We start from the raw sequence: 1,143,151 nt of genomic DNA, 5'->3' as shown, positions 1-1,143,151 counted from the left end.
AGTCTTTGTTGCTTATCAAAGGATAATTTTTTTGCCCTTATGCCCACATGTTTTTAACAATAGCAACGCCTGTAGAAAGTGTCAACACCAATCTATCCATAAATCTCCACCCCACCTCTATTCTGCTCACCACATGAAACAGATACTTTGCATGACCAACCTTCCTCTTTTGCCATTCAACACATTGCAATCCAGTTTTTCTGGCTAAGCTGAGTGCATCCACATGTGCCAGTGAGCACAAAGGGAATGGTGGAAAGGATTTGCTGCCTACAGCATCTCATGAAAATAGGAAGAGGATTTGGAGATGGTAACTTCTGCTTTTCTCTGCTTCCTCCAGCAATGACTTTGAGACTGGGACATCTGAACAGGGATCACTTCTAATTTACTGCCTTTTTAACCTTGCAACGTGGGTGCTTACAATACCTAAGTCCTTACAGGAGCAAACAAAAAAACCCAAAACAGACAAACAAAAACCCAAACAAAACCAAAAACAAACTAAAAAAAAAAAAAAAACCAAAAAAGAAATAAACCAGACCAAACCCAACAGCCACATGAAGGCTTACAAGAGTTACAGGAGCAGTTATTTCCTGAGGGACAGGACTCTCTCCAAGAAAGTGATGGTACCCACAAAGCAGCCAGCACACAAAGATTTCAGTGCTACCTAGACTCTGCTGCTAAGTTTAATATTAGAACATGGCTCTGGTTTGGGTAAAGTGCCTACTAATAATATAAAATATCAGCCCTGGACATGTTTAAAGATAGTTTAATGGAGAAGAAATTTGGGCAATTGCAACTTTTACCATAAATCCAGCTAAAAGCCAAATGATTCTTTTTTGACAGATACACAAGTTTAGCTTGATGGAGTTGATCCCATGCATGGCTATGAAAAAAGTCACTAAAAAAGCAACTGATTTGGATAAAGAGAGGCTGTAACCAGAGAGGTCTTTAAGCAGTAACTTAAGCTTTGCATTAAATCCATCTGGATGGTCTTTTCTTCATGGACACTTACTTTGTTTGCTGCCTTGTTTTTTTAGATGGATATTGAGGATTTAATTATTTTTGAACATCAAAGAATGTTTTGCTTTCAGCAAAAAGGGAACACAAAGGAAGATGGCTTTTCTCCCTTGTTGCTCTAAATTTCCTGTTTCCAGTTGCAGTGGCCCAACCTTTCAGCACATTATGAAACTGTCATATTGCACAGTAAACTTAAGATGAATCAAATGCTCTCTCAGCTGAGTTTTTGTGTATTTCTTAAATCTCTTCCACAATCTCTGTATGCATCTTTGGCATGAGTTCCAAAGTTTTGAGGCTTTTGTTGTGCTTGAAGGGTTTATTATTGCTAGGGACCCCTAGATTTGATTCTCTTTAAGTGTCACCATTCATAATAAATACCTAGATGTTATTATAGCATTTTAGAGACTGTTCTGTTTCTTCTACTGCATGTGGTAGATAACTTTCAGAAATAACAAAGCAATTACAGAGCTTTTTTGTAATATCAACCTCCTTTTTTACTCTAATGTGGCAGTGCTAACTTCTGTAGTGCTGCCTTCAGCTCTGCCCCGATGCATATTTAAATGTTCATATTCAGGCCCATTGAAATACTAGAAATAGGTTTGGGAAGTAAGACAAAGAAAAGAGTGTGGACACATCCACATTGCATGTTTGTTGAGAGCCAGGAATGTCTTTCTCTTGGTATTGGTTTGGCTTTGACTCCTGCTAGGATCTCTGTGTGCTTCTGGAACAATGACAAAATAATAAAAGCAGTACTCTAACATTGAGACAACTGCTTGAAATTGTAAAGTGGTAAATGATACTCTTCTGTTGCAGTTTAAAAAAGGGTCTCTGACATCTCTACTGTGCATTTTCAACGGAAAGTGTGCCTTGGTTTAGCAGATCTACTAGCAGAGTTTATGTGCTCAATCTCCTCAAAAGTGGTTCTCTCATGTCACTGTGTCAGTATGGGTTATTACTTAAATTAGGATTGTGGGAACTGGCAAATAAGATGATATTTTGTACCGCATTATAATTGTTGCATCATTTGAAGGAAGGATTTAAAAGAAAATCAGTTATCATTTGGAAAATGTTTTTTGAAGCAAAGAAAAATTAATTCAGGTAGAAGACCTTTTAATTTTAAATTTGAAAGGTGTTGGTGGGGTTTTTGTTTGGTTTTATGGTTGTTGTTTTGTTTATTTGTTTTTGTTTTGTTTTTGTTCTTTAAACATGCAAAGCAGAATAATTTCGTAAGAGTGCTGGGGAAGAGCCTGTAGTTTTGAGTCTAACATATTTTGGAGGCAAAATTCGTCCCTGACTAATAGCAGTCTCTAAAATGCCTTTTGTTTGACCAGGAAGGAGCAAACTTTCAACAAGTAGATGAGAATGGTTTAAAAGGCAAAATTCCAGATTGATCTGAGCTTGGGAGTACTTCTGAGATAAAAAGGGTCTGTACAGAAACATTAAACTCACTGAGGGCTAAGTTGCTGGTGTTTAAAGGTTTTGACTGATTAAGATATAAACTGAGTAGCAGCAGGAGTGGAGAACATACAGTTCAATATGCCATAAGCAAATGTTTGGAAATTATGCCTTTCTGAGTGCAGAAGAGGCCAGAGAGCAAAAAAAAGAACACAAATAAATAATAAAAAAAAATAATAAAACAAATAAATAATGAAAAAAATAAAACAAATAAAATACCTTTCAAATGGGAGATGAGGAGGAAACAAACACCAGAACAACACATACCTCTATAACAATGTAAAACAGCTAATGAATAACTGGAGGAAAATCAAATGTCTGGTCTTAGACAAAGGCAATGACATGTTATACACATACAGGACATTTTAGTACCAGAATATAAAATATATTATATAATAGGAGAAATAATAGGAGTCACCTCTGCTGGTAATGGGATATTGAAATTTATTAATGAGATCTTGTAAGCAGATCAAGTAAACAAAACAGGAACCTGGCAGGTGGCACAGAATGCCAAAGTGCCAAAATGTCACCTTTCAGCATATGTAGCCCTGAGTCTGCCACTGGCCTGCCTGACCTGAAGGACAGAGAGAGCATGCTGAGAATGATCAGATGGGCAAAGAGGGTGGGAAATGCAACCAGCACTGTACTTCATGTAATAACCTCTGTGCTGTCTGGACACTGCAGCCTTGTTATGTAACACAGACTACATCAGACTCCACCAATTTTGCTTCACAGAGCAGTGGGACAGGGAAGCCACAGAATAGATGCAGCCCCTAATTTGGTCCTCATTTATGTGCAAGATCTTGACCTACATCTTCAGCTCATGGTTTCTACTGCTATGTTTACATTCAGAATTCCCAGAGGCTTGACAAAGGCCAAGCATTCACAGCAGTGGCACCCAGTTTCAAAAGGGAAGGAGACATAGCAGTGAGAAAGCTTGTGAAGAAGAAACAAAAGGCAGCTGCAGGAACAACAAATTCTCACCAGTGGAGCTGAACTCCCTGAAGGATGCACAGCACAGCATCAGTGTGTGCCATCTACTAAAGTCTTGAGAACTGGCAAAAGGAAGTAGGCACAATAACTTCGCCACCGAGTAGATTATTATTAGAAATCAGAAGTTTAAATCTTCTCCAAATGCTAAACCACAGAAAGGATCACAAACCAACATGTTAATGAAAAGCACAGTGAAGGAACAATAAAAAACTGTGAGCAGACACTCACAAAACAAATCCAGACTAACATTAAATCTTGCCTTAGGTACATCAGGACCAAGAAATCCACTGGATTCTGACAAATCAAAGGACAATTGCAGGGTGAAAAAAGAGGAGAAGCTAAATTATCCAGAGAAGCTAAATTATCTATTTGCATATGTTCACTGGAATAAGCTGATGGTCCCCATACCTGAACTCTTCTTTTTGAGAGTCAGCACAGACTTGTCCTGAAAGCGTGCTAACTGGGAAAAGCTACAAACCAAACTAGGCTAAGTAACAAATCTGCAGACATCTGAGTTTTTTAGGGCAGTGTTGAGCACTGAGTGAGAGCCTACAAATGGACCTACTTTTCCCTTCACACTTGCCATGTGCCTGTGGTCTGGAGAGTGGCAGTGTGACACCAATCTCTATAAAGAAGATTCCAGAGGGTAAATGAGGTGACATGATGGAAAACACTAAAGGCTGGCAAGCATCACATCAGTAGCAGGCAAAGCAGTAGAAACTGCAATACAGGATAAAACTCATGTGTACCTGGATAAATATGATCTATTTGAGCAGTGCCAATGCATCTTCTCTAAATGTAGTATTTACCATCTAGGCCTCTAGACAGCTTTTTGATGAGGTCTGCAAGCATGCAGACAAGAGTGACCTAGTTGATATAGTCCACCAGTTATTTCTTTATCTGGATGAAATCTCCTGCTGGGTGAACAAATCAGCAAGTCCTCCTCACAAGAACTTGCTTTTTGCAATTTTCTGTTGATTCAAGGGGCCCTTGTTGTAGGGAAATTAGTTGTGCCTTAGTCATTATTTCTGTGAGACTGAAATAGCTTTTGTTATTACCCACAGCTGGGACTTGAACAAGAACTACCTGTCTGTGACTCAACACTCACACAACCTGAGATAAAGTCAGTGGGTGGACAGTGCATATAAATGAGTTTATAAGACTTCTGTCTGTGCTTGACACCTTGGGTGAATCAGGGAGAGGCTATGAGGGTACTCTATCAGCTGTCATCACTGCACAAGTATTGATGCTGAGCTGGTTTCGTGTGCTTGACACAGAACGCGCGAGGGAGAGTGAGAGAGATGAAGATAGCACAGAGCAACACAGATCCCTCATGACTCACATCTGCAGTGCTCTGCCAGACTAACCAGTAATGAGCCTCTAGGCAAAACCCCAGAGAAGATTTTAAGCTATAAAGGCTTCAGGATTTGGTCACTTCAGAGATGACCTCTGTGTGTGACATATTTCTATTGCAGAGATCATTAGTTTGTCCAAGCTGAATCTGCTCCTGGCTTTGAAAAAGCAAAGCCCACTCTCTTTCCTTCCTGAGGTTGTCAAGGAGTAATGCTGCTCTTTATGGCAGCTTCTGGGAGACATACTTTACAAAGCTGCATGAGTAACTCTAATTATCTTTTTAAATGTCAAAAAGAGAAAAATGAAAAATATTGTAACACTGTATATTCAGCAAAATACCTAAACAGTACTATTATCACTCTTTGATTTGTATATGTCTTAATTCTCAATATAACCAAATAAATCACAAAATTACAAAAAACCAACAACCAAAACAACCAAACACCAAACAAGCATTCATAGTAATGAAGTGTGTGTAGATTTCTAATTAGTGATCTATTTAATTGATGCTTACCTAAATAGTCCTGTTAGTTTAACAAGTGCATCTACATTTCTTGTTCTTTTTTGGAAGCAATAATATGCCCATAGTACTGAACCATCTATTTTTATATATATTCTATTAAGCAGTGGTGCTTCATTCTATGAAGCCCATAAGTTCCTTAAGATTTGTTTTTATTTCAAACTGAAACAGTTTGGCCATGCAGAATGGCCATGTAAAGTGGGCTGGATCTACCATAGGCAGTATTTAAATGACCCAGCAGGAACCTGTGGCCCACAATTTAAGTCCCATCAGAATGCAAAACTTTGGAAGCATCAGAAATCTCTTTATAAACAGTGAACCTGATAGAAATACTCAGATGCTGTGGAAATAAATTAAAGTACCTAAGCCAAAGAATCACAGGATCTGAAGAGACCATTTAGTGAACCCTCTTGCTTAGAGCAGAGTCAACTAGAGCAGAGTGCCCTGGGTTGGTTCCACTTGCATTTTGAATATCTCTATGGATGAAGACTCCACAATGTCTCTGGACATCTCTCTGATGGCCACAATAGTAAAAAAAAAAACCCACCTTTTGTCTTTTATTAAAAAAATATCCTATGAATCACTTTATGCCTAGTGCCTCTTGTTCCTTCACTGATTTTAATTGAGAAGAGTCTCGCTTCATCTTCTTTACTCTCCCTAACTTTAGATCTTTAGATACACTGATAATATCTCCCTGAGGCTTCTCTCCTCCAGCTCTCAGCCACTCCTCATATGACAAACACTCCAGTCCCATAATCATCTTTGCGGCTCTTTGCTAGATTCAGTCCAGTGAAACCATATTTTTCCTACATTGGGAAATCCAGATATGGACATCTAGCCCTCCAGATCTGTCTTAATGCCAAGTAGGGGGAAATTATCACCCGCCTCAACCTACTGGCAATACTCGGGATGCAGCCCAGGATACTGCTGGCCAGCTGTGCCAGGAGGACACAGCACACTGCTGGCACATGTTCAAGCTGGTGGTCACCAGGGCTCCCAGATACTTTCCTGTAAAGCTACTTCCCAGCCAGCTGGCCTTCAGCCCCTTGTTATGTGTGTGGGGACACTACTCAACAGGTGTAGGATTTGGCATTTTCCTTTGTTAAATTCCATGAGATTCCTCTCAACTGATCCATCCAGCTTGCCAAGATCCCTCTGAATGGCAGCATAACCATCTGGTGTACCAGCCACTCCTCCCAGTCTTCAAGTCAAAGTTGCTGAGGGTGCACTTGTTCTATCACCCAGGATCATTAATGAGGGTGTTCAACAGTATTGGCCCCCGTATTGACCTCAAGAGCACATCATCAGTGACTGGCCTCCAGCTGGATTTTGCACCACTGATTATAATCTCTTGATCCTGGCATTGGAGCCTGTTTTCAATCTATCTACTTCACTATCTACTTATCTAGTCAGCAGTTGGTTAATGAGGGTACAGGCAGTGATGAAAGTCTTTCTGGAGTTAAGACAATTAATGTCCTCTGCTCTCTCCTTGTCCACCAAGCTAGTCATTTAATCACAGAAGGCTCTCAGGCTTATCAGGCAAAATTTCCCCCTTCATATATCCATACTGATGATTCCCAACCATCTCCATGTCCTTAATATATTATGAAATAGTTTCCAGAATTATTTGCTCCCACACCTCTCTGGGTATTGAGACCAGGCTGACTGGCCTGTAGTTCTCCACATCCTCCCTCTTCTCCTTGAAGCAAGATATGGCATCTGCATTGAATTTCTAGTCCTCCTCTGATCACTGTGACCTTTCAAAGATATGTGACACTGGCCTTGCAATGACATCTGTCAGCTCCCTCAGTGCTTGTGGATGCAGCCCACTGCGTCCCACAGACTTGTTTGTGTCCAGTTTGTTTAAATGTTTTGGTGTACTCTACTGAGGGTAAGCCTGCATTGCTCCAGATGGCCCACTGGTCTCAGGGCCTGGGGTTTTTGGAAACAAATCCTACAGACCAGTGAAGCAGGCATTGAATATCTCTGACTTGTCTGAATCCTGTATTACCACAGCCCCTCTCACTCAGCAGCGGGCTCACATTTTCCCTAGTCTCCCTTTTTCTGCCAATACACTTGCAGAAATCTGGACAATGCAGAGCTATTCAGCTCCTCACTGTTCTTTAAACTTTCAATGAACTGGTGCCCTTGGAAAGTTCCCAGACAGTGAAAGAGGAAATGCTGTTGTCCCCTTTTTAATCATACACAACAGTTTGAGCATATTTGCTATTAAAAACTCAAATGCAATCCCTTTTTTAGAATATGAATCCACATTGATGCAGATTAATTCAATAACAACTAAGCTAAAGTAAGGATTCAATGTTTCCTTTTGGAGGTGATGCACTTCTAGAGTATTTACTAGAGTACAAACTGAAATTTATGTATCCCTATTCTGTTTCCCCGTGAAAAGTACTGCTACTAGTGGAGCACAGTCTCACTCATGTTCTTAAAGTGAGCTGTTGAATATTTACTTGTTGGTGTAAAGTCCAGCATCTGGACTATGCTCCCTTCATACACCCAGCCCTTGAGTTGACAAGCTGAAGTCTTCAGAGAGATAGAGTGCTAAAAGTATATTGATTTTAACTCAAGCACAAATATGGAATACAATTGAGATCCTACCCTAAAAATAGGATGAACCAAACACTAACTGCAGAAGTCAATCCTTAAGGCAAGAATAACCATATTTGTTAAAGCAAGTATATATCTTTAACCTTTACTCCCTCACACTTTTATAGCCACGAGCCCTGCCAGAGAGCATGTGACAGAGATGGCAAATAAGAAACGAGCAAAAGGGAAGCCAAGAGTCTTGACTTTCAAAGCAAAGGTTAGTGGAGATTCCAAGTCCAAGTATATTTTATTATTCTAAAAAAACAAGTTCCAACACAAGTGTTGGACATGAAAACAAAGCCGGAGCAAACACAAATAGTGCTAGAGATCACTTTGCCTTCAATTAGTTTATTTTTATAAACAGTACCATGGATTTTGACAGATTGCTAATGCTGTAACATAACACCATAGGAATACTAATAAAAAAGTACAAGATGATAGTCTCAAATTTTTAACCCAACACATAACTGAAAATAGACTTAATTTTTCCATTTCTTTACACCGCCATTTTAGCCCCTACCTGTTACTGCTATTAGACTAAATTTAGAACTAAAGTTACTTCAAGTTTAGTTTGAAAAAAACCCTCTGAAAATTAAATTCCACCAAAAATTTTCTGGCAAAATATGTATCTGTCTGGCCTTGGAAGCAGCCTGCAAACAGTGATGGAATGAGGCACTTCACACTGTTGCTGCAAGGGGGTTTCCCTTTAGTAACAGGGTGTTGGTTTTGCAGCTTGCATGCAATTGCGTATTTAGCAACCTTTCTCAAAAGAGCATTGCCAAAGAATAAGTTTTTTTTTCTCTATTTTATATGTGGAGAACTCAAAGCAAAAACCAGGTGAGCTGGCCAAAATGACACAGTGATAGTGAAGCCAGGAAACAAAGCCTGGACCTGCTCCCCAGCTCCCTGTGTTGGGCAAATTCTTTTGTCTGTACCTGGCAACAAACAACACAAGAGTAAAAGGCACAGTTTTCCTTTCACTTAGCCCAGTTTTTCTATGAAACAGAGAAATAAAATCTGGTTTATTCATGGACTCAATCACTAACCTCTCATGTCATTTGGCTACTTACTAGTATTGTACCTATCCAAGCAAAGAAACAGCAGAGAATGCCCAAACACCCTGAATATTCCACCTGTTGGGTTTGTTTGCTTAGCTGGAGGCCTGCTCTTACTCTCCCACAGGCAGGATGAAAGCAGCAGGACCCACAACTGAAGGCATCTCATACAGCTGACACTCAGTCAGGGCTGGATCCCTTTTGCATTAATTCTTGTGCAAATGTGTGAATTTTCCCTCTAATCTTGAAGTGCGTGGTAACAAACTAGGACTCTCATTCGTGGTCACTCTGTGATACATGAATTTAATTAGTTTTCTGCCAAAAATACTCTAAGTGTTCACTTTACATAACCATTTGCAATTTTAAATCAGTCCTTGGAGGGACAGTGGGCTGTTGCAGCACTCTGGAAATGGCATTCTCCATAATTACTCCAGTTCATAATTTGCTACAGCTGTCAGTACACACATACACGTACCAAATACCAAAGCAACTAAAGAATTCCAAATAGTCAGAGAATGAATAAGTTTAGAAGGTACTTTGCTACCCACCACTTTCTCTACTGGAGAGAGTACAACATTAGAAAGGCAAAAATAAGCATGGTTCTGATATTAAACTAATTTTCAGGGAGCTTAACTTTAAAAAGTTTCTCTACACTAAGGTATTTCTTTAACTGACAACTAATGGCATCACACTGAACCATGGGGAAGAAAACAAAAATCAGTTCAGCATCCTATATGACCTATTTGTTTTAAACAATAATGCATTCTACTACATCTATTTTGACACTTACATGTAACAGCCAATGTCTCTGTGCTGCAACCAATTTGTCAAGCAGGAAAATAGCTCCAATGTTAAACAAATAGTGAAAATTATTCCTAAATTTCTTTTCATCTTCGATCTTTGGTTGCTTTATGTTTCTACCAGGATTCCACTCCCTGCCCCCCTGTTATTTTCTTTTTTCTGTTTCCATTTCATGCTATAATTTTAGCTAAAACGGGCACTAGTTAAACACTGAACTGCACTGAATTTTGGGGTGCTCATATCTAACTCTTCCTTTGCTCCTAAAACTCCTGAAATGGAGGAAGAAATCCCCTGTGCTTTCTATACAGCCACCTCTGGCCAGGTTACACAGGAAAGATTAGAGCAACCAGGTAGAATGAGATGTAAATATGTCACAGCAAAGCCTACAGTTTAAGACTATAATACTTTTTTTCTTACTTTTCAGGACTGATATTTTTACATTTGGGTATCTGAATATTTATCACAGTAGCTTCTGAATAATATTTTGTAAGTCACAGTATGAAATTATTACTCATCTTGAGAAATTCAGTCATGTATCACAAGCTGTCTCCTCCCTTCCTCCTAAAAATACAAACCAGAGTGTAAAGTATTTCTTTCCCAAAGAGATCTACATTGGATTTTATATTTTCCCAGAATGTTTGGAATGCACATTTCCAACCCAGTCTCTTCCCTAGAGGGTTAATAATTAGCAAACTGACTTACCCAGCTGGTTTTGTTCAAAGTGCCATCATCCTCCTGAATTCAGTCAACATCTATCAGAAACAAAGACGTCAAACAAAACATATTAGGCTTCAGTACTCTCTTGTGAAGTTTTGGCCTCCAGCCAGAATATTTTGTTATTTTCTGTATAAGCTTTATTTTTCTTTCCCTGACCAGCAGTTAGGATGGATCAAAAGAATGACTGCTTAAAAATACAATCATAAAAACAATAAACACTGGCCCTGACATAGCACTGTGCACCTTTGGTTAAGCTCTGCATCTGTACTGGATGTCCTTATATTTGGGAATGTGCTCCAGTGTGAGGTTTTTAGCTTTTTTCAGCATCCCATGAATGTTCCTCTGTCCCCAGAGGGAGACAGAAAACCTCCAGGCTGTGTTAGGGCGCTGTTAAAATATCTCTTCCAGAAAGACTGAAGAATGTGCACATAGGAAATAATTTTCTTCATTTTGCTGTTGTTGTCTAAATGGATTAAATGTATCAAATTTCATAAAGGAAATTTTTAAATGATTTTATGATTCTGGTTGAACTGGGGTCAACCATTCCTGCCCTTTCTCATAGCTTATGGCTTTGCTTTAAGCATCGTGGGCTTTGCAGTGTATCCCACAGCTCTTGAACCAGATTTGGACACAGATCTACTTCAGCAGTTCCACATGGAGCTAGGAGCAGATATTTGTAAGCCTGCCAAAAGCTGTCCTGTCAGTCAGTCAGATCTCAGTGCTTTGAACCAGGCAGTGGCTGTGCAGGAAGTTGATGTTTCCACTACCATGTTACACAAGAGGAAGAAAGGGGAGTTTGTGACATTGCTCCCTCCTGCATAGCAGGGGGGGCTGCTGCTTGTCCCCACAGGCTGTCCCCACCCGGGATCCAGCTCCAGACCCACTGAGGCAACGAGACCACTCAAAGGTGCATCACAGAAACGTCCTCAAAGTGCAGCCCAAGTAAAGAGATCATCAGGCATCCCATTGTCAGGGCCTGTGACTTCAAGGGCTAAAAACAAACAAACAAACAAACAAACAAACAAACACCCAAAATTAATGTCAAAGAACCAAAAGGAAAAAAAGTTTTCAATTTTTACATATATCCTTCTATTTTTGTGCTCTTTATGTAACGATTCTGGACCTTCACATCCTTTACCCTAGATCTGGATTTTGGGTACCCAGGACAAGTTGGGTGCCTGTGCCCCACTGGCTGATGTAGTAGATGAATTGGATGATCCAGCTTCACTAATTTTGAAACAACTTCTTCTGTCTGGAAGGAAAACACAAATTTAAGTGGAGCTGTTTCTTATGTCCCAGTTGCAAAGAATTTGTGCCCAGAGATCCTGAATTCTGGCTGTTGAATACTTGTGTGGGTCAGAAAGCTGGAAGATAGGTTTGGGCTAGAAGGCAGTGGGATGATGCATCAGCTGTCCCACAAACATATACAAACCAACATTTTCAGGTCAGGCTTACTCATCTTTACCCAGGGTGACCTGAAAGAGCCATCCAGCAGTGCTGTGAACCAAATACCGAGCAGCTGTGGTGGATTGATTTGTTTATTTCCAAATCACAGTTATTGAATGTAACAGTGCACACTGACCCTACCACTTGTACTGGCTGCTTATTCTCAGCCCAGCTATCCCCACAGTTACCTACCAAGTATTTCCTGCTGCTGTTCAGTCACTTAATTCTCTTTCTAGTCTCACCAAATAGCAGAAATAACTGTTCCCTTGTTCTCTTTATACTTTTGCTTTCACCAGTGAACAGCTCCTCCTTTCATCTTTCCTTCCATGAGGGTTTGCTTTGTGCTACATCAGAGCGAGTGGTTGAACAACCTGTAAGAGCAGCTGAGACTCATCCAACTTCCCCTTTACATTCTTTCAATCAGACAAGAATTAAGCAAATTTACATATACATAGCAATGAAAGACCATATCCTCAACCCAGACATGATTCTGGAGGGTTAGGGGTGGGTGGATGGTCAAGGACAAGATGAAGAAAAGAGCCCACATTGGTTTTCTTCCTTCTTCCATAACTCAGCTACACCCAGATGCCCTGACATGTGGTGCGTCTGTTCCAGAGGTGCCATGTCAGTGGGACAGGCACTGCAGGAGCCTGCAGGGATAAAGGCTCCATCAGCTGTGTTCCTGGATATGGTGAGAGGGGAACAGCCACTCTGATATTTATAATACAAGTATTTTAAAGGGTAAAGTAGCCATTGTTTCTGTAGGTATTCTAAATATCTGTTCTTTCCAGATAGAAGGCCTCACAGAGTTGTTCTGATGCATTTCCACATTTAACTGAATGGTAGCTCATGTCTCTTATAGCCATGATGTATCCCATATGTATAATTCCATCTTTAGCATGTGCTTTTGAAACAATAATTAAAGTAATTCAATTTGCCCCTCAACATAATTTTCATCCCACAAGACTAACAGGGCATGATATACAGCAGCAGAAATTTTACCTTCTTACCTTTTCAGAAAGAATCCTTCTGATGTTCTTGAATATTAAACACCAGAAATATCATGCCTAGGTCGTGTGATCCTTTAGATAGTTGTCACATTTCAGGTGTGTAACAGGTAAGCCTGCTAGCATGAAGAGTAACTTACCAAAAGAAACTAATTCAGATGAAGCAGATTTGGATTGGGACCACAACAAATGAAGCCTTACATGACTTAGAATATTGTTTTACTTTGTTTTAAAAGTCTGTGTACTCCAGCTCATTGGCAATGTCCAATGTTAGGGATTCTGCTTGCATACCTCAATGAACCTGGAAGCATCAAGCTCTGAGATGATATCCCAAATCCAGCGTCAGTGAAGCAACACAGCCCAAAGTTGCTGATGAGGTGGAGTCTGTCTGTCCTCAGCTTTGTGGGGACTTTCCAGGGCCCTCTCATCTACAATGCACACAAGGTTTATGGCAGAAATAAGTGGCAAAGCAGATTTAATCAGGTTATGGCTGGGATCAAAGGCCTGAGATCACACTTTAGAACAAATGACCTGAATAAATAGCTGCAGAAGAGGATTTGATGGGATAATTTTCAGCGTTCACTTAAAAAAAAAAAGGATTTTTTGGTACAAAATAAATGGAAAATTTTACTTTCTAAAGATGAGCATCCATCTAGAAAAATCTGAAAAGATACAGGGATGCTACTGTTCTTCTGTGTTTTCTGAGACACTGACCCAGCTATTGCATTCTCCTGGTGCACACGGTGGTGTTGGACACCCTTCATGCACCCAGTGACAATCACCACTGCTGCTGGCCATCCACCTCTGTAGGCAGCAGGTTGTTAGTTTTGTGCCTTTCTGTGCATGGTTCAGAAATACAGGCTTCCCTATTTTCCTTTGCTAGCATGCAGAGGAGAGAAACTTTTGGCCCATTCTGTATTTCAAAATTTATTTTGTATCTAAAAGTTTAGCTGTTGTGCTCACTAAAAGAAAATGTTTTCAAGCATTTTTTTTCTGAGAATCACAGCAGAAATTTTGTCTCTAGGCTAAGGTTAAGAAAAAGGTAGGATAAGGTAGTAGAAGTACTTTTTCTGTTTCCTAGCTGTGCACTTTTGGGAACAATTGAAGTTGAGAATCACTTCCATGAATAAAGAAAATGGATATAGAAAGGAATCAGGAACTCTCATGCTTTGGGCAACTTAGAGAATAAATTGGGAGAAGAAGAAAATACTACTTTCAACAGTGCTGTGGAATGATTACTTATGCAGTCATTGCTATGTCTTAATTTTTCATATCCCCTGAAAAGTAGTTAGCAAATGCCGGTACTGATAAAATACTAAAATAAATCCAGAGAGATGCATGGCTGAAGCATTTTCAGTAAGTGGCCTTTCCATGAAAGGCATGAGAATCAAAACATAATACAAAGATGTCCCTATTTATTAAGGAACCCGACTGGATTTTCACTTTACTCACCATGGAAATAAAAAGCCCCACACCAATGTAAGGACTTGCATCTTCCCTTTCCGAGCACTTCGATGCATCCCATTAAAGTGGCTGAGAAGGAACACTGAGACTCGGAAAGCTGTCTAAACACAGCTCTGTAACATTGTGGCCGGGGTTCAGAACTCACACCGTTGTTTGCTGTCCTGTGACTGGGGAGCTTTGCTGCTTGTTTAACTAAACTTGTAAAGGATCCAGAGCAGATCCCTGCGCTATTTTCACTTGCGCAGCTCGTTTTGTCAGCTCTGTGTGTACCACTACCATCTACTGGCCAAACCGAGACTGACTGTGTTTCCAAGCACCACGATCCATCTTAAATCATTCCATCTCAGAGCAGCAAGGACCTTCAGCCTGTGGGTTTGGTCCTGATGGTTACTCACACATCTGCAGCAGGGCTGCACCAGACTGTAAGATATCACTGCTGGCCTGCAGAGGTTTAAAATCAACATTCCACCCGTTGCCAAAGGAAATATTATAGCCCAAGTAGAGGCCTCTATTTTTTGTGGATTTGTTTTTTGGTGGGTTTTTTGTTGGTTTTTTTTTGAGCTGAGGATTTAGAGCCCAGTTGCTGACTGTGTGCAATTTAGCTTTTAACCAAGCAAATGCCCTGGAGGAAGAGTAGGCCATGGTTTTCATTACAGTGGGTTTATTATTACAAGAGACGGAGAATGCGTGTTACTACACTGAGGGAGGTAACATGAAGAAAAAAAAACCGCAGGGGGTTAAATTAAATGGGAATTTGTGCAATGGGAACCAGAGCTTTTCAACTGTCAACAGAGCATGCAAACCCACTATTTTTTCCCTATGGTCCCTCTGGACTGTACAGCACAAATTTCAAACAGTCCGTGGCTCCTTGGTCATGCCCCAGCTACAAAAGTGTGTGTGTGCAAAGGTAGCAGAGGCAGGAGAGTGGGAGGGAGGGGGATCCCTGCACAAGGAAGGGCAGTGCCCAGGACAGGCACAGCCAGAAAGGACTTTGCTGAGAAGTCATGCTGCCCACTTAAAACCTTGTGCCACAACCACCCTTTGCTGTGTCCTGCCATGCTGGGCATCACCAGCATACAAATGTTCCCATCACAGACTTATGTCTACCTGGGATATGGCAGCTGCACTGAACATCTCTTTTCCTCAGAGACATGCTGCAATGATTGCTTAAGGGACCAGGAGGTAAATTTTCTCCTGGAATGGCATCTGCAAAGAAAAGCAGATGGAGATTTGACAAACTCCAATATCTGGCAGAGAAGTTTGACCTGAACGTACCTCTCTCTGGTGGGGGTACTCTTCGATCACCCAAAAAAGATGTGGTATGAAAAGATGCAACATTTCTCTTTGGGTAAGAACACTGAAAGAAGCTAACATGGCAAAAAACCTGCAACATTCACTGGCCTGTTGAGGCCCTGTTGAACCCAGTCCTTGGACACAAAAAGCATGTTGGTGCAATCCATGCAAACTGCTGTGCTTCAATCCATATATCCCTACCTAATCTGTGGAGGATACAAATAGGCTCCCACACAACACACCCTCCACAATTCAGCAGGAAAATTCCTGCAGCTCACCAATGGTGGCCTCAGCTCACTACTGCAGGGAACAGGCAGTAGGCTGGGAAAATATCTATAAATTAATGCCATGATTCCATCCACCATCCTTACTGTTGGTGCTCTGGCTCCCACCTCCTTCCAGCACCTCTTACACACACGTTCTGGGGCATCCTCATCCATGCCCTGGGAAATGCTCAGACCACCCTGAGTGTGGAGATGGTGGGCAGTGCCCAGGTCTAGTCTGAAAGGAGGCTGGAGCCAGCTGTCCTCACACAGGATGAGCCAGGGCAAAGCCTGGGCACTGCTCTCATGAGACACTAGAGCCTCTCTTCTTAGTCAAGCTGGGGAGAGATTCAAGACAAATTACAGCACGGACAACTGTCAGTCACGCTTTAATTTTCCAGTTGAAATAATACAGTGAATCTCATAGCCAATGTCATTAAGGACACCAACAAAACCTCAGTCACCACACACTCTGATCAGGGACAGTATAAGAGACCTCTGATTAAGGGAAAACAATTGAAAGCCATTGATAACAAAATCCAGTAGGAAGACTAGAAAGCAATCACTGATTACATTTTTGAGTGAATAATATCTGCAGTTATAAAAAAGTTAAATGATGAAAGATTTAAAAATAAATATCCAAGGATCTGTTCCTTCCAAAGTAGGAAGAAAACACTGTTTCAACTTTTTTCTTTAATACAAGTTCATCTACATCCATGTTAATCAACAATCACTATTTTGAGTTTAGGTTTATTGATTATGCCATTACCCTTCAGGTATATTTTAAGGAATAAAACATACCTCAAGGAAAATTGATAAAACATCTATGTCAAGTTTTGTGAAAAAATACAATTTAATTAACCACATCAAAATCTGACCAGAGTCTGTATAACTATCAACAGCATTGCAGCCCAATAAACACATGTCCCCAGAGATAGCACAGCTTAGTCCTGCAAGCAAAAACCACCCTGCAAGCCACTCTGCTTGCTGCACTGTAAGAAGGCAGATTTACACACTTCTCAGTGAATGTGATGGAGGGGGTTTACTGGTTTAAGTTCCTCCAGCTGTAGTTTGAATAGGTGAAATAGTTATGGGGAAAGAAGAGTTCATAAGCTTTTTTCTTTTTCTTTTGGTGGTAAAAAGCTATCACAGGTAATACATATAAACAACAGATTAGCTGGCAATTTTACTTAAAAGTTGCAGTCCATAAACTCTAATAATGGACTGCAAATAAAAACAATAGATAAATCTAGAGGACGAAACCAAAACTTAAAAATATTACTCAAGACTAATGTATGGGGTCAAACTGCTAGATAGAATGTACACAGAAAAGCTATTTATATTTTATATGATAGAAAAATTTGAGATTAAGAACTTGTGATAGCTACAACCTTAGAAGTCACCAAAAAGAGCAAACCAATTCTGCAAACCAGCACAGAAATATTTTATGTATGAAATAATTTTTAAAAATAGCCCTACATATAATTATGGCATGAACAGGCAATTTTTGGCCATGCAAAATCTAGGTTAAAGGCATTCATACATTCCTGTGCATGTGCACAAATATTGTGTAAAAATATTTCATTTGGTCTTAGCTGCTTGTTTTAGTCTGAGGAACATACCTCCATCTCAGGGCTCTTGCAAAACTTTTAGAATGAATCACCTTAAAACAAGGAAATTGAGAAATAGAACAACAAATGCAGCCCTTTGCAGCAGTTTTTAGAGATGGAGGAAATGACACTAAATCCATTGTGAAGTAACCATCGCTATGCATTTGTTTTTCCACCCTGCAATAAAAATAAAAAATAAAAAAGCTCCCAGGTGTTTTCAGAGAGTGTATGGAGGACTGGTTGGATTGGTGGAAATCCCAAGGAGAGTAAACATTTCTGTCCTGGGCTGCTGGAACTGAGATAGAAAAGAGACCTGAGCTGGCTCCTTCACAATCATCAACAGAGCAAGGGGTCAGCAAAATTCATCTTCTTCCTTAGCACCTTGGTATGAACAGTGAAAGGGAAAGTGTCTGCTACACAGGCACAGAGGACTAGCACCCTTGGGGAGCAGCAGTGTGGCTCCCCCACATGTCACCCCTAGCTTTGGAGAGCAGGGTCTCAGCAGTGTGTCCATGAATAGTGCTCACAGGAACACTGCAGGTGAACAGTAAGGTCATTTGCTCCATACCTTCAGAAAGATTTATAACAGGGGTTTTTCTTCAAACAGATATTGCCCAAAAATATTTTTAATGAAGGCTGATGGGATTCCATGTCTGAAATAATCTAGGTGAGAGATGAAATAGCTAAATCTGGAATAGGATGCTGGATGCATCTCTAATTAATATAATAAGTTCAGAATGATGATTATATCTTAGACTAATTTATTTTATAACATGGACTAGGCATCACAAGACAAACTACCAAAACTCTGGCAGTCCGTCCCAAGTCAAGAGTGACTTAATCTCCCTGCAAGCTTGGAAATCATTGTGGCAAGAATCTATTGTCTGAAAAATAACTGTTCATTTTGCAGAAAAAAAGTCTTCCCCATAATCCTTGGAATATATTTCAGAGTTCCTAAATTCAAGGCCAAACTTTAACGCTAGCTCATAAGCAGGTTCTGCAAAATATAAAAACAAAACACAAAGGCCCAAACATTCCCAAAGGAAAAAGTTGCATGAAAATGTTCACTGCTCTGGGACCTTAAGCATTTATGCTCCAAGTGAGTGGTTGGAACTTTATGGTCTGTGAGTATTTTCAATTCCTGTCTTGTCTCAGAGAAGAACATTTCTCCATGGCTCTGCCTTGCATCCTCACCTCATCCTGCCACAGAGCAAAAGCTCTCCAGGGTAGGGAGCTCCTCCAGCATTGATACTGATGGCCAGGAGGGTTCCTCAGGATATGGGCTCTCTAAGAATGAGAAAACCACTGTAGGTTGTGAAGTTTCACATGGAAGACAAGACCACTTGCTACTTCTGACCAATCAATTGTTTTCACTTCTCTCAAAGTCAGAAATGAGGATGCTTTCTTCCAGACCAGGACTATCAGCATTAATCTGTGGCAAATAGGCGTTTCTGACCCACAGTATCCTGCGGAAGAGTTGGTTGTTCTCTTTGTGCAGGCACCACAGGAAAATGGAAATGGCAGCCAACATCACCAATGTCACAAGAACAGCCAGAGCTACAAGCCCACTGTATGATGCTGAAAGGGAAGAACAGAAACTGCTATTAAGTAAATATATTTAGAATAATAAGGAATTTGAAATATAAACATATAGCTCTTTTAAGGAAAACATTACTACTCCTTATGTCACATATTTCAAATTACAAGTTTAACAGTGAAAAAATATTGTCTCACAAAATATCAGCTCAAAATGTGTATTATTCCTTATTTTAAAAAGTACAGAATTTACCTTTTTCAGAGGATTCTGTTGCATCAATATCTGAAATAAAAATCAGAACAGTCACAAAATGACCCACCAATGTTATTATGCATATTCACTTTAAATAACATACTAGATTATGTTTAACTTGGCCAATTGGAATAACATTGACATGAACCAAATTAAACAAAGAACAGACTATTTTTGTTGGTTTTAGGTAGATTGTCTTCTCAGTATCCATTTTAAAATCCCTTTAATATGGTGGAATATATTAATTGGCATTAGTGCAAGGATGAGCAGCAGTATTTACCCACTTTTTAAAGCACAAATTCATGGACAGAGCCACGCAGAGGCAGATCAGCCTGGTTAGAGGGTCCTGCAGTGACTGAGGGATTTGGTGTGGGCTCTGGAATCTCCTGAGCTCTCTCACAGACCCACACTCCTGCTGCTGTGGGGCCTGCACAGCTCTCCCAGGCTGGAGCTGCCCTCCCCACGGGGCTGTGGAGGTCACCCCGATGTCACAGGAAGGCTCCTGCAGCTGGCAGGGGCTGCCTGTGCTCCCCAAACAGAGGTCACCCCAGCTGCCTGGGGCTTTTAGAGGTATTTTTCTCCCCAGTGCCAAGGGACAGGATTAATGAGATGAAAATTGACACCAAGTAAGCAAGCAACAAGTAAAACAATGGTTATAAGGACAGAATTGCCTTCTCTTATGGAAGCACATACCTGCATCCATTTTACATACAAAACCCTTTTTTTCTCTGCATGGAGATAATTGCCAGACTCCATCTGTGGTCCTCAAGCTGATGCAGAAATTTCCTTTGAGATTATCAAATTCAGGTTCTCTGATGCCCCAGTTGGAATAATTTAAAGGAGAACCATCAAACCAGGAGATTGTCTCATCTATGGGTAGAAGTCAAAAATTATTACAAAATAGAATAGTATTTTGATAAATATTTCTTTTTCAGTCAGATTTACACTCACAACATGAAAAATACAGTATTACAGAATACCAGGATTTTTTCTGTTTGGCCACTGTGTTACTTTCTTCTCTTGAAGGATTTAAAAATCATTCTATGTAGCTAACACAGAAGACAGTCTGCAGTGTATCTTTAAGAAGGAAAAGAAGGCATTTACATGCATGTATGCATATCAGAATACTGGTAACTATTGTAGAAAGCCTCACTGTTTTTACTACATTATTAACAGGCACAAATCAACGAAAAAAATCTCAAAAGACTAAAGTGTTTTGAAAAATGGTTATTGAAAATGGTTTTTGGAAAATAACCAAAACCCAAACCAGGTTCTTACATGCAATTCTATTCTTCCCCAAACTTACTGTCTGTAACAAGCAGAATGTTCAACCAAACCATTTGTACAGAATAGCCAAAGCTGTGTAATTCTTCCAAAATGAAGGCATTTTCATCTTCATCTTGAATAGTCAGAAGATCTGATCCTTCACATTAAACATAGAACAAATTTTCAAGCAATCTATGCCATTAAAACATTGCACTTCAAAAAGTTAACATTATGAGTCTTAATTAAAGAGCTTGAAAAGTCTGGTTATACATTACAAGTTCTTAAATTTGTAATAATTGTGAAAATGCTCAAGCAGATACAAAACTGTTCTCACATAACTTTAAAACAAATTTGAAAAGAAAAATGTTCATATTATGTTTTATTGTAGAAACCAGTATTTTCACACAGAAAGGAACATTTTCTTGATGCATGCTGCCTCCAATTTCATAGTTGGCTTATGAGCTCCACTAACATTATCTTGAATCAGAGAAAACATATGCCATGATTTCAGTCATTTCAGAAAATAAATATTGATTTAAGATATCACAATGACATTTGGTAGTTACAAAACAATCACTTACCTTGATTTTTGCAGACCTCATATGCTGTATCAAAACTCATGCCCTGAAGAACTGTGGAAAAGCTGTAGCAACTGTTTTTGAATTTGATCCAGGGTACAGTTTTTTCTGAACATAAGCCTTTATAGGCATTGAGTTTCTTTTCTGTGATAGAAGTAACAGCACAGCTTTATTGGCACAACAAAATACACATTAATATAACATTCCACACACTGTTTTGGAGTAATGCTAATAGCATGTTATTGTGTTATGCCTCTATTTTTTCAAAGTGAAAATCTAGCAGTTGCATACATTTGTATTAAATGAGTACAGCTGGTTTTACTTCTAATCAAAAAACCTTGCTGGATCACAACAGCAGGATCAGGACAATCTGATAGTGATGTGCATGAGCTAACCAGGGGCCCACATGACAAACACCACTGAATGGGAACTACTTGAAGAATTGGATGCTGCCACAAGACCCTGGAGTCTGGCACTGAATGGAGTTCCATACCTGAATTCTGGATTTTACTGAACACCAGATGTCTGACAGAGCATTACAGGAAATACAACTTATTTTAGGATACAGAAAAATATTCTCACCTTTACTAAAAAAAAATTGCACAGTCTTTGATGTGTTGATCAGCGAAGATATGATAAATTTTTCACTTTGCTCTAAATACTTCCCTTCTCCCATCCCACAGTTAATTTCAGCAAAGTGGATTTATTGCCATTCAAGCTAGGTCATTAGCAATCCTATTTTTTCATAGATAATATAGTGTTCACTGAAGAGACAGAGTAGGTAATTTTCCTGTTTCTTTTCTATTATGAAAGTTCTCTTCCCATTCTCCTACAGATCAGACCTGATGGCCAATATTTTATTGGAAAAAAATGGTTTCACAAATAGGAAATACAGAGAAATACACTTCAGTTTTAAGTAATAGTCAGCCTTGCTTTACATTGCTTAACCTCTAACCAATGAACTTCCTTTCACATATTTCCACTGTCAGTACACACACTTGCAGATGCAAAGACTCAATATAAACCTTGAAAGACTTACTGGATGGCACATGGCAAACTGCTCCTTGCAGAAGTTGTTCACAATTTGCACTTTTCCAGTGCCCTGAAGTATCAATGTAAACACAGCTGCCCAAGGCCTGGGACTCGTCGTCCTCCCAGGAGGTAAACAAAGACCTGGTCCCATCTGACCATTCAAAATTAAGCCCATTCTGCCAAAAAAAAAAGTCAGGTTATTTTTCTGATATAATTCAGCACAACACAAATTAATCTTCTTTTGGTAGCATCCTCACCAGAATTACAGAATGTCTTAATTTCCTAAAGGCCCAGCAAGGATGAAGAAAAGGCAGAGCCAAGGATCCTCCCAACTCACTTTTGGGAGACTACAAACTACATCTAATTTTCTGTTTGCAGCAAGCAGTTATTTGGGCCACTGGGCTACTGTGAATGAAATAATGAAATTTCAATGTCAACATTACAAGATATGTTTTCCCTCCATGTTTTTAAAAGTTATCTGTGGCTTTTAGTTTTCAGTAGTTGTTGTACCAAACTGGCTGTCACTGGGACTTACACGTTATGTTAAAAGAAAAAAAAAATACAAAGTTTAAGGCTCAAATTTTCCAGAGTTTCATCTCTAGATGCAAACTTTCTGTGACTTCAAATCAATGCCACAGCTCACTAGTTTGTTACTGGAAAATCTCCTTTGCAGCATCCCACTGACTGCTGGGAGCCTCCTACGTACGTCGGAAGTGAAGAGCCCGATCCAGTGGCTGTATCCCAGGCGGTTGATGATGATGGTGAGGAAGGCCTGGTGGTACTGGTCTGTAATGCTCACCAGCTCTGCACTGTTTGCCATGCAGGCTTGCAATGCTGAAGACCATGTAAAATTCCCACTTATTATTTTATACATTCTGTTTCCATATTCTAAAGTATCTGGCACAGGATACATATCGGATGCATTGATGAGATGTCTGGATGTGTCTGTTACAAACAGGAAAGAAAAAGAACTTATTTTTAAAACAGACAACTTGATCATAGCTGAGTAGCTTCTAAAATAAACAGGACTATTGTTACAAACAAATAAAAAAATTGAAAACTCCTTGGTTTTAGGAAGGCACTGTGAAATTTAAAAAGAGAGCTCAGTTCAAATCCACTGCTGCTTTCTTTTGTTTTAGCCTCCTTCAGAAAATAATTCAAAAAAGGGGAAATGGAATGCAGGCAGGATGGCAGAAGCAAAGCACCAGCTCATCTTTCCAGGAACTGACACATCTGTTTGGACACTTGAGCAAATTTAGCAGTTCACTACTGCCAGCAAGAGGCTGTCTCACTACTCCCTTCCCTGTTTCTCGGCTCTTCCTGCTGCAAATTCCTTGGTCTGGTGTTTGCCTGACCCCGCACAAACCTGACACAGCCTGTAAAAAACTGCAGAAAATGACAGTAATTAGAGGAAAATAAATTAAAAAAGTAGGAAGCAAAAATATATGGAAATTTTCTGCTGAATTAGCAAACTGAACTGTCTGATGGTTTGGGAAAGTGCCACGGGTGTCCCACTGGGGAGGGAGGATGGTCCACTTAACCCAGGAGCACTCTGCTGTGCATGGGGCAGTGCTGAGCTGCATTACAGCCAGGCCCATGGGCCACTCTCAGATCCACTGCCCTGCTGGGAAAATCTTCAATTATAACAAAAAGTGTCTGAACCTTGTGAATTCCTTTACCTTTAACCAACAGTGCTTAATGGGCAAGTGGTCATCTGACATATGAAGGTGTATCTTGACCAGCCCACATCCCTGGGATTCATTCCAAGAAAATAAACTTTTTTGGAGGGCTATGACCAAAAAAAGATAGTTAGAGGAATGGGATGTTCCCCAAATGGCCACCAGAGACCCTCAAAAGACCCCCACTCTAATGTAACATAATATAAGCTCCAAGAAGTGATTTAAATATGCAAAAGAATTCACAGAACATTTAGCATATATGTATGAGTTTGGGGAAATGTAATGAATATGTATAAGTTTCACAGATTTCAACTAGTCTGTTGGCTGGCTGCAGGGCATGGAATAGAGCAGATCTTCCCTGCACGCCTGGCACCGAAATAAAATAATCCAGCTTTCTAACACTGAAATAACAGTGTTGGAGAGTTTTATTCCTGACTTTCAGTGACACAGCTGAGAAAGGTGGGTAGGACCCTGAGCACCCACTGCAGCCCAAACCTTTGCCAGAATCCTGGCCACCATAAGACAACTGTTTTCTTTCCTGCCTTTCCACCCCTCCTCCATCTGTCTCAGGCAGCAGCAAGGGGTTAAAATACAAAAGCTTGGGATGTAACTGAAACAAGCCAGCAGGAAAGCACATTTATTTATTTTTTCTGCACCAGGTACAGGATCACTCCAGCCCTTCCCACAACTGTAGATCCCAATCAATGATGTAAAATCCAGCTATGAGTGACACGTAAGCCTGCCCAAAGCTGGTACTTGTTCTGCTTCCCAGCTGGCTGTGCCTCCCCTCCCAGGCAGCAGCAGCAGCAGAGTGTTGTCTCTGCATTTTAGGGTTAAATGTAGAGGTGATAATACAATACAGAGCTGAGCCATAGAAAACCTCCCTGCAGTAGAGGCAGCTGCCAAGGAGACTCCGCGCAGGCTCAGACGCCAGCCCTCCCTTCGCCCCAGGGTCACCAGAGTGCTGCTGCCCAGTTTGGGTGCTGTGTCCTGGCAGTGTCCTGCTGGCAGAGGGGCTGCCCTGGCACCTGGGATGGGGCCCCAGAGCTGCCCATGGCCCCCAGCCCAGAGGCAGCACCAGAATGTGGCTTGGGGAAACACAACAAACCCTGTTCCTCCCCAACACTAACCCTGTTCCTCCCAAACACTTCATGCTTCCTGCAAGGGAACTTTATGGTACCAGAATTAGAGAAGTGTGGTACTAGAAAACAGAAGCCAAGCTCTATTCAATAAGCTTGATCCACCAGTCAGATCCACAATGTTCAGAAAAATGTATTTGCTACAGTCTCTTCTGATCTAACATTGCAAGTTACAACCCCCTACCCTAAATCATATTTTCATCAAATTCATCCTCCGTTTAGCCTTTTGGTTACTCTGCAGCCATGAGAGAAAATATGAAGTTTCATCTCTATTTTCGATTCAAAGATACACTACAGAATGCTCAAAGGTAGGAGAAGTTAATAACAGAATGTTTTTTAGCAATTACTTCTACATCCCAGCTACTGATTTATTAAATAGTGTAGAGCTAATCTGTCTAAATATCAAACTGTCTTAGAAATCTTTTATGTTCCTTGTTTTAGAGACACTTACAAAAAGCTGCTTCTAGATAAAAACACAGTAAGACAAATTCCATATAGTAAGAAAAAAGAACAGAAGCAAAGCAAGACAAAATCTTACCCTGAGTCTTTTGGCAGACAAAACCATAATTTTTCTGGCAGTTTTCTAAGTACCATTTTCCCGTAAAATAAAAATTAGGGCTATTTGATACCAATGTACACAGGGGAAGTTGATCTTGAATGTTAAAATGCTGTCTCTGCAATCAACACAGAACCTTATATTAATTTAAATATACACCATGCAAAACAATACAGCATTACTAAATTAAATTTAAGAGAATAACTATCTCAAAGTCTCTGTAACAAACATTGAGGTAGAACAATGAACAGTCCCATAAATACAATTTGAAACAATAAACTCATAATTAAAAAGCCACAAGCTTTCAGTGAACAATCCAAAATGCTAACCCCAATTGGGACCAACATGTTGTAAAACAATGTATTAAAATAGGAAATTAATAATCTTGTTCCTCAACTTTGCTCAGACCAAGCATGTAATACTAACCACATGATTCCAAGTTTGCTGCTTAAAACCAGCTGCAAGAGAATGTGAGTAGAGCCACAAATTAAGTGAATGTCTGTCTCAACAGGGCCTTGTTTGCTACTTCTAGTTGTGCCTGTAAATCTGTACCCACAGTTCTTCGAAGCTGCAAAAATTAAGAGCAGCCTAAACTGCTGTAACAACTTTGGCCCTGTCTTATGGAATTCATGACCTTTATGGATAAAACCAACTTCTCACTATCACAACCCCCTGAAAATACTCACATCCACTAGTTCAACTGGTGACCAGTTAGAATACATCTGAGGATTTTGATTCAACCATTTTTCATAATCGTCACTCTGGAAACCAATCCAAACACTCGTTTTCCACCCATATAGATTCATTGTTATGAAAGCTTCAAAATGAAAGAGAAATGAAATAAAATAGACCAGTAAGAATTTAGGGATAGATGAATTCTCTTACAACACACACTAAAGCATTGAAAAAATAATTTCCAATCAATGATGTTACACAGTTACCAGAAAATAAGACTAGAGTGGCATTTCAGTATCATCTTACCATAAATTTAAATTGCTTAATTTAAATTGGGTTAGGATCTACTCCATTAGCTAATAATACCAGTCCAACCACTATACAGTCCAGCTGAAGAAGCTTTTCCCAGTTTTAGCTGAAGATTTCTTAACTAGAGATAGCCAGTGAGATTCCTCCCACATCCAAATAAGTGGTTTTACAAGTGTGTGTGAAATTCAACCACAGGTTTTTGTTCATAAATATTTTCAAATTTGCTGGCATTTATTTCTCTGATAGTTCCAGCCTGGTGCTATACTACAGATAAGATTTTAAGTACTACTGAAAGACAAAAATGAGACAATAAGGTAGAAATTTTAACCTGCAAATTTTCAAATGGGTATTCCATTTTGGGGAGTATTTTTAAAACAAGGTAAGCACAAAAGAATTTGCAATTATTCCTTAAAATGTACCTGTCATATATCTCAGTGAACCTTTAAATTTTGGCAAACTGAGAAACATTAATGTGTTTAAAGCAGTGGAACCATGGGTAAGAGCTGAACAATCTTCTTTCCTAAATCTGTATCCAAGATTAAACTTTACTACAACATCCTAATTAAGATGATGTGTTATTTATTTAACAATATTTCCAGCACTCTACCTTGCTCCAGTTCATCTTCCAGAATAGCAAGTGACCCATCATAGTTACTGCAGAATGCCTGTGCAGAGTACCAGTTTCTCAGATGTTCTGGATCCTTTGGAATTTGTATTAAAAAGCACTGTTTGAAAAAACAAAACCAACCAAACAAACAAACTTGCTTTGTTTGCTCTCTTCCAGCCATTTATCAATCACTAAGAGTGTCACTAAAACATTTCACATGCTGTTACTGAATGTTAAATATTTCACTGCTTTCTGTCCTGCCATGGACATCTCCAGCACACTCAGTGTTAGTTTCCAGCTGTGATCTGGACTGCATTCAAATCAGTTGTTTCAAGGCAAACAACTGAGGTTAAATTTACCCTTGCAGTCACTGCAGTGAGCACTGGGATAAATTCAGGCACCCCGATGCATGTTGCTAATAAGGAACTTAGGCATTTAAGAGAAGCCAGATGAAATAGTTACCTTTTGACCCTCAATTGCAAATTCACTTTGGCTTATAATTACCTTTAATGAAGGCCATTTGAAACATCATGTTTCAGAGGACAGCAGCAATTAGGGATTCATTTAGCACATCAAGGGGTTAGAGACCTCTTTTGAGATCATAAAAGACACTTGAAATTGTCATACGTGGAAAAGAGAGGATGGAGCAGGCTTTTTATGGTAAAGGCACAAATACAATTGCATAGCTTTTGCATACATGAGTATTTACTCCCTGAAACTAAAGTAAAATTTTTAACACCTTGTTAAGACAACTTCTTAAAGTTGCGTGCAGCTATTTAACAACAATAAATCTTAGTGTCACTCTGTCAGTTCCTATCAACCTAAAAGCTCTGCTTTCAAAAAGCAAGAAAATCTTCAAATATTAAGTAATCCTCAAGTATGATTTCTGTCCTCCATATGGAATGCATTTTGAACAACAAAACAGCATAAAAAAAGGTTTTACTTTGAATCCGAAGTGCAACCAGCCTTTGGGACATGCTCCTTGTTGGTTCGGGTCTTTTGGAATCTCCTTCTCTATCTTCTTTGGGATGTTACGTTTACAAATGCAGGGAAGAGAAACAGTACAGTTTTCATCACCCCAGAGTCCTGAGCAAAAAGAAAAATCACAGTTCAATGTTGGTTTGAGAATTGGAAAGGGGTTTTTTTAGATACCTTGGATATTGTTTATTATCTGAGTAAAAAGACATTCTACATCAAATACATTTGGACATACTGCATTACAATGGATTGATGGTTCATGGGCACATCCTTTTATTTCCAGTTTAATTTTGTCAAGTAAAACCAATTCGTCTACACTGAGTCATATAACATGTGACTATAAAACTATTTATTAAAAAAAAAAAAAGAGATGCCTTCCAGATAAAATAGTTTGACTTCCTTACATTGAAAGTTTTTGGCAAGATCCAAGTGATGATATGAAATGCTGGCCTGCTTAGGAGGAAAACATACTTTTCAGAAACTCAACAAATTTATGGCCAGCCCCTTTGGCCAGCTGAGGGGGGAGGGTGGGCGTCTCTTCCTTTTATCTGATGCTAATATGGCAATGGCAAACTCAAACATTCATAAGTCATGAATCAAAACCCCAATATCTGTGGAAAAAAAGAAGGTTTTATGTTTTTTCAGTTTTGACTTTCGAGCCTGGGATTACAACACTGCAGCTGCATTAATCTTTTTCAGCTCTTCTCACAAATACAAAGCTGGCTATTTTTATTTTCCTTGGAACCTGACCTGTTTACTTTATCATATGACTTGCAGATCATCAGAAAACAGACACTGGAAAATGACAGAAGTCACTAAACCAGCAGTACTGTGACTTTTTTTAAATACCCTAGTAAAATACAGAACTTTGCCATGATTGAAAGGCTAGCACCAAAATTATGGCACCCAAAATCCCTCAGCAGATTGGCTATAGGATCAAAAATAACATAGAAACCTGAGTACTGAAAGTCATGTGCTGATAGAAAAACAGTTGATAGATGTAGGAAAAATTGTCGCTAAGTCCATGTGGGTCTTTTGGTTCTGAGAAAACTGTGAACACCAGCAATGCATTAACATTATTGCTGTTCCACATAAACGCCCAATTAAAACTGAAGTATCAATATCACTGGAATCTTTGTATTTTGACATTAGAGAGCTGTAAATATTAATATACTTTTAAAACCTAAAACCTAGGCTCTGAGCATGTTAATGATATTTCATTATTCTTTTCTTAATCACAGAAGCAGTCACGCAAATTGTAACTACGGAGCAGGACTTTAATATGGATTGCATTTCTCAAAAGCAATGAAAAAAACAGAAACCCTTTGGCCAACAATAGAATAAAGTTACAATTACTGCAGCAAAAGGAAATAGAAAAGAAACCTGTTTGTGATGAAATGAAGCCACATCTTTTCCCTGGTCTCTGCAGATCTCTTTCCCTCCCTTCATCCCAGTTCTGGTATGTTACTGGTGATTCATCTCTCCAGCTGCACAGAAATGTTAAGAATAAAAGTTTCACTTTTTCCTTTGTCCTATCCTTACCTAAATTCACACCCTCCATCAAAGGGTTCAAAAGGAGATGCAAGGGAGAAGAAAATAAACAAACAACCACCGTGACCAAGGTCAACATAAATGTCTTTTACAACCTTGCCAGAAGGAATTCTGCAATGTGGAGATAAATTAAGAGCAATATTATCCTGAATGATATTTACATGAGAATTGAAATTGTCTCTTGAATATCCCTCAGTCACCAAACTGGTTTGGCCCATCACAGTGGGAGAGGGCATGCCAAGCACAGCTCACAGCACTGTGGCACACACGAGTCCTTACCGAAACTCCTCACTGAGGTTTTCTGCGTGCAACCCAATCCACCAGTGAACATCAGTAGTAGAGAGCTATAAAAGAAATGGTTTGCAATGTGTTTAGATGTTGTTGATGTTGTTGCCCTTCTACCAATGCATTAACAAACTCCTGAAGTCAGACTGTGTATTCAAGTAGCATCTCCATTGGGTTCCAATGGGAAGAACAGGTGCTAAATCCTATCCATGTTAATTCATGTAACTTCAGTGGGATTATTCACTTGAGTAGAGAATGATTTAGCTCCCGAATTTCCACAGGATTGCTGATCTGTCTTCTATAACCCAAGAATTTACAGCCTATGTGGTTTGAAAAGACTGTCATGCTATGTTAGACCATAATTTGTTTTCCCCCAATTCCTAAAACTAAACAATAGCAAATATTTCCTTTAAGCAGTAACATAGTGCTGATCCTTGATGTTTCCAAAATGCTTTCTGAACATTTATTAACTATGTATGGCTCATACCAGAGTATTCTAGTTACATCAGAAAGGTTCAAGAGAATTTCTGGTGTAAACCTGAGGAGGAAATTTAGAGGAAAATGTCTTTTTTCCCCCATATAAAAATCCATAGTCACAAGGGGGGTAAATTCAGTAGACATAATACAAGTCGGTGGACAGAAACACTGTTTGAATGTGAGAAACCATGATGGCTCCCCATGGGCAGAGAGGGGTGGGCAGAGAGGAAGAAGCAGAGAGGGATGTACACCACACATGAAACACACTTTTCTCTTTGTCCCCAATTACCTTCCCAACTTTGGGATAGGAATCTGGCTTTAGCTCCTCCTGGGTCTTGTGAGGCAGATTGATCAGATGCTCAGTAGTAGAGCTGATTCTGCAGATTTGAAATGTAATTGAACTTCTTACGCTAAATTGGGCTTCAGGGAGAGATATGAGAAATGAAGGCAGAAAGAACATTGTAAAGTAAAATGTCTTTTAGATTCTGCCTGGAATAACAGGAGACAGATTCTCTGAAAGATAAGACAGAAAATAGCCTGAGGATTTATTTTTTAAAAGGGGTGCTTTTTCTTACCTTCCTTATTTTATTTTGAATAAAGGTTTGTTCACCAGAAGAATTTATTATTGCCAATCCACCACGAAGCCAGCCACAGACAAATTTACATGTTTCCCATTCTGCAGGGCTGACATGGAAAAGATATTCTGCTCCTTGATAATATGACCAGGGCAGTTCTAGAAAATAAGCAAAAGAGTCAGTGGCGTGCAGAGGTAAAAAACTCATTTCAAGTCTCACATTTTTTTACCCCCATGGTCTGCCTACAGCCACATTTCAGAGGACAAATATACCACTAGGAACAGCAGAACCATATTTAACACATCAATTTGTGTGACAAAAAATAAACTATGAGTTTGGTTTATTTTCTAATACTCTACCCCTTGAGACTGCAGCAATATCAAGAGCAGTATCTGATGCTGTGGTATTCCTAAATAACAGTGGCAGATTTGAGCTCTAACAAATAGTTCCTACAGAGTAAATTTTCAACATAGAATATTTTAGTTATTTTATTTTTAACGAAGGCTTAAATTGTATGTCCATGTGATACTGTTTCAAGATGAAAAAAAGAAAATATTTTCATACCAGCTGTGTACCAATTTGGACTGGTTGGTTTGACACCTGCAAAAAAACCCCAAAAACAAACAAAGAATCATTAAGAATATTGCTATTGTTGTTCAGGGAGAAAATGGGAGTTAAATGTGGAATAAAATAAAATAATTGCCACACTCACTAAAAAGCTTTTACAGTAGTTTTTATGAATAACAACTTTGAATGAGTATTTCCAACTAACTGGTAATCTTGCTATATGTTTTTAAATTGACTGTTCACATTAGATCTGTTAACTGAACAACAAACCTAAGTGGAATAACCCATTTGGCTTTGCCATGATTTCATGCAGAAGACCAGTGACAACTCCAGAGGTGGCTAAAAAGGAGATTTTTAGGTATTTTTTTTCTTTGTCTCTTCTGAATTGCAAGTAATGTGTATAACAGACAGTGCATGATAATTAACATTCTACCTTTTGGTATTTTGCATATCCATTCACGCTTTTCTTTGCAGTGTGCTGGAAAGACTGTTCTGTTTACTTTGAACACACCACAGCTTCTTGGGTCATCTTCAACATACTTGTCCTCCAAAAATGAAGATACAACCTGAAAACAGCACATTCATTCACTTTCACTGACAGCCCAAGATAAAGCATTTAAAAACCTCACCATGGAGAAAAAGGAAGGATTTAGACATATGTGTAAAATAGGAACAGCTAAGCAACAACTAGAGGACTGAGGTCTGCCTAAATTATGATGGTAAAATACAAATAATAGGGTCCATAGCCATATTCTCTCAATGCCCTGTCCAACTCATTTGTAACAGGCTTCTTCATAAAAATGAGTGAATAAGTTAGGTTTCACAGTTGTTAGCTGTGAAACCTAACAACTTTTTGACATGATTAACAGCAGCTGCCCACATCTAAAAACCTTTGCCTCCATTCAATGTATGCTCAGATGTGACTTGTAAGGTTACTGAAATACAGAGTAAACAGATAGTTACAGGTGTTCTGTCAGACCACTGCCACGTCCCTCCAGAAAGTGCATTTCTTTTATTAAATCCAATCCAGAACTGTCTCTCTTCTGTTCTACAACAGAAACAAAGAAAATAACATTTCTCATGCACTTTTTCCTCAGCCATTTCAGAAACAATTTTTCAATAGTACAAATACACATATTAATTTCTTCTCCAATTCAATATATTATTCCATAATACATTTCTTAACTTTTTAGAATTCTTGAAGTAAACTCTTGCTTTCCCACTAAAATGTTAGATTATGTTTTACAAGACGAAAACATTTAAAATAGGATTAAAATAGTAGAATCTCCATTTCAACAAGGAATGTTAATTCACAAAAACACCACCTTGACAACAACAGCTCCTCAACATTTACCACAAAGATCACCTTCAAAAAGAATCACATTGAAATTATGCTGAAACATTTCACCCAATTTTAGCTCACGTTAGAGTAGGGACTTCTTTGGACACTAGCAAAGAGGATGGAATAATGTCAATTGTAGATTAGTACAATTATGATAAATCTTGTTGGTGTTAAAAATATATTTACCTATCAAAAATTGTATATAACAGATTGTTTAAAAATGTTTCTTCATAGATGTGGCTAAAACTAGCAAGATGGGCTCCAAAATCTTGACATAACGCTTCTGCTTCATCCCATGTTCTTCTCATCAGAACTTTTTCATTGTGAAATATCTGCAATAAAATAACCATTGTCATAAATTTAGCTTGTTTTAGAGAGCAGTTTTTTCAGAAACCCATAAAAATCAAATATTAGTCACAGGTTTTCCTAACCAAACCAGGTAAATTTCAAGCAAAGCTCTGATTCTTGTTACTGTCTCTCACTTTCCACTGCAGTGCAGGACGGTAACAGGAAATTTTTGTTTGCTGAGTCAAAGAAATAATGCTTCATCAAAAATGTTTTAGGAACAGCATATCCTTAAGCGGATGTAGAATCAGAAAAACTCAAAGCAAGTATGACATGTACCTTGTAGCAGTTGAGCAGATTAGGTTCTGACTCCCATCCAAAATAGCAAGAACTTGAATACTTTTGAAAAGTAAGATCAGGTTCTTCATAAGAACTGACTTTTTGCTTGCACAATGACATGGCTTTGAAGTTCTTACAGCTTTTCACCTCCCAGTAACCAACAGGGTGCTTCCCTCGCATAGCCACACATCCTCCAGAATGACCTAGACATGGGGATAAGTGCTGAATATCAGAATAGAACATCTGAACTTTGCCATTTCTTTGGTCAAGTTGCTGTTTTATTGACATGGCTTTCTGGATAAAAGCTTAATGAACTTACAAAACTAGCAAATTCTTTGGTCAGCAGCCAACTTATAAGCCTCTCTTGGCTGGCTTGAGCTTGTAAAATGAACCAGGACAAACAGTTCCTCTCACAAAATGCACAAGAAGAATTGCAATTAAAAACATTACTTTTGCAAAATGCAGTAGTAAGCAATAAGTGTAAAGAGTCCAAATCAGAGAGCCATTATTGAAATGGAGTATCTTTATAAATATGTCTCTATTTTCAGATATTGCTTAGTGGTTTGTGTTTCAAAGGTTGAACAACTGTTTAATGTTTTTACTTTCTGTTTCCTTGGAACATTTTCCTAAGAATTACTATGAAACAAACAAGATAAAACTAAAGGGGAAGAAGAAGAAACCTCCACACTGTTATTCACAGAAATGTTTTTTGCAACCTCTGGCCTATTTTTCATATAGAATGCAAATTTCAAACTATTACTGAATAAAATTCATTACTTTTCAGAATCTTTTGCTGGGAGTCTCAGGAAGCCCTTGAAAAGCTCATGAAGAAGTGTGCTCATGGAAAGCATCAGGTTTGGGTTTTGACATTCTTTAAAGAATGTGATGTATGCAACAAATGTATTACAGTTCATAAAGGAATGTATGCAAAATACCTCATGGAAAAAGAAGAATTTCAGAGATCAGCTGTGTCTGTAAGGAGGGCAACTTCTTGTGGAGCCAACAGCAGATGCAAATTTATCTCTGCTCTCTTGGCCAGGCAGGGAGGAAAGGACTGGGACTCTTCAGTCCCTGCTAAGCACTGGTGCTGTGGAGAAGAGAGCACCCTTCCCAGTTTCCATTTCCAGCCTTTCCATATTTTTACCAGCATGCTACTCACGTGGCTGGTGCTTGTTCCAGTTTGTGTAGCTCACTGAGTGATTCTTGCCTGCTGTACTGAGCCAAAAGTATTCTCCCGTGTTGTTAAGGTCTTGCAATCCTATCCAAAAATAAGTTCTCTCAGATTCTGCCATGCTGCGGATCATGCTGTTGATAAAAGCTTGTTCAAACCTTAATAAAATAATCAAAATAAAGGTTTTTAGAATAAAATAGGTAAATTGATATTTCAGTGAATATTTCTCATGACATTATTTAAATTACCTCAGATGAGAAAGACAAAATGGAGGTACTTAATTTTCTTTACAGAATGCTGTGGGGAACTTGAGGTATAAGTCTGTATCCCTATTTTTTCAGCACTTGAGCACATAAAAGAAACACTAGAATCAGTTTTTAAATAAAACCTCAGTGCTTGAATTGCAAGATGTAAAGACAGAATGTATTAATGATGCACAAATTAAAACAAGAAACTCCAGGTATGAAGGAAAAATGTTAGTGGGGTCTGAAAAGGCTCCAGAAGAAAGAAAAGAAAAATCTCTGCACAGAAGTGTCCTACTGAAACCAGCAGATACACAAACCAGCACTAAGATAACATCTGAAGGACCCAAAGCACCAGCTGAACTGAGTACAAAGAATCTTGATTTCTTCACTAAAGTTATGTGAGAGATGTACACCTTTTTGCAAGTTATAACTGCTGTGCATAGTAAGCCAATTTTCACTTAAATGTAATTAGTTCTGATATAACTGTTATACAAACTCAGAAAATAATGGCTAAATATAAGGATGACAGTAATGCAAGAGACAGAATGCAACACTGTGATCAATGTTACAGTATCTGTAACACTGTGAGGGACTCGGAATTTGCATTTAATTTTCATTTCCTCTGCACGTCCTCTTTTTATGTCTACTCTCCTTCCTCTACAACTTACTATCTAATGAACACTTTAGGATCAGTTACTGAAAAGGTTTTGCAGTTTTCACTCCAGAACAACTAACGTCAGCAGTAATTTAACAAAACCACAAAACTAACATGCTTTTGCTACTCCTTGCTACTGCTGCTAACTGGAACTGGGAAATAACATCATAATTAGTGATGGGTCTTCCAAGAAGTGAAAAAACAAAAATAAAAAAAAGCAGAAAAAGACAGAAGACATTATTCTAGTGATGTGCAGTATGCCTACAGCTCCCTGCCACATTTGAGCTGCCAATGCTCAGCTGCAAGGATTTGTCCCTTATTCCCCCTGAAAGGACCTTTGTCACACTGCAGCTCAGTGCTGCACGCCCTGTGCACAATCCTGGAACCACTGGGCAGAGCAAATTCCCACTGATGTCAATCTTTAGGTAGGGTAGCCAGTGGTTTCCTAAAATACCTACCTACTCTTTATCGGATTGCTGAGGGTTACTTTCCCTGGTCTAAAGGGAGCAGATATTTCCTCCTTGTATTTTTGGGCTTTGGGTTTTTTTGTTTTTTTTTTTTTTTTATTTAGGCTTTTTTAAAAATAATAAATAGGCAGCAGTTACAGTATCGATGTAATTTATCTATTAGTAGGTCAAACTTCAATGGAAAGCCATCATGAAGGGTAAATAACAAAGGGAGCAGAGAAAACCCAAGCATCTGGACATCTACAGAGGAGAAAGTTCTTGCTAAAGCTGGAATAGAGGCAAATAAGAACAAGGCATGGGAAAACAGCAACAAATGCTTTCAAACATTTACTCTCACTCTATTTGCTGAGAAATCACATAAAATGAATACATAAACAGAAGCATTTATAAAACATTAATTGATTTGGATTAAAATTTTATATTTATTTCACTATAAAAATAAGTATATTTTCATCTTTCAGTACACCTTTCAAGTACACTAATAAAGTTTCTCAAAGATGTTACATACCCCTGCAGCAAGCATTTTCTTTAGATTTCTGCATGCCCAAGTGTGCACATTGCTAAAAGTGTTTATTAGCCTAACAATTTCTCATTAATAAATTTATTTTCAATTAAAAATTAAGGCAAAGCACACCTTTGATTTCAGCTGATGTTAGTAATTATGCTCACCTCTCAAGCAAATATTACTTCACCATGGTGATATGTTTTGCCATGCAACGCTTAATAAAGTTAGAATAGCTCTTGTTAGAGGTATCTTCACGCTATCTAATAGGATTAACTACCTGTTGGTTACTGATACAAGTGCAGATGGGCAGAAATAACCACTGGAAGCAAGTTCAAAACTTCGAGGGGTACTGTCGATTTTGTAACAATATCCACCATGTCTTTCCCATCCCTTAAAAGAAATGAACATCATTTTATAGATTATTAATTATTGTATAGTTGTTAACAACTTGGCCCCCTTTTGTTTGATGATGCCTGGCATCCCTGCAGATCTTTTCTTTGCTACCATGGTTGAAGAGCAGTTACCCTCAAGATCACTGAAAATGTGTATATCAGATGAGCCAGAACACTGTGCCTGTGGTCAGCCTGCCTCATTTCATCTCATTATTATCTTTTACTTCATTCACCCTGGGTGTCCAAAAGACACCACCAGGACTGGTGTAAGTTCTGCTGGTGTGAGCTCATGCAGCATACCTGCTTGGATTTATGATTAACTGTTTTAAATAAACAAGAGGACAAAGAGATAATACACTCTCTCAGTCTTTTGATTAACTGAATGTAACTTTTTTCACATTAGAAAGAAAAGGATCAAAGCCAAGGGACTGTAAGAGAGTTTAGCAAATGTTTTTACAGGGTGTGAAACACCAAGCAGCAGAAATTTATCCTGAGTAGAAGTTGCCAGAGTGGGCCAAAATACTTATGACCAGTGGCTCAATACCTTGAGACTCAGTCCTGAGGATCACAGGATTGAGAAGAAGTTGAAGTGCTATCAAACTGCTGACTACAGCTTGTCAAGAAAACCTTGATGCTCTGCACATTTTTCACCCAGTCAGGACTGGGACAAACCTTTCTTACACTAACAACACACAAAATTCTTGAGTGACAAAATACATTGGTCCAAATTAAATAAATGCAGTCACCCTAAACTTCTGGAAATTTTAAGCTGGAATCAAGTAGTAATGTCCACAATGGTATGGCAAGAACTCTGGATCTGGACACTACATCTGGCAAAAGACTGCATCCGACTCCAAATGGTTCAATTGCAACCTTCTTAAAATTCAACTGAACTGGCTGCGTTTCTTCATTTCCCAAGAAACAAGACAGGAAATCTAAAAAAGGAAGACAATTAGCTAAATAATAAAGCAGCTTAGAGAGATTTTTTTGCCTCCACAGTTTTGAACATAACAGAAATTTAACAAGCTTCTTCTTTCCACACTGTGAAAAGGAACTGATGGCAAACTAAGTCATATTTTAACATGCTTCCTTTTACTACTAGAACACAGAGCCTAAATGCCTGAAAATATGATACCATCTCCTAGTTGGATAGCTGTGCTCTTTCCCATTTGTGTTTGAAAGCAAATGTACAAGTGGAAGAGTTCACCCTCTGTGTCAATGAAACGGGTAGGTTTTCACCCTGACATTCCATTTCAGTGTATGAAAACCATGTGTGGGAGGAGGCATCATATAACAGCCCTTATTTGCACAGATGTTGGACAAAAGGGTTTCACTTTTGATCTAGAAAGAAATAGGAACTTGGGTAACAATCACTGATGAAACAACAAGCCATGAAAGGCATCTTGTGAAGCCTTTTAATCTTACATTTAAATTTTGTTTACATACTTTTAAAGCAAACAATGTGATTTTTCCAAGCAAAACATGCATGTTTTTAAGATGAAAAACTGAAATTATCTATTTGCATCCACATGTTCTGTACCTGTATTTAGAGGTTACCTATATAGTTCTATGTCATTAATATAGTTCTAAAACAACCATAAAACCACTTACCTCTGGACAATTTGATTCCAGTTCAGGAGAGACACTATTAAATTCCCCTGCTTTTTTGCAGATATAGAAAGATTTGTCTTCACATTTTTTAATCTTCCAATGTCCCTCCTAAAGAATAAATAGAGTATATTCCATATATATCCATAGTCATGCATATCTATACAAATATTAGATCGCACTCTCTCTTCCTCTTTTAACTCTTCACTAAAAAAAAACTAATTTTTCTCACTCCATTTACCCAGCCATAGATGGTCCATTTACTTCTACCAACACTGTCAGCAGGACATCCCAAATCAATCATACAAATGGGTTTGTCTCTTTCACTCAGCATTCAAGATGTAAAGCATCTTGATTAACTAACACCATGGCCATGCCAGACCACCTTTCTTTCTGGCTATCACAGTTCTTTGTAAGATTAATCTCTTTATTTGAACAGTCCTTACTCAAGATATTACAAACTTTATATCATATAATTTTCACACATCTGTACATATAATTTTCATACATCAAAAACAATGCTTGAAAAATTTTATCCCAAACCTACTTTTCCTTCGTATTTTACATTTTCATTTGTTTGTTTACAATTGCAAACTAAGTAAAATATGACTTTGGAATCTAAACCCTCCCCCCCTCCCCACCTCGCCTTGTTCCAAAGTCCTATTTTCTAATTCCAGTAGGAACAGACTTTTCCCAGTCACTGTAATTGTCTTGGTTTTCTCCTGAGTTAAAGATTGTAACTTGGACCCACTACTGTAGAGACAGCAGAACCCTTGATACAGTTTTCACACTCAGACAAAACATATTTTACAAAAAAGTTTTTAAAATTATAGTGCTACTTAAGCAATTCATGTATTAGTGAGTTTAAGAACTGGTAATTGCAAAAGTAAAGTAAATGCATGACCACATTGCAAAAGAATTGACAGTGCCATGAATACCAACAAGATAGGATAGTGTCGTTTTAATATTACTCTCTGTTTTACAAATCTTGACTGATCTGGTATCGATCTCTCTATCAATCAATCTGCTATCAACTTCTATACTTTCATGTAGACCTAGACTATTGTTTTGAAAGATACTCCATAAAATTTATAGATATTTACACAAACATAATACAGGCACAGCTGACAGTTTTTCAAAACATAAATTTGAAACTTTCAAGACCAGAACTTATGCATCATAAATTATGATACACATTACTTGGATTTTAAATTACTTTATCAAAATACAAACTCATATTTGTTCTCTTCCATTTGCCAGGCTTTACATATGTTGTATTTTTATTGAACATAAGCTCAAAATCTGTGATTTATTTTCTGTGCATCAATACTGCAAAATGCATTGGTTTCTAAAGGCCGTGCTGCATTTGTCATAACATGAATGCATTAAGAATCAAAAACAACGTCATACTCTAGGTCATGGCTTAAAAAAGTATGCACAGCAAGAAATAAAATTATTATGAGCTAAAATAAAAGTGTCTAATTCTTTTAAAAGAAAACTTACAGGTCCTTGTGCCAAAACACAGAGTTGTCCTGTTCTTTGAAAGGTGTTAGGCTCTTGTCTGTGCCAGTTAGAGAATTTTACTGGGGTTCTATCTGACCACTCAAAAACAACAGGGGTGTTATTACTGTATAATCCAATCCATGTCTCTGTTACATTTTCTGTAAAAGAATAAGTGAGTTCAGATTTTAACGTGAAGTGATAAAGCCTGTTTTTCCTCTAACACGATACCACCATTAAAAGTTATTCATGGGATTTTATCGGAATGTCCTTCTTTCAGGAAAAAATAAAAGCTGTATAAACTTCAGGAAACCTTACTGATGAGACTAGGTTCTACTGCTCTTGAAAGCTAAATAATTTCAAAAACAGAATCAACATACATGATAATATGCTTTAAAATCCTAAAACATACAAATTAAGAGCATATGCACTTTCTTGAAGTGTATGGGCAAGCAAAACTGATGTGGGAGTGAAATATTTCTTCATATAATTTTCCATGCCACACTCAGCTTTAGGATTCTCTGAGAGTTATAGGGTCCAGTGACAGCACAGTTGTAGCCAGTGTCTAACCAAAAAAGGAGAGATAAAGCTTGCATTTTGATGTCAAGTTTTATTTTACCAGCCTCTACAGGAGAAAAAGCACTCAGGCTTTCAGGCATGTAAGCCCTTCTCCTGAAGAGAAGCTTGAACAAGCTGGAATGAAGCAGCAGACTGAAGCTGAACTCAAACAGAGAACAATTACATCTATCCATTACAGCATCCCTGCCAACAATGGTATTTGTTATCTATGGAGGGTCTTCATGGAGGTGAGGAAGATGATGGAGGTTAACATCCAATCTCCACATGACACTTTGCCCCAGCTCTGCGAGAAAAACTCAAAACCAAACTGTGCAGCTCTGCCAGCACACTGGTGTCTGTGGCAGGCAGAAAATACTCACTTTCCTTTGCTGCTGTTATGACAACAAAAGTATTGGCATTGCTGCATCAAAGAGCTTTTGTTCATTAAGTTCCTTGTGCAATTGTGCTGCCTCTCAGGACAATGTGAACCAGCAGAAGTGCTTTGATACGCCCTGCTGACATCAAAGGGGACTCTGCCCTCACAGTAACAGCAGCAATTTTGCAGTGTGGATCAGGCCAGCTTGCAAGCCAAAGACATACTGAATTGGTTTTGCTTCTAAGCACAGCTCTAGTATAAGGTTGATGACTGAATGTTTTGCAATAGTTTGCAAGGAACCAGGCAAGAGTAGGAAAGGACAAAAGCTAGCATTTTTACTATGGCCTCACTGTGTCTGCTTCATGGAGTCATCTCTTTATTTTAAGAATAGTTATTGGAAAAGGTGACTATGCATTTTTAAGACTCCTAGAATGGGCATGCAACATGGTTTCTTTTTTTGCAAACATCATTTGGGTGTGACACATAATATAGCGCTTAGATGGTTACAAGTTAAAGAGCTGCACAAAACAGCACCACAAAATACTTCAAGAAACACCTGCACACTTAAACTCCCCAAACTCACCACTTTCAAGCAATTTAAGGAGCAGCTCTTCATCTGCCATGGAGGATACACTAATGAGCCTGCTATTTTCACTCTGGCATGAGAGAGAAGCATCGTTCCAGCTCTTGTGCTCTTTATGAAGTCTGTAGCAGTTGCGATTGTGCGGGTACCAGCCAGCGTCACAACGAGTGGCACGGTACTGCCAGGTATCTTGAAATGAGCACACCAAGTTCATGTACATTAGACAGAATTGCCAAGCTTATGCTATGTTCATAACACGTTCAGAGTTGTTTTTTTTTAACCTTAAAATGCTGAAAACAGAGTTTTCCAAGATGACTTAAGGAGGCCTAAACACCTGCTCTATGGATCATCACCTACCAAGCAAACTGAAACTCCTTCCATTTTATTTGATGATTGAACTGTTTGGGCTGCTGGACTAGTGGCAAAACCTAATTCAGTTTAAAACACAGTTTATCTCCCTTATTACTTCTGAACCTGGTTCAAGGACAGATAAAGCTTTTTCAGACACATTACCTACAGAATGTTTGGATAGCCTTCCTTTACTACCTGAAACATGCTGCTAAACTTTCTTTAAGTTACTAGGAAGGAGCTGAACCCGTGTAAGTAGCTCATATAAAACCAAAAATTTATGCAAGTAGCTCTTATAAAACAAAAAAATTATGTTAGAATAAACTAAATTCTGTTTTTGACTTTCTCAGAGAACAGAGTCATTCTGAGTCATTCCATGCACCACACATCTTATACGCATTGTATAAACACTTGAAGTATATGTACAACACTTTTTTGGCATATCAAAAATACAGCACATCATAAAAAACCTTGCAAATTTTGTGCTTCATCTATACATCTTTCTTCCATGTGTGCCACTGGTTAATTCCATTCACGCTCAAAACCTATTTTGCAACTTCTAAGTGTGGCTTATATTGTAATATAAAAGGGAATGAGCATACTGATGGTGTAAGGAATCAAGTAAATGTTATTTGTATTAAAACTGTTTGTTCCAAGACTCTCAACAAAGAGTGCTTTGTTTTCAAAGACTGAATTTAAACAGAAAAAAAGTGTTATTACATCAGTTAAAGTAAATTGTATTCAACTTAAACAAGCAAACCCACACATTTACTGCAGGTGCAACTCTGTTCTGCTGACTTTATAGTCAGGTGGCTTCTTTTGCTCTCCTTGCACCCCCACAAACAAGATACAGTAACACTGACACACTTACCCAGTGTTTCATGCTCTGTCTTATTTAAATATTTTTTGCATATAAAAGGCAATCCAGATTCACAAAAATAACTGTTCCAGCCATACTTTAGTCTTGGATTAATCACTGCACAATGATTTTCTTTATAACGGTTATCAGAGACATCTGCAAACACATTTTTGAGGAGCACAAAATTACAAAAAATCAGTTCTTAGTTGTAAAATGGTGTTGTAAGGTTCCCTGCAACTTCTTGAATTAATGTATAAACAAGCCTGCATACCCAAACTTCTAATAATATTTTACCAGTACTATGGACAGTTGAACATTTACCATTAATTACATGTGTGGCAATGCCTCCTTGGCTGCTGCTCTCAGATGAGAGACTGAAACAAGCTTGAGTGTCTATAATTAATTGTTGGTGGACAGGCTTCAAAATTAAGCAAACCAAGGCACAAAATTCATTTTAGTGTACTAATTGTAATTACACCTTGTTAACATAAAAAAATTGAAACTCCTTTCCTCCATGTAAGTAGCTACGGTTTTTAAATATGCAGCAAAGGAACATCTTTGAAAGTACAAAAGGATTGGACCATTAATGCTTTGAAGAGATAGATCTCACTTGATGTTATATCCTTAGAAAGGCTTTCAGTTTGTGAACATGAATAAATAGATCTAACAAAAATAACCTGCACTCATTCACTTAATTCAACTTTCAAACATAGCTGTGGGAACAGCAGTGCTGCATCAAGCTGCAGTTATAGAGAGCATATAATTATGCTGCTATAACACATTCAAGAGGAACATCAAGTACTTGCTCTCCAGTTGACAAACATTAGTGGTGCTCCATCTGACCACTGCCAGCCAGCGTCTTCAGCCAGGTGGTTCAGGCCCATCCACAGCATCATGTCTGTGGAATTTAACTGCCCTGAAACAGAAAAAATAAACAAAGTAATACTGCATGCTTTCCCCAAGATTTAAAATATCTACAGGCATAGACCTGCTGTCCTGACTTGTTACAATTGGAATAAAACAAAACTTCAAAGCATTCTCCACAAAGTTCAGGCTGGTTGGCTTTTTTTCCTGTCCTTAGAAATAGTAAGTTGCTCTGTTAATCAACACAGAGATGAAAAGGAATAAAATTGAAACCTGAAATACTTCACAAGCCACTCATTCTGCAAACCCTTCCTACATGAGGTGCTGCTGGCCTTAGAAGTTAAATCTAGAACAAGCAGCTACATAAACACTAGCCTGTTTACATAAACACTAGCCTGTTTCAGCTTTTCATAAATCAAACAACTTTCAGAAACCTTTACAGCCTTGCAGGCATATCAAAAAGCCAATGAAATATTTTTGAAACTTCCTGTTAGCTTATATCCTTCAATTGAAAACCAGCAATAGTGGGAAGCAATGAAAATCGGAGGCAACCTTTGCATCAGAACTCCACCACCCATTCCTCCACTTGCTTTTCTCCACTCACACTAAAACACTCATGAAATCCTTCCTTTCAGAAGGCTCTGCACAATTTGTTTGAGACATTTGCTCCAAGGGGAAAAGCAAATTGCTTATCAGAGAAGGAGTAACATGTATTTATACAGCTGGCATTCTTTCCATCCAGGACATTTATTTTAGGCCTGTAGAAATGCTCCTATCATTCCCATTTACTGAAGTCCAGCTTACAGGGACAATTTAGCAGGAGAAAGGGACACCAAGGTAGACTGCAGAGAAGGTAACCATGTATTATTCTCCAAAGTAAACAAACAAACTCCCTAACCACAGCTGCAGGATGAATGGGAATCTCTGTGGGAGGGAGAATTGAGAAAATGACACCCTCAAGTAACATCACCACTTCTGCATCTCAGTTTATTAAGGTGGGGATTTACCTTCATCCTTGCTCTTTCAAACAGCTCTACTGAGGTGTGTTGAGGTGTGTTACATGACACAGCCCCACAAGCAGCAATGGGAGAGACATCACTCAGGGTATTAGGCTCCAAAGCTATCCCTTTGCACAGGTAAGGAGGAAATCTAACTACAGGTTTCCTACAAGGTCCCCAGAGCAATGTCTACTCACTGCTTAAGTTAGTTATGTAGTCCTGCTCCTCGGGGTTGGTGACACTGAGCAGGTCCCCTCCTTGCAGCTGACAGGCAGCCCGAGCCTCAGGCCAGCTCAGCACGGATGCCAGGTTGAACTGGTAGCAGGTGTGTGTCTTGGGATTCTTCTTCCAAAAGATGTCACAGCCCCTCTCTATTCAGAAACAGATTTATCACCAGCTGCCCATCATGCCAAACCAATCAGAAACACAACACCTTGAACAATTTAATTAATTAATGACAGCAGAATCCCAAAGGAAGCACAATTGTGATCACCTTTTCTGTCACTTAGTTAACACAAATAGGGAAATAGGGCACTAATGAAATAAAATGTTGCTCCAAATTTCAAATGGTTGATAAAACACTCAGGAGCTGATCTGCAGCTGGTGGTGATTTCCACAACTCTCTTGAAGCCAACACAGCTACATTTTAATTTATTCTGGCTAATCATTTGTTTCTAAAGCTGAACATTGAAATATTCAAATGGTGAACACCTCACCCAACTTGTGGCAACACTCACCTTGTACTGGTGGTCCTTGTACTCAAGAGAATGACCTTTAATTAAAAAGGATAAGCAAGGACACAAATGCTATCTATTTTAACGGCTTCCCAGAAGTACTCACTGCAAAGACACATATACAGCTGTTTTTAAGATGCTTTGGAACAGAGATCTGAAATGTAGCTTGAGTAGGAAAGGCTTTTCCAAACCACTTCTACTGAAAGAAGACACTATTTTGCTTACTTATGCAATAAGCTCAAATGTTCACAAAGATTATACATCCAAAATCCTTTTAACAGCAAGCAGTTTTAAAGCTATTGCTTTCTAGTATTTTAGCCCAAGACAAATCCAAGCAGTGCACAGAAGAAAAGGAATGTGCCAGATGCAGGGCAGTCCAAGCAGCAGGTGACTTTGCAGGAGCAGCCCTTAGGTAAAGTGTCCCACATAAGCTGCCTGTGTATGACTAGGACAGAGGGCTTTGGCTGCAGGGTAAGGTCAGTGGGCTGCACAGAATGAGGTCCTTCTCCTGATCCCTCTGCTGGTCCTTCGGCTTGTTTTGTTGTTGTGATGAGGACTTTGAGTCTCAAAGGTCAAACAATAAACTATAACAGATTTTCTAAAGATATTCCTTTGTGCTTTTTAAAAAGACATTCCCTTCTAACAGAAGGGAAGTAATCCAAATCCAGACTGTGTCCTAGTATTACTAATAAAGAACAAACTCATGGAGGGGGGAGAGAGAAGACAAGCAACATCTTACCAGCATTTGGGCAAAACCCCCATTTTTCATCTTGTTCATAGTGAGTTGTTGTGGCACACCACTCAGATTCCTTTCCATCTCTGGTACACTCATAATACCACTTATTGTTATATTTAAATGGAAAAACGCATGGGAGACCAAAAGAATTTCCAAGCAAGGTGTATGTTTCTGGAAAAGAAAGTAGAGATTCAAAGAATGCAGACCACAACAATTCTTTTTGCCCCCTTATGTCATTATTCCTGTATTTAGCAGCAGTGATAAAAATAAAATGTCTAAAATGACTTTTAAATTTTAATTTATAATTGGTAACAGCATTACAAGTGTGAGCATTATAATTTCAGAAAATAAAATGTAGAAATAATAATTTATGAAATTTGTCACCATGAGACGCATTCCTGTAACTTACTCCATTAACAAAAAAAATCCCAAACAAAACCACAAGCCCCAAAATCTGATCAATTAACACAAAGCCTGTATCTATATTTCAGAACAACCATATAAAACAGCAATTAGTTAAATCAGTACACACTCAGAGACAAATTCTACTTATTTATTAGTCTATGACATACAAGTAATTTAACATTATTCCCCTGCTTCTCCTACTCTTTATAAAGTGGATTTCTAATGTGTGTTCCACTCTCTTTGTCATTCTTTGGGCAAGGAAACATACAAGACAAAGGAATATTAAATAGAATTTTTAAAATAAGTTTTTATCCTGTGGAGAATAATAACACAGCTAAAGAACTGATGCTCCACACATTAGTTTCCACAATCAATGCCTTACAAAATATTTAAATATTTTCCTATTGTTTGTTCCTACTTTGAGGACCAAAATATTGAGAGAATCCAGTGCAACTGAAAGCTGTAAAAGCTTTACCTCAGTGAGTGTCTCCTAAATCTCAGAGCTTCTAAAAAAGGTCAAAGAACCACAACCACACTTTGAATGAAATTGTTTATCAAATATTCCACACTGATAGCTTTAAGACCAAAGTCCTTCAACTACAGAACCAATACATACTGCCAAGTTCCTAGAGGTTTCTAGAGTTAATGGCTGGCTGTGCACATACAAAAGAGCAGTTTACACATTGTAAATCTCCTTCTGATGTGAATGAACAGAAAATACTAGGAACAGGTCAAAAAATAAATCAGGATTGCTTTTCTGTCTGCCTGCTACCATGCTGCCAGCTACAGAGGGATTATCTCAGTCCTGGCAAGAAACCAAATTCAATTGCTACAGACCTCTTACTACAGTTACAAATATTTTAATTTTTTTTTATTTTGAAGGTAGCTATCCCTGACACCCCTTACTTGGTGGACTAACAGGCTGGCTTGCCTTTGCATGTGCATGAGTTGTGGTAGAAGGTGGAAAACAGAACCTGAAAGAGATTTTACCAACACAATTCAATACTTTGATTGTAAATCTAGGCTAGAAGTACCTGCCTAATGCTGCTCGTCTCCTCACCTATCTGAGATGTTGCAGTATTAGGGCTAAACCAGGTCTACTTTCATGTTACTGTGTGTACATGGCAAATGTGTATGACTTTTCATGGATTTTTATATTTTTCTGTCTGGTCTTAAGTATGAATTCCATTAGGCTTTAAAAAAGAAGTTGGGCACCTTCCCAGTTATCACAGGTCTCAAAGAAGAAGTTTGGTGAGAGCAGAGGCTGAGGTACATCTACAGGGGAAACCACTAAGACCAGATCTGGAACCCAAACACCCAGTTCAAGTGGGGAAAATCAACAACTTCAGTCTGAGACAGTGTGCAAACATCAGGCCTCTCCCTCTTACAGAAATGCTGAGGAAGGGGTGAAGGTTCAGGCTGCCTGTTCCTGTTTGAAGTCAGTGGGTTTATCTTAGTCCTTAAACCTAGAAAACTGTTCAGGTCTGCAGACCTGGATCTTGATGTACATTCTTACACCTCAGCTGAACAGCTACACACTAGCTGAACAGCAGGATTTATCAAACTTCTGTTCTCTGTTTCAAAGTTTGACACGTTCAGAGTCCAGGTGCAGAACATGGCAGACACTGGTCCATGCACACTGCAAAGACAGACGGATTTTCAGTGACAGAAACTCCAAATCCTTTCTTCTCTCTTTGGGTTAATCTGATAAGGGAAGCTGCAGCACAGCCAACAGCAGATCCTTAGTAACCCTTCTAATTTTACAGGTGGTTTGAAATGAGCATTTCCTGATTTGGAAGGATACTGGTTGGTGTGGGGGTCAATTTAACAAAAGAACATCAATTGTGTGGTATGCTCACCTCAACCACTGCACATAAAAAAACCCACAAACTTTGAGGCCCAAACCGCAACCCAGAACTTCTAAAACTTTTCCCATCTAACATTTCTATAACAAAGTTTTATTCTTACCTTGGAATGGATGTTCACAAAGATCTTCATCATAGGACATATACTGTTTCCATTGACAAGTAGATTTTTTTTTGGCCACAATATATTTACTGTTTTCAACTGCTAATTTAAACTCTGATACACCAACTAACTCTTTTCCATCACAGTTCCACCACAATGAGTATTGAGTTGAATCACATTCAAGCATAGCTAGTGGCTGCTCTGGTTTGCTGATGTTCAGCCCCAGACAGGTGCTGCTGCCTATGTTGAAAAGACGACGGTTGGACACCCATTTCCATAACATCTTTTCTGAGAGCTGACTGCAGTCCTCCAGAACAAGGCCAGCTCTGTCCACTTTAATGCACAAGCTGGAATTTTCACTCTGGATCATAAATATTCCTTTATCTGCAAGGGGAAGAAAACACAACAAACTTTCAGTCTGTAGAATTCTGCAATTGATTAAATATTATTAAAAGACAAATGTTTTAATTGCAGCTACTTAGGAAGAAAACTGAAAATATCCATCAGAATAACTGACGCTCCAAAAAACTAATGAGTACTGATCTAATTTTACTGCCAGCTGATTTTTCAAAACATGTGGGCTACTTGCAAGCTCACAAAAATAAAACCATATAATACTTCTCAGGCTGGATAGCCAAAAATGACCTCAAACAAAAACAAGAGGTGCCCAAAAACATCAGTCATGTTTAAAGAAAAAGCCACTGCTCACCAAGACAGAGTAAAGGACACAGCAATGGAGAAAAAGTTTAAGTAATACAAGTCATGCTGTACACTGCAAAATAATTCCCAATGTAGATGGGAGAATGCAATTAAAGTAAAAGCTAAATATTTTAAGACTGACATTGCCATATTCATTCTTTACTCTGCAACTACAGAGAAAGAAAGAAAATGAGTTGCATTGTCAACAGGACACAGGAATAGCAGGATTTCTCTATGCCATTAGAACTGGTGGCCAAGGGTTAAAGTATGCCTTTGCCATTTGATACATATTGTTCAACCATCTGTGACTACCTTCCACAAGAGCAGATGTTGTGGGGCTAGCCTGACATCCCAGATTTTTTGGAATCACATAGAAATTCACTGAAATATGTGACATCATGTTGTAAGTATGTGAAAAAGTCAGCTGTTTAATGTCTTGGGAGCAAAAGTTGAACTGATCATATAGACTGAAAAGAAGAGGGCAGCTGAGGAACTGGAAATCAGCAAAATGTAAGCCTGTAACAGCTCAGCAACTTGATTCACTCAGAAATCCAGTGGTAAATAACCCAAGAAGTTCTGTTCACATTATATGTGAGATATTTTATGCCTCAGGAGATTATGTGTTGAGAACCTGAGCAGCACCTCCATTTTGCCTTCAAATTTTACAGTAATAATTTCTGCCATGCATACTTGCATCTTTCTGTATTTCACTACACCTAGCATACTGAAGCACTAAATATGACAATAAAAAATCCCTTCAAACTGACAGAGCCCACAAATGAAATATGAGATGCAGAGGACCACTCAGATGCTATGTCTGAGTTTAGAGCATAGAGCTTAGGTGTGGCCCTAAAAAAGGAAGAAGTTTCAAGCAGCACAGTGACAGTGCTGTCTAACAAGCACACAGGAGATCAGCTCAACAATATAATGTGCATACAACAAGCAGAACAGAGAGGATATGGATTATGGAGAGGTTTTTGGTTACAGATTCTGCGTAGAACACATTATGACTTACAAAGAGGTGGCACTGCAGATTGTGGCACTGCTAACAGTGGCTGTTTCCCCCATGGCTATAGAAACTGGCAGTCTGATGGAGCTGGAGCAAGCTGTTCTGACTGGCAGCAGGTGAAAACCAGTGAAGTTTTGCAGTTTGTACTGGTTTCACCCTTCTTACCCAACCCAATCCTCCATGGGCAACACAGGTGTCTCTATTTACGTGGCCAGAAAGAGTTTCTGCCTCTCATACTATGAGTATGTCTTTTCCACAGCAGTCTTATCTTTGCTGACCAAAAAATACACTGTCAATTTGCTAGGTAACTAAAAACTGGGATGTTAGCACTAGTAAACTCTGATTAATGAGATTAATTCACCAGGATACTGGGATCCACATGTATATTGTGAGTTTGAGGAAGTTTATCTATTTCCACAGCATGCAGCATCTCCCAAACAGCACCTTCCTGGGGTGAGGGGAGCAAGACCACAACCCAGAGGTGAAGGATTCTCAACCTTTGAAAGCCTTTATCTGTAAGGCCCTTAAGAGTGGCAGTAACTGCTGAGAAAAGATAAAGTTCTTTCCCAGTGTACACAAATAACCCATCTGGATGATTTCTGTGAATAACGTCCCTTTTTCATTCTGGGGCAACTTGCGCCAAGAACAGCCAGACCATAATTCTTGAGCCCCCTTCCAAATGTGGTTTCCATTCCCCACATACAAAATGCAATTGGCAAGAGAGCTGAGCTTGCTCGCCTGAAGACTGCCAGGAAACAGCCAGCTCACGGCAGAAGTAAGACATGAGAGATGGCAGGCTCAGTGACAGCTCCACGAGCTCCAGCTCAGCTCTACGAGGGGCAATGAGACAACTGGAGCGACATCAAGCCTGGGAATGCCTCCAGGCTCACCTCTCCTGAGCTTGCAAGGCTACACCATTCATTTCACAGCTGCTCACACAGATGGGTTCTGTTACAAAGCTCCTGGTGTCAGGGAGAGGTCTGTGCCCAAAGTCCTGCAGCTGAAGAGCTGCAACGGAGCGCTGCGGCCCCAGGACTCCAAGAGGAAAGGAGATAATCTATGCTTTAGAAACTGAATGGGTGAAGAGAAGTCTTTAGAACAGATCCACTTCTCTACATCCACGCCCCTCCACACAAGGACAAGGGGACAACAAACGTATTCCCAGAGAGAAGCCTGGAGCTGATGTTTAGCCCCAGATGAAGAGCTAATTGCTGACCAGCACCTCTAAGTTCCTGTTTACTCGGGCTCAACACAGCTAATCGGGAATAAACGGCTGTAACAAAACTAGGCGAACAAGATAGCTTAATTTCCTTCCTCCTTACCTCCCATTTCCTTCCCTCCAAAAAAAGCAGAGAGAATTGCTTATGTGATAATAAAGGAAGTGACAGGGATTTATTGGAAATGAGGATAAAACTATCGCTATTCTCTCCGGGCGCATGGAGGACCGCAATGGGCAGCGGAATAAGGAGCAGTGAGGGCGCGAAGCAGAGCCAGCAGGGCAGCCCTCGGCCCTTCGTCCCGGAGCGCTCGGAGCCGCCGGGGCTCGGCGGAGCCCGGCGGACCCGCACGGCAGCAGGCTCGGAACGCTCGGGACTCGGGGCTGTGCCCGGGGCCCCCGCCCGCCGCTCCGCTCCGCTCCCCACCCCCGGGCCACCCGAGGCGTCACTCACTCCGCAGGGAAGGCACCGCGTCCCGGCCGAGGGCGGCGGCGCCGCGGCCGCCCAGCAGCAGCAGCAGCAGCAGGAGGAGGAGGCACCCGGCCAGGAGCCGCAGCCGCGCCGCCGGCATCGCCCCGGCGCTGCGCCCGCCCGCGGCTGCCCCGCTCCGCGCCGCTCGGCCCCGGGAGCGGAGCGGGCGGCCCGGCCCCGGGGAGGGCAGAGCGGCGATCCCACCCCGGCGGAGAAGGAGGGGCTGCCCCGGGGGCGGCCCGCGGGCTCCCCCCGAGAGGCTCCGGGAGGGCTGCGGGGAAGGTCATTACGGGAAGTGCAGCTCGGGCCGGCTGCCTACTGCCATGTGAATCCAAAACTGTGGATTCACATGGGCAAAATACTCCGTAATGACATTATTTTCCATCTGAAAACACCTACTTTCTTTTGCCTGTACCCCAAGTACTTTTATCTTAAAAAGAACTGGAAAACACATAGAGACATTGGCGGTGGGAGGCCACCGTCAGCACACTCTGTGCTCCCAGGTTCGCTGTTCTGTACCTGAGCTGTCCCAGACCCCACTTGGAGACTTGTGTTTTTTGCTAGGTCAGCTTTGACCTCGAAGTCATTTTATGTTTGGGCTTGGGGAAAAAGAATTGCCATCTTCCATTTTGTTCATCTCTGTGTTCAGAATATTTGCAAGAGTTGCCCCCCTTGGGCTGAGTTTCAGTCTTGCAGAGTCAAAAGCAGAATCTCTTGGATAAAAATAGAGTAACTTTAGGGGAATCCACGGGACTGTTTGTTTTTAATCTGCGAAAAGCATGATTCTGGTGTCTTCTTTATGCATAGCAGACAAGTAAGTATATAAACATGTACATAAGTGTAAAAAAATAAATGCAGTGCTGGAATTGAGAGTGCTCCCCCATGTCTAATTCAATCATAATAGAAGGATGGAAAAGAGAAGCCTCTGGGCTTGGGGAACCTTCTTTCTGTTGGTTGGTAGAAGAAGCACTTGAGAAGCAAGAGAAAATAAACACAGAAATAAGTAGATAAGTGGAGGAGTTTCTCCCCATTTAACAAATGATAAAAGTGTCTGACAGAGCAAACAGCAGGAAATACTGCTGCAGAAGCTGGTTTCGAGTGATCTGACTTTGCAGGGCAGAAGGGCTGTAACTCTCAGGGGCCTGTGGTGTCCCTCTTCTCAGGAAAGCTGTAGCCTTCTGAAATTTTCAGATTCTGGGAGAGAAGCTTAGTAATGAGCCCTTTATGAAAATCTGGCCAGTCAGACCTGTCTAGATCTCTTCAGAACTGTTAGGCCGCTGCTTTGAGTACTGAGCTCCAGAAAAGGGCTCTCTTGCTGGGTCACACTGAGAAATTCAGCTCTTTTCATGATAGAGCAGTTAAAAATAATAGTGCCACAGAGCAAAAATGAGGCTGCTGCAAGAAGGAGCACAACTGGATTTTTCTGCTGATTTCAGCAAGATCAAAGTAATCACATTCTCATTATGTATTCCTAATAATTATCTTATCAAAGTATTTTCGTAAATATTTTGCTAAATGCAAATTAGCAACTTAATTAATTCTGACTGGTTTTCCTTGCTATTTTTACTTGCTATTGACTTCTTTCTCTTTGACTAAACAGTTTTTTACTGCCCTCAATCTATTTTGTTCTCACCAAACTGGTAAATCCTTTCTAGTGCATACTGACCTGGCTATTTATAGCTAAGATATACTTATTAATTTAAAATAATAAGAATTCTTGGCTGGAATAATGGCTTGTAGAACCAACATGACTGGCAACATTTTCTGAAGTAAACTCCATGGCAGTCAATAATACCTTGCTCATTAAATGATATAATTTTCCAGTTTTTGGGGATGGGGGTGTTCAGGTTTGAAGCTTTGTCTGTCTTCTTTAAGGCATTTGCTGTATTGATTTGGCTTCTTTATTTTATTTTCTGTCTGGAACCCACTTTCTGTAAATATTTTTTCTTCATTTCTTTGTTAACGGCCTGTTCTCTTCCTTATGGTGCATACATATATATATATATATATATATATATATATATATATATATATATATACACATATACACTTGTTTGAGCTGATCTGCCTTTGCTATTTATGTACTCTCCACAAATGTTAATTCCTTCCCCTATCTTTTCTTAGACCTCACCTTCTGTGTGAAACCTGTACAAAGATATTAATCCAGTGCATGTTCATGACCTGCATCCACAAACAAAGGGCATCATTAAATTCACACTAATTCAACTTCCTTACAAACCCATTGCTTTTGCACGGCACACACACAGATCCAGTGTGTCATGGGTTCAGCACCTCCTTACAGGGTAATTTCTGCTCATAATCTGGAGTCTGAAGACAGGTCTCATTTTTTCCCCAATCAGCCAGAGTGGGAATACCAAACCAGAGAACACATAGGAAGAAAAAGAAGGCCCAAAATTCCTTGCATTAGGAGTGCCCAGTGAGCCGTAATTCCGTCTTTTTTGGAGGCACTGTCCAACATCCTGTTTGGATCTGAAAAATTACAGTTCCTAGGCATCCTGAATCCACTCCCCAGCAGCCTTGGGCTGAGGCTGGTGCTAGGCAGAGAGCTGTGGAATGACCCATGTTCTGGCAGTTCTGTGTTCCCCTTGGCATGCCTTTTGTAGCTGCAGTGTGCTTGGAGCTCTGGGCTTTGTGGCTTTCTGAACCCTAACCCTAGGTATAACTCTAACCCTAGGTGAAGCAGCACATTCACCTTCCCTTTCCCTTCTAAGTTTTATTTTTTACCCCAGAGACAAAACTACTCTCCTTTATCAGCTCTTCCAGTCATGTTTCATCTGGATATAGTCACTACAGGCACTGCTCCCACCTTCCCTACCTCCTCTGACACATCCCAACCATGAGCAGTGACACCCTTTTTCCTTTCTGCAGCCTCACCTGTGTGTTTCTGTCACACCACTCCAGTCTCTCATGCTCCCAGGTAATTGCTGCGGACACCAGGCTCTGCAGTTTCTGTCCCTGTCAGCTCACCTTGGTTAACACAACCTTACAGAACAGCCTGTACTGGCCAGTTTCAGGTCAAGTCAAATCCCCAGCTGTAAATTGCCAGTTTTATGTTCATTAGTCAGAATGTGGGTTTTTTTCCCCTAAATGTGACTTTTTAGTTTTATTTGTTAGCCAGTTAGCTTTAGGCTAGAAACTTATTTTTTTAAAGTGAAAAACTCCTTTAAAGGGTGACAAGAGCATTACTATGAGTTTTTGCTTCTAAATTCTGCTAAATAGCAGCAGCTCTTTCACAGGCATGAAATGGAAAGAGTTACTGCCTATGTGACTCTTACTGTGCCACAAGAGCCATCCCTAGGTGAACTCTTACCTCTCCAAGCCCTCCATCCCTCTTTCCCCAGTAAATGCTCACTTGGCACAGGTCTGCAATAGATTGTTATAGTATATGATTTAGTAATAGATAGAAATTTTACTTTTACTATAAATCTAGCATGTCAGACTGGCTGTTGACTGGCAGTTATATCAAATTCAATAGCAGGCAGATATTCATGTAGTTCGTTTGATATGTCATGAAGGGAAAAAATCCATTATTTAAATACTTGCAATAAAACATAAATGGTTAATGGGGCCAGAGCTGCCTCTGTCCTATCCCTCTTTGTTTCTCAAAGCCTTTCTTCACCTTATCCTTTCCATTTGAGATCCTTGGCAAAACTATACCTGCTGTGCCATTCATCCTTCAATGTAACACAGTCATTTTTTGACATTGTTTTTAGTACTGTTGCTGTGAAATCAACAGAATAATTAAGCAGTTTTTGCAAAGATTTGCCAACAAAAGAATGCCTAATGTGTTCCCAAAATAAAGCTATTAATATTACACTCTAGATTTACTAGAAGACTCTGAACAACTCAGGAAGAACAGACAACCACTAACGAAGTACTATCAGTCTAGTTGGAAAAATCTTGACTGGGTGTAACACTTGGAACAAATATATATGCTTTCAGAAATTCTAGGACATAATGTTTGCTCAGTGCTGACATGATTTCACAGGTTGGGAGAGGGTGTGCCTTTGCACCTTGTACACTCCTTCCCACAAGAGCTGATCATGTTTTCTCAGCCATGCTTACATGCTCCAAAATTAGACTCCAAAATCCCACAGATAATATAAAATACTTACTGTGTTCATTAGAGAGTATATGCATGGGGAAATCCAAGGAAATTTACTTTGCCTCTTTCATTAACCAATTTCTTCTCAGGTGAAATAATCCTTGTGTTAATACCTTACTTTGTATTCAATACAAATTAGTAGACAGATTTTTTTGTTATCTTCATTATTTTGCTTTCTGGTAAATCAGACATAGAGTCAGTCTCATACCAGAGGATTTATCAACCAGCGTTCAGGAAAGGGCTAAAAAGAAAATATGCACTTTGCTGTGTATTTCCAAAAAGATATTGCTGCTGTTACCCTGACATAATGGGTAGATCTTTATATTTAAGTAACTTGTGCTATTTAGAAATCTGTACAAAAGAATCATAGAATGGTTTGAGCTGGAAGAGAACTTAAAGATCATCTAGTTCTAAAGAAAGAAAAAATGACATATGTCATCAATCAGTGTTCCAGAAATAGGCTGCTTGCAACATTCATCCATTAAGTAATTTCCTTGAAAAGTAAAAGGATCCCAAATGAAAAAAATCTAGACATTAAATTTCATATCCTGTCTTTTGAAGTGGGGAGGAAAAGAATTCCTAAGGTATACCAAAGCATGAAAAATTTGCTAAGATTTGTGAAAACATGTGAAAACAGTGATAACAACATGGGCTAAAATGGAAAATGAAGAATGAACAAAAAACCCCCCACCTTATTATAAAACGATTCAATTTTACAGTCTTTATTCAAGGTCAAATAACTCCTTTTTACACAAACAAATTGAATAATTTACTGGTTTCTTTCAAATAGATGAAGCTAAAATTTGTCTCTTTTTATTTTTAGATTGTATGTAGTGTGATAAGTTTTGGAGGCAAATAACTTATACACACTCCATAACAAACTTGAACTTTTAGATAAAGGCAGATGAAGCATGAAGAATATTGCACTTGACACCCAAGTCTTGTATCCCAGGCTCATTACCCACATTACAAAACAAACTTGAATGCAATCTCGATATTTATAATACAAATTATCATGCACCTTTTATTAATCAAATGAAAAATTATCCATTTAACATACATTACTGAAATTACTATTCTATATGGTGTATGAGATACACAAACATCATAAAATTGCTGATTATTATTCTTTTATTCAATTAAATTCATTAGTGAATAGAAGTATTACTATTAAAAAATGTTTTGGCCAATCTCAAGGTCCAGCCTCAGGTCAAAACAGTGTTTGTGAAAACAGCAGAAAGACTTTTTCATCCCACTTACCACACACAAACTCACTTATAGCTTGATACAGGAAAATAAATTAAAAAGAGAAAAATATGAACTTTGATAAAAATTCTACAAGATGAAAATTATATAGTTCAAAATAAGGGATGAATACCATGCTTGTTTCTAGGGTGAATGCCAAGTGAGATCTTCAAAGTTCTTGAAATCTGGGAGTTTAGTCAAAATTTATGATCTAGATTAATGCTGTTAAAGGATGGCTCATAGGTATGAGTTGAGTTGATGTCTCTCAATAATAGAAACCTTCCTCACCAAGTCCTTCTATTTTCTCTCTTCTGATGAATTCTTAATTGTTTGAGTGATTTCCATCCTGACAATTTGGAAGGTGCACAGAAAATTTATAGTACTGTCAGTCACAGCAGGGAAACTGCAAATCATCCTGCCTGGCTCCTGCACATCTTTGATAGTTTGGAGAGAGATTGTTAGGAGGAGCAATTGGACTGTAAACATAACAAATTAGATCTCTGATGATGATCAGACGACACAAGTGATGGGAAGAGGGTGAGAAGGTTTGTGAAATTAGATCTTCTGTAGGAACAGCGAATGTAGAGCACCAAGTGTTTGATATGAAATGCAAAGACCACTTTGTTATTAATTTTTGAAGGCTGAGATGTGTTGGAATATTGAAATGGGCAGCCTACAGGAGAAAGGCTTTCAGCCCTAAAAGCGAGCAGCAAAATCAGATCTCAGAAACAGAATTTAAAAGGCATTTAATAAACAGTATAGATTTTTATTACTTGAAAAGTAATAAAAAATTTTAATTTCTTTCAGAGAAAGTTTATGATTTGATATTTCTACATGAGAAATAAAAGAGTAACAGATAACCTACATGGGTAAAATCCAGATTTCCCTAGTCCCTTAGGCAACCCTCACCCAAGTGGAATCTGAGCAGATTCAGGGGCCAGCTTTGCATGCCATGAGTTTACCCATGTGCCAGGAAAACAGGATTTGGTCCCACATGTAACTTGAACTGACATCTGTGGGAGTCCAGTGGTTGGAAGGGCCACAGATGTGAGCCTTTATCTGTGCAGTTTCCACTGTGAGATATGCAGGAATACCAGAACACAGAGGTGAATCTGTTCCAGTTTAATCACAGCCATCATTTCCATCACAATGCTGTAATTTTGGTGGTTCTAGCATCACCTTCTTTCCAAAGGCATCTGATACTATTTCTTTTTGTGCAGATATATGCATATAGGTTCTAATTCACTATTAGACAGTATTAACCAGTTTGTTTAAACAAAACAATCTTTGTAAACCAAAACTAATAGTTTCACTGAAACTAGATCCACATCTGTAGCCATTGACTCCAGTAGGCTTTGGATCAGGCCCTAAAACAGGCATGGGTCAGAGCTAGCTAATATACCAGTCTCAATTCCAGAAATTGTGAAGGATATGGAGACTGAAGTTGCACAGATTTGGTCAATATTTATAACAAAATGGACATCAACTTTTTCAGATCAATACTTTTTCAGATCAAACTCCCTATTTACCTTAGGGAATGTACGTGACCATTTATAACAGTGCCAAAGTACCTTTGATTTCTAAGTCTTAATTTCTAAGTACCTTCATATGCACATTTTGACCATCTGTTTCAGAGCAAAAAAAAAAATGCAGCTGAAATGTGATATTAAAAAATAAAGTTCATTATTGTTACCTTAAAGTACTCCAATGTTGTAATTTTTCTTAGCCAGCATGTTAGTTGCTTTTATACTTTCTTTATCCAGTGCTATGCATGCTAACAGATAACAATTAAAAATTGCAATTCATTTGTTATTAGCTAAAATGGAGATTTAAAATTCCTCATTAACATAATGGAAATGAATATTAAGAGAAATCCATAGATCTTTTTGTTGTTTAGTTTGAGGGGAAAAAAACCAAGCCAAATCTAAAACCAAACAACTCAGCCCAAAAGTACTGAATATGTTATTATGCACAAGAATAAGCAGTTTGGCTGTTGGGCATTGAAAGAACCTCACAACTATAGACATATCAACAAAAAAGTAGTGTCTTTGTGTGTGGTAATAAATCTTTTGTGTGAACATTTCTGCATGAAAAGGGCTCCTAAGCCACTTTGTGTGAGGGCCCAGCATGTGAGGTGTATTGTGAGCACCCAAATCATTTACAGGATGTAAATGGTGAAATGGAGTTCTGCTAATCCTCTGGTTTAAAAGTGTGTCTACTGGGGTCTCTAATTTACAAATATTTACCTTTTTCTCTGTATTCTTTTTACTAGATTTAAATAAATAGGAAAAAATCAGTCTGTGTCTGGAGCAGAAAACAACTGCAGGTGAATAAGGCTTGATTGGCTTGATTTAACTTTCTCTGAGATAATCCCAGGGCCTAGGTCCTTAAAGAACATCAAAGAGCAACAAGGAAGAGAAAGAGAGAAACAGGACAAGAAAGAAGAATTAGAGAAGAAATGTTTCTGTGTAACTTACATTTACAGAAGACAGGCAATATCACTACTTTTTTTTCCAGCGAGAAACTATTCAGTCACACAGGTGAAATGAGAAAGCTCAATCCTCAGTAGTTTAAACTGCATTCATGAAAAAAACCAATTTTTTTTCTAAATTTAAATCAGCCCACAAAATTTTTGCACCCACAAAGACAGGTGCAAATACATTCCTAAACACTAATTTATGAGATCGTGTGTATGAACAAAGAATTATGAAGTTCACTGTATATATCTAATTTAACAAAAAATAAGCTTAGATGATAATTTAGAATCCTCAATATTAAAGACAAAATTAAAACTATTTTTAGGCCATTTTTTAAAGATGTGGCTGTAACAATAAAGGGTCATTTAAAAAAATACTTCTACTAACCCTTACTACTAATATGTTATCTTTATTTGTCCCAACACAAGATATATATTCTCTAACAGAATGGTTATACCACTGCAACTTGTAAACAAATATCACATAATCAGCTGAGAAGAAACAAGTTTAGATTTAGATTTCCTGCCAGTAAAACTTAAGTTTGTAGTGTTGGAGGTGCTAATAGAAGCCTGCAGCCATGGGTCTTTTATGCATATCTTGGTTCTTGTAAGTCACATTTTTAAAAGTGGTTGTTGAGCCTCTGTACAGTGGATTTGTTTCCTAAAAAACACAAAACAAAAACAAACAAACAGCCCAAACAAAAACAGTTTAAATGGGAGTCACACAATGTTTGTATAGAAGTAATGGATCTTTGAGAACTTTGGTGGCTCACTTGTGTTCCAAGCCACTGAAATCCAGACTGATCTGAATTCAGGCAGCACAAACCAGCCTGGGCTCAGGAACATGCTTCCCTTCACATCAGCCTCCCAGATTAAAGTAATGCACATCATCAAACAATACCTCATCAATTGTGTCTGATAAAATTTGTGTATGAAATCTGTCAATTAGACATTTAAAAAACCACAGAGTTTCTCAGCAGTTAGGTGTGACTTGTCATGGTGCTCTTGTCACATACAGTACCTACTATATGCTGGGAGAAGGGAAAGTCTCACCTGAGCTTTCCGTCCTGGCCTCTCATCAATCACTTCCTATCCCTTACTCTTGTGATAGAAAAGAAAATTAAATGCTTCTATCAACTGTATCCTTCCCTTCCATCTTACCATACCTAGCTTTCCTGAAGGATAAAGAAAACATTCTCAGGTGGCCTTGCCTGTAAGTTAGTGATTTTTCCCAGGTCAAAACTGAAGGGCTGACAGTGCCCATTCTTGGAAAAAGTTGCAATCGCAGGACTTTGTAGGAGAGTGGAGCTGTGTGAGCACATTTTCTGCTTACTCAGCATGCTTTTTTTGAAAAGATCCTCAGAAGCCTTAAAGCTTTTGCAAAAGAGCAAGAAAGTCAAGGGCAGAAAAGAAAGAAGAAAAGGGAACATGTGGTGCAAGCTTATATTAGGTGCCCAGAGCTATAGATAGGAAAAAAGGCCTGGATTTCTCTGTCCTTTCCCCTGCATTTGGGACAGTTCCATTCACTTCTGCTTGGTGGGAGTGAGCTTGGATCATGACAGAGGCCAAGAACAACCTCCCTTTCCTAAATAGCTCTAAACAGGCAGAGGGCTACACCTTGGATAATCATACAGGCAGACAATAGCATTGTTAGGATTAATGGAAGACTGGCTACTAATTAAAAACTATTCATAAAAAACCAGTTGTCTACACATTCTTACATGTGGAAGAAATTAAACTAGGAGATGAAACACTAGATTATTTTCATCTATTAAAGAATTGTAATTTTACTTTATAGAGTAGTAAATGTGTCAAAAACCTACCAGCAAAACCTATCCATTTAAAAGAACAAATCAAGATCCAGAATTTTAAAGGCAGCTGTGCATCATGTAACCCAAACTAAAGAACCTTGTATAAAGTCAATGTATTTCACATACCGTTTGCCATTTAACTTTTGATTTTTCTGCTTCAAACTTGGCCACCTCTTTTCGGTCTTGAAGTGACACCAGTAATTTCCATATGCAAAGTAAAACAATGCCAATGAGAAGGACAGCAAGGGTGACACCCACCACTATCATTGGGATATTTGGATGCTGTGCACAATCTGTGGAAACAAAACCAGTTATGACTGTGGATAACCAATCAATAAATTTTAGGCAATTAAAAACAGTCAAGAGATGTGCTGAGATTCTCATCTGCCATAAGCTGGGCACACTTTTTTCTTCAAGTTCATGCTATTTTTCTTCTGCTAGATTCCTAAAGGGTTTGTGAAACCAGCTGAAAAATATTGCATTAAAATGTTTTAAAATTATTTGTTAGCTTATTCCACTGCTCTTTTACCATGACAATTAGCAACTGCTGGATACAGACACAGATTCTGAAAAGTCAGAAAATTGATTTCAGATCTGTTTCAATATAATTATAAAAAAACAGGGCTGAGTTTACAAAATTATGAATTTTACAATGTTATGGATGGAGATCTATTTCAATTAACTGATATTCAGTGGGTTGCAGAAGAAAAGATTCTAGCGAGATCTATGTCAGGGTAAAGTGACCAAAGATATTGATAAAATAGAGGAAACTGCATTTCTCTCATGAAAACAATGAGGAAAAAAATTCCTTCACTTTTGTTGAAAATGTTGGACTGTGCACTTGGAAGGAATTTTGCATTTCAAGTTCTGCAATAAATTTTACAATATTTCAGAGATCAGACTTAAAACTGAAATTTTTGCTTCACCAAAACCCAAAGAAGTTTGATTATTTTAATATTAAAAAGTACTGTCTATGAAAGTTACTGAACACTACCATTTTACAAAATTTTCTTCTGAACCATGGTTTCAGAACATTAAAAAATTCATTTCAGTCTGGCGTGTCTTACATGATTGCATTTCCCATTCTGGTTTTGCTTGATGGCCTCAGTTAACTAATTCTGAGAGGCTCTGTTTTGAGCCCTGGGCTGGTGTTCTGGCTACTGGTGCCATATTGACTTCAGTTCCATGAATGAAATTGCATTTCTAGAGAATTTCTTGAGGTCTCATCCCAGTTCACATTTTATGGTCCAGGAGCAGAACAGCAGATGACAGTGAAACTGGTTATTGTAGTGCTGTGGGTGGGCCATTACACAGAGGTCAATGAACTCACTGAGGTCAGTGAAAAAGTGAAAAGAAGATATTTCATATTTCTTCTTATCTTCTTTTTTTTTTTGCAAATCTACTTAAAATACATAATAAATTATTTAGTAAAGATAAAATCTTACATTAAATACTTGAATCTTAGGGATTTAGGGATGTAGTTTAAGAGGTGTGCTACTTCAGTACTACCTTTGTCACAAGCACCGTTGTGTATCTAATTTCAAAGTCATTTATAGTTTTATCACATAATGCAAATGATGTTTGGTATCATCCTCTTGGAACTGCACAAGTTGCTGAAAAATTAACTTATTCTTACAGCCCAAGGATCATTCTGGCCATTTTTCATGAAAGGCCAATTATTTATGTCACTATTGCATTAAATAAGTACTTGAGGAGATCTTTGGCTGGGCAGAGAAGAGCTACAAACACAAGGAGGAGATGTGCTGCTTTAAAGAGCTCTGCTTCTAGATTGCTAACTTTGTCTGTGGTTTTAAATCAGATTTCACCTACAAAAAACTAATATTCACTGCTTACCTTTCTGTTCTATGTTGTGAATGACTGTCCTTCCCTGTTCATCCACAGCCAGTAGAAATGTGGTTATACACTCATTTTCCCCCTGCAAAGAGCAGGAAATGGATTTATCCTCTGAATAATCTGCAGAGGGAAGGAAAAAAGTAATTCATCAGATCAAATGAAATTTAACCTTTAATAACCAGAGAGACTGCTGGCATTGTGTTTGTCACAGTCTTATCTGCAGATGGTAAAGAGTGAAAGACAAAAGCAAAAATACTGTCAGAATTTCTACTAAATTTAATGTCTTTTCTTCCAACCTCAATTTTGTTTAGTTTCTGATTTTTTCACTTATATTTCCAAAGAACTGATCCAGATGTTGTCAATCTACACTGACCATCTAGTGCACCTTGTTACTTTAGTGTACTGTGAATTTCAATGAATTGGAAGTGCTCCCAAAACTCTTAACTGGCAGATGTCTAGGAAATGTAATAGCCTCAAATTATGGAACAAAGTAACCAGTGGAACAAAGTATGTTCCTTTCCTTTCCAGCTACTCCTGCCACCTGTAGATCATGTTTCAGCAGTAGATATACATACATCAAGCAGCTGTGGGTGCTGTTAAAAGGGCTGCCATTCATTTCCTACACAATAGGCCCCTCAAAGGTCACTGTGTGTCCAGTACTGCTACAAGAGTAACAGTAAATAAAGATTAATAACAGGATAATAAAGATTAATAACAGAACACTGCCAATCTGAGATTTTGTAACGGGATTCTGGATGAAGCAGATAAAGTGACCTGAGATGACAGTCTGACCCCATTTATTCATCCCTCCACTTACTGTTGATTGCAGAAAAATTTAACCCATTTTTTCCTTCCAGATTATTCCTAACTGAGGAGCTGAGAAAAATTCATTCAAAGGGAAGAGAGACAGAAGGAAGCTGACTTTGAGGGACAATATAAAGCAAATAAGCAATCAGAAAGTGAGAGTACAAGTGCAGAGCTGGAAATGTCATCATTTGGAGTGAAACTATAATATTTTACAGAGGAAAAAATACTTTGTACCTGTGTACAATAATACCTCTGGGGCTGAATGTTTATGTTTTCATATAGTCCATGATTTGAGATGTCACTGGAAATCTAGGTATGCTTTTCAAATCATTTTAGTCAAACTTCATAGGATTTATTTTTAGAAGAAAGAAAAAGAGTAGGCTTCTCAAATATTTCTTTAAAATGATTGTCATGACCATTATTTTCTACCCATTCAAAACTCTTAATGAAATTTCATAAGCAATTGTGCTAAAAATCTTAAAGTCCTCAAACTTTAATATGAAGAGTAATTGAATAGAAACCAGACAAGAATAGAGCCTTTTAAAGAAACCTACGCTACATTAAAAAAAAATGCTTGCTCTATTATTTTCTTCCCCATAGTGCTTAATAAGATTTGGTTTTATAGAAAATACCATTAAACACCATAGAAAAGATGGAACTATTGACTACCCTCCAAGCCTTTTCTCTGCTTATTATAAAAAGAGAACCCTAGCTGGTTGGATTTTAATGGAAACTTGCTCTTGATTTGAGCCTTGTGTTTAACCTCTTGCTGGCCCTTGGTGGCAGCACCTTGTGTTATCTACCAACGAGACAGGCAGCCTAGACCTGCTGATTTAACAAGATCTGATTCTGTTAGAAAGGCCATGAACTGCAAACTTATGGCTCTTGTTGGCATGTCACAGTTCCAGTAACACTGACAAAAGTTTTGCAATATTTGTACTTTCCCAACTCTTTTAAGCAAGCAGACTCAAAATACTAACTTGCTTACCAAGAGGAAAAAAAAGGATAAGGATGGATAGTTGTTAGCTATCCTGAAAATGGAGAAAAACTTGCAAGCATATACCAAATATCATCTAGAAGGCAGTAACTGCACATAGATTAGTTATTTTTACATGGTAATTTTTTGTTTAACGTCATAATTTGAAAGCAAGGGGAGCAGAATACTGATTATGTGCAATAATGTAGAAATGAAAGTGAAAATGCCAGTTCAAGCTATTCAGAATCCAGCTTATGGTTAGCATTTTTATTTCTCTGATATTATTTTTAGAATGAGGGATCACTAAAGAGAGACCATTGCATATGTTCTTTGCAGTTCATCAGCATAAAAATTTGCCTACGTAGGTAAATTCCTGTAATTTACATCCGTGTAATCTTCTGCATTCTGCAGTGAATTTTCACACTCTTCTGCAGCCTAATTCTGGTAATCTAAATTGTATTTGAAATAACTGGAGTAACACTGGAGGAGAAATCAGGTAACAGTGGCAAGCAGGAGACTCAAAGCATGAAAGACTGTTTCATAGCAGATACATTTATAAAAGATTTAACAACAAAAATGTTGACTGTAAATGTAAATGTCATTATGCCCTTTCGTGTTTGCCTTTTGCTCAACAAATGCTTTTTTTGAGCAGAGTTCACCTCACTCTGACTCATAACAGAGTTGTGCTGACAGAGAGGTTTATTCACCCTCCAGTACCCACTTTGCTGCTGCACTGGGAATTTGTGAGGTGTCAGCACTGTGGGGTAGGAAAAAGAAAGGCTCTCCAAGGAAAGTATAACTGTCCCTGCTGGGCTTGTGGCAGGAGCAGCCTGGTGCCCTGTGGCTGAGGTGCTGGCAGGAGATGCCTTTTAGGAGTTTTGGTTCCTCTTGCCCAGTGAGTAGAGCAACAAGAGCTCCTCCTACACCTATGTGGCAAATGGGTGATTAGCCTAATTTAAGTGTTCAAGTATTAAAAGTGAATGAAAAGAGAAGTTTGAAAGTGGTGCCTGCTGTGGAGATAAGCCCAGCAGATGTGGAGCCATCAGCACCTACAGAGCTGCTGGACACCCCAAGTCCTGGCAGATCCCTGGGCTGACCTCACCTGCTGGTGGGGAGCAGGAGAAGAAACCCCTGGCAAACCCAGAACCAAAGCAGGGAGGGGAAAGGCACGACTCAGAGCCTAAAATGGGCACTCCCAGGAAACAGGAAAATGTAAAGCCCACGCTTTTTTGTTGCTTCACACTTCCAGTCATTATATTGCAACATCCATGTACAAATAGAAACAAAATTTTTGAAGCACTAACATTTTATTTAACCTAGAGCTTTTACTTTTTTCTTTCCCCAAAAGCCTTGAAGCATTAAAGAAACTAAAACATAAGCCAGAAAGAGGTATACTACCCCATGAAGTTGCTCAATAACATGTCTTAAATATTATGTGGTGTGCTACTTATACCACTTTCAGATTGGTGGGTTTTGTTCAGATAATAGTTATTATTCTATTATTATATTTTAGCTATTATTTTAAAGGTTATTTCTTTTTTTCTTTCAGGACTTCTTGGTGAGGCTACCCAAGCATTTCAGATGAAACAGTTTGCAACAGCTGTTTCTTTTTTTTTTTTTTTTTTTGAGGCATCTGGATTGGAACATGAAGGTTGGAGTTACTGCTGTAAATAAATTTTACATCTAAAGAAGTAGCTGACAGTCCCAATCAGGGAAGCACAGGACATGAAAAAAAGAAAATATGCAGGAATAAGAGATGATATTGCCATGTTCATATTCCTGTGACCTCTGTATGTGAACAGAACCATATAAAAGGCTGTTTTTGCTCTTGATTAGCATTCATTATATTTAAAAGTATAGTATTTCATATTCCTAGCTACAAATATTTTCCATCTTACAAAAGCAACTTGAAAACTTTACTAACTGAAGACTTACAATACAAGTGCTTATATGACTTTTAAGCCTGTAAAGATAGTTTTATATTTATAAATATATACTGAAGTATTGCCATCAAAACCAAAAGGTGTACCTTTGCTGGAAGGATGTACACCAGTGACATTTCTGCATGCACACAGCTCTGGATGGGCTTCCAGGAGCTTGCAGATACAAACCTTAGACATGCACACATGAATGAATGAGGATTCATTTTCATTCTTACATTTGTCTTGTTTAATGCTTATGGTACATCTGTGATGTGGATAAAACTAGCCTATGTCCTGCCTTACTTAACAATTGCTTGTGCCATAGGGTTGGGACTAGAATTGCCACTAGAATAAACACAGGCTGCCTGCTGAGCAGGCACCTTCCTTTACAGAAAAAAAAAAAAAATGCACTTTTTGATTTAAAGGTTTGTTTTGGTTCTTTTTGATTGGGGTGGGGTTTGTTGGTTTTTTTCCTGATAGTACTATTTTACTCAAGATTAATTCCTATTGCAGAAATTTCCCTTGATGAAAGGCACTTTTGAATTAAAGCAAACAGCTGAAAGATGTTCTTAGCCTTTCAGAATACAAGAAATGTCTTTGCCACTGGTTAAAGGGCTGTGTTTAGTCATCAGCTGTAACCAAGAATCTGCCTAAGGACAGGGGTCAGGTTTTGTATTTGTAAGGCTGAAGAAGCCCTGCTGGAACTCATGGTACAGGCATAACAAACTCAGGAACTTTAATATATCACTCACTTGCAGGGATTGGTATCTATTAAATTCTATACTTTCCTGCATAAACTACTTAGAAAATAGGCATGATCTGACAAATGAATTACCTGGAAGCCTTATACCAGCCCAGTTCTGCATTTCCTTCTTGCCTCAGAAGAGCCACAGACAGACAGTAATTCCCTTATGACCCATAATAAAATTCCACAGCAGAAAAACAAGGCTACTTTCAAATATAAAATTACTGAAAGTGGAACCTCCTGCTAATCACACACACACACATAAGAGAGGAAGATTGAGTATACCAACCCTTTTGCATGCTGACAGTTGCATCAACCAATTTGCATTTTTCACTGCAATCTCTCAGTGACTTGTCATCAGCAGCCAAGTGACATTCCACACAGCTCCTGTGGAAAATAATTCAGCAGCTCATCAATCTCTGCCTGCCACAAAGCAACAATACAAAAGCCAGCATGTGTGCATCTGCATTTTAAAAAGCAGATAAATAAAAGGTCTTCTGCTATGGATACAGTTCTCAGGAATATGATAGGTACTGCCACAAAAAAAAAAAAAAAAAAAAAAAAAAAAAAAAATCCTAACAAAACCAAAGGAAAAAAAAAAAAACACCTGAATAAAGGTACTGTGGATAAGCTCTGTCTTGTCCTCTATTCTCTCCCAGATTGTTAGCTACCAGACAGAACCCCAGGCAACATTATTCATGTAGGTCTATCAGACATGTGATTACTCCCATGTAAAGTTCCACTTTGAAAATTAAAAAAAAAAAATATTCTGAACAGCAAATATTCTCACACTAAATACCAGCTGAAGAAATTCCTATCAGATGAACAATATCTGAAATTGACTTCAAAGAGGTCAAGCTGAGGCACCTACTATGAGTTTGCCTTTGTTGCAAGAGTATTGAATAATGCATTAAAACACTTTCCAGGTGTCTCAACAATTGTCTCTTGAATATGGTTGCTTGTCTCAGGAATTACTTAGATCCTATTTATACTAATGAAACTTACAGGAAAATTATTTTTTATTCAGTGGTGGAATGATTGAAATACTATTTAAAAACAGAATCTATACCAATTCCTTTAGAAATCTCCCTGTAAATTCAATGAGGATTTTAATAAATCCAGAGGAAAATAAAACAACAAACAGAATTCATATATGAACATTTCTGATGGAAAACGTGTTTGCTAATTTTTCACAAATAGCTTCAGCCAAATTGAGTGGCTGAGACTCTGAGAAGCAGCCTGAAGGACTGACTTCACTTTAAAAAAAGAGAAAAAAAGGAGAGAAGAGGGGAGAGAAGAGGAGACGGAAAAGGAAAGGAAAAAGGAAAAAGGAGAACTGCAACAAAACATAAAAAAACTCTGGCTATCTCCTGTTGTATTGAGTTACATACATCCATGGAAATAAGCTGAGGCTGCTGAGTTTATCTTTGGGGATGGAGGTGACCTTATCCCTTGCTCTGGAAATGGTCAATAGTAAAAGTGAGTGGGTAATGGGATAGCCTCTATCTCATGGAGATAAATTCAGTATTGGTGGTGGTTTTGTCATATTCACCATGTTTCTCATGCTACACTCTCTTTCTCAGCTGCCTTGCTATTGATCTCCACCCTCTCTGACCTGGTCTTTCAGCTCTCTCAGTTACCCTCCCAGGTATTCCCAGTGCTCTCTCTCTTGGCTTTTTGTGCCCTGCATTTCAGCATGGAAAGACACTGAAACAGAAAGAAAAGATCCAACACTGCATACAATATACATGTTTAAATGGGTTAATGTAATGCCTATCATGTAACTTTATATTTTTTATTCTTTCCCAAATTGGGCAGAGCAAAGCAGCAGCATTGTCCTTTTTGTTTAGAGCAGTTGCATGCAGAAACTCTCTTTGAACATGCTGAGAGGCTCAGTTTTCTTAGGGCAAATTTAGCACTAACAGAAAGAGATCAATGAATTAATCAGATCATAGAATAGCTTTCCACTCAGATACACTGTAGACTGCAGTGACAGGTACGAAAATACAGGTGTTGGAAAGAAATGGGTCTCAACTCTGAATAAGGAGACAGGACATCATCATGAACCATGCAACCTAAACTGCTCAGCACTCAAAAAGCAAAGCCAGGGTCATTAAAAACATGTGTTCTGTGAAGTCTAATCCACCTTCTAGCTTAAATTTCTGCTGAAGACTGCTCCATTTGGACTGCAGCCCTACAAGAGCTCATGTAATACAAGCATGAGCAATGGTGTACTTAGAGTGGTCATCTTCACAACCTGAGTATTTTTGGTTGCTTTTCCTGTCATGCACCATAACAGGCACCTTGCATCACAGCAGGAAAGCTACATAAATTGAGTATGCTCAGTGGATAGAAGATATTTCACCATTGACAATCAATTTCTCACCAACTTATACAAGACATACAGCTACCCATTTATTCATTCCCAAACTATTATCCAGTTTATTATACTTAGACCTTTTAAATTTAGCCAAGCTTAGCTGAATTTGGACTATGAATTTGGGAAGGTGTGAAGCTTGAGGGGACAACATGACCTTATTCATATTTATGAGAATGGTAATACAAATGCCAGATTTTTCTGTGAGGCCATATAAGTGTCAGATAAGGCCACCATTCTGATTAGTTGTACAGCCAGGGACAGCAGTGGAGGTTTAAATTTTTACCTGTGCTGACTTAATTGTTTCACATAAAGTCCTTTTGTCCAAGAGTAATGCTCATGAATGGTTGATGTATGAGTTGTGACTACCCACCTTAAAGGACAAAGAAGCTCTTGGGTTCTGGACTCTAAATCCAGTCTACAGACATGGCAATAAACACACTGCTGAGGCTGTGTAGGAAACAGATACCTGGATGATATAAACATCAGAGGTTTAAAGCCACCACATTACCATCTGGAACTGCAGGGGTCACCGCAGAGGGGGCATTTTTCACACGTTTGGCCTGAAGCCGCTGGATGGGTGCAAGCACACGTCCCACAGATGCATTCACCTCTCCCACTGCACAGTGTCCCATCCTCGGCAATGCAGGTGCTGGTATCAGTTGTGCAATTACAGTATTCACCAGTCCATCCACTGTGGCACCTGCATTCCCCACAGTCACAGTCACCATTGCCTGCAAAAACATTTATTATACTTCAAATCAGTCATTGATAATTCAAAAAGAATCTGAAGGATGATCTTTAAAATTATTCTCTTTAACAGAAAATATTTTGCTCTCTCCAACTCTTCTTCCTAACATCTTTCTTTCTCTCCCAAAATCTTCAGTTTTAAGCCAGAGGATCAGATCTTTGCTTATCCTGGCTGTAAGCCACTGCAGCTCCATTCTCTTTATTGGAGCCCTCCGTGCAGATCTTGTATCCTGACAGTGCACGACCTAATTTGTAAATACTTCCGATTTATAATGGCATAGCTGACACTATTTTAAGTCTAAAGACCATTCATAACTAGTAACTCTTTAAACTGAATTGACTGCGACTGAGTATATGATGAAAATACAAATTCCCAAGCTCCCAGCCAAGGATGAGCCATAGAGGCCTAAGCGGGGACGCTCCCAGCAGCCGTGAGGGGCCGTACCTGCGCACTGCAGGCCGCGGTGCCGGACGCACGAGAAGTCATTGCACTCGCAGCGTGGCCCGTAGACCTTTCCATACGGGGACGGGTGGCACAGGCACTGCCCGCAGTAGCAGTCGCCTCTGCCGCTGCAGGAGCTCTGCTCGGCTGGGCCCCGGCAGGAGCTGGCACCGAGTGAGCTCTCGTGGCACTCGCAGCGCAGCCCCACGTAGCCGGGGCTGCACACGCACACCCCGCACTCCAGGGAGCCTTTCCCTTGGCTGCACTTCGGGCTCTGCTTCTCGGCCTTGGCCTGGCACTCGCAGCTGCAGAGGGGATGAATTTCCATCTCCAGCACGTCGCTGAGGCCCACAGGTTTTATCTTGATAAGCCTTCTGGTTTTTTCACACGAAGAGAGACTAACAGTCACATTGAAAGAGACCTGGAAGAGAGAACGGGGCTGCTGGGAGCACAGGGAACTCTGCAGGGTGCTTGGGAGGTGCATGCACAGGACAGAGTAAGAGAGCCATAGATTCTGCCTGCTTTTTGGTGACTTGTCTGGAGGAAGATCTTTTAATAAAGAGCAAACTCTCCTTTGGTGTCCTAAATTATATGAAGTTCATGTCTTTGGAGAATAAGTTCTTCACTTACTGTATTTCCCACTTTCACATGAGAGCATTTCCTCTGATGTGGAAAAAAGGTGCCATTGTTACAGATGGCCGTGAAGGAGAGATTGAGCCCTTCTGTCTCTCCCAGGATCTCCAATTCAACCTCAGACCTCAGCTCCTTCAAGGAAAAAAATGTCAGATGAATGGAGTGATAACATTGCCATGCGCTGCCACTGCTCCATGTCTGAGGAACGTGGTCTGTAATTTATCCTGACTTACACGGGAGCACACTCGTGCTTTGGCACTTAGTTTACAGAACCCTCTATTTGCAAGAGAAATGGGGAACGAGCAAAATAAAGCAAATGCTGACAGACCCAGTGGAAAGCAGTGGTGGTATCACTTTAATATCTGCTATCACAGGGCTTATTTCCTGCCCTTCCAGCAGAACAAATTCAATGTTTTATTAAATCACCTTTCATAACTCTGCTGACTGATGCAGGTTTTAGGTCTGGACTTTCTGAGGAGTAGATTTGCATCCCTGATTGCATTGCTAGGTCTGGGCTTTTCCTGATTAGCCAAACTGTGTCAATATTGCTCCCTCCCTTCCTTTCTTCTCACAATGGAAATTCCTGCTTCATGAGCTGTTTATGTTATTTTAACCTGTATTCAACAACATCCCCATTATTTAAATCAATTTGTTCATCAAACTTCCATTTAGTGAGTCACATGCTGTCTTATACTAGATGTCTACGTTTTAAGTCTTTAAAATACTTTATAGCAACTTTGCTTACACAGCCTTAATCCAAAGCCTATCACAGGCCACGGGGAAATTCCCTATGACTTCATTATTCTGTGGATCCAGGAAATGGAAATTTTTCAAAAGTACCTCAGCAACTGCAGAGAAAACATCTCACTGACTTCACTTTGTGCTCATAGAAATTTAATTGCTTTCAAAATACCCCCTGCCCTTCAAACAGAGCACAGAAAACTTGCTGACCTTACTTCAGTGAGTCATTCTACTCAAGGTAGCAGGATGACTCAATGGAGTAAAGGTCTGGTGGGGTAAATCAAAGTGAAAATAGAATAGGTATAAACCTGCATAGACAACTCCCTGTCCTGTGTACATGTTCTGGATTCTTAGGAAATTTATCTTAGGGTTGTAAAATTGTGCCCTGAGCAACAGGTTTGTAATGCTGGTAAGTTTGAATATGCCCAAATTTCCATTTCCCTTTGATTTGGAGGTAGATGTTTGCGTCACTATTGAAATGATGCAGAGTTGTCAATAATAATTTGTTTGTCATAACTGGACTCTCCCAAAAGGACCCAAACCAGCAAATCTCTAGCTAAAGCTATGACTGAGGACACTTGCTTAGGTTGCAGGATGTATCACCAGTAATCCCTCTCCACTAGCTGCAAAATTACACGGTGCAGAGTGCAACATAGAGGAAATGAAATGCTGCTGAACACCAAATTGTAATACTTTGAATTCTGGAGTCTGTATTGGGTCGTTTGAATGTGCCTTGCTGTTGTAAGAGATCAAATTATTCATCTTACAGCCTTGAAAGTGAACGCAAACTGTGATAAATTCAAGGTTTTTAGATCCTAATATATGTCAGTACTTCTAATGATGCTTTAAAACTACTCAACTGTCTGGCCATAGTTTGAGGACAAATAGCAGACAGTTAATAGCAAATAGCAGCTTTAAGCCATTCACAGAGAAACATTTGTGGTTCAAAAAATTTTCTGAATGGAACAGGCAAAAAAGTACTAAATACTCATGCCTTTGTGTTACCTGTCCTTTCTAATACATTATTTCTTTGTTCTCATTTTTGTGTAAGTGCAGGGATTACAAACTGGAGAAAAAAGGGTAATTTTTCTGAAATTTTAAATTCTTTGAGTGGCTTTAATTAAATGGCCTGCTATCTGTCACAAAGCATTTTAGCCTACAGCTCTACAACATGAAGTTGTGCAGAATTCAATGCTAAACAAAGCAGGCAGAAATATGCTTACAGAAGAAAATAAACTATACTTGGAAAGAACATGAGAACTCCTTGCAACAAATATTTTGACAGCTCAGACTTTCTTAACTTACTTCCTCTCTGAAGCTCTTATATGACAACACATGGTGAATGGCGTTAGCAAACCTTGTGTTTGCACAGCAAGTAAACACTCAAGAAGACTTTAAAAGTGTTAAAAGATTTAGCCTAACTCTACTCCCAGGGAGTAAAAAGTTATTTATTCCTTTTCTTGTGAGTGAACAAGCAGAGACACAGGACATTGAATTACACTTCTGAGAGTATAATGAAAAGTCTCTAACAAAAGTCGTATTTGTTCTGTTTTGCATGTGATTTTCAACTGTAGGTCTCCTGTAATTTCCTTCTTCACAGCTGAAAAAAATTCAGATACCTTTACTCCTCTCAAATAAAGAGGTATTTAGTGCTTCCTGCTTGGAAGATTTTTCAATCACAAAACAATAAGATTGTTAACCTTTAAGGTTAAGTGTAATAAAATGGACTTTAGGGAATTTTGAGTGTGACAGGTTGCTGCTTGCACACTTCTTACATCTTGAAAGAAATGTGGGATTTTAAGAACGTACGTGCAGCTCTGCACCATGTCTGGTGCGTGGTTCAGACATGCTGTGCCTGGATGAGGCTGTGACAAGTTATGGCCCAAAGGCAGGAGCACCCTTCCTGCAGTCACCTCCCTGCCACTGCTGCAGGGCAGCAAGCACAGAGCTCAGAGCTCCTCCAAACCTACCCTGGAACAGACGGGAACAGGATCAGCCCAAACAGCTCGGGAGCTGCATCATGGTCACCACTGCCAGCTCTGGGGCCTGCTCTGCTCAAAGCATGCAGCAGCTAAAAAGCCAACAGAGCCAGGAGGCTGGGGACAAGGCAGAGGACATAACTGTGCCTTTGTATAAACCTTAATGTGTCCTCACTGTGTACTGCAAGCTCTTGTGGGCTCCACAGCTCAGGAGGTACTCCTGAGAGTCAGGGAGGGTAAACAGATGGTCAGATAAAGTTACCAAGGGGATGGAGCCACCAAGGAGAGACTTAAAGGACTGGGACTCTAATTAGGAGAGAAGATTGGTGTGTAGAAGGTGTCTCAGTCACACAATATAATGAAATTATGAAGACACAAAGATAAGGTGAATGCAGAGCTGTTATTCACTGAACCCTACAACTCAGGAACTAAGATGCACTCAGTGAATATTTAAAGCATTAGAAGTAAGTTAAAATAGGCATAAGAAAATTGTGCCTTGAGACAGTGAAACTGAACCCCTTCTTGTCATAGAAGACAACAGAAGCCAAAAATATCAACAGGCTCAAAAAGGAGAGTAGGGAAAAAATCATAGGCCATAGGAACATAAGCAGATGCTAAGAAGAAGAGGCAAGGATTCACTCCTCGCATTTTCAGTATTCCAGTGAGGCAATTTATGTTACAGCAAAAGCACCAGGACACAGCACTGAGACAACTTTTGTGTGTTTTTTCCATTACTTACTGACAACAAAATGATATTTCAGCAATTAAATGTAGGAACCTGCGTCTATACATTAGACTGCCAGCTTGAAGAAATGCTGATAGGAACCAGATGTGACTAGGAGCAGGTTGGAATCCAGAAGTGAAATTCTATTGCCACTCAAAGTTTAGCAACAATTTTTTTCATAAGAAAATTTCCTCACCTTTATTTATTAACATTTGTACACTCCCAAGATTAACCCTGAAGTTCTCCCCTTATAATTTTTCATAAAATGGAGAAACTCCTGGTATTTTGCACTTCATTTTAAAAACTTTTAATTCAGAAATTGTATTGCCTTCATTGCTTTTATAAGATTTAGAAGAATTTGGTTTCCTTCCTATCAGTAAGACCAAAGTAATTTTGGCACAGTGATGACTATCTTATTCAGGTGATAGAAAGAAGAGCAGGAAAAAAAAGTAAGGAAAGGAACAGAAGCTATTTGCAAAGGGTTATTTGTCATTCTAGACAACTGGTAGAGCAGGTTTTTAATAAAAATGGGCTGAGACAGAACAGAGCAATCTATGGATATCAGCCTGTTTGTAAATTGATGTATCTGTGCAAAGATCTGTACAACTGCCTAAAAACATTCCTCTGACAGAAGAGAGCTAGGCACTCAGGATGCATTTTACAAACAAAGCTCTGAAGAGCAGTGCTGTGTTTATGTTCCTGACATAATTAAAGTGTTTCTTTGTATTACTTAAACAGACCCGTTCAAATCCTGGCATTACCTAAACAAACCCATGTTGGCTCCTGTATTGTTCTTTTTGAAAACCCCAGAACAGCCTCACAGAGGCAGCATCAAATTGCTAAAGCAGAGAAGAGCACTGAGCATAGAAGAGTGGTTTTTTCCCCAGATATTCCTGCAAAGCAATTGTTTGTCTGCTCTGGTGGCAGCTACCGACAGGAAGAGGCTTGGGTCCCTGTTGAGATGTGGAACTGAGAGACCTGAATATTAAAGAAGCATTAAGAGTAGGTGTAAAGTACAGGAATATGAAGAAGGCAATGCAGATGACACAATGATATAAATTCAGCATTCCAGCAGAACTAAGGATTGACAGAAGGTTATAGGAATTTTGTTTCTGTGCTTACTTAATCCTCAGAGTGAACACTTTTCCTGTTAAGGTCAGCACCTAACATAAAAAATTATGTAATCATTCAATTTCATAAAAGGAATCAAAGACATATCTCTTTACCAAACTGCAAACTAAAGTTTGATATGTAAACATGAAGGAAGAAGCTGCATTGCACCCATCTTACCTGATATGCAGAAATGATCAGCTGGAGAATATTTCCAGAATCCTTCTGTAGTCGTCCAACAGTAGCTCCAGGAATAAGCTTTGCATAATTCTGGAAATATAAAAAATTAATTTAAAGCACAACAGAAGTCTAGGTGAGAAGGAGCTACCATCTTAAAAAACCTCCAAACCTGAAGAAAGAAAAAACAACCCCCCCCCCCAACCCTAAAAAACACAAAACAAAACAAAAAAAAAACAGAAAATGAACAAAAATGAAGGAGCTGACAACAAAACCAAGTAGATTGAAGCCAAGTGAAATAAATAACAGCAACATTTTCAAGAATTCTTTCACTCCTTTCACTCTCCATTGCATGTGTCTTAATGAAAAAGTCAGATGGAGAAGAGCCGGTTTCATTTAAAATTCATTGAACATATATTGTTAAATCACCTCTCTGTGATTGGAAGTTTGATACTATAGTATGCTTCAAGCTCTAATTTTTCAAATTTAGAGGGAAGATATGTTTTATCAACAGTTGTATTTCTCTTTAATAAAAATATCCAGAAACAGATTCAGCTGCTCTAGTGTTGTTGCAGAGCTCAAGAGTCTTGGACCCTACATTCAGCAGCTGCAGTCACTTTTTGTCTTTGCACACGTATCTCAGTGATCTCTGGCTCTGATGGATTTTATGTTGAACTTCTGTGAATAATGCAGTGCCAATTTAGCAATTTATTTCAGTGAAAAGTTCTCTTCTCTTTTTGCATTAAATTGCACTGTGACACTGGCGTGATATCTGACATCTAGATTTTAAATACCATGAATTAAAATTTGCCTTGCCTGATTGTTAACTATGTGAACTTCCCTTGCTTTAAACCATGCCTTTGGAAAACAATGTGTTCATCTTTTTAAAAAAGCATTGTAGGAACAGTTTTCCTTTACACATTATCATATCAATGCTGTTATTTTAAATAAAAGGAAAATATCCAGAAAACTATTAATAAACATGAGTAATGTGATACTCCTATATCTTTCTTAACCTCCATATCTCCAAAAGCTCTGTGATTATTTTATGCATTATGTATGGAATAGTTATCATTCATTACATTTCTAGTGCTATTGTGAATCAGTGGGATTAACTGCATTTTATGTTACAGCTGGCAACTTTGCATTCCTGACACCTCCTGCGATTAGTGCCCTCTCAAGTATTCTTGGAATATTGAAACTCTGTGTTTGGTACATGTGGACCTTCGGAGAGAAAAGATTACAAACCTGGAATTTAAAATACAGTCCCCTTTAATCTGTGGTATGCAAAACAAACAGCAGGGATGTGCTGCTCTGAACACTTTGGTTGATCTCTCCTCTAGGAACAAAAATTTTCTGCATGATGATACAAAGATGGTATTTCAAGCCCAGGCCAAGTGTGAGTCTCCAGTCCATTGGTTAAACCTCACTTCTTAGCAAATATTTCTGTTCAACCATTGCCAAGGTGATGCAGACAGATGCTGCTTTTGGGGTGCTGCTATTGCTAAATATCTAAAGCATATGATGGAATTTAGTCCTTTGGCAAATATTCATTAAAAGGTGAACTGCCATTTTATAGGGATACTCTGATTCATGTAAAATAAATTTGACAGTTATATATTTGAGCTCAGTGGGGTTATGTCTATATTTTAGAAGTGTAAATGATAGAAGAATTTTGATCATAGTGTGCCACACCAAATATATAAAAATAATTTCAAATTCTGTATGAGTGCGGAGAGTATTTTTAGTTCAATTTTCAGCAGTGCAATACAGTCTGAAACCCTAATTTTCAACCTATTTATTCTGTGATATAAAATGAAATAATTAATCAAAAAAAAAGAGTAATTTTTGTTTCAAAAGAAATGCTGCTTAGTCGGGACTAAAGATGGAGTCTTTTCCTTATCTAAGTTTGAATACATTTTAAAAGAATTTTTCTTGAAAAGAAATAACAACAGCAATAGTGGCAACTACTTCATGAAAGCTTAGACTGGTGTTTTCTTTTGTACCAAAGTAGGTTTTGTTAAAATATAATTATTATTGCCATATTCACAGATGCTTTTTGAGTGAATAGTTTTTATTGAATGAAAACATCCCCTGATGCTTGGACAAGACTCAGCTGAGACTAATGATGCTAGAAGTTAGACATAGATGAATGTATTATAAAATACTTTTTTTAAAAAAATCCTTTAAAAAATAATCTCCAATTATCAGGGTTCAGTGTCAAGAAATTTCTTTCTTCTCTTGCATCAGATCTAAATCATCTCTTGAGGTTACTCTGCTGTAGCTTTTTAGGTGCATGAAAGGTTCAGAAGCAACACCAGCTCTGTTACAAGCTTAGGTGTTCTGTGCTTGTGCCACCCCTAAGATTTGTGTTAGATAATAATATACATGTAAGTGGATAAATTGAAAATTCAGTTGGAGAGGATCAAGAACATTACATGACTGAATTATTTTTGGCTAAATTGCTGGGGATTATGCAGGGCTAGAAATACAAAATATATATTTGACAGTCTGAACACCGCACTTAAGACAAATGGAATCTATCAAGTCTATTTAAAGAGGTGCTTTTTAAGTCCTCACAGTAATTTTAATGTAAGCTTGTCCCTGAGAACTCTATTATAAATAGTCACAGTCAGTATTGGTATCTGATGTAATTAGAAGCTGAGTTCAAGTAGATTTGAGATAAGATATTTGGGGAGAATCTTTACACCTCAAAGGATAAATGGAAGGGGGTTTTGAGGGAGACTACAGAATCTCCAGCACTGAAGCTTTCCAAGAGAAGTGAAACACCAAAACTTTTAGAGTCCTCTGCCACCACTCCAGGCTACCTGAGCAGAGACCTTACCACAAGAATAATTCTCATTGTCATGCTTTGTTCTTTTTACATTGTTAAGTATAGATACTGGTTATTTACCTTTATATTACAAATTTGCATCGCAGAGGTGAACACTTGGCAGTGTGTTCATGTATTTCCCTGTGTTCACACCCTACATAGAACCTTTAAAGGTAGTTGCTGTTTGGAAAAACTGCACTGCGACACTTGTGTATGATTTTTGTACTTGCTTTGACTGATTTTCCACGTCACCAACAGGACAAAAAGCAGACCATAACAAATATAGCTTCCCATTAGTGGAATTAGTGTAGATATAATAATATATAATATATAATAAATATTCCATTAGTGGAAGAAAGTTGTATTAAAAGACAAAATCAGCAGATAGATTATATTCAGTGGGATTATTATACACCCTGTAAAAGAGAAAGCAGTTGTACCTCCTTTTTCCTAACAAAGAAAGCAACAAGAGCAAACCATTCCCTAGCTGGGCTAACCATGATTTGTATTTTGTGTTAGCTATAAGCCGTTGTTTAGTGTTCCCTGTTACCAAAGGGTTCCTCTTGGTAACTTTGATACTGACACAGGGATACTGAAATGGAAACACCTTGGTAAGAATGCTGGTGGTTAGCTTCAAGGGTGACCACAAGCAATTTCCAAGGTAAACCACACTGCCATCAGCAAGAGAAATATTTCTTTGGACAAAAAAAGGCTCTGTAAATCAAACAGGTATTTCTCAACTACCTTCCTAACAGCCCCTATTCATGAACCACCTATTAAAAAAATCTATAAGGAAAAATGGTTTAGTTGTCATTAATTGGATCTCTATTAAGAAATAGCTGAAGCCACTGCATTTTTAAGTGGTTGACTTCTACTGTTATCAATCTAAATGTTTATGATCCAGCTCAGTACTCAATACAGTCTTCAAAAATGCAAGGCAGTCAGTGCTTCAAGACAGAGAGTGTTCCTTCCCTTGTCAAGGCTGTAATCTGAGAATCAGTTTATGCAGTTTGTGACTCTTGTTACTTTTGTTAAACAGCTGGAGCATCAGTCTTACTCAAAACAACTCCGCCCCCAGAATCAGTTGCAGAAGTACTTGGGGGGTCTTCCCTGGGTTACACAGAAGGTAGAAATAGAAAACCTACTGGTGACTACCTCAAGGACTCAGCTGCTCTCTCTTTCCCTCCCCTCTTTCTTTCCTATCTTTGACGTGGCAATCACAGCAGAGAAGCACCTCTCCTCATTACTGTACTTCTGGCAATAATACAGAATGTTTTGCGAAGGCTTCTCCTTCAGAAAGCTGGTCTTATTCTATCAGCAGGATCATCCTTACTGGCTTCCTCTCAACCAACCTGAATAAATTTGGGCAAGCAATTTCTCTCTGCTTGTTCCCTTTCACACAGCAGGGTGTGGCCAGGCAAGCAAGCTTAGGCTGCAAACCCCCTTATTACCCACTATGAACTCATCTAGAATCTCTTTTAGTGTGTGAAGATAACTGCATGTTTCAGGTATATTCTTTACAAAAGTGAGAAAAGGTTCAGCTCTCCTCTAGCCTTATAAAATACAAAAGGCTAATCATAATGATGATACTGAATAGTTTAGCAATGCAGTTTGTCAATCCTTGACTTAAAGAATTAGTGTGATTCAGCTTGAAATATGATTTAAAAGTTACCTTAGAATACCAAAATCAATACATGAAGAAGCACTTAAGCAGAAGAGCTTTCCTCTGATATACAATTTCCTAGTTATTTTATCACATAAATATCTTTTTTAGAATTCAGTCCTTAGTACTAGAATTACTGTGTCAGCTGTGAAAAAAGGTGGACTTTAAAACAAACATTGCAAAACTGATCATTTTAGATTGCTCACCTCATATATGTGAACTTGCTCATTTGTTACAGCAAAAATTAATAGAACATTGTTTTGCACAAGTTTGTCAATTAATTGTCCAATTGTTGGATACTCCTGCAAACAAACAAAGGAGAGGCACATAAATCTGTTTCTCATGTGCTTTCAGTTCCTGTCTCCCATGAAAGACACATTCAAGTGATCATAATGAACACTTTGTTCTCTGTGTAGTATAAACTTTAATTAGGAATACACACATACAAAATAAAAGATAGTGCATATAATTTCCTGATGTTGTTTTTAAGGAAACCCCTCTGTGAAAAGTACAGAGCCAGATTCCTTAGTGGGGGCTTTGGCTCAGTAGCATCTGTGTTATATATACATATTTAATCCAAAGAACTGCACTGCACCAATGGTATTTGTCCTACAATGAATACTATGGAGTATATATTCAGTATTTTTGAACACTGAATCTTAAACTTGCAAGTTCTCATACAGGAACAGTGTCCTGCAAATTCCTGAACTGGTCCTGAATTCAAACCCTTTCAGGGAACATAATTAATGCAAATCTTGCTTTCCCTGCAGAAGGAAATACTATTTAGTCTAATTCCATGGGCTTTCCTGTTGTAGAAATTGTATTTTTTCTTTCCTTTTTCTTAGTTATAATCTATCCTGATTCCATACAAACAAACTGTTCTCTCTTTACTCAAACATGCAGTTACAAATAAAATAGATTACATGAAATATCTGGATTCCCTAGCTTTTACACATTTCAGTGCTAAAAGTGTAATTCACTGTTGCTTGTCTTAGTCTTTAAATTTCCAGAATGTGAGAGTGTACAAAATTTGTCAGTAATTACCTGAACAGTTGACATGGAATATTCATTATTGTGGTCCAAATGACAGTTCCCATCATTAGGAATAACAATCCCTGCCAGTTTACTGTCCATCCCAAAATGGGAATCAGCATCACTCACAAACACCAGCAAATGTAGAGAATCATTCCTCCAGCCAATTTTTTCCTGTCATTTTAAACACATCAGTTTAGCAAGATATATTGCATCACAACATAGGAAACCAGCAAAATATTTGGAGAACGGCATCTCAAAATGAATGAATAGCATCGTTCTCAAGGAAGCATCAAAGACAACACATCTCCTAAGGGATGATTTTCATTCCATTGTCTTTGGCTAACATTTTGTTTCCCCATCCCTGTGTTTAATAACATGGGTTGGCCATGTTCATGTCAATCTGCTTACTACTCTAAACATAGTTAATAAAAAATATTTAAACAGAAAAACAGACACAGTAATTATACTGATATTTGGGCTTATTTGTCCCTGGCAATTAAAAGGAAACTTAGACTAAAATATTGCAATATGCATGTTTTACTTGTACAGCCAAAAGTATTTTCACACAAATTTAATGAGGCTCTTGGTTTGTGTTAAAAATTTTTGAAAAATAATCTGTCACTTTGAAATACCAGCATATAATACTAGAAGAGATTATATATGGAATAATAGTATACCTAGAAGTTTCAAGTACCTTGCAAACAGCTGCCTGCATAATTGCATCAAATCCTCCCTCTGGAGTGTCTATATTAGCAGAAATTCGCTGTCCTTTCACAATTTTGTTGAATTTTTCAGCATCATTTGTTAGTGGCAAAACATTTTTATATCCAAAGGTGGGTAAGCACTCATAGGGTACAGTTCTGTAAGAAAAGTGAGAGAGCTTATGGGTAATAGAGAGTAAAAAATCACTGGAATGGCTGCTCCAGAGGGCTGCCTGGATTTGTTTTGGTCTTCTGTCTCTTCTCTCTGCCTGAGAAGAATTAATGACAAACCTAAGATAATTAAAGAGCATTCAGTGTCTTGGGCAATGGAAAAAATCTGCACAAAGGCTGGGAAATGCCTCCTGGAGCAGAGTAATTCAGCCAGTTACCAACGTGCAGCCCTTGCCATGCCTCCTGTTGTGCCTTGATCTCATATTTGAAAGAATATGAGAATCTGTGACTCCTTAATGCACTCAGAGATGACCGCCAAGATGCTGCAGTCCTGCTCCAGGTTGTAGAGCCCAGCTTCTCCCATACATAGGTTAGCTAAGGGCTAGGCCAGCCAGGGGCTGGGGAAATTGCTAGACCTTAAGGAGGGGGGGGAAATCAGGAGAACAGCATTGATGGACTGGTATTCCATGTTGGGCTTGAGCTTGCAACTCCTTAGTGTAAATCATACAGTTCTTTTATATGTATTCTAGAAAAGGAAAAAAATTAAAGAAAAATACAAAACTACATGCCACATACCTTTTTGTTAACATATTAAACACATTTGTAACTAGCAGCAAAAGCTAAAAAGCAGACTCACTACCAGATTCCTCAATCCTAATAACTTACAACTCAACAGAAGGATGATCAGAAGGTGAAACTAAAAGAACCAAATCTTGTTCCACAAACTGATCCATTTACAGCTGGAGGAGGGGAGAGTTTCCAGTGAAGATGCTGAAATTAATTGTAGCCTAAAGATTATGACAGTGTTGGCATGCAGACAGATGTTGGGATTTTCCCTGCCTACCTGCAAGGGTTGCTTATTTCTGCAGCTGTAGTTTTGATAAACGGTGAAACTGGTTTTTCAACAAAAGATCCAAACCCGAGTCTAAAGTTGCTTGTCAGTTTTGACATCTCTTTGGAAAGAGTTGAACCCAGTTCTTTGATTGTGTTCAGATCATCATCCATGGAGGCTGAAAGATCCATGAGGTAGTAGAGATCAATTGGATAATCTTCAGTCTGGCGAACCTTGATCTGTATTGTTTCCTCATGTCCTGTTAAGGTCAGGGGAAAGTGAGAAACATATCAGCACTTTTGTGCAGAAAACATGACCAATGCCAATTTCTTCATAAACTTCACTATGGTGACAATTATCTGGTATTTTAAAGCACCAGTAGCATTAACAAAAATATTTCAAAGATTGCCTGTCAACAAAAAAATCTCACATAAGGTTCTGAAAAATTAAAAGTAGTTCTAATGTTTGGGGTTTTTTTAAACAGTTATTCAGTAATGCCAAAACCACAGAATTAGAACTGATTGCTATAATTTGAAAAGTATGAAAACATCTCTTCAGCAGTATGCAGCTTTAGAAAATTTAGCTATGAAGCTAATTAAAACTAGAGGTAGCATTTTGGGGTCCTATCATATCCTTTAAAAATTTGAACAATGTCAAAGTGTATACAGAGATTTTATTCTCAGTTCCAACACTATGACGTGACCTAACTGAATGTCTCTTCCTTTTTTTTGTTCCAAATTTTCTTCAAGAAAAATTCAAATCAGAGGGACCCCAAGATGGTTCTGGAATGCTACCTTAAGTGCCACTGGTATCTTGTAAATCCTCAAGGCAAGATTTTATGTTGCCTCGGAGGTACTCTGCCAGACCAGCAGGGGAGAGGCACAGGAGCTCAGCTGGGGAGGAGCCAGGGGCTCTCATTCTCTCCCTGCCACCTCATTGGCAAGAGAAGAGAGGAACTAAAAATATATATCCTTTTTTTTATGATGTACCCAGCACTTCTGAAAATGTTCTGAATGCATCTGAACCTAGTTTTCATGTGATGAGTCAACAGATAATTTTGGACTCAACACAGGTTTTTATCTTTATTCTGTCAAGATATTTTTGAGCTTGTTCAACCCAAGAAGCTTCAGTTTATCACACTGTCTGAAATTAACTTATGATCTATGACTTACCTGGTCGCAGCCTCAGAGTTAATTTCTGGGGAGAAATCTGTGTGACATCAGAACTGTTCTTCTGGGATGATGCAGTTAGGGGATCATTCCTGTGAATTTCTACTTCTGAAATGGGAAACTCAATCAAATTCAGCTGGCATCCTTTGGACAAAAGATTTTCCAGGGTATCACACCTCCCGTGAATTCCAAATGAGTCTGTGTAATTCTAATGCAAACAGGAGAAGGAATGGATGAGTTAAATGTTTTTACTGACTAGCCACCAGCACCCGCCCCACAAAAGGTCAGTCCAACTCAGGGAATGGAAACAAAGTGCAAGTTTGTGCAAACTAGTGCAGAACTAGATATAGGTGGCACAGAACCCCAAATTTCCCCTTCATGGGTCATGTCACACAGGTGTATAATTAATGTAACTTACACCAGCTTGTTATCCTGGGAGAAACTGCTCTATTGTTGGGGAATGGGAATTGTGCCACTCGCTGCATTTGGTTTCTCACAGTACTGGGAATGATAACACAAAGCCTTTCTGAGCCACTGCCTTTTCTATCACAGGATTATGCCACAAATTCATTAGTCTTTCCTATAAAGTTTAGAACTGCAGATTGAAGAACATCATTCAATAAAAGTGTTGCTGATAATAAACTCCTGGGCAACTTGTGACAAACAGATTGTGGGTACCCAGTGTTTACTAGTTCTTTTTTTCTGACCTACACTTTCTCCTCAGCTCTCATTTAACCTGTTCACTAAAGCAGGCATCAAGTCTTTGTTCCTCTGCCTGGTGCCCAGCACTGTTCCTCAGCACCAGTGGTGCTCTCAGCATCCCCACACCTGTATTTGGCCCAGCAATCCTCCTTGACCTTCTACCAGCCAGAGGAAATCAAAAGCCTACAGATATCAATTGGATATCTCACAGTTTATTGTCATTACCCAATTCAGAGCATTGATATGCATTCCTTTCCACAGCACTGCTACAGGGTGGGTACTAACCTCACGTGGTGGTGAAGTTAATGGTTACTTTTACAAAAAGGCTTCTGTGCTTTATTACCATTTCCCAGAGCTATGTCTATAGTTAAGATTCTCAAAATCAGTCAGGTGTGTCCTGGATACTGCTCTGGCCTGCCAGCCCTCTTGACCAAAGCCTGGGCAATGCCTGGCAGAACCAGCTCTGAAACATTCAGTTCCTGGCAGGGATTCATGGGCCCATACCATGCATCTGCTCTTTTCTCCTAGGTCTGGGAAAGCAACCCATGGATCAGCCATTAAGCCACAAATATTCTCATTCAGTCACTTTAAAACTTTCCATGCAAAACAAAACAAATTTACTTTAAACCTATTAAAAACAGAACTATGACCATTTTTTCACCAAAATATCACCCTTCATGCCTGAAAATTGTCAGGGATCTTATATATTTTGGTGGAAGTGTTGAGACACCTGCTGGGAACAGTGGTTCATTATTCTCCAGACTGAACCTGATGCCTTTGCTCAGGCAAAACTCTCACCCACTGCTTCTTGAATAGAGCACACATAAATTACATGTACCATTATAAACCTTTCACAGGGAGATCCATGTCATCTCCTTAATTTACACAGTTTGTAACTTTTCAAAATGTGTGAAGAGACAACCTCATATTTCAAATAATACAGTTACAAAGTGTATTCCTATCCTACAGAAAACAGTTTCCTTGGAGGTGCTTTTGTTTGCTCTGACACTAAAGCTCATATGCCTTTTGCATGCTTGATCGGCTGTTTTCTAACAAAGAAATGAACGAGCTTACGAACAAAGAAGAAAATTCGTGTTTACTACAGTGAAGTTTTCAATAGTTCCACAGTTTTATTTGGTTTGGCTTTGGGGTTTTTTAAATCAATAAATTATACTGGGCTCTTTTTTCCTTGAAAATACATGGCAGTAGTCAAAATTATGTGATCCAATTTCAACAAAATTCTATTTTGTAGTACAGATATAAAAACTACTGCAAACATACTAATGTGGGGTCTTTTTTACCTCCATGGCAATATATTTTGCAAATGGCTAAAGACGCCTTTTTAGATTTTTTTAAAAACATGTAGATTTTTTCTTGCCGAGCTATTTCGTAAAGAGTATTTTAGTCCCATGCTGTGTCATATCGCTGTACCCAAAGCCATCAAAAACTGGTAGTAGCAAAGGTGCAATCCAGAAACTAAAATGAAAAAGACTATTTCTCTAATATTTCTGTCAAGTTTTTGTTGCAATAGCTGACTATCTTGTTAATGCTAATGCACTAAGAGCTAGAATATTTACTGTGAGCTGGGGAGATATTATTTAGCACCATTTATAGGAGAAAGTTTTAAAAGCAGAAATGTGAAGTCACTTCCTTAAGGTTGCACTGAAAATCTTAAATAAAGGTATAGGAAACAAATCCAGATATATTTTTTAAGTCTAATGTTTTACCAAAAACACGTCTATATCATAGGAATCATAAAGCCAACATTATTGTAACACTTAAAATCAACCACAGAATAGTAATTACTAGATGGAAGTTTTACATCTGCAAACTTCTACACTGTTGATACCTGCAAACCTTCTGTTTGCACTGTCTGGCTTGGCATATAATCTGTAACACACAGTCTGGCTTCTGACTTTGTGTCTGGTGCTTCTCCATCAGTGCTGGGGGTGAGCCAGCCCTTGGGCTGATGACCTGAGACCCCCCTATTTCTGCCTTAGGTTTGGAAGATTGATGTTTTTGTGGTTTTTTCAGACAAGAAAACAAACAAACAAACAAACAAACAAACATCCTAACAACCATACTATGAATAACAGATCATGTAGAGTAGATTAAATTCCACTTCTGCTCCCCAGGAAGGCTTCACTAAGTGCTGCATGCATTACAAAACCCTGAGCTGACCCAATTAAGTCAATACTTCATCATCACTCAGAGTGACTACAAAGACTTCAAGTCTTACTTTGAAATTTTTTTTTTATCACTCTACCTCTTGCAAACACCAAGCGCAGTGTGGTCCGGAAAGCAAACAATCTTCACAAGTCACTGTGCTTTCCTGAGAACAGGCCCCTGAATTTAAATCCAAGAAGATAAAAGCCTGTTAATATTATGCTGAATCATTCAATTTATGAAGAAACTTGTCATTTAGAGAATATGGGTGGTGAAAAATGCACATATTTAGCCATATTTAGGATTACTGATAAAATTTCTTCTTAACAGTAGTTCTATTGGTAAAAGATTAACTCTCCAATAAAGATTAAAACCTCAGAATTGCTGGCAATTAACATACCTCCTTTTGCGTGCTTTATGGGTGGCATTCACTTAGAACATGTTAACTTGTTCCCTCCAGTGCACCTGATAGAATGTTACATGTGTTTCTGGTATGGTGTAGGTAAGTCATTCCCCACATAGTCAGGGATATTAAAAGAACAGATTTATGCTCACTCTGTATGCTTAATATTGCTTCACTCAGCTCTGTAGATACTTGATATGATTTTTGTCCATTGTGTAACTACCAGAGAAACACTCAGCCACATGTATAATAGGAAAGATTCTTAGCAGATCAAACTGTGATTAATGAAAACAAAGTTGCTCAAATGTCTGTCTCTTTCAAACCTGTTGTGCTACATAATGACCACCAAATTGTAGATGAAATGGCAATGCAGCCCTACAGCAGCCTGTCAAAGAAGCGTCATTAAATAGAAAGGAAAGATTAAATACAGAAGGCAGAAAGCTATTTTGTGTCAACTTCAAGCAAGAAACAACACAAAATGGTTTGAAATGGATCTCCCTGCCCCTGAGCCTTACCTTGCACATAGTTATTTCTTTGCAGAAATAGGAAACAGAGGCAAAGCAATTCAATCCCCATCCGTTTTCAGTGCTGGCTGCAGGACAAAAAAAAAATAATAGCTTGTTAATTATGGTCTGCATAAAGGTAGACTGTCGTAAAACCCATGCATTCCTGGAGGGTATGTTTTCAGGTGTCACGTACACCGGATCGCGAGGAAACTTCAACCCCAGCGGGACGGACCATGAACAAAAGTGAAAACAAGGGCTACCTGGGCAGGTAGGGAGGACAAGCTGTGCACACAGTAACGTGAACATGGTTATCACTTCCTTGTTTTCCTGGACTCCTTATAAGGCATACGGAGAAAATTCATTCAGGTGCAGATTTCTGTCTGTCCCAGTCACTCTGGGTCCTAGAGCAACCCAGCCCAGAGACCGTGTTTGCGCTGTACAACAGCCCTTCTAAAGCTCCTTCAAAAAACACCTTTAACTGTGCCCCGAGGGGAGATGGATCATTAAGATTGCCAAGTGAGTATACCTGGAGAAAAGAAAAAAATCCCAGTTTTTCAGATTTCCTGATATGGAGGGAAACTCATAAAGGGAATTGTGAAGGAAAAAACCCCAAACTAATCACAGATTAAAACTGAGGACTTTGCTTCACTACTTCAAGACACCAAGTACATTGATTTTATTAACATTCCAAACTGAAAGGGAAATGCTGCAGTTGTAGATTTTTTTAAATATATAGAAGGAGGAATAATTTAATTCCCAGTACAGCAACTGATTTGAAAAAAGAATCATGTCAGCCTTAACTCTGCCCAATAAGTGGCCGAATATTCTGCAGCACAGAAATAACTGCATAGCAAGTTATTGCTATCTCTCCTCCGTCTTCCCAGCCTGAAATGAACACAAAATACGTATTTCTTACCACCTTATTAAAAGGAAATAAAATTCCTTATTTCCGGATTTCATGTCTTCCCATCTTTTATGCTCTGCTATTGTCTGTTTTAAAAATAAATTTTCAAGATAAGTCCTGTCTTTTCATAAGGATTTGCAATAGTCATAGTAGGGATGGGTCTGTATAAGTTAAATTCAACATGCCTGAAACATTCCTGGATATTGAGGCCAACTGGCACAGAAAGACTTGAGTTTATGATTGCAAACTGCCTATTGGGAGCATTCTAGCAACCAAATTGTGCCCAGAAATTGTTTGCAGAGAGTGTTGACTGGAAGAGGTCAAATTCATGCCAGGGAGCATTTTAACAGTCTAATAGCATAGACAATCTCCTTCTAGTGCCTGGAAATATTCCCAGGCACATCCAATTTTACTAGTATTTACACAGACTGTGGGTAGTTTCAATAGTAACTCACTCTGGATTACATCAGAGCCACCTTTGCTCTGCCCTTGTGTTCCCACCCCTTTGCTCTCACTAGTCATCGCTCATGTCCAAACACGCCGCGTCTCAAACTGATCCAACCAAAACCCAATCACCTTTTCTGGAGAAAGTGGAGGGCTGGCTTTCATCTGGCTTTGTCCCTTAAAACCTGTGGCTGCCCAGTCCAGAGTTTGAGGCAGAACTGGCAGGAAAGGTGAGAATATCTTGGGCCAAATTTAGCCCAGTTTAGGCTGTTGTGGAATGGTATCTTAACATTTCTATTTACAACAACATTGCTAAATCTCCTTCAACTGCTCTCTATGCCTATGAGTGCCCTTTGTAAAGCACTTGCTCAGCTACAGCAATTTTATGTGGCATGAAAAAAGCATTGATTAGATTATATTCCCTCAGTTTGTGAAGACACAGCTCTGTGAGAACACTCTATGTAATCACAAAAGGTCAAAAAGAAGTGGAATCAACAAAAAGTGATTGCTCTTGCTAAGAAAAACATCCTCCTGTAACATGCCACTCAAATATCCTACTTCCCTGGGTCTGACTGACATTTGTGTATGTGTCCTTTAAGATTGCTACTATATCTACAGCCTTGCAGCTGCCCAAAACCCAGTGCTTTCTCTTTCAGTGTAGAAGGTCACCTTATAGCTCTCAGGACAGGACTCAGTGGCAGTGCTTCAGCCACCAGCAGTGTCTCAAACTAAGGACCAGCCAGATGAACAGTTGGCAATTAGCAACACTCATTCTTGGATTCAAGATATCAAACTTTGAAGTGTAGAGAGAATTAGTAATACAGCCTACATAAAACTTACAAATTCTGTGTGACATTATCAGTTCCCCACTTGCTTGTGAGGTAATATTTTATATAGGACTTGGCAAGAATAGCGTGGCTGGAGGCTAAGTGCCGGCCTCTGAGTGAGGTGGCTGCCAAACACTATCTGAACTAAGCCTTTCCTGAATAAAATAGCTAAATTTCTGCAGATTATTAGGAATATATTAGATTATTAAGAGATCTATTAGATCTCCCTGGATTGTCTGGAGAGAGCAGAGAAGGAAAAGAATGCAGTAGAATAAACAACAACAAAAAAAACAGACAAGGAAAAAAAATCAAGAGCAGGACCCTAAGAGAGGTCCTGAAAGAGAGACAGTGTGCACCAAGAGTAAACTTTGGGCAAGGTAAGAACGCCTAGACAGGCAGCAGACAGATGATTCTTGCTTTGAAACATCACCTGCGAAAATGAAAGGTAAGTTGACCAGGAAGTTCCTCTACTAGATCAATGCTTTGTTTGCTTTAATTATCACTAGAAGAGTAAAATCTCAATCTGGAGTAGCCATGCTGATGTGGGAATGATGTGTAAAATGCTTTGGGGTCATGGCATTACTTGATTTGACAGAAGGGTTCCTTCCCATTCTTCATATGGTTTGTAATACAATCTCACAGTCAGTTAGCTAAACAATGAAGGCTGAAAAAAGTTTCTAAGCTTGAAACTTTGATTCATCTTTAAGGAGCTAGAGATGATGTGAATATCCACACAGTGGTGTGAGAACTCTGCACAGAGGCCAGTCCAGCACAGACAGAAACCACACACAAGTACTGCACAGACACTGCAAGGACTGTCCTGTCTCTGTCTCTGCTGCAGTACAGATCTGACAATGCTTTAGGGAGAACTGGCAAAAGCATTTCAAGAGGAAGCAACAATCCCTAACAAACAGTTGTATTTAATGGGGAAATTCACAGTGAAGGTGAAAGTGACAAATCAGCAAAATCAGAAACTTTAGCTTCTTTAATTATTTTGCTGCTTTTGTTTTTGTTTTTTTTTTTTTAGTTGATACATCTGCTCAGTCTTTCTTTATTAATCATCATGGTGGGACATGGGTATTGCTCCAACAGAAAATGACATCCATTCAAAGAAACTGCTGTAAGCATTTGAGTCCTGTGTCAGTGACCTGGATCTTGCTGAAAGCAAAGGTCTGAACATACAGTGATGGAGCTGCTTTATTCCAGCTCCTGTGTTTTGGGGTGTACTAATATCATATCCCAGTAGGGTACAATATCAGTATATGCTAATATACTAATGAAACACTGCCACAGAGCCCAGACAGATGTGGTCTCTCCTACCCTCCAGGTGCTGTTTGCAAGAGGTTACACATGATGGAGTGCAGTTTTGGAAGAAGAGGGAGGGTGTCTGTAGCCTCTTCTTGGAGGGTCACAGGAGAAGGAGAATCACACAGCGGAGAGGAATTTTCCCCTCCAGCTCTGAGCAAAACAAGGTGTTGGGAATTGGTGACTCAGGTTGTGATTCATGCTCTGGTCTCCTCTTGTTTCCGGAGCTGTGTGTTGCTGTTAGAGGAGGGCAGGGAATGAAGTCAACAACCTGAATCTGACCAAGCAGAGGGGCAGAGGAGGGAGGAGGGACTGCTCTCCAACTGTACAGTGAGCAGCAGGCAGGAAACTCCGGGTGTTTTCAACCTGTATTCACCTTGCCCACAGCTCTGACCTGGCTGGTTCCAGCCAAGGGCGTGAGGAAACCTTTGTTCTCAAGTTTTTGGCATGGGTGAGCAACGTGAAAATTTGTTTGCTTTTCAGATTTGAAAACACTCTCACACTCAAAGAGAAATAATCAGACCTCTGAACTGCAGAAGGGCTCAGGCAGAACTCATAGGAAAATGGCATGGGACTGCCAACCAGCCCTCGACACTCAAATTATGCCAGGGACTTCCACACATCCCATCAAATCTCACCTCGTTTTTTGTTTGCTTTTTCTTGGTTACATGGCACCCCTTGCTTTCCCTGCATTATAAGAATGTGGGGCAGACACAGCGGAGCAAGATCAGTGCAGGTGGGTCATCAAGCTGGGGATGGGAACTACACTGACCTCCACAGCTCCTCAGACCTCTGCACTTCAGCTGAAGAGCTTTCCATAACTTACTTTGTTCAGATTAATGCTAAATTCAAACCAGACCTGCAGCCCCATCACAGAAGGGACAAGGTGACGGCCTTGCTGTTGCAGCAGCACCAAGGGAAAGGCAACCCTGTGTCCCAGCCCTGCAGCAGGCCAAGCTTGCTTTTGGAAAAGAATGTAAGGTTGGGTAAACACAATGTCTTCAGGCCTGACCACTCATATGTAAATTCTAAACTATGGAGCTGGGATTAAATCACTTGAAAAAAGGAATTCTGCTCTGGTTTTTTAACAGAAAATAATTTTATAGCTGACCTTCCTATGCTTAGACAGAGGTAGAGTGCTTTGTTAAAACACAGGGCTTGAATAAGGTTATTTTAGAATAGCCAAAACAGAAGGCTTAGCCTAGCACCCAAGCAGCTGGTAAATAGTGAGGAGAGTGGGCTCAGGTACTGCATGAAAGCAGCTCCATTTCTGGAGGCTCCTGGAGCTGTTCTGGGCTGGGCCAGTTTGGTTCCATGTACAGACACCCAGAGCTCAGGCCACGCGTCCTCGCCAGCAGCTGCTGTCTCTTTTTGGAAAAAGAGCAGAATTTATGGTTTCAGAAGCCTTTTGTGCAGAGTGCTGCCATCTTATGGCTACTGTGCTCCTCTGGAGGAGGAAAATGAGCACTCTCAAACTCAGGTGTGAAAAAGGTGATACTGAGAGTCCTATTACCTTTTAACAATATTGTGACTTAGATAAAAACCTTTGGAGATATTAACATCTTTGTAAAACTATGTATTCACTTATATGAGAATTTTAAATTTTTTGCATCCTTTTTTCAAATTCCATCTCTCACATTAAACAGAACATTACTTCCATTGTCTTTGTTATAAGCTTGGTTACAAGCTTCTGAAGTGTCAGGAATTATTTGCAATATCTTTATCAGAGGTAATTATTACTGTACTTTATAAATCTTGCCTTATTCTTATGTGTTTCTTCTGAAAGCAGGAAGGAAATTTAAACTGAGAGTGTCTGCTCACATGCAAACAGGAGCATTGGAAAAACAATATTACACAGAATGATTACCGCTTCTACAATTCTTAAAATACTCATCAGAATTGCCAATATTAAATATCTAATAAACCCATGCAAAACTAGAAATATATAAATAGAGCCACCTCTAAATAAAAATAAAATCAAACTAAATAAATTCCAAGTATTTTGCTGAGTAATACCAAAAGAATAAGGCAGAGCAGATTTTCTCTAACAATGTTTTTCAAGAGTTTAAAATTATTAATCATATAAAAGTTGTCAATAATATTAGATCCACTGATACCTCATCCTTCTTATCTCATGTTTGTTGTGCTCTAGTTTGACACTTAGCAAACAGATTTATGAAAATTTTAAACCAATCTTTAAAAATAGTTAATTCTTAACATTTTATAGCATGTCAGTATGACACAGGCCACAGAGTCATGCTTTCAGAACCAATAAATCAACAGAAATTTCAAAAAATGTTATTGCCACAGTAATAAAAAGGAAAGGGCACAAGATTGCAAAGGCTTTTATAGATACAGAAAATGTTTCCTTTCACCTTACACAGCTGTCCTAATAAACTTACGGAAATCTATCATAAATCTTGTCAGACTGCTTGACTCTCTGGCAGAGAGGCAAAGACAAAGTGGCTCTACTCACCTCTATGCAAGAGCTACGTGAATTGTATCATCCAATTTGCAAGCAAATAACTTCCATTTTACTGAGATACCCACACCTACAGTGCTTTGTCCCTGTCACTCTTACTAGAAGACTGTTTCAGGGACTTTGCTCTTCTCATGCCTGGAAACTGCCTCAGCTCCAGCCTGGATTGACTAACTTTCAATATATATCCATTTATTTTAATGACAACATTGTCTGGCAACTTAAATAGCTTCTTTCCTCCCTAGTATTTGCCCTGCCCTTCTTTCCCCTCCCATTGATGTATTTATAGAGAGCAATTGTGTATCCCTCATTCTTTGTTTTGTGCCATACTGCTTTTCTGCGTTTCCTTCAATGTACTTTCCTAATTATGGCTGACAGACTGTTCTCAGCACCCAGAGGAGCCTCCTACAATGGTGTTTGCACCCAGGTATCCCTTCTTTAAGTCTCCTACGTGATATCTAAGGAGAACCATTTTGGCTTTTCCCATGGCTCCACCTCAGTTCTCTCAGGATCCTTCCACGACTTACCAGGACAATCTGGTCTTCCTCTTACCCAACCAACTCACCACAATTTACAACAGAAATCATTTCTACCTCAGTCTGGTGTGATCCAGCATTTGCACTATTAAATTCTACTTGACACTTCCAGGTTCCTGTTCTTTCATAGTTTTCTGTATTTTATCTTCACGCAATTGTTTATAATTTCTTGCAAAATGCATACGAAATTTCCAGATTACTAATGTTAGTTAATCAAGCTGTAGGTTACTTTTTTCTCTGCCTTTTCTCTCTCCTTTGTTTTGGGAGATCTTTAAAGCAAAACTTCCTGATCCTTCACCTGAAAATTTATTTTTTCTTCTTTGAGCAATTTAGGATGGAAAACAAACACCACTTCACTATAAGCCTACTGCACCTTGTTAATAAATTTTTCAAGTTGGTAAATGTTAGCTTTTATTTTTACAGATGCTTCCATTTTTCTCCAAGATCTGGACCATCACCTTTAAAGAAAAAAAAAAGAGCATTTTTTTGGTTTGGGCAGTATATACACAGTCTTTAATCTCTACTAGAGAGAGAGTACTTGCCACCTACCAGACTCCCTTTTACTTGTGTGATAGGAAAAACTTTCACTTTTTCAAATATTGTTACAGATGGTATGTCTGCAAACTTGACAGATCTGACTGCACCCTCTGCTTCCAGGTTCCCAAAATACCATTTTCACTGATGATCTGGTATGGTGGGGGCTTTCACTCTCTTTGCTAACTCCTAATATTTTAATTTCTTTTTAAGGATTTGTAAGGTGCTAGCACTCTTCATTTTCTCCTTACAAATTACAGATTTTTAAATTCTTATTTAAATTAAATTTTAATAGGTTTGGAACCTTCATCCAATTAATATCACTAACTAATTTCTTTAGGTACAATACTTCACAAGGACAAATTTTGAGAAACCAACAGCCCTGTTCTCGTTCATTCTTTAATTTATTTTCAATTTAACCAAGCTGGGATAACTTTAGCTAGGTTATTTTCTACCATCAGCTGCTCTATGTCATCACTACCTAACAACGATCACCTAGAATAGCATCATGGCAGCCCAGTGACTGCTTGCTGATGAAATCTGCCAGCTATTACACCCTGGAATAACTGGCTCTACTGTTATCACAAACATTTGCTTTATACTCTATTTCTGACCAGTTAAAATCTCCCGCAGTGAGGCAATGCTTGGGAGCTTCTCTTTCATGCTTGCAGTCATCTGAGTTAGACCTCTCTGGAAAATGTTGCTCCTTGGTGGCCCTTCAGAAGACCTTTACCTTGACAGATTCCATTCTGCCCAGGCCACCCATCTCTGGTTTTATTTCTAGTTTTTTTAAAAGACTACACATTATTTTAAGTGTGTTTCAGTCATAGGTCACCCATCCACCATCCTTCACTAATTGTGGAAGTTTTGGGGTCACCTTGGATCCTGCAGCTCTAGTCTGCATTTGCAGTTTTTGTACACAAACTTCTCAGCTCGTCTTCTATGACAATATGCAAATTATTTTTAAAGTCTCACATCCCTTTTATTCCTAACACCCAGGCCACACACACCACATTCCTATAAATGGACATGTCAATGTCCTTTTTTCTCCCATCTGATATTTCTTTCCCTAACTTATTCACCCTGCTTTACTTTTCAGAACCAGGCATCAAAATTACTTACAAGTGTCCCCCAACATCCTCTCCTATTTCTCAGAATTATTTTACTGATTACACTGGTGTGTGTGTGTATACATATATATGTGTGTATGTTATTATCATCTATTATTTTGTAACATTCTACATGATCTGTTAAACTATAATGATGCCAGTTGTAGCAATCTTGGTTCCAGAAAATCAATGCCGTGTTTGCTCCAACAGAGTTCATCCAGTTTGTGTGAAAAATCCTCCTTCTTCTCAAAAGCTAAATTCCTTACAACACTCCTCATAACACCAATTCTTAAGACATCTGCTGTTCTTTATTATCTTGCATGCTTTAACACACCCTCTTCAGGAATGAAACCCTGCAGTGGGAGCTGTTCCTTCAGGACAAACCTACTCACACAGATGTCCTCTGTTTTTGCTCTTTCCACCACTCATTCCTTTCGTTTTTTATCCTACAATGTGATCTGGTACAGCTATATTTCATCCCATAAATGATTGCACTGCCAGTGGCACTAAAACAGCTTCTGTTTTATAAATGGAATAAATAATAAACAGCATGCACTTACTATGTGTACATTTTCCTTGAATACAATAATTTTAGCTTAAAACTATGCTCCGTACTGCTGAACTTATATTTATGAGGCAGTTTTAAAATAGCTTCTGTTAACATAAGTATTTTTGCATGAAAGAGCTAAAGTGAAATCTTGAATATACTTTTGAACTTGAGTAGCTTTGTGAAATGTCTCATCAGTTCTCCTGGAGATATTTTAGTCATTAGGAGTTAATCATTACCTGAAATTATGGGACAAACCTATTCAAAGTCAGTCTACCATGTAGTGTTGTGTTAGGGAAGAAATGCAGACACTGACTCATAGGTGTCAGCTATTTATTCAGTCAGTTATGATGTGATTCTTTCCAACATTATTTTTCTTTTGATCTATAGTAAGATACTGATCTGGTGGATGAGATTTTCTCAGAGCAAGACCCTGTCTACCCTAATCAATAGAGACATTTTTGTGTTAAAATACCAGAGGGACACCACAAAATTTTAAAACAGTACAAGAAGAAGGTAAAGAGATCAGTGAGTTAACATTAATCTGGAAGAGGCACCTGAGTGCCCTCTAAAATCAGAGAAATTGTGTTCAGCAATGTCTGAGAGCAACAGAAAAAAACAAGAAAAAATTCAAACAGGTCAAACACTGGTTTGCTCCCAGGACCATGCCAAGTCATGGGTAGGGCAACAATCAAACCTCCAGGGAAGAGCAGGCACAGGGCTTGGGCTGACACACAGGAGGTGCCTCCCTCTGCAATTTCCATAGACACAGTCAAGAGCAAACTGGTTCCTAACTTGGGCCTATCAGATGCTCCAGAGCACATTTTCTTTCTATACTACAAAGCCAGGCAAGTTCCTCTCTAGCTGTGTAGTGTGTCAATTTTCTTGCATCCAGGGAAAACAGAAACACCTTCTTCTGCCTGTGTCATATTAATATGAAGATTAGACAAGATGGATACATGAAATAACAGTCTAAAATCATGGTAAAAATCTGAATTTAGGTTATCTGATGGTGTCAGCACTTGTGGAAAGTGCTATTTGTCACATTCTCATGATGTCATAGTTTTCTGTCTAATTTTGTGAAATTTGATCAATATTCACAGTTTTAAGCAAACAGAGAAGTAAACAAAACCATTGCAGTTATTTATTGACTGTGCTGACACAGAGCTATTCATGATGCTTGTGCATCACATTACTGATAAAAACACTCATTTTTACTAGGTCTCCTACATCATCAGCTTGCTCAAGGGGAGCAATAAAACCTATTTTTCCTTTATCCTGAACTGATGGTTATGTTCTCGTATGTTACCATCTGATCTCTCCTGACCACTTTAAAAGGAGTGTTTTTCTCTTCTTTCTCTGCTGCTTAAAAATCCCCTCTTAAGCTTATTTGCTGTGCTTGTGGGTTGAGCGATGACAGTTGGATTTAGCTCATGCTTCTGAACTTGCATATTAACTAATCTTTCAAGACTTGGCCTTTTGCTGACCTTCTTCTAAGTTCATGGTTTTTAGGGTGCATAATTTCCTTCATGAACCTGGTACTGTGCTGCTTCTGTTGTTACAGTGAAGCTTGAGGAAGGTCGTGCCTCAGAAGTTTCTCTCCTCTTACAACTAGAACAAATCCAGGCTCAGAATCAGACAAAGCATCACAAGCTCCAACCTGGGCAGCCTTCCTGGCTGAGGAAATTCCTCAGTGCAGTTCTTGTGGCAGAAATCTGACAATCTCTATCTGTTTACAATGTCTATTAGCACTCTGAATAACAGCACAGGCACCACAGAGGCCTTGACTCTATTCCACAAGGATGGCAGGTAAATATTGCCAAAAAACCAGTCCACTGTCAGGAGCAGGGGATTTCCAAATCTGAGCCTGAAAGCCTGGGTGGAGGACAGCCAAGCGCAAGAGATGTGGAAGCCAGGAAAAGGTCAGAAAAGGAGCAAATCTTGCTGAAGCTGATTTTAAACAATCATTTGAGATATTGGCTGTGGCTGTAATATCCACCACTGTTGGATGAGATTAATTGCTGCTAGCATGGTTCTCAAGGAGGGAAGAAGCACCTTCTAAAGATGCCAAGGTTCATCATTCCAAGAAGGTTTTCTGCCCCGGGGAGAAGCGGCAGGATTTGTATTCTCTACCCCCAGACAGTTCCACTGAGGGAAGAAAAACCAATTTCTCTATGATCCTCATAAGACACTTCTGCAGACACAGCCAGGAGGCTTTATCATACAAGTGCCATCCCTAAGCAGTCTGGCAGAGCCTCATTGCAGGGGCAGCTAGTGCTGAATGAAACCTCATTTGGACCAGGCTCTACCTCCCACACAAGTGGCTGCAGAAGGCTGAGGATTGCCCCACCAGCCTTCAGGGTCCCAGCAATGGGAAACAAACCCTAAGGAGATGCCTGTCCTCGGGTTCACAACTCTGTACCCCAGGAAAAGGATGAGATCCACTGCCAGAGCACCACTACTCCAGTTCTGCTCTGCTAAACACTGTCTGCTTTGGGTGCTACTGGAAGAAAGTGCTGAATACAGACAATCAGATGGATTTGTGTTTTCTTATGTATAAGATACCAGAGAGCAAGGCAGATGAGAGTTTTGAAAACCATTGAGATGCTAACCAGGTCACAGATGTCAAATTTAAGAAGTATATTCCTATCTTCTTAAGCTTTAAAAAAGAAATATTGTTAATGACAGGACTGGCATTTCATGCACTTCCCCAAGCTCCTTCACTCTTAACTGATAGCATGAATGTTTAATTAAAGCTTTGGCAGAGAAGTAGATCGGGACTACTGTATCATTTTCCCCTCAAGGCGTGCTTCAGCAGGCTGATGCAGATTGCTTGTTCTCTGAGATATATCAATATTGTAAGGCACCATGTGTCAGGCTGAACACATTAAAGGCTGTGTTAAATTTTAACATAGGTCATGAATCACTTAAACTAATTCAGCCAAGCAGAATTAGTATGAAAATATGAGTAACAAGGGGCTGGTTTTTGTTCTGGTTTTATATAAGCAGGAGGATGAGGCACCTGAGGTTCATATGCAACAACAACTGTAACTCTGTTTATGTAGGAATGATTCAAACATTTGGATCACAATGCAGAAAGACCTTAATTTTCATTTAGTTGAAAACCTCATTATAGCCTTCTGAGAATTAAAATTTGGACAGCTTGGTTTGGGGGAGCCTTCTAAGACCATTAACTCTCATATAAAATAATAAACAGTGTATATGAAACAAAGCATTTTTAAAATAAGTTTTCCCTGACATCTCCTGAAGACAGAACAAGGAATGTTCAAAGTGAACACTGCCTTAATTAGTTTTTCTCTTTTTCGCCATTTATTGGCATTGTTAGCTAAATTTTCTTACAAAGGTGTTCAACTGCAAATTTATTGTGGGTTAAATTGCAAACATAGTCATTAAAGTGCACTAAATAGTCCTTTGGCTTTACTTGCACAAATAATGACTGTATGCTCTACACAGCATGATAAGTATTTACAGGATCTTACATACTTTGAGCAATATATCATCATGATTCACCATTCTTTATCTCTATTTATTTTTGCTGATTTTGCTTCTTTTATAGCTCACCTCTGTCTAGACCAGCACACAACTCTTCTAAACACAAGCTTAACCACACCTAGACATGCAAGCTCAGCTGGGCTAAGAGGTGATGTTTTCATCATATTAACAGTTTGCCTTTCTATTTCAGTAGCACAGAAATAAGCTTGTTCTCTGAAAAAAAAACCCTTTATTTTTTCCTTCTTGTTGTAGGATGTGCATTGAAGAAGCATCTGACAACGACATTCACTGAGGACTATTATTGAAAGCACTTGCTGCAATGATTTACTCATTCACTTTCTGCACATTCTTGGTAAGCCTGTGGTATCTCAGAACCTGTTCCTGTCACTGGGGACAGCACAGAAGCACTCTCTGAGCCTGAAGGAAAGGCACGGCTCGTGGCATTGGGAATAGCAGTAGCTCCAGAGTGAAGGAGCATTGTTCAGAAGTGGCACAATCATCAGAGCTGGTGCACAGCACAAGCAGGGCTGGGAGCACTGCAGCCAGAGCTGCAAGCACCAGGTCTATTCAGAGCCCTGCCTTTCCCCAGGGATGGCATCTTGCGAGCGCCTTCATTAACCGCTGACAGCAGACAGACTGGGAGCGACAGGGAAACACTCGTCAGATGGCCCCAGCCACAACTGAGGAAAAGCACAGAAGAGATAACTGGCAAGTGTGGAGCTTTCCTCGCTGTTCAGAAGTTAGGCACATCCCTGAATGCAGTGCTCTGTTTCTTTCCTTTCAGCAGGGCGTACAGAGTTGCCCAGCACAAAGGGTGCTGCTGTCAATTCAGTGCACCCTTGAAATCTACCCAGGCTGTAGAACATGGCATCTAAATTCCAGACCAGTTGCTAGTTGTAAGGAAACCCCCCAAATATCTTAGCATTTGTTTCTTTCAATAGTCAGGAGAAGAGAGCCACCCAGCCTCATTACCTGTCATTGAAATCCTTGCTGTGTGTGACCTCTTGCACTGTCAATGGAACTTCCCTCACTGCATGGCCAGCAGGATGAGTGTTCTCCTTGGTGTCCCCAAGGATTTACTCACAGAACAGGGTCACACAGCCCAAACTGCCCATATCCTTAAAACCAGGGGTCCTCACTCCATCCACAAGTTTAAAAACCTCCATCCTTATTGAACCAGCTCTGAGGTTGTTTGCCTGCCCATGCCCTCCACCCTTCAAAAGGTCTTACTAACAGCTAAAGACCCAAAAGACAAGGCTTTCTACACACAGGTACTTCCTCATTTGCTCCAAAAATTTACAGAAAAATGTGTTGCCTTACCTGTTGCTCCCCAGGGCACTCGAACATTTCTCGTGTGCAGAGCAGATTCCCTGGCACTGCAGACATCCTTGCGCTGCAGCCCAGTTTTCTGCAGGATCACAGAGAGCTTCTCTTTTTCCACATGGCAGCTGCCTTGCTTCTCACCAGCTCTGAAGTCAAGCCTCTGTTTTAAAAGCACTCCACCATCCTGCTCCTTCAAACTTCACTTTTCTCTGTGGGTTCTCCAGGCTCACCAAGTGTCTGTGTTTCAAATATTAATACTTTGATTACTGTCTTTCTTCAGCAGACATTCTACTCTCCAAACCCTATCTCCTATAGAAAGCCTGACAAAAACTGGCCTAAAATGCCATTAGTCAAAATCCTGTTCTTCCCAGAGGAAACACTACTGGTCCTTCATAACCATGCAGCTATTTATAGGAATGGTGACAGTGTGTCTAACCCCACAGTACAATGAGAATGAGGCAGTCCAGACAAGACAGGATGATAGAGGCTGTTCATAAAATCAAAACTGGAATTCATGTGCTGTACGTCAATAGGGATGTAAGCAACCACTTTCTTTTCCCATTTCAGAGGGAAGAAATAGAGGTCCTCTTAGCACAGGGATACACAACACAGTCACTGGAATAATTAATCCATTATTTTAAAGAATGATGTTGAAGTTTTGTATAATAGGATTTGTTATAATCCTAATCTCCCCTCTTTCTGCAGGGCAGTGCTTCCACCTCACAGGCACCTGCTTTCACACTTCCCAAAGGAGTTTCTTCCTCATAAACTGCATTGTATGTTCATCTTAATAGACATAAAACCAGGTTCTTTGTTCTGAGCAGCAAAACACAATTAGTTTGGGATAGAGAACAGAGGAAACCCAGACAAGCCCCAGACAAAAGCAGAAATGGCAGGGAGGCAGAATTACCTTAGGGAATGCACAAGCAAGCATCGGTGCCAGCTGGATTACAAATCAGAGCAGCAAGCAGCTGTAACACTCTTCTAAGGAGCTGGGTGGGAAGCCAGACATAAAGAGCAGAGGCAGCCCAGTGCTCACATAATTTCCCTGGGCAGTAGTTAAGGAGCTGGGGGAGCACTGTAAAAGAAGAGAACAGACATAAAAAATAGCCAGAGATGAAGAAAGGATCTAAAATTGTCCTTGGAATGCACCTAGTTGAGAATTAGAAAAACCTGTGAAGAGGCAGGGAAATGGCATTTCTTGGGGTGGGGCTGGAAGCTGCAGTGCCTGGGAAACCCCACAGTGGCACAGTGGGCTCAGCAGGGCCCTTCCCATGGCCAGGCTGCTCTGACATGGGGGCAGACCCCACAGGTCCCAGCTGAGGACCCCTCACCACCAGTACTGACACTTTCCCTCTACCTACAGCAGTGAATAAAGCCACCAGCCCATCTCTTCAGGACACAAAGAGGAAGAAAACCAGCTCCTGTTCCGCCCTGTCTCAGCATGCCTGGCTGGGGCACAGCCCTTTGGAGGCAAGAGCCCCCCGTGCTGACTCTGGCCATGCTGAAGCCCTGTGGGATGTGCTGCCATGGAACTGACACCTTGTACTGCCCTCTTCCCCTCTCCTGCCTGCCAAGCAATGAAGCTCCTGAGCAAACTTCACCCCCTTTGAGCGGCGCTGTGCCCAAGCCCAGGCAGCGCACGGCAGCTGGGGAGCACAGAGGGAGGGAAGGGGAGGCTGGAGAGGGGCTGGGCTGCCCTGACAGCCACAGGTGAGAGCAGCAGCTCAGCAGCACCAGAGACCTGCCCTGCCTCTCCCAGGGCCAGCAGCCCATCTGCCAGGGGCTGATAGGCGTTTGGAGATACGTACATTGCACAACCAGAAAGAACTTCTTGAGCCACCAACATTAATGGGGCACTAGGTCTGTGACAGACTAGGGAATTCAATTACATACCTTTAAAAATTGAATATAAATAGCTACAGAATGGCTTGCTAAGAGTAAATAGCAATAAAACTTCTCAACCAAATGTGAAAAAATCGCATAAAAAGAGAATGACAAAACTCTTCCCCATTGTGCTTGTCTACTACACACCTTCCAAAAGACATGGCTGGATTTTGGCCTTGATACCTGGAGGAATATATTGCCAATAACTAGAACAGATTTTGTACTTAGATGTGTACTTCAGGAAAAAAATATTACCCAGGTTGTCTGCAGCTGTAGCAACTCATTACCATAATTTTAATTATTTTTTTTCTTCATACAGGCACAGAATTAAAAATCAATTTCATTCTTAAATAAAAATCTGAGGCTGGATATATCCCATGCATAATTCTGTAATTTCAGGCCCCCTTGATTGATTATTTCTTCAGTAATCCCTAAGGATCTAGAGTGGAAAACTTGAAGGGAAAGAGGATGTTTGTCAAACACAACTATGTGGTGCCTTAATGCACAAATAATAACTAAGACCAGAAAATATTTTGCCTGCAATAAAATGCAGACTCTCTTAATCCCCAGAAATTCACTGCTTTTCTTCAGAGCAAACATTTATTGGTAATATACACTTCCCTGAACTAGGTAAAACTCACAGCTGCAAGAACAGTGGTGGTAAACCCGAGGACAAGACATGAAATGAACAAAAGCATATGTAAAATTATTTTTGAGAGGCTCAATGAAATTAAATGCTGTCATTGCTTAAGACAATCTACCTCACAGACTGTATTACGTTTGCCTAGATGCATCCCTGAGAGAAAAATATGTAGCTGCCTGGCATAAAACACAGAGATACAGAAACCAAACAAACTCCCATGTGAGAAATTTATCAAAGCAGGGAGAATAAAATCCTTCATACCCTTGTTATGCAAAATTAAGTAATAGAAATACCTGAATATTTTATGGGGCATATTAATCTGAGATATATTTTTTCGAGGCCAAAAACCTCAGGCCTACATCCTTGAAGATATTTACTTAATTTTGGTCAAGGTTTACTTAAACCTTTTGGTCAAACAAGTGCTAAATTAAGTTACATCACTTTACATCCTGAAGGACAAATACAGCCTTTACATGATTTGTCATTATAAAAGATGCTGTGGGTAGTGATGGAAGCACTTCATATGTTTTTACTGCTATTACAGTGTGGCTTCAATCAGAAATAGAACTTTGTAGTAGAAATTGAACAAATATCCTATGTATATATAAAACTCATATCCAGAAATTCAGCCCAGGCAAATTAATTCTATAGCAGGAGAGGTAAATTTTACACAGAAGTTGCTGGAGAGGAGGCATGGCAGCAGGGAGGGACTCAGAGCATGGTGCAATCTGTAAGTAAAGAGCGCCTGAAGGATGAGTGGAGTGAGGAGGGACTTTGTGAGGCTTCAGGAGGGGATGAGCTTCGCCTCTCTGGTGAGGGGACTGCTGAGCACTGTGCTGGGGACAAATGCAGGCACCACCCAGGGTCTGCCCCAGACCAAACACAGAGCCAGAAATCACTGCTCAAACAGAACTGAGCAGTAAATACACAAGTTTTATTATATCAGTCATAAGCCTGGGTAAAGTGAAATGTAATGTAGTGCTAATAGACTCAAAGTATCTGTAAGAAAAATTTAAATCAGAATATGATATTTATAATTAATAAAACAGGTAACTATTGTACCATGCAATAAATGGTTACATGTCTCATGCAGGACTGAATTATTAAAAACACCACAGATAATTTCATTGCAATGCTATAATTTTTTTTAACATTCTTAATGCAGAAAAATGTCTGAATAAACTTCTTCTTCTTCTTCTTCTTCTTATTATTATTATTATTATTATTATTATTATTATTATTATTAAAGCTGCATAAATGAGCACTAGTGTTTAAAAAAAATCAAAGATATTAAATTCATTAATAGTGGAGCAAAACTGACAAAACAGCTAAACTTCAAACATACTATTTTCCTAGCCAAATCAATTTCTGAAAAATCTTACAAGGTAAAGGATATACCACTAAACCTTTCATGGTTTTTATGCAAATTATGAAAATAAATGATTGTTAACTAATTTATATGTATTTCATGATGAATTATATTCTCTTTTGCAGCCAGCATCATATTTTATTAAGAAAATTGTTGGAATCACAGGGAAATTGTTTAAAAAATATTTTTTTAATTCATCAGTTGAACATACTTTTTAATACTAACTACTGCAAATTAGAGTGATAACAGGAACAGACCTAGAATATGTGCTCTGAAGCCTATAATGATGCATTGCACTACTTACCATTCAGGACAGACCTTTCAATTCAGAAAGTGCTGAATGCATTACCAGGCCCATTGTCCAGAACCTCTGCCAGACATATCATTTGTCTCTATTGTGGTAATAAAGAGATTCCTGGCATTCTGCTATTAAGAAACCAGAAGTAATATATTAGTTTTACTTTACCTCTGCTACTTAATAAGGAACACATACAATAGAGCACACACTTCAGAAGACTATGAAGATAGTATCCTATTGAATGACAGACTGTCTGCTTGATTTACATGAAATACCAAGTGCTCGTATGAGAAAAGGTTAAAATTAGATTGACGAGCAAATGTGCTACCAGACTGCTGGCTGACAAATGGCAAAGTTATGCCAACGTATTACTTATTCTGGAGGCGCCCAAGAAGCAAGCAGGAGGATAGTAATTCATGTGCTAAAATATATTCACATTTAGCATAAACAAAGAGTCCTCAGGGTCTGCAACAGGAACATATTAGCTACATGTAATTTATGCAAACCAGTAAGTCAGTGGAACAATTTCCTTATTAGATATGGAATTTGAATGACTTGTATTTTTTTGAGTCAAGAGTGGGCTGCTCTACTGTCATTTAAATTATTTCAGAATAATGCCCTGATGAATGACTACATTGTTCTTCCAATAAATTGACTGTTGTGCTGCATCCTCCTTCCTGCTACCAACCACACAATGAAAATAGAGATTAGTCATGTAGCTTTTCACAGTGGCTCTTGGATTATAGTCTGGCTGCTTCTTGGTCACCATAAAGAGCAGGCTAGCTCAGTAGTGGTGACTCCTTTCCCTTTCTCTTTTCCTTTCAGGAAGTCCTGTTGAGATCCTTGCTAAAACTTGTTCCCTAAAAGGTGTGAACTAAGGAAAAATTTTGACTTGCCCAATTTCTGAAATTCAGCAGCAAAGATGCATCACAAACTGACCTTTGTGCTCTGGGCATGTCTGCAAGTCTGGAAGTTACATTTGATGATTCTATGGGTACAAATATCAATGCACCAGAGATACAGGGAGTCTCTGCAAGCACCAGCTTTAATGATTAGAAGCTGGATTTTGGTGATAATGAGTAACAACCAGTCAGTTGTGCCTCAATTTTGGTTTATGAACTAAAAACAACATTCTGAAGGATATAGAAACAAATTACTAATGCCTGCCACTTTTAAACTCATTTTACACAAATCAAATAATTACACAGTGAAAAGCTGCTACTCTGTGAAGTGGACAATGCAAAACTGTATCTTTCTCCCTTAGCGGCTGATGGCAATTCTGCAGTTTACTCCTGTGGAATTAGAGGTTGGCTATAAAGTGAATTTTTCTACATGTGATCATGAATTAAAAAGGAATTTAAAAGCAGACAATATGGGCTTGAACCTGCTCTTCATTGGAACAACTTTTTGATATTTTGTTAATATGAAATTTCATTAACACTAAAGCTTTAACAGACCCAAACCCATTTGCCAACCTGTTTCCTTAGGGAAAAGTGCTCTTATTTCCTTTCCAATTGCCATGACAGACAGCAAGTTAGGGGAGGGAGTTAATTGCCCCATTAGTCATCACCTTGTCAGGATGACTGGCAGCCAGTAGCCTTCAGGCTTGCATGAAAAGCTAAAGCCAGTTGAGATCCTCTCAAGTCTGGACGGGAGAGACACCTCTGCCCTGCTGCCCCTCAGTGACACCTGGAAAGCTGGTCCAATATTTTATGCCAGGTCTTTCGTATGTCTGTTAGTTCTTCTTCTTCCAAAACTCCTGTCAAGTAACAGGGGAGGGGAACAAAATGGAATTCAAGGTTTGAACCCCATCAGGTTCTCTTTCCGGCCTCCTCCTCCTCCTGCAATACTCGTCTTGCAAGTCATTGATGACCAAAGATACACAGGAACAATTTGTTACTATCTAAAATAATCCACTAGAGTGCAAAATAACCTCTACAAAAAGAGCAGCCATTTCTGGAAAAATCTCTGCTTTAAAGTTATGCTATATTAAATGGAGTTTACCAGCAAAGCCTTCACAAGTAGCTGCTGGAAGCAGTTATTAAAGTAGGAATTAGGCTAGGCTCAGACCTTGTGCAAACAGTTGTAGCTCCCCGAGGACGATTGCACTGACAGGCTGGTTTCAGTCCTCTAGGCAAGAGAGAGGCAGAAAAGTGAGAGACGCTAGCAGAGCATCTGCTAGCTAGATCAAAAAAAGTCTGTCTTGTTGGCAGAGCTATTGTCCTTTGGTCACACCAATCCTAATTTGAGTCCTGCTTGCAGCAGCATAGAAAACCTGTGACAAACATAGTCATGCTGACATTGAGCTGGATGCCAAAAGTAGATAATCACAAGTACTTGAGACTGCAAAGAAAAAAAAAATTTAAAACCACCAAAAAACAAAACAAAACAAAACAAAAAATTCCAAAGCCACACACAGGAAAGGAAAGCTTTCAGGTCTGAAACTGATTGAGAGGGGGAATTTTGTCTTTTCCTCCCCTACTCTCATTCAACACTAAAAAAAAATCCTCAAAAATTGCAAACACATGCCTGGATCAGATCTTTTTCCAGAAATTCAAGTCTGTGTCTGTGCACTGTTTAGCCTAAAGCTAGGGTGTATGCAAAACAGAGAAATACTTTATATTTCCAGACTTACAGTATTTTTATTCATGACTGTCTGTGAACTCTCCTATTTGTTCTGATTGCTCTTTGGGTCTTTTATTGTGCCTGATAGAGCAATCTGGCCTGGTCCAGAAGTGAATCATCTAATTACTTTGAAGACTGACAAAATCCCTGGCAGAGATTAACAAATGCTTCTTGTAGTCCACATCTAAGAGCAAGTCTGTGCAGGTCAGAGCCACTGGCCAGCCCTCAGGCCCTGGTGATGAATCGCAAGGCTGTGTCCAGCAGAACCAGAGGGGAACAAATAATCTGAAATGCATTGGCAACATGATTCTCCCTGACCAAAAGGGATCCTGCAAACAGCTTCTGAGATCTGAAGCAGTAACTGAAGCACTAACTATCCCCTGTGGGTTATGGTTAATTATTCATTAGATTCAAGCTGTACAGATAGAGACAAGCAGCAAAAATATTTCTATTTCTGTGGGCCCCTTCGCCCACTTGCCACATCTGTATTAGTCATCTGGATTAATATGTAAGAAGCCCTCTTCAGTGATCACTGACAGGTTTTCTTGAATGAACTCTGCAAAAATGAGCTGCCTTTTCTATATCACTTTAAATACTTAGAATAATTTTGGTTTGTAGTACGGATTTTTCATTTTGCCCCCAAGACACCAATTTACCTTGACAGCTTTATCTATTTCCTGAGAAGGTATTTGTTTGTTTTACACTGTGTTTGGAATGAATATGCTTTCAATTGTCATGGCTCTTATAAAAATATAGCAATCATAAAACAGATTTTCCCAAGAGTATGTGAAAATAGACAGGCTTTGGGTTAATGGGAAAAAGATTTCTGACTCTGGTCTGGGTTGAACCTTTGCAGTCTACTTAACTTCTCCAGAATTATCTCCTTTTGTGTTTGTCTGTCACTTACAAGCTACTTACCAATTCTCCCTGATCTTGTATGGAGCACTTGTGTGGTGACGTTGTGGTTTCTATTAGATTCCTTTATTTTTTCCTCCCCTTTGGCTGCTGTAGGTATCCTTACCCGTTTCATTATCCTTGCACTGAAGGTATCCTTACCTGTTTCATTCACCCAAAAAACCCTAGTTTTTATTTTCCTCTAATAAAGACAACCCTATTGTTATCTTAATGAGGACTAAAAACACTTCTTAGAAATGTGAGCACTTGCATTGTATGGCACGAAGGCAGGATGAGGTTTTGCTTTTAATAGCAGGTAAATAAACGCTGCGCAATGACGCGCTGCGAATGGGTGTTTACCTTGTGTGATCATTTCGGTTTATCCCGATGCCCTCTGGCGGCTGCACAGGAGCTGTTCGAGCTCTGGGTGGGATCAGCGGCTTTGGGAGGCTCTGCCCTCGCTGCTCCTCGCCCGGCACCGAGAGCCAAGGGCGGCAGCAGCGCAGAGCCCGAGCCCGGCCGCACGGAGCATCCATCCCTGGGGCCCGGGGCTCTGCAGCCTCGCTCACCTTGGGAATCCAATTAAACAGGGCAGCCCCAACACAGCTGGCCTTGCTGATGTAGCACAACACTGCTTAGGAAATTAATTGCAGGCTTGAAGCAGGGCAGCAGCACACACTGCAGGGCTGATCAGGCGATCCCCACTTGGAAGAGATGGGCTGTGCATATGTGGACTGTAATACACGGAATGGTATGGCTTGTCCTGAACTGTTTTTCCAGAGACAGCTGGCTAGTTTCATCTGCAAAATACTTTTGAGGAGAGGAATTTCTATAACTGCCTAATTATTTTTAATAACTGAAATCTGGATTTTCAATGCTGTTGTACAAAATTCACCCTAAAATAGAGGGTAAGGCTTGCTGTTTCTACAGACACCACAGCAAAGACAGAGCTAGACCACTCTTAAATATGAACAGTTTACCTAGAAACAACTTAAACCCCAAATGTTCCCACTCTTATGCACAAGCTTTCTTCCCTACTGCTGGCTCTGTTCCATAACTTCTGCAGCTCAGGGCACAGTGACTCGCTTGAATGCACAAGTGGCAAAAGGCCTTTGCTGTGTGAACCTGTGAGCTGCTGATGAGCTGCCTCCTTCCCACTCACGTCAGAAGCTGCTGGCTGCTGGAACTTGCTGAAGTTTGGCAAGTGAGCAGAGCAGGGCTGAAGGAGGTCAGGAACTGACGGTCCATGCAGCTGCTAACTTCTGGAGCATTTCATTCTACTGAGCTGCACTGGCCTCTCAGAGCTGTTTGAAATCTAGTTTTCATTCTGTTCTGGCAAAGACAGCAACACTTGGAGCTCTTTGAATACCCTTTCTTCCAACTGCATTTGAATGTTTTCCTGACTCAAGAAAGACCTGGAGTATGTCAGTCCTTACTGCAGCCCCTGTCCTGCGCCTCTCTTCCCTCTCTACAGCTCCCTGCACATGAGGGCCCAACTCTGATCCAGCCCAGCTGTGTAACCTTGCTCAGAGTGCTGGAAAAAAAGCTGTGAGAAAGTCTGGAGAGATAACAAAGGTAAATTTACAGACAGAGGTAGAGCTAGTGGGGCAGGACTGCCAGGAGCTCAAGGGCTTAGGAGGGAAAGCAGCAATGTAGAAAGGATATAAAATCTAAAGGAAGAAAAGATCAAGGCAAGTCAGGAACCATCAGGTCAGTCAGTTTCTTGGGGCAAGGCACCCATGCCAGGGGCCCTGATGGAGCTTGGCAGAGAATAGAAATGTGGCAATGTTGAGGGTCTGCTCCTGGGAGCTGCAGGGACTTACCCTTCCCCTCCTGCCCAATGTCTGCATGGCCAGCAAAGCCACTGCTGGCACCTTGCTGGGTGAGCAGAGTCATGCTCAGCCCAATGGATGGTGAAATTCTTTCTTTTCTGTGGGCTGGTCAATAAATAACTGTTTCATGCACCTAGTTATGTATATTCTGCTTACAGATTATCCTTGAGACTGGCTAAAGATACCAGAACAAATTGATACAAAAACAAGGTGGTAACAAATGCCTGTAAATACATTTTTGGTGTTTTAACATAAAAAAACAAACAAACAAACAAACAAAAAATTTTGCTGTGTTTTCCCATTGGTATGAAAGTATCTCCCATTGGGAAAAGGCACATCAAGGAAAGGTAATTTTTTATTTGCACTTAGGAAAAGCTAAAACTATTTACCAAAACATAACATTTACTAGTGAACTTTCTCTTGGGCTTGTTTAATCATTGCTTTATTCCATTACCCTTAAGTGCCTCACAGACATTGCTTAAAACCATCATCCCTGTGTGTGAGTTTCAGGTGGTTAAAATACTTGGGAAAAATTCTACTGCAGATGACTTCTTTAAAATCAGCAGAGTGCATGTGCAGAAACCATTTTAAAATATTATTCCCCTTGCTAACACTTTCATGTGGGGCTCTGAAACAATGACCCTTCTCAGAAAGCTGCCTGAGCAGGTCGACCTGAACACCTGCAGGGTACATGTGGGAAGTCTTTAGGGTGCCACATACCTTCACTCCTTCAGTGCTCCAAAAATCCCTTTGTATTGCAGTGAAGCTGTCAAAAGAGGTCAGTTTATTCAGCTGAAGGGAGACCAACATAACACAGCAGAATTCAGAACACCACTGATGTAGATACAGCATGAGGGGATAGTGTTGAAAAAGGCAAGACATCTTAAACAGTTAAGGCTTGCCTGTGGAGAAGCTGGCCTTTCTTCTTGGACATGGAAAAACACCCCAGTAGTATTTTCCTGTGATATGATTTCTTCTTTACTACAGAAGTGGGCTGCACAGATTTGTCAGATGGTAGATGTGGTTAGAGCTGTCCTGAAAAGGAAAGACTGACTCATTCCACATGCAGGCTTTTACACCCTCCCTCTGATCACTGCACGGTAAATCTTTGCTGTTCTGACATCAGCTTGGCTTCTCTTAGTCACTGAAAGAGAAGTTGCCAAACAGAATAGGGTTTGTATATCCTAACCCCAATTCTGGAGAGAATTAATGGACTGAGTCTGAAAGCCAAAAGCCTCAGATTTGTTTGGGTTAATCAAAGCCAGAATTTGTTGGCGGGGGAAAGATACAGATGATCTTTCCCAGCTGAAAGAGTACGTCAGTGTGGCAAGTGTTGGGAAGGTAACACGTCTTAAATGCCACCAAACAACACACTGGCTTTCACAAGAAGGCACTGCTGGACAGGACAGATTATCTTATTCCAACACATGTGGAAGTTCACAAAAAATTTTGGAGTGGTTGACTACAGCAAAAGGAACAAGTGCAGTGAAGTGTGCACAGGAGGAGTAGGATACAAACCCATACAAATATTCTGGCACATAAAATGCATTTCTGATATAATGCTTCTGTGGAAGATTAGGTCAATCATGACTTTGTCTGGTATGGTGGAGGTACCACGGCATAAATTAAAGCTAGAAGGGGAGAGCAAAACAGCACTTACTTTTTTCCCCTGAAAAGCTAACACCCAGTACCAGCAAAGTGCTTTAGATTGCTTTGACTTACTCTGTTCTAGCACAATATATGCAGTCATTAGCAAGGCTCAGTTGCTCAACAGTACTTGATTATACTCCTTGTTAATGCATTGCTTACACTTGTCTGGCACCTGCTCAGAGCAGCTAATTTAGAAAACCAAGAAAGATAAAAAATTATGTTCAGTACCTAAAGAAAGGCTACTATGTAATCACTAACAACTAAAAAACAACAGGGTTGGTGCATGATCTTGCACAAAACATTTACATTGGTACACAATCATCCTACATTAATCTGATGCTTACCCATATTTGTTAACGGGTAAAAAACATTATTAACAGCAAGTTTGCAAGTAGGGTTCAAAACAGGTTGCGTACAAGAGGATGGAGTCAATGTTGAACAAACTAGTTGGTAATGAATTTTATTATATACAATAAAAGTATATTACATAAAGACATGGTATTACTGCATATTGCCTGATAGGAATGATAAACACAACCTTATTAGATCAGGCAAAAGATACTAACCTGAAAAAAGCATTCATTCTTATCAAATATACTAAGAGAGCTACATTTATCGTAGGAATAATTAGAAAAGCAAATAGAGAGCTAGAGAGCAAAAAACATTTCCAGCCTGTATTATTCTATTTACATGCAGCTTTTGTGAGGAGCATTCATACCTAATTTTAAAATAATGCTTATTAATCTGAGATTAATTCAGTAGGGTGATGAACATGAATAATATAACAAAACCCTTTTAAACTTTTCAGTATTCATCTTCTCATGCATTTCATCAGGGACAGGCAACATACTGAGCCAATATTTAAATGACCCCCCCAAACGGCTAAATGGTATTTTTTTTCAGTCACAGGAATTGAGTGTGTAGTAGCACAGTGTGATTTTTTTTCTCTCCAATTATCACAGATTATGCTGATTTGCAAGGGACCCACATTGAGTTCAACTCCCTGCCCTGCTCAGCACCATTCCCAAGAGTCACACCCTGTGCCCAAGAGCATTGTCCAAACACTTCCTGAACTCTGTCAGGCTTGGTGCTGTGGCTTCTTCCTAGGGAGCCTGTTCCAGTGCCCAGCCACACTCTGGGTGAAGAACCTTTTCCTAACATCCAAGCTAAACCTCCCCTGACACAACTTCAGGCCATTCCCTGGGGTCAATTAATGCTATAATTGTTGAGGATGTCTTCATTGCATAAGCAACTGTAAATCAAGTTTCCCATTGCCCAGGTGAGTTGCTTTACCAGCTCCACTGGAAGCACATTTATTCTCAATATCTTGCACGAGTACTGCATGAGTGAAAGCTCAGGCTGAGCACTGCCAGCTGCATGCCCCCACCTGCCATCCCCAGCAGGCTGCCTGTCCTGCCACGGTGCTGGCAGGGCCCTTGGGATACCCAAAGCCAGGAGAGCAATGGAAAGAACTGTCTCCCAGGCTGGAGAGGGCTCTCCAGAGCAGCACAGCCTGGGGTTAGCGAGCCTCCCCTTTGCCTGTCCAGCTCCCAGAGCAAGGAGCAGGAGCCCTCTGGATCACACAGCCTTGCTCTGAGGTGTCCAAGGCTATGGCAGACTCCCCTCCTGCCACACACACCAATCCAAAGCCACGTCAGACCATGCAGCTGGTAAAGCATTTGGTTGAGCAGATACAAGAGTTTGACTTTTCCCCTCTTGCTTTCCCTAGCCTTACTTTGGTCAGAGCAGTCCTCTACCTGATACACACCACCAGCAGTGCTGATCCTGCCAAAAGGATAATAAAATCAGAGATTACCTTTAAAGAAATGTAGGGCTTAAAGATGGCAGCTGGAAGGCCAGCACTGGAGATCTCTTTGAATCCCAGTGAAGTGTCACCGCTGCTCTCCAGAACTGGGCATTCCAGCCAGGGCCAGCACACGTGGGAAGACAAAAGCATTTGAAGGCAGTGATCCTGTGCCATGAGCTACCAGAGTGACCCTCCACCTCCAACCTTACCTCAGGAAAATGGCATTTACAGCCACAGCACGCAAACCTGGTTACACACAACTCCCTGTGTGGGCTGGCACACAGCAGAATGAAGTTTTTGCATCCAAATCCAACATCTCATCATTTATTTTTCATATATCTTTTCCTGTTGTATTTGAAAGAATTAGTGGCTTTGTAGTGTGGTGTGAAAGAGTTAAAATTTGGTTTTGATGAAAGATAGAGGAGAAAAAAACCCCAGGCTGTCAAGCAGAAAGCAATTCCAAACATTTCAAAATAAACGCAGATGTTTTACCATAACCTATTTGGGTTTTGCCACAATAAAGGAAGGTCTGAAGGAAAAACACAATGCATTTTCGTTTTTTTGGATCTTTTTTATTCAAAAGTTTTCAAAGAAATAAAACAGAAAAAGCTAACAATCTAATCAAATTTACAGTTCAAAAATGTCTTTTGGCGTTTAACAACAAGTCCTAGGAAACAAAACTACAGAGTTATCTTGAACCGGACAAATAAGTTACCACTGGCAAGTTTGTGGCACTAGTAAAACAAAAATAAAAAATTAACTCTCTTGATCATATAGATATCTCTATGAAAATCTTTTTTTTTTTTCAATCTGTACAAAAGGTCTTTCTTCATAAATTAATTTTTTATAATTTAATGGCTGTCTACTATGTGATGTTTAAGTAACTGATTATTTCTTTATGTACAGAGGTTAAATTTCCCAAATCTTACCCAGACAATGAGTATGGCACTTAGTTCAGACATTTCTGGCAGCAACTCTTCCCTCCCTCTAACACAGCTATCATACTGCAGTTTTTAATTAATGCAAAAATAGCAAGAGAGATCCAGGTTTGGAAAGTTACCAAATACAGGCAAGGTGCTGCAGGAAGTCTGGACTTTTACAAAGCAGTAATATTCCAGGGAGCATAGAACCAATAATACCACAACTTTTTAAAAAAAGAAAAAACAAAAACACATCTCTTATGACTATGCATTTCACTAGAATCTACACTTCTCAGAGCAGCAATTTACTTTTGAAACTATGAAATGTCACCGACATCTATACTCCAATACTCACACAAAATTTAAAAACTAAAAAATACTTGAAAGAAACAACTGCTTAGCCCTAGCTCCTGAGCTAGGATGATTTGGTCTGTGGAAACAGGGAGGGCCAGCAACCTGTCCCAATACAAAAGGAAATAAACTTTGAGGTAGATAACTGATCATATACAGCTGACCAGAGAAGTACACAGTTTTGGAAGACAACTTAATTTATCATTCAATTTAAAACATATGCAATTGTAATAAAAAGCTTTAGTAGCAGTGAATTATCTAATATGTGAAGTACAAATAACTGTGTATTTATGAATCAGGAATTTCATAGTTTCAAAATTGGTTTTCTTTACACTTAACACTTGTAGTGATGATGTAAAGTGTGGCACTGCTTGGATCCAAGTCTTCCTTCATGCTTTTGTGTCCATACATCAATTAAAATTATAAAACCTAAATGCAAATGTACAAAAAAGGCACATTCTCTTAACCGCAAACTGGTCCGGCAAAAATAAAGAGTACAGAAGACGCAATGCTGAGACAAATCAGAATTATTGGTTACTGGCTCTTTGTTCTTTGGTAAAGTTACCTTTTAAAAGTGCCAAGTCTTTTTATTTTTATTTACCTACTATAGAGAGCTAGTACCCAATCAATTATGTTTCTACTTAAATCTCAGCATATGTTTGAAAACGAGTCCTTTAGCTTTTGCCATTTTGCTGTAATAGCAACTTTTCTGTTTGCTACCTCTCAGCACAATCCTCATCCTAAAGCACTATCATTAGTAAAAAGGAAGGACAAAAACATTCGGTGATATCTCCACCCCAAACTCCCTACTCTACCTATGCTAAAACTAGAACATCAAGTTAGTTTCTGAAAAAAGGCAAAAAAAGATTTTACATTGCATCATACAGCAGAGTTCCTAAATCATTCAAACTACCAGAGGGAACTATTGGCATATGGCCTTACAAACAATTTATACTATTAAAATTTCCCCAGTCAGAAAATGTGTTTCACACAAAACATTTTTTCCCCTCTTGCATTTCACTACCTTACATATTATGTGAAAAAATCATTAAAAACACTTACTACACATTAAAAAAGCCAAATTTTCAGCAATTTTTATTGACTACCTTTAAAAGCCCTATGCTGCTGTTTTACAAGGCATAATAGACCAGCTCATTTGGTCAAAGCATTCTACACCATTAGTTTGGACTACTTACTGAAACAGCTACAGCATTGAAAGATTTAAGGCAAATTGGAATTTATAGAAAAGGATAAGACACTTCACACTACATTAAAAGAAAAACAGAAAGCTAAGAGACCAGACACTATAACTGCAACACTGCACTAAAGCAACACTCACACACTGCAAGCACAGAACATCATCTTAGATGTTTTACTATTTTAAACTTCAGAAAATCCATTTCATACAAAAAAAAAAGATAAAAAGAAACAAACAAAATAAAAATAAACCAAAACACAAATTCTGTCATGCACGTGAATAAGTCTTCGTGGTCATCTGTGCATACCCAGAAATTTGAAGGTTTTTTTTTTTGCGTCATAACACTTGATAAAAACTTTTTTCTTTTACTAAAATAAACCTGTTCATGGGAACAGCTACTAGATGAATTTAAGGTTTTTCTTATGCACCTTATAGAACTTATAGCAAAAATAGTTTTAGTTGATTTCATTATAAATAACATTTTCAAGAACCTGTGCAAAACTGTCAATAATTCCTAAAGCACAATTGATCAGTAAAATCCATGATTGTTTCAGCCTTTGCACCCTTCTCCAGGCCAGGTCAACACTGGACATCTGTAACACAGAAAGGTCAGAGCTAGAGCAGAGTTACAATCACACACCTTTTTTCTAACGTAGCTGTCCACAAAATGAACTGATTTCCTATTTCAGACAGCTGTGAGAAGACTCAATGAATCTGAGTATAAACCTGGGCAGTACCACAGGCAGCACTGCAGGTGCTTGGCCCTTCCCAGGACAAGGCTCTGCACCAGGACAGAGCCTGGGCTGCATTTCCCCCTCTCTCCCTAAAAACTGCTCAGCACACAGAGCTCCCACGGGGGAACTGTGAGGCTGCACTCAAAGCTCTTCCCTTTGTTGTTTTGTTGTTGTTCCTTTTAATCCACCAAAAGTGGTTGTGTGTGCTACTCCTGTGCCATCTCCAAGGCTCTGGAAAAGGAACAATAACTTTCTTTTGGTGCAGCTTCAATGAGGCTATGTATGACAGCTAAGAAAGACACAGCCACTGTGCCTCCCTGATGGTAATACTGAACAGCAAGTCAGGGCTCATCAAATTTGAAGGCAGACTTCTTAATGTACTGGTTTATGTTGCCACATGGGTTTAAAAAAATACCCAGCTAATGACAAAAAAATTTAGACAATTTTTTAATTTTTTAAAGCAAGGCAAAGATTGGTATTTTAAGGCTTGTACATTTGTAGGTGCATATAAAACAGGTTTGGGGTTTTTTTCCAAGTCCCTTTGACTATTTTTCGCATAGGAACAACTTTCTGAGAAGAAGCTATAAAGTTATTAAATGTAGCTGCCATAGGAAAAACACTGTGTATTTCTGAATGACTGCATTCCCTCATGCAAATATGCTAGTTGTAATTTACCCCTCGAATTATGGGAGTATGGGTACTGACTTTCAACAGGACATTCCCAAAAGTGCTGCATGTGCATTTAGAAAGAAGTTTCAGCTTGACAACAGTGACAAAGCCACAACAATCAAGAGACTGCAGTGTTCCCTGTATTTAGGGCACAAAATAACTATTGATTCCCTCCCCGTCACCTGTCTGAAACAAGACAAGTGCCAGCATGTTCCAGGGACAGAAATACCCGATGCCATGCTCTGAGGCTGAAATCAGCTGGGTAATATTAACCTTCCCCACGTGCCCACTGCTAGAGCCTCTGCTGACACACTGCACATAAATACAGGTAACAGTGCCTCTCTGAAGAATAAAATAAGTGGAGAACTGACTTACAGCAAACACACAGAATTGCTCACAGAGCTTGGATATCTACACAGAGTCATCAATACAAAACGTGTCTCAGATGGCAACAACAACTCATCCTTTCAGGAGACTTAAGGCTGTCCCTCCTGCCTGGCCTCAGTCTATGGGGAAAGACACTGACAGGCTGGGAGAGAGAGGCAGCAGGGGGATGTGACATGCAGGATTCCGCTTCGCTGGCTCCCACAGATCTCTGCTGGTAAGGAGGTTTTACATGCCCACGGGGAAGACTTAAGGCAAAACAAATAATTCCTTGAAAAGCGGTTAACGCCAGGCACCAGCCTTGGCATGGGAAACGTGCAGGAGTCATGATTTTAACACCAGGAGATGGATAACGAGAAGAGCCTGTGGCTTTGCTTTCTGCCTGCCCTGGAAGCAAATCAAGGATGTGGGCTTCCTCTAGATGCCAGCATTTGGCCCGACTACAGGAATAACACAGGTCACACGCTGTGCTACGCAGGCTCTGCCGTCTGCTGAGTGTGCCAAGTTTCCCCATTGGTTTGTTTCTATCTTTCCATACAAGAAGCTGTTATGCCAATAATGGGGATGAGAGCACTGCTGTCAAACAGCTCAGCTGACCTGCAGGATCAAAGCTAATGCCAAAATGTGTGTTTTGTTGGATCAATACATTTTAGAGAGATATCACACAATGGTAGCACATAACTGATTTTGATTTTTCAGTATCAAATAAATGCCACAAGGGCTGTAGAAAAACCATTCTAACATGGCCTCCAGCACATTATTGCAGATGAATGGAATTTTTCAGTGTGAGGTCTTAGAAAATGTGATGTAAAAAATTATGTAGCCAAGTTGCCTGGCTTACAAAGCACTCAAAAAAAAAAAAAAAGATGAGTTAATGAAGAACTAAATTCCAGAACTTTAAAACATGGATCATGGAAAAGGGAACAGTTAGTGCAAGTAATGTTTTTAGGACGGAAATGTACAGAAAGCAAAACAATTTTGTATGAAGTAAGTTCAGGTAAAGCTAATGATTTGCTAATAAAAAAGGCCATGCAAGCAGAACCAGAGGAAACCTGGAGTACGAAAGTAAAACCCTGGAATTAAAGCCAAATGAGGACATGGATTAAAAACAAATTGACAAAAATCTGGGCCAAACTGTTTTTTTTTCTAGAAAAAATGATGAGCAGGGAAATCTTTGGGAGAAAAGGTCAGCAAGGATTTCTAGCAGACTGCCTCCCTGCCTGTGGTCTGTAAGTCAGCCACCAAGCAGCTTCTAATCTTACATGTACCACAAAACTAGGCATGATATGTCTATCAGTACAATTCCCTTTAGCATTTTGATTCTTGTATTTTTGCATTAATTCACTGTTGTTCTGTATACAGCACGCTGCTAAAATGAATAAATTAAATCCAACATAATCCAGTTATGGTATAGAGAAACTATTAAAACAATATTATTCAGAATTCATGAATTCATTTCTGGATCCCAGGTTTCCTTCCCTGGCTTTTGACTCTGGCCAAGTTCAAATCTGCTTCACTGTCCCCAGATAGCATCATCAGTATTATTTATATGACATTAAAAAAGTTCAATACAGAGTACTGTAAGTTATGAAATAAAGCATCTTTGAATTCACATCTTTCATGAGACAGGATGAGCCCCTACCTCACAGTTACTTATTTTGCTGATACGTGTATGGAGAATGGTCACTGGATGTCTCTACTGTAACCTGCTGCTGGCCACTGGCTTCCTGCAAATGAAAAGGAAGGCAAGCCATGAGACACAAAATCAAGCAGCATTACTTGCAATCTGTATTTCCACTTCACTCATGCAATTAACAGTGTTCAAATCTACAATCTTCATCACATTTCTCAAATGAGGTATTCCAAATCTGAGCTGTTAACTTTACCTCAATGAATATTTCAGCAAACAGAGGAATTAAATGATCATGCAAACTTTGTACTTCCTCAGATGCTTTGATGAAAATGAAAAAAAAAAACCCTCAAACTTTTGACAATATAGAAACAGAGAGAGCAAATAACTGCTAGAATATTTTCTATCTGTAGATGTAAAAGAGCATTCTGTGCCTCTCCTTTTGAAGGGGAGGGAGAAGAATGAGATCTACTTACCACACAAACACTATGAGTACTGTGATGGGGTTGGCACTAGGCAACACAAAGAACTGTAGATGGGACTTTGCACCAGGCTCCCCAGAAACCAGGCAATTAATTCAGCTGAGAGTGCTCTGGCAGACAGAGCAATCAGGTAATTACCAAAAGAATTTCTCTGATTCATATGGGCAGATGCACCAAAATTAATCAAACAAATTCTGGAGTTTCTGGATAAACAGACCTTGAAATGAAATGGTTTTTTTACAGGCTCTGGAAGAGACTGTCTGGCACTCATTCTGAACACATGAGCTGCAGCATGCCCTGTCTAGCTCCTCTCTTAAAGCAGTACTGACCTATGAAAGGCTATAAGGTAAGCCAAAGTAGGAGATGAATTATTTAGCTTACTTATGTTATGCTCTCCAACAAAAGTAATAAATTCCTGTTCGATAAAGAGATTTATTAGGCAAACATGCACAATCTCCTGAGATGCCAGGGTCAAATCAGGATTCTTTGCAAAAATCTACAATCAAGGTCTGCTGGCAGATAATTTTGTACACAGGTAAACTAAGTGAAAGATCAGAACTACAATACATTCCCTGGCTTGTTACTATTGGAGTTATGTTTGGCAAAACACAGGGTTTGCCTGAGCTATGCTCATGGAGCAGATTGCTCTGAGTATGTACTGCCATAAGTACAGGTAACTCTTTGTTGTAATATATTAGTTGAGAATAATGACATTTTATAGTTTTAATACATGTGGCATTCACAGTACATTCACTATTACAATACTTGCCTTTGAGCACTAATTTTCCTAGGAAAAAAATGTATTAATATTTCTTGTCTCTGGTCTTTTCTAAAATATACTGACCTCAACAGGAACTGCTGCTGTCTGGACATGTGTGTACTGGGGGATGTAGGCTCCTTGCATAGCTGTTGTGGCTGGCATGTACTAGAAAGACAGAGACCATTACATTGAGTGAAAGCCCAATATAAAAGTATTCAAAATACCTGTCATGGTATTGCTTAACAGATATTGACTGTTTCCCTAAAGCAATATACAGGAGAGAAAGACTTTTGTGTCTGAAATCAATAGACTTTCCAGAAAAGTCATTTATCTATCTTGAGAAAATACAAACTTGGACTTCAAAGACTCTGTAAAGGACTTTTCCTTCTCTGTTAACCCCAGGCATAATATTTTCTTTTTTTAACTCCATCTGGTCTGAAAAGAAGGGTCTTGCAGTTTAGAGGCAAGTCTGAACCTCTTCTTAATTAACTTCTGTTCCACACTTCAAGAGATTAGAGTTGCAGAAAGGAATATAAAGAGTAAAACTATTTTATCTTTTGGATGCAACTCTGAAGTTACCTCCAGGATGCCTTTCATTTGTTTGGTCTATTTTTATTTACTTGTTTCCAATTTCTGATCAGTTAATAGACTGAATAAAAGCTGATGAATATAATTTTAAAATGGAGACAGCTCCTAATAATTTATTGGACATAAAATGACTTACAGGATTACTTTTTCCCACATGCAAGCTGCACAGGGATACTGTGATCTACATGCAGTATTTTCTACTTGGGTAAGTTCTATTTTGTATGAAATTGCTACATACTGTTCCAGTACTGCCTAATGAAAGATGACTCATCTGCTGTGTCAGAGGGCTTATCATTGATGCAGGCTGTAGTGACATGGTGTGGTCCATGGAGGGAGTCAGAACAGCACCCTGTTAAAACACAGAAACAAAGAAATGGTTGCAGCACTCAGATTTGATTTTTGATTTGAGAGTCTAAGTATGGAGTCGCCTTCTGAGGGGATGCACCACAAGAACTCTCCTTAATCCCAGGCACTGACTCGAAAAGCAAGTCTGGGGCATTCTGAATATTTCACTTGAGCATCTGCAGATCCTCAAGGTGGAAGACCTGCTTTGACTTCCTGCTGGACATTCAACTGACATGCAATACACTTGAGAGACCTGCTGAAAATGCTTTCTGAGTTTAACCAGATGCTGACTTGAAAGCGAAAATTTGCACATGTTACCTGGTACAGATTCACTCAGCTTAAGCTTCGGAATTTCATGTTTCAGGAAGAAACTTTTATCTCATCTTTAGGAATGGTGGCTTTGGAGGAGGAACATTTGTGTTCCTACCCATCACACACAATGTTCACACACGAGGCAGCTGCCCTACTTAGTGGCTGCTTTCATTAGCACACACATTTCACAAGAGTGATTTAGCAGGGCTGTTTCTTTGTCTAAATACCAGCTGCTATTGATGACATTTCTATTGCTTCTGTACCATTTTGTTAGGTTCATAAAAATTATACTCTAAACTTCTAAACACTTTAGATTGTTAAATATGGACAGCACACAGGTTTTCAGAAGTAGCTGAAATGGAAAATTATCAAGAAATTTCATTTTACCAATCATGTTCCACAAAAAGACATTTCCAAATATTTTGTATGACTTATGCTTGCAGAAGGTGTTGAATAAAATTAATGGAGGCTCAAAATGAACAGAAATAATTGCAGCGTACTGAAAGCAAGTATTTTGAATCAATAACTAATCCTGAAAATGAAAAAAAAAAAAGAAGAAAAAAAAAAGAAGTATAGAATATACTTGGAAAAACAACCATGTGATCAGTGTAGATGAAATGAGTCACAGGCACATCAAACACTGAAAGAATTTCCTGTCTGTAGACTGCAGGCTTCTCTGAAAAGTAAATGAGCAAGACAGCACCTGTCTTTGCACAGGCCAAAACTGAACTTCAGTCTAGAATCTAGGTCTTTATTTGCAACTGTGAAATCTCATCTTGTTTACCTGTGAAACTAATACACTAAACTAATACCCCATTAAATCAACTCTTGTCTTTTACAGCATTATCTGCAGGATGTTGTTTTATGAAAATCTGTGTTGCTAGAGAAGGAAGTTAAAACCTACTCTGTGTATATGTATTTAACATCAAAAACCACAAATACAACAACAATTAAGTGTGTGAGAAGGTGTTCTGGTTCAACATCACCTTCTCTGCATGCCCAAGAAGAAAATGTTCTGCCAAGAAGATTTACATTCTATAATCTGCCTGGAGAGGTTAATTAAAGTCAAGACCATATCCCTTCTGCATCTGGAAACAGACCTGTTTGTAAACTGTGGGAGTGCATGTACTCAAGTGCCTGTTATTATTAGTAATGCTCATCTCAAGAAAGCCAGTAGGTCTCAGATGTAATGGTACTTAATTGGCAAATGACACAGACAAGCAGCGAAATGTCACGGGAGAGCAGAGCTCAGCATGCCTGACAGTCTGGTACAGATGCCACAGCCACAAGTGTAGGGAGACCAGCATTACTCAGGAGTGCTGAAGCCAGAACAAGCTATGCAGGTTTGCTCAAGTGAGTGCCCACAATGTAATTCATATCACCACATCCATCTGTCTTTCACAAATTATCCAGTCTGAACTATTGTAGAGCTATTCTAAAACACTGGGTCTCCAATTTCAGCTCCTGAAAGGTAGACAGCATGTAAAGCATTTGGCATTTGCAAAGTGTTTTCCATTTCAAGTAAAGTAAAATAAAACAAAAACAAAAAAACCCCAACACCACTAAGTTTCCTCTTGAAAGTTTTCTCTAATGGTCCTCATCACATTGATACTCTGAAGGTAGCTTACTTTCTTCCTAATAAAATGAGGCCCCAGTTCAGGTTACTGTCTTTGTTTCGTTTTTCATTTTGATCCATGGAAATAATTGGGCAGGAACTGACATACTTCCTGTGGTTTAAAGTATGTAAAGTGTTTATATAACAGATAAACACAACAATGGAGAAGGATAAAAACTTACTGGGTGCTGCATTATATATGGTTGAGGCTGCATCCAAGAAGGACTCTGAACCTAGAACAAAATTGGCATTTTATTTTTCATTTTACACATTACTCCAGCTTAGATATAGTAATAACCTAAATCATGTTAACATGCCTCCTCCCTTATTTGTTGACTTTTTAACCCAATTAGTCCCTCTGTGGAACAACATTGATTTCTATGAAAAACGTATTCATTGTAATCTGTAAATCAGAGACAAGATTTGGAGACCATACACCACATACACCTTTCAGAACAGAAGACAACGTTTTTAGTGCAGGTTTCAGAAACAGTGAAAGGGGTCAAATAGATGAATGGCAGATTTCTGCTACATTGAAAAAGAAAACTCCTTCTGTCTCAGAAATTCCTTTGTGCAAAAGTAATTGGGATCTCCAAAAGTATAGTACCCTTTTCCTTCTAGTGTGATCTGATTAAAATAAATCATTGTATTTTCACAATTGAAAAAAAACCCCAGGAATTCTGCGGTAAAAAAATCAGGAATTCTTGTTCTAGAAAAAAGAAGATTTAGGAGTACTGTTCTCTGAGACATTTTGGTGTGTTATTCAGAAAGCACAGGAAGAGGAGGAGGTTCTGATGAGAGTCCCTGCTCTTGCAACAAGCACACTTTTTCTCCAAAATCAGTGACCACCCAAATACTTCAATTGCAGGAGAATGCCTAACTTTGCATCACAAAGTGAAATATAAAAAGGGAGTGTAAAGGTTATATTCTTATCTTGGTTAAAAGGAGCTGGTTGCAACAGCTCTCTGAAAAAGTGTGCAAGAAAAACTAAAGGTAAGGACAAAAATGTTTCCTCCCCACCTTCTGTAGGTGTGTTGGGTAAGGCAGGAATCTGACCTGCACCACACACAGGGCAGGCTCACCACTGCTACTGGACATTTAAAGCCTTTTAAATGCCTCTACCATCACTCCCAGAGTCCTGTGAACAGGACAGGTAAACACACACAGCCTTGAAAAAATCCAGGTGAGACATTTTCTGGAAGATGGAAATATTTCTTGCCTCCTTTTGGTAGTTAGTTTCAAACCAGAGCTGGGTTTTGTTGTTTTTTTTTTTTTCTTTTGCAGTCAGGAAAAGAGCAAAAGGACTTCAAAAATGGAATGGAAAAGACTGGAGCACTCCCTTTCCTCAGGCAAAATCTTAACAGCAAAAATACCGGTACAGCCTGACTAAAGCTTTGGCTAATCTCACACTATGATAGTAACTGGCTCAGTGCAGTCATTTGGATACACAGGGGTTGCAGAAACAAACACTAGCCAAAACCTTATTACATTTGTTTACCTGAATAAGAAAAATCTAGCAGCAGGTTATACCATGCCTCAAAGAAAAAATAAAATAAAAACCCAAAAACCCCTTTGCTTGTGTGATACATGCTGCTGTGTAGAAGACAAAGCTGCAGGTTTCTGTGAGAAGGGATCAGTAATGAAGATGTGACTAATACTCAAATTGTGAAACTCTTCTGGCCACGAACCTCCTTCCTCCCCAATACAGAATACTTCAATTTAATTTTCAATTCCAATTACTGTGTCACTTCAAGCATAATGATATTAATAACTTCATTCACAATAATTTAAGCTTCATGCCATGTATATTGAAATACTGGTAACTACATTTCTGGAAACATAATGGATTGTGGTCTGTCTATCTCAATAAGCCCAAAAATAATACTGTATTGCTAAGTAGTATGTTTCCATGCCAACTTCCAATTTTTACTTGGATTCTGAATATCAGAGAGTCATATATTGATAAATAATTTATATTTTAATAAAGAATAGCAGTTAATTTTACTGAAATATTTTCCTGGGTAAGAACTTACTGTAATTTCTGAGATAATGCAGTACCAAGCAGAGTGATTCAGTATACTGACAAATACAGTCTAGCACTGTCTGCCCAGAGCAAACATTGTGTTGCATAAGTTACCTCAGAAATTAATATAAAAATAATGCAGCTGCCCTTCACACCAGAGAATGCTGTTTTAACTCCTACGCAATACTTTGCTCATGCAAGACGGCATTAAATGTCCAGACTAATATGAGACAATTCTTCCTCATCCTCCTCACTTGGAATTGAAGGCTACATGGGAATTTCTGCAGGATGCAGCTGATGAGATGGCTCACAGTGCCTCTGCCAGCTCCTGCCCCCCTTTACACACCCTTCCACACTCATTCACACACAGAGCACATCTGAAAGCTCTGCATGTCTCTCTCACTAGAAAGCAAACTGCCTCTTCTTCCCCTGTTCTTACACATAGAGGTAAGAATCTTCTAAATTTAATTAGTTTGGGTTATTTATGACCTGAATCTCTGCTGTTTACTCCATCTATGTGTTAAACAGTAAAATGCCAGAAAAGCTCATAATTTAGCATACACTGCCATAATTGGCATGTCTCAAGCAGTAATTACAGAGCACACATCTGAGACTGCCATACTAGTTGTATTTAAAGCAAGTTGTTTGTAAACTGAAATGTACAATGCCCTAAAATTGAGGATTGCTAAGAGATCTATATCAAAGTATTAAAACTGTTTCATGTAATTTCCCAATGTGTTGAATTGTATATCAATATCCCTTGTGAGGACTCAAGATGGCACCTATCAAAATCCCTCTTCAGAAAGCTTTGGACCAAAAATGTCCAAAATTTATATTTTAATTTATTATCCAAAATAAAGTAGTTTTTGGTTTAGAAATACTGTCCTAGGCTATTAAATGCTTTACTCCTAATACAAAAACACTGAATTTGAATCCTAAAATAATTTGACCATGGAGCTCTTTTTTTAAAATTTCCAACTCCAAAGTGAAGAATGTTTCAGTATCCTTCTTAGTGCAACTACATAAGATATTATTGTTGGGCTTTCTGAGAAAAGTACAGAGAAAAGCTCAAAATGTATGGAAAACATCTTTAAAAATAAATTAAATTAAACCAATGAGGCTTTAAATAAAGAACAATTACTTCATGCATACTGGTGACATTAAAATAATTTGCCTGAGAGAAAATGAAAAATCTCCCATGAAAGGCAGAAATGGCTACAAATCCCTCAGCCACCAGCACAAGTTGGAGACTTGGTTTTGCAAGACACATTAAAGCACTGTGCTTCCTGAAACACACACTCAGGTTTTCAGGCTGTCACTTTCATGCTGTACAGCACAAGGAGGCCACTTCATTAAAATGTAACATTATTGGAAACCTCGAAAAACCAGATGCAACAATTGATAAATAAACATAAGCTCCAATGAACCATTTCAGCTACCAAGCTCTAAATACAAACCTGGTATGTAGAAACTGGAGAAGCAATATATGGCGTAATAGATGTCTGAGTGATCATTCTGTTTGCTGTAATACTGTAGGGTGATGGATAAAATCTAGAAAATGCAGAAATATTTATTAAATACTAGTTCTGTGCATCTTTCATAATGCAAACATATTTTTTTCTTAGTGTGACATTACTCAACATACCCATTTTGTAAAGCAGCTGTGGTTGGATCATATGTGAGTGTCATTCCAGCCTTAAAAAAAAAAAAAAAGTGGAAAAGAAAGAGTGGACAAAATTAATTTTAATTGTAAATTATTTCTCTTTTCCTTTAGTTGTCTCATTTTTAACTGAAAATTTGTATTGAAATAATTTATTAAAACTTAGGAAAAGGTTAATTGACAGAAGTAATTATACAGCAAAGAGAATTAGCAATATTGTTTGTGAATACAAGTTTCCATGTTCCCATTATGAGGAATAAAATGCAATCTATTAAACACCTGGCTAAAAGTACATGTGCGTTTGAGATTCAGGGCATGCAGATGATTATGTTAGGGTGTTTCCTACAATATATGACCTATAAGATTGAATGGGGAGTGCAGTTTTTCAGAAGGCACATTTGAATTTTCCTGTGTAATATAAACGAGGTGTTTAGGCTTGCTAGCCACAGTGAGTCTATGAAACTATTATCTTGAACATTAAAGTTTAAAACAACTGTTGACTAAAAACAATAATGCTGCATGGCACTGGTATACTATTTTAATCTTGTGAAAGTGATGTGCATTTTAGTGTTGCATAGATCAAAGGATTATTTCTGCATGTAAGCACGGTTATGTTTCTGGTAGTTTAATAATATGAGAAAGCTGAAGTTTATATAATGACCCAGTTGAAGGAGATTTTATTGTTCACTTCAATGAGACAGGACTCAGCATTTCACATTTTGCCTTTTCTCCTCAGAAGAAAGACACAGTTAAACATCTTTTTACAGAGACACAAACTGTCAGGTAAGAGTTGCTTGAACATTTTTAATATGCCAAAGACCCAAGCCAAGAAGTCTCAATGCCTATCATTTTCCTAAGTATTCATTATTGCACACCCACACTAAAGCTTGAAGGGAGGACTTACAAGTCTCACCTCGCCTTCTCTGTGCCATGCTCTTCCATTCTGTATGTATTTATTCTGATTCTGCCTCTTCTTCTGTCCTCCATCAGCAAACTTGCACAATAAAGGTTCTGCAGGAACTGGAAGAAAGAAGAAAAATTAGTTGAAGTAGCATTGATACACAGATGCTCAACTCTCCATATGAGGTATGGTTTTAAGTTATATTCCAAATATGACACTTAAATAACACAGAGCTGTATTACAGCATCAACAGCTGTTCAGCATAGCACAAAGACAGCTGCCACACACAAACAGAGCATCTGGAATGCCTTATCTATTTTGATTTTGAACTACTGCTGTAAAACCTGTTGGAAGGAAACATGGTCTGTATATCCTGAGTATATGTCCCTTGGTCTGGGTTCAACAAGAACTGTGATCTAAATTCTCAGCTTTGTCTCTTTGGACGTATATCTAAGGAGGATGGAGAAAAAAATGGCCAAAGGTGTGTAATACATTCTCCCCACCCTTTGGAGGTTTCAGTAATGTCCCAAAACTTACAAGTGTTTTACTCATGCAGAAGAGGCACCTTTATGTCGTGCACCCTTGCACCGAGCAAATGCCACAGTTGTCCATTCCCATTTTATCCCTGCTCTATAAAGAACACCCAATGCAACCAGAAATTGTTCAAGATTGTCCTTTTGGGTTTTTTTGCATACTGCCATGAAACAGCATCCCCATAATTTATTATTTTTTCTTGTTGTTGTTATTATTTTTCCTAATACAATCCTGACCATGACCATAATTTTTAATGTCAGAATTGAAGCAGTGAAAAGGTTTGCATAGCATTCTTTCTTTCCCTGTCCTTAGCTCCCACATTTCCAAGTACCTATGGCTGAGGCACAGCTCTGCTGCATCACACCACACCCTCCCTAATCACAGGGTGGAAGCACTGTTATGACTTGGATGTAAACTCTTCTCTGCCAATAATTCCTGATGCATGAGCTGTCTAAGCTTTACCATGACACTCCTCCAGTCACTCTCTGTTTGGAAACATCTTCATGAGACATGGCTGGACCTGAAAACATACAAGTTTCCAAATGCAGAGTAAACACATGGGGTGGGAAGGCCACCTGCAAAAAAACAACCCCAAGAAAAATTTTCAACAAAATCTATTAATATAACCATGGTGAGTGCTGATGTCTCTTCACCCTGTCTGCATTTGCCAAAGACGATTGGTACTGAAAACCTCAGGGATGTGTAACCTCACAAAGAGCTTGACTTTTAAAACTTTGGCACAAAACAGGCATTAATGGCCCAGTCATCCCTGGCTTTGGATGTCACACCTAAAACACTAGCACTGTTTCTACTGGAAAAATGTCCACTTCCTGCATGACACATCTTTTGACAGCCTTCTCTGTAAAAAAGGAGACAGAACTGGTGTGTGGTTCCCTGTCTCACCTCCAGCAGTGACCACACAGCTCAGAGACCTGGACCTCTCCTACCTGGGTGCTGTTATACAGAGGGTCAGACTGTAACATTAAACATGACAACTGAATAAATTTAAAATGTATTATCCTTCAGAGAATGGTAATTAAAACCCTATAATCATAAAATAAACCAGGAAAAAGCTAGGTTAATGCCACTAGAAAAATATAGGAGACCTATGGATGATGGAGTAAATGAACAAGGAAATAATGGAAACCTTAAAGTAGGAGTAAAAATGGAAAATCTTGTCTTCAAAACCTTGTATTTCTGAGGGGATTTCTGGCATTACCAAAACTGAGTTTTGCTTTGAGGTCTTCTATTATGTGAAGCAACTTCTGTTTCAACATATTTGGAGCAAAAAGGTACTATATCAATATAGTGATGGATGATTTTATGCTGCTTTGTAAAAGCTATATCCAATAACCTTAGTCATAGCACACAGCATTTCAGTCCATACAGTTTGGCTGTAATAAGAGGAGGTAATCTCAGAATATGTTGGCCAATGTGGATAAATTTCTCCGGTTCTGGTCTGAAATAATTTTGGTTGGTTTGACACAGAGTGGAAAACAAAAATCCATTGGACACTGAGAGAGGATGTCCAAATACTGAAGTTAACTGCCTTAAATTAAAAAAAAGCTCTTCCCCAAGTTGAATATCTTCGTCTATTTTTACATTATTTCAAAAAAACTAGTTTTGTGAGGAGCATATGGGACTTCCAAAATATGCATATAAAATTTTGGATGAAAAATCAAAATTTCATTTCAAAATTCAATTTCTCTGGCATGAAAACAGTACAGAAAGACATCAGAAAAAGATTTCTGGCCCTGACATTCTGTATTATAGCACTCACAGGTAGCAAATGCTTTATTTAAACCTGGATTATGCTTTCATTAAAAATCCCTACAATTAATTATAAAAAACTTGTTAGGAAGCATCATTTGTGCTTGCATTTCCCATCATTGTCTCAACATAAATATATTTTCTTAAAAAAAAAACAAACCAGAGTAAACCCGTCCAACTGTCTGAATAAAATGTTCATAAAAACCTATTTTAAGAATCAATCTGAATATTTTTGTCAGTAGATAACTCAAAACAGCTACATTTTCTATGATTAAACATCTTCTGTATTGTGTTGTAAAAATTCTCCAACAAATTTAAAGAGGAAGAAAAAATGGAGTCAGAATTATACACATGTACTGGATTTTGCATACATAATATCCAAAACCGGCATCAGTGAAGAAACCCAAGCATTTAAAGAGCTATCAATTTGTGATCTACTAGAAGTTAGTGCTCCATCTTACTGAACACAGATCCAGCCATGGGGACCTTTGTTCCTCTGACTTTCCGCCTTCCCTTGCTCCTCCCTGCGCCCATCCAAGATGCCAAATGCTGGGAATGCTCCAGCTCACACTAAAAAACCCTTGCAGACCATCTATTTAATACAGCACTTCTGTGAGCAGGCTGTACAGCATTTGCCTTCCCTGACTCTGCTTCAAGACCTGACTGCTGACAGTGGGACAGCTCCAGTGGAAAGCCCAACTGCAACTTTTGGCTGTTCTTCCACACACGTGACCTGAATGACACCGTGTTCATTCCTGCAACAACACAATGACTGATGGTCACCACAGGGAGGCTCATGAGAAACAAGATAAACCTCCTTGGGTTTATCGTGACCTATCCCTCCCACCAAAGAACGAACATAGACCTTACTCTTTTCAAAATTAAATCTGAACCTTACTTGTTCAGCTTACTTTTTCTCATTGTTTTCAAGAATTTGCAACACATTCTCTCTCTTGCATATACGTGCAAGCATGTGACAGAAAAATATTTGAACACAAAGCTCTCACAATTCCTACAAACCAGTTAAGCAATCTTTTGTAGTACAGGAAGGAAGGGAGAGTCATTTTTATTGTTTAATTGCTGGGAACTATGCAGGCCCAGTGATGAAGCAGATCATTAATCATTCAGTGACTTGTCTGTGTGTGTGCAAGACAAAGGCAGAGTACAAATCTTCAGAGTTGCATTCACAGCTGAGAGGTACCTGATGTAAAAGACTACAACTTACAGTGGAGTTAAGCTTTTGCAGCTAGGACATGCCCACTCTTCTGACACCCAGTGCAAACCAGCACTGCCAATGGTGTGCAGGTGCCTGCTGGGCTGCAGCTACTGAGGGGATCTGTAACCATGAGCTTTCCTAGCCTTCAACATCAGGGCTTTAAAACTTGGCTGTGGAAAGTGCTGACCATCTCCTCCCACCCTGAATCACTCTCTCTAGGGTTAATGTTTTTACAGAAGAGAGATGTGAATGCGATATTAGCCTAAAGATTAAATTCTTCCTTGTTGTAGACACTTTGTACACATATGTACATTAGAATTCAGTTTGTCTTTGTTCAGTGTCTACCCAAATTTGTACCAGGGGATACCATAAATGCAAAACCAAAACTGATGTTCTTTGTTGGACCTTGAGTTTGCACCCTTGCCTTACGTGGCTAATTTTATCAACTTTTCAATAAACTCCACTTTCAGCTACTTAAAAATACAACAAAATAGTTAAAAAATACTATTCCTTTAGTCAGTTTTCAATTAAACTGCATCTTTTAGAGACTTTCATTGCTTATATGCTAGTGCAAAGCATATGGGACTTAATGAATTCTGACATTAAAACATCACTTTAATGATAGAGCAAGCCTGTACAGCTAAAAACTTTTGCCAAAGGCTGTGGGAACTAAAAAAGAAATTGTGCAACCCATGATCAGGGTAGCTTTATGTGTTTAAAGAGAAATTCAATATTATACTCTTCACCATTCTAGTCTTCACTTAAACATAATGCTCAGGATTACATTGCTTTAATAATTTATACAAGGTTTAATAATTTGTGACAGAAGGATATTTTGAGCGGTTTTAAGAAGTATTTTTCTCTTCTAATCCTATGTTGGTTCTTAAAACTAAGCAGCAAATTGCAAATTATGGGAGTTAAAACCTCTAATTCACAGATTTCAAAAAATATTCAGAGTTGATAGTCCTTGTGGGTCTCATCCAGATCCAAATCTTACGTGAATGGTCCATACAGGGATCAAACCTCCAACACTGGTACCTCAGCACCACACTCTGACCAGCTAAACTAATCTCAGGGTCTTGATCAAAAGAGTGAAAGTTTTGTTCCTCTGCCTTTAGTGTGGCAACCACTGTCAGCCTTTGATATCCTTAGCAGTGGTTTTTAGGCTATGGTTCATGTGTTTTTTCTAAAGGATCTGTGACAGATAATTGAAAGAAAAATTGAATTTATGGTCAAGTAGCTTAAATTCACGAGAGATCTTTGGTGCTGGATACTTCGTAAAGGTAAGAAACTAGGAAACACTAGAACATGACCGACAGGAGACAGCTGCTTCAGGGCTCCATTTCTCCACTCCTCCCCACACTAGAATGATGTCCAAGGCCAGATCATTTCAAGCTATGGTCTGTATCATCCCTTGTGGACCTCATCCCAGTCTAGTCAAGAGCACAGGCAGGAGCAGGGCTTTTACACACTCATTTTTCTCCCCTAAAAGAGAACCTGAGCAACCAATCTCTTTATCCTAAGTGGGAAGAGAGGGCTGGGTCATGGATAATTTTTGATTTTTGCATCATCACCATTACCAGCCATTACTGAAGTAAAAATGGCATGGACTGCTCAGCAAAGATGCTCTTACACCCATTAAACAAAAATCACCTAAGTTCTTTTCCAGTAAAAGAAATATTAAAGCTACATGCTACTGTGACAGGGAAGAGATGCCTTTCAAGATTTTGCCCAGAAGATAATTTCTACAATCACTGTGGATGTAACACAAGACTAAAGGCCAGTGAACACTGAGTATCATCTTTAGAGGAGGAAGGCTAAGTATGCTGCTGCTCTGCTCTCACTGCTCATCTGCTGGCTCCTGGCTCTCCATACCAGTCTAGTCTGTTTCCTCCAATTCACGTCACACGTTGCACAAGAGAATAGAAAAGTTTAAAATATTACATTCTTCACTGAAAACAATAGTTCTTTAAGGAGGAGAGTGAAACTAAACACAAAAGTTACTTTAAAATTATAACAATCATATAATAGTTACATATCATAGCTGAGAAGATAATTAAGTAGAAAATTAAAGTTCTGAGTTGGGTTTTCGGTGACAAAATGGAGAGGAAGTCATAGTCCATAAAACACAACCAGCTAATACAATAACTTCCATAAAAATGGACAAAGCACAACAACAAAAGGTGAAACTAACACATCACTTCCAGGAGTTTCAGGGTTATAACAACTTGCAGTGCATTTCAAATTGCTCTCTGAGCTAACCCTTCTTCTTCTTTACTGAAGATAAACAAGGACACACTAAATACTGAATATATTTCATTAAGTTAAATAAAGCCTGAATAGCCAGTTATATCTGGGTTTAGCTTGCTTAGCATCATCAATGCCCAGTCACTCACCTAACTCTGGAGCTGACAATTTTGACACCACCCTGTGTTAATCCCTGGCCTTCCCAGATTCTTAGAGGTTTTATTCATTGTGTCTTCTCATGCTCCAGAGGAGGTTTCACTTATGCTTTCTATAACTGTTTAACCCATTCTTCCATTTAAGCCCAATCTTAGTTAAAATAACAAAGCTGCATTATGAAAGCATGTTTGTGTTGAAGAAATGTTCTTCCTCCCACACCTATTTCATTACAGGCCCATCTCTCCTACCCTCTTCATCCTGATAACATTGATGTTTTTTTTAGAGCCAGCTCCCTATGCTGATTTTAGCCAAGTTTCTAGGACACAATGTTTTAATTTAAACACAGATCTGGTTTTATGATTTTGTTTTGCATGTGTTTGAAGTTGATCCTTTATAATCCCAATGGTCACTAATCTATTTCAAAACAGTTTCCTAATCTTTGCTTGTTCAAGAGCTTTCCTACTGTCATCCAGTTTTCTCTCTGCAGGCAGTCCAAAATCACAGTTGCCTCATGACCCCACCCCATGTTTTGGCAGACTGCAGTATACTATGATGCATAAATTGAATTCTCTAATAAGGCTGCATTACTGGACAGGTGCTTGCTGTGTGGGATGGAACTCTGGGAAGAATTTGATCTCCATAAAAACCTTTGCAAGGAGAAATGAAACTTAACCAGCACAGAAACATAGAGCTGAGGCTGTGCCCTATACAACAAAATTGAGGGTCTTTAAAAACCAAGGTTCTCACAACACCGTCATGCATCTGATCATTTGTCTCATTTTCAGCATCATGGAAGGTGGGACCCATCTGAATTTCAAACATTTGGAGTTATGTGCCTCTGAGTGACTAAGCTAGACACCCTTTGTAACTGCAAGGACAGTCTCTGGAGGTGTGTTTTTCTTTACCTGTTCTAGACAGAGAGCCTGGACAACTGCTTTGCAAAGTTTGCAAAATTAGAAGTTCAAGCCTGTGAGGTGGATTATATCTTGACACCCCTGTTTAGTTTCCACTTTCAGAAAATTAACAGTTCTCTGCAAATTTCTTGTCCCTAATTCATCACATTTTTATGTTAAATATTTCCTTCAGACTGCAAAAATCATTCCTACAATTCCATGCAGGACGCTTTTATTCCAACCTAGTTGAACCTCATCATGTAAGGGTGCAACTCCAGCTTCAGCAAAGACCCACTGGAGACTCATCATGATTAGCAATGACATGCTTGACGGCTCATTCATTGAGAACAGGAGAATGCAAGTGAAAAAAAACCTAACAAACTAAAAAGCACTGATAGGAGCTTCTGTGGCAGATGTTTAGTGTCCTTATTATCTGTTTAAACATAGGCTGTAACATTTTTACTAAATGTAGCAAAGAAAAAAATATAATATAACCAAAGAAACAAATGCAACAATGTGCTTAAATTTACCAAATCTTTGTAACAAAGTTTTAACTAAATAATAATATCAGGAATTAATCCTTGTGCAAAGGGTCTGCAAGAGCAAGGCTAGGGAAGTCAAAATACTGCATTAGATTAGTTGTGCCGAAGGGAGTGGTTTCCTGTGCTCTGAAGCATTTTCCATCCTTACAGCAGCACAGACTGCCTCAAACTGGAGCAATCTTCCAGGGATGAGGCATGTTTGGAGTTTTACTAAACAAGCCACATTCTTGTCTGCCTGCCGAGGGTGGCTTTCCTCCTCCTCCTCAGTGACAGGGTCTGGCTGCACAGAACATTTCACCAGTGGGACAAAGGCAGCTTCCCCAACCACATCAACACTCTAATTTGCAAAATTGCCACTTGGGATTCTCAATAAAATGCCCACTGAAAGCTGCCTGGAATGCCAGGCATGTATTCTTTCCTTCTTTATTGTCCTCTTTACTTTCTATTTTACTCAGCAGCACTGAATTTCCTCTCCTCATTTTTCAGAATTCATGGAATATACATTTTGTCTCTTAGAAACAGTGCTGACAAAGCAGACAAAAATGATGAGGAACTTGGTGTGACAACAAAATTGTACTAAGCCTTCTCTGAATTCTGCCTTGCACAATATTTCTAGAAGTAGCATTCTATACTGACCTCCTTTCATTTTCCTGAAGGACTTTAAAACCTACACTGACTTGAGAGTTGCAGCTCCCCAGTGAATGATCATGCCAGGCACTGCTGCAGATTCCATTTTTTTCCTAAGCAAATATTTTTTTCAAAAATGCTTAGAAAAAAATCATCAACAGATGACAAAACCAGCCCATTTTTGCCTCTGAAAAAAGCCCTGTCCATGGAAAAGCAGCCAAATTCTGTTCAGATAGATATTTGTTTCCTCACTTCAACTGGGATTACATTGGATGTAAATTTGTACATAGCTGGCATCTTAGCTGCTTGTTTCTCTGCTAGGAGAGAACACTACTAGATTCCTAGAAAAGGTTTACAACAGAAAAGCAATATACTGTGTTCCAAGCAAGCATTACAGCCATCCAAAAAGACATAGTTTAATTTTAATAAGCTTGCCTCTAAATGAGAAGCCAGATACAACAATCAGTGTAACAGGCTTCCACCATGTAAGCACTAACCCATTCATACATCTTGTAAGAAATATATGCAACATACCAGAAACTCCTGCTGGTGTCTTTATGAATTTTCCATTAAAATGAGCAATCACTGCTTCACATTTTTCTGTTGACTCCATCCTTTGAAAATAAAGAATAATTTACATAAATTAAACACTCAAACAGATTCCCATGTTTGTGAAATTTTTTTTTAAAGCACATTTCTCGCTTTTTCTCAAATCATATTTCTTGTTTTTCCCCTCTTCACTGCTCTGGCTTGCTTTCCCATGTGTGAACAATGGAGATGATGTTTTCTAAGAACATATAACTTCAGAAAGGTAAAGCCAAACTCAATTAACATTTTATGCACTCAGAGACCAAAGTCAGTGCCAAACTGAAAATAATGCTCTTATTTACTCAGAAATTATACTGTAGCTGTCCAAGCTACCTCAAGTACCTCTCTTGTCTTGAAAGAAGCAGAAGGACTGACTCACTATCATTCATAACTGAATCCTTACTGTCCATGCTGCATGCAGCAAAGGTTAATACCACTCTTAAGAGAGGATTCAGAGCTCTCTGTACAATTTAAGGGTAATAAACTCAAACAGAAACCTGCCTGACTGCATGACCCAAACTGACTTGGCAGCTTTTAGCTTACACACATCATCTCCACTAAATGATGCACCTGGCTCTTACTTAATTGTCTCCAAGTTCCAAACAGGAGCCAATACCAGCAGAGCTGTGATGGCTACTGAGAATGTGTCCAAAATCTGGAGCAGGTTTGTGCACTCGTCTGTCAGATCCAGGCTGAACAGACTGGGCAGGGGGCAGGAGAGCCCCTGTGGCCTGACCTGCAGAGAGGATGTGCCAGCCCCGAGTGCCACCTGGGACTCCGTCACACTGAACAACTCAGATGTGCAATTACAACAAAATATATTTTAAAAGAACTTATTTTGCAGCTGCCAGCAAGATGATGTTTGGTTAATGTTGAACAGATAATTTCTTTTCAGTTGTTCATTAAGTTCTGTAATTCATATCCACAAATTAGGCCAATGGCCTCAGTAGCAAACAAGTAGGACTAAAAATTACTGAGTCTTGGCATCTCTTTAATTCTGATATCCTTTCTGCACAGGCTGACAAAATACAAGTATAGATAACAACTAGTACCACCAAAAAGCCAGACTGAACAAGAGGTTTTCCTAATGATTCCAAAAATATTTCTTTGAGAATTTTCAGAAGTTCTGGATTATTGGATCTGCATCAAAGAAATCTAATTTTTTTTTTTGTCTCAGATGAAGCAAACAATATAATTTAGTTTCAGACTCAAGTCTGGACTTGATAAAATACATTACTCCCTTTTAACCTAATAAAAGTTTCCCAAAGGCAAGAAATTAAAATATTAATTTAATGTCTACAGGTTTTTTGGAAAATTTTAACTTTAATTAATTATCCAAGAATTTTCCAATACAAGAAAAATGTTCACCTTGTGGAAGGAAAGAAGTTCTAATTAGATATAGAAGCAATACTTATCCTATAACCTAGGTATACTTTATGTATATAAATAAACACATATAAAAATAACTTCACTGATGTATATATAAAACACAAAATGCATAATAGAGAAACTATTGAGAAAGTACTTTAAAACTACTATATTTTAATGTCTTCAATACAACTGAGGTCTTGAATACACACAAGTCTTTTTGACTTTTGCATATGATTCCAGAACACTTCCAGCTACATTAGGAAAAATATATCCTACCATATTTCCTACCTTACCACTGATTCAAGGTAGGGGTGGTAAACAAGTTTAGGGAGAGGAGACTGAATGAGAGCAAAATGCCAACTGAATTTTATAGAGGGTGTAAGTGGGTTCTACTCTTCACAGTACCAAAAAATGAAAGCTACACATAAAACACACATATACTAATGAAATTAAAATGCTCAGTTAATTTTACCCCACTTACTGATTTTTTTAAAGGGGACAGGAAGAAATTTTAGCAAAGCCCAAACTTGCTGGTTTTCCCCTCTTAAATAATGAATATTTTTCTATTATTTCCAATTTTGTTCCTTTGTTATACCTTCTTGAAACTTGATAGTTTGACAAGCATATGAAGTTTGGGTTCAAGAGGCTGGTGAGGGAAGACATATAGGAAAAAAAAAAAAAATCACAGTGCCATGAAATATTCCACAGCCACCTCACAGGAAAACCAATTCCTAAAAATTTTGGCCACATCAGGAGATAAATTTGTTCAGTTCTTTTCTGTGCACTACTTTTAGATTCTGGTATTTGTTCAAATACAAAGCTATTGTAATATTGGCTGAACATCTGAATTACTGAAATTGGATTTTAGTATTTTGAGAATGCCAATTCTTTGCTTGAAGCATGCTTTTATTTTTGATAATAGAAACCTTCAATTTAAAGCCTCCAAATTTTGATTGTTATACTAGGTTTAAAGCAGGACTCATATAAATAAAAACAGCACAGAAAAGACTTTGATGAAGAGATCCCAGAAAAAATAACTACATTAACTAGAGAAAAAGTAGATTCATATGGACGGAATATTTAGGAGGTATTTACTAATTTATGGAAAATATTTTTTCTTGTTGATTTGAGTGAGATATTTCACTTAGCACACAAATATTTTAAGATGAGATTTACTGTAAGTGAATAAAAAATATTTTCTTTCCCAGCTGACATCATGTTAATGAGCCTGAAAATTCAAAGGGCTGATGTTCAAAGGGCAATGATGAGTTCATTTTCTCCAAGGAACTAATGAAGAAAAACAAAACAAAAAAAAGGCATGGGGGTGGGGAAGAAGGATCTTCCTTCTGGTCTGCTGCCTGGGATTCAAACTTCACAATCCAGCAGTCACACAGGTCTCTGTGAAGCATCACGTAACCCTTGCTTACTGACTCAGGGATAGAGGAGAAAGGAGAAGTACAGAAAAGGGAAGGAAGTGGTTTAGAGTGAATTCTTACTCTAGATAATTGTCCAGTAAGAGCAATAAATTTAGATTTAGCCATCTAAGCAAGATGAGACACAGCTCTGCCAAAAGAAGAATTAACAAAACCCTGCTGGATAACTCCATTTCAATCTTCCTTCTCTTTACAAGCTTTGTAATTTTCAGTAATTTCTGCCTTTCCCACCTATTCTTGCATTTTTAATGCAAACAGAGGAAGAAGGCTGCCAGCGTGGCTCACAGCCCGAGTACCTCGCAAAGCCAACGCCGCGGCTCGTCCCACTCGAGTCCCGCAGTATCCTGGTGGAGATCACCTGCCCAAAGGGCTTCAGCATGTTCTCAAGCTCCTGCTCGTCCATTGACAGAGGCAGGTTGGAAATGTACAGGTTAGTCGGGTCTTGCTCTTGTTGCTGAAAGAGAATTAAAACCAATTGTTATTGCTGTTGCCAATGACATTTTGATTTTAAAACAAACAAGTACATTTGAATTCTGGCACAGATTTTTACTTCTCAGGCCCGTTGTTAAGTCTACTCTTTCCTCCATCTTCTGCCACTGCCGCAGCATTCCTGAGAAAGTTTCCTTTCTCCTATTACTGCTGACACTGACATTTTTAAGTAGAGATAAAGGTGAATAATTGACCAGCTTATAGTATGTTTCAAATTTTTCTCAAAGGAAAAAAAAAGTAAATATGAGATAAAGGAAAGAAATTAGCAGACAAGAAATGCAAGAATGGTGGAAAGCACTGAGAAAGCCAGATGTAAATTAAGAAAAGATTTGGATGACAATCAGAAAATAATATAAGGAAAAAAAATGAGAAAATGGATTTAAGAGTATGTACATTGCCATAATAATAGCAAAAGAACAGAGTGATACAGAAGCAAGTGGGACACTGTCGTCGCCTTCCATACGTGAGCACTTATGACTTTTCACCAAACTTTTATGTTATACATTCAGACAATAAAAAAGTCTTCCAAAACTTTGTCTAGAAACAGACAAAATGAGAGAGGATGGCATCCAGGAGATGAGTAATTAGGGAGGTGACAAATATAGCCACATCTTTGCCATTCCCCTGATCTTAGGCTACTCACTACTTAGTGTTATCTATGTATGTGCCATAAAATGACACCTCTAAGAAACCTTTTTGGTGAAATTGATGATTTCCAGTGTTTGTCTACAGATTTCCCAGCTGTGGCAAGGGAGCATCTCTTCCATGCTGGCGATCACTGCCCATGCTCTGTACTGAAGCACATTCTTGATCTACACAGATTGATGTGACATAGCCCTTAAAGTTGTGCAGAACTTCAATGTCATCACTGTCACTCTGGTATAATTGTAAGTCTCTGCAGGATGCCCACATTCAGCAGCACTTTTCTGGCATGAGCAGTGATATGATCTGAAATCAATTTTATTGATATACATATACAATTTTCATAGAATCACAGAATGGGTAAGGTTGGAGAGGACCGTGTCTGGTCATCCTGGATCACAGTGCACAAGCACTGCACAGTAAAGAAGCTCATCCCCATTTGCAGGTGAACTCTCTGTGCATCAGTTTCTGCACATTGTCCCAAGATATTTATTGGTCCCAACATATTTGATGGCACAGTCCACAATGTATTTTCCTTCTGTACAAGAGGGCTGACTGGCTTGCAGGGAAGTTTGAATCAAACCAGACAACAAAAACAAAACCATACAAAACCACAACACTTGCCTCCTGCCATTAAAGCATTTCTTAAAGTAATTATACTGCATGGATGGTGATATCCTCTCATGCAGAACAGGATCAATTTGTCATTAAGACCCCCTTATATAAATAGTATCTCAGTACTTTTAGTAGGATATTGCATAATTTTATAACTCGCCATCTTAGATATCACCTCTCAGTTTGAGTTAGTTTTTCCCAGGAGGGAAAAAAAAAAGAGAAAAAAAGAAAAAAAGAAAAAAAAAAAAAAAAAGAAAAAGAAGTGTTTGGGCTTGCAGGGAGGTCACACCTTTTAGGCACAGAAAGGAATTATCCTGTTCCAAAACCAGTGAAAATTAAAAATGGGAAAGCAAATTCTAGGCTGAAAAACCTTTACTTATTTGCATTTTTACCTCAAGTCTCACATTCAGTTCAAAAGAGTTAATGTTTTGAAGTTTTCCAAAAACATTTTTAAAGAAATTGGAATAGAAGACCTATAGGAGGGAAATGTTCTTCCATTTTAGTGCATGCCTCTGCCACTGGTACAACTGTAATTCCTAGCCACACCAAAATCCCACATACCTTACAAAACAACCTTTTCCTGCTCCCAAGTGTTGCCCTCATTGGCCCCTTTGTAGTCCATTACAAATGGCATTTGATTACCCTGTATGATTTTTCTTTTGTTACCTACTAGAGACATCCCCCTTCCAAAATAATACTGAATCTATACAGTACACAGACAAGTTTAGGGTTCAAATTATCTTATCATGGGGTATCTGAATTCTTTTTCATATTAGAAAAATTAACAGAAGGAGAAGACAAGAAAATGGATTCACTGTGAGGCCACAGCTGACATTAATATTAATTGCTGGGCATAATTACAGTAGTTACATTTTGACATTCAGCTTAAATTTCCTCAGGCAGGAGTGTGAGATGAAGAACAGCTTTCACAGTGTTAGAACTGGTTTGTTACTTAGATAGTATTAGGCAATTTTGTTTTGCACCTTGAGATGTGTAGGCTTAACTTCCTTCTTTAATGAGTTATATCAGTAAAAGCTTTAAAGGAGGTTTCAAGCATTGGCATTACAAAATTGCACTTGTAGCCATAGCAAGATTTTATGAAATTCCAAATAGTATTTGAAAGGAAAAGTTTTGAATGTTTTACTTTTTATTACAGACTGCAAAATATATTGCAGACAAATATCCTAAAACTTCCCTAAATAATCTATAACAGTATATCAGCAGGAAAGTCAGACTCTTTGCATATTTTTATTTAATTTCCTAATGTTTTTATTCTAGAATAACAGAAAGTATACAAGTATGCTCATAAAAAATTCTAACATTTGAAAAGATAAAAAAAGGCCTCATTTTGTTCACAGTAGTAACAGTGTAATTTACATGCAAAAAACAAAAGAACAAAAATCAGCCAACCAAACAAAAGATTATCTTCAGAATCACCCAGCAGAGTAATAAATTCAGTCAAGGCAGAAACTCAGAGAACCTGTTCAGGTAAGTGGGTAGAGCACACTCCCCTTCTCTCAGGCTCCTGTGGCAGCCCAGGGCTTACCAGACTCCCTCATTATCCTGGCACTATATCCTGGCATGGGACCATGAACTTTTCCTGCCAAAAGGGGCACAAGGACCTGCTGCCATTCACTGCACACGCTGGGCATTGGATGCTTGTACTTACCCACCTACCAGAGAAAACCTCCTGCCACAAAACCATGTGACATACCGCTAGGGAAGGCAATGCTGCACTTTGGAAGAATATTAGCAACTTCACCACTAACCCACATTACAAAGCTCTTGGGGAAAAAAGAGAAAAAAGAAGTGCATCTGAGGAAATTGTCCTAAGGAAATTGTTTTCTCTGAACAGAAAGCATTTTGTGATGGAAAAATTTTACTTGTGGCCCATGAAACAATCTGTATTTTGCATTATTAATTGTTGGGGTTTGGTCAGGGACATGCTGAATGGCTGACTGGAAATGACTTCTGTTTTCCTGACCCTATCTCCACATCAGTCTAGTTCAGCCTGAATACTCCCAGGGATTCAGTTACTTGTGGTTTGATTCTTTGATGGAACACCCAGACCACAGCAGACAAAGGGGAGTTTGAAGACACTTCTACACATGTCCATAGCTAGAACTGATAAAAATGGAAGGCAAAGGAGGGAAACAAAAAGCAAAGAAGCTGCCAACAGATGAGGATGTCTCACTGAAATCCTGGAATACAACTTGAAATTTCTTCCATCTGTAATTCTTTCAGCAAAATAGTTGAAATGCCAACAAACACATTCCACAGTGCATTGAGGAGGTATCTGCACTGCAGGTGCAAACCCATTACCACCCTGCAGTTCCGCCATAAGAATAAATCACAGAGTCACAGAATAGCTCAAGTTGGAAGGGACCCATGAAGATCACCAAGTCCAACTTCATCAGGACAGATTAATTTAATCCACTTCTTCACTTTCAAGAAAAGAAAGAAACAGCCACTGATTCACAAAAGGGCTCATTTACAACACTTATTTGCAACCCCTACTACTGTTGGCATAGATGCAAAGCAAGACTGAACTTTTTCTAGAGTGTATTTGGAATTTTATACCATTTGATACTGGAAGATTTATACCAATTATTGTGCAAAACAATTCTCTTCCTTTCAATAACTTATTTCACCATGCAGCTCCTGTCACGTCCAGAAGGCTATTAAACCTTGAAACAGATATCTGGGTACATTTTGGGAGACTGTAAGCAGCAAGTTATCTTCTTCCCCTTGGGTTTCCTAGCTGATTTCCAAATAGCAGCCACAACTAGGATTCTCCTTCCATCTCTGTGCTATCTTACACAGAAGGCACTGCACAAACACATGTTTGCCTTTATACATTATTTTGTCATGGAAAATGGTTACAGGTTAACAGTTAAAACTCAGGAAGTTAGGAGAAAGACAAATTATTTAAGTCACTGCCTTTTCTCTCTCTCTGGCAAGCAGAAGTTTAATACCAGAAGTTCTGTGCATTTTACCAAAACCTGTCTCACCATTGCTTAATTCACAGTGCTATTACAATTCAGTCTCAGAAGAGAAAAATAATTCCTTTGACACATGAGTTTTTAATTCCTCTTCTGGAATTAAGAAAAAAAAAAAGTGAAACCAGCAAAAATACCTTCCAACATAACTCAGCTCAGACCTTGCCTATACATTGTAATAATTCTTAGGATTTAAAGGTAGGTGTTCCTCTGCTTAAAATCCATGAAATCGTATAAGCCACTTTCCCCTTATATATCTTAAATCTCTTGAAATTATTTGCATTATTTTATGGAAATGATCAAAAAGATTTACTAAAATCAGTGAGAAGTTCCCTAATTTTGGGCAGCAAACCTCCATTAACATATAATCTATTGAATATAATATTTTTTAAAATTCTATACAATTTAGGAAAACTGCTTAATTTGAGTGAATTCATATTTCATGCAGGGTTTTCCTTGGTTAACAGAACCTTCAGCAGATCCTGAAAGATGCTGAAATTGCTCAGCATTTTCAGATTATGGGCAACATCAGGGAATTTGTGGGCCACAATAAGTATCCATATTACTGAGAAAACTAGCAAGTCTTGCTTTTAGCAATGCAAGTTATCAAGTTTCTATCAATCTTTTCTCTCCAAACACCTTCATCTGTGTCTCCTGAACTTCTCTACCAGAATGTAACAATATAAAGATGGAGAGCAGAGCTCTTGCAGACTAACATGCTGCTTTTTCCCAAAGAGGTCCCAAACATCATAAGATAGAGCATTTCTTACAAAAATGACAGGAATGATCAACTGTTAATATTTATTTCTGCAGAAAGAGGTGTTCAGGATTCCTACATAATGTGAAGTGCTCTACATCATCTGAAAGAAATTAACAAAAACCTCCCTGTGCGTGTGGAATTGTTCCTAAACTGCAAGCAAGAAACTTGGCAAAAGGCAAGGACATCTGTTTTCTGTTGCTGTGTGTAAGGTCAGAGGGAACAGATAGCCATTCAGAAACATGTGACTAGGCACTGCTCACAGCAAGGACAATCCTCTGCCTGACAGGGAAGGGATTAAATGCTTGCCTGCCTTCATATAGATACTACTTCAAAATTTACAATTGGCCAGTGTCTCACTGAAATATGTCTGTTTTAGCCACAGTTTTAATGCTGTCTGACCACAGACTGCTAACAACACAATTCAGGGAAAAATCACTACCATAATCTTCACTTGTTCTCCAGAATTGCATAGGATTAATACACTAAACATTCAAATTTATTTTTACAGGCACATCTGTATTAAGAAGAATTTAACTGCAATAAGCTTTGTGATCAATCTATCACTTCATGAATACATTCCTTTTTTATTTCTCAGTGATTTTGCTTTCCCTTTGCTACAAGGGCACAAAGGTGCCCCTTGGGAGCCCTGAATGAGCCCACCATAGCTCAAAAAAAGGCACCAGACCCTTGTCAGAACAAGCACAACTTAGCAACTGAGATAAGACTTTCGTGGGCTGAAGCTCTTTACTCAAGGCAAGGGTTTGTTAACTGTCTATTTAGAGCACTTGCAATTCCTGAAGTGGAAGTCATGTGGCTCCCAGGTAAGCAAAATTTGGCTTACCTTTAATTTATTTTATAATGACTTTTAGGAACTTTTATAATTATAAGGAGAAAATTTTATTATATTTATTTAAAATCTGTTACAGTACGATTTAATACTATTACCTACAAAAAGTAGTACAAACTAGATAAAAAGAAAACTTTTCAAGACAGTTGCTGAAAACTGCTGTAGAAATCTGCTTGAGTTAGCTCCAGTTTGCCTGTCATCTGTTCTTTGGCATTCAGAAGCCCAGATGCAGAATAAAAAAATTGTAACGTACCTACCTTCTCCAGTTAGATTAAGTGCTCTAGCTACCATGGTAACCTAAACTATTTTTCTTACTTTGCTCTGTAGGAATGAAAACTGATTTAATTCTCCAGAAGGTTGTCACAGTAAAGACAAGTACTATAAGCAATACATTACTGAACCTCAAAAAAGCTGTTCCTCATTTTTGCTCATTTAAAACCATGTTATTCATCAGCAACATAAAGGAAGAGCTGTCTTTAATACATTTTGCTTATTAGCTGTGGAAAAGTCTTGATTTCTGCTACAGAGATGAGGACATACAGCTAAGCAGCTTTTCCCTCCCAAAGATCACACTTTATATGATGTGACAATTCATCTTTTCCAAATACACTTGGGAAAAAAGCCATCTAGAGTAAGTTTAAGGTATGAGAGCTTAAGAAAGAAAGATAAAGCTACCTGCACATGGAGTGTACATCACAATTCTGCCTTAGTAACCTTTGAGTGAAAAATATTAAGATTGCAAATTCAGGTCATCTCTGTACTATACAGGATCAATATGAACTCAGACAATGGGCTCATATTCATCATAAGCTAAAACCCACCCACACATAACAAGTTTCAGAATTTGATCTGATGCTTTGAGGGCCTGTAGACCACTCCAGAAAACACAAAATGTGTCTCAAGAACGGTGGAAGTCAGTACATGATGGGAGAACATCCTTTACATTGTCAGCACGCTGTTATTCTGACACAATTCAAATAAGAAACAATTGTTAAAATGGTCCAAATTTTTTGCACAAGCTTAAAATATTTGAAAGTATTTAATGATAAATTAATGTGAGAGCTAATACAAATAATCAGGACCACACTTCATTGTGTCAGCAGAAGCGAAGACTTTAAGGAGGAGGAAATTGTAACATTATGAATCTGAAGTCCTAAGTCCTAAAAATGTGCAACTCTGGGGAAATCTTGGAATGGATAAACAGTGAGTCTTCCCACAAAAATGCACATTAGTACATAGAACAGCATTCCTTGGCTCAAATTAACAAGGCTTACTGACCACAGAAATCTTCCATGTCCGTGGACTACTTTCATGGCTTCTATTGCAAGTGTTATATATGTTTTCTAAAGGTAACTTTATCCTTCCATAGGGAAAAAAAACCCAGGAAAACACAAACTGGAAAATAATGAATATCAACCATTTAAGTCATAAATTATCTTGACTATCTTATAGTGAAGGTGTACATATAAAATTACAAATCTCACGAGGAGAGAGAGAATTGAAGAGACAGGAGAAGACAAGGTTTTCAACAACAAAATGCAGGGAATTGGGGTCATTGAGTCCATCACAGCTGTGTTGGACTTGGATGGCCTAAACAACTTTAAAGACTACACTGATTTTAAACACATGGTTGAAGTTCTATTGTGAGAATGTCCATTAATACTTCTTGTGATGCCTAAAGTACATTGTAAGCTCTTTGCAAAAAGTGGTCATTCCTCATGTAGATATAAGCCTTTCACTATTATCTCAGAAATCTGTCAACCTACCAGGAGATGGACAATCTGGTTGTACAAATGCCTCTGCCAGGCCAGGAAGGAGTTAACACTCAGAGAAGTCTGAGCTGGCAGAGCCACACTGCTGTTCTAGCTGGCTTGTGCAGCTCTACATTGCTGTCAGTATAATTTAGATACTCTCTTGCTGACTTTATCTGGGCTGCAAACACAATGATTCTCTTCCTGTCTTAAGTTTTCTAGACAGAAAGATGAGAAGAGCTGTGAGTTTTATTAACCATTAACCATTCTTATTTAGTAGCTCTTTTTTTACCTTTTATCTTTATACATTAGTTTACATTTGGAAAGTAAGAACTGGTCAACTTTCCATTTGAAACAGTTGCTTCAGTAGCTACAGCTGAATTCAGTTAACACCATTTATTGAGAAAGAACTTTGTCTGAACAGTGACTTGGATACTTTATGTTAACCTCAAAATCAAAAGCCTATGAGAATTTAGGTGTCTGATATCTCCATAGCATTTATAGCTCATTTCTAAAACATCCTTACACAGTCTCAGTATGTTAAATCTCCATTCAAAATACAAATATATAGTTGATTTTCTGTGTGCATCTATCTTCCTATACACAAAGTCTCTTTCTGCCCACTCTGAATAATTAGAAACCTAGAGTTATCTCACTTTTACTTGTGGGGTGCTGGGAAGAAAAGAGAGTTCTCAGAAGAATCAGTGACAGAAACCACAACTTTTCTAACAAACAAAATTGTCAGAGCTTTTCAACACTACTAATAATCTTACCTAAGACTGCTCAGCTCTACAAAAATCACAGCTTTTGAGCTTATAATTCTTGGTTTATAATCACTTCTCTAGGAGCAAGAACATAAACTAAGAAAAGAAATTTTGATAAATTAAAAGGAATCAGAATAAAAATTGGACATGCAGAAGTTACTAACTAGTTTAGAAATAACACTACTTTTGCAAGACATGTATTTGATCTGTTGAGTAAGATAATCTACTGGTTTGTACTGGTGGATCCTGAAACAAACTGGCTACAGAAGAGCTCACATCATCTGATCCCCTTCCACAGCCACTTACATACCCTGAAAAAGATGGACTTACCACTGGCAATACTCAGTGGAAGAGAGGAGAGGGACAAGACCTTGTTAAACCCATTTTAAATTTCCATCCAAAAACTACTCCCATCCCCTGGCTATGCAATTATCATCTTACATGAGGTCTTAGCCACATTTTCTGGCCAAAAGGAAACATTGGAAACATTTGTTTAAGCAGTGACCAGAAGACACTGGTCACCAGCAGAAAGCAAAACTCTTCCCATGCTGCTTTGTCTTAGCCCAGGGTTCCCAATTCAGATCTCAGAAAAAGCAGAATAGCTGAAGACATGGTATTTCATGAGCAATGGACTGACAGAGGGTTCCATTACTGTGGCATCTCCTGAGTGGTGGCCACTTCTCCACCAACAGTGAGAACAGATTGGGCAGGATTTGGCCTGAAGCTGTATCTCAGGCCCTGGGCCTTCCCACTCTGCTCAGCAGTAGCAAAACATGGCAAGTGGGATTTTTTTCAACTCGGATTAACTGGGAAGCAGACTGCCAAATACAGCATCATTTTACCCCATGGATAGGAAAATACTACTACTACTACTATTACTACTACTACTACTACTAATAATGTAATTTGCTACTTGATATTTTTTAAAATAATAAAACTGTAATTTGAAGTTACCTCTACAAAACAAAGAATTTTAATATATAAAAATCAGAACCACTTCCACTAAAGCAGGGTTTGCAGATGAACTTGCTGACGTGAGTAGTTTTTATCTCACTGACCTAGAGCTACAGCAGGACACTGCAAAAAGGACTTTATGGCAGCCAGAGTCAGAACATGGCTCCAGCAAGAACAGTTTCCTCCCTGTTCAGCTGCTGTGGGTCAGGAACCATGTCTGGGGGGAGGGTGAGAGCACTGAGGAGATGTGCTGCTCCCCACACCCTGGGCACAGAGTAATTACAACACCTTTCCATGGATAAATCACCCCAACAGGCATGGATTTCCTCTCTGAAACTGCAGCAGCTGTGGTGGTCAGTAAGGAAATCGATTGCCCAGACAGGCAGGAAACTCCTCAAATCCTTCTCTGTGACACTGAGGCTTAGGCCTGAAGCAGTGTCACTGCAGAACCACCACCCATGGCACAGGTGGTCACACACAAAAGGATAAAATACTAAACACACAAACACAAACTTTTATAGTGTCATGCCTGTGAAGGGTGTGATTTGCTAATCTTGCCAAAGCAACTGTGACTGGCCATTCCCAGTCTGGAGCATCTAAGTAGAGATAGGATTTTTCAGACAAAAAGAGAGCAGCATTGCTCAGGGGAAAAAAAAATCCAATGGCTCAAAACAGACAAAAATCAAAGCACTCAAACTCATAGTCACTAGTGGCTGTTTGTTGTGGTACTGTTCACTGGGCTGGTTTTGGGGTTGGTCTTTTTAATAATTCAAAGACTCTCTCTGTGTTAAGAAGCAGAACAAGTTTCACTGGAATGCAAACCTCATAGTTACAGGTTTCCCACAGGTCATCAAGTTTGACACAGGGTCAGAAAAATAGCCAAACCTTTGGGATATTTTGATGCACATTATTTCATTAATGCTAACAAAAAGAAATATTACCAATCTTGCAACTGTCAGAGGAAATAAGTCAGAAATATATACTATAAAAGAGATTAAGAAACTATTCATTTTGTTACTAGTTAATTATTAGAGCTTCTCCATCTACTCAAGAAAACAATTAAATCAGACATCAAAGTTCATTAAGAAAATGAATTTACATTACTTCAAAATCTCTTTTTCCCCCTCCTACCCAGAGATCATATTCATAAGATGGCAGACAGAACTTTCAAAAATCTGGTGTATATGTTAAAGTGATCACCTAAAACTTAAAGATTTAATAAATGGCCTTTATTAAGCATACATAAAACCTTGCAAAAGGGAAAAAAACCAAGTGTTTTCCAGTAAGCATGTATGTTTGTGTCATGGCTGTAATGAAACACGCATTAAGTATGAAACATATGGTTTCCATTTTGTTGCCCTGGAATCCATCCAAAGACATTTATGTTGTTAGCTTAACTGTTCTCTTTAGCTGAGAAGCTGTGGAAAATATCTCATCTGAAAAAAATCTGTACCTAGTGGATAACTATAAAAGATTTGCTAGATATTTAGCAGACTATTTTAATAAAAAACCTCTGAGATTGCTAGATTTGAAGTTTTTTTAATTAGTATATAATTTTCTAACTGGAAACAAATTTGCTTTAAGAGGTACCAGTATTCTATCAACAGATTATAGTGGTAATATTTTTTTTAGTTAACAAATTTGTGGAGGTGTTTATGGCTCTCTTTTGGAACCAGGCCATCTGACCCAATAAGAATGCCTGACAGCATCATTACTAAAGTATCATCTCCCTAACTTCATAAAAGAGCACTGAAGATACTCTGAAGATCACATCTGGCTAATAAGCTGGTTCAGAGGCAAGGTTCACTAAAAATTAGAGAAAAATAAGATAGCTTTCATTTTGCATTTTTTTAATAATTCCTGAGTTTGCCTTGATGCAAAAGTAGGTCAGCCAAGAGCTGGCTAAGAATTTCAAAGTATCTATCATGAATGCTCAGATTCAAATTTTATTTATATTAGCAGATAATATACCAGAAGGGCTGAAAAATAAAGTTCAAAGGTTAAATTTTGCCATGATATACTTAAAAATTAATTCCTAAATCTTAAGACTTCTAACCTCAGTAACAGAGAATCTATTAAACCTTTCCTACCTTTGTGCTGTCAACCAATTCATTAAGCCTGCTGTAGTTTTTACAAACCCTCGCTAAACTTTTGTTTGATGAAGCCAATGGAAAAAACTATTATGAATAAATTGATAAATGCAATGAGATCTGTTTGGAGACTTTACAATTTCATGCTTCTTTATTTATTTATCTGAGCTTATTTGGGATGTGGCAGACAAAAATCTCCATTTTGTTACCTTAATAATTGCATGGCTTGAGGATTGTGCTCTCTGTAAAGGGCCCTGCAGCTGGAAACTCCACACTGCCCTTGTTGTGCCACTGTACAAGCTTGCTCATCTTCACAACCCATTGCAAGAATTAGCTGGTTATTCTAACTCACCTTTGCCATCTGTGCTTGGACTCCACTGGCCTTTAAAGCAGAAACTGCCTTCTGAGCAGCTGCTGGGCTGTCAAAGTCAACAAAACCATAACCTGAAAGAGAAAACATCATTTTGTTAGCAAGGCAGCAACCAGCTTACAAACAAACACTTCACAGCCAACAGTCGTGCTACTGGCATGGTTATTTAATACAATTTTCTTGTTGTTCAACAGGGACAATTTGAACTCCAGGTCTTCATGCAGTGTCCCCCTCCCCACCAAAAAAAGAAAAACCTAGCAAAGTTCTTGAATCTTGAACTAGTGGAACAAATCCATTTCCATGCCCACTCATTATGAGAATTTTGGCCAAATTGCTAACAAGCAGTGCAGTGCTTTGCTTTCTGTTATCTGGTATGTAACTTCTAACACCAGATTATCTCGGAGATCACCAAATAAAGTATCACCTATTAATTTTTCTGAAGTAAATTCTTATTGCAGTTTGAATGAGTGACAAGTAAGTCTGTAAGTTACTTTTTGTTTATTCAAATTTTTTTAGAAGAGGAATTTAGTTTAAAAGCCACCCATCTGCCCAATTTTTGGTAAATTACTTATCTCACTGTGTATACATAAAAGACAGTTAAATTTAAAAGTGAGTGAATGCCCATCTTCAGTGAAACCAAATGGTTATTGAAAGAATGTGAAAAACTGGCCAGAAAGCATTTTCTATGCCATATAATGCAATCTTGAAATATTAAAATATGCTCAACGTCAATTGAAACAAATTCCATATATTTGCAATAAGCTCTTTTCTTATTCTGAACAAGAACACATAACTAAGGGATTCCAGGATGCCCAAATTGCAATATACCTTGGCCTTAACAGACACTGGTCTTACAGGCTGGGATTTTTAATCCAGCCTGGGAATTGGAGGCCCAAGGCTCACCAAGAGGCAGTCAGAGTTTGGAAGCTTCTTCCACTAGATGTTATTGCAAACCTCATTATGCATTTTTCAATCCCCCTCTTTTCCACCAGTGAGCTGCCCAAGTATCAATAAAATCCCTTTCCAGAGTTAAAGTTGGGGTAAAAGAAAGGAAACAAAAAAACCAACAATGAAATAATCTCTGGAGGAGTAAAAAATGGAAACATTTCTTCAAAATATATTACAATCCTCTTACAATATATCTATACTGAGAAAAGGTTGTCTAATTTTAGAGCAGGACAAGCTTTAAAGCTCTTAACTTGGGAAAAACAACTCAAGCATCCTTGTACATCACTGCAAGCTTATTTATGCTGCCAAGAAGCTGAAGAAAGCAGCATACTGTTTTGTGTAACACGTGGTGGTGTGGATTGTTAAATCCTGACATGAAACAAAGTGAATTAGTTCATATCAAGTTTTGTGCTGCCAATGCAAGACTAACTTCCCATACCCTGGCTCTCCACACCCCTGGCAGCCTGGGTTATCACCAACACACTGCAGGGTGTAATACAGATAAAGTTACATATTGACACCAAGCACGCCATCAAAGCTGGCTTTGCCACCTTCCAGATGATAGAGAAACTCAATTGCTCACTCTTCCAGTCAGTTTAAACCCCATAGTGTATTTTTTGGCAAAAGCCAAAGATGCTGTCAATCTTTTGGTTAAATTCCAGTTAGATATTTACATTCTGCCTACTTGTGTTCCCATTGCAATTTCAGTAACACACAGTGAGCCTTCCTGGAGCCTTACCTTGCAGTGTACTGTCACAACAGGCTGTTAGCTACCACATATCATCAGTGAGATTGAAATTCTCTATTGAAAAATTCATCTTAAATCTCTTAAAGAATTAATGTGAGAATTTCTGTATCTCTGAAAGGCCTACTGAACACTTCAGGAACTGACAAAATGGACAGACTAAATCCGTTAACTGCAATCATATGCATTAACTAATTAAAATAATTGCAAAGGGCACCTCCTCTTTCCTAGTCACAATGACATCTGCATACAAGCTAGGAAAAAATTTTCAAGAAATTTCAGTGCTCAATCAGCTGACTTAATATTTCACTTTGCTCAAAAATTATCCTCCTAATTGTAAAAAATTGAAGTCTGAATCCTGGTATTTCAGTGTCTGCTACCACACCTTCTCCCACCACAAACATGCTGGGATCTGAATCACTGCAATTGCAGTGAGCAATGAAAACCCATGAACTGATACATTCAGCTTATCTAGAGGAGTTCTAATTTTTTTTTCCAGCTGCAATTACTTCATTGAAAATGAACCCTCTCTTTGCTCCCAATACATTCAATAGAACATAACAAAACACAATTAGAGTACTGGAACATGTAATTAAGTGCTGCTTCAAGCTACACTAATCAATGGAGCTTATTTCCACAATGTATAATTTTTTAAGATGCTTAGTATAGTTGAATGGTCATCTGCAAGCTTCCCTAGTTTCTCCAGGCAAAAGGGGAAAAGCTGCTTTTAACTCCATTTTTGTTTTTAAAATAGAGGCGAGCTGCCAGCCAGCAGCGTGCATGTCAGCTTCACTCCGCCTTGGCTGCGCCGCCGACACCGGCTGTCTGCCAGCTCCACTGGAGGCAAATGCATGGAATACACCCACCACCAGCAAGCACAAAACCCATTTAGGAGCAAGAATGGGGAAAAAACCCCAAACCAACAAAGGTAAAATGAACTTAAAATACAACATTAATGCACTCTATAGAATCAGTTACGACGTTCAGGGGAACACAGTATAAAGGAAAATATACATACCTTTGCATTTGTTTGTAGTCTTGTCCAAAATAGCCTTCGTGGATACAATTTTCCCATACCTAAAATGTATTATACATGTGTAAGGATAATGAGAAAAGAACATCCTATTATAACAAACACACAAATCACTTTATTTTATCACCTAGTACCCTTTACTCTGTGCAAAATGAAACAATTTATATAGACTATAGTTATGGAAGGCAAACTCATACATAGATGGAACTGACAAAAAACATCAACAATTTCAAGCACGATCTTGTTCTATATTCTCAGTGGCACCACAGAATAAGCCAGAAAAGACTGCTTTATAGAAAAGAATTCCAGGCATTTAAAATCCTGGTATTTATAAGACACCATGTTATAGATATAAACTGGGACTCTCTCAGTACATAGACCTGTTAGAGCAGACCAGTTGCCTTGGTTTGCTGGCTAGCACAGTATAGAAAGAGAAAAAAAAATAGAGAAAAACTCAGCAAACCCCCAAATGACAAACACAAAAATATTACACCTGGTTTAATATTATTCTGTTCTGGAATATGACAAGAAGAAGACTAAAGAAAGCTGTTCAGCAAAGTTGGCAAAAAAATTTGTACATTTCTGTAAATATAAGCAATTTCAACTAAAATAAAAACATCCCTCAGGAAAGTTTCAATTTTCTTTTTCTTATTGCCAGTTTCTCAGCACCTGGCAAGCCCAGTCTGCCATGTAGCCCAAAGGTGAGCACACAGAGATCTCAGCAACTGAGCTTAGAAAACAAATTGACAGCAATCCCAGCTATAAGAACAATGACTGTTTTGCAAGCACTCTGACAAGTTTATCAGAATTAGGTATTTTGATAATTTCTAGAGTAGAATTATTCCTGTTTGCAATTTCCCTCCAAATAAAAATCCCAGTTTCAATTTAGAAACAGCAGTTCTTTTGGCCTGCATACAGAGCACAGGTTTCCCAAGCTCCTTCCCACATCCTCCTGTTTGCTTGTCACTGACACTTGTTAGGGTGCCCTGAGCGTGGAAGAGAAAAATGATGCAAAAGGAGTTTGCTTTGACTTGAGAATGTAATGTAACTTATTACACTAACAGGTATATCTATGCACTGTGTGCTAAGAGGCTCTCTGTCATTGTACAAGAACCCAGAATTATGAGAAGTGTTATCGGTATATGAAAGGGGAATTTGGGGAAAAATGAATTTTTGTCATCTTACCTGCTAAACAGAACTTCAACAGTGTGAGTGTAATTTCAAAACATACTATGTCAAAAGACAACTAACTCCATTTCTGCAGTAGCTGTATTAGTATTAAAATTTTTTCAGAGTATATTAGAAGCCTAATAAATTGAGCTTTTTTTGTTAAGAGTATTCAATTCACTGTTCACTTGCAAAGACATAGTTATTCAAAGGCAAAGCCTATTTATAAAGTACTTTCCCCACAAAGAGCATTGAAATACACCTTTCAGTATAGCTAGCAGTCTTTGTGACCAGTTTCAAGACCCTGCTGTTTATGCAATAGTTATTGGATGGCTTCAAATAATTGCAAGGGAGTAAACCTGGGACACAAGCCATGAGGTGGGTGATTCCTTCTTTTATCTGAGATTGTGAGCATCTACACTGATATAAAACAGAACTATCCCTCTATAGCCTAAAAACATACAAGCATCAATGAAAATCAGTGCATACCTGAATTTACCATTTTAGAAGCTGTAATAAAGCAATAGAAATTGTGCATAATAGTTGGAGCAGGTACTTCATTATTTGTACTACTTATTTTCCAAATATGTCATTCCATTCAGAAAGTTTTATACTCCCTAAATCAAAACTACGCATGTTTTCTCCAGAATTTTTCTGAGTGCAGAGTAAAAGCACATGCTATAAATGAGAGAGGTAAACTGCTCAGGGCGCTTGGTAACCAGTATGACATTCAACATTCAGCATTCTCCATATCCAACAGGCTCCCTAAAGCTTCCTAAAGTGAACAGCTACATAGCCTTTTGTGGGGAAAAAATCCCTGGAGGGTGATCTTGTCTCTGCTACTGTGTCAGTTCTTGGAAGTGCAGAAAGTGGTGGCGGTGAAGAGCCTCAGCCCTGGGTATTTCGGTGAGCACAATGACCTGGCCAGCGGGCTGGGGGCTGCCTTGGACTGCTGCAGCCCACACTGCTGATGCTCAGCAGCCCATGAACAGGTCTCTGCACAGCTGTTCTTCACAGAAACTTTGTGGACTACCTTCCACTATGCAAAGATGTCTTAGTGATTTATTGCACTGTCCTAGATAGCACAGCTCCTGCAAAGAACCAGCCACCATGGAAGGCTGCCAAGAAATTTCAGCAGTGTGAGTCTAGGAACAAACTGGGAACCTGTATAACAATAGCAGCTATTGCCAGGATTTCTCCTAGGTTTCCCCTCCCATGTGTGAGTTGTTCTCCACTCATGCCATGAGGCACAGAAAAGCAGTTTACCCACCCTGAGCCTGGCCAGCAGGATGCACCCCCTCCTTGTTCCCAGCATGTGATCTGATACCAGGGGAATTACTCCTTGCAGTTTCTCCCAAGTGCTTCCTTCAAATGATGACCATTGTGAAAACTTTTCTTCCCCTTGAATTCTGCAGTCATTATACTCTGCTTTGAACACAAGCTCCTGTCTTCAAATGGTCCTTTATTGGGTGCAACTGCAGTCAAGACCCTGCAGAAATCAATGAGCTATAAAACACACCAGTCATAACACAAACTGGTATGTATTGCAGAAAGGATTACAGAAAGGATTATAGCAAGCAAGAGAAAATTTGTATTTCAAAGATGTCTATGATGTTAGGTTTTGCTGAAGATCCTAACTCCTCTCAAAGCCTATATACATCTAGTTGCCTAAGGCACTTGCTGAGGGTTCTCTCCTGCTCCACAGCACGCTTGGTGAGATTTTGTACCTACAGCACAGCACTGTTCCATGGCTGGCAGAATCACTGCAGAATCTACAGCAGTTGGTGTTTGCTCATTCCCTTTCAGCTGAAACAGTTTTTTAAAACATGCTTTCCTTTAAATTAAGTACTAGTCTTTAGAAATAACTGCTAATCTGGCTGGTGACAAGCAACTAGGTATTCCTTATTAAGCAAGTTATTTTTCTCCCCAAAATAACATCAAACTCATGTTCAACAACAACAGAGAGTTCATTTCTTTTCTTTTGAGTGCTTTTAACACATTCTTCAGTCTGAATTATGTTTGGAGATGGAAAGATGTTTTCAGCTTTGTGTCTCTTTTCTATACAGCACTTGTAACAGTATCAACTCACACATTGAGAAAGAGAGAACTTGGGTAAGAGGCAGGTAAATAATTGCCAGGGTGCACTGGGTATGGGATTAACAGGGGTGTGCTCAGCAACTGCCTGTGACCCAGGGTACAAGAGGTACAGAACACCAATACAAATGTGTGGCTGGACAGAAGATAAAGAAACATGTTCAATGCCAAGCTAGGAAGAAATGCAGCACAGCTGCTTAACAGGATAATGTTTACTACTGCTCATTACATCCTCACAGCACAGAAATGAAAAAATAACCCTCACCTGGTTCATGCTGCCCCAAAATCTACTGCCAGGTGATAAGAATGTCAAACACTGCACTATACATGTTTTTGAAGTGGAAGACTTGAAGTGAAGCAATACCACATAATTTTTTTTAAATCATATTGTTCAGCAACATGGTCAAAAACAGTGCAAACAATCATCCTGACAGATTCACTGCAAATAGCTAGGGATACATTTGGCATTTAAAGCATCTCTGAAGCCTAATTTTGGCAACCTCCACAATCCTGAAAGAAAAGGGTCTTTAGAAAACCAAGTACATGAATCAACCTGAACCACTATTTATTTTTCTCCCTTTGTACATCTGGCAGTATGATAAACATATGTGGAAATGTGAGCATGAAAAGACGCCATCATGAGCATGACAAAGAATGGGGAATGAAGTAGTTTGAAGTCTCTGCCCCAAGCGCTGTTTTGAGTGTTGAAAGAACTTATCTGTGTGTGCATTAGGGGAGGTACAGTAAGAACAGGCAGTGAGAGGCTTGATAAGGTTTGTCTGGAATGAATTGTTCAAATCTGTGTCCACAACATAATGTAATATACCTCATACCACCATGCTTACAGTGCTCCTGTTCCAGTACTCTCAACCTGTCTTCCAGCTTTTGCTGTGAAGGATTTCTCTACCACAAGATGTTGACTTGGACAAAAATATGCCAGAAGGATCTCTGCTACCATGGAAAGCCCTTGCTTTTAAATGCTGCTTAGGTCCTCCATTCTGAACTGTCCAGAACTTTCTGTTGAATATGAACAGTGATCTCCCTTTGCCTAAGTCCAGTCCAGCTCTAAAAGAACATTCCTAGAGATCCTGCAGTTACAGTTTGTGTTACTGTAGTGTCGTCAAAACTCCTCTGATGTACAGAAATGCTGCATGTTTTCTGTGTTTGTTATGGATTACTTTTTACATCTTAGAATCTTATCACTGCCCTTCATGGAATGCTCTTAGTTTTACGATCCAGAATTGTGTGGTAAAACCAGACACAGATTTCATAATTTGTAAGTGGCTCCAAGTACATGAATTAACTTTAAGGTAGAATTGTGAAAGGAAAGAGAACCTGGCTGAAGACAAAATATTCCGACAGAGGGCCAATATTCTCACCAGGTGACTCAAAGACTGGAGAGAACACAACAAACAGGCAGATCTGGCAAGAAGTGTCACATAGGAGAGCAGATCAATTAATCCTAAAATAAAATGCAGCTGCTGAATACACCCACATCAAAATTAATTGTAATTTTAACTAGGGTAAATAACTAGATGAAAATGAACAAAGCAAATACTTCATAGGTAATTCCTATACATTAATTGTAACACTAAAAAGAAAAAGCAGGTGGGCCTGCTTAGTCTGTAAATCAGCTTTAAAAATATAAAAGACAACAGCAAAAACCAAAAAAATACTTCTTATTCAAGATGGCCTTAGTCACCACACAGCATGGTCAGTGGGTACCTTGCATGTACTCTAAATGCAGCAAATTCTTGTTTGAAATGAAATCATGTTGTCTTTCAGTACAACCTCAAATCAATGCACACAACAAACATGGACTTCGGCAAATCAGTCACGTGCAAATTTTAAGATCCTCACCTCCCCAAACACAGAGTATTCTGTTTTGAACACTGTGACTCAAAACATTTATATGCAACTGATGGTCTTACTAGCCAGACCCACACCACCATGTATCCTGCTTGTAGAGTGGGTGGAAGCCATTGCATTCATCTCAGTTGAGACATGACAAGGAAAAACCCTAACAGCCCATGGGAAGGCCTAATCTCTGCTGGAGTTCCCAGTTCCTCTGTAACACCTGGTGCAGGAGGAGCAAAGAAAATTCCCTGGGTCTGAGAAAAAGAGCCAAGGGAGTTGTCAGCAAGAGCTGACTTGGTACAGCTCGCCCCTGTTCCTCACTGGTCTTGCCATGTTCAGGGAATTTCTAAGCCAACAGCACAGCCAAGGGAACACGATCAGCCCCATCAATCTTTTCTCCTGGATCCAAAACCCAAGCATAAAAAGTTTTATCTGGCTCCCATACCTCTGCCTCTCTGCAGCCTTTTGGGAAAGTGGTGTACTGAATCTTAAGCTCTTGGTCCCTTTTAAGCTTAGACAAACAAAGGGAGTTTTTGTTTCTCTATGTATCAAATTTTCAATTTTTCAGTATGGGGAATTTTGGAAAATAGTTGTCAACACAACACTGCTAGTCTTTGTGATAGACAACTCTGATCCCACTCTTTAGTTATGGGTAAATGTTTCTAACAAAAACTTGATAAAGAAATTTATTCAATCCAGCAGAAGACTGAGTTTTAAGAAAAGAATCAAACCATATGGTTTCCATTTTTAAATTCTTCTTCACCACATCTAGAAGGAAACATTGCTGAGAACATTTTGTCCGTGTTTTGTTTTCTGTTGTTGGAAGACACACTGTTCTTTGAGAAACTCTTTGGAATACTTAGTTGCTTCAAGGCCGTCATGCACCTAAAGGTTTTCTACCAGAACATAACAAGCATCTACCACCAAAAGATGGACCAATCATTTTAAATACGTAATAAAGCATTACATTAAAAAATGCAGTTATACTTTCATATTTTCACTTTCCAAGTTAATGTGTATGGATATTCTAGTTTTATTCTAGTATGAGTTCTGTCTCAAATTGTTAGATTTGGCTAATTTATTTGGTTTAGTAAAGTCTCCTTTCCTAGTTCCAGATATTCAACCACTGGGTTAACCAATGCCACCAGATGTGCCCTGTTTCCCACATTAGACCATATTTTTCACTATATGGAAAACAGAACATACTTGAGTGCCTAAATTAAAGTGTTCTTTTGAGGACGTGTTTAATGCTCATGTGGTTTTGACATGAAGCTAGTTCCTTCCTTTCTTAATTATTGTCCCTTTGACTCTCTGTACTTCAGAAGAAAGATAGTATTTTCAAAACACCCAAATATCCAAATAGTTCTCATTCCCATTTATTATTATTTTATTTGAGAGATAAAGAATACCTCAAAATAAATTAGAATTTATTATTATAAAAGCCAACTACAGTTTTGTCTTTACAAAATTACAAAAATTACATTTTGTCTATTAATGTAAAGACTACTTTTGAGATCTGGGTACTAAAAAAACACCAGGATAAAGATCACCCAAATAAAAAAGCCAAAACACCCTAGGCTCCTAGGAACTTTGCCTTTACTGACAAATCAATATTCTTATATACTGCTCTAAACTCTTCCTTAAGATCAGCAAAGCTTTCTTCACAAGATGTCTGCGTTTAACTCTTCTTTTTAATTTAATTTCTGTTTTTAATAAGAATCAGTGTATGTCATCATCATTAACAATGCAACTACCAACACCTCCAGAGTGCAAACTACTTTTATTTTGGTACAAATAATCTGTTCTTCAGTCTCACTAGGTTACAATTCCAGATTTCCCTGAGAAGTAATCAAAAGCAGCAAAACCAGATACAAGCCCAGATATTTTCCCATCTCCTACCATTGTCTGTCCTCACAGGACCAGATGCTTTGCACAATGGACATACACAATTTAGTAAAGTGTGAACAAATGCCTTGTGAGTTTCTTGGACAATGTTAATTTCAACAGAAAAAAGCAGTACTTTATGAATAGGTATTTGGCTTGTAGTGTACAGGCTCTACACAAATGTAAATGCTTCTTAGAACTAAAAATAATCAGGAATTCAAAATCTTAATGGACAGTGACACACAAAAATATTTTGGAAATTATTATTTTTCAGCTACCCAATTTGTTTTTCCCAAGAGTAGTTATTTCCTGATTCAGACAAAGATAAGTTGTGGGGACAGGGAAGATATGTTTTTAGAATCAGGAAATGTTTGCTTCCTTCTGCTCTTGCTTTGTAGAGATGTGAATAACCTCTATCCATTCCTTAGAAGCTGACTGGAATTCAACAGGAAAGAGTCCTGTTAGCATCCTACAACTATTTTTATCACATCTTCCAAAGTTTTTTCAATTAATATGATCCTTGTTGCACAACAAATTGATTATTTTAAAAGCAAGAACCACTGCACAACATCTTTAAGCAAGACCCACTGCACATTGCCCTGCACAGTTGACTTTGCATTTTAATATCTCTGGGCATTTTAAACATTTCAGAAATATTACAGCTGACACTAAAGCAGCTTTCCCAATGTGGCTTTTTAGTGTCTTAATGAACAGACTTTCAACAGCTGCTTGAAGGTGTGTTCTCTGTCAATTTTAAATCAACAAATATGTAAGGGCACGTTAATTTACTTTTACTTTATAAGGTTAAGAATATTGCAATATGTGAAAAAGGGGTACTTTAAAAAGTTATACTTCAGTACTATGATGACACAGTCATGGGGGGAAAAAAACTAAAAATAATCCGTTAAGTATGCACACACACATATGCACACCCACTCCCAGCAAAAAGCTTTTGGAGTTGGAGGGGAAGGCTCTCATATTATGCCCTGTCAGGCATCAAAAAGAATTCTGCTGATGCTACTCTGAGAAAAACACAGTCAATTTAAAAAGAGATTTAAAAATATAAGTATAGAAATCTTTAAGGTTTTGGGGGCTCTTTTTTTTGTTTTTACTTTAAAAGAAAGAAAAAGGCAAATTCTGAATGATGAACCTGCAACTTCTGTTCTAGGCTCTGACAAGTTTATCAGTATCTGAGGCCTCAGCTGCTCCACTGAGGATGTGAATTCAGATACTTGGCAGAGCTATGATTAATAATCACCCTCTCTTCAGGGAGAGATTTTTGTCAAAGCCCTCAGTTTTGGCCTATCCTTGCTCAGCTGCAACATGATTTTTACTACTAAACATATGGCACCTAATTTCCATTTAATCTTCCATAGGCTAATAAGAGAATGCTGCTCAGAGTTATGGTAGGGAGAGACAACAGCTCCAGACGCTGAAAAAGGAGAGGGCAATAGCAGCTAAAGTGGCAGAGCTGACCTCTTGCTCTGCACTGGAGATCAGCTTTCATATTTCACAGACTCCTAAAGATTCTCATCAACTTAATGACTCTTATAAAAGCCAGAATACAAACATGCTGGTCCTAAATTTATTGATTGCATAGCTATTTTAACTGTAGACACAGGATGTCACATGCTGCAAAGAAAAATGGAATTTCAAGCAACAAATTGTGAAAAATGATCCTGTTCTGTCCTTCTTGCTGCCTCTGCCCCTGCAGTAACCCAACCTGACTTCTGACAAGCTGAGGTGATTTTGCATAATCTCTGAACCATCTGTTAGGCTATCTGTCAGTTCAGTAGCCTTGTTACTTTACAGTTTATAGGTTAAGCAGGATAAATAACTTATCAGAAATACAAACAGATTTGCCTCTTTGACACACTTTGAAGTGCAAGTATTGTCTAAGTAATCACAGCTTGCTTACTCCTAAATGGAAGAAAAAGAAAATAAAAATCAAAGTAAAGCATTAAAACAAATGTCTATTCTTTCAGAAAAGGAAATTGTTTATCATAATCTTCACAGTTTATGAAATCAATAGCACAGCAAAACTAAAGTGATTTTTCCTAACTAATTTTTGCCTAAACTTTTCGAAGATTTTTCTCTTTACCCATTTAAAAACACACATATGAAGTGTTTTTAAATGTGTAAACTATGCAGAGTTACGGTTTTCAAACATCTGTTTGCAGGGACACAATTGCTGGTTGACATTAAAAGTGCTGTTTCCTGCCAAAGATCTATTGAGCTTGTTAACCAATGAGAGTGAAAGACCACTCTGGTTTTCCTTATAAATTATGTGGCATTGTTCCTTAGAGAAAAATTTTTAAATACGCAGTGATGTGTGCAAATCAGATAGAACGGTTTAGAAACTAATTTGCCACTATTCTGCTTCTAATATAGAATATTGTAATTTGTGTGAAGTGTTCTTCCACTGAAAGCATTACAGAAAACTTCACCATAAGACACAGAACTGAGGATCCTTTGCATGAAAATAGTTTGCAGTTATTCAGATAGTCAAACAATAAATCTCAGAATTATCATAAATTATCATAAATCAACTAACATGCATTAAGATGATTCAAACAAGAAGCTGCCAGTAAATGCTACAACATCACAAAAATCAAGGAGTGTGCTTCTCAGTGTCTGCCTCACAAAGCAGGCTGCACTTCCTAATCTCTACTGTCCAGCATCCAGTCCAGCAGTTCTGGAGAACCCTGACTTTACAAAAAGAAAAAAAAATATTCAATTAAAAGATACTTGGAATTTTTGGCTAATTCACTTTTTAGTACTGCCGTCACTCTTACTTAAAACACAGGATCAACTACATTTTCTGCAGCCATTTGATGTGCAACTACTGACAAGGCTATTCCAGAATATGGGAAGAGGTTACAGTTTCCTACTGTTACAAGATGGAAGAACAAAACCATGTTATTTTAAGAGAGCAAATGGTCTGTGTTTGTTTTCTTACCCTAGTGCTACAGAATGGACACAAATTATGTACTGAAAAAAAAAAAATCTGCATTTTTCACCCAACTGAAAGCTTGAAACAATATTATTTGCAAATAAATTATCATAGTTTCTGTGGCTCCCAGAAAGAATATAAAAGACATGAAAGCATGTCTATTTTACATGGGCACAAAAGATACAAGTTGGTTTTTTTAATAATAATTCATTTGCAAGCATAGCAAGAAAGTAACAAAAAGGTTTAAATTACAAAGTTGAAATTTTGTTTCTACAGTCTAGTGATTTTTTTATCCTTTTCTTTATGCTGAGAAATGATCACTACTCAGGACAATGATTTGGAAGGATGAGAAATTAAGCCAGATGAATGTTAATATGTATTTATAAGCCAAGCTCATGGCAGGTCTGCAGATGTGCGTGTATTGATTTACCACTGCTCGCTGTTTTAATCTGAAAGTACAGCACTACTTCCATGCTCAACCATAAATCTTGGCAAATTTCAGCCTCACTGATTTTGCAGAGCCTACAGTAACAGCTTGAAAGAATAAAAGTATGAAGACATAACAGAGCAGTTCCTGTTATTCATAACTCTTTCCTCTTCCCTCTGTTAAACAGTAGAGATCAGCTTGGGAGCATAAATGAGCCTCTCTACCTGAAGACATTTTATTTTTCAATTCCTCCTCCTCCATCCAAGGAAGCCAAATTCAGTCATTGTCAGCACATGATGCATTGTCCATTATTTTGGCTATTCCTAAGCATATTTCTTTTTCTTGTGGGAGGGAATTAAGGAAAAGGCAAAGGGAAAATAAAATCATTTATCTACACCTCCCATTACTTTTTTTCTCTTGTTTAGTCAGAACAGTGTAAATCAAAATGATTTTATCATTTGGCTACAGGCTTAGCTAGTGTGAGATTACCTCCTCTCTGGATAGATAGGCAGGCACCTATTAATACCACAAACCTACATACTTGCAGAGGATTACTCTTTAATTTATTCTTGCATATCAATTTCATTTCTGGTGAAGGTTGCTAACCAAGTCGTATACATCCAGTTTAAACAGATGATGCCTCAAGGAAGCCATCACTCTAGAAAACCATGAGATTGAGGACTGCCATAAAAGGGCACTTTCAACCACACCCCATTTGCCAAGCCCTGATCCATCTGCCAACTCCTAACTACAAAAATCTATTTCACATTTTGTGAAAATTACATATATAAAAAGTACATACATCTATTTGTACATGCATACATAATGTTTTGTTGCTAGTATAATGCCTAGCATTGATAACTTTTTTAACTACATCAACATATTTTGTATGTTTTGCCCTCTGGCTTTGTAACATTAAGACAACTGAAAAGACAAGAGGATTTCCAACACTTGGTCTGCTGGGTTAAAGCACACTACACATAAAGATAACTGTCCTTACCTCTAGCTTGCACTAATTTAACACCCCATCTCAGAAAGTGTTGGCTGCCTCTCTTCTGTCTGGAAGGCTGGAGGGGGAAAGTCTCTATGTGTTCAAATAACTTCCACTTTCTCTGAACTGCATTTTAAAGTGGTTCTTCTATGAAATACTCATAGTAACATCCTGCCTTCAATAGCTATTCTATACTGGGATTAACACCTTGTAATGAAGACACTACAATAAATAAAGTACACACTCCTTTAATTTCTGGTAACTTAATGTCAATCTTATTAGAACAGAGCTAAACAGACAAATTACTCAAAATCACTGCTAAGCCTTCTGGATGCCTTGTCCCCCTAATAGCATGGCATGTAGACTTTATCTCTATTTGAATCTGGTTCTGCAGCCTCAAGTCCCAGCAGTGCTGAATAGCAAATAACTCCATTTCAATAGGGAAGATGGTTGTACTAAAGTAGTTCTCTCCAGGGGTCAATATACTTCAGAAGGGCATTTAAGTGGCTGTATGTTATTGAGCAGAAACATCAGCTCACATATTATTGATTGTAACTGCACAGCTCTGTTGAAAAGATGCCTGCAGTAGTATTAAGTGCTGAGACAGGGATAGAGGAGTGTTATGCATTAAAAAAACTACTATCCATCTGTTGCCAAATTTTAGATAGATGAGCAATCACAAACTGTAACACAAAATCTAAAGTGCAACCTCTGTAGCTGATGCGTCAGGGTCATATTCAGTGACACTTCCTCAGTTTCACACTGCTTAGATGATCTTTTGAATATTGACTGAGGAAAGCAGGAGGCAGAGTTTGATTTCTGCAGTTTTGCAAAGAGTATGTAATAGATACTTACATAGAAATCTGCTTTTGGTAGCTTAAATGTACCCTTTTCTTTAAAACATCATTAATCTGTTCAGATCCCATCACTGCAGCAGCCCAGGACAATGGCAGCCCTCTGGAAGCACTGCACCATCAGCCCACTGAGCCCTGAGCAGCAGCCAGGGCTGCAGGCCCACACTCTGGGCACCCCCAGACTGCCCTGCAGAACACACAGAGCCCTGAGCCACAGGTGATCCCCAGCCCCTCATCTCCAGTGACTTCTGCAAAGTGACCACGTAAATACCATCATGGAATGGTAAGCCCAGTGTCCCAGACCGCACTTTTGGCGGTGTGCCCAAGGAAGCAGTTGGATCACTAGGCTTCACAGAGAACACAGATGATAGAGGTTAATCCTGGTCTAGCAGGGAAAACCCAACCCAAAAGTATTTGTGCAAAGGGGGGAGTCAGCTGGGCTCAGAGAAAATTAAGATCCTCCAGTTGCTGTGTCAACTGCAAACCTGGATGGAAACTACATTAAGCAGAATAAGATATACAGTCAAAAGTTTCTTAAAAGGAGCATCTGTGGGAGTTTCACAAACCCAGAACATCAGCAGCCACAGAAGGAATTAGTCAAAAAACCACATTCTTACACAGAATCAAGAAAAATCAAACACTGCATGACTGCAAAGTTGATAGGCAAGCTTAAAGTCAGTAAAGCCAATCCATTATCACCACCTTTCTTGAACATACTCAGCATTACATGCCAGCAAGGAAGCTTGTATGACATGATCACAGTGTTTCTGGGCTTTACAGACCTTTTTGTTTCAGAGAGCCTGAGATGACTATTTCTTTGCCTGCAAGAGGGCAGCAGAACAAGCTTTTCTCTTAGGAGTGATAAAGTACTACAGGAAAGAAGCTGTAACTTCTGAGGATGAATCTCCACGCCTACACTTCAGGTTTTAAAATAGTGAGCTTTCTAATTTTTCCAATCAATTTAATTAAACAAGATGCCTAAAGTAATTCAAGTAGAAACTTTAAAATGCTTTATATAAAAACCACTCGGAGGCAGGGAAATAGAATGGATACAATTATCACATAGGTAAGGACTGAGACTGGAAAGAGGCAAAGGCTATACCCAGTGTCAGAGAGTCACCCCCTAGTAAAGAGTTAAATAGTATCTAGGTCACTCTAAAGTCTTTCCTGCACACCCTCAGCTCACTGCATATCGGAAACGCTGTGTGGGAAGGCCAGGGAAATAAACTCACAGACCAAGTATGACTCAGACTGCAGTAATTTAATGATACTTTTATTCCCTTAAATTATCTTTGGGATTAAAAGAATCCACACCCTGAACATGGAACCAAATCACAATGAAAGGAAGAAACCACAAATTAACAGATCTTAGTGTTAACAAAAGGTATCTAGAAACAATTAATTATAAATGGCAAGGAGTGAAACCTCTCCTAGAACATACTATATGGTCAGAACAGCAGAAGGTGAAGAATTTGAACCCCAGTCAGATGTTCTTCTGAAAGCCTAGTGAGGATGATCTCAGTAACAGGAATGTCAGAGAACTGCCCGCCAAAAAATAAAGGAGAACTGTCATAGCCAAATGCTGACCTCTACTACTAGGGGAAAGCAACTTGAGAGAAACAGCCTCACATTTCCTCCATCACTGAAGAAGTTGAACTCAAGAGCTGTCAAATCTCTTTGGCACAAGCACGAACAGAAGTATTGAGTCCTAAAGAAGGCAGAACACCAGTGACCCAGATCCAAATATAAATCTAGCAAAATTCTTGAAGGGAAATTAAATTTCTTGTAAATTCTCTCCCCCTGAAAAAAGCAAAAGTTTGGAAAAAACACTAGTGAGCAGAAGAAAGCATTGCCCTCAGAACTACCTCCTGACTACAACACACAATTCTGAAAATTTAGTCTTTCCTCTGCACTTTAAGCTGCCTCCCCATCTCTCACTTATGGAAAAGACAAAACAAGGCACAGTAACTACCAGAAAATGAAGAGCAAATCTAAGATGCCCTAAAGGCACTCAGATATTTTCTATCACAAGGACTTGAAAAATCTTCATAGAGAGAAACAAATTAATTTCCCCTTTTTCATGGCAAAAATTTAACTGATTTTGTTGTAGTTATATAAATAGCAGTGGATGCCCTTTTCAGTAGAGTTTCTATTAGTATATCATTATAACATTCTAAAGAATTGAGCATCTGGCTTCACAGCTATATATTTAGATGTACTCTGCTCTGTTTCTAATTAAACTGCATTTTTTTTTTAAATCCCATGAGATAAAGAAATGAACAATGTTCCCAAAACCTATATTCACTACTAGGATACCGTTCAGTAACCAGTTACCTTTAAAAGTCAAGTTTTGCTTCTGCTCATCTTTCAGCTAAATCCAGATCAGTGAGCCTCTGCTCCTCAGATTATCACCTTGATCTCAGTTCAAGTGTTAGATGGGAAATACTTACCAGTGGCAGTCAGAGCTGTCCCCTCTTCCTGGAAGGGCCACTCTTTTAAAAAATATTTAATGACATTTGTAAAACTGCATAATTCAGAGTGAGTGTCCTAGACTTCAAAGAGAATTAACAAATATATAATTAATTAAGAAATAAATAAAATGTGAGGAAAAAACCTTCAGAATTTCCCATGGAACAAAGTAATATGCAATTCACTTGGGAAGAACAGAGGACTGGGACATGTTCTTGTGTATTTTTAAAATGTCATAACTCTGAATATTTGGAAGATGTTCAAAAAGAATTGATCCTAATTTACATTTAAAGTGTACATTCATGCTGAGGCCTTTGTGTGATGATGGACTTTTCAGCAGCAGTCCTGGCACAACAGTCTTTCACTGCTAGTATTGTACCTCTGTTCTGAAATGTGGAAGCCCTGTAAACTGTCACAGAGAAAAAGGAACAGAGAGCAAGACTTTCCCTCTCATTATTTGAGATCTTCAAAATGTAGCACACAGACTTTTGGCAACAAATAAACCTTAGCAATAAAACTTGAGACAAAGCCTTCCATACAATAAAAAACATGTAGCTTCAAGTATGGGAAATGTAAGAGTTTAAATACAGGATCTCTGGGGAGGAGGGGAGGAAAGGCAAATGATTTACAAGGAGACCTTTCCAGATCAACAGTACGACAAGCAGTGATGAGGAAAGGAAATGCACACTGCTACATCACCTCGGCTGGATACCCCACCATGCTGGTACCCTCAGGCCTTGAAGGGAAAGAGTCTCTCTTCTCTCTGCCAAATGTCTTCTCCAGAACTCAGCCAAGGCACTCAGGCTTAACACAGAGGAGATTTCTGCCTGGGGTACTGCACAGCACAGGTTGAAAAGAAAAAGAAACCACAGTGCAGTGCCAAAAGAACCAGACATCGTGGAGTTCATCTGGCACTCAGCACCACAGAGCTCAGCCCTCACCACCAGATGAATCCTCCCTGTGCACTCTGGAGCAGGGAGTGACTCCCAACCCTGGCTGGCAGCCGGAGCAGCGGGTCCTGGGTGCTCTGGGCTTCCCAGGATCGGGGCTCTGGGAGCACATGGCACACAGACAGCTCCAGTCAAGCTTGCCATCATCTCTGGGGCATGGGGAAACATTTCTGCTTGTGAGCACAGCAGTCTCTTTGGGCTTTGATATATACACTAAATGAAATTATATAGTGAACTATAAAACTGTGCTTGTCTCCGCACTCCAAAAACTCTTCAGTTACCCTTTCAGCAAAGTCCTTGAAACCAGAAGTAAGTAATTTGGATCTTTTTTAAGTCTTTAGATTTATTTCTGACATGAAGAGTTTGAAAATAAAAGATTTGAGGTTTCTCATGTATCTGTACTACCCTGTATGAAGCTCTTTTCTTACCATTTTAGATCTTTTATTAACATAACACTTATTTCAGTATTGCATTCACTCAGATGTTAAAGTCCTTATTAATGCAACAGAATAATTGTTGATACTTTGAGAAGACTTGTGAAAGCTTATTAGTGACTGCATGTAAGCCAAAAAGCAGCACTAGGATTAGAAATATTAATAATGTGTAAAACCTAAGCCCACAATGTTTTCCTAGGAAAAATACTGACTCAGACTCTGTCTTCTAAAGATAACATATAAAATTACACAACTGCACAGAATATGGAAAACAAGCATTTAAGAAGAGCACACATTTTAGGCTAACATATTTCAGTTAAGATGTCCAAAATGATCAGTTAATTAAATCTAATTATTTATATCCAAAAGTGAAGTTGCGCACATTTGGGTGGGTAATTTTTATCTTCTGGTAAAATAAGTAAGAGAAGAAATGGAAATGTAAGGTGCAGGACACGAGTATATATTAGAACATATTTCTTCCACTGTAATTGATTCTGTAAATTATTAACTCAACTCACACAGGTTGTTTCAAGTAGAATATTTGTACTAGTAACTGTGTCAAAACAGACCCCAGATTGAAGTATTTTCTTTTTGAGTTTTCATTTGTGTTTTTTTTCTCTGTGTCTACGTATCATAACAATGTCAACATTCAAATTAAAACTTGACTTTTTTTCCAAGGTACAGCACATCTATCTACAAAGATCAGACACTTAAATGATGAAATGCTAATTCTTCTCTCAGTAACCCTTTAATGATTTAATTTTCTACAGAGTTTGTCTGAGCCTTGAGTAAGGCAACTGCTCAAATTGAACTGAGGCAGCTAATATTTTCTGAATGCCAAAACAGGGTAAAATTTTAGGAGTTGGGGGGAAAAAATTGAGGATCAAGTCTTAATATTCAGTGGAGGTTTTTTTAAAGATAAACATTGTTTTCTCTATTTCCTCAGTTACACATTTCATTGGAGGTAGCAAGATCTGAATTAAATTAATTAATGATATTCAACTCGTTTACCAATATTTGCTACTGCTTTCATTCTGCAGGTAAATATGAGTATTTATTATGTGGGTTGCAAATTGTTAAAGCTGTTGTTTGTCAACCCAAAATGTAGCTCAGCAATAATGCGGGTAAAAAAAGGTTAAAAGGTTTAAAAAAAAAAAAAAAGAGTGGCCTTATAACATGTCAACATCAGGAGTTAGCATTAGAGAAATCAGAGCTAAGCAGAATGAACCTTTAGCAAACAAAGTCAAGACTTCACAAGATTTCTACAAGTTTTGTGATAACGGGGTATTGGTCATTGGATATAAGAACATGCTTGCAAATACTGATCCTGATTTCTACTCTGAATGGTTTCCTGAAGAAAAGGACAAGCTTGATGTAAGCACACTGAGGCAAAACCAACTTGGGCTCTAAGTTGAGTCAGTTCTGGACTGGTTTCTGACCGAGACGCCTGCCTAAGAGGTCTCTGACAGAAGGGGCAGTTTTTGGCATCATGGAACCCACCAAAAAGCCTGATTAGTACTTGTTAACATTTTTATTAGTTCACTGGAATTAAACTGTCCCCTTCAAAATGTTCTTGAATTACTGGTTATGCCAGTGAGTAACTGCTGCTATCACTTCCATCTGCATCAGGTCCCAGCCATTGTGGAGCTGGGGACTGGGAGCCTGATCAAAGACATTCCAACAGCTGCCACTGGACATTTCTTTCCTGCAGCTCTGCGGTTGCATCTCTGCGCAGCAAATACCCAGCCCTGCACTACCAAATCACCTTTTTGTTTTCCAAGAAGAGATCTTAAATGGTGGTAACTTTTACCAAATCTGTTTTCCCAGTGCTCCTTTCACAAGCAGCTGTGGCTGAAACATTCCTTCCACTCTCTTCTCCTCCCTCGCCCCCACTTCCTCAAGGAAATTCCATGGGATCACCATTCCTCTGGCCCCACACTGCAACAAAACTCTCATCTCCCAGGGGACAGGGAGTTTTGCAATCACTGGATCTCCACATCTGCGAGCATAGGCAAACACAGAGTTCCTTTGCAGTTCTCTATTTGGATTACTTGTTTTTTAAACAATGTGCTCAGGGGAACTGCTTTTAAGTTAGGCTAAGTGAAATACTGACTTAGAAAAACCACAATCTTTGCTTAATAAAAAAATGGAAAGAGAAAATTAAAAGTATATTTGTTTTAAATTTGAGGCATGTTAAGAGACTATCTGCATCTGGAGGATAGGACAACTTTTCTACTTTTCTCTCAACTGCAATTTCCCTGAAAATATCTATGAGTCCCTAATAACATTCAACATGAAAGCATTACTGTAAAAAATACACCCTGGAACTTCTCAGAGAGAATTACAGTGTAGATTTCATTTGATCATGAATGTAAAGCTGTCTGAATTTTATTTCTAGCTAAATAAAGTCCAAATATTGAAGGGAAGATAGAGAGTCTTCCTTCAGATCATGCCAGGCTAGACACTTCATGACATGACTGCTGACATGTGTTGCTAAACAATAAAAAGGAAACATTTAAACCAAACATCACATCTCCAGGCCAATCACAGTTCCCATGGCATACCAAGCAAATGCCTTGCTACATGTGGCAGTCAAGCCCTGGCAAAAAGGAGCATTTCAGCCTCCACATCAGGCCTACATCTCTCTGTGCATCTGGCAAAAGGAACATACAATAACGAATTCTATTTCTTTTCAGCTGTAGAAATGAGATACATATTTTTGACAGGAACCTCCCAGGAACCTCACCAGCTCAGACAGAAGCCAGCAGAGCCGGTTTATACACCACAGTGGCAGGCCACTCCTCCTCTGACAGTCTGTCTGGTTGAGAAACTGGGTGCATCAGCTGGGCAGAACACAGCGGAGATTAGCTAAATCTGGTCACAGGGTTCCTGTGGGTGTTTCTCTACTGTGTTCCACACCCTGCACAGGCAACAGCACTGGCACAACCAATGAATGCATCCAGGGAGCACACCTTCACCACCCTTGGGGGTATGTTTGCTCTGAAGAGCAAAACTGAGTGAAAAGTGCAGTAAAGGAAAACCTACTGCAGCTAACACAAAGCCCAAACCATGCCACATTCCTTGAACAGGGAATAAAGGTAAAACGTGATGCTGGTATTATACAAACAAGCTGAACAGTACAAATCACATACTGCTCAATCACTAAGGAATCTCTCTCCTCCTAGAACCAAATATTATTTTGTAAACCTGGTGTTATTTATTCAGATGAGTATGCAATCATACTGTTTTTAAAAATGTACACATAACTCTGAAAAAAAGAAATTTGCAGAGGGCTTCTTTCTACCCTAAAAGCTAGAACAATAGATAGGCTCCTACTACAAAACAATCAGGATTAATACTGTTCTCAAAGGGAACAGTTTCAGAGACACTGATGTATCACATTTAATTATATGACATGAAATCCTATTCCACATAATTATGAATGCAATACTTCACTGCAGCCAGCAAACCATGAAAGAAAAATGCAAGAAAAATGGAGAAAAGGGGAAAAAGGAATAAAGAAAAAATACTTTAAAGAGAATTGGAGAAGTTGGCTTTGAAAACTTCCATTCCACTTCCACTTAGCCACTTAGGCGTTGTGTTCATGTGCTATAACTATTTCTAAGCAGCAATGACCTGCCCAGATCACTCTCCCAAGGAGTGAAATGCAAGAGATGTTCAGACCATTTTCTAAAGTCCAGCCTTTTTTTTTTCTAATGAGATATGCTGAGTGAAATTAACAAATTTCTTGATCTTAAGTAACCACAGTGGTGCCAGCTTCCTGCTACAGTAAATGTCTGAGCTCCAATTCACCTCTTTTAAGTCCTAAGTATGTTTGAAGGAGATGAGAAATGGCAACATGGGAGAGGTCACAATTACACAGCAAAGAACATGGAAGCATTAATATATTAATGAATGTCACATGACAATGAAAACACGTCCTGTGTTAAGAACAGGGAATTGAAACAACTTCCAAGTTATCTTGCCTCAAAACAGGGAAGCATCGGAGTATATAACTAAGTATGTTTTGGAAACAAAGCTGTATATCACATCTGGGTCATATGTTTCAACAAAACCATTAGCCTGCCAGTTGTTTTAGCTGTGCCTGTGTTCATGATGCTGAGTATTTGGCAAGGAACCCTAAATTACTCTCTCAACAAGACAGGTGATTTCAGAATGCACATATGCAAAGGCAGCCACTGCAAAGTTCTGCTTCTGTGTGCAGACCATCCTGGCACAGAACAATGGCCTGCTGTGGTAATTCTATATTTTGTTATCTTAAAGCAGCTGCTTTGCTGAATGTAATCCCATTAAAAACCCACAATATGACCCTACAGTGATAAATTAAGGAGGAAGGCCAACTAAGTGAAACTGTCCAAAGGAAAAAGCAATTTCAAAAATATCATATAGACTACGAACAGCTTGATACAAGCAGCAGAGTGTGAGAAAACAGCCTGGAAGGGAAAATACCAAAAGGTGGGCTGACCAAATGATTTATGCTGAACTGAACAGAGGAGACTTGGGTTAAGCCTCAAAGCTTGAAATCTCACCCAGGGACTGGGGATTGTCAGGAGGATGAAGGGTCTGCTGCATCATCCTCATTTAATGATATACACTTCACAAAAGGAGGTTTTTGAAGAAACAGCATTACACAGACACAAAGCTGCTGCAGGCCAGCAAGTAAATCATAAGCTAGACAGTGGAAAGTACAGGGCTTTGGAACCATGTGGCTTCAGCATAAAGGTCATCCTCAGCAAAGCACAGTGCTTAGTGAGAGTCTGGAAAGCACCTAGAAAACATGTCAAAGCAAGTTACAAACTCCTGGCTGAATCTGCTAAGACCCAATCACTTAAGTCCCTAATCAGATAAGCAGGCTCAACAATTTCAGTGAATAACTGGAATGGACTTAATCTTGCATCTTCAGATGCAGATATTCAATAAGTTAAAAGAAATTATTAAGAGTCACGAATAAGAAAATACAGTTAAAGCTTAAATAATATATTCAAAATCCATCTGTAGAGCTGAAGAAAGCATATCAAGTACTGACATCCACACCAGCAGAAGGGAGTGCAATTAGTCATGGCTGAAGTAAACACTGCTTCAGCAACCCTGTCAAACCAGCTCTTCATGGCAGAGGCTTGCTCAGTGCAGAAGATCCCATGCAATGGCACTCCATGGTTGTGAAAAGAAACCACACAGCAGAGTCAGGCAGCTTCCTGCAGACTTTCCCAAACCTCACTGGCTCCTGTCCTCTGCTCCTGTCCTATTTAGCTGATTGCTCCTGTCCAGCCTCCCACAGAAAAGACAGGACCTGTGGGCCACTGCATGGATTGCTTTGCCTACTGCCACATCCCTGATGGGAAGCTCTTATGGCCAGGGCTGACTCACACCATGTCCCCTTGGCACTCCTCTGGCTCTGGGCTGACTGTTATGACATCCTTGTGACAAACAATACCTACTTCAGTCCTCCCCACACTTCTGCCTCTGGCACAAGTGATATGAAGAAATTTGGTTTCTCAATGCAGAACTGGAGTAGCAGGCTCAAGTTTGAATGAACTATTCAGAAATATGGCAGCTTCAGTTCCCAAACAAAAGCCAGAAATATGCTCTGAAAAACAGCCGTGCTCCCAAGCCCTCACAACAAAAACATAATGTGTTCTTTTCAACCAGGAAAAGAGCTTCTCCTGATAGAAAAACAGAAATGACCAATCAGTTGAAGGTGGAGACAGATTTGTTGACATGTATACTGGCAAATTGTGCTCTTGCCAGGAAAATACTTTTCCACAAAGCTGGTGAACGTTTGTTCACTGTGTTCATAAATACTGCACAGCTGTGCTACAACAGGAGAGCAAGCCTAACACTTCCATAATTGATAAGGGGTTTTTCTAGTGATTCACCAAAAGGAATTAAACTAAGTAAAAACATGGCCAAAATTAGCACTGTTGTCATGAGAAGAACAATGCAAATCCTGACTAAATCAAATAAAACTCACAGTATAACAATCTCCCCCACAAGAAATCTGTAGATTATTTGAGCTTGTATTCTGAGGGATTCTGTCAAAAGCTATCTTTCTCTACCATAACCATCACTGAAAATAACTTCTCAGTAGAGCATATATGATACAAGTCCATGACGATCAGAAGGAAAAATCTCTGCAGATGGGATGTTTCTGGTACTTGCAGTGACATTGATGCTTTTCAACCATTATTTCCTCAACCCACAGGTGTTTCTCTGTCTTGTCTGACATCAGCCAAAAGACACAAAACAAGCCAGTGACCTTTTTATGTACATCCACCAAAATCTGCTTATTGCCAACTAGCAAGATCATTTCTACAAAATGCAGAGCAGACTTTCTATCTATTCTTAGCACCAAGCACTGCAGTGGACACCCTCTTAGGATAGCAAGACCCACTTTATATGGAGAAAAGGAGCTAAAACTACTCTAAAAGCCTCTCAGTAAAATCTTAGGAATTTGGAAAGAGACAAAACAATATTTCAGAGACCTGGAGTAAACAAAAGTCTCTTCATTGACTTCTGTGTGTCCAAGATTCTATTTTCCATTTATTTTGTATTATCTCAGCTTAAACAATGAACACGGCAGGTTCACTTGGAAGAATATCTTGCCCTCTACAGCCTAGAAGCTTAGGCAGATTTACAAGAAAGAAAAGGTTTGCATCTGAAACTTCCCATGGTCTACAAAAGTGGATTACTGAGCTTCAGTGAACAGGGAGAGAGCTGCCATTTCTATCTTACTGCCAAATCCAGTTAGTTGCTCAGGGATTATGTTGTCCCCTACCTAAAGTTTCTGGACATCTCACTCGCTTCCTGAGCAGAAATGGAGAATGGAGACAATCTCCTTTCCTCTTAGGTAAAATTCTTAGAAGGAAATATCTCACAGGAATAAATGTCATAACCTTCCACACCTGTAAGTTCACATCAGAATTGATTTTACAAGTTCATGGCTGAAGTTTTTGCCTGTTCTTTATTTATACAATTCATATTATTCCAACTACAATTATATATTGAACAGCAACAACAAAATCAGAATATTTGGTTATTTAAGAGGAAGAGGACCAGTTACAGCAAATTATGAAAAATTTTTTCTAGGCTGTTCATGCATCAATGACATCTGAGACTGTGCAAACCGAAATGTCTTCAGAAAGAGATTAAGGAGCTATAGTAACCACTGCACAAATAGTAGCTACTGGGGTGGTTCCAGTGCAAAATAACCTCACAGCTCTGTCCTAACATAACATGAGTGCACAGGCCAAGGTTTCCTCATCAGTTCAAAAGACAAAAACGGGAAGGAAAAATCCACTTCTGTAAAACATGCATTTGCAACTAAAATTCAAGTTACAGGAGGTCATTGTCACATAGGGAGCCGTAAAAATGTTTAATTTATCAACAAGCCTTTTCAAAGATTGATTATGTATTCTCTTCTCTGCAAAACACAAGGATTTAATTTGCTATTGAAGAAATAAGCAAAGAGATTTTTTTTCTTTAAAGATCTGAGAGCAAGCTGTTTTTATTCTAATGCTAAGATGACTTCTATGTGACTACTACCCTGAATGTCCATTTTTTAAATTAAAAAAGAAAATATCCTCCATAAATAAGGTATCAGATTTTTTTGCAATATATAAACCAAAGGCACTTCACATAAGCTCAGATCCAAATCTTACAGGTTTTGCTACCAATTTTTATTATTTGTGTTATGCTCTATTTTTGAATACTCCTATTTACTTATCTGCTAAATGGAACATAAAATTATTTTTTAAATTGCAGCAGTAGCATTAAATTCAAATCTTAATAATTCTTCATCCAAAATAGACAGATTTGGATGTTTTCCTACATGTAGTATTGAAAATTTATCTGAGTACTTTTGATTTCAAAATAATCCAGACAGTGCACTATGAATTTCAGAAGTACTAAGACATTTTAAAAATCCAGTAAAACAGTTAAGGCTGGTGATTTTAAACATTGTATAAACAACCCAACTGCACAGTCTTTTGACACATAACCCATACTTGAAAGTAAGAGGCATGTGCTGCTGTAAAAATTCAAAAATAGCACAAATAACTCTCTTAAGCAAAAAAATCTTAGGTTAACAACATTGCCTAAAAGCCCTCTGCTAAACCAAGTCTACCCAGAACTTCAGCCATTAGACATGGACCAGCTATTTCTAATCTTAAAAACAACTGTGCAGCAAAGTACAGCCATAAATTAGTCTGAAACTAGGATAAGCCTTCAAATGCACATTGTAGTTCACAGTGATTCAGAACAATTACTCAAGTTTGTATCAACAGATTATCTTAGCAGTGTACAGAGGAGACCCTCTATGCAGGTTCTCAATAGCAAGTTTCACATTTAGGTATTAATTTTATCTGTGATTTCAACAGCACAATGGGTAATCACAGCTTTTACAAAAGCAGTGGGTTGCTTCAGTTCACCACTGTATTCTCACTTTCTGTGCTTCGCCAAAGCATCAAACAATCTTTTCCTTCTGATTGTCAGCAAAGTTAAAACCGGCCACCATATCACAGCACGAAGCAGTTTGTTTATGTATTTGGTTTTCTTCTCTCATAATCCAAACACTCATCTTGGGTACCTACTACAAGCTTGTAAGGTACGACATTATAATTTACATTTAAACATTGTACTTACGGTTGGCATAGTTTTACCAGGTCCTGATCAGTGGTGTTTGGAGGCAGTGCTCTGATGTAAAGGTTAGTTTTACTTAATTGATCCCATCCTGAGTTGCTGCTGCTACTGCTGTTGTTATTACTGCTGGTGGTGCTGGGACTAGGAGGAGCCATTGGATGGGCTGGTACAATGGACTGCTGCAAAGGAAAAAGCAGGTTAGAGTAGAGTACAGGCAGCAATCACAGCATGCACATCAGCTCATCTACAGCAGCCTGCTTACCATGGGGAGTACCTGTTCCTAATTACCCACGGATTTTAAATACAACTGCTTTCACACCACACTTGGGACAGGATTCACAGGCACATACTAATATCTCCAACCACCACTTGATGCATGACACGGGGTCAAATTATATATAACCTCCACTGAATATTACTCAAAGGATTTTATCACTCTTCATTGTGTCATCTCATGTGAAAATGAAATAGCAACTATTGTTCCTCTAGGTTCCAGCACATACAAACAGTCATCACTATGACTGTTTCACATGTCAAATTGTGGCAGGCACAAAGACTATGTTCCTTCCTTAATCTATCAAAAAATACAAAAATAATTAGGAGCCTCTGTTCTATCTCTTCTGGCTTTTAGTACATCATATAATACTGCTATTATTTTTTTACAAATAGAGAAGGAGCACAGATAGCTTAAGGAAAATACTTTAAATGAATGGTGTGCCTTGGGGGAATTTTCATACTGCTGTCTGTCTCCATATTTGTGGATTACTTCACAATTATCAAGAAAAAGGCTCTATATAACGGCAAAAAAAATCAAGTTTCAAAAGGAGAAAAGCACAGAAGCACTTCTACCTACTCCTCAAGGTATCAAACCCTATTGCTCTTGCAATCAGACCCCAATGGAACATAAAAACATCCTAGAGGAAATCTACAGTAGAGAAATCATTTGCATTAAGAGAAGTACAGCAGGGCACTGTACAAAAAGTACTATGAACCTGTGTTGTAAGAGAGGAATACTTTAAAAAAAATATACTAGAGAACTGAAGTTGCCTGTAAACATCTTGTGACTCCATGGTTTTCACTGACAAAGTGGCTGCATGTGGCTCCTTTCCTGCAAAAGCCTGAGATTCCACCACACTCATAGCAAAGAACTGCCCCTGAATACAGAGGAAAGGCACAGGAGGGGGAAAAAATAAATTGGAATATAAAGTGAGATGCCAATGTAGACTCACTTGTTCCCACCCTAGTGCCACCCTCTTCCTTGGATTAGTACAAACAGTTGTATGGCCACAAACTGAACCCAAAAATTATCTTCCCTGATCTGGTACACCACATGTGGGCTTTGCACTGCGCAAAAGCTTTGGCTGTCACAAGGCAGGGAGCAGGAATGTGAAGGCAGAGAGGAAAGGATTAGAGTTTACCTCTGTTTAGAGCATTCATGAAACTACACGCAAGAAAAGTGAAACTACTTTGGAGATAACCTCAAGAAATTGGAATGGAAGTGTGAGTGGGAGAAAAGTACAAAGGCATGTTTTATATCAGATACTTTATGGTAATTATGTGTTTCTTTTTTGTGCTTTCCTAGGAAGGTTTTGAAATCTTCCAATTTGGCATGTTGCAAAGTTTATTATGCAGCTATAATGGCCTGGAACAGCCAACTGCAAAACTTGCTATAAAATCAACATTGATAAGCAGTAACATTGTTGCTGCCCAAATTAATTGAACTGAAAATTACAAAAAAGAACAAAATACATTCCTGATCATTTAGCATTTCATAACTAAGTATCAATATTTCATTGCCATAGGGTTAGAAATTTTTGTTGTTGTTTTTAATAAAGATTTTTAGAAACATCAAATCTCTTCCAAAATATTTATATTTGGAATTGAAGAACTGATCTAGAATTTCTTCCAGGGAAAAAGATTAAATGCTCCCTTCCAAGTTTGCAATGGAAACACTGACGGATTTTAACAATAGTAGCACAAGTCAGTCTGTCAGACCACTCTTCTTCCAGTAACGCCAGGCAATTATTTTTAGGGTTACAAGCAATGCAGAATGACAGAGCAACTAGTTTCAAAACATTTTCACAACAGAACAAACTTAGTCTGGCACAGTGAAATTCTCTTCAAAAAGCCTTCAGTGAAGTTCTCAAAATGCAAACAGTGATCAAATGTAAAACTGCTCTGTTTACGGTTTCAAAATGTGCATGTACAGCTGCCAGAAATCTCAATATACACATACCTGTCTTCATCTAAACTGGTTTATTTCTAAATTACAATGAAAGGCTAAGAGCCTCTATTAAGTTTTTCAGTATCTTTGGTTTGGTTTTGCTTTTATTTCTTACAGTGTTTTTCCCTTAAAATCTTTATTTTTCTATGTTATGAAGAACTGGAGTTTTGTAAAATCTTGTCACCAGCTGGCCAAAGGCAAGAGAGGAAAATGTGTGTCTGTGTGTAGAGAGAGCAGGAATCCTAATTCTGTCTGTCTGTAAAACATAAACACTCCATTCTGAGAAATTTAAACTTCTATTTAAACATGAAGAAGTTCTAGTGCCAGTGGTCACATTCAAACACGATGGGAATGTAAATGGGACTATAGTTGTCTTCCTAAGTTTACAGACAGAAGGTTTTCCAGTGCTTCCAGAGAGACTCATACCTTCACAAGCCTTAAAGGCTTTACAAAACCCATGTGCTCAGTGTCCTGCAGCTCTCAAAGCCTGCAACCCAAAGACAGCCAGCCATTAAAGGGACAGTGACATCTTAAGCCATACAACTAAAACACATTTTTTACATTAAAACTTTAATTTTAAAATCCGAATCACTTTTTCCGCTCTGTTCTTCATCGACGACTACTTATAAAAACTAAATTATAGAGGTCCCTCTGTTGTTCAAAGGGGCCTTTTTTTCCAGTTCTCTTGCTGCAAAGTGTTGGTTGGCAGCGTGGCCGCGGTGCCGTGACCGCGCTGGCGGAGCCTCCTACGCTGCCAGCGCGGGCCAGAGCAGAGTTTGTCTGCTGGCCGAGTTGCATCACCTCCCCAAAAACATCAGCCAAGCCGATAAAAGCTCTCTTCTGCCTGCACAGCTGCATCCACACCTGGGCTTTCGCCAACATATTGATGTCAGCGGGGATGTATGACTTTTTTCCACACCCCTGGCTGATACACAGTGCTTTGCTGGCAAGACATTCTGCAGTGGAGACCTGGCCAAAGTTGGGGTTGTTTGTTTAGAAACAGCTTTCACAAACCTTAACTGAGTGCTCAGTCTAAAACCTGAAATAAAACTTGAGAAGTTTTGGGTTACAAACTGTAGTTTCTGCTAAAAATTCATATCAAAAGCTGTTAAGTTTTTACTATATGGACCTCACAATAATCTGCAATATTGCAACATCTACAAAAATACATTTATCAATTTTTCTTCATAATCATTGCATCTTAAATTAAAATATAGAAGTCAAGGATAGGAGGAATAAATGTAGGCAACAGAATGTTATTTCTTGCGGCAATATTCCTGTTCACAAGAAATACCACTGTCACACTGGTTTGCCATTTCCTCCTCAGTTTTCACTCCAAGAGGTAATTAGTGATCGTTCTTTTTACACAGCGGTTTCCTTCCTGTCATCTTCAACAAACATCTAAGCAAAAAAGGCCAGTGACAGAATAATCAGCCCATCTGCTACATGATCTCCCCAGCCCATTCTGGAGTCAGCTGTGAGGAGCCTGCTCTCTGAGAGACCTTCCCTCCACAGCCCCTCCACAGCAATGGGAAAACCACAGGTACTTATTAGGAAAACTAAAAGCTCAGTGGCTGAACAGTCCCCATGAAGTGCCTTAAAACAAGGAGAATTGTTTGCCTGTGTTTCATTCTCAATATAAACCCCAAATGGGAATATCTGCAAGTACTGAAAACCAGCTGGAGAATATACTCATCTTACATGAGCCATTCCTGTCTTTCTTATAAACCATTCTATGCTTAAGGACTGCAAATAAGTCAGAGCAGGATTTTGTCTCCCTAAGAACAGAAGAATCTCTTTGCTGTCAACAGATAACGATAACAAAAAAAAAAAAAAAAAAAAAAAATTAAAGACAACAAACCAAAATGGAGTAACCCCAAGAAACTCCTTTGGCCTGGGGGTTGGGAGATACTGATCCCTGCTGCCTTCAGACTACAGAATTACAACAGAACTTCAATGAGCAGAAGATAACTTGGACAATGACTGCAAGCCATTGTCCCAAAACAGAGTATGATCACTACAGCAGCATTCTATTTAAGTCTTTTTGTGCAATAAAATATGCATATAAAGTTATATAACATGCTAGTATTTAATTATGAGTTTAATCACTCAGCCAAAGTTCCTAATGGGAAAAGTACCATGACTTTTAACAACAATGTTCTCACACATCTACTCTAAATTCAAACCATAAATTGCAGACTACATTAACTATCAGATTTAGCCAGAATTGCTACTTGGGTCATCTCATAGCATCAAAATCTCATCAGCAGTGTTTCCCTAGCCTTGCTCAGTGATTAAGCTACAAGCACCTTCTTACCCAGCCTGACTTTGCCTAACCTCCCTAATTTTGAAAGCAGCACCTTCAGTAACCGGCACTGATATAAAAATTATCATGCATTCTCTGTGGATGTGTGCAACAGTGAGGAAAAGTATTAAATCTGGATTTAATTTTTGTTAAATTGGGCCTTGGTTGTTTATTTATTAATCTACCTAACACTTTAGGTTAGAGAGAGCTTTACATGCACAGTGAAAGCACGGGCTCAGTAGAATAGAAGATGCCATACCTAGTGAAGCAAGACACTGCAACACTTTGTGTACAGCTTAGGAAATAGGAACTCATTTGGAATTAAATCATGTCCCTAGAAGAAAGAACTCCTCAAAGTGTTTAACAGAAATGAGTGTTCATGGATGAAGACAGTTGCTTTATTATCTTTCTTTAAATAAGGTAACATTAAACCTTGATCACTTATTCTAAGCTGGCAAAGCGACAGCTGCAGCGGAGATGCCATTTTGAGTGTCCTGCACTATTCTGCCTCATGTTTTTCCTCATCATGTCTGAAACATTACAGCAAGCAAAACTGAATTTCTGGAGACCTCTCCAAGTTCAATTCTCAGTGGACATGAGTCAACCAGCAGAAACTGAAAGCTTTGCTGCTGCTTTACTCATATCTCCTGCCTTAGGGTAGCTTCTCCAATTGCTCTTCTTTAGTCTGTAAGCACTTGTCACAGAAAGGTTCAACAACCAAATCGAAGCATTTTCAGCATGACACCAGTATAAAGAGTATCTCAGAAGCTCCAGACTTCTGCTAAAAATCTCCTCAGGCAGGAAAACCCTGATAGCTGCTCCCTTTTTCTCCTTTAAACCACTGACCATAACTTCTCCTTGCATGGGTGAAATACATGATCTCATATTGACACTGTAAGAGTCAACAGGACTATTCCAGAAAGGGCTGGTGAACTGCACAAGGCAGAAACTATGGATATTGTGTTTTGCGGCCAGAGTTATTTGCATACTGAGGATGCAAGGCTATTCCATCTTTCTTAAGGTGTTAGTGGTTCAGCCACACGGAGCAGAAACAACTACAGAGAAGATGTGGGACCCTGAGGGTGGATGCTGGCATTGGGCACAGGCCCTGCCTGTTACAAATCACAGGCAAGCCAGGAGCACATGGAGATCCAGCCCTGTGTTTCTACCAAAAACCCTGCTCTAAATGTTCCATATCTTGATATGAAACTACTATGCCCAGAATACTACAGCTGGGATTACAGCAATGATGTACTGCAATAAAGAGAAGGAAAATTAAGTAATCAATGAAAAAACATATCATACTGAACAGGGAAGCCCCCTTGCCTTAATAGATAAGTTTTAACAGGAGCTTTACAAGATAAAAAAATACAGGGTTATACCTTTTTTCTTGCCTGTATTTTACAGCCAAGTCCTATGAAAACCATTTTTCTAAATACAGATAAGTCTTTTTCATACTAAAAGGAAACAAAACCGTAGGTGGATATCATCATGCATCTATGAAAATAATACAGAAAAAGTTATTTTCACTCTGATATGTTTTTAGTTAATATTCTCTTTCCTCTTTGTTGTACTTTAACTAATTTGAACCAATTTGCCAGTAAGAAAAATGTTCCTGGCAAAAATCCAGAGAAGCAATTAATACATTTTTTTGAGCCATCTGAAGAAGCCCTTCCTCGAATTACAGAAAAGCCTGAATGAGTAGGTACTTCTCACAGCTTCCTTTTTAAAATGCCTTCATGAAGAGTGGCTCTACCAGCAATGAAACAAGACAAAGTCTAGCACAAACCCCCAGTCATGACTCAGATCCTCCTAACAATTTCACTTCCAGACTCACCTGATTACAACCCAAGCTCATTCCCCACTGAGCTGTTTTGCTTCCTTTCCTCAGATTTTATGGCAACATAGCAGGACTGAACCTGTTCTCACCAGAAAGCAACAATTACTGAAACCAGAAAGTATTGAAGTAAATCATTCCAGCTTCTTATAAAATGTCACATTTTCATATTTTGACAGGAAATGGAACCAGTACTATTTAAATTACACATTTAAAGCTTAATGCAACAGCAATCTTCTGCTAGCAATGAAAGCAAGCTCAAAAATCTATCTATATCTTTTCTAGGGAGACACTTGAGGAAGTATGAGCATAATCCTGGCCACACTGAAGTTTATGACAAAACTCACACTGATGCTTTGAACAGATTTTTTTTTTCTCCAAGAAAAGGGTGTTGAGAATTTTTTATTGTTATTACTCAAGAAAAAAGCTTTTTTACTTGGAGTTGGCAGGCAAGATGGTAACAATAAAGCAAGCAATGAGCACAAGAAACTCCTTCTGGTTCAGGGAGCTCTTTTAGAGTCTCAGAGATAAATGAAAAAACTTCAAAGTTCCCAGGAACTCACTTACTCCATTGACTCTATCCCTTGACAGGGATTTTTTTGGTGCTCCACAAACTGATTCCCCTAGTTCAGAGACAAATAAAAAGTGCAGAATACACAAACCTAGCCACACTGCAGCTATCCCAAAGGAGACCAAGGGGAGTGCTCAACTGGGCCAAATCCTGTTCCTTTCCAGATGTCATGAACCCTCCCTTTCCCCTTCCACCTGCTCATCCTGAATCACAGCATCTGTCTTCCCTCTCAGTTTTATACCTGGATTTCCTGGACAATCCCCTGAAACAATACCTTGGTACTGTGCCCTAATTCATGACAGAATTATAGACACATATAAAGCAAAAGACTTCAGTTTCTGAAATATGAACAAGCTGCAATCCAACAGCTAGGCTGCATTTAAAGAATCTGAAAAGAAAGTCAAGATGCTGAAGTACCCAAAGAAAGAGAGCATGGTACTATGATCTACCAGACAGACAAAAAAGCATGTCTATGTTTTTGTGGCTAGCCCTTCACTGAGCAGTAGACACAAAAGAATTCACTGCCAACCTCCTTCTTGATTCTAGTACATACACAGGCCTATTTTCTTCAGTGAAACCAGCTAAGGCTTTTGCTCAGGATCCAGAAAGCACCGAGTATTGAATATCTAGACTATGCTGAAGTTTTTGTTCCAGCCTGGGGATTCAAATGACAATTAAAAGAAAACACATCCATTTTCAGAGAGGTGTAACTTGCATACTGATGCACCTGAAGCACCTGAAAGGTAGCAATACAAATACATGACACTCAATCCAAATAATACAATATTCCTCCCTTGCATTACACATCTCTTGGTACATGTTAATAGCAGGGTATAAAATCTTACAACATTCTCCACAACAGGAAACATTCAAGATACCCTTCATTGGAGAAATGCTTCACCTGAAACAGCAATTAACTTAGAAATAGTTTAGCCTAGATCACAGATGGTCACATCATAGCCTGCAAATCACAAGCACTTCAATGGCAGCTCAGAGGACAGTACTCATGGAATTAAAGTAAAAAATTATTCAATAAGCTCTTCATAAGCATTAAGAGGTTCATAGTGGTCCCTTTGCATTGTAAATAGGACTCTGCTTTAGCATTTATTAAACAGGAAACTCCTACTCATTACCTCCATTTAAAATCTCTTCAGATGTCAGCGCACTAAGATCTGAAATTAAATAATATTATTCTCTGACTGTACTTACAGTGTAATGGAAGAAGTGGGACTTAAATGTATGGAAAATGAGAGACATGGCTTTATCCTGGACATTTTTGGCTCCCTTGTAGGAAAATACAAGAGAGCAGGTAACCATTTCTCTAAGTAAATCCCACAAAACTAAGCTCTGGCAGTGAGACTTCTGCACCACATAAGGCAGCTACTTGTGTTCAGAGGACAAACTCTCATTAGAAGAATGCTAATCTCCAGTTCTACTGCTGTTCAATTTCTCTGTCATTATCCATTGTGAACTTTTACTTCCAGTGTCAACAAACAGGGCCATGGACAATTTTCAATGTGATCAAAAATGTGCTGCTTTCAAGAGCTTCTGTTTGTGATGTTTAAAATGGATCCTTTTTATGGTTGTAGGTAGCTACATTTTTTAATTTCATTAGGCAGTAAATATCCCATCTCTTAACTATTAGGGATGCTATCTATCGCTGTATTTTGGAGGTTAATCCTGCTAAATCTGTAAAGTAGCAGAGTATATATACAGATATTTTGGCTTATTCAAGAATTGCCTGAATATCTGTACTACAAAAGCTGACAGTACAGCAATAAAACAAACAAAAAAGTATGTTAAGAATGTTTGGCCATTCTTTAGTTCTTTAAAACAATAGAGGAAGAAAAGCTTTTTTTAAAAAAAAAGTTTAAAACTCTGCACAGAAGTTTCTGAAGTATTATTTATTCTTCTTTCATATTGTATTAGCCTTTAGATTTCTGATAAATCCATGCAAGTATTGTCTCTTACTTAAAAAGTGTCACAGATTTCATGATGCACAGAGGAGACTTTTGCAGCTTCTTTAAAATGATTTTTATACTTCTTTGTCCTTTTTTATTATTTTCCAAACTGTTGGCTTTTCCCCCAAAAACGACAATGTCACCATTCTGCTCATCTGGCTATCCTATCCACCCTCCCTCCATAGACAGCAATTATAGGATAGGAATGGCACCATATTGAAGATGCATGTCAAAAGAAGCATCTGCTTTTCTGGCAAACTCCACATTGTTGGTGGCATTGGAATTATTGCTATACTGTTTGTCACAGGGTTAGACCACAGATGGCTCTTTTGGCTCACATGGGATCCACTATGTCATTTTCTGTTTATTCAAGTTAAATAAATTAAAGAACTTGTGCCCGACCGTGCATGAGGGAGTCAATTCCTATCAAAATCCCTTTGTCTATGATTGCTGATTCCTTATGGGCAACATACTGCACCCAGCCTAGCAGCAGCACTGTTACTGTGAATCCCTCTGTTCTTGTCCAAAGAAGAGAATGTATGTGCCTCCTGTTAAGGCCATTACACAAGTATTTAATAGGTAGCCCAGTCTATTCCTGCTGCTTCCTTTGACAACATCGATGGAACAGATGAGGCAGCTGGCTCTGGTCCTTTCTCCTGCATTCCCAAACCCTCATCTCCCTGAGAGACCACACCCTCTTCACCACAGCCAGCATCTCTAGCTGTTGGAAAGGTGGCACATCAGACAAAAAAAGGGTAGAAAAAGCCACTTTTATATGACTTCATCATCAAGACTGAATCTTGATGCCCCCATGAAAAGGCTCTTTGGGCTGCACAATTCATACTTCCAAGTACAGATCACTTTAGATATTTTATCCTTCCTACTCACTTTGCAAATGCTTTTTCCTTTCCTGTGTCCAGGCCTAACTAACGTAGTCAGGAAAGAACAAGCTGGTATAGAACACTGCCTGAGTGCAACACAAAGGTTACTGTAACTTTGATACCAAGAAGGCCCAAGTCTGCTGCTCAGCAGCTTGTTATGGGCCTGTGTCAAGTAACATTTGAACCAACATCAGTGAGAATAGCATCTTGCACCACTTTCCACGGGAATAAATGATTCCTCCATGAGCTGAAGAAAAGGAAAGCAGACTCAGAGCACCACTGTCCTTCCTAGTTACTCCACTGCAATTATTTCCATAGTCTTTCAGAGTATTTGCCATAGAATTGAGGTCAGCATGACCTGTGCTGGATTGAAAGTTCCATTCATCTGTTTGCTTCTCAATTCTGAAATTTCAAGATGTGTCCTTATGGTTTTTATATTCTGCAATATGATAAAATGCAGCAGATACAAGTCATTATAATCAACACACTGAAACAGGACATGTACAACATTGCTGGTAAAGGATTAAAGCAAGCCTCAGGTATAACTAGGAAAGTACATACCAAATTCAAGACATACTAACAGTGTTAAATTCATCAGGCTTCATACCCTACTGCCTTTTACAATCAAGAAAAAAGGGAAGCATAAGACACTTTTACAATTATTTCAGCAAAGGATGAACTGTCAACTGAACTTCAGCTAGGAGTTTGTGCAAATTTGTCATGGCATTTTGACAGTCATGGAGTCCATGAATGAGACTGTGTTGCTGCAAGTGGTGTATGCATACACACATTATATATATATATATATATATATATATATATATATATATATATAATATTTGTTATTTATATATTTATTATTATTTTTATAAATATAGTCTAGCACTGAACTTGTAATTTGCTATGGGAGAGTGACCACACCCCCATAAATGTGATTCTCCTCCATGAGCAAAGCCACCAAACTGAATAGAAGCAGGCAAAACTACCAAACTGTACAGAAGCATCCAGGTGTTATTAAAATTGCAATACAGTTTTAAAGCATGAGCAAGATCAGTAGAAACTTTTTAAACCATCAGACTCATTGACTCATTATGTAAGGAGATGTCACTTTTCAGCACTTGCACATATCGGCCTGGTTTCGCTCTCATCTGGTGGTTCTGCATTCATCTGCACAAGCTGAAAATCTGTCCACAAGTTTTATATATTTCAACATTGCACAGAACTGACAGACCAGAAGACAGCAGTGTATAATGTTGGCAAAACTTCTCTACCTAGGGCTTTTCCACAGAGCACCAGGGAACAAACTCTGCTTGGTCTGCATGCTACAACACGCAAACCAATTTTCTTTGGATTGTAATGAGACAGCATGTAGCATGTATGAGACTACAAATGACATTCCCAAAGTCTTCTAAATGACTCCCACCACTCTACAGGGTTCCCTAGAATGAAACACAGAAGCTCAAATCTCGTTAGAAAAGAACTGGAGTTTAACTTCATTGCCTCTAAAACGTCTGCCTCCTGCCTCATTTCTCACTGGGAGGGGAGCGTGGCCTGGCTGCAGCGCCTGCAGCCAGGGTGTGACAGCAGCAGATTTACCAAAGACTTTCATTAGTTCAACTGTTTCAGTGCAGTAACACACACAATGACACCTCCAGGACAGAAGCTCTCATGGAAGGCTATGAACACTGCAGTGCTGTAAGTTTGCCTTATACCCAGCAAAAGTGATTTAAAGTAAGAGCTCCGAGATAAAGGTGTGTGCAGGCAGCACCGAGGACAACATGCTACTTTTGACATTTCTCAGAGATGATCCTGCACCATTAGAGAGCCATACTAAAGCCCACCACATCCAGTATTTTTGGCCAAATGTTCACTACAACATATCCTGCATAGCTGACATTAAAAGTCCATTTTCTCCAGGTTTATGATGTAATACAGTCACACACAGGATAGCCTTGCTCTTCAGGAAAAAAGGAGTGGTCTGTCATGCTTAGAACAATTTGTACAACTTTATTCTATGTAGCACATAGAGATTTACACCCATGAACAGGACAAATTACAATCAGTTTAGTATGACAAAAGCAGCTATGTTTAACTCTTGGGAAAGATGGAAACAAGAACAGCTCACCGGGCCAGTGAATGGTTCAGACAGATACCTAACACCACCTTTCCTGCCGCTGCTTTACTACAGAAAATGCTGCTAAGATGGTACAGACAAATCAAGACATTCCCAGTTGATAAGGAAACACTAGCAGCAGAAAACACAGCTTGACAAACAGCAAGAAAAACACACAGTTTCTCTCATTTGTTACCCTTTTGCCCCTGGAATTGTGTGTGTTCAAGTATATACACATAAAGGAGTTCTACATACATTATTTTATATCTGTGTATCTCATATATTCAAATCCTGAATTAAATTACAGGCTGTTTGAACACTATGGGTTAAGACATTACCACCTATTTTTTTTTTCCTCCACAAGCCTTTATGAGCTTCTATTTTGAAAATATCTGCTACAAAGAATACTAGGAAAATGTTGACATTTGGACAATTTTATCCTGGAAAAGGTAAGAAAGTAATAATTTTTGTCTTTAGATAACTCCAAAATCCTAACCTATTTGGTTAGGATTGGTTTAGCTTGGTTTAGCTTCCTAGAAGTTAGAGGGAAGCATTTTCTGCTCACATTTCCCTTCAGTACATCCTTTATGTTTCCCAGTACTCAGTGGCTGTGCCCCCTTGACACATTTTTCTCTCTCTCAATAGACAATTTTTATGCACAAGAGTGAAAAAGGAGCATTGCTTCATTTCTTAAGGAGAATTTTAGATTTTACAGTAAGACAAAAATCACTTACTTCATTACCAGAATGCTTAATGAAGCGATCCCTTTTCCAGCATCATTTCAGGGAACTGGGACTAGGATACTCCAGAGCACAATGCTTAGTATAGTACAAATACTATTTAATCCCATTCACCTCGGATCAAGCAGGGTTTGTTAGCATTTGCTCACCACCAGTCTCAACAGATCCAGGCTATTTCTAGCAAAACCATTCTGGTGTTTAATGAAAGCCAGTTTGGGCATCCATGGCCTAGAGAAGCTGATTTTAGCCCTGTTTAAAGCACAAAGTTGCTGAACATTCAAGACAATCTATGGGTGAATTTTGAATTTTGAATTTTAAGCCCTAGAAAACAGGAGTATGACACATTTAAATTAGAAGTAGCAGCAGTAGTAAGAAAATCTAACCAATTAGTAAATGTAATGCTCTTTATGCAAGGTTATGAAAAATGTAAATATTTTCCTAAATGCAAGTGATCAAGGGCGCACAGATGAGAAGGAGCTCTTTCATACATTAAGGCAATTCACTACAATACTGTGAACACAGCAAATCTGGGGACTTGATAAAACAGCAAGAGTTTGCTAAAATCTGCATAGGAAAATCCAGCACATGAGCCTACTTTTATAGATTGTAGTTTGCTTCTCCTTACGAATAAGGAAAATGGTATTCCTTCAGTAGGATGAAATTCTCAAATTTGTAAAGGTAGGCCTTTAATTAAAACTGAAGATTCATCCACAAAAATAAGAGCAAGACTTCCAAGGGCAGGTAATTTCTGGTGGAGCTTCCCAATAGATGTCTAGCTGCACGTTAGGAATTATTTGCCTGCACTGACCTTTGATGGCCTGAATGTAGCACCAGGTCAACTAAGAACAGCATGGAAAGCTGAAAGCTTTCAAACATTACTGATTGGGTGTGTTAACATGGAAATTCAACTCCTGATAAAATTGTCAAGTAGAAACAGCGCTTTCTAAGATATCTAAGATGTGCAGAGGGTGAAAAGAGTGGTACAGGGATGCCAAAAAGGGTGGTTAGAGCTACTGGTCTGATAAAATGGCTTTGGTGCAGTACCAAATAAAGAACAAAGATGGCTTTGCTGGTCTTGCTAGAAGCTCAGCTTTCAAGTCAACCTTTCCCTCAGTTTGGCTGAAAAGATCCAAGTGCAACAGAGGCAATTGTGGAGCCACAGACCAAGATAGCATTTCAAGGAATAGCTTAGGCTGGCATTACCCCAAAAAGCAGCATCCTTGCCCCTATGGCTGCTTACTCTTCCTCCTGGTGTCTCCCCCTTGCTCATCAAAAGAACAAGGAGAATTTAAAAAAAAAATTAAAAAAAAGAAAAAGGAAGTTCAGACTGCTTCATTTACCAATGGTGCTGACTCATGAAAGTAGTAACAAAACAGCACTAGACTGTCAAACTATTCAGAACTGCAAAAACAACCAATGTTGTTTTTTCATACACAAAGTAAGAGAACTGCAGCAAACACACATGGTACCTCTGTTCTTACAAGAAAGGCAACAAGCAGCCTGCAAAAACTGCTCTGCTAAAAATAAGTTAAATCCTCTGTACCTACCACAGGCAGCAGAGTTGCTCTGGCCTTAGGGTCAAATTTTCATTACAGCCTTATCTGAAACAAACCCAAGTCAGTCTTTTCTCATTCTTTAAAGGATGATGCTTTGGTAGATGCTTATCACTTATTAGATCCAATACTTTCTGACTGTTGACTTTTTACAAATGACAATCTTGTCCAGAATCCTTGTGCATGCAATTCAAAAAAATCCCATGCTATATTACTTTATTATTTCCTGTTCTTCTTGATAGCTGTAATTTATATTGAATCATACAAACAAAAGTTGTTGTAAGTCACTTCTACAGCCCGCATCAATTTTTCTCACATATTGTCTTCTAATTAAAAATTTCACTCTTGATTTGAACCAAGACAAAACTTTTTTTCTTTTGCAAACTACTGTTCTAACTCATGCAGCTTTTTAACTCAGATTTTGAATTCTAAGAGAAAAGTGATTTTAAATGGTTAAGAATATCATTCAGATGGCAGAAAGTCAAGCCATACGATAGGATGTATTCTAAAATTAAATTGTTTGTGACTTCACAGTGAATGATAATGAACAATCCCTTTTACACCCAGAAACTTAGTTCTGAAGATCAGTTACAAAGATTTAGCAGCTGTATGCTAAGCAAATGTGGGATGCCATTCCTTGGTGCATCCAAATAGCTGCTGGGGAAATGTCTGACTGCACAATGAATCATTGTCAATTCTGAAATGAAAAACACAGGAATTAGATAACACCTAGGAAAGCTTCCAGACGTACTAATACAACATTAATAATATATGAGAAATTCAACTGCCAGGCAGAACTGGTCGTGGCAGTGCAGGAGCAGTCTGACTCAGGCATGTGAGTGGCTACAGCTACAGCAGAGACCATCCAAGGAGTGCTCCAGCAGCCACCAAAGGGCTCAGAAGCCCCTGCAGCCAGCAGGCCACGATCAGCACGGCTGGCGCAACAGCTGCAGCACCTGTGGGAGACAGCCTCCACCTCTGGGTGGTGAAGGGACACGTGGCTTGAACCACGTTTGGTGCTATGTGTGGATGGATGACAAACACTAGTCAGGAATAAACCTGTTCTTTCGGGCACAGAGCCCAACTCATGCACAGTTTTAATAGTCATGCTCTTATCCTTGGTACAAGAATTCAGCAGAGGAATCATACCTCTGAACACACCAGAAAGTTACAGATGAAGGAAAATACTTGTAATAAGCACATCTGGAATTGATAACTAACTTTAAAATGCTGCAGTGAATGGGAATCTGTCCAGCCATTGGCTAACTTTTGAAGACAAATTAATCACTTGCCTCTGCTAACTGCACAACCCCAGTGCATAGAAACTGCTTTCAGGTTCATCTTACACTGTGGACAATTTCAAGGAATCACATTTTCAATAAGTACCTTCAACTGCACTTTTCTTAGCAGTAATTCTACCTTTGCAGCTTATTCATCATCACAACAGTTGGATATTTAACACTAATACTCTTGTACACCAGCACTGGTTCACTACAGAAGTCACCATAAACTGAATGATGGTGTATTGCATTTCCTTTAAAAAAACAACAAAAACCTAAAAACAAACAAACAAAAAATCCCAAATATTTGAATTTTGAATTTATGCAATTTAATTTGATTTCAAAATTTAAATGGGACAACAGAATAATGGAGTACAGACTTCCCAGAAAAAAAAGAAAAAAAAAAAGAAAAAAAAAAAGGGGAAACCCCTAAACCCTAAGGAAGTTCATTCATAGGAAAGATAAGGACATAAAACCACTAAAGATAAGCCGATTAAATTTCTGTAAAATCTTAGCCACTGAACTTCAGGGAGTTATTCCTGTTCTCAGTAATATTTCATAGTTGACTGCCTTTCTGCCCAACAAACATCTGCTCAAATAAATTTAACGTACCTATTGCTAACAGTAAATCAACCTTTGAAAACTAGAGTTCTTTGAAAACTATTGCTTCAACAATCCAGTTTCTTGCCAAAATGAACTTTGCCACTGCTAATTATCTGGAAATAGCAATAATAGCGTTCAGGTGAATGTTCTCACAGACCATAAAGAAACTACTTACACAGTATGTGACAGGCAGAACTTGAACACAGTTCTAGCATTCCAAATAATCTGCTCTATCCTGAGCTTCAGGGGACAGACAAACATAGACTTCTATGTAGGTATGTGTGCATGTGTATATAATTTTTTTTTCAAGATATTTAGTCCTAATTGCTGTAGTATTGGAACCACTTGTAGGTGTTAGTATATTTCTGTGCAAAATGAGATGTAGGAAACTAATATTAACAAGTACCTTTTGAAGAGTCAAACCTTAACAATTTAGTTAAGATTATCCAATATATCAGTGACCAGGACCATTTTGAACTTCAGGTCACCATCTTAATCCTTATGAATAACCTTTATAGGTGCGGCTGACCTTGGACTTCTACTGCTATCCAGGACAATGACACAACACAGCACTTATTTCAGGGAATGAAGAAGGTGGAGATGGATTCAGTCATTTTGAAAGAGAGTCAACAGAGAAGTGTCACACCAAAATAATGGTTTTTGTCAGAAAGATAAGACACACAGATAGGCTAAATGTTTCTTTACATCATCTAATATACTGAAATCCAACCCCTACATTAATAATACTAAAACAACAAAGTGGCAACAGAAACTGTAAACCAGAAAGCACCAAATCGTCAAGAGCCTCAGAGCAGGGAATTCCCAACAATTTACCAGAATACACAAAGAACAGTTACATGAAAATCCAGAGTGCCTTTTACAATGACTATACCAGTCTGCAGCCCTTAGTGACTGAGACCATGACACTGCACACCTGAGAGATCTAAGAACATTATGTTTGCTGGCAGTCTGACAAAGTCTGCTTCCAAAGTTAACATGATTTGGTTACTACAGCAATTAAAATATTGACCTAATGCTGAAACAATGACTTCCTTAACCATTTCCAACTTGCATTAGCTTCCACAGCATTGTAGAATATTGTATCTGGGAATGGGAGCAGCTCTTAGAGCACATTAAAAAAAAAACAACTAAAAAGCCCCTGCATTCTTCTACTGGTGCACATTGTGCACCTTTAACCAGCTGAAATTCTATATACTGAATTACATCTTAGTATTATTCACCATTAAAATTACTGAAGATTTCAAATGTATTCTATAGCTCCTCAGTACTGCAGGATATAACTTGTTCTCTCATCTCAAAAAATGTCCCTACTTCTGGAATATTTACATGTATCTGTATGCATTGGAGGCATTGATACCCTAAGACGATAAAGAAATCTTATAATTTATATTTTTGTAAAGTGAAACATTTTTCTGAAACCCCAGTTTTGCTAAGTGTTTCTCACAAGTAGCATTCAGAGATATATCTCCTGGAATGCTAAACAAAAACAAAAAAAATGCCCCTATTTCAAAGGTTAGTAGACAATTCTATTTAATACCTGTCTCAATTTTTTTTTTTCCAAATTACACAGAAGTATTTTTCAATAAGCACAAGTACTATCATAATAAGGAACATGCAAACCAAACAGACTGGGTGGAATAATATTAAAGCAATTTAAATGCCATTTGATTCTGAACTAGAGTTTAACACTAACCCCATGATATATCAACTATTCAACTCAGGTTTCTCCTAGGGGAAATTCAGAAGTATTCTGGTTCTCTGTCTCAAAAAGCACTTTTTGATGTCAGCAGTCTCACCCCATGCAGTGGCACCACCGGCTATGTAAATATGCGCTGGCACAACCAAGAGTCTTAAAATTCAGACCCACAATTTTAAACTCTTCTTGAACTTATCTGGAAGACAGACCACTAAACACTTCAAAGGATCTTGTCTGCTGGTGGTTGCTTTCACACAGATAGAAATCCATGGAATTGTGTGCTGGCTCTGCCAAAGCCCAGGTTTATCCAGCGTGGCTGCTGCTTTCCCGGGCTCGCAGGAGGAAAGCCCCTGGCCAGGGCATGGCACAGCCACCATGTCCCTCCTCTCCCACAGCACAGCCACAGGTGTTAACACAGACTTGTACTGTATGTTACTTCTACACTACGTACTTCAAAGAGTTTCATGTTGTAATAGGTTATTTAAAACCTTGGCTGAGCAATTAGCTAAGCTAAGCCAGAACAGCACACATGCATGTGGCAATGCAAACAGTTCCAAATGGGTCACCGTGGCCGTGCTCAAAGGTGGGCACACAGGTGACACACACCTACCAGTCTCCTGCAGCAGCTGGAGTGGCAGGGTCTCCCCCACACCCATAGAAGACCACCAAAATATCTGCTGCACTACTGTTTAAAGCATTATTAGCAAATTGTACACATAGGCAGAACAGAAAGACTTGAAATTCCTTCATAATTTCATACATGAGATCTCCTCTGCAACACACCAACCATCTTTTTGGTGCTCAGCTAAAGAGCACTCCACAGCCTGGGCAGCATTGCACCTGGGGATGCCCAAGAGACAGCACTGTTTCCAAAGCAGGAAAAAACAACCTATGGTCTTGAAAGAGGCATCACCAACTTAAAAAATAAATAGCAATATCTACCCCTTACTCTTAAAGTGGGTTAAGTACAAATAAAATACAGAGAAATACAGAGCCTCAGATCAGAGTCTCTTCTCCAAACACAACTTGAGGTGCCACGGTTGGACAGTAACCAGTCCCCCTGAGAAGACTGGGGGTTATGTGTCACATGCCTGCATATTAGGTAAAGGAAACTTCCCACTCCTGTACTACTATATTGTTCGGGGTTTCTTTCATCCCTCCCTTTTAAGAATTCTGTATTTTTATTTGTGGACCTGTTAACAAGGACCTGCATTTGATTTTACCCTTGCCTGCCTGGTGTTTGGAGTGATTTTGGATTGTTGCAGTGGCACAAGCACAACCTGATAAAGTTTCTGCAGGTCAAGTAAAACTTAAAGCAGGATTGTGAATCACCTCAAAGTAGCCAAGAATCTATGAACACTGCTTCAGATTTTCAAAGATAACTGGATAATCCTTTACCAAGTTTCAGCACCCTTCCTGGAAGCTGTGGTAAGACCACAGGCATGAGAAGTGCCCTGTGGTGACAAACAATCCTGAGAAAAGCTCTCTTGTAACACTCATCCAACTCCCACCTGAATCCTTAGATTTCACTTCTCAAGCACAGTAAAAATGGAAGTGCCATATACATACCTTGAATATCCTAAAGGGCTGAATTCTAACATTGTTATGCTGTAATACCCAAATGACAGAATATATGAGCTGTAGTTAACCAAAGGACTCATGTTTCCACTTTATTGAACAAAGCACCATATGGCAGAGGAGATTCTGATCTGAGAAAACAATAGAAGTAAGGAAAGAAATAAATCCCCTTCTCATCTGAGCAGAAAAAACCCCACACAATAAGGTGTGAAAGTGCCATTGCCAATAAGAGACACTGTAAAGAAACAGAATCAATGGTGAAATAAAGTTACACATATTTAGCTGCAGTAAAGAAGCATTTCATTGCACAAGCAGGTAAGCCTAGACTAAGTTCAGGCTAGACTAAGTTTGATGTTCATCCTGTCCTGGTGCTTCTGCTGTTCTTCCACAAAGGAACATGAAGCCCAAAGGAGGCTCCCCAGAACAATGTGTTGCTTGTTTCCACTGCAACCTCACAAAGTTCTACAATTCTATCAAACAAGTAAACTCTAAATATCCACTCTATTTGACACATCATTTTGCTAGAGCAGAATACTTTAAACAAATAAGACACACATGAGTGATTTCCTAAACAATTATAGTTAAGCGTACAGCATGGCTTTTATGAGGACATATGAACAAAAAGGTATTATTATAAATCATATTATGTATTTATACATTTCTGTAATTATCAGCTATTATTTTGCAACAGACCCTAGAGCTGATACATCCCTACACTCCACCATAAATTCGAAAAAAAGACATTGTTGAAATGTTGTAACTATATTTTTGTTTTAAAGAGCTTCTAAGACTTCAAAATACTTGCCAGATATTTTTAAGCCAAGACATCTTAGTGCACAGGTTAAGTTCTTAAAATTGGTACAGAGTTTCACTATTAAAAATCAATTTGCATAAAGAGTAATAAAAGTTACTAAACTTAAATTCCTAGAAATAAACGAACTCAAAATGCCACAAACCCAGGTATTCTTGAATTTGTTTAAAGCAGTCTCTCACCAGCATTCAATTACTTCAGCTGCAGTTTAAAACTACTTTGTGAGTCAATACACAGCTGCAGCTACACTGCCTTAACTGAGTCTCTTGAGGGATACAGCTAAAGCTGTGCTAATCACAGTAACCAGCCCTTACAGCACATGATTTTTTTGTTGTGTGTATGTTTCCTAAGTTGCTGGGTTAGGAGGCTTGTGCTTATCTAATCCATGGTTCCCCTCCTCGTTTCTCCTCTATTTCTAACTCATCCCTTCCCTTTCCTGTTGCATCAGCAAGCTGCAAATACAGTGGCTTCTGCAGGGCTGTTATAATTACTACAGTACACTGCAATTCTGAAACATATGCAAAATAACTCACAATTACTTCAACAAGGCTCAAGAACTTTCAAATGTGCTTCTGCTGGTTTTTTGAAATACTTCTGACCAACACCTCTTCCAAGATCAAAACATCTCCATGCACCTCCTCATTAGGATTACAGATTTATAAGCCTGCACACTGCCCCCCAAGTAAGATGTTTTAAAACAACTGGCTGTAGGAAAGGAGAAAAACATTCATAAGAAGTTGGAAACAGATCCGTGAGGGAAATCCACTAGAGGTTCCTACTCTCCACTGACTTCTTTTGACCGCCTCGTGCAACAAACAAAGGTCAGTTTCAACCACACATTTAAAACAGGGAAAAGCTTACCGAAATGGTTATAATGTCAAATGATCATTATTTTTATTTACTTGGTTGCAGCACTGTGCGGATGTTTTAGGAGCCATCTCAAGCTTGCAGGAAAGGATTTTCCACTCCCTTCCTTCCTTCCCCTCTCCTCCCCGCCAGCAGTTACAGTTTAAAGGATCTAACTATTCTGAAATGTGTTAACTCAAGCAATTTTTTTAACAGTTGGAAGTTTCAGGGGAAAAAAAATGAACCCAAAACAAAACAGCAGATGTTCAAGACACAGACTTCTATCTTCCCTTCCATGTGAAACTAAATGGCAAAGACACATACTTTAAACAATAACACTTCCAAAGAGACAAAAATATATTATTCACCCTGTAAGAAATACTAAACAAAAACTTCAAATTGCCAAATACAGATAAGACAATTATATCACTTTTTATAATCTAGAACATCATACCTGAACAAGATAAGATGTTTCCTTTTATTTCTTTCATTCACATTTTGCTACAAGTATAGAAACCCACTGACTGAGTAGTTTTGCTCCCTTGAGAATAAAGCAGAACTTCACAAACAATCTTATAAATGCACTGAAAAAATTAAAGTAGCTCGTACTTAATGTAGGAGTTCAGTTCTGTGAAACCTAGGTAGATCCTTTAACATTGTATACAACGTAATGGGAAACAGCCCGTCACGTCAAGTCGGTGATACAAAATTACAATTCTTATAGTTCTCAGAAAAAGAAACAAAAAGAAACTAATCCCGTTTGTTTCTGTAACCACAGATATCTGCTCAACCCGCGGCACCTCAGCCTCCCCCCGCCGCAGCACCATCCGCACACACAGGAGGGGTTGTGTCAAACCCCTCTGGGCACAGACTGCTCCGAGGAGCTGCATGTTCTGAGTTAGGACCATGCCCAGGGCTTGCAAGTTTAATGAGGTTCCTTCTCACACACGCAGACACCACACACAGCGCCAACTGGGAAATCATAAAGTAGGATTGCAGGTGTAACTTCTCGATAGGTTAAACTTATAGACAGAGTGAAAGGCTAATCTACACTTTTAGCCTCAGACTGGCAAAAGCTTTCATTAGAAACCAATCCTAAACTTCAACTTTTAGAAAACCTAACCTGCCACACAGCACTTGGTATTACCAGAGCTACACGAAAAGATTGATCAAAAGCTTTGTCTGTCCCTCCATACACAGGCCAAACCTCAAATCAGTGTTAAATTCCTCACGTGCAGCTACACCCAGTTAATCTTCTCGAAAGCAGCAAACTATGTAAATCTCCTCATGCTGGCAAGACAAACATTACACTCATCTAAATGCAACAAGAATCACCCTTACAGGGCAAAGCTGTTAAAAGGCACAGAGACACCGGGCTGAGCACCCAGGCCGTGCTGGTAGGACCCTGCACTCGTGTCCTTCCCAGGCCTCCAGAGCTGCTTCTCGCTTCCTCCTGGAGAAACCTGAGAGCAGAGGAACCTCCCTGCACAAAGCAATTTAAAATCCCTAATCAAATAGCTGGAGTAGCTCTGTAGATTCAAGGAGCAGATGGCAGGAGAAAGCCTAATTTTCCATTTACGATAATTTTACAGAGTGTAGAAATATTTACTTCAGAGGAGCGCCTCCCGATTTACATGAGAATGACAAAAGTGGGAGGAGGGACAGAGAATCATCTTGTTCTCAACAAACCAAGAGCTAAAAAAGCCCGTATTAAGCAGAGTATTGTATGTCATTTTGTTTCCTTTTCATTACAGATGCACACACGTGCATTCTTTACAATAGCTCAAATAACCTTGATAGCAAAAGTCTTAGCTTATACCTTTTACAGACAGGATATACGGCTATGAGTGTTGTGATAGGTTATTACTGCAGATATTGTGTGGCTTTCATTCTTTAACAAGACCTACATCAGCATTTCAAATTAGTTCTCAGATGAGCTGTCACTCATTTAAGCAATGCCTCAATTTTAAGCCTGGTAAGAGTATTTTTAATATGCCTGTCTGTCCATAATGTAGGGAATCCTTTTGAGCAGAGACCACATTTTAGTATTCTTACAAGTACTCTAGAAGAGAGAAGATGATCAGACCAGTCAAATCTGACCTGAAATTGAGAATGTTAACTCACTCCTACATGTCAGAGATGCACAGTGTAGATACAACAGGTAAAAAACATAATATTATAGGTACAGATTTGTTTATAAAACAGAACAGAGTTATTTGGGAAAACAAAAAGAGAATATGGGTAAAGATCTGAACCTACTCTACCTACATGGCATTTGTCAGTGTTTTAAATTAAGGTAGAAATCCACATTATATTACAATGTCTTAAAAATAAATCAAGTCAGTGTCACCTTGCCTTTTATCAGTTAATCACTCATTTTTTCAATCTGCTATAGACTCTTAAAAATTAAACAGGATAATACTAAACTGGAAGTGTTCTTTTATTATTCTGATATGCATTAAAATACCAACAGAGACATACAAGCTGATCAAAACATTTTAATTTCTCTTATAAGTTATTTAAAATTGTTTCAGCTTCATATATGACACACTGTTAGCGTAGGAAATCCAGTTATTCCTTTTACAGTCATTGGTTGAGAACTTTTCCTACAATAACAGTACCTAGTGTCTCAGGCTAAAGCTGAACTACAACGCAATTGTCTGAATATGGGTTACACAGAGCATACAGGGACTTAATCTCAACTTTTTTTAATTATCATGGGTTGAAAAACTAGGCTTGCAGTGCTGTTCAGCACTATTTGACATCAGCACACCCCTGCAGGTGAAGTCTGAGTGAAAGGGAGATGAGAAAGCCAATGGCTAATCGACGTGAGTCTATATGAATGAAGCTAATAGGCATTTTCCATGGACTTATGGAGAAAAGCACAGACCCTGGCTCCTTATGTAGGAAGTGTTTGAGCAGAGAATAGCTACACACTAACAAAAGAAACCTTTGGTACCCAGGGTCTTAAGCCCACATAATACCCCTGCATTCATTTCTTTCTCTGCCTGTTGGGGAAAAAGGGTCTGTTTGTTTTTCTGATTCACTTGGCCCTTTTAGCTCTTTGAATCTAAGGAGTGCACTGTGAAAAGAAGAGCATCTTATCAGCCTGCTCCAGACCAGCAGGCAAACTCACATCCGCACATAAAACACAGCCCTGCCAGCACGAGGCCTGGCCCCGCTGCCCTCGGCTCCTGCCAACACCCTGCCCCGCACCCGACACGCTGCACAGCCACACAAGGGGCCTTCCCTGATTAATGGTCCTCTCAGGGACAGCACGGAATTCTATCTGATGCACTGGCTTCATTTATAAATATGCAGGAGCACCAGACAAGATGATCAGCATGGGCGTATCCAGGACATCTATTAACAACAAACCAAAACCAGTGCACACAATAAGCATGTTTTGTTATGTATGGACTTGAACACTTTGACTACAAGATGCAAAGATAACTCCATGCACTGCTGGGCAGCATCTGCAGAGCGCTGCTGAGATAACACACCAGTGATTCTTATCAAAAAGATATTTCTATAAAATAACAAGGAGAAAAAATGAAATAGCAATTTTTACTTAACCTTCAAGAAAATATCAGTCCAACTTTCACTGTTAAGCAGGTTAGCTACACAGACCATATGTCATCCCAACAATACACCAAGAGATCAAAATTTCCAAGCCTATGTCCTCATGATTTATATGAAGCCCTCCGCTGTGTGCAGCAGTGATATCTGATTTCCTATTTCTACCCTTAATGTATTCTGACCTCAAGCAAAATAGGACGAACTTCCCCAGTATTGCTGACTGAACCTGTCAAATTACTCCTTTCAGCTACTAAGTGCAGCAGACGCAGAAGGATTTTTTCTCACCTGGAAAGAAGCCTGCCATAGTATTTTTGGCATGCTTTGTCAAGCCGGTAGCTTGTCAGTGACATCTACTCCATTTACCCTCTGGCACACACACAGAGTACACTTTCCCATTAATTTGAAATGTAAGGGGTTTTTGTTTCTTTTTTAAATTTAATAGAAGAGTCAATGAAAAATAACACACTAAGCAGTAAATAATGTAAGATTAATACCAACATTGCATCTTGTGTGCGTAAAAGTGCAGCCAAAGACAAACGGTCCAGCAAGGTTGTAACAACTATTTCAAATATTTTATTTCCAGCGACTAAACAAACAAACAAAGAAATACCTCTTTCAGTACAGCTCCATAGATGCGAGTGCTCCGAGCTTATCAGAGAGATCACTCTGCCCGTAAAATGTCACAGGCTCCCCCCCGTGCCCCCCTCGGGGGGAGCTGGGGCGCACCCGAAGGGCGGCGGAGGTTTTCTGGAGCGCTGTTTGAAAGAAAAAATGTGCCCGGATCCCCTCTCTCATTTCACGCCGAGTGAAAAACATCCAGCCCCAAGTTTCGCTGTTGCGACACCGGCTCCTTTCTAACCTGTTGCCGAGCCCGGCGGGGCCGCCCCGCACCGCCCCGCACGCCCCGCGAAGGTGACCCGGCTGCGGCCGCCCCAGCACCCGCCAAGGTCACGGCGCGGCTCTTCAGAGAGGTTAAAAGCATTAAAAAGGAGAAGAGAGTTTCTTTTTTCAAATACCAGCTCTCGCGAAGTGAGCAGGCTGCAAGCCGCAACTCACGCCAGTCGCCACTCCTCTCCCCACTCCTCCCCCAGCACCTCGGGGCCGCGGGGGGGGACGCGGGGGTGCCACAAACCCGCACACCCCCTCCCTTACCTGCTTCCGATAGGGGGTCCGACCGCCGCCCGCCGCGCTGCTGTTGCTGCTGGGGAAGATCATCGCCCCGCCTGATCCCCCGCTCCCCCTCGGGATGGGGAGCAACTTTGGCGGCCGCCGGGCTGCGGCGCGGCGGGGCTGCAGGGCGCTCTCCGCCTCCGTGCCTTCTCCTCCGGCTGCGGCTCCTCGAACCCTTCGCTCGGCCCCCGCCCTGCCCGACCCCGCTCCGCGTCGACCCTATCCCGCGGCGGCCGCCCAGGCTGCCATGCACGGGCCCCCGCTGACCGCCGCCGGCTGCCCCAGCCCAGCCCAGCCCGGCCCGGCCCGGCCCAGCCCGGCCCCACCTCCCGCCGGCCTCAACCACCGCCCAGCAGGGGGAGGGAGCGGGCGGGGGAGCGCCGAGCGCGGCGGGGAAGCGCGGAGCGGGCGCGGTGCTCGCGCCCCGCCCCGTCCTGCGCGGGGAGGGGGGGCGCGGAGCGGGGCGCGGCGCCAGGGGAGGCGCGGAGCGGGGCGGCGGGCGCGGACCCCCCCGCGCAGAGCAATGGTTGCGCCTGAGAGGGGCGCGGGGGGGCGGCGGGCCGCGTGCCGCGCATTCCGCCGCGGGGCGCGCCCGGCGGGGTCCCGAGCCCCGAGCGGCCGGAGCGGGACATCCCGCGGAGCCCCGGCTGAGCGCGGACAGACAGCCGCGCCCCGTGCACCCCCACACCGCGCGGCTGGCCGCGCCGAGGCGACAAACACCGCGCCCTTCAACTCTCCTAAGTTTTTCTTGACTAGGGATGGGGAGGGGGGAGGAACATCCGGTCACAGCCCTCTCCGGTGCCTCAAGGCTGCATTTGGGAAGTGAAGGGAAATTCTTCAGTTTCTTCACGAAATTTAGGCCTAGGAAACGCTACAGTTCTTAGGCTCCAAGACAGGGACGTATGGAGACAAGGAGTTTCCAACTTCACTCCTGGTACTCTGCACTGTTTACATTACTATATTTACATTACCCACTGATGTTGACAATCTAGTTTCTAAGAAAGTCCAGAGCTGTAGCTCTGCCAGGCCACCGACTGATCAGTGACAACTGTAGAAGAACTTTGCCACGGACATGCATCATCAGGCACCTTTTGGTTTCTCTTCCTCTTTCTGACAATACGGTGGCCCCGATCCCATACACCCCAACACGGCCATAGGAAACAGCTGGGAAGAAACAGAAAATTGCCAGATAGTTCATTACTGAAAAGCCAACTAACATCTGAAAATGCTAGTACTTACAAAAACATATAATCTTCAATTACTGACTTCCCTAGAAATAATCTCTAAGTATTTTGGTATCCTAATATATTTTTACAACAGATCAGAGCCCATCTGAATACAGAAAACAACAAGAAAGCACCAACACTTGGCAGAACTACATTCTGCATAACTTTCCTTTTTTCTGTCTTTCAAGTCCTAAAATGGATCTCATTCCATTAGGTCTCAATTTGATAACACAAGTTTAAGGCGTACTCGTACTGGATGAAAAGCACTGCAGCCACATGGTGATCACTGGCACTGGAGATTATTTGATGGAATAAGTTTGTACCAGCTGACTTTATGTCAAGTCAGGCACTGTCTGTCTGTACTACCCTAACTTCATGTTGGATCACGAACAGTCGTATTCCCACTGCTGGCATAAAGCTAATGCCAGAGGCTTAATGCTAGGGTAAATTCAGACTCCCTGGCCTGGTTAAGGCCTCATGCCTGCTTCACAGCAACATCAGTTGGCATCAGTGCTGCAAAAGCAACAGTTTTGCAACTGATTCTGGATTAAACCTTTTTTTTTTTTCTCTCTGATCAGGTTAATTTTTTTCCAGATTATTTCCTTTGTTGGGTTCAGCATGTGGCTTTGTGCTGCTGCTTGCGCCAGTGTAATGGAGGAGGTAGCAGAGAGCAAAAATAGGCAGGGGCGAGAGGGTGGATAGGAGGGCTTGCTTTGGCAGCAGTACTGGATTATATTGGCTTAAATGTTCGTGTACCTGTGGCTTAATTTGACAGAAGTGTAGCTGTGTACTCATGCCTTCCTGAGATGTGGCACACACAGCAGTCGATCTGTGCTCCAATCTGACTCATTTCAGAACCCTTGGTCACAGATGTCACAATCAGACTCAGTGCTGGAGAACTGTCTTAAAGCAGTACAAACTGGAAGAGTGACAGGCCACTTCTCCTGCTCAGATTTCTATTCCCAACTGAAAAACAAGAAAAATATTTTCTGGACAGTGTTGCAGTCACCCCAAAGGGGTGACAAAGTCTGCTCGACCTACGGGAGGGCTTTGTTAGCTGGAGATGTGTATAGTGACCACACCTTCCCCTCGCAGGGAAAAGCTTTTCAAAAGCCATCAATCATCCCTTGCTTCCTTCCCTCTCCTCTTCCTGCCCCACCCCCAGGGAAGAGGCTGCAGGGATGTAAACACTATATGCTCGATTGGGTCTCAGTCACTGTCACACCGGGGAAGGCTCTCAAGAATATTCCAAAGCAGTATCTGAAACGCTGCCGTCTTGCTCGCTCTGCTGTCACATGTCCCAAGGCTTCCTGTGATTTGGACATGATTTCCCTCTCTTAGATTCAGTATGTGACCCATTTCTCTCAGTTACTAGTACTCTCTTTCCTTACATATTAGGAAAACACATAACAACAAATATGATCATGTAAACATCTACTAGATCACAATCTAACAGTATCTGATTATTTATTTTTGTTAAGGAAAAACTCATTACAGAATTTTCTGGGAAGAAAACTTGATATAATTTCCTAAGTGATAATGTGCCTATCAGCATTATCTGCTGTTTTTAAAAGGCTTAATTAATCTGTCTCCATTTTGGTCTCAAACAGGGAAATAGCTGCCTTCCAATAGATTTGACAATGTTATCAAGAACACAGAGCCAGACTCCTTACAGCAGTGTGTCTGGAGAGAAAGGGACAGCAAAGCTAAATTGAAACAAGCAAGTTTCTGACTGGACATCAGGACAGACAGACATTGCTCCAAGAGGCTGTGCACTTCCCTTCTTGAGCATTTCCAAGACCAGAATACACACAGCCCAAAGCAACCTGACCTGATCATTTTGCTGATGCTGAGGTTGTACTAGAGAACCTCTGAGGTCCCTTCCAATTTGAAGCTATGCTCATATGGAAAAGCTGCTTTGCTCTTATTCCTGAACATGGGCAAAATTATTTCTCTGTAAAACCCTGTACTTGAGATTATGTTTAAAAAGCTCGAGAGAAGTGCCTGGACTTTTCAGTCCTTGTGCAGTGATATATCAGTTCAAGTACTGACAAAAGTTTTCCTACATATTTTCTGAGATGCAAGAAGCATGCCTTGTTTGCAAACAACAGTCTCAGTCTTACTGACTTAGCAATGCCAAAACTGAGATGCCTAATCTGTAAAACGTATGCAAATATAATCATAAAAATCATATTTTCAAGGACTTCGTTATTAACTGCATACAACAGGTGTGAGCAGACTTGCAGGTAGCCAGGTGTATTGCTGCTTGCAGTTATAAATGAGCAATTCCTTTTGATCCTGAGGGAAAAAGGTGACCACAGGGTCTAATAGTGCCTCCTCTACAAATCATTCAGAGCTTCTTTAAGTTACCCAGAGTTGCTTATTCAGGAAAAAAGGGTAAACTTACAAGCAGCTTTGATGCATTTCAGAAATACAATGTAACAATTTACATGTTGTGTTTTGTTAGTTTGCTTGTAGGTTTGCAGAGAGATGGTTATAAATACAGAAAGAAAGACTTGTCTAAAAACCTTGAGACAGAATCTTTCCAGTAATGCTTATCAATCTTAACAAACAGTAGACTGGCAAAACTAAGCCATAATTTTAAAAACAGTTCTACGCATTTAAGCTGCTCCTTTACCATTTCTGTTCTAAATCAAATTCATGGCTCCCCTTACTTATCTCAAAATTCAACCAAAGTAGCTATTTCCCCTGAGGGCATTCAGTGCCTCTGCAGGGCAGATGGTCTCTCAGCCCTGGATCTGCTTTAAATGGGAAACTTACAGTCTATTGCAAACCCTGTGAGTCCAGACTGGATCTCCTGAATTTCCTTACAACTCTGCTCTCCTGACCACTTCAGGGCCTTCTGAAGAACCACTGTGGAAAGGTGACTGTGGGCACCTCATTTCCCCATCCTGAGGGTACTGAGGAGACTGTTGCCACACTGTTCAGTTCCCTGAGCATCCATCCTCTCCTCGCACATGGTCATATGGAGAAAGATAAAAACCAGAGTAGGCAGGAAGCTGAGCCTCAACAATGCAAAAATACTTTTAAATACCCTATGCAAGCTAAGGAAGCAGAATGTAGGGCTGAACTTTGAGAGATATTAAGCATTTCCTGTAAAGTGTTAATAAAGGGATACATGAAGCTGAGTATCAAACAGAAGCAGATTTTTAAATTTTGGCTTTAATTCATCTATTAGAACTTAAAGCATGAAAAGAATTTTTAACAACCAAAGGAACACAGTAAAGTTCATTACACGGGAAGCTCCTTCAGAGATAAGTTATCTCATAATTAATTGTTTTTATTTAAGCATTCCCAGTATGCAGGTAATAAAAGAAATCTGTATCTAGCTAAGGGAGGAAGAGGAGAAGTCAGTAGAAATGGGACATAGTAATGTTGTGAACATGCCAAATACTTAATATATAAAATCTTCTGTAAATTTTCCTTTGTATTAGAAAACAAACATTATTATGAAACAATGACTTCTGCAGAAGTATATGATCTACTAAGAGTGAGGCATTGCATACACAATGAGAAGCTGTTGTTTAAGAATGCAGTCTTCAAAATACTCACATGAATATATTCAACAATAAGAAAAAAATCCCCATGATGATCTCAAAAGGGAAAACAAATAATCTTTTCCAGCTGTACCATTTCAAATACTGGTACCAAAATACCAAATTACTTATACTCTACACTAGAATACAAAAAAAAAATAGTCACTCATTATAAAATATGTGTGCACAATCACTGTAACATTTTCTTTTTAATCTGAACGCATCAGCTCATTCTCTCTGGGAGTCCTCCAACCTGTCTTTGATTTTCCCATCACCTATACTGCAGAGGTTTTTCCCTTAAATCCAACAGCTCACTGTGAAAAAAGAGCAGTCCTGTGCTCCCTGCAGTGCTCACAGAATGCATCCGCTGTAGCCACTGGGGTTGTACCTCCAGTGATATGCTTTGACTCCTGTTCATTTTGGCTTGCTGTTCATTCCTTCCATGCTTCCTTAAATGTTCTTGGAAAGACACTAAATATAAATTGCACAATTATACATAATTGTTGCCATTCCTTCACTGATGACTGGTATTAAGAATATGAACATAGTGAGCAACACAATCTCCTGCTAATGCCATGCCAGCATTTTATATTATGGAAAGCACTATTTATTATTTGAAAGACACAACAAGATACTTTATGGAAGCATTTCCACTGTCAAACAAATGCCTTTCCTAAATATACCCTGTATATTCTGGGAAGCACAAGTATGAAACATAATTACTGTAAAGGATTACTATGTAAGAGAAATTTAAGGAGGCTGCTCATAATCAGTAATTAAAACACAAGACAAAATCCAATCCTCATTTGTGGAATGAACTGAAATGACTCTTAAAGATGTAATTTCTGCCATTGACCTGATAATGTTGCCAGACACTTGTTTGAAACTATAAAGTAGTCAAAGTGTGTAAACAGCTGCCGAATATATTATAGAATAAAATAATAAAGTCTGTCCAAAATGACAAAGCATATTGCTTTTCCTGCTTTATTATTAACTATGCAGAAATTTCACCAACATTATATTGGATAATATTTATTTTTTAAAAGAGACTACTAAGAATAGCTTACTGTTTTGACATGCTTTTTTGACAGTGCATTTTTATAATTTGTGCAGAATAAATTTATGGAACAATAGAAGAAGAAAGCAAAAATATTTGCTAAGTATTTTCTAGGAAACAATGACTTCATGCAGCTATTTGATTTTTATATATTTACTTATTTACATTTTAATACATGTATTAATAAAGAAGCAAAATCTGGAAATACACAATTTTTTTCTTAAACTTCACATTGTGAGGTTCTAAAGCAGGTCATATATTCTGGTTTTTAACCAGAAAAAATGCTTTTTCTAGCCACAGTACATTCAATTTTGCTGTGCTGGGTTTTCTTGGATGACATGATTCACCATATTGACCAGGCTTAAATGGTTACTATTTCATGAGAATTTTAGAAATAAGAAAGAAATTAAAAGACTTCTACAATTAAAATTTGTTTTAAGATTGAGAACAGTTAATGCCAATGAAAAGATAAATCACTGCACAATGGTTAGAGTGGAAGGTGTGACCACAAATCAGCCAGACATAATTTTTTTCCTTTGTGTGTTGTTTTTTGGTATGTAAGGCCAAGAAAAAGCTTCAGATTTATCAGTGCACTACAGCTATAGAAAAAAAAAATTCAGCCTCTTGCCTGGTCTTTGCACATCTATAAATAGGGACATACATTCTGAATCCATGAATGAAACAGGCACTATTTGCATTGTAAGCAAATTTGTAGTAATGCAATGAGGAGCAGGCAGGAATCCTAACACACATGGAAAAAAAGGAAGAGGACAGAGAAAGTCATGTATGATATGATACATAAAGAAGATGGAGTTGTCATCACTAGTGCAAAGTCAGGCCTGTACACTCAAGCATGGTCTTGAAGAATACCCGAGGAAAAGCCAGAGCAGGTCCTGTTCTGCAAAGCCCTGCTGCAGGCAGCAGCCTCACCAGCAGCAGCGACAAGCCAGACTGGGGACTGTGTACAGTGGCTGCATGCATATGGGTACCTTGGAACAAAACCACAAAACACCACTCTTTCCAAAGTTGTTGTCCTAAAATGACTCTTCTTGGCTTTTTTTCCTTTTCCTGAAATGAAGTCCTGTCATGTTTGTTCAACAAATACTAGTAGCCAAGTGAAGAACTGACAGCTCTGCCCACTGACAAGCACTGTGCAAATTTTTCCTGTCCTCACACACTTCCCTGTCAATTAACCTCATTTCTGACCTGCAAATGTCTTTACTCTCCTGAGTACACCATCAGCACTGTACCAGCTCTCTGGGGTCCATTTACATGATCTCGGCTGGAGTGTGAGAAACTAATTTACATACAGATTCCAAAAGGGCATATACATTTTATCTGTTTCAAAATTACAGCCTTTACCCTCTGTGTTTGGTTTATAATTACATATAAATGCAAAGATGTTTGTTTATAATGCACAATCTGATTGTAATGACCTAATTTAGAGTATAAAGTGAAGAAACAAAGTCATGTGTCAGAAGTTAAGCAAATGTTCAATAATGACCCTTAATCTTATCTCATTTTCGATATCTTTAAAATAAAAATATCCACATAAAACTTGATAGAATAGTTCCTGAAGTACCTGGAATAGCTTACATTTCTGAAAGGCATTATGTATTTTGGTCTGCCAAAGAAGCTGCAAATTGTATTTTTCCTGTAGAAGTACATGCTCTACCCCTCTGAATTTTGAAATTGTGTACTTGCTACATCTGCAGCACCTCCACAACATCAATATAGCACAGAACAAAATGATCAACAGATACATCTTAAAACAAGAAAATTCTTCCTCCCATGTAAATTCAGTGCTCATAAAGGTCATCTGGCTCATGGTTATGGCAATGAAAGACCTCCACCGTGGAGGCACTCAGCATTGGCATTGGAAGGTTCCCCACAGCCCAGTAACCTGCAGAGTTCACCCTCAGAGGTGAAACAAGGGTGCAGCTCCTGCTGATGCAGCCCTTCCCCTAAGGGCTATAGGATCCTGAAGGTGTAGGGTGTTGCTGATGTGCCACAGACAGGTGAAAAGCAGGAGCTGAACACCAAAGTCATCTTCTGACACACTATCCATCAGCAGCAAACGGGGCTTCTGCCACTTCTGCTCCCAGCTAAACTAGCAACCAACTGCATTGCTACCCCAAGTCTGTGTCTTCACCGTCAGCATTTGAGTTTCTGTAATTTAAATTCAGATATGATCTGAATATTTATGTTCAGTAATCAGTAAATTAATCAAGATGGCTAGGACAATTTATTTCAGGGAGTAACTCATAGACTTATTTACTTATGTTCCATACTAAGTGTCATGGGCTGGCAGCAGCACAAATCATGGTGGGAAAATATTTTATTGCATCATAATTAAGTTTTACATTTATTTAGGTAAATAGATTCTTAGAGTTGTTTTCAACACATTCTCTTGAGTTGGATTCAAAGTATTTATCAGATACTGCACAACCATATTTCAAAGGTCTGCTCACAAATATCAATGCACATAAATCAAAGATAAAACCTGAAATGAAATCCTGGTCTAATCAATAGATTTACCAGCAAGTCCCAGATTTCACCCAGAATGAAAGCACTTACATTGCACTTCTATGATTTACTGAGTTATTCCTCAATATAATTAATGCTTACAGATGCTGAAAAGGAAGACAGCTTCTATTCCTTTCCTCCCTCCTGCTGTAGCTTCGTGGTTATGAGTCCTTTGCTTAATCCACTCTTCCTTTTGCTTACTGGTTCAAGTCACTAGCCCAGCAGCTTTTCTTTCTGCCATGGCAGGGAGTTGAGTTGGGTCACTGAGGTGTCTAACAAAACCCTCACAAGTGAAGTGGCAGGAGCACACAGCTGGGGGAAGGGAAGGTGTGTGTCCCTCCTGGGAGCAGGCTGGGTGGCTTCGCTCAGTCTAGGCCTCCCTCATGGAATTTTACTTGAAACATTTTCAACCAAATTACAATAATTTTTTCAACAATACACTTTCAGTCATATTCCAGAAAAGTGAAGTTATTGCAACAACCAGACCCAGATGTGTTATGCAGATGCACTGCAAGTGAGGTGGGTGAGCGAGTTCAGATAACACAAGAATTAGGCTGAACTTTCGCCCCTAGTTCCAGTGTTCTTTGAAGTTCTTCACTGCCTTGGCAACTCCTCCCCCTATCTTCCACTATTGCAGCTTCTGTCAGAGGCTCTGCATAGTCAGGATTTTCTCCATTCTGGGATGTTCAAAAAGAATTTTGCACTAAGCTCCCCAGGGGCCAGATCTTCACAATGTTTCCCTGCTTGCAAGTACAGCTTGCTACACTCATTTCTCAGAAGAACAAAACTGCCAGCTGTGTTTGTTGAATGGGGCTCTAAGACAAAAATTATTTCAGCAAATGGCTATGGGAACTTTCTATGAGTTCTTACAAGGAGGAAATAAGATGATCTTCCTCTAGCAGGACTTAAATTTGGATAACTTTCTCAACAGGGTTTTAACATGAATCTGTGAATATATGTTTATGCATACACACCAGGCTTTTGCTATTTATCCATCAAAACCACAAGTAAACAACTGCCCACTTCAGGACCTGACCCACTTGTCCCCCAATATAATCCATAAGTACACCATAAAGACAACTGGGCACTATCATAATATTGCTTTTGACCCTAAGACACAATTTACCATTCACTATTCTAAAGATCATGGAGAAGTTTTCAGTAAATTTTTGTTTATATAATCTGTTTACAGACAGAGCTTTTTTGTGTTTTTCAAATTTATCTGTTAGATATAGTATTCAACCCAATTAGCTGAACTCCAGTCCAAAATACCATCTGACTACATTTGGTGAAGTACACAAAAATGTGTTTGGACAAACAGAATGCTTTTGGAGACCCAGAGATACCACTGCTCCAGAACACGGGCTTAGGTACTCGAGAAGCAAGGAAAGGGTAATGAGTTGGAAAGGCAAACATGCCTGCTTCTTATACCTTCATTGTAATCAGTTACTCTACAGCAGACAGTCTCATTACTATAAATTGCAACTAGAGGCACTTTTGCCTTGCAAAGGAATTCATAAAAACATGTCAGATCATGTCAGCTGAGATGTTATATAAATCACATTCTGCACTAAGTGAAAAAATACATTTTGCATCCAAGGAATTTTAGATTGTTTTCTGAGTAGAGCCCACTGTTTCACAACTCAAGAAGAATTTTCATCAGAATTACAGACATCACTTAAAAGACATGAAAGTTGAAATCTAAATATGCCTAAATGCTTCCATTTTAATCCCCTTGTTCATTATATTTCCACTAAAGTTGCTACTTCATTCCACAGAAGGGTTGTTCCCACCAGTGCCTCAGACTGTGTAAGCACACCATTAACTTCTGTGTGTGCACGTATGGAAATGACATTACTCAGAGAAATAGGAGTGCTCTGAAATCAACTACAAATGGAATGACAGGAGGTATGAGTAAAGAAAAATCCTTATATTTTAATACCAACTTCAACTGCTCCTGCCACCAGTAACCAACTCCTAACTTTTTCTGACACTATGAGGTCTTTGACTTTTTAAAATCTGATTCAGTATTTAGTAACTTGAGACAGAATAAACCTTTTTTTCCTAGCGATGACATACAGTATGACAGTTCATGGGTGTAAATCATGTAGGCACATGATTTTGCAGGATCTAAGCCAGAGTGAAAAAAGGACAAGAGAGCTGCATTAATCCCTTGGTGACTATATTCAGTGGGCTAAGCCTTAGTTTCACCAGCAGATTTGACCAGATTTTTCTTTCTTCATTCTCACAGAATAAAAAAGAAAAATAGGAGAAACTGAGTCTTTGAGATAAAAATGACTTAAACTGCAAAATAAAGCCCAGTTTGCATCTTAGTTTAAAAAACCCCAATAATATGATATATTTTGTACAAAATATGTAATTATATATTTTGTATCAAAATATGTAATACCTGGCCACAAATCAGCCTAAGCAGCATCACAAATAACAACTCACGTTGGGCTTCCTTGCTGCAGTTTTTACTAATGTCTTCGTAGGATACAGAAACAATCTGTTTATTTCCACTAAAAAAAATCAGGTTAGGTCTTTAAAATGTCACCACTGTAGACGACCTTTAATTTTTTAACAAAACAAAAGGCAGTCTTAAATTAACTAAAAGGTTAATTCTAGAATGTATTACCATAACATTGCCATTTAAAATAGTACATCCTCTTATAATCTATACTTCAGATTCCTCAACTACAGTTGGTTTAAATGCTTAAAATTGTCTAAATACTAATTTCCTATTATGTTTGGCTGATAAAATTCAAGTTGAATCAAAACTTTGCTAGAACTCATTTGTTGAAATGCTAAACCAGCCAGGCAACGTGCCTCTCATTAACCACAGCTACTTCTTGACTGGCACTGTCGATTGCCTACTAGGCAGTTCACCCTACAATGGAAATTATTTTATGGTATCTACCTACAGATCTCAGTTTGGGCTGGACTACTCCTTCTTCTTGCTTCTTTCATGAACTGTAAACTATAAAGTAAACATGGGGGGGGAGGGCAGTGGGGGAGAGGAAACCCTGCCTCTGAGAAACTCCAGGCTTCCTAAGACAGATAGTGCTTACTATTTACTGTACCACTGCAATTATCTGGTAGCTGATCAAACCAATAAACACCGTTTGGCAGAATGGGGACTTGGGACTACTTGTACAGATGTGAGCTCCTTTTCTTCACTGAGATTTCATTTATAGCAGACCTGATTTAAGAGATGTCTCTCCCTGCCATAGCATTCCCTCTCCACATCCATGCCAGCCACTTGTTCCACCCTTCAAAGCAGACATTGCCACACTCCTTAGTGGGACTGAATCAACTGCTTTATGTGGGTGTGCTATGCAGTGGAAAAGAAAACTGATACAGTTTAAATCTGCAGATATTCATATATATGTTTTCCTAATGTTCTGATGCAGACAGCTGCTTAACACAACAGGATTGGCTAGACCTGGGAAAAGAGGCAGAACTTCTAAATCCCACCCAACTGCCAAGGGAACAGCAGCATCAAGATGCAGTCTGACTGCAGAGTCCTGACCAGCCTCAAAACTGAAAGCAAGCAGTTACTCGGGGGTTTACGTAGCTGCACGTAAAATGTTCTCATTTTGAGAGACATTTGCAAACACAGAATGTCCTTAGTTTTGTCTTCAATTCTCAAAGAAACTTGCAAACGAAATACTCTCTTGTTTAAAACCATGCTTCAGTGAAAGATGCTGTGGTACACTACATGCTTTGAAACAAACTAATCAGCCTCCACAAAGAGAAGGAAAATGGTGTGATTAATTAATATGAATATCAGTGGTTTAAAAAACAATGTGGAGATGTTGCACATTTAACAAAAAGCTTAGGTTCACAAATTTCCTCACGTGCAGGGCAAATCTTTCTTCAACAGCTGAAATCATGGTAACAGTAACTTCCTATTCAGTCATTTCCTTAATTAAACCATTGAACTTTAATGTGAAATGCAGCCATTACAAAACCAGAAAGGAATCTGAACAATAACAATCCAGTCAAATGGGCAGTGCAATAAGCAACAGCAATGTCAAGAACACTGGCTGGCACATTTTGGTTGGAATCAATGATGCTGTAATTCTCTGAGATGTTAAATGAAGTTCAAGTAAACTCTGTGCTGGATCAAAGCTGCACAAGCTTCATGATACAATGCAGTGAAAACTTGGCACAAATGGGCTCTCCTTGGTAAAGGTTACTTAAAAACCAAACTGTACGTCATCTTTTCCCCAAGTTTTTGAAAGGTGACAACTTTAGTCCAGCAATAGCTGTGCCTTATAGTTGTCTCAAACGTCTCCTGCTCTGAAACAGAAGATTACCCAAATGGACACACTTTTGAGCCCCTTTTTGCCTTCCTTCTACTCCAACCTTGCAGTCCCCAGTGGTACCCAAAAGGCCAACGTTCTCATTTTAAGCAGGCTCTTTCCTGCGGGCAGTCACTACATTCATGCCTGTCTTTGCCTCCCACAAATGCCCAGACAGCCAAAAGCCAACACCTGGCAGGATGCTGGTCACCCCTGCTCTACCCAGGGCAGTGCCTGCTGCATCAGCGACACCGAGTGTGCTCCGTGAGCAGTGCCAGGAACCCTGCCCAGCTCAGGGCTGTGACACTGCCGGCATTCAGCAAACGGGGCACCAGCGCAGGAAGCTGCGAGGAGCTCCAGGCGGGCTCCAGGTACCACTCTGTCCCCACAGTGTGAGCCCTGCACTGTGCACCCTGCCTCAGCAGCAGCAAAGCAGCTGCTGTGTGCTCCTACCCGACCTGGGCCACATCTGCACAGCCACACAGTCCTGCCAGGCACCCATCTGGTCACAGAGTTAGGTTTTGATAGAATTGGATACTCTTAGCTCTTCCTGCTGCCCAGACACAATAATAACTTTGTGGGTCTCTAGTTGCACAGCCAGCTCACACCCCGGGTAGGTGCGAGGGGTCACGGAGTCACTGCAGGGAGAGACATAATCTGTTTTCCAGGATGGTTTAGGTCTTGGGGCACAGTGCCTTCCTGAAGATGCAAGGCCATGAGCCAATCTAAACAGGCAGTACTTCAGCTTTTGAGGCATCAATAGGTCATTAAAAAGTAAGAAGGAAAAAAGAGTTTACAGAACAAATGCTATCAAAATTGTAGTGCCTACTATCTAGAATATAGATATTCTTAGAGAAAACCTTTTATTTGATCAGGATGGTTTTGACTGGTACAATCAAAGATATTGCAAAATAATTGTAATTACATATATACTGCCTTTTTCTCTTTTTTTTTCCTTACAGTTTTTACACCGCTTAACTCAAAAGTGAAAGGCATGTTAGGCATGTGGAACTGACAGCCCCAATGGATCCATGTCTACCATACTTGGATTACCTTAAAACTTTAAATTGGGCTAAAGAAACGGTATTTAATGGATAAGTGTTATTGCAGAGGTTGATGCTCAGTGAAATGGGCACATTAAAATCTTGTAATTATTCCAGGTATCACCATACCTCCAAGAATACTTAGTTAAAAAATCAAACAGACAAAACCTCAGTTAAAAGACTATTTTTAAGACACTGATTTGTGCAGGCTGTGGAATAGGACACAATGGTGCTCTCTTCTCTGCCTCACACAGGACTCTTCTAAATGTTTCTCCTAGATAATTTTGTTCCTAATTGGGAAAACAAAACTCCATAAGGATAAAAATCAAAAAATCCCTTAATTATGCATTTTAAAGAGCATGTTGTCTGCAGTCTGATCCAGCCCGCAGACAGTGGGATTTTTTTTCCCCTGTAATGGAATGATGGGTATCATGTTGCTAACTTCAATGCTGCAATCTGATTTGTGCAGGCCAGCCCAAGTGGAGAGCTACTGAAATCAGCTGGATTCTTTTACGGTACAAGATAAGAGAGTACAGATAACGCTGACGACTGAGGGCTAGGCCTAGAGCCTGCTGATTTCTCTGACTGGCTGCACTAACATTCCTGCCAGCAGAGCTCTGCAGGGCCCAGCCTTCACCTTACGCTGCAAATGCCCTGCGGCTGAGTGCTCTGGGGAAACAGAAATCTTGTTTTCACAGGTGTCAATCCAAAGTGACTTTTTGCTCCAGTTTACAAAACCCAGCGGGGAATGAATCCTGGATTTCTCTGGTGCTCGTAAAACACCGCAAGTCTCGATGAGCTAGTAATTAAGTAATAATAGCCATCATAAAATTGCAAAATTCCTATATACTAGATAAGACCATAATCCTGCTGGGTGATATAAAGATAACCAACTGCTTTTTCCTTCAAATTAAACATAAATGTGATGGTGCATTCTAACATGCTATTCTTAATACTGCTTTTACTTTACAAGCTGTTAAGAGAAATATTTTTCAGTAATTGTTTAAGAAAACAAGTACTTGTATAATAACTCAGTTAACAGACTGACACACAGAGATACGGAGGCTTTGTTTGTAATGAAGATACTTTATTAAAGGGAAAATAAATCTGTTTCTGGGATGGATCTCCAAATTGAAGGGGTTTTTACAGGTGATGGAAGTGAGTATTGTCCCGGGTCTCCAGCCTGATTACTTCCTGCAGGGATGGTTTTGTCATTGTGCCACCACCACTCCCCTGTGACTTCTAAACAACCCAGGGTCACTGTGTCCTCTCTTTAATTAGTATCTCACTGCTGGAAGGAGGGGAGAATGTCAAGGAAAAAAAAAGAATGAGAAGACACTGTAAACAAAGGTCCTCAGGGGCATCTTAACAATTTGGACCAGGAATGAAAAAAATGCTCTTTTGTTGGCGGCAAAACGAAAAGAAATGGTTGGGGTGGTCCAAATTTTAATTTTAGTTACATGAATTTGGATAAAATAAAGAGCAACCATGCTAAGAAAAAAATTAATTCTGTTCCCAAGAGGGCTTTATCACCCAGCAGATGAGGATGCATTCTACATTTTACAAGAAATCCAACTCAAATATGGTGTTCCAACCATAAGGCAACCAAAGCCCTAAGGAACAGCCTCTGGTTCCTTAAGCACTATGACTGAACTCAGTTGGGGTGATAGCAATTATTTTTATTTGCATTAAAATAAAACTTCCAATGAGTATTTTTTGTACAAATATTTGGACTGCAATTTATACCTATATTTTTCACAGAAGAATTCAGATAATCCAACAATAAGATGAAATAGCATATAAAACAGTAACAGAACCCCACCACATTCACACTAGATAAGATTTTACAATATTTTGTAAACTACTCTTTTTCCTGCTGTATCCTGGTAAATCAGGAAGTGAAAACTGATTTTAAAGCAAAACTCTGCTGACAGGAGGGTTTCTCTTTAAAGCTGACAGCATGAAAAATTAAATGGCACTTTGTCAGTCACTTGGCTATCACACATAGGAGGTGGTGTTCCTCCTCCTGGAATTTCCTGCTCCAAGGCAGGCCCTCAGGTTACTCAAGCCATGAGTAAAGGGAAAGGGGAAGAGAAGCCACACATGCTTCTGAAGAAAACCATACATGCAAGGAGCTGCGGAAGAAACAAACATTTGGAATATCCCATGGAAACAGGAGCCCCAAATTCAACCTGGAGCCAGCACTCAGACCCCATTCTAGTGCCTGCTGCCTTGAGCACTCAGGAATGTACCTCTCTCAATTTCTGCTATCAATATGGCCACAGATTTATATAAAATAATGCAATAATGCTAGTAAGGAAGCAGAGGAATAGACTCTGTAGCCTGTGGCTATGGCATTCATCCCAATATAAGAAAAACACATTTGAATCTTTTCCCTTATATTCCGTTTCCAAACTACTGAATGAAGAAACACACACAGAGTATGTTTTGGTCCTTAGGTACCCACAGAATTAGGCACCATTAGGGCAGGGTTTTACTGGAGTGCCCCAATGACAGACTCAGCTGCTCAGCCCCTATAAGGATTCAAACATTCCATTCCTCTAATTAAAAACATTTGAGCAATTTGGGTTTGGTGACTTGTCTTTTTGGTCTTGTTTTAAGGCCCTGGATCATGAAGTCTCATGAACAATACACTTGTGTCAACAACTCTAACACACTGCTTCAGTTCATGGATACTTTTGGTTCTGTTTTGCCTCTTTAGGTTCCTGTGCCTTGAACAGCGCAGTCTCCAAAAGGCTGGGTTCAGTCTCAAGGGCCTAAGTCTGGCTGTGAGCTGAGCATTATTCCATGGTTTCAGTCTATATCACAGGAGTGATGCTCACCAATACGCAGGTGAGCTCAGATTCCACCTTTGAATCACAGCATAAATATATAAAGAATCTCATATTTCATCTTAAATGCATTAAAAAATACAAAACATCTCCCATCTCTTCTGTGTAACACTGCAGTATTAAACTGAAGAACAGACTGATTTTGTAATATTTTTTTTTTTTTATAGAATGAGATGTAGCTTTCTCTTTTTTGATCAGTCTTATGATTTTCATGACCTGACTTATAGTGCCAAACACTTAGGGCAGGTAACAATGCCATTTTATGTGCCCTAACTCTTCTCCTACCTCACACAACCACAGCAGAAAATTCTTTTTAAAACATAAAACAAGCAAACCCACCAAACCCTCTATGTGAGGAGAAATAAAAAGCACATTTGAATCATATGAATTTTAGCTTTAAAAACATTGACATTGATTAAAGATTTCCATAGTGTACAATTTACAAGAAATTACCTCAGCAGGGTGAAAGGATTCAGTTTCATAATCACAAAGTTCCCTAACTCCATGGTATTATATTCCAAGCAAACTTGTATATTAAGTTTAATTTCACTTTTTTCAGGAAGTGATTTTACTCAAGATTGAATACAGCTGTTAGCAGAGCTCACTGATCCAAAAATGCTTCAATGCAAACTGAAAAGAGATGTTTCTGTAGGTGAGGACTTGCGGCCAAGCTCCATTTTCAAAAAACACTACTGAAAAAATACAGTCTTCAAATATTTAAATACTAAAGAATGGGGGAGGTCTGTGGAACACATTTGATGACTTAAACTAATTGCTCCATCTTCTTTGACAACACAAAGCTAGAAGACTCCCTGCTTTTACAAAAAGAAACATGACGGTAGATATACCTCTTTTTATTTTGTGCCAAGCATTAGTATCAAACCCTCACTTTTTGGGGGGTGGGGAGATTTAGTGTCATTTACTATTTCATCTTGATTCTGTTCTTTTAATATACACAGAAATGTATGCTGGCATACAGAACAGGGCCTCTGCAGAGGAAACGCTGCCAGCTAAAAACACAGGATGTAATCGAGACCACAAGAGACACATACTCAGTTATAAATGTAACTGTGCTGGAGGTATGGGAAGGAAAAAAAAAATCTCTTATTTTTTGCTGCCAGTTTTAATTGTTTCAGTGATATTTTCCAACTCTCATTTTGTGCCAGTATAATAATAAGAAAAATAATCAAATTTAATTACTTTTGCAGCTAAGATAACTGCTGGATTCAGTATTCAGCAGCCCAGCCGACCACTTCTCCTTGCAGGAACTCCGCGGGTGTTTTACACACATCTCGGATGACAAGCACACACTCTCCGTGCAATGCGAGCTTTAGCAGGGCACTATCTGGTCAAATAAGCACCAAACGCATAATTAAAAACAATATTAACATAGTCTCAAAAAAAAAAAAAAAAGTACAAAGGAAACTAAAATTTAAGACTTGTATAAATGCTCAGTAGTAATCAATTTTCATCTCTGACTAGCCTGCTTTGAGTCAAGAGAACCGGGAAGTAAAACAGACTAAAAAAACGGGGGGGGGGAAAGTGAAAAAAAAAAATTCTTGTCTTTTCTACAACAAAATATTTCCTCTGAAGCAATCGAGAGTAAACGAGGTCTCTAAAACGCTTCCCATTTTAATAATAAACGGATTTCACTATCATAGGACTCAAGACTTCTAAAACCCGTAGTTAAGAGGCGGCCTCAGCCTCCCGCCGCGGGCCGGCGAGCGCGGGGCGCGGCCCACAGGCCCCGGGGCGGGCTCGGGCCGCGCCTCCCCTCAGCGGCCGCGCCGGCGCTGCCGAAACACCCCCGGCTGCCGGGGCTCGGCGCGGCCGGCAAACAGCGCTGGCTAAAGCAAAGGCAGCGGTCGCTTCCAAGGAGCGAGCCCTGCCAGAGCCGTGGCGTTTGGGCATAGCGGATGTTAACTTTTCTCTTAACTTCACGGCAACAGCCCGGCCCGCAGCGCGGGAGGAGCTCCAGCTGCGGAGGCGCTCGCAGCCATCTTGTCTTTCAGCTCTGGAAGTTGCCGAGCAGAACCAGCCCCTAAGAAAAGCTCCTAACGCTAAAATTCCCCGCTAGAGGGAGCCCCAAAACCCCGCGGCAGGAGGAATAAAACTGTATTTAATTAGGGAATCGCGTTTTTGACTTTTTCGGAAAGTTTGTGTGTGATGCATTTAGAAGACTCCACCGCCCGCCCACAGCCCCAGTGCTGCAGAACTGCCGCTCCGTTGCCAACAGCCTCCCTGAGTCACCACAATATATAAAGCAACCTTGAAGTTCGGAGGCTATCACTGTTACGCAGTATTTATATAAACTCACCGGTTCATAACGCACTTCAGAAATAGCATAGAAGTCAAAACTGCCTCTAAAATATTTTCTATATATATGCTCAGTCTGAAAGGCAGATACACGTCCACATGCACAAGTAGAATGTGTATCACAAAAACACTTTTTCCAACCCTAATGAGGCTTCCCTGCTGATGTGCAGTAATAAGGAATAGATTCTGGTTTTGCTTAAACCATCAGACGTTTTACCTCTGAATCCAGCAGGGGCAGAGTGAGCTCTACATGAACCTAACTGGAGGGGCCTCTATGCTTCTCCCTACTATGGCTCTGGGGTTCCACATAGTTTGCAGGAATGAAGCAGCTCTTGGGCATCAGCTCAAAGAGCTGTGGGTACAAAGAGATGGGTACAGTCCTGGGATGCATTTGTCAGTTAATTTTCATCCATTCAAAACACCCTACAGCCCCTTGCCAAATTGTGGTTTGTGCAGAAGAGATGTGTTTTGCCTTGAACTAAGAACACCACTTGAGATGTACATTTGAGCAGTAAAAAGCCCCTATTTGTGATAATAGACAGGAGTCTATTCATATGAAGTTTGACGACACATGCTTTTATTTCTGCATCCACTGAAATCCATATTGTTACTTGTTTGCTTAAAACTTCAGTAACACATTGCTAATATGTTTGGAATATCTTTTATAGTTTTAATTGTGTATCAGTTACCCAACTATTACAGTTCACTACTGCTTAGATTCCAAACTGTGCACTAATTTTGAACTTATGTTCTTTCAACAAAAGAGCTACAGTACAAATATCCATGTTTCCAAAGCCAATGTAAAGCTTAATAGTTTTGAGTTTGTCCCCTTGAACGCCTTATCAAAAAGGGGCACTCCTGGTAAAGGGGTCTAGTGGTTAACACACCACAACAGGATGCAAGTTCTATTCTGCTTCTGCCACTTTATAATTCCTCCACTGTGAATTCATTCCTCTCTCAGTGGAATACACACTGATAATCCTGGGATCATACTTTAAAGCTATTTTGAACCTACCAATGAAAAAGGAGGCATTAATACAATGATATTAGAGCTTTGGTTGTTCCTTATCTACTGTTAGTTCTCCATTCCTATTTGAGCATTTATGAAAAACCTGTTAGTGCATATATTCTATCAACTTTTTTTTACCCTTGGAATTTAAATAAGATTTTATGTACTTTGAGTTTTATTTGATCCAATATTAGTTATTACTATTAATTTCAAAGCATTCTGCTTGTACACTTGGAACACGATCCAAACAGTTGGATAGTTTTGCCCCTGTTTCATGTTAACTGTTTGGAATATTGATCTTTATGCAAATTCTTTTTTAAATAGTTGACTCATACAACATTTGGGAGATTCAGTTAGGTCTTCTCAATACTGCTTTGATCGTAACAGAGGGAGTAGAATACTTGCAGTACTTCAGAAACAAGACCTACTATGAAGAAATAACAACTAAACAAAATTTTACTGAAACATGCAATCAATAGTTGTTGGACAAGCACTGATTTAGGCAGGGTCAAGAGAGCCACTAAGTGGAATGATGTTTCAATGCTTTTTCTGACCTTAGGTCTCGATATCTATATAATTTTGCACATAAAATTTTGGACATAAATATGCATTTAAAAACAGCACATAAAACAGGCATTAACCACATAAAGTATGTGAATACTACTCTTCTGGTGATTATGGCAGAATGCACAGCACCCTGATTGCTGTCACCTAATCCTCACTGTAGTGTCTTAATGACTCAGTAATCAACGTGGCAGACATGACACATCTTCAATGGGACAGGGAAAAGTTCCTTGCACTGCTGAGCTGAGTAAATAGAAGAATCTAAAATATTAAAATATAAAATATTATATTATAGAGCTAATACACAAGGAAATAAAAATATTATAGAGCTAATATACAAGGAAATAAATATAGTAGTGATTTGTTATCTTATTAATGTTTACTTACTGCTGGTTTTAACTGGGATAAGTAAGGGGAGACAACAGAATATGTGACAGGCACATAGGGAAAAGTGACATTTTTCTGTCTACCTTCCTGAAATTATCTGTCAGGCTACTTCAAATATTATGAAATACATAATGGCTAAATATTATTAAATAGATAATGGCTGTATGAAATATGGAAAACAGAAACGTGGAGGCAGTCACCAGACAGAAAAGTCTGCATCTGAAGCCTGCAAACATTCATAATGGGGACTAGATCTGATCTAAGCATCTGACCGACAAAAAATTTCATATATATATGTATGTATCTGGACTAAGTCAGATTTTTAGTTTAGCCAAGAGAACCAGACATTGTGTTGACAGGCCAGCCTTGCAACAAGAAAGCAAATCAGAACTCTCTTTACCTGTAATAGGGAATTACACAGTTGCAGTACCATCCTTCCAAACACAGAGTCGAGATTTATTTATTTATTTGGAAGTACAGAAGTGTTTTAACTAAAAGGACAGTTTAGGGACTGTAATGTTCTAGGAGATGGCCCTGCTGCTAGACTTTCTACTGTCTTGAATATTATTGGAACAACCTCTTGTCTTGATTATTTGCATTCTACCCAAGCTATCCATTACTGGAAAGTGGATGATAAGCAGGTACTCTGGGATGGGGAAGATGTGGGACCAGACTCATGAATTCCCCATGCTCTGGGTAATTACTTATTCCAGTATTAGAAGACTACTGAAGATTTGATTTAGATTTATTTGAAGGCTCTGGGTAACAGACACCTTATGTCCACTTGTTTTGCTATAAATACTTCCACGAGGGGCAAGGCAATGAAGAGTAACAGCCCCTGTCTGTCCTGGTTAGGAACACACAGAAAACTCATGATGATCAGCAAGCAGCAACAAGGACATTCCTTGTTCTCTTCTGTACTTGGTTCCACCCTCGCAGGGAGGTGGAAGGGGAGTCCACCAACACAAATCATTGGGGTTTTTTAAACACATGTTTATTTATTCTTTTCTACTTTCAGAGGTATATCAATAGATAAAACGAATCTTAGAGATAAAACATCTCCACAGTATCCCATTCTTCCAAATTCCTAGAAATAACACTGACTCTCTAGATCTATGGACAGATTCCCTGCTCAGTTGGCCATAAAGCATAGGAGTCAGGTCAGAGGGGAGGAGAATTATAGAAATAATTAAAAACTGATTTGAAAATGGTGGCTGAATAGCAGAGACAGATTTGATTTAAAAATATTATCCTGCTGTGGCTGCTATCCTAGGCAGCTTTAGGATGCATTTGCCTTTTCTTTGAGAATAAAATGGTGCCTTCAGTTGCAGAATGCAGAGCTTTCCTGACAGAAGAAAAGAACGCTGCCCCATGTAAGCAAAAATGGCGACATGGATCTATACAAAAAGGAGACAATTGCATTAGCTACAAATTCTTCCTCCATGCCCCCCTCCCTCCAGCCTGTGTGTTTGCCATTTCTGTGTGTTTGCCATTTCTGTGGAGCACAGAGCACACAGATCACTCTTAGGGAGGAAGAGATTGTTGCTGGGGTCAGGCACAAGGTATTTCCTGAATTCATTATTTTCAAGTGCAGTTTTGCAAGCCTGTTGTCTGCTCTGTCAGACAGCACTTTGTTTTCTGAGTATTTGAAATGCCAGATTGTAACATGCAACTAGAAGTTGTGCTTTAGAGAAGTTGTATGGAGCATTCAAATGTATAAGCACATGAATGTTTTAAAAAATAAAAATACATACAGTATATACAGTATATTATTTATATATACATTACATTATCAGTATACATAATCAGTATATATTTGATACAAGGTTTTTTTAATATTTATACATTACACATATACAGGGGAATATCATAATTCCATAAATGCATGCTAATGAATGTGGTGTGTTGTCAATGAATTATAAAACACCCATTAATTCTTACTCAGTTTTCACAGTGTACAAAATAACAATCCTGGGTTTCATCTTTCCACAAAGAACAGACTAAAGAGGCTAAATTTTGACTAACTGCTTTCTAATCTAAGTCACTTGGCATATTTTTCTATTACATGCACAAACTTTAATTACTAATTGGATTAATTTAACATTTTTCATTCTTGAAGCACTGCACAAATAATGAAGCTCTTCAACACTATTATTACTATTCATATTTATTATTTAGTCATATTATTATTATTATTAAACTTTTCATTTACAGATGGTGGAACATCTGTAACCATTTTAGGGAGCTATTCTCAAGTGTAAACAGAAGACAGCAAAGTTTAAAGGTTTTTCCCCATTTCTGCATTGGTTTTTAAAAGCCTGTTCACTAACACAGCATCCAGTTAAGAACTCAGTATCTTAACACCTTCACAATAAAATCTTTTGCTCATCCATTGCCATACTCAACCTCACTGACAAGGGCCACAACCTACAAGTCCTCTAGCCTTAAACTTGCTTGACTAAATAGGAAATAACTACGAGCTATTACCAAGAGCTCCCAAGTTAGCTGCAGTGGATCATTCCTGGGCACCAGGAGTACTGAAGCAGTCTGTTACTATTATTCACAGCCTCTTTATGTCCTTAAAACCTACCTGATGGCACAATTCTGTAATTTTTTTCACTGAATGTGATCCTACTTATTGCCTTTGAAATCTTAAAGTTTGGTGGTAAGGCAGTTATGGAAAAAGTGATCTGCATCTGGCCTGGATCCTCGGTTATTGCACCACAGACAGCATGGCATGATTTTCACATTAAATCTCAAAAGGTGTGGTTTTTAGCAGTTAAGGACTTGCTTAAATTTGGATTAAGACATTAATACCAAAGTTAAAACTTAAATTCTTCTTGAAGTTAACATCAAATCCTTCCTTTTCTACCTTAAAAGTTTAGTAGCTCTGGAAATGCCTAGATCACATTTTCAATATGGGCAGTGAGAGAGGAAGCTTCCCCATCTGCCCTGTGAATTTACTTCAAACCTGCTTTTGGAGGTTTGCCTTCAAAAAGAACGAGTGTGCAGTTCCCTTTTCTGACTCTGCTGAGCATTTGAGGAAGGGTGACAACTGAGACGGTGGTGTCTGCAACTACAACAAACAGAGGCCGGGACCAGCATCTCATCTCACATCACCAACAAACAGCCATGGAACACTGACAACTTTGTCCCATTCCTACTGGCTACTATGCCTTTAGACAGTAACATCAGATTGGAAATTAGGCATGTTTGGGAGAAAGAAAGATTTTTCTAAATAAAGGCATATGAAAATAATACATGTCTTTATAAATTAACTACACTCTCATTCTAAAATCTTGAGCATTATAAATTATGAGACAATTTGCCAGATGTAAAATAAGTGAACTCTCAGAAACCATATAATTTTTTGCTGAAGTTACTTGCACAATCTGTGAAAAGCAAAAGTATAGAGAGCAGGTCACAGAGGCAGCACTTGATCAAAAATTATTTATCTTACAGCAATAAGGGTTCAATCAACCCTTTTATTAGTCAGGAAGAAGATAGAGGATTTACCCCTATCTTCCATAAATCAGGGCATGGAAGTAAGGGCAGAGTTTTAAATATACAAGGAGGCGTTTGATCTGGAAAATGGATTCACAAAGAGGGTGCAGAGACAAAACACAACAATCTGAGCTAATCTCTCCATCAGTATGAGGGATAAGCACCATGCAGCAAAACCAAAAAACCTCACAACAGTTAATGACAATAAAACCTTTTACTTCATTCTGAACTTTTTCTTATTAAATAGTTAAATATATAATTTCAAAATTATCTTCACTTCCTTTAAAAACCTTGAAAATTAATTGGGGCAAAGAAACAATTAACTCAGCCTGAAGCAGAATGCTCTCAACTTAGTGTTGCATTGAAATCTCTAAAAATTATACATTTCAGGTGAACTAAAATATTCCATTGCAGCTGGACTCCAAATGCATTGCCTTTCACTCCCAGTTTCCAAATTCCAGCAACTCAAAAAATTCTTCAGATAGTTCTTGCCTTATCAGATAAATGACAGTCCTTCCAGTCTTTTGATCCACTTTATAAAGCCCAGACAGATAAGATATGATTATGTTTGAAACTAATGAACAGACCCATGCTTTAAGGCATGGGTTTCTTCGAGGTGTTGGGAGGTTAGAAGAGGTGTGGAAAGACCTGTGCCTGTCCCCCCTGCTCCACCACACACCCTCAACATCTGTGCACAGGTTGTTCGCTGCTCTGCTCTCCTTTGTTTGTTTTTAACTGCAAATATGAAGTACAGTGTGCTATTTAGAAGAATGAAAAGACCTATTTACAAATACATCTTAGCCTTTGCAAGTCTGATTTCTCCCTAAATTTTGTATGCCTTCCTCATTCCATTTTCACTTTATGAACTTTTTCATGTCCTGTGATATGAAGATGGCTTCACCAGTAAGAACAGACTGACTCATTGGATTATTTCCTTATTCTGTACAACAGCAGTCATTGTTTACTCAGAAAACATAGCTCATTTCCCCCCTACTTCCACACTTTGACATTAAATTAATTTCCTCATTTCATTTGTAATTATGAAAATAAATATCTGGTTTTATATATTCAACTTTTATCACGACTGTTAGTTTATTTTATACCAAAGACTACAAAATCTAGGATTTAAATACTCTAATACTATGGCACAGGATTTTCTCTAGAAACCTCCTAATTCTAGTTTGAGTTTCACAATTACTTTTTCCTCTACTGTACCATAAAAGTAATATTTACCTTCTGAAACTCAATTTTTACTTACAGATTACAGAAGTTCCTGACTCTAGGCAGTGTTCTATATGGCAATAACATTTATGTAATAAATCAGTAGTATCTCACTTTAATAGAATCCCTTTTATGAGAGATAAAGGTAAATAATAATAGTGATTGCTTTTCTCAGACTGCCAGGACATCGATCTCACATTTTACTTTGCCCATCATCAGTTGTTTTCTCCAATAGTAAATGAGAATTCACCAGTGCAAAGTTTCTTAAATTTCTTTCAGCAACAATGCTAGCATAAACATTTCCCCCCTTATCCTGCTTGTTCCTAGTATTCATTTTTGCTGTTTATTTTTAAACTGGACTGGTTCCCAGATCTATTTCATTGTATGGCCCCACTAACAGCTCTGCTGGCATTGTTGATGGGGTAATGTGGGGAGAAAGAATGTCTGGAGACAAAGAGAGATGCTCAAAGTTAGTACTGCTACAAAAGAACACATCTGCAAACACAGCTTTAGCTTTACAATGTATCTTCTGTGTTACAGGACACTGATCTGAACTGAGCTGCAGACCCTGGAGCACAAATTACGAGCACTTAACGTTCGTCTGCTGTTCATCTCCTTTAGAGCCTCTACTTGCACCAGCTGCTTCTATTGATACCATACAGCAACGACTCTGTTGACTGCTGGAGAGCAGTGAATGTTCTTACTACAAGTTGGGCTTTGGCAGATGAGCAAGCCTGCCTCTAGTAATTTGAGGTACTGCTGCCTCCAGGTGTCTTTTTTGCTCTTCTGCCAAAAATGCTTGTCTGGCAGAGTGAGCAGAAGGGAATGCTTGAGCCTCAGCTGCTCCAAATACAGCACGTGGTATCTCAGCTCAGCAAAACTTTCCCCCAACACTTCCTCAGCCTCCTGCACCACTAGAATTACTTTTCAGGCACTCCAACTCCTGACTGTGAGAAGAATTTTATTCCCATAGCACAGACTAAGAAGGAAGGTGAGCTTCCATGTGCTTGCAAGCTATTCTTTCTGTTGCTGCTCTCCTGTGCTCCCTTGGCTGCTGTATCCTTACCCCCTGTCCCAAGCAGATTCTCTTCAGTGAGGCTCTGTGTCTGTCCCAGATGCACTGCTCTCTCTCACCCACTGCCCACAGCACACTTTCCTCTCTGGTCCTAGACAGTTACCAAGGTGGGGACACCTTCCTCCAAGAGCCAGTGCTGATGATGATATATGATCAAGCAAGGCAAATCTAGTGGCAGAGCCAAACTCTTCCAGGGAACAGAAGAGACATGGGCAAGTGTCCCCTTGGTGCCCCCACTTAGGTGTGTGAGCAGGGAGAGGCAGGGCAAGGAGGGTATGTTTAGATGGGGAAAGTAGTATTTGACATCTGTGCCAGATTCACTACAGTTAATCCCTAAACCCCCTTAAATTATTGCTTGCATAGGAATAGTTTAAAAGTGCATTTTTCTCATGTTTCTCCATTCTGTTACTGATCCAGAGTCAAGAGGCTTGTGGTCAGGATTAAAAATAAGGAGGCTCAGCCTGTGTCTTTTTCAACATTAATGGCATTTGTGACACATCCTGAGTTATGACTGTAACAGAAGAAAATGTCTTATGACCAGAGTCACTTGGGTGGAGCTTTTAGCTAAGCAAAAGCTGAAAAAGAACCCATCAGTGCTTTCTCTTGATGATTTGAAATTGTAATCTTGTTAGGAAAATTAACCTTAGGAAGGCAACAAGGAATTTCCAGAGGAGGACTGTTGCTAGGCACTTGCATGGTTGGGCAGTAAAATACTGCAGTTTGTAACAAGCAATTTTCTACTGTTGATTCAATAATATTTAATAGATGGTACTCTGAATTTCTATGTTATTTGTAACACAGTTGCTGCCTCTGAGCTTTCCTGTCATTCTCTCTGTATACCTTTGGAGAACACAGGGTATATCTACACAGACTTCTCCCTACAGACCTGGAATTACACAGCCTGTGCACCTGGACCAGCAGCCACCTCACTGGCACCTTGGCAGGATTTGTGCCAGCATATTTTCCCATTGGCTCTGGGCTGATGCAAAGTGATATCAGCATGATAAAGAAATCATGTGAAAATACTTGCAGATATCCCTCACGGGTATTCCCAGCAGCTGCTCTGCTGATTGAGGAATACTGGGGGACATGAGGAAATTCTAACTGCCCACCTGGACGAGCTGCATCACATCTCCCCACAGACTCCTGCTGTGCCCTTTGCCATGCCAGGTAGGTGGCGGTCCCTGCCTCTGGTGCTTTTACTGTGAAGCTGGAATGTGTTGGCTAAGCTGCAGGAGAACACACACACACACCCCTGCCACTCCCCACCCCCGAATTTAGTTAAAGGAGGGTGAATTGCATTTTCTCTACGAGAACCATACCCAAAGGATTAAAAGAAAAATATGAGAGCTCTTTTTATTTGCAGCATTAACTTTTCTGGAGCACATTTCTCACTGGTTGTGCTACCATAACACTTAGTTCATAATAAGAAACTTTCAGCCTTCACTGCCTCACTCCACTTGCCATTAAAACTCCCCTAAAAGGCGACAAGCATCTAATTTTCTTCTCAATCCATCTGCGACTTGTATTGGCGCCATGCTGAGGGCAGCAGGAGCCGAGGGTGCCGGGAACACTCAGCAATACCCAGAACCTGGAGCTTGTGTTTAAGCCACAGCTCCCTGCCAGCTGGAGACACATTTAACATTCCCTGCATGACTTCAGCAGTTCAGCCACTTTCCCACATTCCACAGCTGGCCTCCCACCACCACTCAGCCTGCAAGCACACACCACACCGGGGTCATATTCTTGCCATCAATTCTCAAGTACAACTTGCTAGTGAAAGCACTGGAGAGTTCTGTTTAAAATGTGATGGCACCATAAGATCTGCATGTCCTGGCTACATATAAAGGAGTACTTTCTCTATGCTCTTCAGCTCTTCTGTGTTTTATAAAAGCTCTGCATATCTTGGGAGCCACAAAATGGTTGGGTGGCAACCCTGTAAAGTCCCAGAACAAATCCCTACTACTATGAGTAATCCCAGTGCTGTATAATAGGACACATAAAGTCCTTCAGGACTGCATCCACAGAGGTTTATTAACTCCATTGTTAATAGTTAATAGTTAATTAACTAGTAGTTCTCTTTTCTGACTGTAAATTCATGTTGCTTCACATGTACACCACATCCATTTTTGTCATTGTGCAGAAGTTAAAAAAGGAAGCATGAAGTCTGGAGACGTCAATTTTTAATACCATAATTAGCTTGATGGATTACAGTGATTTGTAATTTTTTAATGTCTACAAATTGAACTGGCTTGTGCCTTTTTTGTCATGTTTCTTGTGTAATGAAAAAATCAACAATAATTTTCAGAAAGAATTGAAGAAAGCTAACTTCAGTAAATTTCAGTAACAATTCACAACAGCAACATTCCAGCAATTTGTACTTAGAATTTATCTTAAAAGAAAACCCCAAACTATTCAAACAATTTAAAGGTTAAGCATCATGATTTTATGGGGATTACTAGAAGGGAAGCCTATTGTATGATTTGTATCTGGATTCCTCATTTATCTATTACCAATCACATCAGTGGTTAGGGACTGAGCAAATAAAGAATACTTGCACAAAATTAAACCTGCACGTCTAGGTGTGCTGGGCAGAAAGGTCTACAAGTTCATGTTAGTTTTCCCTGGAAACAGCGAATAAGTGAACATATATCACTGAATTTCTGGGTGCAACACAGGACTATTAATTCCACTGAAATAATGATTTGTGTAGCTGACATGATCTTTGCATGAACGTACAGCAACTGAATGTATCGGATCTAATGAGATAATCACAACAGTTATGAAACTGGACAGGGAACAGTGCAATGCTTGGGCACTTCTCATGTGTCATTTTAGGCCTGTTTTGGTACATAAATGGGACCTCATCATTCTGTAGCACCTTAAAGCAACATGAGTAAGATCCCAAAAATTACCAGAAGTTGTATTTTATTTCTATTTTAATTTTTAATATTTATTTTAATACTTATTTTACTAATATTTGAGTGAATGCCTTAAAAAATTAATTCAGTCATATTATCATTGAAGTATAAAGATTTTTGGCCCATGTTTTGAAACATCACGTAACATCCTCTCACTTATTTTAAAAAGCTAAGTTAAGTCACTGTTAAAAGACGAGTAACATTCAAATAAGATGGTAGCTTCCTCTTAAAATAATAAAAAATCAGAGAAGCATATTTTATATAAATTATTTTCTATAAACTAGTATTGAGCAAAGTCCCAGTTTATGAGTGAACATGACAAATGAAATACACTCTGGCTGTAGTTAATACAAATTTATCATGGAAGCAGTGACAACCCTTGATCTGCACCAGGACTATTGACACCAGTACACAGAAGGAGTAGCTACAAATGCATGCCATTATTAGAAGAAAATAATGTCGTGCCAGCAACAAGAAGGTAGACTTATATTGGCAAACATTAAAGTTTTATTAAGGCAGAATTCTTTACAGCCACAAGACATGCTGTGTAGCATTATATTCTTACAGTCTTAAAGGAAATGTGATAGTTGCAATTGAAAGTGAACTCTAACAGCTTTTGGAGTTTTTCCCCTCTCCATTAGCTGGGCATAAGCTCATTCAAGTTAATATGGGTGATGTTACCAATAGCAACAAAAATTTCACCAAAGCCCACAAGGAAACCTCGCCATAGCACAGTGGACACAGCTTTGACTTTACTGATGTGCAGCAGCCATGTGCCTTTATGTCTGGCATTTCCTTTTGCTATGATTCTTGCACACCTAAGTACCAGCCACTGTCTAAACCAAGGGTGTCCCCACAGGGAGTGTGTCCCACACCTGCAGGCACAAAGCTGTGTACCAGCAAATGGTGAATTCCTCTCCTGGTCTACCCAGGGGCTGTCCATCAATTTTTGCATGTAGGCCACCAAGATTGCAAAGTCATTTGACTTTGCAAGCCAGGACCTGTCTTTGGCTTCACAGAATAAAAAAAAAAAAAAGCCATCTAATTTAAAAAGAAAGAACTCATTAGATACTGAAGGAACTTTTTTGTATTAAAAATATGAGGGAAAGGTACTGGCAACAGCTGGCAATTTAACATTATTACATCTGACAGAAAAGCCTAATTCAAAGGACAGTAATTTAAGAAAATATACTTCAAAGGTAATAAAGTCCCCATACATTCACTTCTTGATTGGGCTTGATTGGAGGAGCACTTTCCAATGCTGTTAGCAAACATGCCACAGGATTGCTAATGAAATTTTTTATCTACTTCTCCCACAAGAGTCCATGCACTACTCCTAAATTCTGATTTTTAAAGCAATAATTTCTCCAGCTGAGTATTTGTCCAGATAAATGAGAAGCCTTTTTTGAAAACTGAAAGTTATTCACCACTGACGGATTGAGGGTCTTGACAACATAAAATTATTATTTTCCCTCTTATTATCAGCTCTAGTATAGAGTAGAATATAATTATTCTATCACAACTGTAATAAACTGCAATTTCAGACAGGAGTGTGAGTAATTTTTGGTCAATGAGCAGTAAAAACAGCTCAGTGAAAGTGAAAAGGATGGATAGGTTAAACACCTTAATTTCAAGTCTGCAAATAACACAAAAACCTGTTTTCATCTCTGATGAGTGAGTGTTGTGATTATCTGAAATTGCACAGGATTAGTACTATTCCAACAGAATGCAAAGGTCAAGAGGTGTTGATTAAGAAAAGGGATTTTTGAAAGAAAACATTATCTGTTTGAAACAAATGCAGGCTCCTGCACCTGGAGAGAAATAACCCCAGCACAGGCTGGGAGCCAACCTGCTGGGAAGCTGCTCTGTGGAGAAGGACCTGGGGATCCTGATGGACAAGAAGCTGTCCCTGAGGCAGCAGTGCCCTTGTGGCCAAGAAGGCCAATGGGATCCTGGGCTGCTTTGGGAAGAGCACTGGCAGCAGGTCAGAGGAGCTGATCCTGATCCTGCCCCTCTGCTCAGCCCTGGTGAGGCACATCTGGAGTGCTGTGTCCACTTCTGGGCTTACCAGGAAAAGAGACATGGAGCTCCTGGAGCAGGTCCAGCAGAGGACTATGAAGATAATTAAAGGACTGGAGCATCTCTCTTAGGAGGAACAGCTGGGGGAGCTGGGCCTGTTCAGCTTCCAAAAGAGACAGCTGAGAGGGGACCTCATCAATGTCTGTCAGTGTCTGAAGAGAGGGTGACAAGAGGTTGGCGCAGGCCCTGCTCAGGGGCACCAACCAACAGGACAAAAGGCAAAGGGCAGACAGAAACTGATGCACAGGAGGTTCCACCTGAACATGAGGAAGAACTTTACTGTGCAGTGACTGAGCACTGGAACAAGTTGCCCAGAGAGACTGTGGAGTGTCCCTCCCTGGAGATATTGCAGAACTGTCTGGATACGATCCTGTGCCATGTGCTCTGGGATGATCCCACTTAAATTGGGAGGTTGGACCAAATGACCTACTCTGGTCCCTTCCAAACTGACCCATTCTGTGATTTATGTTTAAAATTTCTTTGTAAGCTTTGAACTGTTCTCTTCTGCATGTGGATAAATATTTTTCATATACCATTCAATTAGTGTCCATTTTTCTGTAGTGTCATTAACTGCATACAATCTCATTAATTGTTGTACAATTGAGTCAACAACTTACATTACTTACTGTACATTTAAATTCATATCCTACTTTACCTTCCATTTTTACACACATCCATTAATATGAAGTTTTTCATTAAAAATGTTCATTTGTGTATAGTCTCTACACAAAAATAAACAGCTTAATAGGAACTGAGGGTGGCCAGTTAATGAAAAACTGAAAAAATAACATTAGTTGCAAGCAATACAAGAACTATTATGATGTATATGTATGCAAAAGTATCCAAAATAATTTATTTTGAAATAAAAAAATAAAGATAACTAGAATAAATATAAAATAATACTGGTGATTCTGGAAACTCCTAGTGTTATAATGTGAAAAACAAGTATTTCTGGGACTAATGATATGCTGAACTGCAGTTACAATTCAGATTATTCACTTTCAAAGTCTACCAACTGGCTTGTTGCTGTGGCTCTCCTTTATTCCTTCAGTAATTTATGTTTGCCTTTCACAGGTTACTACACCAAACCAAGGATGAGTACATGGATGCTTATTACACACAAAAATAAGGGTGCCCAAACCAATCAGAATTAATTTTGCAATATGTTAAATAACTATTAGTCCATACTTACAACTCCCAAATTCAGGTACACATTCACGTGTCCAAAATGAGTTCAGGTTTTGCTATACCCTCCCCATTATTTTGTATATATAATTTACTCCTTAAGCTGTACAGGTGAAAATGCAGTCATGCCCCTTGATGCACTCAGCCACCATGGGATTGAATTACTTGTCAGCGTTCTCTCCTCTTGTTTATGTTGTGAGTTCCAAGAATGACTATCATATGAGTACAATGGAGGTCTTTTTAGCAGTATGCTGACATGAAAGAAAAGTTCAGCTATGTTGTTTAATTGTGTATACGCTAGTGCTAGGCAACTCTCCAAACCTTACTGTAAACATTGTTTAAGGTTCATCCAGATCAGCACGATAATGAGGCTTGTGCTTTTTAGGCTTAGCTTTTAGTGACAGTTGCTTTTCTTTATAGTTTTATATTTACCTCTTCTGAAACACAGTTAGAGGCATCATACCAGGCTGACCTTCTTCCTTTACGGATTGATAGGTTGTCCTCTAAAGCCCTTGTCTAATATTCTGTTTACATCATGTTGTTTCCCTGTGTGGAGAACTGATCTATTGTCTTTTGTCAGTTTGTCTGGAGAACATATTCATCGCTGCCTAACAAATGGAAATACTAGATTAGTCAGCAAAAAAGTGCATATTCAACAAATGTGGTGTTAAAGACTTTAAGGGAGCCAAAAATACTTAAAAGTTCCATGAAATGTATGGTTACTCTGAAAATATCATTCATGTTCTAACAAGTATGCATGCACATAATAATGTAAAACTGGCACCATTAGCTCTAATGTATAATCATTATGAAGTTATTTTTGTTAATCTAAAGACATCTTCAACTACAAGAATACACATCTGAGACCTAAAATACAGGACATGTGCTTCTTCAGTGGTGAGTTGTTCGAGGTGCAGACTGAGCGTGTGTAGGCAGACAATTATGAGACAAAGAACACTGCATTCCTAAACTTCAGTTTAATTTAAGAAGAAAGTTCATTTATTACTGAAAGAAAACAATTTACAGTGTTCCAAGTTTCTATTATATAAGTGCTGCTGCATTTTAGTTTTTGTAAATGGCTTTTATTTTGCAACACAACAGAAAAATCAGTATAGTATTTATCCAACCCCAATTATATCTTTCTAAAAATTTACACAAAGTACAGCACATCAACATTTTAATCTATGTGCTTGTCAGAATCTAAGCAATTTAGAGCTCTGGTAAAGACAGGCAAAATACTTCAGATTTGATCTGCAAAGATAGAACTTCAGATTTTTAATCATATGAATATTCTTAACTACATTAATAATTTCCAAATGCTGTTTTCATGATTAAGCATTTTACGAATTGTGATGCAGAGCTGAAGGTTGTTAAAACTGACAGAAACAAAGTATTAGCAAAAAATACCATCTCTGTTGCAGCTGAGATGTATATATAGGTCTTCTGACAATGAGATTAATGTGTTGCATTGCTCTTTATCAGGTCTGCGATGAGCCTGACATTATCTCTGAACATTGCAGATCTCCCTAATAGTACCCATTAGTCACAGGATATTGAACTCACTGAATGCAACAAAGTTTAAAAAAAGTAATAATCTACCTTAAACCCAAGGATTATCACACAAATCACTTTGACTTATCCCTAAGGGCACTTTGTGCCCTGGGTTTCCCTGGGGCGCGAAAGTCTCCTGAGCCCTCGCACTGTGCATGGATGCCCAGCCTGTGTGCGGGGCTGCCAGCCTGCTCCAAGGGGACAACGAGGAAGGAACAATGAACTGCATCAATTGGCAAGTACCTTCCAGTGTGCCACACCCAGCTTCCTTCCAGAGACAACCCTGGGCTCACCGGAACACAACATCAAACAAAAGAACAAATATAAATAAATCTGCTTCTCCTTTACTATGCTTTTCATTTCAAACAAACATTCTGCTTTCTGAAGGTTTGGCTGGATCCTCAGCAATTTCTTACATCGCTCAAAGGCAACAGAGAAAGGTCTCCCCAACTACGAGAGCTGTTTAGCAAAAATCACAACCAACACCTTCCCTGGCACAACAACACTCTGGGAAAGCAGGAGTATCATGGGAAGAAAACAAAGTAGAAGGGGTCCAACACCCCTCATTAAATCTGTCCAGTGTGGGGCTCCAGCTTGTACTGGGAATGGATTCAGAAGAGTGAGCGAAGTTGACAGTACAGAAAGAGCATCCACTTGAGGATGAAACAGCTCCCTTGTACCTGCAAGGGTCTGGGTCACTGTGAGAATGAAAAGTCAGCAAATTATTGTACATCTTAGATGCAACAAAGTTGTCCAATATATTTTTTGTTCTCAGTAACTTTTTTTTTTAAAAAGACCACTGACAGTGCCTTAGTGAATGCTTCTGTGCAGATGCTAATAAGATTTTAGGGATATTTGCTCCCTTCTCACTGGAACAAGTTGGTATGTTTGGAAATTAATTGCCTAAAATCAGAAATTCCAAACTTAATTGGAATGAAAAAAGAAAAGAAGAATGTAAAAAGAAATTAAAAGTAGATAGTTCAAGAGTCAAACATAAAACTCTAATAAATTAACTCAAGGAAAAACTATTTTTTTCTTAAAGAATTATTAATAAAATCCAATAAGGACCAGGAACTACAAACATATTTAAATGCTCTGTATATTTATGCTCTGATGCATCTCTGGAAAAAGAAAACATAGAATGTTTACCCAGCATAATGCTCTCTTTAACTAGAAAAATATTTAATTTCAAGTATTCCTAATGTGTAACTTGATTCCCAGTTCTTAGCTACATATCAGTCATGGGATGCATTCCATAGTTATGAAGTACTACCTTGAGAGATTTCATGCTTCCAAGCACACGGCCAATTTCTGCCCTGGGATGCAAATGTACAATTCTCTTTGAAGTCTCTAAGAGTCACAAAAGTAGAACATGCTGCACACTGCAACTGAGTTTTTTCTGTATTTAGTGTCAAATTATACTCAGCATTACTTATTTAACTCCACTCCCCTCTAATTTTAATTGGAGGGCTACAACTGAGCAGAGCTGGTCTCCCATGCCAACACTTACTGTAATTAAATTAAATATACGTCTATATATGCATCATAGTAAATGTGGCTTTTATAAAACTAAGCAACTTCATATTCATTCCTCTGCATAATATAACTTTTTACTTCTAAAACTCTTGGTATTTAATTAAATGTGTTAATATAATTATGATATACTCATGTAATTACTTGTGTTTTGCACTACTGCACAACCTAGAAACCTTTTAATTTAAATTTAAATCCAAGATACCTGTGAAATGTCGGTACTTATAATTCTCAAGAAAAGAGACATCAAAAAGAATGCAGAGAAATCTCATCTGTGTTCTGCCAAGTGCTCTGCAGCCCAGTTCCAAATACTGCAGGCAGGCAAAATGCTCACTTAGTGAAGTGAATAAATATTCATTGTGCATTTATTTACTTCTGCTATTGCTGGATTTAGTAATATAATTAAAACTATTAAAATCATTAATTAGAAGACAATATAGTTAATAGAGTTTTAGGTGACACAAGTTTAGCACACTGAGTCAAGTTAATTAAGTCTTGTCTACATTTGGAAAATTACCAGAACTACTCTGAAATAACCCTGGATAGGGATGTGTAGATACATGAACATCTATATGGGAATTTAATATGCTCAATAATTTCAGAAAACATTTCCTTATAAATTCCATTATCTTTTTAAGTGCAGACAAGCTCTAAATCTTGTTAGCATCAATATTCTGCACTGTTGACAGCTTTTACTCTCTAACACTCCAGCATGTTTACTTCAGTATCATCAAACCTTTAAGGCTTCGTCCTGGAAAGAAGCAGGCACAGAAACCTCGTGCATCCATTAACAGATTTAAATTTAACAACATCTACAAGTAACACAGTGACAAGGCAATCACCTTGCAGAAGAAGAATTCCTTTTCTTGTTTAGCTGGCTTTGAAACTGGATTAAGTTGTTTTGGACAATTGGCACTATTTTTTTCAGGAAGAAAGCTCTGTCCCCTTGACATTATTTGGGGACAGGTTTTCCAGAATACCTGACAAATCCTCATATGTGGCCTTCCACCAGTGCTAATGCTGTGCCCAGGGCTCCGTTCAAGGATCCCTGCTGTCAGAATCAAGGAACTAGATGCCAAATGTCATTCTCAGGGGATGATGTCACACAAGACAGATGCAGGATGAAACTATATGCTGCAAAACTCTGAGATTTTATCATTTTTGAGTGTTAACATGGCCAATATAACCTGTGATTAAAAACCAAAAAAAACCCAAAAAACCCTAAAAAAACAAACAGCGTCCAAAAGAAAGAAAATCAAAAGCTACAGAACAGAGTTATTAAACCTGAACAAAATAAAAAGGATCTTCTCTTGTTTGGATGTAGTTATAGTTTCAGGACAAAGTGCAAAATCACCCTAAATTACTTGCAACTCCCCATAAAACCGAAGCCTTTTTGTGGGCTGTGTTACTCAATGAGGATAGACTGTGACACAAAATAAAAACTCTGTGTGCCACTCCTTTGGAGTATCATGATCTCCACCACCACCAAAGGCCATAACACATATTAATTCTGGTCACTTCACATAAAATGAATTAAAATATACAGATCATTCCATTTCAGTTATAAAAAAAGTACAAATGCTGTTCTGCAGTGATGACTTGAGCACTTCTAACCTGCTCTTGGACACGCTTTTTCCCCCAAGTGATCTTAATTTAAACACAAACCCACCTCTCTGCTCACTAAAGCAGCCTAGAGTCTTATTTCTAGTCCAATCAGGGATTTCCTCAGCTGCAGTGTGGACCTTAGCCTTGAGCTGACTGACACATGACCAGAGCAGGGTGTTTGGATACATAAGGGTTCTGGCATAGTACAAACAGCACAAATGAGCAGTAAAAACTTAAATGCCAGAAAGTATGTCTCTCTATTCATGAAGTCTAAAGACAAAATAATATGTTACTGTAAATTGTAAGTTTCACTCTGACTGATAAATTGCATAATTTCAACTGAGCTCTATTCCCCATGCATACTCTTCTGATCTCTCATATTGAGATGCGAGCCTTTTGGGTTTCTTTTTTGTTTAGCCACTTCTGCTAGGAGCAGTGATATCCTATCTGCTTAGTGGTTACTAACTCCATTTAGTCTTTGCTATACTGTATATTTTCTTGGATTCAGATTCATTCCATGCCTATCAGGGTAAGAGAATTTATGAACATATAAAATATCAAAAAGAATTGCAACACCACCACATCACTTGAGAGAGTGTTCAGGAAGTTCTTGCATTCACTCTAAATTCAGTGTAATAAGAAAACAAATAAGAAGTAAAAAGAAACACCAAACTGTTCAGTTCTCAGAAGTTTACCTCTGTAACTTTATATCCACTATCACATCAGGACTGCAGCAGATAAGGGGCAAAGGTAACTGACACATTTGCCCCAGGAGCACCTTTTGTCCTCTCACAATCTGTATAAAACAAGGCCTTACCCAAAGGTCTTGTCTGTCTGTTCCCTCCAAAATCATCCTTTGTTTTTGTAAAAGCAACCTTTTATTTTTGCTGAACTTTAGCAGTCCCTAAACTGAGTTCTTGCAGAATACTGCCTTCAATCTCCTTTTGTTGGAGATGGAACTCCCTATGGATGGCCTGGCAGCTGGAGGTGCCTTCTTGGGCCATGCTCTGGTAAACGTGCCACAGCCTCTCCACTGAATTTGGCTTCTGCCCTTCTCTGCTCTTTTCATTTATTCTTTTCCCTTATCTGTTCCCTGCAGCAATTTTCCTCTTTCAAAATTAATTTTCCTTACATTTTCCCTCCATTTGGCTTTGTACTTTCCAGCTACCTTTTTCCTCTTTTCCCATCTCAAATGACAACACAAGGCTCAAGAGACAGGTCTACAGCCAGCTTTTCAGTGCCTATGTAAGCACTTCCAGAGACAAGCTCAGTGCTGGGGGCAGAGAAACCAAACTGGAACAGTCCCATGGAACCACCTCTCTCCAGACCAGGTTCTGGGCCTCAATGTGGCAGCAAGGACTGACAGTGAGTAGTTCTAAAGGTCACTTCCATGAGGCCAACACTAAATAAAACTACAGAACCCAGACTACTTCTCTGCTGTTATCTCTCTCAGTGGCATTCTGAGACATGATTTCCTTTCCTCTTTTCCAGATGTTATTCCTACAAGTATAAATTATCGAAAGATTCTCACTAAAACTGTGAAACATTTGTCACTTCCAGACATAGCTCTCAGCTTTCTACTCCCAGAAATCCCAGCTCAGTCTCCCAACATCCTCCAATAATTAGGCAAGCCAGAGTTGCTCAAATTTGTACACAACCTTTAATACTGGTGAGCCTTCTTTCCTCTGTCTCCAAGGCATCCAGAGGCTCCTGAGCTCTGCTTTAAAGCTACAGGCTGTCTGGTATGGTCTGGAGATTTTCCAGATCATTTAAACTGAAAAATGGGGGGCTGCAATACAATAAATATTCAACTTAAGATTATGTTTATTATTTCTTGACATAAAAGGAATATTCTGGTTCGTGATTTTCCTAATTTATGGAAAAAATCACAAACTAGTGCCCATTTTACACATGAATGCCTTCATTACACAGACAAAAATCCAGAGTATTTTATAAATAATACAGGCACATCCATACTTCACTATCTGCCCAATATCTAAATTACTTGAAGCACAGGCTGTCCTGCAGAGGAGGCACCACATTTTCAAAGCTCAAAGAATAACAGTAACTAGTCAATCAAGGAAACTGAATCAACAATGAATATTTTTTAACAACTGGTAGGTAAATCTAAGCTAGTCTATATATCCAACATATTTTAAAAATGCTGTATACAATCACCACCAGAGCACTGGGATGTGCAGCATCCTCTCTGGATGACAAAAGCAGCACAGTTTCCATCAGTGAGAAGACAGAATACATTTTGGAAGACAGCACTCAGATAAGCTCCTATTTTAAAAGGTGTGCCACAGAAATGCCAGGAGTTCTGCTGTTTGGCATATACACATTTCTAAACTTTATGTAAATATCAGTAAAAGAGCAGCCATTTAAACCAACCTTGACAGAGCTGACTAGAGTGTCAGCATGGAAAATGACCCATTATACTTCATATGAATAAAAACGGTATCTATTATTCATTTAATCATTATTCAATTATTCATCTGACATAGAATTCCACTTTCAATTTTAAAAGAAGGAAAGGGGCAACAAATATAAAATATGGGTAATTGCTTTTCTGCCTCTTCTGGGGGCAACATGGCAAAGTAAACTTTTGTCATTCTCTTTCATTTTTACTGTGGTATTTTGCTATTTCTCACAGAAAGTAGCACAGCTACTCAGCATGAAAGTATTACGTGCTTGGTAACACTTCTCCCTGATCCCAGGCCTCAACTAAATAAAATTCCAAGAATAGCATCTAAAATTCCTGAAACCAAAGACAACTCCAATACACAAATATATCTTCATTTTTTTCCTAATTCTATATTTTTGGAAAAATCTGCACTTTTTTTTTTAATATTTGGATAGCCCAGTCACCTTCAAGGCAAATACTCCAGGATGAAGAAAAAAAATAAAGAAGTATTCAACTGGTAACTTCTTTGGTAACAAGTTATAATGACTTGCAGTGATAATGCTGCTATCGTTGACTTTCTGGCAATGAAAGTCATCTTAGGGCCAACTTAGTCCAGTGTTGGGACCCTAAATTTAAATTCTGGCACCTAACAAGAAACCTTATTTTCAGAATTAATGGACAACTATGATCAGTTCAGTTAGCAGAGTAAAAATGAACTGACATTTGGTGGGTTTTACATGTTTTTCTCATCACCAATCTGGTTGACAACCATAGCTGTGATTTTATTTTTTTTAAGATCTAGTAAAAGCAGCATATTTAAGATTAACTCCAGGATCTGGGAACATGTGAGTTCCTATTATTATACCTGCCATTGAAAATCCCTAGAAAATCTGGGGGAGAGTATATAAAAGACACTGGAAAGAAGTGCTAATAAAAGCAGAGCGAGCTAAAGAAGTTGGGTGGGTGGTTTTGGAAGCCTTTCACGTATCCATAGCTCCTGCAGCTGATGAACTTACTGTAATTTGGAAGAAAAGTCATGTGAAATATAGCAGAACTGTTAGTGAAAAGCAAAAGGAACATGTCAATTCTTGCAATTTTTTCTACTAGAAAGAATACTGCCTTCCTCAGTATTCTGCTGTACCTCTGTAAAATGTCTGCTTGGAAAGAGACAAGATTTGGGGCTTAATTATTGTTTTATTTAATTTTTAATCCATGCTCCAGACAAAAACTTATCAACACATTCAGATTTGATGCAGGAACAAGAAATGTCAGCCTAAAAAAGTGGTTTGGTATGAGAATGTATACAAGTCTGTCACAATTTACAGCATAATTTGGTAGCACTATAATCTTCTGCCAGGAGAAAAATAAATAGACAAACCTAAAGCCTCAAATTTTAAGCAGCTTAAACAAGATATTTGCTAAAATGGGATAAGGGAATTTGCATGATTTATGATTATTGAAATGACATTTGCATATTTGTATAATGCATGTTCCGTTAAAGAGAAAAAAGGATTTCCTTCTATACCTTTCCTTTCCAAATTCCACAGCACAGCTTACAAGGATGGAGCGTGGAAGGAACAGTAACAGTTTCTGTAGAGCCTCTTATGCTGATGGATGGCTACCAGGGCCAGCCTTACAGAATCACACACTAGTTTGGGAAGGACACCTGGAGGTCATACAGTCCAACTTCCCTCCAAGAGCAGATTGCTCAGGACCTTGTCCAGTTGAGTTTTCTACCATCTCCGAGAGATTCCAGAACCTCTCTCAGTACCTTCAGGTCACGCTTATGGTGAAAAAACTATTTCTTCATATCTAATTACAATTTTCTAATGTCCTAACTTGTGTCCCTGTGTTGCATCCTATTGCCTATTCCCCTCTAGGATAAAACTACCAGCTCTGTAGACACGGGGAGGGCAGTGAATGTCATACCTAGACCAAATGGAACACTACTGGTGTGTTCAACATTTTTACCTCAGAGAAGTGCAAAGTTCTGCACCTGTAAAGGAGGAGTCCCTTGAAATGATGTCAGCTGAGAAGCGACTGGCTGGGGAGCAGCTCTGCTGGAACAGACCTGGGGGCTGTGGCACACAGCCAGCCAAGCACAAGCCAGCAGCTTGCTCTGCCGCTCCTGCTGGCCTGCATTCAGAAAGGGAGTGACTAACCCCCATTGGAAAGGCTCCATTCAGGATCCCGCGTGCAGTTCTGAGCCCGCAGTAAATGGCACTGATAAGCCAGAGCAAGCTCAGTGCAGGACTGTCAAGACAGCTGGGGGCTGGATCACATATTCTGTGAAAAGCTGAACTGGATTTGTTCAGGCTGGAGAAATGGAGGCTTTGGTGGGAGTTAATAGCAGCTTTCCTTTTATAGAATGGAAATTTATGAGAAGGTTATTAAGGAGAAGGGCCCAGGTTCTTACAAGTCAATGAGCCTAAGTTAAAAAAAGAGAGGTTCAGACTGGAAATAAGGGGGGAAAAATCACTACAAGAATAGCTAGCATTGAAACAGCTGCACCTCCATCCTTGGAGACTTTCTAGAACAGACCAAATAATGCTCTAAGCAACCTGGTCTGATCTTCTAGACAAACCTGATTTGAGCAGAAGGCTGATTTAGAGAGCTCCTGGTATCCTGTGATCCTATCCCCATGCATCTCCAAGAAGTGTCTGTCCCCACTTTTTCGGTGCATTCTTATTTGATACATTTAGACAGCAATTAGATCTCCCCTTAGCCTTCTCTCCTTAAAATAGCCTGCTCTTCTAAATAAAGCCATTTGTAGGAGCTGGGCATAAAACAGGGAAATACCCATATTCATCAAAGAAAGGAAAAAAAAAACCTCACCCAAATACAGATGTGGAAAGAGTAGAGAACGGCCTAAATATAAACACTGTGAATACAGTCCAGTAAAAGGCCTGAGCAGTGAGAATAGTAAACTGGGGAAAGAAATTTGGGACTGCGAACAAAGAAACTGCTCCTATGATCCAAGTTTCCTGTGTTCAGGGAAATTGGAGTTTGACTACTCTGTCATTTATTCAAATGCATCACAGAAACTACTACATATAGCCCTTTTTCCAGCGACCTGGGACAATAATAATCTGAGCTTTTGGACAACTGACTGGGTCAAAAGAAGTAAGAGGCACTCTGGAATCTTTGACCCTGATAGGAGCCATGTTTCCCCCTCCAATGTGTCCCCACGTATTCTCCTCTGAGCTTTCATGAGCTCCTCACTTTCAATAGTAAAAGCAAATGGTCACTAACCAGGAAAGCTATCCACAGGAAACCAGAGGGTCGCTGACACTACTAACAAAATTCCAAGTTTGTATCATAAACCCTTCTTTAATGTTTTTTCTAGGAGACAGAATGTTTTAGCTAGTACTTTTCCAAATGAGTCACTAACACCCTTGTCTTAATTCTGCAGCTGCTGCTAATTTGAAGTGCCAGCCTTCTCCCCTCTTTCCCCAGAATGAAATAAAATATCAATGTTGCACTGTGCTGAAAATGGAAAGTTAGATGTAACACTATGCTACAAGGCCTCTGGAAGTTTCATTTACATTTGATTCTTTCTTTCCCCCCAGGCCTATACCTAACTTAAGCCCTCCCAGCGAATTATTTCACACTTACCTCCACAATCATTGGTCCTAAGAATGAAAGATTGACTCAAAAGGTTTTTTAACACTTAGTGCACCAACATCTAACACAATTTAAAACAACAAAAAAGAAGATAAGTCATAGCAAAAAAGTGTTAACAGTTATCTGCATTTATGTGTAATCAGCAAATTTATGTGTAATCAGCAGCTCTGCTGGCCAAGGCCCCAGAAAACTTTTTATCCAGAAAAGCTCCACAGCCCCACTGCGTGAGACAAAAGCAAGACCCAAGGGGGTGGACTTCTTTTGGAGACAACTTCACCCACAGCCATGCAAATCTCAAACTTCTTAAGTATCTCATTAGTTGCTCCACTGTAAAAAGGTACTGCAGCTGGGGGGTTTGGGCTTAGCTTTCAGCCAGACTGGTTTCTTGATTCAGCTCACTGACCAATCATACAAATGCTAGGGCCAGCACAGGGGGAAGAATGAGTGGCTGGAAGCAATGGGGGAAGACAAGATTACCCTTTTTGGCTGCTGTGCATAGTTATGTAAAATTAAAGTGATTATGTAGCTATGGCCTGAGGGATAGAAGAGGTCACAGATACTACCACAGCCTATAAACTGCTGTGGAAATTGTGTCAGTGTGTGTTGCCAAGAGACAAGCACAGGAATTCACTTCTTAACCTGTTGTAAAACCCACAAAGTGAAGCCTGTTCAGTCTACCTCTCCAGAAAACCTCAATACTTCCCTCTCAATGCACAAGACATTTTGTTCCATTTTGTATCAGTAAGCTCTGTTTGTCTACCTGGAATGATTCTGAAGCGTTTCTCCCAGGCCTTACATGAGATTTCAAAACCTTAGCTTTAATATATTTTGAAATGTTTTCATCAAGTTGGAGCAACTGAGACTAAGTGTGCTCTTACAATCTCAGACTGTGAACAAGAACATGGTGCTCCAAAAGCTACCATGGAACAAGTGAGCCCTGTATCTGGTTATACCTACCCACGTCCAAGCTCTGACTTCCTCAATACTGAGATAACATAATTCAGCTCAGAACTTACTGAAATAACATTTCAATGCAGATCTTGACATTTTCAGCTGAGGAAGACTTGGTAGATGCATGAAGTCAGAAAATTATTATCATCTATTTAACCACAGTAGATATGACCTGAATCTGTTTTGTGTCTGTTTTGAATGAAATTAATTAAACTCAAATAGAACAGATTTTTATCAACACGCTTTTCCACCATTTTTCACTTTTTAGCAAAGTAGAAGTTTTTCCAGCAGAAATAGTTGTGAACACTACTTTACACAGGCCACAAAGTCTATACGATTGAAGAAAACACAAGTATGTAATTTTAGCTAAATCTGAGCATACATCTTCAATGGACTATTTCTCAAACCAAAAGCATAATTTAATGAAAAACAACTTGTTTTTTAAAATCATTGTTAATCGCTCTTGATTATGGAAGACTGAAACTGAAATATGTAACTGTACCAAGATATACTTTCCAATTTATTATTACAACTTTGTTCAAACTTCTTTACTACTATCACAATCACATTTCTTTCATTAGGAGTACTGCATTAGTAGCATCAATTACCTTTCCAAGTGATGCATCTACTACCAACATTGATAGCTCAAACTTTGCTACTCGGATTTCAAAGTGGATGAAAAATTGTGTCCAAGGAGTTTTTTTGATGTATGTACTAAAAAGATATATTTCTTAAAGGCATTGTTTTATAGAAAACAATGCTTAACTACTTTGTATTATTCTTCATTGGAAAACATGAATAATTTTGCCTACCTTTTCTTTGTTCTTTCAACATTGAGTGGAAGCTCAGAAGTTTACTAAGGAAATTTCATCCTTGAGACTGAGACCTAGAGACTTATGCTCTAACAAGAAGCAAAGTACTTAGAAGAATATAGCATGCTCAATTCTGGTCTAAAAGTAATGAGAAAAAAAAACCTACTATCATTATGAAGAGAACCAGCTGAGTTTTGAAACAAACATACTTTAAAGAACTGTTTTATACAGAGAAAATTAGCTTCTCCCCACACAAACTTATTGCATACCTTTCATGACTGCCTTGGGATCCTGTGCTGAGAGTAAAGCTAGAAAGTACACCAGCACAAATCAGACATTGTGTAATTCTGGCTTCTTACAGCTGTTGCCTACCTACTGGTTATAAACTTCACATTTGCAAACCCGGTGCCTGGAGGGGGTTAACAATCAAAACACAAAAGGAAAACAGCCCTGAATAAATGTCTCAAGACTATTTCAAGTCATATGTAGGTTTATCACTTTTCTGTTAATGTCAATCCCATAAGACCATCAGACTCAGGATCTGCTCATATGTCTGCAGTAAAGTTACTACAGAATCACAAGGAGGGACCAAGATTTTGTTGACGTTTGTTAAATGACGCAAATCACACAGTATCAAATTAAGCCCCAAGTATGGGGTACTCTAGGGATGAGTTTAGTCTCAAACTTCTGGAAACTACAAAGCTAATAAGGACCTGTAATTTCCACCATTGATTGAGTGGAGAAAATATTTTTAACTTTGTCATCTGCAAATTCAGTCATATATATGTATATATATACCATCCCTCTCTATAAGGAGGTTGGATTTAGGGAGGAAAGTTGTGGCTATTTAAAAACTCTTTAACAGAGTCCCTAGGAAAAAAAAATACAAAATTAACACACCTTATGGATGCCATTGGTGCTTTTTCTTGATTCCAGCCCAAATCACACACTGTTTAAGTTGCCCTCCCTAACTTTTGCTCCTCTGAAGTGAAGATTATGACCACCAGGGCATTGCAAATCACCTCCAAATTAAGCATGATCAGCATAACCCAACAATAAATCAAGATTCTAGTAAATTTTTCTTATTTGAAATGAAAGGCAAGACTCATGTTGACTTCAATGAAGCCAGTCTTCGAGATGATGGTGGTGTGAAGTGTTTCTACAGTTCATGTTCCTTTAGCAGAATTCTTTAGAGAGTTACAATGATGTACACAAAAATACGTGATATGAACTCTTGCAGAACATTGTATGAACTTTGCTCAACCCATTTCTAGAGAGGCTTTTGAATATACAAGCATTATTCCAGCAAGAGTTTCTAGAAATACCTCACAAAGGGCATATTTCATCAAAGGCTACCTGAACCAAACTTTCGAAGTTCAAAGGAGCTATAACTGAGACAAGGATAGAGGTGCCCTTCACAAAACAAGATGGCTGGCAGAATTACATAGAACAATCACTGTGATCAGTGACAAAAAAGTTACTGGTCTGATGTATGGATGTAAACAGATGTTCTCAGTTTTGGACTGGGATGTTTGGAAGAACAGAAAATGCTCTTTCTAGGTAATACTCTTAATTTCTCTCTATTTTCCATCCTCTGAAATAATTCTATAGAGTCAGAGGGATTACCTTACCACCAAAATGCTCAAGTTTTTCTTAAAATTGGTAGATTTTTAAAATTCTTTCCCTTCCACAGTATAGTTCATTTTTGGAAGAAATTCTCTACATAGTTGCACAATAAACCTCCAGCCTGTCTGGAATGAGAGAGAACACATTCAAGAAGCCGAGGAGGACAATGGGATCAGGTAACTGCGTGGAGACAAAAAGCTTGCCTGCAACTAACCTGTGCTTTTCTTTTATTTCAATGAATTTCCAAGCTCAGCCAAGAGCTCACAACTAGGGACAATGAACACAACTTCCCAGAATATAAAATGTGCAAATTGCTTCTGTCCAACCTTACAAACATGCATACTGTCCTTTACTGCAAATTTGTCTTTTACTATGTACAGATTTCGCAGTCTTAGTGCATATGGAATAAACCTAGCTAAAGTGATCAGAATTTGTAATCATTGATACTGATGAAAATCAGCTCAAAAGCTCCTGAAACTTTTTAAAGGATGACAGATCTGTGCTTGGTGAGGAATGCAGTGCTGAGGTACACATAAGCAGCAAACGATTAGCAGGTTCTACTTCTTCTGCTTTAGAAGCTGAAGGTTCTACATCGGTCTATTAATTTCATATACTGACACTAAACTGCAGCTTATGCAGTGTCTGCTGATAAGACAATTTCAAGTCTACTTAGTTTAATACTGTTAACTGATTTCCTTCTTACTCTGCTATCAACAGGCTTGGATAAAAATTAAGTGTTCCCATTTTAAAGTTTGCTCTCATCAACCTGAGAACAAGGTTTTGTCATGGCAGAATCTGCCTGCTCACTACAGTTAACATCAATCTACAGTCCTGCCTACAAACCCACACAACTTCTAGAAATACTGGTTCTTCTCAGAGCTGCCAAAGCAGCAGTTTTGCAGCTATCAAATGATAAAGTTCAAAGCCCACTCGAAGTCAATTTAGCAAGATTCACAAGACTTCATTAGTTCTAGGTTTTGTTACCTAATACCATACAAAATAACTAGAATTCAAGCATCACACAGGTATTATCTATGACTACTAAATGCTTACATTTTAGGTAAGCCATGCTATCTATAGGAAATGTTGCCATCTTCTGTGAACCGTCTTACACAAAGAGCTTTCCTTTATGATACAGAAGCCTACTAGTGGAATTACTCATATTGCCACATTACTCTCCAAGGGAATACCAGTAATACAGGTAGTTGTCACAATTTAGTTGTAAACTGTTGTGTGCATTGAGACCCTGAATTCCATTTGATATGGGAAAACAAAACATAGACTCACTTTTATTTCTTTCTTGACCAAAGCAAACAGACTGTGGCCTAAACATGCCTCTACACATTTGTATTTGTTTATGTGTACTCTGTCTTGTTAAATATTAAAATACTTTTCCTGGCACAGCCAGGTTTTACTCCTGGGCAGACAGGCCTTTAAGCACTAGTAGAACACATGAAATATTAATGAAATAATTTTCCAAAATGTTGAAATACAAAATCTCTCAATTATAAGTAAAGCTTCAAGTATGGAAATTAGATACAACTGAGTTGAAAGTTGAAAAGCAATGTTACAGAAATATGGTTAAAGAAAGCACCTAAACCATTAGAAACATCCATTGAACTTGGAAAATATTTTTGATGCTTTCTGACAAGCCATACAATGCTGCAATACAGGAACTGTCCTAAAACATACACTCATTAGAAGACATAAAATTTACCAAATACATCAAGCATATAATTCCAGAGTAAAGGCTGTCCTAAAAATGAAGGTTTTACAAGCTTCAACTTAAAGCCATTTCAAACTGTTTTCATTGCCATAATGATATTTCATTTTAAGTCTTCTTCCAATGGTAATTTTGTTCTTTTCATGTAAGTCCATGGTTTCACTAATATCTTTTGATGCTGATTTCCCTAAGACTAGAGGAAGGGAGGTGCTGAATCACAGCAAATGTTTATATTTCCTCACAGAATATATCACTGAACCAGCTTGAATACTTCATGAATAAGACTGTGAAGATCATAACACTCAAATACAAAATCTGTTTTTTAAAATCTGTAACATATTAATATCAATTTAAATAGCTGACCACATCAACATTTTAACCCAAAGAGCCATTAGGAATTTATGCAATTTATCTAATGAGTATTTTTGAGTGCTCCGCAGAAAAATCCATCTTCAAGAAATTCCTGTCACCTCCTAGTTATTGATTTGCAGATTATTAGTCAGCAGATTTTCCATCTTTATTTAAATAAGGATAAGATGAGAAGCAGAACTTCTGGTTTAGGAGATTTTCCTACCTCCCCCAGTATAATCATGTACTGTTACCCATTGCTCATTCAGCAAAGGCGATTCACCTCTGTTATCATTTGTGTTTAACAAAACCCAAAGATATCTCCAGAATTACTGAAAGAGTGGACATAGAGTGGACAGTGAGCTGTTTTAGGGCCCAAAGAACAGAACAGCTAAAAACTATGAATTAAATTAATATTTCTATGTGTCCAGAGGGGATCCATAGTGGGAAGATTGCTTATGTTACTGGATTCTGCATACTTGAGTACCAAAACCTACAGTCACTGGTCCCTGTATCTATACCAAGAAGACACCTATTTTTCTTTTATTTCTTTAATAAAATCAAGATCTCTGAAAACAGGAAACTTTCACTGGATCTCAGATATTTCATTTCATGTGTGTAGGTCAAATGGCTCTGTGTTCTCTCTGCTGAAACAGAGCAATGTAATTTCAGGCTGTATAATTTTATAGCAAAGACTGCAAGGCAGTTTGAAGATGTCATTGACTGTAAAACAAATCAATATTAAATTATCTGTACAGGAAACATTTTCAAAAGACAGTCCATCATGTTTTCTCATAGGATCATGGATTTCTAGGATCATTCTTTACTAACTACTATAAGCTATCACAGTTTATCTCCCTCTTCAATTATTTACAGGTCAAATCAGCCAAGTGATACTGCTTCATATATATTCCACGTTATGTACTTGATTTGTATCATACAATTGCCACACAAAACCATGAGGGCAAAAGTTTCTGCATAAAGACGTGTTTCATTTGAGAATGTACATACAGTCTTACAGCTATGTGATGCAAAAGTCTGTCCTTTAGACATTCCACCTTTCTTTAAAATAATGCATTAAATATATGCATACACATATATATATTAAATATATATGTAAACAGTTACTGCAGTGATTACTCTGCAGCTAAATCTTTAAATGGCTATAGTCTGTCCATCTTTAGCCTGATGTCGATTACACATTTAACAGATTAGTCATTTCAAATCACCCAAAGACCTTCGTCACATTTCTATCAATTTCTGTACATGTGAAAGCACATTTCAAAGCCTCCTCATTGCTGCCTTGTAAAATGTCTCATGACTGTCAAATGGAATTTATTTTTCAGCCAAGCAGTCTAAAATACATTTCACAATACAGTAATACAAACACAATAAAAAGAAGAGCCTATCAAGTGTGCAGATAAAGGGAATTCTTTCCTGTGATTGCCAAAGAGGCAAGACAGTTCAATAGCAAAAAAAATAGAAAAATCACAACCAAACCCACACCACGGTAATAACCTCTAAAAAAAGTTCACACATAGAAGCGTCATATGGGTCTGTTTTGATTTGTGAGGAGTGTCACTGGTGGTTGGAAAGGCTTATGCTAAATGTTCCAGACAGCTGATGCAACCACCTCTGCATCTGCCAGTTTGCAGCATGATGCTTCTAGAGCAGTGGGGCTGGCTGCCCTTAAAGACTTGAAGGAGAAAGGGAAAAAGGTGGAGATACTCCACCGCAGGAACCACTAACATCAGCATCCCCACAAACAGCAGCTACCCGTGTACATTAATCATCACGACCTGGACCCTCAATGCGTTTTTTAATCCAGTTTGAAAACTGTGAGGTGGCAGCTCACAAAGGTCCAACTCCGCAGACAATGAGTATCCACCCGAATCCGACAGCTTCCCCAGTGCCCGTATTTAATTGGAATTACGGCCATCTCCATCGCAGCAGTAAGCACGCCCTGCCACCCCCGGGGATGTCACAGCAGCCCCGCCGCGGCTGAGGCACGGCCATGGCAGCCCCCGCCGGCCCAACTTGGCTGCTCTGCCCGCGTTCCGGGGGCTGCGCCGGGCGAAGGCAGCGGGAGCGCGGCCCGCAGCGCTCCGCTCTGCGGCGGGGTGGCCGAGGACGCGGTTGGGAAGGAGGAGACACGCCGAGAGCCCCGGGGAAGAGGAGGGACCGACAGCGGGAGGGGAAAGGCGAGAGGGGAGTCAGGTCGGAGGCTGCACGGTCGGGAGCGAGGAGAAGCGGTGGAAGCCCGGCGGGGGCTCCCGGGGCGGCGGCGGGCGGCAGGAAGGGGCTGCCGGCTCTTTCCTGTCTCCGTCCCCCGGCGCAAGCTGCCCGCCTCCCCCGGGCCGTGCCCCAGCCGCGGAGCTCCCGCCCGGCCCGGCCCTGTCCGGCCGCCCGGAGCGGGGCCAGCGCCAGACCCGCCGCGCCGCCTGGCGTGCCGGACCCTACCTTCGCCTGCAGATACTGGGGGTAGTAGTAGGTGGTGTACTGGGGGTACATCTGCTGTTTCCACACTTTGCCCATGAAGCTGGAAATGTAGCCTGCAGTGCAGGGATGGGGGGGTACTTTGGGGGGCTCCAGCCGCCTCTCCGTCTCTCTCTCTCCCCTTCTGCCTCTTCCTCTCCGGCGGCGGCGGCGGCTGCTGCTGCTCCTCGGCCGAGCTCAGACCTTCCTCCACCCAAAAGCCACAGCGGAGCGGAGCGGGGGCAGGCACTCTCGCTCTCTGCCCGGGAGTTCCTGCCAAGTCCCCGCCCGGCCGGGCCGAGCAGCAGCGGCAGCGGAGCGGCGGCGCGGGGAGCGCTCGGGGCCGGCGCGGCGGTGCCAGGCGGCGGGGCAGGGCTGGCGGAGGGGCGGGGGACGGGGGCGAGGGGAGGCGCTTAGCCCCGCTCGGCCCCGGGGCGAGCCCCAGCCCTGGCCCCGCGGCGGGGCAGCCCCGGGGCGGGGGGCGCCGCTCGGGCCGAGGGCCGCTCCAGCGCCGGGGAAAGCTGCGGTGCCCGGCGGGAGCGGAGCGGAGCTTTCACGTTCTGGAGGAGAGGAGGAGGAGGAAGGCTGCAGTGGCCGCATCGCGCCCGGCTCGGCTCTGACCTAATTAGCCTGGTTATGCTTTGTTATCGCCTTCCCTCTTTTGTGCATCCCGCTGCTGAACAGTGGTGCGGGGCACAAGCTGGAGAGGAAAACTGGGTACAATTTTGGAAAACCAAATTTGGCTTCAATTCCGCCTGACGGTACAGGGTGCGTTTATCTGCCGGAGCAGAAGAGACTGCAGTGCTAAAATCATTTATAGAGCAGCAGCCACAAAGCCAGACCAAATTCTCCGTCTGCCCCATTGCACGTTCTTAAATTTGCACTTCAGCCAGTGGTGCTGAGTTCTCCAACAGGAAACATTCCTGTTCTAGACAGTAATAACTATATTTTTTTCACTTGAATATTTTCTCTGAGAGAGCTGATTTCCTGAACATTAGAACTTAGGACTGGCAGCATAATATGCTCTACTGTTGAGTGTAAAAAACTCAGTCCAGTGGTTTATTTCTGACAAATCCATCTCTTTTCAACCAAAGATAAGCTGATCCTCAGAGCATTAAGCAGATGCCATTTCTTTGTCACACTAATCACAATCGTTTTTGTATTGCAGCACTGTTTGATTACTAAAATGTGTATAAGGCCCACCAAAACTCCTGGTTTTATTAACATCAGCCAAACTAAATGTGATAATAGCAGAAAGAAATATTAAAAACCTGAAGGATGTACAGGCATCCCAGGGTGATAGCAAAGGCAGCCTTTGTGCAGCCATGAATCCCTGGTGCAGGCTGAGCAATGAGAGGTAACTGCAGACAGTCTTCCAAATTCCTGCTGAGCAGAGGACAATTACGCAAATGACATTGCAGCTCTCCTTGCCAGCTATTAAGATCACTTAAAAAGTTTGGGGTTTTTTCTTTCCAGGGAAGAGAATTGTACACACTTTGCAGTCTACACAGATTAAAGTACTAGTGGCATCTTTGGGAAAAGGCGTTTTCTCCAGAAAAGGCATGGGAGCTTTTGAGTTTTGGTTAGGTTTGGGGGTTTGTTTGTATGGTTTTGGGGTGGTTTTTGGTTTTTCAGCACACGGCTAGAATTACTATGAAAACAAGGAGAAACAAAAAACATGGGAGTTGGTAATGTCTTCTGTGAGAGGGACAAAAATTAAAGCCAGAGGAAAGCTGAACAGAACAGAAATATCAGGTATTTGAGAGAGTTAAGAATGTGCATCTGGAGAAGCTGAAATGGCCATGGCTAAAATCAGCTGTCTTCTGTTTACTGGCGTTTATGCAGTGGAAAAAGCACACAGGCAGCAATTATCTCCAAAGAATGCCAGGTAATGTGGCTCCAGGGTAGAGCGTTGTCAGAGGACAGCAGAAATTAAGTTTCAGAACTTCATGGGGAAATGTGTTACTACAGCCCAGATACGTGAGGATACTGTTGTAGACTGCTTTGAGAACTGCCAAATTGTGGTCTGAAGTTCTTGGTTGAACTACAAAGAATGTGGTGCTGGCCTCTCATAAGCTGACAGGTTACGGGTGCTAGTACACTTAGTTTCCTTTTAAAAGAAACAAAACAAGGAAAAAGAAGAAATAAAGACTGATTGATGCATTTTGTGGGGATTTTCCTGAGGAGAAGGAAAGAATGAGATCTGAAAGAAAACATTATACTGAAGACATCTGGAAATTAAAAGTGTTTTCCTAGAATCCATTTTCTTGTAAACAGCAACTGTGGTTGTCACAAGTATATTGTGTAATCCTGAATGAGGAGAGAAGCATCCAGAAGGAAAAGAAAAAAAAAAAAAAAACCAAAACTTCAGGAAATAGGAGAGGGGAAATGCAGCCTATATAATTCCAGCATTTACAACTGCAACAGTCTCCAGCTTGACTGTGTCAAGTTATAGGTAATGGCTGACGGCTGCCAGCAAGAGGAGCAGTAATGCACTCTGGCTCCTGGAAGTGATGAAAGAGCAAATCTGGCTAAGAGAGTATTTGATTTCAAGCATAACAGCTAAAGCTGATCTCCAAGTTCCTTCCCAGTCTCTCCTAGAACTTTCTCAAACAAAGTATTTTGCTATAAAGATTGATCTCATCCCCAAACATGTATCACTGTTAATGTAATGATGAAACCAATTTGGTTCCATTTGCAACCAGAATATTTTCTAATTAAAGATGTTCTTCCATTGGAATATCTGTGAAACTGACATTAAAGAAGTTCAAAATTCATAGTTTAATATTTACCATTGAATTAAAAAAATAAGCCTGCAACTTAATACTGCAAATTTTTACAGTGCAGTGATCCCAGTGATGATCATTAAGAATTTGAAAATATTACTCAGTTTTTATTTTAAAAAAGCTTAGAAGATAGAATTATTTTATTGGAATAATTTACATGAGCTTCAGTTAGAGTATTTTTTTTTTTAATTATCATCAAAGTGTTTACTGAATTAATCTATGAAGAAATCTGGGGTCAAAAAAAAAATCAAATCTAACATCACACAAGGCAATCTTTGCTTCTGTCTTTTTAATATGTTCATTATTTAGCCAACTTAGTAATATGAATGCAAGTTGTGCAATACAGACAGGATGTCATTGCATGTGAAATTTTAAATCAAATTACTAATTTCTTAACTTTTCATACTAATGGAAATGTTTGGATTTAATTACTTATTTTATGTTAATTGCAAGGGCACATAAAAACTTTTAAATTGAAATAATTTATGCCGTCTGGTGGTACCAACTCCTGTCATCATGACTAAATACTCACAAGATTTAAAATGCTTCCCCCATTTATGCACCACCAAGGTATAGGATTAAGAAGGAAGATAAACACTGAGATGTGTTCTGGAAGCAAGTAGATACACAAAAGAGTAAAAAGCTGACTTCCTACAAAATGTTAAGGAACACAGTACTCCATAATTTTGTCTATGACCAGAGTACACTGAGTATTAATGAAACAATATTAAATTTTATTGAATTCTAGGGGTTTTTCCTTTACATTACTTCTTTATCATGGATATTTTCTAACACGATGAAAATACAGTTGAGTTCTTGTTGCAAATTCCTGACAAGTGCTGTATGTGCTGCCATTGAGAGGAGTTTTAGGGCAACTCAGCTGTACCCAATCATTGGTTATGCACTGACTCTAACGGTGTTGTGAGAGAAATCCCATTCGTGCTGTACAGATTAACTTAAATATCAGGAGTTCTACTCGAAGGCAGAAAAAGTCAAATGCAATGCAGAATAGGAGGGAAATGTCTTTAAATCAACTCACTTCAGGAACCAAGGGAACTGCTGTACTGTGCACCATTTGTGGTCTTTGCATTGGTTGAGTGAAAGAGACAGACATGTTTATGCTGAAATCGTTATTACTCTGACACAGTCAGGGATATTTGAACAAGATTTCTTTTCCCAGTTAAGATACTAGCTTGAGTTTTGGGAGATTTTTTCGAGTTTCTTCGAAACCACATGTACCACCGCATGTGGGTGAGAGGGTGTGCAAGTCGCTAAATTACCCTGTGCCTTACTTCTGTTTGCAAACTGTGTCAAACATTTACCCCATTCTTTGCCTGCACAGGGCACCACAATCACTCCCTAAGAATCTGCCGGGTTTGATTCACATAAAAGGAATAAAGCAAATGGAAGCAGCAGCAGTGCATCAGCTGTGAATGCAGAGAGGCCAGGTACTGCATCCTAATTCACAGACAACTGTTAACAAAACAAGAGTCTATTTTACATCCTCAGACAGCACGTTAGGGCTACAGAAATGCAGTGAGGTTTAAGCTGTCCACCAAAACTTCTTGCCTTCAACACACACTGTTCCAATTACTTGCAAAACCTCCTTGTTGTAATGCCACCCTTAGCCCCATCAGAGGGCCTTGACTGCTTTGCAACACAAATGAAAGACTCTTCAATTTGGGTCGCACTAGGCCACACTCAAGCACAAAGGCTAAATAAACGGCCATTGTTCATGGGCCACCAAGATGAAAAGCACTTGATTGTTGTCATCAATTAAATCAGCTCTCTAGCTTTAGTGGCTATTAACCCTTTCAGCAAATTCTTAAATATTTATTTCAACAGAGTGACTACAACTCTGTAGTTTTACAGTAGCTGTGCTGGTGTAAGAGCATTTCCCTGGAACACTGCTGAATGCAGCGTGCCCTTGTTTATCCTTACAGCTGAGCCATGCACTGCACTGGCTCAGCTGCTCCTGACAGCTGCAGGCAGCGTAATTGACTTCTGAAAACCTACAGGGCTATACAGTATTCTAAGATTGTGCAAGTGAAGTATTTAACTGGCACTAACATGCAAGCATTTAACATACTCTGCATTTGAGCTGCCTCTTTCATGGTTTCATGCCCACCCAGCAATGCTTGCACTTTTGGCAATGCACGCCCACAAAAGATGCCTCCAGACTGCCCAGGTTGTGTTTGCAACTAAACATATCACCATGAATTTGGGTGATAACCTTTTCCTCATGTTTAGATAGGTCTGAGAGTATATTTTCCCACATAAGTGCCCCATTTTCTATATTTTCTATATTCTGGTTTATCCCAAGATGCCCACCTAACAGAGATTATTGCATGCTAAGAGCAATTTGGTTTTTTCCAGCATTCTCCATAAAACGTTGAGAGGCACCTCTTGTTGGTCCAGCCCTATAGATCTTTTTAATACATATTTTATGCAAATAGTCTTCTCACTGATGGCAAAAGTGAGTTGTATTACATGACTATGCTCACTCTAGGGTGGAAGTAGTTAAGAATCCCACTACTATTCATAAATTATTTACCAGAAACTTCCATCCCACACAGCTCCTAACTATCCTGGAGTCTCTCTGGCAATAGTCTCTCTTCACTGTGCAAGCAGATGAACAAGGAACAAAATAATTGTACCTCTATAAAATATTGACCAGCTACAATTCTTTCATTAAGACATTCCCTTTCAGTTTTCTCATGTCAGTTTCAGAGCAGTATTTGCCATTCCTCCCCTTTCTCCTTAAACACCAAGGCCAGCCTGCTTTGGCTGCAGTATAATAAGAATAATGGTGGGTGTCTTTTTACCAGCTTGACCAACCAACCATGGTTGGTCCTGATGGAATTCAAACCATTGATTTTAAATATTTATAGATAATTGGAAACACACGTGGGGTTTTCGTGCCATGCAAACAAAAATTGAAAGTTTAATTAACACAGACAACAGCCATCTTGTTTCTGCAAACTTTAGGGACATATTGTACTGTCTTTAGCCACATCTTAAGCAAGTGAAGGATACAACATCCAGGCTTCATTCCAATATGACCCTAAATGCCTCTAAATTTTCCTTTTTTTTTTGAATAAAACTATTCCACAGCATGAAATGTCCACCTTCCATTTTATACACACTTGTATTATATACAAGTTCTACAGCTTATAAACCACCTAGCAAATCTTTCCAGTGTCTCAAACTCCTCCTGCTGCTTCCATCACACACAGCAACACCCTGAGCTGCCCCACATAAGGGTGAGCTGGTTTAATTCACGGGCTGGCTGAACGGCCACATGGCCCAGGCTGAACCCCACCTGGGGGCTCTCAAGCAGCACACCAGTTTCCTTGCCCTTCCCCACCTACTGACTTTCAAGCAGCCTTCAGGGTCATTCCTAGCTGTGACCTCTGCTCTGCCATCATCTTTCACTGAAATGTCCTGAAGGCTTCAAAAATTATGATTGCATAAGGGATGACGAAGGTGAATAGGGAAAACAATTGCATGAGCTTTCTTCCCTTAAGAAAACACATGAATAATTCAAAAAGCATAGGCTATTTACCCATAATCATTAGTTCTACATTTTTGATGTCTTAAATTTGTAATTTAATGAAACCAGAGAATAAGTCATTTTATTGAACATTTGAACCCCCTTTTTCACATGAGCCAAACACAGTATTTATCTCAACAGATACCTATCAGTGCTATTTTTATTTGATTTTCTTTACACAGAAAATGACCAGACCACATTGCCATTTTGAATTAGTCCATGTATTTGAGCTTCACTCATAATATGTCATGTTTATTACAGACTATTTGTAAATGCTGGACACTCTGCCTGTGTACATGCAGATTAACACAGTGCAATATATTGTCAGAACTAATAGGTGATGTGTCCCTACTGCATAATTCAGAAAAACATTAAAGTGTCAGCACCCTTGATCTCCTGTAAAAACGGAAGATTTCTCCTTGGCTTTGGATCCATCTCTGTGGTCTAGATGAAATGCCAGCTCTTCAGTCAAGTTGGGGTGGCTCATTCTAACTGATGACCCTGCTGTGGAAGCCCCAGCACTCCCTGCTGAAATAGTCCTCAAGTCATGCAATATTGACAAAGCAAAGTTGAGCAACTCCATTTATTCTCCCCTGTCTGGCAGACAGCAATGCCAGTGCTGATGGGAATCTCTGGAACTAAGAACCAGGTAGATGTCCCACTTTTGGTGTACTTTTCAGGTGATTAAAAAGTTTTTTTATTTCTGAAAACTGATAGAGGAAGAGTGTCAATCTGATAAATTGAGATTCTTCTGGGTCCATTTTGTGATGTTTCAGGACATGCCAAATTCCTGACTGAGAAGATAAAAAACTTTTGCATTTAATAATAAACATTTATTATATTTATAAGCCATCCTTTTACTGTGATAATGTTACAGTATTTTTTTGATTCATTTTCACAATAGTATTCTGAAACTATTTTTTAGGGCATTCACAGACATGAAACTGGGATAAGAAAGATCTGTGTGACTGTTACAAGATTATAAAGGACATAATTTTTGTTGCAAACAATAGAAATAAAATAACAACATATATTAGGGGAAAAACAAAACAAACAAAAAAAAACCAACAAAAAAACCCCCTATAATTTTGGATTTTCTGATTCCAAGACTAGTTCTCCTAATGAAGCCTAATGAATTTGTTGCTTCTAACATAAATAAATGAATGCACTAAAAAAACCTTTGAATTCTCATCTGTAGGTTTAACTGTTTCATATCTGTCTTGTTTCCTAAATTATGAGTCTTATCTTAATATAGTTCTTCCCTTCCCTAGGATTTCACGTCTGTCAGAAACACTGTTATACCAAAAAAGTGTTTCAGATAGACAGCAAAATGTTCATAGCATTTAAAAACCTTTCCAGGTCTTGTGTTTCACAATAACTCTCTATAAACCAATGTCTATTTATTTTGGTGGAAAGCTACCCAAACAAAAATATTACATTTGCAGTTCTGGTCTCTGGGGCTTTAATCCACTGAGAAACTTATGAAAGTACTCACTGATTGTGGGATAATATTTCTATCAGATGCCAGCAGTATTTATTGCATCATTTTATGAATTTTGACTCTCTTCAAAAATAATTTGATGTATATAAAATACTTTTGCTTCCATTTTCACTAGTGGAGACATAAAGACATTAAATCTCCAAACATACATTCCAAGGGGACCTAAAAACTGTAAATAAACAGGGCAAAGTCTGAGCTGTGATCAACACATCTCTAGCAATGAAGAACATTAATAACTTTTTCCCAGAGGACTTAGAGACTAGCAAGTATTTGATAAACCTTGCGATCATCTTTAAAATTTATAGTTTCAGATTTTCATACTTTAATAGCGGCTTACCAAATATATTAGGAATTCACAAAGATTTTATCGTTTTAGTTTATTATAATTTGTAGTTCATTTACAACCTCAGACTCCCTACAAAACCTAAGGAATGTCATCATCTGTGACAACAGCTGTAGGGCAGAATTTTCAGAGTGTCACACAGTTCTGTGCGTGGGACAGCCCTGGCAGGCAGGAGCAGCAGTGACTTGGACAGATGGCGTGGGCATTGGTACTCGGACCTCATCACAGCCTGCAGCTTCTTCACAAGGGAGAGAGAAGGGGCAGCGCTGAGCCTTCCCCGTGGTGACAGTGACGGAAAAAGCTGCATAAGGGCAGGTTTGGGTTGGATATTAGGAAAGCGCTGGGACAGGCTCCCCAGGGAGCGCCCACAAGCGCAGCCCGCAGAGTCCAGGGAGCGTTCGGACAAAGCGCTCGGGCACACGGGGCGGCTCCTGGCGAGGCTGCTGTGCAGGGCAGGGAGCTGATGACCCTTGGGTCCCTCCCAGCTCGGCACATTCTGTGGGGCAGCAGCTCCGGCCATGCCGGGCCGGGCCCCGGCGGGGGAGCCGCGGCTGCGGGCGGGCCGGGCGGAGCGGGCACAGCGCCCCCTGGCGCGCCGGCAGCCCGGGAGGGAGGCGCGGGGGGCTCGGTATCGGCAGAGGCCGAGGGGCTCCGCTCGGCACCGGGCAACACCGGCCCGGCCTTGGTACTCCTGTCCCCTCTGCTGAAACGCTCCATGCCGCGAGGGGCCAGGCGGGAGATGGGCTCCCGGGGGGACAGGGAGCAGCCCGCAGCTCCCACGGCACCGCTCCCTGCCTGGCTCCTTCTCGGCTCCAAGAGCCGATGTTTCCATCCCTATAAACCTGCCGGATTTTGGCCTGCCTGCACGCCCCGTTGGTGACAGAATCACAGAATGGTTTGGGTGGAAATGACCATAAGGTCCGTTTGGATGGAAGGGACCTTAAATATCTATTCCCAACCCTCCTGTCATAGGCAAGGACACAACGACATCATTCTGAATGCTAAATAAAATAAAATAGGCTTTGTTCTTTATTTTTCATTTGTATTTAAAAAGAAAGAGACATCAGACCATGCTGAAAGCCCTTCTACCTTTTCATATTTTTTTCATACTATTTGTTTTAATCATGGTCACCACATATAATACACTTAATACTGGTTTCTTTAGCTACCAATTGTGTGTTTTCTTACCAGCCCTGGACATTTTCCCCATCTCAGAATCCAATTAAGCATTCAAAATACCCACAAAGGAAGTAAAATTAATCTGAGAGAACTGAAAATTTGAATAATTAAAATAACTGAAATGAATGCTTGTTGATGATATGTTTACATGAGTATTTAACAGAACTAAGGAAATTTGCCATATATTTTTAACATATTTATACAAGATTTTAACCACTTTAAGATTTTAAAGCTTTTAGCACAGTGCTTGGATTCTTGTAACCAGCAAAAGGAAAAAACCCATATCTTTTAAAAGTATAGATTGTTAAAAAGTATAGATTGTCCTTTAAATTTCAATTTTTTTCTTTCTTTCCATTTCAAGTATGTTCTTAGCAGGATATAGTAAAACAACTTGTTTCTTAGCAGGATAAAGAGGTGAAGATTTTGCTAGAAAACATATGCCAAATATAAAATTCTTTTGCAAAATGTAGATATGAACCAACTAACTCAGCTGGGAGCAGTTAAGCACATTTGTGTGTGTGATGTGTATTCTTGTAGGCATAAATAAATGGCGTCCAAACAGGGAGGACCTTTTTTTTCAAAACAGCATAGTTAAAATGGAAAGAAATTACATGTCTGCATGAAGAACACTGATATTTGACTTCACATTTCAGCTCAGCCTCTTCAGTTTGTCAAAGGAAAAGGTAAGACATGGCTTTAGTCACAGTTGCCCACACAGCTGCTCACAGACAAGACCTTCATAATGACCTCTCTTCAGTCTGCCATTCAATCATGCATGATTCAAATCCAAGAGTCAATTTTTATGTCTCAATTTTTCCATCCTTGTGTACACTCAGGAAGCTGAGAAAATTGCTTAGGAAGGATCATATCTTGTCATGAGCAACATTTATTTTATTGCTCAAAGGTAAGCATTACACATCTTTTAACATGGGTCATTTGGCCTTGCCTTGTGTCTGATGATCCAATTCTTATGAATAGTCCTTTTCATAGGTGTGACAGTCATCCAGTTACTTTTACTTGCACAACTCTTTCCATGCTGCTGTCCCTGTTTATCTCCCCATCTCTGATCCTTTCCCATTAGATTAGTTTAAATGGTTGAAGGATCAGAGATAAGGGGTCATGTATATTATGGTTCTTTGGATCTTAAAAATATAGATGCTTACAATTTATGAAAAAATGAATGAATAAGGTGTCACTTTTATCTATAAAACTGGCTTAAGGAGACAACTTGTAAAGAGCTTATTCATAAAGAGGAAGCAGATGTGGTAGACTTTGGACTCCATCCCTCTGGGAATAGACTGACAACAAAGAAGATGGAGCACAGGATTCCAGCAAGCTGTAGGTTTTTTTTAAATGCACCTAAGCTCACACAGGATGGGAAAAAAAGGCTTTATTTCCTCTGTGTCACTTTGTTTTTATAGTCTGCTGTCTTGCTGTTTTGACTCCCTTCTCCAGGAAGAATACGAGCAGGCTCTTTTCTCTCTGGAGTTCTGCAGATCTGGAGTTTGGTTTCTGAAAGTTATAGATGAAAAAGGTGGGGATAGGGGCAGACCTTATGGAGAAAGAACTGTTTTCCCTTTAAAGCTTCATACCTATGGATCTTTTCTTTCCCTTTTCCCTTAAACCAGCTTACAAACAAAAAACCAGACCTGTCTCTCCTTAAGGTGGAGACATGAAACACTATTTTGTTGGGTTAGAAAAAGAAGTTGCAAGATGTGCTCTCAGATAAATTATATAATGATCTCACTATCAAGTCTTGTCTTACACATAAAGGTAAAAAAACTACTACTCTAAACCACTGGATTGTTCTGCATTTAGCATAGCATAGAACTCCATCAGGCCTCTGTCACAAAAGATTCTTGTAGGTCTTATGGACAAACATTTTTACTCAGCACTGGTATTCACAGTAATAATTTGCCATGGACTTCCAAATTCTTACAACCTGTTTCTTCCTTAAAAAAGGTTCCTTGAGATGTCTGTCCTTTTCTCAGTAGCTGTGTACTCACAGCAAGGGGAAATATTTTTTGTACAAGAAACAAAAAAAGAAAAAAGAGAGAGAAAAGAGAGCTGCACAGAGGTAATTATCTTTCCAAACCATCATGTTTGACAGTTCTGTTTTACACTTGTGGAAGATTCTGAACAGTGCCTCACCCTAACTTGCTTGCAAGTGACCTACCTCTGTCACACCATAAAGAGTTAGCCAGCTCAGCCTAAACTGTGACTTCCCAAGATGCTTATTTCATGGTTATTCCAGGAAATTAATTGGGATGCATTGGACAAAAACTGCAAAGAAGCTGGAGAACTGTGGTTGTCCCACTGAAAGACTAAGTAAGCACAGGAGTTTAGTCTTCAAGGACAGCCAACAATTCAAATGGACAAACTGGCACCATTTTAGGCACAGTGCTAATGGCAGGCAAACATAAAAAAAGCCTAGCTCAGTTAGCATTTAGCATCAGGAAAGCTCAGTGGCTTTGTTGAACAGCTTTGGGCCATGAAACTTGAGAAATTTCTGCAGGGGTGTTAGCACTTCCTGGCTTTGGCAAGGCAGGAAGTATTGCACAAAATAGCCCTAATCAGGGTACCTTGGTGCTGCCAGTCCCAGTGCCAACAAAGCCCAAGAAGTCTCAGGCAATTATAAATGCTAACACACAAAAGAAAAAAAAAAGGTGAAAGTCTCTGAATATAAAGAAAGCATAAACTTAGAATGCTTTTAAAAAAATTTTAACCAACACAAGCCTACCCTGAATTAATGTTTCCCCTTAATTTCAATAGTGTCATGCATTAAACTGTGAAACAGCAGAGAAATATTTGTCCTGTAAATATTTTAGCAGAAAACATGCTTTAAATAATTTGCCTTAGTGAAAAAAATTCAGAAATATGCAGATTACAAGGCAAACATTAATAAAAACATCTAGGGTATGATAATAGTAAGGAACTAACTGATCTCCCAGTTACATTGTCATTATTACTTGCTACATATTAATGATGCTTTGTATAAGATGCTTTATTTCTTCCTTCAAAAGGATTACAATCTAAACTAACACAGACCCAGAACAGATGGTATAAACAGAGAAGGTAAAAGTAGAGAACAATAGGCAAGCCCAATTTACATATATTCCATCTGTTTAAAATTAATGCTTTCATCACATTTTGTTGGAGATGAAAATTAATATCTCCACCTGGTCATGAGAGAAGTACAGGGATGGAGGGCAAAAATGCTGACTCTGTGGTCTGCTTTTTTTCAACAAAAAAATATTCCCAGGCATCCTCACAGGAGTAGGAGCAGGTGAAGAGATGACAGGATGAAATGCCAGTCATTCTCCATAGCATTATCTCAATCAGCCCACTAGAAATTTTAAGCACAGTTCATTGATAATATATAAGAATTAATTATAGTGATTCATTCACCACACCTTAACCTTTCTGAACACGGACAGTGCATCTACACTCTCAAGAAGGGAAATAAATTTCTGCTAAAACCTTACTTTTCTTTCTTTCTTACTTTTTAACTTCACCACAGCTCTTCAGTGGTGAAGAGCCTTATAGGTATGAGGTGTGGATCTCTCTTTGGAGCTGTGGAGGGCCCTTTCAACAGCATGTGAGCATTCCATGCTGGCAAGTACTTCACCTTGGCCTTGTTTGAAGGCACAATCCAGAATAACTCAAAGTTGGTGTGTCCACATCTGAACACGTAAGATAAATAAGAATGAGTGACATAGAGGGCATAAACCTTTAAAGCTCCTCTGCCTCTTCATTCAAGCTGCAAAATCCATGTTCTCCTGTTGTAGCTGTCCTTGGTTCACTGCTTCCTTACTAACAGTTTACAGCACTCAGAGACTGTGCAGTGACGGCTTCCTTTGTAAAGCACTTCCCAAAAGCCCTGGAGCAGAGTAGGATTTGCAGCACACTGGGAAAGCAGGCACAAATGCTTTCATACATGGGACAGATCCAAATATAAATTCATTAATGTAGGAAAAATTGAAGCCATGAAGTCCACATCAACTTCTACTCAGAGATCTCTACACAGACAGAATGGAAAACAAAGAAAATCTATATATTTCTGCAAAGTGGAAGAATTTGAAAGTGATAAGATAAAAAGAAAGTGGGCAAAACAGGGAAGTTTTTCAAAGCAATTTCATTATTGCATCTATTTGAACTAAACTGAAATAAAATTCAAAGTATTCCATGAACAGCACATTCACCAAAATTTGATTACCAGTGTGTTTGTGCATTGGAAACCTCTCACCACCAGCTACCCAACTTCATGTCGCTTATGACTGCACAAGTCCTGTGACAAATCCAGTTCCCACTGTGTTCCCAGCCACCCTCATTCCCTGACACCCTCATTCCACCTCCACAGAACTCCTCTGCCTCCATCTACTGCTTCAGCCAGGGCCAGCAGATCCAGCCACTGGTTCCTAGAGCAGAGCTCATTGCAGGCCGGGCAACTTTAGCTGATAGACTGGTGACAGTGTGACAGCACTGATCACTGCTGAGCTCTTCGTGTAGCCTCTCCCTTCCTGGGGGCACTGCTTGGTGTCTCTTTCCTTCTTCTTTTCTATTCATCTGATTTTCACTAAACTGGCTGAAATTTAATGGGTGAGATTTCTGCCTTTCTGCTTATTTTCAAGTAATCTTCCACAATTTCAGCACCAGGGTCAAGAATTACTAAAGGATGCACACAAAGTGCAACTTCAGAACATTGTTTCTGGATGACACCCAAGCTCTTAGAAAGGCATGGAAAGGCTCTTCAGAGAAAATGTTGCTCTCCAGCATTGGCACCAAACACCAAGAATGATGGGATCAGTGCTGATCCTCCCAGTTGGCCTTGGAGTTTGTGATGGGTCCATGACAACTCAAGTATGTTATAAAACAATAATAGCTCTACTGAACATAGCTATTCTATAGACCATGGTAAACACCCATAGGTGAATAGTGATGCTATGAATTATTTTCTGTAAATACAAAGACAGCTCTTACACAGAGCAGTCTCCCAACAATGAACCTCTGTTGCTAGTTTCCACATTTATTTTAATTCAGTGCAATAGCTCAGCTTCAGCATAACCCAGCAACAAGCTCAATTGATGAAGTCAAACTGAAAAAAAAGGTACTCTAAGCGAGTTAGTTCTAGCATCTCTCTGAATAGGATTTAGATCAGTGAATCTTTGTAATTCTGCCATTTAGTCTTGTGCTTGCTGTGGGTTCTACAAGCATATGTGCCTCCAGAAGAGAATTTTTCCATATCTCCATTGGTTGCTCTACAGGAACTATTTGATTAAGCAAATTGATGGACCTCAATTAGAAAAAGATATATTTTTAAAAAGAAGATCTATCTTTCTTCTCATTCAGTCCTCAACTCTTTGCAAATAGTCTTAGCTACAGTATCTTAGTTATGGTGTTTATAAAGGATGAGTGATCTCTTAGAATCTTAATGAGATCTGCAGAAACCAGAGAAAACAAAATGATAATCAAAGGCAGGGTGGAGTTCTGATTACATTCTAACACTAACATTCTAACACATTCTTTCACAAGAGAAAGGCCATTCTAACTTATACATAGGATGGATTTTTTGGTTTTGAGGCACTTAAAAAGCTGAAAAAATAGATAAGAAGATGGGAATGATTATGCAGTTCCTAAGAAATCTTTTGAGATAATGAGTAGGATACCAGTCTATGAATTCTGCAATCTTGGTAAAAGTAGAATAGCAAGTATTGCTGCTTTTCAAAGGATATACAAGAAGAGTGTGGGATGTCAATTTGCAAGGAAAAATGATAGTAACAACTTTTTATAGCAAGAACAGAGATATTGCTGGACAAGAATATTCCCACAAATCTTCATTTGCAATAAGCTTTTGAATGTTGAAGAATAATGGGTAGGATTTTATTCTATAGAAAATTTTAAAGGGTTTTTTTTCCCCTTTTCCTTCAGGGAATCAGGTTGAAGAAGACAACCTAGCAAAAAAAAAAAAAAATTACATTGATTTGCCAGCAAAAATTGAGATTTGTTTTGGATTCTTTTTGTACCATTTATGATACATATAGGGAAATCATTAAAAATATTTTTGGCTTTAAGTAACAACTCACAAAAATAGGAGTTTTCTTCTAAAACACTTTAATTATATCAAAAGTGTCTGTGTAAGCAGAGCACTGAATCCGTGTCCTATTGACTTGTGGGAAATTGTGCATAAGCTACTAAAGATGTAGACAATGTGTTCTGAGCAGATATTTGGTGGATAATACCAAAATAGAAGAAGCTGAAGCTTGTGCTGGTATACCAAACCTATCTCCAAGTAGAATAAACAAGATAATTTTAAGAAAATAAATCTAGCCATCAAGTTCATTAGAAAAGGTATAGAAAGCAAGGCTGAAGGTATTAGCTGAACATTATAGAAGACAAAGAGAGAAATCTGAGAACTCCTGTAAAGTTTGAGTCACAGAAATGGACAAGACAGAGCACAGCAATCATAAAAATTCCAAAAGTTGCACTCTAGGAATCTATTCAGGAATCAATCTTTAGACACTGACATAAATTGGAGTTTTGTTACAAATTCCAGGTGGCAACATATGATCTCTAAATATTTATGAGAATGCATTAGTATTCAAAAGGGATTAATGGATTTCCTGCTGGGGGCATTGGAAGCCTTTAGTGGTCAGATTTTTAAAATCAAGGTGTTTATTTTGATTTTAAGGACTGAACTCAACAGCTTGTTTAAATAGGTAAATTGATTATGTAATTATAGTGACATTTCAGGGTATATCCTTTTCACCTGATTATGCCATAGGAAATAAATCACTAAATGGAATCTACTGGTTTTCTTTTTTTTTGAGACAATGTTAGGTAGGAATTCGAAAATCCACATAGAAATGAAAAATCCCATTGTCAGTGCCTGGTCTTACTGACTTCTTAGAAAAAACATTATTAAATTTAATATTAATTAATATTCAGACAATGTTGATACTAAAATTTTGAAACAACAAAAAAATATTTACTACATAATCTATTTTTTCTTTGTGGCAACAGCTGCTTTGTGCTATCAGTGATGAAATCACATACTATAGAAAAGGAGAGGCCTATTAGATCTTCTGCATCTGCCTCCCTCCTCCACAACCAAATTGCTCCTCCCTGCTTGGAATTTTCAGAATGGCCCCTATGTTTGTTTATCAACCTGAATTCCCTGTTTTTCAAGTCTGTGGTTAAAATTTCTGTACGTTTTGATAACAAAAGCTTCCATAAGAAAAGCAACAGAACTTCTACCTTGCAAAGCTATCAAAAATATCATTAAAACTTTTTACACCCATTTTCGGTTTTCACAATGGTTACAATCAGCAACAACATAAAGAGATAATTGCTGAGTGACAATAGAATAAATTCAACCAAACTGCAGTATGCTAATGTTATGCAATGTTATTTGGTATATATATTTATTAATATGAGAGACCTTTCCTTTTTTACCTCAGACCACTTTCATCAGATTCTTGGTGGAAATGCTGTCATTTCTGGGAGGAATTTTCTACATGGTATTGCATGATGCTGTGTGTCTCTAAATGCTGATTTTTTCCCCCCCTCTTAACCTATTATGCTTGTCACAGGAGTCTCTAGCCTGAAATCAGCATAAATGAGTGTGGCTGGCACTGTGTGCATGCACAGTCACACGGCCTCATCTGTGAATCTGCAGCAATTAATTATATTTATAGTGAAATATCTGCAGAACATTTGCATGTATGAATTATGTATTGAGGAAAAAGCAGTACACTATGGTTTATGCATTTTTTGTTCTCATGAGAATCCCTTTGTATCTGTAATATATCTATGAAGCAAACCAGATTTTTATTAATTTGTCTATCATCTTAATGATGAAATATAATTTTAAATAAAGACATTGTTTTTAGAAGTGTTTTTCAAGTCACGATTTATCATTATTTTACCCTTACATTATCAAATAAATTGTCCATTACTCTTTAATGTATTTTTTCTTTAAGATTAAGTTCTTCTAGCAAACACCAAGGAAAAACCTGTGAATCATCAATGAGCACAGGCCAGAGTTTAAGGCAATGAAGTATGCATGAAATATAAGCGTGATGTGATTATCCCTCTTATTATGGTTATTACAATACATAATGAGCAGTGTCAGTCTGTTATCTTATCATTTTATTATTTTGTGGATTCACCCAAGAGTAAAATGTAAATGTAGTAACAGAAGTAATGAGTCAATGGGCTGGGAAGCATGATAAAGAAATAATAAGAAGGTAGTATGCTGCAAAGACTGTTCTGAGCTAGACTAATTGTATGCTCTGAAATTAATTATCTGCTACAAATATGACAGGTGGTTAAGTTAGCTGTGAAAGAAAACAGGTCAGAATATTCAGAAAGCCTTTTTTCTTTGCTGAAGAACTTTTGGAGACAATATTGAATTAAAGATTCATACATTAAAATTAATCTGCTTGAAGGTCCTGTTAAGAACTTATTTTTCACATACTGTCCTAAATAGAGGTGTACCAAATACAGCTTTACATTTTTCATGATTTAGTGCCTGCATATGAAAAACTAACTTTGATTTTCAGTGTACATTAGTATTTTTCCAAAAAGCAAGAAAAAATATCTAAGAAATAACAAGAAATCAGATAACTTCTTTTTTTAAATGGTATAACATACAGTAGCTTAAAATATATAAAAATAAATTTTATTAAAACCCCAATTTCTTTAATGATAGGGCCAGAATCTAGTGCAGCTCTCTCATGGTGTGTCTATTGCATACACTCCACGCACTTGTTTGCTTGGGTATAGGTTTACAGCCTGGAGAAAGGTTCCAAATATTAAAACTGAAATGATTTAAATTAAATCTTCTTTGAATATTGCTCCCTAATTATCCTAGTTGTTTACAGTTACCACAGAATTTTCACAGATTATAGAAACCATTAAAGACTAATAATTATTATAACGCTTGAGGAGAATTTTAAGATGAGATAATTTTTCTTACAAAATCACCATCAGCATAGCCACACACTCCAGTATTACTTAATTTATTTTGCTGTAGAACAGTACTCAGCCTGGAATTATCTTAGTTAGAGAGGAGGAGGGGATTATATTATTCTTCAAGGTTCTGTTGCAGGAAACATATTAACATTCATTGACCTTGCAGTGGTAATTTGTACTGATGAGCATCATTATATGACTGGTATATTAAAGCAGCCTATTAGAGATAGGAAGCATCCTATGCTATTCAGAGACACTATTACCATTTGAGATGTGGCTGTCATGGAGTCTTTACATACAGGAGATATTTGGAACAGTGGAAAACTACTAGAATAGCCTGGCTAAGCCATCAAGTTATTGTAGCTCACAGCTCAACCTTTAAAAATTAGATCATATGAAAAAATCACACTGATACCTTTCTGGTAAATAAATATCACATCTTTCCAGTTTTAACCACAGAATTACCTTCTATTAGTGGATGAGTAAAAATTAAATCCTAGAGTGAATGAGAAATCCATGTTTGGGAGTACAGAGTCACTCTCCGTTCTGACCATGGAGACGCTGGCCGAAAATAGAACTGTGATTGCAGTATTCTAAATAGAGAGTCACCCTGCAAGCTCTTCTTAGGAGGTGCAACACATCTCATTACCACATTTTGGAAGAAATATGTTCTTAACAGTGGATTTTCTTCTTGTATTGAGGCCATGAATATAATTACCACTTGATAATTTACAGTGTGCCAACTGTTTTATTGCATCCAGTAAGCAATAAAGCACTAAAGGGAACATGAAGTTTGTGGCACCTGCAACTCATTAAAAGGGCACTATCAGAAACAAAGTGTTTAGTTGTCATGTAGTGCTTGGCTATACACAAGCAGCATTTAAGATTGCTGTAGGAATCCTTGCATAAAGGACCATTGGCAACATAAGATGTTCAGGGAGTGTATGTTCAGAGCACAGAACACAGGAAGCCATACCAATTTATGAAGGGAAATTGATTTTCTTCAAAAGTAGAGCAAAACATCTCTGGCCATAGGAAGTTATGTTTCCTAATAGGCTTTTCTGTGTTCTCTCTTGCCTTTCATGTTCGGAACACACTTCTACTAATAAAAGTGTTTGCTATGCAACCACAAATGAGAACATATCAAATGAACAATTTCACTAATTAAACAAACAGGTACATAAAAAGAAACCTCAACTTTTATTACTTAACATAATTAAAGTTTCCCTAGAATGAAGTACTTAGCTTTATTTAGCTAAAACCATACAAAGTATTTGAGAAGTGCTGCTGTCATCTGTGTGTCCCCAGCTCCTGTGGGTATGGGTCCTCCTGCACGAGCAGTGGAGTGTTCCTGACACCCTCCCTGTGTGCTCTGAGCTGAGCATTGTATGAATTGAGCTGGGTATAGAGCAGGAGAGAGATCCTTGAGCAATTATCTTTGTAAGGTGCCTTACTTTCTCCAAGACTGTCCTGTTGGCACTCAGAACATGCACAAGGAGCTGCAAGATACAAATGCAGGCAGAATACCAGAGAGCATATGGAGGTAAAGAGGAAAGAAAATCCAGAGGAAGGAATCTGGTGATACTAAGACTGGGTGGTTAAATGGAAATAAATAGAAAGACTGGTTGTGTTAGGGTCAAAAAGTTTTTAAGATGAATAGAGAGGGCCTGGTTGACTGGGAGAGAATGATCTCAAGGTAGAACTGACCAAAAAAGACTGCTTCAGTAAGTAAACTGAAAACAGGAAAGCAATAGAACAGCTCAGACATGTACGGTGACAGCCTGGATTATAGGCCACTCAGCCTATACATCCAGTCAGAATATTGAGATATTATGACTGGACAAGTAGACTGAGACCTCTAGTGAGCTAGGCTCAATGTCAGGTGAAGGCTGAAAATGAGACCTGAAGGAGAGATGGTGAGGCAGAGTAAATAAAGATATGAAGGAAGATGCAGAAGAAACCAGGCCAAAAATAAGAATGAAGAAACTGAAAAGGGAGGAGAGAGGTGAGGCAAAAGAACCTGGAATGATACAGGTAGTACCAGACAGGCTAGGAAACTGTGGGACTAGTGCCAGGAAGCAGCCCTAGGAAAAACAGGTCTCTCTCAAGAAGAAGATGAAGGCTAGGATGAGAAAATAGGCAGATTTCTTGGATGCCATAGTACATCATGATGGAACAAAGAGATTGTCACCCGTTACTGGATGCTGCATGCTGGAGCCAAATGTTTTACAATCTTGCCATTTCTCTCTTAGCAATATCTGTAAATCCTACTGAGATACTCTCCCACCCTCAGCTGTCCCTTCACCATCCAGTGGAGCATCCTACTACCAGTTATGGCAGATGAAGCAGCTGAGCAGTGCATCAGAAACTTCAATCTTGTAATGACCCAGGTACACAGTAAAACCAGCATGTGGCCATGGACAAACCTTCACACTTTTTGCTTTTAATTTTAAAGATGTTTCAAGTTACATTCACAAGAATCTGAAAAGATTGGCTAAAACCCATGCAATGGTAACTGGTTATAAATATTTCAGTGCAACTTTTAAACCAGTAATTCTTCAATACAATATTGTGAGCCTTCAAGCTTTTAAGAAGAAAGCAACACTAATGTGAAACATTAGAAGCATCCAGTAACATGGAAGATATTAAGTCTTATGGGAACTGCCTGTAGATAGTTTGTTCATGATTCACAGTTGCTTATACTGAATGAGTCATCCTAAAGTGGATAATCAGCAATCTTTCAGCCATTTTCCTTTTCCACCAGCAAGGACTTTGTAGGCTTAAATTAATGAGAGGCTTTAAAAAGTAGCTGAGAGAAGAGAATTCTGTTTTTATAGAGATCAATGTAAGTAGAAATTAATCTTTTTAAGAACTAAGTAACTCACTGTTGAATGCTCTTCTATGTTTTCTACTGAGAAACCAGTTAGGGCTCCCTTTTCAGAACGAGGTGCTCAGTTTACAGCAACAGCTTTGTACCTCCGCGTTCGATGCAGGCATGTAGTCATGGAAAGCAGCAATTAGAGTTAAGTGAAAAAAGAAGAGACCCATATTTGTTACTCATGGTTGAAAACTGATCCAATTAAAGTCTGTTAAATTGACCCATTTTACACTAGGCTAACCCTGAATAGGGCTCTGGATAGAGGTTTTGGGTGTGTGCCAGAGGAGGGACCATTGAATACACACTTTCACATAGCAAGTGGCAAATATCCTGTAATGGGATGGAATGATATCAGGATCAGCTTTCCAAGAAAGAGTTTGAAGCCTAGCCCCCTAACCTTACCGTAGTCAGAGCACACTGTTTTTTTCCTCCTTGCACATTCACTGCACAGTGCAAAATATTTTTGCATTTGTGAAAATGTATGCAAATCCTTACCTGACACTATTTCCTACCAAGAAATTATTCTGGTCTTGCTTCTTTGCACACTTTTGTTCCTTTGTCCTTCTTATCATGAGGCAATTGTAAGAGAACAGCAAAGAAGAATAGATTGTTAATTGTAACAGACTGATTACTATGGAGATGTGTTAGCATCAAGACAGAGCTGATCACGATCAGAAAGTCCTTTCTGTGGATGTTTTGTGAGTTTTGTAAAAATAACGACAAAATAAAAATGAAAAGAAAACAATTTATTTTTTAAATTATCCTCAATATACTGGATAAAGAATGAACGTACTGGACCAATAATCTGTAAAACTTGCTTTAAAAGAAAACAGCCATTTCACAGATTTTTTTTCCCCTACTGCAATGGAAAAACAAGATAACCCTATAAAAATAAGCCCTTCCCCCTCACTCTTGCATACAGTACTATCTCAATCCTTTTAAGTGCTGAAAGAAAAGTCATTATTACAGAACAACAAGGCATCTTCTGAGTTTTTTAATTGCACCTGGTGAAACAGGGAAAGATCTGTCTCCCAAAGTAGTGATTCAGCATTTAACTCAGTGAGCCAAATGTAGTCTTGGTGACTCATAGATCTTCAGCAGGGCTGTAGTGGGAATTATTCTGTTCCAATAGATTTCACTGTTTCTTCAGAATGCCACCTACTTTTATCATTTTAATTAATATTCCAAGGCTAACCTCCAACTCTCAACCCTCAAGCACTTGTTGTTTAATTCATCATTTATTGCTCTTGTGATATCTCTTTTGACATAGTCCATTGTTCAGATTACTGTTCTCAACAATGTTTTATAAATTGCCCAATTTCCTAAATAACAGTGATCATGTTTCTTAGTTACATCTTAAAGGAGAAGCCATCATACAGAATTTCCCCCCTTTTTGTTGGCACAGAGGAAGGAGAATTCCTCTCCTTTATGGACAAAAAGCAGCTTTGAGATTTCTCCCAAACATTGCACCAAGAAGTTGCACTGCAGCAGCTTAAATAGGAATAGGATTTTCTGTTATCATAGCAGTGAACCAATTGTTTGTAATATTTGCTTCATGGCAGCAGAGAACTCAGGCTGGATTATATTAAACTCATCACTGAGGAAAGCAAAGTAACAACAAAACTCAGAGATGGAGATTGCTATTTCATTGGCACAGTCTGGAACAATTATTTTCTAATTCCTCTGTTAATTTCCTTAACTTTATCAGCTTGAAGCAAAAGAACCAATTTTCACTTTTGGGGGCTGAATGTCCTGTGCAAAGCACTCAGCTTTACCATGCTTTATAGAGGAGAGGCCTGAACTCCTTTGAGATCCAAAAAATCCCAATCACTGGACAGGTACATGAATATATGATTTGTGTCAGAGCTTGGCTTTACCAACTTCCAGGTACAGGGAGTCACAGGAAATAGTGCTATAAAAGCCCATAAATCTTTGCTGATATTTAGAAACAAGAGCAAAGCAGAAAACCAGTATCTGCAAGATTCAATCTCTTCATGTTCTTGTCTTTCTCTATATGAATTAGAGATGCCCAAACACAAAACCTCAGACCATTCCATCCAAGAGAAGAAAAAGCCTCAGCTAAGCTGATGCTCTGCAGCACAATCTTGTGTTGGTTGCCTACACAGCATCCCCCCACTGCAGTCTGGGTGGGCTTGTGCTCAGAGGAGCACAGATTGCAGAGCACTGCAAAGGCTTTTTTTATCTTCTTACTCTCATTGTACTTATCCACTAATGTAAATATTTCCAAAACAATATCTGACTTGTACAGTCATAAATGCATAGGCTGGCAAATCTTCTCAGCTGCATTAGTCACTTCAACTCTAGGTCTGAAAATTTGGTTTGGATGAAAACATTTACAAGTGTAAATCCTAAACTCTGTGCCTCACCATGCAGCCATTGAAAATTCCAGCCCCAAATATTCTTATCAGATACACCCTAATGCAGCATGCTTTATTCCAACTGCATACCAATAAGATCCTTGGAAGAAAAACTGCAAGAATGAGTTTTTGAAAACAGGAGATTCAGAGAGAATCATTACTTCTTCAGTCTCAGGTTGTAAATGTACATCCCATTACTGACTCTGCTAATAGCTGCTAGGATGGATTATTGTTAGAGCTGCTAATTGAGAGCTGGATTTGAACACCTAAACAGCTTTGTCATTGGTTGCCATCGAGCTATTAGACAAATTGATAAAATGCACCCATGTGGTATAGCTGCAGTAACATAAAGCTCATTTTTAGCAATATAGCAGATTTCCTCCAGCATTTATCTTGCTGCTTAGCAGTTCAGAAGGAGCAAAATGAGACAGAGAACAGGAGGGAAATGCCCAGAGTGTCTGGAAAGCCTCTCATTTCAATCTTTGCATGTACCCAAGAGGTGAACACAACACGAGTTGGAGACCCTGTTCTCCTTGGAGTGAATGCTAATTTAAACTTCCACTGTGATCTGATATGCTTTAAAATGCAGCAAATCCCTTATTTATGAATATATAAATGCCATGAAAGGGCTTTAGAATCTAACCCGAGGGGGCTCTTCAAGTGCATGAACCTAGCAATGTTTAACACTTATACGTATCTTGAACAGTTTCTTGAAAAGAATAGAGAAAAATACCTGGTAGAAGCCCTCTTTTCTGAACAGTTGAGAAGGTTTCTTGCATTAAATGAGAAAAACCCATTTTCTTAAGGAAATGCTTTCTGGTAGCTATTGCACATTGCTATTTAGAATTCACATCCCTAGAACAGAGCTGTTGCATACATTTTTTATGACATAATCTTTCACATAAATGCAGTTCTTGGAATGCTGACAGGCCAATAAAGAAGCCTTGCTGTATTGGGGGAACAAAAAACATTTCAGGTCTAATATCAAAAGAGTTATTAAATGTCTCCTTTGATTTTTGTGATGTGAGCTTTCCCAAGTAAGTCCATAGCACTAGCAATGAGACATTGTATAAATATAAAAAGATGTATTCTAAAAGATACAAGCAATTAAAAGGCAGTGTATTCTTCAATAAGATTTGAAATATGTTCCATGAAAAACAAGCATAATAAATTCATTCTGTTCAGCTCATGCAGAGTCAGATTAGGTACCCTGAGATCAATAGTTGCACTTCTGTAAATCCTGGTTCCAAATTGCCTCACTGGCTTACATTTTGCTTCTGAAAGTGTTTGTGTTGCTCCTAAAAGGACTACAAAAGAGTCCTTTCATAAAACTCTGGTGATCCTCTGGGATGGTATTAGACACCAGTATGGGGAGTTCCCAGCAGTTTGCCTTCCTTCCGCCCCTCCTCCACTGCCCAGGGATAACATCCAGACCAGCCCCAGTAAAAATTACATTAGAACCTTCATCCCCAAGGTTCACAGCCTCATTAGCATCTGCTGCCATTGGTCCGGGGTTAAAAATACATGCCAAATAGTGAACGTGGAGAACCCTTGGAGGCTGACATGCAACGAGTATTTGCTTTTGCCTTCCTTGTTCCAAAGGAAGCATTCTCTCCAGCATAGGGACAAACTGTTGCTGGGACTGGGAAATGCTCAAAATATCCTTCTCTGCAGGAAACCCTTGCAGGTTGATCTGCAGGCATCCCAAGAATTGTGGTTCTTGACAGACTTCAGTATTAATTATTGCAGCATTGCTCTGACTCTTCCTGAAACCATGAAGCACACAAGGAGTACCATAGCTGCTCATTTTCATTAGTGCTTCCTTCTTGAAAAATAAAAGAAAGCATTATAATAGCACATGACTATGCAGCACATTCAGACACATTTAATTAGTAGCTGCCTCACACTTATTTCTTAAAAAAACAATTAACAAAATAAAATAATCTCTGGTTTAAACTCAGGCTACATAATACAGGCTGTTTGAAAGGGGAATAGTTTCCCTCTTTAAGAAAACTATCTAACTGCTATTCCACCTGAAAGCCATGGCAAGGATAGGAGCTATCAGTACCTATTCTTTAGCTTTTTCAACACAAAAGTAAATATTCAGTCCCATTGAAGCCCAGCCTTCTTGTGGAACCAGTCCCTCCTGAGCAAATTTACCAAACCAGTAAGCAATATCTTTCTCAAACAGAGTGCTCTCACCTGCAGTTCTTGCTCTGTTTTCCCCCTGACAGCCTACAAGTGAGGTCACTGATAAGTCACTGAGCACAGCAGGCAGCTCCAAGTCTGTTTGGGAGCTTTATAATGCTGTCCTGTTCTAGAAAACTAGAAACATATAATGCAGTCCCATCCAAGAACAGGAGCATTATCCAATATGTGATATGCCAAATTAATTAGCAGAATTAATTAGCAAAGCCATTTTCTGTATCAGTCAGTGGAAATCAGCATCTTACCCAACCAATATACGCATAATGTCACAGAAGGAACATTGTATCAAACAATTCATTTCCACACTGAAAAATGTACAAATGTGGAACATAGGGTTTGCCACACCATATAGGATTGATAGTCCAGTACTTCAGCTGTCCCATTTTAGACTGTGGTTAGTACTTCATATCTGATGAAAAACCACTGAAATGAACAAATGTGGATTTCACCATGAGAAAGAGATCCTAATAACTCATCCTTAGTCAGCAGAGCCTGTCTAAGGGATCCAGAGAAACTTTAAAAGTTCAGGGTATGAAACATTTCATAAATTTGTACAGAGATTAAACATGAACAGGATAAGGAGATTTTTAAGAGAGTCTAACATTTTTACTGCATGGAGAGACAAAAAATATTCATCCTCATCATGCAATCAAGTCGCAAGCAAAAAGAACTAACATTCATTCTGAATATAAACTGATTTATTTACATGGGACAGCAAAATTACTCTGAAGTGATTTTAGCTGCAACCCCATAAGTGCTACAATTAGAAGGCAGGAGGGCTCAGCAGAAGGGGCACAGCACCACCTGTCATCTTGCTTCCGGGACTGAGTTGGCTCAATTATATTGAGTTTGGCAAAGAAGAAATACATAGCAAGGGAGGTGAAAAACATCCAATTCGTCTCAAGTCACATAATTTACAAATTAATATTAAAATTCAAGGCCTGGATGCATCAGAAATCCTTAAGGGATTTGAAACTGTTGTGTAAGAGAATGTCAGTAACAAATACAGGTATGTAAGACTACTTGATATCTACATATAAATATATTCTAATTTAATTTGCAAAGTCAGAAACTAAACTAAATTGAGTGGTTCCAAGTACTGACATACCAGCATTTATATCTCTGTGCCAGATTTATATATTACTTTTGAATTGTATGTTTTTCCTTACTCTCAAAGAATAATGATTACTTAATTGATATTTGTATAATCTCAGAGAAGTAAAATGTACTACATATAAATGAAGAATTACACTCTGATAAAATCTTAATTTTTAAAAAAAATTCAACCTCTTGTTACTGAGTGCAACATGAACCTCATTCACAGCACCCTTTTGGCTTAGACATGTTCTGAAAGACTAACCTCTAGTTACACAGAGGGCCTCATCACGTATGACAGAGACAACAAACTGCTGCCCAGTTCTGTAAGTGCAGACCAGGCTTTGCACAGCACTGTCCATGTGTACTCCATGCCTACTCTCACGGGCTGAACAGGAAACACTTCATTCCCCTATAAGTTTGTTTTACTGAAGAATTTCCCAACAATATCTTTTCTTCCCTCCTTTTCAAAACTACCAGATTAAAACATGACCCTAAAATGATAAATGAATAATGAAAATGATAAATGATTAATGTCCTAATTTTCACAAGAACCCTTTACTTAATACTGCAGATCTAAGTTTGTAGACAACAGGCTAAATCCAGCCTGGGTATGAAAGCTGATGTAATTTATCCAGTAGCTTACCCTGAGTGGAAATTAAAACCATGTACTTTATACTGACTTGCTATTCAAATGCTACTTGATAACTACTCTTACATTGCATTCCATACTACAAAGACAGAAATCTAAATCTCATGGAAAGAAAAAAAGATATCCACATTGCTCATTGCCATTTGACCATCAAACTGCAGATTTCCTCAGAAAACAGAATATTGTATGTGCCAACTACACAGTTGTAGACTTATGACAGCATAGAAAGAAGACCCTTATTAATTTAACACTTCCTTGATTTTCAAGTCATCATTCAATCCCCTAAAAGACTAATCATCATAGGAACATATTCTACAAACACATACCAGCCTTTAAGATGATTGAGAGTAATTGCTTAGGTCTATGCAAAACTGATGTGTAGATATACAGGAAGAATTACTTTTTATTCACAGAAGGTTGATTAAATGGAACATACTGTGGTTCTTCATATAATTTTTTGACAAATTTAGTCCAGGCTCCATCTGGAAGCTGCATTTACCTATTTTTTGTATCTGTCCTTGAAAAATATGATTTAGAAACAAGAAGAGAGCTTCATGCTGTGAAAAAGTGAAACTCTCTACAGGGGCTTTTTGATTTTTCTAAAGACTACTTTGCTTGAAGTTGTGGATTTTCCTCCTATTTGCCAGCTGGATAATTTTATCAATGAAAACTCTTAGTTTAGGTGGTTCAAACAATAATTCATACTTGGAAAGCTTACTCAGGTTTTTGGAAAGGGTAAGCTGTAGAGAGTGAGGCACGATGCTGCGGGACAGCATTGTCTGAGGTAGTTGTACTACTCACCAGAACAAAAGCTAATTCTCAGTATAGACCATGCAGAACTTATTGCACAGTGTGAGCTTAAGTTTCCAGTTAGGATGGAAGAAACTGTCAATAAATCTGAAATTTGGCAAGGTTTTATCAGTTCCTTTTGCAGGGCTACTTAGAATTTCGCTCTGTGGAGTATTTCAAGCCTGGCAATATTTTGAAGGAAGCAGCTTGCAAAAAATAAAGTTTTAACTTGGAGTTTAATCAGCTGATAGTAGGGAAACTGTAGCAACACACTTCTGAGAACATGGTATCTCATGAAGCACATGACTGAGAACAGTATGGGAAAGAACCTGACAGTGCCTAAATTTTATGTCCCAAACTGAAGTTGATGAACCATAATATTCCAAAGTCACACAGTTGGCATGCTCTGGGTCTGCTTGCTCTTAGCCCAGTCCTGCACCATCAGAAACATCTAAAAGAGAGTGCTGGAGCCTCTGTCATTTCTATTACAGGAAGATGGAGCAGGAAAGAACTGTATCTGTTTGTGATTCCACCTTTTGCTTGCATGTTGGGCTTCCAGAACATTGTTGTATTGAGAATAGACAGTGGCACTGTAACAAAACACAAACTACAAAGGAGAGACCTAGTCTGTGGTTAAATAGCCAAGGCATTATGATATTATTAAAAAATAACTGGATAAATAGATGTGGGAATGCAGGTAAATGCTTGTAACATCTTCCGTATTGTTTTAGTGTAATATGTTATACTAAAGTGCCTTCAGATTAAATGGTGCTTTGTGCAGGCACCAGCACTGGGCTGAAGTTTTGCTAAATTTTTAATTTATTTTTCTAATGACTAGAAAACAAATAGATAGATACTATTCAGAATGACCCTTCTATTTTAGGACTGCAGTTACAATATTAAAAGGAAATAGGCCACACACCCCCCAAAAAAAGAAATATTGAAAGAAATCTCTTATATCTTCATCACCCTCAAAATGAGCAAATATTGAAAGATAAAACCAGTAAAGAGATAATCCAAGATATCTTACAGATTTCTCTTCTCAGTATTCATCAGTCACTCATGTAAGCACATAAGGAACACTGAACAGATGTAGGTAGGACAGCTGTGACCCAAGGCCAAAAATCTTTTCTGGACATTTTAAAGAAGACCTGTAAGGTCTCTTTTTAGGGTTTTCACTTCATAAAACAAGGCTTCCAAACAGTATTTGATTATAAACATAATTACAAATAATGGTACTTAATTATAATTATTTTTGTTCAATGTTTCCAGCATCTGAACACCCATCTGGCAAAATGCCCCTGCACTGAATCCCTGCTGAATTCAAGATTCTGATCTTGATGTCTGAAGAACTTTGGACAGCTTATTTTGAAATGGTCAAAGGAACTATTCGACCATGTTACAAGAATGGATTCCTACAGAAGTGTCCCTTGGAAACAAGAAAAGATTCATTACAAATGTGAAAATGTGTGACTAGAAGACAATAAAAAATGTTGGGCATATATCAAAAGCAGCATAACAAAACTCATGAAGATTAGAGGCACTTTCCACATTCTTCTGTCTGAACAGAAGAGAATGGGAGAACAAATAGTAAAACCCTGGTTTTATAGCACAGCTATCTTCTTTTTAAGGTACTCACACACTCTATAACACCTGCAGCTGTCAAAATGCTTAGGTAAATTGACTGATCAGGTAGGCCAGAGCCATGGAGTGCAAGACACATTGAAATTAGTAGTTACACGTTTCACAAAGACTGCAAGCTAATGCTGCTCTTCAATAGCCCCATCCATCAGTGGCCACCCTTTGTTAGAGAAGGCCACTCTCCAGCTTTTGTACCTAAGGGGTTTATTTCCTTTTTTTGTTTCCCTACCAATTCTCATAAGCTAAACCACTTTTTGGCAAGGAAAGAAGCTTTATGTATTGTAAATATTTTGTTTTCTGTGCACTTTTTTATAATCCACTCCTAATTACCCTGCATAATATATTTCAAAACAAACAGGAGTTTTAACTGATGTAATTTGATGACTGCACAATTATGTTTACATATACATATCTGAATATAATTTTCAGTGCTTTTGGGGATTTAGAGCATTTTAAAAATGCCCAGAAAGTCTTAACTAGCTACCCTTGTCTAAACTGTTAATGCAAGGTGCTAGTTTGGGCCAGGCCCTTTTTTTTCTCCTGAGTCAAACATAGTACATGACCTTTAAATTTCAGTTATGCTCTCAATTTCTCCTTTGCTCCTTACTGAAACTACTTAAAAATATTTGGCTTTGTTTTCATTAGGTTGTCAAAAATATGCTTCAATATTTAATTAATAAATATTTTAGAGATTCTCAGGTGAGTTGGAACATGCATGTATACATTGGTTTTGACAAAGGACAAATTAAGCATCTCTTCAGCATTTCCATCTAAGCATAAAACATTGCATTTTCAGTAATTTTTACCATAGGGAACAGGAATTTGCTCTGTTGGAATTTATGATGCAATAAATCCATTATTATCTGTGACACCTATACACATGTGCAATGTGGAATTAAAATTGCTCCTGGGTCTCAACCATCACATATACATGCACAGGTGTGCAGTATTTATGTATATAAATCTATGCCACCAAAAAAAACATAATATACACTTTAATTCTTCATTGAATATATTTGGCCCTCATTCTCAGCTACTTCCATTTAAGGCTGTAGTAGTGAAGAGAGCTATATGGAGTTTCTGCCCAAATTACATCCAGGATGAAGTAGTCTATGTTGGAGCAGCCAGCTATGTTCCTTCAGACACTCTACTCTAGCTGAGAATTGCTCAAACAGTCTGTATTACTTATTTTGCTTGGCACAATCTCCACAGCTTGGAGATGTAAGAAGAAAAAATAGAAAGTGTTTTAGGAATGAGCTGTGCTGATCCCAAGTCTCGTGAGGACGCCTCAGCACGAAAGGGTGACACTCTGCAAGAATTCTCTGTGAGAATGCTCAGTGCCGCCTTAACACCAGGAAAATAGAGAAGAATCCTAATAGTTATGAGTTGTTGGTCCAAGGAAAGGAAATATTGCCTCACTGTTCATATGGATCTGACCCAACAGCTTTAACATTAATGCAGTCTCTTAATTTAGGGCAACTAAGGCTCGTGTCCTTAAGTTAACTGTGGGACTCAGGGCTGCAAGGAGGGACCTGCAAATCAGCTGCATAGAGAGCACAAGCCACAGATGGAAGTACACAGCTGAACACATAACACATGTGAAAATGAGTCCTCTTTTCACAACCATGCAAATAGTTCACAGAACTATCCTTGAAAAGGATAAGGGCTTCCTTCACACATGTGAGAATATCTTATTTACTATCAATTTATCTTGATTCTGTGCAATTAGCATACTATCCTTCTACTCTGCTTTACTTAACAAGGTATCTTAGTCCAAAGACTGCAATCCTAGGGTTCTTTCAAACTATATTAGGCAGCTAAAATATGAAATTAAAAGAAAACAGAGTTCCAGCCAACAGAAACAAGTGACTCATTTCCTTGTGAAAACACACAAGGTTTATGTTACTCTGGCAACGACGTTCACCATTCCAGAATAAAGTCTCTTTGCTCCCTTCAGAGCTTTTATATATTCCTGTTACAATCTATGTTCCACAGTGACCTGACATTGAACCAAGTTATTCAGTTATTCACAAGAGACTGTAAGTTATACTTTAATTTAGACAGATTCTAGGTTTACTCCTTTGACAACAAATTAATAAATACATATATTCTTCTTCACAGTGAGGATTTCAAAGGAGAAAAGTTATTTCTGGGGCATATTGGTGATATATGCCTTTTCAGAATTGTGTGTTGCCATGATGGACTGGAATGGCTGTGGCTGCACTCCCACAACCCTGCAAGCAACAAACACAGCAGCATTCCAGCTGCTGGTTTTCACCAGGAAGGTGATTCAATTGTATCACATAGGTCAAAATGCAAGTTAGGGAAAAAGCCACATAATCTCATTGTGAAATTAACCACAAGTGTCAGGAGAACAGCAGCATAATAGGGATACAGAAATTCTGCCCTTTTGAATCCATGCCAAAAAAGTTTCTTAATTACAGAAGGTTCCTTACATATAAAGCTGTCACAGCATAGGCCACAGCACATGCTGCAGTTGAGATGGCCACAATACAGAGAGTGCCACCAATATCAGAATACAATATCAGAAGGCTTCAGCCCATGGAGTACCACCCTACCTCATCAGAAGGCTTCAGGCATCAGCCCATAGAGAATAACATCACTCCACTTTAGAAGGCTGCAAGATCTGTCCTTCTCGTTCTTTAGCCCAGCCTTTTATCCCCTCCTGTTGATGCACTGCCCCTGTGTGCCCTCTGTTCCCTTTGGTGGTTGCTCAGTGCCCCTGGGCACTCGCTGGCTCATTGCTGTCAGTGCTGCTCTCCTGCTGCTCACAGCTGTGCCCATTGAGGATGAGGCTGAGCTGCAGCCCCATCCCAATGACCACGAACTGTGTGCCTACAGAAAGTCCTAATCCTCGTGCAGTGGGAAAGATGTACAAAGTTCCAAAGCTATAGTTTGGTATTTGCTACTGATTTATTTCAAGATATGTCCTCAAAAGTTAGATGAGAGATTGCAACTCAACTGACAAGGCAAATTTTCTGCTTAAATTTTGCCCATCTATTTGGAGATTTCTCTGGAGTTAAAAAGGAATTCAGGAGATTTTGTCTGCTAGAGTTCTTGCTTTCCTTGATAGCGTAGTAAATTTCAGTCTTAAAAGAAGTATTTTCATGGGAGACTGTGAACATTTTAAAGTTCTAAAATACTGTGTAGGAAAACTCCCACAGAACACATGATGAGCAGAAATATATTGCCATAAACTTCTGTGGAGTAACTGAATTTGAAAACCAAATGCCAAAAAAAGAAGCTTTTTGACATTTATATGAACACATAAGTGTTTGGCTGAATGGCTTTCTTTACCCATCTCTTAGATTTTTGTCACTCATGTACAGCTCTGTCATGTAAATTAAGTTTTGGGAAACTTCCCTCTAAGTCCCTGAAAACTTTGCTGTTACTCTTTGAGGGATCAGGGTTTGGTCCCTGCCCCCCTGAAAGTACCAGGAAAGAACACACAAAACACACTGTGCCCAAGTAATAAAACATTTTCATTTGTACTCAGATTTTCCACATTTACCTATATTAATATTAAGCTGAGAATTCATAAGAAGAAAGTGGAACATTAAACATAATTTGGATAAAGATAATTGAAAGTTCTGAAAAGGTTTCCTTGAAAAACTATTGCTTCTTAAATAAAATCTTCCCAAAAATCTCTGACACTTTCTGTTTCCTGGGCTTGGTTAGAATCTCATTAAGGTACTGATCTTCTTGATGGCTGACAATGAATTCTATGATTAAGCTGTGGAACCCTCAGCCATGAGTTACTATTAAAGCCAAACTCATAGCAGAATTCAAAGCTCAATTACACATCTTGATCCAAGTTCTTGGCTCCAGTTCTTTCTGTTGAACCTTGCTGAGACAGCACAAAAAAGACCGAAAGAAGATTTAAAGGGGCAGATTCCCTGATACTGAAAAATCTTTGACTGAGGCAATTGGAGATTGGTATAATGCCACACAACCCTAATTTTTGTTTCTAAGAGGTGGCTCAGGATTGAAAGATGGCAGGGAAGTGGGTGATCCTCAGCCACCTCAGATGCTGAGTCTCACATGGCACACCTTGTAGACATACTTCTATTCTCACAGTTTGTGGAACATATTCTGAGCATGTTCTGAGCACTGAAAAAACCCAAGGATTTATATAAATACAAAAAATGAGGATTAGATGGGATAAGTTCAAAGGAGCCATGCTGTTCTAAGATGCACGAATACATTACAAAACAAAAGTTGTCTGCTAGTTATCTGTTGAAAATAAAGATGAAGACTCTTTTCCTATGACTTCCTCCTTCCACCAAAATATCTGGAACGGATCATTAACAGAGGCAGGCTACATATTTGGAATACTAGAGGGATTTCAGGTATCTTTCCACATGACTTTCCTCTGCAGCAGTACTGTTATCCCATAGTAATGCAATGCCTTCATGGAGATAGGAAATGTAAGAAAGAATATTTTGCCTCTTTTTTCATGTTTAATAATTCAGACAAACAAGATATGGCAGAGTCAGGCAAAAAATGCTGGTTTATGAAAGTCACTAAAGGGAAAAGGGCTCTTTCATACTGTAAGATCCCACAATACTGAATACTGCCATAAGCATTCTTAGATATTACAAGGCATTCAGAAAATAATACATAATCAGCATGTGCTCCAAATACTTGTTATAAAATATGCATAAGCTGTAATTGCCTGTGAAAGCTGAATGTTGATAAGAAGAAGTAATAATTGTGGTTTTGGCCTTGATCCTTAAAAAGACGTCTCACAATAATAAAATTGAGTAGCTAATACAGAAATCATTATTATCTTATGAGAAATGTAATAATTCTGCCTAGACTAAATTGACAGACTATATCTGCAGTATATAAATGTATTAAAACAGATAAAATAGCACCAGTTTACATGAGGTTGATGCATGATGTTCATTGCTATAAACTCACAAAACTGTAGAAAAAGAATTCACCTTAAACTGTCACATGCTGAATGCCAATTCTGTTATTCAGTTACTGTTACTGCAATGTGCTTCTCATAGGACCCAAGTACACAGAAACAAAACACGGTTTGAGTGCAGTCACTGGAAAATGACAGCAGCAAAGACTTACATTGACATCTCTGATTACAGCATGAGATTCAGTATGATTAGCAATAGCTTCCTCATTACTGTCATTTCTACGTTTCTTTATATCTTTACAGGGTGTATGTTGTCAGGGTAGTAAATATGCTAATATGCTAAAAGATAGGAGACCATGTTGTACAGCAGCTGTCCTTCACAAACCTCCCTGCAGCATTTTCCACAAAGTACCTGTTCCAGAAACAGAATAGCTGTGAGAGTCACAGTTATGGCTGGAGAAGAGATTTCTTACAGGTATCTTCCAATATGAGGGCAGAGACACGAGACAAGTGCCTACCCCAGGAGACCTGCACAGGCAGAGCAGCACTGAGGTGACTGGTTCCTTTAGACCTGTTTTGCTGAGGAAACAAGCTGTTATTTTTCTACTAGCTGGGTTGTTTGGGTTCTGTGGGCTTGTTTGTTGATTGTCTTTTTTTTTTTTTTGTGTCCCCAAGCACCAGGTAGCATTGTTAGGTACAATAAATTACAACAAATGCACAGATCAGAAACGTATTACATGTGGGTCCTCCCAGGTCTTCACCATTTTCTTTTTTTTTTCAATTGAAACACTTCAAAGGACTGTTCTTACCTGCAAAAAGCAGTTCTTTTAACAGTGGTTTTTGTTGCCTCTACAAAAAACAAGAATAGAGGGAAATACTTTCTTTTTTCCCTGATTTAAATAACATGCAAAGTTCAGTTGTCAAAAGAAAGTAAAACAAACATTACTTGTGCCCTACAGTAAACAGTGCCTTGAGTGAAAGCTTGTGTTGGAAAGAAATGCACACACAGCTTGGTTTAGGAGTGCCATTGGAGTCACTGTCATGAGGTCTTTATGAGGTTTGCATCTTTGCATGCGTTTGTGGTTAAAAGAAACTTTCTGTCACAGCAAGTAGTAACTAAAAATACCCAAAGTTAGTTATTTAAGTAGGTCAAAAATCTTGACAATGCTTATTTAAAATACTTGATGGCTCTTCATACCTTTAAAGGCAGGAATAGTATCCTTTGGAGATCAGTGTCTGAACACCAGGAGGAGGCTGCTCACTCTGAGCAGCCCTGGCAGAACTGTGAGTGCTGAAGAGGCTGCAGCCCTCCCTCGGTGCCCAGAGCCCCTGGGTGTGCAGCTGGGACTGTGCCCTGGCTGCCTTCTGGCTAAAGCACCTGCACATCCATCCCATGGAATCCAGGGAAGGAGAAGGTGTCAGTGGAGAAAGTTGAAATGTACCTTCCCTGGTTTATGCAGAGCTCTGGGCTGCCAAGCAGAAGAACCAAAGCTCTTTCTTAACTGGCTAGCTGGGAACTAGGTAGTTCTGCTACCTGGAAGCAGAAAACCACAGAGCTCTGTGCAGGTGTATTGCCCTTCTGAGAAGCATTTTCTTCTGGCTGGACCTCCTGCACAGTCAGAACCCACCTGTGGAGCAGCTGCTGAGGGTTGGGAAGGGAGCTGTGCTCACCATGGTCTGCATGCGGGAAAGGAGCAGTTGGCAAAATCTCAGCAGAACAAACCTCAGTAGAACAAAGCTCAGGCTGAAGCTGGTGTTAACTTGGGATTCATTACTGAAAGTGTAGTTTTTGTAGTTAAAAATAGGACTGGAACCCAAGAACACTTTTACTTACCTTTGGGATTTTGGGGTGGTTTTTTTTTTTATATGTGCCTTTGTATTGGTTACTGTTGTCTGCATATATATTCAGCACACTGCCAAGAACTGACAACAGTTTCTGTGTGCACCCTGACAGCCATTCTGCAGATTCTCTCCTATGATTTATTGAGTAAGTGCCACCTGCTCACACTAAATAAAGGGTAAGCTGGGCATAGATGGGAAGAAAAGGCAGCTCAACAGTTGAAATAATCTCATTATCCCTTCTGAATTGCAGAAAGGGTTCATAGCAGAGATATGGAGAAGGTGGACAAAGGCTTTAAAAAAGTCTATTAAAATACTTTAAATAATAAGCAAAAGAAGACAAAACTTTGAAATCTAAGAACAAGGAAAATAGGAAATGCAGAATGGGTAAGAAGAAAAGATATTTGCATTAATAGATGATAAGAGAAAATACAGGAAATTTATTTTTAATGGTGCAGATAACACAGAGGAAGAAGAACTGAAGGAAAAATATAAGAAAACAAACAAACAAATAAGCAAACAAACAAACAAACAAACAGGAAGAATCCAAGGACACATTTAGTAATACATTAGTAAATAATATGAGGAAAACCTCTATAACTCAATAGATGCCTAGCCTGACCCAGCCTGTCTCAAGCCTAAAAAAATACAGATCATTTACACACTATCTTTTCAGCTAGTAACTTCTCACTCAGGCCAAAGCAGCTGATGTTCTCCTACGGTGCAAACATCTGAGCAGAGTTTTGACTCACTAATATCCCAGCTTACATTCAGACCACCATGAAGCCATGTTTTTAAAAACACTAAATACAGATAAGTGCTTGTGAGATGGGAGTGGGCTAGAAGAGGCAGGCTGGATACCTGGCTTTGCCTACAGGTAAAAACATATCTGTAATCAGTTTTCTTTACCTTGAACTGCAGTTCTTCAGTACTGTGCGATTATTTCTAAAACACTTGGTATGTTTTTAAGAAGGGGACCTCTGTGAGGTCCCCTTCTTAAATGATGACATTCAGGCTCTACCCAGCAAGGCATGCAAGGAATATTGTGATTTTGAGTTTATCAGTGATTCCTGCACAGCTTACACAGACAGCTGACTATGGCAAGTCCACATCAGTGTGAGGATCCACCCACATAACTAAACATGTCTAAAGCTCCTGCTCTATGACTCACAAGATTCACTTACCATAATACTGAGCTGAGCAAAACAGGCAACAGGACTTGATGAATGCTTGCCTTTGTATTCCACAGAAATTCGCCTGCATAAATATTTTATTTTGTTTAAATAAAAATATCTTAAAATGTTTTTTCTACTGTTCTGTTCAAATGGTATTTGGTCCATAAAATGCTAACTGTAAATTCACATCTGGCTAAGCTCAACATTTGTCTTCGTGTTCTTCATTTTATTTTTTCTTTAAGGGATTTTGAGTGCTAAGGATGATAAAGTGCTGACATTTATGGGAACATTCCATTATTATAATTTGTATTTGATAAAAGTATTTGATTGAACTTTACAAATAAAATCCCTTCATGCTTCAGCAACTCTAGTTTATAATGGGAAGCATAACATACTATTTTTAATATTTTTTTATTATTTTGAGTAAAAAAAATTAGATAAAATCCCACCTCAAGATATTCATATCTGGGTAGCAAGCAGATCAACTACAAATAAGACAGGATCCTGGTATAAGAATCCAGAAGTGAATGTTTTTAAAACACAAGTTGATGTCATATTAACTACTGCTCATCAACTGGCAATGATTGCTGCATGTCAGTTTTGCATAAATAAAGGGCAATTATTTCTCATGCTTTATGATAACTGTCATGAGAACAGTAAGAGTACAGAATATATATTTTTGAATTTGGAAATGTAACTTTCAGAGAAAATGCAATAAAAATCATTACAAATGTGCAAGTGTAGAGGCATCACTATGCTGTTTTCTCCTGCTGCTTGGGGGAAATCCCAAGAATTAATCCAACAAGATGATAGGATGGGGTTGATGTGATTGTTGTTGATATGTGTAATGGTTCTTGAAGAAGATGCTCCTAGTATCTCCTAAAGAATAAGTTAGTGGTATAAGAAAGTAAGACAGCACTTGTCATTCCTTGTGTTCTAGATTGTAATTTTCACTATTTGTTGCACTTCAAGTAAGTGATTTTCTGCACTTGTTAGTCTCTCCAGTTCAGCGGAAGAAGTTTTGAGTGGGGAAAGCAGCTTTTAAACAAATACTTTCTTCAGTCTATCTTCAGTCTAGAGAGAGAATAGGGACTTCTGAGACAGCAGCTTGCAGTAGGTAATCGCCATTATATGTTGTAATAGGGAGAAAATGGCCCTGAGGTGGTTATGTTTGAATACTCACAGTCTGGGAACATTATCTCACTGCAAGGTGAGAATTGCAAGTGCAGGAATCAGATCTTGCAAAACGTTTGCTTGTGACTTCCACAGAGATGAGCTACACAGTGAGTCGAGGTAGCAACATGACAAGTGCTTTACTCCAGTTTCGCCTTACCACAGTAAATTGAAGTAGGATATGAAAAATACAAAGATTTCACTAATGTAAATGTCAGTAATAGGATGATTTCGTTCCAAATATGTCTACAGAGACAGAGATATACAGGTACTCCTGTATGCAGATGATTCACCGTGGAGTAACTGCCCAGATAAATACAGACAACCTGTTGACACAATCTTTTTAGAGTGCTGCCATTGCAAGACTCATCTTCTTCTTTCAGATTGAAAAGGCTCCATTACACATCTTGATTTGTGATGAAGAATGAGCCCCTTAGGCTGGTGTCAGAGAGCCGGGCCTCTTTGGATTGCCAGAGAGATAAAGAGACGTTAAAGACCTACAGGATGTTTCTGGGGGAGAGCAGAAGGCAGGGATTGTTCTAGCTGAGCTGCAAAGTTTTGTTCTAGGCCCAGCAGAGAGAGCACAGCCTGAAGACCTTGTGCCTCAACTTACAGCAGTATAACTACAATGACACAAATAGAATTGCAGATCAGAATTTTGCGTAAAAACCATTAAAAAATATGAACCTTGGGAGCCATATCAATGTACCTCTTTGTGAGATAAAATATTTTATATTTTAGACTTATATTGAAAGTCTTCTACTATTTGAATTTTGCACAGCTTGAGAAATGAACAAAAAAACCCAATCCTAGGCTGCATCTCTGCTCATTTATATTAAAAAAATATATAAAAGGCACAATAATTATACAACGTGTAATAGCAAGAAACTAGTGTGTTACCAGCTTTCTGAAAAAAGTGTACTCTCCTGAAACAGAACCTGTTAGAGAACTCTTGTATATTCTATAAATATATTTCCACTGCTTAATCACTAATTTCCAAGCCTGATTTTGTACTGGTTTGGAATTCAGTATTTTCCCTCAGTTATGATCAATGTGGAACACAGAATCCCAATGGAATAATATTATTATTCCAAAAAACTCAAAAAGCAGGGGAAGCCCTTTGCCATTTACATCAAATGATAGCAATTGAACCATTAGATAAAAACAAGAAGATGAAAATATAAAGTGATTGATTCAGTGCATCTTTCAAGCTATGAGATGATGAGTTTGTCACTGAGAGTAGTGAGAGAAAGAATTTTCATACTTACCATTTTAGAGTTTTTAATTTTTAGAAAGTTTTCTCACATAACAATTTTGTAACAGTCAGATTTAATTTAATGATGGCTGTGGCAAAAAGTCTTCTTGAACATTTACTTCTTATCATCATAAAGTTTCAACTTATTTGCCAATATGTAACTGAAGGATAAAACAAGAGATGGGCTTAGATGGCAGGGAGAATAAATGTGAATGCTTTGGTTTCAAGGTATTCAAATCAAAATACCTCAGAAGAAAACTTCAGTCCCTGAGTGAGTATTTTGCACTCTTGTTCCCTTTAGATCATGCAAGAATTTATATTTCTTCATTTTATCAACTTTAGAAAAAAATGTGATTCATACTTTCTCAATTCAGTATTTAAATAGACAGATAGAGAAGTAGATAGATAGATAAGTAGATACACATAGATTATGTTTATGGGTCTTGTACATCCAAACACGGTTAAAATTTTATTTATCAAATCGAAGAAGAAGTAATTCCTCTTTTGGTGGCTACAGTATGCAATTTATTTAAGAAATTCTGTTCATCTTTGAAATTACTCTTTTTGCTCATATGTCATATAGTCAAGAAATATTTAACATCTTTACTATAAATAGTTCTATGGGGATGAGGATGTATCATCTAAATTAGTAGAATTTCAAGCACTCATGAAGTTACAAAAATGCATCCCCAGTTTATTTTTTCAATCTGTTTTATGAATCACAGTTGTTTTTTTCTGTACCATAGTGGAAAAAAATAGCACAGAAAAAAGAATAAAAGTTATAATCAGATTAATAAAGTGAGACTATGTAACTTTTTGCCTATGACTAAAGGTAGGTCACAATTTACTTGTGGTTTATTTAGCCAGTTTCATTTCTCAGGTCACAGTAAAATGATACCAGAATCTTTACAACTGCTGTCCAAAGCATTTCCTGCTATCCAGCAAAAGGAGAGTTATTTGACTGCTCTTTCATCAAAACAGACCTACAGCACTTTGTTTACATTACCAACCACAGGGACTCGAACAGCAGCCTTTGACAAAGACATGTTGCTATGTAGGCTCAATGCATTTGGTTTCCTTATCAAAATTAACTCTTTTTATAGATGCAAGAACTGTATGTGCAGATTAAACAGATTTTGTGATGTGGAATAATTTGAGCCAGGTTTTAACTTTTCTTAAAACAGTTCTAATCTGGTGGGAACTTCCTCTAACTTGTAATAGCCTTTGAAAATAGTTAGCATTCTTTGGCAAAGAGACAAAAATAAAATAACTTGGGCCAGGTTTTCAAAGCACGTGTGCATTTTTGTATGCCCTCTCTGTTTAAGAACTTCAAATAAATTATTTTGATGACTCATCAAAAAACCAAGGAGAGGAATGGATGCTTGCTTCATATTTTTAGAATTAGCACCTCAGAAAGTTACATATCCTATTACCTTTGTCAAGGATAAAATCATTGAGAAGCATGACACTTGACATCTGAGGTTTTTACTTGCTCTTTGTGGGAACACAACAGTATAGCACAGTCCTACCACTGATAATTGTCTCAGATGTATTATTTAAACCCATCCAAATCAGAAAATTTGCTGCTTTCTACTAAAATTTAAACTACTTTGATCCCATCAACTCAATACTTTCCTCACATGATTTTCGAACTGCAGTGGTGGTGACTTTTATATTTAACACATAAGAGGCCTGGATTGTTTATTTGATTGCACTTAATTCAGCAAACAAAATAGTCATTACTTCATCCAAGCCAATGAACATCTAATTTTACTAACTGGAAACATAAGTCAGATTTAAGGAAGTCTTTAATATTATAAAAAAAAAAAGAAACTGAATGGAGTGAAACATTTGTGTTTATGCTCAAAATATTGAATAATAGTAGAAACCACCACCAAGCTGAATTATGAACTGGAGTTTGTATGAGATACTTCATATGAGATCCATTTCTAAGTGGTTACAGAACTCTTGGAAAAATACATATTCATAGACCTACTTTGATCCTAAACTCTCTTTTCTAATCTGACTGAAATGATGAGAAAATTTCTACAACTGATGAATTAATTTCTGTTAATGAGTCTCCAAGGTCTGCATTAAAACTGCAAGTCATAAAACAAATGCAACACCTTTCCTTTCTCAGTGAAGGATTTTCATGATCTTTCATGATCTAGGAAGCAAAGTACCTAGATTAAGGCAGGAATACTGCAGGCTATGCATCATGCACCTCTGTAAAACCCAGTTAGGGATGTGGCTGGAACATTTTATCCAACTATGCTGTTAGTTTTCAAATTTTATCAATAAGCAAAATCTGAAGCAGGAATGAAAGATGTCCACCAGTTTACAACAAAGCTCTTGGAAATCCTAAGTGATGTATATTAGTTAATTACCTAAACTTCCTCAGATGTGAGGTTCAATGGCAATAAGCCAATGTAACTCTGAAGAAACCAGCAGAGCAATGCTGATTTTTGCTGGTAGAACTCAAACTCCACTGGGGGGTTTAAATGTGGAGAGCATGAATTTATATAACATATAGTCAAATCAGACTTGCAAAGCCCACTGCTTTTGTAGTGCTGTTTCCATAAATCCCAATTTCTTTTGGGACCCATGCTTCTACTATGAAAATTAATTTTGGAGTCAATGTTGGCATAAACAGCTGACAAGTCTATTTTAAAAGTTTCATTTGATAAATTTACTTTAGTAAACTCAATATTAAAAAAGCACATAAAATTGTGGTTTGAGAGGACTTTCCCTGATAAAATAAACTTTGTTTTAATGAGCGAGAGTCGAGAGAGCGTTAATGGGACCTAAGCATGTTTTGGAAATAACAGTAAGCAGTAATTCACAGTGTCATTTCCCTGTGTGGCATTTGAGGGTGGATCAGCTCACACTGCCAGCTGTGAAGTGACAGCCACTGCAGGCACTCAGCTCCCTCTATCCACACAGCTCTGCTGCTCTGGGCAGGGGCCCAAAGCCTGCAGCTCCCTCTCTAAGATCCTGTGTTCCTACTACCACGATGGAAAAAGAGGCATGCAGATGCTGAACATGTTGCAGATCGTAGTTGAGTTGGAATAAACTGAGATCACTGTACAGGAGAACATGAGCTGAAACACATCACTACCAAAGAGGGGAAAAAAGGCATAATTCAGAATAACTACTAAATAACTAATAAATAACTACTCTACAACAGAAATAAGTAAAAAAACTCCATATGCATTTTGATTTGTGGGAAAGCTTGAGCAGGGGCTGTTTCAGTTTTGGTAGAATGGATCCTACTTGATGAAATCACCAGAGAGCAAAGAAGAATTTTCATGACCTCCCCCTCAACACGAGGCCCCACAGCCACAGAAATCTGTAGTTTGCATTGCAACGTAACATTGCACAATGCACTACATGGTGCAAAAAAATCATCCATCTGGAGAGAGAAAAACATTTCATAATGATCTGGCTGCAATATTTGGTTAACCCTTCTGTTCTGAAGAATGAAATGTAGGAACCTGATATTCTAAATTTAGAAAAAAATATTTTAAATGTGTTTTAAAGAAAAGTTGTATTCTATTTCTAGGTTTATGTGCCCATAACCCCATTTTGAAAGTCTCTCAGTCATTGCTGTTGAAAATCCAGCTAATAAATTGGAAGCATATCAAAAATAGGGAGGAATTTAACTTACAAATCATAGTGCTTTGGGCTTTAACCTTCAAGAAAAATTATATCCACCACAAGAAGACATTTACTTAGTTATTGACTCTTCTGTGTTTTCAAATCATGGTTCAAACCTTTTAAAACCCCTTGAAAAGATAAACCTAAGAATAGATCAAATTTAAAGGAAAAAAAATGTGAGAGCAAATATCGATCTGACTGAAGCTGCTTTGCTTGATTCAAGATTGTTTTTCTGTGTCTATATTCTGCCTGTGAAGGACAGAGGAATAATTGTGTCTCTGACAAGCTCATTCATTTTTTTTTAAATCTAACATTACTACTTAGCTAACTTTTTTTTTCTTTTTACTTCTATGGAGTAAAATATTGAGAAACTTCTGTATCAATGCATATACTGATTTCCACTGAAAAGCATGTACATCTTTGTTTCAGTCTCTATAAATCAGTGAGTGGTTTATTAGGCTGTGTCATTCCTTTTTCTCTCCTGACAGAAGGGTTCTAGGATTCATTATAAGATTCTACACCTAAATTTGGACAATGAACAGTGCACTTATATGTTGGCTACAGTTGGTACACAGTAGACCACAGAATTTTTGTCAGGATTTTTTTTAGTAGACATCACTACTTGTGGTAGTAGTCACTTAGAATATATTTTTAGTTCTCTTTTGCACTTATCTGAAGGATCTTCAAATACAACTGTAAGTTTATATAACCTGTATGGAAGTATATAGCTATCTAAAATATTTACTTTATAAACAGAGATACTGAGGCAGGTAGAGTGAGATTTTTCAATGTGATGACACTTCATTTCAAACTTTAGACCCTGGGGGCCTTGCTGTTCATAGGTTCTCACAAGGAAGCTTTCATTAACTTACAGAGCCTTTGTGTTCAACACATTTAAGCAACTGTCCTCCTAGCTGCTCCTAGAAACCAAGGCATTCAAAATCAAATACATAATCCAGCATTTCTTTGTCAAACATGAGCTGTAGGTCTCTGCACATTAAGTTATAAAGCAACAAATATTACTGTCAGCTACACTAACATCAGTTCTAATCAATGTCCATCATCCTCAGACCTGATCTCTTCCTTTCCAAATCCTCCAGCTGATCTTCTGCCCCTTCAAATTTCTTCATAAACCTGATGCAAAATTGTGTTCAGTTTACAGCAAGATCTTTTTCCTAATGGTACTATTAATCTACTCCAAATACAAAAATATTCTTAACGGTTTTTCCTTTCTAGAAGATAACTTTTAGGCAGAAGGCCAGGTTCCTAGCTCAGGTCTCCCTCTCCTGCCCCTTTCTCAGATGGAAAAGTAAGTAGCTCTTGCCTTTTTGCTTGCATCCATTGCTGACTGCCAGAAGAATTCCTGGAGGCCAGGGGCATCTGAGCACACTGACTTGGACCTGGATTGACTTCAGCCAGCTTGGAGAGCAGGGAGCCACAAAAGCTTTAAAAGCTCTCACTTCCTTTTCCATTTTCAAGTCCTTTGCCAAGGGCAGTGCATTTAGTCTGGGGAAATCTAGCCACAGGAATCTGAAATCTATTTAAAGATGTACATTCCTGAAAGAATAGTGATCCAAATCTGATTTTAACTCAGGCACAATTTGAAGTTTGACTTAAGCAGGGTCCAGAACCATGGAGTTTCAGATTCCATAAACAAACTGAGCATTACTACCTACTATGATGGGGTGAACAAAGTTCTTTCTTTGCGAGTGTAAATGTATTAATTCTACTGCTTTTTATTCAGAAAGAGTTTGCAGGTATTTTCTGTTCCTGGAATTAATTTTCTTTGGGTTTGTTTAGAGGCCAGACTGGGAACTTGAGGAAGAAATCCTCACATCTACAGCCTTCCTTTCTAGTCTCTGGCATATTTCCTTTACCCCTCTTTTCAAGAGGGAAAAGATCAAGAAAGTTTGTTCTACTACAGAGAAGCCATTTCCACTCATAAGCTTGGGCTGATAACCCTAAAACACCAAACTTTTACTCAAAGTGCTCAAGTGCCCTCAGTTTTAATTCTAGCCAAGCAGTTGTAAAGTTTTCTGAGATACTTTGATAACTGATTTTTATCATAGGATTATATAAGTAAAATTTTAAACCCCACAAAGTTTACTACTTTCCTGCAGTTACATTGTTTGAAGAAGATGATAGGACAAACTCTTAGACACTAGAATTATGTATAATGAGTCTCAGTGGAATTAATCCTGACAAATATAAGATTATGTTTATTAGCCCTGTTAATATTGCTCAACAATTTGAAAACACAGATTGTTCTTCATATATGTATTTCCAGATTTAAGGAAGATAATTCTATTGTTAAATTAACTTATCTTTTTGGTTTTAATAATTCCTAAAATCTTATTTTTCCCTTCAAATAATTTTCATTTCAATGAAAACAAATATTAAATCATAAAATTCCCACTAGTTTATAAATAAATGTAATGTCACTTCTCTGTCAGAACCAATACCAAAATAACTGTGTGTGGATTGCTTAATTTCAGGGCTTCACTTGGAAAAAAATAGTAAATCTGCAATAAATCTGTTCTCAAAAATTATATAACATGGTCTTTCCCAACTGTATGCCAGCAGTTCTCAGAGCACTACAGAGATACAGGCTTTTTGATTAAATGCTGAGACTGGCGGAGTTCAAACACACTGGGCAATGTAACAAAACAGAGCAGTGAAACACTGATGACTGGCACTGGCATTAGCAGAGATTTTTACATACAAAGGGGACATAAAGCTGATAAGCTGCAACTGACAAACTAAGACCAATTGTTTGTGGGATTTTAGGTAATTATAGAGATTTTTACTAGTCCAGATATATTTCCAGTGCAAGATGTCTGGGGAAAGCTTCTTGAAATTTACATCATCAAGGTTTTTTGATGAGCCAGCTGGCTACCGATTTCTCTCTCTTATGTGGGTAATCCCATAAAGTAACCATACTTAGATGAAAAGCTTCCTGTAAGGTTATTTAAGGGAAAAGGTTACAAAATTGAAAATGGCTATGGCTTGCTTGTCTTTAATTTCCATCTCCTTAGTTTCTCCAATCAGTCTTCCTCTTCATATTAAAATGACCTCACTAGGTCACTGCATAAATTTGGCTGTACTGGGTTAGAAAAGTCTTTCAGAGTGACTGAATTCAGTGGTCTTTACCTTCCAAGTCTGGACTCCTCTCTCTCAGCCCCACCTACTTAACATGAACATGAACAAGGATAACAGAAGAGTGCCGCAGAAACTGGACCTACTTCATTGTTGTCCTGCATCCTTTTTTTCCTCTGTCTAGAAAGCACATGATTCTTTCTCCTCAGTTTCACAGACTAAAAGAAATACTGGGCTGTAATGGCCTGAACAACTGAATACACAAAGTGATTTCTTCAATGGCTACAGTGGATCAAGCAGAAGAGAGATGTGGCTTTGGTATACAACAATTTTATGGAAAAAATCAAAATGCGCAGGCTAAGATAAAAAAAAATATCCAAGATCTAAAGGTAGTTTGAAATCAATACACATAATGAAAAGCCATTATATAGCCCATTCCTGAATGCAGTAAGGATTCCTACAGTGTCCTTCCCACTCCAAATTTCTCGAGCTGTTTTACACTAATTCAGGACATTTGTCTGAATCCCAGCATGTGTAGTGCCCTTGCTGTAAATAGCAAAATGGAATAAGCCATTTCTGGATTGTTCACCAACACAGAAACACCAGCTGAAAAACAGTGGTAATGGAAAGTGTAGAGTCTCTCTTACATTCTTCCCAAAGCAAAAGGAAGAATGCAAAGGCAAACAGGATTACCATCAGTCCTCTCCACTGCAATCCATCAAGCACTCAAAAGCAAGTACCATTTCCAATGGATATTTCATAGAAGAATATTAGTTTTAAAGAGAAACATGACTTGCAACATTGCCAAGTAATGCACTGTTCCAGGACACAGCCATGTGCTGCAGGGTCTCACGTAAAACAGGAAATATTTGGCTCCAGTTTCAGCCTTAGGCCGTGATCCAGAAATCTGATCCATGTGTGTACACTACTCAGGCTGGAACTTCTGCACCAGTTGGATTCAATTGCATCAGACTTCTGCACTCTTTAAGAGAAGACATGGAAGCAGGTGGTGGAATGTGGGTGGGGGAATGAGGGAGGCAAGGTACTTTTGAAGAGTGATGAACATTGAGGAGATTTCACAGCAGAGGGGTTGAAATGCTTCAATAGAGGTTAAGGGCTCTGTAAAGGGGTTCTTTCACTTTCTCACCATACCCTGGACTGGTATTACCTCAGATTTCTCAAGTTACGAGATATGAGATCCCACTCAGACTTCTTATGCAATGTATTCCCCACTCTCCATCCCTGAAGTGAGCTCTGCTTCCCTTACTTTTCCATTTTAATTTTATGCAGGATTGGGCTGTACTAGACCTTGTCAGATTGCTATCCCCACTGAAAATTTCTTACCCTCACACCAGCAGCAATGAAAGGAGAGCTATGCAAACAGGAAATGAAGACCATTTCTCCAGGTACAAGTAAAGGCAGGAGTCTCAGGTTCCAAAGCCTCCTACTGGTTACTGAAATAGAAATATCAGCTACTTTCTAGCCCTATTAGCAATACATTTTGTCACTACAGTTAAAAAAAACCAGTCCTCACAGGTATGCTCACTTATAATGTTACCATTGTAAAGATTCAGTTCTAAACACCAGCAAGAGGAGAAAACCAAAACTTATACATTTCCCCTTCATGTTTGAGTGATTCTGCACCTGGTCTAGAGAACAGTAACTTGTAGTGCATGTTGTTTACAGGTTTCAGCCTCTCTCCAATGTTCACAGAAGACAATTATATGAACTTGTATAAGACAACTGATACACAAGCATAAAGGTTCTTTACGCCCACCTTATCATTACCTTTGATACAACAGCAATACTGCAGCAGAAATTAATTAATTAATCCAAAAAAGGTCAAATGGTACCCCAAATGCTTTTTCTCTTCAATAAATTAAAACCATGAAAATACAGATAAAAGCTAACACCAAGTGAGCAATTCATAAAACCCCGGAATAACTATTAGAATACAGGATAAAAACTCACAGTGTTTTCTGTCAATATTTTAAAAATTCTGCTAATACATGTTGCAACACTTGCCCATAATTTGGCTAAAGGGGATGGGTTTTGGTATTCATCTCTGCTCTATTTGGGACTCATAAAGCATTCCTGTGCCAAGTTTTAGATCCAAATTCCTTAATGACCCAACCTGACAGTACTTCAGATTCATAATACACAAGATGTATTTCATTTTGCACAAAAGCCCCTACCCACTTATTCAAAAAGGAGAAGCAGAAAGGAGATATTTTTTACAATGTAGTGTAGCAAACAGCTAGAGAATTTGACCAGACAATAAAAATCTCAGTGCTTCTTTAGCCTGAGGAGACTCAAATTATAGTTTTGATCTTCTGGAAGTGCCTAAACTCTTAGGCTATATATGTTTAACAGATACAGAGTATTCTACAGCCCTTCTCTTGAAGCTGAGTTGACACATAGAAGAGAACACTGAATTTTGGGGCCAAAAGCAGAAAAAGAAAGGTAGACAAACTAGCCATGTGGGTTGATTGCTCACACCTGTTTATGATACAGGTATTAAAAAAGCCAAGTCAGCTAAGCCAAGTTAGACTAGAAAGTACATAAAAGTAAAAACAAGGAAAAGGAGTTGTGTTTGAGGAGGATGTCTGTAGAGTACCCTTTTTTTCAGTGCCCAGGGAGTGTAACTGACCTGTGGCAGTTCTGTCTCTTCTGATACTGGCAAAGATGAATGTAGGCACGTGAAGTTAACCCTGCTTTCACTAAACGGATGCTCTTGTCCCTGAATTCTGTCCCAAAATAACTTTCTGGAAGTGTATCTATGTTTGTGATTTGTTTTGTTAATGTACTTTCAGTGCTCTGGATTTTCACTTTCTCATGATGCCATACAAGTGCCATTGTGAGGGATTGCCAAGAAAACAGTAATAAGATAATCTGTCCAACAAAGCCAGGCATTTCTTAGCTCAGCTTCAGTGAAGAAACAACTTGCCACACCAGCAGCTGAACCATGCTGTGTCAACAAGATGGAATGTAACTTATTTCATGCTGCAATGTGCATTAGAACAGAAATCAAGGCATGATTGCTGCTTGGTGTGTGGGTTTGTTCAGGCATAAGAACAGCAGTTTGAGAGTGTGCCATGATGGAAAACATCTGGCCCATCTGGGCCTTCACTTGCACAGCCAACCTGGATATGTCCACTTACATATCACTCCTTTCATAATCACCAGCTTTATATCTCTGATATTTATTTAGTAAACCTGTTAAATCTGAGAGACATAGGTTCTGTGTAAAGAGAAGCTATCCTCAAGAAATTTTACTGTCTTTTTCTGAATCTAACAGATCTAACAAATCACAAAACTAACACTTTTTGCTGTCAGACATGAGACATGCCATGGTGATGCCTTGGGCATAAGGTTTTGTAAGCCAGAAGGAAGAGGGTATTCTGCAAGAAAAGAAAGAGTTTGTACCAGTCTTGATTCATTTTCCCTCCAAAATTGCCACATAATTTATAAGATTACCACAAGCAAGAAATTCAGATAGGTTTTTTTGACTGAAAGAGACAGCTCCATGCAGGAATAAAAACAGAAGAACAAAATCTGTAGCAAAGAACAAAACTAATTGTGAAGCAAAATCTCCCAGCCCTAGACTCAGAGAAGAACTTAATAGCTGGGTACTTGGCTCTTTTTCCTTTATTTTTTTTAACTGTAGTTTAGCATTCTCCCAAAATATTCCCTTTCTCTTCTTGAGTGACAAATCAAACTTTTAAACAAAAAATGTAGATAAGAACAAATCTACATTCTTCTGCAACATTTAGCAACTTTATGAGAGTCCAATCAGACTTCTGACTCTCTGAAGCTGTGTTTCTCATCACAATGCAGATTTCTACTGCATTTCCTACTTATTACTTCAAATTATTTCTTGAAAAAGAGATCTAATAAAATTTTGATCATTTGCCCATGCTGTTATTTACAGTCACAAGGTCTCCTGATTAGTAAAACTTAGTGCACATATTTTACACACATTTTGAATACTATTTTTGTCTGACATGACTTTTAGAAACACAAAGCAGAGATAAAAATAACTAGTGATACTGTCACATCTGAGATCCACGAACTGAAGTACCCCCCTCAGAGGCAGCTGAGGAGACAGAATCATTTATCCCACTGCACTGAAATAAAGCAGATGTGTTTTCAGTCAGTAATGCTGTGACTTAATGTAACTTTTGGCATGACATCTGAAGTGCCAGTGTGCTGTGTTCTGCTTCACAGCCACCCTCACACCACTAGATACCAAAGTGGGTTCTGAGAGAATTTTCATCCTTTATTTTGCTGTCTGCTTTCCTTCCCTCATCATCATACCTTCTCTCTCTCTTCTCCAAAAGGAAGTCTTGCAACAGAATCAAAAGTTAAACAAAACTCTTCCTTACACTAATCACTACATAATAAAAATAAAGAAGCACTAAAGAGGGGTTTTGTAGCAAAACATTGTAATGATATGAAGAGAAGGCAAGGTCATTCTGCTTCACTTTCTTCATGGGAAAAGTGGAAATTAGTAACAACAATAATGAATAACCATTACATTTGTAACAACATATGATGACTTCAAAAGAAGGGTCATAAAACAGGTATATCTGTTAAATAAGCTCAGGTGTTCTGAAATAGCTCTCAGAATCCTCTGGTACAGCTGCAGTCCTGCTTAAAAAAACCCCAACCAACTAAGGAAAAACTTGCAAACACACTTTCAGTGGTTGTAAGATTGAAATTTTACTTCTAGGGATCTGAGCCCTTAGGAAACACGGGAGTGTTTTTAACCAAACTTGATCCACACAATTTCTTTAGAGTGACGAGAAAGAAGTTCTTCCACTGGGCAATTCAAGCACTCAAATGAATATTTGCCATGGATCTGCACTGAAAGAAAGCTACTTCTCAATTAATTATATAGGAAGCATGAGGACATTAGCCAGCTAATCAAGCCAGGTGAAATTAGGACCTTTAAATCAGCTGAATATTCTGTCAGGTTTTCTACCAGCTGCTGGTGCTCATGCTTTCAATGTGTCTCAACCACTTTCTTGAAATGTATTTAAACTTTTATGTACTTCAATGTTACTGAAACCTTATCACTAACATTTTCTATACATGAAACATCTTCATATGAGAAAGGTTTCGCTGGAAATATTTTAAAATAATTAACTCATGAATTTTGCAAGACAGCTCTCCTTTATAGCACAGATAGTTATATGTAATTTGTACATTAGTAGTTTGATCACTAAGATATTGGAATGGATTAGTATTCCTGCAAAGCAGAACATTTTCTGCCTTCCTGTCTTCAGAGTCTGCTGCATAATTTAGCATTTTGCTACTATTTCTTAGAAATGGTATTGTAAAGAGGTGCAGTAGATTATTTGGATGAAAATAAGTTATTATGTTCCTTTTCTTTACTTCCAAGGTGTGCCAACAGCAACAAGAAAAGGAGGAATATATTGCTTTACTGGAAAGAACAAAAATACATGCAAAATTCAAGAAATCACAAATTCAAGCCCTTATGCCACATAAATCCTGATCATTATCTCACTAAAAGCAGTGGAATTTCTACCACTGATTTAATTGAAACCAGATTTCAGACCTAAATCATAAATTGTCTTGAATGCAATTATTTTCTACTTCATGATAATATGAATAGCTATAAACAACCTAGAAATCTGAAAGAAAGTAGCCAAACTCTAATATTATGTCCTTTCTATTATATCTATTGACTACAGAGGCACAACCAGTGGAAGTGAGAATTGTGAAATCCAGCAATGTATGGGGAAAAGGAAAAGAAGATGCAGGTACAGTTTTTAATTCATTATAATCAATGCTCTGCTGCACAGTGCTTCTGCCAGTTATTGGGAGTATGCCTTTATAATTTGAAAATAGAGAACTAACCCTATAGAAATACCTAGGATCCATGGGAGCTTGGCACCAAACCAAAAAGTGAATGATTATACTAAACAAGCAACTACACATGACCTCATTATCACCAAGAGAACTCTCTGGGACACAAACACTTCATATATAAACTTTGGCAGTGCCCTCATTTTTCTAAAGCTCCTGGCCAAAGCTTACAATGACAATATTTAAGGCATAGTTAAAGGTTAATTAATGTAATAATGCTTACAGGAGTCTACAAAAAGCTTGAAATTGTAGAACTGGCAAGGAGGTATTGCTGACTTATTGTAATTGATTGAGAAACCTACTGCTCTGGAGAGACTTCACCAACGCTCTGCCACGAGGAGACTTCAGGGCTCAGCAGTAGATGAAAGCAACATCAAATCCTGTAGGTTCCAGCTGTTGGAAATGCCACCTCAGAGGCTGGAACTCTGGAGCAGAGAGAAAAAGCACTCAAGAAATGGCTCCAAAATGATGGAATTTTCATTCTGTTCTTGAGCTGGGACTGGGAGAGCAGGCAGGGGAGTAAGCAAAAGCCAAGATAAATCCCTGCAGCCAGCAGGGCCCTCTGTGAGAGTGATCATGAAGAGCTGTTTAAAGGGATGCTCTTTAGTTAAGGACAAAGATGAAGATATACAACAAGAGGAAAATAAGGGAGCTTAAAAGGTGGGGGAAAAAAATGAAGAGGATTCATTTGGCTCAAGGTTTCCTGTTTCTGAAGACAGAAGAGAGTTTCTGTTGAGACTTTTTGAGAGCAGACAACAGGATGAATTCTTCAGTTATGTCTGCAGTTCACTCGCTTTCTTAATTCAGGAAAACTGGAATTTCGTTGTTTGCTTAAAAACCCAAGTAGACAAAGATGTAGGCCTCCTCAGCAATGAGAATGTGAAGTCAGGGATTGGGCTAATTGTCTGGATTAATCTGGTAAGTCTGGAAAGTCCTGCTGTGCCTAAATAAGATGAAAAAAGGCACATGGCTATAGGTAGGGTTTTTTACTCATTGTCTTCATCACCTTCCCAGAAACTTATCTAAATGATGGCAACAAAGACTTACTAGGGAATATGCTGTGAAGACACTTTAATATCAAATATCCAATTTATTTTCAAATACACTATTAACAACTGAACATTCTAACTCTGTCAAAGTTTGAGATACACAGATATGTACACTCAAATTTTAAAATATTTCTTATGTGGAAGTGATGTAGAAGCGACTGAAAAACAAAGATAGTTTATTCAAAATGTCTTACCTTTCACAAAGAATATTCACATTTTTATTTGTTTTTGGTTTTTTATGAACTCTTATTGTAGGATGCTGATAAATTGTGAGAAAAAAATAATCTTAATAAGTAAATATGAATCTTAATAAGTAAATGTTTTGTATAGCAGATATACTTATTCCAAAATAGTTGGTTTTATCTTAGAAGTAATATTTAAGTCAAAATCAGTCATGTCTAATGGGTCTTCTGGGAATTCTTGATAACTACTTCACTTTTTCAGATGTTTTCAAGCTATATGTTCCCCTGCATGAGGGAATATATATTAATCTTCACTCATATCCTGTTAAATAAAACAATGTGTGAGTAAGAGTTATGACCACATTCTCTGCTCACATCACTGATTCTTACAGAGAAGTTGCTCTACTGGGTTCTTTCTGTTTTTCCAAAATTATTGAATGCTATCAGCAGGCAGCAAGACCTGGAGCTTCTAGATCTAGTGCAAACTCCATAAAATTGATTTAATCATCCAGCAGCTTTAATGAGATTTGGGTCAATCCTTTAAAACTCTATTTGCCTTCAACAGTAATTTCCTTATACTGGCTGCAGTTTTAAATCATACCTCAAACCTCCAAACCTCAGCTCAGGGACCACCGTTTACTTAGGCAGTAGATTTGCTCTGACTACATTTAGAACAGCAAATACTGTGGTCAAACAGAGAAGAGTCAAATAGTTGGGACTGAGGAGATCTGAAAGTTCCATAATGTATTTTCCTTATTATGCTTTTTTTTTTTCCTTTGGACTCTCTGTAGTGCAGACCCCTTAACTGGATGTCCTTTTGCAGCTGGAGTGTATTGGATATGTTCCTATTGTGCACCTTGCAGTTCAGTTTCAATCCAGAGGAATTAATTTGCATTCCTTGCATTAACTAAAATGTTACACAGAGAAAAATCAACTTCCTCTTGCCACGCACACTCTACATATCAAAGCAGGAGGAATATTCCCTTTTCCTCCAGTAAATATCCTGAAAAGTAACATGTTGTGATGATACAAATTTCCCACTATTATACTTCGGGAACATCACATTTAGCCAAATTCAGAGCTCTGAAAGATAGGAGGTATGGAGTTAAGGTAAAAAAACACAACCTAGCTATTAACTACTGCTCTGTTTATATATTAGAAAAACTAATATGTACTAAAGTCAGAAATATGGTATCCTCTTTGTAAAGGCAAAGGGACTGTAAAATTTCAAACATAAAAAGCACACTGCACACGTGCCATCCATGTGGTGCTATAGTTCTGTGTAGTGAGACCAGTTCTGTTTGGATGGGGTGAATCACCTAAAAACAAATATGATGATAGCTTGTCCTAGATTGATTTAAGTATCTTAATGTAAGTAAGACCCAAGACTGAAATATTCAAAACACATTGTTAAAAAATGTGAGTTTTGCTGAACTCTGTAGTTTTGAGAGAGGCAGGAATCTTCCCAGCAACTTCAATCTTATTAAGCTGTTATTGAATTTCCAGTGTCAAAACCAGAAATGTTCTCGGTGGCATCAGCATCCAGTTCCCCATGTTTGTTGACATACAAATATATAGCTGAAGAGCCAGCAAGTGGTACAGCATGCTTTACACTCCCTGTGTGCTTCTCATCCAAACTCTACACCTGAGTACTGGAAAGCAGAATTGCAATGGGTTTTGAAATGTTTTGAGGACAGTCACTGAAGAGGAGGTGAAACTAGAGAAAGGCTCATGAACTGAAATTTTTATTCCATGGTATTTACCATAACTGAAATATATGAGTACTTTAGATTTTGTCTTTTTTTCTCACCTTTGTCATACTCTCTGCATCCCTCTGTCTCTGCAAGGGGACCCTCTTTACCCTCCAGTCTGAAACTGCTGCTGCACTTTCTGAGCACACATGATCAGGGTTAGGTTGCTCATGCACTCAGTCTAACCTGCATCTTTAAAAGCAGATTTGTAGGTGGCCACTGAATGTAAAATTCTGTTGTCCTTTAACTTCCTGGGGAAAATATATGTCATCAGGTACATTTTACAATAAGGTAGAAAAATGCTAGCTGCCAGAAAGCGCCCCTCCCGACTCCTTCTGTTCTCCCCCCTGCATCCCCCCTTCCGATCTCACGTCTGAGTCGGACCCTGACTCCCCTGTACTCTCCGGGGTTTCAGGACGTTTCCTGCGGTTTCTGGGTCTTGGAATCGGAGGCTTTAATATTATTTCCCGCTCCCTTTCCTCGAGAGCTTTTTCCCCCTGGCTACCTAAGGCTAGAGCTAATTTTTGCCGAGAGCTTTGCTCTCCCCCTCCTTCTTCTGAGGGTCCCGCAACTTCTCGTTGCTTTTCCAGTCTTTTCGACTGCACCGAAATGCCTTCTAGCATTATTCTTGCTGGCGAGAGCAGCTTTAATGCTGTCTCATCTTTTTTTTGTTGCTAAGAGATATAAATGTCTGCTAATTTCCTGCCAAAACCCTATTTCAAATAGCAGACGTGTCTCTGAGAATGGATAATTGAGCCTCACCCACAATAATAACAGATTTTTTAAGGTATGTGAAAAGTATGTATTCAAAGCTAATTGCACATTTGATTTATGTGCTTCTTGAACTCACATTCTATTTGTTTCCAGTTTATATTGTATCCTTAGAAATTGTAAGATGAGAGATAATTTTTAGAAGAAGTTGTTAAATTTAATCATTTACTATAGGATTTATTTTTAATATAATTAAAGAAAAATACTCTAAAATGCTTATCTTGGACTTGACTTTCTTTAGGGCAAATATCATAGGCTCTAAACACTTACAACTGTTGAAAGAAACAAATATTGTAATGCAAATACATACAAAAAATACAAACATCATAAATGCCCCATCACAAGAAAGTGCAGAAAAATACTTTGGATGAAACTAAATACTCCATTTTGATGTGACTGTCTTAATATTGTGTCTAGTAGGCAAATCAATGTAAGATAGTTTCAAAATGTTCTGTTTCGAAAGAGCTGGAATGAAATGAATTTAAATTCTTTAAGAAGTATTTTCTCTCTAAAGAAGCTAAAAGTACTTGAAAGTTTTCCCAAAGCATACTACTTCTGATAAATCAGAATTTTCCATTTAAATATTTCCAAAATATTACACCTAACTTCTAACATTAATTTAACAATAATGAGTTTATATTATACAACCTTCCACCCCAAAGTATTTTATATTTTTCACTTACTGAAAAATAAGTATATTGTTTATATTTCCATAATTTTATTGTATCTTTGAGCCTGCACTGAAGTGTTGTTTGTACTTAATATCCTTAATATCCATTCTGATTTCAGTTTCTACTAATATTGCCTTTGAAGATTGGGGTTCCAGGCAGTAAAATTCCCATAATATTATCTGTTTCCAATATCTCTGAGAGAAGACATGTTTACTGAAATCTTATACAATTTGTCAAACCTGAGCATTTCTGTGTTGATTATACTTTCAAATACCAATGCTAGCAAAATCAAAGATGCAATCTTTGTGTTTGAGAATTGCAAACACAGATCAGAAGGCTTTTTTCTAAGTATGCAAAGCACATCAGGGCCATTTGATGAAGGATATCAACTTTTGTATACAGCAAAACTGCTGAATTTCATAATAGATTATGTATTGACTGTGGTTTTTTCTGAATAGCTATGTATAGAAATTAATAAAAGTGCAAGGTAATATCATTATGACATTTGTCCTTCAAGTAATTCTATTGCAGAACTAATTCTAAAAGATGGTTTTCTCAAGAAAAAAATACAAAAAACCTATCATTCATACAGTTGAAAAGGTTTTGTAGACAAAAGCATTTTGTATTTGCAACTCAGAAGTCTGCAGCCCCAATACATTTAAGGCATGCTATTAAAATCCATTCAAGGTATCAGATTATTTTCAATTGTGTATGATGATTAATGCTAGAATTTTTGTTCTGGTGAAAAATTTGAGTGCAGTAAGAGACATTAGATAAGCTCTGTGTGATTTGAGTGCTACACATGGAAATTCATTCCTCCCATCATCACTTCCATGCCTTCATACCAAAGCCAGAAGAGGAGACAAATCACATACTACCCTCATGGAATCTTTTTTCTTGCCTGACAGTTTACATCAGCTACACTTCAATGCTTGTTAATATTCACCAAACCCTTATCAGATAGTCAGAACCTGAGAACCTCAAAGAATTCAAGGGCTGAGTAAGATGTTGAGACCATCAAAGCTACTGCACTGCCCAGAGACAGAACAAACTATCCTTCTATCATTTCTGATAGATCCTTCTCTAACTATTAAAGGGGATTTCACTGTATTGCCAAGCTTTCTATTCCTGACCTTACTTATCTTTATTATTAAAATAAATGATTGAATGCTGACATATAATCTGCAGATCATTACATCTTGTACTGCCCTTCACGAATGTGGGAATAGATTCTAATTGTCCTTCAGAGCAACTTTGTATTGGTTACAATTGCTGAATTCTGGTGAAATGTGCCTTTTTCCTCTTGAAGGCAAATATTACTACAAGATACTGTCCAATGAGCTGCAGTTACCTGCATTGTTAGGCATTTGGCAGGTTTGTCTCTAACCAGTTGTTTCCTACTGACACCTCAAGAATGCCCAAGTAAAAATCGCCTGTATGCAAGAAACAAACAGGATAATAGTAAGGTTTTACAAAACAGTTGAAAAGGGGAAGTTCTCTCTTCGAAATTCCACAGTATCTAAATTCATTGCTCTCTGTATTTATGAAGTTACACTCAAGATTTATGTTAATTTTCCAGCATCCTATTTAAAATATAAGATATTTGTAACATTTTCAGTTCAACTCAAATTTTGCTGAGCAGATAGCAAGCAATATTTTATAAATCTACCACAACTGGACAAGCTGTCAATAAGTCATCACATGAGGTAGAAAACAGCTCACAGTTCCATTCATAAGATGGTGAAAACAAAAGGTATGTTATAATGAGCTTGTCTACAAAACAAAAAAAATTTCCCCGAAGGCCAGAGACTCCCCACTTTTTCCTCAGTTTCTCTGGGAACCAATTACATCCCTTGAGTGTGCAAGCAACCTGTTCTCATCCTGTTTTTGGTTCTGACCAGCTTGATTTTTCAGCAATGTGACCAGGTGTGAACACATATCATCATCTAGGTGTAAATGGCAAAAGTAAGTGTGTACCAAATTTACAGTGCCTGCTCTGGCACACGGGGGTCTGCTGCTTTCTTGGGAGCAGACTAAACATGGACTCTATATGGAGCCAGGGATCATTTCTATCTGCTCCAAGTAATTCCTGATCAGCACTGTCTGCAAACACCAGCCATGGGAACAGCTTCTGTGACTCCACCATTATTACTCATTCAGATCTTCTAGAAACACTAAACTTGCCTACATCATTAGAACTGGAGGATCCTACCACTGTTAACTGCTCCTCCTTTCTATGTGTTTCACTGGCAAAATGTGTTTTCCTAGCTCCCTGACAGGCAGCTTCTATTCCTGATTGGAGAAGGGAAATCCCAGACAGTCCTTGCTGGAAACAGGAGCTTCCCTTTCCTTTCACCCTCCTATTAGCTGAATAGAAACAGGAGGCCAAGCCTATAAGGCACAGCTTATAGAATCAAAATTTAAAATCTAAATAGTTTATACTCTGAAGACAAACTGAAAGGCATCCACAGAATGATTTGACTCATGTCCTCATACATGTGCCAAACCACTAATCTGCCTGTAGATTGTATTTGTAGTTACACACGGAAAATATACTTATCTCCTGCAGTGTTTCAGTACAGATACTTTTTTCCCTACCCTGGGTCACCGAAATAAGGGGTGTAAAGCCACAAACAGAAGTTAATGGCAAAAATTCAGTCTTGTGTGTATTTAATATTTAAACTCTCAAAACAACCTTGTTGCAGACATCTAAATGCATGTGGTATCAAATCCCTCTCTTACAACTGTCATTTGTAGTGTTCCATGCCTGAAATTTATGAAAGACTTAAAGCAGTTATGTGAGTGAGAATACTGTGATCATAAAATACTGCTGTTTCCAATTCTTACCCTATGGGTTAACAATAAAGGGGATTTTCTCTCTAATTAAGAAGCAGTTAAACACCACCCCCCAAACAAATAAAGGTTACTCAGTTGTAATCTTATATTTTGATTTGTTATTTTGTGACATAACCAGATGTGAACAGCCACACAGCAGCAAAGAGCCCAGACCAGGCAGGAAGAAAACCAAAAGTCTCAATTCTCCAAAAGCAAGTGAGTCTCCAGACTCAGTTACTATGTAAACTCTATGCTTCTTAAGTCTTTAAAAGACTTAGTACAAGTGGCTTGTGGTTTAATCTTTTAATTCCATTGCTCCACAAGTTTCCTTGTAGGTTCATTGAGCAAGGAATTCAGCCTAGCTAATTGGGGCCCTTTATTGTAAAAGGGACTGGGTATGAAAAAATCTGCAGTACTGAGGCTTCTAGAAGAGTTTGGAAATTAACCTCCAAATTTATGTGACCTAAAAGCCATTATCTTTCAGGGATTCCTGTGTTTCAGACTGTTCACATTTACAATCAGATGCTTGCCATAGGAGACACTTCCTATCAGCAAACATCTGTGGAATGTACTCAAGCAGTTACAGCTAAACATACAAATTTGTGCCACCAGGTCAAAAAAAAAAAAAAAAAAAAAAGGCAAGGAGAAAATAAGCTTCACATTTTGAAGATGTTTTATAGATACTCTGCGTGGTTGTAAAAATTGCAGATTTGTTTGCCGAAAATCATCAAAATATGAATACATGCATTCCTGGTTGTTCTAATAATAATTCCGATTTAGATTATAAATTACTTCCGAAATTAAGTAAATATGTTTTAACACAGGTAGCCAGGCTTGGTTAGTACCCTGAAGTTAATGGTTCTATGTTGAATAACATAATTGAGGTGGATAAGGTACATGAAGAAGAGAAGCTTCTACCTTGTGATTTCTTGGAGAAGGAATACGCAGGATAGCCAGAGGCAGACTAGAGGCTGGCAAGAAGGAACCAATAATTTCTGCTTTTGATGTGATGTTTGAAATATACACAGGGAAGTTTCTATGTTATTTGTATGAATCTAGAATATTTTACTGATTTACATACATTTTATTTCCAAAAAATTTAAGTTTGTAAATTTGAGCAAAATGAATAACAGTATGAAAAAACGTGACAGCTATCCCAATTGTTTAAAAGTCTTTAATAATGAAAACATAAGTGTTGAAGTATTTTATATTAAAAGGTACCTTAGCTTTATCCTAAAGCTGTTTCAGAGACAAAACATAAGTTGAAAGTCAATATATGACATGATTCTTCTAAGATATTTATTAAAATTTTATATTACTATTAAATATTTTATTATTACATTAAAATATGTATTAATGCAAAATTTAAAATATTTTAAATTTTGAAACTTTTTAATCAGTGAAGAAACAAAAAGCCTTACAGACTACAAGGAAAAATGGGACATTTTTGTCACCTTTGAGTTTTGGATTTTTTAAATAACATACCATAAATGTAAGTGAAGTGATTTTGCAAACCTAACTTTATCCTAAAAATTGTGTTTGTTCATTGCCAGTATCCCCAATGCTGTAGTGAACATGAACACACAATTTCATGTCACAGACACAGTGTACACCACTGAATCATTTGGAGTCAGCATGGTTAATTTTTCTCAAGAGAAAATCCCATTCATGCAAGAATTTAGAATATGTTTTCATTTCAAAGTAAATCCATCTCCTTATTTTGGTGTGGCTCTGCCTAGCCACAATCTATGATTTGCACTGCAGTCCCTTCAGCTCAAGTTAGCCAGTTCCAAGGAGGTTTCATTTGATGTGATCTGGTGCAGTCAGAAGATGGGCTGCTCTGTCTGAACAGCAGGGCAGCTCCTTCCCTCAGCTAAACCCTGCGTGCCCAGAGCAACACAGAATCTACTCAAGAATTTTACTGGCAAAAGAAATGAAGAAAACTTTTTTTAAATGTGGGTCACTATACTTCTCAGAGTACATGGCATATGTTTGCAGAAATCCCAGTGAAATGCACAGGTGAACACAGCACATTCAAAGTAACATTGATTTAAATTTAGGGCTCACACCTTAGGATGTGCTCATATGTGTCAGCAGTGACCTGAGGTAACCCTGCAGTGCTGATACTCATTATTATGAAGCACATTTCCATTCTGTCATCGAAGCTTTCAGAAGATAATCTCACCCACCTTCTCCTTTAATGTCATGTTCAATCACCTAAGATAATTATGCAACCTTCTACTCAAGTGTAGGAAAGTATTCTTCCAGAAAAGTGGAACTCTTACCTGGCATGTTAGCTTGTAAGATACTTTTAGCTATTAAGTTTTTTCTTAGCCACAGTGCCAGCATTAAGCGCATCCTGGAATCAGCAGAGATTGCTGTTTTTGGAAAATCTGATTATGAAACTTCTGTTAAATGATGGTGAAACACTTTAAAAGTCTATGCTCTAGTTGCACAGTACAGTTGAACACAAAGGAACAATCCACCACAGTGCTCAGGGATTGCTGCAACTGAACCACAAAATGCATGACAAAGGCTATAAACTCTTATTTATCTATCTCAATAAGAGGCCTTATTTTGGCTCCTTTCTATCTGTTTGAAATGGGGACTTTTCCCCTTTAAAATGACATCTTGGAAGGCATAAGGCTGTATTATTTCATACACGAAAATAAAAACCAAGGAAATGGAAAATAGAAAATAAAAACCAAGGTTATGGAAATGTTTTTCATTAGATCTTCTCAATGAGTATTGTCAAATTAATGGCTGTGCAATTCTAAGAGAGCTACACAACTTACTTAATTTAGCAAATACCTATGATGTTTTTCAAATCACATTTATCAAATATGTTATTTATATGTGAACTTAAGGAAGGAGATCAACTTTTTTATATTACTATATTGTTCTTCAACTCAGGATTGCAAAGCACTAAGCAATGTTATCCCCAGCTGATGAGAGTTAGAGTTTGTGCATTCTGAAGGGGAAATGGCTTGAATAGTCACAAGGCAACCCCCAAACCTTCTAAACCTCAGTTTTTGGGACCAGAATTGGTCCCTTGGTTCCTGTGTTTAAATTAAGGCTATATGTATCAAGTGTGTGGCTATATCATGCCCCATAGGGCTCAGAAATGCATGCAAAGTTCTGAACGTATGAAAGTTCGTGGGTGCATTGGTGTTAACCTCAATTTATCATTTAGCTAGAATCTTTTTCACTAAATCATGTGAGCCTCTCATTAGAAACTTGTGTTCTAGTCATGAATTGTTTTCTAAACATGAAGTGAACAATTGTTTGCTAATGCATTTCAAGTGTCTTTTTCTAAACACTGACTAAAGTCCTCCAGTATCTTTCCTAAAGATGGGTTTCAGCAACCAGCTATGACTCTGTCTTTCCTCATCTGTTTTGGTTTGTACACGTGAAACTCAAGCTCTCCTCAACTGGAAGAAAATGTTAGATACCTCTCATAGACCAAGCACTCTTTTTGTAAGTGTAGTTCAATGAAAAACCAGAAACATTTAATGGTGATGCTTCTTAAGGGGTTTTTGATATACCCTGTGGAGAGGCACAGAGCATCCTTAGTGCCAAATGGCAAGAGCCATAAGTTCTGCAGCCCCATGCTGTATCACATTAACATTTGTCACTTACACGTCCCCTTGACTTCTTTTACAGATATTTTGAAAATGTTCCAATACATGCATAGGTTTCTAGTAAAAATGGGCTTATGGATGGATGGTAAATTAAGTATTTTTTACTTTAAATAATTCATATAATTTGGGAGAATATTCTTGTACATTCTCAGTCAAAATTCCTATCCACCAAGTTAGTCAGATAATAAGCCAAGATAATAAGACTTATTTTGAAATGAAAGCTGAACACATTTGTTTCTGGCATGGTCACACATTTGTTTTCATGCTGTCAGTTTGGGTTTGACATTAAAATCTCACAGAAATACAGACTTAGACTTCAAATTTATTTTGTATTTTTCTTGGGTAGCTTTTTTTAAAAGAAGATATTCATGTGAAACAGTTTGATTTCAACAGAACTGTATTTTTCCAACAATTAAAATATTGCCAGAACATTCTCAGCACTGCAGAGAAGGAAGGTGAGATGGATAACACTTCTATGTGAAGCTTCTGGTTCTCAAGAACTGCATATCAAAATACTTTTTTCCTGTTCTACTTGCTTCTCCAATTGCACTACCACATAAAAAACTAAATTCTACTGCCTTTTCCCTCAGAACTTGGTTCTGTGAGCTAGGAAGACTGGCTGCAGGACTGCAAGACATGAAAACCAAAGTGGTATCTCTCTCTATAGTGAGGGTGTTATGGGACATGAGGATATTGCTACACTGCACCCACAAGACAAGCGGTGCTCAAGGAAGTTGGAATAACAGAGCTTCCCCTTGTGGGAGCAAATGCATGGAGGCTGCCGTCAGGGAGAGGATTTTAACTCCTTAACCCTTGGGAGTACAGTGAATGACCCAAGTGTGATCACAGTTCAGGTGCTCAGAGCTGCACATTCACCTGGGACACCGATGCTGTGCAACAGGGAAGATGCAGCAGGACATGAGAGAAGCCCAGCAATGAGAAGCATCCTCCACTGAACTCTCCCCTTTCTATCCACATTTCTAATTAGACTAAATTTTTTCACATACAGCTTTGCACCCCAGACCCACAGATGATTCACATAACATAGGTAATCTCTAGATGGACAGAAAACTTAAAGTAGCACAGAAGGAAAGTGTAAAACACCTGGAAAGTAAGTTAACAGAAGTAATTCAAATGGAAAAAGAAAATTACTGCAAAAATAAAGAGCTAATATGAATAAGTAGCTAATCTTGGACTGCAACCCCCATACTGAAGTTTAGGCTACATTAATATTTTTAGAACAAATCCTAATTCTTCAAAGTCAAGGAGGGAGAGCTTAATTCTAACTGCGATATCTGTGCAAAAAATTCAACCACACAAAGAGACCACACAACAAGAACCCCATTCTCTACTTTCAGAGTTCAATGTAAAATATTTAAAGAAGAATTACAGGGATTTCTCTGAGCTCTATCTAATACAATTGCCAGTTGGGATATTTTTGCCCTAACAAATCCCTTAAGAAATACCATGAAGGAGTTCAAAATGCACATACATGTCACAGTAGACACTGCAGTTGAGACAGCCACAATACACAGAGCATCATCATATAATAGCAGAAAGCACCAACCCATACAGTACAAGACCACTCCAGAAGGCTTTAAGCACCTGCATCTGCCCTCCTTGTTCTCTTGCCCAGCCCTTTATACCCCCCAGTTCATGCACTGCACCTGTGTGTCCTCTCTGCTTTGTGTGATTGGGCAGCACACCCTGGCACTCCCTGGCTCATCACCTTCAATGCTGGTCACCTGTCCTGCACAGCTGTAGCCCGTTGGGGATGAGCCCCACTCCCAGCCACCACAAACTGTGCCTAACACACACATTCTTTTGCATTTTTCATACTCACACTTTCCCCATTCATATCAGTAAGAATTTATTCACCAAAAAAAATGAAATCTGATGTAATTTACCTACCATTTGAGTACAGAAATGTTGTTCTGCCTACTAAAGTAAAATTTCATTCTAATACAAACTATGTTTTGGGAGCCCAAGTTTTGAAAATATTTTTTTTTCTTTGTGAACACAGGGAGTACAGAGAGTCTACTGTTCATTCAAGTATTTTCTATCCTAGGACAGTGTACTCACATTTCTTGCAGATTTTATCTTTACCATTCATGTTTTGAGGTGTTTATGAGCCCACGACTTTCTCAAGAGCAGGAAAGCTACATTTCAGGATGCAGAAAAGAACTGTGGTACTGGTAGTAGTGTAGAAAGTCACCAAATCTAATCAGCTCTCAGTTACCAGTAGGGGATTATCTGGGTTACGGATTAACTGTGCAACCCTGAAAGGGAACCTGCTGCATGATGCATTCTTGAGTCCAGCAGAGAGATGAACCTTCTTCCTTGTCACGCTTCTCACCCAGCAATAAAGTCAGCACAGACTACTTTCCCCCAGATTAATTTTCATATTTTCTTGTGTTGCATTACTGAGTTATCCCACCATCCACTGCCCTGGGGAGTCAAAAACAGTGTGGCCATAGCACATATTTCAGAGAAATGTGGATAACATTCTGACACGAAAATGTGCCTAGGCAGAATCACAAGTGACCATTAGACTTCTGCACAATATTAGGAGGATTTTGCAAGCTTTTAGAAAGAGAGGTGATTATAATCCTCTCCTAGGACATGATTATCTATGTCAAATTAATTCTATATTCAAAAGTACAGAAGTGCTGTTAGGATCACAGAGAGCGTTAATATGGTTGTAACCGTCTGTATGCCCCAAAGGTAAATAACATTTGCATGTGGTGCTCTGACACTTTCTTGAGGCATGTTCTTCCTTCTCTGTGCATAATTCTCACCACTTCAATTTTCCTTTGAAGCTTGCATCTCATTAAAGCATTTCATTTTGCCTAACAATGTGTGAGCAGAACCATAGGTATCACAAATCAGCATATTGACAGCAAAGAAACTATTGCATTGTACATACAAAAACTGAGCTCTGTGTGTTTGGGGTTTTTTTCACAAAGAGAGGAGAAGACTAAACTATGTTACCATGAAAGTGGTATTTTTCTTAATATTTATTATTTTTTTGCCTTAAGCATACTATTACAAAATATATCTTCTGAATTTCAGATGTCTGTTAGTATTAATTTCAGTCAGATTTTTCCTTAATGTATCAGAATATTTAGGAAGTGGAAATAGTGAAGTCAAAATAGTGTCTCATAGGTTGAACAAGAAACAAAAATGGAAGTAGTGTTTATCAGAAATATATACCACCAGTAATGCATATAACTTTCTTTTCTAAACCCTAGGGTTCACCCATTAAACTAATATTTGCCTATAAAGTTAAAAGGCAGATTAAAAAAATCATGTGAGTTATAGTTCTTAGTTTGACACTAAGAGCATTGATGGTAAAAGCAAAGTAGAATCCCTAAAACTGGGAATACTGCTACATAGAGTTCACTTCTGCTATAGCAGGTTGATTTTTATGTTGCAAAGATTATATCAGAAACATACTGATCTAATACCTGATTTCAAGAGTCAAAGAATGTTCTTGCAAGTGTGGACAAAGAAAAGATTATTCTGTGAGCAATACTGAAAGTTCCTGAATAATCTATGGTTTAGATATGAGTGCTTTAGATGGCTAAAAAAGCAAATAAATCAATAAAAGCTATGTTCTCTGGCTCACAGTGATAAGATTTATTTACAGCCAAATGAAGGATGATTTTTTAAGAGAGAAGAGGGAACTCTTGGTTTTCCTCTGCAGATCAGTCTAAGCAACTGAACACCATATAGTTATAAATAAATAAAAAACTTTAAAGTGCATATCATTAACTTTTTCAGTTTAATGAGAAGTTTTAAAAACTGCAATGACTGACAGGTCTGTAGGAGTTTTTTGGTTTTGTCTTACCAAAAGCAGGTTGCTTTAACTTTAGCTATAACTCCCATGCAGAGCTGTTCTCAAGTATCATTAAGAAGAGAGATTTTAAAAAGGCCATCACTATTTCTGGACAGAAATATTATTGCACATATATAAAGATGTATGATATATATTTATAAATATATACAGAATGTAACACATAAAATAGACTCCTAAAAATATGAGAGAGTTCACATGTACATGTGCTTCGTGTCCAGTCTTGCAAATCTGAAGGGAAAATTTTGATGGGTAGCTCAAAAGACCTGTGGCTACATAAAGAAAAACAAAATTGCAGGTATTTTGTCTACAATATTTTGCCTAACAGCCAGACTGTCACTAAATGTAATTCAGAAAGTTACCTAAATAAATGCCTGCATATCTTCTGTTTTGGAAGAGCTTTGTCAGGAGCTGAGTAGTGGTTTCCATCCAAGCAACAATGTTCTGAACCTTGCCATGTTCGTGCTCAGCAAGTGCCTCACTGAATGAGGGTATGTCAGTAAGATTCATTGGGCAAAATCCTACTGATAGCCACACTGAAACAGCAGATTTGTAGCAGTATAACTGCAAAATATGTCTGATCTTTAAATAATAGCTTGAAATACAAGTGGGATTGTGTGTTTGCATTTTGGATGTTTTTATTTAATAATATCCTTTTAAATTACAAGAGAGACTATACTTTCTCACAACAGATGAAAGAATGTTGTTCTTGTTTCAACACCTCAATAATTAAAAGCAAAACAAGTAAATTTAACTATACAAAATTTTTATATAAAAATATTTTAAAAGTTTTATTCTGAGTTTTTGTTTAGTTGAGATTTATTTTTATGAAGTGCCATAAACCTCTGTCATACTATAGCTACAAAAAGAGAAAGCAGCTTTTTTTACAAAAAAATGGTAAAAGTTAATCAGATTTTTCTCTGTGTCTAGTGATCGATTTTTGTGGATATTGACTAGCAGGAGGAAAACATCAGACAAAAAGACTTTAATTTCATACCAGCAGTGTTTATTTTGCAATGGGGCTATGAGTTTTGTGAAGACTGGAAGTATAAAAGCAGAGTGGACTCAATGAACTGAAGAATGCAGTAGGAGGGGAGGTAAGACGAGCTGTAAAACTAATTGGTGTCCAACGTGTTTTGGACTGCATTTAATTTTCTTGAGGGGAAGAGAGGTCAAGAATGGAATGAAGTCAATGGGAATAGGAATAAGAAAGTGGAAAGCAAAATGGCCAGTATTAAAAGGTCAGCGAATATCCCAGGGACAGGAAATGAACTTTAAACAAAAGTATAAGGTAGTATTTCTATCCACGTTTGGGAGTTGTTAAAATTAGTATTAAAAGAAGGAAACTTAAATAACCAGATGTTTCTCGTATGAAAGCTTGTTTCAGTCTGCTTTCAATTTATTGGAGGCCTTAGTAAGACCAAGATTTTGTGTGCAATGCAATTAGGAAATGAGTATTTCAGCAGAGTGCTAATGTTTTTTAAATATTTTAAAAGACTTCGATATTTCACAGTGACTTGCTTCCTGTTACAATTTTGTACTCTTTCTCTTGAAAGAAATCTCCATCCTGAATTGGGAAAGTAAATGTCTCACAAGCTTTAATACAGAATTTAGCCACAACAGCCATCCTGCCTGCATCAAGTTAATACATGGACACTTTGCAGTCTACCTTAAGATATTTAGGCTATATTAATAAATTCATACATGACCTGTAAAGTCACGTAATATTTTAAATTATGTTACTTAGAGCATCAGATTTGCCCCATAAAGGCATAATTTTTCATTTGAAATAGTTTCTCTCACTAAAGCTTTGGCTAAAATTGAGTCAAGAGAGGGTTTATTCTTGCTCCTGGTTCATTTGTGTGAACATCAGAATGAAAGAATTTCTTCCCACCATATTTAGGTTTTCATCCAAAGCCTGCTAGTTTTAGCAAGAATCTTTCATTTTTCTTAAACTGGCTCTGAATCAGCATCTTTGTGTTCTGACCTGGCTGGACAGCACAAATTTTTCTGCTCCAGAATATATTTAATTCAAAACATCCACTGTTTTTATCAGTTGCACAGCTCCACTCTTCTCTTTCCTTCTCAGTGCAGCAGGTAATTTATAGATGCTGAAATCATATGGAGTAGCTCTGTTGAAGGCACTGACCTGGAAGCAGCAAGAAGGGCAGTGCATGGGCCACCAAGAAGCCCAGAAGAGGAAGGAGAGGTCCTAGAGCATGAGGGATGCACTATAACTGGCATCACCAGAAGTTGCACACCCAGGGGAGAATATTTGTTTTATGAACAAATCTCCCTTTGCCATGGTTGCCAAAAAGCAGCCTCAGCTGTTGGAATTACAAGTTTACTAAGAATACTTTGTAGTAAAACCACCCAAAGTAGAGGAAGCTAGTTTTTTAAAAATCACTGCTTGACCATGTCAACTTTTACTCAGGCCAAATGTGAGAACATGATGTCAGTTATAAACACATCCCATTTTCAAGAGAAATTTTTATTTCTTTTCCTTTCAGTGACTATAAATCTCAAACCAATGGACCTGAAATCATACAACAGCTTTGTAAATACAGTGCCATGCTTCCTTTAAAGATTTAAATTACATTGGTGCTAAAAACTGGGTGTTAGGCTTCCAAATTCTATTTCTTATGCAGTATGAACTCATGGAGTGACCTCATAGGGTGAGCAGGGTAATTTATTATCATTTCTTTTTGAGACATTTCTGATAATACTTCAAAAGAATGAAGATAACAAGTACCATACCCAAGGACTGTGTGGATTTATGTTTACATTCATGTGGCATCTTCTCTTAGAGATTTTCCAGGAATTTTATGAAGGTGGAATGAATTTTTTGTGGAAATTCGAAGAAGTTTACCATGTAAGGATCAGTACCTTCAATGTACCAGTAATGCCTTGGTAATTTTTTTTGTTGTTGTTAAGGAAGTATGAAGCATTTGAATGTGAATGGGCCTGCACCAGATTATCTCATGTTCAGCAAGATAACATTAAGGGAGACTTACCCATTAGCCAGATATGAAGTAAATACTTTTTAAAAGGGCAGAAGAATAACATATCCAGCAAGAAACTGCCAGGGGATTTTGCTAAAAAGCACAGAAGGGTCATTGCAAAAGAAAAAAAACCCCAAACTTCAGAAAAATATTTCCTGTGTAGGCCTGAAGAATAAAATGGAATAGTTTTGAGTTAGTGGAAAGTAATTTAATTCCCTTCTTTTTCCCCATTTCCCTCTTTCCTCTTCCTTCCTTTTCACCCCCCATTTTTTCTCTTTTCTTGACCAAGTTAAAGGCTTGCAAGTCTTCACACAAGTTTCCAAAATGCAAGTTGTCTTCCCCTGGGACTGCTATGGCTCATATCTTCCCACAAATGTCCCTGAAGTCTCTCCTTTAACATAACTCCTATGTAAGTGACCGGACCTTTCCTACTGGTATCAAAGACCCATATGGCACTGAAAATGAAAGCTGGGCAGATCATTCTTCCTAGAGCCACAGTGCAAGGATAAACATCTAGACTTTATTTGTGCTGTGCTTAAGAACATCACCAATTCATTCTTACTCTACTTTATATTCATAATTAAGCAAGAAGAAAAGCTAAGAGCAATTATTTTGAGAAGCTAAATAGATCCCTCATTACCTAGCATATGCATTTCACTCAGTGAAGACCAAGAAACCTCAAAGACTAATCTCTCATTAATACACGACATGTTCACAGAATGCCTGCCAGAACTGGGAAGTCAAGTTTAGATGGAAACTTGGCATGGAGTTACTGGCTTGTCCCTTTGAGGTTTGGGAAGGAAAGGAAAAGAAAAAGCAGTGAATAAAACCCTGTTTGCATGCTTGCATGCTGTACATATGAGAAGACTTTTTAACTTCATTTTCTCCTTAAAGAACAGTGAAACTGTAAAGATTCCATGTGTGTTCTTATAAACTGTGCTTTTCACACATCTTTTGTTAGACACATGGAATGTTAACTGAAAGGGCTTATCTTAAAAATCAGCAGGGTAGTTGGAATGCAATTTTACAAAACCTGGCCATCTTTCAACAAGAGTGGGTGGATTTTCAATGCAGCAAATGTTTGTGTATTAAAAAGTATTTGCCATGGTGACAAAGCTTGGAGAAACATCCCATTAGCCACAGACGGGAAGCCTTTGCAGATTGTTCTGATTATCCATGCCCAAAACTTAGTCTGGCTCTGTTTATACGGCATTTCCGATAAAAAAAAAATAATTCAACATACCCCTAAAACCTGAGCAAACTGTTTGCACTTACTTACACATGCCTTGTGCTGTATTTTCTGGCTCAGATTCAACACATGATTAGATTCTTACTTTCCTGGAACTTAAAACATGTGCTTACAGCTAAGCATATGCTTAAATATTCTGCTGCTCTGGGACCCAAGACGATGTTCCTATATTCGTGGTACAGCCAGGACATCTTGTGAGACAAATAGGAATTTTAGACTAAGACCTCTAATCTACAGTTCAGTAAAGAGATGAATAGAACAAGTCAATAAGGGTTTGTGGTGAGGTGAGGGACTGCATGAGGGAACCTGGGAGAGCATCTGGGCATACTTTGCACGTGTCTGTCCAAAAATCTTGCCTGCATGGATCTGGGGCAATTGCATTAATCATGGTCCCAAGATGGTGTCATTAAGAGTTGGCGTATTCTACCATTGTGATTTTGGTTAAGAAACCTGTAACAAAAAAGACATTAAGTTGCTAGGGCACTGCCATTTTCTCATTATTCATGCAACATAGCTCTTCTCTCCATGCAATATAACAATTTTGAGACCAACAATTTGGGATGTTAGAATATTACATCTCACTGGAAATTTAGGAGTCTCCCTCACTAGAAATATGAAGTTCTAATTTCTGCTCCTCTTGAATAGTAAGCATGTGCTTCTTTTGAATAGCAAGCAAGCAATGTGGAACCTGCAGAAGTTAGACTGTCACCTGCTGTGGTGAAAGGAAAGAAAAATCACTGTGTCAATTGGTATCCCCTGGAAAATACTCAATTCTAACTGTAATTAATAGGTGCAAGCAGAGTGGTCAGAATAGCCCTGTAAACTGCATGTGGGATCATTAGAGATGGGAGAGGAAAAAATTACAGGTCAAACCCAATCTGAAACACATGTAAGTGCCTGATCAAGATATGAACTCATTGGTTTGATACCTCTGGCTCATATGTAATAATCAGAGATGGATTAAAACATTCCAAAGTGTGAAAACCCTGAAAAAGTAAAATGTCTTTAAAAACAGTAAGAACTGTATTAAGCCCTGTTGAATACAACACAATGTTTCTTGAAATACAACACAATGGATATTCTTTATGTCATATATACTTGGGTTCTTTTGCAAATATTCTACAGGAATTAAACGAAATAATAGACTTAAACAGTTAAAAGTGTGTGTGCCTCCTATTTTTTTCATTTTGTAACATTCTTCCGAGACATAACCTGGGAAGCTTGAAAAAAGACTCATTTTACTCCTATTTTCATCAACAATGTTTATAGGCAAATGATCTTTTATGTGCTGGAATGAATGACTATGCAATAAAACTAAGTATCCTACAGAACACTGCTTTGAAGTTATACTTGTCTGCCCAAGGTAGATGACAGACAGTGTCAGGAAAAGGGATAAAAAATCTTAAAGGTCATAGCCAGGTCAAAACAAATAGGTCACAGCAAATTAATCCTGATCATCTGACCACTGTGGAGCAAGAAAAGGGCAGTGTTCAAGCTCCAATCTGCTAAAATTTAGTGGGAAGATATAAAACAATTAGCTGTGACACTGACTTCTTTCTTCTCTTCTGTTGCTGGACATATAAGTTCCTCAAGGAGGATAAAAATAAATATAATTTTAAAATATTCTACTTAATGATTTATGTAACCAAAAGAAGTTTTTTCATCACAGTTAAGCTGAGCTGGTCATTTTTTACTCCAGTGCTAGTTTTGTCCGGGTAAAATCCACAGAACAATCAAAAATATTTTATATTTTCTGTGAAAATTTCATAGAAATTATTACTTCTCTTCCAAATTTGGTTCAAAACTGTGTTGTGATAAGAACGAAATCAATATTACCACAATTATCATTGGCTTTTATTGAGAAAAAAATTAAGACAGTATTATCTTTTTTAGAACACTTTTTCCTCATAACTGATAAAATGTTACTATTGCTCAGAGTAAGGCTGTCATTTATGATCAAAATGGCCAGCAAATCCTTCATGGAGTTTTGAATAAATCTATTAGACTTTTTGTCAGAATATAAGAATATCTAGACACTATGTAACATTTGCATGTCCAACCATACTTGCTGTTTTCAATGTGCTTAGATGTACAAAGCTTTAGTACATGCATTTCCTAGATTGTATAAGTGATGCTCTTTAGAAGCAGCAGAAAGGAAATATTGCTCCTAAAAATACTTGTACTTAAGCTAAAACTACTTAAATTGAAACTGCAAGTTGATAGGACTGTAAACCTCTCTGGAAATGGATGGAATTTTCATCAGAATCCCCTTTTCTGACTATTAGTCTTTAGGTGCTCTCTCTGATTTTCTTTTCTGATCATGCCTACTAGCTGTGCTAGAAAGAAAAATTATTTTTTCCATCACTTCCATCTCTCCTTGGTCCGTGGGAGGCAGGCAGGACTGAGTCTAAGTAAGCTGTATTGGAAAACCAGCTCTGGGTAAAGCTGCTCAGAGCTGAGAGCCCTTCTGTGTCAGAGCTCACCCTGCTCCTGGGGCACTGGGCCCCTCCCCTGCCCTCAGCCTCAGATGCTGCGTGTGCACAACCTCCTCCAAGCTGTCCATGCCTCTCCTCTCATTTTTCCTTAGCTTCCTTTAAAGCAGCCCACTCAGTTTGTGAACAACTGTTCTCAATCATTTTCTTATCTGAGGTATATCTGTCTCAGGAATGTTTCAATAGCAGGGCTACAACTCTTTCTGCAACTTACAACATTCATGTAACAGAGTGTAATACACAAAATCTCTTCTGTGCTGAACAGGTACAAAATGAACCTCTCAAATTATTCATCACTAAAGCCCTCATTAAGATTAACCTGAAGTGATTGCCTGGTGATCTCAGACATGCCAAAGTCTGTCAGAATCAGCCTGTGGGCCCTGACATCTGGAAGATTTTGCATGCTTTCAAACTGGTTTCTACCACGCCTGCTACTACCAGCTGCAAAGTGCTGAGCGAGACAGAAATCCATTTGAGACCAGTGGAAAGGAAGTAGAAGATTGCAGGTTATTTAGCTGAAATGGGCCAGCTAGAAGGAAAAGCAGATACATGTAGTCCATATTCTGAAGAAGACTACAAATATGATAGGGGTAAGGATGCACAACTAAGAGGCATTTTTAAAAAGGCATTAATGTAATAAATATATCAATTAACAGTGTGATCACTTTACTTATGTGCTATAACTCTTCCTGCCCAGCACTGAATTCCAGGATAATGTAACTACATTTTCTGCTTAATCTATCTCCTAAAGCTTGTAGATATCCTAGGAATGAAGAGAATTTCCACTATTTTATTATATACTCCTGTAATAGATATTGTCAGCTGAAATCTACAGCAAACATCCCTCTGTCAGAAGAGGGAGCAGACTAGGTCAAACTTTTAAGTGAATGTGAAGGAGGATTACCTTTGGAAAAATACAAACACCCCCAAAACATCCTGATTCCATAAAATCAGAAATACTGCATTAAAATTACAGCATTCCGAAGTTATTTTAGAACTTATTTTGTTTTCTGAGAAGAACTTTACATTCATCATGTCTCTGTGATATTTTATATCTGCCAAAGTAAACCGGAGCAAAAGAGGTTGCATACCGGGAAGTGATAATTTGTGGTGTCACATTTCAGTATATGGAGTTTAAATATTTATGTGCAAAAGTAATTTAGCTATAAGCCTGTTTCCTGTTTTAAACCAGATGCTGTTGCATAAGCTAAAAATATTTAAGAAAAAGTCTAGAATGATAAGAGATTTAATTTGTAAATGTCCCCTGTACCTAGTGTCAAAGGACAATCCTGTGGGTTTGAAAAAGCAATTGTCTAGTCTTGTGTGTGTTTCAGTCTTGATGCTGAGATGTAGAACTCATTTCTGTGCATTTGCACAGTGGTACTTTTAATACAAAGAAGAATTTGCATTTACAATAGTTACATTTCCCTGAAAATCATTATATTTATACTTTCCCCTTGGAAAGCTTGGGGTGATTTTTGTTTTGTTGTTGTTGGTTGGTTGGGTTTTTTGTTTATGCATGTGGGAGTTTAAAGTATAAACAAGGAAGAAAGAATGGGAAGCAGCAAGATATTTAATCAATGATTAGAACATTCCTTCCAGATCTCAGCTCCTGCAGGTACTGTGGTAAAGAACACAAAAAGAGTTAACCATGACCATAAATTAGGTATGTCTTTAGAAGGCTGGAGTTTGCTATATGATATTAAATTGGAAGAGGTTAAAGCTCCTCATAGAAAATATAGGCCTTATTTCAAATGCACAGAATTTAGCCTTAACAATCAATTAAAACAATGTAAAACCTGTCACTAAACAAAATTAAAACCAGCTTTTCCATCTGTATTTCAGTATTTCTCTTGAATTGGGACAAAACTATCTTAAAATCAAAACAATGAGGTAGGGCACAACTCAAACCTGCAAACTATCTACAATAAATAAAAGCCACTCCATTTCTCATAGCTGTTTGCAGACTCTGATGATATTTTCTTCCAACTACAGTTAACTGCAATGGGTGTTAAGAATGACAACAAGCTCCAACAAAGGAATATGTACCATGTGGTAATATGACACTATGATATCAAGGCACTGACTTATCAGCTTCTTTTCCTTTTTTTCTCCACAATACAAGTGTTTGATCCTTACAGTTTCCTATTCTCCACGTTCTGTAGCCAGTTCAGGAAGTATCCATTTTTAACAGGAGGGTCCAGATACACTCCTCACTTGCCATCCCTACAACCACAGGCAATAAGGAGCTCTGCATAGGCACTACTGGGAGAAAATAAAGCACTGGCTTGCCCTGGTTTCTACCATGAGATTTTCTCATACCTTACCACATATTCATATACTTGTGATCTTGGATGACCTACAAATATTCCAGAAATCCTAGAGCCAAATACACCTTGGTTCAGTACCTGTGGAGCTGGGGAGATGGTTGTAATTTTTTGCCTTTGTTTTTTCCATTGTATTTGGGACATGCAATATGTGATGTTCAGCAACATGAAATCTTGGAAGCAAATTGAATAACATGTGCCTGCCAAGATACAGCACAGCACAGTGTTTACAAATGTCATAGAAATGTGATTTATATAATTAAACCAATAGAAGCTTCTGTACACAGACAAGCCTTAATAAGTTTTCCCTCCAGACATGGCTTTCCAAATGAACATGACAGCAAGGAGAGCTCCTTGGCAGAGCAGGAAAGCTTTACTACTTTTTATTCAACTACTTTTCTATTTCACTCTCCAAAAACACTGAAACAGCAGAAAGTACAACACACTCAAACCCCAAAGATAGCAGTTAATGTATGATTTAATTTTAAAGCATTTTGAGACAGAATTCTTACTTTATAAAATATTTCCATTATTTGCAGTGTGTGGAAGTTTCATGAGATAATATTATTTCCTAGTATTACACAAGGGAAAAAATCTTTCCATCAAAATAAGCAACAAAACTTTTCTCTTAAAGTTAAATGTTATAATTATTCACTTTTACAAGTAGGAGACCAAAGCTTGGAGGAATTCATTCAGCTGCCCAAAATCACTGAGGAAATCTAAAGATTCCTTAACCCTGATTTTGATGCTGAGTAAAATGTTTTAATAACAATGACATCTTCTATTCTTAAATACATTGTGTCTTTTCAAACTAAGCACTCACATCAGAGTGAAGAAAAGGCCTGGTCAATAGCAGATGTGGGAGAAAGGAAAAGGGGATTATGCTGAGCAGCAGCACAAACATTTGCTTTACTACAAAAAGCCAGAGCATATGGGTAGGAGTTTAGAAAGATTTTTTTCAAATCTAAGGCTGTAATAAAGGTCATAAACCAGTAAAACAGTACAGTTTTTCTTGACATTTCTATGTTAAAATATATTTTCCTTTCTTGGTCTGTATCAAGGACTGTGGGCTGTGATCTGGCCAGCAATAAGTCATGGCTTTGGAGCATAGTGCCCACTGCAAAAACAGACTGCACAGGGCTTCTCTTAGCAAATAAATATATCCAGAGAGAGGAAAATAATGTGAAAAGCTCACACACCAGATTTGGTTTTGTTCATAGACTATCTCCAAATTAAGACATTCTTAGTGAAAATAAATCTTATCTTTCTCTAAAAAATGGGGCTTCAGTACATACAGGTCCAGGCCTTCTCACACATAAGCAGAATTTAACAATACTTCACCATGATAAGACTCTGTCTTGCATTCAGTGAGTTTTCCAGCATTGAGCCTGCTTCTACAGAACTGCTATTGAACAGCACAAATATTTGATCAACCACTAAACCTTGTTAGAAAGAAATATTAAGAGCCAATGTTTCAATTTTTGTTCTGTGGCACTAAAGAAACATGGAGGAACTAATTTCTGCAGCATCCTTTGATGTAATTTAAATTCTCAGAACTCACTCTTGCAAGTGAGGGAAGATTTAAGGACTAGACTCCAAGATTTTACAAGTTGCAATCTAAAGGATTTTTTTTTCTGTCTTTTATTCAGACAAATGTCTATTAAGTGCAGTGGTGAGTACACTTTTTTCTGAATAACAATAGCAGTAGACATTTCAACTGACTGAATAGTTTGCTTTTATGCATGTATTAATTTACAATATCAAAAAGAACTAATTTGAAATTTAAAAGTATACAATGAAGTGATTAAATGCTTTGAAAAAGGACTATGCATTTTAGTCATTATGTCAATAAGTCTTATGCATTTGAAAACCAACGATCCTCATGACAGAACAGCAGTTTGATTTTAATTAAAATGATGCTCCTCTTCATATATCTGAGATTTAAATCTGGACCTCTGTCAACTCTGTAGGCCTTGTTGCAGTTTGTGAAGATCTAGGGGAGAAGAAAAATTATATGTACTAGCTACACTCACATGAAGCTATTTTTAAGTATATTGTAAATAACTGAAGGGAACATAGCTGTTTATACTTGAATCAAGAACAAAAGAAATTTAGGAAGACTGTGGTAGAAAGAGATTTGAGTGCATGTCAGAACATTGCTTGAAAACCTTGAAAGATCAAAAAGATTTGATCTGTGAAGAGAAAAAAAAAGAGGAAAAATCAAAGTTGTTATTGACAGTTCAGGTTCAAAAAATTAAAATAGAAGAAAAGCACTAAGATAAAGAAGTATGATTGATTAAAATAGATGGTGAGTTTATATTAGCTTTTAAATGTTTCCAGACAAATGTCCTACAGTATATCCTTTAAAGTAATTGCAACTGTTGAAAAACATCTTTATACCAATTGATCTTTATATCACGTAGTGACAATTGCAACAACAAATGTAAGAGTTGCTACAGAATGAGGAAAGTATCATTAAATTGTAATAGGTACAGTTAACCCTCAAGAAAGCAAAAACTATTTTTCCAAAGATAGGTTATGAATACAGAGTCCAACAAGACTCTTGTCAACATAAAGCTTAAGCTACAATAGTCCCCCAAATTTGGTCTGGCTTGCAGCACTCAGAACACTCAGCAGTATGAGAGCTGTGTTTACACCCGTGCCTCTCCTTTAGAGGTGGATAACCAGGAACACTCAGTGTCCAACAGTGCTGAATAGATTTGCAAGCAGAAATAAGTGTATGTTGTGCAACAGGAGAATCCTAGAATGTTTTAAAGAAGTAATCCTAAGGAACAGTAGCTTTTTCTTGTAATTATATGCTGACATTCCAGGACATGCTGCAAAGGACTTGGGGCAAATTTTTCATGTGAAGAGTTTCTGTTTGTGCTTAGCAAACGTGGTTGCAAGTTTGGTACTAAATGCCAATGTGTACATCCTTAATTTGTTGTAAGAATGACTTATATAGATGAGGTCCACCCAAGAATGCATAGCACATTTAAAGATCTAATATCTAGGATTGGTGTGTCCTTTTAGGTATGCTATTGACTACAGTATGCTTCAAAGAAGATAAGAAAAGTAGCTGTTTCAAGACCTGCTTTTAGATACAGTTTGTTCCAGGGGCAGAAATACTTGCTTGATTTCAAAAAACACACAAAGCAAACATCTGTGTTGAACGAGGATGTCATGCTCCCTTTTCACTTCTGCAACCATTTGCTCTAGAAAGTTTCTCCGGGATGTAAATAAAGATGATGGGATTTGGTTTCCTTATGCACATGAATTAAAATTCTAGGGATGCTACAGATGTTGACATGGACCTGTTTAAGAACACTGTCTTTATAAAATTCTTTTTGGCTGTTTTTTGTCTTTTTTTTTTCTGAAATATCTTCACCCTCCATTGCCTCACTCATGCTTTAAAAAAGTAATTATTACAATTATTTGCACATTCAACAAGTGAGACTCTTAAGTACCACAGACAAAGGACTTAGAATCTTTTTGGTCACTATCATTATGAATTGGAGATGAAATTCGTAAGGTAAGACAATCATTAGAAACATTGGAACTGGAAGAGGTCAAATCTGACTATTACATTCTGAAAAGTCAAAGGCTTAAAGCTCTCCAGGCATTTGCAGAGAATAATATTGCTTTGATGAAAGCTGTCTCTTCATGCTAAGTTCAACTGCAGTACCACATTTGTCAGTGCTGTGGGCCATGAACACATGGTCTCACATCAAGGCAGAGAATGCTACAAGGAACTCACTCAGAAGCTTCAGCTTTCTCAAACCATCTCAAAATGCAGGTTTCTGTGCCGTCTCATTTCCATATAATGTGCCCGCTGCTCAGATATAGAAGGCGATTGATCAGCTTCACTCAATCAGAACTTGTTAGCAGAGATAATACTCCTGTAGTTATTCCTGTGTTAGTTCAGCAGGGCTAAGTTACTTTAGCTCTCCAAGTTCACCAGTTGAGCTTGAAACATTTTTTGGGCTCACGGTCTAAATGTGTGAGACAGAACAGTCCAACATTAACTAATCAGAGTGAGTGGTTTGAAATACTCTTTAAGTGATACATTTTAGAAATGCCAGGATAGCAAAGGTCAAGTAGATACGAAAGTCTGGTCAGAAGATGCAGCAGCCCTTTGCTTCCCACTTAAATATTTCTCAAAATCAGACAGTGTTTGGGCACTTCTAAAAACAAAATATAGCCAATTTTGTCTATTTGGTGAACATTGAGTTCAGTAGAAAGATTACTACTATCTTCAGCAGAATGTTTTTCTGGCTTTTGATAACCTTTACTCAGAGATTTTAAGAGAAAACTTATGAAATGTTTTTAAATTTGCAGGACAAATGATGTGTATATCTTAATTGAAGAACAACCTAGAACTGGATTATAAAAGACTGAAATAGCTGATCTGCGGACCCAGCTCAGTGAGGAGCTGTGTATTTCCTTTAGCTACTTTAGTGTAAAGCTAAGTTTTCATCCATTTAAGCTTACATGGTCTGTCCTTCAGAAAGTTATTCTCTTTGGCTTTTCTTAGATGTAATCAGAACTGTTCTGTGTTTCCCTAATTACAAACACATTTCTTTCTCCATGCAATATCCCTAAGTATGCAGCAAACATCATCTTTCCAAAGCTTTCTGGCATTTTTATTCCAGTTAGATTCCAAATCTACATTTTTCTGTGAGAAAAGCTGTAGGGAAGACTGTAAACAGGATAATTATGTAGCAATATAATTTTAAACACAACTTTTACTTGCGTATTATTTTGAATGTATGGGTTTTAATTTCCTAGTGAGTTGTGGAGACACAATGCTATTGTTCCTGAAGCTGATGTGTTTTCATTAATGTAAATCTCAAGAATTCTGTGAGATAGAAACAGCAAGTATGAGGAAGATAAAGAGATATTACAAAATGTTACAAAATTGCTTACAATCATTGTAATGGTCTATCACTTTAATCTCTAATCTGTGTCAATTTTGTGTGGCCTCCTTTATCTCAATCTGTGGAATAGTTCTGTAAAGCAGCCAACCAATAAAAAAACCCAGAAGGAATGTAGCCTAGTTTTCTTTGTCCTTTGCACATGCCAGAAGCACCTCATATTAGACTTTTTTTTTTTCATAGTTTTAGAAAATATTAATAAAATATTTTTGAGAGGTAAGTTGAATATGAACTCAATAACTGTCAACAATATTTGACATTTGGAATCAAAATCTCCAGTAACATGTTAGAACAGAGGAATTTTTTTTGCCACAAATTTCCTGGGAGAGGTTTGTACTCATAGTATCATAGAATATTTTGGGTTGGAAGGGACATTAACAGGTCATCTATTTCAACCTCCTGTAATGAGCAGGGTCATCTTCAATTAGATCAGGTTGCTCAGAGCCTCAGCTTTTTACTATGAGCGTGAGAAAACCCTGACACAGGTTGTCCAGAGAGATGGTACAGGGCCCATCCCTGGAAACATCCAAAGTGAAAAACTGTGAACAAAGTAGTCCTTCCTTACAGGCCATGGAATGAAAACACAAGTGGTTTAGAGTAAATTTTGTCATGTTTTCAGTTATTCTATTGCCTGACCAAGTCTCCTTGGATTGTGCTGCCACTCACTAATATACAACCTCCTTTTGTTCAAGCAGCCAAATGGCATTTGCTTTCAAAGCATCATTATCTGTACTACATTCCAGCCTCAGGCATTAAATGTCTGGGTGCTGTGGTGTATAACCTCATGATTAATACTACATCACTGGATGGCCCCTGTGCTAACTAAAAACTGAATGACTCTTGGAGGATCAAATTAATAGTCTCTTGTTTCCATTAAAGCATTCTTCAAGAACAGTGATTAGGTAGTTTACTTTCCCCTAAACAAACTGTGATTATAGCCAAGGTTACCTATTTCTTCTTCTGGGAAATTCAGGTTTGCATATAGATTAACTACTACTTGCACCTTGTCAGAGAAACGCTCACAGATGTATCATGTTGCCCAAACAAACTGATCATGCACATATTTACAGCTTTAAAATTAATTCAGGTATTTATATATTCCTATTAAATTAAGCAGTCATTGCCCATCAGTAAATGAGTTGTTCATATCAGCATTATAAGAAAGTCATAATAAATTAAAAAGTAGCAGAAAACTTACTAATAATTAACCATATTCACATACAATTTTAAACAGTATTCATTCACCTTTCTATAAATTATGTATGGTGACTAAGTAAACACATGCTCCTTTTTGTCTTCAACTTAAAGGAAGATAAATAGAATATCTAACCTCCCAGAGGGGGGAAAAATTATTTTGTTTTATCCAAGACATTAAATGTTGAAATACTGCAGGGAGAAATGTAGCTTTATGTACAAAATAATGTAGGAACCGGTCTGGAACCACAAGCACCTCTTCAACAATACATGTATAAATGTTGCAAGGACATTTTTCTAATGTTATTCAAATATATTCTGTTTATATGTGTTTGTCAATATTCTCCAGAGAGGCAGACACAGGAATGAGGACTTGGCTCAATAGGCAGAGCTGCTGGGCACAGATGATCATGAGAGCAGAATTATAAAGTTGAACCTAGAACAAAACCAAATACTAATTCTGTCACACTAGATGAACTTTTCCTCACCGCTTATCTATAAACATGAATTCTTGTGTCACAGTTAATTGGGAAAGAATCAAGTGGAAACACAATGTGAATACAAAAGAAACCATCAAAAAAACTGCCTACACAGGCATAGGTGAAATACAGAAGTATCACCCATATGCAATGCAGTGTATTCTACATGGTGTTTCCGTAAGAGAAATAGAAGCAGCTCTTTAAATGCCACAATATATATAAAATACAATACAATGTTTCCAACACTTAATATAAGTACTTTGTATTCAAAATGCTGCAGCTAACATACCAGCCTTGCAAAGGAGTTTACAGACCCTTTCCAAAACTTGTCATCACTTACATATCTGCTAAACTGTTCTCCTAAGTTGCAGCTTTTAAAATAATACTTTTTAATGTTCTGAGAAGCTGCTTTATTAAGAGAATGGAAAATTCAAGAGGTCCTGATTTCCAGTTCTTTCATCTGTCACCAAGATCATAGTCAGAAATATTAAGGGCAATCAAAAAAATAAAACATTCTAAATGTTGCAAGAACATACATCTTAAACACAATGGTTAAAATAGGGTACAACAAATTTCTGTTGCCAAGCAGAATGTACGGAATGGTCTACCAAAACCGACTAAATTTTATAGATATAGTTACTTTTCAAATGACAGAGAAGCCATTTAAGTGTCTTTTTTTACAATCAGCATTTCCATTACAAATCAATTTTTAATCTGTCTTTTAGACTTCAATATGTAACTTCGGAACATTGACATATAGATTATTTTCCCCAATTTGTATAATCTGTATTGCAAATTCCTGGCCAAAGAAGTAACATTTTCTAACAATATCCAAACTCTCTTAACACAAACACTGAGAGGATTCATGTATTGAATGAACAACAGAGGTTATTCTCAACTGGGGTTTGATTACACTGTGTATGAAGCCTAAGGAACCTGAAGTATGAAAAGATAACATCTTTAGAATTACTACAGACCCATTGAATGTACAGCTACACATTTTCAGTGAACATAGCAAGTTTCAGAACTTATCAAGTTTTCAGTTTTCCCAGTGATACTGAGAGACCTTTGTGTATTCAATTTTAATGCAATCAGATGAATTCGAAGTACATAGAACAATTGCTTAATATTTGCAAATATTTGAACTTCACTCACTCGAACATATTTAAACTGCTTTCAGTTTAGTCTGCTTTACAGGTGTGGACTGATTTTTTGGGGTGTGGATGCTTCAGGGAATGTCAAGAGTCTTCATAAGAATGATGCTTTTCTTGTTGTGCTTGAATCTTTTGTTTGCTAAGTTGTCTTTAAGGCAGTACTGGTAAGTGAATACATTCTTCGCCCTGACCCAGAAAAGACTTATGAACACAGTTAGGTTTATGTACTGTGAGTGGCCTCATTGACTGGTGATTTAGTGCAATGCTTCACAGACTTTTTTTACTTAAGTCCCTTGAGAGGATGTAATAATATGAAACTGCCTAGCCATAACTTTTTGCTTTGAAAAGAACAGAAGCAAAAATATAAGCACTTTAAACTAATACAGAGTGTATATTCTGTGTTTTAAAGTTAGAATCACTAAAACAACTGAAGTAAGCACAAAATAAAAAATAAATAATACATGCATCTTGTACTCTATAAAATATAGTGCTTTGGCATCTGTAATTTATATTCATATACCCTGAATGTAGGTACACCCCCATTTCTAGGTTATCCTTTGAAGAAGGAATTATTAAAATGACTGGCTAAAACAAGACCTAGAGGATATTGCTCTTACAAGGCAGGATGATAACTAAGTGGAATTTCATGTTCATTTTCTACAGACCATATAAACCCCACAGGAGAAGCTTTCAGTAAGTAGGTGGGAAACTGTTAGTCCCTCTCCATTCAATTCTGTACATAAGAGCAGATTAGTCAGTTTTATAGGAAAAGAGAGAATGCTGAAGCATTGCCTGAAATGTCATGAGACATTATATTTCACAATAACAGTTTGATAACAGAGAAGCCAACAGCCATGGGTGATCTCGTAGAGCTGGGTTTGCCTCCATCCTGGTAGAAAGGATGATTCCATGGTCATACCACTCACCTTCCTAGCCAAAGTCTTTGTTAGGAGAACCAGACAATGACAACTATTTACTGCAAGACCTGCTTCCAAACATCCTTGTTTGTCATGCTTCTGAAGCACTATTTTTTCTTCACTCTTGTCTAGAGTGGAAGAGTCTAGAAGCATCAAAGGCCTTCCTGCGCAGCCTAACCCGGATGAGTCTCACTGCTGCATTTCCTGTACTGGATTCACTTAAATGCTTAGAGGCTGTTGGCAAATTGCTCTGAAAATGGGCAGGGGGTGTTATGCTGAGTCCACAAGAGATTTCATTTCTATGTAAATGAATAAAGAAAGCTATTAGGGACACCAAAGCAAGGGAAACAAAAAGAGATGAAATGCTACTACAGCTGCATCACTGTTACTGCAGTAGTATGACAGTATCCAGGAACTTATCAGGTCCTTGCACTGCATAAAGGAAATGTTTGTCCTTGAATAATGCATCACCACATTTGCAGTGTTTTTGTAAACAGGTCTTCCTACCATCATTATTTCCTTTCAGTTTCTGCTTTGAGAGGTAATAAATTTAAATTACAAATGAAATATTTTTACAGTATTTCAATAAAATGTACAAAAGATTTGAATCTTAGAGGTCCTGTAGAAGGATAAAGAAAACATTTACCTGCAAACTAATTCAGGAAAAAGCAACTGACTGAAAAAAAACTCTGCATAGCCCTTTTGTTATGAAAATAAGTCTGTGGAATTAACAATATCTGTAGGAAATATATCAAGCAGTTAATACTTGTTTTTTATTGAATCTTCTCTCTTCCAGAATACATCAAGAATTTCCACCAAAATAGGAGAAAACTGGAAGTTAGAGACTGTGAAGCTGCTAGAAAGTTTTTGCCACCACAGACAAAGGTAATTGTGGGAACAAAAGCACAGAGAATGGTATAAAATGAACGAATATGTGATTCAGTAAAGAGCAGAGTATGTATGGCCTGAAGATGGAGGAGAATCAGAAATTACATGGATCAAACTGACAAAGCATTTTCATCAGTGTTGGCCCATCTCATTCATCTTCTCCTTTCTTACTTCTTCTCATATTATTCCCCTCTAATCTGCCATAAACATAATTTAAACACCTTTAGTTTATAATCTAAGCACCAGTAGAGATAGAGGGGAAGACATGTAAGTAATTAGCAGCATGATGGTGGAAATAGCATAAGCACACTAATTTAGAGATCATTGCACCTGTGAGTTATTTTCTGAGTGTGATGTCTGGTAGAGAGGACCTGATATAAAATTATTCTTTGTGGTAATTATATTAAAACTCATAAAAATCTCTTTCTACCATTAGTGGATAGCAAGGGTACAATTTTTTTTGCCAAAACAGTTTCAGGATGGCTTCTAAAAAATTACTGCTTTATTTTGGGATTCAAATTTTCCTATTTACCAAAAAATATTGCATCCTTCACAAGGGATGAACAGCCAGAGCAAGACACAACAACAACAACAAAAAAAACCATCAACAATAATAATAATAATAACAATAAATCCTCATATTTTTTGATGTTCCAGAGCCTAAAATATCAAAATATCATTGAGAAATTTATAAATTTTAATTTGACTCAATTATCTTCCTGCCACCAGGCTCTCCATCACTCCCATGGCATCCTTCAGTGCAAACACCTTTCTTTACCTTTCCTTGCTATTGCACCAATATGGAAGTAAATTACACAGACCTCCAAACTCTTTAATTGGAGGAGGAGTAATAAAATAGACTTTGACAATCTAGCTTTCAGTGCAGACACAGCCTCAAAAATGTAAGGATTCTTTTGCTGTTTGGCTGTCTTTCATTAGGATGAGTTAGATGTACTTTCGCTTTTGTCTCCTTTTTCCAGTCAGCAACAGTAAAAAATTCCAAAGAAACATATTGAAAAATAGTTATTATCTATATGACAAGAGTTAGCACCAATGAGTTATTTCCTCAGTACAAATGAAATATTATTGACATACATCATCAGACATATTTTAGTCTCTAACTTGACAGTAATAGGCAGCCATATCAAGTAATCTTGTAAAAATATTAAATAATTCAAAGTCCTCCAAATTTTCAAGATCTCATTTTGGCCCTTGTTTCTTTTTTAAGTTACTCACGAATTTTTCCCTTTATTTGAAAAAAGCAGAATAATTAAAATTATCATTTAGTACAATCCAGTCTTCAGTAAAATCATGTCATCATATAATTAAAATTCTTTAAAAGCTTTTAAAATCATTAAATGGACTCAAAATTTCTTTCTCAATAAAATAAACATTTTAGAGAGAAAATAACACATTATTGCAAAATCTTTAGAAAAGATCTGTAAGAAACCTAAAGGAGACCTTCTGCACTAAAAGAGAAGCAACACACATTTTTTTTTTGTCTTTTTTTTTTTACATACAACACATGATATATTATCTACTTTCTATTTACATGCATTTACAAAAATGATTCCATAGAGATTTCTGGGATTTATTTATGAGTTAACAATCACCCATATGAATAAGAACTGCACAAAGTCAGCTCATAGAATATAAAGGAATAAGGAGATTAGGTTACATTATGAAAGATTTTATGCTTGCAAGATTTGATAATTTTAAATGCTACACAGTCAAAAAGATCAAGAACATTTAGAAGTCTTAAGGAACAACTCCATCCAGTGAAGAAGAAAATTTCAAAAGAGATACAAATGGTAAGGAAGTCAAATTTGTCAGATTATTAATGTAAAGAAGGTAAATTTAATTGTCTCGGAAGAATTGCCTCTGTTTTGAAGAAAACCATATATCTTTCCCTTTCAAAATGGCAGACCTAATCTACCTCCTGAATAAAATCTCCAATCTCAACATGGCAATGCTATTTACTAGATTTTTCAAGGAGGATTCTAATATGTACAGAAAGGCAGCATCATTATTCAAGTTGACATGAACTCCCTAGATAGCCTTTTTAATTAACCAGATAAAGCAATGTAGGAGCAGTTTCATCCTGATGCTGTAGCTCAGGATGAGCTTCTCAGTGATCTGATGTGACAAATGACTTACTAATTTTACCTGACACCCACATTTAAAAGTACATTGTAAAAAGCCATAACCCCTTAAATGGAGAGGACACACAATTTTGAAAAATATCTTGAAAAATCAAAAGTCAAGGCTTTTATAATCAGATAAGTAAAATATAACACAGACAATTAAAACACTTGTATGTAGCTTACATATATCTCTGAAGGAGAAGGATTGGGATTCAAGAGAGATATTCCCAGTAAGATATTCCCAATAAGACTTCTCTAAGGCTTTAAAACTGGAACCTGAACTTCAGTCTCTGTATTAGCCTCTGTACTAACTTTCATAATCTTGATAAGCTATTGGTGACTTCCAGAGCACAAGTGAACCACAGAAACTCCTTTATCCCCCAGACACCTACAAAGTGTATGGCCATCCTTCCTCTCCCCTCCCTCCCTCCTTCCTATCTATACTTCTATAGGTGAACCATTAGGAATGGGGAAGACATGAAATACCTTCATCACCATAACATGAGAGTAACATGTCTCCAGCAGATTAAATCACTGACATGAAATAAATGCCATTTTACATTAACACTCCCAAGACTGGAATGAACAGTGGCTGGTTTGAACTGAAACTTTACCAAGACCTAAAGGAAGCTGTGGGGCCTCTCACTGAAAGGATGGGCCCATCCATTGTCAAATAAGCTTTGGCATTCAAAGCAACACAGTGGATCATATTTGCTAAATGCTAAATATTTAGATTTGAGAAAGGGTTTGAAGGATGAAAGCATGTCTTCTTATGAAATAATCCATTTTCTCAGAGGAGTCACCTCACAATGACTCATGCAATACATTCAGAGCAGACTAATGCTAGCTAGTAGTTAAAATTAAATGCAAAATCTCCACCTTGTGTAAAATAATTCAGCAGTTTATCACATTATCAGGACACCTGAGAAAACAATACATGTATTATTGCATACCTTTCACAGGCTTGTAGTTCACACCCAGTGCAGTTCAAGGCCATGAACCTACTCCTCAGTATATGCACCTGTTTGATGCCTGCATTACTGACAGACTTCTGCTCTATTTATGATCCAGAGAGACAACAGTGTTCCATTGGCACAACACAATACTGATTATAATTTTTAATTACTGATTACTGATTATAATTTATAATTACTGATTATAACATAAATTTTGATACATGATTCACAGACACATTCACCATTTTACTTTCTTTTTCTGTTATTGACAAAAAACCCCCCAAATGCTCCATAAAGAAAACCAGACAAACCAAGGGAGGATGAAGCCTCTATTAAGACCATCTTGGCATCATTCTTCATTACTTAATAAATGATTTTCTATTCTAGCATGCAATCCTTCAGAAACTAGTCTGGGCTGGCAACCTAACTAAACATGAATTTACGCAAATAAGGCTTGGCTTGGAAAACAGAATATGAATGACAAACACATTTTGCACAATTTTTATCTTTAATATAAAGCTACTAACTGTATTGACTGAGAACACAGTTACTGTTCCTGAAAAGCAACACTGGTATCACAACAGTGAGGAAAATGACTTACTGTTTCTTGAGTGACTATGTAAATAGCACACAGATTTTAGGAACCATTGTTCACTCTGATTCCAATGCAGTATGTTGAGTACATATTAGGAAGTCATTCAGTCATTTTCGCTTCAGGATTATTTGTTATATGATACTTAAGGTATTTTGTTACTTATTTTTATTTTATTTTATTTGTACTACCATTATGGCTACAGTCATTATTTTTTTTCAGAAACTATTTTATTAATTGTCAGAGTCCCCCTGGTGCTCAGCCCAGCGTTCCTCCTCTGAATCTACAAAACATTAGTTTCAGGTAAACAAGAACCAGGAACGCATCCCAGCATATTTGTGCAGAGCTTCAGAGGAGTTAGAAATGACCCATAGTCACTCAAAACATAAAGCCTCTCATATGACATTTCAGGAATGACCAAGATATGATGAACAGAAACTGATGATTTTTTCTTTCAGTTGGAGCTAGACAGTGCACATAAACACAAATTTTAAAACAGCTTGGTTACAGCCTTTCTACGCTTGGGTGTATATTTACTTCAAGCTGCAGTTTCCATATTCAGCTGGAATTTCGATTGGAATGCTGTGAATGTAAGCTGATCAGAGACAACTGAGACACAGGAAGACCACAAAAGGTTTCCATTCCCGTTTGCAGAATATTTCCCCCCTAATTTGCTGACTCCTGGAACCACTACCCAGAGTGTGAGTGAGCTCCTCGGAGGTGGGTAGGTTGTGCATCACTGCCATCTTCGGTACGCGGGAGGAATCGCTGGAGTGACGGTCATTTAAATGAAACATGTTGAAATAACTCATTTAAATATAATCAGATGGTTGAAATTTGACAGCAGAATGGAACAGATTTTTCCACTGTTTGCAATGCTACAGAAATCAATAGACACAGCTTTTCTGTGCTGTATGCATATTTAAAAAAAAATATTTGGAGATTGAAAATCCTTGCACAATAAATAGGAAAATTAAAATATCTCATATCACATTGCCAAATGATGGGGTAATAGACACAAACATATTGTTCTGTAAAAAACTGCTTTAAGAAGAAAAAGTATGAATTGATTCATTTAGTCAAACAGTACTGGAACAGATGGTGTGATTAACAACTAGTATGTTAGCCATCTCAGGAGCTTACAGAAAAAGTAAACAAATGCCTTTAAAACATATCACTTTATTCCCCAAAAGGTATTTTCATTCACTTATTAAAAAATGTGAAAATCTATATATTTATGAGAGAGATATGAATATTTGGAATATAGCAAGCAGATATGTCTGGCAGCTAAAATTGTTTAAATTCTGCTTTTTAATGCAGACTTGAAATCTTGTAAGTTTTGGATTCCACTGGCTGAACTTTCACACCAATTACAATGCACCAATATATGGAGAAAAAGGTGCAGGAATGAAAATTCATCATTCAAACTTTAATGAGGGATCTAGTACAAATGAATCAGTATTTTATGAGGAGTTTTTCAAAACAGGCCTGATTTTCATGTAAAAAATATGTTGTAGTATTTTAACAGGGCAAAAGCTCTAAAAGCAGCCTTGGGAGTGAGGTTATACATGCACAGAAAATGCATGTGTATTTTTCACCACCAGCAGGAGATGGAACCAAAACAATATTGGCTTGTGCTGTGCTTTAACAATTCTCAGGTATTCATGACAGTCAGTATAAATGAGAAAAAGTATAAACTTTTTCCCCACTCAGTTGGACAGGACTGGGAAGAGTCTTTCTGCACTGTGTCAGTGAGAAGTGTCTCAGACAGTTGCTATATATGACCTTTCTCTTTGGATCAGTTTTCAGTAAAGGCATTTTGAAACGGAATAAGAAAGGGAATGATACAAACACCACTGAGGAATGATACTAACCCCATTGTGCAGCAGAATAGGAACAGAAACAGAATTTGCTCTCCTTGTGATCTAGGAAATGCATCACAGGCATGGTTGTGTTCCTCAATAAAGGAGGAGTCAGGCCAGAGCCAAAGGCCATAGGACCTTGCCAATGTGTCGTCAAGACCAAGCAAGGCACTGCCCAGCAAATCAAACTCAGAGATGTGCTCATGCCATCACTCTGCTTTGTATAAAGCCTGAATAATTTGTTCTGCATTTACCTAAATCTACCATAAATAATTTTAACCTTAAAACATGTACAAAATATTTGAGAAGAAAATTTCAATATAGTCCATTAGCTTTTCTTGCAGCAATGTATCTTTCCTTCAGTAATGAAGTTTGGTTAGTCTGTGGATGAAAAAGGAAGTTGACCATATTCTTCTGATGTCTCAATTGTTCATCAAGACACCTCTTGGTCATGTTTTTTATTTATTCAGCTAGAAAAAGGAATGTCAGTGTAATTAATATAGAAAGTAAGTCACTGCCAGCCAATTCAGCCTATATAAATCTGGCAAGATCAGAGTCCATAAAAAATTATTCTGCTAGCAGAAAAAGATTAAAATATTCTGAAGTAGTCACTAAAAATATATTTTCTTGTTTCTAATGTAGCTAGCATGTGAGAGGGAAGCGTATTATCAAAGCATTTGTAAAGACCTCTGTCTTTTCCTAACCTTTGCATCAGCCAGAAGATTTGTTTTAGAAATAATTCTGAATAAATCTTTGCTGTACATAAACAGGGCTGAAAATTTTTCAGAAAAGACCAAGAGACAAAAAGTATAGATCAGTGCATTGGATTGAAATTTCATTGTTTAAATTGCTTTCATTTTCACAGATTAGTTGTAAAACAGCAACATGTAGTAAACACAGGACTGACCAGGATGATGTTTCTGATTATGAGTGAAATAAGAACTTGCTTCTGTGTGATATAAAAGTGCTTGCCTAAATCTCTAAGTGCCCTCAGTAGTCTTAAGAATAAGCTATCAAATAACTGACACATCAAATGCAAAGCCCCACACAATAGTCTACTTTCACTGCTCAACCTTGCACATCAGTGATGTAAAGACATGAGGGGATAAAAAGACCCATAGCAATACACAGGAACCCAAATGCACATAGTCATAGCTCAAGCAACACATGAAGAAATCAAATGTCAGAGATGTAAAGTATCCTTCCAGCCACCAACCCCATTAAGAAAATTTCCAGATAGGATATTCTCAGCGGATCACAACTGCAATAGCTTAGGTAAGGAAATGAGCAGCAAATAATTTGTGGCTTTAGATGTTCAAATACACAAAGCTGATCACTTGCTACAGGTCTAATACTCTGGTTCACTGAGCTAAAATGTATTACTGTTCACCCTAAGATAGCGTCCAAACCTCAGTGCCTCAGTGATGTATTAGGACCTTACTTTAAAATTAATCCTTCTTAGAATATGTCAGTTCAACCGTGGAAATATTGTGGACTTGTGGGTTTGGGTATTACTATAACTTCCTGAAGTTTTTAAAGGTGGGGGCAAACTGACTGAGATTCACAAATTTTCACATATTTACCTACTAGGAAATCCAGCAGACAGGTCACGTGCTCTTTTGTAAGACACATTGAAACAAGATCATCTTTAAGGTCCCTTCCAACCCAAATCAAAACATTCTGTGATTCTATGATATTGAAAGAAAAGAAAGAAAGAAGGAAATTTACAGAAATGAGGAGTAATAAAATAATTCGTTTGAACTATAATGAATCAAAGTTCACCCTTGCTAGTCAGACCTTCCTAGGCTTTCTTTTCAATCACTGAAAAATTTAAAATCTCCCTTAGAAGTGATGCTTTTCTCGAGTTCAAATATGGCCAGCTTTCCTTCATCTTCTTCATCTCTATCTTGTAAGGGAATCTGGTTGAGTGACACTGCTAGAACATGTGTGTTTGGTGTTGAAATCAAGTTGATCTACCATTCCTTCAGGCTTTTGAGATGATAAAAACCCAACAAAGCTGTAGGTACAGATTCAAGAGCAGTTGCAATTGCAAAATCTGCTCACACAAAATTCGGGATCACAGATGACTTTCCATCAGCTAGAAGCCACACTAGAGTTCAGTGACTCCCACACAACAGAGCACAGCAGATCTGCTGGGGAAGCAAAGCAATGGATCTGCATCACCATGGCACAGCTACAGCCAGGACTTACTACTGGGAGTCAAAGATTTTACTGAAGTGCAAAATTGTCCTAATGCTGCTGCTCAGTTTGTAGGCTGCTCAGCACCAGTTCAGGGATATCGGGACTGTGTTTAATTGCAGAGTGCAGACATTCCCTGAGGAACCTGCATTCCCTTCATTTTCAGTCCTTTAAACTTAAATCTTTGAATATAGCAGTACAGACACTGATATCCACTGAATGAGACAATGTGAAGAATTGCCCTTCCTGATTATGCAGTCTCCAGATATGAAATTAACATAGTAACACAAAGTGAAATTTTTCTTAAGAAGATAGCCTTTTCAAGGAAACTTGGATGAGCTATCTCTATTGCACACCCGTAGTTCCTGATGAAATAATGGAGAACCTGACAGTGAAACCACTGTTACATCTCCAATGATCAATAAACTAGATTGCCCAATGGCAAAAATGACTATACAGCTTGATTGACACTTGACAAGAAATTACACATCACCACTGTTATTGACCAAATAAATGCTGCTTAAATAGCTAAAGACATAACTTTTATGAAGACATGGAGCATGTAAATTCTCAGACACAAAAGAGCATCATTATTATTATTACCCCAGAGGTATCAGAGCTTATTTTGAGGACGACAATAAAGACTGTTACTTATATTGGAAAAAGCTATATGAAAAATACAAAAAGAGAGACCCATTCTTTCAGATAAATATTCTCAATACGTACACAGATAAATATTCTCAATAAATACTCTATAGGCATAAATTCAGTCTAAAAATTAGAAGTGATTTATTGCACCACTTCTATATCAGAATCAGTCTGTGGGAGTAGGTAGTTAACTACCTATGGAAAGTTTGGCATTCACATCAAAATAAGCAAAAGCTTTGGAATAGGCTAAAAATCAAAAATTTTAAAGTTAATGCTGTAAAAGTGTTGCTGTAATACCAGCATTTTGTAAAGCCAGATGGACACCCTACTGCTTCTTCCTGGAAGTTCTTCAAGAACCTTGTGTCAGCAACTTTGTACACCCTGGACACTTTTGAAGCAGAATGGAAGCGCTTCAGTGACACTGTCTACACATCTTTGAACACCCAGACTTCTTTGAACACATTGGATTTAACACTTTGGAAACATCAAGACTAAAGCAACAAAAATGTAGGAGAAACAAGGAAATGAGAAACACTGTCTAGGCATTTAACTTGGGTGATGGAAGGTGTTTTAGCAGAACTGGTCAGGGCAGGGCCTGGTGCAAGTGATGACCATGGCCCCCTGTCAGATTACCGCAGAAAATTTGCAGAATGGTTCTGCAGCTCCTGCTGAGAATGCCAGAGCTCTTCTGAGAGCAGACTCCTCCCCAGTATGTTCTCTGCCACTGTATGATTGGGATCTTCATAAAAAAGATTTTGTTTTCTCATCTTATTCTCCAGATACCACATGACTGATTTCAAAAAAAGCATCTTAGTTGTCCTGTCTTATCAACTGGAAGAGAAGGAAGAAGACATTCAGCTTTGGCATTTTTCCATACTTGCCATTCCCTCACATGGTAGCAGTCAAATGTGTTGCAATCTGCATCTACATATTAAACAGAGGTGCAATTATTCCCTTAAAAGAGGTGGCACAGGTTGTTTTCAATCCACAAACATCCTTTTTGAGTACCTTAGTCTAGGTATAATTACAGTTTGAATGTCTTTTACCAATATTGATAGCATTGCCTGTAACTGATAATCCTCCCCATCTCCAAATCTCTGTAGACATCACATTATAATGCTTCATTCTTGCCAAAGTTTGCTCTTGCTACATTTTTTCAAGCTAGCAATCATCACACTCTGTTGGGATAAGAACCAAGGATATTTGATTTATTCAATAATTCATAACGAAAAAAGTTCTAATCCAAAGCAAACTTTAAGTTTTCTATATTTACCCTTAATCTCTCACTTACACTGGCAGGAAATAGGTATATTTATGCCGTCAGAAAACAGCAATGTCAAAGCAGAGCTCAGATGATACAGCTGGTGTCTTTACAATTGCTTTTATACTGCTGTTTTAAAAATTGGCGGATCTATTGTTTGTATCATTTCTTTGATGCAGTGAATGATCAAGACCTTACTGTTACAGCCAAAGAATACATCCCAGAGAAGCACATTGTCATATTAGAGCTGTGTCAATTTGCCCTCTTCTGTGGAGATGACCAAACAGATTAAAACTCTTCCACGGTGTTTTACAATGGGCAAGTTAAAAAGACCAAGCCATTTTTGTTGTGCACTGCAGCTCGTTAGGCACTTCAGAGATCTAAAAATATTTTTTTTACAGCAGCTGTTATATTTTACATATTTTTTAAAAGAATTGTGTGTGTAAGTAACATAGTCAAATGAAAAACATATGTCCACAGTTAATAGTATACAAAAAGAGCACTATGTATATCACTGAGAAATGAATAACATAAGCTTTGGTTATTGGCTTAAATGAATACTTTACAATCATTTTCCCCCATAAAAGGTGTGAACTCTGAGGGAGGGGGGGAGTACTGCTGGGAATGGTGCCCTCTCTCATCTTAAAATGTGTGAGAATCCAAACAGATTATTTATATGCAGCTTCTTGTATTGATTACATTATGCTACATACTGTGCGATTCAATAGGACTCCTAAAAATATATTTTAAAAGAGCTTATGGTTTGTAATGGCAGAACAGCAAAAGGTTCAGCTCTCACCATAATCTGAAGGCTCAGGATTTACACTCTTATATACTTGACAGCTCAGAAGGAAGGGTTTGCAGCACACACTAGCACACATGTACGGGGGGCTCTGCCCCGAAGGTCCTTTGCAAACCAAGACAAAATTCTGCCAAGATTTAAGTCACTGATCTTCCAGATATTTCAACTTTACAAAACAAGAATTTAAATTATTAATAAAATGGACAAAGAGGCATGACTGAAGAAAGGAAAGCATGTCATTTGAGTTTTCTGTGCCATGTTAAGGATTTGCAGAACTAACAGCGGCTTCACAGGATGACAAACACTGGGTCCATCATCTATGTAGAAAGGCCTCTCCACTCTACCTGTATTGGTAGGGGGGAGGATCTCATAATTTCTTCAGTGAAAGACAGGAAGAATCACTAGAGGGCTCCCAAACTATTTAAAGGGACATTCTCCTTCCTGTAATGTGCATTGGATAACATGAGTTAAAGAAAAGACTTCAAGGATTCTCTTTTTACTTCTCTCGTTGGCTCAAATATTCTGTCTTTGTGTTCAAATTCACTCTTTCTGGAGGAGAGACTGCAAAAATCACTTTGAGGGTGATACAAAGTAGGAGGGGGGAAGCTTTCAGATAGATTTAACAACTGGAGGATTGGCACTGCTGTCATTGGCTGAGCAGAGAGACAGAAACGAGAAATGTGACAAGGAATTGAAGTTGAAAATGTAGCTGAAGGCTGAATTTATACAGCTTGCAAAGAAAGGACAACATTCTGTGGGATGGGACCACCATAATTTGGTAAACTGTCCTATTTCTAAGCCACTTTCCACCCACTAAATTCAAGCACCTTGGTTTTCTTCTGCAATTTTTGGGGAGTCAAGGCATCTCTTGATGCACATTTGCACATACTTACATGTGTGTGTATAAATACACATATATATACACATATATACCTGTATACACAGTCATATACAAAAGTGGGCTTTAAGGGAGCCCACCAAGTGATCTTTAAGAATGTCACCATATTGTGGAAAGGACAGAAAACTACTGGTATAAAAAGGAATTACCTAAAATGTTCTCTTCACTGACATGGCCTGTCACCTATTCCCTGCCAAATCCCTTGGGCAGGAGAGACTTTGCTTCCTAAAGAGAAATATCTTTTTCCTTGTGAGTTATCAGCAAGAAAACACAAGCAGGATTTCTACCAGTGCTCCAAATAACTTGTGCTTTTCCTTTTTATGTGGCATGTTGAGGTTGCTGCAGTACAGGTTCCTTTGACTTAAAAGAATTTTGCCCAAATTATCAGTTATTTCAGATGAAGCCTGAAAACCCACCTATATATTTGGGCTCTGACACCTACTAAGACACAAAGGCAAACAACTTCCTGTAAAATAAAGAGAAAGAATAAGCTATCTCCTGTATGTGAGTTAACTGGGCATGAAAACTTTAACGGTTTTGCCACATTCTGTTATGATTTTAGGAGATGAGGTGAGGGAATTTAATTTTTGTCTATTACTACATTTCTCTCATTGTTCCAGACATATCCATTCTGGAAAGATAATAGCCCTCTGAGAGTCTTGGCTTTCTGTCATTGTGGTCTCTTCACAGGCTTGTTCCTCTAGGCTAGAGTTCAGTGAAATTATTCCTTATCAGCAGTTCAGTTTTGCCAGGCTTTTTTTAACATCCCAATTTGATTTCTAACTGGTAGGCTTTGCCCTCAATATTTAAACAATTCCTTATAAGAAGTTCTGAGTGGGGAAGGCAAGTCTGTAGCTGTCAGACTTCTGTTGCAATGGAAAAACAGTATCATGGTGAGCAGATATCAAAGATTAATGAGCTGTTTAAAAATCTAGAAATGACATCTGAAAGCAGCATTTTTTTTGTTTGATTCTAAGGTTGTTCCTTGTGCTTTTCTTCTTTTGGACATTCTGTGGGCTCCTGCAGTATTTTTGTAAGTCATCATTTAAGAGGAATGAAACACTTGCACATATCAAGTAAGTTCAACAGTAATGAAGCGGTGCTGTAATGCTTTGTATCTGATTTGTAAATGATTCAGGAATGGAAGAGTTAAAACTATTAGTATTAAAGTAGTCATAATTCTATTTTGCAGTTAGTGCTGAGGAAAAGTCCACATCTGTCTTTGGCACCACTCTTCCAGGCTATCTAAATGCAGGCTACCTGAGATAACTGCATTCTAATTTTCTTCTACATTTCCTTGGAACTGTACATTATCCTGCACTTGTTTTTTATCAGTTTGACAACAGTAATTTCACTTCATTTTTTTTTTTTCAAGTTCTGCTGTCAGTATGTCAATTTTACTAAAGACAGGATGCCTGACTTGAAGTATAGGGGACATATACTGTTACCTATCAGAATGAGAGGATAAGGGGGGCAGGAAAATTTTTTAAAAGTTATTATTTGCTATTATTATTTATTTTTACATCTATACGCCAGTGAGAGTCATGCCTCTATTTTTCTTAGGATTCTATTGGAGAATGGAGGAGTCAGCAGAGGTAAATAAAACATTCATCCAGTGCAGATAAAAACACAGAACTGTATGTGTACACATTATGCCCTCTGTATCACCATGCACTCTTCAAATGCAGCCTCCTGTCACTACACTGTTTATTTCCATGCTGCAGCATCTATTTTGGTTATAAACTACAAGTGTCTTGAGGCATAGTTTTTCATTCTTTGTACAGTAATGAAGGACACTGGTGATCTTGATGCTCTGTAATTAAATGCTAAGTATTTAGCTGCTTAACTGTCTTGATTTATAGCCTGTGTCTGTTTTGTGCATTCTTTAAGTGCATCTATATCTACCCAAGATTTTTGGGACTGATCAGAAATAATTCCATATTAGTTTGTAAATATAATTCAGAATATTACTTTGTAACTCTGTATTTCTTCTAGTTGTTACATCTTTATGCCAGTTGTCACTTGAGGTATTTACCATCCAGTTACAGTGCATCTCTATAACCTTTTGGTGATTTCAAGAGCAGTTTCATTGCCACTGAAAAGAAAATTATTGACAATTCATAACCTGTTATAGTTCCTGCTCCACCTGCCATTTTCTAACTCCCTAGACTATTGTGAACTTAAAGAAGACTGCTTTTTAAAAATCTTTTACCATCTGCTGTATACTGCTTAATGCTTGATATCCTGTTAGGGCTTTTTGAACCAATTTTTGCAGTCTAGTTCTATTTGCATTTTCTAAGCTGAGCCAAGAGACAATTAGACAGCAGACAATTTGTTGAGCCTCAGTCCTTCCCTACTGAGCTAGGAGTGTTATGCTTAAGTATTCCAGGTAACCAGGGAGCCTCTTCTTCTTTCTAGTCATTGTCTGCCATTATTTAGGTCTTTGCTGCATGATTCTGACATTTTGAAAAACTGTATTTGTGCCATACTTAAAACTGTATCCCTTACTATTCATTCCTTTTTCTGTAAATCCATACCAGGGTTCTCTGAGACAATGTGCTACTATTTGCCTTCATTTTGTAACTACAAGGACTCTTTCCCTATAGTGCCCAACTTATTTTCCATTGGGCTTGGAATCCCAGACTAGCCATATGCAATATTACTATATGAAGTTAAGTAGTTGTTCCTACCATCCCCAATTCATCCAAGCAATAATAGAATGTATGTCATATTGCACTATCTTTCATTCCAAAGTGTCCTGCTGGATACACATCACAACCGTCAAGATGCCATAGGGATCTGATTTACAAGTGGGGATGGTTTAAGTTGAGGCAGTTTCGGTGTTTTGCACCCCTCTTTTTCTTGCTTCTCTTAGAGATTCCCACTCTGACTACAGAGCTGGCTCCACTTCTCACAAAGCGGTAGTTGAACTACTAAAGTTTATTACACAAATGCCAAGCTCTTATTTGCAATTCTGTAGCTGTTACATCAGAGTCTGAACTGTTCCTGCAGTGTGGGTAGGGAACTACTGCAGCCATTCCAATATAAGATATCCCATCCTTGATCATGAGTCAGTCCAAGCCTTTTCTGGTGAAGAAGAGTGTCAGCTAACACATTTCAACCAGAAAGAGAGCATAAATTTTCTTGAGGAAAGGCCACATAGATAAAGCAGAGTTTGGTTTTTTATAGTACCTCATAAAGGATCACTGCTGAATATACTGCATGGAATCTTTTGGCTTGGAAATTTGAAAACTGACTTGATTATACTAGGTTTAGATTACCCAGTGCCAGAAAATTTGAAAGGCTCTGAGGCATATATAAATTAACAGGACACTATTCAGCTGAACATCAAGACACAACCTTCTGTATATTCTAATACTGATCTGTGGGTTTTTTACATGTAGATCATCTATTTTACTTGAGTTCTCTTTGAGTGCAGTAGAAATAGACCATTACCCTGACTCTTCATCATCTGGGACTGACACTCCAGCACTTTTACAGAGCAGAACTACATACAAGAAAATAGATCTTCCAGTATGATACTTTCATTCCTCACCATCCCAAATTGATGGACAATCACTGTAAGGTTGGGAAATAGTTTTCTTTCTGTGAACATACAGACCTTTGGATATACTGGTTGGTGTATGCATATGGTATATGCTCTCCATTTTAGTACAAAGGTCAGTCTGCTATATAATGTCAACTATATAATGTCTAGACCAGGAGAAAGCAACCAAAAAAAAATAACCAAAACCAATCAATCGATTAAACAAACAAACAAAACCAACAACAGCAAAGGGAAATAAAAACCAAAATAAATACACTTATCATGGCAAATAACAAACTTACCATGGCAAACCAGCAGTCAAAATGCAGAGTGTCTGTTCAGGGAATGCTGTCAGGCTTGCAATTGGAAATCTGAAAACTGTACCTTGTTTATTCCGACTAAACTATATGATATTTATGTAATCATTGTAAATCACCTGATTTTTTTTTAAAAACCCCATGATTCATATGGTCAACTTCACATTCAAATAGAGATATGTCAATGAGACCCAGAATACTGGCTAGTCATTTTGGTTAGAAGTGTATTACATAATTAGGAGCTGTATGAATGGAATTTACAGATTGTCACATGAATCACATAACAAGAGACATAATTAATTTTGTGTTGTCCTAAACAATTTCAATTGTCCTAAACCAAAACACTTCAGGATTCTTCCATTTTAATTTTTTATTTTTTTAACATAAAAAATGGACTAATTTTTAAGGGAAAACATTAAGATAAAAAATCCATTTAAAAAAATTTGAGTATTAAAAACCCCACTCAGTGTTCTCCCTTTCCTTTGCCTTTTCTCCAACTGTCAGTTTTTAAATGAAATTGCTTATTCAATTTAATTTACATTTATGAACAATCCTGTCATCCCCAAAATCATCTCAATGAGCTGCATTCAGCCAGCTTCTCACCTGCTCTGAGTTGGGTTAGATTAAAATGCTGGAAGTCAGCTATAAATCTCAACCATTGCACAATGATGGAAATGTTTTTGGCAAGTGGTGATAGTGTAGACATCGCCAATAAGTGCTTCAAACTGGACGCTTTGTCTCTTAAACCCCATTAACACTCATCAGGATTTGATATTTATTTAGCAGCATTTCTGTCTTTCCAAAGTACCCGATCCAAAGCAAAAGGAATATTTGTTTGACTTCTTTCTGATCAGGCCTCAACCTCCTGCTTTCTTTTGGAAAAATAGAAAGGCAGTGCAAAAACAGTGTAAAGTTTCAATTTTTTTCCTAGCCTTGCTTTGTTCTGGGTTTTTTGTGGGGTTTGTTTTTTTGTTGGTTTTGTTGTTTTGGGTTTTTTTTTTTGGTTTGGGTTTGTTGTTTTTTTTTTTTTTTTAATGAAGCTAAATAATTTCTTCTCAAAGTCTGCCTTGTTCCTCTTCCATATGTTCCCTGCCTACGTAAATACCTTTAGCCTCTTTATTAATTCTTTCACAAATGTGTTTAGACCTCCTTCTCACTGTTCCTTTTTTTCTAGCAGGTTTTAATCTAATCTAATGATACTTAGTAGCCGGTTCAGGTCCAGCGGAAGTCTGTGCCACTGTCCTGGCATTAGTGGAGCAATATAGCTTATTCTGGGTCTTGCTTTGACCCTCCCTTTCTCTGCAGTTAACACTTTCTCCCTGCAGCTCTCCTCCCACTAAGGCTTGAATAATAAAACATGCTGCAAAGCAGTGGTGTTCCTGAGCGTTAGCATTTGGGGTAGCAGATGGGGTGATAAAGAAACTGTTTGTGGGGGCGGGGTATGGCCCCTATTACTCCACACCCACTACATGTATTTTTAGCCATTAAATATAATGTGGAAATGTAATGCATTTCTGAACTGTATTTTATCAATATATTATCCCCTTAAGTACAGTACTTTATAAATATTGATAAACTTGATTATAAACAAACTCATTGCTAATTCCTGGAGAACAGTCATCGTGATGTGGCAGTGTTTACTGAAGTGGCGATTGGCATGAAGCTGTGATGCAAAGGATATATTCCTCTGGGTTAACAATTTGCTAGAGGACATATCTCTGTGCATATATTCCGTTCAGTGGGTCTGCACAAGTATATGCAAAAATACTATTTGACAAACAAATGCTAATGTTTACATAATATCCCATCTAAGAGGCATGGTAGAATTTTTTCTGATTCTCAGTATCTGTAAATATATCAAGTACTACTTATGAGGCTTATAGGAAGAAAAATAAACTGCCTGTACCTCTCAAAAATATGCTCAGTGAAAATGTGCAATCCCTATTTGTAGAATTTTATTCCTATTAGATCTAATTCAGAATTAATGTAAATTACAGTACTTACTAAGTAGAAAGTGGGTGCAACACACTACTGTTATGATTGGTACTGCCTTACAGCTCCTGTTAGCACTTCACAGTGATAATGCAAGGTGAACAAAAAGCAGCCCTCAAAGTGATTCCTCACCCCACAGTGAATCACTCTGAGCAGAGCTTTCCCACCAAGCAAAATACAGGTCAGCATAGGAAAAACACAGAACACAATCTCATAGAAACAACACTCTGAATAAGATAAAATGTTAGCCACAGGAAAAATCTGAATTCTGTAACAGTTCTCACTTTTACATTTGTTCCATTAAAAAGAAACACAGTAAGTTCCTTCCTTTTTGCTTCTATATTCAGAGATTCATCCTTGTATTTTTTATTTCTAGCAAATTTTCTCTATCACAACTCACATTTATTTAAACTCACATTTTTTGTTTTACTATCAATAGAAAGTAAAGCTTGTAAAAAAAGCAAATCCAAACGTTCTATTGCTTCTTTATTTTTAAGTACACTTTAGTTTCTTCTTCAGCTAAGGCAAATGATTTTTCTGAGAAGAAAACTGCTTGGAACTTAGGAAAATTATCAGTAAGCAGCATACATTTTGTTTTCCTTCCCTGTTTTGTTTTAAATTATGTTTCAGATTAAAATTAATATGATGTATTTACTTTAAGTGGAGACACTTTATTTAGAGATTAGCAAACTATTGAGATTACTTTTCTGAAAACATAAAATATGTGTCAAAATATTACAGCCAGGTGATTACCTTCATTCCCTCTCAATAAAAGAGGTTGCAGGTTCCTATGTTCTATGTCTTTGTTTTTCCGTTCACTGTATGGACACAGGGGACTCTGATCTTCAGCCATGAGACATGAAAATAATGCATTTATGTAGCAGCACTTTTTTTACAATAAGGGGTTACTTGATGCATTTTTTTCCACACACCCTCCGATTTTAAGGAGAAAAAAAAAGGAAACAAAAAGAGAAAAAGAAAAGCTTTGCTAATTTGCGCAGTTACTATTGTCCTATTGTTATCTTTAGAGATTGACAAAAAGGACCCTTCTGCACACACAAAAAATGAGGAAAACAGATTTGTTTTGACAGGCTATTATACTACAAAAATATTTTTGAATGTAAGCTGCAGCAAAGTTCAGTCTTAGAAAATGTAAACCCAGCACACTATTTTCACTAATGTTATAGGGAAGTATGAAGAAGTGAATGTAAAAGATTATTTTTGGGTTTTGCTAAATAGGCAAGTAGCAGGATAGCCTAACAATTTACTATTGAAAGAATTTTCTTAAATGTCATAATTTTCACAAAATTACAATATTTCTTGCATACACTGTGAAGTGACCACCCTTTATTTTGCAATCAGAGAGCAGAGCTGGCAGAACTGAAGTGGTTTGGCAGCTGCAGAGATGAAACTGAACTGAACAAACAGTTTCTTAAGTGATGCTTGGATAGAAGAATTTGGAAACAGTTCAGCTTTAAAAAAAAAAATCATTTAAATGTGTGAATCCTGCTTGTTACATTCTTGGGAGTAATTTCTATATATATGGCAGAGTAGTTATTATACCGCTAAGGAAAGAAAAGTATAAAAGTATTAGAATAAATTCCTCTTGCAGAAAAAGTACAGCTCTATTTACAGAGATAACTATAGTTAACACATACAGGCAAAAATATATAATTTTGGCAATACTTTTACATGCCAAGATATCAAGAACAATCACTTATTTCTTTTATTCTGACCTAGGGCACAGTTGTGCATAATAAAGAAATCTTTTCCTGTGCTGGCTAGATTTGAAGTTCTGAACATCCATATTCAGCAAAAATGGCTTGGAGGGCATGTTGAGAAGTGCTTGGTGAGTTTCACATTAGCTATCCATCAAGGGCTACAAGCGACAGTCTCATCAACCACTTTGCAGAGCATCCTCTGAATAGCAGAGAGCTCCCTATAAAGAAATTTCATATTAATTTCTGCAGTAGGAAATGTTTCGTGTAGTTTTCAGTGCAGCCAGTATTTCATAGTGTCAAATGTCTCTACAGTTTCATAGCTTGGATGCCTCATTTTTATAAACTTCAGTTCTTCAAAGTGTGCACATTCTGAGCTTTTCTGATCTCAAAGGGACAGGCATAATTTATTGCTTAAATTTTCTGTTCTCTTGTGAGTCCAGAAAGAGGAAAATGAATATACTTGCAAAGAGTATCTGTATCTCAACAACAGCTTCTCATTCAGCATGAGGTCTTCAAAGCAAGTGAAGATTTTGGGTTTCTGGCATTTTGTCACCCTAACTAAGACAGCCAACTGGCTCTGGTTTTAACACATAAAAACTTCTGTTAATTTTTATTTTTTGCCTAGATCCACTATATTGTTTGAAAAGAAAAAAATGGCTCTTCAGAGGAGGCTTTATAATTTTATCCACCATATTATGGACATTATCTGTGTTATGGACTGTGGACTGTTTACCCAACATCCAGTACTATGTGCTCATATCTAGTGTGATTCAAGGAAGTAGATTGCATATGTTTGCTATCCAGAGACACTGCTAATTATCATTAAGTTGACATTAACCAGAGGTCATAGAAAATTCAGAGTCAAAGTTTGCAATTTTTTTACTTATGCAAATTAGCAAGAACTTGCGTGCCTCAAAAATATAATTGCAGGCCCAGCAAATGTGCTTCATCATGTGCTGTCTAATATAAAGTAATTCTTCTTCAATTACTTTAGATGGTGAATATATAATATATTCACGGAATATATTCTATATACAGAGTATATATATTCAGACACCTATGTATATATTCAGTGAATATATCTATTTTCACCACCTCACTATTTAGGGATTGTGGAACATCATACTTTCTATCTCACCCTCTTCAATACAAATGATCCTAAATCTACCTATTTTTTCATCAGCAGATCTCAAAAGTAATGCCTTCAATTCCAGAATGTATTCTCTTGAAGCCTTCAGTAAAATTTAATCATTATTAGATAAAAATGTTTATTTCCCTATGATATTTCACATTTTCAATTTTAAGTAGCTCTGTGGATATTGCATTCCTTTTAAATTTAACAGCTGAAGGACAGCTATTTGATAAATTTGCTCAGGAAGAATGTGTTAAAATCCAGGCCAAGCCCTATATATAAATAATGTTTTTAAAGCTACCTTCATCTCACTTTGCTGGACTTTGTACAATCACATATGAAAAGAGATGGACAAGATCAAAATAAAAAAATATATAACACAAGCAAATAAACCAAAACAAGCAGAAATGAAATTACTAACTTAGAGAATCTGCAGAAAAATGCACCAGGTGCTTACAGTTTAAAGATTTACCTGTGTGCTTGCTTTTAAAACAAATATTTGTGTTTCTGTGCCTAGACTGTCACCTATCTTGCCTTTTCCATCTCAGCCAAGCACATGTTGTATAGGTTTGGGGTGGGAAGACTGGCAGATTTCATGTCAAGGTTTTCTGGCAATTCTGCTGTACTCTACCTTTGCACACATACATCTATTTGTTTAGTGCAGGATATTAATTTTCAGAAGGAATGCATTTGTTTTAAATAGCATTGCCTAAAATAGCCCAGGGTGATGGTAAACAGCAACAAAATCCCACACTGAACAGGCACTGCCAACCTTTTCTGATTGTCCAGGGATCAGCACTATTGTGTTCTTTTACTGCCTCTAAGACTGTGAAGCACAGAGGATTCATACCCACGCTCTCTGCTGTGCCATCAGACCAGCAAGCACCTACAGACAGGGCTGAAGTATCAGGATGGCAGGGGAAACTTGAACAAAATTATCCCCTGTGTGCTCCTGCTTTGGGAAGGTGCCACTGCCCATAACTGAGAGTGCTAACAGTTGAGGGAAAAGGGACAATGCTAAGTTAGAGCACAGCACTCTCCCAGAATATGAAACTGAATCCCTGATTACCTTTTATTGGTATGCTGAAGATCTATTAGAGGTATTCCAAAGAAACTTTGAGGAAGGGGATTAGCACAAAGGTCTTTGTCATATGTTAAAATTTCATTGCTGTATTTCTTATAGTAAGAAGTAAATTGGAATCATTAAAGCTAGAATTGTTACAACAGAGATTTCTTTTAGATGATGCAAGGCATGGTATAAGCTTATCACTTATCAAGAAACCATATCACTTACAAGACCCCATATGTTTCACTCATATGAGCAAAACCAGCAACTGGTTAAGACTAAAACACAAACATCTCACAGATTTTCCAATTTTGCAATAGTTATTTGTAACAAATAATAAAGAATCATAGGTTCTGTGACCTGATGTTTCTCTTCACAAAGAGTATCCTTTGTAACACAGTCACATCAGCATGAGCATACAGATCTATGGGTGGTAAGCAGTAAAGCTCTGCTCCAGATACAAGAATTACAAAATCCAAGTGGCTTTACATGGCAATAAAAATCTCTTCAGCCCTGATTACTAGACTAATCTAATTTGTATAATATGTTCCTTCTGCTTTGGGAACAACAGTGGTGTTTTCTCTGGTAGTGGGGGCTCCTTCTGAGCTCAGCATCCATTCATGTTTGCTTGACTTTTCTTCTACTGGTGGTAGAGAAAATCTACTCTTTAAGAGGAGCATGAGTGGTCACATTCCTATGTAGGAAAGAGTTCATTTGGTCTCAGTGTTTTGGTCCTAAACTCTCCTATTCATTCTCTAGATCCTTTGTAAAAGCAGTGTGATTCATTCACTTGGTGGAAAAGGTGTTCATTTCCCCTTTGGATCTTCTTGCTTGAAAGGGTCTTAGAATCAAGAATCATAAATGGGGCCTTGGTACACTTTCCTTTCTCTTTCATTCTAACTTGGCTGTAGCTTTTATTTTCATTAAACATGCATCTAACTGCGACCATAATACACAGAATCTTCTGATAAGTAAATAAAGAAATAAAAGTACTCAAAAACCTCCTGATGTTTACTCAGACACTTTGAAATATGCCTCTACTCTGAATCCAGCATTAATTATTTTCCAAAGTTTTTTCATATGATTCAGCACAGTAAATGTAGTTTTCAGAACTGGATATTCATAATTCAAAATCCATGCTCACTGTTTGACAGTGATTAAACTAATAAAATACTGACTATTGTGAGTTAATATTATTCTTTGAACAGAAAAAGACAGTTCTTAAAGACTATGATAATTAAATATTTTCTAAAATGCCACAGGCAAATTTATTCCACCTAATCACAAACTGTCCAATATTGTGTGAATATTAATGTGATCTGTATTCATTTTAGGCAAAGTAGAAGGAGAAATCTGAGAAAATTCTATAGAAATCTAAAACAAATTTGGATTATATTCAGGACAATGACCTATGTCAGTGTGATTTTCTTATCTTCTTCTAGAACCACAGCTTTCTGGCTTTGTCTCACATTTTTAAAAGTATAAGTAGCCAATAATCAAAGAAAATAGCTGTGCAAGGTTGGCACCATCTGCCACTGTCATGAATATGCTTGGCTTTTTGTTTTCACTTCTGTCCTTCGAGTGAGATAAAGGAAACACGCATTTTACTTTTTTTACATATGCAATGAGCTAGTCACCTTCTCCAGGCTGCTCCTTTATCTCCTACTTGATGAAAGAAACCAGTGCAGGCAGTAAAATACTGGCTAATACATGGCTGGCAGCATTTCTTGAAAGTTACTTTAACAAACACTTTTTGGTTACAGGCAGCTTTACTATAATTACTGCTTTTCTGTACAATTTATGAATCCGATTATGCAAAAACTCTCACTTTTGCTGTTATTGATAAACAATTATAGGAAAAAATATTTTGTACAAGGAAGACAGAGCTGGTGATCTTCTGTTACATGTCATGCAAGAATGACATGTGGGTGGATGCTGCAGTCCTAACGTTGAAATATCTTTAATTAGAACTGTTGGGACTTTCCCTTTCATGTTTCATTTACAGTTTCTTCTTTCTTTTATCTTTTGTTGCTTTTTTCGTTTTTTTCAACCAAGAACTCTCAAATGTCAGTTTACATTCATTTCAAATTATTGAACTAGAGGACTGCTGTTTTTTATCTTCTATTAGTATGATTAAAATGTATCATACAATTTACATTCCATTCTATAAATATATATTCATTACTTAATATCAAAAAAGAACTACCAAATTAAAAACATTATTAAATATTTGTACTAAATTTTCTGCAAAGTAATATCCATTTCACCTTTAATTTAATATTAGTGGAGTCAGTGCTGCACTAAACATGAAACAAATATTGCAGTATTAACAGAAGAAATATGTCTAAAATAACAAAGACATTAATGAATTAAGATTACTTACATTATATAACTACAGTAGGCACAGCCAATTTTAAAAATTAGTTTCAAGGCTGTTAAAATATACATCAATTCTACTGCTAACTGCTTTTTCTTAGAATGCTGTAAAGTATATTCAATACTTTTATGCCACCATGAATGATTATTAAACAAACCATCAAGCAGCAAAAAGGCAAGTATTTTAAAGGTCTGGTATTAAAATATTCATATCAACTGTATTACTTCACAGAAAGTGCTGTTTAATAGCTCTTGAAGATTACAATTTGAGACTAAATTTGAGGTTGATTCTGTGATCTCTTTAGTTCAGGTTCTGCAAAACTGCACACAAGTGGTTTAAAATTTGAATCCTTAACAGTTTCTAGATTACAGCGTGAAAGGTAAAATAATTCACATGCTTTTCTTTGTCTATCAGAATGACAAATTGCATACTTAAAAATTTTAATAACAACCACTTATCCATCCTAACGATGGAGTATCCTTACAAAGACAAGAGTATTTTGCAAAACAATTCATTTAGGAAACAGTCACATGACCTCTTTAACTGCCTTTAAGATAGCAATAAAATTGGCTCAGTCAGCCAGCCCTAATGAGGAAGAGAGAGAAAACATCAACCTTTTCCCTTTCCTCTATCTAATCATAAACAGCATTGTCAACTGACTCCAAGATCAACCGAATCCTAATTGACCCCAGACACTGTACAATAAAAGATAGTGAGAACTGCCAAAATGAATGTTAAAAACATAAACTGTAATTAGTGTTTAACTCTTCATTTTTCATTAAATTTTTCTGCTCTTCACAATCACAGCTTTTTCTGTAAAAGTCATTTTTAGGCTGAAATTTACTAAAAATGGGCACATTCTAGAAAGCCTATACGATGTGTCCCTGAGAAGGAGAAGTCAGTGATATGGTAAAATTCAGGGGGAAATAAAAAATGGTGACTGTGAAGCATATAATTTAATACCCTACCAGTGATCTATGGAATTATTAACTTTTCTTTGAATACAAAAGGCTCTTATCCAATCAGCTAAGTTTTAGTTATATTTTCAAGAGTTTCTTCAAGGACTGCAATCTTCCAAATATTTAAATGAATGTCTTAATTTAATTCCATATTGCTCTCCTGTGCTTAATATAAACTGTTGAAACTATTAATATCAATAAGAAGCATGACTTAGTCCTACATCTTCACAAGGTTTTACAGTTGTAATATTTTTAATATTAGTTAATGGAATTGCCATACACAGAATTTATACTGGTAAGTAGTTTTTCTAGATTTCTAGCTACATAGATGGGGCACACAGCCTCATAGTTTTTATTACATAATTGTATCTGCCATAGCTACTCCAGTGACAAACTTATAAAGGCTGAAGCCTTTCTCAAATCTTGCCTTACAGATGAAATCCTTAACATGGGTTGTATTCTGCACATATTCCCTATATTTAGTTTAACCTATATATTTATACCTAATATAAATACCAGAAAGGCTTCAAAATGTAAACATCACCTTCCACCATTTTACTCATCACTTGCACCTAGCATCTATCTTAATGCAACATCCAATTAGATCTGACACATTTGCAAGGTAAATATTGCATTAAAACACAGCTAAATTTTGACAAGTAGACTTCTTTTTTTTTAACTGCAGGTCTAAAAAAATGGCTATTTCTAATTCTGATCAATAACTGACTAGGCCTCTCAAATTTAGAAATAGGTTGCTGCAATTCCATATGTTTTCATCTCTTAGCCCTCATTACTCACTATTGCTGTAATGATTTCTAATTTTATATTGACATCCTCCTCCAATTTCATTTCTTGTATTTGTCTTCCATTGCTACCTGAATCTCATTACATATTTTCCTACAGGGCACTTCAGTATTGCAAATCACCCTTCAGCAGGGACGATGCTTATAATCTCAATTTGCATGATTATTCAGGTAACATGATGATGAGTCTAGAAAATCAGGCTAAAGTGGTCACTCTTCTCTAGCCCTTGAAAGGCTGAAAGGAGGATGCTTACTTGGGAAAAAAAAAATGGTAGTAAGGAGGAAGACTACTTTTTCTAAGTTATTACCCCTTCAAAGTCTTCCTGACAGAGTCATCTTCTCGAGATCTGCTATTTCAGAATTTAATTATTTTCAGAATTGCTAGAGCCCCAGCAGAATTCATTTGTATGTAGGTTATACTTTTGCAGCAAATGAGACCACAGTTTGATAATACATTAAATTTAGTGGTGTTATTGGCTTAATACATCCACTTTCAAAAAAAAAAAAAAAGAAGGGAAATTTGCCTTATACTCCACAATCAACTGCACTGGCACAACCAAGAGATGGTTACAGAGCAGGACATGGTGCTGGGAACTGGTGCAGTCAGAAATCAAACTGGTCATAGTGCCCAAGGCAACCAACGCTCAAGCCACAGTCTTAGCTGCAATGTAATCTGCATTTCTTATCCATGTTACCTTACAGAAATGTAATGGCAAGGGTCTTATTCATCAGCAGCAAACAAATTACAAAATCTGTAGGGATTTTGGGTGGCTAACAAATAATATCACTTTTTCTGCTGTGTTTTCACCATGTTTTCGTTATTAGGTTTGCAAAATAGCATCTACAGGAATATGTGCTCCTTTCATTTACAGCAGAAATACATATCCATCTTTCTGTTCCATCAAACTTGTAAATTGGTTCACATTTCTAAATTTTAAAAAGTATGGTGGGGGTGTTAGTAATTATTACTTCAGGTAATAAGTGATCATTGACTACAATTTTGTATATTACTGCTGAGCAAATAAACAACAGCACAAAGAAAGAGGATGAATTCACAGTGAAACCATAAAATGTATATTTCTTACATTAATTTATGTAAGAGAGAAGTTCCTTTAAAAATGCAGATATAAGCGTTTTTTAAATTAAGCACCCTTTTTAAAGCGTGCATTTTATACGGATCAAAATGTGTCTTGGTATTTTTAATCTTAGGCCAAGTGGTTAAAGATATTTTGACACAAATGTTTCAAGTGTGAAATCCTCCACATAATTTCTCAACAATCTCTTCTGAGTTTAAAAAAATAAACCCCTTATTTCTGTAATTTAAGATGTGCAATATTAAACTTTATAAAAACAAAGTCATTATAGATGCAATGATCTCTAGATAAATACCAGCCACAGATACTAATGTCAGTATTGCAAGCACAGCTAGTAAAATAATTTCATATGAAAATAAAGCTATCTATAAATTAAAATCTTTGGTTTCACCACATGACATTTTGCACAAAAATCTTATGTAAGCCACCACTTTCTTTTTTCTTCCCCCTCTAACGTGACATTCTTTGGCTTATTCTTTTGAAATCTACAATATAACACAAATGAAATTATATGAGACCATTTTTTATGTTACAGGCCATAGTCATGCATTTACATGAATTTCTCAAATTGTATCTATCAAATCATATCTAATCAGTCATAATGATTGTAAAATCAAAGCATTTTTTATTATTTTGGTTTTATTCTCCAGTTTATTGCACTGTCTCTTCTACAAAATCTGATGATGTACTTAATAATAATGGGAAAAGCAGTACTGAAAGTGAAGACACTTTGTAGTTAAGACTGAGAGATTCAGAACACAGAATTTCTTTTCTGTGTGCCTTCTCATAGTTCTGTAATGCCAAGTAAAATCACAGCTAAGTATCAGGTAAATCCAAGTTTCTAAATGCTTCCTTCCAAATGGAAGAATATATGTTATTCAACACTTTTTTTTAGTATGATGATTCTTTTCAGGTAGGATACAGATTATAAGAAAAATGAATATCAGAATCAAATCCTAGCATCAGATAGAAAGGAATTTAAAGATAATAAGCAAAAGAATGACTATGGGTATGTGAAACATTTGTTTGCAAGATACAATGGTGTTTTAAGCACATACCTAGTGCTTTCTCCACATGCTGAGTAACCAGGCTAATTAAAAAGCCCATACAGCTCTTGTTAAAATCTGTTCAAATTTTTGGAGCACCTGTTATAACAGAATGCCCACAGACTTGATAGTTTAGAGCCAAGACACCTGCTACCTTATGTCTCACAGTATGTTCAGTTTTATACTGATAGTGAAAAAAAAGTCCACTTTCTGACATTTAACAATCTCATAAATGATGAGAAATAAATTGCAAAATTTCGTAATTTAACCCTTGACTGTCACTTCTCTTTACCTATAATTTCCTGTGAGCAGGCAATACAATGTACTTTTGGAACTATCTCATTTCTTTGTTGCTGAATTTATTTTATGTTATGCAACACTGAGCACAGTGTATAATTCTCACTTTGCCTTGCTTCATACATTTTTAAGGTATGGCTAGTATATAAGTAAATGTAGCTTTTCTGAAAAGGGAATGTGCTTCACACCTGCAGCAAAATCCAGTAGTCAGTATTTCTGCCTCCTTGAACCAGACCTTCTTCTCCACTACTGATCAAAAACTAAAATACACTAATTAAGCAATTACATTTTACTTCTAAAATTTGTTTAAATATGATTTGGCAATATTAATAGAAATGTACCTCAGCACACAATTTTGTTAATAAACACATATAAGCCCCAATCTCTTGAGATTGGAAGAATTTTTTGAATTCCATAAAAAGGGGGAGTTATTAACAAGCAGTTACCAACAGGTGTAAAAAGTAGAGAAAGATTTTATTATTTAAAAAAATCATCACAATAGCCTTTTGACAGTGACTCAAACCCTGTCAATATTTAGGTATATGACTAATTTTACATCTATGTAAACAGAGTGTATGAATATCTTCAGGATCATGACAGTTACCTTTGCAGGTATCTGAGTCATGCTGGAATCACTTTATGTAACTGATTGCATTGGGAACAGGATTTCATCTATGGATTCCACAAGAAACTGTTGTACTTATGTAGCCATAGCTACTGGTTTAATCAGACTTTAGTATTTAGAAAGAAATGGGAATGAAGAGACTCCATGAGCACATCTTGAAGTCAGCTTACTTTTCTATTCTGCAGTTTAGATCTATAAAAATCTTGTTTTAAATATTTTTTTCATATAATAATGTTTTAGACATACTGATGAACAGAAATACAAACCTCTCAGGTTCAGAACTACATTTTCCTGGATGAAGCGTTGAGACTTCACACACTAAGTACTAGATATCAAGCCATTCCCATATGTGAATATACTATAAACTTGGGCAAAAATGTGAAACAACACTTTTTCAAAGCAAAACTGCTACTTTTGGTATTTAACATTTCTATATGAATACAAGTAATAGTAAATGAATACCTGGTCTTCAAAACATAACATTAAAAAAAATACATGAAAGAACAAAAATGAAGAAAAGTAATAGAGTAATAAACCAAATTGCATCAGCACAGTTCTTCAACAGGTAGATTTCATTCACCCACAACACTTACAAGTGCACAGTGAATACTTTACTGAGAATAATCAATTATAACTTAAATAATTATTTTAATTCTTTAATTCCTTAAATTTCTTTGTATTTCAAAACTCATTTTCACATAGCTTTTCTGTGCATTAGAAGCATAAATGCTGTTGGTTTGCACATCCCATTTCCATTTAGAATTTATCTTCATTTAAGCCAGGAAAATTAATTGGTAACAGATGTTAAAAGTTCTTGCAAGTTTTGTTAACTGTTAGTTGTGGAAATGGCATTTTTTTCCATATTCTGCCTATTGATTTGCCTTGGAGATAAAATACAACAGGTATTTTAAAGCAGGTAATAAGCCTTTGTTAATGTCTCTGGGATGAAATGCTGCAGCTACAGACTACTGTTGATAAACAGATTTTTAATTAATTACTTCTGCATAATTATCTGAGTTACCAAGTCTTGAAATTGAATGCAACTGGTCTTCATATATTTGTTTATATACCTCCTGCCAGTCACGAAAAATGTTATTATTTTATAAAAGATCATCAATTAAAAAAACTAATTTTAAATAAGGTAATAATAAAATCATCTGCTACTGTACAATGGCATATGGCAGAAGAAATATTAATTGCAGTTATTTTTGTTGAATTCCAGAGGCAAGTAGGACAGCTAGCTCTGCAAAATTCAGGTCACTCTCTTGCCAAATGAAAAGGTGGGCTCTCTACTGGTAATTCTTTTAGGATAGTTACACTGAAAAGGGAGACACTTAGACTTTAGTATTGAAGGGAATTAAGAGAAAAGCACTCTGTACTTTATTGACTTGGACATCATGGATTTGAAGCATTCCAGACTGAAGCAATTTTGAAATATTGACACATTACAGCTCTATCCTTCATACTGTTTTGAAAGGTTAGGTGTTTGGGGGTATTTTGCATTTATTTATTTCTCTGCTAAACCTGATTCCAAAGCTCAGGATGACTCTTGCCAAAGATTAGAAGGTTGTCAATATACAAAACAAGAAAAGAAAGCTGTATTCTGCAACCATATTCTCCATTTTAAATTGCTTGCTATTTTTTCTTTTTTTTTATATTTGCGTATGTCAAAGATAAAACATACAGAAAAAATTATTTATTCAAAAGGGTAGCACATAGGAAATGAAGTCCTGAAAGATATAAGCAAATTATATTATTTTAAATATTTAAATTTTAGTGTGCATATTTCAATTTATACAAATTGCATGTCCACTAATAATTAGGATCTAAATTCCATAAGTTGGAACAGCATTTAGGTCCAACTTCTTTGCAATTACAGAAAAAAATGTTTACTTGAGCCTCATCAATCTCAAAAATTTCAAGGAATCATTGATACCAAAAACCATAAGAAGGCTGTGACTTGTATTTATTATAAGTAAACTCTGAAATTCTCTTCAACACTTCACACTGAGTTTGAGCAATACATAAAAACAAATCAGGAAAGGAATCAGTGCGACCTTCACCCCTCATGTAAGCTCAAAGAAGAAAATCCCATAATAATTTCTGAGTAAAAATTTTGACAACATATTTTATCCATTAAGAAACACAATATTGGGTATAAAAATTTTCTGTGGATTACTTCCCACCCCATCTCCTACTCTCAAGTTTTCCTTTTCTGCTAATCTCATTAAATTTTCTTCTCCAGTTCTCAATTCTCGCACTCATTCCAGCTGTTGCTCTTCTTTTCATTCAATTTTTCATCTTGTATTTTCTTCTTTAATATTCACAACTATAGTAGTTGTTTTTTCTGAACCAGAAAGAGAAACATGACCACACTAAACACAACAGAAATGTGGCCAGAAATCTCAGGCCAGTTGCACTGACCTACAATATAAATAGTCATTTTGTGGGGATGTTAGTCTGGTCATCATTAAAAGCCACAATACCAGAATAAGACAAATATAGATTATTTCTAAATTTTAAAAAAACATATCTAGATTGAGATGTATTAAAATATTTAAACCTGCCAGAATGTCTTTAAATAGCAGTGCTAAACACCAGACCCTATATTTCAAAATCTGCCCATATAACTTGACATAGTCCTTTACGTACCAGCTATTGCCAGGATATTATTTTCTTCTGCCAAAAAACTTCACTTTCAAAAAATTGGACTTTTCCAGTTTTCAGCAGGAACTATTGGGACACAGTGATCCTGGTTTACTTTGTCAACTAGCAGAATAATTTGCAGCTTAATGCGGGTGTTAGAATTCATCATTCAGTGAGATAAAAACATTGCATACTTCGTACACTTTATGCTCTGTAAGTACAGAAACTGGACATTACATCAGTGAGATTTAATTGTAAAATTAAGAAAATATTAGAAAAAATACATTGAAGTTCAGTATTTACACCACATATGCTGCAAATAATATTCAATTATTTTAATTTTAAATATTTTCACATTATTATATAGCTTAGCAGATCAAAAACATCCTCTAATACAGGGCATTCTTAGGTAGTTGGTTTTGTGGTTTGCATTTATTTGCATATGTTAAAGAAATGGCAATTTTTGGATATAATTCGCCCCATTTGCATGAAGTTGGTCTTTAAAAGTGTTAATAGTTTGAAGGAGTTAATATTTTTTTATACACTTTTCAAGTTCCCTCAAATTATTGTAATGTGACTATATATTGGCTTGATAAGAGTGACTTACTGATTTGTAAGACTCTATAAGAATTTTATAAAAATATTCACCTGAAGGTACACTTTTGCTGTCTTGCTATGTGGATACAGAAGACATTTTGCCCATGTCTACAGAACGACTCCAGCACTACAAAGCCTGGGTGCTCAGCAGTTACCAACTGCAGGTCTGACAATACCTGCATGGCAAGGCCTGGCCTGGATTTGATGTGCAAATGCAAACCACACACAACAGCTGAAAGCCAGGAACTGCTAAGGACAAATAAAATGCCCGGTTTGTGCACTAGAGTGTCCACATTCATTGACCCAAATGGAAAAAGCAGAAAGATATGCAGAAGTTCAGTCAACCAGAAGACTCCAAGATGAGGAACCAGCAGAAATGCAATAGATCAAGGCAGGATGATTCCAGCTGGAATTAGAAAGTCACAGCTCAGATTCCAGGATCAGGACTGAAGGAAAATCAGAAGCAAACCAATAGAATGGGTCTTCCTCTCTGGGAGCTTTTCTTTAGACCAATTTCATTTCTGCTGACTCACTGTGAGTTTTGAGCACAGACATGATCCTGCTGACTGCAAGTTTCTAGGAGCCAGAAAAGAAACGTATAAGCAAGAACCTGACTTAGGACAAGAAACAAGAGCATTTCTTCGGGAGATGACAACCTGCACATAGGTCCCTAATCTATAGGACTGCTTCTTTTTTTCAGTGTTTGTAGAGAAAAACACAGAAGTAAAGTATAAGTTCTTGGGACAGTTAGGGAGAAATAAAGGTTTCTTTGAGGAATTTTGAAATTTAGGAATTTTGACTATCTAAGCTTCTAACATGGTTGGGGAAAAAATACCTCAAATGTAAAGTACACAGATTTTTAGACAACCTTTCTCCTTTGGCACTTATGTAACAGTGTTGTCCCATTCTTCTTGTTTTAGTTTCCAACTGTGCCCCAGTGTCCCAGCTATTGTGATCGCCTTTGGGATATCTGTACACATTAAAAACATTTCCCCTGTCTGCAGATCTTAGAGCCCTGTGAGAACTGAGCTACCTAACAGACGCAATACGTTAGCACAAACACCTGGATCAGCTGAGTCCTGAGGACTCGGTGCTGCCCTTGGAGCTGGATCCTGGCTGCAGCCACGCTCTGGGGCTCAGCACACGATGGCAGCAGCTTGCTCACACAGCACTGCCTGTGCAGAGGCAAACTGAGTGGGAGGGCAGTGGTTTCCTGGGACACTGAATGTTAGGCAAGGCCTCAGCACTTCCCTTCACATCTTCTGTGAGTCAGAACAAGAGAAGTGGTAAAAATAGGCACGTGGGAGGTGGGGAAAATGCATTATAGTTCTACTTTAATTTCAAATGGATCACTCAAGTCACAGTGCCTTTACAGATACACAATTTTGTATTGTGCAGAAAATAGCAATGGGAGGCTTAAGGAACCGAAGAAAGTAGCAGTGCTAAATGTGGGATAATCCTAAAATGGGTGGGCGTCAAATGTGTCTACAGGATGTCAAGGGATCATAATTTTTTAACAGAAATCATGGTGGTCAAGTTGTTCTTCTCTGCTGGTTTCTTCCTCCCTGGCATTCACACTCACAGACACATAAAACAAACAAGATACCCTCAACAAATTGATTAATTGCTTACAGCTCAACCTTCTCTTGAGCTTCTCTGCGTCTGAAGATCATCAGATCTACCTTTAAAATATGTGTTTCCTATATTACATTTTGAAGGGATCAAAATGTATGTCATTGAGATTTTCCAAAGGAGGAGACAAGGTATACAAGTTCTCCTGAATTATACTGATGTCCCACCACTCAAAGCTTTAGTCAAGGGTTTGCTCACAGTAGTTGAAGCCAAACCAGAATATTTTCTTTTCTAGAGCTATTGCAGGTGCAGGAGATTTCTCTCTTTACTTTGTAAAGGAGATCAAAAAGTCTATTTCTTCCCTTTGATATGAATATAAAATCTAGATAAAAACTGGTTTGCACTATGTGTACAAACTAGAAGTCTGTAGTTCATTGAGAGATGATGCTATTATTCATCATTTGTATGTGCTGTAAATAGAACATTGTAGTTCAGAGTGAATTATTTGCTACTGAAGATTTATCCATCTAAATTAAATCAAGAGCTCAAGCATGAAGCATTAGCCAAAGGAAAAGCAGAAGAAAAGAAAGGTCAGGAAGAAAAAGTGTTTTTTACAGGGTCACATGAAAATTTTATCCTGATGCTAGGTGGCAATGAAAACTCTTCATATTAAAAAAAAAAAAAAAGAGAGAGATTATTTATAGCCTGTGGTGACAGTGTGACTATCTAAGCTCTTGGTTTCTCAGCATTACATCGCTAGCATGTCTAAATATCTATAAAAAGTACCCACAAAATTCTGTTGGGCTACCTAACTGAATCTTCTTAAAGACAGACTGCTTTTTTCTTCTCAAAATCTCACTGAAATAAGAGATACCAAGTAAAAAATACAGCATTTGAACCTTGCAAAGAACCCAAGCACTGCCAGACCTCTCTGCTGCCTTCTGAAGAAAACTTAGATTAAAGAGCAAGATGTGTGAGATGAGTACACAACTCAAGTATTTAACTCAACATGCTTAAAAACATAAGAAATCAGAGTTGAATCTAGCAATACAAACAAGATCAGTGCACAGGTCTGAAAGCCAAGGTCTGAGGGGTATTTCTTTTTTAAAACTCATCATTTATTTAAGCCAAAGATTATGCTTAGTGCTTTACAAAATGGAAAATAAAAGAGGCCCTACATTGAAATAGGCAACAGACAAACCTTGGCTACTGGAAAGCAGAGCTAATACAGAGATTTGAACTACCACCTCTCTAATCCTGTATTCATAACATTTGGAAAAACTTATCTCAAAACCAATGTGAATTACACTTACATAAAAATTACAAAATTACTCCCCTGCTTTGTTACACAATTACTACTTCAGCTCTTATCTTTGTTGTGACAGTGCACCAGAGGTCTCAGACTTTGAGAGTTCACATACTGCACAAATACACTGAAAACATTGCTGACTGTCCTGAAAATTTTACTTTGATTTGAAGAAAATGTGAAGATGGGAAGAGAAAAATGAAGAATAATTTATTTATGCAGGGAGAAGTGGAATATTAGTATACATAAAGGTATCAGAATGTGGTTTCTATTTTCATATGCTCATAATTTCTATGCAGAATGTAAGCCTGGTTTTTGTAATTAATTTATTGTGATGGACAATAATTTTTTGGGCAACTTTTGTGGTTGTTTTTTGTTTGAGTTGTTTCTGTAGGGTTTTTAGCTGTAATTATTGTTTGAATCCTTACTGATGCAATGAGGTATGTTATTGCCAGTGCTTTTCATGTCTTATACACATACATTTCTAAATGTCTGGTACTCAAAGATAGCTTTCGTTTTTGAGGGAAAATTGTATTACAGTGCACAGAAAGTACATTACAGAGGAGACATATGTAGGGATTTAATTCTTTTGTTTTCTGTTTCTTTTTTTCTCTTAACTTAAAGGAAAATTAATTCAGACAGAACGTCTAGAGTTGATCTCTGGGTAGGGGAAAACATGATTATTATTCATGCAGCAGTGTTTATTTCCATCTGTCACCATAGCAGTTCTTTTAATAACTTATTATACAATTAGTTCAATAACCTTCCTGCTCCTTTGCTACCACTGCAACATGAAACTCTCTTATTCCTATAATATTTTCACTGTCCACATTATACAATCCATAAGTAAATCTGTTTTCAAGGTTTTATTGATATGCTGCATGTACTTCCTGTGTAGTTTCTCAGATTAATCTCCTAAACCTTAACCTGTTAAACTCTAGAAACTACATATGAAAAATACATACATGGTGAATTGTGAGAGATGAAGCCAAGGACTATTTTTGGAATCTATTCAAATATTGCTAACCTCTCAAATAAAAAATGAGTTTTAAGTCTGGAGAACTTTTCTGGAATTCTTCATGAGGACATGAGGGCTTTCATTCAATCTTCAGGGAAGTGGCTGAGCTCCTTCAGATCAGCAGCTTCACCAAGGGAAAACTAATGCACAGGCCTTGTACTCTTTCCCAACCCCACAGGATGAACAGGAAGTTTTATAGCAAAGAAAGGGCATACAGGATAAGTTTATTTACAGAACCCATAGACCTTACCAAAACAAAACAACAAGAACCAAGCAAATGCCTGAAATGTTATTGGGAAAGGAAGGGAGAAGCTGGGAGTGGAGGAGAGAAAGAACATGAGACCAAGAGCATCTCTGCAGGAAAGGATCTGGGATCCTGCTGAACATGGAACGTGAATCAGCAGCTGGGCACTTGTGGGGACAAAGGCTGTATTAGCAAGGACATTTGGAAAAGCAATGTAGTGTTGCTGCTCAGAGAAGTTAGGGAATTGCCACTTTTTCAAAATTTTTGGAACTTAAATGGGTGAGTTCCTCATGAACTGCATTCAACTTTGAAGTTGACTCTTTTTTGAGCATGATGTTGGGCTAAATAAACTTCAGAGGCCTCTTCTAACCTAAACAACCCTCTGATTGTAAATATAATGCTACAGAAGTGCATCTTTTCTCATCATTGTATCATTGTACCTTTCTGTCTAGGTCCGCTTCATCAATATTCCTGCCCCTAGAGGAGAAAATAGGAACCTGAGCGTTTACTCTATCAGTTCTGTTCTTAATCTCCAGCCCATGTATCTCTAAAGATCTGATATCTCAACAATAATTTCCTGAAAAATCTCTCTCACAGAAATACAGAGAAAAAAAAAGTATAAGAATGTATTAGCTAAGGAAAAATGTTTTACTTCTACTTGCCTAAAATGGTTGGGTCGGGGAGAATATATTTCCTAATATATTTCCCCTAAAAAATAGGGGGGTTTGATATAAATGTTTTAAATGATCACACTGTGCATGAGATCCATTTAAAATCTGTGTATAATTTACAAATACAGAACATGTGAAAAAGCAGTTGTGACTGCCATCTGATTAGAAAAAAAAGAGGCCAGGGACATCCACGGCCTGTGGAGATGCAGATGAACAAATCAGATGAATAGATATTGACATTTCAATAGTTGCTATCTCAGTAAAAAAATACAAAAACCTGTTAGTGAGTGTTGCACTGCTGCTTTTTACTTCTCATTGTAAGGCAAAAAATCCACCCGTCTGCCATTCTGAAAATTTAAACAGTCTCTGAACAGGAAATGTAACTAAAAGTTTTACATCCGTAGCACAAATGAGAGCATCACACTACCAAAGAACACAGAGCTTTGCAGTTTTATATCTGTAGTGACTGATTTCTCAGTACTGGAAGACTGAAAATGTATTAAAATTACTCATTGTGTCTGGTGTACTCCAGAAATGGTAATAAGCTTCTAAGTGACTTTGTGGATGGTCATCACTGAAGAAGACAGCTTATCCTGAATATACCTCTCCTCACTCAGTGTTTGAGAAGCACCCCTGGTTGCCTGAGATGAAAGCTATGGGATAGATATGGTGCTCTCCTCCTTTCTCTCTCATAGGTCAGACTATGACACTTAAAGCTGCAGCATATTGCTGCAAAGACATTTCTGTTTTGTTTAGTTCAAAACAATTCAAAACTCATGATCTGAAATCTAAATGTGTTGAGAGATAAGAGAGGAAAGAAACTCAAATAAAAATAGGCATGCGATAAAATATATGTGTAGTGTTTCACTAAAAAGGCTTTCTTCCTGTTGTAAAATGAAGATAACCACGGTTTTATGGGCAGCTGGTAGCCCATATGCCAGAACTACCAGATTTGAGTAAAGGAATTTGGACTAATCTAGTAAGTGTGCTATGGGAGAAAAGGGGGGAGATCCTGTAGCATTTTATTATACCAAGTGAAATGCCAAGAAATGTAGCTATTTTGGCCTGACCTGAACGCATCACTGGGAAAAAAAAAAAAGGGACCCTGACCATATGAAACTTGATTTTCACCAAACCATGTATGATTTTTTATCTTCACTCCTTTTGTCAGACACAGATTCTTTTCTTTATCATATGTTACAGGACTTCAGTTCTTTTTGCTCTTCCTGGGTTTGGGGAGTTTGTTGCTGTTTGTTTGTGGTTTTTGTAATCAAGATGTTAGCTTCTTTATCCCATTGGAACTATAGAAAAAAAGGTACTTAAAGCCATGGAATTTGTGAATAAATAAGTTAGCTTCTTATAAAATCCATAGTTGATAGTAAAACTTTTATGTACTAATGATTATCTTTGTGCAAATATGTTTGGATTAAATGTTTTCTTGCTATTGCTCCTTTTCCTGCAGAAGTTCCTTTCAGCATATACCCACAAACCTGACTTCCCACTGAAGTCTCCAGCCTGTATTATAATCTGCAAATAACAAAAAAGTTCTCTAAATGTCAACATATAAAATGATAACACAAATTGCTGTACTGAAGAGAAATTATAAACTGATTTAGATTTCTCTAAATTTCTCTCTATAGAACAATTACTATTTAATAGATGAAACTGAGGCTTGATGAATGGAAAGGAAATGTTTTCAAAAGCAGCTTAGTCAGTCACCAAAAGATTACACATAGCAGGCAAACTTATCACACAATAAATTTACACCTTCATCAGATATCTTGTGAAGTCAATCATTCTCGCTTGAACATTGATTTACAGCACTGTGTTGATGGAGTCTTTTGAGTAATCTTCACTGGTGCAGGGCAAAAAGACCTGAGCAAATCACAAAGCCTGATTTGCTGATCTGCCTGGAGGTTCCCCTGCTAGTACCAAAAGTACAGGTCAGATGATGGAAGAACTTGGTGAAAAAATGCCTACTTTTGAGCAGGTTAGAAAGTCAATGGCAAATAATGAAGAGAATGTTCAGAATGTTTTCATTCCCTTGTGAATAAACCACAGAGCTTCCTCTCAAAGTGTGCCCAGGTAAAGAAGTTGTCATCATTAACACTGGTACACTGGGTATAGGCAAAGAGAGCAGAAAATGTAGCAAGCATCAAGACAGAGTGTAGTACAAAACAGGGGTTATACCCATCTGCTGTTGCATACTAAATTAAAGAGTTGAAAAAAAAAAAAAGAAACCAGAAGAAGTGAAGAGGAATAAAGAGCTTCTGTTTTTGCTGTGAAGAAGTGAAATCTATGTACATTTATATGCACTAGAAAGGTTTAGGATATATTTATACTGGAAACCATTAAGCCATCAAGTCTGTGTTTGATCTGCAAGCAAACAGAAACCTAATTAGAGTCAGGTAATTCTTGGTTTTCCTAATTGGAAGAAACATTTTAATGAGACAGCTAGAAACTATCATGGAAACAAATGGCACTAGATTGTACACAGATCTGATAAACAGTAATGCTCTAAGCCAAGGTTCCTCTTTGGAGTGGCTGCAAATTTTAAAAGGGCAAAGCGTGAGACAGTCATGTGCTAGACCTTAGAAGGGAGTCAAAGCAGCTCCCTCGGGGAGCAGGAGTAACTGGAAAGTCAGTCAGAGAAACTGTTAGCAAACTGTCTGATGTTGTTTATTCATAAAGTATGTACTGAAAAAGACTTTGTATTACCTGACCAGAAAACAAAACAAAGAACCCCAAAACATTCTCAACCATTAATTAACTTCTTCATGTTATCATAAAAGGTCTCAAAACACCAGCAGTTTGCTTGGGTCAGGAAGCAATAATAAAGCCTTTTGCTAAGAACTACCTGGTTTTGAGAAATTTAGAATATCAGTTCAAAGATTTTTTAAAAAAAAAATTAATTTTAGACATTATCAAGCTCGGTAATGTGATACTCACTATAAAGGACCTTAGCAAGTCCAAGGCTCTGATCTTAGCTCTGATGAAAAATCTCACAGATTGTTGCCAAAAAGAAAGAAAGATAAAAATAGGTTGCAGGTAGTACTCTATTCATCTGTGGCTGGTGAAAAAGAAGAAAAGGAGACAATGTAGACCAGGGTAGGTCATCTCTTAAGCAGAAGGTAAAATGGAACTCATTTAAAACCAAAATAAAACCTACTCTTTCTCCTTGCTAGTTCTGCTTTGTTAATATTACACCAAATTCCAAAATTAAATCGACTTGCTTCTAGACCAGGCAAGAGATTGACTGAACAATGTCAGGAGTTGAATCCATAATTCAAAGGGCAAGTTGTATCCAAGCTGATGGACACCTAATAGTATTTAGTTTGTAGTCCTTGCCATCAATATTCTGTGGAAAAGACTCAGTGTGGAAGCCAGCTGTCATATGTAAATATTTTCAAAATAATTTTTTCAGGAAGAATTATGACAGCAAGAAAATAAAGAGTCCAAACCTATTTATGAAAATGCAATAAAAAAGCCTTATGAAGCCTTATGAAAATGTTTGTCTAGATCACACCATCCTATCTCTTTATAAATTATGTGTTTGTAAATACCTCATTCCTATACTTCAGGTAGGAATACAGATCTGCAGTTTATCAGATTCTCCTCCTTGCCTTTTCAGAAGATGGGCATAATATTTGGGTTTTTGCTAGTCAGCAGGAATTTTCCTTAATAATCATGACTTTTCAAACTATCTTTTAGAGACACCTTACATTGAAGAAAACCAATCAGCTCCCTCAGCAATACCAGATAAATCCTATGGTGTTAACACACGCCCTGTTTCTCAAGCTGATTCTGATTAGGTTGTCTGTTGTGGACAGTAACTGTCTGCCATGAACTCTGCTGCTGGGAACAGAGATCTGTGGGGCCTGACAGCAGACCTTGCCAATGAAGACAGAAAGAAACAAGACATCCTTGGTGTCATCGTCAGTATTAGATTGCCTGCTCCACTCATCAAGGGGACCCATTTTCTGAGATCTTCCATCTGTTGCCAGTGTACCCCCACGAGTTTGTTCAGCTTTTTTTTGCTGCCCACATTTCTTTCAGTTTCAGTTCCAGCTCTAGCTCTGGTCTTCCTATTTCCATCCTTGCATGCCCAAGCAATGCTTCCATTTTCTTTCAAAATCGCCTGTCCATGTTCATACCTACTGTACACTGTCTTTTTGTAGTTGAGTTGCCAAGAGGAAATTATCAGAATGTGAATGGTAATTATGTGACATTACGAATGACCAAGAGACAATCCAAGTTTCAAGACTGTATTGACGCAAAATCTGATGAATTTGAGAGCATCGTCCAGAGATAAAATTTAAGTACTCTCTATTATTCCTTTCACTTTAACAACTCTGGGTTTCATCTAGAAGTTCACCCCTGTCTCAATGGCCTAACACGAAGTCTTGAAATCCATTATATAAGAAAATTATTGGGAAAACTACAAACCTGAAATTTTGTGAGCAATCAAGAAGCACCATCTGTAATATTCTGTTAAAAGCCTATTATAAGAAAAAAACCCGTTGAGGTAATATGTCTATTGTTTTGATATTCAGAAACATATGATGAAACCAAATGCCAAACTAGGCATTTAATGAATCATGCTGTTTTATGATATGCACACAAAAATTATGAAAGTTAAGATCATAAGAAGACAGCACTTTTAATAATTTCCAAAAACACCTTTTCTATTTAACAGCATTTCAAATCTTTTAGTGCTTTTGTATTTTCCGGGAGCCTATTTATATCCTTTGCATTATTCATGTAGACATGAATACTTACTAACTAGCAATGTATGCATGCTCATCCTCAAGGATTAGCAAGAAAAAAGTTAAAAATAATAGGGAAATGGGACCTGAAGCACAGAGGAAAAATCCAAGAAGAACTGGATAGTCTTAAGGTAAATGTCATTTTTCTAAATTAGTCCCCCCCGCAAACAGCAAGTCAGTTTTTGTTTTCTAGAAGCCCTTTACTCAACCTTAGCCAAGCAGGTTTTTTGGGTTATTTTTAACATTCCCCTACCACTAAATACAGCCAGATGTCAAAATGAAATGGGGGAGAGATAAAAACGATAAAGAAATCTGCTAAAATAAGTAAATTTGGTAAAATAAATAAATTTGATAGTATAATAATTGTATATTCATTACCCTTGCTGCCAGGCCAACATTTGTAGGGCTCTCAAACACTGAAAAAACGTAAATAGATATTTGCTTTCAAATCAATTCATTTTGAAAACTTACCATTTTAAACAACAACAAGAACAATTTGGTTCAAACCCCTATCTAGTATATTCTGAATGCTGAGTGGATTTAAAGGTTCAGTTTGAGCTTTACACTGGAGGTTGTGAAGGCAGTGAGATCAGACAGTGAAAAATTTGCACTACGGAGAAAAGGCAAAGATGGCAGAGAAGTAACGAGCGCTATGCAGGCTAGAACCCAAGAAATCCTCTCTTTACTTGCTATCACTTCTAGAATCTGCTTCAACACATTCTCTTTTATTTTTCCACAATCCAGTGTCCTTTGTTACTTTAATAGTCAAGAGCAAGAGAGCATCTTGGCAAATAGAATTTGTCTTGTTACAACTGCAGCCACTCTTTAGAAAGAACTTAAAGCTAACAACAATCACAGCTCCTTCAGGTTGCTGCTTGAAAAATCAGAGAAGTTGCAGTAGCTACACCATTCAAAGGCTAGGGGGTTTCTGAGGCACAAGAAGCAGAATATGAAGGAATGGCTGAGTTAGAGAGAGTTGGTGGGGTCTGGGCAAAGGCACAGCAAAAACTGAGAAACTCTTATAAGACATGCAGAGGCAGCAGAGATGAAAACAGGAGGATCTAAAAGGAATGGAAGGGATTCTAAGGGGAAAAGAACAAACAAAGAAATATCAATGCATGCTGAAAGAAAGAAAGCTTTACCTAGCATTGCCCAGCTTTGTTGGCAAAAAAATCCCAATATAGAGTACTCTTCCTAAAATACCCTTTGCATATTAATTGGTCACCAAAGGTAGGAATACAAGTGGAAACTGTATTTGTAATGTAACGAAATATTACTATTATAGATGAAATAACTGCTGACATCTCTCCACAATTCATTTTTTTCATTATATTATATATCCATATTAACCTCTCATCAACTGCTGTTTTTTCCAGAAGTGAGATATATCCTCTCATTTCTTTTAATAGAAAAGTGGCCAAGAGGTTCATTATCACTGTTTATTATCATTATTCCTAATGATATAATGAGGTATTACCCATGGCATTTTATTGCATGTCTGCTCAAGTAGACTGGGATTTGCAGCAAGGTCCTGTTTAGACACTGAATGAACTCAACAGTCATGTTTAATAAGTCTTATGTTCTGTCAGAAGAAGCAGCTTATTACTAATGAGATGTATTATGTTATTTAATACCCAAATAAAACTCTATTTCTCAAGTATGCATGCCTGGGGCACAAATCTGACAAACGCTTAGGGAAGCAAAATGCTGTCCAAAGAGACAGTGATTAATAAAGACCAGTTGGGGGGGTGTTGTTTCCATGTTCTTAAATACTGGCTTTGATATACTTATTTTTTGGAGTGACTCCAGTATGAGAAAAGAGTGTAAGCATGCTAGGGAGAGCTTCAGGGAACCAAGGAACATTCACTGAGTCTCTGCCTACTGGCTGAAATGTTGACATCTTACATGGTATGTTGCTGGAAATAAGAGGAAAGCTTTGCTTAACTACCAAAGTGATGCCTGGGCGTCTTCTGTTTCTTTAGCTGGGATAGAAGCATAAATAAGAATTATGTTGAACTAGCATTACATTTTGCATTTCATTCGCATAACATTTTAGCCTAGCTCCATACTATGGATATGGCCTTTACTCAACAAGAATTTGTATCATTCAATTAACACCAATTTTCACAAGCCACCCTATGGAACAAAAACCATAACTGCTTTCCACCTCTGCTAAGATATTAGTGGTAAAACCTAAAACCTGGTATATAGAATGATCTTACCCAGCTTTTTCACACCTTGGAACAGTCACATCTACAGAACTGAGTATTGGTTTTGTCATCTCTTTTTCCCTTGCTTTCTTCCACAAAAGTAGAAGTTCCTGCATGGCAGAAATCCCTAATTGATCTGGAGATCCCAACACCAACTCGAAATTGATGTTGCCTAGGGAAGCGAGTTTTATGCATAGAAGATTCTCTGAGTAGTTAACTTTACCTTTCCTACTTCTGCTCCATTTTATTTAAAGCTGGCCTAAACACTCCTGCCAGCTGTCCAGAAAACATAGCACAGCCCTCATCACAGAGGAGTCAAAATACAGGAGACATATTCTGGGAGAAATACCTAGTGGGTGTAATTACTGTTGAGAGTTATTTTCAGATTATTTCCGTGTTAAAGGAAAAATTCCTACAGAAATTAAAAGAAAAATCATATATTCTATAGCAGTTACAAAGAAAATTAAAAATATAGAAAAATGCTATAATCTACTTTAAAATTATATAAATAATTATCTCCTATTTAATTCCTCTACAGCAAATTCCACCTAAAATTGAAATTTTATGAAGGTTTGTAACTTTGTGGCTTTTTCCTGTTTCCTAATTACTTACAAACTATTCAAATACCTTTAGTTATATTTTTAGCTATTTTGAATACAGATGTGGTTTAGGTTTCTCCTTGAGACTGTCTTTTTTTTTTTTGAAAGAATGCTGTTTTAACAATTATTTACTTTTTCATCTAAATCAGTGTAATTGTACTGACTAATTTAAGCATTTTTATTGAAATGACAATCATTTTAAAAATAAAATAATTAAACCATACATCAGTTTTTAAATGGCTGACTTTTCTCTTGACACAATGGAAAAGAAACAAAATAATTATGTCTTTGCAACATAACTGCTGTAGCCAGACATTTGGGTTATGAGTTAATACACAACACATTGTCTGTAAGTGGCTTTATAGTGGAAAAAAGAGGTTTAATACTCAAGAAAGAGAATAAAATTATGCTTGATCCAGTCTAGTATTGCCCAAAACTAAGAAGGAGCTGACCTTTGGAGTTGGGAAAGCAGATTGGGCATTGCATAAACTCTGGGGAAAGAGTAAGGAAGAGGTTGTACCTGTTTTGCTGCTTTTCATTATTCCAAAATGAAGGAATATTAATTAAGAAGCGTTGTTACATATTTTATGGCATTCTGAGTACACGTTCTGAAATCCCATGAGGCCTTGTTTAAATACAAATTAATCCTAAACTACTCTTAATTAGCATTGCTATAGTTGATTTTGCTTTTTCTGTTGTAAGGAAGAATACAGTACCTTAGACTTTTGCTTTTTTCAAATGTTAAAATATACGATGGAGGTGAAGAAGTGATTTCAGAGCTGAATGACTTCCTGGCAGGAGAGAATCCGACAGGATGGCATTTTACTAATTAAGAAGAGTGCTGGACTAACCAGATGGGAAAAATACGTACTGAAACTTTTTTTCTTTCCCACAATACAATGTAGAAATAATCAAGGACAATGAAGGGCACGCAAAGAAGAACTGGTAAGTAAGGAAATTTGATAGCATAAAATAAACCTACAGAAATCAGATAATAACCAAATACTGCTTTAATAAGATCAAACATTAAGTAGGAACAGAAGCCACTGATGTGAGCAAGACGTTTCTATGCTTCAAACCCATCTCTAACATAAATGCACAGTGTGATTTCTGGCAAGTTAGTTAGGACTACATCTACACAGACATTTTAGCTCCTAAACCTAGTATTTAGATATCATCATGATCCTTGAAAAAAATAAATGAAGGAGTTTAAGAGATTTTCCATCTCCTTTAGAGAAAGAGGAGATAAAACAAACCCCCCTAATGCAAGGGACAAAGCAAGAAATACACTTCAAAAATTACCAACGTGCAAAATAACAATAAGAAGGTTTTTCTAGATAAATTAAGTTCAATAAAGTTACTAATGAGTGTAAAAGAATGTAAAAAATGGCAAAATCAGAAAAGTCAAAATGGGATAAGTAGCTGCGAAAGAAGGATGTATTCCTGTAATATCTTCATAGCAAGACAAAGACAAAGGAAAGGGAGATCAGCTACTCAGTGGAGAAAAATATTATTAGAGATTATGTCAAAAAAGCTCATACCTTTTTTACTTTTTCTCACTAGAAGGGTCAGCCTCAATCAGCTGGCTAAGTAATCTCAGAGACAAGGAAAGAGAACACAGGACAGGGCAATAACTTAGATAAAATATTTTCAAACCAGCTGAGTTTGAACAAATTCCTTTCAGGATACTTAGAGTACAGAATAAAAACATTTTGGAGTCATTAGCAATAAATCTTTGAGAACTTGTGGAGAACAGATGAGCTTCTAAAAGAATGAAAAAGGACAGATATCATGTTTATCTTTAAGAGCAGAGAAGAGAAGAAATCAGGAAATTACATACTGTTCTGTCTTTCTTCCTGAGAAAAATACTGGAGCAAATAATTGAACAAGTTTCCTTAAAAACTTAAGTTTTTGTCCCGTTTTACAGACATAAAACAGTCAGCATGTATTTGTTGAAAACTATGGTGGAACATCAGCTGGATCATGTAGTCCAGTTTGTTCATTGTACCTTGTGGAAAATGTGGTTCAACTGAAGAATAATTAGAGATTTAGAAAAAAAAATCTGTAAGAAAGAACAGAAGGTCCCTTGGGAGGCTGTGAAATCTTTATCACCAATATAGATCTTCAAAACAGGCAAACATATGTTAGAAATGGTTTAGGTAAAGCTGATGCTGCCTTTGGCAAGGATGGTATCTTCAGAGGGCTGTTCTAGGCACCAGTAAAGTAGAAAATCAGTCAGTAAAACTGATTGTCAAAAGCAGAAAAGTGGGAATGACCTACTGCCTGCTGTGCCAAAAAACATGTAAACATTGTTAAAAGGAGACTGGAACCCAAAGATTGTTGTAGCCAAGAGAGAAATATAGTCTCTGTGATCTCTCCCAATTAGTCCATGCAAAATCTAATTCTCATCTCCAGGAGATGTGACTAGAAAGGATTCAGAGCTACAGAGTATTACCCAGAGACAGCAGCTATACTTAAAACACTGCTTTTCAGCAAGCTCTACATTCTGTGTAGCAAAGTTTTGTACCAGAGGCTGTAGCAGCCCCCACGAAGCCACTGGTACCATAACCATAAACTCCTTTTCTGATTCTTGTCTTCAGCTACTCTACCATCTGTCAACAAAGTAGGAAGGGATAGGTTGGAAGATACAAGTGTATGAGGGGTGGGAATGATAGAACAATACTTTATCTGTCCATTGCCTCTGAAGAATTTGGAGAAAAAACTTGAGAATGCTTCTTTAAGTTCCAGGCCATAGTGTAGGTCACATCTTTTAAAAGATTGGTTTTTCTGGTACTTCATTTTCTTACTCCCAACCAACCTGACATGTATGAATTTATCTTTCCTGGTTTTATCCCTCATATTAAGAGCTGCCAAAATGGCCAAAACCTGTTCAAGTAAGAGTATTTGAAGGAAGAAAATAATATGAACAAAATGCCACTTTGAACATGCCATTCTAGACCCTTGGTATGTATCTAAAGAAGTAAATTGGTAATTAATAAATACAAATTAATGTATAATTGTTTTTATAAGACTGGAATTATCCCATTCTAATTCAGATCTCTGCTACAAGCCAAAATTCTCGTACATTTTTGCTTCCAGAAAGCCAACAATAAGTGGATACAATGCTAGAAGAGCAGGTGTGTTTTCACTCAGAGGAAGCAGCTACGGATAGGAAAATGTCTTAGCAGCTGATGTATCAGAAGACTGAAGCTGTGCCAGACGAAGTGAGTGTGTGCATGTGTGTGTGCACAGGCATTTTGCCACTAATTATGCAAAAAGGCCCAAACCCATTGATCATGTGTTTCTCTCTCTACTTCACCAGGAATAAATCTTGAAGTGTGATAGCTCATCTAGAAAGTCAGAGTTATTACCATTGATGTAATTTCTGTATTAGAACTGACAACACACAATGAATAATATTTTCATTTCTTTATGTTTTATACATATATTCCTGTTTACTGCATGGTAAGAACAAATATCATTTGCAAGAAGCTGGTCTGAATTTTTATTATCATTAACTCCTCTTAGCTTCACAGATGATGAGACTTTATTCAACCCAGCACAGTGTCAAAACACGATGAGTTACACAGCACATGGCTTCAAGCTTTCTTTGCTTAGAGTTGGGAAAGATTTACCACAAAATTCAGCAGGCACAGCTGCTGATTTCTCCTTGGTGCATGCAGATATCAAGAAATTTTAGTTAAAACTTGAGCAGCCTGACTGCTCAATGACTGCTCAATTTTATATATTTTTATTTTTGTTTGGTTTTGGGGTTTGGGGTTTTTTTTTTTTTTTTGTTTATTCAGTTTAGAACTTCATTGCAATGGTACATTTTGAGACTTACAAAAACATTAATCTGAGATTCTTATTTTGTCTTGCCACTCTAAGTAGTCAAGCTCAGATCCACCAAACTCTCACAGGAAGATTATGAGTGAGAATCAAGAAAAATGCTTTGTTGAAGTCACAAAACCACCTTTTCATTTATACAAATATTTAAAAATTAAAATGAGGAGTTAAACTATATCACAAAAAAAAATATTACAGAGATGAATTAATTCCAAAAACTTTTTTTCACTATAGTGGTTTTGTTAAAAGGTTACACAGGAGAAGAAGGTCACCTGTGTATTTACACAACAAACCTTCTGTTAAGCCTCGTGAGCAGTTACAATATTATGCAGCTGATCTGCTGGTCATCACATTTCAATTAGAAATGCAGTCAAATTATACACAGCATATTTGAGAGAAACCAGATTAAATATCTTTAAAAACTTGCCCAAAGGTTCTATCTTTCAAATGGATAGTCTCAAAATATTCAGAAATTATTATGAATGAATTTTCTAAGATCTTTTGGAGCTTCTGCAATAGTAATGTTCCCTATACTTCTACAGAATCAGGTCTTTTACAGGAGGTTGTTTAATGTAGAGAAATTCCTACACATTTTTATCAGCATGAAGTCATTAACGTAAGAACATATGCCACATTGGTTCAGACCCATCTTCTCTTCAGCAGTGGCTAGAAATCAATGCCCTGGGAAGAATGAGAACAGGGCAAGCATATGTAATACTTCCTCAGAGTCTTCTCCCAGCTGCCAGCTATTTTCAGGTCAGAGAACTTCCTGAGATTGATGCTGCCTGTCTCTTTAGTTTCCCTCATCGAATCTCTCAAGTATTTACTTGTCCAATCTCCCCCTGAACACCAAAATTTTCACATCCTGAACAGTTCTGACAAGAAATTCCAGAGGTGTACTACACAGGTCCATTAATGTAATGACTTTTCATCAACACCTGTCTCCTCCTTCTCCCCAAACTTTGGAATTCTATGACATGACAGAAACAAAAATAATACTATGGAATCTGTGGTCTTGCTGCATGACACAGCTCCCCTTTTTGTAAAAGAGCAAAAGAGGTCATAAGATTCCAGAAATTGTATGTTTCAATTCAAAACATCTTCCCTGACTTCTTCCACTCTTACTCCACACTGAAAACCTAAATACAAGCTTGGGATCAAGAAACATTCAATAAACAGTGCAAAGGCTCTGTTTATCAATCATGTTTTCTTATATTAGATACTCTATATAATGTAGTTCTCTACAAATGAGTTATCAAAATTTAATGAATTTTAGCATGGAACAAAGGAAAAAGGCCTATATAATGTAGTTAATACCATAATATCTCACTTTTTCACATTGACAGATCTAGGGAATTAATGATTATATGTTAAATTTCCTGAATACTTGCCTCTATGGCAATAAGGCACTTATGCTAGAAAATTAATTTTTCAAGGCGGTTTCCCTGCATTGCTCTACAGAACTCAGTTTCGGTGGTTTGAGGGGAAGTGGGGAGAGACACAATTACAATAAAACAGAGCTTAAGGGTCTGCCTAACACAGTTTATTTGGAGCTTAACTAAGAATCAGTGGATTGGCAATTCTTCTCAAAGAAGTAATACACTCCCCCTTTTTTACTCCCTCCACGTGTAACACAGGTTATATTCTATATAGAGGAATAGCATTTGTTTTCCAAAGCTGTTGCTACCTTCTTTTGGTGTCATTATCATCATGGGCTTTTTCTTCACAACATATTAAAAAGTATGCATTATATTTGGTCCAACAGCTGCTCTGTATGTTAGGTGTTCCCATGCAGGTAGGGTTGCCTGTTCATGCACTGCTCCTTTTTCATGCAGGGTAACCTTCCTCCAGGGTAGGGAGCCTCCAGAAATCATTGACATCACTTACAGAAATAAAGAATGTTGCACTGGGTTCAAAACCGGTTTGCAGACTGTTTCTGCTAAGGTCTCTGTTTCAGAGAATGACTCTCTGCACACTCTTGCATTTAAGGAAGTTCTTCAGTTGGGTATTTCTCAGTGGAAGTTCCCAGCTAATATTAGTCATAAGAAGCACAAAACCACATTTCATAATCCTGTTGATACTCCTCCAGGGAACATAAAGATTGCCTATACTGTTACTAAAGAAATGAGAAAAGAGAATCCAAACCTTTTGTTCCTACACTTTGCAAAGACAATGAGTAAATTAGACTTATCAGCTTCAGCATTCAGATACACAGAAAAAGTATACGACATTACCTTTATGTTGCTTATAGTGCTCCAAATATGTGTGTCTGCATTTTGGTTAAATATCCTTTAGTTTCTGTAATACAGAAACTTATTATGTCTGTTACAACCTATAGGCAAATGACATACTAAGGTTTACACAGGCTCATCAACCACTATTCTTGATGGTGGGGAAAAAAATGATCAGCCTCAACTTCCTTCAGACTAAGGAATGACAGCATTTGGTCTAAATTAATCCACAGTTCTCATTTTCTGACCAGGAAAGGCATTTCAAGATCAAAACACGCTTGTTAAAGCACATTTTGCTAAAGCAGCAATAGATTAAAAGAACGGTGAAACACCCCAGAGCAACAGAGACTCTTTCAGCACCCAGCACACTCCTTTGGGACCACAGTCTCTAAGTTCTGGAAAAGGTTTAACATCTGACGTGAGCCACCTAGCGTCTGAACGAATGGCTACATTAAACTTGCAACAAATATTTTAACCTCTTTCTAGCAGAAGCCAATTTGCATTTATAAGCTTAGAGAGTCATAAAAAGGAATCAGATGAAACCTTTGATGAACTACAGCCCTTTGCCAGCTGCTCCAGCAGCAGCATCTCACAAAAGCAGTGAGTTCCTCCCCTGACCTCAGCGCAGTGTAACCAACGAGCAGTGTTAACACATCAGCACACTAAGGAAAACTCCTGTTAAAACACCATTTCAGAAGTAAAACAGTAAACTGCACATGCATGATGTAAGTATTTAAATAGGCTGTTTGACCCACTGAGCACAAACTCGAATTTTCATGATGAAAAAAGTATCAACTTGCTTATTCCCAATCACCAAGAAAAAAAACAAACAAAAAACCCAAACAAAACCCCCTACCAACAACAACAACAAAAACTCTCACTCTAAATTTCTAAGCATAAGTAGTCAAAGTAAGACTTTCTCTGACTCTGAACACAAAGGGAAATAAAGTATTAAAATACAAGAAGCCCTGCGTCACCACTCCCAAACCCCAGATAAGTGGTTTGCAACTGTTTTTAAGATCAGTAGTTTCCTAAAATCCTAAATCATTTTTAATACACTGATATGTGCTGCCTCTTTCCAGCTATCTTGTGAGGATTACATATAGGAAAGCAATCCTGCCTTGACAATGACATAAAAGTATGAAATATTGATGTGGGGCAGAAATACAGAAAACTGTTCCTGAAATAGCTGTAGGGAAGGGAGTACAGAAACGGAATAGGAAGGAGCAGAAAAACAAAAAAAAAGAAAGCAAGATGAGGCAGAAAAGAACAAAAAGTAATTTAGTCATTGACCGTAGAGCAGAAAATGCTCAAAAAGATCAGAGATCAAGTTAGCTATGAAATGGAGGGTTTGTACTATTTTCATGGGTATTTTTCTTTTCTTCTATTTAATTTATTCAAAGGTTTGAAGTCTCTAAGATTATCAAGATGGGTTACTGTAAAGCTTGTAAAATATACCTTATTGTTTTGGGGGAGGAAATGTAAAGAAAGAAGGCACTAAATAATGAAGAGAGAGGAAAAAACAGCTTCTCCCATGTTTTAGTGTGAAAGAATATTACTGAAAAAGCACTAAGAGATTAATCCATGTGATTTGAAAAGTCATGTTTGTAGACAGTCGCCAGTTTTGAGTTGCTGAGTTTAAGACCTTCCCAGCAAATTTACATTAAGTACATTCCTAGAATTAAATAAACAATTTTTCCTCCTAAAACAACTAACATGCAATGATAGTATTTCAGAGGTGGTATACATGTTATGGCTATTTGAATTCAGGTGGCCATAATTTTAATTGAGGCATGTTTATCATCAGAAAACACCTACTTGTACTTTTCTGCACATTATCCATTTTAAATACAGCAGCAGTTAAATTATATTGCATTTATTGATCTGAATTTAAGAAATGCAGGTTATGTTTCAGCTGAATATCCATTATAATTTTAAGAGCGTAACTGCTTGCCAAAACTGACTAAAAATTTAACATGTTGAATTAAAAGAGAAACAATAGACATTTTTCCCTACACCCTATTTTATTTTTTTTAGATCCCATTGAATGAAACCTTAACTTGGACATCTCAAGCACTGTCTCTGAGAAAGGAAATTGAATTCCCCTTTCTTGAAAATGTGCTAAAAGAGCAAACTCTCTCTGAATCTTAATAGTTCATTAGGACCTCACCTGAAATTCTTAAAAATGGCCAAACAGGAAGTATATGTATAGGCTCATTAAGCTATCTGCCTGTAAGTCTCTTTAGCCTTAGTACAGGCCAAAACAGACCAAAAGAGTTGCTGAAGTCTTTGCAGGAAAGATAAATTATAAGAGAAATAATCTTCAAAACAGCATAGAGAGCAACACCTGGCTACTTTTTCTGTGGCTATGTTTGAGCTCAGTCCCCAAGCTTCCAAGGGCAGGCGCCCAGGGTAGATAGGTTGAAATTGCCGGAATGCAAGTTCTGATCTGTGAGTGGGCAAAGCAAAAAGCTCTGCCCTAGAACAAACACCGCAGCTCGGGTGCATGGGTATGTTCACCGGGGTTCAGAGACAGCAGAGTTTAACTCAAAATCTGTAGTGCTTCTCTGCCGCTGGCTCTGCGATGGTATCCTGCGCAAGTATGTAGCAAATGCCTCATGTTCTCCCATCAGCTCCCATCCTCCTACACACCGTCAGGATAGAAAGTTGTTCTTATACATGTGACCTGAAGAGAGAAGGGCTTCAGGCAGTAGCAAAATTAAAACTGTTTGTTTCCATTATATTCCTAGTTATAGTATTCATTGCCTGCATGAAATAAACGCAGGCAGGGAAATGCCTCTCTAGTAACCTACAACAGACCCTTCAGAGAGAAAATACCGTGAGCATGAGAAGTATATCACAAATGTAACTAGTGTTATTTACAAATCACAGACAGAAACAGGAGAGGCCTGGGGACGTCGGGAGCAGCGCAGAGGCTGCTTGAGAAGTCTTCTGCAGCCTGAAGAGGCACTGCCCGACAGCCGGGGGCGAGCGGACGGGCTCCCAGCCTTGCGCGGGGCGGACGAGGAAGGCGCCGTCCCTGAGCGAACCCGGCGGCTCCGGCGGCCGCTGCCCTGCCCTGCCCCGACTCAGCGCGGGCAGCACCCGTCACAGGGCGGGGAGAGGCACGGCAGGAAGTCGGTTCTGGTTCCTGGGTTAAGGCGCCCGGGCAGGAGCGAGCGCCCTGTGCCGGGAGCGGCCGCGGGCTCCGTGCGGCGCTCGTAAGTCTGAGTCGCTTTGGAAAGCACGCGCTCGGGCGCTGCCGCGGGAGCGCGGGGCTCGGCCCGGGGCCGCAGTGCGCGCCAGGGGATCCCGAGCGGGGCTCCCGGGCCGCGCTTCCGCCCCCCGCTCCCGGCGGCGCCGCTTCCCCCTCGGCGCCGCTCGGCCCGGCTCGGGAGCGGGGCCGGGGGCGCGTCGTTTGCGTGCGGAGGCGCTCCGGGAGCGGGGAATCGGGGGACGGGAGCAGCGGGCTCGCTGCCGGGAGGCGCTGGCCCGGGCGGCGAGCGCAGGAGCAGGAAGAGGCGGCAGCGCGGCGGGGGGAGCGAGACCCAGCGCTGCGGGAATCGCCGTCCCCAGCCCTGAGCGCACCGGCGCTGCCCAGCGCTAACCCTGCTGTGCCGTCAGGGGCTCCTGCTGTGTTAACGACGCGCCCCGCCGTCGGGCAAAGCAGGAATTGTGTCTACTCAGAAAAAAATAAGGGAAAAAAAAACCACATAAAAGTTCAATGAGCTCTCAGTCTCTCACAAATTATTATCTCAACAGGCTTCCTGTTCCCAAGATGATGACAGTGTAACTTAGAAAATATAGCAATTGAAACATCTGTTTTGAGAGCAGAAATATGTAGAGAAGTACTTTCGGTTGGATGGCCCCTGTGTTCTCATCTCTCATGAAACTATGAGAGGTAGGAAAGTGTATTATGAATTAATGTGCATATACACATGATTAGCTAAAACCTTTGTTTCACAATTTAAAGGCAATATGAAAATAGTATGGCAATAGAGGCAATATGAAAACTAGTATGAAAACTCTGGTGAGCTGTGAGCTGGGATTGCAGCAGAAATATGTTGCTAATCTTTGTGTTGGAGCTTTTTTGGCATTTGATTAAGAAAATGCATATTACTACTTTTCTTCCCACCACCTATATCAGCAAAATATTTCTGATTTTAAGCAAGTATTTTAATATAATCTGCAGATTTCATTTGTTGTTTACTTAGAAGTTTGTCTTAAACATTAGGTGTACCTAGTGGTTATCCAGTGTACAAGTCTTTACTCAAATATGAAATTCCAGTTATCATTGCCATAGCTCCAGCAGCATAGCACTCATAGGTATTCACACTTGCAGGACAACTTCTGTAACTAATCTCTTAATTCTGACCCTCTTAGAATAAATGCAGCATTTTGTAGTGCTGCATTTCTGCTATATATTGCTGTTAATGATTGTGAAAGCCTTTAGAATCTAATGAATATCCACAATGTAAGGTGTTGAAGATCAGGATTGTCAGCTTTGAGCTGAATTATGTTCCAGCTGCCATTTGGATACAGCATAACTAATCATAACTGATTAAAATAGTGGAGATATTTGGGTTGGGGTTTTTTTGTTTGTTGGTTTTTGGGGGGGTTTTTTAGGGCTGTTGGGAGGGAGTTTTTTCCTCTTCATTGGATGCAGGGAGAAGGGTAAATGACAAGGAACAGTTGGCAAATTCCCTGATAAATATTGATGCCTATGGAGGAGAAGCAGGAAAATGAGCCAGTTTTTCTAACTGCAAGGAGTTCTGGATATGAGACAGATAACATAAGAAGCAGTTATTTATTCCAGCAGCAGGCAACCCGGGGTGTGACTACAGAGTAGTTTAATCCAATCTAAATGTAGACTGCGGCAGTCCTGCCCACGGCTAGTCGCATGTTCCCACTGCCTCCTTGTGCTGGTAGTAGTGCTCCAGCAGCCTTGCAGTGAGCTAGCTCCAGTTTTAATTCCGAGGTTGGTTTTTTTAGGGGGTTTGTTGTTGCTTTTTTGAGGAAGTAAGGAGCTACTTTGGCATACTCAGCTGTGTAGCATAGAAGTACTGATAGCGGGACCAGTAAAGCAGCAAAAATGTGCGGCCAGAGGTGTGGGAAGGCTGGCCTATCCTTAGTGCAGACTTGTGACACTGTTACACAACTGTGACTTCATGTTACAATTCAAACACATAAAACAGTGCTGCTGTTGAACATAGTTCTGTCTGCCTATTGCTGATTTCTGTCCCTGTGCAGGCTCCCTTGTGTTACCGTGCCATTTGAAGTGGTCTGTGGATCTGACCTGCATTAAAACTAATGCAGCAAAAATACATTTAGTGTTTAGTTTTAAACTGGATTGGTTTGCTGATACAATTTACAGAAAGGTTGCTCGTGCTGGAAGAAAGGGAAGGGTAAGGTCAAAGAAGAATGTCTGGGGTATGGGGCAAATATAGGACCAATTCTTCTAGTTACAGTGCCATCTTCAAATGTCACTAGTAATGACTTTCACTGACCTTTCTTTGCATGGAGTCTGAAGTTTAGGGAGCTACCAGTAAATTATTTTTCCATCCAAAGTAGAAAATCAGGCACTGTGCTACAGTTCTGCCTGCTGAATCAATTACTTTTGATACCATCAGTCCAAATGACAGAAGCACTGTTTCTTAATGTTTCCATTTGCAATGAATGACTAAAAGGCGGGAAATCAGGTATAAGTTTTAAATACTGCTGTTCAAATGGAGGTTTGAGTTTGCATGAATGAAATTAAAACCTTCATTTTCTGTGAACTGTGAGTCACGTGGAGCTGAGCCCTATTCTCTCCATTAGAAGCTGAACATAGTTTTTTAGATCCCATTGTACTCATTTTTTGAAGTTACCTCATATGTACAGGACATGCCATTTACTAGGCAAGTTGTTAACATTGGAGGATTTCAGATGAGTACAAAATCAATACTGATGCAAACTTCACAAGTTTTAAAGATTGTGAGAACATGCTTTCAGTCACTTTCAGCTATAACAATGCTCTCTGCAGTTTAGCACCTGTCCCTGAAGGCAAATATAATATCTGATTTTATTCATTGAACTACACAGAACAGTCCTCCATCTGAAAAGGAAAGAAAGCCTACCCATTTAGTTAAAGGTGTGCCCCAGATATGAGCATGAGTATTCCATTTATTGAAGAGTACCATTTCAGGGAGGAAGAAGGTGGATGAAGTAGCCTGTGTTACTAACAATGCTTTGAGACACTATGCACCATCAGGGATTATAAACTACTGAACTGGTATTTAGGAAAACAAAACAAGTCAAACAAACAAAGCCTTTCATGTGAAACAATGTAGGCCTTTGATGCAAAACTTGTAAACTTGGATTTCAGTAATATTTATAACATCAAAGGATCCCTAAAAGATTCCAAGTCATTAAAGAATTTGCTTTGCTGCTATTGAAGTACAGCCAAGCCAGAGGTGAGATACAATTGCTTTTCCTGTCAGAACATACCAGTAAAATAAAATTTGCAGGACAAAAAACTGTGATGTTCATACAGTAGTCTTTTGAACCTTTTAGAAAAGTTAGACCACCTTTGTGTATTCAAGCCCTGTGATAGGGAATATATTCAAAAGCAAGGAAACATGAACAAAATCATCAAGCTGCAATCTTCAGAATTTTGAGCAGTGTCCAAGGCAAGTTACACTTATACTCTTCTTGCCGGGTTTATCCTCATGTCACTTTCTTTAGTAGTATTTGTGATTTATGCATAATCTCAGGAGATAGTGAGAGATGATAGTCGCAGTCCACACTTTTTAAAATAAGAAATAGACGAGAAATGAAATTGCTATTTTTTTGCTCTAGGGTGGGGTTGAGACTTGACTAACTTGTTCTCTACTGAACTTGTATTATGCTAAATTTTGAACTCTTAAAATTAGTATCATATATTACTATAGAAGTAGATTACCTGTGTTTGCAAAGTTCTTGAAATTGGATTCTGACATTTAGTAGTGTTCTAGCCTTATGTGTCAAAGTTGATAGCTGTAGTTTTGGCAGTTACTGAAATTGTACACAAAGTGTAAAAAGTTCATAATATTGGATAAAAAGGTCCAAGTCTTGATAATTCTTACTGGTTGATATCATTGATTTTTAGATAAAAGATGTTTTAAGTCTACCTTAGGGTAGCTTGTGTTGACATTTTCAAATTTGGCACAGAATGGGATAGGTTTTTGTGACCTAATTGAGTTTTTATCTTTTTTCTTAATGCTGATGGGAAAGATGTGTGCTAATGTTTTTACAAACAATTCCTTGGTTGAGGGTATGGATGTTAAGATCTTTGAAATGGGTCTCAATGTCTTTACCAACTTCAAGCAGCAAGTTTGTTGCACAGCCCAGACAGTTTGACTCCTAAAACAAATGGATCCTTACAAGCCTGAGTGTCTGAACTTTGGGATAAAATGACAGGTTCAAGGGGGTATATGTGGTAGGGAGTTTGGGAAGGCTGTACCTTCCTAGTACCTCAGCCAGTGGGGTAAGGAAGGGGGCATCATGCAGCCGGGTGTTCAGGATAAAAGGAGGCTGCACCTCCGAAACTGAGAGAAAACCCCACGGGCAGCAATGCCCAGCGATGTGCCCCAGGGGACTCTCCCTCCCTTTATTCTAATCAAGTTCCAGGACTCTGTCTCTGGACACTGGCTTTCCATAGCATGATTTTTCCACACAATGCCAAAAGCTGAGTTAAGCTTTGCTCATTAATACTGTCTTTATTTCACAATTATGCAAATGTTAAACTTTTGGAGATCATATAAAATCTGGTAACTGGTAATCTGCACCAATTTTAAGTCTTAATCTTAAACACTGTAATTAAAGATACATTTATACATTCTATACGTCCAGAATTGGATTAAGAGTTAAGCTGCTTTTATTTGTCTGTTGTTTAAACCCATCCCTGGACATAAAATTAAACATTGAGGTGAACAGAGCTATAGTTCAAGTTATGCTGCTAATGGTCAGAAATACTGCACGTATCAGTTGAATACAACAGTGGTACAAGTCATGCTATATATGTTTTTAGTTATGTACTGCTGTTTCTTAGTGTTCTTTTTCCTTCTGATTACTTTCCAGGTCTGTTAACTTGACCATGTGATGAAACAACATTGGGAACTATGGACAAAAACATTGGAGAGCAGCTTAACAAAGCTTATGAAGCCTATCGACAAGCATGCATGGAGAGAGACCATGCTGTGAAAGAGCTACAGCAAAAAGTAGGTGTTGGAAGCTGAATTCCATCTTTAAAGCCATCCTTCCCATGGGGGATGGTAGTACATGTAGATACCAGTTTCACTTTAACTATGCACACTTTAGTGCATCTGTTAAAGTTGGAAATTGCCATTATGAAACCATGTCAATACACAGCAAAGCAAGTCACTAGGCTATGAATTTAGTAGGTGGGTTTCTGGTTTTTGACCTTAGAATTTCTTTTTGTATTTTTAATAGTTTTAAAGGTTGGAAAAGTGTTGTCTGTTTTTGAGGGTTAATGAAGTCTTATAATGTAAACACAGCAAAAATGTATATAAAATTTTCCTTACTTTAACAAAGTACATTTTGGAATTTAATTTGCATTCTTAAAAAATAATTTTTATATTATTAATGTAAATAGCTTAAATTAAACAATCTTTGTGACAAATGTACCTGAAAGTTGCTAGAATAAGTATTCCTCTTTTAAAGATAACCAGTACATTTATTCGTTAATGGAGTAACAGAAAGTTTCTGGAGGCATTCTGACCACCAAGAAGCACATTTGAAGTTTTAGTTAGTCTGTTGCAGAAAACATTAGTTCAGTCAAAACTCCTCTGGAACTTCTCAAGTAGGACAGCATATTTCAAAGCTATCAGGTTTGGGCTTTGTCATAGTTTTTTTTATCATACATATTCTGCCCAGCAATGGAACCTCTGTTACAGGAAAGCTTGAATGTTTTCATTGCTACAGAACTTTCTGATATTCAGTAGAGCTGGTAGGCTGGGACTTAGCTCAGGGGCAAATGAACCATATTCCATGTCAAGTTATGGAGCAGTAGTAGAATTGGAAGCAGGGAAGGATCTAATAGAGAATATTCTGATATCTGGGTCCAATCTTGCTATCTCCTTGCATGGCAAAATTAACTAGCCAAGGCATCACAGAACAAACACACTTCAAGTCAGTCATGTGTGCAATCATCCACTGTACAGTCTGTCTCTATTCATAGGCTTGCAGCAGTGCTGGTGTAAATCTGTACGGGTCTCTTTACAGAACAAGCATAAGTAGTGTGATTTTTGTGCTGAAATTTCAACTAATTAACAAAAGGCAAGACATTTTAGAATGTTTAGGAATCTTTTAAATTCTGTCTCTTAGGGTGAGCTATTAACTATTTGAAGAAAAGCCAGTTAAGTTAATACTCCTGAATAATCTAAAACTACATGAAAGAATCTTCTGACCAAGAAACAAAGCATTGAGTGCAAAATGAGATAGTCCTTCCAAGATCCAGACAAGAAAGCCAGAGAAGTGTGAGATCATCACTGCTAAGTGAACTAAATGCTTGCAAGATTGCTCTCTGCATTTTCACCGGTTCAGAAATTAAAAATCTAAAGCCTTTGGTAAAGGATTACTACCAGTTTAAATCTTTGTCCTAATCAAACTTTCAGTTGAATTTTATGATTTCAAAAGAGAACAAAAATATTTTTTTCAAGAAGAGTTGATACTAAAATTACTTGGGGTTTATTATTTTTGTTGCTTTTTTTGAACCAAACTCCTCTGTTTTTTGAATGACCTTTGTACAGTGCTTTACTCTAGTAACTTCCTCTGTTCATTGTGTGGCCTCCACACACTGTTGGATTGTCCACCATGCTGTTGTTAACAGTTTACTACTTAAGTTACCGATAGGCCACTTGTTTTGCCAGTCTCTAGAGCTGGGAGCCATGTCAAGCACACAGAAGCCAGAGTCATCTCGGCCAGATGGTGTTTGATACAGATGGATGGTTGGTTGTCATGCAGATCTTCTAGTTGGTAACTTGTTGCTGCCATCTGACTCAAGGAATAATTTGTGCACACTGGCTGTCAAAAGCATCTTCTCTTCTGTCTGTTTTAGCTGTCATGTCTGTGCTCTGTACAGAAGTGTTGACAAGACATTGCTGTTGTACATTTTCAATTTGGTTCTCAGTGATTTTTCTGCTTCATGAGGTCTCTTATAGCTGCTGGAGTGTACTGCTCTTTGATCACTTTTTTTTTTTTTTTTTTAAGCACAACAAAAAAAAAAAATCTCATAGCACAACTACTACCTGGCCTTTTAAAATCAATTTTGCTTGTGGATTTTTTTTCTTGCCTGCTTTACAGACAAACACAGCGGACAGTAGGAGGGTATAGAATTTAAATGTGGCTGAGATTTGAGAATTAGATAGCACTATGGCTAAAGTATTAACAGACATGAAAACAATGCTGAGTCTTGTCCCAGATGGTGGCAGGTGGTGACCTCTTCAGTAATAGACATATTCCTAATTGCAGAAACATTCAGTGCATTCCTGAAAGTTTTCTTGTTGGGATTTCACAAGTTTTCTTGCTTGTTTTTAGCACTGCTGTAACTGCAGCATTAAGCATGTGCTAATGAAATAATAGTTTCGAATATTAGCAACTTCCTGCCACCTGGCCATTCATTCGATTAATGGACTGTCTAGCAAAATTTACAGTTTGATAAAATACAAGCAGTATTATTAAAGGAGCCTGTGTGGCCTTTTATAGCATGAGTTGTAGTATTGGAGACAAAGGATGGAGCTTTATGCCTACCTTCCTCCCCAGCCCCATTATGTAGGTTAGAAAAACTAGTCCACTACATTCAAAGAAATGTACAAAACTGTTCATAGGCAGTCAAAATTGTTTACAGAGTATTTGTTGTATGAAATAAACGATGTTGTTGTTTTCCATCTAAAATCTACATTTTTAAAAGCCTATTTTTATATTATTTGTTAGAAAATATGCAGGAGAAAATTACTTTTTTCTATAGATAAACTGACAAGCATTCTGAAGAATACTCAAATTTTAATTTGAGCACAATGTATTCTACATCTGTAAATGAAGAATCCTAACTTAAAAGTTACCCTTTACAACTGCCACAGCTGAAATAGTTATTAAAACTCAGAGGTTGTTTCCTATAATACCTTTTCTACAAAAAGATGGACTTGCCAAAGGTTTTTACTCAGACAACCACAACTACTGTTATCTTTAAAAATCAGAGCTGCTTTTTATATGCCAAATAGGAGACCCCTAGTCAAAACAGAATAAGATTAATGCTAATTAAATTATATTTGCAGACAGAAAACTACATGCAGCAAATACGTGAACAGCAGGAAAAGATAGAGCTTCAAAACAGCATTATTGCAAAACTGAAATCACAGTTGGCTGCTCTGAATGCTAATAGAGGTATGTACTCCAGTTTACACGATTGCTTTTTATGCTGTGTTGCACTGATGAATAGTTCTGACTTTGTTGCTTCAGTTTTTACAATATACATATTTCAAATGAGTATCATACTTTCCTGTGAATGTGAGAGTTAACACAAATGTGCTGTTTCAAGATCTATTTATAAAATTCAACACTTCTGGGGTCTCTCTTTATCCTCTTCAAGAAATGGTGAGATTTTCTATAGAGGTAGAATCTGCTTACACTGAAGCCAATAAAAGTTATGAAAATATGGGTTCAAATAATTTGCTACATTTTTTTTAATTGTTACATAATTATTTTTACACTTACCTGTTAAAAAGTATATCTCGGGTTGTTCTAGATGTGAGTGGTATGATTGTATGTCTTTTATGTTAGATGAATCTTGTGATGCTAATCTTACTGCATAAGCAGAACTTTATAAGCAGGTAATTCTCTTTCAGATCAAATAGTCATTGATGGATAATTTTTCACTGTTTGACTGTATTACACAAATAAGAGAAAAGAGTCAAAGTAACCATGTGTTAATCTGCCATGCTCATTAAATATTTATTCACACTAGCCTAACACTCCTGGTTTTCATAAATACTAGCAAAGTGGCTGACTTTTATTTCTAAGAGTACATGTACATTTCTTTATTGCCGATTTAGTCTTGCATCTGTCTCTAACCACAGAATTTAGCATCTCTTGCTTGTTTAATATGAAGGCTTGCTCAAAGAACATAAAGAAGTCTATGAAGAAGCTATGAGTCTCGCTTCTTTTGATTTTGCTTTTACTTAGAAGCTGACCATGAAAAATGCAGCAATAGTCAGTGGCTTTTTTTTTTCTTTAAGGCAATGCACATCCTTACATTCTGATGCATGAAGACATTGAAACATCCAACTTACCTTTCAGGCAGCTCTCTGAAAAACTGAATATAGCAAAGCAAAGAGAAAAACTCCTAAAGGTATGTCACCTGCAGTAAATTCACTTTTGTGCTGTGAGAACCTAAAAGATAAGTGAGATATTTATGGGTGCCTTTGAACAGAACAAGAAATACCATCACGTGCATTAATCCCTGGCGAAAAAGAAGATAAGACACCACACATGAAGTACATGAGCTTTGTGCCACTGCAGCCTGTTTAGGTGAACTAAGCATTATCTTTGGTCCTTCCCAGCGAAATCTCTGTTTGGCCATCAAGCTCTGTGGAACAGTTTTGACCACAAAGCAGGAGCTTAGTTGATTATTTATTTCTTACCTTGCCAAAACTCATAAAAGGGCTTTTTCTTTCTTACAAGAGCATTTCACATTGCAAACGGTCTCTGTGTTTTTGCAAGAAATGGAGAATCTGCACTCCAAAAGTTGTGGAGTGGGAAGTGAACAATCCATTGCTCGGGAGATGCTGATTTGTTTGGGTTTTTTAAATAGCCAGTGTTAAGATGATGTCTTTTCTGCCTCTCCTCATTGAAGTAACATAAAGATTTTCACTACAGCCTATTGAGTGTATTTTATATGCTGCTGTCAAGGTCTCTTGCCTATGTGTCATAAAGTAATAGCCCAGAATAGCTGGGAAATGCCTTGAATGCATTTTACATATTGAGAAAAGACAGTGACAGAAATGTACAAAGTGGCATTGTTCTTATTGTAAGTCATCTCACTGGTTTTTTTGAGAGCTGTCTTGTAACATAGTCTCTTATTTTTGAATGTGAATCTCCATAGCAGAGACTTCCTAAGGGTCTTTAAAAGACCCTTGTGAGAAATCAGGCATTAGAATTAAAGAGTCAATTTCAGGATTTATTTCCTAAGCTACAAACAAATTAATTGTGATAAATTCACAGAAACACATTTTTTATCAGAAATGCAATTCCCTTAGATCCAAAAGTAATTTCATTGAATTACTGGTGCTTACTTAGCTATCCTGAAGGAATCTTATATGAGACCAAGCCTTTGCAAACATTTTAAACATACTGCCAGCAAATATTTCTATACACTCCTATTCTATTTAAAATAAAGTCTTTTTATATTTTTTCTACATCAGAATCTGTAATTATAAGATGTCATTTCTTTCCTTATCTTTGCACTCACTTGCATTAAAACACAGCTGAAGGGTTAATTCTTTGATGGAACATCTTGGTCTATTTTTGCAGTTTGCTGTCTTGAGCTGGATAAAAATTAGATCTTATGGTTGCACATGAAGACTGACCAAGTCTAGTATTTCATAGTCTTCTTTCTGAATGCTTACTAAAGAACAATAGTTTTAAGCAACCTAGTCATATGAGTTAGGAATGAAAGGAAGGTGTGTTACCTGATCATCCTATGGGGAAACACTGAAATAATGTGATCTCTACAGGAGATTATAGGCAATGCATGAGAAGCTGGAATCATCATTTCTGGAGCTATTTTCCTAATGGAATGTAGGTTATTTTCTTTATCTGCATATTTGTTTTGTGTAGCCCATTGCTGCAGCTACCTCTCAGCAACAGGCATTTCATCTGGATTTTGCTTCTTCTATTCCATGAACAGAAATATTTCTGAAATACTTCCATGCAGAATGAACTATATAAGTCTGTCTGCATGGTGATGCATTTAAACCCAGGCACATTGCTATTCAAATAAGGTATTTTTAGAGGGGATGTGTAGAGATTTAAACCCATGCAAAGCTGGGTTGACCCAGCCTATTCTCTGTTCCTGTTACTAGGAAAAAGCATGGAGCTTGGGAAAGTATGTTTGACTGGACAAAGGCTGCCTTCTGCAGAGGCACATGGATATATATGCACCATCCTTCCAATGCAAGGAGGACCATAATGTTTGGCATTGTGTCTAGTAAACTTGCACTGATCTGGCAAGAATGATACAAAAATGTCCAGACAGCACAGCAGAGGCACACACACTTGTACTAGCTCTGGCTGTGTCTTGGCCATGCAATTCATGGCTACGAGGGAAGATATACAGCAGTGTTTCTACACAAGCTATCTTTTGATTGAACAAAAAAAAAAAAAACCACAGTAAGCCAGTGGAATTCATGCTTCAAGGGAAAATTGGACAACTCTGTGGAAGAGACATCTGTTGAGAGTTAATAAATAGACGGAAACTATTACTAAGAAGATCTGGGAATTTATTAACGGATATATCATGAATGTCTCCTGTTTCCTTGTACTTTTTTTTCCTCAGATGTCATATTTTGACATCTTTTAAACTGAAAATCCACCATCCTGTCACTGACCCAGTATAGTTTTCTTGTGCGTAATTCATAAAGTATTGGCTTTTTCAGGTACTGAAATTTGGAAGTTTGAATATTCTATTTTGAAAGCCTGTATTTTTCTAATAATATTCTATGCACAATCTGCTCTAAACCAAATAAATTATTCCTACAGCCATTGTCCTCTACACTGTCCTTGAAATTCAGAGTCTCTCCCATGGCAGAAGATGCTTGGGTTTATTGAAACCTTTTGAAACTGTCATTTGCTAAATCCAGTGGGATTTTTCAGTGGACTGTATTCTGTCCTGCAGTAAAATCAATAGAAATCCTGAATTGATTGTAATAGGTGCATGATTAGAGCTTGAATTTCAGAGGTTTAAAATGAGGGAGGAGGAGCTATCTTTTCGTTGTTTTCTAGTAGGTGGTCATACATGTGTATTTTATATGCTGCTGTCAAGGTCTCTTGCCTGTGTGTCATAAAACGCTTTGAGATTTTTTTTGTTCACATTTGTCTTCACTGAAAGAAGTGAGTGGCCAGATTGGCTTGGTGGTCAGTACCCAACTATATACATCATTACCAGAATTTTTCAGCCCTCTGCCCAAGAAGACCAAAGGTGCCTGTATTGCTGTCTAGTTTTGAGACCCTGGCTAAACTTTATTAAGTAGGAAGAACTGGGATCCAGACACTGTCTCAGAGCCAAAGCTGTGCAGCAAACCAAAAACCTTAGAGATGAGATGATGTCAAGCTTCTACTTTTTAGAACAGATATCAGAATCCTTGTGAACTTAATAAGACATGAAGCTAAAGTCAGCTCCTGTGACAAGAAAACATGCTTATGTTCCCATGTTGCTGGTTCAAGAACCTCAGTATTAAACACTGTCTGGAATTGGTTTGTCAAGAGTTTCTTGTGCCATAAAAAGGAGGAAGAAACTGTGTGTCAAGGATGAATGATACAAATATTATACATTTCAAAACTCTTCATCCTACAATAAATGTTTAGCTCTTTTGTGCAGAACATAGGCAGAGGAATGGCAGACATATAGTAGCCATCTTTGTGTTCTAAATTATAGGGCTAAAATTACTTATGTAACCAAGAGCAGCTACTGCAGCAGTCTTGTGGAGTTCCATGTTCCAGTCCATACCAGCTTCATTAGTGTCACTTTGTTTCCTGTCTTTAATGCAAAGAAAGCTGGACTTGATTTTTTTGGTGGCTGATAATATTGTGCATGTAGCTGTTATTTGCTGCTGGTACGGTGTATGCAGCAGGATTAGGCCCTAATATAAGATATAAGAAATTCTGGTATTGAAAGCCTTTTATCCTATTGCTTCATCTGTTTAATCTATCTCTACCCAATAATAAAGAAGAGTTTGTGGGGAAACTGTTAAAAGTCGCAGTTAATATTCCTTGAGACCATTTATAGTAGTCATCAGTTGAATAATTCATCAGTTGAATTGTGTTTTTTCTTGAAACTACCTGACCATTTGTTTGTTTTAGGAAGCCACTGAAATATAGACCATTATAGCACACATTAGGGAAAAATAAAGGGACCTGCCTTTGCTGCAGTACAGTCTGAGGGCTGACTGGCTGCGGAGCAGCTCTGCTGGAAAAGGGCTGGGATCTTGTTAGACAGCAAGCTGAGCATGAGCCAGGAGCGTGTCCTGACAGAAAAGAAGGGTAACAGCTCCCTGTGTTGTATTAACAGGAGCACAGCTAGCACACCCAGGGAAGTGAGTATCTCCCTCTATTCAGTGTTCACTGAACTGCATTTGGAATAATACACTGGGCTTAGGGACCTCCAGTATGGGAAAAACATTGACAAACTACAGTGAATTCAGCAGAAGCCCCACTGAGCTAACTGGGGGCTAGAGTACATATCCCATGAGAAGGTGCAAAATCTGCTCTTGTCCAACCTTTCCCCGAAGGTGGCTTTGGGGAAAGTGAACAGCATTCCAATACCTATATTCAGGTTATCAGGCAGATGGAGCCAGGCTCTTAATGGTGTTGTTGATGCCTAGAGAGGTTGCCTAGGACAGAGGCTAGACAGTGTTAAAGAGTAAAGTAGGTGTTTATTAAAAGGCCTGTAAAGGATACACCTTGGGCAGTCCACGAGCCCGGCCGTGGCTCCACCCAAGGTGGATCCCAACCACGAGTTTTCACACTTTTTTAAGTTTTGGTCCATTTACATATTTGAGTTAATTGTCCAATTACAGCTTCAGGTTATGAAGTCCCATCCTCCCAGATTGCTCTCCTCAATTTGCCATTGTTTACACTTTTTGGGCCTGAAGCTACAACGGTGTCCTCGGTTCTCAGGCTGGAAAAGGATTGTTTTGTTTAACAAAACTGTGAAGAGAACTTGCTAACACTTTATATGAAGTTCAGAGTTACATACTAATACAGTGCAGAATCTGGAAAATATGAAAGTTAAAACTTAAGGCATCAGTGCATGGCAGGAGGATAAGAGACAACGGGCAGATGAAACAGGAAAGGTTCAGACTGAACATAGCGGAAAACATTTCACCATGAGGACAGCCAGGCATGGGAAAAGTGCAGTCTTCATCCTTGAGAAATTCAAGTTTAAATTGAGTAACCTGATCAGACATTGTAACTGACCCTGATTTGTTTAGAAGCTAGAGAATCCTGGAAGTCCCTTCCAATTTCAATTATCCTCTGATCCTATGAAGCCTCTGCAAAAGAAAAGATACTGATTTGTTCATAATATATACATGACCACTTTGCTGACAGCTAATACCATAATGCTTAAAAGACCTGTGTGACATATTTATAAAATGTATAAAGTTTATGAAGCTTATCAAGCATTAGCTTTGTAATTTTCAGCCAGTTTAGAAGGGTTACCACATCATTGCAAACTGCCAGGCACAGTATTAGAAATCTTAAGATCATCAAGCTATGAAGGGTTGTGTTACTGAAAGATCCCAAAAGGTGTAATTGCTTCTCCAGTGTTTTGCCTGGTATCCTGATGGTGCACAGGAATGATGATTTCCATCAGCATATACTGATATGTCTTCACTGTAACATGGCTCTTCTCATGTGGCTTTCTTCCCTGCTTGTTTAAATCTTGTCCTCGCTTCCTGCAGATGTAGGAGAAATGGGGGAGAACTGCTGGCCATTTCTTCAGGGTTTCCAGTTATCTGAGGGCCTTTGTAAACCCACATGTGAATTAGAGAGATAAATTATGCTGTATCAAAGGCTCAGTGAGTTATTTTACTGTCCTTAAGATACAATTGTGTCTCAAGGGCAAGTACTATCTTTGATGAAAGCTTTTTCTTAGGTGTTTGGATTTCCAGCAAATTATGAAGGAAAACACAGGAGAAGCTGTATCTCCTTACTTTATGTTTAAATGGGAAATTGAATTTGACCTGTCAGAAATGCAAAGCATAGTAGAGTTAGGATTAAGGAGTTCTGCTGGGATTGAAACATGCCATTTTTAGACAATGTTTTGAAGTCGCTGAGCAGAAGAGGCTTAATCTGGATCTTCAAGATGCAACCCAGGTCTGGAGTTGCATTGAAGCTCTTACTACTGCATGGCTGTCTTTGTCTAGCAGGGTAGCCCCTACCCATCTGATCTCCAAATGCACAACCTCACCCTATGTAAGTTCCATTTGAAAATAAAACAAAAGATCTTGAAAAAGCACATGGTTGCTCCTTTCCTCTTCATCTTACCCTCCCTGTCTACAGACTATATTCTCATACATTCTTCTTTAAGAGTTAACCCTTTGGGCTTACTTCTCTTGCAGAGACAATCATGGGGCTTGGGGACACTTTCTGTGACACTTGATACAGTTCCCTAGATTGCATAAACTAACAACCATAAGGTTTTCATAGTAGCAGTTTTTAACTGTTGGTTGTTTCTTGAAAATTTTTGCAATTACTATCTTTCAACATATTAAAAAATTTTGTTTGTTATTTTCTTCTTTATTCCACAAAAATCCCATATAGTTAAAAGTTCCATGAATTCCTAGATGGATCATCGAAGTGGGAGCAGCCAGCGCTTTTTATTCCACAAATCTTTATAGGACTGAAATATTTGCAATACAATCCTGGTTATACATAAAGATTGGAGGATGAGAGGCTGGAGAGCAGCCCTACAGAAAGAGACCTGCAGTTTGGGTTGCTGGCAATTTGATAGGAGTCCACAGTGTCCCTTGGCAGCCAAAAGGGCCAGCTCTGTCCTGGGAGGCATCAGGCACCGCATCGCCAGCCAGACAAGGGATGGGATTGTCCCGCTCTGCTCTGCAGTGCTGTAGCCCCACCTCAAGCACTGTGTGCAGTTCTGGGTGCCACAAAAAGGACATCAGACTATTGGAGCATGTCCAGAGGAGGGTGACCAAGATGGTGAAAAGGTTTAAAGGCAAGAATTAGGAGGAGCAGCTGAGGTCACTTGTTTGTTGAGCCTGGAAAAGAGAAGGCTCAGGGGTGACCTCATCGCAGTTGACTCCCTCAAGGGCAGCAATGGATGGGGAGGTGCTGCTCTCCTCTCCTCTCTGGTGAGCAGTGACAGGACATGAAGTCACATTAGGGGAAGCTCAGGCTGGACATTAGGAAAGGGTCCTTCACTGAGACCGTTGCTGGTCACTGGAACAGGCTCTCCAGGGGAGATGTCATGGCACTGAGCCTCTCTGGACAATGCTCTAAGTTCTGTGGTTTAGGTTTAGGTAGTCCTGCGAGGAGCAGGGAGCTGGACTCAATGATCCTTATGGGTCCCTTCCAATTGGAGATAATCTAGGATTCTGTGATTGTGTGATTGTGTTCTTGGGTTTGCTCAATTTGCAGAATTATCAACATGTTCAAAATGGTATAAGATTGAAATTAATTAAATACTATTTTATGTATCATATATGCAAAATATTATACATAAAATGTTAATGTAAATGATATAGTAAGTGAATCAAGAAAGTATCTTGATTTTGTATAAACATGAATATGACTTTGAGAAAGATACAGTTGTTTTGAGTAATCACCTATGACGAGTTACAGCTATGTGTGGTGGTAGAAGGTCTTCACTATCAATTGAAAATTATTAATGTAATAAACAAGACTGATGCTTACTTGTGATGCAAAACATACATTTAGCTTATTATAGACTGCTGAATAATGATATTCCACAAGCCTCAAATTTATTAATTGTACTGGTGTTTCTAAAATTATTTTTTAGGAACAGTTAGACAGTGAGAGCATGAAATTGAAGCAACTTGAGGACAAAAGCAATCAAAAGGAAAGGAAGCTTTTATCTATTATTTCCAATCAAGATGATAAAATAAGAAATCTGGAAAGCAAATTGCAAGAATTAAATGAAGCACAAAAGGGTATACAGAAGCCAGCGTATAAAAGGGAGGTAAGATAAGAAACCAAGTAGAGATAAAATAAAGACAAACATTTGTAAATTATTACTGCTTTCAAACATGAAATGTTTGGAATTCATACTAATTATTCTGAAAAATTTATTTTAAATGTCATCATTCTATAATTACGAGGAAATTGTCAAATTATACAAAGCACATAGGGAACACCATTAAATACTTATTGGTTAGTTGGTATGTTAATTATTTTATGGTATGTATTGAAAATTATCATATTTGTCAAAACTCCAGATTAGCTCCCTATTTTTATTGCAGAATAGCATCCAGGGTGCTATTCTGTCCTTGTGGGATAGCTAGAGTGCAGTCATTGATGTGAATCTAACCACATATACACATATTAGCTGCCTAATTTAAAGTGAACACAGGTGAGCATAAGAGCGCAGCAACACAGAACTTGTTGCTATTAGACCTCCTAAGCATTGCTTAGTTTACTGTAGCAAGGACTTGTATCCTGTGTTGCTGGGTGTAAGGCAGCTCAAATGAATCTGCAGGAGCTGCAGCTGCACTTCAGCCTTACAGGTAAGACATGCCTGTGGTTATAGGCAATGGATCAGCTTATACAGATTTGTGAGCTTACACATCTTTGAAATCAGCTGATTTGGCAGGCGTGCTCAAGTTCGTGTCTGACTTGGAGCACATATGAACTACTCAGGCCATCTGGTAATGTAGCTCTAGTGGAACTGCAGCTTAGTGACTGGTTATTATGAAAACTTCCCTTAATGCCTGGCAGATGTAACACTATGTAATACTGGAGTGAACCACACGGTGGTAGTCAAAGTTAATAACTTATTTTAAAAACTGCTAGAACTCCTGACATATTAGCTTCCGATGTGTTCATTGAAATTTTCAGTGAATAAATTGATTTTTAAGAGGTAAAATAGCTTGGTAACAAGCTTATACAAAAGACTGAACCTTACCTTATACATGACTGAAAACTAATTACAATCAAGCAATATTCTTAGAACTAGTTCCATTTCAAGGGAGTATGAGCAGAGAAATGCCACACTGAGTTAATAAGTGAACCTAAAAGGAACTAGGAATTTCACACAAACTGCTTTTGTCATTTTGACAATGCTTTGAGAGCTTTCAACAGGACTAGGTGAAGGACTCCATGACATTTTTATTCATATCAAGGTGAAGCGCAAAATTAATACGCTAACGTGCTCAATATTTTCATCTTTTACTTCAAGGTGAAAAGTAAGAAAGTTGTTCCAGATAAGCCTGAATTATCTCTAGGGATCTCTGGTATTTCACCTGAAAGGTAAATACTTCTGCAGCATTTTTCAAATTTGCTTTTGGCTTTTCTGCAATTGAGTAAGGCCAGCTATTGCCCTCTTTTCTGCACAGTGCATTAAGAACTGGCTGGGCAGGGAGTAGGGAGGGGGCAGCATCGAAGGTCAAAGAGTTAATGCAGGAAGATAATAGAGCCAACAGCTATGTGGAAGCATAGCTGGGGCTTTACAAGTATGGAGGGCTAAGCTGGGAGGGAGGAAGATATCCACTCGGTTCAGCAGGAGGTTAAACTCCAGGAAACGGCAGTGGGTGTTAATGCTGGGGTTTGCATAAGCATTCACTGCCTTGCATTAACTCTTCGGGGCAGGAATGTACAGCCATTATGGATTAACTGATGGCAGCACAGCACAGAGCCTGCTGTGCTGCCAGGAAGCTCTCTGATAGGCAGCATGAAGAAATAATTCTTGGCCTGATCCATCCCAAATGGGATAGTTTGAAATGAAGTTTATCTGTAAGCCAAAGGCAGCAAGCCCCTGCTATGGCCAAGGCATCAAAAGCTGTAGATTTCCTCTTCTGCCAGTGATTTCAGAAAAATATTGAACAAAGTCTTAGGTTTGTATTTTTCATAGGATGGCCAGTAATGCCACTTTTAACAACTTTGCTGCAGTCAAATAGAAGATTCTCTAAGGTGATATTAGGGGAGTTATTAAGGGAAAGTATCAATTTCTTGCTTTCTTTTTATTCTCTTGCCTAGGCATCTGCTTTTGACCACTCCCATACTTAGGCTAGGTGAACCACATGGATCTTTAGTCTGGCTCACTACTCTTTTTATGATAAGAAAGAGAGGAAATAAGACTGTAATGTGAGAAAGACCTGTCTTTTTGATTTATATCTAAAAAATTAAAAACTTTTACCTGTCTTCTGTCCCTCTGCTCTCAAATAGCTTCCTTACTTTACTGTTTTCTTGGAAGGAGGTATGCGACTGGTAAGATTGCTAGTAATCTTATAGATTAAGATTATAGTATCACAAATGTCTAGCAAATTAAGACTGCTTCATCTAATCATAGCTATATTTTAAAGTTCTGAATAGAACCTTTTTTTTTTTTTTCTATTTCTTATTTATCAAAACTTCTGGAAAATCATCAGAATGTGTTAACAGTAATAATTTTAACTACTTCTGTACATATTTTTTTCAAATGAGATACAAATAGACATTTGTGTCTTCAGAAAGAGAAACACAACAGAAGTAGGAATACAGTCAGATTGCTGTATGAATAAGCAATAAAAAACCAATTCACTGGATTAAAGAAAAATCCCTTTTGAGATCTTTTGATGAAAAGATGCAAAAGAGAAGACAACTTGACTTTTTCATCTTTGAAGTTCATTTTATAAAATCCATTATATTGTGTTTAAAAATATAAATTACTCAGCAAGTTTATCAAAATTCCACAGTGGAATTCTATGGAAGCATCAGTAACTAAATAACAGTGCCTTTGCAGAAACTCACACCAGCATGAACTATTTTTACCATTCTCAGTGCAGATAACTAAATATCACATTCCCATATGATACTCTGGAAAATACATAATACAATAAATGTCTCAGAATAAAAAGAAAAGTTATATCATATTGTATGAAACCAGAGGGCATGAGTTGACAAACTCCTCCCCAAAATGCCAGGTAGACAGAGAAGGAAAGAGCCATAACAAATGCTTGTGTGTTCCTTCTTCTGCAGTCTGGAGTGCACTGGCAATGACAGCAAACAATGTTCATAGTGGCAGCATCTTATTTTCCCTAGAACTGAGGCGGAAACAGTACCCTTGGGAAAGATAAACTCTTCCACAAAATACCTGAAAGACTAAAAGAACTGAAACGCTGGATTTTTGGGGGTGGTCCTTGCAGGGTCAGTTCCTATGTTCAGATATATATGTGTATGATATGACTAAACAACTCTTTGACAACATTTCCTTTTCTTTTTTTCTGCTTGCTTTTACTGAGGAGAACAAAAAATATGTATACATATGTTGAGGAGCAAGATATCCAAGAAAAGTAGCTTATACTATTGTTTTTCTCTCGTTTGTGGGTGTGACTAGATTAAAGGTCACAACAAGCTGAATTGGTTGACTCTTTAATTTACAATTTTGATCTTCCAGAGAGAATCTGGAGACTATTTTCCAGGACATGAAAGAAGAGTGTCATCGAATATGTATGCTAGCCAGAGAACAAACAGACCAACTGAGTATATTTAAGATAAAGCCAGAACCTGAAACTGGTAATATCATACTTAAGCTCTTATTGTGATTCAACTGTTTGAAAGCTTTGCTTTATATTTGAAAATACTGCAAATTACACATACATAGAAGTACTTCCACTGTTTACCATCTGCCTTTTTCAAGTCTGTTCACATGGTGCTCAGTATTTCACCAAGAAAACGCACCGCCAGTTTTGGCATTCTATGACGAATGCTCCAAATCACATGCTATAAAAGACAGTCATCACATCAATGGCTCTTGTAATTGTTTTGTCCCTTGGAGTGAGAGGCAGGCACTTACTACATGTGATATCCCATCGTACTGTGTGAATGACAGCACTTGCTTGCTTTTAATTTAGCTGTCAGTTCAAAAGATGTCTGCTATGAATGCCTCTAGCCCCATATCTGTTAGAGGAAAACTGCAGGACTGAGGAGAGTCAGAGGACTTCGTTTCTAGACTTCCTTGTGCAGACTTTTAAATACTCTTTTCTTATATGGGACAAGAGCTTAATCCAATACTTCCTGAAGACATAGGGAAGGCTTGATATTTTTGAAACTGTGAGAGATCCCGAATGGCCAGTTCTGGTAATGCTTACCTTTAATACAATGTAAGCTCTGGGTAATACAATGTAATACTATGGGTATTCTCTACTAACTTTCCTTAATAGTAGGATCAGACTCAATATATTAAGTGATTTCAATAAACACCTGCCAAATGCACACAGCTGAAGCAAAAGGTGCTGATTTCAGCATTTGATTTTAATTTAGGTCATCCATTACTGAAGTTTTGTTACATGAAGCATTAGCAGGTATCTCCTTGCTTCAAATTGCTCTGAACTGTATTGTGGTAGTCTGATTGTATGCTAATAACGTTATTATTTGAGGGTGGGAATTTTGGGGGAAGTGTGTTTGGCAACTTACTTTACAAGAATGGTTTTGATTCCCAGCAAAGTGCCTAACTCAACTGTGTGATAATCCATACATTATGTAAGCATTATAGATAATAAAAAAGTGCTTAAATCACCTGTGTGTAAAGGTATACATGACAAAAGCTATATAGATTTAATGTTTGATTTGTTACTTCCATGTTCCACTGCCAGAAGGCTGCTGTACAATCAGTTTTTTACCTAAGTTACTCTCTGACCTGGTTAGGAGTAACCATTACCGTTTTTATTAATATAGTGCCAAAAATGAAGGGTGAATTCTCAAAACAAAGGGAAAACATGGTCCCATTTCTGAATAGCTATTCAGTTTAAATATTTAACTAATTTGGAAACCAGTGGGAGTTGGGTACCTGAATACCTTATAAAATCGTGCTCATGGTGCCTTGCATGTTCTTGGCACTGTGTGAAGTGGTTTGGGTTCCAGCTTCTATTTCTGCCAGAACACTTCAGTGAATATGCAAGTATGTGTTAAGAGTATGGGACAACATAATTTTCAATAAAATGAAAGTGTTTATAGCCATGAATCAAAGAGAAATATAATTACTGGAAGGGAGTATTTCCTTCTATTTCTGTTCTGATAGTTTTTGTGTCAGAACTGATGTTTGTGAAAGAGAACTACAACTCAATCTGATTTTAAAGAGAAAATAAACAGTTAAAAAAGCGGGGAAGTAAGAAAAAAAATACATACACCAACACCACATTTTTAATGACTATATTTCAATGGACTGTTAAATATTTTCTCCATTCTTTCTTCACAGAAATACAGTTTTCCATGCCGATACAGTGCACAGATAAAACTGATGAACAAGCAGAAGAGCTTTTTAAGCCTCGGGTTATAAAGGATATAAATAGAGGTGCATCATGCATCACATCTATCACACCAAGAGGAGTGGGCCAAGATGAGGACAACAACTCTGTAGAATCACTTTCTAAATTTAATGTCAAGTTTCCACCTACAGACAATGACTCTGCTTTCTTGCAGAGCACTCAGGAAAAACCAACAGTTCCTTGTGCTGGTATATCTGAAAACATGCTTCAAGATCATCATTTTAACCTGGAGCACAGAGACCGTGCTGTTAACCTCAGTAAATTGGAACCTAACTCATTTGAAGCTCATGGCATTGATCTCATGGCCTCAGCTTTACACAGTTTAACCACTGTTGACAAAACAAACCTCTCAGATCATGCAAAGATGCCCATAGAAAATATCTGTGACAAACCATGTTTAAAAAAAACAGACAGTGGTTTCACATTTGTACCTAAGCACACAAACCAGGGTGTACCTGAAGTCATTTTTTCTTTAGAAGCTGCTGGAACAACTGTCAGAGGTCCTCATCAGGTATCTTTCTATAAATATTCTACATTTCAAAAAATTATAATGATTCAGACACATATTTTGCAAAGATCTTTGAGACTAGATTAATATATTCTCTAAGAAAGCTGATCAGTCTGTTTTTAAGACAATGTCTCTTGTCATTTCTTCTTCCTAATACTGCAGAATGTGTTCAAGATCCTTTCCCAGTGAAATATCAAGAATATAAGCAGACATAAGCACTGGATGTTTTTACAAATTTCAGTTCATCTAGATATTAATTGCTTCTATATCTATTTCAAAGCTGTTATTAATCCTAAATTGCCCCCTAGATTGCTTTCTTTCTACCCTTGATCTCAGTTGTATAGGGCACACATTTGTTTTAATTGTTTTTCATGTACAGCAGAGAATTGGAAAAATGAACCAATTAAAAAGCTAAACAGATAAATACTTCCACTATGAAAAAAAAGCTACTTTTTTCCTCAATATGAGGTATCAACAACATCCTATTCCTCTGCTCTAAGAAGCTTAAATTTTTGTCATTGTAGGAAGAAAACATAATTATTTTTTTGAATGAAGGAAAGATCACTAAAATACTTTATTATAGGTTTATGTATGTAATTTGGGCTTAAATTTCACTTACAGCCTGAAGTCCATGAGAGCTTCTGAAAACAAGGCCCAGTAGCTGTAATGCAGTAAAACATATTGGCGTGTTCTGACACTCGTGTCTCTGAATACTTTCCCTCTTTTGTGAAACATCCTGTCTCAGATGAAAGCTCGCAAAATTATGGAGCTTTATAGACTGATTTAGTGTTTGTTTGGTTTTTTATTTCTGTGGGTTTTCTAGTACCTTGTGAAAGGACAGATTTTCAAGAATAAGCAAATAGTGATAATTTGGAATTCTGTGAGGGTGGAATTCACCTATTTTAACCATTTACATGGATGAAGTTTATGTTCTTTCCTAATGACAAGGTACATGCAGCAGAAGAGCTTTACCTCTCCATTTGGTCACTGCATGACTTGCAAAACCAGCATTTAGAAAGTGTTGTAGGCCATTATAGCTTTAATGTTTTCTTCTACTAAAAATTTACCCAATCTAGTTTAATTTTCTATTGCAAACCACTTTTTGAGTGAAAATTTTAAAGCGTCGAAAGATTGCTGCTATAAGCTTGATTTCTCAAAAGCTATTTTAAATATCTATTTGTAATGTAGGAGATCTCAATTCTTTACCAACTTATTAATTACAGTTTTTATTGTATTTTTCATTGGATCCCCCGTTAAAGTTGTGACTAAGTTAAACAAATTACCACATTTATTTTACAGCTAGTAGAATTCCTGTGGAACTGCAAAGAATTCACTCCATTGCTTGTTACTATCCTCCTTTTTTGTATTCCCTCTCCAGCCTGTTCTTTTACTAGTTAGTCTGTGTATTCATTTTTCAATAGATGGCACCCTGCATTGTACATTACAGCAAGTGAAACAGCTGGTATGTGCTTATAAATTGATAGGGGAGTCTGCAGCTTAAAAAAGTACAGAACAGTGGTTGAATAGCAGCAAGCCCTTGACCACTGGTATTTCTGCAAAATAAGGAAATTAATTTGGAGCCAGCATTTAAAATGTGAGTGATCTGTTTTGTGGAGAAAAATGTACTAATGCTAGCACGCAGAGAAAAAGAAAGCTAATGGTGAACTGTTAAGTATTTGAAAGTCATATCTACAATAGCACTGCATTGATTAAAATGTTATTTCTTATTCAGAAGTTTGCTTAAAACAAGCCAGTATTGCTTGAGAATCTGTTAAATGTACATCTGTGTATATCAGTATATTTAAATATCCATCACCTTTATTCAGCGGCTTTCAAACTAGGTTTTAAGTATTTTTCCCAATTAATTGGACTCAGCTCTAGAGGTTTTCTCTGACTGTAAGTTTAGCTAAAGATTTGGTCACAGATAATATATATGTAGATTAAAAGAGTACTTTTTTTAAAGTTACTTGTATACATGCCCTTTTCACTGTGTTAACCTTAGCAAAATTTATGTATAAACTTGTTCTTAGTATTTTTACCACCTTTCTAGGGGGTGGTTATGCTGCTTACAGCTTCTATCATCCCTTCCAAAAATGAAGGAAAAGCCAAAAAGGAAAGAATTATATACCTCTTTTTTTTTTTCCTAGTGTAGATAAAACTTTCAAGTATTTACTACATATGTTAACTTATAAAATGGAAAACCCCATAAATGCAATAGATTTGGCAACAGCAAGTTCTTGGAACTGCTCTCAGTTGGTGTAATAAATTTAGCTCTTTCCTTCTATGTGGATACTAAATCTAAAAACTCAGTACTGTTTTCTTAGAATGTAATTTAAAAAAAAACGTGACTGAAAAGAGCAGTAGATTAAAATAAACATGGATATTAGTGAACCTAGGATTTTACAGACTACATTTAGCTGAGACTTTCATATAGATGCACATGTTTATTGGTATTTGCAGTTTGAGGGAGTTGTTTCCACCAAAAATACTTCTAAGTCTGTTCATGATTTTAAAAGCAATTCAGTAGTCTATTAATCTCAATATTAATGTTTTTGAAATGGAATGTGTGTTTAAATAGATCTCTGTTCTGACAAGGATATTAAGCACAAGCTTAACGCTCAAGAAATGGAAGTTAAGTGCCTGCGTGTGTGGGTTGCTGGATGGGTACCTCCCCTTGTTATGTTTCCAAGATGCCAAATAGTTTTTACAATACTATTTTATCTTTTTTTCAAACAGGGCTTTACATCATATCAGAAACAAATAATTCTAAACACATTCATGGAGTGTGTTTAAGTGTGTTAACTTGTTTAAGTGTGTCAGTGTCTAGATAGATTTAATATGCAATTTACACCAACAACATACAATAAGTAGACTCTTTGAGCTGAAAAAAGTGGTGTGATTGCACTTAATTACTAATTAGTCAATTTAATTATATGGATTGCTGACCATAATGAAAGACAGTAAGTCTGCTATTGCTATGTGATAAGCTAAACACTGTTTAAATACAGAATGGGCCAGGAAATTGACTCCCAAGAAGTTCAGGGTGGTTTAAACAGAAGGTTTAAATGCTGTGAAAGTCGGCTTAGTTGTACAGTGGGTTGCTGTGGGAGAAATAAACAATAGATTCTAACTATTTGGCGTGATGAAATTTAAAGAAGTGCTGAAAATTAAAAATCTTGGGTATCAGTAGCAAGAAATTTAAAACTTCTAAAGAAATTACTTTGTATTCTTCCTTGCCTTCCAACCCATGTATGAGTGAAAAAAGAGGAAAAGACTGAGCCAAAAAAAACCCTGTAGGGCACACTCTCTTCTAAGTTCCATCCCCACATAGAGCTCACAGCAGCTTGCTGCCATTCTTTCTACTTCGTTCTCACCACAGGATGCATTTGGTTTTTATTTGACTCAAAACCTCATTGTCCGGGCCATATAATGTAACTATTTGATCTTGGGTTGCTAATACTAAAGTTATGAAACTAAAGTTTTAACTTTGAAAACTGATAGAAGACTTTTTGATTCCTAGTTGGTACGATTCAAAATAGTATACACTTAGACTCTGGGCTCAAGTGCCTTGAATTCCAATGTTGAATAAACAGACTTGCTGGCTTGAAACTAACTAGCTCAGGGACCAAGAGCAGTGCAGCTGCTGAACCAAATCCAATGTAGTTTATATGGATAGAATGCATGGATAGATATTCAGAATGATTCCAGTGAGTTTGACACTGTCATGGCAGGAGGAATCCCAAACAAGATTATTTGTGACACATTTATACTAAAAGGCAGCCAGAGCAAATAAGTACCTTAAGCCATGACATGGTAGTTATTTTGGAAGTAAACTGAAAACAAGTTATATGTGAATAAGAATGGAAATAAAATATGAATCATATTAACTCTGTAGAAGAAACATTTTATTCTAAGGTAAAAATGTATTTTCTCATTTCTGCTAAATGGCTATTGTGTATTATGACTTCTTCAGTAAAATACTGAAAGAAAATCTTAAGTATGTACCAGACTGATATTACAGACTTCTGCTGATAGCAATATAGCAATATTTATCGTTAATAGATACCAAGATATTTTTAAATATTTGCAAGGATAGTGTGTTTATAGAACTTTTTAAAAAAACAAAGTCTTATCTTACTTTTCTTAAATGAGAACTCTCTAGTTAACATCTCTGGCCAGACAGGTATAAAGCAATCCTAATTTAAAGAGGCAGATATTTTTTTTAATATAAATATAAACTACAGCATATTGTATACCTCAGCAATAATAATTTTCTGTTTCTTTTAGCCCATTTGGCAGCCTCAAGACAATGATTTGCTGGCACAAGCATATGCAGACTCTGAACTGAATCAGTGTGGAATATGTGAATTCTGTCGAGAAGTTTTCCCACCATCTCTAACATCTAAGGAAGATTTTCTTCGGCATCTCAATTCCCACTTTAAAGTACAGTCTTAATGTATGAGAATTCAATGGTTCACTGTTTTTGCATACATTTATACATTTTTTTATTCAATAGATATGATAAGAGTTTAAGAATTAAGACTTCTTGTAAAAAGAACTCATGACTGAAATTGTTTGTCAGATAAGCACATTTTTAGTTGTTTTTTGACAAGGGAAAATGAAACTAAGTCACTCAGTACTGTAATTCACATTATTGCTTGTTATGCTTCACTATTAACTTTGAGAGTGATGTCAAACACTTTTTTTTTCCCAATTAATCTTTGCCTGAATAGGCCTGAAGTTGTGACTATATTTATGAATATAGACTTGCAGGATTAATGCCTTAATCTGGCTGGCAAAAATTGGAGTAATGCAAGGATTTTTTTGACAATATCCAGTGATGTGATTATGTTCTCCCTGAAGTAAACAGGAAGAGAAATAGGCCCTCATTTTTCATTTATATTATATAATTTCCAAATAGTGAACCTCTTAATTCAGATTCCTGTAAAATTATCATTATAGCTGAATCCAGGTGTGCCAGAATTAGGATAGGCTTGTACACTACTAAGTGGTAAATGAATGGTTGACTTTCCCAGATGAATTTTTTACTAAAGCAAGTAATCAAAAGTAACATATAAATGACCCATTTGCCAAAATGCAGCAGTAATGATTTTATGAATATCTGTTAGATGTTATAAAAAAATAATTATTATCTTGTTCATGTACCTTTGTAGCATTAATAATTACTAAAAATGCTTTCAGGGAACAAGTATGAAGGATAGAAAAGGTTAAATTTTCCCCAAAACTAATAATACCGAAGATTATTTGCCTTCCCTTCTGGTCTGCTATGATGGATTGCCCAAGTCTGGTACAGACTAGAAAGGAAAGGGGAAAACTTAATCATCCAAATCTCAGTGAATTTATTTTTATCCAAAATATAGTGGCTTTCTCAATGCAATTAAAATTTGTGTTTAGTTGAAACATTGAAGTCTGATAAAGTTTGCACATTTTCTGGATTAACTGATATCAAATTTATAAATAGGGGTGTTGCCAAGTATTTTAAATTAATGATAAAGGGTGCTTGCTTTTTGCATTTGAACTGAATATAGAGTTTAGCCCTGTTATTGATAATTAGCATTAATATTTTCATAGCAGCAAAGCACAACACCTTTTCTTTTTAAAGATTTGTTTGCAGGTGACAAATTTCTGGAAGAATTAACAGCTGCGTAATTTTTAGAAATGGGTTTTTCTGCAATTATTTTCTCTATTTTAAACATGTCGTGTTTGTGACGGGCTGTCAGCAGAGTGTAGTGTAATAAACAGCACTGTACAGAGCACGTCTGCTCCGTGACCTGGAGGGAGAGTTTGTTACCCCTCGGAGCTCTGGAGCGGCCGGTGCGCAGCGCCGGGGAGGCGATGCTCGGCCGGGCCGCGCCGTGCGGGGTGTGAAGCGCCTCCCCGGAGAGCGCGGCTGGGGGTGGTGCCCGGCAGAGGCGCAGGTTCCAGCCTCGGGAGGAGAGAGGGGATTCGCACATCTCCAGCCGGCCCGACACGCAGCACCGACCCGTGCTCTCAGCCGTGAAATTCGAGCTCAGAAGCTCGCGTTATTAAGGGATGCACAAACTGCGAATCACCTTTGAAGAAAATAAAGTCATCTGTTTGTGCCCCCCGCCCCCACGCGTGGATGCGGTTCCCCAGGAGCCCTTGAGCTGGCAGAGCCGGGAGCCCTGCGCCGAGCCCGAGTCCCCGCGCGGGGACAAGGCACAAGGCTCTTTGTTGCTGGAGGCAGCCTGGGGCAGCGGGGAGGGCGGCAGGAGGTGGGGGAAACACGGCTGCCCAAAGTCTCGCCGACCGGCGGAACCCATCCATCTCCCACTGTGAGGGCTCCTGCCTAGTGCTGCATTTTAGGAAGCTGTGTAATCCTGCGTGCGTAAAACTGTTGCTGCCTGAGGGCATCCAGATAGGCTCACCGATCAGACCACTGCGAGGAGCACTAGTTTAGTTTTTAAATAAACAATAAATAAATAAATAAATCTCACGCTAAGCAGTTGTGAGCGACTCGAAGTGGGAGGCGAGTGCGGTCCCTGAACGGGCCCCCCTTATACAGCTTTCCTGGAGGCGGCTGCTGCTGCCAGCAGGGACATCTGCTTTATTACACTCACCAGAGGAGGCTCAGTATTCCTCCCCTTCCCTCCCTCTTCCACACAAGCTCAACCCGGCAGAGGAGGCTGAATCCAAATGGGAAGTAGAATGTCATTAAAAATCATAAATATGGTGGAAGGAACTTGAGAGGACAGGAAGAGCAGCAAACTCGTGCCAAGGTGTTCTACCGAATTCCAACTCCGCCAGGGCCAGCGGAGCGCTCGCCAGGGCAGCCCCGGGGCTGGAGCAGTTTCAGGGCTCCCGTACGAGTTCATTGTCACCCCGCCCCGCGCTGACGGTGCGCGACGCGTGAGCCCCCCGCGCTCACAGGCAGCGCTCGCAGGGAAACAAACCGCTCCCCGCTCCTATCGGGAGCTCTCTGAGGGACACTGCGGCTGCCTCAGCCTGCTGCGAGGGCTCGGTGCCGGCGGCCGGCTAGAACACATGTAGCTGCTCTGTCTATCCGGCTAACTCGACAGCTGCTCGTAGCTCCAGTAATTAGACTGTCACTGCTTGTTAGAGGAGAGGAAAACGCTCCTATGACAGATTCCACGAGTCCTCTGTTTTTTAAAAAAATCTCGCAGAAATCACCAGAGCATTAACTGAGATTTCTTATTTCTCTAGAATCAGAAGGAAAGTTCCCTCTCCGATCTCGCACTCCACTCCAATGAGATCTCTCTTCCGACTCCCATGAAACTGAATTCGCTCTAGGAGGCTGAGGAAGTTACCTTCCTTCCCCTGCCTACCCAGGAGGAAGAAGGAGCTTCCTGGCCTTGTGAACTTGCTTTTAAAATCCCTTCCCCGTATGGCTGTATCTAACCAGATAATAGAAATGCAGTCTTTTCTTCATTAACTGAGCGGAGGAGTCGCTCAACACACAACACGCTCAACACATCCTTCCCCATCCGAGATAATATTAATTCAGAGGATGCTCAGGAGAGGCTGTTACCCCTTACGAACAAAAGCAGTGGAGGATCAAGTCGAGATGCTGCTACCCCCACCCCATGGTTCTCTCAGCAGATGAGACTCAGAGGAGGCGATTTCTTCCCCTCCCTACCGTACACTCCCCTTTCCCCCGCAATCATACAAGGTTAACTCAACAGAGGAGTCTCAATCCAAATGGCAACTGGGATTGCATTAAAAAAAAAAAAGAAAAAAAAGAAAAAAAAAAAAGAAAAAAAAAAGAAGGAAGGGGGAGAAAAAAATCAGAAATAGGGAAAGAAAAGAGAAAAAGCAGCAGGCTGATTACGAGGTGTCAAAACTGCCAGGAGCAAGAAGGTGATAGCAATCAGGGGTGAGAAGAGTGCGCCATTCGTGCGGGGCAGCTAATTATCCGTCTCATTTGAGAAGAGCAGCATTCGAGGCAGCAGCATTCGCCTGCTGAACGGTGACAGATTGGCGCGGAGGAGAGGGGAGGTGTTAAAACAATGGAGCCGGGCTTGCGAGCGCTGCTGCATGCTAATCAGCCCGGCCTCCTTCCTTCCTTCCCTCCGCCTGCCTGCCTGCCGCGATCCCTCCTTCTCGCTGGCCGCATGGCAAGCCGAGCGCTACCCGGCCCCTCCGCAGCAGGCGGCACCGCACCCGGCATAGGTGGTAACCCAGAGAGAGTTCCGGCGGGGCCGCGCGGCGGGGCTGGCGGCACCCGGGGGACCTGGCAGGCTGCTGGGTATCAGTGGTACATTTCAGAGCTCGCCCTCGGCGCACGGGCTGGCAGTAGCCCGTCAGTGCGCTCCCGCAAGGGGCAGAGGCGAGGAGCTCTGCGTGCGAGTCCTGCGGGCTCTGCGGGCTGAGCTCCCGGCGCCCTCCCGCCAGAGGCCCGGCCACAGCCGGCAGCGCCGTGGGTTGCCCGGTCGGAGACCATCTATTGCCGCACCCCAGCCCAGGCCGCCGAGATGGGGGAAATGCAGAGCTGTGCCAATTACTGATGGGCTCCAGGGGCTCCACTGGCCTCTCAGCTCTGCACGGGAACTAGAGACCAGAATGCTAAAACATGCAATAAGCAAGTGGCCTCTCTTCACCACTGCCTTTTGCCTCTCGGATTGCTTGGCCTTGCAAGCCTGACTGCACGTATACAGTGTATCCCTTGTGAGGAGGTACTAAAAGGTCTGGCCTTCTCTCAGATCAGGAACCATCATTCCCTTTCACAAACAGTGCACCAGGGTCTGCAGAGACAGCAGAAATGCCTCCTGGGGGATCTCTTGGCCCTAGCTTTCCCGGGAAGCCCATGCTCGGCAGGACTCGCAGGGCAAGCCCCGGGGCTGGAGCATTAGCAGCCCAGCTACTGTAAGTGCTCCACTCTGCCAGGGAGAAGCAGAGGAATGAGCGTTGGAATGTTTACTCTCCAATATTTCTCAGTTTCCATTCCATCCTGCCCTGAAAGATTTTTGATTACTATACACTTCAAAATAGTATTTATTACAGATTTACATAATCTGTATGTTTTATGTTAAGGCAATAACACATTGATGCTGTACTACTGAAAGGAGTTAATCTAAACTATGTAGTGTCTGTTATAACAGAGTTCCAACTAAAACATATCCTTGCTTTCTGGCACTGACAAGAAACACGTATCCAGAAGGACATTGCCCAGCACATTAGCTAAACTGCTAGGTGAAGCCATTGCTCAACTCCTGAACCTTCACTGGGTTATGGATCAGCACTTGGCCAAATTAAATCATGTAAGTCTGTGTGTAACCTCACATTTAATTAAACAAATGTTATTTCAAATAGTATGTGTCTGGTTTACAGCAGGATTCATGGGGATAAGAAAACACTGAAAGGGAATAAACTGGTTTAGGCCTGAGGTAAGCAGCATGATAACTCAGGTTGTATGCTATTTAAAGTAGATTTGAGTGTATGTACAGCTAGGCGGTAGTAATAGCGTTTAAATTTTGTTATTCTAAGTCTGTCGTTGAGTGTACTTGATGAGATTGTCCATGAGCATACAGATGGTGAGATTTTCATGCTTCTGTGGCATACTGACATCTCAGACTGTAAAAATAAATTCCCAGATCGCTGTAATACCTAAGAAATAGAAAATTGCAGTCCACCTTAATGCTCTACATTTGAGTCCTTTATGTTTTAAGAGATTTTATATACTAGATACATAAGTTTGTGCATATTAGGAAGGCATTTACAATATAAAGCAAAATTTGAGATAAACTCTGCACCCTTTTTTATGTGCTTCTGAATTTAGAGATATGGGGGATGGAGATAAAAACTTGCCTTTGCTATTATCTGTATTTTTTTTTAACTGTTGTCATGGTTTGTTTGTGGTCCCCTGCTACCAAAAAACCAGGCCGTGCCAAACAAATACATTTGTATGTAAGAATAAAAGGCAGAAATAAGTTTTCATTAGATCGAGTTTACTTTTCATTAAAAGATTCTTGGATTGTTTCTTGATTTCATATAATTTTTCAAGCTGGAAACAAACTGTTATATCTATTTGATGATTTACACTGCACCAAAAAGGTATTTGTATCAAAGACGAATGCCAAGATATTTTCTCTAATATAATAAGTTTTTCCCTGCCTAAGAAGACATAATGTGGAGCAACCCATGCATCAGCCTGTTCAGCCCAGAAACCAGCACTGATATTGCTCATAAATATCCAGGGTAAGGCATCCCTATTGGTTACTGCCTGGCCGCAGACAAGGTGCTGTGCTTATCCAGGTTTCTGAAGTGACCAAATTAAAATTTTAAATAAAAATATATAGCAGGGTGATAGGGTGCAAATGAGCTAAAAGAAAAACATTTTGCAGAGACAAGTACATAGTTTAAAAAGGTTTAAAATATGCAATTGGTGTAAAAAATAACTACTTGTAAAAACGTGTGTATTTTCATTATGCTTAATTTGCCATTCAAAACAAGTTTTCTTAATAAGCTCTATTGTTTCTATCTGTTTTGTGAAATGTAATACGTGTGAGACAGAAAGCAGACTCGGAATGTGAATGAGTTTTGTTTTCTCTTTCTCTCTTTCTTTCGTTTTTGAAATACAACTTTATTCACATTCACAGGGATCTTTAAGTCGAGAAAAGGATTAATGGAAGTGGCATGACACTCCTGAGGTCACGATCTGAAAAGATGAAACATGAAACTCTATCTGCTAGTCTTTTCCTATATCTTATTTGCCTGCAATGGAAAAGTCTCCATAAGCAAAACACTCTATAGTTAATAGTTATGTTTTCGCTCTCAGCAATGACACAAGCTTTGCCAGGTTTTCACTGTTTGTATAGTTCATTAGAATACTTTAACAAATGACTCGTTGTTTTAAAAAATCACCACACGATCACCCGAGTAAAAACATCTATATCCTCCCAATTTCTGCAGTGTCAAAAGTACAGTCTCTGAGGGCAAGAGGTTATGGAGCCTTCATAAAGGTTTCCCATCTGTCATCAAGCACAACATCGAGCCCTCTAGGTGCTGTGAAAATGATTTTCTCCGGAATTCTCCAGCCCAAAGATGCCATCCTCTTAATTACAAGCTTTTGAGATAAGGAACGCCACTGAATTCCCTGGAGATTCACAGAAGATGTGCAAAAATAATCTCTTCTCTGGCTTGCCTGCCAGGGCTTCTGTACCTGCCCGCAAGCTAGTCGGCTCATTTGCTAGGTAATGATGGATGAACCCAGGCAGTACATCTGCACTGCTGCCCCTCCTATCCTTGCTGACATGCAGTCTTTCAAAGTTTCTTCTTTATAATTGACAAATAACCTTTGGGGTTTGTTTTTTGGTTTGGGCTTTTTTTCTTTTTGGTGAGGGGTGTAGTTTGTTGTGGGTTTTTGTTTGTTTGTTTTTAATTGATCAACTTCCTTTCTCACCATCACAAGGGTTACTCCACATATACAGGACAACAGAACAAAACAAGTCCTTGAGTTCATGGACTATAAGATGTTCTTATAAGAACATCTGCTTATAACAGTTGCCCTGGAAAAACCACAGAAACCACTCCCGAGGTCAATGTGCATGCAAAAGAATATACGGACAGACTGGGTGTGGATTAGAGGCTTTGTGCGACAAGCCCATGCCTGCACAGCAGAAACTGAGCCTCTGGTCAGGTCACAATCCTATCTACAAATGTCCATTAGCACTTTTCCAGCGGTGACAACCAGGTGAAAGGCCATCTGACCTACCAATTTATCAACAGTAGAGTGTTGGAGGTTTCTGTGGGGTTAAAGGGATTACAGCAATTGTAGGAGGAGGTACAGAAAGTGAAGTGAACAGAAAAAAAATCACTGTAGTTTTATGCAAGTTCTCTGCCAGTACAGAACCAGCCCAGAGGAACTAGCTGGCTGGAATGGTACCGTTCAGAGTGTACATAGACCTGGTGATGGATATGTCTGGAGAGGCTTAGCGTTGTAAATCTGAGCAGTATAGACTGCATTTTTAATATGTGGAAACATGTACATAACTCTGGACATAAGGGTGGGGGCGTAGAAAAAGCCACGTCCAAGCTCAATAGGATCACGGGAGAGAAACCTCGGGCTCCATGCCATCCGAGATGTGAAAGCCCACAGAGACTCAGCAGCCAAAATCGCATACACTGATTTTTTAATAGAGTTCTTATCCATGTGTCCATTTAACTGCAGTTAATACAAATCAAATAAGCTTGTTACTTATAGATTCCCAGTTGCCTCAAGTGATACAAGACAGCAGCAACAGGAATATCCCTAATTAGAATGGATTCATCTGATTTCTTTATTCAGGGAGTTTAGTGTCCCTAAGTATTCAAAGAATGATAAAAATCTTCCAGATTAAAGCTGCTAGGTTTAGACCTCCTTCTGCCCAGGGAAGAGGAACAGCAGGTTTGCTCCTACCTTTAATTTACTTCTTCCATACTTCTACCATTACTTCTAACATACTTTGTGTCATTCCTATGTATCATTTCTGAAATCTCTTTCAGCACACTACTCCTTGCATTTTTCCAAAGTTTTTATTCCATATAATTCTATGCACACACAGAGGCATTTCAGCAAGTAATACTGAAGAAGAATACACAGCTGGAAAGTAATATGAAATGTTTTATCAGCTGGTTATGAAATATCATCCTACACCCTAGCAAGAAATTAAGAGTCATCATTTTAAAATTTACTTTGTGTAGTGATAACTTGGCATTATATGCCCTGACTGCAAGTGCAACTCTTTGAAGACGTGTAGTAACCTGTGAATGCCTCCTCTAGGAGAAGAAAATGCTGTATGCTTCACAAATTCTTTTAAAGTTAGTTCAGTTCTACTTTCTAAATTTTATTATTTAAGCATGTGTGTGTTACCCCTCTATGTGTCTCACTGACCTACCCATGAAAGAGGTGACCTAAACAGCACCCACACAGACAATCCCCAATGTTCCACACAAAGCTCTGTTATCGTAGCATGTGGGGTGATCGATGGTCAAGTGTGCAAAAAGACCAACATAGATGTCATTGGCAGAGAGTCTGTAGTCATCCATGCAAGCTCACAAACCCATTGAAACGTGACCAGGGCAACTGCAGCAACCATTTATAAGTTAGTCTTGTTTTTTCTTTCCTGTAGAACAGCAGAATGCCAAGAAATGCCCATTGAACACTACAAACACAGAATGAAAAGGCAGTCCCCTCAGCCTTTTTCAACCTCACCATCCAGTGGAAAATGGAGACCTGTCAGATTTGTTATGGGCCTCAAAAGAATCACATGGCCACCAAGTTCAGCTTCACTTTGATTTAGTAGCCCATCACAGAGATCACCAGAAAAGACTATCACCAGAATGGCAGAACAGAAATTTCCTAGCCTTTGCGTGAGGGTAGCAAGATGATAAGGATTATAAGACTCCCACTGCATTTCAGAAGGTCCATATTTCCCATTGGGCCTAAGTGACTTTTCTATTAAAATAGTTATTATAAGAAAATGTGAAGAAAATGTTACTATGTAACAGGCTGGTTGCATCTTGTGATGAAGACTCTGGAGGAAAGAACACTGAGAATGAACTTGCCAGCTTGCTTTCTTCAAAACTGGTACCTTTCCTCAAAGCTGGTACAGAAGCTAAGAGGGCATTAGCTTTCCTTTAAAAAAAATACTCATGGCATGCATGGGTGGATTTGTGCTGGGAAGGAAAGTTTCTTTCTTTAAAAATAAAACTGTTCATTGGGTTGTGTTTTTTAGCCTAGGCTAAAGGACACATCCCTTTCTTTGTCTTCAGAAAGTTTGAACCTTCACGCTTTCTCTTCCCAAAATAAATGCCTTATTAAGATCAGATATATGATGCCCTAAAATAAATAAGCAACAGCTTCCAGGTCCAAGCACACACAAAACAAACAAACAAACAAACAAACAAACAAAAAGAACAAAAAAACCCCAACCACCCCTTGTTCAAAATATTTTTTAAGAAATAGACTAATCTCAACCTTTATATTTACAGCTGCAAAGCTGTAGTGAAATTCCATTCAAGTGGGTTCTGAAGTTTTACTCGGTGGCATTTCCTGAGGTTAACTGTTCGTGGTGATGAGATGCTGTGAGCAATAACGCAGCTCCCAGAGGGACCCGTGCCTGAGAGCACTGGTGAATAGCTGAACTTCCATGTCTGCTATATCAGAGGCTGGGATGTACACTGGACTGATTTTACCATCTTATTTAAATGTGATGGTTTTCTCATTTGTTGCATTGTTTGTATTAATACGAATATCCTGTTATGTTTGTTTTGTCTCCTGGGAGCCAATAAAGCTGTGAAGTTTTTCTTTACACCAAATGCAGCTCTACGGGAGATCAATCAATGGGTAGTTTTTGGATAATCTGTGAGAGTGAGAAATCTAATAAAGCAAGAAACTAAAAAAGGAAAACAAAGTCTATTTTCTGTTAGGTTAGCTACGTCAGGAGTCAGGCTTTCCACCATGCCTTTATAAGATATTTAAGCAGCTACATTTTACTATCAGGGTAGCACCTCACTAAATTAACTTTCTGACATATAAAGGAAAAAGTTTAGACATCATGACCTCGGCATCAATGTGGGTTACTTACTTGTAGAATTAAATTTACTTTGACACTTGCATTTCTCCCCACCTCCTCCTCCTCCACAGTGGTATATGAAAACACATTAATGCAAAATAAAGACTAATCATGTAGTGAGAAAACAAATAAGTGACATTTTAAAATTACTATTGCTTTGCTATACCAGACATAATGTTAAGAAATAGGTAGACAAAGATTATATAGTTGGTTTCTAGGTCCCAACAAGGTCCATAGGAAAACATGCCATTTAATTTCAAGGCAGCAGTTCTCTTATCACAACAAAATGAGTTATCAACAGATCAAAATAACAATCTGAATTATCTAGCATTAGTGGCTGAACTGAACAGCCCGAGATTACGTGATGAATTGTTAAATTGTGGTAGTATTGTTTTGGAATTGCTAATTAAAAAACAAGTAAACCCCCATGACTCTGGATATGACAACTGAAAATATCCACAAATTATTTAATAAATGAAGCGTCTAACAACTCTAACACTTCCTGCTCTCCTTGTTAATAAATGTAATTTGAGGTAGATTTAAAAAATCTCCCATCTAAACAGTGAATTCATTACGCGACGTTCAGATCTCCAGATGCCTATGGACTCCTCGGAATTAGGTGTTAAATAGACAAAAGTGAACCAAACTGCCTTTAAAAGCACAGCATGACCATGTAATTCTTTTTCCAGTTTGTGGTAAAAAATGATGAAACTTCTTTCCAAGTAGCTATCACCCAGATTTAGTGTGAAAAGTAGTGTAATTGTAATTCACGCCATCAGGGTCTATCACTGATAGACTATCAGCTGTTCTGTAGTTAGGAAGGCTTTCTTTTCAAATAGGAAAGCTGCCAAGTGCTCTGTGATACCTCCAGCAAGCTTATCGGATGGAAGATCGGAGCCAAAACAGCAGCTGCACACATATGCAAATTGGCAATTAATAGTATAACATTCTGGGGAGGGTTGGTTTGGGGTTTTTTTTTTGGTTTTTTTTTTTTTTTTTTTTTTTTTTTTTTTTTAATATGGGAAAGTATAGCCGAGCTACCTTAATATTAACCTTAAGAGTGACAGGGAACTTCTTGCTTGAGCGGCCAAAGAATAATTACCCTCTGGAGAGACTTTCACTCTATTACTTTCTTTCTTCACACAAAGATCAAAGCTTTGTTGTCCTGCCGAGTTTTTCTCCATCATGAAAGTTAACTTCAGGGATTAAAAAAAAAAAAAAAAAAAAAAAAAAAAGGGGGATACCTTGTAGCTGCAACTCTCGAAAGCAGAGAATCGTGGCGATTCGTGCCTCCCTCCGCCACCCACCAAATGTCAAAAAAACCCTCCCAAAACCTTTGGTCGTTTTGGTTTTTGTTTAGGACGCTTGTCCTGTGCCTTGGAAAGATGTTCTGTGCTACATGGGACTCTTACATTTGTTATGGATACTCTAATCAGCGACAAAGTAATTGAAGGGTTAGTTTTATATATTTTCCCCAGGCTGCCGCAGCAAACCAGCTTGCTTTATTTAGCCCAGCATGTATGAATACAAGACTTCCAATTAATGCAGTTGCTTGCTTAAGTCAGAACATTGCCTTTCAAAGGATCCTCACATGATCCTTTTCTTGTAATAGCAGGCTGGAGCTAGAAAGACTTTGCAAGGCTGCTGCATTTCACACCAGCCCGTCCCCAGCGCTTTCCCCAACGTCTGTCTGTCTCTTCTAGGACAGGCGTGGGGTGATTAACTGATGTTTTCAATAATCTGTGAATTCTTAATAGTCTTTTTTTCACAATTAAATATCTCAGCGTCTTTAGGATTAGGATCCTCCACGAAGGCAGGCCAGAAAGTTTGCTCCTCTCTGGAGCAGGAGCCTCGGGAAGGGATTTGCGCGGCGCGGTTTGCGCGGCGCCCGCCGTGCGGCGGGAGCCTGCCTCCGAGCCGCGCCACTTCTGCCGTGTTTTCCCGCGGCCGCGAGCGCTCCCGGCCCGACCCCTCTCCGCTGCCTGGCTCGGTAATTCCCGCGGCAGCCGGGACTCGCCGCTCGGCCCCGCTCCGCTCCGCTCCGCCGGCCCCCGGCGCTGCTCGGCGGCCGCTCCGAGAGCCGCAAGCGGCGCCGCTCGAGCCGCGCGAGGGGCGCCCCAGCCCCGGCCCCGGCCCCGGCCCGGCTGCGCCTCCCTCCTTCCCTCCTTCCCTCCCTCCCTGCCTGCCTCCCTGCCTGCCTGCAGCCCTCCCGCCAGCCTCCTGCCCTGCCAGCTCCGCCGCGGATTTCCAGCAGCGCCCGGGCACTCCGACAAAGAGTGCACGTTTAGATTTAGACGCTAATTCTTCACCGTTCTCTTCCATTATCAACATCGCACACAACTTAGAGGAAAGCTGGGCTATAAAAAGATCCATACGTTCTGGTTTTCAGCAGGAACTGGAAAATATACCATTTATATTCACAGATCCTTAAAAAGTTAGATCTTTGAGAAGGACGATTTGCCCTGAAATACCAGGGTTCCAAAAGCAGAACGATACAAATCCTCACCTGAAGTCGACTACAGCAAAAGGAAGACTAGCTTGACTAAAACACCAATTCAATCGGACACAGACAGGAAAATCCGTGTGTAGGGTATTCATCAAGCAGTATTTTCTTTCAGATGGGTTACCATCTCCCTTCTTGTTTGGATTATCATTTGTGATGCCTTTTTCCAGATTGCAACACCTATGTCAATTCATTCCTTTATTTTCTCCAGTGTCTCACAAACACATAGAACATAGTCATCCTTCAAAAGTGCTTTAGTTTGTTTTAAAGTTTCCTACTATTAGGCATTAAGCCATGCCAATATGCCAAAGTTTATAAAAATTATAATAGTACCCAATACTTTCCCATAAAATAATTTGCTTTTCAAGTTTTAGATTGAATAAGGAATGGCCTTCAACTTTACTCATGAATATATATGGTTGTGTATATATAATTTTAAAATTTTGCCTTCACACAAATCCTTTTGCCTTCACAAATACTTTGCTGCTTCTGTTTTAATGATAAGATAAATCTCATTAATCAGCTAAATTTAAAACACAAGGCATAGATGATATTGAACACATAATTTCAAACCATTTAAAGAATAACCTAATAAAAATAATTCTGATGTTTACAGTGTCATGTTAATCTACTGCATACAGGAAATTCAGAAGAAAAATAATGTGGTTATTTTCATTGTTAAGGAGAACAGGGTTTGGACCTTCATCCTGTGTTCACTTAATTAAAACTGCATACTGGAAAACATGTGGTGCTGCACAACTGCATGAACTGCTTTGAGAGTTTGGTGACATCTGGACTTGCAGAATACAACCTCTCTCTCTCTCTCAACTTTGGGTATGGTTTCCACATAATTGGTATCTGGGAACACTTGCATCAGATATACACACACACAACAGTGCAAACAGGAATTTTAAAATAAAATTTCTGAGTACTCTTGTCATACACTTTTATATGTTCATTTATCTCATTTGAGGAGACAATGTTGTGGGTTTTTTTTAATTCTTGTCTCCAGATAAAAAAGGAAAAAGTGGGTTTATGGCCTATTGCTTGATAATTTTAACATTTGTTAGCAAAGTTCAACCAATTGAAAAATACACATTAAGGTACTGATTTTTAAAAATTTATTTTTATAAATAAGAACAAGCTTTGTTGCTACTATGTGAAAGGTATAAAGAAGCCAACCTTTGTAAGCAACAGTTGATTGATCAAAAAACCTACATAAGCTCCTGGACCTGCCTCGCCATGTGATGTCTCTTACCTAGCTAGCAGGCCAGAATTCAAAACTAGAGGTTAAGGGAAAAGCCAGAAACATTCTGGTGATGTTCCATTAAAGGAACAGAACATGTCTTGGAGGTCTTAAGATACAGAAGTAACCTAAGGATAACTTGGGATACTGAAGAGAGGGGAGTAGGTAGGGCAGTACAGGAAACAGAACTGTAACAAACCACTTTTAATGTTAATTGAACAGCTTTTCACTTTAAGTACTGTAATATTTCATTATTGGACTGTTTTCCATGGTCCTAAGACAACAGGAAAGAAAGAAATTCACAGTGAATTTCATAACTTTGTCCATCAAATTTTTGTGCTGTATCAATTTTTGTGCTGCAGAAAGCAATTCTTCAGCTTTTACAGCTGTTCATAGGGGCAGGAGAAAATTGGATGCACTTTTACAAATACATTCTCCAGACATTTCTAAACAGAAGCGGTGAAGAGCAAATATTGAAGAAGAAAATAAGTCCATTAAAAATGTGATGGTAAAAGAAGAGTCACAAGGCCAGTAGGCTCTTGTGCTGGCTATTTCCATTCAATATGAGAGACCAATGGAAAAGACTGTTTTCTTCCTTTTGCTTTTCTTAAAATATTTAAGCATTTTAGTAATATAATCTTCTAATGTTAAAAGGTGATGTTATATTGTTGCACTTGAAGGATATGATTTGAACACTGCAGACTAAATCACTTATTAAAGTTAAAACAAAAGAAAAAAAGATGTGAGAATTCTGTTAAAGAAGAGCCACAAGGCATTCTCTAGGATATTGCCTTCTTGAAAGTCTGAGTTGCACTTCAGTGAGACAGAGTAAACTTCCGAATCGGATTTTTCTTGAGAAGGAGAGAAGAAAGGAAGAAAAGAAAGAAAGAAAAAGAAAGAAGGAAAGAAGGAAAGAAGGAAAGAAAGAAAGAAGGAAAGAAAGAAAGAAAGAAAGAAAGAAAGAAAGAAAGAAAGAAAGAAAGAAAGAAAGAAAGAAAGAAAGAAAGAAAGAAAGAAAGAAAGAAAGAAAGAAAGAAAGAAAGAAAGAAAGAAAGAAAGAAAGAAAGAAAGAAAGAAAGAAAGAAAGAAAGAAAGAAAGAAAGAAAGAAAGAAAGAAAGAAAGAAAGAAAGAAAGAAAGAAAGAAAGAAAGAAAGAAAGAAAGAAAGAAAGAAAGAAAGAAAGAAAGAAAGAAAGAAAAGGAAAGAAAGAAAGAAAGAAAGAAAGAAAAGGAAAGAAAAAGAAAGAAAGAAAAGGAAAGAAAGAAAGAAAGAAAGAAAGAAAGAAAGAAAGAAAGAAAGAAAGAAAGAAAGAAAGAAAGAAAGAAAGAAAGAAAGAAAGAAAGAAAGAAAGAAAGAAAGAAAGAAAAAATAAGAAAGAAAATAAGAAAGAGAAATAAAGAAAATAAGAAAAAGAAAAAGAATAAACAAACTCTACAGGAAAGCAATTCAGGGGGACAGAACCAACATTTCTAAATAATATTTACAAAACTTTACTAACCCTGGCTAATCTGTGGCTATTCCAGCAACTGTAGTCATTTCACTGAAGATGCTTTTGCAAAAAGTGAAGAGATCACAGTGGAGATTGATAACTTCCATATTTGAGAGTTGAAGAAATCAATGTGCCCATGGATATAAACCACTACAGGGGGGGAAAAAAGTCCTCCATATACTAAGCAAATTAGATAATATAATATTAAAACATTAAAATTAATTCACTTGGTTTATATAAGTGATTTGCAATATTATTCACTCATACAGAACATTTTCAGAAATAATCCTAAGAAAATTCTGAATGTTCAATTCAATATATAAACCCACATCATCTGTACAAAACATTACTGACTATGAATCAATCCTCCAAGAATAAGTAATGGGAAATTAGGAAAAGGCATAATACAGCATACAGTACTTGGTAACTAAGAGGCAAGAACAATATTGTATTACTTGTAGGACTGCTACAGTTTGTGGCTGTCAGATTTAAAGGGACAGCTCCATATGAGAAAAACAGTATCATAAACATTTCATCTCAGAGAGACCTTAACTGATTGGGAAAGGTCACAGCAGGAAAAATCCACTTTTGTATAATCTGAAATACTGGAGCTGGTCAGATGTTCACAATATATTGCTCACCAAGAAACTGAGCCCAAGAACTATTAAGTTTTTTGGTGAATAACTTTGAATAATTAATCCTTCTGAGAAAATCACAATCTGTTCACCAAGAGTTCATGAAAAAAACAAGGTGAATAATTCATTATGAATTATTTGACCAGTTTTAGCAATGAGATTCTAAATCTGTCTTCTTATGGATATTAACCTCATTAATACTATTTAGATACAATGCTAAAGGATAATTTAAATGATGAAATACTGCACATCTAATACGATACAATTTAAGCTAGTGACTTTTCTATTTCTTTGGAAATAAGTCTTTAATAATTAAAATTTTAAAAGGCTCTGTGTATCACTTAGAAGCACTGTTAGTCTGGGAACAATTGATGCAATAACAGGACATTCTTAAATAAGAAGACAGCTTTGATGGAAGACAGATCTAAATGTTTAGAATCTGAGGGGGTATACTGCTATAACATATAGTTAGGTGTCTAGAGTGAGATGTTGTCACTCATGAGTTTTAGGGAATTTGTGAGTTTGTCTAATGCTACTCTGGGAAACACAACTTCTATGGATTTGATGGAAGACAGGTTCAGAGTTCCATTCTTAAATATTTACAAGACATTATTTATAATAATAGCGATTATTGTACAATAATTTAAAATCTGAATGATGTTACAACTGGTTTCAAATTGTTCTAATGCATCATCCTAAATTAACACACTTAAACATTACTACACTATTTCTGCTTAATTATAAATATGACATTGTTTTAAATTAAAAGCTAACATATCCTTTGCATGATGTAGCCAACTATACAATTTCATTAGTTAAAGCTGCAGTTTCATGACACTTTGAGCTGCTCTGCATCTGAGCAGCCACTGTGCTTTGTGCCAAGTGTTTCTGGCTTCTCTCTTGTCACAGAGCATGGAGGCCACTGTCCCCCCACAGAGATGAGATGTTTCATGACAGAATTCTATTCAGGGTGAAGCCTGACAATACAACTAGGCTGGTTTAAAATCAATCCACTATAAAAAGAAATTATCCAGCTTCTGTTTCATTCTCAAACCTGGCTCCATCCTCCCTGGCAGAGGTAATGATCTGACCCCACAGAGAAGTCAAAGAGACATTAAAAAAACTTAGAAAATATACTTCACTATACTAGAAGAAAGCCCCTGAGCTGCAAGACGTTCGGTTTAAAGTCAGATGAATGAAGGTGCCAGTGAAAATGCTGGAGAAGAGCACAGCAAAGAGAGCTCAAGGGAAAGCGGTGGTAACATATGGCCAAAAGTAGGGTTTGCAGCAATCAACATTTAGATTGGCTTCAGCTTCAGTGGAACCACAGGCTTGGATTTACTGTAAATAAGATCTAATTCTGAAGGAACTTCCTCAAAACAAACATAAGGCGAGTCATTTCATACTCCTCCTCCAAGAAAAAGAAACCCAACAAGCACATCATTTACAGTGATAGTAATAGTAATAGTAACTTACTTCCCATAATGTATTTTCAGCCACTTGGCATACAACATGTGAGTCTACCAGTTGATTATACTTGATGCTGAACTAAGTTTTACCTATGCAAGATTTAATCTGACCCTTCAAAGAATATTTTAAAAACATTAACTGTAAATGCAAAGCTATGCATTTTAAAAGTTTTTTACTCCTTACTATGTGTAAATATGCATCACATTACTTGGAAATGTCAGTAAAAGCCTCTTAAAAGAATAGCTCTCTCTGGAATAAATTTTCCATTTAAACAATTCTGAAAGAAATCCTCTGTTGGGGGTATGATGTTAAAATCAGTTTATACATTATAAAACTATTTACTATGTACTATTTATATACTTCATTAATGTTTTCAGTACTACTGTTTAATTTTAATATAGAATTTGAAATTATGTAAAGAGATAAAACTTTGAAGCTATTTTCTTTATATTGCATCAAATATACGCAATACATATATATATAGTAAATAGGAAAAACAATCCACTGTTTGACACTTTAAAATTATGCTAATAATTGTTAATATTAATAAATAAAGCAAAATTGTCATAGCAATATGTTGACAGAAGGGATTTGGCTACACTATTCCTATTTACACCAATCATTCAATTGCATATCAGTTCTAGGAATTTTCTGCTTATTAGCTGACTATTAGGTTTTTCATCTCTGTGCATTTTAAACAGGAATTAAAGCCTGACTGATCTCTGTCAGTTTTCTCAGATGTGGCATTCAGAAATGGAATCTTCCTAATTTAATTTTTTTCTCCTCTGTATTGAAACAGAACTATTACAAGACAGGACTGCAACTATTAAATACTAGTGGCTATGCAGTTATAGTTACTATTTCAGCTGTACTAATGTTTTAGTCTAATGTTCATTCATATGACACCATAATAATATAGTAATTTTGAAAGAAAAATTATTAATTCATAAATCAGAAGATTATGGATTGGATCAAAAAGATTCAATAGTAAGAAAATTTTAGAGGAAAATGTAATAAAAACCCTACTACTAGAAAAATGCTTATGGGAGAAACATTAGCAGTATTTGTATTCATCACTTCTTGCTAACTAATTTTCTCATAATTAGGTCTGGGAAAAACACTGAGCAGATCTCTCATAATTACGTCTCCTTGCAGTACTGATGGGTTGCCGGATGGAGCTCTATTGCTCTGCCCAACCAAAGAACAAACTTTTCATCTTTGAGGTTATGTAGCTTTTATGAAAGGTTAGTTCTTTTCTTGCTGTTGGATGAGTTTCCTGGCCATGAATAGAGAGTGAGATGAAAGGTCCACAGAAATAAGTAGTCTAGGTGGGCATATCTTGTTGCCTTTCAGCATGAAAGAAAGGGGATCTAAATGTAAAAAAACCTGAACCGAGCCAAAACAAAACAAAACAAAACAAAACAAAACAAAACAAAACAAAAAAAACATCAAAAACCTTGCTAAAACAATAGATTATCATCCATTTGTTTTGGTAAGAATGTAAGATGAGACCTCCTATCACCCACCAAGATATTCCACTTCAGCTTTAGTTCACTAAGCTTTCAGCTGTTTGCTAACCCTCATGATTTTAGTGAAAATTTCTCAATATTGTGTGATGGATTTCATTGCGAATCTCAGCTTCCATTAAATCAAATCAAAACATGATTTTTCACACAAATAACTTAAACCTTACCTTTAAAAAATATCAGTGATTTAATAGTACAAATGTGACAACAGTAAGAACAAAAATGTATCCCTTTTTGGCACTTTATCTAATCTCTCTCTGATATTCTGTGAACTATCTAAAGGGGTAGATGAAAATATATCCATTTCAGACTTAATTCCATTAAGCAGCCTGATGTTTAATATATTTTTCAAAACTTTGTGGTATCTTTCCAGATCTTGTGGTTGAATTACAGTCTTCTGAATATTATTGTTCCAAAATGATCACATTAGTTATAAGGATAAGCAATTATTATATTTAGTCTCCCTCAGTTAGTAATTTCAAATGCTCAAAATACATACATATCAAATTTCAGAAGTTCTTTAACTTCAGGTACACAGTCTTCTTCTACTCTATTTAACCAGACTTGTACTAAGAACTAATATGTTATGTAATTTCCATAAAGTGTAGACAGTTCACAACAAAGCCTATGATATGGTTTTTTTCCAGTACTGTGTTGTTCCCTCTAACATACTTTTTTTTTAAAGGATCAGATAAATATGGGCATTGTGTACTAAGTAATCAAGTTTGCAGCTAAAATACAGATTTATTGCTTTTGAGCTAAAAATATTACGTCTGCATTTTATTATTTTTAAGGTTCAAATTTTCTATTAGTTTATATAGGAACTATTTTAGTGTCTGTGATTGTGATTTAATTAGTAGTGCTTTAGAATGTCTACTATGGAGGAAAGAACAACACACAGCACGTAAAGGAGTGAGCTCAGAAAGTCTGTTGTTAACACAATGTGCTAATACAAGAGCAGGACTGAAAATTAGGCCATGCTGTTTCACACTGGGAGAAGCTATTGAACTGTTTAGATTTTAGAGGGAGATTATTTTCCTTATGAAGACAACAGTCTCCCTTTTGTTCTTCTTTCTCTTCTATTCCTTAAGGCCATGGCTAGATCATGCATTCCAGCATCCTGTTTTCTCAAAACAGCAATCTAACTCTTTCAACAATTCTCTTCTTGGAGGAGCAGACAAGAGAAAGTGGCTGCAAATGGCCAGAAAAGAAGACCTGTCAACTTCAGATAGCCACAAATAGGAGAATTCCATAAAAATTAATGGCAACAGCTGATCTGTAAGCAGCAAAACTAAGTTTTCTCCAGGTAAAAGTCTTGTTCAGGCACTCTAGTATTAACTAAATGATACCATTTAATTGATTTTTAAAAAAGTTTAGGGACTTGCAGGCATATTTAAATTAAACAAAAAATAAAATGTAGAAGTTTTGAGAAGTATCTAATTGAATATGTTTCATCTCCTCAGTTTACCCATCAAGTGCTCTATATTGTAAGAGTTTATATTCAAATATGTATCTTAGATTCTGCAAATTTAAAGATAGTCACTTTGGTGAAGATAGTCACCAAATTATTTTTAACAATGTCTTTAGTGTTTAGTTTAATATTAAGCAAGATGATTCACTAGTTAGCTCAGCAAAGAATTCCATAAATGGTAATAACTGTGAGATCACTCTTGCCCACCCTCCACTCAAGCAATCAGGACTCCCTGTAATGCAGTTTGGAAGCCGCTGTCCAGTTTAAATCTGTCAGGCATTAGCGCTTCCATCCATCATCTTTCAAGTCTGAATGCGTAGCTCGGAATTAATGAAACTAGGCCTTAGTCTTATAAAACAACCAAACATTTCACTTTGAAAAGCAGATACTGCAAGCAGCCTGACTTAAAAATACAAGGAAATTCTGGATCCATAATTCACCCTCCACCTTCCGACCCCACCAACCGCCATATTAGTGTGCCCCTACCAAAATACCAGCTTGTGTTTACAGTTTCGTTTCTCCTGATGGTGGATGGGCGCGTGTACACGCACTCGCTCTATGTGCACTCAATAGGATCATGATCTGGAGAGCTGAAAATGTAAACACAAGCTGGTATTGTGGTGTGACTAGCGGTTTGTGGTTTCTTTGTTTGAATATTTCAAAAATGGCACACTGGCCAGAACTTAAGAAGAGAAAAGCAGAGCTGCTACTTAGACAAAAATTTGATGGTTCCAATGCTCAGATTTCCAATAGATAAAGTGGGCTGCACAGTACTTAGGTTTTTACATAGTTGACTATGCTCGAGGGCAGGAATTTTGTTTTCAGGGATAGAAAAAATACAGTTTTGTCCTTCACATAAGAAGGAATACCTTGCTTGTTCAAGTGCCCATCAAGTGATTTCTTCAGATTAGGAATGCTCTATTCTTCTGAAGCTGTCTGTAATCATGTGGCTGAAGTAGACAATATGGTCAAGCATTCACAGGATTAGCACACTTTAGGTGAGCTCATTCTTTTCACAAAAAAAAAAAAAAATATTGCATCAGAGAGCTAGTAATTTTCTATTATTTAAGCTCAAACATGGATTCACACGTGAATCCCACAGAGAGCCCCAAAATTACATACCTATTGAGTTACAAGAGCACAAGCTTAAATTGGTGTAATTTCAGAATTTTTCTTACTTTTTGCTTCACTGAAATTAAGTGAAGCAGGATTACTTTATGAAATCACCATGAGTCCAAAAGCTCCTCTATTTCTTTCTAAGTATATCAGCCAGTCTCAATAAAACCTCATAATATCATTTTGCTACTGTTCTGAACATGGAGGCGAGGAAGGAGGGAGAACTGAAATTCATCTTACAAAGCACTGGATTATATCCAGCTACATTATATTTGTTATTTTTATACATTAAAAATGTTTTAATAAGCTTATCAGAAGTAGATGTTTGAAGTAATTTTCCCCCACAAAAAATTATTTTCATCAGTTGAAGACTGGTTATAATACCTATTACACATGCTATATAAGCTCATCACTGGAAATTCAAACAAAAACTGAAAGCAAAATTTAAGAAAAGATAGAAAAAAGCAGGGTGGTCTTCTAAAAACAGTGGTAGAAGTCCAGAAATTTCACCAGTACTAATGCAACAACTCTTCATTCAAGAGAGGGGCAGTTCTAACATCTGTGTTCTCTATAAGAATAGTGGTGTTATTCTTGTAGTACTCACAACTCATGAAAAGAGCATCCAGTTTATAAATACTTATCAGTTCATTTGATTGGAACATATCTGTCCCATAAAAAGCAGGAAAATCTTTCTTAAAGTATTGAAGTATTAAATTACACACAAAACCATATAAAAATATTAATCAATTTTCCTCTTCAAATACTTTTCATGTGTGTTTTAGAAAGACTTGATTACTTTACACAAACTGCACAACTGCAATGCCATCATAAGGTAGAACATCTTGCCTCTTTTTAATACATTACTCTATATAAGCACCCTCACAAAGACAGCTTGTGAGCTTTTCACAAATTATAATAATGGAACCACCTACATGTATATCAGTGCTGACAGATCTGGATCATCTTATTTTCACCTGCAGTAAGTTCAGAGTCAGCTAAAAACTAAATTATACAATGAACAGCTTTGTTGTAGGAATATGCATGGCCTTATTTTCCACCAACATTTGCAGAACAAATGCATGCAGCTAGCATAGATATTTAATATAAATGGTAATAAATACTAGTCAATTTGCAATCTCTTTTTTTTTTTTAATCCAAATTGAAGATAAAGTCCATCCCTTTGGGGTTTTTTATGTGCTGCTCTATAGATGGATGGTTTTGTCTATATAGATGCACACCTGCCCAACAGCCATTATCTGCAATAGATTAATGAATAAAAAGGAAAATGTATCCAAAAAGTTCTTGCTGTTAGTTGAAATGAGTAATTTCTTGATATGAAGAATGATGAAGAATTAACTAAAGATGAAGAATTAACTAAAGCAGAATTTTGTGTCCAGCTACTACACCAAATGCCATAAAATTCTGATGACCATTTGAAATCAAGACTTTACTGTGTGCTCTTCTGAAAGGCAGTGGCACTTCTGGTCTGAAATAAGAGGACTGCCAGCTGACATGATCATGCCACTCTGGAAGACCTAAGTTTTAAATACCAATAGTGACCAAATATAGTCTCATGTTATGCCAAGGAAGGTTTAGACAGGTCATCACTGAAAGCATGGCCAAGCACTGAAAGAGGATGCCCAGGGCATTGGTGGAATCACTGATGAAAATCATGTTGATGTAGCACTTGAGGACATGGTTTAGGGTTGAAGGTGTTAGGTTAGCTGTTGGGCTCAATATTAGGGGCCTTCTCCAACCTAAATGATTCTGCGATTCTTGTTCCTTGGGCATTGTAGAATGATTTGTGCAAGGATGGCTTCAGTCACATAGAACATGCTTGTAACTCAGAGGGAAAAGAAAGCACTCATTATTCACAGTGTTTCCTTGTGTTTGAAGATGTACCTGAACAATTTTTTCTAAAGAAATGTAAATATATAATTCATGAAAACATGAAACAAATTTGTGTGCAATACTGTGTAATAATACATGCCTTCCCCTCCTACTGGCAATGCAAAAAAAACCCCCAAAACTATTGTTCTTCAGTAAGCTCCAGGAAAGAGTATATTTAGCACTCTTAGCTTCTGGAGAAAAAAAGCACCGTCTTTCATCAACTACACTAAGATGAAAAAGACTTCAAAAGGCAAAATAACTGAATGTCCAAATTTAGGTAGAGTGCATTCTTCCTCCATAAAAATACCACTTCATTCAAAATATTAGCGATAGCTCCTTCTTCTGTCACAAGAAAAACTTGATATTAAGATTTTTCTCTATTTGTGTAGTAAAAATGCTACAAGCAATGAAAAACAAAACTTAACCACACCATAACAGCACATAATTATAACAACACACGAGTTAAAAAAACCCTTACACCATTGTATTGATGACACAAATATAATCCACATCAGCCCAGTATATCTAAAACCAAGTTTCCATTACAAGAGAAGTATCTGAACTAGGTAGAACTCCACTGGTAAGCAGTGAAGAAATTTTAACAAATGTTCAGGAAATTAAGACCTGAAAGAAGCACCAAAAAATTAGAAGGCCTACACCACATTAATAATGTAAATAGCTCACCAGCTTTAAGTATAATGGTTGTTTGAAAACTAACTGCAATATCAAAAGTATTTTCAAGAAATTCAAACCACAATTACTTTTTACACAGTGAGAGACCCTATTCTTATGTTTCAAGACAGTTAGAATGGCTTGCATTTTTAAAATTGTTCCTTAAATATTTGTGTGCATAACAATATCAGTCATATAAGTAGAGATCTAGACTGGACAATTTCCATATTGTCAGCAAAATAAAAGTTATGGAAGCTGTTTTCTCAAAAATTAGAAGTAGAAAATGTACCCTTAAAACTTGTGTCCCACGCAGGTGTTCAGAAGAAATTATTTAAAACACCTGGGCTTTAGACTCAATTTTTATGCTTATATGAATGCATTATTTGATAGTCTATATGTGATAATCATTACTGGTAATTATTTTTCTCTTACTTACTTGAGAAATAAAACCATAAAAGATTGCATGAAGAAAATTTGCATGAATTGGATTTGAATGTTTTTCAGTGGGATGAAGATCTTAAAAGGTTACTGCTTATGTACACCATTAACAGTTTATTTTGCTGTCTTCCATTACAAAGGAACAGAGCTGGTTTACCTACCACTTATTTAAACAATATTAACTATTTGTATATTACTGCTACTACAAAATCCCAGATCTATTACCGAGAACAAAGTCAATGGGTAAAGTGGAGCACAACATTTGACCTTTAAAAATATTTGTAAAGTTTTCCTCTTTTCTAGAGGGAGAGATATTTTGCTGAGTGGTTAATGAATTCAGACACTGACCATTTGACCTGGGTTTTTGAAAGTAATTAGCAGCTCCAGTTACCTGAAAGATGGAGCTAAGATGAGCAGGCAGTTTTAAACCAGCGCATTTCTAATTAAAAATGATGTTATTTACAGTCACTCGATAGACGTTGTAAGCATCTGTGCTCATAAAGAAATATGAAACAAAGGATTGATGATTTTTAGAGGCTATCCACAGTGCCTGAAAATAACAAGTGAAGGACGTTGAATATAAAATTGTTATAAATATAAATAATAAATATATATGTAATTGTTAGCTAGAGGAGATTATGGCTCTTGCTTAAACATATTTTTCAGGTAAACTGGAAATGTGTAATTTAATTAATTTCTATATCCAAGTTTTGTAGAGAAAGGAAAGGTTCTCAACAATGAGTGCAAAATTAAGCTGAAAGGAGCAGATAGTTGTATTGGCTTGTTGGACTAATGCTGAGAAGGGTATCACAAAAGGACAACAGTGTAAGTTTTAAGTATACAAATACTACTCAAAAACTCCAAGCTCCAAAAATACACAAAAGTAGTATCAGGCTCTGTGGCAAGAGGTAGTTACTAGGGAGTATAATTGCTGTAACAAAACAATTCTCACATTCATCACCATTGCATTTATTCCACCTCAAATTCCCTACTGCAAATATGCCATATGGATAATCATATTATATTTCAGATATATTAAACATATGTGGAAACTAGTCAAATACTCCAAAGGATTTTTAAAGGGCTGACATTAACTTTGTGACCTGTGGACTATAGTAAAAAAGTGTCTGTGGAGTATTCTTTGTCCTCAAACTATGTTTCTGATGCAACTCCTTGTCCACTGAATTTTTTATGACTTTCCAACTCAAAAGAGATTGAAAACTACTGCCATGTACTGACATACATAGTGGGAACTAAAACAAGAGCCAAAGCAAACTTTAAGATTTGAGCTAGTATCAAGTTTGAATATGACCAAAACTAGGTAGCAGATCCTGAAGTAGTTTCTTGGATTTCAGTAATTGGCCATTCATGTTATTGGATTAAGTTATCTGGGTATTAAACCAGTTACATTGACTTAATCAGGTGGGTAGAAAAGTCAGTAGTCTCAAGACAATTTAAGATATTTCTCTACTATAATAATTCAAATCCACTTTATTCAAAATGAAAGAATGTGTATTGTATTACATTTTAACAACCCAGCAACCTAAATACCAGTAATACAATAGTTTAAAAGGCCTAATGAATACTCCTTTTTCATTATCTGGTTTCAATATTTTTATTTAATTACAACAAGCTTTTGTATTTACTTTTGCCTTGAATATTGTTCTTACTTGAATTTAGACTCATTTTTATCCATGAAATAAAGTACAATAACTTAGACAGTGCTGTGCAGATTAATAGTTAAACAGTAAGCATAAACAAGGAAAATGCACTTACTCTTTTTAACAGAGTAACTAAATATTAAATAAAAAATAAGATAAAGTTGAAATTTAATTTTAAAAAATTAATTAAATTCAATTTAATAAAGTATTCAGAGAACAAATCAATGATGCCTTAAGCACCTGATACTGACAGCTGCCTCATCAGTTCTCAGGAATTAGAAAAAAATTTGCAAATCATTTTATAAAACAAAAGCATGTGCAAGTGTAATATTTGCATCCACCTTTTCTGCATGGATAAAGTGTCTCACTCTTTCATCATGTTAGCAAAAAAATTCTGGAATGCATAGCATTTTTCACATCCTACCTTTGCAGAGAAAAGGCTTAGGTTCAACTGGTGCTTGAAATGATCTCTGGACCTGGAATAAGACAGGAAAAAAAGTATTTAGTAGTCAAACTAAAAGAACTATGACCTCCTAAATGAATAAAAAACCCTGGAGGCATATTAATTAAAAAAAAAAAAAAAGTTGAAATTAGAAATCTGGGCAGTACTAAAAGCTTCTCCACATCCTTTCTACAATGGAGACTAAAACTGCCACCACATGGACCCAAATATTTAGGTCTCCAAATACCAACTGTTACAGCATATAATTAAAGTCAGTTTATAGCCTTTAATCAACATAATCAAATAAGCTAGTGAGATGAGAAATCACTACTGTATTTATTTATGGCACATAGCCAATATAACTAAAATAAGGATGTAGCCTTACCTGAATAGTTTATTGCCAATTGCAGGTACTGTGCCTATCCAAATTACATTTCTCTCAGTGTTTGTAAGAAGCTTGTCTATCCAGTGTAATAAAGTCAGGAAGAACTACATTTCTGATAATTTGGGTACTACAAGAATGAAAGTAACCTTTTCTATCTACTCCTAGTATTTTTTTCTGTGAACAACACAGAGAAAAAGGCACAATCACAACTCCACAGACTGTGCACAGTCAAAAAATAATTATGTTATATTTTATTTTGCTTTTCCTTCTACCAGTGCCTTGTGTTCCAGAAAGCTGAACTGGATGAAGTATAACATATATGTTTAATCAATAAAATAGCTGTTTTTCTAAACCAATCAAGGAGGAGAAATATATAATTTATCTTAGCTAGCTATTAATAATTTGTATTATCACAGAAAAATTCCAAATATAACTGTGCTCCATAATGACTTATTGTTTATAAGGACAGTAGAGAATTCTATAAAGGATGACAGAAAAAAGAGCCAGGATAATGAAGAGGAAAAAATGCCACTGTGTGTATTTTGAGGGGCTGCAAGAACTGAAACCATCCTAAAGAGAAGAGTCAATATATCTGATTGATAACTTTCATAATTATGAAGACTATATAGAAGTCACAAATTTAATATCTAAGTTAAATACATTATTTTGTATTTACCTCCAGTTTCTGTTTAAGTAGAGTACAGGTTTCTCACATCCCAAGTAACAGGGTAAATTACAAATGATGAACACACCTTATTTTGTAGAGGCACCAAGACTGCAAATACTTTATTCTCTGCTATATCTCTGTGATTAGTAGAGTAATGTAATCTCTAAATCTTAGATTGATTTGATTTATGTAGAATTCTGTAGAATGAAGCTGTTAAGGAATTCTTCATTACTTTTGTATCATCAGAGAATTTTCAAAATCTGCAAAATGCAATCCTGTTTTTGAGGTAATTTCAAAGGGAAATGTTCTGCTCAGCAGAAAATCTGATCTTATAGAACAGCATCATGCCCACCATCCTTTAAATCAGCCATTGTAATCACCGTTGTCACCCGTTGTGTCCTCCAGCAAGCACAGCCACAGATAGCTTTGCTTAGGCAGATCTTTATAAGTTGAGTTGAAAGCAATTTAATTTTGGCAAAATGGCTGCTTTCATTGTATACAGGACACCGAACCTCTTGTGTAGGACCTTTTCACCATGTTGTGATTGATTTTACATCTATTGAAAACAAGTCTGGTCTCTGCCATTTGTTTACCCTTGTATTCTCTCTTTATGCTTTGGTATGCATTTTTAATTAGATACACTCCAGTTCTTTCACCACTAGCTAACACTTTTATTTGGGAAGCAGTCTTTACTAGCCCTGCAAATATCCGCTGTTCTTTGCAATGTCAAGTCCTTTTCTCACCTTGCTTTGACTTGGTTATCACTTATATCACAAGTAATTCATCCATCTGTTAACTGCTCCAATTCACATTACTTGGCTTTATTTTAAAGATCTTAACAATGGTCAATGGTCTCATCTGGCAGCTGGTTTCTTGTAAAAAATGTGCCTTTCCCAAGTGACATTCTTGTGAGGATCAAAATATTCACTGAATGGGTTTTTATCTAGCAGTTTACAGGTCCCTCAGGCTCTCCATAGAACATATTGTATATACCCAGAGCTTTGGGCATGCCATGTGTAGCAATGTGGAGGACTTCACCTTCTTCAATTTTATTTCACTCTTCTCCAGCTTTCTGCCATGTTATCTTTACACATTGCTGGTTAATTCTTGTAAAAAAATTTATATGTATCATGCATCTACACGATTGTTTAGGTTTGCATCAAGAGTGTGCCTTTAAAGCAAAACCTTCCAAGAAGGAAACTAAAGTTTGGGAGTGCTGGAAGTAGATTCTCTCATTGAAAAATGGCAGAGCAGAAACGTGCTTCATACAATTTGGTTGTAAATGGGCATTCATCCTTGGGACACAAGTAGAGCTATCCAAAGTAGAAAATGCTAACAGAAATGTATCATGTCAATTTAGCCCCACACATTTACTCCTAGTCTGTACTAATCCCTAACACAGACATAATCACAGAAATAATTGAAATTGTCTTTGTTGGTTTGCTCTCACTGCCTGAAATTGGTGAAAAGCATTATACCAATTACACAGCACTTCTATAAAAGTAATGTTTCAGCCCAATCAGAAATATCTTAAGTAATAAAGGAAGAACAAAATTAATTTTTATTGTGTCACAAATAAGGGGGAGATCACCCACTGAATAAAGGGGAGGGGAAAAAAAAAGGTGTAGTATTGTTCCATCCCACAGGAATCCAGAAAAAACCCACAGTATGTCCACTTTACATACCACCTTTCTCTTAATTTACAGTTTTCAATTTACAGTCTTCTACACAGTTATTTAAATAAACTGTCTCTCACAGAGTAGCACCTTTGCAATTGCCAGGGACACAAACCCACTTCTCTGTTTCCTCATAAAAATTTTCCATAGACACCCCCAACACAAGCATTTCCAGCAAGACTGATTTTTTTCTTGGCCTTATCTTCTCCAGATGGTTTGTAGATAGTTCTCACAACTCAGCCATCACTTTAAATAGACTTAAAAAGACAAAAGTCCAGTTTCCTTTAGGACTGCATGTGCAACTTGTGGCTGGTGAAATTTCCAATATAAACAAGATCTTTTGGCACCAACTGGAGGGGGGCTGGGCCTGTGTATGGCTCACTGTAAGGAATGTTTGCTTTCTTAATATCCTCTCCCTTCTTAACTGGGATGGATTATATCCAAATACATTGCTACCATTCTTCTCACTCAAACTGACTTTATACTTGTCATACTTTAATGGGCAGGTCTGTGCTCTGAAAGAGATGCAAATAGTTTTGTTTGCAGGTTTTCAATAATCATATGTTTCATGATTAATGAAGCCTCTTTTGAGCCTCTAACAGCCTTCTGCAGCTGATTGTAGAATTGTTGAGAAGTCTAAAAAAAGTAATCTCACTCATATACTATCTTTAACTAATCCTGTAAAATTTTATTCATTGTTTGTGACAAGACTTGCTATTACTCTGCATGCAGCAAGGAGTTGATCAAGCATTGTACAAGCTGTTGGGGATGTCACAGAGGTCACCATCAGCACTTCTAACCGAGTGAGTGCTTGCCAAGGATAACAGAAGAAACCATTTCCCCATTTACAGGTTTGCCAAGACAGAGTTCCAGTCCATTCCCAGGGTGAAAGGCTGCAGTTTAAAACACTATTATTCCTTCATTACATTTGCAGTGTATAACTACCAAACATAATTCTAAATCAATCAATAAAATAGTGTGCTTCTGGCTCTACTACCCTCTCACAAACATGATCTCAGCTCTTCTACTCCTTGAAGTATAGTCATTTCCCATGTTCTGTTCTTCATGTTTAAACACAGAAAACAAAAATATCCACAAGTCCAACGTTTTGTTCAACCCACAGTGCATCAGGTATTCTAACACCTGGCTTTCTGAAACTGTATCTTCTGTTGAGTTTGTTTGGGATTTTTGGTGTTGATGATTTTGGTTTTTTTAATATTATAACTAAGTCCTGGAGAATTCCTCCTGTCCTAGCACAAACAGCACTCTCTACATAAATGATGTGCCAGAAAATTGTGTCCAATCTCTCAGTGCATTCTTCACGTTCTACACACCATTCTTAAATTTTGCCACTTAGCTATGTGAAATTGCATTATTTAATTACAGAGCCTCAGAAATATTGCTGCATTAATCCAATCAAAAACAGATTTGAAGGGAAAATTATATACCAGGAGATAGGAAAAAAATGACGTGATCTCTTAGCAAGTCTGATCTCTGTTGATCACTTCACTACAAACAAGGACAGGTTAGCATGTGGAAACCAGGAAAAATGTAAGGGTCCAATCAAAGCTAGTTTTTACCACTTATAAGAGCCATCCAAGTAATAAAAAAGGGAACAAACCTTGAACATTTTCTTGCACTGCATTACTGCAAATCAATAAATAAAATCTTCTATAGATTAGCACGGGTTAGACCAAAACAATGAGGGATTCGGTAGCATGCAAGAGAGTGCCCTTCAGATTAAATGACAATTTGGAAGTGTTTAACAACATATGGTCTCTTTTCTTTGACATATACGATTAAGAATATATCATTTTTATATAAAAATATAAAATACCATCTGTCATAAGTTCCAACCATGATACTGCCTCTATATATCCAATTAATTCACTATACTTTCTAGTGTAAATATTTCTCCTATTTTCTCATTTTTCTTTTTCTCTAACTATATTTATTTATAAAATTTCAATAAATGTATATATTTAAAAAGTCAATACTATGACTTGAAATGTAATTAGGAATAACAATGAAAGTCTGTTTCACTTTGTATTTCAAAGAAGGGCCAAATCTTCAAATGGTTTGAAATGCCATTGCTCATTTAAGTCAGTGGGTATAGGCGTAATATAAAGATTTAACTATGTTGGTTTTCTTTATTATACACATCAACCCAGAGAAATACTCACTTTTCACAAATAAATATTTGTGCTTCTTTCTTTTTTCAGAAATGCAGGGTACTTTAAACACACATGACTGCAGAATGAGAACCCAAATATAACGGGTATCGCTCCTTAAGGTGTCAGAATTCTAGTGAATATGGAGGAATAAATGGATTGCTCTCAAAATCATGGCAAAAACCAGCAAAACACATAATGCATTTCAATCCACTGAATTAATACTTCGTCTCATTAATTTAATCCAAAAGAAAAATCTTTGACCATACAATTATTATAATGACTTCTGAGAACATTAAGACATGCACAAGTCTCAAAATACAGTCTTAAGACTATAGGAGCTAAGTTTTGCCAGGGTAAAAGAGGAAGAACTGTAACAGCCTGTTTGAAGCAGGGTGCAAGATTTCTTCTGTTTGAGACAAGCAGACAAGCATGCCCAGATAAACATATACACAGACAGACACACACAGGTTTTACTCTTTGTTTCTGAGTAATTTGGCTGTGAGTGCACCAATAAATTACACTAATAGGTTTTAGTAACACGAGAAAGCAATTACTGACCCACAATTTAAACCACGTTTTAAATTTTTCGCTTTTAAAGAATCTTTTGGAAATTTTGTCTCTTGAGATTCCCTCATCTTAGCCCAAAAACAAAATGGAAGAGAAAATTATTTTGCTTTTCAAAAACATTGCCCCTCTTACACAGCAGAATACCATATAATGTTAATTCCCTTTCTCTTTCTTGGATTAATTTTATACTTCATAGTGTAAAAAAATTAAGATTTCTGTGTCTGCTGCCGTGCTGTGGAAGTGGTGACAATAGCTGAGGTTATTCCCATATAATTTACAACTTAGTACCTTTTTACCTGCTTCTTGTAGTGGGTCTATGAGCAGAAAATGCTGATCATCTTCTAATATTACATTCTTGGTCTTTAAAGGAGCTTTCAAATAAACCATGATGCTCTTCTTGGTCATTCATGGCAGAAACTCTGTATAGAGTCCTAACAAATTGCTTGTGTAGGTTCTTAAGCTGTCCCAATACTTCCTAAAATACTTGCAGTATTTCAGTAACTACGTATTAATCAACTTCTAAGAATTTTTATTTTGTTAGGCATAATAAGTTCACAAGGGATACTGAGATCTCTGACTTGTTCACGTGCTGTCAGGTAACGTACTCCTTTGGCTTTGTGTTTTCCTCTTGTAATTTACAACAGAGTTTTTGCTCCAGGGTTAACATAAGGGTAATAGAAATTCCGATTTACTTCTCTGTTTGCACCAGAAACGTTTGCACCATTCATCAGCATGCATGCTTTAATGTGATTACGTGCCTATTGTTTGGCCACAATTCCCATGCTTCTCCACTTCTGCTTGTGCTGATTTTACACATATGGTCACTCATATTTCTCTTCTCTAAATCCTCGTATATTCTCTAACACTGTTTTTGAGAGGACTGCATGTGATACTGTTCCTATAACAGTAATCATTGTTTTCTTGATTTGATGACTCAGTTGTTGGTTCTGCCATCCCATGGCGTCGTTGTTCCAGCACTGGTGACACTGGGCTGCAAGGGGACGCAGCTAACCCACAGCACTTTACAGCAGAGCACTTCACAGCCTTCCACTTCGGCCCGTTCTACCCGGAGGCCGCGCCCCTCGCCGCTCTCCACGCTCAGAAGCTCCTCCCTGCCGGCCGCGGGGCCGGAAGCCGCTGCCGGGTGCCCTGTGAACCGGGAAGGGCTCGGTTTGAATGAGATCCGGCTGATTCACCGCGGCCCGGGCGGCTCCGGCCCAGGTGAGGGCCCGGCCGCCTCCGCGCCAGGGCGCTGAGGGGCCCCGCGGCGGCCTCTGCGCGGCGGCGGCGGGAGCGCGGCCTGGCAGTCGGCCCGAGCGTCGGGCAGGGCCGCGGGGGGTGCGGACGGGAGCGGGACGGGACGGGACGGGGCGGGTCTGGCGAGCCGGGATCGCGCTGGGCCCTGGCCTTTCCGCTGGGAAGTCCGAGCGCTTCGGGCAGCGGGGACAGCTGCGAACGGGCTGGGGTGAGGCGGCGAGAGGGGCCGGGGAGCGGCGCAGGGCGGGGGCCCAGCCGCTGGAGCCGGACGGGCCTCGGCGCCGCACGGGCCCCAGGGCCCGGCCGCCTCCGCCCGGCCCGCTGCGGCCGCCCTTGTTCGGCAGCGCCCGGCGCGGGTTCGAGCTGCGGGCAGAGCGGGGCTCTGTGCCCTGTGCCCTGTCAGAGGCACCTCACGGCCGGCAGCGCTGCTGCTCCCGGGGTGCAGCGCTGCCCCGGTCCCCGGCAGTGCAGCTGAAGTTAGAGGGGCACAGGGGAAAGTGGAGGCAAAGCACTGGCTGGGATACCTGAAGGGGGAAGAAGCAGAATTAAGTAGAGAAGAAGCAATAATCAGAAATTAACGGCGCTATTTCTAGTATGCAGCTGACTTAAGTAATGTTTCTGTAACAAATTTGTGTCATGTAGTTGGATACTTGTAAACACGGTGGTGGCGTCATGCCTTAAAGTTGCAGTTGTTTTCGGTATGCCGTGGAAAAACAGAAAGCCAACAGGGATTGAGATTTACTTTTTAAAAAGAACTTTTTTGTAAATATATCTCAAAGTTATATAGAACTGAAATGGTACTAGGCAAGCTGGAAATCTGATTTGTGTTCATCTAAAAGCTGTCAGCCCTGGGAGTCCAAGATGTCCTGTATGCCTCAGGTGGGGACTAAACTGGGAAGAAGATTCTGTGAAATAGAGCATTCACTGTGACCATATTGAGACAATGAAAAATATCTGTTTGTGAAGAAATTCAGAAATTGGCTAGCATATAAATTGCTTCTGAATCACTAAGTGTGACTTTCAATGGCAGGGTTTAACCTGTAGCTTAGTGGGAAATTTTGAGTTCCATGATCTGTTGTAACACGCCATTTCAGTGATACTCATTTGAAAACTATGATTTAGAACATTTTAAGTTAGAGAATACTTTAAAACTAGTATTAAATAATACCAGTATATAAATTAGTTTGTACATGATACCAAGATATAAATTAGTTTGTCAACTTTCTTGGAAGCGATTCACTCCTGACAAAAATTATGGCGTATAAACTAATGGTACCTGTAAGTACCTTGTAACATTTAGGATGATGGGAAAGGGCGGGTGTTAAGGACACTGAATAATAGAGAGCTGGTATGATGAGTGCTTGCTGGACTGCTGCATAGTTCCACAATAGTTGTGTGTCTTCTTGGCTTTCTGCAGAAATTCAGAGAAGGCCATTACTTCATGTACTACATAAAATGAAAATGAATTCTGTTGGTTTCTGTGGTGGTGCAGCTTGTTAATGAATCTTTGCTTATCTGTAAGTTTTATGTGAATGTACTTCAGTAGCTTTAAAGCAGTCTGTTTGAATCTGTGTTACTGAAGTAACTCCAGCTCAGCAATGAATGGAGTAGAGTTAGGTTTGCTGTACTTCTGGAAGTCAGAAAGCAGAGCCTGGGAAGCTGACCTGCCAACTACCTAGTCCAGCTCAGGTCTATTGAGATTCAGGTCTGTGTGAAACAAGGCCTGGGTTTACAGAACTGAGCACGTTGTGGACTTGCACTACTGAGACTGCATTCATGCATGACATGATTAAACTCAAGCTTTAATGAACAGATTACTTAGAATTGTATATTTTTTTCTTCTTTTCATACAAAATATATAGGAAGATAGACTAGTCTACCCCCTCTCCCACCTTTTCACATGTGAAGTCTCTGTTCAGGTTTGATGACTTTAACTGCAATGAGTTTCTTTTCTTGGTGAAATAATGTTTTTCTGCACTGTGCACTTTCTCAGCTGATTTACCTCTCCAGCTGTTTATCGTCCCAAGTGAAGCTGAAATGGTTGCAGTTGCACCAAAAACCTTGAGCCACTTCTGAGCACTGTTAATAAAATTGTTGATCATCTGCTGTGTGTAACTCCTCAACAGGAGATGTGGAAGTGCTTGTACAAAGTTTGTTATGTAGTCTCAGGTGGAGAAACTGAGTTACCGAAGATGAAATGATTTGCATCAAGTCTCTCAGTGTACAAATTGCAAAGTAAATTGCTGTCACCTGTGTGTAGCCTGATACTCCCTCCACTAATAGGGCAGTTTAGTAGCCATTGTTTTCTATGTATGTCAAAGCTGATTTTGATATTTATTTCTCTACTAACTCAAAAGTTGCCAAACCAGGAGAACCCTCTTTCATTGAGGGATCACATTGTGGAGTGTTAATGCTAGATAAAAATAGTGCACTGTAGTGTGAAACTCATGTGTCGCATGCAAGGAGATAGAGTAATTTAAGACTGTTTCAAGTTGATTTCAAAATACATGCTGCAACATGCCAAGTATAAACACAGTGGCTGTTGGTTTATACCTGTATGTGCATCCACATTTGTGCATGATCCTTTTATATAACTTCATCCCTATGCTACCTAAGAAAAAATGTTTTCATTATTTAAAGCCAGAATTTAAGTGACTAGAAAATACCAATGAACAGCTGAGTAGTGAACCAGAGCTCTCCAAATGGGCAACTCTTTCCAATTATTACAGTTACCTAACAGTTGTACTAGGAGCAAATGTTAGACGTGGGTTTTAAAATTTCTGTTTTCAGAACAGTTTTGAGATGCTTTGTGTATACTCTCACTGCATTATTAATATTAACTATTTTTCCCTTTTGAGGTAAGGGCAATTAAATAAAAATTGCTGTAATGGAAGTTCAGATTTTTAAAAAACATTTGATGACCAAGCTTATTTTAGTTATGGTGTTTCAAATCATGGACACACATACACAGAGAAGCTATTTAATTCTTTTTTTTAACCATTAGCTACTGTATTAATTTCAGTGATGAGTGCATGTCATCCAAATTCCACAATGCACCAAAATGCAAGTTTATTATGATAATTGTCCTTCTGTATTTTTTCTGATACAGAACTATTTGATACAGTTACTTCCATAAAGTTACACTTTATAACAGAGACTGTTAACTCTTCCTTGCAGACAGAAAGAAACAATCAAAATACCTTTTGCCAACTTTGGAAGGAAAATAGGTGAGATTTACTGTGAACTGTTTGTTTACTTTTCTGGCTTTTATTTATATGTATATATAATGTAAGTATGTGTGTGTGTGCAAGAATATAGGGTAAAAACAACAGAGAAGTTGCTAATCAGCCCAGCTTTTTGCACTTTGTAGCACAGGTAAGATTCTCAGCTGTAGGTTACCTTTTGTGCCTCACTGGGGAGCAAACCAAGCTCACAGAGATTTGTTTCTTTCATTTCTTTGTAGTAAGTGGGGAAGGGAATGCAAGGCCACTGGGTGGTCAGGTGGCTAAAGGTGAATAACTCAGGCCCAGTTGAAGAAGAAGCTGCAGTTCTGTTGTAGCCTGTGCTGCTGGCTCTTGTGGTCTCTCCTGGATCATTTCCTTCTGCAAAGCTGGCAGGAGGATTAGTAACTTTCCATTCAACTTGTCAGTGATTTCCACCCCAGCCTGTCAGCACTGAGAAACTCTGACTTGCTATTTCTCTTCCAACTTTATGGGAAGGTGAATACATGCTCCTTTGCTCTTGTGCTACTTTGAGATAAGCTTCAAAAGGATCTCTGTTAAATTGCCTCAGTTACTAAAAAACAAAACAAAAACCCCCCACCCAAACAAAAACCTGAAACAAACCCCCAAAACCCAGAGATATTCTTTGAGCAGCTTTAGCTTAAAGAATGATTTGACAGAAATGTCTTCTGGAGCCTGTATTAGTGTTAAAAGCAATCAGCTTTTCCAAGACCTCTTTTTCTGCTATGCCAAGACAACTATTTCTGGGATGCAGCGTGAAGCCTCTCAGAGAAGTGAGCAGGGTTAAACCCAGCGTTTTTGATAGCCTCTCAGTTTGCTGCAGGGCTGCACAAATGGCTGTCCTGGCAGTACTGAGAAAGCAGCATCAAGTTGGTGAGCAGCAGCAGCTTCCTCATTGCTCCTTATGTTAACACTGACATTGAAAAAAAGTCTTATCAAATCACAGCCACAGATCATTTCACAGATCTGTTTCAAAACACTGCTCTATGAATGATTGAGTGGAGGCAATTAATGGGCAGCGTTCTCAGTGAGGAGGATAAAATTAATTTAACTCCTAAATTGAATGTGAAGCAGCCTTTCTCTACCGGAATTCAGGCAAACCTAAAGATCTTTGTCACTTTTCCAGTCACGCCAACCACTTTTGCAGAAATAAACAGGAAAGTTTTCTGTACCCACAGACTGCTCTTACCCTTGGTGCTTAGGGCATCTTAGCTACAGCAAGAGCTTCTAAAATAGTAAAAAACCACCATGGTTTCAGTTTCTAACAGCATTTAAAATGATCAATTAACTTTAAATTGCTTAAATGAATTATTAAAATATTTTGAGAATTTAATATCAAAAATGTTGAGAAAATTGGAAGCTTCTTGCAGCATTATGGTTACTTGAGTGAGACATGGCATGTACCACTTGTAGGAATTGTATGGTAAAGGGAAAAAAAAAGCCCAGTAAACATTCTTTGGGTTATTCTTCAATGGTGCCTTGTCCTTTTTCAGCTTATCAATGTAACATTTCTTTTTTACATGTGCCATGATTTCTAAATTTTAAAAGGTTTCTGCCTTTCTCCTTTCTATTTCCTTCTGCAGCAAAGAGACCTACTGGTGTCATCTTTACAGTCAAAAAGTGGGAGCTGCAGCCAAGTTTGTTCTGTGAGCACCTCTTGCTGAGCACCAGGTTAGAAATGTATAGTTGTTTTATTTGTAAAGGCTTAAGTTAGCTTCATTACTATCTAGAAATTTCCCTTAAGCTGTTGTAAGACTTACAAAAGCATTGTTGGAGAAATGGCTGAAATAATATTTAGATGGTTTAATAAAAATTAAAATCTGTTTTGGTGAATGTATTCCATTAACTTACATTTTTCAGATGTTTATACATCTCAGTAAACATGTTTAGATCCATATAGACTATAGGCTACTAAAGCATATTCAGTTACAAATAGGCAAGTAAAGCATTAGCTGCCAAAACTGTAACCAGAATCATGTCATGGAGCTAGTGAAATAATTTGAGTGCATCTAGAACTGTGTTTTGGAGATTTTATGTCTGTGCTGCTGTCTTGAAAATCTGAATATCTCAGTTCAATGACGGTTCTGTGGGAAATGTTAGGTGTCTGTAATACAGTGAGATTTTGTTGTAAAGTTATGCTGATAAGTAGTCAGTTTGTTTAACGCTTTAATCTAATCCAGCTCTGATATGGCAAAATATATGGCTTTTATAAATGATGTACTATACTGTTGGGTTAGAAACTGGAATAAACTGTAAATGAAATATTAATTAGTATGAGCTATTGCTTTTCCCTTCTTTTATAGGATTTATTTGTTTATTATTTCTTAAATGTACAAAGGTAATGTACCTCATCAGTTGATGGAAGTTGCTGTAGTTGTCAGAACTATCAGTTTTAGGGTTACCAGTGTAGAGACCAGAAGTTTCTTAAAATAAATGAACAGCCATGATGGATTAAAATAAAAGTTTTAGGAGCTTAAATATACTTCTCAGTTACTCTTCAGCCCTCTTTAGTGACACAGACGATGAATCATTGTGGGTTTCAATGGAGGAGTATCTACCACAGAGGGGTAACATGAACTGTAGTTGGCGTTAATTTGTGGTAACATTGTGACTGTTTTATTGAAGCCATTTAACATATGCTTACATAATATCTTTAAACGGCAACTTAACCTTTCCAAGGAAATCCTCCAACTTGATTTGGAATTTATTGTAGTTCAGGATAGAAGAGCATATACACTGTGTGCAGCTTTTGCCTCTAAAAAAGAAGCTTGGTGTCAATGACTTACTGAAGAAGTTAAGCATAACCACTGACCCTTTAATAAGCTCCTTTTTCATTTATATGGTGCCAGTGGAGCTTTAAGAAAGTGCTTACTGCTAGCTGAGGCTGCACTTGTTGGATTTGCAGGTTCTACAAAATCAAGAGAGTGAATCATATTAAATGAATAGCCTGATAGTTCACTGAACTGGGAAAGTGAATTTAACAAGTCGGGCAGGTATTTCTGGTCAATGTATCTTGGCTATTGTTAAGTATTGAAGTAGGAAGTAAAATGCTGCTTCTTTATGTGTTTAGAAGCTTAAACTATTTTTTAACCTTATACTGAAATAAAACTTGTTAGTCTTTAGCCAGTAAGAATTCTAGCAAATTTCAGAAGAAATTATGAGAATGATGATGACATTCACCTTCAGCATGAAGATTTTTTCATGTACAAAGCAAATATATTTTTCAAGTTCTTTTGCATAATTATTGCAAAAGAAGGCTATTAAATAAGTATTGTTAATGTAATCTGAAATCATGTATGTAATTATGTGTAATGTGACATCTGCTTGGAGGATGTATGTATTTTGGAAATCATATTTGGTGTTCTCAATTGCTTTCAAAGCCTAAACAAACTTTGTTGTGTTGTATTAAAACTTGTCCAGTTAAGACCAAAATTTTTGATGCTGTGCTTTGTATCTTCTATTTCATAAATAAAATAAGCCAGTAAAATTTTCTGATTTTGGCTACAAATGCACCTTGGAAATTGCTTGATTTGATGAAAACAGCTGTTTAAAAATTAATATTCAGCACGCCTTTTTTAAATTTTATGCATAAGTTTTGTTGTACAGAGCTAAGAAGTTGAGGAAGCCAAGTGGTAAAGTTCTGTTAAAGCTGGGGCAGAACCTGTACCTAGGTATCCACCATAAAATTATAGATGTCTTTTCAACAACAGAAAGTGAAGAAACTGTAGACAAAGAAACAGCAGTGTAATTTTTTTGGTTGGGCATCTTAGCAGCCTTTATTCCTGGGGACCACCCCCTTGAAAGTTACAAGACACAAAAACTGATGCTTTTAATTTTTTTTTAAGGAAGCTGTTTCATTGATTGGAATAATCTTGCACTAAAGCACTGGCACATGCAAGACTGGGAATGTATGAAATGACTGTACTGTCACTACTCTTCTAACTATATACACATTAAATGTTTACTTTACAGTATTTCTTTTAGTATAATGAGTTCATTAAAAAAAAGCTTTTGATGCTAATTCAGAGATCCATAATCTGCTTAGTGTCTTTCACATGTAGTTTTGATGATAACTGACAAGCTGTAAGTTAATTAGCGCGGAACTTACTAATGAGGATGCTAAAATCCTTACTTTAAGATTTTTATTGATGATTTCTGAGCAAACAAAAGTAAATTCAATTGTATATCTAATAAGTTTTAGGAACTTTCTGGCTGTAGGTACTGATCATAAGTAAGAAAAATCCCCCAATTAATTGACTGATGGGAAAGTTTTGAGAAGTTTGACAAGAGTGTTCATCTTCAGAAATGGGGATAACCCAAAACCAAAGCAATAAAGCAAAGTCTGTTAATTAGCATGGAAGACAGCTTCTTGAATTAATATGTGGTGTTAATTAACAGGAAGTCTGATGTTGTGTTGTAATTACCACCAATATTTTTGACATACTGAGTGACTGAAGGTGAATTATATAGATAACAATTTAGTAAACATTTCGAGCTTGGGAACATTTTTCCTTTGTTTCTGTTTTTCTAGAAATATGGATAGACTTCTGCGACTGGGAGGAGGTATGCCTGGGCTGGGACAGGTTAGTATATAGCTTGTCAATCTTTTCTTTAAAATTAATAATTTCTGGAGTATTTCTTCTATTATGCTATCATATTTTAAAGCAGCATCAAAAAAACATTGTTCATGGTAATAATCCTTGACTCAAGAGATTTTATATGTGTATCTTTGTTACAACCTGGCCTTTTTTTTGTGAATGACTATGTGTGTAAGTTTACAGAATGTTTATAAACCTTTCTTTTTTTGTCTGAGCATTTAAAAATTTATATTGGAAAGCATTGGAAACACATAATACATTTTTTAAAAACCAGTTTCCAATAATATGAATTTTCAGTACATGAAGGGTATTTATTGTAAATGGCCAAGCACATCCACCGCTCTTTCATAAATTACATATTTCAGTTCTTGGATCACATTGGGAATGGGGCATTATAAGATACTGAAGTATATGTAAATTTCAAGAGGTAATTTGAATTGAGTTTATCACTTGTGGGTTGTAGCTTCCTGTATGTGTGTTTTATTGTGTCTCCTCTTGTCGATTGTTCTCACTTCTGTTACCACTCACAGCAAGAAGGCCTCCCTGGCAGCTGTCCTGTTCCAGTGAGACAACTATTCACATTGTATGGCTTCTCCTACCTCTACAGCAAGTCCTAGTTCTTTTTTCCTTGATCAACTGACATGGCCAGCAGTCTTCAAAAATAAAATCAAGTTGATCTTGTTACATTGTGCTGATCGCTGTGGATACAGGGGAAAAAATAATTAGGAATCTTTGTTTGAGGTCTGTAGGAAGAATTATATCCTTAAGGAATGGGCTCCAGTGTAAATTCCTTTGTGGTCCTTTCCTGTGGTTGGCTGCAGTAGCTTCCTGGTCTCTTTCTAAGTCGAGAATCCAGACTCTTGTACTGGAGGAATCAATTCTGTATGTCTTGGGCTTCAGGATGTGTGTCCAGGGTTTCTTGTGGGATAGTTGAAATTGCTAAACCCAAAGCTTCTTTTGGTTGTGTATAGTGTGTTTGTGTCCAGTATAACTACAGGAGGAGTTTAATACTGAAGCATTTGGTGAAATATTGTAGGCTGATCTACAGACTCTAAATGTTTTGCCAAATAAGCTGTAACTTTTGGTGCATAATTTTTTTCCCCCTTTTTATAGCTAAAATTCTATTCACGTTCTCTTAGTGAATCTTCAAGCCGCCCTCAGTTATTTTTAGTTTCACTTTCTTAAACAGTTATTTCTCTTGTTCCTCTGAGCTGCCAGCCTGCTTCATGACTCTTCATTTTTTTAACATCTGTGCAGTCTAATCTCTCAAGCTTTCACTTCTTAGTCCTCTCTGAACTTGACGCTTATCAAAGCTGTTTTTCAAATTTACTGTTAACTCTCTGCTGTTTTCTGAATTTTTCGTCTTTAACTTGAAGCTTGCTAGAAAATTGTGGCAGACAATAGAACATAACATTCAGAGGAAGCTTGCTGAACTCCTCTGGTAGCTTTGGCCTGCAAAGCTGCTCTGTGTTTGTTTAAATATGGAATTGTCTCTTAAATTAGTTGATGAGTATATGTTAGTTTGAAAAAAAAGCATAAAACTGAATTGCTCTTTACTCAAGTTGCTGCTTGCACTGGATGTCTTGACTACATTTGTAGTCATTTGGTTTATTGAATCATCAGGAAGGCTTTTCAAATAGACTATTTTTATGTCCTTAAAATAATGTGTTTCAAAGGACCTTGAAAAGTCACTTTATATTCTGAGTATCTATTGATGATAATTGAGATTGAGAGACAATCCAGAGTGAATCAGATGTCTTTGAGATAGAAGAGAGGAAGAAGGTATTTCTTGGATATATTTTGTAATGCTAGAAAGCAAAATTATTACCATTTGTTTGCACTAGAGTGTTTTAAGCAACAGAACTTTCTGTTCTTATTGCTGTGTCACAGTTGTTGTAAAGGTTGAACATAGTAAAAACATCTGACTGAGCCAATCTTGCCAGCCTAAGTATCATCTGTATATATAGTCTGGTAGAAAAAGAGGCATTTTCAAAGTAATTTTATCACATAGTTTGGAGATTGCTTTTTCTTGTAGCTTGGGGTCTGCTTAGCAAGAGGAATGCATCACATAAAGTCTGCTAAGGGTCTGTTTGATTTGCTTGGTAACTGATGTTAAAGTACTGGCAGATGCTTGGTGAGCACAGTTTCTGTTTGATCTCTGCCAAGGCATTCTTTCTCAGTGACCTGCTTGAGCTTCTTCAGCAGCAGTTACTTGGCTCTTTCCCCTTAGCAAAATTACCTCTTCTGGTTATTGTCTCATTTAGGTTTTCTTGGTCTTCTTAATTTCCAAACTCAGATATGTTGTCCCAAATGCATTTTAAATTCACGTATTTGCAATATGTTTTTCAAGTCTTTTGGTGTAGTGTATTACACTTGAGAACTGCTGTCACTGAGTTTGCAGTTCTCTTTCCTTACTTCTTGCTCCTTCAGGATGCTATTGAGGGGTTGATTGGCCTTCAGGTGTCCAGAGGTGGTCAGCACTGAATCCATCTACCTTAAGCCTGTCTTCAAATGGCTAATAAACAAATCTTTAAGGAAGTAATCTTAAACTGATACTTCAACAATAAACTTTCCTTCCAGTGACATGTGGCTTAGAAATCTTGAGGCATTTCTTCTCTTTTAACGATAGGTGGACAATGGACTGTCTTAGTAGAACAGGAGATGGACAAGAGACAAGAAGGGAAGAGGCTCTTAGAACTTTTGGCATCACATAAGCCATTTTTTTCTGTCAGAATGCTTGGTCATTAACTGTGTGTTCTTTTTATGGCAAGGTACCTGTGTTTAGTTTTGAACTTGATGCCAGAAGTATGATGTCCTTTGGAAACTGCTTCATGCAGAAATTGTGTCTTACATGACTGGTGTTGTACCTGGTCCATAAGTTTGTTTTGTCTTGAGTTTAGGTTCTCGTGATAAATGCATAAGATGAGGGAATAAATGAATGAATGAGGCCTTTTAGAAAAGATGTAAAAAATTGAAAGGGATGTCTCAAAGAAAAACTTATGACTTCAGTGTTGCTCCTGTAGTTCATGGGAATTAAGATTTTGGCAATACCCTTGTTCTTCTTCACTTACATAGTCTCCTTTCTCTCTCCTTCTGCCCCTTGTCGTGTTGGGTTTTTCTACTTATCTTCTTTTTCCTGAATCATTCTTTTCAGTTTGTCCCTCTGGAATACTGCCTACCACAGAATTTCACTGGTGGTTTAGTACTTTGATTTGCATTGTACATTTGCTGCAGACAAATGAACAGGTTTGTGGGGTACGTAAAAGCATTCTGCTTATGTAGCAGGCAGGAATTTGGAGCAACACTCTTTCATTTTGTATGCTGAACTATTGTTTGCTGGTGGAATCAATTCCACATATGCCTCTATTAGGCAATCCCACTGCAAAGGGTGTGAGCAAATTAGGTGCATTTGTAGCCAAGCTTTTCTCTCCATCACTTACAGACTAGTAATTCAAGTTGAGCAAGTTCTTGTCCACACTAGCACATGCTGTCTGTTTTTCTGAATCCAGATGTGATAGAAAGCAGTGAAATAATGACACTTTTTAAAAGAGGCTTTAAAAGTAATTTTTCATCGGTTGTTAGATTTTTGAAAATATTCATTTACACTGCTCTGTTAGTGGAGACAACTGTTCTAGTACAATAAATGAAAAATAAAACTGATTCTGTAATTTTGAATAAACATATATGATGACAGAGGGGAAGAGGAAAAATTCCAATGGGAAGGGAGGGGGAGACAGAGAATTGACCTGTGTCTTGTAAGGAGTGTTTACACCTTGACTTGGAATATAGAAAAAGAAGTGCAGATAGCTATTTTATTTGAATCATGGACTTGCCAATTAGCCATCAAGTGCTTCCATCTGTGAAATAGTTGATCAGATGGGTTAGCTGGGATGTTTCCAGATTAGGGCATTGTAAATGGCACTTGAAAACTGTCACTTTGATTAGGAGGTTTCAAATACTGCACTGCTTGGTGCTGTGGAACCTTTTTCCCCTCATAGGATCTTGGGTTTTTTAGAACATGCTTTTCCTGTTTAGTAAATCTGTGGCACCATTGGAACTTGGGAGACCTGCTGCTGATCTAAAGTTCTGCTTTGTGTGCTCATCTAGTCAGGGTGCTTGTTGGAGGAGAGCACAGTGCATTCTTTTGTGGGGCTTCCAAAGAGGAGTTGATGGTCTGGCAGACAGAGGAGGGTCAAGCTCTGTGTAGATCATCCCCAATTAACAATTAGATGCAAATTTCCTGGAGTTACTTCATTAAGCTGGTGTGTCATTTGAGTACATGACTTTTTCTTGCATCTTGCATCTTCCATATGTAAACAAAAACATCCACCAACAATAAAATCCTCAAACCCAAAACAAACCCAGACACCCCCATCCCTCCTCTCCAAAAAACCCAAAACCATGCCAACAACCCAAACAGGAAAAACTGCAGCACCTTACCATCTTTCTGAAAATTATTTTGGTTCGTTGATTCTTGAAACAGCTTGTGTTTTAATTTGAAGGGTGTAAATGTGTTGTCTTTAAGTACCTTTTTCATTGTAAAGCTGTAGAGTGTTTGGGTATCTCAGTATCTGTTTAGCTTATGACTTTCTCCTTTCTGTGTCTCCTGGGTATGTATGCTTTATGTGGTTTGAATTGTGGTGGTACACTGTTGTCTGCTTCTCATAAGTATTTGAAGCTTCAGATACACCTTTGGAGAATATTTTGCCAGGGGAATAAGTCTGAATTATAGCTCATAAAACTGTGCATCGTTTCTGTGCCATTGCTTCTGAGACGTTTCCCGGCAAAGTTCTCAAGTACGAAGAGTGTTACTATTTCTAGAACTCAAATGTAATTCCCAGTAGATGAGGTGGTGTACAATTTGGATGGGTTATTCCAGTTCTACTTTTTTTCCCTGGAAGCTGTCAACCCATTTAAGGAATAAGAAAAAATTCTCAATGACAAACATTTTTCATTTCATCCATTAAAAATATCCAACATGAAATCCCATAGGAAGTTCAGAAGACTTAATTGCCCGCATTATCTTCCATAGAAAGTCTCAGCATCAGTTTTTCTATACAAAATATATGATTTTGTTTTCAGGAGAAGAAAACCACCTTAGAGATAATAAACTGTGCTGTTTCACTTACTTTCACTGTCTGGGATGAATGTTTTACTGCATTGATTAGTGTTTTACTACAGGGCTGTTCAGTGAAAGCTTCATATCAAATTTAGGATCCAGGTGTGGCCAGGGTCACAGGCCAGGGTCTGGTTTTGCTGGAGATGGTAACTCCATGGGTCATGTTAGGCTTGTTTGAAAGTTACTGGGGATGGCAAAGCAGAGTATAATTCTCATACATTTGAAGTACATTTGAGTCATTGTAATGTGATTTGTCTCCTAAGGAGCTAATTGGAAGAGGAGAAGAGAAATCTGCTAGAATTGGTTTAGGAGAAGCCATAATTTTAAACCCTTAAACCCTCTGTGTAATTTGTGTTATAAAGGCTGTTTTGAAGTAGGATGGCTGCACTACAGACATGTCTTACATATTAATCACAAACAAATATAAAACTAAAACTAAAAAAGCCAGTGGGTTGTGTCTGAGCATTACAGTTTCCTCTGATCTGCTGTTTTCCTCTGGAGAACATTTTTAGCTGCCTCTTCTTGGCCTCAGATCTTAAACTTCCATATTTCTAATAATTAGGCAATTAGATTCTCTCTCCTCAATTTAATTGCCAGTGTAGTCCAGCTGACTTTTGACTTTCTCCAAAAGAGACAAAGGAGCTTGGACAAGGAAATGAGTGTAACCATAATGAGAAAGAACATAGGGAAGAAAGGGTAAAGAAAAAGAAATATATTTGTGCATTTGTCATTTCACCTATTCACTTGTAATGTTCCTTTCTGCAAGCAGGAAACAGCCACCCTATAGCAATCAATTTTATTTATTTCTCTTAGAAATTGTATCTTCTTTCTGAAATCCCATGCAATTGAATATTAAGTTGCAATGCTACTATGCAGCACCTTTGAGTGAGGGTTTCTCTTTTCTTCCTGCTGTGTAGAAGAGTCCTCTGTTTTCCTATGAAGCTGGAAGTGTTTTTGTGTTATAGGTGTGGTTTGGGGGGCTGGTGGCTGTTGGCTGATTGGTTGTTTTTTCAAGTGTTGCAAACAATTGACCTTGCTGCATCTTACCATTGAGTCTCCCAGTTCACCTGCTTGTATCCAGAGGACCAGCTCTTCTCAACACTCAACCTACAGAGATCTAGAACCCAGTGCATTCTTCCTTATACTGAGGATATATCTTCAACTGCTTTGTCTACAAAGTGTACTTTAGGGTGAGCTTAGGCAGAACCTACTGAGGGCTATCCTGCCTTCTTGGCAGAACTGTCTTTAGAATAAGGTAATTAAAAATCTACATTGAAGCAAGACTACAAGAGTCAGACAAAATTAGAGATGCTGACTCGTCATCTGCCTTGAGGCTCTCAGTTCTAAATCCCAATACTTTCTGTAATGCTGATGGGAGTAGATAACAGGTTAATCCTGGCTTTTTTCTGGAATGAAATTTACCTCTGTATTTTCTTTTTATTTCCAGTAGATTGAGGCTGTGAAAAACAATAGCTCTTTTCAAAAAGATATACAGTGTTAGTGAGAACTTGTTTTATGTCCCTAATCTTACGGCTTTCTTCTATGACATTGTCATAGAATCATAGAATGGTTTGTGTAAAGAACATTTAGTCCAAATTGTCCTCATGCATGATAAGGAATTTTAACTTGAATTAATGTGCAGTAATAAAGCACACCTACCCCTTTGAGTTTTGTGTCTCAATGAATGTGCAGATTAAATGGGGTAAAGATAAATGAAACACTGACCCAGGGAAGATTACACTTAAGCAGCCATTTCATGTAACAGTTGTGTTGGGAACATTGTGGGAAGTCTGAGTATTGCAAATTGCATCAAGGTTATATATATATGTAAGTAATTTTACATCATGAATACATGTTATTATTGAGTAGTAAATGTTTATTTCTAATAATAATGTTCTGTAAGTGTCTCATTAAACTAGAGACTATTTTTGTTTGAAGTTCTTCTTAGTTAAAAACAATCAAATAACAAACTGCAACAAACCAACAAAAAAACCCCAAAAAAAGCAAAAAGATAACCAATCAACCAAAAAAGCCAGAAACACCCCACCCCCCCGCCAAAACCATAGCAAAAAACCAAACCAAACCGCACCTCACACACCCTAAAAAAGAAAACCACAGAACACCACCCCACAGAAACTAAAATCCTAAATAAGCAGAAAGCTAAGCAGTGAAATTCTGGCTCTGCACCAAAGAGGTGTTGGCAAATTTATGATCCCAACCCGTTTAACCAACTGCTCAAAGCTATACAAAGTTCTGTGTTTTGTAATTTTGGTTTTGAAGAGGAAGGGAGATGGGAAATGTTATATATTTCAAGTCCATCTATATTGCTGTTCATGGAGTTCTGTTGTAAATGTGAACCTGGGTAAGCTTTTTTTAGGAGACAGAATTTTGTAAAACATACTGAGAGAGTTTTTATCTAGCCTGTTAAGGTGAGGTTTTTCTCAGAGATTTTTCAATTTAAGGTAGCAGTTGATGCCACAATACTTCCTTAGTATCCCTACTCCATTTTGGAATCTCTGAGACTAAACATATTACTGCAATTTTTATTTCATCTGACATATGGTGTAACAAGACAATATGATCTTTCGAGAAATCTAGGCTGTTTGTTGAGGCTTACGGTATTTTGTGGTCTGTTATGCTTGCTTGTTTATAATTGGTATAAAAATGGACCTAAACACACAAACTGTTTAGACATAATGGTGGCTTCAAAATCTAATCCTGTTGATGTGGAACTAACCACAAAATTGTGTGTAATAGCTTGAAAATAGCAATAAAATTTCAAATTGCTACTAATTTTAGTGTGTGGTTCACAATGTAAGTAATATATTTTTCCCTTTTTTATTGAGCTCACTGATTTTTTAATATTTTTGTATGATTGCAATAATTTTCTTTGTCATGACTGATCATGTTAACTTCCTGTACTGCAGAAAATGCAATACATGTTTCCTAGTGCTTGTCAGGACAAAGTTGTTGGAACCAGTGAGATCCCAGAATATGCCTCACTCTCTTTGTACTTCCACTGATGGAACATGAGTTGGTAATTTCCAGAAGTGTATTGTCTCAGTACAGGAAGAAAATGATTCCACAATCCCAACTCTGCTTAGATTTTTAGGTTTAGCAATGTGTAAAAAACACTGTGCTGATCTAAGAAATTTCTTATTCTTTATATCCATATATCAGCAGGTTGTACCACTTACTGGCAAAAAGTAGAGAAGAGCAGTGGTACTCTGAACTTTTAAGGCCTTGCTATCATTAACACCTGCAACTCCTTTGCACACTTGCTCATGTTTGTCCTCTCTGCAGCTAGTATTTTGTAGGTTTATTTCCCTTGTACCAAGTTATACACACAAAATTGCATTTACCTCCACAAAATAGAACATTTAAGCTCACTTTAGGTGCCTCATCCTTCCATGCATCTTTTAATATGATAAATTATTATTTTATAATGATTGTCATTGCATTTATACCTCAGTTGCCTTTCTCCCCCTTACCTTTATAATAAAATGTCATCTTTACCTGGAACACTTGTTCTGGAGGAGGTAGAGAAGGGTAATGAAGAAAAATGGTGGGATTAATAAATTCAAAAGTAATCCAAGGGGGGTCTTGTATTTTTTTTTTTTTTTAGCTAATCTTTCTCAATTGTCTTTGGATATAACAGCTGAAAATATGTAGTGAAAGGGTTAAGTCGGCATGAAAGAATTCATTTCCACTTTAATGACCTAGCCTTGCTGGGTTAGGACGATGGGGAACATGCTTCTGACTTGTACTCCTATTGCCAATTAACACCTCCTATAACAGGTTGCCTCAGCTAGTCATTGAAGCAGAGGCAGTAGAAATAGTTTACATGCAGCTTGTTTTTCACACTAGTTGTTTAATACTCACAAAATTAAACTATTAAAAGGTTCTTTCTTAGCTTACTGGGAAAGAAATAAAACATGATAGCAATCATTGTTTGCTTGTGTGTCCTATGTTTGTGCTTAAATTGTTCCAGTTTCAAAAATAAATAGAAATAGTAATGATTCTTTTATTTTACACTGTAATATGTCGTTTGGTGCATTAAAGCTGAGATGTGCTTTACAGCACTTAAGTTCACTGCTTTTGGATTTTTATTACTGCAAAACTGGGTTTTCTTTGAAACAGATATGATGTATTTCAAAATCATCTTTTGTGCTATTAGCATGAAACCAGAGCAGTGTTTGAGATCCATTTAAACAATGGAAAGTGTATCCATTTGTGGAATATTTCTCAGTTCCTTGTGTAATTAATCAAGTCTGCTTCCTCTTAACTATTTGAATAATTCTAAAATAGTACAAATAAAGAGCAGTGCTCTAAAATGACACTTTAGTTCACATTTAATAATAAAATTGGCTAAATAATTTCTATCTGTTCACACTAAGAGAAAGGTGAAGTAATATACCTAAAAGTGTTAAAAAATTTGCTAAAAGGCCTGAGTAGGTAACACTTCAAGGCGTTAGTTTTTATCCTGTAAGAATGGCAAATGCCTTTAACACTTCGTCAACAAGGGTTACCCAAGTAAAGGTCTGCTTTTTATATTGGATCATCTCTTTAACTATTTGAAACAAAAATAGTAACATGCATAATTTAATATTACAATGTAATTTTCTGTCCATAACTTGCATGCAATTCTTTTTCCCTTACTAATCTTACTAAAAAAAAAAATATTTGAATAGTGATAACCTAATTTTATCAAGTATTATTGACCTTGGAATTCTGCCATTCTAAACAAAAACAATCCTAAAGCTTGGTTGGGTTTTATGAGGTGGCCATCAGGCAGCTCATTTCAGTGACTGGAAGCATAGAGTTGATTCAGAAGAAGCATCAATTTTTCAGTAACACATAACAGTATTTTTTACAGCAGTTATTTAATTTTAATAATTACTGTATCCAGCTTATACATGCATGGTTGGGAAAAAGAATGTTCAGTATTCCTTGCAGTTTCCAAATCTAATTTTTCTCTAGTTCTCCAAGAAAGAATCCAATAAAGCTGTAGGTATGCAATATTCGCTGCTTTGAAGTGAGATGGACAGTCTTCTAAAACTATGTAATGACATAGCTGTCCTTTGAATATGATAATGTAACCAAAAACACCAGTAGCTCTTTTGCATTGCAGACACAAACGCTTTCTTTTCTGGGTTCCTGATACCAGTTAATTTAATTTGGTGCTCTGCTTCATAAGGCTGGTGCTTCTTTGTTAAAGTTGGCAGGCAGTGAAGTTTATGAACAGTGGTAATAGCACATGCTGTGGAGGGTCAGTGTAAAATATTTGCCTCCATGTAGAGATTAGCTAATAAAATCTTTCTTCTTCTTTGCTTGATGAAAGAAATGCGTAAACTTTTGTGAAAGACTACCAGAAACAGGCCAAAGAGATCTCAAAACACATAACTCATAGGTGGCTCCCACATACTGTGTATCTAACATGCAGAAGCTGGGGCTGGCACTCCAGGGCTGTGTTACATTATCAGCCATTTGTGGAAATGGAGGTGATCAGAGATGGAACAAATTGGTTCCAGTTTCCAAACGTCTCTGTTTTCAAATCATCTGAAGTCAAGTAAACTACTTGGAAGACTCAAGTTCCATTTGGCTTTATCTGTTAAATCTTTGAAGGTTTTATGATAAGAATTTGATGAACTTTGGTTCCATTTCTGTAGAAATACTAATGTACTAATGCATTCTATCTTTGATAGAAAAATAATGTGAGACTTGACCTATGGATCATGTCCTCCTCAGAATTCCTGAATTTCAGTACTCTTTTGAGTAGTTCATTGTAATTGATATTAAAAACAAAAGAAGGAACATTAACATGAAAATGAATACACATAATTGGTATGGTGCAATGAGGACTTAAGTTTTCCCATAATCTAGCTGGTAATTAAAATCTATAAGAGGAACAGAGCAGATGGAAAGGAGATAGTGAGGTCACACAAAGAAGCATCAATGACCAAGGAAATACTTGGTATGTGCTGTGTATTTATAAGATGACTGAGAGTTAACAAACCTGCCTTGTGTACTACCATTAGCTAATTTTTACAAGTTCAGGTAAATTGGTTGAACTGCACAGTAAGAGTGGAAACTCGTGTTTGATATTTTTACTATGTCTTGCATGTGCTTAATATGAAGCAGCAAAGTATGCTGTTAGGATCCTCCTAATCCTTAATGTAGTAACTTCTGTATCTATTTAAACACATTTAGCATGTAAAATCTTTCACAGTGAATACTATGGCTTTTAAAAAAACAGCAAAAGTTAAGCACGTTGGCTTGCACCAATGAAGAATTCCTTTATGAATTAGCAGAGTTTCCTATGCTGAAAATAAATTGTTGACTGTGGGTGCTGGCAATGGGAATTCAATGTAAGTTTTGAAAAAAAACCCTATTTTATCTCATAGAATGCCTAAAGATTTGATAAAGTATCATATTAGATATGCACTCTTCTGCACCATCATCACAGTAAAAGAGCATTTGGATGCTCCAAGGAATATAGAAATCATAAGGAAATATAAGGAACGCCCTGCTTTAGTTCCTACCTTCACTTAAACTAAAGGTGATTAATCTGCCTTGTTACAGAAACAAAATGTATTAATATTTGTTTCCTCCCTGTAAGTGATGAATCTACTGACTGATCTCTAAAATGAGAAAAATTTTGAATAATAAGTTCTTATAAGTTGAGGACACGGGCAGCTATATAGAGGACAGAGCTTTGATTAATGCCTCAGCTGCAGGACAGGTGTCAGTGTGATTTTAACAAACACTGGAAATTTCATAGAGGAGGGCTCATCTGAGAGCCACAGTCTGTGGAATAAGCTTCAGTTCAAGCCTCCTGATTTTTGAGAAGCTAGTCTCAGTCAAACAACAAGATTAGCCTTCCAGAAATCATGGAACTGTTTGTGCTAATCTGGGGGAGATTTTTATTACTCTATTCTTTATTTTAAAAATTACTGAATGGTGTAATGGGATGGTTGCTTACAGTGAAATGTTAAACAAAATCTGGAACAAATGTAGAATGCATTTCTACACACCATGGATATTAGGGCTCTTCTAAAGAGCAAGCTTACTAGTTATTTTTATCTTCCCTTCAGACCTCTGGTCTACAACTGGTGGAAAATTGGGAGAGCATTATGTATGAAAAAAGGGTTTGGTTAACAAGCTAGTAAGTTACTTTTAAAATTAAAACTCAGGTTACCTAGGCTTTTTTCTTTGCATTGAGTAAGTGGAAACATGAGTCTTTGTGCTTTCCAAATTCTAAGCGAACACTTCTAAGTGAATAGACTTAAAGTAGAAGAGATAGAGTTTAGAAAGTAAACTGACATGTTTATGGAGAAAAAAACATGGGAACAGCATTGCAAAATGTTTGGGCATTTGAAGCTTTGCCAGTCAATTTAATTGCAGAAAATTCGGGATAAGTGATGGAGGTGCTCTGTCCATCTGGTTCTGGGCAATGTTCTAAAGAGCTGCTTTCAGTGTGTTTCAGTGTGGATGCTAGAGGAGCACATCTCAACTGGAGCATCTTACTTTTGGGCTGGGGCTAGGCCAGGGAAATACTTGATAAAGGGGTGAGCTTGATGAAAAATGGACCTTTGGTGAGAATACTATGGAAGATGAAAAGCAGGGAAACCTGCTGGAAGCTTGCTGATGAAAAGACTAGAGTGACAGAAGAAGTAGGAGTGAGTAGTAAGAAGTGAGGAAAGGCAAATACAGAGAGATGATGATCAGCAGTATCAAAGTTGGAAATAGAGGTTTGAAGCTTTTAGGAAGTGGGTATGGTTGACAGATCCATGCATATATGTGAGTTTCAAAATACAAAGATTGGATTCACAATACAAAGAGTGGATATAGAACTCATAGATTAATTGACTTTAAGGGGGAAAACCCCCACAACTGAATTTTCTTACTGTCTTTAAGGCTTTATTCTGAAGACTGATGTTTTTCTGTGTGTGTGAAAATCAGAGTATGCAGAAAGGATAATTCCTGTACAAATGTAATGTGTTGATTACTTAAGTATCCAGTTTTATCTTCAGGAAGTAATGGATTGTGTTGATCGCAGTGTCTTGTTTGATGTCATGAGGATGCATGTTGTGTTGAATTTTTTCACTTGAAGTGAAAAATTAAGAATTTATTCAAAAGATTTTTTCCCCCAGTTTTTCTTATAACTGTGGACTCAAATTTCTAAATCTTTAAAGGGTTCAGTAAAGGCACCATTTTTCCTCTTATAACTTGATAATGGAGTATCTTTTTTTTTTCCCATAGTTGCTTTGTTGCCCCTCTAAGTTTGCATCACCTCATGCAGAAGTAAGCTATGTCTTTTCAGTGGAAATTTGGTAATAAAGTAATGAATGTGCTGTTAATTGGATGTAATGAGGGACGCTCATGTGGAATTCTGTATATAACAGCAATATTTCTCTTGTTCCTCAAGAAAAGGACATTTAAACTGCTGCCTCTTGTGTTTTTCAATTTCAACAGTACACAGAACCTGTTTCAACCAATCATTCACACCTGGGACAGTTGTGCTAATTTTTGAATAACTACTCATAAGGCAAAGAGCAAAGTATTTTGTTCACAGCTTTTCCACCTAGGGATCAGAGGTCCGTTTTTTCTCTCACTGTACCAGTGTATCTGCAAAGTACTCCCATAGCCTTTAACTGCAAGTCCTCTTTAGCTGAAAGCTGATGAAGCAAAGGGAAATTGCTGTTTGTGTTGGTGCCAGTTAATCATGCTAGCCCAGCAGCATTTACATTCACACCACTGTAAGAAACACATAGTTAATTGGAGAACTGGCCATATTTTACAGCTGACGAAGGTTAGCATTGCAGCAAGGCTGACTAATGGAAACTTATCTGAGACTTAGTCTGAATGCCTTGTAACAGGTTTGTATCCAGTGTAACACTTGCCTGCTTTATATTTGACTGGCTCTGGTAAGAGTGCTCTTTAGACTGTGTTGTTTGGGTGGGGATGACAGGATGATGGCTGGGTGACCTATTACAAAATAATGTTAGTGACAGAAAGTGCTGTAAACAAGGGTTTGGAGATTGGGTGTGCAATTTTTTGTTTTGTTTGTAGCAACTACATCTAACTCAATAAGTCAATTGCATATGCATTTTTCTACAAGTTTTGCAATATGCAAAACAAAAGGAAATATTTAGAAACTGCAGAATAACAATGATGATAACAATAATTGTTTGTTCTTTTTATAGGGGCCACCAACAGATGCTCCTGCGGTCGATACAGCGGAACAGGTTTATATCTCTTCCCTTGCACTGCTGAAAGTAAGTGTTCTGTGTACATACATGTCTGGATATAATGCTGGAGTTTGAGCACCTGGCAGCAGTCCAGAGTTAATGGACTTGTGATGCCTAAGTGCTGGCCAGACTTATTTTAAAAATAAATTAATACTGATTGGAACCCTCAGAAACTTACTTTAATTAGTTCTCTTTTGTTGGGTTTGTTTTTACTATTTTATAGTTTGTTACAGTTTCCAAAAGTGCTACAAGTTGCAAATTAGCTAGAGATCAACAAAGGCTGAAAAAACTACCTCAAATCAGACTTGAACCTTCGTTTAAACATATGGTGTCATTTGGTCTTAATTCCAGATGTTGAAGCATGGTCGTGCTGGTGTCCCTATGGAAGTTATGGGTCTGATGCTTGGGGAATTTGTTGATGATTATACTGTGAGAGTGATTGATGTTTTTGCAATGCCACAGTCTGGAACGGTGAGTTTTTCGCATCTAGACCTTGATAATTTTATTTGCTTGTTTGTTTTTTTCCTTAAGGTAAATATATATTTTAAAAGGTTTTTGTGCTTTGCCTCGTTGAAGCAATCTGAAGGTGTAAGCTGTGAGTTATAATACAAACAAGTCCAATGGTTAAAGGATTTCAGTAAAAAGAAATGTAGTCAAAACTTCTTTTTGAGCAAAGGCTAGTACTTAAATGTGTATAGCAATATATGCAGATATTGTGTCCTTTTTTATGTATAAATATAGTGTATTACATGACTTATAAGACTTATAAATTGATAACTTTCAAAACTCATGTAGTATGAGCCAGCAGAAATATTCAAAATGTAAGAGGTTACATTGTGATGGTTCTATATACTTCAAACTTGCTCTCTTTGACAGATCTTAGTTGCGTGTCTCTTAAATGATAGTTCTGTGATATGAAAAAAAAAGTGTTTAAATTTTGAGTAAGAATATCCATTTTATGAACAGATTAAAGAGGTGAAGAATCAAGGGGCATAATTGGAATTTATGGTGCTTTATTTCGTGTAACTGGAATGAAATGTGCTTGAAACAGGCATGGGATAATTCCTTTGTTACTCAGAGCTGCACTCCATGAAATTTTTAAATTCTTTTGTCCTGAGTTTACTCATGTGCATAATATAAAAATCTACAAAAAGTCAATATGTGATATTTATCTTGAATAAAACGTGTAGAGCTGAACTTGGGACAAACAACAGGCCACCGTTTGCAGACTAAACAGAGGAGAGAAAAGTGATTTCCTACACCTATTTAATCATGTTTACTTATAGTGAAGATTACTTAAATAGCAATTCACAATATTCCTTCAGCATTTAAAAAATCACATTGAAATACATTTCTAAAAATTATATTTTGCGTTTAAGGGTGTTCTGTCATGTAGTACTAAAGTATTCAGGTTGTCTTTTTAAACAGATGCTTATGAATATTTTTGTTTGTGTGAAGTTACAAGTTAAAAGATAATACTGCTTCATGTACAGCTACTGTGATTTTTGTCTGTCTTTTAATAATAATGCTTCACGTACAGCTACTATGGGTTTTCTGTTTTTTAAATTAGGGTGTCAGTGTGGAGGCAGTTGATCCTGTATTTCAAGCAAAAATGTTGGATATGCTGAAACAGACGGGAAGGTAAGGCACTGTAAAGAGGGCTGACAGCCACAAGTACTCTCTGCACGGTTTTTAGAAGAAACGGCTGGCTTTCTGCAAAACTTGTGATCTGAGGGCTATTAATAATGTTTAAAAATAAGTAATTGCCCCAAAAATTAGGTGAGTAGCATAGCATGTAATACAGTCCCCCTCATGCATTTCAATTGTCAGGAGATTGTCACTCCTGTTAAATCTACAGCTTTGATTATCACCCAGAAAGATTAGAATGCTGCTCAGTTTAGCATTGGCGATTACTACACAACACCTGCTTAAAAGATTGATTTTTTGATGTAACCCTTGAAATAAAATTTTTTAAATTTTTGAAGTTATAGCTTACTCATGAACAATTTTAATTAAAAGAAATGGAAAATAATTTTGCAAAAGATCCTAGTATTTAAGCAAATTTTTATTTCACTCCTACCTCTCAACAGTTGTCGTCTGCTTGCTCAAATTCTTTTACTGTGGGAAAAACTTCAAAATTAATGTTAGCAAAAGGCTCAGCAGCTGAACAGAACAGTGCAAATTGCTTTTTGACTGAGTTCCTAGTTCTACTGCTGGTTTAATTGATATTTAATCCTTTCCCACCGTTGGTTCCCGTTGTCCATGTCTGAAATGGACTTTCTGCCATGAAAATTCAACCTTCGATGCCAAGGAGTTAAAGAGTAGATATTTACTCAAGTGCTGAAAGGGTAAAAACTGGTTCAGGGAAGGTGTGGTAACAGTGAAAAACTGAAAGCATGATCTACCACTGCTAATGTGTATCATTAATGATAGCCCTCTTTTGTCTCATTTATTCATGTCCATGTTTTCACCATACTATGGTGAGTAATTTAAATATTACTAATGGTGTTTTTTTCACAGCTCATCATAATTTATGCCCTGATATGTTCCTGTTTCTTCTTGTGATAAGTGTTTATGTTTTTAAAAATCTCAATGTCCTCTTTGTTTCAGACCTGAGATGGTAGTTGGTTGGTATCATAGTCATCCTGGCTTTGGCTGTTGGTTGTCTGGTGTAGATATCAATACTCAGCAGAGCTTTGAAGCCTTATCAGAAAGAGCTGTTGCTGTGGTGGTGGATCCCATTCAGAGTGTAAAAGGAAAGGTATAGTAGGCTTGCTTTTTATTTTTAAGGTACTTCAGTAAGATTTAATACAGAAGCACTGTAAATATATGTAAGTACTTGATTTTTGGAGGCCCATAGCAAAAAAAAAAATTAAAACAAAAATTTCATTGTAAATAAAAAGATCACTTCCAGTTTGTTCTGCAGCTTAGATAAGTAGTCCTTAAACAGGCTGGAAGTCTTTGATATTGTCAGTACACATAAACAATCATAATCCTCTCATAATATTTTGCTATTCAGGTATCACTCAACAGGTTTACAACTAATAATCCAAATATACATTGTTTTATATATTAAATTTTAGCTACAAATTCTGAGATCAATTACTAACAGATTGGAATAGGTTCAGCCCCTTAACACGAGTACTAAGAATGCATTGATTTGCAGGCATTGCATATGATGATTTTTATTAAAACTTCTATTCCAAATGCTTTGGGCAATAAAACTTTATAGAGAAGTTGATATCAAGCATTTGAATTTTTGAGAAGCGTGCAGATGAATGATTAAGTACGTTAAATTATTATGAAAAGAGATTTTAACTTGCAAAGCATATTGGGTTATAGTTGTCCTTTGTTGAAATCTCTTTTGTTCTTGTTTAGTTCTCTTTTTATTTCTTTCTAGCCCCATATGCCATTTTCCTATTTCCTGCCTCATGACAGCAGGGAGCAGCTCTATTATCACCTTCACAGAGCTGTCTGCAAATGTGAGAGGCAATTCGATTTTGCTCAACCACAGGGAGAGTGGATTAGAAAAACTACAGAACGTACAGAAATTGGCTAGGTGGTTTACTGCTTTAAAATACTGCTGAGGTGTTTTGTTTGAGCATGCACTCCCATTGTACTGTAGAATAATTATTGAAATGCGTCATGGTATATATGAATGATACTCATGTAAATTTATAAATATTTCAAAACTGTTCATCTTCTATAAAACTGTACTATCATATTTCCTGTGAGGCAGATCTTAATAAAGATACCAAACACTGTGAGTTCACTTAATTTCATAGCAGAATGTTCTGAAGCTACAGTTGCTGTTTTGGTTGTTTTGTTTATTTTTTTTTTAATTCTGAATTTTATAGCAAATACGTTTATGTAACAGGCAATTGAAAAATTGTTAACTTCTGGTTGTTTGGAAGATATTAGACATGTGTAGAAATTTTGTTCCTTTTTAAATTGCTTGAAGAGTAGAAGAAAATACAGGTAGTCTGGGGGGCGGGGGGGTAAGATGCAGTAGAACACTTAATTATTCCTAACTTATTTTTCCTAGAACTTTTATTTTCCCACTGCAATAGAATGTTGAAATAGGATTCTTTTTGTTTTGTCAAAAAATAATGTCAAGAGTATTACTAGTAATTAATTTAGACCTCACTAGCTATTAAATCCATTGAGAAGAAAAGCCTCCTAATAAGTCACACTGCATGCTTGCTCACTAAGTGCTTCTATTTATAATAATTTTACTGCCACTGTTGTTTGACATAGTTGTCTAGATTTGAGATCTTTGAGATCTTCAATAAAGTAATCTTTGGCATATTTATTTTGAATGTGAATAAATTTTTGTCCATCTAAGCATTTCTCAGTTACAGCTGCTCTTATGGCATTGCTGCCAGGACTTGAGATTACTGGAAGTCTTGTAATGTTTGTTTTTCATACACATTTTTAGCTGCTACAGTCAGATTAAATTACGTTCTCAGGTTTCATGTTAAAAAAAATTTACATCTGTCATGTTTCTGGCAAGTGCATCCTTTAAAGCTTAGAAATAAAAAGAATCTCCTAAATTATGAATACCACTTGTAATTAACTTCCTGATTTGGAAGATGTGGAATGTGTTCGAGTTTTATGATCCTGGTTGGCAAGATGACTTACACTGAAAAGTGTTTGGATTGTCAATGAACTGAGAGAAGAGCAGATATGTTATGGTTCAAGGGGGGTTTCTCAGGTGAGGTTCCAGTGCTTCATGTGCCTGGGTAACTTATCATGGCACCCAGAGCCTCTTTGTGTGCTACAGAGCCCGAGCTCAGCCTATTTCAGGAAAGTATCTGCATTTGCCAGCATGAAGAGCCACTTGCAGAGGTAATTTTGCTGGTGTAGTAACCATTATACTGGTGAGCTTTAGCTACGTGAGTCTGAGATCATTACTCATTATACCTTGTACTAGCAGCACTGTCTGGCAAAAAAATATAGTGAACATGTGGCATAGAAGATTTTAATATGGCATGTTTTGTCTGAGATTAGATGTATTTAAAAGCAAAGCCCAAAATAGCACATTAGCTAATTTTAAAGCTGCCTCAGGGCAGGTCCATGCCCATATAAATTGCCATAGTTTATGGTCAGTGAAGCAGTCATGGCTGTGCTAGTGAAGAATAACTGGGGCAGAGGTTATTTTCATGTGTCAGGAAGTTGCAGTGAATTCTGATGAGGAATCTCAGGTTCACCCTGACTAGCTAAAACATTAAAAAGCACTTTGCCCTGTTACTGTAGAAAATGAAAACTTGTTAACTTCTTTGTTAACTGCCTTGTCTCCATACACATTTTCTACGTAGCACAGGGATGTATGATTGCAGTTTAAAAATAAATATACCTGTAATTCTCATCAGTTAAAAAAACAAACCAGTCATTTTATGTCTTAAAGCCAATGAGCAAAAATAAAAAGTCATATAAAATCCTTATATAAAAATAAACCCCCTCATATAGATCTGTGGATTAAATGCCAACTGCTTTAATGACCATTTTAGGTCTGGGATATTTTTGCATAAATGTAGTAGGACACATGAAGGACAAGTAATTCCAAATTGCTTACATACATATTCTAGCATACAAATTAGGTTTTTTTCATGTCTGTGCACCCTATTTTGCGATATTTAGGCTAATAGTGCTCTAGTTGTCTGTAAAATAAACTCGCAACGGTGCAGTGAGTTTTAACTGAAGGTCAGTGGTCTCAGAACCCAGAAAGGAAAAGCATTGTTTTGACTTTTATTTTAGCTTGATTTCTTTGAATGAAGTCACAGTAAGCATGCTGAAATATGGCCAGTGGGGCAACCTGGCTATCTGTTGTTTCATTTTATACTTATTAATAAACTTTTCTTTTATCCCCTACAGTTTTCCAATCTGTGCAATGGAAGCTGTAATATATATTTAGAAGTAATACATATTTCACAGAAGCAGTAATTTCATTAAAGATCTGGAATAAAGCTAAATATTGACATTTCATATTTATTTCCAACATACACTTTGAAATGTCTGTACAGAGAACCATAAACCTTTGCCAAATGTTAAAAATAAATGTGATTTTTTAGACCTTAACTTAGCAGCTGTTCATCACCTCTTAAGGAAAATATAACTATACTAAACCCAGTGTAACATAGTAGCTTTAACTCCAAAAGCATTAACTTACTGCATTGCACTCACTGTATTGTTAAATTAATATTAAAAAAAAAAAAGGGTGGTGTTTTCATTTTTGACCTGTTTAAAAGTTGGGATCTTTATTATAACAAAGCCACCATTTAAAATGTGTTGTTCTTCTGAGAGAGTTAACCGTTTTCCCTTGATTAATAATTGCTTCATAAGGATCGATAAAATATCCAAAATTGTCAGAAGTCCATTTTGTACATCTGAGAAACTTGTTGGCACTTGTGGTGTTTAGCAGGGTTGGTAGCAAAATCTCCTACTCATACAGCAAACTTTCATTTCTGTTAAACCATATTTTTTTTCCAGCAAGGCACTATATGTAATATTTGTAGGAAGATCTGTTGTTTTATGGCAAAATTATTTTTTTAATTGTTTGCTGAGGAAAATAGTTGTCTTTCCAATAACTTTTTTATAAATTCTGTTTCGGTCACCTCAGACAGATAGAAACAAAAATGCTATGCATCTTAATCTTGTGCTTAAAACCAGATCCTGCCACATTCATAAGAGGATTTTGCTGTGGTACTTTATCCTTATCTTAAATTCATTCAGATGGTAAAAGAAAATAAATATGTACATATGGGTAGCCTGGTAAATCAAAGTAATTCTAGTTGATCTCTATAGATCATCTAGCCCAAATTTGTGGTGAGCACAGTTTCAACGTTGAGTTCAGATCAGCTCTCTTAGTGTTTTGTCCACTTGGGTCTTGAGATTCAACAGCCTCATGCCAATTCCTGTTCCAATATTTTATTTTTCTTGCAGTTGGTTTTTTCCCTTTGTATGCATATGGTCCGCAGCTGCTCTTTTCAGTTTATTACTACTGTCTCCTGCCACATTCATCATTGAAGAACCTTGTCCTGTGGTCCAAGCAACCCCTTCAGGCAGTGGAAGATTTTTTACTTCAAAGAGACAGAATGTGGGCTGTACTCTGAAACCATTTTGTGCAGGCAGTTTCTTTTTATTGGTAGTTGAAAATTGCTTTCTTTTGTTCAGCTTATGAGATCTTTAGAATTTTATTCAAAAAGGAGTAAAAAATGTGCTGAACTTTATAATTTGTTATTTTACTAATTTTTGAAGTATGAAAAAAGTTACTCTTACCGTGCTGGAGGGAGAGAAAGATACATGCTTGTTTTATCCTCCTTTACAAATGAAAACCCTGAGGAGAGCTGGAGGACTTATTTCAGCAATCTCTCCCCTTTTTTGTCCATTGGTACTTGTAAATCTAAGTGGCAACCTGTGCATAATTAGTGATGTGTATGAGCATTACAGGTCTGTTAATACCTGGTTTCAGGTTTATTTCTCTTCGGAGTAATAGATGGTCATTCTGCTGCATGCTGACCATAAAAATGGTGATTTCCAAGTAGTTTTGATCTCTTGCTACTTTTATGTTCCAGTTGAGATTAAATTGCCTGTGTATTCACTGTTTCAGATTGGTGACTTCTGTTTTTGTGCTGCAAATCTTCCCAGTTTATCAAGACAAATGTGTGTGTGAATGGTTTCATAATTTGGTAATTACTTGTTAGTCTAAAATACTGAAACCAGTAGCAGACAGCAATTTAACAATTAATTTCCTGAATATTGCAATTACCATCTAGCTACAAGATTTTCTTCAGCTGAACATGTTTTACACCAGTTTTTTGAAACATTGCATGGCTTTAAAACTCCACTTTTTTATCAAAGTGCTGTTCTTTTTCCTTTGAACTTGTCTTTTTCCTTTCTTTGTTTGAATTAACCACAGGATTTAAAGAGGCTTTGTTTTTTAAGAAGGCAGAAAAAGAGCAATCCTTGAAACAAGATGTGTGGAGACACTAGTGTAATGCCTGAAATTTAAAATATCTCATTAAGAATAAAGTTTGTGAGAAGTGTAAGCATATTGGAGCCACCTAACAAGACTTTATTTTAATATACCTAACTCCTCCTCCCCACTTCATGCACTTGTCTTGATCTTTAGTTTGACTTAGTCTTCCCTAGACACAAATGAATTCAACAGTCTTCAGGATATAGTTAAAAATAAGTAACACAGTTGAATTAGTAATTAAAAGCAACTAAACAAAACAGTGAATTGACTGTATTGTCACTACTTTGGGGACATGTCTATTAATTGTGAACCATTATGCAGATAGCATGTAGAGGAAAATGTGTTTTAAAACATGATACCTACAATTTTGTCAGAATCTTTTATACCTGGAACAACTTCCATTGTTGGAACTGGATTTGCTAATACTTTCCTATTGTAAATGGAAGAATTCTAAAATGGATAACCTAACTTTGCAGTATGTAACTTTGATTGATGTATCAAGAGTACCTTTCTGGACATTATGCACAGTGTGTAGTATATTTAGGCCCTCTCACAGTAATGTGCTATTTCTTCCCATTGACTGGACAGAAACATTGTGGTTTGCTCTAGCCAAGAGCTGAGTTTCCATAGGAGCCTGGTTTGGAGAGTAAGGAGGTTGTATGTTTGTGCTGGGTTTGATCACTGTTGATTCAGTAAAGATTGTTGTTCCTTTGCTTGGAGAATCATATTTGTGGGAGATGAATTGTGTCTGCATCACAGTGTGGGCCACTTGGCGTTTTCAGTTCAGGCTGTGTAAACCTAGGCATAAACTACATAGTGTTATTACTGCCAGTGCACCACTGTTTTCTTACATTTTCTAGAGTAGTGATGCATATCCAGATTCACATATTTTGCATATTTTATCTCCTGTTTTTCTAATGGAGTGCTGAGATTGTTAGTATCAATCCTAGTGTTCCAAAATTTGTTCTGTAATGTCCTTTGGACTTCTGATTTAATTAAGTCGTGTATGTTTACCTGTTAAACCATTTACATAGGTTACTTGAGTTCATGCCCTTCCCTAAAACAGAAAGTTCTAAGACTTAATTGAAAAGTATTAAATGTTTAATTTCCCTTTGCTGTGGTGGATGTAGAATTGTCCATTTATCTTCATTAAAGCATATAGCTTTAAAACTTGTTTCTCAGCTACATGGGAGTTATGGATGCGTGCCCTCACTTGTCAAGATAAATGTATTATGCTGTAGTTCTCTTCCCCTTCCAGTATGGATATTGAAGTTGTACTGCCGATTTGACCACAAGTAAATAATTCTCCAAGGATAGAGAAGGAAAATGCACATACTCCTAGGAATATGTTTTCCAGAGCTAAAATTGACATTTTATAAATAATTTCCATGTTGCAAACTTCAAACTCACAATCACAGCAATTCAGTGATATGCATTTGGCATGAGTCAGTTTCAGTTCTTAGTGCTTTTCATTGGAAATGGCATAAAAAGTACGATTTCTTTGAATTTTTTATGTTGTGGGCTTGCAGGGGACAGAAGATGTTCTTCACTTGTAGTTGTCTAACAGTGCATGGCAGCATAAATAACGAAATGGTCATAAACCTGAGCTGCACTTCTCTGGTCACGTGTTCCATTTCATTTTTAAAGAATCTAGAAACAAACTAAGCAGTTGATAACAGGTCAGTTGCAGGTGATAAAAGAGATTTTAGATGGGACATTACTTCTTTTTCCACACCTGGCAGAACCACACTATATCCTTTGCAGTTGTCTTTAAGCACTGGTGTGTTTGTTCATAAACATATGGCATAAACAATACATCACTATTTGAATTCCAAGGATACAATGCATTTTTAAAGATAGTCACCATATGCCATAGATTCTTCACTGGAAAAATATTGATGTTAGATTTTTTTTTTTAATTTAAACAATAAAGGCTGACTTATGCCTAACTGAAGTTTACCACTAAAATATAGTGGGACTTGAAAAACAAAGCTATTTCGTTCAGTATTGTTTGGATATTTAATATTGGAGGGATTTAAGAATAAAGTGTGTAAAGTACTCCTCAATTAATCTTTTTTTTTTAAATGCCCCACAAAGTTATGACAACTGTTTTAGAGTAACTGATAATATTCAAGTATTATCAGTATCTGATAGTAAGAAACTAAAGAGTGACAGCATTCACACTTTCAGGAGAAGCTAAAAAAAATCTGGCTATTAAATACTCTAAATTTTCATCAAGCCATTATTTTTAATAACTGTGGAAACTATAAGAGGCCAGATTTTTGTCTAGCTATCAATTGAGGTGTCCAGTGCTCATCTTATGTTGTGAGTAAATTTTAATCATATTAATTATAGCTGTCCTGAAATTTACACAGGACATAACTGTATATTTTCTTCCTAAAAATAGATTCTATGGACTCTAGTGTGGGCTGTTGACCCCAGGCAAATGCTAAAAAAAAATGCTGTATAGTTATTGTTTTTTAGATTATTATGCATTTTGAAACTAAGACAGATGTACAAAAAGATGCAGTTTTTATTTTGTATTGGCAGCTTCCAAATATTTAGTATCTATTTCCAAGAACTGCAATTAGTAAAGCATCCATGGTACTGAAATCCACACATCCCACAAGCTAATTATATTTGCAAGGTCAGATTGAATACATATTTTCAGAAAAATAAAGGGTTATATAAATGTGTCTTCTACTTGGCTGTTATATCACAGTTTGTTGATCTGGAGTATAATGTGTACAATTCACAAATTTGTCTGATAACAGAAAGTGGTGTGTGATTGTGTTTATTTTACTAACCAGTATATTCACAGCAATCACTTCCAAATATCTCTCCAGTAAAGATGTGTTAATTACAAAACAGACAAGGTCTTCTATTATATTAAAGCTACTAACAAGAAGACAGCAGGAATCACACATGTAAATAGCATCATCAACCCCTATTTTAGTCCTCTGTTTTGATCTGTGAGTTGCGCATAGACCAAAGGTGCTATTAAAGACTCAGTATATGAAATAGGCAGCATTATATGAACAAAATTTATTCAACAAGAAAACAGACCTTTAACATGAATTTAACAAGCCTGAGAAATTATAAACTCTCATATGCTGCAGATTCATGCAGTGATAATAAACAAAAAAGGAAAGTAAGAGGTTTCCTTAAGCTAGCCAAACTGCTAATGGTTTTGTTATAAGCTGTCTGCTGTTGAAATGACCTCTGAAAAGTCTGGAGACACTTACACAAGGAAAAATTAAATGGTCAGAGTGGTGAAAGAGTTGCACTACGGAAGTGCATTTAAAAAAAAAAATTACCTTCAAATTTCTGGAAAGCATCCCAATAACATAGACTTCTGGTTAACTTTTTAATGTCTTTTTAGGAAAGGAATTTATCATGAAGCTTGGAAACAAATTTTTACTAGAAGAATACATGCTGTATTATATTATATAGGTAATTTAAGTACAATGAAAGCTTAAATTTTTTGGTTGGGAAATACTGACATTTTGCAACAAAAATGTAAGCAACGGAGTAGTGGTTTGTGCTGGGTTTAATTAATCCTTAGAAGTTCTTTGTTCAAAATACTGTGTCTAAAGTTTCCATCATAGAATAGGGGGTGACCATGTTTCTGTCATCAGTCTGCATCATTCTGTACTTCGAAATACACAAACCTAGAGGGGAGACTTCAACTTGTACACACCTCCAAGTGCTCACTGGGGCTTTTTTCTTGGATCTTACTGTGGCATAATTAACACCTACTTCACCCATTGCTCATTAGTACACTGGACATTAATGAGTCTATTTATTTTTATGTAATCCTCTAAAGGCAGGACTGCTTTATGCTCACTATGAAAAAAGCAACTACATTTCATAGAAATGAATATGTAGAATTTATTGTGGTATTTATGTTTTTATTGTGTATTAGGTCTAAATTTAGCCTCCAGGTTGCTGAGCATGTTAGTTTCTTTAAGATGGTTGCTATAGTGATAGCAGCAAATTCCTTTAATCTTAGTGTAGTTAAAGTATTTAGTTATTATTGGTCATCAGAGTGCCACTAAGATGAAAAATAGCATTTGCACATCTACTTTTTGTACCCCTCTGAGATTGTAGGAATTGTAATTTTGTCCCTTTTAAAAGCATAATATTTGGTATTTGTGATTTCAGATTTTCATACTGCTTTCTGTTAGATTTATATTTGTTCTACTTAGGAAATACTTGCATGTCATTCCTTCAGGAAGAGAAATAAAGAGTGCAGTGTATTCCCATGCTGCTTGTACCCAAAACATAATGAGCGTTAGTTCAGAATTAGTCAAAATCAAGATGTTTGAGCAATATTCAGTATCACTCATAACTAATTCAGGAACTTGTACGTATATTTTAATGTGAAATTTAACTAATCTGAGAACTCTAACCAAAATCTTGAATTTTCTTGTAAAAAAAGTTCAATAATATTTTTATTTTACATGGCTCAAGTGACAAAACAAATCTATGCTGGACAATGCCATTCTTTCTGGATAAGCTCAACATTGTCTAGTAAAGTTCTCAGTTAAATTCAGGTCTAAGAAGCGGGGCTGTTAGTAAGCTACAAAGCAACTCCTTGTCATTCTGGTATACTTCCAAGTTCATGTTTCTTGCTCCTCAGGGTAAATTTTTGCTTGCTTAGGTTTTTTTCCATTATCTAGCTAGTCTCTGGAGAACTGCTGGTGTGCTTTTTTGGGGTTTTTTTACCTTGCTTTGCTTGACTTTTAATTTATACTGTTTGTTATGGTTGGGCATTTCCAGATGTTGATATATTAGAGCATCTGGTTAAAATGGAATACGAAGATACATACAAAAGCTTGTCACAAGTGTTCTAAGATAGAGAAAAATTGTAAAAAATGAAAAAAACCCAATTACTTCTTATGTTATGAGAAGTAATGTATAGATATATAATGACTTTTAAATATTTTTGAGAATTATTCTAAATGTAATTCCTTTTTCTGTAGCATTGGCATCAGATAGCATACTTCTGCTGCATTCTAAATCTGAATTGTGTTTTTTTTGTTGTCAAGAAAAAAAATCACTGGTAACTCACTTTAATTGGGTCACAACTGAACATTGTTAATAAAGAAGATCTTTTTGGAAGGATTTCTGCAATCAGTTTGAAAACATGGCATATGCAGGTGGATCTGGCCAGCAGCTGAGAGACCAAGCAATAGCCCTTAGTGGCACTCAGTCAACACCACTGTCTCACTTGGGTCTCAAAAGTAAATCACAACTGGTGATAAGTTTGTGGTTTTTTTCTGTTTACACCTGATTTTTTTTTTTTTGTTATAAATATTTGCCAATTAATTTCATTTCCACATGAAGGACCTCAATGTTTTTTCTTCTAGTCCTAAAAACTACACAATATTTAGTTATTAATATTTGTGTAAATGGAGAGGAAAATGCTGGAACAAGGTGGGAGACTGTGTCACTTTCTCTGCAGATTTCTGTGACAGTGGTTGATTTCTTGTTTGTTCAGCATAAACAAGGTCCAAGTCTAATTCCTCAAAATATCAAACCAGCCATGTAAATGCTTCTGTTGTCCAACTCATGGTACAGAGAGGAAAAGAATAAAAATTATTATAGAAAAGCTGTTAAAAGGAGATTTAAGTTAATAACTCTCTAAAGATATGCAGACAAGATGCCTGCAAAGTCTGCCTGGCACTGTTTTAGTGGATGTGCAAGGCTGTACCTGCACTGGTCCAGTTAAAAGACTGGAACCTAAACAAGAATTATTCTTGCAGTTACAAACCTGTGCTGGTCAGCACACAGTAAGAGTGGGTGTGAGTGTATTGTTGGTAGATTCTTAGGTCTGTCTCAGCTCCTATAGGTTTTGGACAGGAGTGGGGGTTTTATTGCATGGGACCATGAATTTCTCTTTGCAAAAATTTTTATAGACAAATTTAGCACAGGGCAGAGTAAGAATCAGTGATGGGTTTACATTATTTGCAATCAAATAGCACTGAATACTGCCTACCGTGTACCTTTAAATCATAAATGACCTTGGTTTTCTTTTATTCTATTTTTTACTCCTGAGCATGACACTGACAAGGACTTTTTAATCCATCAGACAGTTTATAGACCCTTTCGTAGTCACAAGAAGCAAAAAGCATCTGACTAGAAGGGAATACATGGGGCAAGTTCCTTGCTGGCTATAATTTTGTTGTCATTTCAAGTATTGTGGTAGTATAATTGATGTGACAGGACTGGGCTTTAGACTTGGTCCCTTAGCTTGTGCTCACTTTCAGTTTTAGTCTCTCTCTGTCATTCATTTTGATTGGATAAGATTTAGGTGACAAACATATGCATAGTTTTGAGGCTTAGAGTAAGTGCACATAAAATTCAATATTATATGGTGATATAATGTATATAAAACTTACAGTTCCATGGAAAAGGTAATAATTGGTGTCACCTTACAATACAAGGCAGTGTAGTGTGCTGATCACATAGCCAGCAGGAGGTTCTTTTTTATTAATATTATAATTAAATGATTTTCTGGATAAAGGCCAAAAACAGATGAGAGTTGATTGTGCCTTGTCCACTGTTGCTTGGCTCTATTAGTTGCATTTTCTAAAAAGAATTGACTTGACATCTTGTTTTTACAGGTTGTTATTGATGCCTTCAGATTGATCAATGCTAATATGATGGTCTTAGGACATGAACCACGACAAACAACTTCAAATCTGGGTCACCTAAACAAGCCATCTATCCAGGTAAACCTAGTGCTGCTAGTCCTGTAAATTGCAAGATTTATTTATCAATTTTTGGGAAAGGTACTTAAAACAGTAGGTTACAAATTATTTATTGTTCACTCTGTTGCATTTTTCCACATGCATTTATAATGGATGTGATTCATCAATGGACATGTGTATGTGAGGGGTTTAAAATTGAGCCCTAAATTACCTACCCAAGTGTGAATGCATGTATTTAATGTGTACAGCAAAGATTGAAGTATAAATTTATGGAAATGCAAACTTTTTAAAGTGACAATAGATGACATAACATGTGATGCAAGACAAGTGCTGTTTTCAGTCCTGCTGAAAAACTGCTGCTTATCAACATCTCATCTTTCTTCAAGTTAAGTTACTCACAAATAAATTATGGAAAAAGTTCTCTCTTTTCTTTTTACTGTAAGTTTCTAGAGGTTATTACTTATTATGTAATCTAGATTAAACCTTGTGTCTTAAATAATTAATCCCTGATTTTTATGTAATGCAGTAATTTGCTGAAAAAATGGTGGAGGAGGATATTCAATGGATAAAATGGATGCTTGATTGGCTTCTGCTGTAATGTTTCTTTTGAATACTCATTTGTGAAACCTAAATATTCAAAGTTTGATTTCTGAAGTTGACTTTCACTAAAAAGACAAAAGTTTTGGTTATCACTGAAGTAAGCCTTTATTTTGAGAAATACCTTCTATCCTGAAATAAGTATCCTCTGGAGTGATTAATGCTTTTATCTCTGTCCTTCTTCTGCCTCACTGTTTTTTCCTTTAAAAACTCTTCCCCCTTACTATGGATTCTGAAGGCATGTGTCCTCGAAACCATGAAGCCCAGTTCCTGCTTTTGTTTCCATTACTTGAACAATAAAAGTAATATCTTGCTAGGTAAACATCCAAGAAAAAGACCATCCACTAGTCAGAGCAGAACTGAAATAATGGCTGAATTTGTGCTCTGAGAGAGCCATTCTTTGAGAGGTCCTAGACCACCATACGCTTATCTGGTGAAAGATAAATTGTTTGTTTTTTTTTTTTTTTTTACTACTACATTGGAACTCTTTGCTGTTAATAAAAATGCTGGCAAAAAGGCATCTTAAAATTAAAAATTGGTCAAAACTGCAGACAATAATGAGTATGAAATAAGCAGCTAATACTCTTGATTGGATATAGGCAAGCCCATGCTTGCATGTTTCAGGGCTTTTCTAACTGGGCTTTTCTAGACCCTGTGTAATGCTTTCCCTTGGAAACCCCTGCAGTATTGTTCAGCTTCATTATTTTAAGATCACTGTCACTACAGCATGGCATATTTTGGCCGTGGGATTTTGGGTTTCTGTTATTAAAATGGATAGTTTTTGTTTGTGTTGATTTTTTGCAAGCTGGCAATGAGCTGTTGCAAATGTCACTGTTATGATAAAAATCATAATTTTAAATGGTACTCTGTTCCTAAAGCTGCAGGAGCTCTTGCAGTGTTGTTTTACTTTTATTTGAAGCCTTGAATAAAATTCTGACTCAGTTGAGGACAGAAGCAAACTAACTACTGATTTCAGCTGGGCTAGAAGCAAGAATTACTTAGAAGACCTTACTTAAAATCTCAGGAAGAAGAATAATAGAGTAGTACATGCCTTGGCTTCACTCCCTTTTTCTGTGTTTTTTTCTTGAGTTCCCTTATCAACATCCTTTTTTACAGTTGTTTACCTTTTACATTTGCCCACTCTTTTAAAGGGTAGTTTCTGGAAGGGGGGAGGAAAGGGAGAGGATAGTGGGAGAAGGCAAACCTGTTTGTCAAACTTTAAGAACTTGAGGAAACTTCCTAAATATCAACACATGAGTTTATGCACAAACACCAAAACCTCATATGCAGTCGTTTTGAGTGGGATAAGAAAATGGCAGTGGAAATTACTTACAGTTAATAGTTAAAACTATAAATTCTGTTATTGATAATAAAATCTGTATTTTACAAGCTTAATTAAAATAAGTTGCACAAGTAATGGTTTTATGTAAGTGCTAATTCTCGTAACTTTTCAAGTAGTTTTTTATCCTTGTATATGTGTTTGCAATAGAAATCTATTTAAAATGTATGTATGAAAACATTTTCAGCTTTCATAGAGATAATTTTGTAATGCTAAAATATTAAGTTGCACAGGATGCAAATACACATTCATTTTGTGTAGCTGTAAATAGATATTAAATTTAAATAGATGGAATGCTTGAAACAGAAAATTTATCACTAATTCAGCATATTTATGTATGATTTATTCTATCTTGTTCATAAATGTAAACTTCATATGTGAAATTCTATTTGAAAGTAGACTCTATTAGTTGTGATGAAGATTGATCATAGAATTTTACCTCCCCAAATATTAATACAATTCACCCTTAAGTCATAAATGTAAAAGGAAATATCTAATGCAAGTGAGCAAAACAGAAAATACGTGCATACAGCTACCATTAAAACTAATCTCAGTTGATCAGATTGTATTTGCAGAGGGCATACTTGTAATGAAAAAGGTGGGAGTTTTTTCCTTCATTTACAGTTAAAAAATAAAATTAGTGTCAATATCCAAGGTTAATTTGATACACATTGTCTAACTGAGGTTTTTGCTTGCTTCAGTTAATCCCTCTTCATTCACCCTGGAGAATGAACTTGGGGATGTTGACAGTGGTTATAAATAAATAGATAACAAATAGTCTTTTGTTTGTAACAGAATATTTTAATAGGAGTGATAACCAAATTTATTGAGAGAGGAAGGATTTGAGAGAAATATGTTTGTGCATATGTATCGGTCAAATGTTTGAAGGCAGTTACCATTTTTTCTTATTATAGTTGCTACTGTGTGAAAAAAAAAATCTGTGGTTTAGAAATAGAAAACATAACTGTCAGTTAATGAACACAAAAAGAGAAATAGAACCAGGTATATTTACTTCATATCTCCTTGTAATTTCTGCATTTTTTTTCTTGGTGTTTTTCCCTTTATTTGAGTAATCTTTAAGGGTGTTTATATTGAAATGAGCTTTCTCCTTCTGATATTTCTTCATTTCAGCAGTGGGTGATTTTAATCCAGTTTCTCCCCTAAATTTTGCAGGCACTAATCCATGGACTAAACAGACATTACTATTCCATCACCATCAACTACAGGAAGAATGAACTAGAACAGAAGGTAATTGTTTCAGCTTTAATTCAGAGTACCACAAGCATTATACAAAATGTTGTGGCAGTATTCTGATTTCAATGGCTGTTACTTTCAGTAATTGTTTAAACTCTCCAGGAATAGGTGGCTTCTCTTCCAGAAAGCACTTGAATGAACAGTCATTGAGATAAAACTTTCCAAAACCACATTCTGTAGTTTGACAACATTTTTGTCCACCTCATTGAAAGCTGTCATTCTGTCTCTGTACCTAAGTTTGTACAAAGTTTCAAGTTTTCAGTGATGAAGCTGAAAAGCATACTAGCTGCCTTCAGTTTTCACAGGCTGGAATTCCTGAAGCTAGGAGAATTTTTAACTGTGTTTTCCAAAATGGAATGCATAACCAAGGGATGTTGGGGTTTTCCTTGCTGTGATCACTTTGACAGAAGGTACTTCCAGTTGGTATGATTGCAACTCCCCAAGACGTCACTGAATATCAGGAAGTAGTGATGTCCTGCATTTACAAGAAGAAATATTTTGGAGTTACTGACAACAATCATTTTTTGCTACTTTTGCGTCAAATGTCTTCAGGTTACATACAAAATCTAGCTTGAGAGTCTCAACCAGGAAAACAAAAAGGAAGAAAAAAAGCTTATGTATCATCTACAGAAGTTAATTCTTGAAAAGCCAGATTCTATCCTCTGCATATGTTCTCTGATATGTCTGTGCATTTTCATGGCCTTGTTAGGGTTATAAATTGATCTCAAAGCTTATGATGAAATGATCAGAATAGTTTTTTACAGAATTCAGACTTTCTGAGTTACAAGTAATAAGAAAAAAAAACAGTTTCAAATAGTGGAGGAATAAGTGTGCAAATTAAGGAGTTGGAAAGAATGTGTGAAATGCACAACCATTTTTAGTGCAGTATCAGACTTCCAAGACCTCACTGTTACTGAAATGAGTAACTGATTGAACATAACCAGCTCTCTCAGGAAATGTCCATGAGGCTTCCAGAGGGTTATTGTTTCCAGTCAAATGCAACAGTTGGCCAAATCCAGTCTTGTCTGAAGTTCCAAGTGTGTATTTTCATCAATGGCTTCATAAAAGTGAGTTATATTACCTTTGCAAGTAGGAGAATAATCTTGAGCAAGTTAGAAAGACTTTAATCTGTGAGGTAACAACTCTCTCTCACATCTTTCATGAGGCAGCTTCATACATATCTCAAACCCCCCTCATGATGGTGGTGATCTGTTATCTCCATCTGTAGTAACAAAAGTACATGCTTCATGTATTAGATTAGGAGCTCATCACACCAAACCTTAATTTTAAAATCAAGATAGCCTAGCTAAACTGTCCATATGCAGTTTGCCTACGACTCCTTCTGTCAGCAGCTAAGATCTTGCTAACACAAATTATGACACAAACTTTCTTCTCAGTTCACATGTTCCAAAGCCAGGTTGCTTTGGAAGCTCTACAGAGGATGAAACAGGTACTTTTATTCAGGTGATAGCAATTACAGGGATTACCACTTCTCAGAAATGTCTAGTAAATGTTCACAAATTGAAGACAAGCTGAAACTGTTTGCTGAAGGGGTCCTCCCTATAGTCATCAAGTGTGCAGGAGATCCACAAAATACACTTCCTTTATTCATGAAAATAAAGAAATTGCTATTGTAGCTGTTCCTGTGCTCTTTCAAGATGACATGAAAGTGTCAAGTAAAACCTTTCAAATATATGTATTAGTGCCTGCCTTTATCACCATCTAATCTCTGCACATTTTATCCTATGGTTTTTATGCTTGCTTATTCTTTATGAGGCAAAGACATACAAGTCATGCTTTGGTCACTTTCAAAGTCTGTTTTACTGTCAGTTGCTTGCGTACAGATCAGATAATCAGTGAAGCCTGTGTAACTACTTTATGAATTTAATCCAAGCATTAAAATATTTTTCAACTTCGTCAGAGGCCAAAAGCTTCAGCTATTCAACTATATGGCGGCTAAAGTATTCACTTTTATCTTAGCTCTGCTACAAGGCAATTGTGCACTCTTAACCTGCAGCAAAAGTAACAAATCACAGAAAACAAATCTATGTATTCCTGTCAAAGTAAATGTGACCCATGTTTTCATGTCTCATTTTCATATTTAGGATTCAAGAAGTTCGATATTTTAAAAGTATGCAAATCTATCTTCTAATTTGGTAGAGCACTCTAGTAGTTTATCATTGTATTTCCTTTATTTAAACACTGATATTTTAAGATCTATTTTTTTTAATATTCTTCTTACTATAAATCAGTTGGCTGTCAAAGAGATCTTCATAGTATTCTGAAAGTCTTTTGTGGTGAATGCTCTAAAGAGGTTTTGTTTTGCAGATGCTGCTAAATTTGCATAAGAAGAGTTGGATGGAAGGTTTGACACTTCAGGACTACAGTGAACATTGCAAACTCAATGAAACAGTAGTGAAGGAGATGTTAGAATTAGCTAAGAATTATAACAAGGTATTCATATCCCATAATGATAGTATAAGTGTAGCTGTGTTTATGAAGTGAAGAAATTAGTTACCTAATTTCAGAACAAATTGGTTATCACAAGCTTTGTTCAGAATGACTGTAGTTTGTACTAATCAGCTAGGTATGGTTTCTGTGGGAAGTTGCCAGATTAGCTCCTTGGGCACTGCCACCAGACTTTTGCCCTAAACTTTTGTCAAAGTGTTTAGTTACATGCTTTGCTTTGAAATGTGAGTAATCATATTGATTTTCTGTTTTTACTTAGTGACAAGAATATAAGATTTCTGTAGATCAAAATGAGCAGTCAATTTTTTCAATCCTTCAGTCAAGGATAGTTTGATCACTGTGGCAAAGGTTATTTATCTGTGTCAGTCTAGTAGATAGGCTATAAGTATTTAGAATGCATCCCAGAGCCCAATTCAATGTTCTGTTTAGATAAGAATTTTGTTATTGGTGTTGTAAGAGGAATCACAGTTGCTTGTACTGTTTTAATACTGACACACTTAGAAATATTTCTTACAAATACTAGATATCCACAAGCATTCTGTGAGTAGTAATCATGTCAGTATTTGTTAACAAGTGTTATTTTTTTAACTCCTCAGAAGTCCTTGCAACCAAAATTCAGTATCACATTCACTAGTTAAGTTAGTGGATGAACTTTATGAAGACACTGTATTTGAAGGCAACATAACAGTATCAAAATATATTAAAATAAATTACTTTAAACAGTACAAAAATTGAGATCAAATCTCCAGTAGTTGAAACCATATAGAAATGCTGGGTTCAGTTCTGTTTTATTATTTTAACTGCTTTCAACTATCTTTAACTATTGATACTGCTCATTTAAGAATTTTGCTTACTAACCTTTTGGTAAATGTGTGACAATAAAACCATTCATAAGTATTTGCCTTGATCTTTTGCACTAACACTCAGTAATTAAAACCACGTCTGCTGAAAACCTGAAGTACCTTTCCTTTTGACTTTCTGAAATGTGTTGCTGTTTGATTTTTTTTTTCTTTTTCTTTTTTTTTTTTTTTAAGGAACAGAATTGTATTTTGAGAATCTGTGGCTTGGGGGAAAAGTAAATGAAATCTGAAACACTGACCTTTTCGGTGTTTCTTTCACAGGCTGTTGAAGAAGAAGATAAGATGACACCTGAACAGCTGGCAATAAAAAATGTTGGCAAGCAGGTGAGGTGTGATGAATTAGAGTGAGGTGGAATGATATGCCTCGTTCATTCTAAATACTAATTCTTTACATGTGTGGAGGTGATTTTAGTTCTACATGCATGATATTCTCAGTGCTTCAAATAATAAATTTATTTTTCTTGGAGGTCATACAATGAACAGGTCTTTGACTGTAGGTAATTGGCAGAATATCTGCAGCCGTATTCTATATGTGTTTTTATTACAAGCTGAGGAACAGTGTTGAAATTTAGTAGTTTTCCCTTTTCCATCTTCATTTGTTTTAACTTCTACTAAGAGACATAAAGATATCCAAGTCTGTGTCAGAGAGACCCAAACTGTGGAGACACTTAAAAATGGTGATCATGGAAACAGAGGTGAGGGTGGTGTGTTTGTACATTATCATCTACATTGCCATGTAAAGAGCCAGCTGACCCCTGTCTTCAGTTCATGAACACACTGTCAGTGCTTAGCTCTCAGACACACTTGGCAGGTAGGCTGAGTTCCTTTGTATTGGTGTTTGAGGAAAACTGTTTAGGACCACAGCTGAAACTGAAAACACCCACTCAATTCATTCCATCCCTTTGCAATGTTAGGATGTAATGTCTTTTTGAAGACTCAACAAAAAACTATTTCTACATTTGATTTCAACATAAAGGTTGAGGAAATGTGCCCTTCTGAGCAAGGGGAGAGCAAAGGAAATTTGTAAGAGCTTGTGTTCAAGAAGGGCAATGAAAGCAAGAAATAGCTTTTAAAATACCTAGTGTGTCCTTAAAGAACCAGTACTTACTGTATTGCTAGTAGCAGTAGAAGAATTTAAAAGATTCTGGATTGCTCTTATGTGTCAGCTTCTAGCAGCAATGTCATAACACATCTGCACTATTGTTCAGTCACTCATGTATTTCTGTAGCATTCAGAACAATGGAGTTTATGCACACCTACACATACATAAATATACACACATAAAATATGTAAGAAGGGTTGTATTTTAAGGGTTATGATGTCATCTCAAACAGAACTTGAGCTTCACTAGTTGTTACGCATACGTGAAAAAAACTCTATTTTGGAGCAGTTCTTCAAAAAGAAAAGAATTTTTTTCCTGATAAAATGTTTAAGTTTCCTTTAAATTAAAAAAATGGTTCTGTGAAGTAATTGTCAAATGGAATTTTTTATGCAACTTAGATTAAAAGCTTTGTAAACAAGCAGCCACTCACACTATAGGGATATTATGTTACTAGGTGTATAATTTGTTAGGAACCAAAAGAATGTTGGACAACTGTCTGATCTTTGAAAAGGAGTTATTTAAGGAGGGCAGAATACACAGATTCAGTAGCACTCTTCTATATAAATTTAGATGGGTTCATTACATTTTGACATAATTCCATCTTTAAAGAAGTTACAATTCCCATGCATTATTGTCTTCCATATTTTAATTTCTTTACACACAAGAATTACTACAATAATACTATAATAAAATTTAGACATCTTTTTGAGGCATGACTGATATTTTTGCAGTATTTGGAGGTTAATTATTTCATATCAGTGGTGAAACTGAAGAAGTGCATGTGTATGATTTTCAACCAGAAATAATCTTATTGTTGCATGCAGATGCCCACAAATGCCTACATCAGTTGAGTAATAGTGTGTAAAAATATGTATTTTCAGAAAACTGCTCAGGCTTAACATTCAATTCCTAAGAGCATTTGACAGGGCATTGTTCATGTTTCATGTTTCTGTGGGTATAGATACACTCATTTTCTTGCAGTCAATGCAACTATTCAAAGACTGTGTTAAATGATGCCTGAATCTTCACAGGATTAGAACACACATTTGCAAAGATCTGAAAACAAATTGCAACATACCAGAACTAAGATTAAAACATTGGCCTTAGTGAGATGTATAGTAAAATTTACACGTTGTGTGTTGTCCTTAAACCATGTCACAGCTGCCCATGGTTACTCTTGATATGCTGGATAGAAATTTACTTCCTAAGCCTATCCTCAACTTAATTGTTAGTACAGTCATTTGCTAGGTCTTCCTAGAATGGAAGATTTACAAGCATTACTGGCCTGTGTTCATTAACTCACAGACATCTTAAATAGACTTGAAGTAAATGAAATCTTTCAGAGACATGTTTCAGTCATCCCTCTCATGGCATCCTTTGTATTTCAGGACCCTAAACGTCATTTAGAAGAGCATGTGGATGTGCTGATGACCTCAAACATTGTCCAGTGTTTAGCTGCTATGTTGGATACAGTTGTATTTAAATAACTGATTTACCGTTGGTGATACTTTCTGTGTATATTTGTTTATTGTTTCTAATACAAAACAGAGACTGGTGAGGCTCTATTTGATTAAATGGAGAGAGACATCTGACTTCATTTGCAATGTAAGTGCAGCACTATAACACCTCTCAGCCTCTAATTGTGCATTTGCTTCAGTTTCTTTATGTCAAGGCCCTCACAGATTCCAAGGCATTCAAGAACACGATGTGGGGAAAAAATTGAGTACCTTTTCATTTAATATTTGGGGGGAGGGGGGGGAAATCAGTAAAACATATATATTTTGATTGTTGCAACATAATAAAAATACATTTACAAATCTGTCTTAAGTTCTCGACAATGTTTTTTGAGAAAGGACAGCGGGAATTAACGAACTAGAAAAAGTGTTAGTAAACATTTGTTTCCCTTCACTGTAAAACTACTGAGATACTAATTGCTAGGAAAGCAAAAATTCTCTCATGGACATTAAAACAAAAAAATCATAGTGCTGGATTCTGAGGATGTACAAAACCAAAAATGCTGAAAATTCCCCTGTCAGTTCCCTTTGAATATTATTCAAACCCTAATATCTACACAAGACAACTGACCTTAAGGAAATTAATTCAGTTGCTGATAACTGAATCACAGAACTCTCACAAGCGGTGTCATAAATAGCAGTATTCTGAGAATAAACATTAAAGTGACAGAGGCTGTTCTAGGTTACATGAACCCACCCTCCTGTGAGAGAACATGCATGAGACGTCCATATATATAAATATGTGGAAAGAGTCCCAACTAGAATATGACATTTTAAACCATTTCTACTGGCTGGAGAGGGAACCACTTGCAGGAAGGCAGGTGGGTTGCTTGGTTTGAAGCAGGCAAAGCCAAATATCTGGGTTTGGGGAGTGACTCTGGGTTTTGGGCGAGGACTGATTGGAATTTTTCATTAGGGTTCTTTTTTCAAGTGTTGGATGTTGTTTAGTTTGATTTGGTTCTTTTGTCTGGGCAGAAGTTTTCTTTTTCTCTTTACTGTTGCTTTGGGGCTTTTTTTAATAAAGAGCAACAGTAGTGGCAGGCTATCTGCAAAACTATCTCAGGTGGAAGATAATTTTTTAAAAATTGACTTCTTATTTGCATACTAAGCAATAACACTTAAATTGTCTTATTTTCTGGCTTATGCCCATATTTTCTTACACTTTACCATTCAAAGATTTTTCTTTTGTTTGAAATTTCTTATTGAGGCCTTTTAATTTACTATTTTAGACTAACTCTCTCTCAAAGTATATTTAGCGTGCACTTACTTCAGAGGGAAACATGCAGATTTTTGCAGCTGCCCTCCTTATGGCCTTCCCTCTGCCCCCACAGTAGGCAGTGGAATATCAGACTGGGAAAATGGAGACATACCAAACCACATTTGCCTGCGTGTAGTTAAAGGGAAGTTCTTTCTGGAGATTGCCACTGCAAACCCGCGGGTGGTTGGGGAGGGCTGCAGTCAGGCCTCGCGTTGCCGGCTGCGCGCCCGGGGTGAGACGGGGCAGGAGCTGATCGAGGAGCCTGCCCCGGGGCTCGTCTGCCGGGGGGCTCTGCATCCCTGCCGCTCTCTACTCCCACACACACGTGTAACACCACGAGGGAGACAGAGTTTGGCAGGTCGTGGGTAACATGGCACTGCAGAACAGGAGAGGAGCTAGCGCAGTGCTGCAGTGTATACATGCATGAGAGGCTGGTGTAAGCAGGGAGACAAACCAGTGAGTCTTACATATTCTAAATTAATTTTGACAAATGTACATCTTGCAGAGGGTAGCTAAAGAGAGTCTGTTGGAGACGCAGATCTCCCGTAGTATAAGCTTGTGCTGTGGTACCCTGCTTTCTTTTCACTCCTCAGTTTAACTTGGAGACACAATTTTCCATTTACCAAGATGTTACATGAATAATAAAAAGGCAGGTTTTTGGGGCATCCTTCCTTATTTTTGTCCAGTGCTTCAGGAGCTACACAGCGGATTTGGTAGAATTGTGTGTGTATGCCGTAACCTGAAAAGCAGCAGCCCATATATGATGTTGGAGGAAGAAAGAGATTTTCAAGCAGGCACCTTCTGAGCCTCCAGCCGCAATGGAGCAGACCTTCATTAGCAGCATGACCCCTTGTCACCTGTCAGCGTGAAGGACGGGCATATTGTATTAGCAAACCTCACTCCATTCTATGACGATTCTGTAACGCCACCTGCCATTGCATATCCCCCCTATTATACCAGTTTAGGAGTTGTGCGCTGAAGATTTTTGGCATATATTAGCACTTCCATGTGATTGGCAGTATACCACTGAATTCATTGCAGCTCTGCATCTATATGGCTGTAGCTCTGCAATTCAGGGCAGCGTTTCCGAGGGTTTATCTGCATTTCGGTCCATCTCCTGCCTGTATAAGTCCATTAATGTTCTGTTGTTGCAAACAGGGAAAGGGAAGGGTGAGCACTGGTGAAGCAAGTGTTGGAAACATTAGTTAGAACTGATAATAATGAAACCGTTTTCTTAACACTGAAAGAAGGTGTGTGTGGAAAGTTGCATGCGCTGAACCACTCGAGTAGAACAGTGAACTGCTTGCTTTTTGCTTCATAAATTGTCTTATTAGAATAATTTCCTTGGAGAGAGTGCGTGTATGTCGGCATCTATGTAACACCAAATAACCAAAGTAGCTCACGGTTAAGAAACAGAAAAATAAATGGCCACGGGATTTAAAAGCATTGAAATACACATTCTGTCAAGTCATCCTGGTTCTGGTCTTCTCTGGATTTGAGTTTGCAAAGTTTCAGTCTGGCTTCAGGCAGTTATGCCGTGGTTCGGTTTATTATGTGGTGGTTCAGGCTGCATTATCTGTCAGTGAAATTTGAAGCTGGCTGCTGATGTCACCTGGGAAGAGACGTGGTCTGTAAAATACCTGAAGTCCAAACCACTAAGGGGACAACACTAAGAAAAATGGAACAGGAGAGCTCCTGCCCGGTCAAAAAAACCAAAACCCCAAATGCACAAAAAAACCCCAAAAACAAACCCCATGCTTTTAAACTCTCGGGCAGGCTTTCCTAGGAAGAGAAACTGGTACTGGTGCTTGGCCAAGGCGGGGTGGCGAGCGGGCCCCCTGAACTCTTCGGACGCATCTTTGCGCCTTGGAGGGTCCCGCTCTCAATAGCGGGGTGCTCGGCCGCGCACCCCGCGGGACCCGGGCCGGTCCCTGCGGTCACCGGGAGCCCCCGCCCGCCTGGGAGCGCAGCCCGGGCCGCGGACACCCCTGGGCAGAGGGTGCCGGCGGCTCCTGCCGCAGCACCACCGAGGTTTGGGTTTCTCAGCTCCGATCGACCCCGAGGCCGGGGCGGGCCGCGGCCCCTGGCAAGGGCGCTGCCAGAAATGTGCCCCTCCCGAGAGCTGCCCGCGGGACTGAGTCACTGAGGGAAAGCAGGCGCCGAGAGGAAAGAAATCCGGACACGGATGGGGAGGTGGACGCTTTCCGCGCTGTTTTGCTGATAATCTCAGGCACTACGGCTCCCAGATAAAATATTTATTTACTAAAGAACCCGTAAACATCGCGGCAAATACATTAGGGCACTTCGGCTGCGGGGCTTATGATTATTTCAGAAGTTAAAAGAGATGATACGCGGCCGCTGTCAGCGGGGACGGAGGGTGTATTTTCCCCCGCGAAACAGGCACGGGTGGGAAGGGTGGGGGCGATGCGCCGGGGATCGCTCAGAAGAGCCGGGGGAGAGGGACTGCGCCCCGCTGGGGACAAACCGCGGGGGTGAGCTGAGGGCAGCGGCCGCCGAGCCCCGCGCTCCCCTCGCCATCGCTCCCCAAAGCGCCCAGGACCCGCTCCTCTCCCTGACGCACAAAGGGGGGGTACACGCGCGCAATATTTGGGGAATCGCAGGGTTCGGATTTATTTTCCAGCCGTAGTCAAAAAAAAAAAAAACAAAAAAAAAAAGCTAGAAAGGTCACATAATAATGAGCTCTCACAGCAAACACACTATTCCCTTCCCCCTTTCCCTTCCTTCTATCTCACAATAAAATCATCTCCTTCAATTTGCCATGATCGTCGCGACCAGGAGCCAGGTGATTATCCTAATTAATGTCTATCTAATTAAATTACTGTCAGCGGTTAACCAATGGCAGAAGCCGTTTCATCCTCTCCACAAGCAGCAAGATCAAAAGTGAGTCTTTCCTGATTGCTGCATAGTGTCAATTGGCCAATCTCTTCTCCCTGGGAAGGGAGGAAAAAAAAAAAAAAAAAAAAAAAAAAAAAAAAAAAAAAAAAAAAGTAAATCAAACGTTTGGGAAGCATTTGGTAGATGAAGTGCTTTCTGCCTAGTGTGGGTCCCAGGATGTCTAGCTTCTGATACTAGGAAGCCCTTTCAGATCCAGGGACTGAAGGGTTATTACTGTGGTGCTAGAGCTATGCAGCTGGAGCATTGTCTTTCTCCCTCTATCATGCTCTCCAAGAAATTTCTCAATGTGAGCAGCAGTTACCCACATGCAGGCGGATCTGAGCTTGCCTTGCATGATCATCCCATTATCTCGACCACTGACAACCTGGAGAGAAGTTCACCTTTGAAAAAAATTACCAGGGGGATGACGAATCAGTCAGATACAGACAATTTTCCTGACTCCAAGGACACACCAGGGGACGTCCAGAGAAATAAACTCTCTCCCGTCTTGGACGGGGTCTCTGAGCTTCGTCACAGTTTCGATGGATCTGCTGCAGATCGCTATCTGCTCTCTCAGTCCAGCCAGCCCCAGTCTGCTGCCTCTGCTCCTAGTACCATGTTCCCTTATCCCAGCCAGCATGGACCTGCTCACCCAGCCTTCTCCATCGCCAGCCCCAGCCGCTACATGGCTCATCATCCTGTGATCACCAACGGAGCTTATAACAGCCTCCTGTCCAACTCTTCTCCTCAAGGCTACCCCACGGCGGGCTACCCGTACCCCCAGCAGTATGGCCATTCCTACCAAGGGGCACCTTTCTACCAGTTCTCCTCCACCCAGCCGGGGCTGGTTCCCGGCAAGGCTCAGGTCTACCTGTGCAACAGGCCACTCTGGCTGAAATTTCACCGGCACCAGACGGAGATGATCATCACCAAGCAGGGAAGGTAAGCCTCCGCGCGGACCTTTCTGGGTGTCGGGGCTGAGCCGCGGACATCGCCGGGGGAGCCGCCCGGAGCCTCCGCGCCCCGGCGGAGCCGTCCCCCGCCACCGGGGCCGCTGCCCTGGCCGCCGGGAGCTCCGGTGCGGGTCCCCGCCGGAGCCGTTCCCGCCGCAGCCGGTCCCTGCCCGGGCAGCCCTCTCTGCCTCCCCGCGAGTTCCCGCGCCCGCTGCGCTCAGCCCTTCCCCGCGGAAAGCTCGGCACTCCGGGAGGGGGCTGCTTTGGATTTTTATTTCCCAGTCGCTATCGGGAGCCGTGAGGATAAAGCACAACGGCTGGGTGCTCCGCGTGTGCCTGTCGCTGCCGATGGCTTGCTTTCCTTCTTCCCTTTATTTTTCTTTTTTTTCCCTTTTCTTTTTTTCCTTTTTTTTTTTTTTTTTTTTTTTTTTTTTATATAGGCGCATGTTCCCTTTCCTAAGCTTTAATATTTCTGGTCTCGACCCTACGGCTCACTACAATATTTTTGTGGATGTAATTTTGGCGGACCCCAATCACTGGAGATTTCAGGGAGGCAAATGGGTTCCTTGCGGCAAGGCGGACACCAATGTACAAGGCAAGTTCCTCCAATTAACACTTTTCCTGACACATATGTAGGTGAGAATGATTAATTAATGCCTTTGCCGACTGGCTCTGGCGACTTCTAAACGCAAATGGGCCAACGATGTTTTTAAAAAAAAATTGAATAAAAGGAGGGTGGAGGAGAAAGTAAAAGGTGTTCGTAAAAAGCTGTTTTAATCCTTTTACTTTAAAATTAAGGGAGTTTTGGCAGTAAAATATTGTACACTTAACGGGGTTCTTCACCCTCGTGTGCGGATGCAGCAGCAGAACGGGGGTACAGGCTAGAACTGTGATGTGGTTGTGTTTTTTGTTGTTTTGCTTAGGAAACCGGGTGTATATGCATCCCGACTCCCCCAACACGGGAGCCCACTGGATGCGTCAGGAAATCTCCTTTGGGAAACTAAAACTTACAAACAATAAAGGAGCATCAAACAACAACGGGCAGGTCAGTGGGGAAACGCAGACGCTGCCAGAATTATTTGTATTTCTTCAGTTAAAATCCTACCGTTTCCGAAAGGACCTGTATTTTTTTTTTTTTTTTAGATCGTGTCGTTAGGTGAAAATAAAAGGGGGGTGGTGGTGAGAAAGCCCTAAGCCCTGCCATTTCATTTTGCCACGGGCCTCGCCGGCCCTGAGCGCGTTGCCCAAGCTGACAGCGCTGTCCGGTGCGGCCGGGGAAGTCCGCAAGCGTCCCGGGGAGGCGGCGGCCAGCGGGCATCGTTCTCCTCGTCCTTCTCGCTCTAATTTCTTCTTTCTCTCCGCGTCCCCCTCCCTCCTTTTGCCATGCCTGACAGATGGTGGTTTTGCAGTCCCTTCACAAGTACCAACCTCGCTTGCATGTGGTGGAGGTGAACGAAGACGGGACGGAGGATACCAACCAGCCGGGCAGAGTGCAGACATTCACGTTCCCCGAGACGCAGTTCATTGCCGTCACCGCCTACCAAAACACCGATGTAAAGAGCTCCCTGGTTTATTCCCCTTGCGGTCCTCCCGCTCCCCGCGAGGCAGCCCACCGGGGATGGCCCGGCTGCTGCCCACCCTACCCCGGGTCTCCGGCGCCGGGAGATGGGGCTCCCGGTTCCCCACTTTGTGCCAGCCCTCCCGGGCCATCCCCAGGGCGGCCGCAGCCGCTCGGGCCGCCTTCGGCCCAGGAGCCCCCTCCGGGTGTCCGCAGCGGCATCGCCCTCCCGCCAGGATGGGCGCGATCCTGCCCCTCCGCCCGGGGCTGGGCGCTGGCCCGCAGCGTTTATCTCCCAGTCGGAAACAGCTTAGTTAGCTGTTAAGCTGTTAGCTTAAGCTTTAAGTCTGCAAAGATCAATTAACATCCTCATTGATTGCGCCGGGGGTGACGGAGCAACTTCCTCAAATTAAAAGCTCGTTAATGCCTGGATGCGTTTCGGAGTGGTCTGGCTTTGCTACAGACTGGTGCCCCCTTTTCAAATGACATATGTTCAGTCCACATTCTCGCTTTAATTATTTTGCTCTATGCAAATGCAAACTCCTAGTTACCGTTCTGCGGTACGTTTTGCCTAATTTCTGGATTTCAGCATATTCATACCCATGCACTAGGAATGCTGAACACGTCTCAAAATATGGGGTTAAATATTGATTTTTCCGTACTTTTTCCAACAACGTAAATCTTAAAATTAGACTGTGCTGTCTATAAGCATGCCAGAGCTGATTTTTCACGGTTTAAAGGCAGTATGATTGACTAGAGTAAAGCTTGGTCCTTTAAAAACATGTTGGCTGCACTGGGGTATATTTTTCAGGCTTTCACAACGTGTGCTCTGCTTCTCTCTTTCCCTAGATCACACAGCTGAAAATAGATCACAACCCTTTCGCAAAAGGATTCCGAGACAATTATGACACGTAAGTAAACCGGATTTTTACTACCCTTCTGCCGGCTGCACACACATGTCAAAGGGGGGGAGATTTAGGATGAGGGCTGGCTCATTTCACACCGAGATGTGTAATGTCAGGCTTTCCTAGAGCCCTCCGGGAGGGAAGCACACGCCCGCTGCCGCGCGGGGGCTGTCCCTGCGGCGAGGCCCTGCGCAGCCCTGAGGCCGGGGCCGCGCTGCCCGCGCCCGAGTCCGCATCTCGCTTTGGCACTTGCGGCGGTTCTGTTGTTGGTTTTTCCTGGCACGTATCTTGGCGCCTCTTTCCAAGCTTCCGTTTCACTTGTGCGTAAGGGCTCCGAAAGAAGCACCGGAGCAGCAGGGGCTCGGTCCCCGGCAACCCGCCGGGTCTGCATCATTCTGAGGTCCGCAGAGCCGGGGTCCGGAAGGAAATGTCTTCGTCTCGTTTTATTCTTCACCGGGGTTGAAATTTTTTTCTCCTTCTCCCTTCTGGGTGGAGCTAAAGCCTCGGAAGTTTTAATCGCGCTGTGTCCCTGTTCTGCCTCTGCCCGTCGGGCTCCGAGGCGGTCTGACCCCGGCCCTGACGCCCGGTGTCCCTCCGGCTGCGGCTGCGGGGCGGCATCAACGCTCGGCCCCGCCGCCGCCTTTCGCGGCCCTCGGGACAAAAATGGGGCAATCCCGGCCTGCAGGCCCTGCAGGCAGCCTTCCCTTGGCCCGGGGTGCGACCCGCCCGGCATCCCCCTGCCCAGCCTGGGGCACTGCCCGTGCACCGGCAGGAGCAGACGGCAGGAATTCACCTGTCCTGCAAGCTTCTGGTCTGTGGGACAGGCCCCCGGCTTTGAGGAGGAAAACCTTTTCCTCTCTAAACTGTGGCGGGGAGCGGCCTCGCTTGGCCTCGAGCGCCTCACCCCGTGCGTATCTTGAGCGCCCGCTTGAGCCTCTGCTCGGACCGCGGTCCGGCCGCCGCCAGCAGCAGTTTTGCTGGGCGAGGGTGCAAACGGCGCCCAGAGCCGAACTAGGGCGAGAGGGGCCCGGGGCCGAGCTCCAGCGCTCCCCAGGGAGCCGCTTGTGGTGCGGCCGCTTTCCCCAGGGGGCAGGGGTCGCCGAGGCTGTGGCGGAGAGCAGGTCCGCCACCGGGAGGGCAGCGGCGGTCCCCGCTGCCGCAGAGGGCGGCAGCCGAGCCTGGCTGCTCTCCGGGAGCTCTGCGAGAGTATGTGCGGCCTTGGGAAAGGCCTTCGGCCCCAGCCAAAAGTGCTTTTCCCTTTTTGATAGGAAAAAACTTTATAGGGCGTCACTTGAAAGGAGACGGGGGGGAGGGGGAAGCTTCAATGTTGTCTAGCACGTTGGATTTGTTTAAGGGCCAAGTTTATTTTGGATAAGAAATTCCAGGAGGCGTGGAGGGTTAATTAAAGCACAGTTTTAGCCTGAATTAAATACAGATAGTAGTTATTCATCCATTAAAGTTTTTATAATCGCAAATTGCAGCCCAGCATGGGAGAATTATATATAGGCCAAGCAGGGAACACTGGAAGTGTCTGGCTTTACATTTCCTACAGTAGGTGTTTAAAGATTAGCTTAATTTAAACTCAGTAAAATGTTGATGGTTCGTCTGTGACTCCCAATAATAAGTGTTAAACAGCCGACAGAATTCCGTAGTCTGCCACTCATGCTGCTCGCGGCAAATGACCGGGCTAGCTGCCTGTTGCATGCGTGGTGTGGTGGGTCCGGTCAGCGTGTCACAGCGCGGGATCCCACGCTTTTGGGCTGTGGGTTAGGACCGGAGAGAGGGATCTCAGCCCCGTCAAGGAGTGGCCAACCGGTTCCGAAAGATTTGCTCTCCATGCTTGCCCCTGTCTTTCCTCTTCCCCGTTAAAGGCCCTCGGCGCTGCTGATGCCAGAGGCCAAGCCCGGAGAGGAGCTCAGGCTCCCGGGCAGGGCCGGAGCGCGCTGGGACGGCGCCGTCCCGTTCGTCCCCCGAGGGCCGCGTTCGGCCGGGTGCCGCGCCGAGGAGGGCGCCGGGCTGCGGCGGACACCCAGCTCTCTCCCCTTCTCTTGGGCAGGATCTACACGGGCTGCGACATGGACCGGCTGACGCCTTCCCCCAACGACTCGCCCCGCTCGCAGATCGTGCCCGGGGCCCGCTATGCCATGGCCGGCTCCTTCCTCCAGGACCAGTTCGTGAGTAACTACGCCAAGTCCCGCTTCCATCCCGGGGCAGGAGCCGGCCCGGGGCCCGGCGCCGACCGCAGCGTGCCCCACACCAACGGGCTGCTCTCCCCACAGCAAGCCGAGGACCCGGGGGCCCCCTCGCCGCAGCGCTGGTTCGTCGCCCCCGCCAACAACCGCCTCGACTTCGCCGCCTCCGCCTACGACACGGCCACCGACTTCGCCGGCAACGCGGCCACGCTGCTGTCCTACGCGGCCGCGGGCGTCAAGGCGCTGCCGCTGCAGGCGGCCGGCTGCGCGGGGCGGCCGCTGGGCTACTACGCCGACCCGTCGGGCTGGGGGGCCCGCAGTCCCCCGCAGTACTGCAGCAAGTCGGGCTCGGTGCTCTCCTGCTGGCCCAACAGCGCGGCGGCGGCGCGCATGGCCGCCGGCAACCCCTACCTGGGGGAGGAGGCGGAGAGCCTGGCCCCCGAGCGGTCCCCCTTGCCGGGCGCTGAGGACTCCAAGCCCAAAGATTTGTCCGACTCCAGCTGGATCGAGACGCCGTCGTCCATTAAGTCCATCGACTCCTCCGATTCTGGGATTTACGAGCAGGCCAAAAGGAGGCGGATCTCCCCCTCGGACACCCCGGTGTCCGAGAGCTCCTCGCCCCTCAAGAGCGAGGTGCTTACTCAGCGGGACTGCGAAAAGACCTGCGCCAAGGACATCGGCTATTACGGCTTCTACTCGCACAGCTAGGCGCGGCCGCCGGCCCGCCGTCCTTTTGCACAATAACTCCTCCGCGTTAGCGCACTGACCCCCGCCCCTAGCTGCCCCATCCGTGCCCCGGCCCGGCAGGGAGGCAGGCAGGCGGGCTGAGCCGCGGCCGCCGCCGCCGCCTCCCCGCCCCGCTCCCCGCCCGGCCCCGTCCGGTCCGGCGGCGCCCCGGGGGCGCGGGGGGCACTGCCGCACCGAAACCCACTGATCAGTAGGATGCTTAGACTCTCAAACCGTACAGCGCTTCCTTCCTTTTACCACGGATGGATTCTAGGGGAAACAGTAATAGTGGGGAAAACAGCCTGTGAAATGCCTGTACATAGTATTTATTTTATTGTAACAGATTACTTTCCTTTGGTTCGGTTTATTTATTTGTTTGGATTTTTTTTTTGTTTTGTTTTCATTGTTCAGTCACAGAACTTAGATCCTGTTTAAATTTCTTTACCCCTTTCCCCGCTCTTTGCTCCCTCTTCCTCGTGCCCCTCCCCAGGTAAACACTCTTCCTAAATGCCTCTGGAAATGTCAGTGGTCCATAGCTGTAGCAGCGGGTAATGGGTTTCTCACTTTGTCTCCAATTCCTCGCATGAAATAATTACGTGGTGCCCTGGGCTAACACAGCTAAGGAATAGCTCAGCTTTCCCTTCAAAAGAACAGAAATACGTCTCATAGGAAAGTCGATTAAAGGGGCATAACGCCTTCCGGAACCAAAATTAACTGCCTCTTATTTTTTCTTTGAAAGGAATAGCTCGAGATCAGCAATATTATTATTTTTGTGGAATCCCCTTTCCCCTGCCCCCAAGTGCCAAATCCATTACTGGTCCCTGCAGGTGCCAAATATGCTAACAAACTATTTTCAAATTTCTTTGCAGTTCCCCCGTCTTTCTTTATATTGCTGTAAATCTTTGTAATGAATAATCTAAAAAAAAAGAAAAAAAAAAAAGAAAAAAAAAAGAAAAAACGATATAGACGACTGAATTGTTGGTAACCATAGTGTAGTCCAGTGAAGATGAGTTGTGAGTTGTATATTTTACTGCATTTAGTTTTGGAATTGACTTTTTCATAAAGTAGCTAATCGAGATCTGACTTCCTGGGGAATCAAATGCACATCGAAAGAGTGATCATTCTTGTAAATCTCTTATTATACTATTGAAGGAGAAGTAATATCCCTCCAGGACTCCCTCCCCGGCGAAGCAGAATAATAAGTCTTCGAATTTTGAGTAGCAAATCTATACAATTAACGCATTTTTATATGAAAGGAAAAAAAAACCAATTACGAACTGAAATATGCATCGGGCTAAATATTCAGTCTAGATTACACTCGACGGGGAAATTTCCTAATAGAAATTCAGGGTCATAAACGTGTGTATATTTTTGACTCTTCTGTAAATCGAATGTTGTGATTTTTATATTTGTTCTGTTACGTCTGTGGAACTGAATAATTTATACCAGTACATGCTCCATTGAGAAATGTTTCGGTTTTTGCCCGTTTGTATCGTCTGTGTATAACAAGTAAAATAAACCTGGCAAAACGTTAACGTCGTGTTGGAAAAAGCGCTTCGCCGATTTGCAAGGAAGGGCTCGGGTGGGAGCAGGGGGAAGAGGCCGGGGGGCTCTCTCGCTCTGGGCCCGCCGCGGGGCTCTGGGGCGGGAGTCCCGCCCTGCTCTCCCTGACGGAGCCGCTCCGCTCGCCCCGCGTTTGTCCTTTTTTCGGGGGGGTGGAAGAGCGTAGGGGACAGCGCTTATACCGCGTGGCCAAGCGTGGAGGTTTGCAGTGGGTGAAAGAGGGAGATGAAACCCCGTCGGTTTTCAGAGGTTTATAATTATCCCTGTGTTTGACGCCTAAAAACCCTGACAGCACTTTGCAGGCGGGAGAGGTGCCTGGCGCGGGGCGGGGGTGCCATCGCTGGCGGAGCAGAGGCGAGGGACGCCGCGCTGCCCGCCTGCAGCCTCCCCTCGCCTTCCCGGGCGGGGGCTGCCCTGGCGGAGCCCCTCAGTGCCCCCAAGGCGGGGCCCCTTTCGGGGAGCAGCTTGCCCTGTGCGGGGGAGAGGAGCCTGCAGCGCTACCGCTCCCTCTGCCACCTTCCCGGGACCCTGCCCCTGTAGGGACAGCCACCTGCGGGCTTTAGGACAGGCGCTGGGCCGCCACCTGCGTGGCCGAGTCCGCAGGGGCTGGGGGTAACACGCCGGGCTCGCTCTCGGTTCCGCGGTGGGGTGAGCGCCGTGTGGAGCCGCCAGAGGCATTCTGTCCTGCCGCGGTATTGACGGGGGCACCTGAGCGCCCCAATTAGGTTCCGTCCCCTCCATCCCCGCCACGGAGCGGGCCCCGAGCGTGGCCCTGAGCTCCCAGCGCCTCCGCCGCCCTCGAGGGCCCGGGCGGCCGCCGGCCTGTGCCAGCTGCGGGGACCGGTGCCCGCCGCGGTGCCGTCGGGCTCAGGGCCCTGCCCCGGGACCTCACCCGAGAGGGGCCGTGAGGGCAGTGCCCCCGGACCGCCCCTCGGAGCAGCACGGGCGGTGCGCGCCTTTCCCCGGCCGCCTCTTCCCCGGCGGCGGGGGCCGGGGCGCCCACGCGTCCCCCCGCGCAGCGCCCGCTCCTCTCCGCCTCCCGCGGGCCCAGCTGCCCCTCGGCCGCTCCGTGAGGGCTGTCCCGGCGCCCTGCCCGGGGCTTCCCGCACCCTAAATAACCCACGGCGAGCTCCCGACCCTCCTTCCCCGCTCTCGGCCAGCAAAAGCCGCCCCTGCTCCCCCGGCCGCCGCCAGTCCCGCTGCGCTGCCCCCGAGAGGGCAGAGGGAGCGGCCCGAGGCACCGCGGCGCTCCCGCCCGCGTCCCCTCTGCTGCCGCCGGGCCGGGGCTGCTCCCGCCGGGCAGTCACCCCGGACACACCGCTCGCTCTTCAGGGAGCCGCCGCCAGGTTTTATTTAGCGGGGGTTATCCAGCGGGTCTGGAATAAACACGTAACGTGTGACAGGTCTGAACAAAATTCTTTCCTGTGCGTGAGTGGCTGATGTTATTCCATAACTATTTCGACAGGATAATTCCATAACTATTTGTGCAAGAGACTGGAAGAGATAAGGGCTGCAGAAGTTAAACAGGCTGTTTCCTGTCGGTAGGTCACTTTATTACTATTATAATTTTTTAGAATAACAATTTTAGAGGGGCACCTGCTACACATATGTTTATCAACCCGTTAAATTGTTTGCATTCACTGAGGAGTGAATGCGCAGGTTTTGACCCGGCATGTTTAAATTGAAGCATGTGTAGTTTAGTTGAAGCAAAGCCCCGTGTATGAATTTGTTAGAACAGCAATTAATTGCACGAATTTTATGTGTAGTTTGTATTATTATTCTAGGCATGTTGAATGGGTTTTAATTTAATTATTGTGCAAAATAATCTATTCAATTGCCCTTCCTTTATTTAACATAACACAAAATCAAGCTTCAATCTGTAGAAAGTAATTCAAAGTTCCTATTGGTAATACTTTCTATGATGTTTCACATTAATACTATATCAAATGTAATACAGTGATTTACTCTCTACAGATTTTGCACGAGTACGCTATGCATATTTGATGACACATTGCATATTTTAACAAGGTTTTTAATGACTGATTGAAATGTTTGCTAAGATATTTTTTAAGAGCTGGAGGAGAAATGGTTGTGGAAAAAGTGTGTAATAGAATAGCGATAAGGATGGGAGGGTTTTGATTGACAGTATGAGGAAGCAGATGGATGACTAGGTAGGTCAGAGGTAAAGATGCCTTTGACAGCTTTTTAAGTTCCTTTGGCCATTTTGGTCCAATGAATCATGCAAAACATGTGTACATTACCAAACTGATGTCTCTGCATCGTTTACTGTTGGAATCCTCATCTTTTCAAACCCACCCTAACCTTCTTTCATCACCACTTGACGTGCTATGTCTAAACTAGATTGCAAGATCCTAAGAAGGCAAGAATCTGTCTTGTATTACTTGTCAGCATAAAAAAAAGAAAAAAAGAAAAAAAAAAAGAAAAAATTAGGGAAAAAATAATGTAAACCTATGGAGCCAGAAGAACAACTGAGACAGATTGGCAGAATAGGCGTAAGGTGGGACACGTTCTTCTTAATTTTCACTGTCTGGTCATCACTTTCCTCCTCTAGGTAGTGCTGAAGGGAGATGTGGTGAACAATGATTTTTCTTTTTTTTTTCCCCCCAAATGGCATAGTCTGAATTTTCATAAGTCTGATAAGAGACCTAATTGCATAATTTTCCTTTTAACATTATGCAGTGAGTGCTGTTGCTATAGTTAAAATGTTTTTCATTGCAGTCTGTTTTTTCAGGTGCTTTGCATGGCCCTCACAAATTACTTTGTCAACTGGAAATGCTCTGATTTTTCCCTATAAAAAAGGTTACTGTTTTTGGAAATCTTATTTAAATTGCATAAGACAATTTTAAAATCTCCGTGATGCAAAAAAAGAATGTGTGTGTATTGGGACAAGCAGAAAGAAAGGATTCTGCATGGAAGTACACTTTCCAGGTACTTTCTGTGCAGAATGGACACAGGTTTTCATTCCAAGTATTAAAACTTGTCATAAATGTGGTTTTCAGTAGGGAATGTGTCACTTGCTAAGATATGGGGGCAAAGTCAAAGAAAAAATATTGAAACAGCAGAGTCATAAGTAGAGGGAAGGCAGCAGACTGTTAGCATTCAGTACCCAGCTCCTTCCAGATAATATATTTGTGGTAGGTCTGGAGAGCCACACAGCTTACTGGTAACGTTTCATGCTTTTCTCAGAATGGGTATTAATCTGGAAATGCAAACAAAAGCATCGCTTATTTCAGAGCATGGTCCCTTGAAGCCCATTTGTTCAAATATTTATGCCTGAAAAAGCCAGATATTGTTTGAAATACATATATATTTAACTCTAAATTTTTGAGCATATGTAATATTTTACTTCTTGGATGTAGTATAATTATGAATCTATTAGAATCCAAGGCTGCCATTGCTGATTAGGTGTATTTTGTTCTTATAAAATATATTAGACAATAAAACCAGTGATGTTTTATTCATGCTATCACTGTGATTTTTCATAGTTGGAGTGTTTCTAATTCTAAGGGGCTGATATGAGTATGAATGATCTTCTTGGTCTTAAGATGACTTTTTAGGCCAATTTTTTTTTTTTTTTTAATTTTGAAACCGAAGGCAAAAAGGACGAAAAACTTCAGATACTTCTGTGTAAAACTGTCTATACTAGTACACAGATATTAAGCTTTAAATAAGAAACAGCTGGTAATGACTTTGAATCTGTTTTAAGAGACATTTGAGGTAAAATGTTGATAGCTTGTAAATGTGTATTTCTGCTTTAGTCTCTGATCGTGCATACGAGTTCATATGTGTGAACAACGTAAAGTAAGAGGTCAGTCCTACAAAGACTATTCACTTGTCTAAAAATTCACAGACATAAATGTTTTCAGGATCAAGGCCTTTTTCAATAATTGTGATAGTCGTGTACCTTGAAGTGACTGAGTGATTCAGGATACACTTAATAATTTGATTTTTTTTTTTAATATAGTAGAAACATTGATGAGTTACCAAAGCACATCATCCAAGCTCCCACTTCAGTCATTTGAAATATAATTTTTTGGCTTGTTTGAGTAATTTTTTTTAAACTGATGGCACTGGCACATAAATTAAACTTTCTAAAAGCCATGTCAATTTCTGTGGGCCATGATATGAAATTCAGTTCTGTAAGTAAGCTTCTTTCTTTAACCATATTTGGTTACACATTGGCTGCTTTTGTTTATCCAGAAAGCAGATAGTGGCCTGGGACTGAAGGGTGAAAGAGCAACACGGATATTTTGAGTTGAGAGAAATTTTATGCTGCTGAAATGTGTCCTAGTTTAGATGAAGACACCCACCCACCCACTAAGAATTAAACTGAAATCATAAATGTAAGCTAAAAGATGTATTTTATGATTGATCAACACCCTGATTAAAGCTTACTTCCCTTTGTGGAAATGTTTGCTCTCACATTTTTGACTTCCAACTCAAAAATCTCGGTGTTGCTCTCTCACCCTGCAGTCCCAGACCTCCTGCTGGAGACGCTGCAGGGATATGGTGGCTGCTCTGCTCTCTGGCCCTGGGGAAAGCTGTGGCTCACCCTGCATGGTCTGGGAAGGCCACTCGAGGGCCTGGCAGAGCAGCTCCTGTTGCTCTGTGGTCGGTGGTGCCTGCACATCACAGCTGAGTGACAGAGACAGAGCCGCTCCCGCTCGCACCGCAGCCCCCTCGCAAACCCTCGGGGCATCTCCCCTCTCCCCACGTTCCCACTGTGCTTCTAAAGCATGAGGGGCTTGTACATAGGTGTTACTCTAAGCTTTGTGTGAACCCTCTCCTGGAAGCTCAGTTTGCTCTTACATTAGGAGAAGGAACCTTTCCCTTGAATTAGATCCAGGGTATTGAGGAAGAGGGAAAGGGTTTTGCTTTCTATTATTGGTTCCTGACTTTCCTATGGAACCTATCATGCATGAGTGATGAGGGTGGGGACATTTTCAAAAACCTCCAAGTGGTTTAGTCACCTGTGTTTAGAAATTATGAAAATCTCACTGAAAACTCTCCAGTGCTTGTGGTTCTAAATGGCTATTCTTGGGCACATCGTTGAGCAGTTATTTCAGTTATGCATTGAGCATGGCGTTTGTTGCGGAGTTAGGGTCAGAATAGCATGGATTAAATCCTCATCTGGTGCATAGTTATGTTCCTTCATGGGCTTCAGTGGTTCAATACTGCTTTGTATTGAAACAATCTGATTGTCTCCTCTTGTGGTTTAGGTACTAACCAAAGCAGGTGCTGCTTGATGGAAAGAATAGGACCAAGTACTAATTGATAAACAACCTGATATACAAATTTGTTTCTCCCGTGGTAACACAATTATGAAATCATCAACAGATATCTTACTCTACTTACATTTTTGTTTTTCACTGTTTAGATTGTAAGAATAATTGAAGCTTCCTTTCTGCTTATTGTCAAGGTCGATTCTGATGATTTAATTGTCTTAATTATTGAATCAAAAGCAAATTGTTTGGTGTGTGTAATACAAGAACTTGCCTCCTTTTGGGGACAATATTAGGCCAGCTATATTCTTTTAAAAGTGTTGCTCAAGAAATTGAGTGGAAAGGAGTTAACCAGATATTTCAATTCTTCTTCTAAGTGTTTAGGATTTTGTAATGACCAAATCCTTTTCACCTTCTTTGCTATCTGGTGTAGCTCAGTTTTGCTTTGTGTTTAATACTAAAAATCTTCTGATGTTAACATTTAGCATTGTATTTTTAAATATTTCAGTGTTTCAGTTGCTGTATTTCTATATACTCTTCACTTATAACTTCTTTCTCATCACTATATAAATAAAAATTAGTTAAAAATAAATTTTTTAAAAAATTGCAAATGGATTCATTTGTATAAGCAGATATAAACTAAAGTAATGTGAAATGTAATGGCAGAAATAAAATATGGGCCTATAAAAATGAATGTAATTTATTTTAATGACATGTGTGGGTAAGATTTCTTCAGGACTATATTGCCCTATAAGCCATTGAGTCAGATGTACCCTAAAAGGCCAAACCCCAAAGCAGTCCATTACTGATATTTTTCAAATACATTGTAACTGGAGAAACAACACAAATGACTGTCCTGTAACAGTGTAAAGTTTAGTGTATATGTGCACATAAGTTTTTGTAGGATCAGGGCCCGAGTCTCTTCTGCTTTGGCAGTACTCTCTGTTGTGGGTTTTGGGGCTTTTTTTTCCTCCCGGTAATTAAAATGCAGTTCTGTCACTGCGGTCACATTTCCCAGTTATAGAGGGACAAGGGCAATGCCTGTGCTAAATACACAATGTGCTAAACAGTAGCTATATTTAATTTTGACTTTGTTTTAATATCTACAGTTGCCTCAGGATAAGGATCTAGGAGATTTCAAGTGTAGTTCTGTGTACTCAACCCTTTTCACGAGGGTTGTTTTGCTGTCAGCTCAGCTCTCTGAAGTCACTTGGATGGTGACGGTGCTATTGCATGGGAAAGGCTGCCAGGCTGGTGGGTGCAAGGGCAGGACAGCAGGAAGCTGGTGATCCCTTTCACAGGCAGGTAGGAGACGGGCTTGTCGCTAACCCCAGACCTGCTCTCCAGAGCTGCTCAGGATAACGCATGCGGTCGCTGAGCTCCTGCGTGGGGAAGCAGCAGAGCTCCAAGCTGATGCACTGCACCAGTAGTCCCCAGGCAGCCTCTGGTCTCTTCCCCTGCTCGATCTCCAAAGCTTCCCAGGGGCTCCAGACCCTGCCTTTCTCCCCACCATCCTTTTCCTTACTAGGGGCACTGCACTGGCTCTTCCGTGCTTGCTGTGTTTAGAACCAGGGCGTGCAGACGAGTGCTTTCTCCTGCAACTCCTTCTGTGGAGGATGCTCAAACCAGGAAAGCCTTGCTCAGGATTACTGAAGAGGAGGAGATCCATGCAAGGCTGCTTTCTTTTGCACCCAAACTTCTAAATTTACATTTACAGACAATTTTTTTGTGATTGTAAAGGGTTTACCTCATATAAGATATTTAACATGACATGTTTAATAAGAATCTACAATGTAAAAACATTTTTAGCATTTTTAGTTGTATTATCAATATTATCAATGTCCGTTTTTGAGTTTTTTCTTCAGCAGCATGTTACAGGTGAAGTCCTATTTTTATGGATGTTGCATAATAATTTATGGGGCCTCTGCTGATCTAACTTTGATTTGTAATAGCTTTTTGACTAAAAAAAAATTAGAATTTTAACACCATTTTCAAAAAGGTTACTGGCAAGATAATATCTTAAAATAACCTACTTAAAATTTATTATTTTATAAAAATGTTTAAACTTGTGAAAAATTGTCATCCACTCTGTAATTGCAAGGAAAGCGTGTCATGTTAAGGCAATATAGAACCCATCTATAGGATTAAATATTGTCTCAAATAATATTATTTCTGAATGATAGAAGAACATTCTATCACTATTATGCATATTTTTTTGGTTACACATATGTGCTGTTTTGCCTGAGAAACACTGAGATTCAAGTTTTTTGGTTTGGTTTTTTTTCCCATAGAAAAACAGCATAATGCAGCTTTTTCTTCTGTATTTTCCCCAACTTGGTGTCCTCTTATTATTCATCAGAGATTTAGGAGAAACTCAGCTAGTGCTTTTATTCCATGCCATCATGTTTTTCTTCCTTTTTATTTTGTGCAAGATTAGGTTGCTATTATTATATTTGCAATGTCCTTTGCAGAGTTTAATCTTGTATTACAATGCCTGCAATGACAAACCACAGCTAGTCTGAGACTGGGAATATTTTTCTTGAGTGTCTCCACCATCAGTCTATGGTGTGTGTATGTCAGTTTTACCGAAAGCTTGGATAGGGTATCAGCTGTCACTGAATCTTGTCTAGATTTATATTCTAGCTGTAAACCTCACAACTGTGTGAAGACTAGCCTCTGCAATCTAGGCGATGAAAATTCGAAATTCTTCCTCGCGGCTGTTACTAGTGGCTTTGTTTCTGACAGCTTCTAATTTTCTGTACATAATAAAATCAATTATTTTGCATGTATATGCTAAAGCTAGAGGCTGTTTTTTGACTGTGCATGCTACAATTAGTTATGTAAATAGCAGCATATGCTACAAGTTTTCAGTGCTCACCCTGTCTTTACAGAAGTGTTGGCTCAGGCTCTGCTTCGAAGTTAGTTGGCAGAGGTGTTTGGTTCTCCATGGCTCAGGCTTTGAAGACATTGCTTTCTTCGGCAGCTCCCTCTCATGTTTAGTGTTTCAGTCTATAGTACCTGGGTGTGCACCAAAGCCAATGCATGCCTTGAATGCACAAGGGATTTTGGTAGTCAGACTTTTAACCTTCCCCATATTTTCCTTAATTCATAATAGAGGTGGGCTGGTAACTGTGTGCTATTGAACATCTCCTGTTTGTGTACATCCATCTTCTCCCTATCTCACTCAGACTATTTCTTCAAGTTTGAACTTACATTTCTGCTTAATGACTTCTAAACCAGACCTTTCCAGAGATTCTGGGGTATTTAATGAAGTTAAATTCTAATTTATTCCCATATGAAACCCTTATTATTGCTGTCTTTTCAATATCATCAAACATAATTTTTGTTTATATTTGCAAAATACTTCATCTGCAGAGTACAATCCAAAAGGCAGGTTGCTCTCTACAGCTGCTTGAAAGGAGGTGGTAGTGAGATGGGGGTTGGCCTTTTTTGTCATGTCCCAAGCAAAAGGATGAGTGGAAATGGCCTTCCTTTGCACTGGGGAAAGTCCAGATTAGATATTGGAAAAGAAAAAATCACTGAAAGAGTGGTTAGGCATTGGAATAAGTTTCCCAGAGAGGTGGTGGAATTCTTTTTGGAAACGTTCAAGGGGATTCTGGATGTGGGATATGGTTGAGGGGTGATTACGGTGGTGCTGGGTTGGTGGTTGCAGCAGATGATCTTGAAGGTGTCTTATAAGCTTGATGATTCTGTGGTTCTGTAGAGCAGGATGTTCCAAGTGGTGTTTAAAATGTGCTCATGTGCAATTGGCTTTCTCTGGAAGATTCTTCTGGAGCACTGATAAAGCACCCAGTGTGGAGCAGGTTTTGACCTCTGAATCTTAAATTATGGACTTTATTAGTATGAATCAGAAATCCAGACAATTTTGTTAAAGTCTATTGCTTACCATTTTTCTGGTAGCTCCTTATATAGGGGTGATGCTATTTAAAGACAATTTCGGTTAAGAGTTTATGTTGTGGCACCTACTAATAGAGGATATTTGTTAGATACGCACATTCCTCCAGAATTCATTAATAAGGTCAACTTATCTCTGAAGTTAGCTCTGTGCTAGGATTTTTGAGAATTATGTATCTTTTGCATTTATGTGATAACACCTTACTGCTGAGGGCATATGACAGTAAATCCACTCTGCAATAGTAAACAGGAGCTTCATGGCTGGTGTCAGACTGAATTTAGGTGCTGTGAAAAGCCTCTGAAAAAAATAATTCCAACAAGATGTGGGAGAAGCCAAGCCCCTACTGTGGATTGACCAAAGAAGTCATTAGATATTTTGAAGACTAATTGATATGCTCATATCTAAGGAGTAAATTATTCAGAGTCTGCTGGGGGCATAAGACTGAAAATATGCTGAGTCAATATATGTCATCACAGGTGAGGAAAGATCCTAAATCTAACACAGCAAAATAATAAAATTCTTTTTCTAATGAAAGGAGCTGGCATAGTCTGAAATGTGAGAAAGAAAATGCTATAGCACAGTTTAATTGATGAGCTGGGTTAGTAGAATTGCAAAAGGAGAGACCAATAACCAGTACAAGCCACTGTCTTCCATCAAAATCCTTCATCTGCTGTCTTCTACCAGGGGCATTAGCTAATGATTGTATGCATGGGACCTCATATTTTAGAGAAAGACAAGGGTTGCTCCTTGAGCTGAAGATTTTAATTCCTGCAAACTGCTAAATTGTTGCATTTCTCTCTTCTTTGAGGGAGGGTTTGTTAGCACACGCCTTCTACTTTGTCATATGTAAAGTATTCACATCTTTCTGTTTCTGAATGTGTTTGGTGGGTTTTGAAAGAGGAAATTCCAGTGACAAAGTGATCTGTTGGTCTAATAGCAGCTACTTACAAATCACAGAACCATAGAATATCCTCAGTTGGAGGGGACCCACAACAACTCTTGAGCCCAAATCCTGAACCCAAATCCCAAATCCAGGACAATCCCAAAACACACATCATTTAACTAAGATGTTGATAACTACACTTCTTAAAATTCCTTTTTTAGGCCTTTGTTCAACTTAAATTTATCTTTTAAAAGCCATACCATTAAACATGCAGAACATCTATGCATATGCAAATACTTAGAAACCAACTATAATTATGTTAATTATATTATTGATAAGGTAAATGATAAATGTAGAAGCCAGTACATTAATTTTGTCTGATTAATGGCTCGAAATGCTGCTTTTGTAAGTATTTTATTTCTCTGAAAGCAAACCTATTCTCCAAATGTATTTAAAATGTTAATAAACTATTAAATGAACAAGTAACACTATATTCAACATTTTTACACCATTTCTACAGTGGGTAAAATTGTAGTATAAAGTTGGTGTATACTCGATAACAATTTACATGTTTATTTTACCATCTGGTAAATGTGTAAACGATATTTTGAGAAGCACATTTCAAATTCACTTTAACAACTTATCCCCGACAATATGTATCCTATCTCATGTACTGACTGGAAGGATTTTGAAAACCTCTCAGAGAGAAATGCAGTAACAAAACATTTATTTTTTTTAGTGATGAGTAAGATCAAGCTTAGCATCAAGTTGGAGGTCTTTCAATATTTAGGAAGGATTTTAGTGCATTACTGGTGTCAAAGAGAGATTTCAGACTGTTTTACACACTATGGTATAAAGATATCATATCATCTTCCCTAAAGAAACCATAGGGTGCATAGGTAGTAATAACAAAACAAATACAGTTTGCTATGTTGTTGTATAACTGTATTGTATCCTTTCCAGGGGGTTTGAATTTGCTATCTCTTGTGTCTAAATATGGGAAGCTCATTATTAGAAGTGTTACATTGAACCCCAAGTGAATTGCTTTTCTCATGTACTTTAACAGCACTTTGACACTGCAGCCTTCTGCCTTTTTATTTTAGTCTTCTGTTTATTGGTCTCTCTGGATTAAATTGCAAGCACTTTCTTAAATACACCAAACTAGAGAATACACTGTTGTAGCTCAGATTTTATTCACCCTTTCCTAGCTGTTACTAATCTTAACTGAAAAACAAAAACTCAACAACCCTCCCCCCCAAATGAAAAAAAAATCCAAACCCCAAAAAAGATTTCCTTTCCTGCTTCCCCAACCCCCTCCAAAATTTAAAAAATCCTGCCCTGAAAGCAAGTCTGCCTGGAGAACACCTCCACACTAATGACCATCTGGCCAATCTGCAAATGAGGTTTGAGAGCAGATTTCAAATGTAGGCACCAGCTAGTCTGTGCCTTGCATTAGTCCATTAGAATTTAAAAGATTTGAAAGCATTTATGCAGCTAGAGAGCAGGCAGGTACCCTAACTTTGGGGAATCAAATCAGGCACCTCTTTGTTCCTTCCAGGGCCTAAATGCCTGGTACCTGATCAGCAATGCTCCTTCAGAGTTTGTGCCAGCCCACGTTATAATGGGCAGCAGTCTTTGAAAAGCACTGGTGAAAAAACCCATAAAAATTATTTGTACAATTTCTAATTAACATCTGTACCAAAGTTAATGAATTACAACTGTCATATATTTTTATTTATATGTTGTTAAGAATCTTGAATAGTGCAGTCTAATCCAGTCCTGGTCTTGAGTAATCTGAGAAACCTGTGAGCTGCTCTGATTTTATGTAAAGTCAGGTTTTAGCCCAATAATAATAATAAAACCAGGTTGTCATTAAACAACAACTTTAAACTTGAAAAGATGTTTCTATTTTTGAGGTTAATTAAGCCCACTGAATTTAACATTACTGTTTTGTTTCATTTGGTATTAAATATTTCACTAATGAATTTTAGGCTTAGCATGTATTTTCTTTTTGCTTGCAGATATTAGACAGGACCTTTCCCATTTGTAAATGAGCACAATCAAAGACAATCTACTTCTTACCAGACTGTTAACGAAATATTTTTACTGTTTACTTCTCTTCCCTTTGCTGGCTTCTTGTTTTGTCTCAGCTCTTTGATAAGTACTGTCAACCTTATGTAAAGAATAATTTGTTACTGTGTTTCCAATGCTAAAAAAATGGATCCACAAACCCTTTAAAGAAAAGAGCAGTGGTTGTTAAGGACACCTACTGCTACAAAAGAAGTTACTACAGGAGCTAATAATTCGATAGGTAAAGCCTGAGCTGAGAGCACCTGGAAACATGCAGAACTGAATCTGGGGTTTGTAGGACCAATAGAAGTTTTAAATATGTACTGAAATTGTCTTTCTTTTAAGATTGGCTGCTGGTGTCTATACTGCAGAAGCAGGTGTTCACAAAATTACTCAGATGCTTAAAATGGTGCATAACTGGAATCACCTGGAAAAAATGAACAACTCTTGGAAAATCTACTTGACAGAGATCTGGAGAGGCATCCTGAAATGATACAAGTTTGAAGGTAGGCAGTAAATGGACAAAGCTTTGAATAGTGGGTAACATTGCTTCTATTGTTCTGTATTAGAATTTTAATATTGCGAGTTGTAAAATGGAAAATAGTTTAGTCTGTAGCTATTTACTGTCAAACATGGTGCTTGCAGCCAGGAGTGCCAACACTAGCAAGGAATCTGCCCCTTATCCCATCATCACACTTATCATGGTGCATTTCAAGATAAAGGTCTCCTGGCTTGCTAAATGTAAGCTGTTTCCCTTTAAGTGAAAAAATATCCAAGCCTACTTAAGAATGATTTAATAAAAAATGACCTTTTAAAAAAGTAAGTTAAAATTAATATTTAGTTCTTGTATTGTTAATATCTGGTATTCGTTTGCCTCAGATAATCCCCTTTCCCATGCTTTTCTGTGTGTCTGCTTATTTTAAAAAAATTGCAAATATCAAACTATATATTCGGTGCTCAAACTCTTTTAATTACAATTTTAAAATTAAATGTGACATTTTATAGATTTTGATATTGACTAAAATGGACCTTTTAAAGTGACATAAATACATAAATTGAGATTGATAAATTTATTTCAGACTACCATATGGGAAGGCTGATTACAAGGGCATGTGGAGCACAAAGCCAATTAAAGATATTCTTACTTCTTACTGTGGACCATTGCTGCCCATGTTCCTTGGAAGCCAAACTGAATAGCATTTGCAAAAAATATTAAGCTAAAGGTATCATAATAAATTCTTCCTTTATGTAGTCCTGTTCTCTATTGACAGTCAGATTTGCATCAAAGAACATGACACCAGTGACTTGCTGGCAGCTTAAGTAATTGGGGAAAAAAGTGGTTATTCATATGGAAACAGGAGTTGGCTCATTACAGCCAATCACCTGAATAGCAAATGGTATGGTTGCCAATAGATGGAGAAAAAGGCAAGTCTAGTGGAAAATAGGAGCATTTAAAGGCCAAGAAAAGACATATGGTCTGTCTATGCTTGCCTTATACGCCTGGAAATTATAAATTAAGCTACAATATAGCCGACCACCTTAATGTGAAAATTTTCCATTTTTTCCCATCTTAATCTTAAGAAATTGATCAGATTTGGCTAGTAAGATTGACTGTCTCTTGTGTCAGCATTTAAGTTCCATATGAAAATAATAGTTGAATTTATACTTATCTTGTATTTAATTATGTTATGACATAAAGGATGTACTCTTGAAATAAACTCTTTCATGGCAATTGTAATTGTGGATCTGTTTTGTCCTTTACAGATGTCTATATTTCCATGAGGGTAGGCGAGAAAAAAAGAGTGAATAGTTCTTGGCAGCCACTTTTTGTAAGGTAAATACTGTGGAGATGACTGGAAATTTGTCTTCAGGCACTGTAAACACTTCAATGTCTATCTTTCTCGTTCCTTGTTGGTTGTGGCAATAATTTATATTTATTGTTCTAATGCTCTCCTGTACTCTGTTATTCCTATAATGAAATAGGAGCCCAAGTTTAAGGAACACTGTCAAGGTGGCTACCTGACTGCTTTTCTGGTAAAGCATTAGTAAATGTTGAGAGTACTAAAGCTTCTTAAATGTGCTTCTAAGGACACATTTCACTTGAGACATCAAGTTCTTGAACATCTCAGGGCAGTCTGAGTTTTAACAAGATTTTATATGGCCTCAAGACTGTGAAGGCTTATAGTCTTTTTTTATATATTTTTTTTTTAATAGATTCCTTATTCTAAACCATCCCATGATATTCTAAACCATCCCATCTCACGTGGAGAACAGATGCTGAATTCTGCCCTTTTTTAAGTGCCATGCTCTGAAACTCTGATGGTTTCTCCTTTTCACTTAGAAATAGTGACAAACAACCAACACAGGACCGTGACATGACCTTCCTGGCCCTTATTTCTCCATTTAATGTACCTGAAGGACTTACTGAAATTTTATTTCTGGTTTCCATTCATGGGCTCTGAAAACTTAGCATATTTTACATATTCCAAAGTTTCTTTGATTGTGGCTGAAAAAAATACAAACTTCTGCTTAGCTGTTAAGTAATTTCTGCCTTCATTGTAGCGCTATAGGAGCAATGAAGTTTAAAATTCTCTTTTGAAAAAACTTCAGATTTAATGGAGGAAGAGTGGACAGCAAAATTATTATAACTAACATGCATTTAAGATTTTTCATGTGATTGGTCTTCCAAAGCCATGGAATTTGGAGCTGCATAAAAATACATATAAGCTTACCTGAAGTAATTGCATCTACAGTTTCTAAAATGGGTCCATTGGTGACAGAGCACACTTGGAGTTCTTACCCCACCCTCACCAGTGTTGGGTCCCTTCACAGGTGCCTCTGTTCTCCTCTTTCTTGCTCTTTCTCGCAGGTGAGTGGCCTGATGGCTTCATTTCAGCACAGGCACAATCAAATCATCCCAACTGGTGACCCTTCTGACAAGCAGCTGCAGAAATGAAGACTTTTAATGCACTTTAAACCTGACACATGTCTCACACAGTTATTTTGGGCTTTTTGAGGTGCAGGGCAGAGTAAATGTTTGCACAATTCTGAAAAAACATGTCTAGGGAAAAGTTCTTAAGAAAATATCTCATTATTCTGGGATCACCCTGCGCTCAAAGCAGTAGAAATTTTTATTTCTACAAACTCCGTTTTGGTGACTTTTTTCATTTATATCCATAAATTATCCCATAACTCTTCAATGAGCCCTTACCAGGTAAGACCAGACTAGGTAACAAGAGTCTTTCCCCACCAGTGTGCACTGGCATCACTCATTTACTGTAGCTCCAATTAATGGTAGTAGAAGTTACACTTGTAAATTCCCCCACGCATTAATGAGTGAACAGACCCCCTCTGTTTAGTTAACCATCTTCCAGTTACCTGGCACTTTCCCCATCCCTTGTGAGATCTCAAATATTTAATTAAAGCCTTTCCTTTTTTTCCCCCTTTTTCTTTTTTTTCCTCCCCCCACTCTCCTTCATTCAGTTTGTTGAGTTGTAATTCTTGTTGGCCTGATGCCTTGGCAACATTCAGCACTTCTAATTGCCTGTATAGTCTGGCCTAGTCATGGAGCCTTTTAACTTTCATTCAGGCTTCCAGCAGTATCAGCCTCACTGGTCACAAGCTTCCCACTCAGGTTCCGTTCACAGCCCTTTTGCTGATTACTTGTTATGTATTTAAAGAGCTCCATACTGTTTATTTCATTTCCTGTTTGAGATAGTCTGTTTGCTTAATTTTTTTCTATGCTAATTTAATTTTAAACATATAGGGCTGTCTTCCTGGTCAAACAAGCCAGAATTTTTCATCCATATGTTACATTAAATAATAATAAAACAACAAATAATAGTCAATGCTTTCTACTTCTATAATGTCTACCATTCAATGATCTCATAGCATTCTTATTTTACAAGTGGTAAAATGGTGTCAAGAGACATGAACTACTTGTTAAACAATATGTATGACATCTGTTACAGAGCCAGACACAGGATTGAATAGTTGGGATTTCACTAATAGCAGTTAGTCTAAAAATTGCAATATGCTATAGGAATTATTAGGTTAAAATATGCTTCAGAGTGGGCTGTACCCTGGTGGAGACACGTATTGTAGAGACTTTTGTTCTCAGAATATCATCTTTATTGGCATATAGGGTGCAGAATGGACAGGGGAATCCAATGGATATTCATGTGGACTCTGGAAAGGTTAGTAACCCATGTAATTATAATTCATGCTGATTTTAGCAGCACTATTATTAATCACAAACAGCCTGATGCATTTTTGTTTCATTTTGTTGTCTGTGTGAAGATCTATTATGTTGTCTGTGTGAAGATCTATGTCTCTGCAGACATAATATGCTTACGTTGTGACATATGATATTATTTTCTGAATCTGTCCTTTTTCAATGCCAAACACAGATGAATTGAAAATGGTCACTGTAATTCTTGGTTTTTAAGGTTGCCCATGTCCAGCAGCTGATCGTGGCTCTGTGCTGCGAGGGCTGCTAGGACCTCACCTCTGGCAAGGTCAAATTCCTTTGATCACTCTGCAGGAGTCAATCAATAGCTGATTTAATGCCTGCACTTCGTGTTCAAAAAGTGCATATTTGTATTCATTGTTTAAGTGCACTTAAAGGAAGATATTACATATGTATGTTCTTCTTCCCAAGGTCAGAATGCGAGGTCAAAGAAGAACCAGCACAATTGTATCTGTAGCAAGTGTGAGTGGAGGCCAGGCTGGAAAAGAAGAAGGAACATTCCCTGCTGGCTGGGGTGGGTTCCCTAACACGATGGTAAGCACGGTGAAATGATCTTCCATAGTTTTCAGGAGTGAAATCAGATTAGTTCTTCTGGTGACACAAAGTTTACCAGGGGCTCCATAGAAATAACAAGGTGGACTAGAAAGCTTAACAGCTGAGATAAGTGGAAGTAAAAAATCTTCAAATGTTTAAATGAAATCTGATTGTTTCCTTAAGAACAACTCAAATTGTGATCATGTCTGAAAAGCAGCAATATACCAAACAGCTTGCTCCAAATTAAAAAGGATTTAATTTGTAACACAAATGTATGTCCAATTATTTATATATTTCTACTTGTTTGACCAGCATGTATTCTGAGCTAAATGCTAAGCATAACTTGGTGCCCATGGCTTCCTTTGGATAAGGACTGTGTGGGCTTCTGAACAATAGTGTGCCAAGCAATGTATCACGAATCCTAATTGTTTTAGAAAACAGTTGTTCTTTTTCTTCAGCAAACACTGTTGTATCCACATTATTAACATAGATATATATAATAGTTTTGAAAATCATTCTGGGTTTGAAGAATTCTAATGCTTCACACAGTGATTATGCAAAAGTCTCATGTATAAGCAATACCGATGTTACTGGAAGCGCCTCTTACAGAGTCCAAATATAGCAGATCAAATCAAAACTGTGCTACATCTTAAGCAACTGTTGACCCATTTCCATATCAAATTGGTTTCTGTTATAGAAGACTTTGCTTTTTCTTTTGGAGATATTTACTTGTGCTGCTCTAGCTCAAGTATAGTAACAGCACATTTTATTCTAAGGTCATGCAATAGTCAGTCAATTGTTTTGTTGCTTTTAACTCGGTTTATTAACAACTTACTAATTAGGAGACTGTCATAATAAAAAGCTTGTTTCTGCTCTGTGGTATATGAATGTACCACCGGCTCCTGTAAATTCAGTTGCCATGATTCAGCACACGCAGGAAGCTGGTGCTAGGTGCTATGCCATGTGCAGGATGCCCACCAGTTGGCTTGATAAGCTCAGTCCTAAATATCTAACTTAAATAAACTGAGGCGAGGAAATTCTATTTTAAAATTTTCACTTTGCCCCTTGTTTATCCTGCTTTTTTTTCTGGGAGGCGAGGGGTGGGGGGATCAGCACAATTAATAGACTATGGTATATCAGTCAAATTTGAGAGATTGCTATAAATACCTAGAGTAGGAAGAAGGTGAGTTGTTAGAGGTGTAACTTGTTTGTGTCACTTTGTTAGAACATTAGCAGTACCTCAACATAGATTTCTTTTTTGGCTTCTAATGGTCTATTCATCTCACCAGGGAGAGGCTGGGGGGAATGTGCTGCTGCTGTTTCTCTGGCATGAGCTGCCATTCCCTTTGGTGGCTCCTGGAGTGTCCCTGGGCAGCAGCAGTCCCTCGGGCAGGGATTGCTGCCAGGGCTGGCTCTCTCTGCTGCCCTGTTTCCTGCAGCTGTGCCATTGTGGGTGGACATCGGTGTAGGTGACATTGCTGAATAGTAAATCTCAGGCCCAAGTAATGTTTTAAAGCAGATTTACTTCTTGCACGAAAAATTTATAGCCCAGGCAGCAGGCCAGCTGGGACTGCAGCAGGCTTGCCAGTGCCTGAGCTCCAAATAGTCTATTATGTTTTAGATGATCAAGCCACACCTACAGAATTAATTACATAGTATGAATAATATTTCAATGTTACTAGTAAATTTTTCTTTTTCCAACGGTTGGTATTTTTTTTATTTTTATGTGTGCATAAAAGTCTAAGCATCTTAGACAACAAGATGCTTGTTTAACATGTGAGTGTTATTCACACTATAAATACTACAGTAAATAATATTATTTGAAGAATAAATGTAATAGATTATTTAGGTGATTTTGACACCTTAACAGTTGTTCTTTGCTGAGGTAATGGATTTTTTTGTCATCAGTGACCGTGCAAATATACAAGAATAATTTCTAAACTTAGTATATTTGTACTTTTGCAGTCTTTCCTTTGAAAAGTGTTTTCTAGTAATTTGGGAGAGCAGTGCTAGCATCAGAGCTCTTAGCAATAACTAAACATCTTTTCTGGGGATATGGTTTTACATGCCACCTCTCAAAAGACATTTCTGATCTATGTTAGCAGAAGCTATTCTTTCCTCCCCAAGCTCCACATCGGTATGTTAAATATAGAAATGACAAACATGTGTGGTTTCATGTCTCATGTCAGAGATGATGCCTTCAGAAAGCACAGCCGTTTCCATCACAATGCCAGGGCAGGGCGCAGTATTAGCTGACAGGCATGAGAATCTCCTACAGGGTCTGTCCTCATGGCAGAGCTGGCAGGTTACAGCCTGCTCCAGCCTCCCTGCAGCTCCTGCTCCAAGCTGGGCTGAGCTCTGTGTCCCCACCTCTGCAGTGGGCCTCCAGGAGCATGGTGGGCCATGAGGAAAACTGGCAATTGTCCTGACAATAATCTGTAAGGGAATATTTTCATATCAGAGAATGCAGATTTTTTGGAAATGGCTTTTTAAATGGAGGAAGTTTGATTGAAGAAGCAAGCAGTGTTAAGAAATGTAGCTGATTCCTGAAGGTTGCTTTCCAGGCTGGCATTCCAGCTTTATGTTATGTATGTCTATCAGGTTGCTCTCATAACTGGACAGTTTTAGACCCTCTCTGTCTTACTGATAAGCCTTTTAAGGCAGAAGGACTCAAGTTTGTTGTTGAATTGTTCCTGTTAGAAATCCAAACATCCTGATGGAAACTCAAAACCCGTGAGGCTTTGAAGTTACTGTGCAAGCCAGGGCTTATTATCTCCAAGTTTCTCAGAGTAAGTGGCCTATTATAATTCCCTTCACCACTGATTATCAGGCCTATTGTAACTATGAATGGCCATGATTAATTACAGTATTGAAACTGTAATTTTACAGTGCCAGAGAAACAAAACCCACCTTTGTAATCATGCTTTAGGTTATCTCTGGCTGCAGACTGTGAGTATGCTAGATGAATTTGGGAATTTTAGGGCAAATGCCACCTAAGGGGAACCTGAGTCTAGGCTTAGGTATCCAGCATTTTGTCTCTGTGGATAAAAAATCTATCTTAAAGCAGGGAAAGAGAAACAAATGCTTTTGTAAATCAAAAGTGGTATTCTCCAGCTGGAATCCTGTTATACATCATCAGACACTAAAAATACTATTTTTAGTGAACTCCTCAAATTAATGTTTTTTTTTAAATGTTCCACTGCAATTGGCAAAATGAAGAAAAGAATCCCAGGTAATTGAAAATTCTTTGGAATAAATAAAGCAGCTGTTATTAGCATTTAGCTTTGTATATCATAAAACATATTTATGTTCAGGTTTGGTGATTATGCAACTTGAGTCATTCTTAAATCAGAGACATGGGTCTGAATCATAACTAAACAACTCACTTTTGTTTTCCTTCGGGGATCTTCAGCCTGGCTTTGTTCAATGAAACTGAATATGCCACATTAGAGCACAAGCAGATGATTACCAACAATGTTTATTGATGCTACCACTAAGAGAAAATGGCAGACTGATATAAAATAAAGAGACTTAGCAGATGGGATATTGGCATTTGAATTGGTTGAAATAGATTACTGATTTTACCCCAAACCTGCCCTTTTATGAGCACTACTGTATCATCGCTTGTTGTAGAACTGTAAATCATATTCCTCATACAATTATTTCCTCAGAGTATTTATTATTATAAATGCAAACAAGATTTTATTATCAGGGGAATCTAATGCAAGGTTCCTTGTTAGAGCTCCTGTCAGCACTGACTTGAGACATCAGCTGCCAGCAGAGAAAGTTAGATTAAAAGAAACGTTTATTGTTTCTAGGCATTCCCTTAATATAAAACCAGCAAAAACGGATCTGCAAACATAATTAGACACATGGCTCTGATTGAAATAAATGGGAATTAGAAGCAACATCAAGGAGCCTGCCTTTCAGTAAGCTTCTGTGACTGAGCTGTGCTGAGAACCACATGAGTCTGAAAAGGGATTCAGACAGCCCAGCTCAGGGGCAGAGCTGAGACCTGCCTTGAGTCTGCTAGAAAAAAAATGCAGATGTAGCATAGGCTAGGATAATTGTAAGAAATTAGGGAGTTTAGGTTCTCTGAGTGTGGCTCTAGATGCCTAAATAAGGCTGTAAGGTCTTGATTATGGTAATCCTCATGGACTCCAAGCTTGTGTGAGGAGCCATGTGATGATTGATTAGAATTTTGGTTTTAATACTGAGCATTTTGTGCTATGAACATCCAGCAAGCCCTGCAGGCTTCATTATCCTTTGTTGTGGGTCAAGACATGTTCTTTACGTGTAGGTCACCAAAACAGTCCAGACTCATCAATATTTGTTCTGGAGGCTTTTTGCACAGGATATGGCTCTTGATGTATTTGAATTAACAATGACCCTTAGTACCCAGGATGATTCATCACAATTGCCAATGCATATTTATAGCAGCAAAAATTCATTCAGTGCTAGTCAAGGAAATCGTGTGTGAATTTAAGTCCAGTTGGCAAGGTAGTACAGTATCTGAAATGTTGGCTGTGCAGCAGCTGTCATTCTATGCCAATCTATTCTATCATACAGTAAGCAGGTGGCTCACACATATTGTTTTTACTACATATCATTTTAATTTTGCAATGTCTCACTGAAATAGGAAATGTGTGCTACTGATTTCAATAAGATTTTCTTTATTGAAGCCAGGAGAGCATGTTAATAGCATGCAGCTAACAGTGTAGTTAAAGTAATACAGCAGCTGGTGAACCTGTTTATTCCCTATGGCTGTAGTTGTATATCAGTCTTAAGTGTAGCTAATTAACTTCTATTCATTAGAGATTTTACATAAATTCAAGCAGAAAAGAGAATACAAGGCTCAAACAGTTTGTGTTCCTGCAGCACCCTTTTGTGATGCCATACTGCAGCAGCCCATCTCCTCTGGCAGACATGTGATGTCCTCAGGCCAGCCGAGGGGGACTTTGTGCTCTTCCGTGTTTCTGGGGCTGGTAATTTTTTGAGGGCTTAATCTGCTAAAGGAACTGTCTTTATTGTGGTGCTGCATGCTAGCTGCTGTGTGTGATGATGGTGTCTCCACGTATTATAAAAAACATTTCTCACAACGCAGCCCTTGGGTGATTTGCCACTTGCCAGCATTAGTGCTGGTGCAGGTCAGGTGAGGCTGGCAGGGCAGTGTGTGACAGCATCCCACCATGGGCAGTCTGAGCAGCCCTGTGCAAAATGTTTCTGGGATTTTATGGTCACCTTGGCTTGCTTGATTCTCAGGACATTTCTTAGCCTCATTTTATTTTGTTTGGACAAATAATGTTTTTCTTTTGCAATAAGCAGGAACTCCTACTCAGCTTTAGTTTCTGTTCGTGATTTTAGCTTTTGGATATTTATTGGCCTAGAAGAAAATATTTTTTTGTCTGATTGTAACTTCTATTTATGTTATGGAAACTTCTTGTAAGACATTTCTTTTTGTGGAAATTACTGTTGCTTGAACTGATAATTTTTTTCTTGGCTAGTTGTTGGTTGGCTTTTTATTTAGAAAGGATATTGATAGCAGAGCCCTTATTTTGGCAAGGTGTTTAAAAAGTGTATTATCTAAGAAGGTTTTTAGGTTAAAAAAAGAGAAAATACCCATCCTAAAATAACAAAAATAATTAATGTGAATCAGGAAGGAGAAAGGGGCAGAATAAAGAAATATACTATATGGGATTGCTTCCATATCTTAGGTTAAATTCAAGACATATATTTTGGCAAATATGAGTTTTTGCCCAGGTGAGCCACAAAGCAGTAATAGCTTACCTGACTTCTCCTAATAGTTTTTTACATTGTCCCATTCTCTTTGTGTTCACTTGGTCCTTCTCCTGCTGGCATGTGTTTGCTGAATGCCTCTTCTTGCTTCCTCCGACTTTGTCTTGTCTCCTGTGTCCTGCAAACTTCTATCACTCTCCCCTCCTCTCTGCTGCCAATTTCCTTACTATTCATGGCCGTGACCCGCCATTTCAGGCTGAATGCCCATTTCCTCTGAAAATCCCACTGCGGCTTTTAAACAGAAGCACTGGGGCTAAAGATGCGATCAGAGGAAGGCTCAGCATCAGCCTCATTTCTAAAATCCGCTGTTCTCCATGAATCAGTCGAGTTACCATTCCTCTCGGTACCGAGCGGCCGGGTGCCCTGGCGGAGCGGCTCCTGCAGTTGCGCCGTTTGAACGCTGGGTGGCGCTAAAGCCCACGGCACGGGCAGCGCAGGGCAGCCCGGAGCGGCTCTCACGCTCAGGAGCGCGCAAAGGACGCGGTAACAGCTGAGAGCGATTTTTGTACCACTGGGAAGGGAGGTTTTGTGGATGCAAACTTGTAACAGGCACATCCTACATATCTTAGACATGTTGCTTCTCAAGCAACTTTTGAGGAGAAATTTATCTTCAGCTTTGCTAAGGGGTCATTCTGGAACTGCTGAAGAATTCTTCTGAATTTTTTTTTTTTTAATTTGTTGACCTTAATTCTTAGCTTCAGGCACATGCAGCATATTAAAACAAGCCATTCTTCTGGGAATATTATATCAATGTGAAATTAAAATACAATTTCTCAGTTTAGCTCAGGAAAAACATGGAGAAAAGCCTAATGCTGTAAGCGCTGTCGAACAACCAATATGCTGTTTTTAAAAATTACTTGTGGTCAACAATTCATGCAATACCCCATGGTTGTGGGGAAATTTGGTACTATTTAAAGTTATCTGAGACCCAGCTCCTATCTGCTTTAAAGGTACAGTTTGATCAAAGGCTTTTAATCTTCCTTCAAAAAGAAATAGCTCCTGCTTTTATTGTAGGAACCCTGTTTTTTTGACTAGGCCATGACATGAATGTTACATTCCATTTTCTTGAGGTCAAGATCATCTGTGCTTTACTTGAACAAAACATCTGGGACTTGACCTTAGACAGCTGCATTTTGTGTTTGACAGTTTTCACTGGCACTTAAGACACGGCTGGATTTGGCACTTGGCCCTCAATCACTGTGCTGAGGGCAAGACTAAATTCCCAGCTCTGACCTGAAATTCTGGAGGTGTAGTTGCAGCATGTGCTTAAAAGTGTGACTCTGGGGAAAACCATCAGTTTTAGGCATAGTGTGATGGTCTTATTTCAAGGTGTGACTTAGATGCAGCAAACATATGAGGCAAATGAAACTAACTATAGAAATTGCTTCTATCCCTCCTTTTATTTTCCATCTTTCCCTATGATACTGCAGCCATTCAAACTTATTTAATCTTAGTGCACTTAATCAGTTTCTGAGTGTCACATAGAATTGGCTTTGTCTTCTAATCCTGTCTGAAGGGGGACAGGACACACGGTAATATCAGTATGTTACTGTTTTTCTTACTCCATCAAACTTCAGGTATTTATTTGTGTACACAAGTGCCACTCGCTATTCATTTAGTTACTAATCAGACTGTGTATTACTAATTGGAGTGCTACCTCATTTCTCTTCATGGCTGGCAGATAGTTGTTAGCTACAGAAGGATTTTAAGTGGGCAGAGAGTGATGGTTGGTGGCACGCATTACTTTTTGTCACCTTTCACTGCCTTGCTTCACTGCCTTCCTTCTTCACACTACTTTGAGGCAGGTAAGAACTTCTTCCATTTAAGTGAAACTGGGTCAGCTGGATAAGGTCTGGCATCACCTGGAAAAGTTAACAGTTTCCATAATTATCTACACCCACTTTGAGAGGAAAACCCTTAAGTTTATGTCTAAGTTTGAGGTGACTCATTAAAAAATATTACTGTGTCTTGGGTTGATTTTTATCAGGGAAGGGTAAACCAACTTCAGCATTCTGCGGGGTCTTTCAGCTCTGTGTTTCTGGTTACCTTTGTCACAGTCTCTGTGTTTGAAATAGGGGAAGGTGAGACTTCAGAATTCTGCACCCTGTTCAGCAGTATGGAAGGAGCCTGCTGACACCTCCTTTGCTGGGTCTGGCCACAAGCACAACCAGTGACCAATATGTTTTCTGTTGGAAACCTCCCATAATAATGCCATGGAAGAACAACAGCTAATCTGACCTCTTGCATTCATGCACTGCAAAGATTGCATGTTTTTACTGCATTTTGCAGTAATGAAAGAAAAAGCTGTATATATAGATATATATATCTATAAAAATAAATAGTTATTAAAATAATCTCGACTGTATGCAATGGCAGATGAGATTTACTGCAAGTACCCTTTTGTCAAGTGTTCTGAACCTGTCAGGCCTCCATCTGTGGTTACACAACCAACTTATTCTGGTAGCTCCAAATGTCATGTTTCAGATAATTCACCAATATATAGACTTTCAGACAAATATGAAATTGCCTTTTGACATGACTCTAAAGCTCTAAAGTTCATGGCTTTGCACAGTTACCAAAAATTGTGGAAAGTACGTTTTGTGAATTGAGACAAGCTGCTTTTGTGATGTAATCATTATTGTGTTAAATGACTGTAGATGGTGGCCGTATCCCTGTGTCTCAGAGTTCTTCGTGCTTTTTCTACAGATAAAATTTGGATAGTGGATTATTTTTTTTTTTTTTTTGACAGCAAATTCATTAGTAGTTGGAAAATCTTCCTTACCTCCTTCTATTTAATATCCCCAGCAGGCATTTACTACAGTGTGGAAGGTTTTCATGTATTTAAGCCAGCCTGGTGATCTGTTCCTGAATGGTCCTGCCTGGAAAATGGGCAATTTATTACAGCACTTCACAAGGGAGAGAAAAATGTCTTCCATTAAATTGTTTTTTACTACCTGTAGGCATTAAATTATATTCTCTTTTTATTGATGGTAGCCTTGTGATTTGGACAAACAGGAGCAATTGGCTAAGGTGAAAATGTACTCACCCGAGGGTTTGTGCACAAATGAAAAGAAATGGCAGAACTTGTGACAATTACTCACAAGGGTATCTTGGGCTGGATTTACCTTTTTATACAAGCTGTTTTCCTTGTTATCTATTAGAAAATCTGTTTATATTTTGTTATTCAAATTCAGTATTGAATAAAATATTACAATATGGGATTACATATTGCCACACCCTTATAATTTTTTTCATCATAGGCAAATGTCAAAGCTTCCATGTTGAATTTGCTAAAACCCTTTTCAATAATTTTTTGAAATTTTTGAAGATGACCTACAGAATCGTATGGAAATGCATTGATGTGATCTTCATTGTGTTTGCTCCTTTTGAATGTTCCCAAAACATAAATAATCATGGAAGGTCTTACAGGAAGTTGCTCATCAGTTGGCTGTCATGGCAGCTGTCAGGGAAATGGAAATTAGACTAATTCCTCCAGAGAGGTATGGTTTACAGTGTGCTTGGTGCTACTGCAGTTCCCTGCCATGTTAGTAATTTAGGTGTGGATCAGATATGATTGAGTGTGCTGCAGTGATAGAAAATAGAGTTATACTTGCTGATATTACACCAAGAACAACATAAACATAAACATAAACTATCTCCAATGCTAGGAGCACTGGCATACAAAAAACTGCTCTTCCCCTAAACATGTCAACCTCCTGCAAATCCTGAATGTGATTCAAGTTGTGTAGTTGGACAGAAAACACCTCTTAGTGTGGTAGGCAAAAGTCTTCACCGCTGCACATGTTCTCTTTTCATGAGGCCTTGCAAAAGGCAGCAAACTTCAAGCAAAATACAAGTTTTGTTAAAGTGTTCCAGGTGTGTTGCCAGACATTAGAGATGTGATTATTTTACAGCTGAGACCTGCAGGGTTATCCTGATGACCATTGATTCTTAGGGTAGGGCAAAACAATTTGTTCTCCTGAGAAGACTGTGACTTCCATGCACTTTCCAGTCTCTCTGTTATGAGTGCTTCTTGAGGTAACTGAGATCAAGACCCGCACTCTTGGTGTCCCTCTTCTCTTGCCTGTGATGCACTACAGCTTCCCCATGACAGTTTCCTCTTTTTGGGAACGAGGACACCGGGGGCAAATTGTGCCATGATCTTGTTTTGATATGGATCTGTCAGAGTGGGAACCAGAGGAGATGACAAGCTATCTTTGTTCCTTTAGCCAGTTTAGATACTTGTGTCCCACAGTCTGTTTGAGATGTTAAGGACAGTTTATGTCATAATTTTGGTCAAGGCTTTAATCAGTCCATCCCTGTTTTCTCAACATGCAGCCTGACACCAAGGCTGAATTATGAGGCTGAATTATGTGGCAGTGCCTCAAGGCATGTTTGCAACAGTGCAGTTGTCTCAGCGTGATATTTATGTTTGATGCTTCAGGTGGTCCTGATAACCTCACACTTACACTTTAATGAGTTTTCATGTCTGTAGTGGGAGTATTAGAGGAATTCTGGAAGCTTTGATGGCTTCTGGTCCTGCTGGCAGGTGGTAAAATATTTCACCTGTGTCCACGCATTGGCCATGAGTTTTAGGAACAGGCAATGATTTCTCAGATTAGAGCATTGCTGGTGTAATGCAATGGCTACAGAGTGGATTTGCGGCTGGGTCCTGACAGTTACAAATCTACTAATAATGGGGTATTTGCAGAAATGTAAAGAGATTGCATCTGTCTTTTTTAAAAAATCTATTAATGGTTTTAAACACCATAAATAAATAAGATACAGAAACCCTAAGCTCACTGTCCTAGAAGTCCATAGACATGCAGATAAGATTTCTCAGAACTTAGATAGGAATTCTCTACTGCTCTGGTAGAAGTTCATATAAACAATTTTGTCTATACTTTTAATGTCACAAAAATAATTCCTGAATATTGTTAGTACTCCTCAGTTTTCTTTTTATAACTGGAATTTTAATATTATATTTTTTCATCTCAAGGAGGAAAGTACAGGGGTACTTGAATTTAAACCTTCTTATCATAAGCACAAGTTTTGAACTCAGTTCTGTGGTTGATGTGTTCACCTTTGGTCAAAATTGGATAAACATTTGGAGTTCAGATGTTATGCTGCTATTTACTTTGTAAGTAATCTCTCTTTTTTCATGTATAAGGCAAGGCAGCTTGGAGCGGGTTACTCTGACAGTGTTAGATGACTCAAATGTGGCTAAAGGTATCTAGAAAAATTTGTGTGAAATCCTTTTGAAGTCTTTGGAGAGGAACAAGTACTCCTAGGTCATGAATCATTTTAAATGTTTACCTTAGGGAGATGCGAGTTATTATAGCTGAGAAATGCCTTTTTCTGTATATAAAATATATATTGTTCTTGTAAATTTAGGCTGTAAGTGTATAATTTGAACAGAAGTTTGTTGATCTTCCTCTGTGTACTGGGGGCCCAAAACCAGAACATTCTTATTTCAGATGTGGCTTTATGAGTGCCAAGGGGAATGATCCCATTCCTGAACTTGCTGGCTGTGATTTTGCTAATTCACCCCATAGAGCTGGCCCATCCCAGGTACAGGACTCTCCACTTCTTACTAAACTTCATGAGGTTCCTGTCAGCCCACTTCTCCAGTTTGCCATGAACTCTCCATGGGCATCAGGAGGGCTCATTCTGTCCCATCATGGAGGTCATCAGTGTTAAAAACTTGAAGCATTAGACACAGGATCCATCCGAAAATTGACTGGCTGGAAATGAGAGTCACACACTGTCTGCAGTTAGGTTTCATTATTCTTTAGGCCAAAAGTGTCTTCTTAATGCGGCAAAATTCTTACAAAACCTAGGAATTGGTATCACTGGCTTCCATGAGGCGAGTAATTCGATGAAGATTTCACTTTCTGTGTCCCCACTACTTGCCTACTGGGGAACATGGGTGAATTTGTTCTCTTTGCACAATCTTAAAGCTCAGCTTTACAGTATTTATCTTTAAAAAGAATAGTTACTTCTTTGTAGCTATTCTTTTCAAATAGTTCCTTTTTAAATTCCTGCTTTTGAATTGAGTTGGCTACTTCAGTAAGGAAAGCACTTTCATCTCATAAACCCCATTTGACTGTATTGGAGCTCTGCCAGTTTATGCCAGCTGCTGCTCTTGTGAAATGGCAAGCCAGTCAAGATCCTGGATTCTGGATTTCAGGTAAGATTTTTTTTGTCTGGAAATGTAGCATGTGGAAAATTAAGAAGGACATGTATTTCTATTTCATTAGCAGGTCAGTATAAACATAGCAAAGGTTTTCTCCTCTGTGTAGGGGGTTTGAGCAGGAAAACTGACAAAGGTGGTATTTTGAAACAAAAGAAGCATTTGTAAAGCAAACACTGTCATCTTTATTAGTAATGCACTACATGTGGATCTAGTTTTTGTGAAAATCTAGTACAGCACTGCAAATTATGAAAATAGTAAAACATGCTTACAAAGAACAATTGTCATGTTTTAAAAATTTTAAAATCTTATGCATGGCAAAAAGGCTTTTCATGAACAGTAATATTTTGGGTGTAATGAATGTGTGCTTAGCAAGTGTGGTAAGTATAGTTAATTTAATTTTATTTGGTATCTCAGAGATGCTCCCAAAAGAAGAGACAATGATCTCACCTCCTAAGCAAACTTCATGATACCAGGTTTGGGTTCCTATCAAAGGTGATGGATAGAGAGGGAACTGTATTGTCAGCTCCCTAAATTACCTGTAGCACTGCTTTGATTTACTGAGGAACTTCAGGGTTATATGCAGTCTAGACTGGGATTTTTATTGAAATATTTGTAATTTTTGTAGCTTTGTTTTCAAAATTGTATTTAAAAGATAATTTTCCATGCAGTTTTTTTCCTCTCTCCTTTTTATCTATTTAGATTTGAGGTGATTTGAATGAACTTTGTATTTGGAAAACCTGAGGAGGAGGTGGGTGCTTTTTCTGTCAGGAGCAATTGATTTAGCTGAAGTAAGAGATAGTTGCAAACAATCTCTTCAGTTGCCTGCAATTCAAGACAAATTTGAAAATCCCAGCAGCTGGGGTAATGTATCTTACCCAAGACGTAATGAGAAAAATGGGTACAGCATGACAAAGCTTAGTGCTTCTGTTTCTGGGACTAGCACAGATAGCTTTGCTGTCTTAGGTATATGTGCAAAATATTACTGTTCATGAATTTCATATAGTTATTTCTATAGTTCAATGAATACCTACGGAAGAGCTTCTGTCTGAAGTTTTGTGCCTTTGGCTCAATCACAGTAAGGCCACATGATCAGTCTGGTCTGCCATGGAGGCTGATAAACTCTGTGCTGAAGTGATTACAGTCCAAGGCAAGCACCAGACAGAGAGTATGACTAGGACTGAAAAGCTGAAAGTAGATATTTGCACTTTGTAACCCTTACTGTAGTGTGTACTCACAAATTTCAGATATTGCAAACAAACAAAACCGCAGCCAGCCTCATCCATCTCTCCCAGTAGCCATCATCTGACCATGCAGATGCCCCAGTCAGGAGCTCTCCTCGTGCTCAAGGGAGCAATCACGGCTCATGAAGTGGAAAACAGGGAATGATCCGGAGGTCAGAGGCGCACGGTCTGCCTTCCTGATGCTGCTCTGTCAGGCCAAGCTTTGCAATGCTGCGGGGCTCCTGTGCAAATTGGAAGCTCCAGAGGAGCCCTGACAGTGGTGCAGAGGATTTTAGGAGCAGAGAATTAGGAGCCCCATAAAGGAAGAGAAGTATTTACACAGCCCGCACCTATAAAAGGAAACCATTCCTCATGCAAGAGGACTTGGCTTCAAAGTAAGACTTGGGGGAAAATCCAACCACTTGAAGCTTAATCTAGATAAATGTTGTCTTACATCTAAAAGATATATGTTTAGTTGTAGTTTACTGTTAGAGTAACTGAGCAAGAAACAATTTATTGTTCCCCCTTGCAGGTTTTAAATTAAGATAGCTTAATCTTTTTGAAGGATTATTTAGGTCAGTGACTAATCAGGGCCTGATTCAACACATTTTATTTACAAAGCAGGATTAAATGGATGATATGTCTGAGGAATTTCTTTCACTTGAAAAAGAAGCCTAGAAAGAGTGGCTATCTTAATAATTAGCAAAATAATATTATGATTAATTACATGTATTATTTTAAGAGTCTCCAACACATCTTAATTTTAGTTTAGATTTTAAAATGGTATTCTCTAATATTGACCTTATAGCAAAAGTCAGAGGCCTAGCTTAGAGTCAGAATGCCATAAAATTCATGGCCTTTGGTAGAGGATCCATTTTGGGGAAAATTAAGAAAGTAACAAATATTTGGTGCTCTTTACCAACACAGATTGTCTCCCTGTGTCATAGGAGCTGTAGGATTGGGCTGTGGACACAGACATATTTTATTGGCATTACTTCTTTTGGCTGAACAATGTGAGAAGTTATATTAGTGAAACAATTATTAGAGTACTCTTTTCTAATTTGAATGCAAATAGAAAAAAGAGATTACGTTGCAACTGAAGAATGCATCCCAATAGCACTGAATCTTTTTGGATCATATTTCAAATGAATTAACTTAGAGTAAATTATTTCAGGCAGAGTATATTAGCAAAGGAAAGAGCTGCTAAAGAGCCATTACCGCTTTCCAATCAAATGAGAAACATAACTGAGTACCACCTGTCACAAAGGCAGTACAATGATCCAGATGGTTATTTATCTTCACTTAGGGAGGAAGAATGGAGAGAGGAAACACTGCTGCCAGAATTTGTGTTTTTCCCCTCCCCTTTTTTACCTTTTTGTCAGAATAGTTTCTCTAATTGCAGAGAAAAAATGCATTAGGAATAGTTTATATTGGTGGGCTGTTCCTCTCCATATGTAAGGGTAGTTCACCTCTCTATTTTAGTAGTATGAAATGCAGTTTGAGAGGTCCACCCATTACTATTTCATCTTCTACGTTCATTAGGACAAAAATAGAATGAAAAGGATTCTGACTGCTTGATAGTTATTTTGTTTCCCCCAGAAGCTTAGGAATTAATTTGTTGATTTACTTGAAATAGGAATAACCTGTAACAAGCTGAAAATAATTCGCAGTTTTTAAAAAGGTTTCCCTTCATTAATGAAATATGTTTATGATAAATATGCACAGTATGAGCATTCAAATTAATGTGTATTGTGCATGCATTTTATTTACCAGTGTATCTGAGGCTTGAGCTTAGGCAGGAATCAAGAGAGGGCAAGCTGATCTAAGCCCAGCCCTTTCTGATTCTGAATATTGTGTGAAATTGTTCACAATGTTGCTAAAATCTACTGGCAACCACATTAGGTCTGACAGAGTGCAGGTTCTTTTTGGAATTAAGAACATGCTGAGACTATTGGACATATATGTAAACGAATGAATTAGGCTTCAAGCATATTTCTGCTATGGGGACATTTAAAAGTAAATAGTTCTCATGTTCAGGTTTGTAACTAACAGCTCTGTGGAGTTCACTCTTGCTTAGTAGCAGTTCCTACCCCCCTCCATCCTGGTAGAGTGACATATTTTATGGCTAAACTGGGAGATGAGCCAATACTCCCAGGATGTCTTCCTAGAACAGGAATTGTATTCAGAGAAATGGTTTAAATAAAGAACTTCTTTTAAATTATAGCTATATATTGATCACAAAACGAAAACTGACAGAAAGGTATGACAGAAAAAATGTGAGTGGTACTGGGCTAGTAAGTGATGCTAGGACTCTGTGACAGCTTTTATGAGCATATAAAAATACACCCATATATATAGCATCACTTACTGTATCAGAATACCTTCTAAGGACTTAGGTAGAGGAAGTGATAATTCCTCCACCCTCCTGATAGTTTGGAAGTGCTCTTTAGGCAAGAAAATCTCTCATGGGCTTGAACTCTGTGATTTCTAGGCCTTCATTATTGTTTCTTACCACAAATCTATTTTTGTATAAACAGGGCTATGTCAGTGATGCTCAAGACAGTGGGAATTATTTACACCCCTGTCAAGCCCACATAGATGGGTACATGCCTACTAAATCTATGCTATATGCCTACAAAGTACTTTGAGAGTGTTCTGAGCCTTTTGAATGTAATTCAGCTTATACACAAAACATACCCCTTGTGAACAGCTTCTGAGGATCAGAACCTCTGTTCAGTGGGGTTTAACACATTGACTGTGACTTGGGAGAACATCTGAGCTATTGCCTTGCTGCAGGCCGAAGGGGCAAAAGGCAGCTTGAGGAAGGAGAACAAAATTCAACTTTTACTTTCTTTAATTTCTTATGAAAGCTGACACCAGGCAGGGATCAGGTCAGTTTCTGACATAAACTGAGAATGTTATTGAACAAGAACAATATTTCCCCTTTTTTCCATTGATGTTTGCTTTAGGAGCTTTATCACTGTAAAAGTAAATGTAGAAACACTCACTATTTTGTTTATCCAATGCACTAGAAATATATATATAAAGAAAAAAAAATCAGTCTGGCATAAATATGCCACAAAATTATTTCTTTTTATAGCAAATCCTAAGTATTCTTTATCTTACAGCTGAAGTGGATCTGCATGTCATGATTTCACACCTGCTTTTGTGATGAAGCTTCTCCAATTGTTGATGATTTGAGAATTATTTTTTTACCCTTCATGTACAAAAGCTTGAAAATAACACCTAGTTGTGTACTAAAAGCTGAAACTGGAAGCTAAGGCTGCTCTATTTTAAAATTTCACAAATTTAAAGCTTATTCTTTTGGGATGAGAAATGAAATTACTACTGTAATAGAGTAATACTAACATAATTGCTGGACATGGAAGTATGGCTTACAATCAAATTCAATAGTGAAAGAAGCCAACTTGAAGTAAGGTAAAACAGAATTCAAATTCAATTATGAATTAACTAGAGAATAAATACTACTTTCTCTTAATATTCTTTTTGGTGTGATATACTGCTGTAATGTTCCAAAAATAGCTTAGTTATGTTTGATTAAAAAAATTTTCAGCCAAGTCCTTTATGTCCTTCCACTTCTGTATATGCCAAGTCCTTGGCTTGGGAATTTTGGATTCATCATTTTGGAGCTTCATACTGAAGCAAAAGAATGACTTGCACTTTGGCTGTCAAAGTGTGGCTTTGTAGCTATGGAAGTCTGTGGTGTTTTTATGTGTGTGAAGCAGGACAATACAGAATAATTTGGAGAGGTTTGTTGTTTAACCAACTTTTTCCATATTTCATCTATTATTCCATAATGGTGAACTCCTGACTGTAAAGCACTCTGACAAAAAACTTTTGGAAAAACAATTACATGGCTGGTCCTAACTCTCTTTTGATGGTCCATTCCGTAAGTCGCTTGCAACTCCTGAGTGTGGTGCTTGTGGTGTTGATCCTGTTTTTCCCTGTGAAGTGTTGGGGAGCAGTGTCATGTACACAGTGTCTGAGTTGGTTCTGGGCTTTACATTTATTAGATGTGTCTATGTGCAAGTGTGTTTTGAGGGAATATTTTGGGGAGTGAAAGATGTATGAATGCCATTGAGCTTGAGGAATTGCCGTATCTATTGAAAAAATGCTCTTGGACAAGCTTGAGATATTTAGGCAGAGAAGACTAAGGTGATGAAAAAGATTGAAGCTAATGAATATTATACTAACATTCATTGAAATAGCTATCTGTAGACCGAAAGCTTTTGGTCTTCCTGATTTCACAGGTGGCATATTCACTTTAAATCCATTTTCCTTAAAGGAGGAAAATCACTTTTAAACACACTCTTTCCCAGCTTCATCATGACTTTCATAGCTTAATTATAAGCTCCTACAAATAGGGTTTTACTGCGCAAATGCTGACACAGCCTTACCTCTAGTGACCTGAATGGCCTCCTGTGTTAATTACTGAGATCTGTAATCATGTTATGAAAAATACACATCTTGCCTTTGTCCCAGAACCTGGACCGTACCTGTTGTCTGTCTTTCTGTACAGTGTTAAATGTATGTGTCACTTTAAAGAACAAACTCTCACTTGTAACTCAGAAAAATAGTCCCCTTCTTTGTAAGAATCAACTTTGACTCCCCTTTCCTTCATACTGCTCCCCCAGCTTTGTGTTTTGCTTGGCTGATGTACAAGTAATTCAGCCTGGAAGATCTCTGGGAGACTTGAAGAACATGTCCCATGGCAGAGGAAATTAATCAGATTTAGTGAAGCTGTTTATTGATCTACTTTTAGACTGCAAAGGATATCCAAAATGTAGGGCATGGCCTGCTGCTTTGGCAAGGAAATTAATTTAACAGGGAGAGAGAAGTTATTTGCTAGTTCATTTTTCATAATCAAATCTCTGGCAACTTTGATTTTTATGCACACAAGTTTGAATGGGCTTGGTCTTTTTTTTGAAGATACAGTGGGAAGTGATGAAAATATAAACTTCTCTAGATCAGTTGTTTTGGTAGGCAGTGTCACGCTTGTTCTTAGTAGTACAAGTATTGTGGGGACTCAACTTCTTATTCCCATTTGTACAGCAAATTTAGGCTTTGACAACCATTTGTGGAGCTTGATGGGGTTTTGGTATAGCTGAATGTAACCACTGAGATGCAGAGCCAGACAGACTAGGATAAGCCAAATGTGTATCAGGCTTGAGTGATAAAATTGCGTGAAAAAGAGGGTAAGAGTCTTATACCAAAAATATGATATTCTGATATGTTTGTGATTTGCAGGTAGAAGAGGATGGTGGGATTATGGTAGTGGGGAGAGGGGCAGAACTCTCTTTTGAAGGTGCTGTCTGTAACTAAGGGCCAAAGTCGGGCAGGACCGAGTGAGCGGTCACTGTTTCTGGTACTCTTCTGGTGTTGGCTAATCAAATCTTGGCCCAATACTGCCCTGAAGCAGCCGTGCTGGGGAGCCTGCGGCTGAAACTTGGTGTGAAGCGCTAAACTTCTGAGCCGTGTGTGGTGTTTTCCACAGTCTCACCCGGCGCTCAGCGGGGCCCTGTCCCTCCGCTCCCCGCTCCCGTTGCAGCGCCCGCGGGGTGCCGGTGTGCAGGGCAAGGCGGCCCCGGCATCATCCCTCATCCCGCATTCCTCATCCCGCATTCCTCATCCCTCATCCCGCATCCCTCATCCCTCATCCCTCATCCCTCATCCCTCATCCCGCATCCCTCATCCCTCATCCCTCATCCCTCATCCCTCATCCCTCAGCCCGCATCCCTCATCCCTCATCCCTCATCCCTCATCCCGCATCCCTCATCCCTCATCCCGCATCCCTCATCCCGCATCCCGCATCCCTCATCCCTCATCCCTCATCCCTCATCCCGCATCCCGCATCCCTCATCCCGCAGGTGGCTCCGGTTCTGCCCCCCCGCGCGGGGCCGGCGGTGCGCGCGGCCATGTGACTGGCGCGCGCTTCCTGCCTGCGCGCCGCCTGATCCGCGCCGGGAGCGCGGAGCCGGGAGCGCGGAGCCGGGAGCGCGGAGCCGGGAGCGCGGAGCCGGGAGCGCGGAGCCGGGAGCGCGGAGCCGGGAGCGCGGAGCCGGGAGCGCGGAGCCGGGAGCGCGGAGCCGGGAGCGCGGAGCCGGGGAGCCCCGAGCCCGGCGCAGCCCAGCGGCTCCCGCAGCGCCCGGGGAGCGCCCCGGCCCGCGGGCGGCGGGGAGGGGGCGCCGCCGCAGCCCCGCCGCCGCCGCATGGAGACTCAGGACCAAGGGGCGCAGATGGAGCCGCTGCTGCCCACGGTACGGCTGCCGCAGCGCGGCCCCGGCCGGGGGGATGCGACGCGCCCCGCGGGGAGGCAGCCGGGGAGGGGGCGCGGGGGCCCGTGCCGGGCACCGCAGCCGGTTCTCGGTGCGGGGGACACAGGTTGGCTCGCTCCGGTGCCGGGCGGCGGGAGTGTCTGGCGCCAGGAGGCTCGGGGATGGAGCGGCGTGTGTTTGTGCGTGTGTGTACGTGTGTCCCTGCGGGGCAAGCACCCTGCCCTCCCGGCCCAGGCATCCCCTTGCTCTCGCTACCCCCTCTCTTCGTGTCCCCCTGCCTCCCACATCTCCTCCCTCAGGCTCTCCCGCCCCCTGCTCCCCGCGGTGGGGCAGCGCAGGGCAGCTGGCACCTGTGGGCAGCCCCGCGGGGATCCCGCTCCGGGCCCGGGGCAGTGTCCGTGGGTCCCCGGCCCTCCTCGCTTGCAGAGCGCAGAGGAATCTGCTGAGGGCTGGCTCTGGCACGGCAGGGGCTGCCTCCCGCCGGATCCCGGGCTGTGCTCCGTGCTGCCGTGTCGCAGTCCCTTGCGCTCTGCCGTGGAGCTGCTGATCCGGGGTTATTGTTGGCTGAGGGGGACGCGGTGCCCCCTCTCCTCAGAGCACCGTGTGGCTGCACAGCTACGGCTGGGTAGCCTTTTCCGTGCAAGAAGGAAAGAGATCAGGTCGGAGGCTTTTAGATCTGTAGGGACCCTTTTTCCTGCCAGGCCTTCCCCAAACACAGGGCTGCAGACACACAGAAGGTTTAATTATGGGTGTCGATCTGGATCTCATACTGAGATTCTGTTTGTGAATGGTGGTTCCTGCCTGGCACAGCAAATCTGTCTGGGGCAAGGAAAAGTCTCTTATGTACATACACAAGTGTCTGACTGCGCGTACACATCCCTGTCAACACACTGCATAGGTCTGTGGAGGCTTTGCTGCTCCTGAAATGGCTGTGTGTTAGCACGGCGAGCTGCACAACATTGACAAAGCTTGAAAGAGACAAGTCTCAGCTGCTGCAGGTTGATGAGATGCGCTCGTGGCAAGCCCGTTTTTCATAGGGTCTGTTCCCATCATCTGTTGACGTGGTCCATTTTGCAATCAGGTGGCAGGTTGCTACACAGTGTGAGGTTATCTCTTCTTTCTCTTTGTGGCAGGGACAGTTTTTTCCCATTGCTTTCTGGATCCCTTTTATGAATCTTACATTCTATTACTGGCTGCTCTCTCAGTTTCTGACAGTGGAGTAGAAGGTCCTGTTGCTTTCACTGACAGTCTGGCTGCTGAGTTCCTTTCTGTAGAGAGACAATTAAGTGTAAACCAAGTTTCCTTCTGTAGTTCATGACAGTGATTCCATGGAAGGTTTAGTCCTTGGTGTTTCACAGGAATGCAGCAGTCAGTAGCAGTTTTGCTGTGGCTCATACCTTGCTGGGCTGAGTGCAAGTCTCACTTTGTCACCGTGTGCTGTCCCTGAGCGATGGCCACTGCGCAGGGAGCCAGCTTTCAGAAGGCACAACGTGCAGGATTGCCTTGGGCTGTCTGGCTTTAAATTTTGTTTCTCTGGGCTGTGCCCAGAAAAAACTGCTATTGCTGCGATTGAGAGCACCTAAGAAGATAATATTTCTTGTGTGCTGATGAGGGGACAATTGTCCCTTGTTCCCTCAGGAGCCCTGCCCTGGTGCAGTACCTCTCTGCAGAGCTGCAGGTCTCTGTCCATAGAGCTGCAGATCAGTGCTTGCTACCTTTGTGTCCTCTTTCCCACCTTCATTTACTACAGCTAATTAATTCAGTTGTATTTGCTTCAAGTGGGGGCAGGAGACATGTAATATATATATATATATATATATATATATATATATATATATATATATATATATATATACTGTGGCATGTACCCCTGTCCCCTCTTGTGGTTTCTGAGTGGGCCTGTGCGCCTCAACAATGCAACATTGATTTCTTGTCACAATCACGGCAAAAGGCACAGCTCCTTCAGGATTTTTGTTTCTGGTGATGTTTTCTCTGTGTGTCAGGCAGTAAAGCGTGTGTTTGTGCTGTGGCAGTCTCAGCCTGGCTGCTCTCTGGGGCCCTATAAGGCAGAAATGCCTTTTGCATGCTGGGAGTCTTGTACCTGGGGTCATGGCAGAGTTTGGGGAGCAGCAATAGGTGAGAACTGACCGGTGCCAAGGTCTGTTAGGCTGGGAGGTGATGTTGTGACACAGCTTTAGAGGGCTTCTGTTCTGGGGATCCATCCTCATCTTGACTGGAAACAAGCAGAGCAAGAATGCAAGCTGTAAGATGAATACAGGTCTGTTCCCAAGCGTTGTCCCAGTCCAGTGGGCTCTGGCTATGAAGAAAAGGCTTCTAGCAGAGCTTTTTCCCTGCAGGGGTTAGTCTGGGGACTTTGCTATATGCAACAGAGTTAATTTTTTTCTTTTTTGTGAAACTGTAACATACTATATAGTTTAATTGTTATTTCTAGTAAGGTTGAGAATGTAGTCCTTTATTAATTTTATTTGCTAATGGTGCTCAAAGATAGTGAAGCCTCAGTGAAATTTCCCACCAAAATCCCACAGTCTGTACAAAGTGGAATCTACTTTTATTCTAGTGTTAGTCATGTGTTATTTATTTATTATGCAAGCTTTTAATTGAAAACCCCAATTCCTAGCAATTTGAAAACTAATAAAGCACATTGTTACCTGTGGTTCTGGGGAACTAAATAATTTCCTTGTAAATTACCTGTCACTTGTTTTCGAAAACAGGTCTTATACAGAGACAATAGCTTTGTTAGCAGTTATGCTAATGTGTTTTTTTTTTTTTTTTTTGCAGCATGGACAAGTTTTGGTGAAAATTATTAGAAATCTATTGCTAATTTACCATAAGTGCAATACTGTATATATAAACAGCAAATTGTTGAAGCTGCTCTTGGAAATGCAAATATAGTCTTAATTTGTATTGTTCAGTAGCTATACTAATATGGTAACAAAATGTAGTTGTATGCTTTCAGAATCATCTGGTGATTTATGTATCAGTCATCAAGTATGTTTTTTTCAGTGATTATTCAGAATGCTTTAAATAGTTGTGAGTAATTGAAAGATTTCTGAGGAGTCATAATTTGTTTACAGAACAGGGGAAACAATCTGCAGACCTCCACAAAGATCTTCTGTTGATTTCCTAACAAAGAACTAAATATTGCGAGTTTGTTGTGTACATGTATACCTGATTGCATGGAAATTATTTTGAAAATTGTTGCTTTATTGTGACTTTCTTGGCAATTTATTCATAGCACAAGTTGTTCATATTTGTTCCTGTAGATTCTGGGTATCTCTCATACACAAATCAAAATTGGTTTTTAAAATAGGGTTGTAATTCAGTGGAAGTTTGATATTTTGGATAAAAGGAGGATATATAGATAAGGTGCAGATATTTTTGCTAACTATTTTTATGTTTGGCATGTTGTTTTCCTGTGTTTTCTGAAGGTAGCAGTAAAACTAAAAAAAAAAAAAAAAAAAAAGTGAAATTAACTTTTTCCTTTCCACACTTGTGTTCTCTCACCCTCCTCGTTCAGTCTTAAAATTAAAGAGCTATTTTGTTGTATTTATTTGTTTATTTATTTTTAAATGTCTTGCTCCAATCTGGTAGATACAAGGCCTTAAAGCATGATGTTGCTGAGCTATATGTGGGCGCTGCATATGCACACACTACAGTGTATGGTGTGTGTGCTCTAGGTAAGACAGTGTTTGTATCAAGAGCACTCTGGTGCTGCTGCAAATGGCACGCAGTTATTGCTGCTCGGCACTCTGTATGTGGGAGAATGGTATAGCAAGATCTTGGGAAGTAACTATTTTTGATGTAGCAGGTGAGTGTGGGAAGCTGCTCACACTAACAGGCCAAATTCTTTTGCTTTTGTTAAAGCTGAGTGGGCCCTTGGATGAGACGTGCAGATGAAATGCATTGCTCATTGTGAGGAGGGGTGTCAGAGCCTGACCCCGCGGTTGGTGTAACAGTGCTCGTTCCCAGTTCCCTTCCCAGAGCACAGCATTGTAGCAACACTCAAGGCAAGTTTGTAGAGACTGCAGGAATGCTGAGATTCTTTTGGAAAAATACAGAGGCAGTATTACATTTTCAAGACAAGAGTGCTGAGATAATGGCAACATTGAAATTAAAACCCTGAAGCTTAATTGGAAGTATAAATTTAGGACTGAATTTCTGCTCTTGGTATTTTCTTTATTATTGCCCGATTCTGAGATCTAAATAAAAGGAAAAAAGAAAACTTTCCCCAGAAAATGCTAGAAAGAAATGAAGTAACAATCACAACCATATATTTATTTGAGTCCCCCCAAATTCTCCTTTATATTTGCCAGTGTCACAGTTAAAAAAATACATCTGGATCACATGGTGTCCTCTGGTGTTTCTGTTTAAAAATAAATGACAGCCTGAGATATATTTGCAGAAAAAAAGTACTGTGTGGAAAGCATCCCACCTTAATGCAGCTATAACTTGTTTGATTTCTTCCTACAAATTCTACTTATTAAATGTATGCTTTCGATTTCCTCTGTTGATAATTGTATCTTCTCGCTACTTTTTCCTTTGGAAAAAATATAGAATGAATTCTAAAACAAAATGCTTCCACTGACATCTTTTAATGCTTCTTAAATAAGTAATGTTTACAGTTTCAATGGTTGAGAGGATTTAAGTAGGTGAGGGAATACTTAATCCACTGTGAAGTGTCTTAGACAATTAGTTGTGTGTCTGATATGAGGGAAAGCCATAGCCATTGCACGTTCCTTTCCTAGGTTCAGGTCTGCCTTGTAAAAAGCCCAGATATTGAAGAATTGCTTCTATCTGACTCCTTTTGCAATAATAACGCCATTTTGATGTCATACAAATGTGTTCACAAATTTTCAGTGTTGGTGCAGTTTAAAAGTTCTTCTCATGAAATGAAAAAAAGAGCGTAGCATACTTAAAGATAATTAAAATCCACCCTTGTTCTACAAGGTTGTTTATTAGGATAGGCAAGGTGAAAGTTGGAATAGATGATAAAGGCTATTGCTAAATATAGAAGAAATATCTTGGGGAAAAAAGAAGTTGCAGGGTGAAATGAGGGTAAATGAGGTGTGGAGTTTTGTGCAAACTTGGAGAATCGAGGGCATTATGGCTGACTGGTATGAAAGGCAAAAGGGAGCTGACTAAACTTCATGAGCAAAGTCTAGGAACAGAAGCAGGAAAACCAGGGCCTTTGCCTCCTTGTACAGCAGGCACAAAATAGTATCTTGAATTCTGTCTGCCAATTTCCCTGGTTTCCTACTTAGAACCTTTCCACGTTGTTTAATTCAGTATTTATGAGACATCACAAAGTTTATAAATAAATACATATGGAAATTTAGTGGAAATGTGAAAGATAAGGTCAAGATTTGCAAGATCTCAATTTTAATCAAACTGACCAGGAACTTTCTGCAAGAAAACTGGCGCAGTAATGTCACATATTTAGGAGAAATTCGGTGTGCTAGTTACATGAGCTAATATTTGGCATTTTTAAGGTATTAGTTGATCAGTGCAGTACTATATGTGTGTTTTGAGAAAAGAGTAGCAATTGTAGAACAATTCAAGAACAACAAAAATTAGCGCGGGCCTAAAAATGTGTAAGAGCATTTGAAGAAACTGGGATTCCTTAGCATGGACACACACGTTTGGTATGTAATACTGATGCAAAAAGGATCAAGCAAGGGAAGGGATCCCTAACCAAGAGAAAGGTTATAGGACAATTTTAAAAGCATGTTAAGGAAAGCTGTCTGATGCTAAGAGTGGTGTAGTAATGGGACAAATTGTCTGGTATGTTTGTGGAGTCTGTTACCCATCTGTAGGAATAGGTCAGACAGTTATTGCTGCTTTAGAGCTGAGTAATGGACAAGAAGACCTCATGAGATCTCTTTCAGTCCTATCATTCTGTGAAAAGAGCTCACTTTTGTCTTTTTGGCACAAGAATGTTATAAATGGATGATAGACTAAGTGCAAACTAAAGAGAAAAAAGTAGTTTATCTGGATTACAAATGTTGATGCCCTCAGTTAAGTCCACCTAAATAGTGAATTTACTATAAACATTTACATTTGCTGTAAACATATTCAAAGAGTATCTTGCAATGATAAATGCTCACTGTTGATCTATTTTGTTTCAAGCAGGTTTTAAAACCATAAAATGCAACATTATTTATTAATTTGTGTCTGCAAAATGCCAATCTGAAATGTAGATTTTTAAGCCTTTTGGATTCCTCTTGACTTTTTAAAGAGTGTAGGACTCTGTCTGCATCAGTGAGGCTGCAAGAAGTTCCAAGACAAATTTCCCCGGGAGCAATTACTGTCACAGCAATTAGATGTGACACTCAAAAATGACAGAAAATATTGCATGTTTGTGAAGCTTTTGGAAAGAGATTAAAAAATTCTGTACCTTTTTCTGGAAACTTTTATTAATAGTAGTTAAAATGCTATAAATTCAAAATACCCTTGATCTGAAGCCACTATTTTGAAGAATAGTTCCAGATACCAGTCACTAGCAATTGTGCTAGGTTATCTCTAGAGCCATTCATAGTCACTGAAACTATGTAAGGATGGAAAAAAGACCCAACCCTGCTATTAGATCCTGGCAAGAATGAAAAATGGGTACTTTAACTGTAATTAGTCTGGCAAAAAATGCCATTAAAGTTGAAAGCAAAATGCCATGTCTTTTCCAGAGAGAAGATGGTAGGTACATATAAACTTCCCTCTCGTAGGAATGTGCACAGGGGTAGTAAGCAGGCAAAAGCAAGAATGTGACTTCATGTCACATCTGAAAACTTTTGAATTCTGAATACCACTGAAAACTTTGTGGTGGTTGTGTGGTATCAAGGATATTCATAGTGTTGTAAATATGATTAGGAAATAAAGGCACAATGAGACAGATTGTGTGTAAATTTTAAGCGCTTTAGATGCTTTTTTTCTATAGTACTGACTAGTTGTCTTGAAGTTTTTTATTTATAAAGTCAAAGAAGAGCATACACAGGGAAATAAAATTATTCTCCTGCTATACTCTATAATATGAAGAATGTAACAAAAATTAGAATTTCCTGTTGCCTGTGGAAGAGTGGGCATTTGTCTACCTTTGAATTAATGAAAATGGGATAACCTGTATCCATTTTCCTAAAATGCATTAAGCATTTCTTTTAATCATTTTTATGACCTATTTAAGTAGCTACCAAAATAGAACCAGAGTGTCCCAGAACAGTACATTATCATGTCAGCAGAAGGGATATTAAATGTATTGGTATTTTAAAAGAATTTATAGAATAAAATTAGTTCCCTTCTGCCCCCTCATCCCCCAGTCTGTGCAGCAGTTGCTGCCAGCCTTCTTAATGCTGTTCCTCAGAAACAACTTAGCTTCCAGTTCTTTTGAGAATATTGCTACTTCATTTGAAGCTTGTACATGTTTCCAAGGTACCATCACCATGGCAAATCTTCATGCAGTATCTGCAAATCTGCTCTGGGCTGAGATTTTGACATACTTTACTTTTTTCAGTAAATTTCATAACTTGGATTGTAACTCATGTTATCCATCTCCTTCAATTGGTGTTATCCTTTCCCTTTATTTGAAGAGAAGATAGAAATGCTCAAACATAAGACTTCACTGACTGTATAATTGTCTTTTAGAAAACTTCCACTTTATTATGTTTTTCCTCTTTATGACTGTGCTATAGTGAAATATTTAACTATGTCCACTTGTTTTTATTGCAATCTTATAATAGCTTTTGAAATTAAATGTAGTAATGAGCTGTAAAAGCACTCATAAAGCTGTGTTTCGTACTCATCTGAGAGTCTTCTCATGAAAATTCTGATAATGAGTGAATTCCTTGTTTTGGGAGAAGCAGCTGAATGATTTCAGATCAGGTGAATATGCTCTCAGAAAATAGCATTGAGAAGTGCAGAAACCTTCATGCTTATCCTCACCAATTTCAGAAGAAGGAGTTTTTTCTGTAGTGATCTGTCTGGATTTCCCCATCAGCATCAAATGTGTCTCTTGCTTTTGGAATAACCCCTCACCCTCAGTCCTCCTCTTGTAGGGGAATAGATTGAGAAAAACCCTGCTGTGGAGTATACACTGAAAACTCATGTAACTGATGTGATTTTGTCTAAAACAACATAGGCAGAAAAAGGCTTTTAATGAATCTTTTAAAGAAAAAGCCACATTCAGCTTTAGAGAGGATGAAATGTTTTTTAGTGATCTATAATTTGTGCCATTTGATTGTGTTCATTTCAGATCGTCTTACCAGAAAGTTCAGGGCTTTGTGTCTGCTGTATCTGAATTGATTTACTTTGGCCAGCAAATATGTGAATTTTTTTTTCTATTTGCCCAGCCCCAGGTAGATGAGAGGTTTCTAAATGTTAGCCAGTAGGGCCCAGAGCAACACAACTGCAGTTGCCTCTGGAGTGAAGACCATTTGAAAAGAAGCAAGTAACTCTCCACTGAATATTTGTGAATTATGATTTTTTCTCTCCAATTCTCTGTCCAGTGCTGGCCAAATTTGGGCAAAAATAACAGAAGCAGCAAAGCCCTTTTTGCCTTGAAAAATATCAAACTGCTGAAGAATGTGCATGCTTTACAGGAGGGCTGCTGACAAGCCAGCTTTGGAGGACAAGAGATGTTTTTGAGAACTGGATGTAGGATTTGCCTTGGTCTAACTTCTGCTACAGGAACTGTGTTCCCATAAGCAGATATTGTGTACATGGTAACAGAATTAGAGATTGCAAACCCCAGTAAATTATAGCCAAAACCCACCAAATCCCAAAGATATCTTACCCTGTCTCCCTCCCCCTAATTTCTCCACAAATGTGAAACTTGTTAATATATGTATGCCTATGAAAAATGTTAAGATAGAAAGTACAAATTGAACTATGTAAAATAATCTTTTGAAGAAAAATATGAAAATATTTAAGCTAACTAATGAAAGTTATTATCAAAACATGTGAGATATGTAAAACCTGACTAAATTGTTTTGTTTATTCTTCTTTGAGTGATTCAGACTTATACAATCCAGTCTGTTACACATTCATATGACTAATGTGTCTCGGGTAGCTCAGCACAAAGGATGTAGGTTTGGATGATGCATCCAATGCAGGATCTGAGAAACTCTGCTGGGAAAGTAGCATTCTTGCTCTGAAATAACTGTTTTGAAATCTAAACCAGTAGAAATTATGATTCCAAAAGTGGTCTGATATTAAGATCAGCTCATCATATAAAAATTCTGAGTAGTGTTTCAGTGGCAATATTAGAAACAGCTATCTCTGCAAACCAATTCTGTGTGACTCTTAGACTACTAAAATTGCTAACTATGACACTCATCAAAAGTTATTAACTCTTTAATATTTATTTGCTTGTGTCTGTCTCTCTTGGATTGCATATAAAGGATGGCTGTACAGAAACACTGCTGCAAGGCAGACAGAATCAGAGCCTTCTCTTCCAGTCCCTTAGTTGTGTGAGCTGACCTTGCATAAATGCCATGTTTACCCTTGAGAAAAATTGGGCTAATCTGCTTTGTGCTTGGCATCCCACAGGAATAAACATGGTAAGAAGAAAGAATATTAAAGCATGGCTAAGATGCTGTAAAAACTTTAGGTGGTTATATTTTTTGTTTATTTGTTTGGGAAAAAAGTGGTGTGAACTTTTTGGGATGCAGACTGTGTGGGTGCAGGGTCTGTCACTCACTGGTCCTGGTCTGTGACACGGGCTAGGACAGCACACATATGAGTAACAAGCCTGCTTAGTAACGTGATTGCAAACAAATTCATCTCTGGCAATACAAAAATCTACTTATTTTCTCTAAGTTTGTTACTCTCCAGACTGCTCGTGGAAATTACTGAACTACTGTAGCATAATAATTTTGACTGTAATCACATAAAGTGCTTGCTCTAAGAGTTCAAAATAATAATGGTTATAAATTGTGAATGGACGGAGTTTACCTCTCAGTTTGTATTTTTTCTTTTTAGAATAAGAAAACTTCCAATTTTCATCCACAACAAATATAAAATTTTATGGAATAGGGCAAATGCTTTTTTATGGATATAAAATAATAAGAAATTATAAAACCCAAAGCAAATTTAGTAGCACATCATTATTAACTTTTTTGTTTCTGCTATAATCTTGCAATCTTATAACTTTGACACCAAGAGCACTCCCATATTCTAGTTATTTATTTGGAAGTTAAATAAAAAAATAGGCAAGATTTTGGCTCTCATGGTAGAGATTAAAAATGTGAAAGCATCAATCTTGATAATCCAGAAGGCAAAAAACATCCTATGTGTGCTTCTTTCTGTATCTCATTTTTTGAGGCAATATCTTGATTTTTAGGTGCTACTGCTGGCTGTCAATATGCTGTGTCTGGAACAAACTTGCTTTTCCCCTGGAGTGGTTTTCTCTCTTCTGTCCAGCGTGTTCATTGTCCAGGATATGCCTCTTTCCAGTGCTGTGCTGTACTCAGGCATTTCTTCCTGCTCTTCTGTTTCTTGTGCTGCACACAAGTGTGTGAGTGTGTGTCTGAAAGTTAAGTGGCTGCTGATGGGAACTCAATATAAATAGATATTTCAGACAGCTTTCTTCACATTATTTTTTAATTTCTTCAAGAAAAAAAAAAGGAGAATACTAGATGTTATCTGACCTGTCTGCAGCTTTCATGGGGTAGAGACAGTTACCATCTGGCATGGTCTCAGATAATGTCATTGATGGTAGCCCTGAGGGCTGGCAACTTGAGACTGAGCTTTCAATTTCAGGGCTCTAAAGTCTGGATCATATTTTGGTGTTACATGAATCAGGATTTCTTGGATAGTGGGGAAATAAATTCTGTTCAAATTGAAGCTCTTTAGATTAGGAGTTCTGGAAAGGAGGCAATTCAGGAGACAGAGGATGTGATACTGTGAAAAACAAAGAATTAAAAGTCAATACAGAATAAATCCAAATTATTTCATTATAGCAGAAATAGTAAATTTCATTAACATTTATCAATTGCTAAGTTAAAAATGAGAGAAACATTTTTGAGAAAGTATAGAGTTCAAGTGCAGAAATTACAGTGTTGAAGGGTATTGTGGAGGCCATGCAAGTAAATAGGTTAAAAAGGAATTAGGTAATTGAGCACAATGATCCTAATTCAGCAGATGCAATCACCAGCTTAGGAAAACTTTAAACTGCTGATCACCAGAATGAGGGACTGAATACCAGAGGAAAGACCATTTACTAGTTCCCTTTTTCCCCTTGTGCAATAAGAACCAAATAGTGGGGTAACCTGAGGGAAGATACTGGATTTCAGAGATTTCTTTGGTTCTGGTTTTGTTTTCCTTACTGGGGTCTTTGAAATAGCTTTGCAGGGATGGGGTATCTCTCAGATGGTTCTGTGTAAAAGGAAATAATTCTCTTTGGTCTTACCAATTACTCATTCACCTGTAGATAACATAATTTGAAAATAGCAGGTTATCCAAAATGAGCCTTTCTTGTGCCAAAGAGTTAATTTTCGTTCTGATCAGTTAAATTTTTTTGTTGGATTGGATATTTCAGGAGAAAGTTCCTGTTTGAGAGGTCCCAAACATAGGAGAATGCAGAACCTGCAGAGCCTCAGATGTTTTACTAATGAGCAGCAGTGACCTGGGAGAGGCCATTCAGACTGTGTTCTTGCTCAGTTCAGTAGCAAAGGGAGGAGAACACCGGTCTGCTCTTCCTGTGCATTCTCATTTTCACACAAGCAAATGAGACATCTATATGGGGATGTCTTCCTGGGCTTGTGAACTGCTGTCCTTCCCCAAAGCACCTCCCTTTGCTGAATTTTGGGGGTTTTCTTGAAGCCATAGCTCTGGTTGTTATCATGGATCCGATTTTTGAAAAATCCACATTGCTTGCCAGAAGGTTCTATGATCATTGAGAACGAGCTGCCCAGCAATTTATAGGCTTCATCTGTGACAAGACTTGCTTTGTATAATAAATAAAATACTTGGTTTTTACAATGGGCAAATAGTTGTACATTGTTTTGCAGATTCAGGTGTGAGCTTCAGAGGAGGGCACAAGGCTGCCCCTGAGCCAGGCAGAGCCCTTGAAGGCGCTGCTGATGGATGCCAAGAGCTTTCAGTGTAATTGCATTAATGTCAGTTTGCGGCCCTGGGTGTTGCTGGGACCAGCTGTGTGTAATTCAGCGGCTGGGCCCTAGATGGTGTCAGCCTTGGCTCTGCTGCTCGCTGCTCTTCCCTCCAGTGTTCATTGGGAGCTTTGCTTGGTAAATGAGGAGAGCAGAGCGCATTGCAGGCGTGTGACAGCACATGGCTCTTGAAATGTGAAACCAACGCGGAAGAGTTTCCAGGAGTTAGGAAATCTCTTAGTTTCAAAGAACCCCACTAATTTTGGTGCTTCAGTATTTGGATACTGAAACAGCTGAGTTTTTGGTCTCCTGTTACTCTGCAGTTTCACATCAGAGCATCCTGGTCAGTAATACCAAGCAATATGGTCATGCATGCTCTCAGAAAGATCTGTTTTTCAGATGCATAAACACTTAATATGTTGGAAAACCAGCAATTGTTTTTATGTATCATTGTACATAAACACTCAGTAACACTCCATGCAAAAATCCTGTATCTTCAGATGGATCAGAATAGACAAAAAACCAGGTTTCTAATTTACACCATGGCAAATACTAAATAAATTAAAATTATTTAAAATATTTAAATTATTTAAATCAATGTTCAGAAGTGCTAGACTAAAAATACAATGCTCACATCTGTAGTAAAGTGATGTTCATGAAATGCTTTTCTTGCAGGACTAGAAACTAGATGCTGTGTTGAAACATTCATAAAGAAATCTAACAGAATACTTTCTGTGTCAGGATTAAGGAATTATGTTTTCAGTTTTGGATTATATTTTGCTGAGAAATAAAATTAAATTCTATTTTAAATATTAATTTTTCAGGTTTGAAAGTTTGGGCTTAAAAAATCTCAAATATTTTACCAATATTTTAGTCTCAATCTCTAGTTTTGAACTTGACCTATAATAAAGAAATAACCACATACAGAAGGTTCTCCATACATAATTTTTTTTATGAGACTATAAGACTTTATTTAGGAAGGTGCAATGCATTGTAACTTGATTGAAACTGATGAAGTTGCCCAAGATTAGTATTAGAAACTAAAAAAGAATTTCTCTCTCAAGTATTTCTGTAGTACTTTTACAGTCTACACAAACATATTTTAGCATCTTGTTTTCATATGCAAACATCTTCATACTTTTACCTTTGTTTTCTTTTTTTTCTCCATTTCTTTGGTTCTCTCTTTATCCATTGTGCCCCACCATCAGGAGGAGATTACAACGTGATTGTGTATATGGCTCTGTACAGAACCGGTTTTTGAATCCTGTCAGCTGAGAGCTACAGTGGCAGCAACCTGAAATTAACTTAGAGACTCAGGATCCTAATCACTGGGTTTTGTGCTGCTTCAGCTGTCTGCGTTTTCAGCCAGCTAAACCAAGTCTGTGTTACTTGCAGATGTGTGATAGAGCAGATGGGTGGGTCAGCTCAGGATTCATTCAAAGTTGAGAACCCAGCTGGGAGTAGAAAAGGCAAGAAAGCCTTTCTTCCACATAGTACATGGAGTACTAGAGAAGATGGGTTCTAACTTTTGAAATTTAAAGGATACGTACACAAAGTTTCAAAGAAGTTCAAACATCAAAAATCCTCCTGAGATTTCAAAAAAAGACATGTAACTAGGTTTTGTGTTGTGTTTGCACTGAATTGGACTCTTGGGAAACTTACCTGATTAAAAGCCCCACAGAAACAAAACAAACAAACAGAAACCCAGCCATCCTTCAAATGCTGTAATTTTCTGACAAAATAGTGCAAAATTGACAATGATCAATATGTTCGTGCACATACAGCCACCAGATCTAATACATCTTGCTTTCCTCTTCAGTATACCTGCATTGTTAAACTAACAATTGTGAATAGATCTCTCTTTTTTATTTTGAAAATATCTAAACACCTAGCAGTAAAGCAAGGTTCAAAATAGACTATTTAACTAAAATAGCCTAAAAGCTAATTTAAATAACGTTTGTATGATTTTTGTTTTAAATTGTTCTGCTTTGCTTAGGGCACGGTACAAAGGGGCAGAACCTGGAGACAGAGAGCTAGGCAGGCAAGATGCCGGTGGCAAAGTCTGCTGTACATTTGCTTTGTCAAATGCTTAAAGTTGTTTATTTCTCTAGGTGCCTTTTAGCTTTCATCCCCTTCAGCAATGCTGAACCTGTTCTCAAACTGTGTTTTCCTTGTGAGCTCTCTAATGGGATTCTTTCTGCTACTGGTTTTCTTTTGGAGGAGACAAAAAACCCCCCTGTTCTCTCATTTACTTCTTTCTGTTACAGATGAGCATAGACTAAAATAGGAGTGCAGTCTCAACAGTCCATTTGTGGCTTGAGAACATCTTCTGGATCACTATAGCATGAATAGACTAATATGATATACCTAAGGTTCTAGGTAATCAGTCTCTGTATTTCATAATTTGGATTCTTTGCAGAGTGTAGGGAGTTTTCAGGTCATATTGCTTGAAACATAATATCTGAATTGCTGCTATGATTTGTGCTGGCTTCCAAAATCTTCTTGTTTTCTAAAACTAGCAGGGAAAAAAAGTAGAGGGACTCTATTTTTTTACCTCTCAGTATTCCCATAAAGCATTGGTGATACAGCTGCAGTTTCTCTCCAGCATCTGTGAAAGCACTTGTTTTTTATTTATATATATATATATATATATATATATATATATATATATATATATATATCTATATATCTATATATCTATATATATATCTGATATATATATATAACTGATATATATATATCTGATATATAGATACTAACTGATATATTAATAACTGATCCATCCCAGTGAATTGCAGCTGGATCTCTTAGTGGGCCTTTGACAGGATTGTGCAGAAAATAGGGATTGCTAGTGCTTTGCAGAGGTTTCATAAGGCTTCATGAGGCTTCATGTTGCATTTGCTGAAGTTCATGTTGTTGCATAATTTATTGAAAAAGTTATTTTCTTCTTAATTTGCATAATTGGTTCCTTTTTAACATATGAAACTTCATCTGATTCCTATAGTAATTGGAATCTTTATTTTTTACATGTTTAACCTTATTTTTTAACTGATTTTTTTTTTTGCTGTTAAGAATTTGACAACAGTTTATTTGCTGTTGTTTCAAAATAGGAATGAAATTTTGGTTTGATTATTATTTACATAGGGGAAATGTGGTCATTTTGGTGGCAGATATAGCAAGACTTTAAAGGTAAAAAATCTTTGCATACTGAAGGAGTTTTTCACTTAAGGAGAAAGAATTTTCTCCAACTAGTTATGATCATAAAATGGATTCAATAATCTTTTTCTCCCTCTGGAAAAGATTTTTTTAAGGTTGAATGATATAAAGTTTCTGAAAATAGGGCAACTGTTATTAGAATAAATGACAAAAAATGTAGTAAAAGATTTATCATGTGAATAATGTATTTTTGCTTGGAGGCTTACTTATATTTAGTCTGTGTTATAAATATCACAGTTGTAGTAATTTTTGTGGTAGAAGAATCACAGCAGTAATAGTTCTTATACATAAGTAACACAGTTCTGGGCATATTTCCTAGCAACTTGTTATAAAATTTAGATGACTAAATATAAAGATAGACATTTTCATGATGTTGCTGAAGTAATTTTGCTGCTCATTGAGTTTTACTGACATCTGATAATCACCTGAGTATGTATCTTTATCCCCTTGTTTCTAAATGTTATGTCCATTCAAAAATGCTTCCAAATTTAATTTTGTTGTGAAGTTGTAAAGCCTCATATAAATCCCTGCAGTAATGTTTTATGATTTTTATTTTCTTATTGTCTTACTGACAAGATCAATTGTTTTTTCTAAGTTAAGTCAACTATCAGGAAGATTTTTCTCTCCTCATGTGTTGTCTCTTGCTACTAAGGAATGAACAAAAACTTGATTAGTATGTGATTAGGTCTCTGTACCTGATTCCTTTAGGCCAGAAATGTTCCTACCCTTTACAGTTAAAAGCTAATTTATCTGTGAGCCATTATCTGGGAAATGGCTAAGATCAGCAAGGGTATTTACCTCCTGACAATGCAAATAATTTCATTATTGTTTCTAGCAATTGTACTAAGAAAAAGCCTGTTACCTTGTGTTTTTTCGGTCTAGCACTTCTGGGTGTCTGGAAAGTTGCATATTTAATTTGATTCAATTTTTTGAGTTCTAAGGGCTTTAATAATCTCACTTTTAAAAGGATCTTCAAGCTTAACTTGAATTTTACAGTGGAAAACTAACACCTGTTCATTTGAATTATGCCTTCCTAAACGATCCTAAACAATTCACCTCAATGGTCAGTTTAAGTAACACCTTGTTATCATATCTTCTTAAACCATTTAAGCTTTATGTTCTTGATCTCTTTTCTAAGTGAACAAACTTGTTGACAACTTTATGGATTTCATGAAGCTTTTGGGAAATACACCTCTATCTCCTTGGTTAGATTTTTTTCAAGTCAAACCCAAAAGAAGAATTTTAAGAAATTAAATCCTGGTGTACAACCTAAATGATTCAGACTTGTAAAATGCACTTAGTACAGTTAGAAATAGTTAGCTATTAAAGCACAGGTAGTGGTAAAATATGAACAGAATGGGAATGATCTGTTCTTTACTGGAAAGATTATTTGCCACATTTCTAAATTTTTAATGCATATTATAATGCTTATTATCTTTGTACCTGTGCTCCTCAGACACTAAAAATGGTGATGTTACATCATTGTCTGTCAAAAGCAGGAGCAGCATTGTTCTTTCATCTATTTGACTTATTCCAGAAAGGATGCTGTGTGATTCTGTTGAGAGACTCTTGAATTTCTTGGAGTCTTGATGTTTAAGGTGATTTTGAAAATTAAACCAAAAATCTTTTGCTGTTATTTTGCACTGCTGAGCAGTCAAATCATCACTCACTGTTTTTTAATTTATATGTAATGGAAAATCCATTGGGGAAACACATCCTGTGGAATTGGTTCAAGTTCTGCTGTTCGTGAATCTACAGGGCTTCATTAAATCAATACCCTTGTTTAAAATAACTATATGCATAATTGGACTCACTTATGATAAATCCCTTGCAGATAACTGTGTGAAGCATGGAGTAAAAGGACTGGAAAGGAGGGTGCATGTGCCAAGGGAAATACTCAGCCAGCAGAGATATGTGAACTCTGGTTAGAGCAGTTAATTGCAATTGATGCCATTCATGTGTTGCAGGAATGTTGCAACTTTCTCCTGACAAAAGCTCTGTGGTTCCAATGCTGTGTTATTCTGGAGAACAAATCATAACAAAAACACAAAAACAGAACAAAACAAGTTGTTTCTTTAGACACCTTAGTGAATTTTTAGGATAAGAAACTTTACACAATAGTTCTGGTTCTTGTGAATTTGAGTGCTGCTTGTGTTAATGTGGTCTGCCCTGCATACTTAGTGTGTTATCCTCTCTAAGTAGGTATTTGTTAGTGCTGGGCAGTGGCATGGTATGTTCTTGAAGGAACTTGCGACCACATTTTCTCACAGAGGTCATTACTAGGTAGAGGTGAAAGACCTTGCAACTGAGCGCTCAGAAGTTGTTTTTAATGAGCTTAGGGTTAAGCAGGGAGCATTAGGGATAATAATGTTTGTGAACCTTGTGGGCCATTGTGAGTTTGAGCCGGTTCCAGCAGTTCTCTTCAGGCCTGGCATGAAGCATGGCTGCCATCTTGATGATGGAAAACTTTTTGCACTATGGCAAAATTTGAGAACCTGGTTCACATGTTTTTGACCTTGTGTGGATAAAATAAACCCAGAAGTGGAGGCAGTTCTGCCACAGCAGCATGGCACTGTGCCTCTGCTCTAGCTACGTCTGTCCAGGGGAGCGCCCGGTCAGCCTGACCACAGCAGGACACGCGTGTGGCTGTGCTGCCTCAGGGCTGGCAGCTGATGCACTGCTGTGCCTTTGCACCACTCACCTGAGATTACCCACACGTCTGACATTTGACAGGACTAAAGCTTCTGAGTTTCCTGGTCATTTATGAAGGTTTTAGCCTTATTTTCAGTAGAGTCTCCTGAACTTGGTGCAGGTGTTGGTGCTCAGTGTGAGGGTCTGGGTTAGGTGCCTCGACAGGGTGTTGGGTGTTGATCTACTCCCACAGCTCCCTGAGCTTCTCTGTGGGCAAATGGTGGCTGTGCTCATGGCTGTGTGTCAGTGGTTCAGTGATTAGTGTAATTATGCAGGACATGAGACATGACTTCAACTCCTTTTGCTTTTTTGGAAGGATAACCCACTGTTTCTGTTGTCTCAGGCTCTGGCTGCTGTTGGGCTCTGGTGAGACCTCAAGTTTCTTGGCCCTGTGAAGACTGATGTGTCTCACAGCAGAATTTTAGCCCTAAATGAAACTTTAATATTAGAAAGCGCAAACAGAATGGCCTCTAGGCCAGGTGGATGCAGGTCTTTCTGAATCGTTTTTCACCTCATAAGCTTGTATGTGGTGTGCTTTTTGTTTAAGCTTAAGACTTGCTTTGAATTTATCTACGTTCTCTCCAGATTTCATTGTGAGCTTTTTCTCAATCTGTCTTTCTTAGTCTTTTATACTAGGATTCACTTTTTAATGACTGCCTAATGATATCCAAAATGTATGCTGCTGAGCATAAGAAAGAACTTAAGTACTTTGCTTTTATCCTGGGTAGTTTGAGATCACCAACATCTGTCCTCTTTGTTACTGTCATTATTCCAGTCATCTTCTGAAGACAGTATAGGCCATTGTTTTACTGAGAGCACTAACTGGATTTTTTTTCTTTCCAGTAACATACTTCAAGAGGCTTTCTAGATGTGATTAAGCCTTTTCAAATCAAGTGAAAAGTAGGGAAATAAGATATGGAATGAGAAAAAAAATGTTTTAATATAAGCCCAGAGTATTTTTTAATTGCATGTAGAGCATTACATGGGCTTTTTTTTTTCAGTGCCAGACATATGCATTTATATTTCCCACCAACATTTGCCTGGTGTGAGTAGGAGTTTAATCAATAAATTCTTTCTTTTATTTTTTTTTTCTCCTAGCTAGAGGATTTGATATGAAAGCCTTACTCTGAATTACCATAAAGCAAATGTGAATCTAAGAAAAACTGGGGAAAATGTTTACACTGTACAGGGAGAACAGATAACTTTTGCAAATAAAATCAGATTTTTGTCTTTTTATTAACATCAGCAATTAAGTATTACTTCCTAGAATCTGATTATGTAAAATTCCCAGTGACAGCATGTTGTTTATGAGTTTTGAAATGATACATTCTTTGTTAGAGTGCCAATTCCTTTGGTACGTATTTCCTCTGTCACCTGAGGCTATTTTTCCAACACATAACACATGTGATTTTTTTTCTGCTTTCTGAATAATCAGCTTTTCCTTTTGCTCATTAAGCATAAAATTACAGCCAAGGTATTAATGCAGTACAATACACACTGTATTAAAATTGACCAGTCTCTACCACATACTAAGTTCTTTTTGTCTATTACCTAATTAACATTAATTAGTTCACTACATTTAATGAATGTTATGTAAAACTCAACATTTTTTACCTTTAGGATAACTGTGACATACAATCTAATGTGTCAGACTGGGCTGAATGATTATGCACTCATATGAATAATTAATGCACTCTATATTTAATATTTTAGTGTACGGACTACCTTGACAGACTGGGTGCAGCCACGGTGCTGGATGTGGGGGCTCTGCTGGGAAAGGAGCAGCAGGAGCCCCCTGTGAGAGCTCTGCTTGGGCAGAAAGGAAAGGATGAACCTGAACAAATATCAGAGCCTTGCTGATGCCAGGTACCCCTCAGCCTGAGTTCCCAGCTGGAACAGAGAAAAAGAGATGCTTGGCTCTGACTTCTGCTTTTTGCACCTTTCACCTCCTTTCACTGCTTTGCTGGTAGTCCTGGTTCAAATCAGAAGTGCTAAATACTACTATTCCTGCTAATGTTGATGATGAGAATTAGTATAAAATAAAATAAGTGTATTTCTTAAGAAGAACCTTGCACTTGGGCTATGAAAATCAGGAAGATAATGGTTGAATTCTAATTTCTTAAGTTGCTTGAAAAATCGGTTTTACCAAGATCCTGCTGTTTTAGACTAATTCTGTTTTAATACTTGTGATAGCTGCCCTAACTTCGTTATGTCTTGGGTTAAGAGAAATGCAATTACATATAAGAAAGATTATGGACCTGCAGAAGAGATCAAGTTGAGTGGAGATCAACCTTTCTCTTGCAATCAAGTATTTTCAAAGTGTTTTCTGTGACCTGTTGTGCTTTGGTAGCATATGAGAATTTTTGTCTTCCTGAATATGGGAGAGGCTGGTGGTCAGCCTTTGGCATTGCCTTGTGCACCATCTGGGGGGAGTGCCCAGTGCTCCACACCTTCCTCTGTGATTGACACACATGAAGATATTTTTACAAAGATTAATATTGTTAAAAACTTCTTTTTAGAAGACCCAAAGTCTTTGCTTACCTCACCAGTACAAAAATAATAGACAGTTTAAGTTTCCATGTGGGCATAATGCCATCCAGCTATAAATCCCACTGGCTGCAAGGCTTTGCACAAGGTCACACTGATGACCTGGAAAATAGGCTTAGATGTAGGAATGTCAACTTGGTAGAGTGGCTTTGAGAGCGTGAGTGAGAGAAAGCAAAACGCATTTTTCTTGGAATGGATTATGAAGGTGCTAGGAATTACAGATTCAGAATTTTACTTACTGTGTGGTGTTAGTCATTGTATTCTTGGGAAAGGTAATAAAGTGAGTAAATGGAGCATCTGTTTGAGTAGAGAACTCATTGATTCTAGTTAGACTAATTCTGTTTTTTTCTGATGGTGGAAGACATGTTTTGGTTTTCAAAGTGAGAAAGAGGCAACAGGCCCAGATACAATAGTAACTTAAATTCAAGCTCTGATTTGGCTTCCCTTGCTTGCCTAGTTTTGTTTTCCTTGGCAAGTGATTGAGTAGTTTCTGAAGTTAGAATAGGCTATAGAAAAGCCTATGGTCTATCGACTGCTGGAGGCTAAGTGAGGTAAGAAAGTAATTTAAAAAAAATGAAACATTTATGAGAATTTTCTTTTTATGACATGGTCTGAATTGCTTTTCTTGGCTTATAATGCTCAGTACTGTCTTTTAAATTAATATGAATTATTTCTATTGCATTTAATTACTTCTCCTGTTATCATTGAGTGATTTTTTAAATCTTTTGTTGCTAATTAATTTCTTGGATGAGTTATTTATAGTGATTCATGTTACAGCTTTAATATTTAAAGTGAGTTATGGTAAACTTGGTTTTTGTATGAGTTGTATGAATAAGAGCCTTAGTGATGGGAAGAATTGATGAAATAATAGATAGAGGTCTCCGTTCACCTTGTTACTAAGTGTGTGCTGGCTGCCATATGTTTGTTTTCAAAGGAAGTTTGTTTTCTTTGTAGTGTAGGAAGAAGGCTGCATTTGAGATTTACATTGCCTCTGGCCAGCCATAGCAAAACACTGTAGATAGTTGAAATATTCAAAACTTTTACTAGTAGTGTGTCAGGTGCCACATTTGAATTATTCTTTTCATGGTTCTCCTTTTGCACACTGTTCTCCTTTAGGCTGGCGCACAACAAAACATGCTAAACTGTAGAATTCATCCTTGAAGGCAAAAACTGGGTTGATGACTTGAAGTGAATCATTATGTATAATGATAATACTATAAAAAGTAAGTACTATATATGAACTTGAGAATAGCCAGACTATTGAAATAATGCATATGTTATTATAGCAATAACAATAATAAATTGTTCTTGGATTATATCTGAGGTAGATTTTTTGGTGTAATACATTACATTGAAAGGTAGTCAAGAACTAACTAACAAAAATATTATTCCTTACATGTACTTAATGAAGTCAGAATCCCAGTTATTTAAAACTAACTGAAATCTTAATGTATTTTTAAAAAAATATCTGCTGCTTCACTTCAGAAAATCCTAACTTTTAGTAATTAATCTTAAAATCCATCAAATTAATGGATATGTTCTATAACATTTCATTACCTTTTGTTTTTACATAATAAAAGTAGAAGGGAATCCAGGACTTGGAGGTCATCCATTAGAATGTAAAATGAAATCAAGCTTGACAATTGCAATTCCAGTACTACTGCAAATGATGTCTCTGTGGTGTTACCTCATTTCAAAATTGCAAGCAGCTGGCAGTTAAAACTTGTATCAGTTTCCTACAAGTGTTTTCATAGTAAACTACATTTATTCTTTTTACTTAAAAGACTCTTAAGCCAACCCACGGACCAAAATAACTTAAAGAGTTGTCTAGGTTGATGTCATTAACTGTGATCACAGAATCACAGAATGTGCCCAGTTACAAGGATGTGGTCTCATATTCATATGAGGTATTTAAATTATCTGGTACTTGTGACTTCAGTGTATGGCATGGTGCAGCTAAACAAGCCATGAAGTGTGACACTAAGTAGATTTTTTTTAGTGCATTGATAACAGAGAGTGAATCTGTGTAGGACATTTACAGCATTTTATCCAGCTGAGTTTTGAAAGCACCATACCAAATGTAGCACTGTTTCCTGTATGAGACTGTTCTACAGGTGACATATTTCAAAGTCAGTTTTTAACTAGTTCCTATCATGAATTTCATGGTATTAAATGTCAAATTTCTTCTACAAAGAGGAGGCAGCACAACATTTTTGTATCAAATTTGGAAACAGTTTTTTCTGAATTTTTTTTATCAATACTTTAATGTTTCTCCAGTCCTTCATTTTGTTCCTGAGTCTGGTCTGAGAACCCAGTGATCAGGCTTTAGTTCAAGAACATATGTGGTGTCTTTCAGGACACTGGAGATAGTGCAGAATGAAGCCATGTAGTTTCTGAGGAGGAGACTGCTGGACAGCTGTTTTGTGAGGAGAATGCCCTTGCTTTATAATTACCCTTTTCTCTGAAATTTCCGTGGAAATGGCTCACAGTTGTAATTCAAGAAGAATCCTAAGAAAGGGCGTTGAGTAGGAGAGATTTTCTTTCTCGCCTAGCCTTCTATTTGTTTCCAGACTCTCCTGACTTTTTTTCTCGTCAGCTTTGAAAACGGTAGCACTTGAGGAGAGCAGGAAGGCCTGGAATAGGGCTGTGCTGGTGGTGGATGTGTGGTGGTTCCACTGATGTTCATGGGGTGCAGGTGAGAGCAGGAAAGAATTGTCCAGGTTGGGAACCTTGTGTCTGCCATCCTCACCCTCTGGGGAGCTGGTCCCAGCACTGTTTTTCTTCCTGATGGAGAGAGAGGAAAACGGTGAAATTGGCTGCTGCTGGCTTTCTCTTTCAGGACAAAGGGGAAGGTTTATTAGCCTGGGTATATTTAGTCATAATAGATTTGATCATTTACGTTTTGGATTCTCAAACAGGAGCTCTATTTTTGTATGTAATGCACAAAAAATCTTTTATGCTGTCCAGGTTGATGTGATAATTTAGCATGACAAGTGATAAGCTTTCCTCATGTCTGTCTGTATGGTGTGTATGTATAAACTGGAAGGCAAATGACTGCTATTCATAGGAGTGGACCTTTTTGCTTTGTTTTAGCTGCTGCTTATCATCATAACACAAGCAGTTATGAAAGCACCAACTCCCCTTCAAAACCGGGAGAGTCTCCATGATGGGAATGCATCTAAGTTTTACATATTCTTCATTTTAGTATTCTTGTATCTTTCATTGTCCTCTACACCTTTACACTTTTGCAAGTATCTTCTACCTAAGTAGGTAGCTGAAAGGCAGTTTAAATAGAAAAGCAGGCAATGTCTGACTTTTTAAGCTCCTGTGGGAGACTCTGTAGGTTCCAATGACCATTTTGTCCCAGTTTTCTATCTTTGAAACAATCATTGGCTTTTTTTTTTTTTCCTTGAGGTCTTAACATTTTTATCTCTGTCCTTGTGCTATTGAGCATAAAATTTGCTTTTAAATATTCAGAAAACCCCATATGGGCAATTTAAAACATTTTGAATTGTCCCTGGAAATTATACCATTTCTCCCATTTTAATCCAAATATATATATATGAATTTGTCTTGTTTAGATAGTTTGTGTCTCTGATTTCATAATTTATTCCAGAATGTCCCAACATCAGCTTTATGCCTTGATTCTGGCTTTGAGGGGGGCGCTGTTCTTTCTTCTCTCCTTTCATTATTCTTACCTAAACCAGAGGAGGGCTGCCCCCAGCCCAGTGCCTGTTTAGGCTGTGGATGCCTCACCTTGCACCATCATAAATAAGAAGTTGAGCTATAAGTGAAGTGTGTGCTGCTTGAACAGCTTTTCTGTGTCCCCTCACAGAGAAAAGATGGCAAAATGGATCAGGTGCAATCTTAGCTTGTTTAATCTCCATGTGAAATCCTTTGCTAACTTTGTGAGAAAGCAAATGTTTGTGTCAGAGATCACATTTTAGAATTGATTTTGGAATAAACTACTTGTTAACTTTATTTTGGGAGCTATAAGTGTGATAAAATTAGGTACTAGTCTTTCTGACAAATGACATATTTTTGTGATAAATTGAATTCATAAAGCATTTTTTACTGTCTTGCATTTTCCTGTTGTATGGCTTTCTGTCGAAACGAACCTAATCCTAAATTATACTCTAGTAATAGCTCCTTTCTCCCATTGCCTTCTTTCCAAGCAGTGACCTTGCCTCCCAATCCTTGCAATTCTCATCCCACATTAGTCTTTTAAGATTCCAGAGGCTATTTTACATAGGAACACTATTAGGTTTGTGCTCCAATATTTAAACATACAAACCCACTTGTTTCACATGGCTGAAATAAACAGTTAAAGCAGCCTGGAAATTTTGGTGCTAACTGATATATCCAGCAATTTTCTTTTTGGATGAGCTTTGACTGAGGAATATTTTCTAAAATCAATCTTTATTTATTGCCATTTTCTTCAGAATCAGTATACTTTACAGGAAATGAGAATTTTTGAAATCTTTGCATTGATAGATGAGTTTTTAAAATATCTGTATCTATATTTTATTGATAAAAGTAAAGCTTTCAAAGGAGCATGATGTAAAAATGATATGCAAATAATCTGGTATCTGGGGTTTTGCAGAGATATTCAGACATTTTGATTGCCTCAAAGTATAGGTGAACTAATGAGTAGTGCAAAGCTGAGTTTGTATTCAGATTATGCCAATATGTTTTTAAACCGTGAAGAAACTAGACTGAACCTGTGCCTTTCCCCCCTTTGTTTGAACTGAAGCAGAGGTTTTTTTCTGATTTAGAGCTAGTGCTGAATATGTTGTAGTTGGACATAACCTTTATAGAGCTCTTCCTTTAGAAAATGTCTGGGTTCTCTGCTCACGATGGGTGTACTGCTGCCACGGCTCTGCAGTGTGTCAGGGTAATTCTCTCAAGCTCTACACAGATCAAAAAGATTATTGAAGAATGCACAGGCACTTTTCTTTTTGCTAAGTCTGAAATAGAAGGGGCTAAATCCCCAGGGGATTGAAGTTATATAATTTGGTGATGCTATGCTGATTTATGCCTCTTGAGAGTTTGCCTGCAGCAGAAGCTGGAGGTGATGAGAAGAGATTGGATGAGAGAAAGACCATCCAGGAAAAATTCATCAAATTTGTCATTCTTGAAAGGACCATCATAACATATGGTAAGGCATATCATTTACCTCAGGCTCGGAGGAAAATGATTTCTTCTAGGAGAATATTAATTTTATTTCTTAGAGGATCAGCTGACAGGGTAGGCTTTCTCCTGGCTGGTCTTCCCCTTCTGTTTTCTCTGAAGGGAAGGATGGAAGCTTGGAAATGTCTTATCTGTAGCAGACAAGCAAGTTGGCATTTTGCCATCATTTTCTGCTAGCAGAGAGGGTAATGGTAATCATATGTCAAAATTTAACATTTCTCTTCTTTGAAAGAGAACTTTTTAATGCAAAATATTTAGAAAAGTCAGATCTATTCTGAGGCAGATAAGGAGCTAGGATTAGTGAGCTGACAAATTTTTCTTATGCAAAAGGATTTTTTCTTCCTCTTCAGGCACAAGGGGAAGATGAAAAAGGATCAAAAGAAACAAACATATGAGGTGTGTAATGTAACTAGGCTGCAACTTCAGTATTGTGTAATATCTGGGAGACACCCAGAGCAACATCGCCTCTCCTGCTGCTCCTTCTGTGGGAAGGCTGTTAGAACTTGCTTTGCTAATGACTTCCAGCCTGTTTAATTAAATTGGTGTTTCTTTGTTACCAGGAAAGCAAATTTCTCTTGTGCTATACAACATTGAGTCCAAATTCCATCAGCACCTTTTTGAGGAAGGGAAAGTGTTTTCCTATAATCAATTCCTCTAATCAACATCCCCGGTGGTTGCAAGTTAAGCCCTTGGTCAGCCATGTCTTAGTCAGTTAATAAAGGTAGAAAGGTTTTCCCAGGCTGTGGCACGAGTTACCATACTGGTGAGACGCTTAAAAATGTGGAAGGCTTTGCTTTCTTTTTAGTCAGAAAAGGAAGATATGGTTATTTTAGATAGAACCTATTCACCTTCTATTCACACATTTAAAATTGGCCATTTCAGTCTGATTTTACAGATAATTTTCTAGAATACACGATTTATATAAATATAATTTTGCTTAGAAAATAAATGTATGATTGCAAGCTTTGAGATTTGTATTCTTTATTTTCTGTATTTTTCCAAGAACAAGTGTAAGCAACCATCTGTTATATACATTATAAGATTGCTCCTCAGCAGTCTGAGAGAAAGGAGATGTCAGCCTTCTCCTACATTATCTTCTGGGAAATGGGATGCCAGACATTTTAAAATAGTTTTTGAAGGTAAAATGTTGGAAAGAAATCTTGGTTTGAGGCTGTTTTTAATAAATTTATTCGAATTGGTCAATAATATATAACGTAGTGGTCTGGATCATCAGGGACTGGCCAGAGGTACAGGCTTGGGTTTCAAATTTAGGATTCAGCCACACGACCAGTGGGATATTTGGGAAGGCAGGTTTAAATACAGCTGCATTATCTGCTAGGCAGATTTGGAACCAGGCAGTTAATTTGCAAATTTTGACTATGCATCCACAGTTCAGGTCTGCCTCTACTTGTTTCTTATTTTGTTTTATAAATGTTTTGAGTTTTCTTTGACCACAGTCATGGTTGTCCACAGATGAGCTGATTAGACTTATATAATGCCTGCTGACATAATCCCAGGAGAGTCTTTGGACAGTATCTCATTTGAGATGTCCATAAAGTAAAACAAGTTTAAACTGAGTTAATAAAAATAAACCTCAATTTCCTAATGATCTTCCTTTTTCCCTAAAGAAGGATATTAATACTTTATCCAAACCCCAGTAATATAATGGGAGAATTGAATAAGAGAGACATATGTAGACTAAAGAAAGTCAATAGATATAGGCTTATCATCAGGATTAAAGGAGAATGGCTATCATTAATTACTTTTCAGCTTACTCCACTCAACTGCAAAGATAAAATTTTAACCTGATCTAAGCAATCAGCTAAAACTTTGAATTCTTTATTTATTTTGGTTAAGAGAAATTGCTGAGCTTTTTTATATTGTTAATACCATTCTATGTATCGAGATGAAAGTTTGGTGTCTTTAGTACATGAGAAACCAACTGTTATCTTGTCTCTTTTTTTTTTTTTTTTAATTCAGGTTTCTAAACCAATTAGTGTTGAGTCTCATTGCAATCTGTGCATTTTCCATTAGGTCCCGTCCTTGATACCAATTCTGCTGTAACTTAAATTTCTGCATTTTTCATTTGTCAGTGTTTTCATATCTTTTAGAAATAGAGGTGTGCAAGATACACTTTTGTGTGTTTTCTAATTTTGATTTCCTCCACTTTTCAGGCTTCCAGCCTCTGATAGTTAAACCACCCAAAATTATTAATGCTGTAGTATGGATTTGTGCTTGTTACAAATCTGTACTGGAGTTTCTTTTTCCTTGGCACTTCTTTCTTGACACACCTATGCAGATCTCTCTTTTAGTCTTTTGTGTGTTAAACTAAACAAAGTAAATGTTTTCAGTTTCTTCTCAAATTTTCCCTGACCATTGTAGAAATCTTTCTCTTCCAGACAATAGATGATCAAAATCAAGAACAATAGAATTTTAATATAATTTATTTTGCATTAATGTTGATATCTATGTACTAGAAATATATTACCTGATAAATTAAAAATTTCATTTCATTTCCATAGGGTCATCATTTTGATAGCTCATAATTATTTGTGATCTACTTTGTACCCAAAATTTCACCCACTGCCGAGGTCTCAATTTTCAGCAGAAACTTAATAATCATCAAGTTCACGTATTTTCATTTTGCACTGTTAAATTTCACCTCAGTTTGATTCTTGTGGTCCTAGAGGTAATCCATGTCTTCCTGGTACTGTTCCAGTCTTCATATATATTAGCAGTGCTTTCCCATATCAGAAATTTCTCAACTATGATTTTTTGGCTGTAATTCATCCTATGCTCTGGTAATTTATAAAAATATGTAGTAAAACTGATCCCTCAAATTACTGCTGAGAAATATGCATTTGTGTTGTTCTTCTAGCTCTTTTGGTGCAGAACTACATAATTTCACCTTTCACAGTCTCCAGTATTTTGCACTGATTTCAGATGTTTTTATCATGATCATTAGTACTAGCAAACACAGCTTACACTTAATTTAAAAAGCTGAGTGACAGAGCTTCTGTTGCTTGCTCCCTCGCTGCTTAGGTCAGCTCTGTTTGGTATGAAACTGATTTGTGGTGGATTCAAAGTGACCATTATCTCACCTTGCGTAACTGACAAGAAATGAATTTTCTTTCTTTTTGTCCTGTGAAGAAGAATTAAATAAAAGCAAACTATATTTGTGAGTAATTTTTTGGATGACATAAAGTGGTACTTTTTGATAATCTAAAGGGGATGGGTTACAAGACTTTTGCTTTAACATCTCAGAATAAATATCTATATTTTTTTAAATGTTACTGTATTTCTACTCTGCATCTGCTTTAAAATTGTTAATGAAATGTTAAAATTTTCACTTTTGCAAAAAGGTAATGGCATTGACATGAGGAAAAGCATGGAGTAAGTTCAATGAAAGTATTCCATAAGCTGGGATAATTTACACAAAGAAATAATATTGTATTTCTGAGTGCATTTATCATTTGTACCGAGATCTTAACCAAACTCGGGAAAATAGTCTTCTACCTTGTGTTTTGCTAGTTTTTGAATTCTTCATGTGTCCAGCTGTAGGAGAGACCATGTGCTCTTTGTGGGCAGAAACTCTGCAGCGATGTGTTTGACAGCTGTGGGGAGAGCCCTGGCTGTGTATTTTTCACTTTCTGAGTGGGAATCTTCATGCAGTACAAGATTTGCACAGGGAGATCCCACATAATATTTATGAAAGGTTGCTTGGCAACCTACATTTTTATATCACTTCTTACCATCTTTCTGGCCTTTGTATCCCAGCAAGCAGCTTTTGGGGACTTGGAAGTGGCAACTTAGAGATGTGGGGTTGTACTGCCTTACATAGTTGTGAGTAGATACTGGACAGAATGAATTCAGAGCTCAGGGTTTGTACAGGAAAAAGTAACCTAATATATAGTGCCGGTGTATCATTATTTTTGTAAATTACCTTTGGAAATAAGAATATTACTGTTGGGGATATTCCTATTCCATACTGGTGTGGGGAAAGCTGTTTTCTCCTTTTATTGCTAAATTGCTCTTTGTCTTCTGAAGGTCCTTTTGTCTTCTTGTGCATATGCATTTATTTTTGTGTGTGTAGATTTAGTAATATTTTCTGGTTTGAAAGAGAATTAATGAGTTAATCTGGAGCAAGTTGAAAAGTGGCAGCTTTTGAGAACATTCCCAATGTTCAGAAGTGCCTCCCTGACTGCCACTGCCAGCAGCAGTAAAAAGACAGTGTCAGGTTGTTGGACATCAGGATTAACTCTCAGAGAATATGAAGAGCAGCATCAAGTTGGGCCTTATCTGGTTCTCTGCTGCACTTCAAAGCTTCCCTGACTGGCTCTGCCAGGCTGCTGGACACTCCACTGGAGACCCTGTACCAGTGTGTGGCAGGCAGTTCCCCTTCCCTGGAAATGTAGCATCCTTATGTTGAGGCAGTTGCACACTGGAAAAAGTGGAACCAGTTAAAAATGGTAGCAGGTAGCTTCTCCCTCTAAAGGGGAATATATGGTATTAATGGATGAGACCAGTTTGCTTTTATCAGTGCCATAATGTGAATTACTGTAAACTAAATTTGATTAACTCTTCAGCTACACAAAGGAGCGATTACCACAACTGTACAATAATAATGCTTAACAGGATAGGATCTGGGTGAATTAATTTAGAACTATTAGCTTCTACTTTCAGCTTCTGCTTATATTTTAAAGTAAAGAAGGACATCCAAATTAATTTGAATAACACTTGAAGCAAGCTGAAGTTAAATTAGGGTAGAGTTTTTTCTTCCAAGTTTTATTTGTCAGTAAAATTCAGTTGGTAGCAAAGTGTTTCAATATGTCTTGAGAGAAAATTCCTGCGTGTTTAAGTAGCTGAACTGAATGCCTCAAAATTAGTATCTCACTAAGTGAACACAAATAATTGTTCTATGGGTCTGGAATTCAGAGAAATTGCAAAATGATACTTTTACCAGTTTGGTGGCACTGTTTCATCTTAGGTCTGTGAAATTTTTTTTTTGTTTGTTTGTGTGTTTGCTGCCATAATACTAGCAACAGCAAATATAAATAATGGTTTATAATAATAAATTCCACTAGGAAATTTCACTTTGTGTAAAACATATGTTTTAATTAAAAAAAAATCCAGTTATTACTTTGTAGTTCTAATAATTTTAAAATTATTAAGGAGGTTGCTGTACATTGTTTGCTTGTAAGGTCTCTCTTATAAGAAGAAATTCATGCATGATTGTTTTGTTTGATATCAAACCACATTTTTGCTGTCATAACACTGGCACATTTTCAAGTCATGCTGTTTTCTGGCTGCTAGCAGGGAGTAATGGAAACAATGCAGTGATCATGCAATTTATTAAAAATAGACAATAAAATACTAGGGAAGTGATGCTTCTATTTTATTAGGGACTAGGATTCATAAGGCTTCATAAAAATAGCTATTTCAGTATCACAGAGGAATTAAGATACCTTGCTGCCTGTGAGTTGTTTATAATTTATTTCTGGTGATTTTCCTTTAGATCAGATTGTGATGCTTCTTGTGAATGGTGACTGTGCTTGCTGAGGAGTGGTCATGCAAGCAAAATCTGATAACCTCGATATGTCGCTTCATCTGCTGTTTTTCTTTCGTTAATGCAAAGCTGGTTACATAATATCTAATTTCTCCTTTAGCTGACCAGAGATGAAAACAAAATCTATAATGGCAGTGCTAGGTTTTATAAAAAACGCGAGTGAGGAGTTGAAGGATGTGGCTTGTTCTGTTTGGACGCTGCAGGATTGCTTTAAGCAGTAAGCTTACTGTTTTCAGATGGCATTAGCAGCATCAGTGATATAGCTGTGTCAGCCTCCTCGACTGCTGGATGTCTGTAATCACACCGAGGAAACTATATTTAAGATCTGATATCTTGAGGGTAATGACTCCAGCACTTATTGATGGACAGAATGGCTGTTAATGCTTTCTTCACTAGCCCAGAAGATTTTGAAAGATAGATAAGTCTGTGATGTACTTTGATAAGACAGGAAATGCAATTTTTGGGGGTCTCTGGAAATAGAAAGGTCATGCAGCTTGGAACCGGTGAGACATTACAGTCCCTAAGTCATCAGGTACGACCTCATGATTTATATGAATATTTCTAACACAGGGTTTGTTTTACAGTTTTAGGTCATTTGCAATCTCTTTGTCTGTGTAATTGCTTCATGTTGGATTTGCGACAGGATTTATAGGCTAGACTGTTTACATAAGCAGAGCAATGTATATGTTGGAATTCTAATGTGCTCATTTATATTTGAAAAATGTAAGATTATTCTCTATATATTTTTAACCTGTTTTATTGTGAACATGTTTTCTTTTAACTAACTAATGGTGAAAGGTTATCCCTTTGCTGCAATGTAAAATGACAGGATTGTATTGCATTTTTATTTTGCTTTATCTTTGCATGACACACAAAAGCTATTGTGATTGTGTTTGTTTGTCATATGAAATGCAGTATAAGGCAACTGTTTACCTACAGTGCCAGGTTATTTAAAACAACGTATCACATTGTGTAACAGGACAGGGCTATTCTGCAGGCACAGATCTTGCTTCATTTTGCAGCAGTAGATTCTTTTTCTTTTTGCTTCATTTCAAATCAGTTTTAAAAATAGCTCATGAAACATAACGGTGAAAGTTTGGCAAGATAACTATCCTCTTTTTAATTATTGCACTCAGTGACGCATACTAATACTAATGGGTTGTAGAAGATTAATGTCTTTAACATTTAGAATGTTATTAAAAACCAGAATAATTTTATTGAAGCATGTCTCCTTGTTTTGTTTTGGTTTTTTTTTTGGTAACTGCTGTCAACTTTATTGCAAGAGTAATACTAGTGGATCTGCTAATGTGTTGTGATGATGTATAGGAAAGTCAGAGTACATGAAAGAAAGCAGATATATGGGTATTTTACATAGGAAGATAGTGGCCTAATTTCATATATGGAACACAGAAGAGATTTGGAGATACTGTTAGCACTTTTGGTGTTATAAACGTTAGGTAATGGCTGATATATTCCCTTGAATACATCATAGAGCAATTATATTTAAAATTGTAAGATAAATTTATTTTAAAAAGGGATATTCGACTCCATCTTAAGAAATTCTACATATATTTGCAGAACATTTCCATGGCAACGTGTTTGACCATGTGTTTTAAAAGCTCAGCTGAAGCCTGAAAGTAGTGGCAATTTTCTGTCTCTTGCTTTACCCTGTGGAGCAGCAATTTTCACGTATAACTGGACAGCAGATTGGCAGGGGTGAGAGGTATTTTCTGACCACAAAGCACAGGATTAAGTGATCAAGATTTAAAAATATTTTCATGTATCCACCTAGAAATGTAAACATGTAAGTCATGGATTTGATTTTGCATTTGGAACTATATTCTGGTTTCACCTCTTTAATAACATTTTGGTGAAGCTGTATGTGTGTGGGAGGCAACAGAAGATCAGACTTAGGTTTGTGCAGCAATGGTAAAAATGTATTTTAATTTTTAATTCAAAACATATTTGTAGAAAATATTGTATTACTTGTACTGACCATAAATTCCAGTTTCACAGTCTGCTTTATTTATCTTACATTCTTCTTAATAATGGGCAAAGACTGCCCTCCTCTTAAGCTTGATTAAGTTTGGCATGATTTAACTATACCTTTCTCTTGCTACAAGATCCTTTTAATCTGTTAGAATTTATTTTCAGTATTTTGATGTATTAGCCACAATGAGTACATTCTGTTTCTTGGCATTGGAATGAAATTCCTGAAAGTATTGGTTTCATGGTATTTTGGTGCTTTGCAGAGTATTTATAGACCTTTTAATAGGACCAACCCTCCCCAGTTCTTTGTTTTCCTTATTCAATTTACAGTCTTGACTTAGCTTCATTTTGAAGTGGCTTCTTTGCTCATTTGAAATAATTAGATCTCCATGGAATTTTGCATCTGGAAACTACAGCAGTAGGTTGTGCTTGTCCTGGACTCTCATCACTTACACTAATTCTGCAAACTGCATTCTGTGGATGGTTTTGGAATGTATCATTGATATAACCTCCAGTAGTGCAGTAGACATCCATTGCAGCCTGTTGACAATGGAAACTACAGAGGAAAATGAATTGGTGAAAAATGCTTGCTTGAGGAAGTTTGTGCTTAGGTCATTCTGTTTTGAAGCAACACTATTGCTGACTATTGCAAGTGAGTTTGAATATGTTTTTTCACTCAAAGGACATAGTCCCATTAGGACATAAGCCCTTGTTCATTTGGAGGGGGGAGAGAGTAACACCCCAGAAGAATATATTAAGAAAGTAAAGCTGTTTTGTAAGAGAGGAAATTGCAGCAAGATAGAGTTAGACACATGAGAGCACGGAATTGGACTGAAGTGATCTGAAAACTCAAAATTACAAACTATTTTGCTTCTTTTACTTGTTTAAGTCCCACATCCAGCCTCCTAAAAAAAAAAGTTTGAAAGATTGCTGATGTTTTATATTTGCTCTTGCTGCACAAGAGCAGAGTCATTGAATCCAGGGCACTGTGTTAGTAGCAATTTAACAGGAAGACATTTTTGTGCTTTCTTCAAAACTGTATGATCTCTCTTCAAGATGATTGGTACTGTCAGTATTTAAAGAATGCTGTGTAAGGAAGGATCTCTCTAAATAGAGAATTCTTTTCCCTTGACTGAGCATAACGAATGTGCATCCATGACTATGAGTTTCCTTATCTTTAAAACATTGCAATTTACAGGACTCTGATAAAGATCTTGTAGCGGAACACTATTTTAAGAACAGATGGGCAAGAAGCCAAATATTTGTGTTATTTACCAACTTTAAACAAGAATGCTCTTACTCGTGCACTTACACAGTTGTGGTGCTTTTACTTGTTACTGGTGGCTGTCCTGATTCCACAGTGCTGACTTTTTTTGTAGGTTGTAGTACCAGTTTTTAAGGAAATGAGAACACTGGGACAAATGGGAGATTGTGACCAAACATTTGCAAAACATTAGAAGCAAAAAGTACTTTCAGAGGTTGCTGAAAGAATTCAAGTGTTTTTGGTGTACATAAACCTCCTTCCTAAGACATGACCCTCTTCTCTGGTCAAATTCTTCTCAGTATTTTAATTAATGTTTCAAGTCATTGGGCCTAATGACCAGAATTAGGGAAGGCTTACTATAAGCATATCAGAAAGGTGTAAAACATAAAGTAACAGCATAAATATGAAATAGGTAACCACTGCATGGTCACAAAATACATAGCTACACAATGACTGGAGTGTTCTAAGAATGTTCCAATCTATTTAGTGTTGTATATCATCACATGGTCATTCTGAATAAAGATTATTCAAAGGAATTTTGCTAAGATGCAGTCTGAAAATGTGAATAAATCAAATAATAATCATAATAACAAATTATACTATGGTAATATGTTAAAAAATTAGAATAGAGTCATATTTAGTTCCCAAAAATTCCTGTAGAGGTGGAACCACCTAAGATGAAGTAGTAGGGAAGACAAGCATATTAATGCAGTAAAAGAGAATATGCATTACTTAGAGTGGCATTTTTGAGAGAAGAAACTATCACAGTTCATTCTCTCTCTCTCTCTTTCTCCACCCTGTGCCTCTCCTTTCACCCTCCCATCCCATAATAAGCCTCCTAAAGACTATGACTTATTCATGTTATTTCTTGTTTCCTTGCAGGACCATATTTGTTTTGCCTTACTTAAATTTTCAATAAATGTTTTTAATGGAAGAACCCCATTAACATGAGTGCTGTTACACTACTGCAGCCAGTGGCTTTGCTGTCAATATAATTTCTTTTAAGTAGAAGCTGATCCATAATTCTGGTAAATTTGTATAGATTGCTTCATTAATAAACTCAATATTAACTACAGCTCATACAGCATAAACTCCACAGTGCTGGCCATACTGTTCTCAGTGTGACCCTAAAATTGCTTTCCTTGATCATTTAAACAATGTAGGTACCAGTGAGGAGACCACAAGATGTGACTGGTGATAAGGTGGCAAAAAGCTGCTATTCCCTTTATTAAGGGCACCAGGTTTTTTCTTATGTTGAAGTGATCCTTCAAATATTTCATTTGTATCCATTTGCTCTTACCCTGTCACTGGGCAGCCCCAAGAGTCAGGGCTGGGCGTTCTCTATGTTGCCGCCAGTGAGGGAGTTGTATGTTCTGATAAAACACCTCTGAGCCTTCTCGTTTGAGGCTGGACCAGTCCCAGTGCTCTCAGCCTCTCCTTTGATGACCTTTGTGGTCCTTTACTGGCCTTACTTCATTATGTCCGTTTCACTCACGTAAGAAGGGAATCCAGGCCTGCTCAGACATCTCCAGTTATGTCTCAACAGGGCTCGCTAGAGGGACAGAATCACATTATCTGGTAAGGAATCTTGGATTGTCTGTTAACTAGTCAATTAATTACAGAAAAATTTGCACAGAAATCCTTGAAAAATGAGGACTGAATGCACAGAAAATTATAATTGGTAATCTTGTGGGGAAGGAAAGCTTTGAAAATAGCTTAGCTTCATTCATAGCAGTCATTTTAGTAATGAAACCTCCTGTTGTTTTGAAATATCTTATGTGGAATCTACACCCCCCCAATACTAATTGACATAAGCAGGGAATAAATCCTGAAGAGAAAGGCTAGACTAATATTTTGAGCTGAGCAAACTTCAAAGCAACTGAATAAAATGATATTATCTAGTATGATATCACTAATCAAAAAACCCCAAAAAGGTAAACTAAATGAAATATGACCTAGAGGGATTCAAGAGTTGTGGTTTTAGTCAACTTGACAAAAATAATTTGTTAATTTCTAGTTTTGCTTAAAATTCAGAGTAAACTCAGAGTTCTCAAATGTTCTCGAGCAGCCATTAACTGATAAAAAATATTCAGCTTGGTATATTGAATGATGTAAAAAAAGGAATTAAGGGACATGAGGGAGTGTTGAGGTATAGAAAATTTTTCTCTTTTTTATGATAGCTTCCCTCTGTTACCCCAGGCTGCTTAAATGAAGCAAAAATTTATATAGGAGCCTTCAGTGATTTAAGATCCATCCGTTTCTCTCCTGCTAGCATAATGAGTTCACTTGTTTAAATTTTCTTTATTAAAGATTTTATGCAGGCACACAGAGTCATTAAAATCCATGCAAGGAATCATACCCATATGGTTTGTATCCACATTTAACGCAATTAAAAGTATTCTAGCCAAAGCAGTATCAGTTTTATGTCTCAATCCTGTGATTAGAACTTTCTGGGAAAGGCAGTGTCATATTTATGTCTGAATCCTGCAAGTGGAAAAGGAGAGAAATACCTTGTCCTTATACTGATTAGGGGAGTTCCAGTTATACGTGGCCATTTAGATGTGTAGTTCTGTTTCGGAGATGGGAATTGGTGTGGTGGAGAGCAAGTTTATGATACGAGGGCATGAACTACACTTCAGGCGATTTCTGTCTGAGAGGTAACCATGTAGGTCAGTTATACCAGCTGATGTCTCATTTTAGTTCATTTTAAAAGGATATTTAAATGTTAATGTTCTTTTTTCCTGCTAAGGTTATCTGAAATACTTTAAACTTGAAAAATAGCAGTCCTTCTCTTTCCCTTTTTTCCTTCCCATCGTTTTCTAACTTTTCTAGTCTGTTTTGGTGAATAAAGAATTTGAGACTCCATACAAATACGTGTGTCTTAAGCAGTGGTTGTGCACATCAGAACTTGTAATTTAAGATCAGACAACTTCTAATTTATAAGAAAGTTGAGATTGATTGGTGTTACCTTAGTGTTGTCTTCCAGGCAACATTTGTAATGGAGTTCACTGAATGATCAATAGAAAAATCTAATACATATGAAAACCACCAAATGATAATTTCATAGCAGTGACAATAATACAGTGATTTTTTATTGGGTTTTATGTGCTGCTGAAGATTACTGCTGGGTGCTTAGATTCCACATGACAAGCGTAGGCCTAGCTCTGTGAGGACTACTAAGGATGAAGCTCAATGTCTGATAACTGTGACTTGATCTTTAGACTCTCAGTTAAGGTGGTTGTACTAATACATGTCAAAAATAAGACATTTTCGATTACCTGTGCACAGGATTTAATGCCAGTGGCTGGGTAATGCCAGTGAAGTTTACCTGACATATGAAACGTGAAACATATGGAAATGGAAAGCTGTGTTGATGTTCTTGTCTTCCAGAAGGAGCTGAAGACCTCTTTCTTTCTTTGGCAACTTGGTTTCTTTGTTGCCTTCGGCAGACTGGATCCTCTGCTGGATCTCAGTGTTCTGTCACCAGTCCTTCTGCACGTAGTCATGAGTGAATTTCTCATTGCTGCTCACTGAATGTCTCACAGTGACTCACTGGGTTTTGTTATTGCCCAGTCTGCCTTCTGCTCCCCTCCTCCTCTTTCCTGAGTGATTTTCTAGTTTCTAGGGTGCAGATGTGCTGAAATTTCTCAGCCATTTAACTTCTAATGCAAACACGCATATTTGCCATGGATGTCAGTGAAAGATGTAATTTGTGCTGTCAAGAGTAGTTACTAGCACTGCCTTGTGTCCTGAGCATCTACAGCAACAGAAACCTCAGCACAGAAGTGAGACATACTCTGAGTCCTTTTCTTGACTCCTTCAAGAGATAAGAACTGTTGTTTCCTTTTTAGTATCATTTGCAATTGCAGAGACAAGAATTAAATATACATTTTAAGTGATGTCTGTATCATCAGCTATAAACAAATTTTGCTGGTAATTGCTTAGACTTTATTTCCCTCATGGGCTTCCTTTCATGTTCATAGAAGTGTCATTATCAATTTCTCCTTTAATTTCCATTTAATTTTCCTGTCTTTGCTTGGCTGCACTATACACACCTATAGTTCTCTAATTTAATTTAGGAATGTAAAGAATGGCATCTTTCTTGGAGAACTGAAAAATCTCTTATTCTGTTTCTTTAAGTCATAGCAAACAAGATTCAGGCTCTTTTGCTTTGGACACTTTTGGCAGCTTCTTCCTTACAGAGCTGGGCAGCAGGGATCCTGTAGAGTAAATTGGTTAAGCCTTAGAGCCAGTGCTGTTCCCATAATGGATGTTCCTGCCTTCCCAGCACGTTCATCACCAAATATCTTCCTCTCCTGGTTTGCAGGCTGCCATTTGGGACAGGCACATACACTGATCCAGCAGAGCACAGGGGAACAGCACCACACTTCTCAGAGAACAGCAGGTTTAAGTTCAAAGGTATGAAGGGAGATTTCAAATAAGGATGTTACACACCAAATACAGTGTTTCACCTGTAGAATTTGGGATTATAAGCAGCCTTTGGTTGACTAAAATATATTCTGTTGGAAGGATATGCAAATTTGATACTGCTTCTAGGCTGGCTAGAAATATAAACCAGCGTAAGAGTAAGAAGGAAACTGAGCAAGTAGGGACATTCAGAAAGTGTTTAAAACAAGACACATCAAATACAAGGTAATAATAATACAGAATTTCATTTTTTCTCATTGACAGATTAAAAACGCCATCACATCTTTGCTAATATTTTGTCATAATTTGCCATAATCATTACTTTTGTGATTCAGGATGATGGAAAATCAACAAGAATGAGAATAATAATGAATAAAATTTTCAAGGAAATCATAGCAGTATCTATTAATAGAACTATGCACAAGATTTATTGACTTGATCCTTTGCTGTTGAAAAGGAGAATTTCTCATCTATTACTTAGTAATTAATCAGTAGTCTCTTGCTACTCCCCTCCTCTCCTCCCGGTACTCTTTTTAGCAGATAAATATTAAATGGGCATAGATAGAGTGATAGGCTAAATTTGATGTTCCAGTGCTTGTGAGGTTGGATGATCAAGCTTCCAGAGTGCCCTTGCAAGTCAAATCCACTGCTAAAAGGAGAAGTGGGGACATTTGCCTTTTTTGGTTATCTTCTTTTATTCCTCTACAAAAAAATACTTCAGTTTAAATGTAGAATGTACAGGGAGAAGCCATTTCAGTCTTTAGTGGTCTTATAAAAGCCTTGGGCCTTCTTTGTTTGAAGGATGGACAAAGATTTAAGGAAGACATCCTTCTGTTCTTCTGGGTTCCTGTTGTTGCTTCTCATCTCTCACAGAATTTTTCTGTGCACTGTGCCAGTTTAAAATAAGCTCATTCTAAGCAGAGCAAAGCTCTTGTGATATGCACAGTTTAAAGTGTGCTGTTGCAGTCCATGGCAGTGCTGTATTTCAAGATAATTTTTATCTGGACTCTCATCTAGCTCCCATAGACTACACAGGAGTTGTGCAAGGTGCAAGCTAACGTAGGATTTCATACACCTTTTGAAGAGTAATGTCTTTGTGTGTTATGTTTTTATCTACTGAGAATTCTACCACTTGTAAATGGATTTGTAATCCTGATGGATTACAAACCTACTTCCTAGAGTCTTGTATTCTGCCATATTTATATCAGCAGATGAAATTATCTTAGAGAATTAATTTTTCAAAGAAAATAAAATTATTCTGTATTTCCATTTCTAAGCGTGTGTGCCTCTGTTTTTCAAGTGTGCATACTTGTGACTGTAATAGCATATCAGTCACAGCAGAGGAGTGGTTTTCAATTAACTTTTTCCTTTTTTTTTCTTTTTAGATAAGTCAACTCCTATTTAATGTGTTAGCTGAAATCTGTGGTTGCTGTTTAGCAGATCTGATTACACCCTTATTTGGGGACCAAAAACCCTGTGCAACTTTCTGGGATATGTCTGGTTTAAAATACATTAGCTGGCCTTATTCTCTTTACAGTCCTTTGCCTTCAAAATTTACTTGAACATAATCATTGGTAAAGTTATGTATCACACAAGCTGTGATGTTCAGCTTGGAAAGAAGAAATACGCTTAAAATAACAAAGCAAGCTCCTTAAGAAAACCTTTAACATTCTTCTGCAAGAACCCAGGCATCTGTATGTCCAAGGATGCATAAGAACCAGTGATGCTATTTACTCCCAATCACTGGCAAATGATCCATAAATGTGATTAAAATTCCAGTGACAATAGGACTCAGATTAGTCCAGTTCCACGTTACAAAAGATTTATTAGTGTAAATTGGCATGAACTTTTTATGTGGTTACAGAGTGTACAAGTATAAAATGTTTGACCAGTATTGCTTATATGGACTTGGCATGCAGTAAAAGCTTCAGGGGATTAAATCTTTCCTATTATAACTATGTCACAGCAAATCATCCTTATCAACTAGCATTTGAAATCACCATGTTGTTTGTTAAAACAAGGAATGTATGTCAGAGAATATATGTGTAACAGCTTCAGATAACAGAAGTTTCAGGGTATATGAAAGAACAACAATTATTATAGTGCTGTTTCCTTTCTCTTGAGATTTTTGATTACTTTGTTGGTGCCAATTTATCTTTGTGTTTTCTGATGCTTTGCATGATCTTATATTGACCTATGTCTGGATTACACTTTGGTATAATGTCCTTCCCTTCCTCCCTTAAATTACATCTGCCTCTAGTTCAGCTTGTGAAATTCCTGTAACTCCCTTGCTTCTTTGAGTGCAAAACTCTTTATCTCCTCTATTATTTGATATTGTTTTAATTTTCTTGATGTTTCTAGAATGTTACTGATCTCAAAGAATCTAGTTGTGTTTTTTCTACCTCCTGCAGTTCCCTCCAGCCCACAGAGATTTTTTCCCCTTGTTTATTAACACTGCCTCATCTCTGGGCCTTTCTGTGGAGATTGTTACCTAAAACATTATCTGCTTTGAATTTAGGTCAAAGAATTTGGTACTTCTGTGCTGTTCTGAGTTCTTTCTGCTCCTATTTATTATTTATTTATTTAGCAATATAATTTCCTTCTGCCTTTCTAATATTTTTATGGTGTACATGCATACAACTATACCTGTTCCTATCTCTGTCTGACTTTGACTTCCAACTATATTCCATTCATAATTTCTCACCCTTCAGTCTCCATATGGATAGCCATCCAACTGTGTGGCTGCCCTGGTACTGTTTCTCATTTGAACTATATACCGTGTGCCAAATCAGCCTCATGCTTGAGTTGGTCTTGTCCCTGCACTGTGGTATCCAAGTTTCTTTTCTGTGGTGACTACTGGAACTTTAAAAAGATTTTTATTCTTTCTCTCTTGGAATGAGACTTCGTAAAACTTCTGTTTTATTGATCTTGATGATCTCGATTTCCTTTATTGCTCTTTACTTTCTTCTATCAGCTTATCAGTTCCCTTTAGGCACTATTTTTTGTTCTTCTCATACAGTTACAAACCCTTCTAACATTCATGGTCCTGGCTGACTCCCAGTATCCATTTTCTCAGTTCCTAATGCCAGCTGCAATGCCTCAAAGATACTGCTGACTATCTCTGGTGAAAATCTTTTGATTCTGCTGACTTTCCGTATTTCTTAATCTCTGGGATTTCTGTCATCTGTTATGGATATTTTTGCTTGCAGTTTTGCCTGTTCTGTATTTTTTATTAGTCATACAGCCCTCCATTTAGTTCATCTATTACCCCATATTTCCATGTGAATTTCTTAAAACTAACAAACTTAGGTCAAAATTCAAGCTTCCTTTTTGTTTCCTGAAACAGAATTTTTTGTTTTGTAGTCTTTGAACCTGTTTCAACTAACTTTTTCTAGTTCCTTTCCATATTCTGACTTTTTAAGAATTTTTGCTTCTCTCTTTGCATTCCTTCCCTTACACAAGAAGTATGTCTGTCTCTTAATATTAAAAAAAAAGAACTCAACACAAGCCAACCCTCTACTCCAGAAGTTTCTATTCACCAGATTAATGTCCTAACCCTTGACCTTCTTCATCTGCTCCCACTCCCCACTCTTCCTATTCATATGCTTTGTACACTTGTCTTAACTTCTTGACTTCTAATGCCTTTCTAGAACTGCTTACTTCTGGTTTCTGTCTTTTGCACTGAAATTTATGTCACTAATGTTCCACTTGACTTCTTCCTGGAGGAATTCCAGTCTAATCCTTTATTCTCCTCCACTCCATCTGTCATCTCTCTGTAATGCTATGTTATAGTCTTCACTAAATTTTTGTTGTTCTTAGACATTTGTCGTTTTGTCCTTGTTGATTGTTTCTCTTTATAGACTCAGTTTTTTATTGGGTGGGTCTTCCTCTCCCCCTTCTCTTTCTGTATGTAGGTGTATGTTTAGATCTCTCAGGAGTTCATACTCAGCTTTGCATCCTCCTCCACACCTTACTTCAGATAATTTAGCCATGAGCATAACCTTTATGAAGGCACCACTGCTTTTTTTTTTTTTTTTTTTAATAGTTTTCCCCCAGTCTAGTTAAACCCTGCTTAGCACAGAAAATTTGCTTGGTCTTCAGTGATCACCTGAATGTAATCATGTCAGAAATAATCTTGAATTTTCTTTCCTTTTCTTTCCTGATGTGCTCTTTTTGGTCTAGGTGGCTCTGAAAGCTGGTAGCTCCTATTTGGTCATGTAGCCATAAATCAGATTGAGGTCTGGCTCACCTCAGCACTGTGACTGTTGTGATCTCATCTGTCTGGCTGACGTTAATACTTACAGCTTTCCTTCACTTGATTACTGGTGTTAATATCATCTTTGCTTATCACTCTGCCTACATCACTTGCTATTTAAGGTCTATTTACTCATCTACTCAAATACAAATACAATACATCTTTTTGTCTTTCTTTTAACAGCTTTTCAACTGGCCTTGTCCTTTCCCTTCCAAGAGAGAGATTTTACCACCAGGTTGAATCTTGTGTTAGCTGTACTGGCAGTATAGTATCAATTTTGATTTCCCAATTGCTATTCATGTTATAGTCATTAGTGAACTTTCTTTTACAGCACCCAGTCTTTGAAGATCCTCATCAAAACTCTTTCTGCAGTCTGTAAAGTGAATTATAACCTTTTAGTGACTTGGCAGATGTGCTAGTTGTGTTCATCTTATTACACTTAGGTTGCTAAGTACCGTTAACTCATGGCTATTTGTTGTTTGTATTCCTATAAGCTGTTAGACCTCCTTTAAGTGATGTGAGTATTGATTTATAAATTAAGTAATTTTTTTTTGACAAGCACATCATGCCTGTATTTGCAGCATGTGTATTAATGGAGCCCATAAACATTGTTTTTATTTCTCCACATATTCATACACATACTTATTTAATAACAATGCTAGTCAAAGTAAAAATAGGAAGAACTTGCAGGTCTGAGGAAGAATGCTTGTATGAGTAAATGTAGAGCAGCAGGTTATTATTATTTTTTAATACCTACGTTAAGATTGGGCTTGAAGAGGAAGCGCCTGTTGCACTAAGTCTGAAAGAGTGTTTAATACTGAAACAGACTCCACAGAGAAGTAGTGGAGTCACTGTTCTTGGAAGTGTTCTAAAAATGAGTGAGTATTCAAGAACTTCGTGTATAGTTAAGTGGGTATGGTGGTATTAGGTCGAAGTTGGACTTGGTGATCTTGGAGGTCTTCTACAACCTCAATGATTGTATGATAAGCCTGGTACAACTTATAATAAATCAAAGATTGATCCAAATAGCTTGTGGCATGTTTAAATTAGAAGAATTTTCTTTTTATGCTCACCACAAAAGAATCCATGCTTTAATAATAGGAGATGGTGTTATCTCGACAAGGAAGGGTATGAAGGGTATGTGTTGGATATTATTTTTTGTCATCGTGCTTGTAACTGTTTTCACTTTAGAGCAGTACACTGAGATAGAAGCAATGATATGTAACTCAAAAATTTCATTACCTGTGACGTGCCAGTAAAACTTGATATCTAGTAATTTCTGCTGTTTTCCTAAACTACTGACCACTGGGGCCATTTAGATAAGTACCCTTCAAAACTCTGTCTGATGGACATTGTTGTGTCCTTCCTTGCTGTTCTCTACATTTGCATAGGAGTCTGTCAATTAAGTGGCATTAGGAGAAAATTTAAAATGAAAATAATAATCTTTTCTAAAAATAAAACATTTTCATGTAGAAGCACTGACAGAAGATGTACTGCCATGTTCATACTTACTTGCTACTCTATAGTAATACTTGTCCCTTTTCCTTTCCAAAAGTTACATTCTATAATTTCAATATGAAGCACACTATTACAGTTATATAAGGTGTTTTTAACTTTTAGCTTATTTTTTTTTTTCAATTGTCTAGACTTGTGTAGGACAACCAGATGTTGTTGTCCATCACATGGAAGTGATGGTTTTAAAGCTTACAGATTACAACAGGTGGGCAATGTGTACAAGTTTAATTCTTACATCTGAGAGGCAGGAAGACCAGTTCAACTACTACTTAATTCATATTTATCTTTGATTCTTTGGCAGCACATTTCAAATTCCTTATTATTTATGTTGTGCCGTCTAAAGTTGTAAGCTGTATAAATCTCTTCTTATCTAATCCACTGTCATGATCATTTTCCCAATATATTTTGGATGAGACTTCAGTATGAAAAATTTCCTTACAGTGCAGTGTTTCATTGCCAGGGGAGAAAGGATGCAAAAATGACTTGGCATTTGAAATCTGTTAATTTGTCCTGTTATTTCTCAGAATACATTATCAATTTCATTAGCTCACTTATTTCTTTTCTACCTTTCCCTTCCCTGTCCTCACTACTTCTTTACTGTTTCCTGCTTTTCTTAATTCCTGTGTGAATTAAGAGAAGACCACCTGAGCTTTCAGATAGCTGATAGTATTGTAAGTGGCTTGGAGGATTGAATTATTTTTTTATCTTCTTGTGAACAAGGGGCTCCTAACTCTTTTCTCTAGGATTACCTTTCCTGGTCACCATGGCTCACTGATGATCTGCAGCAGATAAAGAGGGAGAGCAAAGATAATCAGGATATCATTGTCTAACTATGAGATGAAAAGTTTCTCCTCATGCTCTGACTGTATTGACAGTGCAAAAGGTCTCTTCATTTCCATGGTGGTAGCTGTTCATTTGCATGCAGCAGAACAATTCTCAGTGATACAAATTTGTGTTTTTCAGTCACATAAATTACACTTGCCTTGCTAAAAAATTTACTCATGACAACAAAATCACATAGATCAACCTAAATCTTTTGAGAGCAGAAACACTGGGTCATCAGTTCTAGATTTTCTGCTGAAGTTACTCCCTGAAAATATAGATGACTTGGGAAACCTTTAGACTAAATCCAACAGTTCAATTTGATTAGGAAGATCTGTCAGTTTTATTCAAGGAAACTATTTACCAATTTCAGTTTAAAAAAAGCCAAACAAACCAAACACAATCTTCTTTTCTCTTCTGGAGCACAAATAGCTCATATAGAAGTCAGCTCTGAAGGATCACAAGGAATCTGATTTGATCTTTGGGCTTGTAACAGAAAATTTTATAATATTGGATGTTAATTTTTTCCTGAAAATGAGTGACAAAATGGCCACACTATTTTTAACACTTCAGTTAGATTTGGTTCAGCCAGGCTACCTCCACTGCTAGAAGGGAAGCAATATCACTAGTGTTGGCATACTTCTGTGGGAGGTCAGCCTGAGAAACCTTCCTGCTGCCTTCACTAATCCTTGTGTTGTGTTGGAAGAAAGTGTTTGTCAAATACAATTTAAAGTGGTTTGAGAAGCAGAAGAATTGCTGAACATTATATTGGTGTTTCTGAGAGAGTGATTTAGTTTATTATTGATCTTGCTGGCTTATAATATCAAAAAAGGTGGTTTTGAAATGTGGTTGCATATATTTGCATCTAAAAGATGCAGTTGCCAAACAACATAATTTTTGTGGCTGGCTGTAAAGGAAGACAAAATCTCCTGTCTCCTGTGTTGTAGTTGTTGTCAAAATGGGTTCTAAAAAGTTGGTCATGACCCTTTTTCTCTTTGCACTTGCTATTTCCACATGAGTAGCTGCTTCAAGAAGACTGTCTTCTATGATTCCTCTCCCTGACCCTATTTTGAGGTGAAGAAATCTGAAAACATGTCGTAATTTCTGAGGCTGAAAGGAGACCCCTTAAGCTGGGAAGTGTATCCAACTTAAAACCAAATACATCTTACTGCTGATTAAGAAACTAGCAATGACACGTTTTCCCCCCCCTTGCTGCCAGGCAGCTAAAATCCTATTGCATAGTGGGCTAAAGTCTGCATGTTCAGCTTCTGACTACACCTGAATAGGACTGTTATGCTGGGTCTGTCCTCACCTGGCACTGGGGCAAGAGAGAGGCCAGACAAGCTAAAATTAAATCTCATTTAGGCTTTGGATAAAGTCTTCACATCCATCTTCTTGCTGTTAGACTTCTCTGTAGTAGTTGACATCTCCATTGCAATGAAGTGAGAAAAGAGGATTTCAGCTAATGGCACCGCATCAGAATGACATAAGAAATTGAAATAATAACCACAGAGGACAAAACAACCATCTATGCTGTTCGCCTCTCTAGAACTTAGTATTTCACAGTGTAGTAAAAAATATGAAGTAAAAGGAATAAAATCTCAGTCATAAAGATGTTACCCTACTTTTACATCTACATAGCAGCAAGGAGTACTGTCTTTTATTTATTCAGACATCTGGCTGAAACTAGCAGTTGAATAAAGATTAGCTTGCAGATCTGGCAGAAGTGATAGGGTGGAAGGAAAGGAAGAAGTTTTGAGACTCTGAACATGACTGAAAATATTCAAGGAAGCACAGTAACCTAAGTGCCTTGTTCAGGTTTTTTAAGGTGTTTGCATCACTTGAGCAGTCCTGACAAATTTACTCCAAGACATACAAAGTATGGTAAGCAGCTGCAATTAATTGTATGTGCTTTAAAACAGTTACCAGAAGCCAGAAAGGATTTAGCAGTTGATTATTCTATTATTATATCCACTGCTCTAACAGGTTTATCAGGCGTTTTAAGTGGGCAAGTTTTTTGTCCATGTTCTGTTGCAATTGTCCCCACTCCCCCACCCCATTGTGTCAGGCAGACAAAGTGGGGAACCTGGCCATTGCAACAAGCCAAGCTCCAGTTGTGCCTTGATTTTCTGTTTAATCTTTTCAAATAGAAATGTTGTCTTCAGTTGGATAGGTGTATGGAGAATAGATAAAAGAGTGTATCATGTTTACCTTGCAAATGGAAGGATGTATTGTTCCTACCAAAAATGGCTTTTCTAAGAAAGAAGATTTCATATCAAATATAAAGGAAATATTTATGTGTCAGTTTATAGCTGCTCTATTTTGCATAATGATATATAACAAGTACAGGATGCTTCAATGCAGATGAACACAGGAATTACAAGTATTACTGAGATTTAATTCTGTGTAAAACTGCTTTGGTTTATTTTCTGCTTGTGTTTTGTTTTATTTATAGCAACACTTTGTGCTTAGAGTTAATGTCTGAAATGCTTCTCTAAGCTTATATGTTACAGAAACTGCATTATAACATTAAATATGTGTTCAGTCTCAGGCCAGTAGCAAATCAGTTCTTTGAAGCCAGTGCTGATTAGTGCAATTTTTAGCAGCATTGCAGAACATGACATTTCATTATTGAGTCATGCTAAACATTATCTTGGGTTTTGCTGTAAAAATAGAAAAGAGGAATAAAAGAAGACAGAGAAGGATGCTTTTGTGCATATGACATGCAGCCCTGGGGAAGATGCAAATCTGGGATGAAAACTAATTGCTTCTTACTTTGTCACATAGCCTGAACTGTGTGGAGCAGAGCTGACCAAAAGGAAGGCTGTGCTTTATGTTAACCAGTAGTGATTATTCCAGAAATCTGCCAGAAAAGCAGTGCCATTAAAGGGACACTTAAAAAAATGATCCTTCAGACCTTACAGAACAGACCTTGTTGCATTATAAATGTGTTTTGATGGCTCTTCTTTGATAGGTAGACAGAGAGGAAAAGGATGATATAATGTAGCTAGTGGAATGGAAAAGCAATTATATTTCATCTGAAAGATAAAATTCACTGTATTTTCCACCTCAGAAGATTGCTGTATATGGTTATATGTAATATAAGCAATTAAACATGATAATATTAAAAAAAGGTTGGTTTTTTTTTTAAACCCTGTGTGCTTGTCTTCAGAAAGAGAAAAGAATTATAGCACCTAAATTGTGGGCATACACATTGTGCATTAAATCAGTTTTGTGTGAGCCTGTTTGCTCAAGGACATTTTAAAGGACAAGATTGAACATGGCAGTCACCAGTGATTTTCCTCCTGCAACAGGGAGGCAGGCATCTGTGTGCAACAGCTTTTTAGCCATTTAGGCTAATTGTCTTTGCAAAATATTTCCAATATGCACTTGGTAGCTCTTGAGTTCAAGTAACTTCGTTTTCCATATCTTTAGTAATGCCATCTTTATGAAATGTTAAGCTGAACTCAACCAAAATGACCTTAAAAATACAAATACTGTGTAATTATTCTGTAAAATGAATATAACACAAAACAGTAATGTTGGAACTGAGAACATAATTGTGTGTGTGGTATCTGCAGAAATATTTTGTATTTCATTACAGGCCACTGGACAAAGGTAAATACACAAGTTTTATACCACTAACTGTATGATAATAGGTATAAACTGAAATGAACATGTTAAGGTTCCATCTTTTAGGCATATGCAGTTATTGATAATGTAAAATAAATGAAATAATTGTATGTTTGTCATGGTTAAACCCCAGCCAGCAGCCAAGCCCCACTCAGCTGCTTGTTCACTCCCACACCAGTGAGATGAGGGAGAAAACCAGAAGGGTAAAAGTGAGAGAGCTCATGGATTGAGATACAGTTTAATAGGGAAAGCAAAAGCCACCCACACAAGCAAAACAAAACAAGGAATTCATTCCCTGCTTCCCGTGGACAGGCAGGTGTTCAGCCATCTCCAAGAGAGCAGGGCTCCATCACAGGTCACAGTGACTTGGGAAGACAAACACCAGCACTCCAGATGTCCTCCCCCTTTCCTCTTTTCCCCCCCACTTTCTATGCTGGGCATGATGTCCCGAGGTCTGGCATGTCCCTTAGGTCAGTCGGGGTCCCTGTCCCAGCTGTGCCTCCCAGGCACCCCCAGCCCCCTCTGCAGTGCGGCCGTACGGGAGCAGAAAGGGCCCTGGCTCAGAGCAAGCCCTGCTCAGCAATAACAAAACATCTCTGTGTGATCAACCTGTGCTCAGCACAACCCAAAACACAGCCCCTACCAGCTGCTGTGCACAGAGTTAACTCTGTCCCAGCCAAAACCAGCACAACATTACAGCTTTATATTGTTTATGGGAAGGCAGAATTTCATGGTTCATGCTGACAGGTGTTCCTGAGTTCCAGATGGCATTTCAGAATTATGTAGCTTGTCTAATCATCAATAAGGGGCTTATATGGAGAAGCAATTAATACCATAATTATTTTCCTTATGAGTCAGCAGGTGTGTCATATGCATAATTTCTAGTGTCTGAAAAATCAAAATGGCTTCTGCTCTGTTATATATTTCACAGAAAGAAAGATGCTGGAAAAATGGTTCTTTAGGTTATGTTGATATGGTTTATTCTGTGAGTATATTAAGAATGTAATTTAAAAGGGACGGGATTTGACTGAGAGTCTTAAAAACTGTGAAAAAAAAGTAGAATATTAATACTCTTTGTAGTTGGTTTTTGCATTGTATTTCAAAGGGAAACAATCTTCCAGTTTATTGAAAACACTGAACAAATACCGGGACAGAAAATAAAAGTAGCCAAGTATGAAAAAAATTGGATAAAAAGAAGGATCAAAAATTTCTTTGTAGTTTTCCATTTTGATTTGTCTACTCAAAATATATTAGGTACAGATGTCAGACTAGTGAATCACTGTACCTACCAAGGGAAATAAGTGAGACACACTCTTTGCAAGTATTTAATACTTTCTTGCTGTCCTAATTTCCTGTTTCTTAATGTATATTTATTGTTATACTAATATTTAATTTGCTATAGTGATTAACACAGATGATCTTTAATAAATGTTTGCCCAGTATCCAAGTTGTTTTAATGATGTATGTAAGTGTTCTTTTAAGAGAATATATTGATTTTCCTCTTGTAGTAAATACATATAATACCTGTATAGATAACTTCAAATCAAAGATTGTCATCTGGACTTCAGCATACCTTGTTGTCATCCAAAAGATGTGGAATATGTCCTAATTCCATCATCTGGAAATGTACTGAAGTTCTACAAGAGTGTGTGTCTACGTTAGCACATACATATTTAAAGAGGTTTGTCATGTGCCTTTGTACTGATCCACCTTTGAAAGTAGTTAATTTCCTTTTTCTCTCCACCCAGTCATCTACAATGTGATGAAAGCATAGACAGTAAGTAAATTGGCGCAAAAACATCTGTCATAAAATGATACTTCTCAGCTTTTCTAAAAGTGTATTTTTTCATCAACTAGGTTGTTCTGAGGTGTGGAAGGTCAATGCACAGTTTTGGAGGGTGGCAAATTGAGGACCAACCTCTTTGCAACCTGTTAAGAATTGTAGTTAGGGCTGTATCACAGCTAAAGAGGGTCAGTTTGGGAAGTTTTCCAGGAGGTCATTTTTATATTGGAATATCCTGGATGCTGAGCTTTATGCATACATAGGTGGAAAGGGCATTTAAGGCATTTGATTTTCGTTACTAAGTCATGGGCCTGTTTATTCCTTCTAACCAATACGCTCAAAATTCCTGGCAACAACTGTAGTGTCACTTTATACTCTGATAAGCAGGTTGTTTATCTAAGGGTTGAAAATCCATACTCCAAGACTCATGATGACCTTCTTCCTTTGTGATTACTTACCAAAAAGTAATGTCTTTGAAGGTGGTTTATTTCCTTTTATTTTGTTCAGCTTCAAATGCATATTTTCAGTATGCGGTTGCAATGTAAAGCATGCAGAAGATGACTCTATTGTCTGCTTTTCTCTACTTACCACTGTGTTTGGACTTCTAGTATGTAGAGACAAATATAGTAACAACTGTTTTTATAAGACTTTCATTAAATAGATGTTTTCTGTGAAATATGCTGCTGCATGTTGAAGGTCATTCCAGCATTCATTTGGAAAATGTAAGACATGAAAAAAATTATGGACTGAGTAGGGTTGCTAGGCCCTATTCTCTAAGAATCTTGCAGTTTCCATGTAAAACGCTTTGGCTTTTTCTTGCTGTTTTATATCAGATACATTATTTCTTCTAATGTGTGTTTGCTGGTATTTTATTACTGTAGGGAAATAAATTTTAGATTAACTATTGTGTGATGACTATGTAAAACCATAAGATATTAACAAATATTATGAAAAGGAGAGTGAAAAAATGTTCTGTTTTTTATGAAAAGTTTATTACACTCTGACAATACTTTTACTGAAATATAATTCCACTGGCTTCTCCAGCATTGTTCTTAAATTAGGCTGGCAGAAAAAAAACCCTTACATTTATTCTTATATATTTTTGTTGTGCAATGTAAAATTTTTGCAAGGTATTAATATACATTGGTTTGATGTAAAAAAAGAGAAAGTTTATGCCTTAATGTTTTTTGTCAATTTCCTATTTCCCAAAATTATCTATTCGCATGGGTAAAATTTCTTAAATTGAATGACTTGGGACTTCTGTAGTGCCTTGCAGCTCTGGAATGCTGTGTGAAAATTTATTTGGTACAGAGCAGCCCAGTGAGGAAGGTAGATGAGTAAGTATTATTATCCCTATTTTACAGATGGGGAAGCTGAGGCACAGAGTATAAGTGACTTTCCCAAGGCCACACAGCGAGTCAGTGGCAGATCCAGGATTAGCGCTCGGGGACTTCCTGGATCCCTCTTCCATGCTTTAAGCAGTAGACCACAGTGTTCACTGGACTCAGCAAGCAACTCATTGCAGTAATGGACAGTTCCAAGGACTTGCACATGGTCAGTGTGTCCACACATTTGTTTGCAGACTGCTGCAGTATGTCTGTATGGTTTCACTACTCCAGTCCTTGCAGATGTGTGCCCTATGTAAAATTTTGTACCTTCATCATCTTCAAATGGTGTAAAAGGAAGAAGAGGTAGAATTCTGACATAAATGTGGCAAGGCAATGAGGAGCTTTTAGTTTTCATGCCTTATTCTGAGCCTCCTACAGTTGATGGGCCAAGCTGCAGATTGGCCCAAGATTCATGGCTTTGAGGATGCTAGTGTGGAGTTTGGTTGGCATGAATTCTTTCTTCCAAGACTGCATTATGGTTAGTCTTGCCTATACTTTCAGTTTCAAACTCTCTTTTATTTCAGCACTTAAAAATAATAAGTTCTTAGTTTTCCTGAAATTCTAATAAAAACCAGAGCCTTACTAATTGAAATTAGGTTTCCAGTCCCTATTAATCCAGGGGAAAGTGGAGTGGGATCTGTTTTTATTTATATTGCAATAGACCTCCCCGCCCAATGAGTTTAAGCACGAAACTGCACGTGAACCTTTGTCTCACCTCTCCCCCCCTCCAAGGGGGCAGTTCAGGAGTCAGAAATTACTTCTAGAGTAAATGCAGTACAACTCCTGTGCTGGTAAATGTGAGGTGCCTCTGATGCTGCTCCCCGGGAAGTCAGCATGTTCAGTGCCAGGCCTGTTTAATTGGACTTTGCTCAGAGTTTGACAAGCGAATTGCTAACAACACAGCACTCCCAATTAAGCTGTTTTTTTCTGTAATATTAATGGAATAAACCCACTTCTGAGAATGAGGCAAGGCTGAGACTTGCTGTGACATTACAGGAAGAGGAGGCAGAGAAGTAAAAGTCTGCCAGAAGCTGAAAATTGAACACATGGGAAAGGAGAAGTCAAAGTGTATGAGCATATTTTGATAAATATTAATGAATTAATTTGTATTTAATTTACTTAGATAATCATTAAAGGCTTTAAACTGCCCAGCAATTTATTATTTTCCCCACTGTAAATTCTCCCTAACATTGCTTCCTTTCTGATGTGAATGTCTTATGCTAGAATAGTATTATTTATGATATGGCTCTAATACTTGGACTTTGACATCCTGCCTAATCACTCACCCAGAGGCATGGCATTGTTATATCTAACTGCTTTAAAATAATGGATTCATTTTAGTAAAATGATCAAATGGCTTGGGCAAAGTTATACTTTCCTGGTACATCTTAATGGGTTATTATCTAATTCTAAATTATTAAAAGACAAAACAGTTTCAATAGAAGCCCATTTCTTATTGTCATATTTTAGTTATGTACTATTATCTATGGGAAAGCTCTAATAAAGACATTTTAACACTTGGTCTTTCTTTCTTTAACAGCCCAGATGCTTGGTGCTGACACATTTGTAGGATTTTTCTATGTAAGATAGCTACAGCATGACAGCTATTTTTAAAAAAGAAAGGAGCCTGAAACAAAAACTCACATCCAGAATGTAACACATCCAGCTATATAAGTGAATCTTTTTGCCTGGGGTATCTGATTTTTAAGGAGAGGTGCTCAAAGACTTTCTCATTATATTCCATTGCATTATATATATAGATGTATATTTATCATGCAACACTGGTATTTAAATCCCCTTGCTTCAGACTTGCATTAAGATACCAATTTTATGTATAGAAATCAAGTAGTTCTAGTTCTAATATCACTTGCTGAAACCCCTCTACTAACGACAAGTAAATATATTAATTGGTACTTTTGTATAATGCATTATTTTTCATAATAATTTAATGGAAATTAATATTTCATGTTGTGAAATATAGACTGTATTTAGTAGCTGGTATTTTTCACAAGTGATGTCAAACTCGTAGTGAACCAGATACTCATTTTAGCACAGCATGTAGTGTCTTGTTGCTGAACCCCCAAAATATTTTTCTGTTCTGGCAAATGAGTTGGGTTTTTTTTCTTCATGTCAGAAATGACAAAATCACTGATTTCTGTACCTTACCTGGCCTGACTACAATACACTTATTAATCACATACTAAGTTTACAGTGCAGTAGAGAGTACAGTTTAAATGCATGTATGAATATAGCTTAAAATTAACCATGAAATATATGTTCCTGAGGAAGAATAGCTTTTCTGCTTTCTGCTATTAGTATATGCTGCCTGCTTTATCTTAAATTCAGCTTGGTGTTTGTAAAGAAAAGCGAAGGCTTTGCAATTCACCAGTAAGTGAAGTCAGTTTATTTCATGCTATTAGTTTTATTTCTTACCATATTGTCACTGAGTGTTATTGTCTAGCTTTGGTGAAGTATAAAGAATTTTAGTAGTAATAGTTAGGGAATTGTGCATGTAGCTCATGATCCTGATCTAAAGACAAAAATACATGTACAACCCCTTTCCTAAGGTGCACAAGGATAAAGCTGCCTTGATCAGACATTTCTTCTCTCATCTCTTTCATTGTCCTGTTGGCTCATGTTTTTCTTGGTTTCCAGTAACCAGTGTTTACTCATCATCTTGCAGGTTTTACCAGAATTTTTGCATGTCACAGTTAGCTGTAATCATACCTCAGTAAAAAACGGATGCAAAAGAAATAGATTTAATAAGTAAAATTAAATTCTTACACCCCTTTTTGTTCTTGAATTGGAAAAGCTGAAATATTAAAACCATCTTTGTTTTATAGTACTGTACAATCTTGCCTATAGTTTCCAAATGAAAAGTAGCTTATCTGTCTTTTTTTCTGTTTTGTAGAGAAATGATGAAGAGGCTGTTGTGGACAGAGGTGGAACTCGCTCCATTCTCAAGACACATTTTGAAAAGGAAGATCTTGAAGGTGAGGGATGATTTTTCTGTACTTTATGTTGTCACTTTCTTCTGAAAGTACTGAAATGTAATTTCAAATGTGTAAACTTATTGATTTGAGCAGGGATGCAAAGAGACAAGAGAGTAGAATATTGTCATTTATTTTAAAGAAATACTGTTTTCTGCCACAGCAGTGTCCAGAAACAGATTACGGTGGAAGGAGTTTGCTAGTTTTTCGTGATCTGTGGTCGAGTCCTGTGAATATGCATGTGTGAGTTTAGATAAGTCTTTTAAGCTTTCAAATATGCAATTGCAAGCAGGACTGCTGATTTAGTACTTATAAAGGCTTCTACATTTGCATTACAATCCTCATGTAGTTGCCTAGCCACATCTTCAGCTGAACAAAAGCATTCTGGAGTGTCAGAGATTGGATACATATTTACTGATATCCACTAGAGAAACCACCTAACTTGACCATGTAGAAGAAAGTGAGAAATGATGAGAACTGTTTAGATGCTGGTCTAATGAGTCAGTTGCATTTCTGTTTGAGTAGTATATCCCAAGCTTTGGTTACTACTGTACTTAAACTCTTGTATTGAGTTGTGTGATCCCCTAAGTCATAGCTATAATGAAAATTAGTTTCTGTTGTATATGTGATGTCCCTTTCCTGAGACTGGAAATGGCTGATTTTGTTAGCTTCTTGTAGTGGGACATGGAGGTTCCTGGTTTTGCCACACAGATGCACACATGAACTAGCCCAAAAGAAATACTAAGATCAACATGCAGGAACTTGAGTTTTCTAAATTCCTACCATTGATTACTTCATTTTGTTTTTCTTTTTTTCTCTGTCTGTATGAACTTTGTGTTATCTGATATGTGTTGGCCATATTGATGGTTTCATTGAAATACCAACATTACACAGCAACTCTGTTACTGCTTCCTTCAGCAGTGCCTCCCTCAAAAAGCAGATGTAGCTGCATTTGAGAGGGGCCTGGCTGTGTCTGTGTGAGCTTGTCTCTCACAGAAGGATGTTAGATGTTGTGCAGTGTGGCATGGCTGAGGTTGGTAGCTCTCTATTCAGCCTGGGGGAAGTCTGGGTGTGTGCAAGGATGGATCTCAGGTGAGATGTTTCAGGGTGGCATTTAGAGTTTTGGTGTCTCCAGTGGGTCAGGCTGGCAATGCCAGTTATGGGCATAAGCACAAAACCTCCTATTTTGAATCTGACATTTAATCTGTGGTCTTCAGTCTCTTGATTGCATCCTTGATCAAAGAGAAACCACTGTATCTGGTGTCCTCAGAAAAACACCCAGTAAAAGAGTGGGAGCTTCCTGTCTCCCTTTCTCCATGGTACTGACTCACAGAGATTTTGTGGGGTGAGTCAACCCACAAAAATATCCTTTTGCTGAGTCATTTTATTGATGATAGTGAGGTGGCATTTTAAAGATGGACAGCTTTCTGCAGAATGACATCTTTAAGCTCGGTCACATAAGCTTAAGTCACATTAAGGTTGTCGGAATTACTGTGATGTTCCACATGTGACTTTGTGAAACATAATTTAAGAACTGTTAATTTAATTATTTTTCCCCCACCATCCTATATGTGTAGAGTTGCTCCTGTGAAATATCAGTGAAAATATTATTTCAAAGATATGGTCTTAAGATGTTATCAGTAGAAATTGGAACATGGCAGTGACACTCCCACAATCTTCCCATCAATTTAAGCTGATTTAAGTTCAGAATATTGAAAAATTCTGCAGTTATCAAATGAATCTGCTTTTATTAAAAAGAAAACCCTATTGTTTCGTAATGTTCTAAGAAAACAATTTTTCTGTGTAGAATCAATCCTTCATGATGCAGTTAGCTTTCTCAGATAATGTCATGCTCACTCTAAGCTCAGATCAGTTTGTCCTTAAATTTATAATCACTGCATTCAAAACACCAGGTGACATAATAAGTTTTGAAGACATTGCAGATTTTAATATCCAGTTGCTGTCAATAGCATGTCCATTTGTTTTGCAGTACATCTAGGCACTTCTCCCGCTGGAAACAGAGAATGTGACTCACAAATACCTGTCTCATTCACTGACATTGTGTTGGGTTTGGCTGAAAAACGTACCTTTTTCCTAATGACATAACAACTATGAAATATGAAATTAAATAATCAGGTGCTAATTGCATATCTTAGAAAAAGAGTATAACCAGGCTATTAATACGTATTACGTAATTAGCTTTTTGACAGGCATTTAATTGGGTTTATGTTTTAAAATGTAAATAGCTAGTTACTGAATATTCTAGGGAAGAATAGGGTGTAAGTTTCAATGTCAGCAAAATTACAAAAATTGCAATTCAAATGAAGAGCTGCAGGTTTAAATCTGAAAATCAGTATTCAATTTCTTCTTATTAAATCTTATAATTTTAAGTATTTTGTCTTTTAAAAAAATATTTAAACTATCAACATTCAAACTTCAGAAATACAGATTTAAATGTGTACTAAAATTTCCATCTGAAATTTCAAAGCCTAGTAAATATTTGGACTTGCATATTTTAGGCAGTCATTGTGCAAGTGTATTGCAAGTACATTTCTTGCTGAAAGCATGAAGATATGGTGTTTAATCCTGTCTTAAAGAATGGACACAAGAATAGATTTTTGCCTTAGACTCTCCAGATCAGTATTTTTTTTCCGTGAGCAGTATAGTATAACTTTGAGAACATAAGGCAGGAACTGCAGTACCTATGGGAACAGAAGAGATGTGGTGCTCATCTTAGTGCAGTAAGTGCTTCAAATTGTATCTTTTTGCTTAAGTTTTGTAGTGCTTCAGAGGTGAATTGTTGGAGAGCTTTGGCTTTCAGATTTTCAGCACAAATTATTTTTCCACATAGTTAGTTTTTTGTGAATTGTAAGGTCAGGATCAGTCACTAATATTGAATAGGTCATTTGTCTGACTATTGCATTGATGGAGGGACTGAGAAAGCATTTCTAAAATCAAAAAAGGTATTATATTTCCTGGTTATAATAATCTGTTTTGTATGTAATCTTTGAATATGTGTACAAACAAAATCCTACTGAAATAAATATGCTGTCATTTTAATCGGTGGTGGAATTCCTAAATGAGAATTGGGCACTGATTCTGGCTGCTCAAGTATTTAATTGCAAAACGACAGGTTGTACATGTGCCTGTACTGAGGGCAGCTAGGGAGGTTTTCCTGGACAGATGTGCCCTTCAGCAGCTGCTCTCAGCTCATTCCATGGGGCTGTCTCTGGCTGGCTGCCATTGCTTCAGTGCATGTTGAGTGAGAACAGCTTCTGATCAGATGGATGTACCTACTGCTTATCTCATGGGTCAAAAGTACTTGGATTGCTGGAGAGCTCAGATTCTCTCAGGTCACATGCTGACTTTTGGGCTATGCAGATAGGCAAAGGGATTGACATTAAATACACTCTGGCCAAGGTCTTTTCCTTATGACCACTCTGTTAGCTGAGGGGAAAAGTGGCCGTTCCATGGACTCCTTGCTGGAGGTGCCCAGCTGCAGATTGAGGATTTTTGTGAGAGTATTTCAGAACTGCTCTGGGTATTGCTGTGGCCTGGTTTGAGAAGCAGCTTCCACAGGGAGATGGGTGGAGATCAGATTGTTAGGTGAAGGTCCCAGCATGAATCAGGGATGAATTCTGGCTCTGTTGGAGAAAATGGCAAAATGATCCTTGATTCAGACAAGTCAAGATTTTGCTTAAGCTTTTTATGTTTCATTCATTTAATCTGCCTAAGTGGCATGGGAAAATTTGCCTCAGGGGAAATCAAGTTTGCCATGTTTCATGTCTCTGAGGATACATAAAACGCTGTATCCAGTATATGCATGAATATGACTCAGGATATGCCTCCTGACACTTTTTACAGCATTCAGATTACGTGGATTGCTTATTGAAAGTTACAAAAAACCTTCAAGCTTAATTAGAATATAAATATTTCTAGCACAACACAGAATGATGCAGAAGCCGAGACTTTAAACCTAATAAACCAAAAATTAATTGTAAATTTTGTAGAGATATTTTGTAATTAACTACCTGCATGAAGGATAATTTTGATAGTGGATACTGAACAGAAACAGTGAAACTCTAGAGCTTCCAGATTTAATTATTCTCTTTTAAAAGAATCATTTTAGTTATTTTTCTTCTTTTTAGATTTGTTCCAGCTTGTGACAATAATTTAAAAATTATTTAAATGAAATTTTGATTATGTACTGTTAGGGTTAATATATGAAAAACCTCATTGTGATTAAATGCTAAACTCCATATATTATTACTTAGTAGAAATTTGAGTTTTAAGCAGCCTTTTATTCTCAGAGACTGGACATTTTTTTGTAGAAATAACATCATAGCACACCTGTCTGCCACTGACATTATTTACCTGAAAATTAATAGGACCTAGCAGCTCATAGGACTGAAAGAATATAAATTTTAATAACCTGGCCTTGGTTCACCCATGCCTCAATGTAGAAACAAGTCAGGCACCGGCTCTGCTTGGTCAGACAGGAGCATCAGCTGAGATTTCCCTTCCCCTTGGCTCCCAGGATGCTCCAGCCTACTGCAAATAATTTGTTAGCATGTCAGTACAGATGCCCTGCTCCCAGCTGCCCTGCCTTGCTGCCCTGGGGTGCCCAGCTCATCCTGACGTGGGCGCTGACCCCGCTCGTGCTCCTTGCAGCGACGCTCGCCGCGCTTCGATGGAACAATAAAAGCTGTGGAAACACAGGCCAGAGTGATTTGGCTTTGTCTGTACCTGGAATGTTGCTCTTTCATTTTGTTGCCTACCAGGTATCACAAGCTCAAGCTTGTTCCCTTTGTGATTCCTAAGGCACATGTTTCTGTAGTGCCTCTTCTCTAGTTTTGTTTTCTTTTTCCTACGTAATTCAATATTGCTTGAGATCTCACTTTTCTCCTCTTGTCCTGGCAGTCACCTGGTTTGATCCCTTTGCTCCCCTTGTCCCTCCTCAGCAGTTTCTGTGGTAGTGGAAGGTGGTTCACCTTGAACAATCATGAATAAGTCTGAAGCATGTGTTCACAGAATCTCTTTGAAATGATGAATAATGAAATAATGGAAGCAGACAAGTGCCACAGTGTTGGTTGAACACTACAGTCTTTAGCTGATGATAAGGTTTGGTTGTGAATTTGGCTTGAATTTACTCTGAGCTTCACAGACAGGGAACCTTTTCAGTATTTGTAGGGACTAATACATTCAAATGCTTCACTTTGTGAAATCCCAGATGAAACTGACATAAACCAATTTGCCATTGTTGGTGAAAGCTGCTAAATTGCAGCATCAGAAGATAGAAACATTAATTTTTTAACACGCGATTGTACTTGTACTGAGATTGCTTTTTCTTTTTCTTTTTTTTTTTTCTTTTTTTTTTTTTTTTTTTTTTTTGCTTGCTGTTAATTTCGAAATATAGGTCAAATTATTCCCTCCAATAACCACAGCTTCACTCTCCATCAGTGGAAAGAGTTGCGTGTCTGGGCAGGTTCTTTTACATTTCGTGTCTGCTGGCTTTTTTTCTTCTGTCTGGCAAGGTCATGATCTCATGATAGAACCATACATACAACACCTCTGGGTTCCTCTGGAGGAATCTAGGAAATTTGAAACATAAGTGCTGGTAAAAAAGTACATTTTTGCCTACCTACAATCGGGAAAAATCTTTTGTTAAAATGCAAGGTTTTTTTGGGAGGGCAATGAATGATCGAAGCTTTTTAAAAGGCCCTTAACTTTAATGACTTCAGTGAGATACTCTTATCCTCCATATTCAATGTGTCCTTAATGTTATCGTGGGTCAGGAATATTGTTTTTATTTTTTTCTATATAATTTTTGTTGTAATCTACTGTAGAATATAAATTACATGTATAATCTAAAAGTAATTTTGAAGGTTTTCTTGTCAGTTCCTCCAAATTATGGCACCGCAAAAAGGTGAAAAATGGGTTTTGGGCAAACCATAACCACAAACAGCAATGTAAACTGTTGATTTTGGAAGAATTGCTTTTGTCCTTTCTGCTTTTTCTCCAGCTCTGCTCCCTGCTGCACTACAATAACGAATCGTGAGTCATGTACTTTTACTCCTACACAATTCACCATCATCACTTTCTTTCCTGTAAGGAAAAAGGCAATTCTTTTTAACCCTACATGGGCTGATGGTTTTCTGTCTCTACCTCACCATTCATTTTTGAGAGGATGAAACATTGCATTTGGTTCAGCTCTAGCTGTCAGTGCACAGGGGAGGCTTCAAGCACTGAGTGTTTTCCAGAGGAGGGAGGAACCCCTCTGGTCCTGCTGAGGTCAGCACTCAGCTGAGGCTTGGCTTGAGCTGCTGGCAAAGTGTTCTTTCTCAAGGCACCTTGCCTTTGCCGTGTGTTTCCTCAGTAGGTCACAGAGCCTGCCTTTGCTCTTTCTGGAGGTGTTTCAGGACCCATCTGTTCCCTTGTCTGCCCCTTCCCTCCATGCCTGTGAGGAGGGATCTGAAAGCCTTGGTGCCAGCAGGTGCCTCAGGCAGATTCAGGTAATCCCAGGAGGAAGGCAGCACAAGCACACGGACCCTGAGCAGCTGGTGCCCATGGATGTTTGGATCCAGGACAGTCATTATTTTACACAGTTGCCACCAACTGGGCTGGCTCACTAAGAAGCTCTAAAGTACCTCCTTGAGTTCCACATTCCTGGTGTAATATGGAGACCTGAAAGAATTTCCATGCTGAGAGAGGATCTTCTCCATGGTTTATGCTGTGTTTAATTTATGTCACAATTTAAAAACTCAGAATTGGTTTAGATATCTGTGAGCCATAGGATTTATCTGATCTTCCTGAGTTTTTCTATTAACCTTACATTAGCATCAGTAGTGTTTTATCATAGAAAGACTATGATTTTGTCCTTGCAAAAACACCCTCTGAACTCGGATGTTGATTTATTCCAGACGGGCTGCTAGGAAAGCTAAGCATGAATCACATGCATTTTTTTTCAGTATTAAGATTTAGGACCAAGTAATTTTATAAAACAGACCCACTGAGAAAATACAATAATACATAAAGATTATTTACAGTGTGAAAGTTTATTAAAGAAATGCAATGCACTGAATTGATCTGGTCTGCAATGACGTTTATACAGAGCTATACATCCACTGGTAAATTGTAAAAAGATTATTTTTAATAAAAGAATATTCTGAATCAAATTGCATATAGCTGGGGAAAAAACCCCAGAATATAAAGTTAGTTCAAATTTATAGCATAAGAAGCTTGTGGTTTACCTTCAAAGCAATAAATCACTCCTTGGGTTAAAGTATTTAAGGATTGAGAAATAATAATCCATGTTATAAATAATTCTTTTTTAATTTTTGTGGGATTACATTAAACACAAATGATAGTATGAAATATTTAAGAGGAGTCCTATTAATTATTAATAGCTTTGAGACAGATGAAAATACATGCAAACATGTGGAAAAATCAGAATCTCCCCATAACTTTTGAAGAAAAAATTATTGTGCTCTAAGTGTCTTCAGTTTGTAGAGGTATGAAATCATTGCCCTAGAAAAGACAGATATGAAACATATATTATTAATATGAATACGTCTCTGCACTTCTTAGAATAAAATCTAAGTAGAAGTGTTGTTTGAGGTTGCTGAAAGGAGAAAGGAGAAATTATTCCTTTCTTAAAGTTTTTTAAGAACCCAATAGCAAATTAATAATCTAAAAACCCAGGCTCAGAATAGGAAGAATTTTCTGCGTATCCCTTGAGAATGACTGAAGTAACATCTAGAAATGGTTTTCAGAACCTGGCATTCTGTGTCTTTAAAACCAGAAGCTTATCCTAGCTACCTATCTTATGCCTTAAATAAATGGAAAGAAAAAGAAATGTAGTGGGATTTCTAGAGCTCTGAACACACATAACCCATTTTAATTGACGGCGCTTGATGACTTAACTTAGGTACTTCTGGACATCCCATTACAATTCTTTAGTGATATGACATTTCAAGGGAAAATGGAGATGGAGAGAAAGGATTTGTAAATATTTCCCTTAATTTAGTAGAAGTAAAATATTTTTAAAGGAATGCTAAGAGTACAGACTTTTTTGCCCCAACACTTCCCATTCTTCCAAAAACAATTTTAACACAAAAAACATACCCATTTGGTAGGGAGAGCAGTGTGCTATGTTCACCTCTTAAACCATATGTCAGCTCTGTGTGAGAATGGCTGTTAGGTTGTACCTGATGTCTATGGTTTGTACCCTGATGTAACCTGCAGTTGTTACTATTTCCCATACTTTAGTGTCTTTGTAGCCTTGCCAAAAGAATGAGAAATTATAATCTAATTGAGCTAGGTCCGGTGAAAATGTATGGCAGAGCAGAATTATTTTCCAATATTTGAGCAATATTCAGTCATTTTAAGTTGGCATCCTGATGAAGTAAGTAATAAAAGACACAAAACAGTTCGTAAAGATAAATGAAAGAAATGCCCATATATGATCAGTTATTATCTATAAGGATACCCTGGATAGTGGATATCCTGGGTTTTCCTGAGATCCGCCCTGCTCTGTCCATGTTTGACCTTCAGTCTTGGCAAATTTAGAGAGCTCTCTGGAAACTCTTGTTTAATAATGCCTTGGACAATTTGTACAGAAAAATGTACATTACATTCTAGCTCATAATACTTACCATGAAAAGGTTACTTGAAGTAAGGTAATACAGTAATTAGATTTCTTTTGTATTTCCTTTCTTTTTTTTTTTTTTTTTTTGCTGCTTCCATCATTCATTGTCATTTTGTCAGCAATTCAGAATTCATTACTCTTTTGTTCCCAGATGGTCTCTTTTTGCTCCACAGTTGTGATCTTTTAATAAACCAGAACTACTTAACTCTCAGATTTTTTGCTTTTTGCTCTATGATTTTTCTGTAGAGAACTATTGCTTTTCCCCTGTCAGTTTCTTTGCCTCTTATATGTCTGAACCTTGTAACAAGCACCTACCTTTCTCCATGTGTTTACTGAAATTATGCCTCAGTAGCACTCTGCTGGTCTCAGTGGGTTCACACAGAAAGAGTAAAATCCACTTTGTTTTTTCCTGATGTCTATTTCTGTTTCCAGGTTCCTGGTTTTTTTCCAGTGAACTGATTTTGTCTGTATAAGGAAAATTGTTGTGGCATTCAGACACACACGCACACACACACGAATGTTCTGGCACTGTATCTCAGAGTACTGAATAAAGAACAGTCTGGACTCAAGTACTGCTTTCAGCCCTGGATATTAATTGAAATGTGAGTCTCAATCAGCATTTCCTGATGCAGGTACAATCTGATCATTGACGTGGGAGAAAACTAGGATAAGCATGCCCACTTCTATCACAAAGCAGCAGGAATGTACTTAGTAACTAAATTAAAAAAAGGAATCTATTTGCAACTCTGGAAATTACTGAAGTCTTAGGAACAGTAAACCTTCCTTTCAAAATGTTGTTTTGCTTTTTCTTCTATCCAAGGAGAGGGATAAAGAAATATAAAGTACTGCATTACTCATGTCCTTCAGTATTTTTAAATGAATTTTTCCTTGTGTCATGCTTTACTGACTGCAATGCATTTGAAATACACAAAAGGCAACAGTTCTCTTTAAACCATTTCTTGAGTTAAATGTGATAAGCAAGAAGAAGGAAGTATATAATAAATAAATAAATAGTTTTCAACTCATGGGCATTGTATTAGGAAGATCTCCTCACTCTACAAGAACAGTCTCTCAAAAATTGATGCCTCTTCTTTCTAGCCTCCTCTACATGGATCAGTGTTAGGGAAGTAACTAGTGTGGTGTCCAGACTCTTTTCTCCAGGATTTTTAGCTCTGCCTCTGCAGAGAATTCCTGTCAGTATTGAATTTCTTTGATGTTTTGTGACACTTGCTGCCTTGCTGTGTTTTCTGCCTCCTCTGGAGTCTCCATGGGATTAAAAGATCACGTGCTACCTTAGCTTAGTGTTCTTGACCTTTTTTGGATGATTGACACTGCTGAATGATTACAGCAAAACAGCAAATATCCATGAGCTGTGTTATGTTCATTTCAAGGAGAAAATAATGTTATTTGAGATGAGTAATCTGTGCTATGTCTTTCTGCTGAGTAAATGTAGAAGACCTGCCTGTAGTGAGTCACAATTCCTTTCCCATTTGTTCTGGTTAGTGCACATTTCTGCCGTGCTCTCCCCCTTCTAAATGCTTTACTGTGCTCTGATCCTGTTAGCCCACATAGCTAAGAGACCTAAATATTTTGGGCTTGATCAGCAACATAAAATTTGTCAGGCTTGAAGGCAGCAGGCATGCAATATGTACCTTCTTATGTATTTAAAAAAATACAACAGAGGAAATGAAAGCACCCTAAGATACCAGCAATATATTTATGATGTGAGCATGCAAAGTGGTATAGAGATTTTGTGCTCTTGCTTTCAGAGTGTTTTATTGTTTTTTTCAATTTCTTTTTTTCCCCCTTTCTTCTTAGTTTTTTATTCAATGAATTTCCCACAAGAATTCTGTCAAGGTTTGGCTTATAAATAGGAATGAGTTTGGTAAAGTTCTTGTACACAAAAAGCAAACAGCAACTTTACCAAATGTTCAATCCAAAGAGATCCATGTGTCTCTTTATGTTACTGCTTTGGAAGACATTTAACAGAACACCTGTCTGGCTTTAATGAAAGTTCAAATACAAAGATGCAAATTTGAAGGAAAAAAAAAATCTGGCACTGCATCACAAGGACTTCAGTACTGGAATTGCTTCCTGTATCAAGGGGTTGTGTATCTGTGATGCTTAATCATCATGATTCAAGTCAGTACTGTTATGACTATTGACATTAGAATAATAAATATTATATAACTTCAAAATTATCACAAGAATGATACCATTAATGCTATTATGGATATTTATACTGTTAAATATCCTTGTAAGGATATTTATACTGTTGTGATATTTATACTGTTGTTATACTGCTATTTTTACTGTTGTTATGTTGCCATTGTTCCTTTCTCAAAGACACCTTTTTTACCTGTTCCTTTCTCAAAGACACCTTTTTTCACCTGTAGGCCATCGAACATTGTTCATTGGGGTTCATGTGCCACTGGGTGGAAGAAAAAGTCACCGACGCCATCGGCACCGCGGGCATAAACACAGAAAGAGAGACAGAGAGCGGGACTCAGGATTAGAAGATGGGAGAGAATCTCCTCCTTTTGGTAAGACAAATTTTATTTTTGGGTAGGTCTTTAAGTAATAAATGTCAGCATGATTGTGCATAATCTGTCCTGTTATCACTTGGACGTGATTAGCAGCAGGGTTTTGGAGAATCCACCAGAGCCCCTGCAGGTGATTGGTTCCTTTGAACAAATCCACTGAGGGGCAGCAGCCAGTGGCAGTCAGTACATGAGGAGGCTCAGTGGTTTCCAGCACTGAAGGAGCACTGTGGGAGCTGTTCCTAAGTGTTCTCACAGAGACAGAGGGGGGAAATGCTTTATGGCACCAGCTGCCCTCAGGGTAGGCTCTGGAGTATCTGCCCCCAAAGCATAACAGAGAAGAGCTGTGGTCCTTTACAGTTAGTTTTGTAATAATGTTGATGTTACTGAAGCTGCAGTATTTTATCAGATTCAAACCATGCTCTAGGTTGTGTTTACCTTTTTCCTAACATGACACTGTAAATGTGCCATTGTAACATGGATCTGCTAGCTGTGGACTTGAGGGAAAAGCAGGGAAGAATACCTTTCAGTAAACAAACATGATATGAAACTCCTGAAGTTCTCAAAATTTTAAGTTAGAAAACATTACAGAGGAGAGAAGAAGGTAGTCATTAATAAATTAGTCAAGCTTTATCTCAAAACATGAGAATATTACATGCTGTTTAAAAATACAAAGTGCATGTGATGAAATGTCCAAGGCTATGGAAAGTGTTTAAAATATAATGGAAGCATGTGTACAAAACAATTTTCTAGTGTGTTTTTAAACCATTAGGGAAATGTACCACTGCAATTTCAGGTTACAGAATAGTAATTATAAGACTTTCTTTTAATCAGAATTTTGTATCATGTGTGTGGAAAGCCTTTGAGCAAGTATATTGTAAGTGATTATGGACAGAGCTTGAAATTCTCAAATCTTGCACAATGGTTTATTATACTGCGAGTAAAACAAAGTCAAGACTTTTTCAAACTTAGCAGATTCAAGTTATGTTTCGAAGACTGAACAGCGAAGAAAAAATTGGCTGTGGTGGCTCTGTCTGGAATGGATTTCAAATGTACAAAGACCCAATACTGTATTGAAACCAGTTTCTTGGAAAAAAACAAAGTTCATAAATTATTAAAACAGTTTTCGAAAAGAATATGCATATATACATATAAAGTCAGATTAAAAAGAAACAATTGAAAGTTACATTAGCCAAGAAGTGAGATATCTTGAACTATGAAACAGTGTCTTCTGTTGAGTCATCTGGTTTTATTTAAGTGCCAGTATGTGACACATTTTGGCTGAGAACTTAGCTCTGTTCTTTCAACTTCTGGAGACCTAGGCTTGTGTCCTTCTTAATGTCAAAAGTAAAAAAAAAAAAGAAGAAATTAACTGGCTGAATCTGTTCTTAATAGTCTTTGACATTTGTGCATGCAATAAAATACAATGTTCAACATAATTCTATGTTAGGTAAAGCAGCCTATGTTCAAAGGATCTCTGAGGGTGAAATAGCAGTAATATGAAAAAAGATAGTCTTGAAGTAGATTTGTAGCATGATGGCCACTGCAGTCATCCTCCAGTGTACCTCAAGAAATGAGTAGAGATCTGCAGTTTTTAAAGTCACAATTTCATTTTTAAAGGTGTTATCGTTACCAGTTCAAGCATGTGTGTAAGTGGTGTCACTTGACAGACAAGTTACAGGCCAGAAACATGGAAATCTTTTCTGGATTCAGACTGCTGAAGATATTCTTCAAAGTGCTTGGTTGATAAGAATTCAAAGAATCCAAAGATAGAAGCAGAAATCTGGAAATATCTGGTCTTTTCACCCTGAATAATTATCTGAATAGTAAATTTTGAGGGTTTTCCCCTTTGTCTATCTGACTCCTGGAAGTTGGGCCAGTGAAACAGATTTTGAGCTTTGACATTGGTTCATCCAGGCAGAAATGACAAGAGTGAAAAGATTTACATAATCAAGGCACGTCTGAAAATGCTGCAGTGATGGTGAGGTTAAGCACATACAGAACAGGCAGACAAAATAATACAGAGATTAATAGTAGTCAATATACGCCTCCTTCTTTCACTGTAGTTTTTCCTTACAGGAGTTTCAGACAATTTGCTGTGCTGCCTGGAGCAAAGCATTGCCTTCAGAGAGAATATAAGCATGATTTTTCTATGCTTTATTTGCACAGAGGGAGCAACAGATACTTCCCACACTAAATCTGAACCTACTAAACCTCTATAAGCTTTTTAGCTGTTCTTCCCCATGACTCCAAGTTTCTAACAGTAACCAGAAGTGAAGGAAGCTCAAAGGAAGGCAATACACTTCCTTTTTCTGATGTGTAACTCAATATGGGGGACTGTATTACCTGAGAGAGTAGATCCAAACTAGTCCCTTAATTTATAAATCATTCTGATTTAATTGAGCAAGCAGAAATGCTTAGCTCCATCTTTCTATTGACACCTTTTAATGCTTTTCTGCCAAATAGTAGAAGGCTGTATGCTTGGGAACTGTGAAGGAGGAGGGGAAAGAAAAAAACATTTTGATGAGCAGGTGCAAGAAGAAAAGATGGAGAAAATAAGCACTGTGAGACCAACTGATGAAAAACAGTGCTTTGAAATAAGTCAGAAAAATACATAAGGATTTTTATGATACAAGAGAATAAATTGGCAGTGTTTTGAAGCAGTGAAGTATGAAAGGAGATATAATAAAAGTAAAAGATCCAACCACTGAATAATAGAGATTCTGGAACAAGTAAAGACCTGAAATATTCAGACATGAAGTGCTCCACAGTGCTGAGTTAATTTTCTGTCATAATCTATAACTGTATAATTTATAACTTTTTCTGTGCAGCACCATCACGTGCAGCCCTTGCTCTGCTGTCACTGCTGCAGGAGCTGTGCACCCACCTTGTGCTGGGTACTCTGTGGGTCCCATGCAGAGTCACAGGTGCCACCTGGTTCCTGTCCAGTAAAAACCAATTCCTTTAATGTTTTCTGCGTATCAGCCTGGGTAGAAAACACCTCTAATCAGTGCAATGACAATAGGGGGAAGCTTCCTGGTAATTCCTTTGAATCCTGGCTGGGAAAGCTGTAACAGCTATTTTCTGGGAAGGTTTCTGCAGAGAATAGATTTTTTTAGAACATTCTGACATTGACTCATTAGCTTTTTTTTTATCTCCTACTGTCATTTAAAAAAAATAACCCAAGCGTTCTCAGTGTACAGATTCAGAGATAACTCCAGATTAGACAAATAATATGCAGAATATGTACTTAGTAGGATGAAAGAGAGTCCTGTCATTTAGGGGCACAGATCAGTTACTCAGGTTTGGGTTTTGTTTTCCCTACACCTGGTTCTTACTCTCTGTCTGTTGCCTCTTAATGAGATGAGGGTGTAAAAGGTGTTTCCATTTTGCAATAATGATGTGCCTGTAATGGCACAATTTACAGATTTGATGGTTTGCACATTGGGAGGGTTTTTTGGGTAGTAAAAACTGTAAGCTAAGTGATTTCAGCAGCCTAGGTTTTCACCATCTGGTCTCTTAAGTTTCTTCTTTTTGAAGAGAAGGAGAAATTCAGTGCATTTATCCACTCTAGTTAAAAATGCAGTAGTGCTGTTTATTTTACTGGAGAGGTTTACTCTTCTCAGCTGAAATGCTGCTGTTGTAATTAAGGCCCCAGTTTCATTTCTGCCTTAAGCTCCCCTTCTCCACAGTTTTCCTTGTGGGGTAAAGTATTGCGACTGCTTAGGAATTAAATTAGGAATTGATGCAAATTAAAACTTATTTGGTTAAAAAAAAAGGCTCTTTCTAGCCTGGGGCATCTCCGTGGTGCTGCTTGTGAGGGCAGTGGGTGCCAGCCCCTGTGAGCTGCAGGGCCACGAGGGTCCATCAGTGCCGTGGGTCGTGGTGGCACTGAAAGCCTGCTGCACATTTCCCTTTGGCTGGTGGGGTTGCACTTGCTTGTGTGCATGTGGATTTTAGTGACAGTTTTCTGTGCCTTTTTTGATGTTTGTTGTTTGCCTGTAGCCAGTGAAACAGCTTTTTGGAAGTCATCAGTTAAAGATATTTAATAGATGCTTTAAAATTGTGGAATAGGGAGACTTTGGCTCTGAACTGGGTGTCTCTAAGGACAGGTTTTGTTGAGGGTTAAAGTGAACACAGCTGTGAGAGCTGGGGTTTGATTACAGCCTCATGTGTGTCCTGTATGAGTAGACACTGTTGAAGCTTGTGGAAGGTTTGGTTTGTTCTTTTAAGAAATCTGGATTTAGTAATCCCTTGTTTTAAAGAGGCTTAAATTTGTAATTCATGATATTGGACGTGGCAAGGCAAGCAGAGCAGAGCCTGACACAGGACTGGACACACAGCTCAGGAAAAGCTCTGGAGGCAATGCAGACAAAAAAACTGAGTTGCCAAATGGGGCTTCTTTTGGTTAGTAGAAGGACCTGAAGAAAGTAAATCTAAAAGACTCAGCAGGATGTATTTGGTACCTAAACTCAAGTGCTGAAGGGCTATTAATGGGGTAAATTTAATTATTTGTGAAGAGTATGGCTGTTAAGAGAATTCACCTACTCTTAACTTTAGGCTTGTATGAGGAATGATGAACCCAGAAATTTGAATCTCTGGGCAGCTGTGGCACAGATTGCTGCAAATCTGGATTAAAATAATGTATCATAACTGCAGTTTTAAGAATCTAGCAAAAAAAGAGGATAATTAAAGCTTGGAAATTGTCCATATTGTCAGATCCAAAAGATATGATTATTTGCCATAGCCCTGGGTTGATGGAAATAGTTCATGTCAAGAAAATGCTGGGATAGTTCCCTGAAGCAGATTGTACCTGCAGGGATAAAGTGCCAGAGCATAACCAAAGGAATACTTTCTCCCAACCCAACATGTGATTTCTAAGGTCTGTGAAGAGACTTTCAGAAGTGTCCTGTATGGCTGTTTGCTCTTTTATGTGCACTTTATTAATGCAAATTTAGTTTAAACTTTTACTAAGTTTTCTAATTAATGAATTCGTGATCCTTACCTGTACTGATTGCTGAGCTAAGGGCAGGGTCCAATCTGGAAAGGAAGGAGGTTAGGGGAGAATCCCCATCCACCACTTCTGTGGTGAGTACAAGCAGGAGAATGATGAATGTTTGTGTCTGAAATGATCCTTTCTTTTCTCTGCTCCTGTGAATTTCCACTTGGCTTGTGAGGGATTGTTATTAATGTCAACTGTGCTACACTTGCTAACTCCCAGTCTGCTCTTTGTCCTGTACAGTAAGTAATAAAAAAAAATAGTTTACATATTTATTATTATTTTGATGCGGATGAGAAGAGCACAAAGCATGGATTAAATCTTGTATATGTTGCTTACTATCTTATGGGAATTTCTGTAATGAAAGTTTTAATTTAATAGTTAGCATGTTTTCCAATGTGGAAAAATTAATCTCTTACTTGTTCATCTGCTGACCCCAGTGAGAAGTATTTGGCTACTAATTCTACCCTTTAATGCAGGTTTGACAGGCTGAGAAATACAGGGAGTGTTACCAGACATACATTTTTTCACTCTTTCTAGAGTTTATCAAGAACAGAGGACAGAATTTAGGTACATTTTCTATGTACTGAAAGCTGTATTTCTGCTTGTGACATCGCCTGGTGGATTGTGTGCAGTTCTGCCTGATGGCAGGGAGGTTTGTCCCAGTTGAAACCCTGGCACCCACTGAGGAGGTGTGGGTTACTCTCACTGGTGTAGTGGAACAGAACGTTTGCTGAATTTACGTGAAGGGACTGAGAGTGATCCTCCTTTGTTACCCCAGACCAAGTCTTGATTTTACCTTATTCCCTTAGGCAAGAGGGAGCAGCCCTGACCCAGAGTTGTGGTCGCACTTGGGGATGTTCTAAATGGGGAAAATGCCAGTTATGGCTCCTTTCTACTTGTGTTTTGCAAGGTGGGAAGGTGTTGTGGGACACTGTTTGCCACTGCCTGCACTCAGCGCTGTTCCAGGGAGCAGCTCCTTGTTTCCCTCTGGGAATTAGGTTATTAGACACTCTAACTTTCAAATCTGCTCTTTTGGTGTGTCTGTGCCCACATCTTGCATTTGTTTTAGGGTTGTTGATGCCTGTACAAGGAGTCATAAATAGATCAATATATCAGGTTTCTGCAGGGTCACTCCCTTTCTGCAGCACTGAGTCCCACTTTGGATTTGTGTGTACAACAATAGCTTAACCACCAGGTCTTACCCTTTTATTAGGCCAGTGGAATTAGCTAGATTTTTAAATGTGTAATACTCAGAATTTTCATGCATGCAATGAATTCGAGGTATCAGAGGTAGTTTGGATGCAAGTGCTGCACATATTAAATGAGCACAAGCCCGGAGAAACCCAGGGATAAAACAGAGGGGCTGGTGGAGCCACAGGAATCAGAAAGCTGCTTCAGTTTTCCTGACTGAGACTGTTCATTGGCCAAGTAGGAGTGCTTGTTGATGGTACCCCAGCTCCTGTTGCGCACGAGGCTTTCTACCCAGTTCTAGCTGGTCGTGGAGGGTTTCCTGAATTGGTGATGAACAAGTTCCTTGGGAGAATCATCAGCTGCTTATTGTGATACTTCAAGTTCATGTTGCTTCTGATAACTCTGATATAAAATAATTACAGTGATAGAAATACTACTGTAACTGATTAGTCTCACTCATTATTTTTTTTAAAGTGTAATCTAGATTGTTCTCATTACTTTTTAGAAATAGCAATAATAGTATGAAGGATTTTTTTTTGTGCTGGCTGCACTACTTGAAGTAGGGATAGACAAAAATAATATTCAAGCCAATTTCTGTTTGCCTAGACTGCAGAAAATATTGTGTTCTAGTTTGCAAATATTATGCTTCTGCACTGAGGATTAAGTTATCACAGTTTGACAGTCAGCAATTGAAGTATTCTTCCATACTGATTTTGAATCACATATTACTAATTTTCTATATAACACATTAATGGCATATTTGGTATTTATTACTCCTATGAATATGAGCCAAATCTATCTGGCATTGCTCATGAATAGTCCTTTTTATTCAGTTTTACAAGTGGAACCAACAGATCTGTTGTTTTTATTATAATTTTCCTATTGTTTATGTCTTTTAGAATTTGGTCCTTGAAATAAAATTATTGTATCATAAAGCAAATGATAATTTTTTTTCAGTTTCAGCTTGTTGTCTGAAAATGAACCTGTGACTTGCAGGTTTCAAATATCAATAGAAATCACAGCAGTAAAGAAGGACAGAATCTAGCAGCTTTTTTTACTTCTTTGTTAACAAGGAAGAAGATAATTTAGTGCATATTTCGTCATTTCTATAAATGTGGTACTCAGGGGTGTGGTTTGGTGGTGGACTTGGCAGTGCTTGGTCCCCATGATGTTGGATGTCTGAAAGATTCTGATTCACTGTTGTCAGTCAAGTAGCTTGTTACACAGAAGACCCAGTAAGAGCAAATTACTGCAGTGAGGTGACTCCTTGTTGCTGCTCACCTGACTTCAAGAGGTTTCTGATCCTCTGCTCTCCTCCCACGCTGAAAGCTTGTACTTGCATGAGGATCATGACTGTCACAGAGCTGCAGCTCTGCTGTGCAACACTGCTCATTTATTACTTAACAGTAGCAGTTGCTGTAAATCAGTTCTGGTGCTGATTTTATCAACAGTACAGGATGTTCCTGGCAATGCTTATTCTCAGATGCTAGCTGCAGTCCAGCTCTCTACCAAAGTAACTTGTTTTCCATGTTCTGTTAGTAGTCATATGCACTAATCCATTGTAAATTCCTATCTCACTGAATTTTGTCCTTCTGGAAATCAGTTTTAAGAAGTTGCACACTTCTTAACTAGAATGTACTTTTTTGTCTCTGATTTAAAGAAAAAAGTGAACATTTTTAAAGGAAAAAAAGACTACTGAACACTAAGAGAGATGAGAAAGCAAAGAAAGGGTAAAGTGGAAGAGTTTCTTGCTGTTCTTCAGTGATTCAGCAAAAGTAATTCTTTTAGCTGTGGCCCTTGCAGATCCATCCTCTGGTTCTTTGTAGTACCCGCATCCAGACATCTCTTCCCTCTCTCCTGTATTTCTCCTTGGGTTTCATTTCCTTGCTTTGTGAAGGAGTAAATAGGCTTTAGTGCACTAGATCTTTACACTCTGTTAAAGCAAATAGACCTCAGGTGAAAACTGTCATGTATTGTTTGTGTTTCCTTGCTATAGCAAGTTTAGTACTGCTATCAAAAAGGTATCTCTATTGATGAATTTAATTTTCTGTGTCAGTGGCCCATTTAATTTGTTTGGATCAGAGCTGTGTTTTCTCTTTAATTAGCATTCAATGGGTGCTATAATCTCATTTTTTCCAATATTCAAAGAGCTTTAAGACCCTGTGCAGTGATGCTCTTTGCTGTTAGATGGAACAATGTAGCTTGTCTTACAAATACGTTATAGAAGTGAACTTCATTTAGACAATGTTCAAGGAGTCACTGAGCTGTTCTGCTGGATAATCAGTTTTTCAGTTCACTGGCAGCCTGGCCTCTCTCAGTTCTCACAAAGGACTTTTGGTTCCTTTCAGAAATCTAAAATGCATTAGCAGAAAAAGCAGCCATGTATTGCTAGAGAGGCTGTGCTTCATCAGAGTTTGTTCATTGAGATTTGCATTTAAATAAGCAAATAGGATATAGGACTTTTTAAATACAGCACTTGAGCTATGAACATTGAATATACATGTACTTTAAGATGCTCTGTGAATTTTTTGAGTGAAAAAACAATAGCATGTCTTCAAAAATATATTTAGCTATCTGCACTGAAAGGTTATGAAGGAAATTAATCAATAATAGTATTGAAAGGGAAGTCAGGAAGAATAAAATGAGGAGGCTGGGACAGGTTAAAAAGTTGTGTATCTCAAGCAGCCTAACGAAGTAGAAAGAGTTAACAAAGGGGCAAGTGTCAAGTCTGCAATTGTATATTCACATTAGGCAGGTTTCATTTCGTGTATTTCTCCTACAGCAAAGATTTCACATTTAGTATTCTGTCTTTATGACCTGAGCTAGATCTGCAGATGTAGACTTATGAAGTGGTAAAGTAGATTTTCCTAACACTGGAGTAAAAGTCTTTTATCAGCTTTATTCAGCTTTATCTGTGCTTCTATGCTGCTTCTGTATTTTTTTTTTCTGGGAGATACCATTCCAACTTCCAATACACCCTGTTTCTATACATCAGGTCATAGCTTTGGAGGAGTTTTTTGAAAAGTGGACTTGACAACTACAGTAAATGAGGACGTCTCATTCTGAATGTGTTTGTGTGTAATTGAATGTTCTTACAGAAGAACTGTAAATGTTTTTGTGTGGCAGTAAGTGATGTGCATGAAAACATCTGGACAATCTTATAACATTTGTTTTCTCAGGGCAAGCAAACTAGTGTTTTGGACTTCATATTTTTATTTTTCTCCAGATACCCCATCACAAAGGGTGCAGTTTATTCTTGGAACGGAAGATGATGATGAGGAACACATTCCTCATGATCTCTTCACTGAGCTTGATGAGATCTGCTGGCGTGAAGGAGAGGATGCAGAGTGGAGAGAGACAGCAAGGTGAGCATTTCCATATCTGTATGTTTCTTATCTGTAGGTATTGGTTTCTGGTGTATTGAGGAATGACTTCAAAGCTGTAGCAAGCTCAGGGACAGATTTTGGATATAAAGCTTAAATAAAACCATAATTTTAATCCTTTGTCTGCTAGTATTACTACAGCATCCATCATTTCCCAGAGCCAAATATTTTCATTTGGATTTATGAATATAGGTCAGAGTGAACACTGATGGAAAACAAAAAGTAAATATACCATATATATGAATTAAAATAATTGGGTCAGTTCATATTTTATCTTCTAATTTAAAGAATCTTTCAAACTTCATATTTTGTTTGAATACTCAAGAAAGTGGTAAGGGAGCCATTATAAAGAGATTAAAGCAAGGACTGAGATTACTTTTTGAGCAGTAGAACTTTTACATATTCTAAGTTGCCATGAGCAGTTTGAGATTGAGTATTCAGTGTTGGATTATTTTATTTCTGCAAAACTAGTGGGAAAGACTTCTAGATTGCATTTCTGCTGTGAAAAATAATATTGGTACAGAACTTTTCATTGTATATTTTTTTCCTTGAGCATTTAAATGGGAAATAATTAGCTTAGTTTCATTAAGAATTTACATTTTACAGCAGTGTTTATTTTTCATCTTGAAACCTTAGTTCTTCCTCTCCCTCTCAGTTGTTGACGGTGTTCCTCAATGGTGCCCAAAAGTCTGTGTAATATATATATTTTGTAGAACATAAATTGCAAAATTTCTGGAAGGATTTTGTGGGTAACTATGTATGTGGGCTGTCTGACATGAATATGGCTGGTAGTTTTCTTTCTAATTTTACTGCAAATTTCTACTTTCCCAGAGGGCCAAAAAATTGTCTATGACCTTCCCTTCCATTATCTGTTCATAGGCAGCGTAGGCAGATGCTAAATATAGATTTTTATGTGTAGAAAATTCTCATATGGGGATTGTGCTGCAAAAGGAAGGCAGTAATGTTCCTAAATAATCTTATTAATATTCAGAGAGAGAAAATCTAATCAAGGTAATCGTCTGCAATGTTCTCATACTGATTAGGAATACATAGAACTTCTCTAGGAGGGGTATCAACTTCTGTTGAAATTAAAAAGTAAAAATCACGTATGTTACGTTATTTTTAAGCAGGGAAATAGCAACTTCTTTAGTTCAACTTAACAAAAATCCCTTGGCAAATTATTAAAGAATTGTGTTTCTGAAAATTATAACAATTTCTGTCAGCAAGTGGTTCTGATGAAGATAGAATTCAAAAGGAGTAGGTGAAATAAATTTCTGTTTCAGTTGATCTGTTTATATGTACAGCCTTCTCAATTGTTGTTTGTGAAATGAAAAATGAAAAATGTTTAATAAAAACGAGATTGTTAAAAAATGGCAGGACAAAATCGGCAAATAAAAATACATTTTTCGAGCTCAGAAAATACAAGAGTGACAAGATAGGTGATAGTAAAATTTTCTTTAGCTTTAGCTGTAAGATGGAAAGAAAGAATGCTGTGTGGAAAGAACTGGCCAAGATAAATGGTCTTTTCCAGTTTGGATCCCCAGATTTCAGACTGCATTTGGCATGGGGTGAGTGGTTAGAAAAGGAGGAGATTGCAAGGAAATTACCAAATTTAAAATGAAGATAAGACTCAAAGTGCTTCTCTGTGCAAATAAGAGGGTGCAATAATTTCCATCCCAGAAAGGTGAAAGAACATGTATTTAATGGGTAGAGCAATCCCTGTCTCTCTGAGTCTGTCAGTTGTGCTGTGATAATCCAAACACAGCAGTAGTATTAAATAAATGATAAAAAGGGTTGGGGCAAACAGAGCCATTATAGTCCAATTTCAGAGCCATACAATGCTTGAAGGAAAGAAAAATGATAGACTTGGATATAAGTGGGAAATTGGATAAAATGCAATACAATGGTATGTCATGTCAGACTAAGTTAATAATGCTCTTTAATCAGGTAATTGGTTTTTATTTTTCTGACAAAGAAAAAACAGTGAATCTCAATTTTTCCAAGTAAAGCGTTTGGTATGATACAGCAGTGGGAATGTATTACTTAAACTGCATTCTAGTGTAAAAATGCTATTAGCAGGTCAGGAACTATTTGAAGAGGTGCAGCAGGCCATGCTGAGAGATTATACTATTGGTGTGAAAGGTAGTGACAGCCAACTTCTGAAGAATGAGGCTTAATAAATAGATTTATTATTGAATTTAAAAATGGGATTATAATAAGGAAACTTGCTGATAATAAGAAATTAGGAGGTATTACTCCTCTAGAAATAGATAAAGGTATCACACACAAAGAACCAAGTGGCTTTGAGTAGAGTAATAGAAATGGGATGGTGTTTAATGTGCAAGATCATGTGCTTAGAAACTAATACACTGGGTCACTTTAAATACCTGTGGTTAATTCAGGACTTCAGAATTACCGATTTGACTAAAAGCATGGTATGGAGAAGATACAACCTGAATTTGTTGCTGTTCCAGGCTTATTGTATGTTTTTCATCTGTGTGCAAAATGTCCCATGGAAATATTTGTAAATCTTACTGTTTGGCTTTGGATGTAGTTTCAGGTAGAGATTAATTACATTTAATGGGAGTGATAGCCCTAAGTGGGTATGCATTCATTTCACCAAGCTCTGCACTTGGTGCACCTGGACTGAAGTGTTGGGCTGGCCCTGATGAAGCACATCTGTATCTTGGTATTTTCAGTCTGATTGAAAGTGCACTGGACTTTTCTGTTCCAGGATCTGATTTAGACTGTCCCATCCATGGAATTAGTTGGTGAGCAGAATGGAATGAATTGCTTGGTTATGTTGATATAGGGATAATTTTTTTTCTCCATCAATTGATTTCAAGCCAGAAGAAACACATACCTTTTAAAATCAATAGTCATTCTTACAGTAGTTTTTGTATGTGGCCCAGCTGTACAGTTGTGCATTCTCTATGGAGATGATGCATAGTTTCTAGTCTGGAAAAAAAAATCTGGTAAGTTTGTGGAGAAACGTGCTGAAGTGTAACAGTTGGATTTATTTTATACACCAAATAGTGTGGCTGCAAGTTGCAGCTGTTGGGAAGGCAGTTCATGTGTCATGGGTGGAAAGTGGTGCCTGCTTTGTAGCAAGTTTTACCCAGACTTTTGAGACTCATTTATCTGCTAGTATCAACCAAACATATCTGGAGAATATCACTATCTTTATGGAGAAGAAGAAATTATATTGTAAGGAAGAAAATAGGAAGAAACTTAGAACGAAGAGGAAAGTGCTTAAGCTTAAATTTCAATGCACAGTTAGGAAAATAAACTCATGTTTATAGTTTAGAAAGTAAATTGTTAATAGTGACTAGAAAATAGATGGATTAGGGAAAGTTAGGAAGTGTAGTGCATTTTCCCTGGATCAAAACTTTCTTCCAAAGAAAGTGGGTCACAAGAAACATAAGTTTCTCACTGCTGCTTAGTTCCTGACATGCTTGTATTCTTTGGTTGGTTTTCAAATCAGTGTGGGCAGGCACAAGCTCATGTGGAAATAGATACAGATTGAAATATTACATTAAAACCATTAACTGTTGTGAGTACATTCTCCATCTCTCTGCTGCAGACATACCACACTACTAAACAGGTAAATACAGTCACCCACTTCATATTGTGCAGAAAATGCAGTAACTGTGTCTAAAATGAAGCATGTGCACTCTTTTATTGATGCCTGAGAAAGTGATGAAGCTGGTGTTAGAAGCTAGGACATGTACATAAGGTGTGTGCACCCACCCTAGCCTGAGTTGTATTTTTTCTATAGTAACATGCCTTGCTGAAACTCTTGTTGGCATGCTTTTTCTAGCAAGCATTCTGTCTGAGGAACTAAACTGTGTTATCAGTAGACCTGTGCCAGTCTGTAGCAGTAAAAGAAAGCTGTAGGGATGAAAGTGCTCTTCCATGCAATCACACACAACAGAGATAGCTCCAGATGTGTTCCAGTCGCAGGGGATGCGTGTGACATGAGCTCAATAGGGGCCAATGATGTTGCCCAAGAAACTAAGAAAGGCTTTTATCTGTCAGTCATACCAATTTAAGGGGTTAAACTGCAAAAGTAAATATATTTAAATTTCTCTTTGAGAAACTAAAAGGAGTACAAAATGGGCAAACTGGGATCTATGCCTGAGTTTGTATTTCAAAGCCACTTCTGTCATGGAGCCTTGCTCATGAATTCAGAGGATTGATCAAATGGTATTATGATTTTTAAAACTACTGAAAACTTAGAATTGAAAGGCTCTGCATAAGATTAGAGTTGTTTTATGTTTGCTTCTACTCTTTCTCATTTGATATGTTAAATAAGGATTGTCTGACATAACAGACATATTTCTTTAAAGACAAAAGGTGATAAATAGTATAATGTTGTTCCTTTGATGAAATTAGCAAACTTATGATATGCTTATTAAAATCAAAATAGAAATTTATTTCAAACATAGAATGCTCTCAGCTGGACATGATTTAATTCCATGTCCTGGCTTGTTGACTCATTGAGTAACAATGTATGATAATGTGTTTAAACACCTAAGTTTCAGCAGCAGTAGGAAATGGGGTGCAACCCATACAATTATAGTATTCTAGTTCATAGAAATGCGGAGGATCACAATGGCAAGTAAAATTATTTGAGCAGTAGCAATAGTTTCCTATGGATTTTTATGCACCAATGGGTAAGCTTTAATGTCTGACAATGCAAACTCTAATTAAAGCTGTTTTCATGATTTAGACTTCTCTGTGTCCCTGGTATGTTACAAGCTCTGATAGTAAGCCTGCCTCTGTCCAGTCACCTGTCTTAGATTTTTAAGAACATGCTTGTCTTTTATTGCTCTTTTAAAATCTATTTACAGCTGGTCAGTAGATTTAAATTAGGAAATATCAAGGACAGACTGTAGCAGCATAATCAGATAAGCAATGTTGAAGACTGATTTACATGAACAAAAGGTAATGACAGTATGAGGTTTCTGATGATATTTTGTCAAACTCAATGCTTGGATAATTTTTTTTAGACTATAGGAAACATGGGTTTTAATATTTTTTCTGAATCAGCATAAAAGATATAACAAGCTAAGCACAAATAATAAGATATGTAATAACACTATTAATAATTCATAGTAACAGAAATAATTAAGAATACTCAAGCATAAAGATCTTATAAATCTCCTAAAGAGATTAGAAACATGCACAGAAATGGAGGTATGAGAAGAGAAAAAGGTAGGTATTTTGCAGTCTTGGTACACAATAGTTTAAACCAGACAATAAATGTACCATATTCGTGGTGCTGTAGGTACAAATAGGTATTGCACATTTTTCAACTTGGAAACAAGAGTGCCATTAATAAGATAGGAGCAGCCTCTTCTTAGGGAGTTCAAGTGTAAGTGCAAAATGAAAAAAAATTTAAGAACTAGTTTTTCTTCTCACACGCTTCTTCCCTGAGTTGTTGTAGGCCTTCCTTTAATAGTATAGCTTTGAATTTGATGGGGAGAAGTGTGTTAAATTGTGTTTGATGTCCCTTTGGACATGGATTTGAAAATTTATTTGGAAAATCTCATTTGCATATGCAAATTCGATTTCATGGTTTGGCTTTGTGGAAGCAAATTTTTGTGCTGTGTCCTCCTTGCTGCTTCTCTGGAGGAATGCAAAGGTGAAGGGGATGGGCTGAGAAGAGAAAACAGAATACAGCAAAGGGAGAGGGGAACAGGTCTGATGAAGAGCAAAGAGTTCTCATGGGCAAAGACCAAGTACGGAAACTGACTGGTTTCCTCACAGAGGAAATGGAGGGAAAATATTTCGATACAAAGAGGAGGAGAGGGCTAGACATAGGAGACTGGAGATTTTGAAGGACCCAAGGAGTTGAGGCAAATTGTCTCTATAAATAATGAGAGGCTGATTTGAAGGCAGCTGGGACAGTTCCTTCAGGATGGGAGCAGGTATGCTGCTGATGAGTGGGTCAGTGAAGCGATGGCTGCTTGCAGGGTGGCAGCAAAAGGGGAAGAACTTGGTACACAAGGACTGAAAGGAGAAAAGTGTCTAAAATGTGGGTATACTTGGGTATTTTACAAGTAGGAGCAGATCATGTGTGGCCCAGGAACAGAGGAGGACAGCTGTGATAGCTGCTTTGCTGGGCTGTGAGGCTTAGTAAAACTGGAAATTCCTCAGCCTTAAAGGTTAAGGCTTTACATTTCCCTGCTGCCTGGAAATGTGTGAAGAAGCTGTCCAGGTGTGAGGCTCTGCTTGGCTGCTCTGCTGCCATGTCCATATAAAAGAGCTGAGAGCTGTGGAGTCAAGCAGTACAGGTATGTGCTGTGCCTGCAGCTGTCCAAACCTTGCTAGGCTGGCAGGTTGCAGGGCCCCACACAGCAGCATCCCTGTGTGACTTCTCAGATGTTTGTTTGTTTGTTTAATATTCTTTTAACATTTTAAGTGCAATATTTATCAGTAGGGAATTCAGTCTCAAGCAAGTTCGTCTGGCTGGATGGTAACAAAAGACTTGAGATCCTTTCATGCCAGTTTCTTATATCCTTTTACGTTTTTGAGGTTTCTCTAGACTCCTTTCCACACAACTTGTTATTCTATCACAGAAATATCATTGTAAGCCAAAGAATTAGTCAAAGTTCTTGTAGAGTACAAAGATAATTGCTTAATATATTTATCTCTTCATCTCTGTGGTCAGAACTTAACCTCAAAAATGATATAATGCAGCATTATTAAAGAAGTAGACAATGGAAGTTTCTCATATTTCCTAAAAGGGAAGAATAAAGTGAAATCTAAAGACATGCTTAACGTCTTTGTCTGTACTTTCAGCATTCATAGAAATAATTAATTTTTCATTTCTTATGCACAATGGAGTTATAAAATTGATTGTTTGTATAGGTGGTTGAAGTTTGAAGAAGATGTAGAGGATGGTGGAGAGAGGTGGAGCAAGCCCTACGTTGCCACACTGTCACTTCACAGCTTGTTTGAGCTGAGGAGCTGCATCCTGAATGGCACAGTTCTTTTGGACATGAGAGCTAACTCCATAGAGGAAATTGCAGGTATGTGTCAATGTTTCATTTATTGGTTATAAAAATTATTTAATAAAAATGAAATGCTTACCAAGAAAGTTGTTGCATAATAATCAATTCAGTTTAGAAACTCCTCGGAAGTGTTTTTCTCAATTTACTAGAAAAGAAACTCATATCTGGCACAGTTAATAAATATTCTATTTATATTTTTTATGTGGAATCTGTTGCTTTAAGAATCAATTTTTGAATAAAGAAGAGAATTAAAACGGAAGAAAGAGGGTAGTTTGGTTAGATTTAATTAGAGCTGGCATGTTCTCTGCTCCTGCCATGCTCCTCAAGTGAATGAGGCGTGTGCTAACTTTCACAAACTTAATCTACTGCTATGCTAATTACAGGCAATCTAGCTTAAAAAACCCCAAAACATAGGGAAGTATTTATTGCAATTAAATTACATGAAAACAGATATGTCTCTGACTTGAGAATGAAATCAGGAGTAATGATAGAGTGTATGATTTTAAAAGAAATTTTAGGTACAATTAACTTAAGATAAACTTGAGTGCATTTTTTCCAATAGAAGTTAATTTGGTAGCTGCAGTTCTAGAGCTTGTGGGAGCTTCTGAGCAAAACAAAACAAATGGATGAGTCTTCTCTCCCAAAAGTATAAGTGAGATTGAGATTAAATGCCATTTCCTGCTTTCCTGGTGTTTTCCTGACTGTAACTAGTCTAGGAAATATACAAAGAACAACGCAATAACATTTTCTAACACTCAAGATTATCAAGAAAACTGCTTTGTGAATGATATATAAATGTCCTATATAAATTTAATTTTACTTATTTTAATTGTAGGGGAGATATTGTTTGGTGGGCTGTATTTAACAGTGGAATTAAAGTTGGTTCAGATTGTGGTAACTGCTTTTTGTATTTACTTTTCCCAAATTGTTTATGTCAAACTGATGCAAGATATTATTAATATAAATCTGCAGAAACTTGTGTTCCTGCTCTGTGCCAAGATCTGATTCTTCCATGACTCATAGTCTGAATTAGATCTTCAAAATTTGTCATCATGAGAGATAAGCATGAAGAATAAAAAGCAGCCCATTTGAAAGAACAAAGGTGTCTATCAGTATGTTGCTTTATTATTTATTTATACATAATTAAGGAGTATTTTGGTCAGCTGCTTAACATTCTTGTATCATTTCTTTGCTTAAATAGTGCACTGGGTTTTTCAGTCTTGAGCTTTACATTCTTAATCCAGAAACCACTCAACTTAGTCTATAGTCAGCTAAGAAAGCCCTTCCAGAATTATTTCTTTTAGTAAGTAAAAAAGTAAGGATGAATGCAAAAAACCCCCAACTTCAGGGAGCATCCTTTTCCCCCCTGTTTTTGAAAAATACAGTAGATTTTCCAATATAGTGAGACCCCAATTAATTACTGTTTATAATCTAAGAATTTAGTTATAGTGATTTGCTTTCAGTTAATATGGCCAAGGATTTGAGCATTTGTGATGCTAATCTTGGAACTCACCACAGATTTAAGTTGTTCTTCAGCAGAGAATTTGGGGAGTTACCCTCACGCTACTGTAAGTCAGCCCTAGTTGTAGCTTATCCTGGTTTGTTGATTAGGAAAACCTATTCTGAGAAGAGGCTTTAGGATGATTTTCATTAAATGAAATGTACCATTTTTATTTAAAAAGTGTCTGTTGTTGTGGCAGATTTGGGTGCATTTTATTTGTTGTTTTATTTGCTTGAAGTGGTAGGCATCCCTTTCTGATAAGGTGACCTGACACATGATAAGGTTTGCATGAGTTGTGCTTGGTCTTCAAGAGAAGATTATGTTTTTCCTCCTTTGCAGATTCAATAAGCAACGAACTATTCTTTTTTAAAAAAGCTTTGCAGCAGGTGCTTCAGGCAAGTGAATCATTCTGTAAATTACTTGCATTCTGTCAGGTTTCTTTGAAGACATTTAATTTTTTTTGTGTTTTCTCCAGAAATAAAGTTGCTGCTCTCGTTGCTTTTCTCTGTTGTTATTATTTGTGCAAATATTTTCTCTGTTATTATTATTTTCTTTGTTAATATTATTTGCAGCAATGTTATTCAGCTTTTCTTCAATCAAGTCCCTTTGGAATTTGTTACTTTACTGCTATGTGTGTAATTCCTGGTCTCCAGTGATTAGACAATGTTACCTAGAGTCAGTAGGCAGCACTGCAAGAAGGAAAGACAGATAGTAGTGGTGATAAGCACACCAGCAGGGCCTGTGTGCTGGTTATCTTAGAAATATGACAATTCCAAATAATATGGCAGGGAGCACTTTTTACTTGAAAGTGACTGCTGGACCTGAAGATTAGACAGGACTGGTATGTCTCAGTGTGTTGTTTTTGCATCATGGAAGTGATGTCACACTCAGGAAATCCTTTGTTGTCTGTTCCAGTCAGTTGCTATTCCCCGTTAGAATCCTTATCTTGTGCTATAGAAGGCAAATGCTGTTTTCACCAGGAACTGTTATGTATTCCATTTGTATCTGACAGTCCTGATGCTTTAGAACTTGAAGAAATGGCTGCTCTCACCTGTTGGCTTCAATTTTTTTTTCAATATTCAGGTCTTGCTAATTGCCTGGCCAGCCATCCTCATGCCAGGCTTGTCCAGCAGTCCTGGTGATCACTTTTGGTTTTGGTTCCCTGTTACTGTGTATGCCACCTTTAGAAGAGTTTGTGAAAACAGGTTATGCCCTATGGCTTTAAGGGTACTCCTGAATTAAATTTATTCATGTGCTTCTGATTCATAGTTTAATGTTTTGGTTTTTTAATGCAATCTTTTGATAATTTTACTGCATTGCTATAATGCATCATGTTTTGAGAACAAATACATTATTTGTGCACATGTACTTTCTTCTTGCCTTTGTTAGCAAGAAATGTGTGCTGTTTATTTATTGGTGATGTCTTGCTATCTGGGCTATATTCCAATATCAAATTACATTGCTATTAATGCAGTGCCAGTCTTCATATCCTTGAAAGAGATGTACTTAAACTTTATTGCTAAATTGAGACTAAGAATTCCTATTTGTTTTAGTCAAGGCTTTTAATCTATAAACACTTACTCACTAATGCATTAAACTCTTAGCACTTAGCCCTTGAGAATTTCTATTATTTAAGTCTGTATTTTAAGCCATTAATGGGCTTGTGGTAAAATGTGTGGTACAGATGAAAGCCACCTTTTGTAGTGGTTGCATGGTTTCCAGAACTATGTATTTTTTATTTTATCTCTAGAAACAATGACAGTTCTGCATAAAAATATTTTGGCACTGTTTATGTGGTGAGAATTTTAAAATCATCCTGTATTCCAACATGTCCATTCTCTATTAGATCTTTTTCATTCCAGCTGTCATATTTAAAAATTACTTCATCTACAATATTGTATATTTCTTTGGACAGGCACAAAATTTTCCTTTTGCAAAAGAGCTTGTTCATACCTACTATGCTGAATTCACTGACAGCATCTTATTATAATAGAGACTTCTGAGATGAATTTCCAACACTGTCATCATACATCAGAACAGCATGTTTGTTCCTGAATTTCTGAAATTGTTCTTAATTTTTGTAAGATGGATTTTGCTTGTCTTGCAAAGAGCTCAGTTCCTCTGCTGAACTTTATCCTGTTTAAAAATGCAATTTCTATTGCACATATTTTGGGGGAGTTATTACTGTTTCTAATATGTGATGTTATTTTTTCATATGTCTTTGCAGTGACTCCTGAATCAGTAAGTTAGCACTCCATGCACAAGGAATTCCTCTGAACATTATGTAGTAATATTTTATCGATCATTTCTGTATAGAACATATGCTAAAAGGAAGTCTGAAAAATCTATGTAATCAAAACAGTTTATTTTGGAACTAGTCTCTTGAGGATGTATTTGCCAGAATCTGGCGGTACCATTAGAGAGCAGCTTCACTGTGTTGTTCAAGTTGGCAGATGAAAATGTTCTCTTTTGATATTTTCGTTTAGTTCCTTTGAAACCATGTAGATTCTCAGATTACCATCTGGTTTTTTGATTATAACCACTGAATGAACCCAAAAGGTTCCTCTATTTAACATATGATGCCATTTTCTGTTGTTTGGTTCAAAAACTATTCAGTCCAGCCTTTAATGGCAATACTTTCTTTACAGCATGAGCCACAGAGCTTGCACATTCTTGCAGTTGTGCAGACTGTTCTGTGAACAAATGTCAAACCTTGTCAAATACAAACTGTGGCCTCACAGTGGAGCTTTGGCGACTTGCACATATTTGAAATATTCTCATTTATTTTAAATGGTTTAATTGTAATAATGGTTTCTTTTTAAAATTAAGTTTGAAATCTACCCTTCCTTTCCAATCCCAAGATCTGTTTTTTCCCAAGCAGTCTTTTGCTGTTCCCTATGATTGAATTTTCAATCTGTGTAACAGCTTAATCTTGTGATTGAGGTCACCAGACTCTGTGCTCAGCAACTCAGGGCATTACATCCCAAGTGTGCAATTTTATTGATTTCAGTAATATCATGTTAAGCTTTCAATCTGAACAAGTCTTCTTTTACCTTTGTTTGCTTTAAGCTATATTACTCCATAATAACCACAAATTTAACTGGCTCAAGTTGAGATTTTACTTCACTGGAGCCTTTTGTTTCATCTGCAGCACTCACACTGTGTTATGTTTCTGACAGTGCTTTTATGGTACATTTAACTTTTATTACAAACACTGTAATAAAGCGTGGGATTGCCTGTGAGTAATCTGCTTCTCTGTTTGACCCTACACCTGTCTTTTGTTCAGCTTTCACCTTCTCACTTACCCAGGTTCCTGCATTTCTTTGCTTTATTTTCAGCTTAGCATGTGGTAATAACCTCTGCAGAGAAACTGTCAGGTTTTGTTCCTTTGGCTGTGGGTAAATTGTAGATATTCCAACTTCTAAGTAGCACTGTCTTTTTGTGTGGTTGTTTTGTGTTTTCCCATGTTAGCCACAACTGTAGGAATCCTTTTAGATTGCACAAGCCAATCTCTGCTTGCAAAATTTATTTTTTATGAGGCATTCACTGTGCCTGCAGTTCTGAACTGCAAGCTGGGAATTTTGGCCTCGTCTCTGCAATTTATGGTTTTGTGAAATACTTGCTCTTGTTCCTCAGTAAAATTACACACTGTTATTTTAAAAAGCAGACATTTTTTGTTCTTTCTTTCCTTTTCAAGTATTACAGACTTGAGTATTTGAACCAAATAATTTCAGGTAAAGCTGGAAATAGAATCTGTGTCTTGAAGCATTGGAGTGCTCTGCCCTGTTGTATGAGCTGCTAAATCTGCCAGCTTAGATAGCTTGTTTATAATCACCATTGTAAATGATGTAAATGGGTCTTGGTTCACAAGTGCAGCCCAGGAACCCTAATTGCTGGGTTTATATTGCTCCTTCTGCCTGACTCACTAGGGAAGGATATATTTGTGTTCCTGTTTAGAGACCCATGAAGATAAAGGACCATGTTCCACCTGATTGTCTTCCATAAAGTGATGAATTGGGTTTGCTTGGTTTCTTCTTCCCTGTCTTTCAGGGCAACAACCACAAGCCAGAAAAACTTTGGCTTTTAAATTAGGCTTTGTAGTCAGCTATCACTGCAATCACGATGCACACAAAAGCCTGTGTGTTTTATATTTTGTCACTGATCTCTCATTTTGTCCTACAACTGCGTAGTTACAAAATTTGGAAGTCTGAATACCAGCACCCCCACTGGTATACACTGAATTAAGTTTCTGCTATAAACTGTCAGTGCTAACCTACATCAGGAGAATATGAGCCCAGTAATTTCTTTTAGGATTTCACAGGTATTTTGATAGAAATACAGAATGTTTTCTATAAATTTATTCTGTGTTTCATCTGAGCATTCTGTGCTCATTGCACATGAGGTGATGAGCACTGTGAACCGGGTGCAGTGGGGAGTGAGCTGTCACCACATTTGAGGCCTCCTTATTGTCCATTTTACTGGACCTGTGGGGGCTCCGTGTGGGTCTGGCCACGTGTGTGTCTATAAAGCTGCAGAGTGTGACAGACACCTCCAGAGTGAGTGGAAGCAGCCAGCCTGCTTTTGCATCCTTGCTGCTCTAGAGGTGGCACAGATGGAATTTCCTCTGCTGGGCCACACATGAGCCATGCTGCATTTGAGCTGATACAAATTGTCTGCACCCCAGTGCTGTAATTCACAGCCTGGGTAAATTGTTCACAGGTGGTGATGAGTTATAGTTCAGTTACTGTAATAGCTTGTTAAAGTACTCACATTGCTCACATTTACTCACAAAATTAATTTTATACAGATGATATATTTTAACTGAATATGAATGGAAAAAACATTCTTGAAATACATGAAACCCCAAGTTTCTTTGAATTCTTTAATGACCAGGTCAGGGAGAATATCAGTCTTTAACAGCTTGAGAATAATATTTCATGGTTCCAGTATCAACCAAGATACCTTACTGAAGAAAAATCCTATTTTTACTTGATGTCAACAAGTACACTGTCACACTGTCACACTGCAGTGTGACCATTTTACAGAATGGGTAATACCGTGCTGCTGGATATTCCACAGGTTCCACATCCTTCTGAAAGCTTCATATGGTAGTGAAGTATCCTTGAAAAATGGAATGGTTAGCTGTGTCTCTGGCTACAAGGGGTCTGTGCAGAATTTAAAAGGGTATTCAAGACTAAAATTCTTTAAAACAAAGATTCTTTTCTCCTTTTTTCATATGGAGTGTGAAGAAAGGGCTGCCTGTTCTAGATACAAAAGTGAAGACCAGGGCTTTGGAAATATGTACAGCTTCAACTGATGTGACCATGTAGGCTCTTCTACTTACAGGATTAAGTGATTACAGTCTATTTTGAAAATTAAATGTTTAAAATGTTCCTTTTGACCATTTAATGTTGGAATTTAACCATGCTGCTCTTGTTTTCAAGACAATCTTTTCAATTAAGGGTGTTACTGATGTTGCAGGGGCCTGGGCTTTTAAAAAATATTTTGAGAAGCTTGAGAAAAAACTGAAAAGGAGTCCCATAATAATAGGGGTGGATGGACACAATCTTTCTTATTCCAGCTCACATCTATATAGGGCTTGGAAAAAAAGGGTCAAAATACAGCAATCTGTCAGAAATTTGACTGTATTTAAGCTCCTGCAGCGACTTCTGCAACTGTTAATGTCTGTGTTAAAAAAATGACAGCTGGAGGGAAATACCAAGGCAAGAAAGCACATCTTCACTCTTTCAAAAGCTGAATGCATCTTCCCTTATTACATGTGGCAGCAGTGCTACAGTAAAAGGGAAGTCATTGTAAAAACCCAAAAAAATCTAGGTGAGCCACTTTCTTCTTTCTGGCAGGAAATAAAAATGGTTAGTCACCACACTGGCACCAACCCTGTGGCTTTTGTGGCTGTTAAGAAGCCTAGCAGAGCACCCTAAGGAAAGGAAGAGGATAGGGATTTGATTTTCTTTTTCCTGTCATTTTCCCTCCTAAATGGATAATCTTAAATATTGAGATCATCCTCAGCAGTTAATATATTTTAATATTTTATTTGAAATATACTGTTACTCCAGGAATGACACCATACAAGTAGAGTTGCACTTATCTGTAAGCAAGTAGTGTTGAATATGAATATAAAAAACTATTTTCTGCTGGTCCACTGCAAAAATGGTTGCAATTTCTTAGCAGGGGGTTCAGTTTCACTCTCACCTGCTCGAAATTATCCTCTTGCAGTAACATGTACATCTGGCAGTAGAAATAGATTCTATTTGGTATTGATAAATAATGCAGCAATTTTTCTGTGTTGTCTTACCTGGACTTTCTTTGCATTGTACTGGAGGTATTGTAATTATAGCTACAAGAAAGAAAGACTGTGATCTCCTGTGGTAAGTACAAAGGGAATAAAAAAAATGTTTTCTCACAGCCAGTCCTTTGTAGGAAATAGAATAGGGGTTATTTGAAAAAAAAAAAAAAAGACATCTAATCCACATCATAACCCTGAATTTAAATATATTATACCTAAGAGTGCTTAGGAACTGACTTCAATGACATTGCATAGGTGACCCTAATTTGTGAACAGCATAATTTTTTGAGGATTTTAAAATATAAATAACATCTTTTTGTCCCTGCCCTTCCTCTGTCTCTCTCCCCCTGAAAGTGAAACACTTATAGATAAAACTTCCATTAAATTCTGTTGCATTAAAGGAACTGGTGCACTTCATTTGTAATCCTATAGGGTACTAATCATTATTATTATTGCAATTTAAGAGACAAATTGTTTCCTCTTTCCCCTCTTTTATTATGTTTGTGTATGTATTTTCAGATATGATTCTGGACCAGCAGGTGGGTTCTGGGCAGCTCAGTGAGGATGTTCGTCACAGAGTGCATGAGGCATTGCTGAAACAGCATCACCACCAGAACCAGAAGAAGCTGAGCAACAGGATCCCAATTGTAAGATCCTTTGCTGATATTGGAAAGAAGCAGTCTGAGCCCCATTCCATGGATAAAAATGGTAATGCTTTATTTTGCATTTTGAGCCTTCAGTAGCATCTGCCTGTTTGGTATTGCATGTGCTTTGTACCCACAGGTTAACAGTGATTCTGCTCTGAAAACTACTCTGTAAAAATGGTCCTTTTTGCATGAGAGTGGCTTCTCTTATGCATTCACAAATACACCTGGTCAAATTTGAAATCTGGCTACCTTGCACAACTCAGGGCTGGGCAGAGCTATTCAAGGGGACTCGCTGAGGTGTTGGAAGCTGTGCTGGGTGTCCTGGGTGGCTGGCATGGGGTGTTGTTTCCAGTGCAGCTTTAGGTGTCCTGTGCAATTTGTCAGACTGAGCTTGAGCATCTTTGCACAGGGTTGTTCTGAGCTGTGGACAGGCTCCATCAGTGCCAGGAATGTGGTAGGACTATTTTTGACTTCTGTTGACTAGCCAGGACCTATTTATTTAAAATGTGGTGGATTGCTTAAATAGTTTCTAAGTCTACAACAATGTATGCATTAGCTAGGACTCAACTGCTGCTTCAGATTTTATAGGTGAGTTTGAGGGCTTGAAAAATGAGGCAAACATTTCAAGATAACACTGTTGGAGAGATGTCACAAAAGCTGTACCTTGTTCTTTCAAAAAATCCCTTTTGGGAAAATCAGGATAATGCAAATGAGAAATGTTTGCAGAATGGCTCTAGAGTAAAGTGTTGGCATAACTTTTTTTCCCCTTGCTTTTACAGAAGACCTTACAAGGTGTATTATTGTTATAGGTCATCATAATGAAAGATAATTTCTTATTTCTCCTGCCTTATTTGCATAAACAAAGATCTGTGTTAAGAAATTTGCAGCTAAATTTTGCAAATATTTTTCAGTTAACTCTTATTCCAGAAATCAGCTGTAGTAAAATCCTGGTCCCTTCTGCTGTCACTCTGTTTCAGAGCCCTATGAGCTCCCCATCACCTTGGGAAACAGGGAGCGAGGAAACAGCCATAGCACAGGGAAGGTCAGGATTGCAAGAGGAATCTGTGTGCTCTGAGGCACAGAACAGAAGGCAAAGAGCAGTTGTGTGGCTGATTTGGGAAGATGGGCCTGCTTATATATAATAAAGGTTAACTTGATTTCAAGGAAGAAGGTTTTTTTCAATCATTGCCATATAAAGTTTTAAGAGATCTAAATCTAGTTGCTTCCCTGGGGAAGATTCTAGACCTAAAAGGCAACATATAATTTCATTTGATGAGGATATGAAATCGAAACCTTAATTGTGGCAAAGTGTCATTCTAAGAGTGAGGAAAAAATTAGTATTTACTAAGATGTGTGTGATCATGCATACAGATGCACAAGAGTAAATGTAAATAGGATGATTGTCCACCCTTTTTAAGGCAACTTTCCTGTTGATTTATACAGCTTTTGCTGATGACTTTAAACAAATATCCAGGAGACACTAGAGAAAGTTAATGATATAATGATCCTGTACTTAATTTCCACAGGATGTAAGATGGCAGCTTGCATTCCATTAAGCTTTTTGCTCTACATCTTATGTAATAAATAGACATTAGTTGCTTCAAGAAGAACCCTCAGGGCAAGCTGTGAAATTATCATAAGCTCAATTTTGGTAACTTTATGTGTGTGTGAGTGGAACTGATGCAGTAATTCACTTCAGAAACATCTTGCTTTTGCCTAAGTTTCTTCTGGCAAACTTCCTAGCTCTTTCTAAATTCCCCCCAAAAATAAATTCTCATCAGGATAGCTTCTAAGTCCATATTAAACACACTAATTTTATATACTCAGTGGTTAAGTGATTCTCTTAAGTAGGAAGACATTCTTACAGTTTTTCTTTTGTTTGTCCCTATTTTGCAAGATGAAAAAATGCCAAATGTATTGTTCATTTGCTTGTGTAGAAATGTCTCAGAGTGCTCTGACCTCTGTTAAAAAAATCTTGGTCACTTTTACTGTGTTAAGTTAAAATAAGTGTACCAATAGACATAATAGAAATTATATATGTTTGTAAAAAATATTATAACCTATAGAGATTCAATAATTTTCAGGAAGCTTATGTGAAAGTATATCAGATTTCTATCTAAATTACATTGAAAAATCCTAAGTATGAACTTTTTGGACAGAGATTTTTAAAAATCAGTTTGTGGCATTGTTCTGCTTGCATCCTTTAAGTGCTAATGCACATTTGGCTCTCTCCTGCATTGACCAGGAGCTTTGGAAGGGACACTTGTTTGTTCCTGCTGAAATGAGACGTGGGAACTTGGACACTTTCTGCACAAAAGGAAGTTGCCTCTTTGTTTAAATTTGGGGTTAGTGTTAGACAGTTGAGCTGGAAAAAAACCTTAGCAGTTTGTTGATTGTTAAAAAGGTGATTCAGAGCCCCAAGTCCCTGATCTGTGGGTTATGTGGTACAGCTGAGGATTCAAACTCCCTTCTTTGTCCAAGTCCTTGACAATACTATCTTATCAATGTGTCAATTTTCAGATGTTCAAGAGCAAAGTCTGAAAATGAATACATAAATTAATTCAATATATGGCAGCACTACTGACAGGCCATTGTGATGTCTTTGCTGGAAGATAGTTGTACATATGTTCTCCCTCCATTTTTCTTTGTTTATGAATCTGTCAGACCATCTAATTAATTTGCTTTGTATTTAGTAGCATTATCTTTTGTTTACAATGGCTTTTCTTCACATCCTCTGCAGGGCTAAGATGTCAGGGTGCTATGGATTTACCATGCATTTATAATGCTGCCATGCTGTGTTTAACTTTCACTTTTCATTAGGCATCAAAACTGTGAGAATTAAAAGCCTGCTTTTGATGTTCCAATAAAAAACGACAGTCAAATTTGGCATAAGAGCAGAAAAAATGATTTTTTTTAATGGGCTAATTTGACACCAAATACCCAAAATAGAGGGTGGCAAGTGATTTTAGCATAAATACTATAAAAGACAGGTAAAAAATTTGAAAATTTTCATTGGTAAATCATCTTTAGAAAGTTTGCTTCATAAATCAATTTAACCTATTTTTATTGAGATGAGTAGGTTTGTAAATTCCTATGACGTGAGCCTAAAAAGCCAAAGACAACTGCCAATGTATGACGCCTCTCTGTTTTATAGGAATGCTAAAATAATTTCATAAGCCTCTCCCCTTTTATAAAAGGGGTTCTGAAATTCAGAGTTTAAGCATGTGTGACACGAAAAAATAACTTATTCTGTGAAAATGTAGTTAGGAAAAGAAGTTTTCATCATATAAAAATTTAAAAGTTTTGACTGGCTATTTAACTTTTAGTCTAGGGACATGTATATTTTATTAATTAAAAAATATATATATTTATAATTAAATCTAACAGACATTATACTGGTTAAAGCCCTAGAAGAAGGAACTCTGGAGAGGAGTATGACAGGCTAAGTTACTTTTATTTTCATGCACCTTGCTGAAGTGTTCCTTACCCACAATAACATGATCTTATGCCTGTTTTCTGTTCCATACTTATGCCATTTATAAGAGTTTCTTCTCCCATGACATCAGAGCAGGCACATTATTAGTGTAAAAATTGGGTTACACCACATGTCACGTCTGATTCTGAGAAATTCTGAAATTCCAAGCAGACCTTTATTGGTATTCCAAAGAGCTCGAAGGAAGCAATGGCATATTAAATTTGGACTCTCTGGAGTTAATAGCATGAGCTGCTGAAACTGTTCATTTTGACATGTTCTGTTTTAAACCTTTTCCCAGTTATTTCAGTTGGTACGATGGGCTGGTTTGGACTTCATTGTTTTGTGGCAGTATGAGCACAAGCAGAGGGATTGGAGCCTATGCTTGTCCTAATTTAGGATAGCATCCTTCAGCATTCTGGAAAGTCAAAATTCTCAGTTATGTTATGCTGTTAGTTACCTTCTTCAGTTTCCCAATTCTTTCTGAAGATCAGTTCAAGGATTTATGTCATAACTCAGAGTGAGCTTACAGCATGTGAACCTCCCATGTCAATACTGTCAAGTGGAGAAAGCTGGATATGAGCTGGAGCCCCATGAAGAGGGTGGGGAGGCATTCCTAAATATATGACCATGCACTTTGATTTTGTGAGTAAATCACAACCAATGCCATCAATATACTCACAAGTTTTCTGAAGTATTTGATCAGGATCAGGGAATTGCTTCAACTTACCTTGAAGAGAAGACAAACTCAACGATAGTTAATTCTGCCTTAAGGTTGCTAATGCTGTATATCTTGTTTTAGATTCTTCTTAAATGTATATATTTTAATGAGGTTGTATTTTCCACAGGTTTTTATATTATTAAAATATAACTTGTATTTATGAACATTTTCATCTGATATTATTCTTTCTTTCTCTACATTTCCTTGTACCCATGATAAGATGTGTAATCTGTATGTATAAAACTGTATCATTCATCTTTGTATTTCTTTATTTTGCTCTGTCTTTGTTGTGTCTGTCTCTAACAGGCTCATCTCATCTCTGTACCTTCCTCATCTCCTATCCTTTGGGTTCTGTAAACTCCCTGAAGGTTCAGAGGTAGTATAAATACCTATTCTTGCTTGGGCTTCAGACCATTTCAAATGTACACCCATGTCTTCATATCAATTTCCTCTCAGCATGCAACTTCTTGCTATGATGATTTTAAAAAATACCTCAGGCCTTTGTCTGCAGCTGTGGCACACTGAAGAGAAGTTTGTGTGGAATTTGTTGTTTTGGTGGGGGGACAGTGCCATTTCTTTATTAAGTTCATTTTCTTGCATCAATTTATAAAACTGCAAATCACAGCATTTTAGTTATAATGCATGACTTCACGTGAATTATGCTTGAGATATTCAGGCCTAGCATTAGAAAAACAGCTAAAGTGACTTCTTCCTCATTCTCTTAAACTGTATACCATCAGTGAACACCAAATCTCCCTGTAGTTACAGAAGTACAATGGGAGTGACATGATTCCCCACTGATTAAAAATGTTCATCAGGAGGCCTAAATGCACACGCACAATTCAGCCTGCAGAGATGCTGTCACTGCTCTGTTATATAGAATTTTATCATATACTGAAGAAAACGTGCTGTTTTTTCAATCTTTGAGTTTTTACCCAGACAGTGTTGTCCATTTAGATTTAGAGAATTGGTGACTAATTCCAGTGAACAGTCTGGAGATTGAAGGAGTTTGAAAATGAGGATTTTTTTTTTTTTCTGAATGGTAGAAATATGCATGGTTTAGAAAAATAAGCAACTTCTTTTCTGATTTAGTTTTCTTTGATGTGTTGGTTGCATCCAATTTGTTTCCATTAACTGTGATTTGTGTCTGACTACATTGTTCTGCGTTTTTGTCATTGATGTTCTGGAGACATCTTGGATTTTGAATAACAACCACAATAAACAGTTAAATGTCTTAAGTTCTAAATTTTAGGGAGGAGGAATATGTTACATATGAGATTAATTTACTGAGATTATTTTTTTTTTAATTTGTCAGGACTGTCTCAAAAATGGCAAACTGTATCTACAAATGCAAACTTCCATTACTGTAACAAATGTGGACCTTATTTTGATTTATAAGTGGCTTGACTTTGCATGCAAGAGTGCTTTTTGTGTGAATTCTTGCTCTAGTCAAAGCTCTGGCAATTTCACATTATTTAAAAAAAGACATATTTTTTATATATGCAATTTTTTAAAACATGAATTTAAAACTGTGTTGATATTGACTTTTTATTACATAGGAAAGCTGTTACACTAATTACAGCATGATTTTATTTGTTATGTATTAAGTTCCTTTGTATGTACCTTGGATATTTCAATTATACCACATTGTGCATTTGATTCCTAAAACTGTGTGAATGGCTCTGATGAATTCTTGAAGAATGCAGCTCTTCATGTGCTTTATGTAGGTGGACTGCAGGAAAAATCCAGGCTTCAGCTTTATAGTGACTAAAAGTATTACATTGCACTCTAGAAGAACAAAATTCTGTATTTACCCCATACAGGGTGTAAATAACCATTTTGCTTGGAGTGTTGAAATGGAGCTGGTGAGGAGAGGGCAGCAAAGAGTGGAATGGTGAGGCTGTTGCTGCTCTTATTCCCTCTTGTAGGGAGTTGATGGTTTATGCCTTCACCATTTGTAGCAGCCTAAACCCCTTATTTTTAGCTCAAACAAAAGAAGTAGTAAACCATGACAAACATTTAAAATCTGGCTAGAGTTTGGGGTTACTTTGATTTTTTTTTTTTTTTTTTTTTTTTTTTTTTTTTTTTTTGGTGGAAAGAGATTACCTGTTGTCTCTGCCTTGTATCTTTGATTGCTACTCAATACAGTAAAAAACCCAAACTTGTTGTTCCATGATCCAGAAAGCTGTCCGAAGTTGTAGAGCTATTTAAACATGTCTTTCTGCCTCAAGGTAAAACTTGTGTTCTTTCAGATTACTCCAGCATATGGGTAAATCAAAGTTTGAGGTCTTCTGTTGGCACAGAAAAAGAACATATGCTATTCTTAAAAACTTCACATACTTACTGGTGGTGGCTTTTTATTCCTTATATGTATATCTTTACATATTTTTCTCCTAAAAGAAAGGTGGACCCAATGTTTAAAAGTCCTCTGGACTGTTATGCTGATTGCTTTTGACACCTCCAATTATGATGTTAAAACTTCAGTATTTAAACAAGTGATCCATGCTTTGACTCCTTTGTTGGTCAATATATTTTTCTCTGGCAGATATTTCTGCTCTCATTTTCTTGAATTTTTGGGTCCAGAAAAAACAAGTGCAAATGCCTAATTAGCAAAGAAAGATGATGAACTACTATTTTGGTTACTTTCCTGTAGCTTCTTTCTAATGTAATATGTATATTAGTATAAGTAATTATTACAACTATTTCCCTTTTCATACATCCTTGGGTATAGACGAGTGTTTAAAAAGAAAAAAATGAAGAGTCAGCAGGTTTTCTATTACTACTAGATTTTAAGTTTTTAGGAGCGAGTTAAGACAGAAACTTTCCCTGAGTGCTTTATGCCCTCGCTGTGTGAATAAGGGGAAGGATTATTTTTGTCACATTAATAAAATCTCCAAAATAGATTAGAAATAAAATTTATATAATTTTTATATTAAGGATTTTAAATAGCTGTAATACTACAGGATGATTCCTGTGAAAATAATTCAAGGACTGCTAAATAAACAATACAGAAAAATAATTACAATGTGAAGTAGTGCCCTGGAATACATATTGTAAAGATGATGGCGTAACAATGATGGAACTCTGTTTTTCTTTCAGTTCTAATTAAAACAGACAAATTGAATGACTGTTTGTAAACACCTTGCATATGTAATAATTTCAGGCTTCTGTTTTGCAAAAGATTTCTCCTGTGACGTGTAGGAATTAATAGCTTCTTTTTATATTCCTTTAATTTACATTAATATGTGGATTTCTAAAATGAATCCTTTATTTTTTTATATGTAAATTTGAATCCTGACTTTATTTTTATTCTACTTGCTTACATTTACACGCTTGTCATGTCTGTTTGTCATTCTCTGTTTATTTCACTGTAGAGCTGAACAAAAGCCCTGATTTCTATTCTTATTTTGATCTGTCCTTGCCCTGAATCAGAGAGAAAAATGGAAGTACTTTCAGTTTAAAGATAGGATTTCTAGCAATATATTTTTAAACATTCTGTTAATGTACTACCTAATCAAAGTGCAATATCTGTCTGTGCTGCAAGGATGCACACATGAGTCTAAAACCTGTTTTATGTCATGGGAGATTTGTCTAGTGGAAAATGACATGTTGATTTTCATGAAAACCAGCATTTTCCTTGAGCAAGTGTTTCAGCTGGGAATTCATGACCAGACTCAGGGTTCCTGTATTGCTCAGCTGTGACAGAAACTGGATCCTTCAGCATTTGGCAGGGGCTGAGGGGCCCTTGCGAGTGTCTGGTCCTGCTCAGGCTGATCCTGCTCAGTGCCTGGTGTCCAGGCTGATCCTGCTCAGTGCCCGGTGTCCAGGCTGGGGCTGGGGCCTGCTCAGTGCTCGGTGTCCAGGCTGATCCTGCTCAGTGCTCGGTGTCCAGGCTGATCCTGCACAGTGCTCGGTGTCCAGGCTGGGGCTGGATCCTGCTCAGTGCTCGGTGTCCAGGCTGATCCTGCACAGTGCTCGGTGTCCAGGCTGGGGCTGATCCTGCACAGTGCTCGGTGTCCAGGCTGATCCTGCTCAGTGCTCGGTGTCCAGGCTGGGGCTGGATCCTGCTCAGTGCTCGGTGTCCAGGCTGATCCTGCTCAGTGCTCGGTGTCCAGGCTGGGGCTGGATCCTGCTCAGTGCTCAGAGTCCAGGCTGATCCTGCTCAGTGCTCGGTGTCCGGGCTGAGGCCGGGGCCTGCTCAGTGCTCGGTGTCCAGGCTGAGGCCGGGGCCTGCCTGGCTGCAGGAGTGAGGGGCCACACTGTGGCTCCTGCATTGCCCAGACAATGTGCGGAGCTTAGGACTTCCTGACTGTCTTCATCTTCAAATATCATGAACATATGGTCTTTGTTACTGTGCAAGTTTAGGTTGATTTTTCACCAGAACCAATGTTTTCACATCATCATTTCTCAGTCATATGAGAGACTTTATTCGCTATGGAAACAAATATATGCTGGGCATGAGATGCTGACTCTGGGCCAGCTGGACTCTGTAGTTATTCCTGGGTATGTGTTAGGGCAGTAAGAGATAGTTGGCTCATATATTTGGTACTTTCTCTTGTACTTTATTGTGGTGCTCAGAGCTGTGTGTGGCTTCTGACATGCCAGAGAGGGAGAAAGAGTGAAGGCAAGCAGGGCATGGCCAGTGCCCCTGTGGGGTTTGTGCCCTGTGGGGTTTGTGCCAGCACCACACCCTCGGTTTGTGCATGGTAGGCTCTGGCCACGTGCAGGGGCAATGTTGGCTTTAAGTAAAAATATGCTTCATTTGACATAGACTTGTTATTCGACTTTGTTTTTTCTTTTGGAGCTTTTTCTGGCAAAATTCTGTTTGCCAAAATACTTGCTCTTTGTTTCCACAAGACTGAGGTGTATTAAAACATTTCTCATCTTGAGAAATTTTTTAATACTTTTAAAAAAATATTTTACTGAATCCTCACAGGATTTTTTTTGAAAATGTGTTTACTGAAACATTTGTTTTATACATGTCCATAATCACATTTTTCAATACTGAGATTATAAATCAGTTATTTTCCAATATATTTATTTTTATACCAGTCCACTTTTATGTTGTTTTTTGTAGTTGTTATAATCAGGACATTCTTATACACATGAGTAACTTTGTGAAAATTCATAATCCTATTTAGGTCAATGAGGATTACTTTTGTAGACAGGTATTACCCAAAATTGGCAGCTCCTCAAATTATTTACAAGAGCTGTGTGAAGGCAGGACTTTCCCCAAATGTATATCTTTAGAATTGTATGCTTTAATTGGTATAGAAATTTTGTCTTCTAATATCCAACAGTATCTTTTATATTTTTGAAATTACCTTCTCACATTCCTAGCTACACATGATGAATGTTCTATCTTTTGAGAATGTGTTATTCTAAATAAGTTTTTAATTAAAATGCCATGTTTAGGTGCATCATATATCTGTGATATGAAATGTATGCAGAGCTCTAATAATTGTGTCATTGGATGTTGCTTTATTTATAGACCTGTAATAATGGTACTTTTTTTAGCAGGTCAGGTTGTTTCCCCACAGGCTACTCCAGCCTGTAATGAAAACAAAAATGATGTGAGCAGAGAAAACAGCACTGTTGACTTCAGCAAGGTAAGTGTTCACTGATGGTGAAGAGAGCTTCCTGGCTGCCAAACAGATATTTAAAATTAAATAAAATGAATCTATGCAAGTCAGGAAAATCTGTAAAGTGTAGATTTCACTTTAGCATTGAAGTTTTGTGTGCACTGCAGTACGGTTTCTCTTTGACAAAACAGAATCTTACATTTTCTTTCTAAATTATATGTAAGAGGAAATCACAGTTTAGGAACACAGATAAATTTAATATCATAGGTGTATATTTGTAGGAGAAACGTTACAAATTAACAGAAAATTATCTAAGTAGGAAAGTAATTCAGAATTCCTATAATTCACATTTACCTCAGATTTTTACTTTCTGTAGAAGTGATGTGTGAATGCAAACTATGCTTTTTATAACCTGAACTCGTGGATTCCAGATGTCTCAAACAGAATGTGTTTCTGTAAACCTACAACTTAATTCTTCTGGCAAGCCAAGATCTTTCAGTACACTTTACAAAAGATGTTAACTGTTCAGTAGTGGAGATTGCAATGACAGTTCAATGTTAGATAGCAAAGAAAAGCAAACAGCTCCTCAGCTTTAATGTGAAGGAGAATCCTCATTTGTGTAAGAAGTCTGTATGTACCTAAGGCAGTCACAATGGGGACAGATGACAGGCCTGACAGGGATGGATGACTTCAGCTGACACATTAGTGCAACAAAGGTTGAGTAAGTGAAGAAAGGTGATTTAAACCAAAATTCTGAAGAACAGCACTTTGAGTCTGTTGAATTTTAATGTTAGTGCAGCTGAGCTAAAAGTAGAGTTATGTGATTGCTCCATCTGGTGCCAGACTTATTTCCTAGCAGCAGTAGCTATTTGCATCATTTGAATTTTTGACTGAACATTCTAGACTATGAATTGTATATGGCTGAAATGAGAGGGGAAACTGATCTTTCTGTCAATGACAATGAGAAAAAAGGAGGCTGGCTGGGAATGTATTATGAACCACATTTCTGTAGAGGCAGAGAGAACATCCATAAACAGTGGCAAGCTGTTAAAAATCTGATAATAATCCTTTAAACACATTTCGAACTAAAATTATGCTTTAAACAGTCAAGTACAATATTGGTTTCATGATATTTATATTAAAGTCTTAAGTAAAACTAATTGGTTTTGCCAGTACTCTAATATCAAGATGTAAAATTGGTAAAGGTTATAAAATATAAATATAATTATCTATTCAAAATTAATTTATGCAGAACTGAAGGGAATTACTTCAGTTTCAGTAGTGCTTTTCTTGAACATTTCTCCAGTTGCTTTGAGTGTTTTAGGATCCAAATCCCAATCAGTTCTCTAACTGAAATTCTGTTTGTATTAAACAAGAATGGGAGCTGCATCATTTGATCTTTCACTCATTATTTTTGTAGTGCTGCAGCTTTGCTGATCAAAAGAGCTATTCCCATTTAAACTAGCTGGAAGAAATCAACATTTCATCTTTTTCTAACCTCAACAGTGATGGATACCAACAAGGAAGTCAGGAATATGAAAGGAAGAACTTTTGTTAGGAGGAATGAAATAACAGTAAAGGATTGTAATCTAATACCTTTCTTTTTGACTGACTTTAAATAGATCCATTTATCCTTTTGAAGATGCATAAGTGCAGTTTCCCCTTGAAATGTGCTATTGCAATAACTCCCAACGGTTATAATTGGAATTATATGCACAGATTGAGAGGAAAGTAGAGCAGTACAGTAATTTTCTCTTGAGTATTGTGATTTCTTGCTCTAATTTCATTCCAGATATTAATTTCATTTATCTTCTACAAAAAAAGCACCTTTGACTACCTCACATATTCTCTCTTTGCTAATCTGTCTCCCTTGGGCTATGTCTAATATTCCAAATTTGGAGCTGATTCAAAAAGCTGACTTAATCTGGAAACTGCATTGAGACTGTGTTGATTGTATTGGTATCTATCTATGAAAAATGTGAGACAGGCACTGAAAGTGTCTTGAGTGTTACTTCAGGAGCATGGAGAGATGGTTTGTGCTGTTTGTAAATGTGTCACTGCTCTTCCTCTGCTGCCACCACCAGGACTTTGTGTTCTCAGGGTGAGGGGGAGGTGATCTGTCCCAGCACCACTTTAGCCCCTGTCTGAGCAGAATGGGGGTGATGGCTTAAGAACTTCACCTGGCTCATTTCTACTTTTTATGCCAAAGACTGAAGGGAACATTAATTCTCCTGAAACACAAAACGGATGAAGAGACTGTACCCAGATCCCTTCTCACAGCAGCATCCCTGTGCTCTGTGTGGAAACATCATTTCTGAGACAAACCCCTGTCCCATTCTGACAGAGTTTGCTCTTTCAAATGCAATGTGAAGCAACTGACTGGTGTTGAATGCCTGCTTATAAATAAATTTGATTAATATGTTTTACTAAGAAGGGATGTTGGGTTTAGTTTGTCTTCATGTCAGTTTATGTTTGGTTTCAGGTTAGATGTCCACCACTCTTCAGTCTTTGAGTTGCCCTGGAGGGACATGGTCTCTGCATTTGTTATTCAGTTTTATATTTCATTGGAGCTTGCCTGGACTATTTAGGGTCAGGTCAGGAATGTGACTTAGGTTAGGGTGCAGATTAAGATGCACATCAGGTCTCTCCAGCTAAAGACCTGGGATAAGAGATGCATTATGCATAGGTTAGATGAAGCATTCTACATGTGTAGCTTCTGCCACTGCCATAAATTCCCTCCAGGACCACCTCCACTCTCATTATGCAGTGAAAGCAGTGCCCTTGGGGTTTGGGTGTGTTTGCTCAGTTTGCTCCTCTGCCAGCTACTTTCCTTTCAATGGGGTTCTCTTCACTACCTAAACAATATTAGACAGTATTAGAATCTCAAGCTGAGAAATAGTACAGGAAATGTCTGGAAATACTTTCTTGTAGACAGGAGACAGAATGTTTCTTTCAAATTTGAATCTTGTGATCTGTATGTTAGAGGAGCTCATTGTCACAACTGTAGCATATTGTATATGGGACATAAATTATTAAATGCTAAATGCATTTAAATGTTTAATCCATCCATTCACAAGGTAAACTCAGCACAGAATGCAAACTTCTACATGCCTGAAAGACTACTTTCTTCCTCTCAATTACAAATAACCTGTGACACCAAAATTAGGTGCAGAATGAACCTCAGTTATGTATTTAATCCTGAAGAGTTATTTCATTATTTGAGTGGAGAACAGAATTTACCTCAGTTTTTCAATTTACCTTGAAAAGTACTTGGTCTCCAACCTTCCAGGTTGATCTGGTTCTTGTTTAACTTTGTGAGGTGTTTATTCATCTTTGTAGCTTAGGGAAGCATTAGATATCTCTTTGTGATATCAGCAAACCAAGACTTCATTACACAGGCAACTGTGTTATATCTGAATTCTGATTTAGTGCCAGAGCCATTTGCAAGAAAACAATTTTCTAAATATTACCAAAAACTATGCAAACTAGTACTGACAGATGGCTGTACGATAGACATTAAAATGGTCCACTTTAACAGTTTATATTGGATTTGGTTGCTGTTGTTGTGTTTAGATTAATAAAAGGAAAGCAAATGACAAAATTCATACATTTTGAAATGTAGACAATACTGGTGCATAATTAAATTAGACATACATTATATACTTTATTACTCCATGTCAGTCTTTGTTAGAGAGAAAAGTCTAGAGTCATAAAATCCTTCACAAATACCTTGAGCTTATTATAGGAATATCATGATGAAGCTGTGTCTCTGTTTTTCTATCATTCTGCAAAAATCAACATTGCTGCCTAAAATTCCAAAGTTTTTCTTCTGCTTTCTTCTTGCTCTTGAGGCTGTCAAAGCTCATGATAGTTTATTTTCTGTTACTTCAGCAGAAGGGTAACTGTCTTCTGTTAAATCTGAAAACAAAAAAGCTTCTCAGAGTAGAAAAAGGAAAATTGTGTGTAGTGGAATCTATTGTTCTTATCAGTGAGATAATAACACAACAACTATGAGCTATGAATTAATGATTTCCAGAATTGATAATTATGGAAAAATAAGGTGTCTTAATTTCTTCTACTGTTATGATTTTTATTAAGTATTCATGCTGTTATGAGTATAGATAAAAAGCATTACTAGGATATTTATCCTATATTCTTAAAAATATTTTGAATTTTATTTGTTGTCTTTATAAATTAATTCTGTAGTGCTTTGTTTCCAAGCAAAATCAGTCAAATAATTAATATCTAGTTTGGTTTAGAGAAACATTTTTATGGAAAGAAAAATATTCAACAGACAAGAACAGTGGAACTGCTCAACTGAAATAGCCAAGGTTATAGTGCAGTGATCAGAAAGACTCTGTCAACAAAGCAGGGGAAAGAAAAAACCCCTGTGAGTAACTTTTAGGTTGTAATTTAATATACTTTCCCCAGGTTGACCTACACTTCATGAAAAAGATACCACCTGGAGCTGAAGCATCAAACATCTTGGTTGGTGAGCTTGAGTTCCTGGACCGCGCCGTGGTGGCTTTTGTCAGGTTGTCTCCTGCAGTGCTGCTCACAGGCCTGGCTGAAGTTCCAATTCCAACCAGGTACAGCTGGGCTGTCCTGCTTCGTGTTCCCCTGAGGACCCTGTGGGGACAGGGTGATGTGACCCTTTGGTTTGCCATTTACTGAGTGAGGAATTTGGTTTGCTCTTTGACAGAGACATCTCTCAGCCTTCCGCTCCCCCTGTAAATGATGTGTGGGTATATTCAGACACATGCTAGTTTTGGGTACTTCACAGATGTAGAAATGTACGTGATAACACACAGTTTATCCAAGCAAACTGGTATTACTCCAGATGAAGTATCTTACTAAGGTGAAATATTCAACTTCATAGAATATTTCATCTGGAACTGAAACTACTTGTGTGATACTGCATCATTTTGTACAGAACTAAAACAAAATGAAGATGGAATTGAGAAAAGGCGAAAAGCAAACTTTAATTTGGTTGACTAGGGAAAGTGAGTGAATGGATTGAGAACATGCTGTAAATATATTCTGAAAAAATTTTTACTTCTTCAGAAATTTACTTTGCATGGTAAAAAATGAGACTTTTAACTATAAATTGTTTTTTAATTAATTTTTTCCAAGTTGAAACTTTTTCTGATGGAGTACTTTGATTCTGAAAACAAATTGAGGAATTAAAAAAAAAAAAAGTCTAAAATAGACCTTGTATTCAAATAGAAGAAAATTGGGATAGATCTGTGGTTACATTGTGTCCTGCTGAGGTTAATTCAGATCAAAACTCCAGAGTGATTTTCCCATTTCTGTGTTCACTAACTTAACAATTATTGCGGAATCCACCCCCCATCTCCCCTTTTTTTTTTTTTTTTTAAATTAATTTGTGCATATGTTTCTGCACACATTCTGTCTTTCTTTCCCCTTCCCTCTTTTAGTTTCTATGAAAGTAGAATTCCAACAGTATGCAGTATTGTATTCCAGTTTGTGATGCTCAGGGCACTCACATATCACACTCATGTTATGCTATGAAATGCAATGCTGAGACTCAGATTCTTGCTTCTAACCAAATAAACATTTTCTTTGAGCTGTACTTTGTAGTTACTTTGGATGTTACCTTTTTGATGTTTTCTAGTTTTTGCATGTGTATAAGAAACACTGAGGGAATTGGCTTTGGAAAAAGCTTTTCCTTGTAATCTCTCCCAAATTCCGACAAGAAAAAAAAACTACAAAGAGGAGAATAACAGATTTCTTGATTTTTGGTCAAAATGAAAATAGTTACTAATTAGGACAATAAAATGTTTCTGCAAAAATTTGTATGCAATAAAAAAAATCAGTAATATACATCAGAGTACTGTCTTTTGCATTTTAGCAAAATTGAGAGTTTTAGTTATTTTGTTTGAACAAATCCTTTGCCTTTTATAGAACTTTACTTGCTTACAGCCTCAAGTAGAGACTGTCCAGAGCCTTAATGGGAGTAAAAATTATTTTTAAATTATTTTATTTGGGTAAATTTAACATCTCCAATTTTGCAATAATTTATGTAACCATAACTATTCTGTTGAATTAACAGAATTAAGTAAAATAATGTGTGCTGTACATAGATTAGAATTGTATACATTTATTATGTAAGTTAAGGTTTATTATGTAAGGAGGTTTTGGTAGCCTCAATCAAGACTGACTGTTAAGTTTATGACATATTTTTGGAAGCTATTTTCATATTCTTTTTCTAAGCAAAGCTTCATGTTTAAATGCATGTGTGAGGATCTTGAAGGAGATTATATATAGTGTTTATCTGAGAGATTCTTCTAGTCCACATTTTAGATATTTCTGTAATATTTATATTCATTTCAACCATCTATGCTTTACAATTTCTCAGATTTACTTTTAATTTGCAGATTTTTGTTCATTCTTCTTGGACCACTGGGTAAAGGCCAACAATACCATGAGATTGGAAGATCTATTGCAACACTAATGACAGATGAGGTATTTTTATTCATGGTTCAGTTTTGTACTAACTGAAGAGGTGTAATAGGGAATCTCCAATCCTTCAGATGAAATGTCCCTAATCGTTCTGGTGATGACAACCAGCATTCTAACTCATTTCATGATCCTGTGACAGCCCAGATTATACTGCTGTAAGGGGATAACAAAAGGAGAAACGATATTCATAAGCAAAGATGTCTTCACCAATAAGATTCCATTTTACACAGTTGCTTTCGAGTGGATTTAATTTTGTTTAAACTGCAAAATCTCTCAAATATTTAGACGCCATAAAGATGTTTTTCTGTAGCTGCTGGAATCTCTATGAGAGCTAAGTACCAGAAGCTATTTTCAGTTGAAGCTGAGATTGTTCGGTGGGAACTTTACAAAGTGTGCTCTATTTCAGAGAAGTGGGGCCGTTATTTTAGAGACAGTTGCTTTTCAATCTCTTTTTCCTCCCACACACACGTCTCTATTTTTCACAGGTATTCCATGATGTTGCTTACAAAGCAAAGGACCGCAATGACTTGGTGTCTGGAATTGATGAGTTTCTTGATCAGGTTACTGTTCTCCCTCCTGGAGAGTGGGACCCAACAATTCGAATAGAACCACCTAAAAATGTTCCCTCTCAGGTTTGTACAGTGTAAAATTCAGACACTTTTAAAAGTTGTAGTGAATTTTTATTATGTAGATTTAAGTCTCATTAATTTAGCATTTAGCAAAGTCACTATGTTTTGCATGCTGTTTTTATTTTAGGTTAATTTTCTTTAGAAGAACCCTTGACTTGCAAGCATACAGTATAGTGCTGACATTTGGTTTAGTTCAGTACTAGTTCTCTCCTGAGTAAATACAGGCAGTTGTATCTAAAGATAGTAAATTCAGGGATAAGTGGTCTTAAGCATCCTTGCATATTCCAAATAGCCATCGTTTGCTTTTGTTCTAAGCTTATTGCAAGAATTGATCAAGGCTTGTTACTCTTTAAAATGTTTTCTGATACAAGATTTTTTTGAGATCAGTTCTTTAAATTTCATAGAATCACAATTCTTTTCACTATTAACTGTCTGGTAATAGAACTCCTTTACAGCTTATGAGAAGCTCATGCTGACGAATCTTAAAATTAAATTTTCATGTTTAAGCTTTTAACTTTCAGAGCCTGTTTCAGTACTAAAACCCATGAGAAATATTTTTTCCTTCTGGTAGGAGAAGCGTAAGATCCCAGGAGTGCCAAATGGAACTGCAGCCCATGGGGAAGCAGAACATCCTGGGGGACACTCTGGACCAGAACTGCAGCGCACTGGAAAGTTAGTGAATCATATTCCAAATCTTAGGTGTTCAAAGTGATGTTCAGAGGGAATCACAAGGGTCTGGTTCTCTCAGAAGTGTCTTGGTGCATAATTTCTTTCAGGCCTTTGTCCTGATTTGCATGTGCCACGTAGCTGAAGAGGACAATACATGCTCATTTGCAGAGAGCAGGAGAGGGCAAGAGGGTTTGAGTTTTCTCATTGTATTTATTGCAACCTCCTTTCTCTAATATTTACAAAGGTCAGACCTTTCTTAAACTTGATTAATGTTTCTTGGTTTTGTACAGGATGAAGGGAAACTTGGTATAGTGTTGTGCCATATATTGTGAATACTTACAGCTCTTTTGTAGTTGAAGTTTCTGGGTTGGGCAGCTCTAGCATTTCTTTTTTACCTCAGTAAGCCATGATATGTCCTGGTACATGAGGCTGTGGTAACTTTGGTGGCTGCAGTACACAGAATGAAGAATTTGCCCCAAGGAATACTTTCCTCTCATCTAATGTGGTGTGGTGTAAGTGCATCAGCTGTCAGTGGCTGCCTTAGTGCATTGTAGCTGGGCAATAGATGTTTTACTTTGCTGCCTCCTGATATTTAAATACCGTTCCTGCCTTTAGCATTAAGCTAAAGATGCAGCTGCAGTGCTGGTGTACACTGGGGCAGGGCAGGTGATGGCCAGTCTGGCTGGAAGTTGTTCTCTCACCAGAGAACCTGCTAATTGACAGCTTGAAGGATTGTTTTAATATTTAGGAGGTAGTAGCACCAACCTTCTCCTTTACCTCTGCAGCATCTGATACATTGTGTGCCTGTGAGGAAAAGAGCATTGTGGGGTTATTTACTTTAGCTGTATGGTATTTTGTAAGGGACCGTCTGTTCCTAAATATTTGATTATACTTGACACAGTGTAAATGACAAAAGATGACAGCTCTTGTCCTTGAAAAATGGTAGCATATATTAATTTCTGTCATCAAGTGTATTTAGGAACAGGTTCTCAAATAAAGAATGTGAAGCTGATGTATGCAAATAGGCACTGTGATACCTCTCTAATTAATGTAAAGAATTATTTCATGTAATAAACAGTTTGGTTTAGTGCATGGGAGCAAGGAACTGTTCAGAACTTTGGTGTCTGGATGATGAGTTGAAGAATTTATAAAAGAGACATGGAAATTAGTTTGTTTTAAAACCACAATAATTTCCTGGTTGAAGTTACAAAGACAGGCTTCCTATAAACTTTTTTTTTTTGGAAGGGTGAAGGATAAGAGTATGAATCATTTGATCAAGGAACAGTAGCATCTCTGCAGTGTGATTGAGGCAATATTGTAAAAGAAAGTTTTGTGCGCCACCTTAATTGATTTGTACTCTTCTGTGTTTTCTTTAGATTTTTTGGAGGATTAATTTTAGATATCAAAAGAAAAGCCCCCTTCTTCTGGAGTGACTTCAGGGATGCTCTCAGTCTGCAGTGTCTGGCATCATTTTTGTTTCTCTACTGTGCTTGCATGTCTCCTGTCATCACATTTGGTGGTCTGCTGGGAGAAGCAACTGAAGGTCGTATAGTATGTGTTAAATCTGAACTTTTAAAACAAACTTATAGTCCTAGTTTTGTGGTTTGTATTTCCTTACTGTTGCATGAATCACCTTTATATATTGGTGTTTCAATGTTTAGAAGGCTATGGACTAAGACATTGCAAAAAGAACCTGTTTGAAAATTTATGGACACTTCTCTCTGTGTTGTATTCAGAGTGCAATAGAATCACTGTTTGGAGCATCCATGACTGGAATTGCCTACTCTCTTTTTGGTGGACAGCCTCTCACTATTCTTGGCAGCACAGGACCAGTTTTAGTGTTTGAGAAGATCTTATTCAAATTTTGCAAGTAAGTGAAGATCATGATATTCCTCATCCTTCATTTGTTTTTAGGTAAAAGTAGAGACACCTATCCCAAAGTTGAAATTCTAAGCAATGCACTACAAGATAAATTGTTGCCTTTATCATGTTTCAGAGTCCAAAAATTATGCAGTGAGTCGGTAAAGCAGAAAGGTGAATTTTTCTTAAATTTCTTCCTTTTAAAGCCTTCCCTTCCCTTCCCTTCCCTTCCCTTCCCTTCCCTTCCCTTCCCTTCCCTTCCCTTCCCTTCCCTTCCCTTCCCTTCCCTTCCCTTCCCTTCCCTTCCCTTCCCTTCCCTTCCCTTCCCTTCCCTTCCCTTCCCTTCCCTTCCCTTCCCTTCCCTTCCCTTCCCTTCCCTTCCCTTCCCTTCCCTTCCCTTCCCTTCCCTTCCCTTCCCTTCCCTTCCCTTCCCTTCCCTTCCCTTCCCTTCCCTTCCCTTCCCTTCCTCCCACCCCTGTTTTGAAGGGAATGACTGCTTCAGGATGTTTGTGGGGATTTTTGGGTTTTCTTTTGAATATTCTCATTCTCTACTCTGAGGTAATATATTTAAATCAGTGGTTTATCTCATCCCTAACTTGAAAGGTTTTGTCTCTCACCAAGAAAGTGCAGGCAGTAGAAGTGGTCCCTCTTTCAATAGTCACTAATACAGAAATGCCATTCCCTCACCTGGACAGAGAGGGGGTGACGTGTCAGAGCCACATTCAGGCTCGTGTGCTGTGCTTGTCATGTCTCTGCCACAGTGTGGGTAAAAATGATGTCTCCATTTGGAAGCCATCATGCTTCTCTGCTATCCAGTCTGCTTTTCTGCCTCACTGCTGTGACAGGGACTTGTGTGGCAGGATCTCCTGCACAACACAGAGTAGGAAACCCCGCTTAGCACTCAGAATTTCTCGCACCTTCCGACAGACCTTTCAGTTTGCTGTGATAATGTCACACGGTGTGTTTGGAGCTCTATTATCATATGCACTAGGCTTACAGAATTTTGATGAAAGTTGTTATAGCTACTCTTTCACAGCTTAAAAAGAAATTGACAGGTGTTGGCTGTTCACAAAGCAGGATATGGGATAAAAAGTGAGTGGACCTTATACACTTTGTGTGTGACTACTCTCAAAGCTGCTCATGTGATTACTTTAATAGAGATAGAACTCTTTGTGTCCTCTTAATTGGGGGAAGAGCTCTGGTCAGGAGGTGACTTGATAAGATCTTCTGTTCACATTAAGTATATAATTTCTGATTCAGACTGTCCCCAAAAAGGAAATTTTGGAGCTGCCTTGTCTCCATTTAATGTGGCTGGACAAAAGGCTGAGTGAGTTGGTGTTTTTTTCTCTCCTTTTTAGAGAGTATGGGTTGTCATACCTTTCTCTGAGAGCCAGCATTGGGCTGTGGACTGCAATCCTGTGCATCATCCTTGTTGCAACTGATGCCAGCTCCCTAGTCTGCTACATTACCCGGTTTACTGAAGAAGCCTTTGCTTCTCTTATCTGCATCATTTTCATTTATGAGGCCTTAGAGAAGCTGTTTCATCTCAGTGAGACATATCCAATCAACATGCATAATAATCTGGAGCTGCTGACAAAGTACTCGTAAGTAAGATTTCTTCTCTTAAACTGTTAGGGTTTTTTATCCACAGGTTGTTTTCTCTGCAAGGAGCACAGCAGGAAGAGTTTGCAGCAGTTGCAGCATGTAGAAGCTACTCAGTCACTATGGTGTCTTATGGAAGTAGTAATTACTGGGGGGATGTGTACAAGCAGGACATATTTACTTAAGATAAGTAAAAAATTTATTTCCAGACTTGAGGTTTGGAAAAGCTTCAATATAATTAACCTGGAAATCCTAGAATTAAAAATAGGACTTAAAGGGACCTCGGTTTTAGATCTCTATTCATTCTTATTTAATGAGACTTAATTCATGGTCTCTTCCTGTAACCTTGTACTTATGATTTATAATCTTTACATGGCAACAGGATATTCAGGTAATGTTTGTATATCATATTTATCTTGTTTTGTTTTGGTTTTTTTTTTTCCCCCAAATTGAAAGGTTTACCTTTCTAAAAGGTTATAAATTGATGTACCTCCTTTATTTTTACCTCCATGGCATTTAGCTCCAAGTTTAATTTACAGGAGCTGAAGTGGACTTGGAATTGTTAGATGGATCTCAGTAGCTCATAATCAATTTGTTCTTAATACAAAGATTTTTAATCTAGCTCCATTTAAACAGCTTTACTTTATTGTGAAGTTTAAACAGGTACTAATCTACTTGGGGAATAAAAAAGTGAATTGCTTTTATCAATATTGTTTCATTGAGAAGTAAACCCTCACAGACCTGTTTCTTTGATATGAGAATAAAAATGTTGTTCTAGTAAAGGACAAGATCCTAGTCTGTCCTGAGGCCAGTTAAGCTTGGTCACATCAGTAAATAAAATTTAATTAAAAAACATTTCAATGAAAATCCCTCTCCAGAAATGTCTTTATTTCATTGAACCCATTTGAACCCTCTGCATGAGCTGGGTGGGGCCCTAAAGCAACAGTGCTTGAACAGTGCCACATCTTCTGTTCACTGGAAAAACAGGAGTGTCTCTACCAAATGTCTCATTTGCATTTTAAGCTGGGAAAAACAGAACACAGCAACAGAGAAAACATTTGAGCTTTGTGTATATTATCACTAGAAAAATAGTTAGCAAAGCCTGAATCTGAATGTACATTATGTACCTTAATACACAGAACAAGTTAGAGAAGCCATAGTTCTGCTGTGACACACTCTCATTATGCTGAAAGTATTATTATTCCTCTCTAATAGTTTAATCAGTAGACAAAGGAATATTAATTTGAAGAGAAAGCAACAGGCATCAAGACCATGCATGCAGTTGAGGTAATATCCTCTTGTATAACTTATATCACCTTCTATGAAGTAGGTATTTTACTCTGAAGACCTTCATATAGCAGAGTCTTTGCAGATTTTTTTCTTTTCCTTGAACATGGTGTCCTCCTATAATTTTGAAAATCAGATGTTGAAATGCTATACAAAGACAAAAAATTATTTAGAAAACATTTACCAGGTGGAGTGAGGTATTAAAATCTGTCATGGAAAGAAACATGGTTTCCTGGGTAGCTGTACTAATGATTAGCTGAATCCCATAATATTGCTAGAGATTTCAGAGAAATGAGTTTGACAGTCCTGCTTGCAGGGGAACAGTCATAGTTATGTCTATATTTTCTTAATGTTTTCTCGTTATAATCCTTGTATTAATCAATAGATGTTGTTGGTTTTGTTTAGAATGCCATGCAATAATCAGAATCCCAGACTGGTTTTTGAAGGGTGGTGTTTTATTGCTGCCTGCTCTTGGTAACTGAGCAATGTATGTAAAATGTGCAGAACACACAGAATGATAAAAGAGTAGCCTTTGTCATCCTCCAGTTACATCTATTGACCTGTCCTGGCATACAGTTTTGGAATACCAGCACAACAGTTTTAGATTTTTCAAATACAAGTCCTGAACAATAAGTGTCTTCCAGATGTTTGAAAGAAAGATTTCACCACTGCCTGGTGTTTTCAAACACATATATCAGAATTATTTGATATCACTGATATCAAACTTGAGATAGTATTTTTGTAGTTATTTGAGTTTATTATTTCATACCTATATTTTCTATTATTCTTTCACTCTGTGTGGATAGCACAAATAGATTGCCTTTTAAACTCTTGTATTAAATCTCACACTTGGCACTCACATTGTATCTTCTACTTGTAGCATGATCCTGTTTATTATCAATGATGCATGTAGCAACTGACCCCACTAACAGCAAAATGCCCAGCTGTAGACATACAGCTCTTATGGGATGGAACTTACATTTTTTTTAGCTTTGAAACTGATTTTTAGAAATGGCAGTGTACTGACAATCAATGCATGATGATTACCTTGTAAGAGTATATCTGCTGCTGTCCAAGGATCTGTGCTGTGAACACAGAAAAAGGCTAATTCCAGCCTCTCCTGATCTCTCCATTCCTTTCTCTTTCATCTGAGATTTCTTAGTTATTCAGAACCAGTCCCAAAAGATTGGGAGAATTGAAAGATGTGGTCAGTTGCAACAACTCTGCATCAGATGCCCAAATCAGCTTTCACAGCAGACTTGATGCAACCTGAGCTCCGTGGGCTTGCTGTGCAAATGTGCACATATTGGTGTTACTCTGTCCACACACAGTGGCCTTTTGCCCAGAAGGTGAGATATCACAATTTTTATCCTCACGGGGTCATCACGAGGCATTTCAAGTACTCTCAGTCTCTGCTCAACTCAACTGAGTTCTGGAAAGAGAAACTAAAAGATGGATAAGCATGAAAGTTACTCAAAATAAAAATCTCTCTTTTGTGTACTTGAAACTGGGAAATACTGATTTCACAAGGAATTAGTTTTTCCTGCAGCATTTGATTCCAGTCCTTCTACTTATGGCTTAAATGGGTAACAAACTCAGGCTGAAACTGGTCTTGTCCTTAAAGGACCAGCATACTGTGTTACAGAAGCTAATTAGTATCTGCTGTTTTGCTAATTAAAACAGCTGTTTGCATTTTCCTCTTTGGGGATTTTAAAGACAAGTTTTTAATTGTTAGTAAAGCCTTGGCAGGTCTTTAATTAGCCATGGGCGATCTTCAAAAGGTTGAGCAACTCATTTCTCTTTGAATGCTCAACCAAAGCTTATGTAAAACTTTATCTTGGATCTGCAATCTATGGTAGAAAACTTGGGTTGCGCTGTAAAATTTCTGTGTTTTCTGTTGCCCACCACAAAAGTTGATGATAAAATGGTCAGAACACTGAATGTATTTGAAGTTTTTAGTGAATGCTGTGGCCCAGCTGTCCTCTTTTCTCCCATGGGCTTTCTGAGAATGCTCTGATGTCCGCAGGTTGTCTGTCTACATGCCAGTACTGTTCCTTTGCCCTGGTGAAGACATGACTTTGACCCAGGAAAAGTCGTTGGCATTCTGTTCGTGCTCTCTTTGGAGTACTAGAAAGACAAAGAAAGCAGTAATTTTAAATGGTTGGTGTTTCAACCAAATTGAAACCATATTTCAAGTGAAAAGAAAACCCATTCTGTATTTTTGGTGGGCTTGAATTCTGTTACAAACAGTCTCTGTTGCAAGGATTTTATGTAAAATACTGCACTGCATGCATCTCTTATATTTGAGAGTACAGGAGTCATTACTAATATCTGCCGTAATACACCTTAGATGAAGAGAACATTCAGAACAGTTGGGATTTTTTTAAAAAAGTTTTTAATCAAGCACACCCAAATATTTGAAAATTGACTGAAAGTCCTCCTAAAAGATTTCTTAAAAATTGCATTTAGTATTTTACCATTTAAAGTAGAAGGTAGGTTTTGAGTTTATTACAGAATTCTACCTCAAAATGACAAAAATACCTTTTTGCATGATCTTTTTGCATAATGCACTTTTTACTCATTTTTAAATTTTATTTGATACTCTGTATTGAAATACAGAATAAATACAGTGATCTACTTACAGGCAAATCCATTCAGCATTTATATGTAACTTTTTCCTAGATAATCATATTTTTAATATGGATGATAAAGAATAATGCATTTTAGTGATAAATCAAGGGCAGGACAAAGCCTGATTTCCAGTGTGGTACGGTGCTGATTTTTCTTATTTTTAAACTGCATTGTTTTGAAGGAACTTGAATAGAGTAGCTACATTGTTTATTAAATTAAGTACAAATACTTCTTGATCAGAGCATTTCTTTCTAATTTTTTTTTAATGTGACCTTTTTGTATTTGTCATGCCATTAGCATTTGTAGGTTGGCATAGCAACTCTCTTATTTCTGCACTCTCCTCCTCCTGTTTTTATCCTACCCTGGTAGCAAATATATCTCCAGTTAGTGAAACCTGTCTGGAACGCTGATGCCCATCAGTTTTAAAGTGTATATAAAATATTATTTTTGCTAGGAAAAGAGAACCCCATATTGGAGCAGATAAACCCCCCTGGTTTTAAAAGGAAAACAGAATAAGCATTGTGGATGAAAGGAATGTGATTTAGAAAGCAATCCAGTAGTCTTTAAAATACAAGCATTTTAAGATAGTTTTCTTGGAATACAGAAGTTCAGTTATTTCTCAGGGTGAGGTTGCTTGGATCTTTATGTACATTTTTGGTATGTAAATGAATTTTATCTACCTTTTTGGTTTTTATTAATTCTTTTTTCAAAGTGATGAATTCATGTTGTTTTAATAATTCTTTACCAGAAGTTACTCAATTATTAACAGATTACATTGAATAATTTTAAAGTGATTTCTTGGCATAGTAATATGCATATTGCAATCTGTCTTGGTATTGACATGCACTTAAGCATTAGGAGTAGAAAATCCCACTCTGATGTAATTAGGGAGCCAAGATCATGTCAATCTCAGTATCATTTCAGGCTATAGAAACTACTGCTTCTAGAAGGCATTGTGAAGATTGGTTTTGTGCATACCACTGTTTGCACAAGCAAGTTTTAAATCTTCCATTATCTATACAAATTAATCTAAAGACATCATTATTGGATGCAAATTAGGTTGGTTCTTACCCTGTATCCCTTAAGCTGCAGGTGGAAGGAGAAGAGTCAGCGATGATGAGCACAGTGTTGCTCATTATGGTCCCAGGCATGTAATTGAATTTCAATTCATGTAATGATTTCTTTGAGGTTAGATATGAAAATAGATTTTCTGTTTCCCTTCTTTATAGTTTTTTTCCTACAGTTAAGTAACTGTGCCATATACTGTGTGTCCTTCCCCAAGAATATCCCTCTTTTTCCCAGAACCATGCAAGTACCATCACTGAGTTTAACTGCTGGTTCCCTTTTGCTTCTTGACAAACCTTGGAATCTAGGATTTCTTTTTCTTTATTCTGTTTTTTCCAAGACTTCTCTGTGCCTGCCCAACTCAGTTGACTTGTTTGTGTCTTTCTCCTTCATTTGCACCCAGGCAGTGCCCACCTTGTTTTGGTCTTTCCTACTACTTGTCCCCTCCACTTTGGAAATGGATCTCCTTGTTAAGCAATTCTCCACAGCATTAAGTTTGTAGTTGAGACCTGGTCTACACAATGCTTTCAAAATCTAGGAAGGCTTACATAAAATCTGTGGGTGGATTTTTACAGTACCTTTATGTGTATTGATGCGTTGCACCTGCACAGTTGAAACTCAAGCTGACCATGTAGCACTGCAATGTATTGCAGTAATTATTTCTGTACCAGCATTATACTGAACCTCTTCTCCTCAAATATATGCACTCTTAAATTTGGAAGTAGGGTGAAGGGACATCCTAGAAGTATTTCACAATGAAAGCTTTCAGATGAATTGTCAGTATCCCCAGAGTTGCACTGCTTTTCTGCATAGGAATTTCTGTGTATGGCAGTTACACACCATAGTGCTGCTGCAAATGTAAGGACTGCATATTGCAGCAGATAGCTAATAAAACTCAACCTTCAAGGTTAACAAAGCTACAATATGATTATAAATCTGTTTTCTAGACTTTCCCTTTGAAAAAACACTATTTTCCTCCTGATGTGCTATCCAAAAGAACTGGATTCTTTGAGATGTCTTCAGGCTAACATCAGTTCCCCTTCTCAGATTTATCTTTGTTTCTCTCTCTGTGAAACTATTGTACTGCTGAGTGCATTGTTTAGGTGCTTCAATAGGCTTTTCTGTTTTCCTCCTGAGCTTAACCAACTAAACTTATACAGCCTTGTAACCTTAGAGAATATTTGTGGATGCCTACTGATGTTCGTGACTGTCAGAGATGGGCCACATAACAGTGGTTGTAATTCAGGATGGCAGAACTCATAAATAAATTAAGAAAAAAATCTTGTCTTGCCATGACAGCTGTGCTGTGAAAAGGTTTCATGATACTGAGAATAGAATTTAACTGACAAGTCCATTTTCCATCACTATTAATTATTTTGTTTCCAGTCTTTTATCCACTGAGCCTTTGATTTAGTTGGTATGAAGGTTGGCACAAGAAGGAATATATGGTAAATAAAATGCCAGGGATCTTCAGGTATTTTAGGTATGAGAAAGCAGAGAAGGTATTATTTTATGATACTGTTGTTGTCCTTTTCTCATAGAAGTTGTTAGACAAACAGAAGGATTCTGTGAATGCCCATAATTCCCATGAAAATGGTATATTTGGAGGAAACCTAAACATGCATAGAATAGTGCTATTAATATACTTCAGCTTTGTAAATGCAACATAAAGAATACCTATACCTTACTTTGAAAACAAACCTGGTGATGTTATCTTCCATTTCATGCTGTCATCTTCCTCTGTCTCTGTGAAGTGATCAGTGCACAGCACGCTCAGAGCATCCTCTGTGCTAGGGGAAAACCTTCCTACTCATACTACCAAATATGTGCTCTGATATTCAGTGAGACATATTGTTTAAACAAGCACATTTTGCAACTTATTTGTCATACTTGCCTGCAGTTTTTTAAGTATTATACATATTCATATAGAGCAAATCTCATTCTCAGGCTATCTTAAGTGAGCCAGAAAGGCATTTTTCCCTTCTAGCAAGGGGAAATGGTACATTGACTAATCAGGAAGAAGCTGCAGTTGCATCTTTTATAGATCATATCCTTATCTAGTACAAATAGGTGGAGCATACAATATGTAAATGCTGGAAAATAAGAGATCCAAACCAATGCCTGTTGAATTTTAGAAAAACATTGATAGTAAGTGCCTCCTAGTTTTGAAAACCTGCTACTGAAAAATGGCAACTGCCGTGGGATGAATGGCCATGGGGCTTTCAAAGGGAGCTGCGCTGTTTAAGTGTGGTTTATTTACTCACAAAAACACTGTCTGAGGCTCTTCTTTGAAGCTGGACAGGCACCATGCTACATTAAAGCCTGTGTAGGGAGCAGAGCATGCATGACAGAGTAAAGAGAAGAAAATGGTGAAGAAATAATCCAAAGAAGCAGGAGTAAGAGGTGGATATTGTAAGGATTGGAAAGACTAGACTGGGGTTAATTTGAAGTGAAAAATTAAATGTAGGAAATAAGTTTCTTGTTTTTCAGTTAACAGAAAATTAGAGTCAGGATGCAAGTGGTTTTAGTAAAGAACATTTTAGTTGTTGAGCAGCCATGATATTTGTATTTTATTGCCAATCTAAAAAAGAGGGGGAAAATATTCCCCAACTTGACATATAAAGCGACAGGATTTTAATTTGCTAACTAATATTCCCTTTCACATAGTCCAGAGAAAGAGGGATAATACAGACAGTCTTTTTGGTGCTATTAAGGATAGTAATAACTGTTCCTTTTGTGGAACAAAGAACACAGATAGTTATCTGAGATTTCCTGAAGTTGCTCTTGTGGGATCCTAGCTCTGCTCTCTGAAAACAGGACAAGTTGTAGATGTTGCATGCAGCAAAGTTAGGATGGCTGTCTCTAATTAATGAAGTGAACGAGACTGAGACTTATGAACCAAAACCTAAAACAACTATGAAATTGTGGGGAGTTAGGGGGGACAAAGAAGGGAAGTGGGGAGTGACCTTATACTGCCTATATGTTACAGTTGAATTGGTGCTGAAGATTATGCTGAAATTTTGATCCTCCTATAAAAGGGAGAGAGATACAGGCTCCAGGGAATACCTGTCTGTCATGCAGTCCTAATTTTTTTTATTTCTAATCTACCTTTGTTCTCCATTCTGATTTGCCTGAGATTTCTTGAGTGCTTTGGAAGGTGTATGGGCAATAAAGACTCCTTGCTCTGGTTATTGTTTCTAGCTAGCAGGTTCAGGTTATTCTTTGTTACGTTCTCATTTTGTCAGTTCTCATCTTAGAACAGTTCTGAGTTGTCTGAAGACTATCTTGTCTGAAATGGTTTGTTTATCTACCTCAGAAGTATAATCTGCTTTCTTTAGACTGTATTAGATTTTTAAATACCCTAAAAGAAAACAAGCTCCACTCATACCATTCTAGCTGCAAAATACGGACATTTTAAATACAGGTAGAGGCCTGTAACTGGGTATCTAGTGCCACTTTAGATCTCTCAGCCTCCAGCTGCTTTGAAAACAAAGGCATGAGTCAACGAAGGTCCTCTCATATCTGGTAACTCATCATGGATATCACAGACACCATGGAGTGTACAGTCACCCATGCTAAACATCTGAATTGCTACCAGGAGATCAGAATGTCTTGCCATATCCAAAAGGGTAAAGATGAAAAATTATTTATTTCTGTCATCAGTGTGATGAAATGGATGTGTTGAGATTGGCAGCAAAGATTGCCCCCCCATAGTGACACCTATGCTTTTGTTACCACAACCAGTGTCAGATTGTTCCCTGTCTTTATTCTAGCCAGGATGAAAGAGAATCAAAAGAATCCTTTTGAATCTTTTAGTATCAGGAAGATGATTGCTGACTTATCATTCAAAGACACAAGAGTACATTGCTAAGTTGGTACTGTATTTAAAGATGAATAGGTTTCTTAGAAAATACAGGCGTTTGTATAGTCTATAACTCATTTGGTAATAGCATAAACTCCCCACAGATCCCTTGTCATGGGCAAGTGCTCAGCACTTCAAACAACTTTACAAGAATGTAAGGGCATTTGAACTCCCAAGAGGAAATTTTTTTTTTGCTTATTCCAGCATTCTGAGTAATATTTTATCAGGAAAATAGAAGGATGTGTTAGTGCTAACTATTCAGCGTATTTTGCATTTTCTGGCAAAACTACTCAAAGTAAAAATGGCAATGAAAGAGACTAAAATACTAAAAATATTAAAGTAGGAAGCATTATTTCATTAATGTGAGATTATCCTTGAAGGTCAGTTACATTGGGAAATAGTTATCATTGAAGCAATTAAATCTGTTGTGAAACAACACATCTTGGTAGATAATGTTTTTATGTTTTGGTGCTGAATGGTACCTTCATTTGTGTTTTCTGGGGTGGACAGGGAGTGTTTTACTATCTCACAGTTCTATAATGTTAAGCAATTAGTGGGATGCTGGAAGACAGTAATACCATGATACAATCTCACATCAAAATGTCAGTGTTGCCAAAACACGTACAATATTGAAAGCAATGCAATGTTGTGGATATCAAAACACTGAGATCATTGTTTGAATGGTCTTCTGAGTAGAAACAGGATCTGGTCTCCACAGTTAGGGCCTAGCTCTGCCCCCATTCAGTGACAGAAGCACTATGCAGGGTGATTTTTGTCTGTGTGGGTGTAGTTTGCACAAGTCCCTTATTTGCTGATCATCAGTCGGCCATTGCTACATGCCTGTGAAGCTTGGTAAAGACCAGACTGGAATGCTGTGCAGGAGGAAAGTGATATTGCTATAGAAATAAACAAATGACCTAATCTGAAGGTGATTTACCTGAGCTGTATTAAACTATAGCTTCAAGTGTCACATTTCTGAGGAAATAGAAATGTTGGCTCCTCTAACCTTTAAATGTAATTTTGCAGTTTGCAGCAAGGGTAGCTGTACCATGTAGTGCTGGCGACAGGCACAGTCTCCCCTTCTAGTGAGGAAGTGTCTGAGTGAGCAGCCCCTGCCAGCCTGGCCGGCTGTAATCAAAGCCTGGCCCGGCGTCCGGCCAGCTGGATCGGCGATGGACACCAGGGCCAGGAGCTCCTGTGCTCCCAGAAAACAGCAGTAACCTCACACAGCCACCTCTGACTGCTGCATGAGCATCCAATACTCCCTTGCAATACATGATGCAGCCATACTGTTTGTTGGCTTTATTCTGCTCCTGTAGCTCACTGGTAGTGATGTGCTTCATTTAACCCATCCCGTAATACCTTGGACTATGCATTGAACACGTGTTCATGCTGCACTTAGGGCCTGATCCAAAGCATATTAAATATGTTGGAAAGATCCAGTCAAGGACTTTTGGCTCAGGCCCTCAACTTCTCCGAATGCAGTTGCTTTTTTTTCTGTTTTTTTTTTCTTTCCTTTTTGTTCATGGGCTGTGGGGGTTTTCTCTTTATTTTGGAAATAGCTGCATTTAAAATAAAATCAAGGAATTGCACAAAGACAACCTGCATCTTTTCATCTCTATGTATTAAATGCAGATGTTGTCACATGTATAGTATTGTAATTGAAATAGAATGTCAGTGTTGTGTCCTCATGGTGTAGATGGTAGAATTTAATATATAGAAAATCATACTAATCTAGTTGAGTATTGTCATTTTGTGGAAAGATAAACAGTCACATAGAAAATAGATAGCATAGGTAAGTGAATAAACTGATATTCTGCTACAGCTGTAATGCAATTTATGTTCAGTGGCTCTGCATGCGATAGTCAGATGTTATCCTGTCCCCAGCTGCTCCTGAAAACTTTATCAGAGAGTACACAATTTATTTAAAGTCATCATAAGCACATTAAAATACTAGCAGACTCGATGGTGCTACAGATTATTAAAGTAGAATTAATTTAAAGCGTATTGCAAAGCACACTTGACATCTTGGATCCTACAGAGTATCCTGGATGTTTTGAAGGCTTTGTCAAAGAAAAAGCCTCCCACAGTTGCTTCAGAGGCTTTAAAGATTTCATTTTGATTTTAAATTACTTATTTTTAAATTACTTATTGTCCTCCTACACTGCCTCGTCACATTTTGCATGTTAAAATACACAATTTAGAATGAAAAGTGTGCTTTTACAGCAGCTGTGGGGAAAGGAGAAACAAGGGACACAGAGTTCAGAGAGATTTTTGTGCTGGTGATCCTGACATTCAGAGCCCTGACAGCTGACTGGGTAGTTGGGCAATTTTGCTTGCAAAGGCATGTTTCCATCTAGGAAAGAAAGAGGACACAGAGAGTTTGTTATTTGGGAAATGGATCAGCCTGGAGCTGTACATAGCATCTAATGTCCATGTAGAGAAGTGTTAGGTGTAAGAGGGTGGAACAGGGCCAGCATATTCTCAGTATTTCAAACTGTGCTCAGAAGTATCAATAGATGAGGAAGAAGACAGGTGGTAAAAGTTAATGTGATCAGTGGTTGGAATGTGTCACGTTATGTACTATATATGCATTTGCACCTCACAGCAAATGATGCTCCAGTAATAGCACTGGCTACTGAACTACAAACTGCTTCAAAGCATGCATCTACTGAACTCATTTGAACTAAAATTATCTGCCAATGTAGAGCATAATTTCAATGTATCTTAAAAATGAAGATTTAGATTAATATCTGATATATCTTTCATTATTAAGGAAAATTATATTTCTTTTCAGATGCAATTGTGTGGAACCAGAGCATCCTAGCAATAAAACCTTACAATACTGGCAGGACTACAATATATCTGCATCTGATGTGCCATGGGGGAACCTAACTGTGTCAGTAAGTAAATTTGGGAACTTAATAAATAAAGGCATAGGCATAAATAAGTCTGTCCATCTTACTGCAACAAAAATATTTTAAAAATTACCAATTTTCCTGCTCATATTTGTTCAAATAAATAATAAAAGATACTTAACAAAAATTGACATGAACTTTATAGTGTTATCTCATTTTGTAAGCTTTTTGCAGCAAGTGTGTGCATTTTATGCCCTGCTTTGGAACCTTCTTGACACACTAGCACAAGAGCTTGGCTGAGATTAAGTCAAACATGTCAAATGACAATGAATTTGTCCTAAATTCTGCCAGATGGCAAAACCAAAGTTCCCTTGTGTAGAAAGAATCAGAAGCCTTTATTTCCCCTAAAACACTCTTGCAGTAGTTCAGGCTATAAAAAAGAGGATGGGGAGAAAATTTCTCTTCAATGACCACTTTTTTCTCACCTTAAATTCTGTAATTTCTTTTCCCAGGGGAGGAAGGGGATAAAGCTACAGCTTAGTGGGGCTTGCATGAATGTGTAACAAGTTTCTTAAGAGTACACTTTTCTATGTTTAAAGGATTTTATAATTCAAGTTTGCCTTTTTCAAAGTGACATTTACAGCTTGATTAAAATGTTGTGTTGAGATTGGGCCACCACTTTTTCCTGCAAAGGGATCATTTCATTACACAGTCAAAGAGAATTGAGTGCAAAAGACACCAGACTGAAGAGATAACTGAATTAACCAAATCACAGGCATAATCAAATTGAATACTTAAAAGACAATCCAGTGGACTGTCTCCAGAAGATACTGTTCTTTTTTTTTTCCAAAGGCAGGAATGCAGAAGAACTCATTTTAAGTTAGAGCTGTCTTCCATGGCTGCTCTGTCTTGCTTCCATGCCTTCCTCTGAGCAGGGACTGCTCCTCAACTCTGCTGGTGTGGCAACAGCAGAAAGAAAGTTGAGAACTGCTGGCCTGAGGGATTCCAGCAGTCCAGAATGAATATTCTCAAAATTGCAGCACACTCTAAGAGCATCTGTGCAGGAGCAGACTCCTCCTCTCACTTTCTCAGATCTCTGACAGTGTTTTTCAGAGTACATTTGCAGCTGAGGAGATTTAAAATAACAGATTTTGTTTTAACTATAAATGTAAAAGACTGGCTGCATTATATAAAACCCTTCAAAACTTTTGTGAAATCTTATTACCAAAACTTGAGTTTACATAGGTAGCAGTATAACTGACCAACTTTTCCCATGAGTCCCTGTAGTTGTCAAAGAAATAACTGATTTTTTTTGTACTTTTGTATCTTTAGTTCTTGCAAGCACCATCAAGAAACTTCTGCTCTAGAGAACTGCAGTAAGAGATTAGACATTGCTGTCTGTAAATATTTGGTCAGACTCACCCCATTATGTCTCTTTTACTGCTCATATCTTCTTATATCTAGCTGAAATGTTTCAAGTTTCTGAAGTTCTGGATTCTCATTCTCTCTTAAAACCCAATGATTATTTTTTGCTTTCAAGACAAACCAAGTGTGAGCAAAGGATTTTGGAGCAAGTATGAAGAGGATTTTGGACAAGTGTGAAGAGGATTTTGATGGTGACAAAATCCTCTTCAAGAGGCGTATGATCAACTTCATCCCAAGTTTACTGCTATAGCAGTATAAAAAACCTTGTGCTCCTTTGTCTCACAGTCATCAAATAGCAATTGTGGTTTTTTCCAAGACAATCTTTTTTTAAAGCCAAAGTTTCCCATATCAGGATAATTGTGCAGTGAGTGTGATGAGCCAATGACACACTTTATTTAATACAAAAAGTTCCTGATGTGGCAGGATATTTTTTCCTGGAATCCCTGACACTTGGTGCTGCATTTCATTTTTCATTTTCTTTCTGTTCCATGTGGAGGGATTGGGAAGATGGAAAGGATTGTGAGTCCAGAGCTGGCAGCTCACATTTCTAGAGCTACTCTTTACGATTTTAGATGACTAAGGATAGTAGTGGAGAAGTACTCGAAATGCTTTCTACTGTATCTGCATATTGATAATAAATTATATTAAATATAATTGATGTTAAAGATTTAGGGTTTTCGGGCATTTTATCAGCTCTTGTTGTAAGAGAAAAACAATTTACAGGATGTGCTGCCCCCGTGTGGTATTAAATGTATTGGGGTCCTTTTAGCCCAATGCCATGCGTCCTAAATAGCTTTTTCTTCAATTGCTGGGGCTGTGAAGGGAAAACAAAAAAGCAGTTCTTGAGAATGCACCAGGAGCAGACTTTGTGCCTTTTGAACTTTGCTTTCCACACTTGGAGAGTGTTAATAAGTATAAATCTGTATTTGTCCACAGAAAATAAATCAGTGTACTTGCTGAGTTTGAAGAAACCCTGTTTTTATGTTAATGACCTTATTTATGGTATGTCTTAGTGACTTCATAATTTAATATGGCTAAAAAAGAGATTACTTTTGGAATTTTCCATGCAGACTAGTGAGTTTTATGTTTTAAAAGAATAAATATCTAGAAATTGTTTTACTATTTCTAGTAATACAATTTAGGAGAGAAATTGGGAAGAAAATGTTAGTGTAAGCATTGATAATTTTTAGAACAACACTATTTTTCTCTCCTGATAGGAATGTAAAAAGTTTCACGGCGAGTTTGTTGGGCGAGCCTGTGGTCATCATGGCCCTTACGTTCCAGACGTCCTCTTCTGGTCTGTCATCCTGTTCTTCTCCACAGTAACGCTCTCATCCACCCTGAAGCAGTTCAAAACCAGCCGGTACTTCCCTACTAAGGTGTGTGCCCTTATTCCAATTCCAAAGTTGCCATTAGTCATGTCCAAGTATGAATTCTATCTGCATTGCAAAATCAGTTAACAGCTGGTGAAGTAGACAGGGCATTTTTCTCTGTTAGAAACTCGTATCAGAATAAGCATGGTTTTAGCTGTAAGCTAAAACTGTAAGCTGTACTAAAACAGTGAAGAAAAATCTTAAGTCATAGCTGAATGTTTTAGTTGAAATTGTCATTTCTCTCAATAATCGTAGGTACGCTCTGTTGTCAGCGACTTTGCTGTCTTTCTCACTATTTTGTCCATGGTTTTAATTGACTATGCCATTGGAATTCCATCACCAAAACTTCAGGTTCCAAATGCTTTTAAGGTAAGTTGATGATAAATTGCACTGCTTTATCATTTTGCAAAATAATCTACTATGATGGGTTTATAATTGTTTATTATCATCATCAGGGAGTAGTGATTGTATTTTAAATTTTTTGTGTTCACAAGTAATTATGCAACCTCTCTGATTTATGGATCATGTAAGTGCACCTCTCCTAGCAGGCTCTTTCATGCTTCTTAATGTTTATTTCCTCTGTAGAAATTAACAGGGCTTGAATCACCCAAATTCTAAACTACTCTAATGTTCTGGGGCTTCCCCCAAATTTTGTGTTTACTGTATCAAGTGTAACCTGTAATAATCCAGATGATTTTATTATATATTTTATTATATGTAATTTCTTGGCTTGGCATCAGAGGTAGTCTAGCATGTTTTTTAGTGCTCTATATAGGTTGGTTTTAAAGGAAGCCATATCCTAATAATGTTTTGTATGTATTCTTGTGAAATTGAAATGTGAATAATCCTTACAGCTCTGACTGGCCTTGCATGACTGTTTTTGTAGCCCACCAGAGATGATCGTGGCTGGTTTATTACTCCTCTGGGGCCTAATCCTTGGTGGACAGTGATAGCTGCTGTAATTCCAGCCCTGCTTTGTACTATCCTTATCTTTATGGACCAGCAGATCACAGCTGTCATTATCAATAGAAAAGAACACAAACTAAAGGTATTCAGTCAAAATTTATACTTTCACTGTTGTAATGTGTATCCATCTACTTTAGTATGCTAGTTTGTAATATATTATATAGAACCCCTTTAAATTTTTGTGCTTTTTTCTTGGTTGGTCTGTGTGGTGCCTGTGCCCTGTGTCAGTGATCCACTGCCTTACAGAGGACTTTATGAATGTTATTTGGAATACAGATTCTGAGTTAAGAAAGTGTTGCCTTCTGTGCTTTAGTAGAAGGATTCATTCACTAAAAAAAAAAACCCTTCAAGTTAATAGTACCACAATCTTAATGGCCTCTTCAGGTATTGACAGTATTGTTCTACTGGATGGATTTTTAAAAACTTTAAAAAGGGGTTATTTCATGATACAAGATTTTTTTCCCTCTCTTCATCCTTCTCTGTGGTTCTACCCACCTTTTTTTTTTAATGCCCTTCCTATGTTAAAGAAGGGAGAAGAATAAAACTGAGCCTTAGAGGCACAATGGGTTCTTAAAACAACATAGGACAACTTCCTGCTCTGTTCTCTAACACTTTAGTTGCCTACAGATGGAGAGAGAAAAAGGGACATCACCCCTCTGAAAAACTGTTGGGCAAAATCTAGCAGCAGGTTTCTGTACATGTATATGCAGCAAGCTTAGGCTTTTTTTTGACATACTTTTAATAAGCAGCAATCCAATCCCAAGTTGCTTTAGCAAATGCATTTGCAACCTTCACTTTGCATTGCCTCTTCTTGGATGATTGTGACATTTGATATGTTCTTTTTTTGCCCTCTTTGTCAGCCTGGCTCTTCATGTCAATCCATAGCATTGCATGTGGTTAACTTGACAGATGCAGGAATTTGCTGCCAAGCTTTGGAATGTGTTTTTTCAGCACTGGCATCTGGGAGTCAGATGGTCCTCCTGGCTGCCCCCTTGTCTTGCTGCGTTTTAGTTTTGCTGGGGTCTGGTGTAGCATCACCTGTTGCTATGCTTCCTTTTCTTCCCATATGTCAGGTTCCTCAGATCATGTATGAATGTGAGGAAATGCTCTCGGATTCTGTATGCATTAGCAGATACATTCCTCATAAATGTGTCAGAAGGTAAAAAAAGGTGTCTCTGTTAGGATTTAGAATTAAACTCTTTCTTTGAGTGCATTGTGCCTGTAACTAATATCTGTGTTTGACACATCTCTGAGTTTGTCAAGATGTGTCTTGGAGATAAGACTCATAAGCACTTTTGGGGAGTGAAGGAAGGTTGCTAGAGTTGATTCTCTTCATTTTCTTTACTTTTCCCCCTTTTTAAATAATGTAAGCAAATAAGATGGCATTTTCATTTTGATATGTGGCTTACATTTTCATAAACCCAGACGCTTCCCATTTTAGAAGTAAAAGTTGTCTTCATAAAGAAATGATTTGTTTGCTTCCAACTCATTTTCCCCTCTTTTTTTATACTTCCCATAGCAAATTCTGGATAGTGCACATTTCAGCTTTTGGCAGTCTCTGTAGCAAACCCTTCCAAGTTTAGTTTAGTTACTTTTTTTATGTCAAAAGGCATTTGCATGGGTTTACAGGCAAAATTATGGTTCAACATATTCACATTGTTTGCATGAACATCGCTGTTTCATCAGACCATGACACTGGATTTGTTGCCATATTGCAAAGTTTTGTGGACATGGCTAACTACCTGACTTTTTAAAAGAAAATAGCCTCAGCTGCTGCTTGCAGCTGTGAGGATGTCCTGGATACTTGCTAAAATTGAAGTGAAATATCCCACTCAGCTATGGTTCAGCTATGGTAGCAGATATCTATAGAACCAAGCTTGATGCATTTTTCTTTTTCAAGTGAGGATAGTCATTGGGTTTTAATCTTATCTAAGACTCAGCCAAAGGGTTTTATGCTTGAAAGCAAACCATTATCCACCTGTTGGTAAATTTATGTAGCATTTGACCACTACAGAAGTGATCCAAACCCAAAGGTTTTGTATTGACTTTTCCTATGGATATTATGATGCTATGTTTGAATTAGGAAACCAATAAAGCAGTTTTTATATTTTAATTTAATTTTAATTTTGTATATTTTATTTTAATGTTTTAATTTAATAGATTTTATATTTTAATTTAATGTATCTTATTTTCTAGCTATCTGCTCTTATCTAAGATTGAAAGTACGTTACTGAAAATGTGTATCATGTGCTTACCATCTTAAAAAACTTTAGAAGGAACACTGTGGTTTTATGGACCCTTCTAGCATAAAGGGACTTTGCAAATGTTGTGGATTTTTATGTAGGGACCAATAAAAATACATACTTTTCCACCTCTTTGTAAGAATGGATGGAAGGTCTACTAAGATCAGTGGGAAGTTGGCTGGATGTTCTGCTCACTGTTATCCACAGAGGAGACTTAGTTAAAACAGAAAATGTATGTATTTTCCAGTGTCTCACCAGTAGCCACTTTATAAGCAGGAAAGCTGTTTGGTACCCACTGTAGAGTGGATTTGTGATACACTTAACTCACAACTGGAAGGAGTCCAGTGACATTGAGCACTGACTGTGAACCAGTAGGAATTCCCCTGAGATAACCAGTCTCCATCCCTACTGACCCAGCCTGGATAACACAGAGAAGGAAGCTCTATTTTTCCTACAAGTCTCAAATTTTCTGTTGTCTCTAGCTGTTCATTAGGAATGCCTGCCAGGAGCGTTCTCCTTAATTCAGATGTCATTTTACATTTCTTTCCATCCTTACTTTTCTTAACAGAAAGGATGTGGATACCACCTCGACCTACTCATGGTGGCAGTGATGCTTGGTGTGTGCTCTATTATGGGATTGCCATGGTTTGTTGCAGCCACTGTCCTCTCCATTTCCCATGTGAACAGCTTAAAACTGGAATCAGAGTGCTCTGCTCCAGGGGAGCAGCCGAAATTTCTTGGAATCCGGGAGCAAAGAGTCACAGGACTCATGATTTTTATCCTTATGGGCTCATCTGTCTTTTTGACAAGTATTCTAAAGGTAATTTCGGGAAGTAAGGGAAAGGTAATCAATACTGCACTGAACATTTCACTGCTCTTACTGTATTATCTAATGAATGCTCTTTCCAGGCACATTACTAACCAGCATAATGTTACTCAATGAGAGTTTCAAGTGGAATTCTAATTTTGCTTAATAAAGTGCCTAGCATTTTTAAAATAAAAACCTTGTAATGAAAATCTGGTCTGACTGAAGTCAAAGGGAATTCTGCCATTGAGCTGTATTCACACTTTGTCAGTACTTTGGGCCCATGCAAATTACCATGAAACAGTCTCATTATACCAATTTAAAATTTATTTAGATAATTTAAAAACATTTTGTGGTTTCCAAGTAATTTAAAAATATTTTCACAGTTGCAAGAGAAGTTCTATGGTTTGTTTCTTGGAAATGAACAGAAAAATTATCTCATGCTTCCTACATGCTCAAGACAGCTCACCAGTGTCCTGAAAAAGGGTCTCTAGTTACAATCATATATAATACCCTATATACATGTAATATAATACTTTTAAAAGAATTATCTGGCCTCTGTGAAATCAGTGAGATTTTTGGCACTGGCTTTAATAAAACCAGAACTTAGTCTTGAATATTGTGGCAGTGAGGGCAATAAGTCCTTAGAAATTGTACTTCCCAGCAGTATTTTGAGTATATCATAAAGCCTTCATTTTGAAAACACAGAGCATGCATTTCGTGTATTTAACATTTCTAACAGATTCCATGGACATACTCATTTGCCTACACAGTTTATGTTGTGAACCTGAACATTTAAATTGTCTCTTTAAAAATCATTCCATGGAATCATTCACCCATTTTTAAATGTTTATAGCACAAAATACTACTTTTAGCAGTAAGAAGTATTTTATGTCTCTTGAACATTTTTCTGAGCTGTCTTTAAAGTAAAGAATTTAAGTATAAATTAAGGCTTTAATTTTTTTTATGGAGTTCTGTTAATTGTATTAATAGGGAATTAAGAATATTGTAATAACTGGCCATGAGAGGAAAATAAAACTACAGAGCCAGATTCTTCTTTTGCTTTATACTCTGAGAAATATTATTAATTTATAATTGAGTGACTCTGAATTTACAACTTGTCTGATTAATGCAGGCATATGGCACTTTGTATTTCAACTGTTTTGAATGTCTTTCTAGAAGCGTTTAAAATTGTTAAGTAGTATTTAATATGCTCTTCTCTTTCTCTGCTTGTTTGTGCAGTTTATTCCTATGCCAGTGCTTTATGGAGTGTTTCTTTACATGGGTGCTTCATCTCTAAAGGGAATTCAGGTAAAATGGATTTATGATGAGTGTGTTATTGACGACGCTTTCTATAAAAAAAATATTGCTATTCTTCTTATATTATTGTATTAGCTTTTGTGTATAATCTTAAAGGAATCTTGCCAACCTTAAATTTTTGAAAGTGACTGCTTAAAAGGAAAAGGGATTCTCTCTAAATAGAGTATTCCCTTTAGGTCATGTGCTCCATTTTTTCTCCAGTTTTTTGGCTGCTGATTTTTCTGTTCTCTCTTGTTATCAAGAGAATCTTGCTGAGCCTAAAAACTGAGTAATAACTACCAGGGGCTCTTCCCTCTCTGCTGCCAGCCCATTCTCTTGCTTGCATGCTGCCTTTTCAAGTTCCTTTGCAGGGCTACCCTTAACTTGAACTTTGCCTTTAGGGCTAACTTGCCCTAAAATTAACACAAGTGAAATTTTGAAGGTCTTCCCTGTGCAGATAAACGCTCCAGGCAGGGAGGGGGAGCTCCCAAGCCACAGCACTTCAGGGTGAAGGGTCGAGTCTAGTGGAAGGGCAGCATTCCTGCAGTGGCCTCAGGGAGGAGTAGCTGGCAGAAGTTGGCATTCCAGCACTCAGGTTGGGGTTGTGCTGTGCTCTCTCTCTCCTGGCTGACTGCAGCATGGAATGGCAGAGTGTCAAATCCTATAGCCCACGAGGCATCAACACACCTTGTGACACAATTGAGAAATCACACAGTGAAAACACAAGTTACTCTGTGCAAAAGGTCAAATAGAAAAAGCAAAGAAAATTTCTGATTTTTTTCATTACATTTGATTGCAACTTACCTCCATTTATAGGCAAAACTGGGATTTTTTTTTTTTTTTTGACTGGTGGTCTCTATTCAGAGACTCTTCTTTTATAACTTTGCCTATCTCTTATCCTTTGGGTTGATATTCTCAGAAGTGTAGTTTGGCTTTTACTGAGGTTTAAATAATTTCAATTTAATATGGTTCAGCTGTTTCTCAGAACAGGGGTATGAGAAAGTACACTACACTATTGAGGAGTGTTTTTAAGACATGCTGAAATCTGGCTATCTTTACTTGGAAAAGTGATAGCATCCCCCTCCTTATCTTCCTCCCCCATGCTGGGATAAGGAATAGAGATTTGATAAGATGGCTTTTGTGGGAGGATGTGCTTTTTGCTGTTTCTGTGAAAAAGGAATATACTCAAATCTGACTAAATTAAAAGCCTTTAAAAAAAATGCAGTTTGTACATGCTCAATAAAAATTTCCAAAACTTGACATTGCTGAAGGCTGTGTGAATATAGTATGGCTCATCCATGCAGGAAGAATTGGTGTACCACCATAATCACTGTGCCATGACATAAATGTCACAGGTCAGTATGGAGCCAAATAGGCCTGAAAAATAGGAACCTCTCACATACATTCCTAGCAGCTTTCTGGCATTCATTCCTTTTTTTTTCTTTTTCATTTTCTGTTTCTGGTTTTGTGAATAAAGTGAAATATGGAGAAGGAAACAGCCTGGGATAAAGTGTCTGGTGAAGTAAAAGAAAATTGTTCATTTGCAGGAAATAAAAGACTGCATGGGTCCCTCCATGAGCAGCTTTTTATGTGCCAAAGGAGGCAGAGCTCAGTGGTTGACAAAGAAGTCTAGGATGCGTTAGGAAAGAAGTGTGATAGTGCACATGCCCAACAGGATCAACCAGCTTCCATTCAGTGGGAGTCACAATTGATTCAAGACCACTCTGGAGTCTGGCTTTCCCTGATGTTAAGAGTTCACAATTTCAAAGTAACCACCTTGTTTGTGTGTAACATCCAGCGTAGTGACAATGTGTGTAAGATCCAATGAACAGGGTATTTCCTGCAGCATAGAATGGATGGAATGTAATTCAGCAGAGTTCAGTGTCTCAGCACAGCTGCAATACAATGGGGAGGCACATGTGTATTCAAATGGAAGGGCACTGAATGATGACTAACCAAGTAATTAAACTCTGCTTAAGTGCTCAGTGGGGAGAAGACAAGTCCTTTGCCACTGCTGGACTAGTCTAGATTAAAGGCTTATGGTTGTTACTGAGGGACTCTCTTCTGTGCTGCTGAAATGATGTAGTTTTTGCCTTTAGAATAACAAGGCAGATTCTTTGGATATTCAGGATCTCTGAGGCAGTGTGTGAATGCCAGCATAGATGATCCTACACCTCATTTTGATCCAAACGTGTAAAATTTTCTCTTTCAGCTTTTTGACAGGATAAAGTTATTCTGGATGCCTGCAAAGCACCAGCCAGATTTTATTTATCTAAGGCATGTTCCTCTTAGAAAGGTCCATCTCTTCACTATAATTCAGCTGAGTTGTCTTGTGCTGCTCTGGATTATAAAGGTTTCAAGAGCTGCCATTGTCTTTCCTATGATGGTATGATTTTTTTTATTTCCTCTAAAAATCCCTAATTATTTTCACTTGTGAATAATTATTATTGAAGAAAAATATAAATTTGGACAGTTAATTATAATATTGCTTTGATTCTGTGTTCAAGGAAAATTTATAATGTATTAAGTAGTGAAAAATTTGACATTCAACCTCTGCTTTGAATCCTATGTGTGGATATCCCAACTTCTATTCTCTTAGGGAAAAATGTTCTCTTAAAGAAAAAATACTAAAATTTATTTGACATTTTTTTATTTAAGGAATATTACTAAATCCTATTACAGAAAGAACATTCACTCATTAAGGAAGATTGCTTATTGAACTGAGGAGCCTAACAGTTCTGTGTCTTGGCATAAATAATGGTGGTCTGCTGCTTAAGGGATTTCTCTGATGATAATAGAAAATATTTACTGACCTCAGTGATTGTTATGCTTCAAACCATACTTCATTTGAACAAAGGAATAGCAACTGTTAGCTTATTCAAACTAAAGGATAAAATTCTGGCTACAAACTGGTCACTTTTGAAAGAATTCCTCTACAAGTCTATTTGTCTGTTTTACTTGTTTAATTTTCTAATTCTTTAAATTAATCTTTTCAGGTCCTAGCTTTAGTATTTGTCCGCAAACTCATGGATTTCTTCTTTACCAAGCGGGAGCTCAGCTGGTTAGATGATCTGATGCCTGAGAGCAAGAAAAAGAAACTGGAAGATGCTGAGAAAGAGGTGGGTCATGGTTTCAGGTTTCTTTGTCTGTAGCAATTTATCCATTTCTCCTTAAGACATGTAGACAAAATTCTGTAAGGCACATTCCATGTACCAAGCAGACTTATTGGCAGTATCTAAGTGTAACATTGTCATATTTTGCATAAGTGCTTTTAAGGTTACAAATCTGATAGGCTTAGGTGGGGATGTAGATTCTTAGGGTGCCATACTGTCATATAAAATATTATCCACAGTACCCCTGCAGATTGCTTCTGAGACCCACTCAGATGGTGTGCAGCGATGAACCTATGCCTGTAGGAAAGCCCTCAGATCCCAGATGCTGCACTGGGCTGGGTCCCATCCCTGCAGGAGATGCTGAGGAAGGAAGTGCAGCATCTTCTGCAGGGATGAGATGGTGTGTGGATGTCCCAGCTGCCTCTGAGCCTTACACAGGGCACAAGGCATCACTCTGTGCCCTTTCTCAGCAATGCCATGACCCTGTGCAGTGTCCCAGTTACACTCTGGGCCACAGCTGTCCTTCTGCTCCTGCAGAAACAATTCACTTTGTAATGAATAGGTCAGTGACCCCGCTAACCCCGTTAACCAAATGCTCAAACTCACATCCTGTGGCATTACTACCCAGGTGGCTGTTTCAGATCTGGACTCCTCATCTATTTCAAAGAATATGTTTTTCAGATAATTCCGTATCAACTTGAAAATTATCCTTAAGAATGCCCTGAGACATGATCCAAGACCAGTGAAATCTGTGTGTTAAGGGTTCCCATTAGTAGTTTTATTTGCAGAAACAGGACATGAGCTAATAATGTGAATGGGTAACTACACAAACTAGATGACTCTGCCTTTAGGATTGATTCTTCTGTGACCTTTGACAACTCCCTGCCTCTGTAACCTGGTAAACTCTTACCTTTGATTTCCTTGACACATTCAACATATTGTCATGGAATATATTTTGGGGAAAAGACTTTACCTATAAGAAAAAATCCAGATGATTATTTACTATTTAGTATGTGCCTGTAAAACTACCAGGCTGAAATTAAAATATGTGAGTCATTGTTTTCTGCCTTGAATCAGAGCAGACCAGAGAGATGTTTCATTACGGTGTCTGTTGTCATCACAATTCAGAGTAACCAGAAGTAACCAAGGTAGCTCTCTTCATGTGGGTCTGGTTATTGGAAAGAATTCCTTGTTATACTTATGTTTTGCTTATATGTCACTTTCCTTCCCTTGCTTGATAGGATGGCATCAGAAAACAAAACTGGGAAAATCTACTGGTGTTACTTTATTTCATTCACTGTCTATTTTGAGAGGTTATTTTTACATATTTTGGCATTTCTAAATATTTAGAGCTATTATTAAAACTGTTCAACTGTCAAAAACTTATGAAGCTGTGAAGCCTGGAAATGACAAAATTAACTAGTAATAAAAAACTTCTGACATGTAGCCTAAGGAATTAATTGGAGAGTTGCTATCACACAGCTTTTAAAAATAGAAGTATTCTACCCACAAGAATATTCAGAAATGTAGTTGACAGGATCTGAAACTTACTTGATTGGTTCCTAATTTCATCACTTAAGTTGTTTTTATATTTTTAGGCCATGTTTTTTTCAGGGCTTTGTACATTTATAGTGGATATGATATGTGCTTCACAGACCTCCTTTGGAAGCCACTTCGATGTTAATCAATTAAATCTTTCTGAGACAAGAATGAACAAAGAACTTTCACATTTGAAGGAAAAAAAAAAATTGTGACTTTTGAAATAGTTATAATAATGAAAGATTGAAGAAACAAATTTCTAAGCAGAGGGAACTTAAATTCTACTATTTTGGAAAGCTGTACTGGCTCTTGCTGCTAATACCAAAAACCAGTGTTTGTGACGCACGTGGGCCTTTGGTGATCTGCCAGAAAATGATAAACTCTTTTAGCCAACCCTTGCTTACAGGCAGGCACTGGTGAAAACTGTTACAAGGGGAAACTGTTAAAGGGAAGGAAGCTGTGGAGGTCTCTGGGTGTCTGTTGGGCTCACACACACACTGCAACAATTTAGAGCAGGATTTGGTCACCTTCCTGCCAAGGCTTTTTAACCTCCTAGCTGTGCTTATCCTGACCAGGGGTGTGGACATTGGGAATCCTCTTCTGGAGGTTGTTTTCCTTTGTTCTTGCAGGCAGGACATGGCACTTGAGAGCTGCTCTATTCTTCTCTCCTCTCCCTAAAGCAGATTTGCTGAATTTGTAATTTACATATGTTTTTTGGTAGATTTATCTCCTAATTCTCTTCAAATGAAAACTAATTTTGGGTCTCTTGTTTCACTACCTTTCAGTGAAAAATCAGTATTAAAATCAGTATTATCAATATTAAAACTGTGTGTGCAAACTTATCTTCCCTAATTTTTGCATGTAAACATCAATGCATATATCCTGTTTTTAGTGTTATTTAAAATTCACCAGACAGTTGTTCACTCACTGTTAATAATTCTCCTCTTTGTTGTTATAAAACAATGCTCTATTTGGCATTGGAAAATACCATTAAGTGAAAATACAACTTTTAAAATAGAAGGTTTTAAATGTCAACTATTTAAGTAAAAGTTGAAAAGTATCTCACTTTAAGAACTTCAAATAAATACTTAATATTAAAGAAAATGGAAAGATGATTAAAGCACAGAAATTTCACCTTTCACAATTTCATATCCTGTCTCATGTCTAAATTCCTTTGTTCCAGGAAGAGCAAAGTATGTTAGCAATGGAAGAGGAAGGGACTGTTCAGTTACCACTAGAAGGACATTACAGGTAAAATATACCTTTCCTCTTTTAGGTGAGTTGCAATTAAATAAATGTGCCACAATATTTATTCATAATTCTTACTGAATATCAGGAGAATGTTTGTTTGGTACTGATAGGTGAACTGAACCATACACTGCAGCATTTAACAAGGTCAGCCCTTTTCTAGTCTTTCCACACGATCTCACATTACCTAGGAAAAAGACACACTAATTGGAAGCCTTCCATTGGACAGGACTGCAGGATCAGAGTGCTCACAATGAACTTTGGCTTCTGACATGCACAGTGCAAAAGGAAGATGTAGAGCAGATCAAACCCTTCACCCTGATGCAAGCAGGGATCCAGGAAGGATTTTGAAAATGCTTCAGAAAAACTAGGTTCTTACAGTATTACACTGTAAAACATTCTGATTCAATCCTGTTATGTAAGATAATGAGTGAATCAAGAGCTGTCCCGGGTAGATAAAGCATAATGCAGGGTTGACACAACTAAAAAAGCATGAATACCTCTGTTATAGATAGAAATAATACATGTTGCCAGCCCATAAGGAATGAATATAGTTGAAAGTTTTCATAAATAAATTCTTAATAAAAGATTTGAAATATCTGGTGACAGTAACCTCTGCATGAATGTGAGTTCATAGAAACATCATCTTTGAGTGGCCTTCTCTCTAATATTTTAACACAAAGTGACCATAATGTCTCCTAATGCAAATCAGGAGATTTGTTACTGTGTCTCTGAAAAATCCCAGCCTATTCCTTTTGACTCATCACACTACTAATGGTCTGGTTCTTTTCTTGTTTTGTCCATGCCTTCTTGTTGTAATTTATATTAGCAATATGTAGCTTAATTATCTTGCAGTGTGATCTCTATCAATCTCCATTGTGTGTTGACATTGGTAGAGTTGCCTGGGTAATACCTGACTCTGTACTGTAAGGGTTGCAGTCCTGTAGCTAAAAACAAGAGTCAAGATGCTGGTGATTAAAGTGGTTCCCCAAAACAAACAGCAAGTTTACTGAGGGCTTACTGAATGCCAAGTAACCATGAAGTCAGGAATAATGTACAGGCAACCCCTTAAAACATTGAAGTGTATAAATACATGTTTGGAGCAGTCCAGGTAAAGCCAAAGAGCATAATGGCTACAAAGTGCTACTTAATATTACTTATTTGTTTAATTTGGGGATTTTTATTACCTCTATTAAATTAAATATCAAAAAATATTTAAGCATTCTAAAATATTTTATTTTGTTAAGGCTTTTGATTGCTTTTAAAATAGTTTTAAAAGTAGGTGGAGTTTCAGAGCATAAGTAGGACCTTTTGGGATCGTGTTTAATCCAGTGATGCTGCTTTCATGCTATGAGATCTTGAGCAATAATTAATTTCACACTTCTTTATTTTTCTCTTCTTTATTAGTTGGTAGTGACACAATAAATTTTATTGATGTTACTGTGATTAATTGCTGTTGGAGGAAGAAATTCTTTAAAAGTGCTGTGATGTTCTGAGAGAGTATTTAAGTAATTGTTCAGGACTTCTGAAGTTTAGCATAGTCTCTTAACTTACACTGCACTTATTGTCATCACTATCAGTTTTCAAGGACTTTTATTGAGTTAATAAGTAACAAGACTGATTGCTGATTGTTTTATTGTGTATTTACTTTCATTCTTATCTAGAGATGACCCATCTGTGATAAACATTTCTGATGAAATGGCAAAAACTGCTGTGTGGAAGACATTGTTGATATCCTCAGAGAATGCAAAAGATAAGGAGTCAAGCTTTCCTTCTAAAAGGTCTTAATTTTTTTAAACTTCATTATACTTTATATATTGATGTCAAACCAATATTATAATATTTTACTAGGGATTAGAAAGATTTTTAGCATTTTGCAGTTTTATTTCTTATGTCCAGTCGTAATATTCTGAGCTCAAAACACAAATTCACTATTTATTTAAAAACATAAATCACAAATATTTGCATGGTACTTAGTTATGCTCCAGTGGAAAATGAAGCTGAGCATGCCTGATGCTTGTGTAATGAACCACCAGCCTCCACCTGGATATTGCATTTGTTCTGCTTGCTTTTGTTCTTTCCTCTTGAAAAAGAAGTGATCATCAGTGCCTGGAAATAGCTGTATGAAGAACCCACTACTCCGAATGCAATCGAATAATATTTGGAGTGAAAATAATTTTATGATTGCATTATTTCTTTACATTTTTCTGCCTACTTCACTTGTACTCAAAACACTTAAATAATTTTAGATTTTAGTCCAGTAAAATGAAGACACATTATTTTATCTGTGCTACAGAGTTACGACAGGAATAAGAAAATATTAAATTCAAGCACAGTGTGATTTTCTAAGAGAATTTTTTCCTCTGCTTCCATAAATTTAAAATGTAACTATTTTCTATTTAATTGTTTTGTATCACACTTCTGTCATAAGCTCCCCTTCCTAATCACTCTAGAAGCTGATTCCCCCAAGGTAAGACCCCAACCCCAACCTTTTCCTTGATTGTGTCTTCCCATTCAAAATGGTGTCACCTTGGAACCAAATGAGTTGACTTTGTGGAGTTTTTGGGGAGACAAGATGAGAAAAAAATTTCAAATAAGAATGTAAAATGTCTTCATTAAAGTCCCAAATACTGGATTTTGAAATTTAGTCTGTAGTTAAAATAGTGTATTTAAATAGTGTAGTGTATCAAATGTCAAACTCCATTTATTCCTAGTCATTTTTTTTTAAATGCAGAATTATATTCTGCCCATTTCTAAATATATTTTTCAAAAGCCCATGTTTGAAACAGCTAGTCATTGTTTCAAGGTGAACAGATGCAGTAAGAGAACACTTGTACTGATAAGTGTTTTTTAATTTTGTTACCCCAAAATGGCATGCTGCCTTTCAGTTGTTCCTTTCCCTGTACTGCACAGACAAGACTGAGCAGTTGATGACCAGAGAACCTTCATTTCAGACACCCATTGGAGCAACCCCAATATTTCACTGAGAGTCAAAATAGCCTAGTTCTTGTTTGCCTTCCACCCTACACATGGACTGAAAAGGATCACTGAAATCTGTGGTGCATGGGAGGAGGATTTACTGCAGGGTTTTCTTATGCCAAGTGCCTCTGTTGTCCAGGCTGTGAAAGCCTGGAGAAAGAGAAGAACCTGATGTGGTACATTGACAGCCCCTGGGTACACAGGAGTTTTAATTTTCCTGGTAGATGTTGCTTTATTTGGTGCTTTGACAGATGATGTAAACATGACCCTCTGAACAAAGAGCATCTGCATAGATTGTGGCTCAAATAAGAGATCTTCCCTTTAAACTGCTGTGAAATAGAAACTAATGAAATAGAAAATAATTTTCTAAAGCTCTAATTTTCAATTTGTTCTTGTATCTTTGCTCTTGAAAATGAAGACTCAGGAGAAAGGATTTTTCTGGTTTTATATATTAGTGTCCTATTATAAACAAACAACCTTAAAGACTCTGAAATTGTGCATTTTCAGGTGCTCTAGTTTGTCTCAGGTTCTGAGAGAGGAGTAGATTCAACGAGCTTAAACCCTGAAAGACCTTTTTTCTGATAAGCAAAGCCATAAGCAACTTTAGTCTTAAGTCATATTAGGGGTAGAACTACAAAAATATTATAGAACATAATGCATGTATCATTAAATAAGGATATAATTCAATCCTAGATAATTAGTGAGGAAAAAAGCCCTCTTGGAATGGTAGCAGTTGTAAGGATAATTTTTGTAAATGATCAAGATCAGCAGTATTAGATTAACAATTTCTGCAGTGAAGGGTACCTTATCATAGAGGGGGAAAAAAATCTCATTTTGAAATAGATTTTACTGATACTTTGTGAAGTTCAACTACATAACATTTAGTATTCCCTTTCTGCTTTCAGTTCTGCTTCCTTATATCTCAAAATATTATAAAATGGGGATAATTAAATTATGATAGTATACTATGATTTTATGTAATGCCTATTATGCAAGGCATTGACAAGTTAACAAGAAGTTACTCATAGTAATTAAATGCTGACTTGACTTGGCCAATTATAAACTAAGATCATCTACAAAAAGAGATTTTAGGAAGGGTTTATAGAAATGATTTCCCAGTCTGATGCATGGATAATTTCTATCACAAGATGTGCCCTGGCCCTGATTCTGTGAAGTAGCATAGTGTGAGAGCTCTTACATCCCAGGCTCCTGAGTGCTTTTACCTGTCTAGAGACAGAATTACAAGGGATTCAGTCAAGTTGCCTAGCCATAGAGGCACCTGAACTTTACAATTTTCCAACCTTTGTTTTTTTATCATTAAAATTCTCAGGGACCTAAAGGTTTGCCTTGAGCTTTTCTTGGTAGAATGGAACACCAAGGCACTTACCTGAAGCACAGCCCTCTTTGGTACATGTACATAAACATTCCTCTGTCTTTGCTCACAGTATTAAGCCCTTCAGAGAGCAATTTCAAATATTCAGATCTGACTATAGACAGGAGATAGACTGGTCTTAGCTGGTCTTTTAAAATATAGGAGAAAGAGGCAACTTTGTAGATGATATGAGGGAGTTTCCTTTTGCACCTGAAGGTATGAAAATCCCACATCCCAGACCTTCCTGCTCAGCGTGTTAGGCTACTCCCTTGGCAGGGACGAAGAGAGCTCCAACCCCTTTACAGATCCACCAGTGACGTGTTTTACTGGAAAAAGACTGGACTTGTCCTTTTTTTTTCAAATTTCTCAAGGCATTAAAGCCCACATCTGCAGGAGCTGCTCAGAGATGTGAATCCTAAATAGAAGGAAGACTTTCCTGGTATCACAGAGGCACCTAAAACGTGGAAATATTGTAGACTGTAAGGCACACAACACCTCAGTGTTTGCTTTTACTAAGCACAGGTAACTCCCTGCCTGCTGTACTGCTGCACTTTCAATTCACCCCCCCCTGGAATTTGTTTGCATACCCTTTGTGTGCAGAAAGTGTAACGTACCCAATTCTATCACTGTTCTACAGAAGGTGACAGATTTGGCAGTTGAAGTGGCAGAAGTTGGTATTCTTTAGCTATTTCCATTAACACCTCTGGAAGCTGCCATAGGCATAGAAGTAAGCTTTGGCTGAACTGAATTGTATCCTTAAAGCAATTTTTATGTGAAGCAAAATGTCAAATGATTGTAGAATTGTGCATGAATCGCCGTAAGAATTTGAGAATTGAACTTGCTTTCTTTAAGCCTTGCGTAACTCAGCCTATTTCTTATTCATTCTAGTTAAGGAATTATTCCCATGAAACCTGGTAGGTTATGTGCTTGCTACAGGTTTGTTCTCAGAACCATCTGGTTTTCTTTAGATACCCTGCCACTCTTTGTTGAAGGCTTGATTTGCCTGTGTTGTGGAAGCCTCTTTGCATTTTCATGCTGTGATTGAGACTCATTGGAAGAACATGACTTTTTATTTATTTACGCTGTTGTAAATTAGGACACTCACACACACAAAAAATCATCTGCTTTGCACGTATATTGCTTTCTGTAGGCAAATCAACATTGTTTTAACTGGAGAAAAAAAAGCTGAATCCAAATTTGAACTCTGGTTTAGTGTTCTGAATGATACAGCTTGTGTCTGATCTTTCAGGCTGTTTTTTTTATTTCCTTATAATGTATATATGAGGAAGTATGTATTACACTCTACATGGGGAATATTGTCTCTCCCCATCCTCCCCAGACTTCTGCTCTCTCCAATCTAGACTGACAGCCAAATATTTGTTCGATATTGGCTTGCACTACTCTAGTTCAGAAGCATTCCTCCTAAATGTACAGTTGAACAAGAGAATACATTTTAGAGACAAGAAATACTGTGACCTCTTGTTTGTTCCATTTAAGAATGCCCTGGTATTGTCTGAGAACTGTACCATTACCATTATTTAGTAAATTAAGTTGTATTTGCCAAAAAATAAGTGGCTATCTTTGCTTGCATGCTGGCTGTCTGTACATCTTAAGTTCTTTACCTACCTTGTCACTAAAATGCTGCCTGATGTTTTCTACGCCATTCAGCACAGAAACTTTCACCTGCTTTCCCAGTTTGTGCCATGAAGCATGAAATCTGTGCAATGTTGGTTTTCAGGTAGATTATATATACAGCTGTGTGTGTGACAGCGCTACCGTAACTCTATTGTTTTTGTTTCCCCTTTCATTTCCTAGTGCTGAAATCAGAAAAGAGAAGAAAGCTGACTCAGGGAAAGGTGTTGACCGGGAGACTTGTCTATGACTTGCTCTTCAAGTAATTTTTTACAAATGAATTAAAGGAGTGCCACAACCACTAAATATAAATTATTTACCTTGTAACTTTTGTCTTTCATCTCAAACTAGCACAGGTAATGTAGTGCAATACTTGTCTCATTCCACCTTGTCTACCTTGTCTAGTATCAATGTAAATGTCTGCAGTAGCCAATGCAAAAAATCTTTGTGTTCGTTGCTGATCTTGGCCATTTATCAGTACTTGTATCAGAAATGTAAGAAGCAAATTTTCTTTCAAATTCAACTTTCCTCTTAATAGGTTTGTACTGTATTTTGCTACTTTTTCTGTGTGAGAATACTTAATAATCTTGATTCAAGATGAACTTGAAAACCCTTGTTCCAATTTTTTTTTTTAATCACCTAACTAGTAAATAATTTCAAGGGACCCAAATTGATGAACGAACATTAAGAAGTTTATAAAATAACAAGTGATCTGACCCTGTGAACAAACTCACAGGATAATACTTTCCTCCTTAATCCGTCCATTTGAAGTCATGGATTCAGTTTTGCAATGTGAATTGCAGGGTCAGATTCTGTATTTGTGAAGTTTTCCTTGATTTAATACAGTGTATTTAATATTAAAATTTGTATGTAACTGGAACATAGTCCTATATATATATAAATATATATATATATATAAAAAATTATATATTAAAGCATTTTCTCACCTTAGCTAAAGAACACCACCACATCCTTTGATGTGAAACATGGGTACAGTATTTCTTAAAATGCGATTTGTGATTACGGTATCTTATCTTGTATTGTATGAATGTTGCCTTGGTGGGCCAAACAAATGCATTTTGTCATTAATCAATCCATTATTTTATAATAGGGAAATTTTTGTAGATAAAAACTATATCCCACATGCAGTTTTATCACCTGCCCAACGATCTTCCTTTTTATTGCCTAAAATTCAGCCACATAAAGGACATATTAATATTGTCTTCTCTCCACTAACAACTGTAAACCTCTTAGTTCCAGAGATTGTGTATAATAATTAAATGGGTATCCTGCTGTTGTTTTGTTACAGCTCTTTATTATTCCATCAAGTACATACTGATTAAAGGATAAAAACAACATTGCAAAGTAAAATGTGGCTTTAAGGCTATTACATTTTTTGTAATGGATTTTGTTACTGCCTGATCCTTCAAGCTGTTCTTTTGTGTAAAAGACTGCGAGATTAGGTATTGAATGAATAGGGATGTAGAGCTGAAGTTTTATTGTGTTATTTGGAATTCACTGATTTTTAAATTTTTTAAGATAAATTTTTAAATTATTAAAATGAAAGCTAATTCTCAGTATTATGCTGAAACTTTGAATCCTAAAAAAAAGAATTGTAGTCTTGCAATCTTCGTAAGAACTCATCCATAGGGCTCTAACATTCCCCAGCTTTCCCAAATATGCAAATTTTCTATACACCTCATGAACAAGTTTTCCCATTCAGCACATTTAAAGTATTCCAATGTTTTTGTGTCTGTGAGTGTGTATGTTTTAATACTTTAGCCATAAATAATTGCATTTTGCTGCAAACTTAATAGGGTCACTGTTCTAAATTTACCTTAGCATTATCAAAGCCCATTAAAAGCCATTTTTATGGAGAAAACAAAAAAATCTAATGGATGCAAAGAAGAATTTACATCTAATTCAATGTTTTGTATATGTAAATTTAGGAAAAAAATGCTGATGCATTAAGGTTAAATGCTTTGTTTTGTGTACTTGATGATAAAATTGTAAGATTCCAATTGTCTTAAGGTTAGTATAGAAGCTCAATACTGGTTTGTCCTGAAAGCAGCCTGATGGTGTTTTAACATGTTGCTGATTTTGTTACAGATAATGTATACAATCAAAATGTATTAGCTTCACTTGACCAACTCTTAGAATATTAAGAAATCAGTGTATTCAATGGCATTCTGTATTTCTGTTCAGTATTTCAGAGTGGTTTTATTTTAAAACACTCTGGTTTTGCGTGAATTTAAGTGCTTTTCCAATGTTAATCTTAACGTTCTGAAATCACACACAATGTAAAGCAGATGTAGTGCTATATTTACTTCTAATTTCATATTCCTGCTCAAAATTACTCAACTTCTTGGATGTAATTTATTACAAAAGTTTATGTGTACATGTGAATAGACTATTGTGTTTTTCACAATTAAGATATGTTATGTGAAAATAAATATTTATCCTAACTAATTTTCAATTTTATTTTTATACTGCAAAACCCAGAAGAGGTTTACAATACCATGCAATATTTGAAATGTCTACCTGACCTGAACGGGCCTCACAAATTAATGAGTGGTAGAGCCCAGCATGGCTCCCTTTCCAAGTGGAATCTCACAGAACCGTGCAAGGCTGTGAGTGTTGCTCCCTGGGTGGAGCTGGTGGTGATGTACTGGGTCTGACCAAGCACAGTAAGTGTGACACTGGGGACAGCTCAGAGCTCACTGTCCCAGGAAGAGAATGGGAACAAAGCTCCAATTTACTACTCAAGAGTTGGTCCCCCTTCCTCCTGAGAGAGATGATGCAGACAAAGCAGGAGTAGTTGGATCTTTTTAGAGATCAATAGGTAAGGTCATACAATTTAAAATGTTTCTGCTCTTCTCAGAACCCTAAATTTCTGCTACTGAAAAATTTAAGGCCATGAATCGCAGTACTACATACAGTATTGACTCCATCTCACTAAATCCCTTCTGAGCTTCTTCACCAATTATTAAACCAAAGACTAGAAGTCTTCTAGCCTAAGAATGGTAGCAGTGACACCTCAAGATTCTGCTGCTTCTCTTAGGATTTTACATGAAGTGTATTGTGCAACAAACTTAAACATCCATTTCACATAGGAAAAAAATACAGAAAAAACCCAGTATTGGTAGATGTGCAACTGACTGGCATGTTGCAGTAATTCAGGCACAACTGATTTCTAGCTTTGGACATTAATGAAATGAGCTAGATATTTTCTGTGGCCTCACTTTTAGTTACTTACCTGTGCTCCTGCAGTTCAAGCAAGTTGTCAGTTCCCTGAGGCAGCTCTATCATCCTATTATTTTTGGAGCTGCGGGAGTTCTACCACAGTGAAAAATTAGACACTGAATTGATGTTAATTAGGACACTTACTATAGAAATGAAGTTTTCTTTTGTTTTGAAAGTTGTATCATTGTCTATTAGCAGCATATCTTAGAAGCTGCTTTCCAGACAAAGTAAGATAATTAGCATTGCATTATGTAATGCCTTGCGGGTAAGACAGTTAAAAGGGGATGAGGTATAGAGAGTACAGAAGAGTTTGCCAGTGAGATGCTAGAATCGTAGGTCAGATGTAAAGAATTGCATCTTAATGAAAGACCATATAATTTTTAGTTTCACTGATTTTTTAAAATGTTTTTTTAATTATACTAATTCTTGCACTTACCTAATGAGAGCCTGGTGAAAGTAGTTTTCTGGATTACAGAAACACTTTTTTTTTTGCTTCTATGACAGTGTGAGTGATAACATTAAAAGAAATCCTAATTATTTACCATTGCATACACAAGCCATATCATAATGATAATCTTTTCTTATGACCTGTCTCCATTGCTGGGATCTACCTTATACTGATATAGGTTTCTTTGCCTTGACTCAAAAGAATGAGGGATGTGATGATAAAACCTCTTGAAGATAATTGACATCCTGTAATCCTGTAGAACTTAAACAGTGGTGCCAGTCTAGATTAGAGCCACTATGCCCTTGAACCCAAGATGGTATTTGTAAAACCCAGCTCCAATGTGCTTCAAAAAAATGCCAACAAACAGAACAAAACCACCCAGCTTATTTTCTGAGTCAAGGAATTGTTAGTTTGTGAAAACAAAATCTGATTTTCTACTTGAGACTTTCTCATTTAAGGACAAGCTGCACAAAGTGTCTTAACATTCTTCCCCATGCTTTATCTGTCTGCATGAGTACTTTTACATTCACACCTAATGTCACTAATAACCCACAATACAGACATAATCAGATGCTGGCATGCAATACCAAGAAGCTAAGTGTTAGATAATCATGTCACACTCCATTACATGATACCATTACACAAAATCAGAAGCTTCACTGTAAGTCATCCTCAAAATTAATGGAATTAAAAAAAAATCCAGTGTTCTTTTTCTGAAGTAAAATTTTCAATGATATGAGCTACACCTCCTTTCATAAATTAATATCTTTATTATTTTAAAGCAGCACAATTTTTAGTAGAAGTGGATTGCATTTTTTCTATGCAAAATTAAGAAAACTAATCCTCAGATTAGATGGAGAAGCCTACTTGGAGTGTTGTAAAGAAAGCAGATATTTATTGGTAGGCTGTAAGGTTTTGCCAAAGAGCACATTCACAGGAGAGTAACAGTCCAGCCCCTGCTGTAAGTGACTGCTAGTTCACATTGTAATGTTTTATGTTTCAGTGTAAGAACCAGTTCCTATTCATCAGTACATGAGCCACTTCTACATTAAAAAAATAGGGCTCTTGTTGCCAGAGGAGATTTTGCAGTGCATATTCCCAGTGTAGCAGCCATTTTTACTGTAAAATAAGCAAAAATCACAGTACTATATGATAGCACACAAAGAAATTGAGTGGCACTGGTTTGATTAGGTGTCGTTCAAAATCTTTGGTGAAAGCTGGTTATGTGCTTGCCTTGCAAGAGTTCTGGAACTGTAATACAAGAGATTGCAGAGCAAACACACTCACTTCAGGAACTGCAGTGTAGAGTATTTCATTCTGCACATACTAACATTGCAGTATTCCTGGTAACAATTCTAAAATAATAATTATTAAGCCTTACGAATTCCTGCAAAAATGTTTCTTCATTATTTTCACAGAAAGTACCCCAGGGTTCATTTCATTTTTGATGGAAACATTATTATTTTTTTTATTCTGTGATGTGACATTTTTATCATTCCTTTCTCTAATATACAAACTGGATTGTTCCTCTTTTAGACTGAAATATCAAAAGGTAATTATTCAAGCAAGTACCATGCTTCCTAGAAGTCTGCAACATCATTCTGGTGATGTTAAGACCCGATTAAACAATCAATAAAAATGCAATAGTTGCTTGGCAACAGGAATCATTCAAAGATTAGCATTTCATTGTGTACACTGGTATCCCAAGGGCTGACTCTTATCTCATCTTGATTTATACTGGCTCAGAGTACATTTTATGAGAGTTTTCTGGAGAAGTACCATCACTAACAAGCACAATGCTGGTGCTAGTGCAGTGAGAAACACTGCTTTATGAAGTGGCTCATGTGGGTATAAATATGCTTGTGTGCTTGACCGGAGATGGAATGGTCTTTGTCAGTGTACCACTGTGTGAAAGAGAAATACAGAGAGTGTTAGTTGCAGCTACATCTCAATGAAATAAATCAAACATGACAGACATAAAAACCTGTGCAGCCATTTAAAATGATCCTAGCATGAGGCTTTCAGCATGGAGGCAAAGACATGATGGGGTAGGAAGCTGCTGTGACACTTAAGCTCCTTCTTTGCATGTGGGACATGCTCTGTTCTTATGCTGAAGGTGTAAAAACAACATGTGGCTTGTCCACATGGAGAGTAGATTCAACTGTTCAGTTACAAGGGGTGCCTCACCTCTCCCTCTGCACGTCCTTTGAGTTTGGCTGAAAGAAAACCATGCACTTGGCCTCCTTCTATACATCATCCTCTCTGGCACTGCTCCTCTAGGGCTGAGAGAATGTAGGAAAGGAAGAGCTTGCACCTTAGTCTGAGAACTTCCACACACAACATAAGAAAGGGCAAATAACTGCTTGTCTTACAAGTACAGTAAACACCAGACGTGATGGACAGGCTATCTGGGATTTTGCTGAAGCCAACCTTCCCTTTTACCCTATCTTTAAGACACTATTCACTGCACTTGGGTATATGCAAAGGCTGGGCCTGGCTATTTGTCTGAGAACACAAAAAATTTAAGAAAATTAAAGTTTAGGTAAAAAGGATCAAATATGAGATGGTGTTGCTTTACAGTTTTTCTTGTGCAAAAATAGAACACGTGCTTTATGTTCGCATTTCAGTTATGAATATGAAATGCAACTATATGAACTTTCATTTAAGAAGGCAATGAATTTATACCTTACCACAGGGGGCTTATGTTATTATTCTCATTTGTATAACGACAAACAAAACAGAACCATACCATTGCCTGAAAATCCACTTCAGCATCAACAAGAGCTTTGGAAATCTGTGCTGCTTGCTGAAAGTGAACATTATCTGAAAAGTGGAAGAGGAAAAAGGTAAACAAAAACTGCTTCTGTAATACTCTGGGGGAAAATCAAAGCAATGTACACACTAGACTCCCCAGCACTGTGGACTGAAACACAGATTAGTTGCAGAAATCGGTATTATTTTATTGACGCAAATGTAACAGCCTTGCCCCTTCATGCTTTTGTTTTGTCAGTAGTAGAATTGCGAACCTGTCTGTAATACTAAAATGTCTAATTAACTGCAACTCACCATCTGCTGTTCCATGAATAAGGAGATATTCAACTTCCTTGAATTTTTCAGCTCTGGCCATTACTGTTGAACTCTGAAATTAAAGGAAAAAAAAAAGAAAAAAGGTGCCATTTATGAGGGTATGACTTGCTACCAACTGAATTTGATTCGTGTTGACACTGTCTGGGTTCCCTCAGCTCAGCCCAAGCACAGCCCTGCTTACCCCCCTCTGAAGTGCCAAGGGGCACGGTCACACATCCAGGGCAGGGTGCCCCCACTCCGAGCACCCCACACCTGCCTGCAGCTGCTGCCAAGGTCGTGGTGCCAAGGAACGGGGCTGCAGAGGGGAAGAGCTCTGCAGTGAGGCTCACATTCAATCCATGGCCAGCATGGTGGGAGCCTGCAGCACACCGTGTGCCATAGGTTTCCTGCTTGACTGCAGACAAGTTAAAAAAAAAGTTGCCATGGCAACAGTGCATCCTGTGAGAGCAAGGAGTAGATCTTGCAGAGGCTACACATGTTATCTTCCCCACAAGGTTCACCTGCAGGTAAGGCACCACAGCTAACAATGCCTCAGTCTCCAGTAAAATTGGGAAACAAGAAGTTTAGAAAAATGCACTCTCCAAATATGAAAGAGAAATGCCTGAGCGAAAATCACTAGACCAAATCTCTAAATAGAAGTCAAGCTACATTTTGGGAATGGAAACACGATACAGTGATGAAAAGATGAAATAATCAGTGACTATGATTAATCAAGAAATTTAAAACATAGTAACAACATATTCCTAGAACATTCTAGCCCACCTAACTTGCTACTGTGACAAAAGAATGAAGACAGTGAGGATTGCAGATAAGATTTTTAATTTGGGCAAGGAAAGGGAGTAGGATGGTGCTCTGCCATGAGCAGAGAAAGAAGAGGAACAACAGGGACAAGACATTTTAGGCTTGATAAGACAACCAGTTAATCTGGCAAGAAAAAAAAATACTAAAAATTATGAACAGAAGAATTTAGTGACTTGCTTTTCTTCCTAGTTTTGCACTAAGGCTGTATCCTTGCACAAGTACCCCAGAAAAGTCAAATACATTGTACTGCCAAGACAAGAAGTGTTCCGACTTCCTTATGTCTCTTGTACACTCATGAATCTTTAAAGCAAGTACGAATATTAAATTTCTTTTGTCATGGCAGAATAGTGTACCAGAACCCTTCCATACATGAAGTAAGTTCTTTGTATGTATTCAAGGAAATCTAAAAACCAAGTTCAGCAGAGAGGGCAAAAAACCCCCACCCTGCAGTCTGTAACACTGCAGTTGCCCTCTTTTGATAGTCAAAGGCTAGAGAGCAGCAGAAATCCAATATATGGAAATCCACTAAAGTGGAAGCATGCTACTTTCCATTTAGATGATTTGGTATCATGGAGTAAGAATGAGTGCCAAAATATGGAGAAAGCACTGGCCCAGTGAGATTAAAGATGAAAAAACCACCAACAAGCAAAAAAAACCCAAACCAACCAGTATCCTTTGAGTAAATAATTTCCCACATGTGCAGAGGGAAAATGGATAGCCCACCTTGCTAGGCTTTCTTACAGAAAAGCAATGCTGTTTTAAGTAAACCTTCTGTGAGTGGAAGCCTGATTTAAGCTACACTTCTGAGAACTTGACTTGGCAAAAGCAGTTTTAGAAAGAGGATGTCACTATTTTTCCTCTTCAGGCATTAAATAAAATAAAGTTATTTGCAAAAATACTTCAGAAAGAAGAAGCATATGAGATACTTTCTCTGCTTTTTTATCACTGGTGATAGTTCAGTTGCTGTACTCACACTTGACATGAAGAGTCCCTTCCCTAAAACAAGATTTAAGGACACAGTACCTTTGTGTCCTTAAAGAAGGTTGCAAGATAGGGAGCACTCTCAGGTAGGCACAGTTAGACAACAAAGCAACAGCAGCTGAACAAACCTTAAGTGGACAGCAAAAATATACAACTCTATTTACCACCTCTGTTTTACAGTTACACTGCTAGGACAAAGGCTCTGAAAAGGTAACGTGAACAAGTACTGAGAATTAGGCCCTGCTGAGTGTAACTGGCTTTTCTAAAGATCACACAGCAGTCAACATTTTATCAGCACTCCACAAACAAGTTAAGGTTTGGCTGAAATTGAAGGTCTCTCTCCCTTTAGCATATTCTCAAATAATAGAACAAATGTCAAATCAGTACAAGATGGCATATTTACAAAATTGTACCCTGTTTTGCATAACCTAATGATGCAGCAGTTCTTAAGGACTGAACATTTCAAATCTGCTAGAAAAAGATTGCCAAATCTATGACTGTTTCAAACACTTGCCAAAAGCATATCAAATTCAGAGTGAACTGCAAAATAATGTTCTCACAAGTTGAACAGTCTCTTCAGTATGCTTTACATGGCTACTGCGTCTGACCTCCAGAGCTCTGCCCTGATTCAGTCTCAATGAAACATCAAAGGGATGTTTCTTCCAGGCCACCAGATTCTCTGCCATTCAGTCTAGGATTGTATTATGCCTGTTCCTCTCTTTTACAAAGCTCTAATTTTTAGTAGTTTAGAACTACATTAAAAGATACTGAACATACCTAATTAGCCCACTTAGGAGGGTGAGTCCTCCCTCAGACCTGACTCCTGACAACAATATAAAACAACTCACATTCTCTGCCTTCCATAAAGTAAAACCTAATGTCACAGTAATACAAAGGCAGGATGCACGCCTCTTACCACAACTAGTTTCTTGAGTCTATATATTCAGTCATTAATAATACTCTCCATGTTAGGGAAGTGTTCATCTTCTCCAAGCAGGTGTGTACAGCATCTCATTTCTTTTAAATCAGGGTGCATATTACAGTTTATGCAACTTTTCACTTTTCCTGCCAGCTTTACAGCAATGCAGCGGGATAGAGAATATATGATGCAGCACACAAACCTGACAGAACAGAGTTAGCAGTGCAAGCTTTAACAGCTTCAGCTGTATGTACTAGCTTTCAGTACAGATTCTGCATTCACCTCAAAAACCATTCATTTCAGCAAACAGCTCTTGTCAGTGTCAAGGGGCCAGGAGGCTGGCTATTGGGACTGGGACATGGATAAAAGGGGCTGTAAGCCAGGAACATACTGGGCTGAAGTTAGTAAGGAGCTTCAGCAATAACAAAATCCCACAAGACAGTCACTGAGGCTACATGAAACAACAAACTCACTTCTCAAGCCACCCCACCCTCCAGGTTAAAAGTAAAGTCCAAGAACTACATTATACATTATTTGGAGCTTTTAACAACAAACAAGGATTTAAGTTGCATTTTCCTTTCTCTAGGAGCAGCAGCGAAGTGTGACAATCTGATCTAGGCAATTACTCCTCCTCCATCTAGCCACCATTCTCCCCAATTAGTCCTCCGAGTAACACATTTGAAACCTTTAGCTCTTTGGTACTGGCAGTTTCAACGTGGCCATTGCCAGCAATGGATACCATGCCAAGAAAATCCGACTCCTGGCTTGAAAGGATTAAACAGTCCTCTGTTGCCATCTGTGCCGTGAAGCTGGTGAGTGACTTTGTGCACCCAGAGCGTTAACGTTCGTTCTGCACAGCGACAGGAACTCGTATTTACACTGCTACCTCGCAGACCTCCTACTGCTCCCCCTGCCTTAAAGAAACACATTTGGAAAAAGGCAGGCAGGAGGCTGCAGGCTGCTGGTCAGTTCCTGCTGGGCCCAAGAGCTCAGTGGGTAGAAGAGGGAGACAGACACACTACCAAGCTGTCCAGCAGTCACTACTATTGTTCCCAATGTTGACCAGAACATTTCATATAGCAGTTGACAGCACTGGAGTACTGTAAATATATGTCAAACCACATGTTTCAGTACATATATGTATGTATTTATATGTGTTATCGTACTTTTAAAACACTGCAACAACCCCCACCCTTATTTCTACTTTTTTTAATGCAAACAACAGTGCTATCTGTCTTCTACCTTGCTTACCAACCCAAACACAGAGAATGCTCTATCTCCTCCTCTAACATCAACGTTTGGTTCCAGTATCATCACGGCTGGTCTGTGAAACAGTTTTCTGTGAAACATTCCAATAACCAGGGCACAAAGTACCCCTCAGATTCCCACAGTTCTCCCATAGCCGCTGTATTTTCACCTCAGCCTGAAGTTTCCCAAAACCTAACAGAACATTTGGCTGCTCTACCCTATGCTCAGCTACCTGTGACTTCAAAAAGCCCTTGAGGCAACAGAAATCATCTGGCACACGGAAGAGCAAGTCAAATTAGATTAGAGCAAGTCAATTAGATTAATCACGCTGCAACAAGGATGAACAATCAACATGAAATTTGCTTTCAGCAGGACAAATGCAAATTCCCTCACTCCTGTGCAAACACTGGTCATTTTAGAACAAACTTTGGACACCCTCTGTCTATGGAGATGGGGCCAACATTTCAGTCCTGACAATGCTGGCTCTCAGTTGCTCTGCAATTTGATATCATCACGGTACAGACAGATTAGCCTACCTGTCAAAGTGTTCTAGTATTGAGGAGATTTTGCTTTCCCTCCAAAAAAACTGTAGATTCCTCAAGCAGGGAAGTTCACACAATACCCATTTTTAAAAAAATTACATTTCAGAAAGAATGGGAGTACATCTGTTTTTGTGAAAAATGTTTAAGATAAAGCATACTTTGCACATGAACATATAAATTTTAAAACAAATTTGTTTCTTAGTGGTTAAAATAAAAAGTTTTTGCAGCTTGTTTTACAGTCTGCAAAGTAGTCAAATGGAAGTGAATGTAAAAATAAAACCCAAAACACCAACAGACCAAACAAACAACAGAAACACCACACCATACACCAAGAGGAAGCTGCCTTGTGCAAATTCAAACACACGAGACTACAGCCTCTAACAGCACAATGCAACAGTTCTAGCAGGAAAGAAGAAAAAAACTTCTTTCTCCCCATAGGGAAAGAACTAAACTGTTTAAAGAACAATATACCAGTTTAGAAATGAAACAACACACAAAAAAAGTGATTTCTTTCTTACATTATAGTTCTTCAGATTATCATTTTCTGTAGGAAGGCCCATGTATCGCTCTGTGTATATTGAATCTGAAATTTTAAAAATCCCAAAATTAGAATCTGCTACTTAATTTTCAGTCTGTCATCATCAATTTTACCATCAATACAAGCAGTAACAATGCATACTGGAAATCAGGTTTTCCACAATGAAGGGTGTAGGTAACCATCGTTATTCAGAATAGTTAATCTTCTTGTTGCCATGGACACCTGAATGCTGAATATTAATATAGCACTTTGTGTCAGTGTTTCCTTATTGTTATTCTTTCAGTAATCCTAAAAAATGACTGAAGATGTTGCAGTAAATAACTAGCATCTGAAAAAAAATCTTATTTATTTTATCTAAATGTTTACCACCAAAAATCTATACTACGAAAATATAGTAGTATATTAGGATTCAGCTTGGGTTAAAAAAACCAATGGTATTTTTTGCCATTTTACCATTTGCAGATTTACCATTTGTTTGTTTTAAACCCTACAAATTAATGCTCTGCTGCTGTATTCTGATGTCCATTTGACTTCTCAGAGTTGTTGCACTAGAGGCTTTTTATGCCGAATATGCCTCCATAATCCTTCATTTAACTGGGTAGAAGTGGAATTTTAGAGATCTTGATCATTAAAAAAAATCTTTTCTGTTATACTGTAATATTCATGATCAAAATGTTATGAGGACATTGCTATGTCCCCAATAGACTACTGCTGCTGCCTACCAGCATGATCTGATTTGCTGAATTAGCTATTATACAGCCTCTGTGCTAGCTGCAGAATGATAAATTATGCCTTCTTTAGTAGAGGTTTGCCAGGGAAACTTTCCCTTGAGTGTTTTTGGACAAATAAAAAAGAGGAAAATGTTAAAATGTGTTCAGATTATACCAGCACCAATTCATAACTTCATATAATTTTTTAAATCTGGGATGAGAGCCCCTATAACTAGCCCATTTCTAGCCTCCTGCAACTACTTGAAACCTCATGCTCTAAAGGCTTGAAGCATGTAGACACTTGTCCACTTGATCAGGTTTTTCTCACATCAAGCTATTCTCAAGATGAATTAGATTTATAAAATCCAAATTTTACATGCAAAAAAACCTCCTGGTACTTTGGAGAGAGTAAATTACAATGAAAGTTCAAAGTTAATTTCACAGTTCATTCTAATAAGTGAAGTTTCATTTTGAAGACACAAAACTTTAACTGCGATGGATTTCTGACACACAGTACTGTGTGTCACCAAAGCAAAGGCAGACACATTACAGCAGTGCTACCAATATTACAATGATTTAGCCTTCATTAATGGTTAAAGAGATTACCTGAAGTTATGGATCTGACTTTTTAAAATGGGAAATAATATTTAGCAAATTGGTTTCATTTCAAAACGCAGTGGCCACGAGCTCATAAAAACAGACCAAGTGGCATTTACATGGCATCTAGTAGATAACCCAAAGTTCTGTGCTACGAAGCCACACTTTGCAGCGTGTGCAATGGAAGACATATGGGAATCCTTGTAACGAGGAAGCCCTCACATACCATAATATTGCCAGCGTGACACAGGGGCAACCGCTATTCCACACTTGAACACGCCGCTCCCAGAGCCAAGCACCATGGAGGTCGCATATCCCCCATAAGACTGAGAAGAAAACATTGCTGTTATTTTAGTCAGAAGGGAAAGGATGGAGCCCATCTGCTACACAGTTCATCAGGCATTTATAGGATCAGCGTTTTTCATATTAATGAACTCCATGCTGAATTTGGGTCAGATCTGAGCCAGCCTGCTCGGTCGGGGAAACAGGCACCAAACAGCGCATGGCAGCTGTGGCACTGATGAATGAGAGCCTGATGGGGAACAAGGGCGCAAACGCTGCCGAACTGTGACTCAGCGGAGGATGACTGTGCTTGGTAGCACTGTAGGCAGCAGCAAACGACAGGAAACGAGACACTGCTGAACCGCTGTGTCCCTTCCCGTGCTGGGGGAGTGGGTGGAAGCAGAGCTCTGGCCCACAGTCTGCTCTGATGAGTAGTTGCAACAGGGCGTCCAAAAATTTCCAGCTCCCTTGGAGCAGGCCCATGGTAACTCGCTCCCTAACTCTCCCCCAAAGTGTCAGGAGCAAGACAGTGACTGGGGAGTGAAGGATCTGCTGAGTCTGTGGGAGGAACTGTGCAACAACACACTCCTTGCTACACACAGAAAATTTACTCACAGTCTCGCCTGATACACAGATGAGTAAATATCTGACACACTTGAGCATCCAGGCAGCAAGATACCTAAACACTGTCACCAACCGCCCAAATGACTGCCCTCACAAGAGTTTGAATGGGTTATTTAGGAAAATGTGCCCACCCACATTCAAAAACAAGAACTATTTTTGGATCTCATTCCTGTCTTAAAACCAGATTACAGGCACAGGGAATTGCATCTTATTTCAAAGTCCTCAAATGTTTGCTCCAACTTCAATTCCTAGGTCCTTTCAATGAGATAAGCAAAGTAACGCATGCACTTAGTGATTAAACACTGTGTAAGTGCCTAGCATGGCCACAGTAAAGGTATTACTGCTGAAATTATGGCAAACAAAATTCATGTACATGAATTCATGTACAGGCTGACAAGGAGAGGCTGACAGTCTAAAAACTCAAGATATAAAGAAAATCTGTTTGCCAACAGGTTCAATGTCCAGGATGCATAATCCCAACATAGCTCCAAAGAGGAATGTTCTACTATTCATCCTGAGGGTCATAAGGACTTAAGATGGGATTGCATAAAATAATCAATTTCTGCAGAAAGAATTTTCCTTTCACCACAGTTAATACCATTACATGTGATTTCATAGAACAGAGATGTTTACCCCCAGAAGAAAAACTATTAAAGACACCATATTGCCATCAAGCAATTTATTAATTTGTGCCTGTCACCTGCAGTGCCCAAATTTCAGTTAACAATTTAATTCAGCACTGCAATCACTAACACTATGTACACATTTAGCTTTGTAGCTGAGGGTGCATGCTATTAAGTGATTAAATATTTCCATCTACTTTGCCAGGTTTAAAGATGCATCAAGTTAGAGAAATCTGGCCTGTGGTTGCAAATACCACGATAACCATCCCACACAGCTGGCTCAAGTGTAATTTCACATCTTTTTTAAAATCAGTCATCCAACTGAAGAAATGCTGTTGAATACATACTTGGATTTTTTTTTTTAGTATAGGTTCATACTGTACACAGGAACTTGGCAGCATCCATTTAAACTGGTTTTTAATCCCTCTAGTAGTCCTAGAGCCTTTCTCTTACAAAGGCTCCTGAGTGATTGCAAAAGGGTAATGTATAAACACACTTTTAGATGAACTTCATCAGCTCAAGTACTGGATTGTGCTGTGACCCCAGAGGTGCCTCACATGAAGCACTACAGGATCTCACACACATGATAGCACAATAAATAGTTGTTAAATTAAATACTACTCCAGCCAAAATTTTTTGGGTACTTACCCAACCCCAAATAGCTATTCTGTCCTTGTCAACAAAGCTCATTTCAGAAAATTTTCTGAAAGCAAACAGAATAATTAAACACTTAACAGACAGCAAGTATTTGCCATTCTACAGATGTGCCTATTTCCCATCAAGTCTTCCTCTTTCTATTGTACATTTCCCACTTCATCATAGTGACTGCACATGAAAACATATGATAATTCAGGCACGTGTGTCTTTAGGAAATTTAGAAAAATTTAATTTAATTTAAAAAAACATCTGTACATATGACAATCTGAAACCTCTCAATCCATAATCACTGACATTTGTATTGTATTAGGTCAGATTTCACTACCTGCCTTTTGTTTTTCAGAAGATTCACTAAAATCAAATTGCAGCAGTAAGGAACAGACCAACACATGGAAATACAGTCAGCATAAAAATAATTAAAAAAAAAATCAAGAAGATTGTGAAATTGTTTAAACTCCTTAACATTTTAAAATCCCACATAAAAAACCCTGTAAAATCAAATTTCATTGCAATTCTGAGAGATCTATACTGGGATTGTTTGTTTTAGTGAGGTTCTACAAGTATATACCAAGTGATAAATGTGAACCATGGTTTGAAGGCTGAGTATTTCTCAGAATTCGGTGACAAGAGAAACTTGCAAATACTTGAAGTAAAACTTCCATCTCCAAATTCCTTGGTAGCGTGTTCTTCTACTAGTATGGCACACATCATCATCTCCATAAAATCAGAGATATGGTTAACTAGTACTACAGCATTAGCTCTCCTCTCTTTTTAAGCATAAAATGATGATTGGCATATAAATGACACACTTCAGAGTACAAAATTAAGCAGAATGCAGTTACTTTCTGCCAGTATTTTCCCGATGACCATTTGAAACCTTCAGCTTTTTTTCCCCCTTACACAACAAGCACGTAAAAGAAGGAGCAGGTGTTGACCTTTCCCTGTGGCTCACCTGGCTGCTTCTATCTGATCTTCCACTTCATATGTTCCCAGCCTCCTGTTTATGGCGTGCATGATCCGATCGCCCTGGTAGCCGCTGCCCCTGCCGTCGAAGCTGGCCACGATGACGCGCTCCGTGCTCGCCAGGTACGTGGCCCAGCTGAGCCGGAACGCTTGGTCCACTTTCTGACTGCAGGGTCCTGCATAGCTAGGGGAAAAACGTCACAAAATCCAGGCATTTACTCTCCACGTATTCTCACATCAAGCATTTGAAATATAATTACTGCTGACAATTCTGGCCTTTGAAACAGGATAAACTTTCAAATGAAACTGAGGAAACAAGGAAAGCATCACTGACTGACTCCAAGGTGCCACTAAAAGCAATATGCTTTTTTGAAACTTCAGTTGTTAATCAAGAAAACAAGATTTTTGTTTTTGCTTTAATTCTTTCTGCTCTAATAAGAAACCTTCATTATTTTGACTTAAGGCAGCTAACCAGAAATCCAAGCCAGGTTTTCTTCTGTTTTGGCATATCTAGTCACCAGAGTTTCAAAGTGATGTTCTCTATTTCTGTTCCACTCACCCATGATTTATTTGGTTTAAGTGTGAAATCAATGAATAGCCTTCAACTGGAAAAATGAAAAATACCATTTTCTATGTCTCATCAGTCTGAACTATTTCTTATACAGGCTGAGAAAAAGGAAGCAAAACTATAATCGTAACTTTTTACTTGAAAATAGTTCAGAAGCACTTGATCATTATGAAATCATACTCTTGAGTGCCTTCATGGTAAAATTCTGTGCAGTGCACTTCTCTAAGCACTGTTCAACACAGTAAGAAATAGAAGAATGGCTCATATGGCTCTATAGCCCACTTTTATCAGTCTTAAAAGAACAGAAAAAAATACTGGGAATTTAATTCAAACTACGGATCCATAATTCCAAAGTAATTTCTGATATTAGATCACTGTGAACCAGATGTGATCCTGACAAACATCAGGGTAAGTCAATAAAAATAGCATCATAATCAAAACAAGCCTTAAGAAGCCAAGAGCACTGGCTGTTCATTAAAATGTTCAATGGCACACCAAAAAGTGCTACCAAATTGCATTATATAAAGATGTATCCAACAACTAACAGCCACTTTCCTTATAGAGTCATCTTTTTCTAAAAAGGAATAACTTAACATTTTTCTTTTAATGCACACCTAAAATTCAGTAATTCACATTTAGAAGAAAACATACCAGGAAGTGCCTGAGGAAGACCAGACCAATCAGCACATGCTCATGGGCTTGTATTTATGAAAAAAAAAATACACAGCAAATGCAATCCTGACCACAGGATGATGTTTGTCAACACTGACTGACAGTTAAATATCACAGAAAACATGCAATGTCACACACAGTACTTGAGCTTTAGAATACAAGACTTATTCAAGGTTTCATTCTGCATTGTGATTTCATCAAAGATTACTCCTAAGGAACATCACGAGCAGAGGAGGAGGTAAGCTAACATGAACATCCTGGCTGTTAAGTCACATATCTGCCTCAGTGCCAGTGCCAGAGCTGTGCTCGTCAAACATTACATCATCTTAGGGCACAGGAATCCACCATGAACTGGGATAAACCCCTATTTTCCATTCCATCTTAAAACTACTTCAAGAAGTAATTAGAAAACATTCCAGTTTTGTGTTTCCTTATTTAGAACATTTGAAGTAGATGAAAGTGATTATTAACACAACACTGCCATGTGATTGAAAACTTACACATCAAGGAGCAGAGGATGCTTCTTTGATTCATCAAAATGGGGAGGCAGAATCATTTGATACCACAGGTCTAAAAGTGAAAAGAGTTTTGACTTAGGTCAGCCCTCCGTAAAATTACTTGACGTGCGTTACAATTCATGCAAGAGAACATTTAAGCCACCCCCTAAAATGATAGAGCAGCTTCAACTGGACTGTCCTAATATACACATGTAGAAGTTCCTAGCTATTTATTTCAAAAAATGTTTTACAGCTAAACTAGCAGAAAGTAATAAAATGTGAGGAATCAACATGCCGTCTCATGACATTATTCTAAGCTTACATGTGAAACTTGTTATGTCTCTACAGTAGTAAATCTAACACAGGTTCAAAAATAAAATTTCTCTCCCAGCAGAGGAAAGAAATTCTATATTATTTTGAACCTGCCAGATAGACTTTGCTTGACAGTTTGTAAAGCATCCCAGAAACATATCCAAGTATCTATTATTTTTGAAGCAATATTGATTCCAGTTCCATTCATGTTATTCGTCCTACCCAAGCTGGCTGTGAGCTGAACATTTTAAAGGCACACCCTGTAAGTTTTGCGAACTGAATGACTCAATTGTTCACTCATGAATTTTAAGTGAACTCATGCTGCAATGCTGATGGACTGCACTGCAGTAATAGTCAGAATGCAAATCTTACAGAAACTTGCCCAGATACAAATATGCAAGGCATTAGAACACTGAAACATAAACGATCTAAATGGAACACATTAAAATACTAATTTTAACTTTTGCATACTCTATAGTCACAGATATACTCACTCTAATAACCTACATGGATTTGTGAGCAGACTTGAAGCTTTAAGTAGGACTACATAAATGGATTTGCTTCTCCTATTTTTGATATTAAAAATAGATTCCCCTTACCCAAAAGCTTTTACCCTGAAGACATGAAGTAGTAAGAACAAAGAGGAATAAAAAAATAATGAATATACAACTGATAGCATGAAGAACATCTTTAAATCTCCATCTTGCCTGGAAGATTTCATCTTTAGCCCTAGTAAAAACGTGACAGAAATAAAAGACAGAAAACACAAAGATAAAGAGAGTTATTATATAAATAAGAAAACAGTGAAAGAAGGGAGGCATCAAAAAGAACAGTTTGCAATGACTGACCTAACTCAATACAGTTCGTAAAATGGAATTCCATTAAGAATCACTGCTCATTTTATCAGGAGGAAGTTTGTAATGAAGAGAAAAGCCAGTAGCAAAGGCTGGAGCAAGTACAGTTTAGACAGGTACCAGGCCTCCCACTGCTGGGCTCCTTGATGTTGCTCAGCCTGAGAGCACACCACGAACACTTCTCTACCCAAATTCTGAGGGGCACCACTCACAAGGCATTAACAGTTCATTTTCTAGCATTTTGTTCTGGTCTGTACCAAGGTTTATGCAGTATCAGCGCATGAATGTGCTTTCAAGAATGATTATTCAATCCAAATCTATTCAACCTATTCAACCCCCACACACAAAGTCAAACGTGATAGAATTGAAATGTTGCTTAAATGTTTTTTTCAAGATTTTTTCATTTAGACTACATCTGCTTTTTCATAGTAACTGAACTTCTCCACTCTCCCAACCTGCTAACACAAACCAAACTTGCACCTGTAAATCAAAAAGACCTACTTGATTTTATAATGTAATTTAAATTCAACAATGTTAAAAAGCTTTGGGCTTGTGCCCCAACCTCATTTCTCTTATTTATTTATTGCACTGTTAGAGACTTCTGGTTTCTAGTTTATTATAAAGGAAAAAGGAGTTAAGCCACTTCATCATCAAAACATGAAGATACCACACTACGGAAAAAGCACAGTTTAGATAAAAACATTTTGGGATTTCAAAAAATAACTGAGAATATTTGGAAATCTCAAAAAAAAAATCACCTTGCCTCTAAGTTCTGAATAACTGCAAGAATTCCCATTACACCCATCTGTCCTCTCATGCTCCACAACAGAAGACTTTGAACCACTTGGTGAAAAGGGGGGTGGGGGGTGGGAGGGGAAAAGTAAAAGACATTTTTGAACTTACTGTATCCACCTATATTAAGGGAGCCAAATTTTTTTGAAGGCATCTGAATATCTTTCAATGAATTTTCCAGTTCAGTGTTTTTTTCCAAGTATCTGAGGACTAAATAACAGAGTAAGATTCAAAGACTAAACAGATTTTTTCAAATGCACCGCTCTTTAATTATGAACCACTTTAAATATTAAACCTGAGATGATGGCAACTTAAATTGCAGCTTTAGTTTACTGCAGTTTTTGTTTTTCCTCTCAGATTCAACGTTTACAATATAGTTTTCCTTCAGTTAGTTTTTCCCTGTTTTCCACCTAAATATCATTTCAGAAAAACCAAACAATTATTCAGTAAATAGGTCATACACTACTTACTGTATTCTAGCCCTGTGTAAAATAATGTTAAATAAACTCTGAATAAATATACATCAAGCTATATAATTTATTCTTCTGGTAATTATTTGAAATTAAATTTACTCTTTATAACTGACATTTTTATTATTATACTATGCAATGAGAAGAAAATGAGAATAAATTTACAGTGCAATTTTCTGGCATAATATAAATTAAAGACAATCCCATACCTTTGTCATCAGTGCTTCTGTGCAGGCTAGACATGGGCAGGCCAGGACCTGTTAACAGGGCACAAAACCTTCATGTTTGCATGCTGGCTTGAAACACAGCCCTCGTAAAGTAATTGAAAACGGGTGAATCATAAAAGCCCAGAACTTGTTTCCTTCCAGTCTGCTCAAGTTAAATTTTAGGTTAGCAGGGCCCAAATTCAAGCCACAGGATCCCACAGAATGTTTAGGCTGTCTCAGAGATGAGCCACACGACTGTGAGGTGCTGAAGAACAGAATTTCCCCTCTTTAGCAAAGCCCATGCCTTGGTGGTGGACAATGGTTTGGTCATCAGGAAGCTTTGTCACAGGGACCACAGCAGCTGTCTTCAACCACTTTTACAAACTGACAGAAAAGTCTGTCTGCTGTCTGTCCTCCTAACCCATGGATTAAGGAAGATCTTGGCATGTTAAAAAACAGCATACACTTAAATTTAAAGTAATTTTGGAGACAATTTTATTTTTCCCAGCCTTTGATTAATTTAACCCTTGTACTACATGGCAGGAGCACTTAGAGGTCACAGACAGACTGCAGTCCCCCTGCTTACCCTATGATTACATTACTTGGATTTTCTTCTTGACCAGCACTATCTTAATTTTATTCTCATACATAAAGCACTGCTCTTTACCCAGTCTGTTGCTTGTCACATTTTCAGAGCCTCCAAATTCCTCCTGCAGGCAGAGCTCCCCATACATCTCTTGAGGAGATGCACAGTGGACAGGAGTGTTTTGCAGCTCTTTCAGGTCCACTGACAGATAGAACTAACAAGTTTTATCCCAGTTTTATCCCTTTTTGTCAAGGTACTTCTGAGCCTAGGAGGCATTATGTTTTTCCACTGCCAATACATTTATCCAATGTTATCAACACATATCATTGTTACACAGTACATATCAAGATCCTGACGAAGTGAACTTCAGCACCCAACTAATCAGTGAGTCATGTTTATGTCAATTAATTCGGGATATACTCACCGAGACAATTTAGCTGATAATACTGTGTGTCTTTGCTGAAGGACACAGAATAATACTGGCATCTTTTTTCATCCAGATTACAGCTAACACATTTAGGCAATTTTGGACTGCTTTCCAAGAGCACTCTGCAAAGTAAATGAGTTTTATCTCAGAGATATTTTTTTTAAGCTATGCTAAAGCAGTATATGGTTTTTAAGTAAGATGGCTGAATAAAAAAAGGTAAAATTTGGAAGCGATAGAAACTGATTCAAAAACTAGAGAAAACAGAGTTTCAGCTTTTGGGTTCAATTAATACTGAAATTATAGTAATAGGAAAAAAAGCATCAAGGTTATTTTTTAGGGTGTTTTTGCTTGAGGATTGGTTGTTCTCACAATTTCCCTTTGTTAACTGAATTTATAGAAAAATATTTCCATTATTTTTGCAGTTTATGCTCTTACACTTATTTTCATTAAATATCTTAAAGATGACCCCACATCAGGCTGAACATATGAATCTTTAAATTTTCAGTGATTTTTCCTTAAAGTTTCTCTTTTTTGTTAACAAAAATTTTACTCATACTGCAGGAAAAATTATTTCTTACTTATAAAGATTTCTTCCTCCTGGCATTTCATTATTTTCATTACTGATGTAGTATCTATAAAAGAAAAACATACTGGTTTTAGTAAAATATTTACAGTATAATTAAAAAATTTATCTGACATTTTTAAATTGGATTTTTAATAAGTTAAAAGCCTTCTCCCTCTTCTCTCTCCGTGTTTGCTTAGACCCTTGTTACCAGCCCTTAGGGAAGAGGTACCTTATTTACAGATACTTACAAAAATTCATTGGTTACAGCTTCTATGCTGATTACTTCCCAATTTCCTGTAGTAACAGCTACTGGAACCTGGAGCAGGGGAAAAGGCAAGGCAAGAAGTAGGACATGAGACTCCTGGATCACCAGGAGAAGCACAAGCCAGCAGTGACTGTCCTAGAGAAAATTCCTCACCTGTGAACCATTTATGTAATGGATGTGCTTGTAACCTGCTGTGTCGCTGAAGACTTTGTAGTAGGAAGCCTTGTCGGGTGCAAAGTGAGGGACAGATGGCTGAAACTTGAACATAAGAGAGATGTCTATTAAAGCAAAAAACAAAACTCCAGATCCTAAGCGATAAATTTAGGTTTTAATATCTCTAACCAGGACTCTCAATGCTTACAACAAGGCATCAATGAATGTACTGCAAACATTTTTGCCTTCTGACTTAGTAGGTAGAACCCATAGCCTTCATTCTTTAAATAAGCACACTTGAAATATTTTCCTGCTCCTTAAGCAGCAGAGTTTCCTGAGTATTAGTCCTGGCAGTGATCCATACCCCCCAACTCCCTCACCCCTGCCCAGAATTTGAAGTACTTTTGGTGGTCTTAGTTTTCTACAATTTTAGGAAACAATATGTGCATCTACTTTCAAAAGCACTGTTTTATTTAATCCAATGCAGCTGTAACCTATAAAAATGCAAATTTTGCAAATTCGTGTTTTTCTTGAATTTCCCATTTTAAAACACATACTTGTGAACAAATTCTTTGAACTCAATTTTTTTTTTTAGCTTAACAGTGAAAAATGTCCTGCTCTATTCAAAAAAACACAAGCTGCTTTCCAAAAGGAAATTTTGCTAGCAAGTAGGTGATTACAGAATGACAGAGAATTCAAACTGGAATAATATTTTCATGAAGTAATGATCCATTTATCAATTGAGAGTGACAGAAATGAATCAATTTCTTCTATTGACTGCCATTTTAATGTGCTACATATGGTAGAAAAAAAGGAGAGGAATGAAATTGAGCTGAATGAAATAAAACTTATTTCTGTGACAAATGCCCAAAGGATCTAAATGCTAATTAGGCAACTGACACAATGTAACTGCCTCGGAGATGTTGCACCCATCCTGAATGGTGAAACAAAGCTGAAGTGATTTGCCTCCGGTCATTCAGAAAGCAATGACGAAAATTAAGTCTTTCTAACCGTGTGCTCCAAATAACCTCTCCTTGTTCCCAAGCAATATTTCTGCAAAAATTAATCTGGCAAATATTTTGCTAGCTCTTCCCTTATTTTTCAAAGTGTGACTTTCTTTTAACTCAACTGGCAAGCTCTAACAGCTGATGACCTGGAAGCCATATACAGCAATGCAGGCTTTTCTGAGCATTCTTCGTTTAAACATTATTTCATCTCTATTAAAAAAAAAAAAACACCAAAGTACCAAAAACCCAAAAATCCCCCAAACCAAAACCACCAACAAAAAACCTAAAAAGCTCTCCCCAGCAAAACCCATAAAAAATATTATAGGTACAAAGAGAGGACTATATGTCTGTATTCTAAACACACGGATAATTTACTTAAATTTTTCTACACATGAGTATGTGCATATATATATACATATATATATATATATCTTGCAAATGTATAAAGATATTTCTTATCGTCAAATATCATTTTATCATCCCTAAGAAGGTGAAAAAAATAAAAAAGGAATAAATATACCTATCCTATCCTCCCTACTCTCTATTCCTTTCTCAAATCCAAGAATCATACAGTGAGATTATCATTTCTTTCAACAGCTCCAAAGAAGTGGGTTGTCTCTTTAAAAGAAACAAAAAACCAACAACCTAGTTTAGTGGCACAGACTTGCATTTTGCCCTCTCATTTTGCACAACTGTTTACAAAGTCTGCAGCTTGATCATCACATTGTCTAATTGTGAAGCCTTTGCTGCAGAGAAGCAAAATGTGTCAGCGTTAAGGCCTTCCTTTCCATATCAAATTTGACAGCAGGTGGGTTGATCTCTCATCTTCATACTGCGGATGATTTCATCCCTGCTGTTGCCTCCCTCTTTGCATTTCTTTAAACTTTCATTTTTGACTTCAAAAGTGAATTAGTGACTAAAGCATAATCAGTGTGTGGAAAATGCGGGAGTGGAAAGTGTACTCTGTGTTCTCATCAAAAACTCTGAAACTCATTTCTCCCTCCAAATCTGAACTTTTGCATCTCTGCTTCACTTCCCCCAGATCTTCTGTGTGGTTCATTAGGTGCCTACTCCCTACCATGTACAAAAGGACTGAGAGGCAGCTTGGAAAGCATCATCCAGACAGTAGCGGCTGGTTTGGCAGAAGTGCATGAAAATTTTAATCTGGCCAGTTACATTCATCTTGTCCTCACTTCTCTTCAGTGGATATTTTATGCAGGGGAAAAATAAATAAATGAGTAGCCCAAATAAATCCTGAAATGGTTTGTTGCAACCTGATTGACTAAAAATTACCTTTGTCCTTAATGCCTTTATTCCAATACAATTCAAAGCTTACAGAATACACTTCTAAATACATTTTATTCCCTAGATCTTTCTGGAGGTAGTAGGAAGACTAGAAAGCAGGTAAACTAGAATAGCTGGCAACTCCCCAGAACAAAGGGAATTCTGAATCTGGGCTTCTGCATTTTCCCCTACCTACTGCTACTGAAGAAGCAGGTCAGAAGCAGAAAGGAGTCTGGAAAGGGCGCTCTGCTTTTGGTAAGCTGAACATAAAATCATAGAATGGTGTGGGTTGGAAGGGACCTTGAAGTTCATCTTGCTCCAACTCCCCTGCCATGGGAAGGGACACCTTCCACTAGACCAGGGTGCTCTAAGCCCCATCCAACTTGGTCTAAAACAGAGATGGGGCATCTGCAGCTTCTCTGGACAACTTGTTCCAGTGCCTCACCACCCTCCCAGTGAAGAATTTCTTTCTAACCCCTAATCTGAGCCTACTCTTTCAATTTAAAGCCAGAACCTCTTGTCCTGTCAACAAGATGCACAGGTCACAGAGGACACGATTAGAGCTCCATCTACACTTGCCTGTCAGCCCAGCCTGGGAGTTCAGAACCCATTACCCACAAAAAAATTAAGCTTAACCCCAGGTGTGGGGTGACATTTGAGATAATTTTTTCCTGTACATGTAAAACACAGCAAGCAAGAGGATTCGACCTACAAACAAGGGGCACTGCAAAATGCAACAGGGTCATATGAAATTTTCATAATTATCAGAATTATTTAGCACGTAGCAGTTTTAGAAATTGAATACTCACTCTGCCAATCCAGCCAGTTGTACTTTCTTCAGTAAATTGTTTTTCCTAAGAACAAGAAAAACAAACAATCCCACAACAATTATGTTTATTTTACATCAGGCTTTATTTCTACAAAGATAAACATAGAGATATATTCTACTCTTTTCTAGTTTCATCTACCATTGCAACTCTACCACCTAATTTCTCTTACCTTTGGACATGACCAAGTAGCATTTTCAAAGTCACAGACTGTGAGGACTGAAAAATTCTGAATTCTTCTGAGCCACTGCAGACAAATCCTTTCATCTGTCACCCATGTTACAACACTCAAATAATGATCACTGAAAACAGCAACAACATAAGATATTTAAAATCCTCTCTATAATAGCATACCATACAATTGCATTCAGCAATTCACTGAATGAGACTCATCTGGCTATTTTCATTTCAATCTACTCTTCAACAATAAACAATGATGCAAATGTAATTGAGCCATTTTTTCAACTGTTTTTGCTGCTAGTAGATGCCTTGGTTATTTTCAGAGATACAATAAAGAATTAGATGGCTCATAAAAACCCACATCCAGAAAGACTGCAATTAAATTTTAACAGCTATTCTCTAATGCATAAAATAATAGCTACTCCAGGCTGTTCATAAATCTTGTACTGTGTGCATCTAGAGGAAATTCTTCTGAATATTAAGCTGTATATGCCTTAGATTAAGCAATTTTATCCTTAGCTGCCTGAAGTTGGTTGCTTGTAATTATTTTCTGAATGATAGATACGTTTTGTTCAATTTAGTAGTTTTTTCTTTGGTTGCAGTCGAGGAGAGATCATACCAAAACCAGACATGACTATTTGAATATTTTACTTGCATCTTCAGAATACCACCCAGCTGACATGAAGGATGAAGTATCAGAAAAAAAAAAACAAACATTTTCATGAATATTCCTGTATATTAATTTTAAAAATGTGCCACATAAAATTTAGTGGCTTTGTTTACCATAACGATCTGTTAGATGTACTGTCTTTTCTTATTTTAGATCTTTCCTATCTCTTTGAAGCCTTATGAACTAAAATAAAACAAACTTCCCCTCCAAGGCAAGTATACATTTTTAACTGTAATTTGCACATTTGACTTAGTTCCAAGTTCATGTTCCCTTTTCCCCCAAAGTTAGTTAACAAAAATGTGTGGGAAGTCTTGTGATAAGAGTATCTTTCTGATCACTGCAGTCTGGGGAAGGAAACACTACAATTAGTGTGGATGGATTAAAAATATGTCAGTTGGTTATCAAAAACCTTCAGATTTATTCCTACATTACAGTTTCAAATTCATGTTTGTAAAAGGTCTATTTCTGCATGTATATTTGACTGGGATGTCAGCAGGTCATTTAATTGCTACTGCCATTGAGTCTGCAGGAGCTTGTTGGTGAAAATAAAAATAAAACATCACTCTTCCTGTACCTATAGTAGTGGTTTCCCTTGTTTTGTAAGGGGAATTAGTCCCACATTTATCATCCCTTCAAAGTGAGAGTTGTTAATAATTCTGGTGACTATAAATCATTAATCAGACAAGATGAACATTACAAGGAAAACAAACAAAACAAATACCATTTATTGAGCTATTACAAGAACCATCCCTCCCCTGTGAGAGTGGGAATGCACCTTCAGCACTCAACAACACACAAAAGGTTAACTAAGCTGCAATTAACTCAAGTTTAAAGTACAGTAGTTTTGCACTGCCCTTCTTCATTTGTTGCTGAAAAGGGATACTCTGCAACTACTCTAATTAGAAGTCAGCTTAATCTAGGATACATAATTTCAGACAAGAAGGATCCATTCCCTTCATCTTCCTGCTGGCCAACAGGAACCCCCTGTATCCATGGTGCCAAAACCAGTGTTTAAATGCTGGATGGATTTCATGCTGGTCATTCAAGCAGAGTGCCAGGTTTCAAGTACCATCACATGGCAAAGCACTGCCATTCCAGATTCTGGCAGTTTTTCTTGACAAATAAAACTCTTGCTCTGCAACATAAGTGAGCTGTGCCCCCTTCATACGTAGGGGTAAAATTGGTGCTCATCCAAGCTCTGGATAGTGCTGTAGCAGGCAACTATTTGCTGAGGCACTGCCCTTCAACATCCCCAACTAGGCAGGTGGAGTGAGGTATGCCACCAACTCAAACCCAGTTTTGCTCAAACTTTAGCTCCTTGGAAGTAAAAATAGAATTCTCCATCACAAAAACTAACCTTTCCTGTCATACAGTGGTGTACATATAAATACAATGTAAATATTCAATACTTTGTGCTTCCAACAAAAAACCCCATCCAACAGCAGCACTGCACATTGCTCACCTTTTCCTACTATTATACTTTGCTCTTGCAAAGTTCCCCAAAACTTGTTCTGGCCACCTCAGCTTTTGCAGGACACATAAGGTGAGACTTGACCATTATTTGGTTCAGCCACTGGGAGAAGGAGTGAATTTTGATCCTTGAACTCATCATTCAAGATTTATATTTGCATTAATCCTGACTAACAGAGTGGAAAATCAATTTTTAAATGGATGGACTCCATGTAACTCACACCTCTGTTAGCCAGATGGGTGCGAGGCTGGAAGGTAGCTGATGGTTATTCTCCTCACATCAACTTCCATAAGGTATTAACAAATATTTTAAAAACCCTCTAAGACAGCAAAGATCTTAATCAGTACTGAGCAAAATGTAAAGGGCTTTTAATTCTGAGGCACTGGAATACTGGAGAAAACAAGGCACGACAGCTATCTAACATGCAGCTATGGCAGTGTGACTGCAAGGGAAGGATAAAGAACAACATATTCATAAGAACTTGCATCTCTGTTAACACATGGATGTTACACTGTGGTGAGGCTGAAATGAAAGAGCACTGATTTTCCAGTTATAGGCCCCCACGTATAAAATGCTGGTTTTATGCATAAGCTAACAGACCTTTGTTTTTTTCTGGTTTATCAGTAAAACCTGTGCTTTCATACCCATCATGTTTGTAAGTGCAAACCTCTAAAACATTTCCACAATACTGTTAAAAAAGAAAAAAAACAAACCCCAAGATTTGGGATAGCAAATTGTGTGCATGCACTTTAAATTGATGTAGCTGCTCTTCACAAAATACATTTATATCATGTTGTGCATTTCCAGTGGCATTTTGAGGAATACAATTTTCCACTTACTCTGAGAGGTGCTGATTTTCACCATCTTCCCAAAGAAAACAAACATTTTAAGTATAAATCTGAAGACAACCACGATACCTTGCCTTAGCAAGGAGTCTGCTTCCAATGAAATCAAATCTTCACTTACCATTAAGGTTTTGTTTTGTTGGGTTTTTTTTCTCCAGTGAATAGAAATACATATATTATAATTTGATTATACGAAAACTTGCTCATATTAAAGTTGTACTGTGAAATGACTTCACCATAGTTAGACTCCACTGAATGTGATGAGCCAAGAACTTGTCACATTCTGAATATAACATACATGGAATATGCCATCTATATATAATCACTAGGAGGATAATCTCTGTGCAGATTTTCTCTGGTAAATCTTGTTGCTACCAGAGATACATTACATGGAAAAACTGCCATATACACTGAATACAGGGAGGTCACATATAAAAGCTCCTCCTCTCCCATCAAAAGAAACAATCGCATATCAAATATTTAACCTAAATGTCTCACCTTGATTTTATTTCTGCAGGTGGAAAAATTTCAACAGACTTGAAAGTTGGAAGTGATGTGGTATCCACAATAAAGAACTGTACAGTTGGATTTGTAGCTCCCGCCTAAAAATAAAATTTTTCATTGTATTTTTGAAGAGAGAATATTCTTTGTGAAGCATTTGAAATTATAGATGAATAAGTCACTACAGACAGAAAGGTAAAACAAACCAACTGCAAACATGTGAGAAGACAAGTTCCTAAATGCAGTTTTATGACTGGTACATAAATTATCCTTTGTATTTTTCACACAGAAGTGTTGGTTATTGGTTTCTAGATTAGAAAGACTACTACATTTAGAAACAATCACCGGGATTGCTGTATTTGACCAGATCTCATCCTACACACCACACACAGTACCTAGAGAGAATCAAATCCATTGCTAACACACATGAAAATGCTTCTCCATGGAAGCAGCACCTTACATGAACTAATCATATCACAGCTGCCTGTATCACAACCAAAGCTGTGACTGCGGCATGCACTGCACTATCTCTGGTGTAATGCTGCTGACAGCAAAAGAGCTCTGTCAGCAAGGGCTGCTTCTCTTGTGGTTACCCAGCCAAGTCCTTGTGGTGACAGCTAGGTAGCTAAATTTGATCCACCTCCAGAAGTCAGCAATATTCCAAACAAAAGGGGTTTGTAATAAAGTGTGTAATTTAGATTGGCAATTCATTCTACACCTTTGTCTCTTCTCAGGGGCCATGCTCAGGACTGCAGCTGTCAGTGACCCTTCTGGGGGAGGCTCCAAGGGCAAAGGCCATGTGCTCCAGGACCTTGGGGAAGGGTAGGGAGCGACCATGGCTGCTGCAGAGAAAGCTGAGCTGGGCATAAAGAGGGCAATTTCTCCACCAGACAGCTGTACCAGATAAGCAATAGCTGGCTGTATCATCTGCCCTGCCCCATTATCAAGACTGAAAATATCTTCCTGGGATGGCCAGATCATCATGGATTGGGGCAGGCAGGGCATGCTGATGCCTTAAGCCAACACAGAGTATAAAATACCAGGGGTGAACAGAAAGAGCTAAAATGATGGACTTGAGAGGATTTCAACCCATCTATTCCTTCCCAGCAATGGGGATGCCCAGCAGTGTGCTGATGAGTGTATTATGGAGGCCAGCTATGAGAACATGCTTGTATTGACACTCAGCAGGGTAGTGCAATTGTTGTACTCTAACTGTAATTTGTACTTGCTCTATGTCTTAAGTGCATTGCTTAGATAAATCAAAATCCTGTATAACACCAAATAAAAGGTAAATCCTGTATTAAATACGAAATCCTCCCCACGTGGAGCACATGAAGGAGCACTCTGCAGTCTGACTCTCATCTCATTCAGCCCAGTGCCAACTGTGCCATGAGCAGCGGGCATAAAGTTATGTGGAGAGGAGGGGGAAGGAGGAGGAGCTCCTTGCACTAAAGCTTTCACTCTCACAGCTAAAACTGGAAGAGCTTAAGGTGTGGGCAAAGAAACTCCTTTAGCAGATTCCTCCTCTTCCTCTCAATACAGGAAACTGAAAATGCTAGATTAGCTGTAGAAAATTCCATTATCAATACCATGCACAACACTAAGCTAATGTATATCTGCCTAATGCCTTGTACCAACTTAGCTCCCTGAGAGATTTTTTATCTCAACATCTACTCACTACCTCTAAATTTTATAGTGAAACAACAAAACGTTAAATCATACTTTTTTCCCTCCCTCTTTTTTCTTTCCCCTGGAGATAATAAAATACTTTAACATTGCCAGATGCTGTTGACTTCAGAAAGAGTAATCACAGCAAGCTGTTGAGGAGAGACAGACAATATTTTCATTAGCAGGAACTGATTAAATGAGACTACCCTCTTAATGAAACTCCAGAACAAACATGTTTAATAAATAACACAGACCTTGGGATATGGGATTTTAATGGTCTTTGGATACTGCAAGGTGTCTTCAGAATAAAAGGAATACTCTATAACAGGGACTTCTGTATCATTAAAGGATGCATATGCCAAAAAATTGCCATTTGGAGACCACCACAGAGCAGAATGGGTGCCAAACATTTCCTCTGAAAGAGATGCAAATGTATTGAAGTTATAATTGATAAGTCGGCTCTTCTATCCTAGGTGCTATTCTCATTAGTCTTTAATAGGATTTTTTAAAATTGAAGTTCAGATACTAAAATGCAGACTGTTTGTTAGGGTTCTGAAATGAGACATTAGATCAATGTTTATAATCTATCATGTGAAGCTAATTCACAGTAAAATTTCCAGTGACACAATGCTAACTAGGCAAACTCATATGTATTCTTAGACCACACTAGCCAGGCATTAAGCCCAGGTAAGAATGCATGCTCTTTGAAAATACAGAGTTTGATTAATTTGAATTTTCCAGTGGTAAGGAATGAGATAACAATTACAATAAACCAAAGTTTTTACATAATAATGGAAAGTAAAACTTGCTTGATGTAGTTACCTTCATAAACCCAGTCTGGTATTCCATTGAAAATTTTATTTTCTTCTCCATTTTTAGTGATTTGCACTGCTTCTTCTGTTGGGGAAGCTTTTACATAAACATTATTATTCCAAACATATGCCTGCAAAACATCATTGTGATAACAATTACTACTACAGTAAATCTTACTTCTTTTCTTTATTTCGTCTACAGGGCAATTTACAACAGATGACACAAAACATCTTTAAAAGCTGCATTTCACCAAACAGCCTTGATACTTAACAAACTTGGAATTACTAATACAAATCAGGGTGAGCAGTATAACTTCAGGCCAAGATGCAAAAAACCAAATCAAATATCAAAAGCGATATGAATACTCTATATTGAGTTTTGAAAATCTTGCAATTCATTTTCTCCCAAATACAAACTCATTTTCCTTCATCAGGAGTTTTCCACTAATTTTTCTTTCAAAGAAAACTACCAGGGCTTTGGTAAAACATTCACTGGGGTCTCAGGGCTGCCAATAGTTCTGCAAAGCTGGTACCTTTCTTCAGCAGCACTCAGAACTCCAGTTTTTGGCACCTCCTGCCTCTCTAATCACCCCTGGTTCTCATCTCCAATAACTGAACAACACAGTTTTATTCCAGAACTCTGCTCCAAGATGCAGAAACTCTTTTTTCATCTTCCTTTGCTTCTGTTGCTGGTCTTTATAATTGACATACAAATTCACTAAGCAATAAGAATAAATGAACATCACATTGTCCTGTGGCAGTCTAACACACAACAGAAAGAAGGCACAAGCCTTGCAAATGTGGTGGTTGGCACCATTGACATGGACTGAAGAGGAGAGGATGAAGAAAACAACAGTGGGAAAGAGTAAAAGATGGATTTTAATCCTCTAATCCCATTACATGCATCCATCAAGTAAAACTTCATCAATTTTTGTGTAATTAGGAGATAAAAATCACAGAGTGACGATTAAATAGACAGTTGTAATGCTGCTGTCTTTGAAAAGGATGAGCTACTGTCTGCAACTGTGAAAACACAAAGTTCCTGTGCATTTGTGAATTTCATGACTGCTGGGGCTACTAGTTACGTTCAGGAATGCATTTTCATCAAAGAACAAAAGAAAACACACAGAGGAACTTTGGAGTCTTTCCAGCAACAGCAGTCAATTTAGAGACCAGTTCAGCTACTTAACCTAGCAGCAGGAAAGTACCAAAACTCCAAGGGTACAGACAACACGAGCTTCCATGTCATGTGTAGGAAAATTACTCTATATAAAGTTTTATTTTTCTTTACTAACCAGCTTATGACCAACAGGTGACCAGGATATATACTGTGTATCATTAGGTAGTAGTCCATCATCTAAGATAGAACTGGAAAAACAAAAACAAATGCAGCCAAGAGAAATCAGTGAAATGACATTTTGAATGAATGTTAAAACAACATTTTATGTGCAAAAATTACTGACCTGTTACTGAAATCATAGATGTGATATGAAGCTGTAAAGGAATGCCTCCACAACTGCAAAAGAATTATTTTAATAGTAAAGAAAATAAATTTCACCAGGTTTCACATCTCTTGCAGCTTGAATTCCCCCTAAAGCTCTCCTTGTGATTTTTATTAAGATATTTAATATTATTTTTATTAAGATTAGAGATATTTTTATTAAGATTAGAGAGAACACAATGAACATACAAGGGTAACAGATCCCTACCAGGTTTAAGGAAAAACTAAAGAATTTCCACTCTTCTGGGGTCATCACTTAAGTACTCTGACTGAGGCCATTGACTGATTAATGACAGAGCTACAGATGCCATAGATGCTGCAGATTTTCAGAAACCCTTGTAGCTACATGGCAGACTATCATCAGTGTGCAGTTAACCCTCCTCCTTGTGCTTTACTGGCTCATTTCCTGTTTCCTGTCTCATTTTTCATGTTGTATTATTTAACTTGGCATCGCATTTTATAATAGCTCTCACAAGTCCCAGCAGTACGTCTGCAGCATTTCCTCCAGTACCAGGGTGACCTATTCCCATTCATACTGTCACAGAAATAAAACCCTTTGAGTAATCTGCCTCTTGAAATCTGTATCGCTCTGTGGGCACTTAACTGAGAGAAGGATGATGATGATGATGATAATGCACACACATTTAAACATGTTCACTATGTGGGGCTGGAGAGGTTTGATTCAGCCCACAGCACTGACATATTGCAATAATGCTCCCTTCTAAGAGGGTTCTTGGATATTTGTATGAAGATATAAACCAACAACTTAGTACTACACAGCCAGATGGCTATTACATAACAAGTGTCTACATCCTCATGATTCATTTTGTTACTCTCTTTCTTTGCAATAAAGATTAATAATAACACAACTTTCAATCACACTGTTATATAAAGGTTAAATATCTTGCTTCAGCATTAAAACAAAATTAACTCATATGAATGCAACAAGTAAATACTACAGAGCAATAAATTACAAGTAGGGTGGCTGGTAAAATATTAGGCAATTTGCGGCCTTTAATGATGAGTGAAGAGCGAAATAATTCTGAACAATTCAGAAAAACAAAAGCTAGGAGGCTTAGGAGGATCCAGCATGGAAGCTAAAACTGAAAAAAATTGATGCCTGAGTGCACAGACTGCATCTGGCACAGCTCAAGAACCACTCTGGGACCGCAAGGCCCGGGCATGTAGACAGTGTTCAGTGACACAGTGCTCAAGTATTTGCACAAGTTAGCACTGAACTTTTTACAAACAGAACAGGCACCTCTCTAGAAAAAGGAAAGAACAACAAAGTCAGCGGTTTCTCAGCGCACAAACTGCACAGTAAATGATCACCACCATTAGGCTTCTCAATTGGCACCCAGAGCCAGGTTTTTGTGCCACCTGGCATAAATGTGGGCTGACCTCTGTTGCACGGCTCAGCACCGTGCCAGGATGAGGCATTCTGCTGCAGGCTTTTCATGTGCTCGCTGACAGGAGGCAACAGGGACACACAAGCCCACTCCAAGCACAAGCCTCCTTTGAAGCACATGCAGATTTTCATTCACCTCAGTTTTAAACTCTTACCTCCTATCACCATAATGTAACAACCACATATATATATATATATAGCACACAAATACAAGCAGATGTATACCAGCATATCTACTCATCACTTCTCCTTACCCACACAACTCCTGGGAGAGCCATGCCTATCTACTCTCCTAGATTGTCTTCCCAGATAAACCATCCAGCCTTGTTCTCCTTGCAATAACTCTACATCAAATTATTATCCAGATGATTTTTCCCTCGGGCAGTCAGCTCTCTTCTGCCAAGCTCACAGATAACACCAGTTTATTCCCCTCCTGCCTGCTCAACTTGACTGTTCCCTTACATTCATCACATTCATCCATCCTCCTGCATTTCCCTCACATTCTCTCAGCCTCTCAGTTGTTCCCAAACCTTTATTTTCCAGTTTCCTCCTCAGTTGTAAAGTGCACTTGTACCTTTGTATAGCTGTATTGCAGAAGAGCAAACTTTAGGTCAGGAGACAATATAACAGTGCTTGCCTGGTACTTATCCTGTCAACAAAGGAAGGGCAAAAGAAACACATTTAAGCACTGATTCCAAAGACAACACAGAACAAAATATGAAATCCAATACCTTTCCCAATGTCTGCATATATTACATATAAGTCAACATACTAAAGTTGTATTTGCCAGGATTAATGTGGGTGTTCCATTCTCAGCACTGATACACAGGATGTTCCCATTATCTGTTTTGTGAAGATACTGATTTCCTAAAAGCACAAGAGAGATGACAACCAAAAGTAAGTAAAATGCTCGTCAGTTACTTCCATTGCCCTTTATGCTTTTAAGCAGGAAATAAATCCCCAAAATCTGCTTAATGCTGTGTTTCTCCATTCTATAACAAAAGGATGCCTATAGCACAAGAATGTTCACAAAATGTAGTTGTGGAGCCCACAGCATCCACCTCCCAGCATCCCTTTTCCTTGGGGCAATACTAGGCATACTCAGGAGGAAGAGCAGCCTGTATCTCCCTGCTCTCTGGCAGCCCAAAGCACAGGCAGCTGACACACCTCAGAGGGCACCATGCTTCTACCCTAAAGCACAGGAGTAGGTACGCTCTTTTAGCAGTAGGAGAATATCACTTGCCATGAACATGAGCACGTTTCTAAGGGAAACAAGGAATCAGCCCTTTGAGCTACGTGCTGTTCCATAATGGCACAATTAAATAATTTGACTTTTTTTTCAGAATACAGAAGTCACCTCAGCATGAGATGACTGCCGGTCGTACATCGCTGAAGGTAGCACATTTTCTTGACATTCAAGTTGTATGTATAAATGAATTACCTGAAATCCACTCCAAATTATGTGTTTTGTACTTATAGTCATTGTTCACGTAATTCTGTAGAGTGTACGTTTTTCCTGAAGGAGTCTCTTCTGAAAGAAACAGATAGAAGAGAGATTCTGATTTGTGCTGCAAATTGTTCCACCCCAGCTTCTTAACCTGGCTACTGAGTGGATTTTTGTTGCTGGTTATTAAAGCATTTTAGCTAACCATCTCTAAAGTAGTAGCAGTGGGAAGGCAATAAAACTTTATTGCAAGGTAAATTCAGCAAGCATAAAATAAAGGAGCATCAGCAAGGTCACTCAACAAACTCATGGAAATCAAAATACCTTTCTGACAGTGAAAAAAATTACCAGAAGACCTCTGGCTCTCTTACCTCAGCAAACATGTACTCCTCAAAAGCTGAAAAGAAGTGATCTTTGTCCTTACTCCCCACGCTCGCTCTAGGACGTTCACTGCAAAGCCCCAGTTGCTAATAGTTGCAATTGTGAATCATTTGCTAATCCTTAAGCTCAAATTTCAGAAATGCCTCAAATAAAAAAAAACCTAAAAGTCTGAGAAGCAGTAAAATATTCAGGGAAGGTCAAATTAAAAAAAAAATAAAATAAAAGCCACTTCCTGATAAAATTATGATGAAATTATTGATTAAATATTTATTGCTCTTTTGATGTGATTTTCATCAAGGTATCTTTAAGTTCATTTTAGCATTATGATTTTGATGGGAAAATTAAAGCCAAGTAACTGCCCTAGTCTGAAAAGACCAAGTGAAACTTTGAATCTAGTTAAACTAATGAGTTTGGTAATCAGCTTCAGCTGCAGTCAGCTTGTATGTAAAGTATTTCTTTCTTACTGCCTGCAGTGCACAAGCTACTTTTTCCAAAGTATGACAAGTAGTAACAACAACAACAACTCATTCTGTGAGTCTTTGGGATTCTTTTCTTCCAAAAACAAACACTACAGATTTTAAATTCAGGTGTGCGATTCTCTCCCTGCATCCTCCCTTTTTTTTTAATGGAAACCTAAAATCTACCTTCATCTACCTGCATATACCCTTTTACCTACAGGGTCCAGAAGGGAAGGAATTTTAATTTCAATTGGCTAAATCAAAAGACTAGAAAAAAAGCAACTGATAAAAACAGTCAAGTACAGATGTGGTGACTGATCAGCCAAGGTGCTAATCTGCCCCATCAATTCTGAGGCCCCAGTCTTTTGGATACTTTTAAACACACTGCCTTCCTTCCCTTTCCTTATGCTGCAGAAGGAAAAGACACCAAAGTCCTTGGGGACACACACACAGAGAAAAACACCCCACAACAGTTTCTGCAGGTTCTGTTCCTGCAGGTTGGATACCTGTAACATCTGGAACAGCACATGAAGATATTTATATCAGCTATTACAGCTTTACTCTCATATCCAAACAATATAAACTGTATATATAGCACAGACTGTACAACTACCACTGCAAGAGAGGTAACAAACAATGATTTTAGCCTAAAATGCTCAGAAAAGGTTAAAAAATGCTTGCCCCATTCCGTTTGAAATGTGACTCCTTAAAAAAAATTACTAGGCTGGATTTATTGCTCTTGAAGTTTCTGTGAGAATATTAATTTCTCAGGTTATTTATTTAACTGAATATTTAATTTGATGGATTATGAACAAGTGGGTATTTAATATTCATACACAGTTGTCTAGTTGGGAATATGACTTCTTCCTAATCGAGAAAGTGTCATTTTCAATCAGAGGGGCTTCAGAAAGCAACAAACTCTCTCTTGGAAAAGGAGAAGCAATTTAAGACAGGTGGCTGATGAACAGGTTTAGGGATTTTTCCAAACTGATGAATGTTTTTCTCCCTGGTGACATACATATTTTGCTAAGGTCTCATTACTAAAAATCAGGACACTATTAAGATTTGTTGGCTATGTATAAAATTAAAATTTCATTTTCTGTCAACACCTTCCACATAGTATCTGAATATGAAAACACACGCCAAGCTGTAAGGGTACAGTCATAGAAGTTCTAGTGGAAGCATTTTCTTTATCTACAAGGTAGGCCACTACCAGTATATTCTTACTTATCCACTTTGTGCCACTGACCAAAGATACTCAACATACATTGAATTCCAAATTTTTGTTCTTATTGTTCAGATTCTATTTGAAAAGAAAGGTCAAACAGGATTATTTTGACAGAACAAATCAATTGCTGACATTCAAGAGCATTTTATTGGCTTTGAAGATGGTATACAGGTCAATGGATGTTTATATTTTAGCAAAACTGCTTCTTTCACTCTTAGGCTCCTCAGAGAGGCTGCATTTTCTTGTTATTTTTCTTTTTCAACAATTCCACATACAGACTTATTTTTCTAAACTCCAAATTATGAGCTTCCAATGCTCAGTACTGGGGCCAGTTCTGTTTAATAATCCTTATCCATCCATGGATGAGGGGATTGAGTTCATCCTCCTCAAGTTGGCAACAACACCAAGTTGGGCAGGAATGTTACTCTGCTGGAGGGCAGGAGGGCTCTGGACAGGCTGGATTGATGGGCTGAGGCCAAGTGCCTGAGGTTCAGCAAGTGCCAGATCCTACACTGGGGTTACAACAGCCCCAGGAAGTGCCACAGGCTGGGCAGAGTGGCTGGAGAGCTGCCCAGCAGAAAAGGACCTGGGGGTGCTGTCAGCACCAGGCTGAACATGAGCCAGGGTGTGCCCAGGGGGCCAAGAAGTCCAGCAGCATCCTGGCCTGGATCTGCAATAATGTGGCCAGCAGGAACAGGACTGTGATTGTGCCCTTGTACCTGGCACAGGTGAGGCCACACCTCGAGTGCTCTGTCCAGTTCTGGGCCCCTCGATCCCAGCCAGACCTGGAGGTGCTGGAATAGGTCCAGAGAAGGGGAATGGAGGTGGTGGTGGGTCTGCAGTACAAGTCCTGTGAGGGTGGCTGAGGGAGCTGGGAGTGCTCAGCCTGGAGAAGAGGAGGCTCAGGGGGAATGGTATTGCTTTCTACATCTACCTGAGAGTAGGCTGTGGTCAGGTGGGGGGCAGGCTCTTCTCCCAGGCAGATAGTGAGTGGACAAGAGGAAATAGCCGGCAGCTGTGCCAGAGAAGGTTCAGGTTGGACATCAGGAAGAATTCTTTCACTGAAAATGTTGTTAAGCATTGGAAAGGAGTGGCCAGGAAAGTGGTGGAGTCACCATCCCTGATAATGTTTAAGAGATGACAGGATGTGCTATGGTTTAGCTGACAAAGTGATGTTCAGTCAAAGGTTGGACTTGATGATCTTGGAGGTTTTTCCCAATCTTAATGATTCTGTGATTCATCTCTACCCTGGTCTGACTCCTGACAGTACACTGGTATTTCCACTGTCATAATGATATACTAGGAATAGTTACATCATAATACCCCTGCTACAACAGTAAAACTGTAACTGCAAAAAACTTCTGCAATGAAGTCTCTCAACTGTTTACATAAGCAGTACTCATACAAAGTTGATAAACAATTCTGTTTGAATTTTGAAATTTCCTATCAACATGCCACGCTCTCTTAAGAGAAAAATTGAGTTGGTTTCTGTAGGTGTGAGGTGTTGACATTGTTTAACCCAAGTTGGCAACTAAGTACCACTCGTTTCCTTCCTCCCTCGCCCTCAGTGGAGATGGGGAGGAGAATCAGGAAAAGATAAACCCATAGGTTGAGGTAAGAACAGTTAATGATTAAAATAAAAATAAATACAATACTCCTAATAATAGTAATAATATTTGTAATGAAAAGGAAAGCAAGAGGAATAAAACCCAGGAAAGACAACTGATGCAAAATACAATTTGCTCACCACCCAGTGATCAAGTCCAGCCTGTCCAGGCAGCAATGGGCACCTGGCAGCCAATCCCCCAGTTTATGTGAGCATGACACTCTGTGTTATGAAATACTCCTTTGGCCAGACTGGGTCAGCTCTCCTGGCCATGCTCCCTCCCAGCTCCTTGGGCACTTCTTTTCTGGCAGAGCCTGGGAAATGGGTGTCTATGATTTAAGGGTAAGCACTACTTAGAACAACCAAAAAACATCAGTGTGTTATCCACATTATTCTCATACTGAATCCAAAACAGTACTGGACTAGCTACCAGGAGAAAATACCTGATTCCCAGCCAAAACCAGGACAGGTGTAAAGCAAACAAGAAGTTAACAATTGTGTAAGGTTTACGGTATGACATATTGCCATACCAAAATGGAACCATGTTGAGAAATTACTTTTGGCATATGTTTTGATTATTCTCCAGTGTCAAGGCACATTTTCCTAATTTCCATGTGTAATTAAAAAAAAGGGGGGGAAAGAAATGAACGGACTTTAAACCATGGTAAACAATAAAAGCAGCAATATTGGAAGCTTTACTGCATGTTCACCACTACCAAGAGAGACAGGAAAAACCACATACAGGGAAAGACAAGTGCAAGCATGATGTTCAGTAATAACAAGAAAGGGATAGAGAAATTATAAAAAACAGAAAAGGTGAATGGTTATTGCCATTTTAAAGTGAAGGCAGAAGAGCAAGAATGATCTGCAATCAAAGCATGTAATTTAGGAGCAGCAGGAGAGATGCAAGGGAATCCTGGCTGATTCAGTGGTCAGAAAAGTAAGAGACATTTCAGGCTAGTTTTTCCAAATCTGCTGTTTCCCCATTTCTCTTCCAACCTGTAAAAGAGTACTCTAATTCTTCCCCCCAGTTACTATGTGACAGTTAGAGACCTGATTTCCAGCAAAACAAAAGTAGGTAGAAAGTACTGTGCTGGCTCAGGCCAAAGGCTCACTTAATCCACAATTCTATCCAATACCCAGGGGCTGAGACAGGACATTCAGGAAAGACCACCACCAAATGTGAGTGCTGTGACACCTCCTGAAGCAGTTCATCCAAAAGCTACTCCATGGGGCTGCAGAGAGCTCCCTGGAGGGATTTAATCATTAACTTGGTAAAGGAATCTCTGTCAAATTTATCCCACCTCACGAAAAGCAAGGAAATGACAGCAGAAGTGCTCTATAAATAGCAATCTACTGTTGATAAAGGGGTTTTATATTGTATTACTCAACATTTGAATGAGGGTAGATAACTGAGTTAAATGACAGGCACAGAAGTCAAGGACACATGTCCATTCCCTATCTTTTCACACTCACACAGAACACTCAGGCACCTTAAGGTCATTAACTTCTCCAGGACCTGCTGTGCTCTTCCAGCCTCTCCTAGGCACACTTCTATCAAAAGACCACCAAAGCTTCTCATTTAGTGAATATCTCACCCTTAGAGAATTACAGCTGTGAGTGAAGAAACCTGGTTTGTGGATGGACAGCTGTCTGGGACCCTCCCTCTAAGGCTGCCTATGACTTGCTCATGGCAGCAGAATAATAGCAAATACTGCACTGTCTCCTTGCTGCTCCCAGCACTGCCTGCTCATCCTCCCACCCCTGGTGCTCCTGCGCAGCCGCAACAAGACCTGCAGTCAGAGAAGTGGTAAATATAGACACGGGATGTTTCAACCTGCCTTTTGCATGGAAGGTTATAGAAGAAAAAAAAACAACAACCGTGAGAAGTGTAAGCAAATTGGTGAATCATGAACAAACAGACCAAATATGTTTTTATAAAATACTCATGCTTTAAGGGTAACAACTTGTTGCTGTAGTCACCTGTTGGATAGTTCCTCAAAGCACAACAATGCTTTGATCAACAGACTTCAAATACAAACCCCAACACTGTTTTGAAATTAAACTGTTTGATGAAAGTAGCCCCATGTGGTTATTAAATATAAAATGAAGTGTCAAAATAGGCAGTGGGCCTAAATGAAATATAGAATTTTGTACAGAGTTCTGTCAGCAGACCCTCCAGGTAAATGGCTGTACCTCAAATTAGGGAACTACTCCACAGATTTAAGTCGTCTCTATTTGTCCATGCTAAGTGTCTGCAAGAAAAAAAAACAGAAGTTCTCCTTGCAAGGCCTACAGGCCAGCCAAAAAGCCAGAACTCTGCTGGAGAGGCAAAATTCCACTACCTTCCACTGCACTGGAGACCACTTCCCCAACTATTTATGTGCTGCACAAATACTAAGCTTATGAAATGAAAATACATTGAGAAGCATGGCAGGGAAAACAGCTGCAGACCAAAGGTAAGAAGTTCAAACTCAAAATTATCTATTTATATCAATAACTGTCATATTCACTTCCTGTACAATGCTTGAACCACTGTGATGAAATGAAAACTATTTGACTGCAATTACAGGGCTTTTTATCAGAGCAGACTTTGATTTCATAGTCACAGTCACATGAGCTGCTCCTTCCCAAAGCAGTTTTACCACTTTTCATTTTTTACTGAATCACCTGCATGGCCCAAGAGGCATTCCTAGCTACTCATGTCCTGTGGTTGTTCAATAAAGCCTTATAATTAAAGTAGTGATTAATTGCCCTAACCTATAAATTACTACTTTATGAGTACACCACCTGTACACTCTCAGCTAACAGGAAACATCTGTTTAGCACCCTTCAGTCAAAAATTCATAGAACTCTGCAGTTCCCAAACTACAATGGTCACAGTTGTTCAGATGTTACTGCTGGCCTGATTTGTGAAGAGACAGGAATTCAAGTTTTTGGACTGGGACCACTCCATCTCAATCCTTATTTTACCCAGAGGGACTTAATGAACCACCTGGGTGTGTTCTCTATGCCTTAATTTGAACCAACAGTAAGAAGTCTGACACACTGTTCTACTCTTTTATAACCAAAGGAAACAAGCCAAAGCTGACAGCATGGTGGTATTCTGTGTATTGTAGAACAGAAATGCCTCTTTGAAGTAAAATTAATTTACTATGTAACTGAATGACTGATCTTGAATTGCAGCCACTTCTAGAGGAAAAGAACTCCTATGCTACAACTCATGAAAGAAGAAAACCCACTTTATTTACAGAAAGACATAGCATTGGCATCAAGATAGACAAGTACGAACTCTTCAGCAGAGTTCAGGCCTGCATACTGAATTCTTTCACTAGGTGTTACGCCTGCACACATCCATCTGATAAGTTATCAAGACCCTTTCTCTTGCTCTTCCCCACTTGTGAAATTCAGAGTATTTTTTGTCACCTCAAAAATCTGCTTTTTTTTGAGATAAGTGGCAAAAAGCTGCCCAAAAATAAGAGAAAACAGACTCAGCATCCACTGATGGAAGTTTCAGCCTAGAAGGCATGTAACTCAGCTATCTGGACTTAGAAAATCCAGTTCTGAATGACTGTGATATTGACATTAATATTAATAGAGCTGAACTGCAAAACAGTTTAATGTAAATTATGCCACAGGAGCACCAGTGACACAAGCTCCACCTCTTTAACCAACACAACAAAACCCCCCAACTTTGTGCACACATAAGCAATTTCCAAGCACATCGTCAAGATCCACTTACACATCTTCACTTTTTTTGGGGCGCACTTCTCATACCTAGGTTAGTCTAGAAACCTTTCCTCAGAGTGTGCTGCGCTGTTATACACATCCCGACTGCTCAGCTGTTAATCACAGGAACACAAAACGAGAGCAGCTCCGTCCTAGCAGCTGAAAGCAGGGCACTGCTTGATCAGGATTTAATGCTGTTTCACATTAACCTCCAGAGCGACAAGGGCGACCTGGAAAGTGCTAACTGGTCAGAGTCCAAAAACTCATTCAGAACCTTTCTGTACTTTTCTGACCTCTGTAACTGTGCTGTTTATATAATTTCACTCAGCGGTGTTAACAAAAGTTGTGCAAACAAAGCAAATGAGAGGGAATATAATCTTTTCAATACACTCTAGAAAAATCAGTAATTGTCAATTTACTGCTGGTTCGAGAGCCTTTGGCGACAATAAGAACAGAAAATGGTGAAAACGACAATGCTTCTGATTATTATCAACAAACAAGAAAATTAAGAGATTTTTAATTTTTAATTTTTAATTGTCCCGGCGCCCCCCACCCTCTCAGGTGAGACGGCCGTACCTCCCGGGTTCCCGGACCCCGTTCCCTGAGGCAGAAACTTTCCGCAGAACTTTCCCCGCCCCGCTCCCCGCTGCCGGCGCACTTACGGCGGGTGAGCAGCACCAGGGGCACGGTGATCACCACCACAACCACGGCGACCGCCAGGATCCCCAGCAGCCACTTCAGGAAGCTCTGCAAGACAAGTCCCGTCAGCCGCCGGCGGCGCAGGCCCTGCCCGCGCTGCCGCCCCCCGCGCCCTCACCCACCGGCATCTCGGAGCTGATCCGATCACAGCCGATCAGAGCCGATCAGAGCCGATCAGAGCCGATCGGAGCCGAGCGGGGCGGGCGCAGCTCCGCGCCGAGCCGAGCCGAGCGCGCTGTGGCTCCGCAGCCCCCGCGCTGCCCGCGGGGCTCCGCTCCTGAGCGGCGCCTGGGCGGGGGCTGGGGGCGGCCGATGGGGAGCGGCAGCGCCGGGGGTTGTGCAAGATCCCGGCTCCGCGCTGGCTCCGCCGTGCGAGCGGCGCTGTCCCCGAGCGCTCGCGGTGACGCCGCTGGACGCGGCAGCAGAGGCTCGGGACAGCGCGGGGAGTTCTGTCGGAAATCAGATAACGGCCCAGGAGTGCGATGCCTTCAAACGCTGATGGAAAACTCCCAGTGTTTTGATAACGCCAGCATTTCTTGTTAAGTTTCTGCTCTTTGAACTTCTTTTTCTGGCAGTCATGAAAAAACAGATAAAATTGCAGGAAGGGCTTATATTTATAGTTTTTTGGCACTGGAGGTAGATGTGTAAGTCTGCTAAGTGGGTCTTTAAATTAAAATCAGAAAATGGAAATATAGGACAAAAGTTTAAAATTTAGTGGTGAAGATGACCCTTGTTTGTGACATAAAACAATTCCCTTTCCAAGGAGAGTTTTGACTATGTGCTGAGAAAGTAAGACAAATTGTTGGAAAAGACAGAATAACCTGTAAATCAAAACTGTAAAGCTTTTGATTGTTTAAAAAGCTGAGTCTTACCAGTTATTAAAAAAACTGAGCTTCTAAATTATTTTAAGAGCTCTAGCCTCCAAAACAATAATTGTAAGTCGTGCTTTTTGTTTTATCCATGTTAGATATTCCTCCTCTAATTGCAGAACACTCGTAGCTACCAGAGACAGATGCAGGTATTTTACGAGTTGCGAAATGTAACAGAAAAAGTATGTGATCAGCTGAAGCAAGATTTCAAGTCAAGGGAAATAGCAAATGTTCTTAGTCTTGCCTTCAAAGAACTTGTCAAAGCTTTCAGAAAGGTTATGCTGCTTGCTCCTTCATTCTACTTCTGCATACAGAGCACAGCATTTAATATTTTACTGCTGTTTCTTAAGCAAACTGTGTCTGGAAGTGGGAAAATAGCTTTTTGTGATAAAAAAGTCTCCTTTAGTATAACCAAAGTGTTTACAAACATTAAGGATGTGTCTGTCTGGGAGCTAACAGACTTCATCTAGGGACAAACTTGCTTATTGTGGTATACTATGCTCCTTGAAGGTAGCAGCTGGTACTAGTTACACATTTGTGCTGTGCTGGATTTATTGGGTTACCTTGGGAAGGTCATTCATGTGCCCTGACAGTGGTTCCAGGTAGCACAAGGTACATTTACCATGCAGCATCCAGCCTGCTGCAATTTCACAGCTTGCTAATCACTAATCTCTGAGTAGATGAGGCTACTTCTATAAAGTAAAATCACAGTGAAATAACAGTGCTTTACATTGCTTTTCAAAGTAGCATCTCATTATATGCTGTAAGATGCATGACCAATGTTTCAGAATGTCTTACAGCTCCACTTAAATATCAATCTGCTATACTGTGCATCTGTTTGTCTTATCAACAATCAAAAAGGAAAATAAAACACCACCACCCCTCACCCCAGGCTGAATTTCCCTTTTCCTAGTGAGTAGGAATCACAACATAGATATAATTCAGCCAATCTGTGCTTTCCCCCCCCCCCCCCAAACATTTAAGTAATGATCATCACAATGTCTCAAAATACAGCGCAGTCAAATTATGTCAGTCTTGTAAAAATGTACCTGAATGTTTTGTAGCTTTTCATAGCCAAGTTGCAGTTTAGTAATATTTTGGGATTATCTACCATGATTTAAAGTTTCTCATGGTGAATTCTAAGAAGAATAAAGGAGCTGTACTATCAATGCATATGGCTGGCTACTGCTGATTTCTGTGGGAACATAATTAAGTGCTTTTGGAAATCTGGGTTCCTATGTCTAGATCAAGTTTTTAGTAACCTACAGTGCCTCTGACTCTGCTCATGCCAGAGGGACTTACAGACCCAAACCTGTAGGCAGAACCACCTGACAGATTCAGTAATAGTAAAGCAGAATATGTTTTCCATTGAATTGTAACAATGATTCTCTAACATGACAATGATTCTCTACAACTCGAAAAAAATCTCAAGTTCCTTCTGACTGATCAAAACACCCATGATCCCAAAAAATTATTGTTATGGTCATGCTTCTGGTTCTTGATCAGATTGTCTTTTTGATAGCCTGAGACTTAAAAAAGTTCTTCCAGCTAAGTATTTCAAGTTACTTTATACTGTGGTGTTCTTTTGTAATCAGATATGTACCAGCACCATGCCAAGAAATTAAACAAATGACTCTCCAGCAGTGGCTGCTACGTGATGAAATTTGAGAAGCTGTAGCTTCATATTGTATGTTCAACACAGTGGTATTCATAAAGGAGTTGCATGATTGCAAGGAGCTACTGACTAGGAAAGAATGAAAAAACAGCTTTCAGCCTGAGGCTGACCTCCCAAACAGCTGGGGACGTGCCAGGTGCAATGTCTTCCTCAGAATTCTAGCCTCAGTAAAACTCAAGACTTTGTTAGACATCTGTTTATAGATACATCTGGAGCCTTTCCTCCAGAAATATTTGGAAAAGTCAAAATGCAAAAATGGAAAACTTAAGCTCTCTGCAGAGTAAAAAAAAGTGACTGACATGCATACAGTTTACTTTGCAGGTGCAATGATTTGAAATCTGATATTCCAGATTTCTCAGTGTGTTCTTGTGGGAGACAAAATATGGGCTGGATAAAGTTTTGTATGGGTTCAGTGGCTCCAGTGAATAGTGGAGTTTAATTTTTTCTTTGCATTAGAAGTTGAAATGGCATGACAGTTTTGTAGCACATCTTTGCATTGGTTCTATTTGAGAGGATTGTGAAGAGAGTGTTAACTGTAAATCAAGAAAGAAAAATCCCTGTTTTATGTGATTATGTCACTGGGACATCAATTTCAACGTGGTTAGTAGCAGTTGTCACTTGGCTCTTTCAAGTTTGTATGTTTCTCTTTAGAAAATTGTCTTGGGAACTACAGATTCTTACATGTCCTCTGTATCTCAGGTTTCTGTTCTGTTTTTTTCTTTTTTTGTATTAATTCCAAGTAGTTGTCTTGTTTTAATGCAATATGCTTATTTTTCCAGATACTTAGTAAATAGTATGGAAGAGAAAAGGTGCTGCACACTCAGCAAATAAAATACAGTGGGGACAGTTTTAGGAATAAGGCCACCTGGAAGTTCAAGGCAGCACATGCAATACACAGAGGACTCCAGCTATTGTAGTAAAGACAGAGATTGTGACTTATTTTTCCCTGTATTTGTATTCTTCACTGAATTTCCTGTAGCATGTGTGAGAAATATCCAGGGCATACCTTATTACTGATGCCATATGGACTTGGTCTATGATTTCAGGATAGGTAAATCCCAGTCCTGTTGAGGTGAAACATGTGTTTGATATTTCTGATTATAAGTTCAGTTTGTCTCATTTGTGAGCAAAGGGTTACTTTTGATTCATGTTCTAGATTGGGACTTAAAAAATTAGAGGTTAAATGTTTTTGTTGTGTTTCAGACAAGCTGCATAAACTTGAGAAAATAATTTATATCCCTCTGTTCCTAAAGCATGTAATTTGTAAAAGTGTGGAAAGCTCAGTATTTTCATGGCTGACAAAGCCATCACCAGGAGGCGCTCAAAATCCCTGGTCACAGACACTGTGAAAAAATGGATTTGTGACTGGGGAGTCCTTCAGAACACCAAAATATCGTGGACAAAGTGAAATAAAATATTTCAAAGGTAATAGTTCAGTCTGTGGGAGCAGAAGAGTTACCTTGTACCATTTTATCCTGGGCCATATGTATCCCACTGTGTACAACTGAATCTTTTCCAGTTCCACTTGAACACAAACCACCTTCTACAAATGGGATTAAATAAACAAATAATATATATACACAGCCTCCATCTTTATTCCCCTTTTTCTTTTCTTATCTCCAGTGGTATTTTCGATGTTATGATTTTATATTTTTTTTAGTGCAAGATTCTATTGAATTTAAATTGTTTAAAGTTGGGATGTTAGAAAAGCTTTCTGTTATTGCCAAGAAGCTGATCAAGATGCCAAGTTGGGTATGATCTGTTCTGATCTAAAATTACAGAATATTCATTCCTATAGCACTTTGGAAGAATGATCTAATATTTTCCCAGAAATTTTAGATTATAAGTGGAAGTTTCAGATGCTTATAAAAAACTTATTCCCATAAAAATGTTATTCCTAGCAAAATTATAGGTACCAATTCTGAATCAACAATGGTCCTATTTCATATCCATTTCTACTAGATACTTGTTACGACCATTGAATTTCTCTTAGACCACTTGCCCTTTAGGACATTTTAATATAGATCCCTCGTGTATTGCTAAAGTAGCAAGAGGAGAAGAGGGGCTTTGGGTAGTCATTGGAAGGAGGAGACAGGAGCCCATAGAAGGAAGGAAGGAAGGAAGGAAGGAAGGAAGGAAGGAAGGAAGGAAGGAAGGAAGGAAGGAAGGAAGGAAGGAAGGAAGGAAGGAAGGAAGGAAGGAAGGAAGGAAGGAAGGAAGGAAGGAAGGAAGGAAGGAAGGAAGGAAGGAAGGAAGGAAGGAAGGAAGGAAGGAAGGAAGGAAGGAAGGAAGGAAGGAAGGAAGGAAGGAAGGAAGGAAGGAAGGAAGGAAGGAAGGAAGGAAGGAAGGAAGGAAGGAAGGAAGGAAGGAAGGAAGGAAGGAAGGAAGGAAGGAAGGAAGGAAGGAAGGAAACACAGATTAGAGGGCCTTGTCTTGGATTGGCAATCTTACAAAATTTGAAGGAGTTCAGGAGTTCTGGGGGCAGTTTCCACACTTATGGAGTATTTTGCACTTAACATTTTCCAAAGCTGTCCTCCTGTTCTGAGCCAGAATTTGTGATAATGAAGAATAATTGTCTCTTCAGTCATGTTTCCCCCTCTAGCTTCATCTTACATTATTTATTTTTCACCTAAAGATAGTTCAGAGTTCACACAGCTCTTTTCTGGGAATTATTGCAGAGAAAATGTGACCAAACAATGCTGAGTTTGTCATTCCAAACAAACCACTTCTAAGATCTGAGACACACTAAAATAGTAGAATAAAATGAAATTGAGTGCAAAGAGGAACATGTCATATACACAATGAGAAGTCAACAGAAAAGAAGCTTGAAAAAATTTATTTAAGGCTATTATTTAATACCCTTAAAGCTTAGCCTTTTTATAACAAAGGTTTTAAGAGGGATATTTACTTTTCAGGCATTTGTAACTGCCAGCCCCTTATGAATAACACATATAATTGGTAATTGAATAATTTGTGTGTAGAAGTAATTTTTTTAGAAAAATAATTTTATCCTTAAATATAAATGGAGTTACTTTAGTCCTAATAAATGCAAAACATGAAGTTATGGAACTTTCACATTCTTAAAGCTGTTAAGAAAACCATCCCTTAGACAACAAGTTTTCCATATATAAACCTTTGGCAACACTAAACTATAGTACAATTATTTCCTGGCATGCAAGGTGACATAGCTTTGTTACAACAAATGTAAATGACAGAATACAGATTTCAGAATCTCTTAATAACTGGCAGTTGATGAAATGAAGATCTTCATTTATCCCATTTTATTCTTCATTTTTACTGGTATTCTTCCAAAAGGTCTCTGGGGAAAAAAAACAAAGGAAAAAAGCAGCAGCAATTAGGAAAAATTCTAAGTCTCCCAAGATTCCTGAAATATGTGTGGAACATATTTTTTCTGTTTAGGAGTGAGCAGATGTTAGTTTCACAGACCTCTCAATGCCTCTCTCTAATAACAGATTGAAAACAATTATTCCTAAAGGAAAAGCATTTTATTTGTTTCTAATAGATTATTTTCCTAAATTTTTTGTTTCAACCCTGAGCTACAAACATAAAAACAGTAACATATTAATAAAAACTGTATTTTAACTACACCTTCTAAATTTTTTTGTTAATTTTGTTTCAGCTTTCCAAAATCAACTATCTTTTTGGATGCTTTAATAATGCAAATGGGATGTCTAACATGTTAAAAAAATCTGGCCACTCACATGTGTCTTGTGTTGGCATTTAATTCTTTAAAAGCTTTGTTAATTTTAACAAATAATTCCCAAATATTAACCTGTTCACAGTGCTCATTTAGAAAATGATGCTTTGCCTACATACAGGCAAACTAAAACAGGGCTCCCAAAGAGTCACCTGCCAGGAGCTCAGATTACAACACTCTTCCCTAATGACAAGCCACAGATTAAAGCAGTGTTTTATATCACAGTCTTTAAAGAATAACCAATTTGGTGTAATTTTGCCAATAAATATTTCTGATTTTATAATGTCCATGCAAAGCAAAATTTTTCAGTAAGTTAATATGACCTTACTTCTGGTAACATTCAGTGGCAGCACTACTTTCAAGTTAAATAGGAAAGTATTAGAGAGGTTCACCATTCAAATAATATTTGGAAATAAATATTGGATATAAATTTGGAAATAAATTTGGATAAAAATTCAAATAATAGTTGGAATGAGTTCCATTTAGTGTCTTATCTTTCTTCATCTGTCTGTAACAAAGTTTGCAACATACTACAGATATAACAACAGCTAACAGAAAAATTAGTAGTATTTTCCCCAGGTGTGACAAATGCATATAAAATATCAGTATATTAAGAATAGTATAAAATTTAGTCACCTTTGGGTAACTTTTGTGTTAATGAGCCATTTTAGGAACTCTTTGGCAGCCATGTCATCAAGGACTTTGTTGATATCACTGGTGAAAGTGCCATCTGCATGTCTCCGACCCATTTCTTCAGCCACAAGAGCTTTTTCTGGGAAACTTCAAAGGTAAGAAGTTATCAACACTGTGCAGATCAAAACAGACAAACCATTTAAAAGGGCCTTGTTACAGGGTTCTGATACACTGCACATTCCCTGTGATTTGAAGGAGTTAAGGGTTGAGCCTGATGCTACGGCTCAGTACAGCACGATGTGTGTTAGAACATCTTTTGAGGCATTATTTTCAAAACACATAGCCATTCCTTCCAGTGAGCCTAAACTCCTCTCCAGCAGTTTTGAAAAAGCCATACATGCAAAAATATTTCTCAGTCTGCAGTGTCTATGCCATGTATATTAGGCACCAGTCATTTACTAAGAATTACTATTTAAGAAATACCACTATTAAAACATTACAGTCAAATTTTCATTTTTTTTTTCTGTTTTATTTGGACATAAGGCTTATTTATTTACTTTAAATTATGTTTCCTAAGAATGCTTATTTTTAATAAGAATTATTAAAGGCAATTTTTTTTTTTTTTTTTTTGCAGAACAGTGGTTGAAATTAGCTCGCTTAAAGCACTTGTCTAAAATTACGTGCTTGTTTGATGTAAAATCATAGAATGTTGCATTTTATACTTGGAACCAGATCCTGATTATTTTTCCGTTCTTTTTTTCACTGCTGGAAAACCAGTTTGTCAAAACCAGAGTTTGATTTAGAAAACTTTCCTCTCTTGTTTCATCCCATCAAATATAGGAAGATTTTGATGGATTTCATTAAGGTGGGCTGATGCTGAAGTAGCCTGGGTCCTGGATCCAATGACAGGCAGACTGGTTCATTTCAAGGAAGGCTATATACAAGTTCAACCTCAAATAGTACTAAATATTGGTTTCTAAGTTCAGTGAGGTTGTATTTCTCTCAAATGGATACAGAAATACTCTATTTCTGCTTATGAAAATAAAACATGACAGGAAAACAAGTGGATGTCTGAACATAACTAGGAAGGGGAACCAGCTCTGTGTAGCTGACCTAATTTATTTAACTCTGTTTTTTTCAGGAAATTGTCAATATTCACAAAACTTACTTTTCCCTATTTAGTCTTCCTTAACTACAACACACAATCTTGTCTTACAGATTGTATTTTATTATTATTTATTATTATTATTTTTTAATGTAAAGTGAGAGACTTACATACTTTACAGCTGGTAGAATATTTAATCAGAGGATGGACTGAAATCCCTGCCCCAAAGAGCTTACAGTCTAAAGGCACAAATAAGTACAGAACAGTTGAAAGGTGGGCAGTGGCAGCTGCATGGTGTAGCTCCTCACCACGCAGAGTTGGAAATAGATGAGCAGAGGATGCCTGCAGGAGGCTGAAGGCAATGCCACTCTAAGTGTAAGACCATCATGACAAAAGAGGTAAAGTAATGAGGGAGTACATGAAGTGGATAGGACAGAGAAATCTGCAATGAGTATGTGGAGAACAAGGTAGAAATTAAAGAAATCATAGGTAGGCAAAACCATTAGTGGAGCTTTGTGTCCAGGGAACTGCAAACCATGGCAAAAGAATCAGAGGCATCTTAAAAACGAAGGCAAGCTATAGCAAACGATAGTTATGGCAGCAGCAGCTTGGGGAGACTCTGAGAAGCATAGGAAGAGAAAAAGAAGTTTTTAGCTGCTGCTGGGAATGATCATCAGCACACAGAGTACACCTGAAGACATTGGTAAAGATTTAATCTTGGAAATATTGCAGAGGAAAAGATGGACTGTACAAGGAAAAGAAGGCAATTTAAGATGATAGTGACTTGAATAATCTCAGTGACAGTTAAGGAGACTGTAAGCAATGTGTTATGTGAAGGGGAAGATCATAGTTAGAGGAAGAAGGTCTGGTTTAGTTTTAGATGTGTTGACCTTAAATAAAACTTGACCTTTTAGAGTGTAACAGCATACTGAACAGATTTTAATCTGTATTTGAACTTAATAATGTAAAGTGGTAGTCAGTCACCAACAGAATATCTTCTAATACAAAAGAAAGACATGAAGTACAGCGAGAATGATCAAAAGTGCATCAAAGTTTCATCAGACATGATTTCCAACCCCAAATACTAGGCAAAATTTAATAAGAGGAACGGATGGACTCTTACTCTCTTCTTCCTCGTCCATTCACTAACCAAGCAATGAACTCTTTGGCAGCTTGACCTTCCAAATAAGAGGTGATGTCACTGGTGTAGGTGCCCTCAGCATGTCTCTCATACTCAGCGTGGCGCTTGGAGATGGCATTGCTGAAAGGAGAGCAGCACCACAGGAGCAGACTGTAAGAATTGAACTTTTAAACAATCTTTATTGATTTCAATTTCCCCTGTGCCAGACTAGTGTTTCTATAGGAGACAGGGGTTCTTTTTGTGCCTCAAATTGATCTTGACATATTTTTTATTGCTAGGTTTCAGTTCTGAAGGTATGCCTGTACTATGCAATACAGTTTTGTGCAGAGATTCCTGAACTAGTTCTGAACAACTTACTTCAGGTGCAGAAAGCAATTACAGCTGTATTGGAATGGTCTTACTAATTAAGTATGAGCTAGAAACTGTATTGTATTATACAAACATCCTTTTTGTTGTCCTTTAATTGCTTCCCTACCTTCACCTTCATTATTTCTGAGCCAAACTATTCAGACTTAATTCCTTTCAAGTTTACATTTTGAGTTGTTTTATAAACACCTTTTAAATCATCTCTCTGACCAAGTCATAGTCTTGGAAAACTTTCAAGCCTGATCAACTGCATCTTATTAAAGGCATTCTCCCTCCCTACACATAATTGTGGTTATTTCTCTGATATAACACAAAATTATGTTACAGTGGCTCCTGAGAAGGCAAACTGCACTAAAAAGTAGACATATTATGGAATATTTTCCATGAATAAATTCCCTAGCATTTCTGTTTCAAAATTTGTTAATTTCTGCCCAAATCTAGCTCTTTCTATTATTTTTTCTTCTTGGGATGTCACCATTCCTCCTAATTTAGTACCATCTGCACTTTTCATCAGCATGCTAACTAGAGTTGTTTGGAACATTTTTAATGAAATGCTAATTTTTTTGAGATATGCTGTTTCAATGAAGCGGAAACATTATTACAAATTTGTTATTAATATTGACAGTGTGAATGTAACGGTCTTTGTGATCTGGGCTATCCTTTTTGGATTTTCTGACGAGAGAAAGAATTCATATAGGTAGTTTAATCTGTTTTGCAAAAACACTCAGTGTCTCCTTTATTTATGTAAGATTTCCAATCTCTCTAAACCTTTTCTCAAAAACACAGTCAAGAAACAGAATTCTGGCCTTCAGCAGGTCTTCTCCTTTCTGTAATAAGTGGTTTATGAAACATGGGACTGAGTGCAGAGGGCTGAACATTACATCATGTTTAATCAGTTCTCTGCAAATTTTCCTGGCCACCTTCCTCTCACTAATCTTCTCACCGGTTTTTTGTTCTTCAACATAATGTGTTGGTTTTGTTTATTTTTTTTTCCTTCAGCCTTTCTCCATACCAAGTTCTTCTTTTTATGTTATTTTCTACTCTCCTTGATTACTCAAAATGTGCTTTCCTAAAACCGATTCTCATCCTGTTGCATTCCTTGCACCTACAGCTATAGAACACAGGTACAGGAATAAATAACATAGAGACATATCCTATTTCCTTGTAAAAAGCAGGTGTGAAATAATTTATCTGATTGATATTTCTTTGATTGTGGTAACATTTCAAAAAACACTAGTTGTTCTCTTTCTTGTTCAACTGAAAATGAACTGAAACTGGTTTAGAATAACAAGTTGTGACAAATAGAATACCTTGAGAGCTGGTCAGGGACTTTGTTCTCTTCTGTGTCCTCCTGTGCTTGTTGGCTGTAGTGAAATTGCACAATCATTAGATCATTATTACCAGTACACTGCAGAGCCAGCATAAGCTTTATTGGTTATTATTTGAATATTATAGTGAATCCTCATGACTCAGAGATGAATATTATATTCATTGCATTTCAGACATATGAATTTAAATTAGTACAATGTGTAGAAATTGCTACTTTATACTTTAAAGACTTCCGCAGAGATTTAAAACCATTAATGTAATAGATTCTTCTTGATATTTCTGAATTCTTTTTGGGCAGATTTTCTCTAGAACACAAGACTGACACACGTGTACATTATTCTTGCTCTCAGCTTTCTAGCTTGAGTTTAATCAAAGTATATTTGAAAAAAACATGCCAATTTATATTGATGATACTGGTTAATTATCCAGTGGTCAAAAAAACTTACACATCAGCTGCCTTTTCACAAATGAAGCTTCAGGATTAGAGTATCCACAGATAGGAAAGTTTTGACGAGGCCTAATGGCTAAGAATTGTGCATTATATTTAAATATCTTATTCATATTGAACTTAATTGATTCACTGAGAAAATCTGCCTCAAAGAGGCCGAGACAGTCTTTTTAGGTGGCATATAAGACAGTACATTTTGACTTTTGATTGATTTTACATGTTTCTCATTTCTATTAATATATTAATATTCTGTTAATGGCTGGACTAGATCTTAGAGGTCCTTTCCAAACGAAATGATTCTATGATTGTATACATAAATTTTCCTCAAGTACTTTACTTATTTGAGGTTTATCCATGGTCTGGGATGGGAAGCTGATACCAAGAAACTGAATTGGCTAGATTCTTGGCTGTTTCTGCTTGTGGAGATCTGTATCCATGTGACCAAAATGCTTACCCATTTCTTTTAGTGCTCATTAACCATTGCACAAAGTCCTGAGCTCGCCTGGTGTCCAGGTACTTGGTGTAATCACTGGTGAATGTGCCTTGTGAGTGACGTTTCACTTCATTCAGCGGTCTGGATTCCTCTATTGGCTCAGAATGGGAAGCTTTGAATGATCTGAGGAAAGTTTAGACCTTGTTAATCTGCAATGGTTGCAGTACAGTCTACAGGTGCGTTGATTCTTCTTTCAACAATACTATTTTTTACTCCCACAAAGTGAAAGCAAGTGGCATATTGCTCAGTAGCTGTGTGGTAAAAGGAATCTGTATAGCAGATTGGACACTGCCCAGTTACACAGTCTTCTTGGATAAATAAGGTAGCCATTGTTTCAGTACCCCAAATTTCTGTGCTAAACTTTGCAATATTAAAAACCCTGTCAATTTCAATGGTAGATCAAGTATGCATGAAGGGGTCTTTAAATTATAGTATGTTTGGCTTCAAAGTGTAAGAAAACAAAGTTCATGCCAAGTATTTGTAAAAGTTTGGTCTAAAGAATTTACCTTGATTTCTCCTCTGTATCCTGAAGAGGATTTTGCCAGCTGCCTTGAACTATCATTAAAAGGAGACCAGCAACAAAATAAATGCTTTTCATTTTCATTGCCTGTCGAAACAGAAATAAAGCAACAAAGAAAAATGTTATAATGTTTACATATGTCTGAATCAATTACACCAAAAAGAGACATTCTTAGTGCTGATCTGAACATGAAGGTTAAATATAAGGAGCCTTCTAGAATGGGTTTAATGTCCGGGGGATGACATTTCAGGGCCTTGGGTAGGCATTCAGAAGAGGTAGTTTCTGTTCCAGTCTTTGAGCTCTAGTCTGTACTCTAGAATGCAAGGAGAGCTGAGAGCAGCTGCATCCTTGCTGTCTTATGCAATGTGACGATAAAGGTCTGTTCTTTTCTCTGGGTTCTGCTGCTGGCAAGCATTAGATCTGTGATACTGTTCTATTGCAAAAGTGGGATGGTGATGTGGCTGTGATTTCTTTTCCCAGGTCATTCACTAGAGAAAAAACAAAGCAAATCTTTGTCAGGAATACTGTCACATTAGCAGCTCCCCATACTTTCTCACGGAAGTTGCAATGAGTTCACATCAGGAAAATGTCATTGGAAATAATTTTGTCTTGTACTTGGGCTAATACTTGTGTATTTGAATAAGCCCTCTGCCATCCATGGCATTTTCCTATGGAGGTTTATTATACAGTCTGGGAAACAAAGGGAGATAGGACACATGAGTGCCTTGAAGCAAAGCGGTAGCAAAGTAAGTCCCAGTCACAAAAAACACATCCCAATAAATGTAATTTGTACCCTATTCCTGTGGCTCCACTGCAGGAACTACTTAAGCTGATTTACTTACTGCTTGCTGATTTATAAAATAAGGCAGTCTGAGTGAAAATATATATCTTCTCTATTTTGATGCCTTGTCATAAGAGGCTGAATTTAAATATATTATGGGCTGGAGGAAGTTTTAGAAAATGATGGCGGAATGATGTGTAGTGAAGGTGCAGATTACTCCATTTTGAGATTGAGACTTGGCTCTGCACTGAGGAATGCAAATGAGGGGGCTATATGAACACCTCTGAAAAGGTGATCTGCATCAAAAATCCTCCTGCTGTAGGACTTCTACTCTGCCCCTGTAGTCTGCTCCTTCATAGCAGATTTTTTTTGAAACCTGTTTCTCCCATCTGTTTTAAAATAACTTATAGTTGGAGATGCAAAGCTTGACTATTGGCAGGCATTTTACCAATGGTTAGGAAGAATCTATTGGACTGGTACTTTGTAAGGCCTGATTTTTAATCTCTTAAAAATAATCTCTTACTGAATAATATTAATATTTTACTATAATTCCTCAGTATCTGTACCCAAATACTTGAGGCAATCAAAATCTTAATAAAATATTGATCAAGCTCAGGAAAATAAATGAGTAAGTATAATATTTTCTGAAGTATTTTACTATTAGGCAATAGAGTCAGTTTTCCTCCCTCCACCAGAAGCCACTGCCAGTGTTACTCATTTTTTCATGAATGTCTGGTTATTCTGCCTTGTGCAATGTCCCAGTATGTAAGAGCTGACCCCTTCACTTGAACATACCCTGCTATAGTGCCAGCATATACCACAGTGGTCATGTAGTCAGCCTTATTAAAACCCTAACTCTAGTGCTGAAATCTGTTTTCACTGTTTCGTTTGGAGCTGTAATTTGGTGGTGCAACACTGACATCCAATGTTTATCTCAAGGAATGCATAATTTCACATTTCATAGGCTTCTAGCAATGGAACAAAAGCTCTGCCTGTTCTTTGGGAAATGACTCTGTTGTGGTTGTTTCAAAATGGTTTGATTGACCTCTCTGGTAGCTGATACAGCTGTAAATGAGTTAACCTGGACTTGGACACCAAAGTCTGGCTATTACAGCATACATAAGTAAATTTGCCCTGCTTCATAGTCCTAGTGTACAGTTGTCTGTAGCTTTATTAAACTGTGATCCAGATTAGCCATAAACCCAAGTCACTGAGGTGGAATGAAATATCCAACATCAAAAGCTTTTCTTTTATATAAAGGTTATTAAAAGATAATTCAAAGTCACTGTAGTCAGTAAAGAGATAATTTGAGTTTATCTTGGCTCTAACTCTAATGTCTCAGGCCAATAGAACTTTCAGATGTGAACAGTGCCATTGGCTACTTTATTTCTTAAGTATTAAGATAAAAGTTAAATCCATTGTCAACTGCTTTCTAAAATTTTCAGAATCAAAATGGTGAGACTATTAAAAAAGAAATATGTATAAATGCAGTTTTTGAAATTTATAAAATTTTAGAGAATTCTTATTAATAAAATAAGCTTTTCCAAAAACTATTGACCTTCTGTCAAATATGTTATTTTAAAATTAGCATCAGTTTTCTTTTTTCAGCATTTAGTATTTGCTATTGGTAAGTTAAACCAGCGACAGAAGTTCTTGACAAGTTAAACAGGATACAGTTTCAAAAGAAGAAATTGTAATTTTATTCTTGATAATATAGATGTGTGTTATAGAGAAAAAGAGATAATCAGAAAAATGGCATTTTCTTAGTTTATGCTGGCTAATCAATTAATTTCTCAATCAGAAAAAAGGTTTTATTGGCTGTAAGTTATTTAGGTCACCAGTAGATACTGCTAAAAGCCATGTAAACCTATTGTTAAGGCACAGGAAAACTAAAGCTAATCTCACATAGAAAATTTTTATTCCTACGCATATTAGACTAATGAAAATATTTTCATATCTTTCTGATAGAAAATGAAAAAATTAAGACATTTCAGTTTGAACTACCAGAAATATGTAACAAATATACCTCTCAAATCTTGATCAGATATTTATTTGAATATTATTGCCCTGACCAACCTGATTTTTCTAGTTTTCTAATATATTCTACTACAAGTGTAGTAGATTTTTTGTATCTATGTACAATTTTAACTAGCTTAATTTCATTAAGTTTTCAAAAAAGCTTTCGAAAGTCACATTTGTATCTCTTTCTTGTTAAAAATAGAAATTATGAAGTTACATTAAAAAAGCAGTAAAAAAAGGAAATGTTTTCATACGAACATGCATGAATGAACAAAATAGATTTCTATTGAAATGAAACTGTCTGCAAATAGCAATAATTTCTAGAAATAAATAAATTACTTTTTCAGGTAGGTGTGTTTTATATCTAATTTACCCACCATGCTGTAATGCCCTGTAGAAAGTTCTGTAAAATCCAACAGTTCTAGTCTAAGGAATTCCACAGTAGGATGGAAGATTAAATTAAATTTGATGCAATAATCCCAATAACTATTGAAAGACTTTAATTTTACTTCTGTGCTATAAAATTTCCTTCTCTGATCTTACAGTGATATGGAAATAATGGTTGCTTGAGACAAACTAATCTAAAAGTGGGGCAGTGGAGTGACAGTCTGTAGGGTGACAGAGTGACAATCTGTCTTGGACAGTTTTAAATCAGTGTCTACATAAACCCACTGAATTTATTTCCATCTTTCTAGCTTAATCCTCATTGATTCATATTTGGGCAGTATCTGTAAGGAGTGAATAATTTTAAACTCACGTAATCTATCATAAATACCCCACATTAATTAAATATTTCTACAGAAGGTACTAAAGAAGATAAAAATATAAAAATCAATAATTGTGTATCTCATTTAAATTCTTACTACAATCCTTGTCTTTCATGTTCTCATAGTTAATCTTCCTTCTTTCAATTAATTCTGCAACACAAACTGTTGATTTCCATTTATCGGATCATTCTCTGTTGCAGTAATCAATACATCAAAATATTTAAATTATGATGTCATTAACTCCAAATATCAGTGAGTATAACCTCAGAGCAAAACACCAATTTGCTGAAAGATCTGCACCTCTATTGCAAACTTTGGGCAGCACAATGCAGATAATGCACTCGGCTTTCTCAAACAAATAACTGGTAGTTCATATAAATCTTACCTTATTTTACTCAGAGGTGATACGTGGCAGCTGCAGAAAGAGCTACTCTCTCTTCTGCAACTATGGCAAGCCTTGAGGATCCTGAGCTCTGCCTAGCTGCCTCTTTTGCACAGACTTATATATATACTGTTCAGCTCTAGTAAGCATTACAGGAGTGCATCATTGCTGACAGTTTCCTTATTCAACTTTAAAAAAAAGTCATCATATTTGCTATTCATTTCATTTGATAATTTTACAAGCAATTTCACACATCCATTCTGCTTACTTTATGACATCAGCGCTAACATGGATTTGCAGAAGGACTGAGGCAGCAATGTCCAAAGTAGTAAATATCAAACAGAAGGGCATTAACATGACAAACAGTGGGCAAAAGGTGCCTGGGATCAAGGCAGCAATTTCTCCAATTTCTGATTTGCCACATTTAGTAGTTAGAACCCTGATTCTATTGACATCAATAGCATTGTTTTCACTTATCAGTTTTAAATCAGAGTTTATAAATTTAATTCATTGTTAAAAATAAGCACAACTTTTCCAAAGCCCTTGAATGATTCTTCAGATAATCTTGTGCCAGTATAATGAATATGAAGAGATATGAAATATTGCAGTGATTGCTACCCACTATGCTATGCCGAGCACAGGTGAAATTTAAAAAAATTGTTTTGATTAGCCCTAGATGCAAAATTCCAAATTTGTAAGTGCTACTGTAAGAAAATTCATACTCACTTGAGAACTATATGCCAATCATTCACTATACACTGAGTTTCACACTGTGGCCTATAGATTTATGCAAGATAAACCATTTGCTCACATTTCCATTCCCTACAAGGAAAAAAATTAAACAAAATAGATTTGAGATGTGTACTAGTGCCTGTTCAATGCAATTACTCTTGTTCAGTGGAGACAATTTCATAGCTCTGGTGGAGCAGCATTGCCAAAGAAAGCCATGGTCACCCATGCGGTGACAAGAGAGAGACTGAAACAGGTAGGGGAGATAGGTAGGAGGAAGGTTCTGGAATCACAGCAGACATCTCATTGAATGTTAATGACAGCCTGTGCCCCAGTCTGGAGTGCCTCAGGGTCTGCTTTGTGGCACAAGGCACATACTTATTACAACAAACCTTATTTCCCTTAACACTGCTCCTCAAAGCCAGCAAAGAATGTGCTTCAGTGAGGTAATTTTCTGTTGATTGACCAGATTGGCATCCCCGATAAGATACAACTGAGGTAATGTATAAACTTAATAACCACATTAGAGTGGCAAACAAAAATTACTGGATCCTTCCTAGTGCTCTATCCTAAATACCTGGCTGTGGTACCATGGTAGGGGCTCAGGGAAACATTAAGTCTCACTGCACAGTCCACATAATCAAGTTTAACTTTTGCTAAGTGTAATTTTTCTATGCTATTGAATCAATCTATGAGATTCATGGTTTATTTTTTCCATTTCTGGTCCTCGGGGTGGGTGACCCGCGGCGGCCAGCGGCGCGCCCTGCAGTACCCGGGCAGGGCAGCAGATGGGGACCAAAGGGCCCTTGCAGGGCTCCTGTACCGGGACTGACGCGCACACGCTGGGCCGGGATCGCCACAATCATCGCTCCGCACGCTGAGTTACAGATACTCTGCAAAGAGGCAGTACGGAATGCGAGTCAGTATCCTCTTCGCCAGGAAACAGACAGCTTTTCTCTTTTTGTTTATCTCAGTTTATTTTCTTGTGTCATATAAAGTTCCTTGTTTACGGTAGGATGATTTCAGAAAAAAAAATAAAAAAGAAACAAAGCACCTCAGTGCACCCGGTTGGGCAGGTTGTCACAGAGCTGTATCATCTAGCAGGTCATCTAGCATCTAGAAGGTGACTGGTTACTTGTTTTTCAAGTTGTACACAGAAAATAAAATGTACAGGAAAGAAGTGAACGGCCATCAAGGACCAGGCAACCCTCAGTTGCCATAACTGAGTCTATAGTATATATTTCAGGAGCACAGCAGAGTTTCCAAACAAAAGCAGCATATTATATCAAGTGTATGAGACATGCACATACGCTCACATTTGTTCCTCTCACATTTTAAAATACACCAAATAGATGGTACCTCTTGGCAAAATCAAAGGCAACCCCACTGTCCTCTATATCATTATTCTCAAATGAGACAATACTTTGAGTCAGACTAAGAGACAGAAGCTGAAAGTGGCCTGCCTTTGGGAAATTTTCATGTTTCTCGTGATTCAATTGGAGTGGTTGAGTTCACTGTATCTGGAATTTATCAAAGTTTCCTGCACCATCATCTGATTAAAATTGTTAAGAGCTGAACATTTTAATGAATTAGGAACTTGCTGGCTTTTGACAGTAAAAAGTAAAAAAAGCCTCATCAAATGCTTTCAAAAAAGTGACCTCCCCAAATTCTTCTGTGTATTTCTTCATTACATATTTATTGCTATTGTATTATTATCCATTACATGTCTAAAGGGAGGAGTACGTATCTTGGGGTATGACTACAGGCCCACACCCTCTACTTTCTTATATTATACAGAAAGCATTCTCTCCTAACCTTGTCAGCTGTGAGCTCAGAGGGCTGAGCTCTGCAGCCCCCTTTGTTTTGCTATCTTTGTTACACGGTAATGACAAAGAGCACTCCCTTCCTGAGAACAGGAACCAATAGAGGAGGAACATATGTGTAAACACAAGCACACATAACAAACCCACCTTGTTGCACCCATAAACCTGTGCTTGTACATAACACACACAGTGTGTGCCTGTGTGTGTATACAACCCCACGCCACCATTTGGGGAGCACAAATGCCTTTCTGAAATGGTGAGTTTGGGGTCTCCAGGCCTTTCCACAGCACCCAGCTCCATGCTCTCTGCCAGGGGTGATGACAGGTTTGTACCTCAGCAGCCACAGCCATTGTAGCTGAGCTGCAGCCCACACTGTCTGCTCAGGGAAGTTGGAATCGCTCCACTGCGAGTCAATGGAGCTGCATCAATTTGCGCAAGCAGAAGAGCTGGCCCAATATGTACTAGTTGTTTTACATTCTGAGAAGACAATGTTCATAATTGAAAGTAATACCAAATGCTCTTTGCAAATACTATGAATTATTCAGATTAAATATAGAGCCTTCAAATGACTCTATAAAATGTTCTAAACAGCTGTGCCTTGTAATTGGAACTGCCTGGCAAACTGGGAAGTATTGAATGCAGTCTGAATTGGACTTGATATCTGAGTAAAATGAGTATAACAGCAACCATATTCAAGAACCTGACTGGTTTTCTGCTAAATTTCTCTTCAGGACTTTTCTTCTTTACAGCTGCAGTAATCCTGTGTGAAACAAATCATGTAGGTCTGTGTTTGAAGTATAAGGATTGCAGGTTCTTTCATATGCACAGCTCACATAGCATGAATAAGGTAAATGATGAGAACAGGTTTGGAGTGGGATCAGTGACTTTCTACAATTTATGTACACTTCAGCCTCTAGAATAAAGCAATTTTTCCTTTTCAGCTCTAGTTTTAATTTTTAAAAGCTAGAAAGAATTCATAGTGGAAACTGACTTGTAAACAACTGTATTTGTGGCTATTTATCAATGGCCTGTCTACCTAATTCAGAAAAAATATATTTTACCTTCAGAGGCTTGGATACCTTGTTTATATGACAGGTATTTGAAGACTCGTGTTTCATTGTCTGAAGTGGTATGTTTGAGTATCTGAAGTGTGAGAGCACTATCCAAATGAGAAAAGAACACAAAGTGCTCAGTATTTTTTGAAAACCAGATCCTCTAAAACATTTGAAAGCGGGAAGCAAAACTTTGAGGATGTTCATTCTTGTCATAAGAACCTAGCTTAATTCAAATTGTGTCCTAGTGTTGGCTCTTACACACCACATTCCGTGTTTGCAGTATAGTTATATATATTTTTATTCACATACTTTGTTAGTTTCACCTTGGTACCTCAGGACAAGCCCTTTCACCTTGAACTACTGAAGATGTGTTACAATCTGTAGCCTCTTAAGGCTCTTCTCTCTGACTGAAGTGTAGTGGGGCAAATACCTGTCCAGTGAATGCTTGGGGTAATGCTTGTAACATTACCTGAGGTAATGCTTGTAACATTACCCTGAGGAAAAAGGATTGTGTTTGTAGACAAGGCGGAACGAAACATGTTCTCTTTCTAGAGAAGAGAAGGCTTGGGAGAATCTCATCACCGTATACAAATATCTGAAGGGATGACATCTTCCAAAGAAGACTGAGCCAACCTGTTTTAGTGGTGCCCAAGGACAGAATGAGAAGCACCAGGCACAAACTGAAACATAGGGAGTTCTGTCTGAGGAAAAGGAAGCACTTTTTTACCATGAGGGTGACCAAGCACTGGCAGTGGTGGCCCAGGGACACTGTAGAGCCTTCAGATGGCTTTTAGTTATTCAAAAGCCATCTGGACAAAGTCCTAGGCTACGGGATGTAGGTAGGCCTGTGTGAACAGGGAAGTGAGATAAGTAGGCCTCCAAAGTTCCCATCCAACCCCAAGCATTCTGTGATTCTGTTAGAGTACAAGGGCAGGTTTGCAGTACTCTGCACCCTTTCTAGTGACTGACTGTGATATTACCTGTTATAAGCACAAGCCATCCAGCAATCTGATGCTGATGTATTTTTAAAAGGGTTTTTTGACACTCAGAGCATCCTAGGACATTTTCTCCCAGGTCATCAAAACACATGGTTGCTCTATCATAAAGCTTTCAGGTTAGACATTATTTCAGCAATTCAGTGTAAATGTCACACTCTACTGGAGACATATTCCCATTCTTTGGCAAGAACACTGTGTAAGGCAAAGAAATTAACAACATGAAAAACAATGAAGGAAAAATGTTGGCAGCAACTGCACTTATTTTTAATTTTTTTTTTTTTTAATCCCCACAACTGCTGCCTACAAGCCAAAGTAGATGGTGAACGGTTAGGAAGATGTGTACTATGATGGCCTGAGGAAACAAACAGACCTCATGGCAGATTAATAATGAAATAGCTAATACACCACTTGAGAAAGAGGTACCTTCTGTATTTTATTCAACTGATTTTCCTGAAATGTCCCTTATTTCAAATACTTCCAAAAGCTTCAGACAACAGACCTGTGGGTAGGGTGTGAACAACATATTGCATCATTTTATTACTTACAGTACCAACAAAGGGCCAATCTATCTGCCCAGATTTCCAGAACTTAGAGGATTTTCAATAGAATAAATAAAATAAAGGTGAAGAAATTGAAAGTGACCTTAATATATTGATATTTATGTGAGATTGATACCATGCTTTTTTGGAAATTACTTAGGTTCTCATTGACATATTCAGGTATCTTAAACCTATAAGTATCTCAGATAAGAGCTTAATTTTTCTCTCTTTCACCACGAGATTACAATTATTTCCATGATGTTGTATCAATATAACAATTTGAGAGTTAAATTTCATTATTTCAACTGAATTGTATTCCTTATTTGTAAGATAACCATATTTCTGAGACTACTGTTGTGTGCAGCAAATGCACATAGGATCATATAATCAACATCTAATTAGGCCCACTTCATGTTATATTTGCTTAATTTTAACTTTCTTACAGCTATAATTTTTTCCTTTAGCCATTATAGCAGTTGAATTTTAATTACATTACCAACAAAAAGCTCATTAACATCACGTAATTGGCAGCGTTTCCAAAAAAACCTGAACTAATTGAGTATTTTCTGAAGAGTTCCCATCAAAGTATAATTTAACCATTACAAACAGCTTGGCAACTACATTTGCATAAAGATGTATCTAAGGAATGTTCTCATGTGTGGAAAATCAGATTTGATATTGCCATTAACAAACGAAGGAAGCTGTTACATAGCAAATCACTTCCACATTTTAATTATTTTGGCCAAACCCCATGTTTTTGTCAAGAAAGTCAAGTGAAACCCCTTGCTTTTCCACAAAGAAGCAGCAACTGGTCTCTGACTGAGAGTTATGAAGCAGCTTGCTTTGTGGGAAGGCAACACAATCTATTTTAGGTTATTTTGCACTCGCAACAGCTAATAGCAGAGATTGTGTCAGAAAGACCATGGTTCTTATGCAGGGGACTAATTAAACACATGACCAAGCAATTGTTTAATCTACAAAGGATCTCTTGCTAATTATCTTGTTAATATTCTTATATTGTGACAGGACTGATTTAATTACTAATGAAAAGAATACAAGTATTCCAATCATTTTTAGCTTCCACCATTTTTTAAAGACTCCCTACAATTGTTGCACTAGAAACAAAGCAAAGAACGCTTGCACAATCCTTTGATCCTTCCCCTCCAGTCTGCGATGAATGACACTGAGATCAGTTTGAATGCTGAGGTGATGATTAGAAATTAAAACAGGTCAATATGGCTCACATACTTTGAATATAGGTGAAAAACCCACTGATATATGATAGTTATTATGAGTGTCCTGCTTTCTTGTTTAAACCTGAACACTGAGAGTTTTGCAGAATCAAGGTTTCAAATAAGAGTTGAATAAAATTTGAACACATTCAACACTGTCAATAGGTACCCAAACTTCAGGGTTAAATATTGTGTGTTCCTATCTCTTCTTGGATTCTTTACAAAAGGATGGAAATCAATTTTGAGAAACTGGTTATTGTTAGAATGCTAATTAGGTATGTGCACTGCTTCCTTTGTCCTATCCCATTTTACAGTTCGAGTTAACAAATGCAACCATATTAATCTGACAGTGTGCATTTGCAATGAACCACCACTCTTAGACTGCAGAATGTAAGTTTAAGCAAGTTGGCAATAGATGCACAAGACCCTTTACATTCTGATTTTATTTTTTCTGTCAAAAGATATCAAATGCGTCAAAACATTTGTTACCGTAACATTTGCTAATATACAACATCAAAAGTGGATGTAAACATGAAGTTTAAAGTTTCAAAGTTCCTGTGATCAATTCACCTGAACACTATACAACTTGGGCACTGCTGTCTTTTCATTCTCCCAAAGATGTCTCAGATGCCTCAGCATGCTCTGGGTAGCCTATTTATTCTGACAAAGAAAAGCATTGTTTGAGGAAGTGGGTCATATGTGTGTAGAGATGTTTGCTGGAAAGGCCTGGAATTCCATGGTTCTGATCAGTATACCACTGAAAGAAAAAGTAAAAACAAAACATAAACCCCTTATGTCATGTTTTCAATTCTGCAAGAGTCAAACAATACAAAAAAATGTATTTTACTGCTACACATAAGAAAGTGGATGGGTCAAGAAAAATGAGGAACCTGATAATTTTCTTTTTCATCAGTTCCCAATATTTTCTTATTCTTGCTGGAAAAAAAAAGTTTCTAAGCCTTCTGTTATTTAAGAGTAAGCATTACTGCCTCAGTACGTAGAGGCCAGTTGTACCAAGTCAGGCAAAAGAGCCTTGAGATGCTGTTAGGGATGAAATCCCCTTGGCCTGCTGCATGGCCTGGGTAATAAGGGTAAGAGTCTTGCTTAGGAATAACTACTGAGCTCTAAGCAACAAAATTTCAGCTAAATGTTGTTTGAGTTCTATGCAAAATGAACCTTGTGAGTGATGATGTGGAAATAAAACACACATATGAATGATGCTAACTCAGAAATACCTGCCATTCCACTGTAGCTGAACCAGAATGATTACATCTGCATACAGTATTCCAGATACTTAAGATATAACCCGGATTTGCTAAAGATCAGCAAAGGAGGCAGAAAATGTGTAACACACAAAAGGGCCTATAAACCCCTGTTATCCCTTTTTGGGGAGTTCATGGCCCTGTGAAACCAGACTTGGGCAGAAGATCATATGTTTGATAACAGGAAAACACTTTGGTTATTAGCCCTGAGGAAAAAGGTTTGGAAGCAGAGGTTAGCATACAAATCAGATCTACATTTCCCCTGTTTATTTATCCTTTATATCCAGCAATCTCTTTCCTATGTGTTTCTCTCTCTGCCTATGCCTGCTATCCCATGAAAGTTTTTCAGAGAACTTTTTTTTGCTGATTCTGGATATATATTTGGATACCTTACACCCTTTTTGCTTGTTTCACTTCTTGTCTGTGGCAGACAAGTCCAATTCAAGATAGACTCTACCACAAATAGTGACAATTTGGCCCCAGAACTCAGCTGTTTCACCTTCCTCTTTTACCCAGTATCAAAGGCACTCATAAGGAGGCTGAATTCTTATTCTTCTCCCTGGCTCATTTTAAAAGCCTCCAAGTTATTCTTAACAAGAGGAAAATCCTGCTAGCATGCAAAGGGCAAGGAAAAAAAAAGAGCAGAAAAATCATTTGGGGTAGAAATTGAGAAGTTGTTTATGAAGGATAACAAATGCACTAGCAATTGCCAAATTTTGAAGCATGTTCAGTTGAACAGGGTAGTTAAAAACACTGCCAAATGTCAGATAAGCTTATTGAAAAAGTTATGAACCACTTTTCAAAATGAAAAATAGTCTATTATTTACCATTGCCTGGAAATCCACCTGTGCATTAACCAGAGCTTTTGCAATTTGTGCTGAGTTCTGAAAATGTACATTATCTAAAAAGAAAAAAAAAAGTGATTGTCTGTTGAAACATGTTAATACCACAAAGCATGAAGTTATAGTGCATTTAGCTGTGTCCACTAATTATCAAGTGATACAGTTGACATTACTAAGAACGAGTAAGCATCTTTATGATAGGTCATATGGAAATCTACCAAAGATCTAAGTCCTGACCCAATCAAAGATAGATGCTTAATGTTTTTCAAACAAAGTGATTCTGGCTCTGTGTTTGTTCTGCCATTTGCAAACCTCACCATCTGCTGTTCCATGGATGAGAAGATACTCTACATTTTGGAAATTCTTTGCTCTTGCCATCACAGTTGAATTCTGTTGAGAGGAAAAAAGAACAGTTCAGCAACTTTAATTTAAACCACTTATTTATAGTGCTGAAAGGCTTTCATTACCTAGTAGAAAAACAATCAAACGGTTGAACTGACATGACAGCAGTGACTTCATATCAATCTGAGAACAGAAACCATGTACAAGGCTGTATTTGTGTATATATATAGATATATACATATCAGTCTCTACAGTGGGATCTGAACGATCTGGATCAATGACCCAAAGCCAGTTGTCTGAGATTCAACAAGGCAAAGCGCCATGTCCTGCTCTTGGGTCACAACCACCCCTATGCAGCTCTGGGGGCCATGTGGAAGGGTGGCTGGAAAGCTCTCTGGCAGAAAAGGACCTGTGGGTATTGGTTGAAAACAGCTGCCCGTAAGCCAGTGCATCCCCAGGTGGCCAAGAAGGCCAGAGCCATCCTCACCTGTACCAAAAGTAGTGTGGCTAGCAGGACCAGAGAAGTGATCATCCCCCTTACTGGGCACTGGTGAGGCTGCACCCCAAATCCTGTGTAAAGTTTTGGGCCCAAGACAGACACTGAGGTGCTGGAGCGTATCCTGAGAAGGGCAATGGAGCTGGGGAGGGTCTGAAGAGTGAGTCTTCTGAGGAATGGCTGAGGGTGTTCAGCCTGGAGAAGAGAAGGCTCAGGAGGGATCATTACATTCTATATGACTCCCTGAAGGTATTTTTTAGCCAGGAGAGGGTTGGCCTCTTGTCCCAGGCAACAGTCAACCAGACAAGAGCGAATGGCCTCAAATTATGCCAGAGGAGGTTTAGACTGGATATGAGGAAAAATTTCTTCATGGAAATGGTTGCCAGGCATTGGAACAAGCTGCTCAGGGCAGTGGTTGAGTCACCACCTGGGAAGGTATTTTAAAGATGTGTAGATGTGGCACTTGGGGACATGGTTTTGTGGTGCACTTTGCAGTGTAAGGTTAATGGCTGGACCTGATGATCTCAGAAGTCTTTTCAAAATAAATTATTCTGTGCATCTGTGATCTGTGACTTTGGCTTCAGGACAGGAATACCTATAAATAAATACTGGGCTTTTTTTACATCATTTGCACGTGTTCTGAAAAGCACCAGCAGAAGAAAAAATATTAATCTGCACCGTATTGATGATATCTGTCCATAGAAGGTGCCTGTGCAAGCTTGGCTTGCAGCAGGTAGCTTTCTGTGCTGTCACAAATGTCTCTACACTAGCAGAAACAGATTTGATATTTAGCGTCTTTTCTATGGACCAATTCAGACAAAGAACAGCACTAGTCATGTCATTCCCAGAATGCTCTTATTCCTGGCGACCCAGACAGCTCCACCAGGGCTGTTTGGTATTGAGTGTTTCTGTTCTTCGAGTTGGGATGGAAATACATACCAGAACACGATCCAAATCTTTAACAGAAGTGTTTCCACTAAGTTCTTGGATGTTAACTCAGGCCTCTCTGTATCCAGGGCTGGTATGTGCTGCTAGAGGAAACTAGACTTCCTATCAATGTGAAAAAAAGAATGGCAACCTGTTCTAGGTAGGGGAAGCTGCTCTGATCATTTAGTATGCTTATGATCTTATTATCAGAGAGTTAAATTTGGATGAAGCAGTTTGCATATCTCAGCTAACAGTACCAACCAAAACCTTACTAACATCAACATTTTAATCCCTCTCACTTCAGTTCTTTTCTAGGCTAATGGTTAGCACCGGCAGAACAGTATGATTTGTCCAAGTAAGAAAATAAGGACTTCCGTTTAGCTTTTTTGGGATTTATAAATTAAAAACCTACAATTAGAACCTACAATTAATTATGGAGATAAGAATTTCATGGCAGTAGCTTTGCTACAAAAGGACTGTACCATGAGAGCTGGTGGGCCACTTTCTTTCATCACAGTTCCACTTACCCATAGAAGCGTTATTCAAATTTAAGGCAGAACAGCACAGAAACGGAATTCTCACCTTATAGTGCTCAAGATTATCGGACTTTATAGGAAGACCCATAAATCGTTCTGTGTAGATTGATGCTGAAATTAAAGAAGAAAAAAGCTACAGGTAAAGAAAGTGCAGATATTTTGTGGCTTCAGTGACACATAGGAAATTAAATGATGTTTAACTGTGTCTGTTCTTGGCTTCCTCATAACACATCAAATTTTCACATATTTTAAAAGTCAGCTATGAAGGCTAATTATTTACTGTTCTCCAAACCATCTTTGCAGAAATAGTGGTTTTATACTCATCTAGATTTTGGGGATAAAGGCAGTTAATTTATATGGCTTTATGCGGTTGGGTTGAACTCCAGAAGCCAGCTGAATAAGGCAATGGGCCAATATGGGTGCATGGTGGAAAGATGACACAGACTAATTCTGACACCTTAAAAAGAGGAGCTGAGGATTTGTATGTGTATTTACAGTAAATATGGATATGCATGTTGTCATTTTCCTATTGAATGCATATATGCAGCAACTAGAGAGAGCAGGAAAAGATGCAGGCATGAATGAAAAGGTGGCCCATTGCTTTCCAGGTCTCTGTTCAATTTCTTTTTCTAACTGCAACAAAGAGTGGTAACAGATTTGACAAAATAAATGTGAATAACTGAACAGTATCCATCACCAAGAAATCAATGCAAACATCTCTCTTTGAGCTGCCTTGGTATTTGTACTTTAACTAGGAGCTGTTATGAAAATTTATGGAAAACTGACACAGCAGCTGCTACTACCAGAAGATTACTTTCTTTATGACCTTGCCTTGAAGGAGGAACTGACACATATTGAGCAGTCAAGCTGCAGAATTACAAGGACTTTACTTATTTAAGGAAGTCAGGGCCTTCTGACAAAGAAGAGTTGTCATCTTTTCCTCTCAAAAGAGAGGTGATGGCCATTGTAATCATTAAGGAATTGGGATTGTCTATCTTGTTCAGTTTAATACACTGTATCAAAAAAACTTTGCTAAAAAATAGAAATGAGAATCCTCCCAGGAAAAGAAAATAAATCAATATACTGATGTTAGCTTATGTATCATTTACATGTGCTACCTCTGAGAGCTAAAGACATGTACTATGTCTCCCACATCAGCCAAGCAAGGCTTCTGAAGAGAATTTGCAATGTAAGTACCAAAAAAAATTAAGTAGCCTATCTTTTATCAAAATCCTTTATCATTCCATGAAAACAGAAAATGTGCAATATCTGTTGTCAACACAGTGTCAAACAACCATATTGGGCTTAAGTTTTCAATAAAATAGACTCTTTCTGAATGGCTGGCATTTCTACAGTATTCTGAGCCAATTTTTCCACCCTCTTTTACCAGTATAGCTACAACAAGTCCACAAAGGTCAGCAGAATTGCATTATAATGACTAAGTGGAAGATTCAGCTTGTCAATTATTGAGGAAGGAAAAGCAGATGAATTTAAATAATTTTTAATAAAACAGTCACAGATATAATGCTTTTAACTATACATTGTCCCTGAATGGAACCTTCCTTTCTATCTTATAACTGTTCAGCTCTGACTCAGAATGGAGGAGGGTGGGACAGCTTCTGATGAAAGAATATGGCCCAGAATCTCATCTGTGCATCTAAAAGAGGGTTGGACAGAATTTAGAAGCTCTAGGGGCCAGTACATCCTGTGACATACTGATACTGCTCGGAGCCTCAAGGAGGTAACATCCTGCAGTTTTACCCCTAACACAGTTCACCCTAATGCTAACTTGATGTGTTTGCCAAAACTTATGACTCATGACTTGCTTTTGTTTCCTTCCTTCCTTAGTGGAGGTACATTTGCCTGTTTGGATTTTACAGTGTGTTTTCAGCAAGATTCTTTAATTGCCACCTGAAAATTCAGCTGATGTAGAGATTGCAATGGTGCAGGTCTAATCTGCTTAAACTTAAAAAATTCATTTGAATTTTGATGCCAAGACAAATTTTTATAGCATGTCTTTTATTAAGGGACTTTTGTGAAAGCAGTGCTTTATGCCTGCATTCTAGAAATAATTTTGTGATCATGAGTAAAAATGCCTTAAAAAAATCTTGATGCCAGCGAAAACATGAAGACTATGCTTCCTGTGTCATACAAATATTTTCCCCTTTGTTTGCAAAACACCATAAATACAAGGAATGTCTGTGCTAGCAGTCAGGGAAGGAATCTTTTCCATTTAACCAAAAATTTTTCTCATAACCAAGACTTCTTAGAAAACGACCATATGCTAAGTAAATGTGTTCAAAGTGCTACATTTTACTCATTGAAAATATTCATGCCATGATTTTTTTTTACACTAAGGTTCCTTAACACCATGCCAAAAGCTTAACAGGTCGGCAAGTATGAGTATGTTCCTGCTTTATTCACACAGGAAGGCCTTGGGAATATACACCCAGTGTTGTTTCCTCTCAACAGTTTGAAGCTAATTCCATAAATATAAATAAGAATATGTGTTGTACATATTGTACAACAATACAGGCATGGCTGAGAAACATTTAGAGGGAAAAGTATTAAATTAAAAAATATTATATTGAACACAATAGTCTTTCACTTTTTCCACAGCTTTTTGGAAACAACTTTGGAGGCATCAGAAATACTGATTTCTGACACAGGTCATCTGTGGTTTCAGAAGTTGAAATGTACTATGATTCTGTTGCTGGCAGATAAATCAGTTCAGCTGTTTCCGAATTCAGTGATAATGCTTTAATAGGACTTTAAGGCAGATCACTCCTTAATAGCAGTTTATTGAGAGGGCTTTATGCACTTACTGTTTTAGAAGTGCATATGGAATTATCCAGACATACCTTCTTTGTGACAAAATCAGTTCCAAACTGCCAGTTGCTCTCAGTTATTTTCAGCAAGAAAAACATTAAACTTAAGGTCTTAAAAGTTTTAAATCTAGGTAATTTGAATGTCTTTATGTTTCAAATTGCCAGTCTCCTGCAATGATTTAATTTAAGAAGTCATTAAATGCTACATCTTGCTTTCCAAGTCAGTATTTATGACAAGTTTCCATACCGTAATATTCCCAGCTGGAAACAGGAGCCACAGCCATTCCACATTTAAATACTCCACTGCCAGATCCAAGTGCCAAAGAAGTTACATAGCCACCATAGGACTAGGAGGAAATCACAGACGGTTTAAAATTACTGGTGAAGTATCATTCTGTTTTCTGAATCAAACTCATATAAACTAATTCCAAATGAACTAATTTGCTTTGCATGCATGGAGGACAAAATAACAAAGGGTTGAGGGTTTTTTGAAATTAATTTATTGATATCAAATGGATCTGATGTAATTTTTTGTGAGACAGATTAGACAAATTAATAAAATAATTTCTCTTTTTTTGCTGCTTCTTCAATGTTTATCACTGTTTTCATTACCACTTACAGTCACAGAGAAATTGAATTTTGTAGCATCCTTCATGGTAATCTAATGCAGCCTATAGCTCAAAACAGGGCTAACTTCAGACAGAAATGACACTGATTGCAGTCTCATCCATAGTGCACATCCTCTCCACTCTATCTGCTTTAACAATGATCAATTTTGTCATATTTTTTTCCCCTAAAACCAAACAGAAACTTTCCTTCTGGTAGCTTGTTTTCATTGCCTCTAATCCTTTCAAGGTGCACTTCCAAGAAAAGTTAGAGTTTTTTTTCCCTCCCTTAACAAACTACCTAGGTTTTGCTAAAGACCAGCATGCTGAACTGACCCAGTCATCAGTACTAATATACTCATTACTTCAGGATGGAGCAATTCCTCCCTATGGCTGCCAGCCACGGTCCCTGGTATTTTCTGGCCTGATTCCTTAAACTGGGACCCAGAAAGGAAGAATAAGTTCCCGGCCATAAGAAGGATAAAGCAGTAAGTAAACCTGGATAAAGAATAGATCTGGGAAACTGAATGGGGCTAGTTGCTGAGACATGAAAATAATGTAAATAAAAAGCCTTTGGTTTGGCTCTCCACAGGATGTGGAACTGAGGTTGGAAAAACTCATATAAGGTCTTTGCAAAATAATGGGTTTCTGTTTACTTTGGAATGGAGGAAGGGATAAAAGTATGGCGTGTCATGAAAAATTCTGAAGATTACTTCAGTAGTATATGAAAAACTAAGGGAAATAAGCAGTTTTTTTTTTTTTTTGTACAGAAGTTAACTCAGTCCATCCTCTTGACTTTCCAGCTTGTAATGATAGTAAGGGATATAGTGGTAGAAACACTACTGGTAGAATTTTTCCAAATCATCTGATTTGCTCATTTGATCTTTCAAAAAATCAGTCCACAAGGCTAAAAAGTAAGGGATTAGGATTGGGCAGATATATATGTTCAGTGTAACAGGCTGACAGAGTTCACAAGCCAAATTACTTTAATAGTTATTTAAGAGCTTTTGCCATCTTGAAGAGTTTGTTGAGTCTGAAAGCACGAGTTCATGCACACTCACCAATCTGCAGCCTACAAATAAGGAAACAGCTTTCAACTCCTTTCAAAGCTTACAGACTAGGAAATGGTATAATAAATTGGAAATAAATTGGAAAAAAAGGTTGATAGGTTTGGCAGTAGTGCCTTTATTTTAATATTATATCCACTCCTGGAATACAATGTGTCCAAGCTCTTAGTTGGTTCTGGAAACACTGTGGTGAAAGAAAATATGATGTGACTTAAAAAAGAAAATATTTTCTTGAGACCTTAAATTACCTAATGTCACTTTAGAATTATTCACTTCTAAGCATCTGTGTCGTTCAATTTCACCATATGATACCCATTTTATTCTAGTGTTACAATAGCAATTGCACCAAAGTAACTTAAATATTGGTTGGTAGATGCTTCATAGAAAGATTTTTAGCAACTCTGCTTATGTGCTGTCTAAGATGAGGCAATGTATCTGGCTATTAAAGGTTCTGGGAGCATTACAAAGAGAAATACATGATAAAAGCAATCATGAAAAATAGACTGGCTAATAATTTGGAATGACTCCCATACTTCCCAATTTTTCCATGTCTTGGTGAAGCTGTCAATGTTGTAAAGCCCTCAGATCCAGATTCCTCCCTGATGACCACTGTAAAGCCAGCCAAGTACACAGTGAGTCAGGATGATGCAGGGGTCACATTTTCTGATGAGAGATAGTCATAGGACTTTTCTCACTATTTTAAACTCAGATCAGAAAGGACAATACTTGAATTTTGGCAGTAAGTCCCTAAGTTAAAACTAAAGCCAAATAAAATGTCTTCATTTGGCTTGACTTCCAGTCCAAACAATGTATTAGACATGAGCTTTTCAAAATTCCCTCTTGAGCTGCCAAAGGTTCATTTTTGGGGGCTTGAACTGTTGCAATTACATGTATATAAGTACCAGCAGGAACCACCCCTTTGGCAATACCATCATACATTTGCAGAAGAGATTTTATATATACCTAAGACAGAACCAGGAATAATAGTAATAATAATAGTAAAAAAAATTATACTGCAAGATTATTAAAGATAGATCTAAAAACTCCAAATACTTACCCAGCCCCATATTGCTATTCGTTTCTCATCAATAAAGCCCATTTCTATAAATTTTCTGTGGAAAATAAAATCACAGAAATAAATGCATTATTACAAAAAATTGCTAGTACAATAACAAATTAGCAAAAAATAGTTTTTCTTGCACTTTTTTTTCCACACATCCCACCAATTTGAGCAAACTGACAATCAACATAGCATGCCTGATTTCTACAAAGCATCAACAATTCAATCAATAGGTGTTGAAAGGGAAGTGGAAGAATTTTTCCTGAAAGAAAATACTGAAATCAATGCTTTCACATAATAATAATTTTTATTCCACTGGATGAGGATAATTTTCATTGCTTTAGTGCCAGTGGTGCAGGATTACCATTAGCATTCAGACTTTATCGTGCAAGATACACTACATACTGATGTCACAGTGAGTTAATACCTTCATTTCTTAACAGGAACAGTATTGACTTCTGAGGAGATTAGGAATTCCCTGCAGAAATAAGTGTTTTTTTTTTTTTAATGCCTGAAAAGTAAAAAGCTCTTATGGCCACTTTAATAAAAAATAATAATGAAGGAATCATCTACTAATGCTCCAAGTAGGTAATAAGTTTGAAATGTATAAAAGGTGCAAAACTTCTTATGCTCTCAAGAGTCAAACAGGTCAAAGAGAACCATAAATATTATGTGTCCTACAAATACCCTGAATCAGAGTGTGGAGACTGTATTTCTAAGGAAATATTAGCAGCAGCAAAGAAAGGATGAGGCAAAAGGATTGAGAGTGACAGATAAACACAGTAGGTTTGATACACATGAGAAACACAGTAGCCTTATTTACCAGGACAAGGGCAAGTGATTGACAACACCCAAAACGTGGGATACTATCTGGGTGGGACAGAGTTAGAAAAGCCAAAAAATTATTTAGTTTTGTTATATTATTGTGTAATCCCTGGGGCTCCACCTACAGTAAAAGCCCCTCCAAGAACTTCCCACCAGAGTATAGAGGCTCTCTAAAAATCATGCATCTTAATCCATGTGTTAGATCAGGAGGATGGAATGCACTACATTTAACTGAATAAAAATTTAGTCTAGGTGCTGACAGAAAACTGGGAAGTGTGAAGTCTGAGGTCACTTTTTCATGGCCTGTCTCAGCAGATTTTGCAACTGCAGAATCAGTTTAGGTTCCCTCTGATATTCTATGTCTGAGCAATGATTCAGAATAGTATAGAAGCATTCTTATATTTTGAAGTATACCACTCCTCCTAAAATTTTCAAGATAGAAAATAAAATAATAGAATAATAGAAAAACTTGACATGATATACACTTATTCTGTTTCACTTACCACTGAAAAGGATAATGGTGCATTTATACTTATAACATTGAGGAAGAAATGAATTATCACAAAGCAGAAAGAGGAAGGAACAGATATCCTTCCCACACACACTTGTAAGTACAGGCAGCGCTCTCAAACAAGCAGAAAAAGCTGTGAAAACCTGGGTTGCTACATCCAATTTTCAGCTAAGATACTTGAGTATCTTCGTGGAGTCTGGAGGAAATAGGGTATTTACTGTTGTACCTGGAAATCTATCCATCCATCCATCCATCCATCCATCCATCCATCCATCCATCCATCTATCTCTAATATCTCTGAAATCTATCCAATCTATCTCTGATGGGCCAAATTCCCTACCAAAGGCTAGGCTAAATTCCTGCCTTGCAGTCATCTCTGTGGGGTTCAAACTAACCCTTTAAATGCTCACTTTAGCAGTGCTACTGCATCTGTAAAATTAACAAGACAATCTTTCTTTGCAATCCTTATCTTTCACTTTCTCCCAAAAATCTCTGCATAGGGAATCAGTTTCCCCTGGAATACTTTCAAGTGTTTTCATGCAAAGGAGCAGCTGTTGGGGAACACTTATCAAGGGACCTCAGGTACCTTCGGTGCTTAACTATCCTACAACAGCACAGAATGCAAATTTGTGACTAATTGACCTGCAGAACATTTGTGTCAGTTTCAGTTTCACTACAGAATTCTCATTTGACCTTTAGCTAATCAGTGAGGTAAATCCCTATGGATCTCTGGCTAATCTCTATGGTCACCGAGACAGGCTTGCCCTACAGGAAATAACTTCAGAAAAATGGATAATTGGCTTAACTTGCACCACTGACAATTGTATTTCTTTAGGCTTAGGAGTGAAGCCTCTGATGATTCTCTTATGCAATGCAAGTGGTGAGGTCCAAATGTGGACCAGACAAAACCTCACTGACATCAAGCAAACACTAATATTTTCTTTTTGCAAGTGTTTTTGGCTTACATCCTGGAGACCTCTAGTATTCAGAAGAAAGGCTGAGAATTCAATATTTCTTTCACCTTACTACTTCTTGGTATGCAAATACAACAGCTATATAGGGAGAAAATCTACTTACTTAACTGCTGAGATTTGGTCCTCAACTTCATAGACTCCGAGTCTTCGATATACTGCATGCAAAATCTTGTCACCTTGATAAGCTGTCCCTCTGCCATCCACCAGAGCAACAATAATTCCCTCTTTGCTTGCAAGATAGGTTATCCAGCTAATGCTAAAGGTTGCCTTTACATTCTGAGTGCAAGGTCCTCCATACCTGAGGGTGAAAATTCACACATTTTCAAATCACAAATTTATAAATGGTTATTGGATACTGCACAATAGCTATTGGCACTGATAACATTTCCTCCACATGTATTTTGCTACATGACTGTGGTTCAGAGAGCTCAGTAGACAAACAGTTCTACTACTATTTTCAAGTAGTTATGAGATTTTGCTATCTAACATCCATTTTAATCATTTAGGTCTTATCCGTAAGGGAAATAATTAGTTTCAGCTCAGACTAAATGGTGCAGTTTCAGCTGCTTGTCCTAAGGGGAATCCTTGGAAAAGCCATCCCTGAAAGATTCAATTCTTTGCTCTCTCCAAATTCCTTAGGAGTAACATCCTTTTTTGGTGCTTTTCTGCTTTTTTGCATTTGATTTCCACATGCAGTCAGTAATGCCAAAAAAAAGCAAGATTAAGAAATACAGCTCCTTACACTTTTTGGCTATCCCCAGACCTTATTTGTTTCAGTAGGGAATATCATGTGCTGTTGGAAGGGAGGGCAGAACACACCCCACCATAGCTGAGCAAACGGAGACACTCCTCATGAGAAAGGCCTAATGCAAATTACACATTTGACCTCAAGGACAGGACTTTTCTACTCTAAACTTCAAACATACTTAGCATTCTCAGACCTTCGGATCATCACTGGTTATAAAATAAAAAATGATGTAATTGTTTATTACACCCACTCAGCTCTCCTTTCTCCATATTTTTTCTTTTTTCACCACTGCAATTTTTATTGCTTTTCTGCCTGCAATAAATTATGTCAAGTGCTCTTAACAAGCAAGTCCACACAGATTAGTTTTCTTTTCATCTTAAAAAATGAAGCAGGCTCTTGTATTTTTCACACAAGCAAAGCTGAAATCAATACTACTTCAGACTACCTCCTGATAAACAGAAGAAGCAACAGAGCTAATATCTACAAGGAATAACCCACATGGTTTTAGCCTTTCTCTTTCTCTGAGAAAGTAATCCTTACCATGCTAAGACTAACATTAAAATCCTTATCGATCTCCATTGGGATGAATTTCTATTCCAGAAATACATTGAAAAAACCACAACAAATGAAACAGAACTAAGTAGTCTTGCTTTTACTTTATAAAATGTTGCAAATGTCCCAGGTTTGTTAAATTAGAAAAAGTATTTTTTCTAATGAAACAACAAGATTCAAAGAAAGGAAGAGTTACATACACCTGAATAAGCAGAGGGTACTTCTTGGATCTATCAAACTGTGGAGGTAGAAGCATTTTGTACCACAAAGCTAGAAAAGACAAATTAAAATTAGATTCTTAATGGTTGAAATGATTCCTCTAGGCACAATCCAGAGTCTGGGGTAACAGTATATGAACATGAATCAGCACACAGTACACAACGTACAAACTGTGAATCACAGAACTGATGCAATTAACTGTTTATATTGAGCTGTTGAAGAACAGCTTTGAAGAAACCCACACTTTAATTTAGCTATGCTAAATTACTACTTCACAAAAAAGTCTAGGTTCTCAGTTTTTCCAGATGCCTAGAAAAGTATAACCATTTTAAGATTATCAGATATTCGTTTTGGAAACTTTATACTGATTTATTACCATGGGATACTGTTGGTAAGTCACTACTGAAAAGAACAGTGCAAGCAAATCAATATAATGCATAACACATGAACAGTATCTTACATTTCCCATTTTATTACCACCATATTATATTGTTTTTTACATGATATTTAAACTCTTTACCAATAGTATTAAAGATTTTTTAAAAACGTGTGCTGTGAAACAAATGTATTTTAACTACATTTTTACGGAGAGATAACCTGAGGCATGGACAAATCAGCTGTTATTGAACAGGGCAGAACCAGGCCTCTTCCCAGTCCAACAGGCCAACAACTTTGTTCTACAGAAAGACAATATTTACTATAATAAAATTCAGGCAACATATTAAAATGGTAAGAATAAAAAGTACAATAAAGACATGTAATTCTTACTTATACCATCCACTTCAAGCTTATTAATTTCTTCTTTTGGCAGTCTGATATCTTGTAAAGCAGACTGCAATTCCCAATTGTCTTCCAATACTTTGAGCTCTAAGTAAAAGAAATGCCTGAATTATTAACTGATTTATTGTTAATTTCTCTTCAGTAATTAAGATTCTTTTACTTTGTGTTATTAGAACAGAAAGGAAATCTGTGAATTTTACAAGCAGAGTAATGAAATCCACTCAGACACTTCTAATTGGGCTTGATCACATAGCTAAATGAAAGAAAAGAACTGGCATTGCAGTGCACAAATACTCGTTAGATTTTTATAGGATGTACATTTTGCAATGCAAATCATTTCACATGTTGCCTCTGAGTGTTAGAGTCCCGCATGTTAAGAGGAAACAGCTTTCTCCTGCAGATCCCTCATCCCAGTTTTGTAAAATGGGGGAGCTAGAAATGCAAAATTGATAGCTCTGTGCAAAACACAGTCCTGTGTCTCCGGTATCTCCTCTCTTGCCTACCAGACTAACATCAGTTTAACCTCAGTTTACCACACCTTGGGCAGTGTGGTCAAGCACACGGTCATCAGGGAGTATCTTGGTTCTGGGTAATGCAGGAAATTCAATTTCTCAAGGGGTTATGGCAAAGCTTCAATTAACCACTGTACAATACATTCCTACACAAAGACACCAGACTTACTATCTCACTGTCCTTATTACTGCTCACTTGGTAAACATTTTTTTCCTTTTTACTTGCTTTAGACCAAATTTAGTTACATAATTTAAAAATTACTGTTTAAAATTTAATTAACTTACAGGATAGATTGCAGAACTGTATATTATTAATAATTTGGTTCTCGTTTCTTTATGTGTTTTCCCGTGAGTACTGTGGGATAAAGAATATTGAAAACATAAGGGAAATCTGTGACTTTTAGCTTCACTTTCAGAATGAAAGAACCTTTTAAAATGGCAGGAGATTTTTCTTTTTTCCTTTACATTTCCCTTCTACTTGTTTCTGGAAATGTTCAAAAAAGTACGAGAGGTATTCTTCTCTCAACATATATTGAGCTAGGTAGTGCTTAGGACATGCCAGAAATATAATACTGAAATTCGTTCTTTCAAAGTACTCTTGACAAGTTTTGCAGATTCAAGTGGGTTTTTTTATGACTGAAAGATCATCCTGCTTTTGGATGCTCATGCAAACTCAGCTGAACCCTTTTCCAGCCTTCCCCTCAAAACTCCTGAAACTTTCCCATTACCACAACTGAATTGTAGGCATCGTGGAAGGAACTTCCAAACTGATCTATGTCAGTTTAACTGTCTCCTACTAAAATTCATGGGTGATATAGTTTCAAAATGCTGCCAACTGCAATGAAAATGGATTTACTAAAAATAGTTTTGCACCACAGAAGAGATTATGAAAGCAAGGAACTGAAGGAAAATTAATTCTAAAAACATAATGAAGAATTTAAAGAGAAGCCTGAATTTGTTTTTATTCCTGAGAATAACATCACAGAAGAGAGAGGGATGATGAAACCTCCATCCTTCAACCTCCAGTGGTGAAAATCCATTACAAGAAACTGTTCTCTGCTGCAGAGAGTTTAAGAAACACATAACTGCAGTTGAGCACTTTGTTGTATTTCAAGCAATGCATAGTTTGATAAGATAGTAGGGGCCCTTTACATAAAAGGTAACTGAATCAGAAAAAACAGAGAGGTATAAAAATGGATTAAATTATAAAAAAAAACAAACATGCATGCATTGTATTTAAACCTTTAAATCTATTTAAACCTTCTGCAAAAGAAATACCAGCACACAGTGTTTCTATATTATAAGTGCAATTCACATGTTAACCTATCTTTTCCATTTGCAAAAATTTTTAAGTGGTTATAAAATGAGATTTTCCAACTGCTACTGGAGTCTAAATAATATGATGTTGCAATTCACTGACTTCTACATGAATCACCACAGATTAAGTTAGTTTAACAATATTGTAGCATTTGTCTTCCTTATGTTTTTGCATGTCTTTTGGTCTGACAACATTCAGTTAACAGTGGGTTATCCATGCCAGCTGAACTGAGAAAGAGAGGATTCACTGCAGAACAATTTATATTTTCATAGTTAGAATGTTCCTGCTTGGCTTGGTTGCAAACAGTTTTCACTAACAGGCTACTTAAAGGATAAGGGCTCTGAATATTTCTTGCTGAAGATCACACTTTGTATCAATAATTTCACCTTGTCTGAAGCAGTTATTTGAACTGATCATCTGAAAGAGCTTCTGCTCTTTGACATCTCTACTGTTGGCTGAAGAAGTCATTGATCCAAATTCTAATTAGCACAGCACAACAGGTCAAAGTGTAAACTAAATAGTACGCTATTGTCTTTTGTTTAAGGTAATGTTGCCTTGTGAAAAAGAAAGTCTTGTGTTCATCCAAACGTGAAAAGGAATATTCTGGAAATCACAATAATGCTTTCTACAAAGTTTGACTCAAAATTTGGTAAACAGAGTTGCCCATGTTACTTTTATCTGTATTGTGTAAACAGGAAAAAACAGCAGGATGCTATGAAAGTGCTGGACGCAGGAATTGGGATAACTGCATCAGTGTGTTCATTCCCAGTTGGGTTTTACTCATGAACATATCTAGAAAGACACTAGTTATTTTAATACCAAACAAGATGAAAGGCTTCTTGATCACAATACTAAGTATTGTACTAGAAGACCTTGATCTGTAAAGGAGGTAAAGGAGTAAACCAATTGCTCAGAAATAGGCATGACACTTGCAGTACCTCTATCACCACGGTTCTCAAAAAGAGTAGAAATGGGAATCCCAGGACCTGTTGAAAGAATGATAAAAAGTCACTTTACAGTTTGAAGCTGGAATTTGGTGATGCAGTGTGTATTACATTAACATTGATAACTGACAGGAGTTAAAAAGCTCAAAGCTGATGCAAAAATCTGAATCTTCTCTGCTGTATAACTCACTATCCCTGCTACAATACATAAGGTTCTGTGTGTACAAAGACTTGGCATTGCTCAGCAAACGTAATAGAAGCAACTTTAAATCTACTACTGCTTCCTCCCTAGAGATGGAGTGACATCTAGTTAATACCTGAGATGTGATTACATAAGGTGAACGCAAAACTAACAATGTGAAACATTCTTCTGAGAACATGTCACATTGGATTTGTGAAGGTGAGTGCCTTTCACATGGTGATGACCTTACTGACTATTTTGCGCAAGAATGATTGAAAGGTGTTGTTATTTGCTACATTTGGTTCTCTCCTCCACAAAAGTTCTAAGGAACTTTTCAGCTGATCAGTCGGTGCAGAATCACAAGAATAGTAAACTTTATAAGAAGTACACAAAAGGAAAACCTTGGATCCTTTTCCTCTTTTTTTTAGATTGTGATGTCACTGTTTTTTGAGTACAGCAGTGGATGAAACCTCAGATCACTGAAATCACCTAATTTATTACAAAAGAGCTAAGATTTCCTTTAATACTTGTGTCTTGCAAGAGGATTCAATGATCACATATCTTGAACTGAATTTTTCTCAGATCATTTATTAAAAATGTCCTCAGGTGCTAAACAGCCAACATTTATGGCTGACACAGGTTTTATTTTAACTGGGAAACAAAGTAAAGTAGTTTCTCACAGCTAACTTTAATCACATAAACTGGGAAACAGTATATGTTTCTAAATCCTGCTCTGGCTGATGTGAGAAAAAACATGGCTTTCATGAGCTGGATAGCTGGATTAAAATCTGTTTTGTGACATGAAGGACATTCACAAATTCATTTTAAATTCTCAAAATCTCAAGCTTTTTTTTGAAAAAGTAAAAAAAAAATCCTGAATATATCTGTATTTACTGAAACATCACAACATTTTTGAACATGGGAAGTCTCTTTCTGGAAATCTTTTCTGGTTATTGTGAAATTTCTGTGAGTCATACAAAAATCATTTGGGATAATCAGCATAAACTACAGTGCTAATAAATTCTAAAGAACAACTGATTATATCTTTAGTCCCATGCCATACATACCATAACAGATCAAAGCATAATACTTTGAATGTTCACTGAATCTTGCTGTATAATACTGACATCTCTCTTTCCTTAAATTGCAGGTAATGCATTGTTTTCTCATAGGTTTACTTCCAATGCTGATTCTAAGAGAAAAATCAAACAAAGCAATCATTATTTTGCTAAAATTAACTTTATATTTGTCTGTTTCATATTTTTGGATGCAGGCCCTGTACTTTCAGAACAATTAATTTAAAAATAAATGCTTTGGTTTTTTAATCAATTAGATGGCATTTCTCTCCATTGTCAGACAGAATCTGAGGTTAAGATTTAGTTAAAATAGCTTGTGAAATTACACATTAAACATCTTGAAATGAAATAGTTTTATTGACAAGTCCAGAGACATCTTCTATTTACCTACTATAATTAAGATAATGTTGATAAAACTTACTTGTAAATATTCCTTCTTCCAGGATAGCCTTCAAATTCATTGCTTGAATAAAAACTGCAAATTCATTTATATGTTAATAAATAATCCATAAAGTGATGACCTATGAATGAGCATCAAGACGAAAAGCTGTCTTGGAAGTTAATTAAGACTTTTTGAGATTTCTGCATGCGATGGAAGAATAGTTAAACTTATATACCTTTCATCTCAATAAATTTTTGCTTAGACTATGATTAAGCGACACATAAGCCATATAAATAGGACTTCTATCTTAATTCTCATGAGCTAATCTCTCCAATTATCTAAGCTGCCTCTATCTATACAGTAAGCTGAATGAGAGATCATAAAAAGACAAGTAACTGCAAATTGTGTGAGGGTTAGCCACATGATTAAGTGTTTTTAAATAAGCCTCTCTAAGATGGGTGAAGTAAATAAATAGAAAATTGAGGGCCATTTGCAAAGAATCTTTCATAAGTAAATAATTTTTACAAACCTATGCAGTACCTTAGCATACAGATTTGTTGTGGATGCATTCAGATAAAAAACTAATTACACCTAATTATAATCTGACAAGTTAACAAATGGTGTTCAAATTCTTAAGTGTTGCTTTTACTGACAACACTCCCAACCCTTTTACTTCATGACACTTACATTGCATCATTTGTTACTCTGAAAATGTATATTGCCTCCCATTCTCCACTTGTAACTTGGATTGCATTCTCCTGTGTAGGGAGACATTTAAGTTACTGAATATTGTAGAATTCCTTCAGGACAGTAGATCAATGTAGAACACTTGGCTTGACTTACCACAGAGCCATTGATGTAATGAATATGCTTATAACCATTTTTGTCACTAAAAATTTTGTAGTATGAACTGCTGTCTGATGTAAAATACGGTGCAGAAACAAAGAACTGAAACAATGGAAGAAAAACAGTAGATGAGACACAAGACTGTCCAAAACTGTTCAGCAGATTATACCTCACATTACTAAAAGTAACAAGACCATTTAATCAGTTCAAACAGGACAAATTACTTTGCACAGGTTTGTACCTGTGATATTCAATCTTCCCGTGATCACATGTTACAATTAATTTCATTTAGGATTTCTTAAACCTATAATATAGATACCTCAAGAACACCAGAAATATGAACTCTCTACTTGCAAGTGGAATAATTTGTATATTCTCAATTACCTTTCCTTAGTTATTTAAAAACAGGAAGAAATTATTTTTAACAAGTAACTTTCTGAATAATGCTGATGTTCACGAAAGGTGCCAGACTGAGGATCCTGCGGACCTCAGTTTGTCTGCTTCACTGAGCAAGCACAGCATCAAAGAAATGGATATCTGAAGTTTCCCATACTATTCCACTAATTTTAAAGAACAGATTATTCCAGATAAGATCTTTCAACTTTTACTTCCTTTCAAAGAATCACATCTTTACTAAAATTGTCAGTCAAGGCTGAATTACTGCAACTCTAAGTTTTATTTTCAAAACATAAAGATATGAAGATATAGGAATGACTTGCAACATTCCTGACTGAGTATACCTTTTGAATAATATTAACTCAAGCTCAACTAGGACTTGTGACCACAAGTTAAATTCCCCTGGAGACTGTATCTGTGATTCCTAATACTTGAAAGCCTATAAAGGCAAAATCTGGGATTTATGCATGTGTGCAAATTCTTTAGCTCTAATAAAAACCTGTCATCAGAACCTCAAGTGAAGTGTAAAAAAAAATAAAAAGGACCAAGTAAAATAACTAATTCTTGTAAATATATGATCTTCTCATTAAAACATCTCTTAAGGGACAGTGCACTGAAAATTGAATCTCATTGTTAAGTCCACTACAGGACATTTAGGCAGTGTGAGGTTCACGTACTTCTGTTAACTTCCCCTGCCTGAAAGTAAATATAAGCAACACTACATATTCACTGTTGGAATACAGTCTGTATGACTGTAAATACTGATCTCATGATCTTACAATTTCCTTGCAGGTTTGTTTTTACTGCAAGTTGCTGAAGGTATATGGTTGTCCAGGGTTACTGGGCAGAGAAAACATCTTTCTGAACTCCAAAGAAGTATCATCTGCCATTCTAAGGAGCATATCTTACCTTGAAGGCTTCCCCTTAGCTGAAGATGTGCAGCACCTGGCACTAAAACTGTTCTGAGTGGACAGCTTTTATTCTTAAGATTCTAGATAGCCCATTTTATCCCTTGCCCTAATGCCACCAGAGGAATTTTACATCTATTCTTAAGCTCCAGAATGCTTCTAAGGATTACACGGCACTGTAAATCTACCTCTTTTCATTAATTTCCTCCCTTCATTAAATTCTGTCTCAACCAACTTTCCTGTCTCGTCAGTTGGTCAGGACAGAAATAGGTTTTTAAATTTAGAAAGCAGATAGCCAGATACTTCGTCTAGCACAGCATTAAAAGCTTCAGTCCTACAGTGCAACAAGTCTAAGCAGTAGTGCTGTATGTCTCAGAAGGCTGCTTCATGTTTCAAAACACTGATGGCAAGATGCAGGAAGCTGTAGCTTGTAGCTGAATTCAGCTTGTAGCTGAATTAAAATAGAGTACAAGAAGAAAACCTACTCCGCCCGCCCATCCTGTTTGACTCTCTTCAATGTGCTGCCGATTCTGAAAAACAAAAGCAACATTACACTCTTTAAGAAGATTGAGTTTAAGGAGATTGAAAAACTTCAAGTAAATCAGTAGCTGCCTGTAAAAGGGAATTTTAGAATGTTTGCTATGAAGGTTCAGGCAGTTGGAGGTTGTCTAAGTAAATAATTTTGCTGTATTAAGGTCATTATGTTAATTAAACTATTGTTTTTAACAGCTGACATCAGACCTAAACAAAATTTAAAGCAATTATGCAACTTTTTCACTGAAAACAAGAATGAAAAACTACTTAATCTCATTAATTTTTTGGCAAAAATCCAAGTAAAATAGTATCAGGAATATTAATACTAAAATTTGGTTTAGATTTTCAGCTTGTTTGTATTTTCTTTGATTTCAGAGTTGAGATGTTGATTTAGAGCAGTGGTGATGTGACTATTAGGCATTCTGAGACTATGAATATAAATTTAGAACACCTTAACTCCTTGTTCTTAGAGCTGATTTGGAAACAGACTTATACCGAGCATGAATGATGCAGCTAAAAGTTCTTTTATATTTGTACTTATGTTTTGCTTGTAAAGTTTCTAGTGATATATTTAAAAAATCTGTATTCAATCAATGTATTTCTTTTTTTTATCTTGCAAACTTTTCTTTATACTCTTCATTCAATATAGTATTTCTTCACAGTTTGAAACAAATTTAACAAATTTGTTTTTTAAGGAATATGATTTGTATTTCTTACCCTCAACATAACCTCACTACTATTTAAAATCCTGTGTTCTCCCTTCTAATTTGTTCCCCACAAAGTAACTTGAGGAAAAGTTGCAGGTCCTTGCCCCTTAGAAGACTAGCACTTTGCAAGGGCCCGACTGAGCTACTAACAGAAAAGATAGATTTTATTTCTTTTTAAGATGATAAAAATGGGATGTATTGTTTTATATCTACATCCTTACATTATTTTCCTTTCTTTGAACTAAAACTCAGATCTTGATGACATAGTACATTAGGGATATACTTAAATTCTCTCATTTGAGTAGCCCCCATTTCACAAAGACATGCCTACCTTTTACTCATATGAATAGTTCCACTGCTCACATTGGTTTCTGTGGTTTAGTCACATGAGAAAGAGTTGAACATGTGAACATTTCTGATGAATCCATATTTTGGGAACATCTTGTAGATTATGTTTTGTTATTATTTTCAGATACATAAAACATGTACAAGTTTATTGTACATTAGAGACTCAATGCAATCTGAATTCAACAAGAGAACTATTTTTGCCAAAGGAAATGTTCAGAGATATACTTTCTGATGGTAAATAGAGCTAATGCAGCAGTCCCATCTGTTCACACTCCTTCGATTGGCCATTTGTGCAAACTTTAATGTGATAAAAGCATTGTATCACTGTTTAAATATAGAATTATAGAAACGTCAGTAGTGACTCCATAAATAAGGTTTCATGGAGAAATGCAATTAAACAAGGATCATGAACAAAGTCCTGAAAGATGTTAATTGGTCTGGTCTGGTCTGGTTCCAGCAAAGCAATTAAGCACATGCTTAATTTTAAACACATAAACAGATCTACTGAAGTAAATAAATCCAGCTATGTGCTAAAAGTTAAGCTTGTGTTAAAGTACTTCACTGGATTGTGGTAGAATCTGAGAAACCTTATATGTTTTTCCTTTCCATTAAAATATGCAATTATTAAAATACAGTTTACTTGCAGGCAAGGTAGAGATTCAGTATTAATGAACCTATAAAATGGAACAATTACTTAGGAAATATAGCAAATGCTGCATGAAACATGGCTTTTTCCCTACTAAATTATAGTATTTCTCTGTGGACTGCTACTTCAATGACAATGTTTTTGAAGTAAGAGGACCTTAAATTCCCTTTAAATTTGCAACAGTTTTCATGTTAAAGAGGAGTAAAAATTATTTTCAACTTGAAAAGACTGTGTCAATAAACTCTGAATTTATAATTTATCAGTTATTCAGAATACTTTAATAAATATTCTTGCCTTTTATTTCCAATTAGTTCAAGGTTTCATCTAATGTTAGCCTTAATAGGTGTTCTGTACCACGAACCCTAAAAACAAGACAAGCCAAAAGCACCAATACCAAAAGACAACAAATGAGATTTCTGTACTAGAGTTACTGAAATTCAGGGTTGTCTTTCCTTCAGGATCTATATGAATTTATCTGTGTGTACACTTCTCAGGCTTTACAAATCTCTGTTCTGTTCAGCAGAGCACAGTCTTCTTTCCAACTGACTAAATCACAGAATGACATATTGAAACCAAATGTAGTTACTGCTGCAATTAGCCTGAAGTTTTCTTTTTTGGATCTGATCGTGTTTCTGAAAACTTGCCTACTGTCTAGAACTGTATGATTTGATAGAACAGAAGAATTTCTTCTTCCAGAAAACCTGCCTTACAATTAATGTGTATGTTCTTTCAAATAAGCCAACATTAATCTAAAAGAACATGGTTTAGTCAGACTTAGTATGGAATTTCAACACAGCATAATAAGATTTTCTTTAAAAAAAATACAGATCCTATATGGTTTTACTTTTGAAGATGCTAACACAAGAAGGAAATAAAAAACATTACTGAAAGCCTCTCAACAGCATTTTAGGTGGTTGTTTTTGTTTTGGTTGTTACTTAAGTTTCACAAAGAAAAAATGCTGTGCTTTTATTTCCTGGAGTAATTAGTATTTTTCACCCCTCTTCCAGCAATTAAAATATTAAAAAATGTATCACTATAGTAAAATATTATTGTGATAAAACACAGAAAAATATAATTATGGCAGGGATTAAAAAATAAAAAATCAGATTAGTAAAATTCTAGATTTATATTTCCAACTTCATTACCTCTGGACAGTCCCAAGTATTTGAATGCTCTTTGAAGTCACAAATAGCTAAGACTGAAAAATTCTGTATTCTCTTCAGCCACTGCACACAGATTCGTGTATCTGTTACCCAAGTAAGCCAAGTAAAATAGTGATCACTAAAATATAAAAAAAATTTAAAAGGGAGAAATGGCCGTTATTAAACAACAGGAGTATAGAAGCATTGCTACAGATTGCATTCCCCACATTTCTCTCTGAAAAACAACAGCAAAGCTTTCACTGTCTTAGGGCACTTTTTTATCCTCTGTAACAATGTATCATATGGACAGCCAAAAGAAAAATGCAATATTTCTAGTTAGCTTCTGATCCTTCCAGGGGTTTAATATGGCAGTACACTGATAGATAAAGTACAGCTCAGAGGTTCAAGCATTTAAAACAAATAGACAAAACCTTTTTTTTAACCAAGAAAATACATATTTCAGGGCACACTACCTGGATGCTATGATTGCAGGAACTGGCACCTCCTTAGGACCAAATGCTTCAGAGTTAATAGTGTCTACAATAAACACTTTAACAGTAGGATTTTTAGCTCCAGCCTTCAAAGAAAATGTTTTAGGTTATTAAAACCAGGATCTGAATAATTCAAATTGAGGAAAATCAAAACACTTTTTACAGGAAAGTAGACAGGTAATAAGATATGAATTCAGTTGAGTATATAAGAGCAAATAGTCTTATAAGATCTAAGAGTGACGCTGCAGCAGTAGTACATGCTTAGTTTTCCATCATTTATATTTCTATATATAAAGAAGAAAACCTTTTTAAACATTTGAATTTAGTGTCTTTCTCTACAGAAAATGTGCTTGGTGGTAACGATTGTTCTGTTTGCAGTGGGGGGTCTTTGCAGCACACATTACACTGACTTCAGCATAAAACTCCAGTTTATTCACATGATTGCAAGGGCTGTTTGACATCCCAACTGGGAAATGGTTGTTTAAACTGATTTCATGGTTGCTTCTTCACTGCATACATTATCAGTTTTTTAATTCTTCTCCATGTGTGGCCTAAATCATCCAGTTTTACTTTAGAACTGTGACCCAGCTGACAGGTGAGCAAATTCTTTAAATACATTAGCATGATCCCTTGCAATCATGTGAACATGATAAGAGTCAGGAGAGCTTTCTAATGCATGCTGAAGAAATGCCAACCCCAAACCTTGTTGCCTTAGATCTCAAACTTGAAAGCAATTAAAATCCAAAGCCCCTTCAGATCAAAAAGCACTATGAAGTGTGCAAATAAAGTGAAGCCTTTATTTTAAAATATATATAGAAAACACCTTAGTCTCATAATTTATTTACTATAATGAAAAATAACAACTGCATTGTTTACACATGAATAAGTAAACTGAATTTAAAAAAAATAAGTACTTTTGCACATGCTTTTTACCTACATGAGTAATAAAATTTATTTCACTGATATTATATTTAAAATATATAAAATATGGAATATATTTTAATATTATATTTAAAATTTTGTATGTACTTACAGCTGTTCCGAGCTTAGACCAAGCTTTTTGTCTTTTATTTAAGTCACAATGGATTTAACCACGGTAATACTTAAAGAATTAAGGACAGTCAATTTTCTCATGGTCATAACTAATTTCTCAACAGAAAGGAAGTAAAAAAATGACACAACATACCTTTGGGTAAGGGATAGTTATTTTTCTAGGATACTGGTCCTCACCAAAATATGAATATTCAATAACTGGTATGTCAGAATCATTAAATTGTACATATGCTAAATATCTTCCACTTGGAGACCACCACAGTGCATATTTTGTTGCTAGCATCTCCTCTGAGGGAAAAAAAAATGTTTATAACTGTAATCTACCTTCCAATCTATTTTAACACTCTACTCAGCAATCTGGACACATAAAGACAGTTACACTAAATAAATAACATCAAAACATCTCCAAACATGCACACAGACCCCACTTAATTCACTTGGGATTTTCCTGTGTGAATGTTTTTTTTAAATTTTGGTTTGGATGCACTGAAGTGCCAAATTTTCACTGAAATTAAAACTTTAAATCCTAATTCCCAGCCTCTGCCTTTGCATCAGAAGGAAGACAACTTTGTAGAGTTCTCATACAGTTTCAGTAACAAAGACTCAGGATTTTGGTTATGTGTTACGAATACAAAATTCATACATTGTACAGTAAATACAATATGGAAACAAAGTAATCCTTAGGGCTGAAATAAAAAAGTATCATCACAGACATTTTAAAATGGATTGTGAAAACCAGAACCAATCTAAACAAAGCATTTATCATGTTGCTGCCCTGCAAGATTTACTTACCTTCATAGACCCAGTCAGGAATCCCATTAAATATTTCATTCTGTTTTCCATCAGTAGTTATTTTAACTGGTGCCTCTCTAGGACTTTGTTTCAAATAGATATTATTCTGATATACATATACCTAAAGACAAGAAAGTTTTTTTTAAGAATACAGACAATAACAAGATTAGAGCAAGATCTTCTGCAGTCAACACTCCTACATTACACTAGCAAGACCTAATGTATACAAAATGGGAAATGGTACACTAATAGCCCTTGTAAATTCTGCAAGAGCTGGTACCTCAGCAAATAAATGATGCATTGCAGGCCAAATTCTGTGTTCGGTAAAAATTTTAGAACAGATTTTAAATACTGCATCTGTGAATCTCCACTTTAAATTCATTTGTTACACAGCATCAAAAGGAAACCAATTGGTTTTTAGGCCTTGAAACTGCATTTAATCTTATATAAATTTGTGTTGGTCAATTCTGGATAAAGACTGGTGAGCAAACTGAAACACATAATGTACCTGAGAACATGGATTATTCTTCTCTTGAGACACAGACAGTAAAATCTGAACAAGTTAAAACTGGTTTTTTTGTCATTATTTCTCATAACCAAGATTAATAAACAGGCCTGTCAAAGATACGGCTTAATATAAAAAAAAAACCCAAACAACCAAAGATAAATGTCTTTTAGCCATACAAAGCAAATTCATTCTAGGACTTAATTATCTTTACTAACCAATTTGTGTCCAACGGGTGACCAGGATATATACTGAATTTTATGTGGAAGCTGATTTTCTGTTACAAAACCACTAAAAAAAGGAAAGAAGTTGAAATGGCTTTTCGTGCACAGTGCAAATGATCATTATACTGTACATTAATAAAAAAGTCACAAAATCATTTTCTAACTGCTTATTGTTTCTCAAGCAATGCACAATTAAGGCAGGCAGAGACATGCAGTTAACAGGATGGTGTGCACCAGTGCTGGCAAAGGCTTAAACTTACTCCTTTGAAAACCTATTCAACAGCCCAAGGAGCCAGCCTTATCTGTTTCCAAATGCTGCACAAGCACCTGCAGTCATTTGCTGTAGCTGCAGTGTGTGTTACAGTCCCAGCAGGTTATTGGGAAATGTGAACTCAGCACGCACTGAGGCCGGTGCGACAGCAGCACGTCCAGCACTGGGTGAGGATCCCAACTCCCATGCAGTGTCTCTCTACTCACAGCAGCTTGCAGCAACTTCTTCCTGTCACCTTGAGCCAGCAGTTGCCCAGGAATGATGCAGCTCAGTGCAGTCCCTGTTGCTCAGAACTAAGCACATTTGGTCACGCTGCTGCTTTCAGCATAAAAAGGGATTGCAGAGGCAGATGGCCTCCTTTGGATTTGGTTTGGGCAATCTTGAGAAAGAGACCAAATGCCATGGGACTAGCTACAGATCTTTGAGGAATGCAGGGTTGGCTGTTAAAAGAGTTTTAGGGAAGCTGAAGATTACATCAATGATAAAAAGAATGAATTTGTAGAAGGGGATGGGGACAAAAGGGAACATTGAGCAGTGTAAGTTTTAGGGCAAGAAATAGAAATCAATCCAGATGAAAAGAATGTATGGTTTTTCCTAGAGAACATTTTTTTTTCTCAAGAAAGCAACTGACCTGACAGATTTAGGCAAAAGCAAAGCAAGTTGGTAGTTCATTACTACAGTTTTGGAGTGAATGCTTGCAAGCACATCACCACAGTGTATGCACCACAGCTTTCTGTAAGAAATATCATGCCTTACCCATTTATGAGATCATAAATGTGATATGATGCTGTATAAGAGTATCTCCACAGCTGCATAAATGAAAAAAGATAATATTATTAACCTTGAAAAAGACAATCTAATTACAAATAATCAGCTGCCTCTTCACAGTCTATCCCTTTCTCAAGAAAGTACCAAGTAACATTTATCTATGGTAAACACAATTAACAAAATGCTACATAAAATTAAACATTACATTAAAGGGTATATTAAAATAATTACCTTTGAATAATTGCTTTCCAGAGCTATGAAATATTTGTCTGATGACATCACATAATTTGAAGCATTAACTTGTTTCTGAAAAATTAAGAAGTACATTATATTCTAGTCTCACTCACTTGTAAACTGTAACTTGAAATACAGCAGCACTTTTTTGCTTTTTTATTAATGAGAAAGGTACATACCATTGTGCTGTTTGTCATGATGGTGGTTGCGTAGTTAATTTCAACATTGTAAAGGACAATATCATCCTCTGCAGACTGGTGAAGATATTCATTGTCTTCATAAACACGATAAAATGTTTGTTACCTTCACAGAAGATACTACACAAAATATCTGTTTATCAACAAATTCACACTTCTTTCAACAAATAGGTTTTAAGCAAATATCTTTTGGCATCTACATAAATGTTTTCCTCCTAATGATGCTGAGGTACAGAGTTATCAAGAAATTGTCTTCAGGGTTCTTGAGTACATTCTTGAGACTACACACTGCACAGAGGATCAACTATTTAACATCACAAGTAAATGCCAGATTTTATTCTCATGTCTTATCAAGAATGCCAGTGACAGATCCATTAGAAAGTCAGTATCAAAATGTAAATGTTTTAAAGAAAAATATCTTTGCTTATCATTTTACCAGAACACTCTCATTTGTATATTCTGCAGATAAAAGCAGTACCAGACAACTGACACTGCATGATTCTGCCCTTACTCACAAGAGTCCCACAAAATAAAGGTGAGTGGGCTTCACTGAAAATAGAATTTACCTGGCCTTTGCTCAAGATCTGAGCTATAGTTCAGTAGAGAAGAAAGATCAGAATTTTAGTTTCAGGTTATTATTTTCACTGCTATAAACAGGGAGATTGAATTACATATTTGGTGCAGCTAGAAAACCAGACTAAAAAGTTAAATAGGAGCCTGAAACATTGTGAAGATGTTCATTTTTAGGAAATTAGATCACCCTTGAATCTTCTGAGCACTCTTGTGTGATTTTTGTAACAGTATTTGTGTTTTAAATCATCCTTAGGATAAGATATACAATTTTGACTCCTTGTTTCAGAAGAGAAGCAGACATATGGAATGCTGTAGGCATGGCTATCTATGGAATCTATGGCATGACTTTTGTGTGAGTTTGTGACTGTTAAAAGGAAAGATAAGTCTAAGTGAGAAAGCTATAAAGAGAGAAGAAGAATATTAGGTTTAGGTGACATGCTGCCTACATTCTTCAGACATTCAGACAGAATTCTAACAAACAGTGACCTAATTTTAAAATCAAACAAGGGATATCTACGTACTTCAAACTGCTCATCATAAAATTGAACCACTGAAGCAATGCCTCACTCATAAGGCTTTACTTCAGTTCTAAAATTGTGGGCTAAAACTAGCTTGGTGAGAGTCCATGTGCATGGGCACTGCGCTTGTTGCTACTGGCAGAGAACAGTGCTTGAGGCAGCACAGAGATGGGGTAGCATGTGTGCTAGAATGGAACCAGGCTAGCTCCAGTCTCCCTGGGCTGTGCAATTCAATGATAACAAGAGCAGCACTTCAGCCACACACAGACACATTTATATCAGCAGCAATCAACTTCATGTCTCCACCTTAAGGAACTTAGAAATTCAGCTTTATTTTCTATGCAATATCCTGGAACTCAGGAATTTCAGCAGTGTCAGCACTTCCCTAAATGAAATTAGAACAGCTGGCCTCATGGCAGAGCCAGGTACTACTGAAAACAAAGCACAGAGCCTGTAAGACACACTACCTCAGTCTTTACAAGTGGTAACTGAAAAAGTGCTGTGAAAAGCATGAAAAGAAGATTGCTTAAGGAATGACTGACACATTGACAAATTTCTTTCACTTGCTGCAGTGAATATGACAGTAAAAGAAATAAAACACTGAAGGCCTCTGTAAAATTGTAGTTTATACTTGACTCAGACATGTCTGTTGAAACATCAAATACCTGGATTTTCTAGAATGACTGACAGAACAGTAAATTTCAACCATAAGTTTTGACTAACACATTGTTTAATTTCATAGTTAGCATTCATTCAAAGTAAAGCTGGAAGGAAAATACATTTCTAAGTCTGTGTAAACCAGTCTGGAAATACATATTAGAAAGGCTTATCTATGTTTGAGAAAAGGCTTTACTTACCTGACACCCAATATGGAAAAAATGTTTTATATTGGAAGTTTCCATTCAAATAATCTTCCAAGGTAAGAGCTCTAGGACCATCATCTGTGTTGACAACTAAGCATAAGACAAACATTTTCTGTTAATGGCAAGAGGGAAAAAATTTTTAGTCCCGTGTTTTGTTTTTTCTTCATTTAGTGTCATGCAACAGTGAGGATACCATACTCCTGGAGATATGCGTGGGTACAGCAGAAAGGAAAGATCCCTGTTGCTGTTCTGATAAATTCCTTTAGTCTCTGAAAGACTCACCTTTGGGAGTACAAAATTAACTAGACAAACTAATTTATTTTAACCATTTATTCATGCAGACACATTTACCTGAAGACCCTCTGAGTCCAAATAAGCCTTTTCCACACAAAAGACAAATTAAAGATTGCTTAGGTTTTTAATTTTTTTTTTAAGCATGGGTTTCATGAACTTGTAGAGGCAACTGTTTTAATCAGGACCTTCACACGTCCAGCAAATGGTCAAACAACAAGATGCAAACCCTAACTTCCAAATTTTGTACATGCCTCATTAACCACTGTTAGAAGATAGCTTGCAAAATAATCACCATCCACATATATTTCTTAGTAGTCACATGAAAAATGTTGATGAAGGAATCCAGATTAAAAAAAATGCTGAAAAGTAATGAATGAGTGTACCCAAACTTGAACTTTTTATTTAATGCTGCAAAAGAAAGCTGACAATGATTCTCGTAAGAAGAGAGGTACTCAAATATTTGATTTCTAAGCAGGTCAGATAACTTTATTAAAATAATGCAAGTGGAGGCTGGTTTCCTGGATATTGTCTGGCTATATTTTTCCCCAAAGCTAAACAACTTAAGCTAGGGCAGATTGTAAAAAAAAATTCAAGGTCAATCAACTGGATAAGGATTATGCTGTGCAGTTCCTATGTAGAACCTATGCAATTCACACGAGTGAGAATAATCAAAATATTTAATCCTCAAAAGGCACATGAATTGTTCTGATAAAGGACAATTTTTAAAGTTCAACAGCACAATGATGGCAGCTTTCAGGTCTCGGCATTCTGGATGCTATGCTTTCTCCTTTAAAATCCAAGGGACTTCTGCCAGGGTACTCAGAGGTAGTGGAGATGTCACACTGCAGCTTAGAGATCTTTGCCACTTCCCCTGTTTGTTCCTTCGGAGCTCTCAGATGACAGACAGATAATCAAGATGACTCGTTGCTCTCAGGTTTCATATCATGCTCCATCACTTGCTCATTAGTTGCCCTCTCTGTTAAGATCACACTGACTTCCTGGGAAATGTTTCTTCATATTGCCTTCTATGGTGCTTTGTAATGATAACACATATTTTCTTCTGCTAAGTGACTATTATTCACTGTAGAATACACATGTCAGGTTGACTGTTGACACAAGCCTTGTCTGCACTAATGCAGAAGAAAGCTGTCACAAGGGATAAAACTGAATGCCAATCCAGAGGCAAAAACCTGTCCCTATAAACTCTTAGCTAGCAATATGTCCAGAAAATACCCCAAGAAGTTCAATAAGAAGTTAATCCCTCTTGCTAGCACTATGACTGCATATTACAGATCTTTGATACATTAATGATAAACATAGAATATGGCAGACCTAAAAAAAATGCTCGGAAGATAATTCCAAAGAATCCAGTTCTAGTTATGTTGAATGATGATTACTTACCACTATCTCTCAGTTAAAATTCTCTAAGTGAACAAGCTTATTAGCAAAATAAATCAAGATCTATTTCCAAGGTTGTTTGTATAGAAAGCTTAAAATTTGAAGTCCTTTTTGATACCTTAATCTGGTAAAATTACCTGGTTTCTTCTCTCATCTTAAGAGACAAGCAGCAGTATCACAGACTTCCATCACTGGTCTAATTTTCACAGCTCTAATTCAAACCTTCCCTGTGTTAGATATTTCACCCTTACATACTTAATATTCCATGAGGATTTATTATGACTGCTGATTTTCAAAATGTGCCCACTAAGATCTGAACTTCTACCACTGTACTGCCAAAAAGTTTGAAAACAACTATTTCTCACTGGAGTACTTACAATTTTGAATGCTTGTTTTTAGGTAACAGCTTTGTTTGTATTGCCAGGATTATTCAGTTTCAAAGACTGGATATGGGTAAACCAACACCACTAAACCAAAACCAACACACACACACCAAGCTATGAGATATAAAGCTTTGAGCTTCGTCTCTCAAAGCTCTCCTGGCTTATGGCTTATTCCACATGTTCTAATGTGCATCCTTATAAATTGTGTCTAGTCTTGCCAATTACAGTAAGCATACATAATAATCAGAATGTATTGTTGTTTCTGTATATGGTTATTTTTATATGTATATATATATATATGCATTTTATATGTATTTAACATATATGCATTTATATAAGTATTTTATTTAGCGTCTACTGCTAAACATCAAGTAGACAACATGACAAAGGAAAACTGGTTAGCACAGTGTTACTGTCTGCTTCTGGACTAGAATTTCCATCCTCATCTCTGTGGGCTGATGCTGAATAGCTGTAGCACAAGCTCCTCCAAAATGAGGAAACATAAAACTCAATTTAGCACCAGAAATTAATGCCAATACTCCTGACCCTGCTCCAAAACTTTGGTCACACTCAGCATCAACTCACATCAACTGAACCTGCTTTTCCACTTTGGATTTGGCTGAGGTGTTGCAGAGAACACAACTTCTCAGTAATAAACTGGCTACTCACCACTTTGTGGCTGAGCAGTAAGCTCTACGACCTCACCTGTGAAATCAGAGAAACAGGGATTGGGCCTCAGGCCTAGGCCAAGAGTACACAGGGAACAGAAACTTTGACAGACATGCCTTTGGACATTCATTAAAAATAGCAAAAGAGATTAATTCAAAGCCTAAGCAATACATACAGTGAATTGTACCTCTGCCTGTGGTTCCACTATTGCATCTCAACTGCAGACAGGTATTTTCTTTCTTTATGCTGCAGAAGAAGACGACTAGGTACACCAGTGTACAAGTGAAAAGCTCCTTTCTGAACCATTTGGAGTTGCAGTATCATAGCTGGGTTATCACTGTCAGGTAAATCCCACCACACATTCCTAACTCAAAGATGTGTCAAAAAATGGTCAGTGATTTCTTAGGCATGGATGCCATTTGCTACACTGATATTGCCCACCTTGCTCTTCTGAGCCCCACAGAAATTGTCTAATACTTGCAGTTGCAAGTATTTGCCTCTTATTATTCTCTCAAAAAATTATTTTCCTGTTAACTTTTGAGAAATTTTCGACATTTTTATACACTTGCATGTGTAAATCAAAACCACCTACCACATTTTGAGAAGTCTGAAGAACATGAAATGACTAGAAACTTAGCAGACAAAACCAGAAATAATGCTCGTCCATTTTTCTTTGCAGATTTCTTAAGTAGAAATTTATTTGGTCTGTGTCTATACATTTCTCATATGCAGTTAATTGTCTTTCTAGATTGCCACATCCTTTCAGTTGAGCAGTGGTAAAGCCGGAATGTACAAACAACATTCCAGCTGTGTAGCCATTTCCTGTCTGTCTCCAGCTCGCAAAATTTGTAACTGCAAAATTAATTTATATTTCTTCTATTTACAACTGATCAGTAGACTACTTAGAATTCCAAAAGGTTAAGGCATTTGAACAGGTAACTGCAGCACTTGCAGTTCTACCTGAGAATAAGAAGGCATAATCTGACACATCCAACATAATTGTCCAACATATGTGTTGGACATAACTGTGTGTTTGTCAGTTGTCTAAAATGCTCCTCCAAAAGCATCCTGTGAAGTAAGATAATTTCTTGATCATCCTACTGGATCTAAATATGATGTTTGGTATGACTGGTTATTGCTATGACTAATGTCACTATTCCAAGAGACACTACAAGAGTTCTCCATAATTGCTGAGGTACTGAAGAGGCCAGAGAGCAGTATTTGACAACAAAAAGCACACATTCATTTTTTCCTACAGCATCTTCCATCATCTTTATCAACTTCTTCAGGCTGGCAAACTGATCCTTGGTCTCCAATCTCTTTGTTCCCTCACTACTATTTTTAAAATTTAAATCTCATGAAAATATTCTGCCTTCCCTGTCATAAAATGCAGATCTGATGGGAGTAAGTCTGACTTGATACCATGCACTTACCTTGTAGTGAAAGCTCAGATTTGACCATGCTTAGCTAGACAAAAAATCTGGCACCCCACTATTGACAGTAAAAGTCAAATCTGTCACTCTGAGGTGCTATCTCTTCCAGCACTGCATAATATATATGCATATCTATATCTATCTATAGATATATATAACTGATATGCATCTATCCTCATATTAAAATGCTGCATAACAAAATAATCCCTAACTGTTTCAGAAACCTTCAACCCTTCTCTCAACAGCCCAGGATAAACATTAGTCACAGAAATGTCAGATATGAAAGAGATTTCACCTTTCACAAAACCTGCATAATAACTGCAGGACTTAACTTTCACAAGACTTAAGCAGATGGTTGACTTTATAACATTTAGTTGTAAATACAAAACTGTTTCTCCATCTCAGTCCCCCTGCCCACACACATAAAGAAGAATAATAACAGAAAAATATCCTTTAAATAGATAGTGCTACTGGAGTATAAGCCTTTTATTTATTTTATTTAATATTTTATTTATTTTATGTAATATTTTAATTATTTCAGAGGCATTAAAGTAATCTGCTATAGTGATAAGGTCATCTAAATACTTCTATTGCTCTTACTATCTTGTCATAGAAAAAAATAACCACCAAGTCAGTGCCACTCATGTTCAAAATTTCAAAACTCATTTCAAGCTTTACCAGATCACTCAGCAGACCACACTGGGTAGATTTATCAACAGCTGGCATTATAATACTGGAGCAAACTACCCATCCATTTTTTATACAATGCTGACTTTAATTTTCAAATGCAAGCTTGAATATATTCACAAGTAATTCATCATACTCTATCTACAAAAAAAAAAAAAGAGAAGTTTAACTTGTAATTTGATACAGAACTTCTGTAATTATTGCACAAGCATTTAAAACCAAATGCAAGTTCACCAAGCTAATGAAAATTACTAACAGTTTGGGAAAGTCTCCTAACCCCTCAAACAGAAAAACAATATGGGAAGATCTAAGAGTTATTTTTGCAGTGGTGACTAAGAACATTATATATCATGCACAATGAATTGAATTCAGGTGCTTTTCACTTCAAGGAGTTCCTTGTTTCAACATGTGCTGGCATTTCAATTCTACCTTCAGGATATTTCAGCTGTCAGTACATTTCTGTAAAGTGATAAAGCCATAACAATTCTGACAGGACAATCCTAAACATGATTTGATAAACTTTTGTGAACTTCAGAAGCCGCAATAGCCAAAGATACTGCATTTTACACTACATTAGATTAGAAATACCTTACCTCTTGATGGTAGCAGTACAATACACATAAGTAATAAGGAAAGCAAAAGACATATAACCACGCCAAATATGATTTTTAGCCGGGTCTGCAGAAGAGAAACAAACAATAATTACAGTTTTAATATTGTCTGAAGTTTGTTTCCATGGCTGGTAAATAATGAAATCCTCCTTCTCTCTAACTGCTGTAATCGGTTCTAGCAACAAGCAAAAAACATCCCTGCAGTACATATGAAAAGACTTCCCTTTCCTTCTTTAAATCAAATATTTTCACATCAGAGCCTTGTCTAGCAGCTGACAGTTTAAAACAAAGGATGTAAATGCTACCAAAAGTTGAATTCAGGAGCATACAGACCTTCATTTTCCTGTCGTATTCTAAAAGAATGTAAATTCTCTCTTCTGGGTGTTGGTCAGTAGATCTAGGAGAGGAGTTCGAAAAGGCAGTGTCTGTTTTCACAGTTGGAGGCCAAACCTCTGGTAGACTTTTTTTTTTCCTACATACTTTTGGAAACTGTGCCAAATTTCAAAGGCTTTCCATAAAATTGAAACCACACTTTTGGGGAAGTTCTTGGACAAGAAATGGACAGTGGGAGGCTATCGGGGTGGTGATTATGTACTTCCCCTTAATGTGAGCTGTAGCCAACATCTGCTTACACTAACTTGAGGTTTTATGACTCATCAGATACTTGACATGCACTGTTTTTCTCTGAAAAGCATCTACTGTGGTTTTTGGCCCTCCCCACTTTCTCAGGACATAGTCATGACCGTATTTCTACTGTCTACAGAGAAATTAAAAGAAAATCCCATAGCTGTATTGCTTATGTGGAATTCACATATGTTTACTTTTAGAAATAATAAATGATGGCACAAGAATGCAAAACAAGCAGCAGAAACAGTGCTGTTTAATGTCTTCCACATGTGAGAAGAATTGCTGTTTTCCCCTGAAAACCATGCACATCTATAGGCTACGTAGGAGAGCTTACAGAAGTAAATACATACAAGCCCAGCGGAAATTCTGAAATAGTTCTCCAACCGCCAATTACACCTATTTTATTTTGCCCACTGAAATGAGGTCAGCTGAAAACTGGGAAAACTCCGGAGACCGCAGTGTCAGGTTACATAATCCATCCCTCCGGAGAGCGGAGCAAGGCTGGAAAAGGGAAGAACGAGCCCGCCGTGCGTGGCTCCCGACGTTACCCACACGGCGCGGCCGCCGCTGGCCCGGCCCGGCCCGGCCCGGCCCGGCCTGAGGGAGCTGGGCCCGCCCCCACCGCCCGGCCCAGCCCGGCCCGGCCCCGCTCCGCGCCCCCTGGCGGCACAGCGCGCACACACACCGCACGGGAACGGGAACAGGAACACACACACGGGGACAGGGGGACACACACGGGGACAGGGACACATACAGGGATAGAGACACGCACAGGGACAGGGACACACGCAGGGACAGGGACACACACGGGGACAGGGACACACACAGGGACAGGGACACACACGGGGACAGGGACACACACACAGGGACAGGGACAAACACACGGGGACGGGACAAACACACGGGAGGACAGGGACACACACACGGGGGACAGAGACACACACGGGGACAGGGACAGGGACGCACACGGGAACAGGGACACACACAGGGACAGGGACACACATGGGGACAGGGACACACACAGGGATAGACACACGCATGGGGACAGGGATACACATAGGGGCAGGGATACACTCATGGGGACAGAGACACACAGGGGACACACATGGGGACAGGGACACACACACGGACACACACAAAGACATGGACAAACACACAGGGACAGGGACACACACATGGGGACAGGGAAACACACAGGGACATACACACGAGGAGAGAGACACACATACACAGGGACAAACACACGGGGACAGGGACACACAGGGAGACACACACCCAGACACAGACAATACATACACATGGGCATACACACAATGCAGACACACAGGAACACAGACACAGACACACAAATAGACACACCAAATTTTCCAGCAGAACTTGGGCTAACTATAAAGAATTTATTACAGAGTATCATAAAGAAAAAACATCTCATTTACTACCCCTCAAGTGGCCAAGTCACCACCTTAGCTTAACAGTATCAGTATGGGCTGGGATTTGAATCCCAACTGTTACACCAGACTTGGTGAGGCAGAACTGATCTGGGCAGTATTTTGGCAATATTCATTGCATTAGACTTGGAGAGAGAATTTTTTGAAAATATTCAAATTTATCGTGTGGAAAAAACAATGATATGAAAAATGCTTCATTTTCTCATAAAAATTCAGTTCCCCTCTCTCTGCAGCTCTTGTCACAACAATAAATTACAAGTTAAACAAGATGAGGTTTCTGAACAAGATCCATGTTGGTAATGTAGGACATGCAGGACAAAAAGGCTGGGAAGGCTAAAATATATTCTTTATGTATATATTTGGTTATACAATGTTTGTATATACATTTTTTGCATATACATTGTTCATGTATATTGTTTGTTATGCTAAAATACACTGTCTAATAAGGGCAGAACTCAGCTCAAAACCAGTGGTTTTCTTAACAAGATAAAACTGCAGCTACTCAAAATTTCCATAACAGAAAAGAATTGTGAAAAAAGAATTTTCCCCTTGTAACTCGTGCTTCATATTCATATTTCCAAACTGCTACTTATTTCCTAGCATTCCATAATTAATGCTGTTTGTATTTTCAATAGCATGGTTTAGAGAAATACATTTTTTCCTACCAACATTGGTTATTTCTGACGACCAGAACATCACAAAATTGCAAATGGAGGTTTTTGATCAGGCTAGTTTTCCATTCCAAATATGCAGCTTCTTCTAATGAATGCATACTTAGAGAATGCTTCAAAGGAAATGATTCAATCTCACATGATCTAAAAGGCTTTACAAAATGACTTTATGCTGCATACCATGTATTTGTCTACTTCAGGAATCAAATTATTTAGGCATGAGTTTAAATAAGATTCACAATGGCTGCAGATTAGAGGAAAAAAATTACCTGTCAGAGAATGACATTTACAAGCTTTGTAGAACTGCTGCTAATTCCTGAACTCCCTTCTCTGGACTGTTTAGACCAGCACCAGTGAAGAAGCAAACAGCAATTCTTTCAACAGCCAAACTCTTTCTAACTTCTGCAACATGAGGAACCCATAATGTAAGAGAAATAAAAGTGTAAGAAGGGTAGGAAGAGGGTAAGTCACTTGGTGAAATGGACAAATTATGGAACAGAAAACACACTCAGTTTGGCCAGCAGCTATCGAACCAGTAAAGCAACTACTCGAAGGTTACTGAAGTATTTGCTCTTCACACGTGAGGAAATGCAGATTTACAGATGTAGGTTGTGCATGACACCAGACCAAAAGGAGACACAGCAATGAACATAGAACTGAGGTTGATCCAGTTCTTAAGCAGCCATACACAAAGCTAGACAAATCCCCAAATGACTTTCTTCTTTCCACATTTGTGAACTAATAAAAACTGTAAGTAGTAAATACAATCAGGATTTTTCACACTCCCTGGAGGACATTGGGTCCCTAAAGGCAATAAAAGCAGAGCTAAGCAGAAGATAAAATACAGCAATTTAGCTTGTTTTTTACAAATTCACACTCTCTGGATGGGCAATATGGGCGTCTTTTACAACCCCATTCAGAGAAAATAACTTGACTGGAAATTCATTACCCTACACACCAGCAGGATTGATTTGAGGTTCATTATGCATTAGCTGAAGTGAGATTGTGCAAACACTCTTTAAGCTCTAGTGACAATGTGGCAGAGTCACGCTAGGAACTGGGAGTGTAACAGCAGCACCCAGGTGAACTACAAGAAGCCCAGGTATGTTTGTCACACAGGTCTGTAGCACGTGTGCAGAAATTCATCTGCATCTACTTTCGTTGCTACAGTAAAGGGAAGTGTAAAAAGCTCAGATTTCAGAAAATCTACTCAGCATGGAAATTGATTTGATTGAAGACGCAGCAGAAATCTATGAAATGATGTAGTATTTTTACCAGTGTTTTACACTTATTTAAAAGTAGTGAATAAACTAATTCAGATACTTGAAAATGCTATGTACAGAGTATTATACTGCATTTATTTACCTGTAACAACTCATTAATAAAGAAATCCAGAGATGTCTCAGAGGATGAAGGATATCTGGATGATTTCCCACGAGGCTATTCTAATAATTAATTCAGTTACTGTTGTAACAACAAATAAACCTTCCTTCCACTCTTCAATATCTTACTTGCAAAATGGGAGGAGAAATCTGTCCATGAGATAAATATGGAGAAACATGCTATTTTTACAGTCAGAATACTACCACCCTTTAAATTTCTAGGATGAAGCTATGGTATTATTACTGTCTAAATACTTACAGTGGAAGAGAATTAACAGTATCATAGTTAGTAAATGTTAGTTATAGCAATTTATTGAAAAAAATACACACCTCATTATGTAGCCAGGCTAACAATCCCATGAAACTGACACACAGAGAGTCACTTTGGCAATGTCCTTCTTGGACAGTAAAATAATCAATTTCAGGTTAAGGGCTTGATTTCTGGAAATGTCTTCTAAGGGAAACCTAATTTTAGTCTGTCAAATTGTATGAGCTTTCAGCTATATTTATGAAGGGAGGAATTCAGTCATGAAAACACTGACATAGCAACAGTGATTCAGAAATAATGGGTGACATCTTCTTTACGTGGCTCCTCTTTTGAGATCCTTTATCTTCAAAATGGTAATAGCATGAAGAAAATAATGACCATGGTATATCTTAAGCTGTCTTTTCACTGTTTTGGGATTGACAACAGGTCATGTAGCACACTTTTGACAGTGTTGTCATCTTGTAGTGAAAAGAGTCAGGAGTTTGTTCCATAAATACACATGACTGCAATGCATTTGCCATCTTTGTCCAGGAGTACAAATCTGAGTGCAGATAGCAGCTGTGTGACTTTGTCCTTCTTTCTTGTTTCGCTTTTTGTCTTCAGGACAGTTTCCTTCTGTCCAGGAGCTTTCACAGTGCTTTTGATGCAGCATGCTCTATAGGACACAGGAGCTTCTGATCAACAGAGAGAAGTTGAAAAGGGCTTTTATTTTCATTCTAAATCCTTAATCTTCATCACTTGAAGGACAATGAGCTGCATAATCAAAACTAGGAAACCTGATGGGCAGGTCTCCCCATTTCTTAAAAATATTGTTTGTTGTTTTCTTGTCTGCAAACACAACCACAAAATTTCTGATCTTTAGACAAGGCAGGTCAAGGCCTCGATGAACCATCATATTTCCCCAAGCCTGCAAGTAGAAAGAAATTGCATTTCAGGTTAAAAAAGGCAAGATCATTAGACAGAAACAAATACAGACAAGAGTATGAAAATAAGATGTTCCTCACTTGTCCACAGTCTTTGCATATAATTTCCCCATTTGTCTGGTAATCAGCATGCTTATCTTGCAGTGTTTTATTTTCTCTTGTATGATAAAGACTTCTGAAAAACAGACAGCACACATCAGAATCCACTGGTTATTCCATGTTACATACAGACATATATAAACAGTGACTAAGACTGCTGAAATCAGGTACGAAACCCAAAAAGTCATAGACTCTGTCTGAGAAAATGCAAGGTCATGCTTCATACTCCTAAGTAATGATGAAACACACATGTACTCCCTGTCCCTCTTCATTGCCTATCAGGAGCTGCATCCTTCCTCACACATCTTGAAGTGGGAGTTGCAGGCTCTTGTTCTAATAACAGACAGATCAAGCTTGTTTTTTCAAGTGCCATGAAACTGTCAAGGAAATAATACCTGAAAATTAAAGGATTTCTTTTTATTCCCTGTAGCTCAATCTTAACCCTTAAGAGAATTCATTTGGCTCTGACTACCCAGACCTGCAGAGTATGTGTACATTCTTGAATCATTTATTTAGGGAGTACTTGATCCTGAAGGTTACTATTAGCCTGTGCAGAATGGAATATATACCATACTACATAGTAAGTGACCTAGTTAATAGTACCACAGAAGCTGCATCTTTTTTTTTGAAGTCTTAAACTCAATTCACCTTGAAATCAGGAATAAGAACAAACATTTTGTTCAAGCTCCTTAACTGTAAACTCCATAGAGCCTAGGACCCAACAATATTGGAATAATCTATTTTTTTTCTCGCAGGGCCTAGAGGGTTACAGGCCCTGTTACAGCCTCGATGAAAGGAAAATCTGTTTCTGCCTGAAAGAGATAAAGTAGTTCATAAACACTTACTGGAAATCTTTTTTCACACTGACATGATGCATGTCTTCAATAACTTGTATGTCTTCTCCAGAACATATCGTCTTGGAGCAATTTTTGCATAAGAATTTTATTAGTGAAGGATTTTTCTTGTATGTCTTGCGCTGATCTCTCACCACCTTCATTTGTTTTTCCACTATACTTTGCGACTGGAAACTCTGAATCTAGAAACAGATCAGTAAGAGCACTGTAACATTCTGCTGGAATGACAGTTATAGTTTTCTTTCTCAGTTATTTTACTGAGTTCACTGTCAACATGACTTCTAGTCAATTTTCCCTTGCTCGTGTGTTTTCCCCTTACCAATAGAAAACCAGACTTTTCAAAAGGACAGGAAAACAGATTATAAAACAAATATTGGCAAAAGAATTCAAAGCCATATGTAGTAACAAGTATTATTTCAAGTTTTTCCCCTCTAAGTAGATTTCAAATAGAAAGTATTCCATACAATATAAATCAGTATTCTTTAAAGGGAAAGTGAAGAGTTGCAGTGAATACCTTATTTAAATACTCTTCCTGTGGCATCTTCTGAACACGCTGAATGGCCTTGTACATCATTTTCTCACGAAAAATATTAACATTTTCACGTTCAACAGCCCCTGAGCCACTTGAAGCCACAAGAGCATAGGTGCTTTCATCAGCTCGAGCTCTACCGCGAGCCTACAATTTGCAAGGAACACAAAAATAAACACCACAATACTCCCTATTACATCACACAACAATTTTTTTCTAGTTTTCTAATGGAAGACATGCACTGTTCTACTTGCACTATCCCCAAAATGCAGTTTTTTCCATTTAACTCAGACAGATAAAGAATCAGTGAATAACACATACTGTTTCTGCAGTGTCATCCATGATACCTGTGAGAACTGCTCAGGAGATTTGGGACTAGCCTGTTTTGCAATGCCAAAACTACATTTTGTTGCCAAAATAAGCATGCATTTAAATATTAAATATGTAAATATTTGTGTTCACAAGTTAAATGAAAGCATGTATCAAACTGGTATTCTGATATGTAATAATCTCTCTTTATCTGATGATGGTGTGGTGTCCAGACACTGGTGGTAAAAATGCCTCTTGTATCAACTGGTCTGATGACCATATTCTTGTATCTCTTCTATTAAAAGAGCTTAACATTTGTGTAGAACTTTGAACTGATGCTACACCATTACAGAGAGAGGCAAATTTTATGTTGCATATGGACTGAGGATGGAAATTGGAAATGAACTTTTTTGCAAGAACATTTTCTCTTTTAGCATTCAAGTATTTAAAAATTATTTCCAAACGCCAGGTATATGATTCACCATTTCCTCACTGCAAAAAGAAAAGCATTATTAAAATAAGGTATGTATGCAGAAAATTCCTACCTGCACCATAGCAATTTCATTGGTGACGAGGCCGTAGCGAATAACGATGTTACATTCTTTGATGTCCAGGCCTTCCTCAGCTACAGTAGTAGCAATTAGTAAATTTACATTTCCACATCGAAATTTATCAATAATTTCCCTTTGCTCATTCTGCAAATTCAAATAATCAAATTAACTTTCAGTACTAGTTTCTGTTACCAGTTTATTCTAATTAACGAGTTTAGGAATTAAAGTCCCATCATTTCTGAGCTGAGTGTCAAACATCAAGTGGCCTTAACAACCACATTTAAGCATCCTGCAAAAGAAGGAGCTTCTATTGAATATAACATGAGTTCAGCACCATATTTTGAGGGAGGAGGGAGCAGAATCCAATCCTTTTATGGTAACTGGGCTTGGAACTTCATAGTCTATGTCATAGGTACTAGGAGATTCGATAATATAGTTGTTCTATTGTTTTCAAATTTTTAAAGTACTTACCCATAAGACAAGATTTTTATCACTTCAGTAATTTCTGATTAGAATACAGACTTCCAGCTCTAGTTCTAAAGCACTTAAAATTCTCCATAATAAATGGAGACTGTAACTCTGGTGATCTCAGTAGCACCAAAAAGAACAACTATGATACACTTAAAAAGAAAATATCTAAATCACAGACTTCTGAATCAACTGGATGTTTGTCACCAGCTTGAGCAGAGGAACAGAAACTTGCTATTTGCTATATTCAGTTTCAAAATGCAGAAGATATTGGTTTTGTTTGTGTAATGTGCCACAGAAATTAAATTCCAAGTTTGATAGAAGTCAAGCAACTTTTGGAGAGAATTTTTTGGGAGAATTTTTTCTTGAAACTCAGGGCAGCAGAAGAAAATGGACTCTGCCTAGCAGCAAAACACACCATTTTTGCTTAAATGCTGATATGGGGAGTAAGGACGAGAACAGAAGAGACACAAAGTACTTTGATTTAAAATGTTTTTAGTGCAAGTGTAAATCACCAGAGAGATGTGGTGTATAGAATCAACGTAATTCTACACAGATGGACACAACTGAGTGATCAATTGTGATATTTCCAGTATCATTTTTGGCAAGTTTTCTTTCAATGTTATGCATCAGTGTGAAGCATGCATATAAACTGGTGTAATTTGATTTAAGCAATGATAGTACAAAAAGACAGGAATAATCACCTTTGTAATCTTATTTTTCAATTCAGCAGCTAAAATATAACGTGAATTACTGTTATCCTGATAAGCATAAACTCATTTAATTGCATTTTTACTCTTTCCATTTTGTTTGCTTTTGCTTCCCATGCCTTGCTATAACTTGGGTCCTTCTTGGCTATACACTACTCTAGGCAACAGACGCTGGCTACTCCTATTGCGATAGAATCCAAAGCCAAAAAAGCTTGTTACTTGTGGAAATAACATTATTCCAACATTATTATTCACTTTTAGTCAACATTATTATTCATTTATCTTTATGAAGATAAGTTGCTGGCTGGTATGAAATCAGAACTCTGGGCTCTGAACTTCAGTTCACTGGCCTAGGACTAAGACAAGATGTTTTCCAAAATCATGTACAAGAGGTAATGTTGACATGCATTATCAGTTCTATACCTGAGTCATGGGCTTCGTTTCACTCTTATGTCCAGAGCCAATAAGATAATGGGCCTTAATTCCCACTTCTTCAAATTTTGGGTTGTCCTTAATCCACTGGAAAAGAGCTGAGGCACTTTGACGAGTCTTTGTGAAAATGATTCCTCGAGGTTCTTCAGTCTTCGTGAACTCCTCCATTAAAGTATTTCTCAACTTCGTTAGCTTTTCATTTTCATTTTCTGGATTTCTAGTCAACTCTTTCAGCTGTTTCTTTTTTGCTTTAAAAAGAACAGATGTAAATTAAGAAAATGTAGCTATGTAAAACAACAGCTCGAACCAAAATAAACCCTAAAACCTACAAAGCAAAGAGCAACTTTCTATATAACTCTCCCAGCATGGCTAATTCACATTCAGTTTGAAGAGCTGGGGCATACCAATTATTTCTGAAGTGAGTTTACAGTCACTAAATACATACTAATCAACCAAAATAAATCACCATTATCATACACTTTGCCTGTATTTCATAGTAAGAATAAGCCAAAGGAAAAAACCTGCCTATACACACAAAGTTGGTACAGAGTCAAATGCACGGTAATAAAGAATTAAATCACAGCTTATAATATTTACAAAACTATTTTAAAATAATAGAAAAATGTCTTACAAGGAGAAACAGATTAATATATACAGCCTTGGAGCTGGTAATGGTTTTATAAATTTAGACATAAATTGTTCATAGGACATGAATTAAAGTAGGAATCCCCACTAGAAACATGCAGTAAAGCAGACACCAGCATGGGCATGTCTGATATTGCAGCTCCAAGACATTAAAATGCACTCAGTGAACTGTCAAATGAATGACTCTCTTCAATTGGCTCTACTGACCAGAAGGAAGGGGGATTCCTCTGTGTTTTAAATTTTTTAAAAACTTACCATATTTAAAAACCTATGTCATTATCAGATGATTATGAAACACAAGAACACTTCAAGGCAGGGACTCGGTGTGTTAGTACACTGATGTCATGACCCTGTGCAGACTATTGCAGTGTACCTAGTCCAAGGCAATCATACTCAATGTACCACAAACTGTTACTCTACCTAGATAGTGACTTTATGACTAGTCTTATTCATATTTTTGAATCCAATCAAACATAGAAATACATACAAAAAATAGATAAATGTAACAAACTCCCATAATTTTCCACCTTAGTTAAACCTACACTAAGTGCCCCATGGCACTTATCACCCAAAGATGAATTCTGCTCTTAAAGCTGAGAAATTTTAGACATTCTTCTATTAATCCTAGACTTTCAGCGGTAAAATCCTAAAAAAAATGGAATTTATTTTTCATTGGCAGGTTCTTTGGACTTCATTTACCTGCAAAAATAAAAGCAACTAGAAATTACACTTATGAAACTGAGTTTCATTTTTAGTTGGTTTAAATTTTTGGTTCTCAGCAACAGCTCACTACTGAAAATCTAAACAAGGAAGGATAGACATGTATGAAGAGTCATTAAAACCATGCTGACATTATCTAACCTATAGTTTTCATTCTTTTTTTTCATTTCTCAACAATAGTGAGAAAAATTTATAGTTCATTGGATACATGAAGCTGGGTCACATTCTGCAGTATAATCTATTTCTGTTTGTACCACCCAAGAGCCATGGGTGATGGGAGCAAACTTCTCTAGCTCTTTCTGCTTGCAAAGGCAGTAAAGGAAAAAATCTGAGTAAAAAAGATTAAAGAATGAAACCTAGTTCCAAGGTGACTGATCTGAAAAAAAACTTTGGTCTTTGCAGTTTGATCTTTTGTTTAATTCTCTAATTAAATGTTCTTTGCCTGAAACTAACTTAAAGCCAGCACTTTACTTTCTTAGTACATAGACAAATGAACTTTGGCAGGAAGGGTTGGTTAAGAACTCATTATTTCATTACTTTTGGATTCCATTTACTCAATGTTTTACGCCCCCAGAGTGTCTACTGAAATACATATTTTATGTATCTGCTAAGAGTGTCCTCAGGGACACCTCACTGGATAAAAGCAGAAAACAGCTTTTACTTACTGGCAGCAAAAACAAAGGTGGCTTTGGGTGGAAGGTGAAGAACCATTGTTACATATTATGACATGATCCCACTATGATGTTTAATGCATTCAAAAGTGTATGAACTGGGATATCAAGGCACTGTGATAATAAACAACACAGCAGATTCCAGGAGGCAATAACTAATGGGCCCATGTAAACCATGTTAGTGCACAATTATGGATTACAAATATTAAATATCACAATGTATTTCAAACTCACCATGAAATAAACCTATCAGAAATTCATCTGTTTCATCCTGTTTTGATACTGCTGGTTCATCATCATCATCATCATCACTCCTTACTGTCTTCTTACTTTTCTCCTCTTTATAGAAGTTATTTAGGTGATTGTAGGCATCCACCATTCGGATGGTGTCATTTATCTGGAGAGCATCATTGTATTTCTTCAAGTGCTCTGCACAGACACGTTCCCTCCGTTTTTCTTCTTTCGCAGCTAGAAGGGAACAAAAATACAAAAAAGGTCTTAATATAGAACGACAGAAAGAACTCCAAAGCTGGGGTATATTTGCTATGCAGTTACCTCTTCTCTCTTCTCTGATCACCCACTGTTCATATGTCTGAGTTCCAAACTCAGACTTTGGATGCAGCTGGCAATAGTTCTGTATTTCTGTCATGATCTCAGTGATTCTCTCTTTAAATGGATCCTAGAAATAAATTGATCAGGAAAAGTAAGTAAGCAGATTCTGGCAACAAAAACACTGGCTAGTACCACAGTGAGTAATTTTTTATAACTTAAACCTTAAATTAAAGAAGTAAGGCTTTTAAGCGTGTTTAGTGATATGGAAATATACAGTTCAGAATATCACAAAATTTGTATTGAGAAACAGCACTTAAAAAAAAACAACTGAAAATAATATCATCACTTCAATACAAATATTTCAACTTTAGAAGGCCTTTTGACCAGATAACTCAAAATATAACTGACATGAGTAAAAATTTAGTCCTATTTGACTTTACTGTTACTTTTTGAAACAGAGGAAAGTAACAATATTCAAATTAGCACTCTGGATCATATGAAGTCCATAGAAAAAGAGCATTAGGCAAAAGTTTTTGATACCGTACAAGACATATTTAAAGGAGAATATAACTTTAATACTGATTTTTTGTAAAAAACATACCCTTTTTTTATCATCTGCAATCACAGTCTTCTTAGATGGTTCCTTCACCTGATTCTTTAGCTGGGAGGCATGCTCTTCAACAGTCATAATCCTACATGCATCAAGATTGGCACAGATCTGGGAGAAGACAAAATGTTATTTCTTTAATATTGAATGAGATATTTCACATGAAAACTGAATTAGTGCAACAGAGCTTCTTATTTAGATATTGAGGTTTAGATAACTTGGCTTTCTTCCCACAAAAATTGGATCAAGGCAGTATCAGCACACAAAAGTCCAAGTCTTTGAAAAACATCTGAGATAAACTGCACAAATTACTTTTTAGGCCAGAAGTGATTCTTGCATACAGGAAAAAAATTGTAGATTAGGATGCAAAGCAAGTATTTTGAGAAGGAAAATAGAGCATCAATACTTTGGAAGAATAGATTTTAGAGCACAAAATAAATAAATATAATGGTGAAACAGAAAAAATAGAAGATAAATATTAGAGACTAATTATAATAGTAAGAGCTGTTATGAGCTAATTTGAGATAATCTTTTCTGGAATAGGAAAACATAGAGAGAATTTCTGTGCTAAGTACACAACTGAACTGGACTTTTTTGCTTTTGACCTCTTCCAAGGAGAAAATATGTACATGTCATTAAGTAATAAGGGAAATGATAACATTATTCTGAGCAGAGAAAATGGTAAAGGAAGACTGACAGGGGAACTTTTTAATGTCTTCAGTGGTAATTGTATATTTCAGCTTGCATATTCAGATTAATCTTCAGATGCAAATCCCAGAATCCTATTACTAGGAATTCAGAGTTGATGAAAAGGAATTTTCTTTTTCTGCTAGCAAGTTTTTGCATCAAAATTCTGTCTACTTCAATACAGCATAAAACATTCTTGCAGGCCTCACTAATTCAATATCACATTCTGTTCTGGTACAATTTACCAGTCAGGAGTTTTCACTGCCATACTGGGCTAAATTCTACTTTTCTATTACTAATGCAAAACCATTTAATTTCAAGTAAAATATAGTTTCTTTAAGTATAGAATTTAACAGACTATCTTTAGTCAGGTGTTCATGCAACCTCAATGAGTAACTCCAACTGAAAAAAACAGAACACATTTGTATGCTACCTGTATCTCACAAGTGGTTTCTGCTTTGTTTAAGTATTAAACATTGTTTTTCATTTTTTTTGGACTCACAAAAATGCTCATCTTAGTCACTCTAGAAATACAGATATAAAATATGTTGTGTCTCTAGTATTTAGAAATACACAGTAAATTATAAGCCATCAATGGAATAGTAAGAATTTCAGTAACCTTAAAACCATACTACATTGTGGATTCCTTGCTTCTGATCTTGGGAATTTTTTTCAAGTGAGGCAACTATTTAACTTCCCTTTTCAGTAACCTTACTCCTCCTGTAAAGTAACCTTTATTTGTATATGGATGTCCATTATTTTTTAATGGTTATGAGCTGGACTTCCATGTACACAAGAAAAAAAAATCAGATTGTCTATTTGGAGCCTAAAACTGACTTTAGAAGTTTTACTTGAAGAAGACAATATCCCTTTGATGGTTTGTAAGTGCTAGGGATATTTACTTTCAGAATATGCTCTTCAGCTTTTGAGTAGGATGTTGCACCTCCTACACCAGGTGAGGCTGTAAGTCCCAGAATCTGAGGCTGTGGGATCAGTGGTTTGTTTTCTTTTGCCAGCTTCCTGTTCTTCATCTTTTCTTTTAAGTAACGTCTCATTATGTTATTGTAGACACCTTCCTTTTGAGTATGATGACACTCATCGATGATGATGAGGGAAAAATCTGGAAAAAAAAAAAAGACTCCTAAAGTGAATAATTCTATTTCATATGCAGAATTTGCGTGACTAAATCTTGTAACAAGTAAGGATGGTGTTGAAAAGAACCCATCAGTTTGTCTGAGAACTAATGTACTAGGAAATTGAAGTATTGGAGAAAGGTGTGGATGGATGCTGAATATATTTAATGGACTTTGGAACCTTTGCTACAGTCCCGATGTGCCAAGTAGTTTTACATTTCATGTAATGGAAAAAAAGACTTTATATTTTTGCAAAAACAATCTGATTATATAAAGAATTTCAGAGAAATATTGTTCATATCTTACCAGTGGTAAGAACATATCATAGTTGAACTCAATACTATCTTTTATGTCCATAACTGTGTCTGACAAACTACATATTGTTTGCTTTTGAGAAGATACATTATATGTTAGAAGCCTTTCAGACATTCTTGAAAGACTTGCTGTGGTCAAAATATGCTTCATTTTGTAGCAACACAGAGATTTCCTCCCTATTAGTATCCAGTTAAAAGATTTATATTACTTTATGGATGTGTTATTGGAAAGAACAAACAGATTAGTGGGAGCACTACCGCTCATCTCTCTCTTGTAGCGGAGGAAACTGATGGAAATTCAGACAGGTGTAATGTGCTTTTTGGTCACAGTATATTTACATGCAAACAATATACTGTACAACGAAGAAAATAAAATTATTTTTTGTTTCAAATTTCTCAAAAGATATAGAAAACATATCTTTAATCTTTCTGCACATGCAGCCAGTGACATATATTTCAAGGTTCTGAGTTGAAAGAATCACGAACATTTTTCTGTTTCTCTAGCAGCAAAACTGGTTTATAGGAGCTCCCAGTCCTTCTGCAGCTGGCCAGTAACTCTCTAGTTTTACATTGTTTCCAACAATTTTAATTCAGTTTGTGGACACGACTGTAAAGAACATCACTGAAATGGTCAGGGTTAAACTCTTCTACATATTTTTTTAATGTAGACAATTTCCATGGTCTTGTTTACACATTGATGTGTAAACATATTGATGTGCTCAAATTGTTGCACCACTATAAGTCAGTTTACAACAACTGGCAGCAGGACCTGGAAATTAACAGAGAGCTAAATCAGTCTCAGCTGGTATTGAGGAACCTAAAGAAGGATGGAGACTAAACAAAGGAAGTTATATTGGAAAGGCTACACCAAACACTTCTGCTAGCAAAGCCAATGCTCCATGTCACGGGGGAAAGCTGATTGCCTTCAGAGTGATTCAGGAAGCCAGTATGCACTGAAGTGATGTAGTTTCAAATCTAAATTCTTATTTATTTCCAAGATTTCTACACACTGCAAGATTTCAGAAGCAGTGCTGGCAGTTACTCAGTTCTTCTGCCAACAGGAACTTACTGCCTCTGATTTTGACCATCATCTCCATCATGCATATTCTATAACTACTTGTGTAGAAACTAACCTACCAGAAAGGATGTGTTTCTTCTACTAAGGAAGTGATACACAGCTTTTAGAAAGTCCATACAGTGATTTCAGCCCTAGGTGAAGAGAGTAAACATTTGATAAAATGCAACTAAGAGAGTCCCCATCATTTCACTGAGGCTGGAATTCCATATCACATGTAATGCAGACCTCTGTGGAAATGGATGAAAAAAGTATGCAGCGAAATCTGGAAAAAAACTTGAAACTAATCAGGATGATTTATAAAGGCTGTGAGTTACCCAAGTCACAGCCACAGATATGGAGCTGGCTGTGCTCATGCTTGCTTGGCTTTGGTCCAGCTGAACCTATGAGCACAGGTGTAATAGAACGGAAAAAAACTCCTGAGGTGCAGGGCAGCCTGAGTTCTGGAAAAAATGTAGCTCCTTATGAAGGAAACTTCACAAAGTGTGAAACCCATTCAACCCACTTCATTACACAATCTGGTTGGGACTCAGCCCAGTTCTAAACAGGCCAGCAGTTCCAGTAGAAATGTTCAGATGCCTCCATACAGCATTCCAAAATGATTCAGATGTAGGAAAGTTTATTAACTTAAGATGCAGTGGAGAGGAAATAAGTATAAGAAAATTGCTGGTACTCTGCCTAGGTTAATGACAAGGCATTCTGAAGGAGGGAATTCAATTCTGAGGTACCAAGTGGTTCTGCAGGAGTTAGTTTGGATCAAGCAGTACCCCAGTCAGCACCAGGCACTGACAGACTTGGACCAACCACTCAGCTTTCTCTGCTGTCTGTGACATCCAGACCAATACTTTTATCTCAGGGCCATTATTTTGAATATCACAGTACTCCCCTACATCCTTCACCATCTGAAAAGGAGTTGATTGCAGGCAAATAGAGGGAGAAGCTAACATCTCACAGAGGAAGGTCACTGCAGCCCAAGCCTGGAAGCTGACCTCATGGGCTGCTGTAATTGTACCTCCCTGACAGATAATATAATTTCCTTTCTGATCTTCTGATCTTCCAGATCACCTGCCACTTCAGCATTCTGGGAAAACAATCTTTCCTTCTTTATCTTTTGCTTTCTTCAACTTCCTTTATGTGTTATAGGAAAATTTTATATCTGCTGAGCTGAGAGAGACACAGTTATAAGCCATCATATTGCTGTCTTTTAGCAAAATTACAAGAGTTTAAAAAATATAATTTTTACGACAGATTGGCTTTTATCTTTTGTTCCATTGTACTTCTCAAACTACCAAGTGCATTTGAGTTTTGACAGGTTTTTTTCTCATCCTGTATATGGCTTCTGTCTGATATAATTTAACGCTCTGCCAAGCTTGGAAAGTGGAACCAGTACAACTGCATGTGCACAAAGTTGTGCTTAAGAATTTATTTAGATAAAATAGGAAGCATGACAAGTATTTAGTACAAACAAAGTACAGAGTCTAATTTTGGCCTGCATGCTTGTTAATTGAGATATGATTTTACTACAGCTTGTATTTATAAAATGAATAAATTGAGAAAACCCTACTGATTGTGGCACATTTTTACTCTGCAACTTTCCAGAACAGAGACATACTTTTATACCCTCTGTAAAAATTTCAGAATAAAATACTTGCCTGATAAGTGGACACTTTCCTCATCTTCCTTGGATGCATTTAACAGTGAATTCTCAAGGATCTGTGCTGTACTGATGATGACATCATTTCTTCTGACAACTTCAGGAAATGAGATTTTCAGCCGAGAATCACCACTTAAACCAATAACCTGATACCAATGCTTCAGGAATGGACTAAACTCTCTTTTTAAATGCTGTTCTACCAATGGAACCTGAGAAAAAGTTTTCAAAGAGTTTAAAACATATTAAACACAATATTAAAAATACATGCCCGTTTGCCACAAATGTTGTTAGAGGAACAAAAGAAAATTAGGCAGGAAAAATCCCCAAACCAATTTCCCCCTGCAACTTCTCCTGTGGAACCTTTTTGTCACAAGAACTTTGGCTTAACTGAGCCTTTGAAAGAATGAACAAACCATGCATGCTCTGGCTATTTAACTGAGCTTATAAAGTGCTTTCACATTTATCTTATTAGAGAATATGGATATTGTTTATAATTTCAGTAAAATTCTTTAATGTCTTTCTATATTTTAATATTACAATAGAAGATTAATTTATATGTGCTAAATTTAACTGAAAAATTAAAGCAACTATCAGAAAATCTGACAATATATTACTACTGTAAGACTCATCAGGTGGCCTTCATTAACAAACTGAAACTCAGAATGTGAAAAACAGTTTTATTTTTCAAAATTCATTACAAAATGAAATTGTACTTTTCCCAACAATGTGGTTATTACAGCACATCTAAATTTGCACTTGCACTGGGGTACACTAACATAATTTGTGCTTACACAAGGCTGATGGCACAATGGAGATGATAGTCTAGATCTGTATGTCTTTAAAACAAAATATACCTGGAAAAGCTGAGAATTGTCTTTATATTCATCTTACAATGTTTGTATTAACAATGCATGATGTTTGAAAAATATTATTCTTTAAGAAATGGACCAACTTACCTTATTAACAAGTACTATGACTTTTCCAGGCTCTGATGCTCTTCTCTTCTTATCCAAGTGATCTTTGGTAATGTAAACAGCCACTCTGGTTTTACCACTGCCTGTAGGGAGACATATGATAATATTCTCCCCATTCAATGCTGGCTTTGCAACTTCCATCTGGTAATCTCTCAGGGTCAGATCTGGCTCAGGTGAGGCTCTCCTCTCCACTTCATCTTCATCTAAGGGTACAACGAAATATAAGTTTCAAACAGGAGGCACAGAATATGTATTAGAGGAGTGAAAAATGTCAAAGGGAAAAATATTAATTTACTCAGAAGCATCTTATGAATAGAAACAGCACACTAGCTTAGACAATGCTGCTCTGAGGACCTGTGCCACTCTGGATCAGAACTGCTTCCATCCAGTCAGCACTCAGGGCAGGAGGAATAAACCACAGTACAATTTCCCCCATCTATGTTGAAATGACTGCTATTAGGTATAAATTCAAGTGATACAGTTCAGTAGCACTGGGACCAACAAAGGTTGTGTTCGGAGCTGTGGTATTTATAACCTAGCCAAGCTTCTGTGACATTCTCCTTTATAAATACTGAAATTTATTTGTTTACAAGGGAGTTACCTTTATAAATACTTCCCAGAGAATGAAAAATGGAGCTGTAGAAAGAAAAATAGATATGGAACACTTAAAATGATCAAGGGAGTTATAAAGTATAGAGACCAAATAGATAAGAAAATTCAATTGCCCATACAAGATGGAGCTAACTGTAGAATGTGTCACACCTACTCATGGTAGATTGTGTTGCTTCTTAGCCTGACACATACATAATGCAATTGGATGTTCATTAAAAAGCCATTTACATCTGCCACCTAAGGCCAAAGCCCTCCATCTCTTATTGGAAATGCAATGGCAGAGTTTAGATCTACAGCTTGCAGAAGAAACAAACAATGTTCTAAATGTAAAAGTGAAAAAAAAAATACTGTTGAATTACTTTGAGCCTTAAGAAAAGCATATCAAGTCTCTTGAATTTACATATATTTAGGAAATCAGAACTTGTATATATATCTTAATATCAGAATGATTTATTTCAGTTGAGTTTTCATGGAAGTTTTTTGCTACAAATAAGTTTAGAACACTGTTCAAGTATTAACTTCCCTCAGTGAAGAAAATGCAAATTCATTCTATTAGATTAAAATCAGGGGAGAAAAACCCTAGTTTTGTTTCCTGATGATATCATTCAATGCAGAATCATGAGGATTTTATTATCACTGATGCATTACACACAAAGTAAGTATATTTTTCTAGTATTCCTTATTCCATTAAATAAAATTAAACTAACAAAAAGTAATGAAGCTTGATAAAACACTGCTGATGGAAACATCTGAATGCCATTCTAAAGTGTTTTTTGCTTGTTTTGCCTTTTAGTGTGAGTGCAGTGCTACCTGGACACAGGGACATTTGCACCAGAGAGTACTTGCTGTTATTTATCTGACTCTACTACTCTCTTTTAAGGAAGAGCATTTGTTTGCTTTCTGGTTGGCTAAATTTAATAGCTCAATCATATTGAAACTAGCACTTTATCACCCATCTGTTTGGTTAAATTTCAGTTCCTTAACATCCTCAATTAACAGTCCAGGCCTGAAAAATATTTAACTTAGCTCTCTCCTAGCTTCTTCAGCCCTTGTTTAGATAAAGGCTAATACAGGAATCTTTTCACAGATTAAAGAATTAAATACTTAAAGATTTTTCATCAAGCACAGTGTAGCATTAGGGAAGTTGTCTGCCTTCATACAAGGCTCATGTGAATTGCTGCTCTGGGCTAAAAGAAACACAGTAATTATTCTATTGTCCTAACTACACAATTCTGTAAAATGTGAAATGAACCTTGCACATAAAAATGAAGCTGAATCCACATGATTCTTTGCATTAAAATCCAAATAATGTCAGTGTGTAATAATGAACTTCTTTGTTAATACAACAGCCTTACTGTAACATTTCAAATTACAAAATCCATTAATAGTGCATCTGCATCTTCTTAGAAATTTTTTTCTCATTATTGCTCTCACTGAGTTTACTAGACATGATTAAAAAGCATGGATGTTTTAAAAAACTTTTAAACTACTTGCTTTTAAAAACCACATGAATACAGAACATATAGCAAGTAAACACTGAAAAAATCTGTTCTCCATTCTTCACAAAACTGCAGTGTTTGGGTTTTTTTCTGGATTACTGGACACAGCAAATGCCCATTTTGCTTACTAAGAAATACTTCAGCAATCTCAAAGAATGAGGCCATACTCACATACATACGTTCTGCCAAATGTCATGAGCCTGGCTCAGCCTGAGCAACTGATACAGTGTGTCTGTCTGTCCACAGAACAGAGAAGTTCCAGTGCCCAGACATTTCATGTGACAGAGTGAGCAAAAAAATACAATGTGACTGATGAATTTCCTCAGTTGCTAAAGAAGTGCAAAGTAAATTCTCTTGAGTTAGCAACATACAGACTAAAATCTTAGCTGCAGTGTAGCAATTTAGATCTGAGCTATCCTGAATTTTCTGTGTACTTATAAAATATGTGGATTTTAATACTTTAAAGCTTCAAAGTATTTAAAAAGTGTTTATAACGAACACTTTGCAGGTATAAGAAATACAAGATTTACAGTGACCTTACTGATGTGATACTAGGTTTATTAGGCCCAGATGGCTTGAAAAGCATTTGGAATTTTTTCTAGCCCTTGTACAAGACATAGTCCCAGCACAAATGTTATAAAATCTAGATTCCAAAAAGTAGTTCTTGAATTCTGTATAGGCAAACAGGCTCATCACAATAGTGGACACCTCGCAGTTTGCTTTGCCTGAGGTTTGGAAAAAAAAAAAAAGACAAAAAATACTGGGATCTCTTTTACAACAGCAATGTATAGTTTCACTCAGACTTCATACATAGCAAGATAATACCTGTCTGCTAAGTATCATTTAAACACAGTCCAATATCTAGTTTAAAACTGTATTTAGAACATGCACATGTGTTTAAATGTGAGGTTCACAAAGATCCTCAGATAGCAACCCCCACTGCTCAGGTTGCTTTTACAAACAGGGCTACTAAAGTACTTGGGCTCAAAGTGGACCTTCATTATTGTTCTGCAGGTACCCAGGAGATGCTTCTGCTCACCTTCACTGCCTCTAAAACATTCCTATTCCCTCTCACCCTATGTGGGAGCCAGGCACAATCTAGCTCCTCTCTGAGAGCAAAAGAAACACGTCAGTGTGGCAGCATTATGAATATCTGTCCAGGTGACTGCACTGGCTGACTTCTAGTCCCTTCAACCTGTGTGATTTCATCATTCTGCCTCACTGACCAGTTCGTACGATGATGATGTCTAGAGCCCTGTTCAGATGATCCCAGTAAATTGACTGTTTTGGGGCTAGGACTTAGGTCCAGACCATTACCAGATGGTCGGGACCTAAAATGCCTAAAATGGCATCTGTTTTCCAACAAAGTAAATTAATTTGAACAAACTGGCATCTAGAGTTTACAGTGAAAGAAAGCCCTTCACTGAGTTTCATTTTAGCCCATTCACAGAATACTTCCCCCAGAGCTTACTTTGCAATTACTAAATAATAACAGAAGGGAAACGTACCTGAATCACTGGTAGTGCAGCTCTGTTCCAGGTTTCCATTCAAGCTACTGACACTTCCATCTCCTATGGAGACATCTGACTCTAAATGAAAAACGCAAAGAAATGTAGCATAATACATTTGCTGTACAAATATTAATGGCAATTGTGTATTGTTTGCTCTCCCCCTGAGTTGTTAAAGTAGGTTAGATGAATGTCAGGCGGGGATGGCTGAGATCTAACTTTCTCTATTTTTGCTAGAGGTTAAAAAAAATGAACAATATAATTCATTTTCTTGTGGAAGAAAATATGGAGTGGAAGATCAATATCCAAAGCATGGCAGAGGTAAGGCACTATGGGTCATGATTTATTGTCTAAAACCAGGGGTTCCAGACATCATCACCTGCATAATCCCCTTTAGTCCTCTTTCACTGTATTTTTCCAGAAAGGTGAAAAGCCAAAAGAAAATAAGTTGCTGGCAAACTGAACTTTCTCTTTTACTCACTGCAAGCAATGAAAGCTACACCTGCAGCAGAACAAAAGCAAAACCAGAATTGCGTTTTTGTTTTTTTTAAAGTTTCTTGGTATTACACGAAAAGAGCAAAGCGCAGCTCCCGACTAACTGCGAGCAGCGATGGGGGCATCGAACCGCGCGGAGCAGCAGCGGCGGCGCCGCTCGGGGATCGCCGCGCCCCGCTCGCCCTCTGCCGGGCCGGGCCCGCCTCGCACCAGCGCCACCCGGGAAGCCGCGCGTAAAGCTCAGCCCTTCCATAGCGCCTCATGAGAGAGACACCCAGCTCTCCCGGGAAAACCTGCCGCCAACAGCGCCACCCGGAGCTGTCAGCTTGCCCACAGCACTCTGCAACTGAGCCCACAGCGTCAGATGGAATCAGCCGCAATAACAGTGTTGACCAATGTTTCGGTTAATTAGCAAGAGCAATTAACAATGGGCCTGTGTTGCCATCAAGTTATTTCCAGTGAATATCCTATTATGGTCCATAGACATTTTTCATAACTTATTGTCCCCAAAAAAATATTCATAAGGCAAAATAGATTCTGTGAATGAGAATTTAGCACTGAATGGAATTTAGCACTTATGGAGTCCTAGAAGGGAATGCCTGAAATATACACTATAAAGTCTTGGTGAGTGAGGTGGAAATTGAGCCTAGTCTGCATGCAGTAAAGTTATGAAGCTACCTTAGCTACCACTAGGAGTCAGGCATTAGTAGTTTTTCTAACAAATGAATGCAGTCAACAGAAAGGCAAAAAAAGAAAACCTCACCAGTTACAAGCCACGTTCAAAGACCTGTGACAAACTAATTAGTAGAATTAGTAAGAACTCCCAGCTATGAAGATGACACTGCTATCTCTTGCTTTCACTTTCCAGAAATCCACATAAAATAGGGAAAAAATAGGACAAAATTAAAATTCTCTGTATCTATTCCATATGGTGTCCCATCTAAAATGACTTTCTAAAAGTCCCGAGAATATGAATCTATAAAGTGTTTTGTACACAATTATCTGAATTACAATGTGCAGCATGCCTTATACAACAATCTCTCAAAAGAAAACATCAGCGGTAATGTGAAATGTAAAATACTCATCTTCCAAAGAAAGGTGAATAGAACAACGTTCTCCTTTTTCAACTGTGGCAACTTACTTGAATTATTTTAAAAGAAAATAAATTTAAAAAAACCCAAAGCAGTAAGCATTTTCAAAAAAATGAAAATAAAAGAGTTATCCTAACAGCTGTTTTTACCACTTCTGCTAATCTTCCCTTAGAGTCCTGCTTGCACATTGTAATGTGGAATTTCACAGGATGATTTCACAGGAAGATTTTCAGTCACTTTACACTGAGTACTAAATAAGTAGAGAGACAATGGAATGGAATGCAATGACAAGTGAGCCTTGAAAAAGAGAGCTGCTATTATTTAATTTGGTGTTTATATAGGTAACTGCAGCAACTTAATCCGTGTTAACCTAGTGAATTTACTTGCTTTTGTGTAATTTTGTGTGTGAAGTTTCTCATCTGCGTTTTTGCATGCTCAATTTTTCTCCAGTTATCTCTTGGGCTCAATGATCTATTTCTACTTGTTTTTATGGCCTTACTGCTCTCATACCTTCTGACTGTCTCTGTTTCATCTACCTAAATAAGAGGGTTAGAGGAAGCTCCAGATACAATGCAAATGGCAGCAATTTCAAATTACCTGAAAAGCTTCTTCTTGAAATATGTCCTTTTCAAGACATAAAGGAATTGTAGGACTGTACTGCAAAACTGAGTACACTTGACAGCATCAAATTACAAACTAGGTGGGTTCCTAGCTCACTTGGAAGTAGAATCTGGGTTCCATTTGTATTTTAATCTTCCTGGTCTAAAATTACTGTCTTATGAAATCATGAGAAAGGATGGTCGTAGGAAATGAAAAAAGACCGGAGTGCTGTTAAGTCTGAGTGTACAAGTGCATTAATATCAAAGGCTACTGCACTTGAGGATGGCTGAATGTGAGGCAGTTCCTCTGCAGAAATCTCCAAGCAGCACTGCCTCCTGGCAGCCCTTGTTACTCTGCATCTACACTGCTGCTTTGGTTCATCTCAGAACTGCATGTTTTCAGGTAATCTGTCAATTGTCCCCACTTACACCACTTTGGTTCATATCACAGAGCTGGTGTAGATCAGAAGAAATGAACTGTCAGCTGAAACCAAATGAGATTTGTTCTAATTACTTGCAGGTGCACAGTCCACATGAGACTGAAGTCAATCTGAAACAAACTGATGGAATACATGTACTCTGTATCCCCTTAGCCATTTCACTGCACAGATCTGCTCAAGTGCCCAGACTGCTAATACTCACTCTATTAATTCCAGTTCTGTGCTGAGAACAGTTTTTTATCCACAATGAGCTTGTGGCACACTAGTTAATAACTGATAGATCTCATTTTCTGTAATTCTCAACCCAACTAGAGGCAAGTAGAAGATCAGGCTAACAGCAATGAAAACCTACCCTTAGTAGGCCAAATAAGATCCTTAGCTTTATCAAGAAAGAATAATCCAGTCTCATCTACTTTGAATTATCATTAAATTTTTGGCACCTCTTCTTTATACTGACATATTATGTTCTAACCCAGGAAAACCAAGTTGATAATTTTGCTGTACTTGCTACAAAGCAGTGTGACATCCTGTTAATATCATGCAAAAAGAGAAATAGGCTACTACTGTTGCACATTGAAAGGCTCCAGCTTTTCAGAGACATTTTAAAAAAGTTATCCATGTTTGATAAAAAGAGAGCAGCCTTAGCTGTCCTACTCCTTTGGCTGAGAAAGCCCACTGGTATAATTTCAGGCAGCATTAACCTTAGCTGTAACTATTGTTTGAGCTCCATGAGAGCCTGGAACACACACGTTTCCTGAATCACGCAGTGCATGTTTGAATCACTGGTCCACGGCTGTGTTAGGGCATTGTTGCTGTCATTGCTGTCACTCATAATCAACTCCCAAGGCATGTTTTTAAGAGTGGTCTAAATGAACAACAGACCACAACCATTCCGAAACATTTTTACTTAAAATGTACTTCTGAGTGTGTATGTCACATGAGAAAGGTTGTCTGATATTCTGTAAGTTAAAAAACATTAAAATGAACAGAAGGACTTCTCAAAACAAAAATGCTTTTCTATACAGCATTTCCAGCCTTCTAGAAAGAAGCACTTTAAATAGAGCTGCAGTTTTAGTGGCATAAAAACATTCCTCTTATCTTAAACTTAGTCAACACTGTACAGAGTTGATAATGTTAACCTACTGTTGTCATTGGATAGTATAAGCCTACTATGGATGGGTGTGAAATAAAATACTAACCTAATAATATTAATATTTCTATCAAAAGTATTGAATATATTTCAAAACTACTCATTTATTCACACAGGTACCAGATCATAATACCAGTCAGTGGACAAACCTGACATCACAGAATTCTTTTCTATGGATGTTTCCAACAGACTGTTCTCACTGCTGGAACTGTCATCCACATTTTCTTCCTGTTTCAAATTCTCCTCTGTGACGTATCCTGGTTGGCTTGTAACTTCTGTTTCTTCATTCGTAGTCTGCTCCATCCCACTTTGTTTATTCTCTGTTCCCAGAAAATACAGAGAAATTCTAAGGCAGTTCTACAAAACATTTCATTTCTTTTAGTGTGGAGCCTAGAAAACACAGAACTAACCTGTATTTATCAGGCACATAACAGTATAACATATGGTCTTGGTCTTGACTCAAATGTTATAGTCTGGAATTTTGACCTTCATACAAATATTTGCTAAGAATTTACTAATTTACAATTAGAAACTAAATTTAAAGAGGTTAATAGATTTATTTTTATGAAGTTCTCAATTTCTGTGCTAATAACAACATATCTTACTATAAGAAATCACAGGGGGTCAAGCTGCAATGACAAAATGTAGCAGCAGTGTTCTTCATCCACAATGCCCAATGAAGCTCTTTCTTCTCTAGGACCTTATGTCAGGGCATGCTCCTGCAACCATACATTTTACATATCTACACACATACAGGACTGTGTACATGGAAAATTACTTATCCTCTGGTAAGAGCACCACCATTCATGCTTTACACATCAGTCTGTACAGTTTGTTTTGGGGCCTACATCACCCAAGATTACAAAGAAATTGTGGAATAAATGTATTCATTCAGTAGTCCATCAAACAACTGAATTAAACTTCAGTTTTAACCTATATAGTCTTCTGCACTATAGTAAAAATTCAGAAATGCAAAATGTGAAAAGAATAGAAAAAAAATATTAATAATTTATATATCTGTTACTTTGTTTGCCTTAGTGATGGCAAAGTAGTGAAAACAATAATTTAAACCTCACACAGCTGCAACACAGAATGAAAATTAGGGTCACAATAGCTGCTGAGCTATTCCCAGCACCTAAGTTCCACTCAAAATGATCTGAGGTTCAGACTTGGTTGGTCTTGGCCTGCAGACTGCAACACTCAACCAACCATTTTTGAACTGCATCCTCATATCTCACAGCTGCCTGTGTGTGTCTGGGAGAACACTGTCTGATTTCTGTCCAAAGCTGGAAGAGACACCCTCATGTGCTTCTTACCTCAATCTTAATGCTCTGACCCATATGCAGCAACTAAAAGCACAGAGACAGCTCTGCTCCTCAAGTGAGCAGGCTGAAGCTGCTAAATGGGAAATCTGTTAAAGTAATTTAGTCACTAAAATTTTATAAAACATATGGAGACCAAAAATAAGGGATAAATTATTTAGGGGCTGCTTTCTTTTTTATATTTAAGAATGGGATAACTTTACAGTACTATAAACATTATACAGGAATGAAAAGGAGTAGCCCCTTTACTAGTTTATTGCATTATTTTTAGTAAATTTTATAATGTTTTGAGACTTTTGAATGTCTTAACGTATGCAAAGTACTTTAAAATGACAAAAATATTTGTAAACTGTTCTGTAAAGAAAACACTTGTACTGAAGAAGAAATTCAGGTAAAGTCTGTTTTGTTTGTTTAAATTAATTTTTAAAGTATGTTTATGAATGATTATAAAAATCACACTGAAAGCCAATGGGTTTTAAAAGTAAGATTCAGTTTAATTGTAACTAAATCCATACTGTTGTAATTCTCATATTGCTTAATAGGGATTTTCAGTATTTAAAAATCTACCAATTAAACTGTTACATAACTTGATTTTGAAATCCCTGGACAAACAAAAGCATCAGTCCCAGTGTCTCATTAAAATAATATGGTAGGAATCCTGCACTGCTTCCTAAGTAACAGTACAAAAAAAAGAAAAAAAAAAGAAAAAAAAAAAGAAGAAAAAAAAGAAGAGCTATTAAAAATCCACACATCTGTACCAGTGAAATAAGATGATTACCTCCTGTATTTCCACTTAAATCATCTGCAAGGTCTTCATGTTGGGTTTCACGGAGAGCAATCAAAAAAGGAGAGAACCAGGCTTTCTTCTGGACTATTCTGCTCAGTAGCTCCCTTGCACCATCTCTGTTCCCACGATTGTCAATAACAGTCTGGATCTGGCAAAAATAAAAGGCAAGAAACAACCCTCACACAGACTTTGGAAATGGTCTGAGGACATTCATAAGAATAGTATAGTTTCAAAAAGCATTCCCCTGTTTAATTAAAGCATACTGAATAATAAAGATATAAAGTAGACCTGACACTCATCTGAAGAGAATTTTTGCAATTTTGTACAACCTCATGCTCATCCCATCTGGTTTTGGGTAGGATATATGAAACCTACGAGATCTGGAACTTAATTGGAGAGACTGGTAGTACCAGACAATGGTTGCAACAGTAACCACTATATAATAGTTATTAGTATTGTGGAACAACTAGTGTTTAGAATGGCTTAGGGAATACGTAACCTTGATTAAGGACAAATGCTGTCACACGGTTTATCAAAGCTCATGACCTCACACATAAAATAGAACATTTTCCTTCTTAAACTTTGGCTTCATCATCTCAACTCCCACTTAAAAAAACAATACCTGAGCCTCTAGAAAGTGGCTACTGCCCTCAAAGAAGCTACGGAACTGTGTCCCAAGGCTGTCACAAGCAGAATTTGGCATGTGGTTGCATGAGGAACAAAACCATGACCCCAAGAGCAAAGCAGCTTGAGACAGGTGATCAGTCTCAAGGGCTATTTTCTCAAGGCTCAAGAATGACCCATTCTGATATGCAAGGAAATGGGCAGGCATAGCAGTGGGAACACCTGACTGAGATACATGACCAAAAGGCAGTGTGTGGAAAGTGGGAGACATGAGAAAGCCTAAACTACACTGGGGTTTAAACTGGCAGGATTGTGAAGGGTATTAAATTGTTTGATGGAAATACCAGCAGCAAAAAGGTGACCCAGGGGAGCATGAGGACCTATTACCAGGGAACGGAGCCAGTAGCTTCCTAAAAGACCTCTACATCTGCCTGCTGGGTTACCATGCTTGGCTCCCTACTAACAAGGGTGCGTCTGATCATTGCTGCCACCTGATGGTCACAAGACAAAATTATGTATCTTACAGCCATTTAACTGAGATGGAGAATAAAACGTCCTCAAAAGTGGATGCAAAGGCTCAGAGTGCAAATGTGACTTAGTTCCACCCTTAGTTTACCAGTTTTCCCCTTATTGCTATGGCAATTATTATTTCAATTTGTTCTAGCACTGTTTCAGGATATCAATTTTTTTTTTTTTTAGTTTCAAGTAGGTTTCACATTCCAGGCAAGTTATTCTTAGCCAGGTGAAATCAACACTGGACAATATTAGCATCAAAGGTTAACACTTCCTAGTTCTTGTCCAACTGGTACTTCTGCTCACGTCATTGTCTAGTGTGATAGTCCTCAGTGAACCTATAGCAAAAAAGGGGACAGAAAATCTTGCTTTATTTTAACTCAGTATTATTTAGGACTTCACAGACCATCACTACTTCCTGGTATGATTCAAGGGCCAAAAGACAATGATCTTCTGAGCCTAAGGTCTGTGGGAAAATGATAAGTAAAGTAAAGTCTGACATATTTATTCACTTAGACGCTGTCTTGGTCCAGCCCTCTGTTCCTGGCATTTTTCTTTGCCAGGCTCTTAGCTGGCATGCCACCTGCTGGCCCATTGTCAAGAATCTTCACCGGCTTACCTGGACCCATTATCTATTTCCCCCCAAGTCTGGGAACTCCCCTTTTATTTTTTGCATTTACTCTGCCATTTGTAGCTGTGGCCCCCTACCTGCCGCACAGCCCCTGCGGCTGGCCAGTATCTGTGGCACTGCCTGCGCCCGGACTCACCCGCTCCACGTCCTCGTCCTGGAAGATCTCCATCTGCAGGCATTTCTGGGCCACCGGCCCGGCGCGCATCCTGTCCACCAGCGTGCCGTGCAGCAGCTGCACCAGGTGCACGCAGAGGTCGTGCTCGGCCTCCTCTGCCGGCGAGGGCAGCTGGCTCAGGCTGGGGTTGGCGTAGCAGGCGGCCAGGCTGCAGCCGCCGTGCTCCAGCGCCTGCAGGAACTCGCGGATCGGGCCGCGGCCGCGGGGCCCCCGCTCCACGGCCTGCAGCAGCTCCTCGGCGCCCGCCGCCGCGCCCCGCTGCTCGGCGGCCGCACGGACCCTGTCCCGGTCCTCGGCGCTCAGCGAGGGCAGCCGGTCCAGCACGGGCTGCACCTGGATGAACTGCTTCAGCCGCGGCCTGAAGCAGTCGATCATGTAGAGGAACAGCTTGTCCCGGCTGCCCTCTGCCATGGCGGCGCCCGCCGCTGCTGGGGCTGCGCCTGGGCCGGGCGAGCAGCGCGGCCGCGGCCCCTCAGCGAACTCTCCGCGAACCCTCCGCTGGCATGGCCCGGCCCGGCCCAGCCTGCCCAGCACCGGCGCCGCTTTCGGTTTCGCTTGGGAGGGCGGTGCGTGAGGGCTCGGCTCGCCGGGACCGGGCTGGCGGGGCCGGGCAGCTCCGCGCCGGGCACTGCTCAGTGCCACTCCTCAGTGTTGAAAACGAAACCTTTGCCAGTAACGAAACCTTTGACAGTAACCGTGGGCTGAAAAACACAGTCATAAACGGACACATCTCTTTCACTTTCCACTCAGAGTGCTCACTTCCCGGGCTGCTCACAGCGTGTCAGGGTTTTGGGCGCTGGCTGCTGCCCCGGCACGCAGTGGCAGCAATAGGAGGTGCTTGGTTGGTGTCTGAAGCCATGGAAGATCTCTCCCTGAGATGAGGTTTCGCCCATACCGTACATGTCACTGAGCTTCAGAAGCAGTCTTGGTTTCCATGGTGGGGGTTTGGGGAACCTCAGTGTGATTCTGAGGTAAAGCAAAATGATAAACAGAGAGTGCCTGGATTACTGTGTTCAGTTTTGGTCCGGGGCAGTTCAAAGGACTGAGAAATTGTAGAGTCCAGGGGCCAACAGGATTGGAGAGCCTGTCACACATTTGAAAAAACTACATTTACAAAGCCTGGAGAAAATAAGGGTCGGGGAGATGCAACCGCGGTGATATTTGGGTGTTAGAAAGATAATTTATTTGTTAGTAAAATTGTCTTGTTCAGGTCTAGGGCTTTGGCATGTTTCAATGATCTCAGACCTAGGGGGAGGTTAACAAAGCCTGGGAATAAGGATGTATCACTGATAGCAGAACCAAAGAACACAATTTATGGGCCTCAAGGACATTTGGCAGGACTCCCCAGGTAAGGGAAAAAATAATGAAGACATTTCAGCAATTGTGCTGAGATTGGCTCTGACTGCATAGAAGATAATTCTGGCCTGACGAGGTTCTTACCACTGATTCACAGACCACCAATCCAGGAAACACTGGGCATGTGGACTAATCAGCATAAGAAGCGAGGGAATAGTTTAACCAATAGAAAAAAGAGTACTAATTAATGTGAAAAACTTTGTAACTTGTAGCCAATGAGTGTTAATGCCTTTGTCTGATAAAATGTAAAAAAATGTTGACAGTCATGGTGCTGACTGTGAATTTGCCACCAAGCACCTCCTTCTGTGCAAGGCAGAACTGTAAATAAATCAAATACCTTGATTCTCTGTGTAGATGAGTCTCTTGCAAACTGGGTGAAAGAACCTGTCTTGGGACACCAACAGTTCTTCAGCTCCTAAAAGTTGGATGTTTCTTCACTGGGGTACATAGGACAAAGGGGAATTGGAATATGTTTCTCTAGAGGAAATTATCTCTAGGTGTCAGAAGAAAATATTATCTTCTCTAGAAACAATTAGACATTGGAATATATTGCTTAGAGAAGTAGCAAAAATTTCCTCAATAGAAGGAAGTGTTGAAGAAAATTCAACACTTTGCTTGACAGTGTCCTTGATTAAATGTCTTGCTTTTAAAAGAAAGCCAGCTATCTCCAGAGGTCCTTTCCCAGCCTAAAGTATTCTGTAGTTCAAATTGTACCCTCAGCTGCTTGTCACATTGAGATGTGCTGCAGTAGTCTGCTCTCAGAGGAGCTTCCTTTAGCTGGAGGCTTCTTTTGTAGAAGAACTTAATTTGTTTTTACTTTCATTTCATCATTCTTATGCTTATCTCTAGTTTCACTTTATTTCATCATTACTTTTTCATTTCTACTTTATGCAACTTTCCCTTGAAAGATTTCCTTCCCCCTAGTACTTTTTCTTCTGTCTCCAGCACCTTCGCTGGAAGGCACATGAGCCTTTCTTGCTCAGTTTTGGGAGCCCACAGGACATTCTGTGTGCAGACGGGTTGTTTGTGTGTTTGCTTTGTTGTGTACACTGTGGTGGTAAATCAGGCTGTATGTTAATTCCAAAACAATCCTTTACTGGCTCTAAGAGTTTGCAGACATTAAAAGGACATTTGAGACTTCCAGAGATAAAGAATGTAACATGTTTATTCCAGCTAGTGTGAGGTTGCACAGATGATGGCTGAGCTCCTGCTCTGACCATGAATAATGGAAATACCCTGACTATCGCTCTCCTGGACATTTACACCGATTTTTGAGACCTTTGTCCCTTTCAGATGTAATTGAAATTGGTGTCAGGGTTCATAGCAGTCGCTCTGGCAGTGCAGGGGAGGAGCACTCGGCTTTCCCCTCGGCTATCACAAAGGCTGCGCAGTGCCACCTCTCGGCCCGCTACAGACCCGACGCCGCCCTTCCCTGCTCGGCCGGAGCGCAGCGGGGAAGCCGGGACGTGGCCCAGCCGTCGCGGCTCAGCACCGCATCGCACCTCACCGCACATCAGCGCACAGCACCGCACTGCACTGCTCTGCACAGCACTGCACATCACCGCACCGCACCGCACTACACAGCACCGCACAGCACAGCACCGCACCGCACCGCACCGCACCGCACCGCACCGCACCGCACCGCACATCAGCACACAGCATTGCACCGCGCATCAGCGCACAGCACCGCACAGCACCGCACCGCACATCAGCGCATCAGCGCACAGCACCGCACTGCACAGCACCGCACTGCACAGCACCGCACTGCACATCAGCACACAGCACTGCACCGCATTGCACAGCATACAGCACTGCACAGCACTGCACAGCACGGCACTGCACATCAGCGCATCAGCGCACAGCACTGCACAGCACCGCACCGCATCACACTGCACAGCACCGCACCACCGCACCACACTGCATATCAGCACACAGCACCGCACCGCACATCAGCACACAGCACTGCACAGCACAGCACCGCACCACACTGCATATCAGCACCGCACCGCACATCAGCACACAGCACTGCACAGCACACTGCACAGCACCACACTGCACATCAGCGCATCAGCGCACAGCACCGCACAGCACCGCACCGCACATCAGCACACAGCACTGCACAGCACTGCACTGCACAGCACCGCGCTGCACATCAGCACACAGCACTGCACCGCACTGCACATCAGCACACTGCACTGCACAGCACAGCACTGCACATCAGCACACTGCACTGCACTGCGCCACACAGCACAGCTCTGCACAGCACATCGCCGCACTGCACCGTGCAGTGTACATTCTTACACGCTGCTCACAGTGTGTGAATATTTATAAAGAATATTTAACAGAGAGGATGGGAAGATTAAGGGTGCTGATCTGCAGGTGTGGTATTAGGTACACCAGTCATGGGAGGAATTGTTCCTTCTGCTGTGCTGGTGTTGCAGTCTCCTGAGATTCTATTTGTGCTCAGCATTTTAGAGCTCAGCAGCTCCAATAAGAAGACTTACAATTTATCAGTGGGCAAGACTCCAGTTGCTTCACCTCAGCAGGCAGCCAGAGGCTCTGCCAAGCAGTGCATTTCAGCTTTTTGTATGTTACTTATGATGCTGGTGAATGAGACAGGAACTTTGATGAGTGCTCACCAGAGAGATGAAATTGCTAGGGCACAATTTACAGCAGGAAAAGGGAAGAGAGGTCCATCTGTGGAGAGCCAGCAGCGAGGTGGGAGATCAGAAAATGCATTTACAAAGTGAACAGCAATCGAACATAGAAGAAAAGAGACATGCATCTGGTTGTGTACTTCCAGGAAACAGCAGTTGGGTCAAGACACATGACTACTGTGTATTACAGTAAATCTAAATCTGTGCCTGTAGATGAATGTGCACATCCAAATAGTTCAGGTTGCTGCACAGCTTAACTATTGAAAAGCATTGCAACCTCTCCTTTGCTTTAAATGTTGAACTACATTTGTAACTGGTAGGAGCCAATTAGCTCCATCAAGAGCTGTGCTGATCTTACCGTCTCACCTCTCACATTTGAAGTGATTGTCCACAAGGAGATTTTGTACTTCAGCTACTTTAGCTATTCCTGAATTTTCACGAGACTTCTCTATATTTACAGCTTATAATTTATATTTATTTTTAGCCACAAGTTTTTAATATACATAGCCAAATGTTCCTAAGCTCAAGCAAACCCAAAACTTGCTCCTAAAGTTCTGAAAGCTTCTATGGATTTTGTTACAGCTGTGTTGGGTATACAACCTTTGACATTATTATTCTTAGTTTGATTTGGATAACACAGACCCATTTCTATCAAGTGAAAACCAGACCGGACTTATAGGCAGGCCCACCCTTCAAAAAACCCTCCCAAAAACTCCCAGCAAAATCACCTGCAAATAAAAGGGGCAATTTTTGCTGTTTAGAAAATTAATAAATTTCCATACTCACTGGTTTTTACTTGTTTTTGGAAGAAAAAATGTTGAAGCAGTGGGTCTTCATTGAACCTCACCAAGAAAAGAAGTTACCTGAGAAGCCAGATCTTTTGGTGGCAAGGAAGGGGTAGCTAGAATGTTGCAACTACACTTTAATCTTTTCTGGATTCCTTGGCAGGGAGCTTAGAATCTCCATAACTTTAAGAAGTCTCCCTTATTTGCACCCATTTGAGAATTTTTTTTTCCCTTGGTACAAGGACAAAGGAAGAAACAAAGTCTTTTTGAGCCAGAAAATGGAGTAAGTGTAGCTTTTCCTTCACTTTGACTGACTGCAGTAGTTGTCACTCTTCCTCTTCCCTCCCCAATGCTCCTTCCTCAGGCCACCTGCTTTGCTCAATCTCTTTGCGGTAATGAGAAATACCAGGTGATAAGATTGGACAAAAGGCCTTTTGTAAAGCAATGCTCATGCATTATATTTTTCCTTAATTTTATTTTTATTTTATACCAGACTTTTTAGAAAGTAGCATAACAAATGCCTTTTTAGAAAACGTGCTAACTTGTTTCTTGCAACAGACATGAGTGTTAGTTACCAGGCTGAGATAGAGCAGAAGTCCTTAACACTTGCTATTTAAAAAAACCCAAACAACAAAACCTCACAGAAGGTATTTGTTATCCAACACTCTTGTTTCCACTGAAGTATATGCAGGCAGAGTTTCTGACTGGCCCCTAGTGGGAGGAAAGATGTGTGCTAATGTCTTTACAAACAATTCCATGGGTGAGGGTATGGGTGGTAAGGCCTTTGAAATGGGTCTCAATGTCTTTACTAACCTCAAGCAGCGAGTTTGTTGCAGAGCCCAGACAGCTTTGCTCCTGAAACAGGCAAGGGTCTGCACGAGCCTGAACGTCAGGGTAAAATGACAGGTTCAAGGGGGAATATGTGGTAGGGAGTTTGGGAAGGCTGTACCTTTCTAGTTCCTCAGCCAGTGGGGTAAGGAAGGGAGCAACGTGTGGCCGGGAGTTCAGGATAAAAGGAGGCTGCACCTCCGAAACTGAGAGAAAACCCCACGGGTGTGTGCCCCAGGGACTCTCCTTCCCTTTATTCTAATCAAGTTGCAGGAGTCCTCTGTCTCCTTTTTGGACATAAACCTCTGGCATTTGTGGATTAATGTTCCTGATACTAGGATCTGACCCTGCAAGGCACAGAGCAGTTCAGCCCTCCTGTCATCGCGGTAGAACAGTCAGCCTGTTCTACCATTTGGACCTTTCAACAATCAAGAGTAGTATGAGGCAGTAGAAAATTTGATCTTGTATGGGAAGGGTTGGTTTATCTTTTGAGTGACAAAAGTATTGACTTAATTTATTTTGGTATCCTTAAAAGCAAAGGTAAAGCAGAGCCATGCTCAGTAGCTTAACACTCACACTAATTTTAAATGAGGAAAGATTTACCCACCGTGGGTTTATCTACCAGCTGTGTATGACTGAAGTGTCACGTTTGATTATGACCTCAACATACAAGGAATGTATCTATGTGAGGGACAGTCACTCTTGCATCTCTCTGTAGCACTGATTTTGGACAGGGGGTTTAGCTTGATTTTAGGTAAAATTTATGTGCTCCCACTCTAACTGGATTACATGCTTTTCTGTAAACAGTACTCATGCCAGAGGAATTTCACATTAGAACTATAAGATTAGAAAATCATAATGGATATGTAAAAATTTTTGAAAGCAGTAATAAAAACATAATTTCCTTCTAAAAGAAACACAACATTTGAAGCAGAATAATATTTTAATAAAATTAAATCTAAGTATTCACAAAGCATTATGCACATACAGTACATACTGTATTTAAAGCCTACAGACCTTAGATCATTTTATTCTAATGTAGTCAGCTTTGGACACAAGCTAAGCTTACTCATTTTGTAATAAGAAAGTTTACAATTGTTCCTGAAAGTGATTTTACATATATACATATATATATATATAGCTCTATATCTATACTCCTACATGTAAGTGTAGGTATATACACACACTTGTGTGTATGTGTGTGTATAAATATATATACACATACACATACATACACACCTATGTACAGCTATAAAATACACACATGCACACGTCCACAGCACCTGTGGGGTGTGAGTGTGTGTGTGAGCATTGTAGAGGGGCCAGTCAGTACAAAGAGGTAACTGCAAACAGCCACCCTAATAATTATAAAACAAAAATGTGTACAATATTTTAAAATTAAAACATTGTTAATAATTTGTATTGAACAAAAGGAACACAGTCTTCTGCATTACATAGAAATTAGGTTTATTGCATTTGATTATGTTTGTGTGACAGATGAAAAGCACCTGTCTGCTCATCACACCTGAATTCTATGATGCAATTTAAAAAATAACAGTACAAAAATCAAAACCCAAAATGTGATGGAAACAAATGATTCAATTTAATGCAGTTTGTGGATGTGACCTATGGTGATACTTTGCACCACATGGCAGTTTTCCTCTCTGTTAAAATACTACCTTACTTTAACTAGTTTGAAAGGAGGCTGTGTTCTCTGTCCTAATTGTTTCAAACTCAGAAGATTTGGTTACCCTATTCTTTCTTCAGATTCAGACTCATTGTGATGTAGTAGAAAAAGCTCACTACAAGAAAGATAAATCAAGTTTCAAAAGTGAGCTAGAAGAGCATTTTTCTTGAATTTTAGCTTGGTCAGGTAGGAGTTTTTCTATGTGAATTATTGTTATTGGTCTCCTATTTGCTCTGAAGACATATCCACAGTAAAATACTATTTCCATGACAGCAGTAAATGGTAATCTCCATGCAACGTAAACTGTAATTTCAGAACATGCATGTTATTAAAAAAAAATAAAAATATAAGGTGCCTTGAGAATGCTGGCAGTTTTACATTTGGAACATACAGTTAGTGTGTGTATATATATATTTACATCAGAACTGCTCAACTTTACCTTACAAGCTTCAGATTTAGGAAAATATACAGTACTTTTGCATATAATGGTATATTCCTTGTAGCCCCTGAGTCAAGTATAGAGGATTTAAATACAAAAAAAAAAAAAAAAAAAAAAAAAGGGAGAAACAGCCATTAAAAGCACTTACATTTTTATGTGAAGTAATAGTATAAAAGTACTATTTCCCAGGAAGACCAGGATCAGAAACATGCCTATGAAGACTCAAGATTCCTACAGTGCTTAGTGAAGATTCTGGCAAGGAAGGGTGCCTAATTGGAGGGAGACAAGTTTTACAAGGCTGTGGGGGTGGCTCTACAGACTGGTCATGTTCTTGGTCTAAAAAAGAAGCCAGGTTGTCTTCTGAGGCTGTGCTCAGATGCACTCTGCTTGAGGATTCTTTGGATTTCAGTTTTGATTTTTCAACATCTGAAATTTCAGGACACTGTAAGGGAAGAAAAAAACCAAGATGGTAATAATTACATTGGTCTCTTCCAGGCCCTTGTTCTGTTCAAAATTAGCACATTCAGATGGTTGATGGAAAATAATTTTTGAAAATTAAACAGTGTAGAAATAGTTTTTTACATGGTACTGCATTTGATTTAATGTAATTGAATGCAATTCTGCTGATTAATTGTAGAAGTCTGGATATCTTTTCCTCCTCTCAGATCTGCTAATATGACATCAAGATACACATATTAGCAGCCCTTTCTGAAGGACTTATTACTCTTGAGACCCAGTCTAAGAGCATGGAAATCAACACTCTGGAATAGGAAGTTCTGTTTTAGAGCATAACTCCAGAATTGCTTAATTCTGAACATTCTAACCACTTGGATTCCTTTTCTGCTAACTTTTACAAAAAAAATTACAATTAAGTAAATCTTCTGATTATAAGATCATTGTATGAATCTCTACAACCCTCATAGAAAATGTGGCCTCTGAAATTGTGGTGTTTAAGTCCACTGTGGAGGTGCTAGGTCAAAATAATAATTTCATATTCCTTAAACTAGTGTACCAGCACTAGATTGGTGCATTTCTTCCTCATAAGACAAGAAGACTAGGAAACCTCTTTTGATCTTATGGACATGTATTTACCTGAGATGAAGGACTGAAACTTCTGTCTGTTTTAATTGATGCTGCAGGCTGAAGCTTTTGTATGACCCGGACTGCTGGCTCTTGATACTCTGCACTTGCTGTCACCATGCTATAGGCAGGTGGAATGAGTGTTGACTGCCTTTGCAGAAGCTGCAGGATGGTTTGGATATCAGCAGTCATTTGGGATTCAAGCCTAGAGAAGGAACATGAAATCAGTTAGCTCATGGCCAGGAACAGGTGCATTTTATGCACTGAGAACAGAGGTGTTCAAGAGGGACCTGCAGTTTCCCAGTAAAACCATTGCTTGTTGTGGCTTGAACATGTCTTAAATAGGAGAGAACAGTAGAGGGAGTATTGAGCCCTTCCAAAGCTTCTGGCTCTCCCTTTCCCTTACAGAACATACCTGCAAGCTTTTCTCTGGTTTTTGCTACACTAAGAATGAGTTCATCACTATGCCTTAGATTTGCAACAAGAAGCAACACAGGGGACTGCATATCTGGTTGAAAATAACTGGAATAAATGTATTCTCTTCATTGTAACTAAAGTGATTTGTGCTGGCTGGGCATGGGACGTTATTTTGATGCATCTGACAAGGAATTCTGACATGCTGATACAATGCACTGAACTAAGCAGAAACTGCATTTGTGTTTTTCCACAGTTAGGAAAAGAAAGATGCTTCCAAAACCATCAAAAATCCAACTTCCCAATTCTCATTACTGTGAAAATTTATTCAAACTTATGCAGGCCTCAGAATTAATGTCAGCATTTCTAATGTTCAAATTTTGTACATTTAAAAACGTTTTTCACCTTTTTATAAATTTGTATATGACTTCTGAAACCCTCGAACTGATTATTTTGTTCATACTTACAACTCCATAGCACTGAAATGATTTTTAAATGGTCTTGCCAAAACCTGTGACAAACTCAGGAAAAGGTAATGCCTTTTGTACCTTCCCAGCTGCTGGAAGGCTACAGCACATGCTGACAGATGGTAATGAAGATAATACAGCCTTCTGTACAGCAACTGAGCTTCTGACAGAGTAAACAAATCTTTGTCAGCAGCCTTTAATGTTGTGAATGTTACTACTTGGGCTCCCTACAGTAGCAGAATTGATCCCATGCTGTCAGATTTTTGCTTTTACCATGTGTTGCACTGATGTTATTTTTTATCCTGTTGGAGTTGTCCATTGCCTGTAATCATTTATTTATAAAAGCATCTGTGAAATGAATCCAAAAGGTATGACTGAAGTGTATTTGGGATGCTGTTTCTTCCTTCATCAGAAAAAGATGATTTTGTGGCATCAGCTCTCAGAAAAAAAACAGCCCAAACTCAGACTTCTGACTGTTAGAGTCAGAGGTGCCCTACTTGCCCTCTTGGTCAGCGCCCTTGGGTTCCTTGCTACTAGCCAATGTGCTGCTCTCACACAAGCCCAGTGCTGATGCCACAGGGTGAAATGCCACCATCCAGAGAACTTCCATCTGCTACACCTGGGCCTTAACCCCTCAGTGAATAAAAGGTAGCATTGGAGGATATCCATTCAAAATTATTTTTGGCTTTGAATTAACTCTAAAATTGCTCCCCTCTTACTTTGTTAGTACATGAATGTTTCCTTGTACTTCAAATGAAAGAGTGTCTCTGGTAGTGTTTATTCATCATCATTGCATAAATCCATGCTACCTAAACAAATAGGAGAACTGGCCTAAATACTTGGCCCATAGTGTCCATGAAATTCCAATTGCTTAAAGAGAAGAAACAGAGATAATTCTAGGGACATATTCCTTGTACATAGAGGGCTTTCTAGCCCTCTATGTCAATTCAATAATTGACTGTTATGCCAAGCCTCTAACTTGGCATGGAAAAATTCAGGGAGAAGTGATCATGCTTTTTAAGCTAGCAAGTCAGAAGTGACAAAGGCAGGAAAGGATATTGTTTCTTATATTAGTAGAAAATCCAGCAAGGCCCCAAATACCAAAAGCATGAAAAGCTTTTAAAATATGAGAAGAGTTTAAAGAATAAAGTGATATAATAAAATACATAAAAATTTAATTCTTAGTTTATCAGCAAAAATTATATTTTCTGACAGAAGAAAATACTGACAACTTGCATGATAAAACAATGGCAACTTTGAGGTATAACTTCAGTTTTGAGAGCTTAAGGTTTCAGAAAATGAATTGTTACCAAAAGACTATGTACTGTTGATGGGGATCCTGCAGGCATTTAGTTATGTGACATTTGCAGCTAATTAGATTACTTGATTTTAACTAGAAATTACAGCAGTTGAGGGTTAAGTGTTAAAAATGTCCTTTTAATGCATTATGCCACATTCAGGAATGTAAAATATTGTTGTTTGATTGGCTTCTGGTGGATGAAGGAATCAATATGCAGTTAACTTGGCTTTAAACTGATTGCTAAAATATTCAGCGCAGAATGCCACTGAATACCTACTAAAGTATGATTAGGACTGAGTGTGTGTCATAGTATTTGCCATGGAAAAATATTTAAATTAATGAAATTACAGAGTGAAAATAATGAAAAAAATCAATGGTCCTGAGCATAGGGCAATTTAAGTGAAGTTACATGGTAAATTACAGTGCAAGATGGATCAAAATTTTGTAACCATATTTTTAAGATGCTGTAAGCTGTGCTGCTTAGCTGCCAGTAAAGCAAGATATATTAAGCATAATATCTATTAATAATAATTTCTATTAATAATATAATAAGATATAATAATATCTATTAATAGCTAATAATTAATATATATTATGCTTAATATATATATTAAGCATAATATATATATATTAAGTGCCATATATTAAGCAAAAGTGATATTGGACTCTGATGAAGAAAGTATAATTTTTCTGTTGTAACAGGTATAAGTATTGTGCTTTTGCATATTCCCAGGTATTACTTATTATAGAGTTGCAAAAAGAGTTAACGCATCAAAAAGGGAATTCATCTGCAATACATTTTAAAAAGCAGGCAGCTGGTGTACTTTGAGTCTCCAAGAAAGAAAATGTACTTCAGATCTTGAAGATACTGAAAACTGCTGTTTTGTGTCCCTGCCCATGGCAGGGGGTTGGAACTAGGTGATCTTTAATGTCCTTTCTAACCCCAATTGCTGGATGGTTCTGTGATCTAGGAACAGCACTCTTGATGAGGTGAGATTTAAATTTAACAATTCGAGGCGTCTCTGTACAACTTCTTGGTTTAAAAGATGGTCTAAAACAGTCAGCTGAGGAAAAGAGCTCTACTGCAAAGCCATTCAGAGTAGCTAATGTGCGTACCTAGAGGCAAAAGACATGAATATTCTGGCAACTTTTAAAAACTGTGTATCCAGATTTCCCAGAATTGGTTTTTCCAAGATTCTGGAAAGCCTAACTTAGCTGATATACAGCCTCCTCAGAATACATACACACAAAAAAGTGATATTCCCATTACACATATTTTCGAGCTTCTGACAATCTGAATGCTTTTGGAAACTTCCTGCACAGACTCATTCCTTCTGTAGCATCTTCAATATCAGTTGTATTATGTACTCTTTCACACACAGGCTATTTTCTATTTGTTTTTACCTGTTAAGTTGCTCTTGAAGTAAATCTAATCGATTCTCCACTTCCCCGTATATAAAATCACTTTCAGTTTCACAGATTCCCCATGTAACATGGGATAATGCTGGCTGAACTGGGGAGTCCTGGTACTCCTGGATGTTCTCCTGCTCCCAGTTTCTTTTGTTGATGTCTGATTAAAAGAACAAAAACAACATATAAAAGTATAGTTTTATATACATAGATTTAGAGAGGTTGACACTTCTCAAGCATCCCATTTACTGAGTTTCTCAAAACATTGGAAGTTAAATTGGTACATTAGCCAGGGAGACTGAACATCTCTCTTTGTTCCTTAACACTTCTTAAGGAAAGATAAAAGTGGTCACATACAGGCTAACATTTTGAAGCTGCAAATAAACAAGCAGCTTTTTCTAGTCAGCATCATCAGAGTTCTGCCACTGAATGGCTTCTCTTTAGTTTTGTTTCAATTATTTTACAAATGGATCCCAAATTTTCTCAGTGTATTTTTAGCAATTTTTTTATTCAATGAAAATAGAAATTCTTGTTCTAACCTAAAGACTTTAAATGATGTCCTTGAATGTCTTTGATAGTGTGCTTCAGAGGCCTAAGATGCCTTCTCTTGCCCTTGAATGTGCTACTGAAGTGTATTCCCTGCTTAGTTCTTTGGTGTGAAAGAAGGATTTGCTGCATTGAAATTGCAGCACTGAGCATGTGGTACTGTGCATTGGAATGTCCCCTCTAGAGAAAGGTGCCAGGCCTCAGGGAGCTGCCTTTCTTACCCATAACTGCAACACTTCTTAGGTTGGAGAAGTGTAATATGTTTTCTCTGAGACAAGGGCTATTTAATGCAGCTCATGCTGCTAGCAAAAGGGTACTGCTTATTATTTTCATAAAGGAAATTGATTTTCATTGATGTTGCTTTTAGCATCATTACTCTCCCACCCAATCCTTTCACCTCTGTTTAAAGCACATCTCTGAAACTCCTATGGTACTGTGGGGTGAAAGGTGCCTGTTCATTTTGTTTAAGGATTTCAGACTCCTAAAAGAATAAAATATTCAGCATTTCTGGGTCAGCCACAGATCACTTTGATATTAAATGAAGCTTCATGGTAAACATGATGTATCTAAAAATACTCCTTATATGAGTAATTTATATTTTTTTCTTTACCTCCAGCCCCTTGTGAAAAAAAATGATGATGATTATTCCAGGTCTTACTCTATACCTGCTGCACCCAAATTTCATCCCTCTTGACCCTCCCAGTTCTTGGATCTCTGTGACAAAGCACTACCAAACAGAGCTCAGGGACACGTTCCTTTTGCTTGGACTTCTGGTTTGGGCTATTTCTCTTTCCTCTCTCAGTTTACTTAATTTATTCATCTGTGGATTTATTAATTAGTTATGTTCTTGGCTTTATGCCATTTCTCCTGTTCAACAAGTTGTTGAAAGGTTACACCTCAATTAGCATGGGGATATACTTGCTGTACTTATTGTACAGAATGAAGATCTTGCTGTCACCTTTGCAGAGGCTACAGGTGACATAGGTTGAACAGTGCTTTTTCTACAGCAAAACCTGCTCCCCATAGCCTTTGTTTACTCTGAGTTAATCAGTCAATCAAACAGTAAAAATGGTCAGAATAACTCATTCTTCTTTAATGTGATAAAAAAGTCTGTTTAAATTTTAACATCTGCTCAATACTATTCCCATTAGAGTTGTATTTGTAATTATTTAACTACAGGAAGTTATACAATGAATTAAACTTCTTGTTGCACCCAGGCTGCTGCTTCAGCATACAGCTGGACAAAATCCTTGACTGCTTACAAGGCATCTGTAGTTGGATTTGAATCCCACATCAGTCCCTGAATGATTTGCTCAGAGCTTCTCCTTACACTTCTCTTGGCACTGCACACTGTTAACTCAGCATAGGTTACATTCATTTCACACTTGTGAAATTTTTCTAAGTAACCATAGCAGCTAGAGCCATGTTTCAAAGAGAAGAGAAAAAAAACTCACAGTGTGGGTGACATGTAAGAGCTTTGTCCAAATGCTAATAGCTAATCCTTTTCAAACATGTCATTGAGCAGTGTTTCTCTAAGTAAAGAAGAAAAAAAAAGAAGTTCCCACTCAGATTTAGTATTTCAACTAGATTTAGCCAGGAAGGGGAGCTCTTGCTACATGATTCCAAGTGTAGGAGATTTTCTTATCTCTCTTTTTTTGTTGTTGTTGTTTGTTTGTTTGTTTGTTTGTTTTTATCAGACAAAAGTCATTATTGTATTATCTGATCTTTGGTTAGCAGGTGGTAGAAGGTTTCCTGGAGCTGTAGAGTGTTTGAATTTCATGTGACAATCAGTAACTGATTTTATGCACTGGGCAGAAGCAAGAGGAAAGAGATTTCATCTTGGCTACATAGAAATCTGTTCTGCTTCTCAGGAACTTAAGCCAATGGAAAGAAAGAGATAAAGGGTGTCACAGAAGCATTTGGCAATTTGGTTTTAGGAGGCACATGTGGTACAATTTGCAGTGTCCAAGGAAAAGCTGGAAATCTCTCATCAAACTGAATGAAGCATACTATGAAAAATTGAGGGGTAAAGTTTCAAACTATGAGTTGAGGTGCAATGGGTTTTGTAGATCCAGTAGACTTATAAGCAGTGAATTTCAAGAGCATTTCACTGCTTTTTAATGTCCAGCAAAAACATTGATGTTGTAAAAAAAAGATGTTGGTTATTTTAAACAATAAGTCATTCATTAAAATCACAGATTTTCAATGCCATGGATTATCCTGGGGAAATCACAGCTGTTTTTGCCCCAGAATATGTATTTGGAGACTATTGTAATAGATGCTTAATTTGTGACAAAGCAAATGATTTGGTACTGAAACAACAAAATAAGATCACACACGGTAAGCAAGTTAATACTCTATAAAATATGGTGCAACTCATCTAAGTGTCTTTTCAGGTATTACATATTTGTTAATAATCCTAGAAAACCCCATCAGCAGCTACAACTGTATAACCAACTCAGATCTTCCAGGGTTTGAAGAATCTTAGACTGGAAATTAAGTCAATAAATGTATCACTAGGTTCACCAGAAGAATTGAAGAATCAGTCTTTTAGCCCAAATAATGACCAAGTGAAAATAGAATTTTTTTTTTTACATAGAGCTAACAGCTACAGAAAAATTCTCAGATCTAAACAAAAGAGCCATATGTTCAAAATTTAAAAGTTGCGTTCTAAGATTATGAGTGAGACATTTATACTGCTTCTGCCAAATTATACGATGCATTTTTCATTTTCTTTCCATTCATTTAAGTAATGACCAAGGCTTAAAACAAAACAAAAAATAATTAAATATGTATCAGTCACAGGTAATGAATTAGACTAGCTTTATACAAGTGCATTTTTATCCAAGATTTATAAGACACTATATGAGGATACATAAAAGCAGAGTTTTTTTTCACAAGTTTATTATGTTTGTAACTACTCTTATAGTAAGTACTAATCAATCTCTAATAGCAGAAGTAAAAATTTAGTTTAAAACATTTATCAGGAAAAGCTAATCTTATTGACCTTGAAGGTTTTATAAATGTTGCAAGAAAGCTCATTACATTGCATAACATTACTAGAAGGGCTAAATTACAAAGTGGGAAAAAGAGTGTGGTCTTAATCAAAATTTGTAACCTTTAGATATGCTAAATTTAGCTCAAATAAAATCTGCAATAGGTTGCCTTGGAAAATGTTGCCATAGCTGCAAGGACACATTTCTGGCTATTGGTGGGGGAAGGAAAGGTTTCCAATTGCAGTCTGTATGCAACAAGTTCATGTGGTGTGGATTTATAGGGCCTTAACTTGAAGAGATGACACTTCACATATTCATACCTCTGAGACATTAAAATCATTGTTTGGTCTAATTAATCATTAGGCTTATTTAAAATGATAGTCTAGAAGCCTAAAGTTTATTAAATGATGGTTAAATGGTTAAAGTGTCTCAATGGAAACTGCTGAGGAAAACAGCATTAAACAATAAATATGTAATTTTTCCGTTCAGACTGAAAGAATTACAAATGAACTTGCAGCAATATTTAAATTGTATATTAATACAGGGTTTTCCATTAATTTCCTTTCACATCACTGAGAAAATTAATATTTTAGTATATTAGATGTAATTTTAATTATGTGATTTAAGTCTATGTAAAAGTATCTGAGATTGTTAAATAGTTCCTGATCATTTGTCATATACAAAAGCTCATGTCTTTATTCTTGTGTGTTACTTATGGAAGTCATGATTTTCTTCTGCGTGGTGTAATGGCACTCCTTTAACCAACAGGTGCAGCAAGACAGGATAGCCTTCTTTCAAGCTATTATGATTTTATTTCCCTTAATTTTTGTTGTACCTTGTCAATGCAGTGAATAAAATTAGTTATCTGAAAATATATTTTTGGTGCATGTGCAACTATCACTAGGTTTAGCAAGTCCAACTCTCACTATCTATAATTTTATACTGTCATCAACCCTGGCTCATCAAATGTCCTTTGGGATATCCTGTATTACTTTGAGTGCAGCTATCATCAATGGGCACTCACTGGAGTCCAACACTAGTGGACAATTTTGTAGTTTTTAAAAATTATTTATGTAGTTCAGTTACAAGATGATTTGTAGCAAAACCTATAATGACTTTTTGGAGGCTGTACAAGCCAGTCCCACAGGACTGGAATTCAGTTCCCACTGAATTAAACTATATTAATCCTCTTGAGAAATAATATTTTTTGATCTAAGATATTTTTTCTTAAGATTTTTGGAGTAAATATTATGTAAAGAATCAAGAGAACCATTCAGAAAGTTATTTTTGTTAATCAGACTAAAAAGATGTTTGCTAAAACTTTACTAAATAGAAACAGCTGGATTACCTTTGCAAGAAGTGCTTCTTTTGTCAATAAGAATTTCTTCTGTGTCATGATCCATTTCTTCAAAGTCCATCTCTGTGGTTTTCTCTGTTACAGATGGGTAATCAGCTATCCCAGAGAACAGGGGCTTTTGCTCATCTTCAATGGAGGACACAAAAGATGATGACCCGCTTTTTTTCTCCTCAAAATGTTTCTTAATAGATTGATAGTATCTGGTACTGTCTCCTGAGGGTTCAGGATCACTCTGATCATTCTCTTTGAAATAATCTGTGAAAGAGAAATAATTGTATCCAAAAATAAGCAATTATTGAGAGTTTATTCTTGTTTATTATGGTCTGAGGATGGAGACAATTCTTATATCAAGTAGGAAGTTCACTGTCTAGTAGAAAAAAAATACTTTAAAGCCTTTTTTAGATTCTTCTGTCAGAGGAGTCTTATATTTCTTTTGAAGTCCTGGAAGACATTTGTATGTATGTATTCCTAGTCCATAAACCATAACTTGTCTTGCAAAATTTGTTTGTATCAAAACAACAAAGGCTTTATCCAACACAACCTTCCTGTGTACTCTTTTTTTTTTATAGTGAGGATGAAATTTGAGGAAGCCTTGTATTGTAAAGTTTACAAAATACGAAATATTTCATCCTGTCTTCTAATTACTCTCATTACTGGGCATTTATTACAGTCTTGACAGGCTAACAGTAATGTATGTTAGACTTGGTATCAGAAATACTCATTTAAGTTATTCTCACATGAGAGAATGTTTGTTGATTATTCTTTTCCCATAAGAGGCATTAATCAATTACCTCTAATTAATACTAGAGGTATTAATCAACCACTCATCTCTTACTCAGAGAGCATATTTCTCCATATTTATTACAGGGCTGATATGACAGGGAGAAATAAAAGGAGGGAGTTCCTAGTCTGACTTATGGGATCACTTCAAAACACCTTTGCAAAGTAGCCCAAATTCCTTACTCTTTAGAGCTGGAATTCTCTGAACATCCAATCTTTTGAATAGCAAAAGTAAACAACATTCTGTGATATATATGGTAGCAGTATACCAGTCAAGTTGAGAGTGAATCTTTCATTAATCATATTCAAGGTCCGTAGTGAGCGGGAGAAGGAGCAGATTTAGTCCTCTTAAGAAAGGGCAAGTAAGCCTAGATTTAAAGCAGATATCTTTAAAAACATATTGTAAAAATGAAATAGGAGTTAAACCCTAGAATAATTATTTATTAATATAAAGAAGTCTTGATCTCTTTTCAGCATAAACTTGAAGCTAGTTTCCAATTCAATATTTGGTTTTACCTATTTTTAACTGAAATGTCAAGATAATTTCAGTTCTGCTATTTATTTAAAACACATTTTAGCAGGGTAGTCTCAACATCATATAAATACTGTAACTAGTTTGCACTAAGTTCCTGGGGAGACAGCATGATTTCCCATCTGCTTTGTGCTAATTACTAATCAACATAGTTCTAGAATATCTGGAGTCTTTATAGCCTACAGCAGTGGCTAATCCAACATTCTGTATATTCCCTAGGTTTCTTCTCTGTGTTCTGGTAACTATAAGTAAATGAAACTGTGGCTTCATCTAATTGTCTTTGTCTGCACCTAAAAAGAATGCAGTATCTGTAAAAGAGCACCCTTCAAGTGTCCAGAAATCTGTGAGCAGCGAGGACAGGTAATGGTAAAGAAAATAAACCAAATAATAAAGCAAAATAAACCCAATAGCAAAGCAGGCCTTCTGTACCTGTACCCTCTAGAGTCTCCAAGGGCAATTAACACCACCCCAAGCAGAGATGACATTATTGGGCTTTTGTTAAGCAGGACTACTGGCTGTAAGTGATATTGGTGATGCTCAGTTGCTGCAAAATTGCCAAAACAACTTCAAATGGACTGGCAGTCTAAAAGCTCTTGGGGGATACTCAGACTCAAGTGCCATGTTCTCAGCAATTCCATCTCCAAAACAGTACAAAAGCAAAAGAAAGCTTCATAAGAAAATTTTATTATAAATGTCTCCCATGGCATTTCTTGTGGGAATATATTGAAAACATAGTCACGCTGCAGTAAATTCCCTTAATTACTTAATGTTTGACTGACTTCAACCTGTGAAAAAGACCTTCTAATGAAAGCTTGAAATTACCAATTTTTAGGGTAATTTTATATGTTCATGGGATTTTGTGCACTAACGGCAGCTGTAATGAGCACTCTGTGGAATACAAATCAAGCAGGGGACTAATTTTAAGAAGGGGTCATTGAGACTCTAGTGAAAAAAACAGTTTAGCAGCTGAAATATAGCAGACTGTCTTCTCTCTTATATTCATAAAATACTAAAATATTTAGAAACATGAAGCCAGATTCTGCTAATAATTACTCTGCTGTAAAACCAGGAAAATTCAGTTGATATCCCTCCATCTATATCAGAACAACAGAACACATTATTTTCCAATGCTGTCCAAGTATTATGAACTCACTGGCACGAGAAGGAAGGCAGAGATCTGTTGAATGTAGGCTCCTGCTTATTGAAATCAGATTTGTTCATCAGCTGACCTATTTCAAAATGGACATCTTTGGCTTTACTGCCATTGCTTTATCTTCTAGGCATCTGGCTATACTCAGTGAGTCAAAAGTTGTTTTCTCTTTTAAAGGCTCCTATTTAATGCTAAAAATTATTCTCTCTGGAGGATAATCTTGTGACACTTTGCACCTAGGGTATGAATCAAAATAGAAAGGGCTCTATTTTATTGACTCTTCAGGACCTGATAACGGTGCAAGTTCTGTACCTCAGCTCAACACCTTAGCAGTGCCTCGGTAGCTCAGTGGAAAGTAAGTTACAAATAATAGATAGGTAGGGCTTTTTTTCAGAATGTGAATTTCTCCAATTTCTCCTTCCTTTTGTAATGAAATTTAGTCATTGGTTTGGAATAGATTTTCCAGAATAGAAGACTTATCTAACTGTGTATGTATGGATATGTTCACTTTCTGCCACACAGAAAAGTGTTTTAAAAGCTTTATTTATCCCTTTCTGTTCTTCTTCTGAATATAATCATTAAACTCCATCTTCCTCTCCCCCCCCTGTACCAGTTCTAGTGTTTTTTCTTTCCTTTTCCAGTAAGAAAAATTGCACTTTCTGATTCTGAAAGAGCTAAAAACTGTTTTACTGAAGATGATTATTTTCATAACTTCCTGCTTTACCAAAATGTATAAACATTATTTACATTCTATGGAACTGTTTTGGCATGCTATGTCAAAACTGTTTTGGGTGCTTGACAAGTTTACAGGCAGTGTCCTCTGACCTTTGCTGTTTGGAAATTCCAAAAATCTTCAAAGCAATTATCAGAAAGTTTTGTGTCCTGCTTTTTGCACATACACAGGCAAAGGAAGGGAAGAAGTGGAGCTGTCACGAGTCTGGGTCAGAGAGCTATGACAGTGACTCACAAACATACTGGCATTAAAATCCTACTTCTGCTTCATGGGATGGTGACCAGACATCAGACAGGTTTCTTTTGTGTGATATGGTTTGCATATGGAAATTTTGCATTACTCAGGTAGGGCCAGTCTGCATAATCTAGAGGTATTTTCTCTTAATATATCAGTCTGCTGCAAACAGTATTGGTGAAAGTGTCAACAATACATTACCTATGGAGCAGCATTTTTTAATACTGCTGTAATTTCATTAACTGGAATTTGTCATCATTAATCAAGCCAGCTATACAGCCTAGTGTTTCAGAAGGCAGCAAATCTTTACTCCCTTTTCAGCTAACCAATAATTTGCCAGAAGTTCCACCAGGCCCTTGAATTTGTGTATCTAGATGTCCTGCTTCAGCACTTTCAATTTCATGTTTGTTGACCTGTCAGACCCCCAAATCTGAAACAATACCAAAGATTTACAGTGGCTTCTGAAACCTGAACTGTGAAAGTTCTTGGATTCTTTAGCACATGCTTGTTTTCTCCTTCTTCCTCACTTCTACTCATTATGGTTCTCTTCAAATATCCCACCTATCTTTAGGACCCCCTACTTAGAAATGTACTGTCAGATATGTGTGTGGTATTTGACTAACACCAAGGAAAATGTTGTCTGTCTAGTAACTATGCAGGAAGATCCCTAATCCTAAGAAAAGTGGGTTGCTGGAAGTATTTTGGGAAAGCTTAAACATTTTGTCTTTCAGTAGTAAAAAGGTTTATATGTTTTTTTGTGATTGTTTTTAATGATGGAAAATTTGTTTCATTCCAATTTAATTCATAATTTGGGAGATTCTAAGTCTGCTATGGGTCGATATAATAGATTAAGCTAGATATAAATATAAATGTAAACTAGTGAGAGTCCATTGTTATAGAATTTCTGGCAATTTTGCTGAAAGTTTCCAGTAGATTCAATACTGATAGTGGAAGAAATGAACTGTACTGCAGAGAGTTTGAATTACTGTTCTGTATCAGCACTGCTTGGGAGTGTTTGGTAAGTTAATCTGTCCTTTGCCATGTTTCATCTCTGACTCATGAAAGTTTGGATGATTTTGGAAATAGGGAACAGCAGAGGGTATTGAAACCTCCCCATCATGATGAAGTCCTTATTGACTTTTCCATAACGATCCATGTCCCTATTTTTACAAGGACTTAGAAAACAGCTAGGTTTTGAATAACCGAATTTGAGACACATTTAAAAACCCAAGAATTTCAAAGGTCAAGGGAATATGAAGTCCTTCATTTATTCTTTTGTGCCATTTTCAGTACAATGAGATGTTAGGGATGGAGTGACAGCCCTCCATCTCCATTTTCTTTGTTTTGTCTGTTTTTGTGTCAATGGTAACCAGATAACGATGGAAGGACAATTATTAGTTTGTATTTCAGGAAATTATACTATGGGGAAAAAAAGTCGGAAACAAATAATTCTAGCAATGCACCTCTCAGAATGGATTCAGGGCAGAGATCAAAACAATTCTCTTATCAAATTTAGAATTCTCTTATCGTTTACAAGGGATTCAGCTTTCACCATAGTACTATTATTACTATTTTTTTTCAAAGAATAGCTATGGATATGTGTGACGGCACATAACATTTTGCAGATTTGGCCTTTGGAAACAGCCTCTTTGGGAGTAACTGGAAACAAGACTCTTCTGTGGAAGCTCCCTGAGGTGGCACCTAGGCAATGTGATAACAGCAGAAACACTAATAGGAGCAGATGAACACTGCACTGGGGGGCTCTCTGATGACTAGGCACTTTTTTGCTAGGGGTTTCATGATTAAGTAAGATTTAGGGGACATGAAGTCTTGTTTCCAGCCTTATGATGCCTGCCAACACATTAGTTGTTTCCTGAGCATTTAATGACCTAACACTCCAGGGGAATGTTAGAAACTCTTTGCTAATTAAGCCCAAGCCAACTTCATCAGCAAAATACTAACAGTTTAACACAGTTAAGTAAGAGCTTCAATTTTTCTCTACATTCTTACCTGACTTTCCTTCTGGGAACATGGCACAGTGCTTGTCTGAGCATCTATTAATAAAGTAAGCATTTAGATAAGTAAGCTGAGGGAGGGGACAAGAATGGGAAAAAACAGGGCAGGGGGTGTTTCCCCATTCTCTTATTACACCATAGTTTCAGGCAGGAGAATCAGTTCCTGAAATGTTTTCTTGTCTTCTCTACCTAAATCAAGAGCCATGGGCTCTAGATACTTTGTGTAATAAAGCTGTGTTAATATGGCTTGGCTTCTTAGCCTGAAAAACACCTACAAGCAATGAAGACTAAAGGTAGTTACATTAATCAAGATTCAGGTAGAAGTTTTTTAGAATTCTGGCTTTTGTGCTTACTTTGAGAATTTGAAAAGTAGACACTTTTTGAAAAGTCTGATCAGGAAACATAACTCTTCAAATTTAGCAATATATGAGTTTACTAGTTAATACTGGTTAATAATATTTTAAGTTAATAATATTTTAAGAATGAATCAAAATGTATTTTATATCCCACTTGATTGTTACAGTCTGTGTCGACATGGACAAGTGCAAGCCCCAGGGTAACAAGAATCTGGGAGAACTTTGCTTAGTGACAACTTAACATCATATCCATGGAGCTAAAATTTTCTTGTTGTAAGTTTCCTGGCCCAGCTAGAACAGTCACTAGAACAGTCCCAAGAAGGCTAAGATTTTAGAGCCAGGATTAACAAAAAGTTAAACAAGTTGCTAGCAAAAATGATAATGCTTGACCTTCAGAATAGTCTTTTCAAAGCCCCAAGTTTTCAGGCTTTCTGTGAGTCCCCTTACACTGTGCATTTTCATATATGGTGCAACGCATATATTGGATTTTATATTGATGTAAACAACTCTAGAAATGCCCTATTCAGCATGGGATAATAGAACCGCACATGGGAAAATAGAACTAGCAGAGCTAAAGAAAGTTCTTGCCTGAATGTACTTCCCTTGAAATTAGCTAACTCACACAGAACTGCTAGAAGTAAATGAGAAATGAGCAAGAAAAAATTGTATTCTGCACTGCTAAAAATGACAACTGAGTATAGATGGCACAGCTCATTGTCACTAAGTTTTCAGCAGGAGGCTAACTGGCCAACCCAGCTGAGAGCTTTGTTTGGAACTGCCAGGCTGGAATGCTGCTAATTTTAAGCAGTCTCAGAGACTTCCTTGGCTCACTGTCAAGGATCTAGGGCAACTGGCTAAGTCTGCACCTGCACCTGTGCAAGAAGTACCATCCATTATTCTGAAAAACATGCAGTGAATTTCATTAGAGCAAGTGCAAGCTGCTACACAGTGTGTACGTTCATTTTTGCAGGGGACTTCTTCTGAGTCTGCAACCGATTCTAGAAGCCAGAGAACAAGCTGGTCTCTCAAATAGTCTCGTAGCCTCTAAAAACACACTATGACAGAGCCCTTATAAGCCTTCCTAGTTAAGATCACAGGATAGAAATTGTGGAATTATGTATATGTGGAGTGAGGTCTTGTGTGAAAGTGGAGAACCAGGGGTACTAACTGCAGATGCATAAAAGAGAGCTGTGTTGATTTTGTTTAACCCCTGATAAAACTTGTGCAGGAAGAGTTACCATGGAAACAAGGTCCAAATCAGGCTAGCATGAACTAAAGGCTGAGATAACACAATCCCATTTTTAGCACTCCAAAACAGAGAAAACATCATGCTCACACTAAAGATGGAAAAAATGCAATTTCAAGCTGCATAATATGCTAGTAGGTCAACAGCTGAAAGTAAAGAATTCCAGCAAGAAGAGCATTTACTAAGTGTGCCTCTAATAATTGCAAAATAAAATATCAAAATATAACAGTAAGAATTCTGGGAGTCTCTATCCTGTTTAAACTATAGTTCTGAAATCAAAATATGATTTTCATACAACAAGTTTTTTTTTACCTTTTGACACACTGTGGCCAGAAATGCATTTTTCAGCTGTTTGTTCAGAAACTGTGTCTTTTCTCCTCCAGTTCTGAAAAACTCTGCAGGATCATCTCCAAATATTTATCATTATAAACTGACTATGGTGGATCAAAATAAGATGCCACTCCCTCCTACATATAAAGGGTTGAAATCAATAGAACATTACTTTAAAAACCAGCAGTACCTCTAGTAGAACCTACTTTACAACCTCAAAGAGGATGTGGGAAGGGACACAGAAAAGTAACACTGAAGATCTATGACTATGAGGTGTCTGCTGTGGCCATGGGAACACGTAGAGAATCTGAAAAGAGACCAGAGAGGGGCAGTAAGCCACTGGAACAAAACTGCACTCAGTACTTGGCAAAGGACTCCTACTAGTTTTATCTTCTCCTCAGATGGACTTCCAATGTACCTCACTTCTGCCTAACCCAGTTATTACCAGGTGCTGTACAATCATTGCCAGGGCTAAGGAGCTTGCCAGTCTTGCCTCTTCTTCCCCGACAATGGAAGTATTTTTTTCAAAGAGGAAAATGTGGGAAATTATATTCTTTCAAAAGTAATGCAAATAAATGTTTCAAAGAGGATGTTCAGTGTAATTGACTGGGCAAGAACCATAAAAGCCTAGGGGTCTTGGAACCTCACTGACACCCGAGTAGCCTATTTGCAATTCTACAGCAGGCACAACATAAAAGATCACTTCCATCTTGTCTAGGTAGCAGCATATGTTTTCTCATAAGAAATGTGAAGGTTAGTCAGGCAAAGTATCTCTGTCAACAGATTCTTTGTGAAGAGCAGATTGAATATTTCATGGGGACATTTTCCTGACAGATTTGTTGTCGGTCTTGGCTTCCTGCCCTAAAGATGCTTCTTTGATCGAACACGGATGTCATTGTTCTGAACAGCCATACTCTGGATTAGAGTCTCTTCATTGAGCATTATACCTGCTATGGATATTTAAACTGTTCCCATTTATTATCAGCTACTCTGCTACTCCATAAATTGGTTATGCTGCATTTAGGACTGAGGTTTAACTGTGGAGTGTGAAAGACAGGCATAACAGAAACAGTAATTTGTCAGACAAACCATTCAACCATAAAAGTGCAATGGTATTCAAGGAATTGTGTTTTTCCTACATAAAAATGAAAATCCATGAGTATCAGTTTAGCTGTCTTCATGACTGTTACTGTCTGACCAGATCTACTGTCTACAGTTTCCAGTATTGAGCAGTACTTAATAGTGGTAAAAAAGTTTAATGTTTCACTGAATTTTCCTTCATTAGGTTTACTCCCAAAAGCTGCTAATGTAAATGTAAGCACAGGAAGTATTACATAAACTTTTGCGAGGACAACCTTTTACACATTACCATATGGATCCAAATCAGACTATGGTGAATCTATGGTGTACTGAAATATTTTAAATTTTTAATTTTTAAAATATTTCAATTCCAGGGAGAAACACCACCTAGAATCAAGTACAACAAAGCACTTTGCTGAGGAGATAAAATAATCCACAGACTAGGTTGTCCACACAGTTTAAAACATGGTGTCTCAGAAAATAGATATTAAGAGATAATTTACATATATATATATGCATGCCTCAATGGCAGTAAGGTGGCTTAATGTTGGAACAGCTCTTCATAGTCAGATGTGAAGTCATAGAAGTGTAAAACATACATATTCTAGTTATACATAAGCATATAGGAGTTAATGCACAGAGAAGTTTTGCTGCCCAGCTGGATTCTTAAGGGCTACTCCAGTAACAGCCAACGTGGACCCTAATGTACCCAGCATTACCAAGTGAGATACCAATGAATAATGAGGCAGTGCTGTCTCATGTAAGAAATGAAGTTAATTACCTTTCTCTATTTCACTTTGGAAGGACAATTTCCGTCTCCGTATTTTGCAGTTATCTCCATCCGTATCATTGGTAGTTTGTGATCTTATTACAAGGTCAGACTTGATGAATGAAATATGAAACAAAATGACAGATTAGTCCCATCTAAAGAGGGCAGATTTGCAATAGGTGATTGACTGTTAATCATGTTCAAGCTTTAAAAAAGGCAGTATTAAAGTCAGACTACATCAGCCTCTCCATCACCAGCTAATGAATGGAATTGCCCAAGGCTAACATGAGAAAAGTTTATGCAAATTGAGCAAAACCAACACTGTCATCACCTAATGGTGAAATAAAATTTTACTGATAATAAGTTTACATGGAAATACATGTGTTCATGTGTTATCAACTTCTCTGAACTTGCACAGACCTGGTTTATGTAACCTTACAAAAATTAACGAAAAAAATTAAATAACCTCTAACAGAGAATACATACTATTTCAAAAAGTAAAGTGGTAATTGATTGCAATTATATTTATATTTAACTGATGGTAATAATTATAAAGGTTACAGTTTGCAATGATTATAAAGGCTATATTTTACAATAAATATAAGCCTGACAAGCATCAGGCACTTTACCTCATTATTTTATCTTTCTAGACCCTCCCTTCCTCTTTATCAGATTTAGATCATTCAGATACTTATTTCTGTACCAGAACACAAGGTTGTTTTTTTAATCCATCTTAAGATGATTGCAGTGCTTTTTTTTTCAGTAGGTAAAAGATGCGTTAAGTCTTGCTTTTTTTACTTTAAGAAATTTACAAATTAGCAAATATAACACCAGTTTTGCTCTTTGTGTACATACCCATGGCATTGGCTTCAACCTACTTGCATTCCCTGTGCTAGTGAGGTTTCCCAAACCACTCAAGTAAGCAGATTTGCTTGTGGCAGAAGGGCAGAGGGGAGCTGGGAAGCATTTACATCTTTCTCTATCCCTTCACTTTAAACCTAGGGAGTGATGTGTTTCTGTGGTGGCCCACTGGTGGAATAACTGCAGGAAGAAAAAGGTACTTTCATACAAACAAGAGGGCGAACTTGAGGCAGAAGCACCTATTATTCTGATAACAAATTTAGATCTGACTGGTGTTTTGAAAATCAGAATGTGCTCAATGCTTCTTTTGGGGGCATGCATTTCTGGATTGCAATAGACAATGGAAAGTAAGTAAAATTGTTAGAGAAAAACTGTGATTTTGCAAGCTCAGAAGCATGGTTAAGCCTCTCCTGACTTTCTTGTCTCTGATCTAAGGGAAAAAATAACTATAAAACATTGATGACAATGTAATTGCAAGAATAATTTCTCAGACTTAAATCATTAATGTGAAATTATCCTCAAGAAATTTTTCAAAAACATTCCGTTTTAACTTAAATTTACCACTAGACCATACATTAATTTTGTTGTGTTTTACATGTAATTAATAATTATGACCTTTTCAGTGCACAAAAGGCATGACCGAAAAAAATAATATAATTGGTCTTTCATTTTTGGAATGATATTTTATTAAAAAATGGTTATAATAGAAAGAAGTGACATTCCTGGTTAGAAGTTGTATCGGTTATACTTTTTTAAAAAATAAGGATCCACACTTGATCAACAAAGATGTCCCTATAATTTGCAGCCCACAACTTAAGTGTTCTTTTCCTCATTTTTACTTAGAAGGCCTTTGAGGCCAAATTACGTTAGTTCCTTCACACTGAACCTCTGTTTTTCTTTAAGGGAGCCAAAAAATGGCATTATCTCAGAAATAATGAAACATAAATCAGTCATTCTGTGGGCAGTCTAGTCCCTGCCTGGTGGTCAGAGCTGGAGTTCCTGCAATCTTCTGGGGAAGCCAATAGCCTCAGCAGCACAAACTGGGCAAGAGAATTTCCACTCCCCCTTTGGCCAAACGTCCACTTCCTTTCCCAAGTCAGAGTAACCCTCTCAGTCTGAAATTGGGAAACATTGGTAATATTTTGACTTTTCCTGAAGATGTAATTTGTGCAAAAGGGGACACTTAGGACAGTCACTGTGGGAAAAGAGACCAAGAAATGCCTGCAAATCCGAAGACTGAGTGAAAGTTGAAAAGACTCTTGTAAGTTTTTAGTCCCCTAGGAGGTAGAGTGCATGCTAAGATAAGGGAATTAACAGTTCATATTTGAAAGGCAATTAAATATTTTCTATTGCTAGACACAGAAGGAATGTGGATAATCTGATTTATCCTTATTTTATGGATGTACAATTACATTTAGTGTCAAAAGTACCCCTTGTGGTGACCTAGGCTATAGTCATCTAATAAAACCATATTTTCCATGGCTTTAACAAAATCCCCCTGGGTGAAGCCTTAATACTATTTAAATATAGAACCAAATCCTGTTAGATTAACATCATCTGAATAATTTCATTGACTTCTGCTGAGTTTAACTGACTTCAGTAGAAGCAATGAGGAGAGTATATTTTTTTAATATAGGATTTTAGCTTTTCATTTTGTTAGTTTTTGAAATGCTATTTTCAAGTATTGTTACTGTGGGACAGATTTGACCCAATATTAAGAAAGAAAAATCCCTTATTATATGTACCTTTGCAGTTTCATCTCTCAGATTAAAAGTTAGCTCCAGATTGGTAAGGAAGAGATCAGAAAATTCAGGGTACATATCCAAAACTTCAAGTAGATCTTCTCTCTGGATCTTATGTAAGTCACAGTAAGTTAAAGCTCTCACATCTGCATTTGACTTTCCTGGTTTTGCATAAAGATGTACCATCTCTCCAAAAATATCATTTTTCCCTGCAGAAAAAAAATTAAACAGAGATTATTATTTTAAACATGAATAAACCTTTACATTGAATGATGTATTTCTTTATGACAGAGGCATAGAATACTTGGTTTTACATGAAGTGATACAGTCAGATTCCCATCGCACATATATTTAAAAAAAGCAGTATTATTAAGTATTAAAAGTGAAATTATTAAGATCAATGATAATACATGAGCATATAACTGGACTAAGTGAACGTTTCATCACAACTTTTCTTCAGTTTCACCAAAACAACATGATTTGAGCAAGTTCCTTTTTCCTTTCTTCTAAAAGCATTATTTGGTAATTTCAATCATATTATGATGGCAAAGATGTAATTTCTATTGTCCAGTCCAGTACAGGACTTGTCTGGTCTGTAATACCATTTTGTTAAGAATTACATGAAGGAACTGACTGTACTTGAAATATATTTTCGTAGAAAATTACTTAGTTTTTATATTTTTTGGAGGGAATGCAAAGCTTCTAAGATGCAGGAGTTCTTTTGAACAAGCTCTTTAAACACGTCTGCCTCTGTTTTGATACCATTACGATTCTTCCCATCAGTGTTGACACATTTGCAATAGGGGTTTGTTAAGATTTTCGTCTCTATTTAATTGCTCATTTTTGCCAAACTGCACCTAAACTTCATCCATGCAAAGCAGTTTCAGCCATAAAAAAGTGAAAGTATGCTATACACTAAGGATTTCAGGGTTACCTGCAAAATGGGGTTGGGGAGGCACTAAGAAAACAGTTGTGGAAAAAAATGGTGATCATGGCAAGGGAGAAACAGAGACCGGTAAAAAAGAACACAGTGGTGATTTTTTGGTCTCTGTTAAACATTTGTGCCTTTCACATTGGGTTACTAAGAGCAGTTCTGGTTTTTCTATTTTCTAAAAAGGAAGTTGAAAAGTGCAGCTTAAAAATGCAAAAGGTAATTTAAGGGCTGATTTATAGTGAGGATCTTGAACATGGGAAGACTAAGAGAAAACCTGATTATATTGCATCTAGTCTTTAGAGAGGAAAAATGACTTGGTATTCAATGCCTCTAGAATATAAGAAAGAAAGCATAGGAAGAACCAATGAAAATAAATTGAAACAAAATAATTTTATACTGGAAATAAAGCAAACATTTTTAACAATAAAGGTGATTAAATATGGAAATTGCCATCAAAAGTGATCTTATTTTCATCTCATCATATCTTCAGAGCAAAACCTATAGTTTTTACTTCCTAAAACAGAGCTCATTAGATATAATGGATAGTCACAAAATATGAAATGCAACAGGAATCAGTGACACAACAAGGGTTTGCCAATATACTCCTTCTGCCCTAAATGTTTATGAATTCAGAGGTCCCTATTTAAGGCACATAAAACCTTCTCTGCAATAAGAATATGAATAAGAATATTGTGGGCAGATATTGATGGGAAGAGATATAGTGGCATTGCCCTGCAAATAGCTGATTTTCTGCTACAGTGTGAGAGCACAGGGATCTCATGTGCATGATATGAAAATCTTGTCCAGTCTGCATCTTTGGCCCAGGAAAAAATTGATGAATCCATATAATTGTCAGTTTGCCTTGATTGTAAGTGCAATAGAAATAGTACAGAAATGTGCATGTTTTTGGTGTGAGAGATGAATTCTTTGATGAACCACACTGCTCATAATCAGGGCAAGACTCTTACAGTTAAGTAAAAACCTCACAATATTATACTTGCATGCTCCCTACTTTGTTTGTGCCTAAAGCTGGCCCAGCTGATGAGCTGCAACAGCAGGAGATGATAAATTATCTTGATAACACTATCTAAACCTAGGGAAGGATTGCTTTAGGCACACCTTTGTTCTGCTCACACATCCACCCTGCAAAGCATAAACAGAATAATCAGTCAAAGTATAGCAACATACTGCCCCCAGCCCACATCTTGCTTCAGCTGCTTTTCTGAGTATAAGTTCCTACAGTGGCCAATTAACAGAAAGACAACATATGAATGATATTACAGCTGGTATATGCTTCTGTACATCGAAATCCTTACTCATATACTCAATTATTCTCTGCATTCTTATTATCTAATATAAAATTGGGAAAATCGGTAGTCATGTTATGCAAGGTTTTAGTTATTTTACTTTCCGTACTGCTATAGCTAACCAGCTCTAGGTGAGCTCCCAGCTGGACTGAGCCAACTTTTTGGGAAAGGAAATGAGTAACTCATCATGCTATACAAACAAGGATGTGTTAGTAAGACAGATAGGGGAAACACTGGTGTCATTACTTCTAGATAAAATTAATCTGTTATTCTCTTCTTTTTCTTTATGCCTAGTGGGCAGAAACAGATATTTCTGAAACTCTCTAGAAGACATTTTGAATGCCCAGAGTAGATTGCTCCAGTTAGCAAAGAGAGGAGTCTATGTGTTCAATACCTTCATCATTGTTTAAGAACAGAGTGGCCTTGACTTTTTATCTTGCAGCATAATCAGAACTGGAATAATTAGATATCTGCTTGCCTTAGCTTGTAGCTTGTCTTTCACCTAGGGATTAATGTGACTAAAGATAAATCTTTAGAAATCCAGAGGTCTGGGCTCTGGTACATGTGAATTATTGCAGTAATGTAGATTTTTCTTCTTAAATTATTTCTTTGCTTGATTAAAATAAGTAGTTAGTAAATATTTACAAATTTTCTGTCCCAGGAGCAACAATAAAATTTTTTTTGAAAATCTAACTGTTTTAATATGCCTTCTAATAATGTACTTACCAAGAATGGCTACAACAATGTCACTCTTAAGGATTTCAATGGAGCCTCTTGACACAAAATAAAGAGCAGTGAGAACATCTCCACAGTGCACTAAAGTGTCTCCAGGAGGAGCATGTGTTGTCTTAAATTTCATAGCCAAAGCTCGAAGACAGCCTTTACTGGCCCCCCGGAAAGCTTTGCAATTCTGAAGCAAATTTTGGTTGAGGTGCAGACAAATGTCAGCTTGTAAGCATTCTGGAAATCCCTTCAGGACCTGGAAAGACAAGCATAAAGATTTCATGCGAATGCTATGGAAGTTCTTGATAGAATTTTTGTTTTCTTCCTGGACAAAAAGGAAGAAGTGACCTACAAATAGACATAAAAGGTGTAGGAGTATTAAAATTCAACAAATTCATAGTGTTATCTATATTGCAAAGCTTTTACAATGTCAGTACTCCTATAAATACTAACCTATATAGTGGTTACAAAATATGCTATTAAGATTTCTTTGATTGCAAGAAATGGTCTCAGGGTACACGAATTACTATACTGCAGGAAAATAACAAATAAGACAGTGAAAGGGAAAGCCTTGACCAAATTTCCTTTTCCATTATATATTTCCATATATCTATTTCCTTTTTATCAATTGTCAAAGTACCAAAGTTATTATATGAGAGGTTTTTGCTGAAACAACCATGATATTTGTAAAATGAGAGCTATCTGAAGATCAGATATTATTCAGAGTGAGGGCATTTTATTAGGATTTTCATGCTAAATATAACCCTCTTGCTAGTGTAGGACTTTGATTTTTATCAGAAAGAAAGCAACATGACCTATTGAAACAACAATGTTTGCAGATTTACATAGACAGATGATTTGCTCAGCAAACAACAGGGCTACTTGCTGTGGTCCTTGCTCATCTTTTACTCAGAACAATGGACGTTTGCCTGAAGTAGAATCATGGGATTCCTCTTGGGTACCATGGCAACATGTTAATTTTGTTTAGAAGGAAAGGAGTTATTTACAACATGGTCATTATCTGTGATCTTTTCTAAGTTCTCTAGGATAATACAACTCTGATTGTTTTAGAATCTATAAACATTTCTGCTACTGACTTCATGGGAGTACTGTGACTCTGCACATGCTGACACAGTATGACACACCACCTTTCTTTGTTATATCCTGTCACCTGCTGTCAGTGATGTGATTGGGTCACAGGCTTTCCCTAGGGACAGCTACAACTGCTGCATGTTACTAAAGGCAAAATATGTACTGATGCTACAAGTCTTATGAATATGTGAACAGGATGTGTCTCTTTGTTATTAGATCAGTCTATTATTTCATCCTTGTTTATCCTCTGCACTGTTTTAAAATAAATTTGTAAACATTTCTGCAGAGAAAAGATATATCCAAAATCCATTCACTTGTTGATATATTAATTTCTACTTCAGCACAAAAAATCCTGTGTACTCACTCTCATTGCAGAAATTATTCATAACTCATATCCCTTGCTGGTGAAAATGAACACATTTCTGATATGAGGCTTCTGTCTGCACAAGCCGAGTTATGTTGTAAAAGTGAGATATTAGAATCTTTAACAGTATTGAAATGTTTTTATGATTGCTAATGGAAATCAATGCTGTGAAATAACAAACAATATTTTAACACACATATATAGAACAATTTTTTGAGTCTTATGGCATTACCATATGAAATCTATACATCATCAGAAAAAGCCAGCATTCAACAACAGTAAGCAAAATGAAATAGCATAAATGAAAAACTTCTGTGGCGTCTCTCTGTTTTCAGCATCTATTACATCACTAGAAATAGCTTAGTACCCAATTATGCTTTTTAGTATAATGTAATTATATTGAAATAAAAAAGCTGTAGTTTGTAGGAACTTATTTGCTCAATGATAGTGAAAAACTGAGAAACAAATATGTACAGCAGTGAAACAGGAGAAAAAGAATTGTGTTTATTTTGAAATTGTTCTCTAGTCATGTGAGTGCAAAAGACCTATTTTGAATTAATTTGTTTGTTATGTATGTATCTGAATACAATTTAGAAGAGCTCCATTTTTTATAGGGTATGAAATAGGAAATATATTTTGAATTCAGAACTACTTACAAGAAAAGTGTATTTGAATTGTTAGGAAGTCATGAGTAGTTAGATTACATTTAGAATAAATAATTTTAATTTTTCACATCAGCTGTTTATCTGATTTTCAAGGGATTGTATTTTACCATTAAGCAAAACCCATGCAGACAATGTGTGTTAGTTTATATTTCTGAAGATACTTTGGATATTCCCTTATAGAAATAATTATTTTTACAACTAATTTATATTTGTCATGAAACTATTTTAAAATCATTGCATATCAATTGACAGTTATTTAAGTGTCAATGACATCTGAAAGATACCAGCCTCTTTTCAAGCATCTGTGACTAAAAAGGTCCTGCTCCATGGAGCTTACACTCTAAAGTAGTTTTATACATCAGAGACAAAAACCATCTACTCTTTAATATCACAGTTTTAAAATGCCTAAAAGGAAGACTAAATAACATTGGTTTCCAATGGAGATTATTCCATTAATACAAGCTTAGAAATTCAAGAAAGAAGCTGATTAAAAGATAAATTTGTTAAAACAATGGTAAAACCTACATTACCAAAAAGAGCTTACCATATTGCACGCATTGTGTGTGATGAGGTGTTTAATCTAAGTCCAGTAGGTGACATAATAGAGAATTTGATGTTTCCAGATGAAGTTTTATGCTGTGCAGTACAGACATTTTGCCAGCCCAAACTCTCAAATATTTGTTACATTCACTCTCATATTCTGATTTCATTACTGAAATTCTATTGAAAATTATGTTATGCTGTGAGAATCATCAACATCAAATTTGTACATGCTCTGCCTATTCTAAATATTAGAAAACCATCCATGCAGTCTTCAAAATAAAGAATTGAAAATTATAAAATTAGAAGTGCTGTTTAATAATATTATTATTAATGAAAACCCAAAACTAATAAATCATTTAAATACAGATTTGACTTTCAATTGTTCCATTCTTTCCTAACATATTTCTATTGTTATACACAATATCTCCTCAGTTGTGATTCCACGGGGCCCTGGTGAGAAAAATCTTGGATTCTTATGGTTAGGATAATGTTTGGAATCAGAAGTCATGCATAATTCAAGAAATACACACGGATATTTTTAAAAAGACACATAATAAGACATAAAATCAGCTTTAGCCCTCCCGCCATGACAAAGCAAAAGTAAAGGAAAATCAGTTAAGATGCTGTGACCATAGGCTTCAGTTTTCTGTCATTGAGAGTTATCAAGTCCAAGTTCAGTTATTTCTTCCTGTTTGGAATGAAACTTACTCCACATCACATAACGTTGATTTATCTACGTGGCATGCTTACAGATGAGGATAACGCCATCCAGAGAGATGTAAAATATTTTACACAGATTAAGTAATTGCTTGTGAGGATAGTAGGCACATGATTCATACTGCCTTGAAGAACGTGATCTTTTTATGAGGAGAGGGAGTCCAGCTTCATTAATTTCTTTTCTCCGGATGACAGCAAGATATCACACATTTATCAGGCACATTTGTGACAACAGATTTGGACATATCTTTGTGCCTTAATCTCAGGCAGCAAGCAAGTGTTTGGGCGAAAGATAACCTTGGGGTTTTTTGGATAAGTTATAAAATTCATGACAATTTTTAAATTTTTAATTCTCAATTCTGTAACAGGTACTGATATAGGACTCATAGAAATATTTAGAAAGTATTTAACCTGAAGTAAACCACGATATTAGCTAGTTTTTATTAAACATGGAAATACCACATTCCATACCAACAAAACCACAGAATGATTGAGGATGGAAATGATCTTGTTGGAGAGATCATCTGGTCCATCCTCCCTGCTCAAGGAGGTCTACTTAGAGCTGGTAGCCAGGGTAATACCAAGGGCTTTCAAATACCTCCAAGGATGGAGATGCCACCACCACTCTGGGTAACGTCTACCCGTGCTTAGTTATCCTCACGGTAAAAATGTGTTTCCTGGTGTTTGGTCAAATCCTCCAGTTTCAGTGTGTGATCATTACCTCTGGTCCTGTCACTGGCACCACTGAAATTAAACTTTTTTCGACATTTTTTACACCCTCCCTTCAGGTATTTGCTCACATAGATGTGATCCTCTGTGAACCTTCATTTCTCCCATCTGGCTGAGCAGTCCCAGGTCTCTCAGCCTTTCCTAGTATGAGAGATTCTCCAGTGCTTGTTGCCTTACAATCAAAGATACTCTTTAATTCTGCATATAATCTTCTGTCACACATTTTCTCTGCTGAAATATAGGTGGGATCATTAAATACCAAACAGCAGCTGAAGAGAGCACAAAAGTGCTCTTGTGTGTTGCGCTGTGTTTGGGATATGTTGAAACTAGTGACTAAGGCTTTCTTGTCCTAGAACCAGTTTAGACTTGTTTATGAGTGGCAGGTGCCCAGCATATAGAGGGAAAGATAAAGGGATACTCCCAAGTTCCTCTGAGAATTTAAGATGGCGTAAACTGAAAGAGTATTCTGGTCCTTCTCCACTTTGTCAGATTATTCCAGCCTTGTCATGATCTCTCCTTGTGAAATGGTTTGAGAAACTGATCCATACAAAAAATTAACACAGCAAAAAATCTGAGCAGCAGTACAAAGAGGCAAGAGTAAATTCACCTTGTGTCATGACCACACATACTTAATATGTATTTGGTTCTCACCCTCATTAGAGAGATCTCAGGCTATGTTGACATTGGCATCACTAAATTCTGAATAAAGTTCTCAAAATATTTGAATAATGAAAGTTGAACTTCATATTAAAACCTTTCATCTTTATTAACCTTTTGTCTTTGTTCAGAAAGAATTAGTAAAATTAATTAATATTAATTCATATATTTGGTGAAATAACCTATGTATTTAATTTTTATCTTTTTGCCAGCCACCTAATTTTAAGGTCAACCTGATACTCTTTAGCTGGAAAAATTGCACTGCTTAGATTTTGAATTAGGATTTCTGTCCTCCAGCAGCTGTTTCCTCTGATGGAGAATAGTGTGGGATTTAGTTCCATCACAGACATTTGACTCTTGTAATTGAATAACATCATCCAGGCTAAACATTTCTGCAATTCAGCAATTTTATTTCTAGAAAGAATTTAGAATTTATTATTCAATATTCCTGTGATAATTAATTACAGAAATTAATTATTTCTGTAAGTAGAAGGTTGAAACATTTCCAAGCATTTTCAGCATTTAGAAAAGAAAGAATAGGGTCACAGCTGGCAACAATACTGCTCCAGAAGCTCTTGGGCTCCACATAGAAGAAAGAATATTTCTGGAAAATCCTCTTTGTAGAGAATAATTTTTTAAAAATGTTCAGGATGTTTCCTTTCAACAGTTGAGAGAGAAGCAGTATGTGATAATGAGCTAATTCACCTTTCAATGAGATTAAAGCCTCACAACCTTATCAAGAATAGGATCTTTTGTTTTCAGTCATCACCACAACACAGATGTGTGACATCTTTATGCTGGACTTAGTGAAGCTGCAGTGGACCATTCTTCTACAGTCCTATTACAGTTTCTGAGTATATCTGAATAGTGATCTCTGTGATATGATACATTGCTGAACAAGGCAGATGCAAAATTATTTCGGTTTCTTCAACTGTTGACTCCCTTACCTAGAGAAAAGTTTTAAGTCTATAGAAGTTGAAGATTGACCAGATCTGGGTATTTCAAAAAGTATGATAGTTGAAAAATTAATTGCTCTTCTTTTGATATTTTAGACCACAAAATATAATGCACTGAGAAACTGATAAAGGATCATTTAGAAATAGGTGGACATCCTTGAAAATATTTTTTAATGAGGTCTTATTTTTTACACTCAATTCATTGGAGCCGATCACGTTCTTAAAATTGCCTCTTTTAGAAAATGAAAGAACAGGTTTATGGCTAGTCATAAGGTACTTTGTGGCTGGTTTATATCTTGTGATTTATGCTCTAACATATAGGCAAGTAGCAGTGCCAAGTTCCAACATGATTACATATTCCATTGGTTTAAGGATTTACTGCTAGATTTTATTCCAAACACATCTAATTTGCACTAGTCTTTTGATGGTACAAAGAATTTCTCCTTGATGTTTTTGAAATTCTAATTTACTTCTCTAATCCTCTGCTTTCAAATACATTAGTGGCACTGGTTCTATTACTAAAACTGGTTTTGTTGTAAGAAGTGATCACAGTGGGAGAAAAAGCAAGAATGAAAAAGTGTAGTGATGTAAACCAGGCGTCAATGGCCAATTTCATACAGAAGAAGCCTGTTCAAGGCAATGGCGAATCTGGCCTTTATTTGCTACTATAGAATTACTGGTTCAAGATAGGTGTGTGCTCTATTGTACTTGTATGATCACAGTGGCCAAGACAGTTATCACAACAGTAAAATGAACCAATTGCTTGGATGCTTGCAGGAGAAATCATACACTCATTCATAAAAATTCCGATTTGTGCTCCCCTTTCATGCTATTGGACAAAACCCAAACCAAAAGGACATCTGTCCTGCACCCAAAATTTTAATTAATGTTTACTCTGGGCTAAACACTTTTCAACTAGTAACAAGAAGTAACAAGAAGTAACACTTAGTTACTTCTTCAAACTCTTTTCAAATGTAAAACAAATCAATAAAGCTATTCAGATGCATGGAAGATCCATGGAAAGAAAGGATGGGACAGGATTGTAAAAAATACATGCATAACTTAAATATCTCAAACACTAAATAGCTAATCTTTTTAGGGTAAGCATCATAGGCATGCCATTATCAGTGCTGGACTGATAACATAGGAATGAAAGAGGAAAAAGAGGGCAAAAAGAATTTGGAAAAACTATAACAGAACAGTTAAAATGATTACAAGAATTGGATTATTTGGGACTGGTGACATCTTTCATGAAACAATATGCAATGTAAACTTTTTTTTTGTAATTTGACTTTGCTAGCGTATATCACAGAGACATGATTTAAATTATGCTTATTCTATAGACTCAAGATTTTTTATCCAGATTAAAATAAATCCCAAATCCTGTTTATCCAGTCCATGCATAATTATGTGAAACTGTTTTTAACCAAAATACATTATGTAATGAAATATAATCAAAAATATGTAGGAATGGAGCAGAAGGGAGCAAATGAACAAATAAACAAGGTCTCAGCTTATTTCACTTGCAGGTCTTTAAAGCTAATTTTAAGTTTAACCATTTCAAGTAAGCATACAGTTCTGCTTTGCAATCTAAGATGTAGAATTTTGTTTAGAAAATCAAGTTTAGTCTTAGTGCACAATTACTCCTGAGATTAAAAGGGTTTCTGTTTAATCTCTTTTTTTGTATTTTGTTTTCCACTCTAACCGGATTCTTAAATATATTACTGAGAATAATTTAAAATATCTTTTGAAACATATTCTCCATGTTATTTATATATATATATATATATATGAGTATGTATGTGTATATGTTGCATGTACATATATATATATATATATATATATATATATATATATACAATGTAAATTATTATGCACTTAATATTTCAAAGGAGATTTCAAAGGAGATTTTTTATTTTTTATCAGCTTTCAGTCATGAAATGAAGAAAAAAGATATTAGATGAAATTCTGCCTTCAGAATTCACAAAAAACTCCAAGTAAACATGGGCAGAAGTCAAACACATTTGTTTGAGGACAATATTAGTCCTTTGTTCTAAATGCAAATATTTCATGCAAAATTAAGTAAAAACCACATGCAAGTCCAACTCATATGCGCATGGCTAATAGCCAAGAAAACATCATTGGTACGTGTGTTAACATGCATATATGGTGTAAACCAAGAGCATTCACACAAAGGAAAAGGCAGAATGATCAGCAGCATGACAACTTTGTCAGTGACATTCCTACAGAGCAACTATCTGATGCAAACCAATATGCACATGACCTTTTTTGGGCAAAGAAGCATGACTTGAGTTGTGGGGTAAAACAGTGATTAATAAACATGGTTAGATTGACATTTTTAATGTCTAATTTTAGTAACCATTTTGCCCCACATCTGATTCTGCTTGGATTATTTCCCTTTGCTATCTACCCCTTCATCATGCAAAAAGTTACAATTAAAATTAGAAAGCACTGAACAAGCTCTAAACCCAACAGATAACATGGATATTCTTCACACTTTATACTGGAATTAAATTTGATATAAATACCTCCTGCTCTTACCAGTGGGTGGTGTTATTCCATGTATTTAGGTGTGAAGCAGACAGGAAAGAGATAAATCTTTCATAAGTACAATGTAAATCACACAATTCTTATATTATCCTTGTACTAAGTGTAATTCATTCTAACTCTTAAAGGAAATAAGGCGATTGACATAACATGAGGGTAGAACTGTGAATAGAATAAGGAATGAAATACAATGAAACAAGATACTAAACTTTTGAGTTTTTCCAGACTTTATTAAAAACAAATCCTCCATACTGCCTCACAATCATATTGCAGAATACGGGCTACTTAATCCATTTAATTGTTGTTTCACATTCATGACAAATCCAAGACTAATTTCCGTACACCAGTTTCCAAATTATGCAACTTTTCATGTGACAATATCCAGTTATAGTAACTATTTCATGTGAACCAGGGGGTTTTAGTACATCCATTAGTGGTAATGAATTACTTAAGGCACATATGATTTTGTAATATCTTCAGAAATAATTCAGTGAGCTGCTTTAGGCTTAGGTTGAACACACCTGCAGCTTAAGGGCCTGATCCTGCAGAGTGCTGAGTACCCCACAATTCCATTGCCATCAGAAGGAATTAGGGCTATTCAGTGCCACACAGGATGAAGCTACTGATGCTGCCTTCCACTGCAGTAATCCCCAGCAGAGGTTTATACAATTGTCCTTGTCCTCCCCTGGACATATTATTCCTTTAGAGGGGACACATGGAAGTGGCAGGTGAAGACCAATATATTAATTTTCTATTGTATTTTCAAGATCTGCTTTACTTAATGGTAACCATAAAGTCAAATTGTCAGTGATTCATCTTCATAAAAGATTTTAATTGAGACCATTTTTTCTGTTTGCTGCATAAAAATGTTGTACTCTGACAGTCATTCAGAAATGTAGTTATAGATATCACATGAAAGCTGTTTGAATATGTCAAAATTTTGGAAGTTGATTTCTAGTTAAATTATTAAAAAGTGTGTAGATTTTCTTGTTTTTGACAGCTTTCTGGAGAGTTCTGCAGTTTCTAATCTACAGCTCTGAATACCTCTGGAAAGCATCCCTACAGAGACACAGATTCACAGTTCTTTAAGATGTATAATGCCCTCAGTGTCTTCAAACTGATGTTGACTTTTCAGAAAAAATGTTTCTATCTCCAGAAAATCAGAGAATGATATAAATGCTTACTTTTTGCTCACTAACAGATTGTTATTCCTTTTTAGCTAGCCATGTATTTATAGAAGGAGAGATTACAGGGGCTTTTTTTATCAAAACCAGAAAAAATGAGTGTTATTCCTTGTCAGAAATGAGTTTCTGTGGATGGCTAAATGGTTAGTAGTACTGTGTTGATTTTCTGTGCAGAATTACATGGCTGTGAATGCAAGCAAATTATTCAGACTATTGTGTGATTCAATTATATCTCTTTGAAAAGAGCAGCAAAACCTGCCTGCTCCTCTCTTCAACCTGTTCCCAATATACCTGTTCTAGATTACATGGAAAGATTTGGAAAAAGAATTGATCTCCACAGGTTTTATAGAACAGTAGCTCTGTAGACATCAACAGAACACAGGTTCTCTTGTTTGATACTGAAAGTGGAAAATCAGGGTGAAGAACAAACAAAATTCTGGAACACCTACATCTGAAAGAAGAAACCTATATTTTTTTTCCTGTTTAAGCTTACAGAAGTAGCCTACAGTTCTGAAGCTTTCCTATAGACAATGAGAATTCCGATTACTGATATACCTGGCAATGACCTAGGCAGTGAAATGTTTGTATGCCAAACATGCAGTGGCTTGATTGTAAACAACTGAGATATATATGCACCTTCTTAAGTTTGTACTTTTACAGCTTACAAAAAATACTAGAAAATACTAAAGACTTAAAGTGCCTTTCTAATTTCTCATGCATTTATCTATTGCTCAGCATCTCTGCCTGAAAAACAGAAGATCATACCATGTTCATGTCAATGCCATTGGTGTATGTCCACGCATGCTGGAAGTATTCCTCCAGGCGCTGCCGTAGAGGGTTTGGGATCTGATGGAAGCGGATGAACTCCTTCACTCGCAGCATCTGCATGTGGTACCGTGCAGTTCCCGAGTAGAGCCTTTGGATTATTGCGGATACGTTTCCAAAAATGCTAGCGTACATTAATGCTGGATTAAAGAGAAACAAAACTTACTTAAGTCATATCACTGGGCTTTGCAGATGAGTATGGCTAAGCAAAAGTTAAGAAAAAAGGGAAGAGTTAAAAAGGTATGCATCCATTTATGGGTTCAGTTTTAAATAGAAAAATAAAATATAATTATGATTATATAAATATGATGGGATAGAATTTCCTAAATCCGCTCCAAACTCACCTTCTTACCTTATACAGGATTTGCTTACAGACACTGATATACAACACAGATATTCTGACAGTTTGGATAACAGATTTTGAGTAGTTAAGCAACTTGATTACTTCCTGACTCTGGATGAGTCACAACATATTTTTGCATACAACATTCCTTTCCCTAGGAATTTGCCTTTCCGGCTGCATGCTTATAATCTTATTAGTTTAGAATGTTAAGCCATTTGCTCAAACACAGAGAGAAAAAAAAGATTAAAATCCATGATAAAATTACTTACAGCCAATCAACATGACACAGATGGAAAAGATTTTCTCTGAGTTGGTGTTTGGAGACACATTTCCAAATCCTACACTTGTCAGACTGCTGAAGGTAAAATAAAGTGCTGTAACATATTTGTCCTTGATAGATGGTCCAGAGCTTGCATCACTCTTATTGTAATGCTTTCCTAGTTGTTCTCCTAAAGAATCCAACCAACCAATCTTGTGAGCCAAGTAAGGTCTTTCTACATTTCCAATGGCATACCAAATGCAAGCAAGCCAGTGTGCAATTAGTGCAAATATGCACATGAGGAGCATCAGAACTGCAGCACCATATTCGGAGTATCTGTCCAGTTTCCGTGCTACCCTCACCAAACGCAGCAGTCTAGCTGTCTTCAGAAGGCCTATTAATGTAGTTGTCTGTAAAAATAAGATAGGAATTGATTTTCGCTGTTACCAAATTTATTCTCATGTATAGTAAGCATAAATAAACCACTACAAATTCCATTTTTTTGGGGAATCAACACAAAGAGTGGAAGAACACATTTCAATGTAAATTTAATTTCATTATCTTTAAGCTATCAATTTCATTATAAAACCAGGGAAAAAATATAAGAAATGTACATTTAAAATCAAGATATATTGAAGTTGTCATTATGTGCTAAATACCCTTTCATGTTGAATATTTTACTTGATCTGGACTCTTGAGTTGACCATAATGGATTCAATGATCCAACAGATTAATGATTTTTTAACATGATAAAGTGTGTAAATTATTAGAACTACTCATAATTATATGACTACATACGTAATAAGTCGACATAGGTAATAAGTATTCTTGAAGAAAGCTGTGTGACTGTATTTGATCCTGACTTAGAAACTCCTTTCAATGCCCTGACACACATAGTCTAGAAAAGTGAAGTATTAGGGCAGAAGTGTCTCAAAGAGTATATCTGCAAGATTCCTCCTGTTTGTAATGATAAAAGCATTCATACAGGTGAAGGAAGATAAAGCACTGTGAACAGAACATCATGTAAAAGTTCCTTCAGATTAATCTTTTTGCATCTTGTAGGTGTAGTGGCAAAAGCCAGTAATAAAAGTACTACACCATTATAAAAGTAAATTGGAGAACTTTAAAGAAGGAATGTGTTTCAAGATTTTTAGTGCAGTTATGTGCTATTATCCATTGCAGCCTCTTTGAGGCTTTGACCTTTTTATAGCAATGTAGAGGTGATTAATGTAAGTTTTCATATTTAAATTAGTAACTATGCTAATTCCTTGTAGAAGGAATGGGCAGCATTGTTAAGAGGAACAGCTGGATTAAAAAAAACCCCTCAGCTACCTTTTTTCCTTGAATTAAGTCTGAACATATATTAAACTATTCAGTAAATGCCAAGACTGCACACATTTTAATGTTTTGTGTGTTTGTTTGTTTGGTTTGTTTTCTTGTTTTAACATGCATGTATATTACATGACACTTAACAGGAAAAGTTTTCCAAGCCTCACAATCCACTTTGACAGTAATATGCATAACAACAAAGCTTTTTTTTTTGCAACAAGTACAAGACTAGTTTTTGTTTTATTAAATCCTTGCATTTACCATGTTTCTGAGTAAAACCCCAAAGCTCTTGGAACAAAACAAGCCTTTCCTGGCTGCATTTCTCAGTGGAAAACTCAATGAATTGTTCATATTTTCTGAGTAGATGAGCAAGAGGATAATGTATGGTAACATTCCTTAGTTCAGTTTAATACCCCAAATAATAACTTTACATAAAGAAGGTTAGTGACCTCAATAGTCTGAAAGACCACACCCTTCAAAATGTTATGCCTAGGCTGAGATTCAGAAACATGTAAATATTGTGATTAGGTTATTTTTTCTTTGTAGGTAGATGAGGTTTATATATTTATGATCCCTTAAGAAAAGCTAAGATTTGTTTTTAGTGGGGTGTTTGAAACATTCTATTACAGATGTAGTCATATCTCTATGTCATGCAAGATCACATATTCTTACAGTGCCTCTTAAATAGATCAGATGGTAGATTGTTAATCTACAATACGTCATCACTGTTCCACCACATTCTTAAGATAAAACTTGCTAATAATATTCATACTCAGTGTCAATCCTATACTTAGGTACATCAGTTTGAGCTCTGGAGTATGTGGAAGGTACATAACACAAGAAAACTTCATCTCTTCAAGGGTAAAATCAGCATGAATGAGAGTAGATATGCTTCAAGCATCAAAAAACTCATCCTCAGTTTTAATTTTCTTTAACACAGTGAAGAGGCTTTAACACTAAAAGAGAGCTGGCAGCAGAAGTGAAAAGCATAATCCACAAGTCTTCATGTGCCCAACATGCTGTCCACTTCTCAGCATAGATGTAGCCTTCCCATAGTAACAGTACATCCTCCATGTGTCACTTGGCCAGGGACAGAAGTTCTTGGTTTCAGAACTACATCTCATGGAACATCATTTTGTTGCTGTGCTGGAATACTTTGATCAGCACAATGCCCAAGGAGGCAGGGTGCCTACTCTGTCAGTTACCTTACTCCATCTGGTGCCAGCCATTAATATCTGCAAAGAACAACCTGATAGATGCTGCTCTCTTTTCTGGACTGCTTGCTTCTCTGTTTCCATCATACCTATCTGCTGGACTACAAGTTCAAGAGTGGTTGGATAATCACATTAGATTTTTTTTCTTTTCTCTTCTTTCCATCTACCCATTATTTTTATCTTCCCAAATATCAGGGAAGCCACCTAACTTTCATAACACACACACACAAAAAGACAGAATTACTTACTACCAATCATCATCATTTTGAGTCATTAAGCAGAAAAAAAAATTAAAATTACATTATTTCCCTATTTTAGAAATTGGAAAGTTAGCAGTCTAACTCTGTTGCTTCCTTATAGCTGAAAAAGTATGGCTCAAACAGAAGCATTTGGAGAGTGCTGTATGTGGTATTTGGATTATTATCTCCTGCCCTTTCAAGACTCCACTTGATATCAAGGTGTTTTAAAGCTGCATGAGCACACATGGAGCTCTCTTTAGAGCTTATGTTGTTTAACAAAAAGACCATTCAATACAATTTTTCACTAGGGATCTTCTTTGAAGAATCTCTAGATAACAAAAAAGAGCTATTTTACAAAAAAGATAGCTTTCATGACTTAAGAAATTCTATTAAATGAAAAATGCTCCATTCTGTCAATTTTACATTTGCCTCTTCTTGCTAAACTATGAAAAAGGGATCATTGATGAAATATTATAGTTAACAGTGTAGGAAGAAAAAGTGCAGTAAATAGCAGCTTAGAAAAGTGATTAACATGTTCAATACCATGAATGAGAGAGAGAAGCTATGATGGCATAGTGAATGGAACATAATCCATATAACATCATTGCTGCTTAGATAAACAAAGCCATTTTTTCCAGCTAGAGAAACTGGTCAATTACTAGATTTTGAGGAAATAAAGAATCAATTTACTTATATCTGCAATAGTGAAAAAGTCATTACATGGTCCAATAATTTCTGTTTCAATTTCCACATTTTAAAATTTGTCTACTCATCTGCAAGAATGCACTTGTTTGTTACTGTAATCTGCAATGTTATTTTATTTTAAAGTTGTCCCTTTAGCAGGACTTTAGCACCTGGCACTTTACTCTTAAAAGCACATGTACCAGGGGAGGTGGGGAAGAATGATGTTCAGGGGCACTCCTTCAATGAACTTTGGGATTGATCCCTGTTGTAACCCTTCATGTTACACACTTCTAATCATTGAAAATAATTTTTGGCAATGACAAGTGATCAATGATCAGAAAGGAATGCAGACCATGCCTGGAGGGCAAAGTTGTAGTCTGAGTTAGAAGTGATGCCATTATGAAAATGTTGGTCTTTCATGTATATGTGCTTTCGAAACCACAGAAAAAGTTACCAGCAGAAAGATGGACACCTATCACAGATAATGAATGCAAAAGGTGATCAAATTTTCTCTTAAATCTCTGAGCTTTTTAATCACCTGCTGGCTAAAAAAGTTCTCTTCTGGTAAGAGAACTATTAATATGTTCCCCCTGTCCTTTATATTACTCTCTGTCTTCTTATAGCTTTCCTTAGTAACATTTATTTTTAGTGCAAGGTTTAATCTCATGTTTCATTAGACTCCTCATTTACGTTTTGCTTAGTTTGCTGCTTTAAAAAAAAATTCTGCATTCTGTGCATCACAGAAAAGTCAAACCCAATTCTCTACTTTTCAGAGAAAATATTATGATTTTATCCCTTCTTAAATTAAATAAATTTTTTGGATGAGCTGGGTCAGGAATCCAGAATGTAGCATATATTTTATATACCTTTAGGCCAGTTTTGGATGCATATATTGAACAATTTTTTACTCTGTTGTGTAGATAGATCATGCACGTCATGCTTCTTTTGATAGTCCATATTCTTCATAAAATTGACATCAGCCAAATCTCTTTGATAACTACTATAGTTTATGCTACAACTAACCTGTTTTCTGCTAAGTAAACATCTGACCTAAATATTTTGAGCAGAGAAAAATTATTTTAATGATGCAATGCCAACACAGTACTTACATGCATCATGGAAAGTTTTTAAAAAGTAAGTGACAAATCAAAGCAGCAGTTCCTATAAAAAACCATTTGACCAAGTCCTTCACACAAAATATATTTATTATTTCTCAAGACAGTGTCAAATATGGTATAACTGAAAAATTCTAGCTGAATCATGCAATGTTTTCTCTTCTTAATGAAAGCTAACATTGTGCCTTATTCTACAAAGGAAGATTTAATTTTAGTTTAACTTTGAAAGATGGGATGGAAATACTAAGCAGCTATTAAATGACAAGCAAAAAATACTTTAGGATAGACAGAATATTATCGTGAAGTAATAAATTAAGATTTAAGATTTCTTATTCATTTAAGCTTACCTCTTCAGAGCCAGAGCCAAAAATCAGCAGGTCAAAAGGTATTGCAGCAACCATGTCAATTAGGAACCAGCCTTTGAAGTAGTGAATTGCTATTTTTGCTGGATCACTTACCACTTCTTCATTCTGGTTTACATATGTTGTTCTGAAGTTTATTAGAATGTCAATGATAAACATAATATCCACAATTAAGTCTACAACATTCAGTGGGCTGCAGGAATATCCACACTCTCTCCTTTTCCGATCCTCACTGTCGTTCAGAAGGAAGGCAGCAGAGTAGGGGGTGAATATGGCAGTGTATATGACCAGCAACAAAATGAGCCAGTCCCAGACGGCTTTGAAAGGACTGTAGTGCAATATAGTAAACTTGTTGATGCGAGGTGTCTGGAGTTTATATTCTGGTAGAACATCAGCCCCTAAGGAGAGAACCTAAAATAAGAAATATCCACATCAATAATCAGACAGTGTATCTACTCCCAGTAAACATAGCAAATACAGAACAAAAATTACTTCATTATAGTTTTGAGAATTAAGCCTCAATTATTTAATGTTTTGGCAAACTAGATTTCTGTGAAATTCACGGTGTCTGCCAGGTCCAATAAATTCATTGATGATTTTGCACAGTAGGTTGATTCTTGTCCCCTGTAGCAAACATTAAGAAGCATATCTTATATCCATAAAATCTGCATTATTAAGCATGTCATGAAATTCATTTATCCACCACATGATAACCTTGCCAGCCTTCTCAGGGCCAGTGAATGACTTTTCTTGCAGTGATGTAGTGTTTTTCTCCCAAAGCAAACCTATTATCATTGGCTTTCATTCCCTACAAAAGAGTTTACACTCATTAGAAAGAGCACACAACCAAAAATTAAAAAAAGTTAGTGTCCTTGACATCTATCTACACTTTGAGTTTTGTGGTGTTAGAAACCTTCATGCACAGAGAAATTACACTGAGGCTATAGTTCTAGTTCAGCTAAAGGTATGACAAAGGATACCACAGTATTGCCTTTTCCTTCACTTCTACTTTTGTCAATGCTTAAATCTTTTAAAAGTATGGATTTGTTATCTGCTGGTGTTATCTGAGTTGGATTGCAGTTTTATTTGGAAGGATTATTTGTAAGCACTGTTTAATTTGCTGGCTCTGGAAGCTGAAATGTTTGCTTTGTTGCAAAGAGCAAGCATTGTGTGAGCACCAGATAAAACAAATTTCCTTTGGCTGCTCTTTCAGTCTGATTGAATTCTGTCAGGAAGGAACAAAACCTTTAAGGATCAAAAGGTAAATTATATTTTGTCTCTATTCAGTGTTTGGGATTGTCAGCAATGATGCTAATTATTGCCTTCTGTGCTGCAAATGATCTCCAAATCCTACGGGACTCAGAACACCATTTCATTTTACACAGGCTGGTGAACAAACATCAGATGGTGACAACCTTCAGTTATTACTCAGTTGGGCAATATTCATTGTTCATGAAATCTCATACCCCTTTTCCACCAATTACTTCTGCTTAGTCCTTATTCTCCTGCTACTTAAAAACAATTCTATTTAAAAAATAGGTCACTTCAAAAGCTATTAAAATGAATAATTCTACTCAAATGAAATGGTGATTGGATGGGGATATACCTTTTCAGTGATATTGCCTGCTTTTATTTGCTTTCTTTTTACAGTTAGCATTCTGGGACTTGAGAATTCAGCTTGTTCAAGACTGAGGGAATCCGTGCTCCTTAAACATAATCTTAGAAAATTCTAAGGGTCAGCGCAGCATTTTCTGTCTAAAATTTCAACAGAAATAGTTGCATAAATCTTAGACCCTATCCTTAGTAATATAAGTGACACTAATCTTACCCAGTAAACTCTACTCTGAAAATATTGTGAGAACATGAGGGTTAATAACCACTCTTCTTTGGTCTCTTTCACTTGAAGAAAGAAGTGATAAAGTCATCCAAAAGAATATATGCTAGCTCCAAGCAGCCACCAAGCACTGAGCTGAGCACTCTGCTGAGGTAGAGGTTGTTCATCAATTTTTTGTATTGTAACTAAGACTTGCATTTAACTAATGGTGCTGGCTACTTTTTTATGCATTAAACACATTAGCTGACAGCAAGCTGAAGCATTGCTTAGTCTCTTAAGCAGTCTTAATATTTTTAGTCCCCTACCTGATGAGTTGACAAGGTTTTCTTAGTATTTGAGAACAGTGAGTATATGTGCCAAGTGAACTGCTATTTATAAAATTTATATCACTGTTCTGCTGGATTTTCAGACAATGAAGAAAATGGATTAGGCAACAAGGACAATAAAGCTTACTTCACATGTTTCTTTCTGTTGCTTGAAAATTCCAGACACTCTGCTTCACTTCAGAGCAACACAGATTGTAAACTGGACTAATTCCCCTGAAATCTGACTCCAAATCTAATTTTAGTTACATTTATTCCTAAATTGGTTTAAATTGATTTAGGCAAAACTGGAGTTTAAAAATCCAAACAATTGGACAAAATGAGGGAATAGCAGTATTCCCTCATTTCAGTGACAATTCAAGGCCAGGCTGGATGGGGCCTGAACAACCTGGAGTAGTGGAAGGTAGCCCTGCCCATGGCAGGGAGATTGGAATGAGATAATCTTTAAACTCTCTTCCAACCCACACCATTCTATCACTCAATGATTCTACTATTCACACTTTAGTTTCAAGACAGTCTGAGGGACCCATACTGCTATCACATGTATATTCATAAATTTTGTTCTGAGGCATTCTCATTCTAAATTTATTAAAGAATGCAAATGCACACAGTAAAAACCAAAGACCTAGAAACAAAGAAGCATAATAGCATATGAATAAATTATAGCAGAAATAATAAATGATTAATGTCACGATGAATTGTTAAATAAATATTTCTGTCAAACCATTGCATGGATTAACAGTATGGTTTCCTGGTTATTCTACCACTTGATGAGAGCAAGTCTAGGACAGGGCTGCATCCAGGCTCTTTAAGTGACTATAGAGCTAAGCAAAGCACATGAACATGGAAAAGAACCGGGAACCATTCCCAATGTATTCAAGAAGCACTGCACTCATCCCTCGAACATATTGCAAATGTATGGACCAAATGCAAAATGCAAGTTATTCAGAAAATATTGGACCTTTTTCACCTCTGCTAAGAAGTCACAATATTTTTTGTGCCGTGTATTTCCAAACAAACAGAAGATAGGTGTCTAACGTACACTCACAGAAAGAATATGTAACATGTTTACAATCTAGGTAACACCTTTCATCTAAAACAGAAGTACTGCACATCCAGAAAATTTGAACAAAGAACAATGTTTACAGGTGACAAAATATCAAAAAAGGTATCAGGGCTTGAGTGAAACTGAACAGATTTAAGGTAGATGGACACAGATATCTGTGTGAAAAGTAGATGTGAAAGTTTGATGGTTGCAATCATTAATAAATTAGATGGTACTTTGCTATGTCTCATGACCAAGTTTGCCTCATATGAAGTGTATGTATATTTAAATGGTGTAGTTATATTCAGTACTAAATACTGTTTTGTCACTGCTGCTTTTGCAACAGATGAATTAAAGTAAATCTTGTACTGACAAGGTTAGTCACGCATAGCACCTTTTATGTTAAGAGAATTTCATAAACATTTAATAAAGTTCAAACTATAAATATAGTCCCAAATTACTTTGGGAACTTTAAAATAAACATTTATCTCATCCGTAAAACATCTTGTGTAAAACTATGTACCTGTTCAAATACAATGTTGAAATATTTATTTCTAAGAAATACTATATGACATGAAAAAAATATTATTTTGCCAATGTGTTGCTGCACTCACTCCAGTAGTAGTCCAGTGCTAGGCACACAGCCCTGAGAACTGAGTGGATGATCACTCCTACATCCTTAAGCCAGGAAGGGTGTAGCAAATCTAGAAACACATCAGCACCTCATCTGCTGAGATACTTGAATAGCTACTATGGTTTAAGGAACTCATTGAATAAAGGATATTCAACACCAAAATATGAAATTACATGAAAATGTAAAGAAGAAGCTGAACCATGATAATTGTGTTGTAATCATTATCGTAGCTAGTGGAAAAAAATGAAGGAATTTGGAATATCTGCCTCTTTAGATCTAACCCAAATACACAATACAATGTCTTCCTTTTTAAAGGTAGTTTTGAACTAATTTTCAGATCTTTATCAACAAGATTAATAACAGTATTGAACATGAAAAACTTGGAAAGGAAAAGAAATGAGAAACATGAATCAGACTTGCAGGCAAAGGCCATATTCCTGTAATTGACGGTTTTTGTCCTGACCTTAAATCAGAATGATAGAGCACTCAGAATGAGGGAGTATTACTTCAGCTTTAAAATGGTTTTAACAGATTATATGGAAATTTCTTCTCTTGAAGCAACCTCTCCTGTCTCTCTTTTCTCCTGTGTATTAGTTCTATTGAAGCTGCCAAGCTATAACTAGCAAGTACTTTTCCTCTCTATTCATACCATTACCATGAGACATCTACAGACTCGACCTCCTAAGGAGATTTCTGAATCTAAAACCAGCTAAAAATAAATATTACACGAGTATTAATGAACAAATGGAATTTAAATTAACATTGACTTTCTGATAGTAGGCATTACCTAATTCCCCAAAAGACTTTAATGGGTTTTCATATTTCAGTCATCTTGATGATTGTCTTCCTTATGCAGACATGAACAATTAAGAAGATTACACCAGTACTGAAAGAAAGCTGAAGTGCTCTTAATTTGGTGCAAACACAGTATTACATAAGGCTTTCACATACCAGCTTTACAAGATATTTTTACATGTAAAAGGTATTTTTACATGTAAAAGATATTTTTACATGTCTTTCAAAGGACAGCTACCAAAGAACATCTCCTGAAATACTAATGGTAGGGAATGTTAATAATACTTGCCTTCTTGTCTTACTCTCTTTGTCTTTATTAAAGGTTTTAAAATCATGTAATGTGACTGTTTGTATATAATGCTGAATGCTAAAACACTCTCTGTCAGACAGTTTGTGGTAAAGTAATGAGGTCTTATACAGAAGGTTTTATTTTTTCTTCCACTACATCCTCAAATTCACCAAATGTAATTTTAGATAGATATTGAAACAGAACTTCTGCTAGTAGTGGTGGAACCTGAAAATTTAAAGATTATCTGAGTGTATTTTAATTTTTTTTGTTCTAGATATCCATCTGTCACATAGAAGCTTGTTTGAGGGAAATGGGACTTCCTCGGTGTGCCAAGTGCCTTGCTGAGGCCATGAAGGGCTGAATTTTCATGAAGTTATCAAATAATTATATATCTTATTCAGTTAAACATATTTACATACACAGCAAGGCAAAATCTTCAAATGGTTAAAGAAACATGCATGTCTCATGATCACAACAGTAGAACAGCCTTTTTCTCCTGTTTGTTAAGTAAAATTGTTTGGGTTTCAGGGAAATAATATATATTGACTTACAAGACTCTTTCACCAAAATTGAATACATGTAATATCTCTAACCTATAATTTATTTTTATTAAGCTAGATATTAAAAGAGAGTAGGTATTTTTATAGTTAATTTTCCATGAAAATTTTAAGAAATGGTATGTAATCTTAAACCTCAGGGGCCTCTTCCTGCCAGTCAGTATATAATTACTTTGACATTGGTCAGAGCAACACTTAGAAGCACATAGATTTACTAAGAGCACTTTACTGCTCTTTAAAACTGAAATTAGGGATATACAGATTATTAAAGAAGATATTTACAAAGAAGATATTGACATTTTTAAGCAAAAGTTAATGACAGAATATGTATTAAAAGTTGCATAACCCTCTTATTTAAAATTCACTATGAGATAATATTTCAGAAGACAGAAAATGCTATCCTTCAACATTCTAGTGAGTTTGTGAGTTATTCAGTGCTCTTCTGGCAACACTAAGCTGCTGACAAGCATCTATATGTCTGAAAAAAAATATCAAGGGTCAAATTTCTTATAAGGGCTTAAATTATTGTGTGGTTTTTAGCAATCAAGAATATATTTTCTAGCATCTGTTCATAGTGTGACAAGAAAAGAAGCAGATTTTGAGATTTTGTGCTTGTTGATGTTATCTCATCCTTACAATAGTTATGAAAAAAGCATTTTTCATTATTATACATTTTGACTGGTTTGCTGGCTGTCAAATACTTTGATTGGATAAAGAAAAGAATAAAAGCTATAAGAATTTCTGAAGTGCATGGAGAGATAATGAAGTAACTGCATTCCTTGTTTGGTTCTATGATTACAGTACTTACTGACATAACTGTCAGGAGTACAGGAGAAAGGAAGAAAAGATCCTTATGTATATCTTCGTATTTAAGTTTAACTTTCAGTTTCTTGGTAAATATTTTTCCCATAATATGCAAAAAAGAGCAAACTTTAGAGTCTAGAAAATCTGCATTTTGTAATTAGACCCCATAGTGTTTAAAAATATATGAACTGCAATAGAAACTGTTCTGGTGGGGAGAAAACCTTACTTTAAAAATTGCCATCTTCCCTGTGGCTCTCCTTGTTTGTGCCTAATGAGCACATCCCAGCCTTGTTCACTTAAAGGAGATATTTAGTCTTAGCATTCTGACCAGGTCGCCCAAGTACTGCTCTCAGCACTACTTTTAGGAAAGTTAAGTGCATTACCCAAACTTCTATACAATTTGGCCATCAATATTTTAACCAAAAAGCCATTTGGCAAGGCTAGATGGAGCCGATTGCATACATAGATACAGAAAATCTAATGAAACAAATTACATTTCATTAGTAAAACCAACCCATATAAGCATGATCCAGATTTTTAGGGCCACCCATTCAATTAATGCTGGTTAGGCATAGAAAAAGGGTGGATTTGTGACGATGGAGAAGTGAGCAGACAAACTTGCCTTTGCTCAACCGGTAGCTGGATCTTATACTTTTGCATTGTAAATCTTTTATTGTTTTACAATGCAAGAACTTATTTTAGTTTTGAAGAATTGTGGCAAGACATGGTATGATCTTCATGGTGATTCTTCACTAAATACTCTGATATTCCAACAGAATCAATAACAAAACAAAAATAGCACAGAACCAGTGAGAAAAAGTAAGTCCTTGAGAAGCTCTACCTTGCCCGTGCTATGCTAAATGAAGCTCATGTTTTGGAGAGAACAAGAGGTTTTATTTATGGATTTAACCAGTGTCCTGATTCTGGCTACGGGAGAGTTAATTTTTGTTCTTAGTAGCTGACACACTGCTCTGTTTTGGATTTGGTATAGGAATAATGTTGAAAACACATTGATGCCTTGGCTGCTAAGTGATGTTTACCCTAAGTCATGGACTTTTCAGTTTCCCAGGCTCTCTCAGTGAGCAGGTGCACAAAAAGCTGGGAGGAAGCATGGGCAGTACAGCCAACCTGATCAGGCCAATGCATTGTCCACAGCATAGAATGTCATGGCCAGACTAAAAACTGAGGGGGATCACCAGAAGACAGACCTATCATGGCTTGGGAATGGGTTTGGCATCAGTCAGAAGGCTGGGAGCACTGTACTGTGTAACTTGTTTTTCTTGGGTCTTCCCCTGTGTCTCTGTCTCTCCTGTTTAGTCTTCCCCTCTCCTTTTGTTTACACATCAGTACTAGTGTCTCTCCTGACTTTCTCCTCCATCCCACTGAGGGTGCAGGAGCAGCCGGAGCAGCTGCTGTATGATAGTTTGTGGCCAGCTGGGGTTAAACTGTGACAACCAGGGAGATACAAGAATCTTCTTGGTGCTACTGCAGGCGCTGAAAGCTCAATCCAGTGGGGAAAAAAAGCCTAGAATAGAAGCCTGTAAGCCTTAATGCTCATTGTTTTCTAGATATATTGACAAATTTATCACACAGTGAAAACTGCAGTTTCCTTTCCTTACTGGATATTGTGGGTGTAAAGAAGTGAGAAAACAGACAGCACAATATATCTGCAAATAACTATCCTAGACAAAACTTATTTTTCAAGCTTTTTTTTTTTAAATCTGTAAGGAGGCTAGAGTCTGCATCCTAACCTAACAAAATTTGTCAAAATAAATTAGCTGGCCTCTAACAAGTTCTGCAGAATAGCCATGAGCCACAGGCTGTGATTTTTTTCTCAATTCCAAACTCAGCAACTAACAACATCAGAGACTAAGATGTAGCAAAATGTGTTATTCTCCTTTGGTTATAGTCTTCCATTTGTAACTCATCTACAAACCCAGTGAAATGAAACTTCCTTGAACAGAACAAATTGGTACAAATATGAGCCCATATCATTCAGAAGTTATTTGGCTTCAAAAGAAAGGTTTCTTCATAATTGATAGAATTAATTTAGAAAGTAGAACATTTTCAAAGATGGATACTTAGAATAGAAAAAAAATGCAAAGCTGTGAAATGAAGAACTTTTCTTCCCATTTAATAAATGTTTCTCATTTATTAGCAGTAGTATACTCCTAATACGAGCTGAACATATCATTTCACACCAGCTTCCAAGATATTGAGTAGTTACTGGAATTTCCATATTTAAAAAGATGCTACCTTAATGTAAAACTGGCAATTCTTTTAGTAAAAAAAGAAATTTTTATGCTTGTAAATAAACCTAAAGTATCTTAAGGACGATTTTACCATGTGCTACAATGCAAAATTTATTCAATTGTCAAAGAAAACTAGACTTACCTAAGGTAAATAAAATATCAAGAAGAAACTCTGTGTTTTCTACGTATCAATATCAGGTAAATATTCATATAATTTCAATACTTTATTTCAGATAGATTTTTATTTTATAGTATAGTTTTACACTTTCAATGGTGTTGGAGATAGAATGTTATAATTTATGGCTTAAACATCTTCCTTAAGGACTTTTGCCTATTATAGTAGAACTGTACTAGCAAAGCTGCAGAGAAGACCACCATGCCCTGAACAGGCCTTCTGACTGAGGCCCAGAACTACTCCTTGATGAAGTCAGTGACTCAGGCCTGGGCTAGAAGAATGCATTCACAGCTGGATCATCCTTAGCACCTTCAGGGTGGAGACCACAGCCTCAGGGCTATCAGCTGCCAGGCTTGAACAGACCCTCGAACCGAAGGGTGGGGGGAAAGAGGCGTTGGGTGTGTAGTGAAAAAGCCTCTGGTCAGAGGCGGTGAACACCCATCCTCCCCTGTGCAGAGCTCAGATGTGGGGCCGCTTCACCCAGGGAAGGACAGCAGAAGGGTGTCATGGCCCATCGAAGCCTCCTCCAAAGAGGTCCCCAGACTGCATCAGAGCACTGCAACATGATACAACATATCCAAAGTGCTGCAAGGGACTGTGTCAAACTGGTCCCCTTGGGCGTTCCCACCTGGTCTAACATACATCAATCCTCTGCATTCTGTACTTTTTGGTGCAGTGCTGCAGGGCACGGAGAGGGGAGACTCTCACTGCCAAGAAGACCAGATGGAGGGGAACAATGAGACACAGTTGGGACCCCAGGAAGGGTGATATGTTTCACTCTCTCCCTGTCCCCCCACTCCCCATGCACAACTCTTTCTCTCTTTCCTTCTCTCTTCTCTCCCTCTCTCTCCCCTTTTGCCTCTTTTACTATTAAATGAAATATGGCATTTTTTTGGTGCCAACATCTAACCTTATTTGGTTTTAATCATGTTTTTTGGGTATATTTCAAACCTCTCTGGGTCTGATCTGTGTTATTCACAGACACTTCATTTCCCCCACTCTTCTGTGTTTAAACTGGTTCATAACAGATGGCTTGAACTAGCCACTTTTAATAAATACTTCCTAGAGATTTTCCTTGTGCTACGCTTATTGACTTTATGCTCAGTAACACCAACATCATCCATAAATATAATTTAAGGAGTGTTTATCCTTTTTACTCCCTCTTTTTTTTTTTTTTTTTTTTTTTTTGAAAAGCAATAACTCTGAACTATTCTGGGTTTGCCCTTCTCTATTGATTCTGTTACCAGTTACAAGCTGAAAGCATTATCCAAGTTCTAACACATGACAGGGAATAGATGAGAAAAATGACCTTCTCATTCAGCTTATTAATTTTGAGGGCATTCAGAATTCATCAAACAACACACTGTGCTGACTGGGGTTAATGGTCTTTGCTTTTTCTTACTATTTCTACTACTTTGAAAAAATGCTAAACCTTATCAGGCCCTAACTAGAAAACATTTTCCTCAGTTGCCACTACATCAAAAACAACTAATCCACATGCTTTTTTCCTCCCCTCTGCCCTAGACAAAAAAATAATAACCTCATTGCTATTTCTTGTTAATATGCTTAAGGATCTCATTTATAATTAATGTTAGAACATAACTGCTTTATAATAATCATCATAACACCTGCAAATTGCAGGAACTTTCTTTTTAAAATTTAGTTTATTCATCAATTTCTTTCATTAGTGATGTGTGGGAGAGTAAAAATTTCCTTGAAAAAACTAATCATTAGATTACCCACAAAAACTTCAGTTTGTACACTAGCTAGTATTACATGAAAAGAGAAAAGAATTTAAATTGTTAGCTGATCACACTTGCCTTTTTTTTTCCTGAGGAAAACACTTTTAAAAGGTGACACTATAAAATTTCAGGTAAATGCTAAACATTGCCTGTCCAGGTTATAGCATTTTGTGACTAGATCCAACATTGGTCCTACAGTATGTACATGTGAGTTGCCTGGCACTAGAGCAGAGTTCAGAATCCAGACCATTTGAGGGTAAGGGCACTTAGAGAGGGAGGGAGTCCTGAGTCTGAATCCGTGGTGCCCAGGGTTGTTTTTGTGCCTTTTTTAACAGATGGTCATTTATGTAAGATAAGTAACAGTCAAATTACTCTGGAACTACAATCCAGGATTGCCTCTTTCTAAGAGGTTGTCCTGAATGTTAGCTACACCAGCGGTGTTCTTGAAAAATAGCAGCTTTTTGTGACCCATGAGATCCACAGCATTCTGCCCTCTTCCCTTCCTCTTTCCCCATGTCAGCTGCTATTGCTGTCTATCTCTGGGAAATTATATACTTATGCTCTCCTAAAGATAGAAACTGTCCTGGGTTAACACGGTAACTACTGGACACTGATCTAACCTTGCAGTTGTGCTGTTTTGCATAGGAGGCTGGGTTAGATGGCCTCTAGAGGTCTCTTCCACACTACATTTTTGTACAGTTCTAAGGTTAAGTGAAAGATGGACTATGACTTTCACAGCTGTTTTAAGGCAACTCTAACTGCATATGTGAAAGCTATTATTCCAGACTGCCCATGCCAAGTGCATCAGAGGATCTCACAGCGCTTTGGATTTTAGTGGGGCTTGACTTGCTGTTCATGGTGAGACTGTTCTGGTGAGTGTCAAAACTGTTGGTTTCAGCAGAGCAACCTACCAAGTTTAGAAACTTCCAAGGTCAATCCTCATGAAGTGGGAGTTTGGGTGTTTATAGCTCTAGACCAGAGAAATGAGGCTTGCCTAAATGCTGCCAACACCTTCATTTCTATAAGCTTTGCTTGCTTTGTAGAGTATTAGTTCTTGCACTCAACTCCTTATTATCAGAACAAATTACAATGCTCTCTGAAAGTCTATTTTCTCCTAGTCCTTAGCATTAGAAGAGGAATGTTGCTTTGGCAAATGAGCTAATATTAACAAAGGTCATATGCTTTATTCCATGTTAGCATCACGACAGTAAACACAGAGATCACACAAAGCTTTGATTACTCAAAGCTGTAATTCATAGAAGATAGAGGATACTTTTTCCCAACTCAGCAAGATCAGGTAATAGAAGAGCAGATCTTGGGGGAAGGACATGGACTAATTAAGGATGCATCCAGGTTACATGCTGCAAAGCATCTGGGCTTTCCGACTGCTCCATTTCTACCATATGTTGTGAAACACTGCAGCAGTTCAGATGCCTAAACCTATTCAGCTGTCACAAAAAGAAGAGGCTCTACTGTAAGGAAGGAATATTTTATCTTTCACAATTGTTGTGAATCTTATTTTTATTACTTGATGCAACAGCAAATAATTGTAATGAAGATACTATGCTTTCTTCTGAAACTGATCAAAACAGTGGGCTTTAATTTCTGCTTCCACACACCTGGAATACCTGTTTGCTCTGGTGAAAAAGATACTACTTTACAGTTGTGGTGACACCTTGGCACAAGTTTAAATAGCCACAGTGGGACTGAGGTATTTTTACTGGTTTTAACCATGGCATCTGCTTTTCTTGGTTTCACAGTGTGTCACACTTGCTAAATTACAATGAAATTACTCACATTTATACTATTTCTATAATTACATCTATAGTAATTACAAAGCCTAATTATGTAATGACAATAAAAGATGAAAATTTATTGCATGAGGGTGCTAACTATTACTGTAAAGAAAGGGAAAACTCCTGTATAAGATGTGTCAATTCACAAGTAACAGGAAAAAGAAGCATCTCATTTCAGAGTAAATTTCAACTTTCCATACATTAGGAAATGTTGGTCCTGCTTACCCCCTAATTTCACAATTATATGTATCTCTTGCTGTGTAACTGGAAGGCATCAAAATTGTTTCCCCTTTATTCAGTTTTCTGCATTATGCAGAATGCAAAATGAACAGCCTTGAAATGTTGTGTGTATGTGAGTTATTGCAGGATGTAAACAGCACAGTGCGTCAGCTGAATCAGACTGCTGAAAACGTATAGATCAATAATTTGGTTTATTTTTAGGTTTTATATTGCCCCCCTCTGTCCTAGATGCTGGTAGTCTTCTTTTAGCCTGAAAACCTGAAGGTCAGTTTGAAGTCATGATCATATAATAGTTCTTTTTATATCAGCAGCTTTATTGGCCTTGGGAGGATATTGTTACTTATTTCTTAATCTTTTGGGGAACAAAATAGAGTCTGGCCAGATTACAAAAACATGCAGTGAAACTACAAGGTCTATCACTTCATACATGGTCCCCAGCCTCCCCCCACCCCCCCTCACCAGCAGCTCTATTTTCAGAAGATTTGTGGGTGTTCAGCATGTCTGCAAATCAGATCACAATATTCTGTGTAGCCTGTCAAGGTATATATTTATCATTTCATAAGCCATATGACCAGTTTGGGTATATATATGTTTTCTAGAGGTGGGTGGATAATGAAACTGTTCTGAAATCTATTATTACAAGAAGTTAAAATATTACAGAGTTTTACTTTCCTGTAAGTCATTTATTGAGATAAATAATGAACAACAGATATATATTGGGCCTTTCAACCACATTCTGTATTCCTTCAGACTGATGAATTGCAAGGAGATAAATGTTCTCTGGACACTAGTGACCAAAGCAACAAAAACCAGTTTTTCTTAAACAACACAATAAAGAGACCAGTAATTTGCAGTTTATTAACTGGGACAATTATTTGTAGACAGTATTAAGTTATGGGAATTCAGGAATTCTCTCTTTTCTTTAAAAATAAGGCACAGACACTGACTGTTCTAGTCTTCATGAGTCTGTTTACAATGGAGTTCACAGCTTTGCAGCTGTACATCAGTGGAAACTGGATGTCTAAAAAGCTTTAAAATAAATCAGTATTTAAGCAAAAGATAAAATCAGTTCCTGTTGTGTCTTTGTACCTTGAAATTTTAAGGCCAGAAGTCCCCTTTATGAATTCATAAAAAATGTTAAGGGACAGATGTCAGACTTTTGCCCTACTGCTTTCTTTAATAAAAGTCTACTTTTGTGCCTCTAGGAAGACTTGTCTCTTTCTAACCATCAGTGTCAGGACCCCAACTGAACCTGTCAGTACAAAAGAGTGCAGAAATTCCACTGTCCTCCTGAACAAACTCTAAAAAAGAAATAATGGAAAAAAGGAAGTTGAGATTCTTCTAGAAGAGAGTGACATTAACACCCCTGGAAATTATAAGGAAAAACATTTTAAAAATCAATCTTTTCTTAAGTGGAATGGAAATGTAAATATAATTTAGTCACAAAAGTCTGCACTAGGATATAACAATGCAAATTTATCAATCAGGGTTATCTGGCAGCTACACCTGGATTAATTCTTTGACTAAAAGTCAGTTATGCAGAAAGTGTCCAGAAGATGTTATGCTTCTTGGCATTACACAAGGAGTTATGATCAGTGAAGCCCCAGGTGAAAATCCAGGCAAAGCAATCAGGGAATTTACTTATTCAGGACCATCACATGTGCAGCACTTCACTGCAAGCTATATCTTAAGGCAATTTTCATCTCTCAATAATGTCCCAAACCCTCCTGTTAAGTAGAAAAACAGTATTGGAAGGTTTCTTGCCGTAGAATGCATAACCTAGGTTTTTCTTTCAAAGTATAAACTACTGTCCCACAGCATCTCTTATTTCTTCTAAAATAATTTTTCTAAATTTTATTCTACTTTCTATTTCTAATTTATTCCACCAAAATCTTTTTACTAAAGTATCTGACTCCTCTTTAAATGTTTTCTCAAAGTGCAGCACTTCCTCTAAACACAGTGGCCAATGACTCTCTTGTTTACTTTATTCATTATTCTTCCTCTTCCCTCTGAAGGTGGCTATGTGCCATCCTTTCCTTTTTCACTCTCTTAAAGACCCAAATTACATCCCCAGCTTGCGGATATTAAAGTTATACAGCTGTTGTCTTTGGAAAGAACTTGTTGCATTCTGTGATGCTGATACTTGATTTATTACTGTTGAGAGAGAATGAGAGAGAATCCAGGCTGCATGTCCAACAGAAATGCTCACTGGTATATTTTGCATTCCACCATGAGGAGCCACAGTAGTTGAATTGTCAGATTTTAACATCAGGATCACATTTCTCAGCAAAACTTAGGAAAGGGAGAAAGATAGAAAATATGACTACAAAGGGAGAGATGGATGGATGTATATTTGAATGGTACAATATGTGACCTTTCATGTCATCAAGTCCTGCAATCCCAGAAAATGCAGCATCTTATGTACCCCTTCCCTACATCCTCAGGGTCTTTCTAGCAACACTTAGAATTGCTGCCCTAACTTCTTTCATTAGAAGACTGTTTCAAAATGTCACAACTCTGATTAAGGGTGACCTTTGAACTTACTATGGCTGTTTTGTACTCATTTTCTCTTTTACTGATATTGCCCCATAGATTAAATAGATCATATTGCCCTCCGTGTATTTTTGATGCTGTTGGGCAGATTTCCTTATCAGAGACTGTGCCAGCATGAGCATATTTTTACTACCTCCTTTAACATTTCCTAACATTTCCACCATATTATATTCTCAACACTCTGCTCAAATCTTCCAAGCCCACTTTTGCGCTGTTCTGCAGATAGATTCCTGATGGATCTATGGCCCAAGAACAGATTTACAAATAAATTTATATTCAGACATGAAGCAGAAGCTTCAAAGAGCTGACTCTAACAAAATATATTAAAATCACTGGGAATAGAAACATAAACAGGACTAAATCTAGCCACTTAAATCTTCTAAATGTCTATTTCTAATCTAATTAATGAATCTCTAGTTAACTAGATCCTTGACCACTGTAATACTATAGACCTACATTTATTTATATCTCCTAAGAGCTTCTACCTGTACCTAATTCTAGCGTTTAGAATGCAGCAGCAACTAAAAATATTGATAAGTGAATGTAATAACAGAAAAAGCAGCAGCTGCAGGGAACTATTTCCAATTATAATGAATGATATGGCATCAAAGTTTGGTATGCAAATTGTGCTCTGCACAGTGGTTGAGATTGTTCTAGAAAAGGACATAAACCAATGTCAAATTAAATTGGAAGGCTTTTTTGAAGTGTAAAGATTTTATAGAGCATTTCAAATTTAATTTTGAATTTAGTAGGTATCAATTTTAATTGATAGATTAGCTGATCCGTGCCATTTCCATTGGATTTTTATAAAATCTAAATTATTTGGAGAATAAACATAGATTTAAAAAAAAACCTTCTGCCCTCCCTTCTGCCCTCAACAGCATCAGTAGAACGTAGAAGCTCAGCACTCTGGCACTAATTAGCCAGTCAGAATTCAAAAAACAAAAACCAAAAAAAAACAAAACCCAAAAAACAAAGAAAAAAACACCCCTGAAAAACCTACCTTGTCTCATACTTATATAACTTATAAAAATTAGTCTTTTTTATGTAACTTGACTTTTTGCCGTATTATCTATGAAAAGATTTCTATATATAACTACTATGAATAATTTAAAACATATCAAAATGGATCCAGAAGAGATTATATCTTTCAAAACTGACCACAGAAGAAAGGACAATGGTTGCGGATTCAAGCTAGCTATTAAAGACAAAATATATGAAAGATAAAAATCCAATTACTTTTTAGGCACTAACTGATCTCAAAATAGAAATGATAGAACTTTTATATCTATTTCTTTAGGAGGGTGTACAATACATCCCTTTTTATATCTGTCAAAGGGAGTAGGAACATGGACCCTGTCTGGCAAAGCACCAATGTAGGGAAGCTGCAGTCTGGTCAGCACTTGGGGACATGATTTAGTCGTGGACTTGTCCATGCTGGGTTAATGGCTGGACATGCTGGTCTTAAATTCTGTCTTTCTATGATTCGAAGTCCAAATATACTCTTGGCAAGATCTTCCTTATGGAATATCTATCTGCCTTCTACTGCAAAGCACTTTTTACCTCTTTCAGTCTGTCTAGGCATTTAAGGGCCAACCCTCTGCTTGCTAACCTTATAAATGTTATTTGGAATACTGTCATCTCTTGGTATTTTTTTCAGTATGTTCCACATTCCTCACCTGTCCCTGTCACTCTCCATATAAGATTGTAACACAAATGAAATAATATTGAAATTAGCTGAAAATTTCCTTTGACTTCAGAGGGCACTGCATCTGTTCTAGAGTGAAGAAACAGCTATTAAAAATTATTTTAAATTTTGCTTCAATTATAGGCCTTCTTCACAAGATATATTGTACATCCAGTCCAAAGGTATGTGCTTTTCATTTTGACAGCCTTATGGAAGCACAGATATGGAAAAATATACCAATAAGAAAGAGCATTATGAAAAGCCAAAGAACTTGAACAGAAATTATGAGATATAATTATGATACAGTGGCACAATCACTTACCATTTGTTATCATGTTGTACCCTAACTAATCAGCAATTCATAATGTTGAGAAAAAATTATGAAGAATGAAGCTAACATTTATGAATGACAGGAATCACTGAAATTAATGGTCTTATTTGGGACACGTGGTGCATACTAGATTTCTTTTCCATTAAAAAATAGGGAGCAGAAGAGTTTTGTTTGTTAGCAGTATCATCTGATGTTGTAGACTACCTCATAAACAACTGAATGGAAGGTAAATTACATACTGTTTTAAAGCCTTCAAATTATTCTGGAGATAGCCAAGCCACTCATTAAAAGAGTAAGAATCTATCGAATACAGTGGAAAAAAAAAAAAGAAAATGAGCTAAAATAACATGTATTACCTTACCTGTGTAACTTTCTCTGTTACATTGTGCGTTCGGTCTTTCACCTTAGGTGCAATAATTGCTTTCTCTGAAGAAGGAGGAGATGAAGATTTTTTTTCACTTTTGATATCTGAAAAGTTCAGTGTGAGTTGAGGAATTTTGTTGATTGTACTATATTTGTTGAGATTTGAATCCGATGTGGATCCCAACAGACTTGACTTGATATGATTAAAAGGCCCTGAAAAATCAGAACATATATTTAGTATCTGGGAAATTAAAGGAAATAAATTATCATTAATATTTAGGTGGGATATGTTAAAAGGGTGATTAAAAACTATTTTTCTGTATACTAGTTGTTAATAATAAAAAATATTTACATTTTAAAAATAACTCTTTTACTAATAAGATTGAAATCTAATATTGGCTATGAATATGACATTTTCTTTACATATAACCCTCTATATTTTTTAGAAAGTTGATGGATTCCAAATTGCATAATGCATCTATCCTTAATTATTTTCATTTTACTAGGAATTCTGGTGAGCTCTTATTGTAGTTCTGGCTGAATATAAAGACTATATGCTCATTTGTTTGTGAGAGCGGAAATAGGGCACATGATTATGTAAGAGTGCCTGGAATTAGCAAAGGCTCTATTATCACATCTCTACCTTGCTCACACTCACATGATAGTTCAAAGAAACTGGAAAATTGAGTAGACTCTCAAAATATGTTTCTTCAATTGTCACTGCTAATAAAATATAGGAAACTATAGGGATGCTGTATATACCTTTATAACCTATATAAGTATAGGTAGAGTATCAACAGAGTATATATAACCTTCTTATACTATTTTAGTGTATCATTAAAAATATATAGAATTTACATACTTCATGAGGTACATATTCTTTATAATTATTCTTTTCATTACACAGAGACTTGTTTGATCAAGAAAGCAATATAAATGATCAGAATACTTGTTTTGTACTGTCATCATAAGGTCATTGGGAAGACAAAAGTATTCATTGCAAGGAAAAGTTGCTTTTCCTTGCAATGAATAATATTGGAAAAAGTACTATAATGATGTTTAGACAGTGAGAACTAAATCTTCTTAGGTATTTAAGAAAAAAATCCAGGTCTTGCAGTTGGTAGTAATGTACATAAAGTATGAGATTGAAGGGTATTTCTTAGATCCGCCTGAGAATTTTATTTAAGGTTGCCTTAATTCTTTTAAAGGCAAGAGTGTGATGCTTTTCTCTTTTTCTTCTTTTTGAGGTTTTCTTTTGTCTTCCTGTGAGGAAAACAAGAACGTGCATGTTGATTCAGGGACAGTCAATGGGTTGGATTAGGCCTATGGGGTAAATTGCAAAGTCAACAGTGGAAGAGTTGATTTTATTTGCAATGTGAGAATGAATGAAATTCAAAGCAACCAATTGCTTGGCGATGGCTGTGGTGAAATGCTTTATGCTGTGTTGAATTTTTCTTTTCAAAATTCTTTAAGTGAGGGCTGATTTTCCATCACACCTGGCTTCAAATGCTTGTTGAAGAAGAAGACATTTCATTTTCTTTTGAAGCTTATAAGGATCTATACATGTTTTCTTTCTCCTAAACTCATAATAATTGCATGCTAATCTGGACCACAGATAGAAAATCTCTATTACTCCATTTCAAATTTTGCCACTGTGCAGAAGGGAATTTAAGATGACAAGGGAGGGCATGATGCTCTAGACTAAAATTTTAGGTACAAAAAAGAGTTTGTGCCTGAGTTCTCTAACCATTAAACTGCAAAACAGTCCTTCTTTTTCTCCTAGTATATTTTTTTGTGGAACAGATTCACAGGAAAGGGAAGAAAGCACTACCTTTCACCTGCAAGGAATGGTAAAAAAGCCTGCTACTGAGGGCACCACCAAGGGACTGTGATACTATATTTAAACGCCTTTTTGTCCAGGTGGGACCTGAATCTATCACATCATCTATATGAGTCTACTAAAAATTAGTGCTTAAAATATATCAGGGCACGCAATCTCCTCAATAATTAGTGAAGTGACTAATCTGGCTGGTGTGTGCTAATGGACATGTGGTCAGACTGCAGTTTTCCAGCCCTGCTTCCCTGTTAGCTTGAGCAACAGTTTCTGAGTATTGAATCAGTTTAGATGTAAGCAGGATTTCAAGTTAAAACCTTGAATCAGTTCGTCAGACTAACAGGATTCTTCATACCTTAGGAATTCAAATGTAAGAGGAAACTAAAATAGCTTAGGCAAATCTGTGATTAGATAGTAGGCAAGATTTTGTTTTATTAGTAACTTTGTAGATACTTAAATTGCATTGAACTTTTGGTTTCTGGGATTTACATCTTTTATCACTTCCATTCCAAAGGGGATTATTCTCTCTTTTGTTACCTAATACTCATGCTCTAGAGCATGATATTAGGCTTAAGCTCATTGCACAAGAGAATAGAACCTTGCTTCTTTTCCCCCACCATCTTTTGCTCTAGAAAGTGGTGAAAAGCATAATGCACCTCATTGGCAATGGTAATTGATTGAAAGACAGTATTAGCTTAAGTAGAGCCCAGGCTGGCAGAAATTGAGCTGATACTTGATAGCCAGTGGACCATTGCTATACTGTCATAGCAGGGCACAGGAAAAGGGGGCCATAACAAATCACAATCACAATTGATACTAATTGGCACCCTGATTGACAGTTTCAACAGACAGGCAGAGAACTGAATAAGCCGGGAGAAGGACTTGCTTCTGCCTAGCCAAAAAGGAGAATCAGGTTAAGCTTGAATTCCCCATTTTGATGGTAGGATTTCACTGTCCTTGCTTACACAATGCATTGAGAAATTATTTCACTCTCCTGAGCTGCCAATTAATCATCTTTCACCAGCAGTAAATACATTTAGAAAAATTACTGAACAGCACAGAAACTGCATCTTTTCCCCCAAGATTTTGCCAACATACACATGAAGCAAATGCAATGATTTTGTAGTCCACAAATTGTTTTACAGAACCTATGTCATGCACTGCATGCAGTTTGGAGAGATTTTACCAGGTACACACACTTTTTGCATCATGCATGAAATCACAAACCAGTCCTCCCACAAAAACAAATATGGCAATTAAACTGAACACTTTAGTAAGTGATCTTCAGAAATGGAGGAAGTAATTTACAGATTATGTTCAAATTGCTTCTAAAACATATAGCTCAATGCTGGTGAAAAGAAACAGTTTTTAAATTGCACTAAATATTATTTAAACATGAAATTGGCAATGAAGTTCATGCATGCACATTTTGATGCTACAGGAAGCTTGAAACCATACCCCCTGCCATCCAGGAACGTGAAACTAGTTTTAAAGAGACAAAAGAGGAATAAGTGAAGATACTTCCACAAGTGTCCTGATTATCAGTTATTTATTTTTGAGAGAGTTAACTGAAAACTGAGTACCTTGTAACAATGGATCATTTGCTAATGTCCTCATACAATCGCACATCCTTTTGCAGGTAAAACTCCTGGCAGCTTCAACAGAAGTTTTGACTGCTTAAGGACAACAGCACTGAGTTAAGTAACTAAGATATGTTCTACCTCCCTCCCTTTCTTTTTTTAAATTAGCAGATAATGAAATCAAAAGGCTGTTTAACTGTCAAAGGCCTTCACTTTTTCCAGTGATTTATAGTTAGTGTTTTGAGACAAGAGTTACATGAGTAACTATGTGTTTAACAAATATAATTTATGTAGTAGACCTTGCACTAGGTCACATGAGAGTGTTGCATTTGAACATTTCATACAGCAGGCAAAGTAACATGCCAAAAAGTGTGGCTGATTGAAACACTGGAAGGTACAGTCTAGATGTATACTTTACCTTTGACATTGCGACCATTGTCTGGTTTTCAGCATATTAAAAGTGGAGAAAAAGACAAGAAAACACAACTAAAATCTACATCAGAAAAAGCAGAAAATACGGCTTCAAAGTGTGCATGGTTTGAATTGAAATATTGTTGCACCTCCTTGACCGTATTATGAAGACTTTCAGTGAAGGTGAAATCACTCCAATGATTGAGATAATGTGTCAAAGTGTCTGGAGTAGATCATCAGGCAGTAGGACTGGCTTTATCTAACTTGCCTTAATAGAAACATGATAAAATTCTTTCTCCACAAGTCTGGCAGTGGGCTGCAAGAAAAAATTATTTCTTGGCAAAAGTGCCAGGAAGAAATAATTAGTCCCACATAACTGAGAGAAGCTGAGGCAGAAGTGCAGGGTTGGTGCATGGCATGGGGGGCTGCACAGGAGGCCCAGCACAGACCCCCAGGCCCCCCACGTCTGCCTACATGCTTTTGCCATGGCAGCAGCCTAAGCCGTGCCCTTCTGAGCAAGTGCTGGAGAAAGATACACCTTAAGCCTTTCTTCAGCTCTTAGGTGCCTTTCCACGAGGAAACATTGGCTAAGCTTTCTGTCCTGACAGGCTCACCTGGCCCTGAATCCTCGTGTGAGATCAAACCTTTTCAGGAGAATATTATAATTGCTGCTGTTATCACTATTTTAAAGGAGCCACACAGGTGCAGAGGTAGGTGCCACGCTGGTTCACATGATAATAATGTGATCCACAAGGCACCGTCCTCTTGTGTTGTACCCTGCGGTTCTGAGGGTGTGAGGCGGGTCTGGCAGGGAATGGCACCTTCCTCCTGGTGCCACCTGCTGTGCCCAGGTTACCAGCTCTCAGATGTGCTTTGGGCTCACACAGACATTCACCTCCTTTGGCTGGGCTCACAGACCACCTCTGAGCTGAGGCTGTGCCACAGCAGCCTGTGGAGAGTGGTCAGCGCTGCTCTGGACAGAGGCCGCGGCCTGCACGGGGGCATCGGACATGGCGCTGGGCCTTGCCAGACCTGCGGCCTCGCAGGCTTCTCCTCAGCTTCCCGAGCACCGGGCAGCACAGCACATCAGCCTGGGCCCTCCGGACCGTAGCTGTTTAGTTCCTCCCAGCCCAGTGCCTTCCTGGGCCAGGCATCTGTAGCAGTACTGGAGATTAGGCTAAGCTGGGCTCTAAAGCCTGCTGCTGTTTCAGAAGGCTGCAGTGATCTTGCTGAGTCCACTTTCTGAAGACAATAACATTTCTGAACTTGCACCTGCCTGCAGAATCTGGATTGATGGTGTTTCAGATGAGGCTGGCTTGGCTGCATTTTGGATGGTGAGTGTAGGACACAGTTCCTGCCCTGTTGCTTTTGCTGTCATATAGGCAAATTGATAATGGAATTTGATCCAGTACACTCAAATGAATTTAAAGTGCTAAACTGTCATTTTTACTGAATTATCTCTTGGCATATAATGAGCACAGTGAAGATAATTTTAAAGTGATAGACAACAAGGCTACATAAATTAATTTAACACATGAAATAATTTCTATTCTCAATTGCATTATCTTAAAATTTGACTGTAGGTAAATTACTGTAGTTAGTATTAAGCTAAGTAATGTTATTCTCTTCTTTCAGAATTCTGCTTTACTGATTCAATTAATATTTTTTGAACTGGAAGGGATAGGAAAAAATTGGATCCTGACTTGCATTTTCAGATAGAGTAGTAGTTTTTGAATGATTTAGAAAAACTCATAATAAAAATGGAATGGGAAAATAAGTTAACCGTATGTTTCCTTTGGTAAGAGTTGAGCCATTTGGGACTGTAGTTTACTTTTAGTTGTTGTACTTAGGGTTTTGCATTCTCCCTGTTCAGAAACTGCAAGCCTGGAGCAGACGATTTAAGCTGAATCTTGGTTGTGTAACTCGCATGGATAATTTTATAGCAATAATAGGGTTTTATGGCTCACTATTGAGTTAGGCAATTAGGACTTGCTGGATAAATTTAAACATCTTTTCAGCATAAGGTGTCCAATTCTAACATGATTGTAAGCAGATGGCATCAAGGATGGTTACTAATCCTAATGCCTTTCTGAGAGCCATCCTCTCTTCTGCTGAATTTTTCTAGAATGACTATGTATGACATAAGTTAGGGCCTGGTTCTCTACTATTTTGTAGTTTATGCAAAGTGAAAACAGAGTAAGAGTGTTTTGCCTATTTGCACTGTAAATGATCACATCGCAGGAGAGGCCTTAGAAGTTCAGTTGGATTATTGACTCCTCATAGTAGAAATTATTTTCATTAGTACTTAACATTTGAAAAAAGCTTTTCCATAAAATGGAGATAGAAAATTTTGCTCCTCCATTTGGCAAGTATTAAAATTATGTGGTAATTTATGCATTAGCTTTCTAACACTGTAATAAAAGATACTTAATAGTCAAACTGATTTTTACACCTTTTCATAGATGTATAACTGGATGAAGAATGACCATTTGGGAACTACTACAATGAAAAATTAATATAATAGCACAAGGAAAAAATCACCCTTAAATGAAGTTTACACTAAGCATTTCACCATTTCACTAAGTATTTCACTGTTCATTACACAAAGCATGGAGTTGCTGAGGATACTTTCTTCGGCATGAGAGAAAAAGCATGTCTCAGTGTTGGATCAGTGAATGTAAAATCTGCACATTACAGATTTAAGAGAAATAAACTTAGCAGTCTCTGAAGTAGGATTTCATAAAATCAAAGACAATCTAATATCTGTACGTATAGGAGACAACAGTACATGCATTTATAATTTGATCACCTGATTTTTTTTCTCCCCAAACCCCAATATTAACTTTAGGAATGCTGGCCCAAATATTTGCTATATCCCTATAGAGAAGATCAACACCATGATTCCATTAGTCTCCTTGAAAATCGAAAACAATATTTAGTGTACAAAAGCCTGGCATATTTGAGCCCTTAATATTTTCAGTGCACCATGGAGTCATTATATTTAGCTTTGTTTACAAAGTGATGATTATTAGTATGATATTGAAAATATTCCTTTTTTAGTACATCAGAGAATAGTGATTGACTTTCTACCATACCTTCACTTGCATGACGGTCCCTAAAAATGTTCTTGGGATGGACATTAAAGCCTTCTATGTCATGTACCGAAGAGGCTCTCCGTATACTGCAAATGCTTTCCTTTGATCTGGAATGGGTTAGTGGATTGCTTGTCTGTATCATGTCAGGGTAAAGTCTGTCCCACTGCTGCTTGGGTGATGAGTGGTCAAGAGGTCCAGATATATTAACCAAAGGTGAACATTTACTGTGTTGAATCAGTGCTTTTGTATCATCCACTTCTGAGGGACTGCAGCTTTCTTTAGTAGGTGATTTAAAGTGCTTCATTGCCACTGAGTCGTCACTGTGCTTGGATGAATCGATTATGACAGCATCGGGGTCTTCCTGGGGTAAGGACTGCTTTCTGTAGGTCAGAAGTCTCAATCCAGGTAGCCGGAGCCCAAAAAGTCTGCCTACATGTAAGTACACAGAAACAGAAGAAAATGTTACACATTGGTGTCTGGTCACTAAAATCAGCTTTTTTTCACTTACAATGAATGATAGTAGCCATTTCTAATAAATTAAAATGCTTCGTAATGAAATGTGTAAATATACAAATACAATATAACTCCAAGTTTGTTAGAGTTGGGATGTTAAAAGATTTCATAATCCAATTAGACCTAAGTTTTTGAACTTAGAATGGGAATAGGAGCATTAATTCTACAGCCTATTTTAAAAGCTATGAGGTACAGATGATCCTTTCTAAATTAAAAATCTATCTATCTACAAAAGACTGCCAGAATATATCTAACACTTTACTTGGTAGTTGTTATCCTGAAATAGATATTTGTGGATTCTAATACTAGTGGAACTCCATGTGCTTATAAATGTACTGCTGATATATGCATTTATTTGCTACAGGTTAAACAGGAAGATACCGAGGCTAATTTCTTAGGACAGAGAAATAAGCTGTATATCACTTTTGCTAAAATCCTCTCCAATACTTACAACTGATGATTAGGTGAAACAGTTTTAACAAGTTTAAAATGAAAAGTAAAGGAGCAAAGCGAAGAAAAAAGAGTGACACAGCTCTCAAGCTTTAGTTGCACCTATACAATTATTGTTTACATTTGCATGGGATGGGCTGAGTTAGGTTTGATGTGTTGAATGGCAGGGGAGAATACCCTGAGTGTGTGGAAAATTAACACTTTGTGTAATGGAAAGAAATGTCAGTACCTGAGAGGAGGAGTATGACATGGTGCATAGAAAGAAACTATAGAGGAAGAATTGCAAAATTTACAGAATGCCCTTCTAAAAATACAAACCTAAATAACAAATATTGTAAGGTTTTGTGTAATACAACTCACAGATGAAGGTGTGGGGACTTCAGAAGTACAGAAAACATATTAAACAGTTTAGGAAAAACAATGCTAAAGAAAGTTTAACAAAATAAAATAATTTAAAATTTGAAATGATCAGGTATGATTGTATAAACAGTTTTACTTATTTAATAACTTTTGTATCTCATTTCTTTGTTAAATAAATGTTTTCAACAGTGAATCAATTGTGAAATGATTTATTGGAGAATATTTCAAAGTATATTCTTATCCTCTCTTTCTGGGATAAGAAGTTCAGTTTGGGATAAGATTTTTTTTTAGTCAGTCTAAATTGCCAGAATTTGTATCTACCTAACATTTATTAATATTTACCACTGTAATCTATCATTTCATACTGACATGTTTTGAAATAGTCTTTCTTTTATGCCTATGGCAGACAGTAATTGTAAAACAATAGATGACCCAGATTAATAATTTAATGTTTTAAAATGGATGTCCTATACATTTAGTATTGAATATGGAATTGTATTTTGAATTCTAAATGAATGAAGGTGAGAGTACCCGGCTCAGGAAAACCTATCTAAAGCTGCTGTACTAGATGACACCAAAGGTCCATCTAGCACACTGCTGGACCTTGATACTTTCCAGTGGTGGATACACGAAGGGTCACTACATTGTGTTATTTAGAGTCACTACATTGTGTTTTTTCTCTCAATAAATTTACTCAGTTTCTAGCTATCTGAATTTCAGAAAATTCATGAGCTAGAAGTTGTTTGCTCAAACCACAAAATGAATGTTTGGTGTACCTTTCTTCTATGAATTTGTCTCAGTGTTTTTAAAAAATGGTTGTAGTTTGATCTTCAAAGCATTCTATACAATTGAACTCCATAATTTTAGCATATGTTTGTGAAAAATACTTCCCCTTACTTGCTATACATTTGATGCCTTTGGGAGGGTTCTAGTTCCTATAGAAACCAGCTAATAATTATTCCCTTTTTATAGTCTCAATATAGTCTTAATATATTTACAGCTTTTCATGCATCTGCTGAATTGCTCTCTGTATACCTGTTCTGCAAGCTGATGAACGCCTGTGTAACTGTATTGTGTACCTCTGGACATCCTTCTCACTCTTCTCAGTTACTTTTTATTTCTAATGTAATCCTTTTGGACAATGGATTACACTACTGAGCTACTCCCAGACTTAGGGATCAATGCACTGAAAGAATGGCTTTTTCTTTTGACCTTAGTTCACTTCCTTACAATTACCAATATTTAATTGCATTTTTGACTTATTTTTCTAACTGTGCTAATTGAAGATATTTTTGCAACAGCTAAGAAATTTTTTGTTGTTTGATAATAGATAATTTAGTCTCTAATATTGTGTCTGCAAAAAACTTGCTTTTGCTGTTTTATCGCTTGGCCACTCAGCATCCTTGGATAAGTCTTTGAATCTCATGTAATAGTCTGAAAATTTTTTTTACATTCACACCTCATTGTTAGAACCCTTTTTATCAAAGTAATTGAAAATGTACTCTAAAATAAAAAACCTGTGAGACTATTGGTAACATCCTAGTGTTTAGAAATCTGGTGATTTATTTCCAACTTTTTACCCTACTTTAAAATATAAATCTATGTAATGATAGTACTTTTTTCTCCTTGACAATGTTTGAAAAAGTTTGTTGAGTTCCAAATATTTAGCATTGAATTTATCACTCCAAGCATATACACTCAACAGTAAAATAGTCAGAAATTTCTGTTACATAAACCAGGGTCATACATCTTTAAAACAGCAGTTAAAAGTGCCAATTTCAGTCTACACAGTGATATTCACCAGAGTGAATCTTGGGAGTGTGTAGATTTCTTCTAACTTACTAAGGAAGCTTGAACACTACAACTGCTCACAGTTAAAAATAGTGAAGAACGTAAAAAAAAAAAAAATTTTAATCCATGTAGAATTGAGCTGTAAAGGTGCTTATAAATAAATTTTGAAAGCTTATTGCATCCCAAGTGAAAAAAATTACTATAATTCTCTTTTTTATCAATTACGCTGAAATTCTTAAAAACACCATTCATAAGGATTTCTGGCATTAGACACTATTCAGGGCTTTTTGTTGGCACTCTATTTTAGTCATATTCATGGTGCTGCAGATGGTCTTTTCTGCCTCACCACGTTAATATGACCACGTTATACTGCATTACTGATTTAGCTGTCTAACTGCAGTTCAGCTGGAAAGAATACTCAGTGAGAATTTTGCTTCTTGTTAAGACTTTTGGGCATAAAATAGAAAACTTAGATGAGCACCTTTTTGCTTTTCTTCTATATACTGTAATAAATAGTCTCAAACCCTATTTCCTGCTTTTTAATTTGTATATTCCTAAGAGAAGGAGTATTGCTATTCTTCAGTGCACAGGTAATGAGCTACATGGTGTGTTGAACATTCATCTCTCTCCTGTAGCTAAAGTTATCAGGGGGCCCATTCAGAATTTGTGTAGTTTACTGATCTGAGCTGAGCAAGGAAGTGTAATAACACAATTTGTCACAAAGCAAAATTCATTCAGGCCTCAGGCCTGCTGTCCCAGTATAAAATAAAAGTGCCAGTGGAAGCTTTCCTGGCCTCCTGCCTATTGGATAAAATCTTTTGTTTTGTAATCGACAGCCCCTGCTTTTTCTAAGTATGATGTCAGAGCAGATGAATCTCGGGTTACAATTCTCAAACGTTTCAGATGCAACTGGCTATTTACTATGAATTCAGAGATAATATTACATCAAAATCCTATGTTTATTAAAGACTAGATTGCCAAATTCTTCTTAATGCTGAGTCAGAGATTTGTATGATTGTGTCTTCCTCAGATCAATTGAGGAAAGCAGTTGAGTCTGAGTCACAATTCCAGGCGTAATTCCACCTCCTCCTTTATACCTCACTTTACTGAATAAGTTATTTGCAAATGAGTTAATCTGTTGGTTGCACTTATTCTCTGTGCCATCTCAGCTGTTAAAGTTTCTAAATAGTAGAACTCAGACCAAAAATATCACTGTAGATGGTATAGGACTCTTCTAAACTATTTGCAGATAGAATTGTCTCCAAAGTCTCAAATGCAAATCAATTTTTTTTGTGTTTGGGAACCCTTTTTAAATTCTGTCTCATATTTTGGGAGATCAAAGGAGAAGACTTAGTATTCATGGAAAGAAAATGTTTAGATTAATAGTTTTGGGGAAAAAATGCAGGGAAAAATCGTATCTTGATAAGAAAAATTAAAAAATCCTTGTTTTTCCATATGTATTGCAATAAGAAGTGCTAACATTAGTAGAAAATTGTTATTCTTAGACACTGAATACAATCATATGGAATTTTATGTCAGGAAAAATTAATTCCCAAAAGAGCTTATCAACAGCTACAATCATGATTGCAAATTTTCTGCCCAATCAATACACAACGATTCCAGCAAAAATATCTGAACAAGGATTTCTTTAGTAACCCAATACCCTTGCATGGCCAGTGATTCTTGTGTCTGTTTTGTGAAAATATTTCATCAAAAGAAAAGGAAATTATATTTGGCCTGATCGTTGCATTGACATAGTGAAGGTATTCCCCAAATTTCTAGTGATGAAAATGTATATTTATAGACAAGACACAGTGGCTAAGTCAGAGAAATGCCTGCAACTGAGAGAGTTTTACCTTCTCTGTAATTTCTTTAGCGGTCTCTGGGTAGTGGTAGATGCTGTGTTATGTCCCAAAGTTTGCTTAGCCCATGTCAATGGGATTCCTGCAACACTATCCCAAGCACTTAAGAATGGTAATCCTAAGAGATGGCTGCTGAAAAATTGTGATGGCTCCTCAAAGAATTGCTCATCCAGCTTTTGTAGCACCACCAGTAGTATTGTTATTTTCATGCTGATGCAAAGCAGTTATCCAAACCCCAGAATGTGAAAGCAAAAGGAAAAATATTGGCTGGTCTAGCTGGCAGCTAGATTTAGTGTGTTTGTCTCAACCTTCTCTAGATTTAGACTTTCCAAAATCAAATCAAAGGAGCTCAAATATACAAAGAGTTTGCCGAAGGTTGTCTGTGTGAGGTGTAGAAACTGTCAGAACTGTTTTTTTATGTGATATGCCACTTCTCCTGGGCTGAGAGCTGAACAAAAGAGAGCTGCTCATGTTTCTGTACAACCGGTTGTCTGTGGTAGGATGTTGAAGAAAATCAGATCTTGGATAGTTTTACAATATTGAATGACTGGTCTGGCTATAATATGAAACATATGTTGCTTTTTCAATATCTAAGATTAAAGAATAGAACATACATATCCACAATGATCAACCTATTATAAACAGATTTCCTGGACAGGGGTAGGTAAGATAGATCAATTATGACAGATTGTCCTCCAGAGCATGGGCAAATTCCATAATACTTTTATTCTGAAACCTTCCTCAAAGAATAAGCAAAATTACTTTTACAACAGAAGCACAAGTCAGACCTTCATTGAAATATTTTCTCATAATTGAATGTCACAGAATTCCAGGATTGAGGTTATCAGAAATATGTCACAGATAGTTATTGAATTGCTGCTCAAAGACTTGTAAATACCATCCAGCAACTCATGTGATAATGCCTTATTTTCTGTCTGGGCACAGCAGGCCTTGGGACAAAGAATTACAGAAAGAGACAATTGGGTTTTTTTCAGTTCTTTTCCCCAAAAAGTATTGAAGTGTACTTAAGTGGATAATTTTCTTGCTCTGCTCATTAAATAATTTATTTTCAGAAGGAAAAAACAAGGCATATGCAATTATTAACATTAGAAGCTAGAACTCATAATTCTCAGACACTGAACACCCTTATATTTTTTATCCTCTGGTGTGGTCTCCTTTAATTTTTGGCACTTCTTTTAGTTTTCTGTAAAATTTAAGGTTGCATGTGTCTTCTACCAGTATAAGAAACCAGCAATCTTTATATTCTCTTGTAAGTGAGAAAGATTTTACTTTGATATCAGCACACAGGAATCTGTCAGAATGTGAAAGGAAGGGAATGAAGCCTCTGACTGCTTGTGAGGCTCTGCTGTGTGTGATGGATGAGTGAATTTAGTCAGAACAATTGAAACAGGGTGTCCCTCAAAAGTCATAATCTTGATATCCTTGAATGTTAATACCAATTGGTACATTTACATGTTTTAATTCCACTTGTCGATAGAAATGTCATTTTACTTTATCGTACTCATTAACCTACAGGAGTTGAAGTGCTTTTGTAAAAAAGCTGAGCTGTATGAAAAAATAATTTTTTGTCCTCTCAGAAAGATTTTACTTCTTGCATTTTTATTTCTTAAATATGATTAGAAGTATGAAAGAAAAAAAAGAAGTAAATAACTGCAATGAAATAAAAGAGCAAACATCACAGAAAATACTATATCTAAATTATTTATTACCTAGCACAATATTTAGCTGTCTTGGTATGACTATGGTGGTTTTTTTGGCAGCTGGGAAAAAGAATTTATTCTGTCTATTAAACCAAGCTCTCAAGAAGTTCTCAGCCCTTCATCACCTTGGCTGCCAGGCTTCATAGGACAAAAAATATTGCTTTTCTCTGAGACAGGAAGCCTGAAGATGTTTTCTATGTTTTAACACTGAATTCATAAACCACTATCCATTTCTGCAATGTGTTTTGTCTCATATACTGATTGAAGTTTTTTATGCTCTGCATACTGCAACTTTCAGTAATAATAGGAAGAGAAGTACCATTAAATTTGGATTTTATATGTCATATAATTATACTAAATTTAATAGTTTACCTTTTATATCTATATTTTTGCAGAAATAAATATTCAGACAGTGAGAGCAAGAGCCATATTATGACTTGCACTCTTCTAGAAATATATAAAATGTAATGAGATCTTGAAATAATATAGCCAGAACAAAGCAATAAAAGGACTTCTGTAGACAGAATTTTAGAAGATAGATTTACCTGAGAAGAGCCACTTGAAAGGTTGTTACCATCTGAAATACAATTAAACTAAATCTACAAAAAACTTTTGCTTGAAACAGATTCAAAAAATAAACAGACTATTAAGAAAAGAAGGCAGAATATCGAATTTCCACGTATTTTAGAAGGAAATTCAGGTAGCTTAAATTCAATATATGTAATACACAGAATAATTGTTCTGAAAATCCACTGACTTTTTATTTAGAAAATTTAAGAAGTATTCAATTAAGAAATATTTAATAATTGCTAAATCAATATATGTTTCCAATTACCAAGTTTTGAAGTTGGCTAAGGTTCCAGACAGAAAACTAAAGTAGGTGTACTAATATGCCATTTCTCATGAAATGGAACTTCTAATTAATGGTAAATTTTTTGCTTGACAATGACAATTTTATTTGGATGAAACTTACTGAAAGTTGAAGAATTCATATTTTTCATCAGAAGAATAGAGTTTATTCACTGACACTTGTTCAGAATATGAGCTTAGTTTAATTTTCCTGATAGGCCTCACTTATTTCATCTCTTCATGGCAAGAGCTCTTCAGACTATGTGTCCTTGACAGGTGCTCTCAGGTTTTTGAAATGCCCAACTTGCCTGGATGCTTAAAACAATCAAGTAATAATGATAGGATTCTATACTTGAGAAGTAAGACATGGTGGAGGTAAACTCCCTTATTTTTATCTATGGATCTACTTTGTTTGCTTATTCTAAAGCAAGGCTTTTCAGGTTGAAGACTATAAATAAAAAACCATATTCCTTGTAAATATCCATCTAAAATCTTCTCAAATCCATTGGAAATCTTTCCTGCTTTCTAGTAGAGTCATTTTTGTCTAAGCTTGAGATACGTTGATATTCTGATTTTTTTCCTCTCCAAGGTCAAAAACTGTAATTCAATTTGGCAAGTGCGCAGATGTCTTAAGCTCTCTGTGCTAATTCTTAGTATGAATAATAGAGACGTGTCTCTTTCTTCCATCAGAGAAGGAAGTAAAACTTACTACCTTTATACTTTCCTGAGGGTATGTATTATAATGTGGGATGACTTCAGAAAATCATTATCTTAGCCTTCAAATTACCTCACAGAACCCCCCTGTTTTAAATGTCCTGAACGGAACAGCTAGATAGGAGACCTGTTAAAAATTGATAAAAATATATCATTGGAAGACCTGTGTGGTATGCATATCCACTGAAAGCTACTGAAAGCTGTGTCACTCTCTCATTTTCAATCTCTTTAAGCAGAGATTGGTTTTTTTAACTGAATGTTTGTACAAGACATAGCAAAATAGCTCTGTGATCGTAGCTGGGTGAGGCTGTAATTTAAACAGCTAATTACAGTACATGGAATCCAGGGAGGCTTCCTTTCTGAGCTGAGCCCCAACAGCAGCCATCATGAGGAAACAGAAGAAGAGCTACCCCACTCATAATTCTCTGCAGAAGAAGACTAAGAAAAAATTATTTATCTCAGTGGCTGTTCTATTAATTTAGGCAGTTAGGCATTTGTGGAGCATTGAAGGTGGTAATAGCAGAGGTTCTTGTCTTCTACTGGTGATTGGCTTTTGGCCATATTCCTTTGCTAAGAGTTCAACACTGTTTCAATTTGCCTAATATTTACTGTAACTTACCTTGGAGACAAATACACATAATTGGCACTGGGGTTTTCAGAACCATGTTGCTGGTTGGCTAAATAGAAACCTTTGTCCTCCTGAACACAATTTTTCTTGACTAGCCCTCACTGAAGATGAATTTGTTTCCAGTGGTGCAGCTAAAAATAAGATCCTGGAAAAATTTCTCATTACATTTTGGGCAAAGTCAGAGGCTTAGTCTTACTTATACATGCTATATTCTACAAGGCAAAATTGTATGCATCAAGCAGTATGCAGTATTTCATGACAACATGGCAGTCCTAATATTTCTAGGGCTAAAAATATGCGTTTGCCTTTCACTAAACTGCAGTATTTACTTATATAGCAAAGTGCTCTGCACACAGGAAAGCAAATACTGTGTTTTTAAGCTAGCTGTTTTACTGGTAGGAAAATTTAAATTGCAATTGTGTTTGTTTACATCAGTGTATAGCGTGTTCTCTGCTTCTCAGATGTAATTCCATGGCTAGGGCCAGGAAAGAGGAAGACTTGCAGAAGAGTAAGCACCTTGAGTAAGTTGTTTCAGAGGTTTTCTGATTATAGTTTTGGCTGTTTTAAGAATATTAGTAGCCTCTTCATTTTATTTGAACCTTCTCCAAAAAAGGTTATTTTCCATTTATTGGACGCATAACAGATCCTCTCATTTCCTTCACAGAAAGAAATCCAAGGAATTATTCTAGAGTGTCTTTATGAGGCTTATAGATTTTGAAATGATAAAATGATAAGACAATCCTGAAATATCTCTCTTTGGCAGAATGCAATGACATCTTTAATCAAATAACTTTCAGGGCTTTCTCCCACGAGGTAATAAACATGGTGTTTGGGAACCAATATTTAGCTTATAAGTTAGTAGATCTAGCTAGTCAAACTGTTTTGAAATAAAAAGAATAAAACTTGTGATAAAGTTATCTCATCTGACTAGCTATTTTAGCCTACTGATTAATAGAAGCTGTGATCTAGACAGGACTGGATTAAATGTTAGAAAAAGCATTATAGGTCAGTAAAAAGGCAGAATGCTCTAGGTGGAGCAGAAAATGAAGACAACTCAAAATTAATTTCTGAAAGGTTTTTCTCATTGCAATCCCACAAATGGTCTCTTTTGAATAGAAAATTGTAGCAACATTCTTCATATTGAATTCAGGATCCTCAAACTATGGATTTCTTCAGTTTGAACTGGCTGTTGATTTTCTGAGTTCAGTCTATGTCATGGTTGATTTTGATATCTTGTAGTCATTAGTTTTACAGACAAGAAGTGTTTCACAGCTTTGAGGAACAGAATCAGGGTGCCGTGAGCAAATAGTAATTTATGCCACTACTTCTGTAAATTGCTGTAAACACTCCTCATAAAATAATGGAGTGGATGGACATGCCACAGTGGAATGTTTGAGAGATTTGGGAATAAAATTGGACACTAAGGGTCCCTTTCCTCAATCTTTCATATAAAAGACATATTTACACCCAGAAGTTATAGCTTAACACTTTATAATAAGGATTTTAATGAAGTTCGTACAACACACTGAATGGGAATTCATATGTTATTTTGGTTAACAACTGTTGATAAATTTAAATTATAATTTGCTAGTGGTCAAAGAAGTTTTTTAAACTTAATAAATTTAAATTATAATTTACTAGTTGATAAATTTAAATTATAATTTGCTAGTGGTCAAAGAAGTTTTTTGCTAAGGTGGTATAAAATCACATCCCTTCTTCATTTAGTTCATTGTAGAAAATCTACTCAAAGCTCTGTGCTCATTTTTACAGTGAATCTAACAGAAAGGAGTTCTCTTTTACCACGAGTATCTTGCTAAATATACATTATTTATGCATTATTTCAGTTGGAGTTCAAAATTTTGTACAGCTTTGCAAATGGGTGGATTCATGAAAATTTATGAACTACATTTTTGGGAATGTTCATAATTTTTTATCATTATAGTGACAATCAAGCAACTGTTAGTGTCTTAGAAGGTGTAAGAGGGAACAGTCCATAAGAACAGTTAGAGATGAGTAAAATCCATTTTTAGGGCTTATGTAGCTCAAAACTATCAGTCTTAACACTTCAATGTACTACACAAATATTGCTTCATTTACAAAGCAGGTATTTATGTCTTCAAATGTTCCACATGAAGTGGAGTAAAGTTATTAAATGCTTTCATCTTTGGGTATAGATGTTAATTTCTGGAACTCTAAAATGTTTACATGATCAAAGAAAAGGCAACACAAAAGCCAAGCAAACTTATTAGAAAATAATTGAAGTAATAATAAGTAGAATTCTCAAATATGGAAATGAGACAAAGCTTAGAAAGACTGAATGATGAATGGGCATCTCTAGCAGAAATCAGTTTCTCTAAGTTTCTCCTTAAGTGCACGTTGTACAAATATACTCTTACTGGAGAAGAGGATGTTATCCAGTTGTGGGGTAAGTAAGAACAGACGAAATTTCTACATGTCTCTGAACACAAAGATGGAACGGGGGTAGTATTAAATTAAGTTTGATTAGAAGTTTAAAAGAAAAGATGTGGCAAAAGTTTTGGGCTACCCTTTTTTCCTCAAAAAAGAGAAGAATTATATATGAACAAAGGCTTCCTTAGTTTTGCTAGGGAGCTGGCATACACTGGAAAATAGAATTGCTGCAAACTACAAAAACAAAACAAAAGAGTGAAAAATCAGTTGGCTGTGATTTTTTTACAGGGGAAGTGCATGCTAAGATCTTCTGAAATTTCAGTATTTGGTTATGCAAAAACTGTTCCAGCTGCCAGTGAGAACTGGTGATAAATTCTTGCCAGCAAATATAAGGGGAAGAAAAGGACCAACTGAAAGAACTTTTACACTGCTATTGTGAAGCCACTATCTTCACTTTTCACACTCCTGTCTATTCAGACATTTGCTGCATATAAGATAGGAACTCTCGAGCACCAGATGAGAAAGAATTCTATTTATACTCAAATGTGCTCATCAAACTCCTGCAATATACCTTTTCTTTTTAATCTATTATTATCATCATCTGCCAAGCCCAGTGCTGAATCAGAACCTAACTGTGTTAGCCATCATCCTGGCACATAACAAAAGACAGGATCCTTGTACTAGAGAGCTTGCAAACACTTGGAAATATCTGTCAGTATTCAGCTGATAAATTTTTAAATTTTTGCCTATCGACAGCTAAATGCAGTCATTGAGCTAAACCTAAAAAATGCTACTTGTCTTCCATAGGTCTTAATTTTTTCAGAGGGTCTCAGACCTTTAACAGATTAAAATCCCTTTTTTTTTCACAGCACGAGATGCTTTTTTATTACATTGAATTACATTTTACAGAATCACAGAATGTTCTGAAATGGAAGTATCACTGAGTCCAACTCCTAAGTGAATGACCCATACAGGGATCAACAACCATCCACAACCTCGATGTTATTAGCACTCTGCTGCAATCAACCAAGCTCACCTCAGTGGCAATTTCTGTCATGAGGATCCCTATGGTAAGGGTAAGTGGTAGTGTTCAAAACTGTTGGCTGCAGCTTGCAGAATAGATGCTTTTAGAAAAAAGGAAAGGCTTTTTGAAGTTACACTTGATAAATTTGATCAACCCTTGATTAATCCATTAGAGGAAATCCATTAGAAGAAGGATGAGAATATGAAAAGTTATCTTATTTTCTAGGGACTGGAAAATAGCTGCAATCTATTTGCTCCCTAATAACTTTTACTTCTTTCCTGCAACCTGACTCAGTCTTTTTTTTTTTTTTTTCTTTTTTTTTTCCCCCCCCTCTCATGTTGAAAAGGCATTCTAATTTGAGAAATCTCAATCTAAGGAGCTCTGGAAAGAAATCTCTCATGATATGTGTGCTTCTGGGTAGTAGATGTTAATGTAATCTGAAATCTTTTGTCTTTTGTCATTAGCTGTTGCTTTTCCTGGTTGTCAGAGATGCATTGCACTTGCTATGTTTCTGGTTCCCTCTCTATTTTTATTCTCTAAATTGGTTGTGCATTCAAAGGGATTTTGTTGCTTCCCCCCCCCCACCCCGCCCCAGTACCTATTACTGTCCATTTTGTATGTGATCCAGTGAAAAGAGATCACCTGATTTACCTGTTTTAAATAGAGTATGGTGATGAAAAACTATCTCCTGGAGAATCTGCTGTGTATCTTTCTTATGCTGGGAACATGACTTTAAAAATATGTTTTCACTGGTAAACAATCCACCTTTTTTGACTTTTTTTTCTGGCTTATTGGTCTCTCTCTGCCTTTTCTGTATTTCAAGGCTTTTTTCTGTTTCAGTTTAAAACAGCTATTGAACTGTACACAATATCTTGCAGTTATTTCTGGATGTTTTGCATAGCTTGGCCTCTTTCTTGCCAAGAGGAATTTTTGGCTATGTAGCATATTTTGTATCCCCATCCATCCCATCCGGCCCACATAACAGTCTGCTCTGAAACCATAAGCAACTAGGGAGAAGACGAAGCAGCCATGTGCCTGCTCTAGTTTCTGCCAGTTTCTGGCATCTGGCTGTACTCACTAGCAGGAAAATGGTTCAAGTCACCTTTCTTTGCCTCCTTTTGCACCTTGATCTCTCTCTGAGAGAGATCAGTTATGTACTGAGCTTGGAGGTCTGGTTATTTTTTTCAAGAATTCTCAGCCAGGAAATCCCCTGTGTACATCAGGTGTAAATACCATAAAACAAGAGAAGAATGTTTTGACGAAGTGAGAGTATTTTTTGCAGATTTCCTCTTTAGTGGCTTTTCACATTAAAATGCGTCAAGTGATAACACTTGAAAGGGTACAGTGATGTGTCACAGATATGAGAACAAAATGTTCTTTTTCAAGACATGAAGCTCTGTTTTTTCTACCCAATTGGTATTTTACCTTCTATTTTGTCCATAAAACCAAAGTAAGCATGGCCAAGCTGAACAATTTTATCTATGTTATAAAATTGCCTTTTAAATGAAGGAAGGAAGATGTTTCAATCTCAAAAAACCATAGTATACTAAAACATAACCAGAATATGGGTAGGGTTTACGTAATGTATTTATAATAATTTTTTTCTGATGTAATTTTTAAATTTTTCTGATACTCCTTAATAGGATTTTAACAGTATCATTAGCAGAAAAAAAGTGTTATCTTGGTATCCCAAAAAAATCCCAACAAAAGCTGCTGTATTGGTTATTAAAAAGCCCCCACCCCAATGCAAAACAGAATAAACAAAGAAAGCATAAAAGCACAAGGTTTTAAATATGTTCTGTATAGACTATTTACAAAGGCTTTTTAAAAAATTTAATATTTGGGGAACAATAATTATTTGCAGGCTGCAAGGTTCCAGTAATGGAAATTTCCTTTGCTACATTCTTATACACCCTGTCATTGTAGGTTTCTATGGATGTTTCAGACACTGTGTTTGCATCAAGAAAGTTCTCTCCTTGCTTCTCACAGTGAGAATTGTACCAGTCTTTATTTCTTAAATACAGAATTCTGAGGTGTTGATTTAACAATTAGAATACTTATGTTCCTTTATTGTACTAATGTTAAAGATTATCTCACTGTGAAAAGGTATTTTCCAAGTGTTAATGCTCACTGTTAGAGCATGCTGTGCTTGACTAAGAGCTTGTACATGCTCTGTGTACAGATGTGTTCTGGGAACTCTTGTAGTAAGAGTAGATTACGTGAGTGGCGACGTAAAGCAGAAGGATTGTGTGCTGTTGCTGAACACAGTGAAGGTCAGCAAAAGAGCACCTGTTCTGCAGATAGTGGGACAGAAAACCACACAGTGCAGTTGTATAAGAAGTGGACATTTGTGTTCAGTTGTCTGATTTTGACAACACTTATGCTCCAGAGTGGAATGAAAGCAAAAGCATTTCCTGTGTATCCACTGATCTACCCTCCATCTTCCAAGTCAATCTAAATACTTCAGTTTGATAAAATCAGGATATTTAATTATGTTTTAACTGATTGTTATATTTTCTAGTCTAATTTAATCACATTTCACCAACTATTAATCAAATGACACAATTTTAAAAAATAAAATATAATTATTCAATTTCAAATGAGCTAAGATGAAATATCTGGGCTATATCACAACGCTTTTTAAAGTTTTCCATTTGTAATTGATTTTTGTCAAGGATAATGCATTTCTGTGAAAGATTCTAGTTTTTATGAAGTTATTCATCCTAGTACTATTCACGAGATCTAGGCTGTTAGCACTACCAAAGATCTGATAGATTATTCTACTATCATCTTGCAGTAGGTTTGCTACATTTAGCTTCTTATGATTTTGGATTATTGAGTCAGTCAGTGGGATTGCATCCTTTGCTAACCTATTGCCCATGTTGATTATTTTGCCAGATAAAAATAGAGGTAAGCAAAAAAATTTCATTGTGTAACTTACGATTTACAAGTTTCGATGGTAATATTGGCTTGCACTTCTCAGGAGATGTCACATTCTCTTCATCTGTTACATACTCAAAATTAATAATAAACATCATTGCTACTCCCTCTTGATTTTTCACTGGAATTACGTGGGTGTTGCAAATGAAGGTAGATCCTGCAGATGGATTAAAAAAAAAGAGAGCAATATATAAATAGAAGGAAACATAATTTTTTTTTCACTTCAGTAAGTCTAGTTACACAGAGACAGTGAAGAGTATTTATTTGAATTCAATAATTGAGCATCAAACATATTATTCTTTGATTTAAACAGTAATGTTTTCATAGAAAGAAATGCCACTGTTCATAATTTCTTGGAGCCTTACCTTTACCAAAAAGCATCTCCTTTGAAATGCCAACTTTACTTTTTGGTTTCTTTTGTTCACTGGAAGTGCCTATATAGATGGACTTGTAATATGGAGACATTTAAACACCAAAAGTAGAAAACTGAACACTGTTCCAACCACAGTCCTTGCGAAGAAAGCAGATCCTGATTCTTCTAAATGTTGAACATTCTTCAAGCATTTGGTTCTATTACACAGGATGAGTCATGCATTAAGTATTTATGGATGTAAATATACCAGTATTCTTATTTTAGCTCTCAGTCTTTTGGGGACATTGGAGAAATGCTTAGACTTGTGTTAAAAATTTTATTTGTTAGTTGTTTTATACTTCATCACAAATATCTTCTAAACTGTGCTAATAATTTTCAGAAGGGTTTGAATTAAGTATTATATACAATTTGAAATATAAATTCAAAAATACCCTAGATTTCACATGTGTGAAGCATACTCTGCCTATACTAAAAGTAGTAGAGAGTGTAAACTTTCAATCCCTCTGGTGCCCTGAATGTTCTTGTTTAAAAACCTAATTACAGATTTAAGGAGTTCTTTGTGTTAACTCTTCCACTAAGGCTTTAGAAGTTTCAGTTGACAAGGTCATTAGTTATGATTTAATTCTTTCTATTAATGTTACAGAACATAGTGGTTCCAAAAATAATGCGATTGCTGTAAGCAATACAAAAATGTGCTAAAAACTTCATGCAGACACAACTGTGAGACGGGGTTTTTCTATGATAACTAGGGACTGGTTTATTTTACATCATCTGCAATTTAGGCACTCAAATGCAGTAATCACTGAAACTTGACAGCCTGTGCAGTTTGACAAAAACAGATCTTGATCTAGATTGTACACGAGTTTTTTTGTTTGTTTGTTTCCATTGAGGAGAGAGACAGTACAATTTATATCATTACAACCAAGACCAGATTCTGGCCTCTAATATTTAATGCAGTACTAACCATAATGTGGTATATATGGCAATTCGAGGTATGTATAAAATTGACATGCTGGCCTTTCAAGTTTTGCAGCTGTAACTTCCATCCATTTAATAAAACAGTTAAGCTGTGGCACTTGCCACAGTTTCCATGGTTACAAGCTCAATGTCTTTAGTAAACAGAAAATAAGCAATTTAAGACTGTTCCATTAGAGCTAAAAATAGAAATGCTGCAGGCCAACCATTGCAACATAGACTGGTTAAACAGAGGGGCTGGAGAGAATTCAGAATAATCTTTGTGGTTTTAGCTAACAAATAAAATACATACCAAGTTCAAAAAGTCAAAATTATATTTATTGATTTACTTGGAAGGAAATGATATGTATGGTTTTGACATGAAAATTTATAGGCTGAGCAGGTATCCCCCAATATCTGGAGGGGGGGCTTGGCTGAGGCGTGCATGGCTTTGAATAACACTGCAGTGGATCAAAGGTTTGTCAGCATTTGCAAAGGATGATGATAAGGACACTTTAAAAACTTTTCTGCTTTTGAAGGCAAGGGTGTTTCAGCTTTTGAAATGCTTCCCACAGTGCTAAGTAATGACACTATTTCCCATTTGTGTAGAACATTCCTCTCTAAAGAATTCACAAACCTCATTTGTACTGTATCTAGGGATTTGCATCTCTGGGGAGATGCAGGAGTTGTTTAACAGTCCACAGCTTAAGAACATGGCAAAAAGAGCAGATGATTGAAAATTTAAGCTGTATGTAGATATATTTCAGGAACAAAATACAGGAAAATATAGTTCATGTGGGGTTTAATTTAGCATGGTTCCTTTGAAGACCAAATACACCACAGACTAGTCAAGTCCACTGTAGTTCATTAGTCTGAATTCTTCCAAGAAACCCAGGCTTTTTAAGAGGAAAGGAATATTTACATTTTTTGTAATACTGAAAGTGGAATGCTGAAGTTAACCAAAATATGTGTCGCAGACACTGTTCCTGACATTGTTAGTGTTTTTCTTTAGTACAGACACTTCTATGTGCTATACCCTTCTCAGTATCTAATGCTATTAAACGGACAATAAGGAAATACAAAAATCAAAATAGCAAGGAATATTCTAACATGATTTAAAAAGAAGAGATGGGTACAAAGAAATAACATTGACAAACTCAAAAGATAAGCTTTGAGTTGTTAGAGTTGATAGCAATAAAGAAATAATAATAAGATTGTTTAGAAACAATCTTATTCAGTATTTGCACTCTGGCATCCCACTGCTCTTCATTGCACTCAGCATGTTTTTCCTGTTTCGTCTCTATGCTGAATATTTCAAAAGTAAGACATGCTTCCAACTGAGCAATAAAAATGGTAATGTAGTTTCTGGAATTTGCATTTCTGATCTAACTGCACCAGGCAAGTGGATGATTCAATGAGAACAACTAAGAAAAAGATACCTTCATAATTAATAAAGTCAATAGCCAGCAATATATCTGAATTTTCTCATGATTACTCCTGAGGAGTAATCATGAAATATACCTGTTTTGCTCTCTTGTTATCACCATTGGAGATGATAGAGGACAAGTTAGACATTTTCTTATCAGCTTGAACTCCATGGTTATAGGGACTGGTTTACTTTTATTTAAGACATTGCAAAGCCCACTGTTTCACCTAGTTAAATTAGTGGAAAAATAATAATATGTGAAGAACAGATTTCACTCCCCTATTTGCTGGATGGATATCATGTATGATTCCATGGTTATGTATTCAATAGTATGATTTCGCAAGACCACACAGCCTTGTGTGAAACAAGTAACTGCTAAAATGCATACACAAATGACAATAAATATTTCAGAAATAACAATGTAGGGTATAGTAGAGTTATAGAAGGATCTATTGCACCATTTGAGCAATTCTGATGAAGGAAAACCGATATATCTATCTGTCTGCATAGTGTTCAAAGCTGACTTGCTTCAGAAGATCAGTACAAGGCAGGCAAATCCTCAATTAATCTGGTTCATAAACATTTTTTACATTTTTAGTGATCTTGTATGGAAGAATTTTGGGCAGATTTTTATCAGACTGCATCTTCTAGATACAACTGCATTCATTTATTAGAATTTTGGTAGTTCCACTCATAAACAATTTGGAGAAGACAATGCAGCTAATACAACAGTGAAGACGCTCCAAATTCTCATATGAAAAACTCTGACAAGTAAACTTTGAAAAATGAAAAACCCAAACAACTAATTTGATTCAGTCTTCCTGGGAACAAAATCTTCACAAGCCATTTTATAAGCCAAGCTCAAAGGATCTCTGAAAAATGAGGCATTTAGGTAATTGTCCTGATTCTGCAGAATTGCCATGGTTCACACAACAAGAACTTTTCAAAATTCATCATGGTTCTACAGGATGGCTCTGGAATCCTCTTGCCCTGAATGGGTTTTACAGATGCTATCTGCATTTCACCAGATAAAAAATTAGACTCCTGCACTCAGTGAAAATTTGAGGACAGCCTCAAGAAGGCGGAGACTGGTTTCAATATATTTTGGAACCAATCTTGGCTCTGGCTGCCAAAGAATTTATGACTTCTCAGATATTTTTTGTTACTAGAGCTGCTGTAGACAACTGACTAGGGCTATAGAAAGAGAAATAGTGAACATGTCCTCTGAATGCATGTAGAAATTTCTGGGCAGAGTGACCTCATACCCAAGTTTCCTGGGATTGTGATAATTTTTTACTTCTGTGACCTACCAGTCCAGTGTAGGTATCTCCACAATCCATAGCCACTTCTGCTCATTTAAAACTGAAGATAACAAAGAATAAAGCAAAAGACAGCAAAGAAAGAGCCAGCAACAACTTGCCTACTAAACAAGACCAAACACAGTCAAAAAATAGAGGCAGAGATACTCTGCATTTCCAGATCTCGACCGTCCTGTTTGCTGTTTGCCAGACAGCTCTGAATGAAACAGGTCCGCAGACCACAATTTTATTGTAATACAGGGACAAGAGAAAGATACTGGATATTCTTTGCACTTTTATAAAATAATCACTATTTTTATTTTGGAAATAAATACCCTCCAGTTCCCTCAATAGGGTTCTCACTTTGTCACCAAAACAAATGCTCAAAATGCCTTATCTCAGATGCATAAACTTAAAACTACCAAATATAGAAGAAATGCAATTAAATATATTTCATATTCGATTGTGTACTCAGCTTTGTCTTAATTCTATCACCATTTTACTGAAATGGGGCACAGAAAAGTCCACATAGTTCCTGTTTTGTTAGTAATGCAGTGAAATGTTGTTTTCATAGATTCTTTTTTGACTAGTTACTGTGAAATTATTAGAGTGAGATAGCTATTATAATGCATAAAAACTTATATTGCTGTGTTAAGCAATGTTGACTTCTGTAAATGCAAAGAATGCTATGCATTCCAAAACATAACCAATCTTATTTTGCTATCCTATGTCCATGTTTATAGCCTTCTTTGTCCTTTCATCATAGCATGGCTTTTGGGTTTTGTCCAATGTTAAAAAGAACTACTCTGGGGAAAGAAAAGAGAGATAATCTGAGGGTGAGTTAATGTGGAAGATCAGAAAACCTTCTCTATCTTTGACTGTTCATAATGTAATCTTCATCTTTGGGATGAGCATGGCTTTCTACTGACACCTAGACTTCACAAGTTCAATATCCTCTTCCTTCCTAATGGCCAAAAACTGTCATCACTTTCTACTTCTTTCAGCATGGGAATGGTCTTGGAAAGGTGTAATACTTTTCTAGGCAGAACATAAAGGGAATTTAATGAAATTAAACTTATGTGCTAGTCTTGGAAAAGGAGATACTGTCCTGGTTTGTGCAGACATTCAGGAAGTCTGAGACGGGGAGCTTTATCCACCATGCTCAGCATACAAGTAGTAACAAGCCCCTTAGGACCATATGAAATGCAGTTAATGAAAGTCTTGTTCTCTAGCCTAAACTGCTGTTTATAATCTGTTTTGTCACTAAATGCTGGCAGATAAAGGAAATAGACAAGCTGTTAATATGGAGTGAGGAAGAGTCACAGGAACTGTGAGGTAGAGGAATTACTTGGAAGGCAAGGTGGAAAGAGGGATACAATATCTTGTGAAATAAAGCTGCTGCTTGCACAGAGCTGCTAAGATTTTCACATTCCTGAAATGCCCTAAAAATCGGGAGAATATTCATATTTTATACAGCTTTGTGTGAGATGTAACTCTGGCTTTATTTCCTGTTGTTCCATAGCTACTTTAAGCCAAACTTTAGAAAAATTAATAGAAGCCAAAACCTTTGTTTTTCCAATGTGTTGTCAAGGTTCTAGTAAAATTATAAAGACTTCTTTTAGAAAATAAATACTGTGAATGGTGCAGAAGAATGCACCTGAAATTGATTGGTTGTAATTTATTAATGAGACCAGTATAGCAAAGCATTTTGTATTCTTGAAAGGTTACAGACAAAGAAAAAGAAATTGAAAGAAAAACAGTGCCCAGGGAATATTTGCTCTGCTTTGTGTGGTTTTTGTGACTTATCCGTGAAGAAAGTCCTTTCTTTTATGCTTAAAATTCAGAAGCCTATTTACCCCCACTTTGAAGTCCACTCTAAGCAAACACTGTGTTAGGTGATGTTTAGTTGGCATTTAAGGACAATTGCACTGGGGATGTCTATTGAATATTCAAGCAAAGCCAGTTTGTCAAATAATGAGGCATGATGTGTGTTGTGATGTGAGGACTCAACATGACCAATCAAGGACTGAAAATCCAATTCTTTCTGTTTCTATTCAAGCATAAGCCAGGAACAATGCAGTATGTCATAAGGAATATTGTTTTAAACAATGCAAAGTTTCATGCTCTTTCTAAAATTATGCTAAGAAGTCTATTCCTGTAATGCTGTGTTGGAAAGAGTCATGCAAAATTTCACAAAATTTTAGCCCTTTTATGCTAAAGGGCTCCTTTAACAGCAAATACCTTTGCAAAACTATTTTTTCTGTTAACTAAAACTAAGATTTATTAACAGATTTTCACAGCTTAGTCTTCTTGTTTATACAATACAAACGAGTGGAAGAAGGACTGAATCTGCCCTGAGAATATTTCCCAGCACTTTGTGATGTAGAACTATGTCTCTGGAGACACATACCACATAATTACTTGTTCAATTCAGTAACAAACCCATGAGAAAGATATTGGACAAATTCTTTTGTCTGTTTGTACCTGCAGCTTTTTGAATCTTTGCAATTGATGTAATTTATTTAGACCTTTGGAGACATCTGATTTGTAAATACCCCATTTAAATTTTGTCACAGCTTTGGCTTATAGGAAAGAATTACCTTTGGATGTTCCTTTCTTTCCTGCCCATCATTTGTTATGTAGTTGCACACATAAAGAATAGGAGAAAACATGATGCTAAGACTAAAGATTATATTGGTAGCCACAAAAAGCATCTATTCTGGGAATCCCAGTTTGCATTGCAATTGTTGCCTGCTGCTGCCCTTCAATTGGTAGTACTGGGGTAATGGTGTTACTGGTATACATATGTGTATATATATGTATATGTATATATATATATTTATATTACTGGTATATATATATACTGGTAATTGGTGGTACTGGTACAATTTTACTTTCTTCTAAAGGTGTTAAGACTGAAACATGAAAAGGATTTTAATCAAACCAGCATTAAAAATGAATGAAGAAATTAAGGATAACTCAAAGAAACTCTTGATCCCATTTTCACAATTGAATTAGTAGATAGCAGCCCCATAATATTAAACTGTGTCTCATAAATTTCCACACAGAACTTTGGGCAATGGGTTATACAATTCTCTTTATCTTTCACCTGTATCTTCTGAGCTGTACGTCACCATTTTCCAATTCCATCTGACTGAAAATGAGCCACCGTGAGTGGCAAGGATGGGAAATTCACATGCTTCCTATATCTGTGTGATTATTCTGAAAGAGTCAATGAAGAGAACAATTAAAAACAGATGCTATATTGAAATGTATTATATCCCTTTTCAATTGAATAGCTATATTTAAGGGGGATGAGTAGAGACAAGAAGAATGTATTTGGCTGACATTTATTAGGGACCTTACAGGGATTAAATGAGACCTACTTCCTCTGATATTTCACTCCACCCTGCTTAGCAAATATTCATTCTGTCACTGAAATTGTTGCTGATACTAAGATTTGATTTATAGGACCATTTAGATTTTGTAAGGTATTAACTTACACAGTTTAAAGGTAAGGGAAGGATTGTTAAAGTAACATACTAAGAAAAAAATTGACCTCTGGAAACTGTTCATTACTGGACTGGCAAATATGAATATCTTATTTGCTTTCCTTTTAATCCCATTTGTAATATAATTAAGTTGACAGATAAATACTGTTCAAATCCTCATTCCAGCATTTCTTAGGCTAAAATTGTTGCTAACATCCTAATTATAATATCTACACCTACACTAATAAGCTATGGTGATTAATTGAAATGTTGAAAACATTTTGTATGGGAGGAAAATTTCCTGCTTTGTTGTTTAAGCTTATCTATAAACATGTACAGAAGATACAGAGCAGTTAAATATTTGGCAAGGAAAGAAAAAATAAAATTAAGTGAAAAATACACAAGCAGTGGCATATGCATAAAGAAAAGACCAATAAAAAAAGCATAGAGTGAAAAATGCTGAAAACTGTACATGGATGGTAAAGATTTGTTGAGATTCCAGGCTGCCTGTAGAATAACTCTATTGAAATCACAGTTGGTCCAGAAACTGCAAGTTAGTCTTTCTTCTTTCTGACTCTGCTCACCTTAAAACCTGCATTTGAGTTTTGTCAGAGGGGTTTTGTCAAGAGCATAGAATGAAGTCAGGAGGCCTGGTTCTGACAGCCAGTCTTGGAACACTCAAGCTGCTCTTTCTCAGAGGTGCACTCTTTGTACATACATAGTGGGGGGAAAGCTGGATCTGAAATAGTTTTCTGGATGAGTTGTCATTACTGGAAGTTTGGAAAGAGGGTATGCAAAAACATGAGCGTTACTTGGAATTTTCCAGCCCCTAAACCTAATCCAAAATCTCTTACATGTTGTCTTTTTCTTCCAAAAGTATGTAGTGTTACTTCTAAAAAGCAATGTCTCTGAGTTGTTAATGGGGATATTTCTGTCTCTGCATATGCAGTTGAACATTTTGGGCCCAGATCCTTGCACCTGCGTAAGGTTTCTGAGTGCACTGCACACTGTATTACCTGACTAAGAAGTCAGACATGGAAGGTCAGGGCAGATTGCACAAAGGAGTACATCTATAAAAAGAACTTATTTATTAAGCCTGTAAACCTTTGCAAATCAATTGTCAAATAACTGAGGAAGATTTTTCATTCTTTTGTGATGTATATGTTGCAGACTATGTGAAAGAAGCAAATCCAAGGCTTTGTGTCTTATTTGCTTAGTATAAATGCTTCTTCTGCTGACAACTTAATGAATATCACAACTGATGATTTTAACAGGGAAACATTGCAAACAGTGCTATTTTAGAAAGAAAGAAACTAAAATATTTCACTGAGAAATTTTCAAAATTAATTATTTATTCTTTTTAAAGGACAATATTCAAAAGTGACTTTTTTCTACATCACACATGATTCCTGTGAGAGAAAAATTTTTTTAAATGTGTGTTTTACTTAAAATATATTAAGAAGTAATTTTCAGGATTAACAGTGAATAGCAAATCCCACTTTCTCAACTGTGTGATGCACTGGAACTGAGGTCTTTTTAAAAGAAGACATTTTTTTTTTTTTTTTAGATACCACAGTGTGGATATATTTGACTAGTGTTTTTGGACTAATCATGTCATTGGACTTTGGTCAGTACCAACTGAGAAGGGTCAGTGATGAAAGACCAGATTCATCTCTAAAACTGAAGATGTGGGTTGAAAAAAACATAATAATTTGGCTCAAATAATAATAATGTGCACTATGTTTTTAGGGGTACCAACAGGCATTTGTATTAGTTTAAGCAATTTTCAATAATTTTTCAGTCTTTGTCAAGACAATTTTATTTAGGGAAGGTCATAGTAGGAATTGCATTATTCATCAGAATTATGTGCAATTAGAATAGGTTTGAAAACAACTGGATTTCATTATGAAAATGCTTTGATTTTTTTTTAATTTACATTTTCAGTAAGATTATTTAAATCATTGCACCAAACAAATACCAGAGGTATAGTTCAAGGTGAAAAACATTGGTAGGACACATTTTCTCTCACATTTTTCAACAGAAAAATAAAGAATTGCAGAATTGTAATGCCTGTTTAAATACATTTTGTGAAAATTTCAAATTTAAATATACCTTAAACATAAATCTTTGCAAAAACAATGAGGTGAGAAATAATGGCTCTAATATCTAGTATCTTATTTTTAGTTAGATGGCCAAGAGTTAGCAAATATTTAATTAAATATGGTAAAATTAAAGATGTCTTTTTTTTTTTTTACTTTTCCCTCTCAATTTTTCTCTATTCCCACCTCTCTAGTCCTTTTTTTCTCCCCTAGATATTCTTTTCTAAACCCTCATTAAAAGCTATGCACCTCTGGGCATTCAACTGAGAAATGTCTTATTATGTTCATGAGAAAAGGGATGTCAGGTTTGTTGAATATTGCCCATTTTGCAGAAAATGTGCAGACTAAGACTTTTTTTGTTAAAGTAACCTCATTTATTTTCCCAAATTAAACTACATAAACTATTTTAAGAACTAACTGAATAATGTTGAAAAGCAGAATGGAACAGAAAAAAAACCCCAAAAAACCAACACCAAACCACAAAATGAAACCCACAAAATTCCTCCAAGAACTCCATTTTTGTAATATGTTTCATTTATTCAAGGTATTGGTCCAGAATACAATATGAAGTGAAAGAGTGATCCAGATTCTGTCCTCACTGACACTCTGCCATTTCAGGGAGAGTATGGTTTTTTTTGTAATACAGTTATTAAAATATATCAAAAAGAAGAAATCATTAAATGGCCATACAGTATGAAGGGTGATACAGAAAAACAGATCAACAGCAGGTCCCCTGAGGCAAAAGGGAAATGCTGTCATTTCTGCAAATTTTCATAAGTGCAATGTACATTCAGTTCCATTGGCCAGGTGAAAGAAGTACCTAAATATAGGCACTTTTCATATTGAAATCATACCCCTGGAAAATCATCCTCATGGAAACATATCTTTCCTGATATTTTCTAAGTGAATTGATCATGAGTAGCTTGAAATACACAACCCCAAGCTTGTAGAAAAAAAAATTATGCCATTGTATACAGGGCTAGATTAAAAGTCATTGTGTGCCTTACAGTGCTTTACTGCAATCCAGAAAAATGTATCTAAAGGGGAAGAATGGCCAGACACAAAATGAGGGATTCTTATTGCATGCAGCAGCTATTATAAGGTCATGATAACAGGGACAATGTAGAAACTCTCTTCAGTGGGAAAGTCAACCCAGAAATCTGGTGGAAGTAGTCAAGATACTTGGATCATAAAACAAATGGATATAACCTCCCAGGACAAAAAAGTAGTGGTATTTGGGAGTTCTTTTCAACACAAAATCATGGGATTTTGAATGCATATTAATAAATGTGGTGGGAAGTCTATGTACAGAAGGTTTGTGAAACACACTAGCAAAATATTAAACTTCTTGTAAAAAGAAAAAGAACCTGTTTCCTGGTGCAAAATTTCCAAGCCAAACATAATGTATTTTTAATTCAAGTTCTCATTAGAACTGATAAATATGAATAACTTACTGGACTAGAAAGTCACGGCTGCCCTAGGGGTAGTTTTCATGACCTGACTGCAATCAGTTTAGACAAACAAAGAACAATCCCAAGCAGCAAAATAGTGGTCATTCTAAATGGGTAATTTTCTATGGTTGAGAAAAATGTAAGCAGAAATAATTGGGAGGAGAAGTCAGACAAATACATGAATGAAAAACTGCAATTCTTAATGAGAATGTTAAGTAACTAAAGAGTAGCAGTTCAAAAGTGCTGAAGATCTTAGCAAGTCCATCTGCACTGAGTGCAAACGTAAGGGTAACAAATAGGGATTAAAAGCTATATAGTGAATGGAGAATAGAGGAAGTAAAGACACATCTGTGGAAACTGAGAGGTATGGAATGTCTCAAGTGGACAGAGGAATGAGAAACTAAGAGACTAATGAGAGTAAGTGGATACTCTCATTAGGGAATACAAGAAGCAAAAAAATAGCTCCAGTAATGGGAATAAATTCTTTACTGTGAGTGTACTGAGGTTCCGTAACAGGTTGCCCAGAAAAGCAATGGATGCCTCATCCCTGGGGTGTTCAAGACCAGGCTGGATGGGGCTCTGAGTAACCTGTTCTAGTGGAAGGTGCCCCTGCTCATGTCAGGGGGATTAGAAGGAGAAGATCTCTAAGGTCCTTTCCAACCCAAGCCTTTCTATGGATCTATGATTGTGCCAACATCCATAAAAGGGACACTGTGGCGATGAAATGACTGCATGGTAGTGAGACTGACATCAGTTGTAAGCAAAACAAGGAAGGCAACCTGTGATGTTAGATTAATTTAAGAAAGAATACCTGACAGGAATGTAATTAATGTCACCCTGTGTGGTGATGCAGACATTCTTAATGGACAAGAAATCTCATTTTATATTTATATCCTTTGTATAAAAACTCCAACCAAGTAGTCATTACAGACATATGCATTTGTAAGGTAGTCTACTGATTTTTATGCAATATTCTAATAAAGTAATAGAACTTTATTTGTAAAAAAGCTCATTACATGGTTTACAAATTGTCGGAGAGCTTCTGAAAAGTCATTAATGGAGAATGACAATTCAGTGCCAGTTTCTAGTGGAAGTCCACAGAAATGACCACATAGCATTAATTTGCTTTGCAAAGATCTGAAGAAAATATAAAACCCTTCTATGAAATGCATGGATGCTTCATAAACCAGTTGTGAAGTGGCTAATGATGTGCTAATGAGTCAAAATAGAAGCATTTAAATTATTCTGTAAGTGGGACATAAAATGCAAAAAATGCAATATTAAATGGTAGATTTAGTCAGACAGTTAAAGAACCAGGGCATGTAGGCTGAAATGTAAAAAGATAGCTATAGCCTGGAATGGTCTATCTCACAAAAGAAATAATAGGATAATATCTAAGAATGGTGAACAGAGCCTGAATAAAGAAATAGAATAAGAAGTCAACCTTTCCCTATATATATGGCACTTAGGGAACTAAAACTGGATTGCTGCATACATTTTCTGGCATCTGTATTCTAAAAGTCCATTGAAAAAATGGAAGGGGGCATAAAAATGACCAGAGGAATAGCATTCTTCAGAATGGTGCCACTGACATCTTTGAGATGTCAATCTTTGTTGTTTAGTGAAAAGTGGTTTGAGAAATGACTTGCATTACAATCAGTAGCTTCATGGAAGGAGTGCTGAATACTAAAGAGATGTTGAGTCTAGCAGAAAGAATCTGAATGTTTAGAAGTTAAAGCAGATAGTTCAAGCTGTATCCTCTGGATACATAGGGTCAGAGGAAGCAGCGCTTTTTGTTTTTAAATCAAGATTGGAAGAAACAGAAAAGTCCTTTCATTCAACAAAACCACCTATGTAACATTCACCTTCATAAAATTCTAATGTTTCTTCTCAATATCTCATTTCAATCAAGGAGGAATTTAATGCTTCCTGTCTCAATTTTGCTCTGAATACATAGTGCTCCACAAACCAAGATGCTGCTTCTGTCCATCCTGTACTTGGAATTAAAATTTCATATGCTCTCATTATTCAATTGGTAACATTTCAAAAGCTGTTCATGATTTTGTCAGATTTCAGCATTCTGACCTAAGTAAGATGTGGAATCCCAGTGGAAGCAATGCCAAGTGACATGGGAAGAATATAGAGAATACCCTTGGCACTGTAGGGAGACATTTTGTGTGGTCAAACTTCAACTGGAGGTTTGAACAATCCTGATAGGTCCCTTCCTATGCAGCATTCTGTGTTTAATGATTCCACGGGATCCCATTTGAGCATGTTTTGGCACATCCATTTGTAATTGTGGTGTAGCAGCAGATTAAATTCACAAAGCATGATTCCTAATCTCTGCCTCGCTCCTGCTGATGGACATAGCAGCAGATGGCTGTGGATGAACGTGCCTGTTTTTCACTCAGATACATCAGCAGTGCTAAGTCAGTACTCTCCAGGGCAATGTGTGTGGAGGTGCTGTGCCTGTTTTTCTTATTTTCTCCTCATCAGCAAAGGGCAGCAGCTCCCAACACTGGCCCTCCCAATAATGGTTGCTGGAGAATGTGTTTGACTGTCTGGGCTGCATTCATTGCTCAAATAGCAGTTTCCTGTCTCCTTTAGGAAAAAGGCACAGGACAGATGGTGATGCAGGGTGAAAGCACTGCCAGTGCAAAATCGTTATCATTAAATACATCTCCCCACAAATAATACATATTTATCTGTGAAAATGAAATCTCCCCTGTGAAATGTTAGAACTTTCCTTTGCAATAATTCTTTTAGAATAAAAGCTCTCTTTATCTACTAGCAACTCCACCTGATTAACTATGAGCGTAACTGTTCCTGGACATGGCAGTGGAATTTATTCTTTATTTTTGAAAGTAAATCCAGCTTAACATCCCCTAACCTTCACAGAAAGCTCATGTTCTTAGGTTGGAATCGTGCCCTTAGTATCCATACTTGATGGCTTCACATGATGTCCTGACTACCCATATGTATGTCCATCTGTTCGGCTGGCATGGTGCCCTCCCACAAGTTGCTGGACTTTGGCCCTAGGACACAGCTGAGGACTCAATGCTTACTTAAATACTTATGTGACTTCCTGTCTGTGTGGGCGTGTGTGTGTGTGTGTGTGTTTGTGCTGTAACCCTCCTGCTTCTAATGGACAGGATGGAAGGTATTTGCTTAATTTGCTTCAGGCAAAACAGTCTAAATGTAACCCAGAAGAACTTTAGATAGGGATGTTTTTGATAGAAAAATGGTAAGCAATTCCATGGAGTGAGTTGGATTTTCCAAGCTGGGTATGTAAATCTAAACAGTTTACTAGCAAAGCATTACTTTTTCTTAGTAAGAAATGAAAATCCTACAGAGGGGGAAAAAAAGAGTCAGTGGTAAATAGTAATTTTGAGACAGACCATTAACAGAAACAAGAATGAAGTTTTCATGTGCTAAACACTAAATGGAGGTGGGTTTAGAAAGGTATCCTTCCTGAAAGAGCCAGAATTTTGAAAATTTTCACATAGTGTTTTATCTTGCTTATCATGATTTTACTTTGCTAGCTTTTTTTTACAAGTTGAAAAATTGTGCTTTTCTTATCAACTGCTTCTGCAAGGCATCCAGTTCGTAGCATACATCCAGGCTCAATCCACATAAGGAAAATGTGCAATTCCAAAGTCCTGTCTCTGCAAACCCTAGAGCTATTGACTCAGGCTCTCCTCCAGGAGGTGTTCTGCCTGCTGTATTTCCTTTCTATCACACATGCATGCCTCCTCAGAGATCCTATTAGGCTGCAGATCCCTTGGCATCTCTTGTCAAATTTACTACACAGCACACACAGTTTTGACTTCTGATTTACCACTGGGACAACAGAGGAAAGGAAAAATATAGATGCTGTAGAGGAATTTCTGGGGCAAAATCACTTAAAACCTAAATGAGTATTTTTGCAAATGAATACAATTTTTCCTGAGATATATTTTCTAATGTTTCCTGGAAGATGAAACTTTGGTTACTGCTGACAGAAAGACTGTGGTCTGCCTCATAAACTCTCGTGGGAGGCTATGGCACATTCACTCACAAACCTTTCTGTGAGAAAATGAATGAATAAGACTGAGAGTTTAAGGTGTTTTGTTTGTCATTTTGACTTTCAATTTCCTGTAACAGTCCATCAGCTTTGCCTGAACATCTGTTTCAGATGCCTTACAGTAACTTGCTTAAGACATAACATGCTTCAGGTACAGTGCAAAGTGGAATTCATAACACTAAATGATGCAGCGTTCACAGCCACAGCCCACTCTTGTCAAACTGCATGTTCCATGTGCTGGTTCTTAAGACAACTTTTAGTTTGTTTAGGTATCTGTGTAAGGAATGAATTCTGCTTATAATTTTGTTCTTTTATAAATGGGCTAAATTGTAATGAAATCCTGGCTAATATCAAGAATAAAAAAAGTTGTTGCTAAGTCATCATGTATCCAGTCTTGAAAATAGCCTTTTAGCAGCAACCTGTCAAATATAAGTCAAAGCATGTTTATCTCATAATAGAATTTAAACCTTGTTGATTTGGAAGTTTAATAACTCTAGACATTGGTTATCTTTCACCTTGTTGAAATGACGACCCTTAGCAACTGAGCAATGCTTAATAGTATTTTCCAAGCATCTCCACTTTAGATTTGCTGCTTCTATTGAACATCATAAAAAGTAGGGATGTGTGACTTACATGGAACCATTTAACTCATGTAAATTGGTGCCTGGCAATTGAAATATATGCACATCACACATACTATACACAAAGCACTGTAAAGCCAAGATTATCTGATGCCTTTTCTTGTGTAACTGTCCTGTTTTCAGCTGCATTGTTCAGCTCGAATTTTTAGATTGATTTTTTTTCTTCCAAAACTCTACCTTTGTGGGAGTGTTGTGTAGAATCAGTAAGTTATTAATCATAACAAGACGCGAGGGCATTTATGATGAGGAACTGGAAACAAAACTTAACTTCAGGTATTCTGAATTATCTTCTACAGGTTATGGATGTATCTCAGGGAAAATGGTCCTAATAGGCAATAATTAAATACCCTATATGAATTATTGAATAATTTATTCATGATATGCAAGACGGAGCAGTTAAAAAGAAAAGAATAGTAAAATAATAATAAGAAACATGAGTGCAGAAAATAAGAGTCAAAACTTCACATTAGAGCTTCATCATACATTAAAGTTTGGTAGATGAACTCCAGATTTATTTTCTTAAATGACTGAGATTACTTTATTTTTTTAAGATTTAATGAGTTGCACAGATTTTATGTCCTAATTGAGTCACCTTTACCACAAGAAATTAAAATGTGTAAATTACATTCTATTCATGTAATTTCTGACAATTTTTAAATGGTCTATTTATTTTAAGGTAATAATTTTTTAATATACACAATATGCATTTTTCTGTGGGGTGAAACCATTACAGTCTATTGTAAGCTCATCCTTTTCAAATTGCAGTAGATAAATCTGTGGTAATCTCCTTTGCAAGTATGCCATAGAACATGTTATAAATACCACAAGAAGGGCAAAATTTACTGTGCAGTAAAGGTCAAAGTGATAAAACCAATAAAGGGTATAATGAAGCCCATTGGCTGTGATTCAGCTGGACACTTAAGTAGATGACAATTTTTTAGCTTGTGAGAAGTCCCATTGACTTAAGTGTCCTGCTGAATATGTCAACAATTTGGCATTTGTGCAGTACTTTGTTTATCCTTATATTATTTAAATATTACAATTAAAAGCTTTGTCCAAATATCTGAAATGACAGTGGCAGAACTGAAGTTTTTACTAAGCCCCTTGAGAATATGAGAAATTAATGAAGATTTAAAAAAAATATTTATGAAAAAAATCCATCCATATAAACATGTAATTTGAAGTCAAATTTGTATTCCTGCCCTGGCTTCTTTCTACTATTGAAAAACTTGTAGTTAGGAGTTTGCTCCTCATATTTAATTTTTAATTTCATCAGGTGTTGACTTCAGGAAAGGCAGAGGCAGGCGAGTGAAGCCCTGTCTGTTTGCAGTGCAGCCCCAGAGACGGTGGGGCTCAGTGTCTGCGGCAGGATGGTGGCCATGCCCTCCCCGAGTGCTGCTGTGCCGCGGTGATGAGCAGAGTGTCTGTGCTTGGGCACACAGCTCTCTGTGCTTACTCCAGTCTCTCTGCTTCTCTTTACGGCTCATTCCATATGTCCCTATAAATCTGGATATGAGGAAACAGTAGCGATCCCTTAACTCAGAAAAAAAGTCATCCTTTGTGCCCCAGGGCAAAGTGATATCAAATCAAGTCTACTGGTGTCCATGCAGCAGAAAATTTAATTCAGTTCAAGGTTTTTTGAAATCAATTTCAGTATCCAAATGATGAGCTTGATTTTCTTTTTGTTATAACAGATCTCGAATGAATTGCTCTTGGTCTGTGTAAATGTGAGACAGGATTTCATACCCATGCTGTGCATTTTCAAAACCAATGTCACAATTGCTTTGTGTCTCTCTCAAGATTCTAAACTAGGCTAAAGACTGGCTGAAAGTTATTACAGAAATATTTTCATTTGAGAGAAATGAAATTTCATTCATCTTCATTTTTGATTAATGTAGAAATTTCATGACATTATCTAAGGAGAACTTCTTAGTTTTTCTTGGAAATAGAACCAAATAAAAGTAACAAATAATTTTTTGGGGGGGCAGATTCTTTTAAATGGGAATTACTAAACTGCTACAGGGCCAGATGTAAGTTGTACACAATTTATCCCTTCCTTGTATTTGCTGGATTCTTTGATTGTGCTTCATCTCTCATAGTACCTTATAATGTAGTAATTCAGTGAATTGGCAAGGTACTGTACAAATGTTTCAAAAAACCCTAAACCATCCAAACTTACTATGGCTGAGGAAACTAAATAATTCTCTATGCATTGTTTTGATACAAATCTAAATAAATGTTTCGATTTCTTCTGAATGGAAAAGTATAAATTTGGACTGTCTGTATTAAACATTAATATTTTTCCATTAATTTTCTCCTCTCCAAGAAATTTTACATTAGCTTCTTTTAGACAGGCTATATATATGGTATACATGTATTTTGTATATATAGTATAAATGTATTTGTGTGTGTTTGGGCTTCCTTTGGTTTTATTATGTTTGTGTACCTGAGAATAACAGCAAAATACTGATTTTAGTAGATTGTATGTGTGCTGTACAGTTGTAAATAACGTCAAAATTTGCATCCCTCAGCTAGGGCAAAAGTTCTGGTTGGGGTGAAAATCTCTCACTGTAAAAGGCAGTTTTCTTTTCTTGAGCAACTCTGAAGTCAGAAGGCTCAAGTGCAGGATGACTCTAGAATAAGTATACAAACGCTTTTGAAGAAACATTATGTCACATCAGAAAATGCAAGTCTATGTACTTTTGGAGTAGCACATCATTACTCTTCCCATGTTCAAGTTTATTGTGTGGTCTGGCTAATCTAGTGCTGCTACTGCAATGGACATCTAAAATTCCCTTTCAACCCTGTGCTGCCATTTGACACCCAAGAAGAGCAGAGAGAATAATTTCACTAAATCATAACTAGTAAGGGAACGAAAGACGTGGATGAAAGTAGAAATCAATCTTACATGAGAAAAAAGATTAGGAACACAGCATGTTCTGCAAGCCAGCAGTTCTCAGGCTCAAAGGGAAGTCTAGCAAGCATTACAGATTGAGTTGTCTGGAAAAGTCAATGGAAAAGAAAAGAAAATCCTCTCTCTTCCTTGCCAGAGCCTATTGCCTAAACCAAGGTATACATTAATCAAAATTAAAGTGTGTCTGCAAAGTAAAAAGTCAGTTCAGATCCAACTCAAAATATATTCTGCTAATACATCGATTACTCATGTTAGCACGCTAGCATGCCCAACTCAATTTTTATGCTTTGCTGGAATTTGCTATTACAGATTGATATTAATTTAACAAAAACACTTTGTAGGTTATTATTTTACCTTGTTTAAATTCCCATTAAATAAATATTTGAGGGGTGGTGCAACAGACCATAGAAACACTTTCATGGTAATTCCTCCCCAAAGAATCTAAAAATTATATTATTTGCCCATGAGGCTTCCTTTAAGTGGTAGTAAAATGTATGCAACAAAAACCCTATTTAGGCATTTGTTGGCATTCCCTCACTGCTAAATTGAATTTTAAAATAATAATTGTCATGGCAAGGTTTTAATCATCAGTATTTTAGACTATGTTATATACATTTCAGTCTTAAAAATTTCTGTCATTGGATGACACCAGTGATAGTATAGAAAGTTTACTTCATGAGTTTTGTTGCAATGTAAAATACGTGCCTTGTTTAAAGTTGTTACCACCACAAAGGATATCTGAAGTGATATTCTGTGTCAAATTTTGACAAAGACTGAATTTCTGCTCCTTTCAGTGGTACTACAGATGTGGAATTACCATTGAATTTTGCCTGTAATGCTCTCCTAAAACAGGAGGCTTTAAGTAGCAGAACTATGAAAATCCTTGAGTAGCATAAGCCCACAAACAGATACTGGCATGCAAGAAAGCTTCATTCTTTCCACTTTCTATCTGACTTTTTGGTAATATGAAAATTCATATTAATTTGTTAATATAAAAATTCATAAAAGACATAAATATGTCTTTTAATGACAGTGGTATATAACATTTAAAGTGAAAGTACATCAGAAGACCAAAAGCAGTAAATGCTGCCCGAAGTGTAGACTAAAGTTACTCTAATGAGGGAGGTGATGTGGATGGGTAGAGTGGATCTTAATTTCCATTTGCTGTCTGTATGAACTAAGCTTTTGGAATATGTTTGCAGTTGAAAGGGTACTGTAAAATCTTTAAGTTGGTATAAAAGTTGGCAGAAGCCAAAGACTAGGACTAGAGACCTATACATTAGAAAATGAGAAGCTGGATTACTTGAACAGGGTAAATTAACATATGTAGTCTAAAGTAACATATGTGCATGTATTGTTGGTGGAAATTTTGAAGATCTATTAAAATTTAAATAAAGTGAATATTTAAAAATACCTTATGAAATATAATGGAGATAACTTTATCTAATGGTTTGCTACATCAGAAATGCAAAGACTCGTACTAGTACACTTGAGGACCTATTTTTTACTAGACTGATCTTCAGAACTGTTCCTACAGAAATATCATGTGGGTTATATCTTGATGCAATACTCAGAAGGCAGGGAAATGAAGGTAGGAATACAATACTTTGCTAAAGGGTGTTTATATTCTTTCTATTTCACTAATCTTATCCTTTTGCATGACACAAAATTAATAATTTTGGGGTTTTTTTTCTGTTTTATTGTTGCCTGTATTTCCCATCCACATGAAGAGTAAACATCACTGTTTTATCAGCTGTAAATGAAGTGTTACTTTACAGCCTGAGTCCAGGTGAGTGTACGGGCTCTGTTCCAATTTGAGCCAGGATGCCCTGGACTAATATCATCCAATACATATTTCTTTTCACATGGCAGAGGCAGAATTCTTCCTACTTTCTTAGAATGCTGTGGGTGGGAAGTCAAAATGTGCCCTTCAAATAGCTTAGGCCTAATTTTATAAGCTGACATGGTATACAATGCAGAGAAAGACAAATTTATATTTTTACAGTAAACATTCAATTATACATAATTCCTTCTAGTTCTGAACTCTTCATACTTTTGTGCCTGCACTGGAGCACAATATTGAACATCTGCAATTGTCATGCACTAAGGTACAAAATGTGAATAACTGACTACATTATTTTTCTGACTCATACAGGGTTGTTTTAAGTTGTCCAACACTATTTAATACATCATTATTTAAAATTTTTCCTTTGCAACTTCATCTGCCAGAAATATTCAGCTTTATTCACACCCTTAGGAAACACAAGGAGAATCTTCTACACAGTCAAGATATATTGAAATTTTGCCTCTACCACAGACAGAATATTCCCTAAGGGGCAGCATAACATCTGTACTTTCTGCCAATGTGAGAAAACTGGTCATGCCACTGAAAAGCAACGGTGGTGGCACATGCAATGTACCTTGTCCACCAACCTTTTTCTTTCCACTGAATAAAAGAAATGAAAATTATCTTGCAAATCAGCTTTCACAAATAAAGTTTCTCATCTGTTTGATGAGATCGAGTAAGAAATAATTTCCTTGATAATTTTCTAGGTGCCAGACTAAGTCCTGAAAGAAGAATCTTAGAACAAAAGCATATATTGGTTCCTCTCCTAGAAAAGTTGGGGCCATGTTAGGAACTAAAATATTAATAACAACACTTATCCTCTCATAACCAATATATGCTGGTATGAAATATAAGGTACTAGCTAAAACTTTAAAATTACTTCCCTGTTACCTTTATAGATAGTTTTAAAAGTTAAAAATTAGTTCCTCAGAGCAAAGGACTCAGAGTACAGTGCCTAAAACTCAGATGTGCTTTTGAAGTGGTATTTTCACAAATGACTCTTAGATAGCTAAGAGTCTGTCTGAATATCTCATTACAATTAAATGACGCTTCAGTGAATGGAAGTTAACTGGTGAATTCCCCCGTCTGCTCTTGTACCCTTCTGTTGTCTCAGATTCCTAAATTTATTGTGGATTATTTTTTCTTTATCTGCTATACAGCATGGTCCTCTTCTAACAGGTTGATCTTGAACAGTCATTATCTTGCCCCCAAGAACTTCTGCTATGATGCAATATCATTTTTACTAACTTCCACATATGAACAGCAGATGGTTGGAGCTGAATACACATAAACATGTGTGACTGTATGTTTCCAGCCTTTAGCTCTGTTTAACTCTTCAGCAGCTCTTCGCCTTTGCCATTTAACAGTCTTGTTTTGAAATGGGAAGGAATTCAGACTGACAACATTAATATTTTTCCTGCTTACACTAGTGGCTGAGGGGTTTTTCTTTATTATTGTGCTACCTAAGAATACTTTGTTGAACTGTTCAGTAGATATGAAAGTCTGTTTTAATTCCAGCTGCTTACATTGTGACTGTGTTTAACATCACACAGATGGGAAAGCACGGCTTGGTAAAAGCCACAACACATAGCTTGTAAGACAGTGTTTCCAGACACTACTATCAACAATAATTTCATTAAATTTTAGGATTCTGCCCCACTTTACTTTGTTATTATTTCCTCTTTCTGTTTTATGCAATAACAAAAAAGCCCACTGCTCTGGTTGTTGATAAACTAGCATTTTATTTTTAATGCAGAGTCATTTTACATAGAAGTATAGAAGTGCTCTACATTCTTCTTATCAAAATACTTATGTTGGATGGTTTTGACATAGGTTCATGTCTCATGCAATTATTTAAAATGTCAGAATCACACAGTCATGACTTATATGAGTACGAGCTATGCTGAGTGCTTAGCAACAGAAATCTGAGTATACATCCAAAAGACACTGGCATGGCCAAAAGGAGTTGCCTGGCAGCCTTGTGGTGCTTCAGTGGCTGGGGTGCCAACAGCAGCATTCCCATGGAATATGGGACGTGGTGCAGGCTCACGACATCTCTGTAACTACTCCAGTGTAAACTGGAATATGCAGTTTGACTCCTCTTTTTGAACTCTACATGTTTAACCCAGAGCAGAACTTGGCTTGAAAACATTTCTAAAATTTATTTGCTATTACTGCTGACCTTCTAGGCAGATACTTAACTTGACTGAAACTTTTTCCTGTATTTTGGGATGAGACACAGCTGTGCGGTATCATGTTCTACCTCTGTACCAACACTTTGGCTTCCACAGGTCAAGAAGGAGACCACGTTACTTTTGACTCATGACTGGTAGTGCCCTGACTGACTGCCTCAATTAGAGCCTAAATTTAACTAGCTGCTGATGTAGTAAGAATAAAATAAAAGTATATTTTTTTGTGAAAAAAATTCCACTGTTAGTTGTTCTGTCTACACCTGCAACACCTCAGACTTGCAGTAACTCTGGAAGAGTTGCATTGCACAAAGACTTTGTATGGCATATGTAGCAATTTTACATATGTACATATTGGAATTGCCTCCCAATGTACAATTGGAGTTTTGTACATATTGGAATTGCCTCCCAATGTATGTATTCCTGTAACTATATCTTTGCATTACCTTGTTTTGATTACAATATTTGAGAAAGTAATAAGCACTTGCTAAATATTTGTTGGTAATATTGTTAAAATATACAAGAAGCTTTTACCAAAGCAATTGCCTTTAGTCCCTAATGCACAGATCATGGATGAAGTCTAGCTAAACAGCTATGTTTTTTTCAGCAGAAAAGATTTTTAATCATCTCATTAGGTGCTTGCATCTGGTAGCTGCTGCTTCGAAATAATGCTTTGCACTTTTCTGGACTATATCTGACTCAGTTTACATAGTTTATTTCTTTAAAAGCCTGTAAAGAAAGACAACAACACTACAAGATTTTAAAAATCCATTCTAGTAGTGTAAGTACATTAAAAGGCATTTATAATCCTTTTCGGCTATCCATATACCTATTCAGAAAACTTTGGATTGGCATGATGGAAAAAAGTCTCATTTTGCATCTACCTGTCACTGTCCCACCTTCATACATAACCTGATACCTAAATACAACTCCAAAAGCATACTAAAGGAGGAATTAAATTTCAAAAATGAAAATTAGATGTCTGAACTTCAATTATTTTGCTACAGAAGCTGAAAAAATTAGACCCCAAACTACTATATATTTATAAATTTCCTGCTGATTAGTATACTCAGTAAAAACACATGCTCAGTCATGCTAACAAATTAAATGCTAGACTTCTTTTAATATATACTGGTGTTAATGAACTATTGTAATATGGTATTATTAATCAAAAGATTACTTAATTCTATATACAGACTATTGGTTATAACATCTTCAAATAAAACTAAACATATTTTCAACAAAAAGCAATTAAAGAGGTGCTTGGAGGAAGGAGGTTTACAAAATTCAGCACAACAGTTAACAAAAGAATTAAATTCTTGCCACAAGAAAATCAATGTAAATGGATATTTTTTAAAATTTCAGTATTGTACAAAAACATGGTAAGAGCAATTATTTTCTCATCAAATGAAGAATAACAAAAAATAACTACCCAATTCAAATATATTAATTTTTATTTCAAAATAAACACAGCAGATATTGTGCAAGAAAGAATAAAGTCATTGAAAGTAGTTGTAATGTTGTTGTGATTCTAATATGAAGTTATGTAATATTCTATCTGGAATGAAAATGAATAATTTTTCTTCCCAAACCTAAAAATAAGCCAAATCACATAGCTGGGAGAAAGATATTTCTTTAACATTTTTTCTAACTGTTTAACCTTTGCTCTAGTGCTGGAGCATCTCCATCAATGAGAGGCTACAGAAGAGCAGTAGCCGGCATCTTATCACTCTGATTTATCTCAGTGCTCAGAACTACTCTATATAGCAAACTGAGAAACCCCATGCCTACAATTGCAACACCAGCTAAAGCTGACAAGTTGCTAGGTTGGTGGGAATTTTCAGAGAAAAAATTATGATTGAGGGAGCCACTGATGAAGCTGATGCTGCAGGACTAAGAAGGAGAGAGGTGTCTGTAAGACAGATGTGCAGACATACACAAAAGGAGATTGTAAGCATTTTTTTAATCAAGATTTTGTTCCCTAGTTAACATTTTTATTTCATGCCGTTGCCTCCATATCTTAGCCTAGATGTGCATTTTTTTCAATCCAGTGCAATTTGTGCTTTCTTTAAAATATGTTTTCATCTCAGTTTTGAACTACAAGACATCAGGGCCACTCAGAAAGTCTGTTTGTCTCTACTACATTTAAAAGTGGAGGAAGGATTCTAAATACAGATGAATGAAACCAGTACCGAGCATCAGCCAGTACAAATTGCAGTCATTCAAGAGTAGACAGACTGGTGACAGTGAAAGGATGACAGAAGCTTCAGGTGGCTTGTATCCACAAGCTATTATTCTTTTATACCAACAAAGCATAGGAGCACTCAGTGGTCAAATTTACTCAAAAATGTATACAATAATTATACATGAGTATGTGTTTAGAAATTACTGGTATGCAATCATTGCTCATCTTTAGAAGTATCTTCTTTATCATGGATTTCCCATAAATATTTTTTGGCATAAGTTTATAGTGTTAGCAATTTCAAGGATTAGTCACTATCTACGTGAATAGAAGTTTTGGGCAGTGCAGCTAAAGGCTAAATTTTGCATAAATTTTATATCAATGTAAGCCAGTGTTTCTGCAAACAGAAGCAGTCCTGGCCAGTCTTGGGCTGCTCATTTTCACTTCATTCAGCTCCTTTCTTTATGCAAATACAGATGATTGTGTGACTGTGAAACCATAGTGAACTAAAATTAAAAAAATGGGTTTTGTCTGGCTAGTATTTACTCAGATCTCCTCCCTATTCCAGATCCCTAGAGAGATACACATTCCACTGTGTAAATGGGAAACCTGGGGTCAAGAATAAGCACTTGAAGCCTGAGGAGAAGGCTCTTTGTCCCAGTATGGCTGACAAGCTGTTTATGGTTGAAGATACATTTTCAGAAACAGCTAGTCCTAATTACCTTATTAAATAGATTATACAGGGTCAATTGTTTTTACCAGCACTGAGCGTTTCTTTGGCAATATCAGAAACTCCAGCTTAAGTTTTGCCTCTGCTGTGTATCTGTTGTTCCTATAATGTGAATACCTTTTGTTTGTGAAGGCAGAGTGGATTATTCCTTAAATGATAATATTAACACATGTCAGAACTCAACTGCTTTCTAGGCATACGTAAAACTTTTATTTTGTAACACAGTTGTTGACATCAGTCATATTCCACTAACAGCAGAAAAGCGTAAATTTTGAATTAGTCTTTGATTGCTTTCATTGATACCCACAGGGTTTATGCAGGCCTGGTTGTAAAACAATGCTGCCTACTGTAATACAACACAATTTTCAAACAGAACACTTACTTAAGACTTAAAAGCAGCTCACACTGTGACACTATTTCAAGATGATTGACTGTAATAGTTACAGATTAGTTGAAATGCATTACAGGATATGCATTATATATCAAGACATTATAAGTCATGAGAAACTACTGTCAAGGAAGAAATTATGATAGCTCATCTTGCAATGCTAATTACAAAATGTCTGGAAAATATGTTATCTACATTTATGAAGCTTCCTGCATTGATCAATGAAGTAGATATGACAGTGTAAAGACGAGTACTATGATTGCTAAAACCTCAGTCAAGTAGGTATCTAAATGGCACTAGAGAGCTATTCACAAATGCATATTGGCGCAACACTATTCTATGGAATAAGAGATGTTTGGAAATGATTTCATAACCTTAGTTCCATAAAGTAGTTTTGCTCAAGTTGTCCAGTATGTGTAATATCCTCCTACATAACTAAAGATGACGATATGCAAATCTAGCAGCTAACGAGGAAACAAGCTGTATAATAGACAAATGAGATCCTAAAATGTGTTTCACTTACAAAGCACTCCTGACACTTACAATGAAATGCTAAATACCATTCTGGACATTCTAGTTCAGGAAAATGAAACAGAAATCAGTATAGATGCAGAGAAAGGTAGGCAAGAGAATGAGAGCCTTATCTTGCTAAGAAAAGGTTTTATGTAGCCTTAGCCTACATTAGTCCTATATGGAAGCACAATGGTCATAAGATAAGAAATATTTGAGCCAAAGTCATCATCAACAGCAAAAGGAATGGTTATTAACAGCTCAGATATACACCTCATCTGAAAATTAAATAAATGTACCTAGTGATAGCAAAAATAAAATTCTGCAACAGCCTTTCAAGCAGTTGATTCAAAACCCCTAATTTTGTTTAAACTGAAATTATGAAAGTTTAGTAAACACCTTATTTAGTGTGATTCTCTGCAATAGAAGCAGGTTGGACTTCATAAAATCATAGAATCACAGAATAAGGAAGGGAGTAGGAAGGGGGCCATTAGGATCATGGAGTTCAACTCCTGGCCCTGTGCAGGATACACCAAGACTCACACTATGTGCCCAAGAGTATTGTCCAAAGGCTTCTTGAACTCTGTCAGGCTTGGTGCTGTGACCACTTCCCTGGAGAGACTATTCCAGTGCCCAGCCAGCCTCTGGGTGAGAAATCTTTTCCTGATACCCAACCTAAACCTGCCCTGACTCAGCTTCCTCCATTCCTTGAGTCCTGCCACTGGTGGGATCAAAGTTCTTCAAGCCTTAACATTCCTGTTGCAACCGAAATGCCTTCTAAAATCTGCTTTTGAGTTAGCTTTCCCATCCCTTCAAACACTTTTTATAAAGTAACAGGATTGCTTTTATCCTTTGCAATAGTATTAATACCAAGTCAATGGTTATTTCCTTCTACCTCGTCATCACTGTCTCAATGATAATTAGTATATCTGCATTACATTATATCTGTCATTAGTACAAGACTGGAGTATTCTTTCCTGCTGCAACAGTTTGACTAAAAATGAAAATAACTGAAAAATTGAGAAGTTCTTTCCATGTCTACCATCTTTGGGAATATGATGGAAAATCTGCTGTTATTTAGAAGCTTCAGGTTATACATTGTTAGAAGAGCAGCCTCTGTAAGTCCATAAGTGCCCTTTATATAAATAAAGGCATAAGAGTAGCTAAAACCATGGAACCATTTAGAAGAGAATAAAGAGACGTGAGCCGGTCCTGTCTCCACCTGTGGAACTGTGGAACTGTAAGATAATATGGTATGAGGGTCCTGATTAGTGGGATCACAGAATGATTATACATTGATTAGAAATTTTGAAATATGTAAAATTATTTAATGGCTTTAGATCTATTTTTCCTCAGAATAGAAAATATTGAATTTCTAGCCACATCTTCACTAATTTGAAATGCCTTTTTTAGTTAAAAAATGGTTCCTTAGTCACATAATCATTCCTATGGAATATGGAATAATTGTACAAAATAATCTTTGAAAAAGTGGATAATTGAGTACTTGAGACCATCTGCAGTCAAAATTATTAACAAATCATTCACAAATAGTACTGTCAAATTTAAAAAAAAATTATGTTTCTGTAGAATTTTGCATTATGCATTAAGAATATTTGCTAGCAGAAGAATTTTGCATTAAGAATATTTGCTAGTGGGCAAGAGATAGAGTCATCAACCATTAGCTGTGTCCTCTACTGAAAACTTGTCAAGAACTGTAACAGTACCTATGTGTCATTGGAGTAATTCTGCCATATCCTAAATTACCAGTAATGTTAAGTGAAGCTAGGAAGGTCATTCTGCAGAGAAATAGACTCATGCACCGGTATGTGTATTATCTTGATGCTAGTTTGAATGAGTCTGATTGACACTTTTAGGTAAGCATTTGAACACAACTATTTTCCAGTATACACACATTTTGTTCTCTAATGTTAGGATACTAAATAAAGATTTATTGATTTGAAGCAAAAATCACAGGTTCACAAGACATAAATGAGTATCATGATTGAAAATCTATTCTGTCACTTGCGGTTGGTTGTATTTTTAGCTTTGGGAGGAAAGCCAGAAGGTAGTTCAAAGCCTGACCTTTACTCCTCAATAATCAGACCTATATATAGTGTTTTACTGGACATGCCTTCATAAAAGACCTTCAGATCCTTGGTCTCCCTATTCTGCTCATTAAACAAAAAGGTTGCAGCTATGGAAAAGGTTACTTTGCTACCAAGTAGATGGGGTAAATGTCTTTCTAAAAGGAATAGACTCCTCATCTCAGATTCCACACACTTCTTGGATTTAAGAAGCAGGCATTTTCACATAAGCACCTATTTTGCTGCTTCTCTCCAAATGGTATTTGCCTGCTTGGGTGTATAATTTTTTGCATATTCTCTACAGTAAATGAATATCACTCTCCTTCAGCTATGCAGCATTGTTCTAATTGAGAAAGGCAAGAAGCATTAATCATCAAAAAGGCTCCAAACATATTTGCTTAGATTTAGTACATTATAAGCAGCAACATATACTTGCCTCTAGGGCTGACTTGACCTATGTGCAAAGCTTGCTTGCTGTATATGTGTCATATTTCCATAACTGTTTAAAACTTCAGAAGGAAGAGAAACAAAGATCTCTGGGAAGAGTTGAATACAAATTATCACTTTCCTATCAGTAGATTATAAGATTATTTAATTAATTATAAATTAGGAGTAAACTCTTGATGTCTTTCAAAGGCTCAAAACCAGATTAAAAATCTGAATTTTGTTGTGATTGGATATTTTATAAGAATAAAACCATTTTTGCAATACACAGAGTGGCTTATATGTGAAAAATATAAGAAAACAGAAAATGAAAATACAGGCTTGACTACTAAAAAGATTTGCTCTGTCTTCTGAAAATGCTTCTCTTGTCAAAGCAAAATATCTTTAATTGAAAAGATGTTACTTGAATATAAGATAGGCAGACACCACACTTTCCTGACCTTGTACATAAAAGAATTTTGCATTTCCATTAAAAATATATGACTTGTAGGACTCAGCTGACAAACATGGCCATCTTCAAAGCCTGAGGATTTGCCTCTATGGCCAACCTGGTTTATGTGTTCTTTGGCAGCTCCTTCCTTTGTTAATAATTTACAGTAGTTCTCAAATAGTTTCAGTCAGCCTCAGTACAGAGTTCCAATTATACCTTAAGGAGAATCATGTAACAATTACGGCCAGATTCCAGCACAGTTTGAAATGAAAACGCTTAGAGGTGATTAAATACTTTTATGATCTAACCATATCCAGATTTTCTTGGAAAGAAATTTCTGTCTCATCATCTTGAAAGTTCCATGGCAAATTAATATTAATATATATGAAAGCACTATTTAAACAACTGAACTAACATAAAGCATGCTTTGTGGCAGGATCCAGACCCCAGCTTCTCCAAGAGACAGTGATATCTTAATCAAAAATGTGTGTTTCCTGAAGATCAGTAGAGATAAGTCTGACTACTCTTCTAATTGATAATAAGAATAATCAGTTACACACTTCCCTAAAGAATCTTATTTTTTAAATGAGATTTGCATATAAGTTTTCCCAAGATTCCTGAAGGATACATCAAGGACTAAACAGGATACTTTGTTTTAGTTACAGAATATCCACTGATGCTGTAGACAAGCTTGAGCAAATAATTCTGCCCAAATTTTTCATGATTCTGACTAACTTTATGCAAGATCAATACAAATTGTGAAGGAAATATCTATCCCAGAAAGGTTGAGTAAATCATGTTCATTAAGAAATCAAGTGTCTAAGTTTTTTGGATATACAACTATCTGTTGTATATATCCCATTTATAAATATCCCATTTATATCTTGAAAAGACATTAATAGGGAACTAGTTATGCTTTATATGTATTTCACCAATAAGGTAAAAAATAGAGTACACAGGATAGAAAACACAAAATTCTGGTTTCATTTGGGTAAGGAGAAATTTTGGTGCTTCTATCAGACTTCTCTTTGCAATACTGCTAGGGCTTTTTAAAAAAAATTCATCTTGGTTTATGTAATTCTCTTATTTTTGGCTAAAGTGGCAGAATTAAAAAAGATCCAGAACTAAATGCCTTCTGGTAGTCTTTGAAAAATTGATGAGTGTGTAAGAAACAAATATCTGGTGGTTTAGTAAAGTAAAATATGATGAAATGTGAGTAAAATTAAATGAAAAGTAGAATGGAATGAAATTTTGAATTAAGGTTTTCTTCAATTAAAATTTTATTGCTAACAGTTATTAGGAAGTATCTGAGTTTAAAAGAAAGTCTTGTGTCTGTTATTTGTGAAATCTGGCTCCAGTGAAGTGACTGACCCAAAATGAACTACAAGTCAGAAATTCAGAACTACTACAGAAATTCAAACAACATCCCAGCACAAAAGATACACTCTGAACTAAATTTCTTCTTTAAACTTCAAAACAGCATTTATCATCTGTATTCTGTGGAAAACCAGCTGAGCGTTCAAAGTCAAATGTGCAATCAGTAATATTTGCTCTTGGAATGGTATATTCATGTGTTTTATTTTGAATTCATGTAGGCTGAGTACTCACCTGGCTTTTATGATACTCAAAAATTCCTTGTACAAGAGGAAAGCTATAGCTTCCCTGTTAATCTGATTCATTTCCTGACAGCTACAAGAGCCCGGAAATTCATTTTGTGGCTGAGGACTGCCTCCAAGAACTCATGATATAATACTACACTGGGATGGATACAAGAGAAATGCAGAAATAGTGAGCATGATGAAAATATTCTGAAATAGTGATGAAACAGCATTCCACAGCTCAGCCTATCCTGGTTTATGCATATCAAGAGTCATAGTCTTCAGGAATATAGTAGTTTATATCATGCTTTTATCATATTGAGGCAAAGCAAGCAGACCCCTTTGGTTCTGGAGACTGACATGAAAATATCAGAGGTACAATTTCTCCTGGAGGGTCTCTTTGGGAATGTAACCTCAGTATGTTTTTGGCTGAAGATTATTTTGATGTCTCTTTATAAATACATTCCTACTCTGACCATCAGTCTTCATATGCAAGTCAGTCTTGAGTTAAATTTTCTTTTTCTACTTTTTCCATTGGAAAAATATTTTTCCATTGGAAAAAAAAGAATTATATCCTCAAATGCTCTAATCCCCTATAGACTTCTAATTTTTTTTTGCAAATATATAAAACATAAACCTTTCTCCTGCTATGTGATGTATTGATATTCTTGGTTCACTGTTTGTTTGTAGTAAGCAGTCTAAATTCTTCATCTTAGAAAGGCCTTTGCAATTGGATGTACTTTTTTAATCCCAGAAAAAAAAGCAAAAATGCTATGTGTCTTCCAGCTGCATTTTATCTAGATGGTAAAAAAAGACACCATTACACAGTAGTGACCTCTCTGACCACAAAAGAGAATAAAAAGGATTAGTCAAAAATGACAAATGCACATTCTAAAAATGGTTATAGGATACTATCCATAATTGTGTCTCAAGATTAGATGTAAAAGACAAGGCATTCAGACACTGGTACTATGTCTTGTCACCTTAAAAAGACAACACTATAAGCAGGGGAACATTAAATCACGAAGATGATGCCCTCAGTTTCCAAGTTAACTCGGCAAACTAAAACTTCAATTCACTTTAGTCTTCTCAAATGGGGAAATTTGTGACTGAAGAAAAAGAGAAAATACTTTTAAATCCCAGTGCTCTGATTTTATTTTTGAAGATATTTTTATAATTGCTATTTACATTATATTTGATTGTGACAGTTGCAGAGAATCAGCTCAATACTAAGATCTATTTAGATTTGTATGCAGCATTTTAGCACATTAAACACAGCTCATGTTTTTTAACTTTTCTTGTCATAGTTCAATACCTCTTTGACATGCATTAAAGACATCACCAAAGCTTTCAAAATGTTTTGACAAATCTTGTCTCTATATGCACTTTATGGTAACTTGAATGCAAAGCCATTTTGGCACTGTGTTCCAATTGAATATAGTGTAAATTCTTCAAAATTTTATTCCAGAAAAAACCCTACTCCACCAAAGGCAATTGCAGTAATAAATACCAGAAGTAGTTCATTTCTATTCAGCACTACTGCCCCAAATCTGGCAACCTGTTTTGTCCTTCAGAAAGACAAATCCATTGTGCCATTTTACTACATGCATGATAAATTAGATTATATTAAAAAGCTGCTTCAAAATGGATTTATCTGTATTTTTTTGTATTAATAGTCAGCACTGGATGTATTTTTCAATCATAGCTCATTTGAGTTAGCTTAATGTGATGGAATATGATTAATCAATATTCAGGCTGACAAATCTGGTGTTTTCTGTGTTTTCATCTAGGATGATCTTTAGCTTTTGTGTAGTTCTCTGCAATATTTTCTCTTTTTTGCAATATGTTCTTGGATGAATAATGACAATTGAATTTTCTCTGGGCTCTGCATCAGTACTTGCTGAAGTAATTGGGAGTAGTTTACTCTCTTGGCTATTACTTTATACTTCTCTGGATTTAGGAATACAGTCACATAATTTACAGTCCAGAGGGTCAACCATTCTTTTCCATTCTACTCAACTGTATAGATCTCTGTTCTTCAAACCTTGGAATTGACATTGAATAAGAAAAAGCTTTCAAAATTTTCTCATAGATAAATTAGTTTCAAGGGGCTCATATAAAACTAAAATTTTTTCTAATTATTAAATACCGTGAATGATTTGTAAATGAGGGATCCATTCAACTGGGGCTGTATCACACAATTTTTCAGAGTTTAACTAAAGGTGGGTTTGCATTGAAAGTGAGGCAAAAGCAACTGATACTGATATGTGAGGGCATGTGCTGGCTTTGGATACTGAGACCTTCTGTCATTAGTTCTGTGTTACCTAAATCATAAGGATAATCCATAGCACCTATCCTGTCTGGAGCTGGAGATGATTAAATACAAATGTCAGAATAGATTAATCCATAGGCATAAAAGAAATTCAATGTGATAGTGTTCTGCAACAGGCACATGTAACTTACCCTGTTGACCCTGTACCATTGGCACCAGCTCTTTATACGTGAAGGGTGGATATACCATATTCAAAGACAACAAAAGAAGTCTCCATTTTCTTTAACCAATGTGCAAATTAGAGCAAGAAGATAAAATATTGCATGTATCATATGTATATACACTAAAATTGATAACTACATATTAATGACTATTTTGAATGAAATAAAGATAGTTTTATGCAATTAAGATATTTAAGTTAAGATAAACACATTTAAGACAGATTTGGAAGGGCCTCTTGCATCATCATTGCTACTTTCTGGCTCTGCAGGAAGTCATGTGCTATGATTCTTTTTATTGCTTACATTCACCTTTGCAAATGAGGTTCCAGACCTATTTAATAAAGTGGGTTGGAGTTTTATTACTGCAACAAAAAATAGACTAACAATATTATTCTCTATGCCTACTCCCTCTTAAATTAGGAAAAAAAAAGAATAAAAAGAGCATAAATTAATTAGCCCAATTAACCGTATTCTTGGCCAAAGTTTTCTATATGCAGTTCCTTTGTGTCCATTATTTGAAAGATTTGATTCAATGTTGGTTGCAGGAATGTGTTGTGTATTCAGGTATTTCATCACAATGGAAGTTTGGATGATCACGAGAAATTCAGGAAAATAATTTAATTAAATAACATTTCAGAGCTTGCACTGCTTCAGAGCCAAGTCTGACATGCTAATCTTTTATTGACAGGAATATCATTGTGAATTAAAAGTGATGATCATTAATTAGAAATAAATCTGTAAGTAATTGTTTTTATATTCCCTTGATACACATTTAAAATTGGAATAAGATGTTTTCTTAAGATTACTGGGTTTTTTGAAAATTCGGCTTCAGGTCACCTTTCACCCACACATTAAATCATCAAATCCTCTAGATAAAGATAAGCTTATGTAAGTGTATCAACACTGGTTGATCAGTGTTAGTTGCCTGAATCACTGAGGTTACTGGTCTGCTAAAATTCTTGGCTAAAACCCAAGATATTTCATTTCAAGCTTAAAAAGTTGTATTTTAACAAAGGCTTAGTTCAGCCTTGCAGCATAGGTGCAGCTGGAATACTGATAATGAGAAAGGAGTAACTTTAGAAAACATTTTCTTTAGGCATAGGGACTGCAGTCATAGTTCATGAACCAGTGAATCACAGGGCCGGGGCCTGTTGCATACTTAGAACAGAATCAGTTACATCTTCTAAAAGATTTTGTGCACAAAAGTATTTTCTCTTTTTTTTTTTTTTTTATTCCTCCAGCTACAGCAGTTGTTCTAATACATGGAATTTCCTTTCTTTGCAAACAATTATTTTCTTGTATCTTTAGGTGAAGTTTCTGTGACAGAAATTGTATCAGTTGTTCATGAAACGTTTTTGCCCAACCTTTTTGCAAAAAATTCCTAGCACTTTACTTTCTGCTCTATTCATTCAGGGAGTCAACTGAACCAACATAAATTTCTGCAGGTAGAAAATTGTTTTGAAAACTCTCAACTAGACTAAATGGGAGAAGTTTTTGCACTAATTGCTTGAATTTCCCTGAGACTAAGGGTCATTCCACTGATTGAAGGGGCTTTGTAAGCCATCCCTAAGGTTAACTTGACTTCCTGTAAGTAGTGGTGCAGCTCCCTGAAATAATCTTTTATTCCAGACATATGTTCAGGATTAGAAACTGAAAGGCTGTTGTCATGGGAACCACAAGAAGACTTTTCGTTGTCCAGAGTTATCCTAAATAAAATGGATAAACTCTGAAATGTAGTCCTCATTAGAAGTCAGGAAGACCCTTGGTCCAGTGGGGAAATACATGAAAGAAAAGATGTGCTGCAGTGTAAAACTCTCTCCAGTTATGTAGAAATGTTGAAGAGTTTTTGCTAAGGATCTAGAGCTCACAAAAAACCCTTATTAAAGTTCAAGAACGAGAGATTGTGTTTGTATAGCAGAAGCTTCAGAGCTGATGAATATGAAGACAGGGCAAGTGGCCTGCAGAGCCAGTTGAATGCTCTGCTTTCACTGCAGGCTTCTGATTTGTTTGTCAAACTTACAGCACTTTAGCTGGTGGAAATTGCTTTTTGCTTTCGGCTAAATAAACTGACCCAAACAGATGGAGCATGAGAAAAGCAAACCAATGTCATTTTCTAATTTATATCTGCTTATGGAATTCTTATGTACAGTCAGTCATGTCTCCACATAGGAAGTCTCTTTGTTATTAATTCAGAGGCAAAAGATCCATGGAGGCCAGTCAGCACTGGCTGAGTAACTTACGAATACCAGGGAAGGTAAGGTACAAATATTTAGTAGGAGTGGAGGGAGTAGCAGGGTTCAGAGAAGTTCTGAGTAGACAATTTATTTTTATTGTGTTTGTTTCTTCTGGCTTCCAATTTGGTTTGCTGAAAAGGACTTGGTATAGACAAATGTATGCATAAACTATAAAATGATTGTTGAGCGGGTAAATAATTTAAAAATATAACTATTTAAAGCACTTAAATGCTAGGTATTGATCAACATCTGAAAATGAAGCCATCAAATTAAATAACCTGCCTTTTTTTCTCTAACTTTTTTTAACCCATGTGGAATGTTTATTCAAAGCAAATTAAAAAAATTATTGAACTTCTTACATTTATTTCTGCCTCAAAAGTTTACCTTTTTTAAACACTTCCTCTTTATTCTTCTGCAATCTAGATTTTAGAATTTGAAGAGAAACCTCTTTCTCAGTTTGTCATCTCAGTTGATATCACAACAGATCTAGGAAGAAGAATCAATTCCCTTTTTTTCTTAGTGCATGAACTTCTGATTTTACTTTTATTTCAGTTTTATTTTTTGGAAGATGCATGTGTAGCTGTTTATTATTGACAGGTAAATTATCTCTAAATTAATAGATGATGAACTGCTTGTTTAACCTATTGAATAATTCTTATTTCTCACGAGTGAATGATGTTGTATAGTATTACACTTTCCCTTCCTGCTTAAATGAAAGTAATCAGCTTTAAAGAATAATGAATTTCAAACAGCAAATAAAGATTAATGAACAATGAGTAATATTATATTCTTATCCAAAACCAAATATCAGTATTGGCTTATATTAGTGCAATTATTTGTAAAAAACATAAATTTTCCAAATGTTAGTTGAGAATAAAGCAACTTTGCTTATTATTAGGAAATAAAAAAACCTACTCTTAACACTCCCTGTATATTTGAATGGTACTTCTGCTTAATTACTCCCTTTGAAGAATGATTATGATCATCCTTAAAGGATTATAATAAATAAACAAATAATAAACACAGCAGTGTTTCAGGTGCTTAGCTACTCAGCCAGATATTTGTACTTCTGTACAAATGGCAAGTTTTTCTGAACCACGCAGTATGATAAATGTATTCCCTCTGCCATACTATTTAAATGGATAAGGAGAATAAACCGACAAATTACTTTAAAAATAACTTTCAAATTGCAAAACATATCAGTTTTGATTTTATTCTGTCATATTTCACATTCTGTGAACTTTAAATATACCATTAAAATTCCTTTTAAACACAAGACTGGAATTTTGCACTTTATATTTAAATATTAAAAACCCCTTTTTATTTAACTTCCATATAAAAGATATTATTTTGAAATTTCAGAGAACTTGGTAAGGGAAATAATAAAAATATTTCTTATAGAGTTGTTTTCAGTGATGAATTTTGATATTTCCACCATGTTTTCTGATTTCTTCTCCATACCTTGAATTTTAGGGGCTAAATTAACAAAATACTCTGAGTGCAAACCTATATTAAGAGTGACATGCTAACAAATCAGATGTTAGAACAGTGATTATAAAGGGCTACCCATATTTTTTCTAGTACAGTTCTCTCTAAGAAGTGCTGGGAAAATATTGGTTTTGGTGGTGAAATTAGTGTTTATTCACATAATCCGAGATCAGGAAATTATCCTTGTTCGGGATATAAACACAGGATTAGGATTAGGAATGTATGATTTTTCTGAGTGCTATATAGTAAAATTACTGCATATAATTTAAAACATTAGTAGTTCTTTATCTATGCAAATTTTTTATAATTTTTGGCTAAATATAAAAAATGTGGTTTTGAAAATTTGATTTAAATGATGTTATAGTAAGATTGTATATCCATTGTTACAACTTCTATAAGAATCATATAAAACAGTAGATTGTTTATTATTTCTTTTAAGTCTCGTACAAGCATAAACTGCTTAATCTTCATGCCGTTTTAACTAGCATTCTTAGCTGAAATTTCTTCCCTGGATAACTTCAAATCTCTGTAGATTCTATTGCCATTTTTAGACTTTCATTTAACCTCAATCACTTAGTTTGGCAACTGTTAACTCCAATTCCTACCAGTCCATTCAAACATCTGAATGTGATTCACACTTTCTTGGATATTAAGATATATCTATATTGAGCTGATACTTTATTTTTAGCATCACCTTTCCTGATCTAGTGAAATGCAACCAAATAGCTCCTGAATAGGTTCCTGGCTCTGTCTTTTTCTTTGTCATGATATCATCAGTGGGAGCTGTGAGTTAAGCCTAGGTTTGTTCTGCTTGTTTTTATTTGAGAAAAATGTATCTACTTTCTTTTCCTTCCTTTTGGGGAGGGAATTGTTTCCTATTCATCCTCTCTGGCCTTTTAGCTGCTACTAAATATTGACAAACATATTCTGCTCGCCTATATATTTGGCCAAAAGGCTGTCTGGTTTTATCAGTTTATGAACATTTGGTTAATTCCTGTTGCATTGCAGGTTCTGCCTTGTTTCTGAGGCTGCAGATCCTGTCCTGTGCCTAAGTATTTCAGAAGTGTACAGACTTCTGTGACTTTACCAACAAATTGAAAGTATTTGCAATGGTTTCCTTATGATCAGTAACACTCAGAGCTTGGCTGTCATGCTACGAGACAAAATCCAGCTACACAGAGGCAGTCAATGCCAAGAGGAGAGCCCTGGCTGGCAAAATCCACAATGAGTGTGCCTTACAGACTGTTCAGAAACTTAATCCTATTTCCATAAAAGCATGTCACAGTGTTCACCACTCTCTCTATGTATTCTTGACAGATAGCTGGCTTGTCAGCTGATTTCGTTATGATTTGAAAAGAGAAGTAAATATAGTCCTGAAAATGGATATGCACCAACCAGAAGTATGTAACTACTACTTCTGTGTTCTTCACTGTTTGATTCCTCACTCCTGTTACACTGCACAGGGAATCTCAGAGTATCTGCAGACATGCAGATAGTTTCACATGTGGGATCTGGAAGTCCTGGAACCACTCAGTCATGCTTATTTCCAAGGAAGCAGATTATTTTTCTAGTATTTTCAAATATTCAAAGTATCAGTCTCTTGATGAGTAAATCATTATAATGCCATTATTATCAGTGGAGGTAATCTGGTTTATACTGGCAGAACTCCTGATTAAATAAAGATTTCCAATTAGTAGTGACAATAAGGAACAGAACTTGTCTGTGCCTGAAGTCCTCTTATCTCGTCCTTAGTTAAGATTCAGTGACTCCAAAAATGTATTTGCCTAGTGTGAAAATAAAATGTTTATGCTGCACATTCTGAACTTCATTTGCCATTGGCTACAGAATAATTCTAAAATATTCACTGAAAATAAGTTTGTTAACACTTCTATTTATGCTTAAGTTTCCTGTATTTTAGTTCCCTTCTGATTTTCTTCTTCTGTTTTGCTGAGAGCATTGCCTGAATTAAATGCTCCATTGAAGTGTGGAAAATTTCACCTGGCTCATACTCTCAGCTTGTAGGATATCTGTTGCATCTGCTGCTGGGTGTCTGTCACTTGCAAATCCACTTGTATATTGAAGGCTGCTGACTCCTCTGCCAATCAAACACTCTATTTGCACAACCTTCAGTTATTTTTCCTGATCTTCATGATACCATGCTTTGATGAGCCTTGCATTCCACCTTCATAATGTCTAGCTCACCTATGTTTGCTTTGTGTGCATCTTTACCTTTCAGTATCATATCTAAATTATACATCTTTCAAAGAGTAATAAAGTATCAGAGCTGTTGCATATATGACAAAAGTTTGTAATAATCTTGATATCTAGGGTACTACAAGGTTGAGGAGAAGTAGACAAAAATTTCTATAGGGCAAAGTTTCTCTTCACCTTAGAGAAAAAGCATAATACCCTTAGTGGAGTGCTCACTTTTTCATGTCCTGTCCCACTTTTACTCTGTGCAATCAGTGCTAATAGATTTCATAATTTTATTCCTTGCAGATCAGAATAATTGTTCTTATCACATTTTATTTGAAATTATTCAAAATTGGTATGTACAAGGAAAAAATGAGATATTTCTGTCTTCAGTCTGTAACATTTTTTAATAATTAAAATATTCCTTTAAGGCTTTTAAAGGAAGACAACCAGACCAACAATTATTTTTTTAATATATAGAGATTATTAAATTATTTTTGTTTTGACTGTAGCTCTATTTCTTTAATACATTACCATGTTTTTTACTTTTCTTTTGTGTTCATAACACTCAAATTTTCAGTTTTCCCACTTTGCTTCTGAGCTCAAAGTGCTTGCTGTCAATCTGATACTTTGCAGTGTATGCAAAGTGTACTTTTTGCATGGAATGCTCCTCTAGGGATCCTAATTATAGTTTAGGAATTTTTTATATTCCCCAGAGCCTGCTGAACTTAGGAGCTCTTAAAAGTGCTTCCAAAGCATTATTTAAATAGACTGAATGATTAGAGATTAACACAAGTATAATTTTATGAGTTTGTACATGCACATGTAGAAGTTGCTGACATACAAAAGTATGTCAACAAGACATATAAAAGTTACAGTAACGAGCTGAGGTACTTGACAGTATAAATATTAGAGTAGACTATTGATTACTGAGTGTAATAGGTGGAGAAGTATTTTAATAGCAATCTTGTGCAGTGGGCCATGGAAGAGCTTTGCTGTCATGGAAAATTAAACTAAGCCCTGGAACCTCTATGACTAAGGAGATGTATAAAGCTTGGATTGAACACCTGCTGGCAGAGAATAAAATATTCACCATAAATTAGGTATTTGTAGTCACGGATGCATGTTTTAAGCCTCATAAAATTACTTATTGTATGACAAAGGTGATACAAATTTATTGTTAGACAGTCTTTTGCAGGTATTTGATGTGACTGCTTTGTAAGATCTGGTTCTGGAGACACCTGGAGAAGTTTAGTTATACTGAAATCAAAGAGGAAATCTGTATAAGTAGTAAGAAGATGACATGTTTGAGGCCTGAAATTAGATGAAAAATACTTTAGAAGAAAACAATAGATTTGTTTTTCTACTTTGTACATTTTAGTTAAACTATTCATAATAAGATGGGACAGTCATGAAATGCTGAGATAAGAAATATTTGATTAAAAGAAAAAGTAGTGGTAATAATTTTTTATTATTATTTTAGGAAAATATTGTCTTTTGTGCAATTTTCATCTCTTTTAATTGTGGAAAGAATGGAAGTCTTAGAATTTTAAACATAGTCAAATAGGAAATTTAAGACCAGTGTTTCTTGTAAAATATGTTTCAGTAGGCAGGTAGTATCATTGTCTCCAAATATTTTGGCTCTTTAAGTCAGAAGCATATTTTTTTCATCTTTCTCATGGCAAATATATAATATGTGCACTTTTATTCACTGGAAGTTATATACATATTAAAGCTATATGAAAATATAGCACTTAATACCTACACAGTGCTTGCTGGTGTCTTAAGAAGTCACAGCAGCTACAGACTTTGCAACTGATACAAAAAGACTAAAGTATGGGTACTATGGAGAAATTGTTTTGCCATCATACGTTAGGAGTTTCTCAGCATATCCACTTTCCAGCCCACAAATCTTCCATGAGTAATTAATAGGGGCTAAAGGGACTTGAAATCTGGACTGGAAAAAGGACTGGGTTCAGTGTTTGTGTGGAGAGCCCTCTCTCTGTTAGCTCCAACCCATAAAGTATTTACAGAGAAATAGATAAATAAACTTTGAAACATTCAGGTTCATCTCTATAATGTGGCCTCTCTTGCAGCTTTGTGCTTCTGTGGGGGTGCACAGCCTCTAAAGATACAGCCCTAAGAGTTCACCGGTTCCCTTGAGATCTGAAGAGCTTTATCACAGGAGAAGTGGGTTGGCTGTTTGTATCCAAGTAGGGAATTCAAGGAAGCTGCCAAGTCAGCTATTAGCCAACAAATGAATGACAATATATATGAAGTAGAGTTCATGTTTCTGGATGATGGAAATTTCATTAGAGTCTATTTCCACTATCAATTATTAAATAAATTCACTGGAGACTTTTCCTTTCTTGTCTTACTGAAGACAAATATACTCTGAGGAAGTGTATGCTAACCCTGGTTATGCATGAGCAGATTTGGAAATAAGAGATATTATATCCCTTTTGTGCCAAGGGGATTTCCTGGAGTACCTCACTAAAATTCTGTGTCAGATGCTTATGCTTTTCAGGAATGAACTGATGTCAAAGAAATAAAAAACTGTATTAAACATATAAAAAAGAGTTGCAAAATGGATAGCAGGGAGTAGCAAATTCTTAAACCCTCAGGCAGACATCTGGAAAAATTGAAACTGAGTAAAGAGTGTAAAATTGGGGGTTTTAAAAATAAATCAGACTCTGGTAGTGGGTGTTCTAGCAATTTATCTGCCTAATTGAAAGGAGAATAAACATAAACACACAAACATAAAACTTTCAGATATTTTCTGTGTAATATGCAGAACCTACATACTTTAATTTCTGTTTTTCTTTATCTGGGTCCATACACAAAGTCTGAGCCTTGTACTGACTAAAAATCTATTCTCAACTGAAGTATATAAACCTACACATTTTTAGCTGGGATAACTCACTACTTTCAAAGACAGCTCACATTGTTCCAAGTTATTTTCTCATCAAAGGTTGTCATTCTGTTTCTTAATTTTCAGGTTTTGGTTCTTTTTGTGGGTTTTTGTTGTAGTACACTTGTTTGAATATGGAGAGAGACAACTGTATATCTGATATAACTATAAAGAAAAACAGCTATGAAAGAGAGAAGGGTTGCTTTGGGATTGAACTCATTGCTTACAGTGAGAACCTAATCTCAAGGCTGTGATTTGCACAAGAACCATGCTCTTCTTTACAACACCATAAAGCTAAAAACGTAGAAAATTTTCTCAATTTTCTCAAAAATAATCTACAAAACAGCTTTGATTTCCTCATATTATTTGATTTCCAGAATAATAAGAGGACTTTCAGACAGTACTCTAGGAAGAGTATTCTCCTCGGAAGCATCAGTGTGGGTCCTTAGAAGGCAATAGAACCATTCAGTTTTAGACCAACCTAATTTGTAATTACTGAGTAAAAGTGTTGAGTAGGATTAAAATCAACTAGGCTGGATAGCTGCAGACTATCCTCCACAGGATGTAGTTCAAAGCAATCCATTTCAATCCTTTAGTAAGCCAATACATTGCACAGAGTTTAAATAGGAATACAGTATAATTTCACTATGAGAATAAATCCATTCAAGGATTCCGAACATTTATTGCTGAAAAGATTATTGTGTTCTACAGGGAAATGGAATATGCATTAACCTTTATTAAAAACAAAACCCTGAAAAATATAAAGTATGTACTAGGCCCATTGTCTACACAATAAATACCTAGGAATTAAAAGAAAACAAGAGAAGTTGAGAGGGTTCTCATAATTTCTGTATTCTTAATATGTTAATATCTTAATGCACTCCACAAGCACATAAACCTTTACCCACTTGGAATTTTGAAAACTGAAACTGAAGCCTCTGGGGCCTAGACACACTCTGGAAGACCAGCAAGCCAAGTAATGTCTGTGGCTACCAAGTACTCTGTGTGGCTAACAAACTAATCTGGAAAAGAACCAGCCAATGCCACATCTGCCAGACACAGCTGTCAGTCGACTAGAGCAGTCTGAATCTAGAGTACTATCAATGCTTTTTCACTGCAGCCTGTGCCAGCTCATGTCCTAATTTGTTGTACTAAAAAAACCTCTCAAAGTCCCTTGCTGTTAGTGATACTGGCCACTTTGTAGATCTGGGTCAATAAGATGCCAAATTGCTATATGGAAGCCAGAGGGGGGAAAAAAAAATCGATGTAGTCCCAAAAGACAGAAAGGTTGTTGCCAAAGGTCACTAATACTACTGAGACTGTTGCTATTTGGGAATAGAGATTTAACAGGCAATCTAGGAAAAAAGCCATAGATGGGAAAAGAAATGTCCAGTTTGCTGTTCCTTCTCTGACAAACTGATCATATGCTTATGTCAATAGATAAATTTCCTTGGTGACCTTTCTTTCCTCTCCCTCCCTCCTTAAAAAAATGATTGACTGAAACTAGTAGAAACCAGTGGAACCAGCTATGTCAACTAGAACTAGGCATAGATTGAGTTGTGATGAGGAACTGAACACAGTCCTGGGCAGGTACACAGTTTGTAGTAATTGGGAGTGGGGCTGCAGCCAAGCCTCATCCCTAATGGGCTCCAGTTCTGAAAAGCAGGTGACCAATATGGAAGGCAATGAGCCAGGGAGCGCCAAGATGCACTGAACCAATCACAAAAAGGTAGAGAGGACACACAGGTGCAGTGCATGAACATGGGGGTATAAAAGGCTGGGCTAAAGAGCAAAAAGGAAGGTGCCTGAAGCCTTCTGATGTGGTATGGTGTTACTCTTTTTGGATTGCAACTTTCTGAAATTGTTTGATGATACTCTGTATGGAGGCTATCTCAACTGAGACCTATGCTGTGAAAATTCTGCTCACACACATTTGCTCTTGTCCTGCTGGATTCTACTTTGTTTGGGCTTTGTGGGCTAAGGGGTTAAAAGCTCATATAAAAGAGTGGGAAATCCTACAACTGTAAAACCTTTTGAGTTATCTGTGTAGTTGCTAAAAAATGTGAGTGGTGACAGATGGAGAGCTACATTTGCAGAACCTCACTGAGGATCTTTTCCCTGGAAGTAACAGGGATGGGACTTCCATTTTAGGCTTGCCCTCTATTGTAGCATTAATCAAATACTTCAGTTGGGACTGTCTCAGCTTTTCTCCATAGTAGCTAGTGCAATGCTGTGCTTTGGATTTGTGCTGGAAACTGTGTTAACAGTGCAGGGATTTTTTTGTTATTACCAAGCAGGGTTTACAGAGCATCCAGGCCTTTTCTGTGCCTCAGGTTGCCCTACTAGTGAGGAGGCTGGGTGTGCCCAAGGAACTGGCAGGAGACGTATCTGCTACAGCTGATCCCAACTGATCATAGGGGTGCTTGAGACCACGTGGCAGCAGGCTCAGCAATAAAGGGGGCAGTTTTTCCAGGGGGCAACTGCTCAGGGACAGGCTGGGCACCAGTTGGATGGTGGTGAGAAATTCTCATTTGCATGACAAGCCTTTCCTGAGTTTTATTTCTTGTTCTTTATTACTTTCTTTCTCATTTCTCTTTATTATTGTTTTTACTATTATTTTATTTCAGTTATTTTTCTATTCATATCTTAACCCAATAGTTTTCTCCTTTTTACTCTTCCAGTTCTCTTCTCCCTATCCTGCTGCTGAGGAGAGAGAGCAAGCAACTGTATGGTGCAGAGTTGTCAGCTGGGGTTAAACCATGACACTTTTTCTCTTTTTGAAGAACTCCAGTGTAATCTTTAGATAGCTTCCAATTTTATCATGAAACGAGCTGGGAACATGTTGAAGCTTTCTGACATGAGTGCTATAATGAATTGATAAAATGATCTTTAAGTTTTGATTAATAAATGTGGCAGACATCTCTGGTCTTATATCTTTAACTGCAAAAATCAAATCTCTATTTGCCAAGCAGGTAAAGGCTTATATTTAGTAATATAATCCCACCTACCATTCATAAATTTACATCCACTATTCAATTTTCTCAATAACACTACTCATTGTAAGATTATTTTGGCGTGCTAGAAGGTTGTCTTTATCTCACATCTCTTCTATTGGCTGGAAAATCATAAGCATCAGTATTTCATGACCATAGTCACATCTGAAGTCAATGGGAAAATTTTAGCTGGTTTGGCTGGATGTGAATTATCCTGCTTCTTCTCCCATTTCATCATTGTTATGTTATGCATTGTTAGTATGTTGATGTGATTTAGCAATGAAAGGTAGTCATTCATCAAATGAGTTCTGTTCTGGATTTAGCCTCCATCCATGCTTCTCTGAGTCTGTCTTAGAAGAAATGTGTTTGTTCTTTTCTGTACTTTTACTGAAGGAAAACGAGAATTGTGTTATCAAGCCACTCTAGGAGAAAGATACTATCACTGTTGAGTAAACAGAGCACTCATGTTAAAGAAAACATAGTAACTGCTCAAGGAACATGACTTATAATTGAGATAGCCTGTACACTCTTTGTGGAAATATTTTTGCTTTAAAAATGGTAATTTTCAGCCTCTTGGTTAAACTTAACTGCTTATGGGAAAACTGAATTCTGAGTTTCATAGGCTAAGTTACCTATTCAAGAAAAAAAAGGTGATACAAACCAAAATAATGTTAAATGTACTTTTAATGCAATTGGCTTCAGCTTATAAAGAAGGTGACTGCAGGAATGGTCTGCTGTTACATCAAACAATGTATGCACCAAGGGAAAACAGGAGTGTCTACTTAGCAGCTTCCTGAAGTACTTGGTGTTTGCTGTAATAAAGCAACGTACTCAGTTTCCACTTTCATTTCTACTTCTCCAAGCACTTATGGATTAGAAAATTATTAATGACTTATTTTCTCTTTGTGAAATGAGAAGTTTTCAAAAGAACTAGAAAATTAGACTGTAAGATTTCTGTCTCCTTTTAACAGCATGCCAAATGAAAAGTCTGGCAAAGTTCTGTTTTGACAGGGACGATTGCTGATTATTTGGGAATGACGTATTGTTTCTAAATGATTCATTAAGCTGGAATTTAACTCTCATTTATTCTGCAATTCTTTATCCCCATGTCTCTGAATGCATATCACAATTTTAGTTGCTGATAACTTAAAGGCAGATTTGACTATCAAAAGTAATTCCTTACAGGAGAACAATGAAAGATCAGTTACTGCACTTCCACTGTTAAGTGGCAAATTATTGGCACAGCTTGGAAAATCTTGAAGGCTATTAAAAGACCAATTTCCAGAATATAAATTCAAAGAATATGAAAAGCACATTATGATACATATCTGTCAGAGAACCCACTGAACAAAGGAAGACATGTAGAAACAGGAATATTTTCTGCCTTAAAGAAAATCAAAACAGATGCTAGGGACCAGAAAATAATGTTAAATCAATGCTCAAGCAAATAAAGTGAAATAAGCCCAAGCAATTTTCTGTTCTGCAGTTAAACAGAAAATTGTCAATGAAACAACTGACAATTTTCCTATAGTTATGCAAACATATGCAGGAAGAAAAGACCAGAGAAATGGAAAGACCTGAAAAAAAATATGAGAGTACTTCAGCTGCTAAAGCCAAGCTAAATTAAAAAAAAATCCTCAGTCATCCCAATACTTTCCTGTGTTATTCAAGATTTAGAATTCCTGATTCTCTATATTCTTAATGATATTTAATAACCACTGGATAGTGGTTTGTATATGCATACAAAAAAACCTGTGATTTGAGAAGAAAAGAATGAGCATTCACACCCAAACATCTGGTTTTTACTGGGGAATGTTTTATAATTTATCACTTAACATTTATAAACAACTAATTCTTATAAGCATGTGCAATTATGAGTATCTCAGCAAAGGATTTTCCTGAGATAGGTACTTACTACTGTGGGATTCCATGAGCCCATAAGTTTCTAAAATTGGACACTGAAAAAATGGAAGATCCCAAGCTGCTAGTTTGTTTAGAAAATATTCCAAGCTGGCAAGTTCTTGGCCTTGAGTTTGTAAATATGTGAAGAAGAGGGCTCTCCTTTCAACACTTCCTACATAAGCCCATAGAGGTTTACTATTTTATGTAATTTTCCTGGTAAACCCTTCATTGAATGGTGAATTTTCATAAAAAATACTGATTACGTATGAATACTACTTCTTTCCCAAAGGGAAGATGGAAGTTTTTAGGCTTCAATACTATGTGCAATTTTGGTGAGGTAAACAAAACCAGTTTATCATGAAGTTTAGCAAAAAATACTTGAATTTCACTATCTGCTCTATTTTTTTTTGTTTATATGCATCCAAAAATCTCATGTTTGTTGGGTGTAACATGACTAAATGTCATACATAAAAAGACACAGAATTTGTAATTAAGTCAGAAGTTTGCTGTAAAGCAAGAAGTAAGGTTTTTAGAAAGAAATTAAAAACAGGTCAAGAACTATTTTTGTATGCAGCCTAATGTTACTTTTCAGTCATATGTGTTTTTGAAGTTTCCCAATGAAATGCAATATATCAATATTTCCCTCTTTAATATCTAGCTTTTCTATTTCTAGTGCAAACTTTTTCTTTACAAAACTACCAGAGTCCAATTATACAGCATTTACCTCATAATTTAAAGAAATTAATTAGATAGCTGTGTGCTGATAAGATTGAAAATTACAGTTACTTTGTTGTGCTTTGTTTTATTTTTAAAGAAGACCGCTCTATTCATGCCAGGAAATCAGCTATAGCTTCTGATTTAGTTTAGATTACATTTTATTTTGAAGGGAATTGTCAATTTATTATTTTGCATGATGTTTCAATTTTTCTATATCCTATTAAAATATTCAGACAGGAATTATTGCCTCATATAGCAGACATGAGCATGTCCTTCTTTAAACCACTGATTAGACAGAATAGGCAGTAAATGTTTTCCATGCATGGTGAGAACAATTAAGCTCTCTATAACTAGAAAGTACATTTTAAATTGAAAGTCAGCATCACTGACCAGAGACAGTCATATTTCACTGACATGGTATATCTTGGGGTTTTTTTTTTTTTGATGTGGGGTTCTCTTGCTGAATATATGGTGACAACTAAAACCTTGGGCAAATGAAAATTTATTTTTCAACCCAGAAGAGAGTATTTAAGGTTAGGAATTATTTAATATGATTAGCAACATAGATGTTTTTAAAAAAAAAACCCTGAGAAGGTAGGTTTGCAAACAGCAAACCAAATAGCTTTTTAGAACGTTCCCCTTTTAGGATTTTATGGATAAATACTGACTCTTTGTAGAAATTTTGAGAAAAAGGGGAATCCAATCACAACAAATATTGAAGAGTCAAAAAGAAAAAGATTGTCTTAATGATGAAACATAAATTGTTATTGAATCTAAGAAAATATTTTGGAGTTATTTCATGTCTTAAAGCAATGTGAAATTTGAAATGAAATGCTGTTGCTAACTGGAGGAACCAAACATTTGGCTTCAAAGATGAAACTGAGACTTTCAGATTTGGAGGAACATGGAGGAATGTTTCTCTCCTTTCTCAAATGAAGAGTTTCTGCAAATTGATTTGTGAATCCTTCATAATTGAACTCAAAATACACTACTGAGAAAATATTTTTTGTGAAAAACTAGCTACCTTCATAAGGATCTTTTAAGGCTGAAAAGGATCACATCAGGCTATTTATTTCCTGATTTATTAAACTGAAGGCTCAATATCTCAAACCAAGGCCTTAATACAAAACAGAGGACAGAGTAGACATGTCTGGTTTTTTTCTTATGTTCTTTCTCTCATTTTGGTGGAAAAAAGGAAAATACTGCTTTTAGGCTTACATGCTCCTTTCTGCCTTGGGTGAAAGGAGACAAAGGTTTCTATAACCATATTAAAATAGGCCTTATAAAAAAATGTAAGTTCAGTGGTATGGGTAGAGTTTCAAATCAAACACAATAATCATCAAATTGTCATCACTTCAGGACATATCATACCCTTCATCTGCATCCTTTGTAATTGAATAGAGCTGCCCACATACTCTGAGGGCAGAATACAGCTGTGAAATACTGAAAAACTTGCATATTAGTCTCTGGAGATTATGGACAATTCAAGAGTTGATTGTCCCTTAGTGAAACTAATGGTTATATTATTAGATTAAAAAAAAAAGTTCCTTTGCTCATTTGTGTCAATCCTTCTTTGGCTCTAACACCAAACAGGATGCCATTACTGAATTTGTTTATTCCAGGAGGTACCTACTTGCTCCCTATTTTCACCAGCTACACTAATGCACATTGAATATGTTAAGCAGATGATCTGCAATATCTTGAAGCTGATATTCTCCTGTCCCTTTACTGCTAGAGAGAAAAAAAGGCTACCTGAGGAAACCAAGTGAATACAGCTGCTTGGAAAAGAGTGGCATCAACATAATCCACTGTAAGAAGTAAGGAAGACATAGCCAGCAGTTATATGTAATGACAGTATGCTTTGCAGAGGCTGGGCAAAACTTTCTTCAAATAGTAATCATGGACACTGAAACTAGGTAAGTGAATAAGAGCTCTTACTCTCCATATCAATTTTACTTAAAGGAATGAAATCAAGAGGGATAGAGGCACCATATGTGCGAATAATCCTTATGGTTAGGCAGGCTGAATGAAACACTTCTGATTCACCCATCCTTCTTTCACTGTAGATGTACCAGTTGAAACTGCAGAGTTCATCTGTAATTTGGATGGCCTTAAAGATTAGCTGTGTTTAGCATCCAAGCTGTACCTTGACACTGAACAAAGAAACCAAAAAAATCTCCTTTTCAAACCATCAGGAGTAATATCAGTGTGAGGCCCTACCTGCACACTACAAATACTAGGCCATGACTACTGTCTAAAATGCTTTGAAGCTTTCTAGTTAAGAATTAATGTTTAAAGAATATACTTTTATGATGTATGGTGACATCAGCAGCTTGACTATTAGGAGTTAAGGAGAACTGCAGTGCAGTGATGCAGTATTTCACTTGCAGATCTTCTTGACATTTATCTTGATACAAAGGGAAGGGTATCCCGCTTCCATCAACATTAAAAAAAAATTCAGTTTATAATTTTTTCTGATGATAGAATTTACAAATAAATAATGTTTTTGTGATATAAGCAACTGTTTTTCTAGATTAATTATGGATCAGATTATTTTCAAGGTTGTCTGAAAATAAAACATTTAAATGAACATCATTCTTAGCAGTAATTAGTGCTGTGGTTTATTTATGTTGCAGGTTGACCTCTCTGGCTAAGATTTCTTTTGGTATTGATTAGGATTGTTTACGCAGTGGCAAGTCCAGGACAGGAAATAGCTTTAACCTAGAGGAGAATTCATATTAAGGCAGGATTACACTCACTGTCAAGAAGATTTTATTCTGAATTACATCCTTATAGTTAATTGATGTATACTCATGAGATAATAGAGGCACTTTAGTAAGAAGAAATAAGAATGGTAGTCTTCATTAACACTAAAAGGCATATAGCTTTAGCTAAAGTTTTAATTTGTCAAATTTTTGCAGTTGATTCTTCAGCAGTAAAAATAACAATGTTAGCGTTCCAGACAAGGTTATGTAGGTTATGCTCATCTGAGTCATTGGTATGTTCTTATTTAATCAGATTGATTTAAACTAGGTTGTAAACAAATGCAAATTTGCTAAAGTGGGGGGAAAAAAGGCTTTAATTTTGAGTGTTTGTCTTTAGTTTTGAGTGTTTTGCCCCACCACTTTATAGATTTATGTTCAATTTCTACTTTACAGAAGCTCAGTTTCCCTGCTGGAAAGTCTTGAGTTGTGAGATAAAGGCAGAGCTGGAGTCCAGAAACTGATTTGCCTATCATAAGGCATATCTATCAAAAACAAACAAAAAAAACACCCCAGAAAACAAAGGAAAAGTTCCTTGCCTTCAAAACCACCCTAGCAGCAGAAAAGCAAGGTTGTTGCTATAAGAAATTTGCTTTGTATTTTTCTGATTTGATACACTTTTCTCAGAGAATCTCTTTTTGCTTCCTTTTAAATCAGTGCTGTTTTCCTCCTACAGGAGTCAAATTAAAAATTGGGGTCCTGAGCTGTTTAGATGGGTACTTTTAACTTTTTTTTTTGGAGATAGGTCAAGGAATAGAAACAGCTTTTATCAGACAATCTTGGTTACAACTAGTTTCACATGCTGTAGGTGGTACGTGATATCTGTGGTCTCTTGTTTACATTTTGAATCAGAATTTCTTCTTCAATTGATGCAATGTTTTTCTCTTCACTTTGAAGATAATCATATCCTAAGTTTGCCATACAACTGCTTTTTTTCCTAGCAAATTTATTTTCACAGTTTAGGTGAACTAAACTGGAAAAAACCATTGCTTGATTGTCAAGTGGATTGCTGGACTTCTCTTTTGTCACTTTCAAAGTGGAGCCTTAGAAATAACCAAGCTTCTTACCAGTAACATTATACCACCACATATATATAAATGCTTGCCATATAAAAGAAAATTAATACATTTATCTCACAGAAACTTTGGTAGCACTAAAGATATACTTCAGTGTGGGATTATTGCTACATATCAAACCATGAAGACAACTTTACTCTTCAAATAATACAAGAATAAGATGTGTTTGCATTTTTGTCTTCTTGATCCCAGGAAAGTGGCAGATAACTGATGGTGTGGAAGTCTCCAGCAGAACTTAGCCTTTCTCTTAGCAATATAATTGAGATAAAAGACACATTATTTACATTGGAGAGGGAACAGACTGCACCTTTTTCTGACTTTCTACTACAAATTGATTCAGTGCTCTAAGATGAATGTAGTTCTTTCTGATTATTTCTCATGGTTTGAGCAATTTAGCATTTCACCTTGCTGGTAAACTGCAGTCTTGAAAAATAAAGAATCTGACATAGTAATGGCAGCAAATGAGTGAAAGAGCAAACTGCTGTGTCTGCTCTTTTCCTCTTTTCTTTACTTATTAATCTGTTTTCTAAACTGAGAAAAGGTTACAAAGTGTAAAATGACTGTGCTTTTACCAAAGCACTGCCGTTGTGTATACTGTGGGGTTGGGGGAGTATAAGCACGATTCTGATGCATGGTTTGTAATAAATCTTTAAAGAGCTTAAAAGTATTTTCTCTAAGTCTATGTTAATAGCATTATATAGCATAAAGAAAAGAGAGGAAAAAAGGAGGAGTCATGTTGTGACTCAGTGCATCAATTTAGTTTCAAATACAGCACAGTCAACACTTTGTATCTGAAATTAAGTTGATGCACTGGACAAAGGAATTGAAGAATGATTTTCATTCCGGCTGAGAATTCTCTTTGCATCATTGGCAATCGTATCTTATTTTTGTTGAATTAATTATATTTAGGTATATGCACCCTATACCTTGCTTCTGAATTTGTTGCTCAGGCTGACTGTAGAAACAAATGTAGAGCTGGAGGGAAAAGTAATGCGTATGTGATTTGAGGACAACAGATGGTCCAGAATGGGGAAGTCAGTACAAAGATTTTTTTAGATCTTTAAACTATTGATATGTTAACACATACCACACAGGATAACACCAGGAAGTAGAGAGAACTCACTGGAATAGAGGTCTGCAATCCTGGCATTATGTGGAGTCCTGGATTCATTCCAGAAGTAGCTCTATTAAATTCATTTCCTATGACCAAGGTTATCAATTAAGAATGAAACAGATGAACTAATTATATTTGATGTCCTCTCTCCAGCAATGTTACCTTACAAAGAATGTTTATGTAATCTATGAAATTTCATGTGCTAAATTTATATTATATTCATATTATTTATCGATTTATAGTATGCTCATGTCAAGAAAAATTGGAGTTTTTTTAATGACGAAGTTTGTCTTTTATATCATGTTATGAAGTTAGAAGACAGTTAACTATGGTCATTGGAAAGAAAATATCAGCAAAAAATCAAAATAAAGTTCATTACATTGTCTGAAACAAGCCTAAAAGAAATTGTGAAACAGACATAGAGTCATGGAAATGTAAGAAAAAATTATACATTTGTTATGAAAAGGCCACATATTCTGTATAGTCACTATTATCAAAATACTGGAATTAGAGGCTGTGAGTCAGGTGAGGCCAATGTGTTTTCCTGCAAGGAAATCTTGCCATAAACACACATTCATACTCAATCAAATCTACATCAACTTGACTTTCAAATGGACCTGTTGTGTGTTCCTGCAGTGGTGCAATGTATTTGAAACCAGAGAAAGACAATGTAGAGCCTTCCCAACATATGGTAAACTTATTGTGTAATTTCACTTGCATCACTGAGAAAATGATCCAAGTGATGATTTCTTCTAATCGGTCTGCCATAATGTTCAGAGGGGTAAAAAGGAGCAGGTATTATTCTAAGTCCTTCCTAGAAAAGCCTTAAATTCCATTGTCATCACAGCAGAAAGGATGAGAGAGTCTGTACTGGCTCATTTAAACACCCTTTAATTGAAATATTCTAGTTTTTAGAGTCCACTGAGCTTTTGGCTGATCATCATATGCCACAACTCACAGCATAAATAGGCCCACTCTTTGCTCTGGAAGTCTTTCCTGGTTTGATATGTACAGTTTATGTCATCATGTATAAAACAGAGGCATGGGCATCCTTTTTTAACTTTGTCAGAGGGAAATACAAAGTCTAGCTTTTCTGTTTAATTAAAGTGCTCAAATGTTGACTTTTGCAAAATAATTTTCTAGATCTATACAGTCTCATAAAAAACATAGAAGCACTTCTAAGACTGCAGTAAATGCCCAAAACCGTTATCAAACACTCATGCATCTAAAATCCTCAGTTAGACGCTTCATTTAAAAATTTAAATGAAGACAGTGGCTTGCTAAATGCTTTAGAGATGTTATGGTAACATGGAAATAATTGCTAATAACATGACACTTTGCCATTGGCAAATCTATCAGACAGCTGTAGGGAAAACAGTTTGCTTTACTCTGCTGAAGTACTTGCATAAAATATCTGATCAGCCTGCCAAGCAAACAAAGCACTTCAGAGGTGTTAAGCAGTAGGAAAATACATGCCCAAATAGGCATTTAAAGGAGCTGCAAATAAGAGCAACAGAATATTAATCTCCTTGTCTATAACTTTGGGAGATCAGATTTTCAAATATTCTTCCTAGGCTCTGTTACACAAGTCCCTAAGGATTGCTGTAGGCTAGCCAATGAAAATAGGCTCAAATCCCATCAAGCATCCTTAAGAAATCATCAGAGAAAGTAAAAAAAAAGTGTCTAATTATGCATTATAACTATATTTAAAATGACCATTTTTTCTCTTTAAATCTAGACACATTGTAAATTTCTTTTGTTATCTGGTAGGGCTGAACTACAGATTCTTAAAATTCTACCTGCTTCCAGCCGACACATGCTTATTTTATTTTTTGGAGAGTTTGTACAGGGTGTAATTGTTCTTCGGTTCTACGAGAGGATTAATGTTGTCATCCTCTTTATTTTTCCAAGTTACTACTATTCTGGATCAATAGATTAATTTCAGCATTTCTATGTAATTAGCCACCTTTTCTATGATAATGTTCTGGTGGAAGGATACATTACTTTGAATATTATATACCTCTAGACTACCATTTTTTTAGATATAATTTTCCCCATATGCTTTCATTTTTCTTTTTCAGATTCAATCAGTAATAAGTAGGTCTTAATTTATCAATAAAACTCTGTTCAACTCACTTTTATTGCCAGATTAACTGATCAGCTTTCAAAAATATTCAGTTCCCAGACGGAGTGAGCCTTTTTGAAAACCTGAACTAGATTTATGAGCCCAAGCCAAGTATGAAGATTTGAAATTGACTCTAAAGTTTGAGCAGTTAATTGCTTGATTCTTTATTTTGTGATGAAATATATTAAAATACAGCATGACCAAACAGATCAAAGGGTCACTGACTCTTAGACAGCCAAGGTACATTGAATCATCTCTCTAGTATTATTATAGAAACTGTGAGTGTGGCCTCTCCTGTTGCTGAACTTGCAGCAATCTCAGTATAATATCCTCTCTGCTTATTCTCACAAAACATTTGGTGTAATTTAGGTCATTGCTGTGACCATCTAAGCTACTTAGGCCAATTTAAGAACCATATGTGTACTTCTGTGTTAGACACATACTTCTGGCTTTTTTCATGATTGTCCCTATGCAAATGCTTTATAAGCACCATTCACTGGGGTCTGTGTAGCACATTTAGATCCTCACACAGGGAATGAGGGCTAAAAATAGCTTTTCATGCTCTCAGCCCTAGCCTCCTGGTTCAAGTCAGCATTTGGAGAACAGAACAAGATTTATCAAAACATAGATGGAACTTCCATACCTACATACCAGAATTACTTAGGCAGCCTCAGTGGTTTTTAGCTCTAATTATCAGCTTCACAGCAGCTAACCTTTATTTTATTAAGGATTAAATATTTCCAAGTTGTAAATATCCTCAGCCAAAATATTTTTCTTACCCAGAAACTGTCCATCTTTTACTGCTATTTTGGGCTTTGGAGAGCTCACAAATGGAATTGAATGTGATCTATTATGAAACATGCTGTTAAAAATAAAACGTTAGAAATAGCACGTTTCTCTCTAGCAGGGAATGATTGATTATTGCAGAATATAAAACCCAGGATGTTAGCAAAATACAGTAAAGAACCATGTTAGAGTTGCTGCATATAAAACCAGAATATTTTGCTTAAAACAGTGTATAATTTTCAAGGCAAGAAGATAGCTGCCTAGAAAATATTTTAAGATGTAATGAAAGAAATTATGATATTTCTTATACATTGGATTCACTTGTCTTTTCTCAGATATATTTACAGCTATCAGTTTTTAAATGAATTATGCTGAAGAATATCTGTTGCTTATCATCTGCTGTTGTGAAACTGTCATCTTCAAAATGTCTAATGGCAAAATGTTCAGAATGATTTTTAAAAAGAAGATTTCTCACCCTGATATTATACTAAACCTATCTGTTTTCCTTTCCTGAACACAAAAGAAAAGAAATAGTACCAAAAATGAGGCAGCATGTTTTATTTTAGCTGGTTTAAGAAATACCTACCTTTGAATTTATGGGGGTAATTTTACTCTTGATTTCAACTTGTTTGCTCTAACTCTATTCTTGGCATCATAACCACATTCTCAGGGCAAAAAATCAAGTTAAAACTGGAACACACACCTTGTCAATCCTAGCACCACTGAAAGCTGAGTAAGGGTATCCTGCTGTGCTGTTCTTCCAGTGGAATTACAAAGAGCTAGAGAAATGTAAACAAGATTCATCATAGAACTGGAAAACACATCACCAGACTTGAAAGCAAGTTACAATTTCTGCCATAAGGCCATCCTGTCTTGACAATGGAATTCTGTTGCCTGGCTAAACAAATTGTTGTTGAATATACCTCTCATAAATATCTGTGGGGTACTGGAAGAACATAGAAACTGCAGAAACTACAAACCTTGAGTTTTAGAGCATCTGTTTTTTTTTTTTCTATTACGTGAAAGTGCATGAAGTGAGAGTTTAGTTTTACCACTACTATAGGTGACCATAATATATTGATCTCAGTTAAGTTTTTGAGTTTTTGCTCCAGTGTCACAGGCGAATCTGACCTTGCATTCAGTGTGTGACATTGTATAGCCAAAGAAATAATCATGAAATGCATCTAGACAGCCATACTGAGTTTTTGTTTGACAGCTTTCAGAACTTGTTTTGTTTTTGTTTTTTTTTTTTTTTTAATGGAAGTTGTTTTATTTGTATGGTTTTTTTACTCAAATTTTCAAGGCTGCCTAACACAGAAACTGAAGCTTATGGGGAAATACCTATACTATGGGATTAACATGATATCTGATTCTGCGAAGTGAAATTCTTCACATTCCTGCATTTACAAACATATTTTGAAGGTGACATTTCTTTCCAGTCTCTCACAGGCTTTTTATTATATTGTACCTCTCTTTGAAGCTGAAAAGCAGGCATACAAACCTATTCAGTCTCAACCTGTTAGTTCAGGGGCTTTATCAAGGAATTGGAGTTCAAAATTCCGAAGATTCTGCTGTTGCTTTCTGAACTCAAATCTGCACCATGTTGGGAGTCTAATTTCATGACTGAATTTTGTGAGCAAGCATATAAAATTAAAGGGAAGAGGAAATGAGAACTCTGAGTTTGATGCCCTCAAGAAATGTAGATGGTCTTCACTAATATATTTATCCTTCATGGTAATTATTGATAAGTATAATTTTAAGGGCAATGTTTTCACCCATTACTTTCTCCTAGTGTATTTTCTACCATATGTGTATCTTCTGAATGCTTTTTCCAAATTTGATTACTTTTCATCGCAAACTCTTAATGGTTTGTAATTAGCCAAATCGTATATCAATTGATTTCCACTGATTTCCAATTTGCAGATTTTGTTGACATTTGGCTTTTCGTCCCAATTAACAGTAGAAAGAGTTTTTCTTTTCTTAATTTCAAAAGTGTTCCCAGATTGGGAAAATTATTTCCCACCTGGTTCTAATAATAGCATGTTTGAGTGGGTTGTGCTTTCAAACCTACTGTGTCTGAGTGCTTTGCCAACAGTAAAATCAGGGTAACCTACCTTAAGTTCCTAAAATGCCTGGCTCTTGTATACGTGCACCAGAAAACCATAAGAACAAACTCCCAGCCAGTAAACCCATGGGCCAGAGAGGACTGAAGTTTCCTTTGTCCCTTGGGTTGAGTTGGGGGCTTACTAAAATGATAAAGCAAGCAGACCCCTAGGCTAGCTCCTCTCTGAAGCTTCTGGAATTGCCTTCACACAGTGGTAAGAAAGGCACAGAATCACTTCACTGGTGAATTGAAGAAGTTGCTGAGCATCTTCAGTCAGGGCTGTATGGTTGAGACACAATGGGGCTCTTACACTACAGTAGCTGGTCTGGGTTTTGTGGATGTAGTCGTGGGTGCTGAGAGATTAAAAAGAGCATGTGTGAAATAGATTTTACTCTCGTACCTCCATCAGTCCAGTCAGATTCTGCTTCAGAGAGTTAGGAGGTATTTACTTGTGGCAGAATTAAGAAATTAAAAAATTGGTTAGGGAATGTAAAACATTAAACGCAAACTCTGGCTCTTTTAAATGTTGGTGTGTCTTTGTGACACATGTATCTGAGTGACAGAGTAAGCAAATCATTCCAGCTTCTCTTTTTAAGCTAGAGAAATCTGTTTCCTGGCTGTATCTGAAATATTTAAGCATAAAAAAAGATAACTGTTGCTTTCATTTTTTTCCTAACATTTGAAAGTCTGCTTCTTTTTTAATTCTGTCAAAGACTTTGGGGAAGAAAATAAAATTAAACTTCTGCTCATCTAAGCAGGTTTCATTTTTTATGGGTTGTATAAATTCAAACAAATCTGTTCCTCTCTTTCAGGATGGTGAGTTTCCTTGTCAAAATGCTCAAAGATCTGTTGCTCTCTTTAAGCTGAGAAAACTGCTTAAGAGATTTAGAACTTTGTGTGATCGTCTATTAGTACATTTTTTTTCTAAGATACATGAACCCTATCATTTGTGTACTGAGGTATTATACCTACATTCACTGGACAAAGCCACTGAAAGAAAATCTCATCAAAATATTTGCATCTCTGATAATCACTCATGTATATCAGAGTTTGAACAAAGTTAATTTTTGGAGTACAAATCACTCAGTGAATTTCTGTAAATAATAATCCAGTGCAGTAGCTTTAATATAAAATTTGCTTTTAAATGCCATGAAGTTATTTTTAACAGGATTTGGGATTTCTGTTTACTCAGCAGAAACCCCATCTATTTCATAAATATTTTAAAACCATCTATAAAAATACTCAATTTACTAGCTAGTGCACATGGTAATATTATTTTGAGGCTCAAAATTCCTCTCTTTGTAAAGAATAAAGTGTTCAAATTTACTCTTGAATTTATCCAAAAAGCTTGTACTGGAAGAAAAACCTTGAAGATAGTTGGCAAATAAAACCATATATACCCATATGAAAACCAAGTGAAATGCTGCTTATCAAACTCATACACTTCATGTGACAGCACTTTCTTTTTCCAATAGTTGTTTCTAATTTCTATTTTAAAATGTGCTGACTTTCTTTACATGTGTAAGAAACTGCAATACAGCAGGGAAACCCAGACCAGATGAATAAAACCTGTTCTTTCAGAATATGCTTGGTCAGGCTTGTCTCACTTAGCTAAGCTGATCATTCAAGAATGAATGTCAGGAATCTTTTTCAAGTCAAGCATCTTTGACTTCCAGGCAGTAAACTGGATGTGTCTCTCTTCCATTTTTTACTGAGACATAATCCAAGATGGGCTCCAGGAGGGGTGCAGACCACAGTGTACCACCAGCAAGTTCCTTCTCACTGCCTGCCATGTCTCTTAACTGGAACAGTTTTCTCGTTATGAGAAACACTGATAGCAAATGAAGAGTAGAATCAAGAAGAAGGATTTAGGGAGCAACGTTTCAATGTCAGTCATGCTGAAATCTTTGAGAGTTTTGACACTGCTATACTGTAGAAGTATACAGGAGACTGGATTTCATTCTTTAGTACTGCACTAGTTGTTAAAATTTTTAGAAACACTCTAATGAATGGGTCTTCAGTCTTAATTAGAAGCTTTATCTATTATTGAGCAAGTCATTATGGCAAAAGCCCATGACAGAAGAACTTCAAATATTTGTAGGCTCAGATAAGCACTCAAGGCCCCCCTGTGACACTAAATCTTCAGTACCCTAGATTACCGGCCTACTACGAGAAATAAACCTCATTCTTTTAATTTTAAAGTGAACTTACATACTCTTCCCCCTTCTTCCCCCCCACCCCTGATGTGTCCCTGTCTGCTAATTACTGAGTAGGAATTTAGCGTAGTTTGGAGTTCAGTGTCATTTTTCTAATTAATTCAATTTGGTTTTGGAAGCTGATAATTTCTGATTTGTTCCTCCACTGAAATGACAGTGACTTGCTTCAAACTATGAAAGCCCAGAGATTTCCCCTGTAATTATTTAAGACACATTGCTGGGAATCATAGCCTATGAAATTAAAATCACTTATGCTACCCTTATAAGCAGTGCTAAGATCCTGTTAGGTTTAAGCTTCATGTTGGTAAGGATTAATGCAGGAAATTGAATCACCCTCCATTGAAATGGACTTAGTCTCTGGTAATCGTATTTTTCGAGGTCTCAAGTCCAATAAATTGGCTTCAGATTTTCAGAAGGTTCATTGCTCATCCCATATTCTACCAAATTCCAGCTGTTTCTACTAGGAAAAAAAGTATTTTTAAAAACTTGCCTTATTTGTATGTGGGCCTATACACTAAACCAGCAGACTATGTAAATATTTTTGTCCCTGTTTTCATATGTTATTCAGAAAAGTACAGTCTAAGGGTATGTAAGAGCTTGTCTAGTCAAGCTCCCTGATGAGGTCAGAATCACATGTATCAAATAATTCCTGACAATTGTTTGTATAGTTGTTTTTGAGATGCACCAGATATGACGAATTTACAGTCTCACAAGGAGTTTCTTTCACAGAGTAATCTATCAGTAACTGTGTTTTTAGAGGTTTGGGTATTTTTTTCTGGTTGGTTGGTTTTTGTTGTTTTTTTTTGGTTTTTTTTTTATGTGTGACTTAATTCTTCCTTACTCCTATTGTATCTTCTATTACATATTGGACTACTTCTGTATTTCTCTTTGTAACAGCCTTTTATTTATCTGAAGAGTGTGATAATAGATTTTGAGTCAGGGAGAAGAATCAGCCCTCCTTGTCTTTCTCATGGAGGGTGTCAAGCTGTTATAATTTAATGTTTTAATTTCTGTGTTTGTTTTTCCTGCTGATTTCATTTTTACATTCACTGAAGTTTCACCACTGAAACACTGATAACATGTGCAGAGTTTTGAGGTTTAAATAGCTCTGAATCTTGAGATTTTATTGTGGTGTTTCCTAGGAATGCTCTGTTTCCAGTGACAGTTACAAACGTTTGCTGTGGGGTCAATAGATCATCACAATAGATGTTGTGTGATCTATTCTGCAATTTTAAAATAAAAATCCAAGTTGTATTAAAATGCTTTCAAATGATGATTTTTAATTTTTTTTTCCCCAGTAGTCATACAAATGACAAGCTGTGGAAAGACAGACTGATACATCTGTGGGTATGGGTCTGTGGTCCTGAGTACAGACAATTGTCATTGGTAAGAAATCTTTAGACCAAAAGAACATACTGAAGTTTGTCTTAGAATCTGTCAAAACACCAAATAGTGGTTTTGGACAGGGATTGCTGGAGTAATGAATTATTTGCATATCATTTGCCCAGGACTAGCTAAAAGAGATCACTTTGTTTTCTGTTTGACTAGAACTGATGACAGTGTATTTCCACTTATTGTGGCTTATAGAGAAAAGATATTTTCAACTATGGTATCTTATTCTTCAGGCCACTGTGTTGATTCTTGACTTGTAAAAGTGAAAATAAAAAAATTTACACTGTTGTAATCAGTTAAAATACCCCAGTGTAGACACTGCAAATAATAATCAGTTCTGATTTCTTATTTGTCCTCTTAATTTGTTCTTAATCTATGCCTCTACTTTCCAAAAAAATTCTTTAATTGCATTTTTATCTACTTCAGAATGCATGTTATCTGCTTGGATATAAGTATTATTTCTTTAAATCTCTATTAGAAAATGGAATGACTAATGGGAAAATTTCAACAGCTAGATAGGGAGGAAAAGAAAATAATTTCCATGTTCTAGTAAAGTTCACCTTTCAGTTTTTGAAGAAATTATCTTTGTTTTTCTCTAGCACAGCATTTATATAAAATTAAAATTTCTATATTTAAAATACTAAGAAGAGATAAAAATAATATTTTCATTGAAACTTCAGTAAAGTAGGTGTTTCTAATCTAACAACTGGACCCATAAATTAGATAACAGTATTTTAGGTAAAGTCTTGGTGACGAGTCAAACACTTGCCAAAGCAGCAGATGACAATTACATGTCTCAAGAGGTGTTCATCCATCACCTATGGATCATGCTTAGCCTTCTTATCAAGTCTGGAGTCATGCTGGAGCTAGGCAGAACAATAGAGGAACAAAGCTGCCTCGTAAGAGCTCCTTGAAGCTCACACTGCCCTTTAGATTCTGGTACAAATACAATTACCCAGTGACAGGTGCCTTGGAAGAGACCTCATGCTTTGCTGAGCCACGGAATTGCTGAGGTTGGAAGGAAACTCACGAGGGCATTTAAGCCAAGTCCTCTGCTCCAGCTGGGTCAGCTAAAGCAGGTTTCCAGTGACTGTGTCCAGGAACATTTTCAGTATCTCCAGGGATCTGAGAGTCTTGGGTAACTTTACCACCTCTCTAAGACACACCCAAGCCTTCTCTCTTGCAGGCTAAGCAGTCAACTTTCTCAGCCCCTCCTTGTATGTTAGTTACTGCAGTCCCTTAATTAGCTCTGAGCCATTGCTGGACTGGCACCAGTTAGCTGCTATCTTCCTTTTACTGGGGAGCCCAGAACTTAGAGACAGCACTCCAAATTTGTCTCACCAACACTGAGTGGAGGGAAAGGATCACCCACCTTGACCTGTCAGCAAATGTTTTTCCTAATGCAGGTGGGCTTTTTTGCTGTGAGGATGCATTACTGACTCATTTTCAGCTTGTTCTTCCCCAGGGCCCTTCTCCACAGGGCCATTTTCAAGCTGGTCAGACCCCAGCGCGTACTGGTGCCTGGGATTAGTCACACCAAAGTTCTTCATGGTGTGCTCACTGCTTTGAGTACAAGGGCATGAATAGATCACATATTCCTGGTAGAGCTGGACAGATGTTTTGACCAAAACTTTTCTAACATTTACAGAATATTGACAAAGACAAAATATCTTTCAATACAGCCTTCCCACAAATCTTCCCCAAAAGATAAAACATTATCCAAGCATCATGGCTTGTTTGTTGGCTTTGGCACATGTTCAAACTTTAAAAAAAAACTAGATGAAAGGGAAGGAGGGTTACTCTTTTGCCACTCTGTTCTCCCCTTGTAAGTTTCCTTAGTTTCTTCCAGACTCTGAGTCCAGGTTTCTGCTGAGTGAAGACCAGTGTTGACTTACTACACAGCTGCCTTTAGAAATGGAAAATAAGAGGTTTTTTTGATGACAATGGTATCTACCACTTGTAAGACAGTCATGTTTGGAAAAAATCAAATCCTACTTGTTAGTCTGCAAAATATTCCTTAGAGATACCATGAGTATCTTGAAATGTGTCAATCCAGCTTTTCTTGGCTGAGACTGCTGAGGACTTTGACAGCTGCCAAATGAGTACAGCTCAGCCAGAAAAAAGAGGGAAAGAGCCAAGGCCTGGGCCCTAACAAGAAGTCTGTACCTACACACTGGTTGCAGGGCTGATCTCTTTGGCATTGCATGAAACAACATGAGTAGAGAGAGATTAAGGGTTTAATGGTAGGACTGATAGCATTGCAGCTACATGGATTCAGTCTGCTGTGAAAGAAAAAAAATACACAGAGGCAGAGTAATTATTGACTTAGTTTCTTATATTTGAGAACAGGAAGAGCATACTGAACAATCCCAAATCTGTGATGCCCTATCTGTTAGCTGGTGATAGGTAGATAGGCTGGGTATGTGATTCACTTCACGCCCTGGAATAGATAGTGTTCAAATGCAAAATAGGTTTTTTGTCCTTTTTTTTGTTCCTCAACCTTTAAGATGTGCTCAGTTCAGTTTCTCAGATCTTATATAATGAGTTTGGGATTTGTTTATTATTTTTCTTTTTCGAATTAACCCTGCAAATCTCCAGTGTATCTAATAGCCCACTGACTCTTTAGGATCTGACTCCTCATGGGAAATTTTGTAGGATGCTTTTAAGAATTCATATCAGCTGTAGCCAAAGTCCACTTTTACTGACTTAGGATCTTTTCTTTATCCTACAGCTGAGAACTTTCCCTTCTTTTTACAAGTACATTGACAAAGGAAACACAGACAACATGTCCCATGAACCTCATCTGACTGAGTTATGGAGTGCAGCTCCATGAGTTTAACTTTTCTAGTGATCTTGGCAGCACAAAAGTAGATGGTACAGGAACGTAGGCAAATGTCTTCTACATGTTATGGTGAGAGTGATTCAGGTGCAAGTGATTTAACACTCAGGCAGACTCAGAAAGAACACTGCAGAGACCATAGAAAGATGAAGCAATCAGAGCTGCTTCAGCCTTTTGCTCATTTCGGTGCAACCTTATAATTGAATAGCACATATTATCAGAAATGAATCCAAGCTGAAGAAAATAACCTGAGAGAAAAAATGGAAGAGATAAACACTCCCAAGAAACTCTAAATGTAGGAGATCACATTTGAACTCTAGAAATGGGAAACCAACGTAAAGAGATTCAGACAGCGCTGTCATTCTTTATTTGCAGACTGAGTGTACCAGAAAAACTGAAGGTAGTCTTAGCTTGTAATAGAGTTTAATGAGTTTCATGCTTTTAAGTTAGCCTTGGCAAGGAAGATGACTGTAAACTTATATTGTTATAAAAACACAGTCTGCATGAAATAATAATACACAAGAGACACCTTGCTCATTATCCTAATTTCCTGGGCATACAAAGTGAAAATGAGTTTATACAAACACTCTAATGAAAAATCTAAGGATGTCTGGTAAGATTTCAGTCTTACTGGGACAGGAGTGAGAAACTGGCAGATAACTGGAAGATTCTGACTTGAAGCTTTATAATAAAACAACAATTTGAATTTTCAGTTTGAAATAAAATGTTATTAATTTTTAAAATATTCTGAAAATAGTAATAGCTACTGATGTCTTCAGAATCTGAAAGACATTGACAGAATAAATTTATGCATAAATAGGAAAATAGCAAATATAGTAACTAGTAAAAAAATTGTTGAAGTATGGAAATTAGGGTACAGATTAAATTGTAATATGGGTAAGCATATATCCAGCTGTGATTTTATTAGGGGTATGCACTCATTTGCTCATTCAGCAAGGTAAAAAAGTGTGGGCAGAGAACCACACTAAAACAGTGACCCTGCTCCTAATTACAGAAGTGCCTCATTCAGTGATAATGTGTGCATCTTTGAATATTATACTGACTGAACGGGAATACAAAAGATGCTTACTAGAGAAAAAGGTGAAAGAATCTTCAGGTATTTGTGGAAAATAATTAAATAAGTATGTTATAAAAAAATAGTATTTTCTGCTGCTACAAAACAGAAGTTTTGAATCCTAAAGGGTGGTGCATATTTGAAATGCTTCTCTTTCCCTAAAGTCTATTCTAAAAGTAAACCAAACATTTTGATAGTGACTTGACTGAAAAAAAAGCAGTAATGTTACCAGTTTAAACAGAATGCTGTGTTCCTCCTATGTTTTCTATTTTCAAAGCAACAATTAAAGAAAGCTCTCAACCTTCATCTCTCAAACTTTATACTGGTATTACCTTAAAATAAACCAAATGAACAAAATGGTCCTTAATGTCAAGTTACAGCTTAGGCTGTAAACATGTATTTAGGTTCAGTATCATTAAGATATTTCTGTCTTATACTGCTCCTGTAATTTTAATCTTTTTGATGCATCATTTCATCAATAACTGGTCATATAACAGCTTAGCCAGAAGCAAGATACAGTTGAATTGAAACAGTAGCTTGACAAATAGAAATCTTATTGTAAAATTATGTAGATTAGAGCTCTCTCTTACCATGAACTATCATGGTCAGATGATAGCAGGGCACTCTAGCCCTGCTAATAATAATATTAAGAATATGCATGATGATGAATAACTTGAAGTTTTTTACTGTACTTCATTCTTCTTTGTAAAAGTAATATTTTATAGCATTAAAAATCTATGTGTGATATTTCTCTGTTTTCCTCCTGGCAAGTTCTTTAGGTGTTGATGAGAAGGTCCAGTATTTTATTGCGTAAATCATATTTACAGCAGAAAGTAGTTTTGTCTCTGGCTCTAAGTTATTATAGAAAATTAGGCAGATTATCTTGTGGTTAAATTTCTGCAATCAGTGATGGGAGCTTCTTATCACTGCAGTGGGTTCCTTTCATGAGATTGGATCAATTGCTGAAATCAAACCTCCCACAGTGTCTTGAACAGTGTCCAGAGTAAAACCAAGCTTCTTATAAAACTCTTAGCTCATTTTATCACCTGACAAGAGCTAGATGTTCAGAGCTGTTCAAAAGCCAGAGACACAGATTTTTATGAAGGAACATAAAAAATACTTGGGATGAAATGCAGGGCTAGTCCTTTTAATATATGAGGTCTTTAACTATGTGCATATTCACCCTTTAGTCTTATTTCCCCACCTTTCATATGGGGACAATATTGAATGTGTCTGCACAGAGGATAAAAGGAGTGAAGATGAAGTGATTTGACTTTAATGTAATTCTTAAGTGTTATGCTGGTAAAAAACTATTAAAATCTCATGTGGAGAATAAATTGAAAAACAAAGAAAATAGACTTTTTTTCCCAAATGTCTTATTCTTTATTTTACAGGAAATTTGCATTGTCAACTGCCCTTCAGTGTTTGTATTTTTTGGGAGACTGCAGCAGAAAGAGTTTTTGACTGCATTTTGCCTCACATTCTCAGATTTTGTACTATGCCAATACCAGGGATGAATCTTACACAGTTTGTTCTTGATTGCATTATATACAGCAATATTGCTATTTTATTCTTCCCAAGCTTCAGGAATATAAATTAGATGTGTATCTTTCTTGTCCTAATTGCAAACTCCTGGGATCCCTTTGTGTATGAGATATTGTAATCTAAGACTAGTTTCAGAAAGCAAAATGTTAACCAAGGTATGAAACTCACTGTGGATACTGGGAACCTTTTCTTGTTTCCTTGTAAAATCTTCAAATGAGGTGAATATGAGTATGCTTTCTTTCTTATTTATATGAAAGACTAAACTCTCCCTAATTAAGAGAATGTAGAATTGCAGTGGAAGTTTTTAAAATAAATCTTTCCTGACAATTATAGCTAAGCATACACTGTAAAGAGACAAGCAGAATTGTCCAGAGGACAGCTATTAACCAAATGTTTGTAGGTTTTATTTTTAAGTAGGAAATTGTGGGGTTTTTACTTAATTAGAAAACATTAAGGCAGTCGGCTATTTTTAATCATTTGCTTATTGATAACTGAGTTTGCAGATATATCTTTCCTAAATTTGCTTTCAGTGCTTCCCCTCTATACCTGCTGGTGATAAATAATGTTGCCTTATGTGGTCTATTGCAAGGCCATTTATATCGTTCTCTGAATTGGTGGATATTTTTAGTCGTGTTTAAAATACTAAGAGCTGTTGGCTACTGCCAAGATAAGTAAGCAGAGAATACTGTCACTGTAGGGTTTGCTTTGTCTGTTGCTGCTTAGGAAACAGTCACAAGTCATGCACTGATTGACAGGGCCTCACTGCTGCTCTTGACAACTATCAGGAAGGTTGTCATGTAGTTTAAATTACTTGCATAAGAATGGGGAAAAAAAAGAATGGAGACTCATTATTCACAGTACTTTCACAGTAATCATAACCCCTGGGCTTTTCAGAAAAACTGATATATGAGCTATGAAGTCTTTTCTGTGCTTATCCAAACATATCCAGGGTATACCAATCTACAGAGCAATGAACAGGCAACTACGCTAGAAACAGTACTACTGTTCTTAGGAAAGGGGATCAATAGTGGTAGTAACAAGAGCATGGTCATAGGCACTGGACCAAATAATTGAAAGATTATCCTGCCCAAATTTGTGCTTATCCCAATTTCCAAATTAAAATCATATCTAGCCGAGAGCAATTGAAGCTATTGCTTACTCAAGAGTTATGCCCTATAGAATATTGCCCTTTGTCTTGTAGGGGAGACACTCTTGAGTGTTCAAAAATAAAACCTAACACTCAGCAGCTTTCTCGGCCATGAGAACCATCCAGTCCCACAACTGGCAGCACAAGCTTGCCAGAGGCATGTGCTGCTCATTTTTGGAGGGATATAACAGCATAGCCCATAATGTCTCCAGTGATTCCCCATGGAACCCAGTTCAGTCTAACAGTTTCTGTACAAGAAGAAAGTTTTCCTAGTCTCCATGGAAGAAAATAATCTGAAAGGAATGGCGTGCAGGTGATTCCCTTGATTTGAAGGCTGTTAGTACAGATTTTGTAATAGGAAACAGATGTATACCAGCAAATAGAACATAAAGAAATAGACCTGGAGCTTAAATTTCAAGCTCATAAACTGTCAAGAAAGGGTAAGATTTTTTTCTTGTTGTAGTTCATAAAATTACATTAGAAAGGTGAGCTGCAAACTGAAAATTCTCTCTAATGCACAGAATTGCTGTATTGGAATGATATACTGTGAATGAAGCAAAACCCAGCAGAGTTGAGCCAATTTTACTTTGGTAGATCAGCAGACCCAAGATAGACCTTAGAAAGAAATAAAAAAGTAATTTAATCAAAATTTTGGATCATTTAAACCATACTAGCATTTCACTACTCTTGACATACTGATAAAAGCTTCTCTTATGAGTATTTTAAAGTAGATATGTTCTGACAAGCCTTTATTCCACATTGAGAATCTATGGAAACCATTTGAAAGCAGTTGGCTTCCAGATCATCCTAGATACATAAAATGTCTGGAAGCCAACTAGCTGATTTCGAATCAGTTAGTTAATTCTCATTCACCAAGCATGATTATATTCTGCAAAGTTAGATCTAAAAGCAAATGCCTTCTGATCTTGATAGCAAAAAATGCGGTTCCAGTACCAAAATAGAACTAAAGACATAGAAAACAGAATATTATAAAGTGTCCCTTCCAGCGTCCCAGGAACCACCTTTTTTTCCCATATTTCTTAAAATATCTGAACATCAAACCCTTCAACGCTCTATGTATCTGTAAATTAATTTTCACTTCTATTTTGGCCTGTACACTGACAGGAAAATGCAAAGCAGTTCTATCAAGAAACAAAATCTTTTTAGTTCATTTTCTTATTGAAATCACTAGTATCATCATTGTCTCACCATCTATCACACACCTCATCACTCACAATATCCCATTTTATGAGACCCTTAATCCCACCTCAAATACTTAATAGGCATTGGCAGTTGCAGTGAGTTTTAGGTTACTAAGTTAGGTTACATAATAAATATAATATCTAAACAAAGCATTCTTACATTAGAGAACTAGTAATATTTATAGGCACTGTATTTAGAGGCTTTATGTCTTTCTTTTTGGCAACTTCTCTTTAGTTGTTATCTCCCATCTTCATTATTCTAGAGGCAGTGAGAATCAACATGTTATGAGATCAGTAGGTTAATGTATGATTAAACTACTTGGGTGTCATAAGAAATGACAGTGTTTTAAGTCAACAGAAGATACTGCATTTTAATAGATGTATTTCATTTTTTCTTCTACCTCATGCACCTCACTCTACCAATGTACTTATTTAAAAGCACTGTTATTATTTTCATAATTACATCATATATGTCACAGAGCAACCCTTGAAATAGAAGTAGTGCAATGATTACAAAGGCTGCTTTGCAGAGAGTTTGAAGAATTTCTCATTCTCTTAATACTTTCTCTGGCCATGTATGGTAGTCATTTGTATGCTTTTAAAAGATGTTTCTTATTTCTGAAAAAAAAACTTGCTGGATTCAAATCAAAAGAAAATTATTTCAGTGGACTATGGATCAGTGACTTTTTTGCCAGTCAGACTGAGGCAAGCAAAAGTTTGGTTCAAAATGGATTACTAAAATGTCTTTGAATCCCTTGGAAAACCGGTGCTTTTGTTTGAGGCTATATTGAGTTGCATGTGAGATGCTTATATTTATTATATATTATCCCATGGACATGAATGTTGTTTTGGTTAGATACAGTGTTTTTACTTAAATTTCACATAAGTGCATAGGTATGCCAAGAAAAGAGAAGATATTGGAATAAATGCATTAGCATGACTTTCCAATAGCTCACTGCTTTTCTTGTTGCTGTAATCGCAGCAGTCCACAAGTTTATCTCACACATGAGTCTCTGGTGCTCCAGTGGATGACCCAGTAGCTTGACTTGAAATGGCAGCAGAAACAGTGCCAGCACTGTGAAGAACTAGATAATGTGTACATGCTTAGTCACTGAGTGAAAAGTGATTATATTTAGAAGAAAAGCTTGGAAGGGCTATAAACCCTCCACAGCCTCTCAGTGTTTGGTCATACATGATCAGAGAGTGACAAAGCCACAGAATCACAGAACAACTAAGGCTGGAATGGAGCACATGGGATCATCTAGTCCCACTCCTCTGCTTGAGCAGGGTCACTAAGAGCAGGTTACTCAGGACACTGCCCAGCTCTCCAAAGGAGAAGAAAACTCCACAGTTGCTGTGCTTGATGACCTTTACTCCATCTGTCAGGTAGACATTGATATGTATATACATTAATACACATTAACATATGTTTTATGAAAATGAAATAATTGTCATGCTATAATGGCCTAATTAAAAAAAAAAGTTATACCATGCACTGTGTGCAAACTGACAAGTTGAGATCACTAGGAGATCACTAATTTTTACTACTTTACTACTTCATTCCTTTTCTAATTCTTTCCTGCCTCTCATTTTTAGGGAGCCATTAGTGTTTCCAAATAGCAACTTCAGTAGTAAGATGAATAAATCTCCACTTAAAACTAGAGAGTACAAGAAACCAGTGACTTATTAGGTCTTGATAAGTGCACCTGGGTCTCGGCCAGTAATTTGGTTATTGGGATGACATAGAAAAGAGGCTTTTGTTTAAAAGACCACAAAAAGATCCTATTTGACTTTTGAGCAGTCAGAAGTTTTAGTGAGACCTTCCTGGAGATGACAGCGGGTAAGGGAGTGAGCTTTGTTGCTCTTGCAGAGTGTCAGCAAGTTTGGGAAATATTCAAGATGAAAGTGAAAGTCATATAGGCAAGAGGTTAAAATTTATTGAGTAAATAGAAATTTCTTTGGATTTAATGGATTTCACACTTATGGATGGATAGCACTGGAATATCCATTGGCAAGTGCTTTCAGGGAGAGGCCTCCACAGATAATGGGAGATTTCAAGGGAAAAAGGAATCAAGAAGAGGGGTGAGGTCTGTATTAAATATGGGGGCTCAACAGTCACTATAATATTTGTTTCTCAGTTTTGTTGGGCAGAAAGTTCCGAATGCTGCACAATGCTTATTCATAGAGCAACATTATGTCTACTGCATTTAAACTTTTAGAGCTACTTATTGTTAACCATACTTTACTGCAGCTGTTCATTTTATTGTCTAGAAATCAATTGAAATATGAATTTAATTTCTGTGTTGTGTCTGTAGCCCACTAATGAAGTCTTAGAGTGGCAGTTTTTCATATGCTTTTGTAAATCTCCAGGAAATGTCTTTCTTAATGCTCTTGGCTCATACTTGTCTCTTTCAATCAAGATTGAAAGATTAAATGTTAAAAAAAGGGAAAGCTCAAACCATAAATACTGTGAGTGCCTTAGTTCCCTGACTCATCAATTGATTTTCGTATGGAAAGTCTGAGATGTGAAGTGTGATGCTATTACATATTTGTCCCTGAAGAATTAAGCAGCTTACAGAAAAGCCTTCACCAAGGTGACCTCCCATTCTGAGCTAACAGAAGCAAAAGCTCTTGCTTAATGTCACTAAACTCTCACTCTTTTCTGTCTTCTCCCTAGTGATGACAAACACTATGTAATAAGAATGTATTTCAGGTTCAGTGTGTGAACTATGCTTGTGTTGCAATATTTAAAGAGAATTTTTATTATTGTGATGGTGGCAATTCAAGGAAAATTAGCTCAAATTAGTCATACAAGTAGAAATAAAGAATAAAGCAAGTTGCCTTAGCACTGTGATAATAACACTTTATAAATTCTTCATAATCAAACAATGCTTCATTACCTGACCCTGTGAACACCTCGCTGCATGACAGTCTCCTACATAACAAACATAATCAAACATCTGTATGCCCTGAATTAACCAGACCTGCAGCTGGTCAGCCATCTGCAGTGGCTGTCCTCATGGAACTGTCTGCCTGTTCACTTATTTGTTTTTCTGTTAAACTCTAATGTTTGTGGTGGATTTTTCATGTCTACCTCTAAGTCTATATTCTGTTTAATCTTTTTTGGTGGTGATATGTATAGGCTTTCTATCAAAGGGGTAGAAAGCCCTAGTGGTGCTGGGAACTGATGGTTGGACTTCATGATTTTGAAGGTCTCTTCCAACCTGGATAATTCTATGATTCTGTAACTGAAATTCTGAAATGAGTATGGGAAGAATGATGAACTTAAAGGCTTATCTTCAAGGTGAATTTGTCATTCACAAATACTATATGCAGCTTATGTTTTGTGCAAGTATTGTGACCAGATTTATAGACAGATTTCTAATTGGGAAGTTAATGAAATACTGATGAATATTTGGACTCTGTTATATCACAATTATCTTAAACATTGCACTAGTTAATCTTTGTGTATAAATCTAATTTCCATCTACCCTACCACATTTCTGACAGTTACAGAATATTATAGGTCATGTTTCAATCCTTTCAGTTCTTGAAAAGAAGTGAATAAACATTTTAATTACCTGTAGCCTGCATCACTAGCACTGGAATAAAATCATATAAGACCTCCAGAGAGCCATGCTTTGCAAGTCATCAAAATCAATTCCAACACCCATGAACTGAGAGTTAGCACTGCCTTTCATTTTACAGTTGGCTTCCATTCTAGTATATAAAGCATCATCTCAAGACAGTAACTGCCTGGGGTTTCTGTTCTCTTGTTTGTGGAAAAGAAACTTTGGAGTTGAAGAAAATTATCAGTGTACCTTTAGAACAGGCTAGAAGAAAAATCCCACAGAGAACAGTGGCAGCATTACAGTTACAAACAGCTGCTTTCTCTAATATTTACATGGAGGGGAAGTTTCTTGTTGTGCCCATTTTCTCATACTTTCTAGTTAAGCTCTTCCTAGGTCACCAGTGGTCTCTCATGAGTCACTTATTCTGAATTTCACATATTCATGATATTTTTTCTTTTGGAAATTCTTCCTTCTACACCTAACATGCATTTGAATTTTAAGAATTTTCACTCTTTTCCAACTCCCACTATGATTTTATTATTTAGACATTATGTTGTAAGCACTGTGAACATAAGTCTTAAGACTTTCTTTTGAATCAACTCTGATTTATTTTTAGATGTGTTCAATATAACTTCAGCACATCTAAGATTTATTCTTAGTCTCAATGACTTTTGTTGGCTCTTTACATAAATTTTTCTGCATTTCCTAATTCTGCAGTTCCCTTAGGCAAATGTATGAATTTTGCAATTTTTCAGATTTCCTAATACACCAATACTGACCTGCATTTTTATCTTCATTTATTGACAGATCTACATTTTACATTTGGAGGCAGGGAGAAAAATGGTTTAGACCACCTTGCCAATCTAAAATCTTACATGTAGGACACATGAATGCTAATCTAAATAACTCAAAATAAATCTGAGACTAGTGGATGCTAATATTATGTTGGCAATATAGATTTTTCAAACTGTCATTCATAGACTAGCAAAGAGAAGCTGATAAAGCAGCCCTAGCTAACCCAGCATCAAAATCAAGTTCCCAGCCAAGTGACAATTCTTAGCCCTGTGTTTCTGAGCCTGTATGGAAGGACTAAGGGTTAAATATGTACTGTCTGGATTGTTGTGCAATTTCCTCACTAAGTAAATACCTAAGGAATCACTAGAAACAAATATCATCTGCCCATTTCTCCTTTGCATGCCAAGAACTGGCAAAGGTGGTGGTGGAGGTAGTGAATGACAGCTTAGGTCTCCTACATGCTTTCCCCCATTCTGATCACAGCTCAGTAGTCCAAACTGGTGCTGATCAGCTATCAGCTTATTCATCTCATGCATGTTTGAAGGAATATACTGTAATGTACCAGACTGAGATCTTGGGACTTGGTTTATTGGAATCTTATCTTCTAATTTATAGAAAATTTAAAGCATTCTGCCTCCTGTTCTTGAGAACACGAACTTGACGTTTTTCTTAGTTCAAACCTGTGTTCGATTTCTTTTACTATGAGAATTTTATGGTAGGCTTTTGATTGCATAATTCTGTACTGGCAGAAGACCTTGTATAACTGCACCTACAGGGCTCAAAAGAGTTTTGCTGTGTTACCTTTTGTTTATTTGTGACACTGGCTATAACTACTTTGTGGGAAACAGTCTTTGTCAGGAGAAAGGGTATCTGCACTTCAGGATATAAAGCTACAGTTGTAGGTATCTTCTACTGTGCAGCAGGATTGTCTAGTATGGTACCTGGAGTAGAAGAGGCTTGCTGCACAAAGCTTGAATACCTCTGTAAGTAGAGTGAGTACATAAAAAATGAGTTCACTTGAGCAAATCCACAGTGACTTGCTGACTAAGAGCTGCAGACTGAGATAATTCATTTATCACTAGCTCTATTGCTGATATGTCAGCATATATATGTTGATAAGAACCCAAATGACTTGTAGGCTCTATGTAATTCATGTAGGCAAAATTTGACTTCTACCAATGCTATAACTTCTTTTTTTTCCCTGTTTTGAGCAACATTATAGTTTGACTATATGTTTTCAAATGCAATTTAAGAGTTATGTGGAAATTTGAAAAAAAAATTCTAGTAAGCTTTCTTTTCTTACAAATGCTGATTGTCTTTTTTACGTTTTGTGATTTAGTATTAGAAACTAATGGTTCAGACTGACCTTCTGCAACTTTTAATAAAGCCAGTGAAATGCCTTGTAAGTAAGGAAGCTGTTGAAAAGCCAAGTGATTTATTACAAAAACAGTAGGACCCAGTAAGCTGGAAAGGTCAGTCTGACAAAAATCTAGACTCAGAAATGCTGCTACAATATAAGAAGGCATTATCAGGAGGAAAGCAAAAACCGAATGAGAGTATTCTTGGGAAAAAACATAGATCTGTTAGCTAAGGAAGCAATGTATTTGTCCTGCAATGTTCTCATTTTGAAAAGCTCCCTGTGGAGGCACTTTTCTATAGAGTAGGAACTTGAACACAGTTGATGCTTCTGAAAGAAAATATGGGGGAAGGCTTGAACCAAGGGAAACCCACTGCAGAAAAACTAATTACAGTAGTTAAGATACTCAGTGTCATAGAATACCATAATTTAAGATTTTCTTCTAGGCTAGGCATGGTAGAAATTAGGACCTTCTATAACCAGCTATAAGGTGTGCATTTTGCTAATGAAGAAAGAGGGACCTGGGAGGGTGGGAAACTTGTAAATTACCCTTGTTAGATCCTCAAATGATCAAAAATGGTCCTGGGCAGATGGCAAATCCAAATCAAATCAAATACTTCAGTGAACATATTGATATTTCTGATGATGTTTTTGTGCGTTTGTTTATTTTACTCATGTCAATCGTCCTGGAATTCATCCTGGAGGAATTGGTGGGATAACGCTTGCCAAGAAGAAAAGGAGTGTCAGAGTATGTTGTAGTTTTACGGAGATTGTATATAGGGCAAGAAGTTAGGTGGTATGAATGGCTATTGCATCTGTTTCTATTTTAGTAACTTTACATGCAGGATACTTGAGAATTTCCAGATAAAACTCTTCTTTGTGAATGAGTTTTCTGGTTTTAAATGTAATATACTTAAGATAAAGTCTTTCTTTTGCATTTCAGTCAAGGTTTACCACAAATAACTGATCTTTACAGGAGTTAAAAAGTGAAGATGGGACTTGGAAGTCATCATCCTTAAGTTTTTTACAATAAACAATGGACTGTAATTTGACAAATGTGTGCAGCATCAAGGTGATTCTCTTAAGAGGAATATATCCTGGCTTGGCAAACTGAAGTGTATCACATGACAGGCCATGTTCCAGAAGACATTATACATTACTGCAAGAATAATCAAAATATTCCTTTTTATGATGGAAAAGATGATTGTCAAAAATAGATGAAAAAACTGCATTTATGTCACTAGTATTTGCACTCGAAGCCCCCAGTGGAAAACTTCAGCCATCTGTAATATAGTCGTCAATAGATTTGCCTTCGTTTCTTTTCTGGTTTTTTTGGTTTTTTCTTTTTTTTTTTTTTTTTTGTATTCTCTGTTTGATTTTAAAATTTTGCTATTTCATATTGCTATATGGACTGTAATTAAAAATATATGTTGAATACAGGGGGAAATCACTTCATTCTTTAAGCATACAAGGATTCTAGAATATATGGTTTCACTAGAACAGTATCTTTGCCTTATTATCGTGTAAGGAAAAGTGCTATGTGCTCAGCTGCTCAGAGTATGTGCTTAGATTTGAGATCTGAACAAGCAGCCCTATTACTAAAGAAAATGCACCAGAAAGTCTGCGGTAATTGTGTAAATCAGGAAAATATATGAGGAACTAGGCTGTGCATCTTCCTTGGTTACTTAAACACAAAGGCTTGTCCTTGCATTTGCACTAATGCTAATGATCCAGTCAAATATTTGAGTCAAACACAGCAAATCTTGCTGAAACAAACTATGCTTTGTGGATTGTCCTCTAACTACATCTGACCTTTCAGGGTGGCTGTGTACTCAATTATGTGAGCATCTGAACAGCATTCCATTGTTTTAGGCTGTTTTACAGATAGTTACTTTTCACACATTCATGTTATTATTCAGTTTTAACTTAAAAAAATGCTCCAAGTGGATAAATAGTATCATGGGTTTTAACCACAAAATGCTGTGCTTTTATTGAATGAAATTATTCATGCAGGCCTTTACAGCGCTGAAGTTAGTTAAGTATGCGTTTGAACATGTCCTATAAACTTGTACATGCAATTGCAGAACATTATTTAGCTAGCAGTAGTTTTCAGTGCCTTCAGTGTCTCACTAACAATATTCTGCTCCTTCTGAGATCAGTGGGAACTGTGCTAAGGATATCATGAACTATTGTGGCTCATTCTGTGAAAATGTGAAAATGAAAATATTCACTTTGTTTCAATATATGGATAGAATTTTCATTTTAAAAATAAGCAAAGTTTGTGTTGATAGTTGGAGAAAATATGTGATATTCTAGATTTTCACTTTTGTTTCTCTGAGGAAAATAACGATCCTCCACCAATGAGTGATGGAGATCTGGTTTTAGACCTGTTCAGGGACAGACACAGTCTTTCTATGTAAAAAGATTAAGTGATGCATGAGTGCTATGTACCTAAGAGTATCAAATCACCTCTTTAATTTTGCCCTATCATTTTAAGGGCATGGGGAGGTTCATAATCCTCATTGATCTTTTGTCCTTGTTCAGAAACAAGCTACAAATTCTTAAAACAGAGAGTAATATTTTTTTTCTTGGCAATTGCAGTCCTCTGGATAATTATGTCACATTAACCAGCAGAATAATCCACACCATTAGACAAGCACAACTTTTTCATCATCAGCTACTAAAAGCCATTTGAACTAATGACTGATCTTTAAGCCAACCTTCCTGCTGCCCCATGACACTCTCATAATCCCACTGGAAACTCATTTCTGGTTCATTCCCAAAAGTAGCTAAAATGTAGCTAAAATTACACTGCCACATATGTCTTCTAAGATTTTGGAGGTTTTTTCGTGTTTTTTTTTTTTTTTTTTTTTTTTTTTTTTTTTTTTTGTGTTTTTTTGTTGTTGTTGTTGTTATTTGTTTTGTTGGGGGTTTTGTTATTATTCCATTCAGAATGTCATGTACCTTGATCTAAATACCTTGGCTTTCTTTTACAAATCCAGTTCTCTAACAGAGCCCTGTTAAAATGGATTAAGGATGCCTTTATAGTTCTGTAATAACTAAACAGTGTGCAGTGAAAGTACTATTTTGGCATATATTACTACAATAATTAAATATATTATTACTGAAAATGTATTCCTTAAGCTGAGAAATATATTATCCATGAAAGTGTTTTATTTAAACCAAACCCATGCATTCTTTTTGTGTTCCAATTAACATAGTTGCATCTTGCTCTGCTGCCTTTTACAGTCACTATATTTTTAGATCTGTTTTCAATGGAATAAACATACCATAAAAATAATGTGCAGGCATAGAGCTGAATTCTTGCTGTGTTTGATGAGAAAATGCAGTCATGAAGTCTGTTTTGTATTTAAAACATTATTTCACACATTACTAAAACTTAAAACTTAAAAAAATTGTATCAGTTTGCAGTGAATATCATGAAGTACCCAACTGTGGAGACAGCTTTTTTGTTTAGCAAAAGTTTTAAAGACTCCACTTCTCAGATAATCAGCCTCATGATAAGGAATCCCAAATTACTATTTGCTGGCAAATAGCAATTACTTTCTTCTTTGCATTGGATCATCTCTTCTGAATTTGCAAAGGACTGAAATTATACAACAGAAAGGACAATGACAACTCTTCATACTTGGAGCAAAGAGAAATCAGAGGAACTCTTGAGTTTACTTTTTTCACCCCACTCTGACTGTGTTGCCTGGAGCATGCTATAAATTCTCTATCTAAATAGACAGGCAATGTTGCAAAAAATTATATGCTTTGGTATTCATGAATGCCTGGAATTCTCTATTGAATTTCATCTTCAACAAAGATTTCATAAAATAAGAACAGCTTTCTTGTTTCCCATGCATAAGTTCTCCCTTATGGGATTTTAAAGTTTATGCAGACTGTTTGTTTATGGGAATATTTCATTAATTTTTATTCCTCCTGCTATGTGTTTCTATTTCTAACATCCAGTATATTTTATCACTTATCTTTTTCACTAAAATCTGCTTTTCTCAACTCTCATGCTCTGGGATGTTCTTTTCCCATCACTTTATTCCAACAGTGGATCAGTCTAGAAGTGTTCATTGACATCTGCTAGACCACAATACAACTTTTAGGCAATCTGAAATTCCCATTACATGAGAAATCTAGAACAATTCAAAGCAAACAACCAGTGTGTATGCAGCAGCACCTGTATCAACAAGGTCTCAACCTGACAACTTTTAACATTCTTTTTAAACCCTGACCTCATTTGGCTAATTTTTGAATGACTGACCCCCTGGAGCAGGGTTATAGAAAAGAGAGCAAGATTTAACTTTTTTGTTATATATGTATGTTATACATGCACATACACACACACATATATATTTTTTTTAATTACTATTTTTTCTTTCTGATTATAAAACTAGAAGGTAAGCCTAACTATTTTTCAAAATAGCTTTGAAGTTTTGCTTAGTACAATTCTGTCCTTAGATATGACTTATTGTCTGTCTGCCAGCAAAGATTAAAATACAAAAATGTTTAGCTCCCCTGTATTGTACAGGGTATGAAATAAAAAAGCTTATCATGAGACAAAAATTACAACTTAATCCCCAGCCAAAAATCACTGTGTCTGATACTTATTTAATGTATTCCTCAGAGTATTCTGAGAGTGGTGAGTTTTGTGGAATTTGTAGTGGTATTTTTTCTCTTTCTCCTACTTGGTCTGAGTGACATTTGCAAAAAAAAGTGGGTCTGTTCCTGTACCTGTAAAACTTAACAAGAGTTTTGTCACCCTCACTAAAGTGAGTAGATGCAAGCTAAGGTGTAGGAGAAAAAAAAAAGTGAAATCCATTATTATACTTGTCTGGAATGCTAGAATATTCATTTTAACCTTCTTTCCTATGAGTAATGGGAAGAGTATACTTAGAATTTAGGTCTTCTTGCTGGAACACTACATTTATGTTTTTTTCATACTGGCTCCTTATTCCCAATAAAGTATTATATGCATAGCTAGCTAGTAAATATTCATGGCAATCTTTTAGTTGTTCAAACTTAAAGAACCAGATTTTGATTGTGATAGCTGGATTGGTATTTGAACTTTCATCAGAAACTCAGAAGGCTGGGAATAGTATGTTTCAGTTACTTTCTTGATGAATTTTTCTAAATTTATATTTAGAAAATAAAAATTGTTTATTTACCTATGTATTTCTAATTACCTACTCATTTACTTAATAAAGCAGCTGCAATACTTTTTTAAACCTGAAGTTTTTTAATATTCATAGCCCAGGTGTTAGGTCTCAGAGCTAGGGAAAGCTGGTTGAAGGTTACTACTTGCAAGTATAAATTCAGAATCCTACTGGCTGCATGGCTCAGTCATGATATTTTACCTGTGGGCTTGTATTATTTTCATTTAGTCACCAAAAGATATTTGTAGCAATACTATAAAAATAGCTAGCCCTTAGGAATTCCCATATTAGTTTCAAATGCATCATATTTATGGAATAATTCAGCAGGTCCTCATTCATCAGCATTCCCTACTGGTTATTCATTACTTGCCTTTTTTCAAAGTTGATGTCATGTGGGTAATGGGAGAAATTACTTGCATCAAGACTGAATAACTAATAAAGAAGGAAAATTAACTAAAATACACAAATAGTTCAATAAATCTTTACAGAAACTAGTATGCATATAGAAGAATACTTTAAACATGTCTGATTCTTTAGCTGTTGTTGGGAGAATTGTCATTTGATTAATAACACGTTATTGCCTCAAAGAGGCAAGTATATGCATATATCACATGGGAACTCAAAAGTGAATATGTGTTTAAATACAGAGGAAAATTACCAAATCCTACAAAATTTGAAACTCAGCTAAGATGTCATTTGAACATAAATTTATATTGTCATTCAAGAGCTGAAAAAGGGGGGAAAAGATCTCGTTATGGTATATGTTTTTCACATGAAGCTTTTTAAACTGCAACAGAATATTAGAATTTGCACAATCTCAAGGTCATTGAAAATGACAAAAATTTTCAAATTAATTACAGAGGAAAATTTTGGTTATATGCATTGTGACCTGTTATCTAGTCAGATGAGCAGTTAACATGCCTTATCATTAATAATATATGAATAGACTATCTAATTTAGTTCATTAATGGTTTGAAAAGTCCACTTCAATTTGCAGATGATAGCAGGTTGGTGAGGGCTGCAGAATGTGGATGAGCTGAAGATAGTTGAGATGAGACAGGTTAAAGGTAATTAGAGGTAGAGAAGCATGACTTCTGAAGATATAGCTGAGTTTGTTAATCTATAGCAATAAAAGGCAACCAAATTGCTAACACATGTGACATTCGATGGAACAAAAGAAATGAATAAACCCATCCTTATGTCCAAAAAGACAAGATCTGCAGCTTGAAAGATTCAGCTTAGCTGTGGTAGGAAAAGCTTTTGAAGATGAGGATAATTATATAATGGAAGAACTGCACAGGGGAACAAATGTAATCACTATTTTTCATTTGAATCACATTCTGCTGTATTTGTTCACCTAAAAGGCAAGTGGAGATGATAATGAAAATAAAACATAAATGTAGAAAACTAACATCTATTTGGAATCAAAATATTGGACTACAGAAATGATTCAAAGAAAAGTAAATAAGATCATTTTGAGAAAAGTCAGCCACCTCCTTGGAAGAGTAGCCTGAGGGTGCTCTAACTTCTCAGGATTGTCTATACTCTGTACATACAAAACTGAACCCTAGAATGAAGGCTATTGACTGGAAGGCAGTTCAGAAAGCATCTGCTGGAATCAGTAAGACTTAAATTGAAGTCAGTGATACTTGTGGATTGAGAAACAGAGCAAACAGAAACCTGCCAAAGGCCAAGGAATGCAATCTTTGAAGGAAATTCATAGGATGCTTTGACTATACTTGAGTAATAATAGACAGAATATCATTCCTACACATGTTTGAGTGTCAGCATAAAGAGATTTCTGAGAGTTCGTTGGCTGCTACTTTACTTGTATACTATAAGGATTTTTATATTAAATAAAATATCCTGTGGTAATTTTTTAAATTCTCTGCTATTACACTGAGAGTTTGAGTTGGGTATATTTAGGGGTTTCTTGCTAGGCTCAGTCAAGTGTTAGGATTCCCTTGAGACAGCATTTTAAAAGATTATACTCTTTTTCAATACAATGGAAAAAAAAAGATCAGTCATGTAAAAGAAATTATTTGAGATCAAAACTTGTGTAGATCATGACTCATAAAAATGAATAAACCTGATTTCCATTTTACTTTGAAGTTTTTCTCAAAGTAACAGTAACTGCAAAATGACCTGAGTACTCAGATAATAAACACAATTGAAACCAGGAAAAAGACAGTAAAGAAGTGCATTATTATACAGCAAAACTACTAGCAATTTAACAAGAGGATAGGCCTTATTTCTCTTCCCATGTCTTAAAAGAAAACAAAAATCCCAAACTGGTGAGTTCACTGAGTGTAAGTAAAAGATGAACTAACTCTCAAGCTGTGTAGGATCTGCACAAATGGAGAGGAACAGTTTCAGAGAAAAGAATAAAGTCAGTGTCTGCAATATGGATTGATACATATTTCTGCCATGGGTACCAAAGACCCCTACAGAATATATAAGATAAGAATCTGGTTCTTTTAGTGCCAGAATGGTTTGTCTTCTGCTCCTTTGGAAAAAAAGAAGAGTACGAGCATACTACTTTGGACTGAAAACAGCATCACATATTGAAGGATATGGTACCTAATTATCTGCTAAAAATGGAGTGTGTTGATGTGAACCTACAATGAAACAAAGGCCCCTTTCCATAGAGACAGTATAAAGTAAGTATTTAAGGACTTTTCACTGGCAATCTAGCAACCACCTTCATTTTGTGGTTTACAAAGGCAAAGTAATGTTGGTATTTGAACTGGCCAGAAATATTTTGTTTAGTTAGAGGCAGCTTCATTTTTTATGATAGATCCTACAAATTAATAACTTGAGCTGTTGATAATATAGAGTTGTAGTGGAGGACAAAAATGCAATCATATAAACCTCTAAGAAGAGGGTATCCACTGCCTCAAGTAAGGATGAGCTTACAATGCTCTTTATAGGAGTTATTCTATAGATAACTAGAGTTTGGCTTTAAGATTTAAATTGGTGTTCTGTAGAGTATGAGTATGTCTTCTCCCTGCTCTTCTGTGAATTTTGTTCCAATACTGTCATGTCATCTTTTAGGAACATGTTGAGGAATGGTGGCCATTTGGCTAAATTCTACTCTTTCACATTCATGTGCAGGCTCACAGAACTGAAGGGTCGTGTGAGAAATGTATCTTGATGAAACTGGAAAGAATAATTTATTCTCTTTAATACAGCCATATATTTTTCCCATGGAATAATGGTGCTTCACACTTTTTCTATATATAAACTGTATGTTAAAGGCACTGTCCAGCTTTAAATTATGGAATATAGCTCCCTCATCTGTCCAACTCAGTGCATAAAAATATGCCAAATATTCAAAAGCCAAATAAGTTCATGCTCAGTAGTGTATTTTCCCTTTTTTTAACCAAATGTTTTGCCTGCTTTTAGACCTATTTTCAATGTACAAAGGTAGAATAATTTAATTTCTATGTTTCTTATTGGATATTCTCAATTTTTCTGCAAGATATTCATAATTATAAGGTTAAAGCTGAGCATCACAGAAATCAGACTGACATGAAAGTTTCTACAATGTGCTTCACAGTTGAAAAAACAAAGAAATTTTGCACACATAGTGCTTAACTTGTCCTGTTTCCTATATGTTCTCTGATTGCACCTTATTTACTTTATTTTCTTATTTACTTCTGAGTACTACCAGCTGAACTAATGAGCTTGGCAGCCTTGACTCTCTGTAGAGGAATTTCAGTGGAAATAAATGAAGTACAAACTTACATGTCAGTGTCATTATAGCTTAGTCCTTGTCCTTCAGTATTTACCCACAGTACCCATTTCATTGTTTGGTATGTAACTGAAAAGGGTCAATAATTGTCCTAAAAGGTATCTCCTGTGAAGATGTTCTGGTCTGTGAATTGCTGACTTGGATATACACCATCAAAATAATTTCATGGGCCGATAAAAGTCATTTTGCTGTCATCTATGTTGCTACTGTAGTATTTATGACTTTTTATTAGAAATAAAAATTACTTTAATATGACTCTTTTGTTGGAATAGAAATACTGAGAATGTCTTTTTCTAGCCATTATTCTTTCTATTTCATACATTGTAAAATAGAGCACATATATTTTCTATATTATATATGTTCTTTTTTAATCTTCCTGTCAAATTTAACACGATTGTCTCAGTTTTTGTCAGTGCTGCTTCTGGACAAATAGTCCTGTGAAAAGTTTTACTATATGCCACTCAACAAAACTAAACCATCAGGTAGCATCATGCTAAAGTATGCAAACTTAATTTACTTACACAGCACTGATATATAAAGAGAGTAAATTAACATCATGTTTTATGATGCACTATAGCAATATCACAAGTGACTTCCATTTTGAAAAGCCAGAAAGATGTTTTGGTAGAGAAGCTGAGACTTTATTAAATAATGAATAGAGGACCCATGATCCAAACTGTTTGCATTGTTCGGGTATTAGAAGTATGTATTCTAAAGACATCCTCATGTTGAGCTGAAGTAGCACAGGAGAGGTAATGAGATGTATTGATATGCCAAATAATGACTTTTGGATGACCCAGTGTTCTCAAAGCTGTTTACTCAGTTATCATCAGTTCTGTGATCTTTGAGGGCTGACAGTCCTTGCTGTCCTTGCCACTGTAAAGACTCTTGCAATATAACTATGACTTAAATGTTAAGTGTCAGTTTGGCCCTTTGTACTTCACCTGTGGGCAAATCAAAAACAGCAACACCACATTTTTGTCTTTGTTTAGATTACTAAAATATAAAGCATCAGCCGCCTATACAGCTAGGGTGTGATGAATGATGACAGAATAATAAAAACAATCTCCTTTCCCTCTATCTCATCGATGAAGAAAAGGCCATTCAAAAGTCCAGGAACGGGGATGGGAAGTTTAGAGCAGGTGCTCTGACCTAAATATGAGCTACATGGTTCTACATAGTTTACAGTGATCAATCTAGTATGTTGATTGGTGTTAATGTTTAACAGTTTTTCTCCACTGGGTAAACATGAGACTCACTCTGAGCTGGTAGTGGCTGTGTGGGTCTTTCTGTCTCAGGTCTTCTGGACTCAGTGAACCCTACATGTTATTTCCACTTCTCCTATCGCTGAAGTGAAACCAGTGTTGCTGCAACTCTGCAAAATCTTGCTGATGTTATCCATGGGGTTTGTTTTGTGGCAAACACTTCTTTTCACCTTGTTTTTTCTTCATTCTTCCCTTACCCCAAAATAGTCTCAACAAGATCACAGAAGATCTTGGAATTTGGGTATAAACATGCTGTGACCATTGACCATCCAAGTGCTCTTGATCACAAATACAGGAAAGCTGGATTTTGTTGGTTGTTTGGTTAGTTGGTTAGTAGTGTGGCTTTTTTTTTGTTTGTTTGTTGTTGGGTTGTTTTGTTTTGCTTTTAGCTAGCCATTACCAATAGGTGTGTCCAGAATATCTGAAAAATGACTGATTGATGATATTCAGAAATTTACAATTTATATTAAACTCTAACAAGGAATTTACCTTCTTTTCAGGCATTGGAGTCTAATGGGTCATTTCTGTCTCCAAGAGTGAAGGGTCCAAGAGCCTGTCATGCAGTATGAGATATAACATTAGATTATCTGAGCACATTAGTGACATGTTAGCATTTTGCATTTAATTCGTGTGTACCTTAAATTCCAACAGCAGAGTCCCCACTGCCCTGCAGGCCATGCTAGCTGAATGAATGTGATTGATTATTCTAGTTATATTGAAAAAAAGTATAGTTGCATGACATTTAACATAGGTGGAATGTTGGTGTGTGCCATTGGATAGTAAGCTTAAATATAGTTTGCTGAACCAGCATTTGGAGGAGCTTTTAAAAGCTGTCATTGACCAGCAAAAATATAATGTCAATTATTACATTCCTAATGTTTTCATAATGTAGCACAGGGGTGTAAAGAGGCATGCATATTTTATCCTTTTATTCTCTCATTCTGTTCTTTTAATTCTAGTTACGTGATAAATGTTCACGCTCTAGTTTGCATAAAACAAAGCTTGGTTTCAATCTTTTAGCCAATTGCAACATCTGCCCTACAAGGTTTTTCCATTTTGTATACAGGCTTCCCTGAAGATATAAATATGGTCTTCCTAATAAACACATTTCAAATGCCTCCAGAGAGAGAAGCTTTCATAGAGGGATTAGGATGTGGTATTACGAGACTCACTAAAAATGTTTGATTTACCTTAGCATGAGAGATGGAGCTCACCATGACTTTGATATAAACCTAGCACCAAAAAGGAGTATAAATAAGAACAGAATGTGGTTCCTGGTCTTTTCATAGTAATAGTGCCTTAAGACTAGAAATGCAAGAGATTCTCCTTAATGTAATGAAGCATACTTGTGAGCAATGCTTCCATGGACCCAGGGAGTGGGTGCACAGACAAGCCATTCTGTCTCTTGGTATAACAAGGGGACATCCTGTCTTTTCAGCTGAACTGATCCTTTATGACACTTACTAAGGAAGTAAAATATGTGAATGTAAACTGTAAAAAGTACTAGGTCTCTTGATTTTTAAAAATAAATGTATCCTTGGTAGTGCAGACTGCTATAGTGTGTCAGGGCAAGTGTTAGGAAGCTCTTCAGAAGCTCAGTTAATCCATCTATGACTCTTTACTACCTTTAGTTTAGAATGACAGAAATGCCTTAGTGGTTTGGATCTGTTTCACACTTGACTTCAAGTGAATACTTGGCCACAGTCAAACTTCCTGACCCAGCCAAAGCACTGTAAAAGCATCTGCGACCTGTTTGGTTTGCCAGTAACAGGGTGTGAATGGGAGGGTGACTCTAGTCTCCTGTACACTGTAAGTTTTGCTGAAGGAAGCTGTTGTGTATTTTGTAAGTTTGGACAAGAAGGTATTAGAATAATAAATAAGAATAAATGACATATTAGTCTTTTGGGGGGAAAGTACAGTCTTGGGGCCATAAGACACCTAAATTTGGTAAAGTTTACAGCAAGGCTTAAGATTTTTACTTTATGATTATGTTACTTTTCTATATGCACTTTACACTTCTTTATTCATACTCTGTGCGTTTGAAATATGTCATATTTTTAGAGAACTTGCTGATATAGAGTCTAAAGTTAGAAATGTATCTCACTGAAAAGCAAGAGATGCCACCGCTGATGTCATGCTCAAAAGAGGTGACTGGTGGTTGTGTATTCACAGATCCCAAAGCTGAGGCCACACATTGAATCTGGGAAGTGTTTTTGAGGTGTGTCGCCCAGGAGGCTTCAGAACGTTAGTGTTCTCTAAAATTACATTTCCATAATTTAGAACAGATTCAGATCTGTTCTAAATTCAAGGCAGTGACAGAGAATGTAATAATCTGTTGTTAATAGGGTCATTAAAATAATGGTCTCTATTTTATTTTTTTCTATATAGGTACATATGTTACTTATGTATCAGTCATAGTTTGGTGCAAAGTCAATGATTATCACTATTTCTAGGTGAAAATACTGTTTGATAGTATTTGACCTGAATGCAAATGCTATATCTAATTCCACTTTGCCATTGAATCCTATTCTAACTGAAATTTGGAAGAGTTTTTCAGTCTACAAAGATTTCTCTGAAAAGCAATATTGGAAAGCCTGAGCATGAAATTAATTTCATCAGGTCCTCACAGTTTTATACATTAATAATGTGGTCACTTAATTCAGAAGAGGAGTAATAATGGAAAATTGGTGCATTCACTTCTAGTTCATTGGTTTACATCTAGTCAGGGTGGTAATAGCACTTTTTCTGTGATTATTTGATAATCTATGTTAAAGATTTCTTTGGTCCTGAATATCTGTTTCATCCAGGTCTTCAAATGCACTGAGTGAATTTGAACTCAGTGTCATTTTCCATGAGCACTGTAAAATTTTTTAAAGGAAGTAGGTCAATGACCCCCTAGATTAAATGTACTGATGCATACTAATACTAATCTAAAAATAATAATGAATCTTCTATAGTGTCTTTTTTTTGGGGGGGGGGCAGAAAGGCTGTGTGTTATATATCTTGATTTTAAGAACAAACTCTTCAATGTAAGGCATTAGTAGAGCTGAATGCTTTCTAGTGATGCAGAGAGACAGGCTAGGATATTGTTTGTTACACAATTGAGAACATTTTGGTTACAGAAGCTCAAATTGCTGAAACTGATCCTGATGGGAAGGATACTCAATTATCTAAATTTTATCTTACTGTTTGTTGAGAAGAAATGTCAAAGGGTTGCTGGAAAATTTTGATGAGAAATTCATGTTAAAAATTTAACTGTGGAAGCATTTGCTGTTGAACTGAGTACTATTTAAATAAATTGGAACTAATTATATTTGAGGATGTATTTTATAAGTCCCAGCAAAGGCTGGTACTTAAAAGTCCATCTACTGTTGCCTTTCATTAGAGATTAGGCATCTAATTTCTAGCTCAAGATATCAGAGACAATGAATGTCTAAAAAAATCATGACTGAATATAGGAAAACTTTTTGAACAATGTTGGTTTCACTAGAGAAGGTCTCACCAGTACTCAATTGAAAATAGTCATCTTTATTTTGGGCCTTCCTGATAAGCAGAGCCAGCTATCAGAACCAGTCCAAATAAGCATAATGAAAATTAGTACATTGTGCAAAGTATCAGTTTTCCTGTATGCCAAGTTTTAATGTGGTATTAGCATTCTTCCTACCAATAGCTGTCTCATGACAAACTTTCAAATATCAGTGAAAGTGTTGCTACTTTTTTTTAATTTTCTTTTTTTTAAGTCAGTGCAATGTTTCTATCTTGATATGTTGTGAAAAAAATGATCAGTAAAAGCTACAGTTCCTCCCATTATAATGAACTAGCATAGGGTGACCATGGATTCTGAACATTTTTATATCAGTATGTCACTGATAGGAGCCATCAACTGAAAGAAGACCATGAATTAAAATTCTCCTTGTCAGAGACATGAAAAGATTATCTGTTCACAATGAACTAAAAGTATAATGTGATATTTCCATGCAGCTGTGAGTATCCAATTCAACACATGAAATATCTCTTGATCATCTTCCTTAAAGCATCATGTTCCAAGCTCATCAAAATGAGGGACATTTTAATATGATTCATGCAAACATACATTTTAAGTTTGAAATACCTAATGCTAATTATAATAACAACCTAAGTAATGCCATTGTAATAAGTCTAGTGATTTTTTTTAAATTTGGTCTGTTATTTAGGTCCTATATATTTGTCAAAGAGAAAACAAAAAAAGGTGTGTTTCTTTATTCTGGATTCTTGTTTCTTGCAAAAGCTGACATAAATATTAGGTATTGTGTATCTAGGAATGCTGTCTTGATAACTGAGGAATGAAACAAGCTTGCTGACAGAACCTGATATAGATGCTGAATTTTAGAAAGAAAGCATTAAAATTCACATCATGCTGTTGTATACAGTCCATCTCTTTTTTCAAAGGCTATGTATTTTTTAAAATTCAGTTTCACCAAACAGATTACCCTTTACCTTACCAATGCACACGCACAACAGAGATATTTAAGCACGTCCTATCGGTAGGTATTGCAGAGCTGGGCCCGTGACAGGCCCGCAGAGCCGTGCGCATTTATCATCCGCCGAAGCTGAAGCGCGTTGGGCGCCGTTCACCTCAGCGGGCTGGATCGGCGCGGATCCCGGAGCGCCTTGTCCAAAAGGGGATGAAGCGTGCGAGGAGCCCCGCGGGCGGCGCGGGGGAGGATGCTGGGCCGTGCCGCGCCGGGGAGCTCGCTCCGGGCTGCCGGGTTGCTACAGCAACCGGTGCTTTGTTTGTACATAGCGGGAGCAGCTGCCTCCCCCCGCCCGGCTCGGCTGCGGCAGGGCCGGCCCGGCCGCTCCCTCGGCCCGGGGTGCTGCGGCCGCCGGGCTCTGCGTGCGAGATCTGACCGTGAGGACATGAATGGTGCTTGGAGACATCAAGTCCTACCGAAAGAAAAAGGCTGCCATCTGAAAAACAGCAGGACTCTCTCTGGTGTTGTGCTATCTGTCTATTTGTCTTTTGTATCAGTAATTTGTTTGGGTCCTTGTGAACCAGAAGGTTTGGGTTAGGGGCCCTCTGAATTCGAGGCAGAAGAATGTAACTTGTGCTTGAGGACCAGTAGTATTACAGGTTAACAGCAGAATATAATAGGAAATTTCCTCGTTCTTTAAACATCTCTGAAGATAGTATCCTTAATTCAGTCCTTTTTTGCCTTACCATTCACATAATTTAAGAACAGATAAATAGGAAGCAAAATCCACTAATATTTGTTCATGAAAGATGAATATTCATCACATTTATATTAGTGTAGGCCTTGGAGAGCTGTTCGTCAAAGCAGATTTGCAGATGGCCATCACAAAGCTGAGTGCCCTTTCATAGCATGCAAACCTGCATCAGTGGCCAGAACATTCTCTTCAGAAAATGTGACTAGATAAACATAGATTAGAAGGAGTAATGAAAATCACAGCAAATTAGTTCTCAGACAACACTGTCTTTTTCATGTAACAACTGTTGTATGTCAAAACAGTAGGGTTACCTCAGCAGCCCTCAGAGGGCTGATAGTAATTGAATAACCAGATTGAAAATTTGTTGACTATTTGCATGCACAACATTTGCATGTACAAAAATTGCATAGCATTTGCATGTACAGAATTTGCACAACTTAAACAAGAGTTTCCCTAGAGACATAACCTCCTTGTGACCTTTAGATATTTTTACCTTTTCTTCAATGTATGAAGCGCCAAAAAAAGGAGAAATTTGATGTTTTTCAGGTTTAAGAGCTGGAGACAGCAATAGGAAATTATGAGGATATGACACCAAGAGAAATACAGATTATGAATGTTTCTGCAAATAAAAGGCTTTCAAAACAATGGTAATTCAGCAGTAAACAAAAAGCCTAACTGATAACTCCTGGGATTCTGATAATTTTCAAAAAAAAACTAAACCAGGTTAAAATTACAGTGAATGTTCCTGATTATGATTTCATTACAATTATGTATGGAGAGGATAGTGTACTTCTCTACTGAAGTGATACTGTTCCAGATATAAACATGCTTGAGATCTTACAAATATGAAGGTAACAGCCCAGCAAAAGATGTTAATTTAGCTGACGTTTCACTCGAAAATCCCAACTTTTATGAGTAACACATTGACTCAGATGCCTAGTCTACTCACAGATGAGATCATTTGAGCCTTAAATTCTGAGACTGGCTGAGAATGATGCTTAAAATGTATTGAGGATCTCATAGTGAGCTCTGTCTCAAGGGGAGGAATTGAGACTGTGAAAGTTAAAACTAGTAAGCTACCACTCAGATGTATTTGGCTTCTGTCCCGCTCTCAGTTCTTTGATGGTGCTTGCTGCCTTTGAGGTTACTGGTTTCCCTGAATCTGACTGACCAATCTTTGGTTTTGTTTTTGTTTTTTTGTTTTTTTGGTTTTTTTTTTTTCATAGAGGATGCTGGACTTCAATAGTGCAAGATATTTATCTATTTACCCTCACAAGAAGTAAAATATTATATATTTTTAAATGGAAGTGTTGAAAATGATCTGATTATACTCACTTCACTCGCTTCATCAACCTGCTCTATACCTTACTTGTGATATACCTCCTACAGTGACTTCCTAAGATATCTAAAGGTGACAGTATCCCAAATTTTTGTTTCTGTTAAATGTCCTTAAAGTACAACAACTGCATAGCAGGTGTTTTGTGTCAATAGTGGTGCTTTATCTATGAGAATAGAAACCCATATCAACTAATCTGAGCAGAAAGTGGATAGAATCAACAGGCTTGTAATTTTACTTGTACAAGAATTTGCTCCTAAGAGACAATCTTTTCCTATAAACATTTAGAATGAAATATTAATGATATTTTTAGTAATATAACAGCCATGCCTAAAGAAAGCAACAGTGAACAGTCAATCAGGAGAAGACTGGTTTGAGGAATAAAGGCTGTCTTTTCCTGCAGATATTCTATGGGGTTTAAATAATTTCTCTGTATTTCTTCTTTTATTTTAATTATTACTATACTTGGCTTCATGTTTTAGAAATTTACATTTAAAAGTTGCTGACTGTGCCCTGGATGTTGAAAACCAGTTAGGGAAAAAAAAGCATTTCATTTAAAACCAGAGAAAATACATTCTTCATTAGAAGTTCAGCCTCAGGACAAAAATTACAGTGAGGTTTCAGATTAATATTACCTCATTATTTTTTAGCAAAGGTATCATAGAACAACTCCATCTATGATCTGCAATATTCTAAATTATTAAAACCCAACAACAAGTACTGTAGTAAATGAACAAAGTTCACATCATCATCCATTATTCTTTAGTTTTAATCACACAGGTGAAACTCATTACCCTGTGAAGGGAAACAAAGCTCACTTCAGTGGTATACAACTGAAATGGAACCTAATCTGTACATTAGTGGTGGTTTCTCTGGGCCATCATCCTACATCAAACTGAACTTGAAATAATTTGTTAGTTCATGGTATTCTGTAATTCCTGAGGGAGTGGGGGGACAGATTATTTTAGTTCCAGTGAGAATAACTAAATTCTTGCATTAGAATCTGTAGTTGAGGTGTGCTTTAGACTGGAGGAGAAGCCCCTTTAATAAAATATGGATTCTGGTGTTCAGCCTTGTTTTTAAACCCCATTCCCTGTATTAATTATTAATTAGCCATACTGAAGTGGATGCAGTTATATTAAGATCACAGCTGCCAGTAACCAAATTTCAAGTGGTCTTCTGGTTTCATATTTTTATAGGATAAAATGCTGCATTCAGAGGGGTAAAAAAAAGTAAAAAAATCCCCACCGCACATAAAATTAATTATCATACTGAAATATTAAAGCAGAAAACATGTACAGCAATTGTCTGAATCCCTCTTCACCTCTGAGAGAGAAATGATAGGAAAACAGGGAGATCTCCACCCTTTAATGGGAAAAGGGGAAATAAAGAAGAAAAAAACCCCACACCACTGCTCTTAGGAAGAAAAAAGAATCGTCATCATGAGTAAGAATAGCAAAGGGATTCCCTCCCTGCTCAGAGAGGGGACAGAAGGGGAAGGGAATTCCCTCTCTCCATTGGGAAAGAACAGAAGGGAAGGGAATTCCCTTTGTTGCATTTATGCTTTGAGCTCTAATTAATCTTGAATGTTTTGTACTCCTGCTAACATCAAAGCAGTTCTGTATATCAGGCAAAACTTGCTTTCTTTGAGCTGAAGAAAGTCAGTCTTGAAATTCTCATGGAACGTATGGATTTATGTCATTGCTGTCACGTGGCCAGATGCAGTCCATAACTTTCAAATACAATCTAAAAGGGATCTTGGTTGCTTTAGCCTCAGGCTTGGAGAGATTTTGGTTACAGCTTAAGATTTGTTTTTCTATGATTTAATTGTCACTTCAGTTAAAGGGCAAGCAGCAGAGGTGCCAGTAGAGCAGCAAAAAGCGCCAGGAGCAACATATGGGACCGAAATTCCTTATAAAGTAAGGATCCCATGAACACAGTTGCCTGCAGGGGGAAGGTTGCATAAACAAATATTAACAAGGAAAAACAGTGAGGTCTTTGCAGTAATCATACAAATACCCAAAAATAGATAATGAAGACATATAAAGCCCACAATTTCCCTGGCGTGCACCAGCCCATGCGCACATGCTTGAAATAGTGTTGATAATGATTCTGTTGTAAAGAGGTTTCAAGCTTTGTAATTCCAGTTTAGGATGAGGAGGGGGCCATGCTGGCTGCTGTGACCTTCTAGAAATCCACTTGGCATCCCCACTTCTAAGCAAGGTTAGCTCTGACTAATTTTCTGAATGGTTTGATGACTGGAAAAAGTAGGAACTGATCAGATGCCATTGTGATCATGTCACAAGGGAAAGGTTACAATGTTCAAAGACTGTTTTATACATTTTTCATTGGTTAAAAGGTTGAATTTCTTATCCTGAAGGAACATCAGGACTTGGTTATTTCTCTTGCCTTTATCTCCTTACTGTATGTGCAAAGGTAATGCTAATTAATGCCTGGATGGAAAAATCACATAGTATATCACCACAGAGAAAAGAAAACTTGCATTGGTAATTTCTCAAATTTCTGCCAAATTTTGATTTAAGTATGTGCATACCACAATCACCAGTTGATTTGGGACTTGGTACAGTGAGCTGGGGACACAAACAATTTTAGATGTACATAACTTGCTGTACAGTTCCCAGAAGATAAGGGTGTTATCTCCACCCACAATGGACAGTATCTTAAATAACACTTAGCATAGGCAGAAGAGCTTGTTTTACACAGCTGGCTGCATCTAGGCTGTGGTTCTAGCAATCCTTATAAAAGGACAGTAGGAGGTGAAGACTAAGTGTTTGCTTGGAAAAAACAAGTTTCAAGTATAGGTAGATGTGAACAGTATAAGTATTTTGACCTATTTTAATTTGTTTCACCTGTGTTTGAAGAAATGTGGGGAAACCACCTGCCCACATTGCCTTTCCTCAAAGTGAAGACTTGAGATAAATATATCACCCAAGTATATCACCCTTCTATAATTTATCAAAATGCTTTTTCTTTCCTCCTCATTCTGCCTGCAGAGCAACCTCTGTCTGAAAAGCTGTTCCCAGGGTAAATAAGGAAATGCATGAAAAAAATCTGGGGGAGTTACCAAGTCTGATCTTATCTGTGTGTCGCTATGTTTTAAGGCGCTGAAGTTGTAGAGAAGAAAGCACTTGAAAATTAAATTGTAACACTGTTTTTGTCCCCTTGACATATAATAAACATAGTTGTGTTTGGGGTGTTTTACATGACAATTTGCAAGGTGTTTATACCCGATCCTAGTTGTAGAGTGTGACAAGATCACTGAAAGGACTCTTTTTTTGTAATTTATCAATCATAAACTCAAATACATGAGAAAGAGCTTTCAAGAGTTTCATTAAACATTTACAAGTGCCACAGCATTTGCCTGAATTAAATTTATTTTTACACAAGGAAGTATATTTCACCGCTGTATTTGTAAAATAAACTAGTGGCCCGTTGAAAAGATCATATCTTACATATTTTAAACAGTACTTCTCCCACTCTCCTAACTTCCACTTGGCTCAAAACAAACGTAGAACCTGAGCTAAAACAGGGAAATGGCTGACAGTGTTACAGCAGGTTCAGGGAAGAATAGATGGGAGAGGAAAAGAGAAAATAACCTCTGTGACCAAAAATAACATCCAATAATGCTGAAGCTGGGGATAAGTAAGTATTCAAAAATTTTCTAAATGTCACCAAAGTGACCCTTACTAGGTAGTTCAACTGTTACTATAATCAGTCACGAATTTAAGTTTTGCAATTAAGGCAAGATAATATTAAGACCATGGGATGAATACCTATAATCTTGCTAGGGGAAAATGGGTGACAGGGAAAAAGAAACAGTAATACTGGAGCAACAAACATATAGAGGAAATTTTAGGAAGAGCAACACAGTTTCAAAGCGCAATGTGTGCACCTTCAACAGGAAAGCAATGACAGGCAGAGGGATAGCTCTTCTGCCACTTCATTTATGGAAAGTCACTTGCTGTGAAGTAGTTGGGATCCGAAAGGTGAAGTTTGCTACATGTAGATACCAAAAAGCTGTTTGCAAGGAAACAGTATGGCACAACAGCCTGGAACCAATCTTCTCACGCCCACCCCAAAATGCTATTTACAAGCAATTCACCCACTGCAATATGGTTATTTGAATGCAACAGAGGACATGAGAAATGTGTATTTTGCTAGAGAAAAGTGACATTGCCAGGTCCCATTAAAAATCTGTTAATGGCACAGAAGGCAGGTCAGAGCAGCCCTCTGAATTTGAGTGAAAATAGTCCAAACTCTGAGAACAATCCAGCTGGCTGGCCCTATATTGTTCCAAGAAGTTGTAGTAACCATTGGTGCTGGCACAGCTCAAATCATTCATTAACACTTGTGGTATCTCAGTTGACTGTGTCATAGACCAAGTTCTTGGGAAGCTGGACTGTGACACAAGACAGCTGTTACTCAGGATAAAGGCGGTACATGGGCTGAATTCATCAGTGTTAAACTATTATGGGAAAAGGCAAACTGTCTCATGGAATGATACACAGATGAGAGGGGAAAACACTGCAGACACAGTTTATGGTTCCCCAAAATCATCAGCTGTTACTGAGAAAATGCATTTGGTTAACTTACTCTGCATGAACATTTGGAAAAAACAGTTATATTTTGCATTCCTGAGTTTCATTGTGTTTATACAGCCACAAATTGTGGCTTCCCACCCAGGGTCTCTGTCTTGAGCTGATTATTATTGCTGCTGGTGTTGAAAAAGAAAATTATCATGCCTGTTCATTAAAATGTTCTCAGTGACTCTAGCAAAGACCACAGGCTGTTATGCCAGTTGTTAAATGTAGAATTATTCACCCATTTTCCAATAATTTATTAAAGCTCCATAATAAAGAGAAGAGAGAGGAAAAAAGAGAGAGTAAATTTTTGAAAGCACACAGATTTAAGGAATAATCTTGACTTCATATTGCTAGAAAGAGAAGTTTTATGCGTGCAAAGCTACTGCTGGATAAGCAGGGAATATCATTAATACTTGGTTAAGGCAGTTAATTAATATCATTAATACTTTGTTAAGGGAAAAGACTTTTTGAGAGTAAGAATACTTTGGCTATATTTTTCCATCTGGTTAAGGCTAGTCAGGCAATATTAAAAAGTTAGGGTTATATGAAAAATTAACCGAGATTCTTGGATGGCAGGTATCAAGCAGTTTAATACATGTTCTACAGTTAATAGTCTTTATGCTTCTGGATGCTTTTAACAAGTTTGTCCTGAGGCCCTTTCCACATGAGTTCAAATGTGCTGAAAGCTGTCAGACAATTTTGTCTGTGCAACTCCACCATCACATAGAGGCTGAGGAGCTGAGCAATGTACTGCTGTTATCCCGTCCTACAGTTTTTGCATTGTTCTTTGATTTTAAGAGTCAACCTCCCAAAATATCGGGAAAACAGAAAAATGCCTTATTTCTAATTTCTTCTCAGCTAATCCTTGTGCTTGGCTATGCCCAACCATATCCTGAAGCGAAAGCTGAGAAAAGCATTCCTGTGCTACAGAAACCATGTTCCTGGACACAGACATAAACGAGTTGTAAGAATCATTTAGATACCTCTTAAATACGCAGACACAGAAATACTGGCAACATTGCCATATTATGAAACATACAGTTAGGTAGTAATCTGCTTTTCATATGATTTTTTTATGTGGCACAGAAACAGTAATCCTCTGGCTGTAACAGAGTATTGGTGTCTGTTGTGCTTGATGTTGCATAATGTGAAAGGGAAAATATAAAAGATCGGCATGTGGCCAAGATTAAGGTGTATGAGAATAATGTTTCAGATCCTAGACCTCATAAAGAATTAAAATTAACTGGTATAGGTAAGCTGGCAAATGAGGAAAGCATGCTTAAAAGTAAGTCTTATTTATAATTTGACTGAATTAAATACTGCTTGAGAGTTAGAGGAATAATTTTTTAAAAATAAATTATTTAAAGAATATTCTCCTTATTCTCTGACTCAAATGTTTTCAGTCCTTTCCAAATGGATTAATGAAGACTGCCAGGGAGAAATAGAAATTGCCATTAAAATTTAACAGTGAAGGTTCACCCCCATTATTTAGTCCACTATTTAGTCCACTTCAAGTGGTTTCATAGTAAACAATAAAAATTATAATAATTAATATATTTTTTAAAAATTATAATAATTAATATAATTTAGGAGAGACAGATTTTGATAGAAAGTTTGATACTGCAGTGCATGGCAAGATTTTAGCCAAAGGTAAATTTCATAGCTATGGAAATGTCTTTCTAATGTACCTTGGGATTAAAAAAAAAAATAGGACTACTGAAACTAAAAAACTAAAATCATTATCCAAAAGCAAGCTATAGTTTAAAAAATATAAATAGAATCCACATATATTAACATGATTTTTAGTCAAAGACTTGAAAAGACCCTGTTTATTATATTCCCCTTCTGTTAGTGCTGTTTCTGATGATGGTAGCACAGATGAGAAGTTATGTAGCAATATCCTTATGACATGACAGAGAACCCTGAGAACATGCCTGTCGTGATACATCATTAATTCAGTAACATCAAATTTCTAACTTGCCACATTTCCAGACATGATGTTTTATTTCAAATCAGTCTGCTTATTTGTTTTGGTTTTTGTTTTTGATGTTGGTTTTTGTTGGTTTGTTGTTTTTCGTTAGGTTGGGTTTTTTTCCATTCCAGCTACCTGATATTTTGACTGAATTTTAAAAAAAGTCAATGTTATAAGTAACATCTGGATGGGGATTATCTGGCACTCCAGTCAGCAAGGAGACGCAAAAAGTGACTAAGCAAATACCTGCTCTTTTAATCTTGTGTGCGTCCTGCTGTTCACGGCTGAGCGGCTGCACCCCATTTCCCCATGTCATTGTAATTCACCATCAGCCGTCCTTAACTTATCCTGTGCTGCACGCCAGTAATGGCAGCTGATAGCAGCTCTCTCTGGGACTCCAGTTGTGTTCAATTGCTTTGCTGCATTTGTTTTACTAATGGATTTCTTTCCTGCTAAATTTGTCTGCGGCTTTAAATGTGGAAGTTCCAGAGAAACTGTGTATTGAAAAGGCTTTTATTGTGGTTTTGCTTGCTGGTCAGTAATCTATGCATTCCCTGAAACAGATCCTCACCAGTGCCTTCCTCTCTGGCTGTTTTCTCAGATAGATTCAATTTCATATCTGAGTTTCCTCACTGTATTTATTTTACTTTTGATACTTAAAATTATCTAAAGTTAAACAGAACACAAAATTAGGAGAACAGAATCACATTTGAAGTCATAACATTGTAGAAAATTGTATTTTACTTGCACATTCCTATTAAAGTCAAGGACACTACACAAACAGAAGACAGTTCAGAACAGGCTTTGATCCATAACTACTGCTATTGTGCAAGGGGATTTATAACTTTTTTAGCTGCTTGGTGTAAGGACACACGACACTTGCTTCAGTGGGAGATATCTGGTTCATTAAACTTAACAATTAGCCTCAAGAAAATCTATACATTGGATTAGTTAAATCATCTTTTGCAGATACAGAAGTGCTCATTAATTAGTAGCAGGAATAATTTGAGCTTTACTGAAATATCAATCAGGATTAAATGTGTTATATAATTTATTCATTAGGCAACACAATTATGCTGCAGTTAAAAAAAAAAAAAGAAAAATTATGTGACCGAGCAACATAAAGGAAAATCTACAGCTATGCTTTATACAACAGCAAAATACATTATTACAGATGATGCAACTAGGAACTTATGCCATTAAAAGGGAAGGTGCATTAGGGCTTTCTTGCTACAATTTTGTTGAATTGAAACTGTCTTGAATATTTGAGTATCTCCATCAACATGTTTATTTTCTTTCATATGTGCAGAGGCTAAAAGATTACTAAGGCAATTTATTTTCTTTGTCCCACAAATCCCCAACTGCAAAGTAAAGCAGAATACTTTAAAAAAACAGAATATGGGGTAAATATTTCAACAGTGCACTATACTGGAAACTTATACAAGGATACAAGTAACGACTGCTCTAGATCAGGATCGTCCACAACATCAGCAAAGTAAAGCAGATAGGCATTGTAAGACGGTCAAGTACATTTTGATCTTAACTAATAAGCAAAAGCAAATAGGCTAATTTCCATAGCAAAGCATCTCTTTCATTTTTCTAACCCTAAAGTTACAAGCAAGGAAGAAATGCATCAGTCTTGGTTCTGATAAACCCTCTCCTGGCCTGTCTTTTTGACTTTTAAATACCACTCCAAGTTAGCTGAAAATGTTCTTGCATGCAGTTTTTAACCCCAGTTCTAATTTCAGTTAAACTGATGCACACATCTGGGACAATTTTAGTGAAGTGGAGTTGCTGCAAAGATACATTCAAATCAGAGAACTGCTGACTGAAAAAGGACAAAATACATTTGGGTATCTTTAGTTTTGGGGTTAGATTTCAGAATAATATTTTAAAATCCTTTATACTATTAGCAATAAAGAGATCAGAGCTATACAGGCTTTGATTGGACCTGCTAGAAAGTGCTTTTGAGCTCTTGCCTAACAGCTTGAAAGGCATTAAGTTTTAGTCTCAGTTTATCCTGTCACAGTAAAAGGCCTAAGTGACTTCAATCTGTGCTGTATGAGACTAATCCTTTCATCAGGTCTCAGCCGCATGTTTCCGCACCTAACAAAGTCTGGTATGAAACAGTTTTTCTAGGAAATTTGAAAGAAGAAATGTGAATAGACTTCTTCAAAACAAGTAATTTCAATCACAGTTGTAGTTAATTAGTAAGGAACCAAACTTCTCTATCAATGTGGGTTTTGCTGTCTGTTATTCCTCTGATCTTCCTGACTGCCTGCTGGCATAACATCCTGAACACTTTGCATTTACAATCCTCATATCCAAAGACCTACTTAAGAAGTATTGATATGGATTAGCAAGAAAACAAAGACATTTAAGCCAGGAATTGAACTACGTGTTTTTTGCATGTGTACAAATGGGTTATACCCACAGACCTTTGAAGTACAGCTTTAGTCTTGGATCAGGGCTATATCAGAGACTGCTTGACACTCAGAGCTGCCAGAAACCTGGTATCCAGCTGTAAACTGTAACTCTTTACACCTCCCCTTTTGGCCAGCACTTTCTACATACATGATACAAGGTCCTTATAGAGAATCTAGCCAGTTGTGTTGTCCTAAGGGATCCTGTCAATTATAACAGCACTATAAATGGTTTTATAATTTTATTTTTACCAAATACATTGGAGGAGAAGGCTACTGCATTGATCTTTGTTACACACAGGCCTTCAAAAGCAGGAATAGTATCAAGCTGTTTGTTTTGGTACTATTACATATATATAAAATTTTAAAAAGTGATTTTATATATATATATAATTTTAGCCAAAAATGTTTCTGAAGTTCAGTATAAGAAGCTTTTAGATTAAATTTATGACCTTTATTATTTTCAACAAAAATAAATAGTAAATGCAGAATGAATCCAAAAACTATTTCTGATTCTGAATTTATTTGGGGAAATTTTCAGTCAAAGAAAGTGGATGTAAATTTTAAAAGGTTTAGTACATTTTCTGGAGACAGCTTCATGCTATGAAATTGTAAATTGCACCACTGATGAGGCATTTTGGAGCTAGCAAGATTCCTTTTGACAACTTTCCCACCTCGTAGTACTGGATTGACTTTATCTTTCTTTATCACTCACTGTCTCTTTTCCCCAGCCCAACTCTGCTCTTTTGTTTGACTTGGAGCATCTTTTTTTTCCTCTCCAGTTTTCAGTTCACCAAATAAAAGAACCACCAAATTGTGGTTCACATCAATCTCACATTTGTTCATAATATGAGTAGTTCACACTGGTTCATTCCCAACCTGAGTGATTAACACTTAACTGGATGCCGAGGTGCTATGGCCTTTCTCTCTAATAATGCTGCATTTATCAGTGAGCTTTTGTCTGTGGCTTCTGCTTCTGGGGCAGCTTTCAAAAAAGGATGATGATGAGAGTTGCCAGTGGTAGCTTTTGATAGAAACTGCACTAATTTTGGCTGCTCCCTGTATATTCAAACACTACGGTGAAATAAGCCATTATGGTATCTGTAGCCTTAGTCAAAATTTCATTCCTCAATTGTGTTGTCTTCTCTTACTTTAATTTGGATGCTGGAATGCCGAGCTAAATTGTACCTCTGGATTAAACTAGCTGTTAGCAGTCATAATGATCTCTGCAGAATTCAAACCAGTCACCTTCACTACAAAGTGAGAGCCACAGTTTAGCCACATGCTACAAGTGAACTCCTAAGAAACATATTGTGCCATCCACATGAATATTTAGCTCTTGAAGGAGGGCTGCTACGTTTTAAAAGAAGCATTAAATTAAATATTAGTAATGCAGTTTCAGTAAGATGATTAAATTAATAGGTCTAGTCCTATTTCTGCAATAGGCTGGAAGAAATTACTCAAGAAATTACTCTTTCAATGCAACAACATTGTGCACTGTAATTTAGTATCTATTTATCTTGCTGTAGCAATACAACAAATATTCTTAAGAGAAATAAAAGTACTTAATGCGGAATATGTTAGTCTTTAAACTCTTTCTAATATTTAGGGGCTTGTTTATTTTTATATTTTATGATTATTTCTATAAAATATCAATTATTCGTATCAGACTCCTACTGTTTGTGCAACAACAGTATTTTGCTGCATAATTCAAAGTAGGGTGAATGCCTTTATGATTGAGATCATAGTAGGTTTTTAAGCTCACCAGAAAACCGTGAGTTCAAGCCCCACACCAAGACTTGGACAGAAACCCAGAAGTGATACTGCAATGCAGTATTACAGATAATACTGCCTTTGATGTTCAGTCTTTAGGATGAAAAAATAAGTTTGTGTTTGCTTCATTAACCTTGAGTAGTGGTTTTGTGGAAATGGTTCAAAATGATGCTTTTAAAAAAGAACATATAATAACCCTATTTCCTGGTCAGCTGTCATTTCTCCTCCTACTCAGTATTCAAAAATTCTCCTACAAGCTGTTAGTGAGCACACAGTAGTTGTTCTTTTACACATGCGATAGGTATGTCCCTATTTTGGGAAGTACTCAGAGATGAGGATAAATGTATCAGGTCACATTCTTGTTTTTCACTTCCAACACTCTCTTTGGGCTGTGCAGGTTTTAAGAAAAAAATGTGCACTGAAGTGACTGTTCAAAGAGTTCTGGTGATCTAGGGCATGGCAGTAAAAGTCCTGCCATCTTTGAAATTGGTAAAACATGTAGCACTGTGTTGATAAATAGGAAAGCTTGCAATACCATCCACCAACTCTTGCATAAGGGTACAAAGGATAAAGATTCTTGAATTTTCCATCTACTCATTTTACATGAGTGGAAGACTGGAAAATCAATTAACATACATATGGCTACCTAGTTAGATTTTGCCCTTGTTCCTAAAGTATCTGGATGCTTCATACAGATCTTGTTCTTAAGCTGCTGTCTGCTCAACTTCCACCACCTGCTTTTTTGCCTAAGTATGGCATGAAATGCTTTTATTCAATTAAATAATTTAAGGAATAATGGACAGATATTTTCTAAGGAAAATTATATCTGGAACAACAATTTACCTTGTAGTAGTTGTTAGTGAAAAATTTATTTTCTGAAATTTTCTGAAATTCAGTATTAGGAAGGATATGCACAAATATTGGCTGTTATATGTTTTCCAAAAAATGACTGTTCTTGTAAATTCTGATGAGAAGCATTTCCATAGGGATATGTGCTCAGTCTTTGGTTTCTGTATATAACCTTGAAACAAGTACTACTGCTGATTGTGACTTAATTGTTGGTCTTGACCTGTTCTGGTTTTGTGCTCATTCATAAAGCTCTGCAATGACCAACTGATGTCTACAGTATTTAATAAAAGGTCAGAGATTTGTCCTGAGATGATGTTTTGCTTGTAGACTAATGTGTTTTGTGCCTGGGAGCATAGAGTTCAGGGGCAAAAGTAGTGCTTTAAGGAATAAAAACTAGTTTTATAATGGGAATTGTAATCCAGTTTCCCCATGAGACTATAAAATATCTTTTTACCCTGTGCTAGCCTGTATGGCTCTACAATTAGCAAAATCATGTTTTTTTCTGGCTGGATTAAAATGAAATGCAACTAAACAAATGACAGCAATAAGTGACAGGTTGGAGAGGAGAGCATTAAGCAGAGAGAGGGAACTAGAAAAGATACTTGGAAATTGGTCTGCTGTTTGCAGCATGAAAAATACCTTTAGAAATATTAGATATCAGTACTTTCACTTAGATAAACAGAAATTTAAAGTATGGCCTACACAATAAGGAATTATAAAACCAGCATGGAGTCTGGTGAAATAAGGCAGACATTTCACATTTCTAAAATTTTCAAGTAGTTATAAATTTTTCAGAATTATTTAATAACATAATGATGGGTATGTAAATAATAATTTTGTGTTTGCCCCATTTATAATATATGTATTAAATGAAAGCACCATAGATTTTTTTTGTCCTTGATTTCTATGTAGTAGAAAGGATAGTACAGGATCTTACAGTAAATATATCATAGACCTACTTTAAAAGAATTTTTAAAGATATATTAAAAATCATATGATATTATGTGTAAAAACTAAAGATAAAAAATGTAAATTTTATCTCTAATTGTATATCAGCTGATAAAATTTACTGAATTTCAGAGAATCTGATGCTAAACATTTTAGGTCAAAAGCTTTTTTACCAGTCTGTCACTCACAAAAATGCTTCAATTCCTACAGAGTAAACATTTTAAGTAAACATTTTAAGAATACAACGTAGATCATAAGGAGAATACACTTTCAACAACATTTTCCATTTCAAAATTATTATAAGTTTTAGACTTGAGACTTTTAAAGAATGTCTTGTTAAGGAAACTCTCTGCCCATTTTTTTTGATTATAGGATGTTTGGAATTAGTGTTTGAGCTATTTATACTCCCCTTTGCACATTTCATAAAGCCTTATTAATTGTTGATATTAATGACACTTATACAATGGGTCTAGTCACATTTTTTCATTAATAGTTAATGAAATTAAAGTGATATTTTAATTATATATACGTCTGTCTTTCTCCCTTGTTTGTTTGGTTTTTTCCTGCCCAGAAGATCAAATTTTAAGTAAAAGGATTTCATCCTAAATTTTTAAAATTTTAATCATATTTAATTCTTGTTTTGGCAGTTTGAAGCCAAGCATTTGGGCTTAGTAGATATTGCAACCTTCTCTGTGTGGTGCAATAATACTCACCTAAGCTCTCAAGCTTTCACAGAGAAATTCAGCATTTGCAAAAATGACTGAGTTGAATCATGACCTGAGAAGGTATTAGGGTGGAGCTTGAAAAAAATTATTTCTGTTGTGTTTATTCCTCAGTTTGGCCAAGAACCAAATTATTTCATGCACTCTTGTACAGTAATTTATGCATAAGTTTTCTTATTGTGCTTATATATTTCTTAGAGAACCTAAATTTGATTTCTTTCCTTTTGGAGTGGCCTGTAATAAACATCTTCCCCAGAGGATCCTCACTCCTGAAGTCTGACCAGGGCTCCAATTCGATGGGTACATCAAGCTTTCTGTTCGGATTTTTCACTTTAATACAGAGCCTAACCAATTTAATGTGTAATATTGACTATATCTTTGGTAAACAGTGTTAGGCATCCAATTATATAATTATGAGTGATTACAACCACCACAGTAAATATATCTGAAGCTATTTACTGTACTTCATATAAACTGCATTAAAGTTAAAAACCAACATTGCTACCAAAACCAATGAATATTCAGTGCTAGATTTTGCTAGCTGCTCTGAAGAAAAAAGTTGTGGAAAAGCAGTGAGTTTGTGTTTCACCATACTCTGATATTTATTTCAGAGGTAAAATGAAAAATAAGTCCAAATACGCATAAGTAGAAGCAATGAAAAATATATCAATAGTACTTTTATATTATTATTATATATATATTTATATTATTATTCTACACTATTGTTTGAAGATATTACTGGATGCAGTATATTATTGCTAAATTTTACAATTGCAGAAGATAGATCCTCTATGATATAATAAGAAAAGCATCAGTGAGCTATTCAACAAATCAGTTATCACTTTCCTGAATTTGTAGCTCACACTATATTTTTCTTACATAGGGACAGAATGCAGGCCATTATTTTCATACCCAATAAATAATCAAAATCCTCACGAATAACTAAATCAGTAAAATTTTCTTGAAAATCTGAAGGAAAGGTGAAGATATCTAATAATTTGAAAAAATTTACAGGGGTAAAATTGTGGGCACCCTTGTAAAGAAAGACAGTGTGATTCTTGATACTGGCAAAGATTACCACAGAACTGAGGAAACAGCTACTTGCCAGGTGTGCTCATCCCACTCATGTCCAGCCTGTGACTATACCAGATGCTTTACTTGAGCTGAATGATAATTTGAATAGAAGAAAAAATATAATTCTAGGTATTCTTGAGAATTCACATTTCCTTTCTTCTCCCGACTGAAAGGTATAGTAATGTTAAAGGTGAAATGAACTTTATGCATGGAAATAACTGGAGAATTCTTTGTCAGGTTTTTGCATGCTTTTCTCTCCCTTGCTTAAACTTCTCATTAACTCTAGGACTGTAGCCCCGAGAGCCTAAAGTTTATCAAAATAGTTTTGATTTGACCATCACTGATTGAAGGCTGATACACTCGGCAAAACTAAAACAGATTTTAACCTGATTCAATCCTAGCAAAATTTTCCTTTCTACACTTCTGTTACATAATAACACTATCAATTTGCTGAAAGTATTGGTAGCACAGAACAAACAGACTTAAAAACCTTTCATTTTGTTTTTGGGTTGTTTCTTTTTTCTTGTTTGTTTTTTTCTTTAGTCATTTTCTTTTCTTCTGCAATATATAGATGATATGTCCATGGCAGGTAATAGTGAACTTTCTTTACAATTATTCAATCCGTTTTGGAAAGTTTCGTTTACAGATAATATCTCAGAGGTAAAATGTTAACTTTGATTCCTGATCTCATTCCAACACCACAGTTCTGGTGTTTTATTCCCATAAAACGTAAAAAAATATCGAACTCCAACTAAGATATGCATGAAGGTCTCTATATCCACTAAAATATCAAAAGGAAACCTGAATTTACCATTGCAGGATTTGGAAAAAGCATTTTGAGGTGATGCAAGGTACCTAATTAGCCAGAGGTTCTGCTTACCCTTTTTGTTGCACTTCAGAAAGGCTGGTTAGGTAGACTTAATAGAACTGTCAATCCCATAGTCAAAGAAAAATTCTATTTAGCACTAACACTTTAAAATAAGACCCCATTATTTCCCAGCAAATAGACCAGGGCAGAATGGTCCAACTCACTACCCTGATCTCTAAAATTTCTTATGATTATCCTGGGTACCAGGATAAGAAAATAAACTTCAAAGAACAAATATGCCATAATTCTAAAGATTAGGGCTGAAGTTAGTAGGAAAAAACTTCAGTTTTAAAATACTTGCATGTCATTTTGCTCTCATAATTGCTTGCAAACTGTACATTTTAATACATTGTGTATCTAAAAACAATGACTTGCTGATCATTAAAAGGGTGATGTGTTCAAGCGAGTCACAAAAATGCATGTATTTGTAAAGCCTTTGTCAAATACATAACTATTGAATGATTTCAAGCACTTCAAATCCATATAAAAACATAAAAGCTTTTCAGTTATTCAAAAACCATAGAAATGAAACTATATTTCTTTGGGACATTTGGTTTACAATTCTTTTGCTTTAGATAAAGACCATAAAAAAAAGGGATGTAAACACAATTTTGAAAGTTATGTTAATCAAGGGAAAGTTGTTTTGTAATAACTGTGTGTAAAGATAACTGTGTTTCTCTGCAAAGCACAGTATCAGAAACAAGGCTAGAAAAGCCATCTTTTTGGCTCCTGCTCACATTCTGACTTTACTCAAGCCTTGTAGGGCCAACTATCTTTAACTGTTCTTGACAAAAACAAGTCAACATTTGCAATCAGCTTGTCATGGGCAATCTGACAGGGAATATTTGGTCCAGTCCAAGAATGAGAAATGATTTGTACAATCTCATTCCTTTAAATTAAAAATAAGACATGTGTCTCAGTACTATGCACACCAAATTAATCCTATGCAGAAATAAAGCACATACAAGCTGCTATCCTGAGCACTGTACTATATCTGTTGCTTGCAGAAATGGGTGCATTTGAAACCTCAGCGTGTGAATCTCTCACTGACTGTCTTAGATGCAGGAATGGCTCTGCATCTGAACTGAAATAAAAATAAAATTAAATAAAAAGTTACAAATTGAAAAATCCTTGCATAATACTATATTTAATGCATATGCTAAATGTGTTCTCTTCTGCATCATCAAATTAGCTGATGTAGGAGCAACCAGCATTTCTAATGTAATGCCAGGAACTGCTGCTGTACACCCTCAAGATACTTTCACCTGTCACATGGGCAGAGAGCAATTCCTTTCAGGCAGTCAATAAAACAGTTTTTATCTACGAACTTTCCAACATCACATTAGGATTATTAAAAATAAAATCCAGCATGAAACAGAGAGATCTGTAAGTGTTAAATATGCATGCAATATGGAGAGAAATTACTTTAATAATAACATTAAAATATTGTCAGTGCTGGTTTAGTCAGTAGAAGTATACTCGACTAAGCATATCAACACCTTCAAGAAGCAGTTGAACTCATCACTAATAATATTTATTAAATATGCTTTGTCATATTGTGTTTTAACAGTCCTTGTCTACAGGTAAAGAACTGAGAGAAAATATGAAATAGGTTGCAAATTGGAATAGGCTGTCAGGCCCCCCAGCTGGGGTGTCTTAAATCAGCAGGATTATGCCTCAGCTTTCTTTTTTAAAATCCTCACATGGAAACACACCCCTAAATTATGGGTATTTGAAGAGGTACTGCTTAAACCCATGGCTCTGACATCACTGCAGTGGCACACAAGGTGCAGGATCCCTGATGCTCTGCTGCTGAGGTCTGAGTTAGGGGCCAGCTCCAGCAGGATGCTGAGTGCCATCAATGCCAGCAGGCAGATGTTGGGAGGTACAATATGATTGTGGTGTTCCACAGGGTAGGGCAAGGGGAGTTGATCCTATCCTAAAGGAAAAAGCTGGTATTAACCCTTGAAGAAAAGAGACTTCTATCTCTCCTAGTCACTAACCTGGAAAAAAGCATATAGGACAAATCTATAATTTTTAGAAGGAAATATGAAATTAAAAATGGCAGAAGAGAAATGGAGAGGGAAATGTTGTCTTTTGCATGACATGGCTAAGGAAATGTTAGCAATAAACTTTTTCTTTTGAGATGAGACAGTTTTTCAGTAATGTTACCTCGCTACAGAAAGTCACTGAAAGAATTTGACAGTGTAAAAAGTATTTCTCTCTTAGAAAATCTGATTTTTTCATATCTTTAGTGACAAGAATGAAGTGCTCAATACCAGGGATGCTCTGGTTAGTTGCCAGCACAGTTGCATTTATCTTCTAGTGTAAGACAACTGGTTAGCTGTTCTAAAACTTAGTAGTCCATCGCAACTTTCTTTAGCATTAAGTTGGTTTGGATGACTGTAATCCACAGCAAAATAAGCATTAGGATATTTTTTCTTCTAAACTCAAACACTTTTGTATGAAAAATATACCAAAAAAACCCAGGTAACTGCCTAACAGCCAGATGAATTGATCTCTATTACAGGAAAACACTGATTTCTTCATAATAAAATACGTACCAACAGAGAATTTATACCATGTATGACATCAGTAATGATATTTGGAAAAGGTTGCAATTTCAACCTTCCTGTATGTTTTCCTAATGCATGAATACGTGTAACTAAATTATGTAAAATACAAGGTCTAAAACTTGACATCATACTGAAACATTGAAGAAAGAATAAGAATAATACATAAAAGTAGCATAGGTGCCACTTAGTATAATCAAAAATATGTAAAATACCCCCATATGTGTTACTGAATAGAGAGGAAAAATAAAAGAAGTATGTTATCTGTCTCATTAGCTCTTCAAACATTGCAGAGGGTATTGCTCAAATGCTTTCTCAACCACCATATCAGTCCATTCAAATACTCAGAAAAATGAATAAATGTATTCAAATGCCAGTTGGTTCCACAGAGAACTCATGACTGAACTCCAGTGAAAAAAGAACAAAACAAAACAAAACAAAAACAAAAAACCCAAACAAAAAACAACAGCAAAACACCCCCAAGAAAAACGGTATTTAAAAGAGCTGAGAGCAAGAACAGGCTGCAAGAGAGAAATACCAAAACACTGCCCAGGCATGCTGGGATGGTTTTGGAAAAGCAAAAGCTGAGCTAGATTTGAAATTCTTGGGATATCAAGGGAAACAAGAAGAGTTTGTGTTGCTAGTATGTTAGCACCAAAAGAATGAACAAGTATACAACTCAATTTGTGTAGTTGTACACAACTACTGTACAAGCTGTATAGTCAAGTATACAACTTGAGTCTGCTAATGAGGGGGGAGAGTGATTTAGTGACAGTGGATGCAGATAAAGTTGAGGTACTTTAAACATTCACTGTCTCAGTCTGGGAAAGGTTTGAATCTCAAGGTTGTGAAAAAGGACTCAGATGGTGATCTGTTGAGGAATTTGAGTCCAGCTGTGTGCAGGATAAAACATACTGGGTCGTATCATCAGAAGCTTTGCCAGTAGATTGAGGAAGTGATATTTCCCCTTTACTCAGTGCTCAGATGACCACACCTGGAATAGTGAATCCAGCTTTGGAACTCTAATACAAGAGAAATTCTGATAAACTTGAATGAGGCTAGCAGAGGCCGCCAAGCTGGATGTGGATTTGGTGCACATGTCCTTTGTGGAGTGGTTGAGGAAACTGGCCTTGGCTGTGAGCCTAGAGGAGAGAGAGCTCCAAGTGACTTAATAAAAGTCTTTCAATAGGTGTGAGGAAATTACCAGGAGATGGAGGCAGGTCTTCAACTGAGATGCATGGCAAAAGAATGACAGACAATGCTTTAAATTGGTGTAAAGAAAAACCAGTTTCAATATGATGGTACTGGAACAGGTTGCGCAGAGAAGTTCCATCCTGGAATCCAATTGGACAAGTCCTGAGCAACCTACTCTGAATTCTGTGTTGCTCTTGATTTTGGCAGAAGACTGAATAGGAAGACCTCCCAATTTTTCTCCTGACCTAAATGCTTCTGGATTCTATGAAAATACAATGGTTATAAAAGAGCAATCTAAGAAAAAGATTCTTTGCTATACCAGAATGGTGAAATGCTATATACTAGAGTATGTGCCATGCTAACAGAATGCTTTCTGAAAGCAAATACATCTGAGTGATTGCTATTTAATGATGCCCATGTGAAACAAACCTACTTGTTATGTAGGTTGTGCCAGTTTCTAAAAAACAAGATACAAACAAAGGGTGAAGTCCAAGAAGGGAACAGGTTACAATCTAAACTAGGTTATGAGGATATCCCTGGTTAATAACAAATTTTAGAGATATGCTAGTCAAATCAAATCAGATATATCCTGTGGAAATCTCTTTTTTCCCCCACTTTTAACTTTATGTAGATCTCACAATTATTCAGGATTGTGAAGATCAGACTCCATTATGGACACCTAAAAAGCTGAATCAAGGTAGAGTCTTATGAAATTTCAGTTCTTTAGAAGTTTGAAAAGTGGAAGGTTTTTTTTTTTTGAGGAGGAGGAAATAAAGCCCCATTTGTTGCATAATACATGTAGCACCAGTTAAACACAAATAATACTCAGTTAAGTTTTGCTTTTTTTTGAAGTATTGATGTACAGACCCTTTGTGACTGGTTAGTGGTAGCACCTGAATAAGTGCTACAAATATCACAACAAAGTTCAATATGAGACTGGCAAATGATTTTTTTTTTCTGTTTGAAAAAAGCATGAGTTTAGCAGCCACTAACTTTCTCAATAATGCCTCCTGTATTTTTACTTGCCATTTATTTGGCAGTTCTATTTTCTATATCAAATTTGGAAAGGATGAGGGCTGAAGTTTACACAGGAGTTGATTCCACCTTTGTGTTCTTTTAACCCTATGTCAAGAGAAGGAAACATTTTGGAGACTTTTGCCATTCAGTTTGGACATTTTTGCCCCAGCTATCTCCAACCCATTCTGGCACTTCAGGGTCATCTGTGACCCCTGTAAGACAAGAATGCATTTCTCTGGAAATTATTGTTTATTATGACAGGAGAGAGACATGTACACAACTGCATTATCTAGGGTGTCATCTTGGACCTGACCTGTGGTCTGAGATGCTCATATTACAATAATCCCTATTAAGTACAATTCCTATTAAAGGTATTTTGACAGAACAATCCCCTGTAATATAATTTTCTATTCTCACTCTGTTATCCCTTTTTTAGACTTGATCATGTTGGGGACTTTTTGTGGCATTTATATATATATGTACATTGGGAAATATTACAATGCAACTTTGGTGTACTGCATTCGAAAAGAGAAGAGGATAGAGCAAAAATGCAGTAGAGACGGATGTTTTGGAACTGTGAGCTTTTCCAGAATAATACATCTTTTGAGATAAAAGACTCACTGCATTAGCCAATCAGTTCATTAGGAGCCTCTCTAATTTGCTGTTCAGTTCAAACTTCCTGTGATTTAATATATTTAATAAGAAAAGTGCTTTATTAGCAAAAATGTTGTGAACTATAGAATATCAGTTTGCATTCTATGATGGGGTAGGAAGTAATTTTGGCAGCTCCTCAACGTGGTTCTTAAACCTTCTGAGAAGGAGAAATGCACTTTTATAATATATACATATAATTGGAAATTAACTCCTTATTTTGATTTTACATGTAGAACTTCAGGTTGGTAATTTCTCTTGCAGTAACTCAACCTCAGCATACTCTTTATAGTTATGATAACTTAGTTAAATCTGATTTTTTTACTGCCTATGGGATCTATGGGGCAACAGCCTCCCCCCTCCCCTTGAACATTATCTACTTTCCAGGTAATAATCGAGACTAAATATGTAGCCTTGTTTCTCCATCATTTCAAAACAACGTTGGCATCTTTCTTCAGATATTCCTCAGAAAGTGGAAATAAAGTCCTTTATAATTTATTGTTATTTACCAAAAAATTATCCCAAGGTGAAAAGGGATTCAGAATAAAATTTTATTTAAAAAGGAAACAATTTGATTAATTCCCATGAAGCAGGGACAAATGCTCTTGCACACTTAAATGTTGAAGACATTATGTTTGAAATTCAGGCAGCCACACACAATGTATTTGTCTGGCTAATAATTATGTTTTGCATATGTCGAGTTCTGCAGAGACAATGATGCTACTGGTAATTCTGCTACTGCAGGATCTGCTTTTTTTACAAATGAGGTCAAAAGACAATCAAAAATGAATGTAAATAGATCTGCATGGTAGCCTTGCCTACCCATCAGCTAGAAAGAAGAGTGGTCTGTGAACCATGCATTCCTTCCTCTTTTCTGCTTTTAAATAACCGTAAGCACAGGAGGGGGAAGCCACCCACACCCAGCTCCTGATCTACAAACATCACACAAATCAGACACTAATTCTGCTTGTGGCTGCACCAGAAGTGAGTAGTTTTTAATTAACTTTTTAGGCATTTGGGAGCAGGTCCTTAGATCCAATTTCTAATCTTGACATGAGAAGGGATTTGCAAGTTGCAGGATAAGGAGGAACGAGGTTTTATTACAATTTTGTGGTCATCCACAAACAGCACTCAAACTCTGCTTTATTGCAAAAACTACAAAACTTTTCTTTAAAATTCTGTGGGTAAAACACTGAATAGGCTTCTGTGCATTAGGTGCTCACATTTTTGTTGCAATAAACAATGTGTACCTTATAGAAAGGCTAAGGATGTTCTATAAAGGATGCTCTGAACAGCGACCCAGCATGGACTGGCTCAGGATTGACATTATACATAGGCTTTCACACCAGTTACTGAGCTGCTCCATTAATCCACAGAGAAGGCTCACATGTTGATTTATAGATACCTGGTTTTGTACTCCAAGGCTGTTGCCACTCTCTCATGTAATATGGTTATGTTGTCCATGACCCTAGAAATAGTCCTTCTGGGAAGTGTTGTTCTTTCAGTTGAATAGACTTTAGTGTTAAATTGATTCCTGGTATATTTTATCAAGCAAAAATAACACTGGGCACTTAAAATGGAAAAATGGAACACATTTTCCTTTCTTTTATTGTTATTATTTAAAATGGCATGGACTTTAGGTTCTTTCTTTCTTTACACTTTTTAAGCAAGTAGACAGAACTGCAACATTATTTTAACTTAACTGCCATGACAATAGGATTTATGAACTACTGAGTTTCATGTCCTTTTGAAAGTATAAAAAGAAATGCCATAAACATGCAAAATACTAATGAGATTATCTGGCAATTTTTTCCAGAGAGGAAGGAGTAAAGCAGATTGACATAAATGAGTTTTGAAAGGAGGAAATTTGCAAGCTATTTTCAGAGATCCACTTGCATTGATTTGAATGAAAATCAGCAAAGAATGCTCTAAGAAATAATCTCAAAAGGGTACAGACTCCAAAGTCTGACAACAGCTGGGAGTAAGTGCTTTAGCACGTGCATGTTAGTGATGAAACACATTTACATGATGATTAACAGCTTTTCAAGTAGCCTAGGTATAAGACAAAGACAAAACCCCCTAATATGTCCTTGTTCTGAAGTTGTCTCTGCCTGTCTATCCTGTGGATAAAAATGTAGGAAAGTTTGGTCTGTGATTTGCGTGTTTCTTTAATAATTTGCTGTCTCTTTATGCAGCAATAGAGATTCAGCTAATACTAGTTAGCAAAGTTATACTGTACGAGCAGTGCTCCAAGGCCTAAAGATCAGGATTTCTTAGTCTTACAAAAATTAAACTTTGCAATTTAATTCTACGAAAGCTATTGGCGTGCAAGCTAATTCCTGTGTCAGTAGGCATGGATATCTTGCTCTCAGGCCTTTATGAGTGCTTCTGGCCACAGAAACAACCAGTTGCCAAATAGTCCCATGCATTTGCTCAAAAAAGGCCAGGACAAGCTGTCAAGGATCAGTATTCAGATGTTGTGATAAATCCTAATTTCCAAGTATTTAAAGTAAATTCTTGTTGTGTTTCTCTGAACTGGCTGTTGAGGCATGACCTGGTTTCCACTGCAGTCTCATTTGGCAAATCAGAGGTTTAAATGAGGTAATGTGTTATTATGGAGGAACAAGGATAGGAAAGCAAGAAATTTCACCATGTAGTCAAGTACTAAATGCAGCTGTGATTTCTGGCCTAAGCTTTCTTCTGGTCATTTCCACTCACTATCTGTAATGAAATAGTTAAAAATGTGGATACTTAAATACCATTTGTAGATTTTGATTATATGATGGCTCTTTGTTAACAAATCAGCTAGAATAAATACTTTGTGTGGATAACACTTCACTGCTACAACCGAAGGCAGTATCAAAACTAGGTATAATAAGATCTATAATTGGAATCTGGTTAATGAAATAAAAAAAAATAGGACCTTCCCTTTACACTGTTTACTCTGACTTTTTCTCAGATTGAATTTTGGTATTTGTGGTGATCTTTCCTGATGAGATTTCACTGTGATTTCAGTATTAAAGAATTAACAAAATGAGAAATGCAAAGGCTATACAGAGAAAATTGGTGAGGAAGCTTAAAATTGTATATCTGTGGAAATTCTGGAGGTCAAAAAGCATTTTGTGACTAGTTATGGCTATAATTCTGCTTTCAAAATGAAATTTTAGTTCAGTTTCCAAGAAATTATTCAAATATGCATGTTATTGCCTTTTAAAATATCCAGTATACTAGAATAAAAAGTTCAAGCTGTACAAAATCATAAGGCAAGTAGTTCCCACCTCAGAGACATGAACTTTCAGAGTTGCAGACAATGTGAAACGAGCAAGTAACTATAGAGCCACAATACCCTGCTGTCATTGTCATTTATCCGCTCTGCCCGGACTGAGGTTCACAGCTACAGTTCTGATTGCTTTTGAGATATGCAGTTTCCAGAGTCAATTAGCAATTTCCATAGTCAGCTTTGTCTTCCAACTCTGAATCCTATACTGCCTGATTAAGCTTTTTCCATACTTAGCTGGGAAGAGCAGGGACTGCCTAGTACACAGACTGAGTCATACACTAAGTCAAGCATGTAGGAAACACTTTAAAGCTGGACTTGAAAGCACTAACATAAAATCTAACCCACACCACTGTCCTCTTCCCATTGCTTGGAACAAGAGGGAACAGCACTCATGTCAACACTGGTGTTACTCGAAGTGCCATGTTTTGAAGTTTGTTTCATATCAAATATGCAAAAGGCTGCTATTAGAAAAGCAGTGGCTCTTCCTCTGTGTCTATTGCAAGGTATGATGTCTGATTTGCTCTCAGCATTTCTTTTTGATATATGGGCCAAGTCGGTGGAGAAGGGAAAGAACTAATCAATAACATGAATTAGGAGTATGCAATGACTCTCTTATCATAATGTAACATTAGAAAGGATGCACGATAAAGATGGAAAGAGGACACAATAAATCATGTGAAATGACACCAAAAATAGACTGACAGCATCTGTTCTTTTCGTCTCATAACCCAAAACCAAAATAGCTTTCACTACAAATAAAATGAGCATATTCAAAGCAGATAAAAAATGTTGTCAGCAATGCCTAATTAAAAAATTAAGCTCTTTTGAGGATGTGTATCACATCATAACCTTATATTACCATTTCACTCTAGAATGTGTCACCTTTCTTACTGCTATGGCATACATTTTGAAAGTCAGCAATCATTTTTTCTTTTTAGCTTAACTAGAGAAATTTGGGCCCCTTGATTGGTATAAATTGGCCCTGTGACATTCTGAATCCTGACATAAAATTATCCTATGGAAGCCCAGTGTAAGAAGAGTTCTGTCTTAACATCGTACTGAAATGAAAGACTCCTGAACCAGTAGCCTGCAGGTTTTTTATTTGTGCCATAGAGGAACTCAAAACTGTCAGAAAGGATTTTTCCAAATTAAGATTTTTTTTTTCCTGTTAAAGATGCAGTACCTAAAATATTGGCAATTTTATTCTTAATTACTTATTAAAATTATATATATATTTTCATACCTTTCTGACCCTAAACACTGAGAAAGAGAATAATTTAGAAATCAATTTAATTGTTGCTCTATTTATTCAGATACTATCTCTTTCTATAAAAGTTCCCTCCTTATTTAAAATCAATTCATCTTTACCTGGAAAGAAAAAGAATATATTGGAAAGTCAAGCAGTTGAAAAATAAGGTTGAAATTGACCTATAAATAAGTTTTCTTGGGGTTTCTAAGAGGTGCTTTATCATAATCATTAGATATCCTACATGAAATGTGAATCAGAAGAGACCTACAGTTCTGAGCAGACATAGGAGCAGTATCTGAATGGGGATGGGTAAATGAGATATTTGGACAGTGGATATTTTGGATCACTGAGGTATTCTCACTGCTGATGGGTCTCCTTGCTGTAAAATCAGCAATACTGAATGGGGATGTTTTTTTCTTGACAAGTATTAAAGCCTAAGGTAGAAACACAGCACTAAAGACACAAGAATGGATATCCTCATTTGTTTCCAAAAGTCCAACACTTTCAGTAACTGTTTGGATTTCAGCCAAGAGGTATTTTAAGAATGCCTGGAAAAAAACCCCTGGATTAAGAAAGGGTTTTTGACAGGTTTTTTTGGGGGAAACACTTTCTTTATCAAAATGCAGTCAGATAGTATTTCTTTTGTCAAGAAGTCCTACACCAGCAGGGTATCAGAGAGATTGGATTCATTGGCCTATCTCAACAGCTCCGGATAAGGCACTGAAACTGTGGTCAAGACTGCAGTTACTGACCCTCATGCTAAAACAAATCTAAGGGGACTTGACACACGTGTAAGCAGCTTTCTTTTCAGTTGTGTTTTTTATTGATTGGTAGGTTCACACAAACAGGTAGTACAACGCCTAAGCTGGCTGAAGTCTAGATGATGAGTTTCTAGATGAAGTCCTCATCTTTCTGAAGAACTCTTAATACCATTTTCACTTTATTTCATTACCATGTTTGCACAACTTTTATTCTCCTATCCTCAAAAAAAGAGCAGAAAAGGCCTTAAGATATTAGTTTGGAAATGTGCTTTGAAAATTCAAGTATGTTTAATTTGCAGTCTGTCGTGGCAAATTGGTTTTTTTGGAACTGGTAAATGGCAAGTAGTTTATGAGGTTTGTGCATATTCTGCAAATTGCTTGATCTTATCTTTGCTCAAACCTATACTCTACCTTAGTTCTTCTCAACACTAGAATATATGATGGCTAAGCTTAAATTTAAGCTGAGCTTAAATGATCCTACCTTCCTTTAATAGATATCATCTGCAAGCTTAGACAAATCTCATTATTGCCTACAAAGCATACAGTAAAAAGTAAAAATGCATTCTGTGTGGTACAGTATTTGCTGATTATTATATATATCCATTCTCAATCCCAAAATAATTATACTTTTTATCTCAAAAGTTTTACAGCTTTACCACCTCAAGCAATATTTTACATCTGTCAAGAATGATTTATGCAATAATGACTTAAACTGCAAAATGGAGTCCTCAAAGGAAGAGCTGTCAAATATTTTCACCATTAATAAATTTATTAAAATAAGAACTGATATCCTGTATAAACAATATCTTGCCTTCAAGTATAATTCAGATCATATAGCTATAAGATTAGTGAAAAAAATTTTGAGATAGTAAGGGATTTATGATATTGCTGCTTTGGTATCAGAGTATAATTTTTTAATTAAGCAGATGCTAATACCTAATGAGCAATCCTTGGAAAAGAAAATCTGTTTCAAAATAATACATCTTGTGACTTGTATTTATCTACTGCTCTTTTTAAAAAGGGATATTTACATTAAAAAAGAAATTTTATGTGTCTTTAATCCCAGGAGTACACCCAGTGACAACTGTAGAGCTACTTGTGCTATGAGAACCTGTAAATCTGGACCTTTAGTTTTGGCACCATCTGTTCCCATTAATGATTTTTCTCAGTAATTAACTCTTTCAGTAGATATGTAATTGCCTACTGTGGCACTACTTGAAGAGGACAGAGGACTAGAACTTTGCTTGGACTGTGTTAATACTTTTCTAAAAGGAAAAAGTGAGAGGAGAAATTCAAACCAAAAGCAAACTACACTCTTATAGAAGTACTCTGAGAAAAGCTAGTAAGGATTTTAGCTGCAAATGTCAAAAACTGCTGTGAAGGCAGCACTGGTGTGGCTGGGACAGGGCCTGCTGGGTGCCCAGGTCATGCTGGGCGCACAAGTCTGGGCCACCTAAACAATTACACAAAGCCATCACAAGCATTTGATGCTTCTCTGCACCCTTCCCACACTGCACAGTGAAAAGGGAAATAGGGGCCATCCAGGTTACTCATTTATAAAACCATCATGCATAAAATTTTTTTCTCCTTTGACCACTCTATCTTTTGTCTGTCATGTTTAAGGCAGTGTAGATTCAAGTAACTGCCATTTTTTGAATATGAACTTGCGATTTTTTTTCTTCATCATTCTGCCCCATCTTCTTTGAGTGAGTAATTTGGCCAAAAATTAAAGCAGTGAACAAACAGCAGCTTTCAGTCTTGCATCATCACGATGTTTAAAACTTGAGATCCTGCACTTTCATCTAGAAAAGTGGACTATAGACCAGTAGAGAACATCAGAATCCTAATTCCCATGTGTGTGTGCAATACCACTTTTCTATAGCAAGAATTTTCTTTTAAGCTGAGCTTCAAAGCTGTGACATTTTAAAATTATATGAGGTGGTATTTAGAATCAAAAAGAAAAAGCATTATTTATAGAGTGATTCCCTTTCTGATATCTGCATTGCTGGAATTCTGATGACAGATTAGGTTTAAAAGTGATCCCATTGACATTTGCTTTACTTCAAAATATTAGAATGATTTTTCATATAATCAGTGGCTTATGGAGAGTAAATGATAGTGTGATGTGGAATAAGGTTTTATTTGCAATTCACTGGGCTTTTAGTCAGGAGTGTGTAATATGGTCCTCAGAACCTCTGGTCAGTGGAACCTCCAGCAATTCACAGCTTCTTGAGGTGTCTTCCTCCTCCGTATGTTTAGAATTACGTTAAATATTATACAGTGGCTTGCCATGAAATAAAGTATCAAATTAAGCTTTTAAGCAGGGGATAGTTCATTGGAGTAACTTGGGTTACTCACATGTAGAAAGTTACATTTCTGACTCTGCTAGAATTGACCTCTGAAAATTGAAAATTGCTGAAATTGACCTCAAGTCTCATACTCAGAGCACAAATGCAAAATAAGCCACTAACCAGGCACTAAACTCTGACATTTTTAGAAAACTCTTGAAATTTACTTTGTTTCACAACCTGGAGGAAGTCCTTGTTAGGTATCACTATTCTGTATATTGTTACAATATACAGACTATGTTATATATAGGTGTATGTATATATGCTATATATTGAAAAATCAAATTTGAAAATTTGAAAAAGTGAAGATGAAAAGTGAGGTGTTATCTTTTTGAGTTATTTAGAAGAACTATAGGATATGTTTACTAACATTCATTACATTCATCATACAGGTAATTTCAATTTCATGACACCACACAGACTTAAGGCTTTCTAACACATTTTAAAAAAAATTGAACATTATGTGGATCAAAACAAAAAAACCTGTAATACAGACAATCAAGCTGACAGATAGACATGCATTTGAGTGTCAGACCTATCTTGTATTTTGAAAATTTTTGCCTGATTCACCTGCTTAAATTCACCAGATCATATAGTCCACATGCTTAAATTTAGACAAGTAAAATATAGAGACAATTAAAGTAACTATTCATAGAAGTGATGTTACTGAAAACCCTTATGCATAAGATTGTTTACAATGAATAATCTCTAACTCTGCTTTCAAAACTATTTATGAAAGATATGGCAACTTTTATGGAGGATTTCTTTGGTATGTCTCAAAGAGATTATGGCGTGCTGTATGATTTCAGAATTCAGCATTTTAGAAAAGGATCTATTCTATCTGTCTATCTATCATCTATCTATCTATCTATCTATCTATCTATCTATCTATCTATCTATCTATCTAATCTTCCTCTGGTAATTGACAGATAAGCAGTACTTTTAAAGGCCTTTTCCTCCTTCCTAATGTTTTGGGAGACTTTAGGACTTTTAAACTACCACATCTCCAAACAGTGCTCCAGGCTGATGGCTGTGAAAGTTAGCAATAACATTCTCCTTTTGCAATATTATTTTTAACACATGCCAAGTTAACACAAACACAGGGTAGATGTGTAAAAGACACACAGTGTCAGTTCTCCTGGGAAATCTACGTCCAAGGCACAGCTACAAAAAATCTTAACCAAAATCTGCTCCTGACCACCAAACCAGATCTAAGAATAAAGGGCTCTACTGAGAATCTCCTACCAGGAGTATGTTTAAATATTGGTAGCGTGGGCAGAATGGCTGGCCTGAGTCCTATCTGAATTATACCAGCCTAAGCTAAAAATAATATTCCTTAAGTCTCTCCAAGATAATAACAGAATTATTGAGAACAGGATTTAACTCTGTGACTTTAAAATGAGAGAGCACATTGCATGTGATTCTAAAATTGATGTAAACAACACACTGGCACTTCTCCAGAACTAATTTAAGCTCAGCATTTGAATATGAATTTCCTTTTCCTTCTCCCAAGAGTGTACACAGCAAGAGACAAAATAAGGTACACCACAATTATCAATTATTTGAATTCATTTGAAAGATGTGTGTTTCTGTAAATAACTCTGGGTAATTAAGAAAAAAACAACCGACAACAAAACTCTACATATAACTAATATGTATCATAATTACTTCTCATGTGTGTGCAGTTTAAAAACTGCAAATACATTTATTAATTTTTGCTCTTAACAGGAAAAAAATATCAGCAGATTCAGCCATTCTGCATGTGTTTACTTTTTACTGAATAACAGGGAATAGTTCATAGTCTAGGCAAATCCAAGTTTTGACTCTGGTAATACTAGGACAATATCGGTAGCTCAATTGCAGGTACTTCACAATATCTCAGCTCGGAAAAAGGCTTGTCCCTTTCTTTATAAGCTAATGCTTTCTTTATGATGGGCTGTTTTTTTCTACTTTTAACTTTGTGGTAAAATATTGAATTTCAGTCAAGGTACATTTCCTCTATGCTGATTACTTTAAGTGATTTACATCTTCTTTAAACCAACTGAAAGAACTTCTGTTCCAGAGTTGCAAACACTGTGCTGGCTTCATTCAGCTGCTAGAGTGAGTGTGCAGTGACATACTCCATACATCCACTACTCTCAGGGCAGATTTCCTTACACACAAATGTATTTCACTGGACTTCAGAGAAATTACACCACCTCCAGCAAAGGGGCCGACCAATACAACATACACACTTCTTTTACCGATCAACTGCTAACCAAACATGCAAAAAGTTTTGAAAATAAAACCAGACTTTACCATCTTTGTGATAATAGGTGACTTCTACTTTTCTTTCCTCTGACCCCAGCAGGGCTTGAGCAATTTGGGCAATATGATGTCTTTTGGTCTCTGGCCCATGAAGAAAATCACAGGTGCAAGGTTTCTGCATGACATCTGGCCTGGAGAACCCGGTCATCTCACAGAACCCATCATTGCAGTAGATGATAGCACAATTCTGCACTCTAGCATTAGCAATGATGAATTTTTTATCTGCAATAAAAGAAAGTGATGCATTTTTTAGTGCTCTTTCAACATTTCTTATAGGGTCGATTGCAGAGATGAATGCTGAACAACCCTTCTTTTCACAGAACGCCTGAAATACAGAGATTTTCAGTCATTTAATGAAGATCATTTGATCCATAACTTTTAAAGAAACTTCAATTAATTTAGAATAAATTAAAGATTATTATAATTCCTTTTATAAGGAAATAAAACCAGACTATGTAAGTCTCTGTAAATCTCCTTTTGACTTCAAAATTTTGTCTGTTTCAGGCGTCACTGCAGCCCAAGCCATGAGTGCCGGTCTGTCAGTCACAACTCCAGGAAAGTCCTTGAAAAGTTAGCAGCTTCTTTTGGGGAAAAGTAGAGCCTCGGGAAGGGGGTCCTACTTTAGGGAAGGGCTTCCTGATGTAAGGTCCATCTCAATCTACTCTATAGGGGTTTTTATTGAGGTGAATGACAATAAATTTATATTATTTTAATAAATCTATCTAGGATGTACCTGAAGAAAAGTTCCTAAAAACAAAAAACATGAAACGATTGTTATGTTGGGAACAGTTTGCAAATTTCACTGAAGTTCTGTGTTAACATCCATCCTCCTTTCCCAAACTCTCATCTCAAAGACATGTTCAAAAGTTTTCAACTCTTATTAGTTTGTTTCTGTTTACCTTTTAAACACACTACTCCCATTGTAATTATAAATGTGCCTGTGATACACTTACTGCTAATAACATTAATTTTTAGCTACTCAAATTCACAAGGCAATTGCTTGCTTTCTAAAAGATTTTTACATGACACCAAGTAAACAGTGCAAGTCTTCAAAATTTTAAATATGTCTATCTTTGAACACAGCGACATATCTGCAGATTTCATTCTTACTTTTTCTGCTGTCTTTCAATCATGTTGAACTTTCACTATCACTTATCTATTTAGTAGCTAGTGCATTATTACTGTCAAAAAATCTACACTTCACTACATGAAAACTTGGAGTAGCACCACCAACTTAATATAGATATATTAGGAGTAGCACTGTCTTTATTTTTTTCTCAAAAAATATAAATATTACACATGCTAATATGGGTTTAAGTATATGGAAGTATATGAACTGGAATTACCTGTAAGGGCTCACACCAGGCTGATACTAAAATTATGCTAAATATTTAAATCAATGTACATATATCAGACTACTGTTTCTAAATTAAATTCATTTTAAGCATCAAGTGACCTTTCTTACAGCTAATAGGAAGCCAGAATTCTGGCCAGGAAAAAAAGCACTTAAGCTTCAGCCTCCTCGACAGGTAGTAAACTGCTGCATTGGAAAAGATCTCACAGACTGTCCCTGAGGATGCATTTGCACTGCTTCGATAGATATTTTAGACTTACATAAAGAAAAGAGAGAAATTTGACAGCTATATCTAAATGCAGTCATGACAACAAGGTAAGAGAGTATTTCCTCTTTAATAACTCTTCTGCATATTTTCTGATTCCTCTAAATCAAAGTCTGAAGTTCTGCTTTATTTTGAAAATGTAATTATTATTAACAGCATTAACAATCATAATAATAAATCTAGCCTATTTTTTAGACATTGCAAAGACAGCAAGATTCTACATTCTGCTTTTAGAGACATCTCAGTGGTTCAGAAGAAGGTAAGAGATATTACTTCTATAGCTGTACAATATGGATACAATCAACGATAAAAACTATTCCTTGAAATAGGATGGGAAAATAGCCCCAACCCCCCTCCCAAAAAAACCCAAACCCAAACAAGCCCACTAGCCAACAATTCAAGTTAGTAATCTGCATTCTAGATCAAAAACATTGCTACTTCTGCCAGGGATCCCCTCCTTACCTCCGGGGTTTTCTTTGCAAGCTACAAACTTAAAAATAGTCTGGAGCTGCTGTCCATTTAGTCGCAAGCAGAATAAAACTACTATAGCAAAATAGATAGAAAGCGAGAACTTACTTTGCCCTTCAAATTTTCGTATAATTGTACCCAAAAATGTATTTTGTGGTGCCACATGACCTCTGCGAACAGGCATGTTTGTACAGGTCTTCGGTTTTCTGTGCACAATGACTTCTCCAAGGATCTCCTACACGGCTCCAGCCCAAAGCACCGAGCCAGCTACCCTTTGTGACAAATCATCGTCCTCTGGAGCTCGGAAATCTCTTCCCATTAGCACCACTTCTAGAGACACGCTTTTCCTATTGGAGTCAGATTCATCCCCCAGTTTCTTTCTTTTTCTTTCTTTCTCTCCTTGCTTTCTTTTCTATTTTTTTCCTGGAGGAGCTCGGACGCTATTGTCTGGGGCGGGTAGGGGTGGGGTAAGCAGGAGGAGGTGGCGGGTGGGGAAAGATTACAAGGGTAATCGATCTCTAGCACCAAACATCGCCAATTTTCCAAAGCAAATGGCTGTGACCCGGCAGTTTCCGACGCTGTAGTGGTGGTTTGAGGGCTGGAAGACTAATGTTTCTCCGCTGCCAGAGGGAGTGACGTTCCCCCCCTCCGGGCTTCACCACGGCGCGCAGCAGCTCGGATTACTCAAGCGTGGTTTAGCAAGAGCCAGCCAATAAATCTCTTCAAAACTCGGCGACAAACAGCGGCATCAGGAATAAGCTACACCCCAGCGGCACCGCGACGTGCCACATCCCCCACCGCGGCGGCTGCAGGGGTCAGCGGGGACCGAGGGCGCTGGCAGCGGGGGGGGCCCCGCCACCTCCGGCAGCCCCGGCGTCCCCGCCCTCCCGGCACCGCCGGCCCCTCCGCGGCCCCTGAGCGTGGCCCGCCGGGGAGCCCCAGGCGCTGGCAGGGCCGGGGGAGGGAGGGAAGCTGGTACACGCCCCGTCTGGGGCGGGGGGCGGCGCGAGTAGGGGTCGATGTTGAGCGATGGGGGAGCGGGGGAAGGGACCACCGGAGCCCTCGGCATCCTTCCTCTCCCCGGTGGAAGGGATTGCCGCCTCCTACGCGGCGTGACCCAGGCGAGGGCTTTCCCCTCGCCACACGACCCCCACTTGGGAGGAAGGGGGATTCCCCCGGCGCCGAACGCCGCTCCCGGGCTGCCGAGCAGGTGCCGGTCCCCGTTCGGGGCCGAGCGAGCGGCGCGGAGGGCGCGCCGGGTCCCGCGGGTGCGGGGGCTGAGCTCGGCACGGAGCCCTCGCCCGGCCCGCGGCGGCACCGAGCGGTTGCCGAGGCCGCCCCGTCGCTGAGCCCGGCCCGGGAGGGACCGCGCTCCGCCCCGGGGCCGGGGCCGCGTCGGGGCGCGGCGGCGCTCGGAGCTGGCCGTGGTGCTGGGGCCGCCTCGCCGGCGCGCACGGAGGCGCCGCTGCCCGCGCTCGGGCCCGGGGAGCGCCGGCCTCCCCCACCTGGCTCCTCTCCGCTTCTCCCATCCCACAGGAATAGCTAGGGAGGCTCCCGGGGGAAGCGGGTATTATTTTCAGGCTGTAATTAAGGCTTCCTGCCCTACCCAGCAGGCAAAACGGTGTGCGTTCAGCACGGCTCGGCGAGGTGACACGGGGAGGGAGATGGGGGCAGCCATGCGATGCTGGAAAGGCATCTCTAGGGTAGTGTAAAGCACCGGCGGCTTCTTAATAAACTCATAGGGCAAAAAGAGAGAGGCACCTGAGCACCGTTCTTTGTAATCTCAAGCACAGGATATTGAGCCGGCAAAGCACCGCTTCCCACCTGTTCTTCCACAGCACAAACAGGTGTTTCCTTATTCCCGTGAGCTTTTCAGAGGTGTGGCCCTTTGTGTCACTGTTACCGTGTGCCATCCTCTATATTTATCAGAGGTGGGGCACAGTCTGTTGAGGATGAGGGTGCATTTCAGGACTAATTTAATTTAATCTCAGCGGAATCATCCCGGATTTGCACAACTGTGAATGGTGTCTGAAAATAAAATTTATATATACATAAACTGTATTAAGATGGCTTCATAGTAATTGACTGAGTACTAATTACAAAGCCTCAGCTACATTAAGGGATACATAATCAGTAACCAATCTTAGGAAGTGAGCATTGCTTATTTGCAGAAACAAATGTTAAAATCTCTATATACAGAGGTATGAACGAAAGGAAAAACATCCATATATGTTTTTGTAATAATATTTGGAGAACTCATTTTTTTGACTCTAATAAACACTAGAGAAAGAAAACATCTTAAAATATTTTTGAATACTTTGCCTTTGGACAGTGGATGAGCCTTCAAGTTGAATTTTTCTCTTATTGCTCTTTGTCTTTATGAAAAACATATATTTCTCTGAAAATGTATTCAAGTTCCCAAACACAGTAGTAGAAAGAGTGAAGAGGAACATTTATTTTAACACTTTCTTTAATACCTAACATCTAGTTAAGTTATAATGGCCAGCAGTGACATAATTCTCATTTTTACATTAAAAACGTCACTTTGAAATATCTGTAACAGCAATAGAAAATAATCACAATAAAACTGTGACCTTTATGAAACAATCAGTGTTTGCTTCTAGTATTGAACAATTAGTAGCAAACTAGATCAACTACAGGCCAGTAGGGTCCAGAGTCCATTGCTTTAGCTGCGTGTCTGGAAAGAAAACAAGAAAAAAAATTAAAATATAAAAATACATTTAAGAATTTCACTGAAGCCCCATCTTTATGTTAAATTTGAGAGTCACACTATGCTTGCCTGAAAACTGAAGGCACCAGAACTGTGTGACTCTGGGAAACCTTTTTTGTTCTGTCTCTCAATGGTAGCTTGAACTTTGATGTTGATGATGTGAATGTATATTATAGTCATCTTTTTTTTTTTTTTTTCCTTTTTATCCACCTTAGTTGGTTGGTTTAGAACTGATCAAGATAACCCCAGTGAAAGCAAGATAACTGCTGCTGAAAGACAAGATCTGAGATGTGGTTTTTAGAAGGGAATGAATTCACAAGAATGATGGGTTGTAATAACTACAGGAGCAATAGGTGACATCAGAAAATCTTTTATTGTGGTGATTTGCACTCCTGCAGTCTTGTAGATGATCTATTGCTCCTGGAGTGCTTAATGCTCGTTGTGCTTATTGCTTGATAATTTTCTGTAGCAAGAAAGCAAAGAAGTGTGAGAGGAAAATGTATTAAAATTGGACAGCTAACAACAAGCGCAAAGTAATGTGGAAGAATTTGCATTTGATTGGGAAAACATGAATGCCAGTGGGAAAGTTTGAATTCATTATAAATACGCGTCCCTACTGTGATTAGAGAAATGGAGAATGCCATAGAGATATGCGTTTTATCTATAAAGCTGTACAGTTTCTAACGTTGCAAGGGCCGGAATACCGGGGGAGGCTGCCTCCGGAGCTGCAGCCCGTCCTGCCGATGGTGGCCGATGCCGTGTCCTCTGCCCCCTTGTGGCGCTGGTCCCTGCGGCGCCACCCTCGCCAGAGCCCGAGGACAGCTCTCCTGAGCGCGGCTGCTCCTCAGCCGAACAGCGATTGGCATTTCCTGGCCTCAAGGAGAGCAGCTGGTTTTGAAATAGTGGTTACAAGGTTTTCACTGGCATTTAACCACTTCCTTCTCAAGTTCCTTAAGAGAATTTAGAGGACTATATGCCTAAAGATGTATTACTGATGTGTGGCCACAGCTTGGCAGTTAGCAATTAAACCTGGTATTGTCAGGAAAAGATGGCTCTGGGGAAATGACTCTAATCATATTTCCCATCATATTTTTGGTGGGAAAAAACCCCCAAACAACAGGACTCAGATTTAGTCCAGCATTCCTATGATATTTGACTTTTCAAAGTCTTAGGTTTGCCCTCCTTTACTCAGAAGTTTAAGTGCATTCCTATTTGAATAAACACTTTTTGTACTGGAGCAAAATACGGTTAGTTCTTGATAGTTCTTTCTTTCTTTCTTTCTTTCTTTCTTTCTTTCTTTCTTTCTTTCTTTCTTTCTTTCTTTCTTTCTTTCTTTCTTTCTTTCTTTCTTTCTTTCTTTCTTTCTTTCTTTCTTCCTTCCTTCCTTCCTTCCTTCCTTCCTTCCTTCCTTCCTTCCTTCCTTCCTTCCTTCCTTCCTTCCTTCCTTCCTTCCTTCCTTCCTTCCTTCCTTCCTTCCTTCCTTCCTTCCTTCCTTCCTTCCTTCCTTCCTTCCTTCCTTCCTTCCTTCCTTCCTTCCTTCCTTCCTTCCTTCCTTCCTTCCTTCCTTCCTTCCTTCCTTCCTTCCTTCCTTCCTTCCTTCCTTCCTTCCTTCCTTCCTTCCTTCCTTCCTTCCTTCCTTCCTTCCTTCCTTCCTTCCTTCCTTCCTTCCTTCCTTCCTTCCTTCCTTCCTTCCTTCCTTCCTTCCTTCCTTCCTTCCTTCCTTCCTTCCTTCCTTCCTTCCTTCCTTCCTTCCTTCCTTCCTTCCTTCCTTTCTTCATCCACTTATGTTACATATGCTTACAATTTTAAATAAGGCTGGAATTGTCTTCAGAGCTGTCAAAAGCAATACTGAAACTTTATTTTTAATCCCATTTTAGGCTAAGATAGAATTTGTGATTCTCTGACAGGTGGATGTCTTTTATTATCACCTTTAGTTTATATCAGTCTTGTTTTCTCATCTCTTTACTCGTTTATGTCTTTCCAGTACTTCAAGTTATAGCTCTAGATTTTGTTTTGGTCCTTCACAATAATAATGATCATCATTTAGATTATGACTGTCTGCACTTGAGGCTCAGGCAAAGTATGTAGTTGCTGGGGACAGCAGACTTCCACATTACTTCTGCTGGAGAATATAGAAATCAACTACTTGAACATCATAAGCATCCAAATGGCAAATCTCTGCTGATGCTGCTGAGAAAGGCACTAGGTGAGTGTGGTGGCAATTGCTGCTGCCAGAGCTGGCTTCTTCAAGCAATACTTTGTATTTTCTTGCACTGTGCTGATGCCTTCGACACCAGATCATTCTTAATCCTAAAGCCACATGGTCTACACAGAAAAATGGGAATGCCTTATTATTGGTGCTACAAAAGTCACCTTGAATTAGATCTGATTATGGTTATTTTGTGTTTCACTTTTTCCATCTAAAATAAAGGCTCCTGTTCCTGGCAAGACCACTAAAGTCAATGGGATTACACAGAGGCAATTATTATATTTGGCCTTAAGGCATTCGCCATCATTGTGTCTGCACGTGGGTCTTATTAGTATTCAAGACTTCAGATATATACATGGGAGGAAAGACTATCAGGTTTTTAGGATGACAAAAGAAGTGTCTGCCTGAAATTACAGTCTAAAAAGTGATTAAAAATTTCTAATTAATTTTACAGCTAGTTTAATCAGTAATAAAAAAGTTATATTTTTTATTTCATTCAATGTATATTTTACATGTAGTTCACTCTGAGACAGTAATTTGATGACAAGAATTTGAATTATAAATGCAAAATCCATAAGGCAGAACTTATGTGTGCTAAATTTCCTAGTCTATTAAAGGTAACATCACATGGGAAAAGAGTAAGACAGCAAGTAACTTTACTTTTTCTGTAAGAATTCACAAAAAGTTGTTAGCTATTCTACAGTATCCATTGTTATTATTATGTGCTGCATTAGAATGCATAGGTATGCAGAACCTCATGACTTAGGATCATTTTGGAATTAGCAGGTACAGGTATGAAAAGAGAATTACAAAAACCATCAATATATCCATTTACTCAAGGCCCTGCCACTGGATAGTTCCCTTTAGTATATTTGCATTTGTATTATTCATTTAGGATTTAAATTATTCAAGCAATGAAGCTTGCACTTCTTCCTCTGAGAGACTCTTTCAATATCTCTCTGTCTCACCACAGGGCTTCATTCCCTCGTATTAAGCCGCAGTTTTGGTGTGGGCTCTTGCCTTGGGGGTTGCAGCATTTCGATGCACGCTGTGTTTCCCTGGGCTCTTGGCCTGGAACGGGTGCTTCAGGCTATTCTGTGCTGACCTTCTCTGGCCAATTTAGAGCATCAGGAATGATCCCAGCATGTGCTGTTCCTCTGCAAGATTTTCTAGCTGGATTGCAGTGCTATGACTCTATGATTCTGACAGCTGTCAGTCCATAAAGAATGCTGATTGTAATTAGGAAAGACATGAAACATATTTCTATTAATTTATTTGTTTCCTCCTACCATATATAGGAGAATTTTAATGGTATACAAATCCTGTACCTTGCTCCATATAATTTTGAGTAATTCTGTACCACAGGGAAATGTAATTGAAGATAAATATATGCATTCTCCATAATTTGTCTTCCATTATAACATATATCAGGTATGATCTTTGATAATAATAGTTTGTGCAAATTCATGTAAGAACGATTATGCTTATTATATAAAAAAATCTTAAGTTTTAATCTCTTTAGAAGTATATGCCTACAAAATATCATATGAGCTAGGAAAGGGAAAATATTCATTGCTAAAGCATGAAAAATTAAGTTATTGTCTGTAAGTTACTAACTGAACTAGATCCATGCATTTCTAAAATTAATTATCTTTGTACCAAATTCCAGTTGCCTTCTCCACAGTGCATTCTAATATTAAGTGTTAGGACTGCCATCTGTCAGGTGAGGCACTTTCCTTTTCTTAGCTTCTCACTTGAAGAAACTGTGGTTAGAATTCCTTCTTCTACATCTGCATATTCTGAATGTATTTTTATAAATAATAATGAGAGAGTGCACCTTGCATTTGGATCAGATTTTTAGTGAATTCCAGCTCTCACCCTACTGCCAATGAAAAGTACAGCAATGGCCTAAACCTTCCTGAGGTTGCAAGGTTGCTGGTTTTGCCTGAAGTTCCTCCTAGTTTAGCTGCAGCAGGGTTCTGTGGTGTGTGTCCTCAGGGGAAGGCAGCCTGAACTAGGACCCAGCACATTCTGTGCTTGCACAATTTCCTTTTACAATTTTAAAATGGTTTTGTTTCTAAACATTAATAATAAAAATGAGCCATATCAAAATCTTTCACAAAACAAAATTACTGTTTTGAACCAGTTTTGTAGATAACCCTCTCTGCTGGTGGAGTTAACTTCAGAGAGTCCACAAGACAAAGAAGATTATTTCTACTCTTCTACTCTTTTACCTTAGATCAGGGTATAGGAGCTGAATTCCTGCTTGGACGATATTTCCATAGCTAGATTAGCAAGCAGTAAATAGCCAGAACTCCTCTTTTCCTCTCCTCTGCCCTGCAGCAGCTGGCAGTGTGGCAATGCTGAGCAGCTGTAGGGGAGAAAAAGGACAGCAGCTGCTCTGAACTTGGTTCATGGTAACATTTTTCTTGAGAGTGACCAGGAGGCAGTGAGACCTTTTTTCTGCTTTGGACAGTATCAGATTGGATATGCTCTCAAAGAGTGCATATACAAATCATATACAAATCATATATCTTTCCAGCACAGATAAATATTAAGATGAATAAAATATAGTTTTGAAGCATATAAGTGGTTCTTTTTGGACACCGGTATCCTGGTAGTACAAAAAATATAAGAAGATTTTTTTAAAAATTATCTCAATAGATAAATATGGGGTTTGTTTTGTTCCCTTTCCTTGGGCTGATCTGATATGTTATGATTTTGGATAAATTTTTTTTTCCTTTTTCCCGCTAATGTCATGTTTCCTATTGTTTTCAGATTTCTGTCTTCCCTGTTTGACTATTGTCAATACTACTACTATATCTACTAGCTATAGTCAGTTTGTGATTTTCAGCCTCAAAGGCAGAGGAATAGAAGGAACAGGGAGATGGAAGTACAAGTGGACCAGAAACTGACCTGAAACTGGCCAGAAATTATAACATGCACTGAACTTTAGAGCCAAAATTAAATATAAATTGAAACAGTTTATGGGGGAAAAAAAATTTTCATCAACTTTAAATACAATTTCAAATGTGTATTCCAGCTTGAGAATGTTTTTGCTGTTCCTAAGGATGTTTGTTATATATCCCCAAAGACCCTGTAGACCTCAGTCAGACTGCAGTAAGCTTGAGAAATTTGTATATATGTCCCAGAACACAGTAAAGCAAATAAATCCCTATTTCACTCATAAGAAATAAACCCTACCAAAATAGTATGAGGCTTTAGTGTCAATGGCTCCATACAATCTTGATCAAGGTGAATTTAATTTTCCTAAATATGTCAGTAGTAGTACATTGTGTTTCTATGTTAATTTTTTAGTGTTTCATACCTTCTTTGCTCTTTCTGCATTCTGTTAACATATTTTACACAGTCACTTCATCTAAATAAAGTAACTGCAGTTTCTACACTGTGCTCACTTAGTCATTAACGATTTTATTATTAGCATATTCTAACACTCAGTTCTGTAGGCGAAGCTTTCTCCACCTGCCATGTATATTTTCTCCCTACAACTGTATTTTTCCACATTTATTTTTCAGTATTATTCTCACAGTAATAATATTTCTCTGTAACTGTGTAGAGTCCAGAATTGTATAGACTAATTCTTCCTGACAGTGTACTTATCAGTGCTTTTGTTCCATTGCTGTCAAAAATAATCTGCAAATATCCAGTTCACATATTTCTTTTTTCAATATTTCTACTCTTCTTTCATAATACCGTAGCATGAGGTCATGTCTAATTATATGACAAAAATTGGCATTTGTCTATATTCATTTGAAGAGATGCTCATATCCTGAAACAGCATTTTCCTCCTCAAAAGTAGTGTGACCTGTCTGTGCAGGTAGAATAGATGCATTATAGGCTAAATATACAAACCCAGGTGCCTGTCTGGAGCTAACATCTCCAGAGTTATATCAATACAGCTGCAAATGAATGGGGAGATTTTCATCAGTGCTAAGTACTGTATTCAATAACCCTGCTGAAGCCAATATGAAATATGAATGGCAGGTATTTGACAAGTGAGAGTTTTGCTCATTATCTGTGATGACAGAGAGAGATAATCAAATGACATATGTTGTTTTGTGAAAGTCTTCTGCTGCCTAAGATAGAATTTATTTAAATAATCTCTCCTGTATTTCCGATCTCTACCATTATGTCTATTTGGTTGCAATACGAATAAGATATATTTTCAGTTTACTTTTTCCAGCACTTGTCTTCCATACAGTTCAATTTATTTGGCAGGATGAATAATAACTTCAGGTTAAGGTCAACTTTTCTGCCAATAAAGAGTAATAAAACCACTGCTATGTTAAAATACATATTCGGAAGTAGCAAGATCATTTCATCATAACACATTCATTTATTTTTCATTTTTATTTTTATCATCCTTTTTTCAATTATTTAAGATAGGTGCATATTAGATCATAGTAGAAATACTAATTTGGTTGGTGATTATAATTTAAACTATTTTTATACTTTATATTTATTTTCACAATATTATAGCCAAGCTATCCAGATGTGCTTTTTGAAAGAGGTCTTCCTCTGTACATGCTGTAGCACCCAAAGCAATCACTCAGAAACAGTGCTTTAGCTCAGTATTCAGGCTGCTCACAGGTGATTTTGAAAGTCTGATTTCACAAGTCTTGAAAAAAAATCAATATAGACATACATTAATCCTGTTTGAGCTAGATAAATATTCATGTACTCATTTTCCTCATATGCTGTGTCAACAGCTTGAAAGAAAGCACACATAAGATTTTAAATCCACCACGTTTTTGTGTCAGGTTAGAGAAATAATGCACAACTTAGATGACTGCCTATCTAATCTTGCCTCCAGACTTTCACATCCTGACAGATCCATGGGCAGATTCAGACACAGAACTGTACTGCTGAAAACATAGGCCTTGTTTTTATTCCAATTTATCATGAAAAAAAATGAACTGATAAAGTCAAATTGAGTATGAGTGAAAATATTTCCTAAAGACATTTTTAATTTTTCTTAGGACTTTTTTTCCCAGGAAATACTGACATTTTGGGAAGTGAACATTCCAAATCAAAGGACTGTACTGAAAGAGAATTTGTGATAATCTCAAATAGAGATTTCATCATAATGGCACTCAAAAGCTCAAGACTGCTGTGATTCACCTGACAGTAAATATCAATCGGATCTTGTCAACTAACCCAATTTAGGGCTATATATCCCTTCAGGGTAAGGGGTACAAAATAAATCTTCAGTTTAGGACAAAACTATAATCCTGTTTAGTGCTTCAGTAGTCCTTTCTCTGCTAAACTCACCTAGCCACATGATTGCCCAGAGCCATGCATTCCCCTTCCCTGGACATTCTCAAGACTGAGCTACATAAAGCCTTAAACCCCCTGGTCTCACAGTTTCCCTGACACTGCTTTAGGCAGGACATTGCACCTTCTGAGGTTGCTCACAATCATATTATCATATGATTCCATGATGGTATGTTTGATAATTTCAGATATACTGAGACTTGGTTTCTGATTATCCAGAATATGCAGATGAGGTTTTAATTATGCTGCTTCTTTCCCTCTATAAAATCTATGTGCTGGCCTCATAGGGCTCCCTGAAGCATGTGGTTCCATTTCTACCATTAGCTGAAATCATCAATGGTATGAAGAGGATTCCCCAGGCTTGAGATGTTCCATAAGTGATACATAATTGATTTACATTTTAAAAGACATCACACATACACGTGTATACTAGCAGGATACTTGTCTGTGATATCTGAAACCTTTTCAGATGGAACATTAAATATAAATCCCCAGTATTTGCTTGTACCCTTTGTTCTTCTTTCTTAACTGTCTGAACAGAAGCAGCATTTCCCCTGACTCTCAGAGCTCCTTTGCATCAGCGCTGCTTTTCTCTCATGAGAATTCCGTGTCTTCTAGTAATATTTGTTAATCTGCCATAAAGTACTTCCAGTTCTATAATTATTTCTTTAAGTTCAGGGATGAGACTTTAATTTCTTCCACTGCTCCCTTGTGCTGGCATAGTGCAGGAACTTTGCTGATCCTTCTCACAGATGCAAGCTCATGACTACATTGCTTGGTTACCAGATTTCCCTCTTCCTCTTTATTGTATCTCTCTATCCTCAGCACTGACATGTTTACCTTTTCAGTAGTCAGGTGAACAGGATAATTTGAATAACTGCTATAGAAGTAAAGACTCAAGGGGTTTGATTTAATTTTGTTTAAATGTTAGTATATGAAATGTGATCTGTTAGGGAGTAGTAGAATCACTGTGCAGATGACAAGTGTCAGGCAGATCTTATTACCTGGAATAATTGAAAACTGTCTGCTTTCTATAGTTTTACTTGGCCTTCCTCATCTAAGAGTTTAAAAAATTATACACTGCTCTTGATGAATTCTAAAAAAGGACCATAAACTAACTTAGTTCTAGTTCAGTTTCCATGAGAAGTAGTGAAGGCAGGTGCACCAGCCAATGCTCAAAGGAGACGGGTGCGTGGATGAATATTAGCCAAAGTGTGCATGTCAGAATAATTTGGATTGGAATAATCATGTTCAAAAGAATAAATATTTATAAGAGAACAATTTATTAATCTCAGTTCTCATAAACTAACTTGGGATCCATATTTTCTCATCCAGAAGATTCTGAGATTGGTGTCTCATTTGTGTCATTTGCTTTAGACATGAATAACCTCAGGATTCTGTTTTGTATGTTTTAGTCTCTCCTGTTGATCTTCTAAGTGAACATTTTACTGCCAGAAAGAATTCCTGAAAGTCAAAAAGGAAAAGAAAAACAGGAATTATCAATATTCTGTTTAATATAAATATAATTACATCTGCTGCTTGAACACATTTTATGGGTGCTCACGCACATTTATGGGTGATTTTCAGGCAAACCAGTAGGTATCAGTAGGTAGAACATACATGATAAGCCAAAAATATTGCATGTATTTTTAACCCACAAGAATGTGAACAGCTGTGGGTCTTGGAACACTTTATCAATTTATGAATCTAAGAAAGTATAGAGCGTTGAAATCCTCCCAAAATAGTTCACACTTGAGACAGATCATGGCATATGATAATCTGGTAGCAGAGCCCTGGCTATAATGCCATCTGCTTTTCTTATATGAAAATACCTCAGGAAGGTTGGGAGCATGATAGTGATATGTGACAATCACTACCTAAAAGGACATCGAGTTCAAGCCAAGAGAAAGTTAGATAAGAGGGGAAAATAATAGTTATTTTTGCCTAAAATATGTATAGAATTAAAAATGTCTAGCATTACATATAACCAATTATGTCAATAATTGTATTTTACACCTTATTTAGTTTTAAAAATTTTACATTTCTGGATAAATAACAACTTGTCAATCCCTTCTGTGTTTAGTGATTAAAAGACTTTCTTGACATCTGCTATCTTTAACAACTGCTAGCCAATTTTACCTACAATTTGCTCTCTATGCTATAGAATGTCTCTGTAGAGTTGCTATGTTTCCTATTTGTTTGGATAGCTGGGATTCAGATGTATACTTAGGATATTCTTTAATAGCAGTAAATTTCTGAAAGGTAGCAAGTGATTCAGTTTTTAAGGAAGATTTTTTCCTTTGTTTGGTTAGGCAAATTACTGAGGGAGTGATTCAGTAAAACAGAAGAAAATTATAGGACTTAGACTTTTATAAAAGAGGAGGAAAGAGATACTTTTTTTTAGGGGGTCTTAGTCTATTATAGATCTCTTAGTCTATTATAGATCTCTCCAGAACTCTTAACTTTCCATGGACAACTGTCCCTCCTCTTCCTCCCTTCCCATTGGTTGCTGTTTCAGTCAGATTCTAATAGTCACCATTCCAGCCTGTGTTCATGAAACATTTTGCAGACTGTGTTTTAGATAGGAGGTATTTATATTATTTTCTTGCTAGAAATTTTTTCTCATTTTTTTTAATTAAACACTATCCTGTTTTTTATAGTTATATATATTTTTTGAGTAAATTATACTTCCCTAGTAACAACATCCGCAGCAAATATGCATTTTTAGCAGAATCATGCCTAAAACATAGGCTGCAAATGACAATAGATTTCCCTGCAACCTACTGCTACTAAAGCGTTTCAATATGGAAACACACCTACTTTAAGGCTTGTTTTACTCTCTCACTTCTAATAATTTTAAGGGATCTAATTATACTCTTTCTCTCCAGAGAATTTGCTGAATGAAGGGTTATTCCACTGAAGTCAGTACTGCCATATAGTACAGAATTAGAGTCATAAAGGGGAACAGTTGTTTCCTGATCCTCTGATAAAAAAAAAAAAAGGGTGCCATGGGATTAGAAGTTAACTGGTTTATACATATGCATACCCAAGTTAATAAAAGGATAGCAAAAACGTTTTCCTTCAGTCTACAGCTGTAATTAGGCAGCTAAGTTTACACAAAGCAAGATTTCTGATATCCAGCCCAGTTTCTAAAACTTTGCCTTTTAAAGGTAAAGCACCAGACTGTTTTATCCAAGGTCTTTGTAGCTGGTTTTAGATACCTGTTTGTTAGGTGTTGAGCAAATGAAGCAAAATCCATTTGAATTCTATTACTATCTTTAAAATAAAACTACCAAGGGAATTCTATTTCTGTCTTTAAAATGAGATGGAGGAAAAAGTGAAAGAATCCAGTAAGTGGCTCATTAAAATGTGTAATAGGACTTGAAAATTCTGGTTTAATTTTTTCTTATAAATTAGGTGTAAGTTCCACTAGCTGCTATCGGGATATTTTCTTTTACAAATACTTTAAACAAAGAAGTAGGTTATTGGAAGCAGGGGTGGTCTCCTACCTTCATAACCCCAACCATTAACCTAATAATTAGATACAGATGTCTGCCTCAATGAGAGTATTTTTTTGTGAAAATACTGCCAACTTTTGGTCATAGAATCACATGACTCTTCAATGTCCCTGTGCTCACAATGTCGCTTTCATATTTGTATTTGCTTCCAAGCTAACTATGTTATGAAAGCTAAAAATCTGCAAGTTACACAGTAGTTAATCCTTGAAAGAGAGTGTACCTGTAATTATGATCACAGGAAGAGGCAATCTACAAGAGTGTGTTTACTCTGGGCTGTGTTCATCAGAAATCATCCATGAAAGCCTGTGGCAGTACTGAAGGCTCTGCCAGGCTATTCATTTAAGCTTAACTCTTAAAATATTGTGAAGGCTGCATTGTTTTAATCAATCAGTCAAGAATGCCAGGAAGCAGAATATGAAGTCTTATCAGGGAAATTGAATTCAACTCCAGCATATTCATGATAATTATTGCACTTTTTATGTGTTTTATGGTAAGTATCCATTTCACAAGTTAGGAACTGTAGCAGATTTCTGTATTCTCACTGAGAAACAGCAGAAAACTGCATAATAGCATTAGCCAGGTGTGATGGTAGCTTTACTCTTGCTTCAGTTTCATTGGATGAAAATTTACTTTCTCATGAAAGTTTCCTTCATTTTCTGAGTTTGATACCAGCTCATGCTTGATTAATTTGCTGTCATACTGTTATCTATGTGGCCATACCTGTTAACCAGTTTAACTGAGTTTTTTTGGTTTTATTTTTAATCAGAGACCACAAGGACAAAGTGGGAGAATAAGAAAGTGGAATGTAATGGAAGATCCTTGTATTCTCAAGGTACAGTGGGGATGACTCTCTCCTTGGATACCAGTTAAACCAACAGTGTTGGTGGCAACAGCATTCCTGTAGACATGTAATGTCTACAGGAATGGTCAGAGAATATGGTCAGAGAATATGGTCTACATATGGTCAGAGAATAGAGCTGGCTTTAGGTGAAGATATGAGCTCTCACCTGCAGAGCAATGGACATTTAAAGGAAAAGACTTAGTGCCAGGTTATCCTTGATTTTTAGGCTTGGCCCTACTGAACTAACAGAAGTGATGAATTATGTACAGGTACACTGACTCCCTTTAGAAAAGAGAGCATGTACCTTCAGTACTGATTTTGAATCCTCTTCTTTAAATAGAAATGCTATTGATGGAGGGAAAAGCTGCTGTCAGATTGCTATGTTCTGTCTATAATCTATTTGCTGTAAAATGGAAAATGACCCAGGGAAATAAATGTGTTATGCAAGTCTGGGTAAGAAATCTCTAATAGAAAATGTTTATTTAAAGAGAAACATAGTTTTCCTGCATATGTGTTACAGATTTTAAAAGATCTAAACACCTGGAGCTGATAGTTGTCTGTGCTGTCCTTGTTAATGTGAGAGGAATCCAACCAGTGTGTTGACTAAAATCTTTGCATGTTTATATCATGTCTGCTGAGTGTTTACATTTTTAAATGGCACGTACCCAGGAATCTGAAAAGAAACCAAGCAGTGATAATTTAGCACTTTGAAATGAAGTACCTAAGATCTACACTTTAAAGCAAGGCTCTTGCCAATTTAGTCAGTCACCAAACAAAGGCATTAGAAAAAAATAGGAATGAATAAATAGCATATGTGAAGAATTTGACTTTAAATTAATCTTAAAATCATAGAATCATTTAGTTTGGAAAAAAACCCTTTAAGATCATGGAATCCAGCTGTTAACCTGCCAAATTCACCATTAAATCATTTCTCTAAGTGGTACAACCACATGTCCTTTAAATGCCTCCAGGGATGGTGACTCAACCACATCCCTTGCCAGCCCATCCCAATGCCTGACAATTTCTTCAGTGCAGAAATTTTTCCCAATATTGAACGTTAAACTCTTCTGGAGAAACTTGCTGCCTTTTAATGGACAAGCTCCAGAATCCCAGTGTCTTTCTAGGAGAGAGGGGCCTAAAACTGACAGAGTTCAGGAAGTGTTTGGACAATGCTCTCGGGCACATGGTGTGACACTTGGCAATAGTGCTGGGCAGGGCAGGGAGTACAAATCAAAGATCCATGTGGGTCCCTTCCAACTCAGAATATGATTCTGTGAAATGGCAGCAAGAAAAAGGGGGTGGCTCTGTAGGATGTGTGCATTTTAGATTTAATGTCATTATTTTAATTATGTAAACTGCCAATGGCAAAAAATTCCAGAAAACTGATAGGGATAGCCAGGTTATTTCTACTATTTACTTGGATGAACATAAATTAAATTTTCAGGTACTTGTTGCTGTATATTTATGTATGACCCAAATTTCTTCTCTTTATGTTAGTACTGCTTTGGTTCTTGATTCACATTATCATAGAGCAAATGAGAAAATAGTTATTTTTCTAAAATTTATTTCTCAATAAAGAAATTATTTGGTATTTAAATAGGCAAGAATTTGGAAAGGTATTGTTACACATTTTACATAGAGAGTAGCATTACATCTATGAAAATATTCTCTGACATCAATCATGATTTATTTTTAAAGAAATGGACCAAATACTCAATTTCAGTTAGATAACTATGAGTTCACAAAGAGCTGCCAGTTAAATCATGCCAACCATTATGAAAATACTATGGTAAATTGCAAAGTGGACTATAAATATGACACAGCTTATAAATGTCTAGTTCCTAATCATCATCTGAACTTTTTCATAGTGAGACAACATTAAACAGGAAAGTTTCACCTGACGTGTAGAGTTAAATATTAGCTAAGTTTAGGTTAAAAATATAGGCAAAATAAAGACTTCAACTTTGATCAAAATGTGGCAATTGAATAAGTGAAATCTAAACTGTGCAATTTGACTCTTTCACACAGAGGAAGCGTAGAAACAATGGATAAAAATTAACAAAGTGGTAATTCCCTGGATACATGCAAAGACTATGGGGAAAAAAAAGAATAAAAATTGCCAGAATGAACCTCATGTACCTAGTCAGGTAAGCAAATAATTGACATTTTGTATCTGCTTGGCATAAGTTCTGAGCAATTCACTGTTATTCAGTCGTGTCAGATATCACTGAAACATCCGAGAATAAAACCAGCAATTGAAAATTGTGACCAATTAAGGATATGAAGGGGTTATAAGCATTATTCATGCTTTTTTCACTTCTATGGCCCCTCAATTTGCTGGAAAATCTATTTCTTTCTATGTTAAATCCCTAAGTGTCACAGGATATTTAAAGAATATTTTTATAAAGTGCATCTGTCTCTGGAATAAAAAATCAGAAATGTGCTGATTTCATCAAGTCAGAGCTGTACCACTTTGTGTTATTCAGATATCTGCCTAAGTTCTTTAATTTTTATTGAAAAATAAAACTTGAAAAATATGACCACATGAAAGTTCATATTGACCTTAAGAAAGACACTAAAACAAGTTGGTGGACTAAAATACATAAGAATACACCCCCCATATAAAGCATCAGAAGATAGAAATCTATGACTGTATTGACACTGAAACACAGCAGTTTCCATGTTGTTTGGTATCAATAATCTTACAGGTATTTTCAGTCTTAATGACTATATGATTCTATAAGTGATTCCACTTAGATCATTAGAACAGTCCCATCATAATATCCAGTTTTTTATTAAGGCAAAACAAGTTTAGACTTTTTGCATGGCCATCAGATTTTGGAATTATCTAACAGGACTCAAGTGCCTCATTCTTCATAAATCAGCAGAAGTATTTCTTTATTGTGATAGCTGAACAAATCTCAGTTATTGAGTTTGTTGACATCTTATCTAGTAGTTTTAAGAGAGAGGATTCTGCTGTATTAGGGTGCTGACTTTAACATCACAGCTTCAGAAGCTGGCACTAATTATATATGTTTCCAAAAATCCACCCTTTCCCATCTCTGTCTTCTTGTTTTGCTCCTGTGCCGCCTACTCCCGTATGCCAGAGCAAGTGTTCATGTACTCACAGCTCAGGTTGAAATCAACCTAGAAAAAGAATTGGTAGAGGACAAAACTTTCTCTTTTAGCAGGAACCCAAATTATGTACGCTTAAAATAATGATGCTACTTAAGAAATCTGAGTAAAGCACTGGGGGAACCCTGCAATTACCAGCTCAACAGAGGGTCCCCTATGCTGCATCTCAAGAACAGGAAATGTCATCACCTGTCCTCCTGTTTCTCTGAGTCCCTGAGTTGCTGTAGCTGCTTAGGGTAAGTGTTGAAACTAGAAACACTTGTTTCTTCTACCAATTACTTAAAAAAGAAGGTTTCATATTCTTTTAGAATGAATAAAAATACCTATGTATTTATGGGAAATGATGAAGTCTTTCTGCCTGTATAGGCACTGCAATAGGGCAAAGAGATGCTGCCAAGGTTAGGAGTTGGAAATATCCTGAGCTAACTCACCCCAGCCCTGATTGTCTTAGGCTTGAAAATAGATTTTAGGATATTCTATTTAAAGACCAGCATATAAGATACGCATACTACTGGTTAGAAAACACATTTAAACACTTTTGAGCAGAGAAAGTGGATAATTCATCAGACAGAAATTAATTAAACAGATTGGGCATTTTCTGTTTTTTTTTATTGTACAAGGCACATATGCAGCAGTATTTTTAATCTGAATGAAGCTGGAACAGAACTAAGGAAAGAAAAAAATATATACTTTGGTCATGGTTGGAGAAACTTTATTTGGATGACAGTAAAGACTTGTGACTGGACATCATTTATTCTGAACTGGTACCTGACCACTGGTAAGAAAGTGAGGTTAAAATCATATTACTGTGGCACACACACAAAAAAAGTGTGTAACCAGATATTAATTTACTTAGGAAATGAGTTAGGGGAACACTTAACATCTGCTGGGAGACATGGCAGGTAAAAGAGTTGGTTAATAATACAAATATTTATTGATAATTTATCTGAGGTTTTCAGAAACAGATCTTGATTCTTTTGTGGTTTGGTGACTATTATGTACAGAAAAATTATGGAACAAGGACAAATGCTGAGTAGTTTGCTTGGTGATTGATGTGGGATATAATTACTGATTGTAGTAATGAACTTTTTTATTTGACTAGTTCTTACAGATAATAAGTAATAATTCAGTGGTCTTGGTTATCACTAACATTGAATTAAACACTTGTAGCCTTGAAAACAAAAATAAAAACATCCATACAGGTGTAAACCACAAATATTTGAGTTTTAATCTAAAGAAGTCTGTGACTGACTCTTTCTCCATAAGGCATTAGTTCAAATAATGTATATTTTAGGCAGAATAATATATGTTATGAGATGTGTGATGATTAAGTGAACAGAAAGCCCTAAGATTTGCTAGAGTTCGTGTATATTTGTGCAATACATGCAAAACTGATTAGAAATCACATTTATCCAGCAATGAAGTTGAATGTGCCATGTGCTTTTGATGACAACCATCCTCTAGAAGACATAAATTGTTCTCCTGGTGGAAGTTTATGTTTTCATTGCCTGGAACTGTTCTAACTGCAAGTGCCCTGGGCCTCTGAGCACAGAAGCACCTGAGCAGAGGTTCTGTAGCCATGCATGTTCTGATAGTTCATAAGAAGCTTGCTCTATTTTCTTGTATTTTAAGAATGAAGGTGGGATAATATAAAGTTAGCTTTTTAGATGGACTTTGCCATCTAATATTTTGTTGGGAAATTGCTGTTTCTGAATAGCATGGCAGAATAGAAAGCAACACTGTAGGCACAGATCTCAGTCCTCCTCCTGTTATTACTGATAAAGAAGTGTTATGAATACAAGAAACAGGCTGAGTTAGTTCCTTTAAATGGTAACTTGTGTGTTTACTGAGAGGTCTGCCTGTCACCTTTGTGTCAAAAACTCTTCTGCCTCTGTGGAGCAGGACACTGCCTAGGATAACCACTGCCTTCAGAAGGAGAAAGATGGTGTGGCATGGATGAAGAAGATGCAGCCCCTCATACCTAAAGTTTGCCAACAAAACACACAATGCAGAATGTGGGGAGAGGGGCTGTGTTGCTGTGCATCCTCACACTTGCATTGCAGATTTTTCCTGGCCTTTTAAGATGTTGGCTTGGATTTGACAGAAGTGCACTTGGCAGTCTGCAGCCAATGAATCCAAAAGCCACTTATGTTTCTATGAGGCTCTATTTCCTCTTAGTATAATAGAAGTATTTAAAAATAAGAAGGCATCCAGGTATCCTTGTTAAAAAGGCTGTGTGAACCCTGGCGATTATTTGAATATTTCTTCCTAAAGCTTGGTAATTAATAGGAAAATTATTAAAGTAGCTTTGAAGGGAAATATTTCTTGTTTGAAAGTAAATGTGTATTGCTTTCAGGAAGTTATTCTGATGTGTTTGAGTGGTCTCTAAGAAAGGAAATACCTTCCTTTACACTGCTTAGTAAACCATTAATAGAATAGATATAGAAGAACAGAGAATCAACATTTCAACACAAAAGCCTTTGCTGTGAATGAATAGAGACTTTAAAATGCTCCTGTGTAGGTTTATATTCATCAGATTCCTAAGATCTCCTGTAAATGGAAGCATTTTTCCTTTAAATAATTTATTATCAGATTTACAGTGCACTCTACAACTTAAACGCTAACTGATTACGGCTTGCCCATCTGTAAGGATTCAAAACTACTTAGGATACAAGAAAAGGTAAGTTTGGCTAAAAAAAAAAAGAAATTAAGAGGAAAAAAGGTTATTGTTTCTTTTGTTTGCTAATCTTGGAAGTCTATACAGTGAACTTTTCACTACTGATATGTTTATATTTACTATCAAAATGCATGTGGTGTTCTGAAATTTTAAAGCTCTTTCCATTTAACAGAGTTCAGGATTGACCCATTTCCCATTTTTATTTCCATTTCATATTTTATCAATATAGATTTCACATTTTTCATTTTATAAAAATCTGTGTATTTCAGTAAAAAGGTAATGCTTTAATAAATAAAAAATTTATAGGTAGTGTGTTGAAGAAAATGTAGAAAAAAGAGGTCAATTGGAAAAAATGTTAATAACAGGAATAACTTCTAAAACTGGTTTGGTTTTGTTGTTTTTTTTTTAGTATTATTATCCAAGTTTGTGTATAATGACTGCCAATTATGTGGGTTTAAATTTTTTTTTTTATTTTTACTATTTGTACTGAAATATATTAATACATTTTTTGAAAAGTTGTGTGCTTTGCTGGAAAAACTGACCATTGGATAACTCCCTTAATCAAAGAAGTTACCCTGAAGGAAAGATTATGTGTCTCCAGAGGTCAGTGACTTTCTCTATTCGCATGATAATTTTTCTGTCCTTTTTTTTCATAGAACCATAGAAGTATAGAAAGTTTTGGGTTGGAAGGCACCTTAAAAATTATCCAGTTCCAGTTCCTCTTCCATGGACAGGGACATGTTCCACCAGGCCAGGTTACTCAGAGCCCCATCCAACCTGGCCTTGAACACTTCCAGGGATGGGGCATCCATGGGTCTCTGGACTCAGAGGCGCTCATCACCCTGTGAACAAAGAATTCCTTCCCCATGCCTAACTGAAACTTACCCTCCTTCAGCTTAAACTCGCTCTCCCTTGTCCTATTATCACATGTCCTTGACAAAAGTCCCTCTCCATCTTTCTTGTAGGCTCTCTTCAGGTATTGGAAGGTGAATGAGATCTGCCCAGAGCTTTCTCTTCTCTAGGCTGAAATATCCCAACTCTCTCAGCCTGTCTGCACAGGCTGAGAGAGTTGGGATATTTCTAGAGCACTGCTCATCATCATGACCTCCTCTGGACTCGCTCCAACAGTAATACATAATATTAACTGTTGTAATAAATACAACAGTTCTGTGTATTTATGTTGGGGACCCCAGAGCTGGATGCAATGATACAGGTGGGGTCTCACCAGAGTAGATCAGAGGGGCAGAACCACTTCCCTTATCCTACTGCCCATGCTGCTTTGGATGCAGTCCAGAAATGGTTGGCTTTTTGGGGCCAACCCAATCATCTTACAGAGAAATAAGGAAGATGAGATTCCACAGTGGACCAGAATTCAATGATTTGTTTTTCATGAGGTGTGGCTCTGATCCTTACCTTCTGAGCAAAGATCAGTGCTCAGAGTTTTGTGCTTGTTGGTCAACCTTCTGTATCGTAAAATGTTCCCAAAATGTTCCTCTCCCTTGGATCTTGGGAGAGGATAATGGATATTCACTTTTAAAGCTATTGTGCTATTGATTTTGTGGCTTTATCACTTTTACGAAAAGTGTTACCTCACCTAGTTCTATGTTCATTACTTTATTTACTTCTGAGAAAAATATTATCTTCAGAAAGTCCCAGGCAGAGATTTACCATCCTGGATTAAATGAGTAAAACCTGATTATTTGAAATTGTTGGCAAGAAAATTGCAGTCCCATGACAGGTCATGTTCCCATAGGTTTCTCTGATAATCACTAATTGCTTAAAAATCACATATTCAAAATGGAAAAGAGAGCTAATTCCATCAGGTCACATCATTAAGAGGAAGAGATGACACCCAATATCAGCTGCTTAGCAATATCATGTTCCTTCTACTTATTAGTGATATGTTTATTCACTTTTAAAATAACAGAAATGAAGAAGTTTCTGCTATTTTTATAAGTCCATAGTAGTTCCTCATCTGAATACAAGAATTCTCAGTAGTTCCTACATACATGAATTTTCTTCTGATTTTCATACTCTTCTACAAAACAAAATAATTGTGTTTTCCTCCTTGTTAAGGCCCTCCAATATCTTTAAGCATTTATAATGTGTCCAATTAGTTGTATAATGGTAAGCTATACAAATGCTGGGGGAGGATCTTCTAAATGAAAATATGGTAGACTGGCATTGATTTTCTGTAAAAGCAGAGCACTTAACAGCACAATGATGTGCTCTCTCCTGGTCCAGTTCCAGGAAAGGATTTAGGCACCCAAGACAACAGCTGAGTAGATACAAATTATCTAAATCAATTCAGTCACTATTTAACGTTTGTGGAGCCTAAATTCAACAAGGAGCTCCCTGTTCTGCCTTAAAATCCCTAAGCACATGGGCTTCTGCTTCTGTAGGTGCTCAAAGCAGATGATGTCTACGTAGCCATCTTATTACTTATTTTCGTTCTAAATATGGCTGGAACCCCAGAAGCAGACATTCCTCCACTTTAATTGACTCTGAGACTTAACCTAAGAAGTTTCTTTGCAGTGTGCCAAAAGCATATCAGCAGAAACATGCTGCATTTTTCTGCAGTCTCCCTATCTTTAAGTTAATGGAGAAAATGACAATGCTGTTCACCTTTTCTATCTTATTCTAGGGTTCACCAGCTCAAAAATTAGGATCTCAATTCAGTTTCTTCCACAGAAAACATTAAACACACAGACTCTGTCTCAAAGGAAAGTGCTTTCATCACTCTTCGTGCCTTCAGGTGCATTTTTGAGAAAGAGAGAAGAAAACCTTTGGTGGCACCTGTGCTGGCCCCATGGCAGGGAGTGCCAGGGTCTCTGGCCACCAAGGCTCTGCTGTGCTGTAGCCCACAGTGTTTCAGATGAAGCACCTACAAATCATCCTGACCTGATTAAGTGCAGAAGTTAAGGCATGTAATATTGGATGTGAGGGTCCATTATTAGTTTCAGAAAATGTATACTTGATACCCATGTGGTCAGTCTCTACACTCATTTTAGTCTATCTCCTTACCCATACTTATTTCACTTTTCCTCTGGAAATATCTCAGATTTTAAGAACTTATCTGTAATGCTGGGGGAAAATTCATATGAGAAACAGCCTTGTTCTTTTCTTTTTAATTTCTTCTCTGCATTTATTTCTTTCCCTGATAATTTCTGTTACATATTTTTTATTTCTTTTTAAGCCTTTGTTCATGGTATAGTTCTTTTTCTGGAGCAGTTCTTGTTTTGTACATCTATCTAGTATTGAGTTTTAACATTGCTTGATAAATTGAGCAACACACATCCATTTAATTTGTCCTTATATTAGACTAAATATTTATGTTTGAATTGTTATTCAGGTTTGTCAAAAATGTCTGTCCTCAAGGATTTCTGCCTTTTCTTATGTATGTGTATGTATGAAACTGTTTTTCTTGAAGCTATGATCTTTACATTTTTTAATTTCACCAAAAATGTTTTACTATTGATTCCTCTTTCTAGATAGCCTCTTACTCTATTCTGATGCATTTACACATATTGATAGCCCTCAGTTCTGATTTTAATCTGTCAAAATCCTTTCAAGCCACTCTTTAAGTTTAATTTTAAAATTTAAATATAAATAATTATAAATTTAAATATATTGCATCTACTGTCTAACTTTTGCCTATTGATTTTGTAATTCTATCAAGAAAATAATCAATTTTGATAAAAGCTGTTATTTGCAAACACATGATTAATACTGCTTATAACATAGATCCTTGCTAAGCTAATATGTTTTGAAAGAAATGTATTGAATATGATGTTAGACTTATGCACTGGGGCTCTGCTGGATAGAGCAGAATATTAGCTAACTTACAAGGCTGAATTCTGATTTTACAATACTGTGTTTATCCCAGAAAACTTGTCAGGGCTAGTTAAAAAAAATCTTGAAAATAATCTTGAATAAAATATGATGTCTGAGTTATTTCCAGAAATAAGTCTGACTATCTGTCAACTCATGATTATATCTGTCAACTCATATTGTAACTCATGATATGGCTCATTTATATAAGCAGGAGGCATTTTTTCCTCACATAGAAAATTTCAGAAGTTAAGCTCAATACCAGCAGATACCACCATTACAGTATGATGTCAATTTCCTTAGGAATACCTTATGCACTACATTCTAGAAAGGGAATTTTTCAGGAGCTGAGGATCAGCTGTGTACTTTCAGACCCCAGATAATATGCTGAAGATTAAGAAATGTTATTATTGTGAGAATGAGTTTTTGAAGGTTTTGTTCTTTATGGCAAAAATCCCCTGTGGTAACTTCTTGCTAAATTATTATTTTTTAGTAGAGAGCAGCAAATTAAAATTTCTATTCCAGCAGAGGCATAAATTATGCTTATAATGGGGGAAGAATTAGTATTTGTTAGATTTTTTTCACACTGAATCCTTTCACTACTTGTTTTGCTTTTTGTCCTTTCTCAGCCATTTTTGTTCTCATGTTAAGAACTCTGATCTGACTTCAGCAGAGGTCAATGAAATCTTGCCATTAACCATGAAGAAAATGAAAAACCATCCTCTCAGAAATCATTACAGCCTATTCTTTTTTTTTCTCTGCTGCTTCAGTCTTAGGCTTTTATCTTTCATAACTCTTTTGTTCATTGTTTCAGTTTGCAATTGTTCCCTCATGTTTTGGCTCATTGATTTTGTTTCCTTGGTTCTCACAGCAGCTTTACTGCTCAAACACTCTGTTTTCCCTTCTACAAAGGAAATAGGTAATTTGCTGTACAAACAGATTGGTTGTTGGATTTGGTTCCAAAGCAATAGTCAGCCCTCCATTCAGAAAGGTTAATGTCCTGTGAGCCCCAGCTTTAGTCTGCTGTCATTCTCTCTGATGTTCGTGGTTTATGAGGGGATCACTTTTTATTTGCTGGACTTATCGGTGTTTTTTCTTTTTGTGATAATTGCCTGACCTGCTATGATTGTTGTTTGCAGTATTTACTGACTCACAGATCTTTCTGTCCACTTTATCTCAGCTTGTTCTTATCAGTAGAGGCTCATTGACATTTTATTTGGTCAGACTGCTCAGTAAAAGTTCCCCTATTCTAATGATGTGCACTTTGAGATCTGAAATATTTGTACGGCATTCAGGGGAATAAACCCTCTAAAATTAATGGTTTGTTTTATGTGATAGTGTACTAGTTTTTACTACATATTTGAAACAGAAAACATTTACTTTCTTTTATACCCCATAACAATCATATGCTTTTGCTACTGAAATCCCAAAACAACCAAACAAAATTCCCACTGCCCCTGCAACTGAAATAATTAAAAAAAAAAAAAGAATTTTAAAAATTTGTTTGGAATGACTTCTCCCTGCAACTTGGAATTTTGTTTCAGATTATATTTTTGTATATCCTTGTACTGCAAAATGCAAAGTAAATGCCATTAATGCCTTTACACCCTGTGCTCTGTGCAATTTATGCTGAGCAGCAGCAGACTCCAGCAGTAAGTGGCCACATAGTGAGATGAGCAGTTACATAACCACAGTAATTGGATGCTATTAATGAGAATTTGGGATAGCACAATTTTTTAGCTCCTGATGTAGTTAGCTTTTTATAATCTCGATTAATGTCATATACACTCTTTTTTTGCAGTGAATAATTATTTTCCTAATCTCCAGTTGTGCTCTGCAGAGTCACTGAAACAAGGAACTCTGCATTAGCCTGATTTGTCCAAGTGCCTCAGATTATGTAGCACAAGTATGGATTTATAGAAGGTGCCTCTGCATATGGAGAGGTGGAAAGCTGTGTCACCTTGTTGGCAGCTCTAAGAAATTGTACTTTTCAGAGTCCTAATTCTTTTACCTTTTTCATCTCAGTTCTCTTGTTCCTGTGAATAAATATCTGTACCTTTAGAAAGCAGCAGCTGCTTGTATTACACCTTTTCAAATAGTCTGTCTGGCCAGAATCCAGAGCAGGGCAGAAGCAAGCATCTGTTCATAATTTATTTTTCCTTGCCATTGGCATACAGAATGGAATAAGTAGGGAGCTAGCTGGGTCTAGGCCCTGCATCAGACCCTTATTTTTAAGGTACTTTCCAGCATGACAATTCTTGCTCTTTAAATAGATGAGCTTGGAAACAGAATCTGGGATGTTGGCAGCTTAAAAGGACAGGGCTCCAGCATCTGCTGTGGAAAAATAGACACTTCTTATTTGAAGGTGTAGCAAAATAAAAAATGCCCTAGTCTTCAAAATGCATGGTTTTCCACTGAAAACTGGGGCTATGCCACGTGAGTACAAGTGTGCTCTGAACTGATTTCCTGGGTAACTGTGGTTGCTGTGAAAATGAAGTCACTGGGAGCAGCAGGTGCTCAGAATTTTGGAAAATCAGGTGTCAAGTAACAAAGCTGAACTTGCAAAGAATGTTTTTTAAGAAGAATACTGGTTGATCAATATTCACTTAAGCACCTAAAATTTTGCTGTATGGGATATTTAAATGAAGTAATACCTAAAGCAGTCTAATAGAGCACTGAAATTGAAAGAAGGCAATTCAAGGTATTATTTTTTACTGTTTTTTGTTTCTCATTTTCTGCTTACAGTTGCTGAAATCTACCCACTTGACTGACCTTTTATCTTTAACCAGAGTCTGGGGTCATAGCAATTAGTTTTTACAGGTAGGTTATTACTAGGTTGAAATGCCAGAATTTTGCATAAAATGCTTTGTATTAGGACCTTGTGGAAAATGATGATGTTGATCCTGTGACGACTCTGAAAGAATCTGGTTTTACTTCATTTACTATTACTCAAGCTTTCTAGCTCAGGATATCTTCTGTAAGCAAGCATCCTCACTTTTCCTGAGATTCAGCACATTTCAAAAAGGTTGACAAGTTCACTAGCACTCCACCTCCATAAGCACTTTAAATGAAGTGTGAATTTGAACAAAACAATTAAAAATATGGCGAAAAGCCTGCTCCTTTGGAGATGATTTTGTGCAGTTGCCATCCTTGGAGAGTATCAAAACCAGACTGCATAAAGCCCTTAGCAAGATTCTTGCTTTTAAAAGTCTTTGTGCATCTGGAATGACAGCAGGATTTGGTGGGAAGTGCTTCTCTTGCTGGGTTCTTCCTCATGTGCCAAAGAGGTCCTGATTCAGAAGTTCCAGCTTTACAAGAGGGAGGACTCTCTTGGTTCTGAACTTATTAAGCAAGGGAAGATGCCAGGGAAGATGCAAGACCTAAACTATAAGTTACATAAGACTTTCAGTACTATAAATATGCTAATTTGTATACTAATTTCCTAGAATTTCTTCTTACTTCAGCTGTATGTAACATATTTGAATAGCCCATGTTAACACTACATATATTTTTCAAGAAAAATATCTCATACCATTACCCTTGAAATCAGAACAAACTGAAAAGTGTGTAATTCAGCTTATGGAGAATTGGCATTTTAGAAAAAAACACAAGAATATTACACTGCAGTTTTTTAAAAATCTGGTTACTAAGACTCTCAGAATTAAGATGACTGAATGCTTCTCTACGTTAAAAGTTACCATAAAGAAAAAAAATTGGAGTGTGAATTCAAGCTCATAAACTACTCCACACTAGCTCCTTTTGCAAATTCTCTTAGCCAGCAATGTGTGAAGTAATTTACTCCACTTCCGAAAAGCATCAGTGAGTTCACACCTTATCTTTGACAAGGAGGAGGTTATCTCATATTCACTGTGCATTGCATGCCTTACATGAGTAACTTGTGCATTGCAAATCCAAAAACTCTGATCAGAGTTGCTGCATGAAAACCCCCTCATGTGCAGTTTTGAATATTCAGCTATGATCAGGGCCAAGTTAAAGGAATGACCAAACATCTCAAATATATTCCAGTTGTTATTCCTAAGACATGAAGAAAGTCTTCTTGACATTCATTATTGCTCCTGCTTCAAGACATCAGCGAACCTAAAACCACTTGTACAGAGAAACAACAGAAAATTGGGACATTTTGGTCATTTGACACCTAACCCTGGTCCTCCACTGCTTCTAGTATGTGCTTTTCTTCCATCTCATGGCTCCCCAGAGGAAATGTTCTGGTATTACAGGGTGCTTCTTTGCAACCTGGCCTAGAATGCAGATGCCTACAGATGGAGTGAAGCCTGACCACTCTGGCAGCCTCTGCCCCCCTCAAGAGCTGCAGATAGAGCCAAGAGCTCCTGCCCTGCATGGAAGATATCTCAAATTTTTGACACTCTCTGTGTAATTCTAGGAGCTTCTTAATAAGATAAAAAATGAAGAGCTAACCTGAACAATGGCGGGGTTCAGTCATCAACATACACATTCTCTGTATTTTCATATTTACCCAACAGCAGTGGTCAGGTTTAGGTAGGTTTAGGCTTTAGGCTATCTCTTTTAAAATATATATGAGGCTCACCTGATTATTAAAAATGATCACATGTAAGACAATATTCAGTAAGTTTACCAAGTTGATCAGCAAAATTCTGATTATTTATGGCATCAATTCTGCTTGAAAATCTTCCCAAAACCTCCAGTGCTTAATCAGCCTTTTTGATCAAAAATCTGAGTGGTAATTCTCATTATGGCTTCTCTTTTTATAAAATTTTCAGCACTTTCAGTCTCTCACTAAGCTGAAAGTATTTAGGAAATAGTCTTTCTTTGTGGCATTTTGGCACTTTAGTTGGGACCACAGTGTGCATAAAGCTTAAAAACTCTATCAAAAAGCTAGCTGTGTTTTATGAATTTCTAAAAATAGCCTTTTTTCAGGTGAAATGATGATTGACTTCCTAAAACAGCTTGTCCTTTCCAATTTAAAAATTGTGTGATGGCTTGGCTAGAAGAAAACAGAAGTAGCTATAACATTTATTGAGAATTTAATGTTGATAGACTTTTATGAATTTATATGTCAGAATGTGTGAAAAAGTGTGATCTTTGTCATGAGTTTACAAATCACAAATTCAGTCTTCACAATGAAGTGTTTTAGCATAGCTAATTCCAATTGCAAATAATCTAGAACAGAATATGCCAAAATTGTTAGAATGGCTGAAAAATCAGGAAAAAGTTAAAAACAAGAAAAGGTGATTTCCTCTCTCTGTGAATTCAGATTTTTTGAACATTCTTCTTTAAATTTTAAAGAGTTTTTCTTCAAATGAAAACTGGAACTGTCACATAATCCCACCACTTCAGGATTAAGAGTTTTCAAACACAGGAGCACAGTAAAATTAGAAGAGACAAGACATTGTATATACTTTATAGCCCAGTAAATGCATACCTAAGACTACACAGGCTGGAGACCTGCCTCAGAATAGCTATGGCTGTCTGTACTGCACCAGTGAAGGAGTGGAGACAACAAGTTGTGAGTGGTGGTTGGTCTGGAAAGGGAAACAATCTGTGCAAGCTCATATGAAGCCGAGACACAGGATTGATTAGCTGAGGTGTAGCAGATGGGGGGACTCCCTCTGCAAAAGCACTGTGTTATGGGATCTTTCTAATCTGTTATCCAAACAGTTGTATGTACCACATTGTGGTCATGTATACATGCTCTGTACTACTCAAATATTGGTTCTTCCCCAGCACTTGACACCTTTTGCAACACTGGGCACTTCTAAGATTCAGCTGAACAGAGTGCAGAGCCATCTTGTCTTGACTAAGCTTTTGCCAAGAAAGGTTGGACCAGTTTATCCTTAAGATCCCCTCCAACCTCCTACTTAATGAGTCTGTCACAGTCAGATATCAGATGTAGTGCCTGAAATGTTTTCTGGGTTTAATTCTGAAATATTTTGTCTTCGAATTGAATTTTTCTGTTCCATCTAGCACAGAGGGCTTCCTGCAAAACTACATCAGTGGAGTGAGAGAGCAGTTTCAGGTCTGAGAATCACCATAAAAGGAAGACATGAAAATGAGAATGGAAGAAGGATAAGTGAGGAAGGTACTCTAAATATAGAAATGGAGATAAAGGTACTGGGACCTGAGTGTCTATATAGATTTAAAAGTCTAGAATCAAGAAGACGGGAAATTTAAAAAGTATCTATTTGATCTTGTCAACAATTACTGAAAACAAAAAATCAATTAATCTATATAACAAAAGTCGTGACACAAATCAGAAATGCTGGACTAACTAGGCAATAGTTATAGCAATATAAATTGTATCAAGAGTTTCACTATTAAATACAGTATTTAACATTACTGCTATTTATTGTACTTACTGTATTACAACTATACCAAAGAATTTAATATTTATGTGTGAAGATAAGAGCCATTCAGTCAACAGATGGGAATGGCACATGCAAACAGTAAATGCTGATCAGCATGGCAGGCGCCACTCAAATGGGCTACTTCACTTTTGTGACTAATATTTTACAGGTGTCACAGGGGACAATTTTGCAGGTGATTAACCAGTGAATTTTGCAGGTATTTGTGGGTGAGTTACAGGGCAAGTGAGAGCAGGATTCTTGGCTGTGCCAGATGGACAGCTTCTGTGAGAGGATGGCTGCAGGAAGGACTGCAGAAGGCACTACGCATCTCGAGAGGAGGGTGGCAGACAGCTTTCCAATGGCACTTTTGAAGACTTACAATCCCCAGCCAATGCAGCCAATGCATCTCAAATGTACAGCAGCACCAGGAGAACTTCTCAGTTAAGCCCGTGTGATTAATGCTCAGTCTGAAAGCCCCTGTTAACCACACTGACAGCTCCTTGCTGATAAACAGCCCTTACATCATCACATCACCACTAATTTTGCAATCACACAGGGTTATCTCTGTGAACATCACTTTATGTTTTTATTGCACTGCTGTTCCTTGTCCCTCCCCAAGAGCTGCACTTGCAGGAGAGTTGCTGTGTTCCTGTGGGAGTGTAGGGAGACAGAGGTTTCATAGGAATCACTAGAGCAGATAGATATTTCTGTTTCTTCAATCCAGGTGGATTGCGATTGCTTCCAAAAGCAACATCAATATATCATGAAAAGTTTTGTGTGGGGGCTATCAAAAGGCTTGGGCTAAAACCAAGAGAAGAGCCTGACTTTTCATTATATTCCCCAGCTGGTTGGTAGCCTTTTGCATATTTCCCTAGTCTTTCAAGCTAAATATTTTCCTTCTTGATGCTCCTTTCAGGATTTTTTCTCTCCAGGAAGCCACTAAGTCTTCCCATTCCCTCCAGCAAGGTAGCAGCCGCAATTTCCTTCCTGCCACCTCTGCTGACAGTGTCCCCTCCCTGTCCCTCTATGCTGCCTGCTCTGGAAGGTGTCTGGCTGTTAGCCTCTCACCATAACCTATATTCCCAAGGGATTTCACCCTGCAGGGCAGCTTGGGAGCCTGTAAGCACCAGCTAGTGATATTTGGACAGGCTGGGAAGATGTTGAGTGTGAAGAATGTTAAGTACAGTGCAAGACTGTATGAACAGTATGGATGCACAGGTCTCAAAAAGGAAGTCTCCCAACAGATTTTTGTAAATTTACTTTCAACATTAAAAAAAAATCATAGTGAAAGGGGGGTAAGTTGTTGTCAATGAAGATAATATAACTGTCTTATTGTTTGATTCGAAAGCAATTGAACTTCTAATGAAATTAGAAAATTCTTTCAGCTGAAAGCTCACTTTGTCTGTGATTTTTGTAGGGACACATTGCACACTTCAGGTTTTTTCCATTCATTTGGTCCCAGATAAGCAGTATGCTATTACTCTCTAGTGGTGCTGTCTTCAGGGACTATTTCTGTCCGGCACTTGGGAGAATGCATTATGAGATGTCAGCATGTGTGAGCAGAGATAGTATGGCTTGTCATGTACCGATAGGCCATATTCTGCTATAAAATGATGGCTTTGTCTTTTATCACTGTCACAGTCTTACTTAACAAGCTGTGACTCTGTGGTTCATCACAAAGAAAACTGTCATCCCTTGATACGTGCCTTGAATGTCCTTTCATCTTCCACGCAGGTAGGATCTGCCGTGTGACATCAAGCAGAACAGTAACTCCAGATGGACCCTGGTAGTGCAGCAGTATATTAACAAAGGGGTTCACTGGCACAAGTCCAGGTTTTGCACCTTAGATTAGATTATAGGGATAAGGAAAATGTATGCAAGCTTTTAAAATAAGGAAGACATGGTAATATGTCACAAATATAATTAGAAAGGGAAATGTTAGTAATCCATTGTGTTTAAGTGATAATTTATTTATCGTGGTGTTATTCCAAGTAACAGATAAATCAATTAGCTTTCCTTTAGAAAGCAAATAAATAGTGTTGGTTCAATGGGGTGATGATAGATGAAGTGTTTTGAGGAACCCGTAAGTTCTGTAGATAGATTTCTCCACATAATTATGTTTAGGATGAAATTTGGAGGATCACTGGCCTTCACTAATGACTGTGATGCTGCTAGCAATTTATCTGGCTCTTAGTACTTCTATTCATAAGGTCACTGAACAAAGAAACAGTGTCCGTTGCTAGGATCAGAGACAGACACCTAAGGAGAAAGGCCTTCAGCATTTCCAGAGGGCACATATATTAAATAGCTTTACAGGGTGTTTAGTGAGTGCTTTGTACCAGAGCCTGCAGGTCAGAATTTTTCTGGCCGTGGAAAATGGGCGTATTCTGCTCACTTCAGCATTTTGTATGGCCACGGGACATATTATACTGCCAGTGTTGTGATTCTGCAGATCAGATTAAACTACTTTGTGGACATTAAAGTATGAATATTTCATGTGAGCTTTTACAGGGCTGAATTTAAACTAAGATGCTGAAGTACTTCTCCATATTCGTCTTTCCTGGGACTTTGTATTTTAAAACCTGACCTGCCTTGCACAAACTTGTTCTTCCATGTGACTGCTCTTTAATTGTATAAGAAGGAAAGTCAGGAATATTAACTGTTATGAGGCACAGGCTTCCAATCCCAGTGCAGCAATAGGAAGAAGAAGGTGATGTCTGTCAGTCAACAGAAGTGTCTTCTGAGGGTGTAAAATTACAGGGAGTGGAAACAGAGTAGTTTCTCCATTGATGGAAAATTGCAGCATTCACATATAATAGCACTGTGAGGATTTGAGGGATGCCAAGGAAACCTGTGTGGATGTGTTACCAGTAAAAGTGCCTGCCTGCCTTGTGCTTGAAAATAGAAAAAGGGTGTTGAGTACATGGAAATTGATGTTGAAGAGTTTCTGACCTCTTTTTTTGAAAGAGTCTCATCTCACTCTGCCTGACTCTGGGTGTTCTCACCCTTATCAGTATTCAAAGATTTGAAACAAATTATAACTCTGTGGAAATGAGGTTACAGATAATCGCTACTTGGACAGTGTTTCTCCATTGATTCTGGATGCAAATTTTCATCCAGTGTTAACTTTTAGCTATACTGAAAATCAGTACCACTTACACACGAACATGGACCATGCAGATCATTTGGACCTCTTACCTGTGTGGAAGAGAAATTGAATCACTGGTTTTGTTTCACCTTAAAATCTATGCTTAGGTGAGTGTGAATGGGCAGCAAATTCATCTTTCCTGTGGCTGGTATTTTACCAGAGGGATAACCAGTGCCAAAAGTCCCATTAAAGTTGCTTTGTGATAAATTTAAACCCCATTGTAAATTCTGGATAACTTCTCTGCATCTCCCTGTCTCAAAAGCCAGTGTTATGCATGTGCACTAACAAACTCTGAGACTGAGCCCAGAATCACCTCTAGGCAAAACACATATATGCTAAGATTAGGCAGCATTAAGAATAAGTTTTTTCACTTGCCTCATGATAAGGTTAATTTGTCTTGGGCCTTTCTCCTAACTAATGGTTCCAGCTCTTGGACCTACCTCTTATCAAAAATAGATTTGGTTTTCATTCTGAATGCAATATGACTCCCGTGGACATTACAGTGATGAAAGTATATGGTGGTGAAGTCCCATTGCAATGACCAAAGGCTGAAATCTCTTGTGTCTTCCCAATGAAAGGCTCAAGTAATGCCCACTGAAGATTTTGTTTTCATCTTTTATGGTTTTACCTCTGCCTTTTCCTAAGTAGCAGCAAAGCTTTTACAAACCAGCTGGTGGTACTGCAGCCCATTTCCTTAGTAACTCAGTGAGATTCTAGTCATTGGGGCACTAGCTGTGCCTGCTAATTGTTGTATTTTCTTTTTCCACCTCAGAGTAGATTGCATTTCTGTGTGCACAAGTATATGATGGACAAAACATTAGTGCTATTGCAATAAATCTTTCATGTGTGTGCATGCACACTCATTTATTTTATCTGATTCAATATTGCACATGCTTTGAATCATTCACTGGATGTTTTTTGAGTAAAATATGGTGTGCAACACATCAGTTATCATTTTTATTTCTCTCCTTTTCCTGTGCTACAGTAAGTCAGTGTACATAATGTCTTTAGACCATGATAATTCAGGCAGAAGAATGTTGATTTCGATCTGTCATAAATTATGACTCTGACATGATGAAGATATGTCTTCATATTTTAAGAATACTTCCTGCAAGTGATGGTCTATGATGTCATTTGCTATACCTTTCTTTTTTTTCTCTACTTGATCTAAAGGTGTGATTAATTATGTGGGTATGAACTAAAATTATAAACTGCTTGGTCTCTAGAAAACAAACTGTTATACCTCTATATGCCAATTTTTCATCTCAACACATTATGTAATAGTTCAAATGGGAGCACAAAACAACACAAAAACAGCTGGTGGGAAACTTTCTTCAACATTAGGCACTTTCAAGCCTGAACCGCTGTTCAATGTAATGTGCATGGCTTAATGCATCATATGTCTTTATTAATTTAAGCTGACTGTGCAAAAAGGTCTTTGTAGGGACACAAGTGGACAGCTTCAGTTATAGAGTCATGCTGAAGATAAAGGTCTGCCTACATTTGCAGCATAATGTAGGAAAGGTTATTTTTACTTTCCATTTTGTTTTAAAAATAATGCTAAAAACATACATGTGGAAAAATTGGAAAACTGGTTAATATTCACAAAATGTCTGTGCAAGGAAAAGAATAGGAAAAGAGTATTATTCTCTTGGTTAGCATTCTGAATGAAGATACTAGCATCAGCTTTTGAGTGTTTGGACTTTTGGTGTTTGAATGGACAAGCCTCAAGAGATTTGGAGTTGCGAGTAGATATTTTTTCTGTACAGTGCCTTTTGTGAGACCATTCATTTCTCTGCTAATGCCTTTATGATCCTTTTGCAATTTAAGGATTACTGAATAGGGAATTGCTGACAATATTGGCAAAGATACCTTTAAATATTGTATAAATGATAAAGAAAACACCCTGATGTTGATACTTAATATTATTAACTTCATGATGCATTTACTAGAATTTCAGGACAACTAGAACTAAACATAAATACATTAATGTGTAAACTACTGTTCAGAAAGGAAAATATGGATTTCATTCAACATTGAATGCCTTGAATGGAATTATATGTAACAAATATAATTAAAAGTACTGGTTAAGTATATAAAAGGATATATATTTATTTGAGATGAGAAAGGTAATTTCAGGAACATAAAGTCATCAGAGTCATTTACCTCCTCAGAATGCCTGCAGGATAACTATTGATTTATTACAAATTACATCAGTAAACATGACTTCTGTGAGAAATTCCATCTCCATTGGAGATGCAACTATTGCAGCATCCTCCACACTTTGATCTGGCCATAGATCCAGCTGGGTTGCAGACACAGGTCCTGAACAAGGGACGTGGGACAGATATGCAGAAATATTGCAGTTATAATTGTAGGTTGACTGGTTGCTACAAGTTTTTGTTGGCCAGGTGTTTTACAGAAATCTACCCCATGGTATACTGGGTGTGTTTTGAGAACTCATGCTAATTTTTAGCTGAATTTATAGCTACTCTTCATATACTAGAAAGGCATGAGAGTGCACTAGGCATCTCTGCTCTGCACTTGATGTGTTTTCTCAGACTCCTGAGAGACCATCTTTTTCTATGTTTATTCATTCCCCAGGGTAATAAAATCCCCATGACTCAGCTGGGGTTTGTAGACACAAGTACACAAGTAAATAAAACCTGTCATATACAAATGCTGAACACAAAATAACGGCATTCTCAGGATACTGATCCATTTAGTTGAGTGAATATTAATGATTAAAATTCATTTATAATTTATCTGTTTACTGCCATTTTGTTTTATATAACTATTATATAAATATCTATTAAAATATCATTCTTTTTAAATAGAAGACAGTTTGGGGTCAGTGCAAACAAAATAAATGTGCTGCACATTCCTTAAAACCAACAGGTAAAGGTAAGCAGTAAAGTTCTTGCTTCTAAAAATAATGTTTTCTTACAGCACAGCAGTGAAAATTCATTTCACATAAAGGTAAGGAGTAAAAATCTGGCTTCCAAAAATAACTTTTTGTTACAGCTCAACAGTGAAAAACCAATACAAAGTGCTGACGGACCAATCCTCTTCTGGTGGCTCTACTCTTTAGCAGGCTGCCCATTATGTGAATAATAGATAGGACTGCTGCTTCCAGACTGGGAGCAGCTTCTGCAGAGCAATCCCTGAGCCACGTTCCCCTGCTTACCCAGCACAGGGAGCCCTACCAGCAGTGGGGTGAAGCACAGGACTGGCTTGGCAGGGCCAGTGTCGCCTGCCAGACTCCAAGCTCTGGGAAGCCCACGCTGCCAGGCCTGCCCACCTCTGCATTCAAGTCAGCCTTCTCTCCTTGTCCTTGATCATGAACTGAGGAACTTATTTGGTACTGATTGGACTGATTTATTTGGTTTCCAGAAAATTATTCCATAGGACTTGTGAAAGCTTGGAAAAACTTATGGCTTTTATAAAATATGTGGGAGAGATTAACCAGATTAACCTACTTTGCACATAATGAGAAAAAATAATTCCTGAGGCATGGCTTTGGTGTGTTTTATTTTCCATTTTTATTCACCCACACAGTGATATGGGTTTACTTACTTGTTCTCTACTTTCTATAGTCATAAGGAGTTTATTCCAGCGAAGAAAATAACTTCATTCAACCTCCAAACCTGTATCTTATTAGTAAGACCATATAAATAATTTTTAGCATTTTCCATTCCTGTATATGAAACTCCTTGTTGTAAAGCCTACATGAGCTATGCCTTTCCCTCTGTTCTTCACATGATTTTCAAATGAGTTTAGCTGCCCTGGAAAATAGGTCAGGGCTGTGTTGAGTGCTGTGCCTCTGCTCAGGTGTTAGTCTTTGCAGGGTGAAGAAAAGCTGATCTGCAGAGCCAGCCTGGTTTAAACAGGAGGTGAAGGACATGGGCCTCATTATCAGTAACCCCAGTGTCAAAGTATTTCTGTGTGTGTCTTGGGCAGAGGCAAGGCAACCCCAGAAAAAACATGGATGAAAGTTTCTGTTTTGCCATGTAAGTAATCAGTGAATGGCCCAGCCAGGCTGCGTAGCTAGACCTCCTGGTATCTATAGATCTTCTCCAGAGAGTATTTAATGCACAAATTCAGGTTTTGGCAACTGATTTCTTAATAAAGTTTCTATAGAATATCTTGAGAAGTTAAAATTTCTTTTCCAACTTTTCCTTCCTGTTCCTTATTTAAGCTCCAGATCATAGAAGATTTTTATATGATTTTATACCTAGCTTAGATTGAAATGCTTTAATATTTCTACAAGTGGCAAAACTGTATTTTTTTTTCCTTTCAAGGCATTCTAATATATCAAGGTTTGTGTAAAAGAGGGTGAAAAAATCTCTTGAAATAAAAAGAAAGTAAATGTTTCATTTTCATAACAATGAAGCCATCTCTCTTTTTTTTTGTAGAGATGGAATTTTTATTTTTTTCCTTTTGTGGTTGCAATTTTGTTGTTCTGCTCTAAGGAAAGGCTGAAGTGGTGCTGGAGAGCACCTGCTCTATGGGCAAGAGCAGCCTGGGGCTGAGGGCTCCCTTTGCAGGCAGTACATGGGAAAGATGAAATCAAAGTCCCAGGTGTGGTGGAGAGGAAGCCTTAGGAAGGTTTGCCTAGATGCCAACAGTCACTGGAGCTGGGCAAAACCCAGTGGAGAGGTCAGGACAGCAAAACCCAGGTGTGAAGGAGTGGTAGACAGATGTTCCTTGTTAGCTTACTATTGCTCAATAGCTCCTTTATCCAATGATGAAGCAATTAGAGCTCCTACTTTGAAGAACTTGATTTCTTGGTTTCTTTTTTTGCTTTTCAGCTTCTTGATCTTACTGGGAGGCTCCTTAAAAAGTAGGTTAAATAGACATTTTGCAACACTACTGATAAATTTTTGATCCTCTCATCTGTCTGTAAAAACTGTATAGGAGTAAGTTTGGGGGTTTTAGTACCTTTTTAGATAGAAATAAGTACTATATTCTTAGTTTTAAAAACTGGTAAAATTTCAAGATCCTGTTTTACTTATTTTACAGGTGAAACAATCTGATGAATACCTCAGAATACTGCCTGACGAACCCGCATGGGGTAAGTCAAGGATTAAATCTATGCTTGAGGCAAACTGTTTTGATTTCTGTCTCACATCAAGATGACTTTGTGACTTGAGCAAAAGAAAAACAGTGTGTGTGTCTTGTTACTCTAATCAACTTAATAATGAATACTCTATATGATCTGTAGGAAGTTCTTCCAGATTTTTTTGCAGTTTCTGCAACTGTAGAGAGTGCATAAGGAATGCTTCGAACACTGAGTGCAAATTTGTTGATGCTATTTTGACTCCAGATTGTTGTTTTAGCAGAGTTCTGTGGGTTTATAGAATAAGAAGAAAATTGGCTCGGGGAAGTAAAAAATAGGAAAGAAAGTAAGGGAAAAATAAAAATCACAGATGGATGATACTATAAATGGATGAAACTGTAAGTAATGAAGAACACAATTGCTATCTATTTACAGACTTAGTTAAAATCAATAGAGGACAATGACACTTCAATACAGACGAATATAGAACAAGGTTGGTTTTTCAGAGATATGCACTTGGCAGTGATTGTTGGGGATGGGGCATAAAAGGGATAAGTGTAGTGGGACAGAACTGGTGTAGGTGGGCAAGGTACAGCTTTTCCTGGTTATTCAGCTTTATTACAGGGAACACGCTTCAAAAACAACGTGTTCAGAGTCAGCTACCTGATACAAACCACTAGGCATCTATTAAAGGAAGGGAGAATTAAAATATAGCACTGTGTGGAAAAAACAGCAGTTGAACTTATTTCTGCTTGGATTTTTTGATGGAGGCTGTTTTCCCTGGAATGTGAACTGTAGTTTGCACTTGTCTAAACCTGGCCTAATCTCAGTCTTAGGTTGTATGTCTCTGGCTTTGGTGGAGGAAAAGAGAGGCTGAAAATCTGTTTTACTGATCTTGTTATGGATTTTGGCACTAGGAATTATCCTGGTGGTGCAGGCTTTCAGAGATGCATTACAGAAGCAAGATTAAAGTGTTCTATGTAATACTTCTCCCACCTGACAGCCCCAAAGCCTTGGCTCTCCTCATAAACTCATGACATGCTGGGGTAACAGGAGTTTTACCGTCTTTTCAGTTTTGCATCTTGCTGTGTTCCTGCTTTAAAACGTGATAAAAATCTTTATTTGTCTCTCTCTTTACTCTGGTACCCAACAAAAAGGACTAATGGGTGCTGCCAATCTCATGGAAGAGTGTTTTGTACTCAGTCTACACAAGTGAGAATGATCACACAAGATCATGGTTACTGGAGGGAAGGTCAATAACTGAAAGGATTAAAAAAGGAAAAATTGAAGGAGCAACAAGTAATGCATTTAGGAGGCAGAAACAATAAATTATGAGTACACACTCTGTCTACAGAAAGAACAACTTTCTGCTGTTGCAGCAGCTGAGCTCAGCAGGATGGAAGCTGCTTTTTATCTCCAAGCCTAAATTCACAGAACAGGGAGACTGCTTTCCCCTTCCTTCTCATCAACACACTGCAGTAGGACACAGTCTCTGCAATTTTCTGGCCTGCATTTTTAGGTGATAACAAAGTGATTAATTAAAAACATATATTTTATCCTATGTTTACATTTATTGATGAGAATTCCAGTGATTGTCTTGTTTCTCTTTCATCTACCATCATGATTTAGTGGAGTTCTGGCAATGAACAGTGGGTTTTTTCTCCTTTTATCTCTACTTAACAGTCAGGCCCAGCTATTTCATGACTGGAGTTACTGGCTTTGGGGAAAAGGAGCCCATGATCTGTGCAGAGCTCTGTTCCCATGAACTCTGCTTCTTGATGGAAAGGGTGCTCAGCCTTCATTCACTGAAGGTTGTTATTATTATTATTATTATTATTATTATTACCCTTCAAACATTAGGAATACATTACTTTCATTATATGAAGAGAATTTTTGAAAACTTTGACTTTGCAGTAGATTTAGGCTATTCATTACCAGTATCTGAATAGCACTGGGGAATCCAATTCCTAAAGCATTGTTGAGCATCTTCTTAACTGCCACTGAAATTCCATCCTGCAAAAGTATGAAAGAGTTTCTGACATTGCCTGGTGGATTTGAAAGGCAAATCTATACAGGAAATATTAGTTTAAAATTATCACAAGTATATGTCAGACTTCATTCTTATAAGAGATCAGCAAATCTGTCCCCATGGGTCAGTTATATATTTATAATACCAAGGTCCAAGGACTGAGCATTTGTAAGTCCCCATGATACAAACTTGACTATATGCGGATACCAAATTGTATCAAGGGCATCTGGCAAGTGAATATCTCTACAGAAAGCCCATGTTTGTACAGATAAAAATATCTTTCCAGGAGAACCCCTGGAAAAGAACTCAGGGATCAGTTGGATCACATATACTCCCTTGAGAAGTCTAAACTATAGAAGGAATTTGGATTCAGTGATCTATCCTTGAGGTTTCTCTGGTGATTTCTCCCAAAGCACTGCTGTTATGTGGCCCCTATGCCAAAAATAATGTATCAGGGTGTAAGAGAGCTTGTCTCATGACAGTCATCAGGACAAACTCTTTTAAAGAATAAGGGGACAAACCCTATTGTAACTAGCAGCCCATGCAAGCAGTAAGTGATGTCTTAGAAGAAACAAGCAAAAGTGTGCCACAAGACCCAGAGGCTGTCCATGCAGGACTAGTAGCAAAAAAAAAAAAAAAAAAAAAAAAAATTGCAGGATTGGTTGAGGGTAATCAACAGAGTGTAAAAAGAAAACTTGTTTCAGCTGACTGCAATTTCTGCCAGCCTTCAGTGTCCATTAGCAATATAAATAGTGCACAGACTGATAGGAGCCATCACAAATATTCTCTCCCACTGGGAGGCTTAATAAGTATTGGAAGTAGTATTGGAATAAGTATTTAGTAGCTCCTAAAAATGGCTATAATGTTTATTGATTTAAGCCTTTGAGATTCTACTAAGGAATAATCTGACTTTCACAATGTAAATTATATGGCTGTCTATATATAGTTTTAGAACACAAAGTCACTGCTGTAAATCTAGATGCTTTATTTGTACATATCTTTGAGGTGGATTTTAATACCTGCACTTAGGATTGTTTAGGTTTGGTGTATTTTTTGTGGGATAAAACTACTGTTCACTTTTAAGTTTATTTCCCTTCAAGTTTGTCTATAACCCACCACCTGCATATAAAAAAAATGAATAAGTCCCAGGTTTAAAATTTAAGGTTATCTTTCTAACATGATCTTTAGTAACACAAAGCAATAATATTGGGTTTTGTGGGGCTTTTTTGTTTGGATTTTGAGAATAAGCCTAGAAACGTGATTTTTGTCTGATCTAGTCTCTTCTCTCAGGGACTGTGTTTCCTGTGGAAAGCCAGCAGAAACTTCTACATTTTTTAGACCAACTGGCATTTGGGTAGTATGCATTGAGTGACACTCAGCCTACAGTGGAACTGAAAGAAATGGTGAACAGTGATGACCTGAATAAAATACTTTGTACTGTAAAACTGTTGTAAAACCAGCATGCACTCGGTTAGAGACTGTATCATAAAGAGAAGCATGAGAATTAAGGTTATGTTGGTAACTTCAGGTTTGCCGATCTCTCCTTTGGGGCACTGCATCCCAATATAACTCAGCCTCATTAGTCTTTATTCTGTGTTTGAATAAATGAACGCGTAGTTATGAATTCACCTATATTGATATGGAAATCTACAGCAGGGCTAATATAGTGTATAATTATTATTACAATGAAATTGTTGGGGTGTTTTTTAGTATATAAAAGCCTGAAAAATATGAAAAATGCTACAGTTCTCATAGCTGCTAGGAAAAAATTCAGTTCCAGTGTGAACAAATGAGCTATACTACTGTGTCACCCAATGAGCCACACATGCTGAGTAGCTGATGAGAGGACTTAGCTGATGATAGAGAACTCAGCTGTCTTCTCTTATGTCTCAGCAAATTTTTACAGGGTAATCTTAGGCTTTTTTATGCTGTTCACATGACCTGCTTTTATCTTCAGCTACACCCAAAGGCCTTCACTAAAATGCATAATAGCACTGCAGATTTGTCTGAGCACAGACTGTACAGGCTAAGAGACCTAATCAGACACCTAATTCTCTTGGTTCTCCACAAAAAATGATACTGATGGAAAACATATTTAGCGCCAAAATACAAATAATATCAGTTTTTTAGAAAAAAGAATGGTAATTCTAAAAGGCAGAAAACATATTTGTTACAATAAGCTGCACAAAATACCCTAACCTACTGTAATGGGAGAAATTCCTCAGAGCTGCATCTGTGCTTTTGTGGCAGTTCTTATCCAGGAGGTGGAATGATCTGTCTTCACCAGAACTTTGAAACCTCTCTCAAATGCTTCTACTCTTTTCTGTCTTGCTCTGTTGTGAGGTGGCAAACAGCAATGCTGTTCATCTCTGCTCAGTTACAGACTTCCTGCAAACTTGTAGCAGTGCACTAACTTTCTAGAATTTTGGGGTTTTTTTCTCTCTTTTCCTCATCAGAGTTTAAATGTGCCACAGAGTCCTTGTGCACACGTGGCCCTTTGCTGCAGCCAGGAGCAGGGATGTGGCTGTCCCTGCCACCCTCCCAGAAGAGGCCCAAGGGCAGCTCAGGCTGACTGCAAAGGGAGAACATAAAGGAGAATGTTACAGTTAAAAGCACAAAGGCTACTTTCCCCCTCTCATAAATACAACTGCTAAATGCTGTGACTGGCTGACAGGGATGCTTGAGTTGATTAGAAATAGTTTTACTACTTCTAGACCTTCTTTGCCTGCTTCATTTTCTCAATCGTGTGACTTGCAAAAATGTTTGCTAAGCTTCATTATATCTCTCTCCTCAGGACACACATCCTTTTAAACAGAAGAATCCTGGCTGTGATATTGGTTAGAGACAATCAAGTCCTTGCCATTATACTGGAACTAGTTAGTGCTTAGGCACAATTAAATTACTTTTGCTTTCTGAGTTGATAAACCCTTTAAGTTCTTTGTCTTTTTAAATAACTTTGTCTTTTAAACATAAACAACACGGTAAACTTAAATCATGACACTGCAAAGGTCACACACAATATCTTGACAAATGGAACAGTAAGTAGCACAAGTACTGTTGAATTGTAATAATCAGTAGCTAATTGAAGTGTGTTTCTGATTATAGAACAATTGAATAATTGCACCTCTTAGCTTTACCAAGAAGTTGCCATCTGGGGTAGGAGCAGTGATGTGCTGGCAGATGGTCATCACATGAAGAAACAACCTGCTTTTCATTAGTAGCATGACTGCACTGCTAATTAGAGAAGAGTGAAGAAGGCATAAGTCGAGGAGGAAATTCCAAATCTAGATTAAGTTTGAGAGATCCATTAAGATAATTTCAGGGCCTGGATTTGAAATTATTTTGTTGATGCCAGAAACATAAGTACTTTTAAATGATTTCATAGTCTGAAAAGGACGTAGGCCCTTAAAACAAGATACAAATGGAGTTTAGGTGTTTAAACTTCAAAACTATGAGAATTCTTGATCCATATTGTCTTCTGCATGCTGGAATCTCTCTAAATTCATGATTTTCAGATCCCCATCTCACCCTCGCATAACTCAAAAATCTAGAAATGCTGCCTGGAAAGGGACTGGGTGCCTCTCTGCTAATAGTATTAGACAAATGCTAATACTCCCAAAACACTGCTAGCAAAGAGGATGCCTGCACACTGGGCCTGTTGATTGCAAAATTCAGCCCTGTCCCAGCTCTATTCCCTTTTGCCTCAAAAGGGAGGAGAGGAAAAATATAACCTACCTAAAACCCCAAAACCCAGGCAACCAAGCAAAAAATCACCATGGGAGAAGCAAGGGATGAATTTGCTTAATAAATAGTCATATATGAGTAGCTCTGCAAGTCTCCTCCTGAGTGAAGGTATTTTGGTGGATTGTCCTCCTGGTGGCTTGTCAATCTAATTGAGTCCTCTTTCTACCAGAAGCTTTCTTCAAACAGAAAATAGAGGACTTTGTCTGTTTGTTTGGTACCTCCAGAAATTTTGAGCACAAGGGCAAATGATTGTTTCTGTGCATCAGTGGTTTGTTCTGCGTGGTCTGGATTCACTGTCCTTGTGTAATACAGTGTTTTGAGTTGCCCTTCTAATGCAGATGGTTGTCTCAGAAATCTCGAACAGAAATGCATTATTCTCTCCATTAATTTTAGAAGGCAAGAAGCTAAATACAAAGATTTCAATACCTTATGAACATGCCTTTCTTACTAGTTTGGTTGGTTGGTTAACTTTTTGTTTGTTTTTTTTTAACGTTATTTTTTGGCATTCAAACCCTTCAAGGTTTTAGAAGAAATCACAAAGAACTAGATATCTTTCTAAGCAAAGTCCTCAAATACATTGTCCTTAAATCTCAAAGGTGCAGACAAGAATATCCATTTAATTTCTGAAAGACATTGGATTTTTTGAAGTGGAGATTTGTGGTCCAGATAAGCTGATATTCTTCTCGTATATGTGCCTTATCTTTTTACAGATCTTTAGGGAAAGAAAAAAATTAAATAGCACTTTAACTCTCCAAAAACTGGACTGGCAGTTATCTGATAATTTCCTTCTTACAAAGTTTCACTGGTTTTATAATGTAGCTTTGTGCCAGTTGCTCTCATAGAGTTATCTCAAAGTAGCTCTTATTTTTCTTCTGACATTAGAAACCAGTCTCTACCTTCAAAAATTAAGGGTTGATATCCCTTAGGAATCTTTAATTTGTCTATGAGCTATAAATTCCTTGCTTATTTCAACACCTATCCATTGTTTGATTCTAAAACCAATAGATTATGGATTCCTTTGGAAATTAGCTCCATGTATTTCCTTTAGTTATTGATAAATAATGTCATGTTTGAAATGTGATAGATACATATTTAATATAACTAGATAGATAGATACATATTTAATATAAGAAAACTAAACCTTAGTGCTGTATATTTTGTTATTTAATGCAAATGCTATTTTATTTGAGTATACTTTTCCTAAATTGAATTGTAGTGGTCAAACCTCATAAGCTCCAGAACACACTTAACTGAGTCTCACCCTTACCTTCTTGCCCCTGGGACAGAAAGTTAAAGGAAAAATCAAGGTTAAAATACCAAATGTGGAATGTGACCTCAGCTAAGAAATGAGAAGGAAAATACTGGCAGTAACTAAAGGCCACCTTTTTATTCACTTTTGATTATACAGAAGCTAGTAGGATATAAATCCCTGTCTAAGCATACTGACTTGCAGAAGTGATGCAGTGTGGATGATGTGTATAAAGACTCTAAGAGTAACCTCTGGTTTGTTTAAATGTGTCAGTCTCTTTCATCCACTTTGACACAGCACTCTGAGAGTTTCATGTATGATGGGCTATGAAAACAGTAATATTGCTAAGGTTAAAAGGGTGTGTTTTCAATTTGTATCAGAGCGTAGTCAGAGAAGGGAAAACAATAAAAGAAAAATTTAAAATTTCTCCTTCCTATTGCCATATCTCAGTAATGGAACAACTTTGAAACAAGATGCTTTTAACTCATTGTCAAAGCAATATTGATGTTATTTATCAGTAGTTTATTTACTGAGCTGCTGTATAACTAGGGTCTATACAGCCTGGGACATAAATTGATCTCTTTCTTTCTCCATATTCTTGACCAAACCTCAAAAGAGGTTGCACAGTAAAGTAATCTCAGATGTTTTCTATCTTTATGTTCTGAAAAGTGGGTGGCATCAATATAATGGGCTGAGAAGGGTTCCTGAATCAGCAACATGCATTGAAAGTTTTGCCAGATTGATTTGGTGGGTTTTTTCTTTTTTTTTTTTTGTTTCTGATGTCTCAAGTGAGGTTTCAAGGATATTATGGAAGAAAATAACTCTCTATCAGAAAGAAAATTTTTATGGAGTTTATTTAACTCCCTTCGTAAGAGAGAAAAAAGCCTATTCTTAAGTGGGTGCATCTAACAGCATACATACATGTGCACTCACATAAGTTCTAATCAAAGAACAATCATAAGAATGCAAAACTGAGCTCTGAGAGCATCCTGTGCTCTTTTGATCTGGCCTCTAATTTTATGGGTATCTGACATCAGCCAGGCCACAGGCAGGATGGTGCCTGTGAAAGCAGCTGCTAAATGGTATTTTGTTTCCTCCCACACTGTCCACTCTGTGTCGGCATTCTTTGTGAACTCAGACCCTGCTCTGATGACTGGGTCATTCAATACATTTTAAATTCTAGCTCCAAATCACAACTGATTCCTCAGTTAAACTTAAAGTGGCCTGAGGATCCTCCTGCAGCCCCTGGAACTCTGGTCCTTTCTGCGGTACCTTTTTTTTTGCCCCAGTAACTTTCAGTTCTTTTGAACATGAGTGTCTTATCTGATATATCTCTTCTAATGCCTCCTGCTTTTTGCATTTTTGGTCTTTTCCTTCTCTTCTCCAGGGCTAGCCCCAGTCTGTATGCTGCACATCAACCTCAATTTTCTTTTTAAGGGATTCTTATCCCATTTCTCTGTAGTCTCATCTTCTTTCCCCTTTTTCTTGTCTTTTCTGTATCCGATTAAAGCAATAGCTCTCTGAGATCCATGGAGACACAGGGCATGTGCTCTTAAATTCCTACATCTGGCATGTAGTGTTGCAGGAGGCATCTTCCATGGACAACTTCTACCAAAACTGAGGAAATCTCTACTGAACAGGAGCAGAATTTATCAAGCCTTTTCTTAGGAAATTTCAAGTCACTCTTCAAAATCTTGGTGACACCAGAATATTTCTTAGACAAGTACATCAAGTAGGGCAATGGTGAGTTAATTTTTGAAACATAGGCAGAAGGGTTTACCTTGCTTTTTGAGGCAGGGAAATGATTATGATATTTCTGAAGAGTACTTAGGATGGAAAATTCCAGTTCAGTCTACAGAAAACTTCCAGAGTTATGAGCAACAAAAACATTAAAGACAGGATCTTAAAATAGGAACTGTTAAGCAATCTTACTAATAGCTGATATTACCAGCCCCACCTATATAAAATATAAGTATTGCTGTTCTAATAGCCTAAATGCAATAAATACCACTAATATAACCTTAGTAATTGCTACCAGAAAGATGTGGCTGCTGTTTTCTTGACTTTATTGATTTGCCAAAATTATAAAGTGGCAGTACTTTATGTAAGCCTTATTTAAAAGCATAAAAGGAGAGTGATGACAGAATAGTTTTATATATTAATGTGGTAAATATAGCTAGAGCTCTATTCAGCATGCCAAGGACAGAAGAAGCCCCTGAAAATGCTATTTATTTCCTAGAAATAAAGAAAAGTTTGAGGGTTTGGAGGGTATTTTGTTCTGGTTTTAAATGGTGTCCCTTAAAGAAGAAATCTATATTTTAGGCCCAGAAATGTGGATAAAATAGCTTACTGACTGATCCACAGTGAGTTTTGAACATATTCAGCTTAGCCTATGGTGCAGGAAAAGCAGGCAAAGAAATAATACTTCCTTTCATTTTTTTGAGGGGTACAGGCAGGCACTTGAACATTTTCTAATTTTACTAACTTGCTATCCTTAGTCTTTTTTTTTTTTTTCTGACATATAGTTAGAACTAAGACTCGAACCACAGCGTTAAAACACTCAGACATAAGGCTACAAGAGAAACATATTTGTGAGTACTCGGTCAATCAGTTCTGTTGATCTTGTATGGATTAATTTCTTTGTAATAAAATGAATAACCTTGAGAAAGATGTATTTCCATACTGCCTTTCTGAGTTCATCTTATATCAAAATTCCCTTCCCCCATTTTGCACAGAAGATTTTTAGCTGCTCCTGTTATACAAACCTTGAAAGAAAAAATTGGGTCACTGTTCAGCTGGAGTTCAAAACTTTATGCTGTTTATTTGCTGCTTTTGTTTTCTAGAAGGTGTTGTTCACAACATAGATCTTTTTTCATAGTAATTGTATTTTTGCTTTCCTTTGTGTTTTGAATAATGTGTATTCTCAAAGATTTGCTATCTAAGAGTTTAGACTATGTAAAAAGAATTTCAGTGATGAGGAATCTTGAAACAGGGCAAAACATGCATGGAGATATTAGGAAGTCCACTAAAAATGTCAATATGTTAAATAACACCCTATGCCATCAGTACTTAGGTGTATGCTTATGCTTCTTTTCCTTCTTCTGCAGTCAAAAATGTGGTTCGGGGACTCGTAAGTTATTGGAGAGCTGAACAAAAATAAGCGTCTTGAAGAATGCAGTGCACACCTAATTTAATTGAGTGTGGAGGACAGTGAATCTCCATTTACACTTGCATCAGTCATTGACAGTGGTGGTTGAGCTACCAGGCACAGAGCTGAGCTATGTTCTTTTCCATTCACAGCAGAAACACACCAAGAAGTTTTTCAGATACTCACCATGAGAGTTAGACTCCTAGCCCATGCCTAACAAACCTATAATGAGAGTGTTAATGAGTGAAAGCCCTGCTGCTTTTTTCTCCCATTCCAGTTATCTGTGTAGCTCCTGTTGATGCCCTCGACCCTTTCTTAGTGTTCCTGATAGCACAACATTGATGAAGAATTTTAGTTTCAGTACAAAATCTATATAATTCTTTGCAATTAAACTATGGGATTTTTGTGTGAAATGAGCTCCTTTTAGTGTCCCAATCAATTGTCTTGTGGATCATCTCCTTAAAATGGTACATGTGGATTCAACAAAAGGATATTCAGGCATTTAAAGAGTCATAGGATAAGAAGAAAGATCATTTTGTGCATTTGTTCCCAGATAAAAGCTAGAAAATAGAAGGTGGGAATAAATGGTTGGCTTTTCATAAAAGAGACATTATCTAGGTGATCCCATTGAAAATAATGTTGTGTGTTTGGTGTTTTCATACAGTCCATTTACAATATAGAAAGAATAAGCAGAAGTCTAATAGGAGAGTCTAAAGTATTGCAGAAAACTCTCATAATTGATGATAAGCTGGGGGGAGAGATCAATTTTGGTAAATGCAAAGTAAGACCATGGAAAATAACATTTATGAATGATGGGCTCCAACCTGACATTGCAGGAAATATTTTGACGTTAATGTGGCTGCTTCTCAATAAAAATTAGGTCATTGTTCACAGCAGAAAAAAAAAATTAATGGCAAGAATTATTAGAAAAGGGGTTGGTAACAAAATATAGAAGGACCATTATGCAACAGAACAAATCTATGGTGCTCCCACATCTTGATAACTACAAACAATTCTGATGTCCTTATCTGAAAAGGCTAAACAGAGCTAAATTGTAAAAAAACCCCAAACTTTGTTGATAAAAGATGTGGAATGAAGCCTGTGTAAGGAAAGGCTAAATAAGCATTTCACGTTTAAAAAGAGATGATTGAAGGAGGAGAGTGGTGTTTAAAACTGTGAATGTCCTAGAGAATATGGGACATTGGGGATGGAGGAAGGAAATGTTCACTTTTTTTTTTGACAGAAACAGAATAAAAGTATCCAGCAACAACTTTAAAACTAATTTCAGTACTAGTCACGGAACAAAGAATCAAATTGGAATATCCTTTTACAGGAAGCTGTAGTAGCCAAGAGCATTAGTGGGTTGAAAAAGAATTTGGATGAATTCATAAAGGATACACATATTAGTGGCTGCTAAAATTATGGTTTAGATGTGATTCTTGCATTCAATGTACTGAAGCACTAATTGATTATTTTTACACTCTTTGAGCATGTGCTTGTAGCCAGTAGGAGCAATTAAATTCTGGGCTAGATGGACTTTAGGACTGACACAGCTTGATCATGGTCATGAGGCTTATGGTCTTCCTCTGGGGATGGTAAATCTTGAGGGACAGAACTCTTTGATGAAGACAGTTTGTAAAGACTTTGTGCATCACTTTAATTTCACTATCCTTTGATAATTGGAGAGATAAAACATTATGCAAATCATTAGCTAATAAATAATTACTGACTATAATGAGAGAGTGAGAAATGAACCTATTTTGATGTTTCTGCTGCAGTTGATCAGTTTTATCAGTTTTTTATTCTAACAAGTGCAGATACACACTGTCCTGCACTTTGAAAATTTCTTATAAAGTACTGTGTCTTCATGGGAAGCATTCATTCTTTTAGGCGCAATTGCTGTCTTTATTTCACAGTCAAGAATCCTCAGGAAGCTGTTTTGCAGTAGCACTCTACCAGCTCTGTAGTCTCATTTTTATCTGCAGTGAGGAGAAATAGATATTTACTTTTCTTGTGTTCATGTGCTGTAATAATAAACTGGGTACTTTCACCCAAAATTGCCCACTATGTGACAGGTATTTGAAACTGCATCTAGACATTGACCATGTGCTGGAAAGACTTCAGCAGCTGTAAGTTTAGGGAGAAAGGAGCAGAAAAGTTTGCACTAAGGAGTCCCTTGTGCTTTCAAGAAAAATATGTTCAGGCTTTATATTTCTCTAATTTGGGATGTCCAGAACATCTTTCAGCACATATAGAATGGTATTGCTGTAAATGTTACTGCTATATTGGGTTTTTTGGCCCTCCTAGCAGCATTCTCCAGGTGGAATTAATTTATTTAGTGTATAATCTTCCTCTCTTTGCTTGTTCTTTTTACTCAGATGGACAAAGTAATCTGTGCCTGATTAGACACTGAATTTAAACACTTCTAAAAGTCACCGGTGTGAGCATTTCTATAACAAACTGTTATTCAGGACACATTAGTGGAAAAAATTTTTAGGCTTGTAGGAAGAGATTTAAGGAAAGATTTAAACATCTAAGTTACATGGTGCAGCAAACTTCACACAGTGTGTGGGGAGAAGCAAAATATACAGTCTAGCCAGGCAGAACTCCCCTCCTAAGCTTGGTTTATGAGAGAACATTGCCTGTGTCTGAGCTATTGCCACATTGCTGCTGCCAGGTCACATTATCTCAAGCACAGACCACAACAGCTGCCTTGCATCCAGCACAGCAGTTAGCAAGGACAGGGGATTTCAGATAACCTCCTGTCTGTGTGAGGTAATAGTGCATACCTAGAAATGAAGCCTGAAAATCTTCAGCATGGGAGACAGGGAGCTCTTAGTGTTAGCCAGTATAAAGATTTGGCCATCCTGGGAATCCTGCACTGCTTTCCAGCAGAGGGTTACCTTGCCCAGGGTCAACATGAAGGATGCTATAAGAATGAAATTTATCTGTGTTTCTGGAAAGAACCCCCTGCAACTTCTCACCCAGGATACAGGGTGGAGGTAGGGACAGCAGCAGCTTCTGTCAGTTATTAAAGACCCCAAATTGGGATGAACAACCCTAGTCCATGCAGGAGTGTGACCGAACTGAGCACAGCATTAAGGCTCGTGAGCAGTGCTGATGGTGCCAAAAGCTTAGTCAAGCTTGTTTGGATGCTTAACCAAATCTGAAAGGCTTAACTGGAAGGCATAAAGGCAGCAAATCTGGTGCCTCTGAATGTCACAGACTGTGGCCATGGGAACCCACCTTGGGTTTGCAGATAAATATGCTGTATGCAGCAGTTCATAAGGTATGGACTGAAGTTTTCATGCATTCAGGAAATTCATTGCTGGATGTTTCTAAAACACTTTTCAGATGAAGTGCCAATAACCTCAAGTATAACATTAGAAGATCTTAATTTCTAGGCATGTAGAAAATGAATTCTTTATCTAGAAAGCTTAAAATGTGGTTAATTTAGTAGAAGAGAACCCTTTGGGATATCCGTAATAAATGCATTAAGCCCCTTCATGAAGATCTCTGTCTAAACTACTAAATGTAGCAATGCTTCCATCTGGGAAGTACAGGACTCTGGCTCATGTTGAAAAAATACTCTGCTTATTTATACCACCCTTTTAATTGTAAGGTCTTAATGCACTTTTATAAACTGCACCTACACTCTAGAAGACTACAGAAAACACCACAGAATAATGCAACAGCTGCTTTGTATAATCCCTATGGACTGGAGATTACTTCATTTTAGTTCAGGTTTCTACAGCTATTTGTCTATGACTTGGCCATGGAAACCATGGTGTCTCACAGTTAGCATTAGCCACTATTGTTGCATCTGCTGAACTTGCAATTCAAGAGCTCAGGACAAGATCCAGAGACATTCAGGTCAGTGTAACTTGAGGATTGGACAAGGTTTAAGCTCCTAAATTATGGGGAGCTCTGTAACTGAGCCCTGAGCATGGCCTTCCACTGACACTTGAGGTTGCATGTGCATTCCTACTTAGGAAGGAGAGTGAGAGCATCTAGGCCCTTTTGCAAATAGGGACGAAACAGATACTTCTAAGTTCTAGAAGCACCAACCAAATCCCCTATTTATACCTGTGCCTATTGGTGGCCTTAGCAATAAGCATGGGAGAATGGAAAGGAATTTGCTTCTACCTTTGTCATAGCTCAGTGCCATTCAGAGAATGAGCTGAGAAAAAAGAAAGCCTGCTTTAATTTGCCCTTAACTCTGGGCAATAAAAATGGAGGAATTTGCAAAAATTGAAAAACAGTCAAAGTGCAGCAAGGAAGAGAGAGAGAGTGAGATAAAGTGAACAGACATATGGCCTTCTACTCTATTGCTTAAAGTATTTCACAGGCAGAAAACACCCTCTTCCAAAGTCATCTTCTGGTTTTTAGCTGATGGTTTACTGCAAAATACATGTAAAATTTAATATTTCCTAAGGATTCTGATTGTTCCTTGAATCGGATATGAGTACATATCAATGCAGGGTGCAGCCAATCTCAATGTCAGAGGAAAGATAACAGGAAACTGCTGCCTTGGAATCAAAATCTCTAGGATTCATTGCAATGAAAACTGAACAAAAAGAAAATGCATGTAATTTATGTATTTCAAAGTTAGCTCTTGGAAGATCTCTGAAGAAAGAGGAAAGTAAATTGTGCTCTGTAAATCACAAGAGATCTGTAGGCTGCTGCAAAAGTTGGTAGCAGAATTTTTTAGTGTTAAAGAATTTGGAATAAACTGCAGAAAATGACCATGCATCAACTGAATTTACAGCCTATGCTGTATGTGTCTTCAGATGTGTTTAGAAAGGATTTGGAGCAGACAGAGAAATACAGCCCTACTCCAACTCCATGCAGGCTGGAAAGGTATCCATTGTTCCTGCGCATTGTAACCATTGATTTGCACCAAGTAGTCTGCTAGAATCTCTCCAAATCAGTAAGTGGTTTCCAAGTTGAGCTGTGGCAGCTCTATTTTAAGGGGTCAAATTACCATGGGAATGTCTCTTGTTGTGACATATCTCATGTAGTTGTGTGGTTTTGTTTGTTTTGTCCTTGGAAGATGTGTGCCAGTAATTTTGAACATGAAAATTATGTATTTCTGTCCCTGTTTAAGTGGAAATGCACTCAGCTCTAAAGACTTCCTGGGTCAGATTGCCAAGGCTTTCCATTTCACACTGGGTTGACACATCTTTGTTTTTTCCATCAGTGCAACAAATTCTGAGTGCTGAAGGACACTTTTTCTAGTGATCCTTGGGCTCTCCTACACCAACACACAGTCACTATCAGTGTGATTTGAATAATATTGGAAAATAACTTTGAGTGTCTAAGATTGACTTGCAGCTGGTAAAAGGAAACGTAATTACAACTCTTGCTCTACTTAGTCTGTGTCTCCAAACAATTAACTTTAGAGTATTTGACTGTCAATTCCTTGGTGCTCCAGCATTTGTTGGCTCATCTGTTGGTTGATTTGAGGACTACTGTTCCCACATGCAGGTCTATTATTTATATATATATTGATAAATCAAAACAAAATTAATTGCACTCAGTATAAGATGAAGTGGGAGACCTTTGCATTCATTCTTAGGTGGTGGAACTGTGCATTCAGGAAAAAATCAACTTCCTGTGAAGTCAAAACCATCATCGGTAAGGGCATGATAGGCATGTAAAAGTGAAAATATCCAGCTGGTAATTTGCTTCAGTGAATCTGTAGAAATAGGGTGGAAAAAGATCTAACTTTAGAGATGAGAATAGGGAAGTCTTGAATTAGTTTTCTCTCCTCAAGGCAATGTACAGACCCTGAACTGCTGCCTGCAGTAAGTTAAGGCTTCCATCAATAAACAGACTGGCCTGCTGCCTTTTGTGATGAAATTCTGCCTTTAGTATCTTTCTACTCCTATCAGGTTTGTGTAAAGAATAAATAATTTTCTATGAAAAGTATGACTGATTCTGGCTCTAAGTATGATACTTCTGACTGCTGTTTTGCACACAGCAAATAGCAAAATTATGTGCAGTATATACTGGTGATTATTATAAATTACTGCTGCTAAGAACTGCAGATCCCATTGCAAATGAAGTTTTGGAAAGAGTAGGCTATCATGCAATGTGTTTTAAATTTATAGCATGGCTGCTCTGTTCAATAAAATACAGATTATTAATTATAAATTAATAATGGGATTATACATTCAGTTAAAGAGGGTTTTTTTTCCTAATTATCTGCAACTTGTCATCCAAAGAGTCTATGATAGCTCATCTGAGAGTGACAGCAATGTTTCTGCTGCTCAGCACAGAAAAAAAGCTGACCCTCCCCCTTCATTTTAATGTGTTATGACTTAAGTGTTCCTGTCTCTTTTCCACTGACTGAAGGACAAAAAAAAATTCTTGAGATTTTTAGACCTGGTTTTACCTCTGGTATGAAAATAGCTCTTGAAGATACTGTACCTGAAAATAGGCTGAAATAGGCTGTCCCTATTGTTTAGTTCAACTCCTCAACGAAGGCGAAGGGAAATGAGATCTGCATTATGTTCCCAGTTCTTCTGCTGACTCTATTTCTGTCTGACTCTTATTCTGTCTCTGTGCATCTACAAAATGGCACCCTACAAGCTGAAAGAAACAGAGCAATTTTAATTATGGTTTTGGGAAACACTGATATTCAGTACTTCTGCTTAGTTCATCACATCAAGTGAGCATCTCTGGGGATAAAACTGAAAAAAAAGGGGAGGAGTAGAGATGGTAAAAGGATGGTGGTTGTCTTATCTCCAGGGACATATTTTGGAGGTCTCAAAGAATACCAATGGGTGAAGATAAACAGCTGATAAAAATCATTTGTTAAAATAAACTTGCAGATGCAGCAGAAATACCAAAGAGAGGATGAGAAGGGAAAGTTGAGTGTCAAGAATAATTTTTGTCACTGCATGTCACGGTCTTAGATGTTAGACATGGGCCAATAGCTAACCTCCAGGTTTGTAGTGGGAGAGCCCAACTATTTTCCCAAGCTTTTTCTTAGGAAAAAGACTATGTGATAGTTACTGGGTTCAAAAGGTGGGATTCTTTTTTGAGAAGGGTTAGGGTCAGGGTTCTGGGAAGGTTTTTTATTTTGACCATTGGTTTAGCTGGAATTTTTTGTGTAATTTTAAATGATCTGTATATTTTCCCTAGACCTTTGGAGAGGCAGATTTTAAAATCTAAAGAAATAAATAGAAGGAGTAGAATATATGTTAAATTCTTCAACTGAAGACTTTTTGTAGTGAAACTACTTAACATATTTTGGTCTGGAAACAGTGATTAAAGGTTAAATTCTGTTGTAATATTACTTTTGTGTTTGGTTAAGTATTTTTAGGATATTAATTCTCTTGGTGTCTATTATGTGTGTCTTGTGCCTACACAGCTTGTGACTGAAATTTTTGGTTGATAGTTGCTTTCTTATAGGCATTCCTATTGATATCCCACTCCTGGCTATTTGCCAAGAGCTATTTATCCACTTTGAAACATGCCATTTTGTTCCCATTGATCCACTCCTTTGTGTTTCTGTGTGTCCCCTGTGTGACCTCTGTAATGTGGGTGCATCCATCAGTTTTGTGTCATGTGGAACTCATGACGTTGCTTCCTCATAGATAAGATTTTCCATGCTGGATTCCTGAATATGACATCTAGGTATTCACAAACCAAAGCTGTGTTCACAGCATCAGGACTCAAATAGAACAAAGAAAACCTGGTTTTGATGACAGTTACAAATGATGAATTTGTATGAATTTGTGCCTTTGATGTATTTGTTCCACAACTTCTCGAAGTCTTTCAAGTGCTGTTAGCAGTACTTTTATCCCACTTAAATACACATTTTTCTCTGATATGAGTTCTGCCCAACAAACTTGTAGCTGTGTTTTTGCAATGCTTCAGAAGTGCCGCTGCAAATATAGGTAGACATCGTGCTGAGAGTCACAAAACATGATTTTAACCCGGACTCTGAGTAAGAGCATCCTTAGTTGTGTGTCTAAGGTGCCTTTGCTTCAGATATTATGACACTGTGAGCCTGTCCTTGGGAAAGTCATTTGGGCAAGCAGTTTTAAGGATTGCACTTGAGGACTTTGGGGCAGATCTTGAATTGTTTGCGGCTGAGATGGGGCAGTTAAGTGCTCCTTATTGCTGTCCAGGCTGCATGCAGCTATCTTTAAACCTATAACTGATGAAGGAGAGATGCAAACCCTGCATAATCTTTTCCTGAATAAGCTGGGTCCGGAAGCTTTTTGTGGGTTATTGTGGGTTTTGTTTTGTGGGTCTGTTTGGTGTCTTTTTCAAAAAAAGACTAATGCATCTTTGTCTAAATCCATCACATTAGGAGATTTCAAGGGCAAATAACTCAATGTGCTTTCCTTCTATTTCTCTCTTCACTTTTGACAAACCAGAACAATGTTTGTCACCTCAGTACTCTGTTTTTTCTCTTCTCTAAAAATTATCTTGTTTTCTAGAGAATCAGCAAGGATGAGCATGGCAATATTTGAGAGAGGTAAAAGGTAGTATATCATCATGTCAACTAAGCAAAATCCACAAAAACATCACTAATGTGCCTATTAAAAAACTTTGCTGAAAGAAAGGTCAAATTTTTAAAACATGGGGCTGGGATATTTTTTTATTTTATTATTTTGTTGGTGATGTTGGGGGTTTTTTGTTTGTTTTTGGGGTTTTTTTACACCTGTAACTTACTGGCACAGCTGATGTCATTTAGGCTCTGATTCAGCAAAGCACTTAAGCATGCTACTTAGTCCTGTTGACTTTAATGGGAAGTAATTACATGTTCCAACAATGCACACACAGAAGTGCTTGGCTGAATCAAGGTTTTAGATGACATAATGAGAACCTGATTGGGAAGGAGGGGAAAACTGAATAAATGCTGTGCTCAAAATCAAGCCCATGCTCTCCAAAAATATACAGTAGGAACCCATTTGTGGCAGTGCTTTCCCTATGTTGTGGCACACATTGACCTCATTGCTATACAAAAGTAAAGAATATTCTAATCACTGTATCCATGTTATTGCCCATGAAGTCCACATTTGGATTGTCAGACTGTAGCTGTGCATAGTGATTCAACTCCAAATGATACTGGTTCTTTTTTCCTTTAGCATTTTTCCCCTTTTCAGTATTCCATCTCTTTGCCTTATTTTTCATTTTCAAATGAGGACAATATTCCTATCTTGTACTTGAATGTACTGCCATTTTGATTATGTTTGTCAGTGCTACTGTTGATGTGAGCTGTATTAAAATAGCAATTTGAAGTAGCACTGGCACCAGACAGTCACTGCTCATTATCATCATCTCCAGAAAAATTGTACAACAGATCTACTACCTGCTTTATAGTCCTCAAATAGTAGTGTGGTACAGACTGTCCACACAGTGCCACTGTGGCTTCCAGTCACTCCTGTTACATTACACTGAGTCTGATTTCATCTCCTTGAGAAGGCTTTATTACTGAGCATGGAGCCAATCCTCCTCACTTTGAATCCCTGCTGACATTAATGGTCCTTCTCACATAACTGATTTGGCTCAAGGGATGTAAGGGTATTTTCTCTAAATTCTTATGGAAAGATGCTGCTTGAGATATTGTGGCAGAACATGCATAGGTGATATTTTGGTGGGGCAAGAGCTTGGGTTTTGTTTCGTTTTGTGTTTGGTTTTTTTTATTTTGGGGGGGGGGGGTTGGGGGGATGTTTTTGTTTTGTTTTGCTTTTTCTAGATGCAATTAAATCTGTTGCTAATAAATCATAAGGGAAAACTATTTCTTTGGTGTGTGTCTACCTGTGTAGATGGTGCAGCATAGTGTGAGCTAGTAGCCAAGCTGACTCTTCTACTGTGAATTTAAACAGGTTATTTGGGCCAATGGGCTTATTAGAGTCTTGAAATGTCACCAAAGTTCAGTGGAAGAATTCAGTCCAATCCCCATATACCCGTTTACTAGGGTGGACCTGAGTAGCTGGATAAGTAGGGCTACTGTGTGTATTCATGTAGGTTTGGAATTATAAAATTTTGTTGAGGGAGTCATTCCTAATCAGTGATGTTGTCTGTTAGACCCTGTTGAGACAGACACAGCCTTCCTACAAGCCTAAAGAAAAAACCAGCTCACATGCTGCTCCTGTCCATTAGCACAGAAATAATTTGTGTCACCAGAGAGGGCAGATGCGCCCATCAAGGCTGGCCCTGGCCCTGCTGTCCCTCATGGGGAGCTGTGTGGGGGCTGCTCTCAGTGGCCCTACCAGGGGCAGCAGGAGGTGTTGGAAGCTGTCACACATCCCTGGTCCCTGCCAGCTGCATGAGCTCAGAGGGAGCTTGGCCCCGTAAAGAGCTCTGGGTGTGGCACCTCCAGCGCTGCTGGCTGCTCCCAGAGTGAGGGCCAACTCTGGACTGTTCTTTGCTTCTCCTGTCAATCTATAGTTCTGTTAACATCCTGCCTGTGTTTTGCAGTGCCCTGCAATATCTTTTGAAGTCTTCCAGTATTTACTTTTTTTGTTTTCCATTTTATGGGGGTGTGACAGCCACCGGCAATCCTTTTCTGTTAGTGCAGCAAGGACATCTTCATCTCACTGTGACCAGGATGGGTGTAGTGCTGCAGTCATTTTTCTCAGTGGAAAAGTCCTTGCTTGGTTTTTCAGGGTATTCCATGCTAACCTGTGGAGTGCTGGAGGCACTGGAGGGGAGCTTGATTTTCCTTGAGGAAAATTAAAAGGGAGAAAATGTGGGATTCATCAATTTAATTGGTGGAATGGGAAAAAAATCCCCAAATCTCTGCTTTTATTTTTAGAAGGGTGTTTGTTTTTTAAGGATAAAACACCTTGGGAGAAAGAAATAACTAACTTCAAAGGTATTTTAGGGAATCTGGGGCTTGGCTGCCTTCCTTACAAGCCTCCAGGATTAAGCTATGTCCTGCATTCTCAGCTGGGCTGGAATTTGTGGGAAGCTGTGGGCAACCTCATGGAACTGGGGGTATTTTTCAGCAGAGATTTAAGACAGAGAAATAAATGTCAGTGACATTGAAAGAATGACTCTATCAGCGTATTCAGACAATCACGCAGGGCCATCTGGGCTTTACATCCTTAGGCAATGCCAGCATGATGGGGGAGCACAGGGATCGGGCATAGGGTTGCTGCCCTTGTGCAGTTATGGTCTCTTTATGCTCTCTTCAACCTGAAGTTACCAGGTTCTTGTATCACTTCCAACAAGACAGTGAAGGAGCAAGGATGTGAGTTATTTTACTTCATTCCATCAGAAAACATTTTGTTTAATGAAGGGTGCTGTGCTCAGCTTCTGCGTGATGCTGAGGATGCAGACACTGCTGCTTTGCTAAATGGGCACTGGCTTGCATTTCTTCCTTTCTTCCCTGGTACTTATGGCTCTGCATAGGTAAACATTGCTGAGGGCTTGCTATAGATGTAAGCTTCTTGAAACAAGGATGGTGGCTCTTGATCGTATTTTCAAAGCTGTTAAATATATTATGCTTTAGCTAGTAAGTGACATGAAAATAAAGGAGTGACATGTTAGCAAGTGTGTGTGAAGCATTAGTATTCTGATTACAATGCTGTTCTTTGGGCTTTTTATAATTGGAGCAAAGCCTGAGTCTTTATCTTGATGGGTGCTTGCTGTGGTGTGTGAGAGTTTGGGGCTTTCCCTTTCTGTCACATACTGTTGCCTTGCTACTGCAATAGATCAGAATGAGAGGACAGGCAGCTGGTGCCCTTCCCTGACTGCTCTGGCTGACATTCCTGAAAGTTGAATTAGGGACAGTGTTATTTACTCTATCTTTTTCTGCACTGAGAGAATAAATTCCAGGGTCTCTACCACATGTGTTGTCTTCACACACTGGAAAAAGAGGCTGTGTCCTTCTGAGACAGATTCTTTACCATTGATGGGAAATTAATGGTAGCAAGTAAACTATTGCTTGTTAGGATTAACTAAAGTGATCAAAGCCCGAATGTTGTTTGGTCCCATATTTCTAGTCTGTTGTGAGCCTCTGGATAAGTAAATAATTTCTTTTTACTTCAAGAGATCATTTTGCAAGGGGAAAATGGTATCATATTCCACTACAAAGTACTCTGTTACCTATTGATAAAAACTACTATTTCAGAATCCATTTGTTTTTTCTTACATTTCTGTATTTGTAGAATCAATTAAGCTCTGTGATTTGAAGAGAAAATAAAAAACAAGCTCTATCTTTGTACACCATTATTTCCCCAGCAATTTAGAAAAAAAGATCTTTTCATGCCAAATGGTAAAATCTGCCCTTGCTGTGTTTTTAGCCCTGACATGCAAACTTCCCACTTAGTTAAATGAAGTTTTGTGTAACTGCTGAGCATGACAAGGTCTGATGTTTTTTAAAATGCTCATATGAGAGCTGAGGCTGCTGCAGTGCCCATCAGCAGGAGCAGAATCACATCTACTAACAAGGCAAAAATAAACCTCAGTTTAATGAGTTGCAAAAGGCCTGGTCTCTTTGCCCTCTGAAGTAGTCTATTTTAGAATGGCTGTTGGCATTGTCAGGAGGGTACAGCACAGGAGACTTATATGGTTAAATTTTATAGTAGTCTAATAATGAAAAAAGCATGTGTAAGGCCTCTTGGCAAACGTCCATAGTCGTGGCAGTATTCCTACAAATAAAGCTGCAAAAGTGGAGAGAGAGATATAATTAATGGGGATCTGCTTTATTTGCCAGGAGAGATTATTCTTATGCAGGGAGGAAAGGGTATGTGCCTGAGAAAAATACAGAGAAAGTAGACTTGTTTTGTGGTGCCCTAAAATGCAGTTTAATGAAAATGAGAAAATAATGGGAGGAAAGTCACTTGTGTAGTCTCTGGCCAGCTGCCCAAATATGAGTTGTGATGCACTGGCCCTGGGCTGTGCTTCCAGCACAACTCACAGAAAGCTTGTTGTTCTTGCACACATTTGCTCTATTTTCAGACACATGCTATTTGAAACCACATTTTCTCTTTTGCTCTTTGCTCCTTTCTTGCTCTCAGCTGGTGGTGAATTTCCACCTCAGAATGTTACTTCTTGAAATGTTTTCTCTTTGCAGAGCTGTATCTGTTGTTTTCCATTCTCCCTGGGCGGACAGTAGGACTCTGATGAAGCTTGAAGGTACCTGGAGTTATCTCAGATTTCCTGCTCCTCAGGCAAACTTTGGCAGGGCTTGCCTGAGCTGCAGAGATCCAGCTCTGAGCTGTGTCTCAAGCAACCAAATCATGCCAAGCCTCATTTTATTTATCCATACCTTGAAAATATTTAATTTCTTGATCTGGTGTATTAAACTCACGTTATCTGTGTGACCACCCCTTCTATTTTTTCCCTTTTTCATTTGTCCCTCCTGGACATTTGTACAAAGGGGAAAGGACAGTATAAATACCTACTGTACATCAGCTCTCTGACCCCTCTTCCCCCCATACTATGTGTAGTCATTATCCAAGAGTTTGCTCAGTTAATGTTTTTACTTTTCACTGGACATTTCTTTCTGGAAAGCTACTTCTGGTGATTCCTAGCTTTTCCTCTTTCAGAATTTGATCTACCTTTGTCTTTCCCAAAGAATATGACCGCTGTCTGGAATCTAATTTATGTTATTATTAAGCCCATTTCAGAGAATTAATATTGGAAATAGTGCAAATCTTCTTGGCTTTCTCTGCTCCATGGTTAACTGTACTTTAATATCAAGGCTTTCAAGAGATTTATTACTGAGACTTCAAATTCACTTTATATCTCCTTTGCATGTATTGTTCAAGACAAAACTTATTCATCTTTTGCTTTAGCAATAGAGAAATACCTCCTAATGTTATTATCTGAATAATGGTACTGCATTAATGGCTATTGGTTCAAGGAGAAATAGCTGTAAAAATATTATGAAGTACCATTGACAAATGTTATAAGTAAAATTTTGCCTGGCATTTCACTTGCTGGGCTTCTACTCAAACTTTTTAATTTTTATTAAATGTTCGTAAAGAAAAGATGCAAAATTTTGATGCAAATAATAATAAAAAAAAGAGAAATAAAGGTGGTGTAAAGAATTATGTAAAAAATATCCTCTTAGATATTTTTTGTTTGTGTGGAGTGAACTGTGTTGTTGCTAGATAAATGAGCTCTTCAAATGGCAGAGCCACAGAAGACACATCTATGATGGCTCATACTTCTTGCTCTATCCCCACATGAAACTTCTATGACAGGTGAAGTGTTAAATATGAGCTAAAATAGTCTTAAAATATACATATATAACTATTTTATACTATAAAATCTGGGATATGGAAGACCTGTTCAGTCACTTCTGCAACCCAACTACCATCACAGAGTTGTTTCCTTGAGATTTAGCCTCAGAAAGTTATCTGGCCCTGTTTCCTGGGGGATGTGGTCTCACTCCCAACTACTGAGGCAGCATGATTCTACTTAATGTGGATGAATGTAGTGAAAATCTGATTTTACTAAGTATATGCTTGCACATGTAGGGATTTTCTAATATAGTTTCTTCCGACTGAGATATGTATGTTCCCATGTGTGTGAATCACTTTGCAAATATCACACAGCACTTAGGATGGCCAGGGTCTCATCCCCAGCCAGCAGGGGTTTAGGAGGGGCAGGTTGTGTTCGACCATCCTGGTCTCCTTTTATGACCAGGTGACCCACCTGGTGGATGCAGGAAAGGCTGTGGATGTTGTCCATTTGAACTTCAGCAAGCCTTTGAGGCTGTCTCCCACAGCACACTCCTGGAAAAGCTGCAGCCCAGGGCTGGGACAGGAGCACTCTGTGCTGGGTTAGGAACTGGTTGGATGGGCCCAGAGAGTGGTGGTGAATTGTGCTGCATCCAGCTGGGGCCTGTCACCAGTGGTGTCCCCCAGGGGTATGTGCTGGGGCCAGTACTGCTCAATATTTTTATTGAAGACATGGATGAGGGTATTGAGTCTTTCATTAGTAAGTTTGTGGACGACACTAAGCTGGGAGCATGCATCGGTCTGTTGGAAGGTGGGAGGGCTCTGCAGAGAGACCTGGAATTGTTGGATGGGTGGGCAGAATCCAATAAGATGAAGTTTAATAAATCCAAGTGCCAATCCTGCATTTTGGCCACAATAACCCCCTGCAATGCTCTAGGCTGGGGATGGTGTGGCTGGACAGTGCCCAGGCAGAAAGGGACCTGGGGGCACTGGTGACAGCTGACTCAACATGAGCCAGCAGTGTGCCCTGGGGGCCAAGAGGGCAAATAGAATCCTGGACTGTATCAGGAACAGTGTGGCCAGCAGGAGCAGGGAGGTCATCCTTCCCCTGTACTCAGCACTAGTGAGGCCACATCTTGAGTGCTGTGTTCAGTTTGGGAAGGACCTTGAGACTCTTGATCACATCCAGAGAAGGGCAAAGAGGCTGGTGAGGGGCTGGGAACACAAACCCTGTGAGAAAAAACTGAGGCAGCTGGGGGTGTTTAGCCTGGAGAAAAGATGACTCAGAGGTGACCTTATCACTCTACAACTCCTGAAAGGTGATTGTAGTCAGGTGGGGCTTGGTCTCTTCCTCCAGGCAACAGCTGACACAATATGAGGATACAGTCTCAAGCTGCGTCAAGGGAAATATAGGTTGGATATTAGGAGAAAGTTTTTTTTATGGAAAGAGTGATATAGTACTGGAATGATCTGCCCAAAAGATGGTGGAGTCACCATCCCTGGATGTATTTAAAGAAAGACTAGATGTGGCAATTGGTCTTGGGGCATATGGGTTGGACTTGATGATCTTGAAGGTCTCTTCCAACCCAGTGATTCTGTGATTCCGTGAAATGAAACTCTCCTGGATTTTATGCATATTTCTTTGTAAGAGATTTGTGTTAGTTCTTTGAAGGTTCAGATTGACAGTCTGATTCCCTGGGCCCAGTCTGATTCCAGAAAAGGTATTCTAGGAATCAAGATCAGAAGGCTAATGGAAGATATCCAAGAATAGTGTAGCTGAGGGCTGAGAAAGCTTTTATTTAGGGCAATTTATATGATTTATATTAAGAACATAACTTGACCCAAAAGTGGTTTTATCAAGATATCTGGGACTTTGACTTTAAAAACAGTTACAGCAGACTTCAGCTTAAATGTGGAGCCATCCTCACTTTATTCTATTTCTGTACACGTTAACAGAGATGTGGAAAGGTTGTTTGGTATTGCCACTGTTTTGTTTAGGTTTTTGTCATGGTTTTCTGCATTGTGCCATATCGACCTGCTGTTCAAAATTGTCAACTTAAGTTTTGGTCTGATATAGTTATGCCAAGGTGCAATCTGTACAAGACCAAATTTTCTTTTTATATCCTCTATCTGGGTCATTACACCTACTTGTTCTAGATGTTCCTAGGAGGGCTTACAGTTTACCATACTTAGTCTTTTTTATGTATTCAAAACTACTGAAAATTAATATATTGTCTAGAGAGGACTGGGTAACATGCCTGTGAGAAGGCATTCAGTCTGAATGTGACTCTTAACCATAAAATGGAGTTATAATGGTTCCCAACCTAAAAGTAAAACAAAATTTCCAAATATTTGCAGTCTGTATGAGCACTAAGGTAACAAAGGACATAAATGCTTCAATAAATAGATGCAAATTGAATGAGAACATTTACTTCTGCCTTGTTTTATATTTGTTTAATTAAAAGTCCAAAGGAATTTCAAAGTCTATGAGGCAGTAAGTGGATCTCTTGCTGGTTCTATTGTCAAAATCACCGGGAGCTTTTCAGGCCACCTGCTGAATAATCTGATGTAGAGATTAAAGTGCTCTATCCCAAGAGCTTCTTTTTTAGTTTTATTTTGAAGGTTCTGTGTCTTTACTTCACTGTGGTAATGGCTCTGTGCTTTGTCATAGCAATCAAGTATTACTGAACTAAGTGCTGCACTTCATGGTATTCTCAGCAGAGATTCTGTAAAAATGTCCTAGGTGAGTTGCATGAATTCCAATTAATTTGCTTTCTGCTTGTGCACAAGCCAATGAAAAAAATAGGACCCTATTTCCTATGCTTTGATATTTGATAGTCATTGTACTGGACACTTCGGAGAGCTGATTTAATAAGCCATGTTAAGCAGTCACATCATAGCATATGAGTCATTTGAATTCCTACTGTACATAAGCTTGCTATCTTAGGGAAATGCAAGACATATGTTTGGCAAACGTCGTTAATTTTTTGAAATATTTGAATGACAAAGTGAATAATTAATCGTCTCTTTCTGAATTAGCATTTACTGTTCTTTGGTATGTACCCCAAATTTGGATAGTGTGTTTTGTGGGATGTCTTTGTTCTTGGTCATATGCTAACATTGCCATAGCTACTATTATTATTTCAACTGCAGGCCACAGCTGAGATCATCAGTGTACTTGGTGCTCTACTCATGACAGCAAATGTCAGCAAGTCTTTAGCTCATTGAAGGCAGAAGTTATACTTGAAAAGATGAGAGGAAATAGTGTATGTTTCACTGGTAGAGCTGAAACTGAAGCAAAGAGCATAAAATGATGCAGAAAGGCTGGATTTTCTGCATCCTCTCAAGGAGGAGGAGGCTTCATATTAATATTTTAATTATCAGGTGTTTTGAATAGATGACATAGATTCTTAGTCCTTGCATTCTCAAGGGTTTATAAAGGAGACTTTTCACAAAATTGAAAACCAAAACACAACAACCTAATTCTGTTGGGATGTGCATTTTTGTGTCTCAACATTCCTTGATTTTAGTCAAAACTATAAAATGAAGAGCAAGATCAAAGTGTAAAACAAAAACAAGCAAATAAAACAAAAACATCAAACATCATCTTGGTTTTGAATTTGGCTCTTTATAGGAAGAAGGTAAAATTCAGTTGGAGCTCCAAGCTGTTTCTACATTCAGTGCTACACAGAGAAAAGATGCTGGTTTGAAACAAGGTCTAATTTAGCCTTAACTTCTTTACTAATACCTACTTTTTAGGTGCAATTCTGTGACTTGTGAAATATTTTTCCTCTGGCACTTTTCTATGATTGCTTTGGTTTTGTGTGTGTTCATGATGTGTGTAGATTTCAAGCAAGCAGTCAAACAAAGTCATTTGTAACTGAAAGATAAAAGATGCCAGAACAGTTTACTCAGGACCTAAGGTAGGCAATGATAGATATTTGGAAAAAAACATGCAAGGGAAGTGGGTAAAAAATCTGAAATCCAGACTGCAAAACACAGAACTTAAAGGTACTTCCAGATGATGAAAAAATGTAAAAGTAAATAAATTAATGAGGCCAAGCAGAAACTATAAATTCTGCAAATGGAGCAGGATGCTAAGTGCAAGTCAGCTGAACCAAAACTATGGTGGAATCAGTGGATGTCAGGAGAGGGAAGACACATTTTCTTAAGTACCAGGTACTTGAAAGAGTGATAAGATTTTAAGGGTGAAAGTGAGTGTTTCCAGGCCACGTACTCGTCATACATATTGGCTGAAATAAGGCAATTAAAAAAAAGGTGTTTGTACATCTATATATAGCATTATCTTGACAACCTTTTTCTGGACAATAAGCCAGAGAATGAAGTTGGTTAGTTAGTTCTGATAAGTATTTTAAAGCTCAAAAAAAAAAAAAGACAATATTATTTATTTCCCTATTCCAGAAATATCGCTTTCTTCCCCAGTGACTGGAAGAAAGATGTTACCTTTTGAACTGGTGAATAATGGTAGAAAAGACTTAAACATGGTGCTAGGTATCTTCAGATCCACTGACTTTTAAATTTGCTTTTGTATATTTCTTTTACTGTGAAAAGAGTCTGAGGAGAGTGGCAGTATCATTTTGATATGCTACTGTGCAAAACACTTTCAGGATAACATAGAAACAGGAGGTTACTAAAGATTTTCCAAGCTGCAATAAATTGTAACAACTAAGAGAGGAATGGTTTAAGAACAAACTCAGGGGAAGAATTTCCTTTAATAGTGGGATGATAAAAGGTAGCACAAGAGCAATTGTTACTTAGGCGTGCTTTGTTATTAGGAGACTTTGAGGAAATGTCCTGTGGCATTTCTATTTGGTCCCAGTCCTGAATTTCCCCATTTTGAAGGGAATAGGAATAAGGAATAAGAGAAGTGATTCTTCTCACCTTCTGAATTCCTGATTCCTGCTCCTGTTCAAGACTTAATTTGTAAAGGAGAAAACTCTCTTCGCTTAGTCACTTGAAAGTGGCTTAGCCACACTTCAAATCAGTTAATTCTCTCAATTAATACCTAATAGGTAGAGTATGTAGTAGAATCAAACTTTGTAAAGTAGTTAAGCTATTTATTTCATAACATAAGAAGAAGACAGAGAAAATATTTTTATTGGCAAGTGTTTATGGGTATACTTCAGTATTTGCATCTCACCAGATTAAACAGAAAATGGAAAGGAAATTTTATCAAAATAATCAGGGTAAGAATTTGTGTTCAGATGGAGTCAATGTTACATGATCAATGGGCAAAGTTTCCAGGCTTGGTGCTGCAGAATGGATTAACCCTGCCAAGGTGCACGGTTTCCTTCGTGTGGGCTGCACAGCCCCACTCAGGTCATCTGTGCTCAGCGGTTTGCAACAATGGCTCCTCTCCAGACAGATGCAGGCATGTTCACACAGCATTCTCTGGAGCTCTGAGCCCTCCTGCAGCCTGGATAGCACTGCAGGTGTCAAGCTGTCTCTGCCACTGCTCTCTAACCTTCGGAGAATACGGCTTTGTTCAAACTTACCAATTTTCAAGATTAATTAGCTCCATCAGTTATTCAAGTGGTTAAAGTCACTGGTTTCTCTAGAAACCATTTGCACCAACTCTTCCAGTATATCTACTAAAGAGATTCCCAAGGTGTGGTGCCCTGTTTCAAACAAGCTAACTCTGAAGCCACAAGCCTAAAGGTGATACTGGCCTTGGAGACTCATGCTTGATGACACAGTGGTGGTGCTCTGCTTCTTACAAACTAACGTGTTCAGAGGGAGCTTGTGTTATCCTTAGCACACAGGCATGGGATCATAGAATAAATTGGGAAGGGACATTTAAAGGTCCATTTCTCAGTGTGGGTATATCCTTCTTTCTAATGACAGAAATTAATATTTTCAAAAGGATATTGGTTTATTTAAAATTAAATACACTCAGTTAATAGTTTTCCACACATTTGTGCTTAATATTTTTATTATAAATTCCTGCACGTCTAGTGATTTGTTGACTACAGTAGGGTTTGGGGTTTTTTTTGTTTGTTTTGTTGTTTTTCAGTATTTTTTTGTTGGTACCCTCTTTCCCCACCCAGATATGCCATAGGAAAATTGGCATGGTTTAAGTGCACCTATTTTTTAAATGGGGTTGATCAAATGCATAAATACATAGTGGAGAAAGCAGACACTTTAAAGACAGTTTATTTTAGGGAACTTGACATTTTCATTATGGAGGAGGTGTATCCTGAAACGGTTACAGAATTAAACACCAGGGTAAATGTAGAGTAATTTTTTTCAGTGAGGTGGTATTCAGTATAAGTAGTGGGGATCTGTTTCTGTTTTAAAGGCACCTTAATTCTCAAAATATTTATGAATTCAAAAGCAGCCACTCTGGGGACAAAAGTTCATAAAATACAAGGGTATGTGAAGGATAACTGAATCTTTTTTCCTACTTACAAGGTAATATTTTTTTAACCGACACGAGAAAATGCTATCATAACATCAATTAGCTAGAAACCTAAATCTAAGCCCATTGCTATGGCCAAAAGAACGCTATGGCCAGAGGAGAGTTGCCCACGAGGTGTAAACAGCCCTTGCACAAAATAAAGGACATTTGATGCCATCTAGTGGCACTGCGGGACGGCGGCAGCCGCTTCGGAGCAGCCAGAGCTGTTACTTGCCAGTGGGCATTGCGTCCTTATCCCTCCATCCCTTCACTAACGCGGATGAGGAACTCCAGCTGTGGCAGCATTATTTAGGAAACTCCGCAGTTCAATTTCCTAAATGCTCTGATTGAATATACATGGAGTTTTTCAGTATTTTTGCCTTCTTGACCACTTTGCCCCAGGCCTGCCACAAGTAATAATGATTCTAATTTAGATTGTGGTTTAGACTCCTAGAAAGCCTGCAAAATTTCTAGGTTTAAGAATTGCATAAAATATCACATAGTGAAAGTAGCAAGCAATTTGAAGGCAGGGAGTGACTCTGGTAAGCCTAACCGCACTTGCTGAAAGATTAAATCTATTACATTTAAATTAATTAGACCAATTAAGTATTAATAATATACAATTTCCTTTTTAGGATAAAATACTAATATAATAGTCGAAGAAGTTGACATTTGCAATTTTATCTATGTGATAGAATGCTGTGAGCCTATTGACCATTTCTGTTCATAAATCACGTACATTCCTTGGAAAAAAGGTAACATCCAATTTTACAATTTCTAGATCAAATTAAGTAGTAAGTTTTCCTGCAGCCAAGTGTGAAGACACCACATACAAACCAACAACCACTGCCAATGTCAAACCTTGTGTGTATGTGTGTGAATGGCAGGGAGAGAGTGCTAAAGAATTATTGCACTTTACTATGTGCTGTTTTAAGTGCTTTATATGGGAGTGTCTTTCTAGAGTGCCACAGCCCAATTTCAAAGGAGCCTAATTCATTTTTACCTATGAAATCAGCCTGAAGACCTTCAGACACTGCATTGTTAAAAGGAATAGTGCTAAATCAAGCAGCAACTTCCAAGAGGGACTGCCTCTCTCCTCACTGAAAAATGCCAAATTCCAATTATTCTAGTCTGACCAGATAAAAGTTAAATAAAAATAAAATGAAAGAAACAAACAAAATCTAAGAACTAAATTTAAAAAACCCAAAACTAACTTCATCAGGTTTTTTCACCAGAGATTTCAGTTTTCATTTTTAAAATACAAAGTATATGAGTATCTTCTGGAGTGAGAGGTGAATTAGAAAGTCTTTTCTTTTTGAGGCTGATAGGCTTGAATATAATTTTCTGCTTTGTAGTTCTCTGTGTGAAATTTGTCCAAAATAGCACAGGGAAGTCACTATCAAAACTGGAAACTGGCCCTGCAATTTGAGACTATGGGTTGAGAACTTCCAACATAAATGGATGTATTTATTCAGTCATATAGATATTTATCACTTATTTATGATCACTTCATCTAACAACTGCAGCAATTCACTGCTTCTCCTGCTATTTGGCATAAGGATTTTAGTCACTTTCCAGCTTGGGTAAATTGTGTATCTCTGTACATGTTCTAGGGAGTGTGTTCTATATCCAAGGATGGATATAGAAAATACACTCAGCCTAGAAACTAGAAGATGAATTTCACTGGAAGGGAATATGAAGTCAAAATGCAGTAGGTATCTATGCATTTTCTGTAGTAGGAACAAAACAGAAAATTGTTTTCAAATGAAGATCTATGACCTTCCAAAGGTCATTACTTGGTATGGTGGCCTGCAGTAGCAATGACTTGATTTAATGGACAGAATATCCTGAATTGCTAGATAAAACACTAGATGATGATGTGGTAGAGTACCCAGATTTCATTACATGTGTCAGGAGAGACCTGTTACTTCTGAATGGCAAATCTGACTCTCATTTCAAAGCCTCACTGTACACTGCAGAGTTTAATTTGGTGACCCATGCATTTTTAGGGGGGGACTGTTTTATACATTTTTGAGATAGCAAAAATTCAAGCTTTCATTTCTTTATCAAGTGAGTTAATTCAGAGGAAGAAAATGCTGCTAAACCTAAAGGCCTTAAAAGTCATCCAAGCAGATCCTTGTCCTTTCTGGAAGCAGCTCATAGAATAACATCTTACTGCTCATTTTTAAGACTTTCAATGCTCAAGGTTTTTTGTTTGTTTGTTTGTTTTCTTCAATGGTACTAGAAATTCCCTGAGGTGTTTTTTCTATTAATTGAAAGAGAAGCTAAAAACAGCTCCTTTCAGTACCAATTACCTAGGATATATCAAGCAATTTATTTGTTTCTCAGGCAGACAGCTCTCTTCCACTGGATACATATTAGGGAACACTAAACCTTTTTCTCACATACTCCAGACTGCAGGTTAGCTCTGTAGTGGCAAAAAGTAAGAATAATGGAAGAAGAAATTCCAACATATACACACACGCAAACACACCAAAAAAAATCAGATGCATAAGTGCAAAGGTAAATGCTACTGATTTACATGAGAAGTTACTTGAGGGTAAATTTTTATTGATTTTTACAGGGCAGCAAACGTGCCACACTTCCCTTGGCTCCAAACGTAAGTCACTAGAAAGGAACTCATGATTTACTAATTTTTGGGGTGTGATTTTAGATTATTCAAATCCCTTAAATTTGCTTTAATGACTGGGATTGTGTCAGCTATGGTTCATCTATGTAGGTATGAGAACATAATGTGTGCTCTTATTTTTCTTGTATATTCTTTTCCTGCTGATTTCTGAGAAACTAGTCCTTTAACCTTTTATCTGTCAGGCATGAAATCTCTCTTTATCTCCTATTTTTATTCATGAAGCTGAGTACTAGCTTACAGAAATCAACACTTTCCTGCCACCTTCCAAATGCATCCTAGCCTTCAGACTCATTTTCTCCTATCCAAGCCTACTTTTATTGTAGGAGAATTTGAGTGGGCTTCACTGAGCATATGTCTGTTAGATCTAGCTGAGACACAAGCCCTAGTAAACCAAGTTACTTAACCACCCAGCGAGTTTCTTGTGGTATTGCCTGTGGCTGTGAGAAAGACTGAAAAGATCTGACTGCCCACTGTGAAAAACACTTCCTTCTAAAAGAAGAAATTGAAAAACTTCCTAGCTTTCACATCTGCCTATAAGATACCCTTCTGAGTACTAGGAAGAGCAAGGAAAAAAGCCAAGGGTTAAGGGACTACTCTCTGTGCAACTTCTGTGGGAATTTATACCACCAGTTGCAGAAATCTGTCAGTCATCTAGTTAATAGACAAGCAGCTGCAGATGGTACCTGCTTTTTGACCTAGAGATTCCTTACAGCCCCTCTGATGCATCTCAGGGAAGCACTGAAAAGGACCAGGAAGCAGATCCGTAATAACATCATCTAAGTGCAATGAGAAACAGAGCTGTGAGTTGAACCTGAAGGTCCCATAGAGAAACTCGAAAAGAGGAGTAAGGGTTCACCCATTACAGACTTAATTCCCTTCTCATTTGAGTGTATCTGTCAATAGTTTGAGCACACCTGAAACTCTAAGTGATACAGCATTGCACTGCGACCAGCTGAAGTGTTGGACATGTCACAGAATCAGGCTGGGCAATGAGATACAGGATGCCAATAGGCTCAGGTCTAATAGGAAGCCAGTCTGACAGGAGTTCTGTAAGTAGTTAGATGTGCCTGTTCAGTGCAGAGCGTGGCTGCAAGCTCAAGTGTGAGATGTTGTAAGTGGACCTGGAGCTGTCTGAAGATTGGAAACTGGTGCCTGCAGTGCTAGTCACTGGAGCTAGCAGTGATTCCCAGACCTCTCTTCACCTTCATGATCTGTGTCTGGTTTAGATAATACCTTGCCCATACATGGGCATGGCACAGACTGATCCTGCAGGTGGTGGAGAATGGTGCAGAAATTAAGGTAGCTGGATCTCAGTTCATCAGGACAAGGAGTTTTCAACCTTTCCTACAGTACAAAAAGCCATTTTCTGCCAAATGCTGTCAGTGTAGGACAGGGATACGAATCCAGGTCTGCACAGAGACATGTAGATATAGGGCTGCTGGTTTTGTTCACACTCTAAAAGAAGGGACATGTGAGCTAAAATAATGAGTAATTCCAACTAATGTGCTGAGAATCCTTTCTGAAAATGGGGTGAGAAATATGCATTCTCAGTCTTGGGCATAGAGATGGAGATGTAGCAGACGAAGCAAGCCAATGTATATAAGTATGGGCAAAAATTGTCCTTTCCTGCATCCCAAAGTGGGGCAGACATTGTCTGCAGCAAGTATACTCTTCCAAAAACTTCAAATCCAAATCAAAGCAAAATGCTTTATGAGATTGAGTGAAGAGGCTTTGACATGCAGATAATATACAGGACCCACTGACTGTACTTTCATGTGATGTTTATTTTAAATCCCATATATAGGACACATGGCTTATTCATCCATTTAAAAATAGTTAAACTGTGTTTGGGAAGCAGGATGCTGAGACTAGCTTGAACAGTACATGGTTGAAGCTAGGTTATATGTTACCTCTCATTTTTAGTGGCTTGAAAGGTTTTTGCAGTTAAAGAGATTTTTCTTCGTTATGTTTCTGTGGAATAACAATGACATCCAGTGGCTGGTTACTTTAATAATACATATGTATCTTCTGCAGGTATGATAGGCAATGATAAAATTTCTGTGAGGTCTTTTTTTTGTGGTGGTGGAAGAGTTTTTTCTTGCTAGACTTGTCAGCAAGGGACTTGGGGTGGGGAACCTAAGGGATTGGGGCTGGCTGTGAAGTGCTTCAGTAAGGCCCTACAATGACAAAGTCAATTCCACTTTACTGGTGCCTTAATGCCAGTTTAACTTCAGGGAAGAACAAGATACTGCAGTTTTTTCATTCTCAAACTCTTTTAAAGAGATTTAAACCCAGATTTCTTTTGTGATAATTGAAACCCACAATGGCCTAGGCAGCTGTTCTATCCTATACCCCCTTCTCTTATTTTAAAGTGTAAATCTAAAATATACATGTCCTGATATCATCATTTTTCACTTGCTTTCGATTTTTAAATACTTTTTTGCTGGCCCATAGATGTTCTTTTGGTTGCCCTGAGGCACCCTTAACTTACATACCAACAAAGTGTATTTCTTCTAGGATTTTTTTCTACTTAATAGGTTACCATGGCAACTACCACTCACATGGTACTTATTGCCATGGGATTTAGTTGCATTTCCTTTTAATAACAAGAGCCTTAAAACTGTTGCACATTGTGCAATTTTCTTTTGTTTTGTAGCGCAGAATTATATACCTTTATATCTTTCTTGCAGTGACTGCTCCATTTGTGTATCAAGATGCAGTTTGTCTTTTTCCTTTTTAATAAAGTTTACATAAAGTCTTCCAAGAACTTCAGCAGGGCAAAGATATGGGGTGGAAAATAATTTATCAGACAAAAAGGCTTAGGTAAACAATGTAAAAAAGAAAACTGGATGTCTGAGGAGTGGGAACTTATTTGAATATCAAATATGGGGACTTGGTAGTTGCTATAAGGTATGATCACTCCACTCCCACCTGCTCCCTTTGGCTTCCCTGGGGTAAAGCCATGACTCCTGTAAAGCAAGAACTAAAATTCCCCCTTTTTGTGGTAGTCTGGGTAGAGAAGTTTTATGAACAGTTCCAGAGTTTAAATATGGATGAAGGCTGAAAGAGGGTAAATGATCTCCAACACATTATTTTGCCTACCCTTTAGACAATGCAAAAAGAACAAGGCTCTGTACCCTAACAATGCATTTTCATAGAAATAGTGAGATGAGATCTTCTTTGGAGCAAAAATGCTTTTGTCTGTTATTAATTCCTTCCTTGTCTCTAATGGAGTTAGTATTGCTTGAGTACATATTCTAAAAGAACGTAAAATCAACCTGGTATAGACTTATGGCCAGAACCTTCAGCTCTTGCTCATTTAACAAACTTGAATCTTATTTCAGTCAGGAGAGCTGATGATGGAGCTTTTTTCGTTGAACAGGTCTATCTGCACAGTGAGATACAGTTACACAGAGATTACTGCTTCTTTTGCTACACAAATGCAATTCACTGCATGCAATATGATGTGCAATAACCAGTAGCAGTGTAGTGTGCTGAAAATATTCACAGAAATCAAAGAAATTTTGTTGAGAGTAAACAGGAGACATTAGCTAATCTAATTCACTTAAGATGAACTAGTATACTTGAGGGTCATTGCTCACAGATAATTTTATAGCATTCTTGTATAGCTCCTATATCCAGGATGTAAAATCAGTTTTCTCATCTCTGTAAGTATAATTTAATGTTGCACACTTACTAATATATCTGCAAATTAATCTCATTAAGCCATCATCCTCAACACTACTTTGTTTACCTGGAGCTGGCTGATATCAGCCCTTGGTTATCAAAGCTAATCCTTTCAGTCATTCCTCTAAACAACCTCTTGTTACAGTTTCCTTGTGGATTATCTCTACCCTCTTTAACATTTTCTTTCAAGTGTAGTGTCCAAAACTGGACACTGGATTCCAGCTGTGATCTCCCAGTGGTGAATAGATTTGAATAATCACCCACTCAGTCTTGTTTCTAGCAGTCTGACTAATCCTTCTCCTAATTACATTTTCTTTCTGGGTTTCCATTCATTTTGTGGTTTGCTGCAGTCATTCAGTTTATTTTTCTTCAGTGCAGCATTTTGCATCAATCTTTACTAAATTATCTCATGCATTTCAAATAATTTCTTCAATTTCTCAAAATGATCTTTCATTCTAGTTACATCCTCCAAGTACTGACAGCCCATCCTGTTGGTGCTACCTTCAGTGAGTATTTGCTGAGTGTAATTTAGAAGGATTCCTTGCAGTGCTAGAGACAGGGTAGATGTAGTGATAATAACATTTTGATTGAAGCTTTTCCAACCAGCTGAGGAGCCACGTGACCGTAATTTCAGTGAGACAGCATTTCCCTGGTGTGTCAAGATGTATCACAGGAGATTCTTCTGTCAGAGCACACTGACTTGATTAAATCAAACTTGTGTCAGCTTACTTGGAACCATTGGTAGGAAGCAAGCAGCAGACACTCAGAATCTACTCAGTCACTGCTGGAAGTTCCAATTCTCATAGCGTCTTTTTTTTCAATTTAGCTGTCAACCAAGGAAACATTGAAACCTGGAGTGTTGGGTTGGATTCTTGAAAAAAGAAATTAAAAGTAAAAAAGTTTTCAAATTATCTGAAATGAATTTTTTTTAGAGAAAAAAACCTACTAAAATTTTGGTTTTGTGAAATCTGCTAGTCCAGCGAAGGAACAAGTGCCCTCATCAAAAGGAAATATCCCTGAGATTCTCCATTATGTCTCAGTCTTTCTCGTCAATTTTTTGTTAATAGATATTTGAACCATTCTCTTTTCTTTTTGAACAGTAATTATGTTTATCTTACTTCTCTGTTGCTTCACTCACCCCTGTTATATTTAGCACTGACCTCTGAGGCTGGAAGGTAGAAACAGTAGTTTGAGATGCCACAGTATGACAGAAATGACGGTGATGTACCCCCAATATGAGGTGTGCTTGGAGGGGAGTTACAGCAGACATGCAGTTTACAGTGGTCTAAAGGATGTCTTTGCTATTTTATGTATCAGACAATGGAGGATGGATCTGGGGCTTAGAGCAATCATTTGAGTAGAGATTTAAGAAGCTCCAAAATGAAAAGGAGTGTAGAAAATCAGTGGAAATGTGACTAGGGCTTCATTTGAGTAGGATGAACTGAAATAAAATTATTCATGTTTGTAGTAGTGAGACCACAATTAAGTACCTTACTGCAACCTGCTTTGAGATAGATGGATGCCAAATACCAGGAGATCTGGGGGTTCCTACTTTTAAAGGAATAAGCTGCGGTCCCAATCCCACTCTAGCATTGGAGATTGTGTTGCATGAAACTGTCAGACCAGGAGAGATTTTTTTCCTAGATTATTTTTTTTGCCAGTGTTTAGCCATATTTTGGGTATGCTTTTTTTTACCACTGTTTATTTTTTAAGAAATAAGAAATCTGTTATATTTCTATGGTGAAAGGTCTTTACATAGTACTTAAAAAACTTCATCAGTGGTTTTCTTTTTATATTAAGATTAATTTTGGCTGTCAGAACCAAGTATTTGGATGGAATACTTCTACAGTAATTTAGAGCTATTTGGAACCAGTCCACCAAAATTTGAAAAATTGAAAGACTTTAATAAGAGATTAAATATAACCAGAAACAAAAGTATTTCACAGGGATAAAAATTATCTAAGCAGATTAGAAGTATCTTTATTTTCTCCTGAAATTAAAAAGGATCTGCAGTTATTTTCTGCATTCAATTACACAAGTGAAAGTACAGAAAAAGTTTATTGACCATTGAATGAAATATCCTTGAGGCTGTCACCAAGTGCGAGAAGAGGCCCTCAAGGCCATTCAGCTGGTGTTTGGAGGAGCATTATTGTACAATTGCATCAGCCAGGGTCTCCCAGTTACTTATCCTGATCCATGACGTTTGAGGGTCACATTGCTGTTCATATTTCCAGCAAGACAGTTTCTGGGAAGGGGAACATTTGGGACATTCTCTCCTTTGGCTTTTGATGCTTTGTTTGCTGCAGTGGGACAGTATTGGATCATGCATTGCATGTAGAGGAAGGAGCAATATGTTGTATCTGTGTGAGATTCTGTCATAATTTGCTGTGCTTTGCTTTATGTTTATGATTTTCTTATTTACTAGAGTAAACAATGTTTGATACACAAGTTTCAGTGATGATTTCAAAATTCATTTACTGTTATAGATTTGGTCCCATGCTCTTGTTCTCACTGTCTTCTTACTTTCCATGATTTTTTTAATCCCATAACATGGTTACCATAGCAATTGCTCCTGCTCCTTTCAGCTTTCACAGCTGCATTTGAGAGCATTTATTTTACAGAATGCATTTTATTTCTTTTTAACTCTCTGGACAGACAGCAGCTAATTTAAAATCTTGATAATTAATTTACTGTCTGATATTTCATACAAATTATCACAATGATCTCTGAGGTGTGTGTATATATAATACACATACACACAAACAGAGCATAGGATGGAAAGGCAGCTTAAATGTAGAGACTTGGAACCTCCTATAGATGTCACCATACTCCATGCATTTAATTGAGAAAAACTACAACTTGCTGTAAAATATGAAAGGAGTTTTTCTAACTGACAGTCGTGATAACTGTAAGTAAGTCTCCTAGAGCAAATTGTCTTGCTGAAAACAAGATTTCACCCTTGAGCAAACTGAGCCTCATCATGAATGAGGGAACCAGGAGTAGGTATCTAGTAGTAGGTCCCTGATAGCATCAAAAGAACCTAAAAATTATTGATAGAAAGGGTAGTTTGTGGCCTTGTTTCATAGACCAAAAAACCTGAGAATTTTAGTAGTTTTTTTGCTTGGCTTGAGGAACATGGAATTGAATGCTACATTAATAATTTGCATTGTTCCTTTGACCTCCAATCTAAAATCCTGAGAAAATAATCTGTTCACTAGAGGAGAAAGATGTAGTTTCGGTAAACAGTATCTTTCATCTTGGAAAAAATGTATTTTAGGAGAATTAATTTTACTTAGTTCCGCAAAAGTATTTCAGTATAAGAGATGATGACACTTTCAGAATGCTTTTCTTTCTCTCTTTTTTCCCCACCCATTTGTTTGTTTTTTTAAACACATAGGAAGAATTGAACAGCAATAATTAAAGCCCAGGCTTTTCAAAACAGATCCACACTGATGTTGCTAGTAAATCTGAGTTTTATTCTGGTATTAGGAATAATAATTCTCCATCTTTGTTCAACACAAAGAATTGTTTTTTTGGTTGTCTGGTCTGACTGTCATCAGTTAAATGCTATTGGTTCCACACTTCTGCTGCATCAAAAACATGCTTCTGAATCATCTATTTTAGCTGCAACAGTCCTTTATTCTTATTTTGATTTCTTTTAAATTCAGATTGCTTTTTCCATGCAAACACCATGAGATCTAAACCATCTGTAATACAATAATGAACAGTTTTAAGAAGTTACAGTATAGAAAATTTCCAAAAGATGATCTTGTCTCCTCTTCAGATTCATGTAGAAACCATTACAGCCAAGAGCAACTTTTCTTTTTGGTTAGGGAACACCTGAATCCCTTTTCAGAATGGAATAGGCTATACTGCACCAAACTTTCTTGGAAGCCAAGACAGTCATAATAGACTTCCTTTTGCTTCACTGCGCCCACACTGGCTTTAATTTGCAAATCTTACACCACAACTGAGACATGAATACAGGTTAGGTAATTCGTAAGGAAAAAGAGCGCTGGCCAAGGCTTTTCTGTATCTTGTTTTGGATCTAAAAATCCAGAACCATTTGTATTAACCAGGGTCTTGTAGCACAAACATGCTTTCTTAGTTTGACCATTTAAATTTGAGCCTTAATATGCTGAGTGCTTAAAGGATGGAAAAAGGAGCTCAATGGTATCACAGTGTAAGAGAGCATTGTTATTTGTTATGTGAATATTTTTATTAATATTTCTGTCACATTTCCCAAGGTGATCACAATTAAGGATTCAAAGATTTTGTGTTTGCTTCTATAGCTGAAAATGGCCACGATCTGCTGTGATGTTGTGGACATAGCTGCTGAACTGATTTTTCATCTCCTTTGCAAAAAAGGCCATTTTCCTCATGAGCTGCTAATGTGCTGCAGTTGCATATGGCCATAACCTTTCCCTGGACCCCAGCCCTGTGCAGCAGGTTGCAGAGGCCCAGAGTGGCCAGGTGACATACAGTGCCATCTGCACTACTATACTGGTCATCTGGCCAGAGCTCTGACCTTTCTGAACATGATACAGCGAAATCTAACTCCTGAAAGCAGCTCGGAGGCAAAATCTGTTCTTCTCCGTCAGTTGCGCTACTCAGTCACTTAATTGTCCACTGCAACTGATAAAGTAACCATTAGACTCAGGTCATGAACTACAGTTTATCATTCACATGCAATAATACACCCTGGCTAAATCATGGCAACACAGGCTTACTCAATAAAAGAGATTTAAAGTACCTGGAGCTTAGTCCTGAGCCACAAAGCAACAGCTGAAAATAGATTGTTTTGCGCAGGGAGAAGCTGCTGTGATCGATGAATTCTATGGTTTGCACTGTGTGCCAGATAAAGACTGATACCACTAAACCAAACTGTAAAAAATGTTTTAGATGGCCAGTAAGGCCTGCTTCTACTTGCAGTCTCACTGCTGTCACTCAGGGTAGCTCTGTGGTGATGCTGAGCTGCGTGGGCAGAGGGGTGATGGTGAGAGCAGCCTGAGAATGGGACTTTGGAGAAGGGACACGCTCCTGCCAAAATACATTTTCCTGTTTAGTTGTGAATGGGAAATGAAGTTATTCTAGGATCAACTTCTGACCTCTGGTTTTAGAGTTGGTATTACAGAAATGCAAGCTTCTATCACTCTGTGAGTTATACAAATCCCTTGTCATTTTGAAAAGCCTTTCATCTGAAGATCATAGCTTCATAAACATTAATTAAGACTTAAGTTGAGGCTACTTGCCTCATCATATAGACAGTCAATTTGAATTTAACAGAAGTACAAAACACCCGAATTCCTCCTATATCTATTCTTTGTCCCTCTGCTCTCCTCCCTTCCTTCTTCCAGCCTCAACCTGCCTGGCCCTCCCAGCACAGGAGCCACATCATCCTTCAGGGCTGTGGGGCTGGGAATGCTGAGGAGGCTGCTGTGCAGTTAACAGGCAGCCTGGGACCCCACAAAGGGCCCAGTAGTACCAGATATTTATCTACAGTGGGGAGAATCCTCTCCCTGTTAAAGTTAATCAGAGCTTTCCAATCATTTCAGTAAGAAAAAAGGTCTCATCTACAATTCTGGGAGATTGAGGTGTACAAGATTTCTCTGACATAGCTTTAAAAGATAAAAGATATATTTTATTGCTACAGTGAGTATCACACAGTCTGTGGAGAGCCAAACAGTGTTATTTTTTCCCAAAAGTCTTGTATTTAGTAGCACTGGAGTTCCTCCTTCTTTGCAGATTTTCAAAGAAAAGGAATTATATTCATAGGATGTATCGTCACTTCCTTTGTAAATTCTTTCCTGTGTTAGAAACTTGCCATGAAATAAAGAATTTCAGTTAAAATAAAGAGCAATATAAAAATATAGGTAAAGAGGGATTATTTAGTTCAACTGAAATTCTTCAGAATTACCTCATGGAAAGAGGTTAAACTAATAATTTCCTGTAGAAGTGACAGAAAAATTGTAATAGCAGGAAAAGAAAGCACTATTTCTAGGGAATAAAAAAAAAATCTCATTAAATGAGAGTAACTAAAATTCAAAATCTTGAACGCTGAGGGTGGTTCATTCCTCATTTTCTGCTCTCCAAGGGAGAGACCTCCCATCTCTGGTATCTGCTGTTTTGAGCAATAGAAACCTTTATAAATAAATGTCTCAAATGTAAGTTCTTTTGAAGATGTTTGTGAAGTCTTCCTCTGTATGATGCTTTTGGCAAATCATTCTGTGTGTATCTATAAACATACACACGTAGTTGCCCAGAGAATGCAGGTTAAACCTTCAAAGGGATCAGTTATATATGGCTGAAAATTCTCATAATTTGAGATCCTCATTAATTGATCCATTACTACAAGTAAAAAAAAGATTTCTTCTATTGTAGTCCGGAATTTCTATCACTAATCTTCTGTCTTCTCTCACTAAACTTCTATCACTTGTATCTCTTTTGAAAAATGTATATCTAAGAGTTACTGTTGAACTACTAACTGAATCTAAGAGAAGACAAAGTGAGTTTTTGCACCCCCTGAGCTACCTGACCAGGAGTTTTATGTGGTGATCCTCTTCTGTAAAGGCTGTACTGTGTAAAGACAACAGATCATAGAAACTCACAAGCCTACATTTAACTTCATGAAGTGTTGCTTTGCAGCACTGGACACTGATTGGAAATGTACTGTAAAAGTGAAATACAAGACTTAAAGGCATCTTCAGAGATCATTTGCATGTCCTTCAGATTAAACTTTTTGTAAGTATTCTTCACATGAATATTTGGCAGCATCAGATTTTTATTTGTAAATTATTTCCAGAATTTTTTTTCTGAACCTTTCTGTTGTCTCGTTATTCTGTTAATCTAATCTGTTAATCATATTACTCTATATGGTCACAGGGGATTTAAGATTTTTTTAAGTTGGTATGAAGGGGATAGTTTGATCTCCCACAGCAAACTGGGATTTTTAAGGAAAAAAAAAAAACCCCAAACCAAATTCCAAAAAAATCACACAGGCAAATCTTAAAAACAATCTCAGACATGGTAAACTTCTAAACTCCCTTAAAAGTGAACATGTTTTCCAAATTACAGATCATTTCATTATCTTCTAAATCACTGCTTATTTCTTTTATATGTGGAATTGAGCAAGATGGAACAAGTTTCTTAGTGAAGTGTCAAGAGACCATGCTAATAAGTTTCTCCTTCATGATGCAGAGTCATCACCAAATATTTTGCATTTTGGAATTCTACTAAATTCAGCAAGTAATATAGCTGGGAATAAAGTATAGATACTTTCCCCTTTTAAGACAGTAGACAAGAAGATGTAAGTGATTGAAATGCGGCCAAAGAGCAAAGTAGATTCAGCAGAGACCTTACCAAATATAAAGAAGACAGAAATTTAATTTGTATTTTACCTCACATCAAAGCAGTAACAAAGCTTAAAATATTTTATTTTTCTACAAAATCAGGTGAATGGATTCATTTCTCTGCATCTTTTTATCAGTGTTTGAGGAACGGCATGTAATTGTTTGTATTTCATCTATGTGCTCTTAAAAGTATGGCCTTATGTCTATGTATTCATCAGGGCAGCACAAATAATGCAGGAACTTCATCTTCTCTACGTGAGATGTAGTTAGAAAACAAGACAATGTGCTAGAACAAATAGCCAAGTCTCTGTTCCCAGATTCGTGCAAGTGATTTATTTGCAGTCTTTCTGCACATAATTCTTTAAAATACTTAACTACTTAAACTTTTGACCGTAGGCATTTTATTCACTGTATAGAAGCTTGTATCAACCCGGAAGATTATTTTTTGTTCAACAGCCTCTCTGGAAGTTGCTCAATTTTGTTTCTGTGTCAAGCATCTCTGGGTAAAATCATTACCCTTCATTGTGTAAATTAAGCTGTGACTCACATAGACAGAACCTCCAACATGATGGGGCTGTGCCCAGGCTGGGTAATTCATGGAGAGGGTTAAAAAATCAGAATCAAATGCTGGCTGTGAGTTAAAGAGAATAGGGGATAAGAGCTTAGGCTTAACCTATAGGGGGACCTAAGGAATAAAGCAAACCAGAGTCCAGTGTGAGGAAGAAAGGAAAAAAAGCAAAAAGGCTAAAAGAGATCAGGCCTAATGAGCCTTTCGAGGAAAATGGGAGACTGGAGCCTCAGAACGAAACAGTGGCCCAGCAAAGCAAGGATAAAATGGATCAGCCACAAAGTCACCAAATTGATCCAGAGTTCAAAAACCATCAAATCAACGTATACAATAAAATAAATTAAAAAAGAAGTTCAAACAGTGTCAGGTTCCTTAAAGCTCACTTGCTGACATCAAACATAATAAGATAAAGACCTGTTTGTAACATAATGTGACTCTTTTCTAAACAGAGCCTTTGAAATGTATGTACCGGTCTGTCATTTTTGTTGTGTAGTTCTTGCATCATACATGTCTGCCAGAATTTTTATATGATATGAAAAAGAGAAATAATCATGGAGGAATTAGAGAGATATATTGAGACTACAGGGGTTTTATCCTGCTGTGTTAAGGTGCCATGCTACCATCTAGACTGATGGCTTGAGAAATGAGCCAGAGAATGAACAGAGGGAAATTCTGGAGTGCAAATTAAACCAAATAAATTCTGTATATAAAAACACAGTAAATAGCTATAACAAATGCACACTAAAGGAGCAGAAGGTATTAATTCCTATCAAGAACATTTCTAATGTACCTATTACTCTAATGTGTAAGTGACAAACAAGACAAAGAAAAGACCCTGTGTGTCAAAGCCTATATATCTCTTCATGACGTAAAGAGGTGGTGCTACCCATATTTAGCAGGTTTTATTTAGCCACCTACGCACCTCTGACTTGGTAGACTTATTTTTGATAAGTGGTGCTTAAAACTGTTGGTATGAAGCATAAGTAGCTAATGCAAATATGTTACCGACCCCTACCAGAGCCAGCAATTATGTAAATTTTCAAAGCCTTCATCTTTTATAATTAGATGTGGCTGGCTTAGAGTGAAGGACTTCCATTGCTGGCCAACTCAGTCTGTATTCCAGTATTTCACCAGAAATCATATATTTGAAATCAGAGCAATGTTATATTCTTTGCTATGATTTAGGATATAGCTTGGAATAGTTGAAAGACCTTTGGTAATTAATTTCCTGTTTGCTATGCTTGAAAGATGAATAAAAGCATGGAAACACTTGGTGAATAACATCTTGTAACTGATTATAATTAAACGTACTTTCAGTCTCTTCTAAGTGTATGAAATGCTAATTACTTTTCACAAAATGCAGAATGCAAGCTTTCTTAGCTTAGTTAAATGAAAAAAGCACAGGTTTATGTGCAAGGCTAGAAATCTCTCTATATGTAAATCCTAGTGATATTCCTCATTAGAAACATACTTTCCCTATAGGTCAGTTATTGTTGAACAGCTTCAGGGGCTGATCCAAAGTACACTGAAGCAAGCAGAGAGATTATGGTGATTTCAGTTTGGTTTGAATCGGGCCCTAAAGGGCTCCTCAGGCTACAGGGGCAAAAGCAGAGTCTATGTCACCTCACACAAATTTCATTGTCTTAAACATGATGGATTTTTCTCACAACTTTATACTTAGAAGTAGTGTGAAGGTACCCCTGTGTCCTTGTGTATCTGTCTTGTCATATTTGTGATTTGCTGTGAGAATCAGAGGCTTTAGTGGATCTGATGTTCTCTCTTGGTGGCATAAGTATTGATGCCAGCTCCAGTATACAAATACTGTGTGTGGCTGAATGCTACTTATCGGTTGCTAAACCATTTCCAGCAGTGTAGTGTTAGAGTTCTCTGGATAAACCCCTCTGGATAAACTCAAACTTGGGGCAGAGTGGCAGCACCTCACTGCAATGCTGCACACCTGGACTTAGAGCTGTCCCCCAGGGTGCCCCAGGGCTCTCTCCTCACCTGCCCACCCACAGGGTTAGGGAATATTTTATGAGACCAGAGAAATTCCCCTGACTTAGTCACTCAAATGGCAGGAACAGAAGGGGGAGAAAATCCTCTCTGATACTTTTACTGCTTTACCCTTTCATCTAGTCATTATTGCTTCTGCAGAGTGTGAAATCCTGCCATTCAGGCTCAGTCATGATTTATGCCCATTTTGTAGTGGTTTAAATAACTCCTGCAGGTGCAAGACAGTGAAGAATCAGGGCACTGGGATGCACTAGGCACAAGGGTGTACTTACTGCCTTCTGCAGCAATGGGATTGTGAAGAACACCATAATGACTCTCTACATTCAATCCCAGCTGCACTTAAGTGTGTACGTGTATGTAACAGCTTCAGAAGTGTATAGCAAAGAGCCTGGAAAGATAAAGAATAATTCAGAAAACTTCTCTAGGTTAATATGCCAAAACTTGCTAGATATACCCTCACATAAAGGAAGTGCTTACTAGAAAACCTCAGTGAAATTCAGGGTGGATGTGGTATAAAGTTGTTCACCTCAGACACTGCAGCTGAGGTGAATGGATACGTGCTTATAGTCACAGCAAAGTAGGCAGGTGTGAGCACATCTCTTCTTCCAGACTTAGGGGAGAAGTCAATATACTAAATACTGGGATTGATGCACAGGCAGTTAGGATCTGAATAATTTTTGTTATATTCCTAGGCAGCAGGTTTATTTTCACTGTATTATTTGGCACTGATTTTCCTATAGCAGAGGCACCTATGTCTGAACAGGTACAATCTCTGGTTTGCACTAAGCTCACTGCAGCTGATGTAGCTTAGGGACTCATTGATTCCATTGATGCATGTATTGTACTTGTCCTTTCAATAAAGGGAAGACTAGTTTCCTGCCCCATCAATGTAACACCATGAACAGCCAATGTGATTAAAAACAAAGCAATGCAACTAAATTAGAGGTGAACCACAGCTATGTGTTCAAAAAAGGAAAAAATAGGATTAATAACTGATGCAGTGAGAGAGGTGAAGCATGCTTGCAGGGAGTAGAAGTAGTAAATATTATAGATGGTACTATACACTGTGAATGAACATCAAAAGCCTTCAAGGCTGGGTTCAGAAGCTTATCAGAAGTTACCGTGGCCTATTTGATTAAGAATTCATACTGGTAATTTCCAAAAATTGGATTTCCTTGTGAGATCTTTAGTAGTTCCTCGTCTGGGTCAGATTAAAGACAAGAAGAACAGCTCTGCTGGCACTACAGTGTTTCTGCTTGCTAGCCTAGTTAAAACTAGGAGGTACACAGATATTAAAAACACATAGATATAAAATACTCAAAGGCACATTTTTTATGCTTTAGAAAAGTGCTGCATATAGTATAATCACTTCAAGTACACAAAGAAAATCCAAAAACACTATTTTATCATTTTACTGGTTCCTAACTGGGTCAGGCAGAGGCCCATTTTCATGGAAAACTCCATGCCTTAAAAAGCATGTGGCCAAAGTTAGGTATCTAAATTCATAAAACCTAAATAAGTTCTGGTATTTTTATATATGTATGCTGGGAGGTTTTTTTAGCATCATGGCACTCAGAATGCTCCCAGGAAACACTCAGCACCTTTGCAAGCAAGCAAATTAAATAACTGGTTTTAAATACATCAAATTTCAAGTGATTGGCAGGTATGTGGCATTGATTTTTTTTCCTGGTGTGTGTTTTTGTTACAGAAAGGATATATATTTCTCAGTTGTGACCTGTATTATATGGTAGTGGACTCTTAAGCCTTGTCCTCTAAACAGCCTCAAAGGACAATGATAAGAATTCAACTGACCACTGACTCACACATTGAAAGGAATTCTACAAATTTGGGCTTGTCACTTGAGCCAATATCACTTTGATGATATTACCAGAGTAATTTAGGGAAAGAGAATATTCACATTGCCTATTATTTAATTAAAAATTCTTTTAAAAGCCAATTTTTATCTCTGAACCTTGAGTTCAGTGATAGATCTTGCAGGACAGTGGCAGCAGAGATACATCCTGCATCAACCAAGCAGTCAGTATTAACCCTTGAAGGTATGGAGATATTTTGGGGTTAGAGAGGAGGAGATGCACCTGCAGTGGAGCCAGAGCTTTGCCACCAGCCTCTCACGGCTGGGGATGGATATGCTCTCGACACAAGATGGCACCAGGGACCAGTCTCTCAGGGAAGCCGACCAAACCTTTTGCCTCACAGCCTGCAGCAAGCACAGGTGTTACAAATCTGTTCTTTTCTTCAAGCTACCAAAAATAGTTAGTGAAACATATTTTCAGATGAACAAGGTTTTTGTCTCGGTGATACTGCCAGCCCTGGTTGTTCTTGTGAGCACACTCTGCCGAGAAGGGCTCCTTGTTTTGCACCACGATGCTGGCTTTTCTCCTAAAAAATGCTCTCAGAGGAAGTCCTTCATCTTACAGCCTCTTTAAACAACAATGTGAGAGCCTTTCCTTTTGCTCTAAACCACAAATCCTTAAGATATCCTTTTTTAGTCTTACAGACTTCCTAGCAAAACATTGACATTATTTAGCTTTTTGTATCTAAAATTCAGGGAAGGGTGTCTGATTTCCAGTGCAGAGGCTGTGAGTGTATTTTACTTAAATATGTGCTGTAATGATTGTAATACAAATGTGAGAGTACACAACAGTGTATAATAAGACCTCACTGAAAAAAAAAAAAAATTCTCTTTCTGTAACTGCCTTATAGAAATTAAATTAACTTAAAAGGGAAATTTGGATGTTACAGCATGAAGAGCACACATGTTTTTTAGAAGCTTTGTTCATAATCACTGCTCTGTGGAAAAAAATCATGCACTGGAAAAAAAATGGACAAGGTTCAACTGCTTAGCTGTTAAAATTCACTTCAGAAAGGGTACTAAAAATCCATAGTTTCCTGAAGTAATTTCTTCTATGTGAATAACTGTTGACAACACTGACAAGAGTGTGTAAACAAGAAAGATCATAGTTTCAAAATGGTCCCTTCATTAGTCCCTGGCCTGCAGTCCAGGTGTGTTTGGGATCCCCACTTATCTGTCTGGCAGTGTAACCTTGCTGCTGGGCTGTGCGTTCCACAACAATCACACAATTAAGTAGCAATGACTGGCAACACTATTGCTCAATTAGTCTCATATAGTATGTCAAGCTAGAAGATATTTCACAAATAGATCTTTCAGAGATACTTGCCTTGGCAAATTCACTTGAAGACGAGGCAGCGTAAAGAGTACTTTTAGCTGAAACGCATTATACCATAGCATCCAATTTTGTTTTTCTGGTGGCTAAAAGCAATGGGTCAAAATCTGTGAGTTACACTGATAAAGACCATAGAAGTCGGTACATTTGGACAGATAAGACTGAGAGAAGCACTGAGCCCTGTCTCACAGTCAGTGTTTATAATAATCTGCAGACGCGGACCATGCAAGAAGGACTATCACCCTACTAGCAGCTTGTCATGAATTGTCATTTGAAATGATAACATAATTGTGCGCATGTACCATCATGAGGTGGCCTGGAGCCAGAGCCTGAAGCAGCCAGATGAGCTGTTAAAGGGAGGTGATGTCTTCCAAGTCTGAGCAGGTGGAAACAAGATACACATCTCACTCTCCCTAGCCCATAAACATGCTACTGCTTTTCTAGGTGCCCTTTAAGGGTCAACACTTTTGATGAAAAAAGACTTGGCTGTTCTGTCCTGAGTGTCAGACTGCTGGGAGATCACAGGTTGCCATTATCTGAGCAACCACATGGCAAATTCACAAGGCATTCATGCAGCTCTGCTGGTAGACCAAAGATGTCCTGTGGCAGCGAAACGGAGCTGGGTTGGTGCAGTGACCTTTATTGGGACCAGGTTCCTCTCTGTCCTGGTGTGCTGGCTCACTGCAGCTCTTTATTTCAATATCTTTGGTATCCTTTTCATTTTTGTTCAAAATCTGGAGAGGTTGCAAGAGCAGATTGGGAACCTAGCGCATCTTTTTTTTTTTTTTTTTTTTAGGTAAAATGAGAGATGATAGTCCCAATCTTCTGAGAAGGTATGGGAAGTGCATTTAGGACACTGTTTTCTGGGAAACAAGAGGAAGCATTGCCCAATTCTGTCATTCACCATCCTACTAAGACATGACAACTTTGTCATAATACCATAGCAGACTCAAACTCCTGCCCTCCTGCCACCAGCTATTGTCTTTCATCCCCTCTGTCCTTGCTTCTGTTACAATTGTGTGTGCTTCAGTCCCAAGGGCTGAAAGCTTATTTCTTTCTATGAATACCTCCTCTAACCTGTGTTGGAAACAGCACAAGAGCTCTCTGTGCAGTGGTCTGTGGCTCAAGAACTACCTGGGCAAGTTCTGAACCATGCCTGTCCATGGCTGCGCATTTGGCTTTATCTTTAGGCAAGCCCATCAAGATGACTGTTGTGCACTGAACTAGTCCTATGTGCGGCATCCTGCTGCATTTTGGACTTTGTATTAATAGGAAGAGCTGATCAGGACTAGTTGCTCCATTTTAAGAGAAACAGGATTTTGGAGAGTCATGGTGAGTACATAGAGACAGCTAGTTGGAAGGCTGTAGTTGAGAAAAGGCTGTGCCAGAATATATAGAAATAAGACAAAAAGGAAACTTATCACAGAAAAAGAAAAAACAGAAGTTATAAATTAGCAGTTGAGAGGACACATTCAAGAAGAAAAAACCAGTGTTTATTATAGCCAGTGAGAGGGAAAATCTAATCAGGATGGATTACTTGATGAGAGAACTTCAGATAAATACAGCTTTTGGGAAAGCTAATTAGATAATAAATTAAGAGATTATATAATACAAATCAGGGCAAATATTCCTGTCATCAAAATTTCTGACAAATAATATCCTAATAGAGATTTTAAATCTTTCCTCAGCATACACATTTTCTAGCGCATATTTTCTAAATATACAGTCATATGACATCTAATTCTCTACTGTCTGTAAATTATGCCTTCATAGATTTAAAGACCCTTTGTTAATCTAACAGGACTGAGTTTAACGTGCAGTGGAGTCTGAACTCCAATTTGCTAACTTTAGTGACACCAGCCTGCTTTTATGCATATAGTGTAAAGAAATTTTCTATACTTGGGAAAAGAGAGGCGTCATAACTTGTTCATTGGATCCACCTAAATATTCCTCATTCACTCCTCAACTGCTTTGCATGTTCTGTGCTCTGCAAATATAAAATCTGCACTTATATGAAGGAGAAGAATATCTAAGTAGAAACCACTTAAAGTATGAGCCAGCTCTATTTAAAACACATTTACATTGATCTTGTGTGTTCACCAAATGGCAGAAAAGTGGGGTCCAGAGCATGTCCTTTTCCCATTTTCTTACTTTTACCAGTCTGACCTAATGCTCTTTTCAAAAACAAAGCACTTTAATTTGGTTTCTGGTAATCAAACTTTTCTGGACTCATTGAATGGTGGTTCACATACCAGTCATTGCTTACCCATTAGGTTTGCCAGTCTTTATCAATGTTATCTCATGCCTTTGGGTAGCACCTAAAAATGGCCTGTGCCATATTAGTAATACTATACACTTTAATGTTACACTTCAGATCTGCAAGGAATTAAATACATACAAGAGACAGTGTTATATGCGAAGTCAAAAGTCATATGCCAAGTTCACCTGTGGTTTTGTCCTGAGTGGCATTTAAATCTATTCACAAACACAAGGCAGACTGCATAACTGAGCCCTGCTGAGGGTTCTACAGGCTGGCTGAGTCAGTAGCCAAATAAGGGAGGGAGGTTTATGCCATGTATGTTTTTACACAACCAATTGAGCTCTGAGAACTTGACTAATCACTTTGAGTTATAAACCGGAGATGAGGGAAAGTCACATGCATTAGAAATAAATGCCACTACACCCCAAGACACCATGCAGCAGCCCTGTCTAGCTGAGAAACTGTCCCAAAGGAGGTCAGAGTCCCTTGAAAAGCCCTTAGGAATGTCTAAAAATATAATGCCTAAGAACACTCTTTTCTCACTAAGAAAATAGAGAATGACTTTTGGGTACAAGTACTCTTGTACCTAGTAGAAACCTGCAGCCCTTTTTCTGTAAGAGGTATGTTTCTATCATTACAGCTGTGAGGAGGTACATCTGGTAGGACTTATTCATAGCTCATCCATCTAAAATTTTTCTTTTCAACTTCAACTTTACTCCCCTTGCTTCCTCACCACAATATTTGATCAGAGATTTATAGATAAATTAACACTACTGACAGCCATTCCCCACCAGCCTTGCTGTCATTAAGTGGTAGTTACTTGTTAAGAGTTCAGGAACAGAGACAACAGTGTGGTGGGACAGAGGGAAAAATAAAGTCAGTTCAGTGTTACCCTGCTGAAGCAGACCATCTGAGGTTCTAATGTGGCAGGGAGTGGAAAGAAGTGCATGGTACTGGTATTAGAGAAATCATTACATCAAGGGTTTGTCCAAAGAGCTTCTTATAGTTCATTTGAGCTTCCTGTTTGCCTGGCCTCTCACTGTGTGAAGAGGCCCAGGTGAGACCCAGAGATGGAACAGACCCACACGAGATAGTACAATTCTGGATCCTCTCAGAATATGGATGCTCCTTACAATATCTGCTCAGTACTTTGTCCAGATTCAGAAATCAATTATCTCAAAATTACCTCCTTCTTTTGGTGTTTACTCAGTTTGAATTCAGTTTGTTACTTTAACCAGCCAGCATGCGTTAACCAGCCTGTTGTGCGCATACCAAATATGACCTGGATCCCTCTAGGTTCAGATAGAAAGACCTAAGATATTTTTAATCTTCACTTAACTCAGAGGGGAGCTTGAGTTCGGCTCCTTCGTCTCCTCCTTTCACCGCACCACAACAATGCCTGAAAAGTTTGAGTTATTTCATGGAAGTTAGAAATGTGAATGTGTTACGAGTCAGCTTTGAATATGGCCTCGATTCCAAAAGGTGTTATCATCAAATCAAAATTATTCACACATGTCAAGTTAACATTTTATTTTTATTCCTTACTCAATTTTTGGCAAGCTTACAGGAGCTGTCAGTGTTTCAGTATTTTGAGAAGAATATTTTAATAAAACAGTGATGTGCTGAAAGGGGTTCACAAGAACTCACTAGAGGCCCTTGTTAAAATTCTGCCACCCTTCAAAAAATTATTCCCTTGCCTCTCAAGAAGTTCACCCCCTCTCTGGATACTGCTAAATCATTTCTGCCAGGGATGAGTTTCATCCCTTGGGGCTCATAAAGATACTTCTGAAGAGCAAATTGTTTGCCTTTGAAATAGACCAGATTGCATGAAATAGCAGACACTTTAAAAATAAATTCCTGGGGTAGCAACACTTCCCCGCTCCCCCCGCCCAAGCATCCGATCCGATCTCCACCACCCGTACCTCTCATTGTGTTATACTATCAAGTACTCAATCTATTTCTCAGGAACAAAGTATAAACAGTTCCAGCAAGTGCACTTAATATAACTTTTTTTTTGCCAAGAGGCTTTGCCTCCCTGCTAGGCTGTGGTTATAGGAAAGCATTTATATTTAAAGGTAAAAAACAAAAAAAGCCAGGTTCTTCCTGTGAGCATACAGGGCTTGAGTTTATTTCAGTTTAAAAGAGGAAATTTTTGTAGGACTCTTTTCAAAAGTGTTTTAGCATATGACTGTAATAAAATGAAAGACCTATTAGGTGCTATTTAAAAGATGCAATACTTAAAAATGTGAATTCTGGTAGTCTTGCTAAAATGGGCTAATTCTTTATTTCTATTGCTTAATTTGATGTGATTGAATGTTTAAATTATTACTGTTTAGACCTAGATGAGTTTGCCCTGAAGAATTAGAGGAATTGGTGTGCTGGATATGCCAGATATTTTTTAATTGCTGAATGGAGATAAGACATCTGAGTAAAATCTTTCTACTGAATGCAGTCTTGCCAATCACTGAAAAGTAGGGTCTTATCTGTATAGGATATGCATGATTCACATTTCATTACCATTAAAAAATTTTTCTAAGAGGATGCTCTTTGTTTTGATACAGATGTAAAACCTTGCTCATGTGTTCCAAGTGTAAATTAACACTGTTGCATTTCATCAGCCAAACAAAACCTGGAAACTCTGAATGGCTCTTTTTTTTCTCATTGGCTTCTAAATTATAAAACTCACAGATGATTTCTGAAATGGGAATATTATTAATTTCTTTCACAGCAAAAATTTAAATGACCCATCTGACACATGGTCTAGCTTTGTTTGGATTGTTTCTTCCAATTCAATGGTTGTGGAAGAAGAATATAGATCGTCATTTAAAATGAATGGGCCATAAGACCCTGCTATATTCGTATAAGAGCTAACAAGTATAGCAGCTATTTCCACGGCTGCATTCTTTGGTTTCACATCTAAAATATTCAATAAAATACCTTTTATTTTTCCTAAGCTGTTGTAAAACTAAGCTTGCTGCTGACTTGAAAGGGTAAAATCCTATTTAGTGGAACATTGCTCCCGAGCTACTGATGTTCACTGCTTTACTGATGTTTGTTCTGCTTTTAGGGCCAGTGCTAGAAAATAGTACCAATGGGTGCTTGTGTGCTTTAGGTGATGTGTTATCACTGTATGAAAAATGAACCAACCAAGCAAGATATTAGGAACTAATACTTAAAACCTGTCTCAAGAAAGTGTTGATTGCCTCTGCAGATCTGATGGTATTATAGTTTTACTGGTTTCTTAGCAAGGAGTAAGACATGAATATCATGGTGTGGCATTATTTGGGCAGACCACCAAGAAAGCTAGGCTGCACTGTTGCTGCTCATCCACTGAAAGACTTTGGGGAAAATACTCAGCCTCCTTATATCTTCATTTTTCTCTCTCTCTTAAATGTGGTAAAACATTTACCTCCTCTGTGAAGTGTTCACACATGAGTTTTGATGAAAAAGGTTATGGGAAAGATAGATACTAACAACATTTCAATGGCCTTGCAAGAAAAGTGGCTGAACTAAGAAAATGAACATGCTCCTGAGTAGTTGACAGTCATAATCACAGCAACTTTTGCTGACTGGCAAATGACTAAAGCCTGGAATTTCTGGCTTATTCTGAAGATTTGAATTGTGTAATTCTCTCTTAGAAGAGTTTAAGTTAAAGGGAAATGTATGATGTATAAACACATATCAGAAGATGCAGCTTTATATGCAGTTTAGAGTAAGAAGGAAACACTTTTCCAAAGGAAAGTAATTGAATGTGCTGATACTCATAAACCCATAGGTCATGTAATTTAGTGGAGCAAAAACATAGAAAGATAATCCCTGCTGGTTTTGTACAAACCTTTTTTGGGTTTGTTGTTGTTAAGATTATCTTTGGAGCTGTAGCTGAAAGCCTGTGTCTAGCACTTCTTGAATGTAGAAGTCTGCAGTTTTATGCACAGCAGGATCCAGAGGGTGCACATTGCCTTGCAGAGGAGACAGTGGGCTGGGGAACACCCGAAATGTATTGGGCGGAAATGCCTGCAAACTTTCTTTTCAGTTGAACATTTACCTTTTTTGTCTTCCACTATGATGGATATAGCAACGCATGGTTTTTGCAAACAATTTTTTCCAGTACTAGTTGTGATCTTCAATTAATCAACAGTTGCAATGATTTGGCAATGGTAGCAGTAGATCTTGAAGTGTGAAAATTATTAGTACAACATCCAAGCAGACACCCAAAATCCTAGACAATTCCAGAAGTGCTGATTTCCATGAATTTAAGTAGCTGGAAATATTTGTGTTGTGTAATAGCCTGGCACAGAGCTTTATTACTGAAAACAAGTGCATCATGTGACCCTGGTGAGCAAAGCATCCTTTCTGGGAGGGAGTGCAAGAGTAGGATTTGGGAAGAGGAGAATCTGTGGATGTTGCAGATTAACCTGGTATGAGAATCAGGCAAATCCTGACTGGGGATGTCTGAACATCCATTTGAACAGAATACTTAGTTATTAATACTTAGTTATCTCAGAAGAAGCTGTTGAGAAAAAGAGGGGACTGTGCCAAGGATGTCCATGGACCACTCAGTTTGATGGCAGTTAGAGACCCATTTTTTGTTGTTTTGGCAGTACTTCTATTGAATTAACTTTAGCTTGACTTTCATATTTCCTGGGACATATTAAACAGAATGGGCAAGCAGTAGATCTGTCTTCTGAGTCAACAAAGATTTTAATGAAAATTGAAATGTATTGTTAATTTGCATTGCTTTGGAATCTATTGTGCAAAATCCCTAAAATACAAAACAGAATATATAAAAAAAGTCAACATGAAAAAGGTCAGTAAATAAACTTTCCCATTTAGAACTTCATAGTCCATTTGCTCAGAGTACAACTTCTATTTTGTAGAAGAACAATTTCTGATCAATCCTAGTAGATTTAAAGTCTATATTTCTTCAAAATGTGGCTGTGTGCGTGTTCAGTTCTGCATATATATATATATTTTTCATTTGTGATCTGCATTAAGATCACTTGCAGAAATCTTGAGATTAGTTAGAGTTGTTCAAAAAATACTTATGCTGCTAAGTGCCGAGTGGAACAATTTTTGTTGGTCTATGGTACAAATGCTACAGAAATAATATAATGTTATGTGGAGATTATTGCACTGATGATGCAGAACATACATTTGCCAGCTTTTCAGATAATGGAAAGACAGACAGAGAATATTACCAGGGCTCTAATAATGAATTTAGAGATTAGTTTGTTCCTTTGCTATTATATATCACATAACAGACTATGCACAGTCCCAACCTGAAGACAGACATCAGAATTCTTCTGTGTATTTTATTGTTTAGATGGTGTGCTCAAAAAGTAGTGCTTTACACTAGCAAATTGAAGAAGCACATTTTGATAAAAAAGAAACATACTTAACTAGATTTCTTTTTATGTTTTAATTGTTGCTGTCCTGCATAAGGCTGTGCTATTAGAGTCCATTAGCAGAGTGACTCTACAACTTGGTGAGGGATTTATGGATCAGTTTGACTCTGCAGACATGGTGGTTAAGGTGTGAAGTAGACACAGGAAATTCAGTCTTAAACAACAATTTGTACTGTCAAAACCCAGGAAGAGACTACAGTAGCCTTCAGCAGAGGTTGTTACAACAGTTCCTTCTTGAAGCAGAGAAAGAAACTGTAAGGAAAGTGTCAAATCATGACTGATTATTGTTTGCGAATTCTGGCTATCCAAGAGGGCATAGTCAAATAACTTAGATAGAAACAGTTACTTTATAATTGAAAGGGTGTATAGGTATCCTGGATTTATAAGCCTTTAACTACAAGAAGCGCATGCAGAAAAGACTGAGATGACATGTGAAAGAACCACTGCTAAAATACCTGTCTTACTCTGCAGCAAGGGGAAGGTCCTTAGGCAAAGATCTTGTTTTCTTATCTGCACTGTATGATGCTTTACTCTCTTCTGCTCTCTTTTTATACCTTGAAACACTTTCCTTTACAGATTTGAAGTAATTGATTTCTTGTAACTGTAGTCTCTTCTAAACCTAGTGCTTTTGTGAAAGAGGCTCCTAATTCTCAAAAAAAAAAAAAAAAAAAGAGCGAGACAGAAAGATTAAGAAATCTGCAGTACTATGGATTACGTTGCTACCTGTGGCCCAACATTTCCAGTCATACTTTATTCCAAGAAGAAGCAGTCTGTGTCTGTGCTTTGCCTGTGCTAACAGAAGCAGAGGCCAGGCATGGGGGAGGCTGTTGGTTACCCTGCATGATTCCCAGCCCACTTATGGACTATGCTGAATTAGCTTTCCAAGAAAATATCTGAGCAATGTTTGAGGGATTTGATGCGCCATAAATCATTCCCAATGGGAAGTGTGGGGAACAGTGATCAGAGCAGCCTCTCTTCTCTGTACGCTATCCTGCAGCCCAAGTGGCTAGACAGAGAGAGTGAGCAGACATGAAGTTACCTTTCAAGTAGTGCAGGCTGGTCAAGAGGAATTCTTTTAAACACTGATGAGGCATGCTCCTGTAGAGCCATAATTATATATATGGCTGAAGAAAGAAATTACCAATAGCAGGTAAAGAGATATCGCAAATGTAGCTGCAAGTAACTGGGAGGCTATGTAGATGGGAATACTTAGGGGTCAGGAACTGGAATCAGCATAATTCAATATATTCATTAGTGACCTTGAGGACAAAATGAATTCCATACTAATTAAAATTTTTAGACAACATGCCTTAAAGGAAGAGTAAATAGAGAAGATGGCAAATTAAAAATCCAAAAGGGTCTGAATGCTTTGAGGGTGGATCAAAAAGAGATGAAGATTATGTAAAGAAATCAAGGCAAAACATCAGAAGAACTATTTGAAGTTCTTTTTTGTTGTAAGCACAGAGAGTTTTGGTGAATTTTTTCACCATCTGTTCTTTCATTTTTTGACATGAAACCACTCTTTGCCCTTGAGTCCCCTGAAGTCACACATACAGAACAACAGGACATGAGGGTGCAATGGCACAATTTAAAGGTCTGAGTAGCCCAGATACCTTAGGGGTGTCTAGGGATGTCTAGTCCCAGATGCATCCCACCTGACTGCAAGCACTTCACTGGAGTGTCCAGACTGGGGGCCCCGTTATAGAGATAGTGGGAATTATCCAAGCCTCAAAGGTGACCATTAGAACAGCACAGACAAGGTGACTGTCATCATCGTCTGCTCTCATGCACACTCTTGCACACTACTCACACCCACTCACACTCACACTCTTGCACACTTACTCACACTCTTGCACACCCACTCACACTCATGCACACCCGCTCACACTCTTTATAAGTAGGGCAAAATAAAAAAGGAAGCGTTCACAGTGCAAACTGCAAGGAACGGGAGCGCTGTTCCCATTTCATAATAAGAAATAAATGCAATAGCACCAATTTCTTTTGTGATCCAAGTGTCCAAATGAATTGGATCATCAAAGGTTATACTGCATATGCGTTAAGCAGAATATGGTTTGAAAGAAATCAGTGTCTTGTAATAACTGTAAGGATAAAAGAGTCTAAAATATCCAACTATATATAATATCTATGAAATTAAGCTGCATAATGTAATGACATGTTATGCTACCATTAACACATTATAACTATGTAATTTGGAAGGCTAATTTTTTTTTGTAAAACCACTTAACTACATAAAATTGAAAATAATGATTATTGTAACTACTTCCATTTTTTTGTCTTTGGAAGTTCAAAATTAAATATGCCATATACAGTTATTTTATGGTGATGTGTAATTTTATGAAATGGTCGTATAACATGTACAGTAATTATTGACATAAAAATCCTAAATACATAAATCATCACATATAAAATCTGCTATAACACATTAACTTTACCAGCAGCCAAGGTAAGTCATTCAGCATCTCATTGACTTAACACCCAGAGTTGACCAAGGAACCCAGATAAGATGACAGGAAATTGCAAATCTCAGCTAAGATATAAAATAATAATATCAAGGCAGCCTTGGATCTGAAACTTCTAAGTTCTGTTTTCTTCTGACTTTCTAGTACTTCAGTTCTTTGAAGACCAGCATGGAAAAACGTAAAACCTGGCAGATCACCCCAATGGCCCTCTTAGTCTGGTTGTAATGTATCTTGCAGTTGGGTTCCCATCAGTCCTTTGGAGACTATTCAACTGCCTAACTCAGCTCATTTTCAGGAAATTTTTTTTAATATTCAGTCTAATTTTTTCTCTATCGCTCTTGCTAATATGCTTTAAAAATTTAGACTGTTATCATTCTCCCCATATGTCTTACTTATGACTCTGTGAAATTATATGTATACATGTCTTCCAGCCTCATAACCATTTCTATTAGTCTTCTCGGAACACTCTGTAAATTGTTGCTATCTTTTACAGAGGTCTCCTGCTCTGACTCATAAATCCACATATATTTCAGCTACTTTGGGGAAACCAACCTTTCCTGCTAATGAATCAAAATTATTAAAAGCAGTATTTATTTCATGTCAGGATTATGTGAGAGGGAAAACTCAATTGTCAAACCACCAGCAAAAGTGTGAGCTTATGATAAATCAGAGTTTATTAAACAAAATCAATTCTTGAATTTTAAAATTTTCTTTCATTCTGAAGAAGTAAGAAATTATTTTTTAAAAAGTCTTCCCTGTAGCTAAAAACGTAGAGAGATAAACGAAATATTTTGAAAGATAATATTTTCTGATAACGTACTCTGTTCTGAGTGTGTAGTGTTATTGTATTTTTTTTTCAAATAAATCAAATAATAAAAAATATTTACCACAGTACAGTAATAGATTTTTATCCCACACTTTGAAGTTTTCCATTTGAAATTCTGAAAAATCTGGGTATTCAGAGGGAAAAAATTTCACAGAAATTTTTGATAAACTAATTTTTGAGGAGATAGAGCTAGAAAAGCTCCATTCTTTCAAGTGTCTCCTTCACTGCACAGACTGAGAGATGATTGGCAATTTCAAAGCACTTTTAATTCTATTATACAGTATATCCTCAGAGAATAGGGCTGATGCACTAATAGGCACAGAACACTTTACAGGAAAATACAGCAAAAGAGTTTGTATGAGTTATCTCAGAGCTAGGCTTTGCAGTTTAACAAGAGGGGTAGATTTTACATGTTCTTTGTAACCTAATGTTCCTAGGAAATCAAATGAGTTGTGTTA

At 37.6% G+C, this 1,143,151-nt stretch overlaps 12 protein-coding genes and 1 long non-coding RNA gene across 33 annotated transcripts; 5 read left to right on the top strand and 8 right to left on the bottom strand.

Moving 5' to 3' along the window:
* Positions 1-16,361: 16,361 nt before the first annotated feature.
* PLA2R1 (phospholipase A2 receptor 1) lies at positions 16,362-52,144 on the bottom strand. Its single transcript, XM_059475958.1, has 30 exons — positions 51,978-52,144; positions 48,600-48,983; positions 46,230-46,397; positions 44,954-45,127; positions 43,697-43,810; positions 42,907-43,050; positions 41,688-41,876; positions 40,174-40,331; positions 38,674-38,781; positions 36,948-37,060; positions 34,787-34,956; positions 33,628-33,830; positions 33,190-33,335; positions 32,625-32,709; positions 32,095-32,227; positions 31,659-31,694; positions 31,095-31,252; positions 30,037-30,101; positions 29,590-29,693; positions 28,172-28,314; positions 27,229-27,346; positions 26,324-26,454; positions 25,620-25,755; positions 22,970-23,208; positions 22,271-22,439; positions 21,235-21,375; positions 20,694-20,810; positions 20,081-20,257; positions 19,388-19,417; positions 16,362-19,176 (listed from the first exon to the last, which is right to left on the bottom strand). The coding sequence occupies exons 1-30, from the start codon at positions 52,093-52,095 to the stop codon at positions 18,959-18,961; spliced, it is 4,389 nt and encodes a 1,462-aa protein (XP_059331941.1). The 5' UTR covers positions 52,096-52,144; the 3' UTR covers positions 16,362-18,958.
* Positions 52,145-60,194: 8,050 nt separating this feature from the next.
* ITGB6 (integrin subunit beta 6) lies at positions 60,195-89,370 on the bottom strand. The gene is made up of 16 exons (XM_059475766.1): positions 89,332-89,370; positions 89,081-89,157; positions 88,263-88,342; positions 85,298-85,502; positions 84,138-84,384; positions 83,116-83,281; positions 82,431-82,592; positions 81,593-81,688; positions 76,894-76,983; positions 72,157-72,291; positions 71,530-71,947; positions 70,846-71,068; positions 68,247-68,344; positions 63,508-63,627; positions 61,780-61,946; positions 60,195-60,503 (listed from the first exon to the last, which is right to left on the bottom strand). The coding sequence occupies exons 2-16, from the start codon at positions 89,139-89,141 to the stop codon at positions 60,402-60,404; spliced, it is 2,370 nt and encodes a 789-aa protein (XP_059331749.1). The 5' UTR covers positions 89,142-89,157; positions 89,332-89,370; the 3' UTR covers positions 60,195-60,401.
* A 26,777-nt stretch (positions 89,371-116,147) lies between these two features.
* On the bottom strand, positions 116,148-258,801 carry RBMS1 (RNA binding motif single stranded interacting protein 1). 9 transcript variants are annotated; one of them, XM_059475494.1, is made up of 14 exons: positions 258,530-258,796; positions 181,295-181,470; positions 156,539-156,597; positions 153,810-153,901; positions 141,843-142,000; positions 138,689-138,768; positions 130,173-130,288; positions 129,254-129,303; positions 129,066-129,159; positions 125,768-125,818; positions 123,552-123,662; positions 122,810-122,890; positions 121,496-121,580; positions 116,148-120,240 (listed from the first exon to the last, which is right to left on the bottom strand). In XM_059475494.1, exons 1-13 carry the CDS (start codon positions 258,602-258,604, stop codon positions 121,503-121,505), a joined length of 1,221 nt encoding a protein of 406 aa, XP_059331477.1. In that variant the 5' UTR covers positions 258,605-258,796; the 3' UTR covers positions 116,148-120,240; positions 121,496-121,502. The 9 variants fall into 9 exon arrangements, with proteins under 9 accessions (XP_059331477.1, XP_059331476.1, XP_059331480.1 ...); XM_059475493.1 differs by having other exon boundaries at positions 116,148-118,659; positions 258,530-258,790; XM_059475497.1 differs by having other exon boundaries at positions 116,148-118,659; positions 130,182-130,288; positions 258,530-258,788.
* Positions 258,802-398,074: 139,273 nt separating this feature from the next.
* Positions 398,075-427,183, top strand: TANK (TRAF family member associated NFKB activator). 2 transcript variants are annotated; one of them, XM_059475950.1, is made up of 10 exons: positions 398,090-398,158; positions 398,700-398,838; positions 403,035-403,174; positions 406,250-406,358; positions 407,210-407,322; positions 414,730-414,909; positions 416,125-416,195; positions 418,321-418,439; positions 420,121-420,701; positions 424,986-427,183. In XM_059475950.1, exons 3-10 carry the CDS (start codon positions 403,076-403,078, stop codon positions 425,151-425,153), a joined length of 1,440 nt encoding a protein of 479 aa, XP_059331933.1. In that variant the 5' UTR covers positions 398,090-398,158; positions 398,700-398,838; positions 403,035-403,075; the 3' UTR covers positions 425,154-427,183. The 2 variants fall into 2 exon arrangements, with proteins under 2 accessions (XP_059331934.1, XP_059331933.1); XM_059475951.1 differs by lacking the exon at positions 398,700-398,838 and having other exon boundaries at positions 398,075-398,158.
* A 31,228-nt stretch (positions 427,184-458,411) lies between these two features.
* PSMD14 (proteasome 26S subunit, non-ATPase 14) lies at positions 458,412-504,890 on the top strand. Its single transcript, XM_059475707.1, has 13 exons — positions 458,412-458,502; positions 461,716-461,765; positions 463,364-463,451; positions 466,312-466,363; positions 480,704-480,775; positions 481,100-481,219; positions 482,319-482,389; positions 483,359-483,509; positions 495,356-495,463; positions 498,552-498,626; positions 500,961-501,086; positions 502,223-502,285; positions 504,452-504,890. Exons 4-13 carry the CDS (start codon positions 466,316-466,318, stop codon positions 504,548-504,550), a joined length of 933 nt encoding a protein of 310 aa, XP_059331690.1. The 5' UTR covers positions 458,412-458,502; positions 461,716-461,765; positions 463,364-463,451; positions 466,312-466,315; the 3' UTR covers positions 504,551-504,890.
* Positions 504,891-508,872: 3,982 nt separating this feature from the next.
* TBR1 (T-box brain transcription factor 1) lies at positions 508,873-516,599 on the top strand. Of its 2 annotated transcripts, XM_059476522.1 has the most exons (7): positions 508,873-509,672; positions 510,124-510,278; positions 510,607-510,728; positions 511,078-511,236; positions 512,091-512,152; positions 514,203-514,320; positions 514,426-516,599. In XM_059476522.1, the coding sequence occupies exons 1-7, from the start codon at positions 508,981-508,983 to the stop codon at positions 515,044-515,046; spliced, it is 1,929 nt and encodes a 642-aa protein (XP_059332505.1). In that variant the 5' UTR covers positions 508,873-508,980; the 3' UTR covers positions 515,047-516,599. The 2 variants fall into 2 exon arrangements, with proteins under 2 accessions (XP_059332505.1, XP_059332504.1); XM_059476521.1 differs by having other exon boundaries at positions 514,203-516,599.
* Positions 516,600-552,847: 36,248 nt separating this feature from the next.
* On the top strand, positions 552,848-699,841 carry SLC4A10 (solute carrier family 4 member 10). 8 transcript variants are annotated; one of them, XM_059475483.1, is made up of 26 exons: positions 552,888-553,012; positions 605,407-605,596; positions 608,342-608,423; positions 619,464-619,610; positions 629,027-629,165; positions 636,060-636,220; positions 644,530-644,718; positions 654,368-654,459; positions 658,864-659,021; positions 660,831-660,918; positions 661,401-661,547; positions 662,116-662,216; positions 663,590-663,764; positions 663,950-664,083; positions 665,432-665,677; positions 677,318-677,423; positions 680,021-680,182; positions 680,432-680,545; positions 681,063-681,224; positions 683,954-684,205; positions 685,433-685,501; positions 687,702-687,875; positions 688,486-688,608; positions 691,325-691,392; positions 693,054-693,170; positions 697,556-699,841. In XM_059475483.1, exons 2-26 carry the CDS (start codon positions 605,570-605,572, stop codon positions 697,620-697,622), a joined length of 3,300 nt encoding a protein of 1,099 aa, XP_059331466.1. In that variant the 5' UTR covers positions 552,888-553,012; positions 605,407-605,569; the 3' UTR covers positions 697,623-699,841. The 8 variants fall into 8 exon arrangements, with proteins under 8 accessions (XP_059331464.1, XP_059331466.1, XP_059331468.1 ...); XM_059475485.1 differs by lacking the exons at positions 552,888-553,012; positions 605,407-605,596 and adding exons at positions 584,606-584,885; positions 696,629-696,654; XM_059475482.1 differs by lacking the exon at positions 552,888-553,012 and adding an exon at positions 584,753-584,885.
* A 1,972-nt stretch (positions 699,842-701,813) lies between these two features.
* DPP4 (dipeptidyl peptidase 4) lies at positions 701,814-741,993 on the bottom strand. The gene is made up of 26 exons (XM_059476336.1): positions 741,844-741,993; positions 741,685-741,769; positions 733,618-733,707; positions 732,949-733,043; positions 732,751-732,825; positions 730,731-730,783; positions 730,563-730,635; positions 729,278-729,398; positions 728,710-728,870; positions 726,785-726,888; positions 723,293-723,422; positions 723,103-723,147; positions 720,003-720,107; positions 719,833-719,900; positions 719,598-719,651; positions 719,017-719,141; positions 718,010-718,057; positions 717,442-717,540; positions 715,376-715,445; positions 713,625-713,819; positions 712,664-712,718; positions 710,713-710,812; positions 709,160-709,224; positions 704,130-704,202; positions 703,813-703,886; positions 701,814-702,967 (listed from the first exon to the last, which is right to left on the bottom strand). Exons 1-26 carry the CDS (start codon positions 741,847-741,849, stop codon positions 702,869-702,871), a joined length of 2,268 nt encoding a protein of 755 aa, XP_059332319.1. The 5' UTR covers positions 741,850-741,993; the 3' UTR covers positions 701,814-702,868.
* Positions 741,994-747,529: 5,536 nt separating this feature from the next.
* GCG (glucagon) lies at positions 747,530-758,033 on the bottom strand. Its single transcript, XM_059476124.1, has 7 exons — positions 757,971-758,033; positions 754,005-754,105; positions 753,460-753,621; positions 752,539-752,592; positions 750,845-750,982; positions 748,620-748,763; positions 747,530-747,584 (listed from the first exon to the last, which is right to left on the bottom strand). Exons 2-7 carry the CDS (start codon positions 754,100-754,102, stop codon positions 747,560-747,562), a joined length of 621 nt encoding a protein of 206 aa, XP_059332107.1. The 5' UTR covers positions 754,103-754,105; positions 757,971-758,033; the 3' UTR covers positions 747,530-747,559.
* A 4,957-nt stretch (positions 758,034-762,990) lies between these two features.
* On the bottom strand, positions 762,991-801,926 carry FAP (fibroblast activation protein alpha). Of its 3 annotated transcripts, XM_059475489.1 has the most exons (27): positions 801,800-801,926; positions 801,156-801,219; positions 800,805-800,889; positions 795,342-795,437; positions 793,376-793,470; positions 793,194-793,268; positions 792,951-793,003; positions 791,918-791,990; positions 791,195-791,315; positions 790,536-790,690; positions 789,332-789,435; positions 788,862-788,997; positions 785,966-786,010; positions 784,174-784,278; positions 784,018-784,088; positions 783,370-783,423; positions 782,940-783,064; positions 781,686-781,733; positions 778,906-779,004; positions 778,119-778,188; positions 776,722-776,916; positions 774,306-774,360; positions 771,824-771,923; positions 768,795-768,859; positions 766,765-766,837; positions 766,433-766,506; positions 762,991-765,100 (listed from the first exon to the last, which is right to left on the bottom strand). In XM_059475489.1, exons 2-27 carry the CDS (start codon positions 801,159-801,161, stop codon positions 764,999-765,001), a joined length of 2,280 nt encoding a protein of 759 aa, XP_059331472.1. In that variant the 5' UTR covers positions 801,162-801,219; positions 801,800-801,926; the 3' UTR covers positions 762,991-764,998. The 3 variants fall into 3 exon arrangements, with proteins under 3 accessions (XP_059331472.1, XP_059331471.1, XP_059331473.1); XM_059475488.1 differs by lacking the exon at positions 801,800-801,926 and having other exon boundaries at positions 801,156-801,345; XM_059475490.1 differs by lacking the exon at positions 801,800-801,926 and having other exon boundaries at positions 795,342-795,459; positions 801,156-801,201.
* Positions 801,927-802,826: 900 nt separating this feature from the next.
* On the bottom strand, positions 802,827-831,168 carry IFIH1 (interferon induced with helicase C domain 1). The gene is made up of 16 exons (XM_059475487.1): positions 830,533-831,168; positions 828,620-828,776; positions 826,669-826,839; positions 822,745-822,825; positions 819,108-819,328; positions 818,150-818,360; positions 814,878-815,095; positions 813,283-813,399; positions 812,685-812,808; positions 812,364-812,597; positions 810,085-810,341; positions 808,478-808,627; positions 807,609-807,770; positions 807,086-807,276; positions 806,223-806,316; positions 802,827-806,125 (listed from the first exon to the last, which is right to left on the bottom strand). The coding sequence occupies exons 1-16, from the start codon at positions 830,980-830,982 to the stop codon at positions 805,943-805,945; spliced, it is 3,021 nt and encodes a 1,006-aa protein (XP_059331470.1). The 5' UTR covers positions 830,983-831,168; the 3' UTR covers positions 802,827-805,942.
* Positions 831,169-838,501: 7,333 nt separating this feature from the next.
* KCNH7 (potassium voltage-gated channel subfamily H member 7) lies at positions 838,502-1,043,536 on the bottom strand. Of its 2 annotated transcripts, XM_059475767.1 has the most exons (16): positions 1,042,823-1,043,536; positions 1,040,619-1,040,849; positions 918,129-918,288; positions 902,871-903,295; positions 899,783-899,803; positions 895,949-896,163; positions 878,516-878,941; positions 873,598-873,997; positions 872,926-873,125; positions 862,689-862,941; positions 859,725-859,930; positions 857,131-857,230; positions 847,885-848,136; positions 842,989-843,154; positions 839,416-839,608; positions 838,502-838,765 (listed from the first exon to the last, which is right to left on the bottom strand). In XM_059475767.1, exons 1-16 carry the CDS (start codon positions 1,042,896-1,042,898, stop codon positions 838,502-838,504), a joined length of 3,588 nt encoding a protein of 1,195 aa, XP_059331750.1. In that variant the 5' UTR covers positions 1,042,899-1,043,536. The 2 variants fall into 2 exon arrangements, with proteins under 2 accessions (XP_059331750.1, XP_059331751.1); XM_059475768.1 differs by lacking the exons at positions 838,502-838,765; positions 839,416-839,608; positions 842,989-843,154; ... (3 more) ...; positions 862,689-862,941; positions 899,783-899,803 and having other exon boundaries at positions 872,920-873,125.
* A 36,844-nt stretch (positions 1,043,537-1,080,380) lies between these two features.
* LOC132075740 (uncharacterized) lies at positions 1,080,381-1,105,634 on the top strand. The gene is made up of 3 exons (XR_009418812.1): positions 1,080,381-1,080,453; positions 1,081,466-1,081,517; positions 1,104,718-1,105,634. It is a non-coding gene; the product is annotated as an uncharacterized LOC132075740 (long non-coding RNA).
* Positions 1,105,635-1,143,151: the final 37,517 nt, after the last annotated feature.

This window comes from Ammospiza nelsoni, chromosome 7 (genome assembly GCF_027579445.1).
Source record: "Ammospiza nelsoni isolate bAmmNel1 chromosome 7, bAmmNel1.pri, whole genome shotgun sequence".
NCBI classification, from domain to species: domain Eukaryota; kingdom Metazoa; phylum Chordata; class Aves; order Passeriformes; family Passerellidae; genus Ammospiza; species Ammospiza nelsoni.
This window is presented reverse-complemented; position numbering and strand designations above follow the sequence as displayed.

What these genes read in the sequence shown, in the direction of transcription:
- PLA2R1 (XM_059475958.1), bottom strand. Translation starts at nt 52,095, where the DNA reads ATGCCGGCGGCGCGGCTGCGGCTCCTGGCCGGGTGCCTCCTCCTCCTG. An exon ending in CGCGGTGCCTTCCCTGCGGA is followed by an intron (nt 48,984 to 51,977) that starts GTGAGTGACGCC and finishes TTCCCCTTGCAG; the next exon opens with ATAAAGGAATATTTATGATC. An exon ending in CCTTAAATTGCTTGAAAGTG is followed by an intron (nt 40,332 to 41,687) that starts GTGAGTTTGGGG and finishes ATTCTTTTACAG; the next exon opens with AAAATGTAACAGAGACATGG.
- ITGB6 (XM_059475766.1), bottom strand. Translation starts at nt 89,141, where the DNA reads ATGGGGATTGAATTGCTTTGCCTCTGTTTCCTATTTCTGCAAAGAAAT. An exon ending in AACTCTGAGGCTGCGACCAG is followed by an intron (nt 84,385 to 85,297) that starts GTAAGTCATAGA and finishes TGACCTTAACAG; the next exon opens with GACATGAGGAAACAATACAG. An exon ending in CCGCGGCCTGCAGTGCGCAG is followed by an intron (nt 71,069 to 71,529) that starts GTACGGCCCCTC and finishes ATGTTTTTGCAG; the next exon opens with GCAATGGTGACTGTGACTGT.
- RBMS1 (XM_059475494.1), bottom strand. Translation starts at nt 258,604, where the DNA reads ATGGGCAAAGTGTGGAAACAGCAGATGTACCCCCAGTACACCACCTAC. An exon ending in CTCCAGTTTCTACATACCAG is followed by an intron (nt 125,819 to 129,065) that starts GTTTGTATTTAG and finishes ATTTTGTTCTAG; the next exon opens with GTTCAGAGTCCTTCTTGGAT. An exon ending in CAGCAGCAGTTCCTGTTGAG is followed by an intron (nt 121,581 to 122,809) that starts GTCAGTATATTT and finishes TTTCATTTGCAG; the next exon opens with GAAGCCAGTGGCCAGCAGCA.
- TANK (XM_059475951.1), top strand. Translation starts at nt 403,076, where the DNA reads ATGGACAAAAACATTGGAGAGCAGCTTAACAAAGCTTATGAAGCCTAT. An exon ending in TGCTCTGAATGCTAATAGAG is followed by an intron (nt 406,359 to 407,209) that starts GTATGTACTCCA and finishes TTTTTCTTTAAG; the next exon opens with GCAATGCACATCCTTACATT. An exon ending in AAAGCCAGAACCTGAAACTG is followed by an intron (nt 418,440 to 420,120) that starts GTAATATCATAC and finishes CTTTCTTCACAG; the next exon opens with AAATACAGTTTTCCATGCCG.
- PSMD14 (XM_059475707.1), top strand. Translation starts at nt 466,316, where the DNA reads ATGGATAGACTTCTGCGACTGGGAGGAGGTATGCCTGGGCTGGGACAG. An exon ending in ATGCTGAAACAGACGGGAAG is followed by an intron (nt 482,390 to 483,358) that starts GTAAGGCACTGT and finishes TCTTTGTTTCAG; the next exon opens with ACCTGAGATGGTAGTTGGTT. An exon ending in TAGCTAAGAATTATAACAAG is followed by an intron (nt 501,087 to 502,222) that starts GTATTCATATCC and finishes TTTCTTTCACAG; the next exon opens with GCTGTTGAAGAAGAAGATAA.
- TBR1 (XM_059476521.1), top strand. Translation starts at nt 508,981, where the DNA reads ATGCAGCTGGAGCATTGTCTTTCTCCCTCTATCATGCTCTCCAAGAAA. An exon ending in GGCGGACACCAATGTACAAG is followed by an intron (nt 510,279 to 510,606) that starts GCAAGTTCCTCC and finishes TGTTTTGCTTAG; the next exon opens with GAAACCGGGTGTATATGCAT. An exon ending in CATCAAACAACAACGGGCAG is followed by an intron (nt 510,729 to 511,077) that starts GTCAGTGGGGAA and finishes CATGCCTGACAG; the next exon opens with ATGGTGGTTTTGCAGTCCCT.
- SLC4A10 (XM_059475479.1), top strand. Translation starts at nt 584,805, where the DNA reads ATGCAATTTTTGGGGGTCTCTGGAAATAGAAAGGTCATGCAGCTTGGA. An exon ending in ATCTTATTCAAATTTTGCAA is followed by an intron (nt 664,084 to 665,431) that starts GTAAGTGAAGAT and finishes TCTCCTTTTTAG; the next exon opens with AGAGTATGGGTTGTCATACC. An exon ending in CCATTGTCTTTCCTATGATG is followed by an intron (nt 687,876 to 688,485) that starts GTATGATTTTTT and finishes TAATCTTTTCAG; the next exon opens with GTCCTAGCTTTAGTATTTGT.
- DPP4 (XM_059476336.1), bottom strand. An exon ending in TTATCAGCTAAATTGTCTCG is followed by an intron (nt 718,058 to 719,016) that starts GTGAGTATATCC and finishes CCCTGTTAACAG; the next exon opens with GTCCTGGCCTGCCCATGTCT. An exon ending in TATTCATGGAACAGCAGATG is followed by an intron (nt 703,887 to 704,129) that starts GTGAGTTGCAGT and finishes TCCACTTTTCAG; the next exon opens with ATAATGTTCACTTTCAGCAA.
- GCG (XM_059476124.1), bottom strand. Translation starts at nt 754,102, where the DNA reads ATGAAAATGAAAAGCATTTATTTTGTTGCTGGTCTCCTTTTAATGATA. An exon ending in GTCCCTGACCAGCTCTCAAG is followed by an intron (nt 750,983 to 752,538) that starts GTATTCTATTTG and finishes CTCTCCTTTCAG; the next exon opens with CAATGCCATCTCCAAGCGCC. An exon ending in AATGGACGAGGAAGAAGAGA is followed by an intron (nt 748,764 to 750,844) that starts GTAAGAGTCCAT and finishes TTACCTTTGAAG; the next exon opens with TTTCCCAGAAAAAGCTCTTG.
- FAP (XM_059475489.1), bottom strand. An exon ending in GGAAGAAGGAATATTTACAA is followed by an intron (nt 783,065 to 783,369) that starts GTAAGTTTTATC and finishes TTTTTCTCTTAG; the next exon opens with AATCAGCATTGGAAGTAAAC. An exon ending in GAATAGCAATATGGGGCTGG is followed by an intron (nt 771,924 to 774,305) that starts GTAAGTATTTGG and finishes ATTTCCTCCTAG; the next exon opens with TCCTATGGTGGCTATGTAAC.
- IFIH1 (XM_059475487.1), bottom strand. Translation starts at nt 830,982, where the DNA reads ATGGCAGAGGGCAGCCGGGACAAGCTGTTCCTCTACATGATCGACTGC. An exon ending in TTTAAGTGGAAATACAGGAG is followed by an intron (nt 826,840 to 828,619) that starts GTAATCATCTTA and finishes TTCTGGGAACAG; the next exon opens with AGAATAAACAAAGTGGGATG. An exon ending in AGGAAGAGTATTTAAATAAG is followed by an intron (nt 807,277 to 807,608) that starts GTATTCACTGCA and finishes ATCTGTTTCTAG; the next exon opens with ATTCAGAGTTTCCAGTCGCA.
- KCNH7 (XM_059475767.1), bottom strand. Translation starts at nt 1,042,898, where the DNA reads ATGCCTGTTCGCAGAGGTCATGTGGCACCACAAAATACATTTTTGGGT. An exon ending in CTGTGTCATGTTGATTGGCT is followed by an intron (nt 873,126 to 873,597) that starts GTAAGTAATTTT and finishes TCTTTAATCCAG; the next exon opens with CATTAATGTACGCTAGCATT. An exon ending in GTTTCAGTCCTTCATCTCAG is followed by an intron (nt 838,766 to 839,415) that starts GTAAATACATGT and finishes CTTCCCTTACAG; the next exon opens with TGTCCTGAAATTTCAGATGT.